General features: G+C 45.3%; 8 protein-coding genes, 1 long non-coding RNA gene and 1 pseudogene across 16 annotated transcripts; 5 read left to right on the top strand and 5 right to left on the bottom strand.

Moving 5' to 3' along the window:
* The first annotated feature begins 19901 nt into the window (after positions 1-19901).
* On the top strand, positions 19902-20499 carry LOC116752170 (annotated as a pseudogene).
* A 160029-nt stretch (positions 20500-180528) lies between these two features.
* SLIT3 (slit guidance ligand 3) lies at positions 180529-793180 on the top strand. Its single transcript, XM_032625797.1, has 36 exons — positions 180529-181107; positions 224782-224853; positions 231725-231796; positions 283751-283822; positions 579425-579496; positions 619283-619354; positions 643859-643930; positions 649894-650057; positions 659509-659650; positions 670064-670135; positions 675042-675113; positions 679023-679094; positions 692674-692817; positions 694291-694454; positions 704396-704546; positions 705747-705821; positions 712698-712841; positions 713144-713287; positions 715989-716152; positions 717227-717359; positions 726324-726392; positions 728327-728398; positions 729009-729080; positions 737289-737360; positions 739021-739184; positions 741374-741498; positions 744925-745022; positions 748842-748981; positions 750660-750753; positions 755000-755137; positions 762042-762282; positions 764291-764421; positions 787910-788064; positions 788727-789012; positions 790135-790343; positions 792685-793180. The coding sequence occupies exons 1-36, from the start codon at positions 180911-180913 to the stop codon at positions 792918-792920; spliced, it is 4572 nt and encodes a 1523-aa protein (XP_032481688.1). The 5' UTR covers positions 180529-180910; the 3' UTR covers positions 792921-793180.
* An 80220-nt stretch (positions 793181-873400) lies between these two features.
* On the bottom strand, positions 873401-882788 carry LOC116750468. 2 transcript variants are annotated; one of them, XR_004349031.1, is made up of 5 exons: positions 882752-882788; positions 881610-881819; positions 877831-877980; positions 875106-875202; positions 873401-873455 (listed from the first exon to the last, which is right to left on the bottom strand). It is a non-coding gene; the product is annotated as an uncharacterized LOC116750468 (long non-coding RNA). The 2 variants fall into 2 exon arrangements; XR_004349030.1 differs by lacking the exon at positions 882752-882788 and having other exon boundaries at positions 881610-882436.
* A 2248-nt stretch (positions 882789-885036) lies between these two features.
* PANK3 (pantothenate kinase 3) lies at positions 885037-906743 on the top strand. Its single transcript, XM_032626422.1, has 7 exons — positions 885037-885207; positions 890612-890964; positions 893599-893852; positions 895344-895520; positions 896790-896913; positions 899050-899175; positions 900655-906743. Exons 1-7 carry the CDS (start codon positions 885180-885182, stop codon positions 900703-900705), a joined length of 1113 nt encoding a protein of 370 aa, XP_032482313.1. The 5' UTR covers positions 885037-885179; the 3' UTR covers positions 900706-906743.
* Positions 906744-918226: 11483 nt separating this feature from the next.
* FBLL1 (fibrillarin like 1) lies at positions 918227-941666 on the bottom strand. Of its 3 annotated transcripts, XM_032627271.1 has the most exons (6): positions 940494-941666; positions 936178-936329; positions 931074-931173; positions 926010-926123; positions 925271-925347; positions 918227-919923 (listed from the first exon to the last, which is right to left on the bottom strand). In XM_032627271.1, exon 6 carries the CDS (start codon positions 919343-919345, stop codon positions 918335-918337), a length of 1011 nt encoding a protein of 336 aa, XP_032483162.1. In that variant the 5' UTR covers positions 919346-919923; positions 925271-925347; positions 926010-926123; positions 931074-931173; positions 936178-936329; positions 940494-941666; the 3' UTR covers positions 918227-918334. The 3 variants fall into 3 exon arrangements, with proteins under 3 accessions (XP_032483162.1, XP_032483163.1, XP_032483164.1); XM_032627272.1 differs by lacking the exons at positions 925271-925347; positions 926010-926123; XM_032627273.1 differs by lacking the exons at positions 931074-931173; positions 936178-936329; positions 940494-941666 and adding an exon at positions 927629-928424.
* Positions 941667-941904: 238 nt separating this feature from the next.
* On the bottom strand, positions 941905-965135 carry RARS1 (arginyl-tRNA synthetase 1). 2 transcript variants are annotated; one of them, XM_032627269.1, is made up of 15 exons: positions 965043-965135; positions 963599-963733; positions 960045-960233; positions 959010-959118; positions 958217-958317; positions 957652-957773; positions 956586-956706; positions 955006-955135; positions 953926-954030; positions 950746-950924; positions 950277-950386; positions 947417-947522; positions 943359-943531; positions 942970-943217; positions 941905-942133 (listed from the first exon to the last, which is right to left on the bottom strand). In XM_032627269.1, exons 1-15 carry the CDS (start codon positions 965085-965087, stop codon positions 942024-942026), a joined length of 1983 nt encoding a protein of 660 aa, XP_032483160.1. In that variant the 5' UTR covers positions 965088-965135; the 3' UTR covers positions 941905-942023. The 2 variants fall into 2 exon arrangements, with proteins under 2 accessions (XP_032483160.1, XP_032483161.1); XM_032627270.1 differs by lacking the exons at positions 963599-963733; positions 965043-965135 and having other exon boundaries at positions 941908-942133; positions 960134-960233.
* A 17100-nt stretch (positions 965136-982235) lies between these two features.
* On the bottom strand, positions 982236-1136404 carry WWC1 (WW and C2 domain containing 1). 3 transcript variants are annotated; one of them, XR_004349208.1, is made up of 24 exons: positions 1134940-1135079; positions 1057735-1057844; positions 1047546-1047749; positions 1037232-1037308; positions 1035637-1035716; positions 1029567-1029696; positions 1028050-1028196; positions 1026763-1026836; positions 1022949-1023191; positions 1017087-1017176; positions 1015741-1016276; positions 1011936-1012044; positions 1011456-1011536; positions 1010717-1010803; positions 1009316-1009508; positions 1003717-1003869; positions 1002986-1003077; positions 996245-996368; positions 994788-994952; positions 989360-989452; positions 986614-986847; positions 984332-984453; positions 982883-983035; positions 982236-982627 (listed from the first exon to the last, which is right to left on the bottom strand). XR_004349208.1 is itself a non-coding variant. In XM_032626785.1 (23 exons), the coding sequence occupies exons 3-23, from the start codon at positions 1047694-1047696 to the stop codon at positions 982969-982971; spliced, it is 3048 nt and encodes a 1015-aa protein (XP_032482676.1). In that variant the 5' UTR covers positions 1047697-1047749; positions 1057735-1057844; positions 1136198-1136404; the 3' UTR covers positions 982236-982968. The 3 variants fall into 3 exon arrangements, 2 of the variants coding, with proteins under 2 accessions (XP_032482676.1, XP_032482675.1); XM_032626785.1 differs by lacking the exon at positions 1134940-1135079 and adding an exon at positions 1136198-1136404 and having other exon boundaries at positions 982236-983035; XM_032626784.1 differs by having other exon boundaries at positions 982236-983035; positions 1134940-1135188.
* On the bottom strand, positions 1105535-1106059 carry LOC116751221 (mitochondrial import receptor subunit TOM7 homolog). Its single transcript, XM_032626787.1, has one exon. It carries the CDS (start codon positions 1105895-1105897, stop codon positions 1105730-1105732), a length of 168 nt encoding a protein of 55 aa, XP_032482678.1. The 5' UTR covers positions 1105898-1106059; the 3' UTR covers positions 1105535-1105729.
* Positions 1124596-1125400, top strand: LOC116750506 (ubiquitin-conjugating enzyme E2 variant 3-like). The gene is given in 2 exon segments (XM_032625241.1): positions 1124596-1124786; positions 1124788-1125400. Coding segments are annotated over 2 exon segments (804 nt in total).
* Positions 1135215-1138602, top strand: LOC116751220 (protein phosphatase 1 regulatory subunit 35-like). Of its 2 annotated transcripts, XM_032626786.1 has the most exons (3): positions 1135215-1135525; positions 1137139-1137243; positions 1138008-1138602. In XM_032626786.1, exons 1-3 carry the CDS (start codon positions 1135237-1135239, stop codon positions 1138013-1138015), a joined length of 402 nt encoding a protein of 133 aa, XP_032482677.1. In that variant the 5' UTR covers positions 1135215-1135236; the 3' UTR covers positions 1138016-1138602. The 2 variants fall into 2 exon arrangements, 1 of the variants encoding a protein (XP_032482677.1); XR_004349209.1 differs by having other exon boundaries at positions 1135455-1135545; positions 1137139-1138602.
* Positions 1138603-1153433: the final 14831 nt, after the last annotated feature.

The following is a 1153433-nucleotide window of genomic DNA, read 5'->3' on the forward strand; positions in this document are numbered from 1 at the left end:
ACAAAATTCAACACCAATTTATGATAAAAACCCTCCAGAAAGTAGGCATAGAGGGAACTTACTCAACATAATAAAGGCCATATATGACAAACCCACAGCCAACACTGTTCTCAGTGGTGAAAAACTGAAACCATTTCCTCTAAGATCAGGAAAAAGACAAGGTTGTCTACTCTCACCACTATTATTCAACATAATTTTGAAAGTTTAACCACAGCAATCACAGAAGAAAAAGAAATAAAAGGAATCCAAATCGGAAAAGAAGAAGTAAAGCTGTCACTGTTTGCAGATGGCACGATACTATACATAGAGAATCCTAAACATGCTACCAGAAAACTACTAGAGCTAATCAAGGAATTTGGTAAAGTTGCAGGATACAAAATTAATGCACAGAAATCTCTTGCATTCCTATACACTAATGATGAAAACTCTGAAAGAGAAATTAAGGAAACACTCCCATTTATAACTGCAACAAAAAGAATAGAATACCTAGGAATAAACCTACCTAAGGAGACAAAAGACCTGTACTCAGAAAACTATAAGACACTGATGAAAGAAATTAAAGATGCTACAAACAGTTGGAGAAATATACCATGTTCTTGGAAAGGAAGAATCAATATTGTGAAAATGACTGTACTACACAAAGCAATCTACAGATTCAGTGCAATCCCTATCAAACTACCAATGGCATTTTTTACAGAACTAGAACAAAGAATCTTAAAATTAGTATGGAGACACCAAAGACCCCAAATAGCCAAAGCAGTCTTGAGGGAAAAAAACACAGCTGGAGGAATCAGACTCCCTGACTTCAGACTGTATTATAGAGCTACAGTAATCAAGACAGTATGGTACTGGCACAAAAACAGAAATATAGATCAATGGAACAGGTTAGAAGGCCCAAAGATAAACCCACGTACATATGGTCACCTTATCTTTGATAAAGGAGACAAGAATATACAATGGAGAAAAGACAGCCTCTTTTTGCATTACGCGGGCCTCTCACTGTTGTGGCCTCTCCCATTGTGGAGCACAGGCTCCGGACGCGCAGGCTCAGTGGCCATGGCTCATGGGCCCAGCCACTCCGCGGCAAGTGGTGCTGGGAAAACTGGACAGCTACTTGGAAAAGAATGAAATTAGAACACTACCTAACACCATACACAAAAATAAACTCAAAATGGATTAAAGACCTAAATGTAAGGCCAGATACTGGCAAACTCTTAGAGGAAAACATAGGCAGAACACTCTATGACATAAATCACAGCAAGATCCTTTTTGACCCACCTCCTAGAGAAGTGGAAACAAAAACAAAAATAAACAAATGGGACCTAATGAAACTTAGAAGCTCTTGCACAGCAAAGGACACCATAAACAAGACAAAAAGACAACCCTCAGAATGGGAGAAAATATTTGCTAATGAAGCAACTGACGAAAGATTAATCTCCACAATTTACAAGCAGCTCATGCAGCTCAATATCAAAAAAAGAAGCAGCCCAATCCAAAAATGGGCAGAAGACCTAAGTAGACATTTCTCCAGAGAAGATATACAGACTGCCAACAAACAGATGAACGAATGTTCACCATCACTAATCATTAGAGAAATGCAAATCAAAACTACAATGCGGTATTACCTCACACCAGTCAGAATGGCCATCATCAAAAAATCTACAAACAATAAATGTTGGAGAGGGTGTGGGGAAAAGGGAACCCTCTTGCACTGTTGGTGGGAATGTAAATTGATACAGCCCCTATGGAGAACAGTGTGGAGGTTCCTTAAAACACTGAAAATAGAACTACCATATGACGCAGCAATCCCACTCCTGGGCATATACCCTGAGAAAACCATAATTCAAAAAGAGTCATGTACCACAATGTTCATTGCAGCACTATTTACAATAGCCAGGACATGGAAGCAACCTAAGTGTCCATTGACAGATGAGTGGATAAAGAAGATGTGGCACAGATATACAATGGAATATTACTGAGCCGTAAAAAGAAACGAAATTGAGTTATTTGTAGTGAGGTGGATGGACCTAGAGTCTGTCATACAGAGTGAAGTAAGTCAGAAAGAGAAAAACAAATACTGTCTGCTAACACATATATACAGAATCTTAAAAAAAAAAATGTTCTGAAGAACTTAGGGGCAGGACAGGAATAAAGATGCAGACGTAGAGAATGGACTTGAGGACATGGGGAGGGGGAAGGGTAAGCTGGGACGAAGTGAGAGAGTAGCATGGACATATATACACTACCAAATGTAAAATAGATAGCTAGTGGGAAGCAGTTGCATAGCTCAGGGAGATCAGCTCGGTGCTTTGTGACCACCTAGAGGGGTGGGATGCGGGGGTGGGAGGGAGATGCAAGAGGGGGGAGATATGGTGATACATGTATATGTATAGCTGATTCACTTTATTATAAAGCAGAAACTAACACACCATTGTAAACAATTATACTCCAGTAAAAATGTTTAAAAAAAAAAAAAAGGTTCACAGCTTTGCCATTAAGTAGTTGTGTGACTTCAGACAAATCACCTTCCTTCTCTGTTCGTTTATTCAGTTTTAAAATAAAGTTCTAGAGGGCTCTATCTAGCTCCAAGATTAGGTTTTTAACATGCCCTACCACCATACAGAGATTTCTTGATACTGCTTCCAACATGTGGAGGACTAATTTCATCAGTTATCTTTCTATAACATGGTTCAACATTTAGGTAGTTTAACTGCTTGCTATAGCCACCTCCTGGAGCATTGCAGTGTACATTAGCAAGGGCTCTGGGGTGTCCTGCAGAGAAAAAAATGAATTTAATTTTGTTTTTGCTCTGTTTTCCTATGTTTTGACCACAGAATGATATGTTTGACTGAACACCTGATAAATAGCTCATGATTTGGGGAGTGCTGATGTCACAGATTGTCTTCTGAAGAGCAAGAATTAATGGGGAGAGGATGCTCTTAGAGAAGTGCTGTACTAACCCTCTGAGACCCGGAAATGGAGAAGTTGAAAGGGAAGTGCATGAGAGTGACCAAGGATATGGAAAGGAGCAGCTGGAGGGTGATGAAAATGAGTAGTCTAGGGCTTCCCTGGTGGCGCAGTGGTTGAGAGTCCGCCTGCTGATGCAGGGGACACGGGTTCGTGCCCCGGTCCGGGAAGATCCCACATGCCGCGGAGTGGCTGGGCCCGTGAGCCATGGCCACTGAGCCTGCGCGTCCGGAGCCTGTGCTCCACAATGGGAGAGGCCACAACAGTGAGAGGCCCGCGTAACGCAAAAAAAAAAAAAATGAGTAGTCATTTTGGAGTGGGCTGAAGAGGAAGGAGGGGCAAGTGACTTCCTTTGGAATGTATATTCTAAGACCCTCAGAGTTGCCTGCATACTCTCCCTACCATCCCCAGCTCCTTGTGGAGCCACTGCAAAGTAGATTTCTGCACATCCATCAGTCTGCATATTCTGCTTGGCTTTGGATATCTCTAACTGGATTATTAGCAGTTGGGAGTCTTCCTATTGCCTTGGCTTAGTATCTCCTATTGTGTACAGAAGAAGGAGGTTTGATGGGGGAGTTTCTGTAGGTACAAAGTTCCTTCGAGGCTGGACCTCCCCGTTCAGGGCCCAGTTTTATGATATTTGAGGGAGTTCAGGTCATTTCGATCATTTTCACTAGCAAAGCTAGCTTTGTTGCTTTTTTCTGTACATAAATTTACAAATACTTAAAAAGATAAGACACTACATAAAAATTTGAAGAAAAAAATAAAGAGAACTGACTTTTACTGCCTGTGATAACAACTGTCAATTTGATAACCACCTACCGTTTGTCATTATATATATATATATATATATATATATATATATATATATACATACATATGCATCCACAATTGCATAAATGGGATCATAATTTTTTTGTAGGCAGTGCCCGCAAAGATATCCACATCCTAATCCCCAGAACCTGTGAAGATGTTACGTTACATGGCAAATGGAAATGAAAATAGCAGATAGAGCTAATGTTGTTGATCAGCTGACCTTAAAATAGGAAGATTATCTTGGATTATTTAAGTGGGCCCAACATAGTCACAAGGGTCCTTCAATGTGGACAGTGGGGGCAGAAGAGTCAGTGTCAAAGCGATGTGATGTGAGAAAGACTCCACCAAGTCATTGCTGGCTTTGGAGATGGAGAAAGGGGCCACCAGCCAAGGAATGTGGGTGGCCCCTAAAGACTGGAAAAGCATGTAAAACTAATACATGCTGTAAATACTGTTATTATGAAAGATACTTCCCCCAAGTTTCTCAATCCTCCTTTCCTTGTCTCTACATCCCCATCACACAAAACAGTTTTAATGACAGTATTGGGTTGGCCAAAATGTTCGTTGGTTTTTTTCTGTAAGATGGCTCTAGTAGCTCTTCGTTGTCTTTAACTTCATTTGAAACAATTTTGTTAGATTGTGTATGACAGCTGTCATGTCAGTGTGCTTTTTAAAAAAAGACATCAAAATTGGTGAATTTTTGTATAGCCATTTTAATATTGGAGATGGAAGAAAAAAAGGCAAGATTTTTGGCATATTATGCTTTATTATTTCACGAAAAGTTAAAATGCAACTGAAATGCAAAAAAAAAGATTTGTGCAGTATATGGAGAAGGTGCTGTGACTGATTGAACGTGTCAAAAGTGGTTAGCGAAGTTTCATGCTAGAGATTTCTCGCTGGACGATGCTCCATGGTTGCGTAGACCAGTGGAAGTTGATAGAGATCAAATTGAGACACTAATTGAGAATAATCAACATTATACCACGCGGGAGATAGCTGACATACTCAAAATATCCAGGTCAAGCGTTGAAAATCATTTGCGCCAGCTTGGTTGTGTTCATCGCTTTGATGTTTGGGTTCCACATAAGTTAAGTAAATAAAATCTTCTTGACCATATTTCCTCATGCAATTCTCTACATAAACGTAATGAAAACGTTCCATTTTTAAAACAAATTTTGACGGGCGATGAAAAGTGGATACTGTACAATAATATGGAATGGAAGAGTTCATGGGGCAAGTGAAATGAACCACCACCAATCACACCAAATAAACGTCTTCATCCAAAGAAGGTGATGTTGTGTATATGGTGGGATTGGAAGGGAGTCCTCTATTATGAGCTCCTCCAGAAAACCAAACGATTAATTCCAACAAATACTCCCAATTACACCAACTGAAAGCAGCACTCGACGAAAAGCGTCCAGAATTAGTCAACAGAAAATGCATAATCTTCCATCAGGATAATGCAAGACCGCATGTTTCTTTGATGACCAGGCAAAAACTGTTACAGCTTGTTTGGGAAGTTCTGATTCATTCACCGTATTCACCAGACATTGCACCTTCAGATTTCCATTTATTTAGGTCTTTACAAAATTCTCTTAATGGAAAAAATTTCAATTCCCTGGAAGACTTTAAAAGGCACCTGGAACAGTTCTTTGCTCAAAAAGGTAAAAAGTTTTGGGAAGATGGAATTATGAAGTTGCCTGAAAAAATAGCAGAAGGTAGTGCAACAAAAAGGTGAATACGTTGTTCAATAAAGTTCTTGGTGAAAATGAAAAATACATCTTTTATTTTTACTTAAAAACCGAAAGCACTTTTTGGCCCAGTACCTTTTCATGCACTTTCATGCTTATACAGTCACACACACACACACACACACTCACACAGATGATTTTGAAATTATTTTATAAAAATGGAAGCACAATTCCTATTTGCATCACACTTAAACTTTTCAGATTGTTTTTACAATTAAATATGGCTACAGGTGATAAAGTTGGGACCGGAGTCAGACTGCCTTACAAGGATTTTCTTGGTTGTCTGAATGGAGCCTACGGATAAAGCTGACATCGTGGAAAGTAGAAAGGAGAGATGCAGAGAGTCCAAGCTACTGGAGAGAGTGTTTGAGCTCTTGCATCAAGCATTGCTGTCTGTACTTGAGAGCCACTTCGGGACTTTTCAGCTTCATGGGTCAATACATTCCCTTTATATTTAAGCCATTTTGAAGAGAATTTTTTTTTTGGTAACATAGCAACACATTGTCGTAACTGAGATATAAACTCTAAAAAGTCTGTTCCTCTTTAGCTACTATTACAAGGTTTGGGAGGCTAGATGGCTTATCAGCTCCTTCCCCTACCCTACCACCTTTCAAACCCTGCCTACTATTTTAGTCAAAAGACAGAAACCCAGTGAAACAGCCTGGCACATACCAAAAACAAAACAAAACAAAACAAATAAAAAGGGTTTATAAGCTCATGAAACCAGGAAGTAGAGAACCAGGAAACACCACAGAAGCTGCCCTCTCAGCCCTCTCAGCTTAACTATCTTTCCATTTTCTCTGAACAGCTCTCTTCAGTGGACTGGAACTGTGACTGCAGGCAGTGCTCAGCTCATGTCCTCAAAGTATTGCAAGCAAATAAGAAAGAGCACTTCTCAGTTGCAACTTTGGTTTGGAAAATCTAGGGCAAGGATTCTGATTGGCTGGCTTGGGTCATGTGCTCACCCCTTGGACTAATCTCTGTGCACAGGTGATGAGAAGCTACGATTGGCCCAGCCTGGTCACTGATCCACCTCCATGGCCATAGCACAGACATTTCCACAGGATTATCATGAGTGCATTATAGACAAAGTTGACAGGTGTTAGAGGAGACTGAATCTAAGAAAAGTAAATCAGAGAACTCTTGGATTTTCAATCTTCCCCTGTTGGATTTCTGAGGTTTCTTACTAAAATACCAGTGAAATTTAGGACAAAGTGAGGTCTTTATGATGTACCATTAAGTGAGGAAAAATGAGATACAGACAAGTAATATGAGATGCATGATTTGTCTCAGACATTTAACTTTTAATATAGGTTGAAACCAGAGGCTAAGACTGAAGACTTTTCTTGCCCCATGGCATACTCCCTGATAGGCTGGTAATTTTTAGAGGTTGCAGGCCCACCTCTGGGCATAAATGCCTTGCAGATGCTCATGTTCCTAGAGTTCTCCTGGGATGATGGTTCTGGCTGTTGTCTTTTCTGTCCCTTCCTGCTGGACGAGTCCTAGTCCTCCGCCTGGCATAAGACTGGATGGCATTTTGAGTCAAGCTGTCTCTTGGAAGCTGAAGCTGTTATGAGAGGCTGGGTAGGGAGGGTGGGACAACTGGCATTCAGCTGCGTGGGAAGATGAGGAACAGCTTGCCAGCTGCTCCAGAGAGTGTTTGCAAAGTATGTGAAAGATAAAAGAAAAATCGTGAAAAGTGTGTGTGTATGTGTGTTTGTGTAACTGTGTGTGTCCGTATAACATTCAGTTTATTTATTTATTTATTTATTTTAATTTATTTATTTTTGGCTGCATTGGGCCTTCGTTGCCGCACACGGGCTCTCTCTAGTTGTGGCGAGCGGGGGCTACTCTTCGTTGTGGTGCGCAAGCTTCTCATTATGATGGCTTCTCTTGTTGCGGGGCACTGGCTCTAGGCACATGGGCTTCAGTAGTTGTGGCACGCGAACTCAGTAGTTGTGATTCGCGGGCTGTAGAGCGCAGGCTCAGTAGTTGTAACACATGGGCTTAGTTGCTCCGCGGCATGTGGGATCTTCCCGGACCAGGGCTTGAACCCATGTCCCCGGCATTGGCAGGTGGATTCTTAACTACTGCGCCACCAGGGAAGCCCCAGTTTATTTATTTAAAATGCTTTGTTCTTTAACAACTAGACTTTTCTGTCTTCTGAATGTTTCTAGAGCCCATGCTCTCTTCCTTGAGATCATCCTCCTATACAAGCCTAGAGAAGAGACTAAAGGCCTGGGAGCCCCAAACCTTCCACAGATGATGGGTGGCTTCTCTCTCTCTGAGGCCTCCATCATTTAAAATGTGTCAATGCTTACAGTACCTCTGTGTCCATGAAGTAGTCCTTGCCTCTTTCTCATTTATGCACCTTAGGTGGGTAATTTAAGCTGTTTTGTAGGTAGGTCCCAGTGACTTGCTCATTTCAGGTTTACTTCAGCTACCAGTCCTAGTGATGAAACAGACACCGCTTCTGAGCTCCTATTATGTGTGTAGACTGTGGAGTCAGACACCTTGACTTCAAATACTGGTCCTTCCAGCTGCTAACTTGGAGGTGTCTCTTAAATGCTTTGGGCTTCAGATTTCTCACCTGGAGAATGGAGCTAAAAAGTGGTACCCAATACCATAGAGATTTTCAGAGCAGTCGGTGTAGATAATAAATGGAAAGGGTGTAAAATGGCACCTCACATGCAGCAAACACTCAACAAATGTTAGCTATTGATACTAATCCTCATAACCTTCTTGAGAAAGGTATATTATCTGCATTTTAGAAATGAGGAAGTAGTTTCAGGGAACAAAATAATAACTGGCTCTGGATCACACAGATTCTGAGAAATGGAGCCAGAACTCATACTCTTCCCTTCAAATGGCAAAGCTACATCATGTTAAACGGACACCTCCTTGCGAAGTTCATGAGTATTTGGTAAGGCAAATTCCTGCCTGTAAGACAGCAAATTATGTAATGCCTCAGAAGCTGTTTCCTCATCTGTGTGAAGTGAATAATACTATTCTTGCATAACAGCTATTATGATGGTTAAATGAGATAATGTAGTGGAAGTAGTAAATATTCATTTCTTTTTAGCCTCCTTTCTTTTAACTGGAAGCAGAACACAATAGGATGGAAAAGGTAGCTTTCCTACCTAAGAACATGTTCTCAAATGATAAATTCTTTTTGGTTTATTTAATGTTGTAGATCGTCTGCATTCCCATCTCTTCATGATGTTGGAGAATCAGCAGCCGATGATTCAACTTTTTTTTTACCCAAACTGTCTCTTTCCTTGTTTGGAAGGACATGAGATGTGTGTGCAGCAGTAGATGGTATGGGTCAGTGACAAGCATTGGACAGGGATTCAGAACATTGGCACCCCAGCCCGGCTGTGCTGTCACCCACTGTATGTGACCTTGTCAATCGCTGAATGTTATTGGGATCCCATTTCCTCATTTTAAAATGTAGGCAATGATGTGTCATTTGATATCCTCACATGATTATTGTTAAGGACACATGAAAGATGAAGGAAAAAATAAAATCAAGATGAATAACATGCTTATAAAAACCCAGGGAGGGCTTCCCTGGTGGCACAGTGGTTGAGAGTCCGCCTGCCGATGCAGGGGACGCGGGTTCATGCCCCGGTCCGGGAGGATCCCACATGCCGCGGAGCAGCTGGGTCCGTGAGCCATGGCCGCTGAGCCTGCGTGTCTGGAGCCTGTGCTCCGCAACGGGAGGGGCCACAACAGTGAGAGGCCCGCGTATCGCAAAAAAAAAAACAAAAAAAACAGGGATTTTTACTGATGTCAGACCCAACTTGGTCGCTCTTCTTGGGTGCTTCCCTGCTTGTTACTAGCAAGGCACAATGGAGGGCTGAACTTGGCATCTACATGCCACAGTTCAAAACTTAGCTCTAGGACCTTGGCAAGTCATATCTCTTTTCTGGACTTACATTTCCTTCTCTGTGAAACTGGAACAATTACCCCTGCCCTCCCTACCAAAAAATTTGTCATGAAAATCAGGTGAAATCATGGATGTGAAAGAGTCTTACCAACTGTGTGATGTCATGTAAACTGTCCAGTACCCAGAACAAGGAGTCATCCTATGCATTTATATGAACTAGAAAACCTCTGGTTTTCCTTCTTACCCTGAGAACTTTACAGACCCTGCCCCATTCCCTGCTCTCTTAGTTTCTCCATCACTTCCATCCCCAGCTTCGAGATAGCACACCATTGCTCTAGCTTTGTTTGTCTTGAGTGGATGGCCAAAGGCAAGTTGACTGGTGACATTCAGACTGACCTGGTGACTGGTGGTCTCAGACTATTAGATGCTTAGCCGGGGACAGTCAGAGGTGAACAAAGCAAGGAAAGCTTGGGGTAACGGCAGCCTGATTCCAAGGCTGTGGGATAGGGATTTCTGTCCAGAAATGATAGTCAAAATATTTAACAACCTGTAGGCAGGAAAATCGAGCAATGCCACCTTGGTAATGGAGCAGGTCCCAAGAGTCCCCTGCAGTATCAGGTGATACCCTTTTGTTGCTGGGTGGTGTGGAGGTCTTGGTCACAGGAAGTGTGATGGTGGAGCACGCAGGAGACTGGGAGCAATGGATATTAACCAAGCAGTTTGCAAGTCTTTCAGTATTTTCAGTGTAATATAACTATTTCACTGCTGCCTTAGCTGAGACTATAAGCTTCTTCCCCAGGTATAACAAACATGAACCTTATATTTAGAATCTCTAAAGAGTTGGGTAATGTGTCTGGAGCTGCTTCCTCCTTTTCCTCCTCCTTCACTTTTCTCCCTCTCCCCTCCCCATTCATCTCCATCTCCTCCTCTACCTCTCTCCCTCCTCCCCTTCTTCATAGCTACTTTTAACACAATATGAAAGAAAAACCAAAACATATGGAAAAAAGATGAATGCATTCCTGCACATTTGGAATCCTGGTCAGATTTTGGCCCTCTCCCTTCTCAGTCATTATATTAAACCAATTTAATTCTCTCTTTAGCTTTAAAAAAAAAAAAAAAACCTGTTTATAATTCAGACACAGGGTTAAGTAAACAATTGATTCAAACAGGAACAAGACCCCTCCTTTTCTCCCCCAGCCTTCCTCTTAGGGCAGGACTTGAAGGTTTTCTTTCTAGAAAGGGATTTGTAGCTGCCACAAAGAATAATGGGGGACCCAAAGAGATGATTAATTAGGTCTGGTGTCCAGACCAGGATGCAATAAAGAACATTCCTGGAAAAAATTCAAACACTTTTACATGAAAAAATTTGAATTTAAACTATTTTTGTAAAACAAGCTGTTTGTTGTTGTTGTTTTTCCCAAGATGAGAGTATCTGATTTGAGATTTAAAAGGCCACCTAAAGAAATTCCAGGGAGTGTGGCACCTGGACCAGTCTATTTGAATCCCTGCTCTACCACTTACTAGCTGTGTGAACTTGGCAAATAACTTAATCCCTGCTCCTCAGTTTTCTCATGTGAAAAATGTGAAAGAGGAAATAGTTCCTATGTCCAGGCTGGTGTGAAGGTTAAATGAGATCATTCATTAGCGTGCTTAGAGCATTGGATTAACATGTAGTAATTGCTCAATAAATATTTGTATTAGTCAAGGTTCTCCAGGGAAATAAAACAAAAAGGATGTGTGTGTGTGTATGTGTGTGTGTGTGTGTGTGTGTGGTGAGAGAGAGAGAGATATTACGGAGGCTGAGAAGTCCCACGATCTGCCATCTACAAGCTGGAGACCCAGAAAACCAGTGGTGTAATTCCAGTCTGTGTCTGAAGCCCTAAGAACCAGGAGAGCTGACGGTATAAATCCCAGTCCAAGGACAGGAGAAGACTACCGTCCCAGCTATCACACAGTGTCACTTCCGCTGCATTGTATTCATCAAACTAGCCATAAAGTCTTGCCCAATTTCAAGGGGAGGGAAAATAGATTCCACTTCTTAATGGGGAGTGACAAAGTTCTGGAAGAGCATGTGGGACCTGAGATATTGCTGTAGCCATTTTTTTCAAGTCATGACCTTCTATGGTTTATAAGCTCTTAAATTCCCGGGATGGGAGAGACCATCACATACTTGCAACTTCTAGATTAACTGCTAATTGAAGTGGCTCTGGGGCCTCCTGAGTTGATACTCTCAGTGTGGCCCTGTCCTTTTAAGGTTTCTCCCAATTGTTTTTCTCTGGCAAGAAAGTTAAGACGTACAGCAGAGAATCCTTTCACATGTTCCCTGTCTTGCTTCAGGCTACAAACCTTCCACAATAAATTCTGCCCTTAAAAATTAAAAGATTCAACTAAACACATCTTCTGCCTTTTTGATTAAAGTGTATTGATCCCCCCCACTCCCAACTTTTGGATCCCAAGGTCCTGCCAAGTTGATGACATGGAGCAACGTGTTTCCTTAGGACTTCTTCCAGGAAAGCAGATCAGACTGGGGACCTGAATTAATATCCCAAGTAAGAAAAGCAGTTGACCTTCATGCAGGAGAGTCACTTGTAAGGAACATTCATCTCTACCCATTTATGTGCTCAGGTCTCTACCCAGAGACATTCCACATAAATATTTTAAGCTGGTGATGGTGATGACATGTTCTACTTTTCTCTGCCACATGAGTAAAAGATTCTGTCGTAGGGGCCAGTTGATGTATTTTACTGTCTTTGGTACTCAAACTACTAAAGATTGGGAACTAAAATTATTTTGTAGTAGATTTGAATGAGATATTTCACTCTTTGCTGTTCTTAAATCAGCTTCCTCTAGTTTCACTCCATCTGCAGAGAAGTCAGGAAATTTTAATGTAGTCATGACTGTGGTGGTGGTGGCAGGTCATGGGGGTGAGTTGGGATGAAGAGGATACTTTCCTCTTCTCAGGGTTGTACATCTTGTCTAGAGTATTGGGTTGTGGCTTCCTGTCTTCAGTCCATTGTTATTGCCATTGATATGCTCACTGTCCAGGCTGAAGGATCAACAATTACTCAAGGGAAGCTCTTCCCAAGACAAGAGCAGGAGTATAAGGTTGAGTGGAAACCCAAGAGGCCTCTTAAGGCCTTAGATCAGAGATTTGCACTCTCCCTTTCACGGAATTCTTTTATTCAAGCAATTCTCATTTCCAAGCCCAGATTCAAGGGCAGGGAGGTATACTTTTCCCGCAGGGAGGCATGACATGGGTGTGAATGTAGAAAGGGGTGAATAACAGAGGCCAACAATTCAGTCAATCACAGTTCCCCTTCCCTTTTTTTTTTTTCTCCGTATAATTTATTTGTTGAAGAAACCAAATAATTTGTCCTGTGGAATTTCCCACATTCTGGATTTTTCTGATTGCATGCCCTTAGTAGCATTTGACATATTTCTCTGTTCTTTGCATTTCCTTAAATTGGTAGTTAGATCTAGAGGCTTGATCTGATGTGACTTTTTACAAGGATCCTTTATAGGTAGTGATGTGTACTTTTATCAGGACGAACAAACATCCCTCTGTCTCTCTTTCTGTGTTGTTAGTGGCCACCATTGATCATTGCCTGGATTCATTATTTAGGTAGGGATTTGCCAAAGGATTTCTTTCTTTCTTTCTTCATTTATTACTGGGAATCCTTCTATAAAGAAAAACTTGCCTTCATCAACTGTTTGTCATCTGAGGTACAGGTCCTACAGGAAATCAGGCTGATTGCTTGATTCTTTCCTTTATTTACCAGTTTTCAGAGTATATTGTGTTTTCCCAGCAAGCTCCAAAGATGACATTGAGTATTGTCTTTAGTGTCTTACAAACTCATGGAATTTAATATATTTGAAGCATTTAATTCCTTGGTATAGTAGTATTCACATCAAGCCTCATATTGCCCCATTTTAGCCAATAGAAGCCTCTTTGAGCTGATTCTTGACCTTCTGATTTGCTCTGACAGCGTCCTTGCTTCCAGGTGTGGTAAGACTGTTGTTATTCTGTAGGTCCCCAAGTTACTCAGCTGCATTTGGGTGCTAAATTGAAGATAGGCATCAGACTGTTTGGAATAGTGCTTATGCTAATCTATTAAGAGGAAGGCAGAGGGATTGAATGAGGAAATGGGCATTTGATGGATAAGATGGTGTTTGTTGACTAGGCTCCAACAAAGAAAGTGGGAGGTCCATATTGAGAGTAGCTTTGGGATTTCAGGACTCTGACATTCCTGTTTACCCCTTTGTTGGTCTGATTCTCCACAGATCTATGACCCAGCATTCTCTAGGAACCTTTGGCAAGGCCATGAAATTCATGTAACAGTAACTAATGAGCATAATGGATTCATCTCAGGACAAGGCTTTCTCTGGACAACAAAACATAGCCTTTGGGACCTGGGGCACAGCTTCATTTTGTAGCTGTCTGCCTGCTTGTTCAGATAACCATTTACAGATCAGCCCCTCAGTCTTAGGTTTTGAACAGCTGGTAGCAATTTTCCCGCACTAAATGACTGCTAATTATCCTATACACCACACTTAATTCATGCCTTGTTGGCTGAGTTGTGAGTTCACCTACTCGTTGTAATTACTGCTTATCCTCATCCTTTTTTACCACCCCCTTCTCTCTTATCCCACTTTGCATTTCCAACACCACAATACAGAGAGGTAGATCCAGCTGAACAGAAGTTTCATAGTACTAGCAAGTTTCAGTTGATCAGGAAATGAACTCTGGTTCTCTGCAGCAGACAGAGAAAATGCTGAGAAATGAAAGCTCCAAGGAGGAATTGTCATCCCAGCATCATATTGAGCTCGAAAGCATCACAACCGGGAGGCTGACACCCTGAGGTCTACTGGTAGTGCTTTCACTGTCAGGCCATGTGCCTTTGAGTATATCATTTAATTTAATATCTCAGTCTCAGTTTTTTTCACCTTTAGAATGGGGATAGTAGTTCTTTCCCTGGCCACCTCACAGGCTAAAGTGGAATATATATATTAGTGGTATTGACCTATTAAGTATTAAAGCTGACAGTTTAGGTTTCGTGAAGTATTACTGCATCCTCACAGTAAATGGTAAGGGGAAGAAACTCTTCCACGCATGTGAATAATAATCAGTCATTTTAGAGACTTTTCCCACACATTATCCTACTGAGTCCTCATAACGAATGTTGAGATAGTGTAGACAACTGGAATTATCCCCGTTATGGGTTGAATTGTGTCCCTCCAAAAGATATGTTGAAGTCCTACCCCACAGCACCTCAGAGCGTGAACTTCTTTGGAAATAGCATTGTTGCAGATGTAATTAGTTAAGGTGAACTCATACTGTAGTGGATGGATACTTAATCCAACGTGACTGTTGTCCTTATAAGAAGAGGAAAAAGAAGCACACAGGGTGAATGCCTTGTGCCAACACAGTCAGAGACTGGAGTGATGCAGCTACAGGCCAAGGAATACCACGGACTGACAGCCACCACCAGAAGCTAGGAAGAGGCAAGGAAGAATTTTCCCCTACAGACTTCAGATGGAACATGGACCTGCTATCGTCCTGATATTGGACTTCTATCCTCCAGAGTTGAGAGAGAATACATTTCTGTCGTTTTGAGCCACCTAGTTTGTGATACTTTCTTATGGAAGCCTTAGGAAACTAATACAAGCCCTATATTTCTGACCAGTATGCTGAGATTCAAAAAAAATCTAAACAGCATATATTTGCCAAGCACCTACTAAGCACGAGGTAGTCTTTTAGATCCTGGTTGTATAGCTCTAAACAAAACAAAGTTAAAATTATGCTCTAGGGTGCATAGCTTGTTAAAGACAAATACTGTGATGAGACCCAGTTTTCCAGGTTTCCAGATCAGCATTTCTGTTTTGCTTTATTTCAATTACATCCTCCCAAGTAAAGAGTGACTCTAATACTGGCAGTGCTTGTACTGCCCGTGAATGTGCTTGGATTTTTTCCCTATTCTCTAGGGAGCTCAGGAGCTTACCTCTTTACTAGCAAACTTACATTATACTTCCTAAAGACACATTACATGTACTACTATAATCCCCTCTAGCCCTGAGGATGCATACTCTTCTTTTTTTCCTTGGCCCTGAATTTGGAATAAAATAATCTGATGCAAGAATAGCTGCTTACGATAGAGTACTTCTGAAAAGAGGAGGGAAAGGGGAATTCCAGATTGCCACAACATTTCTAGTTGAGGAAGTGGGTTTTTAAAATGCTGTGAAGGGTTGAGAGTCACTGGTTAAGGGACTTGTGCAGAAAAGTTGCTCGGGAGCACCCGAACTCATTCCTCCATGTATAGGGAAAAACAGAAGAGGGTAGAGTGGACCTGACTATAGCCCTGCCATGGAAAGAACAAATTCAGCTCCTCAGCTCCATGGTGATGGGGCTGAGGGACTTGGTGCTTTCACCACTTAAGGGAAAGAAAAGGTGAAATAAGTGTGTACAGGAACCTTACTCCATACATAAAACCAACCATGGCGATAGCCTTGAAAGACTTATTTCAAGACCTCGTTTCCCTCCCACCTTGACATTTTAATGGGGTCGGCAGCTTGAGCTTCATTGTAATGGAAACCAGAAGACAATCTCCAAAAGTGAAAGGCTACAATGGGCAGACTTTGTGTCTAAATGTATCAGCTCTGTCCTCAGCAAATGGCAATGTTGCCTGACAGGCAATTAACGCTGTTCCTAATTGCTTCCATCAAACCTGGCTGTTTGAAATACCTAGAGCCCCATACTAAGCCACGCCACGCCTCGGCCAACACCGTTTTCTTGGCTTTGGTTAATGCTTTATTTTTGGCACGCTGGTTTCTGTCTGGCAATCAAGTTCATTCTGACCTGTTAAACTTTCTGAAGACCCTCTCTGATCAAAGCCAGGAGACAACTAGGTTCTGTCTTAAGTGGAAGGCTGGCAAAGCAGCGTATCTCCTGTTCAACTTGTCAGTTCAAGGGGAGAAGATGAAAGCTCTACTTAGGACGCTGCCCACAGATATACAGTCCATGGTAGACCTGCCTGACAGTGGCATTTTCTTTTTTTTTTTTTTTTTTTCGGTACGCGGGCCTCTCACTGTTGTGGCCTCTCCCGTTGCGGAGCACAGGCTCCGGACGCGCAGGCTCAGCGGCCATGGCTCACGGGCTCAGCCGCTCCACGGCACGTGGGATCTTCCCGGACGGGGGCACGAACCCGCGTCCCCTGCATCGGCAGGCGGACTCTCAACCACTGCGCCACCAGGGAAGCCCTGGCATTTTCTTGAACATGTAGAAATGAATATCTGTGTGGGGAGCTCTGAGCACCCATGAGAAAGGAAGAATAGCTTTACATTTTAAAGTAAGTTCTGATAGCTTGCTATATAGGAAGCATAATTTTTTTCTTACCCTAAAATGTTTCCAACGTGATTAAATTAGAATTCTTGATATTTCCCTCCACCAGTATCCCCAGCTCAGGAAAGGTCACAACTACAAAGAGAACTAGGAGTCATTTTTTGGGTTTTCCATGTTCCTCATTCCCCTATTACTTTTATTCATCCCCTTTTCCTTTCTTCGTCACACTCCTGGACATCTAGCTGGAGAAAACTGTAATTCAAAAAAAATATATATATATATATAATATATGTGTGTGTGTGTATATATATATATATATACATATATACATATATATATGAATCATTTTGCTGTACACCTGAAGCTAACACAACTTTGTACATCAACTATACTTCAATAAAAAATAAAGAGTAGATTTTATTGTGTGTGAATATGCCAAAATAAATCTGAATTTTTTTAAAATGTCCAAAAAAATGTAAAAAATGCTCCAATCTTAGTGATTGTCTGTATTTGGCTGATGCAGACCTCTGGTCTTTGTGAACAGCTGTATCGCTAGGGAATTTGTTAAAAACAGTCAATGGCAATTGTTTAACATACAGTTGCCTGTAGTGGTGATATCAGTTGAAGCTAACAAGGGACTGACAGCCAAAAATCTTTAAAGGAAAAATTGTGGAATGAGCTGTCCATAGGGGAATTTTAAAAGCTATGACAGGGACTTCCCTCGTGGCACAGTGGTTAAGAATCCGCCTGCCAATGCAGGGGACATGGGTTTGATCTCTGGTCCAGGAAGATCATACATGCCACGGAGCAACTAAGCCCGTGTGCCACCACAGCTACTGAGCCTGTGCTCTAGAGCCCGCGAGCCACAATACTGAGCCCGTGTGCCACACTGCTGAAGGCCGCATGCCAAGAGCCTGTGCTCCGCAACAAGAGAAGCCACCGCAATGAGAAGCCTGTGCACCATAACTAAGAGTAGCCCCTGCTCGCCACAACTAGAGAAAGCCTGCGCACAGCAATGAAATCCCAATGCAGCCAATACATAAATGAATAAATTTATAAAAAAAAAAAAAAAAGCTATGACATATTCCTGGGAATCTAGAAGGCCATGCCTATGTGAAGGGCAGTACACATGCCCAGTAAAGACATGAGAAGACCCCAATCACACATCTGTCTGACCCTGCTGATCTACACAATCAGTAAGTGAAGGCTAAGGCAGAGTTGTCAACTGCCTGTTGGAGTGTTGACAGAATGCCCCAACAAACACACAGAACCTCTGGGAAAGGCTGAGAGACATATTATTTCAAGGCATTTAAGGAAATCTCTGTCCAGTCATTAGTTGAACACTGAGCTAACCAAGTAGAGACTTCAGCGGTCCCACACAACAAAGAATACAGACTTTACAGAATTAATTCTGAAATGTCACTAAGGGAACAGCAACAATGAGAAACTCTGGGAGGATAGTAGTATCTGATTTCCAGAGTTGTTACATATCTTATTTTAAATGTTCAGTTTTCCACAAAATTATAATATATGCAAAGAAACAGGAAAGTACAGCTCATATACAAGAAAAAAAGAAGTTAATACAAACTGTCCCTGAGGGATCTCAGACACTGGGCTTACTGGATAAATACCTTAAAGCGGCTACTATAAAAAGTTCAAAGAAATAAAAGAAGCTGTGTAAAAAGTAAAGTATAAAAGTGATATTTCCAAAATAAAGAATATCCATATAGAGGTAGAAACTAATTTAAAAAATAAAAATTCTGGAGTTGAAAAATAAATGAATAATTCACTAGAGGAGCTCAAGAGCATATTTCAGCCAGCGAAAGAAAGAATTGGCAAACTTGAAGATACATCAGTTGAGATCAACTATTTTGAGGAACAGAAAGGAAAAAGAATGAAGAAAAATGAACAGAGCCTCAGAATCTTGTAGGAAACGTCAAACCTACCAAGATGGGAATCCTAGAAGGAGAGGAGAAAGAGAAAGGGGAAGAAAGAATATTTGAATAAACAATAGCCAAAATCTCAAATTTGGTGAAAACCATTAATCTACATATTCAAGATGCTCAACGAATCCAAGCAGGAAAACCTCAAAGAGATATACACCTAAATATATCGTAGTGAAACTGTTGAAAGACAAAGAGAAAATCTTGAAAGTAGCAAGAGAAAAACAACCAATCATGTTCTAGGGATCTTCAGTAATAAATAAAACTGATTTCTCTTCAGAATTTTGGAGGCCAGAAAGCAGTGAGATGACATATTCAAAGTGCCAAAACAAAGACCATCTACTAGGAATTCTATAACCAGAAAATTATCCTTCAGTAACAAAGGAGAAATTAAGTAATTCTCAGAAAAATAAAAACAGAGAATTTATTACTAGCAGACCTGCCCTACAAGAAATACTAAAGGAAGTCCTTCAGGCTAAAATAAAAGGACACTAGACAGTAAACTGAATTCACAAGATTTAGAGAGCACCAGTAATGGTAACTACATAGTTACCATTTACATAGATAAATATTATATAAAAGAAAGTATAAATGTATTTTTGTTTGTAACTCTTTTTTTCTATTATCTGATTTTAAAAACACTGCATAAAGCAATAATTATAAAACTATTGATGCGCTTATAATGTGTAAACATGTAACTTGTATGGCAATAATAGCATGAAGAAGGGGGAAGGAATTTTATTTATTTGAGCGTTTTTTCACATACTATTGAAAATAAGTTGGTATTAATCTGAACTAAATTGTTTTATGTTAAGATGCCAGAGCAGGGCTTCCCTGGTGGCGCAGTGGTTGAGAATCTGCCTGCCAATGCAGGGGACACGGGTTCGTGCCCTGGTCTGGGAAGATCCCACATGCCGCGGAGCAACTAGGCCCGTGAGCCACTACTGAGCCAGCACGTCTGGAGCCTGGGCTCCGCAACGGGAGAGGCCGCGACAGTGAGAAGCCCGCGCACCGCAACGAAGAGTGGCCCCTGCTCGCCGCAACTAGAGAAAGCCCTCGCACAGAAGTGAAGACCCAACACAGCCAAAAATAAATTAATCAATCAATCAATCAATCAATTAATTAATTTAAAAAAATGCCAGGGCAACCACTAAGACTAACTTTAAAAAAATAAGGATGAAATCGGCCGCCCGGTGAAGATGCCACTGGTCCTGTCAGAGGAGCACAAGGAGCACCTGGCCTTCCTGCGTCAAGTGGACAGCACGGTGGTCTCTGAGTTTGGGCGAATTGTGGTGGAGTTCCCGAGGTGAGGCTCGAACCCCAAGATCTACGAAGGTGCTGCGAGAAAGCTCAGCGTGAGTAGTGACACTGTCCAACCTGGTGTGGAAGTATTAATATACCTCCTCACTGAAAGTTCAAAGCTTATGATTTCTGAACTGGATTTCCAAGACTGTTTTTGTTCTGTGATTCTCTGAAGAATTGAACAAACTGTCGCTTCAGCTTTTTCTGGACAACAGAAAGGAGATCAAAACTATCCTGAGTGAATCAGCACCAGACCTCCCCAGCTACCACAGCCCTTGAATGGCGACTAGATGTACAGCTTGCAAGCAGAAGCCTCAGGCAACAGATTAAACCAACAGTGACTATAAAGCTACACCTTAATAGAATGGAGGTCATAACACCCAAGTTCTGCAGGCACACCCAGCCACCCTGCTCCATTTGGTTCAGCAATTGGAGCAAGCCTTGAAGGAGATGAAAACAGACCACCGTAGGAGAGCTGTGCGCAATATCAAGTAGTCCAAGTTTTAAGGTTTTCTTCCCTTTGAATCGCTTGTGAATTGATGATATATAGCAGTTACTTTTCAAAATTCTTTTGATAGTGATAAATACATAGAGATTTCATAAAATTTCTTTTCCTATGTTAAGAAATTGAGGTCATGATCAAAGGCTAAGTAAAGTTCCTTTCCTGGTGCTAAATGTCTTCAGCTTCTTGACAATTAAGATGTATTTTGGGGATACCCTGGTGACCCAGTGGTTAGGACTCAGCACTTTCACTGCTATGGCTGGGGTTCAGTCCCTGGTTGGGGAACTGAGATCCTGCAAGCCTCACAGCCTGGCCAAAAAAAAAAAAAAAAAAAGATGTATTTTCTATTTTAAATGTGTAAATAGGATTGAATCAACTGGAAGAGAATATGTACTGTTCAAATCCTCTGTATATATAAATGACTGTCCTTTTTTAGATACTTCTTTTGACTACTTAACTTTATTATTTTCCTTCTTATTGACCTAAATTTGAAAATAAAATTCACAATGTAATACCATGACTATTCTGAATATTTCTAGACAGCTTATTGTTTTTGACCTTTAAAGGCACCACATGAAGTTAATAGCCACAGAATAGTTGGAAGTGAATGTTAACTTTTTTAATGCTATATCGTTTAGGCAGTTCATGCATTTTTCTTTGCATGTGAATATAATAATAAGTACTTACTATGTTGCTTAAGTTTAAGTTGCCATGGCTAATAAACTTAAATAGTACACAAATTTGTGTGAAAATATTGCATTTTATCAAGGACTGCTTTTTTTCCTGTTAACCAAAGCATCTGAGAGATACACAGTAGAAATTCGCTGGCGGTCCAGTGGTTAGGACTTGGCAGTTTCACTGCCAGGGCCCAGGTTCAATCCCTGGTTGGGGAACTATGATCCCACAAGCTGCACGACACAGCTAAAAAAAAAAAAAAAAGGTGACACACTGTTATTTACATTTATAAACAATGGATGCAGACATAATGTAATCAATTCTTAATTATCTGGTTATAAATTATTATTTTAATAATTTTGTTTGAATAAAGTACAAAGAGAGACCATTCCAAATAAATATCCCTTCTTCCTTATAAAGTTGAAAAAATATATATATATATACAAATATATATTGTAGTTTCTCAAATGGCAGTTTGGGCTATTGATTTAAGATCTTTTTTTTTAAGATCTTTTTTAATATAAGGAGTTAACAGGTAAAATTTCTATCTGAGTACTGCTTTCACTTCATCCTGTAAATTTTGGGATGCTGTGTTTTCATTTTCATTAATCTCAAAGTCTTGTGTGTGTGTGTATGCGTGTGTGTGTGTGTGTGTGTGTGTGTGTGTGTGTATCTCAAGGGAATTAAAATGGTATACTAGCAAATATCTATTTTACACAAAAGAAGGAAATAACAGAGGACTAGAGGAACAAAAAAGATATAAAACATATAGAAAACAAATAGCAAAATGAACTAAACACTCTAATCAAGAGGCAGAGATTGGCAAATGGATTTTATAAAACATTGTCCAACTGTATTCTGTCTAAAAGAGACATATTTAGCTTCAAATACATAAATAGATTGAAAAAATGATATAAAAAGAGATATCATGCAAAGAATAACCAAAGATAACTGGGGATGGGGATGGGGGGACGACTATCCTAAAATAGACTTTAAGACAAGAAGTGTCATAGAAACAGAGGGGATTTTGTAATGACAAAGGTGTCAATCCATAAGTAAAAAGACACGAAAATTACAAACATATCACCTAACAACAGAGCTGAAAATACATGAAGCAAAAACTGACAGAAGTGCAAGGAGAAATAGACAATTGAACAATAATAATTGGAGACTTCAATACCCTACATTCAACAATAGCTAGAACAACCATATAGAAAATCAAAGGAAATAGAAGATTTGAATAACACTATAAGCCAACTAGACATTTAACATATTTATAGAACACTCAATAGCTGTAGAACAGACATTCTTCTCAAGCACACATGAAGCATCCTCTAGGATAAACCATACTTTAAGCCACAAAACAAGCCAAAAAAAATGTTAGAAGGATTTAAAACATACAAAGTATGTTCTCAAACCATGATAGATTGAAATTAAAAATTAATAACAAGGAAATTTGGAGAATTCACAAATATGTGGAAATTACACAACATGCTCTTAAAATAGACAATGGGTCAGAGAAGAAATCACAAGAGAAATAAGAAAAGACTTTGAGATTAATGAAAATGAAAACAGAGCATTCTAAAATTTATGGGATAAAGCAAAAGTAGTGCTTAGATAGAAATTTTACATGTAACTTCTTATATTAAAAAAGATCTTAGGGCTTCCCTGGTGGCGCAGTGGTTGAGAGTCCGCCTGCCGATGCAGGGAACACGGGTACGTGCCCTGGTCCGTGAAGATCCCACATGCCGCGGAGCGGCTGGGCCCGTGAGCCATGGCCTATGAGCCTGCGCATCCAGAGCCTGTGCTCCGCAACGGCAGAGGCCACAACAGTGAGAGGCCCGCGTACCGCAAAAAAAAAAAGATCTTAAATCAATAGCCTAAACTGCCACTTTGAGAAACTACAAAAATACAACAAACTAAACCCAAAGCTAGCAGAAGGAAGAAAATAATTCAGATGAGTGTGGAAGGTAGTGAAAAAAATATTAGAAAACAATAGAAAAAAACTCCATGAAACCAAAAGTTGATTCTTTGAAAAATCAATAAAATTGACAAACTTTTAGCCAGACTGAACAAGAAAAAAAAAAAGAAGAACTCAAATTACTCAACTCAGGAGAGAAAGAGACGACATCACTACTGAACTTACAGAAATAAAAAGTATTATAAGGGAATAGTATGAACTATTGTATGCTAACAAAATAGATAACACAGAAAAAATGGACAAATTCCTAGAAAGACACAAACTACCAAAACTGACTCAAGAAGAAATAGACAATCGGAACAGACCTATAATAAGTAAATAGAATGAATTAGTAATAAAAAAAAAAAAGCTCTCACAAAGAGAAACTCAGGCCCAGATGGCTTCACTATTGAAATCTACCAGATGTCTAAAAAAGAATACTAATCCTTTGCAAACTCTTAGAAAAAAATAGAACAAGAGGGAACACTGCCTAATATATTCTATGAAACCAGTATTACTCTGATACCAAAACCAGACAAAGGCATCACAAGAAAACCACAGACCAATATCCCTTATGAATATAAATGCAAAACTCCTTAACAAAATACTAGCAAGCTGAATCTAGCAACATATTTAAAGGATTATACAAGCATGACCAAGTGAGACTTGTCCCAAGAATGCAAATACAAAATTGAATCAACACAGTAAAGTCAATCAATGTAATGCATCATATTAAGGGAATAAATAACAAAAAACATATGGTAATACTATTGATTCCAAAAAGCCATTGACAAAATACTATATACCCTTTTATGATAAAAATACCTAACAAAGTAGCAATCAAAGGTAATTTCTTCAACTTGATAAAGGACATCTGTAAAATACACACTTCTAAATCATACCTAATAGTGAGAGACTTAAAACTTTACCCCTAAGGTAATGCACAAGAGAAATATGCCACTCTTTCCACTTCTATTCAACACTGTTATAGGAATTCTAGCCAAGGCAATTAGGCAAAAAAAAAAAAAAAAAAAAAAAAAGACACACACACTATAGAACTAGTAAATGAGTTCAGCAAGGTTGTAGGTATGAGATCAGTATATGAAAATCAATTGTATTTCTATACACTAATGAACAATCCAAAATGAAGTGTTCAAAATTCCATTTCCAATAGCATCAAAAGGAGTAAAATAGTTAAGAATAATCTTAACAAAAGACGTGCAAAACATGCATACTGAAAAGCACAAAACATTGTTGAAAGAAATGGAAGAAGACATAAATAAAAGGGCAATCATCCTATTTTCTTGGTTTGAAAGACTTAACGATGGCAGTACTCCCCATATTAATCTTCAGATTCAACACTATTTCTATCAAAATTTTGGTTGGCCTCCTTTCAGAAATTGAAAAGCTGAGCCTAAAATTCTTGTGGAAGTATAAGAGAACCAGGATAACCAAAATTATCTTGAAAAGAAGAACGAAACTGGGAGACACATACTTCTCAATTTCAAAACTTACTACAAATCTATAGTAATCTAAACCATGTGGTACTGGCATAGGATTGGCATATAGGTAATGGAACTGAATTGAGAATCCATAAATAAACTCTCACATTTATTGTCAACTGATTTTTGATAAGGGTGCCGAGACCATTCAATGGGAAAAGAATAATCTTTTCAACAAATGGTGTTGGGGCAACTAGATAACTTTATGCAGAAGATGAAGTGGGACCTTTTTCTCACACAACATACAAAAATTAATTCAAGTGGATCATAGGCCTAAATGTAAGAGCTAAAACAATAAAACTCTTACAAGAAAATACAGGAGTAAATCTTTGTGACCTTAGGTTAGACAAAGCCTTACTAGATATAACACCAAAAGCACAAGGGACAAAAGAAAAAATAGGACTTCATCAAAATTAAAATCTTTTGTACTTCAAAGGATACCATCAAGAAAGTGAAAAGACAACTTCCAGAATGAGGAGAAATATTTGCAAATTATATATCCAATAAAAGATTTGTATCTAGAAAATATAAAGAACTCTTCCAACTCAAAAATAAAAAGACAGATAACCCAATTAAAAATGGGCAAAAAGTTTGAATGGGCATTTTATTCAAAGGAGATGTAAAAATGTCCAAGAAGTGCTTGGAAAGATCCTCAAATCATTAGTCATTATGAAAATGCAAATCAAAATCACGAGATACTCCTCTGTTCCACTCAGATGGCTAAAAAAAGACAAACAATGACAGGTGTTGGCAAGGACGTGGAGGTGAACCATATATTGCTGGTGGGATTGTAAAATTGTTTATTCATTTTGGAAAAATGGTCCAGCAATTTCTTGAAAAGTTAAGCATAGAGTTACCACAGGACTCAATAATTCCATTCTTAGTCATATGCCCAAGAGAAATGACAATAATATCCACCCAAAAACTTTTATATGAAGTGTTTATAGTAGCACTTTTCATAATAGACAAAAAGTGAAAACAACCCAAGTGTCCATCAACAGATGAATGGATAAATAAAAGTAGTATATCCATAGAATGCAGTATTATTCAGCCATAAAAAGAAACAAAGTACTGATACATGCTACAGCATACATGAACACTGAAAACTTTATGCTAAGTGAAAGAAACCAGACACAAAAGGCCACATATTATATGTTTTCATTTATGTGAAATATATAGAATAGGCAAATCCACAGAGCAGGTAGATCAGTAGTTGCCAGTGTCTGGGGGTAAGAGAGAATGGGGAGTTAGGTTTCTTTCTGAGGTAATGAAAATACTCTAAAATTAGATAGTGGTGATGGCTGCACAACTCTGTGAACACACTGCAAACTACTAAACAGTACACTTTAAAAGGGACGAATTTTATAGTACGTGGATTATATCTCAATAAAGCTATTATTTTTTAAATGTAAATTGTATAATTCAAATCTATTTTCTTTTTTTTTTAAATAAATTTATTAATTTTATTTTTGGCTGCATTGGGTCTTTGCTGCTGTGTGCGGGCTTTCTCTAGTTGCAGCGAGCGGGGGCTACTCTTCATCTCTGTACGCGGGCTTCTCATTAAGGTGGCTTCTCTTGTTGCGGAGCATGGGCTGTAGGCGTGCGGGCTTCAGTAGTTCTGGCTCGTGGGCTCTGGAGCCCAGGCTCAGTAGTTGCGGCACACGGGCTTAGTTGCTCCACGGCATGTGGGATCTTCCCAGACCAGGGCTCGAACCCTGCACTGGCAGGCATATTCTTAACCACTGTGCTACCAGGGAAGTCCCCAAATCTATTACCTAAGCTATTCCACACCTTCTTCTCATTCTTAAAGTCCAAAACTTGCCCATGGTCTACACTGTCCTGCCCATGCTTCTGAGCTGTCTTGTTCCACATGTCCCTCTCAGTGTGCTCCAGTCACCCTGACCTGCAATCTGTTATTTGAACACATCTAGCTCTTTTCTGTTGCAGAGTTCTGTCATTTGCTCTTTCTTCTGCCTGGAATGCCCTTCCCTGTTTTGCTCATGGCTTTCTCCACCTCATTCTTTCTCTACCTAAAAGTAAGTGTTTCCCATTCTCTACTCTTTATCATATAATGTTGTTTATTTTCTTTATACACTTACAATCCCAAGTTGAGATTATCTTGTTTATCTATGTATTTATTTGTGTATTTGTTTATTGACACCTCAGGCACATCCCCCTAGCATTAGGATATAGCTTTTTCAGGGAGTACCTTTTCTGGCTTGTTCTTCACACATCTCTAATTTGGAGGGAAAAAAGGTTTGTCCAGTAGTTGGTGCTCAGTATGTTTCTTGAACGAATGAATAAATTCTCAACTATAATGACAGGTCTGACTCCAAACTTCTTCTCACAAACAATACATTCGACACAAGGGCCCTCTAATAGGCAGACTTCAGAAATGGTTCCTGAGCAATCAGATGGGCAGTCATGCTTTTCTTCTTAGTGGGATTAGGGAACTCAGAGGTGCTGGCCTCTTGCCTTGATTAGGCATTTCATCCATTGAGCCCTACATTCAGATACTCTTTCAGACAGTACGAATACAAAGGTGTGGAGGCTGCCCTTGAGGAGCTCACGTTCTAGGGAAGGGAACAGACCCAAACAATTGTAAAATAATGCAGTAAATGCTACTAGAATGTCACAGAGTGCTAGGGAAATACAGAGTTGAAGGGGTTGATTTTGGGTTGTAGGAAGATGGTGTCAGGGGAAGACTTCACTGAAAAGGTTGAATTTGTGTTTGGCTCCACTGAGGTAAGGGCTCTAGACCAGTGATTTTCAAATTGGGGATGGAGGTGGGATGGTAGGGAAGGTGATTTTGCCCCACGGGTCATATTTGGCAATATCTAGAGACTTTTTTATTGTCACAACTGGAGGCAGGGAGAGATACTATTGGCATCTAGCAGGCAGAGACTAGGGATGCTGCTATACATCCTACAGTGCACAGGGCAGCACCAACAAAGAATTATCTTGCCCAAAATGACAGTAGTGCTGAGGGCAAGAAACCCTCATCATGACGATAGTTATCAATTGCTGCTAAAACTGTTAGGTGAGAGGCTGATAGGTAATTTTAGAATGGATGGATCAGGCTGACTACACTGATCATTCTTACCACAAAAAGAGAGAGGTAACCAGTCTTTCTGTGTACCCCCTTGTAGTATATGAAATATTCTCACTGAAAGATCAAATCTGAACCTGACCAAGCCTCTAGAGCAGCACTGGCTATGTGAGCTATGTAAGCGACATATGTAATTAAAATTTTTCTAGTTGCCACATTAATAAATAAAAAGGAACAGGTAGAAATTAATTTAATAATATATTTTAGGGGACTTCCCTGGTGGTGCAGTGGTTGAGAGTCCGCCTGCCGATGCAGGGGACACGGCTTCGTGCCCCGGTCTGGGAAGATCCCACATGCCGCGGAGCGGCTGGGCCCGTGAGCCATGGGCGCTGAGCCTGCGCGTCCGGAGCCTGTGCTCCGCAACGGGAGAGGCCACAACAGCGAGAGGCCTGTGTAACGCAAAATAATAATAATAATAATAATAATAATATATTTTATTCAGCCCCAATATAAACAAGGTGCTGTTATTTCAACATATAATCAATATAAAGATTATTAATGAAATATTTTACTCTTTTGTACTGTTTTTGGAATCTGATGTGTATTTTACACTTACAGAACATCTCCATTCGGACTAACCACATTTCAGGTGCTTAACAGGCACGTGGTGAGTGGCTGCTATTTTGGACAGAGCAACTGTAGAGTTAAACACCAATTTGTAGGACAACTGGAGAACAGAGGACTATGTTATGCACAGTCCAAGGATGCAACCACAAAAGGTCCAGAATACGGGAAATTCTTTAGGACAATGATCTGGTTTCTTTCACTAAAAAAAGTTGCAAGAAAAAGGCAAGGGGAAGTTGGGTGGGGGGAAGCGTTATTGATTTAAAATGACTTATGAAAATACCAATCAGATGGATTATGTGGATCTTGTTTGGATCCTGATTTGAACAAAACAACTGTAAAAAAATATGTTTTGAACACTAGCCATTTTATGGTATTTAAAGAATTACTAATTTTGTTAAGTGTGATACTAGTATTGTGATTATAGTATTGTGGTTGTAGTCAAAATCAGACTATTGTGATTATGATCGAAACCAGACTTCTTTTAAAGGCACATACTGAAATATTTACAGATAAATAAAACAATGTCTGTGACTTACCTTACAATAATCCACTGGGGAGGAAGCAATGGGTGTGAGCATAGAGGAAACAAGGTTGGCCGTGAGTTGATAATTCTTGAAAGTGGGTGATGGGTGCATGAGTGGTCACTATACTATTCTCTTTACTTATCTAAATATTTTTTTTAAATAAAGGTTTAAGTAACGATTTTTAAGATGAGCTTGGTTTTGGCAAATATTGCCTGTGGATACGTTTTGCTCTGCTGGGTCCATGCATGTGCCTCTGCCACTTGATAGGGCTTTCCAGAGGGGATGCCTGTCTTCTCCCCTGTTCTTCTACAGCCACCACCTATGGGTGGCACTTTCCAAGAGAGTTGGTGGTTGTGTTACTTATTCTTATTTAGGAATCCTATGTTTTTGAGAAATAAGGCATTCTGGAGATTTTGTATATTCTATCATTGAAATAAGAGCAGCAATTGAAAGTTGGCATAAATGTTTATGTCGGGAACAAAAATAAAAGGTAGAAACAGAGAGAGAATGCTTATATCCCTAACCTTCTGAGACACCATGTCCCTGTTGGACACAGGAGTGGGTTTTTTCCCCTAAAAATTTTACCCATAGGGTATGATTTTAGGTGGTACAAACGTCAGAACTCTTAAACTTTAAAAATATAATTATTTTATATGTAATAAAATAAAAAATTAGCACATCAAACTGATAATTTTATGAATGTTATCGATTGGGGCAGGAGGAAAAAATATAAAACAGTAAGTCAGCTTAAACAAAAATATTAGGTAGAAGATAGTAAAGATGGGACACGGATATGGCATGAGCTCCAAAGATGACTCACAAATTGATGAATTTTGGGAAATGCTGGAAATAGAGATTTTCTTCTCCTAAAAAAAAAAGACATATGGAGAAACAAGCACATAAAACATCTCAGGCTGAGAGATCGTTTTAATCAAGTGATTTTCATTATGTGAGTGACATATTAATTAATATTAATCTCTCTGTCTTGTGCCAAGACATATTTTCCCATATCCTATGTCTCCTAGGGCACATATCTGGTGGGAAAATATAATGAGAGAAAGGATGGGGGCTTTTGTTTTAGGGACTACATGTATTAGGTAAAAAATTCTGAGTCGGGGGAGATAGACCTGTACTATATGACAGACACTCAGTCAGTCCCTTTACTCTTCTTGCCTCATCATCATTCCCAGGCCTGGCACGTGGAAGGAGCTTGGCAAATATTTCTTGAATGAATACATGAATTAGATAAGCTGAGTTTTGGACTAGATCATCTCTGAGGGTTTCCTTCCAGGTATGAAGTACTATGATTTTCAGGATCCATCACAAAAAGCATTTATCTTTCCAACGGAGAGCTTTTCTCCACAAATCGGCCAAGATAGGATTTCCCAGGGCTTAACTGAAATGGTGGGTAAGCAAGCCGAGTGAAACAGATGCCTTTCAGGTGCCGACATATCGTCCTCTGAGTTTAACAACAAAGCAAAGAGCAATCATCATGATCAGTAAGGAGGTGGATGAGACAGTAACTAGGTCTTTTGCCAAATTGCCTTTGTGGATGTCAGAGCCAGCTTCTCTGAAAACAGCCCTTTATTTAAAACATTACTCCAAGCAGAGCTTGTCCCCCACGCCACCCCCTTTTCTCTTACTTGGGCTCTCCTATTTGTCACATATGTGTTCAGTTGCTCTCTTAACATCAGTTTGGGTAACCCTGATGCCAGGGAGATAAGAGAGTCAGCCATTAGGTGTGTGAAGGTCTGATGAAAGTAACATTAACACATCACCATTTGCCTTCGCAGGAGCTCGGGCCAAGAGCAAAAGTCCTCTTGATGTGTCAAATTATAGATAAACACAAGTTTGAAAAACATTCGTGATATAACTGCAAATAAATGCTGGTAACTGGCAGGGTGCTCCGTTTACAAATAGTTCCTGTCAACCAAACAGTAAGAGGATAAACTTGAATGCAACTGACTTCCCAGACATTTGAAAGCACTTTACTAGCAAGGCTCTGAGGCTGCAAGTATAAAACAGAATAATAATTAAGGCTTAAAATGCCATCCAGCCAACAGCTAAGCTGCACAGGGCTATGCCTTGGGATCTGGGGTTTATCATGATGACTCAGTGTCTGATTCCTTGGGCCCCATCCATCTTTTGAAGACTCTGAGTTGTCCACACCCCTGCTTTTGGTTTGGGTTGGCTTGTCCTCTTCAGGTCCCCAGTCTGAGTAGCATGACCCTGGGGACTGACTGGAACAGTTGATACTTAAGAAGAAGGGGTGGTGCATTTCTTCCCTAGTAGGGAGCTTCAGGCCTTGATAAAGCAGCTGTGTCTTGCAGGGGCAAAGTCAACAGAGACACTTGCCTGTGTGTGAGGCTGTTTGGTGATGGTGGTAATGGTAGGAGGAGAAGTGGGGTATACCTCCTTCTGCTCGTTGGCCACTATGAGCTTTCATCCATCCATCCATCCATCCATCTATCCATGAGTTAAGTATGCATTGAGTTCTTCTGACGTGCCAAGAACTGTACCAGACACCGGAATACATTGGGAAGACAAACTTTGGTGCTGGTCTCTGATCTCTATGATACAGTAAAGCTCTGAAAAGGGAAGCCGGAGGTTTGAGTTCAGGTCTGCATTGACACTCTGTTGTGTGCTGTCTCCGGAGCTTCCAATCCACGGCTTGATCAGGCAGTAAATGGATGAATCAGGCAGAGCCAGGACGATGTCACTCTGGAAATTTCATGCCCCATGCACAATGGATGGTGAGCCCCAGCTCTGGTGAAGTGTTGTTCTGCTGGAAGACAGCACAGTTTTTCAGATTTTCAAGACAAGCAGGAAATCCTGACCTTTAAGATGCAAAATCCCCCCATTTTAAATACTAGTGACTTGGTGTTATAAAACACTGGTCAGGGCAAAATTAAACAAAATCCAGTTTGCAGCCTGTTAGGGAGTGTCCTTCTCAGTTTGTTCATCAGTAAGAGAGAAGTCCTAAATCTGTGGAATCTGATGGTCTGTGTGGTGACTTACAGGCTGCTGTTGGAGCAGGAGGGAGGCTGTCCTGGCAGGGCACTGGTCCCCACCCAATTCCAGCCAGTGGAGTGCTGTTTCTACTGGCATTCCCAGATGTCATTTGAGTTTTCCTTGTCCCCTTAGATCCAAGTTAAATTGCCTAAAATCCACCAATTCCAAGGTACAAACCCTGCCCAAGCTTCGGTGAGTTCCTGGAAGTGGGGGCCTCCTCTATCTCCCAGGCTGCTGCATCACCCCTTGAAATTGTACTGTGCCCAGTCATGGAACTTGACTCTTTCTTTGAATTCCATCAGAAGCTAACTCAATCACCCAAAATATTTATAGACTTTACAGAAGACATTTTTGGTAGGGGTGTGGGCAGGGTTCAGGAAACAGAGAAAGTTTTATTTTGCAAAAAGGCAAATTAACTTCATGTGGAAGGAGCAGACATTATTATTTTTAAGATGCCATTTCACCTATTCCCTGCCTGCTCATGTTTGCTAGTTGTAGAACCTGGTAAATTACCTAGCCTTTCTGTGTTCAGTTTCTCATATGTAAAATGAGGACTATAGTAATATCTACTCACAAGATTGGTTTGAGGATGAAATGAGTTAATATAACTACAATGATTACAACAGGGCCAGGTACGATTGATAGATAGATAGATACATAGATAGATACATAGACAGAGGGAGAGAAAAGGAAGAAAGGAAGGGAGGGAGGGAGGAAGGAAGGAAGGAAGGAGAAGGGAAGGGAAGGGAAGGAAGGAAGAAAGGGAAAGAAAATTAAGCTATTATTATTTTAATTTCTGGGTCCTCTCACTCCCTTCTCCATTCTTTTTGCTCCTCACTTAACCCTCCTCCTCCCATTCAGGAACAAAAACAAAAACTTGCATATGACCCTCCTCTATTCTCAACCAGAATAGTTTGTCTTCTTCCTCCTCTGAGGTCCTGGCTCCTGCTGATGTCATATCCCAAGTACGTTTACCAAGGTGTTTTCCAAACAATAATAATTTCTTCCCTAATAGGGATTAGGGTGTCAAATGTCAAGACAATATTTTTTCAACTTGTTATGTTTATATATACACACAAAGGGTTCCGTAGCTTAAAAATAAGTATTAAAAATACTGGCCAGGTCTTCAGGGTGTTTTCAGCCTCTTAAATTCTGTGATTCTGGGGAAATAAAGTTTCTTGGCAGTGTGAGATGCCTGAGTCCATGTCTTCTAGTGATAGATCAGGGGAGAGTACATGTTGGGACACCCAGCCTAGCGAGGTCTCCTCCAGGCACATTCCCAGGAGCTTGGAGATACTGTTGGCCCTTTTCTAAGGAATCAAGGGGGCTGAAGTGCCAGAAAACTAGAACCTAGCACAATATTCAGATAACATGCTTTTCCCCTCAGAGAAAATCATTTTATCCCATAGCTCTCAGAATATTTCTAGCCTCTTCACCCCACCCCATCTCAGGAAAATTCAGTCATACAGATCATATAGATGGAGGAGACCTTTCTCTCAATGAAGAGAAAGTATTATTGTAGAGTTTCTCAATCTTACTTTATGTATTAGTGTTGACTTATAGCTACACAAGAAATAAAAAATCCCCAAAGGTCATTATCTTCTCATCCTCCAATAAAGCCAGTAATCATATATGTGTGTGTGTGTGTGTGTGTGTGTGTGTGTGTGTGTATATGCTTTATAATTTTTTAAAATAAATTTATTTATTTATTTTTGGCTGCATTGGGTCTTTGTTGCTGCATGCAGACTTTCTCTAGTTGCAGCGAGCGGGGGCTACTCTTTGTTACGGTCACGGGCTTCTCATTGCGGTGGCTTCTCTTATTGCGGAGCATGGACTCTAGGCGCACAGGCTTCAGTAGTTGTGGCACTCGGGCCCTAAAGCCCAGGCTCAGTAGTTGTGGCACACGGGTTTAGTTGCTCCACGCCATGCGGGATCTTCCTGGACCAGGGCTCCAACCCGTGTCCCCTGCAGTGGCAGGCGGATTCTTAACCACTGCGCCACCAGGGAAGCCTCTGTATGCTTTATGATTTTTATGAACCATATTTCTATTAGAATATTCATAGAAAATAACACTAAAAATAAAAACCTCCAAATTTTATCTTGGTTTCAAATCTGCCCTATGAGTCCTTCTCTCCTTGCCACTCTTGCCTAGATAAGAGACTGGGAGTCTGATTTTTAAGCTATTGGTTGCTGTCCTTGGCATTTGTCAGAGTGAGAAGTTGATTTTGGAAGCATTATAATAGAAATGGTCTATTGTAGGTTCAGGAAATAGATACTGACAACATTAGAGGAACAGGAAAGGCGTGTTCTACAATCCATTTCACACAGGTGTGTCATGGAAAGAACATAGCCGACTTGGCTTTGAGTTTCAACTCTGACATTCACTAGCTTTGTGATCTTGGTCAAATAAAATTAACCTGTCTGAGCCTAGATTCTTCTTCTGTAATATGGAGTGATAGCATGGGGGCACTGAGCTACAGATGTGACTAGAAATGGCAACCTGGCCACATTTATACCCACAACCTAGCAAGAACATCTAGAATACCAGTTATGGATGTAGACTGCTTAACCTACAGTAAGTTTCGAATACATTTTAAATCCCTTCATCTCTTTCCCATTTATTTGGGTGCCAGAGCCCATATATCTTGTTTAGAACTAATCATTTTTGCTTTGATGATTGAATTTTATTGAAGAGTTCATAGAGTTTAATAGGTGAAAGAGACTTATTAAATGGTCAGGTGACCCAACTCTTCCAGTGGGATTAAAGAAGCTTGCAGATTCAATCAGTATAAAATAAACCATTTGAGGAAAAAAGAAAACTGACACATCTGACTCAAAAGGAGTTGATGTCTTCAGGCACCTGATCGGGGCTAATTATAACACTTGGGTAATACATTTTTGGCACGAGCTTCCTGGCAGTGAAGGCAAAGTGGAAACATGTTGGGTTACTTACTTTTGGTTTTGTGGCAATGGAAAGCATACACATTTTTTCTGTGCAAACTTTTTCCTGGCACCAAACTTAGGCATTTATCATGTGAATCATTGTATAAAGGACACTGTGGGACAGAATGGACAGTACATCCCTCCATGGGTTCTTACAGAATGTATAGTTTTTCATCTGAGTGTTCTAATCTTGAACATTTATGAAGTAAACATTGCATAGTAACTAGGAACCCCCTTTCCGGTACACTGAGAGAGTCTGAAATAAACCAAAAAAGGAATCACTTATGCTGCCCTCCTCCTCACCACTAATCTCTGGAGAAAAATTTTGGAGGCAATTATATTTAGATATTATCTAAAGGCAATCATCATCATTATCATTTAACTACATTTTGTCAAGCACAAGTACATTTCATAAGTATAAGCAAGTTAATTAAGACTTAGTAAGATTAAATAACTCTTCCAAGCTCACACATATCATCCTGGTTTCTAACTACATTTGATTGTGTTTCCTCGAAGCACTGGGTTGAGGAGGATTCTGAGGCCACATTGGATAGCAGTAGGAACAAGTGCCATGACCAGTTCATGATGTTTGTGTGTGATAGGACAGTGAAACTCACCAGCCATGCATTTGCCATCATCGTGGGATTACATTTACCTGCTAGCAAAGCAAATTTCATGGCAGTAATTAGCAGATAAATGTGTTGCCTGTAATTCCTCTACACTTGTTAGTGGAAACATCCCAGAATGACTATTTTTCATTACATACCACTTGGAACTTCAGGATTCCAGGCAGCTGATATATGCAGGTAAGAACAAAACCAACCAAGTGAAAATCCCAATCTCACCCACCCCGCTAAGGAAACCCAAGACTCTAATGCAAATTAGAGTTTTTAATATGAATTAAATGTCTACATAAGTCAATTTACAAATACATTAACTGTTTTAAAATCTTACTTGTAGCTAATGACTGGGTTTTGTTGTTGTTATATTTAACTAAGTAATATAATCGATTCAGAGTTACAAATTTTGAGGCTCTCTGTGTGGCACTTTGAATGATTCAGCAATTGCAGACTGTATGTAGTGAGTCTGTATCCTAAAGGGCTGTGGTCCCTCAAGATTAAACCTTTATTCCAAGGATGTATGAGACAATGGATCGCCTCAAGGTGCGCTGCTGCTGCTTTTGCCTGCCCAGCCTCTCTACATCTGGTAGTAGAAGGATCTCTTCCTCCATCTCAGAGCATGAGGTTCTGGTAGAGCTGACTCCACCTCCTGGGGTAGGCATGTATCCGTGCTGGCGCTACGTTCCCCCAACTAGTGACTGATGCAGACGCAGGCACATGTTACCAAGTCAGACCAATTAATCCCTACTTAGGACTTTGACAGGAGCAAGAAGGTAAAGACGCTCACTGTCGTTGAGTTTCTAGGCTCGTAGAATAAACACCAATAGCTGTAGGTGGACATACTCCCTGAGAATTAATCTAGCCCCCAAGAAAGTACTAGTGGTGAATGGAGAAAGAGGGATTCAGAGCTTGTTCAGAGTTTGTTCACAGGGTTGTGCATCCATCACCACAGTCAATTTTAGAACATTTTTATTACCTAAAAAAGACATCCCACTCTCCTTAGCCATCATCCGGAACCCCTTCAGGTCCTTCCCCCACAGGCCTAGGCAACCACTAGTATACTTTTTCTCTCTGTCCATATTTGCCTATTCTGGACATTTTGTATCAATGGAATCACACAGCATGTGGTCCTTAGTTCTCCTTTAATTAACTTTCATAACTCCCTTTACTTCTTGCAGCCCTTATTAGAATTAAAAAAATTAATGTGTGTAATCATTTGTTTAATGTCTGTCTCTCCATTAGACTGTACATTTCACCAAAGCATGTACTTCATGTATTTTATTCACCCTTGTACCCTCAGTATCTACCTCAATGCCTGTGTGCCACAGAATAGACACAATAATATTTACTCAATGAAAGAATGCATTGATGAATGGACGGTCGAGTGAATAAATTAGATACCTACCCTGCTGTCATCATCAAAATTCATTCAGAAATACTAGTCTACTTAACACAGTGAAAGAACTTGATCTGGTTAACTTCAATACCAGTTCCCCATGCTGGGAAGAAAGAGAAACAAATACCTATTTAGCAAGAGAGAGTGTGGTTACACATGCAGATGTGTAATATTTGTAAATGAGAAGTGGATTGTTTATGTATAGGAGTGGAGAAGGGAGAGACTTGGTAAGCTGGAGCTAAGTTAAAGTAAACTATTTATTGCGCTAACTAAGCTACAGCATGGCCACTGCCAACTGGTCACAACTGCTGTTCCTTTTTATTTTCTTAAAGGCCTCAGTCTCTGCAAGATACGCTCTGAGTAATAGGAATGAAAGTCCTAATGCTCAGAATTTGCTCATGGCATCCTTGACTGTTTAGGGCCTTATTCCATGAGTGTTTAGGTCTGGTTGTTTCCTGTCTGTGCCTGAACCACACAGGGAAAGAATGGGATGGGAGAGAAGTCAGACTCATGCCTTGTCACTTGGGCAAGCAGCTTGTGGAGTGGGAAACACACGTCCCTGCTTGGATGGCTTCTGTACTCTGGGACTTGGCAAAGCTGTTGCTGAAAACACTGAACAAAATAAACTACAGAAGATAGAAGGAATGCAGGAAAAGTCATGAAAAAACAAATTAGTGATTCATAGAGATTACAGTCTAATGGCTACAAGATTTTCCTGGCTTTGATTTGGACTTTTTCAAGAAACCAGTGGCAGTAGAGGCTCCCTTGGTGGTTGGACATGAGAGGGGATTTTCTAGAAATAATGAGTTTCTGTTTGCGGTGTTTGTTTTATTTTTAATAAAGCAAATATTGTTTTTATTCCCTTACTTCTCCACTGAAGAAATAAAATCTTTAAGTAATCCCAACTTCTGGATTCTGACGGCATAAAGAATACACACAAACAGATTATTTCAGAGATGGGGCCTTTTTTTTTGTCATTCATGAGCATTTCAAAAATTACGTAAGGGTTGGCTAATGCAAAATGTGGCATCAGCTAGTACAGAGAGATGTGTGTGTGTGTGTATTTATTTGCTTCCTCTCTCATGCCTAGCAAATGCTTGATTAGAAATGCAGTGAGATTAATATTGAATGAATGTCTCTATCTATGATGATCCACAAGATTATAATTGATTTTTTTAAAAAAGATCCAAGTTTCAAACAACGAACTAACAAGGGCTACTTTGGATAAATTCTCACCAGTAGGATATTTAATAATATATTGTTTGGAGTATGTACTCCAAGAATTACTATACAAAGGTCAATGTCTAGCCCAACTTTGCCCAGCAAAGGGACATACACACACCTATCTAGTGTGATAAATAGAAGGAGCCTTGCAGTGTTTCACTTCACCTGTCTGTCCCCCAACCAAATATCTCCCACTTGTTTAACTTTTGCTGTTAAATTCACCATTCATTCCTTATTTCTCTAGATAATTCAGTACCTTCTAAATTCTTCTGATGGTAAAAATCACCTGGGATGCTTGTTAAAATCACAGATTCTAGGTCCCACCAAAGGAAACAGACTCTTAAGACGAATCTCTCTTTTTAATAAATGCCCTAGGTGATTCTTTTTTTTTTGAATTTTATTTATTTTTTTATACAGCAGGATCTTATTAGTTATCCATTTTATACATATTAGTGTATATATGTCAATCCCAATCTCCCAATTCATCACCACCACCCCCCGCCACTTTCCCCCCTTGATGTCCACACGTTTGTTCTCTATATCGGTGTCTCAATTTCTGCCCTACAAACTGGTTCATCGATACCATTTTTCTAGGTTCCACCTATATGCATTACTGTACGATATTTGTTTTTCTCTTTCTGACTTACTTCACTCTGTATGACAGTCTCTAGATCCATCCACCTCTCTACAAATGACCCAATTTCATTCCTTTTATGGCTGAGTAATATTCCATTGTATATATGTGCCACATCTTCTTTATCCAGTCATCTGTCGATGGACATTTAGGTTGCTTCCATGACCTGGCTATTGTAAATAGGGCTGCAATGAACACTGGGGTACATGTGTCTTTTTGAATTATGGTTTTCTCTGGGTATATGCCCAGTAGTGGGATTGCTGGGTCATGTGGTAATTCTATTCTTACGTTCTAAGGAAGCCCCATACTGTTCTCCATAGTGGCTGTATCAATTTACATTCCCACCAACACTGCAAGAGGGTTCCCTTTTCTCCACACCCTCTCCAGCATTTGTTTTTTGTAGACTTTCTAATGATGCCCATTCTAACTGGTATGAGGTGATACCTCATTGTAGTTTTGATTTGCATTTCTCTAATAATTAGTGATGTTAAGCAGCTTTTCATGTGCTTCTTGGCCATCTGTATGTCTTCTTTGGAGAAATGTCTATTTAGGTCTTCTGCCCATTTTTGGATTGGGTTGTTTGTTTTTTTAATATTGAGCTTCATGAGCTGTTTATATATTTTGGAGATTAATCGTTTGTCCATTGATTTGTTTGCAAATATTTTCTCCCATTCTGAGGGTTGTCTTTTCGTCTTGTTTGTAGTTCCCTTTGCTTTGCAAAAGCTTTTAAGTTTCATTAGGTCCCATTTGTTTATTTTTGTTTTTATTTCCTTTAGGAGGTGGATCAAAAAAGATCTTGCTGTGATTTATGTCAAAGAGTGTTCTTCCTATGTTTTCCTCTAAGAGTTTTATAGTGTCCAGTCTTACATTTAGGTCTCTAATCCATTTTGAGTTTATTTTCGTGTATGGTGTTAGGGAGTGTTCTAATTTCATTCTTTTACACGTAACTGTCCAGTTTTCCCAGCACCACTTATTGAAGAGACTGTCTTTTCTCCATTTTATATCTTTGCCTCCTTTGTCATAGATTAGTTGACCATAGGTGCATGGGTTTGTCTTTGGGGTTTCTATCCTGTTCCATTGATCTATATTTCTGTTTTAGTGCCAGTACCATACTGTCTTGATTACTGTAGCTTTCTAGTATAGTCTGAAGTCAGGCAGTTTGATTCCTCCAGCTGCATTTTTTTCCCTCAAGACTGCTTTGGCTATTCAGGGTCCTTGGTGTCTGCCTACAAATTTTTAGAATTTTTGTTCTAGTTCTGTAAAAAATGCCATTGGTAATTTGATAGGGATTGCATTGAATCTGTAGATTGTTTTAGGTGGTATAATCATTTTCACAATATTGATTCTTCCTTTCCAAGAACATGGTATATCATTCCATTTGTTTGTATCATCTTTAATTTCTTTCATCAATGTCTTATAGTTTTCTGCATACAGGTCTTTTGTCTCCTTAGGTAGGTTTATTCCTAGGCATTTTATTCTTTTTGTTGCAATGGTAAATGGGAGTGCTTCCTTAATTTCTCTTTCAGATTTTTTATCATTAGTGTATAGGAATGCAAGAGATTTCTGTGCCTTTATTTTGTATCCTGCAAATTTACCAAATTCATTGATTAGCTCTAGTAGTTTTCTAGTGGCATCTTTAGGAATCTCTATGTATAGTATCATGTCATCTGCAAACAGCGATAGTTTTACTTCTTCTTTTTCAATTTGTGTTCCTTTTATTTCTTTTTCTTCTCTGATTGCCATGGCTAGGACTTCCAAAACTATGTTGAATAATAGTGGTGAGAGTGGACATCCTTGTCTTGTTCCTTATCTTAGAGGAAATGCTTTCAATTTTTCACCATTGAGAATGATGTTTGCTCTGGGTTTGTCATATATGGCCTTTATTATGTTGAGGTAGGTTCCCTCTATGCCCTCTTTCTGGAGAGTTTTTTGATAAATGGGCATTGAATTTCTCAAAATCTTTTTCTGCATCTATTGAGATGATCATATGGTTTTTCTTTCTTCAGTTGCTAATATAATGTATCATATTGAGTGATTTGTGTACGTTGAAGAATCCTTGCATCCCTGGCATAAATCTCACTTGATCATGGTGTAGTGCTCTCTTCGGCAGCACATATACTAAAATTGATCATGGTGTATGATCTTTTTAATGTGTTGTTGGATTCTGTTTGCTAGTATTTTGTTGAGGGTTTTTGCATCTATATTCATCAGTGATATAGGTCTGTAATTTTCTTTTTTTGTAGTATCTTTGTCTGGTTTTGGTATCAGGGTGATGGTGACCTCATAGAATGAGTTTGAGAGTGTTCCTTCCTCTGCAATTTATTGGAAGAGTTTGAGAAGGTTGGGTGTTAGCTCTTCTCTAAATGTTTGATAGAATTCACCTGTGAAGCCATCTGGTCCTGGGCTTTTTTTGGTGGAAGATTTTTAATCCCAGTTTCAATTTCATTACTTGTGATTTGTCTGTTAGTATTTTCTGTTTCTTCCTGGTTCAGTCTTGGAAGGTTATCCCTTTCTAAGAATTTGTCCATTTCTTCCAGGTTGTCCATTTTATTGGCATAGAGTTGCTTGTAGTAGTCTCTTAGGATGCTTTGTATTTCTGTGCTGTCTGTTGTAACTTCTCCTTTTTCATTTCTAATTTTATTGGTTTGAGTCCTCTCCTTCTTTTTCTTGATGAGTCTGGCTAATGGTTTCTTAATTTTGTTTATCTTCTCAAAGAACCAGCTTTTAGTTTTACTGATCTTTGCTGTTGTTTTCTTTGTTTCTATTTCATTTATTTCTGATCTGATCTTTATGATTTCTTTCCTTCTACTAACTTTCAGTTTGTTTGTTCTTCTTTCTGTAGTTCCTTTAGGTGTAAGGTTAGATTGTTTATTTGAGATTCTTCTTGTTTCTTGAGGTAGGCTTGTATAGCTATAAACTTCCCTCTTAGAACTGCCTTTGCTGCATCCCATAGGTTTTGGATCATTGTGTTTTTGTTGTCATTTGTCTCTAATTTTTTGATTTCCTCTTTGATTTCTTCAGTGATCTCTTGATTATTTAGTAACATATTTTTTAGCCTCCATGTCTTTGTGTTTTTTACATTTTTTTCCCTGTAATTGATTTCTAATCTCATGACGTTGTGGTCAGAAAAGATGCCTGATATGATTTCAATTTTCTTAAATTTACTGAGGCTTGATTTGTGACCCAAGATGTGATCTATCCTGGAGAATGTTCCATGCACACTTGAGAAGAAAGTGTAATCTGCTGGTTTTGGATGGAATGTCCTATAAATATCAATTAAATCTATCTGGTCTATTGTGTCACTTAAAGCTTGTGTTTTCTTATTAATTTTCTGTTTGGATGATCTATCCATTGGTGTAAGTGAGGTGTTACAAGTCCCCACTATTATTGTGTTACTGTCGATTTCCTCTTTTATAGCTGCTAGCAGTTGCCTTATGTATTGAGGTGCTCCTATGTTGGGTGCTTATATATTTATAACTGTTATATCTTCTTCGTGGATTGATCCCTTGATTATTATGTAGTGTCCTTCCTTGTCTCTTGTAACATTCTTTATTTTAAAGTCTATTTTATCTGATATGAGTATTGCTGCTCCAGCTTTCTTTTGATTTCCATTTGCATGGAATATCTTTTTCCATCCCCTCCCTTTCAATCTATATGTGTCCCTAGCTCTGAAGTGTGTCTTTTCTAGACATTGCCTATATGCGTCTTATTTTTGTATCCATTCAGCAAGTCTGTGTCTTTTGGTTGAAGCATTTAATCCATTCACATTTAAGGTAATTATCAATATGTATATTCCTATTACCATTTTCTTAATTGTTATGGGTTTGTTTTTGTAGGTCCTTTTCTTCTCTTGTGTCTCCCACTTAGAGAAGTTCCTTTAGCATTTGTTGCAGAGTGGTTTGGTGCTGCTGAATTCTCTTAGCTTTTGCTTGTCTGTAAAGCTTTTGATTTCTCCATCGAATCTGAATGATATCCTTGCTGGGTAGAGTAATCTTGGTTGTAGGTTCTTCCCTTTCATCACTTTAAATATGTCATGCCGTTCTCTTCTGGGTTGTAGAGTTTCTGCTGAGAAATTAGCTGTTAACCTTATGGGAGTTCCCTTGTATGTTATTTGTCGTTTTTCCCTTGTTGCTTTCAATAATTTTTCTTTGTCTTTCATTTTTGCCAATTTGATTACTATGTGTCTCAGCATGTTTCTTCTTGGGTATATCCTGCCTGGGACGCTCTGCGCTTCCTAGACTTGGGTGGCTATTTCCTTTCCCATGATAGGGAAGTTTTCGACTATAATCTCTTCAAATATTTTCTCGGGTCCTTTCTCTCTCTTGTCTTCTTCTAGGACCCCTACAATGCAAATGTTGTTGCATTTAATGTTGTCCCAGAGGTCTCTTAGGCTGTCTTCATTTCTTTTCGTTCTTTTTTCTTTATTCTGTTCCTCAGTAGTGAATTCCACCATTTTGTCTTCCAGGTCACTTATCCATTCTTCTGCCTCAGTTATTCTGCTATTTATTCCTTCTAGTGTATTTTTCATTTCAGTTATTGTATTGTTCATCTCTGTTTGTTTGTTCTTTAATTCTTCTAGGTGTTTGTTCTTTAATTCTTCTAGGTCTTTGTTAAACATTTCTTGCATCTTTTCAATTTTTGCCTCCATTCTTTTTCTGAGGTCCTGGATCATCTTCACTATCAGTATTCTGAATTCTTTTTCTGGAAGGTTGCCTATCTCCACTTCATTTAGTTGTTTTTCTGGGGTTTTATCTCATTCCTTCATCTAGTACATAGCCCTCTGCGTTTTCATCTTGTCTATCTTTCTGTGAATGTGGTTTTTGTTCCACAGGCTGCAAGATTGTAGTTCTTCTTGCTTCTGCTGTCTGCCCTCTCAGTATATTCTTAATATGTTATGCATGTAGGCAGTGTTGTTCCTCAGTACATGTACTGCTGTTAGGAGTCATTGCAGGAAACTTCTTTAATCAATAAGGGCCTGCTAGTGTTTGAGGGTCTCCTGCAGAGGCAGGGGGTGGTTGTGACTCACCACAGGGACAAGGACACCGACAGCAGAAGTTCTGGGAAGTACTCCTCGCCATGAGCCCTCCTGGAGTCCATCTTTAGCTCCATCAAAGAGCCGGGTAGGGTCCAGTTCTGCCCTAGGTGATTCCTGTGGTCAGAGAAATTTAGGAAAAATGGGGCTAATGATAATTTTTCAGTTTCACGTTATGATAATAAAGCACTTTCATGAAACCCTTTCATGAGATCCTCATCATGAGTGTGTGACAAAAATATTATTGTTCCCATTTTACATAAAAGGAAACTGAGCCTCTAAAAGGTAAAGTAGACTGACTAAGGTCATTTGGGGCAAGACCTTGACTTCAGACCATGTGGCTTTTAATCCAGGTCCTCCCCACCAAGACCAACTGCCTTCTGGGAGCTGGTAGTAATGATAATGGCATTGGTACCAAGACAGTCTTGTTTGAACAAAAAAAGGACAGAAGGGAATTATGTAGGGGCTCTGAGAGCACCCAAAGGGCCTTGAAGAAAGAGAAATCCTTTAATAGTTGAGGATGAGAGAAGAGAGTAGGTGAATAAAGTCATGGAAATATAAGTCTATTGTTGATTAATGAAAAGCTATTGAAAATACCTAGAGCCTAAGGGTTTTGTAAAGTCTCTTCCATGAGACATGGTTCTGTAAGATACTCCATGGAAAGTGAAACAGGAGGGAGGGGGGTAGGGCACAACCTTTAAAAGAATGACATAGCCATAGGACCTGACATGAACTAATTAGAACGCAATAGGTCCAAGATGGTGGACGAGTCAACTTCCACTAGACCTTGAGCCTCAGTATACGCTCATTGTAACACATCAGAAAGCTAAATGACATACCCACAGGTGCCAAGACAGTTCCAAGGCCAACCATAAAGGTCAAAAAGTGGACAGTGGCCCAATTTCTGGAAATCCCCTCCCCTTCCCCAAAATAGCTGGAATACTCCTCCCACTCAGCCTATGAAATTACCCACTCCTATAAAAACTGACAACCCTATACCCTGGTGCCACTGTTGCCTTCTGAGATGGCCCACGCTCTGTCTGTGGAATGTTTCTCTCTAAATAAATCCACTTCTTACCTATCATTTTGTCTCTCACTGAATTCTTTCTGTAATGAGACATTAAGAAGCTGAGCTTCATTAAGTCCTGAGACCAGGTGTGTGATCTCAGTTAAAAGACCATGGGTTCAAGTCCCAATCTGGGTTTTGGCTCGGTTTGAGTCCTGGTGCATGGGTTCAAGTCCCAATCCAAGTTACATGGTTTCAAAAGGGGGTTCTTTACTCAAATAAATTTAGGAAATGTGGTGAACTTTACTCTGGTGAATAGATTCCCAAAGCACATCTGTATGTTAAAGGTTCTGAGAAGTTCTGCTGCAAAGAAATTTAATTAAAACTTTAAACATGCAATAGCCAAACTTATTTGACCATGGACTTCTCCCCCCATTTTTCTATAAACATCTGTCTGAACACACTTTGGAAAACGCTGGCCTAGGACATAGATTTAGAGTTGAGACTATATCCATGGGGGTGTTTAATACTGCAGTTACACCCAAATAATAGATTCTGTTTTTTTCTTTTTATTTCCTTTGTTTGTTTGTTTGTTTTTTCTATTGTGTCTTTGTTTATTCGAGAGAGAGAAGAGAGAGAGAGAGAGAGAGAGAGAGTGAGAAATAGACAGATACTACCCGTAAAATAAGCAACTGAGTATTCCTTGCAGTGAAGTTTGTTGATTCTCTCTTATTACTAACACAAAGCAAGTGTGTGGCAAGAGAACCAAGTGGGAGCTGAGCAAGCCCTGGAATGTGGAAACCCGGTCTGCCTGGAGCCCCTGGCTCTTTCCAGGCATCTGGATTGGAGGCCCAGCTTGTCTTCTTTTCTGCCCTTACTAATCTGTCTTTCTGGGGATGAGACAGTCAAAAGATGTTGCCTCACTGACATGCCTCCTGCTCTTGTGTGTTTAACCAGGTTGATTCAGAGGGACTCTTCATTCCAGGGCCATCTTGGGCCCCATGACTGTCCAAAACAAGGTCCAGGTGGCCTTCAGTCAGAGAGAATAGCAGCAGAAGCATAACTAGGCAGGCTCACCAACCGTATCAGTCTTCCCAAGACGAACAGCACTCTGGCAAGAACGGGAGTGCTATCTGCTTATGGTTATGATTCTGTTTGTTGGGGCCTGATGGCACCCAGAGATGCCTCCTCGGCTTGAATGGGTAGTTGGGTGGAGATGGGTGTGGTATACAATAGTCCAGATAGTTGGATGAGACTCAAAAAGAGGGTGTGGGGTTAGGGAGGAGTGATCCTCCTTCTTTGTTCTTTTTTAACTTAGTCTTTGAGCAGGGAGATAACTTATTTCAGTTGCTTGTGTTTAGCTGCTTCAGAGGGGATTGATTTCTCAATAGTGTGAATTTTGCTGTTATTGTTCAAATGGGCCCTGACCGTGACCAGTCCTAGGTCTGACACAGCAAAGTGGCAATTGGAGGAGGGTGGGGTGAAGAAGTTTTGTTTGGAAGGACAGTGTTTAAAATGAATTTGTATGCATTCTCAAAGAAAGGTTTATCACCATCTCAATGTCTCCAGTGGTTTGCTGATGAACATTTAATGACCAGCTCTCCAAAAATTATTAAGGTGTGCATATGTATGTGTATATACACACAAAAATTTGTTATACATTTTACTGATATAAAGGATGTGTAACATAAAACTTATAAATGATAATGTTATACAATATTCTTTATTATCAACTTCATATACCAATTGATTCTTACAGGATTGTTTCATTGATTTTTATCAAACTGTCTTACCCATAGCCAGCCTATGGTTACAACTGACAAACAAGTTTAGCTCCAACATGAATATTTGTTGATATTTTTGTTTATTTTAACATGTAAGATGAAAGTGAAACAATGAAGATACATGTCTAGGGTTGCCAGATTTAACAAATAAAAATATGGACGGCTCAGTTAAATTTGAATTTTAGATAAACAAATACAATTTTAGTATAAGTATGTTTGAACAATATTTCAGATATACGTATGCTAAAAATATTATTGTTGATTTGAAATTCAAATTTAACTGGACATCCTGTATTTTGTCTAGCATTGAAAAACTTCACTTGTTCTTCAGTGACATGAGTGATTTCTTTGCTGAATCACATACTAGGTTTTGAATACTAGAAGACTGTTTCCTCAATTTTTTGTGCTGTTCGCTATGTAACAGTTGTAAACATATCACAATTTCGTTTTATCATCATGAATGACATTTCTGCCATCATTTTCTTCAGTCTAGAAAATCAACAAAACAATAAACCGAGCCCTGATTTGTAGCATTTGCTAATTTGTGTATTGTCTAAACTCCCACCATAGCCAATTTCAACCTGCCAACTTGACATCACTGAACGAAAAATTGGGAAGAGATATACAGGAACACACAGTGTAGCATTTCCATGATACAGAAATAATAGTCACAAACAACCTCAAAAGCATAAATAAGAGCACCATTTAGTAAAATAATTAGGAAGTGATGACTTTTGAGTGTGTATTACCTCTGTTTTTAATGTAATTTATATAGTGGTAAGTTGATAAAAGCTTTGTTTAACCTGGCTCATAAAAGTCCTGACAATATAACAACTGGCTCTTGCAAGCTGGTAACACCGTTTCCAGCACATTATTGAAACTGTCAATATCATCCTACACCCAGCTTATTTTATTTATTTACAAAATCTGCTTGACTCCTGGAAGTGTTTGAGTTTGTGACCTTTGTTAAGTTTTTGGGGAGATTTGAAAGGAAAAAAAATGATGCAGCCCTTCTCTAGGGAGCTGTAAGCTGCTCAAAAGGAGTATGAACATTTATTGAGCATCTTCTCTATTTGAGACACTGCTGTCTTCTACAGATTTAAAATTACAACTTTATAAGACCCTATGCTATATAAAAGCCAGAAAAGTAGAGGGGATGTGCACTCTAAACATAAAAATGTCACTAACATTGAAAGGCAGAAAGTTAAGAGATGAAATCAAAATTCCTACCATGGTTGCAATATTGTTGATGATCTATACCCATAATTAAGGATTGGAAGGGATTGTGTGTAAATAATTGCTCCTTTAGGGCAGTGGTCTTAAGGGGTGACGCATTTTCTTCTATATTGTCCTTTGATGTTTTTGTGAAGATTTTCTGGAAGATAAGCACTAAAGTCTACAATTCAGACAACAAATGCATTAAATTCATCAAAGGGGCTTTCCTCTGTGCTGGGACAGCTTTTATGGCACACGTGGAGCATAAGCTAGGCCTTGAAGAATGGGAGAGATTTAGATAAGTAGGGAAAGCATTCCAGGCAGGGCAAATGGCATAAGTAAAGGGTTAGAGATAGGTATTTTGAAGGAACAATAAATAAAATAGTCTGGCTGGAGAAGGTTCATTCGGATTTAAATGTATATGTGAAAACTGTATAAAACCGGGCCCTGCAAAGTCTACTCTTGGCATGGAATCAAATTCGAAGAACTAATAGTTGGAAAAATTGAAACTAATTTAAATCTTTACTACAGCTTCTTAAGAAAACACAAAAGCTGGAGGGCTTCTGCCCGTCATCACTAATTTTCCCCTCCTCTTAAGTTCTCATCTCTTCTGGTAAATTATTCTCTACCTTTTTCAGCATTTCTCTACTCCACTGATTACCTCAATCTTCTCATTGAGTCTCAGGACAGGGTTGAGTGGCAACCAAAATTTTCCTTAGCAGTAGGGGAGGGGAATAGGCTATGTACTAATGCAAAGGTATTAACAATAATATGGGTATAAACCTATACATAACAATTGCATCAGTAAGTAATTTCTCTACACTTCTTCTTTCCAACTCTGCAATATTAAATTGTGTTCATTTCTTGATTTCTGTGTGTGTTCTCTCTTATGTTAGGTCTTTATGCTTGATTGTCTATCTTCATATAATATTTATTCCCTCTATCTTTTACCTACCCAATTTTTGTTAATCCTGAAAGATTCAGTTGAGAAGTGACTTTATCCAGAAGCCTTCCTTGAGCACACAAACTGGGTTAGTCGCATCTCCCCCCATGAACCCATAGTACTGGGTACTTCCTCCTGTTTTAGCACTTACTACACTTACCTGTCTTGTCCCCACTGGACTGGGAAAAGTTTGAAGACAAGCTCTAGATCTTATTTGGTGTGTGGTACATACATTTATATATGTGTATTTGTATATATATGTTTACATGTTTATATATGTATATGTTTTATATATGATTTTATATATAATATTATATTGATAAATATATTTCTTATGTGTGTATATTCATACATATTTATTTAGTTATTGTTCTTTTATTTATTTTGGATAAATTAATCCATTTACTGACAACTTCTTTGTGACAGGTACTGTATTAAGCAAGTTGCAAACGTATCTCTTTTTCTGCTCTGACCAACCATATAAAGTAGGAGTTGCCTTTAATTCTCAAATGAGAAATCTAGGACTCAAGGAGGTGTAATGGTTGCCCAAGGACATACCACCAGGAAATGGTAGCAACAAAATTTGAACCCAAGGCTGTGTGTATGACATAGGCCCATGTGTATGCCAAGGCATAAAAAAATCCATTAGGGAGTCTGCTTTCAGTGGGGTGAATGGAGAGGACGTGTCGCCAGACGGGAAGGTGGAGACCAGTTGGGATTGTCAGCCAGGCCCTTGGTTGGCCATAGGGAGAGGAGTCTGTGCCAGCTAACTGCTGCTGATTGAAATAAATAGTGAGAAGAGGAGAGTGGAGAACGGATACAAGCACACGTTCGTCACCTGTAGTTAAGGGACTCTTGTTTATAGATTCCTTTGCTTCCTTATAAGGTGTTTGATTATAAACAGCATTTCTTTTCAGTAATGATCTCCTGACCTCCTTCAAAGGACCATGAATGAGCCTGTGTGGTGGTCCTCCTAGGTGACAAGCACATGTTCTCTTTTGAAACTTACAACACTCATATAAAGTTGTATGAGTTTCCTATAGCTGCTGTAACAAAGTACCACAAATGTAGTGGGTTAAAAAAACACAAATTTATCTTTACGTCTGTAGGTCAGAAGTCCAACAGGGTCTCACGGGACTGAAATCAAGAGGTCGACAGGGATGCACTCCTTTCTGGAGGCTCTAGGAGAGAATCTGCTGCATTGTCTTTTCTGCTTTCTAGTGACAGCCTACATTCCTTGGTTTATAAAGACCCTACTGCACCTTCAAAGCCAGCCATAGTGGTTCAAGTCCTCGTGCTGCTATCTCTGGCATGCTTCCATTGCCACACTGTCTCAGACAACAGCCAGGAAAATGTCTCTGCTTTTAGGGATTCATATGATTAGATTGACCCTCCCCCTCCAACACCCCCTCACTCCCACCGATAATGCAGGATAATCTCTTCCTCTCAAGGTCTTTAACTTAATCACATCTGCAAAGTCCCTTTTGTCACGTAAGGTAACATATTCACAGGTTCTGGGGACTGAAGCGTTGGACATATTTGGGGGTCATTAAAATGCTCACTACAGTATACACAAGTAACCCCATTCTACAGACGAGGAAACTAAGACTCAGAGAAGTGAAGTGACTTTCCCAAGTCCCACATCTAGTAAGTGACAGGTCTAGGATTTAGACTTGGGTCTGTTTGACTCAGAAGTGCTCATTCTTTCTGAGACAGCAAGCTGCCTTCTCAAACATTTTTGTGCTGGTCATAAAACTGGGCAGCAGCGTTGGATAGGTGGCAATTTGTAGAATGTAATGAATGGATGCCTTTCTAACTTGGAGCTGGGAAACATCCTTGAATTATGAGAAAATAGAGACCCCTTAATGATCAAAAGGGTACTGTTGCATTTTATCCCAGGTGTCTTTTTATATTTTCCCAGCACAAGTTACACTGGGTATAATCACTACCACACATTAGATGGTGGGTTAGGGCACATGTATTAGTCTACTTGGGCTGCCATAACAAGATGCCACAGACTGGGTGGCATAAACATCAGATTTACTTTCTCGTATTTCTGGAGGCTTGATGTCTAAGATCAAGGTGTTGCCAGGACTGGTTTCTGGCGAGGCCTCTCTTCATGGCTTGTAGATGACTTCCTTCTTGCTATGTCCTCAAGTGGCCTTTCCTCTGTGTGTGGAGAGGGAGAGCATGCTCTAGTGTCTCTTCCTCTTCTTATAAGGACACCAGTCCTGTCAGATTAGGGTTCCATCCTTATGACCTCATTTAACCTTATTACCTCATTAATAGCCCTATTTTCAAATACAGTCACACTGGGGTTAGGGCTTCAACATATAAATTTGGGGGGATGACACAATTCAGTCCATAATAGCACATAAGAGGTGCTCAGTAAATATTAGCTAAATGAATGATTGAATTAATTTATGAATGAATCCCTTTTGTTGAATAAATATTATATACCGGATTTTTACTAGAACTTCAGCACGTGTTGTTCTTTTTTTTTAAATTATTGCCCACGTTTATTATTTATGTATTTATTTTTATTTATTTATATATATATTTTTTGTGTGTTACGTGGGCCTCTCACTGTTGTGGCCTCTCCCGTTGCGGAGCACAGGCTCCGGACGCACAGGCTCAGCAGCCATGGCTCACGGGCCCAGCCGCTCCGCGGCATGTGGGATCCTCCCGGACTGGGGCACGAACCCGTGTCCCCTGCATCGGCAGGCGGACTCTCAACCACTGCGCCACCAGGGAAGCCCCTGTATTTATTTTTAACATCTTTATTGGAGTATAATTGCTTTACAATGGTGTGTTAGTTTCTGCTGTATAACAAAGTGAATCAGCTATACATATACATATATCCTCATATCTCCTCCCTCTTGCATCTCCCTCCCACCCTCCATATCCCCCCCCTCTAGATGGTCACAAAGCACTGAGCTGATCTCCCTGTGCTATGCAGCTGCTTCCCACTAGCTATCTATTTTACATTTGGTAGTGTGTACATGTCCATGCCACTCTCTCACTTCGTCCCAGCTTACCCTTCCCCCTCCCCATGTCCTCTAGTACATTCTCTGCATCTGCATCTTTATTCCTGTCCTTCCCCTAGGTTCTTCAGAACCTTTTTTTTTTAATTCCATATTTATGTGTTAGCAGATGGTATTTGTTTTTCTCTTTCTGACTTACTTCACTCTGTATGACAGTCTCTAAGTCCATCCACCTCACTACAAATTACTCAATTTCGTTTCTTTTTATCGCTGAGTAATATTCCATTGTATATCTGTGCCACATCTTCTTTATCCATTCATCTGTCATTGGACACGTAGGTTGCTTCCATGTCCTGGCTATTGTAAATAGAGCTGCAACGAACATCGTGATACATGACTCTTTTTGAATTATGGTTTCCTCAGGGTATATGCCCAGTAGTGGGATTGCTGGGTCGTATGGTAGTTCTGTTTTTAGTTTTTTAAGGACCCTGCATACTGTTATCCATAGTGGCTGTATCAATTTACATTCCCACCAACAGTGCAAAAGGGTTCCCTTTTCTCCACACCCTCTCTAGCATTTATTGTTTGTAGATTTTTTGATGATGGCCATTCGGACCAGTGTGAGGTGATACCTCACTGTAGTTGTGATTTGCATTTCTCTCATGACTAATGATCTTGAGCATCCTTTCATGTGTTTGTTGTCAATCTGTATATCTTCTTTGTGTGTTGTTCTTTTAATCCTTAGAACAATTCTGTGGTATAAGTATTATTATCTGTACTTCTCTATACCCTGGTATGTTGATCTGTAATCCAAGATAGTCTCTTAGTTTCCTTTCAACTTGAAGAGTCTGTGATCCTATTAATGGCCTGCTGTGGGCTGTTCAAGGCCCTTGTCTTCTGACATCTCAGACCAGAGGTCATTACTGTCAAGAGTCTTGGCTTCTATTAATCAAGACTTGTAGGTTATTTCCCTTAATCCCGTGTGTAGATAAGCCTTCTTTGAGAGGTATAATAATAGTCCCTGAGTCAGCATTTTCATTGGTTTAGAGGTCAGTAGAAGGGCTGGGAATATTCCTCTGGATCACATTACCTAAAGAGCTTGTGATGGAGCAGGCCTGTTTGAGCAGAGAAGTGCACCATATGTGCCCCTACAGAGCACCAGCCCCCTCAAGTGCTTGCTGTGCATTGACTCCATCTATTATGTACTAGATGCCAAGACTATAGAGATTACCTTTAAGGTGTTTCTATTCCAGCCAGGTAGACATACATGTAAATCAGCAAGTGCATCCAGTATGCCAAATGCTATATTAAAGCGAAGGGCAAGGGCTATAAGAGTAAAAAAAAAAAGGAGACATCTAAATGGTGGGAGAGTGGGAGGCTTCCTGGGGATGAATATGCAAAGATGAGAAATATTCAGTCAAGGAAAGAAAGTAGAGGAAGGAAGAAAGGGTGCTTGAATTATAGCTGTGCCATTCCTGTGCATGTACATTCATAACAAGAAAGAGGGCAATATGTATCAAGGTTCTTCAAAATGAATATAACTCTTGATCCAATAATTCCACTTCTAAGAATTTATCCTAAGGAAGTTACCAGACATGCACATAAAGATATATGTGCACAGATGTTCATTGCTGCATGATTTATAATAATAAAAGAATTAGAAATAACCTAAATGTTTATAGTGAATTGGATAAATGAATCCATATGATGATATAATGTAGCCATTAAAAGCCATATTTAATGAGGGGAATGCGCTCAAACTGTATTAAGTGGGGGAAAAGTAGTTTAAAATATGATCCCAATATTGTTAAAATTGGATATAGAATAGTACAAAATGCATATTAGGTGTATAAGTTCTGCATGAAGAAAAAGATTGGAATGAAATACATCAGAATGGTCACTGGATAGTAGAAATATTGATTAAAATTTTTTTCTCTTTGTTTGTATTCTTCCAAATTTCTATAGAAGCATTCATTATGTTTATAATTTTAGTGCCAATTTAACCCCTCACAATGGCAAAGTGTCATTTTTGCCACTCACACATCCTTTAGCACCCTGTCAGTGCTATATCCTCCTTGTACTGGGGCCTGCATTTCTGTGTCTGTCTCTACCAGAGTCAGTGCACCTGTCTACAGGAGAAGCAGGAGTGCAAGTTACGTGATGGCATTTCAGTTTCAATGCTTTAAGTTTTCTTCTTCTGTGTCCTTTCTCACCCTCTTCTCTGTCCCTTTTCTGCAGCAGGGTCCCATTCTGCCTAAGTGCCCCTCCTGATCAAAGCCTACTCCTAGGGAATAAAATACGTACATTTATTGAGCACTATGTGCCGGGCACTGTTTTGACCGTTTTACAGAGATTGACCTGATTAAACCCCACAACACTCTATGAGGTAGATATTACTGTAACTTCCATTTACTGATGGGAACACTGAGGCCCTTCAAGGGAGGTTCAAGAACAGGCCAAGTTCACATAATTAGTAAGTGCTGCAACCTGGATTTGAGTGCAAGCAGTCTCTGTACACACGACAGACTCCCAAAGAAAAGCTGATACATAACCAGGAGCAGAACCTTTCCCAGAAAGATGTGCATTTTAGCAGAAGACCACATACTCAGCTGGCTTAGGACAGTGCAATGGGACTGGAGTGGAGAAGTTAATGTTTAGGGGGTGTTGGGCCTCCCATTCCAGTGAGATTCTCAGGGTCTTCTATAGACCTGTTGACATGTGGGTCTTATGTTCCTGTTTCTTTGAAGTTTACTCTGGGCAAAAAGCCCTGGGAACAGTGAAGAATTAAGGGGGCTCCTGCCTGGAGAGGAGGGGGTGTGCCTGTAGAGAGGGCAAAGAGAGCTGTGTTCCATGATTCTGCAATTTCAGGAACCCCCTTTATTGTTTTAACTCATGTCAGGAGGGTAAAACAAAATCTGTAAATGGTTACATGCAGAAAAAAAGTTAGCTTGCAAAAGGGCTTGGCCAGAGCTTTTAGCAGGTTGAGAACCCTGGATGGACAGGTTCCTGTGTGAACAGTTCTGAAGGGGTCCCTCAGTGAGCCAAACCCTTTCAACTTGGGTCAGCGTGGGCCGCAGAGGCAGAGGCGTGGGCCTGATGGTGAAGTTAGCTGTCTGACATGCATAAACTGAGGTTTCAGGGAGCTCCAGCTCATTGGTATTCACCAGGTTGGCCCAGTCCAAGGTGACCTTTTGCATTTGTGCCGGTGTGTTCCATCCGGCCCAAAGTGCTTGGTGGTTTATGCAGCCTTCCAAGGGAATTCTTTGGCCTGCCTGAAAAGGAAATCAATTGTTAGAGGCCCAGGCTTCCGGCCAGGAGATTTCTTTTAAGCTTTTATATAGGTAGACTAAAGACGAGCTAATAGCTGCAGTAATATTAATAACACCCAGTTCACTTTCACATGTATTCACCCAGGGGCCAAAAAGAAGCATTTTAAAGCCTACATTGAGGTGCTTGGCCTTTTGTCTTTGTCACAGGGACACATTGCTTTATCAATCATCTTGGTTTCCTCTCCATGTTTGCTCTGCACCTTGAATCAGTAGGACAAGATGAGTATGACCCAGAAGCCTTGTCCTGTTCCTGACAGAAGGCATGAGCCATCCACTGTAGAACCCTCCACCCTGTTCCTGACAGAAGGCATGAGTCATCCACTGTAGTACCAAAAAACAGAGGCCACAAACCCATTCTAACAATTTTCAAAAGGGGAAGCAAAAGGACGATTCTAGTGAATACTTATGGATCTATCTTCCCACCTATGACTAGAAAAAAGGCAGTTAGGTTGGGGAAAAAGGAGGGAGACCCAACCGTGTGAGACTGATGAACACAGCAGACTCCATTCACCAGCAGATCCAAGTGACAGCTAAGAGTACCCACTTATCTTCGTCACTGACAACCAGTGGGGATGACCAACCATCAGCCAGATGGTCCCTAATAATCAAGTAATGATTGTGTGGGCTTAAGACTGTGCTCAGCCCCCAACCAACCACCCCAGGCAGACAGCCCTCATTTAAGTTCTCATGCATCCTTGAGTGGCCTCTGCATTCCCAGGGGCCATGGATTGGCATGAGAGGGAAGCTCCTGCATCTCACCAAGGTGGAACTAGATATAACCAAACCTAGAATTCTTTTTTTTCCAGTTTTATTGAGAAATAATGGATATACATCACTGTATAAGTTTAAGGTATACAGCGTGATGGTTTGGTTACATATATTATGAAATCATTACAACAATAGGTTTAGTTAACATCCATCATCTCATATAGATACAATAGAAAAAAAAATTTCTCCTTGTGATGAGAACTCTTAGGATCTACTTTCTTTCTACAGCTTTCCTATATATGTCACGTAGTAATGTTAACTATAGTCATCATGTTGTGCATTACATCCCTAGTACTTATTTATCTTATAACTGGAAGTTTCTCCCTTTTGACCACCTTCCTCCTCCCCCCAACCCCCATTCCACCACTTACAAGTCTGATCCCTTTTTCTATAACTTTGGTGGGTTTTTTTTATTCGACATATAAGTGAGATCATACAGTATTTGTCTTTCTCTGTCTGACTTATTTCACTTAGTATGATATCTTCAAGGTCCATCCATGTTGTCACAAATGGTAGGATTTCCTCACTTTTTATGGCTGAATAATATTCCATTGTATATGTATATACCACAACTTCTGTATCCATTCACCCATTGATGTATACCTAGGTTGTTTCCATGTCTTGGCTACTATAAATAATGCTGCTGTGAACATGGAGGTGCATATATCTTTCTAAGTTCGTGTTTTTGTTTCCTTTGGGTATATTCCCCGAAGTAGAATTGTTGGATATTATGGTAGCTCTATTTTTAATTTTTTGTGGAACTTCCATACTGTTTTCCACAGTAGCTGCACCAATTTACAGTCCCACCAACGTTGCAAAAATGTTCTTTCTCCACATCCATGCCAGCGTGTGTTATCTCTTATCTTTTTGATGATGGCCATTCTAACAGGCATGAGGTGATATCTAATTGTAGTTTTAATTTGCATTTCCCTAATGACTAGTGATGTTGAGCATCTTTTCATGTACCCATTGGCCATTTGTATATCTTCTTTGGAGAAATCTCTATTCCAAATTTGGAATTCTTATTGAGTTTGGGACAGAAAAGAAACTCACAGTCAGGGGTGTGTGTGTGTGTGTGTGTGTGTGTGTGTGTGTGTGTGTGTGTCCCTTCTGTTATCTTTACTGTCTCAGTTACAAGGAGTAGTTGGAAGAGTTCCAAGCAGGGTATAGAAACCTCAGATTGGGTGCTGACTTACAAGCAACCTTGGGGTAAGTTCTTCCAGCTCCCTGTCTGCGTATCAGCTGCTTCAAGTAAAAATATCAGGCCAAGTGATTTCTATCAGGTCTGAAGTTAAATCACCTGCTATCCCACTTCCTAGCATATGGCCTTGGGCAGACTGACCTTTGCCTCTTTGAAACTCAGTTCCTCATCTATACATTGGGGATTGAAATACTTCAGAGAATAAAATAACACATACATAAAGCAGTCATTTTCAACATTGGTTACGTATTGGTATCATCTGGGGAGCTTTAAGAAACACTGAATGCCTCGGTCCCACCTCCCAAACTATAAGTTAACTGGTCTGCCATGTTGCTTCCAGGTTATTCTAATGTGCAGCCAAAACTGAGAACACCTAATATAAAAGGGGTAGCACTTTTTCTGGCCCCCAAATATGCATTCTATACGTGGAAGTTCTTAGATAATGCCTTCCCAAGAAGGTTCCTCATGGTAGAAACTTCAGGCTAGGTGAAGAGATCTTTGGTTTTTTGTAGGAACTATTTTTTTTCAGGGCAAATATAGCCAAATTTGTCCATGGTAGAGGGGCTCAGATGTAATCTTATCTTTTCAAATCCTTTAAAAAATAAGCAACACTTTTTTTCAATGTGGAAAATTTGGAAACCACAGAAAATTATCAAGAATTCCATCATTGGGGCTTCCCTGGTGGCGCAGTGGTTGGGGGTCCGCCTGTCGATGCAGGGGACGTGGGTTCGTGCCCGGGTCCGGGAGGATCCCACGTGCCGCGGAGCGGCTGGGCCCGTGGGCCATGGCTGCTGGGCCTGCGCGTCCGGAGCCTGTGCTCTGCAACGGGAGGGGCCGCAGCGGTGAGAGGCCCGCGTACCAAAAAATAAAAAAAAAAAAGAATTCCATCATTAAAGGCCAACAGCCATTAATGATAATGTTCCTTCTAGGTTTTTTTTTTCTGCATCATGCTTAAATTCAACAGTTAACTTAATCAACAGGTATTTGTTACTGTTTATTACGTATCTGTGATGTACCAAGCATTGTTTTGGGTGCTACACTAGTTTATCACAGTGAACGAGACAAACTAGAATATAATTTTGCATTCTAATTTTCCCGTTTTACGTTTTATTTTGAGTGTATTTTCCCACCATTTAAAATATTCTTCGAAATCCGTGGTCTTTAGAGACAAGATCATAATTGATTTCATGTTCATACCATGATATGACTGCTGTTGGACATTTAGATTATTTCTTATAACTGTGCAGATCTTGAATACAAATTTTAAGATTTTTAAATGCAGAAATTTTAAAACATTATTCCTGCACCTCAGCTGGCTGTCTACTTCTATCTTCTGCTGAAGTAGGGGTAAAATTCAGCCACTTCTACAAAGCATGCTCTCCGCAGTATCCACATGGTTCCCTCCCTGTTGCCTTCAGATCTTCACTCAGGTTTCACCTTTGGAGTGAGGCCTCTCTCTGGCACTCCCTGTCCATATCTCTGCTTTATTTAACTCCATAGCACTTGTGTCATACTGGATATCTTATTTTTTGAATTTTGATTATTACTGTTGCTTGTCTACTTGAACATAAACTCCACACGAGCAGAGATCGTTTTTCAGTTCTGTTTCCCAGGATTGGAGATTTGCTGCATACGTAGCATTTGTCACAGACCATCCCCAGCAGAGATGGGGTGGAGGGAACATATGCTGCTGGAGGTACTGGGAGAAGACCTGTGTGGCAGAAGCCTACAGAGCCATAGTGTCCAAGCTCAGAAGAAGGTAAGAGCAAACTCTTCTACATCTCGCCACGCTTGTCCTAGGACATAGAATTAGAAGAAACCATTCTCCAGTGCCTTGCTCTGGGAAGCTGAGAGCTAAATTTTCTCTATCAGCATTGGAGCCTCTCTTCAGAATGTTTGACCCTGAGATTGTCCACAGTGATTGATCCAGCTCAATATCCATGGTTATAAGTAACTCCCAAGAATTAAATAGCCCTAGGCAGACACAAAGGCCTGGGCTCAAGATGTCAGCTCTTTGCAGGAAATGTTCACTATCGCCTAAATAAAGGCCTTTGTATTTTTAGCAGATGGGTCCCTGGGAAGGGTGCAAGATGCCTGTAGCCCAGGTGAAAGGATGACTTGTGTTCCCTGTGCCTGAGTCAAGCCTCCTCGGGGGACCCTCTGTTATTCATGCTCAGAATGGCAGACAGATCAATGAAATCCATTCTCAATCCCTAAGACTTGTTAAGCTATAGCTATGGCTCAACCTAGGACTGAGTCACTGAGTGAAATGGTCTAAGGACAGAAAAAGGGCAGGGAAGGTAACCAGTAGTTATGATGTGTCTGCCAGAGCCAGGATCTGATTTATTTGTTTATTATTTGTTTGTAAAATATAACTCAAGGTAAATAATATACTCACATGGTTTTAAAAAATCAAATAATATAAAGGACTTAGGGTTGAAAGTCTCCCTTCCATGGCTATAAATCAGCAGTCCAGTCTCCTAGCTTCCACCACCCAAAGGTAACCACTCTTACTAGTTTTTTGTGCATTCTTTTCAGAAATGTGTATGTGTGTGTGTGCATGTTTATACAAATGGCAGTGTACTATATCTGATTTTCTGCACCTTGCTTTTTTTCTTAATTTATATTAGCAAATGTTCCATGACAGATCAAATATCTTAATTTTTCAGTGTTTCATCATAATCTATTATTTGACTGAACTATAATTCCTTTAACCAACTCCCTATTGATGGAGTTTAGATGTTTTCAATTTCTACTATTACAGAAATTGCCATGGATTCTATATGTTAATAATCTTTTTTCCTGATTACTAAGAAATATTTGCTTATCTGTATAGAGAGCTAAAGAAATAGAGAAAAACAAAGAATACAATAACATTCACCTAGAGATAGCCATCATTAATACTTCACTGTGCTTCCTTTGTCTTTCTTCTTTGTACCTTAATTTTATATTAAGTTGTACAATACAATTTTTTATCCTTCACTTAACTTTTCCTTGATATGTGCCTGTTCGTTCCCATGTCATTAAACGCTCTTCAAAAAGCAACATTTTAAAGCATTAGAGAATTAGCCATCATATGATACTTTGATTCATTTAACCATTACCCTGATGTTGGATAATCTGGTTATTTGGTTTTTTGTTTATATATACAGTGAGTGCGTCAACATACATTTTTGTTCATAATCTTTGTCTAAGTTTCTACTTCCTAAGAGAAGGTTACATGAAGAAGAGAATGAACTTCCTTTTAGAGCCTTAACGCACATTTTCACAACTTGCTTTCTAGAGAATCTGTGCTGCTTTACACTGCTACCAGGATGCCTGCAAGTGTCCATCTCACCTAACTCTTGCCAGTGTTGTGTGGTAGTTACTAGGGCTGCTAACAAATAGGTCCATTCTCCTCCTTCCAGGCATAAAGTCAAATTGCACTTCCCTACTGCCTTAAAGTTAGAAGCGGCCGTGTGACTTGCTCTGGTCACTGACATGCAAGTAGAATTGACATGTGTCACTTCCAGATGGATGCTTACAAGGCAGTGAGTGTGAAATCACTGGTTTCTCCCCCTGCCACTGCAACATTCTGATGGTGGAGGTACAAATATCTGCCTGGGTCTCTGAGAGACGAGATGCGGAGCAAAGCTCCCAGGCAGTCCTCACTGGATATAGCACATGAGTGAGAAATAAACCTTTGTTTTTAAAGATGATTGTTTTTATAGGGTTCATCAGAAGAAATAAGCCTTAATGCCCTAAGACATCTGTTGTATGTAATGAATCATCTTGTCTCCTATACATCTAAACGGTACTAGTTAAGTACCATCCAAGAGAGAATTGAGAAAACTGTCACTCTGTCAGAGTAATCCCACCTACCCTTGTTGCTATAGAAATTGTTTCTGGCAACCTAGCTCTAAGCCAGTCATCGTGTGGTGTTATCTTGTACATAGGAATTGATTCAAGAATGGGCAAATGACTCAGTTTGGGCTCGTGAAATGTGCTAAGTTTGCTGGGTGCATCTGGAAAAGAGCATTCTTTTCTGACTGAGATACCAGAAGCTAACTCTTCTTTCTTCTAAATACTGTCATGTCTGGCTGTAAGTCCCAAGACTGCTGCAGCCTTCCCATGACAAGCCAGCGTGTGGAGGAAGGCGGGACCCAGAGCCACAGATCTTCCCAGGCCTCACTTGATCACTGCCATACCTTTGGACTTGTTTGGTTACACTAGTGACCTTTCAGTTACTTGCAGCTTAACATGTGATAAGTGGTATTTTTAAAAACATCACTTTAGGTGTGGCTTCTCCCAGTCACCCCTTTTCCTACTTACCCACCCTTTTCCATCCAAGGTGGCAATAAGATCAGGGCAGCCTGCTTCCTGCCTCTCCCCTGCCTTCCTCTTCTCACTTGCTCCATCCTCTTTTGGCAAACCTCCTATTCCAGTGACCTGTATAGAAGAGGAATCTTAAGTAATAGTTTAGACTAACTGTGAATTTAGCTGTGCACACAGCCCAGCCCTTCCCTGGGGAAGCCAGTGTAGATGCCCTAGCCTGTTCCAGAAAATTGCTCTTTGGGTACTTCTTGGTTTACTTGACAGGTTCAGAGTAGTGAGCATTTTCAAGTAGAATACAGAGAGCGCCACTGGAATATTTGCCACTAAAATGCAGAGATTGAGAGAGTGGGCTGATACATACTCAATGGGAAGAAGTAGAGGACAACCGTGTCTTCTTTCAGATATACTGACCCATGCTCTGCTCTTTTCTACCCTTGCTTGGGCCTGGGAGACTGACCTCTGTGCACCGCACCACACAGGCCCTCTTGCCTTCTGGCTTCCAGATTGGTTTGGCCAATGGGAGGCAAGGAGATTGAAGAGAGACTATGACGTATGGGTCTTCTTCTGTCCTTCCTCCCTTCCTCACTGAAGTTCTGGCAAGGCTGGTATTCCTTTAGGACCATAGCTCCTACCAAGCGTCCTTCTTCCACAGGCTTTCAGTGGGATCTGGTAACTCTTTTTATTTCTTTGCTCCTGCAGGCCAGGGGTGGTAATGGCTCCCCGATATTGATATTTCTACTCTGGGTGCTCTGTCAGACCTTATGCATTTTTCCCTAAACCATGTCTATGCCTCCATAAATAGAATAATTAAACTTCTTCAGTTAAAACGTTTGAATGTGCATCTGTTTCCTGTCATGACCCTGACAGTTATAATAATTGACATTTATTGTGCTCTTACTATGTACCAGACATGGGTGCTACACACCTATCATTTATTGCTTAGCGTACCCTTTCCATGGTTTTATTCCTGTTCTACGTATGGTGAAATTGAGACTAGAGGAGTTTAAGTAACCTGACTTTGAAAAGTAACCCTACAACACTGGTAGTAAATGGTGAAGCTGGTTTGAGACCGTGTCATTCTGACTCCAAGTTTTGTAGTTGATCTACTTCATTCCTCAATTCTCACTAATCCCATTGGATGTCAAGAGCAGAAGTCACACGCAGATGTCTTTCAGATAGAACCTGACAGATGACTTTAGTTGGATTTTTCCAGGTTTGAAAAACTGGAGAATTTCACAGAAATCTAGATTCCTGGCTTCTACTGACAAACCAGATCTGGAAGCAATGAAATTGCATTGTTGTGTGGAAATAATTGTCTGAAATCAAATATCAGCTTCTTCCTTTAGATAGTGTATGAGACCTCTAGTCTCCACAGTCCCCACCCACTACTGTCTTGCCACTAGATCACTCTGCTCATGTCTGTTACCCATCCAGCTTCTAGAGGAATTGGGTTTGTGCACCCTGATCTTAAATCTCAATGTGGTATTATGCTTTAGCCAGACAAAGAATGCCTCACTAGAATGTAAGCTCCTCAAAGGCAGGGACTGTTGTCTTTTTTCTTACATGTCTCTCTAGGATTTAGAACAGTGTCTAGCGATTTCTAGACTTGTAATAAATATTTGTGAATGAATGAATGATGTCTCTGTGTGGCTCAGGTGTGGCTTGCTGGTGGCTTGCTGAAAATGTTGGGTGGATCTGCAATCCAGTAGGGGGCTCTCAGTAGCAACAATAGCCAAGAAAATTCCTCTGATTGAGAAATATATGCAGAATCATCTCATACTGAATTTTCTTCCTTGTCTAGTTTCACACTACACAGGTTCCAGCTCTCCCCCTTGCTGAACTTGGGCTTAGGGATAGATGACCTAAATGTTGCAGACTCCACTTCTCTTACCTTCCATTTCCTACCCACTGGAACATTCTACCCCATTACCCTGAGACACCTGTTGAGTATAAATAAGCCCATAAGGTGCCTGGATTAGAGACAATTTTTGGTGTCTCTTAAGAGCTCTTTCTTCTCTCTTTCCTTAGTGATATTCTACCATCCAAGATACCTGCTTTACATTCAGCGCTCCGGATGTTTTGGGTGGGTTCTTGGCCAAGAAAGGGCATTTGGACGTAGATGAAAAGTGTTAGGAATAACTGGGCTTGGAAATCTTTGGGCTGCTGCATCAGTGGAGATAGGATTTGTTGGATCCAGAGAAAGGGACGGAGGAGATCTTGGAGACTTTCTCCTCCTCTGCTTGGATCCATGTGGAGCCTAGAAGAGGTGAATGTCATCCTCCTGGCTCTGCTGTGACTCCACCATGGGGAGGGGGAGTCAGACACATTGGAGCAGTGGGTCCGCTGAGTGGATCCTCAGTGGGACTTGCACAAGACATTTTCCTTGACCGGAAGTAGGGGTGCTCATTCCTCAGCAACTGCTGGTGGAAGTAAGTTTTGCTGTAATATAATGGAAACTTTCTGTCAATAATCCATAGCCTTGCTTGGGAGGAAGTGAGCCCCCAGTCACTGGAGGTTCTCAGAGCTGCATACTGATGAACGGAGTCAGAGTTTGCCAGGAGAATAACAGCTCTCCACAGGCACATGCTGCATATCTGTTTTCTCTTTTCATCCTGACCCTGTTTTATAGAGAAGCTGAGGCTCAGAGAGTTTCAATGACTTGCCTAAAGGCATAGAAACTCTAAGTGGGGGAGTCAGAATTTGAACCCAGAACTCCAAAATTCCCTGCTCTTGGTGACAGTATTTGCTATAGAGAAGGTGGAAAGGTCCTCTGGGAAGAGAAGCAGTGTGCTCAAGACAATGCTCAGGACAAAGGTGTGAAAGGATAGAACATTGAGGCAAGTGTGGAGATTCAGCTGGAGACCAGACTGCAAATGACACCAGGGATACCTGTCATGGGGAGAGGGGCCAGCTTTTTATTTTTAGACAACTTTTATTATATTTTTAGAAACGTGAGGAACAAATATATAAGCTGTTCTTGGGTATTGCAGTAAAGAAGCAGAAAGATTTTAAGATCTAGACAATGAATAAGGAGCTTGTGTTCACTTAGCATTTTTACCACTTAATCTTTCAATCTTCCCTCGCTCGCTCACACTCTGCAGTCAGGGCCAAAGAGGGCTTGGCTTCTCTTACCCAGAAACTGGAGCCACTTCTGTGGTGAGCCACGGCTCCCTGGAGCCTGGCCTCTGATGAGGGTTAGTGACGTCATCTTCGGCAGGCATTTCAGATGGAGAATTCCCCAAGGGCCTCACCATCAATGTGTCTCTTGCCCCAGTCTCCTTCCCAGCCAGGAAATATATCCATTCCCTGAGTTTTATGTGCTGCTCTAATAGTTCAGCTTGCCACCAAGCTTGACATCCCTTCTTACTCTCATCTACCCCCTACCTCTCACCCCATTTCATCAAACCCCAGCTCAAGTATGGTGAATTTCAGATCATTTCAGCAATAGAAATGCCCAAAGTTGGGACAGTCATTTTCCATTTGTCCTCTTTGGCTTCTTCAGTAATTGAGGAAGAGAGATGGAGGCTCCAGAGTAAACCCCCTCTACCCACCTCTTTTTAAGGATAGCAGATGCTCTTTTATATGTGTTAGATTTTGAGCTTCTGCGTGTTGAGTGTTTTCAAACTGGGACTGAAAGAGTTCAAAACCGACCTCCTTACAGAACATCTCCACAGAGGTGGTAGCAGTGCTTGGGAAACTGTCTGATTGTACCACATTTCTGCATCTTCATTTCCCGCCTGTTCTTCCTCTCCTGGGCAAAGCTGTATGAGACCCATCTGGCAGGGCGAACGGGAGCCGTAATGTGAGCTCACGGAAGGAGCATGAATAATGGTCACTTCTTGGCCCAACTTTCATTCCTGAAAAGGTGGATGGAGGCGAATTGTCATGCATATTATTATATCAGCATTTTATTTCCTCCCTGCTCCCAGCTACCCTTCCAGCTTTGATCTCTCTGCCTCGGGCACAAAACTGGACAGGTGACTTTTGTGATGCAAATCAAGACCACCTGGCTCTCTGTCCAGGCTTTGACCTCCTACCTAAGGAGGAGGCTGGTAGGGAATGCGGTCACCCTGGTCCCTGCTCACCTGCTGCTTCTCTGTAACCTTGGGCAAGGTGGAGTCTGTGGAAGGGCTTCTGTTTTCAGTGTGTAGAAAAGTAACTGACTCATAGTGATAATCATTAAACTATCTGAATTACAATAATTTACACTATACAGAGCATTAAAGGGGCTAGGGAGGAAAGGGCACCTTGCTGAGAAGATTTTATCTATTTACTTATTTTTACTCAAATATAGGGTTAGTAGCTGAGTTAAAGCAAGACCAAGGGCATTGAGAAATAATAGATTGTCCCACCTGTCTTATATTGGTGGCTTCTTTTATTGAATCTGATAAAAAGCTATGCACCCTCCCCCATTCCCTAAATGTTTTTATTTCTGATGGCGCCTCTCATACTATCTGCCGTTGATGCTTAGCCATGAGTCTGGGATAGGGAAGAAGGACATGACATAGAGGAGGTGGGAGGTCTGGAACCATCTTTCCCTAAGGGAAGGGCAGTTTGATCAAGAAGGGAAGGTAAAAGTAATTCCCAACCTTTTCAGTCCTGGGGCGTGTGGGGAGAAACAGAGACTGAAGGAGGAGAGCAAAGGCAAGACATGCATGTTGCCATCTCTTGATGATCAAGAATTTGATGATTAATGTTTGGGTGGTGGGGATTCAATTCTATCCTACTTCACATTTCAGATTCTGTGAGTAGATCTATTTGCCTTTATTAACTTGAATAAATTTAGGTTAACAAACAAAAATTGCTACATTGTCTTTATATTTCTCATTATATTGAAGAGTTGTGAAAACCTTGTTAGCACAAGTATTTATCCATGGGCTAGCTTCTGGAAGTCTCTGTACTAAACTCTCACTAGGTATCTATTTTAGTCTCTTTCCAGTTGGATTGTAGTTTGTTTGTTTGATTAGATTATAAGGAAAACAGATCTCAAGCTGCTTCAGATAAAAAAAAAAAAACAAATGTTATTTTGGAGGTAAATGTGGCTCTGCTGAGGACGAGAAATCTTCGACACCAAGGCAGCCCTGGGAGCCACTACCTCTATTGGAGACTGTACTTACATTCGTCCATCTGTCTTTTCCCTATGGACCTTCTGGTTATCTATTGCTGTACAGCAAACCACTCCAAAACTTAGTGGCTCAAAATGACAATTATCATTATATGTCATAGTTCTGTGAGTTGACCATACTCTCAATTCTCACCTGAGATATTTCATGTAGTTTCAGTCAAATGACAACTGGAGCTAGAATGACCTAAATGCTCAGCTGGGCTGGACTTCCAAAATGGCTCACTCACATGGGTGGTACTTGATGCTGGCTGCTGATACTAGCAGTTCAGTTGAGGCTGTGGACTAGAGTAACTAGATGTGGCCTCCCCATGTGCCTGGCATTTCTTTTTTCATGGCATCTGGGCTTTCTAATAACATCTCAAGAGCCGGCATTCCAAGAGACCCAGGTGGAAGCTTCAAGGCTTTAAATGGCCTATCCTTAGAAACCACACTCTGTCACGTCTACCATATTTGGTTGCAGGGTCAGGCTAGATTCAAGGGAAGAAGAGTACAAAAGAGCATGAATACCAAGGTGACTGGTTGCCTGAGAGGGCCATATTTGGAGACCAGGTACCATAGGATCATTCATTTGCTTACCCAGAGTTTATGCTTCCTCATAACTTTAGTTTGCTTATGATCCATCCTGACTGCTGCTTCTGGCCTCTCTAGAGTTTTTTCCAAGACAACTATTTTAGTTCCTGTCCCCACTCTTATTGGCTTAATCATCCAGTTCACAAATTTCGAATTCTTGATGGAGCACTCTGTCTGGCCTATAGTTTTACTGGACAGCCTACGGATTGCTTGTTCAGCTCCTGTACTATCAGTTAAGGCCAGATTTGGGTGGATGCCAGTGGCACTAAACATAGCAGCCCAGGCTTGCCTTCTCATTAGGGTTATGTGTGTGACAGTCACTCTAGAAGACATGACTTGTACAAATTGTTTTTGCCTTGCCTTTTCCCATGGAATTTAATAATTAAGTAGTACCACTATAAAGGGACCAATAACCTGGAGAGGTCAGTTCCAGATCCTTTGTCTTATGTCTGACATCCAGTTTGGAGCTCTTAAATTCTGCCACATACTTCTATTAGGACAGCCTATATGAATCCAAGGCATTTAACCTTGGCTTTTGTTGTCTGTGACTCAGAGAATACACCTGTGTCTTAGCACTTGAAAAGAACATGTGGCCCTCACTAATTCAATGGTTAGGTCATTAGATGAAAAAATCAATAAAGAAAGATTGGCCTTAAATGACACATGACTCCAATGGACTTAATAGATATATATAACATTCCATCCAAAAGCAGCAGAATACACATTCTTCTCAAGTGCACATAGAACATTCTCCAGGATAGATTATATGCTAAGTCACAAAACAAGTCTCAAAAAATTAAGAAGATTGAAATCATATCAAGCAACTTTTCCAACCACAATGATATGAAGCTAGAAAGAAAACTGGAAAAATAACAAATATGTGGAGATTAAACAACATGCTACTGGACAACCAATGGGTCAATGAAGAAATCAAGAGAAATTTTAAAATACCTTGAGACAAATGAAAATGGAAATACAACATACCAAAATTTATAAGATGCAGCAGAAGCAGTTTTAAGAGGGAAGTTTATAGACATACTGGCCTACTTCAAGAAACCAGAAAACCCAAATAAACAATCTAACTTTACACCTAAAGGAACTAGAAGAAGGAGAACACATGAGATCCAAAGGTAGTTGAAGGAAGGAGATTATAAAGATCACAGTGGAAATAAATGAACTAGGACTAAAAGACAATAGATCAATGAAACTAATAGCTGGTTCTTTGAAAAGAGAAACAAAATTGATAAACCTTTAGCTAGACTCACTAAGAGAAAAAGAGAGGGCTCAAATAAAAAATGAATGAGGAGAAATTACAACTGATACCAATTAATAAAAAGGATAATAAGAGATTACTATGAACAATTACATACCAACAAATTGGACAGCCTAGAAGAAATGGATAAATTTCTAGAAATGTACAATCTTATAAGACTAAATCAGTGAAGAAATAGAAACTGGATAAATTGATCACTAGTAAGGAGATTGAATCAGTAATTTAAAAAACTCCCAACAAAGAAAAGTCCAGGACCAGATGGCTTCACTGGTGAATTCTACTAAACATTCAAAGATTTAATACCTGTCCTTCTCAAACCCTTCCAAATAATTGAAGAGGAGGGAACATTCCCAAACTCATTTTTGTGAGCCCAGCATTACCCTCATACCAAAACCAGACAAGGACACCACACAAAAAGAAAAGTATAGGTCAATATCCCTAATGAACATAGATGCAAAAATCCTCAACAAAATATTAGCAAACTGAATTCAACAATGCATTAAATGGATCATACACTATGATCAAGAGGGATTTACTCCAGTGATGGAAGGATGGTTCAATATCTGCAAATCAATCAACATGATACACCATGTTAACAAAATGAAGGCTATAAATTATATGATCATTTTAATAGATGCAGAAAAATTATTTGACAAAATTTAACACCCATTTATGATAAAAATTCTTAATAAAGTGGGAATAGATGGAATGTACCTCAACATAATAAAGGCCATTATATGACAAGCCTACAGCTAATGTCACTCTCAATGGCGAAAAGCTTAAAGCATTTCCCTTAAGATCAGCAATAAAAAAAAGGATGCCCACTCTCACCACTTTTATTCAACATAGTACTGGAAGTCCTAGTCAGAACAATTAGGCAGGAAAAGGAAATAAAAGACATCCAAATTGGAAAAGGAGTAAAACTGTCACAATTTGCAGTTGACATGACTTTATATATAGAAAACCCTAAACACTCCACAAAAAAACTGACAGAACTGATAAAAAATAATTCAGTGAAGTTGCAGGGTAAAAATCAACATATAAAAACCTGTTGTATTTTTTAAACACTAACAATGAACTATCAGAAAGAGAAATTAAAAAGACAGTATCATTTACAATTTCATAAAAAAGAACAAAATGCCTGGGTATAAATTTAATGAAGGAGATGAAAAACCTATACACTGAAAATGAAAAGGCATTGATGAAAGAAATTGAAGACACAAATAAATGGAAAGACATGCAATGCTCATGGATTGGAAGAATTAGTATTGTAAAAGTGTCTGTACCCAAAGCAATCTACAGATTCAGTGCAATCTCTATCAGAATTCCAATGGCAATTTTCACAGAAATAGAACAAACAACTCTAAAGTTTGTATGGAACAACAAAAGATCCTGCATAGCAAAGTAGTCCTGGGAAAGAAGAACAAAGCTGGAGGCATCATGTGCCCAGATTTCAAACTATGTTACAAAGCTAGAATAATCAAAACAGTATTGTATTGGCATAAAAACAGACACATAGGTCAATGGAACAGACAGCCCAGAAATAAACCCACACATATATGGCCAACTGATTTTTAACAAAGGAGGTAAGAATATACAATGGGAAAAGGACAGTCTCTTCAATAAATGGTATTGGGAAAACTGGTCAGCTGTGTGCAAAAGAATGAAACTGTACCACTATGTTACACCATACACAAAAATTAACTCAGAATGAATTAAAGGCTTGAATGTAAGACCAGAAACTATAAAACTTCTAGAAGAAACCATAACCAGTAAGCTCCTTGGTGTCTCACTTGGCTGTATTTTTTGGATGTGACTCCAAAGGCAATGGCAACCAAAGATAAAGTAAATGGGACTACCTCAAACTAAAAAGTTTCAGAACAGCAAAGGAAACAATCAACAAAATTTGAAAGTATCCTACAGAATGAGAGAAGATACTTCCAAATCATATATCTGATAAGGGATTAATATACAAAAAATATAAAGAGCACACATAGCTCAATAACAAAAAACCAAATAACACATTTAAGAAACAGGCAGGGACCTGAATAAACATTTTTCCAGAGGAAATGTACAGATGGCCACCAGGCACATGAAAAGATGTTCAACTTCACTAATCATGGGGAAATGCAAATCAAAACCACAATGAGATGTCACCTTACACCTGTCAAAGTGGCTGTTATCAAAAGGACAAGAAATAATAAGTGTTGGCAAGGATGTGGAGAAAAGGGAACCCTCGTATACTGTTGGTGGGACTGTGAATTGGTGCAACCACTATGGAAAACAGTATGGAGATTCCTCAAAAAAAATTTTTTTAAAAGGAACTACCGTATGATTCAGCAATTCCACTTCTGAATCTATTTGAAGAAATTCTAAGTATTTATTGGAACTCTAATTGGAAAAGAAATATGAACCCCTATGTTCATTGCAGCATTATTTATAACAACCAAGACATGGAAACAACCTAAGTGTCCATCAATGGATGAATGGATAAAGAAGATGTGTATGTATATACAGTGGAATACTACTACTCAGCCATAAAAAAGAAATCTTGCCATTTGTGACAACATGGATGGATTTCCAGTGTATTATGCTAAGTGAGACAAGTCAGAGAAAGACAGACACCATATGATTTCACTTATATGTGGAATCTAAAAAACTAAAATGAATAAACAAAACAAAGCTCATAGATACAGAGAACAGATTGGTGGTTGCCAGAGGGGAGATGGTTTGGGAGGTGGGCAAAATGGGTGAAGGGAGTCAAGAGGTACAAACTTATGTTATAAAATTAATAACTCATTGGGAGGTAATGTGCAACATGGTGACTACAGTCAATAAATTGTAGTACAAATTTACAAGTTGCTCTCATCACAAGAAGAAAATTCTGTAACTTTGTATGGTGACAGATGGTAACTAGACTCACTGTGATGATCATTTTGCAACGTGTACAAATGTTGAATGATTATGTTGTACACCTGAAACCAATGGAATGTCATATGTCAATCATACTTCAACTTAAAAGAAAAAGAGCATGTGGTCATGAATTCAGAACCCCTCATTTTAGAGATGAGGAAATGGAGACTTCAAAGTGTTTGTTGATTAAAAACAAGTACATAAAGGCAGAGACAGACGAAACTCACTTCCCAAGACCCCAAATTCAGCACTCCCCACTGCGCCATGATGCTTCCCTGGGAGGAAAAGGCAACTCAGAGGCCAGCAAACGTGAACACACAGAACACAAAAGATAACAGGAGGGGCCATTTTGACACCACCAAGGTGTCAGTGCCATTCAGACAGAAAACACTGCTCACTTTCTCACACTTAGCAACTAGGTTTCTACTCCTTGGTTAGCTGCTGGCATTTTCAGGTTCAGCTGACTTTCACTCTAAACTGATATGCTGGTTCTGCTCAGCATGAATCTCTACCCATCCAAGTGACCAGCACTGGCTCAGAATCTCCCATTCCCACCCTTGCTTCTCAAAGGGAAAGGGTCAGCATCTTGGCACATCTCTTTAAAGCCATTTTCATATGGTTCTGTGGGGTCCCTGGGGAGCTTGATAATATTCTGGGCTCAGTGACTTCAACCCATATAAACTCATGGAGTATTTACTTATATGGGATTTTTCAACCCCACTCTCCAATCTGGGCTGACGAATTAGGCAAAATGCCTTGAATTTATCCTGAGAAAAATGAAATGGATTCTGCAGAGTGGTATTGGTTAAAAAACAGTTCTCTATATGGAAAGTAGAAAAGTGCTGGAGAACCACCATCCTTGAAAGTTTTTAAGATAAAAACAACAGTTCTTACAGTTTAGAGACAAATTGGGTGATGGGAGGAGCAAGATTTCTCAGGGTTCTTTCCAGGTGCAGCTCTTAGGAAGTAGTATTTTTTTTAACATAGTAAAGAAAAGGAAGATACTATATTTCCTAACTTGGGATTTTTTTATTTTTAGGTCCTTGAGGTAGAGCTGTGACATTAAAGTGAGTCTGCTTCTGGGTCTACTTAGACAAAGCTGTGAATTCAACTAATCTACTCCATCATTGCTTTAGGCACATTTTCACTGCCATTAAGGAAACTCTTTTCTCACCCTTCAAGTGGAATACCATCCCTTTACTCTGTTATCAAAACCTGCTAATGTATGTTGAGTGATGTTCATTGTCTAATATAGTAATTAACCTAAGAGAGGGACTTCTCTGGTATTTCCAAAAGTATTATTACAGGTAGAAGGTCTTCTCTTCCACTTTATTTATACATTGACCCTGGACCTCTTTGCTTAGAATAGTATTGTGGAGATAGCACAGTCTTTGGAACCAGACAGACCCTGGGTGACCTTGACAGTTATTGCTTCTTGAGCCTCGGTTTTCTCCTTCACAAAACAAGAGCTATTAAAGTGACCTCTGTGAAATTGTCATTTTAGTATCTCTACCTAATATCTCTCAGGATTGTCATGAGTTTTAAATGAGATAGTGTGTGCAAAGTGTGCAGCACATGGCTGGTCGCATGTCAGATGCTCCTCCAGTGTTAGTTCATTCCTCTTGCTTATTTTGTCTATTTCAGTGCCATGACAATGGTATTACATTTTGTTTCTAAAAATGAGAAACAGGCCCCACCCATTTTCCAGGGGAAATTCTTGTATCTTTCACTTGTTTGTGGTTCTCATGTTGACACATCACTCATCTAAGTAACAGAGAGCTACTGAGCTGATAGGGTTTCCTTCTATCTAGAACTTTCTTATGGAAACTTCTGCTACCCACCCCCTCCCACCTTTTTAAAATGTATTTTTCCTCCAGACTATGCTCTGCCCCAGAAACAGGCTATTTCCGCTACGTATGTTCCAGAAATCCCTTGTAATGAACCATACAAATCTATTTGTCCTGCTGCTACTATAATTGCCTATATCTTATTATAACTTAATATGTAACAGATTTTTTGGGTGAGGCCAGAAGCAACTGAGCATTCATGAAAATGCAGATGCTGAAGGTTGTTGAGGAGCCAGTGAACCCACTAACTGGATAAACGGAGGGTGGTGTGGGAATTTAATTAAACTGGCATTTGCTCTAGCTGCTGAAAATATTAATCAGAAAATGAATTACACACAAAAAAGTAAAAGACTGGGGGAGGGCGACATCATGAAAAATGCCATCGGTGCCATTCTTTCTGGCACTGATGAGAAAGTGATTCTTCTTTTTCCACAAGGTGTGGGTCATCTGTCCAGTGAGCTCTGCCTACAGCTTGTTCGGGCAGAGATCACAAAGAAAGGCGCTTAGAAAGCTGTGAGTTGGGAGGAGGAGTGTGAGATTCTTGATTTGGGGACCAGATGCATCTCTTGGCAGTTCTTGATACAAACATAAAGATAAAATATGTGTCTGAAAAAAAAGAAAGAAGAAAAAAGCCAATTTTCCCCCTTCTTCTAAAGAAACACTCCCCCCAACAAGAGATGAGCTGAACATCTGTATCCATTCAAGCAATAATGCTTAAACAATTGTCAAATTTGAGAGGGGTGAATGAGGGTTTTGAACCAGGCATTTAAATACATTCCATAACCCAGGAGCCATAGGGAAGGCATTGCCCTCCCTAGGCTTGCAAACAAGAGTGGAGGAGGGCAAACACAGACGGGGGCTCTTGCGTTCGGTTTAAGAACTGCTCTCATAGGTTTGTGTAACTGCTTTGAGTGGCCTGGACAGTTGTTCCCCTAGAGACCATTGCCCCATTGACAGTGGGGACAGCTGGGTCTTGCAGGAAACTCTGGGTTCATGGACTTAACTGAAGAACCTGGAAGGCAGAGGAATCTAATTCTTTACTCAGAAGGCGAAAGGCCTCGGAGTTTTCTCCTCAGTCTTAGCCATTTGGGTTTTGGCTTCCAGAGAGCCTTTCTGGTCAATGGGATGCTTCAGTTCAAGGGTAACCTTGCTTCAAGACAACCTATTACATGAAAATGAGAACCTACAAATGAGCAACATTCTTGCTATTTTGTCCTGGTTGCTTTTTAATTTTTTTTATCTGTTGTGAAAACTCTGATGACCAGTGCTCATCTGTGACATGTGTTCCACAAGCCACAGCTGAATGGGGCACACTTTCCGATAGCCTGTGATGTCCAGATCTTTGGCCCCCTCCCCTGATCTTTCCTTACCCATGTAGAAAGAAAGCAGAGCCAGGACCTAGGATGAGAGGAGCCGCTTTCCTTGGCTTCTCTCAGTTCACCCAGAATAGTCTCTGTTAGTTTCCTAGGGCTGCTGTAACAAAGTACCACAGAGTGGGTGGCTTAATAGAAAATTATTGTCTCACAGTTCTTGAGGCCAAAAGTCCAAAATTAAGCTGTTGACAGGATCATACTCCCTCTGAAGCCTTTGGGGAAAAACTCTTCCTTTCCTCTTCCTAGCTTCTGGTGGTTCCTGGCAATCCTTGGCATTCCTTGGCTTGCCTCCATCTTCACATGGCCATCTTCCCTCTGTGTTTTTCTCTGTGTCTCTGTGCTGCTCTCCTTTCTCTTATAAAGATACCAATCACTGGACTAGGGACCACCCTAATCCAGTAAGACCTCATCTTAACTTGATTACATCTGCAAAACTATTTCCAATTAAGGTTACATTCACAGGTACTGGGAGTTGAGACTTCAGCATATCTCTTTGGGGGACACAGTTCAACCTACCACAGTCTTTATTGAAAGAAATGGTATTATTAGGTATATTGTTTCCATTTGCGTTCATATACTCATATCAACCTGGATTTTAGACAACGTCCATGACAGAAGCAAAAATTGAATGTTTGAGCTCTAATTTGTGTCCCGCTGGTGAATGTATATTCCTAACTTGACCACACTTGTACCAAAATAAATTACATGCAGAATAACACCATAAATTAAAATGTATCATACAATTTTTCAACATTTAAAAGAGTTTAAAATATCTATTTAAAAATCAGTACACTACTGCCAACTGTTTCTTAATTCATTGTGAGATTATAGCTTTCTTACATTTTGGTGTTCAAATGTACCTCCTATTATGAAGTAATGATGATTCTAAATGGTGTTTATTGTAACATTTTAAATCATATCCTAACTTGGCACACTAAGATGTTGACAATCCTGGCAATACCTAAATATTCTAGGCCATTCCAAAAGTATGGGAATCACTGTAATAGGAGATGCCTGTTTCCATCCCTTGTGCCTAAAGGGTTTCCTTTATGAAAATAATCTCTTATATAGAGGCCATCACTAGTTCTATAAAATTTGGGGTTTTATTGTTATTGTTGTTGTCCATAAAATTTACTATTCATCTAGGGATGGGGTGGGAATTTGGAGATAAACCCAAGACTGACCACAGTGAATCAGAAATTGAAAATCTTTAAAATGTGGTTGACAATATATATGGAAAGTTAATTCTGGTTTACAAAAATTCTCACATTCCTGGCTTTTCAGAGGCCCGTCTCCTATGTCAAACACACTGTGTCATTTTCAAATTGTGGTGCTGGTGCCTGAAAGCATGGCAGTGATTCAGTATCTGTCTGCAAAACCCAAATGCTGCAAGGTCCAGCTAAGTGATTGGAGCATCTCTCCCTGTTGGTCATGAGTTTGGAAGGCCCAGCTTTGTCATAGTCTTAAGTGGTTCAACAAATTAGCAGGTCATACATAAGATAGCACAGTGAATCATTAGTTTAAAACATGGATTTCTAGATATTTTTATGTGAGAAACTAGTTCAGACATACACATTTCAGAAGCAGGAATAGCTTCTCATAATGTGAAGGAGGCAAGCATTAGACCTGATAATTAGGCAAGATTGACTCTGGATATCGTCACTTAACCTTATCAAAGCTCTTCAGAGCTCTCAAGAGAAGTTGATTAATTATTGATAGTCATGATATGAGGAAATCCCACTGGATTATGGTTACTTAGTGACAGAAATAAAAGCTGAGGAATGACTTAATAAAGTCTGTCCTAGGATCTGTAGAGAGGAAATGGATTCCCATTGCCTTGGGGGGACAACTGGAAGAACTTCCTGTCAGGAACTTGGAGGAGGAGTTTTCAAGTGCGATTGTGATGTCATTTCCCCAGAGATCTTTTGGGTACAGATGAAGTGACACATGTCTGAGATAGGTAGACAAGTTCTCCCCTGAAGGGGCAGGGGAGTATCTCCAAGCTGTATCCTATTGTAATGGCAGGCTCAGATTTCCTCTTTCTGTCTTCTTCCCTGGTCCCCATTATGTGTTTCTGTGAATACAAGGAATGAGGACTTGTCTCTCTCACCAGGATTCTCTCTCTCAAGCTGTGTTCACAGACAGAGTAGGAACACTTATGTGTAGATATATCCTTCCTCGCCTGTACACAACCCAGAGTCACTTTTAACTTTGGTGAATGATCCTTTCTAGAATAGCTTATTCTTAAATGGAGTAGGCTTGTTTGGGGCATCCAAAACTGAGGAAAGGCCCTTGAATGGAGAAGGGAATTTCACTCCTCTCCTTTCACAATTCTGCTTAAGTCCAGGGGGGAAGAAACTATCTCTCTCCCAGTCTCCACATACATACTATATCCTTCCCAAGGCAGTGCTGCTAACTCAATTGGTTGAACAAAGAACATTCACTGGGCCAGCTACTAGTGGGTGAGTTACTGTATCAGGTCCCAGGCATGGTCTTCCTTCTGTTTCTGCCTCCTTATGCTACTCTCAGAGGGTTTTGCTCTTTTTAGGCAGGCTGGTCATCCCTGGCTACACAGATTGTGGGATTGATACATTCAGGGTCTGCTCTGCTGACCTAGCCATATCTGTTAAAGGATGAAGTAGACTAAGCCACATTTTCTGGCATCATTTACCAGATTTGTCCCAAATCAAAGGAGAGAAAGGGAATGGAAAATGAGAAGGAGGTGGCTTGGGAGTACTTCCCTACACTCCACCCATAGCTTTGCAGTTAGCTCCTTTGTAAATAAATCCTCCTCAGTGAGTGTGCCCCTGGGGCCCTAACTGATGGAATAACCCTTGTATAAAAGTCAGTGTTAGAAGAAGACTGATTTTTGTACATTATATTACTGATTACTTTTCAAAGGAGATCTGCCTTGAAATTTGACTTTGCTTGCATTAGAAGCTCCAGAATTCCTCACATTTCTCCCAGTCATCTCCCTTGGATTACTGAATGATGGACACGTTAGTTCCTTGAGTGGGAATGTTGGTATTCTAGAAAAGCTGTTCTTCAGTCTCCCCACTTAACTTTGGAAATAGATACAGCGGGCATAGAGGGATCAAGATTTCAACTGTATTGCCTATTGAGAATGGGCTTCCCCCTTTCTACCTAAAGTTAGATTTATGTGTCCACCCACATGCAAGGAGGCCAAGCCTCGTTCAGGTGAGTTTACCTTCCCAGGACTTCAGGAGGAGCAGTGAATGCTCATGTTCTGTGGGCAGGTCCCAGAGAGTCAACCCAGCAGAGGCCTAGCCCTACAAGTTCTGTTCTGGTTTGAACAGAACGGTTCTGTTCTGTTCATCACACAAGTCAATCCATTACTTCCTCCTTGGCAACGTGTAGAGAGGGACCTAAAAGGAAGGGAAGCTGTTGTCTTTCAAATATTTTGGAAAAGGGAGAAGTTTCTATTTTATGGAAAAGGGGAAGGTTTACAAAGAGGATTTCTTCTACACAGAAACAGTCTTCTAGAATCAAAACCTTCATCCGGGTTGACTGTAGATTGGCAAGATTGGCAATTGTGTGACTTTCCTGGTGTTTTAAAACGAAAGCTTTCTCCCCAGTCCAGTCCCCGTATGGTGGGGGAGAGAAGGAGGACATATCCTGCCCTGGGTTGCTGTGACATTCCTATTCCTTGGACACTTCTTGAATAAATTTAGTAGTATTATCTCTCACTAAGAATGAGTGAATGAATGAAGTCCTCTTTAATTCAACAAACTTTATTGACGCACAGGGTTATTAAGCAACTTGTCCAAGGTAACACGGTAAATAGCAGAGCTGGGATTTGAACTCAAGCAGTTTGACTAATGGCCTGAGCTGCTGATTGATACAAACATACTATAATAGAGGTAAGCAAGGGTAACCCCGGTGTGCAGAGGAAGCGTTCCCAACCAAGGCCATGGAGGTTCATGAGATTCTTTCAGGGGAGCTCAGGGGTCATAACCTGTTTCTACGGTCTTTGGAGTCAGCAGGAGAAGGTTGCCATGGAGAGCAGAACTTTCCATTCATCTCAGTGCAAGGTCCTGGGAAGTGGGAGTCTTCTCTGAGACCCACTTGGCCTTGTCTTCACTCCCTTCCCTTCTGGAGATGGGCCCAGGGACAGAGCCAGAGGAGCCAAGCTCCTCTACCTTCAAAACATCCCCAGAGGCTAAGTCAATGTCCCTCTGTTAGGAATCCATAAAGGGATCCTCTTTTTTTGTCAGCCTTTGTCACAAAGAATGATTTCATAAGTGATTCTAGCTGCTTCCTGCCTAATGACAAACTTGTGGCCATCTCCCTGCTGCAGTCAAGTGTGGGCTTTGTCTGATTAGGTCAGCTCATACACTTGTAAGATCTCAGGCATGCAGAGCACTCTGAAGAGTCTCCCATTGTTCCAAGATGCTTTGGAAATGGGCTGGGAATCCTATGAGGAATTTCATTCAAATTACCCCATGGACGGCAGAGTAAATGCTCTCAGTGCTGACACCCACAAAGTGACAGATGTGGTTAGCATCTTTGTAGGATCTCTGTTGGCTCCCAGCTCAGCTTCCTGGAATCCCTGCAGGCCAAGTCTGTTGATTATCTCCAGGACACACTTCTGTTCCCACACTTTCCCTTAACACTGAGGTGAAAAGAGTAAGATTCAAAGTCTGGGAACGCAGGGCTTGAGCCATCTTGTCTCTACTTATACTGACTGTGGGACCTTGTAAAACAACCCATAGGATTGGTGGCAGCGTCAGTCAATGAGCTAAGGCAGGCTTTCCTCAGTTTCCCCATATTGTTGGCTCCCATTAAGCAATAGCTACTATTATCACTCTTCTTGTTATGGTTATTAACAAGAAAGTGTGTATAAATATCCTAAATTGAAGAGACAGCTTTATTTTATGGAATTCACTGAAGTCTGCCTTCCCCACTCTCATTCCTTCATGGCTGTAAGACAAGCATGTATGTTACCAGGCTACTGGGGGCCCAGGTAGAAATGGGTGTTTGTGGTGTCAACTCTATATCCCCCCAATATATATATATATATTTTATTCAGGAATTTAGTAAGTCATTTTGGGGGCTATTTCTAGTTATTTTCAAAGGCTAAAGAAGATTCCTGTCTGCTTTGTAAAGCAGTTCAGCTGCCACTGATCTGACCACTTGAGGTCTGGTTTTCTAGGATTTTTTGCATAATCCTTTCTCTGTTCACTCTATTCATGCCCAGCGTGACTTTACACACCTGTCTTTGGTTCATTTCTACAAGGAAGAATTGCTTCACAAGTACAGATCCCCATTTGAAGAGCCATTCACACATCTCTCTTCTAATATCTTTGGTGTCCTATGAGAAGCAGAAAGACTCTTCAAGTTGGGTTACCTCTATTTTCAGCTAGAATGCCGACATCCTGAAGGACAGTGTAACCTCTTGGCCAAATGTGTGCTTCACTATCCAGGTTTTCTCAAACACCAGCAGTATGAATTCTCCAACCACAGGCCCTTATCTGTAAATGGGAATGATAATAATAATTTCAACTTTGTAAGATTTTTATAGGATTTAAATGAAGCAATTACAGTAAAAGCTTGGTGCAGCACCTAACTCGTAGTAAATCTCAGTAAATGGAATATGAGTATTAGGCTTAACAGCTGGAATTGGGATTAGAATTAGGATAAATATTATTATTAGTACTCCATGTCTTTGCATATTCCATGCCTCTGTCTGATTGGCCCTTCCCCCGTCTTCTTTGTAGCTACTAAATCATTCTTCAAAATCCAGTTCAAATGCCATCTCTTCTAGGATACCTCCCCTGGTCTCCCAAGTAGAATTTATCCATCCTCCTAGCATCTTTTAATCTTTCTCCATTGTAATACAGATCCCTCTAAATGGCATTCATGTATTAATGTGGCTATCTCTCCTGCTAGACTGCTTCCTGAGAGTGGGCACTGATTCTGGGTCCCATCTGCACCAACTGTCAGGTCTGCGGAACCTGACAGAGCTGGCCCTTCATAAATGCTCTATAATGTGAAAAGAACTGCAGAGGCTGTTTTAAGAGACGAGCAGACCCAGACGTGCCCAGGGGTCTGATGACTAAAAGTAATTCAAGATGTAACCCTCCAACCCACCTGCATTGTGCAACTTCTAGACAGTGTTTCTTTTCGCAGGAGCTAGGCCAACTGTGCTCAGTTCGGGGCACATTGAGGAAGCTTCTGAAAATTACACCATGTCTTTGTCTGCCCAGAAAGACAGGAACTAGTGAGTGATTCTGGCTTGTCATGCTGTCAGATGCAGTGAAGACACTGCGGCACGTGACAGGCAGTGTGGAAAGGAGGCATGTCACTTTTAAGTTGTTGGCATTGCTTTATTTATTTACTTTATAGGAAGGAGAGTTGAGTGCTTCATGCCAGTCCTGCTTCTACCCTTTTATTCATGAAGGGCTCCTTTCTTCTTGGTATTTATTGCTATGAGTCACTTCTCTGTGCACCAGATGGAAGATGCAGAAGCTTCTGGCTCCTGTGAAGAAACGTGGTTTAGGGTGGGAGATCAGGCTGAGAGTGGGGAGGGGGAAGGAAGCTGGGCTGGGGACATGTAGATTTGTTTTCAGATTGCATTAAGCTCCCAGTCTCTTCCCTCTGGTCCCACAAGGTTTGATCAGTTCTCTAGAGATAGTTGCTCTCATGTGTTTTCCCTCTTGCTCTTTGAGCCCATCTGCACGTTTGTAGGAGAAACTTAATTCCTACGGGCTCATTCATTAAACTCATTAAGCTGTTTTTTAATGAGAACAATTTTATAACTGGGAATTCTTCAAAATTTACTCCTGACAGCTATGATTTCCTGTTTGTGAACTTGGGCACTCAGGTCTGAGATGGTGGTTCTTCAAGCCTCTTGTTCCAAAACTGACCTACCTTCATTCCAGAGAGGGCCAGAGAGGCTGTCTCCCGATTACCAGAGGCAGCACTGGCACCATATCTGTCCTTCTAGGTTAGGATGACCACATCCATCTAGGCCTGGAGGCTTTCAGAATCCCCAAAGCCATGGTCTTTTGGAGTTAGTACGGGTTATGTCACTTCCATGAAGCTTGTTCCAGTAGTTGGGCTGGACATTCTCTCTTCCTTGGTTTGATTCTCTTTCTACCTCCTTATGCCACTGTTTTTATTTTATTGTATTGTATTACAGATATAACTGATGTCCTTTACTATATGATGACTAACTTGTAGATAGTGCTTGATAGCCCAAGTTTTGGGGTCAAGGACACCAGGGATGTCTTGAGTTGATAGGCATCCCACCTTGGAAAGCTCAAAATCTCTGCACCTTGATTTCCTGTCTTCATTTAAAACCTCTTTTAACACTGAGTATTTGTGAAGCAGCCAGAGAAAATGTATAAACCATAAATATACAGTTTAATGAATTTTTATAAAGTGGATGCCCCCAGGTCATACCAATCAGGGCACAATATAGAACTTTATCAGGACCTTAGACGTCTTCTCTGTGCCCTGTTCTCATAACAGTTTATTCCTTTCACCTAATTATAGCTACAATTATATGGTGATGTCACGATTAATCATATGATGAATTATATGATGATAACTTCTTTGCATTTCTTTAGATTTACCATGTAAATATCCTGGTTTGAATGTTGTTGAAATGGAAATCTGTAGTATGTATTCTTTTCTGCCTGACCTCTTTTCTTCAATATTATGTTTGTGTGACTCAGTCACCTTGTTATACTTAGCTGTAATTCACTCATGTTTGTTGTTGTCTAATATTCCATGGTGTGAATATACTACAGCTTATATAGCCAGTCTACTTGTGATGGACATTTGGATTATACCCAGTTTGGGGCCATGACTGCATTGCTGCTGTGAATCTTCTTATCCATGTCTTGTGGAGCATATATGCATGCATCACAGAATTGCTGGATCACAGGCATGCATTATCTTCAAATTTAGTGGATAATACAAAGTGTTTCCAAAGTGTTCCAATTTATATTTTCCATCACTTTCCATCTTCACCAACACTTGATATTGTCCACCTTTTTAGTTTTAGCCATTTGGCTAGGTGTGTGATAATATTTTATCTTGGTTTTAATTTGCCTTTTCTTGCTTATTGATAGGTTGTATACCTTTCCGTATGTTTATGGACTATTTGGATTTTCTCTTTTGCAAAGGACCCGTTAGAGTCTCCTTTATTTTCCTTTTCTTTTTAACTTTTCTTTCCTTGCCTGTTTTTCTGCTGGGTTGCCTGTCTTATTTTTATCCATTTATGAGAATTTTTTGTATGTCCTGGATATGAGCCCCTTGTGAGTTATATGTTTTGCTAATATCTATTCACACTCTGTGTGGAAATACCTTTTCATTTGCTTAATGGTACATTTTGAGGAAATGAAGTTCTTAGTATTAATGTGGTCAAATTTATCAACCTAGTGCTTTTTATGTCACATTTAAGAATTTTTATCTCAAATCAGTTATAAAGATAATCTCCTCTATTATAATCTAAAATATTATTGTTTGCTTTTCATATTTAGGCCTATAATCCACATAGAGTTGATTTTTTTTGTTTATGGTGTTGAGTCAAATTCATTTTTCCCTATATGCATACCTAATTATCCCAGCAATATTTATTGAAAAGGCCATCCTTTCCCTACTTCTCTGCAATGACATTTTTAGCATGAATCAAATGTCCATTTATTGTGTAGATCTGCTTCTGAGCCATCAGCCTATTTGTCTAACTTGGTACTATTAAACATTGCCTTAATTACTGTAACTTTATAATAAATCTTAATATCCAGTTGAGCAAGTCTTTCCACCTGACTTTCCTTCTTTAATTTGTCTTTTCTATTCTTGTACATTTGCATTTCTATTTATATTTTTAAATCATACTGAAAAATTCCACAGAAGAGATTTTGGGAATTTTTTAAGGCAAAAATCAATCTGGAGAGAATTGAACACTTTTGTGATAATGAGTATTCTAATTCACGATCAATATATCTCCATCTATTTTGTACTTAAATTATTTTAAAAATTATATTTTGTAGTATTCTTTGTGGAGGTTTTGCAGATTTTATTGGATTCATTCCTAGGAATTTGATTTTTTGACCCTATTATAAAATAGATAAAATTTATTTTCCAACTGTCACTTGAATTTAGAAATGCAATTTATTTTTATATATCAACCTTGTTCATTTTACTTTGCTTAGTCATTTCATTTAGATTATTCCTATGTTTACCATTTTAATTGTTCCTTGTTTCTTCCTGTACCTCATTTTTTTTCTGTCTGAGGAGCATTCTTTAGCACTTTTTTTAGTGCAGATCCACTAGCAGCAAATTCTATCAGTTTTTCTTGGTCTGAAAATGACTGTATTTAATATTCATTTTTTTCCAGTTTGTTTGAATCAGGACCCTAATTAAGTCTATACATGGTAATTACCTAATAAGATTTTAAATTATTGTAACCTGTAGTTTTCTCTCCATCTCTTCTTTTTTCTTACAACTTATGTTTTGAAGCTACCATCATTTGTCCATAAACTTAGTTTTGCTGATAGCATCTCTGGAGTGTCACTTAACGTGTTCCTCTCTCCCTGTATTTTCACAAATTGGTAGTTAAGGGACTTATTAGTCATTAAATTGCAGGTTCAATTATTTGGCAAGATTATTCAGACATGGTATTGAGTCCTTTCATCAGGAGACACATAATATCTGTTTGCTTCTTTTTTTCTGATGACAAAAGTTATTGATCAACTCTAATCATATTAAGTCAATAACACATATTACCTCAGATAACTTATCTCGGTTGTCTGAAGCCTCTCATCTAGTACTTTCTTTGAAAAGTACTAATGAAAATAATATTCTTACATGTTCATGGTTTGTTTGTGTTTTTATCCTTGAAAGATAGTTTGACTGAATAAATAATCAACTCACAGTCCCCTCCATGGGAATTTTAAATATGTTACAGCATTGTCTTCTCCATAAAGTATAGCTATTGCTAAGTCAGATGATGATAATAATTTTTTTCTTTGTAAGTAACTTGGTAATTTTGTTTGGATATCCAAGGGAATTCTTCTATTTCTATAAAGTTCTATTGTTTTTCTAGAATATATTTGGTATTGGTTGTTCTGGTTTGATTTATTAAGCTAAGCAGTATGCCCTTTCAATATGTACTTTGATGTCTTATTTTTTTTCAGTTTCCACAAAGTTTTCTTGAATTATAGTTAAACATTTTCTTCCTATTGCTTTGATTTACTTTTTTTTAAAAGAAATTCTGACTATACATTCATGGAATTTTGCCTATTTTCTCTCAAATAATGTTAGTCTTTTCATTTCAGTTTTATTTTTTCTCCTTTTCATCTTCTAGTTTTCTTAAGGCATTATTTGTTTTGTTTACTTTTGTGTTCCTTTTAGTTTAATCTTCATTTCTGAAATTCATTTGCCTTCCTTTTCTTTCTCATTCTTTCCTAAATTCCGTCACTTCATTTCTGAGTTTTAAAATTTCTGTTGTATGCTGTTCTTTTATATCTTTGTTGATTTTCTTAAAATCTTCTAGCTTCATTTGATGTATTAGGTTACAATCTTTATCTGTGCACATGTCTTTCTGGTGTAATTTCAGCTCCTGGAGGGATGTTATTCTGCTCTTCATTTTCTTTTTTTCTCATCGTAACTTCAAATGGGTAATGATCAAGGTTCTTTTTGGGTTCTTTTATTTACATGTGAAATTAGTGTTTTTGAACTTTTAGGAAGGAAGGTGAATAGTTTTTCTAGCTTTGCTCCTCCTTCCTTGTTTTGGTAAAGTGTTAAAAAAAAAAAGGGCCTTGTATTTTATGAGACCTCCTGACTCTTTCCCCTTCTCCACATTTATCTGGCTTTTTTTTTTTCCCCTACTGATTTTGTCCTACTCAATTTAAATTCTGTTTCCAACCATTACACTCCATTTGTGGGTTTTCATGCAGGAAGGAAACTTGAGCTGGTTAGTTTTGTGAATTTGTAGGGTCCTGGCTGCTCTAGTCATTCAAATGTTACCACAGATCCTTTGCCCTCAATTATAAATTGTAATATGAAAAATTCCTCTCAATTTCAGCTCCCCAGTCTCACATTTTTTTAGAGAATAACCGTCGAGGATTTTGTGGTTCTCATTTTAGGACAATCAAATGCCCTGTCGTTTCCCTCTGCTCTTTCTCACATACTTGCTGACGTCACACTTGCCTAGTAGCTCTTCATCTGAATCATTTATTTTTGGGTAGGTGGGGATACTTTAATCTCTATTTTTGTTGCAGATATTGTTTTTGGTCTCTTAGTTTTTCAAACTTAGTTACTCTGTGTATTTTTTATGGGGTGAGTCAAGAGACTGTAAAACAACCATTTCCACCACAACAGCTATCTTCCCAGAATTCCTGTCTCAGTTATATTCTTGAAGAATATTTTTGTTGGATATAATTTCTATATGACAGTTGCTTTCTTAAAGCAAATAAAAGGCTGCCATTCCACTCTCTGCTGGCTTCCACTGTTGCTACTGAACGTCATCTGTCACTCTTATTATTACTCCTTTGACGGTTATTTGTGTTTTCCTTTGGCTACTTTATAGAATGCTTCCTTTTTAAATTTTTCAATATAATTTCAATATGATGTGTTTAGGTGTGGATTTATTTTTATATTATGCTTGGAATTTTTTAGGTTATCTCAAATCTGTGGGTCAGTATTTTCATCAATTTTGGACCATTCTCAGCCATTATCCCTTCTTTTCTATTTTTTCTTTTCTCCTTCCAATTCCTCTGGCTCTCCAGTTACAGGTATGTTAGACTTCCTTGTTATGTCCTCTGGGATCCTACTTACTCTACTCTGTTTTGTATACATTTTTCTCCCCATGATATTTTCTGAATAGTTTCTTTTGACCTCTCTTTCAGTTTACCTATCCTCTCTTCAACTCTGTTAATAAGCTATTGAATCCAAGCAGCTAGTACCTTTTTAAATTCTAGAATTTCTAATTATTTTCTTAATCTGCAAAGTTAGCTTTAATACTTTCCAGTTCTTTGCTGAAAATATTAAGTTCCACTTTTCTATTTATGAAAATAGTAAGCTAATTGTTTTCACAATCTATGCTTAGAATTTCCACTATTTGGAGCACTTGTGGTCTAAGTTGTTTATAATGATTTTCTTTTATGTTGTCTTGTCTTCTCTTGTCCTGGTTACTGTTGACTGTGTGCTGGCTACTGTATGTGAAAATAAATTTGCAAAAATAATATGATGACTATCATGCTATTATCTTTCTCCAGAGAAGATTCTCATTTCCTTTTTGCAGGTGTCTGGGGTTACTAGCAACATAGGATCATCTGAATCTAATTTTAGGGGTTGAAATTTTTCTGGGCCACCCAGATGAATTAAAACTATTCCATGTGAATGTGATTTTATCATTATTTCTGGGGTCTAGTCCTTCCAGGTTCCAGTCCTTAGTGTAGCATGTTTTCTTAGGACCCCTAAGTTTGGCAAGCCAAATTGAATTTCAATTTTTGTCTGCCTAAACCTGTATAATGCTGTAAAAAGTGCTGCTTAGCTTTTCATCCACTTCAGCTGCATTAGTAAATGTCCTCTGGGCTAAAGGGGAACCAAATGCAGTCTCACTTTTCTGAATATCTGTTTTCTCTCAGAGTTTTGCCTAGTAATTCCACTCTAACTTGATTGTTGTGTGATGCTTTTAGGGGAAGATGCTTTACATATTTCTTCTAGAATTTTAAAATTTGTCCTCATCAGGAAGATCAGTCTGAACTACCTAATCCACCATTACCCAAGACTTTATTGTTTCACCTATAGCATCCATAAACACTGATCGTATGGTATTGTTGTGAGACCCAAATGATATATGAATAAATTATTTAGCAAAATATATAAACTCTCAATTAAAATAGCTATTATTTTTATTATGTTATTGGTAAGGACTATGTCTTACTAATTGTTACACATGTATAGCAACTATTGAATCTCTCTGGCAGGAGGGGAAATAATCATATAATTCGCATGCCATTGAGAACTTCAGGGTATGTAAAGGAAATGAAAATATTTTTCCAGTCAAGGCTTACCTCTGTGGCTAAGATAATCAGAAGGGGGTGGGCAGAAATCATTAAAAGAATGATTAGAACCCATTCCTGCTTCTTAAATGGTTCAAGCAATTATCCATTGATTATGGAAAGGATATCGGTTAGTATTTTTTATCTTATTTGTGGTTTATCTTCCGTATCTTGCTGGAAAATGAGCCCCATTGGCTTTTCTAGTCTTTAAGATTATGTGGTCTGTAGGAGAGGCAACACAGTGCATTAATTTCTTAAAAGATGGAATGAACAAAAGTTCATGAAGTGGGCTTCCCTGGTGGCGCAGTGGTTGAGAGTCCGCCTGCCGATGCAGGGGACCCGGGTTCGTGCCCCGGTCCGGGAAGATCCCACATGCCGCGGAGCGGCTGGGCCTGTGAGCCATGGCCGCTGAGCCTGCACGTCTGGAGCCTGTGCTCAGCAACGGGAGAGACCACAACAGTGAGAGGCCCACGTACCACAAAAAAAAAAAAAAAAAGTCATGAAGCCTGTGGGGTAATTTAATTTCCTCCTCTGATATCTTTTTGCTGAGAGTTCATTATTGGCAGGAGTGACTGTAAAGTTTACTGACACTTGAAATGAACTGATATCAATTTGAAGATTCAGTTTCCTGTCCTCCCATATCCCATGGCTCTAATGGCTTTTGTTTTCCTGTTCAAGAGAAATAAAGGGCACCAAGCTCCCTTCACTGCTCATCTTGCCCCACTCTATGTGAGGCCAAGGCATTCTGAAAGTAGCAGACCTGTGTTCCACTTTCAGATCCACTAGTGAAAGCTGTGCAATGACTGTAATAAAATTGTTATTATAACCACTGGCATGAATTGCTAAGCACTTTGCATGTTTTAACTCACTGTGATCATCACAAGAACTCTAAGCATTAAATATTATTACTACACTCATGAAGAATGGATGCAAGGAGAGTTTCATTAATCATCCGTAGTCATATATTGAGTAAGTTCTCACTAACCTTTCTGACTTTGCAGTTTTCACGTGTAATTAGCCTTGGTGGTTTGATTGGGTAAGGCAATTAATGTAACATGCCTGGCATATGGTAGGCACTCAATATTGTTAGTTGCTTATATAGGCAGACACATTTCCTAGAACTGTAGCATCCACTGAATTGTTTTTTCCTTGGATGGGTTATCTTGATCATTATTGTATCTCAGTACCTAACACAGTGCCAGGTACAGTATTGGCACCCAATAAGTATTGTTAAAATGTAAGTATGCAAATCTTAGAGTTAAAAAAGGACTTCAGAAGTCACCTAATTCAACCTGACTCATTAAAGGAATCCTTTTTTAGGGAACCTCCAAAGAGGGAAGGCAACTAATTCACCATTTTAACCAGGCCATCCTCTCTATTGTTGAAAAAGTCTTATTCTTAGGAATTTTTTCCTTTATATTAAGGCAAGTGATCTATAAATTTAGGGTATTAACTCTGATTCTGCCCTCTGGAAGTGCACGGAATACCTTTGTTTTTGCTTTTGTCTTATTTTGCTTGAGTCCTCCTTCAGATATTGCACTACAGCTCAGAGATCCACTTGGTACCTTCCATTTCAAGCCAGATAGGCCTAGTAACTTCCATCATTCCTCATATAAACCAGATGTCAATTCAGGACAGTCTGTCCTTTGAGATTTAAATAAAATTGGCTAGAGCCTCCCATCCCACATCCTGTGGGAAATCTGAGGCCCAACCCAAGGTTTCTGTGAATTCCTGGGGATTTATGTTCTTAAGGTGACCTCTGGCTTTGAGTTCTTAATTCCACAGAACTCTGTCTCATTTATGTTTCTTTGCCTTGGATTTCCTCAATTCTGTACCCGACCATGATCTTGACATGAATTCATCCTCTTGAACCCCTAAACTACATACATGTAGCATTTGGGTGCATGACAGAGTTTATGGATGGTGATAATAGAGGCAATTTCCCCTGCCAAACATAATCAATTTGCAAATAAATATTTGACAATATATTTCTTCAAATCTCTTATCCATTATGCCACCAGGAATTTATTATTTGCCCCCCTTTTCCTTGAACTGTGTCTTCTAGTATATTGCCATTGCTCCCCTCTCTTCATTACTTTCCCCACTTCTGACTCTTTTTTTCTAACAATATTCAAATTCCTGCACATTACTTATACAGAGCTCTCTCCTTCCAAGTTATGCCCATAGGGTCTTATCTGCCACACCAAAGCTATTTATCAAAAAATGTTTCTAAACAAAATTATCTTCCCCAAAGGGTCCCTGCTACATACTTATGACAAAATTTCACCTCTTCTTCTGTCTCCTAGATATCCTCATTAAACAAGTTTTACTTGTTACTATCTCTCCTGGAATAGAGCTCCCCTATGGAACATGATGAGGTCTGAGAAAATAGCTTTAGTAATGTAAAAACTGTATCTGATAGAATTTCAGAATGGTGTCTAGTAGGGCCTGCATGTAATATAAATGCCAGACGTGAATAACATGTTGTCTGTTATTTCTTCTCCCTCAAGGTGTTTCAACCAGCTAAAGATTTAATTTACTTATGTTTGCACCAGTAGAATCCTTAGCCGTTACTCCAGCAAATATTCTGCACCAGGGATGGGATGCAGACGCCCTGGCACATGACTCCTATTCTGAATGATGAATGTGTTTTTTTAATCTGCATGTACCTGGGGATAGTTCTATTAATGTCGCATGCGTACTTTTTAATCTACATTTGATTGCTTATGGATGTCAGGATGTGATTTGGACTTTTTAAAGCATAAGAAAGCAATCAGAGTGGTCCAGAGTGATAATAACAACTTGGGAAAGCCCCGATTTTGGTCCACCAGTCATTATTTCTGTAGACAGTTTAGGAGTTCCCTAGAATGCTAAGTTGAAGTTGCATTCGTAATTGATGTCTTGAAGGGCAGAGGAACCTGGGATTCTTTCAGTTATAATAGTGTCTATTTCCTAAGTACTTACTTTGGGCCAGGTACTATGCTAAGTGCATTGTATCTATTATCTCATTTCCTCCTCCCTAAAACCCTAGACTATAGGTTACTTTATTCTCCCCATTTTATTGATGAGGAAACTAAGGTATAGAGAGACAAAGCAGTGTGCTCAAGGAGGCACAGCTAAGGAGCAGGAGAGTGAGTTGCCGACTCAGTTTGGCTGGAAAGCCAGTGTCTATAACCACTACACTATCCTCCCACCCCTCCTACACAGAGAAGCTGGAGAAAAGAGACCAGCTGGAATATTCCTCTTTTTAATTTTTTTTTTTTTTTTTGCAGGGTGCCTCAGTAGCCTCCTTTTTATTCTCTAACATACCATTATTGGCAAATCTAAACTAGGTGGATGGTCAATTTTTTAAAAGGGATCCTAGAGAAATTGCTTCCTTTTCCTTTGTGGGAGCCAGAGCTGCACAAGAAGTAATGGGGGAGTTCACTAAATTTTAAAGAGGAGTGAGGCAATGGCTCAGACGGGGCATAAAGAGGTTACCAGGGAGATGCAGGGGGTGACAGCTATCAGAGATGAACTGGCCCCATCATGGTCTCTGTAGAAATGTCAGTCCCTTTCAGAGAGGATTATTTTGCATCTGAATTAAAGTGTCTCAGGAGATGAACCTCATTAAATACAACCAATGGGTTGAAAGCATGTAATTAAACTAAACCATTTTTGTTCTTCTTAATGCCTTAAATACCTGTTTATGTGGAAGCCTGAACATCATATAGCTTCCTCAGGCAAAAGATAGTGGGAGCCATGGAGTTAGAGTAGTAAGAATTCTCTGGACGATTAAGTCTTCATATTTCCTCAAAGGCTGAGCTTGCCTTCCAGAAATTTCTACTCCTACTTCACAGAAAACAGACACACACAGAGTCTAGAATATCAGAATCAGAGACACTTCTTAGGTCACCTACTTCATTGATTCACTTGATTGATTGATGGATTCATCCAACATTTATTAAGTGCCTACTGTGTATCAGGCACTAGGAACATGGGAGTGAATAAGGCATATTCCTGGCCTCAAGGAATCTACACTCTAGTAGGAAACACAGCAAACTTCTTTTAGTGTTCTGCAGGGATCCATTCTGGGTCCCTTTTCTTTCCTTTTGTTTCCACTGTATAGTCTCACCTAGGTGAGCTTGGCCATTCTCGTATATTCACACCATTTCTATGAAGGTGATTCTCAAATGTACATCACCTGACCAGTTCTCTTTTTGGAGTTTCACACCCTTATACCTAACTATCTGTGCGTTTTCTCAACTTAAATGAAACATGAATCTCAAAATTCATATGACCATAACTTAACTTTCAACTATCCTCCAAAATCCTCCTCCAGCCTCTCCCGTCTTGGTAGTAAGTAGACCCATATTCCACCCAGAAGCCCATATCAGAAACCTGGGAGTCACAGAGAGCTCCCCATTCCTCTTACCTCCCATGTCCAATGAATCCATAAGCCAGCTCCCTGCTACTTTCAAAACTCATCTCAGACGATGTCTCTACACTCTTCTTCCACTTCCTTACTCTGAACATCCATCATCTTTCACAGAAACTACTACAGTAGCCTCCTAACTAATCCCCTTGCTTCCATTCTTATCTACCCCCAACCTATTCTTCACACAGCAGCCAGAGTGGTCTTGTTAAAGTATAAACGGGACTGTCTATATTCAGCATAAATTAGCATAATGGTCACAATAATTACAATGTTCTACCAGGCTTCTCAGTTGTAGTCACTGCCTTCCCCCAACCTCTTCCTAGAAATCTCATCTCCTACAGGTCTGGTTTGGCTTGATATTAGGTTGCAGTGGGGTAGAATATGCAAGCAATTCTGAACTCCTTATAATAATAGCTACCAAGTGCCCAGCCCTGTACTAAATGGTTTACTTAGAGAATTTATAATCCCAAACATGCTCTCCTGCAAGAGAGGCATTAATATACCCATTTTACGGATGAAGAGATCTAGGTGCAACCTGGGCTCCAAGAAGTTTTAAAAGGTACCTCAAGCGATTCTAACTTGCAGTCAGGATTGAGAAACTGTCACAGTTTGGTTGGAAGGAGGCTACCTTGTTCAAGCTGAGATGATTCTCTTGGACTGTTTCTCCCTTCATAAGTCCACTGGCCAGGCCAGGTAACCTCAGCACCTGGTTGACTGGAGTCTGATGGGGAGCCCATGTTGCTTCCTGGATGGTGTTCTTGGACAAGAGAGTACTTTGAGAGGCGAACATGATAAAGAGGGTTTCTAGAGGCTGTTTGGTTACACAGGATCACGTGAATGACAGTTTCAGATCCCCTCCAAAAATTCATTTCATGCTGAGCAGCCTCTAAGGAAAGGTAATCCACATCTCTCTTCCTGAAATCCTGAGGCAATTTCTTTTCAAGTAGGAGATGAATGGTTCCTGAAGGTTGAGTATCCATCCATCTCTAGGGGCTTCAGTGGCAGCACCTTTGCAAGCCTGCTTAAGTTCTTCAGGGCGTTTGGGGATAGGATGAGGTGTTAAAGATAGGGGTTGCCTGGGGGAAGGACATATTAATAAGTTCTCTGGCTTTCCTCTATAAGAAAAGGAAACCTTTCCTTTCCTCAACTGAGCTGCCCCTTGTGCAGATTTCAGATGATCCTTCAGAAGGTTAAACTGGCAGTTAAAACATACTACTTATAGTTGGGCTTCCCTGGTGGCGCAGTGGTTGAGAGTCCGCCTGCCGATGCAGGGGACACGGGTTCATGCCTCAATCTGGGAAGATCCCACATGCCATGGAGCAGCTGGGGCCCGTGAGCCATGGCCGCTGAGCCTGCGCGTCCGGAGCCTGTGCTCCGCAACGGGAGAGGCCACAACAGTGAGAGGCCCGCGTACCGCAAAAAAACAAAAACAAAAAACATACTACTTTTCATTAAAAAAAATAAGAATAGTAGTCATTGTTTACAGTCTGCTAGTCTTAGTCTGTAGTGTAAAGGTTACCTTGACAATGGGTACCTTCCTCCTTAGCATCATCACATCATCACTGAGTACTGTAACCAGCATCAAAATAATTGTACTCCCAGTTTACTCTCTTCATAATGGTAGATTTATATGATTAGGAGCCTGAACTCTGGAGCTTGATTGTCTGGCTCCTGAGAGTCTGCCCCTTATTGATGGAATACTTCAGGCAAATTACTTTGCCTCAATTTCTTTATTTATGAAATGGGCACCTTAATTCACCTCGCTCTAATATTTTTTAACATCTTTATTGGAGTATAATTGCTTTACAATGGTGTGTTAGTTGCTGCTGTATAACAAAGTGAGTCAGCTATACGTATACATATATCCCCATATCCCCTCCCTCTTGCATCTCCCTCCCACCCTCCCTATCCCAGCCCTCTAGGTGGGCACAAAGCACCGAGCTGATCTCCCCGTGGGATGCAGCTGCTTCCCACTAGCTCTCTATTTTACATTTGGTAGTGTATGTATGTCCATGCCACTCTCTCACTTCATCCCAGCTTCCCCTTCCCCTTCCCTGTGTCCTCAAGTCCATTCTCCACATCTGCGTCTTTATCCCTGTCCTGCCTCTAGGTTCATAAGAACCATTTTTTTTTTTTTTTTAGATTCCATATATACGTGTTAGCGCATGGTATTTGTTTTTCTCTCTCTGACTTACTTCACTCTGTATGACAGACTCTAGGTCCATCCACCTCACTACAAATAAGTCAATTTTGCTTCTTTTAATGGCTGAGTAATATTCCGTTGTATATATGTGCCACATCTTTATCCATTCATCTGTCAGTGGACACTTAGGTTGCTTCCATGTCCTGGCTATTGTAAATAGAGCTGCAGTGAACACTGTGGTACATGACTCTTTTTGAATGATGGTTTTCCCAGGGTATATGCATAATAGTGGGATTGCTGGGTCATATGGTAGTTCTATTTTTAGTTTTTTAAGGAACCTCCACACTGTTCTCCATAGTGGCTGTAAAAATTTACATTCCCACCAACAGTGCAAAAGGTTTCCCTTTTTTCCACACCTTCTTCAGCATTTATTGTTTGTAGATTTTTTGATGATGGCCATTCTGACTGGTGTGAGGTGATCCCTCATTGTAGTTTTGATTTGCATTTCTCTAATGATTAGTGATGTTGAGCCTCCTTTCATGTGTTTGTTGGCCATCTGTATATCTCCTTTGGAGAAATGTCTATTTAGGTCTTCTTCCCATTGTTGATTGGGTTGTTTGTTGTTGTTGTTTTTTTTTTTTTGATATTGCATCTCACTCTAATTTATTGGGATTTAAATAATAATATGTGTGAGGGGCTTCCCTGGTGGCGCAGTGGTTGAGAGTCCGCCTGCCGATGCAGGGGACGCGGGTTTGTGCCCCGGTCCGGGAAGATCCTACATGCCACGGAGCGGCTGGGCCCGTGAGCCATGGCCACTGAGCCTGCACGTCCGGAGCCTGCGCATCCAGAGCCTGTGCTCCGCAACGGGAGAGGCCACAACAGTGGGAGGCCCGCGTAGCGAAAAAAAAAAAAAAAAAAAAAAAAAGAATATGTGTGAATTACATTAGTTCCCAACACTTAATAAATATTGTATATCTGTTTTAAAATATAAAATACAGCCCAAAACCAAGGAGATTAACTGCCAGCTTGTCAAACTCCCATGAAGAGAACAGGAGAATGTTCAGTCTTTGAGTTTGGTGGTATTTCCCATCTTATACACATCCCATTATGAGGTAGAGAGTAGAGAAGACTTCTCTGTGGTATTCTTTCCATCTTTCAGGTCATCGGGGCCTGGGGTGCTAGCTATAGGGTCATGGGGCTCTCCATGTAGCAACCCCCAGTGTCAGCAGAGACACCTCACGTCCCTTCTTGGATGCTTCATCTCTTTGCTCTCACACTTTCTTAATCCTTTCAGATCCTTTGTTTTCACCATACTCCACTCCTTACCCCCCACCAAGGCACTACCTAATCATTTGCTCAGACCAGCACAATTTATCATTTATCCACCTCTCTTCCTTCCAACACTGCTTAAAGGTAGGAGGTTAGATCTTGAGAATGGTGGTAGGATGGCAAGAAGATGCCCTCATTGTGGTTCGGCCACAGATTGAGTCTCTTAATGATAATCAGACCTTTCGTTCTATCAATATTAAATCCTTAACTGCTGTACTTTATTATTTGGTATGGTGCTAAAAGTCCTTCTCTATCATTTATTTTCTTGGCTTATGATGCGCCAGCTTCCATGGCAGTATATTTGTCTCACTACAAAATTGTAAGTAATAACTGCTATTTGTGCAGCACTAACTATACCATGTGCCGTACACTATCTATATTGACACTGTGTATACTAAGACCCCTCAAAAGTAGACAGGTGTTACTATTACAGTTTAGAGTCAAAGACATTAAGGGTGGAGGGATTCCTTCCTCCATGTGATGCTGCTTTTCAAGACATTAAAAGGTGAGTCACTTCAAGAACCACAGGCACCAAAATGATTAAAGACTGCTTTAACCACATTTTTACCTTTATTCTTTGAAACACCACAGTGAAGCATTTATTATCTTTCCCATTTTGCAAATAGGGAAACCAAATTTCAGAGGATTTAAAGGGCATGCCCTAGGTAACACAGCTACTACAAAACTAGGACCAAAAGCCAAGGTTCCTGACTTGAATCCCACATCCTGCCCACAGTACCAGTCATTGTCATTACTTGGTGGCTTTCCTTAGTACAAAATTGGAGTCTGGCCTGCAGTAGGTGATCATCATATATTTGTTGAATGGATGAATGAAAAAGTGAAGGCTGTCTTTAGACCTTTCTGCATCTCTTTTCTGTGTACCCTCTAGATGGCTAATCTTGGTTGATACTAAGGAATTTCCTATCCTGAAGCCCCCAGGCAGTTTCCTGTTCCCCAAGTCCATAAAAACTTGGCCGTCTTTTATCCCATTATTTCTAGGTTATTAAGACCATAACTTATAAAACCAGTTAACATTTATTAAGTATGTACTATGCATTAGGTACTTAATTATCATATTAAATACTTACAGCAAAATTAAGGGTTTAGGATTATTATCTCCATTTACATATGAAAAAAACAAGACCTTAAAAATGACATAATTTACAGAACTAGAAAATGTGGGATCTGGTATTCTGTCCCAGATTTATCGGACTCCTAAAGTTGAAGGTCATACTTGCTGAACTCTCCTGCCTCCATGCAGTGCTGGCAATGACTGCCAAGAGTTTGCTTTTCTACCCATCCCTCCCAAGTGACACTGCATCTTAATAAGGTCTTTCAGTGCTTCAGCCCAACAGTTCTCAAAGTGAAGTCCATGGGCCTCTGGGGTCCCTAAGAGCCTCTCAGCAGGTCTGCAAAGTCAAACTATGTTCATAATAATACTAAGATGTTATCTGCCATTGTCACGGAGTTAATATTTGCATTGGTGGTGCAAAAGCAACTGTGGACGTAACTGCTGGCCCTTTAGAACAAATTGAGGCAGTGATGCCCAACTGTCATTGCCTTCTTCCACACCACACACTCACAGGAAAAACAAAAAGGCAGTTTTTTAAAGAATATTTATGATGGGGACTTCCCTGGTAGCATAGTGGTTAAGAATCTGCCTGACGATGAAGGGGACACAGGTTCGAGCCCTGGTCCAGGAAGATCCCACATGCCGCGGAGCAACTAAGCCCATGCACCACAACTACTGAGCCTGCACTCTAGAGCCTGCAAGCCACAACTACTGAGCCCACATGCCACAACTACTGAGCCTGCGCACCACAACTACTGAAGACTGTGCACCTAGAGCCCATGCTCTGCAACAAGAGAAGCCACTGCAATGAGAAGCCTGCCCACCGCAATGAAGAGTAGCCCCTGCTCGCTGCAACTAGACAAAGCCCCTGCACAGCAACGAAGACCCAATGCAGCCAAAAATAAATAAATAAATTTTATAAAAAAGAAAAAATAAAAAGAATATTTTGATGAAGCAGTATTATTACTTTTATTAAAATCTCAGCTGTTGAGTACACGTATTTTTAGTATTTTCTGTGATGAAATGGGAAGCACCCATAAAACACTTTTGCTGCGTACCAAATTCTCAAGTAAAAGCACTCCTGTGATTGTTTGAGCTGTGAACTGAACTAGCCACTTTTTCCATGGAACACCATTTTTTCTTGAAAAAATGACTGAGAGACAAACTGGTTATTCAGACTTGAGTATTTGGCAGACATTTTCTCAAAACTGAGCAAAGTGAGTCTGTCACTTCAAGGAAAACGACTGACACTGCCCGATGTCAATGATAAAATTTGAGCTTTCATGTGAAAATTAGAATTCTGAAAAATTTTGATTTGCCACCATGGGCTTGACAGGTTCCCAATACTTCAAGATTTTTCTGATAAGATCAGTGGAGATATTAATAGATGTGGGAATTCTTTTATATTGTCTAATGAAATGTATCAACATTTGGAAGATCTGTATAACTCAGTGAATCAATGTTTTCTAAATGATTAATGTATGATATTACAAAACCATGCATGGGTAAAAGATGTAGTCAAAGTTCAGGACAGATCAGTGGATTTTAATGTAATAGAGTATGAAAGGTTCATTGATATGGAGTCAGGTTCTACACTGCAACTAACCTGTTCTGGTGTGGTAAAAAAGGAATCACTACAGTTATCTAAAAGGGCTGTTGAAATACTCCTCTCTTTCCCAATTACATACTGTGTGAGGTGGGATTTTCTTCATAACCTTCAACCCAAACAACATATCACAACAGATTGAAAGCAGAAGCAGATCTTAGAATACAGCTGCCTTCTATTAAGCCAGACATTAAAGAGATTTTCAAAAATGTAAAGCAGTGACATTCTTCTCACAAAATATTTTTGTTTTGGAAAATATTTTTTAAAGAAAAAAATTGCGTTGACACATAATAGTTTATTGTGTTTTTTTAAAATGAATTAAGTCCATGAATTAATTAATTATTTTAAAATTTCTCAGTTAATTCCAATATGATACATTTTGAAAGGTATAGATCACATAAGCAAAAGTTCTTTGGGACCCTAAATTATTTTTAAGAGTGTAAATGGGACCTGAGACCAAAATGTTTGAGAACCTCTGCTTTAACCCAGGGGTGTTTCTGATAAACTAGTGGGGTAGAAATTGAGGAAGAGGACTTTTTATCTTCCCTCCAAAAACCGAGTGGATAATCTATGCATGTTCTTCTGAGAACATTTCGTCCCAGGGAACCCCCAGTCAAGACTTGGGTTACATACTCTCCCTACAATACCATTTCCCAGCACCAGTTAAAACTGCGCTCAGACATAAGCTCAGTGTGGCATGCATTCAATTCAGATTTTTTCGTGGATCATGACCTTTAAACTATAGGAGTTGGCAAGGGAAGGGAATTTCTACAAAGTACCACTGGGAGGGTATTTTTCACCCCCAAAGTGAATCTTAGTCCGAGAACACTTCTTGGCTGGATCTGAGAGTCTGTATTCAATTAATCACCTCTTCAGACACTCGAGTGGACAGCCCTTGAGGCAGGAAGGGAGAGGCCTGGGAGGCAGAGCAGAATAAACATCTTAATCCAAATCAAGACTAAGGCCAGCTGTCCAGGCTCTTCTTGTGGCCACAGCTCCCAGGGCTGCTGCCCACGGCTGCCCCTACTTTATTCCGCTGCCCCCTTGAAGGTGCCTCCTTCCCTCTCCTTCCCACGCAAGCAGCCAGTCCAGTGCATGAATTTGTGGGTTGGACTCTAATTGCTAGCTATGCTTGGAAGCCCTCCTCTCTCTAATTCAGCCTTGACACAAATAGCTAGAAAGTTCACTTGCAAAGCCACAACTCCCACAGCAATGCACTGAGGGGTCCCCTTCCTGAGAGCGGACTTCTATTCCATTCAAATCAACAGCTACTTACCAGCACCTATTTAGTGTTTAGCACACCCCGTGAAGAATTAATCTGAAAAGCAAATTTGGTAGAATCATAAAGGCTTGGATTATCCAGGCATCTCAGTCTACAGGTCTACCCTCACACAGGGACCACCAGCCTCTCCTTGGACCACTTCATTAATGAAGAGCTGACTGCCTCTTGAAGCATTTGTGGAGAGCTTTCGTTGGTAGAAAATTCTTTGGACTTCTCTGAGAGAGGCAGCATAGCACAGTGGTTAGGGTTAGGGTTAGGTTCTAATCCCATCTCTGTCACTTATGATCTTGAGCAAGTTACTTTAATCTATCTATGCCTCAGTTTCCTTATCTGTAACAAGGCAATAACAATAACCATTGCAAACCATTATTTTATGAAAATAAATTGTGCTTGTAAAATGTATTGCCCAGGTCCCAGCACAAAATAAGTGCTTATTAAGCCAGTTCCACCATGTAATCACCTTTGGTCTTTAGTAAATTCGGTATCTTCAGGTTCTCTTGTAACTGAAGTAATACCTACAACATAGAGTTGTGAGGCTGCATCTCTGCTTAAGAACTTACTAGTTTTAGGACCTTAGGCAAGTTATTTGCATTTTTCTAAACTTGAACTTCTTTTATCTGTAAAATAGAGGTAGTAGTGCTTGCTACTTAAAGGGCTTTTGTGAGAAATAAAGTATATAAGATACATATTAGCTCTGTGCTAGGTAAATGGTACACTTCATTATCATTCACTTCCATTCATTTGCCTTCAGAGATGTCTGCCTCTCAAGGTCTTTGGCTCACTTTTTGGATCTACACAAAGTCAAATCTTTCTTCCATTTATATTCTTCATTATAATGTCTCCCATAGGTTTTCTTTCCCCTAGTGTAAACAGATTTTCCCAGTATCTCCAAAGCATTTCTTGAATAAGGTTTTGAACACCTTTCACCATCCTTGGAATGTTTTCCAACTTGCCTTCCATTTGTCAAGGTTTTTTTCAAAATATGATGTTCATATTTAAATGTACAACTCCACGTGCAAGTTGACCATCCCAAAACACTTTGAGACCATCATCTTCATTGTGTGTGATAAGTCCCTTTGAATGCAGCAAAAGATTAAGTGGTAGACTGGCCATATTGTTGATTCATACCAACCTTGTAATCAACTTAAATCATGAAGTTGTTTTCACATTTGCTGCTGTTAAGCCATGTTTCTCCAATTCCATACTGATGAAGTTTAATTTTTTGATTATAAATATAGGATTTTTTTCTTGATCTCTGGTAAAATTGATCTTATTATTTTGACCCATTCCTTTTATCTATTTCCTTTTATCTATTTCAATAAATTTCGATTTATATATCCAGCATATTAACTGCTTGTTACAGTAATTACAGATTTAATCAGAATGCCCTTTATTTGTTTAAGTTAATTAAATTGTTGAAGAGAGTAGGTCAAACCAGAGCTCTGTGAGGTAAAAAACAGCCCACCCCCATCCAGGTAGATTTTGATCAACATTATGGAGGTCTGTCAATCAAGTGGCTGTAAACTCTCCACACTAATGCCATCTAGCTCATAGTTTTTTTTTTTTTGCCATTTCACATAGTCTGTGCCTGCAAAATGAGGAAATTAGAAGGTTATCTCACTCCCCATGCCATATAGGAGAAAGAGTATAGCAAAGAAGAGGAATCAAACCTTTGTCTTTAACACACTTGTTGGGTGTCTCGTAGAAAATTACTTAAACCTACTTTCGATTCTCTCATATGCAAGAAAGACAACACTAATGTGTTCCTCAGTGTTTACTGAGAGAATTAAGAATGGTGATAATTGGAATAAATTCTCCATAAAATGCAGATATTGTTGTATTTCACTAACTGGACTGGGACACAGATTGCCTTTTATTCTTGTACATATTTAAAGATACTATACAGATGAAGAAAAAAGGCTCAGAGGAGTAGCACCAAGATTTCTGCCTTGCTAGAAAATCCATCATCTTTCCACAATGCCATGGTACTTCATCGAGATAACATGTGAAAAGTGCTTTGTATTATAAAACCCTGGGTTGATATGCATTGTTATTATGATTTAGTTTACCAGTTAGAAATTCTACTGGAAAAAAAAAATAGGTTCATTTGGCATAATTTGTCCTCAGGGAACTCAAGTGGCTTCTAGGTGATTATAAATTCACCTTTTTATGTATACAGTACTCACAAATAACCCTTAAACTTTTCTTTTTGCTAGTTTCTTAAATTTTAGGGACAGTAGTTTCATAAATTCTAGAATCATCCCTTCTTTCTTAAAAAATGCAGAACATTTATCCTTCTCCAGGTTTCTGGCACTTCTCCCATTGAGAAACATGTCATGTTTTTTGTGAGGCTTTTTTGCCTACAGAATGCTACATGAAACTGAAAGAAACTAGACAGTAGGTAACATATTACACAAAATGTAGTCAGATATTAAAATGAATGACAGGCATAGAGAAATGTCCTAAGTGGTCAAGAAGTGATTAGTGTGGGCTGCAGTTAATCAGCAAAAGCCCCCTGGTAAGGATGTAACCCTAAACTCCAAAAGACTGGTCCTTGACTTTGGAATTTTCCATAATCAAGCAAGGGGACATTCACTGTGCTCCTTGGAGATCCCAAGAGTCTGTTCTCACTCTTCTTTGCCTGCCTGGTCTTCTTCTGTCTGCACTGGTACCCAGAAGCAGTGTTGACTCTCAGAGCTGTCTGGTTCATGCCTGTTGGGCTTTGGTTCATGATCTGAATTGCACTGAACTAAGAGAATCTATCCAAGGAGCTTGTGGGGACTCCTATGGCGACTGAGGTTCAGGGGCATAGTCATTGCCCAGAATGTCTGAAAAATGGAGCTGAAACAAGCCAAGGCACTTTTGCCTAAAGACTTAACTACAGATTTTCAATTTATTTATATTACAAATGTATACTGAACACTTACTCTGTGCTGGAGATGAAAAGTCAAGCTAAACATGTACCCTAGGATGTTTCTCACAGAAGGTGAAAAGTCAGCTTCTTAGTTGAGTTTTGAGGAGCCACTAGCTATTAGGTGGATGAAAAAGGTGAAAGGACACCAGATAGTGGAAACAGCTGAGGGAAGACGCATGACATAACTTGTCAAATTGGGAAACTGCAAATGCTGCTGGATGACTAGACAATACGTTGACTGTGAGGGAGTGATGGGGACAAAGCTGGAGAAGTGGCCAGGAGCCAGATGGTGACAGACTTTGTTGCTGAGATAGGGATTTTGAACTCTTTACCCCGAAAGCTACAGTGGCCTATTGAAGGAATTTAATCAGCAAAGGGAAATGATTATAACTGTGTTTTAGAAAGATGACTCTTACGAGAGGTGTGGAAGATAAATGGGGAAAAAAACATCTGAAACCCAGAGAGCCCAGTTAGGAGGCTAAGACAGTAATCAAGGTTAGAAGCAATGGATAGTGACTAAAGCAGTGCCCATTAGTGGGGACAAATGCAAATGATATTAAAGGAGGCTGAATTAGAGTCCTTGGTGACTAGACGAATGAGATGGAAAGAAAGGGATTTAGTACAGGGAAGAGTCTAGGGAAATTCACACATTTTTATATGGCTCACTGCGTTCATTATGGTTCCTTTCATGGAGGTAGGGCAAGTTTGGGGGGGAAGATGATGAATTCAGTCTTTGACATGTTAAGATCTGGGATTTCTAAGGGGATATTTTAGTTGGTAGATTTATATGAGTCTGAAGTTCATTTGATGGAAGGGAGGAGAGGGAGATTCATCAATGTATAAAAATGGTGGTTTGAAGTCATGGGTAGACATGAGAGGAGGAGATACCAATAGCCAATATTTTGGAATATACACCCATACACTTCTCTAAGAACCCTCCTTCACCTGACCCACAGGTGGACATGTTTGTACCGTGTGAATCTGCCATACTGTCCTAATGGTCATAGCTAATTGGCCCAAACTGGACTAATCAGAAGATATCAGCCAAGAAATCTGACGTTGAAACATCCTTGCACAGTAGCTCTGTAAATTGTTTGGCTGTAGAAATGTCAAGTCGAGGCCATCTGTGAAAAACCCACAGTTAATATGATACTTAGTTGTGAAAGGATCAATGCTTTCCCTATAAGACTAAGAACAAGAGCAGAATGTCTGCTTTTGTCACTTCTATTCAAATTGTACTAGAAGTTCTGGCTAGCACGATTAGGCAAGAAAATTAAATAAAAGACATTTAACCTGTAAAGGAAGAAATAAAACTATCACTATTTGTAGATGATATGATCTTCCGTATAGAATATCCTACAGGATTCACTAAAAACCTACTCGAATAATAAACAGGTTCAGTAAGGGTGTAGGACGCATGATTAATATATAAAAATCAATTGTATTTCTACACACTAGCAATGAACGATCTGAAAATGAAATCAAGAAAACAGTTCCATTTATATTAGCATCAAAAAGAATAAAATACTTAAGAATTTAACCAAAAATATAAAACTTACAGTCTGAAAGCTGTACAACATTGACGAAAGAAATTAAAGACTCAGATAAATGGAAAGAGATACCACGTTCATGAATCAAAAGGTTTAGTTAATAATTGTTGATAGCAATATGCCCCAAATTGAATGACAGATTCAATGCAATCACTATTAAAATCCCAGTTTTCATCTTTTCAGAAATTGACAAGCTGATTCTAAAATTCACGTGGAAGTGCAAGAGAATAAGAATAACCAGAACAATCTTGAAAAAGAACAATGTTAGTGGACTCACACTTTCCCATTTAAAAACTTAGTACAAAGCTACGTTAATCGGGCTTCCCTGGTGGTGCAGAGGTTGAGAGTCCGCCTGCCGATGCAGGGGACACGGGTTCGTGCCCTGGTCCGGGAAGATCCCACATGCCGCGGAGCGGCTGGGCCCGTGAGCCATGGCCGCTGAGCCTGCGCGTCCGGAGCCTGTGCTCCGCAACGGGAGAGGCCACAACAGTGAGAGGCCCGCATACCGACAAAAAAAAAAAAAAAAAAAAAGGTACGTTAGTCAAGATATTGAGGTACCAGAATAAGGACAGAGATATAACTCAGTGGAATAAAATTGAGAGTCACAAGATAAAGTCTCACATTTATGGTCAATTGATTTTCAGCAAGGGCTTTGGAATTTAGATGATCTTTACCTCCTGATTCCACTATACAAAACCGACTGAAAGAATGGAGCGGCTTCTGTTTTTGTTTTTGTTTCTTTGGACAGGGAGGGTGGTGGGGAATGTGTGGGTAAGATGAAGCTGAAGGGGGCCAGCTGGACCCAGTTAATTTTCACAGCTTTAATATAGTCCATTCTAGAAAAGACTTAAAGTCTTTCCCACATGTAAAACAGTCCATGAAAATTAGAACACACAGTAATAAGAGAAAGAGGAAAGAAGACACTGATTACAACTACAATGATGATGGCAATAGCCAACATTTATATAATATTTACTAAATGCCGGGCATATTTCTAAATGTTTTTAAATTTATTAATTCATTTAGTACTCAAAATACACAAAAGTCATAAGTATCATTATTATTCTCATTATACAGATGAGAAAACTGAAGTACCAAGAGTTTATATAAACCTAAAATCAGAGAGTTAGAAGTGTTAAGACAGAGGTTCTTAATGCTGATTGCACTTAAGAATCATCTCAAGGGCTTGTAAAATGTTCAGTGCTCAGCCCATACTTCAGACCAATTAAATCAGACTCTACAGTGGGTTTTTAAATTTCCCCGGGTGATTCCAATGTTCAGACAAGGCTAAGAACCATTGTATTAGGGTGAAGTTCTTACTCAATGACCGTGGTAGGAGGCCTGCTCACCTAATCATGCAGCATCTTCTGAGTTTAAAGACAGTGTTTTTCAGAAGGAAGTCTCCAGAAGCATCACATGAGAACTTAAAAATGAAAATTCTCAGGCCCGGGTCCAGACCTTGGATCAGACAGAAACTCTTGGATGGGACCCAGCCATCTGTGTTTTAACCACTCTACAAGATAATTCTGATACTTACATGAGTTTGAGAACACTAATACAAAGATTAGGACATGTTTCTCTTCTTCCCTTGTACCATGGCTTAGGAGTCTGGAGGTCTGGATTTAGTGCAAAGCTTTGTAAACGTTTATCCACTGGCAAGTATTTGTGCCCATGAAATCCTCAGAGTCTTCATTTGTTAAGTGAGGGGAAAGACAAGAAAATCTCTAAGGTGTCTTCTAGTGTTAAATCTCTGCATTTTCATAATCCTTTCCTAATTTTGAGAACTGATTCAAGTTCTGTGATGGAAGGAGATTTTCCTAAACCATAAACAAAGACATTCTAATTTCCACATATGAGAAGTCAATATAGCAAAGTGATTAAAAGCATGGACTCCTGGTTGTATCTACACTTGATTCCCATAAATTGATAGAGCCGCTCTGGAGAACAGTATGGATGATCCTTAAAAAATTAAAAACGGAACAACCATAAGACCCAGCAATCCCACTACTGGGCATATACCCTGAGAAAAGCATATATATTTTTTTAAACATCTCTATTGGAGAATAATTGCTTTAAAATTGTGTGTTAGTTTCTGCTTTATAACAAAGTGAATCAGCTATACATATATATATATATATATATATATATATCTCCACATCTCGTCCCTCTAGCATCTCCCTCCCACCCTTCTAGGTGGTCACAAAGCACTGAGCTGATTTCCCTGTGCTATGCAGCTGCTTCCTACTAGCTATCTATTTTACATTTGGTAGTATATGTATGTCCATGACACTCTCTCACTTCATCCCAGCTTACGCTTCCCCCTCCCCAAGACCTCAAGTCCATTCTCTACATCTGCGTCTTTATTCCTGTCCTGCCGCTAGGTTCTTCATAACTTTTTTTTTTCTGGATTCCATATATATGTGTTAGCATACGGTATTTGTTTTTCTCTTTCTGACTTACTTCATATGTATGACAGACTCTAGGTCCATCCACCTCACAACAAATAAGTCAATTTTGCTTCTTTTAATGGCTGAGTAATATTCCGTTGTATATATGTGCCACATCTTCTTTATCCATTCATCTGTCGATGGACACTTAGGTTGCTTCCATGTCCTGGCTATTGTAAATAGTGCTGCAAAGGACATTGTGGTACACGACTCTTTGAATTATGGTTTCCTCAGGGTGTATGACCAGTAGTGGGATTGCTGGATCGTATGGTAGTTCTGTTTTTAGTGTTTTATTTTTTATTTATGCATTTTACATCTTTACTGGAGTATAATTGCTTTACAATGGTGTGTTAGTTTCTGCTTTATAACAAAGTGAATCAGTTATACATATATATACGTTCCCATATCTCTTCCCTCTTATGTCTCCCTCCCTCCCAGCCTCCCTATCCCACTGCTCCAGGGGGTCACAAAGCACCGAGCTGATCGACCTGTGCTATGCGGCTGCTTCCCACTAGCTATCTACCTTACGTTTGGTAGTGTATATATGTCCATGCCTCTCTCTCGCTTTGTCACAGCTTACCCTTCACCCTCCCCATATCCACAAGTCCATTCTCTAGTAGGTCTGTGTCTTTATTCCTGTCTTACCCCTAGGTTCTTCATGACATTTTTTTTTTCTTAAATTCCATATATCTGTGTTAGCATATGGTATTTGCCTTTCTCTTTCTGACTTACTTCACTCTGTATGACAGACTCTAGGTCTATCCACCTCATTACAAATAGCTCAATTTCATTTCTTTTTATGGCTGAGTAATATTCCATTGTATGTATGTGCCACATCTACTTTATCCATTCATCCGATGATGGACACAGGTTGTTTCCCTCTCCGGACTATTGTAAATAGAGCTGCAATGAACATTTTGGTACATGACTCTTTTTGAATTTTGGTTTTCTCAGGGTATATGCCCAGTAGTGGGACTGCTGGGTCATATGGTAGTTCTATTTGTAGTTTTTTTAGGAACCTACATACTGTTCTCCATAGTGGCTGTACAAATTCACATTCCCACCAGCAGTGCAAGAGTGTTCCCTTTTCTCCACACCCTCTCCAGCATTTATTGTTTCTAAATGTTTTGATCATGGCCGTTCTGATTGGTGTGAGATGATATCTCATTGTAGTTTTGATTTGCATTTCTCTAATGATTAATGATGTTGAGCATTCTTTCATGTGTTTGTTGGCAGTCTGTATATCTTCTTTGGAGAATTGTCTATTTAGGTCTTCTGCCCATTTTTGGATTGGGTTGTTTGTTTTTTTGTTATTGAGCTGCATGAGCTGCTTATAAATTTTGGAGATTAATGCTTTGTCAGTTGCTTCATTTGCAGATATTTTCTCCCATTCTGAGGGTTGTCTTTTGGTCTTGTTTATGGTTTCCTTTGCTGTGCAAAAGCTTTGAAGTTTCATTAGGTCCCATTTGTTTATTTTTGTTTTTATTTCCATTTCTCTAGGAGTTGGGTCAAAAAGGATCTTGCTGTGATTTATGTCATAGAGTGTTCTGCCTATGTTTTCCTCTAAGAGTTTGCTAGTTTCTGGCCTTACATTTAGGTGTTTAATCCATTTTGAGCTTATTTTTGTGTATGGTGTTAGGGAGTGATCTAATCTCATACTTTTACATGTACCTGTCCAGTTTTCCCAGCACCACTTATTGAAGAGGCTGTCCTTTCTCCATTGTACATTCCTGCCTCCTTTATCAAAGATAAGGTGACCATATGTGCGTGGGTTTTTCTTTGGGCTTTCTACCCTGTTCCATTGATCTATCTTTCTGTTTTTGTGCCAGTACCACACTGTCTTGATTACTGTAACTTTGTAGTATAGTCTGAAGTCAGGGAGCCTGATTCCTCCAGCTCCGTTTTTCTTTGGCAAGATTGCTTTGGCTATTCAGGGTCTTTTGTGTTTCCATACAAATTGTGAAATTTTTTGTTCTAGTTCTGTGAAAAATGCCAGTGGTAGTTTGATAGGGATTGCATTGAATCTGTAGATTGCTTTGGGTAGTAGAGTCATTTTCACAATGTTGATTCTTCCAATCCAAGAACATGGTATATCTCTCCATCTATTTGTATCATCTTTAATTTCTTTCATCAGTGTCTTATAATTTTCTGCATACAGGTCTTTTGTCTCCTTAGGTAGGTTTATTCCTAGATATTTTATTCTTTTGGTTGCAGTGGTAAATGGGAGGGTTTTCTTGATTTCACTTTCAGATTTTTCATCATTAGTGTATAGGAATGCCAGAGATTTCTGTGCAGTAATTTTGTATCCTGCTACTTTAGCAAATTCATTGATTAGCTTTAGTAGTTTTCTGGTAGCATCTTTAGGATACTCTATGTATAGTATCACGTCATCTGCAAACAGTGACATCTTTACTTCTTCTTTTCCGATTTGGATTCTTTGTTTCCTTTTCTTTTCTGATTGCTGTGGCTAAAACTTCCAAAACTATGTTGAATAAGATTGGTGAGAGTGGGCAACCTTGTCTTGTGCCAGATCTCAGTGGAAATGCTTTCAGGTTTTCACCGTTGAGGACGATGTTGGCGGTGGGTTTGTCATATATGGCCTTTATTATGTTGAGGAAAGTTCCTTCTATGCCTACTTTCTGCAGGGTTTTTATCATAACTGGGTTTGGAATTTTGTTGAAAGCTTTCTCTGCATCTATTGAGATGACCATATGGTTTTTCTCCTTCAATTTGTTAATATGGTGTATCACATTGATAGATTTGCGTATATTGAAGAATCCTTTCATTCCTGGAATAAACCCCACTTGATCGTGGTGTATGATCATTTTAATGTGCTGTTGGATATTGTTTGCTAGTATTTTGTTGAGGATTTTTGCATGTATGTTCATCAGTGATATTGGCCTGTAGTTTTCTATCTTTGTGACATCCTTGTCTGGTTTTGGTATCAGGGTGATGGTGGCCTCGTAGAATGAGTTTGGGAGTGTTCCTCCCTCTGCTATATTTTGGAAGAGTTTGAGAAGGATAGGTGTTAGCTCTTCTCTTAATGTTTGATAGAATTCGCCTGTGAAGCCATCTGGTCCTGGGCTTTTGTTTGTTGGAAGATTTCTAATCACAGTTTCAATTTCAGTGCTTGTGATTGGTCTGTTCATATATTCTATTTCTTCCTGATTCAGTCTTGGCAGGTTGTGCATTTGTAAGGATTTGTCCATTTCTTCCAGCTTGTCCATTTTATTGGCAGAGAGTTGCTTGTAGTAATCTCTCATGATCTTTTGTATTTCTGCAGTGTCAGTTGCTACTTCTCCTTTTTCATTTCTAATTCTATTGATTTGAGTCTTCTCCCTTTTTTTCTTGATGAGTCTGGCTAATGGTTTATCAATTTTGTTTATCTTCTCAAAGAACTAGCTTTTGGTTTTATTGATCTTTGCTATCGTTTCCTTCATTACTTTTTCATTTATTTCTGATCTGATTTTTATGATCTCTTTCCTTCTGCTAAGTTTGGGGTTTTTTTGTTCTTCTTTCTCTAGTTGCTTTAGGTGCAAGGTTAGGTTGTTTATTCGAGATGTTTCCTGTTTCTTAAGGTAGGATTTTATTGCTATAAACTTCCCTCTTCGAACTGCTTTTGCTGCATCCCATAGGTTTTAGGTCGTCGTGTCTCCGTTGCCATTTGTTTCTAGGTATTTTTTTAATTTCCTCTTTGATTTCTTCAGTGATCACTTCGTTATTAAGTAGAGTATTGTTTAGCCTCCATGTGTTTGTATTTTTTACAGATCTTTTCCTGTAATTGATATCTAGTGTCATAGCATTGTGGTCGGAAAAGATACTTGATACAATTTCAATTTTCTTAAATTTACCAAGGGTTGATTTTTGATGCAAGACATGATCTATCCTGGAGAATGTTCCATGAGCACTTGAGAAAAATGTGTATTCTGTTGTTTTTGGATGGAATGTCCTATAAATATCAATTAGGTGCATCTTGTTTAATGTATCATTTAAAGCTTGTGTTTCCTTATTTATTTTCATTTTGGATGATGTGTCCATTGGTGAAAGTGGCACGTTAAAGTCCACTATTATGAATGTGTCACTGTCGATTTCCCCTTTTATGGCTGTTACTATTTGCCTTATGTATTCAGGTGCTCCCATGTTGGTTGCATAAATATTTACAATTGTTGTGTCTTCTTCTTGGATCGATCCCTTGATCATTATGTAGTGTCCTTCTTTGTGTCTTTTAATAGTCTTTATTTTAAAGTCTATTTTGTCTGATATGAGAATTGCTACTCCAGCTTTCTTTTGGTTTCCATTTGCATGGAATATCTTTCTCCATCCCCTTACTTTCAGTCTGTATGTGTCTCTAGGTCTGAAGTGGGTCTCTTGTAGACAGCAAATATATGGGTCTTGTTTTTGTATCCATTCAGCCAATCTGTGTCTTTTGGTGGGAGCATTTAGTCCATTTACATTTAAGGTAATTATCGATATGAATGTTCCTATTCCCATTTTCTTAAATGTTTTGGGTTCATTATTGTAGGTCTTTTCCTTTTCTTGTGTTTCTTGCCTAGGGAAGTTCCTTTAGCATTTGTTGTAAAGCTGGTTTGGTGGTGCTGAACTCTCTCAGCTTTTGCTTGTCTGAAAAGGTTTTAATTTCTCCATCGAATCTGAATGAGATCCTTGCTGAGTAGAGTAATCTTGGTTGTATGTTTTTCTCCTTCATCACTATAAATATGTCCTGCCAGTCCCTTCTGGCTTGTAGAGTTTCTGCTGAAAGATCAGCTGTTAACCATATGGGAATCACACAAGCTGATTCCCTTGTGTGTTATTTGTTGTTTTTCCCTTGCTGCTTTTCATATGTTTTCTTTGTACTTAAATATTGATAGTTTGATTACTGTGTGTCTTGGCATATTTCTCCTTGGACTTATCCTGTAATGGGACTCTCTGTGCTTCCTGGACTTGATTAACTATTTCCTTTCCCATATTAGGGAAGTTTTCAACTATAATCTCTTCAAATATTTTCTCAGTCCCTTTCTTTTTCTCTTCTTCTTCTGGAACCCCCATAATTCGAATGTTGTTGCATTTAATGTTGTCCCAGAGGTCTCTGAGACTGTCCTCGGTTCTTTTCATTCTTTTTTTTCTTTATTTTGCTCTGCAGTAGTTATTTGCACTATTTTATCTTCTGTCTTTTGCCTCAGTTATTCTGCTATTGATCCCATCTAGAGTATTTTTAATTTCATTTATTGTGTTGTTCATTGTTGTTTGATTCATCATTAGTTCTTCTAGGTCCTTGTTAAATGTTTTTTGCATTTTGTCTATTCTATTTCCAAGATTTTGGATCATCTTTACTATCATTATTCTGAATTCTTTTTCAGGTAGACTGCCTATTTCCTCTGCATTTTTTAGGTCTGGTGGGTTTTTATCTTTCTCCTTCATCTGCTGTGTGTTTTGCTGTCTTCTCATTTTGCTTATCTTACTGTTTTGGGCGTCTCCTTTTTGCAGGCTGCAGATTCGTAGTTACCATTGTTTTTGGTGTCTGTCCCCAGTGGCTAAGGTTGGTTCAGTGGGTTGTGTAGGCTTCCTGGTAGAGGGGACTAGTGCCTGTGTTCTGGTGGATGAGGCTGGATCTTGTCCTTCTGGTGGGCAGGTTCACGTCTGGTGGTGTGTTTTGGGGTGTCTGTTGACTTATTATGATTTTAGGCAGCCTCTCTGCTAATGGGTGGGGTTGTTTTCCTGTTTTGCTAGTTGTTTGGCATAGGGTGTCCAGCACTGTAGCTTGCTGGTCATTGAGTGAAGCTGGGTGCTGGTTTTGAGATGGAGATCTCTGGGAGATTTTTGCCATTTGATATTATGGGGAGCTGGGAGGTCTCTTGTGGACCAGTGTCCTGAAGTTGGCTCTCCCACCTCAGAGGCACAGCACTGACTCCTGGCTGCAGCACCAAGAGCCTTTCATCCACACGGCTCAGAATAAAAGGGAGAAAAAGTAGAAAGAAAGAATTAGTAGAAGTAGAAACAAAGAAAGAAAGAAAGAAAGAAAAAGAAAGAAAGGAGGGAGGGAGGGAGGGAGGGAGGAAGGAAGCAAGGAAGGAGGGAAGGAAGGAAATAAAGAAGGAAGATAAAGTAAAATAAAATAAAGTAAGATAAAATATAATAAAGTTATTAAAATAAAAAATAATTATTAAGAAAAAAAAACGGACGGATAGAACCCTAGGACACATGGTGGAAGCAAAGCTATACAGACAAAATCTCACAAAGAAGCATACACGTACAGACTCACAAAAAGAGGAAAAGGGGAAAAAATCATAAATCTTGCTCTCAAAGTCCACCTCCTCAATTTGGGATGATTCATTGTCTACAGGAGGGAAGGAAGGAAAGAGAGAAGATAAGTAAAATAAAATAAAGTTATTAAAATAAAAAGTAATTATTAAGAAAAGAAATTACAACAAACAAAAAAAATACGGACAGATAGAACCCTAGGACAAATGGTGGTAGCAAAGCTATAAAGAGAAAATCTCACACAGAAGCATACACGTACAGACTCACAAAAAGAGGAAAAGGGGAAAAAATCATAAATCTTGCTCTCAAAGTCCACCTCCTCAATTTGGGATGATTCGTTGTCTATTCATGTATTCCACAGCTGCAGGGTACATCAAGTTGATTGTGAGGCTTTAATCCGCTGCTTCTGAGGCTGCTGGGAGAGATTTCCCTTTCTCTTCTTTGTTCTCACAGCTCCCAGGGGCTCAGCTTTGGATTTGGCCCCGCCTCTGCGTGTAGGTCACCGAAGGGCGTCTGTTCTTCGCTCAGACAGGATGGGGTTAAAGGAGCAGCTGCTTCGGGGACTCTGGCTCACTCAGGCCAGGGGGAGGGAGGGGCACGGAGTGCGGGGCGAGCCTGCGGCAGCAGAGGCCAGCATGACATTGCAGCAGCCTGAGGCGCGCCGTGCGTTCTCTCGGGTAAGTTGTCCCTGGATCACGGGACCCTGGCAGTGGCGGGCTGCACAGGCTCCCCGGAAGTGAGGTGTGGATAGTGACCTGTGCTCGCACACAAGCTTCTTGGTGGCGGCAGCAGCATCCTTAGCGTCTCATGCCCATCTCTGGGGTCCGTGCTTTTAGCTGCGGCTCGCGCCCATCTCTGGAGCTCCTTTAAGCAGTGCTCTCAATCCCCTCTCCTCGCGCACCAGGAAACAAAGAGGGAAGAAAAAGTCTCTTGCCTCTTTGGCAGGTCCAAACTTTTCCCCGGACTCCCTCCCACCTAGCCGTGGTGCACTAACCCCCTGCAGGCTGTGTTCACGCTGCCAACCCTAGTCCTCTCCCTGCGCTCCGACCGAAGCCCGAACGTCAGCTCCCAGGCCGCCCGCCCCGGCGGGTGAGCAGACAAAGCTCTCAGGTTGGTGAGTGCCGGTGGGCGCCGATCCTCTGTGCGGGAATCTCTCTGCTTTGCCCTCCGCACCCCTGTTGCAGTGCTCTCCTCTGCGGCTCCGAAGCATTCCCCCTCCTCCACCCGCAGCCTCCACCCGCGAAGGGGCTTCCTAGTGTGTGGGAACCTTTCCTCCTTCACAGCTCCCTCCCATTGGTGCAGGTCTCGTCCCTATCCTTTTGTCTCTGTTTATTCTTTTTCTTTTGCCCTACCCAGGTACGTGGGGATTTTCTTGCCTTTTGGGAGGTCCGAGGTCTTCTGCCAGCGTTCAGTAGGTGTTCTGTAAGAGTTGTTCCACGCGTAGATGTATTTCTCGTGTATCTGTGGGGAGGAAGGTGATCTCCGCGTCTTACTCTTCTGCCATCATCCCCCACTGGGAATGTTTTTAATGTTTTTAGGAAACTCCATACTGTTCTCCATAATGACTGTATCAATCTACATTCCCACCAACAGTGCAAGAGGGTTCCCTTTTTTCCACACCTTCTTCAGCATTTATTGTTTGTAGATTTTTTGATGATGGCCATTGTGACTGGTGTAAGGTGATACCTCATTGTAGTTTTGATTTGCATTTCTCTAATGATTAGTGATGTTGAGCATCTTTTCAAGTGTTTGTTGGCACTCTGTATATCTCCTTTGGAGAAATGTCTATTTAGATCTTTGGCTCATTTTTGGATTGAGGTGTGTGTTTTCTTGATTTTGAGCTGCATGAACTGCTTGTATATTTTGGAGATTGATACTTTGTCAGTTCCTTCATTTTCAAATATTTTCTTCCATTCTGAGGGTTGTCTTTTCATCTTGTTTATGTTTTCCTTTGCTGTGCAAAAGCTTTTAAGTTTCATTAGTTCCCATTTGTTTATTTTTGTTTTAATTTCCATTTCTCTAGGAGTTGGGTCAAAAAGGATCTTGCTGTGATTTATGTCATAGAGTGTTCTGCCTATGTTTTCCTCTAAGAGATGTATAGTGTCTGTCCTTACATTTAGGTCTTTAATCCATTTTGAGTTTATTTTGCTGTATGGTGTTAGGGAGTGTTCTAATTTCATTCTTTTACATGTAGCTGTCCAGTTTTCCCAGCCTCTTATTGAAGAGGCTGTCTTTTCTCCATTGTATATTCTTGCCTCCTTTATCAAAAATAAGGTGACCATAGGTGCGTGGGTTTATCTCTGGGCTTTCTGTCCTGTACCACTGATATATATTTCTGTTTTTGTGCCAGTACCATACTGTCTTGATTACTGTAGCTCTGTAGTATAGTCCGAAGTCAGGGAGCCTGATTCCTCCAGCTCCGTTTTTCTTTCGCAAGATTGCTTTGGCTATTCAGGGTCTTTTGTGTTTCCATACAAATTGTGAAATTTTTGTTCTAGTTCTGTGAAAAATGCCATTGGTAGTTTGATAGGGGTTGCATTGAATCTGTCCATTACTTTGGGTAGTATAGTCATTTTCACAATGTTGATTCTTCCAATCCGAGAACATGGTATATCTCTCCATCTGTTAGTATCATCTTTAATTTCTTTCATCAGTGTCTTATAATTTTCTGCATACAGGTCTTTTGTCTCCTTAGGTAGGTTTATTCCTAGGTATTCTATTCTTTTTGTTGCAGTGGTAAATGGGAGTGTTTCCTTAATTTCTCTTTCAGAGTTTTCATCATTAGTGTATAGTATGCAAGAGATTTCTGTGCATTAATTTTGTATCCTGCTACTTTACCAAATTCATTGACTACCTCTAGTAGTTTTCTGTAGCATCTTTTGGATTCTCTATGTATAGTATCATGTCATCTGCAGTGACAGCTTTACTTCTTCTTTTCTGATTTGGATTCCTTTTATTTCTCTTTCATCTCTGACTGCTGTTGCAAAAACTTCAAAACTATGTTGAATAATAGTGGTGAGAGTGGACAACCTTGTCTTGTTCGTGATCTTAGAGGAAATGGTTTCAGTTTTTCACATTGAGAACGATGTTGGCTATGGGTTTGTCATATGTGGCCTTTATTATGTTGAGGTAAGTTCCCTCTATGCCTACTTTCTGGAGGGTTTTTATCATAAATGGGTGTTGAATTTTTTTGAAAGCTTTTTCTGCATCTATTGAGATGATCATATGGATTTTCTCCTTCAGTTTGTTAGTATGGGTATCACATTGATTGATTTGCATATATTGAAGAATCCTTGCATTCTTGGGATAAACCCCATTAGATCATGGTGTATGATCCTTTTAATGTGCTGTTGGATATTGTTTGCTAGTATTTTGTTTAGGATTTTTGCCTGTATTTCATCCTTGATATTGGCCTGTAGTATTCTTTCTTTATGACATGTTCGTCTGGTTTTGGTATCAGGGTGATGGTGTCCTGGTAGAATGAGTTTGGGAGTGTTCGTCCCTCTGCTATATTTTGCAAGAGTTTGAGAAGGATAGGTGTTAGCTCTTCTCTAAATGTTTGATAGAATTTGCCTGTGAAGACATCTGATCCTGGGCTTTTTTTGTTGGCAGATCTTTAATCACAGTCTCAATTTCAGTGCTTGTGATTGGTCTGTTTATATTTTCTATTTCTTCCTGGTTCAGTCTCGGAAAGTTGTGCTTATCTAAGAATTTGTCCATTTCTTCCAGCTTGTGAATTTTCTTGGCATATAGTGGCTTGTAGTGATCTCTAATGATCCTTTGTATTTCTGCAGTGTCAGTTGCTACTTCTCCTTTTTCATTTCTAATTCTATTGATTTGAGTCTTCTCCCTTCTTTTTATGATGTGTCGGGCTAATGGTTTATCAATTTTGTTTATCTTCTCAAAGAACCAGCTTTTAGTTTTATTGATCTTTGCTATCGTTTCCTTCATTACTTTTTCATTTATTTCTGATCTGATCTTTATGATTTCTTTCCTTCTGCTGACTTTGGGGTTTTTTTGTTTTTCTTTCTCTAATTGCTTTAGGTGTAAGGTTAGGTTGTTTATTTGAGATGTTTCTTGTTTCTTCAGGTCGGATTGTATTGCTGTAAACTTCCCTCTTCAAACTGCTTTTGCTGCATCCCATAGGTTTTGGGCCGTCGTGTTTTCATTGTCATTTGTCTAGGTACTTTTTGATTTCCTCTTTGATTTCTTAAGTGATCTCTTGGTTATTTAGTAGTGTATTGTTTAGCCTCCTTGTGTTTGTATTTTTTACAGATCTTTTCCTGTAATTGATATCTAGTCTTACAGCGTTGTGGTCGGAAAAGATACTTGATAGGATTTCAATTTTCTTAAATTTACCAAGGCTTGATTTGTGATGCAAGACATGATCTATCCTGGAAAATGTTCCATGAGCACTTGAGAAGAAAGTGTGTTCTGTTGTTTTTGGATGGAATATCCTCTAAATATCAATTAAGTCCATCTTGTTTAATGTATCGTTTAAAGCTTATGTTTCCTTATTTATTTTCATTTTGGATGATCTGTCCATTGGTGAAAGTGGGGTGTTAAAGTTCCCTATTAGGATTGTGTTACTGTCGATTTCCCCTTTTATGGCTGTTAGTATTTGCCTTATGTATTGAGGTGCTCCTATGTTGGATGCATAAATATTTACAATTGTTATATCTTCTTCTTGGATTGAGCCCTTGATCATTATGTAGTGGCCTTCTTTGTCTCTTGTAATAGTCTTTATTTTAAAGTGTATTTTATCTGATATGAGAATTGCTACTCCAGCTTTTTTTGATTTCCATTTGCATGGAATATCTTTTTCCGTCCCCTCAGTTTCAGTCTGTATGTGTCCCTAGGTCTGAAGTGGGTAGCTTGTAGACAGCATATATATAGGTCTTGTTTTTGTATCCATTCAGCCAGTCTGTGTCATTTTGTTGGAGCATATAATCCATTTACATTTAAGTTAGTCATCAACATGTATGTTCCTATTACCATTTTCTTAATTGTTTTGGGTTTGTTATTGTAGGTCTTTTCCTTCTCTTGTGTTTCCTGCCTATAGAAGTTCCTTAAGCATTTGTTGTAAAGCTGGTTTGGTGATGCTGAATTCTCTTAGCTTTTGCTTGTCTGTAAATGTTTTAATTTCTCCATCGAATCTGAATGAGATCCTTGCCGAGTAGAGGCATCTTGGTTGTATGTTTTTCCCTTTTATCACTTTAAATATGTCCTGCCACTCCCTTCTGGCTTGCAGAGTTTCCACTGAAAAATCAGCTGTTAACCTTACGTGAATTCCCTTGTATGTTGTTTTTCCCTTGCTGCTTTTTTTTTTTTTTTTGGCGGTACGTGGGCCTCTCACTGTTGTGGCCTCTCCCGTTGCGGAGCACGGGCTCTGGACGTGCAGGCTCAGCAGCCATGTCTCATGGGCCTATCCGCTCTGCAGCATGTGGGATCTTCCCAGACCGGGGTATGAACCCGTGTCCCCTGCATCGGCAGGTGGACTCTCAACCACTACACCACCAGGGAAGCCCTCCCTTGCTGCTTTTAATATTTTTTCTTTGTGCTTAATTTTTGGTAGTTTGATTAATATGTGTCTTGGCATGTTCCTCCTTGGATTTATGCTGTATGGGGCTCTATATGTTTCCTGGACTTGATTTACTATTTCCTTTCCCATATTAGGGAAGTTTTCAACTATAATCTCTTCAAATATTTTCTCAGTCCCTTTCTGTGTCTCTTCTTCTTCTGGGACCCCTATAATTTGAATGTTGGTGCATTTAATGTTGTCCCAGAAGTCTTTGAGACTGTCCTCAATTCTTTTCATTCTTTTTTCTTTATTCTGCTCTGCGGTAGTTATTTCCACTTTTTTTTCTTCCAGGTCACTTATCTGTTCTTCTGCCTCAGTTATTCTGCTATTGATCCCTTCTAGAGAATTTTTAATTTTATTTATTGTGTTGTTCATCACTGTTTGTTTGCTCTTTAGTTCTTCTACGTCCTTGTTAAACGTTTCTTGTATTTTCTCCATTGTATTTCTAAAATTTTGGATCATCTTTACTATCATTACTCTGAATTCTTTTTCAGGCAGACTGCCTATTTCCTCTTCATTTGTTAGGCCTGGTGGGTATTTATCTTGCTCCTTCATCTGCTGTGTATTTCTCTGTCTTCTCATATTGCTTAACTTACTGTGTTTGGGGTCTCCTTTTCCCAGCTGCAAGCTCATAGTTCCCATTGTTTTTGGTGTCTGTCCCCAGTGGCTAAGGTTGGTTCAGTGGGTTGTGTAGGCTCCTGGTGTCAGGGACTGGTGCCTGTATTTTGGTGAATGAGGCTGGATTTTGTCTTTCTGGTGGGCAGGACCACATCCGGTGGTGTGTTTTGGGGTGTCTGTGACCTTATTATGATTTTAGGAAGCCCCTCTGCTAATGTGCTAATGGGTTGGATTGTGTTCCTGCCTTGCTAGTTGTTTGGCACAGGGTGTCCAGCACTGTAGTTTGCTGGTCGTTGAGTGGAGCTGGGTCTTAGCATTGAGATGGAGATCTCTGGGATAGCTTTCGCCATTTGCTATTACATGGAGCCGGGAGGTCTCTGGTGGATCAGTGTCCTGAACTCAGCTCTCCCACCTCAGAGGCACAGGCCTGACACCCGGCCGGAGCACGAAGACCCTGTCAGCCACACGGCTCAGAAGGAAAGGGAGAAAAAATGAAAGAAAGACGGAGAAAAAATGAAAGAAAACAGAAAAAATGGAAAGAAAAGAAAAGAAAGTTATTAAAATAAAAAATTTTGGGGCTTCCCTGGTGGTGCAGTGGTTGAGAGTCCGCCTGCCGATGCAGGGGACGCAGGTTCGTGCCCCGGTCCGGGAGGATCCCACATGCTGCAGAGCGGCTGGGCCCGTGAGCCATGGCTGCTGAGCCTGCGCGTCCGGAGCCTGTGCTCAGCAACGGGAGAGGCCACAGCAGTGAGAGGCCCGCATACCACAAAAAATATAAATAAATAAAAATTTAAAAATTGTTAAGTTATTAAAAATTTTAAAGTAATAAAAAGAAAGAAAAAAAGAAAGAAGAGCACACCCAAACCAAAAAACAAATCCACCAATGATAACAAGCGCTAAAAACTATACTGAAAAACAAGACAAAACAAAATGGACAGACGGAACCCTAGGACAAATGGTAAAAGCAAAGCTCTACAGGCAAAATCACACAAAGAAGCATACACAAACACACTCACAAAAAGAGAAAAAGGAAAAAATATATATATATATATATATAAAACAAAAGGAGGAGAGCAACCAAATCAATAAACAAATCTACCAATGATAAAAAAGCCTCTAATTACTAAACTAAGATAAACATAAAACCAGAAACAAATTAGATGCAGGAAGCAAACCCCAAGTCTCCAGTTGCTCTCAAAGTCCACCGCCTCAATTTTGGGATGATTCGTTGTCTATTCAGGTATTCCAGAGATTCAGGGTACATCAAATTGATTGTGGAGATTTAATCTGCTGCTCCTGAGGCTGCTGGGAGAAATTTTCCTTTCTCTTCTTTGTTGGCACAGCTCCTGGGGTTCAGCTTTGGATTTGGCCCTGCTTCTGCGTGTAGGTCGCCTGAGGGCATCTGTTCTTCGCTCAGACAGGACAGGATTAAAATAGCAGCTGATTAGGGGGCTCTGGCTCACTCAGGCTGGGGGGAGGGAGCGATATGGTATGTGAGGCGAGCCTGCAGTGGCAGAGGCCGACGTGAAGTTGCAACAGCTGGAGGCGCGCTGTTTGTTCTCCCAGGGAAGTTGTCCCTGGATCACAGGACCCTGTCAGAGGTGGGCTGCACAGGGTACTGGGAGGGGAGGTGTGGATAGTGGCCTGTGCTTGTACACAGGCTTCTTGGTGGCTGAAGCAGCAGCTTTAGCGTTTCACGCCCGTCTCTGGTGTCCTCGCTGATAGCTGTGGCTCGCACCCATCTCGAGCTCATTTGGGCAGTCCTCTGAATCCCCTCTCCTTGCGCACCCCGAAACAATGGTTTTTTGCCTCTTAGGCAGGTCCAGACTTTTTCCCGGACTCCCTCCCAGCTAGCTGTGGCGCACTAGCCCCTTCAGGCTGTGTTCACACCGCCAACCCCAGTCCTCTCCCTGGGATCTAAGCTCTGAAGAAGCCCGAGCCTCAGCTCCCAGCCCCCACCTGCCCCAGCGGGTGAGCAGACAAGCCTCTCGGGCTGGTGAGTGCCAGTCGGCACCAGTCCGCTGTGCGGGAATCTCTCCACTTTGCCCTCTGCACCCCTGTTGCTGCGCTCTCCTCCATGGCCCTGAAGCTTCCCCCCTGCCACTCCCCGTCTCCACCAGTGAAGGGGCTTCCTAGTGTGTGGAAACTTTTCCTTCTTCACAGCTCCCTCCCACAGGTGCTGGTCCTGTCCCTATTCTTTTGTCTCTGTTTTGTCTTTTGCCCTTCCCAGTTACGTGGGGAGTTTCTTGCCTTTGGGGAAGTCTGAGGTCTTCTGCCAGTGTTCAGTAGGTGTTCTGTAGGAGTTGTTCCACATGTAGATGTATTTCTGATGTATCTATGGGGAGGAAGGTGATCTCCACATCTTACTCCTCCACTATCTTGAAGGTCTCTCGAGAAAACCATAATTTAAAAAGAGACATGTACCACAATGTTCATTGCAGCACTGTTTACAATAGCCAGGACATGGAAGCAACCTCAGTGTCCTTCGACAGATGAATGGATAAAAAAGATGTTGCACATATATACAATGGAATATTACTCAGCCACAAAAAGAAATGAAATTTAGTTATTTGTCGTGAGGTGGATGGACCTAGAGTCTGTCATACAGAGTGAAGTAAGTCAGAAAGAGAAAAACAGATACCATATGCTAACACATATATATGGAATCTAAAAAAAAAATGGTCTGATGAACCTAGGCACAGGACAGGAATAGAGATGCAGATGTAGAGAATGGACTTGAGGACACGGGGGAGGGGAGAAGGGTAAGCTGGGATGAAGTGAGAGAGTAGCACTGAGGTATATACACTACCAAATTTAAAATAGATAGCTAGTGGGAAGCAGCTGCATACCAAAGGGAGATCAGCTCAGTGCTTTGTGTCTACCTAGAGGGGTGGGATAGGGAGGGTGGGAGTGAGGTGCAAGAGGGAGGGTTTATGGGGATATATACGTATACATATAGATGATTCACTTTGTTATACAGCAGAAACTAACACAACATTGTGAAGCAATTATATTCCAATAAAGATGTTTAAAAAATTTTTTAAAAATAAGTTTGATTCCCACTTCTATCTCTTCCTATCTGATCTTAGAAAAGTATTTTTAATCTATGCGGGTCTCGGTCTTCATTATAAAATTGGACTTATATTCATACCTACTTGATTGGCTTATAGGGAGGTTTAAAACACATGCTTATAAAACAGAACATCAACTCAGGCATACAGTAAGCTCTCAAGAAATGAAAGCTCTAATAATAATTAGTAGTAGTATTCTACACTGGATATTGCGTGAAATTTGAATTTCAATATTGCCCCCATTTCCAGGCACACCTCAAGGGCAGGTATGAAAAGAGAAAGCTTGGGAAAGTAGGAGAGAAAATGGCTATAGAGAACAAGGGGCTGTGAGTGAAGATCGCATAACAAGCATGAAGTCCTAGCATCACTACATCTTAAAGCTGGTAGAGACAGGGACCTTAACTTCTAGGTCAACCCTCCATCCCTGTGGAGGTGGGGAAAGGGGCCAGGTTGGGGCAGCGTCTTGGCCTTGGGACAGCAATTTATTAAACATTAATGGATGGGGTCCTGTGAATGGTTGGGACTGGGGTTGGGCCCCCCGGAGGGCTTCAACTTTCAGACAGACTGTCCTCTGTTGATTCAGAGGGGAAAGAAATGCCAGTGTAGGAGGGCAGATTTTGGATGGAGGAAGTCTGACTTCTCAGCCATCACAACCAAATGTTATATGTCCTCTCAGCTCACCAGGATGGCTCCTGAAAGTAACGTGTCTTGCGCACTGTCAAGTGTTTCACCCACTGGAAATTTATATGTCAGGTACCGACAAAATTCTTCACCTCTGCTACAAAATTCCTCATCCCTTTCCTGTGCCAAATACTAATTTTTAAAACAGGCATGAGATGAAGGCAAAGTAGAGAGGAGGATGCAGAATGGAATTAAGGTTGAGAAAGTAATACTCGCAGGGCTGCAGGGAGCCTGGAGTGTTCTTGGCTACGAGAAGGCAGAATGGGGTACTGGTACCTGAGGCCAGAGGCACGAGAAGGAATTGTCAGTTGTGGAAAGCAGATGTGGGAGAGTGCTGAGAACAGATTTTACTCTCTTAATTTCATGTATTGCTACCCCCTGGTCTGTGATCATCTGCTACTCTCTCTTAGAAGCAGAGGAGGATGGGAAGTGAAAGACATTACATCACGGGAGTAATACAATTCTGTAGTAGTTTTCTGGGGCTGCAGAAACAAAATTTGGAAACCAGAAATCCAAAATCAAGGTGTTAGCAGGGTTGGTACCTTCCAAGGGCTGAGGGAGAATTGGTTCCGTGTCTTTCCTAGCTTCTGGCAGCCTCAGGCATTCCTTGGCTTGGAGAAGATGTTCCCCCTGTGTCTTTCCATCACTTCCCTCTGCACAGTCTGTCTCCATGTCCAAATATTCTGTTTTCATAAAGACTCAGCCATATTGGATTAGGGCCCACCGTAATGACCTCTTCTTAACTTGATCCTCTGAAGGAGCCTATTTCCAAATAAGGTCACATCCACAGATACTGGAGGTTAGGACTTTATCTTTGCAGGGGACCACATTCCAATCCAAAACACAGTCCATGCTTTGCTCCCATCTCTGGTTAACATGGGACCTACAGAAAATTTCCTTGGTCACTAGGCATCTCAAGCCTTCAGTTTTCTGTCTCTGATCAGGGCTGTGTGGCTTCTAGGCACTTTCCCTGCTGCCTTTCACCTGGGGAAGTGTAGGGGGTCCTATAGCTCACTGCCAGGCCCTCTTTCCAGCAGAGGAAAGCCTCAAAGTCCCTGGCAGAAAGAAGATGTGGATCTGGGAGGAACCTCAGGGATCACATAATCATTTTACAGAGGAGTGTACTGGGACCCAAGAAGTCATGGCAGAACCAGTTGCAGACTTAGTTTCTCATTTGAAGTCTGGCACTCTCCCCACACTACTTATGACCAACTCAGTATTGTATTAGGCATTATAAGAGAGTCAAAGGAAGTATAGTATTTCATAAAGTTAAAGATGTACATTATTTCACATTTTAAATCTTCAGAATAGAGATGCTGTTTTTAATTACTGGCATGTTTTCTCTTTTTTAGTGGAATGCAGTGGTGAACATACATCTTATTTGGGTGTCTTAAATTCAATAAGATATGGTTTAAGAAGTGGCCCCATCCTTCCAGGTGTCTCCACTCTAGCTGGGGAGATGATATTTTATTACTTGATGTTACAATAAGCAGTATGAGACAGAATATAATTGAGAAGTTCACACTGACAGCTTTGGCTATAGAAAAAAAAATTGACTGAAAATTCAAAACTCACCATGTCCCTACCACTCCTTTTCTAAACCCTTCCAATGGCTTTCTCTAGCTTTTAGGATAAAGGCAAAATTCCTTTCATGGGCCCCAAGGCTTAGCATATCCTAAGTTTCCATCCTCACCTTGCACCACACTGCTTCACTCTCTCCCCAGTGGTCCTTTTATTCCATCATATTGTCAAGCCCCTTCCCAGCACTGGAATTGTCCCCATGCTGTTTCCTCTTCCTGGAGTGCCTTCCTTCCAGTCTTCAACCAGGTAACTCTTACTCCCTCCTCTGATTTCCGTAAAGGGTCACTTCTTTGGAGAAACCTCCCCTAATTTCCTTATCAGGTCAAATTGGTTCCTTATATGCCCTCAAAGCAACAAGTATATTTCCCTGTAGCCCATGCCATAGACACAGAAATTTATACATTCGTTTCATCATTTGAGTAATACCAGTTTTCCCCATTAAACTTGAAGCTCCTCAAAGATGGATTCTTGTCTGTTTTTCTCATGATTGTATCCCAGGACCTAGCATAGATCCTGATACAAAGATGATGCTAATAAATATTTGTTGATGGATGAATGAATGAATGATGAATCTGTACATGTTTATAGAAGATGTATTTAATGGTGACTGTATGTCTTGACCTTCATCTTGAAAACTGGCGGGCAGTAAGCTTAGAGAATAGCACAGTCGTTGGGTCACAAATATAAAGTAAAATCCCAGTTCTACCTTCAACAGAATTATTGAGATCATTAAATTAAATAATATATAAAGCACTTGTTCAGTGTCTGGAATTGTAGATAACAATAAATTGTTGGTATTTATGCTTATCTCTAGTGGGCTGTTTGGGGTAAGGGTCATGCCTGATTCAGTATTTTTGTACATTCTCAATGCCTTCTACTTGCCATGTGTCCATAAATGTCCATTGACTGAATGCACTCATTAAAGTTAAATAAATGTTTCTGAGGGCAAGTACAGGTATGATTGAGTTTGCTTGGTACCCAGATCCACATCTAAATAATAACTGTAAAAGTTGCCTTCACGTTTTTCAAGAAATTGTCTATGAACGGTAGGGAATTATTCAGAATGTTAGGGAACGTTAATCTTCCTCTCAGTGCAAATGCAGCATCTGTGCAGCATCCCTTCCCTCATGCAACAAACCTTCCCTCATGCAGCATCTGTGATTCAGCAGCATTTTCAGGTTTGTCACCAGTCCATGGCTTTAAGGGGGAATGGAATCCCTAAAACAAGTCATGGAGAGAGGGGCTCATCAATGCCACTGGCTTGCGAGTTTCCTCTGTTGTCCCCAGAGCTGTTTACAAATTCTTGGTTCCTAGCTACTTCATCTGGCTTTCATTTTCGGTTACAATTATCATAATATAGAAAGTTTGACACATGTTTAAGAATCAATCTCTTTTCTTTCATTATGTCTAGATTTTGGTGAGTCTTTTAAATCTGTGAAAATCAGCATTTTTTTCAACATAAAACATTTTAATCTATTTTACCTTTGATCATTGCTTCTAGTTCCCTTCTATAACACTATTTGTCTGTTTATTGGGTATCTAGTCTGTTATCTCTAATTCTCCTATTATGTGTTTATAGCTTTGATCTTTTTTTTAATTAACTTTTTATTTTGAGCTCATTGTAGGTCCAGATATATTGTAGCCTCCTTGTAAGAAATAATACAGAGATATCCCATGTATTTTTATTTTTGGCGGTACGCGGGCCTCTCACTGTTGCGGCCTCTCCCATTGCGGAGCGCAGGCTCCGGACGTGCAGGCTCAGCGGCCATGGCTTGTGGGCCCAGCCGCTTCGCGGCATGTGGGATCTTCCCGGACCGGGGCACAAACACGTGTCCCCTGCATCGGTAGGCGGACTCTCAACCACTGCGCCACCAGGGAAGCCCCCCATGTATTTTTTATTCAGTTTTCTCCCACGGTAATATCTTGCAAAAATATAGTATAGTGTCATAAACAGGATATTGATGTTTATACATCACCAGTCTTATTCAGATTTCCCCAGATTTACTTGTACTCATTTGTGTGTGTGTGTGTGTGTGTGTGTGTGTGTGTGTGCACTTAATTTTATGGTGATTTATTACATGTGTTGGTTTATTTTCCACCATCACAGTCAAAACACAAAATAGGTCCATCACGAGAAAGATCCCTCATGTTGCCCTTCCTGCCCCACTTCTTTCTTTGTTCTTTTTCTCTGCATTAAGTTTACATTTGTCTACCACATTACTGATTTGATTTTCTGTAATATTAATCCTGTCCTGTACTGCCTCCAGTATAAATGGTAATTCAACAGTCATACTTTGTTTCCTCAAAATTCATTTTAAAAAATCTTATCAGGGCTTCCCTGGTGGCGCAGTGGTTGAGAGTCCGCCTGCCGATGCAGGGGACACGTGTTTGTGCCCCGGTCCGGGAAGATCCCACATGCCGTGAAGCGGCTGGGCCCACAAGCCATGGCCGCTGAGCCTGCACGTCCGGAGCCTGCGCTCCGCAATGGAAGAGGCCGCAACAGTGAGAGGCCCGCGTACCGAAAAAAAAAAAAAAATCTTATCCATATCTCTTGCTTTGTTATTCTCTTTTCTCCTTGTAGCTGTTTTCACATGCACATAAAATTGTATAGGAGCCTAGAGAATCATCTAATCCAGGGAGGCAAATTCTTGGCCAATATGTTGATACACCTTCTCTCCAATGGCAGACAATGCTGGTCAAATACTGCTAATGGCTTGCAGTACTCCAGGCAAAACCAATGAATCAATTGGATATGCCCTACAAAAACAAATCTGTTTGCCATTTTCCAATCCTTCATTTTACAGATAGAAAAACCAAGGACAAATAGAAGTCTGTATCAAATTGTACAGGTAGGTTAGTGGTAGAATTGGGAATAGATCCATGTCTAAAAACAATGAAAGGAAAACCAATGTCATTTGCATTCTCATAGTTCCAAGTCTTTTCTTGGTCTCAGGGGTGTTTTGTGTCTATGCTGGATGTTTGGTACTTTTAGAAGGAAAAGACATTTTGGAAGGATCTACTGATAAGCTATTTTTCAAAAGAGTTTTCTGCCTGAAGATTCTCCTGCCTAAAGTAGAGAGGAGAAGGAAGGACAGAGGGTCCCACCTCTCAAGCATTATTTATGTTACTTGAGACTCTTCCCTCCACATTTCTCTTCAGCTAGTCAAATCATGCTTTAAAAGCAAGTAGGATTCAGTCTGGCTGTATGTGACTAAAGATACAAAATAGCACTTTTAAGAATGGATAATGGAGGACAATTTGCAATCTCAAACACAAAGCACACTACTGTGTATTGTAGACCTCACTTCAGAAGAGAGGCAGTGTTACCGAGTAGTTAGGGCCATAGATGCTGGGTCTAGCTTCTGAAGCTTATATCCAGCACTTATTAGTTGGGTGACCTTGAGCAAGTTACTTAACCTATTTGTGCCTTAGCTTCTTCATCTGTAAAATGGGGTTTATAACATAAGTTCCTACTTTATAGCACTGTAGTAAAAATTAAATAAGTCAACATGTACAGAGTACTTGGAAGGGTTCCTGGCATATGGCAAGTGATATATAAGTGTGTGCAACGGTCATTTCCACCATGTCCAGACATAATGTACATACTGATCTACTCAGTACATACTGAGGTAGATATTATTTTTCCCATGAAGGAAGCAAAAACTCAGGAAGTTACATAACAAAAACAAATAAGTACTAATTTTGAATAGAGAAGGGAAGGCTAATATTTCCAGCCTGGGGACATCTCGGAATGCTTCTTGTAAGAGCAGGCAGATGAATACAGATGGAGGGAAGGAAAGCATTAAAACATAAATAGATGGAAGAAAGAGCCAAACATGCCGTATCCTGGGTATCAGATTTCCTGAAGGAAGATATCAGATGCACAAGACCTAGACCAGCAATGCTATTCCATTCCTTACCCATTTATTGGGCATCAGTTAAATACAAACCATGATGTAATTATGATGAGAAACAATAAGACAATAAAAATATATAACCGGAGCCTCAAATGTGAATACCATGAATCTGCCAGGAGAGAAGTGGGAGGTGGAGATTGGTCATCTTTGTGCCCTTTTATTGTATTATTTTCTAAAAATTTCCTGAGCCTTGAGCAGGTGAAATTTTCCAGAGATAATATTTTGAGGTCCATTCCTCTGTTGCTGAAAATGTCATCAGAGCTTGTCCTCTCAGTGAAAGCTTCATAATAGAGGTTGCAAACTCAAATGTCCAGAGGGGCCAAAAATGTATAGTAAACCAACGAAGCGTTCTGAGCGTGAGTGCAGAGGCACCAGAATGTAAATGTTAGGGTGAGGACCATGGAAACCTGAGGAGCACACAACCCATATAAAGGGCACCCACTCTCCACTTGTAGTGGGTTATTGCAGATCTTTCAAATCATTGAGAGAATCCAGAAATCCAGAATTTAATGTGAAATCTCCTTATTTTTTAATATTTCATCAAATATTGTAAACAAAACTAGGTATACCAAACAAAACACGTTTGAGTGTCATTTTTTGCTCTTGGCAAGCAGCTGGATCTCAAGCAATGACAAACAGTGGGTGCCGTTGTCTTTCCAGCTCTCTGAAAACACCCAAAGTTCCTGCTTCAAACCCCTGCCCCCCACATACCCCTGCTCTATCCCTTCACTTCCACTGGCTCCCAGACAACAAACTGGACAATTTGAACCAAGAGTCTCACTGCCAAGGTATTGCTGCTGAGGTTTTCAAGTTTCAAGTCCCTGGTTTGGAGTGAGTCATCTCAAATTCAATTAGTGGAGAGTTCCTCTGAGTTCTGCCACGATTGGCAGAGGGGGAAATGACTCAGACAGTGGAGCATGCAGTGCCTAATGGGTCCAGCATGTGAGGGCTTTTGAGATTGCTGGGTATGGCGCTCATGGTGCCCAAGGGGAGCACAGAGGAGGGCTAGAGGTTGCAACACGCGCTCAGCTAAATTCACTGCTGGCTCTTTTGGACTAAAATCAATTTGAGATGTTTGCATCTGACCTCAAACATGAAGTAGGCCTGGCACCTTAAAGAGATGTGTCATTACAGGCTCCGGACTCCTTCCCCAGCCTGTTTCCTTCTGCCTCCTCAAACTGTGCACTTTGCGCTCTGGCATCGCCAAACTCTCTGCAGTGCCTTCAACCCCCTTTCTTGCTTCTGTGCCTTTGTCTCCCTGGAATGCCTTTTACCTTTATGTGCCTCTGGCACACTCCTAGTTGTGCCTTAAAACCCAAATCAGACATCATTTATTTGGGGAAATTACCACTAATCCTCCCCCTCTGGAGTTAACCTCTTGCTTTTTCTTTGTGCGTCTATAACTTGAACTTACTGGGGCTGGGGCACTTTTCATACTGTACGAAAATTATTGGCTTATCTACCTGTCTGCCTGATTAAGGAGAGGCCCTTGAAGTCAGGAATGTATAATATTCCTTGTTATATTTCACAGTGCCTTGTACATGGACAGGCAGTCAGTAAGGGTTTACAGAACTGTATTGAATTGAAATATCACACATTTCTGAAGTGACCACAACGTGACCTACCTCAATCCTACAGACCAGACCTAAAGCATCATTAACCCAGGCTCTGCCACCTGAGCCCTTCTGAGTTAACTGTGGGCATGAGTGGGGTGGTTAGGGCAGGAAAAGCAGGAACACACAGATAATCGAAAAGTCAATGATTTCATGCTAGCACTGTCATTCCCTCAAATTCAGTAAACGTTCACTGAGTAAATACTCTGCCAGGCACTGTTCTAGGCACTTGGGATATAGCAATCAGTAAGAGGAACTTGTTCCCTGCTATTCTAAAGCTTATATTGTATGTGGTAGGGGAGGAGAAGTAAATTAGTAAATATAAACAAGAGAATACCAGGTAATGTGAAGTACAGTGAAGAAAATCACACAGGATGATGTAATAGAGATGGATGAGGTGGGTGGGATTTCAGATAGAGTGGCAGGATTGGTCCTTCTAGGAAAAGAGTATTCACGCTGAGATCTAAATGATGAGGAGTCAACAACAATAAGATATGAGGAAGGAAACAGCACTCCCATGGAGGAAACAATGACTGGAAACGCTCAGAGCCAGCAAAGAACTTGGTGTGTTCCAGAAAGAAAGAAGTCCCAGAGTGGCTGGAGCAGAAAGAGCAAGATATAAAATGTAAGATGTAGTCAGGTGCCAGACCATTAAGGGCCTTGTAAGACCACTATAAGGAATCTGATTTTTATTTTTAATGTGATGGGAAAACCATAGAGGAACTTATCCAACATTCATGCTGTGACTTTCCTCCAGCTGAGATGGATTGTCCCATAGAAAAGGGGGAGAAATTATAGAATGGAGTAACTGAGGCTGAGATTGAGCACTAGTTGGCCCTTGGTTTAAGGACCCAACTTCAGATGGAAAGACCTTTTATCAGTAGTATTGAGGTCAAGGCCTTGGTAGTACTATTAGGATCTCATAGACTCAATGAGGTGCAGTATTGTTGAAAATATTAAACAAACTCAATGAGAAATGTCCTTCCTGATGAATAAAGGAATTGTTGTGGGACTACATACCTCTTTTGCCTGTACAATCTAGTAGAACATTGCTTCTCAAATCTTAACATGCATGCAGAACACCTGTAGATCATGTTAAAATGCAGGTTCTGATTTGGTAGATTTGGGTTGCTGCATTTCCAATAATCTCCAAGGTAACATGGAAGCATCATGTAGTCAAGTCATGTAGCCTAAAGGCTACGTTTTGAGAAGCCAGAACTAAGGCCCCTTTGAGCAGGATGCAGCCAAGATCCCTCAGCTGCCTTCAGCTCACCTGTTCAGATTCAATCCCCCTTGATTCCAGAGCTGGAAGGACCTTGTATAAAGAGAAATAGAAGATAAAAGGGGACCAGGAACAATGTGACACCCTACCGAGGCTCATGGAACCCTGAATTAAGCAGGTGGACCATGTCAATCAAAATTCTATATATGTTAAGTGGTCACTCCAGACACCCCCCTGAGGCCACCAGAGCTGTTTGTTCCAGAATCTCTTGGAAGACAGAAGGCAATTTGATATCAAACCCGAGCCCTGAGCACCCAGGGCTGGCCAGTGGGGCAAGCTGACCCTGAGAGAATGGCAGTCCATTTCTGTCTCTTAGAAACACCAGGCTCCCCTAGCCTGCTTCTTTAAGGAAGGCACTCTCTTTGCATTGCTTCAAAGTCTTGCACAGGATATTAGCCACTTCCTTCTCTGTAATTCATCCTTCCACTTTGCCATCTGGAATATTTCTCTTTTACAAGTGCCTAAATTGTTACAGTTTGAGGCAGTTGAATCCTAAATTTGCCATTTGGAATAATTTATTGTTTTTAATGCTTTCTTCCCAAAATTCAGATTCTGTGGTTTGAAACAGACTGCAGCCAGGATTTCTGCTTCCTAGTTGGACATCTGGTGGTCTGCCCTTTCCAGGTCTTCTCTGGGTTTATTTTTCAGCCTTCTGCGAGTCACTGTCAGAGAGCTTCTTCAGATTTCTACGTGCACCACATTCCTTAGTTTTCCCCATCACATCACTGTCCTGAATGCCTTGGTAGGACCCCTTATGGTGGGAACTAAGACAGAGTTAGCGGGGACTACTAGGCTGTAATTTCATTTGCAACACAAAGGTCTTGCTGTCCCTAAAACATCTTCCTACTAATACCCCAAATTCTACCTTTAAAAATCCTTTGGGTTACTGGTCACATCAACAATAGTGGTGGAAATAAGCACAGGTAAACAATGAAATAGGGGGCAAGGGACCTCTCAATTGTTTAGCATGTACTATGTGTCAAATCCTAAACGGAGAGAGTAGGTTATAACCTCCCCACTCTACAGATGAAGAAACCAAGACACAGAATATCTTTCTCAAGGTATCCTGAGTTATAGAGTAGTGTGGTCAAGACCTGAACAAGATCTGACTCAAAGCCCATGTGCTTGTCATTATTTGATACTATCAGGTTAGTACTGGAATGGTAGATGAGGAATAGGACACCAGATGGAGGATGAAAACCAGGTTCTGGGGGTATTCAAGGGTGGGATAATTGAGCACAATGAAGCCAGGAGGCAGAATGGCCACAGAATTTCCAGAACAGGGCACCAGCTACTAGACAGAAGCTCTGTGTTAAATTCACCTTGGCATTAATGCAAGATTTTATGAGCTTATTTATGGCAAGAGCCCACTTCCCATTTGGCTACCTTGAAGCTTGCAAGTAAAAGTGAATGGCAATAAACTGCTTTATGGAAATTCTGAGTAGGAGTGAGGCAAGATTAGTTCATCCCTGGAACCTCATCCATGATCCTCTTTGAAGAGGTGCTTTTAGGTAACAATACCCTTGTGGTTCTCAACCCGTGGGAGCTGTGGAATACTTAGTCTACTTGGGCGCTATCCAAGACCAACTGAGTTGGGTTTCTAGCTGTGGGGCCCTGGCATCTATGCTCCCTGAAGCTATCCAGGTCTGATGAGCAGCCAGGGTTGAAACCACGGCCCCAGGATATATGAGCTTACTATTTTTCCTTGCCCTGAGAAGGAGGACAGAGCTATGGATAAAACCCTGCACAATTCTAGAGGGCAGAGGAAGTGGGAAAAGATTTCTGGTGCTGAAGTTTGGAAAACTGAATTTTTCTCATTTGGAAGGAGAAAGAGACAAGTTTTAGCTACTTCACAGTTTTGCCAAAGGACCCAGAGACTCCCTTTATCCCATGTTTTGGTGAATCTAACTTCCAGTGTCTAACCTTCATGGAGTCAAGGTCAGGATTGACGTTGGTAGTTTCTGACACCCACTTTATTACTGTTTTTGATTTTTTTTTATTAATTTTTTTAGTTGGAGTATAGTTGATTTATAATGTTGTGTTAGTTTCTACTGTACCGCCAAGTGAATCAGCCATACACATACATATATCCACTCTCTTCTAGACTCTATTCCCATATAGGTCATTACAGAGCACCAAATAGAGTTCCCTGTGCTATACAGTAGGTTCTTATTAGTTATCTTTTATATATAGTAGTGTGTGTATGTCAATCCCAATCTCTCAGTTTATCCCCCCATTCCCCTTTGTAACCATAAGTTTGTTTTCTACATCTGTGACTCAATTTCTGTTTTGTAAATAAGTTCGCTTGTACCATTTTTTTAGATTCACATATAAGTGATATCATATGATATTTGTCTTTGTCTGACTTACTTCACCCAGTATGACAACCTCTAAGTCCATCCATGTTACTGCAAATGGAATTATTTCTTTTTCATGGCTGAGTAATATTCCGGTGTATATATGTACCACAACTTCTTTATCCATTCCTCCATTGATGGACATTTAGGTTGCTTCCATGTCCTGGCTATTGTAAGTAGTGCTGCAATGACCACTGGGGTGCATGTATCCTTTCAAACATGATTTTCTCCAGATACATGCCCAGGAGTGGGATTGATGGATCATATGGTAGATCTATTTTTAGTTTTTTAAGGAATTTCCGTACGGTTCTCCATAGTGGCTCTACCAATTTACATTCCCACCAACAGTATAGGAGGGCTCCCTTTTCTCCACACCCTCTCCAGCATTTATTGTTTGCAGATTTTTTGATGATGGCCATTCTAACTGGTGTGAGGTGATACCTCATTGTAGTTTTGATTTGCATTTATCTAATAATTAGTGATGTTGAACATCTTTTCATGTGATTCTTGACCGTCTGTATGTCTTCTTTGAGAAATGTCTATTAAGATCTTCATCCCATTTTTTGATTGGGTTATTATTTTTTTTTTATATTGAGCTGCATGAGCTGTTTGTATATTTTGGAGATTAATCCGTTGTTGGTCATTTCGTTTGCAAATATTCTCTCCCATTCTATGGGTTTTCTTTTTGTTTTGTTGATGGTTTCCTTTGCTGTGCAAAAGCTTTTAAGTTTAATTAGGTCCCATTTGTTTACTTTTGTTTTTATTTTCATTACTCTCAGAGGTGGATCAAAAAAGATCTTGCTGCGCTTTATGTCAGAGATGTTCTGCCTATGTTTTCCTCCAGGCGTTTTATAGTATCTGGTCTTACATTTAGGTCTTTCATCCATTTTTAGTTTATTTTTGTGTATGGTGTTAGAGAATGTTCTGATTTCATTCTTTTACATGTAGCTGTCCAGTTTTCCCAGCACCACTTATTAAAGAGACTGTCTTTTCTCCATTGTATATTGTTGTCCCCTTTGTCATAGATTAGGTGGCCATAGGTGCATGGGTTTATCTCTGGGATTTCTATCCTGTTCAATTGATTTATATTTCTGTTTTTGTGCCTGTACCATACTGTTTTGATGACTGTAGCTTTGTAGTATAGTCTGAAGTCAGGGAGCCTGATTCCTCCAGGTCCGTTTTTCTTTCTCAAGATTGCCTTGGCTATTCGGGTTCTTTTGTGTTTCTATACAAATTGTAAAATTTTTTTTCTAATTCTGTGAAAAACGCTACTGGTAATTTGATAGGGATTGCATTGAATCTGTAGATTACTTTGGGTAGTATAGTCATTTTCACAATATTGATTCTTCCAATCCAAGAACATGGTATATCTCTCCACCTGTTTGCATCATTTATGATTTCTTTCATCAGTATCTTATAGTTTTCTGAGTACAGGTCTTTTGCCTCCTTAGGTAGGTTTATGCCTAGGTATTTTATTATTTTTGATGTGATGGAAATGGGGTTGTTTCCTTAATTTCCCTTTCTGATCTTTTGTTGTTAGTGTATAGGAATGCAAGAGATTTCTGCTGACACCCACCTTAAAAGCTCATTTTTAAAACTCACTGCGCCACAGGGTCTGCTATTTGTCTGAAGTACTGGCAACCAGGGAAAATGGTGCTTTGTTGATTTTAGACCCAGAGAATCTAAAAGATAGGGTGGTTATTTGTCCTTACCAAGGTGGCTTACTAAGTCATTGGGGAGCCAGAGCTAGGTTTCTGTCCTGCCAGAGCTGTCTTCTTTGACTGGAGCATCATTTAAGATTCTTCTGGAATGTTATGAGAAATATAGTCATCCCTATATAAAATTAACAACAGGAGACGTTGAAGGAGGACAGTCTGTGTGCCCACCTCAATGTAGCCTCATAATGGCTGCCAGCAGATCCATAGGGCATCATGGTTACCGTTCCAACTTTTTAAGCAAGTATCTCTCGTCCTGGAATTGCTGCATGACCCTAGGAAAATGAACTATGTTCTACTGAATCAGAAATAAACTGTAAAAGATGATGGAAACTTCAGAGAAAGATGATCCCAGCTAGCATTTACCCTTTCCTGACTTGTCATGGGTCTATTTCTTGGGATTTATTACAACTCAGAAGAGAAGAAATGGACTAGACCTGCTATATCTAAATAAGCTCTTTGCCTAGGAGGAGGTATGGCCATGAGACAAAACATAAAAGCCCCACAGAGTTGAGCTAGGCTTTTAGAAAGACATTGGGCAGGAAATGAAAATATCTTTCCCATCTCACATGAGTATATCTAATTGGTAGGATATAATCCAGAAGTAGAACCCTAGCTGCAAAGAAGTCTGAGAAGTATAGTTTTTGTTCCCAACCTTTCTAAATATAAGGATATTAAAAGGAGGTTTAGAGAACCAAAGTATTGACCACAATAAGAATTTCCCAATTTTTATACCATAGAATAGCAAGATGTAGCTAGATTTTGTTTTTTTTAAGAGATTTTGTTCTCAAATGAATTTGAATCATGTTGGCAAAACAAAGTTAAACACGATTCTTCCCTGCATTGTATCTCAGAGTTGTTAATATCCAAACATGCACCCCAGTTCTTCATATTTTGAGGACCATGAATTGGGTAAACACTTATCTAAGTGCATTTTGCAGATGAAGAAACTGGGGTCCAGAGAGATTAAATAAGATGCCTAGTGTTGAATAGCCAGTTATTAGCAAAGTCTGAACCCAGAATCCATGCCTCTTGAATAGTTGGGAGTGTTCTTTCTGCTAAGAGGGAATGAAAGGTGGGTAATGGAGGCAGGTAAGCAAGAAAGTAGAAAGATGAAACTGACAGGAAGGTGAGAAGGGCTAGAAATGCAGAGGAGGGCTATGCATCTATGTCTCCCCCAGTTATTGAGAGTAGAAAATACAAAAACACTCTGCATGTGTCTTGACCCAGAGACAGAATGAATTCATTAAAGAGCTTGAAACCCTGAACCCACATCTCAGTCCCTTTCCACATGTGCCTGGAATATGTTGGCTCTTTGGCCTCGAGGAAAAACTGGTTCTGTGGGACATGTCTTCTTTATAAATAGAACCAGAGTCCAATGGTTTCTAAACAGTCAGGAGACAGTCTGTCTTCTGGTGTCAGCTATTTATTTGTATTTCCATTTCATAAAATGCATCTTCTCTGGTTCTAGGCTTTGCCCCATTAGACGGCTGCCCCACACATGTTGCACAGATTCCTCGGCCTCTTGATTCAAACCCCTGGGAGTGGGGACAGTGGGCACTTTCCCCTCTGGTCCCTGCCAAGGTTGGCACTGTGGCGAGGATGTTTATGTTTGTTGAGGAGTTAGAAGGACTTTGGACTTTGATAATAATTCCTCCTTTCGATGGTGCATGTAGGGGCAAGAGGAAAAAGAAAAATACCTTTCTCAGCTGCTATGTCTCAGTGGCCGCATCACTTTCTCTCAACCAACCTGCATACTTGTTCATTCTTTTTAACAAAATTTTTGATGTGTCCGTTCTCTCTGGTTTAGGTCATTCTTGTCACTCATCCAAAATGCAGAAAGAAAATAGTAATTCTGAAGTGACACTTTAGGCTAAACATACCAAGCCTTTATGGAAAGCCTGCTGGGCAATCTGGTTGACATTATGGGTGTGGATTCTCTGTGTCCACTCCTGCCTTTCTTTCTTTCACACACATTCTCTGCTTCAGGTAACAGACACAAATTTCAATCAGAAATCAGCAAGGCTGAAAAGGGCTTAAGGGTCCCCAGTAATATAGCATTTCCTTTTCTGATAGACTTATCTTGATTTTTACATGAACCATGTTGGAAATGGGGAACTCAGTACTTTTTGGAGCAACTCATACTATAGATAGCTGTTTATCTCTATTAGTCAAGCCATGTTTGGTTGCAACTAATAGAAAAACCGACTCAAACTGGCTTAAACCTCACCTCATCACCGCCCAAAAAAGGTAATTTAATGATTACCCAAAGAACAGATAAGGAATAGACCCATTTATTATTATTGCTGGATCCAAGAGTTAAAAAAATATCATCAGGACCCAATTTCTCTCTCTCCACCTCTCAGTCCTTCTTCTACGCAGCTTCACCCTCTGGCAGATTTCTCTCAACCAAGATGCCCCCAGATTCCCCAGACTGACATCCTCACAGCTCCAGGTCAGCAGAGAGATTCTGTCTTCCCACTGCTCAACCAAGTCCTAAGATGAGTCTCACTGGCCCAAGTTCAACCATGTCCACACTCCTGAACCATTCACTGGCAAGAACCTGTTCATTAACTAATTCCCAAAGCCTGGTTCATGGGTACATTTCTGGAGCAAGGAGTAAGATGCTATTACCAGAATGAAGGGCAATAGATGCTGATCAGAACAAAATACTCTCAGTTACTTTCTGTTTATTCATTTATTCATTCATTCATTTTGCAGAGTCATATTGAGGACTTGTTGTGAGCTAGAAACTAGGGATAAAATCCTGGACAACTTCAAGTTGTCCTTTATGATGCAGCCCGGGAGTCATCAATCCTACGATGAACTCCTTCACTGCCACCCCCTCGGCAGAGTTAGGTATCCCTCCTGACGCTTCTGCTCTTCTCAGTAAATACCTTGACTATACCATACACAATTCAGGGCTATACTGATGTCTCCTCATCTTTCGCCCTAATTTTTTTTGAGCTCCTGTGGGACAGGTATTGTGTCTTACTTATCTTGGCCTCCCCAGATACCAATAGCAGGCACAGAAAAAGCACTCAAAAGCCTTTGCTGAATAAATACATGAGTGATAGGTTATTTATTTATTTAGTGAATTAACACACGTGTTCCTAGTCCTTGGGGATTTTGCAAACTATCAGGGGGAGATAAATCCATAAGTAACTAATTGGAATACAATGTGATTCATAGGACAACAGCCATATGAGCAAAGGACGGGGAAGCACAATGGAAGGTAATTTGTAACAGAATTATTGAAATTGAAATTATTGTTCCTCCTGTAGACATTTTCCCAACAGGTCTTTTGCATGTCTAATCCCATCTTGGCGTCTGCTGCTTTCAGGACCAGGAGTAACACACTTGTGACCCTGAGATTGCGCACAGGCCCCCTGCAGCAGGGAGTCTTCTCCAACCCCAACAATTGGTGAGCACTTTCTTGCTTCAGGTGCAGAAGAGGGTAGCTGACCAGTGAATCAAAGAAGTATCCATTGGAGCAGGAGGGCTTGGATCTGCCTAAGGGAGCTGAAAAAGATCTACACAATGAGCACCTCGTCTTTCTCAAAACCCCAAGGTCAAATAGAAGATGACCTGCTCCTCCCCATTTCCTGACTTACATTTCAGGCAGTTTCTTGTTTTGTTTTTGCTTTACTTTTACACTAAAGTAACTTCGAGGATTTATATTGATCTGATTTTACATGGAAATAAATGGGAGTAGAAAGAAAAGTTTTCGAGCGCAATTTCTCTGAGTTTCTGCCCCTTCACCTCCCATCAACACCCTGGTCAGACTGAGACATGGACATGGCAGGTGAGTAATTTGGGGCCTTTTAACTCTACTATTCTTTACATGTCTGTTCAACATTTAGTAGGAATGGAAAAATAATAAAAATTAAATGCCTTTTTAATGTTGAAAATAAAGATTTATATTCCATGTACATATTGCATGTGATTTTCTGAACTAGACAGTTTCTTGAGAGGCATATTAAACCCTTTAAATGAAGACATTCTAATAAATCATCTCCGGGAAAGAGCACATGCAACATCGTGAATTTTTCAGTTTCAGAATTTCAACAGGCTGGGTTTTTACAGGGAACTGTCAGGGGGCCAGTCTCAAAGTTAGTGGTGAGGCCTCATATATACCATGTACATTGCACTTACTCGCCACAAAAATATCAACAGAGATAGGCTGGCAGCAGTACCCAGTGTTTAATTGCAGCCAAACTAATTTACGTCTCACCAGCTTTGTCAGCAATTATGTGTGGAGACCTGAGTTAACTAGCTCCCTACTGTAGTTTTATTGCAGTGACATTTCAGTGTCCCCTATTGATTGGTGCTCTGGACAGCTGCCTAGTGGCTCACCCATTAATCTGGCCTGTGTCATCCTCAGCCTGGGGTATGGAATGGACTCAGCCTGCAGTACCGCCTTATGTCTATGAAATGCCCTCCAGAGAGCTTGAGGGCCGTCTGGCCAGGGGACGACCAGGGAGAGGGGAGTGTTGGGGAGATAGATGAGCGATGCTGTGCTGGTCACGCACAAGAGGGTGAAGGACAGCTGTGGCGGGAAGGCACTGTGTTTTCTCCCATCTGAGAGGAAAATCTTCAGAGCAGAGAAGGAAGGGAGGGGTGATGGTTTTCAACCAGGGGCAGCTTTGCCATTCCCCCAGCCCCACCCCCAGAACAGCTGGCAATGTCTAGAGACATTTTCGGTTGTCACAGCCTGGGAGGGGGTGTGGGTGAGTGCTACTGGCATCTGGTGGGTGGAGGCCGGAGATGCTGCTAAACATCCTATAATGCACAGAACAGACCCCACAGCGGAGAATTATCTAGTCCAAAATGTCAATAGTGCTGAAGTTGAGAAACCTCGTTAGAGCCAGACTTAAATCTAGTCTTGGGCTAGGATAACGTATGGGTTGTTTTTTTTTCCCTTCTAGGATGAAGGCTTTCCGGCAAGGTCCCCATTGTGCTCTCCTTCACCCTCGGTTTGCATCCTTCTCGTCTGAGTCCAGCAGCTCCCCGAGTCTGTTCCACACCCTCACTCCATGTTGGTGGAGGACCTGCATGGCCATAATCTGGGAGGGAATGGAAGGCAAAGAGCTGTGATCCCAGACACTCCCCATCTTCCCTGGCTGGGTGTCTCACTTGTACACTGAGGCATTCACAGGTAGGGAAACTCCTACAGACTAAGAGGGAGGCTGGGTTCAAGAACTGGTGGGACCAGATTTTGGCAGAGGAGGGAAAGCATCCAGGAAAGGGGCTCCTCATTAACAGCTGCATGGGAGAGGGAATTCTTGTGGTATGCCTATGTTCCATTTGTCTAAATAATGTCTCCATGAGGCCAGAGACCTTACCCTTTGTTCTGACTATCCATAAATGCATAACAAACCACCCCTAAATTAAGTGGCCTCAAGCAATTTATTAGTATCTCTCGTAGTTCTTCAGTTGCCTGGGCTCATCTGGGTGGTTCTCACTTGGACTTTTCACACGTGGTTAGAGTCAGATGGTGGCTGGGGCTACAGTCATCTGAAGCCTTGACTGGCCTTGATGTCCAAGACAGCTCACTCACCTGGGTTGATTTATTTCTGGCGCTCTGCTTATAGCTCAGCTGTGGCTGCACCTGGAGCGTGTACGCCTGGCCTCTCCACGTGGCTTGGACTTCTTAAAGCATGGCAGTGGGCTCCTAAGAGGGAGCATCTGAAGAGAAAGCTGCAAAGCCTATTGTGATACAGCTTCAGAAACTCCAGATTTCAGTTGGTTAAAGCAAATGCACTGAGGCCAGCCCAGATTCAAGGTGAGGGACATTGCGTGACTCCTCTTGATGTGAAGAGTAGTGTGTCTCTCTCTACACACAGAGAGAACAGGACTGAAGGTTGCTGTCTTTGACTGTTTACCACTCCCTACTCTTTGATGCCTTGAACTCTATCTCCCAACCCCAATACTCCACACAAGAGAGCCTGGCAGCATGCTATGCCAAGTAGGTGAGAGGCAGTAGGGGGTAGTGGTTAAGACCCTAGATGCTTAGGGGTGGGGAGACCTGTGTTTGAATCTGGGCTTTTCCATTTACCAGCTGTGGATCTTGGGCAAGCGGTTTAATCTGTGTGAGGCTCGGTTGGCTCATTTATAAAAAAATGATTTTATACACACACACACACACACACACACACACACACACACACACACACACTTCCATGTGTGGCTGTGGGACTTCAGTGTTGCCCAGCATAGATTAAGAATTCAATAATTGTTCACTCTTAGAAATAAAGGTGAAAAGAAGCCATGCTTTGCTTCTTCAGCACCCCTTGTTTATTCTGACCCAGCCATCGAGGTGGACTGAGCTCTACAGCTCTACAGTGCCGCTGATGTTCAGGTCTCCCCAGCAAGAAGGCCATGGAGTCGAGAAACTACAGTCAGGAAGGTAAAGTCAAGGTTCTGGGAGTGGGTATTGCCACAGTGACCCTTAGGGGCCTTAGAGAAGACAGGAATTTGTCCTGGAGAATAAAAGTGAAGGGTGGGGGTCCGATCCAGGCAGAGTGCATTGACAGAGGCAGTGCGGTGGAGGGGCTGGGGGAAAACTCTGCCTCTGGCTCAGGTTCCTTCTATTTTCTGAGCCTCAGTCATCTCACAGCAATGGATGGGTGTGATCTGAAGACCGCAGAGTTCCTTCTAGTCTTGGCCAAGCCCTTCCATGTTAGGAATCTCTAAATGTGTCCACTCCTCCCCATCAACTCGGTTACCACTCTGGCTTAGGCTACTGTTATTATTTATGGATGCCTCTTTACAGGTCCTCCCACTCTTAATTTTTGCCCACTGGTCCTCTACAGAGCAATCAGAATAATCTGTTTTGTAGCACAAATATGATCATGTCACTCACAGGCTAAAAGCCTGCAGGACTGGTTATTCTCCATTTTTCCCTGTCTTGCTTTTTTATACCTGGTTGTGAGGGGAGGCTGATTTCAATGGATTTCTTTGGCTTTCTGTCTTCTGTGGGCGTGCAGCCAGTGAAGGATCCAGCAGGAGACTGGAGGGCAAGAGGCAGGAGCATTTGAAGTATGTCTTCCCACTGGAGTGCTACGGTTCTCTTGTTGTCTGTGACTTTCCATGACCACAGCTCCTGCAGGGCGGCTCTCCTTCCCTGCTCCAGCTCTCACTGTTTCCTCCCCTTGCCTCTTCAGGCCTAGAAGTGATCATGGCTTCTCCATGTTGCTTTGCTTGGCTGCCTCAGCATCCTTCCATGGTTCCTTTAACTCCACCCAAACCCATTTAAATCATTCCTTCTGTAAGTTATCCCCAACATTTCACTTAAGTATGGCTCAAGAAAACCAGCAGTCTCCTCCTGAGGCCCCAATGGCTGTAGCTTCCAATGGCTTCCTATGAGTCTCAGGATAGAGCCCAAGCTCCTCTTCACACGGCCCTCAAAGCCCTGCTAGATTTGAACCCCGTTCGCCTCTCAGCCCCACTGTGCTGTTTGTCTCCCTCTCTGCATCCAGTGCCCAGGCTTTAACTCGGTTCTTACAATGCTCATCCCACCTGTAGCCTTGGAATGTGCCTTTATGTCTTCTTGGAAACCTCGTCCTCATTCCCCCTCTTCCCTTGCAGAGTTAACTCCACTCTACCTTCAGCTCAAATGCTGCTTTCTTAGGAAAATTGCCATGAATCATTAGATTAGGCATTTTGTTAGTTCTTTAAATTTCCTTCATACCTGGGATCACAATTTATGCAATAATTTGATCAGCCTGTCTCCCCTACTAGACTATAAGAGGCAGGGGATCGAACTCATAGACACAGAAAGTAGAAAAGTGGTTGCCAGGGCTTGGTGGAGGAAATAGAGTTGGTAAAAGGGTACAAACTTTTAGCTATAAGATAAATAAGACCTGCAGAGCTAATGTATAATGTGACAATAGTTGATAACACCATATTTTATCATTTGAAATTTGCTAAGAGAGTAGAACTGAATGTTCTCACCCCCCCTCCAAAAAGATGGGGGATAAATATGTGAGGTGATGGATGTGTTAATTTAATTAATTAATTAAATCCCCCCCATGGCGGGAATCCTTTCTCAAGGTATATGTATATCAAATCATCACATTGTAGATTTTAAATATCTTACAATTTTATTTGTTCATTATACCTCAGTAAAGCTAGGGGAGGGGGAAAGAGGCAGGGGAGCAGGCACCATGTCAATTTTGGTTCACCTGTATATACTCAGTATCTAGCGTGGTGCCCTAGTACATTGCAGATCCTCCATAAAGCATTTTTGAATCAATGCATATAATCCAAAATCCCAAATCTTATTGCTGGAGGTTAGGAAAAATGGGTTGGTATTTCCAAGGTCATTTTAAGAAATTAGAGGCTGTAATAAGGGTTTGAGTCACCAGATTTCATACAACTTAAACTGCCCCTCTGCACCTTCAATTCCTTTTGGGTATTTTTAGAAACCCTGTGCCCAAACAAGGAAAATTTATACCCACCCCCAACACCACCACATGTGTGGTATGCCACAGAGCAGGAAAACAATCAGAAATGCACTTGATGAAGGAGAGAGCAGCTGAACGTGAGTCCCTGGGTAACGCATCTTGGAGCGGCTAGCCCAACAGCTGTTTGCATTAAAAGTGATTGCTTTATATTTATGGCAGACAGGCAACAATAAGCAGTTTATCGCCTACAGTCTAACACAAATGACTCGGGAAAATATTCCTCATAGATAGTTCAGCTGAGTGTCCCGTGGTGTTAGGAGAGCCAGCAGGGAGCACTCAGAATTGGCCTTCATTGATCTGACAAATCTTCACTGGCTGCCTGCATGTTAAAGCATTTCTCCGCACAATGTTATATTCTTCCACTTAAGGAGATGCTGCAAAAGCCTCACCAGACTCCGAGTACAGACCCCACCAGATACACAGCCCCCAAAGTTCCCACTGGCTTCTTAGAAACAAAGCCCTCCTCCCTGGGCTGCCAGGGAGAATGAAGCGTGACCTTGTAAAATACCAGTTTCTGGCTTTTTTTTCCCTCTAATTGTGGGATGTTATCATGGCAGTAGAAAAATATCGTTTTCCACACTCTATTCTGGAAAACGATATCCATCTGTGGGAATGCTGAGCAGGCATGATTGCTGTGGCCAGGCATGGTATTAGACTGACAGGCTGGGCAAGAGTTTGGTTTCTGTTAGGGGTCAGCTGCAAGAAAGGAAGTCGGTACTAGGGGAATTCGTGTTCTCCGTGCCCTTTCCTCTGGCCCTGTTTCCAATGCCTGGGGCCTTCTTGCTGCTCAGTGATGCCCACTTGAGCCTGGAACACCATTTTAGGTTCCTTTGTTGTTCACATGTATCCCTAACTAGACTGCATGCTTCTCAAGATCAAGTCTGTGCCTCAGACCTCTTTTGTCTCTCCTGGACCTCATTAGGACAATTCTTTCTAGTAGAAAGCATCTACTTCCTGCTAGAAAGTAGTAGTTTCTTCAAATAGAAAGAACACCACCGCCCACCCGACCACAGGTAATGTCATGTGTTACTACTTTCACCACTCCCCAACCCGTGTTAAATTGTTCTGACGTTTGCCCCCATCTCTCTTTCCCCTTAATAGTTAAGAACTTAAGGTCCACCATCAGGGAATTAGGGGCCAGCGTTCTGGCTCTCTCACAGTGGTGTGATCTTTGGGGAGTTATTTAACCCCTCGGAGCCTCAGTTTTCCTATCTGCAGAACATGGGTATCGATGATACCTGCTTCGCAGGGATGTGGTAAAGACTGAGCATGATGTGTGTAAGTGCATTCGTGTTTGCACAGTGCCTGCGTATAGTCAGCACTCAATCAATGTTAGCTTCTTGTAACATTTGAATGTTTGTCTCCCCTCAAAATTTGTATGTTGAAATCCTAATGCCCAATGTGTGGTATTAGGAGGTGGGGCCTTTATGAGGACCTTATCATGGATGGGATTAATGCTACTGTAAAAGAGGTTTCACAGAGTTCCCTTGCCCTATTCACCATGTGAGGACACAGCGAGAAAGTGACAGCTATGAACCAGGAAGAGGGCCCTGACCAGGACGTAACCATGCTGGTGCCTTGAACTTGGATGTCCAAGCCTCTAGAACTGTGAGAGAAAACTTCTGTTTATATGCTACCCAGTCTGTGGTACTTTGTTACAGCAGCAGAATGGACTTAGACCTTTTCTTCCTTCTCCCCCCTTCCTCCTTTTTCTTCTTTTTATGAGGGTGACCTCACCTTGGTTTACAAATACTCATAGAATGTAAAAAATGTAGATGCGGGCTTCCCTGGTGGCGCAGTGGTTGGGAGTCTGCCTGCCGATGCAGGGGACACGGGTTCGTGCCCCGGTCTGGGAGGATCCCACATGCCGCGGAGCGGCTGGGCCCGTGAGCCATGGCCGCTGAGCCTGCGCGTCCGGAGCCTGTCCTCCGCAACGGGAGAGGCCACAACAGTGAGAGGCCCGCGTAACGCATAAAAAAAAAAAAAAAAAAAAAAAAAAATGTAGATGCTTTCTACTAGACAGGATAGTCCTGATGAGGTTTAAGAGAGACAGAGAGGTCTGAGACGTGGACCTAACCTTGAGGAACACGCAGTCCAGTTAATGATAAATGTGTCCAATTGAGGAACCAACAATAAAAGACAGTAAGCTCTAAGGTCAAGCTCCATGGGCTTGGGAAATCTTTTCTGAGAATCAGGGCCTTCAAACTCTCAGAAAAGTTAGCAGGAAGAGGATAAGTATGCTGAATTGGAAAATGACTTGACATCAGTAAAGATCTTCAGGTAAGAAATAGAATAGCAAGCGCAAAGGACAACAAACAGACTATATGACTGAAGCATCCTGTATGTGTTTGGAGAGTAATGGAACGTATGGCTAGAAGAAACCTTTGCTCCAGGAGCCATAGCCCCACGGGTGTTTTTACACGTGAACTAGGGTCTATTCAAAGTCACAGGATAAACATATCTCTTCCTAGAGCTTCAACATACTTGAAAACTAAATTTCAAATGCATCATTTGTTCATTAAAATAAATCCAGATAAAATGTGGAGTAGACTGAAAACTTCACACCAAAACTTGTGATAAGGAATGAGAATTTGTGTTTTAGTAGGCTGCTTAGAGCTGTGATGCAGACATTATGGAAAACCTTCCGTTAGAGCATTTGGTGGCCAAAGTTTGAGATTCACAATTAAACTAGAGAAGTGTTCCTGGTGATAGAAATTGCATGGGACCAAGAAGGTCAGAAGCAAAGAAAATGGTAAAATGTTAGATACCAAATCCCTTTTTCTAATTTCGTCTATAGAGAGAATGAGTTTTCAAGAGAAGGCGGCCCTTGCCTGGGGATGCACAGCTAAGGCTCTCCAGCGCTCCTTAAATAACAACCAAGAGACAGCTCATATGTGAGGTGGCTCTAATACAAACTGTTCCCCTGCTTGTGTGATGCTCTCTCAAGATTAAATGTTACACCTTGTGGTAGAAACCTTGTGCAATGGTTCTGATAGCTTATACATTTTTCATGTCAGATAAAAAGCTTCCTATCCAGTGATCCTGACTCTTAGCACCATTTCTAGCCTGTGGAAGGCTTGTAGGAAGTCTTTCCCTGGCTGCTAGTGAGTTGTTGCCCAAATTACGATTTTCGTTAGGTCTCCAGCCTTTTAAGCTCTCACTCTGGTGGCATCAGGTGAAATGGCTCCAGGAGTCTAGGGTGACCAGTGTACCCTGCGTCCTACTGGCAGCCAGGAGTCCCACAGACACAGTCGGTGAGAAAAATCAATTCAGCTTCAGGAGCAGTGTCTACATGGGTCCCAGGGAACATGGAAATGTCACCTACTCATATGGTGTCCACGACACACTGCAGGAAGGCGGAAAAGTATGAACAAGACATGTTAGCGTACAGACTCCAGAAATCTCAACCAAGTAAGGTTTTCTTAGGACTCTAAGGAAGGTTTCCAAGCCACAGACTGGAAGAAAACACTTACAATTCACAGAGCTGACAAAGGATTATATCCAGAAAATATAAAACTTCCTCATAAATCCATAGAGGAAAGACAAAATCACAGTAGAAAAATGCGTACTTCACAGAAGAAACCTGAAAAGCCAATAATTGTGAAAAAAAGGTCAACCTCATGATAATCTTGTAACTGCAAATTAAAACTGCAATGAGATAACATTTTACATCTATCATATGGAAAAAAATTAAAAGATCTAGCAGAACCAAGCTTTGACTTAGATATGGCAAAGCCAACATCATGTTTTCTATCAAAATGCTTATGACTATAAATTGGCATAACCATTTAGGAGAGTAATTTATCAATACTTAATAGAGTTAAAGATATCCAAATCCTATGGCCCAATAATTCCATAACAGATATATAGCCCAAATACACTTCCATGAAAATGTACAAAGAATATTCATGCAACAATAATTTATAAGTAGGGAAGAATTGGAAACAACCTGAATTTTTTTCATAATAGAAAAATGGAAAACTGTTTGAGTTTTTGAGGTTTTGTTTAAAGTGGAATACTGCACAACAATTAAAATGAATGAACTTGATCTTTACGTTTACTGAGAAAAAACAAGTTGCAGTGAATAACCATGATATGATGCCATTACTATACATTTTAAACCACAGGTCAATACTATAGACTATTTTTAGATACACAGTAAAAGGGAAGGATACAAGCCATCTTCAGAATACCAGTTACTTCTGGGGAAGAGAGTTGGGAAATGAGATTGGGAAGGGAACGAGAAAGGCTTTAACTGAATGTTCTGTGGCTCAGAGCAGTCAGAAATTTCCCATGAGAGGTAAAATCCCCAAGCCTTTGCTTGGGTGAGTGTGAGTCTAAATTTACACTACTTTCATGACGTAAAAATCTCCAGCTGAGAAACTGATGTTTAAAACAAGCAGTCTTGGACTGCTGAATCCCCTGCAGCACTTGGCAGAAATGCTGTCATGACTTGGGGCACACATGACTGACTACCACATTCATAAATCCCTACTGCTGATCAGCTCACAAACAACAATTACAAAATACACAAGAAAGTAGTCCATCATGAAGGAGAGTCAGCAGACACCACTAACTGGAGAATGAGGCTTCCAAAGACTGGATATTATAGAACATTCCTAAGGAAGCTAAATCATAAGAAGCTCCCGCTCCCATTGAAGTGGGCCCTCACAACATCTACACAGTGCCATTTCAGACCAATGACTGATGGCCATCTCCCTTTCCCCTCTTTCTGAATGGATGTGTTCACCGAAATTATCCTGCTGGTATTCTACCACTGTGTTGGAAAAGGGGAAGATATTTATCCTTTTGGTTCACAGGCCTCAAGACAAAGAGGAACCATGTCTGGATCTGATGGGGTTTGAACTGGATGAAATGACCGAGTGGGCCTTTGAGTTGCTTCCCTTGGGGAAGAGGAGGGCTTGAATATGTTCTACAACTGGGAATAAGGGAGAAAAGTAATATATGGTGATTAAAAAGTAGAGACATTTACTGCTTACCAAATATTCATATGCTCCCTTACAATTTCCAGGCCACTTGCAGTTAGGCAGGACCAATGGACTATGTCTAGGCAATGGACTCTAAGTGGAAGTGACACGGGTCACACCTGGCCTGAAGCATGCAAGAAAAGGCATGAGATCGCCTGCTCTTTCTTTTCATTCCTCGGTGACAGTGGCAGCCACATCTTGAGATAGTTTAGCCACTAGATGAAAACAGCTGGATTGCTAGATCACTGCTTGGAAGGCAGCTGCAGACTTTGCATGAGAGAAAAAAGCTTTATATGTTAAGCCAAAACTCATGTTGTGTGTGACTTTTATACACAAATAGACACACACAGCTCATTGAAAAGAAGATCTCATACAAAAATTAAAACTATACAGGGAAGCAATCCACTATGAGGGGAATGGCAGACATAACCCAGGAATTATTGGCCCAAAAGTTTGAAATAATGGAACTATATGATAGAGCCAATATTAAAAAGTACATTTTGAATATTTGAAGTGCCATTTACAGAAATATAGGGTACCATTTGGGAAACTTAAAAAATCTATTTAAAAAGAAATGAGCAGGTCTTTTAAAAATGAGAAGCATTACTTTTCAAATTGAAAAATCAATAAAAGACACACACACCTCACACATATTTACTCATTTAATGACAAAGGTGAAACTGAAATGCAGTGGGAAGTGAAGTGTTTTTTTCAACAAATTAACCTTTTATCAATTGGATGTCCATATGAGAAAACTGAATTTTGATTTATACCTCACATTATAGAAGAATTCCAGATGTATTATAAATATAAATATGAAAATATAGTTTCTAAATGAAAACATTGAAAAATATTTTTAGGCAAAGATTTCTTAAATGGAATAACCATAAAATACTAACAATAGAAAACAGTTGGACTATGTTAGAATTAAGAACTTATGTTTGTCAAAAGACACCACTATGAAAGTGAAAAAGGCAAGCCATAGAGTGGGAAAACGTATTTACAGTATATATATCTGACAAAGGATTGCTATCCATAATATCTGAAGAACTCTTACAGATTAGCAATAAAGACATGAACCCAATAGAAAGATAGGCAAAAGACACAAGTAAGCACTTCAGAAAAGAAGCTATCCAAAAGCCAGTTAGAACTGGAAAACGATGCTCAACATTATTAGCCATTAGGGAAATACAAATTGAAACTTAAGTGAAATACCAGTACAATACCACCAAAATGAATAAAATGAAAAAACAATGTGGTGGCAATGATATCAAGCAACTAGAACTTTCCTCCACTGCTGTGGGAGTGTAAATTAATAGCCACTTTGGAAAACTTATATAGTAAAATAAAACTGGACATATGCATACCCTAAGTGGTAGGCAAAATACGGCTCCCCAAAGACGTCCATGTCTTAATCTCAAGAACTTGTAAATATGTTATGTTACGGGGCAAAGAGGAGTTAAATTTGTAGATGGAATTAAGGTTACAAATCACCTGACCTTAAAATAGGGAGATTATCTGGGTGCACCCAATGTAATCACAAGGGTCCTTAAAATTGGAAGAGGAAATCATAAGAGAGAACCAGATGAAAGAGTGAGAAGGATTTGGATCAAAGTTACTGGAGGAAGGCACTTGAGCCAAAGGAAGCAGGTGGCCTCTAGAAGCTAGAAAAGGCAAGGAAATGGATTATCTCCCAGAACCTCCAGAAAGAAAGGCAGCCCTGCCAATCTGTCAGTGAGATTCATGTTGGATTTCTGATATACAGAACTGTAAGTTATTAAATTTCTATTGTCTTAAGCCACTAAGTTTGTGGCAGTCTGTCGCAACATCAAGAGAAAACTAATCTATCCTATGACTCAGCAATTCTACTCCTAGATATATACCCAACAGAAAGGCAGAGATATGTACAAGAATGTTCATACTAAAAAAAAAAAAAAAAAAGAATGTTCATACTGTCTTATTCATATTGTCTCAAGTAGGAAACTACCCACATGTACATAAATAGATCATGTGTAATGTCTTAATACAATGGGATACTAAACCACAGTTGTTGTGTTTTTTTTTTTGCCACACCACACGGCATGTGGGATCTTAGTTCTCTGACCAGGGATGGAAACCGTGTCCCCTGCAGTGACAGCACAGAGTCTTAACCACTGGACCACCAGGGAAGTCCTAAACCACAATGATAAATGAATGCTGCACACAACAATATGATGGGTCTCACAAACATAGTGTTGAGTAAAAGAAGCCAAAAGATTTCAGATTGAAAATTCCATCTATAGTAAGTTCAAGATGAGTAAAACTAATCTACTATGGTGTTAGAATCAGAATTGTGGTTGCCTTGGCAGGGGACCTGGTGACTGAGAAGCGATGCAAAGGGGGTCTACGGGGTGCTGGCAATACTTAATTTCTTGATCTGAGTGGTGTTTTCACAGTGTGTTTGGTTTGTGAAAATTATTTGAGTTGACATTTATGATTTATGCATATTTGTATGTGTATGCTATATTACAATAAATCATTTAACTTTAGAAGGCAGTGGATTGGTTAAAAACCAGATCAGACACAACTGAGGTGAGAATTGAAAATTGGGAAGAAAACCTGAAGAAATTCTCCAGAATGCCACTAGAAGATAATAAGATGAAAAACATAAAAAAGAATGTGAGAATGAGAAGGGTCAAATTTATCTATAATAGATGCTACATAAAGAGAGAGTATAGAGAATAGGAGATGAAACATTCAAAGAGATAATGCTGAAAAATTTCCAGACCTAATAAAAGATATGACTCCTCAGATTTAGAAAGCAGGATAAATAAAAATGAACATAAATATATCTCTTGATATAGTGTAGTTAAGCTAAGAAATACTATTATCATAACAACAATAAAGGATAAAAGGCAGTGGAATAATAATTTCAAAGTGCAGAAGAAGAAACAGCAGTCAGCCTAGAGTTTTCTTTTTTACTTAGGTGTATGAAGTATGGTTTACATCAGGCAAAATTCTCTTTTTACTCTATGGTTCTATGAGATTTGACAAATGTATACAGTCATGCAATCTCTACTATGGTCAAGATATAGAATGGTTCCATCACACAAAAAATTCCCTCATGCCCCATTGTGGTCAAGCCTGCTCCCACCCCAGTCCATGGCAACCACTGATCTGCTTTCTGTCCCTATAATTTTTATTTTCCAGAATATCATATAAATAGAATCATAGAGAATGTAGCCTTTTCAAACAGACTAACTTCGCTCAGTATAATGTATTTGAGATTCATCTAAGCTGTTGTATGTATCTATAGTTCATTTATTATTGCTGAGTAGTATTCCATTGAATAAATGCAATACAATTAATTTTCCTAACCACCAGTAGAAGGGCATTTGGGTTGTTTTCAGTGTTTGGCATTTATGAATAAAGTTGCTATAAACATCTGCATACAAAGTTTTGTGTGAACAGATCCTTTCATTTCTTTGAGGTAAATACCTAGGAATGAGACTGCTGGATCATATATGGCAAGTATATATTTAACTGTATGAAGAAATTAATGGTTTTCTAAAGTGGCTGTACCATTTTGCATCAATACTAGCAACGTGTGAGAGTTCTAGTTGCTCCACACCCTCACCAGCACTTTGTAATATCCCTTTTTTTCCCTTCTAATCTGTGTGTAATGATATTTTGTTGCCATTTTAATTTGTATCCTTTCATATGCTTATTTTCCATTGATGTAATTCTTTGGTTAAATGTGTAAATCTTTGTCCTTTTAGTTGGGTTTTTGGTTTTCTATTTTAATTGTTTTAACTGTATTTTGAAGAACAGAAATTTTTATTTAGGTGAAACTAATTTATGATTTTCTTCTTTTATACATAATGTGCTTGGTGTCATACCTAAGAAATATTTGCCTAATCTGAGATCAAAAACTTTTTTCTTATGTTTTCTTCTAGGAGTGCATATCCTAAAGGTTTGCATTTAGGTCCATATGCATTTTGAATTCATTGTTGTCTCTGGTACAAGTTATGGGCTCAGGGTTTTGGGTTTTGATTTTTTTTATAGGTTATCCAAAATTATTCCGCTGCAGGGCGTTGAAGAGACCATCTTTCTGTATTGCATTGCCTTCACACCTTTGTTGAAACCAATTGACTAAATGTGTGTGGATCTATTTCTGGACACTCTATTCTATACCATTGATCTGTGTGTCTATTTTTTCACCACATTGTCTTAAGTACTATAGCTTACTATTACTATAGTAATAATTATTATAGCTTATTACTAAGTTTTGAAATCAGGTAGTGTAAGTTCTCCAACTTTGTTGTTATTTTTTCAAAATTTTTTGACTATTTTAGTTTCTTTGCCTTTACATATAAATTTTAGATGCAGCTTGTCAATTTCTATGAGAATGTGGTTGAAATTATGTTAAGTCTATATGTCAGTTTGGGGAAGGATTGCTGTCTTTGAATATTGCGTCTATCAATGTATAACTCTAATGTATCCATTTATTTTAAGTCTTTTAAAATTGTTTTTGCAATATTTTGTTGTTCTAGCATACATATATTGCACAGATTTTGTTAGATGTATACTATTTACTTCATGCTTTTTGGTGATATTGTAAATTACACTGTTGTTTAAAATTCCATTTTTTCATTGCTAGTATATAGAAAGATAATAGATTTTTAGATCCTTTATCCTGCAACATATTACTGCTAGTAGATTTTTGGAGATTCTTTGAGATTTTGTATACAAAAATCATGTTATCTGTGAATATAGACAGTTTTATTTCTTCTTTTAATATGAAAGCTTTTTTTCTTGCTTTATTTCACTGGCTAGGACCTCTAATAGGATGTTAAATAGGAGTCATGAGAATGAATAGCCTCACTTTGTTCTTGAGAAAGTGTTCATTCTTTTAGTAATAATACATTTTAAAAACTACAACTAACATCATATTTTTTGGCAAAAGACAAATATTAGCAGTATAAACCAGCATCTCAGCATCTATTGGGTGTACTATGTAAATGGCACTGCACTAAGCCCTTTGCCTGTATCACAGAATTTAATTTTTTTAACAACAGCCTTATGTAACAGATACTACCAGTATCCTTTTTTTATGGATAAGGAAAATGAAACTCCCTTTCATTAAGTAACTTTCTCTAGGTCACACAGCTAGCAAATGGAAAGGCTGGGTCTCTAATCCAAGTCTGATTGATTCTGAGGCCACGCTATGAGGGACTACCCTGCTTGCTTCCCTGAGTTTAAGGCTCTTCTCACTAAGGTTAAGCACAGTCTCATGGGTTTAAAATGTTTTCAGTCTCTTATCCTAGTCACCATAAGATATTTTATTGCTTATACCCACTCCATGGACAACCTTCTCACATACCTATGTTCAGAGATTAATGGACAATATTGATGGAATAAGCTCTTTCCTGTGTACATGATATAGCTTCAAGGATCTACCTTCAAGAATCACAAAGCCTAAATCCAGAGTTAAACATGTGAAGATACTTCCCCAAGGCACATTTGGGAAGAGAGCAGAGGTTTCTAAGAGTCCTTTGAAATACAACATGTCTATTATTCTTTTTTTTTTTCTATTATTCTTTTTATAGATTTATTTCAATAAATGGTCTCCTTCAAGCATATGAGTAACTTATATTAGCACAGGCTTAGTGGAAAAGCTTGGGTTTTGGAATCAGACAGACCCACTTCTATAACCTACCTTGTGAACTTAGGCAATTTGCTTATCAGTTCACTCATTCAATGACACTGTTTTGAACACCTCCTACATGTCAGGCTCTGTTCTTAGCCCTGGGTTACATAACTAATCAAAATAAAGGGCCCTCTCTTCAGGAAGCTCACATTCCAGCACAGGAGACAGTCAATAAATTATAAACATGAAAAACAAATGACTTATATGGTACAAAAATACGTAAGTGCTCAGCAAAAAAGGAAAAATAGAGCAGGGTAAGGATGAGTCAGGAGAAGATGTTGGAGGCGGAGGTAGAGATTGCTGTATTAAGTAACATGGTCAGTGCAGGACTCATTGATCAGTCAGATATGAGCATCAGCGTGTGTATCTGCTTCTCTCTCAGACCCTCAATTATCTAACAACAAGCATCGTGTGGTACTTTTTTCTTTGTATGCTGCCTAGAAAAGTATGAACTCAATTTGATATCTTAATTGTTTTAATCATAAGAAATTAGAACAAAAAATTACAAATAGAGAAAGGAAATAAATCATTCATCATTCTACCAGTTCTCCTTGGTGTTTTACTTTTTCATGCTGACTTTTATTCCAGTCTCAGAATTAGATATCACATATACAGCCAATATTACATATTGTTTTTTTCATTTAACATTATGTATTAAGCATTTTCCATAATGTTAATCTTCAAAGCCATCATTTCAATGGGTGCATATTTTTTCATGTGTCCATTCATGTAAATGAATGTATTATATTTTACACAACAATTTTAATAGGATGTTTAAATTGCTTTAAATATGTTATTAAAATTTACTGTTATGAATGTCTTTGGGTGTATTTGAGCATAATTGATGCATTCATAATAAAGCTATCTACCGTTTAATGACTGATTACTGACTGCCAGTTATGGAGCTCTGTGCTAATGATTTTTCATACATCTCATTTGATCTTAACGGCAGAAAAAGTAATTTTTATATTTGTATACTTTAGCATATATAAAAGTTTTAAAATGATATAAAAGCAACACTCTTGAGCTGACTCATCATTCTTGCTAGATCTTAATATATAGCCATATTTGTTTCAGAATTTTCTAAAGAAATAAAATATCACAGATGAGTTGAAGCTCCTTATCCCATTGCCTTCCCTCCTTCCCCATAGGTGAGTAATATCCAGAAGTTAGTGTTTACATAGCTATTGATTTTCTAATTAATTTGTTCACATGAATTTGTCCATGAGAAACATAATGACATTTGAGTTGCAGTATTGACTTTGCTTGTTTCAAGTTTTATGTAAATGACATAATACTTCATGTATTTTTGAGCTTCATTTTCCACGTGTGTTTTAAAAGTATATTTATGTGGATATGTAATGATTTCATTGATTTAAATAGCTGCATATTTTCCACTGTATGTATAATCACAATTTATTATCCACTATTTTGGTAGACACTAAGGGTTTCCCAATAATTTGCACTTCCAAGCAATGCTCTAATTAGCATCTTTTCCCATGTATGCCCTTAGATTTAGAATTGCTGTGTTCTTTAGCATGTGTATCTAGATGTGAAATTAATTAGTCTAGAATGGTGTTTGGGAATCTGTGTAGTTTAAAGGCTCCCCAGGGCTTTTGGTGTGTAGCTGGGGCTGAGAACTGCTGCTCTAGATTTTATCCCTTTCACGTACAGTTAAATTATCACCCGCCTCTTCACTGTATAAATGCTGAACTAGATGCGTAAAATCCTGATTACTGAGGGTGCTGCCTCGGTGTTCTAGGGCTGAGAGATCTCAAGAGCGGCTGTGGATATCTATGGATATGGTCTCTCAGAAGAGAGATCTCAAGGCAGACTGGTCACTAGATGACACCTTTGCAGTTCATCTGCCACTTCTTTCTATGCTTTTACCTGTGGAAGGGAAGAATCAAAACACAAGACAAACAAGCTCAGCTAGGACTGGGAAGGCAAATGATCTTAACTTACCTGTCAGTGGTAATCAGTTGCTAAAAGCTGCCTCAGCAGAACAATGAGAATGATTGTAAAGCCACCCAAGGCCACTGCGGTGACGACTGCTCTGACTGATTAGTGACGTCTGCCATGGGTTGGCTATAAGTAAGTGGTCAAACAGGTGAGGTGCATAATTACCAACCTGGCACCAGGATTTGCCTATCAGCAGTCATCCAGGAAAAGCAGCTGTTTGGTGAGTAACCCTGTTGTAATTAAAGAGAAGATCTAAAGGTTGTCAGTGGCTTGATTCAGAGGAAAATTTTGCCAAGTATTTCTTTTTGAGGTCTCATTTCTTTCACTCTTTTCAAAAATTTGACCTAAATTAATTCCTGTGCCAATATGTCCTGGCTGATAGGCAAGGTGAGCTCTTGAGCCTTGTCAGCCAGGGAAAGAATGTGGGTTTTGGAGTCAGACCTGTGCTGGAGCCCACATGTGCCATTCATAGGCTATATGGCCAGCGCAGAGCCATTGAGCTGCTCTGTGCCTCAACTCCTCATTGTAAAATGGGGACCGTACCTGTGTCACTGAGAGATGTGAGGATTAGTTATAAGTATTTAGCACTGACCTGGGCCCAATTGCTAATTAATGGTAATGTTGCTACATTATTATTATTGTTGCTATGATTATTATTAAAAAGCAAAATAATGATAATGGTGGTGCAGTCTGCAGACAGGTCTGGTTTAGAAAATTCATCTCTAGGTAGGTTTAGAGAATATGTCCCCAATTGAAATAAAAGACTGGAAATTGGTTTCCATAGGGTTGACTACATCAGGACAGTGGAGGAGAAAGTTTGTGAAGGCAGTAGACAGTAAAGGTGAGCAACGAGAATTACTGTTAGAGTTGTAATAGGAGGTAAACACAGGCTGCATTCTGAGGCCAAGTGAAGGAGTAACCCTACTTCCACAAGAAACAAAAGGGAAGAAACCCAAAATGGATCCAGTTACTCTGAATGTAGTTATGTCAGCTATGAAAATACATTTACAAGTCCCACTGCTCTATGTCAGAACCCTGATACCCCCTAGGCTCTGAGAAATAGCTAGCACCATTTTTGAGAATTCTTCCCATTGCAAACTGAGAAAAGAGGACAGGGTGTGAATTCGAAAAGCAAATTGTTCTCATCAAGGTCTGGAGTCTGTAGTGTATGCTTGGAACCTGAAAAAATGGACTCTTTCTGCCTCTTTTATTAAATGTCATATACTTTAAGTATTGCACAAGTTATCAGTACACATGGAGCATGATAATAGATGCTCGTCATGAATGTATTTTGCCTTTGTTTACCAGTGATATAAAATGGCAAGTGATAATCAAAGGAATGACTTAGAAATCAGGGCCAGAATAATATTTCCATGAAAAAGGTTCATTTTTAAGGAAAAAAATAATAGTGGCCATAATTTTATAGATGAAGGAACTGAGGCTTAAGCGAAATTTGGGAGAGGGTGTCAGATTTGTTGAGATATTTATAGATGATAAAATTTTACCTTTCTAAGGGTGTAGTATGATGAGTTTTGACAAATGTATATAGTTTTGTAACCAAAACCATAATTAAGATGTAGAACATTTCCATCACTGCAAAAAGTTTCCTTGTGTCTTTTTGTAGTCAGTTATCTTCCCCCACAGCCAGTCCCTAGAAACCAATGATCGATCTGGTTTTGGATCTGCTTTCTGCCTTTTTATATAAAATGTCACATAAGTGTAATTATATGTAGAGTATGCAGGTTTGGTAACTTCTTTCACTAATATAATGCTTCTAAAATTCATCCATTTTGTTGCCTGTATCGATGCTTTATTTTATTACTAAGTTGTATTCCATTACATTAATATACCACAAATTGGTTATCCATTCAAGCAGTTGATAAACATCTGAGTTGCTTCTATTTTTTGATTATTATGAATAAAGCGTCCATAAACATCTGTTAACAGGTTTTTGTGGACATAGGTTTTTACTTTTCTTGGTTAAAATACCAAGAGTGGGGTTTATGGGTCACGTAGTAAGTGAATGTGTAGCATTACTAGAAACTGCCAAAGACCTGACCATTTAACATTCCCATCACTAATGTGTACGAGGCCTCCAGGTGCCCCACATTCTCAATGGCACTTTTTTTTTTTTTTTTTTTTTTTTGTGGTACGCGGGCCTCTCACTGTTGTGGCCGCTCCCGTTGCGGAGCACAGGCTCCGGACGTGCAGGCTTAGCGGCCACGGCCCACGGACCCAGTCGCTCCGCAGCACGTGGGATCCTCCTGGACCAGGGCACGAACCCGCGTCCCCTGCGTCGGCAGGCGGACTCTCAACCACTGCGCCACCAGGGAAGCCCCTCAATGGCACTTTTTAATTTTAGTCATTCTAATGAGCGTGTAGTGGTTTCTCACTATGATTTAATTTGCAGTTTCCCTGATGACTAATGATGTTTAGTTTCTTTTCACGTGTTTATTGCCATCTATATGTCTTCTTTGGTAAAGTGTCTATTCAAGCTTTTACCCGTTTTTATATTAGTTTCCTTGTCTTAGTGAATTTTGAGAGTTTTTTTAAAAATTCTGGACACAAAGCAATGATCAGATATATGTCACTTGTCTTTAATTTTCTTAACAATATCTTTCAAAGAACAGATGCTTTGAATTTTGATTTAGTTCAACTTATCAATTTTTTCTCTTATGGTCTGTGCTTTCTGTGACTTATCTGAGAAATCTTTGCCTAACTCAAGATCAAAAAGATTTTCTTCTACATCTTCTAGAAGTTTTTACACATGTAACACTGACATTTAGATACAGACCATTTCAAGTTAATTTTGTATATGGTGCAGAAAAAAGGTCAAGGTTATTTACTTATTTTAGCATATAAATGGCCAATTGTTCCAGCACCCATTGCTGAAAAGATTATCTTTTATCCATTGACTTACCCTGGCACTTTGGTTGAAAATCAATAACCGTATATATGTGGGTCTGTTTCTGAACTCTTGATTCTATTCCCTTGATCTATGTCTCTCTTTTGGTCAATACCACACAGTCTTGATTACTGTATCTTTATAGTAAGTCTTCAAACGGGTAATGTGAATCCTCCAACTTTGGTATTCTTATTCAAAATTACCTATTTTGGTGATTTTAGTTCCTTTGCTTTTCTATATAAATTTTAGAGTTTCCCTGTCAATTTCTACCCCAAAAAATCATGCTGGGATTTTGGTTGGGATTGTACTGAAGGTATAAATCAATTGGAGGTGAATTGACATCTTAGTAGTTAATTTTCCAACCTATGAGCACAGTTATATCTATCCATTTATAAGGCCCTCTTGGTTTCTTTCATCAACATTTTGTCATTGTGAGCATTTACATCTTTTGCCTCTAAGCATTTCATGTTTTTAATGATATTGTAAATGGTACCGTTTTCGTTATTTCGATTTCCAGTTATTCTTTTCCAGTATCTAAGAAAACAGTTGATTTTCATATATTGACCATATATCCTGCAACCATATTAAACATACTTATTGGTAGATTCTTTGGGATTGCCTATCTAGACAATCATGTTGTCTATGAATAGAGGTTTATTTTTTCCTTTCAAGTCTCCATGCCTTTTTTACTTTTTCTCATATAATTAATTGGCTAGGACCTCCAGTGTGGTGTTGGAATGAGCAGTGAGATCAAATATCATTGCCTAGTTCATAATTTTAAGAGAAAGCATTTATTCTTTTATCATTCTTTCTATATATAAATATATTAGCTGTAAAGATTTTTGTAGATGTCCTTTATCAGGTTGAGGATGTTTCCTTTTTCCCCTAGTTTTTTGAGAATTTTTATCATGAATAGACGTGAAATTTTGTCCAGTGCTTTTTCTGCATCTGTCAGATGATCATTTGCTTTTTCTTTTTTACTGTTACTTTAGTAAATGACATCGCTTAATCTTCAAGTGTTGAACTAACTTTCCATATCTGGGATAGACGCCTCTTGGTCATGATGTATTATCCTTTCTGTTTATTATGGAATTTCATTTTCTAATATTTTGTTAAAGCTTTTTGAGTTAATTTTTATGAGGGAAATTGGTATATAATTTTTATTTTTTTTGTAATGTCTTTGGCTTTGGTACCGGGGTAATTCTGATCTCATTAATGGTTGGAAAGTGTTCTCGCCTTTTCTATTTTCTGGAAGAGTTTGTGTAGAATTGGTCATACTTGCCAGTGAAATCATCTAAACTGGATTCTTTTTGTGGGAAAGTTTTTACACTATGAATTTAATTTTTTAATAGATGTAAGGTTAGTTAGGTTATTTATTTCTTCTTGAGTGATCTTTTGTAGTTTTTGTCTTCCAAGGAATTTGTCCATTCCATCTAAGTTATCAAAAGTTTGGCATAAAGTTTCCCATAATATTCTTTTATTATACTTTTCATGATAGTTGGCTTTATAGGGGTAAATTAAATACGGTGTTCCCTATTTAATTCCAAATATTGATCATTTATGTCTTCTCTCTTTCTTTCATTATTATTCTGGCTAGAATTTTTTAAAATTTATTTATCTTTTCAAAGAAGCAATATTGATTTCATTGCTTATCTCTACTGCATTCTTGTTTCAGTTTTAGTGATTTCTATTCTTCAGTATTTCCTTCCTTCTGTTTACTTTGGATTTGAAATGCTCTTTTTTATCTAATTTATTAAGGTGGAAGCTTAGGTTATTGTTTTCAACCTTCCTTCTCTTCTAATATGTGTGTTTAATGCCAAAATATCCCCTCTGAGCACTGCTTTAGCTTCATTCCATAAATGTTTATATGTTTTTTGTTTTTTGTTTTTTTTGCGGTACGCGGGCCTCTCACTGTTGTAGCCTCTCGTGTTGCAGAGCACAGGCTCCGGACGCGCAGGCTCAGCAGCCACATGGCTCACAGGCCCAGCCGCTCCGTGGCATGTGGGATCTTCCCGGACCGGGGCACAAACCCATGTCCCCTGCCTCGGCAGGCGGACTCTCAACCACTGCGCCACCAGGGAAGCCCTGTTTATATGTTTTGTTTTCATTTTCATTCAGTTAAAATATTTTCTAATTTCTCTTGTGATTTCTTCTTTGACATGATTTACTTAGAAGAGTGATGTTTAGTTCTCAAATTTTTTGATTTTTCACATATCCTTCTGTCTTTGATATTTAGTTTAATTCTATTGTGATCAAGAATATTTTTATATCATTTGAATCCTTTTAAAATTATTGAACCTTGCTTTATGGTCCAGACTGTGATTTATCTTGGTGAATGTTCCAAGTTGAAAATAATAGGTATTCTGCTATGGTTGTGTGGAGAATTCTCTAAACGTCAGTTAAGCTTATTTGGTTGCTAGTGTTTTTCAGACTCTAATACACATATCCTTAAGTAATTTCTTAGATAGGAGTCTGCTTGTTTTAGCACAACTGTGATAGGAGTGTTAATACTTACAACTGTAGTTATGGATTGGTCTATTTCTTCTTTTAGTTCAACTAGTTTCCATTTTTATGTATTTTGAAACTCTGTTGTTTAGGTGCATCCACATTTAGGATTGTTATGTCCTTCGATGAATTGACCCATTTTTCAAGATAAAATTTTGCCTCTTTATCCAGGGAAATAATGATTAGATTAAAATCTACTTTATCTAATATTAATATAGTCACTCTAACTTTCTTTGACCTGTATATTCATGCTGTATTCTTTTCAATTCTTTTAATTTTAACCTCTTTGTATTTAAAGTGGATTTCCTATAGACAGCGTCCAGTTGGGTCTTACATTTTTTAATCCAATCTGACAAATCTCTGGCTTTAATTGGATTGTTTAGACCATTTATATGTAATGTAATTACTGCTATATGGGATTAAATCTACCAACTTGGTATTTGTTCTCTATTTGTCCCATCTATTCTTTCTTTGCTTTTTTCCTATTTTCTTACCTTATTTTAGATGCAGTGGGAATTATTTTTTATGATTTCATTTTATTTCCCCTATTGGCTTTTAGCTCTATGTTTTTGTTTTACTTCTTGATGGTTTCCCTAGGGTTTAAAACATGTATTTTTAATTTATCTTAGTCTATCTTCAAATAATATGATACTACTTTACCTATAACCTTTGAACGGTATACTTTTATTATCTTCCTCCTGTCCTTTGTGCTATTATTTTCATATACTTTATTTCTACATATGTTATAAACCCCTTGATACATTGTTATTATTTTACTTTAAGCAATTTTCATTTTTAGCTGCTTTACTGAGGCATAATTTACATACAATAAAAATCACCCATTTTAAATCCAGTTTGAAGAGTTTCAATAAATTTACAGTCGTGTACCTATTACCACAATCCAGCCTTAGAACACTTCCATCACCTCAAAAATTCCCTGTTAGCCATCAATTCCCACTGCCTATCCCACCCCACCCCCAGCCTCAGGAAACCACTGGTCTGCTTTCTGTATCTATGGTCTTTGTTTTCCTGATATTTAATGTAAATGAAATCATACAATATGTAGTCTTGTCTTTGTGTCTTGCTGCCTACACTTAACATGTTTTTGAGTTTTGTATACATCATTGCATATATCAGGAGATTGTTTGAATTTATTTTAATTGATGAGTAGGATTCCATTGTATGGATATATTATTTTTAATTTTTTATCCAATCATCAGTTGATAGACATATAGATGGTTTCAATTTTTGGTGGTTATGAATAATACCGCTATACAGGTTTTTCTGTAGACACATGTTTTCCTTTTTCTTTGGTAGGCATTTAGGAGTAAAATTACTCGGTCATATGATAAGTATATGTTTAATGTTTAAGAAACTGCCAAACTGTTTTCCAAAGCAGTTGTAGCATTTTTACTCCTACTATCAATGAATTGGGATCCCAGTTCCTCCATATCCTCATCAATGCTTAGTAATTTCACTCCTTTTGATATTGGCCATTCTAGTGGCTGTATAGTGGTAGCTTGTGATTTTAATTTGCCTTTCTTTATGACTAATGATTTTTAGCATCTTTCGATGTGCCTACTTGTTATTTGTATCTCTTTCTACATTTTGATGAAATGTATCTTAAGGTCTTTTGCTTAGTTTTAATTTGGCTGTTTGTCTTTTAATTATAAAGTTGTAAGACTTAAAATGACCCTAGATGCAAGACCTTTTGCTGGATCTTACCTGCTGTTAATCCCTTCCAGTGCATTTTCATTTTAGATATTGTATTTTACAGCTCTACAAGTTCTATTTGATTCTTTCTATATCTTCTATTGTTCCCTACCTCCTAAATATACCAAGTATGTTTATAAGAGCTATTTTAACATCATTGTCTGTTAATTATATCATCTCTACCATTTCCGGGTCTGTTTCTATTGATTTTATTTTTTTCTCTTTTATAAATCATATTTTCAGGCTTCTTTGTGTTCCTGGTGACTTTTTATTTGATGGCGGTCTTTATGAAATTTACATTGTTGGGTGCTCCTGTTGTATATGTTTCTTTAAGAGTATGGAACTTTGTTCTATCTCACAATTAAGTTATATGAGATCAGTTGAATCCTTTTGAGATTTGTTTTTAAGCTTTTCTTAGTACACCCACTTTGTAGTGTCTTTGGCTCTACTACAAAGGCAGTACTCTTCTGAGGTTTCTTCCCAACGGCCTATGTACTATGAGGGACTTTCACTGTGGCTGGTGGAAACCCTTAATTTCCAGTCCTGTGTGAACTCTGGAAATTAGGGTCATTCTACTGCTCTCTGGTGGTTCTTTCCCCAGCCTCATGTAGTTTTCTTTCACAAAGACTCAGTCAGAGACTCAGAGGAACCTCTCTGTAGGTTTTAGAATCTGGAACTCTCTTTTGTTCAGCTCCCACTTCTCAGGTATGCAGTCTCACAACTCTAGACTCATTGGCCTCTCCAATCTCTGTCTCTTCAACTTAGAGAGAATGCTGTGCTTCAGCCTGGAAATTATCTTTAGGCTGTCTGGACTTGAAGGAAAAATAAACAGGATTTGCTGATTGTTTGGATGTTGAATATAAAAGGAAGACAGAAGTGAAGGATGAATTTTGGCTTAAGTAACCAGAAGAATGGGGAGGTGAGTTTCAGTAGAACATTGGGAAGAAATTCTGAAAAGGGTGGATTGAAGAAAGAATGGTAAAAGGGATTCAGACACAATGAAGATAGATAGCTCTCTCAAGGAGTTTAGACAATCACATGCCATCTCTCAAGGGACTCACAATCTAGTTGGGGAAGAATGGAGAAGTATAAAGAGATACTTACATTAGTGTAAGGTGTGCAATAATAGATTTCTACAGCCACAGGTCAAATGAAGAAATCTCTAATATAGTGAGGTGTTTAAAAAGGAAGTATGAAATGTTTCACAGAGGTGGTGATGCTTGAGCTGCACGGTGAAGGACTAGGAAAATTTCCCCAGAGGGAGGAGGTGGGCAAGGGCATTGCAGAGAGAGGGAAGAGCATGGGATACTGTGACAGATGGCAAACACCTCAACACATTCAGGAAACGTTAATTCTCCATGGCTCAGCCTAAGGTGGAAATGGGGATTTGTGAAGAAATGAAGCAAGAGTTTCATGAAGAAATGAAGCAAAACGTTAGCTGATAAAGACCCTTCTTTACCGTGTATACATTTTAGACTTTATTCTGTAAATAATGGAAATGCTTCTAAGCCCTGGAATGTGGCTGGAGGAGTTGAACAGGAAAGCCGATTAAAGGGCCTGGGTAAGAAGCTATCGAGGCTGAACAAAACCAAGGAGATGGAGCATTGGTGGGTAGGATCTCACAAAGTTTTAAGTTGAGAAATCAAGAGGTCTTGGCGAGCTGATGGATGGAGTGGGTTAAGAGGTAGAAAAGGGAGGATTGCTAAAGATGGCATTTAGCTTTTTGGCCTGGCCATCTGAGGAGATGGTGATGCCATTAGCGAAACTTGGGAAAATAGAAATTTGTACAATAAAATATTTTACATGCCCTCCCCGGGACTGAATATTCACTCTGTGAGGTGGTGGTACCAAGGGTAGGTTAGAAGGGCTCTAATCTCCTACCCTGATGGTCCTTATCAAGTCTCCTCCCACCTACCAGCTGCATCGAAAAACTTGAAAGCTGTAGGAGAATATGATGCTGCCTATACAAGATAGCTTTAATACAATTCCCTTAACTAGTTTGCCTTTTATCAGCCCCCTATATACAAATACCTCTGGAACTGCAATAGATTCTATGTCAAGTCAGATTCATCCAAAAGTTTCGGCTTCTCTTCATATCATTTACAAATGATAGGGGTAATACCACTCATTGCTGTACTTTGCACAGACGGGGGTCAATGCAATGGTGAGGGAGAAATAATTCTGACCTTCCCAGAACAGGTCTCCCTCATGCTCTAGGATCTAGCCATAGTGCCCTTCTTTACGTTCCTCTAACTGGTCAAGCCATATTGTAGGGCCTTTACACGTGCTGTTTTGTCTCTTGGAATATGAGCTACCCCACTCCATACTTTATTATATCATAGCTTGATTCTTCTTTTCTTTTGAGTCTCCTTCCCTAACCACTTTTTTTTTTTTTTTTTTTTTTTTTTTTTTTTAACATCTTTATTGGGGTATAATTGCTTTACAATGGTGTGTTAGTTTCTGCTTTATAACAAAGTGAATCAGCTATACATATACATATGTTCCCATATGTCTTCCCTCTTGCGTCTCCCTCCCTCCCACTCTCCCCATCCCACCCTTCCAGGCTGTCACAAAGCACCGAGCTAATATCCCTGTGCCTTGCGGCTGCTTCCCCCCAGCTATCTACCTTACTACGTTTGTTAGTGTGTATATGTCCATGACTCTCTCTCGCCCTGTCAAAACTCACCCCTCCCCCTCCCCATACCCTCAAGTCCGTTCTCCAGTAGGTCAGCGTCTTTATTCCTATCTTACCCCTAGGTTCTTCATGACATTTTTTTCCCTTAAATTCCATATATATGTGTTAGCATACGGTATTTGTCTTTTTCTTTCTGACTTACTTCACTCTGTATGACAGACTCTAGGTCTATCCATCTCATTACAAATAGCTCAATTTCATTTCTTTTTAAGGCTGAGTAATATTCCATTGTGTATATGTGCCACATCTTCTTTATCCATTCATCCGATGATGGGCGCTTAGGTTGTTTCCATGTCCTGGCTATTGTAAATAGAGCTGCAATGAACATTTTGGTACATGACTCTTTTTGAATTTTGGTTTTCTCAGGGTATATGCCAAGTAGTGGGATTGCTGGGTCATATGGTAATTCTATTTGTAGTTTTTTAAGGAACCTCCATACTGTTCTCCACAGTGGCTGAACCAATTCACATTCCCACCAGCAGTGCAAGAGTGTCCCCTTTTCTCCACACCCTCTCCAGCATTTATTGTTTCTAGATTTTTTGATGATGGCCATTCTGACTGGTGTGAGATGCTATCTCATTGTAGTTTTGATTTGCATTTCTCTAATGATTAATGATGTTGAGCATTCTTTCATGTGTTTGTTGGCATTCTGTATATCTTCTTTGGAGAAATGTCTATTTAGGTCTTCTGCCCATTTTTGGATGGGGTTGTTTGTTTTTTTGTTATTGAGCTGCATGAGCTGCTTGTAAATTTTGGAGATTAATCCTTTGTCAGTTGCTTCATTTGCAAATGTTTTCTCCCATTCTGAGGGTTGTCTTTTGGTCTTGGTTATGGTTTCCTTTGCTGTGCAAAAGCTTTGAAGTTTCATTAGGTCCCATTTGTTTATTTTTGTTTTTATTTCCATTACTCTAGGAGGTGGGTCAGAAAGGATCTTGCTGTGATTTATGTCATAGAGTGTTCTTCCTATGTTTTCTTCTAAGAGTTTGATAGTTTCTGGCCTTACATTTAGGTGTTTAATCCATTTTGAGCTTATTTTTGTGTATGGTGTTAGGGAGTGATCTAATCTCATACTTTTACATGTACCTGTCCAGTTTTCCCAGCACCATTTATTGAAGAGGCTGTCCTTTCTCCACTGTACATTCCTGCCTCCTTTATCAAAGATAAGGTGTCCATATGTGCGTGGGTTTATCTCTGGGCTTTCTATCCTGTTCCACTGATCTATCTTTCTGTTTTTGTGCCAATACCATACTGTCTTGATTACTGTTGCTTTGTAATATAGTCTGAAGTCAGGGAGCCTTATTCCTCCAGCTCCTTTTTTCGTTCTCAAGATTGCTTTGGCTATTCGGGGTCTTTTGTGTTTCCATACAAATTGTGAAATTTTTTGTTCTAGTTCTGTGAAAAATGCCAGTGGTAGTTTGATAGGGATTGCATTGAATCTGTAGATTGCTTTGGGTAGTAGAGTCATTTTCACAATGTTGATTCTTCCCATCCAAGAACATGGTATATCTCTCCATCTATTTGTATCATCTTTAATTTCTTTCATCAGTGTCTTATAATTTTCTGCATACAGGTCTTTCGTATCCTTAGGTAGGTTTATTCCTAGATATTTTATTCTTTTTGTTGCAATGGTAAATGGGAGTGTTTTCTTGATTTCACTTTCAGATTTTTCATCATTAGTATATAGGAATGCCAGAGATTTCTGTGCAGTAATTTTGTATCCTGCTACTTTACCAAATTCATTGATTAGCTCTAGTAGTTTTCTGGTAGCATCTTTAGGATTCTCTATGTATAGTATCATGTCATCTGCAAACAGTGACAGCTTTACTTCTTCTTTTCCGATTTGGATTCCTTTTATTTCCTTTTCTTCTCTGATTGCTGTGGCTAAAACTTCCAAAACTATGTTGAATAAGAGTGGTGAGAGTGGGCAACCTTGTCTTGTTCCTGATCTTAGTGGAAATGCTTTCAGTTTTTCACCATTGAGGATGATGTTTGCTGTGGGCTTGTCATATATGGCTTTTATTATGTTTAGGAAAGTTCCCTCTATGCCTACTTTCTGGAGGGTTTTTATCATAAATGGGTGTTGAATTTTGTCGAAAGCTTTCTCTGCATCTATTGAGATGATCATATGGTTTTTCTCCTTCAGTTTGTTAATATGGTTTATCACATTGATAGATTTGCGTATATTGAAGAATCCTTGCATTCCTGGAATAAACCCCACTTGATCATGGTGTATGATCCTTTTAATGTGCTGTTGGATTCTGTTTGCTAGTATTTTGTTGAGGATTTTTGCATCTATGTTCATCAGTGATATTGGCCTGTAGTTTTCTTTCTTTGTGACATCCTTGTCTGGTTTTGGTATCAAGGTGATGGTGGCTTCGTAGAAGGAATTTGGGAGTGTTCCTCCCTCTGCTATATTTTGGAAGAGTTTGAGAAGGATAGGTGTTAGCTCTTCTCTAAACGTTTGATAGAATTCACCTGTGAAGCCATCTGGTCCTGGGCTTTTGTTTGTTGGAAGGTTTTTAATCACAGTTTCAATTTCAGTGTTTGTGATTGGTCTGTTCATATTTTCTATTTCTTCCTGATTCAGTCTTGGCAGGTTGTGCATTTCTAAGAATTTGTCCATTTCTTCCAGATTGTCCATTTTATTGGCATGGAGTTGCTTGTAGTAATCTCTCATGATTTTTTTTATTTCTGCAGTGTCAGTTGTTACTTCTCCTTTTTCATTTCTAATTCTATTGATTTGAGTCTTCTCCCTTTTTTTCTTGATGAGTCTGGCTAGTGGTTTATCTCTTTTGTTTATCTTCTCAAAGAACCAGCTTTTAGTTTTATTGATCTTTGCTATCGTCTCCTTCATTTCTTTTTCATTTATTTCTGATCTGATTTTTATGATTTCTTTCCTTCTGCTAGCTTTGGGGTTTTTTTGTTCTTCTTTCTCTAATTGCTTGAGGTGCAAGGTTAGGTTGTTTATTCGAGATGTTTCCTGCTTCTTAAGGTGGGCTTGTATTGCTATAAACTTCCCCCTTAGAACTGCTTTTGCTGCATCCCATAGGTTTTGGGTCGTTGTGTCTCCATTGTCATTTGTTTCTAGGTATTTTTTTATTTCCTCTTTGATTTCTTCAGTGATCACTTCATTATTAAGTAGTGTATTGTTTAGCCTCCATGTGTTTGTATTTTTTAAAGATCTTTTCCTGTAATTGATATCTAGTCTCATGGCGTTGTGGTCGGAAAAGATACTTGATACAATTTCAGTTTTCTTAAATTTACCAAGGCTTGATTTGTGACCCAAGATATGATCTATCCTGGAGAATGTTCCATGAGCACTTGAGAAAAATGTGTATTCTGTTGTTTTTGGATGGAGTGTCCTATAAATATCAATTAAGTCCATCTTGTTTAATGTATCATTTAAAGCTTGTGTTTCCTTATTTATTTTCATTTTGGATGATCTGTCCATGGGTGAAAGTGGGGTGTTAAAGTCCCCTACTATGAATGTGTTACTGTTGATCTCCCCTTTTATGGTTGTTAGTATTTGCCTTATGTATTGAGGTGCTCCTATGTTGGGTGCATAAATATTTACAATTGTTATATCTTCTTCTTGGATCGATCCCTTGATCATTATGTAGTGTCCTTCTTTGTCCCTTTTAATAGTCCTTATTTTAAAGTCTATTTTGTCTGATATGAGAATTGCTACTCCAGCTTTCTTTTGGTTTCCATTTGCATGGAATATCTTTTTCCATCCCCTTACTTTCAGTCTGTATGTGTCTCTAGTTCTGAAGTGGGTCTCTTGTAGACAGCATATATAAGGGTCTTGTTTTTGTATCCATTCAGCCAATCTGTGTCTTTTGGTGGGAGCATTTAGTCCATTTACATTTAAGGTAATTATCGATATGTATGTTCCTATTTCCATTTTATATATTGTTTTGGGTTCGCTACTATAGGTCATTTCCTTCTCTTGTGTTTCGTGTCTAGAGAAGTTCCTTTAGCATTTGTTGTAAAGCTGGTTTGGTGGTGCTGAACTCTCTCAGCTTTTGCTTGTCTGTAAAGGTTTTAATTTCTCCATCAAATGTGAATGAGATCCTTGCTGGGTAGAGTAGTCTTGGTTGCAGGCTATTCTCCTTCATCACTTTCAGTATGTCCTGCCACTCCCTTCTGGTTTGTAGGGTTTCTGCTGAGAGATCAGCTGTTAACCTTATGGGGATTCCCTTGTGTGTTATTTGTTGTTTTTCCCTTGCTGCTTTTAATATGCTTTCTTTGTATTTAATTTTTGACAGTTTGATTAATATGTGTCTTGGCGTGTTTCTCCTTGTATTTATCCTGTATGGGACCCTCTGTGCTTCCTGGACTTGATTAACTATTTCCTTTCCCATATTAGGGAAGTTTTCAACTATAATCTCTTCAAATATTTTCTCAGTCCCTTTCTTTCTTTCTTCTTCTTCTGGAACCCCTATAATTCGAATGTTGGTGCGTTTCATGTTGTCCCAGAGGTCTCTGAGACTGTCCTCAGTTCTTTTCATTCTTTTTTCTTTATTCTGCTCTGCAGTAGTTATTTCCACTACTTTATCTTCCAGGTCACTTATCCGTTCTTCTGCCTCAGTTATTCTGCTATTGATCCTATCTAGAGTGATTTTAATTTCATTTATTGCATTGTTCATCGTTGCTTGTTTCATCTTTAGTTCTTGTAGGTCCTTGTTAACTGTTTCTTGCATTTTGTCCATTCTACTTCCAAGATTTCGGATCATCCTTACTATCATTATTCTGAATTCTTTTTCAGGTAGATTGCCTATTTCCTCTTCATTTGTTAGGTCTGGTGGGTTTTTATCTTGCTCCTTCATCTGCTGTGTGTTTTTCTGTCTTCTCATTTTGCTTATCTTACTGTGTTTGGGGTCTCCTTTTTGCAGGCTGCACTTTTGTAGTTCCCGTTGTTTTTGATGTCTGTCTCCAGTGGCTAAGGTTGTTTCAGTGGGTTGTGTAGGCTTCCTGGTGGAGGGGACTAGTGCCTGTGTTGTGCTGGATGAGGCTGGATCTTGTCTCTCTAGTGGGCAGGTTCACGTCTGGTGGTGTGTTTTGGGGTGTCTGTGGCCTTATTATGATCTTAGGCAGCCTCTCTGCTAATGGGTGGGGTTGTGTTCCTGTTTTGCTAGTTGTTTGGCATAGGTTGTCCAGCACTGTGGCTTGCTGGTCGTTGAGTGAAGCTGGGTGCTGGTGTTAAGATGGAGGTCTCTGGGATATTTCCACCGTTTAATATTATGTGGAGCTGGGAGGTCTCTTGTTGACCAGTGTCCTGAAGTTGGCTCTCCTACCTCAGAGGCAGAGCCCTGACTCCTGGCTGGAGCACCAAGAGCCTTTCATCCACACAGCTCAGAATAAAAGGGAGAAAAAGTAGGGAGAATTAGTAGAAGTATGAGTAAAGAAAGAAGGAAAGGAGGAAAGGAAGGAAGGAAGAAAGAAGCAAAGAAGGAAAGAAAGGAGGGAGGGAGGGAGGGAGGAAGGAAGGAGGGAAAGAAGGAAAAAAGACAGAAAGAAAGATGATACAGTAAAAATAAAATAAAGTATAATATAGTTATTGAATTAAAAAATATTTAGAAAAAAAAAAAAAAAGGGACGGATAGAACCTTAGGACAAATGTTGGAAGCAAAGCTATACAGAGAAAATCTTACACAGAAGCATACACATACACCTTCACAAAAAGAGGTAAAGGGGGAAAAATCATAAATCCTGCTCCCTGAGACCACCTCCTCAATTTGGGGTGATTCGTTGTCTAAAGGAGGGAAGGAAGGAAGGAAAGAAAGGAAGAACGAAGGTAAAGTATAATAAAGTTATCACAATTAAACTTAATTTTTAAGAAAAAGAATTTTTAAAAAAAAGTCATGGACGGATAGAGCCCTAGGACAAATGGTGGAAGCAAGAGTATACAGACAGGATCTCACACAGAAGCATACACGTACACATTCACAAAAAGAGGAAAAGGGAAAAAAATCATAGATCTCGCTCCTAAATTCCACCTCTTCAATTTGGGATCATTCCTTGTCTATTCAGGTATTCCACAGATGCAGGGTATATCAAGTTGATTGTGGAGCTTTAATCCGCTGCTTCTGTGGCTGCTGGGAGAGATTTCCCTTTCTCTTCTTTGTTCTCACAGCTCACAGGAGCTCAGCTTTGGATTTGGCCCTGCCTCTGCGTGTAGGTCGCTGGAGGGCGTCTGTTTTTTCGCTCAGACAGGACGGGGTTAAAGGAGCCGCTGATTCGGGGCCTCCGGCTCACTCAGGCCGGGGGTTGGGGGATGGGGGTAGGAGGGGCACTACGTGCGGGGCGGGCCTGCAGCTGCAGAGGCAGCGTGACGTTGCGGCAGAGGCCGGCGTGATGTTGCACCAGCCTGAGACCCGCCGTGCGTACTCCCGGGGAAGTTGTCCCTGGATCCCGGGAACCTGGCAGTGGCGGGCTGCACAGGCTCCGCGGAAGAGGGGTGTGGAGAGTGACCTGTGCTCGCACACAGGCCCCTTGGTGGCGGCAGCAGCAGCCTTAGCGTCTCCCGCCCGTCTCTGGGGTCCGCGGTTTTAGCCGCGGCTCGCGCCCGTCTCGGGGGCTCGCGCCCTCAGCCGCGGCTCGCGCCCGTCTCTGGGGTTCGCGCTTTTAGCCGCGGCTCGCGCCCGTCTCTGGAGTTCCTTTAAGCAGCGCTCTTAAACCCCTCTCCTCGCGCACCAGGAAACAAAGAGGGAAGAAAAAGTCTCTTGCCTCTTCGGCAGGTGCAGGCTTTTCCCCGAACTCCCTCCCGGCTAGTCGTGGTGCACTAACCCCTTCAGGCTATGTTCAAGCCGCCAACCCCAGTCCTCTCCCTGAGCTCCGTCCAAAACCAAAACCCGAGCCTCAGCTCGCAGCCCCGCCCGCCCCGGCGGGTGAGCAGACAAGCCACTCGGGCTGGTGAGTGCCGGTCAGCACCGATCGTCTGTGCAGGAATCTCCCCGCTTTGCCCTCCGCACCCGTCGCTGTGCACCACTCCGCGGTCCCGAAGCTCCCCCCTCCTCCTCCCGCAGTCTCCGCCCGCGGAGGGGCTTCCTAGTGTGTGGAAACTTTTCCTCCTTCACAGCTCCCTCCCACTGGTGCAGGTGCCGTCCTTATTCTTTTGTCTCTGTTTTTTCTTTTGCCCTACCCAGTTACGTGGGGAGTTTCTTGCCTTTTGGGAGGTCTGAGGTCTTCTGCCAGCCTTCAGTAGGAGTTCTGTAGGAGTTGTTCCACGTGTGGATGTATTTCTGGTGTATCCGTGGGGAGGAAGGCGATCTCCGCGTCTTACTCTTCCGCCATCTTCAAGGTCCCCCCCCAACCACTTTTTGGAAACTTTGTTAGCCTCAATTGGTCTTTATCATATCACCCTATTAATTCCCTTCCCAACACCTCGTGATTTGTAATTATCTATTTCCTTGTTTAATGGATTGTTTTGCATCTGTTGCCCATACAAGACTTTATGAGAGTGGCGATCATGTTTACTTTGTCTTCACTCTAACGTGTATAATATTACCTGTACCTAGAAAGAACTCTGTAAAGATATGTTAAGTGAATAAGAAATAAAGAGCAGATAATGAAGGTTATTATTAAAAAGCATTTCATCAATGAACCAATAGGAGAAAGTATTATTTTAGGATGGGAGGAATTCCCTGTTGTCTCTGAAATCATAACACACAGGTAGTAGCTTTCCCTAAGGTTGGTCCTGTGTGATTGCACAAACATAATTGCCAAGATTGCACTGATGTATCAGCCTGGGTAATTAATGCTAAGGGATATAATAAACAACCCCAAAATCTCAGGGTGGGGGTTAGGTTTTTCTCATGTCACAGACTAGACTGTTTGACCGCTGCCTTCTATGTGATAATTCAGGCATTCCAGTGTCTTTTCGTGGCTCTACTACTCTCTCAGTGACACTTCGGGATCCTTCACTGGATCCCCTCTATCCAGCCAACATTCAAAGAGGGAAGTCTTGCCTGGTTATGTAAGAGATTTCAAAGACCAAGTCTGGAAGTGGTATGCATCACTTCTGCACACACTCTGTTGGTCAGAATGAGGCACATGGCCCCCATGTAACTGCAAAGGAAGCTGGGAAATGAAGTTTCCTGTGTGCCCAGGAAAAGAAACTGGATCTGTGAGCATGGAGCCAGCCTCTACTACAACAGGGGACTTCAACTGGTTACCATGAGGATTATAGAGTTAATGTATGCAAAATACTCAGAATAGTACCCAGCACATCAGGGACACCCATAATTCCAGGGAAATTGCGAGAGGGGTTTCTCTGAGTTTGCGCTAATTACTGCTTGCTAAACAAGGCTGATATTCTAAAAGTTTCTGTCAAAACCAACAGCTGGCTGGAGAGTTTTGTGAGCCCCAGTGCCCAAGAAGGCCAGCCAAAGATGCAGATGCCACCACCAAGTCTGTGTGGCACATCCTTGTGCTTTGTTTAATTTGGTTCCCTGGGTGGGAGAAGTTTTATAAGCAGGTGTTCTGGTTAATTAGGTGATTAATACTCCTCAAATTAGAGAGCCATTTCCCCAGTGACAGTTCTTGTTTTGCTCAAATATGAGACAAATCTTCATTGTATAGTTTGGAGAGGCATGTGATTGCATTCACCTGTCTGCCAGGCTTCTCAGGTCATCACTCTGTCTGACCCCGCATCTGGCTAAGTCGCCATCTAGATGGACCAGTTGAGGGAAACAAAAGCGCCCCAGATCATCTGGCCTCCTCTCAGACCAGGGCAAAGTTGATCTGGTGGTACATTAATGGTTCCCTTCTGGGGATTTCAATCTGTATCATCTCTCAAGGTCACAGTCATTGTCTCTACACAGAGCCCTCCAACTTCCGTGGCAAGGTGACCAAGCCACCTCCAAGGGCAAATCAGGCATCAAAGCTCTTTCTCTCAAATTCGCTCTCAGATCAGTAGAAATCTGCCCCCAAACTCTCATATACCACATTCGCAAAGCCCTCTCCCTAAACCCATACACCATTCATTCTATTCCTGCCTCCTTGCCTTTGCTTCCCTCAATGCAAAGACCCTTTTCCCTCCCATTGATTTCATCAAATCTATGCATCCTTCAAAAGCCAAATGGTATTCCTCAGCCCTTCTAATTCAGCTTGAAGTGATTTCTTTCACTGTAGAATTTTCATAGCAATTACTATATGACCCACGTCAATTAGCATTTAATTATATGCCATGTCTTTTCTCTTCTTTCATGTATCCTAATTTTGTCTTCCTAATTGGATTGTTGGCAGCTGTGGGCTGTGTTTTCTCCTGGGCATATATGAAAGTCCCAATAAGTGGTTGTTTGATTGCTTCACTTAAGCTAGATGCCACTCTTACACTTCGGGAAAATGGTTCAAATCTATTCCATTGTAGCGGCTTGAGCCACACAGCTGAAAATATGACCACTCACTCATGTTCCTCACATGTTCCAGCTTTATAATCACAGAGGGACTGGATCTCTTTCTCCAGTTCCAGTTAGAAAAATCCTAGGGAAGACTCTGATTTGCTCATTTAAGTCATGTGCTGAACCCCTAAAAAAATCAGTCTTGAGGGAAATAAGATTATATGAGAACAAGAAAGTTCTGAACCACAATCACAATGGTTGGAGTAAAGAGTGACAATTGTCCACTATAGGTGTACCTGGATTTTGGAAGATTCTGTTTCTTTATCTTCTCCAAGATAGATTTTTTTTTTTTTTTTTTTGCGGTATGCGGGCCTCTCACTGTTCTGGCCTCTCCCGTTGTGGAGCACAGGCTCCGGATACGCAGGCTCAGCAGTCATGGCTCACGGGCCCAGCCGCTCCGCGGCATGTGGGAACTTCCCGGACCGGGGCATGAATCCGTGTCCCCTGCATCGGCAGGTGGACTCTCAACCACTGCGCCACCAGGGTAGCCCCCAAAATAGATTATTTTTAAATTAGATCTTCATTCATCAAATCTTTATCTAGTCAGAGTGGATCCTGCTTCTTGGGGAGGCTCAATAGATTAACTGTCAGTAAACCTTTATTGTTCTTTCTTTCTCAGAGGAGAGAGAAAGAAGACTTTGCATTGAAAAACATGGTCTGATTGATGGTACCTTTCCCTTAAACCTGTTCTCCAGAAAGGACCTACAATTCACATACATGCATTGTTCTCTCTCCCAGGAGCATTTAATAGGGATCACAGTCTTAATCTCAAATTGGAGTTTTCATTGTCTCTCCCTCCCCTCCCTTTTCAACTACTCCTCAGAGATCTGCTTTACTGGCTCAGTGAGTAGTGTGTTAGTTTCAGGGTCCCTGGTTGGAAATGGATGACACAACTCAAAGGAGTAACTGCAGAAAGTTTAATAAGGGGACTATTTAGAAAGATGAGGCAAAGGTTAAGGAATCAACAAGGGATGGGGACTGCCAGGTTTAGCATAACAGGAAGCTGTTCTTACTCCTACCCCCAAAGAGGCAAGGGGAATGGACTCGGAGGTCTAGAGGACATGAATTATGACCTTCAGTCAAGGAAGGCAGCCACTGCCAAACTGAAGCCCTTGTGGAGGAAGCCCTGGCCTCCCTCCTCCAGCTCTCAGATATCCTGCTAGTTCCCCACATGACCAGACCCAAGGAAGTACAGGTGATACAGTCCATTAAGGTCAGCCTCCTTGGGAATAGAACCGGGTGACAGTGGGCAGAGAGTGATCTGGGCAATCCATTAGAGAATGACCAGCATAGATGCTAAGTTTCAGTGGGGTAGGAGAAAACATATCATAAAGAGAGAGTGTATACAGTTAGCAAAAAACCCTCCCAGAAATTCTGAAAGAATGTAACCTCTTTCTCCCCCAAAGATCAAGCAATGTTGACCAAAGTAAGTAAAACTACAACAAAAGACTATCAAATACGCTAGCTGATTGGGAAGATCATTCATTCATGGATTTGTTCATTTATTCATTCATCAAATGTCAAAGATTTATTTGTACCTCTAGGCATCAAGCATGCAAAAATGGATTAGATGTCTCTGAATGTTTGAAAAATTTTATAATAAAATGTTGTAACAAATGGATTATATATGGTGACTGCCCTAGAGAATCTAATAGTCTGGCCCAGCAAGGTTTCCTAGAGAAATTGACAGCTAAACTGACTCTGGGGGAGCCAGATAGGAAAGAACAGGAAAGGATGTTACAGGAGGGATGTTGAGTGGGTGTGGGGAGAGTGGTGGGAGATGAGGTGGCAATGACAGAAATCTATTTCAAGGTTCAAGATTGCACTGTCAGATCTGCATTTTAGAAAGGTCCCTTGATCGTCAGAGCAAAAGATGGATTGGTAGAGCAAAACAAAGTTAGAGAATTAATGTGGGGACCAATGTGAACAACGGCCATGTATGAAAACGGGATCTGAACAGTGGCAGGAGGACCAAAGATGAAGAGGGGACATATTCAGAAGATAATCATGGGGAAGAATTAACAGGACTCAGGAACCGAATGGCTGTGGTGTGAGGCAGAGGGAAGACGCTTCGGTGCTGTTTTGCCTCCCCTTACTTTTCTTAGCTAATAGCTCCCCGATTTTCCTCTGAGAGCACCACTCCTGCCTGCCCTGCTGAGTGTAGTTTGCAAAGAACCGTCACCCGTGGGTTCTTGTCTTTTCTGGCCAAGGGGGTGATCACGAGATGTAAGCGGGCCAAGCAGTCTTTTCCTCCTAGGTACCTGGAAGTCTTAGGCTCGGCACCTACTTCCTGCCTGGGTTCTTGTCTTTCTTGAAACCTCCCTCTTCATTTTCTTCCTTAAATTTTTATGCCACCCAAAAGCCTGCTTAAAAAGTCATATATATATTTTTTACTTCAATTAGCTAGTTATTGCTGCAACCAGAAAACCTCAAGCGATTATAGCGGCCGTGTGAATGGTGGTGCCTTACACCGAGAGACAAAAAAACGGGTAAAGTCTGAGGTGGCTTTTCCTGGGGGAATGGGTGGGTAGTTTGCTTCTGAGACATCTGTGGAAAAGTAAAGGGAACATTTTTCTTTAATTTGGAAAAAAAATCCAAAAATCCCAGGAGACTTGTGTAGAACTCTGAAACTCATACCACAGAGTATAAAAGCCATCTCTGGAACTTAGACATAAGGAGTCCTACCCAATAGCCTGACCTCATAAGGACTTAGACTTCTCTAGGGAGAGTAATTCTTCCATGGGGAGGCTGACACATTCTGCAGATTCCTTGGAATCAGTGAAGGGCGGGCAGTGGATGGAGCTCCATTCTAGGCATGGGGAGCCCTGGGTTCTGGCTCTGGCTCTCTCATTGGTCAGCTGGGTGACTTTGCACCAGTGCCCTCCCCTCTCTGAGACTTAGTTTCCATGTTATTAAATACAAGGTTGAATTTTATTGGGGGTTCTCCAAAAATTCCAAAAGAGTATTAAGTTTACACGTAAAAGGGCCCGCGATACTGGGAAACTGAATTAAACAAACTTTAAGCCACTTTCTTTATTTTAGGACTCTTAAATACACTTATCTGTGATGCAGTCACCAGGAGAGGTGAACGCGAACAGCATTTCTTACTCTATTTTTGCCCAAGGAAGCTTTTCCCCCCATGAAGAAACATGTGGAACTAGTCATCATCAGAAGACACTTGTAGAGATGCCGGATTAGGTGATGTCTAAGGTTGTTCCAGCCCAAATACTCCATGATTCTGGGCTTCCAGTGTCCTGTGCACCTCCTGTTTCTTCCATGTGCTCCTTCCTTGGGTTAATTGACTCTGGGCTCTGTTCTAAGGTGGCTCTCTCAGGGAAAAGCAAACTTGAATGCCTGTGAAGTCACTTAAAGATCTAGTCAGGTTCATGAATCCCCCTCCCAGCAGCTTAAATGGAAAATAACCCACATCACCCCAACACACACACACATACACACACATATACTGTGCTTACAGCCCAGACCCAGGCCCAGCCTGAAGGGATTGCAAAACATGCTCTAGTGAGCATTGGGGAAAACAAAGAAAACCCTACGCTTTTCTGCCCCAGACAGTCTGAGACGCTTGTGTGCCCTTGGGCCTTTGCCCAGTTCTCTCATCTGCCTCAGTCCTGGTACTAAATTGGTTCAAGGTTTGGAGGAAAGCTTCAGAGGCAAGGATGTTTAGAGTTCTTAAATGCTGAAGTCACCCCTAGACCCTCTATGACCACCAGAGGGCGATGACAGCAGCATCTGTACTGAAAGCTGCTCCCAAGAACAACAGCAGTAAATTGCACCTAATGTGTTTATGAATAAGGAGGGGCTGAAGTGTGTGCGTGTGTGTGTGTGTGCGTGTACGCACAGTTGGGTGCCTGCAGCCGGAACTTTGAAAATCTGCTAAGTACAATAAAATAAAATCTGCACCTCTGCTATATATTCACAGAACGTGGTCCAAGCAGTTCGAAGTTCCTTTGAAGGAAAATGAAGTAGAAGGAATCAGAATAGCATTTATGTGAAAGAAAAGGGAAGAACTCTGAGGAGCGGGGTTGTTGTCGATGACGCGGGGTGTGTGAGTGTGTGTGTGAGCGTGCATGTGCACGTGTGTTATATGTGATCGAGTGTGAATGTGTCTGAGTGTGTAAGCATGTTTGTGTACAAGTGGGTATATGTGATGGGGTGTGTGTATGTGTACAGGGCTCATTCAGATTTTTCCAGCGTGAGCAGACCTCAAGGAAGTCTGGGCAATACTTCCTCCAGTTCCTGCCCTCTCCCTCCAAACAAACAAACAGAATCATTCCTACAAGTATTTATGGAGCCTCTAACACACGCCCCTCCCCACAGCATCTGGAAAAGCTCAGACCTGGCCAATTTTGAGCGGCCACTGGAAGAGGAAGGCATGGGGCGGGGGGGGGGGGGGGGGGGGGGGGGGGGGGGGGGGGGGGGGGGGGGGCCAGAAGGGATGCCTTGCATGCAAATGACTCTTTGAAAAAAACACTTTCTCTTCTTTGATGCTCCGAACAGCCCAGTGAGGTGGGCCCAGACGGGGCTGTGGCCTCCTTGTTTTGAGGAAATCAAAGCCGAGTGGTGACACGACTGACCCAGAGTCACCTGGTCAGGAGGCAGAAGCTCAAGGACTAGGAACACAGCATTGTCAATCCAGGGGTCCAAGGCCCTGCCATCCCTACTTTTACAGCACAGCAGGCATTGGGGTTGGGCAAAGAAGGACAGGCCTACGGGTAGGGTTTACCAGCAGCGACCTGAACCACTCAGATGACCACTTTCTGTGACATTTGTGAACGCGGAGTGCAGTAATGTCAGTAGAGTAGGTCCTTCGGGAAGAAGTGGATCTTGGCCAAGATGAGGTAGGATCTTTGTAGATGAGGTAGCTTGATGGGCTTTGATGGGCTGTGAAGTGAAACATGGGTGAATGAGAGGGCTGCGGTTTGGGGTCCCTCGTGGCTGTGACCAGGCAAGTCACTTCACTTCTCTGAACTTTGAGTTTTTGTCTATTAAGGTCGGGGTACTCAAATGCCCCCTTGCGGGACGGTGTTGGGACAGAAGGAAAGAATATTGAGTAGCATGCCCAGCTCAGGGACACCAGCCTGATCAGCCCTTGGCTCCTCAGAGTGAGTAAGCCTCAATTCTGGGGCCCTGCTGGCCGAGCTCCCTCCTCCGCTGCCTCCTCCCTTCGAGATCTCGGTTGCTCCAGCAAAGTTCCCAACTTAGTCGACATGACGCGCGGCGCAGCCAATGGGAGGCGGAGCTGGCGTTTTTGGGGGGCGGGAGGGGTGGGCCCCACGTCTCCGGTGTCTGCCCGGCTCAGTGAATGGAGAGAGCGAGCGCCGGCCAGCTCACCCGGTCGCCCGGTGCCTCAGCCGCCGCCACCGCCGCCGCGCTCCCGAGCCCAGCCCCAAGCCGAACCTCCCGGGGCGCCCGTGCCTCACTGAGCTCGCCCCAGGTCCCCAACCCGGCCCGCGCCCCGGGCCGCGGGCCAGCGGGGCCAGGGGGCGCTCGGCACCTGGGCACTCCGAGCGATGCGCAGCGGGGCAGCGCCGGCCCCGCCGATGGAGCTGCTGCTGCCGCCGCCGCCGCCCGGCGCGCCCCGCTCCGCCCGCGCCCCGTGCGCCTGAGCGCCGAGCTCGCTCCTCCTCCGCGCCAACTCAGCCGCCCGCTCCCCAGGCCGCCCGTGCTCCCAGCGCACCTCCGCGGGCTCCACGCGTCTTGCCCCGCCGAGGCAACCTCCTCCGGGCGCGGGCCCCTGCACACTATGGCCCCCGGGCGGACGGAGGAAGGCGCCGCGGTGCGCGCCCGCCTGGTGCTGGCCTTCGCGCTGGCGAGTGTTCTGAGCGGCCCCCGCGCTGCCGCCTGCCCCACCAAGTGTACCTGCTCCGCCGCCAGCGTGGACTGCCACGGGCTGGGCCTCCGGGCGGTTCCCCGGGGCATCCCCCGCAACGCCGAGCGCCTGTGAGTACCCCCGCCCCGCCCTGCCTCACCCAGGCCACCCACCTGGGTCCCACAGAGGGGGCCCCCCGGCGCCAGATCCTTCCTTCTCCTTGGCCGCGCTAGTTGCATTCTCTGCCTTCACCCTCTCCTGCATCGGACCCTTCACTCTCTGAGTTGGGGGTCTGTGGCTTTGGGCAGGTCTGGGGAGAGAGGTCTCGAGGACCCCAGTGATGAGCAAAGATCAGTGTCTCTCCAGGGGTGAGAGTGCCAGACGCAGGGCCAGCTGACAGCTTCCAAGGAGAATGCTGGCAGGAGGCGAGGAGAGATGACACTGCAGACAGGGAGGTCGTAGGGCGAGGGTAAGGGGTCCGCGCTCATTAAAGAGGGGGCGAAGGAGAAAGCTGAAGGGTGATGGGCCGTCAGGGCACGGAGACAGGAGAGAGGGCCTGAGAAACTGTGACCGGCTTGGAGATCAGAATGGGCCAGCCGCTCTCTGGCTGCCCTTGCGAGGAAAGTTGAGAGTGTGTCTGAAGGTCTAACTTCTGAGGAACCGAACCAATTCAGAGTGGGTGCTTGCAAAACCCGCCCTGCCTGGAGCGCGGCCTCGGAGATGCCAAGTTGCAGCCCCGGTGAATTTTTTATGGCTCGGTTATAAATGCCTCCCCAAACGGGCCGGAGAATGGAAATGCTGACAGCCCTTTAAATGAGACCCAGCGCTATAATCTTACAAACCGCACTCAGCCTCGGATCCTGGGCTTGGCAGCAAGAGGAGAGGCGCTTGGAGAGTGGGGTGGATTGACCCTCGTTTTAACCCCAATTGTGCAACCAAATATTTACTTTTCATATGTCAACGTTTTGGAAACATTTATCATTTTGATCCTCGGACCAATTTCAAAACTTGGACTCTGGGGTGGGCTCTTCCTAGCCTGCAGTTGGGGAGTGGGGAAGGAGGGAGAAATGGTAGAGGGGGTTGGAACTGGACTGGGAACACAGCCCAGAAGTGGGTGAGGGTTAGCTCTAGCTGGTAGATTTCTGCATGCCTTGCTCTCCCGCTGCCCCCTTCTGCACATGTCTTAGAGTAGGTGCATGGGTTTTCAAGATTCTGCCTTCTTGACTTTAGTCTGGAGGAGAGTGGGCCAGAGACTAAGATGTATTGTCCTAGAGTGTGTTATTCCTGTTAGTCACCTCCTGTCACTCCACTTCTCTTCCGCTTACTTTTTATGTGTCCCTGAGCGGAGACTCAGTAGAACTGCCTTTTTCCTGGAGCTTTCCTTTGGCTCAAGACATTTTTTTCAAGTGCCGTGATTATTCTGTGGGGTTGAACCAAACAGTCCTTGAGGGTTAGAGCTGAACCTTCATGAATATGTGTAGAAAACGAGGCTCGGAAATGTGAAATGACTTGCCTAAGGTCACACAGCAAGGGGATGGCAACAAAAGGGCAGAATCCAGGTTTCTACAGCTTAACTCAGACATTATATTCTACCATGCCAGTGAAAATCTTGTTTTAGTGGTATTTTTGGAAACCTGTAACTTATAAGCTAAACTCCTCTCCCTCCTCAACACCAGGGCCAGCCACATGAGTTAGTGAAATAATAACTGTAGCTAATGTTTAATGAATGCTTTCTGTGCCTCAGTTTGTTTACATGTGTTATCTTACTGAATCTCTACAATGATCATTAGTTACAAAGGTAATGCTTATTATTCCACTTTACAGTTAAGCCTTTTTGTCATTTGTTCAAGGTCATGTAGTAGCTAGTTAAGTGTCTGAACTCGAGCACGTCTGGCTCCTAAGTCCATACCCCCTACCACGCGGCTGGACATCCTTGGAACAAGGTTCAGCTTGGGCCAAGATCTATAAGTAGACGGTCCTGGGAGGGTTCTCTGTGGGCTGGGGTCTTAAAACAGGCACCAGTTGCTGCTGCTCCAGATACACCCTGCACACATTTGCCTTGCCTTGACATTAGCTCTCCTTTTGGGGTCTTGAGTCCACTTCTCTTTGATATTCAAAATCATGTTGCATGTTTGAGACACCGAGGAGAGTGGGCCCCTCTCCTTCTAGCACGTAGGAGGTCTTCAAAAGCTGCAGGCACAGCATTGCAGCCAGCATGCCACCGTGCTACCTCTCCCAGGAGACCCAGGCAGCTGGGGGCTGCCCATCTGCTCTATAATTGAAGAGACTGGGTAGAGTCCTGGGCGTTCCCATGGGCCCCCTGCTGCCATGGCCACCGGCAGGCATTGGCGAAGTAGGAGGTGCTTTGGAATATCTGAGTCTCCTCTGCCTTTGTTCTGGTCACTGACGTCTTTTTGGTTGGGGTGCGTTGGGGTGATGCGGCTGGTTTCTCATTCTAGTCTCTTCCCTCCCCAGGAGAGGGGGCAGCCTTTACAAGCAGGCTGGGTCAGAGTTACTGCAGGGATTAGGTGCAGCCTCCCAAGAGTCCCAATACTCCTTCGTCACCCCACACCCTGTCTCAGTCAACTCACCTGTAACATTACAATTTTGCAAACTCTTGTGGGGCGGTGGCATTTCTGAGCTATGCTAAGGATTTCTTTAGTGAGGAATTTTTCATTCATTCCTCCCTTCATTCATTCAACAAACATGACTTGAGCGTCCACTGCATTCCAGTAACTGTGTATAAAATCATGGCATATACAGAAGAAAACCAGCAATCCAACTTAAAGAATGTAAGCAAACGACGGAAGAAGGAACTTTCCTTTTGTGAGCCTTTAAACTTCTCAGGGCTCATTTTTTTCATGTGGCTAAGTTTTGTCAGCACTGCCGTCAGATGCTCGGGACCTTCCGAAGATCCATTTTCTGATCTCAAATGTTTATGTTGTGTTTTATAACAAAGAGGAAACATTTTCTCCCTTCTCTGTTCCTGCTGTTCTGTCTCCCAAAGAGGCTTTTATGAAGAGGTGTGTGTGTGTGGGGAGGGAGGGTTTGTTGCTCTGGTAGTGTTGACTTGTGAGGCCTTGTCCACCCATGGCACGCCATTAAAGCAAACGTCCATGAGGATAATGGGATAATGTGGTCACCATTTGGACTTTGCTTCAGGCCTGGAATGGGGCCTGTTAAATTGTTCATAATTAAGCTGGTATCAGAGCTAGGGGTCTGTGTTGTAGCATATTCTCCATAATGTCAGCACATCACACAGAGAAACTCTCTGTTGTTTATAAACTACCGACATTTTTTTTTCCTTCCGCTCAATGGGGAGGTGACACCCACAAGAAAGCTAAATAAACGCAGAGGAGAATTCAGTGTAATTTATTATCCGTGGAGCAAAGATAGAGGACAAGGGGAGAGGAAGTGAATGGTGGTGCCTGAAACAAAACATTTACCATGGAGCACAGAGTAAACAGATGTTGCGTTTACCCTTCTGAGTACAAAAGGAGCCCACAGATGTAATTCTTCTCCAACCACAATCTCGGCCTGGAAAAAGAGGAGACAGATGAAAATGAACTCTCACGCAGGGCCCCTTTGCCTCGTCCTGCCTAAAGGCAGGCAGAGGCCTACTTCTCACCCGCAGCGAGGTGGTGGCCTGAACAGTGGAGCGGGGCAAGAGTGGACATCTTTGGTTTTTCACTTGGCTCTGGAACATGCTGGAGACTGCTGTATTTAAATAAACATTTCCTGTTTGCGAAGGAATACGGGCTAAAGGCTGAAACGTGAGAATGTGGTAACTTAATTTTCTCCATCACTCCAGATGACGGCAAGCTTCGCCGGTGGTTGGGTCCAATAAAAACCAACACCGTGTCATAGGCTTTCCCTTACTTGACCACAGAGGTCCTGAGGTCAAGTGGGAGACTTTCCAAAATGCTCAACAGCCAAGCCCTGCATCCTGGTACTGCCAGCCCTCGGGGCTAGCTCAGCGGACCGGGGGCAAGCTGGTGGGTCATGGGGCCTCTCTTGACCAACCATGGGGACGTGGCCTTTCCGGGAAGCAGTGTTCTCCTGCCGAGCCTACTGGCCTGGACGTGAGCAACTGAACATATCCGCCTCCAGTGTGCTGTGCAACACTGAACAGATTGCTTTACCTCTCTGGGCCTCATTTTCCTAAAAGTAGAATTCTAGTATAGTCTGTGGTTTTTTGGTGTATAGTCTGTAGTTCACTGGTGAACTGTCAGGGAGGGGCCTCTTCCCCATAGCATAGAACAGCGCCTGGCACATAGTACGTTTTCAACGAGTATGTGTTGAATAAATTAATGATGAATCTCAAAAGTACGAGTCTTTAGTTCTTACAAGTGAAAGCTGGGCAGTTACAGATCTGCATTTTTTATGTATGGCTAAGGGCCACTTATTAGTAACCTATTATATGAGTTATTAAGGGTTTCTAAAATTTGTCTTTCGTGAACTAAAATGACTGCCTTACTAGAGTTACCAAGGACTCATAATGAGTGATCCACTCTGGAGTCTGGTTGCCAGACGTTGCTTAGCAACCTTGCAAAACTCCTACTATGCACAGGCCCATGAAAAGAGCTAGAAATCCTGAATGCCTAAGCCATAGGACTTCCTAATCAGGAGCTCATCAGTATTATCCTGCACTCCCTGTGGTCTTTGATTGCTGCTCTGCTTGTATTAATCGAAGTATTTGTAGGTTCACTGTTAAGTTTTGCTATTGCCATGAGCTGAGCCATGTTTATTTTGGCATTTTTGCCACTTTGATTGTTATTTTGTTTCTCCCCAGTTCTGTTTGTTGTCACTGAGTGCTTTCTCCCCTGGAAAGTGAGAACAGTGGGTCCGAGAGCGGTGGGATCTTTTGCACTGAGTGGGACGTGCAAGAAGGTTTCAGAGCCCCATGTCTTCTGGTTCAGGCCTGGGCTCTGGAGATAAGACAGCTCTGGTTTAAATTCTGGCTCTGTTACATCTTTGCTGTTGCACCTGGGGCGGGTCACTCTGCTCCTCTGGGCTGCTGTCTGTTTAATCCCTTTGTACCATATTTCCATGCCTGTAATAGGGGGATGGTAATCCCGCTGGCCCTGCGGAAATGCTGTGAATGTGGCCCGAGGCAATCCATGTGATGCACTCAGCACAACGCCCAGTCCGTTGCTTTTCCACCTACCATTCCTTACTTGTAAAGGGCGAAGAGTAAATGGTCCTCTGGGGGGCGATTACATGAAATAATGCACAGGAAGTGCTTAACACACACAGTACCTGGCACACAGGCCTCCACGAACGCTTAATGATAGTGACCACAGCTGTCACTTCCATTTCTTCGTCTTGGGCCCCATCCAGCTGGAAGTTTGGAGATGGCCACTTGAAGTGTGCCTGTCGAGGCAAGTTCCTCGCCTGCACGTAGGCTCTGCCCAGACTCCCTGTGCCTGGTTCCCTCCCTCTCCTCCCCAGCTAAGCCCAGGTTGGCCTCTGTTCCATAAAACGGGGATTACGGTTGAAGTGGTTTATATCTTTTCCATGGGCATGGTGCTTTGTGGTATATTTAAATAAGGAATGCATTTTATTGGTTTATTTTGGGGGGGTCAGATTTTCATGGGGAATTTTTGGCCCTCACTCTTTATTTTTCAATGCTCATTCCTTCCGTCTTTCCCTAAATACCTCCTTTTACTGACTTCCCGTGTCTGCCTCTGTTACTGCTTTTACTTGAAACAGCTGTATTTACTAGCATGCTCCACCCTCATTATGTAAGGTGGTCTTAACCCTTTTTAGAACTGCTGGAAAAACAAAACAACAAACACAAAAAAATAACAAGGTATGGTTTTTCCTGAGAGGTTTTCTGAACCACCACTCATTCTGGATACAGTAGATCAGAGGGTGCCCTGCTGTGGTTTCTGGTGTTGCGTTTTCAAGGCTCTCCATTGTTCGTGATTCTCCAGCCTTAAATTTAAATCCATCTTACTCAGGTGGGAAGAGCTCATAATAAGAATCCTCTGCTTGGAGACCTAGATTGGTATTTTGCTGGTGCTGGTCTGCCAAAGGCTATGCTCTCCTTCCCACTCTCTGTGGTCTCCGTTGGTCTGTTGCTAGCACCATGTTTGATACAGCCGTTCCCTGGGAAACAGTGTCCCGAGTGTGTGATTAAAAATCCTCAATTTACCATTTAACTAGCTGGGTGACCTCAGTTTCCTCATTTATAAAATGGGAATAATAATAATACCCCTTCATAGGATGCTGTGAGTATATAGACTACCTGAATCACAGTGCATCCTCCATAAATACGCCTATCATTTTGATTACCATAATTCTTGCTGACTGTAGTCTTCCTTCCATAGCACGCTCAAGATAAAACCTGATTTGGAAAAATATGGATTTTCAAGGTTGAAGGAGGTCCTCCTGTCCAAGTTCCAACCATGTACAGGTTGATATTCCACCAGCACGACTTTGGAGAAAGTGTTCATTCTCCTTGGTTTGATTACATTTGGTGGTGAGGCACTCAGTGCTTCCTAGGGCAATTTATTCTATTTTTAAAAGCAGTTCTAAGAAGAAATTTTTCTTTGTTTGGGGGTTGAACTTATCTCCCATTACTTGTTATTACATAGAGCAAGCAGAATCCTTTTCCCAAATGATAGGATTTCAAACGTCTTATTGCTCTTGCATTTCTCACCACCCACTTACCCAAGTCTTCCCTTTTCTCCATAAACTTTTATAATCACCTCAACTATTCTGTGCGTGTTAGACTTTGAGACAGGCACTCTCCCTATTCCTAGTTATGTTCCTCTAAATAGATTCCAATTCTCTTTGCCTTATATTAGTTGGGATGAGACCTTCCACTCTCTTGTTATCTTACCTTCTATCAGTGCATGCTAAAGGGACCTCTTCACTTTGCACAGCCACCGCCCCTGCGTTGGCTCATTTTGACCCAGCTGTTCACTGCATCCCCAATGTCTCCCCAACCCTCCCTGCCGTTGATCCTATTTCCGCCCCCCCCCCCCCCAAATCCCAGATTTGTGCACTTGACCTTTTGGCGTCTAAGTGCAACACTTTGCATTTATCCTAATTAAATTTTGGCAAATAGTTTCATTTCATCAGCTTTTCAGGAACAATTCTATTTTGATTTTCCCTTCTAGCATAATAACCACTCCTCTCCTCATTTCCTCTGCAGTTTTAGTGAGCTTGCCCTACAGATCTTTATCCAGGTTGTCAGTATAATCAACAAGAGTTCTCTCTGCTTTTTTCCAAGTCTTTCTGTGGTCTGGGGTGTGGATTACAAAAATACATTGTCCTGTTCTTTCCTGCTGGGGTAGATAAAAATGTTGAGGTCTTATTAGCCTGTAGCATCTTCTTTCCCTGGGGTTCTGTTCGTATTTTCTCTGGAATGATTTCCTATTAATGTTTAATTCCCCTGTTTGTTGCATTTTCTCGAAACTCTTGGTTTCTTGTAGCCTTTTCCTTCATGCCGTTTGCTTCATCCTTGTTCTGTCAGGCTGGTGCCAGAAGCCCCATCAGCATGGGATGTGGGGTGTGTGTGTGTGTGTGTGTGTGTGTGTGTGTGTGTGTGTTGATGGGTACATGTGTGTTATTCTCTCCTGTAAAATATTTGAGCCTGAGAAATTGGACCCTTCTTTCAGCAGCATGGCTCAGCTGAGAAGCCTGAGTTTCTCAAAGTGGTTTCCTTTACCATCCGGGGCACCCACTGGCACAGGGCTCATTTGCTTGAGTAGTGCTTGGAATGAATGTGATGGAGGATGAAGCAGAGAGGGCTGAGGCACTCCCAACATCTTTGTAAATAATAACAACGACAATCGCCACCACCATGACAGCTCCCATTTATGGAGCCCTTCTTTGCGCCTGGCGCTTTTCTCACCCTTTATATGCATGGCCTCAATCTTCGGATGATCATGTGAGACAGGAACTCATTGTGTCCCCATTTTACAGTTAAGGAAACAAAGTCAGAGAGGTGAAGTAACTTCCTCAGGTGGGAGAAGTGGAGCCAGGGTTTATCCAGGCAGGCTGGTCTCTGGTCTGCGCTCCAACCACTGGTCATGTCATTCCTCCCCCAGGTTAAGTCAGCCGCCCTTACCTGTCTTCTAAACCCAATTCTCAAAGAACAGCCAGAAGAAAAAGAAAACAACAATGATATCCAGTCAAATCAGGGAGAACCTGTTTGATGTAAGGCATCCTGAGAGGGGTGCCAAGGCTGTGTTCTGGACACCTGGCAAAGGAGCCATCCTGTCCAGCTTGGGGAAGTAGGTGACATTCGAATTGGAGCTTGAGGGTGAATAGGGTTCCCATGGGTAGAAGTGGGAACGTGGTTTAGATTCGCAGAAGTTCACGGTCGCGTGGAACCTAAGAGGGCCTGAGCCCCATTTAAAATGACAGGAGCTGAGCTTAAGGCAGTTTTATCTAACAGGGGAGTTTAGGGCTGAATCCAGTCTTAGGAAGAATATCACCATAGTTATGTGGCTAATTATTATGATTTTTTGTTTTGGATTTGAGGGGATAAACTCTCCAGGAACAGTTCTGATGAGCCTTCTTGACCAATATATTCCCCCACGAGTATCTGCCTAGCTTTTGCCAGGGATCGCCTTCCTTTTCCGTTAGTTGTACAACTTGCCTTCTTTCCGCCATGATCTCTGGACTCCTGCCACCCTGAGATCGGGTCCTGCTGGTGCAGGATGCGTATAAGATGCATCCTGGCTGGACTAAATGTGACCTCACTTTTCACGGTCTTATCACTACTTGTGTGGGCTCATACTTCTCTTCTCTTGTCCGAAATGCCAGTCTTGAGTTCCTGACCCCTGATTCATTCTGCACTTTGGCAGCAGTGTGCGTTGTCATTCCTGAAAGTCTGCCAGCATATTTCACCACCCACCTTGACTCCCTCTTGAGTTTTTCAGCCTCCCTAGTTACTGTCTGCTACCTAGCATACCCACCCTTTGCTCCCCTGCCCTCAATTAGTGTAGACCCTGGCTCGGGTCTGTCTGCATAGTATGTCCGTGGTCCTCTTCTAATCTGAGGCTTATGGGCTTGACCATGGACTTGTGCATCTTGTGTATCTCTCCTGGAGCCTGAGCGGCTCCTGGCCCCTGCCTTGACCCTTCCAGATTGGCTTCTTGCCCGATCCTGCCCTCTGTGTAGCTCTCCATTGCCTAGTACTGAATTTGGACTTTGACCATCTAAGCTTCAATTCCTGAGATTGGATTTTCGTAGGATCTTCATTGGAGACTGGAGACTCCCAATCCATGGCTGTGTCCGGAAAACAACTTCAGACTTCATCTTCATGGCCATCTGAAGCCTTTTATGATGCCCAGGGTGGTGTGTAGAGGTCCTCTGGGGCTGGACTCTGTGAATGATGAATTACATACAACATGCTCTTAAACTCCCTGCAGCCCAAGCAGAGAACAGAGCAGATTCTTTCTGTGATTGAAAAGCTCAGCAATGATGATTTCATTGGAGAGCTGTCCTGCTCAGAAATGTGTTACAAAAGTTTCTGGACCATCTAGCACTTTCCTGATATTCTTTTTCTCCTCTGCATCTCTGCCAAGCTCTAGAACATAGGTAGAAAGTGTTTTATACATTGGGTTTCGAAGGGGTCTGAATGGGAAACCAGTGGAGAGTATGGTGTGATATAACCTTTAATGAGGAAAAAGACCTAGGTGGAATCCTGGTTTCCATCCATTTTTTTTTAACTGCAGAAATTTATAGGAGTATCTTTCTGAGTCTTAATCATCTCATCTGTAACCTTTAGAATGGTGGGAATAACACTTCTCTCACAGATCTGATGCAAGGTTTCACTGAGATCAGATGTCTGCAAATGTCTCCTAAATCTAGTGCCGTGGGAATACCTTACTGATTCCACCCACAATATCTAAATCCTGCATCTGAAAGGTGATCAGGGTTCATCTTAGAATCTTATATTTACAGGTGAGGAAACTCAGCGGACTCAAAGGCCTTGCTCAGGGTCACCCATGTTTTTGAACTTTTATTGGGGTTTTCCTTTTCATTTATCAAGATGCATCTTTTACAAATGCACACATAGCCTCACACCAATGTCGGCAATCCAAGTGGGTGGAGTTGAGAGGACTTTTTGCCTTAGTAATTAATAAGTGGCAGTTTCCAAGAATGTAGAACCAGGGGCTTCCCTGGTGGTGCAGTGGTTAAGAATCTGCCTGCCAGTGCAGGGGACACGGGTTCGAGCCCTGGTCCAGGAAGATCCCACGTGCCGTGGAGCAACTAAGCCCGCGAGCCACAACTACTGAGCCTGTGCTCTAGAGCCCGCGTGCCACGCTACTGAAGCCCGCGCGCCTAGAGCCCATGCTCTGCAACAAGAGAAGCCACCGCAGTGAGAAGCCCACACACCACAACGAAGAGTAGCCCCCGCTAGCTGCAACTAGAGAAAGCCCGCACGCAGCAACGAAGACCCAACGCGGCCAAAAGTAAAATAAATTTATTAAAAAAAAAAAAAAAAAGAAAGTAGAACCAAATAAGGGGCTCTGTGAAGGATGCAGTCATTTAAAGGAGCTATTTGTTGAGTGCCTACAATGATGACTAAGGCAAGTGAAATGTCCTCATCACTGGAACAGCTCAAAATAATGTGGAAATCAATCTGGGCTATCCTTTCCCACCAAGTGACTGACAAGGCGAAGGCCACCACGCTAGGTTCAGAGAGGACATTTATGGGGTGTTGGGGGAAATGAAGGATGGGACACCAAGCCCTCAGGAACCACTGATGAAAGCAAGCCCTACTCATCCCTTTTAGTGGGTATAAATATGTAGAAAACCTCACACATCATAAAAAAAAAAAAAAAGTACAAGTAGAATAAAAAAAAAAACTCATGGGGAAAATATTAATCTGAGAACAATTGTATCCGAGAAAGAATTCCAGTATGCCTCCGCAGCTGGCTGGCAAACAGCACAAGTTCTGCATTTTATTAGAGTCCTAACTCTGCGTAGAACACTGACCTTATTTGAGAAGCATTTCATAAACACTGACGCACAGCGCAGCAGTATTTGAGGCCATGAAGAGATACAGGGCCTCCTTTGGGAGGCCAGCTGCCCCTCCTGGGCTAGTCCAGCTGTAACCAGACCACTGGCCATTGTTTCCCTGTGGTGCACACTCACTCATTCTTCTCTCTTAGGTTTAACAAAGCAGGTAGGAGATTTCCCAGGGGAAAATGAGGGACGGCGGGGGCTTTGGATGGAAATTGGCTGTTTGGGCAGGTTTGCCTAGGAGTGGGGAAGGTGATAGGGAAGACCTATCACTTTGAGGAGAGGGGTCTGAGAACTTTCATTTGGCCCAGTTTCTTTTTGGAGATCTCGTCTTGTGCCTGGAGATGTGTGCTGTGCATGGGTGTAGGAGGGTGGCTCCTGGGTGGCCTTCCCCGATCCTCCGGAAGGGAGGACCTGGGGCTTGCAGTAGCCCTAAGAAATGCATGCACTACATCTCCTCCTGCTAGAAGTTGGCACTTTTCTTTCCATCTGCTGCCAGCTTACAAGTCCTGAATTTCTGCCATGGAACTCAGTTCTGTCCCTCCCTCTCTCATTTCCTCCCCTAGCCGAGAGGGTTTCAGGCTTTTGAAGTATCTCTGGAGATCATCTGGTCTACCCACTCCCCACTGCTCTCAACCCACCTGGACGGAGACATGTCTTGGAGCTGTGATCGGTGGGGACCTCAGCTTTGTGGCGTGAGCTGCCCTCATGAGAAGTTTGTCCTGCCTTCATTTCATCCTTCATCACAGCATTTGGGCCTCGATAACAATCACTCAGAGCCATAGGAGGCCTCTGCCAATCGGGGAAACTAGGGAGATGGACGAGGGACCAAATCTAGTACAAACAATATGGAATAATGTAGAACCAAAGGAGAGGCACCAAATGGGTGACTTGGGATTTCAGAGCCTATCCTGAGGGTTCCAGGCACCAAGGTAGCTTGATTACGGTCTAGAAAGGGAAAATCCCTGATCAAAAAGACAGCTGGGAAACAGGACTAGAGCAGAAATCCAAAATGGGAAGGCCAGTCGCTTCATGGGAGTTTTTAACGACTCTAGTGCCGCCACCCCCTTCTAATTACTTCGTACCACAAGATGGTAACCAATCTGCTCTGTTTACTCTGTTTAGGTGTACCTTTTAATACTTTCCGAAACATTTCCCATAAGCTTCTTCCTGCCATGTGCCCTCTTCGTGTGTTCTAGAAATTTTGCAAAGACCTAAATCTCCTCTGGGTTCTTTCCCGACTGGAGCTGCATGCTGATTCGAGCCATATTCAGCCAGGAAGCTCTCTTTCCGTCTTTAAAACAAGAAACATCTCCTTCTGAGAAGACTGCACTACAGTTTTCTTTGTGTTGCTAACGAACAAAGAGGCCCCATTGCAAAACAGCATTTCATGAGCAGAGTGGGGCTGAGGGCACCTCTTGCCAAATGTGACTGTGTGTAGTTGTGTGGGCGTGTGGCGGGGAAAACGGCTTTGTCAAGAGGAGGGCAGAAGGGAGGCAGCTCTGGGGAATTTTTAGCAGCATGGTGTAGTAGAAAGAATGTTTGCCTGGGAATTTGGAGACCTGGCTGTACCTCTGACATACCGTGTGACCTTGGACAAGTCACTTGATCTCTCTGGGCCTCAGTTTCCTCGTCTTATAAGGGGATGAAAGGAGTAGACTGGACGATCTCCAAGGATCATGTTAGCCCTATGCATCTTTACTTCTAGGGGCTGGGATTTGGGGTTTAGACTGGAGCCAATATCCAACCAACCCAAGGGACTTTCTGGAGGCAGTAGAGAGGCCAGGACAGCTGCTTCAGGGAGTGGCTGGTCCTTGATTAAGGCTCAAATAATTAGCTCAGTTCCACAGTAAGCCCTCTGAAATTAAGAAAGAAAAAGATGTTTAGTTTCAAAAATAGCATGTTTCTTAAGACTGATTGGATTTGGGCTTTGTAGACTTTCTGCAAAGACAGAATTTCCCTTCCTCTATAGCAGAGCAGTTTACAGTATTGATGCTGGAATCAGTGTGATCTGGGCTTGAATGCCATCACTAGCTAAAGCAATCCTGGGCATGTTCTTTAACAATCACCTGCTTCCTTGGGCTGCTGGAGGATCAAATGAGGTGATACATGTCAAGCTTAGAGGACAGTGCCTGGCATTAAATATCCACTCAAAAAGCCATTATTCTGATTACCTATTACTGATTAACAAACCACCCCAGAACTTAGTGTTGTAAAGCAATGGCCATTTTATTATGCTCCATGATGCTTTGGGTCAGGGTTTAAGACATGGTTCAGTAGGGTGGCTTGTGTCTGCTCCCTGATGTATGAGGCATCATCTAGAGAATGGGAATGACTGGGGGAGACTTGAATGGGTGGCGCCTAGAATCATCTGCAGGCTGTTCACTCATATGTCTGGCACCCAGGTGGTTTGACTCGAAGGCTGGGCTCCATTGGGGGTGTTGACCAGAGTGCCCACACGTGACCTCTCTATGTGGCTTGAGCTTCCTTGAAGCATGGAAGCCTTAGAGTGACCTAACATCTTACATGGAGGCCCAGAGCTCTAAGAATGGTTGTGTCAGTACACAACCCAGAAGTCACCTGGCTTTTTATGAACTGGTCTTAGAAGTAACATAGTATTCCTTCTGCTGTATTCTGTTGCTCTAAGCAACACAAGCTAGCCCAGGTTAACGTGTAGGAACCACTTCTCCAAGGAAGAAGTCCCAAAGAATTTGTGGCCATGTCTAAAAAACTCTACAGCCATGTAATTATCATCGTTATTTTCTATACTGTGTAACTAATCTCCTAACTAGATTAAAAGCTTCTTGAGGGCAAGAGCTATGTTTCTCTGTGGGCTTTGTACAATGCTTGTGAAAATAAAACTAAGTCAACACATTAAAAAAAATCAAATTGAATTAGATAGGCAGGAGGTTTGCTGGAAAGTCCCTGAGCTTTAAAGCCAGGGCTTTAAAGCTTTTAAGCCCTGCATACTAGGGTCTGTAGATACCTAGATCTGGGAAGAAAGCCTCACAGGATACAGAACTGGCCCTTTGGCAAGGAGCCAGCTTGGGAGAGTGCTCTGTTTGAACACATCTGCAATTGAATTGTAATGGCCCCTGTTCGCTTTTGACCCCAGAGCGCCCTCGGCTTCCTTGATTTCTTTTTTCCTTTGGGACTATCCTCTTCCTTACTGCTGTGTAACTACAGGCAAACATGCTAACTCTTACCTGTGTCTGTTTTTGTTTTTGCTTTTTTTTTGAAAAGTGTTGTTTTCCTGGCTCAAAGTTGGCAAAGCTCTACCAGCCTTGTCCGTGTGGTGCCAGGCCAGGACACCGGGTCTCATTTTTCCAGGTAGTTTCTGGGACCCGAGCTCTGTTAGGAGCTTCTCCTTTTCTTCCCTAAGATCTCCTAAAATCCTTTAAAAAAAAAAGTCTAGATAATCTGATAAAATAAATTGACCGTGTTCTTAGAAAAATGCACAAACTCACAATATTTTGCAAATGATTTTGAGGCCATTCGTGGCCACTTTTCCGATGGCAACTTTCTTCTGAATGACCCTATCTGTTTCATTGATTTTGATTACAGAGGCTTCCGGGTTTTTGCTGAGTTCTCCTTGAAGTTCATAGTGTACCTGTGAGACTGTCTTTTGTCTTCTTGCTTACTTGCATACGTCCCTCCATTCCCTCCATCATAGTAGACGTGTTGTGTTGTGGCTGCCCAGGATTCAGTCTTGCTTCCTAGAGGAATATTGTCTTTTGCACTCACAGGATACAGTCTGGTGGATTTGTAATCAGGGACCTTGCCTTCTCCTAGTCAAGGGATGAGCTCATGACCCAAGTCAGGTCTGTCTGGTGCTTCCTCCCTGGAACTGGAATCTGAACCAGAGGGACAAAGAGACTGGACATGATGGCTTGCCAGATCATCTAAGCACTTGTGCAGGGACGAGACGTGCCTGCTTTCCTTTTTCCCAGACCTGTTTTTAAGATACCCATTGAATCCAGAAGACCCTGATCGCCTGCTAGTGAATTCCCGTTTGCTCAAGTTCACAAACTTACAACCAAATAACTCTAACTGAGAAAGCCACAGATAGCAAACTTCTGGGAGAAAGTGGCATAATGAGAAAGATTATGCCTGGCATTTGGAGATGGGCAGACCCCGGTCTGAATCACAGTTTTACCATTCACCAGCTGGGTGCCCTTAGGCAGGTTCACTTTGCTCTTAGGATGTCAGCATCATTGTAAAATAATGATAATGAGTCCTGAAATCCTGATTCTCAAACTTGGTTGCACGTTGGAATCACCTGGGGAGATTTAAAAGTTACTGATGCCTGGGTCCCATCCCCAGTGATTCTGATTTAATGACTTTGAGGTGCTTCCCAGATGTTGTGATTCTGTAAAGCTCCCAGATATTTCTGATGTGCAGCAGTGTGTGAGAAAACTGATCTAAAGAAAAGTTCCCAATTATAGAGGATATTAAATAAGTTATATAAAACACTTAGCATTATGTAGGAATTGATAAAAGTCACTCTCCTTTCCCTTCCCCTCTTAAGGTGAACTAGAATTGCTTCTAGCACAGTTTCCTTTGTTTGGAGCAGTCATAGCAATGCATGACAAGCACGGTGTAATATAACCCAGATTATTTTTACCATTTGAGGTGAAGGCCGATTGTAAATGTAGCTGGAATTATAGAATATACAAAAATGTGATTACTTTTACATCCATAAAATAGCTAGGGCGAGTTCAACAATGCTTTGTGAGAACATTCTATGGAATAACTGCTTTAATGGGTAGACAGAATTGATTTATAATTACTATGACAACAGCAAAATGGAGTGATGTCTTCCCGAGGGACCTGGACCAGGACCCAAAAGGACTCTCTCCCAGGTCTGCCCTGCAACCTGCTGAGTGACCTTGCCTCAAGCAGCTTCTCTCTCAAGTTCTCAGTTTCCCCAGATTTCCACTTTCCAATTGGTGCAGCTTCAGCAGTATCTTTTAAGGAAATATGTTGACGTGACAGTTCTTAAGACAATGATGAAAAAGTTCTGTAGGAAGCAGAGTGAAAGCAGGGCTTTGAGACTGTTAGAGGAGATAATTATCTGTATATCTGCTTGTCCTCCCAACTGCCGTCCCTCTTTCCCTGTACCCCGTAGCCTTTCCTGTATCTTGCCATGTAGGAACCTATCCACACCTCTGTCTTAATAAAGTCTTTTCTACAAAGGAGATGCAAAGGGAAACTTCCGTCTACACAGGGTTTTTCTACCTCAGTACTATTGACATTTTCAGCGGGCTGTTTTGTTGTCGTTGTGGGCTGTCCTACTCATTTTACAATATTTAGCAGCATCCCTGACCCCTACCCACTAGATTCCAGTAGCACCCTTCCCTAGTCTGACAACCAAAAAGACGTCTCCAGACATCGCCAGATGTCCCCCGGGGAACAGAATCACCTCTGGTTGAGAACCACTGTCCTACCTAATCTCAACGAAGTGCGTTTCAATTAATAAAGCAGCATCAATATGTATGCACAATGGTTAACCTCTGTAGTGCCCTCAGGGATTTTCTCAGACGTCCATGAGCCTTATGTCCATTGTCACAGATGGGGGTTCTGAGTTACAGAGAAGTTAACTGCAGTAATAATAATAACAACCACAGCTACCATCTATCGAGTGTTTATTATGTGTTATGTGCATAGCTAAGTGCCTGATATATTATTACATTGTCTCAATTAATACTTACATGGAGATAATTTGCAAACCAGTGGCCAGTGGGCCAAAACTACCCTCCAAAGTGTTGTGCTTGGCTCACATGGTATTGACTCACATATTGGTGTTTTTCTGTTTTTTGCTTTTTTTAGTGTCAGTTTCTTGCCAACATTTTAAGATTCGTGAATTCATATAAAAATCCGTTTCTGGCTTCTTTTTTAAAAAATTGGAAATTTTGGCAACTGGGGTTCAGCTTGGCTCTGTGGCAGTGGTTGACTAGTGTTTAGATGAGGCATGTCTCCATTTCACCGCAGTCCCCACCACTCCCTGTTGTGACTCCAACCCTGAGACTGTGTGTCAGCTGCCATTTGGCATCATGTTATTTTTCTTTGGCTCAGCCCAACTTCCCTCATTGATATCAGCTTCCAGGCTCCTCTAGGCTGTCGCATTTGTGGCTCTTTCCTTACACTACACCACACTGTGTGGCATATATTACCGTTCTCATTTTAAAGGTGGGAAAACTGAGGCTCAACCAAAGGAAAGCTCTTGTCCAAATTCATACAACAAATAAGCAGAAAAGCTGAGAGCGGAATCTAAGCCTTCCTATCTCGCCAGCATTGCCCTGCCTGGAATCACAAAGTAGCCACCAGTAGTCTCTCTGCATCCTGGGATGCTGCAGCCGGATCTTCTGCATCTTGGGGTTTCCTTGGAGAACCAAATCTCAGTGTCCTTTGGATCACCAGGAAACCCACATGTCACTGGGACGGGAAGAGTGTCCTCTGAGTGTAGCTCTCAAGCTGCGTTTTTTCCTGCGTCTGTGCCACTCTTTGGTCTGTGTCCAAAAGCTGCTCACACACTCCCACGTAGCTGTGGGACCAGCTGGTGTGTGTGCTTCTGCCTGAGACGAGGCTGCTTGCCTGTGGGGAGGATGTGATTGCTTTAGGAAATTAAGTGGGAGTGATTAATTAGGAAATGTACTGAGGACTCTGGAAAGAAATAGCAGAAAAGGGAAAAAAATTGGAACCCTAAATACAGAAAGCTTCTAGCCACGTGGCTAAGGAGACTGCATTCAGTGGAACTGAAAACATTTGATCGTGGTTGGTTTGTTTGTTTGTCTTTGCTGCTGTTGCTTTGATATACAAGGATGCTGGGAAGAACCATAACATCAGCTGACCCAACCTCTCCTTTCACCAAATGGCAAATGAAGGCTCAGAGAGACTACCAGGAGAAGCTGACAGCTTAGAAAGAACAGCAGGGCTTGGGACTCAGAAAGACCCGCGTTTGAGTTGCTCATGCGTTCTTGCAGGATGTGTAAACCCGCACAAGTCTCTGTGAAATCAAGGTAGCATTGACTATCGCCAAGGGCTGTGGCAAGGCACCGGTGAACAAAAGCAGGCACAATGACTGCTCATCAGTACTGTGTGCCAGGCACCGTTCTAGCGCGTGGCCTGTGTTCTCTTACTTTTTTACAAGAGTCCTGTGGAGCTGGTACTATTATTAGCTCATGGTGTAGATGAAGAACAAAGGCACTGAGAGGATACATTATTTATTTGATGTCCCAAAGTTAGTAAGTGGTAGAGCCAAGTTTCCGGTGTAGTCCGAGTCAGGAATCCACGTTCTCAACCATTAAGCACTCTGCCTCTTAGGCATATGATGTGATGTATAGATACCATTATATAACCAGTAAATAATATCGGACATTTATGTATGATATAACTCATATAATAAATTAATTAAATTATATGCTAAAGTAATTACTGTATAAATAATTTACATATGAAATGCATTCTATTAGGTTGAACCCTATGGAATTGTCATTTTTGTTGGTAGGAAAGGTTGAAAGTAGTTATCTCACAGAGTTCATCCTAATATGTGCCAGTCACAGAAATTTCTTCTTCTCTCACCTTCCTCAGCAGGTTCCTAACTCTGAACCTCAGTCTCCTCCTCCACAAAATGGGGCTAACCTCCCTCACAAGTGGTGCTGCTGTACCGTGTCAGTCAGACAATGTGTGTGGAAAGCATCTAGCATAGTGCTCAATAAGTAAGATCCATTGTTATTACCTGATTACAGCCGTGGCTCCCCACACACCTGTAGGGTCCTGCTCTTTAGTACTCCTTCCACCCCCAGTGGCTTGGCTTTTAGCTTGAGGGTCTTCATATGCAATAAAACTTTCAGGTTATAGGTGAAGTATTGGGCCCAGGAGCTGTATTTTTATTCCACAGGACTTTGATATTTTCAGCACGCTTCAGTCAAATACAAAGCTTCCTGTCAGGCCAGGCCGAACGCTGTTGCCTTCCACGCACATAAGAATTAAGGGGCTGCCAGCATGAAATACCACCCTGCCCGGTCTCATAGCTCATCCCTTCAGTGTTGGCTCTCAGGTCCTCATGGGACAGCCCCCCTTGCTGTTCTTCCTGAATTTTCGGCTTGTCAGTCAACCTTCTCTTTGGAAACTCTACGCAACTCCAGTCCAATACGATGAAAGTTCCTTCTGACCTCGTAAGGTTCTAGGTCTTTGCAGGAGAGCTGTGGTGATGGCCCTGCTCTCTCCCGAAACCCCTTGCCAAAATGAGCTTGGAGGGATTGGTGGCCCAAGCAGAGAAAAAACAAGGCTGAATTCCTCATCTTTAATCCTGGCAGTGCCTCTGGATGGGTATCAGCCGTCCTTCCAGTCAGTCTGGAAAATCATTAGGAGACTAAGTCTGCCCTCATCCTGCAGGGAGCCCCTTCTGTTTCCCCAGGGGTCTTGGGGATCAGAGGAAGTACCTGAGGGGGTGGGGTTGTATGGGTCTGTGCACTGATACTGGAGCTTCATAGTAATAATAAAAGCTGACTTTGATTGAGACCTCACGTTGCATCAGGCGCTGTGCAAAGTGTTTCTTATTGTTTCATTTAATCCTTTTTACAAGAATAGGATTAGGTCTGAATTGAGGTACAGAGGAGAGCTTGCCATGTTGACACATGTGCCAGTGGTAGAGCCATAATTCAGGCCAGTGTGACCCATAGCTTTGATTTCTTAACCACCCCGCTCTATAGCTTAGAGTCTTCTTACTTTTGAGTTTCCACCAAGTGGGCTCCCCTGATTGTAAAGCAGCAGGTTTTACTGATTCCTAGACGTGGAAAACAGTTGCAGAAAGATGGTGCTGATGGTCCCTGAATTAAAGCTCTGAGATACTTGTGGTCTCAGTTGCTGCCTGGGGTCTCCTTTGTGGAGCTGGCCTTCCTTGTGCCAGTTCCAAATTCCATCAAAGGAAGAGTTGTACAGGTTCAAGGGAGTAACACAGTACTATTACCAGGGGAGCCCATTCATTCATTCACTCATTCATTCAACAGAGCTGTGCTGAGTGCACCCATGTGCGCCTGTGCTGTTCCGGTGAACAAACCATTTCTTATCTCGCCAGTTTTCTCTTACAGAAAACAACCTACTATGATGGTTATAATCGAAACAATAAAACAAGAACTCAGAAATTAAGTATTGGCAAGGATGTGGAGAAATGAGAATGCAATGTAAAATGGTGCACCCTCTGTGTAAAGCAGTGTGGCGATTCCTCAAAAAGTTAAGCACAGGGCTGCCGTAGGATCTAGCAATTCCACTTACTTTGGAGGAAGTTTATACTCAAAAAGAAGTGAAAGCAGGGACTCAAACAGGTACTTGTATGTCAGTATTGCAGCATTATTCACAATAGCCAAAAGGTGGAAATAACCCAAGTGTCCATCAACAGATGAGATGTGTACGTACAATGGAATGTTATTCAGCCTTAAAAAGGAATGGAGTTCTGATACATGCTACGACCAGGATGAGCCTTGAAAACATTGTGTTAAGCAAAATAAGTCAGACACGAAAGGACAAATATCATGGGATTCCACTTATGTGAAATGTCCGGCATAGGCAAATTTATAGAGACAGGAAGTAGATTAGAGGTTAGTAGAGGCTGGTGGGAGTGGAGAATAGGGAGTTAGTGCCTAATGGGTACAGAGTGTCTGTCTGGGTGGACGACAAAAATTGGAAATAATGGTGATGATGGCTGTGCAACACTGTAAATGTACTTGATGCCACTGGGCTGTGTACTTAACAATGGTTAAAATGGTAAATTTTATATATATGTTACTGCAATTTAATGAAAATAATCTCATCCCAAGAGAAAGAAAAAGTCTGCTTTGTAAAGGAGTAACATCTTATAGAAATCCCTTTCTTATTCCCCTCAGCACCCGGGGCATTATGCCTCGCATAGGGCCTGGCATATAGTAGATGCATATTTCTTTTTTTTGCTGAACCAAACTGGGAACAGACTAATTCCATTTGTAGTCGGAAATGGCAGTGAGGCTGTTGAGTGTAAATTTTACTGCCATGGCAACTGTGGGACACCAAGATGATACATATGAAAATTCCGTGGTATTTTTGGCGGGTGGGGTCAGCTGAAGAAGGTAACATGGCCCATTGCAGGTAAACGTAAGGTTTGAGGGAGCGTGAATTGTTAGTAATCGTTATAAAAATTTCAGAATCCCAACCAGGCTGTGTCCTCTTTGTTCTGGTTGAGAGCATCCAGGCAGCTCTTTGGACCAAAGGGGATAAGAGGATGAAGCTGGTATTGGACTCCAGGAATCTTTGCTAGAAGCTCTCAAGGGACGACAGGAGGCCAACCATACTTCTCTCCATTTGTTCATGGCACAGTTTGAATCCTCAGGAAGAGGCTTTGTGGGTCTAAGGATCCCCTTGACTGTTAGCGGAGTCACAGCCGGTATCTGGGGGAAGAAGAAAGAAGGCCATAATTTGACATTTAAGGAAATAAACCTGGGAGGAGATAAAAGGGATTCGTCTTCCTGTGTTGTTTCATAGGCTGGAATGCTTCTTTTAGAAGGAAATGGTTTCTAAAAGCTGATGTGAATTGTGTGTTGCGGTCAGTTGTTCTCCCTTGCGTTCAGGCTTAGCTCACCATTTCTGGATTGGGAAGGAAAGTCTTTGCCTCCCCTCCCCTCTAACACCCCTCGCCCCCACCAACACACACAGATACACAGACATACAGTATACAAACAATCGTTATTAGCAAACAGGGAGCAGTCTTAGAATCCAAGAGCCTGATGTCCTGCAGGGTCCACCATATCCTGTCCTCAGCCCGCCTATGACTTCCCTCTTCCAGACTCAGAGTTCTGAACCCTGTCCCCTTCTGATGTGTTGTGTGACACAGTGGCACCATGAAAGAGCCTAGCCCTCTGGCACTGCCACTGGGCGAATCCCATTTGGCAAGGTCTTTAGGCAGCCTCAGGGGGAAACCTGGGGATGATTTCGTGGTAATACAAAGTCCATGGGGTTTGGAATTAGGGCTAAATTGAATCCAGGCTTTGATACTTGATGGTCGTATAACTTTGATAAGTCACTAAACTTCAGTTTCCTCATCTGCAAAATGGGCACAGTGATACCTATGACCCAGGGCTCATGTGTACAGCACCTGTACATGAGAAGCACCTGCACACCACCTGCAAGTAGGCAGCTGCCCACTCCTTGGCAGTTATTGCTCTTATGAGGAAACCTACAGCCATGTTGTGTCATTTGGATCTCGCACTAGAGCGTACAGCTGCAGCTCTGCTTGACAAATCCCAGGCAGCCATAATGTAGCAGAGGTCATGACAGCACCCAGCTGTGTGCCATAACACAAAGAGCTAAGGTTTAGAGGTCAATCGCTGTATTTAAAGCACCAAGCTGCTTTATACGCATTATCATGTTCCATTCTCACCCCAACTCTGTAATGTTGGTACTATTATTATACCCATTTTTAGAAGAGAAAACTGAGGTTTACTGAGGTGAAATGACTCACCCAAGACCACTCAGCCGGTAAGTATTTGAACCCAGACATCTGACTCCAGAGCCCAAGTGCGTAAGCGACACACAAGCTGCTGGGGCACAAAAGCCTTCCTTGGGGTCACTTTGGAGGGTGAGCCAGGGAGATGCTGGTCTCAAGGTCTGCCATGTGTTCTGACCACTCAGTCTCAGAAGCCCTTGTCCTATCTTGAACATCTCCCCATTTGCCCATTGAATGGAGTCCCCGTTCTTTGTTGCTTTTCCCAGCTTGCCAAACTCAGTCCCCATCAATCATGCATTAATTAGTTCATTCTTTCATTTATTCCGTCAGCATTCATTTTGCTGACCGGCTCCTTTGTATCATGACTGCTAGTGCTGGAGATCCTTTACTGAGTACTTACGAGGCCCCGGGCACCGTCCTGGTGACTTTCACACATTGTCCAATGTCATCTTCATACAACTCTATATGGTTGCTTAAGGTTCCCAGATTATGTCAGAGCCAGGATTCAAATCCTTCAAGGCCCTCATCAACTCTAGACCCAAAAAGATGTCTTTCCTTTTCCTACTCCTATAGCATTAATTAGTCTTCCCGTTGAACAGACATCAGGATCACCTGGAGGGCTTGTTAAAACACAGATTGACGGGCCTCGCCCCCAGAGCTTCTGATTCAGTAGGTTGGGATGAAGCCCAAGAATGTGCATTTCTAACAAGTCCCCAGGTAATGCCGATGCCCCTAGCTGGGGGACCCCACTTTGGGAACCACTGCTCTAGTCCAGATTCTTTCAGGACAGGGATCCTGTCTTTGTTTTTCCTCTAGCATTACACAGTGCCTGGCACAGAGTCGCTGCTTGGTATGTATTTGTTATTTTGAATGTTCAGTCACGCTTTCATTTTTCCTTTTATACCATGTTGTGTTTTTATTTCTAAATGTGCAAATTCTTAGGCTTTGCCATTTAGGATTTAAACGCGCCCAGGGATCAGGAATTTCACCTTATACTTTTTAGCACCTTTCGCAGAACCTTGCGCACACCGGGTGTTGGTTAAATAAATGTTGGCTGGTTGGTTGGTATTTCAGAGACCAACCTCATTAAGACCCAAATAGCAAGCCAGTTGGACTCTGGGAGTATACCCCTTGAAAGAATCTCTAGATCCCTAGAAGAGGGCCTAGTATATTGTTGGTGCTTAGTCATGTTTGTTGAATGAATATCACCAGTCTCTGTGGCTTTGTGGCCAATAGCCTGAGGGTCTGCCTGCTACCTTGAGCAAGTTCCAGCTTGGGAGCTCAGCCTCAAAGCATAGGTTGGTGGATGGAATTTTCCAGGGCTTTCAGTTCACCTACAGCAATGATTCTTAACCCTAGCTGCACACTGGAATTTGGGGTGCTTTAAAATAACATGTATGCCTGATACCTACCCCTAGAGATTCTGATTTCATTGCTCTGAAGCGTGGCCTGGGAAGCAAGACTCGTAACGCTCCCCCAGGTGATTCTGATATGCAGCCAACGTTGGGAACCCTGACCTAGAGCACTTGGCTGCATGGTTTTCTCTGGGTCATTACAGAGGGCTATGCATGTACCTGCTTGTGGGTGCACATGTAGAGAAGGGTGAGGCCGGACATTCCTTATTGAGTGGTGCACAGTGGGCATCTCTGACTCTAGGATGAGGGTGCAGGGATTGGAAATCAAACCTTGGGTAAAAGCTTGGCCAGGCCAGGAGGGTCCTTGAGGGCATCGAGCAGGCCTGCTTCCCTTTCCTGGGGCCGCCTTTGGCTGACTGCTGGTCGCCGTGTTCCTTGGCCAAGGGGGCTCTGTTTCAAGGCTGAGGGCAGGAGGTGGTGGGCCGAATGCAGGTGGTGTGGCTATTGGAAGGCCCTTTTGTTCCCTCGGTTCAGAAGGGGCCGTCCTCCCAGGGGCTGAGGTGGGGGGCTTAGCGTTTGGCATCGTGCGCATCGGCGCTGAGTTTATTCTTGGGTTTCTTGGTGGAAATGCACACGGCTACTTGAGCCCCGCTCGCTGGCTGAGAGCAATGGGAAAGGTCATGCCTGGGCCCCAACCCCAGCAGGTTGCTTGACTCTGCACAATCCTGGTGTAATTAGGCATGACAAGAGGGAAAAGGGGAAAGGGCTGGTGCTTATTGGCGTGTACTCAGCCTGGGTCCCCAGGGACCAGGGGATTCAGCAGGGCCAGCTGTTCTCAATTTTATCGGAGCCAGGGTTTGGCTCACCTACAGCCATCTCCATCAGTTTGTCCCTGAGCCACTGGGGTATGCTTCAGTAGCCCGGCAGGATCAAGTCTCCCGGAATGATGGTTGGGTGAGTAATTCTCATTCCCTCCCCTTCCTTTTTCTCTCCTCACGTGGTCTCAGAAGCTGTGTGTAGGAGACGCCATCACATCACTACATTCAAATCACCCGCTGTTGTTTGAGAGGTAGTCTTGAGTAATGCAATGCGCTGGGCGCCGGAGCTTTTATGCTAGGTGGGAAAGCATTTAGTCGTTACGGAGTCTGGAAGCAAATCCAATGACCTCCTTGGGCCAGGGAGATTATATAAATGGGTAAGTTGGGCTGCCTGTGAAGCCACAGGGAGTGATGGGGGCCAATAGGGGCCGTAAGTGAACTGGGGAACTCATGCCCAGCCAAAAGGCGTTTTAAATTTTTATTTTTTAACATCTTTATTGGAGTATAATTGCTTTACAGTGGTGTGTTAGTTTCTGCTTTATAACAAAGTGAATCAGCTATACATATATCCCCATATCTCTTCCCTCTTGTGTCTCCCTCCCTCCCACCCTCCCTATCCCACCCCTCTAGGTGGTCACAAAGCACCGAGCTGATCTCCCTGTGCTGTGCGGCTGCTTCCCACTAGCTATCTATTTTACATTTGGTAGTGTACGTATGTCCATGCCACTCTCTCACTTCATCCCAGCTTACCCTGCCCCCTCCCCATGTCCTCAAGTCCATTCTCCACGTCTGCATCAAAAGGGCGTTTTTTTTTTTTTTTTTTTTTTTTTTTGCGGTACGCGGGCCTCTCACTGTTGTGGCCTCTCCCCCTGTGGAGCACAGGCTCCGGATGTGCAGGCTCAGCGGCCATGGCTCACGGGCCCCGCCGCTCCACTCCGCGGCATGTGGGATCTTCCCGGACCGGGGCACGAACCCGTGTCCCCTGCATCGGCAGGCGGACTCTCAACCACTGTGCCACCAGGGAAGACCCAAAAGGGCGTTTTTAAAAAACTCTCACTGCCAAGCAAACAGAACAGGGTCTGTACAGTGGGACTTAGTGGTGGGCAGCCAGTGTCACACCTTCTTCTAGCCACTTAAGGTGTGAGCACTCAGCTAAAGGGCCACAGGCTCCCTCATGTCTGTGTGAGGGTCTGGAAACCCAAAGCCCAGGATGGACTAGGATTCTGGAGATGTTCTCTTCTGGAGCTGGCTTCATCTGCAGAGGCTGCTTAAGGAGCCCATGCTGACTGAGCATCTGGGGAAGCCTGCAGAATGCAACCGGCCAAGTCGGGAACTGACCTGGGCCAGTGCGTTAGTGTGGAGGCTTCTGAAGAGGCTGCAGATGGGACCAGGGAAGAAACTGCGGTGACTCTGTTCTCCAAGTATGACTGGAAGGCTCATCTGTCCCTTTAGGAACAGGAGGAGGCAGGCACAGAGTGGGGCCCTGATTGCTCTTGTCTGTGCGTCCTCCAGCTTAGACAGAGAATGTTGACCTGGGGAGCTTGGTGGGCTTCTGCCCTGCTCCCGCCCAGTTTCCTTCTGGTTTCCCTCTGTGCTCACCTGCCTGCTTTCACCAGCACTGTGCTCATTTGCCCACCGCCAGGCTCAGACCCAGATCCCCCAGGGGGTGGCCCTGGAAGCTTTGCCTGTGGTCTCAGCTTCCTGAGCTCTACCCCATGTGCCATAAAATCTATGGAAAGGTTGCTGTAGATCGAAAGGCCTGTATCAGGCTCAGAGATCTTTCTTACAAGAGACTGACGAAGAAACACAGACTTGAGCTCATGGAATTAGAGTGACAAATCCTTTTCTCCGGGGTCTGAAGCCTTCCATAGCTTCCAAGCCTTTCTCGCTTCTTATGTAGTGCTGTTTTTAGCTTCCTTATCCAGATGTATGGGACTCTCCCATTGTTTTCTTATTTGTCCATTCGTGTGCTTGTGTTTTCCACGGAGAGTGGGTTGCAGTCAGACGGTTCCTGCAAAGTCCCTTGCCTCCTTCTTAGAATAGTTTACCCCCTTGAAGCACCTCACGTACCGACACCATGGCCCCAAGCCACGTCACAGTGAACAGACCACAGACTGAAATTGCAGCCATTCAGGAGAGAGGAGTCTTTAATTTGGGCTTAAAATAGCCCATAGCCCGAGAGTTTGAGGGATCAGAAGCAAGGTGTCATAGCAGGAATGGGTGTTGGGGACCCGCCCCAGGATGACGGAGCAGGGGCTGTGGGCTGGGAGAAAGACAGGCATAGAGGTTGAGAGTCTGGGCTGGAGGCCCCTGCAGCTCATTTGACATTGTCGTCTTGGGTGTCTTTTGTAATGGAAGAGTGAACGATGTGGCAGTAAAAATACACGGGACCTGCCTCCTCCGTCTGGAATGGAGTATTTGCTCCCCCTCTTTCTCACAACTCTGCAGGCACCGTTATAATATTAGCTATAATCAGGGCAACCATGTTGCTGAACTCTTGGGTCACTGTGCACATTATATGTCCCAGGGGTGCCACTCTAACTGTATGGTCTTGAACAACTCCCCCTGGCGTTGTGTAAGACACGGAACTGGTAATAATAAGAGCAAAGAGATACTGAGCACCTCTGGGCTAGACATTGTTCTAGCCTCTTGACGTGAATAAACTTGCTTAATTCTCAACCCAACCCAAGGAGGAGGACACTGTGATTAGCTCCATTCTACAGACAAGGAAGTGGAGGCACAGACAGTTTAAGTTACTTCTCCAGGGTCGTGTCGCTAGGTCAGTGTGTACCAAGTGCAGAGTAAGTGTCAGTATGATCCCAGTGCCCACATTTAACCATTATACATCACCTTCCATGTTAATATTTTGTGGTTTTTATTCTTGTTATTGTGATTACTGTCTGTCTGAGTTCGGGCTGCTATAACAAAATACCACAGACTGGGTGGCTTAAACGGCATTGATTTCTCGTAGTTGTGGAGGCTAGAAATCCAAGACCAAAGTGCCAGTGCGGTGAGGGCTCTCTTCCTGGCTTGCAGATGGACACCTTCTCTCTATGTCCTCCCATAGTGGAGAGGGTGCTCTGGTGTCTCTTCCTTTTCTTCTTTTTTTTTTTTTTTTTGGCTGTGTAGGGTCTTCGTTGCTGTGCCCGGGCTTTCTCTAGTTGTGGCGAGGGGGGACTACTCTTCATAGCGGTGCACGGGTTTTCATTGCAGTGGCTTCTCTTGTTGCGGAGCACAGACTCTAGGTGCACGGGCTTCAGTAGTTGTGGCTCATGGGCTTAGTTGTTCCGTGGCACGTGGGATCTTCCCAGCCAAGGGATCGAACCCACATCCCCTGCATTGGCAGGCGGTTTCTTAACCACTGTGCCACCAGGTAAGTCCCTCTTCCTCTTCTTCTAAGAGCACTAATCCCATCATGGGGCTCCACCTGTGTGACCTCATCTAAACCTATTTACCTCCCAAATGCCCCACCTCCAAATACCATCACACTGGGGGCTAGGGCTTCAACGTATGAAATTTTTTTTGAGGGGCACGAACATTCAGTCATAACACTGCCATTTCCTTGTTTTCGACCCTACTGGACTATACAAGTTCCTAGATCAGAGGTCAGCAAACATTTTCTGTAAAGGACCACATAGTAAATATTTAGGCTCTGGGGACCATACGGTCCCAGCTGCAACTATACTCAACTGCCCGTATAGTGCGAGAACAGCCATAGACTATCTATAAACAGATGAGCGGGCTGTGTTCCAGGAAAACTATATTTATGGGTTCTGAAATTTGAATTTCATATAATTTTTATGTCATGAAATATTATTCTTCTTTTGATTTTTTTCAACTATTTAAAAATATAAAAGCCATTCTTAGCTCATGGGCCATAACAAAAACAGGTTGAAGGCTCCATTTGGCCTGTGGGACATCTGTCCTAGAGGGCAGGGACGTGGAGGGTTACGGATTGATTATAGTCTGTGCCTCCCCAGGATCTTGCTCAGTCCTGACTCTGTCTCCATCTGCAAATAATGACTGAATGAATTACTCCATGGTAAGCTCTCCCAGGTACGCGCGATGACTCAGGGATACCGCTGATTTTCAGAGCATGAGTAAAAAGTTTCTGAAAGCAAGGGGTGGAAATGCAGTCATTGTCACAATGGCCAAGAAGAGGGCAGGAGCCTCCCTTCATGGATGTTTGTAGGAGAGTGAAGAGAGAATTTTTTTTCTACATAAAGTGGAGGGATTTATTCTTCGCAAAGAGACCTAAAGAGCATGATTTGTAATAGGAAACAGATTTTCCCCGAAGATAAATGGAATGTCCCCACCTCCCAAACTGAGAAGAGGATTGTTTCCTCTTTACAAAGGAAACAATTTGGATTCTCAAAGGAATAATCAGAGAAGTTTTTTAAATTGTCATAATAATAAGCGAGATAATGGTTTCACGAATGATGAAAGGGAAGTTTGCCCTCCTTGGGCCTGGATGTGCAGGCCTGGTTGGAGGATCAGATCGGCCCTTCTCAATCCCTGCCTAATTCCTGCCCCTTGGCATTTTATCAGCACCAGATGGGGGTGAGTGGCTCCTGCCCGCATGGGCGTTGGTGGGCCCATCCGGGGCCCAGTGTCTCACTGTAAAGACATTCCCTTCCTTTCCAGCTCCTCTTCAGCATGCTGCTAAAGTAGGTCCTCTCCACAGTCAAGCTTCCAACGGCTGCAGTTTATTCTGGCTCCTGGGACAGGGCATGACGGATGGGAGACTTCCCTGAGCAAAGGCACAGTGCTTGGAACGAGCCTGGTGGGGGAGGGGGACCTCCCTGGATGGATTGGCTATTTGGGCTACACTTCCAGGCAGCCAGCTATAGGACGGAGGCCTCTCATCTTGGTGGAGGTGGAGAACCTTGATGGATTGAGGGACCATGTGCCACGTATCTGGATGAAAGTCAAATCAGCTTTGTGTTTGGCCAAATGCTGCTGGGAACGGATGCCGAGAGTTGGTATACATCTAAGATTGGCTGGGAGAGGGGCGAAACTGCATCCATTTGATCTGAAAGCCTTAACTCCTCAGTTCTTTGCTGGGTTCTGGAGTCGTGGACAGGACTCCCACCCAGCCCTTGCTCTCTAGTTGCTTGTAATAAAGTAGACAGATTCCGTTCCTCCAATTCCCTGAGAGATACAGGAACAGGGAGCACGGAGCCCCAACAATCCAACTCTGTCCTCCAATCTTGTTGCCCTGTAGATAATACTTAGAAGACGTTAACTGAGGGCAAGTTACTTAGCCTCTCAGGACCTGTTTCCTGTGAAATGGGGTTAATGATAGTATCTGCCTCATAGGATTGCTCTGAGGACTCAAAGGAGATGAGTCGTGCCTGATACATGGTGAGATCTCAGTGCATGGTAAAACTGTATTATTGCTGTTGTTATTTCCTAGCAAGAATAATTTCCTACATTTGTACAGCTCTTTTTTAATTTATAAAGTCCTCTCTCTTACAGTACCTCATTTAATTGTCTCAAAAGCCCTCTGAGGCTCAGCAAGTGCTATTAACCCATTTTGCAGATGAGAAGAGTGGCTTACCCAAACTACCCAATTTGGAACTACATTATGGAACCAGGTTGTGAGCCCCAATGCTGCAGCTTCTGGTCTGGTTGTCATCAATGACTATGTGTCATTCTGCCTTCTCGCAGGGGTCTGGGGCCGTGTCAGCCCTGTGGGTGGTGCCCAGGTATGCAACAAGTGTTCTCTCCTCTTAAGGAGCTGAGAGTCTAGTTGAAATTTTGAAGAGCCCCGTCTAGGAAGTAGAGAGTCCACATACAAGTGGAAGCCACTTTTGCTGTCTCCAGCAAGAGAGGTTAGGCCAGAAATCCACTAGCCAGGAGTCTTATACGGAGCCATCAGATGACACCCAGAATTTTCTTGTGCTGAACCTGCAAAGACCTGTCTCTGATTTCCTACGTGTCGCTCAGCAAATTCCCTCCATGTGTGAAATGAGCAACGGAGCCAGCTCTCTGCTGGATCACGTTAGGTCCAGGTTGCATCACAATCCCCCTCACCCCCGCCACCACTCCAGCTTCACAACAGAACTTAACATTATTCTATGATTACTTCGCGTCATCCTCCCCAAATGTGCATCAAATTAAAGAGTTATTAGGGCATGGCAGGACATGTTTATGGGGAAGAGTTTCCTTTAAAGTCACAGCTCAGCCTGAACTCACTTTATTAATGTTTATACAAAGTATGTAGTCTGTTCCAATGCAATCCGTGTTTATAGTCGTGGAGCAATCATTGCATTCCTTGGGCTGCTCCTTCCTGTTTTCTTAAAGCAATTACTGAACCTATGTTAAAAGTGAATCGTGTGTGTATTCTGTAGCTGGTCAGGCTTGGAGACGTGCATCGTTCAGAGAATGACGCTTAACCGCGACACGTCCTGCAAATAACGTAGACTTTGGTCGGTGGCCCAAGTGGACTAGAAGGGGGGGCTCCTTCAGAACAACAACATGGTGGGCAACCAGGCCCCCTTGTGAGCACTTCCGTTGTCTCCCGCCTCTGTCATGGGTATTTTGTGGCTCTAGCGAGTATGAACCTTATGTTGGTTTGCTCAGGATAGTCCCAGCTTTTTCCTGTTTTCTTGATATTATTGTTAATGGCATCCCCTTTGATTCACAAAAGCATTCAAGTTTGTATGATAAACGATATGGTCACTCTGGCTCTAACTGGTGTCCACATTCACAGCTATAAATGAAATATGGACATACACTTTGGATCTCAAGATGCTTTAGGGAAGGATGATGTGTCTGGGTAGACTAGGAAGATCAGGGGAAGACCAGGTGCCTCTTCTAGGTTAGTTAAGCACCAAGGTCCCACCCGCCCTTTCTACATCTTACTTGTGCTCACGTTTTTGCGTGAATAATAATCATCAAATTGGTGGTAATGGCTACTTATTGAGTACTGACTGTGTCACCAGCCCTGTGGTAGAATCACTTTATCATCTCCTTGAATCCCCACAACATCCTAGGAGCGGGGTACTCCTGCTATTATATCCATTTTACAGATGAGGCAACAGAAGCTTAGGGGTAGGTTAAGTAGCTTGCCTGAAATTGCACTACTCTCTGGTAAGATCTGAGCTGAGACTGTTTGATTCCAGGGCCTGCTTTCTTAAGCATTAGGCTCTGGAGCAGGGATCTCAAACTCACATGCCGGTAGGGAACAGGCAGGTGATGTAGGTGAGGGAAGCAGATGAGTGGGACTGATGAATACCAGAGCAAAATGGGCTGTTGCCTCTTAGCTCCAGTTTCCAGTGGCTGTGAAGGCCCAGGGTTGTCACATCACCTGATTTGGGGGAGATAAACCAGAATTGCAGATTTGTATGTGAAGTGCTCCCAAATTGGCAGTTGAGTTACAAATGTTAAAGTCATGCTAAGGACCAGACTAAACAACTCTGTGGGCCAGAATTGGCCCGTGGGCTATCCATTTGCAACTTCTACTCTACTGTCTCCAGCAAAGAGCTGGATATGCCCCAGGTGTGCCTCTTCCTGCTGGATGATGAAGCTGAACAGAGCAAGACAGGGGTCTCCTGCTTCAAGGAGAGGAAGACTGGAGCCTCCTTCCCACAGACCCTCACTTCCACCACATCCTCCACTGCATACGAGCATCCAGGCTGCCCCTCTGTCTGGCCCGTTCTCCTCCCTGCAGGTAGCTGTCTGCACGGCGCTGGCTGCAAACTTTTGCAGGTGTAAAATTATATATGCAAGAGTGTTGCCAAGCCAGATATTTAGCCCAGGGAGGCTTAGTTCCCAAACAACTGAGGTAGTGTGAAGCTAGTTTTTTAAATCGAATTCAGTCCTTTCTCTCCCGACTGCCTGTCTGTGTTTTTAAACTTGTATGTGGTTATGATGAGAATGAAGTATAAAAGTCGCAGAATAATTGAATGATACCTCCTGTTGTGCTAGTCGGGAGAGGTAAGGCAGGCGGTAAGAGCTCTGTGATGGCTGATCCGCGGGGACACACTGCTGTCTGTGACCTGGTGGGATGGTAATTTGACAGTTCTTGAACACATGCTGTTTTCTCTCTTCCATCGGGGAAGATGCATGGATGACATTAGGTCCCTTGGGGCTGGGAGAGGGAGCAAAGAAAGAAAGACGCCCATTAGGACAGGGTAGTCTGAGCATCTCCTAAGAACTGTCCTTGGACTCATCAAGGAATGTTTTCCTTTGGCCAGATTTCCAGAGTCTTGAATGGCTTTAGTTCTGCTGGTCACTTTAGCTATGGGGAGTGTCTTATTTCAACTGGACCACTTTTTTCAGTGTTTCTTTTTTTCCAGAGGGGAAAGGGGGTGTATTAGTAATACAGATTTACTGTGGAAAACGTTGACAATACTAATGAGCGAAATGTGAAAACTCTTCACCCCAGGATCCAAAGAAAACTCGTGTACATTTCTCTGAGCGTCTCCAAGGGGCCTCATTTCACTCGAGGTGTCTGGGGCGGAAGGGGGGCGGAGTAGGGTCTGTGGTCTCGGCTCCCACGGAGCTTTGTGTTCCTTTGGGAGAGGAGGCAAACACACAGGAAACAGGCAGCAACATACGAGGTGGAAGGAAATGTGACAAAAGACCAGAATGAGTTGTGCAGAGGCTAAATGATGCAGAAGTTCAGGGCAGGGACAGATCAGCGTAGGATGGAGAGGCTGGGAGCCCCGCAGAGAGCAGGGGTGGTAGGCTTCGCCAAGCCTGGAATGAGGTGTATCGGTTTCCTGGAGCTGCTGTAACAAAATGCCACAGGCTGGGTGGCTTCAGACGACAGAAATATATTCTGTCACAGTCGTGCAGGCGAAAGTCTGAAATTGAGGAATTGGTAGGGCTGTGCTTGCTCTGAAGTCTGTAGGCAGAGTCCTTCCTTGCCTTTTCCCAGCTTTGGGTGGTGGCTGGCAATCCTTGGTGGTCCTTGGCTTGTAGCTGCATCACTCCAGTCTCTGCCTCTGTCATCACATGTCTTCTCTGTGTGTCTCTGTCTCTTCATCTTCTAAGGACTCCAGTCATATTGGACTAGGGCCCACCCTAATGGCCTCTTATAACCTGATTACGTCAGCAAAGACCCTATTTCCAAATCATTCGCAAGTACCGGGAGTTAGGACTTCAACGTTATCTTTTGGGGGAACACAGTTCAACCCGTAACAGAACAGTAGGATTTGGATGAGGGGAGAATGTTGAGGGCTTTCGAGGCCAGCAAATAGCAGGGACATAGGTGTTGATGGAGTGCCCAGTACCGTTCCTGATCTGATGAGTGCTCAGTAAATGTCTATGGAGTGAAAGAAGTAAGAATTAACAAACTTATGGTTGCCAGGGGTGAAAGCGGGGCGGGGCGGGGGTGTGTGGGAGGGGGAGGGATTGAAATTGACATATACACACCACTATATATAAGATAGATAACTAATAAGGACCTACTGTATAGCACAGGGAACTCAATACTCTGTAATGGCCTATATGGCGAAAGAATCTAAAAAAGAGTGGATATATGTATATGTATAACTGATTCATTTTGCCGTACAGCAGAAACTAACACAACATTGTAAAAACTATACTCCAATAAAAGCTAAAAAACAAAAATAAAAACAAAGGAAAAGAATTAAACGAGGCAGGCCGAAAACAGCGATGAGACCCATCAGCTGCTGTGCTCTTGCACTGGGAGAGAAGCTGGCATTTTGGGGAGATTAATCTGGTTGTAGGGAGCAGGTTTGAGGTCAGGGAAAGAGGCGGAGGGTCGTTAAGTCATTTCGCTGCTTGACGCCCCCCCCCGCCACCCCGCGGTTCTGATTGCTGAAGACCCGAAGCCTGCCCCGTGACTGCTCCACAGTCTGGGTGCCACCTGCCTCTATGTCCCATTTGGGGCCATTCCAATCCAGTCACCTGGACCTCCTTTCTGTTGCTTAGGCCCTTCAAGTGCTTTCTCTATTCAGAAAGTCTTTGTGTTTCTGTTCCTCCACTTGGAAATTTCTGCCTTCAGCCCGTCCCCTCATCTGGCTCCTCCTTTTTGTTTGAGTCTTGGGCCAAATCTCTCCCCCTAACAGAGGCCCCTCCTGGCCACCTTTGCTAGCGCTCCTGCTTCTTCCCACCCCCATCTTTCTTCTCGTCACCTCACCCTGGCGTGATTTCCTGGTTATTTCCTTGTAGCCTGTAGTTCCGCCGTCTAAGTGTGGTTGCCTGTGTCCCACTGTATTAGTTTTCGCTGACTGCTCAACAGTCTTACCACAAACTTGGCAGCTTTAAACAACTCCCATTTATTACCCCACAGTTAGCTGCGGGCCTCTGCTTCAGGGTCTCACAAAGCTGCAATTCAGCTGTTGCTTGGGGCTGTCGTCTCATCTGAAGGCTCAGCTGGGGATGGACCCACTTCCCGACTCTTGAGGTTGTTGGCAGAAGTCAGCCCCTGGAAGCCCGTTGGAACTGTGGGCTTCAGGCTCTTGCGGGTTGTCGTTAGGTTCTCCTAGGCTGTTGTGGAGGCTGCCCTCAGTTCCTTGCCTGCCTGGCCTCCCTCACGTGCTGCTCACTTCATCACAGGTGTCAAGGGAAAGGGCCCCCTAGCAAGGCAGGCACTCCAGTCATACGTAATGTAACCACAGCAGTGACCTCCCGTCCCCTTTGCGGTATTACGTGGGCAGGAAGCAAGCCATCAGGCCCTGCCCGCGCTCAAGGAGAGGGGATTACACAAAGGTGCTGACACCAGGGAGCAGGGATCCGGAGGCTGCCCTAGAAGTTGTCTGCCACACTCTCCAAGAGAATAAAAGTGACAGCAGGGGCCATGGCGGGAATCACAGAGTTCCTGAAAGGAATCTTGCGGGGGTTGTGCAACACCCTAGCCACGAGCACAGTGCCAGGTTCAGAGTAGGTGTTTAATACAGGCATGCTGTAGGAAGAAAGGAAGGGTGCAAGGGAAGGAGAGAGAGAGGGGGAGGAAGGGAGTAACGAAGGAAGGAGGGAAAGAAGGAATGTCCCACTTTCCCCTGCAACATGCCAAAAGTAACAGCTAAACAAATCTGCTCGTGGTTATCCTGAGGCAACGCGTCTGGGTTTTTATACATGCTGTTTCTTTTATTGAAATCCTCTTTTCTCCCTCCCACATATTCCCATGCCAACCAACCTGGCTATGGCCAAGTCATTCTTGAGGTCTCAATTAAAATGTTACTTTTTCAGAGAAGCCTCTCCTGACCCTGAAAACCGGATAACTCAGTACTCCTTCCTCTATACTCTCCCATAAGCTTTTTCTTTGTTTAATCGGAGTATAATTGCCTTACAATGTTGTGTTAGTCTCTACTGTACAACGCAGTGAATCAGCTGTACGTATACACATATCCCCTCCCTCTTGGGCCTCCTTCCCATCATCCCCCCCAATCCCACCCATCTAGGTCATCACAGAGCACCCGAGCTGAGCTCCCTGTGCTATACCACAGGTTCCCACTAGCTATCTGTTTTACACACGGGTAGTGTATTTATGCCAAACCTAATCTCCCAGTTCATCCCACCCTCCCCTATCCGCCCTGTGTTTGTCTGCCACAGTCTAGAGCAGGAGTCTGCACACTGTAGCCTCCAGGCCAAATCCAACCTTCATCCCGTTTTGTAAGTAAAGTTTTATTGGAGCATGGCCACACCCATTAGATTGTGTATTGTCTGTGGCCGCTTTCACGCTAGGAAGCAAAGTCAAATGTTGCCATAGAAAATATGGCCAGCAGAATCTATCTTATTTATTATCTGGCCCTTTAAAGAAAATGTTTGTGAGCCCCTAGTGTAGTATGCTTACCACAGTCTGTGGTATTTGACCCTTTATTTATTTCTTCCCCACTAAACTCTTGAGTTCCTTAAGGACACAGACGATGCCAGTTTACCCTTGGTTCCCAGCATTTAGTCCAGGACCTGAAACTTAATGGTCAAGATATGTTTGTTGAGTGAATGAATGAGTGAATGGTAAATCTGTCAGAAATAGAGAACAGGTAGAAAAACTCAAATTAGGGTTATTTGAGGAGGGTCGATTTACAAGGGGCTATTTCAGAGGTGTGGGTGTGGCTCAGGGAACTAGGACTAGAGGCGATGGAGCTACCGTCGCCTAAACCAGAAGAGAGGAGAGGAGGCCAAGTGTTCTGGGGCAGGAAGCCGTCAGTCATGAGGAGGAGCTGTGACCTTGGGTGGCGACACTGGCTAACCTGGGTGACCTCTCAGGGTGGCAACCGGGAGAGTGGGTGCCTTTCCTCCCTCTCCTCCCTTCCTCCCAGCTCCTGCCCAGCTCAAAGAGAACAGGGCCCAGGAGCCAGCCTTGCAATGTGGTCCATTCAGGTCAGCCACCCAGCGTGGAGAGAGGTGAATAACTGCAACTGAGGCCACAGCCCCCTTGCCAACTTCTTCTGGTTTGGTTGGAACCTCTTCTTTGCTGGTGATAGACAAGGGGTTAGGCTAGGCAAGAGACATCTTAATTCGGGCCCCTCCTGCCCTTTCCCGAGCGGGATTCCCCAAATCGGGTGACGCGATCTTCATGTGAGTGCATCACACCCTCTGAAGGCTTGTTCAGGGGCTTGCCGCCCGCCCCCTCCTCAGACCCGCCACTTCTCTGTGACCCCTGCGCGGCCCCTGCTGTCACCCCTCCCCCTCACTTCCTTCCCATCCGCTCCGGGGGGGTCTTCTCCCTGAGTTCCTGCTGTGACGTCTCTCTCAGATCTCTGGCTGCCCACTCCCCACCGACTGTAGACCACATCTCTCAGCATTTGATTTTGCATGTTCTTACATCGTTCTCTAAGTATCTCATAAATCTCAGTCCGTCTCCTCGGCTAGACTGCAAGCTCTCTGACAGCAAGAACCAAGCCATAATTTTTAAGCCCACTTGGCCTGGGACCCCAGCTATGAGAACTGGAGATCTCAAAATGGTCAGGACTTTACGGGTCGTGAATCCAGCCTCCTGCCTGTCGCAAGGGCCCCCTAGGCATCACGCTCAACGTGAGTCAACGACTAATCTCCGCTTGTATACCCCTGCTTTAGGGACTACTGTGTTGTAGGGCAGCCCTTACAAGTTCACTGCATGTTGAGACCTTATCTTCTTTCCTGAAACCCAGAAGGCGGCGCTCTGTATACACTGGTCATACAGAGGGCAGGTGGTCTTAAAGTCTGATCTGAACTGATGGTGTATTCTCTAACTCTGTATGTTTCACCCTCACAGATAAACATCTTTTGTGAAGCCAGTGCTAATCTATCCTCTGCATCCTCTCCCTACCAGTTGTTGGCTGTGGGGTGAAAATTAACCACTCCCCATGCTGTTTAGAAAGCACTTCCTCACATACTTTACCTCTTCAGCCTCATAGCAATCCCGTGGATCTGGTATTTTGGGTCATACTTTATAAAAGTTTCATCAACAATACCAACAACTGGGGCTCTATAAAGTAAAGTGACTTTCTCAAAGTCCCATAGCTAAGAAGTGAGAAAGTGGAGACTCAAATCCACATCTTCTGAGTTTATAGTTGAAGCCCTTTTCTCCAAGCCCATGCTGCCTCACTGCGGGTTGTTTTTTGCTCCTTGCCCTTCCTGAATGTGCCGCGGCAAAAAAAATTTTTGCAAGGATGCCACATAATGAATCAAAAGAAGGATGAATATACACATACCAAGATAAGGACAGTGGTCCGCCCTAGAACATTTTTGTTTCATTTTTTCCAATGTTGTTCTGAATTGCACTTCCTCCCCGCCCCACCAGAGGTGTCAAACAGATGTGGAAATACCACAGAGCTCCAAGTCACAGCACTGGTGTATGATTCACTGATTGTGATGGGGAAAAATAATGCAGTTTACCATGGTGATGCCTGTTTATGAAAGCGAGGTGGTAGATGATGAGGAACATGGTAGAAACCAGACATGGGCAAAAACAGCAAGAAAGCACTTTCCCCTGGAGTTTGCAGAGGGGCTCAGCGCTTGTACGGGTCCAGATCTCACAGGGGAGATGGGATAAAAAATGCACCAACTTGGCTGGAGTGGGGAGCAGCAAAGCCACTAGGAGTATCCCTTTACTTTCTTTAAGACATAGGATGGTAAATTCTATTCTGTTCTCTTCTATTTATTCATTCATTCATTTTTCTGGCAGTCATTGGTTACCCTGATATAGTAGAATATGCTTAGACCCTAGCTGGAGATGGGCAGCATGATGTGATGGTTAAAAACATGGCCTCTGCATTCAAGGAGCTTGGGTTCAAATCCCAACCTTGCCACTTACTGCTTGTATGACCTTGTGGCAATTTGACTTACTGATAAAACCTTCTAAGCTAGGGTGCTTCCTCATGTGAAAAATGGGATAATTAAGGTACCTACTACATACGATTGCTGACTGGATTAGAGAGAATAAACATAAAGTTTTCGGTACAGTGCCTGGTGCATAGTTTGGGCCCAGCAAATATCTTTTTAAGGCTGATCTTCAGTATTTTTTATCTGTTGAAGGAAGGTAGTAATACTTACCTTTCAGAACTATTGCAAAGAGAAGGAAAAGAAAAAGGTTAGAAAGCTCCTGACTCAAAGATACTGCATTCATCACTGTAGAGTGCTATAACAAATAGTCCCCAAATTTCAGTGACTGAAGGGTTATTTCTGGAACATGTCTGAGTCTAATATGGGTAAATGGGGAGACAGGGGAGGAAGATCTCAGTTGCATGCAGTCATTCAAGGAGTCAGGCTCTTTCTATCTGCCATGTAGGATTGGGCAGGAAGTTTTATGGGACAGGCCTGAAGGTGGCATATGTTACTCGTGCTCATGTAATAATGATGAAACTCAGTCACATGGTTGCACCTCCCTGCAAGGGATGCTGGGAAATGTGGTCTATCTCTGTGCTCTGGACAGGAGGAAAATGGTGCGGTGGACAACTTGCCAGTCTCTGCCCCAGTGTTCAATGCATGGCAACCACATTTTGTGAACACTGATATAATACCATGGTGATTCCCATGGCATCCTAAGCCCCACTTAGAGGGATGGGCACCCCTAATTATGCAGTCTCTTCTTCTCAGAGCCTGAGAGAAGGGCCGGTTCTCATCTCATCCCTACAGTGACATGTGCCCTTCTGAGCCATCCTTGGCCCCTCTGAGCCATCGTTGGCCATAATGACAGGATTGAGGGTCTCCAGAGTGGCAGGCAAGCCTCAGAAAGGACATGCCATTGAGAGTCATATGAATGGAGTTCTATTGTTCGTGGTAAATTAACTCTTCAGACATTAAATATTTCTCTTCCATTCTCTTCCATCTCTCTATTGTTGCAAAACGAATCACTCCAAAACTTAATGGCTTAAAGATATGCACCCGCTCTAGTATTGCCTCTCATGGTTTCTGTGGGCTCCTGAGTGGTTCAGCTGGGCGATCTGGCTCAGAATTTCTCGTAAGTCACAGTCAGATGGTATAGCTGGGGCTGGAATTTCAAAGGCGTCTGCACTCATACGCCTGACCTCTAGGCTGTGAAGACTCAAACAGCCAGGGCTGGACCAGATGGGGCTCCTCAGGTGCCTCTCTCTCTCTCTCTGGTCCCCTCACATGATCTTACCATTGGGGATTTCAGGTCTTCTGACCTCACGTGGCAGCTCAGGGCTCCAATGCAAGTGCTCTGAGAAGCAGCCAGGCGGTCACTTATTGCCTCTTCTAATCTAGCCTCAGAAGTTCTGCAGCATCGCTTCTGCCAGAACCCTCTTTGTCCAAGCAGTCACAAAGGCCTGCTCAGGCTCAGCGGAAAGGGGCAGAGACTCCACCTCTTGAGGACAGGTGTGTCAAAGGAACTGTTTGTAGACATGTTTTATTGATGAAACGGCCCCACTTCCCCACCCTACCCCCGATCTAGATGCTGTAATGGCTAACATCACCCCAGATGGGATCATTCGTGCCTGCAGATGGTTCAGAGCTCATACTGAGCTAAAGTAGACTGATTTCTTCAAAGGACAGAACTGAAGGCTGAGAAATCTGGCTAAGGAGCCTGGCCTGGGATGACGGGGCTGGGGAAGGGACGGACACATGAGGTGGTGCAACCTCTTCTCAGTGTCAGTTTCCTTAGTTCCCATTTTCAGCCAAGCAGGTTGGCAATCCAGGCTCTGTCCTCACCAAACCAAGGTCTGCAAGCAGGAGAGGGTTATGTAAAGCATGGAAGCTCAGAGAACTTAAGTCAGTGACTCCGATTCACACAGCTAGGCGTGGGGAGCGGGACAGAGATTTGAACCCTGACCTGTATCACCCAAAACCCATATGCTCCCTGGCCTCCCTGGCAGTGTGCGCGTTGGGCAGGGGTGGCGGTGGGGTTTGGGGCAGACAGACAACAGAGCTCTCTCCCTACCCTCTCTCTGTAGCCAGATACCAGGGAAATAGGTGTCCTAGACACACTGCACGGGAGAGGCAGCAGAAGGGGACCACTCTTGGTGCTGTCACTCAACTAATTATAGTAACGGTAGCTGCCATGATTAACGAGTGCCTGATAAGCACTGTGTATGCGTCGTCGTCTCATTTAACCCTCGTAGAAACTCTTGAGGTCAGGATTGTCACCGTCAGTTAGAGGGTGTTGGAGAAACTGAGCCTTGGAGATGAAGCGAACTGTCCATCAGTCACTCAGTAAGCGGCAGGGCAGGCATTCAAACTCATGGCTGCTTCCCTCTGAAGCTCAGCCTCCCAAACACTGACTCTGTGCCTGAGACAACCCCACAGTCCCCACCTGAACCCATGCCTCCAAGTCCTCGGCATTTCAGCGGCACACTTTGTGCCCCTTCATAAATAAATATTAATTGAAAATATCAGTGCCGCAGCCGCTAACACAAGCTGCCGAGTTACCACGCTGTGCCCTGGTGACTAAACCCTTGGTGGCATTGTCATATTCTCAGTTGTCACGGTCCCCAAACATCCATCCCAGTTGAGATGGGGGGGAGAGAAGGAACTCGGGGCGATGATGAGCACACACAGATTCCTGTCTGTGTGCTGGTGTCCACTCCTTGCGTGAACAGCTTTCATTATTTCCCTGTGTGACTCTTGCTCTCCTTTACCGGCCCTCAGCTTAGTCTGAGAAGTCTAAATGCTGCCTCTCTCCAGCACAAGCTGGTTAAGAAACAACTTTGGTAAGGTAGATAGCTAGTGGGAAGCAGTCGCATAGCACAGGGAGATCAGCTCGGTGGTTTGTGACCACCTAGAGGGGTGAGATAGGGAGGGTGGGAGGGAGGGAGACGCAGGAGGGAAGACATATGGGAACATATTTATATGTATAGCTGATTCACTTTGTTATAAAGCAGAAACTAACACACCATTGTAAAGCAATTATACCCCAATAAAGATGTTAAAAAAAAAAAAGAAACAACTTTGATTGTTACTGTATTTTTAAAAATTTTTTGGGAGTTTGGGATTTACATATTCACACTACTGGATTTATTTATTTATTTTTAACATCTTTTTTGGAGTATAATTGCTTTACAATGGTGTGTTAGTTTCTGCTTTAAAACAAAGTGAATCAGCTATACATATACATATATCCCCTACTGTATTTAAAATAGATAACCAACAAGGACCTACTGTATAGCACAAGGAACTCTGCTCAATATTCTGTAATAACCTAAATGATTGTTACTTTAGATAGAAGAAAACTGGATGACGAAGGGAGGTGGTTCCCCAGGGAGGGGGCTCCAGGACTCACTTGCTTTTTATTTCAGCGTGACTTTTTGAAATCAGGAGAGTAATCCCTCCTCCAATTTGATTTTTCTTTATACAGAGTGCTAGAATCTGAAAATTGTTTCCCTTTTCATTTTATGCAACTTGAGAACTCTCACAGGTCTTTCTGAGGCATAATAACAGGATGGCAACTTGAGGACCTGAGTAGGAGAACCAGAGAAGTGGTGAATGTATGGATGGGGATCCGTCATTGGGAAAATGGCCTTTTAGTACCTAAATGTTCTGGCAGGAAGCAAAGCTGAACTCCAACTTGGCCAAAACCAATGACCTTTTAGTACCTAAATGTTCTGGCAGGAAGCAAAGCTAAACTCCAACTTGGCCAGAACCTTGAAAAGTTTCTGATCAAGGAGACATGGTAAATAGGAATTAATTGTTCAGCCTCCATTATTAAAAACTGCAACATATTATTCATGGTCCTTTTTTAAAAAGATTTTTTGTTTTGTATCCCATCTTCGTAGATAGCTTTAGTGAACACAGTATTTATACGATTGTTCACAAGTTCTTTCTTGACTTTGGTTTTCTCTAATCCTGGTTTTCTATCATCCAAGGTGCCTCCTTCTCTGGGACACCGACGCCACCATAATGCTTTGAGCTCTTCTGTGGCAAATTCTTCCCTTTAGGGCCATTTTCGGGAGCTTCAGCCTACAGATTGGGGCAGGAGTAATCCATGAAGCTGTCTTTACCTGTTGTATGAGATTACTCTTGTCAGGCACGTGTTCTACTATGTTGGGCTATGGAGTTAAATGAGATATGGTCTTTGCCCTCAGAGAGTTTGCAGATTAGCTAGAAAATAGACAAGTACCTAGGTGGGTACCAAAGTCGGTCAAGATTCCTTTGGTTTCAGGTGATAGAAAATGCAACTCAAACTGATTTCGGACAAAATATAAGGGAGATGGGATAGATTGGTTCACATAATCTCAAAATACAGAGGTTTCTGGCATCAGGCATGGGTGGATCCAGCTACTCATAGCATAGCACCAGAACCAGTCTCTTTTTCATCTCCTGACTCTGGAAATTCTCTCTTCATGGTAGCTAGATAGCTTCTGGCAACTCCAGTGGAGCGAAAGCTATTGGGAATTTGAGTCATGTATGTACTCCTGAAACAATTACTGTGGTCACAGGGAGTGAAGATGCTTATAAGCCTGGCCTAGATCAGGTGCCCATCTCCAGAGTTGGGGAGACGGGTCAGCCCCACTTGTATGATATGATCCAAGAGCTGGGGGAGGGGGGCTTCCAAAGAAAAATTTGTTATCTGAAGAAGGGGCAAGAGAAGCCAGGCGGCTAAACATACCAGGGCTCTACTGTGTACATAATGGCTAGCTTATTCCATACAATGTCCTTCGGGTTGGTTGGGTATGCTCTAGGGAATATCACTAATGATTGGAATTGCCTTCTCCATAACAAGCAACGTCCCTCCAGCTTAAGCCAGTCTGGGTTAAATAGACCATAAGTGTCACCTGCAAAAATCTGACCCAAATTTGTTCTCCATTGCAGTGACCTGGACAGAAATAACATCACCAGGATCACCAAGACCGACTTCGCTGGACTCAAGAACCTCCGAGTTTTGTAAGTAACGCGTGGCTCTCCAATGCATGTTCACTCTCAGCTCTTCAGCCTTGTGACGATGTCCCACTGCCCTGACATCACACCCCCAAGCACCGGACGACAAGAATTCGCCCTTCTGCGGCAGAAAGCCCTTCGTTAGTACATCCAGGTTTCCTTCCCCAGCTGTCTCATTCTGTGTCTCCATGCTGTAGGCTGGGCTAGACCAATGGAAGAAGTCAGTTCCAGTGACAGGGAACACAGAAGGTTATACACAAATAAATCAACATGCCCAGCTTCTAGGATGACAGCAGGGTCAGGTTGGCTAACCATGCTTCCCTTCCATAGAGATGATAATTTCTCCCTCAGCCTGTGAATTAAAAGAGCAATCAGGACAAAAGTTATTTATCTTGTTGCTTAATGGAGAGGAGGGGAGGAAGGAGGGAGAGAGTCAGACAGGGTCAGAGCCCTTGCTGAACACTTGCAGCTGTGCAGACAGGTAGCAAAATTTGAGAGGGGCATTGGTGCAGCAGGGGAGCAAGAAATATCGGGTTTCATTGCTAAATATTGAACACTTTCATCCATCCCTAAATCTGAGTGATAAGAAGCTGCCCAAGTGCTTGTGCACTGATGAGTCTCAGACATTCAGAGGTACAAGAGAGGAGGAATTGGACCCTCTTTCCTTCTTTACTCAGAAAGTAATTTTGACCCGTAAATGTGGCTCCAGACCTGGAGTGCAGCCTGGGCAATCGGGCCACTGCCTTGGTGGTTGTCGTGTCCTGGAATCTTGGCTGTCAGCTTTTTACTAGAAGTGGCAGCTAAAGTCTTGGTATCTAAAGCCACCTCCTTCTTTTTACTCATAGCCCATTATAATACAGTGAGTTGTATTTTGGGGATTGGAAATATTAGGTTCTGGTCCTGACTCAGAATTAACTGCCCATGTGACCTCGTACCCTATTGTACTCCTTTGGGCCTTACTTTTCTCATCTGTAAAATAGGGAATGAGTAGTATATTAGTTTTCTAGGGCTACTGTAACTTTGTACCACAGACTGGGGGGCTTATACAACAGAAATTTATCGTCTCGGTTTCCAAAGTCCAAAATCAAGGTGTTGGCAGGGTTGGTTCCTTTTGAGGACTCTGAAGGAAGGATGTGGTCCAGGCCTCTCTTCTAGCTTCTGGTGGCCTCAGGGATTTCTTGGCTTTACGATAGCTGTCTCTGGGTCTCTCTGCATTGTCTTCCTTCTACACATGTCTGTCTCTGTGTCCACATTTTCCCTTTTTATAAGGACACCAGTCCTATTGGATTAGGATCCATCCTAATGACCTCATTTAAACTTGATTACTTAGTAAAGACCCTGTCTCCAAATAAAGTCACTTTTTGTTATATTGGGAGTTAGGGCTTCAATATATGAATTTTGGGGGGCATGCAGTTTGACCCATAACAAGTATTTAGAAGTCCTTCTAACCCTAATAGTTACACATATAATGCTTTATGATTTTGACACTTTCATGAACAATGTGTGTATTCTCACTGAAACCTGTGGAACATTACTTGTGTCTCACTGTTTTCCTGATTGAGAAGTAGATGGTCATGATGATAACCGATGTATATGTGGTACCTTCCACAGACCAAGCTCTGTTACATAGTTATTAACCCTTATCTGCCCAGAGGAAACAGGCACAGATAGGTTAAGTGGTCCCAACTCCACAAGCAGGGAACTGAAGGAGGAGGCCTCAGAAGCCAGAATGTGTGCTTTCTAACCTCCATGCAGTGCCTCTGTTCATTTGTGTTATAGGAAGTTTAGAAAACCAGGAAGGTGATAGTCTAGGAATTTGGTAAGTGCAACGTCATGTGCGAGTGGCCGACCGGAGTTTCCCTGAGCAACAGGGTGTGGCACTGCTAGGATCTCAGTGCTGGGCCTCCAGCTAGCAGATGCTCTCCCCTCGATGTGGTCTCTGGTCTTTGGCCAGTGCACCACCCCGCTCCCACCATCCCTGGAGGGAAGACCCTACCCTCTGCCAAGTCGTTCTTTTGCCCCAAGCAGTCATGCGTCTGTCAAGTGACTGGCAGCTCCGACAAGTGTGTGTGGATCAGAATGGAGATTGGGATAAAGGTGGGGGGTTTTCATGGCTCAGTTTTAGGGTGATTTTTATTAAAGAGATATAGGCAGTAAGCTCCTGATTCCAGGTCACTTACCAGCTTAAAGAACAAACACTAACTTCTCTATTTTTTTCCCCCAGAATCTGTGAGAAATGTCCTTTCATACAAGTCAGAAATTTCACCTAAGGCTTCATTTTTCTAACAAAGTCAAAAACAACACTTTGATTTTCTTACCATTACATCAGAAAGACTAATAAAAATTCCAATTTCCATATCTGCTGTCTGCAAATAGAAAGTTTAAAATAATCACAAAAGATCATATTAATATCCTCTGGATGGTCTACAACATTCCTTTGACTACAGTTTATCTTTTCAGTTAATTGGTACATTCTTCTTATTTTGATAAGCAGTGCTGAAACCCTCCCCCTCCCCTCACTTCATAGACTCTATTAATATACTGTGTTTCATTATCTTCCTTAGCAACTCAAAGACAATCCCATTCGAGTGGCCCTTTATTAGTGTGAAAGAATCTGCTACGTGGGGTAGCTGAAATGCTTTCTAACTGACACCAATAAAGTATCCAGACGTTTAAACCATATTTTCCCTCAGTCTATTCTTTTTAGCTGAGTAACCTAGACAACTATCTTTTTGAAAAGCTTTCATCACACCTCGGCGTATTCCCTGTATCTGTTTCTTATTTACAATTTATAGTGAAACCAGAAAAGACTCAGTCGTCTTGAATAATTGGAGCCTGCCCCCCATTTCCATGCAGAACTGTTAATACGGTGCAGGTGGATGGGCAAAAGCAAATAAAATGGAGATTGGGGAACTTTGGCTTCATCCAGAGGTTTTCCCCAAATAAAGTACATTCAGGGGGAAGATATAAGAATTGCTTATAACAATTCTTTCTTCCAAAGGGCAGGAATAGGAAAAGGTCTCGTCTGGTGGTATCAGTTATATTCCCTTTCTTAGTAGTCTGTTGCAAGAACTCTTGCAAGTATGCCCACAATGTGGGAACCAGCTTTATCCCAAATGGGGTTAATTAAAGAGTTAAACTCCACCCCAGCCATCATCACATGGGGGTGATTTCCGATTCTGATCCAGTGTTAAAAGTAAAAAAATAACAATGCTGAAAGAACTGAAAATGAGCACGGTCTGTACCCCTCTAACTCAGAACAGATTCAAGCCATAGTCAGCCCTTCTGGGTGTCCAGCGCCTCCTGGATCCCCGGGTCTCCTGCATCTGCTCAGTAAAAGAGTGATAGCGATGGTTTTAGCACAAACTCCTGAATTGCATCACAGCCTAGAAGTCTGGATGAGGAGTTCACAGCTCATTCATTCAGTGATCCATTTATTCATCAAGTGTTGGTTATTTCTTGAGCCTTTAAAGACCGGGTACTAGGCTGGATTCTGATCGGTCTAGGAAGTAGATCAAGAAGAGACCCTAGCTACCTTACCAGTCAGGATCCCAGCAGGACAAATGAGGAGAGCTAAATAAAGATTTATTTGCAAAGGTGTGGGTGAGATTAAGAGAAACCAGGAAGAGTTAGTTGGCGCAGTTCCCTGAGGCTAGCAACAACGGTCGGTCATTAGTCCCCTCTGAGCCTCAAGGACCAGCGGGAGGGAGTGGTTACCTGAGTCCAGCAAAGGAAGGACTGCCTGTTTGCACCTGGGGTCTTAGGTAGAGGAATGCAGTCCACCTGCAGTGACTTGGTAGGGAAGGAGGGAGCTGGGAAGAAATGCCCCACCTCACTCCCTCTTCTCCCACCCTCTCATCTCCTGCTGGTTGGTTGAACCCAATAGGAAACCAGAGTCAAGGAAGCTTCCTGATGAAGCCGGTAAAAGTTAGCCTCCCAGAACAGTATGGAGGTTCCTTAAAAAACTACAAATAGAATTACCATATGACCCAGCAATCCCACTACTGGGCATATACCCTGAGAAAACCAAAATTCAAAAAGAGTCATGTACCAAAATGTTCATTGCAGCTCTATTTACAATAGCCCGGAGATGGAAACAACCTAAGCGCCCATCATCGGATGAATGGATATAGGAGATGTGGCACATATACACAATGGAATATTACTCAGCCTTAAAAAGAAATGAAATTGAGCTATTTGTAATGAGATGGATAGACCTAGAGTCTGTCATACAGAGTGAAGTAAGTCAGAAAGAAAGAGACAAATACCGTATGCTAACACATGTATATGGAATTTAAGGGAAAAAAATGTCATGAGGGGCCTGGGGGTAGGACAGGAATGAAGACGCAGACCTACTGGAGAGCGGACTTGGGGATATGGGGAGGGGGAAGGGTGAGTTTTGACAGGGCGAGAGAGAGTCATGGCCATATACACACTAACAAACGTAGTAAGGTAGATAGCTGGGGGGAGGCGGCCGCAGGGCACAGGGATGTTAGCTCGGTGCTTTGTGGCAGCCTGGAGGAGTGGGATGGGGAGAGTGGGAGGGAGGGAGACGCAAGAGGGAAGACATGTGGGAACATGTGTGTATGTGTGGCTGATTCACTTTGTTGTAAAGCAGAAACTAACACACCATTGTGAAGCAATTATACCCCAATAAAAAAAAAAAAAAAAAAAAAAAGTTAGCCTCCCAGGGCTTGAGCAAAGAGGAGGAGGGGCAGGTATCAACCATCCCTTCTACTTCCCTTTCTGAAAGAAGCTGGTAGTGTTAGATTAATTAGGACAGAACTAAGAGATTCCTCATGGGAGGTTGGAGTTAGACTCCTTCAGAAACCCTGAGGGAATGTGACACTAAGCCAGCCTAGAGTGTTGCCCCTTGTAACAATTGGGAAGTAACGACAGCAAGCTCTATGATGGATTGATTGATAGTAAAAACCCAGCTGAACAAACCCCCAGTCACAAATACTGAACTGGTTCCCTGTTTAGCAAGATGTGCTAGTGTGAGTCTACTAGCATTCCAAGGCCCTCCTTGCCATATAGCGGGATGGAAAAGGAAGAAAAGGGAAGGAAAAGAACATTTATTAAGCCTCTGATTGTACTCCAGATCCTGGGCTAGATAATTTATATACTTTATTCCACTTTTATTCTTACAAGGACTTATGAAATGTTTTATTTGTGCTGTTTTACAGATGAGGAAACTGAGTCTCTGAGAGGTTGGCTAGATAGTTCAAAAGCACGCCATCAGCTAGTAAGAAATCAGAAAAGGATTCCCAACCAAATTTGATAAGCACACCAGATTGGGAGTTAGGTCCACCCTCACTAGCTGTGTGACTTCATACAAATAATTTCTCCTTGGGCAAGTCTCTTAACCTCTGTTCCTGGGAGCCCATGTATGCTAAGTGAGGAGCCTATATGAGACCAGCCTACAGGGAGGGGGCAGAAGGAACATAAATGTGTGAATCAGAGTGGATGAGGACTCTGGCCTCATCCAAAGTCGTTGATATTTGGAAATATGAGAGCTGATTTTGGAGTTTCTTCTGTGGGGTGTGTATGTGTGTGTAATATCCCGATTTTTTTAAATGTTTGCAACAAATTCACAAAATTATAAAATATATCGTTGAGCCCATACAAAATATCCCCATCGCTCTGATAGTCGGAAACTTCATGTGTCCTGGACTAGCCTTTTCCTTGATGTAAAATCAGTATGTGCTGTGGCCCAACGTCCTCTTTAGTGTTTTATTCATCCACTAAGTCTATGAAGTGGCTGCTGTGCTGGGCACCCGTGTTAGGGCTGGGACTGTGATGATGAACAGAAGACCTTACCCTCTTGGTCCTTAGGCACAGCGAGGAAGATGAACTTGAAAATAAACACAAGGGCCTGAGTGTTAAGCCTAAGAAGTACAGTGGGTTATGAAATATCTCAGAGGTGGAGGGCTGGCGTGCAAGGAGTTATTCTGAAGTGAAGGCCAAGCTTCCTCAAGGCTACTCTTCCTTCCTTCTGCTTTTCCGTCAGGTGCCTCAGGGCGCCTGTCCTCCTGCCTGATCCAGAGGAACCCACACAGCCCTTCTAAACTCCACCTACCAAAGAAACATCCTTCAATCACAACTGCATCCCGGCTAAGTCCCATTCAGCCACCAGGGTCAGCCCTGGATGGAAACTATGCAGCCTCACTTCTCTTTCCTACTGTTCAGCTAATCCATTTTAAGCTGCCATTTTTTTTTTCAACCTTGGGGAAACAAATGTTTCATTGTCTGCTCAATTCTTAGGATATGCCACATGCATGAATCAAACTTTTAATCATCTGCTTGGAGGACTTTGGAGGTCAGCAGAGCCTGTGGCTGGGAGGACTGAGCTTTTGTGACCATCACCTTCATGTTGGGAGCAGCCAGGCTCTGGGCTTGTGACGTTTCCGGCACAGGCAGGCACCCAACAATAGCTTCACCTTTCTACGAGGTGACCCAGAGACAGAGTGAGCAGAGAAGGCCCTTTTCAATGAAGTATTTTTGAATCCTTGGAGGAGGGAGCTCCGAGGGAAGAGATGCTGAATATATGTGTGGTTTTTATAAGAAGCAGCTTTTACCTCTTCTTTTTCTGTGCAACATCCTGCAGTGCTTGGGAGGGTATTTGCTGAGAACATTCTTAAAATAGAGGCTTGGAAACCAATCTGTCAGGTAGAAGTATGCAGGCGGTGAAACCCTGGTTACCGTGACACCAAGCTGGGATGTGAATTATCTTGTCCCCCCAGACTGATCCTGGCTGAGGGGGCCCATCCGAGGGTCGAGGGAGGGGCTGAGTGACCATGCCTGCATGGCCTGCAGCCTAGTACGAGGATCCTTGAGGCCCGCTTGTCCTTGACCATTGCTGCCTTTGTGGTTCCAGGCATCTGGAAGACAACCAGGTCAGCGTCATCGAGAGAGGCGCCTTCCAGGATCTGAAGCAGCTGGAGCGATTGTAAGTACAGCACAACCTCCTTTCTTGAAAAGCCTTATTTGTTTGTAAATTGGCTTCGCTGTGGCCTTGCTAAGAAAAAAAAGGGCTCCAATGTTTAATAAAATGTTTGCTATTATATTTAAAGCACATTAGATGCCTGCTAAAGAGACACTGAAACCCATTTAAACTTTTTTTCTTTAAAAGATGCTAGAATTGGCATCTGGGGCTTGTTTTTCTGCTTCCCAGCCTTGAGCTCTGTCTTGGTAGCTGTATGTGGGGCTTGTTCCTGCCCAAGCCTCAGCCTTCCCTTCTGTGGGGGAAGAAGGACCTCAGTTAGCTATCCCTGTCATGGAAACTAGCATCAGAAACTCCCTACTCCTATACATGGGTAGCAGGCTCCCTCCTCAGGCCTTCTTCTCCGGGCCCCCTCTGCCCCGTTCTCATGGGAGAAGGAGGACAGGCGGGTAGGCGAGGCCTTCGGTGTGCCTGTATCTTCTCTGAGTGAGCATCAGCCTGCGTCAGGAAGCCCACATATTTTCATGAGAGAATGCATTGCCAGTGGTTTAAAAATAGGCCACTGTTCTGACTCTGACAGAGGGAGAGAGCAAAAGGGGTGGGGATGGGAGATGGATTGAGCCTCCATTCGTTTTGTTGATTAATGCTTTTGCAGAAAACTCTCGGGTCACAGTGATGAGGGAGGCTGCTCAGATAGTTAAGTGGGCAGCTTCCCCTTTCCTCGGTTAATCACATCTGGCAGCTCATAACATCTGGATATTTGCTTTCTGCCCTTTGAGAGGGGATTGTCCCCAAGAGCACTTAGTCATGCTGGTGGGCGGCTCTTTCCATGCTTCTTTCCGTATCCTGGTTGACCTGATATTTCAGCCTCCTTCTCCTGCATTCGGGGGGACGGGCCTGCAACAGCTCTCTGCTCCTCCAGCTTAAGGATCTTCCCATCTTTACCTGTCCTGTTTCCAAATCTCATCTACAGAGATAGGCTTGGGTAAAGTATAGGACTTTCCACCAACTTGTGAGCTTTGTAATGTGCCATCTTTTCCCTTGGAGTCATTCCATCTGGGGCAACCTGAGGGACTATTACCCAGCAAAAGCCTTTACTCCCCGCTCCGTGTTGTGAACTGTCTCATTCATTGCTCTCCTTCTGGGTCAAAGGTCAGCATATGTTCTCTTGTTGGTTTGAAAATATGACTTTAATTTCTTACAAGGGAAAATAGAGATAAAAATAATGAATGTTGCCTCTATCTATACTTTTAAGTTTCTTAAAATGTTAACTCTTCTCCTTATTTAGACCCAGGGGAAAAAAATAAAAGTACTTGTTGAACCTGCTTCCTTTGTATGAAATACTCAACATTTACGTGGAAGAATAAATACAAAATCCTTTGTGAGAAGGCCACTTCTTGCTGAGTCTTCTGATTAGAAGTATAAATAAATTTCCAATTCATTAATTTCATGGTTGTTGGGAAAGAGCTAATTGAGTACCTTGGACATGCTGGGAACTATGCCAGTATATTATATGCTATCTGTTATTTTATCCCCGCAAAATTCCTGTGAGGTGTGATTACCCTCATTTTGCAGATGAAGAAACAGAGGCTGAGGGAGATGAAGCCAAAGAATTGTCAGTGGGGGGAGCCAAGATTCAAAGCCACATCTGTCTGACATCAAAGCCCACGTCCTTTCATATTTCTCTGCAAGCATTCGATGAAGTGTGATCTTTAGCAATGGCCCTGCAAATAGCCTCTCACATACCCATTGAACTCCAGGGAATATCCGTGGAATAGTCTAGCAAAAGGCGCTTTTCTTTGGCTTGGTCAACATGGCTGAAATACCTTGCGCGTCTGAGGGACTGAGAGGATTATAGTCGTAGGGTAAACCTGGCTGTTTCTCTGCTTTGGTGTATTAAGGGGGTAATGCTAGCTGCTGTACTAGATAAACCCTCAAATCTCATAGCTTAACAGAGTGGAAGTTTACTTCTTATTCATATAAAACCCAATAAGGGCATTCCTGGTTGCTGGGCCTCTCTGCTCCAAGGGGAGACTTCGGGACATGGGCTCCTTCCGTTCCCTGGCCCCGCCATCTTTAAATCGTGACTTCCAAGGTACCAGTGTTTGTCGGCATCAAGCTAGTGGAAGGGAAAACAGCAGGAAGGATTGTACATGGGAGGTTTTCATGGGAAAGACCTGGAAGGACTACATGTTACTTCTACTGTTACATACCTTGGGCTGGAACTCAGTCATGTGGCTACAGTAAACTGCAGGGGAGGCTAGGAAACTAGTCGAGCTATATGCCCTGGAAGTAGAGGAAACAGGCTTAGTGAACAGCTAGCCAGTTTCTGACTTGTATTGCGAGTGAGCTGAGAAGTACTTGGTCAGGAAGAAGAATGGAAGCATAGGTAGCTGGACTAGTATGTACAGCTGGACAGGCTCTCTCATTTAAGGCCTTTCAGTGTCGGTGTGTGTGATGTGATCCTGACTAGTGTTTATCTGGTTTTGGTTATCCAGTCTGCCCTCAGACCAAGGACTATAGAGTGGGAAATTACAATGTATTTGCTATTAACGACGGAAGAGGTAGAGGGCTGATTGTGCCATCATCCCTGGCTCTCACTACTGGCTTACTTTACCTGTGTCTCTATATTTGATAGTAAATTAATCTTTATTGATCATACTCTGAAAGAGGCTGGAAATTGTATCATTTCTGTAATGTTTATTTTCATTTGGAATGGTCATTACGGGTGTAATCTCTTGAGGCTTACAGGGAAAAGGCAGAGAATCCTGTCCTTCAGGTCTCTACTCAGGAATTCTCTATTCCTCCGTGAAAGGACCTCTGCTCCAGGCTGAGTTAGGTGCCCCTTTCCTCATGACAACACATTATGGTCCATATCTTAGCACTTATGCCATATTTTAATTCCCTATTTGCCTCATTGTCTCTCCGCAGAACTATGAGTATTTGGAGATGAGGAATTATGTTCCATTTAACTGTTAATCTCTAAGCCTTGCACAAAGCGTGATAGTAAGCACTTGTAGAATATTTATCAAATACTTAGGTTTTTGTTGTATACCAGTGGTTCTGAACTGGGACCAGTTTTCCCCGCCAGAGGACCCTTGGCAATGTCTGGAGACATTTCCGGTTGTCAAAACTGTAGGATGTTAATAGCATGTATTGAGTAGAAGTCAGGAATGTGGCTAAACATCCTACAATGTACAGAATAGCTCCCACAACAAAGAATTACCCAGTCCAAAATGTCAGTAGTGTTGAGGTTGAGAAACTCTGCTCTTTCCCTGTTATGTGTCAGATGCCATCTTAGTCATGACATAAGCCATCTCATTTAATCCATATAACATTATGAGGTTAGAATTATCATGTCCCTGATGTGACAAAATATAAATTTCAAAGCATTGGCTAAATATGCCTACTCTAAATCTAATTTAGCTCGAGCTTGCTTCTGATTTCCAGGAAGTGAACAGGATAGAGGAACAAAATAAGTAAAACCAGCAGGAAACAAGTGAATCCTGTAGATGAGACATTCTGCAAGATAACTGCCCTGGTCTCTTTAAAAAGTCAGTGTTACGAAGGAGGTGGGACTTGACTGTTGTATATTGAAAGAAGCTTAGGATAGAAACAGTAGCACAAAACTTGGAAAGGTCAATGGAGTTTGTGTTTGAAGATCTTTGAATTATGCAGAAAGCGATAATAGTGCTAATGTTTATTGCCTTATTAAATCAAAGATTCATTTTGTAATCTGTAAGATAGCTTTTGAAAAGAATAGTTAAAAAAAATATAACCTAATAGAGGGAGAAATGACATAGAATGATACCAAAAAATGTGATTAATTCAAATAAGGGAACATAGAATAAAATGAGACAAAGAAAACAGATAGTAAGATGATGTATTTAAATAAAAATATATCATGATTATTTTGTATGAAAATGATTAATACTTTAATTAAAAGACAGATTGCCAGTGTGGATTAAAAAATAAATAATAATTATATGATTCTTTCAAAAGATGGACATTAAGCATAAGGAGAGAGAAAAGCTGAAAGTAAAAGGATAGAAAATGATACCATGAAAACACTAACCAATACAAGGTTGGTGTGGCTGTATTAACACAGATAAAAGACTTCAAAACAAGAAACATTAATGGAGATAAAGAGGGATATTTCATAATGATAAAGGAGTAAATATACCAGGAAGGGACAGCAAATCTATGTTTGTATGTACTATTATGTATAGTATGTATTATGTATAGTGTGCGTGTGTGTGTTATGTATAGTATATATTAAAAACATATTCTGAAAATACAGAAAACAAATATTGAACAGAACTAAATGGATAAATAGACAAGTTCATAGTCGTTTAAGATATGCATCTTGTAGTTGATGAACAAGCAGACAAAATTGTTAGTAACAATATAGAATATTTTAATGACAATGTTTGCAAACCTGACCTAAGTGAAACAAAGAGAACAATGCAACCAACAAGTGTAGAATAAACATTCTTTTCAAGTGCATACAGAAATTTTATCAAATACTGATCTAGAAATCAGGTCTCAACAAATATCAAAGGATTAAAATCATAAGGAGTATTTTCTCTGACCACAGTAGAAATACAGAAATCAACAAAAAGCAGTAAGTGGAAATTTTCAAAATATTTGGAAATTGAATGATATTCTTCTAAATAACCTTTGAATCAAAGAACATTTCACTGTTGAAATTGGAAGATATATTTTTCAGAATGTTAATAAACACACAATATATCACAAAGTGTGGATTGCAGTCAAAGCCATGCCCACAGGAAAATGCATAGCCTTTAAGCATGTTATTTGATTTTTGTAGAGTATATATTTAAAATGAAGTAAGGCTAAAATCTTTATTAAAATGCCCATCATAAGAAGCTAGAGAAAGAATAACAACATAGAAGAGAGAAAATCAATAATACCAGAAGTATGTGAAGTAGAAAAACTCTAAAAAACCAAACTTTCATTCTTGAAAAAATTATAAAAACCAGCAGGATTTATTAGTAAACAAAAAAGAAAGAAGACTAAATTACTGGCATAAAGGATAAAATGAGGGACATAACTATGGATTTTACAAAGATTAAAATGATAGTAAGAGCAGATTTTGAAGAACTTTATTTCAATGATTTTAGAGATTAAGTGAAATTAAAAACTGAAACAAGAAGGAGTAGAAAGTATGTATAGTCCTAAATCTAATTAAACCTTTAATTAAAATATTTCACTAAGAACTTTCTAAGCTCAGATGACTTCGCCAGTAAATTGCACCAAGGTTTTAAGAAATAAATAGTATCAATTTACCATAAACTCATTCTATTAATAAAATGACTTTTGTCACTTGGATAGCATAACCTTTATAGCAAAACCCAAAAAGGCATTTCAAGAGAAAATATCAACCAACGTATTTCATGAATATTTATATGAATTTCCTAACAAAATATTAGTAAAGTGAATTTGGCAGTATCTGAAAAGGATATATTACAACCAAGTTTGGCTTATTCCAGGAAGGCAGGGTTGGTTAAACATTTGAAAATCCCCCCTCTCAAATAAAAACATGCTGAACAACTAGGATAGCAAAACCAAAGACACACAGCATCTACAATAAAGCTAGTTGACAGAGTATCCCAGTAAACGCCTGCCTCCCGAGTGTACGTGGATGGGGGTGAAGGGGGCAGAGCTGATGGTTATAAGACTGTTGCATTGTCTCACCTATGTGGAAGAAAGCAGAGGGAAGTCCTTGAGAACAGGAGACTGAAAAAATTACCAACACATACTCACTGGAAGACACAGTGGTCAAACTGAGAAAAGCCACCAAATCAGAAGGGAGTTTGATTAGATGCAGTTCATGGTGAGAACAAAGGAATCATGATGTGATAATGACTGATAGTACTTGGAGTATTCTGGGTCCTATAAATTCTTCAAACTACCAAAAACAAGGCTCTTTTCCAAAGAAAGGCCTAACGTCGATAAGAAAATTTGGGGACTAGTCAATCAGAACAGGTACAGTAGTAGAAATGAAAAGAAACCTTCTCGATGAAAGTGCTAGAAATCGCCAGAAGAGGCAGATCTTAGAAAATACAAGGCCATCTTTTTCATTAGTTTAACAACAACAACAACAAACAACCCCAAGAAAGAGCTCTCTAGACTCTTAAAGCTAAAAAAGCTATCACTTCCCACCCCTACCTCATAAGACTAAAGGAAATTTCTTTCATTTAAGAAATAAACAACTGGGACTTCCCTGGTGGCGCAGTGGTTAAGAAACTGCCTGCCAATGCAGGGGACACGGGTTCGAGCCCTGGTCCAGGAAGATCCCACATGCCGCGGAGCAGCAAAGCCCCTGCGCCACAACTACTGAAGACCGCGCACCTAGTGCCCGTGCTCCGCAACAGGAGAAGCCACTGCAACGAGAAACCCGCGCACCGCAAAGAAGAGTAGCCCCTGCTCGCTGCAACTAGAGAAAGCCCACGCGCAGCAACGAGGACCCAATACAGCCAAAAATAAATACAATAAATAAATTAAAAAAAAAAAGCAACCAAGAGGATGATGATTGAAGCTCATACAAAAAATTTTTATAAGAAAAATGAAGAATAAGAAACATAATAATCTCCATAGAAAAAATGAAAACATGTAAGAAAGAGGTACCCACAAAACAGATGAAAACTATAAGGATGGTTCAAAACTAGCTACACAAATTTAAGACTTTATAAACTCTAAAAGAACAACATAAATCTGAATTTTAAAAACTCAGAAATTAGATGATTAGAGAAGAGTAGGATTTAAAATGAAGGGCAGAGAATTCAAGAAACAATTTAGAAATAAAAGAATTCATTTCAAAGTAAGTACTGCCAATATTGAAGAAGAGCAAACTTGGAAGAATTACACTATCCAATTTCAAGACTTACTATAAAGCTACAGTAATCAAGATAGCATGGTACTTGTGAAATATTAGACATATAAATTTATGGAACAGAATACATAGCCTAGAAATCGACCCATTCGAAAATAGTCCGCTGATTTTTGACAAAGGAGCAAAGACAACTCAATGGAGAAAGAATAGTCTTTTCAACAAATGGTGCTGGGACAATTGGATGTTTATATACAGAACACTGAACCCACACAAACCTTACATCTTATGCAACATTTAATTCAAAATGGATCATAGACCTAAATGTAAAATGTAAAACTGTGAAACGTCTAGAAGAAGACATAAGAGAAAAAAATCTACATGACTTGGGTTTGAGGATGAGTTTTTTGATACAAAATGCATGATCCATGTTAAAAAAAAAAAAAGTTGATCAATTGAACTTTTTTTTTTTTTTTGAACTGTTTTAAAATTAAAAACTTCTGCTCTGCAAAGGGCACTGTTAGGAAAATGAAGAGACAAGTCACAGACCGGGAGAAAATTTTTGCAAAGCATATATCTGGTAAAGGGCTTGTATACAGAATATACAAAGAACTTCCAAAACACAGCATTCAGAAAACAAACATTCCTACCCACAGAAAAGAAAGAAATGAGCAAAAGATTTGAAGAGGCACAACACCAAAGACGATATACAGTTGGCAAATAAGCATATAAGGACATCCTGAACATCATTTTTCATTAGGGTAATGCAAATTAGACAACAATAAGGTACCACTGCATATCTGCTAGAATGGCTACAGTACTAAAAACTGACAATACTAATTGCTGCTCAGGAGGTAGAGTAACTGGAACTCTCATTTATTACTGATGGGAATGCAAAATGGTACAGCCACTTTGGAGGGCAGTTTAGCAGTTTCTTACAAAGCTAAACATAATTGTATCTTATGATCCAGATCAGTGGTTGCTAGGGGTTTCGCGAAGAGGAGGGGATGTAGGGTCAAATAGGTGAAGCATGGGAGAGGGGGTCGCTGAGAATGGTGAAACTATACTGGGTGATATTGAAATGGTGATGCACAACATATGCCTTGATCAAACCCAGAAAATTTGACAGTGCAATGAGTGAACCTTAATGCATGCAAATTAAAAATATCATTTAGGAAATTGGAGGATCCCACAGTGGAACGCACACTGTGATAAATGTGTGAATCAACCTCACTGAAGGTGATGGGGAAAAAGGTGCTGACCAAAGTAGACTTGAAATGACTGGAGTCTATGAGACTAAAGTCAAAAGGAATAGCACACAAGAACTGGACTCTGGTTGACAGAGTTGTTTCCCACAGAGGTATGGGTTAACAATTCTGAAATCACTACACATGTATATTGGAATTCAACAGTGGAAAGACAAGCAATGTCGTTACAGACTAGCAAAGGGGAAAGCTATAATGACCCATGTGGTAATGGATTAGAGTTAGAGACACCAGTATGAACAAATGTTTAACCTAATATAGATACTTTCACTTAATACAGGTGGACATATACGTAGAAGTATTTATTGATATGTGAATATACATAGGTTTTTATACAAGCAAATATTTCTTTGCTCTGTTAGCGAGAGGGCCTAGAAGCAACCCAGATTTTGGCTTCTAATCAGTTCTCCAATAAAAAGTAACTAAGGTGTCTTGGAAAGATGGGTAGATTCTAGGATGAGGGCATGAGATAAATTGTGCCAGAAAGGAAGTGCTCGAAATAACAACAACACGACAATTATGGGGAAATGTCAAAAGGACATGGGAGCCAACTGAAAGAGCTCCTAATGGCCAAAGCTGAAAGAATTTGAAAAACAAAATAAATGAGTATCAGATTACAACCAAAGTATAAAATAAATATCCATGAGTTCATACTAATATAAATAAATGATTGAATAAATAAATAAATGGGGAGAGGAGAAATCACCCATCTAGAAGAATTCTAGGGAATTTATGTAGATTTTCTGCCCTCAAGAAGGTAGAGCGTAACTCTTCACTCCTTATGTGTGGGCTTTGCATAGTGACTGCCTTCAAAAGAGTATGAGAAAGGGAGGGTGGGGAATAGTAACTTTATAGTGGAGAAATATGACACACACTCCCTCAGCCAGGTGATCAAGGTCTATATCAAAAGTGGTAAGTCATGTCAAAAGTATGTATCTTGGATATGATGTAATGAACATAGCAGTTCCCATCTGTGATCTTCATCTCAAAAACCCATCACCCCAGTCTAATGGGAAAAACATCAGACAAATCTCAATCAAGGGCTATTTCTAAAAAACATGTGACTAGTCCTCAGTACTATCAAGGTCATCAAAGGCAAGACAAGTCAGAAACGGTCACGGCCAAAAAGAGCATAAGGAGACGTGACGACTAAATGTAATGAGGCATCCTGGATGGTATCCTAAAACACAAAAAAGTCACAGGTAAAAATTAAGGGGCTCTTAATAAAGTATTAACTTTCATTAATAACAGTGTATCAATATTAGTTCATTATGGCAAGTGTACTATATTAATGTAAGATGTCAAGAATAGGGGAACTTGGGCATGAGGTATCTGAGATCACTCTGTACTGTCTTCCCAACTTTTATGTAAGTCTAAATTAATATAAAACGTTGGTTTTTAAAAAGTGGACTATGCCAAACTCTGCTTGAATTACAGATTCATGAGCAAGATAAATGCTATTGGTTTACACCAAAAACGCATTCATGCATACTCACCTAGATGGAACTCAAGGGCAGATAAATGTAATGGATAATGCTTTAAGAGAAATAGATTATAGAGATGTGGATGGTGCTAGAGACTGTCATACAGCGTGAACTAAGTCAGAAAGAGAAAAACAAATATCATATATTAATGCATATTTGTGGAATCTAGAAAAATGGTACAGATGAACTGGTTTGCAAGGCAGAAATAGAGACACAGATGTAGAGGACAAATGTATGGACACCAAGGGGGGTTGGGGGTGGGATGAACTGGGAGACTGGGATTGGCATATATACTATATACGCTAATATGTATAAGATAGATAACTAATGAGAACCGGTTGTATAGCACAGGGAACTCCACTTCGCTGTACAGTAGAAACTAACACAACGTTGTAAAACAACTGTACCCCAATTAAAGAAAAAGAGAGAAATGGAAAATGGAAAGGAGTATTTTTAGTATTTTTTAAAATCAGTAAGAAACTAACAGGGAGGTAAAAAGGATTTAAGAGAAAGTGGTAGATATGGAAGTCAGTCAAAGAAGTTCTAATACACTTACAATATGAATCTCTGGGGAAGAAAACTACAGCAGTGGAACAAAACTAATAGTAATGAAAATCTTTTGAAATAAAAGATGATTTGAAGGTACATACTGAAAGGAAAACTGAAAGTCTGGAAAAATAGACCAGGTTCAAAACTAAATATTCTAATAAAAGCATTTTGTATTTGAAAGAGAAAAAACATCCTTAAGCATTCAGTGGATTAGACACTTACAATGGAAAAGAAAATCAGATTGCTAGCATATTTTTGACACCAAAACCAGAATACAGTTGAATAATTTTTAAGGAAATAAACTGTGAAGCAGAGATTTTATAAAATGTGAACCAGAGCCCTACATATATTCAAAAGTAATGGCTACAGAAAACCTATTATGAGCATTCAGGAACTCAGACATCATGGTTTTCATGGATCCCTGCTTAAGGAATCTCCCAGAGAACACGTTTCATACAACTGGAGAGGTATTGGCATTAAGGACAGATATGATCTGCACTTCCCAAACACCTGGAAGTTAAGTGGAGTCTTGTGACTGAATCTTGGACTTCCATGGAATGAGACTGGGGGTGCTGTGTTCTCCATGGTCCTCCATCCTTGCTGTCTTCTCCTATGGTGGCTAAATGGACAGGACTCTAAGAACTTAAAGGATGTAGAGACACAAAGTGAAAGGATTCTAAGCCCCTGCTGACATGCATGTGGCTCTCACATGAACAAGAAATAAATTTCTATTATTTCAAAAATAACAATGTATTTCATCCCATTAACAGAATAGATGCGAAAAGTCATTTCATCTCCATAGATGTAGAAAAAAATATCTAATGAAATTCAACACTAATTCATGATTTTAAAGTATTTAAAATGCTAAGAATAAAATGGAACTTTTTGTTTTTTGTGGGACGCGGGCCTCTCACTGTTGTGGCCTCTCCCGTTGCGGAGCACAGGCTCCGGACACGCAGGCTTAGCGGCCATGGCTAAGGGGCGCAGCCGCTCCACGGCATGTGGGATCTTCCCGGACCGGGGCACGAACCCGTGTCCCCTGCATCAGCAGGCGGACTCTCAACCGCTGTGCCACCAGGGAAGCCCAAAATGGAACTTTTTTACAAAGAAACCTAAATCAAAAAGCATTGTTAATGGTGAAATATTTAAAACATTCCTCTTGAGAGACACCTGTCATCATGACTCCCATTCAACATTGTATTGGAAATCCTGGTCCTGGCCATGATTTAAAAAAAAAGAAGGGCTTCCCTGGTGGCGCAGTGGTTGGGAGTCCGCCTGCCAATGCAGGGGACACGGGTTCGTGCCCCGGTCCGGGAAGATCCCACATGCCGCGGAGCGGCTGGGCCCGTGAGCCATGGCCGCTGAGCCTGCGCGTCCGGAGCCTGTGCTCCGCAACGGGAGAGGCCGCAACAGTGGGAGGCCCTACCACAAAAAAAAAAAAAGAAGAAGAAGAAGAAGAAGGAAGGATGGAAGAAAAGAGAAAGAATAGGCATAAGGATTAGAATAGAAGAAATATCAATGTCATTATTTGCAGATGACATGATTAAATACATGGAAAATGCAAAATAATCTACAGATGAACTCTTAGGATTCCTAAGTGAATTCCTCAGGTCACTGGACACAATGTACCAAAAAAATCAGTGTAACTTCTGTATACTAACAACAAATGATTAGGAAATTTAAAAAAATAATGTGTGTTAACAGCATCGAAAAACATCAACTGCCCAGGAATAAATCTAATGAAAGATGTGCGAGGCCTTAACACAGAAAACAACAAACATTATTGGAAAAATGAAAGTTGACTCAAATATATAGAGCAATACATTATGTTCATGGATTGGAAAAGTCAATATCTCAGGGATGTCAGTTCTCTCCCAATTGATATGCGGATTCAGGGCAGTCCTAATGCTAACAGGTTGTTGTGGAAATTGTGAAAATGATTCTGAAGTTTGTATGGAAATGCAGTTGGCCAAGAAGAGCCAAGACAGATTGAAGACCCAGGTAACAGAAGGACACTTCATTTGTAATAAAGATGACACTGTGAAGCAGCTTGAAATGGGTGATCTGTCTAATAAATTGTGATCGAATAATTGGATATGGAAAATGAATTATCTTGCCCCCGGCTCATACCACTCACAAAATCAGTTACAGATGAATTGTAGATTTACACATGAAAGATGAAGTAATAACACTTCTAGAATATAACAGGATATCTTCATGGCTTTGCAGTCGTTGGTATTTCTTAATCAGGATACAGAAGGCATTAACTTTACAGGAAAAAAAATAGGTAACTTGGACTACATTAAAATAAATAACTTTTGTTCATCAAAATACATCACTGAGTGAAAAAGCATGCCAGAGTGGTCAGAGATATTGGCGGTGCATGTAACTGACAAAGAACTTCTATTGAGAATATGTGAAGAACTTCTGCAAATCAATAAGAGAAAGAAAAAGGACCCAGTAGAAAAATGGTTAAGGGTTTCCAACAGGTCTTTCAAAAAAAAGAGGATGTCCAAACGGCGAGTGGTCATATGAAAAGATGCTCAGTGTGTCATCAGTCTTCAGAGAAACGTAAAATAAAACCACAATGACATACACCGCACACTCATCAGAAAAGCATAAGAAAACTAACACGTGTTTGTGATGATGTGAAACAAACTACATTCATCATATACTGCCGTGGGACTCATTGATACAGTTACTCCAGAAAACTCTTCAGCCGTGTCAACTAGAGCAGAGCATACACATACCCCATGACCCAGCAATCCCACTCCTGGATTTACATCCCACAAAAGACTTAAACAATAATGACCATAGAAGCACTATTTGTAATAGCCCCAAACTGGAAAACGAACCAAATGCTCACCAACATGAGAAAAAAATCAGCTGTGGTATAGTCACACCGTGGAGAATGGAAACAACACATAAAAACTACTGCTACGTGTGACACCGTGAGAAATCTCAGAAACAGAATGAGCAACAAAAGCAGGACATAAAAGAGTAGAAATTACTTGATTCCATTTATATAATCTTCAAGACAGGCAAAAGCAATCTATGGTATTAAAAGTCAGAATAGTATTTATCTTTGGAGGATTGTAAACGGAAGGGGACTTAGGTTTCTGAGGTGTATCATCCTCTGTTTCTGGATCTGGGTAGAGGTTTTGTGGATCTGTTCGTTGGGTGAAAATGCTTCAAGCCATGCAGTTTTGATCTGTGCATTTTTTTGTATATGCGTTACACTAAAAAAATATTTATTTTAAAAAGAGATTTTAGAGACAGGTGTGTGAGAACCAACTTCACTACATGGCTCTTAATTGAAGCCTGGTTTGAAGAAATGAATGTATAAAATAAATTCTGGGGAGAAATGGAGAAATCTGAAAGTGGACTGGGCATCAGATGTTGTTAGGGAATTATTAATTTTGCTAAGTATGATAATGGTACTCTAGTTAAAGAAGAGAATCTCCTTAATTTTGGGGAGGGATGCATGCTGAAGTATTTAGGGATCCAGTGTCCTGTTGTTGATAATTTACTTTAAAATAGTTCAGTAAAGAAAACAAACAAACAAAACCAAATAGAGCGAAATGAAAACAATTGTTGAACTTAAATGGTGCTCATATGAACGTTCAAAATACATTTTTCCTTTTCTGTATTTTTGAACTTTTTATTGATAAAGAAAATTTTTAATGCATTATAACAAATGATCATATCCTTTTCACAGAGGAACAAAAACTGAAGCTCAGAAAGTTAAAGTAACTTGCCGTGCTGAGATTTGAATCCAGGACTATTCTGAATTTAGGAGTTAGGAAAAGAAACTATGACCGTCACAAACTGGAAGGAGATTGAGATATTGTATTATTCAATTTCCTCATTTTGCAGACAAGAAAACAGGCTAGAGAACAATTTGACTTCCATGAAATGTTAATGCAGCATGCAGTGTTTGACGTGTTGAGCTGCCTTGTCATTAGCTTGGTTTTTCCAAAGAGCAGAACACAATGGTGTCCTTAGCTCTAACCTAGAGTTCACATTTACTATTTAATTAGATATGAAGTAAATAATTAGATTATATGGATATATTTAAATGCATATGTATAGCAAATATGTGTGTGTGTGTGTGTGTGTGTGTGTGTGTGTGTGTGTGTGTGTATTTAAATTACTGCAAGAGTTATTTTGTTCCTGGTAGATAGAGCCTTGCTTGTCCCACCATCACTAACATGTGTTATGTCCCTTAAGCTTATCATTTACAGGCCATATACCCTCCAACAGCCCATGAATGTGGCTTTTTCTTCATTCGGCCTCATTTATGTCAACATCAAAGCCTGAGCATTGTTATTAACTCAGAATTATGGACAGGGTTTTCTTTGTGAGATTTATCGCCTATGGTGTCAACACTTAATTTACTCTAAGTCCTTGAAAAAAAAACAACCCCAGTGTCTGTAAGGGTATAAGCTGCCAACACCAGAAAGACCACTGTTGACAGATTTTTGATTGGTTTACGTTATTATTCCTTATTCAAAACAAAACAAAACAAAAAAATCTTCTGTCTTGGCATATTTTCTCCATTGGTTCCTTAAGAATTACAAGGAAGACTGAAGGGAAGCTATAAAAATAAGGAAGTTTTATAGGGGACTTCCCTGGTGGCGCAGCGGTTAAGAATCCACCTGCCAATGCAGGGGACACGGGTTCGAGCCCTGGTCCGGGAAGATCCCACATGCCACGGAGCAACTAAGCCGGTGCACCACAGCTACTAAGCCTGCGCCCTAGAGCCCATGCTCTGCAACAAGAGAAGCCACTGCAATGAGAAGCCCACATAACAACGAAGAGTAGCCCCAGCTTGCAGCAACTAGAGAAAGCCCACACGCAGCCAAAACTAAAATTAATTAATTGATTAATTTTTTAAAATTACTTTTAAAAAATCCTAAATTAAGGAAGTATTCGGGGGAAAAAAGGCTGGAGAAGATTTTCACGGCCATCAGAAGGCCCAGGCAGGACTGTCAACCTGCAGTTGTCAGCCAGTTCTGCTTGATTCCCTCCACCAAGCCCACTTTTCTCTGGTTGCATTAGAAGGTCTAAGGCAGAAGAGGTTGTTGGAAGACTTAGGCCTAAACACGTCAAACTGCCATATAGTGGAAGATGGGGCTAGGTCCGTGGAGAACAGAACTCAGGAATATAGGGTTGGTGGTGGCGGAAATTTAAGTAGCTACATAGGAAGAAAGTATAGCAGAGCAGTAAGGAAGCTGAACTCTGGCCTGCTGGCTCACATTTATACACTGTTTGACACTGGACAAATTAATGAACCTCTTTGAGCCTCAGATGCCTCATTTATAAGACATCTGTGTATTTGCCTCATAGGGCTGTTGAAGAAAAGTAAGTAGCACGCACGCAAAGAATTTAGGATAGTATCGGGTTTGTCCTAAGTGCTCATAAGCATTTCACTTCAGTCTCTTAAGCAGGACTGGAAAAAAACGACCGTTTATGTGGTCCTGGGGAATCTCTAAGACAGAGATTTTCGTACTTCCTTTCAGCAACTTCTTCCCCCACCCACCCCACTGCAGCCCACCCCCGCTCCAGAGGGGGCCTGCCCTCAAGGAGCTTACAGTCCACTAGCAAGGCAAGTATGTAAACTTGTATCTTTTCAACATGGCGAATATTGAAGTTTCAAGGGTACAGAGGAAGTGACTGCCTCTCCTGGGGAGCTCAGGGAAAGCTTTACCAAGGAGGCATCATTTGAACCGAGTCTTGAAGATCGAATAAGAGTATAAATCATGACCACCAGTTTAGCAAAGAATGATGCATCTGGGGTCATTCAGGATGGGTTATCTGCTCTCAGCATTTTCCACAGGCCTTTTGATCTGCTAATTTAGTTAAGAGTGAATCTGTGGTGGACACTTAACCTAATGATTACAAGATGAAGAGCATGGACCCTAGAGTTAGGATAGACCTGGATTTGAATCTGTAACCATCTTCTCATTTCACTTACCACCTATGAGGCCTTGGGAAAGTTTCTTAATAGCTCCGAGTACCATCTGTTAAATAGAGAGAATCATTGTTGAGTAGAGTTGCCTTTCAAACAAAGGCTTGTTTCTGAAGTTGGCGTGAAAGATAAAAATGGAAAATACTCAAAATTATTGACAGTTATCTCGCTCATAAACAAGATAGGTAGGGACCATTTTGTACCGAGAAGTACCATTGACCTCTGGAATCCCCACCAACGAAAATGCTGGACGTGAGTAGCCCATGAGGACTGAGAAGTTGTGGGGAGAGCAGGTTCGCATCTCTCATCCAAGGTCATCTGGAGGCACACGTTCATTGAGAAGAATGGCTGGTAGGACCCTCTGCCTCGTATATTTTTCACCTTATTCCTCTTTAATTTTTGCTGAGTGCCTGCACTTTGGTTCACTCACAGGTTAAATGCATACGTGGCGTGACTCAATTAACCCGCTTCACCAGAGTGTCATCAGATTATCTATGTGAAGTGTTTCACACAGTGATTGGCACAGTTATCACAGTATCTTCAGACATCTCCTGGACCGTCCTTCTCCTCCTTCTCTTCGTCACCATCATAAGCCAAGAGTGACCAATTAGGGAAGAGAGCAATTTCTTTGACCAAGTGAACGAAATGACTGCATTTTCACTCATTGGCTCTTTTCCATCCTGAGGTCATACGCCCCAAGCCAAAAGCACACCAAATCTCCTTCCTGTCCTTGTTCTGTCATCAAAAGTTGTTGAAGCATGTTTTTTTCATCTGAAAAACGAGCTTAATAGTATTTTCTGTCTGATAGGAGTGAGAGCTTATCAGAAAGTACGTATCTGCTAAAGCACTCTAAAAAGGCAAACAGTCAAAACAATGCAAATTATCATCTTTTTTTCTATGATACTGTCCTTGTGGGGGTACAGCCACATCACCAGTCTAGAATTGTGCCCAGTTCTTCCCCTGAATTCCTTGAAAATCAAAAGAACCAATACTTCAGTTTCGTTTGTTGTATTCTCTTTCTTTACATCCATATTACTTGGCTAGAATTTTTTTAAAAATCTGAAGGATCAATTTTCTCATTTCAAAGTCTAACGAGGAGAATTGCTCTAAGCCTGGGAATATGTTAGCCAAGTTTTGAATCTCAACATGCTAATGTCTCCCTCTGTCTTCCTCTCTTTGTGTGTGTGTGTGTGTGTGTGTGTGTGTGTGTGTGTGTGTGTGTGCGTGCGTGGCTTTTCCAAGATGTGGAGGTTTTGAATACAAATGGTAATTGACCTTTAACGAGAGAGCTGAGAGAATGGCTTCTGTATATTATATGGCTGTGAGCTGGATTTTAAATGTTTGATTAAGTTATTAGAATGTTTTTGCTTTGGCATAGGGTACTATAAATTTACAATTGCTGGCCAAGCAGTTAGTCAGTGGAGAAGAATAAATTGTTTTGAGAGGTACTTCAAAACCTGGATTTTATTCTCTTGGAAAGACAGGGTTTTAAATAAATCATGTAACACAAGTGAGAACTTCCATAATTAAGGTTCTAACCAGGAGGATCCTAAGAGCTTTTGAGTGGTAACATGAAGAATGACATTGCAGGATGCTTTCCTTTTGTTTTCTTTTTAAATTTATGTTTTGAGTGCGCTAGTTTACTTTTAGTGGCCCAAAGGCCAAACAGCACAAAACAGGCACACATTAAATATAGGTGGTTAAAGAATTTATCTATGAGATGTGAGTGCTGTAAGGAGATTGATACCCTAAACAAATACATTAAAAAAAAAATTGTCCCAGAACACCTTTGCTTTACAGTGCTCCGAATGGTTAGAGGTCTCTGTCGGCTGCACCCATGTCATTACTTAGAGAGTTTCTGTTTGGCAGTCCTTACTCCCTGTCACCCAGTAGTTTCACTCCCTGACAGCTTTTTTGTTTTCAGAGCATGTTCTCCCGGTCCTGTCATTTAGGAAATCTCTCTGAAGTGGCCACTCCCCTCTCTTGGGGGCTCTCCCTGCCTCTCGGCCTCAGACCCTCTCCCCGAGATGCTTCCAGCTGTTTCCTCAAAGCCCCACCGCCTCCTCTCAGCACGGCTAGGCTCTTCTCCCAGGAGCACCTAAATAAATAAAATGTGATTAAATGTATGGGATTGGTTCTTGTACTGCTGTATTTATTTGATCTATGTACACACCAGAGAACCTTCTACTGTACAGTGTACAAATATACCATTTATACTTGATTAAGTAGGGCACTTGTGGTCATATCTGGGAAAGTATACCATCAGATTCTTCATTGGGAACCTGAGCATGTACTATGACATTGTTTCTATGGGATCAAATGAGACAACTGTCGGGAATGCAGCCCTTTGTAGAAGATTGTAGAGTGCTACCCAAGTTGTATTGCTAAAATGACAATTTTCGATTTTTGTTGGAGATTAGTGATTAGGAGCACAGGCTGTGTCCTCAGGCTACCTCGCTGGGAATCGCGGGGTTCTCCACTGGCCAGCTGTGCAGCCTTATGCAAGTGCCTGAATCTCTCACCTGTAAAAGAGGGTAATAGAGTTACCTACCTGCGTTATTGAGAGGATTAAACGAAATAATGCATGTCTTGTGTCTAGCAAAGCATCTGACACAAAACAAAGTAAGTGCTTAATACATATGAACCGTTAATGACATCATCATCATTGTGATCAGATTGAAGTGACATAATTTAGTTATAGAATCCTTTTAAGAATGGAAGCAAGTGTAAACACGAGGATGGATGGTTTCAGCTCTTCCCTCATTCACAAGTGCTCACGTATATACATGCGTCCCGTGTGTGCTGTTGCCCATCCAGAGACAACCACCCCCATCACCTGTGCCTGACACTCCAACTCCCCGGTGGTCTCCATGCCTCCCATTTACCTGTGATCTTGTGGACCTGCTATTGCCCGGGTCCCACCCTTTCCTAAGCCGGTCCTCACTTCCTACAGGGTGGAGGCTGTAGTGACAGGACTAAGGATGCAGAGCCCAGGGATGTGAGGAGTTCAGATAAAGTCCCTGCCGCTCCTCCAGTCTTAGTATCCAGCTCATGTTAAAATGCCCCTTCCAACCTCCACTTTGTATGATACCAGAGAGAATTTGGGCTTGGATCTTAGCAAAAAATGAAGATGAATCTTGCTCGAAGCTTTGAGTATCCCGAGACCCACCATTACCACCTCTTCTATAGGTTGTGACAAAGCGAGAAAAGGGACTGAGGAGAATGACGGGCCTTAACCTCGCCTGTAGAATAATGAATAGTACTGATGTTTATTAAACACCTACTCAGGCAGACACAGCGCTTGGGGCTTTACAGATACTGTCTGCATCTTCTGAGCTAGCCTGCAGGGCAGGGGTTATTATCAGCATTTTACAGATGAGGACACAGAATCTCAAAGAAGGTGAATCACTTGCCTTCCGTCCCACAGAGCAGGGACTGGTGCATATCTAGGTGGCTGATCGTCCCCCGCACAGCCCACCATTCAGCTTCTCTCTCTAGTCCTCCCCCCCATCCCCCAAGAGCTCTGGGGTTTGCCCAGCTCTGTACCTCTGGAGCTCCCGTTGCCCAGCTAAAAGTGGTTAGCAGGTGCGGGTGGGGCTTCCACATGCACATCGCTGTACCGGGGGTGGCAGGGACTGGAAGGGGGGGATGCAGAGCAATGAGGGACATGGGCGGGGGCTGCCTCTAACTGTGGTTTCTCTCTTCTCCCCTTGTCTCCATCCCCACTGCCACTGAACTCACCCATGCCATCAGCATCTCTTGCTTGAAAGACCACAGACCTCTGGTCTTACCTGTCTATCTCCACTCAGGCCCCAAGGAAAGTGTTCACAGTGGATCAAGCTCGAGTGAGCTTCTCAAATACAGACCGTGCTTAAAATCCTTCCTTGGCTTCCTTTGACTCTTAAAATCAACTTCGGTGTCCCATCGCGACCCTCAGGGCTGTGGGGTCTGGCCCCCCTCCCCCCCTCCCCTCCTCACCTAGTAACCACCCGTTCACCTTTCAGCTCCCAGCAACAAGGTCACTTACTCAGGGAAACCTTCTGTGCCCCTCCAGGTTGTTAAATTCCTCTCCTACCCATTCTTACAGGGTTCTGACCCTTTGCTCATGTCTGTCCGTATTTATGATTCTGTTAGTGATGCTGGGTTGGTGTTGTCTCCCTCATTAGACTATTCATCCCCGAGATGGAAAGCGCGTGTTCGCACTCAGCTCAGCATCGCTGGCACCTGACATCGTGCCTGGGCAGAGCCTGTGCTGGGTAACATTGGTCGTGTGAGTGAGTGGTGTGACTTCTGTGCTTTGGAAACCCGGGTAGGATGTTGATAGAGGTGTGGCCAGACTGAGGCTCCTGTGGTTACCCCAGCCGTTTCCCTTCCACCTCCAGCTGGAGAAGCTCTGCTGGGCTCTCCTCCAACGCCCCCCCCCCCCCCCCCCCACTGGGAATGACAAACATCTAGAACTTCCTTTATTTGCCTGTTACAGTCTTTCCCATGTGAGTCCATACACTTATCCCAGTGAGGAGCCCGCTTGTGAAGCACCTCTTCTAGAGCTGCCGTCACCTCTGCCCTGGCAGTGATGGAAAACCCAGCACGTAGTAGGTATTCTGGGAACATTTGCTGATTCTTCTTAGCAGCAATTTTTAAAATTGAGATTCGATTTATGTGAAGTAAAATATATGCATTCTGAGTGTGATATTACTTGTTAGAGTTAATTGTGCATTTCATTTAAAAAAAATAGAGCCATGTGAAATAATTATAGTACGTCGGTAAGCTGGACAATTTCCTATCATAGTAATTTTTCATATACTATCTAATTTCTGTAGTGATATCCCATTACGCGTCTTGCATTCATACATTTCCTTAATTATAATTATTATTATTTTTTTGGCCGTGCCGTGCAGCACGCAGGATCTTAGTTCCCCGACCAGGGATTGAACCCGTGCCCCCTACAGTGGAAGCGCAGAGTCCTAACCACTGGACAGCCAGGGAATCCCCATACATTTCCCTATTTAATGTTTACTGTAACCCTACGGAGTAATTATTATTATCCTCCCATTTTACCAGGGAGGAAACTGGGGTCCTGAGAGATTAAGTGATTTAACCAAAGTCTCAGTGCTATGAGAAGTAGGGGCAAGATTAGAAAGCAGCTCTCATTGGCTCCAAAGTAGATACCTTGCCACTGTCTGCTCCTGTGTATCTTCTTAAATCCTTAGTAACAGCAAGATGCCCACTTGTTCTGTGTACCTGGTAAACAGGCTCTGGAGGTAGCCTGTGGAGGTGGAGGACCCATCTCTTAGCCTTCCCTGTTCTCCGCAGCCTCCCCCTTCCCTCCTAAATATCCCTGCAGATGGCCTGGGAGACACATACGCAGGCATTGCTACAGAAACGAGTCTCTGAGTCAGCCCTGGAAAAAAAGAAATCTCTTTGTTGGTTTTATTTTTCTTGGTTGATTTATTTGACAAGGACCCGTTCTGTACATCATTTTGGAATTTCAAAATCTTTTTTTATCTCCAAAGGTCTCTCTCAAAAATCTGAAGAAGAAATAAAAGAGAGGCTATGTATGCTACTCCCCGTGCAATGCTTTCTAAACCCTGAACTCTGCCTTTTTACTTTAGTTTCTGACCCTGAGATCACACAAGTTGCAGAATAGGGGTTGAGCAGAGCTAAATCCCATCAGGTAGGAGTACGATTTGCACTAATCCCTAAAGACACGTCTTCAGCAGGTTGTTTGACTTGGCAGGACACCTACGTTGCTAAACCCCGCAGAGGAAGAGCACAGGAATTATTCACTCTCCAATGGGGCTTCTCTGCTGAGATTAGGTGTTACAACCAGCCAGTGAAAGGAAATGTTCCCAGCTCTGGCTGGCTGCACATTCAATTACTGTTGGGTTCTTTACCTGGAGGTCCAAGAGGTCCCACTCCGAGGCCTTCAGCAGAGATTCCAGGCCAGGATTCCTGGGGTCACCGTGTCGGCAGCAAGTCCATTTACCGGAAGCATCCCTCATCCTGGCACATGGCATGTTAGATGCAGTCAAAACAGGCCCCAGGCTTCCCTGGGAACGTTCTCCACTTTAACATGTGTTTCAGCTATGGGAAAAGCACAGGCGGAAAAAAAAAAAAAAACCTCAGGCTGAATTTACAGTTGCCTTTAATAACCCATGCAACTAAATTTATTAGGTCATCATGCCCCTTTGAACTGTGGTATGGAATTTTCCATGCGAAGTCCTGTTTCTCCGGTGAGAAGGAGACCTTCCCATGCAGGTTTGTTGGTGTCTTTGTTGAGTGAACACCCACGCCTTGGCCGTTTTGGTTAAGAACCAGCTTTGATTAAGAGTAGGCTGGGGGATTTCACCATGGCCCTTGATGCTTATAGATGGCTGAAGCACTGACATCCACCCATGTGGATTGCCATGCATATACCAGCTCTACATGAGGGGCCTGAATCTGCAGACATTCTTCCTCCTAAAGACACTCAAAGCAAAGCTCTGCATCATTGTTTGCAAGCTCCACTTTCCTGAGTGCTTTCTCGTTTTGCTAAGAATAACTTATGGCATAACTTTGTCAGTTTCCTTAGCCCCTTCTCATTGAACCAAGAAGTTCAGGGCTAAGATGTTTTCTTCGGTAGCTTCCAGGTCTCAGGGCCTAGGACTCAGGGAAATAATTTGATTCTGGAACATTTTCTTTTTCAACACAATCCTGATAAGTTTGGTTAAATGGCACCTGAGAGCAATTCAGGTCAGCGGATTGGTATTAAACGCTTATTGTGTGCAGGAGTCCTTGCTAGGAATGGTGGGAAATAAGAGTTTCAAGACACAGTGGAGTCTCTTGATTTCTGAGTGATTATTTTCCTTCCAAGAGTGCCAAGGTGTGACAGTCATAGCATTTTAATTTTCATGGATTTTTTGTGATGTATATTAGATAAATAGCTCTTCGAATGCATGGCCTTATGGGTATTTTTGCTTAGAATGAGAACGAAGCAGGCAGTTAAGTAAAATTAAAAAGGTGAGTTAACTTACAGAAATATATTAATTAAATTATGATAGAGATTATTACCTAGAAATTACCTAGAAATTATAACAAGGTGGTATATGGATGATTAGAATCTCAAAAGCCAGTATCCTAGATGGACTTAAACACACATCCCTAAGGAAGCAAGTCAGTTTATTATTCAGGGAGGTAAGCCAAGGGCCTTTGAGTGTTTGACAATACCTGGTCATTAGCTTGCGCGGCTCACTGCACAGCTGAGCCATGATGGACTTTTTTTTTTTTTTTTTTTTTTTTTGCGGTACGCGGGCCTCTCCCTGTTGTGGCCTCTCCCGCTGCGGGGCACTGGCTCCGGACGCGCAGGCTCAGCGGCCATGGCTCACGGGCCCAGCCGCTCCGCGGCATGTGGGATCTTCCCGGACCGGGGCACGAACCCGTGCCCCCTGCATCGGCAGGCGGACTCTCATCCACCGAGCCACCAGGGAAGCCCCATGATGGACTTTTAATGAAACACTTCTCACACACGTCCTTGTGCACTTCCCACTGTCCATACAACGGTAACATTGAGATGGAGACCACTCCCTGCAACCTTGACAAATCTGGATGTGGAGGAGTTTGGGTGGGAAAAAATAAGCTCCCTGTTAGACTTTGCACATCCCACTCTGCATTGGCGTTGAGACGGGGATGGATGCTGGGGGCCTGGCAAAAGGCAGACACAGCACCGAGAGCTGATGGCTAGTTGTCAGAGGAGGGAGGGACAGAGGGAAAAGGATGTCTTGAGGAATGGGGGCTGCTGTTCTGATGGGCTACTGACAGCCCATCCCCTGCCATAGAAGCAGCAAAGAAACCCAACCCACGTGCCCTCTGAGGAGCTCTAAAAAAAGACCGTTCAGATGTGTAAGACTGTTGAATAGACAGGGAATAGACTAACATCGTCTTGGCATCTCTGCGGTGACTAATGTGTGGGCTCCCTGATTTTTTTTTTTTTTTTTTTTTTTTTTTTTTTTTTTTTTGCGGTACGCAGGCCTCTCACTGCTGTGGCCTCTCCCGTTGAGGAGCACAGTCTCCGGACGCGCAGGCTCAGCGGCCATGGCTCACTGGCCCAGCCGCTCCGTGGCATGTGGATCCTCCCGGAACGGGGCACGAACCAGCGTCCCCTGCATCGGCAGGCGGACTCTCAACCACTGCGCCACCAGGGAAGCCCGGCTCCCTGATTTTGTTCTGAACTAAGTGGTCTTTATGTTGCAGTTCTGGCAGCACCGAACAGTGATACACTGTGTCCACGATTCCTCCACTTTAATGACAGCCTATTGAATGGGAAGAAGTAGTGCGTAAACAAAGCAGCCGAGCCAGAGGGGAAGCACTTGTGTTCTGAGCCACGTGTGCTCAGAGTCAGTCATGCTATTTTCTTCAGTCGTTGAGAGCCGGGATCATGAACCCTGATAGTACGTAGGTTCACTTTACACTTGCAGTTCCAAAGAGCTCCCGTTTGATTTCACGAGGAAGTCACAGAAGCATCTTTGCCTGATAGAGAAAGTGGGTTCTTGTGTCCTGATCCCTTGCAGTGACTGGGGTGGAGCTGCCTGGGTTTGGGATATCAGGAGTTGGCACAAGACATCACACTCTAAGGAAAAGCCTGAGGGCATTTCTTGGGCAAAGTCCTTTGTCCCAGGAAACCAGATCTGTTGATTAATAGAAAGACTGGGAGCAGGAAGTAGAGGCCTGGTGCAGGGTCAGATGCCGGAGGGGCTGGTGTAGAAGGAAGCAGTTGTGGGTGACGGGATTGAGTTGGATGTACAGGGTGAGCGCTCTTCCTCATTGTTGACACTGCTTTGTGCTTTGGGGTAAAGGTTGGTCTGAAGAACCAGTTTGGATAGTGAGCGTGTGCCATGACCATATTTCTCTCACCAAACCCATGTTTTATTGTTACAGTTGACTATTGTTGAAATTGAAAGTGGCAGGGACTACATGGTCATGATACAAAATTATCAAGGATTAAAAGTCAGTAAAACGTGTGTCACTGCTTTACCTGATTCCTGGTTCCCCTTCCCAAATGTAGCCATTGTCTTGTTTCTTTTATACGCTTCCAGACATTATCCTTATACAAATTTATAAAAGTGTGTGTGTGTGTGTGAAAGAGAGAGATCTCATGCACCAGTCAGGGCTTTATCCATAGATGGAGAAGATAATTCTTTATTTGGTGTGGTTGAAGGAAGCCAGAAGGTCCCATAGCCAAAAAATCATCCCCAAGCCTGCCATAGATCCAAGATCATTTTTTAAGCATTTGAAAGTTATTCTTTAGATTAAAAAAAAAATTATTAAGATTATTTTTAGCGCAGTTCTAGGTTCAAAGCAAAATTGAGGGGAAAGTATAGAGATTTTCCCATATGCTCTCTGCCCCCGTGTATGTGTAGCCTCCCCCATTATCAACATCCCCAGAGAGCCGTGTGGGCTCCCAAGGACAGGGCCAGGGCTGAATGAGAAAGCCAGGAGGCAACAGGAACCAAGGGCTAGAGTGATGCCAAGTCTGAGGAGGGGAGCCGGAAGACTACGGGAGCCCTAGGGTCCAGGACAGGAGCCCGGGCTCATTCTGATTGGCTGCCTGGTGTGCGAGCGAGCAGACGGTGGTCCAAGAGGCAGGCACGGAGCAGAGATCACAGCCTCCGTGTTTGCCTCTGCGTCTGTCTCAGTGCTCACAGAGATAGCGGGTCTCTGCAGCTAGAGACTTCTCGACAACTTGAGGCCTCAAAAGGCTAGAGAGCAACAGAGGAAGAGCCACTCAGTGAATGCTCACCTATAATTGCGTACCTTTGTGACAAATGCCTGTCTTTGTGCTGCTTCTGTGATAAGCTGCTTCTGTGATTCCACATTTGAATCTCCTTGTTGCAGTAGAAGTGTCCCAGAAAGTATCACCACTTGCTTGTAGCTGAGGCTGAGTGAGGTGAAAAGCCCTCCCCGAGGCGGGGTCTGGAATCCATCCCTCCCAGGGTGGGGCAGCCCCTTGGTGCATACCTCAGGCAGCCTACCCTTGCCTCCTCCGGGCAGTACAGATAGCTCCCGGCCGTGCAGGATGGACAGACAGCAGGAGAACAAAGGCTGCTCAGTTAAGGCACAGATGAGGTGAGAGGCCCATCCTGCACCCCAACTGGAATCCTAGTTCTGCCACTTACTAATGGTGTGTTAAGTTATATAACAAGTAACTGAAGTTCTCCAAGCCTCAGATTTTTGGTTTTGGGTTTTTAAAATTTTTTTTGAAGTATAGTTGATTTACAATGTTGTGTCAATCTCTGCTGTACAGCAAAGTGACTCATTTATACGCATATATACATTATTTTTTTAATATTTTATTCCATTATGGTTTATCCCAGGAGATAGGATATAGTTCCCTGTGTTATACAGAAGGATCTTGTTGTTTATCCATTCCACATGTAATGGTTTGCATCTATCAACCTGAGCCTCAGTTTTATCACCTGTAAAATGAGATTAATAATGGTCCGTACCTTATAGGGTTATCCAGGTTTTAATTAGTGAAACCTATAAAGCTTTTAGCACACTGCTGGTAAACACTCCAGAAAGGTTAGGTAGTGTTGCTCTGTTCTTCTGGAACCTTATATTCTGTCTCTGTTGTCAGCTTGCGGTCTGGGCCGGACTGGGTCAGTCCAACCTATGGTCTTTCTGTTCCTTCTGGCCATAAACCCCTGTTGGGCAGGGCCTGAGGTTGACCTGATTCCTATCTGCCTGTGTCCTGGGGTGGTGGGGTGGGGGTGGGGGGGGGGGTGTGGGGGGTGGGGAATGTGTCCTACAGTGGCCCTAGTGTGTTTGCTGATCTAATCAGGAGAGGAATTCAGGGCCCATTCCTATGTTTATGTTGGCTCTGGGCCTAGTCTTGTCTATCTTGAAGTTCAAGTACTCTGCAGGGTGGAGCCTCCCCAGCACTTGAAGGGATAAATAAATGCATCTGGGGAGGGTGGCTGGGTTGCTGGTAGGTTCATGTTAGCTTTACCAATTCAGTTCTTGGAGAACATCTTGTTATCTAAAGAGTGGCCAACTGCACCATCATTCTGCCCCCTGTCTAGGGCACTGAGGGTTTTTTTTTTCATATTTATTTATTTATGGTTGCGTCGGGTCTTAGTTGTGGCAGGCAGGCTCCCTATTTGCAGCTCTCTGACTTAATAGTTGCCGCACACGGGCTCCTTAGTTGTGGCAGGTGAGCTCCTTAGTTGTGCCTTGCTGTCTCCTTAGTTGTGGCACATGGGCTCCTTAATTGTGGCAGGCGGGCTCCTTAGCCGTGACTCACTGGCTCCTTAGTTGCGGCATGCGAACTCTTAGTAGCGGCATGCATGTGGGATCTAGTTCCTGGATCAGGGATTGAACACAGGCCCCCGGCATTGGGAGCGTGGAGTCTTAACCACTGTGCCACCAGGGAAATCCCTAGGGCACTGAGTTTTTAATGACTGCTGCTGTCATTAATTGGGCACTTACCAGTTACAAGCTCTGTGCTAACCACTTCCATATGCATATTCTTGGGTCAGCCTCAGAACCACTCGATGAGTCAGCTTGATTGTTTTCCCTTTGCCTAGATGAGGACATGGAGGCTTGGGGATGTTAAATCACTTGCCTTAAGGTCACAGATCTAGAAAGTGCAGAACCAGAACTAAGGCCGTCTGCCTGCAGAGCTCTAAGTGTGCAGACATTAATGTTCTCACGAGTCACTGGAGATGTGGCTGACAGGCAGAGGCGGGTTCCACAGATCTGGGGCCTGGCCTGAGATGCTGCATTTCTCACAAGCTCCCAGGTGATGCTGATGCTGCTTTGAGTGACATGGCATCAAACGAGGAATCCACACAGCTTGATGTGTTGTCTTGTTTGTTTTGCTGGGCCTAAGGGTTGACCTCATGCACCGTTGCCTGGCAGCCGTTGGCTCACCACTCATGGCAAAGGCGGTGTCATGTGGGGCTCTCAGCCAGTGAGGGCTAAGCCCTGTGAGGCTTTGCGGGATGTACTTGATGAGGCGGTTGTCCCGCTCTTAGAAGTTAAGCAGGATAGCTCCTCTCCCTTCTGTCTTAAATCCATCCTAGTTGACTGAGAGAGAGGGCCCCTCTGCACCCCTGGATGTATCTGTTTTCCTAGTCTCTGCTGGGTTCCTGGGTTTGGGGTCCAAGGGAAGTCACCTGACCTTTATTTTGAACCCAAACCTCTTTCTCTTCCTGTGCTCCCCATCTCTGATCATGGTCTCATTTAGCCTTTCATTCTCCCCAGGATAAATCCTTTCAGGAGTCTTTGATTCCTTCCTTAGCCCCAGCTTTCCTCTGGTTGTCATGTCCCAAATTGATTCAACCTGCGTAATACTGCTGACATCTGTGCCCTCCGAAACTGAGGGAAAGGGTCAAGGCCCTGGTCACCTCTTCATAACATAAGCCATTATTTATTTGATAGCTTATATGTGGAAGTAAATTATTTTTTGGACCACGCCCTGTGGCTTGTGTGATCTTAGTTCCCTGACCAGGGATCGATCCCACGCCCTTGGCAGTGAAAGCGCCGAGTCCTAACCACCGGACCGCCAGGGAATCCCCGATAGCCGATATGTGAATTATCTGCTTCATTAAGCTCTTAACACTATCCAGTGAAGGTGCTATTATTATTGCTCTTAGTGTGATGATGTGTACAAGCATTAAAAGACTCACTGCAGGTCACCCAGAAAGTAAGTTTGGCCCTAGGACTGAACTCAGAGTGTCTAACTTAACACTCTCACTCCTAACTGTGCAATACTGCAGTACTGCGACGCTCTCCTTTTTCTCCATCTCTGCTACAGCAAGAGGCATCACTGTCAAACACGTTTGATCATTTGTTCATTCGACAGCTACCTATTAGGCCTCTAGTGTGTTCCAGCACTATGCGAAGTGCTGGTAATACAGTGGAGAGTGAGATAGCCATATTCCCTACTTGTATGGAGGGTCATGTCAGTAATCACACGATTGCTCCTTGTTAGCTGTGTGACTTTTATCAGGCTATTTAACCCATATGGCTCATTTGAACCTCAGTTTTCACAGCTATAAATAGGGATCATTATTGTACCTACCCCATAGGGATGCTGCAAATATCAGATGGGGTCATGTATGCAGCACTTAGCCCTGGCAGATAGTAGATGGAAAATAATCTTACCTGAAATTGCATGTGAATTAAATCCAGGTTCCTCAGCATGCCATTCCAAGACCTTCATTCCAAACACCCATGAATCATTGCTCTTCCCCAGGCATGACACGCTTTTGCTGATTCCATGACCCTATTCGAATGCTATTTTCTTTTGCTGTTTATAACACCCTACCTCTTCTCCACTGTCAAACTCCTACCCACTCTTCAAAGCCCAACATAAAAGTTGCCCCTTCCACTAAGCCTTCACCAGTCTCACCTGTAAGAACAGCTTTCTGTTCCACAGTACCCTTGTCCTCTGCACTCCCACGTAGCACTGAATCATGCTGCCTTGTGTTCTAGTTTAGAAGCCCGTCTCCTTTACTCAGTCATAAGGTTCCTCACTCGTTCAGCAAACACTTCATGAGTGCTCACTCTCTGATAGGCACTGTGCTCCCCATGCGATGTGCGAGGGAGGTAATAGCTGTCATGGGGCCTGCTTTCACAGAGCGTTCCGTCTAGCACAGCACTGTCCAACAGAACGTTCTGCGGTCACGGAGATGTTCCGTCTCTGCGGTGTCCGGCATGGTAGCCATTAGCCACTGTTACCGTATGTTAATGCTACGGAGCCCTTAAAATGTCACTAATGTAGCTGAGCGACTGAATTTTTTTTTTTAATTGAAGTATAGTTGGTTTACAGTGTTGTGTTAGTTTCAGGTGTGCAGCACAGTGATTCAGTTTTATATATATGTGTGTGTGCATATATATATGACTATATATGTAAATATTCTTTTTCGGAATATTTGTATACTTTTTCAGATTCTTTTCCCTTGTGGGTTATTATACAATACTGAGTATAGTCCCTATGCTGTACAGTAGGTCCTTGTTGGTCATCTATTTTATATATAGTGGTGTGTATCTGTTAATCTCAAACTCCTAAGGTAACCTAATTTATCCCTCCCCTCCTTTACCCTTTGGTAACCATAAGTTTGTTTTCTGTGTCTGTGGGTCTGTTTCTGTTTTATAAATAAGTTCACTTGTATCTTTTTTAAAAATTCCTGAATTTTAAATTTTGCTTACTTTTAATTAATTCTAATGTAAATAGCCACCTGTGGCTAGTGGACACTGCATTAGACAGTGCATGCAGTAGAAGAGAGCTGTTAATCAAAATCACCAAAACATCAATGGAAAACTGCAGTTGTAATAAGTACTGGCATGTAGAAGTACACAGTTGCACAAAGGCGTAGTGGGGGGATCTGACCTAACCTGGTGGTGCTGGTGGTCAGCGAAGGCTTTCCTGACATAGAAATGATTGAGCAAACTCTGAAGCTACTCAAAAGAGTGTAGGCAGCGTTAAGGGCACACACGCAGATGAGCAAGCTGCATGTGCAAATGGTCTGTGGTAGAAAAGAGCATGGCCTACGGGAAGATCTCGGAGAGTCCAAGAGCAAACACCATTCTTCCCTCTTCCTTGAAATCTCCAAAGCACTTAGCACGACGTTCTGCACTGAATTAAACTTCGGGTTTGGATGTGTGATGCCAAGGCCTCAGTTCCTATGCAAGCTCACCCATTCTTCCTCAGAAATGCCCCAGCTGGGACTTCCCTGGTGGCACAGTGGTTAAGAGTCCGCCTGCCAATGCAGGGGGCACGGGTTCGATCCCTGGTCCGGGAAGACCCCATATGCCATGGAGCAGCTGGGCCCTTGTGCTATAACCACTGAGCCTGCACTCCAGAGCCCGCATGCCACAACTACTGAAGGCCGTGCGCCTAGAACCCATGCTCCGCAACAAAGAGAAGCCACCGCAATGAGAAGCCCGCGCACCACAATGAAGAGTAGCCCCCGAGTAGCCCCTGCTCGCCACAACTAGAGAAAGCCCGTGCGCAGCAACAAAGGCCCAGTGCAGCCATAAATGAATGAATGAATGAATAAATAAATAAATAAATAAAAATTTTAAAATGCAAATTAAAAAAAAAGAAAAGAAATGCTCCAGCTGGAGAGCCAGGAAACAGGGCTCCCATTCCATCTCTGCTCTGGAGGTTCCAGTCAGTAAGGGCCCTTGTCTTTTTGTCCCAAGGATCCTTCTTTACCATATATATGGCTGGTAACCTCCCATTTCTCAGTATTGTAGGAAATACTCTTGTTGTAATTTGGAAGAGATGTGGCTGTAGGTATAGGGACTGGAATCCCAGTAGAATCTGTGTATCGTGTCATCTGTTCTTTCATTCAACAAACACTTGTGAGTGCCTACTAAAAGCAGATACTCTGCTAGGTGTCGAGGATGCAGTAAAGAGCAAGAGATAATGGCCCTGACCTCACAGAGCTTATATTGTGGTGGGGACCCCCAGGTACCCCAGGCTGTAGCAGCCAGGGCCACCAGCTCTTCATGGAACCTGCAGTGTTTGAGGCAATGTGTCATGTTCTCCTGGGTCACTGCACAACTCAAACACAATCCCCAAACCCAGTCATCCTACACTGCGGTCCCAAATGCCTCGGCCATGGGATTGAGCCCTAAGATTGCCGAGCACTTTGGCTGTGGACTACTGGGAATTTCATGTAATTTGTTATATATTCTCCCCAGGCACTCTGCCCTGCATCCAAGTGGGGAGTGTGTGAAATCCTCGGTCATCATCTTTTAAGAAGAAGAAACAAATAACTCCTTGTTTACACCCCAGCTTTCGGTCCTTATTCACACTCTTGGCTCATGAAAGAGCTTAAACAAAGTTTAGTTCCCCAAGGCTGGGGGAAGGGTGGAAAGTCTAATTTTTTTTTTTTAACCTACTTGAGGTCTTGTCCAAACGAGTTGTCACCAAAAAAATGAAAGCCAGATGTTTTTTTAGTGAGAAATAAATATGTGGCCAAGCTGCAGATTGAACCTGAGGTCTCCCTGGATGGTTTCCACGTGTGTTGGTAGCTGGACTCCCAGGTATCAGCAGCTCACATTCTTTCTCATGTCTCAGCCAAGGTGCAGCACGCACAGATGGCTAATGAGCAATTAACATCCGAGCTGCGCATCCCGCCACGGAGATACCCATCGCCTCATAAGTCAGATTCAAACCAGAGCTGTGAGCTGCCGGGGGGCTACTGAGTTCAGGGTGAAAGGCAGAGACCCATGTCTGGAAAAGGGAAGAAAAGACAAATTCAGACTCAAAGTGCTCCTTCCTCCAGCCTCTCCACGAGGGATCTGCTTTTGTTGGGAGCCCTTAAATCCTCACGGGGAACATACTTCAGATAACCATCGAGGAATTACAGATGAAACCAGGGCCAGCCACGGAGCAAAGAGCGGCCCTTTGGGGTTTAACTTTACATCGTGTTCTTCCCCAAGTCTGATTCAATGGTGAGCTTTTCAGCCGAAGAAAGTGTTTGCGGTAATTGGCTGAATCTCCGTAGGAAGACCACTGAGCTTGCTACCGCTTCTATCAGAGCATTGCTCATCACTTGGATTTTTCTCACACTTTTCAAGTTCTAGATACAATCAGTTGTGCATTGGCCTTTGAAACATGTCATGCTGGTATTAGAACTTCCTTGGAGGGCAGAAAAAAGGTGAGAAAGGGAAAAAGTGATAGAATGGAGCTCAAAGGGTCAGTGGGGCCCAGAGCAGAGATAAACCCTTAGGAAATAGGGAAGCAGCATCAGACTGTAGATTGTGGGCAAGGGAATTAGAGGGTCAGGCAGGCAGGTGATCAGAATTAGGGATGTCCAATCCCAGGCTGGGTGCATGGCACATGGGCAGAGCCAGCCAAAGAGATACATGGATTCAGATGAACCACAAACTCTCAGGCCAACCAAGGGGCTAGATTACAGGCACAGAGCGAGGGTCTCTAGGGAGAGAGGGGTCTGCCAAAGGCAAGACAGGGCCCCATCTTTGAGGAACCTCTCTGAGGTTTCCTCCTATGTAAATTGAAGGTAATAGTTCATAGCTTATAGGGTTATTTTGAAGATAAAATAGATTAATCTTTATAAAGTGTTTAAATGACTGGCACTCAATACATTTGGTTATTATTTCCAGGCAAGGGTTTAGACATGAGGGAACCAGAAAAGACAGTCCTAAAACATGAGTATAAACATGAGTATATTACAGGAAAGAAGTTTTTCAAGCTAGGTTAGCTTGTCCTTTGAAATGTACTATCTATTCATTCACTTTCTTTTTTTTCTTAGTTATTTACTAAAAAATTTTTAACATCTGTATAGGAGTCTAATTGCTTTCCAATGGTGTGTTAGTTTCTGCTTTATAACAAAGTGAATCAGTTATACGTATACACATGTCACCATGTCTCTTCCCTCTTGCGTCTCCCTCCCTCCCACCCTCCCTATCCCACCCCTCTAGGTGGTCACAAACCACCGAGCTCACTTTCATTCAATCGTTCCTTCTTCAGTCAAGAAATATTTGAGTCCCTCTGATGTGTAAGGCACTGTTCTAGGCCCAGGGATACAGTGACAACGTAGAGTAGGGGTTGGCAAACTGTGGCCCCATGGGCCAAATCTGGCTTAATGCCTGTTTTTGTAAATAAAGTTTTATTGGAACACAGCCATGCCCATTCATTCGTGTATTGTTTATGGCTGCTTTCATGCTATAGCGGTAGAATTGAGTAGCTGTGACAGGCAGCATAGAGTCTGCAAAGCCCAAAGTAATTATCATCTGGCTCTTTATAGAAAACATTTGCTGAGCCTGATCTAGAGAGACCTTTCAGCGGGTCCTCAACTCTCTTGAAAGAAGCAAGTCAATTTCAATATAATAAAATAATTTTAGGCGATCATGTGTGTAGAAAAGAGGATCAGACAGGCTTCTTAGAAGACATGCCCTCTCAGCTGAGACCTGAAGGCTGAATAGGAGTTAATGAAGTAGAGGAGAAGGGAAAATTGTTCCAGATAGAGGCAACGACATTAGCAAAGGCTCAGAGGTAAGAGAGAGCAGGGTATGTCCAGGAGCCGAACGAAATTCATCGTGACTGGAGGGACAAAGCACAGGTGACATAGAGCTTCACAGGTAGGAGGAAGTTTTGATGATTTTCTGAGGGCAGTAGAGAGCTATTAAAGAATTTTCTTCAGGGAAAGAACATAATTAGCCTTGTATTATAGGGAGATCAGTCCACCTGGAATATGGAGGCTGGATTAAAGAGCTGAGTGGAGGGTGAGGATCAAGACTGGGGTCAAGAAAGGCCAGTGGGGGGCTTCCCTGGTGGCGCAGTGGTTGAGAGTCTGCCTGCTGATGCAGGGGACACGGGTTCGTGCCCCGGTCTGGGAAGATCCCTACATGCCGCGGAGCGGCTGGGCCCGTGAGCCATGGCCGCTGAGCCTGCGCGTCCGGAGCCTGTGCTCCGCAACGGGAGAGGCCACAACAGTGAGAGGCCCGCATACCGTAAAAAAAAAAAAAAAAAAAAAGGCCAGTGGGGAGCCCATTTCAGTAATGCAGGGGCGAGCATGGTAGCCTGAACTATGGGGTAGCAGTGGAGTTAGGAGAAGACAACAGTTTGCAGACGTATTGAAGAGGCAGTGCTAGCAGCACAATAGCCATTGATTGCACATGGCGAGCGTCAAGTGAAAAGGAGGAAAGCATGGAGGAGAGTCACTCCCTGAGAAGGGGACCACATGGGCAAGAGCAAGTTTGGGGTGGAGGGAGATGACAGTGTCCATGTTGGACATGCCTGTGGGATGCCCATGGGGGGATAAGTTTCACAATTCAGTTTCTACTCTTCCCTTTTTCGGCCCAAGATTGATTTTCTAGCAGACCCTATTCATCCCCATCTGTACGCACCTGATGGTCAGCGCACCCCAGGGGTGTCCAGCCACACCCCTGTGCCTCCCTCTCCTTCCCCAGGTGACACGCTTCTACTGCCCCGGTGCCAGGAAATTAACACTCGCCAGCAGCAACCCTCAACTACTAACCGAATCGGTCTGTGAACACCCAACTCCCCCGCTTTCCTCCCGGGATGATTCTGCAGGTGTGTTTTGCACTGTCCCCCACAGCTGCCCCGCAGGACTGAGCTCCAGATGCCCCCGAATGTAGCCTCCTAAATAAACCTCTCATAGTGGAACCCTTATTTCAAAGTCTGCTTCTGGGGGAAGCCAACTAAGACAACTAGGAGACGTTTATTTAACCAAACGTTATTGGATGCCTGTTGTATACCAGGCATTGAGATGAGCCAGAGGCCCTCAGGCCCTGGGTCTCGCCCTCTCTCTTCCGCCTCCTTCTCACCATGGAAACCTTCAACCGTTTCACCTCCATTCTAGCCTACACATCAATTCCAGAGTCACCGTCAGGACACAGTTCTCATCACAGCCCTTTCCAGCTTAAAAACCCACAGTGGCTTTTCTCATGACCAAAAAGCAAGCTTCAAGCTCCCTAAATGGCCCTTGCGGAGCCCTTGACCAAGCCAGAGCAGCGCTCCCAGCAGACTTGGCTGTGATTCCTCCTCTTCCCTGTGTGTACTGGGACCCAGCCTTCCCAGAGCACTGGGATGGGCATACGCCGGGGTGAAGAGCATGGGCTTTGGAGCCAGAAGCCTGGCTCTGCTAGCCAGTGTCAATAGCAGTGTGACCTTGGGCGGGTTATTTCACCACCCTGTGCCTTAGTTACCGCGTCTGTGAATGGCATAGCAGTGCCTACTCTACAGAGCAGAGGATTAGATGACATAATGCATATAAAGCACATAGAACAGTGGCTGAGCACGCCGTCAGGGCTAGAATTATCGGCAGTCTTGGAGAGCACACAGCAGCTGCCTGTGCCGTGCCCTGCTTGGATGATACCCCCGTTTGGTCCATTTAAGAAACCCCTTCCAGACCCCACTCAAGTATTAACTTCTCAGTGCAGTTTTCCCTTACCAGCAACTCACACCCAACCTAAGAAGTAATTGCCCTCCATTTTTCAGTTCCATGGTATTTTGCATCTATTTTTTGTACTAACACTGTATTATGGTTAACTGAGCGTGTGTGTGTGTGTGTGTGTGTGTGTGTGTGTGTGTGTGTGTGTGTTTTCAGTCTTTTCAGAGCAGCCCATGCCATTCATTCCACTGCTTTAAGGCAAGAGCCGAAGATGTTAGCCACTTGGATATCTGAAGGAAGTGTTTTCTAAGAAGAGGAAAGCAAGAAAAGGCTCAAGGGAGGGTGTACCCTGATGTGGCCCGGGCGTAGCCGGGAGGCCATGTGGCTGGAGCAGAGTGAGCACGTGGGAGAGTGGAAGGAGGTCGAGACTGAGGGGGCAAGGGGAGGAGGTGGACAGAGCATGTGTGGATGGTGGCCCATCACAAGGACATTCACTTTTGCTCTGAGTGATATGGGAGCCATTGGCGGGTTTGAGCAAAGGAATGCCTTGATTAATGAGGGTTTTGGAAGGATTGCTCTAGCTGCTAGTGGAGAATAGGGTGTCGGGGAGCTGGGGTAGAACCAGGAGACCGGTTGGGAGACTACTGCAAATCTGAATGCACTTCCTCCTCCTCTGTATTTGTCAGTTTTCCCTTCTGTCCTAACAACCCTAGCATCTCAGTGGCTTGCCAAAATTAAACATTTATTTTCCTCACGGATGGGTCATGGTTTGGCTGGCTTTGGCTGATTGCAGCTGAGCTGAGCTGAGCTCAGCAGGGCTTGGATTCGGGCTGTAGATGGGGTTCAGGGTCTTTCCTGTGATTTCTCCTTCTCCTTGGCTTAGTGGCTCCCAGAGGCATATTTTTCTCATGGCAGATGGAAGAAGAGATGAGGTCCAGCCAGGTCACAGAAGCACATTTAAAGCCTCTGCTCACATCACACCCACCAATCTTCTGTTGGCCAAATCAGTGTACACAGCCAAGCCCGACATTAGGGGGGCAAGGAAGTATACACTGCCCACTTGAATGGGAGATCCTGCGAAGACACATGGCCAAAGCCTGGGATGGATGATTCTATAGTGCAGCAGGAGAGAAGAAATTAGAAACAATAAACCAATTTACCACATCCTCTCTATTGCAATTACCCTCATCCAGTGTCGCCAAGTGTTGCCTGTCATCTTTCTGTTTCTTTCATCCATTCCTAACTCTGGTCCCCTTCGACTCACAGACTGCGTCACACAATGGAATCTTCACACTTCATAGAATCTCCCCCCATGAACGCGTTTCTCCCCAACAACGCATCCTGCATGCCTCCACCTGAGTTTTCCTCCTACGGTGTTTCTTTCTTCACACTGATCCTGCTTGAGAAACTTCAGTGACCAGCCGTTTAGCAAACAGGGTTCCTCAAGTGCCAGTAATTCCTGTACCCTCTTCATGGTGTTGGTCAATCTGTAGAACACCTGTATTTTTTTTTTTAAGATTTCTTTTTTTTTTTAATGTGGACCATTTTAAAAGTCTTTATTGAATTTGTTACAATATTGCTTCTGTTTTATGTTTTTTGGCGGGAAGGCATGTGGGATGTTAGCTCCCCAACCAGGGATCAAACCTGCACCCCCTGCGTTGGAAGGTGAAGTCTTAACCACCGGACCGCCAGGGACGTCTCCACCTGTATTATTATTATTTAATATTTTCTTTCATTTAACTTTAAGTCAACTTACTTTTTTTTCTTAGCCTCGTCTTAAATCATAGTGACCACGAGAAAACCACATCTTTCTAAAAACATAAAAATACATTGTGATTAAAATAAACCTGCTTGTGCATTTACCCTCTGAAGTCACTAGAGGTATGATGATTGCTTTCAGGGACCCACTTGCCTCCTACACAGCTTCATCCCACCTGTCTAACCTTCACTCTCATCTTTGCATATTTCTGTTGCTGAGGTCATCATGGTCTCTTCCTTGTCTGTGCACCTGTCACAGAAGAGTGTTAACCCTTAGCCTTGGTCAGACTGCCCTCGGAGCCTGGAAGACCCTACCTCTTTCTCTCTGCCTGTCTATCCTTCAAGATTCGTGCCTCTTCTATGAACCCCCTTCCCCCCTAGTTAGCTGGCTCTCGCTTCCTGCTTTGCTTACAGTCTAGGCCCATCACCCAGAGTCCGAGCTCAGGCTTTTCTCATCGTTTCACGTGTACCGATCTCACCAGCTTGGCTCACAAGTGCCCCAAGCCTCGCATGGCTTGTGCCTGCCCAGTCTCTTTCCATCCAGCCCTCAGGGATTCTTCATCCTTCACTCTGCATATTGAAACAGGTGCTGTTTCCGTGGTGCCCCATCGCAGTCTTTGACTGTTTCCTCTCGGCCCTTTCTCTGTCTTTTATCCCCTGGTTCATTCCTCCTTCTCTTTTGAGATGCTAATCAAATATTGCCTCCCCTGTGAAGCCACAAAGTCTCCTCCCACAACTTGCTGTTTGTCCTTCTCTCTCAGCGTATGTCACATGTGCCCGTGGTCACCAGTGTACTTATCTCCCTTCCCCACTGGACTGACTGTAAGCTCCTTAAGGAGTGGATCTGTGTTCCAGAGCATAACATAGAATAGGCACTTAGTAAACGTTGAATTTCGCAATCAATTTAAATTTGAATTAAAGTGACTTGAACTTTGCTGTTTCGATCGGACTAGGCATTCTTTGAAGGCAGAGATCTTGCCTTCTCTCTTTTTCCTCCCCCATGTTTCTTGCCCCAGGTAGGCAAAACAGTAGGTGCTTATTAAGTCTGCAGAAAGATGAGTTTTGTAGGAAACACAGGAGGTGGCTATGGTTGACAATGAAAATTGGTGCCAATTAAGATAGCTTGCCAATTCTAAGCTCTTTTAGGCCTAAGCTGATTTTGAACACCAAATGCGTCATGATTTTGATAACTGAAGGCAAACGGGGCCGTGTTGGAGCCCTTTGCCTTTGCTCACGATTGAAAGGAAAGATGCAATTCATGTTAGGTACCTAGTCCTGTCTATTCTATATCAGCTCTGCATCTGGAGATGGTGTTAAATTCTTTTCAGGATGGAACTGGTATTGTGTGTGTGTGCGCGTGTGTGCGTGTAAAACAGAGAAAAAGATAGCAGTCCAGATGCCAACACACCTGGAATCTATTTGTGAGGATCACTGGTTCAGTCCACAGCTTGGGCCATTCATTTATTTCTCACTAAGTGAACATCTGGGATTCAGTTTGAGACACCATCAAGTTTGGATGGAATCTCAAAGCCGTGGTTGGGATGAGGGACTGCTCGCCCGAGGTGGGAGTGAGAGAGGTGAGCAGGGGCTCTTAAACTATTCTGCAGACTTCAGTTCAAATGCAATAGCCAGAGGGTTGAGAAACCCTTCCCAGGCTGGAAAAGCATTAAAAAAAAAAGCAGGGATGGGGTGGGGGGGGAGGATAACCAAAGGAGATTCAGTCAGATCAAAGCAATAATGCGATCTGAAAAGTGTCCCCTTTCTCCTTTTACCCTGTTCCCTCTCCACCCCATAGTGCTAAAAATGTCCAGGTATCTTCCTTTTCTAGGAAAAAAAAAAAAAGAAGAAAAAAAAAAAATTGGACCTTGACCAGAAAGGAAATGCTATGAGAAAGTAAAATTCTAATTAGTTATAGATGAGAATTGGTCACAGATAATTACTCAACATTCCTTGGCTCATGCCTGGGAGGGCTTAAAAGATCTTTTTTTTGTTGCTAGATATGTAGACATATATCTAGATAACTAGATAAACACAGAGAGGAGCTCACCGTCATTAACAGATCTCGCAGAGCGCAAGTGTTTAGAACAGAAATGAAAGGGAAATTTGTCATTCACAAGCCAGGAATGTTTGAATCGTTCGCTGTCAGGCCTCTTTTTTCCTGTTTTTCTTTCCTTTTTTTTTTTTTTTTTTTTTTACTTCAGACTTTCTCGAAACAAAAGTTCAGTGGGTTCAAACAGGATCCTTTTAAACAGTACCCTTCCAGAAAATGTGTGCTGAGTTGCACCTGCCCTTGGTGACGTCTACCGACCAGAGTATTTCTCCTTCAACTTGCATCTGTCATTTTCCTACCAGTGGGTTGAAGAGGTTGGAGACCCAGATGAAGGGCCTAGGATAACCCAGAGAGAACATGGAGAATCTGTGGTGAGTTGTGCTCATGCCATCCTAGTTAGAACCAGCTTTGCTGCATTGGTTTGAGGATTTTTAGGGGAAATCCCATAGCTACCTAAAGTATTTTTCTCTTAATTCCTAGTAGAAATGACTCAACATTAACTCAAGGCTGCTCAAGGCATGCTTAATGTCTTGGAGGAGCATGTTTTTAGAGAACAACACTAACTTCTAAGGAATTCTCAATCCCCCTTCCCTACCCAACACAGCTCTCCCGTATTTATTCCCAGGCAGCACAGAGAGGAGAGAGTTAGCCTTTGGGGGCCTTCTGCCTTTTGTTTCAGCACCTTTGTTTCACTAATATAGAAACCTCACTCTGATGCCCCACCTGGCGTAGGGACCCTTACCCTTACTCTGGCTTCACTTGGTTCTGAAACTGCCCCTGCTTGCCCCTCACCCCACTGTACAGTTCAGCTGGCGTAGGCCTCCGGCTCCGTATTCTCAGGACCCTCTTTCAAGCACTGTGGCAAAAGTGTTTTTATGCTATTGTGATTGCAACCCTCCTGTTACCTGGTTGCAACACTCTGGAAGGTCTCTAACAGGCTACTCAGGTTTTAATAACCAGAAGTTAAGTAGCCAGTACAGGGGTTTGCGGCAGTTGCGTAGCAAATTTATAGTCCTTTAAGTTTTCCACCAGTTTGACCATCTTCGTCTCCTTTGCTCCTCTAATTCCGTGAAGTAGGTATCACTCACTCATTCATTCATCCGTTCAACCAACCAACTAAACAACTAGCAAGTATTTATTGAGCACCTCTTAGTTGCTAGAAACTATTCTAAGCTCTGAGTTGCAGTGAAAAAAAGAGACAAAGACCCTCTTCTCAGGATACTTCATCTTAGAATGGATATTCTAATCGAGGTCATTATCCCATTTTCACATGAAGAAACCAAGAAAAAGAGAGAGGTTAAACCCTAAAGGACACACGGCTTATTTAGAGCTGGATTTACAATCTAAGTATCCTAACCAGCTTCCAGAATAAGACTAGAATAAGGATCTTAGGACTCATCTCATCCAAGGAACTGATTCTGTTGATACAGAAAACCAAGCCACAGAGAGGGGCTGTGGTTCACACAGTCACACAGCTTTGGGGGGGCGGGGGCAGAGCTAGGACCATAGCCCAGCTTCCCAAGTCCCAGCCCCGGCGCCCTGTCCATGAGTGCATGGACCCTGCAGTGGCCTAAGATTCACTGGATCTGCCATCTTGTCACTGTCACTCTATCTTAGTCCATTCAGGCTGCTATAACAAAGCACCACAGACCGGGTAGCTTATTAGCAAGAGAGATTCGTTTCTTACAGTTCTGGAGGCTGGAAGTCTGAGATCGTGGTCATGCTATGGTTCTTCCGGGTTGCAGATGGCCAGCATCTTGCTGTGTCCTCACATGGTAGAAGGGGCAAGGGATCTCTCTGGAGCCTCTTTTATAAATGCGCTAATCCCATTCATGAAGCCTCTGCCCTCATATCCTAATCAGCTCTCCAAGGCCCCACCTCCTGATGCCATCATCTTGGGGGTTAGGATCTCAGCGTATGAATTGGGGTGAGAGGAGGACACCAACATTGAGACCATAGTGACCTCCCTTACTTCCTTAATCAACAGATCTCCTGACTATAAGCACATTCCCTCAACTGCCTTACCCAGTCTTGCCTTCCGCAGACTCTTAGTACCGGACCTGCCATACACTGTCCCCTAACCTCCGCCTTCCCTGTTCTTGCCACAGATGACCTGTCTTTGGCCCTGTCAAAGGCCACTGCCATCACTTGCGCACGGGAATCTCCTCCGTCACCTATTCGGGAGCCTCACTCTAAGGATTTTCCCCTCATCCCCTGCATCACTGATTTACCAGATCAGTCTCACCAGCGTAGGAGCATGTTGCAATTTGCCCCATCCTAAAAAATAAAAACAAAACCTTTCTTCACCCCATTCCCCCTGCTAACTATCAACCCATTTTCTGTCCCCCTTTATAGCGAAATCCCTCCCAATTATTATTTTCCCTTGACTTTTGTCCACCCACTCTTTCTTGAACCACTCCAGTTCATAGTTGATGCCTAACTCTCTACCAAGCTGTTCTTTCTAAGTCACCGTGTTGCTCAGCTCAGTGTTGTCCTCCTCTTTCTCCACCTCGTGGCTGCATTTGACCAACCAGTCCCTCCCTCCCCTTCTCCCTCCTTGGAACCCCATTTTCACTTGGCTTCCACAATTCCACCTTCTCTTGCTTCTCCTCCTACCACACTCTACCATTTCCTCTTCCCTCTGGTCTCTAATGGATGGTGCAGCCCAGGACTCAGTCCTAAATCCTCTTCCCTTCTTTGCTTCGTTTCTCATGGTGGCTGTGGTTCCTGTATTTAAATACCATCTACATCTCCATTTTGGTCTTATCCCTGAAGCCCAGATTTGCATGTCCAGTCGTCTATTGGGTGTCTCCACATGGATATTTATGGGCATGTCAAATTTAACATGACCAATCTGGCCCCTCGCCAAACGTGCTGTGCCCACAGTGGTCTTCCTCCAGCTCAGGTAACAACAGATCCACACTTTCAGATGCACACGTCAAATCCTCAGCATCATCCTTCATTCTCCTCTCTCAAGCTTTACCTCCAATCCATCAGCAAATCTTGTCTACTCCACCTTTAAAATATTTTCATCTTCACACCTCTGCAGCTACCACCTTGGTAGCAGGGTAAAGAGAGTTCCCAGAGAAGGAAGGAGCATGTGCAGAAACCCTGAGGCAGGGGAAGATGCAGGACTGGAGTATCTCTGAAGGGATAAAGGCATGATTCTTGAGTCTGGGGAGTCGCCTGCCCTATTGGCCCCGTTATGAAATAGGGTTGAAGGGATCGCTATGGGGATCTGAGTTTTGGCCACTGCCAAGCAGTCTGGCTGTCTGGAATGGATCTGGCCAGCTCTAAGGGATGTACGTGATTCTGTTAATTGCATCTACGTTACGTCTGCAATGTATGTTGTGTGTGTGTTCATATACGTGCGTTAAGTATGCATTTTTTCCCACTCCAGACATCTTTTCCTGGACTCTGAGCCATCGGTGTACTAATGTAGTTCCATGTCCAATCTGCTGGGGGATCCCCAGAAACGCCTGCTCATGACTTTAGGCCTAGATGAAGCAGTCTTTTTGTTCACAGACCTTTGGGGTTCCTTGTGTTGTTCTAGGCAAACATGACTTAGATTTTATGGGTTGGTCACCATGGAACAAGATGACCCTCCGAGCCCTTGGCTCCTTCTCTGCAGAGCCAGGACTCCTGCCCTTCTCCCCCCCACCCTCTTTTCTCCTCCTGAAATCAGGGTCTTCTGGAGACAGGGGTATTTGGGCACATGGCAGCAGCTGGGACAGGGGTCAAAGGCAAGGCAGGCTCAGGCCACCGACGTGCTCTGCTTTATCCCTAACAACCGTGTAATTGGAGGAAAATTGGCCCAATGTGGGGTGCTAGAAAGTTCAAAAAGGGTTGTTTCAGGGTCTTTGTGCCTGTTTTCTTTTCATGCTGGAGTGTTGAGTTGGAGCCCAGCAAGATGCTGGGCAAGCCCCAGAGCTCTCTAGAACTGGACAGTTATCTCGGGACAGAGTCACCTACCGGGGCAGGCAGGGGCTGAGGATGCCCTTGGGGAACATCTGAATAAACAGACCTTTTAGGTCTGAGAGGAGAAGAAGGATAAATGCTCTTAAGAGATGGCTCAGGATTGGCTGGGGGCAGTGATTTCCTGCGACCCTCAGAGCCTTCTTCAGAAACCAGAGGGGCAGGATCATTAAACAGGCTTTGAACAGTAAGGCCAAGGAAGCACAGGGTCAGTTTCCTAGTCTGCTTTGACTCAGTTTCTCCAGCTATAAAATGAATAAATACTCTTATTACTGGCCTCCCTCCTAGGATTGCTGGGAGGCCTCCTGGTCAACCAAGCACCAAAGAGTTAAGGAAGCAGAATGGTGAAGCGGTTCAAAGTTCAGGTTTCAGTGTCAAAGAGACTTCTGTCCAAACCTTATTTATCAGCTGTGTGACTTTAGACAGGTTTCATAACCTCTCTGAGCCTCAGTTTCCTTGTGTAACATAATGACATTAGCAATGTTGCTTTAAGGATGAGATGAGATAATGGATATAAAGCACCTCCCACAGCAGTTAGCCCGCTGTAAGTGCCTTGCTTTGATAGAAAAAAAGGAAGGAAGGAAGAGCAACAAGATCAAAGAGATCATTATTATTGCTTTGATTCTAAAGCGAGTTGGTTATTATGATAGTTCTTGCCAAATATTCAAGTGTCCCTGTAGATTTCCCAGTTTCCTTTGCAGTTAGGTTTGGCCATGTGACTAGTTCTGGCCAGTAGACAGAGTAGATATGATATGAGTCATTGTGAGGTCAAGGAAATTAAGAGCCGGTGTGGCTCCTCCCTCCCTCTCATCCCCAACACACTGACCTTGGGGGCCACATGTTCTCTATGGCAGCGCTCCCCAACCTTGTTGGCACCAGGGACCGGTTTCGTGGAAGACAGTTTTTCCACGGACGTTGGGGAGGGGGAGGATGGTTCGGGCGCTAATGTGAACGATGGGGAGCAAAAGGGAGCAGCAGGTGAAGCTTCGCTGGCTCACCTGCTGCTCACCTCCTGCTGTGCGGCCCGGTTCCTAACAGGCTGAGGACCGGTACTGGTCCACGGCCCAGGGGTTGGGGACCCCTTCTCTATGGCATCTTAGAGATAGAGCCAAGCCTTTATGTGAGCGTGGAGTCTGTGTCCACTGTGTTAACCCAGTGAGATTTCGGAGTTCCTTTGTTACTGCTAATAGCCTTCCTGACCGATACAGTCATCTATGAAGGAGAAATACATCTCCCCTGTTCCTGACCTCCTGGGGCATCTAGGGATGATGATAATGATAATAACAGTGGCTGTAACAGCTAACATTTATCGAGCCTTTGAGAAATACTGTAAAGCCCATCACAGATGTTAAACTATTCAGGTATCTCACGAGGTTCATGTTTTGCTATTACATAATAATTGTGTTCCTAAAGTAAACTTTATTGTTTTAAAGGGTTCTCTTAAAAACTTCAGTGAGGAAAAAAACTGCTTAGGGCAAGAGTTTTAGACTATGACAACAAAGTTATTTCTCTTACAGAAGTGTCAAAAGTAAAGGGTTTTAATTGCTATTAGGACATTCTGAAGTTACAAACTACAAATAACAGATTTTCAAAACTGACATAAGCCAACCTAGAGGTCATTGAGCAAATGCTGAATTCCATGGAAGACAAGATTCAGGTCAGCTTGCTTCCAGACCATCAAAATAAATTGTGGCTTTGTCCAGAAGTGCTAGTAAAAAGGAAGCCCCATTAGATCTCAGTAAAGCTGCTACCCTCCCCCGCCCCTGCAAAAAAAAAAAAAAAAAAAACCCTAAAAATACATTATAAAAAAAAAAAAGGAAATCCCAATGGCAAAGAACAGACAGTCACCCACTAAAGTGGCCCATGGGTGTTGAAGCTGGAGGCCAATAGGCTTTCCTCTGATCCACGCAGGGATCCTTTCTGATCACGACAGTGGTGTAAACCAACAAGGAGCACGAATTGAGTTCCTTGCTGAACTGATCAGGTTACATCCAATTTGCATTACGAAAATTTGCATAGCAGGAAAAAGCCTGAATCTGATTTGTCCGGCAGATGAGGAAACCAAGAAAATATGAGGCCATCAGTGGCTACAGTGAGCAACTACGGAAACAACCCCTATTCAAGGTTCTCTGCTTTTTTGACTCTGCTCAGCTCAGAGTTCCCCTGATGTATAGTGACATCTGCATATCCTCATGAATGAGGGCGCCACCTCTGAGCTGGGATTCGAGGCCTCTGAGTTTGGTTCTGTCCTTCTCTTGGGGTCTGCCAGGACGTCTTGGGCCTGTCCATCCCTCCACTTGGGGAAGGCCTGGAGCTTCCGCTCTGAATAGCAAAGCCGCTTTGGTCCTTGTTGGTGTTTCTGAAAATACCAGTAGACCTGGAAGGTGTCCAGGCTGCCTAGGAAAGTGCCTGGAGAAGGGGATTCACTTGATTTCATTACTAAAGCAAACAGTCCTGGTGACCTTTGGGAATTAGCACATTTTGACTTCCTCCCTCCCTCAGGCCTTCGCTGGGCAGCTGAACATTCCACACCTCCCTGAGAAAGGGGAAGCACTTTGAGTGGGTGCTGGGGCCTGTTGCTGACTAAGCATGCCTCCTTCCGGCCTGGAGGCCTCTCACCGGTCCTGCACCGACTGAGGGGACGAACTGGCCCCGTCCTTTCTTGCCTTGCTTCCCAGTAGGTCAGTAGTGAGGCAGGTGAGTCTGGAAGCCAAGTCTTCAAGAAGATTCTGGAGGATGTAGACAGATTCAAGCAACTGGGCCCTCTGGGAGTTCTGTTCATCTGCAAACAGGATGGCTCCCCTCACCCAGGGGAGGAAGGCTATTGCTTTTTCAGGCTCCCCTCATTGGCCATTCCCGCTTTATGATTTGCTCATGAAATTCAACAGGCCCTTACTGAAGGCCCTCTTGCATGCCTGGGGCTGTGTCAGCTCACAATGGGTCACTGAGTAGATATATTAGACCTATTTCCCACTCTCAAGGACCTTCAGAACTTAACAGAAAGACGAGACCCACTTGTGAGGTAATAAATCACAACAGTCTGTAATGAGGGCTAAATTAAATACCATCATTATCCGTGGTAGTTAAGAGCCCAGGTTTGGCATTAGGTGTCTGGGTTCAAATCCCACCACCATCATTTTGGTTGAGTTTGAATTCGGGCAAGTGCCTTAACCTTCTTAGGCCTCTGTTTCCTTATTATAGGTTGACCAAGCGTACTAGCCTCAAGCACTTCTGTGGGGAATTAAATGAGCTGGCACATGTGAAGCGCCTTGTACAGTGCCTGACTCATGGTCTTAGGGTTATTACCAGCTGCTGCTACTAGTTGTCAAAATATATTTGAGGGACCCCAGTAGTTTAGAAATCCTGAATCTAAACACACCCCCTTCTGCATAATGGTCCTCTCGTCTTTATTTCTTTCAGCACTGATTGGTCATTTTGACGGATCAGTTACCCAAGCTGGAGCCCCTGGGGGCTTCATATGCATTTAACCACAAAACCCTGTTGATTAGACCTCACGTCTATGTCCTCCACTCTAATATGACTCTTAACCCTTCACTGGGTCCTCACACAGCCACACTGATTACTCAGGAGCCCTCATAACTGCTCACCTTGCTTTTGATTTCACCTTCTTCCAAACAAGCCTTACTACTACTCAAGAGAACATGTTAAAATCCAAAACAGATGATCATTTCCTTGCTCAGACTCTTTCTGTGGCTCCCTCTGACTCTCAATAAACAGCCAAGTCCAGATCCTTGATCATGGCCTGCAAGGGCCCTCATTGATATGACCCCTGCCTACCTCTAGAGCTTCATCGCTTGTGATTCTCAAGTCACCTCCAAGTCCCAGCAATGCAGCCCTGTACCCCAAATTCTCCTCCGTCTCCTGGTCCTCCGTGACCATGCACATACACCTCTCGAAGTCTAGAACCCTTTGTCCCTATCTCCTGAAGAGTCAAGATTATGCTTAAAAATACAAAAACAAAACCCCTCCAAACCACTTTCTTTGGGAAGCCTTCCTTTCCCAGGTCCGGGTTAGCTGCCCCTCCTCTGTGCTCCCACAGTAGCTTTGCTTTTACAGGATCATGCTCCAGAATTTTGTTTTCGTGTCTGTCTCCTTCACTAGCATCTGACCTTCTTCATCTGCATCTTATTCATGCAGGTGCAGGAAGGGACTGTATCTTATTCATCTTTGTATGCTCATATTGAAAAATGACTAGGAAGATGGATGGATGGATGGATAAGTGGACAAATGGGTAGATGGATGGATAGGTGAATGGTTGGATAGAATAGTGGATGGATGGATGGACGGACGGATGGATGGACAGACAGTTGGGTAGAGGGTGGATTTATGAATGGATAATGGATAGATAAATCAAGGAATTCAATAAAGTGGCAAAAACCTTTAATTAGGTTTCGCGGCCATCAGTGGTACTGCAGAGACAAGGCTCTCTTTCTTGGAGCTTCACAGTTCAGGCCGAAAAGCGGAATGACCTTGCAACTAGCAGCCAGTGGGGTTTTTTTGACCTGGATTCTCCCCATTGTTCCAGCGGGAAGGCTGAGAAGGAGTGTTGATCCTAGAGGGAGAGAGGACACCCAGGTGGGCTTTATCCCATCACTGAGCCAGCCTATAGCCTTTCTGCTGACCTCCTCAGGTCTGCCCTCATACGGGTCCCATTCAGTCCTTTTCTTCATCCAGGCATCATGGATTTATTCCCAGCTTGAACTACGGCAGATCTCCGCCTCTGATTCCAGGGTGACAGAGCAGCAGATGGCATGAGTACGGAGGATGCCTTGACCAATAGCCGCTGTGTGCGGCCCAGCACTTACCCGTTCCTCTCAGGAGAACAGCACGTTTCACTCTGTTCGTTTTCCTGTTCAGGAGCTGCTCTTGGAGCAGCCACACGTGAGAAGTTCACCTTACGCAGCTCGGAGCCTTTCTTAGCTCTTCGAGGAAGACCTTTCAGGCCGACTTGGTTCACTAAATAAACACAAATAAATCCTGGAATGGAATGAACTAGAAATGAAATGTCGTGTCGAGCTCCTCTTGATACAGAGAACCAGCGTGCGGCCCGCCCAAGCTGAAGTGGAAAGACCCTGAGGCTTTTGGGAGAAGAGCCCGGCTCAGCCACCCTGGAATCCTCATTCAGGGTTTATGAAGCAGCAGGCAGCACACAACTGACTAAATATGGTTGTGTTTTTATTTTTGTCCAGCCACAGATACCGGCAAAGAACTGAAAACGATTCCTTCCCTTCCTGGAGCCTCGGAGCCAAGCTGGTTTTATTTTTAGCTTCAACTCTGGTTTTGAGCTTTTAGGACACTCAATACCCTCCCCACTGCGGGCAGCAGTGGGCCGATTTCAGGACTTTTGCCTAAACCGGAGCGTTGGTTGTCTGAGTGTAACTCTCACCAGGCTTTGTGCAGCTGTGGCAATAGAGGGTGGTTCCAGACAGACCCACCTAGAGACCCACTTCTACTCTTGGGGACTCCAAGAGCATCCTTTTCAGGGAGGGAAATGTACTCAGGGTGGATGGTTGCCTGGGCTGGGGCAGCGGAGGTGGCAACCCTGGATGAAAGGAAGCAGAGGCAAAAAGAAGACTAGGGAGGGGAGAAAAGAAGGGGAAGGCAGCTGTCACAGACTGAAAGCCTTCGAGGAACACAGTGGTTCAGAACCAGGCTCTGGAGGCAGACCCCCTGGGTCTACATCCTGCCTCCGCCACATCCTGTCACAGTGGCCTTGCAGAACGGGCTCAACCACTCCAGGCTTCGCTGTCTTTATCTGTGAGGTGCGGGTAATTATGACACCAGCCTCTGAGCTGCGCTGCCTGAGATCCTACCCCTCTAGCGCGTGGCGTAGTGCCTGACACGCATTTGTGCCGCAACTCGTTTCAGTTATTATTGCCATGCTCTCATTGCAGCGCTAGACACTTAAAAATACAGTGTGTCATTAAAACTTACTGCAACTCACTGAGTAGGGTTATTAGGCAGATGGAAAACGGAGGCTCAAGGAGCTGGGTAACTTCCCTGAGGTCCCGTGGCGAGAGCATGATAGAGCCAGACCTGAACCCAGCGTGACCAGCCCCAAAGTCATAGCACCACGTCTTCTCTGGGACCAGTGCTTCCCCGTGTTAGAAAGGGGCTTATCACTGGCTCTATGAGAACTGCTCTAGACAAGGAGCTAGACTCCCCCTCCTCTCCTCTGGGCTCCCCCCCTTCTTCCCACTTTGGTGACAGGAACACACAAAGAGCAGATACTGGGAGTGATCAAAAGAGCACTGGTCAAATCCATAGAGACAGAAAATAGAATGGTGGCCGCCAGGGACGAGGGCAGGGGCCCTGGGGTGGTGTTGTTTAATGGGTACAGCGTTTCAGATTTGCAGGATGAAAAAGCTCTGGACATGTGCTGCACAGCAGTGAGAATATACTTAACACTACAGAACTGGACGCTTAAAAATGGTGAAGATGGTCAATTTTATGTTAGGGCTTTCGTTTTAACCACAATTAAACAAACGAAAACAAAACAAAACAAAAAAGAGCACAGGGAGTCAGGTCGCCGTTTCGGTGGGGCAGGGCATTTGAGCTTATCTTGTCCAACTTGCCAGGCTTTTCTCAGGCTTCCTTCCAGTCAGGAGTGTCACCAACAGCTCCGCTGGTCCACCCCTGCCCCGCACCACGTGGACCCCTTCAGGGCTGAGCTGCACACTTCTGACTTGAGGTGGTGAATGCTCCTCTCACATGCTCTGCCCTTTCAAACTTCCTTCTAGTCCCCTGTCCCTCTGAAGTTTTTGTCCTTCAACCTGGAACGAAAAGGGGAAAATAGCAATCCCCCCGACCCCCAGCGGATCATGTCTGCATGATGTGGTGGACGAAGTGTGGGCTTTGGGGACAGAAGCTGGGAAGAAGCTCACCTTTTCTTCTCTTCAGTTCGCTTAGCTCTAAGATGGGATAATACATTTTTCCCACCTAGCCAAATGTGCACAATTTAAGTGGAGAAGTTCAGCCGGGCTGTAAACTGCTCTTTTGCGCGAGGAGATTCTGAAGAGTGAGATTCTGAGGATTCTGGGGACAGGAGATTTGGGGACACTGGTTTGGGCTTCCCTGATTAGGCTGCGTAAAGATGCTTGGACAGAGAGGCCTGGGAATGAGCACAGGGCAGGTTTTCCCTCTTGGCCTCACACTCCCGGGAGAGCAGGCTTCATGGAGACCACAGTGACTTACGGTCCCTCGGAAACTCAGAGGGCCTTCTTTTCTGTGGGCATCAGCATGGACCGTTCTCAGGAGAGAGTCTGGCTCTGCTGCCACCACCCAACGTGGGACACCCCTCCTGGGCTGAGTTTTGCCTCCGGGTCTACACACCTAGACCGTGATCCCTGACCCAGGGCCGACTTTGCCATCTAAGCCCAGCGGGGACAGTACCCAGGGCTGACAGTACTTTTTAGGGACCCATGAAAATGGTTTAATTTCTTTTAAAATTAGAGGAAGGGAATGAGTGTTCAGGTCAAAGTAAATGTTATATAATATTAATATATTTGTTTTTATACCAACAGTTATAAAATACAAGATTTAATTTTTTTAAATAGGGGAAGGGGCCCGCAAAGGCAAAAATGCCCAGGGTCCATGGCAGTCATAACGCAGCCCAGCTCTGGTCTGGAAAGCCAGGCTGGCAGGGACTACATTTGGCCCTTTAACCCCTGGTGATCTGCCCCACCCTCTTCTCCGTTCCTGTAACGACTGCTATCTGTCCCACCTGTCCTCACCACTTAGGATCTGGAATATTCTCTCTGGTATTTTGTTTATTTTTAGAGACCCATTTCACATGCCCATTCCATCACTTGGCAATAGCTAGCTACCACAGGCACATGTTGAGAAAAGTTCAAAAGCCTGTCTGAGGTTCGTGGGAAAGAATGTCATGATCAGTTAGTGATGCCTCTCCGAGGCTCGTGAAGGGGGGTGTGGCAGCAAGCATGTTGTGTTCCTGCTTCCGACTGACCTTTGCCTTTTTATCGCCAACTTGACTCCCAGCTCCGCAAGTTAAGAGTGTGCCTTACACGTGCTGAGCATCCCACGTTGAAAGATCTAGAAGCCTCTTAATACCTGTTGATCGATTGGCCGAAGGGGTGTCTGTAAATACTCTTGATCCCGTTTCATGTCCCCTTGACATCTTTTCATTCTTTTTTCCCCCTTCAGGCGCCTGAACAAGAATAAACTCCAGGTCCTCCCGGAACTGCTTTTCCAGAGCAACCCGAAGCTCACCAGACTGTGAGTAGAATGGAGTTGAGTTCCCTACCTGGTGTCTTGCCCAGCTTTGCTGACGCCGAGGATGTGGTTGCCTTAGCGTGGGGAGCCCTGAGCCGTGTGGACCTTGGCAGTGAGTCCGCGCACGTGGGCGCTTGGAGCCAGGCTTCAGCGTGCTGGGTCCTCACACTCCCCTCCAGCCCGCCTTTCTTGCGTCCGTCCTTCCCAGATCATCCGCTTAAGTGTCCGGTGAGGGCTGTGGACCTGTGGTAGCGCGTCTCTCCTTTGCAAGGAGAAACTCTTCCTTTTAACTTGGGTCTGAATTAACCTCAGGGAAATGCCCTGAGGGTAGGCTTGGAGGTGAATTGATTCACACAAGACTGCCGGTGGTCCCGGAGGAGGGCAGTGGTTTGCATTAAGCATTTCAACCTCACCTGCTTGCTGGCTAGAAGGATTCCTGCCCTTTGCCTGCTTCCAACCGCTGCCAGTCCAGGAACCCTGGGTCTGGAGATCTGTGATTTTGTGGGAAAAGAAAGAAACACTTTGAATTTTGCTTTATCTTCAGAATGGTCCAGGATATAATGGGGGGGGGGTGGGGGGAGACTTGCAGATTCTCTGTGTATTTATTCAGCGTGAGAGTTTGGATACTGAAGAGCGGGAGATGCACGTCGCGATGGAGATTGTGATTCGTAGATTGGGGTTATTAGGCAAGTGCTAGTTACTGACAGTGAACACCTCCGTGACTTTGAACCTGAAAGTCCTACCGGCAGTAACTAGTGTACGTTATGGGGTGAATTGGTTGCCCAAGGCTTGACTTTCTGGCTGGAGCAACAAGTGTCCGACTGCTTAGCAGTCAGGCGGTGAGATTTACGGCCTGGCTGGGAGGACTCTAACCTTACTGGGGAGGCTGCAAAGTGGTAGCCAGCCTTCTCATTTCCAATGGCCGTGTTTAATACCTCCGTATGCAGTCCGCCGATGCATGGAGGTAAATTGGGAAATACGAAACGCATGTTTGCAAGTGCACTTAAGAATGAGTTCTGAATTAGGAATCTGTATCTCTCTCTGTACACACACACAGAGACTATATACATAAATGTACTTTCAAGGGCACTTGGCTGCCACAAGAACGGGCTGGGGTTGGCTGGGGTTTCAAGGGTACCGCGGCCTTGCTTGCCTTCTCTGGGGGACACCTGTACTTCGTCACGGTCTCCTCTTGCTGGCACTCCCTTTCTCTTGCTCAGTCCACCCGGCTGACTGTGCTAAATGAGGGAAAGAGCGTGCCTCCCTTTCCACTCTTCGGCTCTGAATCCACCCTGATGGACGTGAGGGTGCATGAGGTGCTGTTGCTGGCCCGAATGAGCAACAGCAACTGGGCAGACGGGGAAACCACTCTGGTTTTTAACTTCCTCTTCCCTTTACAGTTCTTTCCTTAAATGCTCACCTAATAGCCATCTCTCCACCCAGCACTGCCTCGTGCTTTTCAACCTGCTTTTAACTAAGTAACGCAGACTGTGTGCTGTTCATCTGGAATCTCAGCGTCACTTTCGAGGCAAGTAAAAGGTGCTTATGGGACTGGGGCTGCTGGGCAGCTTTGAGCGGGTAGGTCTGAGAGTTCCAGTTGCTGCAGGAGGTCAGGGGGGCTGATTCTTGCTCCCCACGGCCATCAGGTGAGGCTCATTTCCGGCGGGGCTGGTCTTGATCCAGGCAGAGGAGGAGTTTCAGGCCGTGATAACGGGCCTCTGCCATGCTGGGGGCCAGGCCCAGGCAGGTAGCACAGGGGCATGGGAAAGTCCAGTGTCCTAAAGGCCACTTTCTAACTGAAAGAGGTCAGGAGAGCCGCTTTCCCTTCTGTGCCTACATGTCTTCATCAGTAAATGATGAATGATCAGTACACCTCACCAAGGAGCTGTACGTGTATCCGATGAGATTATGGTGGGCATGCATTTTCTAGGGTTTAAAGCGCTGTGTGAGTGCAGTTACCAAGATAGCTATTGTTACTCCTACAATTCCCATCTTCACAACTTGTTTCTAATCTCCTTTCACTGGGAGACATGAAGAAACCAGGAGCTGCCGTGGGCCCTGAGATCTGTTACACGGAGCTTTTGTCCTCAGGCCAGAGAGCTGCAGCTGGGAAGGCAGGGAGGACGTTTGGCTCATTTTGGTTTCTGTCCCTCTCCAGGTCCCCAGCCAGGCCCAATGTGACCCATAGGCACTCAGGAATGGGTGGATGAATAAATGAATGATACAGGCCTCAGGGTATGAACCGTGTTCTGAGGGAACTTTGAATCTTTTATCCACCATTCCTTCATTCACTCATTCGTTTGTTTGTTCATTCGTTCATTCAATAAGCTTTTCCCAGGTGCTTGTTGCAGCCTGGCCTCTGTGCTGGGTGTTAAACTGCAGATGTGAAGTTTGCCCAGTTCTCTGTGTGCCCCGTCATGACACATCCTGAATGGCTGCCAAAGAGCTGAGAGCTAAATACATATTTTTGTTCATTGAAGCAGCTCTATTAACCCAGGTTTGGGCTATAATCAGCAATCCCTTTTTCTCCCTGGGCTTGATCTTTGATTTTTCTTAATGACCCTATTGTGTCTTTGTCTCATTTTGTCAGCCACTCCAGGGCCTTTTTGGAAGTAAACAGGGTGCAAATTAGAAATCAATAAATGTGCAATCATGAGTGTGTATACATATGCCACTGGCTCTGTTTTAAAAGAGCACTGCATCTCAATAGACGCAGTGAGCCGTTTTCCAGGGAATGCTAAATGGGGCTGCTGGGTGGCCGTCTCCTCCACAGTCGGCCATGTGGTTTAAACAGCAGTTCGGACGCACCTTTTCTTATTAGATCTATAGACAAAGACTGCTTAATATTCAAGGATTATCTGAAAAATACCTTTTGGAAAGGCTATGGTCGTATAATAAGACGTGTAGTGATGGGAAAGGGAAACAGTATTTATTGAGAACCTATTATATATATATGATTATAATATTATCACTAACTAGTAAGTGGCAGAAATGTGACAAAATAGTTTAACTCAGAGGGGAAATATGTTAGTTAACGTGCATGGGAAGGCCAGTGGTAGTTATGGTTGGCTTTAGGAACAGCTGGATCCAGGAGCACGGCGGTGTCATCGGGACTTCATCTCACTCCCCCCAGCCCTAGGAAGAGAGCACAGGATGGCAGGCGAAAGCAGAAGACTCTGAGGGCAGTAACCTAGCAACCAGGGTGGAGAGGGTGTGTCCTCGACAACAGTCCCACGGGAGAGAACTGAGGGTCAGTTGCTTACCTTGGTCGCACGTCTGATTGACCAGGTTTGGGCCATGCATCCATCACAGTTGTTTGCAGATGAGGGTGTGCAGGGCCTGGGAATGGGTTTCCCAAAGGGAAGAGTAATTCTGTTATCAGAGGACAGGGGAAGACATACTAGACTTGAACACAGCAGACATCTACAAGTTTATTGAGCATCTAGTCTGTTCAGTTCCCTGTGCTTTCATTGAGCGGTGTGGATCCTCACAATAACACTTCAAGATAATAACAATAGCAAACACACTGAGTGTTGGGTGCTCTTCTGAGCACTTTACGTAGAACTTGTTGGATACTCCTAATGATGCTATGCGGTAGGAACTATGAGTACTATTCTGTGGATGTGAAACTGAGGCTCAACGAGGTCAAAGAACTTGCCCAGCATCATACAGTTACTCAGTGACGGAACCAGGAATCGAATGTGGGTAATCTGACTCCGAAGCCTGTGCTTTTTTTCTACTACAATTAACTCCCTGCCTCAATACTCCCATTTTACAGATGAGGAAACTAAGGCCCAGAGTTTAAATTACTTGTCCGTACCCGTATTTCTAAGCAGCAGCACGGGGCACTCTGCCTCAATACTCAGATTTAGCCTTCACGCCAATCCTGCAAAGAGAATCATTATTAAATCTACTTCTACCTCCGCTCGCCGCAACTAGAGAAAGCCCTTGCGCAGCAGCGAAGACCCAACACAGCCAAAAATAAATACATAAAATAAGTAAATTTATTTTTTTTTTAAAAAATCTACTTCTAAAGCTTAGAAGTGTTATCTGACTTACCCATAGTTGTGTAACCAGGATACAACGGAATGGGGAAAGAAATGCATGTGTGTTGCTGCAAAGTACCTCTGTTTTCTACCATGCCACACTGCTGTGCTAACTGTTGTGGAGAGCTGAAGTCATGCTAAAAAGGATTGGTGATGGACCTGTCATACATCCAAGTGCTCTGTCAGGCCTTGGCTGGTTACCCCGCCCCACCCCCCTTAGATGCAGCACCATCTGATTCATTGGTGCCTGTGTGTAGTAGTGATGTATCTACCCTCTCACTCTGTCCTTTAGCGCATAGAGCACGAGCCATAGCATCCTAGAGCTCGGAAGTGCCCTGAGGCTTAGGTAATACCACTGTGGTCTGTAAAACACCCAGCAAGGTCTCTATCCTGCTTTGGGCACTCAATACATATTAGCTCACTCCTGTCCTGATGTATATTATAAGATTTTCAAGGATCAGGACTGTACTTCTGCTCTTTCTAGGTTTCCTATCACTCTTGACTGAGCACAGGAGATGGCAGTAAAGTGAAAAGGTTAAGGGGCTGCCAGTTACTTGCTGTGAGACCATGGGCAAATTACTTAACCTCTCTGGGTCTCAGGTTCTGCATCAGTAAAGTAGACAATAATAGAACCTACTTCTCCAGGTTGTTGTGAGGTAAATGGAAATAGCCCAGGGACAACCTTTAGCATTGACTATAGCCCATAGTAAAGTGCTCAGTGAAAGATGACTATGGTTAACTTTTGCTGGCTGACTGATAGGAATGGTGCATATGCTGGGGCTCTGGCATCTCTGGTGTAAACATTTCAGCACCTCTCGAAGAGTTCAGTCTCCAAAATAAATGAGGGTTGAGGGAGGACTGCACCGGGAGTGGGAAGACCCTGATCCTCATACTGGCTCTGCCACCCACAAGCTGTGTGACCTTAGGCATGTTACTTCATCTCTCTGGGCCTCATCTAGAGAGGCTGGGATGAAGCGTGGTCTGTTACGTGGTCTGTAAGTTATTAATTTCTCCTCTTTGGCCTCTCCTTCAAGCTTTCTCTTTTACGTACACGTGGGGGAAGGAGGGAAGGATTTCTGGTGGTTTGGAAGTTAAGTGGTTAATGTTGCCAGAAATTCCTTAGAAGAAGCAAAAGACAAGATGAAAACAGTAATTAAAAGCTGTCTACCTTGCACCAGATTAGGGAGCTTTGAAGGGGTTGAGAGGCACACAGTGGTTCACAACTGTTGTTTTTAAAAATTTGACTTTGCCGTGTGAGGATGAGCAGACCACTGGGGTCCTTCTGGTCCACATCTCCTGGATTCATGTCCAAAGAGTCCGTTACCTATTTGGTAGTGGTTTAAAGCCTGTTGCTGAAGAAGCAGTTGTGCTAGCAGCAGGACGGAGGCCCCCAGTTATTCTTCACACAGTCCTTCGAGGTATTTGGCAGATTTAAAACATGCCACTGGGGTTAAACCGCTGTTGCTCACTTGGGTCAGTGGAGTTGCAAGAGACTTGGGAAGTTAATCCCCAGGCAGCTGAAAACAACATGAAATGTGACCAGCCAACTTAGCCCCAAGTCACTGGGGCTGCTATCCTGGTGGGGCTGCTTCCCTCCCAAAGAGTTGTGAGACCTCAGTTTCCAAGGAACTTACTTGCAATGAGTGGGCCATCCCCAGAACTCTCATTTCTGCTACCTTGTACCTCTCCTTCGTATTTACCATTTTCTGCCCTTATCACCAGCCATGTGCATCCATGCCCTGTATCCCCAAACAGGCCAGAAGCTGCATTCAGCAAGGTGATCTAACGTTTCTTTGAAGTAACCCAATATTAGAGCAAAGAGCAGGGGCTTTGGAACTGTCCAGACCTGGGTTTGGATCCTACCCTCTGGTGACTGACGCTGGGCAAGTGACCTCAACTTTCTCAGTCTCTGGTTGGTTAGCAGTGCAATAGGGATAATCATCATAGTTCCTGTCGTAGTTTGCTAGTGCTGTGATAAAGAAGTACCTCAGAGGCCACAACAGTGAGAGGCCCGCGTACTGCAAAAAGAAAAAAAAAAAAAAAAAAAAAGAAGTACCTCAGACCGGATGGCTTAAACAACGGAAATTTGTTTCCTCACAGTCTGCGGCCCGGAAGTTTCAGATCAAGGTTCTGGCAGGTTTGATTTCCTGAGTGCTGTCTCCTTGTCTTGCAGATTGATGGTCTTCTTGCTGCCCCTTAACACGGTTGTCCCTCCGTTCACGCTCACCTCTGGTGTCCTGTCCTCTTCTCATAAGGACACCAGTCATGTTGGCTTAGGCCCCACCCTAATGGCCACATTGAACTTAGTCACCTCTTTAAAGACCCAATCTCCAAATACAGTTCCATTCTGAAGGATGGGGGCAAGGGTTTCGTAATGTGTACGAATGAACACATTAGCGTATAATAGTTCCCAAGTGTGCCTTGCATATTTACTGTGGGTCAAGTGCTCTGCGAACTGCTTTTAGATAGATTCTCTTCCTCAATCTCAGGCTTGGGAGGTTAGATACTACATTAGCCCCATTTTACAGATAAACACACCGAGTCCTAGAGATTTAGACAGCTTGCCCAAGGTCACAGAGCCAGTCACTGACAGAGCTAAACTTTAAACCCAGGCTTGCCTGACTACAGAGCCCACATCCTTACCACAATTTCCATACTTAGGAGAAGCCAGTAACTAAAGGGCCAGCACTCCCTCGTAGAAGCTCAGTTAGTGCTCTAGTTCCTTTATCTCTTTGAAGCCCTAAATGAGACCAGATCTGTTGAATGACTAGAACCCTGTACCTCTAGGTCGTACCTTCTGCTACTCGGAGCTCCTTTTGTAGCCACCTTAGTCTTCCGATTCTGCACTAACCTTTAAAACATAACTACATGCAATATGTGTCTCCATAAAACTCTGTATTGATGTGAAACGATGCTCTAAAAGTGAAAAATCAGTGGAGAAAACAAAAACCATACTATTCAGTTTTCCAGCAGAGTTATCCAATGTGGTGAAATGATCATAGGACGATGGGAAAACCAATCCGTCAGGACGATAGGGGCTTCAGAGACCGCCTGCCTGCTTGCCTACCTGGAGTTGGATCTCAGAGACCTGTCCCCGCCTCTGGTGTGGGCTGGCGCAGCCTTCAGAGGCCAGGGGACGGATGGTGAGACCAGCCTCACTATCGCAGGCGTGGGGTCGCTTTTTCCAGGGGCACGGCTGCCTAAAGCTCATGGAAAAAGTCCCTGCAAACTGGAGCTCCATTTCCTTCTCCAACATTTCCCCGATCACCGAGCACTGCGGTGAGGCCAGCCTTCCGTTTGCTTTATGGCGGGCTTCGTCACCTGCATGCTTCATCATGTGCTTGAAGACGGGTTTAGCTGTAATCTGTGTGTGGACAGATAACGGGTTACAGTGGGTGCCCTGTCACTCTTGGGATTTCTGTTTTGTGTGAGTTGCACTCTCTGTAGTACCCCTGAAGCTGGAGCGAGGAAAGAAGGCAGGCAGGGAAGGTTTCTGTTCTTCTCTCCTCCACTGAGCCTTTATCCAGCTGAGCACAGAAGCCTGTTGCCTTATTCACAGAGTTGATTATAAGGCTAATACTTTGGATTGCCTTATGGACTCGTACTATAGAACTTCAGAGCTAGGAATGAAAGTTATCTGGGCCAGTGTTTTTCAACCTTTACTGTGCATCTGAACACCTGGGAATCTGGTTGAAATGTGGACTCTGGTTCTGCAGGTCTGGGGTGGGACCTAAGAGTCTGCATTTCTACAGGACCACACTTTGCAGAGCGAGGATCCGGACTACAGTGGTTCTCAGACCTAGCACATAGAAAAACGGATCCCTTGAGGTTCTAATTAAAATGCTGATTCCCAGACTATGTCCCGAAGGACTCTAGTTTCATTAGATCTGGAATGGACGTAGGGATTTGACTCTGTAAGTAGGCACCCTAGGTGATTTTGGTGTATGTCACCCATGGGGCATATTTTGGGAAACACTGATCTAGTACAACCCCTGTTATTTTAAAGATTTGGGATTCAGAGGAGGAACCAAACATTTCATGAGCACCTATTGTGTGCTGCACACCTTATGCATTTGCCGTCTTCTTTGGTCCTCCTTCAAGGTAGGTGTGTTTATGCCCACTACACAGAAGATGAAACTGAGGGTTGAGGAGTTTTAACTAACTCGCCAGGAATAAACCCAGGTCTTTCTGAGCCCCAGTTCTGTATATTTTTCTGCTTTATAATGTGCTGCTTGTGCTGAAATACATCTTGAAAAAGAAGGCTGGGCAGACGGGAGAATAAGAGAAAAATCCTGGACCTCTATAGCTTTCAAGGTTCAGTGTTTGTACTTTTATGCTCATATGAGTGTATATGAACATATGCTCATATCTGAGATCTAGGATATTAAGACTTGAAACATTAAAAGAGAAAAATTTATGGACTTAAATGCATGTTTGCAAGTAGACTTTTCTAAGTTCCCCACAACTTAGCAAAGGTAGAGTGAGGTTTTACGTCTTCGAATTCTTTAGCCCTTCGGGCCAGCAGCAGAATTTTCTAAAGTGACCAGGCAATACTTGTACTTGAGAACATTCTGCCAGCTTGGAAAGTTTTTCTTTTTTATTTTTTTAAGAAAGAAAGAAAACCAAGCTGTGACTTTACAATGCTTTGGAATTACAGAATATGCTTGTAATTTTTACAATTCTGCACAGACTTCTTTGCCACATCTGGTTGATATTACTGGCAGGGATATATGGGGGAATAAACCATGGGCTGGAATGTGAAACATCCCACAAAATGAGTTTCTTATAGGTTGCTGTATAAAACATTTTGAGTCTCCCTCTCTTTGGACGGGTGGCTTAAGTGATTTCATGGATTTAGTATTTCCTTTGGTTTGAAGGTAAGGGTTTTTGCTGGTCTACTTGGTGGGGATTCCAGGATGGTTTTCCGAGGATGTATGGAAAGGGTTAACGTTTGAGAGTCAGGCCATGGATCAGGGTGGAAAAAGCCACGCTTGCAGGAAGTCAGACCAACGTTTGGTGAAAAACACTGGACACTAGTGATGATGGTGAAGCCCGGGTGCCAACTGAATTGCTACAGAAAAAGGAAAAACGTAGGGAGAAAGGGTTATCTGTGTAAGGGCTTCAGGAGACCTCCTGAATCTGAGCTCAGCTGGTTCATGAAACAGCTGATGGCAAGAAGAACTCAAGTTCTTGCAAAGCCAAAAGCCTTGGTACATCTGTGCATTCTCTGTCCTGGATACGAAAACCGTGAGTTGGGAAAATGGAAAAATAAAACAAACACCCAGGCTGTTACCTGGCATGTGGTCAGTTCCCTACTGGGGACATTCTTGCCCAATTCCCAGGTGGAGGACTGTGTGACCAGGGGCAATTCAAGCATCCGTTGAACACCTACTGCGTGAGTGTGTCACCGCCATATGCTGGTTATTGGGATGCTGAGTCCAGAACACAGACGTGTCTAATCTCAGCCCAGAGGGTGTGGGTGTGGGCTTCTCGCCACCTGGCTCCTTCTCACACTTCCTTGTCCGGGACCCACCTGCAGAGTTGGAACCTTTCTGCAGAAGAGCATGTGCTGCTCTCAGCACCCTGTGGCACGCGGTGGAGTTGGCCAGCCTCGGCCGGGCTGTGCGGACATCACCAAGGGTGCTCGAAGAGAGACCGTGCTGTCCGTTGGCAACAAAGCCCTTTGCTGAAGGTGAGAACCAGAGGCCAGCCTTCACCCACACCCTGGGGATCCTCATTCTCCTTATCTGGAGTCAGAAACTGTCAGGGGAATTGAAAATGTCAGGGAAATGCCACATTGCATATAGAAAACTATCAGCCTTTTGAGGTGGGCAGACCCCAAACACACATTCTTCAGTTGCCTGAATGATGCTGCTGTACCCGCATCTCATGCTCTTGAAATATTTGTTCTTGAGTCACATTCAGCGTCAACAGAAACCTTTCTAAAGGGCCTAATCATCTCTCATTTTCAGCTAACATTTGGGAATCTCTCCAGGGGACAGAGCATTTTAATTTGATGTCCTAAATTCTAGCATAATTTCAAATCACACACGTACACAAAAGTCCGTAACTTTGGCTCTCTCCTGGCTGTCCTGTGGGCTCAGTATCCTGGATTTTGAGCATTAATTTCCATTTGTAACGTTTGCAGTCCATTTACAAAGTCCTGGAGACTGCAGCTTGTAATGAACGTGTTGACACAGTATTAACAACAGCAAAACTATGATAACACAGTACTGTCCAAACCAAATAGAAATGGAGAAGTTTAAGTAAATTTCACGCTCCTTGCCTGAATGTGGTGTGCTGGGCCTGAGCTTTTTGATTCATGGTTTAGAAGAATATTTTAATGTTTTATTCATGATGTTCCTGTCTTCCCATCATTCCTCCTCTCATTCTCCTCACCCTGCTTATGGTGATGTAGCCTGCTTGGAAGTCTGGACTTGTCTTGATTGGCGCTGCCCGTTGTGTAGCCAAAAATCCTCCCCGTGGTTGGCTAAGTGGAGTGTTCAGCTATGGAACTGATAGTTTGGCCTCTCATTGGCGTGTCTAGGGCTCTGGACTCAAATTTCTCATCAGTGAGTCAGCTTTTGATTGAAATATACGCAGAGTCATGCCAACTTTTCTCCCAGTGAAAAGCATCTTGACTTTGGGAGGTCAGGATGCTCTGTCTAGGGGAGAAAACTGCATTTCTAAGAGGGCGAAAGGGTGGCCGAGGACTGATCCCCTCCATGTCAATTTCATTGAATTTGGGATTTAGGAAACTCTAAGCCATAGATCAAGATGCTCAGAGAGACCTAACTTTAATGATTTTTAAAAAATGAAAATCAGTGGTAGCAATAGAGAAAGAAAGCCTGAATCATCAATGTTATTAATATCACGGCCCCAATCATCTCCTTCCTGTGTCTCCACGTCTCCTCCTCTATTCCCCCTTTTATTTCAAAAGCACACGCACATACACATAACATACCGCACGCAAACACATAAAGCCTTCTCTCTATATGAGAATCCCAGACAGATAAATGAAGATCCCTTCCAGGCTGTGGAATGAAAGCACAGATATAATTTCACTTTAGTGCAAGATACTGACTTTCAAATTAGCTCAAATTATTGAGCAACACTGTGAGGAGATATCAGAGGTCAGAAAAGTGGCAGCGGTGGTGGAACAGGAGACACTTTGTCTCCTTGGCTCATATAATGGGTGTTTTTGGTGCATAGAGATGGTAGTGGCAGTTCTGTGTCAGTGACAGTAAATTATTAGCGTAAATGTTTTCTGGTCTCAAGAGAGAGCTCCTCTTTTCCCTGGAAGAGATGTGCATGGGTCAGGCTTCTACCCAAGACCTGAAGAGACTTTCATTCCATTTTACAACACAAAGCAGAGCTTGGTCGACTACCAGCTCCCAAGGGCTCAGCCACTGAACAAAATTATCTTAGGAAATAATTGTTATGGTTTCCACTGCTAATGGCGCTCTCTGCAGATCCTCTTGCCCTGTGCATGGCACTTCCTTTACTTAAGTGAGAGTGAAGGATGGGAGATCATTAGGCCTAATGAGGCCGGAAAAGCAGTAGCAGGGAAAGACCAGTTGCCCAGGGAGTACCCTACTGCCAGTGTTTCCCCACGTGGAGAGTCACTGATGGGAGTGGTGAGGTGACTGTGCAGAGTTTGTCACTGTGCGTTATCAGTTGTCTACCACCTGCTGCCATCGCCCTGGTACATGCCACCATCCTCTCTCCATGAGATGACTTCAAGGACCTCCCCACTAAATCTTCCTCCTCCTCCTCATGTTCGTTCATTACCCATCATCCATCCAGCAGCCGCCATGATTGTTTTAAGACAAATCAGATCTCCTCATTCTCCCAGTTAAACCTCCCAGTGACTTCCCACGGTCCTAAGAATAACCCCAAGCGCCCACATTATACAGCCTGGCCCCACCATTCTTCCCAGTGCCATCCTAGGCCACGCTTCCCACATTCACCACGCTGCAGCCTCCTGGGCCTTCTTCCTGATGCTCCAACACTCCCGTCCCTTTCTCGACTCATGGCTTTGGCCTTGCTGTTCCTTCTGCCTGGTACACGCTGACCGCAGATGTTGGCATGGCCAGGTCCTTCCTGAAATTCAGGTCCTGGCTCAAACATCACTCCCTTAGAGAGCCTTTCCTGATCACCCTACCTACAGTAACATCCCTTCCTTTCTCAGTCACTGTCTATCACGTGACCCAGCTTTATTTTCTTCATAGCACTTATCACTACCCGAAATTCTTTTGCTCATTTATTTGTTTACTCTCTGGAGATTTTAAGCTTCCTGAGAGCGGGGATTTTGTCTGTCTTGTTGACGCTATAATTGTCTACCGCTGTATCTAGCACACAGTGGGTACTTGGTAAGTATTCTATAAAAGAGTAAATGAGAGAAGGAACTTGGTCTCTCCACAATCCGCTTTTTACTCTCAGTATATGGTCGAAGGCAGCTTCTGCTTTAAACCAGCACTCTCTCCTCATTGCCCTGAAAAAGCCCCAAATGATATTTAATAGGATGTGTGCACATATATGCACACGCAGTCATACACGCATGCACGCACACTCCACAAGCGCACACACAAGAGTGAAGATAAAACTAACACATTGGACTTCTTCCCGCAGTTTCTACCCTCTAGTTATTTCACTCTTTGCAAGACAAATGACTTGGGTTTAAAAAGTAGAAGGACCCTGCCCTGGGGTCCTGAGAGGGCCTTCAAGGGATGAGCCCATCCACACACAGGTGGGCCACGCAGCATGGAGGTGAGCTGGCTTCAAGGGCTACCGGAGTGGGAGTTCAGACTTCCACCAAAGAGAGAGAAACAGCCCATGCTGGGGTCCTCCACTAGCAGATGTGAGCCAGTGTCCGAGACTGAGTTAGGGAGGGAATGTTATTTTTTGACACTTTTTTCAAAGACCCGGGAATAATATTCTGTGATACAATGAAATGAAAAGATAAACTGTGTTTGCTTCATCTCCAGGCCTCATTGATTGTTTTAATTCTAATGGGCATTGAAAGGAGTTGTCTAGCTATTGGAAGGCTCAGCTCAGTGAAGGCTTTCCAAAAAAGAGACCTGTGGGGACTCAAATCTTAGTCTGGAAAAAAAAAAAAGAATACACTAATTTACTGGGCATTGACCTAAACCTCCAAATTATTTTTTTTTTCTTGGTCTGAGATCTAAACCAGAGGTTGTTTGAAAGACATCTGGTGAATTAGTCCAAACCTGAAGTCAACCATGTCTTCTAGAATAATTGAACCAGAGCCACACTGGAACATCAAAATATTAATGTTTCCAAACGGACTGTCTCTGGGTCTCTGGCTGGCGTAGCTATAGCACCAACCTACCGTTTGTTCCTCTTCTCCCCCTCCCAGCCCTCTGCCCCTACCTGTCACTTCTCCTCTCTGCAAACCTGGCATCAATCAGCAATGTGTGATCGCTGCTGCCGCCCTGGGAATGCAGACCTTCGAGACTCGCTTTACTGCTGCTGTGATCGGGAGATATGCTACTGTTCAGAGTGACTTGATCCACTCACCACCTTTAATTCCATGTCATGAGGAAAAGAGGAGGGGTCTTTTCATTAGATGAGTGGGAGAAAGGGAAGATAGGATGGAGAGAAAGGAAGAAACCCTAGAATAAGGAAGAGAGGGAGGGAGAAAAAAGAACAACAATCACCGAAACGTAACCATGGAACAGAGATGGTAAAGATACAGTGAAGGAGCAAGGAAAGAAAGAAAATAAGAATCTTTGGGGGAAAATGTATCTCAGGTTTATTTTCATCTTTTTCTGGTTCCTCCTAAGGCAGCTGGAAGAATTTCTGATCACACATGTGCCTCTCCATTCTGTACCAAGCTGTGTGTCAACTCTTGTCTCTACAGCAACCCCTCAGGAGGCAAGAACATCGTCTTCATAGAATCCCAGAGCTGGACGGCACTTTTAGAATTTCTAGAACTATGCCTTTCTTTCACAGTTGGAGAAATAGAGGCACAGAGCTGCAGGGAACTCACAAACCCCAGCCCTAGGATTCCTCGTCTGGTGCTCTGGGCCCAGCCCAAAGATACGTTCTTACCTTTGCCATGATTTCTCAGGAAGTGGCAAAGAAGAAAAACCATGGAAGAAGGATCACTGGCTTACAAGGCATTAAGGATTGGTGTTTCCAGGGGTCAGGCTGCCTGGAGTAGCAGTTTCTCTTTTAAGAAAAAGGATATTCTGGGCTTCCCTGGTGGCGCAGTGTTGAGAGTCCGCCTGCCGATGCAGGGGACACGGGTTCGTGCCCCGGTCCGGGAGGATCCCACATGCCACGGAGCGGCTGGGCCCGTGAGCCATGGCCGCTGAACCTGCGCGTCCAGAGCCTGTGCTCCGCAACGGGAGAGGCCACAACAGTGAGAGGCCTGCGTACCGCAAAAAAAAAAAAGAGAAAAAGAAAAAGGATATTCTTTTGAAAGAGGTGATATTGGTGATGGATTTGCTCATCCAAGTAAGGATGAGCAGTTCTTACCTGTGAAAGTGTTGTTGCGAGTTCCATGTGGTTATTGTCACGACATACTTGAGGAAGGGGATTGAAGGGACCAACCTCACCTGAGAGCCATTCCTCGAAAAGAATCAACAAAATAGGCAACCGAAAGGAAGGCGTAGAGGCCGACCCCTAAGGTTTCCATCCTGCTGTTGGAGGAATGGCGGTACCATCAAAGGGAAGCGAAGAGGAAGTCTTCTTGGAGTGTGGTGATGGGGACTGCTTCCCAGAGCTGGCAGCCCTCCCAGGGACAGCCAGCCTGGTGCATCTGAATTTCCACCTACTAGGAATTTCAGAAGTTAAAAGGCCAGAGTCAACTTGGTATCAACTTCAGCAACATTTTTTTTTTTCCCGTTCCAGGTAGTTAGTTACCTCTCTGAGGACACATCTTTATAAGGAGCCTGTTCATTTGAGAAAAAAGACCCCAGCCTGTTCCTTATAACCCAGCAGCCACTGAGGAACTGACCAGGTTTTCCTAGTGGGCAGGGGCACCGCACCCTGCTTACCTGTCGTATATAACCATTTACCTGCAGCTAATTAGCCAGACTTCAGCACAGAGTCCCCAGTTGCAATGCTAATGATGGCAGCCCTCCCCTCCCAAGAAGTGCTGATTTCCCAGCTCAGCATGAGGGGCTTCAATAATCTCTCTTTCCAGTGATATAATTTGATTCCTTGGTAGGAGGCTGCTCTGGTCCTAGCTCACTTAGCACTTAATCTCTCGCTAGATACTCTCATTACTTAATCTTTTCAGGCCCCAGACCAGGCCGGGCCTCTTATTTATCTATCTGGGGTCCTGTTTACTTCCCTGTTGTAAATTACTTCTGGTTCCTGGCAGTCTGATCTCTGCAGTGATAGACTAATAGCTCGGAGCTACCGCATTTGCCTTGTGTGATGAAGCAAATAATATGCTTAACTTAGGGGAGAGAAGTCCCCCCCCTGTTTATTTCAAGGGGGGAAATATCACTCAGGGGAAAGGGCCAAATCATTTACCTAATGGCTGCTGGTGTAATTACGGACAGGATTATGTGAGACAAATTGCCATGCCCATAAATCTAAACCTCCAGTGTCTCAAAGGCAGAGAGGGAATTTGGGCAGCTGGCATGGGCTCTGACTCTCTGACAGGTGGGTTTCTGAGAGGGTGCTGGCAGAAGGAGAATGTCGGCCTGCTGGTTTGCTTGGCGAGGAAGATGCTGTTCTCCAGCCCCAAACTCTAAACAGCTAAGGCCAGGGTGGGCAGACCACAGCCTGCAGGCCCATCCAGCCCACTGCCACCTGCTATTGTAAATAAAGTTTTATTGGAACATAGCCACAGCCACTCATTTTCATACTGTCTGTGGCCCTATGTGTGTGCTACAGTGGCGGAGGGGCCTAGTTCTTGGCAGAGACTATTTGGCCCCCCAAAGCCAAAAATATTTATAGCGTGGCCTTTACAGAAAATGTTTGCCAATCCTTGCTTTGCCAGAACCTTCAGACAAATATTTTATATGGAGATGGAGAGATTAATTTGGATCACTCCCCTTAGCTTTCTTTTTTCAGACAATTCAATCCCATTTCAAGGAAATCGGATGGCAAGTAGGATAGCCATCACTCGCTCTGCAGTGCTTCTGCCTCTGCTCGTGTGGCTTCTCTCAACAATTGTGTGGCTTAGTAGGGATTATGAACCCATTTGACAGGAGAGAAAACTGAGACTCTGAAAAGTGAAGTGTTTTGCCCAAGGTCATTCAGTAAGGAATTTGCAGAACTGGGATTCAGACCTTGCCTGTCTAGCTCCAAATTCTGTCTCCTTTCAGCTAAGCCTCACTGCCTCTCAACAAAAAAGAAGGATGAAGGTACTGGCAGTGGGGGAGGATTTATCTCGGCCTTGCCTCTCTCTGCAGAAGGGCTGTTGAAAGGGAACATGTGAGCAGCCAAGTCACAAGACACACCAAAGCTCAAGGAGAAGTGAGGGGGTCTTGTTTTCTTCCATCCACACTCACTGTGGGGTGGCTGGTGGAGCAGAACCAAGAGTGCTTTTTATCATGTCGGGAAACATAACAATTGTTTGTCAGGCAGCAAGAGAAAACCAAAGAGAAGAAGACCTGGGTGATAAAAAGCTTATTTCATGGCCTGCGTTGCCTGTGCAATGCTGACTGCCAGAGAGAGAGCACGGTCCATATGTCCTCCTCGTGGGGGAGGTGGACGCCACCAGCTCTGCTGCAGCCAGGGTAGAAGGAGAGCCTTGGCTCTTGTACCCTCTGGGAGAAGTTCTTTCGGCTTTGGGGCAGCCTGGAGCCAGACCCAGATGCCCTGAGCTTCTGCAGTGGGTGTGGGAAAAGTGGTTATGTCCGCAGGCCTGCAGACATCACCAGTGTGCCTGGTGCAGCTGTAGAAATCTCAGGTTGAAAACAGGAGCAAAAGTACCTCTTGCAAAGTAGTGTTTGGCCTCTGAACCTAAAACGGCAAGAGGGTATAGTGGAAATAATAGTAAATAACACAGCCATGTCACAGCAGCTACCATTTATTAAGTGTTTACAAAGCATCAGGCATTGTTCTAAACCCTGTCATCTTCATGATCTCATTTAATCTTCATAATCATCTGGTGAGGTGGGTCTAACTAGTCCCTTTTATTGAAGAGGAAGCGGAGCTCAGCGATGATAAATAATTTGCTCAAGCTAATGTGTCAGTGGTGGAGCTGAGAACCCAATCTGCCCGACCATGTACTAGGAGGGGTGGGAGGTAGGGGAGCCACAGGCGTGGTCAAACGATCATAGACCAGCTCTGCCAGGTGGGCACGTAATTTTTCTTTTCTGAGCCTCAGTGTCCAAAGTGTGAATGGATGTGACAGCCAGGGTTGTGAAGACAGTCACGGGTGATGGTGTATTTTTAGCCTAAAGCTATCGTCTGACTCATCGTAAGAGCTCAGTGGGCCCCTCCCCATTTTCTCCTCTCTTTCCATGGCAATAAGACACAAACCCAAGCTTTTCTATCACTACCGTCATTGTCTATGATGTCCTGCTGAGCTCTGCAGGGAGTGGGATACACAGACCCAACCTCTCCCTTTGAGGCATTTTCTGTCTAAGATGGGTATATATTACATTTATCCATGTATCAGTGGATGTACAGTAATGGACCATGCGGCCAGGGAGAGAGGACATCCCCCCAAATGGGAATGGAGCAAAAGACGTTTGCATCACATGCATGCCAAGGGAAGTTGCATTTTAGAGGAAAACTTTTTTGCAATTCATTCATCTTTGCTGAGCTTCTGCTCTGGAGACTAGAAAGCAGAGAGAGATTTGGAAATATGCAGGTGGAACAGGCGAGGGCCAGCTGTCACTTCTCTTTTGATCAAGCTGTAAAAGTTCTTGGTTTCAGTCTCCTCCTCTCCTGGAGTTGGCATGGATTGTGATGTACTGATGAGTTGGCCTTCTGTAGAAGAATTTGAAACACAGAAAATTAATGTTGTTTGGTGTTGTACTATGTTCTGGGCAAGTGCTTTCTCCAGCATCTTTATTTTTTTCCTCCCAACCCTGTGAGGTGGGTATTAGTCATCTCCATTTGCACTGAGGGAAAGGGTTTAAAGAACTTATGGTCTCAGAGTTAAGAGGAGATGGAATCAAGATCAGAACCCACTTCTTTCCAATTCTGGAGCTCATTATACACTACACATCAAATGATCTGTCGTCATACTGTGAGGAGGAGATACTCTCTTCCCTTCTTCCTAATGACATCCCAACTGTCTCCAAAGACTTCTAGAAATGATTCCAGGGACGGTGTGTGGCTTCTTGGGGTCTGACCACTTCCACCCTAGAGGAACCTGGCTTTTTAGGACTCTCAAGATTACCACTGACAGAAATCTGAAGCAAAGTAGAATAAGGAAAAACAAACAAGTGTCAATGATGAGAACACAAAGGCACGATGTAGGACTGGTGTTAAAGGTCACCAGGACCCTGACCCGAAGCCCACTTGGTGTCTGCCACTCTCCAAATGTCATCTCACATCTCTCTGCCTGGTAGCTTCGTCCCTCATGTCCCCTTGTGATGCCCTGGCAGACTGGCACCATATCCTTACAGGTTTGTGACCAGAGAGCAAAGAGTCTTCCCTGGTGTTCATCCCAGAAGATTCTCAGGGCAGGACTCCCATTAGGCCTAGCTACAGACGTGTGCCCTTCCCTGGACCAATCATCGTGGCCAGAGGCTAGGGCCTATGATTTGCTCAGTCTGGGCCACATACTGGAAAAGAGCGGGGTGGGTTCTAGGCATCCAGAGACTAGAGCCAAGATGCCTCAGCCAGGAGGAGCTCTGATTATGAGGCAGGCCGAAGATCGCAGCCAGCCTTCTGTCCAGAATGGTAGGCTGCTTCAAGACAACAGTCATGCCTAGAATGCCCTGCAGTTTCATTCCCGGGTCCTCCCTAACATAGGGAAAACTCCTCTGCAGCTATTCCCGGAAAGATCCAAGGGAACTAAAAAAAAAAAAGATTGAGGAGACATCAAGGCTACTGTAGGATGAGTGAGCATGTGAATTCATAGGCTGAGAAAATAATGTGGAAAAGGGATGCAAAGTCAGGACAGCCATGCCTTTGTTTCCAGATCTAAGAGGCAGCATCCTTGAAGCTAGGCAGGACTTTAGGAGAACAAAGGAGACTTTATGGAATTCTGGATTTCACCTCTGCCTCCCTCTCTGGCTCTTACTCCTGCCATGTCTTTGTTCACTCCTTTCAATCCTGCTGTAGCTAGCCTTCAGCGGTACAGAAATTCACCATGATTTGTTTTCTCTGCATCTTTATGCCTTCTTATTCATACCTGGAAGGCATTTCTCACATCCTGTTGTCTAAGTAAATTTCACTTTTTAAAACTCAGCTCTCAGCTCTCCTCCTCCAGGAAGCCCTCCCTGATGATGCTAGTCTTATTTATTAGAAAGACTGCCTCTGGGTCCTGCCATCTGAGCATCAACCATGCCAACTCTGAGGCTGATATTTTGTCTGCCTTTCCCACCAGACTACGAGCTACTCGTGAGTGGGGAATTACATTTCTGTTTTTTTATTAGCAGGGTTTAATACAGTGCTAAACTATCTTGTTAATGGAAAAACTGAATAAATGGTGTCTTAACTCAGGCTGCTATAACAAAATCCAATAGATCAGTGGCTTAAATGATAGACATTTATTCCTCACAGTTCTGGAAGCTAGGAAGCATGAGATCGAGGTGTCAGCATGGTTGGGTTCTGGTGAGAACTCTTCCTGGCTTGCAGAAGGCCATCTTCATGAGGTGTCCTTACACGGGAAGAGAGATCGAGAGACAAATCGAGGGAGAACAGGAGAGAGGGAGAGATGGAGAGAGAGTGCTTTCTGTTCTCTTCTTACGAGGGCACTAATCGCACTAATCCCAACTCGGGGACCACCTGCCATGACCTCATCTAAACCTAATTACCTCCCAAAGGCCCCACCTCCAACCAGATGCCATTACATTGGAGATTTGGACTTCAACATGTGAATCTTGAGGGGGACACAGACATTAAGTCCACAACAAATGGGAAGTAGGGCCAGAGAGCAGCTATTGATTTTATGGAACTCATACCTCAGAGGTATTTGAGGTAGAGGATCTGAACATCAGCTTCAAATCTAGACGTACATTTCCCAAATGTGTGCCATCTTAATATATGTTCAGAAAAAAGTATCCTCATCATATATGTCTGGGAAACATTGTGCTAAAGGAAATATGGAAAGATTTTGGATTGTAGGACCGCTCAGAACCTTTACAATGTTAATATGCATTGGAAATTTCCAAGAGGTGAAAATTAGTACACAGGTAGCTCCCAAAATGTTCTTTGACTGTGGAATCTGTGTTCATGGCACATTTGGTGGGACTTGGGTTTTATAGGACTGGTGTTGAGAAAATGTGAGGTTAGAACTTTGTAAAAATTAGGTTAATTCATAGGTGAAAGGGCCATAAAAGGACTCTGAAAGAACTACCTGAGAGTAATTCAGTATTTCCCCTGGGGACCTTTTAATCAAAATGGATCAAAGATTGGTCAGTCCAGGTTCATGATTCTGAAGCCCCATTTAATTGTAATCTCAACTTGGCCCTTGAGAGCCTTCTTATTGTTGCTCCTGATACAGTGGCAGGGTGCCTCTCTGGGCACTTCCTCCCGCTGAGGTCAAGAAGCATTTCAGAGGCTTTCTGAACATCCCACCTCCTTCTCAAAGTTTTCCCTGATCTGCTAAAGGAAAGGTGGCATTTTCCCTCCATGCCTACCCTGTCTGCACTTGCTGGTCCTCTCCCTCTCTCTCCTCGCCCACCAGCCTCAACACTTCCCCTTTGACTCTATCTGGGGGTGATTCCTTTGGCCCCAAGGGCAGAGAATAGCTGTAGGCCACTTAGGCATTCTGGGTGGGTTGTTGGGATCCAGATCCCTGCCTGAACCCAACATCCCCACCCAACCCCGCCCCTTTCCCTCCAGGGGTGGGTGGATTCTTCCCAGCTGAGTCTGATGAGATGGATGCCTACAGACATTCAGCAGCTTCTCCAGAGCAATGAATATTCATGCCTTCACTTGGTGGGCTGCATTCCAGCCTGGGGACAGGGACCTTTCTCCATTCTGCCTCTCTGTTCCTCAGGACTGTGGTCCGACCCTTGTACCTCCTGTGAGGACCCCACCACAGGAGGGGGTACAGGATCAGGACCCCATCATCATCTGAGGACCCTCTTAGAAAATCTCTTTTCTGAGGCTTCAGATCAAGGGAGTGCTACACCAGCCTCAGGGCTGCTGCCACCCCTGGCATCTTGGTGTTGGACACCCGCAGAAGCACACAGGCACCAAGAAAACCTGCCACGCACACTCATGCTTTCCCCTGCCCTTACACCCGCACGCTCGTCTGACCCCTTCCTACCTCCCTGCTTTTGCTCACGCCCATTTCCCCTGCCTGGGATGCCCTGCCTTCTCTTCCAAGGCTTTTCCAAATCTAGAGACAGTGGCTTAAGAGTGAGTTCTAAGTTAGAAGATTATTGCGAACGTTAAAAGAAGCAATCTTTTATAAAGCATTTAGCACACGGCCTGACGTCCAGTAAACGTCAGTTGCTTTTATCTAGTCCTCAAGCCTCAAATCCTCCCCATTCAGTGAAGACTTTGTGGCAGCCTCACCCCACAGCAGTCCCCCCAGTTCCTCAGCACGAGCATCAGAACCACATGGAGGAGACGTTGAGTGATATTTTTGGCATTGTTCTGTGGACTGCTCTTCATCTCTGGTGTTATTAAACAGGACACTTTCTCTGTTTCTGCCTCTTTCTCTCAACCGCTTGGTTGGTGATCATGTTGTCTGCTGGGGTATGTGGCACAGAGTAGCTGGTTGATTTACTCGTTTGTTTAATCGAGCCACCTGATTGGCTAAAAAAAAAAAACTCAAGGATTTGGAAAAGTCACCCTCATTCTTCCCTTGCAACAACTCTTTCATGTAAAGGGACTGCAAGATGGCGCTCCCACAGGTAGAATCCTGCCCACAGATGTATTGTGTTTGGCCTGCATAATTTGAAAAAAAAAAAAAATGAGTTGCCTATATTTAAAAATTGGGAGATTTCGTATTAAGTATCCAGATGACTTATTCCTGCCCCCAGAGTGGGAGCTCTGGCAGCTGCACTGGGCCCCGATTCCCATATAGTAAGTCTTCAGAGCCGAGTTTGGGTGCCCTTTTCAAGGAGCACACTTCCCATCACTCTCACTGCCCCATGTTGGCCTTGCTCGTTTATTTTCATAACCTTTGCAGTCTTATATTTGGGGACCAGACCTTCTTCATTGCCCAGCAGCAGTCACGGAAGAGGTGACTGAGGCCCACAAGGCCAGGGCCACCGATTGGTCAGTGATGGTGGAGACCATCGAGGGGCGCTGGCCATCAGGCTGCTTCTTCACGGCCCTGGATGGAGAGTGGGCCCCCAGCAGGGCTCCTTTTTCCTTTGTTGGGTTTGGAAATTGTTGAAGACTCTTCTGGACCTTTCTTTGATGGTTTCCACATCCCTTTCGCCCCTGAGAAGTGGGCAGATGATCTCCTTCCATAGAATAGGATGCCCAGCGAAGTGGAGGTCCTCAGATGCTCTTCTTGGGGCTGGGGAGAGATCATGAGCCTTTCAAACACAGGTGTCCTTGTAGTCTGTGGACTTTCACGGCACGTCTGCCACCTCCGGTCCACAAGGCCAAATCCTGTCATGTGGGTGCAGTCAGGGAGCACAGAGAGAATTCCAGCTCGGCACCCCTCCAGGAAGCCCTTGGCCTGCGTGTACGTTCCCTCTCTGAGGAAGGGCACGCCTGAGCTGCCTGTCCCACATCACAGGCTTCCTTCCGCCCAGGAGGAGGGCTGGACTCACTCTCCGTGAGGCCTCCAGCGTCACACGGTCAGGATAGGCCTTGAAGCTCCTCTGCCTGGTGGGGCTTTGCAAATAGGGGGTTTAGAGAAACGGGTAGGTCTGTTTTTAATCGAAACAGTTACTTCACTTCATCCCAGCATCCCTTGGTCAGGGCCCTGTTTTTGTGGTGACACGGCTTCTCTCTCAAGTTTTAGGCGCCTCTGTCTCCGCATCTTAGTGCTGCTGTTGCTAGCAAGTATTTGGGGAGCGCTAATGACCGCCTGAACCGGCCAGCAGTTCTCTGACAGGGAGCAATTTGTGGTATAGGGAGACTTCCATTGCCAGGGATGCCCTCTCTAATTCTCTGCATCGTGAAACCTTCTTCCATCCTCTCTCATTTGACATCTCTAGGTTCCCCGCGCTCAGGACCTTCTCATGGAAAGGTTTGGGAGAAGCCAGCTAATTTATTTTCCCAAGTTACGTCATTGAAAACTGACTCCGTTATTTCTTCCAGAAAAATGCGTGTTTTCATATGCTTCATGTGTAGACATACCATAAAATGATATATTAATCTGGAAGGGCCCTTTGAGATCTCCTAGTTTAGCCATGGCAAATTGATTACATCTTGAATGCCAACCGTGATTAGATAAATGGTGCCCAGGGTAATATGCTGAAAAGGATTCTGAGGCCCATCCAAGCTCAGGAAGGCGCCCTGGGATATATTATGCTCCGTTGGCATGGACCCAGGACAGCGACCGGCAGGACGTTTCCTAAATACAGCCACCCCTGATGAAGTTCATGCTCCCCACTTTACAGACGAGGAAACTGTGCCCAGAAACCAGAGGCAACTAGGGTTCTGCTAGCCCTTACAACAGTCATGAGTTGGAAAAGGAGCCCCCCCTCTGAGCTGACAATGCTCCAGAGTCACGGGATTTGGGATGAATCTTAAGTGAATGACTTGTAAGAGGGTCCCCCAATGCCATGGTGGAGCAGGGGCGGCATAGAGCTGCGCGGCCCCCTGACCCTCTGTCCCAGCAAGGTCTCTGGCCAGTGGCCGCATCCCAGGGTCCAGGGAGCTTCTATGCAATTTGCCTCCCGTTTCTATTTCCCATTATTCCTCCTGAGGATGAAGACAGGTCAGACACTGGCCATCGGCTGTTAGGAGCATCCGTATAGGTGCTTCCATCCTTATAGGCTGGAAGGGGAGTCTGTATAACTGAGTGGTTTGAGACTCAAAGCCAGACAGACCTGGGTTTGAATCCTGACTTTGCCGCTTTGGGCTCCCTGCCCAAGTTCCTTTCTTTGCCAGAGATTTCACTTTTGTTTTCTTTCGTTTGGAAGTAATGATACTAACACCTACTTCGTAGAGCTGTGGTAAAAATTAAATGAGATGATGCCTGTAAAGCTTCCAGCACAGTGCACAGCATTTAATTAACACTGTCTCAGCAAATGTTTGCTATTTTTACCATCTGCCTCCGTGGAGCACATTTTCCCCTGTCAAAAGTCTCCAAGGCAGAGAATTTACCAGATTATCGAGCAGTCCCGGGGCTCTGAGACTCTGCAGTCTTAGAACAATAGAAAACAAGATGGTCGCATATTTATACTTTTCTAAAAAGTTATTTTTCACCTAATTAAAAATGATTTGGGTGAACAAGTTGGGAAACAAGCACTAAGTCGCAGTTTCGTAAGACACATAGCCTCCTCTCTGGATACTGTTTTCATTACCGTGAGGTTGTAGAAGGGGGCTGACCCGTGCTCAGAATGAGTGGCCCAGGAGGATGTGAGGGATTTGGGTTCTGTTGACCTACGGGATAGAAGTGCTTGAAAAGATGACGAGGGGCTCCCACGGGATATTCCCTCATTACTGCCCGTCTTCGTTGCCAGAAACCTCAACAGAACATTAAAGTTCAGATCCTCACTGTGGAGAGGTTAGGAAGTTCTCAGGTAGTGTTCCGAGAGGGCTGTGTGCTCTCCCCCCCAACCCAGGCCAGAGCCCTTTCCAGAGTCCAGCCAACCTCTGCCCCTCCCCCCATCACTCATCTCTCCTTAGTGCTGCCCAAGGGTTGGTGAGGTCCCAGATGCTAGGCCGCAGGTGGGATGAGCAGAAGGACCAGTGCCAGAAGCTGGCCCGCCTGGATTTGAATCCTCTGCTACTGACCTCAGGCAGATTATTTAACCTCTTAGGGTCTCAACTTTGTCACCTGTGAAATGGGCGTGCTGACAGTACCTAGTTCACGGGATTGCTGTGGGCATGAAATGAGTTAATGCACGTAAGTGTGTAGAACAGAACCTGGAACCAAGTAAGCATTCCCTTCGTGTTGGCCTGTATCATTGTTCTTAACACCAGGGGGGTCGGGGGAGAGGGAGGTAGGAAAGTCACTTTGGAGAATACTGCAGAATCTCTAAGTGGTTTGGAGACATACACAGACTCTTCTGGATAGGAAGTGTCATTTTGCTCATTTCTACCATTCCTGAGTTTCTCTCACCTGAACTCTCAGTGCTGGTTGTGAAATAAAGCAGAAACCGGAAAAGATGAGACCTGTAGCATTAGAGAAGGCGATATTGGGCTGGGGGTCAGAGGGTGGCATGGAAATAACATTTATGGAGCACCTACCATGTTTCCAGCCCTTGGTTAAGTGTTTACCGCCAGGAGGGGTGAACTGACTTGACCAAGATCCCACAGCTACGTTGTAATAAGGTCTCACTAGGGTTCAGACTGAGCTGTGTGTGGCTCTAGGACCCAGGCTAGTTCTGCCACCTTATATCCCTGCCCTGTTGCTCAAGAAGATCTCCATGGTCCTGCCAGCAATAATACTGCTATCGTGTACCTTGATGTGTCCATTGCTAAATGAAGCATCTGAGCATGGATACGCCGAGTGAATCATTTACCAGGCAGCAGTTTTCTCATTAAGAACATGTGTCAGCAAATGAGTCTGTATCTCAGCATGAACAAGTCTTTTGGGGGAGTCATTGGTCTCCATGGAAAAGCAAGCTAGACACAAAAGCAGTGACCCCAGAAGAGGAGGGGAAGGAGGAGGAAGAGGATAAAAAATGGTAGTGTTAGTGCAGACGCAAAGCTTAGATCAAAAGGTGAAAGAATACAGAGCGTGGTTTCTGGAGTCCAAACCTGGCTTTGATCTTTACTGTGTGACCTTGGGCAAATTACTTAACCTCCCTGTGCCTCAGTTTCTTTATCTGTGAGACAGACATGATGATGCTAATACTATCTACCTCAAGAAAACAAACTTACGGCTACCAAAGGGGAGAGGGGAAGAGATAAATTAGGGGTACGGGATTAACAAATACTTACTACTATATATAAAATAGATAAACAACAAGGTCCTACTGTATAGCACTGTATTCGATACCTTGTAATAATCTATAATAGGAAAGAATCTGAAAAAGAATATATATATATTTATATATATTATATATAAATATATATATATTTCATTAGGTTGACAAATGTCTATTGAACACCCACTCTGAGCTAGACACTCAGACTCTATTCTGTTCCAGGTAGCTGGGAATGAAACAGAGCAAAATGTGAGCCCTCAGGGGGCTCGTATTCTAGTGAGGGATGCACAAGATAAACAAGTTTAACAAATAAAGCAACTGGTCCATTGGATAATGATACGTGCTAAGGAGAACAATTACACAGCAAAGATGCTTGCGGGTGGCAAGGTGAATGTTAGATAAGGTGGCCAGAGGAGCCCTTGCTGGGAAGGTGACATTTGAGTAGTGACTGGAGGAAGGTGAGAGAGAGCCATGTGGATGTCTGGGGGAAGAGCGCCGGTGATAGAGTGAATGAATGAGTGAATGGATGGCATTGTGTGGATGAAATGTAATCTTAACATGCGTAAAGCGCTTCGAGTAGTGCCTCACGCATAGTATGTGCTCAATAAATGTTAGCTATTTTTATATTTAGCAGATGAAGCAATGAAGCTGCTGCCACACCCCCTATTTGTGGCTTTCAGAAACGTCATTTTCAAGATGTGCACAAAGGAAGGCCACAGAACTTCCTCTGATCTGTTGGCAGACACTGCAATAGGACCTCTCTGCACTCAAACTAAGACTCATCACACATACGTGAATCATAATAATGTTCCCTTATACGTGTAGCCCTTTGGAGGTTTTTCATGCTTTTACATATTTTGCATTACTTATTCCTTCCAACAGCCCTGTGGGGTAGGTAAGGCAGGTGCTCCCAGCTGCCCGTCTAGCTTAGAAAGGGCAAAGGGATCTAGCGTTTCTTGAGCAGGTACTATGTGCCAGGTGTTCTGCGGTTGCTTTGCATTTGCATGTCACCTCCCTCAATCGTCCCTCAGGCCCAGGAGGACATTAGTTGTCACTACTGTTAGATGTGGGAAAACCACGGTGCAGCTGGGTCTGTGACTGGCCCTGAGAGGCACAACAGCGAGTGCCCTGTGGGGCCGACCCCTAGGTGTCCTGTGGTGCAACATCGTTGCGGCTTGCCTGACCCCCACCTTGGTCCGCGTGTGAGGGCTTGGGGGTGCCAGTTCTGGGTGGCCAACCGTGCATGAGAAACCAGGGGACAGGGTCTGTGGTCGGCTTGCAGTTAAGCGAAGTAGAAAGCAACCCAGTGAGACAGGCACAGATCTGCTAATCCTGATGGTAGGAATGCCAGGGATAAAAGCGGCCCTGGGCTCAGAGAACAATAGCTCCACATACCAGCAGGAAAGGGCACGGTCACTGCCCCCAACCCAAACAACTGTTCTTGATCCAGCAGAGCCAGGGCCTGGAGGGTCTGGCTGGGTACAGCCCAGGAAAAGGCTGACTCACAAGAGATGAGAGCACAGCCCAGAGAAAAAGGGAAAATGCAGGAGCCAAGTTTGCCCCCAGTGGCATATACTTTGGGGTGAGTAATGTAGCAGACAATCAGTCCCTTCACCATCCCACACAGAGTGGAAGCACACCCTGAAGCCACAGAGGTCGTTTGTACTAAAACAGTCAAGCAGAAGGGAACCACAGACTCGGCTGCTTCTTCGGGAAAAGATTCTGCGGTGCTGAGACCCCACCCCCAGCTTCTAGAGCGGGACCTTTGGAAGCAAAGCTTTCTCCAAGGGAAGTCAATGAGCAGGAAATATTTCAGATCCATTTTCCCTCCCATTGACTTGTGTTTACTGGTCTTGGTGGGGAGTCTGAGGGTGGTACTTAGAGGGCCTTCAAGGGAAATTCTAAAACAATACACTAGACTTTCAAAAATGTGGTCGTGTTGAGATGTCTTGGGTTGCCTTACCCTGGCTTTGAAAAGGAGCAGCTAAAACATCTTGATTTGCTAAAATCCTCCCGGAACATAAATCACTGGGCTGAGGGTTGGAGGGCGTTGGGTGCTGTCCGAGCTCATCCTGAGATGGGCCCAGTGCCCATCTCCCATGGCCTTCCGGTTACGCTCTGCTCTCCGCCCCCGAACTGCTCTCACTGGGCCCACAAGCCCAGGCCCCAAAGGAACTAACTGGGCACAAGTCTGAGGAGTTTGCCTCGGTGAGTTTGATAGGGAAACCAGCCTGCAAGTCACAAGATTGGGAGGGGATGGGAGTGAACGTGCCACCCACCCTTCTGTGGTCCAGGAGATTGTTCCTGGACATCTTTAGTATTTCCATGTATGCCCCAGGCAGAGGTAAAATGAAGCTTCCAGACTTTTTGCCATTGCTTTGAGCTAATAGCCCACGCTGCCTGTCTAATCACTTTTATGAAGGTTTAGGCCTCCAGAAGAGCGAGGAAATGGAGAAGAATCGGAATTTCAATTTGTTTCAGTGACTTTTCTCAGCATGTAAGGTATGTTTTAGATGTTCCTCTGGAGAATGTTCAGATTAAAAGGAGCAGCCATAGGGATATCTGCAGACCTCTTCCTAAACCCCTGGTGATTAAACAAGGCCTGGCTCGGAAAGCCTGTGTCTGGGGCCGTGATACTCTGGGATCTCGAGTACAATTTGGGTTTCCTGTGTTTGAGTCTACACACTCAAGGTGAAAGTCATGCAAGTAAGAGTGATTTGGCCTGCGGACTCTTGGCCTGGTATGCCTTTTAATTTCCCTTTTTAATAATCAATGACACCATTTCTTTCTTTTCCCTTGTGTTCATCTGTGAGATTTTCACCCTGCTTGAAATCAAGCGCAGCTCCCCATTCTCTGTAAGTCTTCCTCCCTCAGTGCTACCCCCCTCCCCCAACCTTACCTTTCTGTCAGGATTTGGCAATGAAACCCATATCATCTGGTGACAGATCTTAACGACTCCAGCCATTTAGTAACTGAGCCCTGTACTATGTGCCAGGCACCATACAAGACGGTTGCCTTAATTTCATTTCATCCTTAGAACAGCCCCACGAGGCGGGGAGGGAAGCCGGACACGGCAGAGTCACGTGACTTCATTGAAGTCCCAGCTCGTGAGAATGGAGGCCAGGATTTGCACCCAGCTCTGTCTGACTGCCTGCAACCTCTGCGTGCTGATGCTTTTGACTCCTAGTGTGGTCCATGCTGTTGGCTAACTTCACGCACGTGTTTATCTGAGCTTGATAATTAGGGAAGTACCTACAGGCAAGAGGCTCACATTTCGTTGTGTCCTCACGGCATCTAGCACAACACTTTGCACAGAGAAGACCTATGTTTTCGTGTGTTGTTTAAGAGGTGTGTACAGCTTGTGTTCGCTTTGTACCAATTACCAGGTGACGGAAAACAAGGGAGACCCTGCTCCTGCTGTGAGGGGAACGTGGTGATAGTGCATCTTAACCTTCTGGTATCGTGCCCTCCCGGAGGACTGGTTGGAATATATTTGGACCCGCCCTTAGAGATCCTGAGTCAGGAGGAGATCTGGGTGGGACCCGATAATTTGCTTTTCTACCAAACTCCTAGGTGGTCTGGGACCTTGCTTCTAAGGACCACTGTCACAACAAGAAGTACAAGCCAAGTTCAAGTCTCAGCTCTGCCACTTACTGTCTGACCACAGGCAAGTTTCTACAACTCTGTGACATCCAGTGGGGTTTTCTCTAAAGAGAGGATAATAACCTCATCAAGCTGTTATGAAAATGAATATCACATATACGCGTAGTATTTCTTTACTAAAAGCAGATATGGCTCTTCCTATCCTTTACAAATGTGAATTCATTTGATACCCATGACAAGCCTAGGAGGTGGCCCTCATTTTCTTCATTGTCCAGAGAGGTGACTGAGGCCCAGAGACTTGCCCAAGGTCCCCTAGCTACTAAGTCTGAGGAGCTGAGCTACAGCCCCGCCAGCCTGGCTGCAGAATCCGTGCACTCAGTGCTACGCAGTGTACGGTACCCGCCCTGTGGTTGGCAGACATTCCTTCCCGTTCCCAGGTAGGCTAAGGCTGAGCCCTCCAAAAGGGCAGAGAGACTGGTTTTCTAGTTTGTAGGCATATTAACCAGAAATGACAAAGAAAAGACAACTGTTTCATGACCACAGCTTGAAAATCACACACTTGACCTCCCTTCTTGATATCGGTTTGGTCACTCGGGAGTGGCTGTTTCTCTTTAAACTTCCCTGGCACCGAGGTTTATCATTGCTCAAGGGCGGGGGGCGGGGGGTGCTTGAAAGAAGGCTTGTGGGCTGAAGGAGTGTAGGAGGTGGGTTTCGGGTCAGTAATAAAAGTGGAGAGAGGTTTGCAGCTCCCCCAGCTGAGGGCCTCGGGAGTCTGGCCAGTGGGCGGGTGCAGAGGCGCGGCCTAAGGAAGGGGCAGTGATGGACAGGGTGGGAGGGGAGCAAATAGTTTCAGCCTGGCTGGGTAACTGAAGCCGAGAGGGCAAGGAGTGGGAGAATTCCAGCTATGTCATGGGAAATGGCTATGGCCAGGGCTCTGATTAGCAGCCGACCACAAATCCCCTGGGACCCAGCCAGGGGTCAAGAGACTGGGGCACTGCTGGGATGCCAAATGGTTGCTGTATTTTATTGTCAAAGAAGAAGGAGGCGATTTTGACTGTTATCCCTGGATGTCAGTGCTGGCACTACCAGGAGCCGAGAGCTGGGTGGGGACGTGGGAGTGAGAGGGAAGCTAGAAAAATCCACTTTTCATTCCAGGGAACATAGAGGAAAGACCAAGCCATGCTGCTGGGGCTTGGCATGATCTCAAAGCTTTTTTGGCCACCATCTCTGAAGCATTTCTGCCCTTTCTTCTCCTCTCTGCAAGGTGAGACATCAAAGTCTCCATTGCCATGTTAGAGACATAAAAGGGAAAAACTGAGCAGAATCCTCAAAGTGTAGATGGGATGGAACGGTGGGGCTTCTGGGAGAACTGACCACCAGTGAACCCCTGTAGTCTGCTTGTTTGACATCTTAGGCTTGGAGCTGAGCAATGAGATGTGGAAAAATCAACCTTCAGAGTAAATGAACTCAGTGCCATATTGGGGACCCCTGGAGGAATAGGTTTGTGTCACTTGATTCATTCCCCTGACTTATCTCAAGGCCTGGCACCATTAAGCCCTTAAAAATGTTTGTTGAATGAATGAGGGCTGATTGATTAATAGATTGATTATGTCCAGGAGGATAATGGATTCAAGAAGAATCTCAGTCAACATTTCAGAAATGCCTGATGAATACAAACTTTCTCTGAGCTCATCATGGTTTTGTGTGATTATGGAAGGAAGCCTTTCAGCCAAGCCTCTTTTGGGGGGAGGAGGTTTCACAGTACACTCTTGAGGTTAACAGCCCAAGCCCTAGAGTTAGACTAAACAAGTTTGCACTGGGCAGACGAGATGTGTGACCTTGGGCAAGTCGCTTAACTTCTCTAAGCAGTAGTTTCCTCAGCATTATAAAATAAGGAAAAGAGTAAGTAGTACCTTCCTCCTCAGTTCATTAGAATAATCTTTGTGAAGGGCTTGGCACAGTGGTAGACCCATAGTAGCTCTCAGTAAGTATAACTCTTCGGTATTGGTGAGGATTATGTTCAACTGCAAGGAATAGAAAACCATGCAGTAACAGGGTTTAAACAGAGTAGAGATTTCTTTTTCTCTGAACTAAGAATCCATGGAGGGGAAGTCCAGAGTTGGAGCAGCAGCTCTGCTCTAACAGGTATTCAGAGAGCCAGTTGCTGTAGCTTTTTCTTCCATTATCCCTATGTTGTGGCCTTTCCCTAATAGTCTTAAGTTGGTGTGGCAGCCATAGCATACATTTTCCAAGAAGCAGAATGGAGGAAAACCCAAGAAGGCAAAGGGACATGTGCCAGCCACCTTTTAAGGAAAGTAGCCACATAACAATTTTTCACACATCACGTTAGCATATAGTTGGATCATGCTTCTTAAAAAAAAAAATCCATAAATCTCTGTCTTGTAATTGGTATATTTAGACCATTTACATTTAGTGTAATTATTGGTATGTTAAGTCTGCCATTTTATGTTCTGTTTTCTGTTTGTTCTGGTTTTTGTTTCTGTTTTCTTTTTCCCTGAGTCTTCCTGTGGGTTACACAATCATTTTTAAAGAATTCCATTTTGATTCATTTATAACTGTTTTTCAAATGTCTCTCCAATGGCATTTTTGGTAGTTACTCTAGGTATTATGTTATATGTACTTCCCACATTCTTGTCACTGGTTTTGACAATTTACCGGTTCGAATGAAGTATAGAAACCTTACCTCCATTTATGTCCCTTTACTCTCCACAATTTAAAATATAATTGCCTTAAATATTTCCTCTCTGTACATTAAGAATCACACCAGGCAGTATTATAATTTTTGCTTCAACCACAAACATAATTTAGAAAACTTAAGAGGAGAAGGAAATAAATTTACTCATATTTTTACCTTCCCTATTATTCTTTCTCTTTTCTGATGTTGATTTCTATTTAGAGAATTTCTTTTAGCTGTTTTTTTAGGCTACTGGTGACAAATTCTCTTTGTTGTCTCTCATCTGAGAATGTTTTGATTTTCCCTTCATTCTGAAGGATGCTTTTGCTGTATAGAATTTGGGGTCAATAGTGCTTTTTCTTTCAGCCCTTGAAAAAATTTATTCCATTTCCTTTTGAACTTCATGGTTTCTCATGAGAAATCTGCTGTCATTTGAATTGTTTTTCCCTATAGGTAAGGTGGTATTTCTTGCTCACTGCTTTCAAGGTTTTTTTTGTTTGTTTGTTCGTTTTGTTTTGTTTTTAGTTTTCAGAAGTTTGTGATGCGCAGGTTTCTTTGGGTTTATCCTGTTTGAGTCTGCTCACCTTCTTGAACCTGTGGGTTTATGTCTTTTTCCAAATTTGGGATGTTTTCAGCTGTTATTTCCTCAAGTACAGCCTGTTGTCTTTTCTTCTTTGGGGTCTCCCAATGACATAAGTGTTAGATCTCTGAGGCACTGTCCATTTCTTTTCAGTGTATTTTCTCTCTGTTGTTCAGATTAAGTAATTTCTACTGGCTTATCCTGAAGCTTACTTAGTCTTTCCTCTATTCATTCCATTCTGCTGTGGAGCCCACCCGTTGAGTTTTTAAATTTTGATTATTGTGTTTTTCAGTTCTGAAATTTCCACTGGGTTCCTCTTTCATCTTCAGTCTCTTTGCTGAGACTTTCTAGGTTTGCATTTGTACCAAGCATATTCTTTATTGCTCATGGAAGCATTTTTATGATGGCTGCTTGAAAAAATCAGTGAAACATCAGTGTTGGCACCTTTTGATTGTCATTTCAAATTTAAGTTGTGGCTTTCCTTGTTCATGGTACAATGGGTAGTTTTTCTATTGAAACTGAACATCTGGGGTATTATGTAATGGAACCCTGGATCTTATTTAAGTCTTCTGTTTTATCTGGCTCCTGACCCTGCTGTGACAGTGGAAGGGGGTAACATTGCCTTGTTACTGCCAGAGGGGGTGGAAGTCCTGATTCGTTATTGATACCTGGGGGAGAGGGCTCCTTGTTATGGCTGGATGAAAGTGGGAATTCCACTCCCCCAGCCCTCTGTTGATACCACCTGGTTGGGAGAGCAAGAGTAACTTGTTACTGCTCCCCACGTGGCTTCCCCAACACCATAACGGGGGTAAAGTTGGCCTCATTATCTCTGGGCAGTGGTGAAAGTACAGACCTTCCCTAGGACTTCCCTGACACCACCCCAGTGGTTAGCATTAGGAAGAGCCATCTTGTTACCTGTCATCAGGTGAGTCCTAGAAGACCAGTCCTCCCACGTGATCTCCACTGACATCGTGGGAGGGATTTCATTACCATTCAGCAGAGGTAACTTGGTCTTCTCTGACACTACCTCCAGCAAGGGGCTGGGGTGCCTTGTCAGGCTGACGTGGGCAGAAGTCTAGGTTCCGCACTCAGCCAGTGCCGGTGGAGATGAAGCCACAGAAGTGGCTAGAGTAGAGCACTTATTGTCTAGAAGTTTTCTGCTTGCTAGGCTGCCTCTTTTCTACTCCTTTGACTAGGGTAGCAGGCTTTTTTGGTCCTGTGCCCATTGATATCTTGGGGTTTGCTGGCTTTACCAGTACCAGGGTCTGGGATAGGGGAGGCAAAAAAGAAAACCCAAGGAACTCACCATCATGTCATTCCTTGGGTTCCAGATTCCTAGCCAGACTGCCTGGCTTCTGATATTTGTTTCTGATAGGGTCTTCTGAGATTTGTTTCGTATTATGTTGAGGGCTTTAAATTGAACTCAGTGGGAGAAATAAGGAAAACTATCTACTCCACCTTCCCAGAAGTGGAAGTCCACTAAGATGGCTTTTTAATCATCTCATCAGGGACCTCAATGGTTCTGACAACACAGAGCTGAGCCAGTTGACCTGAGCCATGGTTTGTTCATTTATAAATCCACCCCTGAATCTCCTAGTGATCATTCTTAAAGATTTTGCCTGGTGCCCATTAGAAAAGTGATGGAAGATGCTTTCCACTGGACTCATAATGGAAAGCTGCCCTCAAGGAGAGGAAACAGCCCAGGGCGGAACAGAGAAGGGGTACAGTTGGGCCTTGCCACCTCCACAGCCTGGGGATGCCCCCTCTTCCTGCTGATCCAGGACCAGGCTGCTGGGGCAGGAAGACTGTTGACAGGCTGAGCAGGACACTTGTCAGAGAAGCCTTTGCGGGTGGGAATCAATCAGGGTGTCCTCAGTTCAGGTCTTAAGGGCCGTTAAATGAGATGTCGCCTGGTCTGTGTGTGTGTGCATAATTACATGTGTGCTTTATGGCTGTCTGCAGGACAGCTGTCTTAGAGGAAACCATGTTTTCAAAGTGTTTCCCTTTACCGTCATGTTGATTACTCACTCTCCTGCGAGGAGAGAATGAGCTGGGATGAGAGTCATTGTTTCTCCTCTTTAGCAGTCAGAAGAATGAACTGGGCAGCTTATAATAATAAGCCCTGCCATTTCCCAGAGTGGTTCCTGAAGTTTCTGTAGGCTAGTAAGTTAAAAAGTGCTGTGGCCGAAAACATTTGAGAAATTCTAGGTTAAAATAAGTGAAATACATTTCTTTCTTGTGGGGACTTCTAAGAACGTTTAACGTGCTGACGTGCATTGTAAAATCTGCAGTGTTTCCCACATTTACCCGGTCATGAATCCATTTTATGATGGAGCATTGCTGGAGACTAGTGTCCTGGAGAGACATCTTATAGGAAGTGCTGCTATAGACAAGGTTCAGCATTTCACAACTTTGAAGAGAAATGGTCCTTCTAACCAAGGTGCACAAGCAAACTCTCTCCCTATCTGTGCCCACCTCTTGTGCCTTCAAAAAAGGCAGCCCCAACTTGCATCTGTCACTTGGGAATTGAGGAGTGATATCTTAGTCAGATCCATGTCCCCTGTAAAACCTTATTTAAAGGAAAGGAAAAGTCCCAAGAACTCCGCTTAGGTTTCTTCCAAAGAGTCCAAGTCCCCCAGGTTACACAGCAGTGCAGGCTCATTCCTCTGCTGTGCAGACCAAGGTTTATATCCTCTTCTTACCTTCCCTCAGTTGTAGCCTTGTATCCACATTAGAATTCAGATCTCTGCTCATTTAGGGACCATTTGCTCCTGTGATTTGATTTTACCTAGGACAAAAGGTTTATACTTTTAGCAGCTTGTGGGGAATTGGGGTTTTCAATAAATTATTTTCAGATCCAAGTTGTTCGTGATGTGGCATCATGTAAACGTGACTTGAGCCAGGAGTACGGCTCCGATGCTATCAGTTGCAGACGCCGAGGTGTTGACAGTGCTTGGAACAGTCTCGCTTTGTCTGAGTAGGAATGCAACCTCCGAAAGCTGACCGCGTTGATAGGGAAGACTCGAGCACATTGTCCTTTTGTCGAGGCAAATATGTGGATGTGCTTTGTAAACTGGTTCTTATCTGACTCACAGACGCAGGGCTGATCAGCTCAAACACCAGCCGCTGACACTGGGCTACTAAAAGGTGCAGCTGCTTGTTTTAGTTACTTTAACCAGGTCTTGGTGAAGCTGGTAGGTCAAATGCTTTTAGTTTCTCAACCTGTTTGATTCTTAGAGCTGATCCTCTGTTAAGGTTCCTAAGTAAAGCATTCTTTTTGCCATGAGATATGGCCCAAAGATGGCTTGGCGTGGGATTGCTTTGAAGGTTAATTTGGAAAAGCCTTGATGAGCTTACATGTTCAAAAGGAACGTTCCCACAAATCATGCTCATTTTCTCTAATCCTCATTCTCAGTTTGCTCCAGATTTCAAGGTAAATTTTAGAATTCCTGAATGTCAACACCACATAATTAACACAATAGCTACAATTTTTTATAAATAAATTTATTTAATTATATTTTTGGCTTCTGTGGGTCTTCGTTGCTTGCACGCGGGCTTGTCTCTAGTTGCGGCGAGCAGGGGCTACTCTTCGTTGCAGTGTGCGGGCTTCTCATTTTGGTGGCTTGTCTTGTTGTGGAGCACAAGCTCTGGGCGTGCGGGCTCAGTAGTTGCTGGCTCGTGGGCTCTAGAGCACGGGCCTAGTAGTTGTGGCTCACGGGCTTAGTTGCTCCGCAGCATGTGGGATCTTCCCAGACCGGGGGCTCGAACCTGTGTCTCCTGCATTGGCAGGTGGATTCTTAACCACTGTGCCACCAGGGAAGCCTGCTACTGTTTATTTTGCACTTAAAAGTTACCAAGCACCATGCTTATCCTTTATAATCACTATCAGATTTAACTCCCTCGACCAACTCTATAAGGCTATCTTGACTTACAATGAGGAAAGTAAGGCACAGGGTGACTGAGGAACATGTTCAAGGTTGCCCAGCCAGCGATGCTCTGGGGCTGGGATCTGAAGCCAGCAGTCTAACCCTGGAGCCTGTGCATTCTCTCTCACCTGGACATGACCTCATTCCCAGCAGTGAGATGAGACAGGCAGGCAGCGGCTGGACCTAGCACCCTAGGACTCTGCAGAAGGGGCAGAGTTGGGCTCAGCTGAGCTGGAGGTGATGGCAGGAGGCAGACCCTAGGAAGTGGAGAGTATGGCCGTGTATGTAACGTAGGTAATTGCCAAAGAGCGGTCCAGCATGGGGAGGTAATTAGGAGTGATGGGAGCAGAACTCAGTGATGGAGAATCAGGAGTCAGTGTTTCCCAGAGATCTGGAAAGGCTGGCAGCCATCAGGGGTCCTTGTCAAGGTTTCAGCTGGGTGGGGTAGAGTTTAGAGGTAACACCAGCAAGTGAAGAGACTCTGGTGCCACGTAGTTCACCTTGATACGCTCAGGCCAAAGGAAAACGTACTGGAACCAATAACCAGAAGCAGAGTCCAAGGTGGAGACCAAAGGCAAAAGTTGAGCTGAAAGGCCAGGTTTAGAGCCAGAGTCGATGCTGTGTTGATGATGGGGCGTCCCCAAACTGTGAGGCAGAGATCCCAAGATCCTCTCTGCCCACGTGATAATTAACTCCTAGTATTGATTCAGGACCAGCCCCCAGGCAGAGTGCAAGCAGGCTGTGCCCGACACACAGACTGTCCCTGGAGCCAAAGAGAAAACCCAGGCTTGGGCGTTTCCAAAAAAATTTTAAAAAACGCCAAGTATCTGAATGTTGTCTGGACGGTCTGTTAGTGGAGATAGGAAAACAGCAGGGGTGTTGCAATACCACCGAGCCACTCACTCAAATAAAACACTGTGTCTGCCACAGTTTACAGGATACAGTATCTGTTGAGAGAATGGGCCTTCTACAAAGGGACCTGTAAATTGCCCAATATAATTTCCATTGCTTTGTGAAGTCTGGAAGCTGGATGTAAGGCTTTTGGACTTCAGGGGTGGTTCAGGGAGAGAAAAATCCTTGTTTGTCCATTTGCCAAAGACTGGAAACTTGCTGTGAGTCACAGTGGGGTCAGGGAGTCCTTCTGCCTCTCTTCTGGGCCCAAGTGGAGCAAGGGGTGAGCCATGCACTTGAATTGAAGCAACTTGTCATTCTTCAGCTGTGAGTTCAGGAACCCGGCCCACATGAGGAGAAATGATGTCTTATCCACACACACGCCATAGGAGATGTGAACTGGATTAAAATCAGAGCAGGGAAGGCTGTGGGACCTCAGAGCCTTCTGAAGGTATTTTTAGAATGCTTTTAACCTGAAAAAGGGAAAGTGCCACCTTTATGGAGACCATGAGCTGCGAGTGGCTCATAGCTAAAGCAGGCTAGTACCTCATTGGGGGAAGCACCCTAGCTGCTCCCTGGGGTTGGAGGGAGGAGTCCCTGTTGTTAGCTCTGGGAATATGACATGCAGGGATGGCTCTAAACACAGCAACCCCCCGCCCATTTAGCCTGGGACTGGGACACCGACAGTGTCAGGGTAGGAGATCATTATTCCCTGTGTTTGCGAATGTGGTTTACAAAACACGTGGACAGAGTTGATGTCATTGGCAGCACTGGATCCACTGGTCCAAGCCTATTGCCTCCCTAGTCTTCTGATGAGGATCTTGAGGTTCGTGTCCTATGTCCTCACAGCTCGGCAGGAGACCCCTCAGCCCCTACACTCAGCACATGAGGCCAAAAATGATGTCTAGTCAAAATGACCCCGAAAAAGAAACACAAATCACCCCCAACCCCAAGAGCTGTGTCCACCAGTTTACCCTCCGAGGTTGGAAGAGATCAGTTTCTTGAGTGGAGAGTGCCAGCTGAAGTGGTTGACTGGCGTTTTGAGGACATGTTTTATGAAAAGGAGAGTTTCTTAGTTCTCAGCCTGCTGAGATGCCCACACAGGAGCGCGGAGGAGCTGAGACACCTGAGGGAGCGGCAGGTTCGAGTCTCCCCCTTCCACGCTCCGCCCCCAGGGGCATTGCCTTCCGAGCGGTGGGACAGGCAGCTGTTTTCAGCTGTTGACTTCCCCTCTCATCTTCTTCGTAACAAACGCACGTACTTGAATTTGCCCAATTGACATGAACGTGCACTGGAAATGTGCTGTAAGTTACAGGGCAGGCGTTCCAGCCAAGGCCCCCGACTTCAAACCTGGCCTCTTTATACCTCCATCCCGGGGCCTCCCGCAGTCCGATGTTACTGTCGTGTGCTGACCTTTCAGTAATGATGATGGTGATGATGACAATGGCAATGACAAGTATTGAGATCTCACCTTGCGCCAAGTGTTGTATATGTTTTTATCTTCTTTGCTCTTCCAGCAGCACCCTGAGTAGAGGCTCTGATGATCCCCATTTTATAGAAAGGAGAACTGAGGCACAGAAAGATTGAACAGGGTCGCAAGCTTGAAAGCACCAGGGTGGGTTTTGAACCCAGACCCTGGGCAGCTCCCAAGTCCATACCCTTAACCACCTCGCTCTTCGGCCTCTTTCTCATCTTTTCCCTGACCACAGAGCCACGTGCCCCACAAGCCCTTCAGAGGTAGAAGGATCAGATGTGAGGACCTTACCCTGGGCTCTCTGCTTTGCTCTTAATTGGGACCTGCAAGAAGTTAGTAGCAAATGACCTTGTCATCTGACTAAATAAAGTTCCCAAGAAGTATGACACTGATGCCAAATGAAATGCTGGCCGGCCCCCCTTCTGCCCGTGCTGACAACATTCCTCAGATACAGCACGCTCTATACTCTGTAGAGGAAGCTCGTTTTGCGTCCTGACAGGAGGGTTGTCCAGCGTTCATTTTCCTCCCACCAAAGCTGTTATTCCAGACTGACTTTTAAAGCGAGGTAGCTCTTCGGAGTGAGTGCTGCACCTTCAGTGGAATTGGGCCCGTTAGATCCGGGGCCCCATGGTGCAGTGGAGGGAGCTCAGGGAAGTCTCAGAAATGAGGGCAGGAGGTTTGATCCCAATAAAGGCCGAAGCAGAGCCATGCACAGCGGAGGGAACACACTCCCAGGCAGGGAAGGCTGCAAATTGGGCATTTAATGAAATGGCCACCTACTGTGCTGAGAGAGATGGCCATGGGCAGGCCAGGAGCCTCTGGCTCAATGGGAAGCAGCAGGGGGCGCGGATTGCTGATTCCGTTGAAAGCATTGATCCCAGTGTCTCTTACACTTAGCTTTTCTCCCTCATGCCCTGCCTTATTCCCGGCCTGCCACCTGCCTCCCACGTCCCAAGTTCTGTTGCTGGGGTTTCTTCTACTGCTGGACCCCTCACATCCCGAAGTCCAGCTGCAAAATGCTTACGGGTCCTCTCTCTTGGGGGAAATAAAGGTTTGAGTTTTGCTTTCTCCAAACTGCTGGGGACTCAATTTCAGTAGGTGTTTCCAGCATCTCTGGCATGAGTTCAAATTGCTGATTCCCAAAGCCACGTGCAAAGGGAGTCCTTCAAGAATGACAGGTAATTTACAGAGTGATATCTGGAAGCTGCTCTACATCCCTGTGTCCTTTGGAGATGGGTAGATAGGACCACTCTTATTCAGATGGGAGCTCTTGTTCAAGGTCTTGTTCAGGGTCACATTTCTTTAGTAATGCCCAAGAACAGAAGCCGGGTTATCTGATTCCCAGGCCAGACCTCTTACCTTCTATATCCTGGTACCTCCTTAAGACAAAGAGGTGACTGTGTACTCCACCCAAAATCCTTACATCCCTATGTGATGTGACATAGGTGTGTGTAGGTGAGAAAAAGTAAGTGTGTGTATGAGAGAGAATGAGGGTGTGTGTGTGTGTGTGTGTGTGTGTTTGTGTACATGTATGTGTGTTCATCGAGTGGATGGGAAATTGTTCCTTGATCCCAGCCTGGAACAGAGACCATTTTCCTTTCCTTATTTAGACCACTGTTTAGACCCAAGTGTCATCTGCTAGTCCCTGAGACCCTGCACAGCCTCACAGCTTTATCTTACTTTATATTTAACCTCATTAGCCATTTGCAGGCTTGCCCGGGCCAGATCATAAGGGCAGGCACACAAGGCAAGGGGCCTTGATGTTTATCTCAGCTGTGGAGTGTCTGGTGTAGTGAGTAACTTCGAGAGCTTGAATATAACAGGATATGAGGGGAAAAATCAGAAGAGCCCATACTAATTTGCAGAAGACTTTAAAAAACAGAAACCAATTATTTGTTTATTTGTTGCTTGTATAAGGAATATTTGCAATGTCTAATTGCAAGTCAAAATGTAATGGAGAAGAGCCTGGTTTTGGTGTCTAAGTGCTAGGGTTGGAATTCCACTCCCTGGCTGCGTGATTCTGGGTAAGTTTCTTTCTCTCTCAGAGCCTCAGTTTTGTCATCTGTAAAACAGGAATGTAAAACAAGGATGAAATGAGATAACTCAGTTAAAGTACTTGGCGCTGTCCCTGGCATACAGAGAAGTCAACTAAAGTAGGCAGTCCTGTCCAGCATGCCGTGGCCGTCCAGTGCCTGGTGGTAATCTGTGCCTACAGCTCAGATTCCTATTGAAGTGGGGTCATCTGACCTTGATCATTCCTGACTCAGGAGGAAAGAATCTGTTGGAATTTAATTGTTAAAGGAGTACCCCAAGACCTTCCTAGTTTGGTACACCATTGCATAACCAGATTTTTAAGATCATCTTACATTATTTGTGCCCCTGGTCTTTCAAGTTGTGCAGTATCAGACAGTTTGCCCCACTTCACTTTTATGGGCACAAGCAAAAATAGTTAAATTGTAGCCCCTTTCAGGTCCCAGTTTCTTGGATTCCCTGGGCTTGTGCTGATAGCCACTAGAGGGTGCACCAGAGGTCTCTGGAGTCTGGGTCTTCTACTGATCAACTGAAAAGCCAAAAGTCAATCGTTGTAGAACCCTCATTAGGGAAAAGCCAGACTGCAGTGCAGATGACGGGAACAGAATTTTGGAGCTGGAATTAATAAAGGAGTCTTACCACATGATGAAAAAAAATCCCGTGTTGTGTTCCTTTGTGAGGTTAGGCTATCTTTTTCTAACGAGAACGTTTACAATGATTTTACCCCCAAACAATCATTGAGTACAGAATGCCCTTCTCTAGGCAATCAAATAAAATCTGTTAGTATCATTTCCTCTTAATTTGCCATGCAATTAGCGTGTGATTGGAATTTCCCAGGCTATGTTTCTTCTGTTTTAGGAGGCTAGGTGGCTGGTAGTTGTGAACCTCAGAGTCAGAGAGATCTGGCTTCAAATCCCAGCTTCCTCCACCTACCAGCTGTTTTAGCTTTTGGCAGATCATGTAACCTCTCTGACCCTCAGTTTTCTCCTCTGTAAAATGGGAATGCTGATATTCCTTTAAAGGACTCCTGTGAATAGCAGATATGCAGTGAGTACAGTGTCTGGGATTATAGTAGCTTTTCAATAAATGGCAGATATTATGATTATTTTGACTTTTTTCAATGCCACTGTTAGTCACAAACATCATTGATCTGCCTTGGAGAGCAACTGAGGACTTCCAGGATGTAATTGAACGTGTCAGTTCCACTCCATCACGGTTTAAACTTGATCCATCCTGTTTCCTCCTTAAGCGTTTATTAGACTATTTAAGAAATAAGTATTTTATATAGGATGCCTGTGCCAAGTCACAATTAGTGACAATTTGTATACAGTGCATAACAGAGGTCGGGAACTGTTTATGCAAGATGACAGCAGCCACCCAACAACGTGCAAAGAAAATATTATGCCTTCTCGGCCACTCCTAACAATTCAAGTCAAGGTGTTGCATTTAATTACTCTCTAGAAGGTTTAAACTCAGACTTATTAAGAGCATTATTTTGTGAAGGCAAACAAACAGCTCTGCCAGCGGCAGGCAGCAAACATGTTTATTCCAAATAGTTAATTAAATTGTGTCAGTTCCTGCCCTGGAGCTTTCAAGCTATTCACTTTTTCTACCCATGTGGACATTTTGTCATCGTTCATTTTTATTTCCTCTCCGGCCTTTTAAAAAGAGAAGCTGAGCAACAGCCCAAGCATGTGTGTAGTTGGAACATTTTGCAGAGTTAAATTGGTTAAATACGGGCCGCCGCTGGCTGCTGGGGCCGCCTCCAGTTTTCAAAACCCACTGGGGTTTTCCAGCAACGTCAAAACGTACCTGAATGACCCTGACCCTGAACGTGAGCAGCAGTAGTGGACCAGAGCTTGGAAGGTTCTAGAAGTCCCTGGACCTTGGAGCTGCGTGGAAGGAGCAATGGAGACCAGACAGTGGGTGCAGGGAGGTCTGATGGTTGGCTTCCAAAGCTGCGGACCCACATCTCTTCTTGTTTCACTGTGACCTGCAGAAATAGACAGGGATGTATCAGCTTAGGATCTTTCTCCAGAAGTACAGGGGCTTCCTTTTGGCTTCAGGAATGCAGGGTGCCAGCCCTGTGGGGGGCAGGGAGGACATGGAGGGAGGCAGAGGGAAAGGCGCACAGCTCTGCTTGCCCGGGCTGCAGTGGGTGGTGAGTCAGTGTCAGGAAGACTTCAGTGCATAGACGCCCAAGGCCCAGGGACACTACACGTGGCGCAGGCTGGACTAGACACCATCCGTGAAGAAGCAGGCTCCACGTCTCTCCATACTCCCGCCCTGGCACCCCCAAAGGCACCAGGTTAGAGAGTGCAAAGGTTAGAAAGAAAGTTGCAGAGGGCAGGTTCTCTCAAACTTGTCTGTCCACACATAGGTACATGCTTGCAAGTCATACTTGTACACGAGCGTCAGACACGGTTCCATCCCTAGGGAGCTATAATCCAGTGTGACAGATAATGCCAGTGGCCACGGACTGAGCCCTGACTCTGAGCCAGGCACTAGGTTCAGTGGTTCCCCTGTGTTAACTGCAAACAACTCTCTGAGGTAGGCACAGTCATTATCCCCATTTTCCAGACAAGGAAACTAAGGCACAAAGAAGCTAAGCAGCTTGCCCAAGTTCCCACAGCTGGTAAGTGGCAGCTCAGGGGTTCTGCTGCACAAAAAGATAATGTTCTAGTATCATGCATTTAAAAACTAAGTAAATAAAATACATATATATATTTATGTGGATCAATACATATATTTATATCTCCATTCCAGCTTGGCAAATATATGTGAAATTTGAAAAAACTCAGGACTGTAGCTGTTTCGAGGAGGAAGAAGTTTCCATGAGCTGGGTCTTTGGCACATGTGTCGTAAGACAGGGGGTGCACTACTTGGATTTGGAAGAACTTACACATGTGGAGACGAGCGGAAAGCGCATCCCTCTCGGAGGAAGTTGTGCAGGTGTCTGGGGAGACAGGAGGAGCTGGGGTGATCTGAGATGGGTAGCAGAGGAGGGTATGTGAAGGGCAGGAGTGTGGCTGGGGCCAGCTGGCTCGTGGAGGGCCTTGAACGTCAAGCCACTGTCACCAAACCAGAAGGAGGGGAAATGAAGTGATTAAAGCCCTGCGGTTGGTGGAATCCTGATGGGCGCCAGGCTCCCTCAGGGCCATAGATCCCCTTGTCCTAAAGATGGAAGCTGCCATTAGTTAGCAGGCTTATGGGCCAACCACTGTGTCATTGTTATTTTCCAGTGCCACCAGCCTGTGCTTGAGAGGGAACACGTTTTGCGGTTGGGAGCCAATGCCTGGGTTTGTGTTCTGGTTGTGGCATTTAGCTGTGTGCCTTTGGAAGAGTGACTCGGTCTCTCTGTGCCTAAGTCTTTTCTGTGCTGTAGAATGGAGGCACGGTACATTCTGGTGCAGCTGTTGTAAGAATCAAAGTGCCTGGCATGCAGTAGGTCCTCAGTTCAGTGTTAGCTGTTACTGTTTCTGTTTTTATCATTCTCACCTTCAGCTTTGAGACCCGAACATTATTCCACAGCCCAGAGGACGCCAGGGGCAGACCATCTAAGATAAGAGTATGCAGGTTTATCCCTGTCTCTTTGCTTCTCCGCTGTCTAATCAAGGGCATTAATTCTGCTAAAGGGTGACGGGAAGCCCAACCAATGTGACCTGGCCGCTTGGCTATGAAGCACTTTGGCTAATAAAGTGCTAATAACGCATATGTGCTTCCTTTTACATGGAGAGACGCCCCGAGTGGAGGTCCTCAGGCTCTGCCTGCAGCTGTGGGCTTCTCCAGCAACTGCAAATTCCTACCTTAGGAGCAGTATGGCAGGGGAGAGGCTGGCATGCAGTGCCGTGGCTTTCCTGGGAAGGCCACTTATCCTCAGCGGACCTTAGTGGGCATTGAGCAATGATAAAATTTATTTCCTCTCCATCGCAGGAGACAGGAAGCTCCAAATTGGACTCTAATTAACTCTGAAGGAACAATGGGTTTCTCCAGAGCCTGGCAGTTCCAGTCGGGTCTAGGGAGGTGTCACACAGCCTTGGAAAATAATTATGACCGTAATGATGTTGCCTCCAAAGTCAGACTCCTGACCATACACCTCTAACAAAATGTGTGTTTCTCCTTCTTCATAAGGTTCGCTGCCCTTAATTGCTACCCTGCTTCATTAAGGGGCAATTAATTTGGTGACTGGGTTTTAAAAGGCCGTAATTATAAGTCGAGGACAAAAGCCGTGGTTAAACATAATCAGCTGGATGTAAAAGGTGCTCCCTGGCAGATTCAGGAGGAGAGAGGGAAGGAGCTTGTGTTCCAGGCAGGCGACATTTTCTTTCTTGGTTTTCTCTTTTCCCAGTTCACAACTGCCTCTGCTCTTACAGGGTCGGGTGTGTGATGAGCCTGTCTTTTTCTGCCCAGGTTACAAGACTTGGCATCTCATGGGTCTTTGCTTTTGAGGTCTTGGCCAGTGGACCTTCTGCCATTGAAGTCAGCCAGAAGGCCCGGGCCGAGCTCAGTAGGCAGGGGCCCTTGGGTGATGGGCGTGGCTTCCCAAAGAGACCAGACCCCACCCCTTAGGATTTTACATGTTAGGGCACTTTTAATTCCAGTGTCATCCTGGACGCACATTCATTCATTCACTCATCTTCCATCAAACGTTTGTGAGAGCATTCTAGACACTGCGCTAGACTCTTGGGATGCAATGGTGAGCACAGGCACGTCCCATGCCTTTGGGAGTTTATAGTCAGATGGGCCAGCTGGATGTTAGTGAAACAAAAACCCCAATACATCTTGAGAAGCACTGAAACATGCCATGCAAGAAAAGGGTGCTATGGGACCATAAACTGGGGGCATGAAAGTGGTCAGGGAAGAGGACCCCAAGAAAGGACTTTGACCTGAGATGAGAAGGAGAGGAACCCAGGTTAGCAGCCCATGTGGGAGGGAGGGAGTATCTTGGTCCCAGGAGGAGCAGGTACAAGGGCTCTGAGCCAAGGGCAAAGGAGACACCTTAAAAGAACAGAAAATAGAGAATTCCCTGGCTGTCCAGCGGTTAGGACTCTGTGCTTTCACTGCCGAGGGCCCGGGTTCAATCCCTGGTTGGGGAACTAAGATCCTAACAGCCGTGCAATGCAGCCCCCCCCCCAAAAAAAAAAAAAGAAAATATAGTCAGTGGACTAGAACACAGAGGTGCATGTCACACGTAACAGACAGAGGCTGCCGAGGATGGACCTCAGTTTTCCCATACAAAAAATCCCCAAAACACAACAAAAGCCCTTAGCAAGCTGTAAACTCTCAGTAAATAGTAACAATAACAACGTTATTAGTACTGAATGGCTCAGTACAATGTCTGACAGCTAGTACGTGCTCTGTAAATGATGTCGTTACTAAGAGTAATATTGATAAGGATGCTTTAGGGTAAAGAGGCACAGACACAACTTACACAAAAATGAGGATTTTACTGGCTTTTAGGACGCATCCCCTTTTCCTCTCTGTATCTTTCTGCATCTCAGCTTCATTCTCTCTGTGACAAATGGGCTTTCTTCTTATCTTTTTCCCAAGACTTTATTATTTTAGAGCAGTTTTAGGTTTACAGCAAAATTGAAAGGAAGCCGCAAAGATTTCCCATACACCCCTTCCCCTACACACGCATAGCTCCCCCCAGGATCAACATTCCCCACCGGAGTCGGGCATTTGTTAAAAGCGATGAAACTACATTGACACATCACGATCACACAAAGCCCCTAGTTTAGATTACACCACTCTCGGTGGTGCATATTCTATGGGTTTGGACAAACATACAATAACATGCGTCTATCATTGTAGTATCATACAGGGTATTTTCACTGTAGGTGGGCTTTCTTCATATAGCAGAAAGATGGTCTCTAGAAGCTCCAAAGACCTGGAAAGGGATGATCAATGTGGAAAGGGATGTCCTCTCCCAGCTCCAATTTGCACGGCTCCCAAAGTGGACTCTCATTGGCTCTGCTTGCACACATGCCCATCATATGGACTAACGACAGCAGCCCAGAATCTGACCTGGGGTGATTGGCAGCCCCCCACTGTATGGTTGAGGGCTGGGAGTCGGGATGTCGGAGCAGATTCTCCCAGAGAGGGTGGGGTAGTTTAGCAGAGACACCCCCTTATTAGGGCCCATGCCCAGAGTGTAGCACAGGCTCAAGTCCGGGGTGCTCTTCATCAGACTTATCAGTGGCTTCGAGGATTAGCGCTCTGTCATTTGACTCAGGACCTAGACATTTCATGAGGCCCGGTTTACACGCAGTCTTGGAGCTAATGAACTGCTTTGCCATTTCTCTCTGTCTCTGGGCTGAATCCAGTGGGCAGTGACCCAACGCCCAAGTGATTTGTGCGCCTGAAGGAGGAGAGGAGAGACTGATTATGGATCAGCAATTACTCTGCCCATGCCTGGCAGGGCCTCATCTTTATTTATAGCCGGCTGAGCCTCCCAGAGCCTAGTTTTTGCCCTTGAGTGACTAGTACACTGCAGTTTTAGTTCATAAAACACTGTTTGTTTATAATCCTTAACAGATTCTGTTTTATTAAAAGAGAAGTCTCCATCCAGAGTATAAATAAAGTTAACTGGTTAAGTTTTAGGTTACATTCACAGTGAATATGCAATGGATGGGCACACACCACAGAATTATGCACACTCATGACCTGACTTTATTAAAAACATGGTTAAAGGTCTCTGTGGTCTGGACAGAACCTTTTCCAAGGGAAAGAGGGTTGGGGTGGAGGAGTTTAAGATTTTTAAATCAGCTTTGTGGTGGTGGATTGTTTCTTTCTTTAGTTTTTTTTGTTTTTATTTGTTCATTTGACATTATAGCAGGCATAATGTCTTTGGGTACAGTTCTATGATTGAGGGGATGGAATTGGGGTAGACCTAAGTCTATTTCTGTTTGAGAGAATGTGTGTGTGTGTGTGTGTGTGAGTGAGAGAGAGACAGAGAGAGACAGAGAGACAGAGAGAGAGGGAGAGACAGAGAGAGACAGAAAGAGACAGAAACAGACAGACAATGTGCAACTCAAGGGAATAGTGAAGGCTTCTTGGAGGAGGTGGCACTGAGCTGAGTCTTTAAGGATGGGTCAGATTCTGAGCAATTCAAGAGCAAACAGGAAGGAAAAAACATGAGTCAAATTCATAGCGAAGGGGAAAAAATGGGGTTGCAAGAGGATCAGTTTGCAGAAGGCATGAAAATGACACAAGGGAGATTTGATAGATTCAAGGACTGGATGCCTCTGGAGGGTGGTGGCCTGGTGCAAAGGGTTTTATACTTGACTTAGAAGGCAGTGGGGAACCACTGAGTTTTTGACTCAGGGAGGAGCATGGTTCACCTTACCTTTCATATGATTCTTCCAGCTAGTCCCACCCCTCAGAAATGATCTCTCCTCTTTTAACCAGCATCTTCCCTGAACCCTGGAAGAACAGCCCCCATCTCTCTCCTGATTTCCCTGACCCTCACCCTTCTTCCCTTTCTTCTGGTCTTTGTGGTTGCTGCAGTTCCAGGTGGAGGTGGTCTCTGTGTGAAGGCTTGCTCTTGGAAGGAAGGAAGGGGGAACTTCAGGGTTTCTGTGGAATGAATGGGCTCTGAATTTCTAACCAAAGACCTTCTAGTGCTTCAGGCGTTTCTAAGTAAACTTTGATGCCTAGTGGATGGAACAGTTCCTCCGGGTCTTCCTATAGCAGCCTTGCGAAGGGGAAGAGAAGTCCAGGAGTGAAAGCGGAGTTTTTCAAGGCAGTAAAACTCCAGGAGATGCCAGGGATATCCTGCCTGCAGCCTTCTTCCCTCCCTCCCTCCGTCCCTCCCTCCCTCCCTTTCTTTCAATGAATGTATTTATTAAGCTCCTATTATGTACTTGGCATTTTGCATGGAGTGGCCCATTTTCTTCTTGGAGAGATCCAGAAGGGTTTCTTGGGAAAAAAAGAAGATCACAGCCTGAAGCATCGTCACTATCCTTATACATATAGAAAGGTATGGCAAATGACAGGCATGTTTTTTGAGACTCCCCCTCTGCCCATGGCCAATGACACAAACAGGTCACAAAACACTATCTCATAGAGCCTGGAAGATGCTTCAGAATCATTCTTGACACAGTGCTCCAGGCAGCAACTTCCAGTGAGTAAGAGTGGGCTCCTAGGTCAGCTCGGTGCTCTGTGACCACCTAGAGGGGTGGGATAGGGAGGGTGGGAGGGAGGCTCAAGAGGGAGGAGATATGGGGATATATGTATCCATACAGCTGATTCACTTTGTTATACAGCAGGAACTAACACACCATTGCAAAGCAATTATACTCCAATAAAGATGTTAAAGAAAGAGAGTGGGCTCCTAGGATTGTTCCTGCGTGTCTGACGTCCTTAGTAAATACCAGCTGGGCATGCCCAACTTGCTTCACATGTGATTGTCTGGCATGCCCAGAGGCGCCTGCACACTCCACCCCATCTGCTTCCCCCTCCCCTCATCTCTCCACCCGCCCAGCCCTTCCTATGCTCACTCAAAGGTGAGAAGACACACTGGCCACCACTGGAAACTGACAGTGGTGTCTGGCGGTGATGGGGCAGCAGGGGTTACATGAGTTACATGCTGCAGGAGTTGGAAGCCTGGGTCCTATTCCAGGCTTGTCATTTGCTGGCTGGGACCTCGGGCAGACCTACCTGCCTGGGTCTTGGTCCCCTCATCATTGAAACAAGAGTTTGGGGGAAGTCGTATCCCTTCTGGCTCTGGCATTTTTGGATCCAACTCGTGAAATATTTCCCTTTTAAATCTAAGAAACGAAGTTCCAGTCTGACCTTTAATGGTGGAGGAAATAACAAGGGATGGAGGTAAAACAGGTTTCTGGATTTTGTTACTGTATGTATATCAATATAAATAAGAGCTCTGTGATCCGTAACCTGGCAGAACTCCATGCGGGGTCTCCATGTAGACCTTCGGCATCATTATCACATCTCTCAAGCTCCTTGTTTCCTGATCCCTGCTCCTGGCCTAATCTGCACATCCCTGAAGCCTGCAGGAGGAGGTGATGGCAGTTCCCCAGAGGGAGCCCTTTCTGAACAGACTGTGGCTCCATCTCCAGCCTGCCTGTGCCACCTTCCCATCAACGGTGGGAGACTGCTCTCAGCATCTCCTGGTCTCTTACCCCCAGCCAACCCTGGCTCAAGGGCCCTGCGGGGAGGTGGCAGTGGGCCAGCTGCCTCCTCCCTGCTGAGGCATGCTCGCTGCACTCACAGCGTTTGAGCTGTGGTTAATAGATCAATATTTGCTCGGGAGGGTATTTGGCACAGAGCAGGTCCCCTGGCACAGAGCAGGACTCCGGCAGATAGACGGCCTCTCTCGCAGCATTCTTCCTTGTTTGGGCAGAGGTGGTGGGCGGGCGGGCCTGGCCGCTGACAAGAGGCAGAGAGAAGGAGCCCCGCTTTTCCCATGAGCGCTTCAGTCTCACAACTCGGCCCCGTATGATGTTGTCAGTGCCTCACATTGTTCCCGTCACTCCCTGTTTCCCGACATATCTCACTCACCTCCCCCTCTGCTAGAATTCTGGTCCTTATACCCACATTTCTTTCCACCACCGGACTGGAAGCCCCTGGGGCTCAGGCTGCACCCGGAGGAGTAGAGCTTAGAAGCTGAGAGTGTAGGCCCGGAATCAGGCCGCCTGGGCTGAATCCTGCACTTGCTGGTGAGACGCACACCTGGGTGAGCTCCGCACCTCTCACGGTCTCAGATATCCCTCTGGGAAGTGAAGAGAAGGAGGATGGACGAGCTGTAAGGGTTAGCAAAGCAGTTAGCAAAACACCTTGTGCATAGTGAGTGTTCAAAAAAGTGGGACCTTGTTAATCATTGTTTTTCAGTCAATATCTGGTGATTCCTGGATCCTTCTGCCTGCCCTCAGCTTCTTGAGGACAGGGATTGAACCTTCTGTTTCTTCTGTGGTTCTTCTGTCTCTCTTCTAACAGTGCCATGCTGGGTACACAGGAAAGGTCCTACAACTTTGGGGTTGTAATCGAAGTGCCCTACGTCAAAGGCAGAAGCATCCAGGGAGTAACCACAAACACCAGGCAGAAAACTTGTGCCTGGACGGGGCTATCCAGTGAAAGACGAGAGGGGAACCCTTCTGTCTGTGATCTCTCTGGGAGGCGGATTTAAAGAAGACTCGGGCCTGATGTCTGGGGCACGTATGCCCTCCAGGAAGGGCTAGGACAGTGGGGGCGAGATGTAGGCAGCAGTTCTCAACTGTATCGAAGGAACGACGAGAAGTTTGCCGCTTATCATGCGACTGTCGCTTCCAAACGGTTACTTTGAAAATTAGAACAGGGGCTTCCCTGGTGGCGCAGTGGTTAAGAATCCGCCTGCCAATGCAGGGGACACAGGTTTGATCCGTGGTCCGGGAAGATCCCACATGCCACGGAGCAACTAAGCCCGTGCGCCACAACTACGGAGCCTGCGCTCTAGAGCCCGCGAGCCACAACTACTGAGCCTGCGTGCCACAGCAACTGAAGCCCACGTGCCTAGAGCCTGCACACCACAACGAAGAGTAGCCCCTGCTCACTGCAACTAGAGAAAGCCCGCACGCAGCAGTGAAGACCTAACGCGGTCAAAAATAAATAAATATATTTTTTTAAAAATTAGAACAATTTCCCCCGTAACTATGTTACTTTAGGTCATTTCCATTCTGAAGCACTTTAGGGACTGTGTAATAGCTGGGATACCCGGCATTTGGCATACCCCTGGGTGTGTCCGTGCGAGTGTGTCATGCACAAGGGCATTAGATAGGAAATGTGGTGCCACAGAGAGGGGAAGAGGCCAGTCCTGCAGTTCCACGGGACAAGACTAAGTCACGGGGTCAGGGGTCAGGACAGCACAGCCACAATATGGGAACTTATTATGTGCCAGGCTCTGACCTAAGCATTTTATGTGCGTGATCTCATTTAATCTTTGCAGCAGTTTGGTAAGGCAGGTGTCTTGGGTCACGCTCCAGAGGAGCAAATCCTGAGCTAGGGATTCTTCTGCAAGTGATTTGATGAGGATGTGCTCAAAGAGAGAACTTTAAGTGAGGGAAGCAGGATGGGACGGGGAGCAAGCCAAGCAAAGCTGTGGCTGCAGGAAGCATCCAGCCTCAGCCTGATCCCACGGGCAGTGCTGGCATGTGAATGGCACCTGGGGCCTCCTCTCACTTGGGGCAAGGGGGCTTTCTTCTCATGTCAGTCATGAGCTGTGGCTCACTCCTCCCAGAGAGGGTGGGACATAACTTCTCCTGCATTTCTGGGAGAGCCACTCCCATATTCCAAGGACAGCTTTGAGCTGATAGCAGCCAAGCCTTACAGCCGCTGGGGGACTGGAAAGGGAAACTGGGTGGGGCCCCAACAGCATTTGCTACTGTAGGTATAAATTAATAGGCCCATTTTCCAGATGAGGAAACTGAGGCCTAGAGTATTTATGTAATTGGCTGTGTGGAGGCAGGAGTTAAACCCAGGCATCTATCTCCAGAGTCTGTGGTCTTGCATGACTTAAACTCTCTACCCTGATAACTCATGTGTCCCAATCAAGGGCCAGGTAGGAACCAGTAAACCAGACAGAGGTGAGACACGGGCTCAGGAGGCCTGGAAAGAAGGTTAGAGGTCATGAGAGGAGCCCAAGGGGCAACACCAGACTTTAGGCCCCTGTAGTGTGACCAACTCATCCTGCTTTGCCTGAGACTCTCTCAGTTTGGGCACTGAAAGTCCCACATCCTGGGAAACCCCTCAGTCCCAGGCAAATCGGGACAGCTGGTCAGCGTAGCCTCCTGGATGGGAACAAGGTAAGGATGTGAGGGACTTTATTTATGGTGCCGTGGGGTGCCAGTGAGGCAGTTTAAAGGCGGTCAGAGCTGTCATTCCCCAGGCCTCCTGAAGTCACAGCTTCAGCTAGGGGCTAATTAGGGCACGGGGGTGAGGGGGTGAGGGGGAGCAAGCCAGGAAAAGGAGGGTATCCCAGCCAGGAGCTGAGCAGAGAGGGTGGTCTGAGATCCAGGGTGGCCTAATGAGAGGAGAGACTTGGCTGGATTGGAGAAGGGGAGGGGAGTAAGTTACCAGTCCCCTGAGGCCTCCTCGGGGAGCTTGCCAGAAATAGATACCCCTCTCCTGTCTCCTGCTTTGAAGCAGGCTGTTTTGTGATGTATGTGTGTGTGTGTGTGTGTGTGTGTGTGTGTGTGTGTGAGTGTGTGTGTGTGAGAGAGAGAGGGCAAGCGAGTGCAAGGGAGAAAGAGGAAAGGAGGATGCACATTTGAATTAATCCAATGAGTAAGTGTCGTCCTGTTAAGTTCCTATCCATCCGTAGGGCTGGGTGAGGTGAAATAGGCTCTTATACTTTTGAAAAGCCCAGTCGTCTGAGTCTGAGTTATCTGCAGACTTGACACGAGAAGCTCTCGGGAAGCCAGGAGCCACGAGACTCATGAATAATCATGGCCTTTGATGAAGCTTTCTGGGTAACAGGCAAATGGGTGGTTGGGATCTGAGGTGCCATAGCCTAAAAGCAAAAGCGAGTCCTGGGTCCCCAGGATTGAGTGTTAGGCTGTAATGTCTCAACTCTCATATATGTGTATGTAATCCCTATTATATAGGTATATAAACACATATGTAGGTACGTATATAGGTACACATATGCATGTGTATATAAACATACATATACACGCATGCATGGGCATACATACATGCTCACACCCACACACCTCCTTCTAACCAGAAAAATACCCTGGCCCATTCTCCAGATGGGAAACGGCGGCCAAAGCCCAGACTCGGGGGTAAGGCTTATTTTTAGGAGTTGAAATGAGAGGCCAAGGGTCGCCAAGTTTAACCTCCAAAATGGTCAAATTAGCAATCCGCCCCCACCCACAGCATTGTCGACACATGGTCCAGTCGTACCCATGGTTGGACTGCCGCTTTCTGCCACCTCAGGAGTAAAGGTGGTCATGTGATCATCCAGGGGCCGTAGGACAGTTAGAGCAAAGTTCTAGCCTCCACTCCTCCAGTCTGGCCAGAGCAGAGGAGCAGAGGGTAGACGGGGCTCGGTGGTATGGGTTCTGGAGGGGATGCTGGGAAAAGCAGCAAGCCCCTGCAAGAGGTGACGCCCACTGACCCCTTTTGTTCAGAAGTGTTTCAGTTCACCACTGCTCTTTCCATCTCCTATTTCATGCTGTTTTCTCTGACGTTTCCTATCAGGGTAGACTCCTGAGCAGTCTGCCACGTTGGGGAAAGGATTCCCCTCCCCAGGACTGGGTTCTGACTGTGATGTCCGGCTCAGCTCCTCCCCAAGTGGTAGGAAAATGGAGAATCAACTTTATTTCTAGTTCTCCTTGTCTGGCCTTCTGGACAATTTCCTTCTGTTCAGGAGACTTTCCTGAGAGGAGCAGGGGTGAGAAAGGAGTTTGTTTTTTCCTGCTGGGGACACGGAAGACTGCACTGGTGAGGTGGTCAAAGGCAGGACTGACCGGGCCATGCTTTCCCACGGACCAAGGCCGTTGCCTCAAGTCTCTTCACAGTCACTGGCAGCAAAGAGAGCTTCTGTCCCATTTAGAAAGACCCTCCCAGCCCACCTGAGGTGGTGAAGGGGGAGTGGGAAGAAGGATCTGAGGAGGCCAAGTGTAGGGATCCAGTGTAGGGATCTCAGAGCTTCTTTAGTCCAACCCTTTCCCAGCCTCCAGTGTTTTGAAGACTCTGATATTTCTTGTCTGTGCCCCACAGGAAGAGCTATGTATACTCTGTACCATGACCCAGTAAACAAATGCACGTAAACACATAAATATGGAAAGAAGTGTGCCGTGAAACAAAACTTACCCTTCTGGAATCACTGGTGGTGAGGGCACGTATTGTTTCTATGTTGCTCGTGGTTTCTACGCTATTTCTTGTTTTGCAAGTATCAGTGTTAACAGTAGTTGACAGTTGGTCTCATGCTGCCAGGAATAGATAACCACGCACAGGTTGAAAGAACACTGATGTAGCCCACGCCCTCATTTTGCAGAGGAGAAGACAGGCACAGTGGAAGGGACATGACTTACCCAGGATCACACATCATCTGGATAGATTTATTTAACAGCTGCTACCTGCGATGAACTGCCCGAGGCACTCGTGGTATTGTGGAGAGCAAAACTGATGTGATCTCTGCCCTCCAGATTCTTAGAGCCTCATGGGGGAGGTAGACATGAAGCGAAAACACAGGCTAGTGTATAAAATTATAGTACAAAATGGGATCAGTGCTAGGGGGGAAGCAAGCCAAGAGCTCTAGGGGAGACCAGCTGGAGGGGCGGGGAGGGCCAGGGTCTACTTTTTACAGGGTGGACAGAAGAGGTCTCCCTGAAGATGCAAAATTTAAGAGAATTAGGCAATTCTGGAGGGATGGGAGAGGGGGAGGGCAGGAGACGGCAGAGTGGAGGAGGTGTGTTTTGAGCAAAGGGAGAGGCAAGTATGAGACCTTGGGTCAAAGAAGAATTGAACTTGAACTGAAAGAAAGCCAGTGTAGCTGGAACACAGTGCCGGGGAGAGAGAGGCCCGAGATGTTCACAAAGAGACACAGGAGCTCACTCCTAAAGGCGGACTTTATTCTAAATGGGAGCCATTGAAAGACCTTAAAGCAGGTATGTGACATGATCAGATGTATGGCTTTCACATATCCTCTGGGCTACTATGTGGAGAAGAGATTGGAGGGGGCAAGTGTGGAAGAGAAAGATGAGTGGGTTTTTGTCTACAGAGTCTCCACGGGGGAGCCAAAGGCTCTGCTTTTGCAGTAGCCCAGAGCTTTGCACACTTAGAAAGACTGCATCATTAATGAAACATTTGCATCTTAGGAAATGATAAAACAGGCTGCTACATGTAAAAATTAAGTAACTCAATTTGTTTTAACAGCTTGTGCTCTAGTACAGCAATGTGTTTGGCATATACACGGGACTCCATCTGAACGGTAATTATGCCACGGTAATTATTTTACTGCATTGTGTACATCTGACATTTAATTATGGGCAAGTGTGTGAGGGTAGATTTTCTTCCTCCCTCTGCCTGCCTGACAGGTAGTTTTGTTTCCCGTACCACTTTTCCACCTACATTGTCTTTATGCCAACTTGTCATCTGCGACGAAATCGTGTTTCCATGACAGCTTAGCTCAGCCATGTTGCCAGCAACTTGCAGACAATCACCAAAATAAACAGTTGACACAGATGTCATTCTCACACACCCGTTCTGCCTCTCCCTCCCCCTCGATCTAGGTCCTACTACAGAGATTGTATGGGTTTTTTTTTCCTCTCACTTTGAGAAAGGAAAGTGATCCCTGTCAACCTTGAGCATCCTTTGATATGTTGGCACGTCTCTTGGTGGCTTCTCTGGTGACCTCTGCCCTTCTCCTTGGAGACGGCTGGCAAGCTGACTCCCTTGGTCCCGTGTATAGATGACGCAGCTCAGCAGCTGTGGGTGGTAGACAAACAGGCTCCAACTTTACCTTCATGGGAAGGTGGCAAAAGTGGGCTCACCACTCAAGATTGTAAGGCTGTGGACCCAGGCTGCGGTGTGTTCTTTGGAGGGTGCCATTGACGAAGTCATCAGAGCCGGGTCAGGCCGAGTGTCTGGCCAAGCCTGCAGAGATGGGCCTGAGGGCTGGGGGCTGGGGAAGGGCAGAAATGCAAAATCTCTGCTGGGATAAGGGGAGGAAAAGGAAGACGAGAGGCACATGAGCACCTCCTGCTGGTCTGTCATCTTGGCTGGTGTGTCTGTAATGGCCTCTCCATGAACAGGAGAGGGCTGTCTGTGTCGCTCTGCCGGAGGGACGTAGTTGAAAAGAGAAAAGAAGTTGTGAGGGCAGAACAAGAAAGAAAGGAATGGCTTGAAAATGAAAGCAACCAGAACACCAAAAGGGATTTTTAAAAAATGTGCCTTTTGACAAGACTCTGTATCTCAGCATATAGCAAAGGCACATGGAAACACACACAACAACCCTGCTACCTGCTACGGGTATAAAGTTAATGCCCCGGGGAATAAGAGATCACGGGGGCCCTCCCAAGGCTAGAGCAGGAACCATTCCTCCCTCGATGTGCACTATATTTTCTTGTATACCTGGGATCAGTCAAGAAATTTGGTGCACCTTAGGGAAATAAAGGTTAGACCTAAAGACCCTTGGCTTGGTACAGAATGTACTCTCTCAGGAGAACTGGTTGCTGCTCAGTGCAAGCGGTCTTTGGTTTGGATCCTTCCAGGTTTACCTTTTGCTATTTCGGACCCAGAGCTGCAAACCCTCTGGCCAGGAATTTGCATACGTCAGCGCTCCCTGGGAGTGCCAGGCGAGCTTCTGTTAGCTCACAAGGTGATTATTGGCGGCACATGGACCAATATATATTTTTTTACTTTAATAGCTATGTATTCATTTTAGTGTGCATTGGAATATGTATAAGCAGCACATCAAATCAATGTTTTAATGGATATAATAAAGTTTCTTGTATAAATACAGGTTTGGCATGCCTTCTTTTTCTCTTTCCCAGGCTTTTTTACTCACTTTACATATGTGCTTAAAACTTTCTCCTTTTAGGCACCCCATCCTCAGGGACCCCATCCTGTCTTTAACCCTCTTTGTCCTACTTCTTTATTTCTGGTCCTCCCCTGTTTCCTCTTCCTTCTCCGTTATCTCCCACAGGCATTCCTGGGCACGTGGGGAACATCAATCAGGAACGTGTTCAGCTGTGGTGACAGAAAAGTCCTGCAGTGGCTTAAAGAAATGGGGGCTTTTGAGTTCTGAAGGAGGCAGAATAGAGCTGATGCAGCTGTTCTGGATGATGCCAAAGTCCCAGGCTCCTTCTCTCGTCCTGGGCCTCTATCCTTCCATCTACACAGAAGTGATGCCCTCCTTCCCTCTAGACTGTGTTCTGTATTTAGGAAGTGAAACCCTTTGACTCTCATCCCGTTGGCCAGAACTGTTTCCCGTGGGTGTACCTGGCTGCGAGGGGAGTGGAGAGAGAGCACGTTTTACCTTTGTAGCCTCAACGGCAGAGGAAGGCAAGGGAGGACTGGAATATGGATGGTTGGGGGGTAGCTAAGCCAGAACCAGCCAAGGGGGAGGACAGTAAGAAGTGTAGACAGTGATCTCTGTCATCGTGTTCTCCGAGGTGAGAAAGTAGGTATTAAAAGGGAACCTTATCATTTTATGTAAGTTGATGTATTACTATAAACTTGTAGAATTGGAAAAGAATTTAGAGACCATTTGGGCCTGGTCCATATTTTAACAGATGAAGAAACTAAGTCTGAGATGAAGGGGATTCTTCAAGGCTCAGCCAGAAAAAAACCCTTCTCAGCAGACCCTACTAGTCCAGTGGTTCACCTTTGGAGTAAGGATCAGAATCACCAGCAGGGCTTGTTAGAATGCCAGTTGCTGGGCCCCATCCCCAGAGGTCAGGATTCAGTAGGTCTGAGGGGGGGTCTGAGAATTGGCATTTTTACCACGTTCCCAGGTGATGTGGATGCTGCTGGTCCAGGAACCCCACTTTGAGAAGCACTCTGCCAACCAACTGCAAGCATGCAATTTACAACCAGTAGTCCCATGACAGACTTTCCTAAATTATGCTATTTTAATCTGTGCTTCCTTGTGCGTTCTTTAGCAACCAAATAGCGTAGTCGCAGACAATGAATGTGACTAACGGGCCAGCTAACCTCAATCTTGGAATTGTCAGGGGTCACATTTTTGGGGAGGCAGTCTCTTTGCTCCTATGACTTGGCCGTGCCTCAAAAAGGATGAACAGTGGCTCGTCCTCAGTCATTCTGCCCTTTCCCTGAGATGACCACTACCACACACTTAGTGAACCTTTCTGGTCTGTGTTTCTCGATTTTTTTCACCATGTAAATCAGTAGTATCTATGAACTGAACAGGGCAACCTTTTGTATATTTTCAAACGTTTTACATAAGTAGTATCGTACTGTATATATTGTTCTGTAACTTACATTTTTTTTGTTCAACCATATGTTGAACTCTAGTCCTGGTGATACATCTCAATCTAGTTTATTTATTTTAACTGCTTCATGGTGTTCTGTTTTCCTATAACATAATGCATTTGTCTTTCCCCTGTGTTTCAAGTTATTTTCCATAGGATGAATAGGCTTTGATCTTGCTATGAATACCAATAGTATATTGAAGTGGGATGCCATTTTGAATGCTTTTCATACATTCACTCATGTAACACATATTTGTCAGGTAGCTACTTTGTGCTAGGCACTGTTTTAGGCACCAGGGATTTAGCAGGGAATGAACTCCCTCCCTCCCCCATGATGCTTACTTCCAGTGACACTGGATCCAAGTCTCTCAAACAGGTGCTGTTATTCACATTTTACAGATGAGGAAACTAAAATTCTCTGAATTTGAGTGACTCATCCTGGTTCCCATTGAAAAGAGCAGGGAGTTTTGAATCAAATCGTCTCATTCCAGTTCCAAAACACTAATTTCGCTGGAATTTCTGGTGAGTCTAATATCAGTGAGACTAATAACAGTTACCATTCCTCATCTTAATCTTCTCTGGAGGCCTTGATTCTTTTAAAAATAAAGTTTTTAATTTCTGAATAATTTTAGATTTACAGAAAAGTTTCAAAGCTAGTACAGAGAATATCTATACACCCCTAATCCAGTTTCCCTCATTATTAACGTATTACTATGGTATGCTTGTCAAAACTAAGAAACTGACATTTGTCTGTTACTGTTAATCAAACTCCAGACTTTATTTGGACGTCACCAGTTTTCCCATTAATGTCCTTCCTGTTCCAAGATCCTATCCAGGGCACCACATTGCATTGTCATCATCTCAGTTTCCTCTGATACAACAGCTTCTCAATCTTTCCTTGTTTTTCATGACCTTGACCATCAGTGTACTGAGGCCTTGATTTAGTGTAGTTTATCACAAATGTCCAAATGACGCAGTATCAAGAATTTAGAGAGCCGTAACCAACTCACCTGAGAGGGTTTGGGGCATCCTGGCCGTGGAGGAAAGTTGCCATTTCAGCATATCAGAAAGGGACATCTTTTTGACACTACTGCCTGGGTGCTGTCCTGGTGCAGGGACACCGGGAAACAGTGGAGTGACACACCGTCTTGAGGCTGGAAGGGCCAGATGCTTGCTGAGTATGGCAGCTGATAGATTTTGGTGACCAAGCAGCTTACTGAGGAATTATAACCTCCTACCCACCAATGTCCAATTCCAGTTCCAGTTCCAAGTGTCTTGTGACCACAATGTGATGCTGTTCCATTTCCCTCAGTGCTGCCTTTTCCTGCGAATATCTGTGTCTCTCAATTGTCAGTCCCTTACTTCTGATGACTCCAAATGAAAGCCCTTCTTCAGTGACAAAGGGATGAGAGTGAGCTTCCTGTGCCTGGGTTCTGGGATGCAGTCACAAGAGAGAATTTAATAATTACATTTGCCACACCTACTGTCCGTGTTGGCTAGCAACATGGAGGTATCAGGGAACTCTTTGAAGCAACATCCAAATTATTGGTTTAAAGTTATTAGGCTGCAGGATGGAAGAGCCCAGACAGGGTCAATTCTTAGAGCCAGATGCTTTCTTAGAAGGTCAATGTTCGGGATACTTTGTGTTTTAAAATTAAATCTTGTTTTATATATTTATTTAAAATTTATTTTAAAATATATTTAAAGTATATATACATAAAATTATGTTTACTTTCATCCCCCATTATAAAATAAATGATAAATGTTCACTGTAAAAATTGTAAAAAATTTTCAGAAAATAGCACCTAAAAATAATTTATTCATCCTCCACTTCCCAAAGACAATTATTGTTGATATTTTAACTGTCTCCTACATATTTATGCTTTCTGCCTCGGAACGTGTTATATACTTTTTAATTTTTTTTTTTTTTTTTTTGCGGTACGCGGGCCTCTCACTGTTGTGGCCTCTCCCGTTGCGGAGCACAGGCTCCGGACGCGCAGGCTCAGCGGCCATGGCTCACGGGCCCAGCCGCTCCGCAGCATGTGGGATCCTCCCGGACCGGGGCACGAACCCGTGTCCCCTGCATCGGCAGGAGGACTCTCAACCACTGCGCCACCAGGGAAGCCCACTTTTTAATATTTTTATACAATGCCATCGTAAGCATTCTACCTGTTTCTTTTAAGTAGCAAATACATACCTAATAATTTCTTATCTAAGTAATCTTTATTTCATGTAACCATTCTATGATACATTTGGTTAATTTTCACGCTGAGAGAAGTATTTTTTAAAGTAGGGCTTTCCTCCCATTATATATTAGATTATTTCTATAAAATAGAATCCTGAAAGTGGAGTTATTGAGTTATTATAAACGTTTTTTTTTTTTTTTTTTTTTTTTTTTTTTTTGCGGTACGCGGGCCTCTCACTCCTGTGGCCTCTCCCATTGCGGAGCACAGGCTACGGACGCGCAGGCTCAGCGGCCATGGCTCACGGGCCCAGCCGCTCCACGGCATGTGGGATCCTCCCGGACCGTGGCACGAACCCATGTCCTCCGCATCGGCAGGCGGACTCTCAACCACTGCGCCACCAGGGAAGCCCTATAAACGTTTTTTAAGTTTTTGATACACTTTGGGGTAGGAGGGACCCCGTCTTATTAGAGCTCTATAGAAACCAAGTAATAATGCTGTATGTCCTAACTTTGTCCTGTGTCACTGCTTGCTCTCTGGACTTAAACTTTGACTTAGCCAGGACAACTCAAGTCCTGGTGCATTCATTCATTCATTCATCATTCATTTATTCATTCGCTCACTGATATGAGTCTAGATGTCAGGCATTCTACCAGGTGCTGAGGATAAGATGCTTAACAAGACTAGAGCTCCTGTTCTCATGTCCAGAACAGCATCTGGCTCAGGAAGACCCTGATTTGGCTGAGAAAAAAGTTAGATAGACCCTTTTTGAAAGCATCTCTTTCAGTAGAGGCTTGCCGGTTTAATGCTGATTCTTTACTTCCGGTTTTGTTCTTCTAACTAAGCTCTTCTGATTCTAGAGAAAGATGGCCTCTCCACATCCGATTTGAGAGACATTTGATTTGAGCCCAGGAGACCAAACTACAGCATTTTCTCTGTGCATGGGCAAACCATCTTGGTTAGAAGGCTGATGTTCATAGGCCTTGCTGCTACTGCCTTCTCTTTAATAACTGAAATGCACTTTTAAGACTTGTGACAACAATGGAAAGTGCAGTCTGGAGGGTTTCTCCAATGATTTTAGGGACGGTGCCTGTTTTACTGTTCTCTGCTTTGGAAGGTAAAGCCCCTGATTTTATGACTCTACCCTTCTGATCCTCTTCATTGGTCATCTTAACCTCATACACAGGGTTTTCGTTTGGCTTTTTCCTTTTTTTTTTGATGATGACTGGGTGTAAGAGGTACGAACTTAAAATGGCCTCCCAGTAGGATTGGAGGAACAAATGTCCGTCTCTTAGCAGCCTGTGACTGAGGCCAACAGGAGTAACTCACAGCTAGCTCGGATGATGAAGCCACAGTCAGTTGTCCGGGGAACGTTTTGTCTAAATCACTTGAATCGTTGAAGCCAGTACAGACTTTTCATTGTAATTATGTGGATCATGAAGTCCTGTGCCTCTCAGTGGATCTCAGTAAAGTGACTGATGGATCACGGGGTCGTGTGGTTAAGTTGAGGAGAAAAATCTGGGCAAGGAAGGGCAAGGCTTGAGGCAGTCGCCATCTGTGGCCGACCTCCAGCAAATGCTGTGTCCTTCTGTCACCTGAAGACTGTCATCAGGGCCTGCCTCCCCAGCCTCGTTAGAGGAAAGCTGCAGACACACTGGCAGGTTCATGCATCTCCAGCTTTGCCCCTTGCTCCCTGGTGCCGTGAGTGGTTGATATCGCTGTGTCAAGAGAGCAGAGCCTGTGTCTGTGAGCAGAGCTGCCATGGAGAGCTTGTGCTCCACATAAACCATGATGTCATTTGTGAGGGTCAGCCTGGCTCAGGCTCTGTTCCTCATGATATCACCGTTCAAATCCCTTGGCTCTGAGTCTCAGTTGTTTCTCTTATGTTAACTTTTTGTTGCTGTTAATTGGTAGTAAGAGAGGAAAGAGGCCCTGAAGATTATTGAATACTTTACCTTTAGCAATATCATGGTGTTCCCTGGATGAGGTCTTGCATCTCCCTCCCTCCCTCCCTCCCTCTCCACCTTCCTCTTCCTGTCTCCTTCCCCCGCTCTCCTGACTCTCTCTCTTTTATCTATATACATTTGCTTTTTAATTTTTCAGAGTACCTGTCACTTCAGAACCTGAATAGGATGTCCAAGGTGAATGATTTTTAAAATAAAAATGTATCACAGGATCTTCCATGAGAAGATATTCCTATAAGGTGTTTTGAGGTCAAACGGTGTGCGTTGGAGTGCTGGAATCTAGCATGGCCTCTGGTACCAGTCTCCCCCTGGTAAATGTAGTGTCTCCCGGTGTAATTTCTCTCTGTGGGTCCCCATGCAAACATGTGGTCATGAGATGAGTTCAAAGGCAAGCTCACCGAAATGAAGTCCCTGAGGAGTCTGGGCACTCTGGGCCCCCAGCTGATGTGCTCTTCCAACAGCCAGGCTAGAAGCCTATTTCATCTCTTAGCAAACTGGTTTCATCTCTACCTGAGGAAAGATAAAGAACTTTGCTCAGGAAATGTGAGCCTCTGTTCCCAGGCCTTGTTCCTCTCAAGCTGATGGACAGGTATGGAAGGAATGCATTTGTTGGTAGCAATTTGATGGTGCCCGGGGAACAAATGGAAGTCACGTTCTTACCCGTCCTCTCTCTGCTTTGGGGGAAAAAACCATGGTGGAGGGGGCCACTCTGCAGGGAGAGGGGTGCAGAACAAGCTATCTCAGTTTCTACAAGCTGCTGCTTGTCAATGGATTCCAACAATGGCATCTGACTCGGTGAGCACGGAAGCCAGGAAAATGGTGGAGGCGAAGTGACCAGTGGGAGGCAAGGGAAACTTTCACTACAAGTCAGCAACAAGCTTGCCCTGGATATATTCTCCCAAAGAAGGGCATTTCCCAGCCCACACTGTTAGTCAGACACAGCTCCATCCTAACTGTGATGCTTGGTGTTCCCTTTGCTTCTGTTTCTAGCCAGAAGGCTTTTCATGGCAAGCAGGTGGCTAAGACAGGAATTAAGAGAACTAGTTAATCTGAAGTTCTGACCACAGGACCGGCCAAATGCATTACAGTTCAAGAGAATGCCGCATTGCTGTTGTAAGTGATACCGGGGATATATCCTATCTCACTTGCAAAGATGGGCAGAATATAACAGGCAAAAACCAAAAGGCCATAAACAGTATGCAGAGTACATTTCCATGTTGGTATTCTTTAGATATATGCATTTGAAAAAGGAGAGTGGAAAGGAATACACCAAAGATTTAAATAGTCGTCATTTCTCAGGGTATTGCTACTGGTAATTATTTTTCTTTTGAGGTTTTCCAAACGTTTTTCTTTCCTCTGATGATTCACAATCACTCTAGTTCTAGCAATTTCTACCTATGTTCATATTCCATATCTACAACTATACTTTTCTCTAGGGTTGCTCTGTACAATGGGATAGATTGTGCATTACACCAGCACTGGTTTAGAAGGGGTGAGTGGTGTCTGAGATCCATCTCTTGAACTACTTGCAAAACCATCCCTGGGCTGTGCTTTCCCAAAGGAAAGGGAGCCTTTTTCTATAATTTTTCTGCCCGGAAGAGGTGTCCTTTTTGAGTTTGTACAGTGATGGATTTTCTTGTAGCAGCTCTGCTTCTGTGTGTGTGTGTGTGTGTGTGTGTGTGTGTGTGTGTGTGTGTGCTTGTGTGTGCATTGTTAATCATTTTAGCCATTTCATATGACTACCATATTGTATGATAAAAGGGAATTCTTTCCCAGTCTAATTGTAGCAGGATTCTTCATACTCAGGTTCAGATTTTAAAAATGGCTTTCTATAAGAGTAGGTGTTCAAGGGTTATTCAGAAGGACCAGTTTCTTTGGGCCTTGCTACTATCCTCCTATGTGCTTAAATTCATATTTCCTGGGATGAGAATGGGTTGGGAGAGGAGCAAGAATATTTGACTTCGAAATGTCAGTAATAGACACTGACCACTGAAAGACCCAAGTAACCCTCGGATGCCAGTAGGTTGCAGGTAGCCCTCGTTGTTCTAGGAGGTGGTGATGGTGTCACCAGTGACCTAAGATAAAGGGACACCATGACCATGTGGCTATGCTCTAGGGTGGAAGATGGTCAAATTCTTTCATCCTCCTTTCAGTCTACATCTCTTTGTATGGTATGGTCTCACCTTTGTTACATACAGTAGCGTGATATATCCAATAGGCATGAAATATTGGAACCAAATAGCTCCCAGAGTTCTTTCCTCGAGTCAGAGGAAAGCTGGAATGAGCCAGGAGGACGCTGGGTACCAGAGCCCAAGGCTTTGATAATGCACATGCAAAAAGGCAGGCATGTTCCAAAAATAGCTTCCCTGGCCCCAGAGACTGGGGCAGCCTTGTTTTAATTTCAGGGTTGGAATAATGACAGTTTTATGAACCACCAAACAGTCCTTCCAAGTTCCCCTCCTGAGAGCGTGGTCTGAGACCTTGCCTTGTGTAGTCTAAGTGTGTAATGACGTCTGCTTGCGCTCCCACGGATGCTGTGACCGCCTTTACTTTGGGTTCTAGTTCAGAACACCCTCCTATCTGGAAACACCTAAACATAGGCCCTGGTGAGGTGGAACTGAGAAGCAGCATTTTCTGCAGGGCAGTCTGGGGCCAACTGGTCAGCTCCCCACTCTCAGCTCGGTGAAAAGCAGCAAGAAGTCGCCTCAGCATGTTGGGGGATGGTAAAAGGAGTTAACACTTGGGAAGCAAAGGGAGTGTCCCAGGGCGGCTTATGAGCAGCCCTCGAATTCTCTGAGAAGTCAGTAGAATTGGAGTATCAGGTGGTGACTTAGGGGAGAGGGAAAAGCACTGAACTAGGAATCTGAGCAGCTCCTCCATAACTGCAGGTACATCATTGGCCTTGATATTGCCAGCGCGTCACTAGGGGCCCTTCCTGCTGTAAAACCCCAGGGTTTGTGAACAGAACCAGCAGCTAAGGATGCCTGAGAGAAAAACCGCTCACAAGGAAAAGCCTTCCGACCAGAAAGAAGTGTTGATTGTTCTTCCCTCTCTGTCTCTCTTTGCAGAATAAATGTCTCTAATATGTACAGACAGTGGGTTTTTTTTTAAATGTTAATGATGAGGTTGTGTTCACCTCACAGAATAACCTCCAAAGGTAAATACAGAGCAGCAAGGAACATTGAGATGAGTGATCCCATGGACACTGGCGAGCTATGAACGCCAAGCTCTTTCAGTTCTGAAGGTTGGACACGGACAGGATAGGACAGCCTTAGTGTCAGTCAGCAGTTGGGGTAGCCAGGCCATCGGGGGTCGTGGGAGAGTCAGGTTCGAGGCACAGACACAACAGACACATGTCTGCAAGGGTGGGGGGTTGGGGGGTATTTTTTTGCATTACTGCTGTCGATGAGTCTAAAGTTATATAGAGTATGTCACTCCAGAACTTGGACTTAATCTGGCTCTCTCGAATGAAATCAAGTAGAGATTAAGTCAGTTTCAGCTGTCATCAGAAAGGTGTAGGTTTTGGAATGCCAGAAGTTAATTCCGAGCCATTGTGGTTAAGAGATGTGGCTCTGGTGAAGAGTCTTTGAGAACACGCCTTTAGAGTCTGACAGATCTGGATTACAGTCCTGGCTCTACCATTTAGTAGCTGTAAATTTGGGTAAGTTAATACCTCTCTAACTTCAGCTTCCTTATTGCAATATGGGGGGGAGATAACAGTATGTTGCATATAGCGAAGAGTTATGAGAGGTAAGAGATCTCATGGTAAATTCCCAAGAAATGGAACATAGAATTATGAGAGAAGATCCTGTATCAATCCTGAGACCAAAACACTAGGATCAAACCCAGCAGCACTAAAGCAGGGAGAAGGGGACTAGCTTGATGCTGGGTTGTGAGTGGTAGGTCAGAGGCAGGTAAACCAAGACCATGGCAGAAAAACACCAGTGGGAAGCTAAGCACAGATAGATGCAGCTATGAGGTTGGACACAGAGCAGGTATGTGTGCAAGGTAGGAAAAGTCTTGGATCACGTGTATGAGCTTCTTACTGCTGCTGTAACAAATAATTATAACTGTAGTGGCATAAAGCAACACAGATTTATCCTCTGATGGTTCTGGAGGACAGTAGTCTGAAATGGATTTCACTGGGCCAAAATGAAGACATTGTAGGGCCATACTCCTTCTGGAGGCTCTAGGGGAGAACCCATTTCCTTGCCTGTTCCATGTTCTAGAGGCTGCCTGCAACCCTAGGCTCATGGCCCCTTCCTCCATCTTCAAAGCAGCAGCATAGTATTTAAATCTCACTCTCTGTTTCTGTCGTCACATTGCCTCCTCTCTCCTCCTGGGTCAGGGGTGGAACCCTGGTGAGTGGCACTAGATAGAAATCACTTCCCTCCCACAGGATTTCTCCAAAGCACGTGTTCCCAGAGCAACTATATGAAGAAGATGGACAAGGCTAGAAAATTAGGTCCCTGTTGCTTCTCCATCTTATGTCTTAACGCCATTATCCCCAAGCTGAGCACTCTTGACTTTGTGATCAGTTATGTTTCTTGAAAGATCAAATTAAGTCTAATTTTAAATGGGAAGAAGGGTAAGACTCTCTTTACCTTCCTACTTAAGAAGATATCCTTCTTGGTTCTGTTCTGTTCCTGCACATAGAGTAGGGTTTTAAAGAGCCACATCCAAGGCTGGATTTGGAAGCAGAGAAGTGGTGCAAATATGAAGAGTTTTATGATGAAAATGGATTTTATTGGCCTCCCATCAGTTAGTTGATTTTTTTTCTTTCTTTAAATAGTATGACAAACAAATGTTCTGATAAGGTTGTCTTTGGTGTGGTTTCATGAATTTACATAATTAAGAGCCATTTTTACTTGGCAATGCTGCAAGAAAACCATCCATCAGATGAACAAGAAAATTACTTAATTAGCAACTCAGGTGAGTGCCCACTCTTGAGAAAGTGGATGTTAAGATTGGAAGGAAGACAGGAGACCCGCACAGGCAGCACACCCCGGGTGTCAGCCAAAGACAAATCCCCCCATCCCTTTCCTGCTGCCCCTGCATGAGTATTGCCGACTGTACACCTGAAGTGGGATGTGAATGGGCTCTGACTGCTGCTGCTGCCCACCTGTTGGAGGGAACATCAATGTCAAGGAAAAATGATCGTGTCTTTGGGTCCCTCCAGTTCTCACGAAATAAACATCACCTGGCAACTCCTTCCAGATTGATTAGTCACTATTTCATTCCCATGGGTCCTCCCAGCTGGGTTAATAATTATTCTAAACAATGGCAGCATTAATCAGCATGATAACAGTTTCTAGTCATTAACAACATAACCAGATTTGATGGCAATTGCAGGTCCCTTTATCAAACCATCATGAAGACTGGAAAAACGTTCTATGGTGGATGCTATTTCCTAAGAGAGCCACATGTGCTCATAGGGAAAATGTTCCTGTGTGAGATTCAGTCTGGATAGTTTCCAAGGGTCATCTGCAAGGCAAGGCAAGGGTGGACAAGGCTGAGGTGGTGGAATTCAAGACCTTTGCTCTGAGTCCGCCAGTGTCTTTGACATCCATATATATTGGCTGTGACGCTTTTAATAACTACACAGGCATTCCAGGTACCATGGTTTTGGATCTGGACAGACTTGGGTTCATATATGAGCTTCAGTACTAACTGGTCATGGGAGCTTGGGAAATGTTAACAGAGGAGTAAATACAATAATCTATGTAGAATAGTTTAACATGGTGCCTGGTACATAGTAAACGCTCATAAATGATAGTTTAGAACCCGAGACCACTGAAATTGCTTTTAAAAATTCATAAATCCCTAGTCTGTTTTCTGGGACTTTAGCACCGTGGAGTATATTCTGAGAGGCAGAAACAAACCAAAAAATGTCATAAATGCTGTCAGGTGAAAAGGTGGCTAGTGTTCCCTACTCTCAGAGTGAGTCACTATCAGAGTAGCAGGTTTGCACATAAACAGGTTTCTTCAGGTGCCAAATGACACACCTACCCCTTTTAGCAAACGTTAAGTTTCATATCCTAGTGATGGCCAAGGTCCTAAGGCCCCCAGACCTATATATCATCCAGATTCCTGGGTCATCTCTTCTCTAGAGATCCAGAGCAGACCACGTGGGAGACCACATCTTATACCTTTAACTTAAAGCATAGATGGAACCCTGCTCCTTGACCCTTTTCTGCTGGGCTGACAGCCTGATTTGGCCTGGTTAGGATTTCAAGAAGTGCAGGACAAAACCGCTAATTGCAAATTTTCTTTCTGCTTCTTGATCTCACCCGGTCTCTCAAAGGCTATTTCAAAGGTTCAAGGAACCCTCAAAGACTGAAGGGGGGGAGCATTCAAGCCAGAGGCCACTCAAGGCACTATCACGGGAGAGGCAAACTCAAAAACCCATGCATGGTCTGAGTGCCATCTGTCAAACGCTCATCCCCCAGCCCACAAATGTCTTCCTTTAAGACTTTACTGAATGTATCACACAAACTAATACAAATTATTTGGGAAATGAACTCTCTGTTATACATATACATTGGAAAGGTACACATTTCAAAAATATTAAAGTGGAAAGCACACACTGTAGAATCAAAGACCTACAACATCATTCTGGGCCCATATCAGAGCATCTTTTCCCTGTTATGCCAGCTCATACTTAAGAAAACACGCTGGAATGTTTTCAAGGGCCAAGAAAGAGAGGCCAGAGTTTTCAAATCTGTTTTAGATCTATTTCTGAATTTGCTGGCAATATTCAGGGCTCACCTTGCATAGGAGAACGAGAGAATTCTCTTGAGAATAGAGATCTTTGGGTGCCATGGAATACCATTCATCAGACATCTCCAGGGAATGGGAACCCTTACCTTGGCTGTGAGTTGGGTAAAAGTTTTTAAACAAACAGAATTCTGGCTCACACCACCCATCAGTGCCTAGAAGGCCTCCACTCCTCCTTCCCACATCAAATTCGAGGTGAAGTTCGGGTTGGCAGCAGCTTGGCTCTGCCATCATGTCTAAATTTTACTACTTCTGGCCCGAATTTGCTTTTCCTGGCAGACTTGAGCCAAGTCCCAGGGAAACATATCCATGGCTTTCAAAATGATGGGCAAAATAGGGCTGGCAAGACATGTGGGGGTAGAGGAGGGAGGGGTGTGGGGGAGAAAAGCGAGAGTAATTGCTGTGAATAGCCCAGTGATGGGGATCTATATCCAGGAAGTAATTTCACGAGATCTCTGCTCACCCACTTCCGGTTTGGCTCTCCCAGCACTGGGCACCGAGCCTCATTTTTATAGACTGTAAGTCCATTGTGAAGTTCTGTATCCAGGCAGTTTGTAGTGTTTATCTTTATTGGTGACCCAGGACCATGCAGGCACACACATGTTTGGTGGTGCCTTCCCCTTCCGCGCTGTCCCTGCTTCATCCAGCATGACGGTCCCTCCCAGCCTTTCACGGGAGCCATGCCCCTCCGGGACCCAGGGCAGCTTCTGATTGGCTGAGTGTCTCTGGCTGAGGGTCCCTCAACCCATCCCGGATGTTGTGGGCATGAAGGAAGCCTTGAGGGTGCATCCCTCCCTGAAGGGTTATGTACATCTAAAAGGCTGCGAGGACTTTGAGGCCAGCCCAGGGAAACCTCAACCAATCAGTGACCCCTTGCTTTTTTATTAGATTCCCTGTAAACAGCTAGGCCATGATTGCCATGGGAATGGGAGAACAGGAGGCCGTTTCATGCTTGAGGACTTTTCTCCAGCGCTGGTGCCAAGCAGTTGGAGCCTCTTCTCATAATCTAGGCTTGATTAGCCTGGCTCTCCCTCCAACTTCAACCTTTTGTTGAGGGGAAGAAATATTTGTGGCCAAAAGAAATGTAATTAACACAGAGAGTGTGTACATAAACTGTCCTCTCATCAGTGATGATGATAGGCCCAGTTACCTGTATTTTTCCAGTCAGCCATCGTGTTCTGTCAGCATGGCCTTTACAATTTCCCCTCCATTCCGTTATCACGTCTCAGACTTCTAACCTTTCCCTCCTCACATCCATCCTGAATGACACAACGGCGTTGTTCATCCTGAAGCGATATCTTGGCACCTGGCCCCTACACGTGCAATAGCTCCCTATTTCCCCAGAGTAAAGTCCTAACTTTGTATCTGACATCCAGATCCCTACACAGCCTCAACCCATCTTATGGCTGCATGTCCCACGCTAATTCTGTGGAAACCAGACTGGAGAGCTCTTGGCCCCTGAGGCATATCCCTGCTCAGAATGACCTCCCTTGACTGTACTGCCCTGCAGTGATGCTCCATTCAAATCCTCATCCGTCACAGAGCATCCCTGATAGCCCCAACCCCAGGTTTGTCTGTCTGTCTGTCTGTCTGTCTCTCTACTCCTGTAGCACTTGCAGGCTGGGAGCTTATTTCTCACCACTTTATAGGACACCTGCCCTAAGTGTGGAGACTGCTCTCTGCAGAGCCCACTGTGCCTGCTGTGCTGGGTGGACCTTGTCCAAAGTGGAGGTGGACACTGGACCGAGTCAGGAGGGTTGAGGCTTGAGTCCCACCATAGTGTGCAACCCTGGGCAAGTTCCTTTTTCTCTCTGGTCCAGTTTCCTCACTTGCAAAGTGGGAAGTGACAACTTATTTGACAGAAATAGCTGTAATGATTAACTTCGATATTCTGGGTTAGGCACTTGGCACGGTGCTGCATACACTATTCTTCTTCTTCTCATAATCATGAAATCAGCATGTATTGATGAACAGAGTTCTGGTGGTGAAATCCAGGGCCTTTCCGTGGGAGTGAACGTTTGGTTCAGTCTGTGTGTGGAACCCCTGGTCTGCTTCTGTAAATCTGAGTAAGTCTCAGTCTCCTCCTGTGTAAATAGGGGAGATCAGGAGTATTCACCTCCCAGGGTTGTAAGAATTAAGTATGATGGTGGGTGTAAAATGCCTGCCCTTCAGAAAGGCTCAGTAAATGAGAAACCCCTGGGATTCAGAGGATCACGGTGGGAAAAAGGTCAGGAATTCTGGCCCTTGTCATGCCTCAGGCTTGCCTTGTTGGGCCTCAGTTTCCCCGGTCCCCACCTTGAGTCTAGCTGGGATGGGAGAGAGAAGCTTCCTTTGGGCTCTGACTTTACGTAAGTCTGTTCTTCTGCCCCACCCCTACCCTTTGTCCATTCAGTCCAGACCAGAGCTGGGACAGCTTTGGGATTTGGAGACAGTTTTGTGTTCCTAACTTAGGAAAGTGGGGCCCGTCAAGTGGCTGAGGTGGATGCATCGCCTGTTTGGCCCCAGGCAGCTCCTCAGACCCAGCAAATGCCTCCCCACGAACACCCCTAGAAATACACACCCTGGGCTGTGCGATCCAACACACATAGATTAGCACCCCTCCTCCCCGGCCCTGCCCCCTCCATTTCATCAGCTTGATCCTAGGGTGGATAATGTTTCTCTAACTGCCTAATTGGGAGAATTTAGCTGGAAAATTCCCATCACGTTCTCTTTTAAAGGGTGCCAGCAGCTGGAGGCTGCTAGCTGTAATGTCAGTGGGTAATCCCAGCTTTGCCGCCGTGGATCCAGGGAGCACCCTTCTCTCTTCAGCCTACTTACCGGCTGGTTAGAGCAGACCACTGGCTTTCAGAGAAAAGAACATCAGAGAGCAGGACAGAGGTGGCCAAGGACACTGCTGCAAGCACTGATGTGTTTCCCTTCTTTCCCGCATGCCCCATTGGGAATGACCTGCAATGAATTAGAACATCCACCTGGGCACCGTGGCCTTGCGGCGCAGTGGTTAGCTCCGTGGATTTCCACCATGACAAGCATGAGTTTAGACTGGGTCTGGGGGTTGTCTGGGAAAAGGAAAATGTCATTGCCAAGCCTTATTCCTAAGTTTGAAAGAGAGACAGTGCAGAGCAGTGTTTTGGAGCGTGGACCCTGGGGCCAGACTCCTTGCTTAGCTTCAAATCTAGGCTCTGCCACTTGCTGGGCATGTTACCAAATCTCCGGATTTTTCGTCTGTAAAACATGGATGATAATACTAGCACCTGCCTCTGCTCCACCCATGGAGGGACCCAGGCTGGTGGTGGCTCTGCCATCTTTCACACGTGGCATCCAGGATCTTGCTGCAAGGCGGATGTCTGCCCCACAGAGAGGGAGATGCATGAAGGGTTGGGTGGGGGAGGTTTCGATGGGCCAGGCTTAGAAGGGGGATGTCATATTCCATGCTCTAGAATGCAGTCCTGTGGTCCCTGAGCAGGCTGGGGTAGGTAGTTAGCTGGTGCTTAAGAGTTTAAGATGAGGCACTGCCACCCAGCCTCTGCCACACAGAGAAACCTTCTTAGTAACAGCAGGTATTTATTGAGTACTTGCCAGGTGTCAGGTGCTGATCTAAGTGCTTCGCATGTATTACCTTAATGACTCAAAATGACATGATGATACTAAGCGTATATTATGTATCAGTGAGAGTCTTGGGAGGAACCCAATGGAACCCTCAAAGGGACAATTAAAGAGAGTTGAAGGATATCTGCATACTCAGATTCATTGCAGCATTTTCCACAATAGCCAAAAGGTAGAAAGCCACCCAAATGTCTATCAACAGATGCATGGATACCAAAATGTGGTATATACGTACAATAGAGTATTACTCATCCTTTAAAAGGAAGGAAATTGTGACACATGCTACAACATAGATTAACCTTAAGGATAAACCTTAAGGATAATTACGCTAAATAAACCAGTCACAAAAAGACAAATACTGTATGATTCCACTTACATGAGGTACCTTGAGTAGAAAATTCAGAGACAGAAAGTAGAGGGGTGGTTGCCGGGGACTGGAGGACAGGGGGAATACTTGTTTAATGGGTGTAGAGTTTCAGTTTTACAAGATGAAAGAGTTCTGGAGATGGGTGGTGGTGACAGTTGCACAACAGTGCGACCATATTTAAGGCCACTAATCTGTACACTTAAAAATGGTTAAAACGGGGGGCTTCCCTGGTGGCGCGATGGTTGAGAGTCCGTCTGCCGACGCAGGGGACACGGGTTCGTGCCCCGGTCCGGGAAGATCCCACATGCTGCGGAGCGGCTGGGCCCGTGAGCCACGGCCACTGGGCCTGCGCGTCCGGAGCCTGTGCCCCGCAACGGGAGAGGCCGCAGCAGTGAGAGGCCCGCGTACCGCAAAAACAAACAAACAAACAAAAAAAACGGTTAAAACGGTAAATTTTATGTTATGTGTATTTGACCACAATTAAAAATAATTTTAAAAGAGGGTTTAAGGAAAGGGATATTTACAAAGAGTTGGATGGGTTATAAATGCCAGTGAGCGATGAGGTTCAGCACAGAAGACGTAGCAACCACAGGAAGCTAATCCACCCACAGGCCTGAGGGGTGAGTGGAAGCAGCGGTGACCAGAACAAGGTGAGAGCAGTAGCCATGGGGAAAGGGCCACCCAACAGGAGCTGTGGCTTTAGGTATGGGAACTCAGCACTGCCAAACCACAGCCCAGCAGATGGGAGCCAGGGGATAAGTACCCTGACCTCTGTCCTGCTGCCCATGATTCCCTCGGCCACACCAGCTGGAATCGGAGGGCAAGGGAAGCTGATGATGTCCTCCATTGAGTTAGCCTCCCCAGGGCTCAGAGGAAGGCAGAGGGGTGGGTGGGGCGACCAGAAAAGATTCGGCACAGCTACCATTGTTCCCACCCTACAGATGAGAACACTGAGGTAAAGTTGCTCACACAAGTAGTGAGTGCAAAGCAGGCTTTGAACCCCAGAGTCTCCTGAGGGAGAGGACAGAAACTAAAATGTGATGAAGGTCAACAATGTGCCCGGCCCTGTGCTTTCTCTTCCTCAAATGAGTGAGGAAACAGAGACTCAGAGAACTTAATTCAGTAACTAGCCCAAGGTCAGGCAGCTAATAAGGAGCAAATCCAGGATTTCAGACTCCAAAGCCGAGCTCTTTCCACCAACGGCAGGGACCTTCAGCTAGGCAGTCACTCACTGTCACCACCATTATCGCCGGCATCAGGACGCGGTCACTGAGCAAGGGCTGCATTGTGCCTTGTGTCTGCACAAAGGGAGCTACTGTGCACAGACCCCGTGCCTCTCCCACCCGCACTGAGCCTTCAGGCCAAGGCACCAACTTTATAACAAACCACACTAAGCACGGACACAAAACGCCCCCCGCCCCCCGGCAGCAGACCCCGGGGTGCTAGAGCTGAAAGGGACGTTCGAAACCAGCTGTCGACCCCCGCATTCTGCCTGGGCCAGAATGACCCACTAGTCCAGTGTGAATTCAGCTCGACAGTTCAGCATTCGCGGAGCACCTCGCTGGTGTCCAGTCTGAACTAGACATGGGAGAGACCCAAGACGCAGACTTGGTATGTCACACGCCATCCCCTTCTTTTCGTCTGCACCACCATCACCTAGACCCAGAGTCCAAAACATGACCGGGCCTGCTGCCTGTTTTAGGAAATCAGGTGTTACACAGTCAGGCCCATTTGCTTACCTGCTGCCTGCGGGCTGCTTTCACATTATAACAGCTAGGTTGAGTAGTTTCTATAGGGACAGTCGGACCCTAAAGACCAAAATGTTTACTACCTGGCCCTTTGCAGAAAAAAGCATGCCGACTCCTGACCTAAAGCAAGGGTCTTAGTTTGCTGGGGCTTCCCTAAACAAAGTCCCACAAATTGGGTGGCTTAAAATAACAGAAATTTATTGTTTCACAGCTGGAGGCCAGAAATCCAAGATGACAGGGTCACAGCGCTGGTTCCTTCTGAGGGTTGGGAGGGAGAGCTCTTCCCGGCCTCGCCCCCAGCTTCTGGTAGCCTCACGCATTCCTTGGCTTGTAGACGGTGTTCTCCCTGTGTCTTCACGTCGTCTTCCCTCTGCGTGTGTCTTTATGTTCACACTTTCTCTTTTGGGCAGTCATACTGGATTTGGGCCCATCCTCATACCTCATCTTAACTTGATGGTCTGCATGCAAAGATCCCGTTTCCAAGTAAGGTCACATCCGCAGGTACTGGGGGTTAGGGTTTGGATGGTGGGGCACACAGTTCAGCCCATAACACCAAGCAACATGATTTCTCACCTGGACTATACAATAGCTTCCTCCGTGGTTTCCTCACAGCCATTTTTGCACGGTACCCCACCCCATCCTCAAACCCCTATCCTACACCGACTGCCCACATCTCAGATGAATCATTTCAGTTTACATCAGATTATGTCACTGTTGTGTTTGAAACCCTCCGATGCACACCCAGTGGGTCAAGCCTGAACTCTAACATAGTGTGCAGTGTGCTGCGGGGTCTGCCCCGGGGACCTTCCTGCTTCCTCGTACCCCGTGTGCCTTCGCCCTGTCTCTGCTGCAGCCTCACTTGTCTTCCTTCAGTTGTTCAAACTTGCTGAGCATCCTCCCTCTACAGGACCTTTATATAAACTGTCCCTCTGCCTAAGCCATTCTTCATCTCACCTCTGCCTGTTTGACTCTTATTTGTCCTTCATAGAGCCTCCTAAGCGTACCTTTCTCAGGAATCCTTCCCTGACCTCATCCACTAGGTCACATCACCCATTATTGGCTTTACAGCACCATCCTGGTGCTTATCCAAAACCTTACTGCTCTGGGAGAGTGTGTGATTCTGGGATTGATGTCTCTCTGTCATTAGATCAGATACTCCATGAGATAAGAACATGATCCCTTTGCTGCTGCTGTTGTTTGCCTCTGTATCCTGGCAGCTAGCTCACTGCCTGGCCCCCTGTGAGCTCTGCCAGAGGTAAGGAGAAGCAAGGAGAGAAAATGGAAAGACAGACAGGGCCTCTCCCCTTGAGGAGCTCAGTGAGTGAAATGAATGTGCAAATATAAAAAACAATATAGTGCCAAGCGTGTTATTATGGAGCAAACATCCGTGCTTTGTAGCAGCACAGATGAGAGACTCCTAAGGTGAGAGCAGAGTGAGAAGCGGGAAGGCTTCCTGGAGGAAGTGGTGCAGAAACTTACTCAGATGAGAGTCCCTTAGTCCCACCTTTCCAGATAGAGAAGCAGCGTAATTAAGTCCTGATAGCTGTATTACTTTTCTATTCTTGTTTAGCAAATTACTACACACTTACTGATTCAAAACAGCCCTTGCTGTCTCACAGTTTATGGGGTCAGCAGTCTGGGCAGAGCTCGGCTGGGGCCTCTGCTCAGCATCTCACAGAGCTGCAGTCAAGCTGTTGGTTGGACTGCATTTTCATCTGGAGGCCTGACTGGGCAAGAGTCCACTTCCAAGCTCTTGCCGATTGCTGGCAAAATTCATTTTTTTTGTGACTGTATGACTGAAGGTCCTGCTTTTTGCTGGCTGTTGGCTAGAGGCCACCCCCGTGTCCTAGAGGTCTCTGGCGGTTCCTACCGTGGGGGCCTCCTCAACGTGCGTGGCTTCGTCACACCAGCCAGGAGAACCTCTCTCCAGCCCACTGAGATGGAGTCTTGTGTAACTGAATGCCTGAATGTCAAGGTGGGGTCTTGGATCCGGGTCGCCCGACCTGGAGGCCACCCTTCTCTTCCAGAGCACTTTCCTGTCCGGACGAAAAGCCCCTGTCCTTGCCTTCCATCTGGAGAACTTTTGACCTTTCACTTATTCCACAAGTGTTCATTGAGTGCCTGCTCGGTGCCGGACCCTGTACGGGGTGCCCTGGGATGAAAACACCCTTGAGCTTCCAGTCTAGTGGGGGAGACAGGTGTGGACTGAACACACATAAGCGGAGATGGCATGCGATTCCGTCTGTAATAAATGTTAAAAGTGAGCAGAAAGCGGTGATGGGAGAGCCCATGGGGGCAGCATCTGAGCTGGTGGGCGAGGTCAGGGAAGGCACCCCTGCTTCGCGGTTTCTTGAGCTGAAATTAGGAGGACGAAGAAGTTAGTGAAGCCAAGGCATGAGAAGCAACAGTTAGAACAGCAATCCAGGCAGAGGGTGTAACGGTGGGCAAAGGCCCTGAAGCGGGAGAAAGTTTGGAGGAACTCACGAGGCGAGTTGGGTTGGAGAGCAGAGAGCCAGGCGGTTGTTTGTGCTCAGTCTGAAGTCAGACAGCCGGACCCAAACAGAGAGCGTGCAAAGGCCCCGAGCCCTCCTCATTCCCAGGCTCTCTGTGATCCCCACACGCCAGGCCTCGCATTCATCATTCCGAAGAGCCCCGCCATGCCTGTTCCCTGGGGCTCTCACCCCTTGGGAGAGGTTATCGCCATGCAGAGACCCAGCCAATCCTCTTACCACATTCGAGGCACACAGCTTAGAAAAATAACATTTTTTCCAAGCCTTCAGAAGTGTCAAACCCCCACCTACTTGGAATGAGAGACCAGCGTCTCAGCTCTGAGCACCCTGGAAGTATGCAGGCCACAGCTCTTAGGAAATTAAAGTCAACAAGTGTATGTGGGTTTGTAAAGGGGGAGAGGGAAGCTTGATTTCCTAACCTGTGTGCCCCCCGCTCCCGCCCCAACGTCTTTGGGTTTGGAAGTAAAACCTTGGGCTGGGGGTGGTGGGCTGTGACTGCAGGGTTGATCTCTGAAAGAAGAGAACGGGAGACAGTCTCCCTCACCTTCTCCACTAGCCGCGAGGAGCATTTGGGCCGTCGTCAGGAGGCAAGGGCTGTGTGCCCTGCTTAGCACTCCTTAGGAGCAAACTAAGGCCCGGCTGAAGTGGCTGCAAGGACGCCCAGCGGGGACTACTTCCTGCACAGGATGGGCGGCCCTGGATGAGGAGGCCCTCAGGTGCTGCCTTCTCTGATACTCTTGGCACACCCACTCCCACAGCTCACCTCGAGATGCCCGTGACCTTGGAAGGCCCAGAGAAGCTGGGTTTGGCTAAAGGTTCTGGAGACTGCTTTGTGCAGGGCACTACTGTCTCCCCAGCTCTCTCTTTGGAGGGTTTTATCTGTAAAAGCTGAAGGACTTCTGCTTCTTTTGAAGTTCTGCACAGGGGTGGGTATATTTTGACCTATAGGTGTTCTGACACCGGGTCATTTTGACATGACCTAGAAATCAGGCCATCAGATTGTCAGCACATGTCATGATGCCTTAGCTGCTGCAGAAAGGTAGGGAGGGGGTGACAGGACGTGTGCAGGAGCATCGGGGTTGGGGGAAGCTCAGGACCGAGAGGAAGAATGAGGAGGTCAGAGACAGTAAAGAATCAGGGATAAGATGCTGGTGGCACTCAATCCTGGCAATGTGTAAAACAAGTGTTTTGCATGTTAATACAACAATTGTGACATCGCAGTGACTGCCAAGATGGTCATGTCAGAAAGACCCACTTTGCATTGGTGATGCTGAGGAAGGGTCCATTTGACAGAAGTCTTCATGGAGTTCCCCCATCCCTCCTCCCCTTTCACACCCTTGGCCTAGACCCTCAGCATCCCATCATTCGTGATATCGCAGCAGTCCCAGCCCTGGTCATTCTGTGGTCTGCCCTCCATGTTGTAGCCAGAGGGATTTTTTCCTGAAGCACATCTGTGTAAAAGAGGATCCTTGGGGAAGGGGAAGGTGGGACGAAGTGAGAGAGTGGCATGGACATACATACACTACCAAATGTAAAACAGATAGCTGGTGGGAAGCAGCCGCATAGCACAGGGAGATCAGCTCGGTGCTTCGTGACCACCTAGAGGGGTTGGGATAGGGAGGGTGTGAGGGAGGGAGACGCAAGAGGGAGGGGATATATGTATAGCTGATTCACTTTGTTATAAAGCAGAAACTAACACACCATCATGTGTGGAGCAATTATACTCCAATAAAGACGTTTAAAATGCATAGATAAATAAAAGAGGATCCTTGGCTTCTGCATCCTGTTACAAACCCAAGGCCGCTGACCCTCATTTTGGAATCCTGTTCTTTCTACTTCCCTCTGCTCTGGAGCTTGCTGGTAGATCCAAGAACAGCCTTTGAGGGCATTTTCTGGTGGATGAGTTTTATCTTCACAGCTTGAGCCCCCGGAGGCTGCCTTCTACCTCTAGGAGGTGTCCCCAAACCTCAGTAACAACGTGCCTTTGTGGGAGGTCAGGAGAACACAGTTGAGTACGGTCCTCTTGCATTACTTTGCCTGAAAATCGCTTTTCCATGAGGACCAAGATGGGGCAAGAAGTTGTTCCTTGGGTATTTCCTTGGTTTAAAAGGAAAAAGAAGAGCCTTCTCAATCTGTGTGATCATGTACATATACGTGCATTAGAATCGTTAATGTTTCTTTGGAGAGAGGTTAAATTTATGTGCAGTTTAACCAAACGACGTGTCTCCAGAGGGGAGAAAACCACCCCCCACCCCCATTAAATAGTATTTGTAATGCATGGAAAAAGAAAAGGAAAGAAAAGAAACCTTGAACTCCACGAGCGTGAGAAAACAAAGGGGAAATCGAAATTGTGGATCTGCCAGAAACCTGCCACTCAAAGAGCCCACAGATCACAGGGAAACAAAGAGAAATGGAAAGATTCAGTATTAAAAATCCATTCTTCCCTGAAACTGTGCCAGCATCTATAAAACAATTACATGTGATCGTACTTGAGGCTTTTCCGAGACACTAATTCTTCTCTTGACATTAAAGTCTTTTGCTTTCAAAATGTTGCACCCGGTCAAGAAGGGCACACATCGGAAGTGCAGACGCAGAGTACTGGGCTGACCTCTGTGATTTTCTTCCCTTTCTCCCCTGGGAGTTTTCCTTGGTGCTGCTGATTTTTGACCACCGCACTGAGGTGGGCTGTCCTTGTCGGGCTCCCAGATGGCTCCTGGTTGCCAGGAGACCAGGCAAAGGGGGAAGTGGATGGTTCCCTGAAGTGCCCCTGCCAAAATATGAGAAAAACTCACCGGGGCTCCTGACCAGGAGAAGGTGATACGTACCCGAGCCGTGGCCCCGGGGTGGAATGAATGCGAGCATTCAGTGACTGCTGCAAAAGCGGCCCACGGGTCCATGCATCCGTGTGAAGTTGCGTTCAGTGGGCCTTCGATTTAAGGTTAAATAGGGCCCTTGTGAAATTGGGTGGTTAGTTTTAAAGCCTTTTCATTTTGACAGGTGAAAACCTCATCAGAATTACCCTAGGCGAGATGTCAGGAAAAATATACAAGAGGAAATTGGACCATGTGATGGAGCCGAGCATGTGCTGCCTCTTCCCGGGCGTTTCTGCACAGGCTTATTTATTCCTCGTGCATCTGCTCTTGGGGCATTTCCCCCTCATTGAGGCTTAACTGCAAAATGCACAAAAGGCAGGTGATTTCACGGCTCTTGGCTCCTTGCTGGCACCGCTTCATGGGTACGCTTCTCGTCAAGGGGACCCACTTTGGGATCAAATGTGGGGTTATTTCCAAATGGAGCTTCGAGGGGTGGAGCCCAGGGAAGGAGAGGCAAGAAGAAAAATAGGTGAATTAAGTGGAAAGCATGTCGTGGGCCAATTTAATCAGGGCTAATATATCAGGCCCCGTATTGTTTTTGGAACTGGATTCGGGAATAATAGGATCCACGACGAGTTGTAGCCAGCCCTGCTAACGAGTGACTGTGGCAGTTCACAGACCAATCTTGAGGAAGCCCAACACAGAGCACCAAGTGGCAGGTCCACTCTGGTGGGAGGGGCGGGACGCACGGCCGGCTTACTGTGTCCTATGTCCCGCTGCCCTTCCTGCCGTGAGAGACAGAGGCTGGGAGCAGAGGCTTCTGGGTGGTGTGGCCCGCCCCATGCCTGTGCAGGTCTGCCCCTGCCAGGAGGGGCGGACATGGGTGGGGGTGGGCTGCTAGGTCATGCTTGCAGAAAGCTCCCGTAGTGTGGGCTGGAAGTGATTCCATCCAAGCCTAGAAAAGGGGCCGACCCTCTCATCTCCCAGTCACAGCACGGGGGCTCCGGGGAAGGGGCTTTGAGGTGTGTAATTTAATCCCTGCATTTTTTCAAATGGAAGAGGAATGGCCCAGAATGGGAGAGGGGGTCTCACTCTCCACATATGCTCCTGGCCCTGGCCCAGGGGACAACTCAGGATACTGGCAGCCACTTGCTTTCAGAACTTGCCAAGCAGAGTTGACCTTCCCTTGTGCTGGGGTTCACAGGGTTGCATGTCCTCAGGTTGGTTTTCCTCATAGTCTCTGCAGATCACCTGAGCCAGGGCTACAATTCCAGGGCCATTGCTGGGAGGAAGGGGCCACACCTCCACCTCCAATAGAACAGGTTTAGTTTGTTTTCCATGACGTGCTGGGAAAAAATTCTACTCCTTGAGTTCAAATGCAGCCTTCTCTGTTTAGGAGCTGTGTGACTTTAAATATATTATCCAACCTTCTATTTGCCCCCCCAGTTTCCACCTCCGTGAAAGGGCAAGAAGAATAATAGTATTTATTTCTAATAAATTAGATTTACAGGATTGCTATGGAGATTCAATGAGTTAATGTATACAAAAGCACTATGAATAGGACCTGCACATAATAATCACACAGAAATGTTACCGCTACTATTTATTTACCATGGTCATTATCATGTTAGAGTGGTGGAGGAGATTCAGTTTGAAGAAAAAGGGGCGTTTTCTGAGGGATAAAGTATGTTTGAAAGTCACTGATTTGGAACAGAAGTGGCCTGTTACGGTTAATTTTATTTATCAACTTGACTGGGCTATGAGGTGCTCAGATGTTTGGTCAGACGTTATTCTGGGTGTTTCTGTGAGGGTGTAATTTAGGATGAGGATAACATTTAAATCAGTGGACTGAGTGACTCATGTGATGAGCCTCATCCAATCAATTGAAGGCTCGAATAGGACAAAAAGGCTGACCTACCCCGAGTAAGAGAGAATTTTCTTTCCTGATGCCCTTCTAACAGGGACATTGGCTCTTCCTGAGTCTGTAGTGGTCTGCCGGCCTTTAAGTGGGACATCAGCTCTGCAAATTTTAGACTTGCCAGCCTCCATATAATAAATCTCTCTTTATATATATGTATGTATGTTCTATATGTTTAATTCACACACACACACACACACACACACACACACACAATTGGTTCTATTTCTCTGGAGAACCCAATGTATGACCTATGGGCCAAATTTGGCTCTCAGCAGTGTGTGTTCACCTGTGAAGGCATGTGTGTACGTATGTATGTTTGTCTACGTGTTTCCATGTTAAAAATAACCCAAGTATCCAGGTTCTTTGAAAAATAAGCAGTAGTTTAAAATCGGCTGGAGGTGATTTAAACTGTCCCCGTCAGACAGACAGGGCACGTGATCCCTCCTCCTCACCTCCCACCCCGACACACATAATCCCTTTTATATCCAGCTCCACATAGTCCATGGAGAAAATTTTTGAGGGATACTGGGAGAGTTGGCTGCCCTTCAGAATACAGGATTCATCGGGAGTAGCATGTGCAAAGGCCCTGAGGTAAGGGAAGCAGAATGGATTTAGAGAACCCTTTGCCATAGCTGGAGCATATGATGACACTCAGGTGGAGGCCAGAGAGGTAAGGAGAGGCAGGATCATCAGGATCAATTTTCTTGAAAATGACTCAAGACCCTCGAGGGGTTTTTAGCAAAGAAACGACAGAAGTATTTCCCTTTTAGGAGGATCACTCAGCCGTATTGTGGAGAACGAAAGGTGTAGGCAAGGTGACCAGGGAGTCTCTGTGGCAGAGGTCTGGAAGCCTAAGATTTCCGTTCGAGTAGTTAAAGCTTGGATTCCTACCATACTGTCTATGGGATAAGAATTCAATCTCTTATCACACTTCCGTGTGAATGAGTTCAGGGACCTTCCCCAAGAGCAAGTTTCTGTGACACTAGGACATTGAAAACAAGGTCCAGCTGCCTCACGATTTTGCCCAGGTCCTATCCTGTGAAGAGGGACCATTGAAGAGCTCAGTAACATTTCCTGATCTCGGGTGGGACATTTATTGGCTCTTTTTCTGGACAGCGAACCCAGGGTCTCATTGCCCCCTGATGCCCACGTTCATAGCTTTCTTCTTGGAAGGTGAAATCTAGTTTTCCTTTGCTCCCTAAGACTGTTAAAGTGAAAACAGTAATTTCAGACATCCATGGGACTTGGGATGAGACTGAACGCTGGATACTAACTTTTCCTTTGCCAAAACAAACAGAAATCAGAACCAGGTAGCCAGGATGAGACGCTAAGAGAAGGGCTTTCATTGTCAACTTTCACTCTGGCTCCCATGCTGGGCTATTTGTTTTGAAAACAGGAGGACATTTGGAGAGGCAGCAACTAGCATTTTCTTGCCCGCCGGCTCTGTTGATAAATGGAATTTCCTCGCATCAGCTTGTCATCTGTCAGTGACCATGGAGAACGCTGATGGGTCAGCCTAATTCTCAACCTGGAGGCATCCCTGGCCCATTGGTGAGGACGGAGGCGCCTGGACTTAGCTGCAGGAGCAGTGTCCGCTCCAGCCTTTCCCTCCACCACAGGCTCAGGAATGGAAGCGCTGAATCAGATGGTCACGATGCAGGTTATAGATCACGATTTTGGTGTCTTTGTTTCCCTCTTCTCCCCACCCTCAGTGTCTGAAGGAATGACCCAGCATCTAAAGGGACCTCACACATCATTTGTTGAGCTACCATTATTCTCCTCTGCCCACGAGAGATCATGGCCTCACCTTCCTGACTCCCTTACACTGTGGAGCACCTGACCTGCTCTCCTGTACAGAGCACTTTCTTCCCACTCTTGGTGCCCACAGCAACCCTGTGAAGTGGGATCATATCAAGCCGAGGCAGCAGATTTGTGACACCTTCTCCGGGCTGTGGGGAGCAGGCCCCGAGCTTTCGTGCTGCTAGGAGGAGCAGACATCCGAGATCTGACCTCAGAGCCCTGTGCTCTGGCCTTCTCCTGCCTGCCCAGGTGGGAGACCCTCCCACCCCCTGGAATGTGGCTGTGCTGGAGATGTAATCAGCAGAATTCCTCTGACTTCTCAAGAAATGCCCCTCTGGGAGGGAGAAATACAAACAGGTTAGGAAAATGTGACTCCTGCTTCTTGGGCCTGAACAATTGCCCCACTGTAGTGACCCCGTGCGGCAAAGTAAAAGTCTAGGATTTCCAATGACATCTTTGTCAGAAGCCATCCACACGTAACTCTCATATCGTGTGGTGCATTTGTAGGTGGGTATGTCAACTTCATCCACTTTCGCTGCTGTGCTCGTTTTCTGAGCTGATACGTGCCTACCAAGTTGTATGCCATGTCTCCCCTTCTGCAGTGATCAGAGCTGTAAATATCTAGAACTAGAGCCATGTGATGTGTGGGAAAATAGATGGTGAATCCACTGAGAGACGGAATCCTCCCTGCCTACCAGCATTTATTCAGATCTGGTTTACTGTCATAAAAATAGTCTCCGCTGAGTCTCTGGGTTTAGGGGAAAGAAAACTCCGGCATCTGCTACGAATGGATTCACACTCAGGCCAAAAATGTGCCGAAGACTGTGCTTGCTTATTGATTGCATTGTAGGGTGTGTGTGCGTGCCCATGGGCACATGGACATGGCTTGGGCAGGGGGTGCCCCTGTGAAAGAAGATGAAGTTCTTTTTGTAGAAGGAAAGATACTTGGTCACTTGGCTCCTTGGGAAGGGAAGTTCTTCTGGAGTAAATTGTGACCCAATAATGAACCCCAAGTCGTGAAGCACCAAGGGTGAGAAGAAAACAGCTCTCCAAAAGAAATAAAACCAAGCTGGGCCCAGCGATAACCATCGCGAAGGTATGGGCAGCCGGCCCAGACTGAGTTTTCCTTTGCTCTGGGCATCCCTCTGACAGGTTTTCCCCAAACTGAGAGTAAGCATTTGTCAAGTATATTAAATTTTTTTTTAAAAGGAAGAAAACATTTTGCATGGCTCCCGGTTCAGGCCCCTTGGGAGTTTCCCACTTATGTTTTTAACAGCTCAGTCCTTGGCAGGGCTTGGCTTTCCAGTTGGCATGAAACAGAGTGGAAAATGCACTTGATCCTCCGAGTTGTGCCTGGGGATCTGGGTTTAGAGCTAACAAAGGGCAGATGAAATAAGGAGGAGCAGCATTGGGGGACCTTTGGGGGCTCCAGAGCAAGCTGTAAAACCCTAGGGTCAGCTGGCAGCATGCCTGTTAATGCCACCTCCCCTGACCACTTCCCCTGAGAACCCCTGATGGCCAGCCTGCCCAGGACTGCTAAGATCAGATCCTCCCAAAACCAGTCTTCTTGTAGAATCAACATCTCCCTGGTCGTCTGTCCCTGATAGTCTTAGTAGGTCCCCAAACTGTCCCTAAGCGATGAAAGCATATTGGGTAAATAGTGTTAAAAGGGCACATGCATTTAACAAGGCAATTCTATTTTCCCTTCTCTCACCCTTCCTTCCTTCCTTCCTTCCTTCCTTCCTTCCTTCCTTCTTTTCTGCCTCCTTCCTTCCCTCCCTTCCTTTTTCTCCCTTCTCCCCTCCCCTCGCTCCCTCCCTTCCATCCTCCTACCCACCCATCTATTTATCCATCCATCCTCCTTTCATCTTAGTGGGTGAAGCACAAGCCAGCTTTATTGCCACTCCTCAAACTTACTGGACCAAGTAGGGAAGGTAAGTGAGGATCTCCATTCAAAGAAAAAAGTTAAGAGTTACAGAGTACCAGCCCTGTAGGCAGGGTGTGATGCACACCGCTGGGAAGGCGTTGGATAGATGCCCAGCCACACTGGGTCCTAACATAAGGAATCTTAACCTGAGGCTCATGGATGGGCACTCAGGAGCTCTCTGAAATGACCTGAAGTTGGAGGCCAGTAGAATGTACACATTCCTAGGAAAATGGTCCACCAAAACCATCAGATTCTTAGTTGTCAGAACCACCTGGGACTTAAATTACCAATTAGCTGTTTTGACTTGTCCTCCCTCTACATCTTCTCCCTTTAAGAGTAGGAAGATATCGTGGTTTAGTAGTAAAAACATGGGCTCTGGAGTCATGCCACTTGAATAGGAAGGCCAGCTCTAACCATTACCAGTTTTGTGACCTTAAAGAGTTAGTAGTTAATATTACTGAGCTTGGATTAAATGAGATAATCCAGGCAAAGCATGCAGCAATGGGCATAGCACATCTAAGAGGCCCAATTAATGTTAGTAACTGTTGGCGCGTTGGTGTGATAGCCTAGAAATAACCCTAAAATGCCACCAATGTTATGTGCTCTAAACCAAAGGACTGTTTTTGGGTGTTTTTGTAAATAAAGTTTTATTAGGACATGGCCACAGCTATTCATTTATGTATTGTCTGTGACCTCTTTCAAACCACAAGTGCAGAGTTGAGTATTGTGACGAGGACCGTATGGCTTGCAAAGCATAAAATATTTACTTCCTGGCCCTTTACAAAAAACCAGTTGCCACCCACTGCTCTAAACAATTAGAAAACAATAAATAATATATAATCTACCCTGGAGAAACACACAAGTGCTCAAGGAGGCATAGACAAAGATGTTTATAACATCATAATTTCACTCTCAAATAGCTGGAAGCAATCTAAATGTCAATCAGAAGAGGAATGCTGTACTCACACTATGGCAGATAAAAAGAATGCATTCTGTCTCTATTGAGTAACGTGAAAAAATCTCCAGTCGGGATTGTTGAGTGAAAAAAAGCAAAGATGTTACCATTTGTGTAAAACATGCAAAACGTATTGTATGTTTTCTACCAGTTCATATATAAATATACAAACGCGTGGAAACGACTCTGGAAAAATATGCAACACACAGATAATAGTACTTGCTTTTGAGGAGGAATAGAGCTTGCAGGTTTTTGTCGATAGAGACTTCAGGCCTATCTGTAATGCTTCTACATTATGGCCAGGAGAATTTATTCATGTGTTTCTTGTTTAATTAAGATTGATTGAAAAAGCATTGTATATAAACTGTAAGACACATGGGCAGAACATTGAGGGGTGGGTGTGATTCCAGTAGGTGGAATGATGGGGGAAGAACGTGATGCCAGGCAGAGGGGACCACAAGAGCAAAACAGTGGGGGCTGGAAAGGCACTGCTGTCACTGGGCAGTGGCAACAGTGACTGATGTGGCCCCATGAAAGTCAGGAGAAGGTGAGGGTGGTGGAAGGGAAACAGACAATTAGCACAGGGTGGGGGGGATGCCGTTTATCACAGTAGAGGTCGTAAAGGGGAATTACAGTGTTACACCTGATGCCGCAGTGGGCCCCTCCCGAGAGAGGGAGCAGGTGGGAAGGTCATGCCTACTTATAAGGAGGCTGGACAGAGCCCTGGGATCCATCTGGCCTGTCAGACTAGGAGGTGGCATTTGCTCTTCTCAGTTCCTCCCCCCTTTTAATGTTTTAATTTCTTCAGACTATGTTCTAGCAGGAGGGGGCCCAGAGAATGTGTTCTATTTCCCAGGGCTTCATAAAACTGACTGGGCAATTGGATTTGGTTGTTAACATTAGGATTTAAAAAAAAAAATGCCTGTTCTGAAACAGTTGCAAAAAATGTGCACGTGCCAGTCAGATGTGGTTTGGGGCCAGATGACTCTGCGTTCGTAGTGTTAACATTAGGAAATCCACCCAGCTGGAGAAGAATTTAAATGAGCTTCCTAGGATGAGCGGTAGTTACACAATAGACAAGAAGAAACTGAGTAGGTGGCCAGATTTGTGGCTCTTGTTTAAGACAAGGGTGTGCCCTGGCTAGGAGTGCTGGGCGGAAACAGGAAGTAGGGCAGGGAAATAAAGTTTCAAAGCCACAGAGATGATTCTTAGACTTCATCTCTGGGATTAGGGAAGCAGTCATTCCTTGCTGGCTGCCTCCACCCTGTGGTGGTCCCTGTGGTGTTAGATGGAACCAGTGGGTGTTCCCCAGGCAAGGGTCAGTGAGCAAGCTGCTTTTGTAAAGAATCAGATAGTCAGTATCTTAGGATTTGTGGTCTTTGTCACAGTTCTGACGTTGTGACCACAGAGCAGTCACAGATGGTACACAGATGAATGAGGATGGTTGTATTCTAATAAAGCTTTATTTATAAAGACAGCATCAAGCTAGATTTGGCCCATGAGCCACAGTTTGCCAACCTCTGTTCTAAAGCAAAGATTCTACACCTTGGGGTGTCGACACTGTTCTTTCCCCAGATTTGCAGTATGCTGGGAGCTGGTTGCGGACAGCAGCTTTGAATTCTGGCCCAAAGCCTTTATCAGCTCTGTGACTGGAAAAATGGTGTTAACCTCTTGAGGCTTAGTGTCCTCATCTGTAAAAATAGGAATAATGCCCACCTCATTGGGCTCTTTTGAATATTGTTAGATTACTGAATGGAGGAAGGTTAGCATAGTAGTTAAGAATATAGAATGCAGATTTACTGGACTCCAGTCCTGGCTCCAGCATTTATTAGCTGTGTAATCTTGGGCCAGGTTCTTTATATTTATTTCTATTCTTCAGTTTCATCATCTGTAAAATGGGATTCATAAGGATACCTACTTCATAGTATGTTAGGACTGTGATGTGAGTTGACAGATAGGAGGAGCCTAGAGTAGTTCTGGGAAAATAGTACTACTGGTAGTAAGTGCTAGTTATTGCTTCTATTATAAGCACTTAGTTTTAAATAGTAATAGATTTTCACCTACCTTAAAAATTAATAAATGGGGCTTCCCTGGCGGCGCAGTGGTTGAGAGTCCGCCTGCCGATGCAGGGGACACGGGTTCGTGCCCCGGTCCGGGAAGATCCCACATGCCGCGGAGAGGCTGGGCCCCTGAGCCATGGCCGCTGAGCCTGCGCGTCCGGAGCCTGTGCTCCGCAACGGGAAAGGCCACAACGGTGAGAGGCCCGCGTACCGCAAAAAAAATAAATAAATAGAAGTAAAAAAATTAATAAATGAAAGCTAATTTAAGGCTATCCTCAGGATAAGGTCCCCCTTATTCACTTGCGCTGCAGTTTTCTTTTTTATTTTTTTTTTTTTTTTTTTTGAGAGGATGAGAAACAAATGAAGCATCAGCTTTTAATCAGCTGCCTGTCTTATATCTGGCACAGCCCATGGGGAAGCAACTAAATTCTACTAATAATATGTTAATTGTAAAAGAATAAAAAATTTTAAAAACATGAGTTACTCTATTGTAAGGCTTTAATTCTCATAAACTGGGGAAGTAGGGAGGGTGGGAGGCGAGTGTCTCCAGTGAAATCTGAGAATATTTAACTGAATGAGCCACTGGACCCACACAGCACAATCTAGCCCTGGGCCAGTCAGCCTCTGCCCCTCACCCCATCCAGCCTGAGCCATAGGTTCAAGTGGACAGGTGACTCGAGTTTACCCAGGATTTTGCTGGACCTTCTGGGAAAATAAGTCTTTTTTTTTTTTTTTCTTTTCTACTGGCCTTGCAAAGCTGGTAGGATACAAGCCTGGAAGAGCCAGAGACCATTACATGAGCAGAACCTGCCCAAGAATGAGGCCAGGAAAGAGGAAAGCAAGAGAGACATTCTTGACATTACTTACCTCACCAGATCCAGCTGTACCTGCGTCCTCTTCACCCCCATACTTCACAGTTATAAATAAATCCCCATTGTTCTTAAACCAGTTTCTGTTACTTGTACCTCAAAGAGGCCTGACAAATATATCCAACCTATTATGCCGTGACAGAAAAAAAAAATTTGAAAATCATTTTCCAGGACTCTGTTCTGCATAAAACAGGGCACACTTTTCTCACTTCCTCCAACCACTTAGAAATAAACCACTAGGACTTCCCTGGTGGCTCAGTGGTTAAGGATCCGCCTGCCAATGCAGGGGACAGAGGTTCGAGCCCTGGTTCAGGAAGATCCCACATACCGCAGAGCAACTAAAGCCCGTGTGCCACAACTACTGAGCCTGTGCTCTAGAGCCCACGAGCCACAACTGCTGAGCCCACATGCCACAACTACTGAGCCCGTGTGCCACAACTACTGAGCCTGTGCGCCTAGATCCCCTGCTCCACAGCAAGGAGGAGCCACCACAGTGAGAAGCCCACATACCACAACAAAGAGTAGCCCCCGCTCACCACAACTAGAGAAAGCCCGCACGCAGCAACGAAGACCCAACGCAGCCAAAAGTAAAATAAATTTATTTAATTAATTAAAAAAAAAAAAAAAAGCCAGTAGGCACTCTGAATCAGGCCAGTTTAATAGTACTAAGGAACAGAAGTCCACACTGGCTAAAGTAAACAGCAGATTGATTTAGAGAAAATAAATCAGGTGAATCTCAGCATTGCAAGAGGTCTGAAGAACTGGGGCTCAGGACGGGGCTGGGAGCAAGAGAAGCTGGTACACCAGCACCACAAAAGGCCGGCTGGAGAAAAAGCTACTGCCACTGCAACGCTGGATGCTGTCCTGGATGCAGACAGCCTCGTCCTGGCATTGCTGCCCCCAAAATGGAGTGTGCTACCTCCCCTGCAAGAATTCTATGTGCTGACTGACACTGCTTCTTCATTAAAAGTTCGGAGTCAGGGCTTCCCTGGTGGCACAGTGGTTGGGAGTCCGCCTGCCGATGCAGGGGACACGGGTTCGTGCCCCGGTCTGGGAAGATCCCACATGCTGCAGAGCGGCTAGGCCCGTGAGCCATGGCCACTGAGCCTGCGCGTCCGGAGGCTGTGCTCCGCAACGGGAGAGGCCACAGCAGTGAGGGGCCCGCATACCGCAAAAAAAAAAAAAAAAGTTCGGAGTCAAAAATCCCAGGCAGGTGCATCTGATTGCTCAGCCTACGTCACATGCCTGTATCCAGCTGCAAAGGAGGCTGGGAAAGTGATCTGGCCATTTTGACTTCTTGGGTGGAAGGCGGAGTATACCTCCCCCTGAGACTTTGGGCAGGCAGAAAACAATGGAATGGAATGGAGTAGAGCGAAATGTAGTAGAGTAGAAGTAAATGAAACGAAATGGCACATGTCCATTATGGTCCATCTTCCCTTTCCTAGAGATGCAGCCACCCTGCATGGGCACCTGCTCATCATCCTTGGCCCTTAGCAACTGCCACAGCTTACCTCCTGTCCTTTGTGGGTCAACCAGAACCCATGACCTAAGCAACTCTGCCTACCTCTGAGGCACTTCCCTGGCCCACTCGGTGATTTCCCTGGGACACATCACCTCCCTGGGCAGAAAGTCCTTCATCTGTCTCAGGCTACCTGTGAGCACACCCTAAAGCCACCCACAGCACTGAGTGACGACTAATTACCAGGCCAGTCCAGCCTCACCGCAAGGCTTTGCACATGTCTGCTCTGCACTGTGGGCAGAAGGCGAGTTGGGCAGGGAGCAGTGCCAATGAAGCCACAGGGGTAAGCAGGGGATGCCGTTTTGGGAACACAATCGAGGGGCACTGTGTTCGTTTCCTGTAGCTGCTATAACAAATAAAATGTAGCTTAAAACAGTAGAACTGTATTCTCTCATAGTCCTGGAGGCCTGAAGTCTGAAATCAAGGTGTTGGTAGGACTGCACTCCCTCTGGAGGCTCCAGGAGAGAATTTGTCCCATGTCTCTCCAGCTTCTGGTGGCTACCTGCATTCCTTGGCTTGCGGCTGATTCATTTCCATCTCTGCCCCCATCTTGTCTTCACATCACCTTGTCTTCTGTGTGTCTGTCTTCTTCTACTGCTCTTATAAGGATACTTATGATGGCTTTTAGGGTCCATCTAGAACATCCAGGATAAGCTCCTCCTCTTAGATCCTTAACTTAATCACATCTTTTGAAACATAAGGTAAGGTTGTCATATAAGGTAATTTTCAGAGGTTCTGGGGATTAGGAAATGAATATATTTGGGGTGGCGTTTTTTCAGCTGACCAAGCCCCCTAAGCCAGCCTAGGATGGGGGCAAAAAAGAGTTCCTAGAGGAATTAAGGACCACTGGTCTTAGGCCTGTTTGCTTTTGAACCCGTTTCCCTCCCTGCTCTGCTCTGTGTCTCGGGGGCCAAGCCCTGAAGGCTGTGGTTCCCATACTCCTGTGTCAACTGGCCTCCATCTGAATCCTACCAAGGAGAGTCATTCGTGGGAGATGTGCGAGGAGCAGACTGGGAGGGAGAATCAGGGTAATTTCTTCTTCTTTGCCTTCTTTTTTGTATAACAGCCTCTCTGGTAGTGTCTGTGTATCCTTGGTGGTTGCATCTCCTACCAGTTGGGTCCCTGAGCTCTGGTAACATCACCTGCTCCCTTTGTACCTCCAGCCTAGACTTGAGAACAGCTTCCACTGTTGCTATGGGATAGCTCAGCATCCACTATTGGGCTCTCAGCTCCTCTATCACCTGCACAACCAAGTGCCCTGCATTAAATTCCCTCTGTAGGAAGTACTTAAAGTGTTCTCAGTTTTCTTGGTAGGCCCCTGACCGATGCGAAGTCCAAGCTGAGATTTGAAGGATGACTACTCTAGGATGAGGACCTTTGTGCCAAGAGCTACAGTGGTGAGCCAGCTGGCCAGGTACTGCCTCTTTGAAACCCTCAGTTGAATGGAAAAGATAGACACTAATCAACTCACCATCCAAATAATGATTACGAACAACAGTCAATGTATGAAGTGGAAGTAAGAGAGCTTTAGAAAAATACAGTGATGGGACATGCAGTCCAGGATGGAGGGTTATGAGGGCTCCCTGCGGAGTGACATTTGAGCTGAGATCTGAGAGTGGAGTTAGGAGGTGACCCAGCTGAGACATTCCAGAGAGCGGGAGAGGCATATGCACAAGTCCTGATGCAGGAGGGAGCTCTCAGGGGTCTGAAAGAAGATCAGTGTGACTAGAGCACCAACAGCCCAAGTAAAAGGCTTCACCAGGAGGGCAGAAAGGAAAGACAGAAGGTGGATCGTGCAGGGCCTTGTGGAATTTGGGTTCAGGGAAAGGAGTTAATGGTCTTGTGTCCTTGGGGCAGAAGGGAATATAGTCTGGGCTGGCAGCTACCTAAGGTAGGTCTTAGCTGAGCCACAGGAGGTCAGGGACACATGCCACCCCACTCCCCGAATCCAGCTGTGGGTTTTGAGCAGCCATAGTTCTTCCCAAGTAACGAGGTAGCACATACTGGACACACAGGCCATGGGAAACAACCTCAGGATTCGGACGCCGGGAAGAAGTCTTTAGAACTTTCCAGCTCCAGAGGGGCCTGTCACCTCCCCAGAAGCCCCTGAACTCAATGATGGACAGCCAGAGTGAAGGATGGAGAAGATTCTGGCTGTGCCTAGGAAGGGATCCTAAGGTTCCTCAGCACTTGCACACAGGCCAGGAGTCCGGGGCTGGCCGCCTGAGAATCCTAGGCACGTTTCCTTAAAACACAGTTTCCTTGGCCCTACCTCTGGGGATTTAGTTTCAGTATTTCTGAGGAAGGGCCCGGCATCTACAGTATTCAAAGCTCCCTGGAGATTTTTATGCACAGCCAGGTTTAGCAGCCAGTGCTCACACTCTGATCCTTACAGGGACCCCTTGTTTGTGGTGCGATTCTCTCTCCCTCCACACTCCTCACTCCTGGGCTGCTTGCAGATTCCTGCTTCAGAAATGCTGGGTTGACGCTGTGATTCTCTTGGGGTTGGCTGTTCCAGTGCCCATTGCTCTTGGTGTTGTTATTGTTGCTGTGGTGACAGCAAAGGACAGCTATTTTAAGGAAAAACATTGACAGGGAAATAGGGGACAACGTTGATCTCAACATTTTGCAAACTCCCTGCTGGACCCTTTGTAACACACGTTGTGTCTTTGGAAACTTCTGAAGCGCTTTGTAGCTCCTGGCTAAGATGAAAACAACTTAGGAGGAAGGACAGGCTTCTCTCACTCATCAGTACCAGAAAGCTGCCCCCTACGCGCGCGCGCACACACACACACACACACACACACACACACACACACACACACACACTATAGGAGATTTGGTTGCTTAGTTCCCACCTTATCTAAAGCTATTGTCCTTTGTTAGAGAATCTGGGGAGTATCTGCCTTGAAAACAGCAGTGGGCACCATCTACAGATGTAGAGAGGCATGGATGTTGGCATCTAGGGACACTCCTGCCCTCTTGCTTTTGTTGTCCCACCTTCTTGGAAGCCAGGGATGCCCCGCACCCCTGCTTGTAAGTGGCCTGGAAAGCCAGGATGGATGGTAGGAGAATGAAAAGAACGCGGGAGGAACTGGGGAGATGCAAACACACTTTTAGAACTTGAATAGTGATTCTGGATTCTTGAATTCTGATCCTAGCCCTTTGCCCTCCTGCGACATTTCTGCTTTGTTTATGTGTAAAATGGGGTAGCTGACCTGTGTAACCTCTAAGCTCTTTAAAAATAAAAAGTGTTTGTGCTCCTTGGCCTTGGTCATTCTCTCAGGAGAATAAAAATCAATTATATAGGATTCTTGTGCTTCTGAAGGACATCTCCTGGCTAAGAGTGGAAATATGGTGGGCTTTAGAGGAGGGTTGGAGTTTTTGCTGAGGTAACTGACTATACCTCAAATCAAGGCCTCTGAGAAGTGATTTCGGGGGCACCCATGGAATTCAGGTTGGCGCTGCTGACTCCGCGGGCTTCGGGCTGGTGCTCTGTGGCTGGGTCAGCTGGAGATCAAAGATGCCAACACTGGACCAGCTTTGAAAGAAGAGGGGCAAGATGGTGCTGCTTGGCAGTACCCATGTCATTTCTGCCTGTGGCTTAAACGTGCTCTCTATCCAGCCGAGAAAATCACAGAAGAAATGTTTATGAACTCACAGACCTTTCATTATTCCAGAAACCAGGGAGAGGATGGATCATCATTAGGGCTGGGGTAAGCATTGCATCCCACTGGCTGGTCTCTTTAACACTGTGATCAGTCTTGCTGAGCTGGGCAGGCAGTGTTTGGTTTGGGTGTTGACACCAGACAGTGGTGATTCACAGCAGTAACCTCCTCCTTGTTTCCGTTTCATTAATTTTCATTAAGGCTTAAACAGCCATGCATGTGGCCTGGATTTGGGGAATTTAGGTGTATCTGGAAAATTAAAAGTCCTTTAAGTTTTGCAGGTTATCTCTGAGAAAGACAGGAGAGAAAAACTCTTTCCCCCTCCGACCCCCACTCTTTTACTGCTGTGTTAGTTGAAGCGATTTCAGTGGGATTAATTGACTGTCGGAATGATTTGCATTTTATTGCCCAGATCTGCTCATTGGGTCAGAAGATGTCATAAAAGCAGAAGCCCAAGGTTGTTGACAACCTCAGAGACAGCAGGCTGCTCCACAAGGAAATTGGACCGGCCATTCTCATTCTTTATAACTCGGTGGTGTAATAAGCCACATATGTTTCCAGCTGACCTGCTCTGGCTCTAAGAGTCAGGTTTTGTGTTTTTCCAGGACCCAGGGAAGCAAGTAAGCCTGAGAAGAAGGAGGGGTGCTGAATTTAAGAAAGCAAGCAACCTGGGGTCTAGATAAGTTTGGACTTGGATGGCAACCCAGTAAGAATTTTCTCTGAAGCCTGGGTAGAAATCTAATCTATGTATCAGTGCTGTTGAACTTGTAAGAAGTTTATAGCTGTAAGTCCTTGTTGTCTATAGAGGGGATTAGATGCTCCTGCTGGGAAAAGCAGGTAACAGGAATGGGTGAATTTGGTCAGGTGGCCAGTGGAGGGAACTGGACCACTCTGGCCCATAGGGAGCCTTTGCGTGAATTAGGAAAAGGGGCCCCTTCCTCCCCACGGAAGCCAACTGGGCCGGCTTTGATTCCAGACACGCAGCCCACCCATCCAAATGCAGTGACCCGCCCACCTGAAAGGGGCTCGCTCAAGGCAACGTTTGTCATGCAAGAGTGTGGACCCAGCTTGCTAACACCTTCTGATTTTTGTTTTTAAAGGAAACTGGAAATCGAATTTTTGTGTGTGAAATATCCTGATTTAAAAATGTAAACCAGGGACTTCCCTGGAGGTCTAGTGATTAAGACTTTGCCCTCCGATGCAGGGGATGTGGGTTTGATGCAGGGGATGTGGGTTTGATCCCTGGTCGGGGAGCTAAGATCCCACATGCCTCCTGGCCAAAACACCAAAACATAAAGCAGAAGCAACACTGTAACAGATTCAATAAAGACTTTAAAAATGGTCCATATCAAAAAAAATAATCTTAAAAAAATAAAAATGTAAAAGCCACATTTTTTGCTTCTCCCACATAGTGTTAGAGTGAAGCAACAAGGCATAGGTGAGGGATGGATTGGGCTCCAAGCTTGCGGACTCTGATATTATATTGTAGATGAGTTACTCATATACCACCTCTGCTCCTACACACACACACACACACACACACACACACACACACGAAACAAAACACTTGAGGCTCTCGAATTCTTTTCTTTTGATTCTTATACCAAAATGGGCACACTTTTGAAAAGAACAAATGCCAGGCCTGAGCACGTTGAGACTGGTAATGGAGAGACTGTTCTCCAAGAGGAGAGAGTAAAATCCCAAGGAGATGCAGGGCCCGGAAGAGATGGGGTTTATTCATTGAGTCAAGCAGAGTTAACAAGAGGGACAGTTCTGCTCCAGGTGGGTATTTTCTGTAGCCTATAATGAGTTTCCCCTCTTTAATTGCCAGGCAGACTAGAAGGATTCCAGGTCTCCCCCCTGGGCCCTTAAAAATTGGGAAGGGGAAGGAGGAATTCCTGGCGGGTGGCTGGCACACCAGCTCCCCGGTGGACAGAGCTCTGAGCAATACTGTGTGCTTCCCAGAGGCCTGCGAGGGCAGACTCCAGCCCTGACAGTGTTTGGTCCTCCCCGCTGAGCCCAGATTGAGTACATAGAGATGGCTAATTAAACTCTGAACTGACAAACAGGCTGGAGAGGCTCCCCTTTGAAGAGCAGATCACAGGGACAATTTCCTGTTTGCCAGTTTGCAACCCCAGATCTCATCAGTTTGGGATTGTGTTGCGTTTAACTAAGGCATGTCGATGGCATTTAACACTTTCGCTGAAAGTTCTAATCATGGATTGGTGGTGATCTCTTTTCGCCCCTGCATTTCATCTCCAGGTGTGTGTGCTTTGGAGGGGGTGGTGGTGTTAGATCCGTCAAGCTTTCGGGGCCCAGTAAACCCAGAGACTCTTTTCATATGAATCTCTTCTCTTAAAGGAACAGATATGTGTCCTTCTGCCCATAAATGGATATTCACACGTGTGTCCAGATTACCATATGCATTTGATAGGTAAATATAAGTACACATAATATAGATGGAGGCAGAATCTACAACGAAGTTAGTTTGGTTTGGGGCATTTGTGTGTTCCGTTCCCCCTCTGAGGTGACTAATTGGTTCCCAAATAGCATCGAAAGACAGTGCATGCAAGGGAATCAAATTCCAGTTTTGGATAAGTTATGTCACCTATGGTAGTCATTCAGTAAAGATCAGATTATCTGATTATGCAATCACTTCATGTTCTTTGGAGCTGTAAGAGAAATGGATGAGTTCAAATTGTGGATTTGCCCTGCATTGAACTGCTGGGAGCACATTTATCAACGACCTGTGAATGGTGTTACTGAAGCAAGGAAGGAGCAAGGATAAACTTAGCCAAAAGGAGTCGGAACCTGCATACAGTTGCTGATGAAGTTACCAGACTGAGGCGAATGAGAACCAGTGGGTCTTACAGAAAAAAAGTGTTAAGTAACATCATTTCTATCATTTCTTCACTTTTTTCCAGGGTTCCAGGATATTCTGAATCGATGAAATGGCAAATTGTAGTGCAGACTCTTAGCCCTGGTGCAGTCATTTCTCCATTCTTCACATGATTTTGTCACACACACACACACACACACACACACTTTTCTAAACCCTGGGCACTGGGGTCAGAAAAGCAGGATACAGACCATCAACAGACATATCCAACCTTGAGTACACAGTGTGATGGAGGAGGCTTGCATGTTGTTTTTTTTTTAATAAGTTGTCTTGTTCTCTTTTGGAAATAGGTGAGGCACACAGTGTTTTTGAAATGTCATCATTATCCTAACACGATCTTTAGCCAAAAATTCAAACTACAAGTTCTGGAGCATAATATACAAGTCCTGTATCTTCAGTGTCTGTACGCTTCCTTGAGAGGATAGGGGAAAATAGAAAAAAAGCTAGAAAAGATTGAGAGTTTTCAACTAAACCATAGAAAGCAGTGGTTGGTTTAGTGTAGATTTCAACTCACGGACCGGTTCGCTGGAAAGACCACAGGCTGTAGAGTTCCGGCAAAGGACACTTACTGTGTTACTTTGTGCAAATCCTGATGCCTCTCTGAGCGATACCTTCCTCATCTGCAAAATGTGTTAAGAATAAGGACCTTACAGAGGGTTGTTTACATTAAAAGAGAAATCGAATATACGTTACCTTGTATAATACTCACTAAATGTGTTACGGTGTGGGGAGCTGTGGAGTCAGATTGACCTGGGCTCTAATGTTGGCTCTACAACTCTCCAGCTGTGTGGCCTTGGGCAAATCACTTGGCCCCTCTGAGCTTCTGTTTTCTCAGCTGAAAATCTGTGCTGAGTACATGTGTTATTGTGAGGAGTGAGACAGTGTCCATAAAAGAGCCCAGTGCAGGGTCCGGCCTAGAATGAATTTTTGGTAAATTTGGAGTGTTCTTAGCTGCTTTGAATATAATTCCTTCCCATGTCCACCACTGCTGCCCCTCCACTAGCTGTGTACTGAGTGGAGGAGCTTCTAGTGGTTTCTGGGACCTTCCCAGAGCAGACCTCTCAGTTCTGCATCCCCCTCTCCTCAGAGGCCCTGATAGGAGAGAGTTCTGAAGCCTCCAGTCGTTCCAAAACATGCCATAAAAGCCCCAGGAGGAAAGAGCCCATTAGCACCTGCACGTTTGGGGACCCATGTCAGCAAAATGGCCGGGAGCTTCCTGCCGAAACCCGAGGGCATGGCAGGTTTACTGAGGCCCTTCATTAAGATGAATTATGAATCCGTGGGTCTCTCTGGCTCAATTTGGCCCAGGCTGGGAGGCGGAGGCCCAGCAGGCCCCCTACCTGCACAGCATAAAACCCTTTTCCTCTCCTCCCCTCCCAGACTCCTTCCCACCCTGCCCGTGCACCCCCTGTCCTTGTTTAATGAAAGAGAAAGGCATCGACCCCTCCAGGGAGTCCCCAGAGCTAGAGGTAGAGTTCAACCTGAGAAAATTATTTTCTTATAAGTGGCAGGCACCTGGCTGACCAGGCCTGGCCCGGGCCCTCGGTGACTTGTACGGACCCCTCTCCCGTCCTCCACCACTTCTCCAGGCCATTTCCAAGTCCACACAGCCAGGAGGGAGGGGAGCAGGGTGGGGCAGGGCAGCACAGCCACAGAGCTAGCTGTGCATTCGTTCCTATCCTAAGCCACAGGTCAGAGGTTATCCTGTCAGCTCCTCCAGGGTGCCTGGCTTTTTATGTTTTTGTTTTCTTTTTTTCTTTAAAGCCACAAAATATGATAAATCGTTGTTCGGAGAAGACAAGCGCAAATGGTCTCTAGAGCAGTGGTTCTTAAACGTTCGTGGGCTTGCGCATCACCCAGCAACCTGGGCGTAGCAGGGAAAGCTGAAAGCACCACGGTGACATTTGGGGACAGCCAGCTGGGGACTCTGAGGACTCATCTGCAGCATGATGGATGGTGGTTAGACACTACAGAGGTCTCCTTGCCTAACTGCGGAGTTGGCTGTATGGTAGAATGGTAGAGTGGCCCATGGGTTGGGGAAGGGGGAGGTTTATGAAAAACAGCCTCCCCAGAGGTGTTTTACCAAAATAAAGAGGAAACTAACATTTACTGAGTGCCTACCATGGGCTTTAGAGCTTTCGCCGGGGAGTGATAACAGATGTGCCTGTACAGGTCCGGGAACCAGACAGCCTGGGGTCAAATCCTAGCTCCATCACCTACCGATGGGATCTTGGGCAAGTTGTGTCCTGTCTCCCAGCGCCGGGCTCCTTGCCTTTACCATGGGCATGATGATAGTACCTACCTCACAGAATTATTTCATTGTGGGTTAAATGAGATACTATATGCAAAAGCACTTAGCACAGTGTCTGGCATATAAATGCTCAACAAATATTCGGTTCTCTCATCACCCTCATCCTCAATATCATCAACATTTTCTCACGGGGCCCGGAAGCTGGGCATCCCGTCTCTGACCCTGTTGTCTCCACCCGGTCAGTGGGAGTCTTCCTTTCTGTTGAAAGAATTGAAATTCTCTCTGCCAGAGACCCGGGATGAGAAGTAAAGCTTCTTTGTTTAGCAAGAGGCTGTGAAATCTGAAAACAAAACAGCTGAAAGGAGGCAGGTGCATAATGACACGCCTCACCCTTTCATTCTCTCATTTACACAACCACCTGGGCAAACCCTGGCCTGAAAGCCTTGGGCCCCTTGAAGTATGTTCGCTCCCAGATGGAAAAAGAAGGAATTCATCAGTGAGTCATTGCCTTGGGATACAGTGGGATGAGGGCCAAGCATCTGCTTTCCTGTCTCTCTCCCCACCTCTGTCTCTCTTGCTCTCTCACTCTGTCTTTTTTTTTTTCTTTCCTATTTAAGGAGTTAAAGGTGAAGGCTGATTCTGGGAAGCTATGATTTTTCTCATATCCCCCAGAATTCTGTGCCATTAGAAAACTTGAAATCTGGGGCCAAAAAGAAGGACTCTGGGTTTGAACTGTGACACTGAGGAAGCTGATTAATTTTTTCCAATCCTCAGTTTCTTTATCTTTTGAAAACAATGATAATGGGAGTATCTACTAGACCATAAGTGACTTGAGGTCAGGGACTGTGTCCTTTTTTAAACTTATTTCACTCTGAGTGTCTAGTGTGATATTTGCCACCCTGTTAGTGTTCAGTAAGTATTTGAATGAATGCAAGCCACTCGCCTACTGAGTTGTTGTAATTGTTTATTGAGATACGGGTGTGTGAAAGCCATTAGCTCAGTTATGTCCATTGTATGTTTATTTTTTCTTTTCTCATTTTAGACGTGCTCCTTAGAGAAAGAGGAAGGATAAAGAAAGGAAAGTGATGGGAAGGGGATGCTGGAGAATAACTGTAGAAGGAAAGGGAGAGATGGTGGATAGGAAGAGCTCTGGATTTGCAGGAGGCCGGCCTTGTCTTACACCCTAGGTCTGAGATTTCCACTTGGCCGTATGCTCTGAGTCTAGGTTCCTTGTCTGTAAGATGGGAATGAAAACATTCATTTACTGGTGGTATGTCTCCAAGGAGACATACATTCACGAAGGCAGGCAGCTCCCAGAGTTCCTGGCGTGCCTTGGGTACAAAATGGCATGAAATCTGAAGGTGGAGAGGAAAAGAGGAGTAAAGAAACTAGAAAGAAGCAGAACATGAAGCAGGGGAAGCAAAAGGAGAGAAAAGGAGGAGTTTGGAGTTTCTGTCTTAAAATCCAGTCCTTTCCTGCTGTGTCTGGCCAGTAAGGGTTGGACTTGGGCCTGAGAAGTCATTGCACTTGGACATCACCTTAATGCTAAACCTTCTCTTTCGTAACCTGATATGACTCAAGTGAAGCAGTGGGTGGTTGGGATCCAGAGAGAGTGATGTATGCATGGGATACATTCCCTGGGGGCGAAGCACAGTGAACGTGGGACCCCAGACCATGTCCCTACAAAGTAAAATGATGTTTCCCAGATACTGCAACTTACAGGCAGCTGTCTTGATCCTGTGTGGGTTGGAGGCTGCCGTTGTCGGTTGGCCTAGCCATCCAGGCAGCACACTGGCCGTGTGTCCAAAGAGACACAGTGTGAAAAAAGCATTCCTGGGAAGTATTGCTATTTTAAAAAATAATATTTAATATTTTTAGAATGCCATTTTCATTTCTAGTAATTAAGGAAGCTGTGGGCATTCATTCTGAAAATTTGGGAAAACGTAGAAGAGAATACGGTTAAGCCCATCAGGAGATAATCCACCCTTGACTTTCTGATGTATATACCTGCACATGCCTTTCTTTTTGGTGAGGGTGGTGTAAAATTGGAGTATTTTTTTTTTATTATTTTCTAAGTACTTAGATAGCTTTGTCCCAAGACCCGTCAGTTCAATTTATCTCATTGACTGTATATCAGATCCTGTACTCAGTGAAGTGAACTAGTTTCTATTTCTGATTAGCTTTTCTCAAGTCCCTGAAATTAAAAAGAATATTCTTGGGAAGTGTTAATGCTATATTCTACAATCTATTCTTGAATATCCAAAGACTGGCATTTCCAAGGGTTGAGTTCTACTATGTCCCTTCTCCTAGGCTCACAAGACAAATTTCTTCTGCCCTCTCTCCCCTCTTAGAGTAGTATGAAAGCAGGAAAAACCTGATTTTTGACTGTTTCTTTCCGGGATGTGTTCTATGAAAAGAGGTTTTAGCAAGCTGGAGAGAGAGGTGGGGAGAGAGGGTAAATGAGGAAGAAAAGGAGGTAGGAAAGAGAGAGAGATGGTAAAGACAGTGGAAGCAGGAGGGCAGAGAAGTGAGGGGGGCTCATGGCAGTGCTTTTCTGCTGTGTGGGACCTGCAGTATTGTTCGTTTGCTAATATTCATTGAATGCCCACCAAAGGCCAGCCCTGGGTAATAATCACAGCCCCCTGAGCAAACCCTGGCCATAATATATGGTCTCTTTGATCTCTCTTAAGTCTGAAAAGGACCCTCAATCCTCTTGGCCTTTGAATAGCACTCTTCATATACTAATGGAGGAACTCAATTTATCTTCTGTCCTGTAATCCCCTTGCAACTCCCTACAGCCAGGGTCAGACCAACCTAGCACCAAGGCCAGCACGGGGCCTGTCCTTTCCTGAATGAGACCTCCCCTGAGGGTCCTGCCCTTGTTGGTGGGCCTCTTGCAGGGAACTCTCTCCCAGGGCAAACTGGGACTCAGCTTTTTTAAGGAGCCTTCCTGGGGTACCTCTTACCACACGGCAGGTGCACAAAGAGGGGGTGGAGCTATCACCCCACCCCAAGATCCTGATACCTTTCCCCTTACTCCTCTGGTGGGATTTGTTGAATTAAAGCCCCCAGAGACAGATTAGATAGATAGATCAATTGATCTATCTATAGAGAGGAAGGGAGGGAAGGATGCATCTTGTAGTAGCAGACTGATTGACTCATCCATTCATTCAAGAAATGTTTATTGAAAAAACAAGATAAATCTGTGAGTGATGGAAGCATTAATTAACTAGATGGGGGAAATCTTTTTACAATGTATATGTGCATCAAATCACGACAACTACACCTTAAATATCTGACAGCTTTGTCTATACCTCGATAAAGTTGACAAAATAAAGTAATTCATTTAGAAAAAATATAGTTATGGAATACCTACTCCAGTTATGCGTGTTGGCCCTGAGAACACTCAGGTAAACCAAACAGACAATTCCTTGGTCCCACGGAGGCTTCGGAGACTACAACCATACAGACAGACTGAAAGTAAAACGGAAACGTCAAGTTCTAATAAGTACTATGCAGAGAATAAACTTGGAGGAGGTGGTTAAGGTGAAAGGAAGGTGGTGACATTCAAACTAAGTTCTAATTTGGTGCTTCTCACATTTTCACCCGGACAGGATCCCCTGGGGAATCTTCTTAAAAATGCAGATTCCAATTCAGGAGGGCTGAGTGGGGCTGAGACTCTGCATTTCTGACAGCCCCCCAGGGGATGCTGACATCATGCTTTCATGTGAGCTGGACCACACTTTGAGTAGCCTGGTTCTAAATGCCAATGAGGGAAGAACCTGCCCCACCTAGGAGGGTGCTTTAGACCTTCTTGTAGAATGAGAGCACTCCAGGCAGGGAAATAGCCAGTGGAAAAGCGGGCAAGCACCTAGCCTGGCCTGTTAGGAGCATCAAAAGCAGACGGGCATGGCTGGAGAAAGTACTAGAAAGTACTAGATGAGGTCCAAGAGAGAGGCAGGAAAGAGCAGATCATGTAGGGCTTTGCATGAAAGGCAGTGGGAACTGAAAAGAATACTGTCATTAATAGTTTTTCCCTTGATTGTTCTGTCTGTACACAGGAAACCGAGTCTTTCCTGTGCTTCTGTCTAGAATGTTTCTGGGCATGAACCAAGCTCAGTCAACCTATCACAAATTGTTGGGGGAGTCTGTGAAGAAAGCTTTCATAGAGCCCCCCCAGCATAGCTAGAATTTAGGCAAACACTTTCCTCACTCTGGAGTTGTAGAAGGGAGAAATTCTTAACAAAATGCCTTCAACCCCCAAAATTTGAGGACTCGTCTTTTATGATTTCCCAGGATTTAGACACAATATACCAGCAGCACCAAAAGCAGAGCAACAGAGAAAGTGCCAGACCCTCCCTCACCCTCGATGCAGAAGACTTTACTTCCCAAGTATGCACTTATTGTAGTTGGTTCAAGAAAAATAAATGTAAAAATCTGGCATCAACAGATTTCCTCCTTCCTCCCTTTCCTACTGGACTCGCAATTACTTTAGACTTTTTCTTGGGAGGAGAAAAGACGAGTAAAATGTCAGACCCAACCATCATCCCAAAGTTGAATGGCCCACAATTAGAACAGAGAGGAGACCATCAATCACTCCCAGGTGACGAATCATGACCCGGCCATAAGCGGAGCCTCTCTGTGATGTATTGTGTTTATATCTGACTCTCCGGCTCGACAGGTGGCCTTCGGCGGTGAGTTTCCTGCGTTATAAACCTACTCCACGTGTGAGAACAGCTCAATCTGCAGAGCTCACAGCCTAACTAATCCAATCACGGGATGGTGATTAAGAGGTCAACAGTGACAAGTCCAGAGAGCACCCTCTGTCCTCCAGGAACGAGCTCGTCCCAGGGCTCCAAACCCCACAGGTGGCTCTGGATTCAAGCAGCTCTGGGGGCCTGACCTACTTTGGAGCCTTGCCCCATTGTTTATAGCAAGGCTGACCAAGGCAAACGGCCACAGTTTGGTCCCTGTAGTAGAAGTTTCAGCCTCACTGCAGAGAACACTTCATGGTATAGATTCTCCCCCTTTAAGAAGGCTCACCCCAGGTCCAAACACAAAGGAGCCAGAGTTAGGAGCCCCAAGCATGAGGACTTGAATTCTGGATTCCATACTTAAGCCTGCTCCTTGGGAGGTGGTCAAAGGAAAGGGTGATTCTTGAGACCTTTGTTACTTACCTCTCTGACCTTCTGCTTCTTCCACTGTAAAATTGGACTGCTGATCGTATACTTACTTCACAGGCTGTGTTTTAGAAGTAAATGAGCTATTATATGAAAAACTTCGGGACAGTGTCCGGAATGTGGAAATACAAATATTATGGAAATATTATTACTATTTGTATCATTCTTGGTTTCAAGCTACAAAATCAGACTTAGCTGATTTGAGCAGGAGAGGAGTGCATTAAAAATGATATTGGGGGGCTTCCCTGGTGGCGCAGTGGTTGAGAGTCCGCCTGCCGATGCAGGGGACACGAGTTCGTGCCCCGGTCCGGGAAGATCCCACATGCCGCGGAGCGGCTAGGCCCGTGAGCCATGGCCGCTGAGCCTGCGCATCCGGAGCCTGTGCTCCGCAACGGGAGAGGCCACAACAGTGAGAGGCCCGCGTACCGCAAAAAAATAATAATAAATAATAATAATAATAATAATAATAATAATAATAATATTGGGTGCTCTACAGACTTGCTCAGAGAGATGGAAAATGAGACTTGGAGACCACCTACCCAGGAATAACACCCCAAATCACCCTGGAGACTTGCCCTTGAGGGCGACACTGCTACCCCCACCGAGCTCCGGAGATGGCATGGTGCACACCACCGCCCGCTCCAGCCACCACTGCCCCACAACCCCATCTTGCTCAGCCTCTGCAAAGGATTCCTCCAAATCCCCACTTCTTTGAGGAACCCACTCCTCATTCACCTGTGGATCTGCTCTGATTGGTAGAGTCTCAGTGGCCTGTAGCTGTCATTCCTGCAAGGGCATCTAGGAAGCAAGCATCTGGCATTGTCTGGTTTTACTGTAGAAACAGGCTTTGCCTCCCAGCAAGCCTCAAAATTCAGAGAATTCCCCAAATATTGGAAGAAGGATGGAGTATGTGTAGGGTTGGGCTTGTGCATGGTGGTGACTGTCAGGTATACAATCCCCACCCCCCTTTTAGTGTGCTGGTGCTTCTGGAAGTACAGGAGTATCAGGGGATTGAGTTCTTCCCACCCCCAAGGAGAAACAAAGTGACGGACGGGAGGGAACAGTGCAAGGAAAGGAGTATTAAAATAAAAGCCTAACAATGGGATATGAAATGTCAGGTCTGAAGGGTAACTTTCCAGTGCTTTCCATGCTCCCTACACTGCATGAGCATTTACCAGTAAATATTAAATGAATGCACTGCGACTACCAGATGAGTCCTCTGGCCACCTGAAGTCACAGGCGTGTTCGAGGTAGGCTGGGGTCTGCTGTGGAAGCTGGCAACGTTTTAGCAAGTGATGGGTGCCCTTTACTGGAACTAACGTTAAGGCTGCAGCGAGCGCAGGGCTGCTCAGCAAGGGGAAGGGTGTTGGAGGCTGAGCATGGCCAGAGGCGGCAGAAAGAATGTCCAGATGTTCAGACCAGGGCTGGGCATAAGGTTGCCCAGGGGACTACTCTGGCCGGTGACCCAGCTGTGTAGATGATCTGGTGTGAGTTCTCTCTTCCCTGGGTAGGCCCCCGCTGCTCTGGACTGACCTCTGCCCAGCTGGAATCTAGAAACATCCTTAACTCTCTCCGTGGGTGGCTGTGTCAGGATGATAAAGCCTCTCCAGACAGGCTAGACCCAGCCTAGTGGCTCCGTTTGATCCGTCGGAGACTCCTTAGCCTTGAATAATAAGTCACATCTTCATTTGTACTCACCTTTCATCACAGTCCGTTTGGAGCTGGAGAGACCTGATATGAATAATGGAAGAGATGATATTATACAGAGACATACTTGCCTTAAGTCATTTGCTCTTCTCAAGGGCCAGCAGATATTTACCAACCTCGTTTGATAGATGAGGGAGACATGTGGGGTTCAGGAAGCTTCTGTGACTTCTTCAAGGTCACACAGCAGCAAGAAGAGGGCTGATCTCAGGTCTCCTGTCTCCCGGTGCAGGACCAGCGCAATAGTCTCTCTCCTTGTCTGGAGACACGTCAGTGCAGGAGGAGGGAGGGTGCAGTGCTTGACAACCCTGGGGCTGGACTTAGCCTGCCTAGGTTGCTGTAAGGATTAAGGGGGATGATGCACGTAAAACACGTAGCACAGGGTCAGTCAAATGACAGCTCTCAGTCACGTTCTTATTTTTCATGTTTATCGTTATTCTCTGGCGCATATCTGGACCCATCACCACACGTCCAGCACTGCCAAAAGTCCCCTCTGTCTTGATACAGTACTTTCACGTGGGGGCCATCTTCCTCTCCCCCTCACTGGTTTCTGGAATCTGGGGGTAGCAATTCTCATACCTGTTAATAAAGAACTCTTTGGGGATCAAAACTGAGCTATTGTTCTAGTCCCAACTCAAGCCAACTCAGGCCCAAGAAACATCAAAGGGAGCTTCTGTTACCTTCTAGTGTTTCCCCATGACATTCCGAGAGCCTTGCACCTGTCACCGACCCCCCTTCCGCCCCTAACCATCACGACCCCTTCCCTCTCCTCCGCCCGCCCTGTCCCACCCTCCCGACCGCTCACACAAGGAATTGAGAAGGCAAGCCTGGCCGTTTCCTGAACAAGAGGCCAAGTCAGTCATGGTGGTAACTCAAGAACACAAGGCCTTCGTGTTGGCAAGAGACAGGGTGGGCAGAGTTTCAATTCCAGTCGCAACCCTGGATCCTACCCCCAGCAATGACTCCCCATCAAAGGGCTACCACAGAAGCTCCCCCAGTGTGCAGGCTTGTATTGTTGGGGGAAAGTGGAGAACACAGAATGTTCTAAAGGGTTGCAGCTTCATGAGGGGCCCTTCGAGCTAGAGAAAACTTCCAGAGTGGGAAAAGTCCTCTTCAAATGCCCTTTCCTGGTATGGTCCTTGTCACTCTGTGTGTCCCCCACTGCAGCAGTCCGTGTTTTATGGACTCCCTTTCCCCTGAAGCCTCTTTCTCCCCCCTTATTTGACACAAAATAACAGTTGAATTAAACTCTGGGTTTCTCCTGCTGCTACTTAGATTGTGCAGAAGTGATTTCATCTGTTGCTTCTGCTTATAAAGAAGAAGGAAGACAAGCACATTCCCTGGTTTTGTGTCAGCTACGTGGGTCCCCATCAGGGACTAAAACTAACCCAGCACCTTCTGTGTGATTCAGTGTAACAGAGACTTTCGGATCGTGGTGGCAACACATCAAGAACTCCGCATGAGCCACCACCGGTGATGAGCACACTCTCAAGGCCGTTTTTGTATTAGCCTCATAATTACCTTCCCTGTAAGGTGATTTCCCTTCCAAGTTGCATTTTACAGATGGGGAAACTGAGCCTTAAGGAGATGAAGGGGCTTGCCCAAGGAATCCTGAAGACAGGATCTAAACCCAGCAGGCTGGCTCCCGAGCCCAAGTACCCAACTGCTACACATGCTTCTTTTTACGGAAGAGAGTCGATGATGATGGAGGTGGCTCAGCAGTGTGGGATTCTAGAAGGTTTGTAAGGTCAGTGAGAAAGTTAGGGCATCAGGCTTTTGTTGGAGGAAAAGGTAGAGAGAAAGTCTGGGCACATGCTGGTAGACGTAGCACGATGGCATTCAGGTGATGGGTTTGGGAACTCAAGTGATGAATCTGGCCTTTGCATCTTTAAATACCTTAGAAGGTCAGATTAGCACAGAAACCCTGAGGCTGAACCGAACACTTGGTCCTCCCAGTTGGCAAACATTAGCTGGTTGAAATACTTCCTGATGGAAGTACTGATAACACACCGACAAAAGTTCAGGCTTGTTTCTAAAGGTCATCTCAATCGGTGGAGCAATTAGTTCAGGCTTGCCTTTTGCTTTTCCCTGGTGAGAGTTTTAGCCGAAACCTCAAATTTTCATCCTCTTTGCAACATATGGTCAGTGACAGGAGGCAACCTGAGATTAGGCTTGGTACAGAATGTGCGGCGATCAAAAATTTCTCTTCATCTGGGCCAGCAGCGGGGTTAGACATTCATACGGGGGCTGAGGGGGCATAGCCACAGGCAGCAGGCTCTTCAAGGGCAATCTCTTCGACCCATTACATGGATCACTCCCCTGCGATGCTCCCTGAGCCCCAGGAACATCCACGTACCTCCCAGACACACCATCTGAACATACCACAAGCCCCCAAATATTACCCTGTTGAAGCTCCCTAAAGCCCCCTCTCTCGTCTGGATCGCCTTCAGCCAGAACCCTGGGAACCTGAACCAACCTTTCCTCTCACTCAGCATCTGATAGCATTGTCTGCCTCTGTAAGATCTCTTTTCTTTTCCCTTCCTTTTCCGTTCCCACTGCCGCTGCCCTCATGCACATCCCATAACCTTTGGCCTGGCCTGTCTGCATCCCACTTTCCTATGCCTCCTCCGTACCTGGGTGGAATGACCTTTCTAGAACGCCCACGTGACCTTGACTTAATCTTGCTTAAAATCTTTCAGAATTCCCATGCTCTCAGAATACAGCCCCTGCTCTTCCGTGGACTGGACTAGTCCCTGCCAGTTTCTCTATCCTCTTGTGTCACACATCCTCCATGGTCCTTTTTTTTTTTTCATTTCACTCTGTCTCTCTGTCTGTATGGCTCCCCACACCTCCCCTGCCCCCTCTTTTTCCTCTGACCAAACCCCAAATGGGCCATGTTCTCGTACACATTTGCATGTTATATTGCCTCTACCTGTAATAATCTCACTACACGTAGAGTATGCTAAGCCCGCAGGGGAAGTTAGACGTCTTTCTCCCAGGCTTTTAAGCCTTCTGGAACCATTCCTACAAGTCTGCGTTCCTCAGGGACCACGAGCACGAGCCCTGTTTCTCTGTTGAATTGCAGAGGACTTGGTACGTGGTAAAAGCTGAAAGCCGTCAGTGGAACACATGGAGACTGAATGGGCCTTCGATGCCACTGCTCAATCCTTCTGACCCTGGTCCTAAAGCGACTCATTGCAAATCTCCTGCCTGTGCCCACTGGGGCCTTCCATGGCAGTTCCTCTTCACACCCCTCCCCTGCCAGCCACGTGTCCCTCCTCTGCCCCTCCTTACATGGGGGCATCTGGAAGATAGTCCCTGGCCGTGATGGCCAGTCTCTGACTCAGGATTTCCATGCCTCTTTTTTTTTTTTTAATTTTTATTTTATATTGGAGTATAGTTGATTTACAGTGTTGTGTCAGTTTCAGGTGTACGGCAGAGTGATTCAGTTATACATATCCATATCTCCACTCTTTTTCAGATGCTTTTCTCATAGAGATTATTACAGGGTATTGAGTAGTTCCCTGTGCTATATGCAGTAGGTCCTTGTTGTCCATGCCTCTCGATATGTGCCTCTTCTGTCCGTCGGGGATGGTAGTTGTGGTGAGGATTATGGAGACCATTTGCATAAAGCATGTAGCCCATATGTCACCAGTCAGCAAAGGGTAGCTGCCACTCCTGTTATTTCCCATCGTGCCTTCTACTCCATGGCAGCAGAGTTTCTGCCTATCCACTTATTTCTCCTGCATGTCGTAGAGCCTAAAAACAAACCCAGCAAACTTATTAATCGAAATTGAACCGCCCCTGAGCTGCTGCTATTTCAGAAGGTAGTCTTTTCCTACGAGATCATACGAAAAGGATTCTGCACTCTTCTTTTGAGGCTTTTCTAATTTAGATGTTTAATAGGAGTTTCCCCGTAATAATAAGTAGAGTAAAAGCACTATGGCGAAGCTTCTCCAGCTGGGTGGGCCGTGTATGCATTCTGCACACGTGCACACGCCCAGGTGTGCTCTGCCATCAAAAGTCTCCTCACTTGCCTGTCTCATCCAACATGTAAGTATTTGGACCTCGTTGCTTTAGACCTTTGAAGAATGGCTGCCGCTGAACAAGGGGCGTCATAAGATGCATTAGACACCCAGGAGCGTCATGTGGGGAAGACCTGTGAAACTTGCCAGGATACTGCCTCTCTAAGGTTATTGTTGGGGACATTGTGTTTTGGACATTCACCGAAGAAATTCCTTTCAGCCTTTGGTTGCCAGGAAGGACTCTATTTCTGTAGAATGTTTGCTATATCTTAAACTTTAGTTTCCCTCTTTGCTTTGGCCACTAGGAAGCTCAGAGTATAACTTCCATGTAGCTCACCTTAAACAAGTCCCTCTGGCGATCAATATCATCTTCTGACTTTACCCCAGGTTTCATCTTAGTGGCCTACCTTATTTTTCTTTTACTTTAGTCTCTTTACCTCGGCACCAACTCAATGCCTGACCCATAGTAAAGAATTTTTAACCCCAGTCTTGTTCCTAAACTCTATTACCAACAGACTTTATTTATTTTCTCCTTTATTTTCTCCTTTATTTTCTCTCCTTTATTTTCTCTCTTCTTAAAACATAGCGAGAGTTCCTTTAAAGCAGAATTTATTGTACTTTTATAGCTGAACAGGGAATAGTCCTTACCAGCTCTGCTGGTGGAACATTTCCAAGCTGCACAGTTCACTAGTTTATATTACCTAACAGAGAGATAAATAAGCCATGATTCTTCTTAAGGACTGGCTTTTAATTAGATTTTTAATGGATCCTCTTTTACTTTCCCAGGCATAAGTACTGCTGTATTAGTTCATTATTGTGATTAAAAGCAGCTAATAATAATCATAACTAAATAATTTTCCTCAAGTGTTCCAGCCCAGTTCGATGCCCTGCGTGTTAGCGGTACTGTAGCCGGCCTCAGCCTCTCTCTTTTTCCCTGCAGTGCGCAACAGAACTGCTGTTTTGTGTTGGAGGCCGGGAAGCCTGCAGACATAGGAAAGCGCTGAGGACAGAGGGCGCTGTCTCTCAGAGCTCATGACTTTGGGTTGTATGGAGAGCCGCTCGCAGCGCCCTCCACGGCATTCCCCTGATAAGAGAGGCTTCTGGCAACTAACCCAATTAACCCAATTGGAATGTTTCCCTGGGTGTGTTTCAATCTCTAGCTGGGATGCAAGTTGGGAAGCCCAACTAGCTGGAGGTGTGTGAGCTTGCAAATGGCGGACCCAAAGACTCATCCATATTGGCCACTGGGCGGGGGATTAAAATGTGCGGCATCCTCCCTCTCTGCGCCAGCTCTCTCTCCTTAGAGGTGCAGAAGAGAATGAATTGTCCCTGTAGAGGATGTAGGGAGCCCCATTGCCTATGTGGAGTAATTAGTCTTCACTCTTCACCCTTTTAAAAAAATATGTATTTTATAAACAAAGATGTGGTAACTGTGGAAATTTTTGAAAATGCCTCCGAGGAACAGAATAACAGCCATCATTTGTTTTACTATGAATACTGCATGTTTGTTCTTCCTGTCTTTTTCTAGACGTATATTTATCTCTACTTTCTTTTTTTCAGAAATGGCATCATGTCGCTGCCTTAGCAGTATATCATGAACATTTTCCCATGTCATAAAACCATCTTCTACCAAATCATTCTTTAAGGTCCACAAAGTATGTCATTACATAGATGGGCCGTAATTTATGAATCTATGCCAATTGTTGGACGTTTGAATTATTTTCAAGGCTTATATTATTAAAAGCAACACTGCAATTAATATCCCACTTTTAGAAATATATTTGATTACTTCCTTGGGCAAAAGTTTTAGATGCTGGTCAAAGGGAGTGGAGAATTTTAATGCTTTTGTTAATGTTCTCCAACACTGGGAATTATCATTTTTAAAAAGTATTTTCTAAAAATCTTTATTATTAATTAATTTATTTATTTACTTGGCTGCGTCGGGTCTTAGTTGTGGTACGTGAGCTCTTCGTTGAGGCGTGTAGGCTTCTTTCCAGTTGTGGCGTGCGGATGTTCTCATCTCTGGTTGTGGTGTGCGGGCTCCAGAGCGTGTGAGCTCCGTAGTTTGCAGCATGAGGGCTTAGTTGCCCCACGGCATGGGGAATCCGAGTTCCTCGACCAGGGATCGAACCCACATCCCCTGCATTGGAAGGTGGATTCTTTACCACTGGACCACCCCCTGGTGGGAATTATCAGTCCCGGGAATTATCATTTTTAGGATTAGTATTCTTTTCTAGGTTTCAGGGCACAGGGAAAGGTAGTTGATTTCATTTGAGCTTTTTTTTCCTGTACAAGTCAGGTTGAATGTTTTTTCACGCATATGTTGGTCATCTGAGTTTATTTTGTGAACTACCTCTTCTTGTCCTTTGTGCATTTTGTGTTGTGATGTTAATATTGTTGTGATTATCTTTTGAGGGGCTCAGAGTGTCCTACATTACCAAAAAAAGTCACTGACTGGCTGTCTTGCTGCATGCTAAAGGGGAAGATAGCATCAGCTCTGGGTTTGGAATTAGGGAAGGTATAATGGTACCCCTGCATCCAAGTCTAGCAAAGTATGCGTAACAAATTCCAGACTACCCAAAGATACTTAAAAATGTATTGCCGGTTCTGGTGTTATCTGCGTCATTCTGGTTAGACCGTGTTTTAGTCCTGGCTTTGCCATTTACTAGCTTTGTGAACTTAGGCGAGGTTGCCTCACCTCTCTGAACCTTAGTCTCCTCATCTGTCAAATGGGATAATGACCCCCATCTCACAGGGCTTCCTCTAGGAGAAAATGCGATAAAGGTTATAAAACACAGTGCTTGGCACAAAGATGGCGCCAATGAGAGATGCCATTATTATCACTTAAGAGACTGTGCAGTGTCCAATTTTCTGCTGCAACATGTCACTTTTGAGTAGCCCTGATGTAACCCTTGGGACCTCCCTCAACCTCTCTCCGTCACTCTTTGCTGAGGGGATGAGCGACGAGGGGTGCATGCTATGTTAGAAAGTCTTCCAGCTCCCATGGGCTGAGCACTCTTGGGGATTTGCAGATGTCCCACATCCATCCTGGCCCACAGTGCCGTGGGAATAGAAGTGCTCCCAGGACCCAGGGACACCTTGGGGAGGATGACTTGGCCTCCACGTGCCCCAGCAATGAGTGGGATGCCTGATGTGGTCAGGTCAAAGGTCAAGACGAAGGTCAAGTCGAAAAGAGGATCGCTTTGGTGGTCAGGCTTCTCTGATTCATTCCCAAGGGACACAGGCTTAGAACTTCTGGGGGCACCAGTCATCAGCTCAACTCTACAGGCACTTCAGAGGGGCCACCCAAGTGGAGGGAAAAACCGAAGACCCCAGCATGAACCTTGGATCCCGCTCTGTTTGATGGCTTTTGCATTATCCATCTGGGACAGAGTAGGGAGAATTTCTTCTGTCGTTTTTGATTCCAGTATCCTGTATGACACACCAAAAAGAGTCACTGCTATAAAGGTGGGTGCTGAATGTTGTCTGGTAATCGGAGAGATGATGTGACTGCCTTTGAAGCTAGTTTGAGAGAGACATTAATCTTACTTCTTATGAACACATGAGACTCTCTTAAGGATCCTCTTGGAGCACTTTGGGTAGGATCTACGGGTCCAGCTTTGAACATTTCCATCAGTATTACATACGACTCTCTAACCATGTGAATTTGACTCCTCTGGGCTTCCATTTCTTCAAGAACAATAGTAATAATTTTCACGCCTTCCTCAAAGGGAAACTTTCGAGGATAAAATTAAATAGTAGAAGTGAAAGCTCAAAGCTCATACGGTCAAGGTGAGCAATTTAGGCTGGGTTTTAGTTTCAAAACTACCAGAGAAAAGCCCTCTGGAGGCTTTATTCTCCGTCTTTAAAATGAAGAGGTTGAACTGGGTCTCCTACAGCTGTAACATTCTGGGAGTCTATATCAGATGTCCAAAAGGATTCATCACCAGCACATCCCTAGAATATAGACAGTGTATTTAGGACTGAGTCACTGTTGAAGGAAATCCAGCTCCACAGGACAGAAGGTGTGCAGAGAGGGGAGAGATCGCCCTTTCTCGTAGCTGCAGTCGGGCACAGGCAGCAATTAACACGCAGCGTACAGGCGGCAGTGCATAAAAGTACATTAAATTTGGCAGCAAAAGACCCGGGTTCAAATCTTGTTTTGTCATTTTCTAGCTCTGTAATTGAAAATGGCCTCTTTCACCTCTCTAGCCTCAGGTTCCGTCTGTTTTTTTTGTTTTGTTTTGTTTTGTTTTTTGTGGTATGCGGCTTCTCACGGTTGTGGCCTCTCCCGTTGCGGAGCACAGGCTCCGGACGCGCAGGCTCAGCGGCCATGGCTCACGGGCCCAGCCGCTCCGCGGCATGTGGGATCTTCCCGGACCGGGGCACGAACCCGTGTCCCCTGCATCGGCAGGCGGACTCTCAACCACTGCGCCACCAGGGAAGCCCCCATCTGTTTAAAAAAAAAAAAAAAAAAAAAAGGATAATACATCCTCTGGCTCTTGTGAGTGACAAATAAGATCACGTGCCTAAAAATACTTGCATGTTACAGGGCCTCACACACAGCAGGCATTCACTAATGTGACCACCATAGCTATTATTGGACTAAGACGGAGAAGGCAAATTCCTGTTTCAGCCACCCAAAGCATCGAGGCCCAGTTAGCCAAGAAACATTGGAGCAGGCAAAGATTGTTTGTTCTATCCCCTGTCTCCCCTTCCCACCTCAGTTAGGGTCCTTCCAGGAAGTCACAGGTGAATCGTAAGAGTTAAGTTTGCCTTTTCATAATCCAAGATTGTGCATCTAGGTATCTGTTTAAAGAAGAACAACGGAATCCATTTTTCCGGCACCAGGCAGAATGGAAGGGTGTTCATGGGTAATGGGCTGGTTTCGTGCCTTAAACCTTTCCCTTATGAAAATAATTTACCCTGCTAATTACACCACAGTAACCAACTGCTCCCAGTACAGATTAAAGGACGATTTTTTCAAATCATTTCATAAATTAAAAGCAGTCCACCCCGATACATGATTTCATGGATAAATACTGCATTTGTGTCGTCAGAATGTATGCTGAGAAGAAATGGAGGAAATGTATCCTTAAAGAAATATTTTGCAGCAGTTGTTAACACCTTTCTCTCCTTCTGCTTGCTGCTTCTAGTACCATAATATAAATGTGCAAGCTGTTAGCGTGAGATGAACATTCCGAGCTTCAGGGGCCACCTGCCTGCGTGGCTGACTTGTTATTTAAATTCCCTTTGCATTTCACAGATTTAAATACCGCCAGGGCCCTGATTTATGGTGTCCGCATCACACACATAAAACTTGCACTCGGATTGCGCTCTTTTTCACGCAGGGGAGGAAGTCAATTGTGTTTGCAGGTGGAGTAGATTGGGGAACTAGTCATCACCAGCAGGGTGTAAAGACCAAGAGAGAGCATCCAGAAACCAATGGGAATGTGGCAGTGTTTGGGAGCCTCGGTTCTGACAAGTCTGTCCCTACTCCTTTCGTCAGCCACAAGAGAATTAAGAGAACGTGGGAGGATTGAAGGAGCAGAGACATTTAGGAGAAGAAAAGCTGAGGGGTATCATCTGTTCCTGGTAGAAGGGAAATCTGCGACCCCCTCTTTCCGGAGATGGAGCTAATGGGATGCAGAGGAACAATCCCCTAAGAGGAGATTGAATAAAGCGACCTTGGAGAATACAGAACTGACCGTCGAGGTCCCACATCTGGCTCCATGGCAAGTCGTGGCCCTTCGTGTACAGCTGGAGCTGGGGCTTGGTTGGCTTTTAGGATTCCAAACGTACCCCCTCCGGGTCTGTGCAGCTGCCAATGTGCTAATTTGCCCAAGTGTCATATTTAAGCTTGGCAGACAGTCCAACAGGTGCATTTTAAAACAGTTCAGACAAGTAAAGTTTCCATTTCAAAATGTAAGCAACATCTTAGCAAAGGCTTGATTTTGAAGAGGTTCCCTCCCTCCCTCCCTCCCTCCCTCACTCCCTCCCTCCCTCCCTCCCTCCCTCCCTCCCTCCCTCCCTCCCTCCCTCCCTCCCTCTCTCTCTCTCTCTCTCTCTCTCTCTCTCTCTCTCTCTCTCTCTCATTCATAGTTAAAAATCTTTCTCCTCCCTGGCTATGTTGAGAACTTCTCCACATGGGTAAGGCAGGGAGGGAACATTAATGGGAAGATGAGGATAACAAGAACCTTATTATGCTTAACCATGTGCCAGGGGATTCACAGGTGACAAAACCTCACTGACAGGGTCTCTGCTCTCATGGGATTTACTTTGTCTTGGGGAAAGACAGACCATAAGAGCCAAATACAAGAGTAAGTGAAATAATTTCAAAACATGTAAAATAATATTTAAAAAACACAACAGGATGATACACTAGTGACTGGTAACAGGGGCAAGAGGAAGGGGCTTGGCAAGTTCAAGGGACAGGCGAGTGTGGCCAGAGCACAGTGAGTGGAAGAGCGGGGTGGAAGCAGATAAAACCAGAGACAGAGGCAGAGGCCAGATAGTTTATGGCCAAGATGGGGACTCGAAGATGGTAAATTTTGTCTGTACCGTGAAGGAAGGGAAAGGATTAAACAGATACCAAAGTCTATTCCTAGACTTCGGTATAGACTCAGTGGGCAATAATAGGGCTCCAAAAGTATTACTGAGCACTGAGTAAATGGGTTGGTTTCTCTTTCAGCAATAAAAATTCTACCTAGAAGGATGACTGGTGAACATCTATCAAATGAACTGTCTGGAGCTTTTCCTGGGGTGACCTAGATTCGAGCTTCCCCATAGTACAGGGATAGACTCGGTCTCTCCAGACACCTTTCTGACCCCAGAGAGTGGAGGATGTGGGTGGGGAATGATTCTGTCATCATGACACTGGTCTTCAGCTGGAGGGGAGGGGGATTGTTTCTCAGAACAGAAGTCATGACCTTAGATGAATGATGTTCCAGCATTTTCCCAGGAAGAGCTGGTAGCATCTCGTTGATGCTTGCTTTAAAGTCTTTCTAATCCAAGCGCTCATGGCTCCTTGCGCTACATCGTTAAATATGACAGACACACAGCCAGCCTTGTCCTTCTCAGCTCGGGGCTGGGGCTCAGGTGAGCTCTGTAATATGGTGAAATGGAAACAGGACGGGGCATCGAATGCTGTGTAGGAGCATCTTGTCCAGCAGACCTCACCTTGCGTGGTTAACAGGATGCTGTCTGCAGTCAGGACGACGGGTGGGCAGTAGGGAGCCAAGTGGAGGGAGGTGGGCTTCTAAGAGGAATGGCGTTTATAGTTTTCAGTGAGGGAGGGGAGAATTATGCAGAAGAAATATACAACTGAGGGTCAAGCAGGCTCAGGTTCAGTCCAGTGCGTGTTATCCATCAACCTCCAGTCGCGTGCACAGCATATGGGAACCATCACTTCAGCGCTTTTCTCTCCCAACCCCCAAATTGCTAAGACTGCTAAGAGGACTCCCCCAAATGCCACCGAGGGCACACACACCTCTGCACCCTTGTAAAGGGGCATTCTCCTCCCTGGGCTGAGTTGAAAATCCCTCTAAGTCGTCCAGGAAGGAAACGCGAATGGGAAAATGGCAAGAGTGCCTTCTATTTATTGAATGTTTATCCAAAACGCCACGCCAGTGAATGACTTCACGGGATACTCACAGCCTCCCAATGAGGTGGCTTCTGTTACCATCCCCATTTGCAAGTGAGGAGACTGGGGTGTAGAGAGGTGGTGAGGTTGCACAGGACACAGTGGCGGAGGGGACTTGGGACCACAATCCCCAACCCCGCAGTCCTTGGGGCACCACTGCGGTTCCCGCTTAGGGCTAATGGGCGGTTCCTCATAAGCAGTCACGGGGAGGGTCTGTGATTTTCCCAGCGGCACTCGGACAGCCCTGGATTTTCTAATCCAGGCCCCAGGTTGTGGTCGGTGCCTCACAAAACCTGATGAGCACTGTCTCATCCTGTTGTCCAAGGTTCTTCTCTGCCTGCAGCTGTGCATCTGGCCGACCTCAGGCTGGAATCTTGCAGGTGAGCTGGAGAGGAAGCTGCAGTAGAGAGCAGGAAACCGAGTATAGGACTGCAGAGTCCTGATCCAGACTCCTAGCTTGTGATGCTCACGCTACAGTTGCACCCAAGGTGGTGGTGACATAAGGCAACACACAGAACTAGAGAAGCCACGTCCCTGTGGGGCTGGGCACGTCCTCCGAGGGACAGAAGCCAGCCAAATGCGAGTCTGTCTTCCGTCAACGGGGCAGCTGTTCCTCAGCTTCTACTTGTTGGGCCCTGTGGTAACGTGGGGCTCATATACTCAGGTCTTTTCATTTTTTTAAGTCAAGGCAGAAATTTAGATTTTTAAAGGTAGAATCTCCCGTCTTTAAAATGTTGGCACCTAATTTTTAAGAAGTGTTTTTAATGTTGTGCTGGGCGTACTAAGTACGTCTGTGAGCTGAAGGAAGCCCAGGGGCCACTAGTTTGAGACTTCCACAGTACAGTAATGGATCAGAGCAAGGGCTTTGGGACAGCCAGCACTGGGTTCAAATCCCTGCTCTTCTGCTTCCTGACAGTGCAGTTTACTAAATGACTTGACATCCTGATAAAATGGAGATCCTGATGCCACCTTGCAGATTTGCTACAGTGGTAAATAAGTAATGCTTTTGAAATGCCTGGTAAGGGGCCTGGCAGGCAATAAATGCTTTTAAAATGTTGCAATTATTATCTCTGTAGTCTAGAGCTGAAGAAATTGCAACCTTCTGTCTGCCAGGAGAATTCTGACAGTGACTTCCTTACCAAGAAGGTCAAAGGATGCCATGAGCTTGAGATCTATTCCTTCAGCACCCGCTCCAGGACAAAAGCAAGTGTTCTTGGAGCCCGTGCTTTAAAATAAACCCTCTTGTTCGGGTTTATCCTCAGTTCGCTTGGCAAACTCTTCAGCACCTGTGTTCCTCACTTTGCAACATCCTCACTATGTTTGGTCCTGTGCGGTGGTGGCTTCCTGGTGTGGAATATTCTGGAAGCTCTTCTTGTCCACCCTCTGGAGCGGCAGAGAATCCTTTCCCTGGGGAGATGCACTTTCCAAACCTGAGGCCGTCTTAGCTTCGCTCTGGTGTCAGCCTACTGTCTGAATCTCAGAACAGGAGTGAGAGAGAGTGGACGGCACCCTCGTCGAGGGGAGGTATAGCCAGAGTAGGAAGTGGAACAGAATTAGAAATGAATGCAATCCAGAGAAAACCGAATTGCCCCACAGTCTATCGCAGCACAGTGAAGGGTTCAGACAGAAGCACACACCAGCACCCAAAAGGAAGGCCCCATGATCTTAAAACAATTTCTCAAAAATGACAGCCCAGGATTCCACTCATAACACACAACAGAAGTTCCCTGAACTCTCTCCAAACCTCGGGTGTCAGGCAGCTGCTCCCCGAACCCCACCTTGCCCCAATTATTCTTCCAAATGTAGCTTGAGCTGCTCCTGCCTCTTTGACCTGCTCTCTTACCTCTCAGCTTTAGTTTTCTTCCTAACTCTGTCTTTCCCATGCAAATCAGGGCTCACCTTCCCGGCTGCCCCTGGTCTGTGCCTCTCCCCAGAACTCCAGGCAGCAAAAGCAAGCAGGCAACAAAGACTCTACGTTGGAATGCCAGTGGAGAGAAAGGCTGTGAATACATAGGCATCTGTATTTTGCCCCATCACTTTAATCTAGAGGGTGTCACAGGCTCTGGAGCCCTTTTGACAGGCAGATTATTTGAGAAGCAGGCTGAGGAGTAGACCTGGCATGTGAGAACAGGGCAGTCCTGACATCTGCTGTAGCGCTCATCTCATTTGACCCTGAAGGAAATTCCATTCTTTGTACCTTACGGAATAGGGCTGATCTTTTCATTCACTACACAGTAGGGCAACAACCAGGGTAACATTATTTTCTGTAGTCAGTCTCGTCTTGATCTCAAGCCCCCATTCTGCTGAAAGAGGAGGGGAAAGTTCCTCAACCTTTCCAATGAAAAGGAAAACCACCTCTTTTTGCTAAAGTAGTCTCTTTTGGGCACAGAGAGAAACTTACATACCTCTCATGGCAGGGGTGGAGGGAGGATCCTTAAATCCGTGTGCTGGCGCCATCCCTCCTGTCCATCTGACAGCCACCACTGATGTCTATGGCTGATGAAACATGTGGTGTCTTCTGTCAGCACAGTGGGGCGTCACGATGACCACACCCCACCCTCTGAACCTGGGCTTCACCTACCTTCTGCAGTTTCTTTGTGCCTCCAACATGTTTTCCTTCCAGCCCCTGGTTTACTCCTCCCTCTGCTTCTGCTAAGGGATTCTATCACCTCCACATGATAACCACCCACCAGATTCCTACTCTTCACCACCTTCCACATCCCCCACCAGGGGCTCATGGGCACTTTTCACACTCTGGTTTTCCACCCTCAGGGTTCTATTTCTCAGTTCTCTCTGCCTAAGCCCACCATACCACCACTTTCAGGCTTCCCGAGCTGCCCCATCCTCATGCCAGAGCACTTGGCAAGGCGATCTCCTCCCAGGAAAGGGAAGAGAGAGAAAAGGGCCCCCTGTACTCACCCTCTTCACAGTCTATCTGGGGTTACACTCCTTGACCTATCCTTCCAGACCTCAGCTCAGGGTTATGGGGTAATGACATCTTTTCCCACCACATCCCCAAGTCTTATCCCCTCTGAGTTTCTCCCATATTGTCCAAGAGAGCATTCTTTTCCTTTCCTGATTGAAGGGAACTCACCACTATGCCATATCTTCCTTCTTACCTTCCCCAGGTCACAAGTGGTAGCTTCCCTTTTTATTCCTGGAATACCAAACCTCAATATGGCCTTAATGGTATATAGGATGTAGTGAGAGGATCTTACCAAAAAGAGGGAAATGTATCAGGAGATATTTTTAAATATCAACATTATTAATAATATTAATACCATTTCACTTACAACATTCTTGCTTTTATTATGGGGACAGGTAAGGTAGATAGCATTTTTCTGTTTTACAGCTGAGAAAACTGAGGCTCAGAGAGGTGGAGAGACCCATCAAGGTCACACAGCTTGTGCGTGTTTTGACTCTGGGTTGAGCGCTCCTTCTGCGGCAGCGTCCTGCCTCACCTGCTAGGGTACCCTTCCCTTCGTCGGGCCCGTGAAGTCAGCCACAGGGTACCCTCAGCTCTGCCAATCTGCTCCCCTGTCCCTTAGAGTGATTATAAAGTGGAAACCGTGAAATCAACAGCTGCAAGAACGGCAGGAATTCTGCCTCAAATAGACACAAATTCTGGAAGCTGGCCGTTAATGCTGAAGTCACTGTGAGCTTCATTTAATCTTTTTTTTTTTTTTTTTTAAGATTGCCTGCTATGAATATCCGGGAGGTGGCCAACGATCCGTGGTAGGCACTAAATAATTTGTGAGTCAGCCCTCTCTATTGATGGCAATGTGGTGTCGAACTCACTCAACAGCCCACATTGAAAAGACAAATCAGTCACCCCGGGCCTCTCCAAAAGTGTTTCGGGAAGGCAGCACATGGATATGTAACTGTGTATAAACATATGTATTTAATGGAGTGCAGAAGAAACAAAAACTGGCTTAATAATCGAGGAATCTTTTGGCCTCTACCCTTCTCCTTGCTGGGAAACCTGCCCAGCCCAGAATCCACGGGCCCCTGAATCCAGGAGGCTCCCCCTCCTCAAACACCGAGCTTAGGAGAAAGCAAGGCCCCTCTTTCATAGCAAAGGCTCCGGGACCTACTCAGGCCCCTTTCTGTGCAATACTCTTACCCTAGGAGAAAAGATGGGACACTACCACTCCATTGCCTCCTGCAGGCCCCCTTCAGCTCCCACCTGGACTTCTGTGAAAGCTGCCTAACCAGCCTCCTGGACTCCACACTGCCCTCTACATCCATATCCAAGGAGAAGCCAAAGCGGTCTTCTGAGAACCGAGGTCAGATCACGTCCTGCCTCTGCTCAAGCCCACCTTCACTCGTGGCCCATTGTATCTCCAGTAAAATCCCCATCTCGTACCATTGTCCATAAAGCCCTACGGTTTTGACCACTACCTACTTCTCTGACTTTTCCTTCCCACACTTTGGCCCAGTGTTGTTTCTAAGCTGCAGCCTCTTCTGGCCTTCTTGCTCTTACTAGAACAGGTCATGCTCTCCCTGCCTCTGGGCCTTTGCTCAACCTCTGCCTGAATGTCCAGCTTTTGACTTAGCACATCATTCAAGTCTAATCTCAAATGTCACCTCGTCCGAAACAGATGGTATTACCCTGTTTTATTTCTTTTAGCATATATCTCTATCTGAAGTGTACTTATTTATTCAATTATTATCCATCTCCCTACAGTGAAAGGTTCCAGAAAGCAAGGACTTCATCTCTCTTGTGCATCCCTAGTACTTAGTTGTCCTATGGTTGGTCTCCCATGAAACTTGACTGACGGGACCGATTACCTCCTCCCTCCACCAACCTGATGGTTTCCTTTACCAATTGAGAAACGACCATATTGAAATTTACCAGAGATGCATTCATTTTTAAAATTCATTTGTTCAACAGACATGCAGTAACTCCCAACTGTTTGCCAGCCTATATGCCAGGCATTGGGGCCACAAGGCGGGCTCTGACCTCAAAGAACTCAGGAGCTAGAACACCCCATGATACTTGTTCACCATGAAAAGAAATATAACAAAGGTGTGTGTCACGTACTCAGAAAATGGACCCCTAGGTTAGGGGCTTCCAAGAAGGGATTTCAAAAGGAGATAAACCTTGAGCTGTAACTTGAAGGATGTATAGGAGTTAGGCAAACAAGGGGTGGCAGTATTCTAAACAGAGAAAAAGCAAATATCAAGAGGCCCAGGGGAGCCTCACAGACATCCCTCCATATGGAATAAAGGATTCCCACAAAGGAGAAGAAGGAACTAGAGTGACGATAAGGGCTAGATTATGAAGGACCTTTATAATATTAAGGAGTTCGGACTTTAAGCAACTGTAAACTTTTAAGAAGATCACATTGGCCCCAGTGAAGAGGATGTGTCAGAGGAAGAAAATACTGGTCTTAAAAGACCCTATGGACCTGGACTAGGGGAGTAACATCGTTTCCTAAGGCTGCTGTAACAAATTACCACAGACTGGGTGGCTTAAAACAGAAATTGACCCTCTTACAGGTCTGGAGGACAGAAATCCAAAATCAAGGTGTGGGAAGGTCGAGGAGCCTTCCTTGCGTCTTCCCAGTTCTGGTAGCCCCGGTGTTCCCGGCTTGTGGCAGCACCACTTCAATCTCTGCCTCTGTCTTTACATTGGCATCTTCTCCTTGTGTGTTCCTGTCCTCTTATGCTGTTTTCCTTCTCTTCTGAGAACATCAGTCATGTTGGACTAAGGCCCACGCTAATACTTCATCTTGATTATACCTGCAAAGACCCCACTTTGATATATGGACGCATTTACAGGCCCTGCGTTATCTTAGTGCTTTCAGGCTGCTATAGCAAAATACCATAAACTGGGTGGCTTATAAACAACAGAAATTTATTTCTCACAGTTCTGGAGGCTGGGAAGTCCACGATGAAAGTGCTGGCAGATTCAGTATCTGGTGAGAACCCTCTTCCGGTTTGCAGACTGCTGACTTCTCCTTGTATCCTCACATGGCAGAAAGAGGGCTGCAGAGCTCTGCGGGGTCCCTTTATAAGAGCACTAATCCATTCATGAGGGCTCTACCCTCTTGGCCTATGTACCTCCCAAAGGCCTCAACTCCTAATACCATCACATTTGGCATTAGGTTCCAACATATGAATTTTAGGGGGACACAGATATTCAATCCATAGCACAGGGGTTTTGATTTCAATATATCTTTGGGGAGCACGTAATTCAACCCATAATAGAGAGTGAATAGAAACAAGGGGAAAAATTCCAGAGTTAAAATGAAAGTGGATTCAGTAAGACTTAGAAGTTAACCCGATGTGCAAGTTGGAAGGAGAGGGAGTAATCTAGAGAGAGTCCCATGTTTTGGGTTTATGCAATCAGTGGAGGGTAGAGCCATTCATTAAAATATAGAATATATTATACACACTTCCTTTTCTTCATCTTCAAATATGTAGCCTATCATCCAAAGCCATCTCAGTAGCCTAAGGAGCTCCCCTAGAGAGAAAGAAATGACCAGGAAGGCAACTGTGTGAGTAAAGCAAGAGGGAATATTACCTTGCTCAAAATTCAGACCAGAAGCCAAAATGGAAATCAAGTTACTAAATTCAGTTGACTTCTTAAAAACTAGAGCCACAGACACAACCTGAGTTTTCCTTGTGGAGGAAGAGGAAGGAAACCTGTTTTCCCAGCCAAATCTATTGACCCTTCATTCATTCGGGAGCCAGGTTGAAATCAATAGTGTCTTGTTTGGTTGGAAAAAACTTAGAAAAGGGAGGCCGACTCTAGCCACAGAGCTTATTTCAGAAGATCATTGACATGCACAGGAAACAGCAGACTCTACAGGTAGAGCACCCTCTGCGTTGGCCCCAAGAATCCAGGACCTTGTTCTGACATGGTCCATCCGGCGCCTGTGGCCAAGCCTCTTTGATGTGCAGACCAAACACGACCCACTTTCCCATGGGCATCGGTGCCTTTCAGCATGTTTACCTGGAGGCCATGGCTCTCTGCAACATCCGCTTATGCTTTGAAACAGAGTGGGGCGGAGGTGGGTGGAGGATCCCCGTGAAAAGGCCGATTGAATTTGTAAGCACCAGACAGAGGTGATGATACACTATTTCAGCAGTGGTCTGGGAGGAAGCTTGGGTTATGCAGAATGAAATCTACCTTCCTTCTTCTCAGAACCCACTTCAACCTTGGAAGACCTCAACCGTGTGATAGCTTATTGGGGCTGAGACATTGCCAGGTCAAGGCCAAAGAGAATGTAACCTACCACATTTTGCAGATCGTTGACAGATGGGCTTACATGGCCCTCACCCTCCGTGTTCTTTTGGATGTGTTCCCTCCCTTAGTTCTTCTGACAGTTGGGAAGTCTTGTATGGCTTTGCTGGCCTTGACAGACTTTCGCCTAAGGCTGGGAAACCACCTCTACTCCTAATCTGACCCGGCTAATTGACCCTGAGGAAGTAAATTATGTAGAGAGAAGAGCCATCTATGACTCTTGCCACATATATCTCTGAAGTATAGGAGACACAGAGAGTGACCACAGTCTTCATATAAATCCGTTATGGCCTCTTGACCTCTGAGCAATAATAAATAGTGTGTTCGCAGGCTGTCCTGAAGAAATGAACACGTTTTGTGAGAACATCTGGCATTCATTGACTCAGGAAAAGGAAGAAAAAAAACTCACAAGCCCTAGGACAGAATTTCATTTTCTTTTCATGTTGCCATGTGGGTGAAGGAGCCCCTCTCTGTCTTTAAGCAAGTGTGTGTGCATGCGTGCGTGCGTGTGTGTGTGTGTGTGTGTGTGTGTGTGTGTGTGTGTGTGTTTAGGGGGAGCGAGCGGGTGCTAGTGGTGGTATGTGAACTCCCTTTCAAGTTTTAAAGGAGGCATAAAAATGCACATGCATTTCTGTGAAGAAGTTCTCTGGTCGGGGGGCATCTTTTTGAAGGGGGCTGGGGATGTCCGGTTACTGTAACGTGCTGTCAGTATGTCTTCTTTCCTTCTGCTTCTGTGAAGTTTTCTCTGTGCTGCCCTCTGGGAAGACCTGGCTCACAGATTATGGATTCTGTAGGTTGCTTAGGGGACACCAGGGCGTGTGCAAGCTTGACAAGGACAAGAGCCCAGAGGACTACGGTGTATGCTCACTCCCTCTCTCCTTCTCTCCCCTTCTCCCTCCCCATACCTCCACCCCACTTCTCTAGAACAGCCTGGCTCATAAGCTCAAAACCAAGAGACCGCTCCTTGGAGTGCTGTGCAAGTTCACTGCCGAACGGTGGGTGGATTTTCCTCTTTCCCACAGGATGAGCCTATGCCTTTCCTCCCACTACACAAAAGTGGGCCTCTCTTTGTTCAGTGAGTTTAAAGCAGAATAGGTCTTAGGTAGCCAGAGTAGCTTAAAATGTTAGCAAAAAAGTGGGATCCCTTTTCACTTTTAAAGGGGACTCCAATTCTACCCTTTATGACTTTGCTTAATTATCCTGGGCTCCTGAACAGCTGTCTCTTGATTCCAGTTAACCTGACTGACATCTCCTCTGGAAGGTAGGAGCTAATCAGCTACAGGATCCCACACTGAGAATTCATTTCCTTCTTGGAGTCACTCCTGGGCAGGAGGAAACTTAAATAGAGAACTGAGATTCAGCACCCACGGCTCTGATTTACACTTTTATATGCAGCCCCACGGTGTCTTGTAGAGGGGGAAAAAGGCTAGAAAGAAACATTTTAATGGCAATTTATTTTTAAATCAAACTAAAGTTAATTCTGTTGGCTTGCATTTTTCTTCCTTTCTATTTTTCATGAATCTAAATTGATCCCTTGAATGTTTGATTTCCTTTTCCTTTCCTGTTCTAAAGGACCCACAAAGTCTCTTCTTGATTAGTTCTGACAAGTTCAAAAGTTGACATGAACTTTCTGGTACAGCCAACTTTGAATTTTCCATATTTTTTCCCCAATGATTTGGATGCAGATTTTGATGGCTTTCTTGTGGTATTTTCAGATTTTTTTTTAAAAAGTCAGTAAGGGAGATGTTATGTCAGATAGAAAACCAGGCTCCATAAAGATAGCAGAGGGCTGGAATGACGCTGACCCTAAAAATGAAACATAAAAGAAATAAAACCAACAAATTCATTCAACACATATTTCTGTCTGTTATGTGTCAGATACATGGAAACTGCTAGAAGGGGTGGATGTGATCTGTCTGTGATACCTGTGGCACCCCCTTCTCTCCATGCGTATTCCTCCCGCTGAGAAAGGAAATCTAAGCATTACAGTTGACAGCAAGCTCAATGTGAACACCGTCATGTAGTTGAAAAAAAAGTGCTATTATAGGCTGCTCGGTATCCTGTTCAAAGGGGGCAGTGGTTAGGCAAATCCTAACATTAATTGGCATTTTATTTGACTATAAATTTCATTAGGGCAGAGACAGTGTTGGTCTGGCTGATCACATTCTGATAGCCTAGCACAGACCTTGGCATGTCACAGACATTGAATGGATATCTGTTGAATGAATGAATGATCTGGGCACAGACCCAATGATTTCAAAGAAACGTGGGCCAGCTTTGTGCTTGGAAAGCTGGTCACAGACAGTAATTATTGGAAAGATGGGTGGATGGATGGATGGACAGATGGGATGGATGGATGCACTGGATAAAGGGAGATAAGAGGAAATGAGATGAGATTTTGTTTTGGACAAACATAGAATAACTGATAATGAGCAAATAAGGCACAATGTTCACCTTCAGAAAAGAGCTTTGGGTATTTGTATGTAAGGAGATATGACTAAGTGTTGAAAAATTCTCCTTTAGTTAGGTTTGGACAATAAGTGAGAAGAATGGTGAAGGAGCCCTTGACGTCAAGCAGTATGGTCTAGCAAATGCACGGTCTGCTGATGTGTTTATTCCACTAAAGGCAGCAAGGGACTGCCTGGAGAAAATACTCTTCCACTCACACACCTCTTCTTTTATCTCTTCTGGAGCCATGTCATTTACAGAAAGGAGGAATGGGGAGAAAAGGAGACAGCCAAGAAGGAATAAAAGGCTCAGCTATGCCAAGAAACTAGTGTCCACTCCTGACGTTGCAAGGCTGCCACCTCCCTGGTAAAGATCAAACGCTCATGGCAGCATTTCTTGACCAAAATGGAGCCAAAGACAGCAAATAAAAACAGTACCACAAACCTACCCTGGGACCTACTGAAACACTTTTACTTTGTTTCTCTTTCACCCACTTCTGAATGTAGGTTTTCGTCTAACAGATTGAAGTGTGTTGCCTATCATTTGTCAACCCCAAATGGCAGTTCCTATTTCTTAATGTCACTTCTTCTTACCACTACAATAAATCTCTGGACAATGAAGGACTTCCCAGCTTCCCTGCAGGGAGTCTGGAGCCCTAGACTGGACTTCCTGGGGGGAAATGAGTACTTCTGATACTTCCTTTCATGACCATTGGAAAGATTACAATCTCTCTACACTTTGGATTATCCTCTTTGCTCCTCCACTTCTGTTGCCAGTTGGTTTTTCTTGCTTACATAGCTTTTTTGAGGGGTAGAGGAGGCGTTAATAGCATAGGAGACCAAAAGTCGAACAAAGCAATACCTTTGTAAATACAGTAATGCAATAAATTATGTATATTGATCCCCGCTGACCTGCTCTGGTCGTCTTAGGGCCTGAGAATCCCTAAGAGCTCTTATTTTTGGAGGAGTCCTACACTCCCACCACAGCAAACATAGTAAATTATACATATATCACACATTAAATAGCATAAATTTGCAGAACAATTGAAGTACTTTTTATAATTTTGCTTCTTATCATTTTGGTTTTATACTTTTTTGTATATGGGGGCAAGTATATTTTCCAGCTCCAAACATTTTTGTATACTCTGAGAAAGCAGGGTGTTCATATACCCTGAATATATATAGGTTTTGACTAACATAGGAAATGGCTCCTCTTGCCGTAGCAATTCCAGTGGCCCCCTTGCTGGCTGTTGGCTTTCACAGGAACATTGCCTGACTATCCTCTCTGTTCGGTCAAGCTGGATTTTCATTATCCATTCATCTGTTGATGGACACTTAGGTCTATATATTCAATGGAATACTATTCAGCCATGAAAAAGAATGAAATTTTGCCATCTGCGGCAGCATGGATGGACTTGGAGGGCATCACGCCAAGTGAAATAAGTCAGACAGAGGAAGACAAATGCTGTATGATATCACTTATATGTGGAATCTAAAAAATACAACAGACTAGTGAATACAACAAAAAAGAAGCAGACTCACAGATATAGAGAACAACTGAGTGGTTAGCAGCGGGGAGAGGGAAGGGGGTGCTGGGTAGTATAGGGGTAGGGGAGTAAGAGGTATGAACTATTGGGTATAAAATAAGCTACAAGGATACCACTGTACAACACAGGCAATAGAGCCAATATTTTATAATGATTATAAATGGAGTGTAACCTTTAAACATTTTGAATCGCTGTATTGTACACCTGTGACTTAGATAATATTGTACAGCAACTGGACTTCAATTTTAAAACAGCCGGATTTTCAGTCAGCCACTAAAGGTCAGGCACTCTGCTTGTCACGGTGTCACTCGGTTTCCGAGGGCCCCAGGCTCTGGCCTCTTCTTTGCTCAGTCGAATCTGACACTCCACATTTCAAGAACAGTATCTTAACTAAGCGGGGCATTTTTCTAAGCAGCTGAGCCACTGGGACAAGGGACCTGGGTTCCCTTTTCCAGACTGTGATTCCTTGCAGAAGAATCTCATGCCACCTGCAGAGATGAGATAGAAGTGATAACTATAACCACTTAATTATTATTGTCTGAAGCAAAAATATTGTGGGGGGAGCTTCCCTGGTGGCACAGTGGTTAAGAATCCACCTGCCAATGCAGGGGACACGGGTTCGAGCCCTGGTCCAAGAGGATCCCACATGCTGTGGAGCAACTAAGCCGTGCGCCACAACTACTGAGCCTTCATTCTAGAGCCTGCGAGCCACAACTACTGAAGCCCATGCGCCTAGAGCCCGTGCTTCTCAACAAGAGAAGCCACTGCAATGAGAAGCCCGCGCACCGCAACAGAGTGGACCCCGCAGCTGCAACTAGAGAAAGCCCGCGCGCAGCAACGAAGACCCAACGCAGCCAAAAATAAATAAAATAAAAATAAACTTTAAAAAATACTGTGGAATTTAATGTGTATTACTGTACTGGACCTCGGATCTTACCTTGCTTTTTATACTCAAAGCTGAAAAGTACAAACAATGTTGAATCCTTGGCAGCAACACTGGAAGAAGCCTGTAGGCAAACTAAATAACTCTTGCTGTGAATGACCATATCTGAGGCGATGCTTCAATTCTGATAAGTATGGTTTAAGAAAATCTGTCTCCTTTTTTAATTGCCACACCTCGTCTCTCACCCCAACCAGACCACCAGCTTCACCAGGGCAGAGATTGTCTTATAGTTTGAGGAGCTGTATTCAGTAAAAATCACTAAGGACCAAAAGAAATAATCATTAAAAATCAATCATTCAATGCTTACCAAAGCCCTGGTTCTGTTATCAGAATGTTTTATACCTTATCCTACTGGTCAAACATTTAGGCAAGTCTTTGTCGAAGAGCTGATGATTCCCTGCTTAAGAAGGAGGAAACGGGGAGATTGGGATGGACATATATACACTAATATGTATAAAATAGATAACTAATGAGAACCTGCTGTATAGCACAGGGAACTTCACTGTACAGTGAACACAGCACATTGTAAAACAACTATACCCCATTAAAAAATTTTTTTTTAAAAAAAGGAGGAAACTGAGGCTTTGAGAGGTTAAGTCCGAGACCACCATGGACAGAATGTGAATATTCACACATTTGTCTGCTGCAAAGTCTGTGTGTTGAGGGGCGTTCAAAGAAGCTGAATGAGTTTGGGGGACAGTATGTGGACCTTGAAAGAAGCGATGGAGCAGAATTTGACCTTTTCTGCCCTTTCGTTTCCTTCTTTCCTTTCTTCCTGCCTCGTCCTTTCTTCTTCCACAAACATTTACTAGACACTGTGCTAAGTTGACTGTAACCTGATCCCGCTCTCAAGTCACTCATCACCTGGAAGAGGGTATGAGAACACAGTGCATCCTTGTGGCACAATGGGCTGAGGACCGTTGTAGAGCTATGTCCTGGTTTGCCATAGCACAGGGACAAGAGCAGCCAGGGAAGTGAGTGCAGCACGTATCCTAACGCAAAAAGAGACAGCCTTTTGTGTGAGGGCCCAGAAACCTGAAAGCATATGGCATATTCAGAGGGTGACAAAGTAATCAGGGGAGTTTGGTCAGACCGAATGGATTGAAGGAATCATCGTGGAAAATGGTGGTCATGAGGCTAAATGGAAAGGTGATGAGATCCATGCCCAGAAGACCTTTGGGGCTGTCGAGGGCAAAGACTCCCATAAAGATGGGCGGAAGGGCCTATGTTAGGATAGGAGTTAGCAGAGATGGGGGACGGGTTGGATTTAAAAGACATTTCAGATGTAAAATCCACAGGGCTTGGGGACAGATTTGAAAAGGGGGAGAGTGGGAATGGGGGTGTTTTTTACCAGGATGAGGATAAAGAGGTGGCTGGAGGAGGTAGTTGGGAGTCAGTTTGGGACGTGTTGAGTTTTGAGATGCCTACAGGACACATCCAAGTGGAGAGAGAGATTTTTTTCGGCTATGCGTTGTTGTGGTTCCCCACCCCCTGCTCCCAGTGTACAGATATAACTTGAATCCTCCTTAAAGAAGTGAAGTTGCCAGTAAAAATAATGTCGGAATTAGTGTGTCTTGACTGTGGCCGGAGTAAACCCCCTGTGGCAAAACCCAGAATATAGAAAGCAAATGGTGTTTTTGGCAGGCTGGGACAGGCACCCAGCTGCTAAGTAGGGGGTTTAGCCTGGAGATGGGGCCGGGAGCAGAGGAGTGCTGGGGGAGGATGGAGAAAAGGGGGGCAGGAGAATTATCTCTGAGAAGAAATCACTTTTGTTTTTAATTTTACACACATGGGGCTCATAATACTTGCAAGAACAGGGCTTAGCAATGGAGAAAGATGGAGAGATAAGCATGAACCTCCCTTCATGAGAGGCTGGGGGGCACTGTCGCTTTCTGCTGAACAGATTCCGGTGCTCAAAAGAATGTACTTTGGGTGAAGGGCAAGGAGAAAGTGATTCCCAAACCTTCCATGGCTTTCTTCATGCTTTCCTAAACGTGCAGTCCACCTTTAAACTCTGATCTGCCTGAGAATACCCACGAGATTGTAGATCTGGAGGAGTGTCAAATATGCAGAATATTGTTGCTCTCTCTTGTGCCTTATTTTTTACTTACTTACCTACTTACTTTGAAAGCAATGTCAAAGCGGACCCATACCCTCTGCAGCATATCTGATTCTGGGAGCCTCACCTCCCTTCTTGTATTAATTTAGGAATGTTTCATTTCTGCAAAAGTGGTGCTGTGATCTTTGCTTTTCTATGCATGCCTTTCATCTGGCGCTCACAATGTGCTGTACAGATGTTCCCCTGCCAGACCCTGGTACCCCCTAATTTGCTTTGAGATCCCCGGCAAGTTACAGTTCCTCTCGGCAATACCACCCCTTTACCTGCAGCTAAGCAACACAAGCAAGATACGAGGCAGGGTCTCCTTCCACACACTGCCTTCTACTTCTTTGCCCATCAAACCCTTCTCATACTCTGCCTTCTCTGTTCAGTCTGTATAACTCTCACTCATCAATTCATTTCCATTGGTTGATTCAGTATGTCTATATTGACTGAATACACTGAAGACTGTACTTGTATCACCAGGGATACAGCAGTGAGCAAAGTACAGTCACTAGGCATACAGATGGCCAAGAGGCACATGAAAAGCTGCTCAACATCACTAATTATTAGAGGAATGCAAATCAAAACTACAATGAGGTATCACCTCACACCAGTTAGAATGGGCATCATCAGAAAATCTACAAACAGTAAATGCTGGAGAGGGTGTGGAGAAAAGGGAGCCCTCTTGCACTGTTGGTGGGAATGTAAATTGATACAGCCACTGTGGAGAACAGTATGGAGGTTCCTTAAAAAACTAAAAATAGAGTTACCATATGACCCAGCAATCCCACTACTGGGCATATACCCTGAGAAAACCATAATTCAAAAAGACACACGCACCCCAATCCCAATGTTCATTGCAGCACTGTTTACAATAGCCAGGTCACGGAAGCAACCTAAATGACCATCGACAGACGAATGGATAAAGAAGATGTGGTACATATATATAATGGAATATTACTCAGCCATAAAAAGGAACGAAATTGGGTCATTTGTAGAGACGTGGATGGATCTAGAGACTGTCATACAGAGTGAAGTAAGTCAGAAAGAGAAAAACAAATATCGTATATTAACGCATATATGTGGAACCTAGAAAAATGGTACAGATGAACCAGTTTGCAAGGCAGAAATAGAGACACAGATGTAGAGAACAAACATAGGGACAAGGGGGGAAAGTGGCGGGTGGCAGGTGGTGGTGGTGGTGTGTTGAGTTGGGAGATTGGCATTGACATATACACACTAATATGTATAAAATAGATAACTAATAAGAACCTGCTGTATAAAAAATAAATAAAATTCAAAAATAATGCAGTCAGTCCCTGCCTCTAGGACCTCACGATATAATCGGGGAGATGGCAGAAAAGTGAGCATGAACTTGCAGTCTGCTATGGTAGATGCCGAGATGGGGGTAAGCGCTAGGTGCCATGGTAACACAAAATATGGGCCCCTAACTCACTCTGGTGAGGCAGTGTGCTTCTTATAGGAAGTAAGAGTGAGCTTGCTATGGTTTAGATCCTGAATCAACTATTTAAAAACTGTATTACCTTGGGCAAGTCACTTAACACCTCTGTGACTTTAAAACGTGATACTGAATTAAGAATCTAGTAAAGTAGCTAGCACGGAATAAATGCTCAAAGAGCACATATTCATTCATTGACTCCTTCATTCAGTAAACACCTATCAAGTACCACCGTGTGACAGGCAGTGTTCTCGGAGGTGTGTAGAGGTATGCTCGGGTCTTAGAACCTCAGTAATTCTAGGAAGTAAATGACTTCATCTCAGCCCTTTTTCTTCTGCACGGACTATATTTGGGGAGAGTCTTAGAAGTCGCATTAATAGTTCTCTTTTGCTGCCTGTTGGAACAGCAACCAAGCGGATTTCCTACTGGCGAGGGAAAGCCCGTGCAGTGAGGAAGTAGCGCTGTAGCTGCGCCCCACTTGGACTTTGCAGGTGATCATCTCACCAGCCGCTCCAGGCTGCCTCCCATTGGCCCAGCTCGACAGGAGTCACCCTCTCCCACCACCAATTCCCTCCCCACCCCCATCTCAAATTTAGGTCCGCTCAGCACGGATGAGGCACATAGTAACGCACTGTTATCCTCTGTTGCTGTCAGAAATAGTCTAAAAACCAAATTGGGTGCCTTAAATTTTTACAGGCGTCCACTGCTGCTGAATACTTGAAATTCTTAGAAATAAAATGCACTGCTCCCAGGAGCTTTTCCTCAGGGAGAACCTGGCCATCTCATTCACTTGTCCAGCCGCAGCTGTTTCACACGGAGTGAAGAGGATACTGTAAACCGCTGACCCAGCTAAACGTTAGCATGACCCAGCGTCTCTGGGGCCACCTTGCCTCAAAGCAACTCTGCCTTGTGGTGGAGTCCTCCCCATGCCGTGATGGACAGGGGCTGCTTCTCCGGAGAAGATAAGCTTGCACTGTAGGGAGCTAAGGAAGTTACGCTTGCTGTTGTGGTTGATGCTCCCGAAATGCAGCAATAAGTAGCCTCCTTCCAGAACACAGAGCTAGACTCTTCAGCCCCACTGAAATGAAAAACTGTACAGCATCACTGTTTTGAGCCATTCTCTTTCCAACAGATGCCTTTCCCTTTCTTTCTTTCCTTCTTTCCTCCTTTCTTTCTCTCCCTCTCTTTCTTTCTTTCTTTCCCTTTCTTTCCTTCTTTCTTTTTCTTTCTTTCTTTCTTTGTCTCTCTCTCTTTCTTTCTTTCTCTCTTTCTTTCTTCCTTCCTTTCTTTCTTTCTTTTCTTTCTTTTTCTTTCTTTCTCTTTCTTTCTCTCTCTCTCTGTTTCTTTCTTCCTTTCTTTCTCTCTCTTTCTTTCAATTCAAATAATGTAATATTCATCATCTTAAAGTATACAATTCAGTTGTAGGTATATCCTGTGTTGTGCAGCCATCACAAGGATATAATTCCAGGGCATATCCATCATCCCCAAAAGAAATCCATCACCCATTAGCAGTCTCTTCCGCTATTCCCCTCCCCACAGCCCTGGTAACCACTAATTTATTTTTTGTCGCTATGGATTTGCCTTTTCTGGGCATTTTATATAAATGAATCATGCAGTAGTTGACCTTTTCCATCTGACTTCTGTCACCTAACATGTTTCAAGGTTCATTCATGCTGTAGCATTTAACAGTACCGCATTCCTTTTCTATGGCTGAATAATATTCCACTGTATAGATCTACCACATTTTGTTTATCCATTCATCAGCTGATGGGCATTTGGTTGTTTCTACCTTTTGGCTACTGTGAATAAGGCTGCTATGAACATTCGTGTGTAAGATATTGTGTGGATGTATGTTTTCAGTTGTCATGGGTATATACCTAGGAGTGGGATTACTAGGTCATATGATAATTCTGTGTTTCACTTTCTGAGGAACTGCCAAAGTGTTTTCCACAGTAGCTGTGCCATTTATACCCATACCAGTAAGGTATGAGGGTTCCAGTTTCTCCACATCCTTGCCAACACTTGTTATGGAGATATATATTTATATGGAGATATATATATCTCCATTCTAGTGTCTACTGGGTGTGAAATGGTGCCATTTCTTATGTGTATTAATTTGATCACGCTAGGCTTTTTCCACTTCTCTCTGCCCATTGCTCCTATCAGCATAGTTTCCTCCTAGGTAGGATTGAGAATTCCTCCTAAAACTCTGAAAGAAAGATGATGGGCAGTTTTTAGTATCTTGTGTGTCTCACAGCTATAGCATTCTTACTGTTAACCTGGCCTGAATCTGCCCTATCCCAATCTTGAGCTCCCAACTCATGTGCCTTCCAAGGATCAAGATCCCTCTTACTCCCGTTCTTTGCTAGTTATAAGGCCTGAATTTCACTGAGACAGAGATAGCTACTCCCTCTTAAACCAGCCGCGCTTCCAGCCCAGGCAGCTGGAGGGAAGAGGGAAGGAGCTCCTGGCTTTCATGTGCAGTCTCTTGCTTCTCTTTATTTCTAAACCAAGGGGCTAATGAAATATACAATGAACTTTGGTTTGGAAGAAATTAAAAGCAAGGCATAGTCACTTCCAGGCTTACTATTCAAGAATTTGTGGTCACTTGAAAATAGCTGGCGTAAAGTATCTTCGAAAGAGACTCGACGTGCATGTTATCAAACTCTATTAAACCAACTTAAGGGAACAAAGTATTTTCATCTATTTTAGTGGTGCATTGGAATTACGACCTATAAATAGTTCTTCATTTTATTTGTTTATTTTTTTGCGGCATGCGGGCCTCTCACTGTTGTGGCCTCTGCCATTGTGGAGCACAGGCTCCGGACGCGCAGGCTCAGCGGCCATGGCTCACGGGCCCATCTGCTCCGCGGCATCTTCCCGGACCAGGGCATGAACCTGTGTCCCCTGCATCGGCAGGCAGACTCTCTACCACTGCGCCACCAGGGAAGCCCAATAGTTCTTCTTGTTAAAGTAGGTCCTGAAGGATCTCCAGCAAAGATTGAAATTACCAACTCGTGGGGTGTACTTGTGGGTAATCTGTGCATATTTTGTAGTTCAGACTTTCCCAGCAAATTTAAACTGTCACGTGTCTCAACCAGCCCAAATTAATGAGGCTTTAGAGTCTGACCATTGAGTCTGGCTCTGAAGAAGACTGGAACAGTGGAGTGCAAAGCAAAACAGACTTTGGTTTGAACTCCACCTCTGCTCTGGCTATAGGACCTCTGGCAAGTCATTTTTCTCTAGTATAAAACGAGGTTCTGATATGTAGGTTACAGGGCTGTTTTGAGAAGTAAATGAGATTACTTATGTAAAATGTCAGCACAGGGACAGTCACAGAAATAGCAGGCATTCAGTAAAGGGAAGCCATTAGTAGTAGTAGTAGTACAATAGACATATCTTTCTTTACATAATAGGCATGTCCAGAAATGGTGCAAGTAAACACCATTTTTTTGTTGTTTTGTGGACAGTGAAAAATACTAACTAGAATAGGGAACCGATTCTTAAGGAACCCCGTGGTGAGTCCTCTTTTGTAAATGGATGAATCACTTCTAGTTTTATCTGGTTTATATACATTTTGTTTTTGGATAGTAGGATTTCTGCAAATGGGACGCAATCCACAATCCACCTGTCCACAATCTTAAGCCCCCATCTCCTGCCTCTGCTTGAAAAATGTTACAGTTTCTCAGGTTGGCAAATGCTGGTGTGGCAAACAAACAACACCTTCCCTTGATGTGACTGGACTGTGTGTGCAAGCCTGGGGTCCCTGGACTGAAGGAGGTACTGGTTCCTGGGAGAAAAAGATTAGTGAAAAAAAGATTTCACTAATCTTGTTTTCCATCAGTGCTTTCAAGGGAAATCTCACAGAAACCTTTACTTTAAAATGAAAACAAAAGTGCTCCAACCATAACAAGGATCTCAATTATAACCCTGGGAGAGCAGATGGGCACTGGATTTGATAGAGGGAACCTTTTTAGCACATCTGTCTTTGATAACTTCTAATGCAGAGAGTGGGGCCTTTGAAATTAATCGGTCACTCCAGTGTTTTTAATAATGCAACCGAGAACTTTTTGTTATGTAGAAAAGTCCTTACTGGTGCTGACTTTGAGGACTGAATTAATTTTTCATGAGTTCATAGTGCTTCAGGCTACCATTCCAGCCTCTCCTAGTTTCTGAGGGTTTTTTAATGCGTAGGGTGATTTGTTTTAAGCGTCTCCATATGAAGCTATTTGAGGAGCTGTATTTTCTCCTCGGTCATTGTCTGGAAGAGTGATTCCGGAGAGTTTGGAAAGTATTCAGCAGGCCCTTTGAGCTGGCCTGTCCCACTTTGCTACTGAGCATTCTTTCTTTAGCTTCCATTTTCCTTGCTGTGCCCTGTGTACCAACAATATACACATAGTCACTGAACCAAGAAGGCAAGTGGGAGAAGCAAGCTTCCCTCTTGGAGAGAAGTGCTTTCTTTAGCTCTGCAAGCTTTGAATGAGGAATGAGATCCATAGCTTATTTTTTTCCTCTTCATTTCGGGCAGGGGTCTTGGGGCTCTCGACTGCCCTACTTGCATTCCTAAGGGGATCTACCTTCATAAGTCTGCTTGCTGGAAGTGAGGATCTTGTCTGATAGAAGTAGAAAGTCCTGACTTCACTGTTAGCCTGTCTTAGAAAGCAAACTCAGCCTCCTCGTTTTCTGAAGCATCTCCCAAATACTCTAATCCACAGATTGCCCTCATCCTCTGAACTCCTATGGCAGCTCTACAGTCTGCGACATTGGGTATAGCGTTTAATCATCCATAGCCATTCGTCGAGTAACATATATTCACGGCAAGAAAAAAACAGAAGGGACCTCTTAGCGTGCCTTTTCGTTTGTTTTGTTTGTTGTTTTAGGCCGCACCAGGCGGCACGTGGGATCTTAGTTTCCTCGACCAGGGATTGAACATGTGCCCCCTGCAGTGGAAGCACAGAGTCTTAACCACTGGACCGCCAGGGAAGTCGTAACCTGCCTTTCCTTCCCAACATTTTTTGAATATGTTATATTTCACCAGATTGTAAGTGCAAGAGTTGAAGAGTGTCTGGCATTTACTCTTATAGGGAGGGAGGGAGGGAGGGAGGGAAGGAGGAAGGGCCGGTATTGTTGTTCTGTAGTTTAGAAGACTTTGTCTAAGTGCTGAGGCCACTGCAGATGGAATGGATAAGAAGAAAAGCTCTGAAAAGTCTTCTCTACTTGTCCTCCTTAGTCTGATAGATGCCACGCCTGTGTGTTCCCACGGAATCTGGTACTTGGCTCCGTCCAGCACTGTGTCCACTTGTGTGCATGTCTATCACCCCCACTCTACGGTGTTCCCTGAGAACAAGGAACTTGTTCTGTGTCTGTATCTTGTTTACAGATCTATGCCCAGTGCTTTGCACACAACCTATACACAGCTCAGCGAATGTCGAATGAATGATTGAGTGAAAGAGCTATGTAAATGAGTTGGGGCTTCTTCTCAAAAGAAATGATACTGAAAAATAATATGTGCATATCCAAGATGTTCAGAATTGATTCAGAGAATGATGCTGTACTTGTGTAATGCAGTTTGGGCATAATGCAACCAGGAATCATGGGAAGAGTGACAAACATGAAATATTGGTCCAGTAAAGAAATTCTGGGCAGCTGAATGTCTTGCAGCCTTCTTTGCGTTGTATCGACAGTATACCTATTAATCACCACCTCCATCAGTTTATCAGCCTCACATTAAGGCATCGATCATCTTTTGTACTTTGAGGGTAGCTAGTCAACAAGGGTCTGATGCCTGTTGGTGGGGATTCTTCAGGTCACAATGTACGCACAAGACTTCTTTTTCCTCTTTATTAAGGGATAATTGATTGAGGTCAGAAGTTTCAAAGAGTCCTGGGAGATTTTTAACCCAGTGCCATCATGCAAAGCTTACTACATCAATAAGACAGTTCCATGGGAGATGAAGGAGTAATTGAGATGCCTCACCAGCTGGAACCCAGATGAAGATACATTTGGAAGCTTAATCACAATCATGTTCTACACTAAATATTCATCCGTCTGTCTCCCAAAGAGGACAGGAAATTAAGTTGTCAAGGGCAGCGGGGATGAGGTTTAGCTGAAAGAAGAAACCCACACCTCAGCCTTAATCTCTAAATATGCAAGGCTGTCTTAGGTGGGTGAAGCAAAAACATCTGCTTTCCAGTTTTATTTCCTGAGAAAGATCTGAGCTGTTTACACACAATTTATCAGCTCTACAGTTACCAAAGTGGACAGTTAAGATAGCTCAGTCTCCTCACTGTGGGATAAATACAGATGAGCAATGCCATCTCAATAGAAAAATGCTTTATTGAGCCAATATAGAAAAGTATGAAAGTTGTGTAAACATGCAGGAAGGAGCAGGGGAATTCCTAAACACAGATGATGGCCTGTGATTGTATATGCCTTGATGTGCTGTGTCCTGAAAATTGAACTACACCCTGGATACAGTCAGTAAGCATTACGTTACATGTTGTGGGTTTTCTTTCGTTTTTCTTTTTAAATTTCCAGGTTAAACTTTTTATGGTGCCTTCAAGGCGTCTAAATTTCATTTCAAAGGGTGCTTTGAAAAATGTATGTTGCTGCCATAAATTAGATGATAGTTTCCTTTCAATTGCTGGCCCAACAGTGTGAACCAAACATTGGCTTTTTTAAAAAGGGACAGTGTGGGGCTTCCCTGGTGGCACAGTGGTTGAGAGTCCGCCTGCCGATGCAGGGGACACGGGTTCGCGTCCCAGTCTGGGAAGATCCCACATGCCGCGAAGCGGCTGGGCCCGTGAGCCATGGCCGCTGAGCCTGCGCGTCTGGAGCCTGTGCTCCGCAACGGGAGGGGCCACAACAGAGGCCCGTGTACCGCAAAAAAAAAAAAAAAAAAAAAAAGGGACAGTGTGAAGTGTCTCTTATCATGTGAGGAGGCTGCATTAGACAGGGTGTCTCTGCCTGCAAGTAACAGAACAATCCCCAATTGTAAAAGAACAATTCCTTTTATAAGGAAATGTGGTGGCTCACGTGGTAAGTCTTTAGGTGGGGATACCCCGGATGCAGGACGTTGGGGCTCCTACCCTGCTTCTCTGTAGTTCTCCTGGTGCTCTGCCTTCCCCAGAGGGTTGACACCACCCTCTAATTGGGTCATAGGTGGCTGTTGGATGTCTCAGCCTTCATATCTTGATGCTTCAGTCTCCAGCAGAAGAAGAAGGGGTCTAAGGCCTTTCTCTTGGGAAGAAGTAAATTTCCTAGAAGCTCAACAGTAGACTTGCTCTCACTTGAAACCTGCCTACACCAGCCCATAGATGGTAATTTTAAAGTCCTCTTTGCTTGAAGGTGGTGGTAGGAACACATCCATCCTCTTGGTACCCTGTGTGATATGACCAGGACATAGATACCCATGACATCACTGCATTCGCATGGTGCAGTAGAAAGAACACAGACTGTGGAGTCAGACAGTCCTGCATTTGAATCCCATCTTCGTCCCCAAAGAGCTGTGTGACCTTGGTGGGTCACTTACCCTCGGTGAGCTTTACTGCCCCTCGGGTGAAATATAAGTACGCAGCATCCACAGAGAACTTAGGAGAATAAAAGCATGGAGCACAGACACAGGGTAGGCATTGCTCAGTCATAATTCTCTTTCCATGCGTGCCTTTTCGTCGAGGGGGTCTTCCACTTATGCTTTCCTTTTCCTAGGTATAGGTCTCCATTTTGTAATTCTATCTTCTAGTACATGTATGGTGTAAAGGATAATTTCATTGAATGTATTTGCATATGGCTATATTTGGCATGATCGTACCATATATATGTATGTAGATAATATATGTATATATGTTATATATACATATACTACATATACATCTATATTTAATCAACAGTTACATATTGAGGAGATATATCCTAGATTCCACCTTGTTCCAGGCATTCCAGTGTTCTGGTTTAGTGCTACTCAAAGTTTGGTCCACAGATGGGTACCAACTGGCAAACTGGGTTGCTGGTCTGGGACAGGATGAGTACAGAAATGAAGCATAAGCATCGACACATTTACAGTAATTTGACACTGCTGAGAACTCCATGCCCGTGCTTATTTTTCTAATACTTTGCTTTTATTGTATTCTGAGAAAGTTTTGGTGTGTGATAGATTGCAAAAACAAAAAACAGGGGCTTCCCTGGTGGCGCAGTGGTTGAGAGTCCGCCTGCCGATGCAGGGGACACGGGTTCGTGCCCCGGTCCGGAAAGCTCCCACATGCCGCGGAGGGGCTGGGCCCGTGAGCCGTGGCCGCTGAGCCTGCGTGTCCGGAGCCTGTGCTCCACAACGGGAGAGGCCACAACAGTGAGAGGCCCACGTACCACAAAACAAAACAAAACAAAACAAAAACAAATAAACAAAAAACTAGCCCTTCACAGAATCATTGAAGGAGCTTGCTAGAACAGACACATACTGAGCTACTTTTTGCCTTCCGGGTGCTAAGGTTTATTTGAAGTAAGAAGAGACGATTACACAAAGTTGTTAAACAAGAGTGCAAACACAGTAGTGAAAAATAATGTCTTAAGGCAGTCATAAATGACCCAGTGCCATATTAGTGGCTGGGATAACTCGTGCCACCGAAGTCCGCAAGAGGACGAGGTCACGGTATGGCAGCGGTGGGAAAACTCTTCCCTGAGCAGGTGGATTTGTTGTGACTTCCTCTGCATCCCGGGCCTCCTGTCAGGGTCTGCTCTGTCCCTTCTCACACGGCGGCCTGACGGGTTAACCTCCCAGTGAGCGAGGGCCTGCCAACGAAGCCGGACGGAGTTATGTGTCAGGCTGCAGCGCGCACGCACTAAATATCCTGCTCCATTATCCTTGACGGGGCTTTGATGTGAGCGTAAAACACGTCAGATTACACGGGACGTCATGTCACGTGTCAAATCAGTGTTAGGGCTCCGTCCTGACACTTTAATTAGTACGGGCAGAGGGAAAGGGTGTATTATTTTTCTGTTTCAAGGCAAAGACCCTAACACCCACTGAGAACTGTTTGGTTATGCCCAAGCCTGCATGCGGCCTTCTCTCCTTTCACAAACACAGCCGGTACCCCCAGGATGACAGCCGTAATGTCAGCTCATGAAAAGAGCCGTAGCTGGGAGGTATAAACCTCACTAGATTCTTGTTCACCGGGAACAACGTGTGTGAGGGAGCTGCACCCCCCAGGTGGCCTCATCTTCAGCGACATAAATGCTCATCAGTTATTGACTTTGTTTTGTTTTCTTAGTCTTAAAACGTGACTACTGATGCTTTTATGCGTCTCGTAGGAATATTAGTTGTTGAAATGAGATCACGCCTGTGGCACTGCTTAGATGCCCCGAATGATGCTGAAGGGGTAGGCGGGCTAGAGGAGAGGGGGAGGAGATGCTATTAGAGACCTTGGCTATTAGGAACCCTTGGCCAATTAGCAGCAGCTTACCGCACAGCTGGAAACACCTCAAACCACCTTGCTTTGCTTGTGCCACCACAAGCAGGTGTAACTGTCAGGGTGCAGGGATATATTCCAACCAGAAAAGCACCTAGACACGACCTAGCCCTTCACCATTTGTGAACATGGCCCTGACTAATGAGAAACCCGCACTTTGCTCTCTGCTCCCAGAAGAAGGTCGCCCGACTTACCACTGCGTGAAATCCCTGCACGTCAATAAGCCGCATTCATTTTGACATCTAGACTCCTGTGTAATTAAGACCTCAGGTCTGGCGCTTGGTTTATCAGTGTGTGTCAATTCTCATTTACATAAGACTTCGGTTTTTCCCACATCTCTGCACAGACGCCGCCAAAAAAAAAAATAATACTATTAACAATGAAAGTGCTGTGAGGATAGAGTTACACAGCCCATCGTGTCTCTAATCCCCGCTTAACATTTCCCTTAAAATGAACATTGCCCTATTCGGGAGTTAAACGCTGTGCCTTTAGATGTTCATTATAGAGGGAAAGGGGAAGTAGCTTTTCCACTGCTTTATTTTGAGCCTGAGAAACATCCGATTTCGTGCCCCTTATTCAACGGTGAAGCAGACTCTGCCACATAATGGAAGGGAGCTTTCTTCATCTCTCTTTTGGAAAACAACAGGTCCTTCTCACCTCCCTGTGGTTGTATGCTAAAAACCAAGGCTGGACTCAAAGATCCTGTAGGTGTGCTAATCTAGTCTCGTTTATTCAGACTGAAGGCTGTTGGGTGTAACCGGATCCTACAAAAGAGCAAAGTGACTTCTGGGGCTGCTGGAAGCCATCCTCCCCTCCCTCCGGAGCTTTCTCCCGGGCAAGGAGGGGTGGGGACCCAATACTTTGGATGTCTCTTTTTCTTCCAACATTAACGGCTACAAGGCAGAAGCATTTATTTTTGCAACTCAGACGAGAAAAGCCATGTCCAAGAGAAGTTAGGGGACTTTCACAAGACCACACATGTAGTTGGTTATATGACCCGAGAAATAATGCAGTCTCTACAGATCTTCATTTTCACATCGAAAAAATGTGCTCATCTGTAAAGTGAGGGTTGGGGAAAGAAGTCTAATAAAAAGGCACGGAGAAAAGAGATCCTGGAGTTTATATTAGCACTGAAGTATGTGCTTTAAGTAGGAAGCCAAGAAAGGATGGAAACTTGGGGTTGCTTTCAAGGAGCCTCCCATTCCAGCTCTACCACTTACGACGTGTGACCTTGGGCAAGTTACTACACCTCTCTGGACCTCGGATGCCTCATCTCAGAAATAGATCATTACAGCGCTCCCTTTACAGTGTTGCTATGAAGGTTAAAAGAAATAATTCTTATAAAGCACTTAGAAGAGTACCTGACATAAAGTTAGCCCTCAATTAATGTTGCCTATGTATTATTAGTAATAACACCACTGCTATTATTATTTATCCAGATGGCTATCCCCTTCTGAATAAGACTGACTCCACTACTGCCAAGTTCTCCCCGTATGGTCTCTCCTCAATGTCTATCCAATCCTAGGAGGCCTAGGCAGTCCTGGAAAGCATCCAAGAATCTAGGTCAATGTTTCTCAACCTGGGTTCATGTAACAGTCATCCTGGGGAACTCTGAGGCTTGAATCCCATGCCTGGAGATGTTGATTTAATTAATCTGTAGTCCGGCTGGGCATCAAAAATTTTTTAAGTTCTCCATGTGATTTTAATGTTAACAACCACTAGGCTAGTGGAAGACCTCGTTAATTTTGATATTGAAAAAGCTTTCTGAAGTATGAATGGTATAAACTGTTGTTTCCTAAGTATAGCATTTACTGGAGGTATTACATGAGATCCTGTTAAACAGCTTAGGTTAGTTGTATGTTAACAGCCCTACAACTCTTTTAGTGCATATTAGGAAAAGGTATAACTAGCATTATCAGCCCTGTGATTTCACGGGTAATATTCTTTAGGTTAAAATTTCTTTTAAACACAAAGTAGAGAGGAATGTATATCAATTCAAATTAAATATCAAGTTAATATTTACACACTGATGGTAAAAAATGTGACTTTGCTATGTAAATGACTAAAGTATGGGAAATGTATGAAACAAATGTGATGATAATTCTGAGTCAATGTGATACTTCGAAAGAATAACATTATTTTACTCAGTAATTGTACAATTTTCGGCATTCGAAAAAATAGATTTATGAAATACGGTGAAACTTCTAACTAATCTAAGAACAGAACATTCTTAATTTCTAGTAATTTACTTTCAGGACACAGTCCAAGATAAAAATGTTATTCCATATTTACTAAGAATTATAATGACTTAGTATATATGGACGTGGTTAATGATAACGACATCCTGCGTTTTAACACTTTGCCGTTTCCAAAGCACTTGCACTTACATTACTTAATTGGGTTTCTTAATAACTTGCCGAGGTTGGATTATTAGCCCCTTGTCACAGATGGGGAAAATGAGGCCCCGAGGGAGTGGTTAAATGGCCTGTGCCACGTTCCACAGCTAAGTCGTGGTGTTGCAGGATTGGAATCTCATCATCTCCACCCAGGGGAGAACTTTTACTTTTTAAACTACTATTACTCTTCTAAGTCTAGTCAGTCCATGCTGCCTGCTCTCTCTTCCACATTAAATGATAAAATCCCTCAAGGGTACCTCTGACTGTGTGACAGTGGATTTCCTTTCTGATAACTTGCTCTGCACTCAAGGGCATTCCGTGTTACTTCCAGGACCAGAAATCAGGCCAGTTTGGTCACATATAAAGGAAAAGCACTTTATAATAATCTCCTCCCAGGTCTCTTCACTTCTACTCTTGACCGACCCCAATTTTTTTTCTTCTCCGGGCAGTAGCCAAAATCATCCGTGAAAACATGTTGACCCATCATGACACTCCGTACTTAAATCCCTGCAATGGCTGATACTTCGTTTTGCATCAATTCCAAACCCGACTCCCCCGGCCCCCGTCTCCCATCTCCTTCCGCTCTGGTCCTGCTCACGGGGTGCCAGCCAGCCTCGTCTCCTCGTGATTCCTCAAACAGGCCACATGCTGTCCCTTCATGTCTAGACGACCGTGTTCCACGCCACAGCAACGTCCTCCCTCTCCCTCTCTACTCTGCCGAAAACCTAGCTTCAGCGTTATCTCAAGGAGTGGAATTTCTTATCTCCTAATGGGATGAGACCCCCTCGTCCCTCTCTCCTGCAGCAGACAGATCTTTCCTTCACAGCTCTTATTATGACTTGGAATCATTTATTGGTGTGAAGCTACATGAGGGCAGAGGTGGAATCATCCCATATTCTTCTACTATTCTAGTCTCAGCATAGAAGTTATTGCATAGTAGCTGCTCGATAAATATTGTTGAATTAACAAGCAGAATATGAAAAGACACAGGGGTAGCTTACCCTCCCTGAGGACCGGGTGAGTTTTTACTGCCTACACTGAGAGCAAGCCAGGAGTATGAAGTGCTTGCAAGAACTTCAAGGCTGATCAGGACCACCTGCCACTGTATGCTCCTGAAGCTACTGTCTACGCCTGACAACTACTATACTGGATACTCTAGGCAGGAAATGAGAAACTGCCAGTGGCTTCCAAGCTACTATTTGCGGGAACAAACATTGTAAGTTAAACTGCGAGTACAATACCCAAAGCCCTGCTGGTCCCACCTCTCCATAGTTCCCCCAGAAGTTCCTGAGGCAGCGTATGGGAATGCTAGGGCTCTCAGGAACACAATTTTAAAACTACAAATCTAGTAGATAAATACAGCACCAGAAATTGGGAGTCAGTATTCTATTCCCAAGGATGCCACTTTCTACTTCTGAGCCAGTAAGTTGCTTTTACTGGCCAAACTTCATTTTCCTTTCCATTAAAATAGGTGTAATATTCCTTATCCTACTTAATTCATTGGACAGTTTTGTAGACAGAATAAGATAAAATGGCAACATTTTGAATAGGTAGAAGCACTTTATGTTATTATTTGAGCCCACGTTACACAGATAGGATATCTTCTCCTTAAGGGCTTTTAAATGAAGGAAGATGCCCTGATTTTCATAGATAGAAAGACATTCCAAAGACAAACAGAGTGAAAGAACAAATGCATTATTCATCAGCTTTATGGATTTAGGTGGGTGGTCAGAAAGAGACAGTGTTCTATAGCAGGAAGATCTTCGTCTACAGATCAGGAGACCTGCGTTTGAACCTACCTTGTCATCCAGTTACTAGCTGTGGGAGTTCGATAGGTCACGTAACCCTTGGAAACCTCAGGGCCCCCCCCCCCCCATCTGTAAATGCAGGGAGTGGGCGTGGGTGGGGAAGTGGAGAATGATAGTGACATTATGGTAGTTTGGAGAATCCAATGAAACAGCCACTAAGAAAGGCCTTTGGAAACTGCCAAGTGCCTTAGGAAAGGCATTAATATTATCCAGGCACTTGCCTAATTTAGCCAAGGGGCAGTCAAGGAGTTGTCAGGGAGGGCTGCCCAAAATAGCAAGGAACTATCAAGGCTGACTTGAGTAATGGAGGGGACAGGGCAGGTCTAGGAGAGGGCTTACTTCCAAGGGGCTGGCAGGACCCATCCACGACAGTGGGTTGTTCCCCCCTTTCCAGGAGCTGAAGTGGCTTCAAAAAGCTCTGGATTAGAAGGCTTAGGACACTGTCCAGGTGGGCAGAACGTGTTAAAAGGATCCCAAGTACACTCAAGGATGTTTGTTTTTGATTAGAAGATAAGGATTAACTGGATTAATGGGAGGCTCGTGGCTGGAGAATGTGCAGACGCTAATTGCCCCTAAATTACAGTGGATTCCATTGGAATTGTGTATTTTCCTCCAAAAGCCTAACAACTGCCCCTCCTTCCCTGCCTCCCTCCCTCCCTCCCATACAATGTTAAATGAACGTGTCATTGTAACTGAGATGAAAGGCCTTGAAATTGATTTTCCACTCTCCTCCAAAATCTCTTGTTTGCAAAACACAAGAGAAACTAGGTTACTAAGCTAGTTCCAATTTATCTCATACCAAGAAAAAAAATAAAGTATTCCAGGGACTCAGATTTCTGGAAGGCTTTTGCAAGCCCATTCTCCTTGCTCGGTTTCTCTAACGACTGAAACTAGTGGTTCTCAAAGTTGAATGTGCTTCAGAATCGCTGGAGACCCTGTGCAAACACATCCCTGGGTCCCACCCTGCATCTCTGATTCACTAGGTCTAAGGAGAGTCCCCCAAGCTTGCATTTCTGACAAGCTTCCCAGTAACACAGATGGTGGTGGGGCTTCTGAGACACACTTTGAGAACCACAGAACTAGGGATATATTAAAGTATTTTCAAGAATCTGGTCAAAGAAAAGAGAACAATGCAAACCTCAAAGTGCTAGGGCTGAGTCTCCTTGGAAGAGGAGGTGCAATCACTCAGAAGTGAAAAATTATTTATTTCCTACACCAAATATGCATATATTCTCATGGATTTTATAAAGCTTATGGCTGGATGATGGATGAACGTGCTTCGCACAGGAAATGAAAAAGAGTTAGGCGCTGGGGCAGGCTCCTTCTGGTGGCCCTGACCCACTCCTTCTTCTGTCTGCTTTGCACACCTTCCTCTTCTGGTGATAACTAGTCAAGTCGTCTTTTGGCAACTCCACAGACATCACACCACCAGACCCCTGACCGCTCCCTCTGCCTTGAGGCCACCAGTATGTATCCCAATCCTATTCCACATTTATGTACAGATCACTCCTTTTGTGCAAGGCTGGATAAGACCTGGGCTACTTCTGCTAATGTTTCCAGAACTTTGCAAAGCACTGCACAGTGAGTCCTCAGATGTGGAATTTTAGCCCTGGCCTTGCATCTGGATTAGCACGTGACCATGGAGAAATCACTTTAAACACCCTAGGTAGGATTTTATTCATCAGTTAAAGGAGGGGGTTAGTCTAGTGAGATTAGTGGCTCTTCCTCTTTAGGGAAGAGCCCCTGGCATGTATGACCCCGAGTTAAGAATGGATCCTATTCTAGGTGATATTTCAAGTTCCTTGAGCTCTGAGGTCCCAGGATTCTACAATATTTTTTTCTAAGTCCCAAGAACCAAACGTTGGGGAAAAGGCCCATGGTGTCTTCTAGGCTTTTATGCATCAGAGGTGGTCCCCAAACTTAGAATTTAAAGGAGATGTGGTGTCCAGACTCAGGAGAGCAAGCCACTTCTGTCCTTTGTGTCTGTCGGAAAAATGAAGGCTTTCTTATCATCGTTTCTAGCAAGAGGCGGCCTACTTTCAAGGCAAGGGGAAGTAGCCCATCTCAGCTTGGGCAGGTCAGTAATGTGACGAGATAAAGGGCAGTTTCTTAATGAAAACCACTCTGCCTCCTGCCAGCAAAGGAGTTTTCTTAGTGCATTTCAAGTCTGCTAACACCTCTTCCCAGATCAATGGCTTTTCATAAATGCACCAGGAGATCTTTGAACCGCTAATACTTCAGGGGCTGTTTAGGTTTGGAGTCAAACTGTTTAATATAACTCTCCTCCAAGTCTGGCTCTATTGAAAGGTCTCAGGAAACAAGGCGGAGGGTTGTATAAAAAGCAGAACCGACATGGCCAACTGGCATCCCCCCCACCTCGGCCTCTTGTTTATACAAGCAAATTGGACCAGGCTGATTACTTTCGGAGGGGAAAGGAGGAATGAAATGACATATGGGTCAGGGGGGAGAGTTGAGTGAAAAGGAATCAGATTCAAGGTACCTTTTGATTGGAGTGGCACAAATCATTTGCTTAAGAGGGGAGGACGCCATTGATTGGTTTCATCAACAGATTAAGGCACCAACAGATTCAGCGCTATAAGAAAAACTGCACCGTGCCAGGAAGTGTGGGCCAGACTTGCCACGTTCCTGGGAAAATGAGCGCCGTTTAATCGAAACACTTGTTTAAACACTAAAAGCTAAAAGAAGGATGTTTTTCAGAAGGCAGATGACTGGGCCCATCCGAAAGATGTTACAGCAAAGGGCAGTGTTTCTGCTACCCAAAGCTGCTCCCACAGTAGCTTTCCCATGGAGCTCTTGGTAAAAATGATAATGAAGTCATAATGATAATCGGCCTTCCCTGAATGTCCCTCCTGCAGGTACGGTCTTATGTCTTTACTTCGTCTAAACCTCACAGCTGCCCTCTGAAGTGGAGCCTCTACTATTATTAACCCCACTTTCGGGTGGGATAATTGGACCTCAAGGCAGATCAGCAACTTGGCCCATGTCACATCCACTCGGGTGGGGACCTTCTAACCACCAAACTATGTCTGTCTCCCGAGTGAATATGATCCACCATCATCTAATGTCGAATTCACTCATCCACAGCGGATGGACTCTGGTGGCCCCTGATACTTGCTTGTCTCTACAGAGGTGCAGCAAACATTCCTGCACTTACAACTTGGTGCTTCTTTCAGTCCCCTTCTTGGCCCTGCTTCTTGAAAACTTCACACTTGCTTGGATTACAGTTCTAGAAATGGCAAAGCATATATGTTGTCTGTTTCAGGATGCCTCCGAGACTTACAGGACTCAGTTTTTAATATAAAAATTAGGCTGCGCATGGCTCTTAGAATAGAAGGAAGTCACAGGTGCCCGTTCCTAGATCTGTCCATCAGGATATTCTAGACTCCTCCCCTGTGGGCACTCTCTCCCTGAAATCACCACAACATGGTTCTTGGAGCCATTTCTGTAAATGTTCCATCTATGAAATTGCTGTGGACAGCCAATAAACCTGGGGTCAAAGGTTAATGAATGCCAACAAGAGCACGGGAAGAGGAGGCAGGCTGGGGATTTGGAAGTTGGAGGCATGAGCCACTCCCCTTTAAAGTTCATGGGCTCGAGTGCATCCTGGGGAATCACAGGTGGCTGTAGCTATGCTGGGACCAGGAGGGTGTAAAGGTGGAACTGGGGGAAAGTTAGGGGTGGTAGTGAATTAATACAAAGTGCAGGCCCCAGGAGCCCTATTTATTATTTTTCATCAGTCAAATGAAGGCAATTTTTAGATTTGGATTTTTTTTTTGATGAGCTGTCACCATGGTGATGGAATTGGAAATTCTTTTTCTGACAACATTGCTGTTAAACCATTTGTTGAATTATTTGCGTACCATGACTCTGCGAGGCCCCGAGAGCTGTGTGCTTCCCTCTCTATGAAGAAGAGAGTTGATCTCACCATCTCTTGGATTCTTTTACCGTAGAGAGGTAGGTCCAGGTTTCCTGTATGCCTGGTCTCTACCCAGTATGGAAGTAGCCTCCTGGATTCCCCACAATCCCTCCTGCAAAAGGAACTCATAAGAAAACAAGACCAAAAAAGAAGAAAGAAGAGTGAAGAATGTACCATCTGTTCCAAGGATATGGTTTTGAGTCTATCTGCTTCCTGTCTAGACCCACCTGGTTTGGTCTCTTGCCCATCACATCTACAGAATCCACCCCAGGGCAGAGATGTTGGAGGAGACATGCAGTAAGTGTGACCTTCTGGAATGAGCCGGGGACTCAGGAGTCCAAGTTGCTGCTTCCATAACTGGGCTGGAGCCAGACCGGGGCACGAATGCATGTCCCCTGCATCGGCAGGCGGACTCTCAACCACTGCGCCACCAGGGAAGCCCCTGGAGCCAATTCTTAATTCACCCCTTTCCTTCCTTGAGTGATCATTTAAGGTTCCAGATGGATTCAAGTTAATTTTTTAAAAATTCCCTCTGTTAACTCTCCACCTGATTCCAGAACCGTATTCAGAGAAGTCCCTTCTAAATCTCCTCCTCCGACTGTAGCTCAGCAGAAGAGACTGGATTGCATTCTGAAACTTCCAACGCTTTGCCCTGACTCACACTTCCCTTCACATCTGTTCTTTAAAAGAGTACCAGCCTCAGTAATGAAGAACAGAACAGTGTCCTGATGAGAAGTAATTAAATTTCACAAATTATCTTCTAATTTGGTGAGATTTGGCAGTGTTTGTAGATGTCAGGAATCCCCGTGTTATCCTCTAATCCTGTGGCCAGGTGAGGATGCCGTACACTTAGGTACGAGTTGCTTGAGGCTGAAACCTGTGCTTTGGGTTTAGGTCTTTTCTTTGTCTCTGTTTTGTCTCTTTCCCCCCATTACTCTGCCACTCTTTAAAGACAAGCAGGGCGTGGTTTATTCTGGGCTGTTACCAGTTTGCTTCCGGAGGATGTGGTGCATGTGACAGCTTGGGCAAGGCACGGAGCCCAGGCTGTTTGTGTCACACTCCGATCCCACCGACAGACACTGCTGCTCGCCTCCCCGTCCAAATCTGATGACACGTATGTTCGCCCAAGTGTGTGCTGTTGCTCTGGAAACTGAAGCAGCAACATGATCTAGAGTAGGATCATGGCCTACTCAGCCTGAAAAGTCTCACAGCCGTTCTGGCAACTTCCGGCAGGAAAAGTGCATCTGCTCCCCCTGCCCAGTGAGGGGTTTTGGACTGATAGCTTTCTCTCTTCAATGGAAAAGTTTGCCTCTTGAAATTAGAGCATGCGTGTCTGTCCACATCTCACACTGGGGGCAGTGTAGTTAATTGGAAGAGCGCTCAAATTCTGGAATCTCAGCCGAATCCCAGCCCTGATGCTTACTAGACAAGGCACCAAGACAGCACTCTATAAATGCAGGCTGTTATCATGTCCCCCTTGAATGCCCCTCCACTTCCTCGGGGTGGACTGGCCATCCCGGCGTCTCCCGGTTCTGCTTTCACACCCAGTGTCTTGCTCAGAGCTTACCAGCTGGGTGACTCTTCATGTTACCATCTTTCTGGTCCTCCTGTTGGGTATTCTTAAAAGGAGAGTTATTATGCCTACCTCAAAGCTGGGTTTTGAGGATAAATAAAATAGCATGCATGAGGTCCACAGCTCAAGACGTACCCAATGTGACCTGCTGGCAGAATCAAATCCCCCAACCTCAGGATATAAATGTTTCCACGGGGAGAGAAAACAGTTTTTTCCCTTTCCCTGGATTCAGTCCTTCACCCCTTTCTGAAGATGCACCTGCCCGTATGATACCTGCTCCCATCTTGTCTGAAGAGATGGGTAAAGCGCAGGTAGAAAACCCAACTTCTGGCCCCGTCTATTCACATACACACCCAGCCAAACATTATAAGCGCTGTGGGTGCCTTTCAGGCAAGGCCTTCAGTGCGATGGGGGGAGCCCAAGGGTTCAGGGTAAAGGAGGAGGGAAGGTGAGGATTACTGAAGGCAGTAGTGAGAGCTGGTAGGTGGAGGTGGGGAGAACAGAGGACAGGGTAGAAATAGGAGAGGAATGAGAAGGGTCAGAGGGCGGGGCCGGAGGGAGAGATAGAGAGAGAGAGAGAGAGAGAGAGAGAGAGAGAGAGAGATCTCCCAGTGAGCTTAGACTAGGCTCTAAGTTTTGGGGGAAAGTTTATTGTAGCCTCTTCTCAATGCCAATCCCCTGGAACTCAGAGGTCTAGAGCTGTCCCTAAAGCAGATGATAAGGGCCTTTGAAAATCTTTAGTCTTATAAACATTCTTCTTTAAATGAAAATTCCATGCCCCCCATTTTTAAAATAGGGTCCTAAAAGAACACAACCCATTTTTTTTTTAAACAAAGAACAAACCATCTTTCACAGTAACAGAGGAAACGAAACCCCAGGTGCATCCATGGGGAGGTGCTCACTGTCGGGACACCAGCACAAGGGCCTCACAGAAGCGCTCACACCCGGTCCTGGCTCTCAGGGCCTCCTTCAGCGTGTTTGCGTGATACACAGCTCTCTGCATCTGGACGTTTGTGCAAGTCCTCACCAAAAGAGGGGCATCCAGAGTGGTAAAAATGTGGCAATCAATAACTTGATTAAGAAATTATTCAGGAACATGGCAGAGGGAGAGCATGCATGGATAATGGAAGTTAGAGCTTCAGTTTCCTTAGGCGCCTTCGTACATGCAGAGAACGTCATTTTGGAGTGGGTGTCACTCGAAGTGCAGACAAAACAGCGCTTTTACCGAGAAGGTGACACGCTTTTGCTTACTACGTGTTCACCGTTTGCTCATTTCCTTGCGGAACATAGCAGGGCTTTAAGCTTGGATGGGGTGTGTCCTCTCTTGGTGTGTTTCTGTGTTTAAGCTTAGAGCACACACCCTGTTGTTTACTTGGTATCGTGGCTCTCGCTTCCTTCAGGAGGGGTGTCTGGACACACGCTGGAGAACTCTGTCATCTGTACACCCAGCATTTCATCTAAAACGGTGAGGGGCCTGAAGCCACTTCCTGCATCTGCCTGTTACTCCAAATCCCATTATATCCAATAGGATGCTTTCAGGTACAGGAAGCAGAGATCACTGACTCACTAATTTCTCAACCTTGCATTGTTTCCCGGGGCACAAAAGGCAAATGTAAATACATAGTAGGTATAAACTCAGTCTGCAAACATCAGTATATATACCAATTTCTCACTCATGTTCATGTCCCACTTTCCACAGAAACTAAATCTCAGGTACTCTGGGTCCCTCTGCCCCCTTGCCCAGGGCTGTGTCCAAGTTCCAGGGTGTTTAATTGGTACCCAGCACAAGAGAGGAGGTGATGGGCATCTAGTTCGTGGAACTGAAGTCCCTCCACCTTGCATCCAATGAGACAACCCCTTCCCACTCCACTTGCTTCTTCCCTGTAATTCTCTAGGACACAGGAATTTATTCTACTTCCCTGCTACTCAGAGGCTCTGGGAAACTCTTGAAGGATGTCTTTCAAGCAAGGCTGCTTATGCCACCATGAATCTATTACTCATCTAGGACTCCTGCGTAGGACAGACCCAAGGGAATTCTGAGAGGCCTTGCCACCTCCCATGGCTCCACCTGGTGGAGGGGTGGGTGTCTGCTCAGACCTCAGCTTCTGTCATCCCCTTCAACCCACCCATTTCCAGTCCTGGTACTTGGCATAGAGAGGACAAGAAAGGGGTCTCTCACCAGGTGCTTGTCTGTGTCTCGACTCCCTTCAGCATCCTTTTACTATTTTCCCCAGCTGGAGAAATGTTTGGAAAATGGAGGTTACTAATTCTGAGTAACCAAGTATACCCTGAGTACACATAGGGTTTAGATAGGCACTGTCCAAAAGAACCTTCTGTGATGGTACAAACGTTCATTTTGGAAGCCACAGCTACATGTGACTGATGTGACCGATGAAATGAATATTGAATTTAATTGACTTGAATTCAAGTAGCCGCCTATGGCTAGTGGTCACCGTGCTGGACAGCACAGGTCTAGATTTTTCAAACTTATGAAAGAATTCATGTCTTTGTTCTCTGTCTTGTGCCGGGATCTTTCATCCCTAAGGCAAGGGTGGAATAAGTCCTGTCTACTTCTGTACAAGAAGTTATTCACGTCTTGGAGGGTGCAGCATGGAATACATCAGTTATCACTTCAAAACACTATCCCACCATCAATAAATAAAAAGTTGTGTTATACTAATTGAATCAGTGGGCAGTCTAGAATCTGCCCATTGCCCATCCCTTAAACATTGCAGAAGACAGTAAGGGTCCTCTGAAGGATAACAGGGGTTCTTGCAACTTGCTTCGGAAACCACTGAGCTAGTTATATCGAAAATCCAGTCTGGTTCTGACGTTCTAAGATGTAGACATATAAATGAGGGAGTCATGGCTTGGAAGGGGTGGTGACTTGCCTGAAGCTACACAGCTCATTTTTACAGGAAAGGTCTGAGAGCCGGGTCTGCCACACCTTATTCAAAACTCTTTTTCCTACACTTCATATCTTTCTATAGGATGCTAACCTTGAGGCCAGACTGTTCTATCTCCCCTGGAAATATCTATTTCCTGGAGAGAGGGGCATGTCTCCTCTGGCACTGTCTATGGTAGGGCATCTACCAGTCATCAATGGGGAGGACCAGCTAGCTCATCATGCTGGTGTCCTAGGATGGGAGTAGACACCTTGGACAAAACTGGTTCCCATAGCCACTGCCCTCTCTGCCTGTCCTCCATCCTTCTCTTTCTCTCGTACACAAGAAGCAGTCCTACACTTCCCATCCATGCTTTTGGAGAAGCTGAGGGCATTCTGAATAAGGAAAGCACCTCACTCCTTAACTCTCTCCAACTTTTAGCCTAGGGAAGGAGGCTCTGAGTTTAAGTTAGACTGGACTGCTGCCACAGATGAATTTAATATAATGCATAATGACTCAAACTGATTGAGGTTTATTTCTCTGTCATATACAGCTCAAAATGGCTTTTTCTGTTGAGCGAGTGGCTTGCCTCCAGGTGATGACTAAGAGACCCAAACTCCCTCATGAGGCTCTGCCACATTTAGCAGGAGGCATGCTAGGTTCAAGTCTAGGTTTTTCTGCAGCATGGAGGATCAATTTCAGGAGATTTTAGAGGCCAGGCCTGGCTCAGAGTTTCCTCTCACATCTCCTTACCAGAACTCAGTCACATGACCATGCCTAGCTGCAAGGGAGGCTGGGAAATGTAGTCAAGATGTGTGTCCAGGAAGACAAGGAAATGTGTTGAACAGCTGCCACTTTTCTAAACCAGCATTTGGCAAGCTTTTTCTACAAAAGTAAAATAAATATTTTAGGCTTTACAGGCCATGCTGTCTCTGTTGGAAATGTTCACCTCTGCCATTGCAATATACAAGTAGCCGTAAACAATATATAAACAAAATGGCATGACTGTGTTCCAATAAAACTTTATTATAAAAACAGGCAGTGGGCCAGCCAACCTCTGTTCTAGACCAGGGAAAACACTTGTTCCCAAGTAAAACACAGAACAGGGACCTCTTAAACTATTTTCAAAGAACTGGAAAAAACCATGTGTGTTTTCTCTGAGTGCTGGAGACAGCAAAAGAAAATGGATTAAGGCGATATAAAAGGAATGGGATGGCTTATTTAATCTTTTTATAAAAGAGAAATGTTTTCAGCCGTGCTTTGAAGGAAGGGAGTGATAGCTGTGAAGAGGAAGTTTCTTAAAAATGTAGATTTCAGGATTCCACCCTCAGTATCTTTGGGGTGGGTCCAAGGAATCTGCATTGTCAACATGCTTCCCCAGCTGGTTTTAAGCAAGTGGTTGGTGACCACAATTTGCTAAATACCACTAAGCCATTTGTTTTTCTGACTCTCATGGACATAACCAGCTATGAGCCTTCAGAGTACGTAGAAAATAAGATGCAAGGTATACACGAATCCACTGATCTAGGTAAGCCCAAGTTTTCTTTTTCCTTCAAGGAAGTTATCAGAATGAAAGATAATGGGAGTGATCTGATAGGTCTTTCTACATTTTTTTAAGTGTGTTAACTTGGGACTCTTTTTAGTAATGAATTGTGTTGGGCACCATTGGATAAGGAGCAAGGAGCAGAGAATCAAGCCTTCCAACCAGACCATGACTGACTGGCAGGCCATATGGCTTCCTCTGGGCATCCCATCACTTGCTTCCCTCCTCTGAAAAATGGTAGCCCCCGGATCTGGGAAGGGATGGTGTTTGTGCTGGGGAGAGAGATTCGCAGTTGTGGGGAATGAAGTGACACAGCTGGACAATGCTGGTTCCTAATGCCCTGTCATTTCTCTTGCCCTCCCCACGATGTAGCTCAAAGTTCTGTGCATCCGTTATCCCTGGCCACCAGCTTCCCCTCCTGTCACCCAGCAGCCCAGAGTGTGCAGAGGCAAATTGGCTTGGGACAGTCAGGCATGGCTAGGTGTCAATGCCGGGTGCTGCTGGGCACCCCAAGAGGGAGAGGTAAAGATGCAAGGTGATGAGAGAGTCACCTTGCAAGTGCCCAGGGAAGGGAGTCCCATATGCCAGCCCACGTGTTCATGTTCCAAAGTAGAAGTAGAAGGAAAAAGAAACCTGTCTTCCAGCCCCCTGCTTTCCCCCAGAATTAGCCTATTGCCTACCATCCGAATGGGTGAGGATGTTTTCTATTCCCTTACTGAGAGGACTGCCAAGCATTGAAGAGTGAAGAGCAAATCAATACATGTGTTTCTGCAGTTCACCACCCAGCTCAGAGATAGGAGGGGGAAAAAGATAAATTACGCTAAGATTTCTTTCTCTAGGAAAGGATGGCAGTCCTGTACTCAGATCTGATATCTGGATGTCGGGATTTGCCCTGAAATTTCTCCTGACCTCTCCTAGATAAGGCCTGGCAGCCCCCTCTCAGCTGTCTGTCAGCAGACAAGAGTGGCCGAAGCCGAACCCTGCGCCTCAGCTCAGCAGCTTGGCAGTGCCCAGGGCTCAGGGTGGTGCTCTAGCAGAAGAGCAACCCACTTCCCTGGAGAAGGCAGCTTTATTTTTATTTTAGTACACCCCATTTTCCTTTTTCTTTGATCCTCAATGGGTCCAGATTACTTCTCTGACTTCTCGTCACAGAAGCAAGTAAACAGAAATAAAACTTTGGAGCTGCTTAAAGGCACTAAGCCGTTCCTTAGGTTTTTCTCTTCTTTTCTTTTCTTTTTCTTATAGACAAAATTCCTTTAGGACTTCCTCATAGGCTTGATTATCCATGCCAATATGCCACCCTTCCTAGAATTCCCACTGCAGCGCCCACCTTTGAGGTCAACCACTTCTACAGGAATTTGGCCCCATGGATGTACAGAGGCTCTTGGGAAGCACTCAGCTGACTGCAGAAGGTGTGCAATGTGGCCTGTCCTTTCCAGCCCTGCTGCAAACAAGGGCTACCGTGAGTGTTATGTATATTGCCCAAGCTGCCAAGGTGGTTGCTTTCCTTCCCTTAAAAGCTTCCTTTGGGGCTTCCCTGGTGGCGCAGTGGTTGAGAATCCGCCTGCCAATGCAGGGGACACGGGTTCGAGCCCTGGTCTGGGAAGATCCCACATGCCGCTGAGCCCGTGAGCCACAACTACTGAGCCTGCGCGTCTGGAGCTTGTGCTCTACAACAAGAGAGGTCTCAACAGTGAGAGGCCCGCGCACCGCGATGAAGAGTGGCCCCTGCTCGCCGCAACTAGAGAAAGCCCACGCACAGAAACGAAGACCCAAAACAGCCAAAAAAAAATAAATAATTTAAAAAAAAAAAAAAAAAAAAAAAAAAAAAAAGCTTCCTTTGGTGAGAGCCTCTAGCGTTCCCAGGTCTGTGCCTTTCCAGCCTTACTCCATGCCATTGATCTTGGCTCTTTCACCTTTTCTGTGTTGGGGACCCCCTGTGCCTGATGTGAGCTGAATCATTAGGAAAGAGCAGAAAGGAATGTACCAGAAGAGTTCAGAATGGGGGCTGGGCAAGGAGGAATCACAGACGATGCAGGAAGCGGCCTGATCCACCACAAAGTAAAGACTGTAGGCATCTCTAACTCTAATTAAGACCTGACTGTATACGCCACAAATATGCACAACCTTTCCAGGGCAGAATTATTTGAAGTGCAGATCCACGGTGATGTTTAAAGGTAGATTGCAGGACAAGCCACACAGAAGGTGCCATGTTTACTGGAACATATAAAGCAGTTGCCATCGAGCAAAATTGAGTTTAGCAGTGACAGTTTACATCACAAGGGACAACAAGAGTATGGTGACAGACGGAGCTGGTTCAACCTCGGACAGGTCACTTATGCTGTCAAGGCATATTTGGGAAAAGGATGCTAATATCAATAAATAACGTTTATGGAACATTTACTAAGTTCCTAACATAGCATTAAGTGCTTTATGTAACTTTTAATGGAAAAATCACACCAATTCTGTGAGGTGTATACTGTTATTTGTACCATTTCACAGATGAAAAACTTGAGGCACAGAGAAGGATAGAATCTGAGTGACTATTAACATGCTCTTAAGGCTGTGCTAACATCCATCTCCCGTTTTATGAGACTGAATAAGATGTGTTTGAGGAGCTTATTAGCACAATTCATAGCCGACAGTACTCAGTAAATGATAATCACATGCATTATATATGTTTAAATAAATGGATTCATCCCAAAGGAGGTAATTTCTCAATTTATAGAAATAGATGTGCTTAATGAAGAATAATATTAATTATGTTTGGCTAAACTCTCACATTACCGTACCCACTACTAGGAAAACTTTCTGGATCCATAACATTCACTCCTCCTATAATCAGTATGATACCTTAGTTGCTGGCATTTCACCCATTAGCTCCGTCTTGATTTCTGCAGCAGAAATGTTGCATCTCTGTGTGCACTTGTTTCTGTATTAGATCAAACTTCTTGGCGCAGTGGCTGTATTTATTGCGCTGCACCCCCAGGACTCAATCAGGAGGCCCTTGCTTGCTGACTAGCTGGTTTTTCTTATTCGTTACTCAACGGGAGACTTGGGGATTTGTTTTAGCGCCTCAGAACTCAATAGTTGAATCACAGTCTTGGGGTATCAGCTACTCCAAACCTTGTCAATACAATTGCCGATTTGCTGGCTTCCGTGGTTGGCTGTTTGGGGGCCACTGGCCCTTGTGAGGCAGATGAAAGGGACTTGGCCAAGACAGAAGAAAGAAGGAAAGCGGAAGATGAGATGGGCGAAGCAAAGAGAAAGAGAAAGAAAAAAGTGTAGAAAGAGTAACGTTTGTCATCGAAGTGTGGATTTTTTTTTAATTTTTATTTTATATTGGAACATAGTTGATTAACAATGTTATGTTAGTTTCAGGTGTACAGCGAAGTGATTCAGTTATACATATACATGTATCTATGCTTTTTCAAGTTCTTTTCCCATTTAGGTTATTATTGAATATTGAGCAGAGTTCCCTGTGCTATACAATAGGTCCTTGTTGGTTATCTAGAAGTATAGAATTTTTATTTTTTTAATGATTTTTTTTTTGGCCGTGCCACGCGGCATGCGGGATCTTAGTTCCCCACCCAGGGATCGAACCCATGCCTCCTGCGTTAGGGAGCGCGGAGTCTTAACCACTGGACCGCCAAGGAAGTCCCTAGAAGTGTAGAATTTTTAAACTGGAATGTTCTTAGAGAGTATCTATCCAGTATCTTAATTTCATCAATAACCTTGGAAAGTTCCAGAGACGTTTTTGTAACAGAGTTACACAGCAAGGGATTATGTATCATTTTTGGACAATCACAGCAATAACTTTGCTTCTGCCTGTCTATGAGTGGGGCAGTATGCATATTACCAAACTCTGGCTTTTGGAACCCCGTTGCTAACTGGCTCCTAGAACTCAGAAATCCAGAGTCCCTTCATAGAGGGCCATACAGCATTAAACACACACCTGTAGGAGCTCTCCTGCTGATTCAGGGTCACCAGAAACATGCCCTGAACCTGCCCTTGCAGGAGCATTCTGTCCTGAACATAAGCACAGCTACCTTGGAGCGGGTGGGCAGCAACAGTTACCATGACAAGGGTATGGGGCTGGGGGTGGGTAGAGCTGCTCGTGTTTTGCTTTTTCATAACAGAGAAGATCCACGCTGGGCCAAATATAGCAACTTGTCGAGGATGTTGCTTTGTTTTCATTCTCACTGGCTTGCAGTTTATTTTTGAACGGATGTGTAGCCCTCATCAACGGCCAGGATTTGCTTTTGGCCCTCCTGTAAGTTTTGTTCTGCCGTTGCAGCCTCTGAGGTTGCTTGTTAATCCTCCAGCAAACACAGCTACCCCTTTTCTGTCCAACTTATCTTCCTCCCCTGTAGCCCTGTGTATGGAGATCACTGTTTCCCAGCCCAGAGGAGCAAAGGCCAGCAGTTGTGTCCATGGGAGGGAAGCTAGCTGGACTTAAGTCTAGGCCTGTCCTTTTTTATCTGTCTTATGCTTCAGCTGGAGTACAGCCCTCACTTTTCCTTTTCTCTCTCCTCTCCCCCATCTCACTATCCTCTCTCCCCGTCTCAGGGGAGAGGTTTCTTGGCTTGCATCAGATTTATACTGACTTTCCACTCCATGTACTTAGGTTATCCGCACCACTGTCAATTTTGTTTCAGAAAACTCACTAGATATAGCGAGAGAGAGAAAATACGTATAACGTGATATACACCTGAAACTAACATAACATTGTTAATCAACTATGCTCCAATATAAAATAAAAATTAAAAGCGGGTGATACTTCAGATAAGATCTTGAATTGCTCAGTCCTTGTGTATGATGTCATAAAGAGTATGGTCAGTCCAAGAGTGTGTCATAAAACTTTGGGACATCAAGAGTAAAAGAACGTAACTGTCCTTCCTTCCTTCACAGAGCATTCTCTATACTCCAAGCCCCATTGGCAGGCAGGCATTTTTGTGTGGCATTTGATAAATCTTTTACTCTTTTCCTTCATCTACTCAATGCAAAAACCCAGCACACGCTGAGCTTATAGCATGAACAAGACAGGCCGGGTTTCTCTTCCGGTGGAGCTGACAGTCTAGGGGCAGCAAGCAGAAGCAAATAAGCAAATAGAGAAATGAGATGCTTTGAGGTAAGAGGCATGAGAAAATAGGAAAGGAAAATGTGCAGGAGAGATAAGAGGTGTGTGACTATATTTGGAGGTTTGGAAGGAGATTCAGGCAGAGACCTGAATAAGCAGGAGCCAGTCTTCTTCAAAAAAATATTCGTCCACCAAGGAGCTGCCTCTGGCCCCGGCTGCCCTGGGCTGCCTATTTAGCCTGGGCTTAATTCCAAGTGAGTCTTCACCTCAGAACGGGTGGAGGTGAGAGGTCAAGCAGCTGCTGAAAGTGGAGTAACCCAATCTTGGGGACGAGTCAACCCTTAATAAGCGTCCAGGTAGTCCTTTGAAAGATGAAACCTGTGGCCAGGTCTCCCAGAGCCAGGAGATCAAGTTTCAGTTTTAATCACGAAACCAAAGAGATGCCCCTGCCTGTATCCCATCTTGCTAAATTTCAGCCTCTCCAGGAAGAGGGTTTCCGGTCTCAGCTCCTGGGGGCCCCGGTGTGCTTACCTCTTGCAGATACCGGCTGCCCCGATGATGCTGAATGAGGAAGCTGAGTTGGATGGGCTTATGAAATGGCAGGATGGAAACAGAGGCCCTAGATGTTGTGTGCGAGCGGGTGATGACAATCGTGTGAGTGGTGAGGACCTGTTGCCAGGACTGTGAGAGTTCAGATTTGTGGGCTGCAGCTCAGATTATGACATCACAGAAGGATGAGACCACTTTTGAGTCCAGAAGCATGAATACCTTTTTCCCTCTGCTTAGTTCTCATGCACCTGGCAAAACTGTTAAACACAAGTCGAAGCAATGTGACGGGAAGATAGACGGTGCCCACGAAATACTCCTGTTCAGAGCTCCCATTTTTGGCACTTGCCGTGTGCTAGACACTGGGTTGTGCAGTTGACATGTATCATTTGGTCTAACCCTCTTAACATGTTACACAGTAAGTCATAGTCCTATTCCCATTTTATGGATGCAGAGAGTGAGACTCAGAGAGGTTAAGGACCATGCCCAAGGTCATCCAGAGAGTAGACAATGGCCAGGATGTATCCCAGGTCTGACTTGAGTCCGTACTCTTCACAATGTAGCTTCACGGCCTCTTTGTACAGGCGCCAGACTTGCCAGAGTAGGAAAATGGGAAGAGGTGACCTGTGTTCCTAAAGGCATTTTCTGAAGTGATTTCTAAAGATGTTTGATATGGGCAACTTTCCAGAATTAGCTCAGTTGCTAGCCGTTTAATGGATGAATAAGTGGGATCGGGGGTGGAGGTGGGAAGCGGGGAGAGGGAGAGACATGGGTGGAGAATGATTTCCAAGACTGAGTCTTTTCTTTATTTGACTCTAGTAAATTTTAACAAGGCCCCTAATGAAATCTCAGTGCTTAGCAGAGCCTCCACGTTTACAAGTCACTGGCCCGAAGTGGAGGAAGGGAACTTGAGACCCTGGCGCTGAGTTCAGTCCTGAGCCAGGCTGGTGAGAAGGAGCTCTGTGTAGGACACACCTGCCCAGATATAGCAACAGAGTCCTGACATGGACACATCACTGGCCCCAGCTCCTTAGATGACATAACCCCGGGTCAGGGGCTGCCAGTCAATGAGAGCCTTGAAAGAAATACTCAGATGCAGTTATCACAGGTCTGCTGAGCTTTGCATCATTTGCTTTGGAAACATTACAAAACAGACGTTTGTAAGGAGTGTTTTGGTGATCATCAAAATCCTTTCCTCATTTCCCAGTCTAGAAGATGCCCTTTCTCACACAGCAAAAATGGCTTCCACACACAATGAAGAGTTACTGTTGTTTGCATTAACTATTTAGTGGGGATGATAAATAATATTTATAACATATCAAAGTACAAAGAATAAAAAACGACAATAAAACTGGTTCCTATCTTCCAACACTTTAAAAAAATAAAAAGAAAGAAAGAAAAACTTTCCCCTGTCCTTGAAGTCCCCTCTGTAGAGTGAAAAATGAAATGTTTATCAAAGTGGGTGGTGAAGGCTTCCCCAGAATCCTATTCTTTATTTCCTACAACATACTAACTTAAAAAAAAAGCACCAGCTTGTGAAACGGCAAAAACAGCTGCAGTCCATTTGCTGATAACAGCGCCAGGTAACTTTTCAAGTCTGGCTGTATTTTTTCCCTTCCCTTTGGCCTGCTGTCCATAAGTAAAGATTTTAGGATGTGTAAAAACCTGAGCTCTGACGGAGGGGTCCCTCCCCCCGGCGGTGGCTGTCTCGAGTGTGCGGGACAGTGCATACCTCAACCTCATCTCCTCTGGGGTCTCCAAGGCATCCCCCAAAGTCTGGTCCCGTTCTTTGCGTAGCTCTCTTCTCCACTAAATCACCATCCTCGCTGAGCGGCAGTGGAGTCAGGCTATCTTTTTGGTAGGTGGGTGTCCCCTGGTCTGGGAGATAAGAACCAAAGGGTTAACAGATGGACCTATCATGAGTCTCATCATCCTGGAACCCACAGACAGTGGAGACTTGACCGTGGTCACCTTACCTAGTAAAGTCACTTCCTAGTTCTGGTTCTTTTGCCAGCCAGAGAGGGGTCATCTGGAATCAGGCACCCCTGAAACTCCAGGCTTCCCGAAAGCTTGTGAGAGGCATCTGGGAACTGAATTCAGTGGTGTCGTCTCTGCAGTGCCAGAGCTGGGGCCAGGCTGGGACTCTGTGCTGGCTCTGGAGCAGAGAAGCCTGGGAGCTGGGGCAGGATTTGCTTACGGCTTTAGTCCACATGGACTTAGCGTCTGCAGCAGGCTCAGTTTCCCTAAGCCCCGTGTCTGTTTCTGAAAATAATAAGACCCGCATTTCTCATCTCACCAGGTTATTGGGAGAATCAAACGATACAGTAAATGTGAAGGAGATTCGTAAACTGTAAAGCACTCCAAAAGTAAAAGGTATTGTGTTCAAACAGGTGTGATTCTCAGTCCACAAAGTCAGTTCTGCAAACCCTGGTATGAATTTTCATCCACATCGTTTTTGTCACCTTAATTGCAACGTCAAACCCAAGCTAGGGTTGCCAGGATTAGCAAATAAAAATATAGGACCCCGCAGTACAGGGCCTCCCGTATGGTGACTGGCAAGCTTACCACTATCCCTCCAGGCCACCAGGAAACCATGGTAGGAATTGTTTGGGATCCACCCTCTCTTCTAGGGACTTGTGCAGCATCAAAGTAAGGCAGAAACCAAGCAAGTTACCTTTGGGATGCGTCTTACTCCCTCCTTAGGGCTAGCAGCTCTCTGTGGTCACATGGGCAACGTGAGAATTTTTTTTTTTTTTTTTTTTTTGTACAGGATCACCTTTGGTCCTGTGTTAACCTAGACATACCACACAGCCGTTGCTTGTTGGGGTCTTCTTAGGCAGGAATCCTGAGTCGAAGTCCTCTTTGCCTGGGCACCCAACAATCCTAACCTCAGTGTCAGTGTCTCTCTCCTCTTTCTCTCCTCTCTCTCACTCTCACTCTCATACTCACCCTACCTTGCCCCCAGCCCGGGGATATTTCTTTCTATTCTGGGTGAAAGCCCCTCTCGACCTTGGCTTTCTCCAGTTCGCATTGCTTCTTCCTCCAAATCCTCTTTTGCCTTCTCCTCTATAAACCCTACTGGATCAACCCTGAGCCTCAGCTTTTGGAATATCGAAGTCAGGGAGTCTTGCAGTCAACCTCTCCTTTCTCTCTCGAATGTACCGTTTCTAAGGGAATGAAGAGAAGGCTGATTGGCTACTTGCTTGAGGGGAGAAGAGAGGAAAGGAGATAACTGATGAAAAATTAAATACAAATTAATCATTCAAAATATGTTGCAGCCATAATTAAAATGGTGTGCATTTAACACGTATTTAATTACACCCTATAGCGTGGCATTTCTTTGCTGGTCTTTTCCTGCCCTACATTTAGCGTTTGGGGAAGGGTAAGCACCATGCTTTTTCATGTCCGCTATCTGACCTGAAGTAAGTGCTCAGTGAATGTTTGTTGAACTTGTTTTGGTGGCTTATAGCTGCTTAGTGTGATCTGGGGTGTGGCATCAGCTGCAGGGCTATCCCCATCTGGATCCTAGGCACCTTTCTGGAAAGTTGGCTGCCCTGTGGGTTACTGTTGGCTTGTTCTTCATTGGCATGGGCTGAGTGGGCTGGAGGAGCCAGGCACAGAAAAGTGACATGGAAAGGAGCTGATGGATACCCAGAATGCACCTCTTTGGCAAGGAGAGAGGTGTTTGCAAACAGACTCCCTGTGTGACATTTGGCATCATTTCCAACTAATGACATCTTTCCGAGAGCTTGCAGAGTTTGTCAGCTGACTTAACCAAGTTATGATCACCCAGAGACACAGCTACATGGGGTCTGGAAAGTGAATTAGCAGGCTGAGGGGCTCCGGAGTTAATGGGGAGTACATGCCATGGAATGCAAGTTTCAAGGGGAGGAAGACAGTGTTCTGTTTTGACACCTTTGGAGGATCTTTCGCACTTGCTTTGTGTTCCAATGCAATCCCTCTCTCTCCTCATTTACCTTTCCTGGTTTCTTCTAAAAAGAGCAGTAAAGTTTGTATTGAAATGTTACCTGGGGTGCAGAAAGGTCGAGATGCCCTTGCTCAAATCCTGGCTCAACCACTTAACCAGTATTGTGAACGCAAACAGGTTAGCTCATCTCGGAACTTCAGCTTCCTCATTAGTGAAATGCAAATGATAACAGCACATATGTAAGTTCACTGCGATGTGGTGCAAGGGTCACGGGATAAAACGCGTGGACGTGCTAGCTGCGGCATCTGGTGTACGGTAAGGGTGTGGTGAAGGTTTGCTGTTATTGTGTTTGGAGTCATCCATCTGTGAGGCAAAGGAAGGGCAGGAAGATTTCCCAATTTAAAAGGGGATGATGAGACCTAAAGAGACCAATGGCTGGTCCAGACTTACAAGGGAAGTCAGTAGCTGAGCTGGGAGCCCTTCCTCAGTGAAGGGGTGGACGTGGCCGGGACCACTAGCTCAGTGGATTTCTCTGGCTCCTTCCAAATGCCAGCTCTGGCTGTTATGACAGCCTCTTCCCAAGCCTCCGTGTTCCTCTGGCCAGAGAAACCAGGCCCCGTTCCCTATGTGCTCTTCCTTCTCTGGGTTCCTTCCAGTCTCACAGCGCCACAGCACAGATTATGTGCTGGCCCTACGATGAGTCACCCCATTTGCCTTGTTTTATAGGAGTCTAGAGATCCCATTCTCCACAGGACCCAGAGTTTTTTCTAACTCACATCCTGCCAGGGGTGATTTCTTTCCATCACAAGGAATTGATGTTGTTTTCGCTTTTTAATCTCTATCTTTCCTTATATCGGCTTTACCCAGGAGAAGGATAAAGTTATCATCACTTCACCAAGAGCCATCTAGAGCTGGGAGTGTACGCCCAACATCATAGTGGGATGACTGCTCTCTACCCTCTAAACCCGAGGGAAAGTGGTCAGTTCTCCTGGAACGGGGCCCCATAAAGCCCAGCACGAGAACCTCAGGCTAGCTGTACTGCAAGGAAGTCACCCTGTTTGGATCCCATTAAGGCAACACGGAAAAAAGGAAGGTGAGGAGGGAAGATTAATGTCCAAACTGACACCCAAGGATGACTTCCTTGGCTCTGAGTGTTCCAGCAAGAGAATCCATGGGGAACCCAAGAGCTCTAAAAGCAAAATGTGTGTGTGTGTGGACACGTGTGCACACATACACACACGCTTGTGTACAACTTAACTGCATTGGGAAGAGGCCATCTTCAGCTCCGATAAATCTCGGAAAGAAAAACTATTGAAAGGAGCTTTCTGCTTTGAGAAGGTCAGGATGAAATTGTAGCAGAGCAAGTCGGTACATATTCAGTGAGGCAGACAGGCTGCAGTGTATGTAGGCAGCCACACAGACTGTGTACCCCAAAATACACACTTTCAAGTGCGCACACACATGCACAGGTAAAATGTAAATAGATATATTTACCCGCCTGTCCAGAAACTCCGAGATGCTCTCTACCTAATCTCATTTTTAAAGTCTATTGTTTTGGGATCAAAGAACATGTAGAATGAGGTTGGGGCCACAGGGGTAACTTAATGCCCTTCCCCTTCATCCTTATGATCGTGGTGGGGGGGTCCCCTGAAATTGCCAGTGAGTTTGCCTCCTCATGCTCTGCCAGGGAGTGACAGCTGAGAAGGCCAAGGACGTGGGCTTTATCTTCTACTCAAAGGGTGCTTGGGTGGGAGGCACTCGGAGTCCCTGGTAGAGCAATCTCTCATTCGGGGAAGTTTGGTCAGGAAAAATACAAGTGGAGGTGAAGAGCTAGGATTGCTCTCATTGGGTTTTCAAATCCTATTTCTAATAGTAAACCCCAAGCTATCATCAGCTCTTTGTGCTCAGAGAGGTGGAAGTGCATGCGTGCATGTGTGCGTGCGTGCGTGCGTGTGCGTGTGTGTGAGAAACAGGGAGGGAGAGAGAGGTTGGCGGAGGACAGGGAGTCTTTAAATTTTAACTGGTCTGCAATGAAAGATTTAACTGTTTAAAAAACAAAACCCTCTTAGTTCCAGACCACGACTTATGTGCTAGCGTGGGAGGCTGGGGGCTAGTGAAGAGAGGGTCGTGAGGCAGATTCCTAATGGATCCTGTGGCGAAGCGTGCTGTAAGGGGTAGGGGAACCAGCCGCATGGACGGTCGAATACAATGCGGATCTACTAAACTCTGTTGCTGTTGGCCCACCTCTTAGGTGGGGAAGGTAATCTTTGCTCTCCTTATTTTTTAATCAGATTTCTACAGATTGTTCATTTTTATACAACTTTTAAACGTTACTTTCCATTTACAGTTACTACAAAATATTGGCTGTGTTCCCCGTGTTGTACAGTACATCCTTGAGCCTGTCTTCCACCCAGTAGTTTGTACCTCCCACTCCCCCACCCCTATGTTGCCCCCTGCCACACACACTGGTAACCACTAGTTTCTTCTCTATATCTGTGAGTCTTTTGCTTTCCTTATTTTTATGATTATCCTGTAAATGGAATAGATGATTGGAGCATGCAGAGTTGGTTTAAAGTTAAGCATATACCCTGCTTCAGAAGATGACCTGGCTGGTGGACGGTTATGCTGTAAGGCCCTGACATACAGTGACACGGCAGATGCCTGGGGAATCAGACATTGTCATTGGGAAGGACGATTGTTTTCTCGCCTGTCTTCTCCCTCCACTTAGAGGATGGCCCTAATCTCATGATCTGGGCCTGCTTTGTTCACCATGACATTCCTGGGGCCTGGCACAGTACCTGGTATTGAGTAAATGTCAGCAAATACCTGCTGAATTCCCTAGGGGCATTTTGGGGAAAGTTGCTATGGCCCTAGACGCTTCTGTGTCCTGACATTTGGTCGCAAAACTAACCTTTAGTGATAACTCAGGCTGCCTTTGAGGCATTCTGCACTGTGTTTGCCGAGGCTGTGTTACAGCCAAGTGGATGGGGCAGGGGGGGGACTATACTTTCCAGGACAAGGACTGTGTCTATCCTACTATCCTGCATCTACCACGCTAGGAGAATATCTGGAACATGGTAGGTACAATATTTGTTGAATGAGTAAACGAATGAAAGAATGTTACAGCTGTGTGTTTTCCCATATCCTGATTGTCCAGCTGAAGAACGAAACTGGGAATGTACTTACCGGTACTATCACGAGTGCCATTTGCAAAGCCATTCTAAATGACATTGGGTTGAGTTGAACTTAATGTCTTTGTTCTCTTTCAGCCCTGGCCCCAGTCATCAGGGAAGATATTGGTGATGTTGGTGATGATGATGTTGACCATAAGTTGAGAGCTACTGTGTACTGGAAACTCTCCTGTCCATTTTACACGCATCATCTCATTGAAGCCTCATAGCCATTATATAATGAGGTTACTCGATTTCTCTGGCTTTCGCAGAAACTGAAGCCCAGAGGGGTTAACCCACATATCCAAAGCCACACAGTTAGGAAGGCATGGAGTCATATTTTAATTCAGGCCCGTTGTCAGACTCCAAAGCCCCTTCTCTTGCCTTCACGTCATGCTGAGCAGTATCAGACCCAGCGTTGGAGGGAGGCCCGGAGGGGTCAGTAAAAGCAGCCAGAGAAAAACAAATTGTAGGGAGTCTATTATGGTTGATCTTAAAAGCCTTGTGTGACCTTGTATGTTCTCCAGAGGACATTCCGAAAGCCAGTGATTTACCATGGCTCCCTGGCTAGGGAAGATCTCCAGGCAGCCAGTTCCCCAGACCTACGCCTCAGGGCTCCAAACCGAACCCAGTAGGGACCCCAAAGCCACAGCCCCATCGACTTTTACTCCTCCTAGATGAACAGAAGATCAGCCCCTCCGATTCTGTGTTTTTGTTCCAGGCGGGTCATGGGCTTCTAGCCAAAAATCCTTTCAATTAATGGACTAGGGAGAAGCACCCATGAAGCAAATTAGAACCAGATAAGAAGAGAAGGGCCCTCGTGCTCAGAGCAGAGGAAGGGAATGATTCTTAGATTATGCTGTTGATTTACCAACGTTTTCCTAACGTGAGAATCAGTCAGCAGGGGCCTGGGTTTTTTATGAGGGAGGAACCTCTTCCAGACAGCTCTCTCCCCAGCAGTCCCGATAAATCCCGGCAGCCCCACTTCCAGGGCGAGCGTTACCCTCTCCAGAGTCACGGTGTCAAAGCCTGTTTAGCTGTTCCTTACTTATCGGCCGCAACCTCAACATTAGTTCATGCTTGGAATATGAAGCCATTTCATATTTAGTCTTGTTTCATCTGGCAAGGAGCCTTCCAGAAAAACAGGAGTCCCCTGCTGGTGCTGTAGGGCTCTTATATCTTTATAGTCTCTCGAATTGATTTGACAGAGCAATCACAGGCCATGGGTGAGACCAAACGCTTCTCTCAGCAACAGGCTGGGGGACCCAGCGGGACTGCACATCCCACCGCCCTGGAGCTGGTCCGGCCGTGTCCGTGTTAACCCGAGGGGGTGTGTGCAGGCCCTCACCCACTCTGACCCATGCAGACGGGCGCCCCAGAAAGAGTTTCCTTGTGGCAGTTGTCTGCTGGGAGCCTCAGACGAGAGCAAGGGGGTCTGGCGAGCCGTTAGCAGTGGCTTTCGCCACAAAACGTTCTAGAAGCTGAGAGGTCAGACACCCCCAGAAGGTGTTGCAGGCTCTTGGAAGGACTTCTCCAAAGCCACAGTGAGCTTTGGGAAGATTTGCCAGGTAACCCGGCCTGCTGGGAAGCTAAGGTTCACATTCTACCAGCCCCAGATAAGTTGAGAGGGTCTTAACCCAAGGGGACAGTGACAGCTTGAAATGATATACAGAATCGTGTGTGTGCAAACGTATACACTCAGTTTTCTGGGAAGCGGGTCTGTAGGTTTTCGTAGCTAAGCAAAGGGGCCTATGACCTCAGTAAGCTTAAGAACCCATGCCCCACTGGTGGTTTGAGGTGATTTTAAGTACAGCTCACACAAACTTCTTATTTTACTAACCATGTACTGGTTTTCATGTGGGTTAAAAAATACATATATATATATATGTATAACTAATATATCAAGTTTATGATTCACAGATATTACAGATCAAGATGAGGCTAAAACAGATTATGTAAGTAAACATAAGGGTCAAGTGGATAAGGATAAAAGAAGTAAATAAATAGTAGTACAAGTTCTCTGCTTCTGTGGCAGAATTCACTGATGTGAATAGGGAACTATCTGTATCAAGGAAGAAAAACATGGGAGAATCCAGCCCTCGTTACCTCCTGTCCCAACAATTGAGATGTTTCTAAATTAGACCCCCTGATTCTAGTCTCTTCCACCAGTCACCTGCACACCATTGTCGTTCTAATACCCACTCACATCATGAGACGCTCCTTCTCTAGAACGCACGATGGCTCCCTATGGCCACCACATTTTCTCCAAACTCCTCTAACTGGGTTTTCAAAGCCCAGCCATCTAGCTGATGTTACCCTCACTATTTCCTACTTTGGAAACTCTTCTCCTGCCAGACCATTCTTTTCACCGTGCCAGCCCAGCTCCCACATTCCATGTTCATTTCTGCCTCGTTGCTTTTGCTGGTATAATTACTTCCACATCCTGTGCTGCTTATTCCTCTCTGGAGGCCCTGGTCCTACAAATCTGTTGTTGGCAGTTCCCACCGGTGTCTCCCTTTCTCTGGACTATTGCTGCCTTGCAAGTCTGCCTGTCGGAAAAAAAAGGGGACTTCGGGTTAATTACCACTTCATTTGGCACCAGTAAGCCTGGACACAGAGAGGAGCTGGAACCGGGGGTGTAAACCTTCCCTCTGGCTTGTTGAAGTTGTTGACGAAAGAGGATAAGTTTGGGTTTAATCATTGAAAAACAAGTGAGATAAACTCGTGGTTTCCAGAGATAGTAACTCCTTGGTCCTCCTCCCAGCTTAGGTTATCAAAACCAAGAATTGTTCATTTTTCACAGTTTATGAGGTTTATCTTTGGCCTGTCAGGAGATGCTGACAGAGAAATGAAATTGGTCTGCTTCTAGTCTATTTCACTTTCTCATTCCCACTCTCATAGCAAGTTGAAATGCTCCACTGTAAACACTTGAGGAGAAAGAAAAAAAAATGGAGATATAAGCAGCAAATTGCACTGCCTCTTGTAGTTATTTCGCGTTTTTATCTTAACATTTTATTGTTAAGGCCAAATTTGAAAGAGGTGGTGGGGGACACGCTCCCTTTATTTCAAGCAGAAGGTGAATTTTTAGTGACTTAGTAAGGGAGGGTGACTGAAAATTAATAAAGAGGGCTAGGGCTTCCCTGGTGGCGCAGTGGTTGGGAGTCGGCCTGCCGATGCAGGGGACGCGGGTTCGTGCCCCGGTCCGGGAGGATCCCACGTGCTGCGGGGCGGCTGGGCCCGTTCGGAGCCTGTGCTCCACAAAGGGAGGGGCCAAAATGGTGAGAGGCCTGCATACCGCAAAAAAAAAAAAAAAAAAAAGAGGGCTAGTTTGAGAGCTTCTTATTTTCTCAGGATTAGGCAGAGAAGATGCAGGGTTGAAAAATTAATGACGGAGAGGCACTAGATGTGAGGAACTGTGAAGTTTTGACTGAGATGTTTTCATTTCATTCCCATGATTCATTCATTAAAACATAGCAAAGCACTTAAAGTGAAATGAGTTGGAGAAAGACAAATACTACATGATAGCACTTATATCTAGAATCTAAAAAATTATACAAATGAATCTATATACAAACAGACTCACAGACAGAAAAGAAACTTGTGGTTACCAAGGGGAGGGGGGCTGCAAATTAAAAGTATGAGATTAACAGATACAAACTACTGTACATAAAATAGATAAGCAACAGGATTTACTGTGTACCATGAGGAATTAGATTCATTATCTTGTAATAACCTATAATGGAATATAATCTGCAAAAAAACACACCTGAGTCACTATGCTGTACACCTGAAAATAACACAATATGTAAATCAACTACACTTCAATAAAAAAAAATAGCAAAGCATTTAGAAAAAGGTGAGTAGTTTGAGATGTGAAAAGTATGACGTACTTGCAGAAAAGCATTTTTTTCAGCAGAATGGGGTTATTTCTATGCCTCTGACATGTCACAACTTTGCTAATAAGTAAGATGACAAAGGAACAGATTTCTTAGAGGGACCTTGCTCAGTCAGTACGGAATTCACTAAAAAAGCTTCCTGAAACAAATGACAGATTAGCGGGAAAAGTTATTTAAGAAAAGCTGTAGTACTAAAACTTAAAAGTGGTTGCTCAGGATTGCTGTTATTGAACAGTCAGTCAATGAATATTTATCAGAGGCTTACAGTATGCAGGAGGTTATTATAACCGGCAGGCATGTATCTTTCTTTCTGTGGCTGTCTTTGTATTAAGATAATTTTTGGCCATTCTTTACTGCGGTTCGACTCTATATTATATGAATCATCTCATGCTGCGACTTCTCATACCATCACATTTCTGTTATTAGTTCTTACCTAAAGGTTTTTTGTTATGGTTCTTGTTTTTAAGTTGTTGAATATTGTCTGTGATCCCTTTATTGTTTTTCTCTTGGTATAATTCTGAATTGTAGACTTAAGCATTAATGCAATTGAAAGAACTTTCCGGTTCTGGAAAAGGTCATGTTAGTAACTTACAATTTTTTGTGTTCTTAAATAATTTTTTTCAAGCAAGTCACAAGCATGTTTCAGAATTTCCAGCCTTGCCCCCACCGGCCCATGGAGTGGTGGTGTAGCACCGTGACAAGAGGCCAAGGGCCCTGCAGGCAGAGCACCTGGACTTGACTTTGGGGTCCTCCACTTACTGGCTATGTCACCTTTGGCTTCTGCCTGAGCATCTCGTGCCTCAGTTTCCTCATACGTAGAACTGATGTGAATCATATTACATGTACACTATAGCGGTGCTGTAGGAGTTGATGGGTTAATACATTGATTAATGCAATAATTGATTGTATTAATAACAATCAGTGGGTTAATACATGCCTGGCCCATTCTTCGCTCTCTCCCTGTATGCTGACGGTTGCTATTCCTACCTGCTAGGAAGCATTCAGCGTTACCATTATTTTCCCATGTAGCAATCTGGAAATATCGTATCACTTCTTAATAATGATCACAGCATTTATTGAGCACCAATTTTTGCAAATGATGGGGAATGCTTTAGCACCCCCCCCCCCTCACTCTTCCTATTTCCATAGAGGGGCGGGAGCATACAGGCCCCGAGAAGAAACATCATGAAGGGCTTCGGGCTGTCTGCACACCCCTTCACTCATTTCTCCCTACTCCGGTCCGGGCCTTAGGCTACAAGGTCTCTGAGCTCAAGAGCAGCAGTGAGCCCTGCAGGTCCCCTTTTATATAAATCTCCCAGCTCACAAGTGGGCATCAGCTCCGTGCCTGCCCCTGGGGTTTGTGGGGACTGTCCCTTGTGTACCCTCTGTTCACACCCCTGGGTTTGACAGCATGAGGCAGTGATTCAGATTAAACATGCCTCCTCCATGTACCCCACCCTCCTGCCACCCCCTGCCGGAGGCATCCTCCAAAGTTCTGGGAGACGACACTTAGGAAGTCCAAGGGTTGGGGGCAGCCACACCCCTGAGTCACGTCCTTTATTAAAGGAGCTTTATCAGCCATAAAGCCAACATTCTGATCTCCATCCGCTTGATTACATTGGTCTGGAACGTGGAAGGGATGGGGTTGTGATTAGTCTCCAGGAAGCACCCCTAAAATACCCACACCAGGCTCTGCATAGCTGTGTTGTTTCCCTTGATCTGACAACCCTATGAGATAGGGATTATTATTCCTGTATATCAGGTCAGAGAGCCAGGCTAAGAGAGATGAAACCAGCAACATGAGATGAACAGCCTGCTGAACGAAGACCTGGGATTCAAACCCAGGTTTGTCGGACTCCAGAGCTTGGGGTCTTGAGCCCCTCACCAGAGGTTCTCAGACTTGGAAGTTCACCCAGCATCCCCCAGGCGACTCACTGAAACACACCCCCTCCCAGAGTTTCTGATTCAGTGGATCTCAGGTGGCGTCCAAAAATTTGCGTTTCTAACAAGTTCCCAGGTGATGCCAATGCTGCTGGTCCAGGGAACTTCGCTGTGCTCTGTGCTCAGTCTCTTAACCGTCCACTGGCATTTCTTAGTTCCAAGCTTCAGAGTTCACTAGTACATGAAGTGGTATAAAATTTTGGTGCAAAACATTAGAACTAGGAAGGTAAGCTGATTTGAATTATTAACTAAGGTATCTGTGATCTTGCATAGAAGACATCATTTTGAAGGCATTTTGGAGGTTGTTGTACTTTCTAAAGCTAAAATGAATCAAGGAAAGGATGAAGGGATGTGTCACTTTAAAGCATGACAGAGCGTTTTATTCTTAAAATACATTTTCTGGTGACATTTTATTCTAGAGACAATTTGGATGACTTTGCTTCTTGGAACTCTGTGAAACTGGAACCATCCCTTGTCCCAAGTGATTCGTAGAATTTATTACTGACAGCTTCCACCTGGTTTTGAATATGAACGAGACAGAGAGAGAGGGAGAGAGGACAGAGAATGAATGGACATGAAGAAATTGGTTCCAAACTCAGGAAAGGGTGATTAGATGAAGGATAGCGCCCCTGGTCTTTTATAGGCACCAAAAATAAGGCCAGACAGGGGCTATAGGTGGGTGTGAATGCCGTGGACAAATTCAGGTGTGCCGAAATGCCATTCCCATGAACCTGATTTTGACCCTTAATTCCCCATCTTAACATGCTGGTTGGAAACTCCACGTCACTCACTCCCTGGATCTTCTTCCTTTCCCTCAGCATCCCTCCCAGCAGAGTTAGGAGTTTGAAAGGGGCCCAAAAACACATGGTGGCAGCACTGCCCCCCCACTCCCACCCCGTTGCCCTGGCCCACTGAGGTCCCTTGGAATGCAGCAGCTCAGCTTTTCCTGAGCTTTGCTGGGAAGGGGAATTTTTGGCAAGGCTTCTAGACAGGCCGCACAGCTGTGACTCCTGGGGTCTTTCCCCTCCCTGAGGCACAGTAGGGAGCAAGGCCCCTCCCAAATCTTTGGACCCCAGGCATAGCTTCCCCTCTTGAACGGTGTTCCCTTCCCCAACCCTCCGAGCCCTCCAGAGACGCCGAGCACAGCTTTTCCCAGATCACGATGTGAACTCTCAGGGGACCAGCTCCCAGGCCCTGTGTCCTAGAGCGTGCAGGTGTCACTCTTAGGCAAGGGGCTGGCAGGTGTCAAATCCCTAGTGTATGGGGCAGAAAGCTGAGTTCCACTGGGATAGAAAGAGGGAATGCCAGGAGACTGAGGGATCTTCGGTCAGTGAGACAGTTAATCCCTCCCTCCCACTGGGATTTCTTGAGGGGGCTCTAACCTTGCCCCACAGCTGTGAAGATGACCTGCTCATCCAGCAGAACTGTATGTAGCAGTCACCTGCTGGTCCTGGAATGGCTAAAAGGATGCTAACCTTGACCAGACCATGGGCCAGATCCTGCTGTACATTGGCTCGTCCCCAGCTCAGCCCGCCCACCTCATGAGGCAGGTCCAAGTCTCCCTGCCTTCTGCATCCCGGTGGATGCCATAAAAACACGAGTGACTGGGGCCCCTCTCTATCAGGAGCGCTACTTCCTGTCACCTTTGCCTGAGGATTGGATGGACTGGCTGGATGCCAAATCACTGCCCAGCCCAGAGTGACATGACCACGTTTGAAGGGCCATTGAAAAATCGGCTACTCTAACCTGCGTCAGGTTAACCTCCTCCTACAAGCCAAGAGTTGAGGGTCAAAGTGGACAGGGTTCCTCATGAGTTTCTGCATTCACCATTTTTAAGAAGTCAAACAGTGGCACCGTGAAGGGGTTTGACCTTGTTACCGAAGCCCCCAAATACCAGTATGTCTAAGCAAGCCCAGGGCCATTGGAAGGCACTGATGATTTCTCTTGCATAAGTTTTAAGTACCTAGGGAAGAAGATTTCATTGGTGTTCATTAAAAATGAAAACTCCAATCCAACCTCTTCCCATCCCCCATCCACTTAAAATGGAACCATTTGATGTCACCCCGGTCTGAAATGGGAAGGGATATTTGTAGCTCAGATGACCCGTGTTGACTTCAGCCCAGGGTAAATCGTGTGTGTCTGGGGAGGAGGGGTGTGGGAGGGGCATTCTGCTTGCAGACCCAATGTCTCTGTGTTTATTTCTCCACCGGAAAATCAAAGGCCTCCCTGGAATGGAAGAGCTGCCCCAGAACAGAAGTCTGTTCCCTCCTTCTCCTTTCCCAGCTGCCCAGCCACACTGAGCTTCTGCGAGCTCTGTGTGGTCCTGCTCTGTGCCTGGTGCTGTACTGAGTGCCTTTATGTACATTAATGATCTTGGCAGTCACCAGTCGAATGTATGGGGCAGGCAGGGTAGTGAGGACGCTTTTGGTTGGACAAGAGGAGCCAGAAAGGATATCCTTGCTGGAGGAATTGGATGCAATAGAATTCTTTCTCTGAGAAATGAACTGTAGTTCTCCAGCTCCGCATGAGAACAGAGGCCCAGATAGCCAATGTGTTTTGGTCTTGCCATCTGGAAGCTGGTCTGTGTGCAGAGTTGGCAGGTGCCAGCTTGATGCTGGTTTGCCAGGTAAGCAATTATGCCACAAAGAGGGGACAGGAGGTGGTGAGGAACAAGAGAAGCCACCACTGAAGACCACAGGTTCCCAGTCCATTGGAACTGTTTCCATCCGACTAATGAGAATCATTTATTTTGCAAATGTGTCAAGTGTGTCCTCTTGGGGGAAGAGCCTCCTTGACACTGATAATTCTCAATTTTCTGACAGTAGATTAACCAGGGTTTTTTTTTTCCTTCCTTATCCCCTAGTACTATTCAAATAATTGCCTTTCATCACTTAATCATTGTGTACCCAGGGAAGGCAGACTGAGTTTAGTGTTAGTTTGTACAAACCATGACTAAGGTATCACAATTAGGAATGGGAGATGTAATTAATTGATAGGAGAATAAGTGACTTTTGGAGTCTCTGTTCTGTTGGGTTATCCAAGTGGCTAATTTTCCCTGTCCTGTCCGCACCGCCCCCCTCTTTAGCCCAGCCCGAAAGAGCTCCTTTGGGAACACCTTTCTGCTGTGTGTGCTGGAAAGCTCTGTGTGCTCTTACCATGTCAGTTTGCTTGGTTGCACTGGGAATATCCCAAGGTGTAGCGTGCGTGCTGCAGTTGAGGGGCGTGCATAAAAGATGGGGCTCTAGGGCTTCCCTGGTGGCGCAGTGGTTGAGAGTCCGCCTGCCGATGCAGGGGACACGGGTTCGTGCCCCGGTCCGGGAAGATCCCACATGCCGCGGAGCGGCTGGGCCCGTGAGCCATGGTCGCTGAGCCTGCGCGTCCGGAGCCTGTGCTCCGCAACGGGAGAGGCCGCAGCAGTGAGAGGCCCGCGTACCGCCAAAAAAAAAAAAAAGATGGGGCTCTTAGGTAACATTCATTTGAATCGTGCCTCTCTCCCCTACCAACTATATGATCTTGGGCAGGACACCAGTTCCTCTGTGCCTCAGTTCCCTTGTGTAAAAATGGGGCGAATAATAGCTCCTAGGTTCCTAGGTTTGTTATAAGCATTAAATAAGACATGTGCAAAGTAGGAAGCCTGACACATGAAGGAGCTTAATGGCATTAAATATTATTCTTGTGTTTGTCACCATTTTGACCAGGGGATGGAGGGGCTATTAATTTTGGAGGCGAGGTGGGATTTGTACGGATGTATACATAAATAATCTGGTTGGGAATGGGAGGAGACCGAGACAGACAGATAAGTGAATACTGGGATGGTGCCTTTCCACCTTATAGGGTACCAGCAAGTTCCACAGGGGAAAGTGTGGAAAGTAAAGGTGGGAGACGATGTAGAAGTTAGGGCTCTTTTTCTTTATTTTTATTTTAAAAAGCATTTTACGGTAACATTTTTTTTGTTCGTTTCTGCTTTATAACAAGGTGAATCAGTTATACATATACACATGTTCCCATATCTCTTCCCTCTTGCGTCTCCCTCCCTCCCACCCTCCCATTCCCACCCCTCTAGGTGGTCACAAAGCGCTGAGCTGATCTCCCTGTACTATGCGGCTGCTTCCCACTAGCTATCTATTTTACGTTTGGTAGTGTATATATGTCCATGCCTCTCTCTCGCTTTGTCACAGCTTACCCTTCCCCCCCCCCCCATATCCTCAAGTCCATTCTCTAGTAGGTCTGTGTCTTTATTCCTGTCTTACCCCTAGGTTCTTCATGACATTCTTTTTTTCTTAAATTCCATATATATGTGTTAGCATACGGTATTTGTCTTTCTCTTTCTGACTTACTTCACTCTGTATGACAGGGCTCTTTTACTGTAGGGATCCGGAAGATGCCTTTTGATTTGTTATATGCCCCAGAAAGTCCTGAAGAGGGTTTTAACCAGCATCACATCTCTCCCAGCACCCAGGATTCCATGTGCCCCGTTTGTTCCTCAGCGTCATGAATCTTACAGGTCGTGGGGTTCTGGAGCCTTCCCACTGCAGCGCCTCTGGGACAAGGGTGTCTACAGTCAGTCTGGTAAAGTGCTTTTCTGCTCCTTCACCTCTTCCCAAAGCCACAGAGTAGCTCGTGAGGGGCAGAGTCAGAAGGAGAACCCCAGCCTCTGATTTCTCCTCCACGTCCGCCGGGTGCCCTTCAATCCTAGCTGATTCTAAAAACCCTCCATCAGCTGCTGCTAGAAACTTGCATTCTATAAATTTCATTTTGCTTTCTTTTTTTATATATATATTATAACACGACGTCAAGAGGAATCCGAGGGCTTTGCCAGAATGGGAAGAGGGAGGACAATTTGATCGTGTTCTTACGTGGCTTTGGAGTTGGTGCAGCATGGAAGACAGGCACTGCCCAGGAGCGAGGTGGTGGCTTTCCGTGCCAGGCATCACTTTTTCTTGTTTTTATTTTTTGACTATCATCATTTAGTCAGGATTTTTTTTTTTCCTGGTTACTTAGAAAGTATGTGAGAAAACAAAAACCTTTTGTCATCAGTCATAGTGAGGAGGTGGAAAAGTACGTAGTCACCAAAAATGGAAAGTACTTCTGTGATGAAAGCACATACAGAGCAGGTTATGAGGGCATCTCAAGAGGATGGAGAGGAGATCGCCCACCTGGGGGATTTTGTTCCCTGACCTCTCACCTCGTGCTGCGTCGTTCTCCGCATCTCTATGGTGGGTTCCTGTCGGCACTGCCTGCTTCAGAAGGGTTGCGGGAGGAGTCTCTGATTTTTCGGCTTTTGCAAGGGTAGGATCCTCACCTGTGGGCGCCATGCGTAAATGCAGACTAACGCATCCAGCTCTTCCCCCACCCCAGGAGCCTGGACCAGAGCAGGGAGCCCCGAGTCCTGCTCGGTCCCATCTGCCTGTCGGCAGCTCCCTGAGGACCTGGCTGTTCTGCACTTGGCAGACGTCTCGGGTTTCCTCACTCCCGTAGGAGATGGAGAGGAAATGTGTATTTTCACTCAGAGAAGGAAGATGAATCTCTAAATGTCAGACCTGAGGCTTAGAGTCAGCACAGAAGGACTGTTTTCATCAGGGGCCCAACAGACCCGCGTGGGTTTCCCGGCCCCCAAACAACCATCTACTGAAGCCCCAGCGGCTGACCCTCCATGAGAGGCTCAGGGGGAGATCCTGCACCTTGTCACCCTTTCCAGTCAAGAGAACTCTTTGAAGCTCACGCCGAGCTCTGGTGGTCATTGTTCTGCCTGTCGAGAGCCTTAGCTAATACCCACTGGCATTTTCTAGTACAAGGAGGGCACTGTATCAAACCCCAAGAAATGGAAATGCTAATGACACTGGGCTCTGAAACGGCAGTTCTTCTATGTTCAGTAATTCCGGGAGGCAGGCAGCCACTAGAAAATAGGCTCCAAGGAGTATTCAGTCATAGAGGGCAGTGTTTCTCAAACTGCAACCCTCGGAACCCTGAGGTTCCATGGACCACGTCAGGGACTGAGGCAGGGGTCAGGGGTCCGGAGGAAAAGGGCAGGGGAACGGGAAGCCCAGTGGCCAAGGCTCCAGGCCTTCTGCCTCCATTCCGGAACTTCTGTTTTCATCTGTTCTTTATGCTGTGGTTCTGTGTACTGCTTCATTGACAGAAGGTTCCACTGCTTTTTAAAAAAGAGCTTGAAGACCACTGACTGCTTTAGAGGTTCTATCCACAGGATTCAAGCTATAATTATATCCACAGGAAAAAATAAATAAAAACCCATTTACAAATCCAGCTTAATTAGCCCTTGCAAAAAGTGAAAGCAAACCTTCAGCAGAATTCTACAGGATTCTGAGCCATCAGAATTCTTTTTTCCCTTTTGGATGTAGTTGAGGGTCCTCGCATCTGTCGTCGAGCCCCCCTGCTCCTAACTCATAAGGTCACCTCGCACTGTGTGGGACTAACTCCCATGGAGTCTGGCTGGAAAGGGAGCAAACTCAAAAAATCTTTGCTAGACCCTCCTAAAGCCCCTGAAGAAAACGCAGGGGGTCATTCACTTTTCTGCAAGGGGCAATTTCTCAACCACTGAACGGTGGCCCAGCAGAGGGAGGCAGGAAGGGGGCAAGTCCAGAGACAAAAGCCATGGCTTTGGGCCAAAAGGTAAAATGCATGTTTCCAGGAAAATTAGAGAAATTTGCCCGAGGCAGGTCCTACTTGCACACTGAATTCTTCTATGGGCCCTTTTATATTGCTGTTTGCTTTGCTTTTAAATAAAAAAAGGAGTGTCTGCCAGCCAGGGGCCTCTCAGGCCCTGAAAGGGACGCACAACAGCGTGGTCCCCACCCCTGCTCCCAGGCTCCTGGGTCAAAAGTAGCTGGGAATTGCAAAGGCGGAGTCAAGAGGGAAGGATGGGGGTAGAGGCAGCAGGAGTCTGGGCTGGGTTTGTACGGGGAGGGACAGGCAGGGCCGGCCTCTCTGAGAAAGGGGCTTTCTCCTCTCAGATTTCCAGGACAGGCTCTTGTAAACATCTGCCTGCTTCAGAGACTAAAGAGGATCTTCGTAGAGTCCCAGGCAAAATCAGGAGAGGAGGGCAAGCCTTTTCCTGGTTTTCTGGACAGACCACCATGGCACAGTGTATCCCGCGACCTGGCTGCAGGTTTGCTGCTGGACCAAAAAGCCAAGGTGGACGGCCATGGTTTACGGCAGCCATGACCCAGCCTCGGCGCCTGGGGCTGCCGTGTCCGTCCTGAGTCTGGGGCTGCAGGCCCTCTGTTCCCTTCACTGCCAGGCAGGTAGGGGGGTCCAGGCCATGCATGTGCTGCTGAGAGCAGGATTCCAGGATTCTTCAGATCCTAGCCCTACCGCTTTTTCCTTTTGTACCCTCTGAGCCTCAGTTTCTTCAGCTCTAAAATGGGGATCCGAATAGCACCTGCTTTATAAGTCTTTCGGAAGGATGAGAGGAGACTCAGCTCAGTCCTTGGCACATAGTAGCCACTCACATAAATATCCACCATCATTAGTTCACTCGGGAAGCGAGCACGTTAATCTAGTGTTTAGTAAAGGCACATGGTTTGCAGTAAAAGAGATACGGGTTCCAGTCTCAGCTGTGCCAGTTGCTGGCTGTGTGATTTTTGATAGATTCCTTGACCTCTCTGAGCTTCACTGTCCCCATTTGCAGAATAAAGATGATAATGCCCATCTCACAAGGCAACGGTGGCAAATGAAAGATGATAATGCACATAAGTGCTTAGCACAGGGCTTGGCATTTATTAGCAAATAGTCAATAAATGAGACACTTATTAGTGCCAACTCTCACATCTAGCATTCTCCAAGGAGAACTTAAGGGTTTGTTTTCCTGAAGCCTCTTCGGAGTGTGTTCTCCAGACTGAACCAGTGGTCAGCTGACAGACAAAAGCAGTGATCCACCCGAGAGGGACCCTGTCCCCGGGTCCCCTAGACTCCCCTTTCGGAGCCATGCTTTTCAGACTTTTGGCTGGGACAGGGACATCATTGTTTTCAACTTGTTGAGTCTCATCAAATGTAATAAAGATAACGTTCTTAAGGCTGCCAGGTGATGGTGGAAGGTACGGGGAGATAGAAGACTAGATAGAAAAGGGAAAGGGAAGAGACAGGATTTCACAGGATCTGTATCATTTAAGACAAAACGAAACAAAAATGTCTAACGTGAAAACAAAGGTGTTCCTTGACCGTTTTGGAGCTGGGACTGGAGTTTCTCTCCCTGTCCCACCCTCCCTGGTCCCCTCTTTCTCTCTCCTTTGTTGACTGGTGGTGGGGCGGGCAAGAGAGGAGATTGTGGAAGAAGATGTGCTCATGACCGAGATGCCCACAAGGCCACAGCTGCCAGGGCAGAAGACAGACATCCTGCCGGCCCATCTCTGCTCGCTTGGACTGCGGTCAGTTCCCTGGTCCAGCCCATCTCCTCCACATCTTTAGGGGAAGGTGCTTAGGGATCCATGGCTAGGTCTGCTTAGAGGAGCTCAGGACGGTGTTCTGAAGCCGCATACAGAGGGGGAGAAGCGGCCTTGGGATTTTGAGGGAACGGGTCTGGACCTTCTTGTCTCCTCAGTTTTACCTCTTGACTGTTGTGTGCCAGCTACATATGTATTCACAGAACTGTCAGAGATAAAAGGGACCTCAGAGGGCCTTGACCCTGACCCCATCGCTTCCGGGAAAAGGAAATCGTATCCCAGGCAGGCGAATAACTTGTTCAGGGTCCCTCTGCTGGTGTCTGGCGTCCCTGGGATGAAGCTCCGATCACCCAGCTGGTGATCTGTTCCTTCACCTGTTCTCTCCAGTCCTCCTGTTTTAGTGGAGCACTGGAGGCAGTGAGGACCCCTTCCTTTTCCAGGTCTTTTACCCGATGGCTTTGCATTAGGTTGTATCTGCCTCTTCCATTCCTGCAGGGGTTGGTTACAGCTCAGACTTCCCTAGCTCTTTTAGGGTTCAGCCAGCTCACCGTAGAGCTTTCGGAATTATATTATATTCGATGCAGAGAGGTTATCTGTGACTTGTCCTCCCAGCCTTCCCCTGGTTGGGCTCTCCTTTTTATTGACCCTGGGGAGGGAGACAAGTGTGGCAAATCCCACAGGAGATTTGCCAGAAGACTCTCTACTGTGTTCTTAGCAGATTCCTTTCAAGTGGCTAAATCTGAGTTTGCAGTTCATCTTCTATTTTGTAGGAGAATTGCTTGGGTTTGTTCCTCCCTCACGTAGATGCTTTCATTTCCTGCAAACTTTGTTTTGGAAAACCAATTTCTGAAAGGTTTTGTTACTAATAAGAATTTTGTTTTGTGAGAATCATTTCTTGAAGATGTAAGTGTACTTACCGTATTCAATCACGAATGGCTTTGCCTGCTCTTGGCTTTGTAAAAGAGGCATTCTTTCTATCCTGTTTTGCAAAGCTTTCCTGCGTTCAGCTTAGCTTTCTAATAAAAAAACGAGTTCGGTGGTGTTTCTCTGAGGCAAGTCAATTTAGTGCTGGGGCTGAGGCGGTAGAGATGTAAACGTGTGATAACGTGGAGAGTGGGAGTTTGCCTCAGCAGGATTTGTTAATGAAAATCCAGAAAATTTGGCTTTCTGAAGTGAACAAGGAGGGCAAACGGCTGGCACGGCTGAGATGGGCCGTGCCAAATAGACTCCAGGAGAAAGCTGGTGAGTTCTTTTCTCTGGAGGCGACATCCAGAAAGGCATTTGCGACTCAGTTCTTGCCCTGCTGGCCCCCGCGTGGGAATCTCCTAGTTAATCCTCCTCCAGCCTACCAAAGCGAGATCTGTGAGGGCTGCCATCCAGGTTAAGTTTAAAACCCTCCCCTTCCCATCATATAGAACATATGTGTGTTGAGGAACACGTTAATTACACCCTTAAGCATCTGGGGTGAAGTTTGCTTTGAGTTAGAGCTTCTAGTCTCCCTGGGTGCGTCCTGCCCTAGGTTACTATTTTCCAGAAGTTATTCTGAGTGGCCAGGAAGCCAGGCACCCCCTCCTTCTGTATCCTGTGGCTCCGAGTAGACGGGAAGCCCATGGAAAGAGCTGTGGATGAGACCCAAGGTTCTGGATCGATCCTTCCGTGCCAGTCAAATCATGGGACCTGGGCAAGCCCATTCCATCTCTCCATCCTCCCCCCTTCCTTAGGAAACCGAATGTTGTCTGTGATCCCTTCCAAATACACAATTACAGAATTCTAGGGCTTTGGCAAATTGTATACCCATGTCATTAAGAGAAAAAGGAAAGCCGGGTCGTGGAGTTAGAGGAGCTATGTGGCAGAGAGATGCCCTGGAGTGACCAACCATCCCACTTTGCCTGGGACTGAAACACTCCCAGGACACGGGATTTTCTGTTTTAAAACCAGGAAAGTTGTGGACAAAAACAGTGACCGTAGGTGCACTTACGGTGCCCTACATCAGCCTCCCTGACACCGTAAAATAGACGTGGGATAGGGGAAGCCCAGCCTAGAGGGTATTTCTAAGCCCAGCGGGCTTTCTGATGGCGTCTGCGGAGGGAACGAGGGGGTAGGTGCCAACCTCGTTCCCTAAAAGGTAACACCCTCAAGTCTGGTTGATATGTTTGTTTGCTGTGCCACTTCGGACTGCTGTGCACCGATATTAAACTCACAGGAAATTTGAGCAGGAGCTTGTGAGGATTTTCAGTCCACTCTTGACCCCTCCATCACGAAAAAGGAAAAAGAAAAGTCGTCTCTCTTCCGTAAGAGAATCATTTCGTCCTCTCCCAGTATTCTGAGAATAGAAGCTTCCTCTATAATGGATAGGCTGCCACCTTGTGGCCAAAAGAGGGAATGTGGGAGACTGCAGGTAACCACAGAGAAGGAAATGCCTCTTGGGTTCAGATCAGTTCAGCTCCTACCCGTTAAGAGGTAGCAAACTAAACGCTGTGCAGCTAAGACTATAATTAGATTAACACGGGGAGAACTTGCTGATTCCACGTGATAGACGAAGATGCTTAGCACTTTGCAGGCAGTATCTCCTAAACTGTTCCCAGCAACCCTGAGAGGTCGGTATTGTTACCATTTACAGATGAGGACACCGAGACTGAGAGGTTGTCACTTTTTTAAGGTGACAAAACAGAAAGCTAGAGTTTGAAACCAGGATAGCTTGGCCCTAAAGCTCATGGCCTTGACCACTTGTATGTACTGGAGGTAAGATGAACATAAAATGGGACATCCTGAATATATGGGAGAAACTCACTTGATGGACATAAAGAACGAATACAAGTCACAGAATGGCTCTGATGTCAAATACAGTGGAATCCAGGGTAGAGGGGAAGAGAGAACTAGAGTTTTCAGGAATAAAGATTGAGGAGGAAGACATGATATGAAGCACTCTGTGGAAAAGTAGCAATCAAGGACTTCCCTGGTGGCGCAGTGGGAAAGACTGCGCTCCCAATTCAGGGGGTCCGGGTTCGATCCCTGGTCAGGGAACTAGATCGCACAAGCATGCCACAGCTAAGAGTTCACATGCCACAACTAAGGAGCCTGCCTGCTGCAGCTAAGATCCAGCACAACCAAATAAATAAATAAATTTAAGAAAAATAAAGGTTTCAGATAAACAGAACAAGCTACAGCTTAGTGACCGTGAAATGATGTGCTGACAGAGTCCATGCTCAATAAACATTACTCAGTAGCTTCTGTTAACAATGTTTACTGTTGTTAGTTAGACCTAAGCTAAGGGTCTTATATATCTCACTAATTTGCAGGAGCCCCATGAGATCTGTATTATTATGACCCTCACTTTATAGGTGAGGAAACTGAGCCTTAGAGAGGTTGTTACTTAGCCAGAGTCGTATGGCTAATAAGTGAGAGTCAGGTTCTTCTGACTCAAAGCCTGTGCTAAATCGCGACATGTTTGCTGGTGGAAGCAAACAGAACTGGCGCGGACGTGGAGGGCAACGCTCACGCGTGTCTGCAAGAGTCAAGGTCACACAAGCGATAAAGGAGGGTTTGTGCAGGGGAGAGATGGGTGAGGGTGCTGGGACCTGAGACAGAGGGCTGAATGCCAAAGCTCTAGATGGTGAATATGTTGAAAGCCCTCTCCCTCCAGCTACCAATGTGGGCCGAGAGCTGCCTTTGTACTACAGGGGGAGAGGAAGACCATGTAGCCGGAGAGGAAAGGACCCCACCATCCAAGTATTGATGACCCCTTATCCACACCCCCAGGATATGCAGCAAGATGACTCCTTCATGGATCTATTGACCTTGGGCAAGTTCATTCACCTCTCCTGATCTCAGCCGCCTCCTCTATTGTGTGAGCATCACCACTGCTGCTGTACCTCATGGGATTTACCTAAATAGCATCTCGCACTGTAGGAGGGGAAGTGGTGAGAATAAAATGTAAGAAGAGATGTCAACGACCTGAGCTCTATGATGTATTCTGATTTCCTAAACTGAACGTAGATGCTTCATGGGGAAAACCCGGTGTCAGCCTCTTGTACGAAAAGCATGAAAGGAGTGATTTCTTCCTGAGGTTGGACAGCTCATTTTTTAAAACTCTACTGAATTAGTTAGGTGTCTTTCAGTTACAGAGTTTTAGGAAAAACCAGTCCAAGTTTATATAAAAAAAAAAAAAAAAAAAAAAAAGATGATTGCCTCATGGATCTGAAAAGCCCAGGAGTAGGACACCCTACAAGATGGTTTGATTGGGGGTTCAGATGCAGCCACCACACTGTTTCTCTCTCTCTCTCTCTCTTCTTCTGTCTTTCTCTCGCTCACTTTCCCTTTGCCCTAATTTTCTCTGCATTGTACACAAGCACTCCCGTCGCTGTGGCAAGATGGCCACCACAGCTCAGGACCTCACATCCCTCAGGTTCAACTTGAGCAGAGAATAATACCTGCCTTTTACCTTTGTTCCAGCATTCCTGTCAACACACCCCCTCCCATTGGTTCCAGCTGGGTCAGGGGATGGAGAAATGAGCAGCTCTGATTGGCTCAGCCCAGGTCCATGCTCTGCCCACCCAAGCACAGGAACTAAAATGTGAGGAAGACTGGCTCTGCCAACAAAAAGGAGGACCGTTGAAATAAAAAAAACAGGAAAAGAAATGCCGGGGAGATAAACCATCCATCAACAGATACCCCGCCACCACTGTCTTGCCCTTCAGTTTGGGATACAGACTCCCCCTACAGAGCCCAAACTGCTACTTTGTTCTTCTAAGGACAGCGAAGCGGAGATTGCTTAAGCCTAATCTCTTTCTACTTCCTAAGACCTTGCAGAATCCAGGGGGAAAAATGGGCAGTATAACCTTGGAGCCCAGAATGGCCTACTCCTGGCCCAGCTCGGATGGCAACTCTCTGGAGCTGTGACTCCGGAGCTGGTTGTTGAGAGAGTACAAGTGAATTCAGGCTGCAGTTGAGCTCCTGGCCCAGGAATTGAACTCCTCCTGCAGGGTCCGGGGCCCCGGGGGCTGCAGGTGCAATATTGAAAATCCCTGGTCTTAAGGACATCTCATCTAGTAAGGAAGACACTTGAGGGTCAAGTCACTGTCATTCTGTGAAACCTAAACCTGAAAGTTTTAGATGAGTCCTTTATGGTTTCTTGCTGCTTTCATCTTAGCATATCTCTTCTGTGTGCGATGTTTCTGGATCATTATTTCTTTTTTTTATTATTTGTTTATTTTTGGCTGCGTTGGGTCTTCGTTGCCGCACGCGGGCTTTCTCTAGTTGCGGCAAGTGGGGGCTCATCTTCGTTGCTGTGCGCTGGCTTCTCATTGCGGTGGCTTCTCTTGTTGCGGAGCACAGGCTCTAGGCACGTGGGCTTCAGTAGTTGTGGCACGTGGGCTCAGTAGTTGTGGCTCGTGGGCTCTAGAGCTCAGGCTCAGGAGTTGTGGCACACGGGCTTAGTTGTTCCACGGCATGTGGGATCTTCCCAGACCAGGACTTGAACCCATGTCCCCTGCATTGGCAGGCGGATTCTTAACCAGTGTGCCACCAGGGAAGTCCCTGGTTCATTATTTCTTACAGTTTATTATTAAAATCATCTAGGTGCTTGAAAGTGCAGAACTGGTCCTATTGGAGACCTCGTGGTTCAGAATGGGGGCCCCTCCTCTTGGAAAAGCAGGGCAAGCAAGAGGTTTGCAGAGTTACCCTGACATTTTCCCAGCAAGAGGTCATGTGGCCCCGTGCAGTCACACCTGGCTGTCTCCCAGGGAATGCAGAGTGTTCTCCCGTCGCTGGCCTTTTACAAACAGCGGGGCCGCCCTAACTTCATGATGATCAGAGGCCATTGTGGTTAAAAGAAAAAGCCCCCTGAGAGAGGGAATTGACAGCAAGCACACCAGGTGACTTGATTGGATTTGGGCAATTCAGATGGGGTAGCTGGCTCTCCTTTAGGAAATTCAGATTGAATAACCAGTTCCGTTGTTAAAGACGGCGATGAAATTTGAAGAGCTCTGCATCAGACCCTGACAACCCAGCCAGTCCCAGCGCTGGGTTCTTGCCCCACTTGTGTTCACCAGCATTTTAGAGTCACTTGGTATTTGTCTGTTTCCCTCCTACCTTGGGATTGCTATTATTATTTTTAATTTTTTGGTACTCAGGTTCAAAGTCAAGTGAAATACTGATTTATCCCAAGTGCATTTTCTAATGTTTTGCCCTCCTTTTATCCATTATTTTTCCTATCAATTTCTCTTTTTTTCTTTTCCTTTTCCTTCCTTCCTCGGTCTCCTTTTAATATGACAGGAAGCTCCTAAAGTAGTTTTGATCCAAGACTCAAATTTGGGTGTTTTGGTTCTTTTGAGAAAGGAAAAATTTTCTTTCTCTGTCCACATGATGCACCTCAAAACACCTTTTGGAAATAGCTTAGACCCTCTTAAACAATTAAATGGTTATCGCAGCTAATATTTACCGTGTGCCAAGCACTGTTCTAAGTACTTTGTAATTTAACTTTTTACAGTAACTCTAGGAGTCATGTCCCCCATTTCACAGATGAGGAAACTGAGGCATAGAGAAGTCACGGGATTTCCCTCAGGGCCCACAGCTGAGAGGTGGTGGAGCAGGGAATAGCCTTCAGGCCTCTGCCTTTCCGCACCTCCTCAAAAGAAAGTTAGCCTCAGAGAAATACGGCAACATCAAAGCCCCGCTCAGGATCTGCAATATTTCTGACGAAGAAGATATTTGCTCCCATCCTAGGGGAAGGGATTGCAGGGCTTAGGCAGAGAAAACCTTAGCACTAGCCTACTGTTGATTTATGTGAAAAGATAAATTGGCACCGGACAGGGAAATCCCTGGCTTTAGGTAATCTTGAGGCGTTTACCTGGGGGATAAGGCTTGTAAGATCCCTACAAAGCAAGGGGCATTTTATAGCCCAGGGAGTGATGTTTCGATCGCTGAGTTTTCTGGGGCCGGTAGATATCAGGAAGTCTGACTTAGCCTTTTGACGTTGAAATCCATCTATCTCGAATGTGGATGGAAATGTCGCATGAGACGGGGTCATCAATTCACCCAGGTCTCCAGGACGGCAGGACGACCAGTTCTCGCCTTGCAGTTCGGATTATCCTGTGGCTTTGAGAGCGTGGCTAAAAATGCATGACGATTCTTTCTCAGAGGAAGCTGAGCAAGGAAGTCGAAGCTACAGGCAATATCTTATCCTCCCCTCCCCCATTTCTATATAAATTTTCTTGTAGCAGAGGTTGTTTCAAATAAAAATTTAATATTGCTGAGCACAATTATGCAAACCAGAAAGTTTGAGTGAAATTGCAGAAAGGCAGGGTGCAGCGGGGGTAACGACTGTGTTTGAGAAAAGGATATTAGTAACCCTGAGTCCCTCAGCACAAAATAAGGAGATCACGCTCCAGAATTCTTTCAGCCCATCGACCTTCCCATCGGCTTCGTCCAAAGAGATTCTTAGAAGGTCCTGATGATCCTTCGAAGTGCCACCCAGCTGGAGTTCTACTCGAAGACGAAGCTCTACCCCAAATGCCGGCTCTATTCAACTCTTGATTATATCTATTAATAAAAAGAGCTAAGAGGACTGAGCCCATGCTTCCCTGGTGCTTCTCAAACTATCTGTGGAGCTGGACTGTTTTCATTTAAAAAGACAATCTCCAATCTATAGACTAATGTATTTGTAAAATATAATAAAAATGACTTACTAGAAAAATGAAATGAAAAAGGCATAGAAAATAGAGGCCCAAACATGTAATTATGCAACAGGCGTAGAATGACATTTGAAAAGAGTATAATCAGAATACACATAATAAGAAAAAGGAAAAATAATTACAACACTGTGCATGTTGGTTACGGAAAGGGTGTGTATAGGTGATTAGCATCACGTACTAGAAGGTGGCAATGCCAAATTGTTCTAAGAGTTTCTAGGTAACTTACTCTTAGCTTCTGTGTTTATGTCTTCAGAGACCAGTAATCAAAAGTTCATGGACTGGCAGTGATCCCCTGAAAGTTTATGGGACTCCAGTCTTGGCTCCAACCTTCAGTGCCCTTAAATATCCAGGGTCCTAGAAGCTTCTTGAGAAACCAGATGCCTTTGATACAGCAATCCAGGGCTCTAGGAATAATGTGGCCGACAGTGATTCAAACCATTTATCAGAGGAAAGCGAGAGCAGATGATGATGTATCTTTAGAATTCAGGCATGGAGTTATTGATCAAAGAAGAAATTAAGACTTATGGTCATTATAGTAAAGGGCGGGAGGGGGAGGGGCAGCAGTGCCTGGGGTGCCGGGTAACCCGTTCATCTCGATCTGTAATAATTAAAGTCAGGGAGCGTTGGCTGGGAACTGGACCAGATGATTAGGCCTGCTCTCGGCTGCTGGCCCTGCCACCTGAGGCTTTACTTTCGTTTCGTTTCGTTTTTTGTTTGGTTTGATGGGCATGAGGGAGCATATGGAACAGCCACTATATGCACTGGCACTGCTGTTCTTGAGGAGGGAGTAATCCTCCCACCTCCTTTCCTGATGCCTCCAAGCCTCATCACAGTTCTTCGTCTTTTCCACCCTGTCTCTATTCAGATCTGAACCCCACCTCCCTCGGATCTCCCCACTTACCAAGATCTGACCTGTTGCATAGTCAAATCTCCCACAATGTGCCCAGTACACATTGAGGAATCGACCAATGTGATTCAAGCTACATACATATTGATAAACAAAAGCAACCTGGCTCGTGTATAATATCATCATCACACACTGAACAAACTCATATACTGAGACAGCTTCTAAAAATAGTGCCCTGCACACGATTGTTGAAAATGGTTTTTAATGCTTTTTTTCTTATTTAAAAAACAATATGTTTGGGAGTAAAGTGCAAATTAGCAAAAAGAAGAAATCCTTCTAAGTCAGTGCTTGTCTGCAACTCAATCATTCTTTTCCATAGCGTCGAGATATCGCATTGTGTGGCTATACGAAAATGGATCTATCCGTTACTTTATTGGTGGACGTGGGCTCATACATTCATTTTTTTCACCTGACATTATAAACATTACCATGTCATTAAATAGTCATCTAGCCTAGTGATTCAATGACGACGTCATGTTCTCTTGTATGGATATAATACTTTATTTAACCAATACCGTGGTTTTCTCCCCAATTTCTGCTGTTATCAATAGTGTTACTGAACATCCTTGTAAATATATCTTGTCTGCCTTCATGATTATTTTCTTAGGTGAAGTCCATAGCCTGGTAAGCTCTGGATCAAAGGGCATGGAAGATTCTGGGGCCTTCCTGAAGCCTTGTCATATTGGCCAAGTCAATATGAAGAGACAAGACCTTGGACTGTGGAGAAAGATAGGCCTCGGTCCTAACTTGCACTCTGCTGGGTGACCTTTGTTAAGGACTGACACTCTCTGAGCTTCAGTCGCCTCCATACGGCAGAGGGAGGAAAGTAAAAGCGTTGACTTCACAGGACTGTCTTGAAGCTCAGCTAAAATCACGGGTTTCGAGCCCTGAGCACAGTTCCTAGGAAGCAGCCGTCCCCTTGGGCAGATGACGTCTGAGCGAGCACACATTTTTAACTCTGTCTGCCACCTCCATCAGCTGTCACACAAGTCTCAAACCCGGGCATGGCTCCATAGTACAATTTATGCCGGGGAGACAACGTGTCGGGGCCGGAATTTCAAAGGCACACAGAGCTGGTCTTAGCTCTTCTGCAATGCGAATAGAATCCCCTGTGAACAAATGGTTACTAGATAGAAAGAGCTTGGGTTCTTCTGAGCGTTGCGTCCCATTCTCTAGAAGTTCGGGGACTCAAGAGTTGTGTGTTTTTGCTTCCTTGATGAACAAGATGACAATGTCAAGCTCTGACACCCAGGAGCTGAGGGAAGTCCCTTTCTGCCCAGTTCCCTCTCTTCCAGGGTTCTGTGTGAAACATGCTCCCAGCAAAAGGACATGCGCCTCCCCAACAGGTTTCAATCTGTTCGGTTGAAACCTACAAAGGTTAAAATTGGCCAGGCTCCCCCGGGGAGGTGAGTCGTATGCGGTTGGCTTCCTTTGGGAACCTAAGTCCCCCCATCTGCCCTTGCTTTGCAGCAGGCACATTTGTATGTTTGGATTTTCCAGAAGGGGTAAATCACACAAACAGAGCACCTCGGGAATCCTTCAGGGAGTCCAGCTCTGCCCCTGCCCCACTCGTGTTAAACACATGCCCCATTCTCCGGGCTGTGGAGAGCACTGTACACACCAGCCTTGTCTAAAGAGCTTTCTCTGGAAAACTCATTCTTGCAGAGAACTTTCTTTGTGCAATAGTTCAGCCTTTTAGACTAAACAGACGATGAGAAAATAGTGAAGCCTAGAAAAAAAAAAAATGAGTTCCTTTTGGTAAATAGAGGCGGGAAGACGTTGCTTTGGGTTTGAGATCCTACACCTCTCTGATTCATATTCTCCGGGTCAACAGTGGCACCCAAGCCAAGAAAGATAGTGAGAAACAGACCCTCGTTTTCACTGTGTCCTGTTTTCTCTTTGTTTTCTCATCGCTTGGATGGTGCTGTGAGCCTGTCTGGCCTCCAAGTGCACATCCTGCGCTCTCCGGGTCCCAAAACAGGCCTGCGGTATTTGGCCTGCAAAGCAGCATTCATTTAAAATCAAAGCTTTGAAGGTTGGTCTGGTTTGAGAACAATCCGGGAGCGTGGGATTCCTTGGCATGTGGGCCCCTCGGGGCTGCGTGGAGAGAGGTGAGCCTAGTTTCCCCGGGATGAGCCCAAAGCAATGTTGAAGAATAGTCTCCTGGTTGATGGGCCTGGCTCGGAAACCAAAGCCAGGACAATTTCCCCCATCCTCCATCCCTGTCCTTCCTCCAGTTGGGCTGGTCTGTGGTGCACACATCCTGTTTTTATTAGGAGGTGCATTTTGCTACCAGCCCCTTCCGCCCAGCGCCACCCCCACCCCACCCCACCCCACCCCCCGGAGATGAGTCCCAGTTCCATTAACTTGCTGATGGAGCTCGGGGCAGATGACAGCACTCGCCCAAGGTTGAGCTTCCAACCGAGGAGGGAGGGAGTCTTGGACCAGCAATTTCGGGAGACAGTTAAAAGATTAGATAATAAATTTACTTAACAGAGACTAATCACCTGGGACTGGGTTTCATATCCTGTTTTGAAATAATGTATTTTCTTTTGTGCTCTGGTCTGAATCTGTCATCCCTCCTCTAATAATGAGAGGCAGTGGATTTTTAATCTTTGACCCTCTTCCATATAATCTAATCATGGTGGTTTTCTGATCCTCTTCTCCTTATTTGGTGAAGTTCGGGAAAGAGAAAGAACTCATTTCTCTAGCATGGCTGGCCATGCTCTGGTTCTTGCGAGGGGCTGGGCTGACCGGCAAAATCAGACCCTGCCCGCTGCAGGTCCTGTGCTCTTCAAATGGGGGAGGGAGGGAGGAAGAAGAAAAGAAAAGGAGAGGAAGGCCAAAGGCTCTCGTGTCTGAATCAGATGAATGAAGGTTGGCAATTGGGACAGTTGGGAACTACAATAAAACAGTCATGACATCTGTTTCATACCAAGGCCACCTCGAGAGCTGTGAGCCACAAACTGGGAGCAGCCTTAGGTGAGGCCTCCTTCCACTGTCTTCTGGGTGTAATCGAGTTAGGAAAGAGACCCAGATAATCCTCCGATTGTCTGCCAATGGAAACTTCTCTGCATTCAGCATCCTCCCTTTCCCTTTCAAGCTGGGAGGTCTTGGGGTGTCTCTCCTTCCTCTCTGGGTTTGACTCATAGGCGGTGCTTGACCCCAGGCAACCCGCACTGAGGTCTTCCCTTCAGGTGGGGTTGCCAGGTGGGGTGGGAGTGTCTCTCCAGCCCCCCTAACTTTGGGAGTCGCCCTGACAGGAATCCTGAAGGCTGGAAAGTTGGGTTCAGTTTGAACGAGAAAGTGAACAGAGGAATGCTTTCATCTCCCACCTGCCCATCCTTCCCCATCTGTGAGATTGTTGCTTAATTGTGCGAGAGGCATAGACAAGATCTGCAGCGTCTTCCTGTTCCCATCTCTCAGCCAGATAAAGCCAAGTCCTTTGGCCGCTTAGCCAGAGTTCTCTGGTTGAAAGCAACAACATATAAGCTACTCTAGCTAATTCAAAGGGGATTTTGGAAAGCACATGGGGTGGGACGTCTCGAGTCAGAGAAGGTTGAAAAACAGGGCTTACAAAGACAGGCACTGGTCCTCTTCAGAGGGTCCCGAGAGCGGCGATCGCTCAGCAGTTGTACCCAGGCACCATTGCTAATGAAAGGAGGTCAACTACATTCAGTTTTTTGGTCCCTTTGCCTACATATAATTCAAATGCCATGGAAGGAGAATCTCACTGGCTCAGCTTGGGACGTTCATTTGGCCGTGAAACAGTAGGGCGTCTCGATTAACTCTCCTACCAGATTGTATGCAGGGAAAGGCGATTCCTCAGCAGGTAATAGGTCGGTGTGCTTTTATCCAAAGAGGAAGGTGATGGTAGGCAGCCCAAAGCCAACAGATTTCAGCCAAACAGTCACAGTTCTCTGCCTCTCTAGGACCTGACCTTGCTAGGTGGCTCTTGCTATGACAGCGCACAGGCTTTTGCAACAGACTGGTGATGCTTTCTTCTCTTGCCTCCTTCCCTTCACGGTACCGCCATCACCACACCCACACCCATCCTCCTGTCAGTATCAGAACAGACAGACTCCTAAAACTCGACCTTTGGAGTTGAAGTTACTTTACTTCCTTGGCATTTCCAAGGTTCCACTCTTGTCTTCATTAACTTCCCTCCTGGGCCTCTTTGTGCCCCATTCAGATCCCTGCCACCACTCAAGATCCCTGTCCCACACCCTCCCCCAAATTCACAGCTGAGATAAATAATTCATAGGCAAAATAAACACTCAGCCCCATCCCCAGATCGGCGTAATCACCTCCCTGGTGCGCGTTGGCTCCGTCCTCCTGGGAAATGCGAGAAGGGAAACAGGTCCTTTTAGCCTGTGAATAGTGCTTTATTATTTTGATGCATGAATGCGGAAGGAATAAGAGACAAAATAAAGTTAATAATACAATGTGGGGTAGATAATTCATCACTTAAATCAATAGGAACTGCAGGTCACTGAGCTGGAACTGGTGTTAACTGTGATCCAAACATGGAATTAATAATTGAAAGTACACTGATCTGTCTTCCTGGAATGGGAAGACAGACAACCCCGGGGATGATACATACAGCACAGGAGGAATGAGGCGATGGAGATAGACAGGTGATTCATTTAATTCCTCCAGCTGTCACATACAGTAAATATGAAAATCTGCTTTCTATCTGGAATCAGCCTCATTTGGGAGCGACGTTAGCTGAACTGTATCCTCAGCTGCGTGTTTATTTTTTCTATTTATTGCAGGCATTTTATTTTTTCTATTTATTGCAGGAATTTCAAGTGATTGGTTAGCATGGAACGCTGCATTTCCTGAGGTTGAAAAGGCTCTCTAGCAATGTCTAGGCAGTGATAGGCACAGCATATGGGGCCCCATTCATTACCTCCTCTGCACCCACCTGGGAATTCTGGGTCCTTAATTTCCCAGGAAGTTTGGTTCTGCAGCCACGTGGGGGACAATAGAATCAGTGACCTGCAGCTACAGAAGAGTCAAGAAGAAGTCTGAGCAAGTTACATATTCTCTCTGAGCCTCAGTTTCCCTCCCTATAAAAGGAGACAATGATAGCACCTGCCTCATGAGGCACTGAGGACCGAATGAGATGTGAATGAAGGGCGCTTAGAACCACACCTGACTCCTGGTACCCACAATGTTTGACATTGTTCTCGGTGGTGGTCATGGGGTTACGAAGCCAGGGTAAGGCTGAAGTTGGTGGTTCACAGAGAGAGATTTATTGCTATTAAAATAAAAATCAACCCTAGATGTTTTGGCTCTTGCAGAAGTAGGATCAATTGTAGAAGTTCATCTCTGTCCTGTTGCCTTCTTCTTGTGGGAATGAGAATGAATGCGTCCACCCATAGGTTTGGACACATTGCAAAAGTAGGACCTCCCCTTGGAGGTGGGGATCCAGCTGAGTTAAATCGTCCTGAATAATGAAATGGGAGCAAGCGGGGAAGAACAGGTTTCTAGAGGACTCTTTCCAGAGAGGGAAACAAAAGAGAGGATCCAGGGAAGAACGCACGAATGGAGACTTGCAGAAAGGTGGCTGAATTTTTTAGGAACAGAAATGCTTCAAATTCAGAACAACTATTTTTAAAGAGCCGCCTCTCCTCTTCTCTCCACTTGATTCCAGAGCCCAACAGTCTCTTTAAGTGGAACTATTTTGGAGAGAAATACAATACAGTACATTGAATGCAAGCATTTGGTTCTAAAGTCAGCAGTACAATCACATGTACCCGTAAAAATCCCTTAAATCACTCATAAATCTCCAGAACGTGGTCCCTTCAAAACTCAAAAGCCAAAAAGGGAACCTACTTTTTAAAAGTCTGTTTTCTTTTGGGATCCAGCCTTCCCTGGGGTAGTTGAGGCCGAGATCTAGTCTGAACTGGAAAGACGATGGGGTCAGCAAAGGATTTTTCTCTTTTCGTCAAGCCATATAGTTCTGTTTCATAAGGCAGATGTGCTTACTGATGTGACTTTAGTAAATAATATCAAGGATGGAGAAAGCAGTGAACTAAGAAGCAAAAGACCCCAGATTGGGTCTAGCTCCACTACAAACTAGTTGTATGACCTTGAACTTGACCTCTTGACCTCTTGACCACTTGACCTCTCTGGATAGTAATTTTCCAAACTTTAGAACAAACTCAGTGAAAATATTTAGATAGGTAAGTAGGTGAATAGATTCCATCTTTTACAAAAATGTGTATTTCAAGTGTTCCAAACTAGAGGAGAATGAGATACTTGTATAATTACGGTTTCACAATTATCTGTACTTTTCATGAAAGCCCTGTGAACTAGAAATCTAACCTTTCCTCTTTGATATTATTGAATTGGATTACGAACAGCCAGAATTTATATACAAAGTGTTGAATATATCCCGTTTTAGAATTGAAATCAGCTACTATTTGTGATGTCCTCCTTGTGAACCAAGAAAAATCCTTCTTGTTCTAGATGCCATGTATGTTGGAGATACAGAAGGTAAATCAGAGGCAAGTCTTGTTTGACTATTTGGTACCCTAGGGAGACAACTTTGGCGGCATGGTACCATCTTACAGAACTTGGAGGCCTTACTATTTAGGACTTTTAAAATTTACACTTTTAGGGAATTTACTTCTCAGAGGCTGAATTTACTCAAATAGACCATGAGGCTGTTGGACTAAATTTGTGGTCTTCACACATGTCGATGAGGTTCTCTCCACATGCCCCAGAGGCCCTTTCGGAGTGGGGGAGGGAGAAAGGAGGTGAGGAAATTCAAAGCTGTCAAGACTCCAGGTTCCCCTGGGCCCCTGCTTGCAAGAATACAGCTCTACTTTTATCTGATTTTTATATTAAGGGTTTCATGTCAGATTTCATTTAAATAAAGGGTCCATGGTAAGAAAAAAAAGAAAGAAAAGAGACAGATGATCTTTAAAGTCTGAGGTCTGCCATGTCTAAGTTTTTGTGATGTTTATAGAGAAACAGACAAAAATCTGAGTTCATGAGTCCTGGGCAGATGAGTCCTAAGCAGAACACCCAGCCCTCTGCTAGTTTCCAAGAAGGAGTGTAGGTTCCTTTCCATCATCCAACTCACCTAAGGGCCAAGAAACCAATATATAGTTGATTCTCATTCCTCACGATAGTTATATACTACAAAGTCACCTCGAACACTGATTTAGTGAATACTGAATCGTTTGCCCCTAGGGGAAGTATGTACACACACACACGCACACACACACACACACACCCCCCTCACACAAATCATCTTAATTCCTAGAAACAATTCATCCTGGTAGATTCTGTTTTCTCTATTTTATGAAAGGAAAAACAAGGTTCAGAAGTATTAAGTGGATTGCCTGAGGCCACCCCACTAAACAGATACCAAGGTTGGGATTAAACCCCATACTAGCCTGAGAGCAGATCTTCTTGCACTGCACAGCTCTGCCCCCAGACTCTCCACCTCCGGCCACATTGTGAGACCTGAGACAAGAAGGCAGAGAATGGCCTTGTTTGACCCTACCTGGGCATGTGTACATTGGGTAACTCAGAATTTTTGCCTGCCTGCACATGTCCATAAATGACCTTGAAAGCATGGCGAGGATTGATTTTGTGGTTACAAAGAAATTTTCGCAAGTAGGAGAATTTGCAAAGATGGAATCTGCAAATAATGAAGATCAGCTATCCATGTAATGTCAGCCATTTGCATTCTAGTCAAAACTAGGTAAATTATTCATTTTAGTATTCTGTTATTCATGTGCACAGGACATTTTATGTATCCATCTGCCTTTCATGGTAATCTATTAGTCATGTGATCTGGGTGGGACCTCTTGAACAAGTCAGAATTTTCCCATTTTTACTAATGAAAAACTAAAGTGGAAAATGAATGTGTTGTAAGAAGAAAATGTAATGATACATAACAGTTCCCTCCTCCTCTGCCTGCTTACATTTCTCTGCTCCACCATTCCCTGCTGCCTCCCCTGAATCCTACTCTCCAAAGGAAAGTCCTGTTTTTACCAACCTAGTTCCTATTTTTCTTGTGATGTGAAATCTGGAGAATGAGTAGAGAGACAGGACCTGAGAGGCAGTAGCATGGCAGGACTGACTGAGGGATGGGGTGTGTTGCAAGTAAGAGTATGCAAAGCATCCCCGAGGGATGTACATAACACATGGAGATCAGGAGAAAGGGTGTCTGAAAGGTCTTCCTCCAGATAAGTATAATTTTAGAGATTCAAATAAATGTTAGAATTCCCATTTAACCATCTGTGGTTGCCCAACTACTTCTTTACATATAACTCTATGTAGAAACTGGACCACTAGGACCATAGTTTTATCAGGGTTATGGGACAAACCTAGAGTCTGTATCTATTGATGCATACATTTATTTTTGTAGTCTTTGTAGCAATATTTTTCTATAATGTCATTAGAGAACAGGTAGGTGGCTTTGGATGCAAAGTACAAAGGCAAATATAATTTCTTTTCTGGAAGAATGAATATAAAATTGTGGGCAGGGGAGTGGTGTCTTAGCGTCACAGGGCATGTAACCCTTTGGAAGAAAAATGTTTCAGGATCCGTCTATGTCTTTCATGTTTGGTTCTCCTAAGAAGAGAAACAAACCTGGTTGATATCTAGGAGTTTCTCTCTCCTCTTATGTTATTTAGATTCTATAAGCCTCAAGTTCCTCATCTATAAAGTAGGGATAAAAACATGCCTATCTCAAGCCAGGTCCTGTGAGGATTCAATGGGATGAACTTAGCGTAGTTCCTAACACCGACTAACAACACAATATATATTCTTTGTTATGATAATGGTTATTAACATCCTAACAGTGAGAAAAGTTAATCAAAGAGAAGTTTTCAAAAGATATTTCTAAAGAGAAATGAAAACACATGTCCACACAAAGCCTTGTACACAAATATTTATAGCAGCATTATCCATAATAGCCCAAAATGCTCGTAAAGGACAAATGGATAAACAAAATATGGTATATCCATATAATGAAATATTATTCATCCATAAGATGTAATGAAGTACTGATACACGCTACCACATGGATGAATCTTGAAAACATTACGCTAAGTGAGGGAAGCCAGTCATTAAATATTATGTGTTACAAAATTCAATTCATATGAAAATCCAGAATGGGGAAATCTATAAGAAAAAAAAAGTAGACTAGTGGCTGTTTAGGGTTGGGGGGAGGACAGAGATGGGGGCATGGGGTGATAGATAGCTAAAGCATATGGGGTTTATTTTTGAGGGGATAAAAACTGTATAAATTGACTATACTGACGGTTGCACGTATTCATAAATATATTAAAAACTGTTGAATTGTATATTTTAAATGGATGAATTGTAAGGTATTTGAATTATGTATCAATAATGCCATTTAACAGTGTTAGAAAACTGTAGTTATATTCATGACAGGCACGGAAAACAGGACAGAAGGAACCTGTCTGTGTCCCTTCATTCCTTCGGGCTCTGCAGGGACAATATCCAGAATCTATGTTCTGCTGAAGCTTAGCATCCTTAAGTTGGAAAGAATTTCAAAGGTCATGTAAGGAAAATATGCCCCAGTCACTGCCAGCATTTCGGCTCAGCCAGACACTTCTTAATCTCTGCTTTTACCAGGAAATTACACCTAGAGAGGAGAAGAGAACTTAAAAATCCACGTGGGGAATATTTGTGGTACGGCTTGGGGGGAAGGAAGGACTTGAGAAAGAATGCATTTGACCCCGTGGATGGGAGGAGAGAGCAGAGTGACAACAGCTGCCCCGAAGTGTGGGTGAGATGTTGCATGCCGCTCACACCCAGCGCACAAGCAAACCCCAAGCAAAAGTAGGCAGACACAGGTACGAGTCTAGACCAGACAGCGAAGGGAAGAGAGAGAAAGGGAACCAGCAGTCAGGAAACCTTCATCGTGAGTACATACCACACTGGGTGCTTCACTAAGGTCCTCTCGCTTAGTCTCTATGACATTTCTAAAGGTAGGTGTTATTATACCGCTTTTACAAATAAGGAAACTGCAGCTCAGAGAGGTGATGTTCCTTTCCAGAAGGCACTTAATTAACAAGTAGGGAAACTGAGATCCAAGAGTAAGACCTTCACCAACATTGCCCTAAAGCAGACCTGGGAAAAGGGCCCGCCATAATCCACCCAGTTGCTCCAGTCAAAAACCTAGGAGTCATTCTTCATGCTCTGATTTCTCCCCCCACTTTCCCCTCAACCGGTCCATCCAGCAAGGCAGGTTGGGTCAAGGTCCTCACCTGGTCCCTCAAGGTCATGCATGCCCTGGCTCCTCCTTCCCTGCCCAATTCATCCTAGACCATTCTCTGCCCCTTGCTCACCCTTCTCCCAATCCACCGGGAGAACAACTGTGCTTTCCTCTGCCAGGAATGCCCTTTTAGGTCTTCTCACCTTCTCGTACTTCGGGATCCTTCTCGTACTTCAGGTCTCAGCTCAGGAGTCACCACCTCTTCAGAGAGACTTCCTGGCAGCCCGTCTAATATGGCCTTTTCCAAATACTTTCTTCCCCGTCACCATGATTATTTCCTATGTAACACTTGTCTTAATCTGCAGTTTATTTATATGTAGTCATATTTGTTTGCTCTGTCCCTAACTGTAAGTCCAGGAGGGCAGGGATTCAATTCTCTCATTCCCCGAGATAGTCCTGGAACCCAGGACAGTGTCTTGCCCTTGGAAGATGTTCAGGAGAGGGACCATGGAAGGGAAGGTGGAAGGGGGCTGTCTGGGGCTACCCCACAGGGCAAAGAATAGCTTCAGAACAGACATTTCTAGGGAGCAGAGGGCTCTGGGATGCCCTGGTTTTCTGCTCACTTGCTGTGAGCATCTGAACACCTTTCCCATGCCTTCATTTCTACAGATATTTACTGAACACTTTTCATTAAAAATAAAATCCACTTCTCAGTGGTTGCAAACAGATAACCTGGGTAGCGGGAAATGTGGATGCTGAAGTTGAAATTTGACCGTGAGATGCAATTTTAAAGGCTACGGTCCTAGGTTAGGGGTGGGAAGGGGCAGGATTGTCAAGGAAGAGAAAACACTCCAATCTGTTTTAGTTTCCATTAGCTACAGCCACGTAGGCAGGGGCATGGAGGAAACGACTGTCTGATCCCTGCAATGCGTTGCAACCACCTGGCCAGCTTGTCCTCACAGGCTAGACTCGCCCAATCTTACTGGCGTCTAAGGCAGACGTAGAGCGTGAGGACCCTGTGTCCAAGGCAACTGCTCTGTGATTGCAGGCGATTCACACATGGCCGTAATGAAGATGCCGACCATCAGAGCAAGGGTCACCATATAGTGAGTAGGCCAGGTCTGACTGAGCACCTTTCCTTGCTTTATCTCAGTCAGTCCCCACAGGATTTCCATACAAACATAATCTGCACGAGAACAGGAAACTTGCCTTTCTAATCATTGACTCACTCAGCATTTAGAGTAGTGTCTGGCCTGTGGAAGATGTTTAGTAACTCTTGGGTGAATGAATAAAAGAGGTGGGTCCTGTAATGACCCACCAGCATACAAGCCCTTTTAATGTAAGGGGCTTGTTTGGCGTGATTCACCAGCACAGATGTGATGCCCAGAAAATGCCTGGCACAAAATAAGGGCTCAAGAGATATTTGCTGAATAAACGGCTCCCCATTTTGCAGATGAGGAAACTGAGACCTGGAGAGGTGATGTGACCTTCCCAAGGTCACATAGCCAGGAAGGGATGACAATCGGCTTTTAATTATTATTCAAAAGAAAAAAGGATACTGCTGGTTTAGGGGTGGGAGTAAAAAACTGCATAGAAAATAACAGGTGAGGGTGCGAGAGTTTGAGATCACCCACAAAAAATGCTTTAAGTTGCTATGACTTACTTGCTGTAAGCAGTGTAATTTGTAGATGGAAGTCAGCTTAGCCCTGTACTCTGCAAAGATTCGGCCTCTGGGTTTTCTTACACAGTTCCGTTCAGAAGAGTTCGGTTTTGTTTGGGGTATTTTTTTTTTTTTTTTTTTTTTGGTCTTATTTTTCAGCGGAAGGATGGTGAGGAAGAAATAGGGTGTTAACTAATCTTCCGTCGCGGTGAGAAATGTTGTTTCGAGGACCCCAAAGAGAACCTGAGCTAAGCACTCCCTTCCTCATCCCCAGGAGCTGGGGCTGCTACGGGGAAGGAAAGCAAGCTCGTGGAAACTGCACCTGTCACAGACACATTCAGGGAGACTCCTTCCCGTTTATCAAGCTGTCAACTGCTAACGTGTCAGAAAACCTTCTAGATGTGTTTGAGTCTATCAGCCAGATGGAGCAGGGCAGCCCCATCGGCTGCTTTTCTTGAGGATAGCTGGATGGCTGTACTCGGGATGACCTGAGAGAAGGAGGGCCTTCTCTCCCGGCTGCTGTTTCCCTGCACGGGAGGAAAACAAAACAAACCGACAAAGCCCTCTGCTGGGGGTGATGGAGAAGCCAACCCACCAGCCTACGGCCGGCCACGGATTGCACGGGTTAGCTGTGTCTATTTTTGTCCAGTCAAATGCTGGCGCCTGGGCAGTCAGTAGCTCAAGGTATAACACATCAGCCGAGGAGAAATTTAAAGCCAAAACTCTCTGTATAATTTATTCATCACAACCTAAAGCTGACTTCCTGCTTGTCTGTATTCAGGCTGAGCTCATTTAACTGCTTCCACTGTGTCTGTTTAAAGAGAAAACAGAAGAATCAGCTCAGGGGAGTAAGATAAACGAAAACAGAAAACTGCAACAACAGTTCTTTCACTTTATTCTGCAAATGTCTTTGTTTTCTCAACTGGTTGAGAAGAAAACGGCTCCGCATCCCAATGATTAATGATGATGGTGATGAATGTGATGATGATGATGATTTCAGGTTTAATGTCTCTTGAAAAGAGAATGTGCTCTGGATATTTTTTTCCGAATCAAAGTTCTCTAGACCAGGAAAGCAAAGCCCCAATTACAGATTCCAGCTAGGTTATCTTTGGCTTCTAAAAACATCAGAGCACAGTAGACATTGTTGTCATCATTTTATAGATGAAGATCAGAGAGGTAGAGTGACTCGTCCAAGGTCACACAGCTAGAAAGTCAGAGCTAAGACAAATCTAAGGCCAGCTGAGTCATAGCCTCTAAATTTCCTGAGTTTCACGTAGGAGATCATGGTCAGTAGGGCAAAGACCTACAGAGGTATGTAGCCAAGACACTATGAAGTAGGAGATCGACGTGGTAAACACAGAAGTTACTCTAACTTCAGGAGAGTAGTTTGGGTTGACAGGTGAGGTGGGAGCTGCATGGCTATAGATGTCGAGGTTTATGTCCTATGTCCCCAGTGAGATTTTATGCTCCTTGAAGACAAGTTCTTCAAAAGAGTATACAGTTAGGTCTGCAGAAAATTTTCCTTTGTAGTGCACCCAGCAGAGCCAAGCACAAAGATATCTTCCAAAGTTTCCAAGGATGCTGTTGACAGTGCTGGCAGTGAAGGCTGGTGTCTGCCAGGGTGATGACAGGGATGGGAGCCTGCTGCTGTCCAAGCGTGGAGACTGGAGCTCCCAGCCCAGCCATATTTGGAAAGAGACAAGTTTGAAATTCCAGGATAACAGGGAGAGGCAAAGAAGAAGATTTACAGGTTGTTTAGGGAGACACAAGAAGAGTAACGGCAGAGCAAGGGCATAGGGGTGAAACAGAGTGGGAAAGCTTGCTGATAACGATGGTGACGAGGCTTCGCCTCAGCTCTGCTGACCTGGGCAAGCAGAGGAGGAGATAGGCTGTGAGAGAAGGAATGCCATATTTAACAGGCGGGGAGAGATAAATAATTCTTTATCTTTACGTTCAGAGAGGAGAGTGGCGAGGAATCTTCAAAACCCACTCTCTTTCCAAGGCTCAGGGAGTGCAGTGAGGAAGGAATTTGAACACCTGCCAGAGCAGGTGAGCAAGGCTTGGGAAGAGAATCCAGCGCCAGCACGGAGATGCTAGCAGGAGGTGCGAGAGTGAGAGCGCAGCCCTCGTATTTTCCACCAGCTTGGCCATGGGAGGGAGCAAAGCGGGAAACCAGTGCCTTAGCCTTCCTGCCGAGGAAGACTGACCACATCAAATATCACAGCAGTGGAGCTATGAGAAAGACGGGTGCAAGTAAGGTCGTGAAAAACCCCTCAAAGATTTGAGATTGGGAATGCCAGAGGAATGCGAGGATTTTTTGTAGTTATTACACAAGTGTTATATACTCACCGTAGAAAAATTGCAGAGAGCCAAAAAATAAAAATAATTTGCACATAATCACTATGAACATTTGGGTGCAATTTTCCCCCAGACCTTCTTCTCCCTCACACACACATACACACACACATTTATATTTATAGCATTAAATTACACTCTGCATACTCTTTGGAAACCCCCCTTTTCACTTAAAAATGTGTGCAAAGCATTTGCCTACATTTATGAATAACACCCTCCTTTTAAGTGGCCGTTGGTCTTCCATTGTAGTGATGGGCCCTGACATGCAGCTCCTACAGTTGGGAAGTTTAGGTGGTTTCCAGCTTTTTCCATCATCAGAAGTGCTCCAGTGAACAGCCCTGTACGTGTAATTTTTTGTACCTTTGTCAGATGATTTCCTTACAAGCAGACTTGCTAAATAAAAGGTTATGCATACATTAAGAGCTGTGGAGATATATTGCCAAATTGCCCGAGTGAAAGGCATTACCCGTTTATATTCCTTCCAGAAGTGAATGTGAGCATCTGTCTCTCCCCATCCTCATGTTCACAGAGTATCATCATTAAGAAAAGAAGATGACGCTGTTAGAATTTGAGTCTTGAGAGAACACCATGACCTAACTCCTCCTGGAACCCCCCATGGCACTTTTCAGGTAGAACAGGTTTAGTCACTGGGGACATTTGGAGCCCCCGGAGGTGGATTTGGGGAAATCAAAGGACATGTAAACAAATGCATTGAATGTCTGGGCAGTGGCAGTGACTGGGAGGTTCTCTCCTTGTCAGTCTTAATATGTAGAATCAAGAGCTAGCTTCTGTGGTCGGAACTGACACTTTAAAGAAGAGTGCACACGGGTAAGAGGCTCATGGTGATACAGGCAGAGGAAGCATCACGCCGACTTCTCTCTGCCCTCTTCCTGCCTCCTACTTCCTAATGATGCCAAGCAAGGTCCCCGAGTGTTGCCTTTCTCTTCTTTTAAAATCACCCTGGGTTTAAAATAAAGAAATCCACCGAACACCTCAGTCTCTTCCAGGCAAAAAAATGAACTTCACCTGGGTCCCATTTGAGAAGAGCAGGCATATAAAAGTCTGACAGCAATGGTGCAGAGAAGATGGAGAGCTCACCTGGGGAGACTTACAAGTGTTTCACATTCAAAGCACGTGTCTCTAATGCTAATCAGATAACCGTAGCGTTTAGTTCTTACATCTGGCACAAAACTCTTGCTTTTATGTTTCCTATTTGTTCCCAGAAGGAATAATAAAATTCACAGTTGTATCTCATAATCAATATAACATCTCTTCAGGCATTTCTGCACATTACCAGCACCTAGGCTCAGGGCTGCTTCTGATAAGGGAATCACACGCTCTCACTTATTTGTCCGTATTGAGATGCTAGGTTCTGAGACCTCGCCACTGGGTGACTTAGAAGGCAGATCTTGTTTCCCCAGCTAAACTGGGTAAGGGCAGACAGAGTGAGAGAGCCGGGGTGAGCTCACCGTTGGGAAGGTAGACACATTACAGGACCTTCCGGTTGGGATGATTTGAGCTATTTACCTAGAAATGAGAAGTGCCAACTCGGAATCAAGTGGAAGATTTGTCCTCAGGAAGACAGTGAACTGTTAGGTGGCATGGCTGACAAGTGACAGAGGAGAATCCCGCCTGTGCTCAGAGTAGCCGTGTCATATCCATTTGCAACACTGGTGTGTCAAAGTGTTCTTGCACGAAGCTCATTTGGGGTCACCAACAAGGGATCCATAGGGACCACGCTTGAATAGGCAGAACGCATCGTATTTTCCTGAACTAACTTAGCATCGGTCAAAATGCTATGCAAGTCACAATTATGTATTTTGGGACTGTCTAGAATGGACAAAGTAATTTAGTGTTTTATAGCTATCTCAAGTTCCTGTGCAGGAGTCAAAAGAGAAACGCCCTATCTGTCTTTGCTTCTTAGCTATTACGGTCTCAGACTTCATCTTCCTGCCTCAGCTTCACTTAAAGTGGTGTCATATCTTCCTTGTTAAAGTGAGCATATTTTCACACCTAATTAATGTGTTACTTATCTCCTAAATGTTAGGAGAATGAGCTTATGTCTTAATTTTGTTCTTACCGTTTTATCTCTAATAGATAGCTAGCATCTTAAGATTTTTCCCTTTCACGAAACTCTAAATGAAGGAAATCACCATTTCTCTTCTTTGAGAGTGATCCATTCGGGATCAGTTGTTCTGAAAACAAAAGGTGAGGCACCTGGACTGGGGTGGGATAAGCACGGTGCCCGGGGCACGCCATTTAAGGAGGCGACCGTTCTGGGGGACGTGTACGTGTAGGTTCGGCCCCTGGGAGTGAGCAGTCTGGTTCTGGTCCCTTCACCAGCCTCACCCTAGTCCTGGCTGTGGGCCCAGTTATGATCTTCAGGCCTTTTTTGGACCCATCAATGATACCTAGCTTTTAGAGGCTTCTCCACTAGGAACTTATTAAGGGACGTGTACTTTGTGGTGTGTGGGTGATGAAGAGCAGACGTGTCTTACGGTACAGAGGTCCCTCTTTGCTGATCCCCAGGTGGCTCAGCTCCTAACAACACAGATTGACTGCTATCTCTTCAGTGTCCATCCTAGTTCATGTTACATCTTTGCCTCCATTATATTTGGGCCAAAAGATATGAAACGAATACTACTAGGTGACCAGAACTCTCAAAGTTTGACTGTGTTGAACTGAATGATTTTACATTTTTTCAGCTTTTGCTTTATTTATAAACAGTGGAGTTCACTCAATTCACCTGGCTTTTTACTTTTTGTTCGGCTTGAAAAATGAAATGAGTTCATTTTGGGCACGATGCATTCAGCAGTCCCCTAACATCCCATCATAGCTACACGAAACTGTGCTCCAGGCTTTCGGGAAGTGCATGTAAATGTCTGCCTCTCTTTTATCTTTCATGGTAGTAATTTATCAAGGAAACTTATTTCCAGCAGTCTAGGTATTAAACTCTCCCTTACATAAACCCGCATTGGATATCTCTGATCAAATTACAGTACTCAAAGTATTCCATCCCTGAGCCCAGTGAAATTGTTCCTCATATTTTCCCATGACTGGATGACTTTAAAACTCTTGGTTGTGCTTACAAAAGTGTTTTCCCAAATGTTTTATTAAGTTAAGATTTACACAAATGCTCACTTTTTATCAGCAGAAAGTCTTAGCGCACTTGGAGAAAAACCAAGCTAATGAATTTTTTTCCCCTTTTCTCCAGCCCCTTGCATTTCTCTCCATTCGGGTTGCCCACCTCCAGCTTGCTACTGTAACGAGGGACAACACTCAGTGGCCTCATAAATCAGAATTGTTAATATTTATGGCTTTGTTGGTCTTTAAAAATCCAGTTTGAGGGGTTTTTTTCCTCTCTCTCTCTCTCTTAAAACTTTACCTTTTCTTTTTTAAGGACACTATGTTATGGAACAAAAGTTATCTTCTCCTGGTTTTCAACTCCAAACTAAGTACGAGGCAAGCCTTAAACAAAGCAGAAACAAGATTCTGAGGTTTAAAGATGCAGGTCATCTCTTGTCACTGACTCAGCAAATCTCAGCCTAACGTTTGCAAGGGTCTTTCAACAAATACTTATCCAGTGCCAAATACGGGCCAAACTCTGGGCTAGCAACGGGGGATGCACTGTTTAAAAAGACAAGGTTTTTTTAGTCTCTGCCCTCATGGAGTTTGCCGTCTAATACAGAGGTCACTAAACTTTTCCTGTAATGGGCCAGAGAGTAAACATTTTAGGCTTGGAAAGCCGTATGGTCTTTTTCTTCTTTTCTTTTGGAGTCGAGTTGATTTACAATGTTGTGCTAGTTTCAGGTGTACAGCCCAGTGATTCAGTTATACATATATCTATTCTTTTTCAGATTCTTTTCCCATATAGATTATTACAGATTATTGACTAGAGTTCCCTGTGCTATCAATAGGTCCTTGTTGATTATCTATTTTATATATAGCAGTGTGTATCTGTTAACCCCAGCCTCCTAATTTATCCCTCCCCCCCCTTCCCCTTTGGTGACCGTAAGTTTGTTTCCTAAGCTGGTGAGTCTGTTTCTGTTTTGTAAATAAGTCCATTTGCTGTGTCACATGGTCTTTGGCACAGCAACTCAACTCTGCCCTCTGCCATGTGTGGCAAAAGCTGCCTTGGGCAGTCTATGAAGTGAGCGTGAGTGACCGTATCCCAATATAATTTTTAAAAAATATTTATTTATTTGTTTGTTTATTTATTTATTTGGTTGCTCTGGGTCTAGTTGTGGCAGGCGGGCTCCTGAGCTGCGGCTCCAGGGCTCCTTAGTTGCGGCATGCGAGCTCTTAAGTTGCGGCACGTGGGATCTAGTTTCCTGACCAGGCATCAAACCCGGGCCCCGTGCATTGGGAGCACGGAATCTTATCCACTGCGCCACCAGGGAAGTCCCCCAGTATAATTTTCTTTACAAAAACAGGCAGTGGATCGGACTGGGCCCACAGGCCATAGTTTGCCTACCCCTAGCCGGATGAAAGAAAGAAGTGAAAACAAGTAAGAACTAAATACAATAATTACCCTATGTGATCATTGCCATAGAAGAAGCAGGGCGCTGAGATAGAAGTGATGGGGACTTCCTTTGGACGGGGCAGTCTGGGGGGGAAGGTGGCTTGGTAGAGGTGTCATTTAAGCTGGGTCCTGAGAGAGGTGAGAGATCAGCAATGTGAGGTAGAGGATTTGAGAACTGCAGTTCAGAGGACGGAAAGTGCTTGGTGGGTCTGAAGAGTGAAAGACCATTGGGGCACCTTTCATCCCTCCCAGCTGTCTTCGTGCCTGAAGTAGGGTATCCTGTGAAACGTGGGGCATCTGTTGGTGCACCCCAGAATCTGGCCACGAAAGCAGCGGCTCAGGCTGCCCTGGGGGCCTCCCTGGGTCTCCCAGTGTGTGGATAACGGCCCCTCCTCTAGGCACCCAGGGAAGATGGGGGCAGAGGGGCTCACATTTTCTTTTTCTTTCTTTCCCTTCTACTTCTTAAGGGGGGACCTTTCACCAGTACATGGAAAACAGAAAGCTTGCTTGGAATGTGTCAGGCTAAGCAAAAACACATGGTCTGGATATATTCTCCTAAAACAGAGCAAGAGGAAGGCGGGAAATAGAGCAGCCTCCCATAAATCATCGTTTGTCCAGGGAAAAGGTTTCTGACGGATATGCAGGGGACTGGTGTGTGTGTGTGTGTGTGTGTGTGTGTGTGTGTGTGTGTGTGTGTGTGTGTGTGTGAATTTCATCATCTGGTCCTATCTGAAGAGCAGAATGCATGTGCTTTCTACATCTGGAAGCCATGTCTCCAGCATGGCCAGCCACTAGAGAGATGCCCCCTAACCCCGAAGGGTATTGAAATTCCCCACAGGTACTGAAACTGGCCAGAGATCCCTGGTCGGGGCAGAAGTTGAGCAGGTGGACAACTAGGGATTCTAGAGCATCGGAATCCATAGCTCTGCCCAGGAAGAGTCCAGCATCTCAGTCCAGCATCTTTCGAGTACAGTCACCGCAGTCCTGGGCACTGGAGGTCGCAGCAAAATCACAGGCTGTTGTGGCCTCATCATACCTTCCTGACCCCATCCACTCACCCCATCCCTGCTCCATGCAATACCCAGAGCCATCTTTTCTCTCCATCTCTCTCTCTGTCCATCGTTCTCTCTCTCATATGCGCGTGCGTGCACACACACACACACACACACACACACACACACTCATACATACATACCCACATACGTATACCTTAAATGGTACCCTATGTCTCTTAAGATAAAGGTAAACTTTTCCAACACAGTACAAAATATCCCTATAGTTAGGCCTTTGACTTTTCTCCAAGAATCATCCTGCATTTTTCTCCAGCATCACTGAACTAGTTATCAATTCTACCATCCCATCCTGCTTCCTTCTGCTACAGAACCTTTGTCCATGCTGTTCCCTCTGCATGGAGAGCTCTATTTCCGGATACCTCTTCACTTTGTTTTCAGCTCAAACACCCGGCTTCCTATTTCCCATTTTCCCTTCTCTAAATCCCTACAACACCCTTTGTTTCTCTTTCAAAGCACTTATTACTCCTATAGTTTTATATTGCCTTGTATTATTTGATTACTGTTGATTAATCTTTGATTAATCTTAGTCCTCACTCCACCCCTGCTGCCTCACCTGTCCTGGGGCAGGAAACAGGGCCGGGTCTGTGTATAGCTTTTGTACTGATTCTATTTTTGTTCTGTTTGTTCATCTTTGTACTGACACAGTGTCTAGTACATGGTTGAAACTAAATACAGTACTTTTTTAAGTGAATGAGTGACTCTGGGGGCTATTTCCTCTTGCAGTGGACACCTGAGTAATCTTTCCCCTCTGCCAGGGCTTTTATGCAATCAAAGATGCATTGGTCCCTGACGGGGTATTTTAACAGTGAAAGGGGAAGGGGGTGGGGTGGGGGAAGGTGATGACAATTCTTTCCGGGGTGAAGATTTTCTGAGGAAAAGCTGTAATAGATTAGCCATTGACTCCCCCTTATGCAGGTGAGAAACTAAAGGTTTTCAAGGTCAAAGGCTCATTAGATTACCATCCATCTTTACAGCCCAAATTGTGAGTTCTTAGGACAGAGTCTTACCATAAGCCATACTGCCTGCCCTCCGTCTCAGTCCAGCATCTTTCCTGAGTACGGTGCCCTTTTTTTTCTTAAAGCAAGGTTAACTTCCGGAAACTAATAAGGCTCCAGCACCTTTTCCCCTTCCCGCTTGGATTCCTCCTCTCCAGTCTCATTGTTCACCCCCAACCAGGTCCAGTGCCCTTTCCACTCCGGGAGTACCCAGCATCTTCTAGAGGATTTTCCTTTGCCCACCTTTCCTGACCTAATATCATTGTAGAAACTTACCTGTCCTATATTCACGATACATTGATTGGTAATTTCGCTGACTCCACTGTCAAACCATCGAGTTGTGTTCATGCCTTTTTCTGCAGTTCAGCTCAGTAAACACCCATATTCAAACCCGGAGCTCCCGGAACTGCTCAGCGGTGGGAACCTGGGATGCTGTCACAAACCACTGTGGGAGCTTTTTACCAACTTGTGTTAGTTCGGCCCTGTCCTCAGCAGGAAAACAACCCCACTAGATTTCACCTTTAACACAGGGATTTCTCCCAGCCGTGCATATGTGAAAGACTGCCTCTGCTCATCGAAACTGAATTAACTTGATTTCTCCGTCACTTTCCATCTATACATGGACTGAAAGTTAACTCTTGAGCGGGGAATTGAGCCTGTCCAAGTGGACAGTAAGTCATTCAGCTTCATTGCACTACAGACTTGCCACCTTGTGGACAGCGTGAAATTCCCTGGGCTCTCTCCCTGGCTCTGCCGTGCCATTTGGAGCTAACTCTTCCTACCTGACCTGTGACCGTGGAATATGTCCCAGCTTCCTGGGCCTTGACTTCCCACTTTGTAAAATGATTCTGACTCAACGCTTTTGCCTTTTGTGTGCTTCTGAGCACCTGCATGTTCTTTCATTTAATTGAGGAGAGGAGGGCATTAATTCATGCCCTCTAATTCAACTCACTGTCCAGGACCTGGGAAGCACGGCTAAAATGAGCCAGGTGTCAGACAGTCGGGGGTGTTAGGGAGCATGGTGAATTGGAGAGCAGGTACCCAACAAGGGGGACAGCAGGATCTAGTGAGCAATGAGACTGTCTCTCTGACATCGATCCTGCTCTCCCCCCACTGGGTAGCAGCCATGTGCTTAGGATGGGACCCACCCCAAGACACATGCTATGCCCCTGACTGGTATAAACTAATCAGAAGGATCCTGTACACCTTGCTATCATAATTGTTTCAGGTCATCCAGGTTTAAGCCAACCCACGGAATGGTATTCCCAAAGCCCAGGTGACCCAATCAGCCCAAAGCTCAGGGGTCTTTGCTGGAAAATGTGAGACACACAAAGCCTGCTTCCCTCTCTTTCTGTTCTACGGAATGCAGTTGTAAAGTCTAGAACCGTAACTACCATTTTGCCCCCGTGAGGGAAGCCAGCCTTATGAGGAAGCTAATATCTTAGAAGGAAGAAAGGAGAAGCAGAAAGAAACAGGGTCCTTGATGACCTTATTAGGCTCTAAATGTGTTGTTGTTGTTGTTTTGCGGTACGCGGGCCTCTCACTGCTGTGGCCTCTCCCGTTGCGGAGCAACAGGCTCCGGACGTGCAGGCTCAGTGGCCACGGCTCACGGGCCCAGCCGCTCCGCGGCATGTGAGATCTTCCCGGACCGGGCCACGAACCCGTGTCCCCTGCATCGCCAGGCGGACCCCCCAACTACTGTGCCACCAGGGAAGCCCTAGGCTCTAAATTTAACCAACCTTACCCTCTAATCACCCTCTGGCTTTTCAGGTACTTGGCTTGGGTTTTCCTTTTCTTCTATTATAACAAGATTCTTACCCAGTTCAGCTCTATCCAGTATTTACCATGTGGGAATGCAGGCCCACACTTTTCAGATTTTCCTTCTTATCCCTAAGAAAATCTGGACATTTGGGGTTTTAGCTTACATTTTATTATTAAAGTACCATTTGGACCAAACAAAACATCTCTTTGAGCTCCCAGTTCCTGTCTCCCAGTGCTCTAGAGGTCAGACTTTATTAGTATTCTCTGGTTCCATGACTACAAATCCTTGCTAAACGCTCAGGTATTTTCCTTCCAGTAGTCATAACCTGGCTTTGTATCGTTGGCTCTCTCTTAAAATCTTAGCATTATCTGGGACGCTGAAGAAACAGCCACCACTTCCTGACATTGAGCTAGTGAGTGTCTGAATGACTCAAGGGCTTTGAAGCCTCACAAGGTTCACGCAGGATGGGAAATAAGAAAAAAAAAAATCTAAGGGTTCCATACCTACCTTCTCATTGCTGTCCTCTTTATCACCACCTCCAATGGGCCGTGGAGAGATCACCTACTCCCAGATCCCCAAGACCACTGCTGCATCTCCTGGCTCTCTTCTGGGCTCTGTTTCTTCCATTAAGTCATAGCTCATTAAAATTGAGAGGTACTTTGCTGATCCTTTGCTCAAGCCTCCTCATTTTACAGATGGTCCAAGACAGGGGAGAAACTTACTAATTTAGTAAACGTGCCAAGCTTAAAATCCACAACTTCTGATACTCAGTTTTATGTTATTTACATTGTACTGTGTGGTGATTATTTTCTCCCAAACCAAACCATCCAAGCCTAAGAAGCTATCTCTGACCAGGACTGGTTTAAGTTTGGACTCACGTGACACACAGTCACAGATTGTTCTGTAGTCAGATAGTCCTGAATTTGAGTCCCAGCTCTGCCATTTAAATCTGCATGATCTGGGGCAACTTACTTAGGCTCCCTGAGCCTCAGTTTTCCCCGAGGAGGGATGAAGTTGTACCTCCCTTGTTGTTATGACAGTTAAAGAAGCCAATCATGTAAAACATTTCGCACAATATCTGGCAAATAAGTGGGCATTTAACAAATGTGTTTAACCTTTTTCTTTTCAGAATTCTAGGGAGGAGGTGTTGCTCTTTAACTCTCACCTGCTGGATTGTATTCACACATCTATTTGTGTCTGCATTATAAAGCAGAGGTTCGCTGAGCATTACTACATGCCACGTACTTGCTGGGCACCACATGTGCAGTGGTGAATAAGTAAGACACGGCTCCTGCTCTCCTAGAGTTTCTAATCCAGCAGGGAAGACACTCATTTTTTTTTTATTGAAGTATAGTTGATTTACAATGCCTTGTTAGTTTCAAGTGTACAGCACAGTGATTCAGTTAAACATATCTATGAAAATACATATGTATGTATTCTTTTTCAGATTCTTTTCCCTTATAGGTTATTACAAAATATTGAAGAGTTCCCTGTGCTATGCAGTAGGTCCTTGTTTACCTATTTTATATATAGTGGTGTGTATCTGCTAATCCCAAACTCCTAATTTATCCCTCACGCCCCCCCTTCCCCCTTCGGTAAAGTTTGTTTTCTATGTCTGTAGGTCTGTTGCTGTTTTGTAAAGAAGTTCATTTCATCTTTTTCTCAGATTCCACATATAAGCAATATCATACGATGATATTTGTCTTGCTCTAGGAAGGTACACATTTAAACAAGAGCACAGAAAATATGCAACAGAGTTCCTGACTCTGTCTAGAGCCACCGGCCATGTTAGGGGAACGGTATAATACGTGGCTAAAATGAAGAGCTTGGGAATCTGATTGCCTGGGATTGAGTCCCGGCTCTGCCTTCCACCCATGTGTCACTGTAGGCAAGTTATTTAAGCTCTCTGTGCCTTAGTTCCCTCATCTCTAAAATGAGGAGAAGAATAGTTGCTGTCTCATAGGACTGTTGCAAGGGTTCAAGCGTATATCACAGCGCAAGGCACAGGCAGAGCGCCCAGTAAACGTTCTTTGTTGTTATCATCTGGAGTGACATGGTTCCCACTAAGGCCAGATGTCTTCATTTTGCTGGGAACCACAGCCGGGGTCCTTCATGTCTGAGCTGAACGCAGGAGAAGCAGCTCCAGGCTGACCCCCAGGCACAGGGCAGACAGAGCTGAGACCTGGGAGCTGCAGAAGAACTAAGCAGCCATGTCCTCAAGGCTCTGAATCCCTCTGCCCACATCACTAGGACGGGTTCCTGGTCCCTACACCTCAGGATTCGTTCCGGGGAGATCACCTGCTCCGGACGGCCAGGACGGGGCCTCTCCCGGGGCATCGGTCATAATTGAAACAAACGTAATTGTTTGTTTTTTCTTCCACTTACAGACACTTTATCCCACAGAGTCACAGATGATGTAGAATAGTGGCCTCTCCAGGGTGGTTTTCACGTGTGGGGGCACTTGCTTACATGGGTTTGGCCTGCAGTCATACTAACACAGAGCCTCTTTCCCCTGAGGAGCTCCACCTGGCTTTGAATGCCTGTCAGAAGCTGGGATGTTATTCTTAAGAGAGACTTTAGCTTCTCCAGGATGTAGGCCAATGCCTTCATTTACTGATGGTTAAACTGAGGTCCAGGGTCAGATATAACCTGCGTGAGGTCACAAGCAAGCTAGTGCGAGAGCCAGGATTAGAACTTAGGCCCCCAGATTCTCAGACAGGTACTATTTCTACTTTGCCATCGGGCCAGGAAGGCTTCAGAAGCCCGTGCACATGGTGCGGCCGCCTGCAGAGTGTGTGTTACCCTAGAGCAGCAGATCGCTGCCCCTGGTATTTCGCTGGCATAGAAATAACCCACATGTTCGTTGGCTGGTCCCTCTTGCTTCTTGAGCAACTTAAGATCAGACTCAGCAGGAGTCGCATACCTAAGCCTGAAATCTTAGCCACGAACGGAGACATTCCCACAGGATTTATTGGAAGGGGTAAAGGGGCAGGAAAGAAGCTTTCATCACATGTTACAAAACAAAATTTAAACAGGCTCATCATTAACGAGTTCTTCCTTGCTGGCGCTCTGTTTGGTCTCATCTCCGTCCCTCACCTCAACACACAGCCTCTATAATCCCCACTCTTACGCTGAATCCTTCAGCAGTGGCCCAACACAGTTTGGGAACTTGGTCCAATGGTGATGTTTCCCAAGCTTGTCCCTTGCACGCTCACCTGGCCACGTGGACGGTACTGGAGTGTGTCTGCCAGGGTACAGTCGGGGCCGCGGGTTTTGAGCTCATGTTCAAATGCATCTCCTATCTCTCTGGGCCTACAAGAGCCTGACCCCCCAGAAGGGGCTGAATAAACTGCTTCAACCTGAACTAGTAAACAGGCTTGAGGCTGTGGGCAGGGAGGGGAGGGGAAAGGCAGGAGAGCAGGAAGCAGTTTAGTCCTAACCATTAGTATTCACGACTTAGAGAAAGCAGCCACCCGGAGTCCCTCCTGCGGGAGCCTCCAGGGAGCAGTGCTGTCTAACCTGCAAAAATAGAAAAATAATTTTCTTTTCAAAAACACCACACTACCCAATTGATTTGCTAATGGGTTCTGGCAGCCTTTGTATTAGTCTGAGAAGCCATTCAGGCCACCACTGACAATGTCAAACTTATAAGTTGCTCTTGTTAAAACCCGCACATCAAAATTAAATAGGAAACACCTGGTGAGCTGGGCCCCCACCCCCACCACCGTGGGGAAGGACAGGAGTGTCACTAGGTGGCCGGAGAAGCGTGGCCCCGGGAACAGGCCTTCCCCCAGAACACCCAGAGATATTCTGAAGTCTTTGGAGGCAGAGAGGGAGGGTGGGAGCAGAAACCGGGAGGACTTCAGGTCAGATCTGACACATAGGTGCATGTGCTTTTTTTTTTTCAATGTTTTAAGCATAATCTTTAATATTCATTTTTCATCTATTTGCATGTGCTTTTTTTTTTAAGTTGTTGCCATTAGAAATCCAGAGTCTTTGTTTTGCTTGAAAATCAGAAGATCTGGCCACCCTGGCCCATATTCTTTCCTGGCAACGATCAGCTAGAAGAGCTGCCCCCTGTAAGCAAGCCCTAACTCTCCATCTTACCAAGCAACGGGTTTACACGTGGCCACGTCACTCTTCTTCTTGACCTGCCTGGCCCCCGCTGGTACGTGGGTTTGAATTCCCTGAGTTCTTAGACTTTGGAGACATAGAACCTTGGCTTCAAATGACCTTGGAAAGGTCGTATCCTGCCTGCAAACCTTGCTTTTGTCATCTGTAAGTTGAAGGTGACATACCCTGATAGTAGTATGTCAATTAACTGATAGAATCATTATCTCTGGGAACCTACTTTGCAGAGTGTTAATAACCAACTTAAACTGTGAGACAGGCATCTTGAAGGCATTAGAACGGAATATCCTTCCTTTCGTCTCAAGGAGCTTCCTACCATTTTTGCTCCCCAAACCCCAAACAAAGCTAAGCCACTGTTTCTTTTTTCTTTTTTATATAAATCTATTTATTTATTTATTTTTGGCTGCGTTGGGTCTTCGTTGCTGCGCGCGGGCTTTCTCTAGTGGCAGCGAGCAAGGGCTACTCTTTGTTGCAGTGCGCGGGCTTCTCATTGCGGTGGCTTCTCTTGTTGCGGAGCACGGGCTCTAGGCACGCGGCGGGTGAGCAGTTAGGGCCCAGAGGGTTGAATACCCTGCCCGAGGTTAACTCCTTTGGAGAAGCAATTGGCAAAGCTTTCTACCACCCCCCTGCCTCCTTCCTTCCTTGCTATGCTCGATCATCTAGAATAAGACCATTTTCGGCAAATTGTTGGGCTCTGGAGTGACACCTGTTTCCCTGGAGCAGAAATGACACCTTTGAAGTAAAATTTTCTCAGCTCCCAGCTCCACAGGCAGAGCCTATTTGGGGGCCCATTATGGCTGCATTTTAGAAGCCGTCAACTCGGATGCTTAAATATAGCATTTCTTTGGTTCTCAGGCGGCAGCAGAGAAAACATTTTGAAGGGCAAATAAATATTTATGTGGGAGGGCTCTTTGTGCCCCGTGAATGTTTGATTCTGTTGCCCCAATTCCCCGGGCTGAGAGTCAATTAGGGGACCCAGAAGAGAATGTGGGAGTGAGTGTGCATACAGCACCTACGTCCCTTCCGTGGGGTTATATAAAGCATCTACTATGTGCAGGCACTGGGCCCTGCATCGCTGATAACAGGCTGTGCTTGCGTGTACATGGAGACCTGCTTAGTGCTTTGCACTAATCTCATTTAACTACCGCAACTCTTCACGTTGCAGATGAGAACAGGCCGAGTTTGTTTCTGACCGGGCGTGTGTAGACATGGGCCGAGAAAACAGATAATATTCTCACTTCGTTTTCCCCCTTTTCCCCACTAAACTGTAGGGTCCTCGAGGAGTAGCTGGGGTGATAATAATTGCTGAGATGCTGTTGGGCCCTTCCTAGGGCAGCCCCTCTGCTGAGCACTTGCTATTTCTTTGAATCTTCACAATGACCCTCATGACCTGAGTATAAATAATTCCTCAGAAATGCAAGCTTTATGAATGAATGAATGAAAGCTGTACCAGTCTGCTCACAGCCATGGCAGTGGGAAGAGAAACATCCATTTGGGTTAGACCTAAATCTCTATGCAAAAGATGTCAGAGCAAAGAAATCCTCCAAATGGATCGGCTTCTTAGGAAGGAAATCGTGTTTTCTGTGGGATTTGCCTCCCCATTCACTTTGCTGGCTCTCACTTTTTTCCTTCTTATTATTATCCTTTTTCTTGTCTTTTCTTCCTTCCCTGTAATATTTCCTTCATCCCTTTGGTATCATTTTTTTCTACCCTTTTAGCCGTTTTTTTCTTCCTCCCTCTCTCCCTCCTCTTTCTCCCCTTCCTTCTCCTTCTCATCTTCCTCTTGCTGCCCACAGAGTGGGCCCTCAGGCCTTCAAGATTGTTTGCGGGAACTTCTCCTTCTCAGGGGTGACGGAGCCGGAGCTGGAGCGGGGCCGAGGGGGTGGGGGGAGGAATGCAGCAACGCGGGGGAAGTAATACCAAATGTGACGTTGGTGCCAACAATCAGCCTGGAATGTAAACGCGTGCTGAACTCCAGTAATAAAGCTCTTACAACTGGAGGGCTGGGAATGCCAGGAGGAGGGGGACTGAGGCCTTGCCTCTTAACCAGACTTGGGTCAAAATCTGGTCTTTGCATCTATTTATGCCCCCAACATCCTTTCTTGCTTTTTCAAATAAAAATATTACAAAATACTTTATTTATTTATATTTTATATTCTTTTATTTATATTTATTTTATAAATAAAATATTACAGGAAGCCCCGGGATTCGTGGCCTCATTTATAACCCACAGAACTTGGGAATTTGGGGGGAATATTTCTCATTAAATCTATTTCCCAAGTCTTTGGAGCTGCCTCCTACTTCCCCAGGAAACAACAGGAAATTCAAGATAGGTTTGAGCAGTGGGGCGAGGTGGAGCTCACGGTGTTGAGTCTGGAAGACAGGGTCGAGGGGGAGCAGTGAAGAGAGACCTTCCAGCCAGGTTTGTCGGGCTGTGCCGTGTATTTCCCACGTCTGGAACAGCCTGTGCATCTATGAACTTAAGTCGTGGGTCTCTTTACTCTTGGCTCTGCGTCTCGCTTTGGTGGAGGTCTCACTTCATGAGATGGTTTTGTAGGGGTAGACAGAGTGACAGATCAGGCCAAACCAGGGGTCAGCCCACTGGTCAGCAGGACCCCCTTATCATAAAGAGGGCTCGCTTCTCTAAGGAGTAAGCCAAGAGCTCATTTCTTGGACTTTCCCATCGAATGGTGCAGCTCCTTCCCGTTGCCTGAAATGATATTTTTCTTAATAAGCATTGTTCACATCTAGGAATCACTGCTTCCTTTAACCAGTGTTGACAGTAAGTCACTCTGCCTTAAATACTATGCCAAGTATGTGTAAGTCTTTCACAAGAACTTTTGCACTGACCATTGCAAACAAACAGAGTGGTGCTATTCTCTTGCCGAATGTTGGCAGTAAGAAAACCCTCACTCCCCTTTCCCACACCAACAGCTGCCCTACCCTGGGGCTAATTTTTCTCCTGGTGTCTGCCATCTTCCTAGATGAAGGGATAGAACCTGACTTTTGTCATATTTCCCCTTGCTGCCACCCATGATTTAGACGTGCCCTAGTCTAAACCTCTGGGATGTGGTGTAACTAATTGAAATTAGAAAAAAATGAAATAAACAGGCTTGGTGTTTTTATATTTATATATTGAGTCATGAAGGGTAAGAGTCAACGTCCGAATTCAGCTCTGTGGGCTGAGCGGTGAGAGTCAAATACATCATTTAATATTGGGTGATTTCACCTGCCATTCTGGTCAATGCATGACCCGGTGAACCTGAGACAGAAAGCACGAATCAGCTCCTCTCTCCCACTCCACATCCATATACGGTAGTGGTTATTTTTTTTTGCGGGTACGCGGGCCTCTCACTGTTGTGGCCTCTCCTGTTGCGGAGCACAGGCTCCGGACGCGCAGGCTCAGCGGCCACGGCTCACGGACCTAGCCGCTCCGCAGCATGTGGGATCTTCCCGGACCGGGGCACGAACCCGTGTCCCCCGCATCGGCAGGCGGACTCCCAACCACTGCACCACCAGGGAAGCCCTATACGGTAGTTTTGAGACAGATATTTTTTGTAAAATAGGTCCTTCCCTCTATTATATTGTATAATGGAGGGTGACAAACTCTGGCCTGGGGAATTGGCCCAAGGACCAAGTTTGTCCCACTGCCTGTTGTTGTTAATAAAGTTTTATTAAGACACAGCCATGCTCATTTATTTGTATGGCTGTGGCTGCTTTCTTGCTACAACAGCAGAATCAGGTAGTTGTGACAGAGTTTGTATGACCCACTAAACCTAAAATATTGACCATCTGGGCCTTTAAGAAAAAGTTTTCCTGTCCTGCTTTATATATTAACATGTATATATTACTATACAGAACTGTACACTCAAAGCCATCCAATGCAGTGTTTTATGGGTGATTTAAGGAATTTTCAAGGGCAATTTTAACTAGCTGTAAATTTGCCTTACACACTGACTTCTGTACCTAAGTCTAGCAAAGATTCCCCTCCACTTTGGCACTTTGCTTTTGCTTTTTTTTTTTTTTTTTACCCAGTCTGGTCAGCTGTTTTTGGCCTCATGTGTATGTAGTCATAGCACATGCTTTTGGAGGATTCTCAAAGGAAGCCTTCTCCGGAGGATGTGCTGGCTATACAAGAACATCCCTGTGATGTGTTCCAGGGACTGGAGTTTCACGGAGCCACATGTGGGTGACATACTACAGATATGAGCCTTCATCGGTGACCCCGTTGCTTTATATTTCCCATGGTGTGGTTCCTCTTGGAATGTCTGTCAGGATGCTGAATGGTCCCCATGACTGCCTGGACTTTCTGCGGCCTCTGCTCTGTGGATACATTATTGGGAGGGAAGCATAGCTTACCCAAACCCAGTCAGGTTTGTTCCAGGTTAAAAGCAGAGCTGCAGAGCCTTGGAAGTCCTGCAGGTGAGGAGAATCTCACAGGTCAGCTCGTCCAGGGGCTCCCAATACTGATCACTACACGCTTATGAAAAGTACAGATACTCAGGTGCTGCCCCAGGAAGTTCTGATTCTGGAGATGTGGGGTGGGGTGTAGGCGTCTGAAGAACAACCAGATGTGGGAACTGCTGATCTACTCCACACCCCTCCCTTGAGAGCTCAGGAAGATGAATTTGAAACTGACCCAGTGGATGACCAGCTAGGAATTCTGTGGCCCTTGATGACCTGTCCTCACCAACAGTTTCCAAACCTATGTTAGCAGAGCCCTGGGATTTTCACACAATGCCTTTGAGGAGAGAATGACAACCAGGGGGTGGTCCAAATAGCTGAGCTCTGGCCTTGTCCCTGTTCAATCACACTTGTCCCTTTTGTTTGTTGTTTGTGTTAGGCTCAGGCTAGATTTTGTTTCTAGACCAAGAGCAGGCAAGAAAAAATACCTGCTAATGGAAAAAGGAAGCTCTTATCCCTGGACCTTGCAGCAAATCAAGCCACTGAAACTTTCCTGCCAGATTCTCCTTTTCTTAAAAATCTCCAGAGACGGGGACTCCGCCACCTAAACCTGCGAAGTGTCACCCAGTCTTCACGATCATTTCTCTCAGGAGCTGAGAGAAAGCTGTTACCTGCAGCCGTGTGTCCTTCTGCAGCTCCCACGGGCTCTGGCTCTGAACTCTATCTGCACCTAAATCCTGCCTGCTCCAAACTGAGCTCCTTCCCTCTCTTGATTCTCCCCGCTGCACCCAGAAAATGACAGCTCACCTCAGCTGCTCCAACGCCTTATGTAGTCATGACTACAAGTCAAATAGTGCTTGAGCACCTGTGCCCAGCACTGTGTAAGGCCCTAGACAAGGCAGGCGTGATGCTCAGGTGGACCGTCCAGTCGGGCGAGAGGAAGCAGGCAGCTGGGCCCTTGTGCTTTCCCTCCTGCCTTTCTCCCAAGATGATGCAAGCTACCTTTCAGGCTCCTTCCCCACTGCCCAGGCCTGGGGGCTTCACCCTGCCCCTGGCCCTGAATGTGGGGCACATACTTGGAGCATGATTTCACCAAACCCGACAAAGTATACAGAGGAACTGGCCCCAGTGGTAACACCAGTAGCACTGAAGCTTCACTCAGCCTGGACAGGTGGTGGCAGGGATGTAGGGCACAAAGGACCAGGGCTCATCATCCCAGTCTGGGTTCCCTTTTCTGCTGCCTCTTTGGGCCTCAGTCTTGCACAGCATCTCTGCCCTGCCACCTCCTGGCCAAAGCAGGTAGCAAGCAGGTGACTGTGAGTAAAGACCCAGCACCCAGGCTGCAGGTGGCAGCTCTTCCTGCAGCTCCTGAGGAATCCAGGGTGCATCTTGAGTGCACTCTGCAGAGACAACACCCACAGACCGTGGACCATTATGGGCAGACACCAGCCCAAACACTCCCCAAGAAAGTGGCCCTGGCAGAGGCAAGGATCTCTTTTCTCTGTTGTTGCATTTCTCTTTTAACCTTTCCATTTGTATTGCCCCTGCTGTCTGTTTAGATGTATAAATGCTTGCATATTTCTCTCTCTCTCTCTCTCTCTCTGTGTGTGTGTGTGTGTGTGTGTGTGTGTGTGTGTGTGTGTGTGTGTGTGTGTGTGTTGGGTCTCATTCTCTATGTGTAGTGACTGTTCCTTGCTTCCATAGACAACCTTTACTCTTCTTAGTGCAGATCAAGCCAAAGGGAACAGCACAATGAATATGAATGATAAAATGATAGAGGCATAATAGTAATAATAAGACATCCAGCACATTTGCCATTTGCTTGTGAAAACTTTTCTTTGACGGAAGGACTGAGCTCATTTTTAGTTCTAGACACTTCTCTGTCCTCAGGTGATGCTGATAAAAAGACTTCCTGAATGGAGATGTGTTTGAGGGGTGGGGGAGCTGATAATGTATCCGACTAGGTCAAGTTAAAGACGCCTTCTCTAAACGCTGCAGTCATTGAGCAAAGGCTGGGGATGAGGTGGGAATGAGAGGGTGAGAGCCAGGCTGAGGGGAGGGCATGTAGTCATTGTAGAAGGACCCCAGGCAATCTGCAGGGGGGGGTTGCTGACCCACAGGCCCCAAGATGCCCAGCCCCTGATGAGTCAGGGTCTGTGTGCTTGTAAGTCAGCCCAAAACCTGTGGAAGAAGCTGGGGCCAGGTAGTCCCTGCCATCACCCAGCGTCTCCCCTGGATGTCACTGTTGTGCTGTGTGAACAATGCTGGGGAGCATTTAGGGGACCATGAAAAACCCTCCCTGGAAGTGGCTGCCTCTTGGGGGAGGCCTGGTAGGAAAAGGCAGGACCAGACCTATGTGCAGGTATTGGGGGGATGCTTAGTGTCCCCAAGCCAGCAGTGCTGCCCCACGATAGCGGCTGTGGTGACACCAAGGCCCTCCTGTCCCGCCAGCCCTGGGGCAGGACTGATTCTCTAGTGCAAAGAGGCTGGGGTAGCTAAGAGAACTGGGTTCAGCCGAGCCCCCCCTTCCTCCTGGCTCTCAGGCCCTCAGGCAGAGCTTGCAAGCCAGAAGTGGTGGGACAGGGTTCCAGGCCAGCCAGCGTGTGTGGTGGTGAAACCCAAACTCCAGCCTCCCTCTAAACAGCCGGGTGAATTTGGGGAAGTTGTCTCACATCTCAGAGCGTCTGTCTCATCACCTACCTTACATGGGACTCCTTACAGCTCTGTAATAATTAAATGAACAGAGTGTACATAAAACTTAATATATATAGTGCAGCTATTATCACAACAAGAAATTTTAGAAAGAGTGTGCAAAGGACCTTCCAAGGCCGTAGCCCGGGAGGAAAAGCATGTCTCTAATCCGATCATGAAAATAAATACTAGTGCAGAGATTAGAACAAATCAAGAGTGATTTGGCCCAGACCTAACAGAACCAATGCCGTCTTTTTCCTTCACTTGGTTTGAGCTTCCTAAGTCGCTGGCTGCCGCTTTACTGAGCCACATATGCGTGTGTTTCGATCCCCGTGTTGAGAGGAAGCACCTGAGTTTAGCCCTAAAGCAATCAGGGGATTTTATTTTATTTTTTTCCTATCTCAGTGTTGATAGATTTGGAATAACTGAAAGCAGACCTAGAACGTGTTAAAAGGAAAGCGTGTGGACTGGGCTCCAAGCAGGGAGAGGAGAGACACAGACCCTCGGAGGGAGGCCAGAATTTGTCAGCCTCTCCCTTGCCCTAATAGTGAATACCGATCAGGAAGCCTTTGATCTCCTTTTGGTCTCCTTCCCTGGAATGAGATTTCACAATTGTAGATTATTAAGACGACTCCCTGATATGAGTCAGTGTGGTGTGGCTCCTGAGCCGTGTGAGCTAGTTTCACCGCAGTCTCGTTCCCTTTACGTGAGTGCCGGTTTTACCAGGTTTCCGTTCACTTTGCACAAGTTAAGCATCAGTGTTGCAGATCTGCTGAGCTGGAGAGAGGTACCACCTTGGGGGCCTCTTCTTCCCTCCTTCCTCCTCCTTTCCTCTCGCATCACAGGTCCTTCCCAGTTAGGGGTGTGACGCTCATCTCTATTTCATCAGCGTCCTTTAGATGATGGGAGGTACAGACCCTTCTAAGTATTGAAATAGGCTTATTGAAGTGGGACCGACACTCTCAGCTCAGGGGAACTTTGGGATACACAGGAGAGGCCCATTTGATATTAAAGAGTCATCAAGTCCCCATACTAAATAGCTTGGGGAGGCCAAGCCTAGACTTGCTAATGACTTTGACCCACAGACGTTCAAGGAAGAAACTGGAAAGGCGCCCTTTCAGTGTGATTGTGCATTTGAATTTTCTGTTTTCAGGGAACACTTTGGCATCTTAATTCCATAATCGCCGACTCAACCCGCACTTCCTCTTTCAGAGTGTTTTGGGACGAGTGCCCCCAAAGAGGCTCTGTGTCTTTATGTCTAAGGGCACTGGGGAGAACAGAGGCGAGCCTGGTGTGCATCGATGGGGGGAAAAGGTAAAGAGGAAAATGAGGCGGGACGCAGTGCCTGAGCAGCTGCAGAATTGTTCAAAACCATTTTCTCAACTGGGTTAATTGTTCTTCCCCGTGGTGAAAAGACACCTACGCCTTTCAAAGTCTGCGTTTCTTTATTGCAAGGAGTAGCCTATTAAGGGAGACAGATTGTCTACCCAGAGCAGCTGACTCTCCACCACTCTTCCCTTTCCCTCCATCCCAGTTTCCTCCTGCGAACCCCCAGGACAGAGCTCATCTGACGCTCTCCCCCTCAGCATTAGCTTTTATCACGGGGAAAATGGTTGTCAGTGCTAGGAGGAGGGGCTGGGCACACTCAAACCAGCTCTGCTTGAAGAGTAGGAGTAATTACAAAATCTCAGGCCGTTATCCAATTACGCTGACACGTGGCCATTCTAGGGAGTTCTAACTGGATTAAGTTCATTATAAAAAGATTAGTCCGAGGATGGGGCCTGTGCATAACAAAGTGAACCTTCAGAATGTGCACTGCTGGGCCACCAAGGACTTTGGGGGTAAAACTGAGTGAATGGCTTTGTTTATTGAATTACTGCTTAGGGATTCGCCAAGGAGTTTTGTTCAGATAGAGTTTGTGGCTTAAAGCCGCTGTCAGCGGTTTCCTGTTTGTTTTCCTTTTTTCAGCACTGTTCTTTAGTGCCATTGTAGTCATTGTCAAAACACTAATCCAAGATGTTTGTCGCTAATGTTCTGTGTGAGCATGGAGGTGAGACTATTGATCAGAGTGGAGCTGAGACTCACAGAGCTCATATGTTATTCATAAACTCTGTGTATATGTACACATATAGAGAGAGTGTGTGCCCATATAATACCTTGCATTTGCATAATGTTTCATAGCTCTACAGAGCACTTCCACATTTGTCATTTGGCCCACACAGCAGCACTCTGGGATAAATTGGCATTATTATAATGACTTTACAGATAATGAAACTGAGACTCAAAGAGGTTAATCTGTGGTCACCCAGCTAGATGGTCCCAGAACTGAGGTTACCACTCACCGTTGCTATTCCTAGCCTAGCATTCTACAAACACTTGTGAACTCAGTTTATATATGTATTTTAAGCACAAAGTATGTGTTCAGCTCATGGCAGTTGAATATTTGGATTGACCGAGTTGGTTGAGAGCAGTTTTCTTCCTCTATTTGCCATGAGAATTAGATGTCAGTTTTGAACAGCTAATTTAGTTACTGAGTACTTTCTTCTTCTTCCTGAGCTCAGGAAAATTTTGCACACAGAACACATCATGGAACTGTTCTTTGGGGGTTACCCCAAACCCTTCTTCTGGTGTATTCACTAGAGTCTCGCCTCTTTTAGGACAGACTAGAATAAGCGCCCGAGTCCCTTCTGAAGTTCCTGGAATTAGAGACGTGGATATTAACATCAGTGGAAAGATGTAAAGTACCGATCGATCTCTTATAATTTGACGTAATGACGGTTTTTTGGGCCTCAAACTCCTCTGGGTGAACTGGTAAGAATGAAAACTCTTAAGTAGGTAAATCTGAGTTCCTGATGTCTGTTAGGGTCAGCAGTGCTTCCATTTTCTCCTCCTAAGCCCATTGCAGACATTGCTGATGGACCATCACACACTTCTCTACTTAGCCTGGGCTTGGACTTCCAACACATCTCAAAACTGACCTCCAAGCAGCCACCACCGAGAGTCAAGCATTGGCTAGCGAGATGGCATCTCTTTATCCTTCTGATCCTAGACTCTGGTGACCCCGCAAAACTCCAGAGGCTTTGAGAGGCACAACCAGACCAACCAGTCGGTCCCTTTATGTCTGATAACATCTTATGGCCTCATTTGGTGATCAGCAATTCAAGACACCCACAGAAGGTCAAGGAGAATGTGGAATGATCAAAGAAGCTTTAGATTTAGGAAGTGACTGTATTCATAGCATAGTTACAGTAAAGATTAGGGAAGAATCCAACTTTCCAAAAAAGACAGGTTTGTGCATAAGCAGAGATCTAGATTGCTGCAGACCAATGATTCTGTATACCCCCACTTCCCCCCGAAAAAGAAATACACACAGACACAACATGCTATACAAATGTTTATTCCCTAAAGCACATCTAGCTTACAGACCGAGGTTAAAAACAAGCAAATAAACAAAACCAATATAAACTGTTGAAGTACAGTCAGGATTCTCATTTGCAAGTAGTAGAACCCAAATTAAAAATGACATTAAAAAAAGAAAGAAAGAAAAGGAAACTTTCTGGCACAAAAAACTAAAAATTCAAGGGCTTCAGGCAAGGCTGGACCTAGCAGTTCAATAATGTCATTGGGACTTTTTCTACATGGTGGCTCCCAGTATTTCTATACTTATCACTTCAGCATGGAGTTTGGCAGAAAAAAATAAAAGAGCTTCTTTTTCCCCCCAGTAGATGCTGTAAAAGTTCTGAAACTTACTCTGGCATGGTCATGTGCCCATCCTTGAACCAATCACTGCTTCTGGGGGACGCACTATTCACATTGGCCACCCTGAGTCATGTGGTCTCCCTGGAGACTAGCCCTGCCCCACTCCCCCTTCCACACGTCAACTACTTACATTGAAAATGATGCAGATATGGTGGATTGGAGGGAAAGTTGATCACCTCTCAAACAACTGCTTGCTATATACCAGACCCAGTGCTAGATACTGAAAGAAGACATTACAAATAGGTTTAAAACTTAACAATTTGCAGATTCTTTCTATATAAATAAACCTGTTAGACCCTGACAAACATCACAAGGTAAATATTTTTAGTCTTGCCATTGTACAGATGAGGACAGTTATGTTCAGAGGAGCTCTGTAACATATTTGAGTAGACCTGGCCCTTGACCTTCAATTTACCCAACTGCAAATTCTGTGCCCTATGATCCCTGAGTCTGGATAGGTGAAAATATTACCATGAAAAATTGGAATTCTTCACTCATTTACCTGAAAGAGGCAAGTCAGAAACTGGATTTCCATTTCTCCACTTTGGGACAAACCTTGAACCCCAAAGTTATGATAAGGAGAGCTGTATCTCCAACTGGGCATCAGTACTCAGGTGCAATGTTAGAAACAATACCTGCTGTAGTTTATTGAGCCCTTACTACGTGCCAGGCACCATGTAAGCACTTTACAAAGAATATCCCATTTAATACTAGAAACAGCCATGTGGAATAGCACTTCTCATTCCTGTTAGGCAGCTGAGAAAAGCAAGTCTCAGAAGGATGAAATGACCTAACATAGGTAGTACGTGGAGCGGGAGTTTGAACCCAGCTCTCATGCGACTCTGCTCTTCTTCCTACCTAGAGATGAATGGGCCTGATGTCTTCAGTTTCAGTCACTGACTGAAATCATTAGAAAGCAGGGTAGAGATGGGAGATGAGAAAAGCATCTATCCCCAACTTTGTGAGAGGCCAGCAAAAGTGGAAGGAAATTAGACTGTAGACAAATTCCTGGTGATTCAAAAGGCCTCAAACCAAAATAATGAGAAACAAATAAGCAGGCAAACTACAGGCTAAAACAAGAATATCATCTTTCAAAGATCTGCAAAAGTTAAGATGGACTAGGTTTTAACTGTCCAAGCCCTGTGGGCTAGTTTGCTGTCATAGGAGAGTCTTGGGTTTCACTTGTTCCCGTAACTCACTCAGGAATGACAACAGTCCTTGGGGGATCCTGAGTGGTTCCGTCTGGAGACGGGGCAGACCAGCCAGAGCTTCACTGAAACACAGGGCCCACGTTCCTTTTCCCAGCCCCATCTTTTGCCACGTCTGCTTGCTGCAAACCCACATTTTCACATCGTTTATACTTTTCAAGGAACACGTCTCACAGCAACACTTGGCAGCTGATTATTAGGCTGATTAGCAAATAAAACTGTCCTGAAAAGCCCAGATTTGATAGCTGGAAGATTCATTTCAGGACTGATTTAATGCAACCTGACTAGTAGTTTATTTCCCGTCTCCAGGTTGGGACTAAATCACCCTCGTACTGTTGATACCCTTAGTAGGATGGTTGGTGTTTACAAAATAGGCCAGGCTGTAAAAGAATCTGAAGACTAGTTGCTTCCTTTTTTTTTTTTAAACAGAGATGATAAAAAGTACTTTATAACTTTATGTGTCTAGGAGAGTCTGGGTTCTTTTTCTTTTTTTTTTCCTCCTTCTTTGCTATCAGTGATGTCGTTTGAATATAAATAGCGGTAAATACATTCAAGGATGCGGTTCTTCTTAACGGTTGATTTGCAGCGTTGGGAAATCACCTATGTTCTCTGGAATCACCACTCTGCACGAAGGACTGGTGACATCTGACATTCAAGATGACAAACCTATGGAAGCACCATCCAGAAGCATTCTATCATTTAAGTCTTCTTGTTCTTAAGCCCTGGGCAGCCGTCATACTTTTTCAAGACGAAGACTTGAACAGAACAAGCCTGTTATTACCAAACCAGCCAGTGGCACTCACCAAGGGCTATTAGCCTCTGTTAGCGTGTATCGCCCGCATCTCATTTGACAGTTGTGCTTTATTGCCTGACAGTCTAACTCAGCTTTTATCCTATCCTTCCCCCACTGCATTACCATCTGCTGAGAATACGGCCCCAGAGTTAGTCCAATCCAGTTTAAATCCCCTCTCTGCCACCGACCCCTTGGGTAACCACGGCTATTTAACTTAACCCCAAATCTTGAGCGTGCTCATTTGCAAAACAGGGATAAACATAGGATGATACAGTTAAGTAATGCATGAAAACACCGCTAACAGAGTGCCAGGTACAAGGAAAGTGCTTAATAAATGGCAAGTGTTATTGTTATGATTAATATAGGGACAGTAATAATGCTAACAGCATAAAACGTGGTCTTAAATGTTACTTTTGGTTTTGTATAACAGAGTGCCTTGCATAAGTGTAGATACTGGCATATCCCATTGTATTGCACTTTGAAGATACTGCATTTTTTTTACAAATTGAAGATCTGTGGTAACCCTGCATTGAGCAAGTCTATGGGTGCCATTTTTCCAACAATGTTTGCTCACTCTGTGTCTCTGCGTCACATTTTGGTAATTCTCGAGATGTGTCAAACCCTCCACCGGCAAAAAGATTATGATGCCCTGAGGGCCCAGGTTGTGGTTAACATTTTTCAGTAATAAGGTTTTTTTTTTTTTTTTTTTTTTTTGGCGGTATGCGGGCCTCTCACTGCTGTGGCCTCTCCCGTCGCGGAGCGCAGGCTCAGCGGCCATGGCTCAGGGACCCAGCCAGTCCGCGACATGTGGGATCTTCCCGGACCGGGGCACGAACCCATGTCCCCTGCATCGGCAGGCGGACTCCCAACCACTGTGACACCAGGGAAGCCCAGTAATAAGGTATTTTTGATTAAGGTATGAACATTGTTTTTTTAGACATAATGCTATTACATCCTTAGTAGACTGCAGTATAGTGTAACATAACTTTTATATGCACGGGGAAACCAAAAAGTGTGTGTGACTTGCTTTATTGCAATATTCACTTTATTGCAACGGTCTGGAACTGAACCCACAATTTCTCTGAGGTATGCCTGTAACGTGCATCCGTGAAAACTCTTGATTATAGAACATTTATTTTAAAAGATCAATTTCACTGCATTTTAAAACTATAAATATCCTAAAGCGAAATAATGACCAACAGAGATGCTTAGGACAGCTTGCTTTACAGAGGAAGACTGCTTGAAGCTGTCTGATGTGCTTTTAGAATGCTTGGTTTTTCTGCGACTAAGTCTCCATTGTGTCCTCAGTGGTATATTGTTTCACCAAGCCTTTCTGCATAGAATATACTTAGATCATCTTAAGCCCTTCTGAATTAGCAAAAATTCCAAACTTCTGAAGTGTGAGAATCCACACGTTTTACTGTATTCCTGGGATGCTCACTAGACAGCAGTTCTAGCTGAAATTCCTAAGCCAGGCATACATTCGTGTTCTTCCCTGTTATCTATTTTGTTTTTGTTTTTGTTTTTTTTGCGGTACGCGGGCCTCTCACTGTTGTGGCCTCTCACTGTTGTGGCCTCTCCCGTTGCGGAGCACAGGCTCCGGACGCGCAGGCTCAGCGGCCACGGCTCACGGGCCCAGCCGCTCTGCGGCATGTGGGATCTTCCCGGACCGGGGCACGAACCCGTGTCCCCTGCATCGGCAGGCGGACTCTCAACCACTGCGCCACCAGGGAAGCCCCCCTGTTATCTATTTTAATATGGCAATTTGGGGGACAGATGATGCTGACTTCCCATGGTGAAATGTGCCCAAGCACAGTGTGTCACCTGAAGCCTGCAGCCGGCTTGTGGCCCAGGTGCCTCTACCTGCCCTGCTGCTGATTTGTCTGCCTTGGGTTCTCCTTTATTTCCTGTCCCTTGCCTCCCTTCCCCCAGGTGCCCGATATCCCCAGGGATAAAGCAGAATAAAGAGAGGAGATTAAACATCAAATCTTAGTGTCTAAATGCCCTGAAAAGGGGTTCTTATAAATTACAATACTCATATATCGAGGTTTATTCCAGAACACAACAATATCAGTATTAGCAGCAGTACAATCACGCCGCCATGCATTTGTCACTTACGAGGTACCAGCCGACCTGCTGAGCACTTTATATGCATTTCTCACCATTTCCTGTTAAATGCCCCTTTCTCTCATACACTAATGTATTAGAATCCAACATTCTCTATAAAAGTTAGGTGCTAAAATCCATTCTTGCTGACGGTTAAATGCCGACAGAAAAATGTAGATGCTTTTTTGCCCAGTATTAGGCAGAGTACACCTCATGTACTCTCATCATGGATGGAGCCACAGCAAATTGTATGAATTTAGAAGTTCACCCTTTCTGCAAGTAGTTTGCTCCAACACGCCAGAACAAGGACTTTATTGCCATACTCTGAGGAGGAAAATGTGGTAAATATACAGACCTGCAGTGTCTCTGACGTGGCTGGAACCCCCTAGGATTATGTCCTTGTGGTATACTTGCGTTCTGGAAGACAGAATTACCATCTAAGGTGTTTCTGATCTGGAGACTTAGTGTGAATCTGATGGTTTGCTTCAGGGAAAAACACTGATGATTATAACTACTATCATTTATTAGAGTCTTATATACCTGCCACTGGGTTGGACATCAAAGTTTATTCTTTTCTTAAAATGTATTTTACTGAAGTAGAGTTGATTTACAATGTTGTGTTAATTTCTGCTGTACAGCAGTGGCTCAGTTGTACATATATATATTCTTTTTCATATTCTTTTCCATTATGGTTTATTACAGGATACTGAATATAGTTCCCTGTGCTATACAGTAGGAACTTGTTGTATATCCATTCCATATGTAATAGTTTCCATCTGCTAATCCCAAACTCCCAATCCTTCCCTCTCCCACTCTCCCTCCCCCTTGGCAACCACAGGTCTGTTCTCTATGTCTGTGAGTCTGTTTTTGTTTCGTAGATAACTTCATTTCTATCATATTTTAGATTCCACATATAAGTGATATCACATGGTATTTGTCTTTTTCTGACTGACTTATTTCACGTAGTATGGTAATCTTTCTGACTGACTTATTTCACTTAGTATGGTAATCTCTAGATCCATCTATGTTGCTGCAAATGGCATTATTTCATTCTTTTTTATGGCTGAGTAGTACTCCATTATATATATATATAATATATATATATATATATATATGGCTATGAACGTAGGGGTGCATGTATCTTTTTGAATTATAGTTTTGCCAAGAAAGATTCCCAGTGGACACCAAAGTTTATTCTAATACTTTAATTAAAAAAAAAGTAGCTGTTAATATTCCTGTTATTTGAAAAAGAAAACATGAGGTATCCACTCACCCAGGGTCATACAGCTAATGAGTCATCCTAGAGCAGTAGCCTGGGATCCTCACCCATGTCTGTATCTTCCTCCCCAATCCCAGTTGCCTCCAGTGTCCCGGGCTCAGAGAAAGCCAGAACCTCCCATCCAGCCACACAAGGTTGATGGCATCTTGGATACCACATCCCCCTTACCCCGACCCCATATCTCATTAGTCTAGTTGAGTCTAGTATAATCGATCCACTTCATCTTTTCATACTGCCACCATCCAAGGCCAGGCTGCCACCTCCTTTTGCCTGGACTGCTACCTCCTAAATATCTCCTCCTGCACTCTTGTCCCCGTCTAACTCATCCTCCACGGAATTGGTGTCTTTATTCCGAAATGCACCTCTGATCCCCTCGCTCTCCTGCTTAAAGCACTGTAATGGTTTCCCCGTTCTCTTAGGGCAGAAGTGAAAGTCCTTCCATGTGGCCTGCTTGATTTCACCCCAGCGTCATCAACACACTCATCCCCATAGCCCCTGTGCTCCAGGCTCACTAGCCTTCTCCCTGTCCCACCAATACGTGGACTCCTTCCTACCCCATAGCCCCATGGGAGTTTCTCCCCTGACTCCACCTGGTTGAGTCCTACTCATTCTTTAGACCCCAACTCGGATGTCCCTTCCTCCAGGAAGCCTTCTCTGACTGTGCCCTTGCTCCCATATACACCTCTGTGTGCAATAAGCTCACTTCCACAGCACTAAATCCAGTTATAATTACAGAGCTACTTGTGTAGTTTTTTCACCTCCAGGTACCTCCACCAAACTGGAAGCTCCAGGAGAGCAGGATCACATTGAAATCTTCACCACTGTAGCCCCAGTTCCTAGCATGTAGGTGCTCAATAAATATGTGTTGATTGACTAAATGGCAGAATGATGCCAAAGCCCACTCCCTTTACTGAACACCACCCTGCACCCATTGAGGATCCTAGCCTTGGAGCAGGGCATTATAGGTAGCCCTGGGACAAGGAAAGCTGTGTGTTTGTTATTCCAGTATGATCTAAGCTGCTCATAGGGTTAACTTCTTCCCTTCTGGTGGACATTCATTCTTCCTGGGTGGACGCTATGGCTTGGGAGTTCTTTGCAAAGACCACTTGCTTTGAGTGGGAAGGCTGTGGTCCAGGAGGGGCGTGTGAATGAGCTGGCCCCATCTTTGGTCTTGGTCTGATGGTTGTTGATTTCCCATCTACAAGTAACGGGATCCAAGTACCTTAGTGCCAGCGGGCAGCTTTCTTTAGAATCTCCTTTTTCCAGCTGACTAATTTCCCATCCATGTAGTCCTCCCTAGGCTAAGCATGCCTAATTGTGTAGGGGAAACTAATTGTAACTATGGAATTCCAGAGCCTTTATTTGCTAGGCCAGGTTCGTTTCATTGTTTGAAATTTGCTTTCAGTCTGATGTGTTTTATTAGTTGCCAGACAAATACAAACAGATTTGCTTCTTTAATGTTTGCCATCTTGGAAAGAATATTCTTTAAACAAAAATCAGACATAAATACAAAGGATGCTTCTCAAAGAAACCACACCACAGGGTCTGTGAGCACTGTGATGGGATTTCTCTGAATCTCTCCAGGGCCCCAGGAGCTCAGAACAAAATGTCATGATTTGTACTGAAGCTCTCTTTCCCTACTCCTCAGCATAATCCTACATCCCTGTGTGTTTATGAAAACACCATGAAAGCCGAAACACACTCAGGCTTCCCTTTCAACCGGAGTTAGCTTCATGGGTAGACCCGCCAGGCTTTGTCATTTAGAAAGATCATTTCATCAGTACGGCACTGGGACAAAAAGAATGGCCGATCAACAAATACTTCTTCAGCTGCTGTGGGAGAATTAAAACAAAGGAGTGAACAGGCACACCAAAACAACAGAGTAGAGGCTGCACCCCCCCTCACTTTGAGGAAGAGGCTGTCTTGTGGTGGAGACAAGAGGGAATCCAGAGCTAACCAGGATAAGAGCAGATCACCCCTGCAGGCTTCCTGGAGCGGGGTTGGCCAGAGAGGCCCTGCAGGCCCTGCAGCCACAGCGTGGTTCTTCCATTTCTGGACCCGGCAGGAGATGGCCTGCATCTGAATGCCGACTTCACCGTATTTTAACAGGTCACCTCGGACAAGTTAGCTATCCTGAGTCTCAACTTCTCATCTGCAAAAGGGGGGCGAGATTGATCTTCACAAAGTCATTTTTCTCTTCTGTTGTTTGGCAGTTAAAGATATATGAGATAATGTATATAATGTATGTGGCATAGCTCATGGCCCACAATAAGGACTTAAGGATAATTAGCCATTATTTATTGCTGTTGTTTTCGTTCCCAAAATAGGCTCTCTTGCCTCCAGGTCTTTGCACAGGCTCTCTGCCCTCCTAAACCACACTGGCCTCGTCTCAGAGGCTGACTTTGCTCTTCTCTCAGGACTGAACTTGAACGTCAGTGCTAGCGGGAAGCCTCCCCCTTGTCCTGGATGCTCCCGCAGCCTCCTGCGTCCCCATGACTGTGACGTGGGATCAGCCCGTCTCTCCCACCAGCCTGACATCTCCTGAAGGCGCACGTTGTCACACTCACCTCTGTTTCCCCCGACAATAGGTTCAATAATTATTAGTTGAATGAATGAGTGCATGAATGAGCTATGTCTCCCCTGTAGTTTTACTCCGTGCGGAGAAAATGTGAATCGGGAGTAGATCATTTAAAGGCGGGCTGTTTAAGCAGAATCCCGACCAGCAGGAAGGGGAAGCAGGCTTGGGTGGCTCAGAATCGTCAGTCTGCTCTCTCTCCCGTCTCTCCCTTCAAGCAGGAGCTTCCAATAGGTTAATTATTTCTCCGGGGAGCTCTCGCAGGTGATGAGCACTGTGCCATTTGCCAGGTGGCCTTGCCCACGTTGGCAAGTGGATCTCTTTAGAGGATAACAGAGCTGAAGTCCCAGTGAGCTTCTGGGAGGCACATCGAGCCCCACCCAGGAGTCCTGCGGTTCCCAGCTTTGTCAGAACTCTAGAGCCACTGCTGCCTGAGAGAGCAGAATGCAAACTCCCCGTCAGAAAGGGAGGGGATGAGGCAAGCAAGCGACACAGCGCGGCACTGTGCTCAGTAAACATTGGTTGAATAATAAATGAAGGACGAATTCCTCCTTGCCCCTCTCCCCCCTGCACATGCCATTCAGCCCATCCTGGCCCAGTGCATCCTCTAGAAACATCTCTATCACGTCACTCTTCTGTTGAAAGCTGTTGCTTCCCTCCCATTGCTTACTCAGTATAATCCCAGCGCTCCCGTTGGTCCTTTTCTGACCTCCAGTGCCTGGCCGCAGATTATCCTTGTCATTTTCTCTCTGGCACTTTACCCACATGGATGCTTTGGAGCCAGAGGCCCTGGACCCAAGTCCTAGCTCCAGAACTCACTAACGATGCCCTCTAGGGGCAGGGGCACAGCTCTTCAAAGCCTCAATTTTCCTCATCCCTAAAAAGGCAATCACGCTTCTTGCCTCCTCGGGTAATTGCACGAATTAGCAGAGATGCTGCTCAGAAACACTTAGCAGACTGGAAAGTCCTCTGTAATGTGCTAGTGATGATCAAATACCTTCCACTTCAGCCCAGTTGCTCTATGTGACACACCTGCCCATCTTTGCCTTGAGTCTTCGCTGAAGCTGCTGTCTCTCCTATCCGTGAGGTTCTCTTTATCCACTGACAGTAAATGTTGTCACCTCTATAAGCTGGCAGTTCTCCCACTTTGCCTGGTATGCTTGGTGGCGTTATTCATGCGGAAGGCTCTGTTGTAGTGTCAGCTTCCGAAGACAAGGATAACAACTTATAATAACAGCTGCTAGTGATTGAGCTCTTGCTGTGGACCAGACTCCCACATAAGGCTATGCATGTTGCACAGTGTTCAACCCTAGGGGGCGCTACCCAGATCGTAGTCTATGCTGCTGAATGAAGTCTTTACACAGGTAGGGCTGGTTTAGCCGAGCGTGACCTCGCTGAATTCTCACAGTAGCCCTAGGAGGCAGGCTGCCCCATTTTATAGATATAGAAACAGACCCAGAGGGTATGAATTGGCCCAAGTCACACAGCTAGATATGGAGGAGCTGGGATCTGACCGCAGTGCTCTTTCCCGCCAAGTTTGTTGGTGACTCAGCATGCTGCCTCATGGGGCGTCCCTGGGCGGGTCCTTGCCCACGTCATGCATGTTGGTGGATTAACAGATGAGTATACACTAGGGCTTTGCTATCTGCAAGGAATTTTGCCAACCAAAACAAGAAAAAAAAAAAAAAGCAGCAGGAACTACTGCTGTTTCTGTCTCCTTATAGGTCGGGGCCCAGGAAGAGAGACACCTACGGAGAAGAAACTCGTGCATATGTGTCTTTTTCTCCTCGTCCCCTTTCTCTCCTTCTTATCTGGTTCAGAAGAATGACTTGCAAATTTATGATGTCTTCTACCAAAAAGAAAAGTATCAGGAATGGGGTAGGGAGTTGGGATTGGAGGTTCGATTGGGAGAAATTGTCCCAAAGGGTCCTGGCCACCTGCCGGGGAACTCCTGGCATATGGCAGCCAGGCTCCTCTGCAGCAGGCAGCCTCCCCTCTCTTCACCAGCCTGTGATCCTCAGCGATAACATGTGGTCTTGATTCCATCATGTTTGAAATCACCACCATCCCACCAGGATCATCGCACTGGCTACAGGCCTGGCAGATGGGCAGGGTTCACTCCCCTGCAGGTCGGTGGCTCAGAGTAGAAGTGTCAAGGAACATGTTAAAGTCTGGCCCCAGTGCTTGGGTACATGGTGAAAACATCTCCAGGAAGCTATTAAAGCAGGTGATGGGAGGGGACCCTCCAGGAGTCATCTCAGACCAGCGTGTCCTGGGCAGTTCTCCCTGTGCAGAAGTGTGTGCTAACAGACACCTGTGACACAAACTTGCCGACCACGAATCTTCTTTCTGCTTTATTCGCCCGTACTCACTCAGCACAATGTCAGGACAGAACTACTGAAGCCAGGAGGCTGGGCCTGTGGCTGTGAGATCCCTGACCATGCAGTGCCACCCACCATACCCAGCCTAGGACACACCCCTTATTATATGCTCTCAGACACACCGTGCCTTTCCTTCCCAGAGAGAACTTTTATCAGAACTCTGAACTTGTGACTTGACATTTCTGTGGAGGGGCAGATGGGGGAAAGGACTCTCTTCCATTTCAATCTTAGGCTCAGGGATGCCAGGGACCCTGTCTTTATTTTCCTCACCTCTGCATCCTCAGATCCTAACACAGTGTCTGGCACATAATAGATGTACCATAATATTTGCAGGATGGATGCATGGATGCATGCATGGATAAATGAGTCAGTCAGTCAATCAATTAATCATGTGTTATTTCAAATCTGATTTTTTTTTTCTCTGAAAAAGAAAGTATCGGGTAAGAGGCAGTCTAAACTCCATACATAACATAAGAAAAGGCAAAATAAAATTAAGTGTGGTCTTTCTCTTTTTGGGGAAGCTTTTCAACTGCTGCTGTGACTTGCCCTGGGGAGTTTGATCTATGTTTGTGTTTCTTTCCTGCCAAATCATGGGCACCGCCAATGAGACAATTAGTGAGGGCCTCCCAGGCTTTCCCTGCCAAGGGCGTGGAGGTCTTTGGGCCCAGGCTGGCTGTCAGCCGTCAGGGCAGGAGACGGTATTTGCAGGGGCGGGCAGCAGCATTGTTGGCCCATGAGATTCCAGGAGGCTTTGCAGGCTCCTTGTGAATTTGCAGCATTTATCCTCTGAAATAAGATGTTATATCTTCCATGGGCCCAAAAGCCCACAAGTTATTGCCCAGGAGGCACATTGCTCATGGTGTGTGGCACCGTGAAACAGGACAAGGGACAGCGCTAGGCGGATCAGGCCTCCCGGGGACTCCTGGTTTGAGAGTTTCCCGAACTGGAACTCAGCTTCTCATGCGAACTGAGCTGCAGGTGTCAGCTGATGATGCTCCCCAGGGATCTGCTGCTAGACCTGAGGGGGAAGAGGGCGGTGCCCCCAAACTTCCTTGTTAATCACAGCAACAGCAGTTACAGGGCTCAGGGTTGTACTTATTGAGAAGTGACAGAGCGCCTATTGGAAACCAGCTTGCCTGGCCCCGGATTCCCAAACAATAACGCGTTCAGCCTCCACGGGTGTCTGCCCATTTTATTGTTTGGTGAAATGTACACCTATTTCCCTGGCAGGGCTGTGTAGGGAAAATTAAAAAGGGTTTCGTCTCTTCCACACTGATGGCTCTTCATGCAGTGGATGGCACTCGCCACGTCTCAGCCACCTCTTCTTTAGGCAAAGATGCAGCCATGGGTTCTCAAAGCTGAGAGGGGGCTCTTAAACTCCCAGTCCCTGCCCCTGCAGCTGCTGGTTCATCTGGGGGATGCCCAGGAATCTGTACATCACTTCTCCCCAGCGATGCAGGTGGGCCACTTGCCTCACCTGTGTGACACTGACTAGGACCTCATTTCTGTCTTGTGAGACTGACTGGTGCTGCAGGTCCCTGGCCTTACCATGTCTCCTCCACACCTGCCTTCCTAAGTGTAGACACTGAGCAAAGGAAGGTGTGGTCCCCAGGGAGGAATAAACCCACGGCATAAAGCCTGGCTGTGAGGAGGCAGCCTTCTCCCCTGCCATGGAGGCCAGCCTCGGCCACTTCCCAGTGGTCCATATTCTACAGCAGCTTCTTTCCATGACCACCCAAGAGACAGAGTGAACTATTGGACAGTCTCCGCAGCTATTTCCCCTCCCCATAGGAGCCAGGCTTTGTCTCTTCACGCACAAATAGACTTCTCAGATAGACTTCAGATAAATAACCTGCCACTCAATAGAGATAGCTATCCCTCCAGGGTAGCTGGGGAAAGTTTTCATCCCGGGAAGCCTCACTTCCAGTAGTACAGAATCTCCCCTCTCTCAGCTCTTCTCTGACCCTCATTCTTCCTGGTTCCAGAGCGTGCCTGGCTTTGACCCTGCTTCTGTCACGGTTTAGTTGCCAGCACAGCTTTGGCTAGGTTGGTTAACCCCTCTAGGCCTCACTTTCCTCACCTGTACAATGAAGGTCATGATAGCACCTACTCATAGGACTGTCGTGGTGATTAAATGATTTCAGTCACATAACATGCTTAACACAGCATTTGGCACAAGGTAAGCCCTCCATAAATGTTAGCTCTTCCCCTGATAACAACCACGACAATAGTAACCGTGCTTAATATTATTATTACAGGACATTGGGTGGGGTGGGGAAGCACATGCTGGTATAACCTTGAGTGAGTGACCTAATCTCTATTAGCCTTGGGTTCCACATCTATGAAATGGGCACAATAAGAGTACCTAACTCACAGGATCTTTGTTAGCTTTGAATAAGTTCTTAGAACAGTGCCTGGAAATAGTAAACACTCACCAGGTATTAGCTATTATATTATCATTATTACTATCCAGTACTTTTAATGAATAATTTATTATTATTTATTATTGGGTCCAGGCCAATGACATATAACCTACTGGAAAAAGTCTTATCCTAAGAGTCACAGATGTGTGCCATTGACCAGCCCAGAGACTTTGGGCAGAGGTACTCAGATGAACTCAGCCTGGGTTCCTCTCTCCGCCCGTAAAATATTACCCATTTCCCAGCTTCCATCGAGAGATATTATGAAGAGAAAATGGGAAAATAGGTGTGAAAGTGCTTTGGCTCTAAAAGTTCTATTTTAAGTGAAGTAGCACCTAAAATATTACTTAGATTCACTCCCGACTGTTTAAATGTTAAAAAAAAATAAATAAGAAGAAGAAATCCTCCAAAGGAGAATGTAGAATGTCAAACAGAAGAGATCTTTAAATTATGTTTGGAATTTCCTCCTCTAGAAAGACTTGAGCATGTACAAGGGGCAATAAATGTCCCCGTGGGCCAGGTTTCTATGCAGGGGAAAGAAAGGTGGACAGAGGTGATAGACACAGCAGCCTCTGGTGCCTGCTTGCCTGGGCTTGGCCCAAATCTAGTCTTTTCCAGAGATCCTGGAGGGACAGCAGAGTGGCATGGAATCAAGGTGCTCATTCTTTAAACCAGTGTTTTCCAAAGAATGATAGGCAGCATTATTGAGGGGTACATGAGTAAAAAGGTCTTAATTTATTATTACGCATTTAATTTAATGTGTAATAGAGAAAATGCGTAGCACAGTAAACTCTTGATTTTACTGGTTTTTCCTCTTTAAATATTTTTTTAAATGTGAGCCAACTTAAAGGGAAGTGTAAGTAAATATGACAGAAATCTTCAAGGTGAAAAAAATGACAAAAGTTTGGAAAATGCCACATTAAACAAACCTTTACTGAGCACCTGCTATTTGCCAAGCATTCTGCTGGGTGCTGGGAATGTCGTGATTAATAATGTATGATTCCCTGGCTTGAAGCTCTCCATCAGGTATGAGAAATAGCCCATCCACGCTAATGGTAACACGATGTGATAGGTGATGAGTTAGCAGTTGAAGAAAGTTCAGAGCAAACCAGATAAAGGAGGGATCCATTCTGCTGGGATGACTAGGACAGGCATCGGAGAGGAATGACGCTTGACCAGGGACTGATGGTGATGCCTCCAGCACCCAGTTAGTAGTAGGCACTCAACACTGCAGTGAACAATGTCCCTAATGTCACGGAGCTGACATTATTGTAGGCAAGAGAGGCAGACTCCTAATGGTCAAGGAGGTATGTGATGCCATTGCAAGTTCTGACAAGCACCCTGAAGGAAAGAAGCTACAGAATGAGGATGGGGGCCCTTCTGTGTGGAGCAATCAGAGAAGGTCTCTCTGAAGAGTGAAGCTGAAACATACTGGTAAGAAGCCACCAGCCATGGGAATGGTGGCACAAGAGCATTCCAAGCAGAGGGAAGGGTGTGCACTAAGGCTCTGAGGCAGGAAAGAACTGGGTGTTCTAGGAACTGAAAGAAGGCCTATGTGACTGTAGAACAGGGCGCAAGCGGGCAAGGGGTCCACGGGCAAAATAGCAAAGGGCCTTGATTCTAAACTCAGAATTAAGAGTTGACTTTGACTGTAAACTCAGGGAGAAAGCAAGAGAGTAAGTAAGGGGTTGTCTGGCAAACATTTGGACACTCCAGGTCCAGGGAACAGTTTGAGCAAAGGCCCAGAGATATGGAAGGGTGTGATGAGCTTCTGGAATGGCCAGTATAGTTCATCGCAGCAAGATGCAGGGGGCGAAGCTAGAACAGCAGGTTGGAACCCATTGGTCTGAGGCATTGAATGCCGTACCAGGTGCCTTGGACTTCGTATCTTTTTTTGTTAATTGTGGTACAAGACACATAAGATAAAATTGACCGTCTTAACCATTTTTAAGTGTACAGTTCAATAGTGTTTACTATATCTTCAGAACTCTTCATCTTACAAACTGAAACTCTATGTCCGTTAGATAATAGCTCTCCCTATGCCTCCACCACGCCCAAACCCTAGCAACCACCACTCTGCTTTCTGTCTCTGTGAGTTTGACTACCCTAATGCCTCACGTCAGTGGAATCGTACAGTGTTTGTCCTTTTGTATCTGGCTTATTTCACTTAGTATTGGGCTGGCCAAGAAGTTCGTTCGGGCTTTTGGTAAGGTGTTATGGGAAAACCCGAACGAACTTTTTGGCCAACCCAATCTAATGTCCTCAAGGTTCATCCATATTGTAGCATGTGTCAGAACGTCCTTCCTTTTTTTTTTAATACATTTATTTATTTTATTTATCTCATTTTGGGCTGCGTTTGGTCTTTGTTGCTGTGCGCGGGCTTTTCTCTAGCTTTGGTTCGCGGGGGTTACTTTTTTTTTTTTTTTTTAAAGAAACTGCTTTTTATTTATTTACTTATTTAGTTAGTTAGTTAGTTATTTTTGGCTGTGTTGGGTCTTTGTTTCTGCGTGAGGGCTTTCTCTAGTTGCGGCAAGCGGGGGCCACTCTTCATCGCGGTGTGCGAGCCTTTCACTGTCGCAGCCTCTCTTGTTGCGGGGCACAGGCTCCGGACGCGCAGGCTCAGTAGTTGTGGCTCACGGGCCTAGTTGCTCCGCGGCATGTGAGATCTTCCCAGACCAGGGCTCGAACCCGTGTCCCCTGCATTGGCAGGCAGATTCTCAACCACTGCACCACCAGGGAAGCCCCTGGGGCTACTCTTCATTGTGGTGTACGGGCTTCTCACCACGGTGGCTTCTCTTGTTATGGAGCAAGGGCTCCAGGTACACAGGCTTCAGTAGTTGCAGCGTGCGGGCTCAGTAGTTGTGGCTCACGGGCTCTAGAGTGCAGGCCTGGTAGTTGTGGCACATGGGCTTAGTTGCTCCGCGGCATGTGGGATCTTCCTGGACCAGGGATCGAACCCATGTCCCCTGCATTGGCAGATTGGCAGATTCTTAACCACTGCACCACCTGGGAAGCCCGTCCTTCCTTCTTAAAGATGAATAATAGTCCATTGTATGTACCTATCACATTTTGTTTATCCATCTATCTGCTGACAGGCTCGGGTTCCCTTTACCCCTGGGCTATCGGGAATAATACTGCTATGAACATGGGTGTACCAATACCTCTTCACGATCCTGATTTCAATTCTTTTGGGGATATACCCAATTCAATTCTTTTCGCTCTTATGGTAATTCTCCCCCCCTTTTTGCTTTGGAGTATAATTGCTTTACAATGGTATATTAGTTTCTGCTTTATAACAAAGTGGATCAGCTATACATATACATATATCCCCATATCTCCTCCCTCTTGCGTCTCCCTCCCACCCTCCCTATCCCACCCCTCTAGGTGGTCACAAAGCACCGAGCTGATCTCCCTGTGCTATGCGGCTGCTTCCCACTAGCTATCTGTTTTACATTTGGTAGTGTATATATGTCCATGCCACTCTCTCACTTCGTCCCAGCTTACCCTTCCCCCTCCCTGTGTCCTCAAGTCCATTCTCTACGTCTGCATCTTTATTCCTGTCTTGCCTCTAGGTTCTTCATAACCTTTTTTTTTTTAATTCCATATATGTGTGTTAGCATACGGTATTTGTTTTTCTCTTTCTGACTTACTTCACTCTGTACGATAGACTCTAGGTCCATCCACCTCACTACAAATAACTCAATTTCGTTTCTTTTTATGGCTGAGTAATATTCCATTGTATATATGTGCCACATCTTCTTTATCCATTCATCTGTCGATGGACACTTAGGTTGCTTCCGTGTCCTGGCTATTGTAAATAGAGCTGCAGTGAACATTGTGGTACATGACTCTTTTTGAATTAAGGTTTTCTCAGGGTATATGCCCAGTAGTGGGATTGCTGGGTCGTATGGTAGGTAATTCCCTTTTTAACTTTTGGAGGCTCCACCATCTTGTTTTCCACAGCAGCTACACCATTTTATATTCCCACCAACAGTGCACAAGGGTTTCAATTTCTCCATATCCTCACCAACACTTATTATTAGGAAATAATAAATTTTTTAGTAGTAGCCATCCTAAAGTGTATAATGGGATGTCTCATTGTGGTTTTGGGTTTCATTTCCCTAATGATTAGTGATGTTGAGCATCTTTTCATGTGCCTATTAGCCATCTATATATCTTTTCTGGAGTAAAGTCTATTCATGTCCATTGCTCAGTTTTTTGGGTTTTTTTTTTGCTGCGTTTGGTCTTTGTTGCTGCGCATGGGCTTTCTCTAGTTGTGGTGAGCAGGGGCTATTCTTTGTTGCGGTGCACGGACTTCTCATTGCGGTGGCTTCTTTTGTTGCAGAGCACGGGCTCTAGGTGTGCGGGCTTCAGTAGTTGCAGCACACAGGCTCAGTAGTAGCGGTGCATGGGCTCTGGGGCGTACGGGCGCCAGTAGTTGCGGCGCGTGGGCTTAGTAGCTGTGGCACACAGGCTTAGTTGTTCCGCGGCATGTGGGATCTTCCCGGACCAGAGGTCGAGCCCGTGTCCCCTACATTGGTAGGCAGATTCTTAACCACTTCGCCACCAGGGAAGTCCCCAGTGCTCATTTTTTAATTGGGTTGTTTTGTTGTTGCTGCTGAATGGACTTTATCTTTTTTTTTTTTTTTTTGCAGTACACGGGCCTCTGACTGTTGTGGCCTCTCCCGTTGCGGAGCACAGGCTCCGGATGCGCAGGCTCAGCTGCCGTGGCTCACGGGCCCAGCCGCTCCGCGGCATGTGGGATCTTCCCAGACCGGGGCACGAACCCGCGTCCCCTGCATCGACAGGCGGACTCTCAACCACTGCGCCACCAGGGAAGCCCTGGACTTTATCTTTTAAGCAATGACGAGCTAAAAGGTTATTCAGCAGGGTATTACGTGAGTTAGATCTAGATAATAGAAATACAGGTCTGGTAGCAAGAAAGACAAATCAAAGGGTAGAAACTTGAAGCTGGGTTCCCAGGGAGCTGGCTCTGTGATGATCCAGTTGAGATATGGCACGAGCTGAAACCAAGGCAGTGGTGATGACTAACTGCGTAGCTAATTACATCTACTCGCTCCTAGAAAACTGCAGTCCCCCAAACCAGAGACCTATGTTCCCTCCTAGAGAAAGGAGCTTCTTCTGAGGACCTCATATCCACCCTTCTCTTCCACTTGGGCAGATGGAGTTAGACTTCTGGCTCTTTGGGAACTATAGCTTGTAGTTTTATGATGATCCTGGATTCTGAGTCACTGCTCCTGGAGAAAAACACTGTTGCCCTTGAGCACATTAGGGGATGAAACATATCCTGTGCAAATCACTTTCTGAATGGTGAGTTGCTGGAAAAGCTGGTAGAGATTCCAGATTCTACCCATTCCGGTTCACGGGCTAACCCTTGTCTGCTGACTTTGAATCCGTTTCCCAGCAGCTAGCTGAGCTCTAAAATGTGTCATTTGGGCAGTAAGGGGACCAAGACTTCACTTGGTTACTGCCTTTGAATATGACAAATGACATTTTCTTTCCCTCTATTAGAAAAAGTAATGGAGCTTAGAGTTGGCAAACCTGGACTTGACTTTGGGACTGAACACATCACCCTTGGACCCTTGGTTTCTGCTTCTATAGAATCAGGGAAGCAGCCCCCCCCCCCCTTTTTTTCTCTGACTGTAGACAGAGACTACAGTCTGCCTTACTCAACATCCACCCCAGCACCTTCCCTGTGTACGTCCCTATCCTGCAGAGATGGGAAAGCTAAAAATGACCATTCCCAGACTCTCCCGCAGCTGGGGCTCTAGGGGTGATGTAATATCTTCCATCTGATGTGTTTGTACATGACTGGAATCCAGAATGGAGTTAGGTGGGAAGAGAGGAGGCCTGCCAGGGATCCGCCTTGCTGGTGTGGCTCTGGCAGGTAGGGCATGGCTATGGAGCCAGCACCTCTGGATGTAGTTTCCAAATCCCCACATGGCAGCTAAGAGGGTCTGATTCTGGAAGCAGCAATAGGGGCAGTTGTGTCCTGGTTCCACAGCTTGTGCATAGAAGTAGCTCCCTTGGCTGGTCAGTTCTGCAGTATTATTGCTGCAATCTACTCCCAAGGCACACCCTGGATACTTCTCCTCCAGCACACCCAACAAGTTTGTAAGCATCTAATCCCATTTGCCACAAAATTGATAGTTGCTTACAAAACTGTTGGTCTTCCTGCTTAAACTCTCTAGCAGTGCCTCCTATCACCTGCAACGAGTCCCAGACTAGTTTACAGGTTTAGGAGGACAGCACAAAATAACAAGCAAATGTTCCTAGCACCATTCCTGGCTCCTAGAAGATGCTCAGTAAAAACTGGTTGACCCTGAATCTGAAATTCAGGCTGATCTTCACCTTGGTGGAGGAGGCCACTGCTTTCCTCTATGATAGAATCTCAGGGATGCAAGGAAGGGATTTTCTACCTTTTTCCCTCTACTCTGCTGGGTCCTCCCACCTGCTCATTGATCTCTGGAAGGTTTTGAAAAAGGGAGAAGACTTTCTCACTTAGAAGTTAGGCTCAAAATTAAATGTTCCTGCATTCATCATACTGGCTTGAGTTGAAATGAGGTGCAGTGGTTGATTTGGGCTCCTCTCCTAAAAGGAGGGTTTAAAGAGGAAGGATTGATAGAGGTGGAGGGTACTGGACTCCAGTCCACAGGAGGGAGAGAAGCAGGACACAGGATAAGGAAGCCAGACGGAGACCGGAGCTGGAAGTGCCCTCGGTGTAAAAGGCCTGTCTCCCAGAAACACGTGGAATCCGGATGCTCCACGGGCCATGCCAGTACGTTACCACGGAGCTCCATCTCTGTGGCCCCGTGAGCAGCTGGAAGTTGGCCAGAATGACTGAAGTACCAAGAGCAAAGGGATCAGTGGTACAAAGAGAGACTGGAGAAGTAGGTGGGGGTTAGATTGTGCAGGGCCTCATGGACCATGTTAAGGACTCTAGTCTAATCCAGTGGTTGGCTGACTTTTTCTGTAAAGGGCCAGAGTGTCTCTGTTGTAGCTACTCCACTCTGATACGGTGGCATAAAAGCAGCTAAGGACAATGCATAAATGAACGAGCATGGCTGTACGCCAGTAAACTTTATTTAGGCGGCAGAATGGGTTCGGCCCACGGGCCATAGTTTGCTGATGCTGGGCCTAGTCTGAGTATGCTGAGAAGCCTTAAAAGATATTTAGGAAGGGGGTTACCTAATTATATTCATGTTTATAAAAGAACCTTTTGACTTCCAGGTGGAGAGTTGATTGGAGAGAGCAGAGGGATCTGAGCAGCCCAGGAAGAGGGGATGGTGGCTTAGGCCAGTGGAGACAGAGAAGTGGATTGCGCAGATGTTGGGAAGTAAAAATAATAGAACTTGGGGCTTCCCTGGTGGCGCAGTGGTTGAGAGTCTGCCTGCCGATGCGGGGGACACGGGTTCACGCCCCGGTCTGGGAAGATCCCACGTGCCGCGGAGCGGCTGGGCCCGTGAGCCGTGGCCGCTGAGCCTGCGCGTACAGAGCCTGTGCTCCGCAACGGGAGAGGCCACAAGAGTGAGAGGCCCGCGTACCGCAAAAAAAAAAAAAAAAAAAAAAAAATAGAACTTAGTGATTAGATGGATATACAAATGAACTTACTTACAAAACATAAACAGACATAGAAAACAGACTTATGGTTACCAAAGGACACAGTGGAGAAGGGGAGGGATAAACTAGGAGTTTGGGACTATCAGATACACACTACTGTATATAAAATGTATAAACCACAAGGACCTACTGTACAGCACAGGGAACTATATTCAATGTCCTGTAATAACCTATAATAGGAAAGAATCTGAAAAAGAATAGATATAATATATATGTATAACTGAATCACTTTGCTGTATACCTGAAACTAACACAGCATTGTAATCAACTACACTTCAATTTAAAAAAAATAATTAAGGAGAGGGAAACATCAAGACTGAAACCCAGCTACCATATGACCCAGCAATCCCATTCCTGGGCATATACCCAAAGAAAACCATAATTCAAAGAGACACGTGCACCCCAGTGTTCATTGCAGCACTATTTACAATAGCCAGGTCATGGAAGCAACCTAAATGTCCATCGACAGATGAATGGATAAAGAAGATCTAGTACATATATACAATGGAATATTACTCAGTCATAAAAAGGAAAAAATTGGGTCATTTGTAGAGACGTGGATGGACCTAGAGACTGTCATACAGAGTGAAGTAAGTCAGAAAGAGAAAAACAAATATCGTATATTAATGCATCTATGTGGAATCTAGAAAAATGGTACAGCTGAACCAGTTTGCAAGGCAGATATAGAGACACAGATGTAGAGAACAAATGTATAGACACCCAAGGGGGAAGAGCGGGGGTTCGGGGGTGGGATGAACTGGGAGATTGGGATCGACATATATACACTAATATGTATAAAATGGATGACTAATAAGAACCTGCTGTGTAGCACGGGGAACTCCACTGTACAGTAGAAACTAACACAACATTGTAAGACAACTATACCCCAATTAAAAAAAAAAAGAATAATAAAAAAAAGACTGATACCCAGGTCTCTGGCTTACAGAATGTTCTGGGGGTCATTTTGCTCACCCTTCTTTTTCTCTTCCATCTAATGATATGTTAAAGCAAACCATTTCTTCAAAACATTCTCAGTATAGGCATCTCTCTTCCGTTCATGGATTCACTCTCACTGTCCCAGTCGTGAAGACTCCAGGCTGGAATCATCCTTGATTTTTTTTTTTTCCTGTGAGTCCTGCTCTCATCTCATTAAGTACCTGATCTGTCAACTCAGCTACTCAATGCCTTTTAAATACAAATATCCTCGCTTTCCACATCTGCTTCATTCCTAGTTCAAATAGAGAGACTTTTGATACATGTTCAAGTAGTAAGGGTATCTTAAAATGTTTATCTGAATCAATTCAGTTCCTGAGTTAGGATAGCAATAGTTCCCTTATCAAGCAGCATCCTCAGTTTCTTATTCATTCTCAGTGGCCCCTCCAGTCCAGCCCAGTCTCAGGCCCAGACTCCTTACCAGCATCCCCTGTAATCAGTTTATGTATCACTGCCTGATCAACCTTCATGAAGCACTTCTTTAGTGAGGCTGCCTAAAAACCTCTGATGGGTGCCCACTGCCTCCACACTAAAGCTCATGGCCTTAACCTGGCCTTCCAACATCTGCAGTTACAGCCCAGCCCCTCTCTGTGACCATGGTCTCTCTGTCTTCCCCTTCAGGACCCCTTGGTCTTGGTTAATCCCTTCGTCCTCCTCAAATGCACCATGTACACTCCCACCTCTGCACACTTTTTTTCCAGTTTTATTGACGTACAGTTGATTTACAATGTTGTGTTAGTTTCTGCAGTACAGCAAAGTGATTCAGTTATACATATGTATTGTTTTTAATATTCTTTTCCATTATGGTTTATCACAGAATATTGAATATAGTTCCCCACGCTATACAGTAGGACCTCGTTGTTTATCCATCCTGTATAGAATAGTTTGCATCAGCTAACCCCAAACTCCCAGTCCTTCCCTCCCTCGCCCCTCCTCCCCCTTGGCAACCACAAGTCTGTTCTCTATGTCTTTGAGTCTTTTCTGTTTATGTTGTATTTTAGATTCCACATATAAGTGATTTCATATGATATTTGTCTTTCTCTGTCTGACTGACTTCACTTCGTATGTTAATCTCTAGGCCCATTCATGTTGCTGCAAATGGCATTATTTCGTTCCTTTTTATAGCTGAGTAATATTCCATTGTATATATTTACCACATCTTTATCCATTCATCTGTCGATGGACATTTAGGTTGTTTCCATGTCTTGGCTATTGTAAATAGTGCTGCTATGAACATAGAAGTGCATGTATCTTTTCAACTTGTAGTTTTGTCTGGGTATATGCCCAGGAGTGGGATCCCTGGATCAAATGGCAACTCTATTTTAAGCTTTTTGAGGAACCTCCATACTGTTCTTGATAGTGGCCACACCAGTTTACATTCCCACCAACAGTGTAGGAGGGCTCCCTTTTCTCCACCCCTCTCCAGCATTTGTTATTTGTAGACTTTTAATCATGGCCATTCTGACCGGTGTGAGGTGATACCTCATTGTAGTTTTGATTTGCATTTCTCTAATAATTAGCAGTGATGAGCATCTTTTCATGTACCTATTGGCCATCTGTCTGTCTTCTTTGGAGAAATGTGTATTTAGGTCTTCTCTGCAGATTTTTATTCATGTCGGTTCCCACCCTCCTCCTACTGTGTTCTATATTGGATTGATCTTGTTTGCAAATAGGAAGACCTCAGTTTGAAACCTTGCACTTGACTTAGTAACACTGCAGAGTGGGGCCAGTTACTTAACTTCTCAAAGTCTCAGTTTGCTCATCTGTGAAATGGGCTTCATTTCATTAACCTTGCAGGGTTAGTGTGAGTATTAAAAGAGAAATCTCACATCATGCATTTAGAAAGTGGCACGTGTTCAGTTAATATTGCCTCCCATCCCCCACACTCCCTAAGAGTGGTTTAAATAATTTAGCAAGCATTTATGAATAAAGCTTCAAATAGTGTCTGGCACATAGTAGGTGCTCGGTAAAAGTTGACTATTTTTTTCTTATTTAATTTGAGGAAGTATTAGGCAGAAATTATAAACAAACAGTTCTCCTTCTGCTTGTCATTTCATTATTACGATAATCAGATTTGGGAACTGAAGATCAAGAATGCCACGTGGGTGGGGCAGGTAGGCAGCTTGAAGCTGCGACAGGACCGGAGGAGATGCAGCCAGTGGCAGGAGGAAATCACTAATGTGTGCATCTCCCAAAATCAACTTCACCTAATTTTTAATTTTGCTAATGGTTAGTCTTTATGTGAGATGTCATGCTGAAATAACTCTTTTAATAAAGGGGAACTAATGCACTCATTCTCTTCCCTCCCTTCCTCTACATCAGCAAGGACTTGGTGCAGTGGTGTGTATCACCCTTTTATTTTAATTAGGCATATAGCTGTGAGAGGCTTGTAAAAATGTTGCCAACAGAGAAATGCTTTAACAGATGTGAACTTGAGGTTGGCTTGTCCCATATGTCTTTACTACATCAAATGGCCCTCTTCGTCTTGCACGTGAGGTGAATGGATGAGCCCCAGTGTATGTGACTCTGAGTGAAGGCATTAAGGGCAGTTTGGAACATGAAGAGTTGGGATTGTGAGAGTTTTCCAGAAGATTACAGAGAAGAAAAAGAAAAGCTGTTTTTCTGTGCAAGATCAAGTGCAGAGAAAAATACCCTCTTAGACAGAGGTTCCCTATCGTTTTTCCGTTCACAAGTCAGGTGACAGATGATGTCCAAATACACAGATTATGAGAAATAAAAATTTAGGATTTTAAATCAGAGACCTGGGTTTCAAACTCAAGCAATCTGACTCTAGAGCTTCATTCAGCCATTATGCTAAGTAACCCCCGCCACTGAAGGAGCGTAACAATGCGTCATGATGGTGAGATTGCAGTTATTCCAAAGTCTATAAATGAATGAATGAGAGATGTGTGTGGGTATTTATGCAACGGCTTATATCTAATGTATCAGTGAGCACAACATGAAAAACTTAGTGGGTGGTGTTGGTGATTCCTGTTTTGTTGTTGTTGTTGTTTCAGTGATAGGGAGAGACTCAGTTTAAATAAGCCGAAAAAGGAGAGAGATAGGGACAGAAACAGACAGAGAAACTGACTTAGACAAAAAAGGATTTAAAGAGAAGGGACTTCACCGACCCTCAGAGAAGTAAGCTTGAACTAGAAGATGGAGCGGGAAGGCAGCAGTTTTGGAATCATTGCGGAAGCTCCCTGAATGCCGATACGTACACTCGATTCACAAGGGTTGGAAAGAGGCATTAAAACTGAATAAGGAAGTTGGTGAGATGTAGCCCCACGGCGGGCATCTGTATTCTCTCCGTGCAGCCCTGGTGGTCTCACTGGTGGATAATTCATTCTGAGATTATCCTCCCTGCCTCTAGTTAAGTTGTTGCTCTTGTTCTACGAAGATTTGGCCCCATGCATGAAGCTGTTGTGAACCTGTAAGAAAGACTGAGGCATCCTGAAGAGGGGAAGTTAGCACCCCGGTGAAGTTCATCGATTCAGGGTCTCGACAGACCCTGGGGGAAGGCGGGATGGAGGGCTGGCATGAAGGGGCCAGGGGCTCCAACTGGCTGAAATCTTTGACTTCCAAATGTAAACCAAATTAATCAAATAAGTGTGCGTATTTTCTCCCGAAGGCAGGGCTGACCTCCTTATTTTGTAGGTTTTTATTGTCCTCTTCTAGAATTCTGCCCAAAAGGAACCAGATCGCCAAAAGTCCTTTATCGTCCAGAAGCAAGGTCAGTGTTACAGAGAGTTTGCTGTTTGGGACACTCGAGGTACTAGAGATCCCTGCTGGAAAAAAATGACAGTCACTTCCATGTAGTAGAAGCCAAAACCCCATTTGATTTTAACCCCTCAGAATTACTTACTCTGTGCTGATCATTGACATTGACTGTCCTCAAAGCAAGTCTTTCAATAGAAGAAAGCATATTGAGTCGTATCAAATTGAGTGTAAGTCACCAAAATGCGGCATGGAAGAAGGTTTTTGCTTGTATGTTCCCATTTTTTATCAGTGAGGAAGTAACCTTAAATAATAAATATGCAGAATACAAAATATAATCTATTGTTAATTATTACTATTATTAGGGTTGACAAATTAAAGCACCTGGTGGTATTTAATCTGGAAAAGTCTAAAGTGTGACTCAATTTATCTTTATTAGATAAGGGGCTTTTTTGTTTTTAATTATTAAAATAACAATGTTCTTTGTTTTTTAAAAAAAAAAATCACAGTTTTTTTAAAGCAGAGGGTCTTTTTTTTTAATTGTTGTTTTATTTTATTTTTATTTATTTATTTTTTTGCCACACCTCACGGCATGTGGGATGTTAGTTCCCTGACCAGGGATGGAACCCGTGCCCCGTGCAGTGGAAGTGCAGATTCCCAACCACTGGACCGCCAGGAAAGTCAGAATCACATATTACCTAATCTTACAATATAAAAGTCCCTATCCTCTCCTGACTTCCTCTTTACAGAGGTAACCATTATTAAAAGCTTGGGTGTCTTTCCAGAATGTTTCTATGCATGATCAAATGGAATCAGTCTGCAAATGGCTTTGAAGTTTGCTATCTCATCTAACAATATGTCATGGCTATGTTTCCATGTCAGGACATGACTCTTTTTTGACAAACTGCATGGTGTTCTATCGTCTGGATGCACTATAATTTAGTTTAACACTAGCGAGGTAAGCACTGATAGAGATTTAAATTGTTTCTGGTATTGATAAGGTAATGCTGCAGTAAACATCCTTGTGCATATGTCTTTGCACATTACTCTAAGTTATCTATAGGATAAACCTCTAGGAGTAGAATGGCTGGGCAAAGGGTATAAGCATTTTCTATTTGGGTAGGTATGGCTAAGTGGTCCTAGGGAGGGTGTTTTGATTTCTGTTTTGAGAAGGGTGTTGATATGTCTGCAGAACATTTTTAAGAAAAATGAATTGGCACACATTAAAGCCAGATGTCTTTGAGCTGGACAAAAAGTCGAGCTTCGTCATCTGTGTGTAACCTTGAATGCAGCACTGAGGTTGTGACGTCTCCTTTTCTAAAGAGTTTTAGGAAGAACCATCCCTGGTCCAGGCCCAGATGTGCACTCCACGTTGATGCTTAGGGAGGCTGTAGCTACATGTTCATCCCCGGCTCCAAACCGCTGAGAGCTGAATTCTTCCACCCGATCATAATTAATGGCAAGTGCAAGGAAGTGGTTGGAAACATAAATCGGGTTCACAGACCTTTTATAAAATATCTTCTAAAAACTCTCACCTTAGTGCAGCCGTTGACAACATGGCTGAGGCCTTCAGTGACAACTGATATACGAACTTCCTTCACCAAAGTATTACTAACCCTAGGGAGCCCTTAAATTTCATTTTCTTTTTCTTTTGCCCAAGTCAGGACATCAGAGGCAGAAATGCATATATGTGTAAGATGAATGTAGCGCACAGGTGAGATTTCCCCTGCTATGAGTCTTTCCACACCTTGAATTTTGGACTCTCAATCCGTTCTTAAATGCGGCTTCGTTCTTCTTCCCTGTCATTACCTGATTTCATCGAAAATCTCACCATGTGGTTCTCTTTTCCCTTAATTCATTAGATTTGGCATTGCTGTTTATTATATCAATGTGACATCTGTCTAATGTGACATCTTTGAAGCACCAGGATATTTAAAAAAAGAGAGAGAGGATTTAACTCTTCAGGACTAACTGGAGACTGTTTAAAATAATAGAGGTGACTTTAGCCCTTCGTAGATCGTCCTCCAGATAGAAATATATTTGTAACCAAAATGATAATCCATATCCCCTCATTCCTCAGCACAGATGAATGGAAAGAGACTTGGGGGAAGCCTCAGCTATTTATTCACAGATTGTTTAAAGTCAGGGTTAGTCTGTCTTGGGAGAGATTGTGTTAGCTTGATAAAGCTAACTCTTTCAGCCTGGGGAATAAAAGAATTACACAATAGTCCTGCAAAGGCTTCCTTGGCTTCTCCAAAGAGGAATTAGATTTGAATACACCAAAACCTTCCATAGTGGAGGGTATGCTTCCAGAGATAAGATGGACATAAAAGCAATGCCGAACTTTTCTTTTTTCCTGGGAAACAGGAGACATTACAACAGACTTCAGGATTTACAGAGAAGGCTGGCAGGGAGCCACAAGGGCATGGTAGAAGGGCTATGGCCATCTTTCTTCAATACAGACAGAATCTTATAAAAAATTGTCATTCCTGTCTGCAGCAAGATGGGCCTTGTTTAGAGTTCTGGCTGGGATTCTTCAGCATGAAGTATCAATACAAAACAAATATAGGGCTTTGACTGTGATTTAAGTCAGGAGACCAGTTCTTTCCTCTCCTGTAGTGCCACATGCGGATTCAGAAGTAGGCAAGGAAACAAGCTGATGTATACAGCCAAGGCACAACATCCCACAGAGCTGAGCAGGAGGGATTGGGAGCTGCTAAAACCTGGCTCGTAAGCCTCGTGGTGTGATAACACTAGGACTTAGCTAGGGATCACTGTTGACTCTGGCCCTGGAACCTAAGCTCACTATACTGTTGACCTTAGATAAGGTGTTGATGTCAGATTCTTCTAGAGTCTCTCAGGCCCTCTACTTAATGATTATTATGCAGTGATGTACGTGGTTGTCTGTTCCTAGTTACTCATCATCCCACCGGAGAGATAGAAAAACTCCTGTTTAGCGATCCCTTCGTTTATTTCCATCTCCTTTGTACCTCTGAAGCCGAACATATTAGTCATGTTGTATGACGAGGATTGCAAGAGTATTCCCAGCTGTTCAGAAGAAGGGGAGAAATGACAGGCAGAGAAGCCGCTATCAATAATATAAAGCACCACGGGTGAGATGGGCGGCATTTTGGCGTTGTCAGCAATCTAGTGAGTCTCCTGTATGAGGCTTCCCCAGTGGAGCTGAGAGAAAAGTTGCCTGGAGAAAAAGAGGGGCGGGGTGGGGGGGGGGGGGTGGGGGAGGAGATGGAAAGGAAAAAAACTCCATAAGACTGAGAAATACATTATTTCTAAAACTGGCAATCCTTCGTGATGAGTTAAGTGGAAGCGAGGTATGATCTAAATCAATAGAATTGATAATGTTTTCATCTTGAGAGGTTAACTGTATTTTTCACACTCACCTATCTCCCAAGCAGCTTGGCTTTTAAGAAAAAAGAAAAAAATCCTCTGGGCAAGGAGCCTCAGATACACTTAATTTAGGGCTGGTATTTATGACTGGTCATTGACCTTGAAATTCCATTAGCGCTAATGAAGGACGGGGCTAGAGGCGTCCTGCCTGGAGTCCAGTAAGTGACACGCTGGGTGCCTGGAGGGCCCCTCTCCTCTGGCTCCAGCTCCGCTGGGCCCTGATTTCCCTGGGTCCTGCTGCCTGAGCCACAGCTCTGTGGAGCAGGGCTCGGCAGACAGCCTCCCCTGGCTGTAGGTTCTCCTAGGTTTTCCCTGCAGAGGAGAGGAGAAAAGCCCTGTTCGAGTGAGAGTTCCTTGCTTGCTGTATATGCTGCTTCTTTCCCAGAACAGTGGAATTCAAAAGCAGAGATGCAACTGGCCTCCTAAAATTTCTCATCTGGAAGAGACCGTAAAGGTCACTTAAATTGAGATTCGCCTGTATACCCACCACCTAGCTTTAACAGTTATGGATATTTTGCTATCTGTGAGTGGCCATTATGGTCTTGCCCATGTATTTTAAAGTAAATTGTAGACATCATGACACTTTACACCGAAATATTTCAGTATACCTCGCTAAAAAGTAAAAATATGTTCTTATAAAATGACAGCACCATTATCACACCTAAGAAAGTGAATAATTCCTTAGTATCATTCGATATCTAGTTCAGATTACATCTCCCAATTACCCCCAAAATATTTTTCAACAATTGGTTTGTTCAAACTACAGACCAAACACAGTTCATGCATCACATTTAGTTGTTATGCCTCTTTCAGTCTAGATAGAGCTGTGCTGTTCTCTGCCGTAGCCTCTGGCCACATGTGGCCAATGAGCATTTGAAATGTGGCTGGTCCAAATGCAGATGTACTGTAAGTGTGAAATACACACCGGATTTCGAAGACAGTACCAGAAAAAGAATGTAAAATATCTCATTAACAATTTTATGTTGATTATATCTGGAAATTGTAGTATTTTGGATATGATTGGGCATAATAAAATTTATAATTAAATATGTTTAATGTTTCTTTTTACTTTTTAATGCAGCTACTAGAAAATTTAAAATTACATTTGTGGCTCGCATTTGTGGCTCATATATTTCCACTGGATGGTGCTGGTCTAAAACATTACTCTCTGCTTTTAATCTGGAAGCTTCCTCTTTTTTTTTTCCTTATGCCAGTGACTTGTGGAAGAAACCAGATCCTGAAGCATGCCCCACTTTCTGGATTTTTCTGATGACTCCTGCAGGCTGTAGTTTAACATATTCCTCTATCCCCCATATTTCTAGCCACTGGTTAATTGGGCTTGCTTAGATTCAGGCTTAAATTTTTTGACAAGAATATGAGTGACATTGTATCTCAGGATGCACTTAACATCGTTTAACTGTTCTCAGGCTGAGATTGATCCATGGGTTTAGATGGTTAAGTCCGATCCGTCTTTTTTTTTGCTGTATGCGGGCCTCTCACTGTTGTGGCCGCTCCCGTTGCAGAGCACAGGCTCTGGACACGCAGGCTCGGCGGCCACGGCTCACGGGCCCAGCCGCTCCGCGGCATGTGGGATCTTCCCGGACCGGGTCACGAACCCGCATCCCTTGCATCGGCAGGTGGACTCTCAACCACTGTGCCACCAGGGAAGCCCACGATCCATCTTTTGTAAAGTTGTTTTTCTACCCTTATCACCAGCAATCATCTGTGACTAATTGGCACCCTGAGTCAACTTAAAACTTAATGATTTTAGCATTCATTGATGACTGTTGCCTGGATCAGTTACTTAATTGGAGGTTGCAAAATGACTTTTATCTACCATTCTATTTATATCTATTAGTTAGAATTCATATGTAAAGAAAAGCTCAGAAACCTGGACCATTTGGTTACCCTGAGATACAGTTCCTACCCTGAGATTCATCTCCTACAGAGATACTTGTACCTACAGACAAGTTCCTACAGTCCCTACAGACAACCTGGACCATTTGGTTACCCTGAGGTACAGTTCCTACAGACAAGTTCCTACAGTTCCTAGAGACAAATGTTTTTCTTTCTCAACTACCAGTTTTCAGAATAGAGTTGTATAGTGGTGACAAGTGAATTGTCCTTTTTTTTTTAACTTTCTTTTTTTGAGTATGTTTGTGAACTCATGGATTTTTAATATTAAATATCAAATATAATTTTTAAGTTTTTAAATCAGTTTCTAGCATTTAAAAATCTAGAAAAAGAAATCTAGAAATGTTGCATAAAATCTGTTATTTTGGGATTCCCATGGGACACTGGGGGATATAGCGACAGTGGGTCACACGTTCATCCCCCGAGTCCTCTGGCGTAGAGTTTGGCTCAGTCCTTAGATGGGCATGTGCTCCCTGGCTGGTGACCATCTACACCAGCCACCGAGTTAAGTTCTCTGCCTCATCCCCGTTTTTTGAGGTTGTGACCCCAAGCCTACCTTATATCATAAGTAAGGACATTAAAGTACAGAGAGGAGGAGGGGCCGGCTGAGGGTGAAAAAGCAAAGTGAGGGGGAGAGTTGGGGCCTGAAGCCACGTTTCCTGCCTCCCAGGAGGACCGTCATGCCCATCCTCAGCTGCCAAGAGGCTCTTCCCAGAAAGACTAAGTAACGGGACAGCAGCTAGTGGAAGGTACACATTCAGTACGTGCTCTGCATTTTCTACGTGCAGATGACAGCTTAATACTGCTGCCGTTGGATCTCTGACCGTGATTAAATTTTTCCCAAACCCTGGGCGGATTATGATGCTGCCCATGGCAATAGCTCTAGTTCAGGGCTCTCCTTGGGGACTATGACCTACAGAGTCAATGTGAACTACTCAAAATAAATAGGATTAGTGCAGCCTCTTTGGAGGCCCCCTTGGGCAATATTTATCAAAATTTTAAGTGTGTCGATCCTTTTAGACCCAGCAATTGCACTGCAAGGAATTTTTCTAACAGATATATTCACAAAATATTTCAAAATATATATGTCTTGAAGTTCACCCTCCCCACAGAACACTGGAACCAATAGTCAACAAGGGACCAGTTAATAGTTCATAGCACATCCATCTATAAAGGAATTAGTATATGGTCATTTAAAAGTTAGCTAAGGCTGCGTGTGCAAATATGGGAAAGGTACACTTAAGTTTAAAAGGTACCGTTAAGTTAAAAAAAGAAAAACGTAGAACAGTGTGTATGTTATTTTCTCAATTGTACCTGTTTTAAATAATATAAATATAAATGCCAGTATGTATATAAAATTTTTCAAGGAGGGTACACAAGAAAATATTTTTTAGAGGAAGAGACTAGAGGTCAGAGCAAGGGGGGAAAGATACTGGTTTTACTTATTTTATCTTTATTTTTTTAAATCATGGACATGCATTAATTTGTTAAATACTAAGTTTATAAGCAAATTTGAGTGTTCAAATAAAGCAGTTGGGTTAGGGGAAAGCTAATGTTGCAGGTTTAAAAATCTGGTCTTTTGGTCACTGAACAAATGGGCAGTAGTGCTTCTCAGATCAACGGCAACCAACTGCATCCCTGTGCGTATGTCCCGAGCTCTGGAGGTTCCTGCTGGGCATTGAGCAGGGTACAGTGGGGTGGGGACACGCAAGTGGTAAGGAACTTGCTCCCTTTAGGGAGAAAAGGCCAATAGACCTCACAGGACTCCAATAGTAGCAGCCAGTCTGGAATTAAATGCTGATCTTGGCTTCCAGGCTCTGGGTGCTTCAGAATACAGAAGAGAATCTCCTATCCGAAGACAGGCAGGGGTGGAATCTCTAAGTCAAATCAAGTGTAATAGATGCATAGATGCACATTTGTGAAATGTGTAAAATCTATTGTAGAGACGTTGTGAGGATTAAAGGGTATAATTTACATTCAGTGGTGAGTCTGTTCATAATACACACCCAGACTTTCCTGGCTCTGGGGTATGTATGGGAAGAGAGAGATAAATCACAAGAGAGGAAGGGTAGAGGCAGAACATGGTAAAGAGAGCTGACTTCAAAGTCAGATGGTCTGGCTCCAATACTTCACTCTCCTGCTTCCTAGCTGTGTGACACAAGATTTCCCTGACCTCTTGGATCCTTGGTTATCTTGTCTGTTAAATAGGGAGAAGGTGAAAAAACTGGTGCACACTAAGGGCTTGATAAATGGTAATGATTGTTGTGTGAATGAAAGTCAACTCAAAGAGCTGGTCCAGCCCAGCCAGCATCGTGCAGTCTGGCAGTTTTACAACGTTGTTATATTGAATCCTCTCAAAGACTCTCTAAGTGAGACGAGAATTAAGACACAGTAAGAAACAGGTTTTTCTAAAAAGTGATGCATCTCAAACTTGAACCTGAATTTGCTATATACTCTAAACGGCCGACCTTCCCACTATAATCCTGACATCAAATACACCACCTAATGTAAACCTCCTTTATTCTGAAATCAGGGGCTGGAATTAGTTAGAAAGGTAGCCTGACAATGGTTAAATGATGGCCACTTCTTATTGCTGTTGATAGAATGCATGTATATGTTTTCATTATGCTAACAAGAGTTACGTGTGGTGAGACTGTTTTACAAAACAATTCCTAAGCCATGCATTTAATGTAGATTCTGCAAAACCCCGTTTTTAATCAGAGACTCTTCATTAAAAGCATACTCATTGGGAGCTAATGATAAGTGAGAGAAAATAAGTTTAAGCCCACAATGCGGGTGTTCTCCCCCGTGCACTGGTTATACCAGCATTTGGAGATTGTAAAGAAAAGGGTGAAACTAATAGGATATAGCTACAGCTCAGATACTCCATAAATTATTCAAAAGTATGCACTGCAGTCTAACATACATATATCTGTTGCAGACATAATACTTCTTCTTCACAAGTGTTTTTAATAATCATTTGGTATTTAATTAACGTGTATTATTTGTCTTGGGAAGTCAGGCTGATTTGAGAGACAGGGCCGGAGAGAAGAGGCAGGCTTTCGTCAAACCAGTGGAGAAGTTGCTTGGTTTTAAACACAGCTTTTTCTGCCTTTGCTCTTTTACCCGGTGCAGAATATCAGGCTGCACTCTCCATTTCCCACAGTCTAGGAGTTTCATTGGTGTTTTCTTTACAAAATAGGGGTGAGGTCTGTGACTTCTCCTGGTCTCATAGGTAGGGCCCCAGGTGCCCTTCTGAAGGATACAAAGCATAAACTGTTTTGAAAGAGGTTCTATTCTCAGAGGTCATTTTGATCAAGTATAAAGACGCACTTGTCATCACTTTGCAAGCGTCGTGTGATGGTTTAATCCATCCATTATGCATGGCCAGACATGCATGTATGTGTGTAAATGTGTCACCATATGAATGTTCATAGGTGATTATATAAACTTGTGTGTATGTGTATCTATGGGTAGAATATTTCTTTAAACAACTGGAGTAAGCTAATGTAATGGAACTTCTGCTCATTTCGCTCTTTTAGTCTAGAGGCTGATTTTTCTATGATGGCAGAGGGTAAGTTACAGTGAACCTTTAGTATCATTACCGTGTAAGTAAATAGACTTCCTCTGCATAAGGGGAGAAAAAATTATTTTAAGAAGCTTGTTTTCAGCCCAGATGGTTTGGTTCTGCACAAAATCATTTGATTATGTGCTTCTCTCAGCTTTGAAATCATGTACCTTTCTGTCCATGTTTAGCAAGAAAGGGAATGCTGCACATTTGTGACAGATTAAGTTAATGGGTTTAAAGCAGATCGTGCAAAGGGGGAGGCAGGGCTTCTTTGGGGAAAGGCTGGAAAGTACAACCGAGTCTAGGTGGACAGATCCAGAGTCTCGACCCAGGGGACCACGAGCATCAGTCCCTTAGAATGTGCTCAAACCCAGACCAGAAACCCGGTTTTAATGCCAGGAGGAGCTGAGTTAGGGCAATCGCCACAGTGGAGGAAAAAGCAGACGGCATGGTTTTGTTCTTTGTGTCTCTTAACTGCTTATAGCGCCTAAATAAATCTTCAGGCCATATTCTCAAAACTCTAGGCCAGGGATTACAGCACAAATGCCTTCACGTAAAGTAATTGAGTGAAATGGGCAGGTGTAATAAAATTAGTTCTCTACAATCAGAAAAACAACAATGCAAGCCCGATGACAAATGGCAGTGGACACAGGGACCTCAAGGTTAGGAGGCAACGGGGACTTCCGTGGACGATTGCTGAACTCGAAATAAAAATTGCCTGCCCCTTCCACAGAGGGCAGCTGCCGCTGGGCTTTGTGCAGTGGGAGAGAGGGCCTAAATGGGTGGCTATTCGGAGTTTTCAAGAGTAGCCCCAAATCCAGATGTTTATATTAATCTGCCAATTTTAAAATGGTGGCTGAGACTTTTTTTTTTAGAGGACATGCAAGCCAAATTAAACACTAGTTTGCAACAGCTGCTGTAGGCAGAGGGAGAGTCCACAAGAAGTAAAACTGTGCCCTAAATATTGGTCCTCTGTGGGAGGACAGCCTCCAGGAGTGACCCTTGCTATCTTAGGTGCTCTCTATTCACATAAGCACACGGGCATGATGGATGTGTGACCAGAGGACAGAAGTCTGTGTGTATGACACGAGTTTGCATAGAAAAGCCCTTGAGTGTATTGGGAGAAAAGGCAAGAAGACAGGGTGGGTACCCTGATGTGGTTTCCATGTCACCTTCGTATCTATAAGGGAGGTTGAAAGTCAAGGTAGGGGTTAGGTAGGTGTTACTAGCATTGCTGGGGAGCCTCTTACACAGAAATGACTGCCATTCCTCCATAGGTCTTACATGGGAAGCCTTTTTATTTTGAAATAGAGGTTGAAAACATTTATCATTCTTAATACATGCTCTAGGGTAATCATGGTTAGAAAAACTGCAGTGAACTTTATTATCTGGTTTGCTTTTTTATACTATTTCAGGATAAGGATCTGTAATGAGCCATGTTTGCTGGTCTTCAGAATTTCATGTTTTTAGTGCATGTCCTTGCTGTGTTTCCTTGCACAGTTTGTTACCCTGATTACAGGTGTCCTAAAATCCCTTGTCATACGAGGAAGACGTCCCTGGAGCCGCCTTAGGAACGATCCATCCACAGTGCTCTGCCCCCTCTCACTTCAGCAGTGCGGTCGTGGGAGGTCTGGGAACTGGTGGCACTGTTCATTCAGGCTCTTGGGCATCTCTTGTCCTCCTGCACCACTTATGCTTCTTGACATCAGGCTTCGTTCCCACAGAGTGACATCAGCTCTGCTGGAAACCTGCCCTCCGTCTCTGCAGACCAAGCCGTGGACCGCATGTTCTTCGGGCAGATTTGAGGAGAGATCGGGCAAGGGTGTGAGAAGGTCAGGAGGACCGAGGGGACTGGTCCACCACTGATGGGATGATTGACATGGTCGCTGCCCCTTCCAGAACATTTGCAAGGAGTATAATGTGGCCACTTGAAAAGATGAGTATACAAAAGGCAGCAGCACAGGAAAATGCTAAATATCATGCAGAATTACATTTTAATCTATTTGAAGATAGGCAGTATATTTAAATGGCTCAAAATTCAAATGATACAGATGATGACAAGTCTCCCTCTGTCTCCCACCCGGCGCGTGCATAGCCCCCCAGGTTGTGATGTGATGTTAAGTGAAAAAAGGAAGCGTATAAAGCTAAGCCTCTCCTCCATCTCTCTCTCGATATGTATATTTATTTGTATATTCATTTACATATATATGTATATAAACACACACACAGACACACACACACAGATGGATCCATAGAAGACACACTGAAAGAAATAAGCAGAATGTTTACAGTGGTTATTTCAAGTACAAGGATTATAGGTAATTGCTTCTACCTTCCTATATTTTCTAAAAAGTCTTTATTCTATGTATATTGCTCTTAGAAAATAATACATAAATTTCCTTATTTTTTTAAGGTGTAATACCATCATTAAAGTCACTGGAGCAAAAGTGGCCATGACCCATCATCAAAGAGAAGAAAAGTCACTCATTTTCTCACAGCCCCCAACTCAGGGTTGATGATACTTCATCTGCTGGCATGCTACCTTCCTGGCCTTTGCATTTACATGATCATTCTTTAATACAGTTGAATAACTTGCCTTTTGATTAACAAAGTATTCAAGATGTCTTTTCTATTCCCTATATAATAAAAAAAGGAAAGGAAAAGTTTGAAAAGTAACTTTCAAAAGAGGAATGTTGCATCTGTGTGCATACAGGTGTTGAAGAAAATAAGAAAGAAAGGTCTTCCAACTGGGAGGCTGTAGATAAATTTACATGCTGATAAACCAGCCACACAGATGAGGAGAAAGGACAGCAGGCAGTTATGCTCCCATGATCTGCCTTTTAGTGTGAGGTACTAGGGCCAAGGCCACCCTGCCTAGCTGACCTGCAGCTGTGCTTCTGCATGGACACAGAAGCTTGGTGGAGCAAAGGGCCTGGCATCAGCCACTTGGAGGACAGAGACTAAACTACCTGGTGAGGAAGGGCAGTAAAAAGGAACTCTTGAAAGTGTAATCACTCCCTTCAATTTTAACTTTCAAGTAGACACATATAACCTATGAATACTTTGTTATAAAAATCATTTAAAATACAGAAATATCAAGAGTTATAAAGTATATATGTTGGGCCATATATTCTTCTATTCCTCTATTTTTTTTTATTTTTTGCGGTACGCGGGCCTCTCGCTGCTGTGGCCTCTCCCATTGCGGAACACAGGCTCCGGAAGCGCAGGCTCAGCGGCCATGGCTCACGGGCCCAGCCGCTCCATGGCATGTGGGGATCTTCCCGGACCGGGGCACGAACCCATGTCCCCTGCATCGGCAGGCGGACTCTCAACCACTGCGCCACCAGGGATGCCCCTCCTCTATTTTTATTGAAAAAAAAAAAAATGTGGACAATTCCTCCTTTACCCTCTTCCCAATCCCACTCCTCATTGTAGAGATAACCCCTGTTAATGATTTGGGATCTAGACAAAACTTTCCTGATGCACTTTTATCCAGATTCATAACCACGTACAAACACATAATGAATGCGTGCTTTTTAAAATTTCAATCAAACTTAAACCATCAGGTTTTTTTAATCCCCTGGGCTCTAAATCTCACTTATTCTAAGCTCTTTACCAGAGCAATAATGTTCCCCACATATGAATCACCAAATGCTAAATGTGCTCTTCTCAGCAAATGCAATTCATTTGAGAATAACTCCCAATAAATTGCCTGTGATGTTTCTTTATTGCTGGAGACAATGGGCAACACCAAGGCAACGAAGGGTTGTACCAACCGGTCATTAGTTTTAATGTGGTCTGGCCATTTTAATCCTTTCTGTATTTTTAAGTATAACGGAATGGTATGGTGTGTTAAGTTTTTTTTCCCATTCTTTCCTTTATTGAACTTTAAAATATAGGGGTGGGGCTTCCCTGGTGGCACAGTGGTTGAGAGTCCACCTGCCAATGCAGGGGACACGGGTTCGAGCCCTGGTCTGGGAAGATCCCACGTGCCACGGAGCAGTTAAGCCCATTGCGCCACAACTACTGAGCCTGTGCTCTAGAGACTGCGAACCACAACTACTGAGCCCGTGTGCCTAGAGCCCGTGCTCTGCAACAAGAGAAGCCACCGCAATGAGAAACCCGTACACCACAATGAAGAGTAGCCCCTGCTCGCCACAACTAGAGGGAGCCTGTGTGCAGCAACGAAGACCCAACGCAGCCAAAAATAAATAAACTTATTTTTAAAATAAATTAAATATAGGGGTAAGGTGGGGAGAGGAATGTGATCTTTTCCTTATGAGAAAACACACTATTTCTGCTTTCTGAGGGATGTGGAGCAGAAATTAGGACTTGCTGATAATTTGAGTTCTGTGTTTGCTGTTTCTAGCCCTCTAGCTAAGTCCTTACAGGACCCTTGTATTTCTTTTTCTTTTTTTTTTTTTTGGCCCAGCTGCTCGGCTTGCAGGATCTTAGTTCCCCAACCAGGGATTGAACCTGGACCACGGCAGTGAAAGCGCTGAGTCCTAACCAGTGGACCGCCAGGGAATCCCCCAGGACACTTGTATTTCTTTAGCTCTCTCCCCCTCTTAATGCTTTGCTCAGTGCCTCAACCAAGGACTTACCCAGAAACCAATCTCCAGGCCCACATTTATGCTACATGACGTGGGACATCAGGCAGAATCTTGTAGAAAGAGACTACCTCTTCAACTTCTTTTGTACCCCCAGCACCTCATTAATGCCAAAGCTTTAGCATTACCCCAATCAATGAAATATAGTGAAATAAAATACTATTTCAATAATTGACAGAATAATACAATACAGAATGATTGACAGTATTAAACCAGGAAGCTATATCTTCTTTCCAAGGTCAAAAAGTCTAGACATGATCTCTGTGCGCATGGGTACCTACCTGAGTGTGTCCTTCTTTCTAACTGGGTGATATCGGAGAGGGGTGGGGGGAAGATGGGCAGGATGGGTGTGATGAACCAGGCTCCTCCGAGGAAATCTTGTGGTTTGGCAAGGGCAGGAGAAGGTTCTGGAGTCAGGACAGACACGTGCAATCCCAGTTCCTCTTTGCTGTGTGCCTTTGGGCAAGTTGCCTAGTGTTTGAACTGTGATGATCTTATATGTAAAATCAGAACAACCGTACCTACCTCATCATCGTTTTCAAAGTTGGAGTGAGCACATAGTAGGTGTTCATCAAATGTTTATTTCTCTAAGTATGAGTGCAAACTTAAGCCCTGACTCCTAGTATTACATGGTGCCCAATAGATGCATTCCTGTCAATGAGCAGGGTCTAGAAGTCCCTATTTTTTTAAAGGAGGTTGTCAGATTATAACCCTAAGGAACCCCAGAATTATCTAGAACTTCTGTGCCTGCCCAGGGCACCCTTGTGCTGCCAAAACTATGACACAGAGGAACTGCCCTTCCCCAGAGACCAGTGGCACGATCCCTTTTGTTATGGGTTCCTCTAATTATGCACACGTGTCTGTCAGAATGTATTATCTCCATTGTAATTCACCCTCCTGCCATTATGCCTGCCCCCAAAACTGGAATTAGCATTTTGCAGTGATGTCTGGGAGTTATTTTCTGTGTTCTGATAGGAAAGAGAAATTGAAACCTTTACAAAAATGCTTAGAAGAATACTAGCACCGTGTCAAGTGCTAGTTAAGTACGTGCAAGGTATTATTATCATTGTTATTATAATTATTATTTCTAAAGTGAAGTTTTCTGGTTTAGCCCCCGCAGAGGAGGTAGAAGTCAGAACTTAAAATTCTGTAACTTTCTCTCTGAGGGGAGCTCTGAGTCACAGCTGTAAATACACAGAGACATGATCAGGAATGGAGAATTCAGCTCTTTGGGGGTTTTTTCTCACTGGTCACCTTGTCACTAGTCTTCTACCCCATGCAAACTGAGCAGGAAAGGCCATGAGGGAAATGAAGTGTGGTTTTTCTTCTGTAGAATGTGTGGTCCCCAAGTTACTTACTAGGAGGCACGTTTGGAAGAAGTAAAACGGAGTCTTCACTGAGGATAGTTTCCCCTGATCTGAACATTTCTAAGCTTCTGGAAATGGAGTGAGAGGCAGTAGAACATTAAAGGTAGGTGTTTCGGGGTCCTCTCTGCTGAGTGCCTCAGAGAAGGCATTGACCCTTGGGACACTGCTTCCTCCTGAGTAAATTGAGGAGGTTGGTAGTATTCAAAATGTGTCAAAGTGCCCTGGGTTATTGAGGGTACAACCACACTGGGCTCCCATGTCAACCCACCACTTCAGTCAGAGAAGCTCCAGTGAGATCTATTCTGTACATCGGGGTACTGTCGACTGAAAAAAAATGCACAATGTGAGAGTTGTGAGTTAAGTTTTATTTGGGGCAAAATGAGCACTGTAGCCTGGGAGACAGCATTTCACATAGCTCTGAGAAACTGCCCTGAAGAGGTGGGGGAGAAGGTCAGTATACATGTGATTTTGGTGAAGGGGGAGTACGTGCAACCAAGTACATTTTTTTAAATGTTTGTTTATTTGGCTACACCGAGTCTCCGTTGCGGCACACGGGATCTTTAGTTGGGCCGTGCAGGCTCTTAGTTGTGGCGTGTGGGATCTAGTTTCCTGACCAGGGATCGAACCCGGGCCCCCTGCATTGGGAACACAGAGTCTTAACCGCTGGACCACCAGGGAAGTCCCAAGAGCATATTTTTTGCAGAAGGTTTCTGCTAGTCTCGTGAAGGTTACTGCTAGTCACAAGGAGCAGACGTCACCATGAAGGATCTTAGTGCTTTTCTAGATATGAGGAGATACAAGAATTGGGCTCATAAAGTCGGCTCCTGAAAATATCTAACTATCTGAAGACCTGTTCTGCCAGTTTTTCCCAGAGTGCCTGATCTCTGCTTTCTGCCCTGAACTCCTTTCAGGGGGTGTTGAAAGTCAGCAGCTGCAGCAGCTCATGATTTAATCCTTGTAGAGGTAGATGGCAAGTGCCAATTTGTAGGTACTATGGAGACACCCCTTCAACAAAACAATTCTGCATTTAAATAATAATTTAAAACCCTCTGAACTAGATGCTGGGAGGAAGCACCATGACTAATGTGTATGGAGAATAGGAAGGGATAGCTAGTGTAGAGTTGGGGTCAGGGGTGAGGACAGAGAGGTGAGGAGAGGTGGGTGGGGACCTTGAGAAGGGCCAGTAGGAGGGCAGTGTGCTCCAACCATGCATGCACAGCAGTGAGGCCAGGCCTGAATGCGCTTTAACTCTCGAGGCATTCATTCCATGCCCCCAAGTGCACTCTTTTTGCTTGGGCAGCTAGAACAAAGAGCGAGGGATTCAGGGGTTCTGCCCTGGCTTTCTGTGACATTGGGATTATGGTCCTCTGACCTGGAGAATGGGACCTAGCTCCCTCTGGTAATGAAACACTGAGGTGTGGAGGGGTTTATAACTCATCCCCAAAATACCAAAACAAGTAAAGCTCTGACCGGGAAAACATACTGAAGCAAGAGCTCGGGGTTTCCAGGGGTGCCCGTTTCACACCCGCAGGGAGCCCGGCTGCTTCTGAGTTCTTTGTACATTCTTCTCCTGCCCCACTTCATGTGCATGGAAACTCAGGGCTTATTCCTCACTGTGGAGAATGGAATGGGGAAGAAGCGTATGGTGAGAGAGTGACAGCCTGTGGCTTTTCAAATGAAAATTTATCAGCGTAAGGAAGGCCTATTCCTGTTGGTCTGCTTGTTTAGTTGTGAGGTTCTCATCAACATTCAATGAACTGTCCTCTCCCCTGATTAAAAGCCTTCAGTGGCTCTCCTTGTCCTTGGATCATGTCCAAACCGGATCCCATCTGCCCTCCCCTCCTGTTTCCCAACCAGCCCCACCTCAGCCACTACCCTCTCCCTGCCCCATTGGAGCCACGCTCACCTTGGTCTGTTACTCAAATCACGCACGCCCTGTGCTTACCATCCCAGCATCCTCCCCACACGTTCTCTTTCCCAGCATGCTCTATGCCAGTGGGTCTCAAACTCCCATGGGTATTAGCATCATCTGGGGGGCTGGGGTTTTGTTTTTCTTTTTTTTTTTTTTTTTTTAATTTGGCTGCATCAGGTCTTAGTTGTGGCACACGGGATCTTCCTTGCGGCATGCGGGATCTTTTATTAATAGTTGTGGCATACGGGCTCTTAGTTGCAGTATGCGGGATCTAGTTCCCTGGCTAGGGATTGAACCCGGACCCCCTGCATTGAGAGCATGGAGTCTTAACCACTGGACCACCGGGGAAGTCCCAGAAGGGCTTTAAAACACAGGTAGCTGAAATGCAATGCCTTGGATTTGTTTAAATCTTGACTACAAACAATAAGGACTGTTAATTTTGTTAGGTGTAATAATTGCTAGACGGTTAAATTAAAAGTTCTTATTGGTTAGAATTGCAAAAACAAAAAAACAAAAAAAAACTGGAAAAAGGGCTTCCCTGGTGGCACAGTGATTGAGAGTCCGCCTGCCGATGCAGGGGACACGGGTTCGTGCCCCGGTCTGGAAAGATCCCACATGCCGCGGAGCGGCTGGGCCCGTAAGCCATGGCCGCTGAGCCTGTGCGTGTGCTCCGCAAAGGGAGAGGCCACAACAGTGAGAGGCCTGCGTACCACAAAACAAAACAAAACAAAAAAAAAAAAGAATTGCATACTGAAATATATTTATATGTATATAAATAAAATGACATGATGTCTGAGATTTGCTTTTAAAATACTCCAGAAAAAAAAAAAAAAAAACAAAAACGTGTGGGGGAAGGAGAGGGGCAGGGATAGATGAAACAAAATTAGCAAGATATTGATCATTGTTGAAGTTGGTGCTTATTATACTATTCTCTCTACTTTCATATATGTTTTTAAACTTCCACTAAAATTAAAAAGACAAAACAGTTATTTCCCTGGGGAGAAAACTCCACGGTGGCTGTTCCCCACCCACTGAGGTTCTAACTTCGAACGTCTGGGATTGCATCCAAGAATCTGCATTTCTAACAGGTTCCCAGATGATACTGGCCCAGAGACTGTACTTTGGGAACCATTACACCGAACTCCAACCACAAACGCTCTTCCCCTGCATTATTCCTCCTCATCCTTCGTGTCTCCATTTGAGCTTCATTCCTCTGCTGTCTCGTATGGGTTGAGCTCTCTTATTATACATGTTCCTATCATACAAACATCTTGTATTTCTTCATAGTGTCTAAATTATAAATGCTCATCTGAACAATTATTTGCTTATATTTGTCTTCCCTATAAGTCTATAAGCTGCATGAACAGAGAGCTAGTTCACCCCCCTCTTCCCCTGTGCCTAGCACCGTGTCCAGCATATAGTAAGTGCTCAATAAATGTTTGTTGGATGGGCGGATGGATCCGGAAAGACTACCCATTTTAAATGCAAGCAGAGCATCAGGAAAGCAGTTCATGTGTCGCAGAGAGAGCAGAGGAGGAGGGCACCTGCGCAGGTAGCTGGATCAGCCAGGGTGCTCCCTGGTAACCAGGCAAATGACAGCTACTGCACCCAGACCTCCCTCCTGTCCTGCCCTATTGATATTAAACAGAAACAACCCACAAGGAGGACAGGGGCCTTGTCCACAGAGTCAGGGTCCTGTGTTCTTGCCCCAAACTGTGTGACTTTGGGCAAATCCTTTCTCGTTGGGGGCCCCAGTTTTGCCGTCTGTAAACCAAGAAGATTGGATCTTTGGGCTCCAAAATTTGTTAAGAATCATAGGTTCTGAGCAAAGATGCTTTATTCTGAATAGAATCCAATAATGGTCACGGTATTTGGTTCTTTCCCCTAATCTCAGCCAGATCATGTCAGCGAAGCGAATCAGAATGGGAGGACCGACCTGGTTCTTGCTTCCCTCTGGAGCCTCTGTTTGGTGTCATTCTTCCCCAGAAATTGGGAGGGGCTTGGCTGAGAGGCCACAGACACAGTCCTCAAAGGCCAGAGCCTCAGCGGGATCATCGAGCACAAAGCCCAAGGGGAGCCCACCTCCTGCCTCTGGTCACCCTGCTTTAGGGCAGCGTTCAACCCATGGCCTGGCTGAGATCTCAGGACCGGAGTATTTCACCAAGACTTGAAGTGCACTTGTGCATTTCAGACGAGTGCCCCCAAATCATGTACATTCTTTTTCTTTCATTTTCTTTTTTGCATTCGCAGTGTTAGATAATAACCTTGAACCGACATGGCAATCCTTGCAGCTTCGCTCATTCTGTCTGTTATTGGGAGGAATCCGTGACAGGAGTGCAAACTTCCCCAACCATTTCTTCTTCCTTCTTTGTGTTTGTTTGTACGTATCTAGAAGGTCTTCTCTCGGTTTTCTGTCCTTAGGGAAATAGGTCATGGTTAGAAATAAATGAAGAAATGACTTAGAAAAGCTCAGAGAGAAAAAGAGTATAAGGAGAAAGGAGGGAGAATCTTTACTTTCTTTGCCACATAAGTTAAAGAGAATAGGCTTTTACATAAGAGATTAAGAATACTTTTACCTGAGTGCTTTGATGTTATAGTAATAGCCTTCTCACATCATAAGGCCTTTTAACCTTATTCCCTGTTTGGGGTTTTGTTCGTCAGGGCAGAGAGTGTGTTTTCTGTTCTGTGGGTGCTGCCAGGGAGCTTCGGTTATAGATTATTAAAAAGCAAGCTCCAAAGGCCCAGAAGAAAGTGAGGGGCATTCGCAGGTTCAGTGATCTGAGGCTTAGAAAAGTTGATTAAATGGATTAGAATTGAAGGATGAAAAAGACTTCCAAAAACCCAATCCATTCTAAGGTCCATTACTTTATATATATTCTCCAAAATTACATGAATAAAGAGGAAAGAAAGGAAGGAAGAAAAAAACTGGCTTCGGTGCAGAATGTCAATTATGTCTTCTTTAAATCCCCTTTTTACAATGTATTTGACATTTTGAACAGTAGCCAAAAAAGCTATTATAACTATAAAACATACTCACTGGTATAAATCTCGTTCAGCGATTTAATTAAGGTATTGACATGCCTAATTGATACATGTAAGCCAAGACCATTTTCATATCTCATTTCCATATGCTTTCTGCTTTAAGAGAAGTGAGGAGCTGGATCTTAAAAAAAATGAAAAGACTCCCTCCATAAAAATGCTGTAGATTCATCCGCGCCTGACATCCCAGGGGACCACTTCCTGCCACTTTCCTTGATTCAGAGCCAGCTCCTCCTCTAAGTGGCGTTGCTCGGCGGGAAGGTGATGTATACCCAGCTCGAATGCCTGTCAGGCCCTCTTATGATCAATAGGAGAATATTTATATTAATAAAGCACCAAGTTAATTAAATAAAATGGTCCTCTGGGTAAACTTAAGATACTAGAGGATGGGCAGGGATCGATATATTCTGCCATTTGAACATTAAGTATGTGCCTTGAAATTTTATGGAGCTTTTAAAAACTCGCTTTGTAATGTAAAAAGTTTGAAACCTCTACAAGTTTTCTCTGCCAAAGCCCTGTGTCTGGCTTCCAGAGCTGAGGGAGACAGGAAGCACTGGACCCGCTAGAGATGGGAGCTTAGGAGAAGCCCTGGCAGCCCCTCCCCTGGTCTGGGTAGCTCCCCTCCTTGGGGGAGGAGGGTTTGTCCCGGAGGACAGGGCTGGGATGGGAGATGGAGCCGTGAACTCAGGGAAGGGTCCAGACAGGGAGGATGACACCTCCTTGCCCTAGAGCAGCTTTCCACATTGGATGCGAGAGAGACCTCGGACCCCCTCCCGTTCTTGGTCTCCTGGTTGTGGGAAAGCCCAAACCCTGGGGTCTTTCAGAGAGGAGCCTGTCTTCCGGCCTCACAAACCCCTGCTGGCCTCCGCCGGATCCTTTTCCTCTTGCTTTTCTCATCTCTTGTTCTCGCAGCCCGTCTCCTTTATGTGTGTGCGAACCTGCCTCCATCCTGTTTCTCTTTATCTCATACCCATGCAGCTCCCTTTCTCTGTGTGTCTCTGCCTTTCACGGTCTCTTCTGTGCAGTGACTATCTCTGTGCATGTGGGTTTCTCTCTGGCTTTCTTTTTTCTTTTGTTTTCTCTAGTTTTATTCTATCTCACGGTGTCAGTCTCTTTCTCCCTGCCTCCCTCTTGGTTTTTGTCTCTCTGCCTGCCAGTCTTTCTCTCTCTCTCCATGTCTCTCTCTTGTATCTTATCTATCCATCCATCCATCCATCTATCCATCTCTATCCCTCTCTGCTTGCGTTCTCCTGCCCACCAACCATTGACTTCAAAGGAGATCTCTCATTCATGGAGGTAGAACCCATGATAGCCCCCACACCAGCATAACAGAGGCTGACTCTCTGGTTTCACCCCCTTGATCCTTGAGCAACTGCCTTCACTCTGGGATAGGAAAACGGTCTTGCCTCGAGCAGCCAGCTCCATCTGCACAGGTGACCTTCATTTCCTAAGAGGTGACGTCATACTTGCTGTCTCAAGTCGTCCTCTCCCAGGGACTGTGTCTTCTCACTTACTTAGCTTTGACCTGCAGCACCTAACTCCCTGGGTACGTCGTGATCACCGTATTAACGGTGACCCTTCATTGAAATGTAAGCCCCAGGACAGTTCTCACAGGGTGGCGAAGAGTCTCTTCTCAGGAGGCTAACCGCAGCCGGGAACCTGCTTTAGTAGCAAAGTCAACTGGCCTTCCCACCTTGACTGATCTCAGCCTTTCCTCTGAAGGCTGTTTCCTGCATGGCTCTGGACCCCTTGGACGCTCACGCAAGTCCCCAGCTTCCTTTGGAAGGTGGAGGACTACTCTGGCTTGTTCTGAGTCTGTGCAGAGGCAGCTGGATCAACAGTCTGCTCTCAGCCCAGAACTGTGTTGTGTTGAGGCCATTTCCTAGTCTGAACCGTGCCTGGGCTGTGATCTTAGCCTCTCCTCCCTGCTGTACCACCAGCTACCTGCTGGCTCTCCTTCTTCTTCTTCCTCGTGATGGAAATCTCCTGCCCAATTCTCCTCTGCACAGCAGTGACCGCACAGCCAACCATGTCCAGCCAGCTTCCTAGGGGGGTTACAGAGAGCTGTGCGGCTTTCACCTATGTTCCTCTCTCTGCCGCCCCACCCTCTCCATCCTCGGGAGAGCCTGGGAGATTCCAAGAGATTGAGTCTCCCTGCAGGACCTTTGAAACACAGCTTTGAGTGGAACACAATTATTGCTTCCTTTGATATTAAGCTTGACCTTGAGTTGCCGTTTTACAGTTCCTGTGTAATATTTTATGGGACAAAGGAGGCAGGGATTTTCTTGTCTTCAACTCAGAGTGTTTGCAGACTCGAACAGATGCAAGCACTACTCATAATAATTAGTATTTATTAAGTGCTTACAATGAGCCATGGCAACAAGCAAAGAGCTCTGGACTCATTAGGCATTTTATAACAATCCCCTGACACTTCACTGTCCCCAGTTTACAGATGAGGAGACTGAGGCTCAGACAGGGTAATTACTCATGCAAAGTCACACAGCTAGCAAGAGGCAAAGCTGGAGTTTACACCAAGGTCTTCCAGGCTCCTGAGCCGTGTTTTTGATACTCTGCCTCACTGCCTCCTGGGACCTTGACCCCATGCAGGACTTCTGGGCTCAGGTATGAAAGGAAAGGAGTTGAGTTGCCAGGAAGAGTGTGGCTCAGGCTGCAATCAATGCACAGTCTCAGAGAGGCCAGGGAGGTGTTTCCCCTTTTTTCCCTCTCCCTCCCCCACCTCTTACCTTGGAGGTCCTGTCCTCTTTGCCTGGGACAGGGGAGTTTATTGTATCTGGCATGAGACTAGTGGCGGCAGTCTCACGTTCGTCACTAATTAATGTCATCTTTGCGGTTTGCTGAGTTCTCCCAGCGCTCACATCCCTTGTCTGGTGCCTTTCAAGCTAAATGGCCAGAAGCAGGTCTGGGATTAAATGTTAGTGTTAACTTCAAACTTGGTGTAAATCTATTGAACTGCATCTATTTTTACATAAATAAGCCAGAGAACAGCATCTGTTCTCCTTTCGGCAATACCAGGACAGCCACAGGTGTGAGTTATTAGCAATAACTGTAATTGCTTTGAGTGGAATAGTAAATAGTGCAAGGGTCATGATGAGAAATGTCCTTCTATAGTATTAACATAGACTAATGCCTTAAGCTGCTATATACTTCATCCAACACTGGGATTCCAGAAGCTGGCTTTGCAACTCACAGCGCTGAGCTCTTGCTGAATTGCTTTCCTGCTTTGGTAGAAGATAATCTTGAGCCTTTCTGAAACCACATTGATTTTATAGGCAGATGGCCCCTGGGATAGCATCTCACCTTCACCGTAGAGATTTCACTTGTTTGATGGGGTTCTGAAAAGTTACAAGAAAGAACAGGCATATACAAGCCACATTTCCTTGAGCTGCTGCCCTGCATTCCAAATTCCGGCCTCTGGACGGCTGCAGCCCAAGGCAGAGCCTGCTCCTCTGCCCCTGCCGCCTCCCAGGTCTTCAGGAAAACAGGATGGATCGCAGAAGAGTAACCCCAGTGCTGTATCCTCCTAAGCGTGGGAGGGAGGAGTTGTTCAGTCCACAAAACATTAGTCTTAGTGTCAGGCACGCACACGGCATCCAGAGGAATGTGCAAAGAACCCTTTCCTCATCATCAAGTTGAACATTTAAGGTTACAAGGGGTGGACATTGGAAAGTGGCTTCAACTGCTCCCTAACTACAGTCACGTCTTGTTCTGGGCTGCTTCTCTCCTTCCCACCTCCGCTTCCTCCTCTCCCATCCCCGACTTGACTTCTGCTAATCCTCGGAGGTGAGGAGACTGATCACAGAGCAGATTATCGCAAAGATCATCAAAACTTCCTCACCACCAGTCACCCCCCTTTTTTTACATCTTTATTGGAGTATAATTGCTTTACAATGGTGTGTTAGTTTCTGCTTTATAACAAAGTGAATCAGTTATACATATACATATGTTCCCATACCTCTTCCCTCTTACGTCTCCCTCCCTCCCTCCCACCCTCCCTATCCCACCCCTCCAGGCAGTCACAAAGCACCGAACTGATCTCCCTGTGCTATGCAGCTGCTTCCCACTAGCTATCTACCTTACGTTTGGTAGTGTATATATATCCATGCCACTCTCTCGCTTTGTCACAGCTTACCCTTCCCCCTCCCCACATCCTCAAGTCCATTCTCTAGTAGGTCTGTGTCTTTATTCCTGTCTTACCCCTAGGTTCTTCATGACATTTTTTCCCCTTAAATTCCATATATATGCGTTAGTATACGGTATTTGTCTTTCTCTTTCTGACTTACTTCACTCTGTATGACAGACTCTAGGTCTATCCACCTCATTACAAATAGCTCAATTTCGTTTCTCTTTATGGCTGAGTAATATTCCATTGTATATATGTGCCACATCTTCTTTATCCATTCATCCGACGATGGACACTTAGGTTGTTTCCATCTCCGGACTATTGTAAATAGAACTGCAGTGGACGTTTTGGTACATGACTCTTTTTGAATTATGGTTTTCTCAGGGTATATGCCCAGTAGTGGGATTGCTGGGTCATATAGTAGTTCTATTTGTAGTTTTTTAAGGAGCCTCCATACTGTTCTCCATAGTGGCTGTACCAATTAACATTCCCACCAGCAGTGCAAGAGTGTTCCCTTTTCTCCACACCCTCTCCAGCATTTATTGTTTGTAGATTTTTTGATGATGGCCATTCTGACTGGTGTGAGATGATATCTCATTGTAGTTTTGATTTGCATTTCTCTAATGATTGATGATGTTGAGCATTCTTTCATGTGTTTGTTGGCAGTCTGTATATCTTCTTTGGAGAAATGTCTGTTTAGGTCTTCTGCCCATTTTTGGATTGGGTTGTTTGTTTTTTTGTTATTGAGCTGCATGAGCTGCTTATAATCCTTTGTCAGTTGCTTCATTTGCAAATATTTTCTCCCATTCTGAGGGTTGTCTTTTGGTCTTGTTTATGGTTTCCTTTGCTGTGCAAAAGCTTTGAAGTTTCATTAGGTCCCATGTGTTTATTTTTCTTTTTATTTCCATTTCTCTAGGAGGTGGGTCAAAAAGGATCTTGCTGTGATTTATGTCATAGAGTGTCCTGCCTATGTTTTCCTCTAAGAGTTTGCTAGTTTCTGGCCTTACATTTAGGTCTTTAATCCATTTTGAGCTTATTTTTGTGTATGGTGTTAGGGAGTGATCTCATCTCATACTTTTACATGTACCTGTCCAGTTTTCACAGCACCACTTATTGAAGAGGCTGTCCTTTCTCCACTGTACATTCCTGCCTCCTTTATCAAAGATAAGGTGACCATATGTGCGTGGGTTTATCTCTGGGCTTTCTATCCTGTTCCATTGATCTGTATTTCTGTTTTGTGCCAGTACCATACTGTCTTGATTACTGTAGCTTTGTAGCATAGTCTGAAATCAGGGAGCCTGATTCCCCCAGCTCCGTTTTTCGTTCTCAAGGTTGCTTTGGCTATTCGGGGTCTTTTGTGTTTCCATACAAATTGTGAACTTTTTTGTTCTAGTTCTGTGAAAAATGCCGGTGGTAGTTTGATAGGGATTGCATTGAATCTGTAGATTGCTTTGGGTAGTAGAGTCATTTTCACAATGTTGATTCTTCCCATCCAAGAACATGGTATATCTCTCCATCCCCTTTTGACATCTCCTGCAGCTTGAGGCTCAAAGTGTCTCCTTCGGCAGCCAGAGTTTCATTATCTTATATTATCCTAGTCTCCATGAGTGCCAGAAATCAGAAGCGGGCAGATGAAACATTGTCAGGCACACAGCCCCTTTCTGGGTCGAATCCACTTTCCAAATCTGTTGCAACCTCTCAGGCCAGGTTTAATCTCTGTCCCCCAAAACCTAATTATTCATCGGCTTAGCCTACCTTCCCAGTATAATTGCTCATTCCCATGCTTTAGCTCAGCTCACTAAATACTTCTCAGTTGGAGAATTTATCTGTGGCTCCTTAGAATGCAAGCCTATTCTAGTGGCGTTACTTCACACGCACGATACTCCATCAGGCAGGTGGAGGTGGAAAGGTACGACAAGAGGCCAGAGCCCTTTCTAATCTAAATGGACAAACTGGACTTGGAAAAAAAAATCCTCATAGCTTGAGATTTATTCTCTGTCATCCTTGAACCAGGCAACGGCATGAAATCATTTCAACTATTTCTTTTATCCATTCAGCAAGTATTTTTTAAGCTATGCGTCAGGCCTTGTGCTTAGCAAAAGTCCCTGACCACATGAAGCTGATAATTTAGTGGGGGAGGGAGGGGACAGTGGGGAAGACCATGTGACCTGACCAGCTCCACCTCTGGTCAGCGTGTAGGTCAGCAACAACAAGCAGTCTTTCCAGATCCAAACTCACTTTACCTGTGTGCAGGCCCATCATTTGCCTTGGTAAAGGCAAGTTAAACAGTGCCCTGGGACGGAGTTAAAAAGACCACCCTGGAGGATGATGTGCCATCTCGCTGGAGCTTTCTTTTTCTGGCAAAGTTTAGAAGACGTGGAAAGGGGATTGCATCCATTACAGATGCACTCCCTGCTTTCTGATGCCAACGGAAATGGGCCCAAGCGGTAACTGAAAATATACATTTGGAATCCACAAGAGAAACACGTGTAGAAAGCACGCTAGCTACCCTCTTCATTTTTGCTGATTATTGCACAAGCAGTTCTTCACCTATGGGATGCTGTGCCTCAGAACTTTCGCTGTCAGGACACCGTCTGGGAGGCAAATGAGGGTACTCAGGTCAGCAATTAATCACAAAGCAGGCCAAGTGCACACGCTTCATTTCAGAACAATTCCATAAACGCTCCCCCCACCCCCTCACTCGCAAGGTTTCATCTCCTAATTGCAAAAGGCTTTGGGGCATGGGAATGTCTTTGTGAATAAGAGCGGACTCAATTTGGGCCATCTCTCTAAAGAAGACAAGAACGCTTCTCCAATTAATCAGCAAATGCTTGGCTCCAGCGTTCGGCCAAAGGATCGATTTACATAAAGCTACTTCTCAAGATGAATTTGCCTCTCCCTCGACTCCTTCTGCATGCCCCTTGTCCGGCCAGCATTAGACATGCTACTGGATTTCAGATTGACAGTGTCAGCTACGACAATCAAATTAGGGCTGAAAGCCTCAGAGGGTTGCCAAGAGAGAGGGACGGAGGGGAAGGAGGGGGTGGGAACAGTATGTCAGCCAGGGAGGAGGATGGATTGCACAGAAATGGGCTCCCTTTCCCAAACCCCATTGGCCAGACACACAGCTTCAAACAAAGGAAAATAAAACACCAATCTCCATCTTTTTGAACCGAGTGGACCACTCCTCCCACCCCAAGCAATATTGACAAATCAAAACAAAACATCTCATTGTGTGTGGCGGGGCGGGGGGGGGGGAGTTGGCAGGGGTCTGTCTCAGGTACTTGATTAGATCCTTAAGATCAGATGATTTTCGGCACCAGATTTCTGCACATGACGTAAGGATACCTGAATCACAGTTTTACTCCCTGAAGGGTGCGTTGGTGATGAACGCACAGACTCAAGTCAGATGCCAGTAGTTGGAATCCTGGTGATGTTTTCTGGACCATTTAGTGGCACAGGGAAGTCAGGACCAGAATAGAAGGCACAATTGGGCTGAGAATTAGAACTCCCCAGTCCCGTCTAATGTAACTCATTTGTCACTAAATTGTGATAATCCCAGAGATTAGTATACTGTTGAGAGGCTAAGCCTCTGTACCACTGGCTGGAGAGGATCAGTCAATTATATGTAATGCTATTTCATGAACACAAAGAGCCTTAGTTGGGGCTGCATATGATAATCAAATGCAAAAAGCTTCTATTTGGACTGGAAGTATTGGTTATATCCTGTCAGCCCTAGAAGGGTGATGGTTTGGAAAGGCCCAGATTAATTCCTATGGCTAGAAGGAGATTCTTTGCTCCCAGGAGGGATGGCTGAATGACTGGAATATTTCAATTCATGACTTGCTTCCCCGAATCCAGAAGTTTCTATCTTGACTGGATCCCTTCCACATTTCCTATTGGTAACCCAAACCCGCCTGCTGTGCCCCCACCACCAAGCAGTACTCCACTGGGCTCCTTTAGATTGGCTCCAACATCTAAAACTCTTTCTCTCTCTCGGCAATGAGTGGACACATAGCTACAGCCTCCAGCTCCTAGCCTTACCCTAGAACTGCACTGTCTAATACAATAGGCATCAGCCGCATGTGGTCATGGAGCACTTAGAGGATGGCTGGCTCGAATTGAGAAGTACATAAAACACACACCAGATTCCGAAGACTTGGTATGAAAAAAGAATTGTGAAGTATCTCACTAATATATTTTCATATTGATTTCATATTGAAATGATTATATCTTGGGTATGTCAGGTTAAGTTAAATACTTTATTATAATATTCATCTCAACTGTTTCTTTCTTTTGTTTTTTTTGTTTCTTTGTTTTTTTGTTTTTTGCCGTACGCGGGCCTCTCACTGTTGTGGCCTCTCCCGTTGCGGAGCACAGGCTCCGGACGCACAGGCTCAGCGGCCATGGCTCACAGGCCCAGCCGCTCCGCGGGATGTGGGATCTTCCCGGACTGGGGCACGAACCCGCGTCCCCTGCATCGGCAGGCGGACTCCCAACCACTGCGCCACCAGGGAAGCCCTTTATTGTTTTTAATGCTGCTGAGAGAAACATTTTAATTGCATCAGTAGCTCATATGATACTTCCATGGGACAGCACTGTTCTAGAATTAGTGGGTCTTCCCTGGAGGGGTGCTGGCCTCCACACCCTTCAGCCCTTGAAGTGTTTTGTTGGCCAGCACATAGGGTTATTTGGTTTTGACTTAGGGGAAATTAATTTAAATGGGCCCTGCATTCCCCTAGCTCACCCCCTCACTATTATTATTGTCCACATTCAGCCTACTTTACTCATTTGCTTTAACCTGCGAAACCCTAATACATTTGAGTCTGTGGTCTCTGGAACGACTGCCCAGAAAGGGTGCCCACACTAGTAACTACTCAGAGAGTAAACCAATAACCCTCACTCCATTTTCAGCCTTTTGTAGCAGCTCGTAGCCCTCAGCCCCTCAGAGGATCCTTAAGTTCCACTGTGCTTGAACACCAGGTCTTCATCTGCAGTCACGGCTCTAGATCTGCCACTCAGCCTGGCTGCGTCGTTCGGCTCACTACCTGCCCTCCAGTGATTTCTCCCCTAGATCGCAGCGCTCCTAGAAAACTGTAGGAAATCACTTGTCTGTGAGGCCCCACCAGGAATGTCCTCATCTCAGTCAAGCATAGTCTCACCTGCCTGTTTGGGAGGGACACAGTGCTTGGTTTGCCTCTGCCATATCTCTGAGATCCCAGGGAGGGGTGTAACCACCCATGAACTCTTAGTTCTTCCTCGGTCAGCCTCCAAACTGGGCCCCTGAGTGGCTTTCTAAAATATAGATTAGATGTTGTCACTCTGCCCGTCTCGGCCTCCCCCTGTAAGGAGACCCTATCCATCTATCATCTATCTATCTATCTATCTATCTATCTATCTATCTATCTATCTATCTACCTACCTACCTACCTACCTACCTACCTATCCATCCATCCATCCATCCATCCATCCATCCATCCATCCATCCATCCACCTACCTACCTATCCAACCATCTATTTATCTATCTATCTCTCTATCTATCTACCTACCTACGTACCTATCTATCCCATGGGCATTTCGCCCGACACCAACAGGGTCACACCTGAGACACAGGAGGCCTTTGCATCTTGGACCCAAGCAGACTAGATACATAAAGAAGTAAGATGCTATGTTTTTTAACCTCATGCTAATGAAATGAAGATAGTGATGTGCATTTATATCCTGCGTTCAAATATGGAAAGCACTTGCTTGTCCATTATCTATAATGCTTATCCTAATATCACAGAAGTACAAGTTGAGGCTTAGAGAATTGTATTAATGCTCATAAAGACACGCGGCTACAACATGAACTTAACACCTAATCACATACACTAATCATTCTACCCATATTCTCACACTTGCCCAAAGTGTCCAGAACTCATTCCCAAGGTTTCTGATTCAGTAAGTCTGGGATGGGTCCTAGGAATTGGCATTAAACTTTTTTTATTATGGAATGGGCTTCCCTGGTGGCACAGTGGTTGAGAGTCCGCCTGCCGATGCAGGGGATGCGGGTTCGTGCCCCGGTCCGGGAGGATCCCACATGCCGCAGAGTGGCTAGGCCCGTGAGCCATGGCCGCTGAGCCTGCGCGTCCGGAGCCTGTGCTCCGCAACGGGAGAGGCCACAACAGTGAGAGGCCCGCATGCCACACACACACACACACACACACACACAAAATTTTATTATGGAAAATTTCACTCTTGTGTAAAAGTCAAGCACAGATTTTAAATGTACCCCCTTTATACCCATCACTCAGCTTTAATAAGTATCAACTCATGGCCAATCTTGTTTCATCTATACTTCTACCCGGTTCTCCCTCTTCTGTATTATTTTGAAGCAAAACCCAGACATCATCATTTCATCCTTAATTATTTCAGTAAGTATCTCTCATAGATAAAGACATAAATGAAAAGAACAATAATAACGTAGCAAATATATCCAAACACAATACCATGATCATATCTAAATTATTTTAAAAACCAGGGACCTGTATTTTTTTCAAAGCATCATCAGTAAATTCTTATCAGGTAGATGGTGAGCCCCACTGTGAGAACAGCTGCCCCGTGCCATGCCAACTCTTAATAACATTTTCAAACTGTCCTGATTTTTATCAAACTGTCCACTTTAAAAGACAAATCCATGGACTTCCCTGGTGGCACAGTGGGTAAGAATCCGCCTGCCAATGCAGGGGACACGGGTTCGAGCCCTGGCCCAGGAAGATCCCACATGCCGCGGAGCAACTAAGCCCGTGTGCCACAACTACTGAGCCTGTGCTCTAGAGCCTGCACGCCACAACTACTGAAGCCTGTGCGCCATAACTACTGAAGGCTGCACGCCTAGAGTCCGTGCTCCGCAACAAGAGAAGCCACCGCAGTGAGAAGCCCGCGCACCGCAACAAAGAGTGAGTCCCGCTCACTACAACTAGAGAAAACCCACACACAGCAACGAAGACCCAATGCAGCCATAGATAGATAGATAATAGATAGATAGATAGGTAGATAGATAGATAAAATCCAAAATACTTGATGAAACGAATCTGCATCTCTGCAAGTCCCAGTGATTCAGATTGGCATCTTTCCCTTTCCCTGCTCCTAAAATCCAAAAAAGATTTTGGACCTCGAGTAAAACAAAACTGTGAATTATTTTCCTTGGTGGTTAGGAACAGTCTTGCAGTGTGAATTAAATACAGGCTTCCTTCTTGTTGAAAAGGAAAAAAGAGTGAAACTGCAGCTCTTATTTTTTGAGGTGTCTAGATGTTTATGTTCATATAAAGGAGTCTGTTTATTTGTATCTGGGGTCAATGAGATGCAAGTTCCAGGAGTACAGAAACTTGGTTCTGTTCATTTTTGTGTCTCAGTAGTGTAGCATGTAGTAGGTGCTCAATTCATTTTTTTGTTGAGTGAAGTAAGAATCTGAACTGGCATTTAATCCACCAATATTAAACACCTGAACGCTCTGACTAGGACTTTTCTAATGAGCTTATCAAAGAAGGCGCAGTGGAAGGAGCTCTTATTGAAATGTTTCATTCAGTAACTTTTTCACATCAAGGGAGCAGGCAGTGTCAACTCTTAATGCCGTGAAATATTAGAAACCCAGCCAGAGCAGTGGGAAATCATTGTTTTTGTCCCCCATTGATACTTTGAGTCTCTGGGTCTCTGAGATAGGTGGCATTTCTTGCAGGAAATGATTCAGGTACTCCACTGTAATCTCCCTCAGACAGAGGATGCTATTAACTGGACACTCAGCTGGAGGTACCAGGGCTTCCTAGCTGGGACATACGTTTGGGGCTCATTTGGTTTTGACGGTGACCCAACTGCAAACATATAATCTTGCTTATTAAGATAAATCACCTGCACAAGAGATTTACCTTTTAAGATAAATCCTCCCCGAAGCCCACATTGTAAAACCCCCAGGGAATAATTTTTCCTGCATATCTGTCCCTCCTGCTGTATCAAATAAGGTAAGCAAAACAATATCTTTCTCTTTGGATCCTAGAGCAGAGTGATGTGTCATGGTTACCATATTTGAGGAGTTGGGGGTAGGGGATCAAGGTTCAGCTTTGTATAGGATGGTAGCATTGAGAGTCCAAGAAATTTTAGATTCATAGATTATCCATCAGAAATGAAATGAGTTTGGATTGATACCTACTGCACCAATGGACGGTTTCTTCCTACTAGGCAGTGAGTGACTAGGAAAGTAATTTTAATACGTACTCAGGGCAAAGAGAATCAGAATCGCAATTCACTGCCCTGATCCCAAATCCAATAAAGGATTCTAAATATAAGTGCTTTTAGGTCATCCCCTCTTTTAGTTTGGCTACTCAAGAGTTGATGGATTTTTTCTTTTTAATGTTACTAAAAAGGCATTTGATTGGTCTTAGTGCAAAGGGTTCGGGGAGGTAGATAAAGAAGGTACCAGATTAGGTTGCTCCAGTTTTCTTTGCTCAGTTGCTTCCCACCCCCTACCATGCATGGCCTCTTTTTTTTTTTTTTTTTTTTTTTTTTTTTTTTTTTTTTTTTAAACATCTTTATTGGGGTATAATTGCTTTACAATGGTGTGTTAGTTTCTGCTTTACAACAAAGTGAATCAGCTATACATATACATATGTTCCCATATGTCTTCCCTCTTGCGTCTCCCTCCCTCCCACTCTCCCCATCCCACCCTTCCAGGCTGTCACAAAGCACCGAGCTAATATCCCTGTGCCTTGCGGCTGCTTCCCCCCAGCTATCTACCTTACTACGTTTGTTAGTGTGTATATGTCCATGACTCTCTCTCGCCCTGTCAAAACTCACCCTTCCCCCTCCCCATATGCTTAAGTCCGTTCTCCAGTAGGTCTGCCTCTTTATTCCTATCTTACCCCTAGGTTCTTCATGACATTTTTTTCCCTTAAATTCCATATATATGTGTTAGCATACGGTATTTGTCTTTTTCTTTCTGACTTACTTCACTCTGTATGACAGATTCTAGGTCTATCCATCTCATTACAAATAGCTCAATTTCATTTCTTTTTAAGGCTGAGTAATATTCCATTGTGTATATGTGCCACATCTTCTTTATCCATTCATCCGATGATGGGCGCTTAGGTTGTTTCCATGTCCTGGCTATTGTAAATAGAGCTGCAATGAACATTTTGGTACATGACTCTCTTTGAATTTTGGTTTTCTCAGGGTATATGCCAAGTAGTGGGATTGCTGGGTCATATGGTAATTCTATTTGTAGTTTTTTAAGGAACCTCCATACTGTTCTCCACAGTGGCTGAACCAATTCACATTCCCACCAGCAGCATGCATGGCCTCTTGATCGTTGATCCTGGATATGTCATCTTTCAGGGGTGATTTTTTTTAATCTTCTGAGATTAAAGATTTTTTTTAAAAAATCTTTCCTGATTTAGGAAAACTGACCTTGAAGCCTTCTTGTGAAATGCTTTGGTTTGGATCCCTTGGGTTCCCTTTGCTGACATTGGCCCCCATCTCCTGATTCTTTGGACTTTGCTGCTGAAAGTCGTGGCTGGGAACTTCTTCGGCAACCTGTCCTTGAGTTGCTAGTGTCACTTCATCCAGCCTTATGGAGAACAGGCAGAGCCAGGGAATTTGCATTTCTCCTGGGTGGTCTAACCAAGGACTGTCTGATGCTGGGCTACAAAGACCCAGATCCCTTGGTTAGAGACAGGAGCTCCCAGGGTTTGGGGCTAAGACCACCACTTTACCTAATTGTCCTTTATTTCCTTCTCCGTCCTATTTCCTCCATCCCTTACTTGCCTCTCCCAGGAGTACTTTGTGAATCCGTCACTTGGTCAAGCATCTGCGTCTGAGCGAGCCCAACCTAAGACAGAACTTTACTCCTGAATCAACCTCTCCTGTTTTATCCAAAAGAATCTAGAGTCAAATATGGATACTCGTATCTAGATGATAGATGAGGGGAAGTTTAACCTCCCTCAGACTTTATGGAAAGAATATTAGCAATGTTTATATGTTCTATTCTTTGCAGAGTTGTAGGCATATGTCCTGAGGATAGTGAAAAGGGACATTTTCAGCAATGCAAATCCAGGGCTAAATGGAGGGAAAGTCCAAGAAATACATGCAGCCTTTCACTGAATGCCTCCAGGGTTCCAGGTTCTGTGCAAAGCATACACATCCCAATTCATTTCATCCTCAGTATTAATCTGCAAGAGATCAGTAAAATTAATAGCCTCATTGTAAAGATGGGGAACCTGAGTCACAGAGCATTTCAGTAGTTTGTGTGATCATACAGCTAATAAGTGGCTCTATCCACTTCCCACACAAGAATTCCCTAATTCTTGAGGAGCTTCCAAGTCCCATTCTGTACCTTTGGAATAATTCGACATGGACCTCTAGGAGCCATAAATTTCCATTTAACACAGACAGGACTTTCTGGTAGCATGAAGGTGACCGAGACAAACGCATTGTCCCCACCAGAGCAAAAAGGAGAGCATTTACCTGTTTCTTGCCTTGCCTGGTAAACATGGGGAGGTAGGGGTGGGGTGAAGGTGGGGACTGTCATTCACTGTTGCTCTGAGAACAAAGCATGTCTGACATTGCAGGGAGAGCCCCGGGAAGCATTTCAAAAGCTCCACTGGAACTAGACAACCTTTCAATCCATTTATCAAAGCGTCTGCAGTCGCTGTTTCAAGGTAGATGAAGCAATAGTAAATTTGCAAAGAAAGTTAATCTGTGTCCAAAGCATTTTAGTAAATTAAAAAGGGGGGGGATGTTGGCTGGAAGGGGGATATATTGGCTCTTGCCAACTCCTATTTGACTTACTGTCTCCTTAATAAGTCCTCTCTGGTCTGGTGTTTTTGGATGGAATGATCAGCCAGTTAATCATTTTCCAGAAGCAGGAAAATGCACTTTAGCTAATGCAGTTCGCCCTTCTTTCAGAATCCTAATTATTTAAAAAGGCATCCCAGTCGGGAACCCCACTTCCCGACCAAGAAAGCCTTTCCCGCCAGCCATCTTCCTTTATTTCCCCAGAAAATCCCAGCTCACCATTCTTTCTCTCACCCTACTCCAACCTCATCCCGTTCATCTAAGGTTAAAAAAAAAAAAAAAAAAAAAAAAGCAAGTTCCCTTTCAAACCTGGTCACTTTTGAGCCTTTTCCCTCAGGAAGAGGGAGGCACTAAACCCCCAACAAGCAATTGGCCGGAACTAAGCTCGTGGGCACTATGGATAGATTTTGTTATTTTTATTTAAGTGTCAGCCGAAAATGGTGGCTCTCGTCTCTCTCAAGGATAGCACTTAACAATAGCTCCATGCTCTGGCATCACGCTGAGATAAACACACTATTAGGAACCCCCACAAAGGCCCCGAGATAATTGTGAAGGGACAGTTACCGAAAATGAAGCGCCCAGCCCTGAACCCTCCTCCACACCCCATCAGTAACACCATTAAAGCTGTCAGTTTGTCAGCCCACTGGAGGTATTTATGAAATCAATATACAGTCCTGCAGATGGATGGCCGCGGTATTGTTAGCCAGAGAAGAGAGGCTCAATGGAAAATAAAATTAATAAAATTTACAAGCAGATTGTCATGGGTAGCAGATAAATTCCCTACAATCTACTGTTTCGCTCAATTGCGGCAGGAGGAAAGCCATGGCAGGGAGACGGAAAGAGCTGTACTTTCAACGAGGCTCCTGAAAGTAGGAGCAACCCTGGGTATAGTTACAGCGAGAAAATAGTGAACGGAAACCCAAGTGGCCGTCCCATCCGAGTGCAGGATTTTGTCTGTGTGACCGCTTTCATGGGAGATTGCCCAGCCACTCCATCAGATTTTTCCGCTTAAATACGGCTGTCCTTTCTTCATCCCGCTGTACTGCAAACCAGCACCCTCATACGATTGCTATTCTTTCAGTATACCGGGGTGCCTTAAACTCAAAGGGTTAATGCGTAATTGGGATATGTACCCCTTCATCTGGCTTCCAAGCGTTTTTAGAGCTGATCGTTCGAAACTTCTCTCCTTTATCCTCCACCTGCCCCTGATATTGATCATTAGCCGTTTGCCAAAAGTGTGGCCTGAGCTGTTTCCCAGAGCGGCCAAAACTAGCATCTGAGCCTGGGAGGCTAGCGGGCAGGGGCTTGCTGTCCCGGAGACCAGCCTTCACTTGGCAGAAAAGACTAGGCCCATTGTGGCTGCCGGAGCCTGGGGTATAGCCCAGATGCCTGGTGGAAATTGCATTAGTCAGATGACAGGACCTGGGCCCCTTTCTCTTAGAGGCTGATGGAGAGCAGAGGAGTGGCCTTGGTGACACTGCCTGACCTCTACTGTCATCGTGGGCTTTGTTCAGCGCCCCGACTCCAGGCTGGAGCCCTGCTCATTGAATCAGGCCCAGCCAGGGGAGCCTGCAGTGGGGCTCCCTGTGCATTTGAATTTACTTATATCAGTCACAGGCAGAGGAAACTGGATTTGAGATGGGGAGCACCCTGTTATTCAGCCCCAGGATTTCTCTCTGTATTCATCTCTGCACCCTACCCCAACTCTGAGCCTTGCCTTGGTATCTAACAGCGGCCCCAGACAATCCCCACGTGTCTTGAGTTTGAGCCCGCCACTCAGAGTTGCCCGCTCAGCTCAGCCGATGAGAGCAGGAAAATGGGCTCCTCTCTTCTGCTTCCTATGTTTCCTCCTGCTTCCTGGCAAAATGATGATTTAGAGGGCCCAGGTTTTAGTGGAGGATGCTCGTCTGACCTCTCTTTCCAAATATATTTGGAGTCATCTATAGCTTTTGATTAGGTGCCCCTGGAAAATCAGTGTGGGAGTGTCCATCCGTCTCTAGGACAACACGGCAATTTAAGACGCGTTTACCCTGTGACCCAGCACATTCTCCTTATAGGACTTTATACCAAGAAAGTAGCTGTACAAGTGTCCTCAAAATGTGTGGGCAGGAAAATTCATCCTGGTGTTTCCTTAAATGGCAAGTAAATAAATACCTAGCGCTGTGGGATCATATAGCCATCTATAGAATTGGATGATACACAGCCATTAAAAATGTTGGCATAGGGGCTTCCCTGGTGGCGCAGTGGTTGAGAGTCTGCCTGCCGACTCAGGGGACACGGGTTCGTGCCCCGGTCTGGGAGGATCCCACATGCCGCGGAGCGCCTCCGGAGCCTGTGCTCCACAACGGGAGAGGCCACAACAATGAGAGGCCCGTGTACCGAAAAGAAAAAAAAAAAAAAAAAAAGGTTGGCATACATGTACTGTTAATGACAGGAACAGATGTTCTCAATATAGTATGCGAAAAAAGAGGTTAAAACAGACTACATACTATGAGATCAGATTGATAAAATTTATATATATATTACTCCTAATTGGTAGCAGTGGTTGTGTCTGGGTAGGTAATTTTTTGCCTTAATGTCTGAAGGTTTTTGTGTTCTTTTCAAAATAATAGAGATATATATATATAGATATATATATATATAGATATATATATATATATATATGATTGATACACATATATATGCTTGATTACTTACTAAGACCCCAAGCAAGCTTGGGGTATGAATGAAAACAAGTGCATGTGTTTGGTCCAGCAAAAAATAAAACTGGAAAACAAAATGAAAAAAAAAAAATGCATGGGTCTTAGGAAAGGATATTGAGGCTTTGGGGATTCTTAAAGGGGACCTTGGTACAAGACTTGGATTTGAGCCAGCTTCAGGACCTGACACTTTGTCCCTTCCCCTCCCTGCTCAGAGCAACATGTTAGCATTGCTAAATGCTACATGAGGTGCAGTGGGACCCCCCATTTTGGGTGGATTTGTGGAAATGCAATTTGAATTCATCATGCCTGTCACTAGCACGATCCAGGTGGCCCCCAGGGGTCTCTCTGGGGCTCTCGAAAAGCAGAGAGGGTCATCCCCCATCGGAAAGTCAGGATGGCCAGGCTCCATTCCAATCTCAGATGAGAAAGGCAGAGAGAGTCCCTGAGAAGATGGGAGACTGAGTGGTGTTGACCCTGCGGTGGGGGAGGGATGCTGTGCCGAGGCGGAGGAAGGGGTCATCTCTGGGAGGTGGCAGAACAAGAGAATTGGGTGTAGTGTGTGTGCAACAAATAACCCAGCACTTGGCTCGTGGCCTGGAGGTGTGAGACCACCCACAGAGCCCGCCCTGGAGGCGAGCCGCTGGCCTGGTAACCATTTCAGCAAGGCCATCGCTAGAAGAACAATGTGAAGGCTCGTAAGCAGCCTGGGGCCTGAGACTAAACAGTCCCCCAAACACTCCTGACCGCAGAGGCAGCCTCCAGAGGGGTTTTGTTATCATAATGAGATGCAGATAAAGCCGGGCCTGGGTCCTTAATGCCTGTGCCTCTTCTCTTCCTGTTTAGAGATCTGAGCGAAAACCAGATCCTGGGGATCCCGAGGAAGGCGTTCCGAGGCATCGCAGACGTGAAGAACCTGTAAGTGATGTTTTTGTTGCTTCGTTGCAGATGTGGTTCTCCGGCCAGAGCAGGGGTGAGGGACACGGGACAGGGAAGGGGTATCCCCGTGACTTGTGCCCTCAGTCCAGGCGCCTTTGAGACAGATTGAGGGGTGTGCTTAAGTGGTTTCCAGGGAACACACGTCGAACACCACGGCAGCTCCAGGGAGTCTTATTCTTCTCTGGAGATTTGTCCCCAGGTATGAACATAGAGTCCCAGACCTGAGTCACAGCCTGGCCGCACTCTGTGGGCCTGGGGCTCGACTCAGCTTCTCCCAAGGTCATCACCTTCTATAAAATAGGGATGATAGCCTGGTGGGGTATTGATGCAAACGAGAAAATGTTTTTTACGCTTAGTGCCTCGTACATAGTAAGTGTTCTGTAAATGGGAGACAAAGATGGTGAAGACCTCACTGTTAGGATCTTATGAGGGAGAGTCAGGACTTGTGTCCCAGGATCATGGGGAGACATAGCCAGATCTACTGCACTAGATGCTTGGGGCTTTTCTTAATTTTTATTTGGAAATAATTATTGATTCACGGGAAGTTTCAAAAATAGTAGACTAGTCTGTGTTCGCTTTTACCCAGTTTTCTCCCAGTGGTAACACCCTGTATAACTCTCATATAATATTAAGCCAGAAAATTGACATGAGTGCAATCCACAGACCGTATTCTTCAGATGCCCCAGTTTTACACACGCTCATTTGTGTCTGTGTGCGCACATGTACGCATGTGCAATGCTGTGTCATTTTATCACGTACAGATTCCGTTGCCCATTACTGCAACTGATGCAGAACTGTTCCATCACCACGCTTCTGAACTTGCCAAATAACCTTTGCTGTTTCCTACCTGGCCCCCTGCTATCTGCTTATCAGGACTCCCGGGCCCTTCCCTTCACGAGGAGTGTGCCTCCAGAATTTTCTGTCTACACCACTGTGCCCGTGTGTTTGGAGAGGGGTAGAGAGGAGGCATTTCTGCCCACTGACCTCCTCCACAGGCTTGCATCCCACTTGAGAAGTCTTGAAGGAGATTTTTTTTAAAACTGCTTTAGCTCTTAGTTCTCCCTGTAAGTACTGCAGGGACTTTGGCGTGCCGGGAAGCTGATGTGGGCTTCCTGATACAAGCTATGTGCCTCCCCTTTGCTGAGAACCGAGCAGAAAGCTTTAGGCGTTTGACATGCAAAGCACACCAGAGGGCAGAGGCATCTGGGGTGCAGGGAGCAGGGAACAGAGAGCACTTTGCAAGGGGCTCCAGACAGCAGGCTTACCCATTGCTTCATCTGGGAGCATTTGCCCACAAGCAGGAGCGGGCCGGGAGGAGCAGACAAAGCTGCAGAAAGTGTGACTTGAGATGGTGCACATAAAGCAAAACTAAGAGGTTGTGTTGATTAGCATCCCAGAAAAGCAAGACGAGAGGGGAACTTACAGATCCAATAAAACCCCACAGATCAGCAGTGGGAAAATTGAGGACCAGAGAAGGGCAGTGACGAATTTAAAGTCAACCAGCTTCTTGATGGTTGAGCCCTAAATTAACATCTTACATACATAAAGTGGTATATCTAGCCTATCTCATGGCTCTAATTTTAAATGGGCCAGTTAATAAGAAAACATTGTGGTGGTAGATAAGCAGGGCTGTGTAATTACCAACTACATTTTTGATTCTCAAGAAGGTGATTCAGTCTCACAGTGGTCCTCAATAGTTGCTGGGGTTTGGGGGGGTCATTGTTGTTGTTTTCCTGTACTGTCTCTAACTTCACAAAGGCCTCAGGAGCTAAAAGTGTTAAGAGTCCGCAAACTCAAGAACTACGGACAGGCCCTCCTTCTCCACCTGGATGTGTGTCCTAAACAGCAAGGATCTAGTGGGACAGGGGAGGAGAGTAAACTCACTGCTTAAAGGATGAATTAACCAACAAAACGAAAGGGGTTGGTTACTTCATACTTCTAATCAGTTCAGTCACCATACTCTGGGGGGCCAGAACTTCTAAGACCCAGATGTGTAATTCTCAGGTGACTTACGGTATAATTGGGGACAAGAAACGTGCATATGAGAGGAAGTTTAACAATTTAACAGTCCACAGCAAAATGGTCCAGTGAGTGGCCAGGCATTATGAAGGACTGTCAGAGCTCAGAGAAGAACAGTAGCTTTAGGCAGTGTCGCCCAAAGGGTGGCCATCTGATTAATCTGTGTCTGGTTCCCAGCTGTTCTCCGTACTGAGTCTGTGACCCCGGGTACAGTACTTGACACTTCTGAGCCTAGATTTCTTCCAGAGGGAGAGGAGGGTAAGAATTGTACCTAACCTCTTAGCGGTCTTGTGAAGGTGAATGAAATGATGTGTATGAATAACTCAGTACTACGCTTGGCATGTGGAAGGTGCTTAGAAAGTTCTAGCTACTATTACTGCTGTCTTCCTTTGTTGTTGTTATAATTGTAAAGACTTTCACGGAGCCCGGAATGATGATTGGAATCTGCCGAATGAACAGGCAAATAGCGTGTGCAGAGTGGGGAGGCAAACCTGTACAAGGTGTGTTTTAAGGGACCTACGCCGAGCCGTCTCATGGGAGTGGAGGGATTGTGACGCGGAGTAATAGGTGATCAGGTCAGAAAGAGAAGTGGGGACCAGGTGGTGGCGAGCCTCGCCTGCAAGGAGTATGGACTTTAGATGTAGGTACTGAGAAGGTGACTAGCTTCCGATCTGGGAAAGGTCATGATGAAACCATTGATTCTGGAAGAGGAACCTAGGACAGGAGAAGGTGGAAGAAGGAGGGGGCCGGTGGGAGATGAGGCTGTGGTCCAACGTGAGGGATCAGGGCTCGCAGTCAGGAATGAAAGGAGGAGCCCCCAGTAAGATGCCAGTGGAGACCGAGGCAAGAGAAGTGGCAATCCACGAGTTAGGAGAGGCCAGGGAAAGGACGGGGAACATGATAAGCTCCATATTTGGATGACACCGAGAATGATGGTACATTCTCATAGTCATTTATCCATGCAGCCCTCAAAATGCTTTTCGAGCTCCTACTACATGCCAGTTCTGGGGGGTAAATGCAGGAAGTAAGATACGTATCTGTGAGCTCTGCCTTCTTGGAGCTCCCACTCCACAGAGGTTGAAAGATCAGGGGAAGAACCAGGCTGGAAGATGATGAGTTGAGTGTAAAGTAGCGTCCCGTCTTCCACAGGCAGTGTGGACGGAGCGTCTTCTATGTGTTGGTGAATTTGACATCCTGTCCTGTTTCTACTGGTTATGGGACTTTGGTCTGTGACCACAGCTACATCTCTGGTTTGACTAAGAGGGAGTGAAATTAAATAATCCTGTGGCCTTAAGAGAAAATGAAGTGTGGGTAATTGGACGTATAGGACCCAAGCTGAGGAGCAAGTTCGAGAAGGGAGGCATCTGGGTAAAGGTTGATGACTGAAGTTGTGCGTTTAAATATGCGTCAGTACCTGTAAAATACGAGACGCTTTGCGGAAATTAAATTTGTATAAAACCTGTTAAGGAAACACCCTCCTCCGACCAGACCTCAATTACCCACTTGTAGAGATTGTCTCTTTTGTGAGTGATGAGTAGTGAATTTTAAACCTCAGGAATGTACATCCCTGTCATCGATCTGTTTATAAACGACCTGCCAGCCCTCGAACATTCTCCATCACCTTGTGTGAGCTCAGGGAATATAACACTCTTCTACTTGTTATTTAAGTAAAATAAAATAGGGGAAGATGATAAATTATTGGAATGTCAGGCTTGAAATACCAGCTGGGCCTATGCGTGATACCATATGCTTCACTAAGAGGAGAAAAGCAAGGATTGGCTATTTCTTGTTTATAATTTTGTAGTTTTGATATGGATTTTCTTTGCTTGTCCCGACAGTCCCCCTCAAGAAGGAAGAGACTGTGTTACCCCATTTTCCAGATGACAAAATTGGGTTTGGTTTTTTACTTTTTTTTTTTTTTTTTTTTTTTTTTTTTTTGTGGTACGCCGGCCTCTCACTGCTGTGGCCTCTCCCGTTGCGGAGCACAGGCTCCGGACGCACAGGCTCAGCGGCCATGGCTCACGGGCCCAGCCGCTCCGCGGCATGTGGGATCCTCCCGGACCGGGGCACGGACCCGTGTCCCCTGCATCGGCAGGCAGACTCTTAACCACTGCGCCACCAGGGAAGCCCCAAAATTGAGTTTTGATCAGTGTGTATAAGTTAGTAAAAGTCAGCAGACACCACTGGGCCTAGGCCTCCGCACTTAGCCTGCCCTTTGTAACCCACCCAACCGTCTTCTGGACTCAATCCATAGACATTGCTGTCTACCCAGAGTACTTCCTACTCAGCCATGCAACAGGATAAAGGAAAGAGTAACCAAGGAGGCTGCTGGCAGTTGGAGGCCTGATTCACAGAGGCAAGTAGGCAAGCATACAGCTGTTGTCAGAGGCAAGAGAAAGGACCCAGGGGGGTGTTTAAACCTTGTAATACTGGTGCTGGAGGGATTTGGCGCCCTGCCCCTACCCAGGCAGCGGAAGGAAGCCCCTAATTGCTTCCTGCTTCTCCAGAGAAAAGAGAAAGTAATTAGCTGGGGATACCACTCTCTGCAATTACTAAAAGCTGGTTTTATGGGCTGATCACACTCTGCTGCCTGTCTAGGAGGGGGAAAGGTGCTATATTTAAAGGGAGATGAGATGGATAGATTGATCGGGAGAAAGAGGCACTCAGGTAGACTGACCAGTAGACCAACACTTGACATGCCAGTATTCCCTGCCTACCATATGCAAATGCCGTGCTAGGGATTGGGGAAGACACAGTGAGAAAAAGAAGGGGAGAGAGAGAAAAGAGAGAGAGAGAGAGAGATAATTGTAAGACATAGAGATAGGGGGAAATGAATTGGACAAAAAGAGAGATGACAAGCCACAATCCCACAAAGCGTAATAAGAAAAAGACAAAACCAGTATAGATTGTTTTTTTAAAAAATGCCCCCTTGCTCTATCTTTCTCAGCAGTTATGTTTTCCTCTGTTTTTCAGTTTCTATTTGCGAGGACTCTGTAGGACATGCATTCCAGAAGGGAAAATCAATAACCCCTGTCTCTGCCAGCTAGCAAAATTTGGAACTGACGGTTTCAAAACAAAGCTGGGCAGGCAGCCTTTGTGTTTCCTAGTTAGTCTGAGTTGCTGCACTGCCCTCCCGCCGGCCCCCAGGAGCAGGCGGTAACCTTGTGTGTGTTTGGGCGGGGAGGGGGGAGGGACAGGAAGTGCCCACTGGTTGGTGGCATCTCTGTCTGCTAATCTCAGCAGCCGTTCACTCCATCACTGCACCTGCAACAGAGTTCACGCTCCTGGTCGTGCCCTGCAAGACTCTACACAATCTGGGTCTCCTCTCACTCACCTTGTGCTTCCCATGCTCCAGCCCATCCCTGAACACCCCAAGCTCCTTCCTGCCTCCGGGCCTTTGCACTTGCTCCTCCCTTTGCGTGGGATGCTAAGCCCTCGGACCTCCACACAGTTGGCTCCTTCAAATTGTTCAGGTCTCATCTCAAACATCACCTCCTCAGAGTGGCCTTCCTTGACCCATCTAAAGCAGCTCCTCAGCCCCCACTGCCCTTCCTCCCTATCCCACTACCCAGTTATATTTATTCAGAGCACTTATCGCCCTGTGAAATGATCTCGTTCATCTATTTGTCACCCTGTCTCTGGATGTCACACGGAATGAACATGTGTACACAGGGACCCTGTCTTTCTCAATCACTGTGGAATCCCCAGTGCCCAAATGGCTCATGGCAGAGAATAAGGTAGACTAAGAGCAACTCCAATGAATGTATTTGTTCTTTCATTCCTCAAGTATTTGTGCTTGGCCTATTACATATGAGAAAATCATGCATTATTGTTAAAATGCTTAATATGAAAATAATATTATAAAAAGAATACGACGCCGTCCTTGCACTTGGAGAACTCACATGTGGTGAGGGGGCAGACTAGTAAATCAGTGGTTGCAGGACAGGGACCAGGATTCCGTTGGAGGTAAGGACAAAGATGTGGGAAAGCCCAGAGAGACAGGCCTGATTCTGGCTTCACTCAGGAAGTGACATGAGTTGGGTCTTGAAGGATGAGTAGGAGTTCACCCAGGGGAAGGGCATTCCAGGCAGAAGGAACAGCATATGAAAAATCACCAACCTATGCAAAGGGACAGTGGTATGTGAAAGAGTTGAGACTTGTCAGAGATTCATGGCTGGAGCACAGCGCGCAAGAGGAACAGTGAAGAGAGTTGAGGTTAGTGAGACGGGAGGTGGAAGATGTGGGAATGACGGTCAGGGAGGACCTTGAATACCTGATCCATATGGCAATGGCAAGGGGGATCCAACGAAAAGGTTTTAGTAGGGGAGCAGTGTGATCAGATTTTCATCGCAGAAAGACAGCTCCAGCATCAGTGGGGAGGGTGAATCGCTGAGAAGCAGAGACTGGAGTCAGGGTGGCCAGCAAGGAGACTTGTGCAGTTGGTGAAAGCTTATAGCCCTGAATCAAACAGGCAAAGTGGACCTAAAGAGGCAGCGGCAAACTACAGGAACCCACGGGAGAAAGCCAGCAGGTCCTGGCAGCGGACCGGATGGGTGAACTGAGTGCTTATTCACCAGGGCTTAGCGGGGCGGAGCCAGAGGACCGGAGTTGTGCCTGCCTCTCCTGATGGAAGCGATGTTGCGTCTTGGAAGGGGGATGTGGGAAAATCTGCTCGCAGGAGGCCAGCGGATGCCAGACGCGTCACCTTCCCAAGGTGCAGAAGGTTTTCTACCCTCTCCTTCTTTGCATTCCTGACTGCGTGTGTCGGGTTCAGAGGTGCTACTGGAGGAAGTTGGACGGCACCCCAGTTTGCTAAGTGCTACCCAAATAAGCTGTGTAAAGAAAGGGATCACAGCAGCCTGCCTGACTGCCTGCCCCTTCCTCCCTCCCTTCTTCCCCACTTCCTCCCTCCTCCCTCCCTTCCCCACCCCTCCCTTCCTCCCCTCCTTCCTTCTTTCTTTCCACTCTCCCATTTTTCCATTCTTCCTTCCACAAACCATCATTGAGCCCTTACCCTCGCCAGGCCCAGAGCAAGTCCTGCAAATAAACAAGATGAATAAGCACAGTCCCTGCTTCTCGTCACAGAGGGAAGCCAACAGATACACAAAGAGTGTATATAATATAAATACTCCCCTAGAGCACTCTTCTCTCTCTGGCCCCCTGGCCACCAATGTAAGTGCTCGATAAATACCAGTTGATTTATTAAAGTAAATCCTCTGAAATGAGAACAATAATAAAAGAAACGGGTAAATTAGACTCCATCAGTCTGGAAAAAGATATGATACAGTGTTGTCCAAAGGCAGGATGATGGTGGTGGTAATCGCCCTTTCCCAGAAGTCGTGTCTAGAATTGGAAGCTCTATAGGCAACACGTAGAATTCCTTCCAGGCCAGGATTACACTGTTTTATAGATTGTGTTAGAGGTCCTCTGTTGGGCTTTGTATATTTCTCATAACACCCCACCCTAAGTTCTAACTGCCTTCTTTCTGAGTCATCTTTCCCCTCTAACAGCCTGTGAGCTATGCAGAGGGAGAAGGTGAGTCTGTCTTCCTCACTGTTTTGTTCGGAAGAGTTAGTTTTATGCCTGGTTCATAGTAGGTGCTCAATAAGCAATGAGTAAGTGGGTGACTTTCAGAACAAAGAGGCTCCAGCATTTAGAAGACAGCTAAAACCCTGAGTTAAAGAGCATGATGACATCTCAGAGCAAAGAAGAATAAAAGCAAAGCTGCAAAAACCAGCCCAGAGAAGCCTTCCTGTTTTTTCAGGATAATGGAGACCATTATTCTGGCTCCAGCACTAAAATTTGTTATCTGGGACATTTTTATTTGTCGGCAAAATTCTTTTTTTAACTCATCACAGATATTTAACCCCTCTGAGCACTAAATGCACAGCAAACAAGGGGTTTACAACAAGCATGTAAACTAGAATCACATCTTTCCTGTGTCCTGGCAAGAAGGCACAGTGATTCTGGGCCCCTCTGAGTTAGGTTTAGCTGTCCTATGAGACATACACTGTTTTTGTTTTATAAATTTATTTATTTATTTTTGGCCGTGTTGGGTCTTCATTGCTGCACACAGGCTCTCTCTAGTTGTGGCGAGCAGGGGCTACTCTTCATTGCAGTGCACAGGCTTCTCATTGCGGTGGCTTCTCTTGTTGCGGAGCACAGGCTCTAGACGTGCAGGCTTCAGTAGTTGCAGCACGCAGGCTCAGTAGTTGTGGCTCACGGGCTCTAGAGAGCAGGCTCGGTAGTTGTGGTGCATGGGCTTAGTTGCTCCATGGCATGTGGGATCTTCCCGGACCAGGGCTCGAACCCATGTCCCCTGCATTGGCAGGCGGATTCTTAACCACTGCGCCACCAGGGAAGTCCCGAGGCATACACTGTTGACCTGAGCTTTTGCCTGGAGATTTGTAGATCCAAAGAGAAATGAAAGGGTCTTAAGAAGAGGGGAGATGATTGTTACAGTAGAGATCATACTTTGAGACTCTAGTAGCTATTGCTGTTCTGATTCTTTGTGTCATCGGAGTCAATGTAATAGAGTGATTAAAAGTATGAGTTTTGGAGTCAGACTTGATATTTGCTTTTAATTCCAGATTTGCTGCTATGACTTATGTGACTTTCAGAAGTGACTTACCTGTCTGAGCCTCAGTCTCCCAATCTATATAATGGAAAAAGTACTAGTGAGAAGTAAAATAGGGAAACTGTGTGTCTTACATACGTGCATAGTACTACTTTACGGTTTGCCCAAAGCCTTCATTGGTATTATCTTGTTTAACTCATGCAACAGCCCTGCCAGATCATTAGGGAAAAGTTTATTAGCCTCTAGGTATAGATGGGGAAGTTGAGGCTCAAAGAAATTCAGGACCTCTCTCAAGGCAACAAGAGCTAGTCAGTGGCAAGGCTAGGACAAGTCTGGAGTCTCGGTTAGTGCTTTTCTGAGTGGTTAGCTAGGAAAAGCTCTGAGGTTTGACAAGCACAGAGTGCTGGCTTGTAGGAAACAGCAGGTACAGATCAGTGGAGAGCACTGGAAGAGGGTTTATGGTTTCCAGCACCAGCCAAGATCCCAGGCAGAAGCACGCTGCGATGGTCATCATTGGGACAGTATTTCTGAGAAGACCATCGAAATTGTCTGAAAGTGTGAGTTCTTTTTTTCTTTTTTTAATTAATAGACTTTAATTTTTAAGAGCAGTTTTATTAGGTTTATGCAAGAATTGAGTGGAAAGTGCAGAGTTGCCGGGTACCTCCTGTCCACACGCCCCCACACACAGTTTCTCCTATCATTGACACCTTGCATTAGTACGGTACATTAGTTGCAATTGCTGAACCAATATTGATGCATTTTAACTAAGATCCGTAGTTTACCTGAGAGCTCACTCTGTGGGTGTGGACAAATGTATAATGACTGGTATCCTCCATGGTAGTAACATACAGAAGAGTTCACTGCCCTAAAAACTCCTGTGTTCCACCCATTCATCCCTCCCTCTCTTCTGTTAAGCCCTGAAGTATGAGCTTTTAAATGTACAGGTAAACCGCTTCATCTTTCACAGCCCTTCACAATAGCTTACTCAACAGTGTGAGTCTTCCTTTTTTCTTCTTTGAGAGAGGGTAAGGGACACCCTGCAAGTTTAAGTGCCATAGAGCAAATCAGCAAGAAAGCCAGGACCAGGAAAGTCTCATAGCCTGAGGAAAAAGTATAGCAATTTCTTCTCCTTCAGAGAAGAGCTATGATTCAAAGAACCTACCCAAGGCCTGGGGTTATGTATAAACTGAATTAACTCTGAGGATGTTTAGATGATGGTTAAGTATTCAGGTTCCTCTGTCAGGCTTCCTGTAGTCAACAAACCCTGACTTTTACCACCTATGTGATCTTAAGCAATTACATAACTCTTTCTTAGCCTCAGTTTCCCCATACGTTAAGTGGAAATAATATTACTCCCATCATGGTGTTGTTATGAAGATTACAGATAACTTATTATCGCTGCCTTTATTCCATCTCTGAGAGTTAATTTGCCTCAGATTATCATATCTAATGGACTAAATCTTCCCTTCCTAGACAAATACCTACCCCAAAACACAACTTATATTTATGATGTTCTGCTCCAAAGTAACCCCAACTCTGAAAATTGTAACTTCATCACACCTTCTCTTCTTTCATCCAGTGGGGCTGCCCTGTTCTGGTTTATGGCTTGTAATAGGCCAGGGGCAAAACAGTTCGGATAAAAGGAAGGTGTACCTTCCTCACCCTGTTCCCTCCCCCAGTCCGCATCGAGACTCAGAAAGTACCGAAGAGCCCAGGAATTCTGCGTTTGGTCACAGCTCTACTATTAACTGCTGACTATTTGAGATAGGCTGATTGACCCCCCAAAGACGTGCACATCCTATTCTCCGGAATATGTGACCATGCGTACTACATGGCAAAAAGGACTTTGCAGATGTGATTAAATTAAGGATCTTGAGATGGATAGATTATCCTGGATTATTCCAGTTCACCCAATGTAATCAGAAGGGTCTTTACAAGAAAGAAGACGTGCGCTGGCAGCAGAGGGAGAAAAGACCAGGTGATGCAGGGAATGAGGACCCACCTATCCTGGAGGATGCAAGGAAACAGATTCTCCCCCAGAGCCCCCGGAAGCAACGCAGCCCTGCTTATGCCTCAACATTAGCCCCGTGAAACTGATCTAGAACTTCTGACCTCCAGAATGCTAAGAAAATACATTCGTGTTGTTTGTTGTAGACCACTAAATTGGGGGTAATTTGTTCTGGCAGCAATAGGAAACCCATACGAACACTGCCCTCAGGCTGTCACTTAACCTCTTGGTCTCAGTTTCCGAGTCTGTTAAAATAAGTCACTGACACATTTTGATCAGTGGGTTTCATACCGAGAAACTCTAGTCCTTCAAGAGCCCACAAATAAAAAGTAGCCTTTCAATAATGATAATCTTTTAAATTGTCTCTTTTAGACATTAAGGTTCAACATGAGATTTTGCGTAATAAAGAGTATTATGTTCAAAGAAAAAAAGGCTTAAAAAAATCACCGGAACTAGATAGACAGTCTTTCAGGTTGATTCATATTCTTTAATGTGATGATTCTTTGAGACCCCCTTACATCAGAGAGGAGCGAAACTTTGTCACTGAGACAAAACTCAGCAGCGGAATCAAGAAGCCAGGGCCTGGTGAGGGACCGCAGAAAAGAGGGATCAGAATGACACCAGATCTTGGTGCCTGGAATTTGGATATCAGGTTGAGGTCTGGGCTAGGCTCACCTTCAGAGAAAGGAAAAGAGGGAGTTGGATGTTGACTGAGAGAGATTTTCTGGAATGAGGCTGAGGGCCTCTGGAATCTTTCCGACATCCTTGGGACTGGTTAGGGATCTCTGCAGCAGGCCTGAGTTCAACCAGCTTTCCTGTACCATCTTGGCTTTCTGCTTCCTGCACCAGATACACTGCTTTGCATCTCAAGGAAATGGCTGGTTTGGGAAAGGGAGTTCTTACAGACTCAGGGGGGTGGACTTGGTCAGCCACAGTGCTCAAAAATTATTTGCTGGGCAATAAGTGGTGCTGGGAAAACTGGACAGCTACATGTAAAAGAATGAAATTAGAACACTTCCTAACGCCATACACAAAAATAAACTCAAAATGGATTAAAGACCTAAATGTAAGGCCAGACGCTATAAAACTCTCAGAGGAAAACATAGGAAGAACACACCCTTTGACGTAAATCACAGCAAGATCCTTTTTGACCCACCTCCTAGAGAAATGGAAATAAAAACAAAAATAAAGAAATAGACCTAATGAAACTTAAAACTTTTTGCACAGCAAATGAAACCATAAACAAGACGAAAAGACAACCCTCAGAATGGGAGGAAATATTTGCAAATGAAGAAACTGACAAAGGATTAATCTCCAAAATATACAAGCAACTCGTGCAGCTTAATATCAAAAAAACAAACAACCCAATCCAAAAATGGGCAGAAGATCTAAATAGACATTTCTCCAAAGAAGATATACAGATTACCAACAAACACGTGAAAGGTTGCTCAACATCACTAATCATTAGAGAAATGCAAATCAAAACTACAATGAGGTGTCACCTCACAGCGGTCAGAATGGCCATCATCAAAAAATCTACAAACAATAAATTCTGGAGAGGGTGTGGAGAAAAGGGAACCCTCCTATACTGTCGGTGGGAATGTAAACTGGTACACCACTAGGGAGAACAGTATGGAGGTTCCTTAAAAAACTAAAAATAGGGCTTCCCTGGTGGCGCAGTGGTTAAGAATCCACCTGCCAATGCAGGAGACACGGGTTCGAGCCCTGGTCTGGGAAGATCCCACATGCCACGGAGCAACTAAGCCCGTGCGCCTGCACTCTAGAGCCCGCAAGCCACAACTACTGAGCCCGTGTGCCACAACTACTGAAGCCCACGCGCCTAGAGCCCACGCTCCGCAACAAGAGATGCCACCACAATGAGAAGCCTGCGCACCTCAACGAAGAGTAGCCCCCGCTCACCGCAACTGGAGAAAGCCCGTGCGCAGTAATGGTGACCCAACACAGCCAAAAAAAAAAAAAAAAAAAAACTAAACTAAAAATAGAACTACCATACGACCCGGCAATCCCAGAGCATATAACCAGAGAAAACCATAATTCACAAAGAGTCATGTACCACAATGTTCATCGCAGCACTATTTACAATAGCCAGGACGTGGAAGCAACTTAAGTGTCCATCGACGGTTGAATGGATAACAAAGATGTGGCATATATATGCAATGGAATATTACTCAGCCATAAAAAGAAATGAAACTGAGTTATTTGTAGTGAGGTGAACGGACCTAGAGTCTGTCATACAGAGTGAAGTAAGTCATAAAGAGAAAAACAAATACCGTATGCTAACACATATATATGGAATCTAAAATGAAAAAACCTAGGGGCAGGACAGGAATAAAGACGCAGACATAGAGAATGGACTTGAGGACACAGGAAGGGGGAAGGGTAAGCTGGGACGGAGTGAGAAAGTAGCATTGACATACATACACTACCAAATGTAAAATAGATAGCTAGTGGGAAGCAGCTGCATCGCACAGGGAGATCAGCTCAGTGCTTTGTGACCTCCTAGAGGGGTGGAATAGGGAGGGTGGGAAGGAGATGCAAGAGGGAGGGGATATGGAGATATATGTATACGTATAGCTGATTCACTTCGTTATACAGCAGAAACTAACACACCATTGTAAAGCAATTATACTCCAATAAAGATGTTTAAAAAAAAGTATTTGCTGGGTAAATAGAGAAGCCGTTTGTGCAGGGTGCAGGATGGGGGTGTTCAGAGCCTGAAATAGCCTGGACACTGCTGGTGGTGGGTGCGGTCCTTTGTAGGAGCTGGTGTTTCAGAGCACCCTGTTGTCCTGAAACTGACAAATCCATATGCACGGCACCTGCCATGCCTGAGTAAAGCACTTGGTCGTCTGCCACAAGCGTTCAGCTCTGTAAATGCACAGTGTGTTACAATGTGTCCATTTAAAACGACAGCTATTATTTGCCATTGTTAACACCCTCCTTTAAAGCTCTTTCTATAACCAGTCCCCAGGCACAATGTACAAACCTAAATTACTTCTAAATGCCGATGATCAGTTCTCAGGTACTGGGTCTGCCAGGAAAACTACCTAGCCAAACAAATAAGTACCCAGTGTATAAGGCTTGGTTTACATGGTGCATAGTCCAGGAGCTGTTCTGAAATTTTATAGGGAATTAGCATTCGATTATGGAAGTTTACACTTCTTTTTTTGCTCTTAGAGGCAATACCATTTCTTGGGCACAGGGGTGGAGTATTTGTTCTGAGATCCCTCTAAAGCCAATATTACCCGAAACACTATCTACCCCCCAACCTCCACCCCCAGAATAAACTGAGATTCTCTAGAGAAAGGAGTAGTAGCCTCACACACTCATTCTTCTTGGCCGGTAATAAGTTCTTATAGAGCCCTGACCAGGTATCAGTCACTGTCATTCATTTCTACCTATTATGTCATTTCATCCTCATCACAACCTTATGATTACCGTCACCAGTTTACAGATGATAAACCTGAGGTACAGAGATGTGCTTTACCCACAGTCACATGCTAATAATAAGTGGCCGAGCTGGGATTTGAACCCAGAGAGTTTAAATCTAGAACCTGTAACCACTATACAATACTGCCTACGCTTAGAAAAGCATTTCATGAAGATCAAAAACCGTGGACCAAATCCCACTTCCAGATAGGTTTTATTTCCTCTTTGTACGTTTTGCTTGAAAAATCTGGATTTCCAGCTTCTCTGGAAAAATCATACAATGCTCAGTCCTGCCTGGCAACGACAGACTGGAGCTGAATTGCAGCTTCCCTCTTAGATATGGCGTGTGCTCTCCTGTCCCCAGCAGGCCTGCTTCACTAGTCGTACGAGCTTCCAGAGGATCCCATTGCTGTGCAGAGCCATCTTAAAGAAAAAAATAGCAACCCACCACTTCCCCTGGAAAGATCGCCAGTCTCCAGTACAAGAGCTGGGGTTTCTTCTCTCTGCTTTGCTGGTTGGGTACTGCTGCGGCTCCCTGGGCCCCCATCTCCTTCTCAATCAAGTGAAGATGATTAACCCTTAACCAAGCCATACATTTTCATGTAAAAGTTAAATGAGCTGGTAAGTGGAAGAGACCTAGAGCTCGGCACAAAGCAGATGCTCAATAAATATTAATAGTCTGTACCCTAACCCCACACATCTTTCCACCTTCACGGACGCAAAAAGAGATTATCTCACAGTTGTGCTATTGGCCTGCAGGGTTGGAAGAGAAGGGAGGGTTTGGGGGGTTGATTTGGTGGTCTTGGAGATTTTCTCTGATCCAGTATGTTGAAGATAAACCCTTCAATAAGGGATTATAAACTTGTATCCCATGAGTTGACAAATGACAGTTGGACTCAGCCCGAGTGCTGCGTAAAGGGTAGCAGGAGGTGGTGGGAACTCACTGACTGGAGACCGTGGGCTCCATCTAAGCATCGCTGCTGGTTGGCTCCAGCGGATACATACGGGCCCAGGTTTAACAATTGTTTTTCATTTTTCTGAAAGAAGCAAGAAATTTAGATTTCTGTGTGAAATCATCTGGTTTTGAAACGTCGGAATCTAACGCAAAATCTTTTTACACGCTGGGCGTCCCCACTGTTCAGGGCAGTTCACACCATCTGTGGGTCAGATTCAACCACAAGCTGAAGGTGCCTCCCCCTCCCTGGGTGAGCCCGCCACAGGATAGGAAGTGAGCAAAAGGTTCCGGTAGTTTGTCCCGAAGCCCCATGTTTCAATAACCTGATCCTTGCTCATGGGTCGGCAGGTCGTAGTGCCGTAATTTCTTAAACCAGTTAAAATCCATCTGTCTCCAGGAGCCCTGAAAGAGTGACTCTAGTGGTGACAATTAAGATGGCTGGAGAGGGACAAATTGGGGGGCATAAGGTCCTAAAAGCGTATCATGTGGATCGTGGCTAACTGCGCTAAGCAGACTGCTGACTCTAACTTGAACTTCCCCTTCAACCACATCCCATAGTGTTTTGAGGCCAAATACTCTGCCGGGACGTGGGTTTGCTGCATCAGGGTATGGCCCTGACCCATTCCTGAAGTGGATGCCTTTGCTCTGCTTCTTTCAGAGTCGCATCCCAGCGGTCATCTTCACTGAAGCATCCCAAAGCCTCCACATCCCCTCGGACTGGCACATTCTTTAGCTTGAGTCGCGGTTATTTATTTAGATAGACTGTTTACCCGACTCATGCACATCTATCTCTGTGCCCCCAACGTCGCCCACACTATCTCAACCCTGTCATTGATCGCCAGTTCTTGGAGACATGACCAGAGCTCACAAATCCTATAGTCCCCTTCCTTCCTTTATCCCTGACCCACCATAGAATGTCTCTCCTTTTGTTTTTTTTAAGTAATAATAGTAAAATAATAATTACACGGTTTCATTATAGCCATGTTCCATGTTTCCAGATGTGGCTTGAAAACCACCTGCTTCTAAATCTCCTGGACCTTATTAAGAATGCAGATTCCCGAGCCCTGTTAATGACTGAACGAATCATCATTTTGGGTCAAGACCGAGGAATCTAAATCTTTAATCCACTCTTCAGCTGATTCTATAATGTTTGAGGGCCACTGACATGCTGAATAAGGATTTAGCACCAAAGTGAGAGAAATCTGGGTTTGAGTCCCAGCCCTCCCTGCTGGTCTTGAGTAAGTGGCCGACTGCTCAAGCTTGTGTTTTGTTTTGTTTTGTTTTCCATGGAGACTAAAGGTAGTACCTCAATCAGACAATGTTTATAAAGCAGTTAGCACTGACACAGAGCAAGCACTTTAAATGTTGATTATTATTATTTCATTTAATTGTTATAACAACCCAATGGGGTTGGTGAGATTATCCCTCTCTTCAAGATGAAGAAATGTGCACTCAGCAAGGTTAGGTAGTTTGCCGAGATCACACAGCAGAGCTGAAATCTGAACCTATGTTAATCTGACTCAAACTGTTAACTGTTCTTAAAACAATAGTGGGAAATCCATCCAGAATTAAAATGAGGGTTAAAAGCCTGGAGGATTAAAGGTTGGGTGGGGGGGGGACCTACCCACACACGATGCTAGGCAGGTGTCTGTTGTGATGTTGGACTTTCCCTTTGTGCCTTTGGGGATGAGAGAGGCGGCGGTTGTGACTAGCATTGACTCCCTTTATGCCTAACGCCCCAGCCTTTGTCGCTCTTAATTTGTCAACCCCTTGGAAGGCTGTCAGTGGAGGAGGTCCCCTGTCCTAAGGGTGCATTGGAGGGTGAGTTGCAGAACGTGGGAGGGCCTCCTCTGGAGCAAATCCAGAGAACAAAGCCTCCCTTTCAGTTCCTTTGAGGCTTTTGTTTCCCCAAATAGTGGAGGGCGGAGGATCTCTGGTTTTCTTTGGAGCATTTTTGGGTTTCTCCCTGTGAGTGCCCTACCAGCTGTGGATGAGTCTGGCCCAGCTTTCCGTTTCTGCTGACTACACTGTACTGTAAAACACGACCGCGGCAGGGCAGTGAGAGGGTTGCCATCTGCCTGAGGCCAGTTTAGTCCACGCACAGTGTAGGCAGAAAGAGAAAGGCATCTAAAACAAGAGACGTTGAAATTCATAGTGCTTCCTCAAACTTGGTTACTCTACCAGGATGATTTTCTACCTAAGGCTGCGGTGGGCGGGATGGTGAAGCTGACCACTGTTTCTGTCTGAGGTGAGAAATGAAAGAATCTAGCCAATATGTCATCAAGACTTTTTAAAATCAAATTACCGAGCCATATATGTCCCCATTTAATGAAAAAAATAAAATGGGACGTACATTTAAAAGTGTGATTATAGTTTTATATACGTATATATTTGCACGGGAAATAAAGTCCGAAGCACATAAACCAAGATGCTATTTTATCAAGGTATAACCTACCTACCATAAAATGCACCCGTTTTAGGCTACCATCAAAAAGAACACAAATAGCAAATGTTGGTGAGGATATGGAGAAAAGGGAACCCTTGTACGTTGTTGGTGGAAATTGTAAATTGGTGCAGCCATTGTGGAAAACAGTATGGAGGTTTCCCAAAAAGCTAAAAATAGAACTACCATATGACCCAGCAATGCCACTCCTGGGTATATATCCAAAAAAAAAAAAAAAAAAAAACACTAATTGGAAAAGATATATGCACCCCAGTGTTCATAGCAGCATTATTTACAATTGCCAAGATATGAACAACCTAAGTTTCCATCAACAGATGAATGGATAAAGAAGATGTGGTATATATATATATATATATATATATATATATATATATATATATATATATACACACAACGGAATACTGCTTAGCCGTAAAAAATGAAAATGTGCCGTTTGCAGCAACATGGATGGACTTGGAGGGCATTATGCTAAGTGAAATAACTCAAAGAAAGACAAATACTGTATGATATCACTTATATGTGAAATCTAAAAAATACAACAAACTAGTAAATATAACAAAAAAGAAGCAGACTCACAGATAGGGAACAAACTAGTGGTTACCAGTGGGGAGATCAGGGGGAGGGGCAATACAGAGGTGGAAGAGTGGAAAGTACAAACTGTTGGATGTAAAATAGGCTCAAGGATGTATTATGCAACACGAGGAATATAGCCAATCTTTTGTAATAACTGTAAATGGGAAGTAACCTTTAAAATGTGTATAAAAAATTTTAATATGTCGATCAACTATGCTTCAATTTAAAAAAGTACTAACAAAAAATGCACCCATTTTGACTCTACAGTTCAGTGCAGTTTTACAAGTATATCATAATGTCATCACCACTCAGAATGTGCTTTATATCTCTGTAGAGTCAATCCCCTCTCCCCGACCTCAACCCTCAGCAGCCACCAATCGGCTTTCTGTCACTCTGTATAGTTTTCTCTCTACAACTAGTTCGTATAAATGGACTCATACAGTATGTTGTGTATCCAGCTTCTTTCACTCGGCATAATATTTTGAAATTCACCTTATGTATTGTCTATCAGTTTTGATTGCTACGTAATACTCCACTGTATGGATATATGATAGTACGTTTATCCATTCTGCTGTTGATGGGCACTTGAATTGTTTCCAAGTTTTGGTTATTGTGAATAAAGCTGCATGAACCTTCATTTATGTTTTCATTTCTCTTGAGTAAATACCTGAGTGGTTTTATTTTCTTAACTTTGCCTGTTTTTTAATATTTCTACAATGAACATACATTACTTAAAAACATCAACAACAAATACCAGGGTAGGAAAAACCTGCCCTATGTCCCATTGTTTTAGAAAGCTCACGTAAGGTAGGAAAGAAAGCCTTAATCAGTATATTTAAGCCACAGCCGTCTTGATGCCAGGACCGTGCATCCAACTTCTTCCCATGAAATTTAGGTGTGATTAGAGAGATTTCTTTTCTTGAGTGCTTGCTAGGAGTTCATGAGACACTGAATTGGCAAAGGTGTGGGGCAGTATTTTACACTAACGGTGAGAATGTCACTTGGTATAACCCTCTTAACTAGCAGTCTGCCAGCAGCTATTAAAGTAAAAAACACACATACTCCTCAATCCATCCGTTTAACTTTTATGGATTTATTTTAAAAGGTAAACTTATACAAGTCTCCAAAAGATGTATATGTCAGCATCATTTGTAGAAAAAATGTCTTGGGAGCCACCTAAAAGCCCATCAGTAGGACACTAATTAAGTGAATCATGGTATGTCATTCACTGGACTATTACGGTTAAGAGCAATGAGACTGATTTTTTAAAAATTTACTTAATTATTCCTTTATTAATTGGCCAAAACTTTTAGTGCTTACTGAAGGGCCAGGCAAAATGTTGGGAGCTGTCACATGAGAGAATCACAGTTTGTATTTGTTGCACAAAATATCTTAATTTTTAATATTTAAACAGCTTAATTGTCTAATCAGCTAGGATACTTCCAGCTGAAGGGAATTGAAAGCCGAGTTCAAACTGGCTTAAACAACAACGGCATTTATTGGTTCACACATCTGGAAGTCCAGAGGTAGGGCAAGCTTCAGGGTTGATTTAATCTAATGTTTCCAGTGTTCTTTCTTTGTGATTCTCTAGACTAACGCTCTTCAGTGGAGCTTTCTGCAATAATAGAAATGTTCTGTATTAGCACAAAATAATGGGAGCCACTAGCCACATATAGCCATATTGAGCACTTAAAAAGTGCTACTGTAATTTAGGAAATGAGTTTTTAATCTTTTTATCGAAGTATAGTTTATTTACAATGTTTCAGGTATACAGCAAAGTGATTCAGTTTTATGTGTGTATGCGTGTGTATATACACACACACAAAATACACACACACACACATATATATTCTTTTTCAGATTCTTTTCCATTATTGGTTATTACAAGATACGGAACTGCAAAATCCTAACAGAGACTGCACACTTAGACATTAGTTCACGCTAGTTCATCTGTGTTACTAATAAAGTCCAGTATAGTACCAGAAAAAAAAAAGATATTGAATATAGTTCCCTATGCTATAAGTAGGTCCTGGTTGTTTATCTATTTTATATATAGTAGTGTGTATCTGTTAATCTCAAATTCCTAATTTATCCCTCCCCTTTGGTGACCACAGGTTTGTTTTTCTATGTCTGTGAGTCTATTTCTGTTTTGTAAATAAGTTCATTTATGTCATTTTTTTAGATTCTACATATAAGTGATATCATATGGTATTTGTCTGACTTACTTCACTTAGTATGATAATCTCTAGGTCCACCTGTGTTGCTGCAAATGGCATTCTTTCATTCTTTTTTATGGCTGAGTAATATTCCACTGTGTATAGATAGATAGATAGATAGATATAGCTATAGATATATACATATACCACATCTTTATCCATTCATCTCTTGGAGACTGATCTTTATAGATGATACAGAACAGCATCCAAAGCTGATAAATGAGAACCCAAAAGGCGGGAAGGTCAGTGCAGTTTTTTACCATTTGTGCTTTTAAGACAGTATGCTTGTATTTGTTCTCATAGGCTTTTAGATATGTGAAATATCTGTGGACAAATTTATAGAAAATTCTAAAACCGGTTGCTGCTGGAGAAGCAAAGTGCAGAACTAGAGGGACGGGGCAGGAGAGGGTGTTGTTTTTCACTTTGGACTCTGAGGCTCTCTGAACTTTCCTTTACCATGTGCATATATTACATATTTTAACTTTCTCTGTGAGTTAAAGAAATCCACCTGATCTCAGCCCAAAGAATGGGAACACTCCCGTTTCACTTGATTCTCTGGGACGAGATACCAGAGAGTGCTTTTCCAAGCAAGAACTCACAAGACTCTAGAGCCGGCCAAGCCCCAGGCTGCCTGTCTCTGTCACCCCTGACCCTCCTCAACTGGAAACTGTGATGATTACCATTTGCATAAGTGCAACCACATTGACCTGTGGTCCTGGCTGCCAGATTTGAATAAGGGGAATTATTTGTATTCCACGGGCATCTCTGATTGTGGCCTTGACCAACTGTGAGATATCTTTCAACAACGAATCACCAGCAGCCAACCCCATGACCTTTGGAAAATGAATTTGCCTGCCGTTGGGCTGGCCTCAGCTCTCTTGCCCGAGTAAAATGTCAATTAGATCACCGGCTGAATATCGCTTTTGTCTACTTAAGCACATTCAACTCACAAACCTGCAAATGTTTGCTTGAGTCTTTCTAAAATAAGACTCCACACCCAAATTCACAGTGTGCTCTGTGTGGTCACTGAAAGCAACCAATGCATCGATTCATTGGGAAGATACAAATATTGAGTCATTTTTCAGTTGTCAAGCGAATCAGACTTTGTGGTGCTGTGAACAGACTGCATCTAATTTGGGCTTTTGAACACTTTGGGTCTCATACCATGGGTGTTCCATGCGTGGCATTCTTTTCCTTCATTCCCAGCGCACGTTGTTACCCAAGCCAGACAATGAAGAAGATAAAACCCAGCTTTCTCTTCAGTGAACTTTAGGAGTTATAGACAAGGCAGAAATGAATGCAGAGGAGGGTGTGGCTGGGTGCTGGTGATTCAGCCCAGAATAATAGAGTAAGAGGACCCCACCAGGCAGTAAAACCCCAATTAACTGTAACCAGTTTCTGGACTTTTCTGCACTCAGAACTGAAGACATTTCACAGGGGTTCAAACAAAAGGGGTTTTCCAAAGATTCCCTTAAGCAGAATCTCCTTGCCCCCATTCCCTTTAACCTGGCTTTACTGCCCATGCCTTATTTTAAATATCCCAAGGGATTCCTTTCGTCCCGTGTCAGCCTTACTCAGCTACAGGGAAAACATGTAGACCACAAAGCCAAGATTCTAAACTTGAACTCTGCTTTAGCAATGGTCCTGTGTTGTTTTCCCTCAAAAGAGAAGGTCCATCTCTCCTAGTTACATCTCCTGTAGCCCGTTAAGTGATGCTCTCTCTGCAGCTCCAGCTGCTACTGTTTAAAAAAAAAAAAATAAAAGGCCCATCTTTGCCCTGTACACAACAACCCCAAGGCTCCCAAGCTAAGGCTTCCTGCTTTGAATTTTGAGGGGCTTTCTTATTGTGTGTCCCAGAGGTTGAATGGTTTGAATCAAACCTTCCCGGAGGCTCTTTACATGTCTTGGGCCATTTTAAAGTGAGGTCTGGCATTCAGCTTTCTTTGGGGTCCATTATGAAACTGCTTCCCAGATCCGCACCTTTCTGGCAATTAAGATGGTCCTTGTGCAGTTTGGGGAACCTGCTGTCAACCAGTATAATCGAGTCATGGATGTGCACATCTTCTCTGCTGGATTGTTCATCGCAGGAGACGAGGCATCTCAGTAGACTATCAATCCAAGACCGTTTTCTGGAATCAGCTCCTTAATGCAATTAGATTTCCTGAAATGAATTCCTTTCTTTGCCCATTTTACTACTGAGACAAGTGAGAGCTGTGCTTTTGTACTAAGTGGTTTGGCCAGCATTGCCGCTCCTGTACTGCAGCCTGCCTCGCTGCCAGTTGAGCAGAGGACTTAGAATTCAGGTCACTCTACTTAAAGTCATAGACTTATCAAGCTAGAGAGGACTTGAAGAAAATACAGTCCACACTTCTGTTTTTAAAAACGTGGTGATTGAACTTGTCCAGGATCGTTCAGACAGTGGGCAGGAGTTGTGACCTAAACCTGGGTCCCTTTGTCCTACGTCCAGGGCTTAATTTATAAAGGTGACTGAGCGATAACACAGGGAGGTGAATGCCATTAAAAGAAAAGTTCATCATTCCTCAGAGTTCTCCTAGAAATGTGAGGCACACCATGCCATGCGGGGCCACCAAGGGAAGCACCAGGGTCAGGAGACAGAAGCAAGAGGGAAGGAAGGCGTAGACCGCGGCCTGTATTGCGGTTTCCTTGGGAAAGACAAGGCAGGGCTCAGGAAACAGCTTGGGACTGGCCAGTCTGAATAATTCCAGTGGGCCTTGGGGGACAGAGGCTGTTTGTAGTGGTCTGGTACCTGGCCCTGGGGTGATGTAGGGAGGGAAAATATTTGCTCCGTGTGTGAGAGTTAGGTAAAGGGGGTGCTTGGGGGTAGGGACTCAGGATTGGTTTGTTTGTATAAGAAAGATGGGCTCACTGATAAATTGCTTACTATCTCAAGGAATTAACTAGCTCTAGGAGTGGCAGTCTCTCCCTAGTCAGCAAGATCCCCTAAGATGTCAAGCCATCAAGAAATGAGGAAAAGAAAAAAACGTGAATATACCCCTAAATCGCTGGGATTCCTCAATTCCTACTTACTACCTTCCCCAACCATCTCCTCACCATACCTGAAGCCCCAAACGGATTGAAAGAATCAAGCATCTCTGAATTCTAGTGGCATTTCAGAGTTGGCAATACAATATAATCATCACTTACTGTCTTATTTTTTTCACTGGCATATCGTACGTCACTGTTCCTGCTGCAAATACTGTGACCTGAGGTGTTCTTGATCAAGTCCTGGGTATACTGCCAAATGCTATCTTAAGATTTTAAGTAACTCTTCCTCTCTCTAATCCTCACTTTCCTCTTCTGTTAAAAATGATGGACTTGGACCTGTTGATATCTGAGATTGCTCCCAATACTGAGATTCTATGACTCTACAGTTATAATCACCCAGACGGCTGGCATCTCCTTCAGCAGCACTGAAGGCCATAATAGGGGATATTGCTCACGATCTGAAAGTAAACAGTGATGCTCTAAAGTTAGGTGGATGGATAGGTAGGTAGGGACATAATGTTTCCCAAGATACCTCAGTGTTACCGTTTACAATCAGGGCTCAGAAAGAAAGTCCAAGGATGATAGCTCATTAGGACTGGAAGACTGGACATCCCACCCGCTTTCTTCCCCACCTCATCCCATCCCCACTCCTGAATGAAACAAAAAGGTCATCTTCTCCTACACACACACACACACACACACACACACACACACACACACACACACACACACCGCTAGATTCTTTTCTAAAATACGTGGGATGCATAAAGTGGCAAATGCCGTCAGATCTCAAGTTGTGCAAACACAGAGACAGCATTTTCAGTCTCATTGAAGAGTAGTTGTCAGAAATATGCCATTCATTCAGAGTCTCTGAGTGCTCTGCCAAGCTTTAACTTGATTAAAATTGAAAACCACATCACTTGAAAACCAAACACGAAATCAAAATCTCCTTACTCAGTGCTCTTACATTCTGAAGCCTGGGCTTATGGATTATCCTCCGTTAATTTATGCCATCTTTGTGCTATACATTAATTTTGAATATATTTGTTGAAAATTTCCCGTAGCTTGCATGTATGGTTGTCAGAGGGGCTTTTATCTTGAAAAAAATGGTACTGGTTTTAATTACAATTCTAAATAGCTTCATAACCATCGTGAACCCTGGATTTACATCATCTTTATGACAGCCACACAATTCTCGCTTTATTGATTTTGTCATTTGCTTCATTACAGTTAATGCAAACCTTTTGTACAGACACAGTTCTAGTACTGCACTCTTCTTGGAGGAGTTTGTATAGAACATCGTGACCGAAACAGACACTGTCCCTCCACCCCCCGTTTCCCCTGCGGTGCTGACCGAAGGAAAAATCAGTATAGGAAATAGTTCCAAAGTGGCTATCCATCACAGACAAAGGAAATGTTAGCTCTGACTATCCATCCCTTTCCTCTGATCGGATGGGTTCAACTTTTCCGTTTTCAAATCCTGAGAGATGGCTTCCCTCATTGTGGCAGGATCACTGGGTTTATCCCACCCCAAGCTTCATTTGCCGTCTGTTTACAGAAGGCTGGTTCATGACAGCGGTCACCCCATTCCACAATTCCCACGTGAATCCTGAACCCCCTGCGTCCAGTCTGGCTGGGAGCAAAGGAACCAAAGTGTACTGGGATGTAAATGTGCTGTGTCCTCTGCTGAGGATGTGGGTGTCCAGGAAAGGATGTGAAGAACCTAGGATGGGAAATTGAAACCTTGGGTGGTGAATTCAAAAAGGAATTTCCTAAGGAAAAAAACGAATTAGAGAACTTGAGGGAACATAAGAAGACACAAGCTCATGCATTTGTACCCGTCGGGCTCAGGCCTCCGAAGACCAGCAACAGCTGAGGAGGCTGAGAGAGCTCTGGGCGCCCAACGAGTGAGGGAGGCTGCTTTGGGGACTTTGTGCACAGAGGCCAGCACACTCCATAGCTGAAGTTTGAATGGCTGAGAAAAATAGGACTCTGACGTGGAAATATGCATTTCCCCCCTCAGGTCCAACTTCCAAGGGTTGTGAGGGAACTGACATTTAGCTGGGATGTAAAAATAGGGTGAACTTGCCAGAAAAAGCAGTGCCAGTCCCAAGATCATTTCTGGGGGTGAGGCTTCCCATTTTTTACATACTTTAGTGGCAAATCTTGGGAAAATCCTGGAAGACTGATTCTCTGCCCTGGCACCTCCCAGCAGCTTCTTGGTAAATCACTCAACTTGAGGGTATCACCCGGGATGGCTTTCTCCCCTTCTGCCTTCAGAGGCTGTGTTCCCCATTTTTTCAGACCCCCATTTGATGTGGGATCTCCATTTTTTACAGTGGTATTGCTTTCGGATACCACTGTAAAAATTATTCAGTGCTTCTCAAAAGTCATCTCTGATATGTAGAGCTGATTCACTTTGTCGTAAAGCAGAAACTAACACACCATCGTAAAGCAATTGTACTCCAATAAAGATGTTAACAAAAAAAAATGTCAACTCTGTGACTAACGGGAGGAAAGACTGTTTCTGAGACATGCTGTTTCTGACCAGGAGAAGAGGACATTTCAAGGAGATGAGGTAGAAGGAGCTGCAACAGCCTACCCCCTTATTTCTAACCCCAGAAGCATCCAGAAACTTGAGAGAGCTGGACTTGTCCTATCTACCACATGCTCCATGAATCTCCACTCCATAGGCACTGGTGAGGACACCTGAGCTTGGTGGGTTCCCGTGGAGCAGTTTACCACATTTCATTCATACTTGTATTTTTTTCCAACCTACTGTTCAGACCTCCGATGCTTGGATGTTTCCTGTCTTAACTGTTCCAGACAAGAGGAAACTCATATTTGCATTCTCAACGTACTGCACTAAAATAAAATCTCACTCCTTGGATAGTACCTTGTAACCACAAAATGAGGAGATCTTCATATGAGGATTCAGGGGCTGGATTAATATTTTGAAGCCCTGAATGTCTGCTCGGGAGAGATGCGTAGAAATCTATTTCACCCCTTTGTCTGACTGATAGGGAAATTTTAGCCCATGGAAGTTAGACCATGACCCGGCAAGGTCAAAGATCCTTGTCATCTGCTTCCTGAGCAAATTGTTTTTATTTTCCCCACGAAACCACAGAATCTTAGAGAAAACCCTACTACTGGCAAATGAGAAAAAGAGAATCTCTGTTTTTCTTTTTCCCCTAGTGTAGTGTTTCTTATCCTCAGTTCTTATTTCTTTTTCTGGAATCAGGAGAGAAATTAGAAACCTCCTTCAGGCTGGATATGGCCATCTTTAATAGCAGTAGCCACAACAGAAAGCCAGAAACAATAGCTCCAGACGTGGAAGCTTATTGGTTAAACTGGCCCTCACCTAAGTACCCAGGTGGGAACCATCTCAGAGGGGCCTCTCTGGCTTCCAGCCCTTTCTCTCCTTTCTTTTTCTGGCCTCTTCTTTCTGATCCAACTTTTTTGGATTTATTCAGCTCAGTGAGACCATTGTGGTTGCCCCAGAGTCCTGTGGGAATTCGGAGCCAAGCAGTCAGGGAAATGACTCACCATTTTCACCTGGCCTCCATCCTCATCTCCTCCCCTGAAACCTTGCTCCCATAGCCCACCCATACCAGAAGCCCGGGCAGGGAAAGATTTCTGGTCAGAGATGCTTCTCTTGCTGCCATGAGGGTAAGCCAAGGCCTCCTTTCCAGCCTTCTCAGAGAGGGAAGCCAAAGAAGCAATCTGAGGACAGGCAAAAAGAAAATGAGGAACTCAGCTGCTGAAATGCAAACACAATCTACTGAGTTATCTGTGCTGGGTACCAATGAAGAGGAGAGAGCAGTGGTGTAGAAAATACAAAATAGTGGCTAATCCCCCAACGTTTTATATTTGCCTTAGGAATCGAGCAGGTGATTTTACCCCCTTCCATCAAGTTTACCATCCTCATTCCTTTGCTTCAACCAATTTTATTTTTTCTGAAGTGTAAAGTGACTGGTAGTGTCCCCAAAGCCAGCTAGGAGAAAGAGTTTTAAAATTTGCTGTAAATAATTCCCCCATCCCTCTTGTTTCTCTCCATCATTCTCATTGCTCTTCAAATGCCGAGACATTTTTTTGCACACCAGACCAGACTGGGTTTATTGTCTGATTGTGCCTAGTATAAGATCTGCCCTAGGTTTCCCTGCCTTTCTCTGTGACGTTGTCACAGGAAAATTGCTCTCACGATGTGATGCTCTCATAAAGCTCCTCTTTTTAAATTTTTTTAAGGTAAAATTCACATAACGTAGAACTCGCCGTTTTTAAGTATGCAGTTCAGTGGCATTTAGTACGTTCACAGTGTTGTTCAACCATCATTCTGATCTAAAACATTTTCATCCCCCCAAAAGGAAACCCTATACCCATTAAGAAGCCACTCCCCATTCTCCCCCTCACCCCAGTCCCCAACAACTGTTAATGTGTTTTCTGTTTCTCTACGTTACCTGTTCTGGATTATGTCACATAAATGGAATCATACAATATGTGCCCTTTCTTGTCTGGCCCTTTTACTTAGCATGATGTTTTCAAGGTTCATCCATGTTGTAGCATGTATCAGGATTTTGTTCCTTTTTTATGACTGAATGATACTCCGTTGTATGGATATACCACATTTTGTTTATCCGTTCATTCATTGGCTGACATTTGGGTTGTTTCTGCCTTTGGCTATTGTGAATAGTGCTGTGAACATTTGTGTACAAGTTTTTGTTTGAACGCCTGTTTTCAGTTCTTTTAAGTATATCCTTAGGGAGTGGAATTGCTGGGTCATCGGGTAATTCTGTGTTTAACTTTTTGAGAAACCATCAAACTGTCATTCAGAGTGGCTGCACCATTTTACATTCCCTCCAGCCATGTAGGAGGGTCCCAATTTCTCCACGTCCTTGCCAGCACTTGCTCTCCATCTTTTTGAGCATAGCCATCCTAGTGGGTGTAAAGCAGTACCTCACTGTGACCCCCTAGGGTTTTGCACCAAGCCCTTCCTATGTGCCAGGTACTGTGAGGCAGGAGCAGTCGTGAGCAAGACAGATCCTGCCCCTGCTCTCCTGTTGCCAATGAGTGCAGACACCCATTATTCATTACAAGTCATAGCAAAGGAAAAGAAGCTGGCCTTTTCCTAGAGTATTTCAGTTCTGTGCATTAGCTGAATTGAATATAGTTATCAGCACTGCCCATGTTGCTGAGTTTTGATGCCCCTTTTTTCAGCAGTTAATTACAGGAAGACCTTGATATCCCCTTACACTGAGCTTACAAGACACATTTTAATTGGCTTCTGCTGCCACAAAGATACCTTTGAGTGACACCTCGCTAATGGCCACTGACCCCGTACATCTGAGTACATGACCTGGTGAGGGCTACCCAGTTGTTCAGGACCCACGGCTTGTACACCTTTAGAAGACAAGCCTGTGTGACACTAGGGAAGGCCAGGCCCAGGAAAGACTGATTAAAATCTGTGCAATTTGCCATTTGCCTGGAGCAGGGAGAGCCATTTCCCTGGATGTGCCTCACCCCTGCTCAAGAAGCACTAAGCTGTCCCAACCTGGTCAGGAGACAGCCCATCAGTCCCAATAGGTGACCTGGAATTGTAGCATCTCTTTAGGGTGTAGATCCCTTCCCATTATCCCCAGAAACTGGAGCTAAAATCAGCCTGGTTTCTCCAATGATCCTAAAAGTCAAGTGGCCTAGGGCTCCCAGGGAATCTAATTCAGAGACACACAGGGGAGGTGAAGGGACCCTATTGACTGCAGTGCCCTCACGTCCCATCTTCTCCGTCAGAATGCTTGCAGGCCAATGACAGCAACTGGGTCCCCGTGACATATGCCAAGACCGAACCTTGACTTTTCTCACCAGCCTCTTTCTATCCAAATATGAATGAGTTAAGTCCACACAGTCACTTTATAGGCTCCCCATCCTTGCACTTTGAAAGTCGGGGAGAAGTGGGATAGCGTGGAGGGTGAGACCTAAGTTTCCCGGATCAGGATGACAGGTGTGAACCTGACTCTCCGATCTATTAGCTGAGTTGCCTTGAAAATGCTACATAACCTCTCTGAACCGTGGTTTCCTCCTGTGTTTACAGCTAGTCCTACTGCTGTGAAATAAGTGCTTTAATGGAAGGATGACCAAAGGGTCAGGAGGTTTTGGAGAGAGTGGTTCATTTTGCCTGAGTTTGCAGAGGAAGGTTTCATAGAGGATGTGGCCTCTGAGGAGGGCCTTGATGGAGGGGAAGGGATTCCCCAAACGGAGGAGGGGGAAAGGACCAGCAAAAGTGAGTACGTGATACTCTCCCCTGGTGCACAGCGAGGGTGAACAATGCCATACTAAGGAGTCTGGGCCATTTACAGAGAAACAGCATCACCTGCAGTCATTATGGGTGTAGACAGATCTGGGTCCAAAGCCGAGCTTAGAGATGAAACTCTTGAATGCCTCACTTGCCTTTTCTGTAAAATAGGGGTGGTGTTATTGTGAGACCCAACTGAGAGAAGATATTGAAGATGTTCAGCTCAATACTTAATGCCTACTAAACGTGAGTAGGTACTGCGTGCAGGGGTTACCGTGGTTGCGTTGTTGTGACAGTTACAGCGTAAGGCCGCAGGGAGTTGTTCAAGGTTTATGTACAGATTAAGCCATGTTAAGATGAAGAAATCATATACTATAGATGATGGTGTGCCATTTGATCAGTTTAGGTGCTCAATACATTACTTGATTGGTTATTAATTGCAAATGGCCACGAAGAAATGGGGTTAAATTTTGTAATTACCCTTCTTAGTGGTTCGCTCCTACGGGAGTTATAAATATGGGCCTGTACGGATATCATTGTCCTGGTAAGAGAAAAATTTGTATTGTCTTCCGTACAGGGTTTTGATGGCTTCTTGTCTTTCAATCTCATATCAGCTGGAGAAGTGCAAAAAGCACGTGAGTCTGAACTGCTGCCCTCAGTCCAGAAAGAATATATTGAATATCTCAATAATAGATTCTTTGGTCTGGGATGCAGGAAGAAGGGATAAAAGGATAAGCTCAAATCACAGCAGGATGTGAGTAAGATGAGCAAGAACTTTCTCTTAAAAATCTCATCAGAAATTGACCTCAGGCCCCATAACTGGAGAGCTGAAAGAGCCCTTTGAGATTAGGTAAGACGAATTCTTATATTTAATATTATTTATTTCAAAGCAAAGAAAATTAAGCAAGGCCACAAATACATTTTCAGAGTGCATACATTTCATAACTTTCATACCCAAAACTTCTTTTCAGGCTAAATGTTATTATCTCCATTTTACAGACAAAGAAACTGAGACTTGGGGGCATGGATGGTGCATAGTCTGTTCAGGCTGCAGTAGCAAAATACCATAAACTGGGTGGCTTACAAACAGCAGAAGTGTGTTTCTCACAGTTCTGGAGGCTAGGACATCCAAGATCAAGGTGCCGGCAGATTCTGTGTGTGCTGAGGGCCTGCTTCCTAAACAGCTGTCTTTTTGCTATGATGGAAGGGGCAAGGAAGCCCTTTTTTTTTTTTGCAGTACGTGGGCCTCTCACCGTTGTGGCCTCTCCCGTTGCGGAGCACAGGCTCCGGACGCGCAGGCTCAGCGGCCATGACTCACAGGCCTAGCCGCTCCGCGGCATGTGGGATCTTCCCGGACCGGGGCACGAACCCGTGTCCCCTGCATCGGCAGGCGGACTCTCAACCACTGCACCATCAGGGAAGCCCGGGAACCCGTTTTTTAGGGCCTCTTTTATAAGGACATTAATTCCATTCATGAGGGCTCTGCCTTCATGACCTACTCACTTTGGGGGATAGGCTTCAACATCTGAATTTGGGGAAGATACAGACATTCAGTCTATAGTATTCTGCCCCTGATCCCCTCCAAATTCATGTCCTTCTCACGTGCTAAATACATTTATTCCATACCAATAGACCCACACTTGGTCCAGCCTCAACTTAAAAGTCTCAAGTCCAAAGTCTCATCTAAATATCCCCTAAATCAGACACGGGTGGGACTCAAGGTATGATTCATTCTGAGACAAAAGCTGTGAACCTATGAAATCAAATATATATGTGCTTCCAAAACACAATGTTGGGACAGGTATAGGCCAGATAGATGGTCCCATTCCAAAAGAAAGAAATAGGACAGAAGAAAGAAGTGGCAAGTCCCAAGCAAGCCCAGAACCTTAAGACTCCAGAATAATCTTCTTTGACCCCATGTTCTGCCCTCCAGGCCCACTGGGGCAGATGTGAATCGTATCAATCACATGGCCAGAAATTTACAGGAGCCCTCGTCTTCCATTTTATAAAAAATGGGTAGCAGGGCTTCCCTGGTGGCGCAGTGGTTGAGAGTCCGCCTGCCGATGCAGGGGACACGGGTTCGTGCCACGGTCCGGGAAGATCCCACGTGCCGTGGAGCGGCTGGGCCCATGAGCCATGGCCGCTGAGCCTGCGCGTCCGGAGCCTGTGTTCCGCAACGGGAGAGGCCACAGCAGCGAGAGGCCCGCGTACCGCAAAAAAAAAAAAATGGGTAGCACATGTTGAGAATTGGAAATGTGACTAAATTCAAGGAAGTCTTAAATTTCTACATGAGAGATCCATGGGATTTTTTTTAAAGGGAAACAAAGATCTTTCAAGGTCTTAGGAGGCCGTCCCTGCCCTCCTGTGATGCAGGCTCACTGTTTGGGGGACACCCTGGACTTCAGACCAGAGTAGTACTGCTTACCATCCCATATTTGAATGAAAACCAGTGTCCCACCTGGGCTCCGATGCCTGCAGCCACTTCAGTATCGGAAGAAATACTCTTCTGCTGTGCTTATGGGTCATATTCTCACAGCTGGAATAATTTACCCCTAGAGTCCAAAGGAAAAATTTCCAAAATGCCCATGGGGGTGAAAAAATGTTAAAACTCACTACAGTTTGTGCTGGTTGATTTAAAAAGAAGTAAAACACAGAGATATGGGAGATAACTTTCAGGCTTATTAACAAAAGCACATTTCGTCCTTCCAGCTTCTCACTCCCTCTCCCCTCTGCCAGGGAGGAACCCCAGATGGTTATCACTGAGTACTGTAACTAGGGAAACCACAAACCGACCCCCCATCGCTATGGAGACAGCCTTTTATTTGTTTAGCCTCTGAGTATTCATGACATCAGCAAGGATGCCTCTTACAAAGAAATTTTAATTGCCAATGAGGAAGGTTAAGAATCACATTGGAACATTTCAGCCACTTTGAAGGCCCCCACCAGTCCAGTTGCAGGTGTGTTTGTAAAGCGACAGCCCATTTTACAGTAGCTGCGGTGAGGAGCTTTTTGGAGATGATATAACTGAAAGCCAAGTTTGTGAATCAACAGACATTTTAAGGCGTAGGGACATAGGTGAAGGGATGATGTGCTGAGAATACATGTTTCCAACAGAGTTATACACTAAGGTGCAAAACCATCAGGTTTACCTGGGACGGAAGAGTTTCCCAGGATTGGTCTCAGAAGTTTCAGTGCTAAAATGGGGAAGTTCTGGGCCAACCTTGGCAAGTTGGCCATCCTAGCTATAAAGTCCTTTGGTCCTCACATCAGGTTGACACAAGAAAGGCTGGATCTGAGGCATGTCTCAAAACATGAGAGCACGTTTTGCAAACAATAACCAAACTTCCTCGGTCCCTTGGTCTAAAAGTTGCTGAGAAAAGAAATTCTCTCCTTGTGAATATGGGATATCTTCGTTTGATTTGCTTTTTGTTTGCTTGGTTTTTATTGTTGTTGTTTTATCTAGAAAAGCCAGAAATATGTTTCTGAAACTTGTCCAGAATAAATGAGAGCTCAGCTTCTTCCCAACAACTGTCCTTCCTGCTGAATTAATTTGCAGGGACTTCTAACACCCCACACACACACATACACACACATTTTTCTGCACAAATTCATTTGCCAAATCCCTGACAAACCGGAAACTATGTAAACACAGAAGTGGAGTTATTGATATTTCCCAGTGATGTGTAAAACACGCCTTTATTCTCCAAGGTCTGGCGTGCCGCTTTGGTGCTAATCCATCATCTGTGTTTGCATTATTGCAGAGCTGGCTTTCAGGAGCATCTACTGGAGTGGATGCAGTTATTCTCCTGCTGAGAAGTTGCATATGTCAAACAGCAGTATGATATATACTAAATAAAAGGTATTATGCTGGCCATGTGGCAAAGTATGCATAACGATGCTTGGTAAAACAGATCCATGCTTCAATTTTTAACTAAGTTCTAGGCAGGACGTTCTGATCAGAGACCTTAGTTAACCTAGGACTCTGTCCTCTGCAAAGTAGATTTGGTTGGTTGAAGTTTGGGAATGCTAACAATCACTTAGTTATCTAAATATCTCTGTAAGTATAACTGATGGAGGCATGTTAAATTTCAGAGGTCAATATCACTTTCTTTACCTATCTTATAATATGTGTTTTCATTTACATGCATACAATAGGGAGATAGTACATGTAATTATCATGTAGAAAAAATAGGCATAAAGTTCTCCGTTCTATAGACAAGAATCTTTGTGGATACATAAATAATTCATGGATCCGTAAACATATCTATATGCAGTTATTCTTAGGTCTGGTGGGCAAGTGTACAAAATGTGCAAAATAATAGATTCAGCTCTTTTTGCTCATTTGAGATGTTGTTTTAATGTGGAATTACAGTAGCTCCTTAATGATGAGAGATAGTGACAATTCATTAGCAGACTGTGGCTTGGATCAAGTGTTTGATTTGCGTACAAAGTGTGACCAGTACTCAATTATATGAAGTGTATGCATTTCTTTTGAACACGATTTTTTTTCCTTTTGCCAGTTAAAATAACCTTGAGCTTTATTTTGTCTCTTCTGAAGAGCCCAGCCAGCAGAAGACAACTGCTTCTATAATTTGTTCTTCAATAATGATTTTTTTAGAATGTTAAACTGTCATATAAAGCAACCTTCAGAAACACTACTGGATTTCTTGTTTTCTCCTTAAAGGACAGTTGGCTAACAGGAAGAAACGGAACAGCAGGTCAAGGCTACTTCATGTTTTGTCTTCTGGCTTGTTTTAAGAAAGCAGGTTCTTTTTTTCCCAGGTTGGTTTTGTTTTGTTTTGTTTTTTTCATAGTTGCAACATTCTATTTCTCCTCGGTGTAGAAAAAGAAATACACTTTGAATATGTTTATGTTGGAACATATCTATTTCATTAAAAACAAATTCAAATTAGTTTCGTTTTTAGAATTCTTTTATACCTTTTAAGATAACTGAGATATAAAACCACAGGTGGTAACCTTCCAGATATTTTCAAAGGATTTCTCACACTTCATTCTATACCCCGGTACCTAATCAGTGTGAACATCTAATAATACTCAGTTGCTCTTATAGGTTCATTAATTGTTGTATTCCGAGACCATAGATAGACTTGCTTTGAATTTCTAGTAAGGCTTCCCTTGTGAATTTCATGCAGAAGCCCTTCCACTTGTTTTGCGCATTTCGTGTAGATCCTTTTGCTCAGAAATTAGCAAACTGCTTAACTCCAAAGGGTGCTGAACTTTAGCTACTTCTCCCATTTAGCGTTAGGAGGACTGCAGCTAGAGTCGCTGCAGTCCTATAGCAAAACACTGCGGCTGAATTTTGGGCCCAGGGTGACAGTGCCCTGAGGCTAAGTTTACCGATTCATGGGCTGAGATGCTTGGGACCCACAGAACATCAGGATGAGAAGTGAACATCTGGGTAGGTGTACCCTGGTATGTAGACCTTGCATCTAGATAGCTAGTTGGAAATTCTTCTTTTCTTCTAGCTCTCCAAAGCCTATTTCTGGAGCTTTCTATTTTCGAGGTATTCCTCACGGAGTCTCAAATGCATCACTGAAATCATGAAATTTTCCTTCTTGTTGTTGTGCAGTGGTGGTTGGGAGATAGATAGATGCCTCTTGATACTGTAATCAGGCTTTTTTTAAACCCCTTTTTAAGGATTTAGATGTGCTTCTTTTCATCTTTGAACTGCAGAAATATTTCTATCCTGCTTCAATGATGAAATTTGAAATTGTGATGGAAAGAGATGAATTGTGATAATATTATGCTTACAAATGGGAATTCTTACAAAAGCACTATCTCCCTGTCTGCTGTTTGTGGAGATTATTTTAAGTCCTCACTCACGCTGACTTTGCTTTCTGACTTGTTTATATTCTCAGAGTATAAAAATACAGTAGTCAGAAAGCTCCTCTCGGGGAGTCTGCATTTAGTTCTTGTTGGAGGATTCCTTGCTAAATGGACTCTGGTATCCTTTTAGCACTCACATTGTTTGCCGAAATCCGAGCTGCCCAGGGAAATTAGAGCAGTTAATTTAATATGAACGTTTGGGGGCTTCTCGCCTTATTCACAGGCAGAAGAGTGTAAATCACATTGAGTATTCTGTATAAAGTAAGAGGACAATGAAAGTCACCTCCAAAACATAAACAGACAACCTTTCCTCCATCCACTGCCTTCCTGCTCTCCACCTTTACTCTGCGCCCTTTCTTCCAAGCGACCTTCCCAAATGCTGGCTAGCGGAGATCTGTGTGGCAGAAAGGCGGCCCCCCACGTGCTCGTGAAGGGAATGCTCCATCATTATTGTTAGTGCTGGGGCCATAGGGCCACAGCCAGAACACTGTTGCTCGTGGCTTAGAGCTTTCTTCCATATATTTTGAGCCCAGCCCTGTCACACTTGCACTAGAAGGGCTCATTCTGCAGCCATACGTGACCAGCTGTGGAGTCCCTGGCACTAGGCAAGGCATGGGGGTAGGTTATTTCATGTGGCAAGAAGAAAAGATTAAAGCAAAAAAAAAAAAAAAAAAAAAAAAAAAAGAAGAAGAAGAAGAAAAGATTCAGTAGCAGTACAAAACACACTTCTGATTGCCAAGGAAAAATAGAAAGAGAGCTACCAGGCACTTTCAGATGGCTGAGTTCTTAGTGCTCCCGTTTCCGAAGTTCCTTTTGCACCTGCCTCCTGAGTAACGGTGTGTGGAGTGGGCAATGGGCTTTTTTGATTTGTTTTTAAAAGGTTCTTTGCATGAGTCTTTTCAAAGGCACAATATCGACCTTTGACGTGAGAGCTTAGAGCATAGTCGGTAGTCTCCATCCACCCCCAGAAGCAAACTGCTAAGTCAGATGCTTTGGCCTTAGCTCTGGAAGGTTCTCTATGTGCCTATTTCACTTCTCTCCCAACACCCACAAAAAGATGCTGGGTTTGCTTTTATTTCGCCTCCCCTCTCCCGTGCTTCAGGACTAACTTGTGTGTGTCTGAGATGTAGTTCTGAAAGAAAACGAAAACTTGTCGGATCCAAGTGTGTATTTACTTTGTTTTAGGGACCTAGATTATTTGCAGGAAATATCAGAATTGATTGCAGACAATTAATGAGCATTTCATGAACGCTCTGGTGCTCAGTGCCATGGAGATGTAATAGCTGGGAAGTGAAGTAACTCGGGTTTTCGTTTCCTGACAGGACCCTCGCAGGACTTTACCCCGTAGATTTCTGTAATGAATGATGCATCTTGGGAAGGACTCTGACCACCAAGGCAGGGATACTGTTTATCTGTGGCTCGAATGAAAGGAGACAATCTTGGTTATAATAAATGTCTTCTAGAAAAGCACACTTCAGCATAAATATTTTAAAATTTGATACATTTCATGTGTTCCAAAATACTCTATAAAATACACCCACAGAGATGCTTATATTAAAGCTTGGTTTTCCCCATTATTCATGAAGAACTAGGTGTCGACTTGTGCCACCCCGCGAAACTATTTAAACATCACATAATTGATAACGTACTGGAGATCTCTGCTTTTAGCCTTAGAATGAGCAGCGTCCTCTCAGAGACTCTGTCTCCACTGCTCTGTATCCTGAGTGGCAGGACCCTGATGGGAGACTGATTAGTGGATTTTTTTTTTTTTTTTTTTTTTTTTGCGGTACGCGGGCCTCTCACTGCTGTGGCCTCCCCCATTGCGGAGCACAGGCTCCGGATGCGCAGGCCCAGCGGCCATGGCTCACGGGCCCAGCCGCTCCGCGGCATGTGGGATTCCCCCGGACCGGGGCACGAACCCGTGTCCCCTGCATCGGCAGGCGGACTCTCAACCACAGTGCCACCAGGGAAGCCCAGACTAGTGGATTTTTAAAAATCTTTTGCACATCTCCTTCCCCCCCACCCTTCTTAATTTCTTTCTACCACTTCATTTTTTCTCTTCTTTCTATGAGTTTCTTCTCCCCTGCAAGTTACGTACTTTTCATGTAAAAGTGTACATTTAGAGTATCCTGTTTGGTTTCTGGTGCACTCATAAAGAAAAGGAATAGAAAACGCTTCACAAGTCCGGCAAATAAATAATATTCTAATAGCCAGGACCTCTCTAAAATGTCTGCACAAAAGCAGGTGCACCACAAACTGCCCCAGACTTCCCAATTGGATGATTTAGGTACCTTTCTACTTAGGCGGATGGTACCATTTTTGCCGAATTCAGCATGTTCGATGAACAATTTCTTGGACCCAAAAGCCAGCTCCACTGCATTTCTGCTTGGTAAGGTTTGGCGGCCTTGGCGTGGAGCAAGGGTTGTTGATTCATTGGCACTTAAACGCTGATAAATCTAGAAGTTGGGCAGTGGTAGCAGGCTGCCTTAACAGAAACTTTGCGGGGAATCAGTGGCCCCAACGCTTACGGGAGCTCTACAGAAAGGCCACTCAGTAAACTCTCGTTAAGGGAAGAATTCAGGGTAGCAGGAACTACTCTGAGATCCCGTGTGATTTGGCGTCAGCGAGGACTTTGAACGCTAGGTGTAGAATTTGTCAACCTACGGAGTGCTTCTGCTTCTTGAGATACCCATTTCCTGCTAATTCTATAATCCTAAACACCTAGTGTGTTGTATCGGGAACGTCTTTTGAGATGGTTCCATTCCGCATGAGACCACGGCAGAGCCCGTCTGCCGTGACGCTCTCCATCGCTCTGATTCTACGTGTTTCATTCCTGCGTATTTATGCAATCCTGCATCTATATATTTTTTCAGTGATAATAGGATTTTAATTGTAATTCCACCTTCCTTCGGCAGAATATAAAATGCTCCAAGAGGGCTACCGGAGGCAGCTTTGATACGTCTTCTGCAGAGAGTTGTCTTGGAATAGATTAGCACAAGTTTCAAGTGAAAATTCCAGCATCAGGAGAACCCTCCACTTGAGAGGGGCTGATTTTATCTGAGACAAAAGAAAGAAAAAGGAGCCTAGGAGGGAGTTTTTCAACACAGTCACACTTCTTTCTTTTTTGTTTTTTTTTTCTTTTTTTTAATCGGAGTATAATCGCTTTACAATATATTTTTCCAGTCACACTTTTCTCCTGGCCCCCAGCATAAATTATATTTTGTGTGTGTTCCGCACACAAAATATAAGACAGCCTGGTGATAATAACCATTTTCTATATAACATCTTTTTTTTAAATTAAATTTATATATATATATATATATATATATAATAGATGATATTTAAGTTGGGGTGTGGTCATGATAAATCTTCTGACTTACACGTCAGGCATTTGAGATAGTGGAATCTATTTGTTATCCTTCAACTAGAATAACCTCAGTCCCCAGCTGGAATATATATTAGTCAAGGCATCTTCTTAAAAGACATGATTTCCATGCTCAGAAGATGGAAAGGGACATAAGAAAAAAAAGTCCTGAAATAGGTGCATTTAATTCTCCCCAATTTAAATTTAAGTGGTATATCTTTAAGGCAATAATGATAGTCCTTTTTTCCCGCATCCGGAACGCTTCCATCAATGAATTTCTTTAATGTTGATGATGCTTGGTGCGGTTTGAGGGAATCTGTATTTAGTCAGAAAATACTTCAATAGAATGACCTACCAGATGGGCCCCATAACAAAGCACAGAGGCATCAAACCACCACAGACATTTGGTGCTTAGAATAATAAAAAGACTATAAAATTAGATTAGTTGGGTCTAATTTGGAATTGGTATATTCCCCATGCACCCTCGCTGCTCTTGGGCAGATAAAGCCTTGAGATTTAGCACTGTGTCAGAGCAGAAGACCGCAACTTCCAGTAAAAGGGAGACAGGGAGAGGGAGAGAGGGAAAAAAAAGCATTCTGGGAGGTCACGGAGGGCAGAGCAGTGACCTCCAATGATTTACAGGCCTTTAGCTTAATGAAATTGTTTCAGTGACATGACGGTAAGAGCTCGTAATGGATTGGATGCCCTAATGTAATGAAATTACTCCCTTCTGCCTAAAAAAAAAAATGCGCAATTAATATTTACTGAGACCTGACAGCCTTTGGTGCGCTCGTCTGTGTAGTTCCCTCAGACAGTCAGAGAGGAGAGACAGCAGCGTGGCAGACAGGCTGGCTCTGCACGAGCTCCTGGCGGGGACGAGCAGAGCCGGCGAGGGTGGAGGGACAGGCGCTCGGGGGACCAGGGACACCCGGCCCAGACTGCCCAGCTCCTCAGCACGGCCCCCACTCCGCCTTCATGCTCTTCCCTTGCTTTTCCACAGGCAACTAGACAACAACCGCATCAGCTGCATTGAAGATGGAGCCTTCCGAGCGCTGCGTGATTTAGAGATCCTGTGAGTTGATTTTGCGATCGCTGCCTTGTGTGCGTGTGCGTGCGTGTGTGTGTGTCCGAGTGAGGAGGAGAGAGGGGGAGTGTGTGTGCCTGGGGGGTCCGTGTGGATGCATTTCTGTGTCTTCTGCTGCAGTGCTATTAAAATTGCGAACCGGGAGATCCCTCCGGCTCACCTTGGCCAAAGTGTTTGCAGGCAGCAAAGTGGGATTTCTCTCCTCCCACAAACTGGGGTTACTGCTAATTAAGTCTCAGTTGAGTCCTTTCTCCCCCGATGCTCCCGCGGTATGTGTTGCTGGGTGAAACAGATGGGCTGGCGTAGACCCCCCAGCGCCTGCCAGAGCAATCAGGGAGCGTCTGAGTGTGGGCTTACTTATGGAGAGGCAGGTTACAGGTCTGGGAAATGAGAAAGGGGTAGCACCAGGGGGTCGGCTGGAATTACCCAGAATCAGAAAGGGACTTTAACACGGGACCAGGGGGAATGCCAAACAGCCTGGTAAAGTCCAGTCATTGCTGCTGCACTTGAGATCACATCTCAGGATTAAATCCAAACTTTAAGCAGTAACCTTAAAGTGACAAGGGCTGGGGGAGGGAGATGAGAGGAGGTGCACCCCTCCCCAGAAGACCACCCTGCATACCTTGTCTAGGAAAAATGTGTAGCCGCCCTTCTGTGTTCTGGATTTTCAGATGGGTCCAGCTAAGGACACCTGATTTCCAAGGGGGAAAGTCGGCTAGGAGGCATCCTGGGGTCAAACTCAAATTGAATTGTGTGAGAAAACATTTTGATTGTCCTCCCGCATGCCCCAACTACACTTCCAGCTGTCCCTGATTTGGGGAAACCTGGAGAGGAAGGCAATACAGCCTAGCAGAACTTGCTTCGGGAGACGTGCGGTTCGGTCCTGACTCAGCCCCTCGGTTAGCTGTGTGACCTTGGGCAAGTCCCTTCTGTGCTTGGACCCTCAGCTTCTCATTTGAAAAATGAAGGGGACGGTTGCTTTATCTTGGGGGTGACTTCCCCTTTCCAAGTTCTGTAACTGCTTGCTTCTAAAAATAACTCTGATGCTACAGTTCTAGCCAGAATGATAAGCATAGGATGTGTTGAGCATCCCCCTGAAAATTAAATAAATAAATAAAAACGTAGTCACCAGGTTACATATCACTGACTTCCAGAAGAATGAATAAATGTCAAACAAATGAAAGAACAAGTACGTTAACATGTCCCTTTGTCCATAAGGGAAGGAAGGTCCTCCTTCCACCATCCTTTTCACCTGGCCCCGCAGACAGTAGCAGTGGGTTGGAGACATCCTCTTCACGTTGTGTGAGGGGAAGGGAATTCCAAGAGGAATCACGGGAAATCAAAGAGGATGCTGATGCTGCAAGCTGCTGGAGATTGGATGAAAACCGAGAATTCCCGGTACAGAAAAGGCAGGACCCACAGCCAGAGAGGTCGGGTTGTCATTCCTAAGATTGATGGTCTCTCCTCACCCAAACTCTGACCCCGGAACCGGCACCAAATGTGTGTCTGCTAGGGAGAGGATGCCAGCCCAAATTTAGTAACCCAGGACTCCTCTTAGCAAAAGGCTGGAGCTGAGAAGGGTAGGCTCGATTTTCCCTGCCTGCAAAAAAAGCCTCTGTAGAGAGGGCTGCTAGGAGCATATCACCTTCTTCTTGAGAAGGATGAGAAAATTCCCTGGGAAGAGACCAGGAAATGGAAGTCACCAGCTGCCACAAAACAGCTGTGACCACCTGACAGCCCACATGTTAGTTCTCTCAACTCAGAGCGGTGTCATCTTGCCTCACCAGGAAGGCTGTCTTCGGGGAGAGAGAAGGGCTGTACAGTCAGACACCCGAATGTGGTGGCACTTTGGCCAAGCTACTCCACCTCTCTGAGTCTGTTTCTTTAACTTTAAGAGGAGATGCCCCATATACTACATAGGAGGGGATCTCTAAATGATGTCCTCTCCACCTCCCTAACTTTCTCCCCACCATGCCCTCATCTCCATCAGACTCCTGTCCAGGACAGAATTGGATTGCCCCTCTCTACTCTGATATTTGCTATCAAAATATATATTTATATTTTATGCAGATACACCAGGTCTCTCAAACTTGAAGCTTAAAAACCCAGGATGGAAAAAAAAAAAAAGTTCTCTTTCCCCATCGTTATAAAGACCCCCCCCAGGATCTGATTAGTTTATCTTCTCAATTCCAAACAAAGCTAGATCAATAGCTTTTTTTTTTTTTTTTTTAAGCGGTACGCGGGCCTCTCACTGCTGTGGCCTGTCCCGTTGCGGAGCACAGGCTCCGGACGCGCAGGCTCAGCGGCCATGGCTCACGGGCCCGGCCACTCCACAGCACGTGGGATCTTCCCGGACCGGGGCACGAACCCACGTCCCCTGCATCAGCAGTCGGACTCTCAACCACTGCGCCACCAGGGAAGCCCAATAGCTTTGTTTTAAAGACACTCTCATTTGGCTTCACATGGCTAAGCACTTAAAATTAATCATAATCAAGTATTCCATGGGTTTTTAATTTCCAGCAGAGGCACACAGCTTTGGAACCATCCGTCTTCATGGTGAGCCATTCTGAAATTGGCTGGAGCTGACATCTCCATTTAAAGAACCTCCCCGCCCTAACCCCAGACCTTCCAAATCTCATCTACGCATTGACATTGTATAATACTTCTCTGTAATCACAACTTAGGCACCATAAAGAAACTTGACAATGAAATAATAAATAGGAACTAAGTGAGGGCATCATACATTAACTTAATAAATTCTTCAGAGAGACAGACAGAGACAGGGGGCAGGAGGGAATTCAAAACACTCTGTCCGCACAAAGGTCATCTCTAAGTATCTCAAGCGTTTAAAGTCTGCAAGTCAAGAAGACAAAATATAGTATTTCGGGTGTGTTTTCTCTCTGACACTAGGCAGCATGAAGTGCAAAATAAAGAAAGACTCCCGATTACCTCATGGAAAGCTCTCTCAAAATTAACTTAAGTTTAGGGACAAAAACTACTCGTGAAAATATTTCACACGGGATCACCCTGTTATTCCATCCTTTCTGTGGATGGAAATGCTATAAAACCTCTTTCTATCCAGTCTGAGGTTGGTTGTACAGAACCTAGGGGGTGAGTCTGGGCGGGAACCCCTAGCAGTAGGAACTGTGCAACATTGGGAAAGACTGTGAAATCTGCCCACCTCAACCTCATTTTTGACTCATGCCCAATGGCAGATGTCCAGCACAGAGTATGGTAGACAAAGGAAGAGAGCCACCACCCTCCCCTTTTCAGGTAGCCAGAAAAGGGAGTGAGAAGGAAAGCATAGTACGGGCGAAGCAAGTGATAATAGTGGCGTTTGTTGTGCAGTTACTAGTACCCAACGCCAAAAGCACTACTTTTACATCGTTATCTCTTTGCATGCTGACAACCCCTCCGTGAAACTGTTAGTGTCACCCTCCTTTTACAGAGAGATACCCATTTCAGAGAAGCCAAGTAACTGCTTAATTAGCCAGCCGCAGAACCTGTGTAATTAACCCTTCTACCAAGCTGCCTTTCTGATCTGTGTTGCTAAGGCTCTCGTGGTGTTGGCTGCCCTGAAGCATGGCCAACGTGTGCCGCAGGGTGGTGTGAACTGGCCCCAAGAGCTGGTCTAGGCAAGCTATCAGTGACTCGTGGTCCTGCCGAGGAGAATGCCAGAGCCTCCCGCAGCTTGTAAAATTGTCATTCCCTTTACCCAGGGATGGCTCCCCACAAAGTTGAAGGTAAATCAGACTCACAGGGGAAAGAAAATCGTCCTGCTTTTTCACTGACTTACATTCTAGTCCCAACGATGACTTATTCTCACTTCTGGACGTCACCAATTGATTTTTGGTACTCCACGGTGCTCCGTTCTCTAGACCTCCCTAAAATAAAGCCCCAACTTTCTGTATGGAGCTTAAGGTTCTTAACTGAGGGACCTTGCTTTCTGTGAGTCAGACGCCCTTCTGTTACACAAATCATGGACCGTTCATTTCTGCTTGATCTGTACACTTGGCGGTTCGCGTACTAGGTTTTCTCTGAGTAAGGCGTGTTTAAACCACGGTCGAATATGCCAAGACTGCGTTTCCCTGGCTGGTCAGGAATCATTTGTGGAGGGACTCTGAGCCCTGGGTTTCTAGCCCCCGTCAGCTAGGTAGAGGACAGCCAGGCGTGTCACCAGTTTTACCAGGCTCCTCTCTCCCCGACATGCCATCTTGGGTCGGAAAAATGTTCAATGGGAAAAAAATTAAGAGTATGGACAAATGAAACAAAAATGAGACAACCTAGTTAATAAATTATTTAATCTTGTTTCAACAGTATTGCAGGAGAAGGGAAGAGATTCTCAGACATTGTCTCCTGACTACTTGTAGCAAATCAGAAGTTCAGTAGATACGCTACCAAAAATGCCAGGCTAAAGATGTCAGGAACACATCCTGAAAGCGCTTTCCGTGAGTGGTCTGCCCTTGATAAATCAGTAGTACTGGCCAAATTTCACATAGATGTGACAGGTCTGCAGATAACCCGCGAATGCTGTTTTGAAAGCCTCACTCCCATTTATGTCACTTACCAATTTTGGAAGTTCAGTGACATCGTCATAGGCTGGTTCTGGAAGGACCTTAGCTGTCTCCAGGATGACCTCTTATTGTTGAGATAAGGCACAGAGAGGTTGAGAGCAGGGTCAGGACTAGAGTGGGGCCCGCCTCCTAACATTTTGTACCCAGGGCACCCCACTTCCCTCACCCAAGTCCTAGCCCTGACTAGAAGACTAGACAAGGGCGACAGCAAGTTAGCGGTAGCAAAGGACTAGAACCTGGATCTCCAGACACCTGATCCCATGTTCTTTGCCCACAGTGGGCACCTGCAGGCAGTTAGGCTGTTTAGAAGAAATCCCCTGGTAAGACTGGGGATCCTAAGCACAGTTGTCCTTTCAAACCTCATCATTAAATGTTTTATATTATTTAGCAGGTTGGGGGAGGGCAAACTTTAGTCCATGACAGAATCAAAGAAAGATTCTGCTTTCAGCTCCCTCGAAACCAGAGGTTGCAAACTAGATCACAGACTACATTGTGGCCACAGATGAGGGTTTTTTTAATCCCGCGGAGTGATTTTTACCTTTTTTTTTTTTTTTTTTTTTTTTTGCGGTACGCGGGCCTCTCATTGTGTGGCCTCTCCCGTTGTGGAGCACAGGCTCCGGACGCGCAGGCTCAGCGGCCATGGCTCACGGGCCCAGCCGCTCCACGGCATGTGGGATCTTCCCGGACCTGGGCACGAACCCGTGTCCCCTGCATCGGCAGGCGGACTCTCAACCGCTGCGCCACCAGGGAAGCCCTACCATTTTAAATTAGCATTTCATATTGCAAATTGATGCTATTTTTTGTAAAAGTCCAGAATTCCAGCTTTGGATTTTGGTGAACCAGAAACATTGGCAACCCTGAGCTGCATTTCTGCATTGCAACGGTCAGCTGTGACTGAAAAGCACATAGCCTCCGTGGATGGGGTATGTAGACTCCACTTTCCCACTGACCTTCCCCCATTTCAGTTACCTGCCAACCCACGCAGCCCCTGCTTTAATCCAGCCAAGAAGCAAGGATGCACTGTGTGCCACCATAGTGCCAGATACCAGGGACAGTAAAGCTTTAAATGAGCAGGTCCTCTGGCAGATCAAACTCTAAAGGCAAGAGCTTACCAGAATTGTTGAATAGACAAGCACAGACAGAGCTAAGTCATGGGGAGTCGAAGACTCCCAGACTGGACAGGGGTACCTCAGAAGCCATCAGGTGCCCATGAGACATGATGTCTCATGTCTCATCTTCTGGGAAGTTCTTCTCAGGAGTTGAGCTTGCCTCCAAATTCCCTTTGATCCTAAAACAATTGTAATTGGGTTTATTCACATGATGAGAAGCAAGAGACAAATACCTCCCACCCTGTTTCTTGCTCCCTAGACCCCAGCATCAGCCTGGGTAATGAGCTCCCTTTCAGTCCACGTTTAGAGAAAAGAGAGTTGAGTTAAAACGGTGATGTGAATTAACCAGACTTGTAGCATAGTTCTACTTGAACCACCTCTAGGCGAGTATGACATGGCCTGACCCTGAGCCCTACTTGTAGATACAGAAAATGAATGTGAAAGAAAGTCCTTTTTTGATATAAGAAGGCAGTGAAAAGAAATTGACACCAGTCCTGATACCCAGCTCAGGGTGTGCTCACTCTCCTAGCACAGGGTGGTTGTCCCAGCTGCAGGGTGCTGGATGCTGGGTGTTGGGACATTTATAGTCATGGTTGGTCCAGTTCAGAAAACCCAGCGCTTAATGCAAGTAGTGGCGTGTCCTCCACTTCCAATGACCTTCCTCTGGGTATGGAACCAGATGCTCTGATTAACAAATGATAATAATGTGTTGATATGTAATGCAATGATATCATACCAATTATTAGTATAGTTATTATAAATATTATAATTATTGTTATAGCCTCCATGTTTTAGCATCTTCTGTCTTCCAGGCCCTGTGATAAGATATCAGGATGCAGCATTTTACATAACCCCGTTCTACACCCTTACGAGGTAGATTCTGGTAATTTCCTCATTTTACCAGTGAGGAAACTGAGGCTTAGAGAAGTTGAATAACTTGCCCAGGGTTACACGGATAAGGACAAGAAGGGGATGGCTCTTCAGTATCAAATCCCCTGCATTTAACTGCTCTGATACCAAAAAAAATTAAAATTAAAAAGTACATCCTAGGGGCTTCCCTGGTGGCGCAGTGGTTGAGAGTCCGCCTGCCGATGCAGGGAACACGGGTTCGTGCCCCGGTCCGGGAAGATCCCACATGCCGCGGAGCGCCTGGGCCCATGAGCCATGGCCTCTGAGCCTGCGCGTCCGGAGCTTGTGCTCCGCAACGGGAGAGGCCACAACAGTGAGAGGCCCGCGAACCGCAAGAAAAAAAAAAAAAAAAAAAAAAAAGTACATCCTAGAGAAACAATTATATGCATTAGTGAGATTATTCACTGTAGTAAATGCCCAGAATAATTCAGGAACCACAGACTTTCTTTTTGAAAAGTTGCCCCCTAGGGTGCTCAGATCTAAACCTATGACGTCAGCTTAGTCAGCATCACATCCCGTTCCATGAGACTGCCCCAGACATGGCAGGAGGCAAAGGCTGAGCTGTTGGAGTTACAGTCCTCCCTTAGCACTGGTTGCCAAACCAGCTCCACCAAACTGAACGGTTTGGGGTTCATTTCCTTGAAAAAGAGAAACATTCTTACCAATTCTTAGGCTAGTTTTGGGGATTAAAGGAGATACCTCAGTCGTATGTCTAACAGATGCCGCGTCAGGACGCTCATAAAAATCAAAGTCGGAGAATACTCCTATACTGTTCACTGCCTTGCAGAAACCTGGCACATAGTAGGTGGTCAGTTAAAGTTCATGGAACCAAATTGACTTGAAATTACCAGTCGGCTCTCTGCATCCTCTGGTGCCGTATCCAGCGGATCCCAGATCCCCGCGGATCAGTCCGCTGTTGGTTAAATCCGGGATGCGGCACCCGTGGATGCAGAGGGTCGGTTGTAATTAATTGAATTTGAAGCTTACCCCACCCCAGTCTCTAGATTCTCTGTTTTGACGTGACCCTGAACAGAATTAAGGTTGTGGTTGTCCCAGAATTATTTTAGATGTTGAACAATGTAGTATTTTACTGAAACATTTTCTCACATGACCTTTGGTTTTTTATCCCTTTAGCTAAGTGGTGATTTTTTTTCTTTTTCTTTTTAATAATGAACAAAATTATAGCCACAGTGAAATTTGGTGTTTTGTAACAGAGACAAGATTCATTTTCATTTATTTACAAAATGTTTCACCTGGGTTTCTCTGGGAGATGCAAACATTTTATTTGTTTCAACAGCCTTTCGAATCAGGGTGTTTAATCCTGTCATAGCTTTGAATATAGAACTGTCATTGCTTAATGAAAGTCTTAAAATATCTCCAGAATATAATTTTTTGGGTACTGTGCTGCAAATTGTGATTTGTTGAGGCAATTAGGATTAAATTTGTACTTTGTGGAAAACATAGTTAACTTCCATTCAACCCTCAAAGTACTAGGAAGGGAACTGGGTTTCCCATAAATGCACACCCCTCCTTCATAGTCACCCAGACTGGGAGCTGGATCATAGTCAAGCTCTTAAAATGACAAACTTGGTTTTGAGAACATCAGCTTAAGGAAAAAGTGAACATTTCTTTGAAATGTAAAATAATCTTTTCCATTTAAATAAGCAGCCCTTGGGCTTCCCTGGTGGCGCAGTGGTTGAGAGTCCGCCTGCCGATGCAGGGGACACGGGTTCGTGCCCCGGTCCGGGAAGATCCCACGTGCCGCGGAGTGGCTGGGCCCGTGAGCCATGGCCGCTGAGCGTCCGGAGCCTGTGCTCCGCAATGGGAGAGGCCACAACAGTGAGAGGCCCGCGTACCGCAAAAAAAATAGTAGCCCTTTAATAGTCCAAGAAACTACAATCTGGGGGGGTTCTAGTGGTTTCTATTTTATTTCATTTTCCTGTTCACTAAAGGCTAGTTTAGCTTCTGAATTGAAAATGTATTGCTCTTCATTCCTGAATTGAGAGGATATGGTGAAGGTCATTGAATCGTTCCTCACCAACGGAGGGTCCTGAATCAGTAAGACTCCCGCTGTCAGCATCTCCTATGAGCAGTACTTAGGTGGAATCAGGTAACAGTCTTGCTGTCCCCAAGGGCTGTAGACTACAGCCCCTAGGTCTCTGGGCTGAAATTCTGGCCTGACAAACTAGGTTTGGGGGCAGCCTTTTGGTTTGCTTTGTCCCACCTAAAGCAAAATGGAAAAATACCTTTGCATCTTTGAAAAAAATATCCTAGAGGGTTTTCTCTCAGGATCATGTGGCTGGTGAGGAAATGCCTCAGAGCTGCCAAACGCATTCAGGGGTCAGTTCACTCCCAAAACAGAGCTTCTATGCTGATTTGAAAAGGCGCTCCTGTGCGGATGGTCAGACACTACCCTTTCTCCATGCCCCGGCTGCCAACAGTGGCTTCGGTGACCAGTGTTTGAGCACCTTTTGTATCTCGCCCCTTATCAGCTCTTGAATGCCCTTCAAACCTGCCTATGACTGATGCTGCCACTTCCACCCAGGGTGTGGAATATTGGATGGCGTGGCTTACCTATGGCCAAGAGTCCATTACTCTGCAGAACTGGGTCCTGAAAGCCAAGACCCTAGGAAATTGATCCCTCCTGTCACTTGGCTTTATGGAGGGGAGGAGAGCATGGAGAAGACCTAGAGACACAGAGCTGGGGAGAATCAGAGCATCGTTTTTACCTTTCCCTGAGCTCTCACTTCCTATCTTTGAAGGCGCACACGAGTAAGGGATGTTGAGGAGGAGAGATGAAGGGAATAATGGTTCTGTTTCTCCAAGGCCATCTTTGGACTCACTGTAGAAAAGCTGTAGAGAGCCCATTCTCTTTTGAGGACCCCGGCTATCAGCTCTGTTTTATCGATTGATTTCTTTCTGTTTTTGTTAATTTTTTGGTCTTTCCAATGTTTAAAAATATTAGAATTCATTCCCAACCCTTAACTCCTGGGTAATTTTATAGAAAAGTATATGATTTCAACTTCCCTTGAATATTTAGAAGCTGTGACAGCCCTGGGTTGACATGTGGCTGTGACACTCCGGAGCAGCATTGTGCATTAAAGCAGCGGTCCCCAACCTATTTGGCACCAGGGACCGGTTTCGTGGAAGACAACTTTTCCACGCAAGGGAGTAGGGGGTGGGCAGGGGATGGTTCAGGCCGTAATGCGAGCGATGGGGAGCAATGGGGAGCAGCAGATGAGGCTCGTCTGTCACCACTCACCTCCTGCTGTGCGGCCCGGTTTCTAACAGGCTGAGGCCGGGTACCGTTCCGCGGCCTGGGGGTCGGGAACCCCTGCACTAAAGGACTCTCTGTGATGAAGGAAACGTTTCATATCTGAGCCGTCCAGTATGATAGCCACTAGCCACATGTGACTCTAGAGCACGTGAAAGGTGGCTAGTGCAACTAAGAAACTAAATGTTTAGCTTTGTTTAATTTTACTCGATATGAATTTAAATTGCCACACGTAGCTTGTGGCTGCCTGATCGGACAGTGCAGGTTTAGAGCTGAGGGGCAAGGACCGCATTTGGACGGGGCATGCCCTCTGCAAATCTCCGTAGCTGCCACCAGGCCAGCTCTCCTGCCTGCCCCGCTCCAAACCCCTGGAGCCATTTCACATCCACTAATAAGCACAGTGTTTAAACGGTATATTTTCTGAAGCTAGGTACTTTGAAATACCTGCCACTCCCCTCACCTCCCCCCCCCCCCACTCTGCCCTTTCTCTCTCTTAATTTAAACATCTGGATCTTATACCCCCAAAAGACCTATTTTCACTGAAGCCCAGGAGTAGGCTTATTAAAACCGTCTCCCATCAAAGCAAAACCCTCTCTGAGTGAATTAGTTTCTGGATCCCAATTATTCACTTCTCTCAGCTCTGCAAATGACTTCCACAAAGTCAACTAGGGAGGAAAATCACTCCCATTGTCTAGACCCATTGCTTCTCCATACATAAGGGGAAGATGCGGCAGGCAGTTAGGGAAACGAGCCCATTAACCCCGCAGAAGCTGAGCCTGGTGTCTGCATAAAGAGAGAAAGAAAAAGCCGACCCCGTGCAACTATTTTCAGATGCTTCACAGCGGGGGCTGGTTGCAGCTCTCAGAGTTTGGTCAGATGTCCTGTCTTTATGCAGACCTGGATAGATCTGGGCATCCACAATCCCTTCCACCACCTTCTGGAAAACTACTCCCATTTCCAGAAATGCCATTTTAGAGCCAACATCAGCCCAAGTGAAATTGGAGAGTGGAACTGCAGGCTCCGGGAGAAGACCCTGGAGGTCAACTGGTCCCACCACTTCATTTGAAGAGAAAGAAACTCCCCAGAAAGGTTAAGTGACTTGCCCACAGCTATAGGAAAATTTCACGGAAGAACCAGGCCAGAAAATGGGTCTGTTGACTGTTACCTAATGCTGTATATTGCCATCTAAGCTTTCCCTGTATTAGCAGGCAGGAAACAAAAATTAGTGGAGCCAGCCTCTATGTCCTAGCCATCTCACCATCCCTTAATCTCCAGCGTTTTACCAGAGGGAACATTTTACCTTCAACACGGAGAACTCACCCTCCCTTTCTAGAGCCTTCCAGTCCTGCAGCCACTGCTTGGGGAATACCGGTACCCCAGTCAGAGGGCAGTCTGGGAAGAGATCAAATTCTGCATCATTGATCCCAGCTAGCAGGGGTGACCCAAGGCCCTATGAGTAAGCACCAAGGACCCCATCTTTGAGCCTTAAATAGCCCGAAGTGTAAACTATACCCAGTTCCCTGAGAGAGTCCTTCCCTTACAAACATCAGCAGGTAAAAACAAGTTCCCTCTGACATCTCAGCCCAAGAGCAGAGCCTCCTTCCAGCACGCTGTACAGTTTTTTCTGCTAACAGCTCTGAAGTGGCTAAGTTCCAAACCGTCCATGAGAAACAACTTATGTGTTTAGCCACAGAGCTGATGAGTAGCAAACAGAAACCAGACAAGAGTGCACAGACCTGGTGGAACACAGTTTTACCCTATAAACAGACACTTCTTCAGGGCTCTCTGTCCCCGAGTAATGATGGTTGGGGGGGGAAGCATCAAATATCAATTTTCAACCGTTTAAAGGTAGTCGGTTTGAATAGTAGGTTCCTGGGGCGTGCCTTAGCCAGAGCCTGCCCTTCAGGAGATGCAGTATGGGAAGAAGGCTTTAACCACACAGCACCACAATGCCATTAAAATACTTTGATGATTTATTTATTTATGTAGCCCATGTGTGCTATATAGATGTTAAATATCTGTATTTGATTCAGATTGTTAAAGTAATCCGTTTGGTTCAGAGACTGAAAACTGGCTTCTGCAAGCCAAATCCAGCCCCTGGGTATGTTTCCTTTGTGACTTTAGCTCCTTCAGGCGATTTAATCACCAATATGGAGGAACAAGGAGATTTCACATAAAAATTCTAGATGTCTGGCTTTCTCTTTAACAAAAGGAGAAAACTGGCGGCACTGCACCCATATTCCAGCGTAGCAGCAGACCTTTGAAACGAGAAGCGATGGTCCCGAGTAGTAGAGTTGTGTTTACACACAGTTCCGTTCCTCAGCTATCAAGCCTCGCTCCTGTAGGCAATTGACTTTGTACTCCCAGATCAGCCTAGAAGGCTGTTTAGAGTGGAAATCTATTTTTTATCGAAAGATGCCAAAAGCATGACCCTTCGCATTTGGAAACTCACCCATTCCTTCAGTAAATATTTATTGAGTCATCCTTTGTGCCAAACACAGAGCTAGGTCCTGCCTACACAGCGGGGGATAAAACAGACGTGCTGTCTTCCGCCTCTTAGTGTACACGTTCGTGGGTATTTAAGAACTTTCCCCTTCTTCCTCTCTTCCTGGCTCAAAGGCAGCTGAGGTGGAATTGTCTGTTTCTCTCCCTCTCAATTACAAACTCATCTATCCAGTCACGTAAGTTGGAGGTCATTCTTTCACCCCCAGCAGACATCTTGCACACTGGAAAGTGCCTGGTTTCTAAATAATATAGTAGACAAGATTGATTGTCCAGGCTCCCAGTTTACAGATGATGAAATAGAATTAGGAGACTGAGGCCATCTCATTCATGTTGTCGTTTAAGGTACAGTTTACAATTCAGTTGGTCATTGGGAGGCAGTTGAATCATACTGCATCACCACTAGGCAGTGTCCGTGATGATCTCAGTAAACGAGTAAGGCGTTCTTCAGGATCCAGGAACCAAAAACACTGGGGCATCACGAATACTTACACCGCAAGCATCTGACTGAGCAATGGTGGAATTTGAAGACTCATCTTTCTCTTTTGCCCTTCCACTTTTTACATTTATTTTGCAGGCATCTTTTTTTTTTTTTTTTTAACACTGAGGCTCCGCTGGGTGGATGGAGATGAGTTTCTGCCTGTCGTAATATGAATGTATAATGAAGGCAGAACCAAAGACAAGCCCTTTTGTTAAGGAATCCATATCATCAGAGGCCCCAATTGGCAGCTGATTGTTTTTATTTATTTCTGTAGGTTTTACATGACACCTGGAGACCATTTAAAATGTGACTTGGCGGTGAGAGCTCTGTGTTTAAAAATAACGCTCACCCAGTGCCAAATCACTTTAGAGTCGGGTACAAATATTGAGACAAAAACCCCAGCTGTTATTGCTTTGGCTGCTAATTTGAGGTGTCAAATGAGAGCCCGACTGCTATACGTCAGTGAATAAGGCCCCTTGTGAGGTCATTATGTTTTCTAACAGTTGAGAGTAATGGACTGATCAGTGCAGCATCAGTTGTTTTCATTATATGCCCACACAATGGTTATGAGCTCTAATTTAAACGGTCCTCAGGGAGATGAGGGAAATCGGTATTAGGCAGCACCCGTGATAGTCCAGGAGAGGAGGTACCGTAAGGGAGATGGCTTCCCACCCTCCTCTCTCTTCTCTCTCCCTCCATCTTTCATTCCTCCTGCCACATCTGCCCTCAGAGACTCATTGTCTGCTCCAAACAGGCAAAAGATGAGCTTTTCTCAAGGAGCAGATCTGAACTCTTGGTTCTTCACGGTGTTCTGAAAAATCCCAATCGGCCAATCCAACAGTCAGGGCGGCTTTTGGCAACACTTAGACTCATCGGCCAAGCCTGGACCTTGGAAGGCGTTGAGCCACGATTGCCCTCTCTTCTCTGTAGCCTCTACTACCGTCCTCCTGTCCGTGCTGAGCTTTCTCTGTTCCTGGGACCAGAGGAGGGTCGGGCGATGCTGTTGCTTTGAGCAGCCTTGACAGCGAGGCAAACACCTGTGTCCCTGGCACATCGAAGCCAGGCAGGTCTGAGTCTACCACTAACACGTATGATTCACCTCCACCTCTGGACAGCAGGGAAGTTGGACGGCCGATGTCTGCCGAAGGCAGTCCTGTAAGAGGCAGCTTTGTGTAATGATAAAAAATATAGGATCTGGTGTGACACTTTCCTGGATTTGAATATTGGCTCCACAACTCTACTATTATGTGATCGGGGCAGAGTTCATTGATCTTTCCAGGGTCCAAAGTGGAAATGACCAGAGTGTCTCAGGATTGTTGGAAGAATTAAATGAGATAATGCATGCAATTAGCAAAAACATGATCAATAGCATCAGTATTGTTGTTGCTATTATCATGGGCATCTTTATTGGAAGTTCTTGGCAAGCTCACCTCAAAGTAGTATCCTTTACTAGTCCACCTCATTGGAGGAAAGCAGAGAGCTCATGGGAGAACCTATAACATCAGTTCAGGTTTCTCGAAGGACACGTTATCGTACATTATCCTTCCTGATTTCTGGAATTTCCCAGAGCTTCCAGCCAAATCAGAACAGTGCATAGCTGGGTGAGAAAGTCAAGTTCAGCTTTGATAGGAGGAAACAGTCAGGGAACTTCATCCAAAAATGACTGAGTCAGTGCAGTTGGGGAGAGACCCTGGGCTGGGAGAGAGGCTTGGGGATGCCTCTCTCGACCTCGGTAGGCCCAGTGGCATTCAGTGTGTGCTCTCCCAGGGCCAAGTCCACAGAGAAGCCACCTACACACAGCCTAATGGGCCGAGCTAGCCAACAGCTTTCACATTCCCAGGATCCAGGAGCATGTGGAAGGGCCTGGTCATCAGCAGTAGGTACCGTGGTTGATTCCTGGTACCATGATGGCTGTCAGTCAGCACCCACCAAGCAAGACCAGGACAAGCCAGTCCTGCTTTGACACAGCAAGAGGGAGAGGCAGAAGTGAGCCCTGCCAGACCCTCCCTTTGAGGTCTACATGCTACCAGAACCCCTCTGTACTTTCATGCCCCCATGGCAGCCAGTTAGGTGTTTCCCACAGGGTCCAGCCACAGTGTTTGCACTCATCTGCTCTTTAGGAAATGATTCTGCCTACTTTGGTTGTGCCTGGCCCTGTGAATGCAATGTAGGCCTTGTGGGAGGTAGTTATATCTCCTGAGTTTAGAGTGCTGGCCACTGGGCTCCCACATTTGTAAGTACAAGTCAGGGAATCAATCTCTAGACTCACTTTAAAAAGACATCCTGTTGCCATGGCCATGGCTGCTGATGACCCACCAAGAGTCTCCTTCCTGGTGACCCTTAAAGAGGGAACCACCTTATTTATCTAGACTTAAGAAGAAGTCAACCTGCCTTGAGACAGGAGATGAATGGGCCAAGCTACCAAGACGGTCAATCTGACCCAAGGAGTCTGGATCCCCACCTGTGCGGAGGGGAAGAAGAGGGGTTCCAAGAGCACCCCCGGGAAGCTTGGCACTCTGGGAGACTGCAGTGGCACTTACTGTGGATGCCTGGTTTTGCAGTTATGTGATGCCTGCTCACAGATAATATTGCTGCATTAGAGCCAATTACATAGTGTTATGGACACACAACACGCAGATTACACCCAGAGCCAGGAAAGCACAGCTTGACAAAGCAATGGCCTAATCGGAGGAGACGGAGGGAAATGTCAGCCTTATTAAGGTTGCCAGTGTGGCGTGGCTGCAGCTGGACTTAGCTCCTCCAGATCAAAGATGGTTATCTTGAGTGATGCAAGGGAGAGCCACGCTTTAGCCCTCATCAGAGACCATTGGGGAGCCAGGGGCAGAAATCAAGTCGGACCTCTCGAAGAGTGATCACAGCCACCTCCATTGAGGACTGCGTACTACTTAAGAACTTGGGCCTCTCCCTAAACAGGAAGAGACCCAACTCCCTTGTGCTCTCCACACAAGAGGCCTTCGGTCTCAGGGGCAGCCATGTGCTGCCCTCCACATTCAGGTCAAGGCTCTGTCCTTAGCCTTTTCCCTAGTTCACTGGTTCTCCAACTTGAGCTTGCATAAGAATCCTCTCATTCATTGAAACACACAAAGCTGGGCCTACACCAGAGTTGCTGATTCAGTAGGTTGGCCTGATGCATATACTGAAAATATGCATCTTTAACAAGTCCACAGGTGATGTTGCAGATCTGGGGACCACACCTGGAGAACCACTGTCCAAGTTCATTCCCTGCCCATCCCAAGGTGGGTTCTCCTGCCCCGTCTCTTGAACAGGGCCTTCTGCTAGGCTTTCATTCCATCACAGCATTACAGATTCCAGGAGCAGTGGGACCCAGCTTCCCAGGTGGGAGCATGGGATGGGAATAAGAAGTGTGGATTCTAGGGTGAGATTGCCTGGTTTTAAATCACAGCCCTACCACTTGCCATTGGGGCTTTCCTGCCGATGTTTTACAGTCTTTAAGTTTTGAAAGTCGTTGACCTAATCCCCTCTCCTTACCAAGAAGTTATGTGACTCGCCCAGCATATCACAGCTAATCGTTGGCAAAGACAGGACCGGAACTGCCCAGTTCTAGAGCAGCCAGTGGGCAGCAAACATGGTTTATAAAAAGCCAGTTAGTAAATATTTTAGGCTTTCAGGCCATATGGTCTCTGTTGCAACTACTCAGCTGCTGTAATGTGAAAGCAGCCATAGACAGTACATAAACAAATGGGTAAAACTGTATTTACAAAAACAGGCTGCATTGGATGGGCTTTAGCCTTTAGGCAGTAGTTTGCCAACCCCTGGAACAGACCGGTATGTGTACCACTGCTTCATGCATACATTGCGACTAGGAGCCCTTGTCTTGCCTGGATGCCCCAGTATTTAGCTAAGGAACACAGGGAAACACAAACTTTGTCCGGGTACCAGTGTTCAATTACATGCACTATAGGAGCAATAGTAAGTCCACTAATCCCCTAGTGCCCTGGAAAAAATGTTTAATGCCCCCTTTCTAGTGCTCACAAGCAAGAGAGAGTGGGATCCACTGGTAGAAGTAGCATGGTCCACACAGATGATTTGAATATGGAAAACAGTCCCTTTTCATTAGACATTAATGCTCCAATTATGACAAAACAGAAAAGAGACTAGACAGAATACAGGTTAGTCTCAATAGAAATGTAGTATATATAATGGGGTAAGTAAGGGCTTTATAAGAGAGAAATGGGAGGTAGATGGACTGTCTTTTAAATGCCACGGGGTATCCTTCTCAAACTCTTGTAAAAAATTGCATAGGGGCTTCCCTAGTAGCGCAGTGGTTGAGAGTCCGCCTGCCGATGCAGGGGACGCGGGTTTGTTCCCCAGTCCGGGATGATCCCACATGCCACGGAGCAGCTGGGCCCGTGAGCCATGGCCGCTGAGACTGCGCGTCCGGAGCCTGTGCTCCGCAATGGGAGAGGCCACAACAGTGAGAGGCCCGCGTACCGCAAAAAAAAAAAAAAAAAAAAAAAAAATTGCAGAGGAAGGAACACTCCCAAACTCATTCTACAAGACCACCATCATCACCCTGATACCAAAAGCAGATAAAGATACTACAAAAAAAGAAAATTACAGACCAGTATCACTAATGAATACAGATGCAAAAATCCTCAACAAAATACAAGTAAACAGAATCCAACAACACATTAAAAGGATCATACACCATGATTAAGTGGGATTTGTCACAGGGATGCAAGGATTCTTCAATATATGCAAATCAATCAATGTGATATACCACATTAACAAATTGAAGAAGAAAAAAACATATGATCATCTCAATAGATGTAGGAAAAGCTTTTGACAAAATTCAACACCCATTTATGACAAAAACTCTCCAGGAGGTGGGCATTCAGGGAACCTACCTCAACATAATAAAGGCCATATACGACAAACCCACAGCAAACATCATTCTCAATGGTGAAAAATTGAAAGCATTTCCTCTAAGATCAGGAATAAGACAAGGATGTCCACTCTCGCCACTATTATTCAACATAGTTTTGGAAGTCCTAGCCACAGCAATCAGAGAAGAAAAAGAAATAAAAGGAATCTAGATTGGAAAAGAAGAAGTAAAACTGTCACTGTTTGTAGATGACATGATACTATACATAGAGAATCCTAAAGATGCCACCAGAAAACTACTAGAGCTAATCAATGAATTTGGTAAAGCTGCAGGATATAAAACTAATGCACAGAAATCTCTTGCATTCCTATACACTAACAACAATTAAGGGAACAATCCCATTCACTGTTGCACCAAAAAGAATAAAATACCTAGGAATAAACCTACCTAAGGAGGCAAAAGACCTGTATGCAGAAAACTATAAGACACTGATGAAAGAAATCAAAGACGATACAAACAGATGGAGAGATATACCGTGTTCTTGGATTGGGATAATCAGTATTGTGAAAATGACTGTACTACCCAAAACAATCTACAGATTCAGGGCAACCACTATCAAATTACCAATGGCATTTTTTATAGAACTAGAACAAAAAATCTTAATATTTGTATGGAGACACAAAAGACCCCGAATAGCCAAAGCAATCTTGAGAAAGAAAAAAGGAGCTGGAGAAATCAGACTCCCTGACTTCAGACTACACTACAGAGCTACAGTAATCAAGACAATATGGTACTGGCACAAAAACAGGAATACAGATCAATGGAACAGGATAGAAAGCCCAGAGATAAACCCACACACCTATGGTCAACTAATCTATGACAAAGGAGGCAAGGATATATAATGGAGGAAAGACAGTCTCTTCAATAAGTGATGCTGGGAAAACTTGACAGCTACATGTAAAAGAATGAAATTAGAACACTTCCTACCACCATACAAAAATAAACTCAAAATGGATTAAAGACCTAAATGTAAGACTGGACACTATAAAACTCTTAGAGGAAAACATAGGAAGAACCCTCTTTGACATAAATCACAGCAAGATCTTTTTTGACTGACCTCCTAGCGTAGTGAAAATAAAAATAAACGGATGGAACCTAATGAAACTTCAAAGCTTTTGCACAGCAAAGGAAACTGTAAACAAGGGGAAAAGACACCCCTCAGAATGGGAGAAAATATTTGCAAACAAATCAATGGACAAAGGACTAATCTCCAAAGTATATAAACAGCTCATGCAGCTCAATATTAAAAAAACAAACAACCCAATCCAAAAATGGGCAGAAAGACCTAAATAGACACCTCTCCAAAGAAGACATACAGATGGCCAAGACGCACATGAAAAGCTGCTCAACGTCACTAATTAGAGAAATGCAAATCAAAACTACAATGAGGTATCACCTCACACCGGTTAGAATGGCCATCATCAAAAAATCTACAAACAATAAATGCTGGAGAGGGTGTGGAGAAAAGGGAACCCTCTTGCACTGTTGGTGGGAATGTACGTTGATACAGCCACTATGGAGAACAGTATGGAGGTTCCTTAAAAAACTAAAAATAGAACTGCCATATGACCCAGCAATCCCACTGTTGGGCATATACCCAGAGAAAACCATAATTCAAAAAGAGTCATATACCACAATGTTCACTGCAGCACTATTTACAATAGCCAGGACATGGAAGCAACCTAAATGTCCATCGACAGACAAAGGGATAAAGAAAATGTGATACATATACACAATGGAATACTACTCAGCCATAGAAAGGAGTGAAATTGGGTCATTTGCAGAGACGGGGTCGGACCTAGAGCCTGTCATACAGAGTGAAGTAAGTCAGAAAGGGAAAAACAAATATCACATATTAACGCATATATGTGGAATCTAGAAAAATGGTACAGATGAACCAGTTTGCAAGGCAGAAATAGAGACACAGATGTAGAGAACGAGTATATGGACACCAAGGGGGGAAAGCGGGGGGTTGGGGGTGGGATGAATTGGGAGATTAGGGTTGACGTATATTCACTAATATGTATAAAATAGGTAACTAATAAGAACCTGCTGTACAGCACAGGGAATTCCACTTTGCTGTACAGTAGAAACTAACACAACATGGTAAAAGAACTATACCCCAATTAAAAAAATAACTAAATAAATAAATCCGATGGGGGGAAATTGCATTATTTCTAGTTCATACTGAAATGCCCATTCAGTAGCTTGTCATGGTACAAAAAGGGGAGGCCAGGACAGTCTTGAAGTTTCATAGAATTAATGTGACCCTGAACTTGAGCTTGAAACCTGACGGAAAATGCTGAATTAAGAGCACTTACTTGGAGAAAAGCTTCCAACTGGGGCGACTTGGGGTAAAGCATATCTTCTCAATAGAACAGGGCAGTGAGATTAAAGCTAGATTCTAGAACTAGAAAAACTCTTCCGGGAAATGGAATTAATAAATAAGGTGAGGTTGATGAGGTCACCATAGGTTAGGCTTGGGCAGTCATCTAATGGGGGTGGAGGTGGGTCATTGTTAGACCAAACCATTTATTTTTTTCTGTTGATTAACTTTCAAGAAAGTTTCTAGAGCAAGAGGCAATGGGAGGCTTGCTCCGTTATTTCTGGCTTTGGGTCCCTGAGTGGAAATGACAGAGAATATCTTTGCTGGAGTAACAAACTTGCCCTGAAAACAGGAGGCAGTGACAAAGTTGGGAGAAACTGTGAAAAGAAAGAGTAGAGAGTCCTGAATCCTCTAGGAGCTCGTTGCTACCCTGGGTAGGTCTCTTATGTCTTACAGCCTCAAATTGCTGATCTGCAAGATGGGGACAATAATTTCAACCTCAGAGTGCTTCAAGTACCACATAAGATGAATGTGAAAGTATACCGTAAACCACAAAGGACCAAACAAACAGAAGCTACAATAATAATAGCTAACAATTACCGATCACTGCCTACGAGCCAGGCAGCGTGCTAACAAGTGTGCTTTCCGTGCCCTGTTTCAAGGGCGTGATGGTCAGCTGGATGATGTCGCCCCAAAGATGTTCACATCCTCATCCCAGGAACTTATGAATCGTACCTTATGTGGCAAAAGGAACTTGGCATATATGACTAAGAATCCTGAGATGGGGAGGTTATCCTGGATTATCCAGTCAGGCTCTAAGTGTCATCACACAGGTCCTCTTAAGAGGGAGGCAGGACATCAGAGTGAACAGTAGGAGATGTGACAACAGAAGCAAGAGGTCAGAGTGATACAAGGAAGAGGCCATGAGCCAGGGAATATGGTGGCCTCTACAAGCCGCAAAAGACAAGGAAATGAATTCTTCTCTTGAGGCCTCCAGAAGAAACACAGTCCCGTGAACCCATTTTAGACTTCTGACCTCCAGACTGTATGAGGATAAGTTTACGTTGCTTTAAACCACAGAAGGTGTGGTAATCTGTTACAGCAGCCTTAGACAGCTAAGGCAGGTGTCATTTCTGGAGTCAGGCTTGTGTGGATTTAAGTCCTGGGACCACCACTCGCTTCATCCAAGACATGGAGGTGATAGAAAGGTGCCTGCCTCATCGGGTGGTTATAGAAATGAGATGACAAGTAGGACCCTCAGCCCAGTGCCTGCCTGGCATAAAATAAGCTCGCGGTTAATGTTGGCAATTATTAGTACCATCTCGTTTAATCACCAGGAAAGCTCTGTGAGATCAATGCTGCTCTCTGCCCCGTGTTACAGAGGAGGAAGCTTAATAAGATTATGAAAACTTACTCGTGGTTGCACGGGCCGTAAGTGGCAGAGGCAGAATCTAAACCAGGTCGTTGCCTTTGAGGCCATGCTCACCCACTCTGCTCTTCTGCATCAGGGTTATGACAGTGACATCTCCATCAAATGCCCGCTGCTTAGGCTGGGACACAAGAACCAGAGAGAGCAGAGTGCTCCCTGCATGGGCAAAAGCCACCAAGACTGGAAATCGAATAAATCTGTGTTTATTAGGGAAAAAGAAACTGTAGCTGCCATGGAGATCAGCATCTAAGAGGTTAGCAACCCTCTGACGTCCCTGGGCCGGGCAGCCCCACACAGCAAATCATGAAGGTCTGAATACTGTGTTTAGTCACTTTGGTTCGGGAATAATTGCTATTATCGTAAATGTTTTATAGCCCTCATTACGGCTCACATTTAAATATCCGTGTAGTCATACATTAATAAGTCATCGCTGCCGGACGACTGCCGGATGCAGTTACAATCCAAGCCCGGCATATAACTGCACTGTGTATTCAGCTAAACTAGGGCTGGCTGTGAACTCAGCCTGATGTTGAGTTGCTGGGTAGGTTTGGAAGGAAGCCTCTTTTCTGCAAAGGCTTCTTGCTCTTTGCTTTTTGAGAGATAAGGGGGACACTCAGATTTTTGTTCGGTATTGAGTCAACGACCCTAACTAGGTATCCCCCAGGTGTGGAGCCTAGAACTCTAGGATGGATAGAAGCAGAAATGAAGGCATTGTTTCTGCCCTGGAGGCATTCTTAATCCTCTGGAGAGGGCGTGGGATGGCGAGCATAGCCCTCGCTCCTCGGAAACTCCCTACCAAGGCAGGAGAGCCCGGATGGATGGGAAGGACAGATTCTTCCGCCCTGTCTGATGACGTGCTCTGAACACTTCCTGGGTGGATGGAGATAGGATGGATTCACACACACACACACACACACACACACACACACACACACGCACACGCACACACACACATACACACTTATAGAAAAGATAAGCCACGTGAAACAAAATAGCTATGTAGGTTCAACTTCATAAAATGTCAAGTGTCTGAATTGGTGCATTAGTAAAGTTCCAGAGTGGGCAGAAGCAGGCAGTGTAAATCTGGTTCATTCCTCTTTATCATACTCTATGCCTAAAATAATGCCAGACACAAGGTAGGTGCAGAAGAAATATGGGGGGGAGGGAGGAAAAAGTATTAGGTTCTGTGCCTCTGTGTAAATAGATTTCCTCCTGGCCTTTTTGGCCAAAGGCCTTGAGGCATAACCTGGGGTGAGGGGTATGTGGTCCCTGGAATCCTCCTGCGACTAGTGTCCCCAGAGGAGAAAGCATCTGTGCAGGGCCCCTTGGGTGGGGTGGGGTGTGTATGGGGGCCACTGTGTGCCAGACAAACCTCTGTTTATATTCCCTTGGGGGTTGGCGTTGTGTGAGGGGAACAGGAATGACCAGGACAGGACTAGATTCTCTCCACCAACGTCAGTTAAACGGTAGCCTCAATGAGCACGTACTGTCTGCTAAGCCTTTTACCAGCCTGTGAGGTAGGTACCATTGCCTGCCTCCTTCTGCCGATGAAGAAGCTGTGGTTAAGAGATGTTGATCATTGGCCCGAGACCACACAACTAGGGTATATAAGACTCAATCTGAACCATGTATGGACCAGGCCTTGGGACTGTAGTAATGCATAAGGTAGAAAATGTTAGAGGGCGTTTTAAGAGGAAGATAATGTGTTTACCGAGAGCCAGGGGCAAAAGAAGTCTGTTTTAACCAGTGAAGGCTTCCAAAGAAAGGCTCCTTCCTGGGCCAGTGGGACCCCGTGGGAGGGTAAGAGGAGGGGGTGGGTGAAAAGAGGGTATCTGATGTGGCCTTGGGGGAGCACAGGAGCAAGTGGCCATCACGAAGGAGCGTACCACGGGCTGCATCCAACTCCTGCTCTTTGGGATGCAGAGTGAGGCAGGTGTGGGTCAGAGAGCTGAGAACTAGGTCCAGTCTTGCCACGAACGGTTGCCTCTGTCTGCATAGTCACTGAAATAACCGACCTAGACAGGCCCTTCGGCTACGTAACATTTCCACCTCTGCACATGGTTTCCTTGGCCGCCATGCTTTCCCTGGGCTCCCGCGATAGGTCCTTCTGGAAGGGTAAGCCCAGGGCCATACTTACCTACAGCCTGATTTCATTCTGGTCCATTTATGGGGCTCACATCCGTCTCTTCCCTTTTCCCTGTACAAAGATACCAGTCAGTGTCAATGCTGCACTGGAGGAGTCCCCATCCATGGTCATCGGGAGGCACAAGCAAGTAGAGACTGAATCCCTGTGCTCACAGAGCTCACAGACTCACTTCAGACAAGATGTGCTTAAAGAGCCAGAAGATGGCTGGAAAATACTCATAAAATAACCTATCCACATAGCATCCTGCATGAGGCAGTATGTATAATGGGCAGAGCAAGGAGTTTGGAGCAAGCGAGTACTGGGTTCAAATCCCATGTCCACAGCTTAATAGCTGTGAGTCCTTGGAAAAGTAGGTTTACTTCTCTGAAGCTCAGCTTCCTCATCTGTAACACAAGGATAAAGCCTCCCCTGTAGGGTTGTGTGCAACTAAGCAAGATGTTTCGTATCTGTTTCCTTCTCTCTAAAATGAGGCCAAGAATATGTAACTGGCATTGTAGTTGTGGGAATCAGCGACGTTGTAACGAAGCACTCAGAACGCAGTAGGATTTCAGGAGGCAAGCTTATTGCTCCAGGTAGGTAAGTGAGTACTGAGAGGGCAGCAGAGGAAAGGAGGGATCCACTTGTAACAGGAATCAGGGATTCTCTTCTCATCTGGAGACCCGTCCACTTGTCTCCGGCTGCTGCACCAACTGACCCATGGCTGTTGATGGATGGTCCCTCTTGCAGTCACATCCATCCCTTCCCCACCTTCCATAAGCATCCTGGTACCTGCCACACTGCTGCCCTGTTGACCTGTTTCTCCTCTCTCTCCGCAGCACTCTCAATAACAACAACATTAGCCGCATCCTGGTCACCAGCTTCAACCACATGCCGAAGATTCGAACCTTGTGAGTAAAGGTCCCCTGCTTCCTCCCCCACCTGCTCCCCACCTTATGCAGCTTCAGAGCATCACTCTCAGCTGCTTGCAGAGCCTCACCCTTGGTTCCTACATCCACACACCTCATCCCTCTGCTACTGACTAAGGGGTGTTGGTGAGTGAGGGCAGACTTGGGAGAGGGTCACGGAGCCATCCGTGGTTCTGAACCACCATCCTGCCTCAGGCCAACTCAATTCTCTTCACCCCGGGAATCTTCCTGGACTGGGGAAATCTTCTTTGTGTTTTCCACCTGGATGGAAAAGTTTATTAGTGTTACATCACCACAGAACTTTTAGAACAGGGATGTGATGATTCATCATTTGTTTAGTTCGTGTCCTGTACCACTGGCAGTTCTATCCTACTGCCAAAGGCTACAGTTGTTGCCCGCTCTGGGAACGGTAGAGGAGGGGGAGTCTTAGCTACCCCTTCACCCCAGCCTCCTACCCTCCACACACCACACTTTCCTGCTCCCTGGATTATATTCTGGTGTCAGAATGCAGTAACTCCGTTCTTTATCTTTAATGTGTTGGGTGGGCTCAAGCCTTCCAGAATGTGTACTCAGGAAGCAAATCTCCCCATGGCGCCCCATACCGAGAGCAGGTCTAGTGCCTTTGTTACCTGGGAAGTTCTCATCTCTCAGCCAGAAATCCTTTTTCAGTTCCTCTGCAAATGTATTCTGCTGGCCTTTCCAAAGAGGTTCATACTTGATGTTTTTCTTGTGTTGGTGGAGCCCCAGTGGAGTTTATATCACAGCAGTAGGGGAGAGTCAGTCCCCAAGAGTAAAGTGCCTGGCACATAGTAGACAATAAATGGTATTTATAGTTATATTATTATTATCATCATCATACTATTTATCCAGAAATCTGGATTAAAAATACCAAGCAACCAGCTTCTCTATGGCCCCTGAGCAACATTGCATCCAAGCAGATGTGAAAATCCTTAGAGCAGTGGTTCCCAAAGTGGGGGGTCCCTAGACCAGTAGTGTCAGCATCACCTGGAACTTGTTGAAAAGCAAAATTGCAGGTCCCACCTCAGACCCATGGAATCAGAATCTCGGGGGTGGACCCAGCCATCTGTTTCTAACAAGCCCTCCAGGAGATCTCAATACTTATAAGGTTTGAGACCCCTGCATTAGTGAGAAGGTGACCTTATCTCAGGTAAGAATGAAGCAAAGATCAATGAAGCAATTGATGAGGAGATGATACAGAGAACCCTCAGAAGGACACAGAGTTGGGAGTCAGACAGACCTGAGGTTAAATACGAGCTCCGCCACTCACTCTGGGCAAGTTGCTTCATCTCTCTGTTCTTCATAGATAGTGAATTCATAAGTGCTTGCCTCAAAGTTATGGTGGAAATGACATGTACTAACATGTAAAGTGCCTGGTCATGGTGTCCACACAACAAATACTAGTTATTATATAGAAGGAGGACCCAAGCTCAGCTTCCATCATTGTGCCCATTTCTTCCTCTGATCCCTCGTGGGGTAGCAGAATTCAGCCAAGAAAATCTATCTTCTTCCTTTCCTTTTAAAAGAGGGTGGTGGGACTTCCCAGGCAGTCCAGTGGTTAAAACTCCACACTCCCAATGCAGGGGGCACGGGTTCGATCCCAGGTCGGGGAACTAAGATCCCACATCCTACATGCTGCATGGTGCGGCCTGCAGGAGAAATCACTGGGTCCTCAGGGTGCTGGGCCCGCATCTCCCCAGGCGAGTGCGTTGAATAGAAGAAGTACGGCTCTCACCTGTGCAACCAGCAGTTCAGCTCCTGTGGGCGGCTGCTTTGTGATTTCTACCTCCCCTCCTGTTATTTTCAGTTGAAAAGCATCAATAAGAGAGCAGGGAGGGGTCCACGGGAGGCAGGGAAGATGGTGAGGCCTGGATCTTTGTTGGGTGGTTGTAAGGGTGGGGGAAGAGGGTAGGAGAGTTTTTTCTCCTTGTTTCTGCTGTCACACTTCCCTGCGGTCCCGAGCCCTCATCTGATGAGTTCAGATCAATCCATCAGTCTCGTCTGTTCTCTTTGCTCCCCGCCTGCTGCCATTTTCTCTTTAGTTTAATTTCAGAGATGGCTCTGTAGAGAACTCCCCAGAGACTTGAGCTGACTAATCCCCCTTCACTGTAATTAAAGTGCGGTGGTGAGGGGGGAGCGCTGGTGGTGGAGAAAGGGGGGAAGAGGAGAGAGGAAGGAAGTCGTAAATGGGATTTCTAAAGGAAAGCTTTTATATTGAATTCAGAAAGCCACATTTTATAGAAAATGAATGCTGACCCTCTCTAAAAGGATTTGCTGGAAATTTAATTTAGCATCTGTGGCTAAAAGGCACCTTTTACAAATTGGCATTTGTACTCATTCACCTTACCTTCTGTAAAAGCGGTTTCGCCAACGTGAAATATGGTGTTTCTGTCCGCAAAAGACCACAGAACGACTGACAGGAACCACCCAGCCGCCTTGATGCTTTGGTGGCTAAGAAATGACAGCCTTGTACAGGCAGGGCCTTGGGTTGGGGAGAGCCTGAAGTCTGGAGCTAGTCTCCTCACAGTAAAAATAATAAGGGCAAACATTTCTTCGGTAGTTCACGGTGTCCCAGGCCTTGTGCTTGGCATTTTCCATGAATCATTTCAATCCTCACAATGGCCCAAGCAAGGAGGCACCATTAATATCCCCATTTTATAGATGATAACACTGAGGCCCAGGATTAGATTGCTGCCCAAGGTCAAAGTCGAAAAGCACAGAGCCTATGTCAGATTCTGGCACTATGACATCAGAACCTGAGCTTGTCCCGTTCAGTAGGAACAAAAGCAGAAGAGCATCAGGTGAGCTGAGGAAGGGGAGACCGGAGCTTCCACGTGGCTGAAAGGCCACTGGAGGCCACCCTCCCTGTGTCATTGCCATCACAGAAGTTATTGAAAGTAATTAAGATAATGTCTCTTCTCACTCAAGAAAACTAGAAATACCCCTGGCAGTGTCTGGGCTCAAGTTTCAAGATCATCAAGATGCTTTTTCTTTTAACATTCGTATTTGGGGTAACATTGCTCAATTTGATCTACGGAACATGATGTAAAAGGCAGCTTGAAAGACTCTGCCCAGCTCGACTCTCCAGCCCTTCTGCTGCGTAAAATTCCAAGAGGGGGAGATCTGAGCCTGTCCACTGTCCTGGGCTTTTGACAAGAGCCTTCACATGGATTCAAAAGCAGTTTGGGTCACCTCTTTTCGATGGTCGTACTTACGAGAGGAGAAATTCCTACAGAAATGGACAAAGGGATAAGGGCCATCTGTAGCAAGGTTTAAAAAGGAGGTAGCTTGGGCTTCCCTGGTGGCGCAGTGGTTGCGAGTCCGCCTGCCGATGCAGGAGACACGGGTTCGTGCCCCGGTCCGGGAGGATCCCACATGCCGCGGAGCGGCTGGGCCCGTGAGCTCATGGCCGCTGAGCCTGCGTGTCCGGGGCCTGTGCTTCGCAAAGGAAAAAAAAAAAAAAGGAGGTAGCTTGGGGCTGGCCAGTGGGGATTAAGGAACAACCAACCTAATATAAACTTCCAAAAGGGAAACCGCTGACATTTTGATTATCCCAGAAATTAATCAGCTCAGTAAGGATCTGACTTACCTAAACCTCAGTTTTGTTGTTCCATTGGTCTCTTACCTCCGATTGGAACTGATGGGAATTTGTTTGCATTGATCCGCCTTGTTTCCTTAGCTTCCATACCTCAGTGCCAAAGAGGGTAACTGCCTTTCCTAATAAAAGCCAAACTCATTAAAAGGCACACAGAAAATTCTGGCACCTCAAACTGGGCATGCCACTGCAGCCTACCTCTGCTTTGCCTTGTCACTAAGAACTGACCCACTGTCACTTTTTTCCTAGACAGCCTTTATATCTGGTGGTGTATTCCTGGCCGCGCAATCATCTCTCTCTCCCTCTCTCTCTCTCTCTGTCTCTCCGCAGCTCACTGATGGGTCAGGAGACAGATCATTTTCCCTCATGCTGCAATTTCCCAAAAAGTCCCAATGCAGAAAAGGAATTCCCTCCTCCCCTTCATATTCTCTGGGAAAGAGTAACCAGCTCCAAGTCCAACACCAGGCCCCCCTCCATGCTTGGCACAAAGTGGTCATCTTTGTTGAATACACAGAGGTCTTGCCTTCCTTCTTAGAACTGAGGTCCTTCCCTCCAGGTTAGGATTTTGCCTTCCCTCCCGCTTCCCACCTGTCGTACCTCTTCCTGGAGTGCCAGACTAAGAGGGAGCCAGGCTTGTTTCCACAGCATCGGGGCCTGAGCTTTGATGTTCAGAGGCGAGCATTGCTTGGGGCCCATTACAGGCGCTGTATCTTGGTCCCGGGGGTATATGCAGTTGTCTTTGACTTTTAAGTATTGGCTCTGAAATACAAAAAGAAAATTATAACATCCAAATTAATCATGTTTCAACAAAATCGTAAAAAATCTTTTCAAATATTTTTCAGCGGAAAAAAATGACATTCTAGGTGGGATATGGGTTCGTTTAGTCAGTCTGATGTTATGGGATCTGGGACCCCCACCCTGAGTCTGCCAAGGTCCCTGGTGGCCCTGGCCTGCCCGAGGTTTGCACCCGTGCAGGGCCAGGGAGACTCTGCTGGCAGGCAGTGCAGATGAGCTACACTTGGCCAATGTTTAGCAATGTTGACCTAACACTAAGTGGAGTGTGGTCAAGAGCCCTTCAGCTGTCTCCATTTCAGACATGGATGTAGCCTGAGCCACTGCTTCGGTCTGCCACTCAGTATTAACTGGCATGACACAGAGTACTTGAAAGTCCCAAGATATTGCTGACTGATGAGCAGGTACAGAATGGGGCAGTTGAAATTTGCATCAGAAAGCCAAGTATATGATAAGCTGTCGTGACTAAAACTCACCTACCGCCACTGCTAATGATCTAAGTTTGTAGGGACTGTGGAAGTTGGAAACCCCTGATGCGGAAACCCTGGGGAAGAACCTTTAGGGTCCCCTGGGTATCCTTAGGTTGCCCTCCAGACAGTGGAAAGGAAATTCAACTTAACCAGATGAGGCTCCCCTCAGACGCGGAACCTGAAGATCCCTCTCAGGAATCTTACTCACTCCAGGGTGAGAAGCTGATCTGGAACCACAGCTACTAGAGGGAGAAAGCACAAGAGTCCTGAAGATGGATAAAAAGCCTTTTCAGAGGCACCGAACCAGTCAGAATAGCAAATACACCAGGTGGACTTGAACTTGGGAAGGCTATGAAGGGCACTCTGGAGAAAGTGCTGTGGATTACAAGAGTCTGTAAACACCTTATTTAAATAGGAGGGTGAAGAGAAGGTGCATCCTTCAGAAAGTACCCTTCTCTCTGTTCCCTGCTTACCCTAGCTAGTACACACAGCGGTATTGGTTTTAGGCTTACCAGCATGACACACAGGGGGTCCATTAAAGGGACACTTAGAGAGAAAACGAAGGAAGGAGAGAAAAGACAACAGCAGATCTCTGCCACAGTTCACCACAGACTGGAGCGTGGAGATTAAGAAGCTGTTGTAAAGCATCTGTAACCAGGGCTAGCTAAAGTACGGAAAGCTACACCTGAGTCACGCTTTTGGAAGTTTGACCTGAATCAGGGTCATCGCTGTAATAATGTCACCCTCCCTCTTCTGTGTGTTGAGGCTTTCCTGAGTGGGAAAGAAAAGGGTGGAATTACTATTAAAAGATGGGGGTTGCTCAGAAGCCTGGAGGCCTCCATTGGATGTGGGTGGCACGAGAAGATGACTGTCATTGGTGGCTTGGCAATAACAGGGCTGAGGCTCCTGTGGTGATTCCGCGGTGCAGAGGACAGTGTGCTCCCCCCGGGCTCCCAAGGACTGTCACACTGGGCAAAGGGCACGGAGGTTCAGCCCACTCCATGCAGACAATGGCACCCTCCCCACTTCCTGCTGTGACGGCATCTTCCCTCTGTCCCTCCCTCTCCCAGGCGCCTCCACTCCAACCACCTGTACTGCGACTGTCACCTGGCCTGGCTCTCGGATTGGCTGCGACAGCGGCGGACCATTGGCCAGTTCACTCTCTGCATGGCACCTGTGCACCTGAGGGGCTTCAACGTGGCAGACGTGCAGAAGAAGGAGTACGTGTGCCCAGGTGAGGTGACCCCACCACTCCCCTCCCCTCCTGTCCTGTGACTCGCCCACCTGTGAGCTCTCCTTAACATCACCTTGGCCTTGAACACACACCCCAGAGCTCGGTGTGGAGCCTCGCAGGTTGCCCCAGCATTCGCCAGTCACTTAAAGAACTCTAAGGTGCCTCCATGTGTTCCAGAAAAGAAGCTCTTGCCATCTGGTAAAGGAAAATGCTCAAGGAACTCATGAATCACTTCCTGTTAAGCCTCAGGGCCCATTAGGTACTTTAGCATTGGCCAAACCCGTTCCTATCGCCCATTTGCTCCTAGAAATTGAGAGTCAGGCTAATAGAGGCTATGAGGTCAGCCTGCTTGGCTGGAAATCTTAGCTCTGTCCCTTAATGGTGTGTGACTTTGGTAAGTTACTGCATGTCTGCAAAATAGAAAAAATCGTAGTCCATAACTCCAGGGATGGGTGGGAGGATTAAGTGAAATAATGCATATAAAGCACTTAGCATAATACACAGCACTTGGTAAGAGCTAATGAGTGGAGCTGAATTATTATAGTTTAGTGGGCCCACAAAATGCTGAGCAAACACGAGAGTTTGATCTGTGGGTAATCGAATTGTAATAGAAGCACAGATGCCCATGCAGTACTGAAAACAGAGCTGTGCTTGCACATGACTGAAGGCAGCTCATCTCTCCAGGATGGGAGGTGGCTGAGTTACCTGAGAAAAGTTTCCCAGAGGATGTCGCCTTTGCCTTGGGTCCTGAATGTTGTTTGCTTGTTTGTTTTTACTTTTCATTTCATGACATTGCCCAATCCCATCCATTCTTCCCTTTTCTGGTGGCAAGGAAGTAAGCTAATCTCTTGATTTCCTCAAAAAAAAAAAAAAACAATATTCAGTTGAGGAGTTCCCCAAAGATGCATTCCTGAGATCCAGGAACTCAGTCCTGGAATTGGGAACCGGTGGCTTCTAAAGGCTGCTCTGATGCTTTCTCCTGTCATGTTACAACTTTATCAAGTCATTTAATACCCAAAAACATTTTAACATGTTTCAGAGCAGTACCTCAACAATTTGCTATAGACGCCCACATAGAAATCACTTTCCATCAAACACATAATAAAACCGTTTAGCACACAGACACCCAACTCACATATAGTGACTGTAATTACAGTAATTATTAGGAAAAGGGTACAATATCGGCATAAGTGCCAGTGAAAGAAATAATTATAGAGTGCAGGAGTCATCCAAAAGCTATGGAGAAAAACTAATTAGGGAGGAGGTTAAAACACATTATTACGGGTGGGTACAAAGTTTAAAGCTGCGCACCAACACGAATGCCAACACGAAGATGCTTCGTCACGAAAGCACCTTCCCATCAAGGGAGTGCCGAGACATTGCTTACCCAGCAGCAGTCAGGACTCAAAACCCAGGGCCGGGAGGCTGATCCTCCTGGGTCCTGGAAATGTTACTGCCCCAGGTCTCCCTCCTCTGAAAAAGCTGGATCTCACAGGTGGGTTAATAGTTACATAGGTGACTAGGACCTTTATCATATCCCCTGTTTATAGCAATCAAAGCCCATTGCTAGTGATGGGCCGTAACTTCTTCATACGAGGCCAGGTGTCTTTTAAGGACACGAGAATTTAATCCACAGACTGCAGACATGAATATGCTGTTAATCTCCACCCTCTCACTAGTAGTATGAATTTAGGGGAGGGACATATTAGGGCCCCTATGCGTGGGGGAATTTTTTAGATGCTTTTCCCAGGCATCAAAATAGGATGCTGTGCAGGGCAACGTTCTGAAAAGTAAGTCAGGTACAATGGCGGGGAGAACTGGTGAATTGAACATCTGTAACGAATGAACAACCGCCCTCATTAGCGGGGTTCAGGAGGAGCACCCTCTCCCCAAAGTACTACGTCTTTCATGATTTGTTCAAGGTAGGTGGTGAGGCTGTGATAAAAGGATGCCAGGGGAAGCAGCGTGGAGCAAGACAGCCTGTGCACGCACAGGAGGTCAAAGAAATGGGCTATTTTCATGTACCGACCAACCTCCCTACCATGAGATGCAGCCCACTTCTGAGGGTGCAGGCCCTGCCTCACGGCAGAGCCCAGCGAGGCATCCGAATGAGGCGGTTTGGGACAGGCCTGATGGCCCTTGTTTAAAGCTGCAAAACCACCAGGGTCCCTCCTCATCCAAGCTATTCCTCCCATAACCCGCAGGAGGAGGACTTCAGTCAAGAAAGGAGGAGCATGGACATCTCTTTAAAAATAGAAGTCGTCTGCTCAGGAGAAAGAAAGACACGGGGCAGCAATTAAACCATCCCTATGCGTATTCATCACCAGTGGCCCCTGTTGAGGCAGCCTTAGAAAAACCTCCCTGCGCCCCTACACGGTATTGAAAAATTCACCCAACGCATGACTCCAGAGACAGGAAAGAGCTTTATCTCTCTCAGCCTGTGAGGGCCCTGCCTGCCCAAGTCCCTGATATCTGCCTTTGAATTAAATCTGGCTGTCTGGAGCCCAGCCTCTTCTCCCCAGAAGTCCGGCCTACTGGTTCCTTATCACCGCAGCTAACCCAGAAATTGCTAGTGGCGCACTCTGGCAAAATTCATCCCCTCTGTCAACGGTCCCCTTCAATCGAGGGCATTTATTTTCCTCTCCGCGGGAGACAGCTGGGCATTTTTCACAAGGGTGGGAGACTCTTATTTTATTTATTATTAACAGTTTTCTATGATATGCAACAGGACTGCTTGGTTTCCTTTAGCTCTTGCTGAAAGGATTTCTCTGTTAATTTTCCTTGTTTTAAGAGGAAGTTAGGGCCCTAGGACTAGAAGGGTCCCTCAGTGGACTTTATGAGTTCATACAGCAGATTGGAGAAAAGGTTCTGCTTTGGCCATGATTAGGCTCACGTGAGTTGCAAGTTGAATTTTTTTTTTCCATCCTTAGCTAAAGGGCTTATTTTGGAGTTTAAACTCTAGGATTTGTCTTCCGTGTGTCAATTTTCTGATCCCTTAATCTGAGAAAGTTTCTACCAGTTACAATTTGTAACTCAAGGGTAGTAGCTAAATATTTGACCTCTTGAGTCAGTTATCTCTTTCCTCTGAATATCTTTGAACCCATTGGTTTGTCCACCCATTTCACATGTATCTGTCCTTTGCCTTTGAATGTGAGATATATTTTCATGAAGATTAATCTTGTCTTCTAGTAATAAGGGGCCATGTCTTACATTTTTTTCCGGTGCCCCAATACCTAGAATAGTGCTGGATCCTAAGAGCCTCTCAACAAACTCTTCCTCAGTTATTATTAAAAATGAAATAGGTGTATCTCCTTGGAAACAAGAAACTTTCTACTTCTTTTTTTTTTTTTTAATTTGAGACTAGTTACTAGGTATAAAGTTAATTAAGGTGAGCCATGACTAGCCACCCATTTCCTTAGGAGGTTTTAATTAAAACACCATAATTGGACATTGAAGGAATGAGATTATTAGGTTTATTTAGCCATTCTCCAAATTATCATGCCTCTGGTATTTAAATCACGTTCATTTATATTCTCATCATAATTGCTCAAGTCCCATTGTCGTTGCAGTCTGTTGTTGGCTTTTGAAAGACCAGAGGCCAACAGGGATGCTTAATTTGAATACTGGAATTAATTTATTTCCACGGGCTCACGAGGCCAGTTGATTTTCCAACTCTCCACACTCTACTGGGTGAAGTCCTCTTTAAAGACAGAAAGAAACAACGGCTCTAATGCAAGAGTGTCCAGCCATCTCCAGGGTAGCTGACACAATACATGTCTCACCCCTGAGCCTCCTTTCCTGCTTCCTGAGATTCCAAGGCTTTGATGGTTTTCCACTTCATGGCAATAGAGAGGCATGGTGGGTGTCTTTCTGGCAGAGGAGATGGTAGAAGAGCCCTTCTATTATGGGAATAATAATAATGGATCTACGACAGGGGTTTTTTGAGGATCAAGTGAGGTGATATATACAAAGCACGCAATGCAGTGCATAAGAAACATCCTATAAACGTTAGCTACTATTATGAGAATGATGGTCATTATTAGATTGGCCACGACTGTGTCCACGGGCAGGTACACTCCTCTCTCAGGGCTTCTGTTTCCCCCACCATCTCCATGGCCCTCTCTGGGTCTGGAGCTCGGTGACCTCTGCCCCACTCATCTGGGCAGACAAGTTAGAGCCTTTGGCTTTCAGGGTGATGATCATTTCCATTTGCCAATGAGCAGAAGAACAAAGATGGGGTCAGAGCTGGGCAGTCATCATATCCCCGGTCACCTCTCCATCTTTCTTCTTTCTCAGACCCAGAGGGAGAATTGTGCAGTCAGCAGAGGGAGGATAATTGGTACAATGTCCATGCTGGTGACCACAGGCACTTGCCCTGTGAGAGGTCTAGCTGGGAACACGTTCCTGCCCTCTTGCTCGTTGACGGCCCCCTGGGCTGGGAAGCAGCTCCCTTGATGACCAGTAAGAGCGGGAAGGGCCAGCACCTCCGTTCCCCCCAAGCTCTGCTCTGCCCTCCCTCCAGACATCAGGCCACAGTCCAGGGAGTCTTAGGAGACATCTGAAGGGAGGCTGGGCATCTCAGCTACCTCCTTATTAGGCACAGAGGTGGCTTTGGCTCCAGATTGAAATTCCAGAGCTGCAGTGATTAAGGAAAGGTGAGATGGGCCCCCAGAAGAGAGACAGGTACTCGGCCCACATCCCCATCTCCCTACTCTGATCAGGACATCCTTCCACCCCAGGGCAGTAGCATTTTAGCACTGGGAATGGAAGAGTTCTGAGAGCAGAGAACCTGGGTGCTTATTTTATTTTATTTAATTTTTTTTGCGGTACGTGGGCCTCTCACTGTTGTGGCCTCTCCCGTTGCGGAGCACAGGCTCTGGACGCGCAGGCTCAGCGGCCATGGCTCACGGGCCCAGCCGCTCCATGGCATGTGGGATCTTCCCGGACCAGGGCACGAACCCGTGTCCCCTGCATCGGCAGGCGAACTCTCAACCACTGCACCACCAGGGAAGCCCCTGGGCACTTATTTTAAAATGAAGAAAGGAAGAACAAGCCCACATGCACTCCTAAGTTTATAAGAGAACGTCTTAGAAAGTACATGACAGGGGGTCTGCTTGCTGGTTCATCAGTGCGCTCTGATTTAAGGCCCTTGCTGTGCCAGGGAGAAGAGGCAGTGGTACCAGCCGGCAGGCTCCCTCGAGAACCATGAGGATATCTAGCCCCCCGAGAACGCATTATACAACAGGGACACACACGTCCATGCAGGTAGGCACACACCTAGAGAGACCCTTTCCATCAAGGAGACGCAGAGACTCCTTCTACCCCAATATAAAAACTCTGCTCGCGTTCCTCTCTTCTTCCTAGCTTGTAGTCATAGTATTTTCTGGGTAGAAAGGTAGGTGTTTCCTCGCTTTGTCCCCCTCGGAAATCTACTGTCTCCTGCGTCACTCTCTTTAGCCTCAATGTGTGTGGACAGGAAAGGCTGGGAGGGATGGATTTGCTGACAGAGGTCGACAGAGGACCTAGGACACCTGACCTGTGCAGGTGAGCTAGGCTCAGAGGGGGCCTCAGGGGACTGGACAGATGGCCTTTGCTGTGATAGAAAGACCTGAGCTTCAGTCATGAGAGTCCTGTCTACCCATTTCCACTCCGTTTCCCCACTCTGAGGCTGATGCTATGGACCAGTGCCCAGGGCACTCAGAACTCAGGGCACCTCCCCTCACGGTCCTTCCAGAAGAATCGTTCACCTCCGTAGCTTGGTGGCATTCAGTCCCCATGTCTCTAAGGCTTCTGGGGCAATTTCATTCATGTATTCATCCTCTCACTCACCCAAGGTGTGTTTATTGAGTGTTTTGTGCCAGGCCCTCTTTTAGGCACTGAGAATATAATAGTGAATAAGACAGAAAAGGTCACTGACCTTGTAGAATTTATATGCTAGTCTCACTCTGTCCAGAGACAGAAAGCAAAGGGGAAGGAGGACTCCCACCACACAGGACTCAGAGACCCAGAGGGAAATAGGCTTGGTTCCTCCAGCATTGATTAAGGGGGAATGTAGCCAGGGAAAACAAACTCATCTTTCAACCCCGGCTTAAACCTGAAGTGTTTTGTTTCAACCAGAGAGTAGCATCCTTGCCATGTGTGAATACCTAGCTGGGGAGCTGCCAGCCCGGGATGCTGACAGAGACTATAATTACTGTTGTTTCTCTCTGCGTAATAAAAGGTGTCGTTAGTGACCTGGTTAAGGAAGCTTTTCAAATCCTCTTTGGCCTTGACAACATCCTTTGCAATGTAGCACACCCTTTCTTCCAAATCAGAGCCACCCTGTGAAAGACACAGCTCGTTCCCAGAGGGACTCAAGGCTGCAGCCTGGGTCTGGTTGAAACAGAATTCATTTCAGCACAGAAGTCAGAAGGGGTACCTTTGAAGAAACTCCATTTCAGAACTTTCTGTTGCCCATGTGAGCCCTAAAACATAATGCCTTTCTTCCGCTCTTTTCTGACACACCCCATTAAGTAATATTTTGACAGATCAAAAGAGGGATGGCCTTCTGATACCCTGTGCCTCGGTGGATGGAAAGACAAGCGCTCAGGCTCAGGGCTCCATGGAGCCCCTGATGCTTCCCCTCCAGTAAGGTGCGGGATGTGGCACCGGAGCCCCTTGATGTTCAGGGCCAGGCGTGGCAGTTTTCTTTGGGGAGCACCATCTACACTTCAAAAGCCCTGACGCCTGCAGTCCTGGCGCTCCCAGCCTCCTTGAGAGGATGCAAGTGAGGGGACGCGAGCCCTGCCCACTGTAGATCCTCTTTGCCACCTGCAAAGAGATGCAGCAGAGGAGGGAAAGCTTGTAGGTGCCTTCTGATCCTTCTGCTTCCATTTTTCTGAAGAACAGCAGTCGATCTCTAGACCCAGAAAGGACTTCAGAAGTCACACAGTCCAAACTTCACCAAGATGGCAGCAGTAAAACTCGGGGGCAGGGGTACTGTGACTTGCCTGAGGTCTTGTAGACAATTCGTGGCAGAGCCATACCCATTATTAATAATAACAACAACAGGACTTCCCTGGTGGTCCAGTGGTTAAGGCTCCATGCTTCCACCACAGGGGGCGAGGAGGGTTCAATCCCTGGTCTGGGAAGTTCTGTGTTCCACATGGTGCAGCCAAAAAATAATGATAATAATAATAGCAACAAAAACAATAACAAATAACACAACTAAGCGCTAACTCTTTGCCAATGCCCCTTCTAAATATTGATATTTTACATGCATTAATTTCCTTTGCCTTAGCAATAAAGCCATGCTATGAAGTAAGTATTGTCGTTTTCCCCATTTTACAGGTAGGGAAAACTGAGGCACAGGGACATAAGGATGATAGGATAGAACCAGGGTTCAAATTGAGCCAGTGGGACTCCAGAGCCCACACTCTTGGCCACAACAGTCTCATTCCTGATCTGAGGTTCTTACAGGCTGGCTCTCTGGGGTTGTCATTTTCTCAGAAATGTAAAAACTTGCCCAGTTTGGAACAAAGCCAGCATCACCTCTCTCTCAGAGAATGTTCCACTTGGGAATTTTAATGTAAGTTGTCATCTCTCTGGCATTTTCCATGGTCTCTGTTAGATCCACTAGTGTGACACTGGAGAGTTTGAAGTCCTTGTACCCTAGACAAGAATATTTGCTCGAATGTTCCACTTAAGAGGATGTTTTTAAATTGTGTGTGTGTGTGTGTGTGTGTGTGTGTGTGTGTGTGTGTGTGTGTGTGAAAGTGAGGCCAAGGGAAGTAAGAATCTTTGGTCACTGGGTTGCACTTTCTGGCAAAGTAAATGTTCCAAATTAAGCCATAGGCATCGATTTGAGTCTTGCAGAAGGACCACCCCCAAGTATAGGGACTGTTGAACGTGGAGAGGGGAGCCTCTGCTTTAAGGCTCACTCACTGTCCAAACAAGGACTTGCCCCAGGCCCAGTCAGTCCTCTGATTCTACCACTGTAGCTAGACTCGCTCTGGCTTCCCAGCCTCAGCCTCTCCAGGGGCCAAACCAAAATCATCTTTGCCTACAGATATTTTCCATGCTTCACATTTAATCTCTCTCCAAGAGTCCCCAGCCAGACGGTCCATGTCTGAGCAGTGAGGATGTTTGCAGAGTTAGTCTGAGTTTGGTCTCAGCCCATGGCCCTTTGCTCAGGGAGGTGGATCTGGAAAGACATTGAAATCATCCCTGCTAGCTGGATCCCCAGGAATGGGATAAGGTCCTGAGAAGGCCATTGGGTTGAGTTTACCTTTTGGACCACAGTGTCCACAGTTGAAAGACTAACCACAGGTTTGCGATTCTTACCTTACTTTGAAGAAACAGTCATAGCTGTTATACAGTGTCTTTAAAATGTTTGAATTTACTTCTGTTAGCAATTTGGTGTGACCACCAGAGAAAGGGATTAAGATTCTTATGACTCTTTGAATCTTGAGTTAGTTTGCTATGTTTATCTTCATTCGGCTTTCTAAATAAGCTCCTTCCTTGCCATTTTCTTGGGTTTTTTACCACTTTGTGATAAATTCATATGGGTTCTCACCTCAAACAAAACTAAGACTCCGGGCTTCCCTGGTGGCACAGTGGTTGAGAGTCCGCCTGCCGATGCAGGGGACACGGGTTCGTGCCCCGGTCCGGGAAGATCCCACATGCCATGGAGCGGCTGGGCCCGTGAGCCATGGCCGCTGAGCCTGCGCGTCTGGAGCCTGGGCTCCGCAACGGGAGAGGCCACAGCAGTGAGAGGCCCACGTACTGCAAAAAAAACAAAAACAAGCAAACAAACAAAAAAAAACTAAGATTCCAAAATATGTAATAACTTATTCACTTTTTTTCTAATGAGATAAGTTTTATTTGCATGTTCTTTGGACATAAAAGCTGTTAGAAAAGGCCTTGGATGTCACTGTTGATGGCTCTGTTGACACTTGGGCAACATCAGTGCCCCAAGTGAGGAAATTCTGTCACCTTTTCTCTTCCCACTTGGTTTTGATAGTGATTTCCAGCCACTTGAGAAAGAAATGAAGGTGTGTCTACATGTAGTACCCAAGCCCCAGATAAAAGCCCAAAACCCTGGAATGTCATTCAGACATTGGACTCCCTGAAAAAGTAGTCCCAGTGTATGCTCTTTGCATACCAGTGGCATATTTTCATGTGTGATTGATTCTGAGAGCAACTCTGTCTCTGAAAGACTAAGGATGAGGGGATGACAGAGCAAGTGGAACAATCTAGAAATGGTCAGGTCAAGGGTAGACTCTCTCCTCTTGGCTGAATGTTTAGCCAGCGGCAGCTGTGTCTCCCAGCTGAGGGCCGATATTAGCTGGTGATGATTTTTCAGGTAGCTGGTCAGGTAATGCTGCCTCCTTGGGAAGCTGGTTAAGAGACACAGAAGCCCAGGCGGCTGCTGACACTGACATGAATTGACCATTGTGTTGTGATCCCACAGGCCCGCACTCAGAGCCTCCATCCTGCAATGCCAACTCCATCTCCTGCCCTTCAGCCTGCACTTGCAGTAATAACATCGTGGACTGTCGAGGGAAGGGCTTGATGGAGATCCCCGCCAACTTGCCAGAGGGCATCGTTGAAATGTAAGTGCCTGTCTGCCGCCCTCTGTCCCTGGCGAGTTCGCCTCTTGGTCTCAGCCAGTCCCCCACAGGCTGGCGGCATGCTGGGCTGTTAGAGCTGACTGTTGAAAGCACTCAGCAATCTCTTTGCTCTCTTTCCAGGCTTTCCCAGGTATGATAGCTCAGGGGTCAAGAGCATAGATTCTAGAGCACAGTCAGCAAATAACAGCCCATGGGCCAAGTATGTCCACCACCTATTTTTGTAAATAAAGTTTTATTGGAACACAGCCACACCCATTCATTTATGTATTGCCTATGGCTGTTCTTGTAGGGTATTACTGAATAGTTGTGACAAAGGAACTTACAGCCCACCAAGCCTAATATATCTTCTGTCTGGCCCTTTGCAGTAAAGGTTGGCCAGTCCCTGCCCTAGAGTCACCCCGGGATTATATCCTGGCTCTACCATGTACTAGCTGTTTGTGATTATGGGCAAAACAATTGCTCTCCCTCGTCTCTAGTATTCTCATTTATAGTAATGTGATAATTATAGTATTACTGAACGGGTCATTGTGAAAACTAAATGAAATACCACATGTAAAGCACTTAGTATAGCCCTTGACAGAAGGGCAAGCCTTCTATAAAATGGTGGTGGAGGAAGAAAGTATACAAATAATGAACTGATTTCACAGCTACTACTACTGAGCAAGAGACGGAGCTCTTAATCACTTCAAATCAGATTTTTGTCGTCTAGATGAGGCCTTTAGGTAATGAGACAAGATTGTGTGTGTCTATGTGTGTGCACAGGTATCCAAAACTCCAGTAAAATTTGTGTGTCCCCGTAGCTTAATCTTGTCCACTCTTCTCTCATATGTTAGAAAATGGCCAGTGTCTCATTCTGGATTGAGTAGAGGGTCAGTGAACATTGACCCGAAGGTCACTCTTTACATGACAATAACTGTTTTCATTTCTACCTTCATCTCTAGATGGCTTTATTAAACACGTGATTAGATGGAACCCCCCCAACCAGAAACATCGTTAGATAAAATCCCTCCAAATAAAAGATATTGTATACATTTCCCTCACCTCTCTGCTGCATCATCTCCTCTCCCTACTCTCCCTCCCCCTCCCCCTCCTCTCCTTCCTCCTCCTCCCTTTTCCCCTCCCCCCTTCCTCTTTCTCCTCTTATGCATGCCCTTCTGTTCCCAATGCATTCCAATAGATGACCCATTTGACCCTTTCATTCATTCATGCATTCAGTCAACAAACATCTATTGTGAGCCCACTGTGGTCCAATCATTGTTCTGTGCTTAGGGAGCAGCAGTGAACAAAACAGACCAAATTTCTGCCTTTATGGTGCTTGCATTCTAGTTGAGAGAACAGTGCAACAAACAATAAACAGAACAAAGTGAATTAAATTATTATGTTAGAAGATGGTAGGTTCGGTGGAGAAAAATAAAGAAGTGAGTGAGAGAAAAAGCAAGTGGATATCTGGAGGAGAGTATTGCAAATAGAGGGGACAGCATGCACAAAGGCCCTGAGGTAGGACTGTGCCTGGTATACCAGAAGGCCAGTGTGGCTGGAGTGGAGGAAACACAAAGAAGAGTGTCAGGGAATGAGGTCAGAGGAAGCACAAGGAAGAGTGTCAGGGAATGAGGTCAGAGGGGTAATGAGGGGCCGGATCATTTTAATGACTTTGGTTTCACCCTGATTGAGATGAGAAGAAACATATAACTTACAACAGGGGAGCCTTTGTTTCTTCTTTCTTCAGTTGCTTTGTCAGCTTTTCTCTGATTCCCTTTCAAACGTTCTTCCCCAGCCCCAGTGGACACAACCCATGCCTCCACACCCTTCCCACAGGCAGCAGCTAGTCAGCCACTTGTGTTCTTTTGGCCCTGAAATCCACACCTTCTGTACCTTCCTCCACCTTCACTCAGCCGTCAGTCTTCTTTTAGCAAAAACCAACAGTGAATTCCATTTGCGCTTTACTGTGACTCGCCTTCACTCCTTGTGGTCCCTTGCTCTAGCCTTGGAGAGCCCTTCCTTCCTGGGACTTCACTTAGACCTCACACCTGTCCCACCCGTCCCCACCCCCTGCCCTTCGTCCCCCATTTCACCCTACACCTGTCCCTCCTCTCTGCCTTTTCTGTACCGTTCCCCCATCTCTTTTTCTCCCTCCCTTGATCCACGCCCCCCTTCTTTCCCTCTCTGCACCCACAGTCTTCCCACCTTCCTCCCCAGCCCAGTCTCTTTCTCTACCCATTTAACCCTGTGCTCCTCATTACAAGAGCCATCCCCTCTATCCATGCCAGGGTAGGACTCTGGGCCTCCCAACAAGGGTGTCAAGACAGAATTCCTGCCAACATTCATCTCATTTCAGATTCCCATAGCACCTTCCTTTCTTTCTCTGCCCCGCCTTGTTCCTTTCCCCTTCCATCTGCCAGTTTTTATCTTTTCTCTTTGGCAACCACAGACCTTCCGCTGACCAGGTCTCAGACCACAGCCGTCCCCACGCCTGCCCTGATTCGGGAGCTCGGGCCTGCCCACCCGCCTCTCCCACTCTACATCCCTATACCTCCAGCCTGGGCCTCACGGGCACACAGCTCAGGTGTCTGGGGGAGAGAAATTACAGACGTCCCCACTGGAGATGCGACCCATGGAGGCCAGACCATACCTGGGCCATTGGGCTCACACCTGGACATTGAATTTTAAAAGGAACGTTGACAAGCTAGACTAGTTATTTCTGAAAGGCTGTCTGATTATTACTGAGTTTTTCCTTAAATGAGGTCAAGTAAGAAAAACAAGAACAGGGCTTCCCTGGTTGCGCAGGGGTTGAGAGTTCGCCTGCCGATGCAGGGGACACGGGTTCGTGCCCTGGTCCGGGAGGATCCCACATGCTGCGGAGCGGCTGGGACCGTGGGCCATGGCCACTGAGCCTGCGCGTCCGGAGCCTGTGCTCCGCAACGGGAGAGGCCACAGCAGTGAGAGGCCCGTGTACCTAAAAAAAAAAAAAAAAAAAAAAAAAGAATAACAAGAACAATGTGATATTTTTGCATTGAGCAAAAATATTCCATTTCAAGAAGTATCCTTTAAATTTCTAGACTTCCTTACTCTGTTATCATTGTTGTTAAAAATACTCTTCGTTTTATAAAATGATGGCCACTGAAGGATGAGTATGTGTGTGTAATATAAATATGTGTTTAATCATATGTGTAATTATTATTATATAATTATAAATATAAGTCTATATATAAATGTTATGTATAATAGACATACAGAGATTGCCTTAATTGACAAAATAAGAGGTCTGTAACCACCTAGCCTATGAAATCTAGAAGTCTGGGAACGGCCAACCTAGCTAGAGTACTTCTAAAAATAAGCAGCCACAAACAACAAGCACGGTCTTAAGAGTGTAGACCGTGAATTCAGGCAGACCCACATTTTAGCTCTGCCCTGCCTTTCAGCCATTGGCAAATAACGTTTCTGAGTCTTGGTTTACTCAACTGAGAAATTCAGAGGCTAGTGGTACCGTCTCAATGGTTTGTGTGAAAGTGAAATGAATATGTGCTATCAGCTGCTTAGTATTGGGTCTGGCACATAGGATATACTACGTTAGCAGCGACTGGTATTATTTTACTACAACTGCGGCTACTACTACCACCACTTTTATATAAGGCATGGTGAGAAAGGTTGGAAACCACATCACGGGAGCTGAAGCTACCTGCGTAAGATCCCTCCATAAAGCTCCGTCAGTTCTTTGAAGATTATGGTTGAGAGAACAGGTTCAAGAATTAGGCTAGACACTTGCATTGTGAATTGAGCCTGGCAATAGCTCATGTTCATGCAAATGTATGCAGACATGGAAATAAGGCTGCCCCTGCTGACCGGGCACACACGACCCGCCAGACAGATTGCCTAGAACTTCTCTTGCTGTGTTTGCCTCATTCTCCTCTGTGATAAAATAAAGCTGAGGCATTAAAGCAGATGAGGCAAGATTCTCTGGTTATATACTGGGAGAGGTGACGTGTAAGAGAGACCTTTGCAGAGGAAACCTGTTTGTTCCTTAAGGCAATGAAGCTCGTGCCTGGGGATCTGTGTGTTGGCCTAAAAGTCTTTTTTTTTTTTTCAGTACGCGGGCATCTCACTATTGTGGCCTCTCCCGTTGCGGAGCACAGGCTCCGGACGCGCAGGCTCAGTGGCCATGGCTCACGGGCCTAGCCGCTCCGCAGCATGTGGGATCTTCCCGGACAGGGGCACGAACCCGTGTCCCCTGCATCGGCAGGCGAACTCTCAACCACTGCGCCACCAGGGAAGCCCCTCCTAAAAGTCTTTTGAGCAGTTAAAGTTCATCCTCTTATCAATGAGAGAAGACCAGCAGGTGGGGGAGGTTGAAAGATGAGAAAGAGGGAGCAGAGAGTAGAAACTGTAGTATGCACCCCAAGATGCACAGGAAGTGTCTGATTTATCATCCTAAAGACATCTGAACATGACTTCTCTTTTTACCATCAAGAATTCCACCTCATGTCCATAGCCACCTATATAACCCAGATTTCTCCTTCTCTTTAGCGTCGGTTTGCACCACATCTGGTTCTCTGTTCCCTATATGTGCAATCCTTAGCTGGCAGTGATGCTCTTGAACCTTGGGAGGGGTTCTACACTCCCCAACATTCAGGGGAAGGAAGGTCTATCTCTCATGCAAAGCAATCTGGCAGACTCTTTTAGATTTTTTTCAAAGCCAAAGCAGCTCCGAGAAGTGTGCACTGGTCTCCCTGAATAGCAGAGCCAATTCCTCTAAAAACAGCTTTCTTCCAGAGAACCCACAGTGAGACAGTTCACTGCAGATTTTCCTCAAAACTGAGCTCCCACCAACAGCACTGTTCTTGCTGCTCCGTGTCGTTTCTCTGAACCCGCTCCAGCCTCTAGCAGGGATAGATTCTGGGAAGAGCCAGAGGCCCACACGTTCTTCTGTTCTGTGGTCTTCATTCCACCCTCCTGGCCTCAGGACTCGAGAGGGGCCATCTGTACCTAGAACCTCATCTTCATCTCTGTCCCATCTTCTTCCATTTTTGCTCTATACCTCCACATAGTGTCATCCCGAGTCTCATGCCCTTGGCTAGAACAGGTAAATTTAGTTGCCAGAGAAAGGTTGTGGATGGACTTAAACGTCAAATCATAAATCAGAAGCATCTAGGGGAAAAGGTAGCCCCATTTTCCACCTAGCCTCACTTCAACCCCATTGTTTATCTGGGGTGAGGAGATAAACAATGGTTTATCTGCTAAACAAAGCAAATATGCCCCCGTCATACTGGTCACCAGGGACATTTTTAAAAAGAGAGAAAAGTTTAAAAAAAAAGCAGCCAGCAGAGCAAAAGGGCTGGAGGGCTCTGGAAATCATCAACATCCGGGATTCTTTTCCTTTTTTTAAAAAATTGAAGTATAGTTGACTTACAATATTGTGTTAATTTCTGCTGTACAGCAAAGTGACTCAGTTTTACACACATATACATTCTTTTTTTTATATTCTTTTCCATTATGGTTTATCCCAGGATATTGAATATCGTTCCCTGTGCTATACAGTAGGACCTTGTTTTTTATCCATTCTAAATGTAATAGTTTGCATTTACCGACCCCAAATTCCCAGTCCATCCCTCTCCCTCCCCCACCTCTCCCTTGGCAGCCACAAGTCCGTTCTGTATGTCTGTGAGTCTGTTTCTGACCTGTGGATAGGTTCACGTGTGCCATATTTTAGATTTCTCATGTAAGTGATATCATATGGTATTTGTCCTTCTCTTCCTGACTTATTTCACTTAGTGTGATAATCTCTAGCTGCAGCCACATTGCTGCAAATAGCATTATTTTGTTCTTTTTTTATGGCTGAGTAATATTCCATTGTATATACATACCACATCTTCTTCTGAGGACGTGAGGTTTCTGGGGGGCTGCCATGTGGAAGGAGGGGGGATGGGGTGGGTTGGGGGCAGGTGGGATAAAGGTGAAGCTGATCAGGTAGCAGAATAATTAAGAACAGAGCCTTGTGGTAGATAGTCCTGGGTTTGGATCCCGGTTCTGCCTCTTTGGGTACCTTTCTTAACATCTCATGTTTCACTTAGTTCCCATCTTTGCAAAATGGGGCTCATCGTCCCTACTAGAGATTCTCCATGAAGATTAAATAATATAACCTAATTGCATAGAAAGTTAGCACAACGTTTGAAAGCTCCTAAGTGGAATCTGAAAGGAAAAAGCTTGTGCACATGTCACATATGTGACATGATAGAATGCTTTAGTCTCAAGTTCTCATTTTTTTCTAAGTTGATGACAAAGATTTCTCTGCTGGAGGCATCTGAGAATATGCATATAATAAGAAGAGCAAATCTGGCTCTGTGTCTGCACCTCTGTTTTCTGTAGGCAATGCCAGGTGCTCTGCAAAGCTGGTTAGGCATGACTCATGTCACATATGCCCACATGCCTCAGCTCTGTTGTTATTGTATTAGTGATACTACTTGCTTTGTAGTATTGTTGAAGGAATAAAATGAGCCAGTGTGTGAAGAGCACGGTGTCTGATATATAGAAAGCCCTCAATAAATGGTAGATGTCCACCATTATTGCAACCAATATTCGAATCCAGCTCCAGAAACTCTTTATCAGGTGACTTGCTGCCATGGCCCTGCACTAGCTATGCCCCTGCCAGTCCCTCTGGCATCACGTTGACTTATGTATTGCTAGAAATATATTGTGTTCAGTCGCGTGTTTGCGAATGACAGATCATTAAGGAAGCACTGAAGAACTAGGGCAAATCAATACAGAACGCAAATGGCTGAAACCCCCATCAGATGTTCGCATTGTTTCTGCCAGTGCCGGAAGACGTTTGAATTGTATGTTTGTTTTTATGCTAGTTCTATTAAATCAGTTTGCAGCCTGAAGAATGTTTGCCAAAGAAAGACACATGTGCCAGTTAAGAGAGACCAAAGACAGCCGCTGGCTTCAGACACATCCCTAAATGTGACAGTTTTTGCTGATGCTAAAGCTGCTTTTTGTCCTTCACACTGAATTCTTGTCACTGGGAGTATGGATCTTTGCATGCTTGTTCCAAGCCATGTAAAACCCACCAGAGGCTGCTGCTGTGTAGAGCCTGTGTGTATGCCCACACACGTGCGTGTGCACACACACCCCAGACTTCCTTCCTTGACCGAGGGGCAGTTTTCTTGAGGATAAGTGGGCAATGACTAAAGGAATAGAGGTGCCTCCACAGCAAACGGTATTCAGCGAAGCTCAGTGACTGAGACTGCAGGCTTTCCAATTGGATGAACTTGAGTTTGAGTCCCGGCTATAGCTCTTCCTGGCTTTGTGAATATGGACAAGTGACTTACTTAACATCTCTGAGCCTCGGTGTTCTCATGTTTAAAGTGGGAGTAGTGATAACAAACAGGGTCTGCCTCAGAGAGGTGTCAATACTAAGTTAGATGTACGGTGCAAAGCTCTTAGTCTGATGCCTGACTTACAAGTACAAGCTGATACATAGTAGCTCTTACTGTTATTATCCTCACCCTTGCCTTAACTTTACATCTGAAGTACACTGACAAGCTCTAATGCCCCCTGGGGCAAGGCTAACCCACATCATGTCCTGGCCTTGGCACCCTGTAAGGGTGTTGCATGTCCAGCGGGTACCCACAGCAGCATAAGAGGCAGAGAGACTGCAGAAATAAAGACCATCCCCAGAGTGTGCAAGGGTAGAGCGTACAGGATACACAGCAACGTCCCTGCCAGGGTTAACAGGCTAAGATGGGAATTCTTTGTTCTTTGTTCAAAGCCACACCTTTGCACTCTATTTGCATATTTTATACATATATTGTTATATATGTGTGTGTGTGTGTGTGTGTGTGTGTGTGTGTGTGTGTGTGTGTATACACACACATGCATCTATATTCCATCTTCCCTCAACTCCTACAGCCTTTTTACAACATACCTACTTCTGCAGAGACTGCATGATGTCTCAGAATGAGTACCGGGGTCTTCACCCCTTAAACTTTTCTGGGACTTTGGGAAAGCTATTTTAGTATATGGACTTCACTTTCTCTGTTTTCAAAAAATAGAGAAGGCAGTGCATCCAATGGACAAAGAGAAAGATGCCAGTTCCGCCACTTATTAGCTCTGGCACTTCAGATAGGCTCTTTGATCCATGTAGGTTTTATTTTCCTCGTCCACAAAGTAGGGCCAACACAGCTTGCCTCAGAAGTGTAAGGATTCACAGAGATAATAGACCTAAACCAACTCGATTCCATAAAGGACAACTCTTCTTGTTATGTTAGCAACAAAATCTGGCTCTGTGATGGACCGTCTTGGGCTGGTCTCTATCACCAGATTATTAAACTCCTTGGGGATAGGTATCACATCCTACTCACTGTTTCATCCTTCCCGTAGCTCTTGCACCCATTGCTAAAGTGGACGTTATGCATTATGAACTGCACGGTCAGCCAGCTGACCTGACTAGCTTGGGCTCTTGGCCTGCAGCTGGGAGCAGTGCAGAAACTGAGGGGATTGCCATCGTTACAGACAGTGGCTCTCTCCAGAGGCATCCTCCAGCCGCAATCCCCCTGCCAAAATGGCAGGTGAACCCCAGGATTCCTGGAGAGCATTTGCCACCCGACTGGCAGCCCCAGAGGTTCACAGAGCTGCTGCCTTGGCTGAGAAATCCCTGAACTCTGCTCAGCTGGAAAATGAGAATGTCCTTGGAACTTCTCAGTCAAGGCAGCCTTCCCCGGGTCTGCTGCCTCTGTGGGTGGCTATATCCAGGAGCCCGCAGCCTCTGCGACCTTGTGGCGTGCTTTTTTGGCTCACCACAGGCCAAGCAGGCCGCTGTCCAGCCAGCCTATGCCCACGTGCTCGACAGAGCACACTCCCCGGCCCCTCCGGCCCCAAAGAGGCTCTCTTAATAGGCAGCCTCATTTGTAGACTCGATTCATCTGGCAGCCAAGAATGATCTGTCCTGATGCTCCCTCTCTCCTCTCACCCACCCTTCCTCTTTCTCCACCCCCCTCACCCCCTTCCTTCGGCCTGGAGAGTGATTTGTCTGTGTTATGGGTAGGCCTGACAAACCATTCCACATTAGCAGCTGAGATGTTGTTTGAAATGGGAAAATTGCTGGCAAACTGCTCCATTAGTGGTTCCAGTAACAAATACTCTCTTTCCCCCAATGAAGATGAGATTGCAGAGGCACAAATTAATACAACTGTCTCCCCTCTTCTGCAGCAGGGATTACTCTTCAAGATGAATGGGTTCATCCCAGCCAGAAGTGTGCATCCTCTAGATGGAGCCTCCAAGGGAGCCAGTTCCTCCCATGTCTGCCTTGTGCTCCCCTCAGCCCTCCCCTTGCACACACACACACACCATACACACACACTTTTTTGTGTCTTCCCAGCAGAGGGTTTGGGGATCATCCATGCCAAATGAGGAGGTGATGAAAAGATCCACACCTCGGAGAGACGGGAGATGTGGACCAGGCCACCATTCATCACCTCTAATGGAGGACCCCGCCTTCCGCTCATGCCTGTTTCCCACCACACCTGTTCTTGGCGACGGGAAGTCATTTGATAGATGAAAGAATGAAGAATGAAAAGGCTTCCTCACTCCCCATGCTGCTTCTCTTCCAAGGAAGCCCTGGGCCCTGGGCCTGCAGCATCTCTTGTTCTTTCCAGAGTAATAGGAGAGAGAGCAATTCAGCAAAGTCCGTAAGGCCATAAAGCTACAGATTGTAGCAGCAACCCCGGGGAGTGATCCATTCGGGGCCCCTGGGGCCCTCAGGATATCAGGGAGCCAGTTTGATGAATGTCAGGCTGGGACCCTAGAGACTTGAAGGCTATTTCTTCATCATATTAGAACAGCCGATTGAAAAACCCAGAAACAAATACTGAATCGTTAGGTTGTACACCTGAAACTAAAGGTATATGTCAATTATACCTCCATTAAAAAAAAGGAAAAGCCCAGAAATGCAGTCTCTGCCTGTACTGCACCCCAGCAGCAGGATGGTGGAGGTTTTCACTGAATGGTGACATGCTTCCAGAACAGGTGGGCATTGCTATCTGTCCATCTGTCTTTACTCTTCCTTCTCTTTATCCCTTTGACTTTTTCAGCATTCTGGTTACTTCCTACGGCATTTTCTGAAGATGACAGCTACCTCCCAAAGACAACTTAACGTAAACGAGAACCAAACATGCTCAAGGAGAAGACATCTTTTCTAGCTTTCTCCCAGGGGTATCAGACCCTGAGCTGGCTGCCCCACACACCAGAACCCCAGTCTCTGGCTTTCGGACGGTGTTTACCAAGTCTCCCTCCTCTAAGAATGTATGCCACGTGATGGGAGAGACCGTCCTGTCCTCAAGGCCCCCGGCAACCATGTGTTGATGGGTGGATGGTTAATCGACTCTTTTCTGCTCTGTTTCTCAGACGTCTGGAACAGAACTCCATCAAATCCATCCCTGCCGGAGCCTTCACCCAATACAAGAAACTGAAGCGAATGTGAGTCTCCCCTGGAGAGAAATGGGCCCAAATGCTTTCAGTTCGGGGGGTACTATGTGTAGTGGGCAGCCTGCCCAGATGAAAGGCTACGTCACAATCCTCAGGAGAGTGCAGTGTCAGACCTGGAATGGCTCCCAAGACGGGGAGGTGAGCCCAGGGTGCTGCATTCAGATGGGGCGGTGTATGGGTTTAGGCACCTCAGATCTAAGGGCGACTCCAACTAGAGTGAAGTAAAATTATCTGGGTGGGAGGTGGGGCTGTGTCAGCCTAAAACAATCCCATCTCACCATTTGATTGTCCCCTGGTTTGGGGGATGCGGACCTCAAGTAGGAGCTTCAGTAGAGATGTGGCCGTTTCCCTATATCATCCTACAGCACCGTCACCAGCATCCCTACCACCATGCACGCATTCATCTAACAAATTCTTAGCCAATGTCCACCAGGAGCAAAGAACTGTGCTGGGATCTGTGGGTAGAGGGTGAACTAAAACGAAGTCTCCTCTGATGGAGCTTGCGTATTTGAGTGGGAGGGCACAGAAATAAAACCAAGTAAATGTCAGAAACTGACCAGTACTAGAAAGTAAAACAAAAGAAGGGAAGGGGCTAGAGGTTGATGGAGGGGTGGTCTCTAGATGGGTTGACCCATGAAGGCCTCCGTGTGCAAGCGACCTGAGTGAAGGACGGGAGTGAGTCTAGAGGAGTTCTCAGGAGCATATGCATGGATGGTTTGCAGAATAGAGAGGAGGAACAGAGTGAATGAAGAGAAAGTGGTGGGGATTGTGCTGGAGACGTAGATAAGGGCCGGCTCCCGTGGGCTCTTTAGACCATGGTAAGGACTTTCTAATCTTTCTAAGTGAGATAAGAAGCCTTGGAACCTCCCTTGCCCATATGATGATCCCCAGCATGGCCATTACCGCCATATCCAATACCACGCCATCACTGCAGCCTATCAGTACCTGCTGACACCAACACTGCAGTGTACCTTCCCTACTCCACTGACAGCATCTGAGCCTCACGGCCCTCATCCCTGCCATCGTGGTAACGTCATCAGCACCACCCCTCCCCATCACGTGACCACCCTGAGCACTGATCTGTGAGTCACTCAGAGCGGGGTGCTCTGAAGGGAGGCCAGTAGGATTCAGAAACAACCCAGCCATTGCCATCACAGATATTAAGAGCCTAGGAGGGAGGCTCCTGTCCCTTTTCCAGGCTAAGAAATCATTTATTATAGCCCAGTAATCACGATGCTGCTTTCATTGCGCTTGCCTACTCCCTCTGGCCCCCCACACAGAGAAAAGAGAGAGGGCAGATAGAAATATGCACGGACTTGGGTTTTGTTCCCTTCCACCGCGGGCTGATTCATCGGTTTCCCTTGAGTAGGAGGGCCTGCATTAAAGAGGTTAAGTGTCTGCTTGCTCCTTTTATGTTAAAAATAAACATCCCTGCGAAACAGTGGCATTGGTACGCTTTACCCTCAGATCTTAGGAAGCCAACTTCCCATCTCCCTGGATGGAAATCCACACCAAACAAGATTTTCTCCTGGTACAGTTCCAGAAGTAGAAACCAACGTGATGCGCCAGCCCTAAGCACATACTCCTTCCCTCCCTTTGGCAGCATTCCTGCTGGAGGAGCTGTATAAATATAGGCCTTAATATTTAAACCTTGGGCCATTAATCTCCTGGCCTCCCTGCTTCTCCAGCTCACTCTCCATATGCACCCCCCCAATTCATTTTTAAAGCCCAGCTTGATTATGCAGCCAGATAGTAATTTCAGTGAAAAATGACAAGTTCAGTCACTGCCCCAACCTATATCTCTTACATGATTTAAGTGACTGCTCTAATTTTTTGTGAAGTCCAGGTAATTTAGAGTGTGACTATGTTTTACTGTCCTTTCTCCATCCCACTGGAGTTGCCATGATCTGTGCATTCAAAATTCATAAGATCTTCTCCGTCACGACCTGGGAAGTAAATTTCATTTTTGATCACTTCTGATGCTATTGATATTTACTATGATGCCCTTCCCCGCCCCCCCCCAACCAAGGGGATGGCGGTAGGGAAGAGAGACCACTTAAAGTTTTTTCTGACTAACAGAACTTCAGAAACCCAGACTGAAGTGCAAGGGCTTTGGAGAAGTAGGGTTCCTGGTGAAAACAGAATTTAAAACCCTAAGGGTGAACTCCTCCTAGGTATATGTGACCAGTTTATCTCTAATATCTCACAGAAAAAAGTTTTCCCTCAGCTATGAGTGAACCTCATCCTCTTCTTATCTCCAATGACAAAAAGAAAAAAAAATTTTCCTTGATTGAATGTTGAATGGCTTTGTCCCTGAAGAGGATGAATTTCTAGCGGTCAGCTTAGTGTAAAAAAAGTACTTCCAGGTGAAAACTAGTACCAAGATAGAGGCGCCATCTGCAGGGAGAGTAGCAGACGTTAGAGAGGATGCCCCAGTCTTACAGGGTTGGTTAACCGAGAGCGCTGACACTTGAAGGCCAAACCTTCAAAGGTGTTGAGTTCTTTCCCTCCCACGTTCTAAGGTAGAGCAATATTCCACAAGTTCCACCAGTTCCTAGTGTCTCACGCTTATAATCCCCGCTTGACCCTCTTCGGCACTGGAATTTACCACCTCTCTTCTGAACTGTATGCAAAGGCCACTTCTTCTCCGCCATCCAGTTTATCAAGCCCCAGGGGACTGGGGTAGGTTTGAGACAGACCAGATTCTGAAATACTGGTCTAAAGTATGACTCAGAAACCACCTGCCTGGGAATCATCTGGAGATTTGTTACGTATGCAGATTTCTAACCCCAGTTCTCCAGAGGGCCAAATCAGACCCTCTGTGGGTGCATTTTAATAAACACCCTAGTGAGTTTTGAGAACCACTGGTCATCGAGGGCGACCCAAACACCAGGAGTCAGCTCTGGGACCACCTGAGCGTGGAGATGGGTGGGCACTGAAGCCTTCCCCAGTCTACCTTCCTGTCCAGGGCCACCACCTTCTGCACCCATCACGGTGAAATGGAAGGGAGACTGGAGATGCCAGCTCTGTACCCAAATCTCTGTGTCCAGTCACTTGTGGCTACAGGTCCTTTACCTGTGGCTGCTGTTCCCTTCCTGCAGAATGAAGAACTAAGATGAAGTGACCACCAGGGTCAGTTCCCAGCTAAGCTATCACTTCTCCAGTTTCCACTCCCCAGCATCTCCAAATCACGAGACTTCTCACCTTGTCCTTAGAGACGGGTGCATCCAGGAGTCTAGCTCTGAACTAAAAACCAATTTGCCCTGACAAGGCTAAAGCAGAGGGCTTCCCCACTGGTCACAGAAACTCCTCTGACACGGTAGAGGGCCAAGGACCTTGAAGGGACATCACATTAAAAATGTCAGAAAAAAAAAAAAAAAAAAAGAAATTAACAAATGAGGCTTTCTCACGAGTCTGATCCGAGCACCGACCCTGCATGCTTGCCTGAAATGCCTTGCTAGGCAGCCAGGCTGAGGGCTAGCGAGATTAGGATAATCCGGAGCATTTGCTTGTTAAGACCCTTATACAAAAGCAGAGCTCTGAAGAAAAGGCCAGTGTAAGCTGACTAGTTTGCGAGCACAATCTGTGGATTTGTTAGAGGCGATCTCGCCTGCTAAAGGGATAAGCTCAGCAGCCGTGCCTAAGAAACCTTAACCTGTGGAGTATCTTTCAACTCGCAGGTCTTGGAAACAAGGAGGGAAGGGAACAGAGGACTAGGCAAAGATTGTTGGGCGGCCCTTTTGAAGGATAGTAGAAGGAGGAGAGAAACAGGCAGAAGGACTGAGCTTAAGAGGCTGTGGGGCTGGGGCGTCTGGCCTCGCTGGAGGCAATTGCTAAGGAATCTGCTTAGATGTTCTTGCTTCTCAATATTCCCTTCCCTCCTCCTTGTTGATCCTCCAAGACCCCAGCTCTCCCTCTTCTCCACAAAAGCAAAGACCCATTGATTTATTTTGGTAAAGAAAAGGAACCGGAGAGGTTCATTGTAGCTGGAAATTGGAGCATCTCCCCTTCCAGGGACAGGAGCCCCGAGGCTGTCCCGGAGCTAATAACTCCTAAAGAGAAGTCTCCCTCCTCAGGAAAGTGTTGTTAGCGAGACGGGTGCTCAGAAGACCCTGGGGTGCTGCAGAGTGAGCAGCGTCTGGGTCAGGGAGATTCCTCTGTGCCAACGAGGCCAGGTTAGCTGCCTTCTAACACACAGCATCCTTCTCGCTCACATTATCCCAAAGCCCTGGTCATCATCGCCCTGGGCTTGTTCCCGTCTCACGAGGACCGCCAGCGACAAGCCCACATCTCAAAGCCATCCCATGAGAATCTCATGATGTCTTTACATCACCCGGCCTGGAAGATGCACTTGAACCAGACAGAGACTTAAGTCACTGCTCAAAACCTCCATTCAGGTCAGGAAGGAAAAGTCACCGGGGAGGCGAAATGACCTAGGATTTCTGGGGACAAAAATAAGCATTTGCCAAGGCGTGAGGCAAGAAAGTGAGGCTTACAGGAACCTTGGACTGTGTTTGGGCGAGGCCAGCTTTTGCTTTGTTTATGCTATAATTGCTTGATTGTGAGACCTACGATGAGACCCTAATCTAACTGGCTTCCATTTCCCACCTGCAAAGTGAAGGCTCACGTGTGCATGGCCCTATGTCAAAGTCAAGGTGCCACGAGTGAGCATTCTTTGAAAGCCAAGAAGAGTGGTATAAATACAGTGCATTTTATCATGCGGCAGTTGAACTGAATGATCCTTAAGCCCCTGCTCGCGCGCTATGAATAAATAAATTGATTAAGTGAGGAATTCATCCTCACCATTTTGCATGCCTGAAATGCTTGGTCCACACTTTAGGAACGGCCATAGCACACCTTGAGCTATGTTCTCAGAGTCTCTGGTTTAATTTTTCAGAGATATCAGCAAGAATCAGATCTCGGACATCGCTCCAGACGCCTTCCAGGGTCTGAAATTGCTCACATCTCTGTAAGTGGGGAGCAAAGCGCGTAGGGTGTGGGTGGGAGCATGGGCGAGGGGGGCGTCCATATTTTTCAGGGGGTGTTTATCAAGGTTTTATGTTCCCTTACACACTTGTGTCAACCTGGTAAAAGAAACAAATATTTCTTCAGGGGAAATTGATCTTGGGGAATATTTCTACAAGCCCAAATGCATTCTTTTTATTGATTAAGTGCCCAGCAGCCTTCCTGGTTATTGGCTTCTGATTCAAATGCATCTTCTCGTCTCACCGCCCTCCCATCCCACATGCCTAGGCAGTGCTGTCCGGGGAGGTGGAGGGAGAGAGTCGTAACGTATGATTATTACCACGTGCGCATTTTACCCGTGCGTGTGACCTTGTCAAGGAAGGAGCTCATTTTCTTCCTCTGATTTGAAGCCTTTTTCTCCAGACCAACCTCATGGCTATTGTCCTGAGAAAGCATTAACCCCATCCTATAAGCCTTTCTTTTCTTTGATTTTTAAACCCTAAAGCAGCCTAGTGGATGGAACCAAAGCTGTGCCCACCAGGGGCTCAGAGACCCTCAGGGGCAGGGAAGTACAGAGCTTAGTCCTGATTTCTGCCAGTGACTCGCCCTGTGGCACAGGGACTGTCACTTGAGTCTTCTGTGCGCATTCCCTCACAGGCAAAATGGGGACGATGACACCTTTCCTGCCTGACACACACTCATGATTACAGTCCCAACAATCATTGGCAGTACTTATTGAGCACCTACTGTGTACCTGGTACTATTCTAGGAGGCTTGCAAGTTTCACCCTCACCATGACCTAAAATATAGGGTCTATCCTCTCCTGTCTTTAATGGTTGGAGAAATTGGGTGATCTAAGCTCCACGCAGACAGAGGTTTTTATTTCTTTTGATCCTGGCTGAATCTCTGGCACCTCAAACAGTACCTGGCACGTAGTTATTGTGCCAAAAAGAATGTGTTGAATAAATAAACGCAACTTATCCAAAGTCCGCGGTAACAAGCGAGAGAGGCAGGATTTAGACCCAAGCAGTCTGACTCCAGAACCGTCCTCTTGGTCCCCATGCCGTGCTGCCCTCCTGAGATAATATAAAAAGTATAAGATACAGCAAAGGTATCATCAGTTGATACTTTTTGTATTATTTGGTGACCTGCCCACCCGGGCAAGAGTGAGGATGCTCAGAGGCAAGCTGTCCATGCTTTGTGTCTCTGTGCAACCGGTTTGTTTAATGGATAAGTGGGCAGGTAACAAGACACACATTCCTCCCCCACCTGGCCCTATCCCACTGGGAAGGGGCTGAAGACAGGGAAGTCTCTTGATTCAGTTGTTGCCCGCTGCTGGAGGAGTAAAGTAGTTTCATTTATCGGGTAGAACATCTGGCTGCGATATCAGAGACAGGATTGTGTGTGAGGTCAGTGTCTGCTTATTGCGCTGAAGATCACAGAGGAGAAGGGAGAGTGGCCACCTGCCACCGCGGTCCTATCCCTGTCCCCACCCTCCCGTTCCCCTTGTCTGCTGTCCCTCTGCTGGGATCTGGGAACAGTCTGAGGACAGTGAGACTGTCTTGCAGGAAAAGAAATTCAAAATCTGGTTGCCAGATAGGACATTGGCATGCCACTAGCCAATTCTGAAATATATCAGGGCATTGTTTAAGTGAAGTGCCTCTCACCCCCAATGCATGCATGTAGCCATTCAGTAGATGCCTACTGTGTACTGAGTAGCCTTATAGGCACTGAGAATGTGGCAGTGAACTGGACAGACAAGACCCTTGACCTCATGGAGCTCTGAATACCAACACACCCAATCCAAAGTCAGGAATGGCCAACGTAAAGGGCAGGAAAGCCTTTACCCCAGACCTGTTCATTCTTTCTTTTTTAATTTATTTATTTTTGGCTGCGCTGGGTCTTCGCTGCTGCGTGCGGGCTTTCTCTAGTTGCGGTGAGCGGGGGCTACTCTTTGTTGCGGTGCGGTGGCTTCTCTTGTTGCGGAGCACGGGCTCTAGGCACACGGGCTTCAGTAGTTGTGTCACGTAGGCTCAGTAGTTGTGGCTCGCGGGCTCTAGAGCACAGGCTCAGTAGTTGTGGCACATGGGCTTAGTTGCTCCACGGCATGTGGGATCTTCCCGGACCAGGGCTCGAACCCGTGTCCCCCGCAGTGGCAGGCGGATTCTTAACCACTGCGCCACCAGGAAAGCCCAGAGCTGTTCATTCTTTCAACAGATATTTATTGTGTTAGATCCTATTCCGATTTCGACTCTAGGGACCCAGCCATGAGCAAGCGACATGATGTCACCACACACAGAACCTCTACTCAAGGGGGCCGGTGCGGGAGGCACAGAAAATGTTTAAAATAAATTAATGTATAAGTAATATAACATGACGTAATGAAAAGGGATGAAGAAATAAAAATAGAGTGACAGGTGGTAGAAAATGTTGACTAAGATATTCAAGAGAAGCTTCCCAAGGACGAGGTGTTTGAGCCCAGATCTGAAAGGTGGGAAGGAAAGTCAAGGAGAGATCTGGGGATAAAGCCAGACAGGTCCACACCCAGGTGCCCCGAGGTGGACCCACAGCCCACGTCAGCCTGCCGGAGACTGGTTTGGACCCACTGAGGCTTAGAGACGCCCCATACGGACACATGATTTGAGGAACCCCTCCCCCCCGCCCGCCCCGTTGTCCCTCCGGCTTCTGCTACACTGCAGGTTCTAACATCAGCGAACAGACAGTGACACGACTGCATTTGGCACAGTGAGCAGTGGGACATTAATAATATGAATCACAAATGCAAGCCTGAGCCATTGTGCTGACTTTTATTTAGCCGTTAGTTTGCTGAAACGTTCATGAAACACACCCGCAGGCTGAGCGGGAGGCTCACTCTTCACTCCTGGTGGCGTCTGGAAAATGGGGAGTTGGGTTTATCGCTCCCATTGACCGTTTCCTCATCCTAATATTTGGCCTCCTCGATGACACATCACAGTCTGAATTTGCAATCTGAGTGGGGATCGAATCCTGCGTTCATTCAAGGCACTCCAGAGCTCGAGAGGGAATTTTTTTTTTTAATTCTTCTTAGCTAAGTTCCCTCCATCTCGGAGGAGGCTGGACCCAAGAGACAGCAAAGTCTGTGCCATGGATGAGAGCAGAGAGAGGCCAGCAGTGTCTTCGGGGGAGGCAGACCCAGTACACTTCTTCCCCAAGCCTCACAGGTCACCGGAGACCAGCCCTTGAATAGGACACCCAGTGTGAGGGACTCTGTAGGCTGGAAGAGAGAAGGGTAAAAGAATTCTGAGTTCCTTAGCTCTTGGAGCTCAGAGGCTAGGAAAAAAGGCTGTAATGTAGAAGCTGCTGGTACCGCGATAACAATTCCTTGCTCCCTAGTTTTTCCTAAGAGCCAGTCCTTGACTCAGTGGTCCCTGAGCCATCTGGATAGGACGCCAGATACCCAAAGCCCTGTCTAGATGGATGATTAAAGGACTCAGCTCAGGAATTCCTAGGACGCAACAGGATATTAAAAGGAAACGTTCTATATAGGCTGTCAATACCCATTGAAGACAAGAACACACAGGGCCGGCCAGCTTCCCACACATCTTATTTATTGCTGGGGTGTGAGTCATGTTAGCAGCTCTGGGAGACACCACAAAGGGATTGCGTCTTCCTATTGTGGATGATTTATTGAGCTGGGCTGCCCAGGGGTAGAACAGGATGGAGCCCATTTCTCCTCGCCTCCCGGACAGCCTGCCCCTGCAACCCCCAGTGACACTGGCCCACTGTCTCACTGGGGAGGAGAAGGTGAGGCAGGCTGGGGAAGCCAGTGCTCTGAGATGCCCCCCAGAGTGGGCCAAGCTGGTGGCCTCCTACTTGAAGGAGTTCCAGTGGCCTCTCATCCGCAGTGACCACTGTCCTCTCTGCTCTTTTCCAGGGTGCTCTATGGGAACAAGATCACCGAGATTGCCAAGGGATTGTTTGACGGGCTGGTGTCCCTACAGCTGCTGTGAGTAGGAACTTTGTCACTAATCGTGTCTCTGGAACTATTTGCAGGCTCTTTCCTGCAAACTTTGAGCCGTGCTCCGTGGAGTTCTTCTTTTGACTTTATGCCCATTAAAAGGAAAAAAAAAAACATTTTTTTTTGAGCCGTCCACCCCGTACCTCCATCACCTCTTCTTGGCGGAAGGAGAGCCAGGGAGTTGGCAGAGGAAGCCTAAGGTCAATGTAAACGAGCTATAGATGATACAGCTCGGGAGCCTGGCCCAGGTATGAATCACTAACCTCAGGCTTGGGGGGCTAGAAATTAAGCCAGAGGTGAATCCTACAAAGGGAAGCATGGGGCAGGGGTGTGCTCGGAACTTAGGGAACTAAAATATTCGTACACCGTATTCCAATACGAAAGCTGAAACCGAGCTGCCGGTAGACGTGAGACCTTGAAGAAGGGTAGGGGTGGGGCAGTGAAGTAATTAGAGAAGGAACATGATCAGTCACCGCTGTGGCTCTATCTGGGTAAGATATGGCTGAGATGGGAAGCGTTTATTTAATTTCAAGGAAGATTTGTTGCCTCAAATTTTAAGCTCTGGGATTATTTATTTGCATTTGTTTCATTGTGGTCATTTGAGCTTAAATGTTTGAAGAAGATAAATGAACTCTGACGTGGAGAGGCCAGGAAAGGAAATCAGCTCATCCTGTATTTTAAGATTTTATGACTGGGGGAGAATTATCTCTGATTTGTGATCAGGTAGCCATAGTATCTATGGGTGTGGGGAGTGTGTGTGTGTGTGTGTGTGTGTGTGTGTGTGTGTGTGTGTGTGTGTACACGTGTGCGTGCATGCATGTCCATGTCTGCTCAGGGACCATGCTGATTCCTATTGGTATTAGGAATTGATCTTGAGTATCCTGTGAGCAATGGAAGATACCAAGTTTCAGAGAGGGAAATGACTTGTCCTCAGTCACACAACAAAATAGGTGTGGAAGCTGGAGTAGAGCTTATGTGGTCCTGTGGCTCAGAGGCCTCCCAGACCTCTGAATAGCACAAGATGTATGTTCCCAGAGGCGTGCGTCTGAGTACAGATGAATGTGTGTGCGTGTACATGCACATTTGTATGTGTGCCATTGTAAAATCACCTCTAAGTCACAGGCAGGAAGGAAGGGGCCTGGGGCCTCCCTGCTCCCGTGGGCAGTTAAGTGAAGCTCCATTATGAGCTTGCGTACCATGTAGTCAAGTTGTGGCTCCGGATGGGTGGGCGGCCAGGAGCAATGGTGAATAGAGGAAGGTTGGCAACACATCTCACATGGTGACATCCAAAGAAAAAGGAAGTGAGACTTTTCCTTTAGCCTTTTCTCCTCACATTTACTCCCTACCCTTCCCATGTCCTGTTAAGACTCAGCCCTGGACAGAGTCTCCTAAGACAATATAAGAATGTGAATCATGTCCAGATGAGACGCCCCGCTAGTTTCCAGGCAGCACATCCATCACAGCAATAGTCAGGTTTGTTTCAATGAAGCCGAAAGCAAGAGAAAGAAAATTCTGTTCTTTTTCTCTGCATCCCACCCATCCAGCCCTTCACACCTCTGTCTCCGTGTCTATCTCACTCTCTGTGTCTCTGTGTACCTACCTACTAGTGTTCAAAGGTTGCAGCCCTTGGTGGGCCTTTGTGGCTCTTTGTTAGAATGACATGCCAGGGCTCTGCAGGGAGCTGGGGGGTTCACAGATAGTATTCTTTGCTTGTAGCAAAGAAACTGTAAGTTATAACTGCCACTATAAGGCCAGTTAACTGTAGCTATTAATCCCTTCCAAGAAGAGTAACAATAACATGGCCTAGAGTTAGATTTGGAGGTGGTGCGTTTCACTGGGCTGGAGTGAATATCCTTTTACAGTCCGTGTTTTGACCGCAGAAAGCTCTATGCCCTTGCATGCATTAAGGAGAAATGTAGCATGCGTCAAAGTGCCTAGCACAGTGCAGGGCATGTAGCAAAGATTCCATAAATGCATGTTTTGAGAGTCCGCCTGCCGATGCAGGGGACGTGGGTTCGTGCCCCGGTCCGGGAAGATCCCACATGCCGCGGAGCGGCTGGGCCCGTGAGCCATGGCCGCTGAGCCTGCGCGTCCGGAGCCTGTGCTCCGCAACGGGAGAGGCCACAACAGTGAGAGGCCCACGTACCGCAAAAAATACATAAATAAATAAAATAAAAATAAAAAAGGAAATGTATCCCAGCTCCAGGCTGACAGCAGTCGTGAGATGACTGGAGTTAACAGGACTTTGCATGGACGGGGAAGGCAACTCTGGTTGAGTATCACCATTTTGAGCAGAGGGCGTTGAGTAGCTGGGAGTAAAGACAAAGCATCCCCCCTTCTCTCGAGACCGAGAGTTGACACAACTCAGGCCACCTCACTTTCCAGAAAGAACCAGCAACTGTAGCCGTCATTGGGCTTTGACCTGCTGTTGAGCAGTTAGAAAGCAGGTCCTGATTAGATCTAATTTAGCGTTCAGCCCGCGGTAGATTGGATTTCTCCTTGTTAGACTGGAGACACTCCGATAAGAAGGCTCTGATTAGAATACCCTGCTAGTCTGGGAAATTTCCTGGCCTTTGACTCGAAGACTTTTTGCAAGAGGTTTGTGTTTTTTTCTTCTCTGTCCATCTCTCAAGTTATGGGTGCATCACAAAGCCAAGCTGTCTCTGCCACCCAAAATGATCTTGGATGTTTCCTTTCTGGCACTTGTCATGATGCTACCAGCAGTAAAGCAGGTGCATTGTAGTTGGTTGTCCTGGCTGCCCATCTCCCCTTTCCCTGTTTCTCTAAACTTTTCAGCTATTCCAACACACTTGCCCAGCCTGTTCTGTACCCAGCCCTCCTGGGTCATTCTCTTGCCCTGTTTATTCGGGCAGATGGCCAATGATGATAGGAGAATGTCTCAGTCTTCAGAGTTTCTCAGAGGCTGCAGCAAATGGGTCTCCATGGACAAGCTTCAGCAGTCCTGGGAAGGACCCCCAAACCCCTATCCTCTTGGTGTCAGCCTCAAAAGAGTCCCCTCCTTTAGTTGGACTTGCAAAATCTTCAGGGCTTCCAGGACAGCCTCTCACCCAGCTGGTATGGAAACCTGTCCCATGCACCCTGGGACAAATCCTACTGCTCTTTTGCTGATAAGTTTCTGTGATAAGTTTTCTCAGTGTAGTTAGAAGGTTAGGAAGCTCTTTCTTATACTAAACCTCAGTAATGGCTTCTGGGAAACTCAGAAAAGGCTATTCTCATATTCTTCAAGTGTTTGAAAATAGCTGGTATGTCTCCCTGTAATTAATCCTAAACTGGTTCAGTTCCTGCAGACTTTCATTGTATAAACACACATTTGTTATTAGTAACAACCCTTAGGATCTTCAGGGGAGCCTGTCAGTTTCCTTCCTTAAAACAGGCTACTGGGACACGAGTCAGGTGCCCAGTAGGGCAAGAAGTGTGTTTAGAGACTCCCTCCTAAACTGCAGAGAGCTGAAATTTCCCACATAGAGACATCTCAGAATCCAAGGTTAGGACCAGACATGCCACTGGGCACGCGCGCCCAGCTCTGATCACCCGAGAAGTGACCTGTCCTCTTCTCCCAGGCTCCATCCATGCCCTTCCTCACCAGAAACAGAGTGAAACTCGCCGTTCCCCTGCCCACCCTGGCTCCTGGGTTTCTAGGATGTGAGTGGAGATGATGATCCTGAGTGTGCAGCCAGCCAGAGTGCCCCCAGGTATGTCACCTTGCCGCTCAGGGGTCAGCCCTCCCCAAGGCAAGGGAAGCAAGCAGTCACCGTGTCTCCGGAGCCATCACTTTCCCCTCTGATGGGCAGCAGTAAGCTGCGCCGTTACAGCTCCCCCGGGGGATCGGCACATGCAGTTAGTACTCATTGATTGCATGGCATATGCACGGAAGAGGGATTCAAGTGAGGCAGGCAGTCATTTGAGGTGGAAGCTTTCGTGTAAATGCTGGCTCCGGTCGATGTTAAACCTGCTCCGGGAGGTCTTAACCAAACCAGACTGTCTTAGGGCTGGAATAAGTTAAGACAGCCCAGCACCTGTTGTTTGATTTTCTTGGAAGGCAGACAAGACCACTGGAGCATCTTGGAGTTTTCCAAGCAACATGCCAGTTACAGGGCAGTGAGCAAAACTCCGCTCCCTATAGCTCACTTTCCCTTATCGGCTGTTTTGCAAGTACAACTACTGCTGCTGCTGACAACAGCTACCATTTATTGAATACTTAATATGTTCCAGAACCTGTGCTAAGCAATTTCATATACATCATCTCATCTAACCTTTACAACCATGCTAAGAGAAAGGTATTGTTCAGAGGCCCATTTTATAGATGTAGAAACTGAGCAACTGACGGGTTAAGTAACTTGGCCATTGTCTCTCAGCATGTAAGTGATGGAGCGTTGGAACCCAAGCAGTCTGAATCTGGAGTCCACACCAGAGATATCTGCTTCTGACCCAGTCATGGGCCAATCTGCAGAGCTAGTTTTGTGATACACGAAACAAGAGTTCCTCACTGGCTCAAGCCAAGGAGGGAGTACTGTGGAACTGATGCTTTAACAGCTCCTCTTGTTAAGCCTCAGTCTAAATCACAGACCCCTGTCTCCCATGGAACTTCCTCTGGTTGACTGTCCTCACCCCACTAAAGTTCGAGCTGAGCCCTGTAAGAGGGCAATCAAGAAGCCGCTTGTTCTTGGGCTTCCCTGGTGGCGCAGTGGTTGAGAGTCCGCCTGCCGATGCAGGGGACATGGGTTCGTGCCCCGGTCCGGGAAGATGCCACGTGCCGCGGAGCGGCTGGGCCCGTGAGCCATGGCCGCTGAGCCTGCGCGTCCAGAGCCTGTGCTCCGCACCGGGAGAGGCCATAACAGTGAGAGGCCCGCGTACCGCAAAAAAAAAAAAAAAAAGAAGAAGCTGCTTGTTCTTAAAGACTGGGTTGAGGTGAGATGATGAGAATTCTCCCCCGCAGTAGAAGCAGACTTCCTTTGTGATGCATTTTTGAGGGAGGAATTCTTCCCTCTCTTGTGTACCTGGAACTTCCTAAGGAAAGCTCTTGAGGGGACTTAAATTCTGGAATCATTCCATGCTTTGGTCATTGAGTGAATGGTTTATCCCTCTTAAAGGACTGATTAGTAACCAGGTAGCAGTCAGATAGGCAAGTTCTACCCTAGTAGCTGTTGGGGAGGGAAGGGGCAAGCCAGGTCACACTAGGTGAGGCCCTTGATCTCCTGAGAGCAGGTGATGGCCCCTTCATCCGGTCTCTCAGAAGCTCAGCTTCCCTCTGATTACCTTAGGAGGTCCCCGTTGCTTGCACCCTCTTCCTCGTGCCCTCCTATATCTGTGGATTCAAAGGAGGTCCTATTTTTCAGACAGGCCACCCTGTTGCTGCACTTCAGTTTGAGTCACCATGACAACCCACAGCCCATGACCAGCAGCGCAGTCATTATCAGGAGAGAAGAAAGCGTCATCATTGCCCCCAGGGACTTGGAGGGCTCCTCTTGTTTCTTTGTGTGAGTGTTTAGCATGGCGTGGCCCACAGCACCCATTCACAGGCTCAGAGAAGATTCTGGGCGGGGTCAGAAGTCCTTGACCTCGTGGCACCAGATATCACCAGGTTCTTCCCCATGTCCAGCCTCAGGAGGTTGCCAAAGGTCAAAATAAATCCCCCATATTTCATATGGGAAAGATAATAGCATGTTTGTTCTAAGGCAAGAGAGTGGTCCTTATTACAATTAGTAGATAAAGAATTTCAGGGGGGCAGAGGGTTAATTCTAAAGAAATTTTTTTAAAAGAGAAAGACACAATAATGAGAGGGGTTAACTCTAAATCCTGCAGCTTAATCAGAGGTCCAGAATGGCTCCCCTAATTGGCAGCCTCACTAATAGTTAATGCCAGTGCTTAATAGTGGGAAATACTTGCAGGGATACACAGAGAACTTTTTTTGATAACAGAGAGCCTTTGTAACCCATTCCTGAAAAATGATTCCCCTACAGGAGGAGCCAGAGAAAGGGTTATGCCATGGGGTTGTTGGTACATCTTTCCCTTCCTATGGATGCATCTGAGTGTTTACGAAACAGAAATTGACCCGCCCCCCCCACCCCACCGCCACCCCCACCCACCCCCCCCGCCAGTGTCACTTTAAGAAAAGGAGGCTCCATGAAGTCCCCGCCTGGCGGGGAGCCTGTGCCCATCTTCCTATCCCGTGGTCTTTCCCGGAAGGGCTTCACGTATTCTGCAGGAAGGGGCTGCTGTGCTCTTTCTTGACACGTTTTCTGAGAAGACCTTGTACTCCAGGTTTGGAATATGCTTTTGGCGTTTGCAGACAAACACCGTATAAGTAGGAGGAGGAGCCTCAAACCGCTGTCTTCCGCAGACACGTGGGCAGATGTGGAGAATATAAATATCACCCAAATGAGAGCTTGGGGCCACTGAATCAATATGTGAACCACTGGCGTTACCTAGGTGATTTTGATGCAATTTATCATTAAGCCTGATTCCAGATGTTTGTGTTTTCCAAACCTTGCGGCAAAGGCTGTGAGCTCAGGGGAATCTTCTTGGAGGAGGCGACGTGGCCAAGGGCAGTAGCTACAAATGGGGCCTCAGTGGTCCTCTGCCTCTGTAGCCAGAGACGGGAGCCAATAAAGAGTAAGAACAGCTGCTACAAATTGAACCCCAACCATGTGGCCTCTTTAGGGAGACTGGGTGTGGGGGTCCTTTTCACAGGCCAGGGTGGACCTCACTTCCCTCCTGTGGCCCATCTCCCCCTATTACCTGGACCCTGAGTAAATGAGGCTGCAAGCTGCTACGAGCGATGAGAGCACCTGGGACTTTTCTGGCCGGGCCAGGCCCGGTCCCCCAGCAGGACTGGAATCAGAAGAGCCCTCCTTAGCCCAGACTGAGGACGTGTGCTATTCATTCCCCCTCCCCCCGCCTCCAGCTCCAGCTCTGAGGCTCCCAATGGCTTCTGTTTCCTGCCTTGCTTTTTCTGAAGGCCACAGCTCCTGGAAAGGATTATCTCTCCGCCGCGTCGTTAGGTTGGTTCCTCAATGGGCTGAGCGCTAATACCTCTTGACGTGGAACATATGTGGAAGCTGAAAGGGCTCGGTGAAGGGGAGGGCGGAAAGAGTGCCTCGTAGAGCTAACGCTTAGACGTAAGTTTAGAAGGCTATGTGTGTGTACTCGCACTTTCCGTAATTTCCTCTGGCGGGACCGTGGCTCTTTGCTTTCGTCTTATTGTAGAATCATCACTAAGTTAATGGGAGTGGCTACAAAAACATACTTCTGCCTCCTTCCACAAGCTTCGGGCGCTTCCCACAGTCCCTTCACAGGCCAGAGTGGGAGAGTGGGAGCAAACGCTTTTTTTTTTTTTTTTTTTTTTTTGCGGTACGCGGGCCTCTCACTGTTGTGGCCTCTCCCGTTGCGGAGCACAGGCTCCGGACGCGCAGGCTCAGCGGCCATGGCTCACGGGCCCAGCCGCTCCGTAGCATGTGGGATCTTCCCGGACCGGGTCACGAACCCATGTCCCCTGCATCGGCAGGCGGACTCTCAACCACTGCGCCACCAGGGAAGCCTGGAGCAAAGGCTTTTAAAATGAGATAGCATGGATCCAAATCTCAACCTACCACTTACTAGTTGTGCAACTTCGGTCAAAAGTACTCAAGCTTTTTGAGTCCCAGGGGTCTCATCATCTGTCAGATGGAGATTCCATAAGTTAATATTTGTAAGTTGCTGTGCGAGTGCCTGGCCACACCGTGCTTATTACCTGTTAGGTCATGTGGTCCCAGCTGTTCACCCTGGCATGATCATCTCAGCCCCACCCCCGCCCAACTACCATCTCTCTTTTGTTTATATGACCTCCACGTTTCCTTTGGGAGGTGAGTCTGGGAGCGGGTGGCCCCGCAAGATGGTTGGATCTGCTTCTGGGGAAATACTGATGAACACGGTACATCCCCAACCCCTCCCCCCTCGCTGGATCCAATAACGGATCAAGCCGAGATCTAGTTGGGGGCATCAAAATTCGGAGTTTGAGCGCCAGGCAGCCTCTTGAATGGCGAGCTGGAGCATCCCATCTTGCATAAGGGATGCTGTTGTCTCTGCTTCGTCGCTATCCCCTGGTCTGCCTTGAGTGAGAATTCAGGGTGAGGGGAGCACAGAGCCAAACATACCAGCTCCTAAATCAGCGGTTAGTCAACGATGCGTGAAGGTTGAGCTCCTGCTTTGCACAGGTGCAGGCCACTCAGCGAGGAGCCTGCCATGGTGCCAACGGCAGCTTAGTGAGCATTTCAAAGAGCAATCCCGTCGCAGCACCTTGGTGCCGGGTTCTCCCTAAGAGTCAGCAGGACTCCTGATGCCTCTACACAACCAAGAGGCAAGCAGTCTTCCGGACCCAACCTGAAGTGTGCCCAGGTGCATTCCGAAGCTAGCAAAAACAGCCACTCCCCGGAAACAGGCAACACCTTCCACCAGGCACAGGAACGAGAAGATGGATTTTACATGGTGGATGAGAGAGGAGCTTTGGAGTCGGACAGGCTGGAAGTTCACTGGGCAACCTTGGTTAAATCCATCACCACTCTGACCCTCAGGTTCCTCATCAGCGAAATGAGGACAATCATAGTGGTGCTGTGAGGGTGAAAGAAAACACTACATGGAAAGTGCTTTGGAAAACCTTTGGCACAGGGCTGCACACAGAGCTGTGGTCTCTGGAGATGATGCTGCATTAGTATTAATTCACACAGCAGTTACACCACTGCTTCTCAAAGGGGAATAGACTGGGACAGATCAAGCAGCCTTGATGGAGAAAGAGGCAGAATCAATCCCTCCAGTGAAAGAGGGAGAAGGCCTATGTTCAGAACTCCTCACAGAATTGCTGAACCCCATTTCAGAGAGTTGTTTACTCTCTGTTTGCTCCATCATAGGGTGGTTTTTCTTTATTTTTATTTTTTAGGGTGTTTTTTAAATTAATTTTTATTGGACTATGGTTGCTTTACAGTGTTGTGTTAGCCCCCACTGCACAACAAAATGAATCAGCCATACACATACAGATATCCCCTCCCTTTTGGACTTCCCTCCCGTTTAGGTTACCACGGTGCATTAGGTAGAGTTCCCTGTGCTATACAGTATGTTCCCATCGGTTGTCTATTTTATACATAGTAACAATAATGTATATGTGTCAGTCCCAGTCTCCCAATTCCTCCCACTCCACCCCTTTCCCCCTTGGTATCCATACATTTGTTCTCTACCTCTGTGTCTCTATTTCTGCTTTGCAAATAAGATCATCTATACCATTTTTCTAGATTCCACATATATGCGTTATTATACAATATTTGCTTCTCTCTTTCTGACTTACTTCACTCTGTATGACACTCTCTAGGTCCATCTACGTCTCTACAAATGATTAGGATGTTGTTTGTTTGTTTAATTCCCCTGCAACTCTTGTCCATGTACCAGAGAGCTCAGAGATCCTTTCATGGAAGCCAGACCCAGCTGAGTAGCTGCCAACCTTCCTCCCAAAGGATAGAGGACAGAAAGACAGGCTGTTAGATGTCGCCTGTGCTGGAGATCAGTGAGGCTGTCCTCGGCATCTAAATCTGGATAAGCAGCTTAATTTTATCTCTCCCTGCACCGATGCATCTTGCCTTAGGGAGCCAAGCATCCTGGGAGAGAATAAGTGATGGGGAGACTCTGCCCTTTTGTGTTTCCTTTTGTTCCTGCATATGCGCTATCTTTGCCTCAAAGTTGTGGCAGCCTGGGTTGTTTTGATGCCTTACATCTTTGCGATAACATCTCATGCTGAGAGATCTAGGAGCAATAGGGAACAAGAAAGTGGGCAGAAAAAGAAGCCTCGATAGTTCTGATGGGTGAGGAGGGTTGCCAGAGTGGCCTGCAGTTTAGATACCCTTTCAAGGCAGATCAGAGTTGCACTCCTCTCTCCCCATAGCCGTCAGCCTTATCCAGTGTCTGGCATTCCCCAGAACCACGTACAGCAACTGGGCTCATGAATCTACACTAGAGTCTCAAATCTAAATGCCTCCTCAGGCAAGGTCAGTAGAATAAACTTGTGAAGGGCATACAATAGGGAATAGTGAGGACTGTGGCAAACAGAGCATATGTCTTATCTAAAGGGGGCAGCCACCCCGTGGCTGCCTCCAGTGGGCCCAGTGTTACTAGAGCTTCTGATTTTTTTTCAAGAGAAAATAGAAATATGATGTGTGTGAGTGAGAGAAATGTCCCAATTATTTTTATTGAAGTGTAGTTGATTTACAATGTTGTTAGCTTCTGATGTACAGCACAGTGATTCAGTTATACACATATACGTATATATATTCTTTTTCAATTCTTTTCCATTATTTATAGTAGTTTGTATCTGCTAATCCCAAACTCCTAATTTATCTCTCCCCACCCCACTTTCCCCTTTTGTAACCATAGTTTGTTTTCTATGTCTGTGAGTCTGTTTCTGCCTTGTAAATAAGTTCATTTGTATCATATTTTAGGCTCCACATGTAAGTGGTACCATATATTTATCTTTGTCTGTCTGACTTACTTCACTTGGTATGATAATCTCTAGGTCCATCCATATTGCTGCAAGTGGCATTATTTCATTCTTTTTATAGCTGAGTAATATTATATTTTATATATATATATTTATAGCTGAGTAATATTACGTTTTATATATATACATTTTATATATATTTTTAATATAAATACTTTATATATATATTACATTTTTTATATATATACATTTTATAATATATTACTCAGCTTTTTATAGCTGAGTAATATTACGTTTTATATATATACATTTTATATATATTTTTAATATAAATACTTTATATATATATTACATTTTTTATATATATACATTTTATAATATATTACTCAGCTTTTTATAGCTGAGTAATATTACATTTTATATATATGTGTGTGTGTGTATGTGTGTATGTATGTATATATATATATATATATATATATATATATATATATAAACATACCACATCTTCTTTATCCATTCATCTGTCGATGGATACTTATGTTGCTTCCGTGTCTTAGCTGTTGTAAATAGTGCTGCTATGAATATTGGGGTGCATGTATCTTTTCGGATTAGCGTTTTCTCCAGATATATGCCCAGGAGTGGATCATATGGTGACTCTTTTTTTAGGTTTTTAAGGAACTTCCACACTGTTCTCCATAGTGGCTGCACCAATTTTACATTCCCACCAACAGTGTAGGAGGGCTCCCTTTTCTCCACACCCTCTCCAGCATTTGTTATTTGTAGACTTTTTAATGATGGCCATTCTGACTGATGTGAGGTGATACCTCATTGTAGTTTTTTCCCAGTTTTTAACACACTGCGAAGGCTGAATGAACAGAGTTGCATGTGGGATGTCGCAAGATGCTACAGGGAGGACTCTATCCTCAGGTCATGAGATTGGCATTTCTGACCTGGTCTCTTTACTGATAATTCGGTATTTCCTAGCAAGATGATGCCCTCAAAAGGCCCTGAGCATCAAGCTTTGGAACAAACCATCTACCGCATACTTTATCTTTCTTTTTAAACAAGAGAACCAAAAAAATGTGTGTGTGTGAAGGGTTCATTCCTGACCTGTGGCGACTTAGCCCTGTTGGATCCTCTCGCTGTTCTCCCTGTTTCTCTGTTCCATAGCATCCTCCTTGAAATACCCCCCAAAGAGAGTGATTTTGACTAAAATTTAATATACAAAGCACAGTAAATTCTTGGGGGAAATTGCTACAAAGGGGATAGACAGATGGGTGGGGTAGATGAGGCATTCATAAAGAAGAAACTAAACCCTCCAGAGACCTAGAGTACCAACCATAACTGCATCCAGCATGCACCTTGGAAACGTGTAACCTTGAACAAGCCCACCAATCTCTCAGCCTCAGTTTCCTCAACTGTAACGTGCAAGGCTGGCTCTGCCCATCTGCCCAGGTTACTGTGAGAATAAAAGGATGTCAGGAAAGCACGCTGGAAAGCAGGAAAAGTATTCTAGCAACGTGAGCTTTTTTTGCCACTGGGAGGCAGGAGGACATCTGTGTGAACCCTTGGGACCCTGACCGTTATTAGCCAGATTAAACGTCGGTTCTTCTTCCTCTTGTCACTGCCACAGCTGCCTGCCTCACAGGACGGGCCTGCAGCAAGGGAGTGGGGGCATGGGTCATTGAGCTCCCATGGCAGCCCCTCCGTTACCAGCTCCAGTCCCCTGGACCCTGGCATCAAGAGCCTCCGGAGGCAAGCCAGCCATGATGCATCCCATGGGTCCCTCCCCATGAGGGAAGCTCTGAGCCAGCATTGATAAGAGAAATTTTTTAAATTCCAGCTTTTTGCTGGTCAGTTTAGTAACCCCCTCACTTTCATTCAAGAGTGGGTGAGCAGTGATTTTACACGAGGTTCAAGGGCACAGCTAGTCAGTCTAGGATCATAAAGGACATTTGTAGGACCCAAAGTGCTTGCCTTGCCAGCCCCATTCTGGAAAACACTTCCATCACCTAGGATGGACCAGCATTTCACCAGAAACACAGCTTCCTTTTATGCTTTTTTTTTTCCTTTTTTTGGTTTTGGTTGGCCGGGGTGGGTCTGAAGAACTAAAACCATAGCAGAACGGGGTCCCTCGTGGATAGGAAGGCTGACCCTGCGGGATAGGTGTCACCTTAGAGGAGAGTGACCCCCTGGATTTGCATATGGAGTTGAGTGTATTTCTTAATAAATGCTTGTGCTAAGCACTAGGAATAAAGGGAGGAATAAAATAATGTCATTTGTGCCATCATAGAACTTACCGTCTTGGGTGGGAGGCAAACGATAAACAAGAAAACAAACAAATATCCTCTAACCATAAATTGAGAAATGCTACGAAGGAAATAAATAGGGGGCTATGAGAGACAATAGTAGGGGGTTGTACTGGAGATGAGGGGGTCAGGGCAGGCCTCTCTGAGGAGCTGACATTTGGGCTCAGATACAGAGGAGGAGAAGGAATCACATTACGAAAGGGGTAAAGAGCGTGTTCAGAACATGCGTGGTGTATTTGCGGAATCACGCGGGACTCCATCCATGTGTGTGTTTGTGTTTCTGTGTGTGAGAGAGAGAAAGGATGTGTCTGTGTGTGCACACATGCCTACCCACGGCTGTATTTTTTCTGGGACGATGACCTACAACTTTCATCAGTTTTCCAACGGGATCAGTGATCCAAAAGAACTCTAAGGAATTTTCTGAATCAAAATTACCCTTAGTCAATCAGCTAAAGCATCCAAATAATTGTGCCAAATGATTTTTTTTTTTTTTTGAGTCCTGGAAGCTCTGCATGCTAAAGCAGAAAGTGGAGCACACAGGGTGCCATTTCAGGTCTCCCTCCTAGAGCACGGGTGCAGGGCAAGTCTCCAAGGGATCGGTGTGTGACACAGCATCCGTGGTGACCGGGTGCATGAGTGCCCGGACGTGTTCGGAGGTTCGGTGGCCACAGGCATGCGAGTCCCTCTCTTTCTCTGCTGAGGGCCGGAGCCCCTGCTGTGAGGAGAGCACTGCAGGTCAGCACGAGGATTAGTGAGTCACCAGCCTCTCTCCTGCCTGCAGGCTCCTCAATGCCAACAAGATCAACTGCCTACGGGTGAACACGTTTCAGGACCTGCAGAACCTCAACCTGCTCTCCCTATACGACAACAAGCTTCAAACCATCAGCAAGGGGCTCTTTGCCCCTCTGAAGGCCATCCAGACGCTGTGAGTATGCCACCTCGAGTGCCAGCGCGTGCCCAGGCAGCCAGCAACCCCAAACACGTAGTCGCAGAGAACATTCAAAATGAAGGCAGAGTGAGCACATCCAGGAGGAATCCTGGAGCCTGCGGCGAGAACGGGATGTTAATAATAGCACTAGCTTGGGACCTCCCTGGCGGTCCAGTGGTTAAGAATCTGCGCTTTCAATGCAGGGGGCGTGGGTTTGATCCCTGGTCAGGGAACTACCATTTCCACATGCTGCATGGCTTGCCCAAGAAAAAACAATTTTTTTAAAAATCATAATAGGGCTAGCTCACCTGTACTAATCACTCACACCATGCTCCGTGCCCCACGGGGTGATTTCCCTGTATCCAAACAGTTAAGCCTCACAACAGCCCTAGGAGGTAGGTGCTTTTGTGATCCCCCATTTCTATGTGAGGAAACCAGAGGCACGGAGAAGTTAAGTAACTTATTCAAGGTTGCACAACTAGTAAGAAGCAGGATTTGAACCCAGGCCGAGGGGCTGCTCACCTGCTCTTTTAACCACTGTGGCCACTGTATTCTGAGCAGGCTCCATCTCTGCTGATAACCCATTCCTGCCCACCAACACCCGCAAAACCAAGCCTCTGGTACAGGCACACTGTACCAGAATACGGGAGTATTTCAACACCCTCGTTAGGGAAGAGTTCCTCACTCCCAAGCACTGCAGACGTTCATAAATAGTTCCGTTAGATAGATGACACCTGAGTACAGATCGCAGCCCGTGTTTTGGATGGCTCCACCCCTAAGCTTAGACCCTAGCTCCAGCCCCCAGCCTGACCATGAGCCTGGGGGCTTCTGGAGCCCTTCTGAGTCATCTGGAACTTACTGCCCCTGTAGCCAGAGATGGGAGCCAATAAAGGGTAAGAGCAGCTGCTACACATTGAACCCCGACCACGTGCTAAGCGCTGAGTGTGGTGCTTTGGACAGTTTTCTCACTGAGCCGGGGGAAGCCAGGCCCATGGTGTTGTTGCCCTTGTGATGCTGAGGATGGTAAGAACAAAACCCGCTACTATAAATGGAACACCCACCCTGTGCCCGACACCATGCCAGCTGCTTTATGTACCGGGTGTTCCTGAGCTTGGAGAAATAAAATTCAGTCTGCTCTCAGCATAAACCCTAAGCCTGCAACTTTCATTGCCCTTCAAAATTGGCGTGGGTGAGATTGGAGACGATCAGGGGTGGGTCCTGACCCAGGTGGGGAGAGTAAGGAAGGCTGATTCCCCAGGCGGGATGCCGGCTGCACCTGTGACTGTCTTTTGCAGACAGCAGAGCTCAGGCCCCCTCTCCGGGTCTTGTCTGAGAGCAGTTTCCACATCCCCCGAGGCCTCCTGGGGCGATGAAGGAGGGAGCCTGGCACCAGAGCCTAGCACCAGGCAGGTGGGGTGGCGGAACGTGGCACCAGGGGTCCCATCTGATTAACTCCCGTCCGTCTCGCAGCCACTTAGCCCAAAACCCATTTGTGTGCGACTGCCACTTGAAGTGGCTGGCCGACTACCTTCAGGACAACCCCATCGAGACCAGCGGGGCCCGCTGCAGCAGCCCGCGCCGGCTGGCCAACAAGCGCATCGGCCAGATCAAGAGCAAGAAGTTCCGCTGCTCAGGTAATCAGCTTATGGGGCAGGGCCCCACCTTCTGACTCAGAGTACAGCAGCCCCGGAGAGGCCAGTAATCCAATCTGGAGGACAGCGCGCGCTGTAATGGCTCCTGGGGATCATCTTTGCAAATTAAATTGGGAAAATTCAGTTAGCCCTGCAGAAAACCAATTAGCTTATGGATTTAAAATAAAACACACACACACAATAAAAGCATTGTGGGGAGGAAGGCGGGTGATTTGGGGAGAGACAGAACCCAGGCAGCAGCCCATCTCCCGAGCTAGGTGGAAATGAGGGGATGAGGCAGCCTGGACACATGCGATCTTGAGAGGCCATGATTTATTTTATTTTGTATTGTTAGTTTCCAAGTCACGCTCCCCAAGTGGCAGATAGAGAAATAAATATACCCCAGGCCAGGCTGCAGGAAGCATGGAGCCTTGGGGGCCTCCTCTCCCGCTCTATGGCCACCTTCGGTACAGCCCTTGGACCACAGTGTATTCTAGGTTTCACAGACGTTTTTGCTCTCTCCTCCACCCCAGATGGGTGCCTTCTGATCATGGAGAGAACAGCAAAGAGTGTTGCTCAGAAAGAAAGCAAAGCCTTGCTCTCTAGTTCCCAAGCTCTCTCCAGAAACCTTCCTCCCTACCGCACCCAGAAATGAAATGGGGAGGGGGGTTGGTGAACGGCAGGGGAACTCTCAGCTCATCTTGGAAAGAGAACTTGCTCTCCCTGATGCAAGAGCTGGATGAACAGGCAGTTAAAAATGACTATCATTTGTGTTGTTTGCTCCTGGAAAAAAATCACCAAGCTGCTTTGTGCTCCCAATGGTGAGACGTTGATAGTATGATGTAGTGAGATGGGGTGAAGCCAACCCTCACAATCTGTGTGTCAGCAGGAACTGTTCTTCTCTCCCTGCCCGGAGCATCTTGTGTAGGTGGGTTTTCCTGGGGAGAAGGCTAGTGTCGGCCCTAGTCGCCGGGAAAAAAACCGGCAGGCAGACCTCCACTTCTTTCACGTTGTTCTTGACCTCAAAGTCGGATTCTTCAGTCCACGCCTCCAGAATGATCAGCCTGAGCTGTTTTAGTTTTTTCACCAGAAGCAAATACCTTGAGAGGGCTTGGAGGGACCCCAGGGACTTTGCGGCAGTCTGAGACATTGATCTCAATTTGCCTTCCCCGGAATAACAATGTCAGTTACGAGAGCAGCTCCTTGCCGCTGATGACCACTGTGCTCAGGGCTTCTAGTTTGACTCGGTTTTTCCAATAGTCCCGTGAGATGAGCAGGAGAGGTCCCCTTGCTGCAGCAGAGGGAGCTGAGGGCTCAGAGGTGAGGGGGCACCCCATGGTCACAGCAAGCAAACGGTAAAGGCAGGCTCGGACCCCAGGTCTGGCTCACTCCTCAACACCACGGGGCATGTAGGAGAGAAGGGCCATTGGGGAAGGAGGTCCAGCTGCTTGGATGACTTCCTTCCGAGCCTCATGGCCCCGCCCCCAACCTCAGGCCCTGAACTCTTTCCTTAAGTTCCCTCTTGGGGCCGCAGCATCTCAGGGAGGAAAATGCTCTCCCAGCCCAGAGCTGTGCCCTGAGGCACAACCGTCCTGTCCCCGGGGCCCTTTCCTCATGACTTACACCTCTTGTTCCTTCTGCCTCCTCTCTTCCTACCCATGTCTGGCTGGGGCTGAGTTAATTACCTCTAACAGCAGTTGTGCCCAAGAAGAGGGGTGATAAGAGGCCGAGGAGGGCAGGGTGCCATCTGCCATCCCTGATCCCTCAGTCTGGAGGCTGGTGGTGGGGTGGTCCCATCATGATCTCTAGATCCCGATTGATGCCAAGACCCTGGGGCATAGGGTGGGGATGAAATCAGCCCAGGGATCAGCCATTGCCTCGGAATGACTGTAGGCTGGGTTTGGGGATGAGGTACAGACAGAAGTAAGTAGGAGAAAGAGGAAAACAGCCAGTAGACCTAGAAACAGTAGAGCTTAGCTCTAGCTCTAGGTCTGCCACTACCTACCTATCTTTGCACTGGAGGAACCCTGGCTTCTTTTCCTATGTGGGGTAGGAATGATTAGACATTTTAAAAAGACACAAATAAGGAAAAGGGACAGGGTTTCTTGATTGACCGTGTCTAAAAAAATTTTTATACATCAATAGTAAACAGAAAGATTATTCCTATAAAGGTAGAGAAAGTTAGAGCTGTGATGATCCTAACATATAACATTCTATACGCTCTTATTTTATGTAGCTACAGACAAGAGAGGTCAAGAGAGCTAGCTACTGGTGCACTCCAAAGGCCTTGGCTTTGAGAGGCACTGGGGCCCAGACCTGCTTAGCATTGAGGGATGCAGAAGCCACATCTCTAAAGCTCTGTGTTTCCAGGAAGCTCAAGAAGAAAGAAGGAGGGGCAGGTGACACGTACTGGATTTGACAGATAATAAGTCTGCTTTTTACTTTCCCCTAAAAGCACTCCCATTGCAAAGACAGCTGATGTAATTAGGAGCCAATTTGAGGGCTGCTCTTGCAACGCGTAAAGCTCCTCCTTAGGCTGGGCATCTGGCTTCCCAGCTGTACTGTGTCTGCCTCTATCAGCTGTATCCGCCGCCCTGGGCAGCAAGATCGGGTTAGAGGTGAATGCTGCCGGCTGGGGTAATCTGACCATCAGATTAAGGCCTCCTCAAAAGGCACCATCTGGCTGCCTGAGACCCCAAGCCCGTCCTCGGGGGAGCGCTTGGCGGTTGCAAAATGCTGTCTGCCTTCCGTCATGCCTCCCCCACTTTGTGTGTGGAGATCCAGTTGGCAAGAAGAAACTGGTGGTGAAGAGTACAGAGTGGTGTAACCCCTGTCCTCATCTGTACAAAGATGGCAAAGAGTAAGACACCTCTCAGGGAATCACAAAACTTTAGAGCCCCCAGAGATTACCCAGTCCATGCTAGAGAGGAAGAAAATGAGGTTCACACAGCAGTAAGTCTTATCTAAGATTATAGAGTGGTATTTTCAGGACAAGATTTGTAACCCAGGACTTCTGATATACTGAGAAGATTCTTGATAACTTTCTCCGGGGCCCCTCCATTTCTTTCTGTTGAAGGAAACCAAACAGAAGGAGGGGAATTTTAAAGCTTGGGGACAGGGGCATGAAAGGGCTGGATTTTCCCTGCACTGGTGCTGAGGACCTGATCAAACTTGAATACGAAATCCCCAAACCAGAGTGTTCGCAGAGCCCTGCCTGTCTGGAGGCGCTCAAAGCAGAGCTGAGTCTAAATTATGGAGGCGCTCAAAGCAGAGTTGAGTCTAAATTATAGTGGCCAGCTCTAGCCGGTCGGATGGGAGGGCTTAGCAAGAGGTGGAGCCAGATCCGGAGCTGTGGACTGACTTGGACTAACCAGTCAGTCATCACAGATAACCTATACACGTCAATATGCTGCCACCACCTTGTCCTAAAAACACACTGTGGAGGAACGGTGACCCCGTCGCTCCTGTCAGAGGGCAGGGCAGTGAGGGTCCCAGTCTGGTCTCTTCAAGATGCCCTGACTCTGGTCTCTTCAAGATGCACACATCTCTTCACGGCTTGGGTGGAAATTCATAAAAACGGCCGCTGACCTTTTGCAGATAAGGGTGTAAAGGCTGGGCACCCTCCCTGGGCCCATGGCATCGAGAACAGCTGGTTGTTGGTCTCCCCAGCCCACTCCATGATTTACAGTCATGGCGGAAGTCAGGAAGGACCCTAGAAGCTGGTATCTTCCACTTTCTTTCCTTTTCTTAGTTTGAAAGAGCCTCCTTGTCATGATCATTGTGACTGTGGGTTTCTCAGTCCCAAACCCAGGGCCCTGGGGCTTCCCCAACTTTCTCCCTGCTAGGAACATGTATTTTCTCTCAATGTCACACCCCTTCTCTACTATACCTTGATTGATCTGTGATGAACATCCGTCAGCCAGGGGTTTCTGGGGGCCTTGAAGGATACTGAGGAGACATCAGAGGGACTTTTTCTAAAGAAGAGCATTGCAGCTTTGCTAGACCACTAGGAACCATGACCTGTCTCTTTACGGAAGGCGCCGGGGGAACAGCCTGTCACGGAACCACTCTGCTATGGGATGGGCCCTAGGCAGCAGACAATGCGGAAGATGCCTCTGCTAGGTTCGACGTCTTGGCACATCTAACGGTGTGATTGAATGGGGTTCAGAGGCTCAGTTCAGGCCTGCGAAACGATCCCAGACATTTGTGGTCATAATTCCCCTTGGGAAGGATCTGTTCTACCCTGATACTCCTGAGTAGGGATGTCCAGTGGCCTCCCACCCATTCTTCTCCCTTCCTCCTGTGTCTCCCCCGGGGCGGGGTGTGAAGGGCGGTAGGGCTCCTGTCTCCGGACGTGTTCCTGTGGAACCCCGCTCTCGGTACTAATCACGCTCAGTGGGGGCCTGCTCCGGCTTCCGCTTCTCCACGCTGCTTCCTCTGAGCGCTCCTGTCCTCTCTCTGACGCTGCTTCCTGACCTTGACTCTGACCAGTCGCCGCGGGGCTTTCCTTTGTGCTTGATCTAACCATGTGGTGGAACGATGGAAACGGAACATGGTTCTGTCAAGCACCGCGGAAAGCACCGCGCTCTCCTGCAGCATGGCCCGCCACCGCTGGACACCTCTTCTCTGCTCTGGAGCACCGCAGCCCACCACCCGCCAGACCCGCCTCTCTCGGTCCAGCCTCACGAAGGGTGGGGGCGGGTGGGAGTCTCGAAGGATTCACAGAGCACCTCCAACTCCAGGTAGCAGATCTGGGCTGAAATAGGGATGGGGAAGCGTACGGGGGACAAGCTGAGATCTGCATCCACGTCTCTCTATCCCAAATGGAGTTGCCATCCCCCAAATCTAGTCTGGATGCCAGCCAAGTGGTAAAGTAGCTAGGTCTGAGCTCAGACACCACTGTTTTTCTTCTTGAAGAGAACACGTATACCCAAGGCGTACGCCCTTTGTTTCATGGAAGAGTCCCAGCCCGAGGTCATTTTCCCACGTGGCAGTTAACGCACAGCTCACACTGCTGGTACCCACCCTCCACCTACCATCTTTATTAGAAGCATTAGGACTTAATGTGAGCATGAGAATGATGAGACTGCCATGAGTCTGAGACACTGGTCGTAACCTGAGGCTCCTTCTGGAACTGACCCCCTCTCCTCACAAGTACTTTGGTCCCCGTGCAGCCTAAAGTCCAAGCTGTCTCCTTGACCTTCCAAGCACAGTTAACATGAGGCGAAAGTGCTGGGCTCCTCAGCGGTGCTAGCTCAGTGCCATGTGGGGTCTGTGCGGAAGCCCACTGCCTCTGATAATAAAGAGAGGGGCGTCTCGGCACCTCCCGTGCTGCTTATTTCTTGATAAATCCTAGACCCAGTGTAACCGGAAGATTGTGTTGTTGGTTCCTGCCGTGGAATGTGTGTGCTGTCCCATGTGAGAGAGGGCCCTGGGCTTCCATGGCGATGTGTGACTCTCACTGTCTCCTCTCTCTCGGGTTACCCCTCAGAGCCAGGGCCCCAGCCGTTGCTGAGGAATGGAGAGTCCTGTTTACCTCTCTGAATTCTTTTCTCACGTGCTTACCATAGACCGGGTGCTGAGCTAGTTTACATCATTACCTTGTTTAATTTTCACAACAACCCTATAAGTCCCATTCTGCAGATGAGAACATTGAGGCTCAGAGAGGCCAACTGACTTGCCCAGGGTCATTGGACTCCAGCGTGGCTGCTCTTTACAACTGTAATCCTCAGTTTTCCCAGCTGCGGACAGGCCCATGGCCTTGAGTTATAAAATCAAAAAGACCTTGACTTGACTCGATAGGGAGTTGAAAAAAATAACACTCCCTTTCAAACTTCCTTCTGTTAATAGAAAATGACTTGAGCGAGAAAGAGAGCAAGCATCCCTGTTTACATGGCTCCTCCCCTCCAGCATGAATATACCAAGACCCATTTGGTACAGAACAAGTCCTCGGGCCTAGAGAAATTTTCTTTCCCTCTGAACAGAGAGGGCGTTCTGAGTTCCTCGGCACTGCCGCCCCGTGCCAGGGCCAGGCCTTCGGGAGTGGGTCCACAGGGTGCCCTTCCACGGGTGCCTCCCTGGTCCTCCGGCAGCTGGCTGTGACCAGGCAGTGACCAGCTGCAGGCCATGGCCATTTCCCTCTGCTTCCAGGCAGTTAGCTGCATTCATGTTAGACTCTGACAGGGAGAACTTACTAGGACAGCTGTCTGCCCAGCCAATCTCCAAACTCCTGGTAAACAATTGGTGTTCTCCAGCCACCTGGTGTCTGGTCCCCTGGCCTTTGCCGACAAGTGGATAATTGTGAACCTAGCAATGTTCTCTTGATTCCATTCATGACCTATAACCTTTGCTTGTCCTTTCAAGCTGAAGAGCCCCGGCAGGCCTCCTACTCCCCCCCAGTTCCTCTTTCTGCTCCTTTCCTCCTTCTTTCATCCCACCCACCTTAGGGGCATTGGAGGTAGAAGAGGAGAACTCTGGACACGTGCGTTGGCAGGTCCTTGGTGCTCTGATAACCGTGCATCTGTGACTTCCATTAAACAAACTGGTTGCCCAGAGGATGATGCAAAATGCAGACTGCTAGTGACAGCAGCCATCCTGGGCCCAGTGCTGGCCTCTGCAGCCAAGTCCATCCAAAGGATGGGAGCTTTGACTCCCCACCTGCCCCAAGCCCCTGACCACCCAAACATTACATACGTCCTCTCCTGGGAAGTGGCGGCAGGGCAGGGATTCAAAATAAAACCGCATTGCTCTGGATTTCCACTCCCCTGGTCTATTGAAGTTTCTCTGTGCTCACGTCCCAAGTGTCGTCGTTCTGAGCTGCCCACCAAGGAGGAGAAGGGCTACGGGGGCAGGAGCAGGGGAGATGCCAGGTGACATCAGCTCTCCCAAGACCCATTTCAGCCGGCGTCTAGTTTTATGGCCCTTGTTCAAATCCTCCGAGATCTCTCCTGTCTGAACTCCCCTAAAGAGAAGAAGCGACGGCCTATTTCAGTTACTTCTCTCCTACCAAGTATTTCTGGCAGTGGCAAATATGCATGGAGATTGAAATTGACTTTTAAAGCTCTGGAAAAGTTAAAAATACTTTTGGGTAGTCGTCAGCATTAGGCATAACAAATGGCTCCGAGAAACCCTGAGTAGTTCAGGGAATGAAATACGACGTGATGGAGGTGGCATTTCAGGCTGGCTCCGACCGGGGAACGCACTCTTTCAGTTTCGTACGTACGCCGTTATTAACGTTTCTGGCTCCCACTCGTATAAAATACCAAACTCCGACCCCCTCGTTATGACAAACCAGGGCAATAACAAAAACAGCAGGGGGAAAAATGTTGGAAAGCACACGTTAGTCCATCGAATCTAATTGCAAGATCATTTCATTAAAATGGGTCAGCGGCTCCGTGGCACAGGTCGGCCAGTTATAATCTAAGTATACTACAGAGAGCGATTCCCGCTAACTACAGACGCTCTCACCTTGATTGAAACGAAAACGCATTTAATCGGCGGCTGTCCCCAGCCGCAGCCCCAGCCGGTGCACATCTTCAGGCTCATCGTGTTAGCGAGCAAACCGTGCTCCCTCCTGTCTTTCTGGCTTTGATCACTCAGGGTTTCTCCGCTTTGCAAGGATCCCATCCTAGACACCTTCCCGAAGGAAAAATACGTGCATATGTACGAAAAGCCCCTTCACGCCGTCACCGTGGGGAACCGCCGTGGGGAATGAGAGAGGGTTGTCATCTAGCAGGGTTTGCGCGATGAAATTCATCCAGGACTCAGCACGCTGACGCGTCGGTGGGTGGGGGGCCGGAAACAGCCCAGGTGAGAGTTATTCAGTGGGACGGTTGCCGACAAGCCAAGGGCAAGAAATTTGCATAATGTACTGGACCAGGGAGCCGCCCAAAAAACCTGGGATACCTGCTTGGATTTTGCTCACACAAGCCTGTGGGTGGAAAGTGAGATGAAGGAGGGGAATGGGGAAGGAGCAAAGAGGGAAAGAGACAGGTCCAGGCCTTGACCTTCTGTTTTAGGTGGATGATGTCACTTCAGAGTCAGAGACCCACCAAGTCCGTCCCCAGTCAGGCATTACCAGGGGGAGAAAACGTGAGGAGTGAGAAACCAAGAGGGCAGTGGAGACATCTGCTTCCTGTCTCCCAGCCCACTGAGGGAAAATGCCATTCAGTTCACCTCCACCAACTTGACTTTATGATCATTCCTAGGTCTGGGATTAAGGTTTTGTCCAAAAGCACATCTGCAGTAAAGCGAAGTATTTGTCACATGGGCCCTGGCAGCAGCCTGCCTGGCTTCGTTTCTCTACCACGTCCTGAGTGACCTGCAGGCCTCAGTTTCCTCATCGATAACATGGAGTCATAATAGCCTCAGAGTGTTGTGAAGGTTTAATGGGCTCACACATTTGAAGTTCAAAGAATAGTGCCCTGCTTGTGATCCACGCTCAGCACACATCAGCTATCATCACTCACTACGCCGATGTTTTAACGGCTTCTGACGTGCCAAATGTTCCACTAGGTCCCCCCAAAAATCGAATCACAAACATCTGTACAACTCTTGACCCTTTTCCAGAGGCTCTCCACCACCTTGATCTTCCTCAAATCTTCACAGCCCCTGTGAGATAGGGGCAATTTATGTGGTTCCCGTTTTACATGTGGAGAGATTGAGGCTAGTAAGTGGCAAAGCCTGGGCAAATCCACGCCTTCTGTTGCTAAAACCTCTGTACTGCAGATGTCCCGTTCTGCTCCTAATACACATAAGATGGCCAAGGTCCACCTCAACTAGCCAGGCAAACAAATGACCTTCACGTTCTCTGCAACACTGCAGAAATACGCACGTATGGAACGATTTATGTGCTAAGGACACCCCATTTATGCACTGGACAGATGTAAGCCAAGCTCTCGTGCCCGGCATTGTGCCAATGAACCGAGGAGGGTGAAAATAAAAGAGACCCGACCCCCATCAACTAGCTCGTGTCTGATAGGAGAACCAGAGCCTCCCTTTTATTTCGGGCAAGGTTTGTGGTCTCACAGAGGTTCGCCCATGTGCCAGGGGATCATTTCTGATCATTAAAGCAGCTCCTCGGGGCATCTCTCAAGATGGCGCATCACTGGCCCTGTTACCATTACTGTGTATGTAACCTCCAGAAGAATTCGATTTCAAACATTAATCTTAGCTCCAACTACCTTTAGCTCATTGGAACTGGCTTTTCACTGTAGTTAAACAGAGCTTCCTCTCAAAGGCAGCAGGTACATCTAACCCTCGCAAGAGTTGTACTTGTCTTTACAGTGTTTTACATTTGAATTCATCACTAATATTTTTTTAAAAGAATTATCAGGCAACCCTGAGCCAAAATCCCAAACGTTAAGGCAGTGGGCTTCAATTCCCCAGGACCCCGACCCTCATGATTGCTTCCCAATAATGAAACCAGGTGTCAAGGCTATTGATTGCCATGTGCTGGGCCCCCTTTATCGTTTCATTACCTGCTTTGTCCCTGAAGACAGCTGAGTTTATGACCATCTTCCCTGACCTCATTCCCACCCCTGGCATAGCTCCCATCAAAACCCCATCAAAATCTCTTCATTTGGATTTTCATGAATATTTAGAGGGCCCATGGATCATGGGCATCATGGACTAAGTACCCCCCGTAAATCGTAGACCAAATTCTGTACAGGGACCTCAAAAAGGTCCATGACCCACAGAAACTTAAGAGCCCACGGAGCTGTGGCATTAGATGGAAAGTGATGAATGACAAAGACCAAAGGGAAAGCAAGCAGCCTGGAGGCTGGGGTGCGGGGAAGGCAGAGCAAGGTGGCCAAAAAATGAGGGCAATGCTGCCTCTGTCACTGGGCCATCCCCCCGCCCCGTGTCTCCCCGTCTCCAGTGCCCACAACCTCGCCCCATGCCGGACCGGCTGCCACTGACGCCCCCTCTTTGGCGCCCCCCAGGCTCGGAGGATTACCGCAGCAGGTTCAGCAGCGAGTGCTTCATGGACCTCGTGTGCCCGGACAGGTGCCGCTGCGAGGGCACCATCGTGGACTGCTCCAACCAGAAGCTGGCCCGTGTCCCAAGCCACCTCCCCGAATACGTCACCGACCTGTGAGTGCTGCCCAGGCGGGAGCCCCTGCACGTCCCCACGCCCAGTCTCCCTGAGCCAGCCAGGGTGGGTGTGGGCTCCTAGAGGTGGCCCCCTCCCAGCTCAGTCACCTGGGTGTTCCTTGGTGTCCCCTGCGTCCCAGGACCAGGGCAGACTCCCCTAAGCATCCGCGGGGGACAGCTTGCTCAGAAATAAAGACAGCTCATTCATTCTATTGATACAAAGATTTTCCGAACACCTGCTGCGAGCCAGGCAGTGTGCCAGGCCCACCCTTTTCCGTGGTGAGCTAAGCAGACCACCCCTCGTACCCCTTAGGAAGCTTACAACATAACCGGAAAGATGGATAGCGCATAAATGATTGTCCTAAAGTGAAAAAACAGCTAGAACGATCAGGTATATCTGAGCCTCTGGTTATCCATGCTAATAAAGAGGCATGTTGGTTTATCCAGAAGTGGCAGAGCTCAAAGTTACAGCATGGGGTGGGGGGCAGGGGTGACGGATCTGGGCCTGACTCCTGTCGTCTCCAGTTTTCCTGAGGTTGGGCAAGTTGCTTCTCAGATCTGAGCATCAGATTCTGAGCTATAGAATAGAGGTGTTAATACCTACCTCCTACGGGGGTTACAAAGATTAGGTAAGAGGATGCGAGCACAGACTTTATCTTGAATCCTGGCATGGACTAAGCCCTGCATAAATGACGGTGGTCTTTATTTATTATTATTATTATTATTATTATTATTATTATCTTTGACTCTCTCCTGCTCTCCCTGAGCTTACATGAATGTTGGGCGTGGAGTCCCTGAGCTGCCCTTAGCAGAGGGATGTGGTCAGGAAAGACCTGAGTGGCTTGGAGAGTTGGAAGAACCTGGGGAAACCTCCCTGGGGGTTTAGGTGGTCATTGGTACCCCTACAAAATGAAGGCAAATCATTGGCACTTGACCGTTAAGTGCTGAGCGTTCAAAAAGTTGAATACGCCTTCGGCAGAGGGTCTTCCTCTCCTTTCTGGCCCCTTCTCACACCCCTCCTCTCGCTGCTGGGCCCCCCATGCTGATGGGGTACACGGAGGGTTTCTATGGTGCTGTTGACCTGGACTGAGTGAGGTCCAGGTGGCAATTCAGCTGAAGCCACGGGGGGATGGGGGACCAATGGAGGAGGTGCCCCATCCACAGCTCACCCACCGCCTCATCTGCTTGCTTCCCATGTAGCCGACTGAACGACAATGAGATATCTGTTCTAGAGGCCACTGGTATCTTCAAGAAGTTGCCCAACCTGCGGAAAATGTAAGTCAGACTCAGGAATTTGGCAGACCGGAGCAGAACACCAGGGCACGGGCGGCTCCCTCTCCCTCCACTGCAGCCCCTCCCAGTCTCCTCCTGACCCCGCTATGGGCACGTCCTGGGAAGCAAGACACTAAGGCAGGACCATGCAGAGGCAGGGCACGCATTTTGCACCATCCCTGACCCTCACCCCATCCTTGCTCACCCCCATCCTCCACCCCACACCCAATGTCTACCCCGGTGGGTGGTCGGAGGGACTCAGTTGAGGACCAGCAGTGGGACCTGGGAATCTAGGGTGCACATCACTTAGTAATTTTTATGCGGTAACAGTCAGAAGGTCTGTTTTTAGATGGACCCTAAAGGCCTCCACATGGTTGAGACACACTGGAGCGGAGACACCACAGCTGCCTCACCTCCTTCATCTGTAAGCATGGTGGTGCACAGCTGGCCTTGCTTCCCCCTCCCCTTCCCTTCCCAGGTGTGCCAGCAGAGGTACCAGCATGGACAGGGGGCTCTCTGCCATCTAATTCCCTTCTCCTTGACCCTGCTCCCCACTCCCACCCCATCCTCCACATGTCCCAGCCCCAGAGTTTGAGTCTGCCTCTGGAACAAAGGAAAACGGTCAAGCCTCATTATTCATAGACCCTGTATTTGCTGATTCGCTTACTCACTAACATTTATGTGTAATCTCAGAATCAATACGCACAGTGCTTTCATGATCATTCATATACATAGACAGGACAGCAAAAAATTTGAGTCCTCCTACATGCACATCCCCAGCTGAAATCGAACAAGGCCACGTTCTGATTTCTTGTTTCAGCTCCCAGACTGTAGACAAGTGTCCAATCCACAATATATTTAGTGCCACATTTCTTTTTTTGCATGTTTGTGCTTTTGTGGGTGATTTCACTGTTTAAAATGGCCCCGTAGCATAGCACTGGAGGGCTGTCTAGTGACCCTAAGCATAGGAAGGCTGTGATGTATGTGCCTCACGGAGAAGATACGTGTTACATAAGCTTTGTTCAGGCACGAGTTATAGTGCTGTTGGCTGTGAATGCAATGTAAATAAATCAACAATATATATTCAATAAGATGTCTTTAAACAGAAACATGCATCAGACAAGGTTAGGTATTGATCGGTTAATGAAAATGGTGACCAGAGGCTCCCCTAGGAGCAGTGGTTCAGCATTCACTAATTCATCTTGCCCAGTGACTTGGTAGAGCTTAACCACGATGAATAATGAGAATTAATTGTAACCCTTATTTTATTTTGCTCTCCACTCTTCTACCCATCAGTCCCTTGCAGGCAAGAAGGAGAGAGACCTTCCCCTGCCCTGGGCAGCATCTGGATCGCATCAGTGCTATTCCCTCCCTGCCGGCAGTTGCCACCTTGGCCACGGCCTCAGGGACAACTCTGTAACTGAGAGCAGTGGAGAGCACTGTAACTGAGGGGGCAGCAGAGGGAGGACACATGTGGGTCCTGGTGAGGTTCACGGCTGTCCGAGTGGTCAAGCCCACCTCTAGCTTCAGGAACCCAGCACAGACATCACGCATCACCTGCCAGGAGATGTCCTTTGAAATTCAATCCCCGAAAATGCATACTTTTTTTAACCTCAAAACAAATTTACGTGCACGTGGAGATAAGGCATGTATTAAAACAAGTAAAGCTGGCCAAGTGCATATTTGCACAGTAAACAGGATCAAGTAGTCTTTGCTTCCGTGAAGAAATGTGCGCTCTCCCATTTTAGGTGAAACTCAAGCGCTCTGAGTCTTTCATCTTCCTAGTTTTGACAGGGACCTGAGTATGAAGAACTGTTTCTGTAGACCAACAAAAACAACAGCACAGAGGCAATGATAAGTCGCAGCCAACTCCCAGCCTCAGCATCCAAGCCACAAAAGGGAGTGGTGCGGACTGTGGCAAAATGTAGGCCGAGTCCTCACGAAAAGGGGCAGATGTCACTAAGTTCCTCCCAGCATCTGCCATACTGGAAGGAAGGTCAGAGCTGCCAAATATTCCCTTCACGGGAGCAGCTGGAAATCCAGGTATGGCGGAAGAACAGGCAGGCCGGCATTTGTTCTGAGTTCAGCTCTGCCCCACGCCTGCTGTGTGACCCTAGGGATGCCCTTAGCCTTTCTGGGCCTTTCATAACAGAAACAAGTCCACCTTCCTTGTTAGGTGTGATGAGGACCAGAAGTAAGTATAAGAGATAAGGGGAAAGACATGGCCTCTGTCCATGGGACCGCGGTGAGAAGGTGCTGGAAGACAGAAAGAGGACATCTGGGTCAAGTGACCCAGAGCAGACGGCTAGACATTTAAAACAGGAGTTACAAACTCAAACGCCTTCAGGACCCCCTGTGGAAAGGGAATGGGTGCAAGGCAGCAATAATAATAATGGCGACAAACAGTTACTAAACACTTTACTCTGTGTGTCAGACTCCGCCGATACTCAGGCAATTACCCCTCACCAAGAAAAACAAAACAGCTTTGAGATTGCTTCATTTTACAAATGAGGAAGCTGAAACACAGGAAGTAACCTGTCCAAGTTTAAAAGTCAAGCCAGGAGCGGTGACAGTGCAGAGTAGCTGGGGAGCGCACGCACCACCTGAAGGCAGTAAGCGCACGTGTGTGCACGTGTGTGTACCTAAATCCAGGTACATATAGTGCCAGCCAACCAAGCACGTGTCCCGGTAGGGCACATCTGGTCCCAAAGACCACCAGCTGCAACCACTTACTTAAAATAACTTGATGGCGACTCTTTTTAAGTGAACAGCCCTTATTTGCTGGGACCCGTCACCACCCCTACACTCCCATGAGGTGATGGGTCAGCTGGAATTCTGCCCATCAGGGTGGTTAAAGCCAGCAGTGCCTGTGACCGAGGCTGCTCAGCTTCCTCAGGGACTGTGGAGCCAGGGCCCTAAGGTTACAGTCTGGATGGCAGCACCCCGACAGGGCACGGAGGCAGAGGGGAGTGGACACACGGCCAGGAGTTTGGACACTGCGGTGCCTTTCCAGACTGTTCTGAACCTCTGTGCCCCTTCCTGTCATGTGGGAATAATGAGATTTCATAAGTATCACTAAGGGATGCAAAAAGAGGTGTGAGCTGTTCCCCACAAAGGTTATTAGGACTGTGGTAACTCAAGGTCGCTTTTCAAGTGACCTCCCATTCAGAGTGGGGTCACGGCCTCTCTCGGGCCAACTTTCAGGTCACTTCTTACGCTGAAGGAGCATCTCAAGCAGAAGCTGAAACCTAGCACCCCTCTAGCCAAAATCAAATCCCATGGGTGGATTTGGTGGTCGTGGTTGTGTTTTTTTGCTTTGGTTTTTTTTTTACCATCTCTATTGGAGTATAATTGCTTTACAATGGTGTGTTAATTTCTGCTGTATAACAAAGTGAATCAGCTATACCTATACATATATCCCCATATCTCCTCCCTCTTGCGTCTCCCTCCCACCGTCCCTGTCCCACCCCTCTAGGTGACTAGGTGGTCACAAAGCACTGAGCTGATCTATTTTACGTTTGGTAGTGTATATAAGTCCATGCCACTCTCTCACTTCATCCCAGCTTATCCTTCCCGCTCCCTGTGTCCTCAAGTCCACTCTCTATGTCTGCATCTTTATTCCTGTCCTGCCCCTAGGTTTTTCAGAACCATTTTTTTTTTTTAGATTCTGTATATATGTGTTAGCAGACCATATTTGTTTTTCTCTTTCTGACTTACTTTACTCTGTATGACAGATTCTAGGTCCATGATGGTTGTGTTTTTAATAAGTAGTTGCCCTCTTTTAAAAATCAGGAGTTTCCACAGAAAAATAACTGTGGACTTCTAGCCCTTTGGGAAAATCAGAGGATCTGGCAAAACTGAGCCCATGTTTCCAAACGGCTCCAGTCGAGTTGACCTGAGGAACGGCTGCCACCTAGGTGGGCCACGTGCTTTCCTGATCACTGCCGTCCCCACTGGGCTTGCTTCCAATTTTAGGTCACCTGCCTGGACCCTGTGGACGTTTGAGCTTGTAACCCCAGCTCAAAGTAGAATTTCCACCTCAGGGGGCCGGAGAGGTCCATAAGGGAGGTGGACAGGACCTCCCCGACCTGACAGGGTGCCAGTGTGCTGCTCAATCATGACCCGGTATCCTCGGCTTCCAGAAAACTCCACTTAGCTCTCTCCCAACTGTATTTCCATTGAGGACTGGACTTTTAAACAGGATTACAGATGCTTCTCTGTTGCCAGAGTTTATGGGCTGTCCTACAAACCTGAAGAGACAGAGACCTAGAAGAAATCCAGGCTCGCCTCTTCAGACTCAGGCTTTCCAGAGATGAATCCCCCAGCCTCCAGGGGCCTTGGTGTTTCTTGGGAACAATGAGAACAGGTTCTGAAAGGTACACCCAGCAGTTGGCCAAGGCAGCGTGGCCGAGCACTGGGTTTGTCCTGCCGTGGACCGCTCTGAGCCAGCCCTGGCCTAGGGTGGGTGTTTCTGAGGCTGGGTCCTTTCAGATGTGAGATTCCCATCCTCACTGGAGTCAAAGCCATGATGAAGCAGTAATCCTTCAGGTGGGTCTGCAGAGACAAAAATGGAGAGAGGCTCAGTGCCCTTAGTTTTGCGTTTGGAGGTTTCCTGGGATCTGGGGGCATCTTCAGGAAGATACTGCTCTGAGAATAAGATGGAGCTCTTACAAAACCCTGAGGCACTGGTTTTGTGTCTGGAGCGCTTGCCCCAAGCTGCTGTCTCTCTGTCCTCCGGCCCAAGCTGCCTGCAGTTTTGTGTGGTGCTTTGATGGATGGAGAGAGATCAGCAGCCTGGTCTTCTGGAAAATTCTATCCCCTTTTTTCACTCTCCTTATGTTTTCCATTCTCCCAGCCCAAGGAAATCCAGTTCGCAAACCTTACAGTAATGTGATGTTAATTCTGCTCGTTTAAAGAAAAAGATGTCAGGAAATGGGAACCTCCCACTTCTTATAGCTGCTGTAACTCATCTTCATTGCCCACCCCATGTACTTCAGTTCCCCAAGAAGCCTAACTCTTTTGAGCTGGAGGAGAAGCTCCAGCATTTGGATAAGTTATAGCTGCTGGGAAAGTCTTTCTCTCTCCTCCCATGTCGAACTTGGGGGTAATTTGCAGTCTCCCCTGTGTATTGCCTTCATTTCCGAGTTATCGTGGACCAGGGCTACCAGGATTTATAAGACGACCGGCTAAGTTGCAAGAGAGTCAGGCAGGGAGCAGAAATCCAGTTTGAGAATCTCCCAGCTCTGTCAGATCTCAGGGGAGGGATTCTGAGGGGTATTTGCACCTGTTTTCTCAGCAGGATGGAGGAGGGAGGCGAGGAAGGCCGTGACCAGGAGCACAGAGGGAGCAGACAATGCGAGGCTGGGAACTGTTTCCTCCACACCTGCCCACAGGTGTGGGCATTGCCACCCCCGCACACCCAGTCCCTATTTGGGAAGAGGGCAGGCAGGCAACCTGTATCGAGCCCTTGGGTGCCCAGTTGAACTTTACTTGCTCTGAACCATCCCTATAGGAGGCTTCACCCCCAGGGGTGCGTGAGTCAGGCCAGAGCTGCACAAGGAGGGCACTTGAGAGAAGCAGTAGTACCAGGGACTCATGGAGCGCTATGTCCCTTTCAGTGCTCTGTGACCAGGAGCAGTGGCCTCCCCTCCGTGGGCCTCAGCATGTCCAGCAGTACAATGGGCCAGCTGGTCCATCTCTCCTGAGCCCTCAGTTCTAACAAGCTCAGGGTGCTCAGCCAGTTAGCAGCTGTGTCTCCACCTATGGGTCTCCTGTTCGCAGAAAAAGGCCCCCCAGGATGTTTGCTGGGGAAGCTGGATTCTTCCCTCAGCTTTTGTAACTCCATCACTTTCTGCTCCAGCCAGCCAGCTGGGGCTACCTTTCAGGCCTGAACATTTGGGTGGTCTGTGGAGACCCCCGGCCGCTAGCAGCACCTATAGTTCTGCGGGACGTGCTTGCTGCTCAGTTATCCCGTCCAGCCTGCCGCGTGGTGGCTGGGGGTCGGAGGGAAGAGCCCGCTCTCAGAGCTCGAGGGCAGTATTGGAAATGGCAGCACCGAGACTTGAAAGGACCGAGCCCACTTAGGAAAACACAACGTTCCAAATCCTGAATTCTGCAGGGCAGTAATAGAAGGGATGGGCATCCACATCGTCAAAGGAACATTCACTTGGGAAAAGTGGTTCACTGGAGGCTTTTCTATGTGCCCAAAAGCATGGTCTCCGATCCCAGTGCTATCAGCTGTGTGACTGTGGGTAGGTTATGGAGTCTCTCTGAACCTCAGTCATCTCATCCATAAAACAGGACAATGATAAAAATAATGCCCATCTGATGGGCGTTGTTTTGAGGATTTGATGTGATTCTGTTGGTCAAACCCCTCACGTGGTGCCTAGTACATAGTAAGTGCACAAACTGTAGTAACTAGAAAGGGTCCATTTATATCAGGGATCTCAGATGGTGAAAGAGTCGAAGGTTCTACAAATGCCTCACCCCGTAGGGAGCAGGCATGTTTTATATTTTCCTCCAGCTCTCCTCTTGAGAATCACTACTTAGTGAGAATATCCGTGGAAGAGAGAAAATAAGTTTGAGAACCATTCGAAACCTGCCAGTCCCCAGGGCATTGAAAAGACAATCGTACTGAAAGACTTCAAATGCTACACAGTCTGTTTCACACAGGTAGTCCACCCAGCCACACCCCATGGGGGCGCTGGGCTCCCTGCTTCCTGAGGCACAGGTGCTGAAGACCAAACATAGGGAAGGAAGCCCAAGGTGGAGCCTCCACCAGCCAGTCCTCGGGCCAGGGGGCACTTTAGAGTCCCCAGCTGGCTGCAGGGCCAGCCATTCCCTCCCTGCGTCCTGACCTGTTCTGTCCCCTCCTTCCAGAAACTTGAGTAACAATAGGATCAAGGAGGTGAGAGAGGGTGCCTTTGATGGAGCTGCCAGCCTGCAGGAGCTGATGCTGACGGGGAACCAGCTGGAAACAGTGCATGGGCGCATGTTCCGTGGCCTCAGCGGCCTCAAGACCTTGTGAGTTCCCAGGGCCTGGGCCAAGGCCAGAGTGGGGGAGATGGGAGAGCAGGGGCATCAGAGGGGCTGTGAGGGTTGGCGGGCAGCGGACTAGGCCCGGGCGCTGTCCTGGCCTGCTGAATCCTGGAGCCGGAGAGACATTAGACATTTCCAAGCCCTGGATGGGAAAGAACTTGGCATGCTAAGCTCCCCCCAACACACACACACACACACACACACACACACACACACACGAGTGTGGCACAGTCATAGGAGGGAAAGGATGACACCCGTGTTTGCTCACCCCACCCCTCTCCCTGCAGGATGCTGAGGAGTAACCTGATCAGCTGTGTGAGCAATGACACCTTTGCTGGCCTGAGTTCAGTGAGGCTGCTGTCCCTCTACGACAATCGGATCACCACCATCACCCCCGGAGCCTTCACCACGCTTGTCTCCCTGTCCACCATGTAAGTCCCCCTGGACCAATGGCGCACTCATTCAGGGCTCCTCTCCTGCAGACCTCTCCTCTCACAACACCCTACTATATTTGGCCCAAGGTCACCTATCCATCTGTCAACGTAAACACTTGGCAGCCTCCCTCCATGTGCCAGGCACCATTTGCTACTGAGGATTCACAGACGTGGACCCTCCTTCCTGGAGCTCACAGCATAGCGAGTTGCCACAGGAGGGAGGTCCACAGTGATATGAGAGCCTAACGTAGGCTTTGTCGAGGAACACTGGAGCTATGCTCTGGAAGGTGAGTGGGAGTTGGCTTGTTTGCGAAAGCAGGAAGTGTATTTCTTTCGGCGGGAAGAGCATGTGCAAAGGCCCTGTGCTAGGTTGAAGCAGAGCAGATATGCAGGACTGAGCAAAGTCCAATGTGGTCGTAGTACAGAGTGGGCAAGGCTGGAGTGGAGACCAGGGCCAGGCTACAGGACTGCCGTGGGCCATTTTGGTCTTTATCCAAAACACATCAGGAAGCCACAGAAGGTTTTAAGCAGGCCAGTGACGTGACGTGACGGGGGTTTTAAATTGATGTCACTGACTGCTTAAACGTGTATCAGAACCAGTTAGAATCTAGCTTTCTGGACGAATATCTCTGCCCACAATCTTCACTGTATTGGTAAGGGAGGCTGTTTAGAATAATGGTGAAAGCTTTGGGCTCTAGAGCCAGATTTTCTGGGTCCATATCCTGGCTTTACCTCCTGTTAGCTGTGTGCCTTGGAAGAGTTACTTCATCTCTCTGTGCTTTAATTGTCCCTTCCCATAATCCACCTCGTAGGATTATTATGACTGAATTTGTTAATATTGGTAAAACGCACAGCAGGGGCCTGAGATATAAAAAGTACTCGGCACATGTTGGCTTTTACGGTTTCTCATAGGATTTCTATGGGGTTCTGTCACCCTTAGCCGGTGGTTCATTTTTCCTTCCCTTCCCTTCTCCAAAGACCCTTGGGAAGACGGAAAAGAAAGGCCATTGCTGCATCTCCTGTGGCTGCCCGTGGTCCTGCTCCCATACAGCCACCCCACTGGCGATGAAAGCCAAAGTTACAGAACGTCCTAAAGGCCCTATGCCGTCTAGCCCCTCAGAACCTCCTTGCATTCCAGCCCCACTGGCCTCACTGTTCTGCGCACGCCCCAGGCCCACTTCCACCTTAGAACTTTGCACTGGCTGTTCCCACTACCTGGAAAGCCCTCCCCCTGGCTCCCTGCCCTCCTGTTATTTGCTCAAACATCAGTTGCCTCAGCCCCATTCCACCCCTCTGCTATCACCCCCAGTTCTTCCAGCCTTGCTCTTCTAATTTTTTCCATAGCACCGACCATTTCCTAACATACTATACTTTTTGTTGTTAATTACATGTTGTCTGTAATTAACTCTGTAATTAAGCTCCAGCTCCCATCAGCTGGAGCATATGTTCCAGAAGGATGAAGTATGGGGATATATGACTGTTTTGTTCACGCCTCTATCCTCAGTGCCTACACCTGAGCCTGGCACTAAGCCCATTATATAATGGTTGAATAAGTGGGTGAGTTGAATGAATGAGTGACATGAAGATAGAGGACAGAGGGTTAGAACTAGCATGGGTGGGTTGGTTGATCTCAGCCCACTTCTCACCCCTCCTGGATGCCTCTGCACTGGGAATCCAAAGACAGGAAAGATGCCAAGAGGGCTAGCGTCACAAAGCATGAAGGGAACCAGCTCCGACAGGGGAAGGAACTTGCCCACCTTCTCACAGCTACTGAGTGTCAGAGCCAGAATCAACCCCAGGAAGGACTGACTCCCGAGACCTTAATTGCCATGTCAAACCGCAGCCCCTCAAGGGCTCTCCAGCCCTCTTCTGTAACCTCCCTAAGTTTTACATTCCTCATTTGTGAGATGAGAATACTGTCCCCTCCTTCCTAGGGTTGCTGTGACAAGTCTGAATGAGAAAATGGATTTATAAAGCGCTCAGCCCAGTTCCTGTCCTCTAGAAAACCCTCAGAAAGTGATAGCTGCCCTCATCCCTCCATCTGTCCCATCAGTGCATCTGACAGATTCGTATAAAGTGCCTATGCCGATGTCCTGCTAGCTCCTGGAGACACAGAGCAGGACAGACAGACCTGGTCCCTCCCCTCCGGGAATTGAGAGTCCAAGGAGGGAGGGGTTCCCAGCTCGGATGGATACTGTGGAGGAAATGACGGGGGAGAACGGGACAGGGCAGAACTTTTCATTTCCCTTGAGATGAGGGGCTTCTTTGAGGAGGGGTCATTTAAGCTGAGGGCTGAAGGAAGAGGAGGGGCCGCCCAGGCACAACGTAGAGAAATTCATCCCCGGCGGGAGGAGCAGCACACGTGAAGGCTCTAAGTGTAAGAAAGTCTCTGCGGAGGAATTGAGGCAGTTCACACAGCTGGAGCTCATCGAACAAAGGAGAGCACGGATGGCTACTGTATCCATCCGCGGAGGTCTGGAATGAGACCCTTGCAAAGACTGCCTCCGGGTTTTAGAAGAGAGTCTGCCTTCCTCTTCCCAGACCTTCTACCTCCTTCGTCCTTTCTCCTTCCCCTGAACCGGAAGCAGACCTGCCTGGAGAGCCAGGCCCTAGGCTTGCAGACCTGGATCCCAGGACCAGCTCCCACGGGACAAGGGTAGAGGCTAACCATTCAGAGAGGGCCCTTCTCTCCTCCCAGAAACCTCCTGTCCAACCCCTTCAACTGCAACTGCCACCTGGCCTGGCTCGGCAAGTGGTTGAGGAAGAGGCGAATCGTAAGTGGGAACCCCCGGTGCCAGAAGCCCTTCTTCCTCAAGGAGATTCCCATCCAGGACGTGGCCATCCAGGACTTCACCTGTGAAGGTAAGAAGGCTGGGGGCGGGGCAGGGGAGCAACACCTGGGAAGACGAGGACGCTACAAGAGAAAAGAGGTGCAGGCAGGCGGTAACTGCAGGTCAGGACCCCCCGAGATCTGATTCTCCTCTGCCCTCAGCATGCAGCCCGAGCTCTGGAGGGCTCTGCAGGCCTGCTTCTAGCCCACATGGCTCTGTTGTGCAAATTAAGAACAGGTGCCTCTTTCTACAGACATTTGACCTCCATCAGTCAGAAATCTGTCATAATATACTGCTTTTGTTAAAACGAGGTACTTCACAGCCATCTGTGAAGACACTGTTGTACCAAATATCTTAATCTGCCGTATCCACAGTGAGGTTGGCGCCCATTAAATGGTGGGGCACCCTTGTGCAGTACGCTACCTACACAACTGTACATGGGAGCCCTGGGCCGAAGTTCTCCTGCCTGCATCATCATGAGGCTGAGAGTATGTGCTCATGAGAAACAGACTTCAAGATGAGCTTCTGGGAAATTCCTGGCTAGGCAGTACGAATACCTGAAGATTCAAGGCTTTGAGTGTCAGGATTCCAGAGGGCATATTTGTTTGCATAAATTCAAGCCAGCACAATCTTTACTTGGTCAACTTTAGGTTATCTAGAGACGGATGAACTGGTTTGTAGATTAACTGAGGTTAAGGTATAATGGGGGCTGGGAACACATTGACCATGCCAGAGGGATTGTATAGTGGAAGGTGTGGAGAGAGGGAGGAGAAGGAGGGAAGTAGATAGGGCCCTGCCCCTACCCTGACCTCTCCTTCAGTCTATTTGGCTTATCCAGATCTGGTTAACAGTAACCTCTTCCATATCTAACACCTGGTTAATGAAGTTTTTAGCGTCTTTGTTTTATGTTAAATGTGGTAGAAGATGGGCAGCCCTATTCCCCAGCCCAGGTGCATCTTCTTTCCCTTCCAATCACGGATAAGACCAGCAAGCTCCTCATTCCCAGTTGTGGCTCGGAGCGGAGGGCTTCCCTTTCCTGCAGGCCGCTGGGTCAGGGAATGGGCCTCGCAGCCCTGCGCCATGCTCACTCCCCGGCTCTCCACAGGCAATGATGAGAGCAGCTGCCGGCTGGGGCCGCGCTGCCCCGAGCAGTGCACCTGCATGGAGACGGTGGTGCGATGCAGCAACAAGGGGCTCCGCACCCTCCCCAAAGGCATCCCCAAGGACGTGACGGAGCTGTAAGTACCGACACCCCGTACTCCCGCCACTACGGGCATCCGTCACACTTCACCCCTGCAAGCAAGACCGCCTGGGGATGCCCTACCTGAATGGGTCCCAGCAAGGTGGTGTCAGAGCCTCAGCAGGGGGCAGGCAGCAGCTTGCACACGGGGGCAGGAAGCTCCCCTCCCCAAGCCTCTGCCTGGCAGGTGACGAGTATCTAGAATACAAGTGGGAGGGCTGTTGTCTCGTTTTCTCTATCACCCCCAGTCCCCTGCTCTGCGCCGTGCCTTCTAGATTCCCACATAGTCCCTCAGTCTGACACCAGAAACAGCACAGGATAATCGTCAAAACATGGGCCCCCAGGCACTATGGCTTAGCAAGCGCCTCTACAAATAGGATCCTGTTCTACCTTAAAAAACACCCATTTTACAGATGAGATCTTAGTTCTGGGTTCTGCTCACTCTTCACCCAGGAGCCTTCTTATTCCATAGCCCAGGCTCCTGACACTAACTCCTCAGGGGTTCCTCCTGCCCCAGAAGCTCCCAGTTCAATGAAAGAGAGGCCCTTCTCTTCACGAAGGGCTCTCACTATTGTGGATAAAACGTTATTTCTGCCCCCGGGGAAGCTCAAAGAGTCCCACAGACAGGGAGGCCTCTCGAGCATGTCCCAGGAGCTGCGCGGCTGCGGCCGGGTAAGCACCACGCACTGGCACAGGCATGCAAGCCACGTTCAGTCTCCCATTCATTCACTCAACACATATTTGTTGGGTGCCGCTTGCGTCGGGCACGCTGCTAACACTGGAGAGACAGCGGTACGCAAAACAGGCATGACCCCTCCACGCGTGGGCTCACGGTTTAGTGGGGGAGGTTGACATTCACTCGGTCATCTCAGAGGCACATGTGACATGACAGCCGTGAAAGGCGCTACAAAGAAGAGGAATCAAGGTTGCTATGACATCCGAAAGTAGGGAGATTTGACTTCGATGTGAAGATTAGAGAAAGCTGCTCTGGGGAGGGCGGCGGGGGTGGAGCTGGAATCTAAAGGGCAAGGAGCGGATGATGGGAAGGGAGGGAGGCTGACCAAGCGGAGGCCCTGTGCTGGGAGCGGGCAGAGCCAGGAGAGGGGCTGGCGGAAACCCAGAGGGCCCGGCCGGGGCACGCCACCACCCACCTCTCACTCCGGCCCTCTCTGCCCGGACCCCAGGCACACCCCCTCCTCTGGGCCAGCTTAGCACACGCCCTCTGGCTCTGCCAGTGCCTCATGGGGTGGAAGCTGACCACGCTCTGGTCTAGAATGGCTGAGAGGTTCCTGGGTGTGTGTTACAGCTCCCGGCGTCTCCTGACACTCAGTGAGGCTGTAACAAGGCCTGCCAGCCCAAGTGAAAGAAGGAAAAGTCGGGATAGTCACTAAAATGTCTGTGTCAGCCCTGGGTTTGGGCTGGGGCCGTGCCCTCAGAGATGTGCACAGTGGTGTGGTGAGCTCCACGCCCTTTCCCGGCTGGGCTGGGCTGGGCTTGGGGTGGGGACTGCAGGAAATGACCCAGGTACATGCCTCCTTCCTGGGCTAATTGAGTGCCAAGTGTCACGTGTCACAGAGAAGAAAATGCCATGAAAACAGGCCCTCGGACGCTTTTCCCCAAAGCTCACGAAACACAGATTGAAATGACAAAGATAATTGGCCGTAATTATAAGGTAAACTTCAGGGCTTTGGGAGGAGACCTGATTTCCTGCTTTGGAAATGATGGTGCTTCCCTGTGCCAGACGTGGGTTCCAGAGCTCGCCAAGGAGGGCAGCCCTCACTGCCCTTGGGAGATGTTCCCAAACCATCTCCTGGAGGGGAGAGGGAGTATCTGGGGAGGGCAGAGGGGGGGCAAGAAAAGAGACGCCAGAGAAAGTGAAAGCTGGCAGGCCCAGAAAACTGGGGCTTGGAGGTCGTTTGTCCAGGGACACTGGCTGAGTCCAGATTCGGTGTTTCCAACACTGGCTTTCCAGCTTCCTTGGCTTCATTAGTTATCTCGGGCAGAGCTGCCAACTTACAAAACAAAATTAAGTTTAATTCGCTGAGAAGGGGTGGGGAGATGTATGTGTGCATGTGTGTGTATGTATATGTATGAATGTATCTGTGCATGTAAACAGATGAAATGCAAGCTCAGAGAGGTTAAGTATATACATATGTATATATATATTCAAACTGTATGGAATAATTCAAAGGTATTAGAGCCAGGCACCGCTCCAAGGCTTTCCACAGAAAGTCCCATCTAATCTTCATAATCACTTCAAGGTGGTGATTATTATCAACCTCATTTTACAGATGAGGAAACAGAAGCTCAGAGAGGGTACTTAATTTGCCCAAGGTCACACAGCTATTAGCTAGTGGAGCCTGAATATGAGGCTCAGCTGCCTGACTCCAGAGTTGCCCGTGCATCACCCCAGGCCCCCAGTCGGACTCCTGGCTTGGAGTTGGGGCTCCTGGAAGGTGGCTGCCCTCCGCCTCCTTCACCATTCAGTAGGTCAAAGAATTCTTTGTGCGGCCCTCGTCAGCACCACAAAGCTCGAAACAGAAATGGGGAACAATCCATTCAACGCTCCGTGTGGATTTTCATGCGAGGCAGCCGTGTCCTCGTGTGCTTGCGCTGGGGCTGAAACAGGGCATTTAAATGCAGATCAACGCAAAGGTTGACCTGCTGGAAATGCTCTAGTAGTTCTAAGGCTGGCAGGGCAAGAGTGCAGTCTTCTGAAAGGGTCCCTCCGGGGCCTGGGCTGCAGGCTAGAGGCAACGTTGGAGTTCAGAGTGTTCGTGAAGGGCTTCCTACAAAGAGCGCTTTCTCACACAGCCGCGTCTGCATTTCTGAAGTGAAACCTTTTGATTCCGCATCTTCTGAGCCTCGATGCCAGGTCGCCAGGGACATTCTGCACTTAAAACAGCTCCCTCGCAGCTCCCACTTGGCTCCGCAGTGCCAAATGCAACCGCACCTGGGGAGTTCTGGGGTCTTCATCACACAGACGATGTTTCCTGAGCATCTACTGTTGCCCGCTAGTGTACAAGGATGCTCTAGTGAGCAAAACAGATACGGTTCTGCCCCATCATCACAAATTCACGTAAAGGATGGCCCCAGGGGGTGCGGGGGATGGTATCAGGGAAGCGATGCTCAAGCAGAGGCCTGAGCATCTATGTGAGGTAACTAGACAGGGAGGGAGAAGAGGAACCAGAGGGTGCAGAGACCTGCCCCCGTACCAAGCGGAACGTGGGGCGTTCGAGGAGGGGTAAGGTCACTGGAGGTGGAACCAGAGGTCAAGCCAGAGTTTGCTGTAAGGTGAACCAGAGAGGCAGGCAGGGACTGCAAGGGTTAATTTCGTGTGTCGACTCAGCCACGCTGTGGTGCCCAGTGGTTTGGGCAAATGTGAGCTAGACGTTGCTGTGAAGTTACTTTGTCGATGCATCAACATCTACAGTCAGTTGGCTTTTGAAATAAAGGAGATCACCCTTTCTAATGTGGAGGTGGGCCTCATAAAATCCGTTGAAGACCTTAAGAACAAAAAACTGAGGTTTCCTGGAAAAGAGGGAATTCTGCCTCCTGACTGTAACATAGAAGTCCTGCTTGAATTTCAAGTCTGCCTGCCTGACCTTCCTTAGAATAAATTCTCTCTCCCCCTCCCCTCCCCTCCCCTCCCCTCCCCTCCCCTCCCCTCCCCTCCCCTCCCCTCCCCTCCCCTCCCCTCCCCTCCCCTCCCCTCCCCTCCCCTCCCCTCCCCTCCCCTCCCCTCCCCTCCCCTCCCCTCTCCCCTCTCCTCCTCTCCCCTCTCCCCTCTCCCCTCCCCTCCCCTCTCCCCTCCCCCTCCCCCTCCCCCTGTGTATGTATTAATGTATGTGTATATGTGATGTATTCGTATTTCCTGTCGGTCTGTTTCTCTGGAGAATCCTGACTGGTACAGGACAGACCACAGAAGGCTTTGCAGGATTTGAGCATGAGTTGGGTAGCCCTTCTCCAACAAGCAGTGGAAGACAGGGAAGGATTTTAAGCAGGGAGAGAGGCCGATATAATCAGCATAGTCCTAACCAGAGCCAGGCTAGAGCCCAGGGCGCCTGGCATGGTAGGCTCCAGAATCATCTGTGTCATGTTGCCCATCCTCCAGGGTCCTGAACCTCCCTGTGTCAGATGAATATGCTGTCAGCATCCCTGAATCCCAGTGGTCATTTGTGCATTTATTCAACTGTTTTGCAAGTGCATGCGTTTGTGGAGCACGGCCTGCCCTGCAGATGGAGCTAGGCCAGGCCAAGGGCACTCCTTGACACCACTGCAGGTTTTTGTCTTTTTAATCCAAGGTCCTGTGAACAGCCTTTCACCACATTCATTCATTCATTCAACAAATACTTGAGGCCCTACCATGAGCTGAGCATACTATGCTCTGGGATACAGCAGGAAACAAAACTGACAAAACACCCAGCTTCGGGCAGCTTACATTCTAGTGAGGGCTGACTTCTCGGGCTCTGGAGTCCAACAGATGTGCGTTTAGATCCCAGCTCCTGAGCTCACTGTTTAAACCTCTCTGTGCCTCTTGCCAACAAAATGGACAAATATACCCAGCAAAATACACCCCCCAACGCCAGAGGATTAAAGGAAATAACAGACCAGAGTCTTTCTCCCAAAGCACTGGCATGTACACCTCAGCTAATGCCGGTGAATTTTGTCTTGGCTTTGTTATTGTCCTTGTCATTGTGCTGTCTGTGAGGTTGAGTAACATACCTCAAGCCACACAGCAAGCCCAAGCCATAGACCCACCCTCCGATGTACTTGCCACAGGGTCTTCTAAAAAGACCCCAGCAAGGAGACTTGGGGTTTTGGTGTTTTGTTCTGGGTTTCAGCTTAGATGCCTCAAGTTTGCTAAGTAATTGTAGCAAAAAAAACGAGAGAGAGTCAGAGAATGAGAAGCGGAAGAGGATGAGAGAGCGCTGCCAGGCTGAGGCCAGACTCCTACAGGCTGCTCCCTCCTCTGGGGTTGATTAGTCTCCCTCTAGCAGAGATGCTCTCTGGACCAGCGCCTCCCCAGCAGCCCTGCTCATTCATCCAGCTTCTGCCTCCCAGCTTCCCTCCATGCCACGCATCCACAAAGCACTTCCTGCAGGTGACCAGGTGGCAGCCCAGCATGGCTTGTCTCCCCTCCTTCAGCCTGCATAGACCTCAGAATCCCACCATGCCTGCAGCCTCCCTGCCCAGCGGAGAGAGCCAGAAGCCTCCCCTCAGATGCCTGCCCCTCCACCCGCCATCACCTGATGAGGGGCAGGGCCAGTGTCCACACAAAATGTAAATGTCCTGCAGGTGATGCTGGGCAAGAGGCATTCAGGAAGCTCTCCAAAACGCCAGCCCATGCACCTGTCTGCAGTCATGGCCTCTCCTTGCCCTTTGTTTTTTAGGGAGTCTGGGGGGGTTTAAAATTGAGTTATAATTAACATATAATATTGTATTTGTTTCAGGTACATAGTGATTGAATGTTTTTATACAAGACGAAATGATCACCCCAGTAAGACCAGTTACCATCCATCATCATATGCAGTGCTATTGACTATATTCCTCATGCTGTACATTTCCTCCCCGTGACTTATTTATTTTATAGCTGGAAATGGGTATCTCCTAATCCCCTTCACCTATTTCATCTGTCCCCTGGCCCCCTCCTCTCTGGCAACCACCAGTTCTCTGTATCTGGGAGTCTGTTTCTGCTTTACTTTGGTTTTTTTTTTTTTTTTTTTTTTTTTTCCCCCGGTACGCGGGCCTCTCACTGTTGTGGCCTCTCCCGTTGCGGAGCACAGGCTCCGGACGCGCAGGCTCAGCGGCCATGACTCACGGGCCCAGCCACTCCGCGGCATGCGGGATCCTCCCGGACCGGGGCACGAACCCGCGTCCCCCGCATCGGCAGGCGGACTCTCAACCACTGCGCCACCAGGGAAGCCCTACTTTGGTTTTTCGATTCCACATTTAAGTGAAATCATACAGTATTTGGCTTTCTCTGTCTGACTTATTTTACTTACGTAATACCTTCTAGGTCCATCCACGTTGCTGCAAATGGCAGAATTTCATTCTTTTTATGGTTGAGTAGTATTCCATTGTATATATACCACATCTTCCTTATCCATTCATCTACTGATGGACACTTAGGTTGCTTCTATGGCTTGGCTGTTGTAAAGAAGACTTCTATGAACATTGGGGTACATGTATCTTTTTTTAATAAATTTATGTATTTTATTTATTTTGGGCTGTGTTGGGTCTTCGTTGCTGTGCGCAGGCTTTCTCTAGTTGCAGCGAGTGGGGGCTACTCTTTGCGGTGTGCGCGCTTCTCATTGTGGCTCCTCTTGTTGCAGAGCACGGGCTCTAGGTGCATGGGCTTCAGTAGTTGTGGCACGTGGGCTCAGTAGCTGTGGCTCGCGGGCTCTAGAGCACAGGCTCAGTAGTTGTGGCACACGGGTTTAGTTGCTCCGCGGCACGTGGGATCTTCCTGGACCAGAGCTCGAACCTGTGTCCCCTGCATTAGCAGGCGGGTTCTTAACTACTGTGCTACCAGGGAAGCCCGGGGTGGACGTGTATCTTTTCAAATTAGTGTGTTCGTTTTCTTTAGATAAATTCCCAGAAGTGGAATTACTGGATGTATGGTAGTTCAATTTTTCGTTTTTTGAGGCAACTTCATACTGTTTTCCATAGTGACTGCACCATTTTACCTTCCAGCAGTGCACGAGGGCTACCTTTTCTCCACATCCTTGCTGACACTTGTCGTTTCTTGCCTTTCTGACAATAGCCATTCGGACAGGTGAATGAACTGACCACAGTGTGATCTGCCCCACCTCCCGCTGTCCTCCCTTCACCCACCAGACTTCGGCCTCCCCAGCCTTTCCTTCAAGTTCAGGGCCCTCCCCAGGCTGCAGTCTCCTATGTTGCATCTCCTCCTTGGCTGCATCTTTCTACAGGAAGCTTTGGGCATTGTCTATCACTACACCTTGTTCCTTTCCTTCAAAACACACATTGCAATTTGTAATTTATATTACTTTATGTGTGTGTCCCTTCTCTCTCCCTCTCCCTCTCCCTCTCTCAGTCTCTCCTTCGCTTCTCCCTCCTTCCTTCTCACACATTAGATTTTTAAATGCCAGAAAGTAGGCACCACTCCTATCTTATTCACCAGTATATACGGTACCTGGCACATCGCAGTTGCCCAATAAATATTTCTGCCTGAATAAATGACTACATCAGTGACTACATTCCTCTTAGCTCCTCTGCCTGAGGGCATAATCTAAACGCGTGTGCGTGGCTGAATTTTAAGTCAGATGATCAAGCTCCCTGAAGGCAGAAATGGAGTCTGGTTCATCTTTGTATCTCCCCCAGTGACTAGCATAGTTCTTAGAGCAACAGATATACAACAAAGATTGAGGACCAAAGGGACATTAATCCAACATGCCATGGCAAGCAGAGGCCGTGTGGGGTCCGGCCCAATGTTCTGTGCCACGAGGATCCCTCAGGGCCAGCCAAGGGAATAAAGTCACTTGGCCTTAATTTAAGGTAATGCCCAATGCCTTACCTTTAAGGTAAGGTAAGGACAAGTTGTCCCTAAAGCTAAGCCCGGTTTGGTCGTTGTGACACACTTACCCATATCATATTTTAACCCATTTCATCCCATTCAGTCATTTTGTGCTGGGTCTACTGGATGCCAGGCAGTGTGCTAGCACCTCATTACTCAAAATGTGGCCTGTAGACCATGAATGAGCTCCACCATCTCCCAAGAGCCTATCAAGAATGCAGACTCTCCAACCTGATGGCAGACCTACTGGATCAGAATCTGCTTTTTAGCAAGATCCCAGGTGATTCATATGTACATTACAGTTTAAGAAGCCCTGAGCTAGAAAAAGGTAGACCTAGGGTCTGCCTTCGTGGAGGCTGAGGCAGGCACGGCACCAACGAGCAGCAATAGCTGGATGTTGACTGTTATGGGAGAGGAAGCTATGCGAGCTTTATATCAAAGGAGATTCACCCAGGAGATGAGAGCAGACCTTATACGCCACCTTAAAGATTTTGCTGTTTTGTCCTGAGAGCAACAGGAAGCCTAGGGAAAGGGGTCTACAGCAAGGGTGGGGATAAATGAATCAGCCCATGTCTCCTCTTTAAGGTAGTCATAACGTTTGTAATTCATCATCAAAACACGACTTCCTTCTCTGTCTTCAGCCACGCTCGGGTGTCTGATGAGCAGGTTGGCACAGAAGCCCGCAGTCCAGGCAGGTCTAGGCTCAGCCTTTGCCCATTCAGGAGGGGTCTCCTTCTGTTGGTGCGGCCTCATTCTGAACCCCGTCCCGTTCTGCACGTGGTCCTCCTGCTGGGGACTGTAGCACAGGGCTCCAGAAACATGCTCTGTCTCCTCAGTTTCCGGATGCATATCAGAGATACTCAACACGCAATTAGGGTTCTTAATGGCTCAGCTCTCCACACACTCCGGTAGCTAAATAGAGGCCATTTGGAACTGTGATAAAACTGCAGTCAGAGAGACCTGGGTTCAAGTCCTAACTGAACCACTCGCTGTGTGACCTTGGGCAAGCGTTTTAACATCTCTGAACTTCTGTTTTCTCAACTGTGAATCCCTGCCGTGTAAGGGTATTGTGCAGGCCAGATACAAAGTGGGTGCTTTATTCAACAAATAATTTATTGAACACCTACTGTGTGCCACTCTGTACACAGTCTTAGGGGGCTCCAACCCTGGGCGATTTTAGGCAAGAGCCCTGCCATCATGGAGCTTAGCAGCCCAGTGGGGAAAAGTGTCATTAATTGAACAATCACACAAATAAATATTAGATGACAAATGTAGTATATGCTTTGAAGTGGGGGAAAAAAGAGCCATGAGAGAGCAAAACAGGGACCCGGTCCAGCCTGGGAAGTCGGGAGAGGCATCTTGAGGTAATGGCAGTGTGCGCATTGTCTCTTTGCCCAACGTGACTCTGCACCTCTCTTTCAGGTACCTGGAAGGAAACCACTTAACAGCCGTGCCCAAGGAGCTGCCCACCCTCCGACACCTGACACTCATGTAAGGAGCCCAGCGTTGGTGGGATATTTCATTTTCTGTCCTTAGGGAGCGCAGGAAACTGATGCAGAGGGTGGGAAGGGCGGCACTGCAGGCTTTGGGGCATTCCTGCACTTTTCCCCCTGGGTGGAGCGGCAAGAGGCAGCTGGGAAGGATGGGCTGGCCGGATGTGCCAGGTCTTACCCAGTGAGGACTTCATGCAGAAGTACCCAGATCCTGGCCTCATTGGCCACCTGTGGCACCTTCCTCCTTGGCTTGGAGCCTCTGACCTTCTGGTCTCCCAATTAAATTCCCGAGATCCCTCAGTTTCTTGCAAGCTGTGGCTGCACTTAGGTTTGCCAAAAGCATAAATGTGGCATTTCTTCTTCCTCCTTCTTTAGTTACTCAGAAAATGTTCTAAGCAGCTGGTTCAAATTGAGGTTCTTTCAGGTGGGAGCCACTCCTGGCTCCAAGTCGGCCAAAACCCAGGAAAACCTCTGAATGAGAAGCAGGGCTGCTGGGCATGGGCGGGGCCCAGGAAGCTGGGGAGTCCTTGAGCTTTGTCCCTCACCGCCTTGCCAAGAGGGCACCCAGGATCCTTGGGCAAGTGCTGTTGAAAGGTGCCCCATCTGCTTAGGGGGCAGGGAGCCCCGGAGCAATGGCCCTCAACCTCAGCTGATTATATATCACAGTAGTTTGGGATTTCTTTTAAATACTGATGCTCAAGCCTGCCTTACACCAATTAAATCGGAATATCTGGGCATGAAACCTAGGCCTCAGAGAACTAAAGCTCTCCCAGATGATGCTAATGTACGGCTGATGCTGAAAACCACTGCCCTGGATATTTATCCTCGGGGAGAAGCTGGAGCTTGCAGTTGGCAAAGGACCACACTCCCACCAACCTCATTCCCCCAGGAGAGAATCTGATAAGATGGAATAAATGAATGCTGGAAGAGAGGGACGGTGGAGGGGCTATGAGGAGAATTGATCAGGGGGGAAAAGCACTACGACAAGGAGAAATTGTTACCTTATGTGTTATGTTTTGCTGGTAGAATCAAATCGATGGATAGACACCACTGAATGTTTGAATAGCTGAATAAATAGATGAATGAATGAACGACAATTGGTGGAATGACTGATTGAGTAAATCTTCAGTAAAAAAAATGAACATTTGGACTAATGGGTGGATAGGTGAATAGATGGATGGGTGGATAGAGAGATGGATGGACAGCTGGGCCAACAGATGGACAGATGGGTGGCAGATGGACGGATGGATGGATGGATGATAGATGGGTGGATGGACAGATAGATGGATGGGCTGATGGACATACGGGGAGGATGAGTGGATGGGTGGATGGATGGGCAGACAGATGGATGGGTGGGTGGACAGATGGATGTATATATAGATGAATGGGCAGATGGGTGAATAGACAGATGGGCGGATGGGTGGATGAATGGGCAGGGGGATGGATGGGAAGGTGGGTGGAGGGGGTGGATGGATGGATGGATGGGAAGGTGGGGGGCGGTGGATGAATGGATGGATGGGCAGATAGGCAGATAGGTATATGGACAGACAGACCAGTGGATGGATGGATGAGTGGGTAGATGAATGAATGGGCAGATGGGTGGATGGACAGATGCATGGACGGACAGATGGGTGGATGGATGGATGGATGGATGGGAAGATAAGTGGATGGACAAATGGATGGGTAGATGGACAGATGGGCAGATGAATGGGCAGACGGACAGATGGATAGATGAGCGGGCAGATGGGTGGACGGACATATGGACAGGTGGATGGGTGGATGGATGAATGGATGCATGGATGGGTGGGCAGACGGGCAGACGGATGGGTGGATGGATGGATAGCAGGCATGCATGCATGTGTGAAAGTTGGGAATGACCCCCTCTGGATGCAACTAACAGTACAATGTGACCCTCCTGCTTACTTTTCCTAGTGACCTGAGCAACAACAGCATTGGCATGCTGACCAACTACACCTTCAGTAACATGTCTCACCTCTCCACCCTGTGAGTATAGTGAGCTGCTGTGATTAACATGGGCCTGAGACTAAGGGCATCCTTCCTCTGTCCCCTCAGGCTCACATGCTCCGCTCTAACGATCCTCGGGGCTGTGGCTGACCCAGCACAGGGCAGACCTTAATCATCAGAAGGAAAACATAGTAGGTCAGAACTCCACTGTCTGGGCAGTTAGAGAGGAGTTGACACCTAATTACTTCTGAAAAAGTTCCTCTTTGGAATACCTTCTGTGATTTGTGAATTTTCTCCCCCAGTGAGGGTTTCCCTACACAATTATATTTTGCTCAGACCCCTTTATTTCCCATTAGCTCTGTATACTGTGGGCACTCACCATGTGACAATAGATGGAGGTGATGGCAAAGCTGGTTAGGGAGCCAGCCTGCTAAGGAACATATGAGGAAACTGGGAAATGAAGCCAGTGAGCTTCCTGGAATGATGGGGAATGTTTCTCTTTTCCTTATCCCTAGGATGCTTTTTGTCAGTCTATTAAAATTGGGAGGGTAAAGAAACCGTTTGCTTTGACTGGTCCAGTGTGGACAATGCATGTATCAGCAGCTAAGAATAGGAAGAACCAACAGAGCCTGTGTGTCCTCTTCCACAGGATCCTGAGCTACAACCGGCTGCGATGCATCCCCATCCACTCCTTCAATGGGCTGCGGTCCCTCCGAGTGCTGTGAGTACCCCAGTGCGCTGATTTCTACTTATGCTTCGCTGGGTAACAGCAGGCAGGACTGAGCACTCCTGTTGCCTGCTCTTCCTTGCTCAAAGCCCACTCTGCCCGCCATGCATCCCTCCCCTAACCCAACACTCTTAATTTGCTCAATGGGGCGGAGAGAGCTCATACTTAAGAGTCAGTCACTCCCTGCTCCCGCTCACTTCCTCTGTGGAACCTGGCACACATCACTAACTCCTCTGAGTTCCCACTTCTTTATGTGCAAAATGGGATCCATAGCATATCCCTTGCAAGGATTAGGATCTGCGATTCTGTGCAGTTATATTCTGCACCCCCCACTGTGCAGCACTTGGCCGCTCTTCTGATGATCGTTACATCACAGGTGGTCCCTCTGGCTTCAGAAGGGCGATGTTAACTGTGAACCTCCGCAAGGAAACCAGGCTCACGCAGCGGAGAGCCCAAGCTGGGAGCCAGCGGCCAGGGCCGGCGCACACACGTAGCCATCCGTTCGCAACCGAGTCGACTCATAAAGCATCCTTAAAGTTTTAATAAGTTGCCAACATTTAAATATCAGGAGGTTTCTCATGTAAATCCTGACTTCTACACTCTCTTGGAAAATGGAGAGACCTGGCCTCCCAGGGCTCCCCTCTGCATTCCTGCAGGGCTGAGCCGTCCCGCCCCTTTGAACAGAGTTCTGCAGTCTGCAGCCTCCACATCACCCACCCATCTCTTGTCACCTTATGATACCTGCCTGTCCCTGGCCTACACAAGGGTAGTGGACAGCCAACTGAGGCAAATGAGCTCTGAGCAAAGGCAAGATAGCCATGGAGTCCCCTGCTTTCCAGGCATGGCTCTGGCCCTCCCTAGCTGTGTGTCTTCTCATCATGAAATCAGATAACGATGGTAATTGCCTCACAGGGTCTTATGAGGATTAAATGAGATACTGTACGTAAAGCACTTAGCACAGCTCTGGCCCATGGTAGACACTTTATATTCATGTGGTGTGACAGTTCTCACGTGAGCACTTGCAAGAGCAGGAATGGCACCTCACTGCCACCCCAACCCTGGGCCCATTGTCACCTGATATTTCTGCCTGCCCATCTTGCACCTATTTTGTTGGCAAGGGAGGATCCTTTGATATTCCCATGAGAACAGAGATGCCAGACACTCTGCCCCCAAACCTATCAACTTCTTTCCCTTCTGGCCCATTATGACTATAGTAGTGAAAACCATAATTTTATGGGGCTTTTCACGGTCATTGCCTCATAATGCTGTGTGGTTGAGAGGGTTATGTCCATTTTAAAGATGGGAAAACTGAGACCCAGATTGGTGAAGTCGCTGGCCCAAGATTCAGCAGTCAGGAGGTTGCAGAATCCAGCCTCCTGACTCAGAGCCCCGGGATCCTTCCCATAACCCAGTTACGGTCAGCAAACAGCACCCAATGAGCAGGTCCATTTCGGAGCCTCCAGGCTGATGTGATTTATTGAGGCCCACAAAACACCAGTGTCGGCGACAGCTCCCGCCACATGTCATCTGTGCTGTTATTAAAAATCAATTCTGTGGGGGGCAAAGAAGTACCCGTGCTGACAGTGTACAATCTGTTACTGTCACTTATTTTATTATCTATCTTCTCTGGGGAGCTCGAGAACGGAAACATCAGCAGAACCCATTTCCCTGTTTCGAGTTGAACACCACGGGAGATGGGCTCATCTCATTGGCTGGGGCTGGACCTGCTGCCCCCACCACCACCCCCGCCGCCATCCCCCCTCAATCCCAATCTATTGTCCCCCATCCCAGTCTTCCAGTTCTGGGCATAGCTTGGCTGCCAGGGGGTGTGACCTGCCATTTCAATGGGATCCGTGTGCCTATGTTCATAATTAGAGTAGTTCTGGTTGGGACAGCTCAACATGTGGAAGGGAGAAAGAGAACGTTTGCCTGTCCATCTGTCTGTCTACCAGGGTGGTGGGGTGCACATCACCCCCCTGTCCAGGATTTCCTCCTTCCTCAGCACCTCGTTGGTGTCACTCCAGAACCAGTGCTGTCATTAGTTCACCAGGAGTCCACATAAAACATGCAACACACTTGTGCTTGCTTCTTGAATTCAGAGTGAGTAGGCTTTTCGCACCATCATTCTAGAATCATGGGCTCTTGTAGATAAAAGAGGATCTTAGAGGCCCTCATTCCAACTGTCTACCTCAGTGGGGAGCAACCATTTTCTGCATAAGGGCCAAGGCAGGAAAAATTAAAATGTTTATGGGCTGCGTTTCTTTTATGGTATTTGTATCCTTTCTCCCAGTAATTGCACATCTAGGAATTTTTACGAAAGGGTATCCAAAACGAGAGAAAGGTTCTCTGCATTAAGAGCTTGGTTGCACTGTTATTTTTAACCTAAATTTTAAATATTACCCAGAAGGCCACAGTGGGGAAATATTTAAGTAAAGCGTGATGCAACCAGTCGATGAAGTGCAATTACTAAAAGAGGAAAACTAATAGCAGAGTAGGAACCTGTTTACCCCATTGCATTATGTGGAAAAATAAGCCTAATTTGTATATTGTTACAATTATAACTGTATATATGTACAATTGTAACATATATACAAATTAGGTTTCTTTTTCCACATAACACTAAGTGGTAGACAGGTTTCCACACTGCTATCTAGTAACTGTAACCATATCAGTTATAACATTGATAATCATAAAGAAGGACTGTAAGGGAACATGGGCACATACATGAAAAAAACCATTGATAGCTAACGGGTAATATCAAATCATTTCTGTAATAAATGAAGACAGAGTTAAAGATGACTGAAGGCAGTAACATATTTATAATTTGGGGGGTTGGGTAGCAAAACAGGATTTTGGAAATCAGAGATGGCAGTACCTGTAACTGCATGTGGTCATTCGTATATTCTTTTCTCATTTCTAACGGGTTTCATTAATTTGATTAGAAGTTCAGAAATAACCAGAGACCCAGGGATGCTGGCAGTCGGGGGTGAGGAAGGAGGATAAGCAGCAAGGTTCAGCCACAGACGAAGGCCAAAAAGTGTTCTGGAAAGCAGCAAGAAAGACCTGACATTTAGGAAGGAGAGAGAGGAGGGGGAGTGTGTGTGTGTGTGTGTGTGTGTGTGTGTGTGTGTGTGTGTGTGTGTGTGTGTGTGTGTTTGTGGGTGGATATGAATACATTTCAGAGACAGGATATTGGTCAAGGAGCTTTGAGAACAAAACTCTGTGTGAAAATGTGCTTCTCCTACCTCACTCCTAATCTAAAAATAGCCAGAAGAGAACATCCTCCTGGATGTTCTAGTCCCTTTTCAGGGATCTGTGTGTTCCCTGATCTTTGCCCCACGCCAAGCCACGTGCCTGGTGTGCGTGTGGTCCCAGCTGTCACCCCCCGGCCCCAGCTGCAGGAGGGCCACCTGGAATCAGTTAGCGCCAGGACTGTGTCCGTGTGTGCGTGTGAGGGAGCGAGCGGGATTGTCATCATCCGTATTGTTTTAGCTCCTGTTCCCTGAAATAAGACTGTGCTTGCTGTTTATGCACATGTAGCTATTCACCACTGCTCAGCAGGTGGCATGGACCCTCCCTACAGCATCTCTGCAAAGGGCTCCATTCGCCCTTTTGCTGGATTACCTTCAGAGACTAAGAGCTCGCTCACTTCCCAGACAACCCCATTCCATTTTTGACCAGCTGTTGAACATCAGGTGACTCCTTGTGGTCCTGGTTAGGCCCTTTTGTGCCACCAAAAAAAAAAAAAAAAGTTTAATTATGAATTTTAGAAGTGGGGAGTGAGTCTCAGAAACCCTGTCCAAACCACTCATTTATAAGACAAGGAGGCAGACTCAGAAAGGTTTATTGACTTGCTCAACATCATTCACCTCTTCCTCCTTTCCTGAATGCCCACCGTGAGCTAAATGCTATGCTAAATACCGCAGCAGGTGGGGCGCAAATAGTGAATGTAGCACAGTTCTCGCTTTCAGAGAGCACACGGTCTAGAACGGGAAATAGACAGACAACTACAGTACAGGGTGATGCCTGTGAAAGAGCCATAGGAATACGAGTGAGAGGCATGGAAGCCAGTACTGGCCATCAGAAAGACTTTGAGAGATAGTTATCACTGCTGACATTTGTTAAACCTTGACTATGCACTGCACACTGGGCTAAATGCTTTATTACATCGTCATATTCACTCTTCCCATCAATTCTATGAAGAATATACCACCATTATCCCCATTTCCCAGATGAGGAAACAGAGGCTTGGCAAAATTGAGTAGCTTTCCCAAAGTGACACAACGAGGAGAGAGTAAAGTTGGGATTTGAACCCAAGACTGTTTACTCTCAGAATCACTGCTCTTAACTTCTGCTCCCAAGGGTGAGTCTGGGATGCCAGAGGGAGTTACCCAAATAGGGATAGGAGTGAAGAACATTCTAGGCAGGGAAAATATAAATGCACTGGACAGAAGCCTGGAAGTCAGGAAGGGCATGTGCATGGGGGTGGAGGGGTGGGATGTACAGGAAGCTCCAGGTGTGGCTGGAATGTGGCTTCTGGGTGTGAGAACAGGAGGAGATGCGGCCGACTAGTCATAAGGTGGGAGCAGAACCAAGGCTGGAACCCACGTCTCCTGGCTTCTAGCCCAGTGTTCTACCACCTTCCATCCTGCTCCGTTGTAGGTTATCATCTATTTTTATTGCCTCTCGTTTCAGACTTTTCTTGAAGACTGGGGCGGCGGGGGGGGGGACACGGCCTTTTTAGAAATGGAGTGTTTTTTTCCTTGCCCAGAGAGGCCTGGGATGAGAATTAATGAGTGGGGTGGCATGAAAGACATGGGCCGAAAGGTGATGGACACAGGGCAGCTCTGGTAAAATTCAGTGTGTCTCCTGGAATCCTCCACGGGGCTCCTTTGGGATGATAGGCTGCATACCTTCACGCTTCTACTCTAAGCGGGTAACGCCTTGAGAGGAATGGCCCCAAATATGTCCAAGAACACAGAGGGGAAGGAGTCGTGATGATGCTTGCAATAATCGTGGCTGACCCGAGTGAGGGCTTACCGTGTGCTGGCCCTGCAGTGTGTCCTGCACCAGCTGAACCACTTGCATTGTATCTTTAAATCCTAGCTTAGGAAGCAGTATATTAGATCCCTTCCTGACTAAAGGAAAAGAACATCAGTTCAAACCACCTTAGGCAGAAAAAGAGAATTTATCGATGCAGGTAACTGAAAAATGCAGTAGTAGGGATTAGATTCTATGGCTGGATGCAGGTACTCCAGTGGTACTGTCAGAAATGCATCTCTTTCTGCCTCTCAAAATGAAACTGTCTCTGTCCTAGTAGTTCCAAGGAAAGCCCCAGAAATATCTCTCAGTGGCCTACTTAGGTCACATACTCAACCTCAAACCAATCACTGTGACTCCGATTGGACAGACCTGGTCCATAGCTCTGCCCATGAGGCCAGACCACTTGGACTCAAAAGTGGGGAGGGGTGATTCCCTAATGGAAGGGGGAGGAACTGTTACAGGAAAGAGGAGAATGATGTTGATCAACCCATACCCCCCAAAAGGTATCTACTATAAGTAGATACTAAGAATTCCTCTATTTTAGAGATGAGAAAACTGAGGCACAGAAATAATGTCAGTTGTTTCAGGTCACACAGACAGTGATTATTAGAATAGGGATTCGAACCCAGGCTGTCTGACTCCAGACCTTAAACCCCAGGTCACCTGGGAGTGGCCTGTGTTGCTCAGAAGAGAATTCACCCACCCCATCCCACATTTAGGATGAGGATAGTTTCCGTCATCTGTCATACAAACTGTGAGCACCTAGAGATTCGGAGACCCAGATTCAGGCAACCCAGAACTGACAGGGAATGGTTATGCCCTCCAGTTGCTCTCATGATGTCATCATCTGCATCCTGAAATTCCCTAGTCTTCCTTAACACCTCCTAAGAGTCGGGAGGGAAAAAAGAGTCCCGGATGCTTGAAGGTGAGTCATTCCCAGTTCAGAGTTGCTTGCCTGCACCAGCTCCCTGTGAGGTGTAAGGGAGAACGAGAGGGAAAGGGGGAGTGCTTAGTGCTTCCTGGGAGGGCACATTTGTGCCACTCCCCTGGCATCCTTTAGGAGGGTGGTTGGACGTGCAAGAGTCCTTCTTTGGGGGCCAAACCAGGAGCCAGAACGTGCAGTGTAGGCAGATTTCTTTAGCGTTGTCCCAGTAAATCACAGCCCCATTACTCTGCAGTTTATAGAGACCTCAGCGGATCAGCTCGTAATAAATGGGAATGCAACTTGCAGGGGTCACAGTACCAAAGCTGCCTTTGGGTCATTTGGTGTTTTTAAATTAGGGCTTTGTGCCTCTCCCAGAGCCCGAGCCGCCTTCAGAAATGATTAACAGCGGGGCTGGGTGCGTCCGCCAAACAGCAAGCAGCCGTGAAGTCATCCAAGTTAATAGCAGACGGGAGCCGGTGTGATTCATAAATAACCACATGGATTAGAGACTAGATGGTACTGATAAAAGTGTGAGGAAGCGCTTCTAGCCCCTTCTTACTCAGGGAGGTGAGAAGCTTCCACGAACACTCTTTAGGGGACTGGGTACCCTCATCCTGCTGTCCTGGCTGTCTAAGCTTCAGTGAAAGCTTTCACACTGCCATTCAGGGAGACCAGGGATGGGGGGGGGGGGTGGTGCTGGCACGTGGGTGTTAGAAATGCATAACCTCAGGCCCCACCCCAGACCCACTGAATCAGACTCTCTGGGAATGGGCCTCAGAAATCTGCATGTGTATTAGCCCTGATGCTCAGTTAGCTTGAGAGGCCCTGCTCATTATTAAGTGTAATTAAGCTCACATCTATATTTCAGCCAAAGACCCAGGGCAAGTTAACATCAGTGAAAAGGAAAACAGAAGAGCAGATTCATAAGTTACTATCCTGCTTACGCTTTCACAGTCAACGTTAATCACCCCCTTTGTTTAACTAGGGCTCCCTTCACAGCCCAGGGGACGGTGCCCAGCAGCCACTAAGGAAACCTTTGAGTTTCTACGAATGTCACTCCTTGCATTTCACGGGCCAGCCCCAAAGTGAGTCAGCAGTTTGGGGATTTTTTTTGTATGCAGTGGATGACTAATCCTTCCATGGAGGGTATAACCCACGAATTGTGGATTTGCTCATGTTGTTACTTGAGCAGCAGGGCCGTGTTCCTTCCATTTTTTTCAAAAACCTGTTCTCCAGGCACTTATTGAAAGCTCAGTGTGTGCCACCACCCTGCAAGTGAGCATAGCTCCCAGCTATTACACCGCAGGGTGGAGAGAGCCATGATTAAAGCCAAGCAGGTTGCCTGGCCCCTCGGACACACTGTCGGATAATGCACTCAGGTGCACACAAGAACAACACCCACATATGTGTGTGGGTAATGCCACACCCTTTCCCATAAAGATGAGTGTCCGGCTCCGGGGAGTCTCCCCAGGAGCTGAGTGCCCCCTTCCCTTTGTCTTCTGAGCTGGGATTGACAACATTTCTCAATCTCCCTAAAATCTCTTTAGGTGAATATGAAGGGAACCAGTTTCTTGATCTGTACCAGGCATTGTTCAAGACCTTTTACAAATATTAATAAGGTTAACCATTTAGTGCTTAGAAAATGCCAGGCTCTACGTGGACTAATGCACCCACAACCGAAGGTACCTTCTGTGGCAAATCTTTTTACTTTCTTTCATTCCCATTTTATGATAGGAAACCAAGGCACAGAGAGGGTAAGTAACTTTCCCCATAGTCACACAGCTGGTAAGTGACAGAGTCAGGGTTTGAATGCAAGCAGCCCAGCTCCAGAACTTCTGGTCTCAACCATAGTTCTTCACATTATCTCTGAAACCCCAGTGCCTTCACTAGATTGCTCTCTGTCTCCATGTTTCAGGTGCAAAAATGGAGGCCAGGAAAAGGAAAGTAACTCACCCAACGTCCCACAGCTGAAAGGGGCTGATTTCTGATTCCATCCCAAGTCCGTCTGATTCATCTTTGTCTTTCCCTAACCCTCTACTCCCAACATCCCTGCTGCTGATCTGGGCACGGAAACATCAGTGTACGTGACATGAAGGAGAGGTCCCCTCCTGCTGCTGGCAGTGGGGCTCCGCGTGCTCAGAGGCATGGCTGGGCCAGCCTGGGACGCCAAGAGAGTGTACTGAGTTCAGAGCTGTTACTGGGGGTTAACTTTCTAACCTGTGCTTCTGCTTCAGAACCCTCCATGGCAACGACATCTCCAGCGTTCCCGAAGGCTCCTTCAATGACCTGACCTCTCTTTCCCATCTGTAAGTAGCCCTGTTTCTCCCCCACGTGCATCTCCTCAAAACAGAAAAGATTATAATGCCAGAGATAATACTATCAGTGCTACCACCTCAGTATGGTTTTTTCCATATGAATAGAGTGTGTTTTATTTACAAAAATGTACCCACATTGTGCACATTGTGTGTTCTCTGCTTCGGATGCCTTCAGAGACATAATCAATTATGTAAACAATGTAAATATTTAATAAGAACGAACATAAAACTCTTACTATGTGCTCAACACTTTAGATGAATTATCTCATATATTTCTTACAGCAGTAAGGCATTTTTATCTCCTTATTAGGCATGATGAAACCGAAGTTAAGAAAGGCTGAAGAACTGGTCCAAGGGTTGCACAGCTAGTAGGTGGCAGAGGCCTGGTTCAAATCCACGTTTGCCTTGACGCCAAAGCACATATTCTTTCTACACTTGGCATCAGGTAGTCCCCTCCCATTTTACACAGGGGAGACTGAGGCCCATAAATACTAGGTATTACATACCTCTGCCGGTGAAAATGCTTGAGTTTGTATACCTGCTGTCTGTATATTTAATTATTTTTGTATTGTGCACATATCATATATAACACTGATATATTATGTATGCATATCATAAAACATTCAAAAAATAGAAATGTTAAAGGCTATGGTTAAAAATCAGCAGAAGTTTTCGTCTTTTCTGCCTCAAACAGCACTTTGGAGGTGTCTTCACTGGATGATACCATTTCCCTCCCCTGCACTTGTAAGCTGAGTGGTGCCTGGGAGGAGAACCTTCCTTCTAGTGTCTTAGGCTTTGTGGCCGGCCCGACATAAGACAGCTTAACAGGAGAAAAGCATACACATGTATTAATATTTTTATGTGTATGTGGGAGTCTTCAAAAGGAGAATGAAAACCCAAAGAAGCCATGGGGCCCCATTTTTACACAAAGAATGATGAAGCGTGGGGCTCTGACACGACAGAGGAGCTTGGACTGGGGGCGGTAAATCATGGGACCGGGACTAGGAAATCACGCAGAAACTGATGGAAGATCAGCGTTATTTTAGTAGGTTGGTTTGTACAGATCCATTTTGGTATCAACGCCCTTCTCTTCCTGGCCCGGGGAGGGTACCTTTCTCATAGGAAATATGACCTGCTTTTAGCTAGAAGCAGCATCCGCTGTTTCTCAAGTGCCTTCACCTCAAAATAGTCAATAGACGAGGCAGCATATTTGGGGGTGGCATGTTCTGAGCTCCTGCAGTGGTCTGAAGCTGCTTCCTAGGTTGCTGGGTATCAAAACCTTCTCTGCAGAGTACATCCTCCAGTGCAACCTTTAGTGGGGCAAGAGAGCCAGAACATCAATGGCCAGAGGTCCAGGGAGCCTCCTGGAGGGGCTGAGATTGGGGGTGAGTTGAGGATGGAATCTTACCAGGGTAGGTGAGAGCAAAGCCTGAGGGATGGGAGGGGCTTGGGTGGGGTTGAAACATCTGCAGGGATTGGAGGTACAGTCTGGAGTTACTGACTTCACCCCAGTGAAGTCTCTGCTGGTCCTCCTGTCAGACACCCCCAATCTAGCCAAAGTCTGAAAATCCTGCTTTTCCAGAGGACCAAGACCACGGGGCCTATGGGCCAAGCTGGGCGGGGGAGCCTGACTTCCTGCTCTGCCTCGTAGGGCACTGGGAACCAACCCACTCCACTGCGACTGCAGCCTGCGTTGGCTCTCGGAGTGGGTGAAGGCCGGGTACAAGGAGCCTGGCATCGCCCGCTGCAGTAGCCCCGAGCCCATGGCTGACCGACTCCTACTCACCACCCCCACCCACCGCTTCCAGTGCAAAGGTAGGTGCTGACTCACCCCTCCGCCCCTCCCTGCCCCCTGCAGGGTCTGCTGTGTCTCCAGCAGCCTGTCAGAGCTAGGCATCTCAACAGGTGTGACTTCTAAAATCGATGCTGAAACTGATGTGGACCTGCATCTAAGGGTCCACTTGTCATTCGCTCCCCTAAGTCCCTGTGCTGCCATTTCTACATATTCCTCGTTGACCTCTTACTCTACATATTTTTGCGTAGTTGAGAAAATCTTGAACCTGCATTTTTTTTTTTTTTTTTTTGCGGTACACGGGCCTCTCCCTGTTGTGGTCTCTCCCGCTGCGGAGCACAGGCTCCGGACGCGCAGGCTCAGCGGCCATGGCTCACGGGCCCAGCCGCTCCGCGGCATGTGGGATCCTCCCGGACCGGGGCACGAACCCGCGTCCCCTGCATCGGCAGGCGGACCCTCAACCACTGCGCCACCAGGGAAGCCCTAACCTGCATTTTTTACCCAACCATCTTAGAGCATAAGCGTTTTACTACAGCACATTTTGGGCACATGAGATTTTGATTTGACTGCATGAATATCATGATAAACTACTACTGGGTTCTTATTATGTGGCAGGCATTATGTTAGGCACTTTTTCATGTATTGTTTCATTTAATTCTCACTTTCCATGGAGTCGTTTATTTAATTCCCCAGCACCTCTGTGGAGACTACTTTATTAGTATTCTTACTTTTAAAAATGAGGAAACCGAGGCTTACTGAGGTTAGATGACTTCTCGAGATCACACAGTTAAGAGAATTCCAGGTCTTTCTGATTCCAGAGTGCATGGTCTCAACCACCAAGCTGTAACACTCCATCATAACTTCTTTAACCAGTTCCTGGTTTTGAACTTTCAGAGTATTTCCAATTTTTTTCTGACCACGGCTGCGTAAATGTCTTTCTCTACTTAAAATTATGTCCTTAAATAAGATTCAGAGAACAGAAATTACTGAGCCAAAGTATATGGTCATTGCCAAGGTTTTCACACTTAACGCCAAATTGATTTCCAGAAAGGGTTGTAACCAATTTTCACTCCCAGGAGCATCGTTTGAGTGCATTTTTCATCAGACCCTTGCATTCTTTTATCTCATTTTGCAATCATTGCTAATTCAATAGGTAAAATATTATATCCCCTCATATTTTGTTTTTGATTATTGGGGGAACTATTTTTTTTCCCCAAAATTTACTTTCCGTTTGTACTACACACTTGCCTGTTAATGTCCTTTGCTCATCACCTAAGGCCTCAATGTTTATTCTGATTTACAGGTACACTTTACCTTTAAAACTTCATTGTGTCCCTGGAACACATAGCCTCCCTGGAACAGACGATGTCTCTGTTCTTCGGTGAAGCCAGAGTTGAGCCAGCTGGCATTGGTTCTCAATCAGCCCATTCTATTCACCCCACCCACAAATGGTCAGACTCACCCTGCGGTCAATCTCAACCCAATCTCCAAACTGATGACTGTTATCCTGGGATCATTTAAAGTCCTGACATGAAATAGGGCCTGATTATCCAGGGCTTTGTCAACACTGGCTGCAGCGGTAGCACAGCCCGTTACAAAGCTCTGTGTAGGGACGTGGCCTCCCTCCCTCCAGCCCTGATGGCCGAGGAGAGCAGGACACAGTTGAAACGGTAATCCCTCATCAGCATCGTTGCTGTGTCTTCCGGGCCCATTTCTTACTTCTTCCTGCCGACTCAAGGGTTCTACAAGGGGAACTTCCTATGTGATGTGTGCCTTTGGCCCAGGCACTGTGCCCTCCTTAGCCCTGCACAGACTATGAGGTGGGGTGTTTGGGGAAGGAAAAATGAGAGGTCCAAATGGAGCCTGGGCCCAGAGCTCCCCGAACATAAAGATACACAAGGGGTTTCTAATTATGGTGCATTGTTTACAGATTAGCACCAGAATCAGATCAGGCTAATTACAGTAATTGATTTGACTGAGAAGTGCTTCTGAATGATGTCCCGCTGTGATTTTTTTCCTCTCTGGATGATGGCTGAATTAATGGGACTCTAGCTGGACTGGATGTGCTGGCTGCGGAGGGCCAGCTGCCCTCTGGACAGAGATGGGAGGGGCTGGTAGCTGACTGAGGGAGGGGCCAGAGCAGAGGAGGAGGGAGGTGTGACAGTGAGCCTACTTGGGGACCTGCCACCAACACTCTGGTTTTGCTGTCCAGGGCCAGTGGACATCAACATTGTGGCCAAGTGCAATGCCTGCCTTTCCAGCCCGTGCAAGAACAACGGGACATGTAGCCAGGATCCCGTGGAGCAGTACCGCTGCGCCTGCCCCTATGGCTACAAGGTATGACAGGAGGCCCCGCCCCCTACCATCCACGGCCCAGGGAGGGGCACTGTTCACTGCCGACCCTCCCTACTCCAAGGACAGTGGATAAGTCCACTTTATGGGTCACTCCAAAACAGCATTTGCCAGCAACTCTCCCGTTCTCCCCAGCACTGCTGGGGGCTGCCCAGTTGTATCACATTCACACCCATCATAGAGGACCCCATATAGTCTCGACAGTGATGCAGTGAGATAAGGAGGAAATGTAATATTTGTATTTTCTTTCTTGAACATGGGGAAATTAAGTCTCTGAGAGTTAAAGTACCTCCAAGTAGAGGCATCCCTTGAACCCACCATACTGACCTCCCTCCAGGGTGATTCCCAGGTCCTCCCCCCACCTCCCTTCCCTGTCCTCAAGACAGCCAGCCCTGGAAGCACTGGTGCCAGCTTGAGGAGGATACAGGGATGGAGGATTAAAAGGCCAGCCTTCACGGTTGACAGGCTCAGATCAGCCAACAAGGGCTGGGATAGAGATCCCAGTTCTCCTGTCCTCCCCAGAAATCCAGGCTAATTCCAGAATAACCCTTCCCTCCTTTCTTCTCACCCAGCAGCATCTAGAACACATTATCCTGCCTCCATATTAACATCTGTAAAGTATGGATGATGTGTCAAGCACTCTGCTTGGCATTTTAGTCATCTTTTCCCCTGTGAGGAAGGACTTACCGATTCCCATTTTACAGATGTGGAAACTGAGCCTCAGACTGTTGAAAGGGCTTGACTTACTGGCCCAAGCTTGTAAGCAGTAGGGTTGGGTTAAGACCCAGGGCTACATGATTCCAAAGCCCCCCCCCCCACCGACTTTCGCCTGGAGGTTTCCTGAGTAGCTGAACCCCTCACTGCACCTCACTGGGGTCAGCAAAGCCGTGACTGGGTCCTCTTCCCCAGGACCCTCCTGGCTTCCCAGATTCCAGCCATCCCAGGGCACCCATCTGAAGGCACTAGGCACGTCGAGAATTTCAAGACAGTCCCCAGCCTGTCTGATGCACCCACCTGGTAAAGCTGAGCAGAAGGGAGCTGGCATCCCCGGGTGTCCTGTCCCCAGGGGGATTTATGTGTATAGTGACAAGCTTGAGGGGCAGACTGCCGCTGGGGAACAGGGCTCCCTGGTGGCTTTCTCAGCTGTAGCTGTGCTCCCAATAGACAGTGTCAGAGTGCCACCTATGGGCCTGAGCCTGAGACAAGAGAGCCAAAGGCTTCCTATGAGGCCGGTCAGACAGCCTCCCTGCCCCGGGCAGCCAACCCCAGGCCTCACACCCACAGGAGTCCCAGACCCACGCCCCTGCACACACACACACACACACACACACACACACACACACACATACACACACACACGTACACACGTACACACGCACACATGTGCACACACGTGAACTACTTAGCAAGAACCAAAGACCTGAAAAAGTCTTTTAATTACCCACATTCAGCTATGTCTCAGAGCCCCATGATCAGCATGGTCATTCTCTGAATAGCTCTTAATTATGGAGCTACCATTACCTGCCAGGTGCCTTATATGAGTGTGATTTCTAATCATTCCTTAACTCCGTGGGGGTAGGCATCATTATTCCCATTTTACAGATGATGAAAAGTCTCAGAGAGAACTAGTAATTTCCTCAAGGCACGTAGCAGTAGCCGGACTAACACGTGCATTCAGACCGGCCTAACTGCAGAGGCCGTGTTTTGAGAGAGGCAGAATAAGTGCCCAGCATAGCATCGCGGTTCCCGGCGCTGGCTTTGGACTGGATGTCGGGTTCAGCTGTGCCTGTTCCACTTACTGCTGTGCGATCGTGGGTGCAGCACCTCACTTTCCAAGTCTGCCTTCCCTCTGTTAGAATGCAGGTAATAACAACCATACCAATCTTGCAGGGGTGTTACGAACATTATACGCAATATAAAACTTAGCGTGAGGCCTGGAACAGAAAATGTGCTCCGTAAATGCCTGGAACAGAAAATGCGCTCCGTAAATGACAGTGAGAATGAGACTCGCAGTTTCCATCGACGCATGGACTTTCTGAAAGGGATCCCACGTGGCTCTGGTTTAGGATACAACCAGACCCCAACCCGAACTGCATTCTCCGTGTCCCCTCCGAGAAACCTCTGACGGGCCCTTTGCTGGTGACGGGGCTCGAAGAGGAAGCAGACAGACGCGGGCCTGCCTTCAGATTGCTGGAGACAGGGCCTGAGGCTCGGCGTGGAGAAAGTGAGAAGGCGGCACTACTCGGCAGAGCCCTCCGCTCCTCACGGGCACTGGCGGCGGCAGCAGAGCGGGGAAGAGGATTTTCTCAGGCAGATGGCGAGCAGGTGGTGTGGCTGGACTCCCGCGATCACCCCCGCCCGGCACGGCGCCCACGCCGAGCCCACAGCCCAGAAACAAACGCAGCAGATGCCTCCCTGCCGCCACCAGACCCCCCGGGTCCTCCCGAGGACCGCCGGCCAAGGCTCGGGTGCAGCACTGATCCACAGGTCCCAGGGGAGAAGCTGGACGCAGAGGACCAGTGCTCCCTGGGACGCTGGGTCTTGACGTCCACAGTCTCTGTCTCAGCCTCCCTGCACAGTGCCTTTGCCCTCGCCGTTCCTTCTGCCCACACGCTCTTCCCCACCTACACACGCTCAGACGTCCCCTTCAGCGGGGCCTGCTCCAAAGGAATCCCACTCCACCCAAAACTCTGTCTCACAGGAGATCTCAATCTGGCCTAACATCAGGATCACCTGCAGAACTTGAGAGTAAATGCCAACACCTGGGCCCACGTCCAGACCAATCAAAGCTGACTCTCTGGGGGGGGCTGTCACTTTACAGGGCCAAGGTCTGTGGGCCACACTTCAGCCGTAGTCCACCCTACAAGTTGTGGATTACCGTTAAGCCTCAGTGAGGCTAGTAATAATATCATCTACTGGTATTTATAGAATGCCTACTATGTGCTAAATGTGTTATGTAATATTAAGCACTTCCTTATTGAAAGATCTAGTTTAATTCTGGTAAGAGCTCTATGAGGTAGGCTTGTAGAAGTTAAAAGGCTTATTATACAAGATCAAGGTCAAGCAACCAGGAAGAGGTGAAGCTGGAATAGGAAACCAGGTCTTCCTGGCTCCAAAGCCCCTGCTCTCGGCCTACAGGGTAGGATGGCGAAAAGCAGGTGAAGTCTGGGAAGTAGTGAAGCTGGGGCCCAGACTCCTGAGTTCAGCATTCCTCCCCTCCTCACTGTGGAGTGACCAAAGGCAAGGGCTCCCTCGGGCTTTCTCTGGGTCACACAGCAGGCTTGTCCCAGGGAGGGCCTCCATCTCCCTGACCTCATCCCAAAGGATGCTGGGAACCCACAGGGGTCTCTTCGTCATGGCAGCCACAGAAAGCCTCCCTAACCACACGCTTCTCTCTCTCCTGCTCCTCAGGGAAAAGACTGCACTGTGCCCATCAACACCTGCCTCCAGAACCCCTGTCTGCACGGAGGCACCTGCCACCTGAGCGAGAGCCACAGCGATGGGTTCAGGTAACAGCTCACCCTTGGGCCCTCCCTCCTCAGTCTTCACGGTCAGGCTCTTGGGGCAGGCTGAGGAAGCACAGCTATGTGCCTCCCGTGTGTGCCCACACTCTGCCCAGCCCTTTATGTGAATGACTCCAAGGCTCCTCACTCCCTATAAGGCAGCTACTACTATCCCTCTTGTATAGATAAGGGAGTCGAGGCATCAAAGGGATAAATCGTTTGTCCGCAGTTACACAGTGAGCGTTGGTACAGGAATCTGAATTCAGGTAGTCCGTCTCAGAGCCAGGAGGAGGGAAGCCACAGTTGCTGGCTAAAGTCAGGGTAGGATGGGATAATGGCTCAAAGACCTGCCAGCCTGGTAATTCCACCACTCTTTTCTGTGTTAAAAAAAAAACAATAGGTGACATTGATTAAATGCTCATTATGTGCCAGGCAGGGACTCTAAGCCTCATTTAAATCCTCACGAGGACCCTATCTGGTACAAGTAGGTAGTATCCCCATTTAACAGATGAGGAAACTGAGGCACAGAATTGATTGGCTCTAGGTCCCATATCCTGACACTCATTCCTGAGTCTCCAAGCCTCACCTCTTTCCTCCCTGGCATTAAGAGCTCAGGAAGAAAAGGGGTAGAAGGCACTTAAGGTTCTTCTCACCCCTGTCCTTGGAGCCGGCCTTCTGCCGCTCTGCCAAACCTCAGGCCCCTCCCTGCTTCCCACCCTCCCAGCTGTGTGCACATGTCCAGTTTCCCGGGCCCTACCCTGGCAAAGCAGACCAGTGGCAATTGGCCCGTTTGGCACCCCCAGTGAGCCAGCGGGTCAGGCGGTAAAGGGGGGGCATCTGGTGGCAAGCTGTGTGCGGAGGTCTTAGCGCTCAGGTTGCAAACAATTAATTATCAAAAGCCCTCTGACCAGGGTTGCTGCGTGTTCTGCGAAGGACATCAGGTTTTGGGCTCTGGGTTCTCCCCAGGGAACCCAGCCGCCCACGTGTCCATCTGTCAAGCCAGCCCCATCAGAATCAACTCTTAAAATGTGAAATGCAAGGCAGAGTTCATTTTCCTGCCTGGAGCAGGCCAAACAACACACTCTCACCCATTGAGAGCCCCGGGGGGTTGGGGGAGAAACTACCCAGAAATCTCACGGTGGTGGCCACCTGGCCTCAGCCAGGAATCACGCCTCCAGGACTGAAAGCCTGGCTCTGCCCCCGCCCCCTGTGCCCCCTCACCGCCACCCTCGAACCCAGGGACCCGCCTCGGCAAGGGACAGGAGCGCCCCCTGCAGGTGACTGTGTTGCTCCCCTCTCTGCAGGTGAGCAGAAGGACCCGTCTCCACCCTCCATTGTTGAGGATTTCAAAGGAACTGGGAGTATTTTTAGGACTTAATTTTCGAGGAAAATGGCCCAGACCCACAGGATTAGGAAAATGGGGTGGAGGGTGCAGGCAATGTGGCCCACACCCCTGGGATGGTATAGCTCGTGTGGGATCCTCAAGCAGCAGGAAAGCACTGCCCCTCAGGGCAGCACCTGGCAGGCTGGCAAAGGGAGAGCCACCTGTTCGGACGGAGGCTTTGCTCCCTTGTCCCTCCTCTGTCTGTTTCCTAGAGCTGCCATAACAAAGTACTGCAGGCTGGGGGGCTTGGAACCAAAGAATGGATTCTCTCACAGCTCTGGAAGTCAGAAGCCCAGACTGAAGGTGTCAGCAGGGCCGTGCTCCCTCTGAAACCGGCAAGGGAGGATTCTTCCTCCCCCCTTCCTGGCTTCTGGTGGCTGCTGGTAGTTTCTGGCATTGCTAGGCCTGCAGCTGCATCACTCCAGTGTCTGCCTTCAGCTGCACGTGGCCTTCTCCCTGTGTCTGTCTCCACACGGCCGTCTTCTTATAAGGACACCAGTCATATAGGATTAGGGGCCCACCCCACTCCGGTGAATGTGGTCTTCAGTTAACTAATGACAGCTGCAGTGACTCTGTTTCCCAATTAGGTCACATTCTCAAGTACTGGGTGGTGGGGGGAGGTTAAGATTTCAACATATCTTTTCGAGGGGACACAATTCAATCCATGACACCTCTTACTGGTCAGAATTCTGGAAGCATCACCTACCTCTTCATACAGATGCTTCTCCAGTCTTGACACATTGTCCCTCTGCTCAAAAGAGAGCTGTCCCTACAGCTCACACATTGCTCTTGAGTTATCCTTGATAGCTCCACCTCCCCCACCGCCCCTACCTCCGGTAAGGTTTCCAGCGAGGACAGGAAAAAACTTTAGCCTCTTTCCCGCCCTCTGTCCAGTCCATGAGCAACCCCTGCTCTCCTGACCAGTCACTCTCACCCCACGTTTATGCAGTCCTAAGGCTCCGGGGAGAGTCAGAGTAACTCATTTGAGGAAAATAGGCAACACTGTGGGTTAAGATCTTTGGAAAACTACCCACTGTCTGGCTCTGAAGAAATGACCTTTTTCGTGAATGGCCAGGGTCCCTAAGAGAAACAAAAAGGACTTAGAGTCATTTTGCTCCAGCTCCAGAGCTCAGGCCCGAGGACCCTTCCCGGCGCCTTTTGTAGAGAATGTGACCCAGTTTTCAGGTCACAGAGGGAAGGAGGTTATTTAGGATTCTAGGACCACAAAAATCCACTTCCTATTAGTTTAGTGTCGTTGTTTAGCTAAACGCCCAAGTCAGAGCAGTGTCTGAAATGGAGAGAGGCCTGGAATTCCAGGTCTGAGGCTGGAACACACGTTCGTGGATGGGGGTTTATGTCCCTGGTCCCTGAAGAGGGGGGATGGGCCACAGAAAGAGTGAGATTCCCTGCAGCGCTTCTTTAATCAAACGCTCGGCTCCCACCTGCATCCTCCCAGCGCCCCCTCGCCCCTTGTCAGCTGCCCAGAACCGACTTCATCAGTGCTGACTGACTTTGCATGTCTAATCCTGGGGAAGTGGCCAAGGTCGGGCAGAGGACGGGGGTTGAGGTTTTTATCCAAGAGGTTTAACACTCCAGAGACAGGTTAAGGAAATGCATCATACTGATCAATGGTGTGTTAAGCCAGGCTCACCAGGAAATGTTGGCAGGAGAGGGGCCCTCCCACCCTTCCCTCAGCCCCCAGAAGCTGGAGGGGGCTCAGAAGTAGCAGGAATACCTGACAGGGAGAAATGGCATCCCTGAGAATAAGGTTAAGGAGGTGGGTAGTTTCGCCTAGAACTAAATCTAGCTAACATGTTCTGAACATTTTCGCTGTGCTGTGTACCCTTCTAAGCGTTTTACTTGTATAATCTCATTTAATGCCTGCAGCCACCCTGCAGGGGGTAGATAATAGCACCAGTCAACAGATAAGGAAACTGAGATGCAGAATTTAACTCCTAAGAAACCTGGTTGCAGAGCCTGATCTACGTCCTGCTCCAGATACAAAGGCTGCCCTTGAGTAGAAAATCACTAAAAGGGCAGGGTTCATTTTGCTCTTTCTCTCCTTGTCTGCAAAAGAGCCTATCCAGAGGCTGCTTAGGAGACAGCTGGAGGAATTTAAGCTCTACCCAGGAAACTACATCCAGCAGGGGGAGTGGTGAAAGAGGCAGGGCCGACGGGAATTGCCCCCTGGCGAGGTAGCCATCCAGGGCCAGGGGAGACGGAATACTGCCCAGAGACGGGGCTAGATGAAATGCCCTCTTGGGCTCCTAAGGGTCTTCCTGCTCAGGACCGCAAGACCTCCGGGGTCCACCGTGCTGTCCGGGACCTCCATCCAGAGGAGAAACCTGACTGATTCTATTTTCCGCCTTCCCCTCTGCCGCTCCAACCCACCCCTCTCCCTGATCCACGGCTCCCCTCTTCGCACCCACACATCCCCAAAGCTGCTCCTGCCCCCTGGGCTTCGAGGGGCAGCGGTGTGAGATCAACCCAGATGACTGCGAGGACAGCGACTGTGAGAACAACGCCACCTGTGTGGACGGGATCAACACCTATGTGTGTGTGTGCCCACCAGACTACACAGGTGAGCCCCCTGACGTCCGAGCGCAGGTTGCTGTGTGCAGGCTGTGGCTTGTCGTGCGTTCGAAGAGTACCACTTTCTTAGCTTCTTCCAAAGACTCCACCTCCTGTCCCCCTCTGGACAAAGTCTTGAACCCCCACAACCTGGTACTGTGTTATGAGGGGCTTCCCAGAGGCCCTCTCTCTTCTAGCTTGTCTACCCTCTGCCACCCCTCACCCCACCCCCTGCAAATCACTAGCTCCTCCCCACTTTGAACAGTTCCCCAGGGCCCTTTCAGCTGTCTTCATTTGGGTTCATGTTCATCCCCTCCTTCGGGAACCCTGGAGCCCTGGTGGTGTCTGAAACCAGCACAGAGGCACTTGCATTGTGGTCATGCTCCGTTCGGGTCTGAACTGACGGTGGGCAGATGGGCACGGGTGGAGGGAGCTGAGGAAACACGCATTAAGGCGGTTTCCTGCCTGCGTCTGCCGTGGACCGGGGTGCAGTTCTGGCTTGTTGTACTTTGTTCCTGAGAATGGGACGTAGTGGTTTTGTCTGTGCCAGAAAACGTCAAAAAGTGTCCCCCACAGACACCTCTCTGGGTGTCTCCAGCAGATGAGGGGAGGCTTAGAAGGCACACAAGTGCTCTCTGTGGTCTTGAGAGACCAGGGCAAAATGAGGACGGGGTGGGAGTCAGCTTATCCTCACCACAACAGAGAACAGACGCCGGGGCTATGCCTGTCATGCTTTTACTCCCCGGCCGTCCTCAGGACCGTCCTCTGCCCTGTCCCCTGGGAGCCGCGGCCCAGGCTGCCTTCTCCTGCCCACGCCTGTCCTCTGAATGAACCTCCCTGGCTGGAAGTTTGTTTCTTCTAGATCCCTCTCCACCTGGCTTGCCGGGGGTGGAATGTGAGGAAGCGCAAAGCTCAGAGATGCATCTGCCAGGGACCTCTCCCCTGCCGTCCTATCTTACCTCCCACATTCCCAAAACACACTTTCAGGTGGTGTGAGTATTTCAGGGCTTGTATCCTTGGGTATTTATGGCCTGTTAGGCATTTTCTGACACTGTGAATTTCAAAGGGGATGTATCCAGAGGCCAGAACTTCACATTCTTTCCATATTTTCTTCTCGGAGAAAATCCAAGGGGGTTATTACTTATCTGTAACAGGTGGACTGAGCTAAGCGCTGTCCCCTCCCCCAGGAAGCCTCTGGGTTTCCACTGAGTTTTCCGGTCATCGCGCTGACAGCTCTGTGTTGTAATTAATTCCCTGCTTATTTGTAGATACACCCCCCGCACTAGCCATGGCGGGGAGAGGGGGGACAGGGCCAGGTCACGGCTGTGTCCCCAGCACAGCGCTGCCACACGGGAGGTGCTCCACACATGGGTGTGGAAGGAAAAATAAATAAGCATAGCCCAAGGTCAGGGGTGATTTCAGCTGCCGCCGCCCCCCCTAAATAATCAAGTGAGATAGTCAAATGGTGGTGCAGTGACCGTGCCCGGGTGAGGTCCTGCAGTCTTCCCATGGTCACTGCCAGGGAAATCGAGGCTGAGGCACAGGAGAAAGGAGAGGCCAAAAGAGCAAATGCAGGGCCCCTGACACCCGTGCCCTCCTGGCCAGGGGCTGGATGAACCTGACTTCTAGCCAGGGCATCCCCCCGGTACCCTCCCTGATGCCTGGGTTCTCTCTACCCGCCCCACCAGGTGAGCTGTGCGACGAGGTGATCGACCACTGCGTGCCCGGGATGAACCTCTGTCAGCACGAGGCAAAGTGCGTCTCCCTGGACAGAGGATTCAGGTGAGGCTCATTCGTGCCCAGCACCGGGTCCCAAGGACTCGGCTCCAGCAGTCTGGGTTTGAGGCAGAGACTCTGGGGCTCCCTCCAAATTTTTTTTCCCTCTCTCTCTCTTTCTGCCTGTTACTTGTTTGTTACCGTGTGCTTTTCTGTATCTCTGACCAGTCATGGTCTAATCCTCTTAGTCTCTCTCTGTCTCTCTGAGCCTCTGTGTCTGTCCTCTCTGTTCCCTCTCCCTCTCCCTCAGGCCCCAGATCCTCACTGTACTGAAGGCAGTGGGTAGCGCAGGAGGTTTTCAATTCCCTCCCTCCAAGGCCCTTGCCGTGGGCCTGGGGGAGGAAAAGTTGACACAAAACAAAGGTTAAGAAAAGAAGCAATTCCTAGGGCCCTAGATTCTGGCTCTGAGTGCTGCTGGGGTTCTGAGGAGGGGGGTGGGGAGAACTTTCTGGAGCAGAGAGGGAAGCCCCCCCACCCTAGGAGGTGGGATGTGAAGTGACCACCAAAGAATGGGTGGAGTTGGGATGCACTGCGAGAAGGAGGGAGCCCCACGGGTGGGAGAAGAGTTTAGAGTAGGTGAGGGTGAGGGGGGCCATAAGCACCTCTTCCTGTGTTTTCCCTTTCTATCTGGATATCCCAAGCCTAGAGCTTACCACCAGGGAAAACGCAAGAGGCGTGTAGGGCCTCTGGCTTCAGAGGGAGCAAAGGAAGCTGTGGGCCTTTGGTGCGTGCACCCTCCTTCAAGTCTGCCTTACCTGCTCCTGTCCCCTCGGAGATGTGCTGGGTGGGTTTTCACATAATCGAGTTCCCTGAGCTTGAGTAAGAGCGAGGGATGCCTCCCCCCGACCCTGCTTTTCCCACTCCAGGATCTGACTTCAGATCAGGGCTGCTCTTCAACTGAAGGAAGAGCAAAGGGGTAGGAAGAGATGCTTAAAACACAAACTTGAACCCAAAGCTGAGCCGGCTGGACTGACAGGAAAAGTGCTTTGCGTGTACCTAAGAAGGGGCAGTGATGGCGACTGGGCATCTGAGCTGTGAAGAGTGGGTAGAATATCTGTAGGTGGAAAGGAGATCAGTGGCGTTCCAGGCTGAGTGGACGGCAAGCTCAGAGGAAGCTGGCTTGGACGAGCATAGCGAGCTTGGAGACTGGTCAGAAGTGGTCCAGGGTGCAGGTCTGGGAATGGGGTGCTACAGACTTAGGACCAGAGATCACGATTCTCTGCTGCTTGTCCCTGGAAACTCTCTCTGCTGTAACCAAGACCCCTTGAGTTCAAGGACAATATAGAATATAGAAACCAGTCTCGCTTTCAAAATCTTGAGATAATATTGACATATTTATGCACAGAGTCTCTTAGAATCTTGAAGAGGTCTACAGGCCCACTCAATAATGTTGATTTTTTTTTTTCTTTTTGAGATGCATTTAAATGAAAAGTCCCTTCTCCCAGTGCAGCATTTTATAATGTTATCGCCCTCCCCTGCCATCACCGTAACAACTCACATCCCAAGGCAGGGAACCAGGGGCATTAACAAAAGAGATGTGCAGTCAGTGCGACCTTTGCCCAAGTTTGAAGGTGTTTATCCTTGGGGATTTCCTTGTATGCTGTTCTAATGAGGCCTCAACTCAACAGAACAGATAGATAGTACTCTATCAGTATCTGTGACACGAACACTGAAGTAATGATATACTGAAGCCCTGAAAATAATAACCAACACTGCCCATACACACTGAAAATAATAACAGAAACAAAGATGGCAGTGGCTAGCACGCACTGAACACTCCCTCTGTGTCAGGCACTGTGCCTTATTATCTCACTTAACACTCAGCAATCTTAGGATGTAGAAACTGTTACCCACCTCCTGCGTGGGGCTGAGGCTCGGTGAGGTGGAGCAAGCAGCCGACACGCGTGCACAGAAAGGGATGCGAGTCAATCCAGGCCTGACTGATTCCTCGGCTAAATCCAGAGGCTACCTAAGTCACCTGGTAACTCCTCGACCAGAATCAGTAGGTCGAACGCGTATCGGAATTGCATAACCCTTACGCTTTAGAAAAAAAGGTAAAGGCAACACGTTTGAGGACAACAGGGAATGCAGGCTATACCACCAGATGCTTGCCTTTGGCCGATGAAGAAGTGTTGTAGAGATCCTTGCTATTGGAGGTAAGGTCCATGAACCAGCAGTATCAGCATCCCGTGGGAGCTTGTTGGGAATGCTAATCCCCAGGCCCCACCCAGACTCCCTGAATCCAAAGCTGCACTTTAACAAGACCCTGGGTGTTTCGTTCAGGAAGCACAGGTGTGGAGAGGGCTGTAGCACTGGGAGAAAAGAAGGATGTAAACACATCTTCCTCCAGACTTCCACTGCTTCATCTGCGAGGGAGCATGGCTTCCCTAATTCCTCATAAAGACCTGCTCAGTAGCCTCGAATTCCATGCTTATCAGGCTGGGTTTTGCCCTGTGAGTAGTGAGCAGCTGTTATTGGCTTGGTGAAGCTCATACAGCTTGAGTTGCTCTGCAGGTACTTCTTAGAATTCAGGAGACACAAACACAGATGCCTGCTGGGGCCAGGTTTAACCCTAGCAGAGGCCTGGCTTGTGATATATTGAGCGTGTGCCCCCAAAGGGCATCCCCGAGCTGTTCCTTTAAAAGACTAGGAAGGAACAGGGGCTAAGACGTGAAAGTTTGCACCTTCTGGTGCAGCAATAGGTCACATATATCAAATTCACCCATCAAATAAGTAAAGGTAAATAGGTCAGATCTTAGCAGATTTCACAGCTTTTGGACGCAGGTCCAGTAAATCCTCAGATTCTAGAACTCGCCGCCCTCCAGGGACACCCCACGCCCTGAGTATCTTACCTTGCCATGCTGAATCCACAGCATGCACCATGTTCTGGCAGCCCCAGCACTGCCAGGACCTACTTGCGATTCCAGCCCACTTCCAGCCATCCTAAAGGGGGTGGAGTGAGGAGAAGGTGGAGGGACGACTATTCATTTGTCCTGGTGCTTCCCGTCCCGTGTCACATAAGTATTCCAAGGTCTCACTTCCCTCCCCGCCTGGCCACCCGTACCACACTTTCACCTGCCCGTACCACCTTCCTCCTCTGACTTGGATAAGTGGTTATTATTTACACTCCGCCCAGCAGAATTCAGCCAGTGAGCCCAGAGAGGTGTGCAGGCTCCAGGCCCTGCCGGAGGTAGAGGAGCCAGGAAGCGTTTGTGTTCACACGTGCCTGTGTGCTGAAGCCACTGTGAGTAAGGTGGTACCTTTGGTCTCTTCCTTGCTGGGACTTCGGCACATTGTCACCCCAGACAGAGGAGCCCAGAGATGTGTGTCTCAGGCCTATGTTTAGGGAGACCCGCCGCCAGCAGCCGTCTCTGGCCGGGCTGAAACCTGGGTCAGCAAGGACCGTGATGGAGCTGCTGACACCATGCTCCTCAGGGAGGGGCGGGTCAGCCTGCAGGGCCTGGGTTGGGTCAGTAGCTCCCATCCTCTCCCCTGGAGACCAGGAGGCATTTATCAAGGGCAAAGGGATTCACCTTCTTATATCAGCCCGAAACCCTGGGAAAAAAATGAACAAACGATAGAATAGAATCAAAGGGAGTGTCCTTATCAGCGCGTTCTACATATCACACTGACAGTTTACTCAGTGTGGATCTAGTGCCCTGCACAGAGTGTATCACTTAATTTTTAAAACCACCGTAAGAGGTGAAGTTATTGATCATCAGTCACGTTGAAAAGTGAAGAAACTGAAACACAGAGAGGCAGTGAGTGGCAGATACACCGAGAACAGGGTCTGACGCACGTAAGTGTTACACGGCGGGGGGCCTCAGGGAAGTCAGGTCAGCTCTCCTGGAGCCCTGGTTTCCTCCTGGTATCGGAGGGGGACCGACCCTCCTTCACAGGGTGCTGGGAGGCCTTAGCAAGGCACCCTGTGAAAGGTGCTTAGCCCGGTGCCTGGCCCAAAGGCAGGCTAAGCTGAATATTAGTTCTATGTAGACAGTGGTGGATCCAAGCCAAAACCTGTGTGACCGCAGCCCTGCACTCCTCAGCCGGCTCCTGACAAGATGCCCCACGTGAAGCAAGCAGACATCGCATTGCAGTGACCAGAGGCTGTGGACAGCCCATGAGACCCACTGCAGGCCAGGCTTTGGGGAGCCCGCAAGAGCTGCGGGGACTTGGCTACGTGGGTAGATAGAGGAGAGGCTGCCTAGAAGCCGGCCAGGCCGTAGAACAGCCTCGCTCCGCTGTGTTCCAGGTGCGAATGTCTCCCTGGCTACAGCGGGAAGCTCTGCGAGGTGAACAGTGATGACTGCGCAGCCCACAGGTGCCGCCATGGGGCCCAGTGCGTGGATGCGGTCAACGGCTACACGTGCATCTGCCCCCAGGGCTTCAGGTATGGTCAAGGGGCTGGATGGCAGGGGGCAGCGGGCTGGGGGCTGGTGGGCCCAGGCAGCCAGGGTGGAGACCCAGACAGCCCTAGCCCTAGGTCTCTGTGGTGCCTTTATTCCCCCAAACCTTCTTCAGCCCTTCCAAGTGCCAGAGCAGACCTTGTTCACCCCATGCTGTAGATGGAAAAAAAGAGGTACCCTAGGCAACCATGTGGAAGTCGGACTTAGGGTCCGGCTCATGTTATGTCAAACTTAGGCGTGATTCCATCTAACGAAAGATGCTACCGTTCTGGAGCCCAGCTTGCAGGGTGTGGCTAGCCACATGGCCACGCTGGCAGGAGTCTTCTTTCTAGGCTGGAGAACAAAAGCAGTATGGTGCCCTAATGGCAGGAAAGTGGAGGTGAATGGGAGGGTTTGGGGGTCAGTCATTGGAATCAGTGAAGCCAGGAGAGAAAGGGGAGACTGGAGGCCCTGGCCAGGGGGTCAGATGTCTGTGTGGTACGTGGAAGGGGTATGAGGGTGCCAGCTCTCGCTCCCACACTGACTGGAAGGGAAGGGCCCAGGGGAGCCTGGAGAGGAGGCAGGGACCACGTAAGGGGGGGTCAGACTGGGGGACAGTCCTGTATACATGTCAGTACTCATGGAGGTACAGATCTGACTGTGCAGCCGAGCCCTGGTCACAGACTCTGAGAACATGAGCCTGGAAGGAACCATGAGTTCTCAAGGCAGTTGGTTCCAAAGCCTGATTGAGACCATCTGCATGCGAGGCTTGTGAAAATATAAGTTCCAGAGCCCCACCCCAGAGTTCCGAAATTAGAATCTGGGGTGGGGAGAAGGAGTTGGAAACCCACACTTTCAAACAAAAAAAATTTTAATTGTGGTAAAATGCACATAACACAAAATTTACCGTCTTAAGCATTTTTAAATGTACCGTAAGTACATTCTTATCGCCGTGCAAACATCACCACCATCCATCTCCAGAACTCTTTGTTTTTGGCTGTGTTGGGTCTTTGTTGTTGCACGCGGGCTTTCTCTAGTTGCTGCGAGTGGGGGCTGCTCTTTTTTTTTTTTAACATCCTTATTGGAGTATAATTGCTTTACAATGGTGTGCTAGTTTCTGCTGTATAACAAAGTGAATCAGCTCTACGTATACATATATCCCCATATCTCCTCCCTCTTGCGTCTCCCTCCGTCCCACCCTCCCTATCCCACCCCTCTAGGTGGTCACAAAGCACCAAGCTGATCTCCCTGTGCTATGCAGCTGCTTCCCACTAGCTATCTGTTTTACATTTGGTAGTGTATATATGTCCATGCCACTCTCTCACTTTGTCCCAGCTTACCCTTCCCCACCCACGTCCTCAAGTCCATTCTCTATGTCTGCATCTTTATTCCTGTCCTGCCTCTAGGTTCATCAGTACCTTTTTTTTTAGATTCCATATATATGTGTTAGCATATGGTATTGGTTTTTCTCTTTCTGACTTTACTTCACTCTGTATGACAGACTCTAGGTCCATCCACCTCACTACAAATAACTCAATTTCATTTCTTTTTATGGCTGAGTAATATTCCATTGTATATATGTGCCACATCTTCATCCATTCATCTGTCGATGGACACTTAGACTGCTTCCATATCCTGGCTATTGTAAGTAGTGCTGCAATGAACATTACGGTACATGACTTGTTTTGAACTACGGTTTTCTCAGGGTATATGCCCAGTAGTGGGATTGCTGTGTCATATGGTAGTTCTATTTTTAGTTTTTTTAAGGAACCTCCTCCAAAATGTTCTCCATAGTGACTGTATCAATTTACATTCCCAACAACAATGGAAGAGGGTTCCCTTTTCTCCACACCCTCTCCAGCATTTATCGTTTGTAGATTTTTTGATGATGGCCATTCTGACGGGTGTGAGGTGATACCTCATTGTAGTTTTGATTTGCATTTCTCTAATGATTAGTGATGTTGAGCATCCTTTCATGTGGCTGTTGCCAATCTGTATATCTTCTTTGGAGAAATGTCTATTTAGGTCTTTTGCCCATTTTTGGATTGGGCTGTTTTTTTGATATTGAGCTGCATGAGCTGCTTGTAAATTTTGGAGATTAATCCTTTGTCAGTTTCTTCATTTGCAAATATTTTCTCCCATTCTGAGAGTTGTCTTTTCATCTTGTTTATGTCTTCCTTTGCTGTGCAAAAGTTTTAAGTTTCATTAGGTCCCATTTGCTTATTTTTGTTTCTATTTCCATTTCTCTAGGACATCGGTCAAAAAGGATCTTGCTATGACTCATGTCATAGAGTGTTCTGCCTATGTTTTCCTCTGAGAGTTTATATTACAGTGTCTGCCCTTACATTTAGGTCTTTAATCCATTTTGAGTTAATTTTTTATTTGGTGTTAGGGAGTGTTCTAATTTCATTCTTTTAGATGTAGCTGTCCAGTTTTCCCAGCACTACTTATTGAAGAGGCTGTCTTTTCTCCATTGTATATTCTTGCCTCCTTTATCAAAGACAAGGTGACCATATGTGCATGGGTTTACCTCTGGGCTTTCTATCCTGTTCCATTGATCTGTATTCCTTTTTTTGTGCCAGTACCATATTATCTTGATTACCGTAGCTTTGTAGTATAGTCTGAAGTCCGGGAACCTCAGTACTCCAGCTCCGTTTTTCTTTCTCAAGATTGCTTTGGCTATTCAGGGTCTTTTGTGTTTCCATACAAATTGTGAAATTTTTTTTTCTAGTTCTATGAAAAATGCCAGTGGCAGTTTGATAGGGATTGCATTGAATCTGTAGATTGCTTTGGGTAGTAGAATCATTTTCACAATGTTGATTCTTCCAATCCAAGAACATGGTATATCTCTCCATCTGTTTGTGTCATCTTTAATTTCTTTCATCAGTGTCTTATAGTTTTTTGCATACAGGTCTTTTGTCTCCTTAGGTAGGTTTATTCCTAGGTATTTTATTCTTTTTGTTGCAATGGTAAATGGGAGTGTTTCCTTAATTTCTCTTTCAGATTTTTCATCATTAGTGTATAGAAATGCAAGAGATTTCTGTGCATTAATTTTGTATCCTGTTACTTTACCAAATCCATTGATTAGCTTTAGTAGTTTTCTGGTAGCATCTTTAGGATTCTCTATGTAGAGTATCATGTCATCTGCAAACAGTGACAGTTTTACTTCTTTTCTGATTTGGATTCCTTTTATTTCTTTATCTTCTCTGATTGCTGTGGCTAAAACTCCCAAAACTATGTTAAATAATAGTGGTGAGAGTGGGCAACCTTGTCTTCTTCCTGATCTTAGTGGAAATGGTTTCAGTTTTTCACCATTGAGGACAATGTTGGCTGTGGGTTTGTCATATATGACCTTTATTATGTTGAGGAAAGTTCCCTCTATGCCTACTTTCTGGAGGGTTTTTATCATAAATGGGTGTTGAATTTTGTCGAAAGCTTTCTCTGCATCTATTGAGATGATCATATGGTTTTTCTCCTTCAGTTTGTTAATATGATGTATCACGTTGATTGATTTGTGTATATTGAAGAATCCTTGCATTCCTGGGATAAACCCCACTTGATCATGGTGTATGATCCTTTTAATGTGTTGTTGGATTCTGTTTGCTAGTATTTTGTTGAGGATTTTTGCATCTATGTTCATCAGTGATACTGGCCTGTAGTTTTCTTTCTTTGTGACATCCTTGTCTGGTTTTGGTATCAAGGTGATGGTGGCCTCGTAGAATGAGTTTGGGAGTGTTCCTCCCTCTGCTATAGTTTGGAAGAGTTTGAGAAGGATAGGTGTTAGCTCTTCTCTAAATGTTTGATAGAATTCACCTGTGAAGCCATCTGGTCCTGGGCTTTTGTTTGCTGGCAGATTTTTAATCACAGTTTCAATTTCAGTGCTTGTGATTGGTCTGTTTATATTTTCTATATCTTCCTGGTTCAGTCTTGGAAGGTTATGCTTTTCTAAGAATTTGTCCATTTCTTCCAGGTTGTCCACTTTATTGGCACATAGTTGCTGGTAGTAATCTCTCTTGTATTTCTGCGGTGTCAGTTGTTACTTCCTTTTCATTTCTAATACTGTTAATTTGAGTCTTCTCCCTTTTTTTCTAGATGAGTCTGGCTAATGGTTTATTGATTTTGTTTATCTTCTCAAAGAACCAGCTTTTAGTTTTATTGATCTTTACTATTGTTTCCTTCATTTCTTTTTCATTTATTTCTTTTTTTAAATAGATTTATTTATTTTATTTATTTTTGGCTGCATTGGGTCATTGTGGTGCTCAGGCTTCTCACTGCGGTGGCTTCTCTTGTTGCAGAGCACGGGCTTTAGGCATGCAGACTTCAGTAGTTGCGGCACACAGGCTCAGTAGTTGTGGCTTACGGGCTCTAGAGCACAGGCTCAGTAGCTGTGGCGCACAGGCTTAGTTGCTCTGTGGCATGTGGGATCTTCCTGGACCAGGGATCAAACCCATGTCCCCTGCATTGGCAGGCGAATTCTCAACCTCTGCACCACCAGGGAAGCCCTTTTTCATTTATTTCTGATCTGATCTTTATGATTTCTTTCCTTCTGCTAACTCTGGGGGGGTTTTGTTCTTCTTTCTCTAATTGCTTTAGGTTTAAGTTTAGGTTGTTTACTTGAGACTTTTCTTGTTTCTTGAGGTAGGCTTGTATTGCTATAAACTTCCCTCTTAGAACTGCTTTTGCTGCATCCCATAGGTTTTGGGTCGTCGTGTTTTCGTTGTCATTTGTTTCTAGGTATTTTTTGATTTCCTCTTTGATTTCTTCAGTGATCTCTTGGTTATTTAGTAGCATATTGTTTAGCCTCTATGTGTTTGTATTTTTTTACAGTTTTTTTCCTGTAATTGATATCTAGTCTCATAGCGTAGCAGTCGGAAAAGATACCTGATACAATTTCAATTTTCTTAAATTTACCAAGGCTTGATTTGTGACCCAAGATATGATCTATCCTGGAGAATGTTCCACCAGCACTTGAGAAGAAAGTGTGTTCTGTTTTTTTGGATGGAATGTCCTATAAATATCAATTAAGTCCATCTTGTCTAATGTGTCATTTAAAGCTTGTGTTTCCTTATTTATTTTCATTATGGATGATCTGTTCACTGGTGAAAGTGGCATGTTAAAGTCCCCTACTATTATTGTGTTACTGTCGATTTCCCCTTTTATGGCTGTTAGCATTTGCCTTACGTATTGAAGTGCTCCTATGTTGGGTGCATATTTACAGTTGTTATATCTTCTTCTTGGATTGATCCCTTGATCATTATGTAGTGTCCTTCTTTGTCTCTTGTAATAGTCTTTGTTTTAAAGTCTGTTTTGTCTGATATGATAATTGCTACTCCAGCTTTCTTTTGACTTCCATTTGCATGGAATATCTTTTTCCATCCCCTCACTTTGAGTCTGTATGTGTCCCTAGATCTGAAGCGGGTCTCTTGTAGACAGCATATATACAGGTCTTATTCTTCTATCCATTCAGCCAGTGTATGTCTTTTGGTTGGATTATTTAATCTATTCACATTTAAGGTAATTATTGATATGTATATTCCTATTACCATTTTCTTAATTGTCTTGTGTTTGTTTTTGTAGGTCTTTTCCTTCTCTTGTGTTTCCTGCCTAGAGAAGTTCCTTTAGCATTTGTTGTAAAGCTGGTTTGGTGGTGCTGAATTCTCTTAATGGGGGCTACTCTTCATTGCGGTGCATGGGCTTCTCATTGTGGTGGCTTCTCTTGTTGCAGAGCATGGGCTCCAGGCATGCAGACTCCAGTAGTTGCAGCACATGGGCTGAGTAGTTGCAGCATGTGGGCTCTCGGGCACATGGGCTCAGTAGTTGTGGCTCGCGGGCTCTAGAGCGCAGGCTCAGTAGTTGTGGTGCACGGGCTTAGTTGCTACGCGGTGTGTGGGATCTTCCTGGACCAGGTATCAAACCCATGTCCCCTGCATTGGCAGGCAGATTCTTATCCACTGCGCTACCAGGGAAGTCCTCCAGAACTCTTTTTATCTAGCAAACTGAAACTCTGTACCCAATTAAACAACATTTTCCTGTTCCCCCTCCCCTGGCCTCAGCAGCCACCATTCTTTTTTAATTTATTGGCCGCACCATGTGGCATGTGGGATCTTAGTTCCCTGGTTAGGGATTGAACCCACGCCCCCTGCGTTGGAAGCATGGAATCTTAACCCCTGGACCACCAGCGAAGTCCCCCAGCAGCCACCATTCTACTTTCTGTTTCCATGAGTTTAACCACTCTGGGTACTTCATATGAGTGGAATCAGACAGCATTTGTCTTTTTCTATCTGCTTCTTTGACTTAGTATAATCTCCTCAAGGTGCATCCATACTGTAGCATGTGTCAGAATGCCCTTTTCAAGGCTGAGTGTTATTCCCTTGTGTGTATGTACCTCGTTTTGCTTATCCACTGATCCATGGCTGGATGAGAATATGCACTTTCAACAAATTCATTGCAGGCAATTCTGACGACGCTGAAATTAAGGACCTGTGCTCTAGGTCCTCAATTATTTTTAAAATGGGAGGGCTTCCCTGGTGGCGCAGTGGTTGGGGGTCCGCCTGCCGATGCAGGGGACACGGGTTCATGCCCCGGTCCGGGAGCATCCCACTTGCCGCGGATCAGCTGGGCCCGTGGACCATGGCCGCTGGGCCTGTGCGTCCGGAGCCTGTGCTCCGTGACAGGAGGGGCCACGACAGTGAGAGGCCCGCGTACTGGGGAAAAAAAAAAAAAAAGGGGGGGAAATCTGGGGCTTAGAGAAGGATCAGGCCTTGCCCCAGTCACTAGCAGGGCTGGAACTAGTCTCAGTTCCCTCTCATGCCACGGTCTCTGCTAGGGGCTCTTTGGCCTAAATAACTTGATGTCTCCTCTCACCGTTCCCCATCTTCCCTGCCCCCATCCTCCTCTCCTCCCTCCCAGCGGGCTCTACTGCGAGCACCCCCCGCCCATGGTCCTGCTACAGACAAGCCCCTGCGACCAGTACGAGTGCCAGAACGGGGCCCAGTGCATCGTGGTGCAGCAGGAGCCCACCTGCCGCTGCCCCCCGGGCTTCGCTGGCCCAAGGTGCGAGAAGCTCATCACCGTCAACTTCGTGGGCAAGGACTCCTACGTGGAACTGGCCTCCGCCAAGGTCCGGCCCCAGGCCAACATCTCCCTGCAGGTGCGCCCCACCCACCCAGCCCTTGGAAGGACCCTAACATGCCCCCAAGCCCTGATTGTTCCGAGAACAGATGGGACACCCCAGATCACAGCAGTCCTGCCCCCTTCCCTACACATCATAAGGGACAACTCACAGCTTGGGGGGACCGGGACCAGCTCTGTCCAGAGGGTTCTATAGACAGCTCCTGACCAGCTCTCACTGCAAAGAGCAGCCCCCACTCCAGCCTCATTCATTCTTTTCTCTAGGAAATATTCATTCAACTATTACATGCCAGACACTGTGCACTGGGGATTCAGTGGTGGACAAGACAGGCAAAGCCCCTCGCCCAGGGCAGGATGACAACCCTGGGTGTTGTGGGAGCACATGGGCGGGGCAGTGATACCAGCCTGCTGGGAAGAATCAGGGAAGGCTCCCCAGGGGCAATGAGAACTAAGCTGAGATCTGAAGGATGAGTAAGAGTTTGCCTGGAGAAGGGCAGAAGGGTGAGGGGCTGATGGTGCAGGATGAAGGGGGGTGGTGCACTCGAGCCTCAGATCAGCATGTGCAAAGGCCCAGAGGCACAAGGGAGCAGGGCATTTTTCAGGGAACAGGAAACCGTTCAGTATGAACCAAATTCTTTTCCAACTAACTTCTGTCGAGTTCCTTACCTATGGACCTGACTAGTTCTTCCAGACTACATTTCTGGGTGACCTCAGTGCTGTTGGGGGGCAGAGGGAGAAGGGAAGGGGTATGATAAAGAGCAGGCCCCTGCCTGTAGGCTCGGTGGGCAGGGGGGACCCCAGAGACACAGCTAGAGGGTGCAGGCCAGTTAGTGGCTCCGCCACATAGCATTAGGTAAGGCTAATGCTTTCTTCCTCCTGGTTATGGCCACACTAGCCCAGGTTTAAGCTTATGGAGAAAACATTCATTCAACAAAGATCCACTGGGCATCCACGTACCATTCAAGGCACTGGGGCTGCAGAGATGTATGAACATTCAGACGGCCTCACCTCGTGGGACCTACAGTCCAGCGGGCAAGCCTCTGAGATGGGGGTTGACCCCAGGCACACACAAGAAAGAAGCTCTGATTGCCATCACTGCCCTCGCCCCTGGTCCCCTTGTCACCGTCCTGCCTTCGTCCCTCAGTCCCAGACACCCAGGGACGCAAGTGTTACATCCCAGTAACCAGAGCAGCACCCAGTGCCCCGGACAGCCCAGTGTCCTATCAGAGCCCCTGCTCCCCGTCAGCTTCATGGGCAAGGGCTCCTACGTGGACCTGGGCTCCGCCAAGGTCTGGCCCCAGGCCAACATCAGCTGCTCCTGGGCTAGGCAGTGGGGGCCAAGAGGCTGGTCAGAGAGCCCCACCCTGGTGCCCTGTGCCTGGCAAACAGACGCCCTCTGGGCAGCAGCTTTGAGACCAGTGCTTCTCAGCCTGGCAACACTTTAGAACCTCCTGGGGCACTTCGTATCTTTGCCTGCGTCTGACCTCTGGAGATCTGTATGCAAGTGGTTTGAGGTAAAGCCCAGATGCTGTGTTTTAAAAAATTCCCTAGGTGACACTTAACACACTGCCTGGTTCATAGTAAACACAGAATTAAGTAGTAACGGGTAGTATTTTGTTTATAATTGTTATTATACTTTATACAGAGAGACCAAGGCCCCAAGAGGCTAGATCAGAGCTCAGGGCTCCAGGCATTTTTATATATGTGTGTGTGTGTGTATATATATATATATATACACACACACACACACACACACACACACACACACACACACACACACGTACATAAAAACATAGCAGCACATAAAGGGGGCTCCATAAATATTTGTTGGATTGCCCAATCAGCATTTGCTGGAGCATTAAGTATAGGCCTTCCTTATGGAAATGAACAGACTAGATGGAGGAAATACGGACATGAATTCAGATCCAGGGCTCGTTCAGAAGAGGCCGCCTGGAAGAGGGCTCTGTGAGGCGGGGACGGGAGAGGTGGGAACTCAGGGCAGCCCTGACCCTCATGACTCCCTCCAGGTGGCCACAGACAAGGACAACGGCATCCTTCTCTACAAGGGAGACAATGACCCCCTGGCACTGGAGCTGTACCAGGGCCACGTGAGGCTCGTCTACGACAGCCTGAGCTCCCCGCCGACCACGGTGTACAGGTGAGGACCAAAGTCCCGCCCCCATTGCACAAGCCCCCCTCGCATCTTCGTGCCTGCTTCCAGCACTAGGAGAAGATGCCAGGATGGCTTTGGTGCCGCCTCTCTCTGGCCCCCCCCCCCCACTTTCCGTTGGCACAGAGTGGCGGGTGGGAGTGAGAGAGGTGGTCTCGGAGGAAGAGGCAGGAGTGGAAGGGCGGAAGGCAGACCCCGTGGGGAGATGACACCTCATTACCATAAGGTAGATGGCCAGCTGGCTACTGGGCCGGAGCCTGTGCTCCAATGGGGACGAGGCTGCTTAACGCGATGCCCTTTTCAAAACGTCATCCTAATCTTGTATTAGTTTAAGAAAGAAAACGGGGAGATGAGCATGGAACTCAAGGGGAAGATATTCCAGAGCACGGAGGGAGTAGGACTCCTCAAGTGACTTTCAAACTGTTCTAAAGGACAGTTTTTCCTAAACTGCAGTCTTTCCAACCATCACCCTGATTTTTACATTATCAGTATGTCAGCTGGGCTGTTACCTAACACGCTACCTTACGTCGGCTTTAAATCTGTTCACTTTTTAAATTTAGCTTCAGCTTGAGTAACAGCATCTGTGAAATCACAGCTCTGCTAGTTCAACATGTTAGAATTTTCTCCTACTTCTCAGTAAAATGAATTCTCAACTATTAACATTTAAAAATTATTTTAGTTATAAATATTTTTATAATACTTGTAAAAGTAGCTCCTCGAGTGAGAAGTGTTTGTCTGTGTTACACTTAAAATCACATAGAACCTCCCGTGGAAGGAGAGCCTTTACTTGGGGAAAACATAGGGTGTGAGAGAGATCCACATCCAGAGGCCAGCCCTTCCCCTCTGGAAGCGAGAGCACATTTGATCAGGGTGAGTGAAGGGCAGCATTTTTTCCCAGTAACTAAATCCCTTCTTCAATCAAAACTTTACATGGAACTCCATCATATTAAACGCACAGAAGCAAAGCTGCCCTGCAGGGCTGTGGGGGGAGCAAAGTTTCCTCCTTCACACAAACTCTCACGAAGGCCCCCAATACACCTCCAACAAACCCAGTTGAAAACCATTGGTGCAAACCAGTGGTTCTCGAGGTGAAGCCCCAGAGCAGCAGCGGCAACAGCAGCCAGGAACTTGTTAGAAAAATGCACATCTTCAGATGTGCTCTGAAGCTCTGGGGTCAGGCCCAGCCACTGGTTTTAGGGGGCCTCTAGGTGAGTCTGAGAAGTGCTAGCTAACCCACGAAGGCTTCCTGGAGATGGAGCCATTTGCAAGGGGTCTTGAAGAATTTGTGTGATCAGGGAGAGCAGTGGGCTGGCAGGCTGGGAGAACAGCAGCGACAAGCCTGAGGGACAATGAAAAGGCAGCGACCAGAGAAGGTTTCACGACAGAGGGTGGCTGGAGGGAAGACCAGCCAGGTTAGGACAGCAGGTACCATGGATGTCCCGGGAGCCTCTGAGTTCCCTGGAGCCAGGGCCTCCTAACATCTCTGTTCCTGGGGCTGCTGGTCATGGGTGAAGTGCAGAGGAGAGAGAGCCGGGGGCAGGGCCAGGGCAGCCCTACATAAAGCCCGGGGCATCAGACACATCTGGGCTTGGCCAAGTTACTCCACCTCTTGCCTCCGTGTTCTCCCCGGTGTGCTGTGCATGACAGCACCACGTCCCTCCAGGGGTGTTCCTGGGGGCTGAGGGTTGAGAAAGCACTTGGCAAGTTGAGCCTGTACGTGGGCAGGTGAAGGACAGAAGGTGACAGCCAGACTCTGGAGCAGCTGGGCTCTGTCCAGAGCTTGGGGACCTTCCCTGCCCTTCCCACACCGATGTTAGCTGTTGGTTTGGTAGAGAGGTGTGTTGTTGGTAGGGATGTTGGAACGCTCTGCTGTTGTCTTAATCAGGATGGGGAGAATGAATCAGGAACCCAGAGAATTGCCATCTCCAGCCCTTGTCAGGGAGTCAAGTGAGAGTTAGCAGGTGGCCCTGGGGAGACCCCCAGCCCCTTCTCTTACCCATGGGAGGAACCAAGTAAAGGATGTTCCTGCCAGGATCCTCATGCCAAGCCTGGTGACAGATATTTAGTGCCCTTCAGCCCCAAATCCTAAAGGGCCCAAGTCTCTAAGAGTCTCATATTAAAAATGGTTTTGCGGGAACTTCCCTGGTGGGCCAGTGGTTAAGATTCCGAGCTTCTGATGCAGGGGGCGGGTTTGATCCCTGATGGGGGAACTAAGATACCACGTGCCATGCAGCGCAGCCAAAAAAAAAAAAAGGTTTTGCATCCAAATACTTTTCTCTGGGCAGCCCTGCTTTTGCCCCAACACTGCACGCTTTCACTCACCTCAGAAACGTCTCTCAGGCATTGTTACTGAATCAGGGCCAGGTGCTTACCGCTCAAAAATCAATACTCGAGAGAGGGGCAAATGTTGGTAGAAAGGAAAGTTGCTTTTAATCAGAATGCTGGCAATCTGGGGAGATGGTGGACTCAGTGTCCCCCCAAAACCACATCTGAAGATTCCTCTTGGCCGTGAAAGTTTTCAAAGGGAAAAACGGAAGCAATCTCAGTTAATCATTGAGACCGGGGGGAGGGGGGGCGGTGTCACAGTCATCACCATCTCTGACTATGTGCAGACTTGTCGACTTCTTTTGATTTTTCTTTAGATGCTATCTGGCTTACACAGTTTGTTTGTGAGATGACTGAAGGGGGAAGCTAGGGAAGAGATCTGGGCATCTGTTAATTACTTATTCATTTCTACTTCTGTGATCTATGGAAAGAACCAACAGATTGGGCAGAGTATCATGCGATCAAAAGATCTGAAAGGTGTGCTAGGGCTGGAGATGAGTAGAGTATGGGGGTGCAACTTTAAGATTAGTGACAAGACAAAGGGGGCCTCCTGCGAGAGTTCTTTCCTGCCAGGAGCTGCTTACAGCACCTCGTGTGGGTCCTGGGCTGGGTGTAGGAGCCGCAGCGTTCAGGAAAACACAATCCAGGGAGAAAGGCAGACATGTAAATAAGCACCTGTTGCCTGAGCAGGATAAAATAGGTCTCACAGGAGACGCCAGTGCATGCTGTGGGCACAGTGAAGAAGCAGCAGATGGCTGGTTCTGCTTAGAGGACCAGGAAAGGCTCCCTGGAGGAAGAGGTGATGTTTGAGCTGAGATGTGAGCTATGGCTCATGAGCATTTCTGCAGGCTCTGGGGAAGGGGAGACTCCATCGGTATACAAGGAAGCCATGCTGGGGTTAACAGAGGGCACAGGCCCAGCTGACAAGGAGCTGATGGGACCAGGAGGCCATCCCAGCCTCAAAATGAGATCTCCTCCTCAGTCAGTAGCGAACTCTGGCCTCCAAAGCCTCAGAGCCAGGGAGGCAAACCAAGGCTGGTCTGCTGTCTGCCCACCGCGGCCCCCAGCAGGAAGTACAGGCCTGGAGCAGCTGGGTTCCATGCCCTCCTTCCTGGGGGTGCCCAGCGGGAGTCACAGGTGGTGAGGTTCTCTTCCAGGCCCGAGGGAAATACACAAAAACCCACCCAAGCCCTACCTGCCCCAGAATGGGGACAGACTGCACTGTTCCTAACTTCCAAGATTTGTCTGAGGAGCAAACTCCCCTGCCTTCAAGGCCCAAGGGGCTGAGTGAGCTGACAGACTTGGGGGAAATGAGGCCCAATAGAGAGTGGTGGGGACTGTGGTAGCTTGGAGGGTATGGCTCTAGCAGATGCAGCTGTGTGGGATGCAGCTTCTTCTCAAAAGAAGCTAGAAATTCAGGGTTTCTGTGTAAAATGCTTCAGGGTTTAAATGTTGGCCATTTTAAAACACCCCAGTAGACCTCTCTTTGGCAAGCAGTGCATGCTCCCTTTGTCTTAATTACCACAAACCCATCCGTTGCCAGGTCTTTTTCTCATCCGCAAGCCCCGGACATGCGTCATCACTCCTGTTTTAGAGATGAGAAACTTGATGCTCAGATGCATCCTTGGCACAAGAGGCCAGGAAGTGGCAGAGCTGCGATTTAGATCCAGGCCAGGCTCCCAGCAGAACCCGCTCTCCCACATGCTGGGGCATAAAAGGCGGGGCCTAGAGAGGGAGTATGGCCCTGCTCCGATGGTCCAGGAGTCCGGGGTTGCTGCGGTGCCGCCGGCTGACGTCTCAGGCTGCTGCCTGACCGGAATCCTGGGAACTCTTTGTGAGGCTCTGTCGCCACCTAGTGGTCACACCTCAGCATCCAGGTGAGCACGTCTAGTGCACTGAGGAATGACCATTCGTCCCAGGGTGGTGTGGGGTCCTATGCCTTGGGAGCTTGGATTTGAGTCCTGCTTCTACCAGCGCCACTTTAAGACTTCAGACTAGACACAGTCTCTGAGGCTTAGGTCTCATTTCTAAAATGGAGAAAAAATGGTACATCCCACCTGGGGGTTTGTTAGGGTTAAATGAGAGAATGCAGGTACCCAGCCTAGTTCAGCTTTCAACACATGTCTCCTCCCCCGGCCCCAACAGTTGTCATTAAAAGCAGAAGAGAACTCTATGGGCCACCCTTGGCCAACATATGTTCTCATGCCAGTCCCAGACAGGGGCCGCCCAGCCTGGCCCTGGCACCGCCAAAGCTTCCCACCTCCCACTGGATGCTGGTTCATCGAGCTTAGAGGATAACAACAAAGACTGTCAGAGCCCCTCTCTCCCCTGAAGTCCCTGAGTATCCTTCCAGGAGACTAATTCCTGGGCCTTGGAACCACAGTAGGATCATCTCTTTTAGAGTTCAGAGCAGGTTGGTTTTGAGTTTGTTTTCCTTTTCCCAATTTTTTTCTCTTTCGTAGCAGCAAAGCCATTTTTCCCATCCATACTTCAAAGGCCAAAATTTTAAATAAATAAATAAGTAGAAATGGAACCATTGTGATTTACAATGGTTCCAAACCAAACCTCCAGGGACCCCATTTGAAAACCACCAGCTTTAGGCATTACTTCCAGGAGACCCTGGTTAGGATACACCAGGAAGAAGGTGACCTATTAACCCACAAGCACCTACTGGCACAGACAAGGTTATGGTAAGTTTCCATTTGGAATCAATCCTTGATTTTTTTAATTGAGATATAGTTGCTGCGTAACGTATTGGTTTCAGGTGTACAACAATTCGATATTTGTGTATATGGTGAAATGATCACCACAGTAAGTCAACATCCATCAGCATATATAGTTATAATTTTTTTTCTTGTGATGAGAACTTGTAAGATCTACCGTCTTAGCAACTTTCAAATATAGAGTATTATTAACTGTAGTCACCATGCTGTATATAACACCCCCAGGACTTATTTGTCTTATAGCTGGAAGTTTGTACCTTTTGACCCACTTCACCCATTTCGCCTCCCCCCCACCCCTGGCAACAACCAGTCTCTCCTCTGAATCTACAAGCTCAGGTTTTTTCATTTTGTTTTGTTTTACAATAGATTCCACATACAAGTTAGGTCATATAGTATTTGCTTTTCTCTCTCTGACTTATTTACTTAGCATAATGCCCTCAAGGTCCATTCATGTTGTCACAAATGGTTAAGATTTGCTTCTTTTTTATGGCTGAGTAGTATTCCATTGTACATACATATATACCACATTTTCTTTATCCATTCTTCCACTGCTGGACACTTAGATTGCTTCCATGTCTTGGCTATTGTAAGTAATGTTACAATGGACGTGGAGGTGCAGATATTTAGTGAGTGTTTTTGTTTCCTTCAGATAAATACCCAGAAGCGGAACTGCTGGATCATATGGTAGTTTTAAGTTTCTGAGGAACCTTTATACTGTTTTCCATAGTGGCTGCACCAACTTACATTCCCTCGAATAGTGCACAAGAGTTCCCTTTTCTCCACATCTTCATGAACACTTGTTATCTCTTCTCCTTTTGATAGTAGCCATTCTAACAGGTGTGAGGTGACGTCTCATTGTGGTTGTGATGTACACTTCCCTGACACTTAGTGAGCACCTTTTCGTGTACCTGTTGGACATCTCTATGAATTCTTTGGGAAAATGTTTATTCAAATCTTCTGCCCATTTTTTAATCAGTTTGTTTGGGTTTTTGCTGTTGAGATGTATGAGTTCTTTATATATTTTGGATATTAATCCCTTATCAGATATATGATTTGCAGATACTTTCTCCCATTTACTAGGTTGCCTTTTCATTTTGTTGGTGATTTCCTTTGCTGCCCAGAAGGTTTTTTCAGCGTGGTATAGTCCCACTTATTTTGTTTCTTGTGCTTTTTGGTGTCAAATCCAAAAAATCATCACCAAGACAATGTCAAGGAGCGTACCACCTATGTTTTCTTCTAGGAGTTTTATGGTTTCAGGTCTTATGTTCAAGTCCTTAATCCATTTTCAGTTAATTTTTGTAGATGGTGTAAGATAGTGGTACCGTTTCGTACTTTTGTATGTGGCTGCCCACTTTTCTCCACACCATTTGTTGAAGAGACTGTCCTTTCCGCTTTTTATATTCTTGGGTACTTTGTTGTAAATTAATTGACCACATATGCATGAGTTTATTTCTGGACTCCCTATTCAGTTCCATTGATCTATGTGTCGGTTTTTATGCCAGTATCACACTATTTTGATTACTATAGTTTTGTAATATATATAGTTTAAAATCAGGGAGAGTGATTCCTCCAGCTTTTTCTTTCTCAAGATTGCTTTGGCTATTCAGAGTCTTTTATGGTTTCATACAAATTTTAGGATTGTTCTATTCCTGTGAAAAATGCCACTGCACTTTTGATAGGGATTGCACTTAATTGGTAGACTGCTTTGGGTAGTATGAACATTTTAACACTACTGATTCTTCCAATCCATGAGCACTGAACATCTTTCCATTTATTTTTGTCTCCTTCACTTTCTTTCATCAATGTCTTAACAGTTTTAATTGTACAGGTTTTATACCTCCTCAGTTAATTTTTTAACAGGTATTTTATTCTTTTTGATGTGATTGTAAATGGGATTGTTCTCTTAATTTCTCTTTCTGATAGTTCACTATTAGTGTATAGAAATGCAACTGATTTTTTTCTGCTTTTTTAAATTGAAGTATTGTTGATTTACAGTGTTGTGTTAGTTTCCGGTGTACAGCAAAGTGATTCAGTCATGTGTGTGTCTGTGTGTGTGTATATATATATATATATATATATTCTTTTTCAGATTCTTTTCCCAGATAGGTTATTATAAAATATTAAGTATCGTTCCGTGTGCTATACAGTAGATCCTTGTTGTTTATCTATTTTATATATAGTAGTGTGTATATATTACTCCCAAATTCCTAATTTATCCCTCCCCTGCACCTTTCCCCTTTGGTAACCATAAGTTTGTTTTCTATGCCTGTGAGTCTGTTTCTGTTTTGTAAATAAGTTCATTTATGTCATTTTTTTTAGATTCCACATATAAATGATAGCATATGATATTTTTCTTTCCCGGTCTGACGTACTTCACTTACAGTGATAATCTCTAGGTCCATCCATGTTGCTGCAATTGGGATTATTTCATTCTTTTTTATGGCTGAGTAGTATTCCATTGTATATATATACCACATCTTTATCCATTCATCTACTGATGGACATTTAGCTTGCTTCCATGTCTTGGCTATTGTGAATAGCACTGCAATGAACACTAGGGCTGCAGTGAACATGTATCTTTTTGAGTTATGGTTTTCTCTGGATATATACCCAGGAGTGGGCTTGCAGGATCATATGGCAGTCCTATTTTTAGTTTTTGAAGGAACCTCCAAACTGTTCTCCATAGTGGCTGTACCAAGTTACATACCCACCAACAGTATAGAAGGGTTCCCTTTTCTCCACACCCTCTCCGGCATTTACTATTTGTGAACTTTTCGATGATGGCCATTCTGACTGGTGTGAGGTGATACTTCATCATAGTTTTGATTTGCACTTCTCTAATAATTAGCAACGTTGAGAATCTTTTCATGTGCCTTTTGGCCATCTGTATGTCTTCTTTGGAGAAATGTCTATTTAGATCTTCTGCCCATTTTTTGGTTGGGTTATTTGTATTTTTGATATTGAACTGTATGAGCTGTTTGTGTACTTTTGAGATTAATCCCTTGTCAGTTCCATCATATACAAATATTTTCTCCCATTCTGTGGGTTTTCTTTCTATTTTGTTTATGGTTTCCCTTGCTGAGCAAAAGCTTTTAAGTTGAATTAGGTCTCACTTGTTTATTTTTGGGTTTATTTTCATTACCCTAGGAGACTGCTCCAAAAAGATATTGCTGCTATTTATGTCAGAGTGTTCTGCCTATGTTTTCGTCTAGGAGTTTTATAGTATCCAGTCTTAAACTTCAGTCTTCAATCCATTTTGAGTTTATTTTTCGGTATAGTGCTAGAGAATGTTCTAATTTCATTTTTTTTACAAGTGGCTCCAGTTTTCCCAGCACCACTTACTTAAGAGACTGTCTTTTCTCCACTGTATATTCTTGTCTCCTTTCTTGTAGATGAATTGACCATAGGTACGTGGGTTTATCTCTGAGCTTTCTATCATGTTCCACTGATCTATAAGTCTGTCTTTGTGCTGGTAGAATACTGTTTTGATGACTATAGCTTTGTAGTATAGTCTGAACTGGAGTCTGATGGCTCCAGTTCCATTTTTCTTTCTTAAGGTTGTTTTGCTATTCAGAAGCTTTTGTGTTTCCATACAAATTTTTAAATTTTTTGTTCTACTTCTGTGAAAAATGCCATTTGTAATTTGATAGGGAATGCACTGAATCTGCAGATTGCTTTGGTTAGTATATTCATTTTCACAAATTTGATTCTTCCAATCCAAGAACATGGTATATCTCTCCATCTGTTTGTCTCATCTTTGATTTCTTCAGTCAGCATCTTATAGTTTTTGGAGTACAGGTCTTCTGTCTCCTTAGGTAGGTTTATTCCTAGGTTTTTGTTTTTGTTTTTTTTTTTTGATCCAGCTGGTGTAATTTATTTATTTATTTATTTACATCTTTATTGGAGTATAATTGCTTTACAATGGTGTGTTAGTTTCTGCTTTATAACAAAGTGAATCAGTTACACATATACATATGTTCCTATATCTCTTCCCTCTTGCATCACGCTCCCTCCCACCCTCCCTATCCCACCCCTCCAGGAGGTCACACAGCACTGAGCTGATCTCCCTGTGCTATGCGGCTGCTTCCCACTAGCTATCTACCTTACGTATAGTAGTGTATATATGTCCATGCCTCTCTCTCGCTTTGTCACAGCTTACCCGTCCCCCTCCCCATATCCTCAAGTCCATTCTCTAGTAGGTCTGTGTCTTTATTCCTGTCTTACCCCTAGGTTCTTCATGACATTTTTTTTTTCTTAAATTCCATATACATGTGTTAGCATACGGTATTTGTCTTTCTCTTTCTGACTGACTTCACTCTGTATGACAGACTCTAGGTCTATCCACCTCATTACAAATAGCTCAATTTCGTTTCTTTTTATGGCTGAGTAATATTCCATTTTATATATGTGCCACATCTTCTTTATCCATTCATCCGATGATGGACACTTAGGTTGTTTCCATCTCTGGGCTATTGTAAATAGAGCTGCAGTGAACGTTTTGGTACATGACTCTTTTTGAATTATGGTTTTCTCAGGGTATATGCCCAGTAGTGGGATTGCTGGGTCATATGGTAGTTCTATTTGTAGTTTTTTAAGGAACCTCCATACTGTTCTCCACAGTGGCTGGATCAATTTACATTCCCACCAACACTGCAAGAGAGTTCCCTTTTCTCCACACCCTCTCCAGCATTTATTGTTTCTAGATTTTTTGATAATGGCCATTCTGACTGGTGTGAGATGATACCTCATTGTAGTTTTGATTTGTATTTCTCTAATGATTAATGAAGTTGAGCATTCTTTCATGTGTTTGTTGGCAGTCTGTATATCTTCTTTGGAGAAATGTCTGTTTAGGTCTTCTGCCCATTTTTGGATTGGGTTGTTTGTTTTTTTGTTACTGAGCTGCATGAGCTGCTTGTAAATTTTGGAGATTAATCCTTTGTCAGTTGCTTCATTTGCAAATATTTTCTCCCATTCTAAGGGTTGTCCTTTGGTCTTGTTTATGGTTTCCTTTGCTGTGCAAAAGCTTTGAAATTTCATTAGGTCCCATTTGTTTATTTTTGTTTTTATTTCCATTTCTCTAGGAGGTGGGTCAAAAAGGATCTTGCTGTGATTTATGTCATAGAGTGTTCTGCCTATGTTTTCCTCTAAGAGTTTTTTTTGTTGTTTTTTTTTTTTTTTTTTTGCGGGCCCAGCCGCTCCGTGGCATGTGGGATCCTCCCGGACTGGGGCACAAACCCATGTCCCCTGCATCGGCAGGCGGACTCCCAACCACTGCCCCACCAGGGAAGCCCCCTCTAAGAGTTTGATAGTTTCTGGCCTTACATTTAGGTCTTTAATGCATTTTGAGCTTATTTTTGTGTATGGTGTTAAGGAGTGATCTAATCTCATACTTTTACATGTACCTGTCCAGTTTTCACAGCACCACTTATTGAAGAGGCTGTCCTTTCTCCACTGTACATTCCTGCCTCCTTTATCAAAGATAAGGTGACCAGATGTGCGTGGGTTTATCTCTGGGCTTTCTATCCTGTTCCATTGATCTATCTTTCTGTTTGTGTGCCAGTACCATACTGTCTTGATTACTGTACCTTTGTAGTATAGTCTGAAGTCAGGGAGCCTGATTCCCCCAGCTCCGTTTTTCGTTCTCAAGGTTGCTTTGGCTATTCGGGGTCTTTTGTGTTTCCATACAAATTGTGAAATTTTTTGTTCTAGTTCTGTGAAAAATGCCAGTGGTAGTTTGATAGGGATTGCATTAAAGCTGTAGATTGCTTTGGGTAGTAGAGTCATTTTCACAATGTTGATTCTTCCACTCCAAGGACATGGTATATCTCTCTATCTATCATCTTTAATTTCTTTCATCAGTGTCTTATAATTTTCTGCATATAGGTCTTTTGTCTCCTGAGGTAGGTTTATTCCTAGATATTTTATTCTTTTTGTTGCAGTGGTAAATGGGAGTGTTTTCTTGATTTCACTTTCAGATTTTTCATCATTAGTGTATAGGAATGCCAGAGATTTCTGTGCATTAATTTTGTATACTGCTACTTTACCAAATTCATTGATTACCTCTAGTAGTTTTCTGGTAGCATCTTTAGGATTCTTTTTTTTTTTTTTTTTTCAGTATGCGGGCCTCTCACTGTTGTGGCCTCTCCCGGTGCGGAGCACAGGCTCCGGACGCACAGGCTCAGCGGCCATGGCTCATGGGCCTAGCCGCTCCACGGCACATGGGATCTTCCCAGACCGGGGCACGAACCCATGTCCCCTGCATCAGCAGGTGGACTCTCAACCACTGCGCCACCAGGGAAGCCCTAGGATTCTTAATGTATAGTATCATGTCATCTGCAAACAGTGACAGCTTTACTTCTTCTTTTCTCATTTGGGTTCCTTTTATTTCCTTTTCTTCTCTGATTGCTGTGGCTAAAACTTCCAAAACTATGTTGAATATAGTGGTGAGAGTGGGTATACCTTGTCTTCTTCCTGATCTTAGTGGAAATGCTTTCAGTTTTTCACCATTGAGGACGATGTTGGCTGTGGGTTTGTCATATATGGCCTTTATTATGTTGAGGAAAGTTCTCTCTATGCCTACTTTCTGCAGGGTTTTTATCATAACTGGGTGTTGAATTTTGTCAAAAACTTTCTCTGCATCTACTGAGATGACCATATGGTTTTTCTCCTCAATTTGTTAATATGGTTTATCACATTGATTGTTTTGCGTATATTGAAGAATCCTTGCATTCCTGGAATAAACCCCACTTGATCATGGTGTATGGTCCTTTTAATGTGTTGTTGGATTCTGTTTGCTAGTATTTTGTTGAGGATTTTTGCATCTATGTTCATCAGTGATATTGGCCTGTAGTTTTCTTTCTTTGTGACATCCTTTTCTGGTTTTGGTATCAAGGTGATGGTGGCCTCGTAGAATGAGTTTGGGAGTGTTCCTCCCTCTGCTGTATTTTGGAAGAGTTTGAGAAGGATAGGTGTTAGCTCTTCTCTAAATGTTTGATAGAATTCACCTGTGAAGCCATCTGGTCCTGGGCTTTTGTTTGCTGGCAGATTTTTAATCACAGTTTCAATTTCAGTGCTTGTGATTGGTCTGTTCATATTTTCTATTTCTTCCTGGTTCAGTCTTGGCAGGTTGTGCATTTCTAAGAATTTGTCCATTTCTTCCAGGTTGTCCATTTTATTGGCATAGAGTTGCTTGTAGTAATCTCTCATGGTCTTTTGTATTTCTGCAGTGTCAGTTGTTACTTCTCCTTTTTCATTTCTAATTCTATTGATTTGAGTCTTCTCCCTTTTTTTCTTGATGAGTCTGGCTAATGGTTTATCAATTTTGTTTATCTTCTCAAAGAAGCAGCTTTTAGTTTTATTGATCTTTGCTATCGTTTCCTTCATTTCTTTTTCATTTTTTTCTGATGCGATATTTATGATTTCTTTCCTTCTGCTAACTTTGGGGGTTTTATTGTTCTTCTTTCTCTAATTGCTTTAGGTGCAAAGTTAGGTTGTTTATTCGAGATGTTTCCTGTTTCTTAAGGTAGGATTGTATTGCTATAAACTTCCCTCTTAGAACTGCTTTTGCTGCATCCCATAGGTTTTGGGCCGTCGTGTCTCCACTGTCATTTGTTTCTAGGTATTTTTTGATTTCCTCTTTGATTTCTTCAGTGATCACTTCGTTATTAAGTAGTGTATTGTTTAGCCTCCATGTGTTTGTATTTTTTACAGATCTTTTCCTGTAACTGATATCTAGTCTTATAGCGTTGTGGTCGGAAAAGATACTTGAAACAATTTCAATGTTCTTATATTTACCATGACTTGATTTGTGACCCAAGATATGATCTATCCTGGAGAATGTTCCATGAGCACTTGAGAAAAATGTGTATTCTGTTGTTTTTGGATAGAATGTCCTATAAATATCAGTTAAGTCCATCTTGTTTAATGTATCATTTAAAGCTTGTGTTTCCTTATTTATTTTCATTTTGGATGATCTGTCCATTGGTGAAAGTGGGGTGTTCAAGTCCCCTACTATGCATGTGTTACTGTCCATTTCCCCTTTTATGGCTGTTAGTATTTGCCTTATGTATTGAGGTGCTCCTATGTTAGGTGCATAAATATTTACACTTGTTATATCTTCTTCTTGGATTGATCCCTTGATCATTATGTAGTGTCCTTCTTTGTCTCTTCTAATAGTCTTTATTTTAAAGTCTATTTTGTCTCATATGAGAATTGTTACTCCAGCTTTCCTTTGGTTTCCATTTGCATGAAATATCTATTTCCATCCCCTTACTTTCAATCTGTATGTGTCCCTAGGTCTGAAGTGGGTCTCTTGTAGACAGCAAATATATGGGTCTTGTTTTTGTATCCATTCAGCCAATCGGTGTCTTTTGGTGGGAGCATTTAGTCCATTCAAATTTAAGGTAAGTATTGATATGTATGTTCCTATTCCCATTTTCTTAACTGTTTTGGGTTCGTTATTGTAGGTCTTTTCTTTCTCTTGTGTTTCTTGCCTAGAGAAGTTCCTTTAGCATTTGTTGTAAGGCTGGTTTGGTGGTGCTGAACTCTCTCATTTTTTGCTTGTCTGTAAAGGTTTTAATTTCTCCATCAAATCTGCATGAGATCCTTGCTGGGTAGAGTAATCTTGGTTGCAGGTTTTTCTCCTTCATCACTTTAAATATGTCCTGCCAGTCCCTTCTGGCTTGCAGTTTCTGTGAAAGATCAGCAGTTAACCTTATGGGGACCCTTGTATGTTATTTGTTGTTTTTCCCTTGCTGCTTTTAATATGTTTTCTTTGTATTTAATTTTTGAGAGTTTGATTAATATGTGTCTTGGCGCATTTCTCCTTGGATTTATCCTGTATGGGACTCTCTGTGCTTCCTGGACTTGATTAACTATTTCCTTTCCCATATTGGGGAAGTTTTCAGCTATAATCTCTTCAAATATTTTCTCAGTCCCTTTCTTTTTCTCTTCTTCTTCTGGAACCCCTATAATTCGAATGTTAGTGCGTTTAATGTTGTCCCAGAGGTCTCTGAGACTGTCCTCAGTTCTTTTCATTCTTTTTTCTTTATTCTGCTCTGCAGTAGTTATTTCCCCTATTTTATCTTCCAAGTCACTTATCCGTTCTTCTGCCTCAGTTATTCTGCTACTGATCCCATCTAGAGTATTTTTAATTTCATTTATTGTGTTCATCGTTGTTTCATCTTTAGTTCTAGGTCCTTGTTAAATGTTCCTTGCATTTTGTCTATTCTATTTCCAAGATTTTAGATCATCTTTACTATCATTATTCTGAAGTCTTTTTCAGATGGACTGCCCATTTCCTCTTCATTTGTTAGATCTGGTGGGTTTTTATCTTGCTCCTTCATCTGCTGTGTGTTTTTCTGTCTTCTCATTTTGCTTATCTTACTGTGTTTGGGGTCTCCTTTTAGCAGGCTGCAGGTTCGTAGTTCCCGTTGTTTTTGGTGTCTGTCCCCAGTGGCTAAGGTTGGTTCAGTGCGTTGTGTAGGCTTCCTGGTGGAGGGGACTAGTGCCTGTGTTCTGGTGGATGAGGCTGGATCTTGTTTTTCTGGTTGACAGAAATTGTGGTATGTAGGCCTCTCACTGTTGTGGCCTCTCCTGTTGCGGAGCACAGGCTCCGGATGCGCAGGCTCAGCAGCCATGGCTCACAGGCCCAGCTGCTCCGCGGCATGTGGGATCTTCCCGGACCGGGGCACAAACCCGTGTCCCCTGCATCGGCAGGTGGACTCTCAACGACTGCACCACCAGGGAAGCCCTATTCCTAGGTATTTTATTCTTTTTAATGTGATGGTAAATGGGATTATTCCCTTAATTTCTCTCTATGATCTTTTGCTGTTAGTGTATAGAAATGCCACAGACTTCTGTGTATTAATTTTGTATCATGCAACTTTACTGAATTCACTGATGAGCTCTAGTAGATTTCTGGTAGTGTCTTTAGGGTTTTCTATGTATAGTATCATGTCATCTGCAAACAGTGACAGTTTTACTTCTTTTCCAATTTGGGTCCCTTTTCTTTTTCTTCTCTGATTGCTGTGGCTATCTATGTTGAATCAAATTGGTGAAAGGGACTTCCCTGGAGGTCCAGTGGTTAGTATGCCACACTTCCACTGCAGGGGACGTGGGTTCAATCCCTGGTCAGGAACTAAGATCCTGCATGTCATGCTATGTGGCCAAAAAAAAAAAAAAAAAAAAAAAAGAAATAGAAGAAAAAAAGTGGTGAGAGTGGACACTCTTGTCCCTGATCTTAGAAGAAATGCTTTCAGCCTTTCACCATTGAGTCTGATGTTAGCTGTGGGTTTGTCCCATATGGTGTTTATTATGTTGAGGCCCCTATAGGTTTCCTCTATGCCCACTTTCTAGAGAGCTTTTATCATAAGTAGGTTTTAAATTTTTTCAGAAGCTTTCTCTGTATCTTCTGAGATGATCATATGGTTTTTATTCTTCAGTTTGTTAATGTGGTGTATCACACTGATCGATTTGCAGATACTGAAAACTCCTTGCACCCCTGGGATAAATGCCAATTGATCATGGTGGGATTTATCCCACCATGTATCATGGTGTATGATACTTTCAGTGTATTGTTGGATTCAGTTTGCTAGTATTTTGTTGAGGATTTTTGCATCTGTGTTCATCAGTGATATTGGTTTGTGATTTTCTTTTTTTGTGGTATATTTGTCTGGTTTTGGTATCAGGGTGATGGTGGCCTCATAGAATGAGGTTGGAAGTGTTCTTTCCTCTGCAATATTTTGGAATAGTTTCAGAAAGATAGGTGTTAACTCTTCTCTAAATGTTTTGTAGGATTTGCCTGTGAAACCGTCTCGACTTGGGCTTTTGTTTTTTTGGGTTTTTTTAATCACAGATTCAATTTCAGTACTTGTAATTGGTCTGTTCAAATTTTCTATATCTTCCAGGTTCAATCTTGGGAGATTGTACCTTTCTGAGAATTTCTACATTTGTTCCAGGTTGTCCATTTTATTGGCATATAGTTGCCTGCAGTAGTCTCTTACGGTGCTTTGTATTTTTGTCATGTCAGTTGTAACTTCTTTTTCATTTTTGATTTTTTTAAATATAAATTTATTTATTTTTGGCTGCATTGGGTCTTCGTTGCTGCGCATGAGCTTTCTCTAGTTGTGGTGAGCAGGAGCTACTCTTCGTTGCAGCATGTGGGCTTCTCACAATAGTGTCTTCTATTGATGCAGAGCACGGGCTCTAGGCGCACAGGCTTCAATAGTTGTGGCAGGCAGGCTCAGTAGTTGTGGCACATGGGCTTAGTTGCTCCGTGGCATGTGGGATCTTCCTGGACCAGGGCTCGAACCCATATCCCCTTCATTGGCAGGTGTATTCTTTTTTTTTTTAAACTTATTTATTTTTGGCTGCATTGGGTCTTTGTTGTTGTGTATGGGCTTTCTCTAATTGTGGCAAGCGGGGGGCTACTCTTCGTTGCGGTGCACGGGCTTCTCACTGCAGTAGCTTCTCTTGTTGCGGAGCACGGGCTCTAGGTACGTGGGTTTCAGTAGTTGTGGCACGTGGGCTCAGTAGTTGTGGCTTGCGGGCTCTAGAGCTCAGGCTCAGTAGTTGTGGCGCACAGGCTTAGTTGCTCCACAGCATGTGGGATCTTCCTGGGTCAGGACTCGAACCCAGGTCCCTTGTATTGGCAGGTGGATTCTTAACCACTGCGCCACCAGGGAAGCCTGGCATGTGGATTCTTAACCACTGCGCCACCTGGGAAGCCCCCATTTCTGAGTTTGATTTGGGCCCTCTCCCTTTTTTTACTTGATGAGTCTTGCTGAAGGTTTATCAATTTTGTTTTTCTTTTCAAAGAACCAGCTTTTAGTTTCATTGATCTTTTCTATTCTTATTGTCTGTTTCATTTATTTCTCCTCTGATCTTTATGATTTCTTTCCTTCTACTAACTTTGGTTTCGTTTGTTCTTTCTCTAGTTGCTTTAGGTGTAAGGTTAGGTTGTTTGCGATATTTCTTGTTTTCTGAGGTAAACCTGTATCGCTATAAACTTCCCTCTTAGAACTGCATTCCATAGGTTTGTTGCATTTCATAGGTTTGGGATCATAGTGCTTTTCTTTTCTGTTGTCTCTAGGTATTTTTTGATTTCTTCAGTGATCCATTTTTTTTAATAGGTCTTTATTGGAGTATAATTGCTTCACAATACTGTTAGTTTCTGTTGTACACCAAAGTGAAACAGCCATATGCACACATATGTACCCGTATCCCCTCCCTCTTGAGTCTCCCTCTCACCACTCTAGGTCATCGCAAAGCACTGAGCTGATCTCCCTGTGCTATGCTGCTGCTTCCCACTAACGATTTTACATTCGGTAGTATATATATGTCAATGCTACTCTCACTTCCTCCTCCCACCCGTTTCCTCAAGTCCATTCTCTATGTCTACATCTTTATTCCTGCCCTGCAACTAGGTTCATCAGTACTTTTTTTTTTTTTAGATTCCATATATATGCATTAGCAGACATTATTTTTTTTTTTAGATTCCATATATATGCATTAGCATACAGTATTTTTCTCTTTCTGACTTACTTCACTCCGTATGACAGACTCTAGGTCCATCCATCTCACTACAAATAACTCAATTTCATAACTTTTTAAGGCTCAGTAATATTCCATCATATATATGTGCCACATCTTCTTTATCCATTCATCTGTCAATGGACATTTAGGTTGGCTCCATGTCCTGACAATTGTAAACAGTGCTGCAATGAACATTGTGGTACATGACTTTTTGAATTATGGTTTTCTCAGGGTATGTGCCCAGCAGTGGGACTGCTGGGTCATTTAGTAGTTCTATTTTTAGTTTTTTAAGGAACCTCTGTATTGTATTCCATAGTGGTCGTATCAATTTATATTCCCACCAACAGTGCAGGAGTGTGCCGTTTTCACCACACCCTTTCCAGAATTTATTTGTAGATTTTTTGAAAATGGCCATTCTGACCAGCGTGAGGTGATACTTCACTGTAGTTTTGATTTGCATTTCTCTAATAACTAGTGATGTTGAACATCTATTCATGTGCCTCTTGGCCATCTGTATGTCTTCCTTGGTGAAATGTCTCTTTAGGTCTTCTGCCCATGTTTGAACTGGATTGTTTGTTTTTTGAAATTGAGCTCCATGAGTTTTTTGTATATTTTGGAGATTATTCCTTTTTCTGTTGTTTCATTTGCAAATATTTTCTCCCATTCTGAGGGTTGTCTTTTTGTCTTGCTTATGGTTTCCTTTGCTGTGCAAAAGCTTTTAAGTTTAATTAAGTCACTTTTTTTGTTTTTGTTTTTATTTCCGTTACTCTAGAAGGTGGGTCAAAAAAAGCTTGCCGTGGTTTATGTCAAAGTGTATTCTTCCTATGTTTTCCTCTAAGAGTTTTATAGTGTTTGGTCTTACATTTAGGTCTTTAATCCATTTTGAGTTTATTTTTGCGTATGATGTTAGGGAGTGTTCTAGTTTCATTCTTTTACATGTAGCTGTCCAGTTTTCCCAGCACTACTTACAGAAGAGGCTGTCTTTTCTCCATTGTATGTTCTTGCCTCCTTTGTCATAAATTTGGTGACCATATGTATGTGGGTTTATCTCTGGGCATTCTATCCTGTACCATTGATCTATATTTCTGATTTTGTGCCAGTACCACACTGTCTTGATTACTGTAGCTTTGTGGTATAGTTTGAAGTCGGGGAGCCTGATTCCTCCAACTCTGTTTTTCTTTCTCAAGATTGCTTTGGCTATTCGGGGTCTACTGTGTTTCCATACGAATTGTAAAATTTTTTGTTCTAACACTGTGAAGAGTGCCATTGGTAGTTTGATAGGGATTGCATTGAATCTGTAGATTGCTTTGGTAGTATAGTCATTTTCACAGTACTGCTTCTTCCAATCCAAGAACATGGTATATTTCTCCATCTGTTCATGTCATCTTTGATTTCTTTCATCAGTATTTTATAATTTTCTGAGTACAAGTCTTTCACCTCCTTAGGCAGGTTTATTCTTAGGTATTTTATTCTTTTTGTTGCAATGGTAAATCGGAGTGTTTCCTTAATTTCTCTTTTCTGATTTTTCGTTGTTGGTGTATAGGAATGCCAGAGATTTCTTGCGCGTTAATTTTGTATCCTGCAACCTTACCAAATTCATTGATTAGTTCTAGTAGTTTTCTGGTGGCATCTTTAGGATTCTCTATGTATAGTATCATGTCATCTGCAAACAGTGAGACTTTTACTTCTTCTTTTCCAATTATATTCCTTTTATTTCTTTTTCTTCTCTGATTGCCATGGCTAGGACTTCCAAAACTATGTTGAATAAGAGTGGTGAGACTGGACATCCTTGTCTGGTTCCTGATCTTAGAGGAAAATGCTTTCAGTTTTTCACCATTGAGTATGATGCTTGCTGTGGCTTTGTCATATATGACCTTTATTATGTTGAGTAGGTTCTATGCCCACTTTCTGGAGGGTTTTTTTAATCATAAATGGGTGTTGAATCTTGTCAAAAGCTTTTTCTGCATCTATTGAGATGATCATATGGTTTTTCTTCTTCAATTTGTTAATATTGTGTATCACATTGATTGATTTGCATATATTGAAGAATCCTTGCATCCCTGGGATAAATCCCACTTGATCGTGGTGTATGATCCTTTTAATGTGTTGTTGGATCCTGTTTGCTAGTATTTTGTTAAGGATTTTTGCATCTCTGTTCATTAGTGATATTGGTCTATAATTTTCTTTTTTGGTGATATCTTTTTCTGGCTTTGGTATCACGGTGATGGTGGCTTCATAGAATGAATTTGGGAGTGTTTCACCTTCTGCAATTTTTTGGAAGAGTTTGAGAAGGATCGGTGTTAGCTCTTCTCTAAATGTTTGATAGAATTTGCCTGTGAAGCCATCTGGCCCAAGACATTTGTTTGTTGGAAGATTTTTAATTATGGTTTCAATTTCATTACTTGTGATAGGTCTGTTTCTATTTTCTAATTCTTCCTGGTTCAGTCTTGGAAAATTGTACCTTTCCAAGAATTTGTCCATTTCTTCGTGGTTGTCCATTATATTGGCATATAGTTGTTTGTAGTAGTCTCTTATAACCCTTTGTATTTCTGCAGTGTCAGTTGTGATTTCTCCTTTTTCATATCTAGTTTTATTGATTTGCATCCTCTCCCTTTTTTTCTTGATGAGTCTGGCTAAGGGTTTATCAATTTTCTTTATCTTCTCGAAGAAACAGCTTTTAGTTTTATTGATCTTTCCTATTGTTTTCTTTGTTTCTATTTCATTTATTTCTGCTGTGATCCTTATGATTTCTTTCCTTCTACTCACTCTGGGTTTTCTTTGTTCTTCTTTCTCTAGCTGTTTTAAGTGTAGGCTTAGATTGTTTGAGATGTTTCTTGAGGTGAGATTGAATTGCTATAAACTTCCCTGTTAGAACTGCTTTTGCTGAGTGCCATACGTTTTGGGTAGTCATGTTTTCATTGTCATTTGTTTCTATGTATTTTTTTATTCCTTCTTTGATTTCTTCAGTGATCTCTTGGTTATTTAGTAGTGCACTGTTTAGCCTCCATGTATTTGTGTTTTCCACAGTTTTTTTCCTGTAATTGATTTCCAATCTCATAGCATTGTGGTCAGAAAAGATGCTTGAAACAATTTCAATTTTCTTAAATTTTTCGAGGCTTGATTTGTGACCCAAGATGTGATCTATCCTGGAGAATGTTCTGTGTGCACTTGAGAAGAAAGTGTATTCTGCCACTTTTGGGTGGAATGTTCTATAAATATCAATTAAATCTATGTGGTCTGTTGTGTCACTTAAAGCTTGTGTTTCCTTATTAATTTTCTGTCTGGATGATCTGTCCATTGGTGTGAGGCATTAACGTCCCCCGCTATAATTGTGTTTCTGTTGATTTCCCCTTTTATAGCTCTTAGCATTTGCCTTATATATTGAGGTGCTCCTATGTTGGGTGCATAAACATTTATTATTGTTATTTCTTCTTGGATTGATCCTTTGATCATTGTGTAGCATCCCTCATTATCTCTTATAAGAGTCTTTATTTTAAAGTCTATTTTATCTGATACAAGTATTGCTACTCCAGGTTTCTTTTGATTTCCTTTTGCATGGAATATCTTTTTCCATCCCTTCACTTTCAATCTGTATGTGTCCCTAGGTCTGAAGTGGGTCTCTTGTAGACAGCATATACATGGGTCTTGTTTTTGTATCTATTCAGCCAGTCTTTGTCTTTAGGTTAGGGCATTTAATCCATTCACATTCAAGGTTATTATTGACATATATGTTCCTATTACCATTTTCTTAATTGTTTGGGGTTTGTTTTTGTGGGTCTTTTTCTTCTCTTGTGTTTCCTGCCTAGAGGAGTTTCTTTAGCATTTGTTGTAAAGCTGGTTTGGTGGTGAATTCTTTTAGCTTTTGCTTGTCTGAAAAGCTTTTGATTTTTTCATCAAATCTGAATGCGATCCTGGCTGGGTAGCGTAATCTTGGTTCTAGGTTTTTCTCTTTCATCACTTTAAGTATATCCTGCCACTGCCTTCTGGCCTTCAGAGTTTCTGCTGAAAAATCAGCTGATAACCTTATGGGGATTCCTTTGTATGTTATTTTTTGTTTTTCCCTTGCTGCTTTTAATATTTTTTCTTTAAATTTAATTTTTGTTAGTTTGATTAATGTGTGTCTTGATGTGTTTTTCCTAGGGTTTATCCTGTATGGGACTCTCTGTGCTTCTTGGACTTAGGTGACTATTTCCTTTCCCATGTTAGGGAAGTTTTCAACTATAATCTCTTCAAATATTTTCTCAGACCCTTTCTTTTTCTCTCTGTCTTCTGGGACCCCTATATTCGAATGTTGGTGCATTTAGTGTTGTCCCAGAGGTCTCTGAGACTGTCTTCAATTCTTTTCATTCTTTTTTCTTTATTCTGCTCCTTGGCAGTTATTTCCCTCATTCTGTCCTCCAGCTCACTTATTAATTCTTCTGCCTGTGTTTCCTTATTGATTTTCTGGCTGGATCATCTGTCCATTGGTGTAAGAGGGGTAATGCAACTGATTTTTATATATTAATTTTGTGTCTAGCAACTTTACTGAATTTGTTAGTTCCAACAGTTTTTTAGTGGAAAGTTTAGGTTTTTCTATATATAACATCATGTCATCTGCAAATAGTGACAGTTCTACTTCTTACTTTCCAATGTGTATGCCTTTTTTTTTTTCTTTCCTAATTGCTCAGGCTGGGACTTCCAATACTTTGTTGAATATAAATGGCAAGAGTGGGCATCCTTGTCCTGTTTCTGATTTTGAAAGAAAAGCTTTCAGTTTTCACCACTGAATATAATGTTAGCTGTGGGCTTGTTATATATGGACTTTATTTGGTTGAGTTTGTTCTATACCTATATTGTTAAGAGTTTTCATCATAAATGGATGTTGAATTTTGTCAAATGCTTTTTCTGCATTTATTGAGATGATCCCATGATTTTGCTCCTTCATTTTGTTAATTTGGTGTATCACACTGATTGAATGTGTGATTTTGAGCCACTCTTGCATCCCTGGAATACACCCCACTTAATCATGGTATATAACCTTTTTAATGTATTATTGAATTAGGTTTGCTAATATTTTATTAAGAATTTTTGCATCTACGTTCATCAGAGATATTGGTCTGTAACTTTCTTGTGGCATTCTTGTCTGGTTTTAGTATCAAGATGATGCTGACCTTGTAAAATGAGTTTGGAAGTGTTCCTTCCTATTTTTTGTAAGAGTTTGAGAAGGATTGTTGTTAAGCCTTCTTTAAATGTTTCATAGAATTCACCAGTGAACCCATCCAGTCCTAGACTTCTGTTTGTTGGGAGGTTTTTGACAGCAGATTCCATACCCTTAGAGGCATACTTCGTTTTACTGCACTTTGCTATATTGTGCTTCACAGATACTGTATTATTTACAAACTGAAGGTTTGTGGCAGCTCTGTGTCAAGTCTGTTGGTGCCATTTTTCCAACAGCATTTGCTCACTTCATGTCTGTGTGTCATGTTTTGATAATTCTCATAATATTTCAACCTTTTACAGTATTTATTATGGTGATCTGTGATCTTTGATGTTATTATTGCAGAAAGAGTATGCCTCCCTGAAGGCTCAGGTGACAGTCAGCATTTTTTAGCAATAATGTATTTTTAATTTAAGGTATGTAAATTGTTTTTTAGACAAAATGCTATTGCACCCTTAATAAGAGTACACTGTAGTATAAACATAACTTTTATGTGCACTGGGAAACCAGAAAATTCATGTGACTTGCTTCATCAGGTGGTCTGGAACTGAACCCACAGTATCTTATGTTGTTTGAAATTATTTCCAAATAAAAAACAAAACAAAATGCAAGGAATACGAGTCAAGTTCACAGCCCAGTGCAGGCTGTGGAAGGCACTCAGCAAATCCTCTGTCTCTCCCATTTCTCTCCTGCCCAGCGTGGAGACCGTGAATGACGGGCAGTTTCACAGTGTGGAGCTGGTGATGCTAAACCAGACCCTGAACCTGGTGGTGGACAAAGGAGCCCCTAAAAGCCTGGGGAAGCTCCAGAAGCAGCCAACAGTGGGCATCAACAGCCCCCTCTACCTTGGAGGTAAAGCCCCATCCCCTCCCACTCCAAACACCTCCACCTCCCACCTGCCCCCTGTGCTCGGGCACCCACCCCCAGGCCAACTGGTGAGGCTCGCTGCTCTCAGCACCCACTGCCAAAGCTAATCAATGAAGGCTTCCTGGAGGAAGTGACAACCAAGCTGCTCCCTAAAATGTGAATAGTTAGCCAGATCATGAGGAAAGAGAAGAGGAAAGGAAAGAGAGCAGGGTTCCTTCTGAGAAACTACACGTTTTTTAGGGAGGATGGTGGAAGGTAAAGATGGAATGGGGAGGAAGGAGATGGACACAGGGGGCCCCTTCACATACAGGGGCTTCCCTCTGCTCTGCCACCCCCTCAGATGCTGTGAGTCTCAGCTGATGTATGTAGAGGAGTATGTTTGCCATTAAGGTCATTCAAAGGCCAAAGAGAGAAGGAGGCACCAGTCTGGCAGAGCATGGGCCTGAAACCCAGCCTTGGGCCAGTAGTTCTCAAAGGGTTATGTGCCAAAAAAAAAAAAAAAAAAAAAAAAGGCATCAGAGCAGCTTATTCAACATGGAGGTTCCCAAGACTTCTCCCAAGGAGTCCACCTCTGAGGGCTGGAATTCGGGCAAGCAGGGTGGGCAGGGGAGTAACTTCAGGTCGCTGTCCTGGTGTCCCTCCCGCAGGCATCCCCACCTCCACAGGCCTCTCGGCCTTGCGCCAGGGCGTGGACCGGCCGCTGGGCGGCTTCCACGGCTGCATCCACGAGGTGCGCATCAACAACGAGCTGCAGGACTTCAAGGCCCTCCCGCCGCAGGCCCTGGGCGTCTCGCCGGGCTGCAAGTCCTGCAGCGTGTGCAGGCACGGCCTGTGCCGTGCCGTGGAGAAGGACAGCGTGGTGTGCGAGTGCCACCCAGGCTGGACAGGCCTGCTGTGCGACCAGGAGGCCCGCGACCCCTGCCTCGGCCACAGGTCGGTGTCCCTCCCCCTCTGCCCCGCCCGGGAAGTGGGCACTGATGGAAGCTGGAGGGACTGCAGTCAGACTGTAGACAGGGGCTGCTTAGAAGGTCAGGGGCTTAACACGTCCAAACAGCAGGTCTTGTTCAGAGGAGACATCAGTGTGCCAGAGCCTAGCTGAAAAACACTTGTCAAGTGGCCTTCAGAAGTCGAAAGGGGCACCCGTGTGCATGCACCTTGGCAAGTGGGTGCATTTCGGCCCGACTCGACTCCCCACTCAGTGGTACCCTATGAGGGCACCAGGGGTGTATAACCACGCACAGCTGAATCATTTCATGGCTCTGGCATTCATTATGCATCAAAATATTTACTGAGGGCCTACTATGTGTCAGGCCTTGTGCTAAAAATAGGAGACCCAGCATCCTCAGTGTTCAGAAATCTGAATCAGCCAGAGATAACACCAGAGCCATGTCTAGTAATTTGCTTGGCTGAACAAGCTGGGACGTGATATTGTGGATCAGGAGTGAAGGATGCTATAAAGGGGTTGAGTTTCCTGGGTAGCTCTGGAGTGTGTGTGTGACTGTGAGTGTGTGTGTGTGTATGTGTTTGACTCTGTAACGGATATGTCTACAATGAACCCTGCCTCTGAATGTCATCCCAGTACAGAGAATGCTGCAGCACAATTAAGAATCCAGGTTTTGGCATCAGTTTCTCCAGCTATGAGATGTGGATAAGACTATCTACGGCACAGGACAGCAGAGGAGAGGGGATTGTAGAAAATAAGACTGATGCTAGGTGTAAAGCACTTACCCCACCGCCTGGCACAGAGCAAGTGGTAGCTGGTGGTAGAGACAGTAGTAATCATGTTATCAATTAAGATGGCAGAAGACTGCGTGGGTTCTGACGTCTGTGGGTACAACAGCCAGCCTCATCAGGCTCACAGCTGTCATTGGGCGATGCTCACAGCCTCCAGCTGACTGATGCTCAGCCACTGGGCTGGTGGAGGGTGGACTGTGGGGTGGAGAAGGCCTAAGGTCCCACAGCTCCGTGTCCCTTGGTCCGGGCTGGGGTGGACAAAGGCAGCCTCCAGCTGCACTGACTGCCTGGTTCCCCTCTCATCCTTGCCTCTGCCCCCAGCTGCAGCCAGGGGAGATGCGTGGCAACTGGGACCTCATATGTGTGCAAGTGCGCCGAGGGCTACAGAGGGGCCTTGTGTGACCACAAGAATGACTCTGCCAACGCCTGCTCAGCCTTCAAGTGTCACCACGGGCAATGCCACGTCTCAGATCAAGGGGAGCCCTACTGCCTGTGCCAGCCCGGCTTTAGTGGGGAACACTGCGAACAAGGTGGGTCCACCGTGCGCATCGGTGTGGCGGGTGCGGGGGGAGAAACGACGGTGCCCGGGAAGGATGCGGGGGTCAGACTTGGACTCCACATTCAGATGACCTAAGTTCCAGTTCTGGCTGAGCCACTTAGAGGCTGCATGACCTTCATTAAGTTACTTTCTGAGCCTCAAATTCCGTCATGTTGAATATGGGGGGGCAACACCATAACTCCCTGTATCAGTTATCCATTGCTGTATAACAAATTAGCACCAACACATAGCAGTTCAAAACCACACTAAACATGCTCCATCCCACACGGTTCCCGTGGTTCAAGCATTCAGAAACGGCTTAGCTGGATAGTTCCAGCTGGGGTCTCTGGAGGTTGCAAACCGCCAGGACTGTGTGAGCAGTCGTCTGGGTTGTTCTTTCTCTCCTCTCCCCTCCCCTCCTTTTCTAATTGCCGGCCCTGGAGCCGCCAGAGTGGCCCTCTGACCAGCACCACTGACTCACCTGGGAGCTTATTAGAAATATAGATGCTCAGTCCCAGCCCAGACCTTCTGAATCAGAACCTGCTTTAACAAGAGCCCTCGCTGGTTCTTAATCACATTAACATTTCCGACGTGGCTCTGCAGTCTCCTCCCAAACCTCATGCCATTATTGGGTCAACAAAAGACAGTTCCTTGGTCTGATCCCATTTCAAAAACATCAAATCACCTACCTCTCTTAGTGACCCCTTTAGTGTATTAATTTGGAGGTAAGTGCAAAAAAGGAAAATTGAAATTAAATTATATTCCAGCTGAAATGGTTCTGTCTCACCTTGGAGGTTTTTCTCCTGCATGGAAACTGAGAAGTCTTCGTCTTCCTTCCTGCCACCAGAGTCCTGGGCAGGCCACCTCCTGTCACTAGAGGACTCTTTCACATTTTATACCTTGTTGAAATACCATTCTTAACCAATTTGGTAAATAATGTATTCTGAAATAATCTCAGATCTAACAGAAAAATTGCCAGAATATAAACAGCGTTCCCATCCCCTTCAACTGGACAGCCCAACTGTTAACATGCTGCCGAGTGTGCGTTCTCCCTGCCCCGCACATCACACACACCTATTGTCATTAGGCTTCTTTTGATCCCGTTAACAATCACATAATTTTAAAAACCTATATCAAGCTTAACAAAATGCACATCACATCACATTAACCACCTAAAACTTTAAACTGCATAAAGCCCTTTTGCATTCACAATCCCTGTGATGCTCATAACAGCCCCTGAAAAAGCAGGAAGAACCAGGACATGTGTCACCATGTTCCGGACAAGGAAACTGAGGCTCAGGGATGACAAGGCTCAGGGATCCAAGGCTGTGTGGCCGAGGATCCTAGCCCTGAATCCATCACTCTCTCTCTCAGTGCCTTGCTCCAGATGCTTTCCCAATGTACTGAGGACAGTAGTGGGGTCAAGGTGAAGAGTTGGGTCAGGGACCAGAGGATTAAGCAGATCCAGGGGTCCCCTCCCCTCCCCTCATTTCTACAACTTGTGGAAAAGCTCGCACGCGTGCGCGCACACACACACACACCCTGCCCCCAGACTCTTTGGCTGACTACTGTTACTCTTTCAGATCTCAACTCCGGCATCACTTCCCAGAGACAATCTCTGGCCCCTGGGCTAGTCAGGCTCCTTTGCCATGTATTTTGTATAAACACATCCCGTTTCTTCGTAGCATGCACCTCAGTTTATCATTACAAATGTATTTATTTAAATGACACTGTAATTAGTGTCTAGACTCTACACCAGCGGAGACAGGCTACTGAGAGTGGTGGGGACTGGGGCAAACTGGAGATCTCCTGCCCCGTCTAAAGCCCACGGCTTCAGCCCATCATTGCCTTGCAGGGATGCAGACTCAGCTTTGCCAGAGCCCCTGGTTTTCAAAGAAACCAGATATCCCAATGTTCAGATGCAATCTCCTGGCATTGTGGTTTTTTCTTTTTTTAATGTTGGCATTTAATTTGGTTTCTAAGCGTCTGTGGCACAAGCAACATAGGTCTGGGATGGGATTTAGCCCTCAGTCCCCCAATCTGCCACATCTAGTTTGATCTTTAAGTTCCTTGAAGGAAAGGACCAAGCCTGCTCTTGTCACCCTGCTATCCTCAGGGCTTAGTTTTAAACCTAGTATAGAGGCTGGCACAGAAAGGCACTTAGTATTTGTGGAAGAGTGAGATGGGTTATGGCAGGGTGGGCGGGGAGACGGATGGATGAGTGAATGAGTAAGTACGCACGGGCTTCGGCCCACGAGTGTCTCAGAGCAGCCTACCCTGGACAGCCCTCTCCAGCCCCAATGCCCTGCCCTTACCTCTTCCGCCCTCTGCAGAGACTCCATGCCTGGGGGGGGTAGTCCGAGAGGTGATCCGCCGCCAGAAAGGTTATGCCTCGTGTGCCACGGCCTCCAAGGTGCCCTTAATGGAATGTCACGGGGGCTGCGGTCCCCAGTGCTGCCAGCCCACCCGTAGCAAGCGGCGGAAATACGTGTTCCAGTGCACAGACGGCTCCTCGTTCGTGGAAGAGGTGGAGAGACATTTAGAGTGCGGCTGCCGCCCGTGTTCCTAAGGCCCCCGCAGCCCTTCCGCCTCCCGGACTCCAGCCGGGTGGGTGGGGACGGCCACGTGGGACCCCCCCCCCCCACGAGATTCGCAGTGAAGCAGTAGAAGCTGGAAAGGAAGCAAAAGAAGAGAATATTAAGTATATTGTAAAATAAACAAAAAATAGAACTTATTTTTATTATGGAAAGTGACTATTTTCATCTCTTATTATATAAATATATCACACCATCTGAGTATATGTACCATATAGTGAGTTATTTTTACCGACCTTTTTGTTCTGTGTTGTGTATTTGTCGTGTTTTTATAAACAGCTGTTAAAAGTTTTAAGAAAAAAGGCTAATAAAAATGTTTTAAAACGAAAGGATGAGCATAAAGAAGTGATAGCCTGAGAAGGAAGGAGGAGGTTTATACGTCTAGGAAACAAACACTGTCGTCATTAGGTCGGCAGAAACCAGAACCTGCTTACTGAGCTCAGGAAACAGAACGAGAAGAGGAAAAGAGCAAAGGAAAAGGTTTTTCTTTGTTTCTTCCGATTTTTAATGACTTTTCCTTCCCTACAAGCACCCAGCTTTTCAGTCCTGGTTGCCGAAGCCCAGGATGCCCAGTTCTTCCAGGAAACGCCGCTGAGCACTGGCCTCTGACTGACTCTCCCTGGGACCCAAAGCATCGGCCGCCGCCCATGTGCTCCAGGCCCCTGCAGGGTCTGAGCCCACTGCAAACCCCCTCCCCATCCTGGCTGCCGCTGATTCCATTACAGGACTGTCTGAACGCCTCCACAGGCTTCATCTGAGCCTGTTTTGCCAAATCTGAAAACAGCTGCCCTTCTCCTGCCCCTCCCCAGGAAGGCAGTCCCCCTGCTGCTCCTCCAGGAACGCAGGGGTCACCCATCTCCTCAAGCCCCAGCACTGGCCCTTCCACTGGAAGTTCTGAACCACTCTCCTCCCTCAGCCAACCTCGTACTGGGAGGCGACACTAGGAGAGCAGGCAGCCCGGCTCCCTGGCAAGTTCTGGGAGGCTCCTGCCATGGGGTAGCTAGGCCTCTGACACCTAAACCTCCAGGCCTCCGTCATGATGACGAAGACCCCTTGCCCGTCTGTACCGCTTTTCCGAGCATATCCACACTGCACCTTATTCTCTCCGTGCGACCCCTGCCCCCGGCGAAAGGAAGCGATATAACCCCATTTCGTAGATAAGGAAATTGAGGCCTCGCTCCAGCCCTGTAACTCTCCCTACGCCACATCTCTGATAAGTGAACGAGCCAAGCCTAGAGCCTAGACTCAAAACTCTAGATTCCTTCTCCAAAGCAGCATAAACACAGGAGATGCGGGCAGCTCAAGTTCATCAGAGAACCCCTACCAGAAAAGGAAACGGTTTTTTCTGCTATTTTTCCTGCTCTCGTTCTGCCTTGTTCGTTCCTTGTTCTACCTCCTTGGTATCCAGAAAGATTCTAGACTGGGGGACTTACGTATCAGGGGGTGTGAGCCAGGGCAGCCTGTCTAGCCCAGACTCCACTCCAGGAACTGCCAGCCCTCCTGAAGGGGACTTGCCCCTGCCTCTTCCCCACCCTCGTCTGCCCCTTTCCACCGCAGTCAGGCTAGGGCAGATGGTCCAGGGGCTCAGCAGCTCACACCGACCCCCGTCTTGCACCCATTGCTCCCATTGCAGGAGCCTCCCCTGCAGAAGAGTCAGGGAGGAGAGTGTAGGGCCCAGTGGACCATCCAGCTCTGAGCATCCCCAGAGGAGCCCAGTGGTTCTCTGAGGACTGATGGCGAGCCAAAGGCTCAAAGAATCAAGAAGGGAGAAAGAAAAGACGACGGAGGAACAAAAGGCAAGTGGCAGATAGGAAGGCAAGGAGGGAGGGAGGGAAGGAAGGAAGGAGGGAGAAGAGAGAGAGAAGGGAGGGAGGGAGGAAGGAAGGAAGGAAGGAGGGAGGGAGGGAGGGAGGGATGGAGGGAGAAGAGAGAAGGAAGGGAGGGAGGAAGGAAGGAAGGAGGGAAAACGGAAGGAAGGGGGAAGGAGAGAGGAACAACAAAAAGAGAGGCATGAAGAGAGAGAGAGAGGGATAAGAGGAATTTACTGTAAAATATATAAATTATATGTACTATACATATACATCACATTCCAGGTACTTACTGTACCTTATGATGACTGTTTCAAATATTAATGGCTGACTGACTTAGTACTTACTACATTATACATTAGGTACCATTCTAATTTATATATATTAATATATAATATATGTTCACTTAATTCTCAAAACCACCCTGTAGTAAAGACGTTGCTAACCCATTTTACAGTTCAGTAAACTGAGGCATGGAGAAGATAACGTGCACAAGAGCAGATGCCTAATAAATTACAGAGCCGGGACCTGGGCCCACCCTGTCTAACTCCAGGACTTGCTCCTCAGGGGAAGGAAAGAGGTCCCACCTCTAAGGATCCTACAGTCTGAGGCAGAAACAGTCATGGAAATAGACAATTGTTTTATTATATGGAAGTAGCTGTCCAGAGTAAGGAATTCCCTATCTTGGGTCTTCAAAGATGAATAGGACTTTGCCTGGGCACAGGAAAGGGAGTTGAACTTTCCATGAATGCCCTATTAAAAAGCAAGGGAATATGAAAAGACCTGGCATGTTTGGGGAGCAGTCAGAGGTCTGGGGTGGCAGGAGTGTGGATGCACACTGGGGAGCAGGGATAAATGAGGTAGACATGAAGCAGGGGTTCGACCACAGAGAGCCGTGTGTGGCAGGCTGGACCACAGGGCCCCAGCAGGGGTTTTTGAGTGGGGGAATAGCAGAACAAGCTCTGAAGAGAACGGGTGGCAAAGTAGAGAAAGGCCTGGAAGAACAGATAGGGCTTTGCCACCCAAAATAGCCTTGGGGCTTCCCTGGTTGCTGACTTCAGTTTGTTGAGGCTAGACAATGCTGATTTCCGGATGGGTCACAAAGTATTTGTGGTAGCTCAGAAGCTCACCCCTGGAAGGGGTGTCATGGGATCTGCCCAATACCCCTCCCATCCCCCAGGCCCTACCAGCCCTCCTCACGTAAGCAGGTGGTCCTGAGCCGCCTTCTACCACCAGCACTCCTAGCTAGCTCTCCCCACCCAGCACAAAGCCCACTCAGCCTGCCATCTTGAGAGCCCCACCCAGGGTCCCTGACTTTCTGGGAGGACTCACCAAGCTGACAGCTTTCCCTCTGCCTCCCCAAAGAATCTGAGGCTTTTCTCTGCTAGTCACCCCTGGGCCCAACCCCGAATCCAGCCACAGTCGGCCAAGACAGCCAAAGGGCAGGGTTCTTTCAGTGTGGCTTGGGGGTGATTTTCAGCCTTCCCCTCAATTTTGGTAGCCCTGAATTTATGAAATGCCAAACTCAGAACCATTAAGAAAATCCTCCCCAAAATGAAGTTTCTCTAACAACTGGAGATGAAAACTCTCCTGAGCAGCCAAATTCTAGAAACAGGAAGTCCCATGGGACAGAAAGTTCAGCTGGTTAACTTGCACACATGATGGTTCAACGCCTGTGCGTGAGGATGTGCACGTGTGCAGAAGAAGGGGCTCGGGCTGTGTTCCCCTCCTGAGCAGGGTTCAGGGAAAGGGGAAGGGAGTGTCCCTCTTGACTCAACCAAGGGACCCCAAAATGGTTAGTGAGATAATGTATTTAAAAGCTCTTTGTAAAGTGTAAACTAAAAACCTTAAATGTAAGATGTTATTGTTAATTACTATTGTTGTTGTTATTATTGACATGCCAAAAGGCCCTCTGTACAAGATGGCTTTGCCTTTTCAACTTCACAGAAAAGAACCTGAGTCTGACACTTCAGAAAGGTGACAGAGAGGAGGACAACGAGGAAGGAGGCAAGGAAAGGGAGGGAGGTCTCCTAGGGCCAGGGAAAGAGGAGAAAATCCCCCAGGATGACCCTCAGGAACCCAGGAGTGGCCAGGATGGGGAATGAGCTAACCTTGCCCTTCACCGGATACAAAGCTATCAGCAGGCTGAGCCCTCAGGCCGAGAAGCCACGCAGTGCCATTGCTGGGAGCAGAAGCCCCTAGTGTAAAAGGACCTGCCCCCAAAGGCCCACAGGCTCCCAGATATCAGAGTGGGAGGAACCCAAGGGGGTCCCTGGTGGCTGGGAACACCGAGAATCAGAGAAATGGCGTGTCTAGACCAGAGACCAAGGTCATCCAGGAAATGAACACCAGGGGCAGGAAGAGACCCAGGTGCCTATGCAGGCCAAAGTTCTTCCTGCGACTCCACAGGGGGCATCCAGGCAGAATGAAGCCTGAGACAGGCCCTCCAATACCTTCTTGGTGGCCAGGAAAGTATCCTTCACCTTCCCCCACCGCCGTCTCCCGGTGCACCCAGATGGCCGGGAAGCTGGGGCACTATCTGGTTTGGTGACACTTATCCACGTTTCCCAGTCTGGGTTAGACAGTGCCAAAGGGAACACTTGGGGAAAGTTGATGAGAGATGCCAGCTAGCAAGGCCAGCAAAGCCAGAATGGGGCATTTGGCAAAGCTTCTTTCTCTAACTCAACAAATTTCGAAGAGGGAAAATTTTAAGATGTTTTTTAAAACAATGTAATAGCGCCACTTCCCCAGTATGGGATAAATAATGTGTTTCGGTTTTTTTTTCCCAACAGACTGTCATATGCTGATATCATTAAAATAAATGGATGAGTCACAGGAGAGCTATCAGATGCTCTCGTGAATACCATAACCTCAGCGCTGCTCTGTGGTGTGTGCTTTATTTTTACTCCTGACCTTCACACTCCCTGGAGCAAAGGTTACTGCATTCCTGGGGTTTGGGCAAGTCTGGTGTGGAGCAAGTGGAAAAAAATTGGTTTCTTGCACCATGAAGTGGGAAAAATGGATCCAGAGTTCCCCAGAGACATGGGAGAGAAGCTCCAACACATGGCTTAAGGTCTGCAGGGCACGTGTTATGTATGGTCACAGACAGGGGGCCAAGGGTCACAGAGCGGGGAGCCGCTCCAACACAGAGCACACTTATTAAGATGTGAAGGAAGACTCCTCCTGGGAACTCCAATGCCTAATTAAAGCCCCTCCTTTTGTCACTTCTTTCACAAGCATTTACTGAAGACCTACTACGTGCCAGGTTTTGGTCTAGGCACCAAGGGCTACGAAGATGACCCAGACAAAGTCCTTGTTCTCCTGGAGCTTAATTTTTAACTGAGTGTCAATCAGCAAACAATCAAAGAAAACATCAGATAATATAAAAAAGTAGAGATGACCTGACACATTAGCTGGTGGCTACTTTACACAGTGAAGTCGAGGAAGGCCTCTGAAGAATTTAGACACGGGGTGGGGTGAAGAAGAAACAGAAGAAGCAGGAAGCCCGACCCTGTGGCACTCAGTAGCTATCTGCTCTCACCCAGGTGGCATCCGAGGGAGGTGGGTAGCCCAAGCTTCTTAGGAGGCCAGAGGTGATGCCAAGAACAAGACAGCACTACGAGAGGACTAGTGAGTGAGGGGAGGCGGGCAGAGCTCACCCCTCAGCTTCCCAGCCCTGGGGCATCCTTGGGAGCCCATGGCCATTCTGAATGAGCAATGCCGAGGGTTCAAAGGCCACTACCGGCTAGCTGAAGGTCACCTTCACTTCCCTGGCAGATGACAGTTTATCTTCCCTGTGAAGAATCCCACTGGAAGCAAGACACTGGTAGGCAGCAGATGCATTAAGTGTTGGAAAAGGACCCAGGCCTGTACTTCTTCCCCTGGTATTTCCTGAGCAAGACAGGGCCACACAGGCTGGGTGCCCTGAGCCCCCATCAAGATGCCCTTGACATTGGCTTCCTACGTTTCAGTGTAAAAAAAAAAAACCTGAAATGGGCGGTAGGGGGCTGGGGAGTGGTTAGGTTTTGGGCAGCACGTGCTATGTCACACAGCCTGGGTGTCCCTGGCCAGGAACCCACAGCCTCCATCTTCCATGCTTAGACCAAGGAGCCCCTCCTCCCGGGTTTGGGACCTCTGGGTCTATCAATCTCTCTCAAGTCCCCTTTTGTGTCAGTCCACTGCAGAGCTTCTCAACTGGGAGAGACTCTGCCCCCACCCCTACCCCAGGAGACGTTTGGCGACGCCTGGAGACATTTTTGTATGACCAGGGCAAAGGGTGCTACTGGCATCTAGTGGATTGAGGCCGGGGATACTGCTCAACGTCCTGCAGTGTACAAAACAGCCTCCACCGCAGAGAATTATCCTGCCCAGCGTACAGTCATCCTAAGACTGGGAAACCCTGGCTTGGATTAATCGGATCCTTCATTGAACGGTCGGCTGGAATCATGTTCAAAGGAAGACGGAGGTAGGGGTACTAAATGGGCAGAAACAGTAGCCCGCCCCAGGGAGGATGGTCCCTTTGTGGGAACACATGGCAGACTGATGGTCTCTACCAGTATTTAGAACACCATTACTGATGGCAAACTGGGACTGAGACACTTCCAGCAATGGGGTGCCACTGTCACTGTCCTTACTATATAGTCATTGCAAAAGGATTCAGAGCCATGCATTATGAACTTAATATGCTTAGGTCACACACACACACAAAACAGTGGGGCAGGGGACATTCATCTTTGGATCTCTATTGGCAGAGAAATAAAAGAACGGATTAGTAAAAAGGTTACGCTTCTATTTCCGGGAACTCTCCCCTTCAGCTAGGCCCCGGCAAAAGGAGCATGGAAGGTTATCAAATCGAGACATGAGCACTGAGGATGTGTCTGTGGTCTGTCAAAGGTGAGTGAAGACGGTATGAGTCGAAGTCACAAGCAGCCCAGCTTCACGACATGATGAGGGTGCTGGAACAACTCTCAGTAACGACGCCATGATAACCTGGTCGGCAGCATAACCCTGTAAAGCCCTGCAGGGACAGGAGCGCTCCAGACCAGGACTCTGTAAATAGATTCTGTAAACGTCCCTGTTTGCCAGCTCCTGCAGGAGGTAGGGGGTGAGGCAAGCCTTGAGGCTTGAGAGCAGGGAGGATCGAAGTGGGCAGGCCTCCCTCTCCAGCTCCACCTGCCCTGGAGATCACCACATCCTCTCCTCCAGCATGGCTGCTTGACTTTGGCAACCTCACCAGGAACTTCAATTTCCCCATCTAGAAAACAGGATGACAATACCTGACACAGTCAAGGCTCTGGAGATTACAAGTGGCAAAAAGCAATTCAAACTAAAGCCACAAAGTATATTGTCTCAAGTCATTGGAAAAGCTGAGATAGTTCTTACTGCATGAGGCAGGGGTGTTTGCTCCCTAGAGATCATACAGTGTGAGAAGGGCTTGGGGTCTCCTGTGCACACTTGTCTTTCTTCTGCATCGCCTGCATTCTCAGGAAGAGAGAGATGAGGAGATGGCAAAGTGACTCCCAGCCACAGCAGACTGAAAGCAGTACATACTACTAATTTCAAGCCCAGGAGAAAAAAAGAGCTTCTCTTTTCCAATAATTCCAAGAGACATCCCAGAAGAGTCACTGGCTCTTACTGGCCTGACTTGAGGCAAATGCCCGTCACTGAACAAAACATTATAGTCAAGAGAGTAAGATGGGTTGATTGGCCAAGCCAGTACCACATGACCACCTCTGGAGCCAGAAACAGGTAGGAGAGACTGCGAACAGGAAGTTTCTCCAAGGAAAAAGGGGAATAGGTGCTGGGTGGGCAAAATGACAGATGATAAATACAACAGACAGTTATTTAGAAAAGTTGATAAGTTCCAATTCAAGATGGCAACATACGAGGATCCTGAACTCACCCTCCTCCCATAGACACACCAAATCTACAGCTACATACAGAATGATTTCCTCTGAAAGAAACCTAAAAAGTAACTAAGAGAAAAAAACACACTGAAGGGACTTCCCTGGTGGCACAGTGGTTAAGAATCCGCCTGCCAATGCAGGGGACACAGGTTCAAGCCCTGGTCCTGGAAGATCCTACATGTCGCAGAGCAACTAAGCCCATGCGCCACAACTACTGAGCCTGTGGTGAGCCTGCAAGCCACAACTACTGAGCACAGATGCCACAACTACTGAAGCCTGCATGCCTAGAGCCCGTGCTCTGCAACAAAAGAAGCCACCACAATGAGAAGCCCACAAACCACAACGAAGAGTAGCCCCCGCTCGCCACAACTAGAGAAAGCCCGAGTGCAGCAACGAAGAGCCAATGCAGCCAAAAATAAATAAATACATACATACATAAATAAACAAATAATTTTTTTAAAAACACACTGAAATGAGTCAGAGAGGTTAAAAGACAATCTCGCCATAAATCCCACCCCCCCATGTGGTGACCCACGATCAGGAGGGAGCTTACAACCCTGAGCTTCTCCGTGAAGAGCAAAGGGTTTGAACCCCACATCTGGCATCCCAACTTTTAAGACCTGCACCTGACATACAAGCCCCCAAAATATCTTTGTGTCCACAAGACCAACAAGGCTATGGTAAACTGAGAAAGTTCACAGTACAGAGGCAGCAGAGTGAAAAGTGCCCAGTCTTTCTGTGAAAGAGGCCTATTTGCTTATTTTAAAAAAAACAGCTTCAGCCTGAGGGGCAGGCATCTACATTAACATACCTCTAGGGGCCTACTGGAATACTCTCCAAAAAAAGAGCCATATTTGCACTCTCCCTCTGCCTCACTCGAGGTTGCTGGCGTCTCCTGGAAAGGAACTTGTGCGCTCAGCTGGCACCCTGATTTTTGCCACTGCCATCCAGGGAACACCCCTTTATCACCTGGCTCTGGAGGCCAGCAGGGCTTGCGTTTGTGGGTCTCACAGGACTGAAATGAACAGAGAAAGAGTTCTTAACCAGCTATATACCCTAGGCCAAAGCACAAGGCAACAGACTGAGGTACCCATGTCGTTCTGGGAAAAGTTCCTATGAGTTTATCTTCATAGATGCAGATGGAGGGGCAGGCTTCCGATTGAACACACGTTTAAGGACCAACTGTAGTCCTCTCCAGAAGTCTTGGAGGACAGGTGCTACCTTTGTGCTCTCCCTCTGCTGTCCTCCCAGCAACTCCCAGAAAGGAGCTTGTACACACATCTGGTGCACCAGTTTACATCTGGTGCCCTGGTTGTGGGGGCTGCCGCCCAGGGGAAATCCCTTAATTTCTTTTTTTTTTTTTTTTTGATTTAACATCTTTATTGGAGTATAATTGCTTTACAGTGTTGTGTTAGTTTCTGCTGTACAACAAAGTGAATCAGCTCTACATACACATATATCGCCATATCCCCTCCCTCTTGTGTCTCCCTCCCACCCTCCCTATCCCACCCCTCTAGGTGGTCACAAAGCACCGAGCCATCTCCCTGTGCTATGCGGCTGCTTCCCACTAGCTATCTGTTTTACATTTGGAAGTGTATGTATGTCAGTGCTACTCTCTCACTTCATACCAGCTTACCCTTCCCCCTCCCCGTGTCCTCAAGTCCATTCTCTACATCTGCATCTTTATTCCTGTCCTGCCCCTAGGTTCATCAGGACCTTTTTTTTTTTTTTTTTCTAAGATTCCACATATATGTGTTAGCATACGGTATTTGTTTTTCTCTTTCTGACCTGGTTCTGGTGGCCAGCGGGGCTTACATTCATGGGTCCTATAGGAATATCACAAAAAGAGAAAGTTCTTTTCTGATTACCCTGACCCCAGGATACAGCACAGAGACAGCAGACTGAAACACACCTCCAGCCTTTCTGAGAAAGAGGCCTATTAGCTTATCTTCATAGCCATAAACTGAGAGGCAGTCTTCTACTTCAACAAGCATCAAGGGGCTGACTACAACCCTCTCCAAAGACCCAGGAGACCTGGCAGGTACCATCTTCACACTCTCCCTATGCTCCACCTCATCATTGATGTCTCCAATAAAGGAGTTAGCATACTCCTGGTACCCCAGCTTTTGTGGCTACCACCAAGAGAAAACATCCCTTGATAGCCCAGCTCAACTGGCAAGCCGGGCTTGTGTGCATGGGTTCAACATTATGGTAGCAAACTAAGATGCAGTTCTTAACTGGCTGTCACCCCAGGGCTCAGTGCACAGGGAGCAGACAGAAATGTCAATCTTCCTCTCTTTCCCTGAAAGAGGTATATTAGCATACTTTAAAAGCTGCAGCCTGAGGGTCTGGCTTCCAATCAGCCTGAATCCAGGTGCTAACTACAATCCTCCCCTTTGTGACACTGACACTGAACAACTGGAAGCCACAAAAAAAATACATAGTTCTCTCTTGCAGGGTTGTTGTAGGGATTAGATGAGATTATGCAAGCAAAGCACCTGTCACAAACTGGGCATTAAATGATTGTAGTCTACTGTATGTTAGGTGTATAGCTAATACCACCTTTAGTTTTATTTATGCTTTAATTGATCCTCAGTGTGAAAAAGAATTGCCGTGTAGATTATCAGCAGCTAATACACCGTGAATCAACAGGGTCAACTAGATCTTCACGGCAATGAGCCTTAGAACTAGAAAATCAGGAATCCACAGACTGAGACTGGTCTATAGACATGCTTTGTTTGACTTGAGACAACATTTAAAATTTGGAGAAACCACAATAAAAAAAAAAAAAAAAAAAAGCGGTCAGAGATTGGCCAAGATGGCAGAATACAAAGACCCTGAGCTCACCTCCTCTCACAAGCACACCAAAATCACAACGATTTGCAGAACCTAACAGAAAAGAACTTCTACAACTAAAGACATAAAGAAGGAACCACAATGAGACAGGTAGGAGGGGCAGACTCACAGTATAATCAAGTCCCATACCCACTGGTGGGTGACCCATAAACTGGAGAATAATTATATCGCACAGCCTCTCCTACAGGAGTGAGTTTTAAGACCCATGCTGGGCTCCCCAGCCTGGGGGTCCTGCGCTAGGAAGACAAACTAAGAGAGCATTTGGCTTTGAAAGACAGCAGGGCTCCGGGAGTCCCAAAAGGACTGGGGGGAACAGAGACTTCACTCTTAAAAGGCGCACACAAAATCTCACACGCATGCGACCCAGGGCAAGAGCAATAATTTGATAGGAGCCTGGACCAGACCTACCTGCCGCTCTTGGAGAATCTCCCAGAGAGGCAGGGAGTGGCTGTGGCTCAGTCTGGGGACATAGACACTGGTGGCAGCCATATTTGGGAGCTCCTTCTACCTCATGGACACTGGTGTGTGTGGGCAACATTATAGATTCCTCCCCTTAGCTCATGAACACCAAACCTGGCCCCACCCAACAGTCTGTAGGTGCCAGTGCTGGGACAACTCAAGCCAAACAACTAACTGTATCCCCACCCATCAGCAACAGGCTACCTAAAGGCTTCCTGAATCCATAGTCACCTCTAGACATGGCCCTACCCACTAGAGGACCAAGACCCAGCTCTACCCACCAGTGGCCAGGCCCCAGACCTGCCCTACAAGAAGTCTGCACTAGCCTCTAGACCAGCCTCACCCACCAGGGGCAGACACCAGACACAAGAAAACCACAACCCCACAGCCTGCAGATCCAGCCTGCCCATTATCAGGCCAGACCCTGCCCTGGGACCAGCTGGTCCTCAGCCCTGCCCACTGGCAGGTCAACACAAGCTTTGGGACACCCCAGACCCCATGCCCAACTGTGTCAGGACACCCCCCACCCAACAGTGATCTGATACAAGTTCTGGGATCCCTGAGCCCTGAAGTCAAACTCCAGGACACAGCTCTGCCTGCCAATAGTTTAGCACTAACCCCAGGATGGGGCTTCACCCACCAGTGAGTGGGAAACAGCCCTGGAGTCTTCCGGACCTTGACTCTACCCACCAGGTAGCCAGCACTAGCCCCTGGGCCCCTGGGGTTAGGCAGTCAGCCACCTTGTGATCAGACACTGCTAACCAGTGGCCAGCAGCCTCTACACAAGGCAGGACCTGGTATCCAACCAGGCTGGGGCCAACCAAGCCTAAGAGACCACACACATAGTCAGCCCACCACAACAGAAGGACCCACAAAGACCTCATAGGGGGAACCCTTACAGCACATAACTTTGGTGATGAGAGGGGAATGCACTGCTGGGATGCATAGGATATCTCCTACAAAAGACCACTTCTACAAAGGTCAGAAAACATAACTAAGCTACAAGATACATAAAAATACAGATAGCAACTTAGACAAAATGAGGTGGCAGAGTAACATGTTCCAGATGATAGAACAGTATAAAACCCCAGAAGAAGAATAAAGTGAAATAGAGATAGGTAATCTACCCCAGAAAGAGTTCAGGGTAATGATCATAAAGATGATAAAAGAGATCAGGAGAAGAATGGATGCACATAGCAAGAAGTCAGAAGTTTTTAACAAAGATTTAGAAAATATAAAGAACAACCAAACAGAGATGAAGACTATAATAACTGAAATAAAAGATATGCTAGAAGGAAGCAACAGTAGACTAAATGATACAAAGGAACGATCAGTGAGCTGGAAGACAGAGTACTGGAAATCATTACCAGTGAACAGAAAAAAACAAAAACAAATGAGGACAGTTTAAAAGACCTCTGGGACAACATCAAGTAAACTAGTATGTGCATTATAGGGGTCCCAGAAGAAGAAGAGAGAGAAAGGGGAAGAAAAAATATTTGAAGACATAATAGCTGAAAATTTTCCTAACCTGGGAAAGGAAAGAGTCACCCAAGTCCAGGAAGCACAGAGAGTCCCATACAGGATTAATACAAAGATACACTGTAATTAGAACGACAAAAATTAAAGGTAAAGAGAAAATATTTAAAAGCATCAAGGGAATGGAGAAATAACACACAAGAGAACTCCCATAAAGGTATCAGCTGATTTTTTCCCCTGCAGACCAAAAGGGAATGGCACGATATGTTTAAAGTGATGAAAGGGAAACACAACCAAGAATACTCTACCCAGGAAGGCTCTCATTCAGATTTGATGGAGAGCTCAAAAGCTTTACACACAAGCAAAAGCTAAAAGAGTTCAGCACCATCAAACCAGCTTTACAACAAATGTTAAAGAAACTTCTCTACATGAAAAATAAGAGGCTGTAACTAGAAACAAGAAAATTATGAAATAAAAAAGCTCACCAGTAAAGGTAAACATATAGTAAAGGTTGGAAAACATCCACACACAAAGCTAGTAGAAAGGTTAAAAGACAAAAGTAGTAAAATCATCTATATCCATAATGAGCAATTAAGGGATACACAAAATAATTAGATGCAAAATATAATATAAAAACAGTAATCATGAAGGGAGGAGAGTACAAATACAGAATTTTTAAAATGCATTTGAAATTAACAGATCAGTAACTTAAAACAATTACACACACATATATATACATTGCTATATAAAAACCTCACGGTAACCACAGACCAAAAATCTATAATAGATACACACACACACACAAACACACACACCCACATACACAGAAATCCAAACATAACACTAAAGATAGTTATCAAACCACAAAAGAGAACAAAAGGAAGAAAGGGAAAAAAATACTACAAAAACAACCACCAAACAATTCACAAAATGGCAATAAGAACATACATATCAATAATTACCTTAAATATAAATAGACTAAATGCTCCAATCAAAAGACAGAGTGGCTGAATAGATACAAAATAAGACCCAAATATATCCTGCCTATAAGAGACTCACTTAAGATCTAAAGACACACACAGACTAAAAGTGAGGGAGACAGAAAAAGGTATTCCATGCAAATGGAGATCAAAAGAAATCCAGAGTAGCAATACTGATATCAGACAATACAATAAAGACTGTTAAAAGATGGGACCACAAAAAAAAAAAAAAAAAAAAAAAAAAAAGATGGGACCTCCCTGGTGGTCCAGTGGTTAAGACTCAATGCTTCCAATGCAGTGGGCATGGGTTCGATCCCTGGTTAGAGAACTAAGATCCCACATGCCACATGGTGTGACCAAAATAAAATCAAAATCAAAAAAAAAAAAAGAAAGAAAGTTGGAGTAGCAATACTTATATCAGATAAAATAGGCTTCACAATAAAGACTGTTACAAGAGACAAAAAAGGACACTACATAATGATCAAGGGATCAATCCAAGAAAATATAACAATTGTAAACATATATGCACCAACAAAGGAGCACCTAAATACATAAGGCAAATGTTAACAGACATAAAAGGAGAAATTGACAATAATACAATAATAGTAGGGAACTTTAACACCGCATTTACATCAATGGACACATCATCCAGACAGAAAACCAATAAGGAAACAATTAACTTGAAAGACACATTAGACTCAGATGAAATTAATATATACAGAGCATTTCATCGAAAAGCAGCAGAATACAGTCTTTTCAAGTGCACATGGAACATTCTTCAGGGTAGACAACGTGCAAGGCCACAAAAGAAGCCTCAGTAAATTTAAGAAAACTGAAATCATATTAAGCATCTTTTCCAACCACAATACTATGAGACTAGAAATCAACAATAAGAAAAACAACTGCAAGAAACACAGACATGTGGAGGTTAAACACTATGGTACCAAACAATCAATAAACCACTGAAGAAATCAATGAGGAAATTTAAAAATACCTAGAAAAAATGAAAATAAAAACAGAATGATCCAACATCATCCTGGGGGATGCAACAAAAGCACTTCAAAGAGGGAAGTTTATAGCAATACAAGTTTACCTCAGGAAACAAGGAAAATCTCAAATAAAAAATCTAATCTTACACCTAAAGCAACTAGAAAAAGAAGAACAAACACAGCCCAAAGCTAGTAGAAAAAAAGAAATCATAAAGATCAGACCAGAAGTAAATTAAGTAGAGGCTAAAAAACATTAGAAAATATCAATGAAGCTAAAAGCTGGTTTTTTGAAAAAATAAACAAAGTTTTTAAATCTTTAGCCAGACTCATCAAGAAAAAAAGGGAGAGGGCCCAAATCAATAAAATCAGAAATGAAGAAGGAGAAGTTACAACCAACACCACAGAAATATAAAGCATCATAAGTGACTACTACAAACAACTATATGACAATAAAATGGACAACCTAGAAGAAATACAGCAATTCTTAAAAAAGTACAATCTCCCAAGACTGAACCAGGAAGAAACAGAAAATATGAACAGACCAATTACCAACAATAAAATTGAATCAGTAATTTCAAAGTTCAAAACAAATAGAAGTCCAGGACCAGATGGCTTCACAGGAGGATTCTACCAAACACTTAAAAAAGATTAACACCTAACCTTTTCAAACTATTCCAAAATATTGCAGAGGCAGGAATCCTTCCAAACTCATTCTATGAGGCCAGCATCATTCTAATACCAAAACCAGACAAAGATATCACCAAAAAAGAAAATTACAAGCCAATTTCACTGATGAACATAGATGCAAAAATCCTCAACAAAATACTAACAAACAGAATCCAACAATACATTAAAAGGATCATACAGCTTGATCAAGTGGGATTCATCTCAGGGTTGCAAGGATTTTTCAGTATCTACAAATCAATCAGTGTGATATACCACATTAACAAATTGAAGAATAAAAACCATATGATCAGCCCAATAGATGCAGAAAAAGCTTTTGACAAAATTCAACATTGATTTATGATTAAAAAAACTCTCCAGAAGGTGAGTATAGAGGTAACATAATAAAGGCCATATGCAAAAAACCCACATAATAATAAAGGCCATATGCAAAAAACCCACAGCTAACATAATACTCTATGGTGAAAAGCTGAAAGCATTTCCTCTAAGATCAGGAACAAAGCAAGGATGTCCACTATCGCCACTTTTATTCAACATAGTATTGGAAGTCTAGCCACAGCAATCAGACAAGAAAAAGAAATAAAAGGAATCCGAATTGGAAAGGAGGAAGTAAAACTGTCACTGTTTGTAGATAATATGATGCTATACATAGAAAATCCTAAAGACACTACCAGAAAAATACTAGAGCTCACCAATGAATTTGGTAAAGTGAGAGGACACAAAATTAATATACAGAAATCACTTGCATTTCTATACACTAACAACGAACTAGCAGAAAGAGAAATTAAGGATACAATCCCATTTACTATCATGACAAAAAGAAAAAATTACCTAGGAATAAACCTACCTAAGGACGTAAACAACCTCTACTCAGAAAACTGTAAGACAATGATGAAAGAAACTGCAGACAACACAGATAGAAAGATATACTGTGTTCTTGGATTGGAAGAATAAATATTGTTAAAATTACCATACTACCCAAGGCAATCTACAGATTCAATGCAATCCCTATCAAAATACCTGTGGCATTTTTTACAGAACTAGAACAAATAATTTTAAAATTTGTATGGAAACACAAAGGACCCCAAATGGCCAAAACAATCTTGAGAAAAAAGAACAGAGCTGGGGAAATCACACTCCCTAACTTCAGATTATACTCCAAAGCTACAGTCATCAAAACAGTATGGTACTGGCACAAAAACAGACATATAGATCAATGCAACAGAATACAGAACCCAGAAATAAACCCATGCACTTATGGTCAATTAATCTATGACAAAGGAGGCAAGAATACATAACAGAAAAAAGACAGTATCTTCAGTAAGTAGTGCTGGGAAAACTGGACAGCTACACGTAAAAGAATGAAAGTAGAACATACAGTAACACCATATACAAAAAAAAAAAAACTCAAAATGGATTAAAGACCTAAATGTAAGACTGAATACTATGTAACTCCTAACGGAAAACAAAGGCAGAACACTGCTTAACATAACTCATAGTAATATTTTTTTGGATCTGTTTCCTAAAGCAAAGGAAATAAAGGCAGAAACAAACAAATGGGACCTAATTAAAACTTTAAAGCTTTTGCATGGAATAGGAGACTATCAACAAAATGAAAAAACAACTTGCTGAATGGGAGAAAATATTTGCAAATAATATGACTAATAAGGGGTTAATATACAACATGTATAAAGAGCACATAGAACTCAAAATTTTAAAAATAAACACTGAAAAAACAACTGATTAAAAAATAGGCAGAAGAGGGCTTCCCTGGTGGTGCAGTGGTTAAGAATCCGCCTGCCAATGCAGGGGACACGGGTTCGAGCCCTGGTCCGGGAAGATCCCACATGCTGCGGAGCAACTAAGCTCGTGTGCCACAACTACTGAGCCAGCGCTCTAGAGCCCGCAAGCCACAACTACTGAGCCCGCAAGCCACAACTACTGAAGCCTGCGTGCCTAGAGCCCGTGCTCCACAACGAGAGAAGCCACCGCAATAAGAAGCCTGTGCACTGCAACGAAGAGTAGCCCCTGCTCGTCACAACTAGAGAAAGCCACACGCAGCAACGAGGACCCAATGCAGCCAAAAATAATAAATAAATAAATACATACATTTAAAAAAAAAAAAAATAGGCAGAAGAAATGAATAGACATTTTTCCAAAGAGGAAACAAAGGTGGCCAACAGGCACAAGAAAAGATGTACAACATCACTTATCATCAGGGAAATGATAATCAAAACCACAATGGGGGGCTTCCCTGGTGGTACAGTGGTTAAGAATCCGCCTGCAATGCAGGGGACACCGGTTCGAGCCCTGGTCCGGGAAGATACCACATGCGTGGAGCAACTAAGCCCGTGTGCCACAACTACTGAGCCTGTGCTCTACAGCCCACGAGCCACAACTACTGAAGCCTGTGCACCTAGAGCCCATGCTCCTCAAAAAGAGAAGCCACCACAATGAGAAGCCCATGCACCGCAATGAAGAGTAGCCCCCGCCCACTACAACTAGAGAAAGCCTGTGCACAGCAACAAAGACCCAACGCAGCCAAAAATAAAATAAATTTATTTAAAAAAAAAACACAATGGGATATCACCTCAAACCTGTTAGAATGGCTATAATCAAAAAGAACACAAATAACAAATATTGGTGAGGATGCGGAGAAAAGAGAACCCTCCTACACTGTTGGTGGCAATGTAAATTGGTGCAGCCACTACGGAAAACAGTATGGAAGTTTCTCAATAAATCTAAAAATAAAACAACCACATGATCCAGCAATTCCATTCCTGGTATATATCCAAACAAACAAACAAAAAAAAACCCACTAATTCAAAAAGATACACGTACCCCAATGTTCAGAGCAGCATTGCTAACAATTGCCAAGATATGGAAGCAACTAACTGTCCAGCAACAGATGAATGGATAAAGATGATGTGGTACACACACACACACACACACACACACACACACACACACACACACACAAAATGGAATACTACATACTACTCAGCCACAAAAAAAGAAGGAAATGTTGCTATTTGCAATAACACAGATGGACTTGGAAGGTATTACACTAAATGAAATAAGCCAGACAGAGAAAGACAAATATGGTATGATATCACTTTGCAGAATCTAAATATACAACAAACTATTTAATATAACAAAAAATAGCGGACTCACAGTTATAGAGAACAAACTAGTGGTTACCAGTGGGGAGGGGAAAGGGAGGAGGGGCAACACAGGGGTAGGGGATTAAGAGGTACAAACTATTATGTATAAAATATTCTGCAAGAATGAATTTGGTAAAGTAGCAGGACACAAAATTAATGCACAGAAATCTCTGGCATTCCGACAAACTAATGATGAAAAATCTGAAAGTGAAATCAAGAAAACACTCCCATTTACCACTGCAACAAAAAGAATAAAATATCTAGGAATAAACCTACCTCAGGAGACAAAAGACCTATATGCAGAAAATTATAAGACACTGATGAAAGAAATTAAAGATGATACAAATAGATGGAGAGATATACCATGTTCTTGGATTGGAAGAATCAACATTGTGAAAATGACTCTACTACCCAAAGCAATCTATAGATTCAATGCAATCCCTATCAAACTACCACTGGCATATTTCACAGAACTAGAACAAAAAATTTCACAATTTGTATGGAAACACAAAAGACCCCGAATAGCCAGAGCAATCTTGAGAACGAAAAATGGAGCTGGAGGAATCAGGCTCCCTGACTTCAGACTATACTACAAAGGTAGAGTAATCAAGACAGTATGGTACTGGCACACAAACAGAAAGATAGATCAATGGAACAGGATAGAAAGCCCAGAGATAAACCCACGCACATATGGTCACCTTATCTTTGAAAAAGGTGGCAGGAATGTACAGTGGAGAAAGGACAGCCTCTTCAATAAGTGGTGCTGGGAAAACTGGACAGGTACATGTAAAAGTATGAGATGAGATCACTCCCTAACACCATACACAAAAATAAGCTCAAAATGGATTAAAGACCTAAATGTAAGGCCAGAAACTATCAAACTCTTAGAGGAAAACATAGGCAGAACACTCTATGACATCAATCACAGCAAGATCCTTTCTGACCCACCTTCTAGAGAAATGGAAATAAAAATAAACAAATGGGACCTAATGAAACTTCAAAGCTTTTGCACAGCAAAGGAAACCATAAAGAAGACCAAAAGACAACCCTCAGAATGGGAGAAAATATTTGCAAATGAAGCAACTGACAAAGGATTAATCTCCAAAATTTACAAGCAGCTCATGCAGCTCAATAACAAAGAAACAAACAACCCAATCCAAAAATGGGCAGAAGACCTAAACAGACATTTCTCCAAAGATATACAGACTGCCAACAAACACATGAAAGAATGCTCAACATCATTAATCATTAGAGAAATGCAAATCAAAACTACAATGAGATATCATCTCACACCAGTCAGAATGGCCATCATCAAAAAATCTACAAACAATAAATGCTGGAGAGGGTGTGGAGAAAAGGGAACACTCTTGCACTGCTGGTGGGAATGTGAATTGGTTCAGCCACTATGGAGAACAGTATGGAGGCTCCTTAAAAAACTACAAATAGAACTACCATATGACCCAGCAATCCCACTACTGGGCATACACCCTGAGAAAACCAAAATTCAAAAAGAGTCATGTACCAAAATGTTCATTGCAGTTCTATTCACAATAGCCCAGAGATGGAAACAACCTAAGTGTCCATCAACGGATGAATGGATAAAGAAGATGTGGCACATATATACAATGGAATATTACTCAGCCATAAAAAGAAACGAAATTGAGCTATTTGTAATGAGGTGGATAGACCTAGAGTCTGTCATACAGAGTGAAGTAAGTCAGAAAGAGACAAATACCGTATGCTAACACATATATATGGAATTTAAGGAAAAAAATGTCATGAAGAACCTAGGGGTAAGACAGGAATAAAGACACAGACCTACTGGAGAACAGACCTGAGGATATGGGGAGGGGGAAGGGTGAGCTGTGACAGGGTGAGAGAGAGTCATGGACATATATACACTAACAAACGTAAGGTAGATAGCTAGTGGGAAGCAGCCACATGGCACAGGGATATCGGCTGGGTGCTTTGTGACCGCCTGGAGGGGGGGGATAGGGAGGGTGGGAGGGAGGGAGACGCAAGAGGGAAGAGATATGGGAACATATGTATATGTATAACTGATTCACTTTGTTATAAAGCAGAAACTAACACACCATTGTAAAGCAATTATACCCCAATAAAGATGTTAAAATATACATATATATATTCTGCAAGGATATACTGTACAACATGGGGAACATAGCCCATATTTATAATAGCTATAAATGGAGTATAACCTTTAAAATTGTGAATCACTATATTATATACCTGTAAATTATATAATATTGTATATCAACTATACTTCAAATTTTTTTAAAAGTGGTAAGGCTGCTTGGACAATCACAAATGTTTGAGGGACAACCAAGAGCTAGGCCAAGATTGAACAATAAGGTTCATCTCCTAAATGAGGTCACTACTTCAAGACAGGGAGAGGTGACTTTTTTATCTAATACTAGAAACAAACGTAGAAGTCAAGGAAAATGAAGAAACAGAGGAATATGTTCCAAATGAAAGAACAAGCTAATATCTCAGAAAAGACCTTAATGAAATGTAGATAAGTGATTTATCTGATGAAAGAGTTCAAAATAATGGTTATAAAGATGTTCACTCAGGGACTTCCCTGGTGGTCCAGTGGTTAAGACTCCGCGCTTCCACTGTAGGGCCGGTGGGCGGGGGGGGGGGGGGGGAGGGAAGGGTTTGACCCCTGGTTGGGGAATTAATATTCGGCATGCTGTGCAGTGAAGAATAAAAAAATAACACGTTCATTCAGCTCAAAATAAAAATGTATGAACAAAGTGAACATTTCAACAAAGATAGAAAATATAAGAAAGTACCAAAGAGAAATCACAGAGTTGAAGAATACAACAACTGCACTGAAAAATACAACAGAGGGATTCAAAAGCACACTAGAGGAAGTGGAAGAAAGGATCAGTGAACTCAAACACAGGGCAGTGAAACTCACACAATCAGAGTAGCAAAAAGAAACCAGAAAAAAAAAAGACTGAAGACAGTAAAAGGAATTATGGGACGACATCAACTAAACCAACATTCACTTTATAGGGGTTCTAGAAAGAGAAGAGAAAGGAGCAGAAAACTTACTTGAAGAAATAATGGCTGAAAACTTCCTTAACCTGGGGATGGAAACAGAAATCCAGATCCGAGAAGCCCACAGAGTTCCAAAAAGAGGAACACAAAAACATCCACACCAAGACAATTGTAAGTAAAGTGCCGAAGCTAAAGACAAAGAGAGGGACTGCCCTGGTAGCAGAGTGGTTAAGAATCCACCTGCCAATGCAGGGGACACAGGTTCGATCCCTGGTCCAGGAAGGTCCCACAGGCCATGGAGCAACTAAGCCCCTGCACCACAACTACTGAGCCTGTGCACCACAACTACTGAGCCCACGCGCCACAAGCCCACATGCTCTAGGGCCTGTGTGTCACAACTACTGAGCCCTCATGCTGCAACTACTGAAGACCACGTGCCTAGAGCCCGTGCTCCACAACAAGAGAAGCCACTGCAGTGAGAAGCCCACTCACCACAACAAAGAGTAGCCCCCACTCATCCCAACTAGAGAAAGCCCGTGCACAGCAATGAAGACCCAACGCAGCCAAAAAAACAAACAACAAAAAAAAGACAAGGAGAAAATCTTAAAAGAAGAGAAAAACAACTTGTTACATACAAGGGCACACATTGTATGTAACAACTTTTACAAGTTGTTAACAGTTTTTTTGCATCAGAAATGTTGCATGCCAGAAGGGAGTGGCACAATATATTCGAAGTGCTGAAAGAAAGAAACTGCCAACAAAGAATATCCACCTAGCAAATCTGTCCTTCAGAGTTGAAGAAGAGATAAAGTTTTCCAGACAAGCAAAAGCTAAAGGAGTTCATCACCAGTAGACCAGCTTTACAAGAAATGTTAAAGGGACTTAAGTGGAAACTCACAGGTGCTAATTAGCAACAGCAAAACATATGAAAGCATAAATCTCATTGGTAAATATACAGTAAAAGTCAGAATAACCTAATGTTGTAAAGGTGGCGAGTTAATCACTTCTAAAGCTAACATGAAGGTTAAAAGACAAAATAATAAAAATAGCCATAACTATAATAATTTGTTAATGGATATACAAGATAAAAAGATACAGATGGTGACATTAAAAGCAAAATCTGAGGGGACAGTTAAAATGTACAGCTTTAGAATATATTTGAGCTTAAGTTGTTATCAACTTTAAATGGATTGTTATAGATATAAGTTGTTTTATGTAAGCCTTATGGTAATCACAAAGCAAAAACCTATGGTAGACACACAAAAGATAAAGAACTACAGAAAATCATCAGTTAACAAAGGAAGACAGCAAGAGAAGAATGGACCAGATGAACTACAAAAGAGCCAGAAAACAATTAACAAAATAGTAATAAGAACATATATATCAATAATTATTTTAAATGTAAATGGACTCGATTCTCTGATCAAATACAGTGGCTGAATGGATTTTTTTTTTTAAAGACAAATCTATATCCTGCCTACAGGAGACTCACTTCAGATGTGAGGACACACAAAAACTAAAAATGCAGGGGTGAAAAAACATATTCCAAGCAAATGAAAATCAAAAGAAACCTGGGATAGCTCCACTTATATCACACGAATTAGACTTTAAGACAACGACTGTAATAAGGTACAAAGAAGGTCATTATATAATGATAAAGGGGTATACCCAACAAAAAGATAACATTTGTAAATATTTCTGCACCCAACATAGGAGCAACTAAATATATAAAGTCAATATTCACAGACCTAAAGGGAGAAATAGACAGCAATACAATAATAGTAGGAGACTTTAATACCTGCCTTCTTCAATAGATAGATCATCCAAAGAGAAAATCAAAAAGAAAACACTGACCTTAAATGACATGTTAACCAGATGAACTTAACAGACATATACAGAACATTCCAACCAAAAGCAACAAAATCACATTCTACTCAAGTGTACATGAAACATTCTCCAGGATAGATCATAGATTAGGCCACAAAACAAGTTTTAATATATTTAAGAAGGCTAAAATCATATCAAGCATTTTGTCCAACCACAATGGTATGAAACTAGAAATCAATTACAAGAAGAAAACTGGAAAATTCACAAATATATGGATATTAAACAATATGCTACTGAACAACCAAGGAGTGAAAGAAGAAATCAAAAGAAAAATCAAAAAATACCTTGAAACAAATAAAATTGGAAATACAACATACCGAAACTTATGGGATGCAGCAAAAGCGGTTCTAAGAGGGAAGTCCAGAGCAATAAATGCCTACATTAAGAAACAAGAAATATCTCAAATAAACAACCTAACTTAACTCAAGGAACAAGAAAAATAAGAATAAATTAAGCCCAAAGTTATTGGAAGGAAGGAAATAAAGATTAGAGTGGAAATAAATGAAATAGAGACTAAAAAGACAATATAAAGGATGAAACTAACAGCTGGTTTTTTGAAAAAAATAAACAAGATAGACAAACCTTTAGTTAGAGTCACCAAGAAAAAAAGAGGACTCAAATAAAACCAGAAATGAACAAGGATATATTACAACTGATAACACAGAAATGCAAAGGATAATAAGAAGCGTCTATCAACAATTATATGCCAAATGGGACAACTCAGAAGAAATGAATAAATTCCTAGACAAATACAACCTCTCAAGACTGAATCATGAAGAAACAGAAAATGTGAACAGACCAAGTAATAGTAAGGAGATTGAATCAGTAATCAAAAACCTCCCAACAAACAAAAGTCCAGGACCAGATGGTCTCACTAGTGAATTCTACCAAACAGTTAAAGAATTAATACCAATCCTTCTCTAATTCTTTCAAAAAATAGAAGAGAATGGAACACTTACAAACTCATTTTACCAGGCCAGCATTACCCTGACGCTGTAGTGTAGTCAGTGTAGTCAAGAACACTACAAGAAAATAAAAAGTCAATATCTCTGATGAACATGGATGCACAGATCCTCAACAAAATATTAGCAAAACAAACTCATCAGTACATTAGAAGGATCATACAGGAGAATGTCATCACCAAGATGGTGACCTAAGTTGTTCTTGACTTTGCTCCCCACCACATGAAGAGCAACTAACAGCTCTTCATGGACAAGACTCCACTGCGAAAATCCTAGAACGTGGCAGGTGAGGCTGAAGAATCCCCCTGCACCACAGACACCAAGACAGACTGCTTTAGAAGAGTAAGAGAAGCAATTACACACTGACCACGTTTGCCCTTCCCCCAGGCCACCACTGAACCACACTGAGAGATCTCCCCTGAGCCTACAGTTCCTCCAGTGGGAAAAGGGAACTCAGGGTGGAAATCCAGCTGTCCCAGCATTGTGGGCCACTTCTTGGGAACCCCACTTTGGTCTCACACCACAGGAATTGCAGGGGAATTTGCAGGGCTTGACCACTGGGAATCTGTTTATGATGGAGAAGGGGAAAAGAGTTTCAACAACCAACATTCAGATCTTCCCAGACCCAGTTCCTGCCTACAAAGCCCCAACAGTAGTCCTAACCAGCACCTGTGCTATCTGTAGAACCAGGATCGGGGTGCAGTCTGACTGGGGAATTGATCAGGGCACACAGTTCTGCCTGACTTGGGACCTTAAATGAAGAACCTCCTTGCCTGCACTGACACTTTGTCTGCCGACACCTCAGCCCCCATAGGCAGGGGAGCTGAGTCACAGCCCCAACCACTGCAGAGTATAGCTCCCAGCCTGCCCAACCAAAAAGCTTTGCCAGAACACCTGGAATCTGTGCAGTCCAGCAATGCTCAAGGCAGAGCTGATGGCTCTACTGGCAGAGCAAAGCCAGTAGCTTTGTAGAGAACTTGGGGTGCGTAGCAGAATGAATCAAGAAAAAAAAGTCTTGCTGGGCTTGGAGCCAGCTGCCCTGTCTGGGCCAGGTAGGAAGGTAATTCATAGACCCACTCAGTGCTGAGTATAGCTCCCAGCCCCTCCCAGCCACAAAGCCTAATCATAAGCCCATAAGCTACATAGCCTGTAAACATGGGAGCATAGAGTACAGCAATCAGAGCTGACCTTCTGCAGAGCCAGGGCCAAGGTGGAGGGTTCCCCGCTCCACTCAGGCAGGAGAGCTAATTCATAGCCCCACCCACTGCTCAGTGTACTTCCTGATCTCTCGGGACCACAAAGCCTGATCTGGAAATCCTGGGAGGCTACTTGGAGATGGCTCTCCAGTCCTGCCCATGAAGGGGAGCCAACTCACAGCAGTGTTCACAGCTGAGTGAAGTTTCCAGCCCCACCTGACCAGAAAGCCTGGTCAGAACACCTGGAAAGCTGTGCAGTCCTGCAACACTCAGAGAGTCCAAGAGGCAGAGCTAACAGTCTTCAAAGCAAAGGCAATGGCCCTGTTAGTCCAGAGAACTTGGGGCACTGATCAAAATGAGCCAAGACCACAAAAAGCCTTTTCAGCCTTCGAGCTGATTCTCCCACAGCACCTGGGCAGGGAAACTAATTTTAGCCCCACCTCTTGCTTACTATAGGCGTCAGCCCACCCAAACAGGGAACCTAACCAGAGCAGACAGGAAGCTACAGAGCCTATCCAATAGCCCTGCTTAAGTGGCTTGAACAGAGAGCCTGTGCCTTTCCCCATCTATAGAGAAAAAGTAGTAGCACTGCCTGACCAGAGAATCCAGTACACATTCTTGCCTGGTTCGGGTCCCCAGGTGACAAGCTATGCAGCGCCTGGGGCCCATCCTACTTCCCCGCAAAAGCAGAGAAGCTAATTCATAGCCCCATCTACTTCCGAGTATATTACCCAGTCCTGACCATCTGGTAAGCCTGACCAGAGAACCCAGGCAACCACAGAGTCCATCCTAAACCCTTGCTTAGGCAGGGGATCAAGCCAGCAGACTCATCCAACTCCTCCCAGCCAGCAGTACCCTGCACCCCAGGCTCAGAACTTGGACAGTGGCCTTGCCTCAAAACAAACACTGATAGAAAGTCCCACCTACCCAAGGATGTTAGCAGTAGACATGTCCAGAAACCCAAAGTGAGGTGACTGTCTCTGCCAAATGAACCTGTAAAGTCTGGAAGAGGAAACTGTTTACTCAAATATGCAGATACCAGTGTAATCATGAAACACATGGTAAACATGACACCACCAAAGAAAATTTAAAAAGCTCCAATAACTGACCATAAAGAAATGGGTGATGTATGAGTCGTCAGACAAAGAATTCAGAATACTCCTCTTAAAGAAGTTTAGACATGAAGTAAACTACAAGAATAGACAACTAGGGACTTCCTGGGTGGCGCAGTGGTTAAGAATCCGCCTGCCAATGCAGGGAACACGGGTTCGAGCCCTGATCTGGGAAGATCCCACATGCCACGGAGCAGCTAAGCCTTGTGCCACAACTACTGAGCCTGCGCTCTAGAGCCCACAAGCCACAACTACTGAGCCTGTGTGCCACAACTACTGAAGCCCGTGCACCTAGAGCCTGTGCTCCTCAACAAGAGAAGCCACTCAAATGAGAAGCCTGCGCACCACAACAAAGAGTAGCCCCCACTCACCGCAACTAGAGAAAGCCCGAGCGCAGCAATGAAGACTCAACGCAGCCAACAATAAAGAAATAAAAACAAATAAATTAATTAATTAATTTAAAAAAAAAGAAGATTGGAATCACACCAAGTATCTTCTCTGACCACAACAGTATGAAACTAGAAATCAGTAAGAGAAAGCAAACTGGAAATTCCACAAATACATGAAAATTAAATAATGCTTTCCTGAACAACCAATGTATCAAAGAAGAAATTAAAGGGGAAACTAAAAAGTTATCTTGAGATAAATAAAAATAAAAACACAATATACCAAAACTTATGACATACAGCAAAAGCAGTTCTAAAGAGAGAATTTCATAGTAGTAAATGCCTACCTTAGAAACAAGAAAGATCTCAAATAACTTAATGCTATGCACTGAGAAACTAGAAAAAGAAATGAACATGAAGTTAGCAGAAGGAAATCATAAATAATAAATAAAGAAATAATAAGATTAGAGCAGAAATAAATCAAATAGACAACAGGAAAATAATAAAAAAGATTAACAAAACTAAGAGGTGGTTCTTTGAAATGATAAAACTGAGAATCCTTTAACTAGACTAACCAAGAAGAAAAAGGATCCACATCATTAAAATTAAAAATAGAGACATTATAACTGATAACACAGAAATACAAAGGATCATAAGAGGCTCCTCTGAACAACTAAATGCCAATAAATTGAACTACCTAGAAAAAAATAGAAAAGTTCTTAAAGCACACAATCTACCAGGACTGAATCATAAAGAAATAGAAAATCTGGGGATTCCCTGATGGTCCAGTGGTTAGGACTTCATGCTTTCACTGCTGAGAGCTCAGGTTCAATCCCTGGTTGGGGAACTAAGATCCCACAGGCCACAAAAAAAAAAAAAAAAAAACAGCAAAACATGAAATAGAAAAATCTGAACAGACCAACTACTAGTAAGGATACTTAATTAGTAATCAAAAATTTCCAGGGCCAGGAAGAAAAATTCACTGGTGAATTTTACTAAACATTTCAAGAAGAATGAAGGCCGATTATGTTCAAAGTCTTTAAAAAATAAAATCGAAGAGAATGGCACACTCACAAACTTATTTTATGAGGCAAATATTACCCTGATACCAAGGCCAGAAAATGACACTACCAGAATACAAAACAACAGACCAATATTCCTGATGAATATACATATTAAAATTCTCCACAGGGAATAATAGCAATTATCTTGTAATAACTTTTAATGGAATGTAATCTATAAAAATACTGAATCACTATGCTGTACACCTGAAACTAATATTGTAATTCAACTATATGTCAATATCAATTAATTAATTAATTATTCTCAATAAAATACTAGCAAACCAAATTCAGCAGCACATTGAAAGAATTACTTGGGAATTCCCTGACAGTTTAGTGGTTAAGACTCCATGCTTTCACTACCAAGGGCCCAGGTTCAATCCCTGGTTGGGGAACTAAGGTCCCAAAAGCTGTGTGGCATGGCCAAAAATAAATAAATAAATTAAAGAATTATTCACAATGATCAGGTGGAATTTATCCCTCGGCAACAATAAATGGTTTAACATATACAAATCAATCATTCTGATACATCACAATAAAATGAAAGATAAGAATCATACGATGATCTCACTAACACAGAAACAGCATTTGACAAAATTCAGTATCTGTTTATAACAAACTAAGAATTGAAGGAATGTACCACAACATAATAAAGGCCACACAGGACAAGCCCACAGCTAATATCATGGTGGAAAATTAAAACCTTTTCCTCTAAGATCAGGAACAAAAGAAGGGGGCCCACACTGACCACTTCTTTTCAGCATAGTACAGGAAATTCTAGCCAAAGCAATTAAGTAAGAAATAAATGAAATGTAACAGAATTGGAAAGGCAGAAGTAAAATTGTCTCTATTTGCAGATAACATTATTTTATATACAGAAAATCCTAAAGACTCAAACAAAAAACTGTTGAATCGAATCGATAAATTCAAAGTTGAAAATTAACACACAAAATCAGTAGGATTTCTATAAACTAAAAAAAATTATCTGAATAAGAACTAAAAAAATGATCACATTTACAATAGCAACAGTAATAAAATATGGTACAAACTTAACAAAGGAGGTAAAAGATCTGTATTCTGAAAACTATAAGACACGATGAAAGAAACTGAAGACAACACAAGTAAGTGGAAAAATATCCTGTGTTCAAGGATTGGAAGAATTAATTTTGTTAAAATGTTCATACTACTAACAGCCATCCAAAGACTCAATGCAATCTCTATCAAGATTCCAACGGCAATTTTTTTTTTTTATAGAAATAGAAAAACAAAAATCCTAAAATTACAAAAGACCCCAAATAGCCAAAGAAAACCTGAGAAAGAAGAACAAAGCATGAGGCATCACATTTCCCAATTTTAAACTACACTATAAAGCTATAGTAATCAAAACAGTACAGTACCGGCTTAAAAACAGACACATAGACCAATGGAACAGAATTGAGAGCCCAGAAATAAACCCATGCATATACAGTTAACTAATATTTGAGAAGGAAACCATAAATTCTCAATGGAGAAAAGATAGTCTCTTCAAAAAATGGTGCTAGGAAAACTGGATATTCACATATGAAAAATATTCACATATAAAAAAATGAAACTAGACACCTATCCTACAACACTTATAAAAATTACCTCTAAACGGATTAGATCTTAAACGTAAGATCTGAAACCACAAAACCCCTAGAAGAAAACATAGGAAAAAAATTCCTTGATGTGGATCTTGGCGATAATTGTTTGGATATGACAACTAAAGCACAAGCAACAAAAACAAACAAGTGAGATTACATCAAATTTTAAAGTCTCTGCACAGCAAAAGGAATGATTCACAAACTGAAAAACAACATATGCAATGTGAAAAAATACATGCAAACTGTATATATTGATAAGGGGTTAAAATACAAAAATATAAATAATTCACACAACTCAATAGCTCCAACTCAAATAATCCAATTTTTTTAAATGGGCAAAACTGAAGACATTTTTCCAAATAAGATATATGAATGGTTAACAGATATATAAGGATATGTTCAACATCACTAATCACTATGAAAATAAAAATCAAAACTGGAATGAGGGCTTCCCTGGAGGCGCAGTGGTTGAGACTCCGCCTGCCGATGCAGGGGACACGGGTTCATGCCCCAGTCCAGGAAGATCTCACATGCCGCGGAGCGGCTGGGCCCGAGAGCCATGGCGGCTGAGCCTGTGCATCCAGAGCCTGTGCTCCACACTGGGAGAGGCCACAACAATGAGAGGGCCGCAGACCGCAAAAAAAAAAAAAAAAACAAAACTGGAATGAGATATCACATCACACCTATTAGGATGGCTAATATCTATAAGACAAGAGATAGCAAATGCTCTCATGGATGTGGAGAAAAGGGATTCATTATGCACTATTGGTACAGAGCCACTATTGAAAACACTATGGAGCTTTCTCAAAAATAAAACAACAATATGATACAGCAATTCCACCTCTGGAAATGTATCTAAAGGGAAAAAAAACACTATGTCAAAGACACATCTGCACACCCATGTTCACTGCAGCATTATTAATAATACTCAAAACAGCGAAACAACCAAAGTGTTCACAGACGGAAGAATGGATGAAGACACTATGGCATACATACATGTGTATACAATGGCATATTACTCAGCCCTAAAAAGGAGGAAACCCTGGGGCTTCACTGGTGGTGCAGTGGTTAAGAATCCGCCTGCAAATGCAAGACACATGGGTTCAAGCTCTCATCTGGGAAGATCCCACATACCGCGAAGCAACTAAGCCAGTGCGACACAACTACTGAGCCTGCGCTCTAGAGTCCGTGAGCCTCAACTACTGAGGCCCGCATGCCTAGAGCCCGAGCTCCACAACAAAGAGAAACCACTGCAACGAGAAGCCTGTACACCACAACGAAGAGTAGCCCCCACTCGCCGCAACTAGAGAAAGCCAGCGCACAGTAACAAACACCCAACCGAGCCAAAAAGTTAATTAATTAATTAATAAAAGGGGGAGATCCTGGCATTTGCAACAACATGGATGAAATTTGAGAGCATTATGCTAAGTGAAGTAATTCAGACAAAGACAAATACAGTATGAGCTCACCATACATGGAATCTTAATACAAAAACAAACTAAAAGCCCAACACAAATCTCATAGAAAAGATATTAGATTCGTAGTTACTAGAGGCAGGGGTTTGGAAGCAGGGAGAAATGGAGAAATGCGGTCAAAAGGTACAAGCGTCCCGTTACAGGATAAATAAGTACTGGAAATGCAATGTACAACTTGATGCCTATAGTAAACACTGTTGTATGGTACTTGGGAAAGTTGTAAACAGAGTAAATCCTAAGGGTTCTCATCACAAGGAAAAACGTTTTTCAATTTTTGTTTTTTTGTTTCTATGAGATGATAGATGTTAACTAAACTTACTGTAATAATCCGTACACGATATATGTAAGTCAAATCATTATGCTGTACACCTTAACCTATACAATGCTACATGTCAATTACATCTCAAAAAAAGGGATCATACATAATGATGAAGTTATAATTATTTCAGGGATGCAAGGATGGTTCAACATCCAAACATCAGTCAATGTGATACTTCATATAAACAAAATGAATGATAAAAACCATATGATCGGGGCTTGCCTGGTGGCGCAGTGGTTGAGAGTCTGCCTGCCAATGCAGGGGACACGGGTTCGAGCCTTGGTCTGGGAAGATCAAACATGCCGTGGAGCACTAGGCCCGTGAGCCACAATTACTGACCCTGCGCATCTGGAGCCTGTGCTCCACAACAAGAGAGGCCGCGACAGTGAGAGGCCCGTGCACCATGATGAAGAATGGCTCCCGCTTGCCACAACTAGAGAAAGCACTCACACAGAAACGAGGACACAACGAGCCATAAATAAATAAATAAATAAATAAATCATATGATCATCTCAATAGATGCACAAAGGGCATGTGACAAAACCTAACTTTTTTTTTTTGCCACGCCATGTGGCTTGTGGCATCTTAGTTCCCTGACGGGGGACTGAAGCCCGGCCCACGGCAGTGAAACTGCCAATTCCTAACCACTGGACTGCCAGGGAATTCCTGACAAAACTTAACTTTCATTTATATTATAACTCTCAATAAAGTGGGTACAGAGGGAACATAAAAACATAATAAACGCCATATACAACAAACCCACAGTTAACATCACACTCAGTTTTGAAAAGATAAAAGCTTTTCCTCCAAAATCAGGAATAAGACAAAGACGCCCTGTCTCGGCATTTTTACCCAACACAGTATTGGAAGTCTTAGCCAGAGCAACAGACAAGAAATTGAAGTAAAAGCCATCCAAACTGGGAAGGAAAAATTAAAAACTGAACTGTCACTATTTCAGATGGCATTTTATATATAGAAAACCCTAAAGACTCTACCACACACAAAAAGCTGTTAGGACTAATCAATGAATTGGTAAAATCACAGGATACAAAGTTAACATACAAAAATCAGAAACCCAACAGAAAGTTGTTTCTATACAATAATGAACTATCAGCAAGAGAAACTAAGGAAATGATCTCTTTTATAATTTCATCAAAAAAAATAAAATACCTAGGAATAAATTTAACCAAGGAAGTGAAAGACATATACACTGAAAACTATGAGACACTGATGAAAGCAATTGAAGATATACATAAATGGAAAGATATGCAGTCCTCATGGATTGTAAGAGTTAATACTGTTAAAATATCCATAATACCCAAGGCAATGTACTGATTCAATGCAATCCCTATCACAATTCTAATGGCATTTTTCAAGGAAACAGAAGAAGAAACAATCCTAAAATCTGCAGGGAATCACAAAAGTACCAAATAGCTAAAGCAATCCTAAGAAAGGAGAACAAAGCTGGATGTATCATATTTTATTTCAAACTGTATTACAAACCTATAGTAATCAAAACTATGGTATTGGTATAACAACAGACGCATAGATCAGTGAAACAGAATTGAGAGCCCAGAGATGAACCCACACATATATGGTCAAGTAATTGACAACAAAGGAGTCAAGGATACACAATGGGGAAAGGACAATCTCTTCAATAAGTGAGTTGAGGGATTCCCTGGTGGCGCACTGGCTGAGAATCTGCCTGCTTATGCAGGGGACACGGGTTCGAGCCCTGGTCTGGGAACACCCCACATGCCGCGGAGCGACTAGGCCCGTGAGCCACAACTACTGAGCCTGGGCTTCTGGAGCCTGTGCTCCACAACAAGAGGGGCCGTAATAGTGAGAGGCCCACGCACTGCGATGAAGAGTGGTCCCCGCTTGCCACAAATAGAGAAAGCCCTCACACAGAAACGAAGACCCAACACAGCAAAAATTAATTAATTAATTAATAAACGCCTACCCCCAACATCTTCTTAAAAAAAAAAAAAAACAGTAATAGTCTCCCCAGCTGCAAACCAGGGACAATAGCGCCTACCTCATAAAGTCACTGCACTCAATAAAAAATATCAGTCTTCTACTGGCATTTGAAAAAAACACACCCTCATTTAAAAAAAAAAAATAAGTGAGCTGAAAAAAACTAGACAAACTACACGCAAAAGAATGAAACTGGATCATTATCTTACACCATACAGAAAAATTAACTCAAACTGAATTAAAGACTTGAACATTAAGACCTGAAACCATAAAACTCCTAGGAAAAAACATAGCGGGTAAGCTCCTTGACATCAATCTTGGTGATGATTTCTTTTTTTTTTTTGGATATGGCACGAAAAGTAAAGGCAACAAAAGGAAAAATGAACATTTGGGACTATATCAAATTAAAAAGCCTCATCACAGGAACTTCCCTGGTGGTGCAGTGGTTAAGAGGCTTCCTGCCAATGCAGGGGACACAGTTTCAAGCCCTGTCCAGGAAGATCCCACATGCCACGAAGCAACTAAGCCCACGCGCCACAACTACTGAGCCTATGCTCTAGAGCCCGTGAGCCACAGCTACTGAAGCCCACGTGCCACAACTACTGAGCTCACGCGCCCTAGAGCCCATACTCCGCAACAAGACGAGCCACTGCAATGGGAAGTCCATGCACTTCAATGAGGAGTAGCCTCCGCTCGCCGCAACTTCAGGAAGCCCACACGCAGCCACACAGACCCAAGGCAGCGAAAAATAAATAAAATTTTATAAATAAATAAATAAAAAGCCTCATCACAGCAAAGGAAACCATCAACAAAATGAAAAGGCAACCTACTGAATGTGAAAAAAATATGTGCAAATCATTTATCTCGTAAGGGATTAATAACTAAAATATATAAATAACTCGTATAATTCAATGGCAAAAACACAAACACTGATTTAAAAATGGGCAGAACACTATGAAGAACGGTATAGAGATTCCTTACAAAACTAAAAATAGAGTTACCATATGATCCAGCAATCCCAATCCTGGGCATATATCGAGAAAAGACAAAAACTCTAATTCTAAAAGATGCGTGCACCCCAATGTTCATAGCAGCACTATATACAACAGCCAAGACGTAGAAGCAACCTAAATGCCCATCAACAGACAAATGAATAAAGATGTGCTATATGGGCTTCCCTGGTGGCGCAGCGGTTGGGGGTCCGCCTGCCAATGCGGGGGATGTGGGTTCATGTCCCGGTCCAGGAGGATCCCACATGCCGCGGAGCGGCTGGGCCCGTGAGCCATGGCCGCTGAGCCTGCGTGTCCGGACCCTGTGCTCTGCGGCGGGAGAGGCCAGAGCAGTGAGAGGCCCACGAACCGCAAAACAAAAGAAAAAAAACGGTGTGGTATATATATATATATATATATATATATATACAATGGAATAATACTCAGTCATAAAAAGAATGAAATAATGCCATCTGCAGCAACATGGATGGACCTAGAGATTATCATATTAAGTGAAGTAAGTCAGAGAAAGACAAATACCCTATGATATCACTTATATGTGGTGATATATATAAGTGAAAAACAAATGATACAAATGAACTTACAGGGCTTCCCTGGTGACACAGTGGTTATGAATCCGCCCGCCAATGCAGGGGACACGTGGGGTGGAGCTCTCATCCGGGAAGATCTCACATGCCGCAGAGCAACTAAGCCCGTGCGCCACAACTACTGAGCCTGCGCTCTAGAGTCCGTGAGCCTCAACTACTGAGGCCCGCACGCCTAGAGCCCGTGCTCCACAACAAAGAGAAGCCACTGCAATGAGAAGCCTGCGCACCGCAACGAAGAGTAGCCCCCACTCGCCGCAACTAGAGAAAGCCAGCGCGCAGCAACAAACACCCAACTCAGCCAAAAATTAATTAATTAATTAATTAAAGGAGGAAATCCTGGCATTTGCAACAACATGGATGAAATTTGAGGGCATTATGCTAAGTGAAGTAATTCAGACAAATACAGTATGAGCTCACCATACATGGAATCTTAATACAAAAACAAACTAAAAACCCAACTCAAATCTCATAGAAAAGATATTAGATTCGTAGTTACTAGAGGCAGGGGTTTGGAAGCAGGGAGAAATGGAGAAATGCGGTCAAAAGGTACAAGCGTCCCGTTACAGGATAAATAAGTACTGGAAATGCAATGTACAACTTGATGCCTATAGTAAACACTGTTGTATGGTACTTGGGAAAGTTGTAAACAGAGTAAATCCTAAGGGTTCTCATCACAAGGAAAAACGTTTTTCAATTTTTGTTTTTTTGTTTCTATGAGATGATAGATGTTAACTAAACTTACTGTAATAATCCGTACACGATATATGTAAGTCAAATCATTATGCTGTACACCTTAACCTATACAATGCTACATGTCAATTACATCTCAAAAAAAGGGATCATACATAATGATGAAGTTATAATTATTTCAGGGATGCAAGGATGGTTCAACATCCAAACATCAGTCAATGTGATACTTCACATAAACAAAATGAATGATAAAAACCATATGATCGGGGCTTCCCTGGTGGCGCAGTGGTTGAGAGTCTGCCTGCCAATGCAGGGGACACGGGTTCGAGCCTTGGTCTGGGAAGATCAAACATGCCGCGGAGCAACTTGGCCCGTGAGCCACAATTACTGAGCCTGCGCATCTGGAGCCTGTGCTCCACAACAAGAGAGGCCGCGACAGTGAGAGGCCCGTGCACCACGATGAAGAATGGCTCCCGCTTGCCACAACTAGAGAAAGCCCTCCCACAGAAACGAGGACACAACAAGCCATAAATAAATAAATAAATAAATAAATCATATGATCATCTCAATAGATGCACAAAGGGCATGTGACAAAACCTAACTTTTTTTTTTGCCACGCCATGTGGCTTGCGGCATCTTAGTTCCCTGACGGGGGACTGAAGCCCGGCCAACGGCAGTGAAACTGCCAATTCCTAACCACTGGACTGCCAGGGAATTCCTGACAAAATTTAACTTTCACTCATATTATAACTCTCAATAAAGTGGGTACAGAGGGAACATAAAAACATAATAAACGCCATATACAACAAACCCACAGTTAACATCACACTCAGTTTTGAAAAGATAAAAGCTTTTCCTCCAAAATCAGGAATAAGACAAAGATGCCCTGTCTCGGCATTTTTACCCAACACAGTATTGGAAGTCTTAGCCAGAGCAACAGACAAGAAATTGAAGTAAAAGCCATCCAAACTGGGAAGGAAAAATTAAAAACTGAACTGTCACTATTTCAGATGGCATTTTATATATAGAAAACCCTAAAGACTCTACCACACACAAAAAGCTGTTAGGACTAATCAATGAATTGGTAAAATCACAGGATACAAAGTTAACATACAAAAATCAGAAACCCAACAGAAAGTTGTTTCTATACAATAATGAACTATCAGCAAGAGAAACTAAGGAAATGATCTCTTTTATAATTTCATCAAAAAAAATAAAATACCTAGGAATAAATTTAACCAAGGAAGTGAAAGACATATACACTGAAAACTATGAGACACTGATGAAAGCAATTGAAGATATACATAAATGGAAAGATATGCAGTCCTCATGGATTGTAAGAGTTAATACTGTTAAAATATCCATAATACCCAAGGCAATGTACTGATTCAATGCAATCCCTATCACAATTCTAATGGCATTTTTCAAGGAAACAGAAGAAGAAACAATCCTAAAATCTGTAGGGAATCACAAAAGACCCCAAATAGCTAAAGCAATCCTAAGAAAGGAGAACAAAGCTGGATGTATCATATTTTATTTCAAACTGTATTACAAACCTATAGTAATCAAAACTATGGTATTGGCATAAAAACAGACACATAGATCAGTGAAACAGAACTGAGAGCCCAGAGATAAACCCACACATACATGGTCAGGTAATTGACAACAAAGGAGTCAGGGATACACAATGGGGAAAGGACAATCTCTTCGATAAGTGAGTTGAAAAAACTAGACAAACAACATGCAGAAGAATGAAACTGGATCGTTATCTTACACCATACACAAAAATTAACTCAAAGTGAACTAAAGACTTGAACATTAAGACCTGAAACCATAAAACCCCTAGAAGAAAACATAGCAGGTAAGCTCCTTGACATCAATCTTGGTGATGATTTCTTTTTTTTTTTTGGATATGGCACGAAAAGTAAAGGCAACAAAAGGAAAAATGAACATTTGGGACTATATCAAATTAAAAAGCCTCATCACAGGAACTTCCCTGGTGGTGCAGTGGTTAAGAGGCTTCCTGCCAATGCAGGGGACACAGTTTCAAGCCCTGTCCAGGAAGATCCCACATGCCACGAAGCAACTAAGCCCACGCGCCACAACTACTGAGCCTATGCTCTAGAGCCCGTGAGCCACAGCTACTGAAGCCCACGTGCCACAACTACTGAGCTCACGCGCCCTAGAGCCCATATTCCGCAACAAGACGAGCCACTGCAATGGGAAGTCCATGCACTTCAATGAGGAGTAGCCTCCGCTCGCCGCAACTTCAGGAAGCCCACACGCAGCCACACAGACCCAAGGCAGCGAAAAATAAATAAAATTTTATAAATAAATAAATAAAAAGCCTCATCACAGCAAAGGAAACCATCAACAAAATGAAAAGGCAACCTACTGAATGTGAAAAAAATATGTGCAAATCATTTATCTCGTAAGGGATTAATAACTAAAATATATAAATAACTCGTATAATTCAATGGCAAAAACACAAACACTGATTTAAAAATGGGCAGAACACTATGAAGAACGGTATAGAGATTCCTTACAAAACTAAAAATAGAGTTACCATATGATCCAGCAATCCCAATCCTGGGCATATATCGAAAAAAGACAAAAACTCTAATTCTAAAAGATGTGTGCACCCCAATGTTCATAGCAGCACTATATACAACAGCCAAGACGTAGAAGCAACCTAAATGCCCATCAACAGACAAATGAATAAAGATGTGGTATATGGGCTTCCCTGGTGGCGCAGTGGTTGGGGGTCTGCCTGCCGATGCGGGGGACGCAGGGTCGCGTCCCGGTCCGGGAGGATCCCACGTCCCGCGGAGTGGCTGGGCCCGTGAGCCATGGTCGCTGAGCCTGCACGTCCCAGAGCCTGTGCTCCACGGCAGGAGAGGCCACAGCAGTGAGAGGTCCACGTACCGCAAAAAAAAAAAATGTTGTGGTATATATATACAATGGAATAATACTCAGTCGTAAAAAAGAATGAAATAATGCCATTTGCAGCATCATGGATGGACCTAGAGATTATCATATTAAGTGAAGTAAGTCAGAGAAAGACAAATACCCTATGATATCACTTCTATGTGGTGATATATATAAGTGAAAAACAAATGATACAAATGAACTTACAGGGCTTCCCTGGTGACACAGTGGTTATGAATCCGCCCGCCAATGCAGGGGACACGTGGGTTGGAGCTCTCATCCGGGAAGATCCCACATGATGCAGAGCAACTAAGCCCATGTGCCACAACTACTATGCCTGCACTCTAGAGCCCGCAAGCCACAACTACTGAGCCCGCGAGCCACAACATCTGAGCCCGCATGCCACGACTACTGAAGCCCGCGCACCTAGAGCCTATGCTCCCCAGTAAGAGAAGCCACCACAATGAAAAGCCCACGCAACACAACAAAGAGTAGTTGCTCGCCACAACTAGAGAAAGCCCACATGAAGCAGCAAAGACCCAATGAAGCCAAAAATAAAATAAATTTATTTTTAAAAAATGAACTTACATACAAAACAGAAATACATCCACAGACACAGAAAACAAGCTTATGGTTACCAAAGGGCAAATGGTGGGAGGGATAAATTAGGAGTTTGGGATAAACTCCTAATTTAGATAAACGATGAGGACCTAGTGTATACCACAGGGAACTATACTCATTAGTTTGTAATAACCTATAAGGGGAAAGAATCTGAAAAATATATATATACATATAATAACTGAATCACTTTGTTCTACACCAGAAACTAACACATTATAAACCAACTATACTTCAAAATAAAAAAATTGAGGAAGATTTGGAGTTACATAACCAAACCTGGCTCCTTATTGCACACCATGAAGCTTTACTGCTTTTGTGCACTTGTCTTTCACTTGAACTGTTTCCCTTTTCCTCTTACCAAGTCTAAATTTAATCACATCCTTATTTGAAGGCCCAATTCATAAGCCAGTTCCTCTTTGAACTCTCCCTTAGTTGCCTCAGTAAAAAGTGAGGTTTCAAAACGAAAAGACAACCTACAGACTAGGAGAAAATATTTGCAAATGATGCAATCAACAAGTGCTTAATTTCCAAAATACACAAACAGCTCATAAAAATCAATATCAAAAAAACAAACAACCCAATCAAAAAATGGATACAAGACCTAAACAGACATTGCTCCAAAGAAGATACACAGGGCTTCCCTGGTGGCGCAGTGGTTGAGAGTCTGCCTGCCGATGCAGGGGACGTGGGTTCATGCCCCGGTCCGGGAGGATCCCACGTGCCGCGGAGCGGCTGGGCCCATGAGCCATGGCCGCTGAGCCTGCGCGTCCGGAGCCTGTGTTCCGCAGCGGGAGAGGCCGCGGCGGTGAGAGGCCCACGTACCGAAAAAAAAAAAAAAAAAAAAGAAGATACACAGATGGCCAACAGGCACATGAAAAGATGCTCAACATCGCTAATTATTAGAGAAATGCAAAACCACAATGAGCTATCACCCCACATGGTCAAAATGTGTGGCCATCATCAAATAGTCTACAAATAATAAACGCTGAAGAGGTGTGGAGAAAAGGGAACCCTCCTACACTTTGGTAGGAATGTAAATTGGTGCAGCCACTATGGAGAACAGTATGGAGGTTCCTTAAAAAACTAAAAATAGAGCTACCATATGATCCAGCAATCCCACTCCTGGGCATATCTGGAAGAGATGAAAACTCTAATTCGAAAAGATACACACACTCCAATGTTCATTGCAGTACTATTTACAATAGCCAAGACATAGAAGCAACCTAAGTGTCCGTGTACAGATGTGGTATATAAACACAATGGAATAATCAGCCATAAAAAAGAATGAAATAATGCCATTACAGCAACATGGATGGACCTAGAGATTATCATACTAAGTGAAGTAAGTCAGACAGCAAAATACAAATATATATCACTTACATGTGGAAACTAAAATAACTATACCGCTTCCCTGGTGGCACAGTGGTTAAGAATCCGCCTGCCAATGCAGGGGACACGGGTTCGAGCCCTGGTCCAGGAAGATCCCACATGCCACAGAGCAACTAAGCCTGTGCACCACAGCTACTGAGCCTGCGCTCTAGAGCCCACAAGCTACAGCTACTGAGCCTGCGAGCCACAACTACTGAGCCCACGTGCTGCAACTACTGAAGCCTGCACACCTAGAGCCCGTGCTCCACAACAAGAGAAGCCACCGCAATGAGAAGCCCGTGCACCACAACCAAGAGTAGCCCCTGCTTGCCGCAACTAGAGAAAGCCTGCACAGCAACGAAGACCCAACACAGCCAAAGATAAATAAATAAAATAAATTTAAAAATTAAAATAAATAAAATAACGATACAAATGAACTTATTTAAAAAACAGAAACAGACTCACAGACATAGAAAACAATCTTACGGTCACCAAAGTGAAAAGGGGCAGAGGGATAAATTAGGAGTTTGGGATTAACATCAACACACTACTATATATAAAATAGATCAACAAGGACCTACTGCATGGCACAGGGAACTGTATTCAATATCTTATAACAACCTAGAGTTGGAAAAGAATCTGAAAAAGAATAAATATATATGTATAACGGAATCACTTTGCTATGCATCTGAAATATAATTCAACCACACTTCAATAAACAATTTTTTAATTAAAATTAAAACTACACAGGGATGAAACATATAGCATGGGGAATATAGTCAATTATATTATAATAGCTTTGTATAGTAACTAGACACATCATGATGGTCATCTTAGGGTTTTGTGGGTTTTTTTGATTTTTTAGAGGTTTGGAGACTTTTTTAAAAAATTAATTAATTATTTTCTGGCCACGTTGGGTCTTCGTTGCTACGCGTGGGCTTTCTCTAGTTGTGGTGAGCGGGGGGGCCCCTCTTCATTGCAGTGCACAGGCTTCTCATTGCAGTGGCTTCTCTTGTTGTGGAGCATGGGCTTCAGTAGTTGTGGCAGCTGGGCTCAGTAGTTGTGGCTCAAGGGCTCGAGTGTAGGCCCAGTAGTTGTGGCACACAGGTTTAGTTGCTCTGCAGTATGTGGGATCTTCCCAGACCAGGGCTCGAACCCGTGTTCCCTGCATTGGCAGTCAGATTCTTAACCACCGCACCACCAGGGAAGTCCCACGATGGTCATTTTGTAATGTACAGGAATACTGAATCACTGTGTTATACACCGGGAACTAACATAGTGTCGTAGGTCAGTTATACAATACTTCAGTTTTTTTTTAATGGAAATGCTGGGAAGAAATGCATCAAAATGCTAACGGTGGTTATCTCTGAGGGATTGTAACTGTTATTTTTCTCTTTTGCATTTATGTATTTCTAGTTGTCTTCAGTGAACATGTAGTACTTTTAAAATTAAAAAGAAAACAGGGCTTCCCTGGTGGCGCAGTGGTTGAGGGTCCGCCTGCCGATGCAGGGGACACGGGTTCGTGCCCCATGCCGGGAAGATTCCACATGCCGCGGAGCGGCTGGGCCCGTGAGCCATGGCCGCTGAGCCTGCGCTCCGCAATGGGAGAGGCCACAACAGTGAGAGGCCCGCGCACAGCAAAAAAAAAAAAAAAAAAAGAAAACAAACAAACAAAAAAACAACTATATGATCCAACAATTCTACTTCTGGGTACTGGAAGGAAACAAAAATACTACATCCAAAAGATATATGCACCCCCACGTTCACTGCAGCATTATGTATAATTAATAGCCAAGACATGGATGCAACCTAAGTAGCTTTTTTTTTTTTTTTTTTTTTTCCAGCCGTTCAGCGAGGCTTGAGGGATCTTAGTTCAGGGACTGAACCAGGCCCTGGCAATGAAAGCATGGAGTCCTAACCACTGGACCACCAAGGAATTCTCCCTAAGTATCCACTGATGGAATAAAGGATAAAGAAAATGTGGTGTATACATACAATGAAATATTACTTAGATATAAAAAAGAAATCTTATCATTTTCAGTGACAAAGATAGAACTTGAGGGCATTATGCTAAGTCAGTCAGAAAGAGAGAGACAAAAACAGTATGATCTCTTATATGTGGAAACTTTAAGAAAAAACAAAACACTAAATTAATAGAACCAGAGAGCAAATTGGTGGTTGCCAGAAGCAGAGTGGTGTGGCCAAAATGAGTGAAGGGAGTCAAAAGGCACAAACTCCCAGTTATGAAATAATTAAGTCCCAGGGATACAATGTACAGAATGGTGACTATAGGACTGTATTATATATCTGAAATTGAAATTAATAATACTGTCTTCTGTATTTGAAAGCTAGTAAGAGAGCAAATCTTAAATGTAGTCCTAGGGGCTTCCCTGGTGGCACAGTGGTTGAGAGTCCACCTGCCAATGCAGGGGACACGGGTTCATGCCCTGGTCCAGGAAGATACCACATGCTGCGGAGCGGCTGGACCCGTGAGCCATGGCCGCTGAGCCTGCATGTCCAGAGCCTGTGCTCCACAATGGGAGAGGCTGCAGCCCGCGTACCACAAAAAAAAAAAAAAAATGTAGTCCTCACAAGAAAAATGTGTAACTATGTGTGGTGACAGGATGTTAACTTGACTTATTGTGGTGATCACTTCACAATATCTACAAATATTAAACCATAACCTTGTATGCCTGAAACTTGTTATATGTCAATTATATCTCAATTTTAAAATATGACACAATATGGATATGATAAGGCCAAGAATCCACTTTGTGGAGTCCAGCACACCAAGTAAATATAGGTGATAAATGCAGATGCCAATATTTGGCAGCTAAAAAAAATAACACCAAGTTTTTGGGGTTTTTTGTTTTGTTTTTAAAGTGAATGGTGTTTTTTTTTAATTAATTTATTTCATTTATTTTATTTTTGGCTGCACTGGGTCTTCAGCCAGTGCAGCCAAATGCAAATCAAAACTACAATGAGGTGTCACCTCACACCAGTTAGAATGGGCATCATCAGAAAATGTACAAACAACAAATGCTGGAGAGGGTGTGGAGAAAAGGGAACCCTCTTGCACTGTTGGTGGGAATGTAAATTGATACAGCCACTATGGAGAACAGTATGAAGGGTCCTTAAAAAACTAAAACTAGAACTACCATATGACCCAGCAATCCTACTACTTGGCAAATACCCTGAGAAAACCATCATTCAAAAAGATACATGCACCCCAGTGTTCACTGCAGCACTATTTACAATAGCCAGGTCATGGAAGCAACCTAAATGCCCATCGACAGACGAATGGATAAAGAAGATGTGGCACATATATACAATGGAATATTACTCAGCCATAAAAAGGAACGAAATTGAGTCATTTGTAGAGACGTGGATGCATCTAGAGACTGTCATACAGAGTGAAGTAAGTCAGAAAGGAAAAAACAAATATCGTATATTAACACATATATGTGGAACCTAGAAAATGGTACAGATGAACTGGTTTTGCAAGGCAGAAATTGAGACACAGAAGTAGAGAAAAAACGTATGGACACCAAGGGGGGAAAGCGGCGGGGGGCAGTGATGAATTGAGAGATCAGGATTGACATGTATACACTGGTGTGTATAAAATAGATGACTAATAAGAACCTGCTGTATACAAAATAAATAAAATAAAACTCAAAACTTAAGAAAACACAGTGCTTGGAGAAGTGGAAGATTTCCTAGTCACAGGTGAGAAGGTGAATTCACAAAACGAGGTGAAAAAACTGAACTTCATTGGGCACGTACTCTTTAACACACATCTATACACAACCAAAGCAATGCTGCCAGAAGCTTCTCTTCTCCCCATTTAACCAATGAGTGAGAAAGACTTGAATCCCACAGGTAGGAAATGGCAGAGGGGTAATCTGAACCAGGTAAACTAAGAACAACAGGCCCATGTCCTTTCCACGATCACACCATGATTTGCACAAGCCCTTGGCAAGTCTCTTGTTGGACGCCTTCCCACATACAGGGTTGTCTTGTGCAAGACACCAGGGCTCCTGGGATTAAGGAAAGCTGATGAGCTAATTCATTGGAAGACTGAAACCAGACCTTTTGTAAGCACTAGAATAAAGCTGATGCAACTATTAAGGGAAATAATGGGAACAGTTTTTTTTTTACAGAGTGGCTGCTGTGTGCCAGAGGTTTTGCACATTTATCCCCAACCGTCTCCAAAATTCTGCAAGTAGGGATTATTATCTCCATATTATAGATGAAGCACCTTAATCTTAGAGAAGTGATGCCATTACTTGGGGTTCCACAGCTAGTAAACTGCAGAGCTAGGATTCAAACCCAGGTCTGCTAAATCTAAAATTATACATTTTTCCACCCCACTATACTAACCTACCTTTGGCCTCAAAAACAATCTCTATTTTCCAAGGGTAGAAGGAGGGACTGCAACAGGTGTTGTAAAGATAGGAGAAGGTGGTGAGTCCATGGAAGCTGACGCCTAAGTCTCAAGGGCAGACCTCGGGCAGGATCACGAAGGTGTAGCTGGTAAGGCTGGTCGTTCCCCAAGGGGCCTTTAGCCCATGCCCGTGATGATCATCTTCCATCATATACATCCTCCATGGACTCAGAACTTTTCAGTTGACGGGGGCCACTGAAATATTATCACCAATATCCTCTACCTGCTCCCGCGCCAGAGAGAAAAGCACATGAACTGGGGCCCTAGGGTTGTCACTGACTTGCTAGGTCACTTGGGTAAATGTCATCTCTCTGAGCATCTGCACCAAAAAACAAAAAGAAATGGGCTGATAAAATCCACTTGCAACAGAGAAAAGTTACCTTAAAAGGTTAAAAGGGGGCTTCCCTCGTGGCGCAGTGGTTGGGAGTCCGCCTGCCGATGCAGGGGACGTGGGTTCATGCCCCGGTCTGGGAGGATCCCACATGCCGCGGAGAGGCTGGCCCTGTGAGCCATGGCCGCTGAGCCTGCGCGTCCGGAGCCTGTGCTCCGCAACGGGAGGGGCCGCAGCGGTGAGAGGCCTGTGTATTGCAAAAAAAAAAAAAAGGTTAAAAGGTCCTGCATTAATCCAATTTCCAATGGGGGCAGTGGGGGAGAGGGCAGGTACTTTCCCCACATGCCACCAAACAGTTCTCAGACACCAGCTGGGTATCCTACAATTTCACTCAGTCCTGACACTATCTACCCAGAGATAGCATCAGATTCCACAGGATAAAGGCTCAGTCCTTCAGGACTGCTCCCCAGTCAATTCCAGAAGCCAACTGCAGGTTCAGGTTGTTACACGTACTTCTGATTTGGAGGTTATAACCCCGCCTTGGGTTCAAGTAATTTGCTAGAGTGGCTCACAGAACTCAGGATACATTTTACTTGTTAGAGTATCAGTTTATTAGGAAAAGATAAAACTCAGGAACAGCCAGAAGGAACAGATGCCTAGGGCAAGCTATGGGGAAAGGGGGCGGAGCTTCCATGCTCTCCGAGCTCAACAACCAGGAATCTCTCTGAACCTAGTCTTCTTGGGTTTCGTTACAGAAGTTTGACTGATTAAGTCATTGGCCATTGGCAACTGAACTCAATCTCCAGCCCACCTTCCCTCCCCAGGTCAGGGGTGGGACTGAAAGCTCCAACCCTCTATCACGTGTTTGGCTCCACAGGCAACCAGCTCCCATCCTTAGGTGCTTTCCAGAAGTCACGTCATTACACAACAAAATACATCTTTATGGCACTTATGACAGGAAATTCCAAGGTTTTTAGGAGCACTGTGCCAGAAAAAGGGAGGAAAACCAAATATATATATAGTTGTGTTTTTTTTAAACTAATTTCTTTTTATTTTTGGATGTGTTGGGTCTTCGTTGCTGCCCGCAGGCTTTCTCTAGTTGCAGCAAGCGGGAGCGGGGCCTACTCTTCGTTGTGGTGCACGGGCTCTAGAGCACAGGCTCAGTAGCTGTGGCGCACGGGCTTAGTTGCTCCGTGGCATGTGGGATCTTCCTGGACCAGGGATCGAACCTGTGTCCCCTGCATTGGCAGGCAGATTCTTAACCACCGCACCACCAGGGAAATACCCAAATATATATTTATTACAAATCACAACATCGCACTTGGCAAGAACTTACCATGAAAAATACACTATATGAGTACACTTTGTTAAAACTATAAACTTCATGAAGATATGGATTAATCCCAGAGACAGTATCTAATATGTAGTAGGTTCCTGGGGTCGTTATAACAAAGTACCATAAACTGGTTTAAAACAACAGAAATCTATTCTCACACCATTCAGGAGGCCAGAAGCACAAAATCAACGCGTCAGGAAAATTGATTCCTACTGGAGGCCCGAGAAAGAAACTCCCTGCCTCTCTCCCAGCTTCTGGTGTTTGCTGGCAATCCTTGGTCCTCTGTAGCTTGTAGATGTGTCACTCCAATCTCTGCCTACCTCATCTTCATATGACCTTCTTCCCTGTGTGTCTATGTGTCCTTTTCTAAGGGCACTCTCCTTGGATTTAGGGTCCACCTTTATCCAGTAGGATTTCATCTCAATTGTAAAACAAAAAATGTTGCCCCCTCCATTCTAGTTCTACAAGGATTAAGTTGCAACCCAGCGCAGTTGCCCACCAACAGTGAGCTGTGAGGGGAATTCAGGATGGAGGAAAACAGGAAGCATTCCGTGCTTTGGATATGCAGGCCCTAGACAGTTAAGATGCATATGTAAGGAAAAAATTTCAATGACCCCAGATTCTTGCATCTTCCAGAAGAGCACTAAAATCATTAATTTGAGATGTCTGTTCTTTGTGATGAGCACTAATCTTTTTACTACAAGTTTTTCCCAATAAATAATTCATATATATCTTGGTTCTTCCCTTACCTCTTTGGAGCAGTTCCTCAGAGCTATCTGAGAGGCTAATCTCCTGGGCTATAGTCCTCAGTAAGGTCCGAATAAAACTGAAACGCTCTTACATTGTGCATTTTTCTTGGTAATGCACAATCTTTACCTTAATTACACCTGCAAAGACCCCAATTCCAAATAAGGTCACGTTCTGAGGTTCTGGGTGGATCTGAACTTTGCGGAGGCACTGTTCACCCCACTACGTAATCTAATGTCTTCAAGTACAGCTGAGGAAGCTGAGGCTTTACAAAGGGAAATGCCTTACCCAAGGTCATACAGTTTTGCGTATAAACGATATTAGAAGGAGGACAGGCACGGGCACTGTGTGACTTTCAGAGACCATACAGTGGTGGACAGACCTTCACGGATCAAGACAAATAAGCCCATCCTGCATGAAGAAAACCCAGAGAGAGTCTGCCCAAAGCATGTTCTGCAATTCCAACCCATATTTCTCCTTCCCAGGGAACATAAGAAGGCGGGCATTTTGCGCCACAAAAAAAATCACTGAAGCCCGAGAGAGAAACCAGAGAGCCAGCAGTGCGTCACTTGCCAGTTCTTTAACCAAACACAAAGAGAGTTAGAAGCCACCACCTCTGATGTCCTCCCCCTACAATTTCCTTCACTTACAGTTTCAAAATCCTGGCGGTGTAATCAGAGAAGTACCAGACCCGATCCACAAGTTTATGACGTACGTTTCTACTGCGTCTGCCTGGCGTCCCTGGGTCTCCTGGCCAGGTGTAGCCACTTGGAATTAGGGGTAACTTGATCCTGGAGCTGTTTCCCCATGCTTTTCTGCTTGATTATAAATATGACTTTGTGAAAATCCAACCACACCACTGTCTCCATTGGGCTGCATTCTTTTCAAAACTCAACCCTCCTTCATGGGCACAGAGCATCTGTTTCAAGTCAGAAGGCAGGGCAAGGCTGTCTCCCACATGACATGGCTCAGAAGCCCCAGCCGTGGTACTTGAAACCTAGTGGCCTGAGATAATTGGCCTCCAAACCAAATTCAGCTGCTGAGACCTGATCAGAAACTGCTGGGTTTCTTTTTCCCTAAACTGATCTAATTCCCACCCACAAGCCCTCTGACCTTCCTTCCTTTCTAGAAAATGCCTGGAGGACTGCTTGGGTGGGCCCCAAAGCCTCCGGGAGAAGAGATAGGACTGAAAGGTGCAAAGGGGATGAGGAAAAAAGCCAGACACAAAAGGTCACATATTGTATAAGTCCATTTATATAAAGTGTGCAGAACTGGTGCATCTATAGAGACAGAAAACAGATTGGTGGTTCCCAAGGTCTTGGGGGAAGAGGGTTGAGGGGCGGCTACTTAATAGTTAACTGAGGCTGATGAAAATGTTTTGGAACCAGATAGAAGTGATGGGTGTACAGCAGTGTGAATGCACTAAAGGATGCTGAAGTGTATACTTCAAAGTAGTTAATTTTATGTTGTGTGAATTTCACCTCAATTTCTAAAAAATTCTAAAAGGGAAAGAAAAAAGAGGGGGGAGGGGGATGAGGAAGGAAGCCCTGCCGCTGAAGTGGGCTTTCACAAAAGCCAGCCTCAAGGACAGCAGGGACCCAGTCTAACTTAACCCCTCCCTTTCCAGAGGGAAGCCTCAGGCTGCACGCCTGTGGCATTTTCGCAAGGGGCTTCAGCTGAGAAATTGCACCTCCGCACCACCTGGCTGTCCCCTAAAGCTGGAAAGTTCTCCCCTCTAATGGTCAGCTCAATCATGGGTTCTCTTCTCTGATAATGTTTTTAAAGAGAGAGGGCCTACCTATTTCAGGGGCTTAAAACGAAATAAAGTGGAATTAAGCGCAATGAGGAAAAAAAAGTTTTAATTTAGGATTCTCAGCTTACTTATTCAGAAGTGCTAAAAATGTGCATTGCCTTTTCTAAGTTGAACTGAATCTCTGTTTTGAGCCCCCATCCTGCTGCAAAGCAAAAACTTAATCTCATTCAGTTCAGCCTCTGCCACTTTCTCCAGGATCACACCTAAATTCTATATGAATGTGAATTCTATGCGAAGGTGTCTGCCCCTTGCTGTCCTCGTGTATTCCCGTGAGCTGCTGAGATGTCCCGATATTCATCTGGACCTCTGGACGTGTCTTGTCTACTTTTGCCTCATCTATCCAGTAGGTCTTCTCCAGGTCTGCAGGTTCTCTATGCCACCTCTCTGCTCCCCACGGATGTCTGGGAACCCTTGGTAGCCCCGATGCCATGCTGGGACCATCAGAAATGAGGGGGAGCTAAGGCTGTTCACCCACTTGCTTGCTACCCTTAGACACGTGGAAAAGTCATTCTCATGCGCTCCCACCGTTTCTACTCTAATCCTTTCATGCCATGTTATGGCACAGGCTATCTCTGGGAACGTGCCCAGGTTCTGCCGACAAAGTAGACACAGGTCTCCTCTACTCTGGGATTCACCAAACCTATATGCAGTCTCTAAAGTGGGATTCAAATCTACACCTGATTTGAAAACACAAGTACTTCTTCCTAAACAACACTACCTCGTTGCACTTAAATGGGCACCTTAGAAAGACATCAGTGTTTTGACTACAGTTCGGGTGAGGAGACTTTCAGGTAGAAAAACTGAGATATTCCTACAGAAGAGCCTCAAGAGCATTGTTAATGGGGTGCAGAAACAGAAACCTACGAACAGAAGGGTGTCGGTGTGCCCCACGCACTCTGCACTCCCACCCCTCACTTCTCCAGGGTTCCCTACAGGAAACCTCTGAGAAGAAATTAACTTGGAAAATTCAAAAAAAACCCCACAGGAGTCCATACATAAATGAATATCTGAAAATTCCAGGCAATGGACAAACCTTGAAAACATATACTAAGCGAAGACAAACCAAACACAAAAAGCCACATATTGTATGACTCCATTTATATGAAATGTCCAGAATAGGCAAATCCAGAAAGTAGACTGATGGTTGGCAGGGGCTGGGAGGAAGGGGAAATGGGGAGTGACTAAATATTTAATGGGTATGGGGTTTTCTTTGGGGGTGATGAAAATGTTCTGGAATTAGACAGTGATGATGGTTGTACAACATCATGAATGTACTAGAAGTTACTGAATTATACAATTTAAAATGGGAATTTTCTATTATATGAATTTTACCTCAATATAAAAAAAATATTCCAGGGACTTCCCAGGTGGTGCAATGGTTAAGAATCTGCCTGCCAATGCAGGGGACACGGGTTTGAGCCCTGGTCCGGGAAGATCCCACATGCTGTGAAGCAACTAAGCCCGTGCAGCACAACTACTGAGCCTGCACTCTACAGCCCGCGAGCCACAACTACTGAGCCCGCATGCTGCAACTACTGAAGCTCACGCGCCTAGAGCCCGTGCTCCGCAACAAGAGAAGCCACCGCAATGAGAAGCCCGCGCAACACAACAAAGAGTAGCCCCCACTCACAGCAACTAGAGAAAGCCCACGTGCAGCAATGAAGACCCAATGCAGCCAAAAATGAATAAATAAATGAATAAATAAATAAAATTAAAAATTACTTGAAAAAAAATTAAGCCAGGGGACTTCCCTGGTGGTCCAGTGGTTAAGACTCTGTGCTTCCACTGCAGGGGGCACGGGTTGATCCCTGGTCAGGGAACTAAGATCCCACGTGCCACATGGTGCAGCCAAAAAACAAAAAATTAAGCCAAACATAAACCCCCAAACTGAAAAATACAATATTTGAAATTAAAAATTCACTAGATAGGATAACAGCATACTGGATATTCTGAAAGTATAAGTGAAAGTGAGGGCAGGTCAACAGAAATTATCCAAACTGAACCACAGCAGAAAAAAAATTTTTTTAACATGAACAGAGCATTGATGGGAAAAATTAAGTAGTCTGACATTGGTGTTATTGGAGTCTCAGAAGAAGAGGGGAGAGAAAATTGGTCAGAAAGCAAATATCTGAAGAAATAATGGCTGAAATTTTTGCAAATTCGATAGGAAAAAATGTCAATCTACAATTCAAGAAACTCAGAAAACCCCAAACATGATAAATATCAATACAAAGAAAACCATGCCTGGGCACATCATAATCAAATTACTGATGAGTAAAGATAAGGAGAAAATCTTTAAAATATCCAGAAAACAAAAGACACAACTCATACAGAGGAACAAATATAATCACAGCTTACTACTCATTGGAAACAATGGAGGCCAGAAAACAACATCATGACATCTTTAAAATGCTTCAAGAAAAGTGAAGGGGCCACTCCTGCAACATCTGTGAAAAACCTACCCATACATGAATATTATTTTCTTCAAGCATCTGCTCTCAACAGAGGAAAAGTTCAATGTTTTACCATTGATACAAAGGTAGCCCTGAGCTTTTAGTCTAAGTCCCAGTTCTACAAATATACATTAGCTGAGTGCTATTTATCTCTTTGAACCCAAGTTCTCATCTGTAACTGGGGATGATAATAGTACCTTCACCTCGAAGGGCTGCTGGGGAAACTAAATGAGGTTGTAAATGTAAAGCACTTAGCACAGTACCTAGTAAGTAATGGACTAGCGACCACAGGGTGAGCGGGAGATGGAGAAGACTCAGACAATGTGGTCCATGTCCCCCAAAGCTCTTTCCAACCAGCTAGGCAACCAAGGTCTATGGCAAGGATACAGGACGTGCTGAGGGATCAAAGGCGCGATTCCAAGCACATCTTTGAGGCCAGGTGAATGGAACCACATCTGAGTTACCTGAACTGAGAGTGTAGGAAAGGTAGCTCCCTGGATTAAAACTAGAGGCTGTTACTAAAGAAGTGGGGGTAGTGGAGGAGAGAAGGCAAAGAACAAATGTTCACCATGCACTCTAAAGGTGGAGCACAGTTTTTTCCTCAAGGAGCTCATGTATAAGGAAATAGTTTGGTAGGAGACAGAATACAAGGCACTAAGCATTATGATAGAGGGATGGGCAGGTTATAAAGGGGCAAAAAGTGACAGGAGAAAGGGGTGATCAGAGGAGATTTCCTAGAAAAAATAAAATTTGAAATGAATATTCAAGAACAAGTAGGAGTCCCCAAACAAAAAAGAAGGAAAAGATCTTTCAGCCAAGTGAAGAGAAGAGACTGGAAGAATGGGTGGGAGAAGAGGCAGGAGAGACAGAAAGAAGCAGATCATACGCTGCTTTGTAAGTCATGCTAAGGAATATGACTTTTTCCTCTAATGAGTAGCTTTCAATGTGTTTTCCTTACTAAGAGCCACGATAATAAAATCATTTCACATGGCAACCCGGACCATACGTATATACATATAGACGTCATATGTATAGATGTAGCCATATGTACATATGAATCTCAAATGTAACTACCTTGGAAAAACGTTTGGCAGTTTAAACAGGCATCATACATCCGCCCTGTGACCCAGAAATTTTACTCCTGGTAGTATGGCCAAAAGGAATGAGTGGATATGCCCACAAAAAGACATGCCCGGGAATATTCACAGGAGCTCTGCTCCTAATAGCCAAACACTGGAAACAGCCTAAATGTCCATCAACAGGAGAATTGTATAATTAAACTGCAGTATATTCAAACAATGGAATACGATGATGAAAATGGACACACTACAGCTACATGTGACTTCATGAATGTGTCTCAGACATAATATTGAGCTAAAGCAGCCAAACCCCAAAACGGTATATATTCTTTGATGTCATTTAGTTCAAGAATAGGCAGAACTAATTGAAGCAGGGGAAGCAGAGGTGGGTGTGGGGTGTCATAACTACTCCAGTTATGACAGGGAAGGGGCAGGAAGGAGCTTTCTCTGGTGCTAGACATGTTTTATATCTAGATCTGGGTTAGTGGCTAAATGAGAATATGAATATATAAAAATTCATCAAGCTGCACACTTAAGACCCTGGACTTACCTTGAATAAATGATATACCTCAATGCAAAGTTGTCAAAAATTATGCCACACTATCCTAGATACATGTCAAACATGTGGAGCTCAAATTCCCATTGAGAATATGCACTTGCGTTGATAACAATCTGAAATAAACCATACTGAAATAAACAACTGTCTCACAAAATAATCCATGTGATTGAGGCTGACATTTAGTCTATTCAATTTTTTTTTTTAATGTTGGCTGACTATAACTCACTACACTGATTTCATGGCCCACTAAAGGTCGTAATCCATTATTTGAAAGTCTCAGTGCTAGACAATAGGGATCCACTGAGGGTTTTAAGAGGACTGACCTGAACAGGCTAGGGTTTCAGAAAGCTCCCTCTGAGGCAACATGGAAGATGGATTCAGTGAAACTGGATCTGGGAGATCAGGTGAGGAGGCCATTAGGTTTGGGGAGGGTCTTGAGCCAGGTCTCTTTCTTTCAGATTGTGGGTTTTTATCTATGCTCTGCATTGATCTGACCCTGCATCACACCTGGCCCCTGGTGCCTGACACGGAGTCCATCGCACCCATCCTACAGGTGGATGGCATTCCCTATTGGGAGTGGCTGGCTGAGAGGAAGCATGCCCATCCTTTCCACCATCGTTGCAGTGTTACAAGGACACGGGACAGAAACCTTCCCTCCCTCTCTTCCCAACAAGCAGTGGTTGCTCCATCAATATGATTAGAGACAGGGGTCTAGGTCAAAGCTGACAAGGAAAGAAAGCAGTTTGTGTGTCCCTGTCCTTTCCCAGACACCAAACAAGCCACTTCATGTGTGTTACCTCAGTTCATTCCTACAACAACCCTTTAGAACAGGTATGATCATCTCCAAGGATGAAGAAAAGTGAGGCTCGGCGTGGGGAAGTGACACTCCACATCCACGGCCCTGAAGCTGTTAAGTGATAAAGCCAGGCTGAGAATCCAAATCTGCTGATAGAAGGTCCAAACTATTAGGCTAACGTGAATGCGTCCCATCTTGATTTGAAATGCTGGCCTGATTCATGACATGTGCTAATGTCCATGGGCTCTGTGAAATCTTCCAGGGAGGGTGGAGAAACCTTGACGAAGCAGTCTGCCCTCTGGGTGCACTGGGCTTTCATGCTCTTTGTTTGAACTACGGTAACTTATAACTTTTCTCACTTTTTTTTTTTTTTTTCAGTTAACTTATTAATTAATTTATTTTTGGCTGCGTTGGGTCTGCGTTGCCGAGTCTTCATTGCTGTGTGTGGGCTTTCTCTAGTTGCGGCATTTGGGTGCTACTTTTTATTGTGGTGCATGGGCTTCTCATTGCAGTGGTTTCTCTTGTTTCGGAGCTCAGGATCTAGGCACACAGGCTTCAGTAATTGTGGCACATGGGCTCAGGAGTTGTGGCTCGCAGGCTCTAGAGCTGAGGCTCGGTAGTTGTGGTGCACGGGATTAGTTGCTCCACAGCATGTGGGATCTTCCCGGACCAGGGATCGAACCCATGTCCCCTGCATTGGCAGGCAGATTCTTAACCAGGGCGCCGCCAGGGAAGTCCCTTTTTCTCACTTCTTTAATCTTTGTTTCAGCTCTGCCAGGGGTTCTGACTGTCGCAGACCTCACAGCTCCAGGACCCAGCACTGGGCAACTTTGGCAATTGGTCCATGACCTCATCTCTCTAGCCAGGGATAACAGGCTAGGGAACTGGTGATGGAGGGCAGGTATTCTGGAGGCTCCAGGAGAGTGGAGGTCAGGAAGGGCCATGTCCCTGGATACCAGGCCCAGCCTGGCCTAACAACCATCCCTATATTTCTACACAAGTATCACAAGAAGATGAGAAGAAGCTGCTGAAACGCCTTGTCTCTGAGGCACCATGTTTCCTTTTAGTCACTGCCAGAGACTTCTGGGGGCAGAAGAGGATTCTAGGTGGAAGTCTGGAGGCCATGCCCAGCTAGAGCTCTCAGAAGGAGAAACTGAGGCTGATGAGTATCTCCCAGCAGCTCTCATCGTGGTGCCCACTGAGGAGGAACTTCCAGATCACACACAAGCGCGTGTGCCCGCGTGAACACACACACTCACACATGTCAGCCGACCCAATCCCTGCTGTCTCCGTCCTGTGCCCTGAGAGGCCTATCCTGTGGGCTTCCTTGCCAGCTGGCTTGGCGTGCGCCCATGGTAGTCTTGCCTCCTCAGCCGGGCTCTAGCCAACCGCTTGCCTCTAGTTTTAGGAAGGAAGAGGCATCTGTTCCAGATTGACCCCTGAACTCTGGGAGACACTTGTCACATTCTCAGTGGTTCTCAGGGAGCGCCCTCACTTCATTCAAGGTGTGTGTAGGCAGGGGGAGAAGATACACAGCACCTCTCAAAGAAATTCCTACTCTTGGTCGCTCTCCCTCCACAATCTACCTGCCTCTTTTATACTCTCAAAGTAGCAAAGGGACCAGGTTTTTTGATCCCCATTTAGCATGTCCTGCACAGCTGGTCTATCACCTCCCTTAGATATTAAGGGCACTGTTGGGCTGCACCCCACAGGCCTGCAAGGCCTGCACTTGCCCAGCTTCAAGACTGAAGAAAGCCCTGGAGTCAGCAACAGAATCATCGATGGTTTAATGGATGCGGGAGCTTACACGTCTGAAGCAAGGTCCTGGAGCAACACCCCAACACGTGTAGTGGACGGTGAGCAGGACGTGGTGGTAATCTTCTCTGGGGGAGGTGGGGGGAGGAGGGATTACCAGATAGAGGGGGATTGACATCTGGTAGGCTCCTCAGTTACCAGGGAAACCAGCAGAGGGGCACGCCCCTCCTTGCCCCTTTGATAAGAACAATCACCAGCTGGGGCCTGGGGCAAGTACATAGGAAGGTCAGTCATGTGCGTAGGGTGTAGGTGAAGCAGGCACTGGTCAGGCACGGCATGTACAGAGAGCAAGAGAGGAGCCATCCTGAGTGGCCCGACCATACAGGCTCTTAACACATTTTGTGCTCAGCTCTTTGAGCACTTCCGAGCAAGAGAACCTGAGTGTTAGAAAATCAACGATGCCTGGGAGTGTGCGGTGCGGGGCAAGATAGAGGCAAGAGATTAAGAGATACTAACTACTGTGTAGAAAAGAAATAAACTACAAGGATATATTGTACAGCACAAGGAATACAGCCAATATTGTATAACAACTTTAAATAGAGTATAATCTATAAAAATTTTGAGTCACTACGCTGTACACCTGAAATCAATATACTATTGTAAATCAACTACACACGATGCTGAAAGCTCAGCTTCTCTGTATCCGGTGCTGAAACCGAGTGGGGCCTGGGCACAGAGGCCTCCTTTTGTCCCCCATTTCTTGTAGGCAAGACTCCAGCCTCTGTGACCTTCCCTGAGTTCCAAAGAATACAAAGAGACCGAGCTTCCAGTAACAGTGCCGAATCAAATCTCGGAGGCAGAGTTCTGGGTGAAATAGAAAAGGACAGCTTTATTGCTTTGCCCGGCAAAAGGGGACACAGTGGGCTCCTGCCCTCGAAGAAAACTATGTGTCCCAACCCGGGAGGATTTGATGAGGAATTGATGGTTCAAAGGTGGGGTCTCTGACAAGATTAGGGTGTGTGCAGGGCCTGGGTGGTCACAGCTCCTAATCTTGATGAGCTTCTCAGATGGTCCCTTTAATCTCGCCTCAGTGGCTTTCTGGCTGCTCCTCCCTTGATTAGCAACTGTTTGAATCTGCCCTTTGGAACTCAGGGAAGGTCATGGAGGCTGGAGTCTTGCCTACAAGAAATGGGGGACAAAAGGGCCTCCGTGCCCAGGAGCGCTACAGGGCCCCGCTCAGTTTCATACCTCAATAAAAAGAAAAACTACATAGAAAAACAAATTAATTTTTTAAAATGCCATACACCCTCCTCCTTCCCTCCTTCTTCCTTCCTCTCTCTTTTGCGCATCTGCATATAGTAGATAAATTCCAATCCTATATGTACAGGTGTGCGCGCGCGCGCGCGCACACACACACACACCCTTCCCATACACACACAAATACAACAAGTAGCTGAAAACAGAGTCTAAGAGACCTAGGTGGTGGAGGTGTTATCTCCACAAGTATCATCTGGGCCCCAAATACCACACGTCAATGACCCCCGTGCCTGGGTCTCCCCAAAGGTCATCACTAGGTCTGAGCTTGTGTCATTGAGTCCTGGCATCATCTGAGCCAATAATCAGGCCAAAATAGATGTTTTTGACGAATGCCTTTCCTGTCGGCAATGCACTGCTCACAGTTCACAAAGCCCCTCTACACCCCTCACTCTATCCCACTCTTGCACAGAGCTCTGTGAGAAGAGAATATTATCTATCTCTGGTAAAGATGAAGATGCTCATTTCAAGCCTATTGAAGTTCTGAAACAGGAGGGAAGGGGGCAGAGCACAACCTTTAAAAGAATGACATACAAGTTGAGAATACAACATAACTGGTTAGAACCAACTTGGTCCAAGATGGCGGAAGACTCGACTTCCAGTAGACCTTGAGCCTCATTATACGCTCATTGTAATACATTAGCATAAGCTAAATGACACACCCACAGGCATCATGACAGTTCCCAGGCCAACCATATAAGGCAAAAAAGTGGGCAGTGGCTCTGTTCCTGGAAATCCCCACCCCTTCCCTAAAATAGTTGAAATAATCCTCCCACTCTTTAGCCTGTGAAATGACCCAGCCCATAAAAACTAACCATTCCATATTTCAGGGCCTCTGGCCTTCTGAGATGACCCACACTCTGTCTGTGGAGTGTGTTTCTGGACTGCATTCTGTCTATGGAATGTGTATCTCTCTAAATAAATCCACTCTTTACCTATCACTTTGCCTCTCACTGAATTCCTTCTGCACTGAGATATAAAGAACCTGAGCTTCATTAAGTCCTGACAGCAGGTGTGCAATTTCAATGAACAGACAGTGGGTTTGGGGGCTTCCCTCGTGGCGCAGTGGTTAAGAATCTGCCTGCCAATGCAAGGGACACAGGTTCGATCCCTAGCCCGGGAAGGTTCCCACATGCATGGAGCAGCTAAGCCCAAGCGCCACAACTACTGAGCCTGAGCTCTAGGGCCCGTGAGCCACAACTACTGAGCCTGCGCGCCACAACTACTGAAGCCTGCGTGCCTAGAGCCTGTGCTCCACAAGACAAGCCACCCAACGAGAATCCCACACACCCCAACAAAGAGTAGCCCCCTCTCCCCGAAACTAGAGAAAGCCTGCGCAGAGCAACAAAGACAGCCAAAAATAGAAAAAAATTAAAAAAAGACAGTGGGTTCAAGTGCCAATTTGGGCTTTGGCTGGGTTCAAGTCCCGGCCCATGGGTTCAAGTCCCAATCTAAGTTGTGCAGTTTCTGTTCTTTTTTTTTTTTTTTTTTTTTTTATTTATTATTTACTTTTGGCTACGTTGGGTTTTCATTGCTGTGCATGGGCTTCCTCTAGTTGCGGTGAGCAGGGGCTACTCTTCGTTGTGGTGCACGGGCTTCTCATTGCGGTGGCTTCTCTTGTTGCGGAGCTCGGGTTCTAGGTGCGCGGGCTTCAGTAGTTGTGGCACGCAGACTTCAGTAGTTGTGGCTCGTGGGCTCTAGAGCACAGGCTCAGTAGTTGTGGCACATGGGCTTAGCTGCTCCGCGGCATGTGGGATCTTCCTGGACCAGGGCTCGAACCCATGTCCCCTGCATTGGCAGGCGGATTCTTAACCACTGCGCCACCAGGGAAGCCCGTAGTTTCAGTTCTTAATGAACCAAACTAAATACAGTGGAAGAAACCCTGTTTACTTTCCTTCCCCCTCCCCGTTTTCCCCCACTGCAAACTTAACTACACCGATACCTCTCCTCCCCTCCTGCAACACTGGGAAAACATCTAAGGCCCGCCTGGGCTCTGGACCCCATCCTTCTGCTTCTCAAGAGAAGTCCCATTTACCGTTTATTCCCTCCCTTCTCAAGTAGCTTCAATCTCTCTCTCTCTCTCTCTTTCTCTCTTCTGGACCTTCCTAGTCACCTAAGATTCATTTCTAGCATGGTAGAAAGTTAGGCTCATAGACGAAAATTAGAAAGAGGAAATGGATGAAGGAGAAGAGAAAAGGAAGGAAGGGGAGAAAAAGATGGGAGAGGTGGAACTGCCTATTTGCCCGCGAGCAACAAACGCACTTGCAAGTCTTCTGACTTGACACTTCCACCCACTATTGCCTTATTGCTTTCCTCTTCTTCACAGCCAGACATTTTGGGGGAAAGGTCTGTATATGACTCTACTTCTTCACCTCCTGTTTATTTCTCAACCAGCTGCAATGTGGCTTCTGTCCCTTCCTCTCCACTAAAACTGATTTAAGTTTACCAGGGAGCATCAAGGTGCAAAATCCAAGACTGGAAAAAAAAAAAGGTTTCTCCCGAGCACGTGGTCTGAGGATGACACTTCCTCCCACGTTCCTTGAGACTCTCCTTTCCCCTGTCCTCTGTGTCCCTACCTTTTCCTGACGTGTACCCTCCCTCTCCATCTCCTTTGCTTTTTTTCCCCATTAACCCTTAAATACCAGGGCTACTTCCTAAGCTTCCTTCATTCCTTGCACTCTTCACTCCCACGGGGAGATGACATTCAAATCCACCATTCCAACCACCAGTATCAGCCCCCCACTGATGACTACCCAAAGCATGTCATAACAACAACAGTAATAAATATTTATTAACAGATAACAAGCAGCAGGTACCATCATCAGTCGTAGCTCATGGATAAGCAAACTTAAGTAACGAGGCTGAGGTCACACGGTTATTAAGAGGCAGCTTTTCAAGGCCACTCATGCCCAAGTCTGGTTTCCAGCAAGATGAGAAACTAACAAGGGCTGCTGGCTCCCTCTCTCCAAATCAACCCTGAAGAACACATGAAGGTGAAAGAGGGGTTGATGAATCTGACAGTAACCTAGGAAATAAGATGACAGTCAAGTGCCAACCAGGTGACAGATTCCGAAGGGGATCCCAGAGCCACTCTTTTCATGGGTTTCCAAGGGGCTGGGGGTGGAATTGCCTGCCAGTCGGTGCTTTGGGGCAGAACAGCAGCAGTAGGGCACTGGCTGGGCTGGGGAACAGAGAACAGTAGGTGCACACAGATGGCCTGGCTCTGGGCACTCCTCCTTGCCCCATAGCCTGAGGCCCCTAGGCCTCCAGGGCCTAAGGATTAATCATTTAACCCCCAGTGACACCACCCCGTTACCCCAGCAGCAACCAATCAGAGATCTGTGCACGAGCTGATCACGTACCCCGCGACCCCCTTCCCCCACCTGGGTTTTAAAAATGGTACCCTTCGGGGAGCTCAGGGTTTTTCTGGGCGTGAGCCACCGTCTCCTCGACTGGGCCTACAATAAAACTTTCCCTGCTCCAAACTCCAACGTTTCTGTACTGTTTGGCCTCACTGTGCGTCAGGCGCGCAAACTTGCATTTGATGACAGTTCGTTCCAGGTTGTCATTCCAGAGCACTCACCCTGAAGTGGACACCTCCACACACACTCACACTCTCAGCCCCTGGCAGAACACAAGCCATGGCCAGGCCCTCCAGCCCTCCCCCTGGACGAGGCGATGAGCCCCCCAGGAGAAGGTTAGTGCATGTGAGCTCACACGGTAAAATAACCGATGGGAAGCACCATGAAAGAAAGTCAAGGGGGCATTCAGTGAATATCAGATAAAGCACAGTAAACAATATCAAATACGCACAACAAATATGTTCAAACACATAGAAGAGGATCAGAGTTCATAAAACAATTCAAGGACAAACACGTCTATTGAAAAGCCATAGGAACAACAAGCAACACTGGGTTGAAAGATAGTTTCAAACAATATAATGGTGAAAAAAATGAACTTCGATAGATCGATTGAAGAGGAATGAATAAAGCTGAAGAATGAATGAGCAAACTGGAAATTCTAGTCTAGACAATCACCCACAGACTAACTGGGAAGAGACTAAAGAAGTATAAAATTCTTTTTAATTTTTTTAATAAAAAAGAAGTTAAGAGATATGCAGGAAAGAAGTAGGATTGTCAGCAAATCCCAGAAGAGGAAAAAAATAAACATAGGTGAGGAAATATCTGAAGAAGCAATAACCAGTTTTTTTCCCTAAGATTAGAAAGAAATGAAAGACTGTAAAAGATCTTACAGAGTGACAGATAGGTGTGAATAAACCCACTTATAGCGACATTACAATGGTGGTTCTCTTTACAAAAGCACAGAGAACATGTAAATGCTTCCAAAGAGGAAGAACAGATCACCTCTTAAAATCAGACAATGGAACTTGGAAAAACATTTATTCAAGAATATATATATTAATAAAATGATACATAAAATTATAATTAAAATTATATATATGTATATTGTAGAGCACACCAATTAAAACGCACAGTTTGATTTTCACAATGTGAACATATCTGTGTAACTAACCCCCATATCAAAAAAGATGTTACCCACCACCCAACAAGTCTTCTTGGCCCTTACCAGTCACCAGTTGCCCCCTAAAGACAACCCTATCCTTACAGCTAACTATCCTTAGTTTTTGCTTTTTTTGAGTTTTACATAAATAGACGCACACTGTATATACTCATTTGTAACTGGCTTCTTTTGTTCGACATTATGTTTGTAGGATTCACCATGTGGTTGTACCCATGTAGCAATTGTTCATTTATTCTCACTGACGCAAAGCAGAGTTTCTCAATCTCAGCACTATTGACCTGTGTGGGCCAGGTAATTCTTTGATATGGGGAGACTGTCTTATGCACTGCAGGATGTTTAGCAACATCCCCAGTCTCTACCCGCTAGATACCAGTAGCAATCCTCTCTTCCTGCCCCAACAAGTTGTGATAACCAAAAAATACTTCCAGACATTGACAAATATCTCCAGGGAGGTAACATCGTCTTCTCTTAGCACTGCTGTATAGTGCTGTATAGCACTACTCTGTATGAGCATATCAAAGTTTATTTATCTCTTCTGTTGAAGGACATTTAGGTTGTTTCCAATTTGGGGCCTCAAAGAATAATAATACTACGAAGGGAAACAACATTTTCAACAGTTTTAAAGGAAAAGAACATCAAACCCAGAATTTTCATCTATATAAAAAGTCTCCGTTTTATCACTCAAAGATCGCCTTTGAAAATATTTTATAGGTAATATTCCAGCAAGACGAGAAACAAATCCATAGGGAAGCTGTACACCATATGTGAAATAAAGGTGAGTAAACAGCACAGCAAAGATACTGTCATCTAAAACAGGACAAACAACTTCCACTTCTGGGTAGGATGTAGGTTGAAACAGGCCAACACTGTCACTAACAGCAACTATTAAGACCAGACAAATTATAAAAACTCACATTCTAAAGGTGTCAAAGGGCTGTGGCACTAATGAGGAAAGGATGGGCTAAAAATCTCAGGGAGGGCAGACTAGTTTAGAAGAGACCTGTCAGATAGGCAGCTGGTATATTCCCCTGGGAGCATTTGCCAAATCTGGCCATGGGTTGAGGACTAAGGACTTGGCCCAGGCAAATAGCCACTATGAGGGGAAAGGGCAACCATCAAAGCTTTCTGCTATTGCTTAGGGCTGGAATGACAAAATCAGAACAAGGAGCCTCAGACACATCTGATTTTCCTGAGTACGCATTTGCTGACTCCAAAGGCTAGGGGTGCAGGAGGATAAATGAGCTAGGCTAAAAGCTTTTGAAAGTCAAATAAAATCTGAGGCATATGCTAGGTCATAAAACAAGTCTGAATAAAGGTAACAGGATTGAAATCATACAAAGTGTGCTTTCCAACCACAATGGAATTAAATTAGAAATCAGTAACAAAGAAATCTGAAAACTCCTCAAAAATAAAAGAAATTCCCTGGCAGTCCAGTGGTTAGGACTGCCGGGGGCCCAGTTTCGATCCCTGGTCAGGGAACAAAGATCCCTCAAGCCGTGCAGTGCAGTCAAAAAAAAAGAAAGAAAATTCCTCAAATATCTCGAAATTAAACAACATATCTCCAAATAACCCATGGGTCAAAGAAGAAATCACAAGAGAATTAGAAAATATCTTGAACTGACATAACAGATCAAAATTCCTGAGATGTAGCTAAAATAATGCTTAGTCAGAAATGCACACCTTTAGGGCTTCCCTGGTGGCACAGTGGTTGAGAGTCCGCCTGCCGATGCAGGGGACACGGGTTCGTGTCCCGGTCCGGGAAGATCCCACATGCCGCGGAGTGGCTAGGCCCGTGAGCCATGGCCGCTGAGCCTGCGCGTCTGGAGCCTGTGCTCTGCTACGGGAGAGGCCACAACAGTGAGAGGCCGGCGTACCGCAAAAAAAAAAAAAAAAGAAATGCACACCTTTAAATACCTATATCAGAAAAGAAGAAAGACCTCAACTTTCTACTTAACTTTCCATCTTAATAAACTAGAAAGAGATGAAAAACACAATAGAAAAATGTATCAAAGATCTCTTTGCCAAAGAGGAAAGCCAAATGTCTGAGAAAGATATGAAAGGCCCTCAGCTTTGCTAGTCATTAGAAAATGCAAATGAAATCCACAATGTGATACAAACCCATCAGAACCAGAATGGCTAAAATAAAAAAGATGGAAAAATAACATGTATGGGTGATAAAGTGGAGCAGTTAGAACTCTCTTACATTGGTGATGGGGTGTAAACTAGCATGCCTACTCTGGAGATCTGTTTAGCCTTATTGACTAAAGCTGATATACTAAACAGGAATGCCTACCTATGCTCACCAAAAGCCATGCACTAGAATGGTTATGACAGCTCTCTTCAAAATCGCAAACAAAACAAGAAACTTACCCAAATGCTCATCAAAACTAAAATCAATAAATAAAATGCAGTATGCCATATCATGAAATACTATACAAGATACTACATGACAATGAACAAAACTACAATGACATACAACCACACAAATGAATCTTCAAAAAGGTTGAGCATAAGAACATAGATACAGCAGAAACAAAAACACATACTGCATGACTTTGCATATAAAGTACAAAAATTGTCAAGATGTATACATTCTTTTTTTTTTGCAGTACGCGGGCCTCTCACTGTTGTGGCCTCTCCTGTTGCGGAGCACAGGCTGCAGACGCACGGGCTCAGCGGCCATGGCTCACGGGCCCAGCCGCTCTGTGGCACGTGGGACCCTCCCGGACCGGGGCACAAACCCGTGTCCCCTGCATCGGCAGGCGGACTCTCAACCACTGCGCCACCAGGGAAGCCCCATATACATTCTTTTAGCAGTCAGAATTGTGGTTTCCCTTAGTGAGGGTATAGGTAGTGACTGGAAATAGGAATAAGGGAAGTTTCTTGAGTGTTAGTAATGTTCTCGTTTTTACTGTGCTAGTTACACTAGTGTATCTATTTTCTTAAAATCCATTAAGCTATACCCTTATTATATGTTTGTGTTTCTATATGCATATAATACTTCAATTAAAGTTTTCAAAAAATCATGTAGCAAGTGACTGAGACAGGATTCACACACAGCTAAGTCAAACTTAAGAGACTGAATCCTAAATCTTAAATTTAGAATCCAGGTTACATCATTCTCTGCAATAGCTGAGGGGGAAAAAATTAAGTATAACCCTGTACTAGTCAGGATTCTCCAGAGAAACAGAACAATAAGAGAACAATAAGATGTGTGTATATATATATATATATATAGAGAGAGAGAGAGAGAGAGAGAGAGAGAGAGAGAGAGAGAGAGAGAGGGAGAGAGGGAGAGAGAGAGAGAGGGAGGGAGAGAGAGGGAGGGAGAGAGAGGGAGGGAGAGAGAGGGAGGGAGAGAGAGGGAGGGAGGGAGAGAGAGAGAGAGAGAGAGAGAGAGAGAGAGGGTTTTTTTTGCTTTTTTAGAAATTGACTCATGCAATTCTGGGGGCTGGCAAGTTGGAACTCTGCAGGGCAGGCCCGCAGGCTGCAGACTCAGAAAGGAGCTGAGTTGCAGCTGAAGTCTGAAGGCCCTCTTGAGGCAGAATTCCCTCTTCTTCAAGGAACCACTGTCTTTTTTCTCTGAAGGCCTTCAACCGACTGGATGAGGTCCACCCACATTATGTGGTGTAATTTGCTTTACTCAAAGCCGACTGATTTAAATGTTAGTCTCATGTTTTTAAAAAAGCCTTCACAGGGGCTTCCTTGGTGGAGCAGTGGTTGAGAATCCGCCTGCCAATGCAGGGGACACAGGTTCAAACCCTGGTCTGGGAAGATCCCACATGCCGTGGAGCAGCTAAGCCCATGTGCCACAACTACTGAGCCCGCACGCCTAGAGCCCGGGTGCCAAAAGAAGCCACCGCAATGAGAAGCCCATACACCACAATGAAGAGTAGCCCCTGCTCGCTGCAACTAGAGAAAGCCCACAAGCAGCAATGAAGACCCAACACAGCCAAAAAAGAAAAATGTTAAAAAAAAGAAAATACCAGGCTTCCCTGGTGGTGCAGTGGTTGAGAGTCCACCTGCCAATGCAGGGGACACGGGTTCATGCCCCGGTCTGGGAAGATCCCACATGCCGCGGAGCGGCTGGGCCCGTGAGCCATGGCCGCTGAGCCTGCGCGTCCAGAGCCTGTGCTCCGCAACAGGAGAGGCCACAACAGTGAGAGGCCTGCGTACCGCAAAAAAAAAGGAAGAAAATACCAAGTGTTGACAAGGCTATGAGAAAACACCAACCAACCTTCTTGCACTGCTGATGGGAGAGAAAGCCAGAACGGCTAAAATGGAGAGCAATCTGGCAGAACTTCCATCCTTCATCAGTTCTAAGATACACATTTTGTGTGTGCCATGAACTGAGGGCACAGATAAGCCTATGTCCATGCATCCAATTCTCCAATTTGTGTTTGTGCAGATAAGCCTATGTCCATGCATCCAATTCTCACTGGAGCTTAAATTCATCACGATCTTACTGAAGTCATCGTCTTGCCCTACCCCCTACTCTGTTTCTTCTAGTGAACTCCCTACCAGGTTTATGGTATCACCATCTATTCAGTCACCTAAGAAGGTAACTTGAACGTCAACTTGTACTCTTCCCACACTCCTTCCCTGTCATGCCTCAGTGGGTTACCAGAGACAACACTACTACCATTTTTTTCTAAGTGACTTTAACTTTTTTTTCTCAACCTTGAGATCTTACTATTATAGATATAATTTTGTGTCTAGGCTATTAACCAGAGGAAACAAGCATTTCTCCAATCATTAAAAATAAATCTTATAAGCAATATGAAAGATTGTTTCAAAATTCCTCCCTTTAGAGGAGAATTTAATTTTAGCTGCTAGGTAAACACCTTTTTATACAAGTGTAAGGGATTCAGGGGACAAGAGAATGATATAGATGAGATGAGATTGGCCACGTGTTGATAATTCTTGAAGCTAAAGGATGGATTCATGGGAATTTATTAACACTACTCCTTCTACCTTTGTATTTGTTTGAAATTTTCCATAATAAAAAAGTTAAAGAAAAAAAGTGTAAGGGATTCAATATTTCTCAGAGAAGGCGTCTCAGGGCATTTCCTCGGAGTGCTGACCCTTGGGAAGGTCATGTGATGTAAGGGGTTCTGCTTACCATCTGGGGCCCTGTACTCAGACTTCGATTCTACCAGTGTGCCTCTTACCAGTCACGACTTAGGAAGTTTCCTTACTGAAATTCAACTTTCTTTACCTCCCTCATAGGGTTATTAAGAGGGTTAAAACGAGCCAGACCCCTACAAAAAAAGAAGCAATCCCATTTATACAAAACACTAGAAAATGCAAACTACTCTGAAGTGACAGCCATCAGTGGTTGCCTGGAGAGGGTAGAGGCAGGGAGGGGTAAGATAACGGGATTACCAAGGGGCATAAAGAAACTTTTGGGGGCTGACAGACATGCTGTCTATCTTATGGTGATGGTTTTGGGTGCAAATACTTACATTAAAATTTTTCTAATTGTACACTAAAAAAAAAATGATTAAAAGAAATATGTGTCAAGCACTTAGCACCACACCTAGGAAAGAGTAAGCACTCCATGAATACTAGCTTCCATCATCACCCTCCCTTTCATCATCATATCATGGTAATTAGGCATTAAGAGAAGCAGACACTCCTAAAGACTGGTTATATCTCCTGACATTAAAATGGCATCTCAGAGCTTGTGGTCTTGGCTTATTTGATCCTGCATATTTCTGTTCCAATTAATCCTTAACTGCTTCTTGAAATGCAGGAGTATTTTCCCTTCTAAAGTGAGCATTTAATTAATGCTCTCACACATTCTGCGTCCTACCTTCTTATCCTTGAGAAACTTAAGAAATCTAGGACTTTCCTGGTGGTGCAGTGGTTAAGAATCCGCCTGCCAATGCAGGGGACACGGGTTCGATCCCGGGTCCGGGAAGATCCCACATGCCACAGAGCAACTAAGCCCGAGCGCCACAACTACTGAGCCTGCACTCTAGAGCCCGCAAGCCACAACTACTGAGCCCGCATGCCACAACTACTGAAGCCCGCACGCCTAGAGCCCGTGCTCTGCAACAAGAGAAGCCACCCAATGGGAAGCCCACGCACCGCAGCGAAGAGTAGCCCCCACTCACCACAACTAGAGAAAGCCCATGCGCAGCAGCGAAGACCCAACACAGCCAAAATTAAATAAATAAATAAATAAAAATATAAATAAAAATCTAATCGCCAACTTTGGCCTCAAGTCACATGTGAGAAAATAACAGTGTGGGCTAAATACTATGTTGTAAAATGAGAAGAAGAAAGAGAACTGTGTTAGTTGAGTACCAACTGTGAGCCATAATCTGGGCTAGATGCTTTTTTCACTGAAATTCTGCATTGTGGGCACATTTCTCCTTCCTGGCAGATGAGGAAACCTTGGCTCAGGGAGGGGAAGTGAGTTGACCACAGTCACACAGCCAGGAAGTGACAGAGTCAGAAATGGAAGTGAATTCTCTCAGAGTTCAAAGCCCTGGCTTCTTCTACTCTATCATGCTGCCCCCAGAACACCCACTGCCCAGAAAAATTCAGATAATGCTCCACTGTCAATAATAGTATTTACTAAGCCATCACTAGATGCCCCGTGCTAAATCTGTTCCCTGTATTATCTCATTTAATCCTCATATCAACCCTATGAAGTGGATACAGGTGCCATCCCCATTTAACAGAAGAGGAAACTGAGGCTCAGAGAAGTCAAGCCCCAAGCTCAAGGTCACGCTGCTGTGAAGTGTCATGGTTGTGAAACAGGAGGTAAGGGGGCAGGGCACAACTTTAAAAAGAATGACACATCCACAGGACATGACAAAAACTGGTGAAAAGTAACTAGATCCAAGATGGAGGAAGATTTGACTTCCAGTGGACCTTGAGCCTCATTATATGCTTATTGTAACATATTAGCATAAGCTAAGTGACACAACCACCAGTGCCATGACAGTTTTGAGGCCGACCATCAGAGATCAAAAAGTGGGCGGTGGCCCAATTCCTGGAAATCTCTGTCCTTTCCCAAAAATAACTGGAATAACCCTCCCCCTCATTAGCCTATGAAATTACCCAGCTCATAAAAGCCAACCATGCCATATTTTGGTGACTCTCACCTTCTGAGATGGCCCACACTCCATCTGTGGAGTGTGTTTCTCTCTAAATAAATCCACTTCTTACCTATCACTTTGTCTCTCACTGAAGTCTTTCTGTGATGAGACATTAAGAACCTGAGCTTCATTAAGTCCTGAGACCAGGTGTGTGATCTCAGCTAAAAGACCATGGGTTCAAGTCCCACTCTGGGTTTTGGCTCAGTTTGAGTCCCAGTGTGTGGGTTCAAGTCCCAATCTGAGTTACATGGTTTCAGTTGGGATCCTAACCCAGGTCTGCCCTATTCCAAAGAGCAGGCACTAAACCTCACCCTCCTCCTTCCTGTCATCCCTGCCTCTCGCATCCACTGGAAACATCTGGTTGAAAAAAAGAAAATCTGGGGCTTCCCTGGTGGCGCAGTGGTTGAGAGTCCGCCTGTCGATGCAGGGGACACGAGTTCGTGCCCCGGTCCGGGAAGATCCCACATGCCACGGAGCGGCTGGGCCCGTGAGCCATGGCCGCTGAGCCTGGGCATCTGGAGCCCCTGCTCCGCAACGGGAGAGGCCACAACAGTGAGAGGCCCGTGTACCACAAAAAAAGAAAAGAAAAGAAAAGAAAATCTGTTTCTATATCCCAAGTTCTTCAGGTTTCATATCGATTCTTTCACTCAGTCCATAATTAGTGAACCTGTAGTGAACATTCCAGTAATCAAGGGGAGACAAAGACGAAGGCCTGTGCAACACAATCCCTGTGGTGTCCATCATTATCCAACTACAGGATCCCAGAAGGCAAACCTGGCTGCACAGCCGCATTTTCTAGGCCTCCTCATTGTCCCCATGCCAATGACACACATTACAATGAATTAAAATGTCTTCAAGCCTGAAATCATTTTCCAGAGAAACTGGGCCAAAGGCCAGACCTCTTCTTTGAGCTTCTCTCCCCTAAGCTTAGGATCTGCTTTCCCTCTGAGACACGTTTCTGAGAAGGAGGATGGAATAACACAGTCTGTGCTCCCTGCTAGGAGAGGAGGGCAATGACTGACTGGTACGGGGACTTAACAGGCATGTTGCCTTGCCTCAAGGTGGGGAGAGCTCTGTGATCCCATGTGTGCTGCAGAGCACCCCAGGGAGATCCGGCTGAAGTAGATGCCCACTGAGACTACATTCTTGCTGGGCTTTTCACCAGCCTTGTCTGGCTTCCTCATTCCCTTTCATTTTTGCTCCCTCAAAAAACTGCTTGAATGGACTTCCCTGGTGGTGCAGTGGTTAAGAATCTGCCTGCCAATGCAGGGGACACGGGTTCCAGCCCTGGTCCGGGATGAGCCCACATGCCGAGGAGCAACTAAGCCCGTGTGCCACAACTACTGAGCCTGCATGCCACAACTACTGAAGCCCGCGTGCCTAGAGCCTGTGCTCCACAACTAAGGAAGCCACCACAATGAGAAGCCCACAGACCGCAACAAACAGTAGCCCCTGCTCGCCCCAACTAGAGAAAGCCTGTGCGCAGCAACGAAGACCCAACGCAGCCAAAAACAAACAAACAAACAAATAAATTTATTAAAAGAAAAAAAATTGCTTGAACAATGAACATGCCATCTCAGCTTCTGCTTCTAGTGAAACCAATCCAAAACAGTAGGTACCAGAAGTGGTCCTAGGAAACAAACTGCGTGCCGCTTTCATGCGATTGCTGATTTTCACCTTCGGTGAACAGGATGAAGTAAAAGCTGGAGGGGGTGAGATGATCCAGTGTCTCTAGCATCTGAGGTCTGGGGGAAGTGGTCACCAAACAGACCTCTGAATCACGTGGCTCTTGCTCAGCACTGTTGATTTGTTAAAGACTGATCAACAATTTCAGAGGGCCTGCGTGGCAGCATTTAAAGAGACTCGCATCTCCTGCAGCTGGAGGGCACACAGAGCAGGTGCAGGAATGAATTGTACGAGTGGCAGAACTTCAAAGAAGGCCAGTTCTCGGCTAGGTGCATCCCTTTACACCAAAGACAAAGTCCCAGAAGGGAGAAAGAGGATCCTGATTCTTGGGAGGGGCTATCTGAAGGGATAAACCCAGATACTCCTGAACCCTCTGGGCCTGCAGACGAGTCCTGTTCCCTTGCTGGAAGACAGAGCCCCACTGCCACCCTACCTTGCTGGAAAATGAAGCAGGTGCTTTACAAAGCAACACGTGCCCTCCTAGGGATTTGCCCCACCCCCTTTCCTGGCCACCAGACTGATAACCAGGGAATAACCTTAGCATGGACCAACTCAGGAAATGCCTGCTGAGGAAAGAAAGGGATTACATATCAGACCTGGCCAACATACACAAGCCAAACTGGCCTGTGGAAGATTCCGAGGGTGATGGATGAAGGTGGTGGCGGGGGTGAGATATAAACTGGGTAAGTAGAGTTTGTTGATATGGAGGGATCCTCTCCAGTGATATAGGATTTAACACCCTGGCAAGGGCCCCAGAGGATGGTTCCAATATGCTGATGGGACAGTACTTGAAAGATTCAAAAAAGCAATGATCCAAACTGAACAATGTAGAGATGCCAGAACTGCCACTGCAAACTGGAGGGAAGGACAGAAAGGCTCAGAGGAGTGGGCATACTAGAACGTGCCTACTGTATACGACAGGAAAGCCCACAAGCTGCCCGTGTTCTTTGGGAAGGCCTGGAGAACTCCCCATTTAGCATGGAGATAAGAAGAGTGTTGGTGGGGGAGCAATGGTATCACAGCAATGGCTGTTACAGAACTGGGCTCCATACAAGAACTTGGAGAATAAAATTCCAGAGTAGCAAAGACCGATGGAAGCACTCAAGCCTAAGAAACAAGATGGTGCAATTACCATAAAGGGCAACAAGGTCAGAATAGCAGCCAGGGGGCTTGACCTGCAGGGGCCCAGGCAGATGGCTCATCAAATATAGAAATCATGGGGACAAATTAGGACAGCCAGCTAGGTTTTGCTTAATATACCCAATCAAAAGACATCAAGAATGGATGAGCAAAAGAATGAGGTCAGAGATATTCATGGGCATAGGACCGAGGCGGTGACACTGGGTCCAGTGCTCAGAAGGGCCCTGTGCTTGGGGTTTAATGCTCTGTGCTTGCCATCTTGAAATTCTTTTTCTTTTCTTTTTTTTTTTGGCCACACCGCGCAGCTTGCAGTATCTTAGTTCCCCAACAAGAGATAAAGCCCATACCCTCGGCAGTGAAAGCGCGGAGTCCTAACCACTGGACGACCAGGGAATTCCCACCATCTTGAAATTCTTAATTGCACTTGCCAACTTGAAATTCTTAATTTTTCTTTGAATCTGCTTTGTAAAGGAAGTCCTATGTAAGTTAAGACAAGAGAGATACACAGGCACTTGGAGGCTTGGCTCAGAGGCAGTGCCATCTCCCACTGCCTCCTCACCTCCTTTACCTCCTGAAACCCCACATTCTGCGCAGCCTCTCCCTCCCTGACCCCTCCAGTGACTGCTGCGGCCCTCCACTCCTGGCAGCGGCCTGAGAGCAGGCACAGGGAAAGGTAGGGACAGGCACACAGGCTCCCCGGGGCAGGGCTTGGTGGCAGCTGTCCCTGCCCTTGGCACACTCAGCTGGCACTGGGCAAGAACAAGCCTCTCACCTACTCCCAATGCAGGTACCTAGACATCCCAGCACGGAGGTTGGTGAACCCTTAGGATTTCCTTCCACTGAGCGTTGGAGAAGGTGGCCTGTGAGAAGGGAAGATTCCCGGCACAACTTCCCCAGCCAGGACACGGCACATCAGGTGCTCAGCGCATCCTTATGCCTCATGCACCCTCCTTCCAGCCTTCTTGAGTCTGGCTTGTGTTCGTCTCTTCTGACTAACTGGAGGCACCTTCTGGGGATGAGCCATAAAAAAACAAATTGTGTCATTCTGGTGATTCCACATCCAAGTTAAACACTCTGATATTTGCATTTAAATTGGCATTGCACAAGATAAAGAGGAATGGTAAAATTTATTAAATTTAAATTTTACATTTTCCTTTACTTAGAACTACATTAAATACCAGATTAAAAAAAAAAACACGGCAGGTTAAGAGAGAGATTGTGGAAGAAAGGAAAAGGTTTTTGTTTTTTTGTTTGTTTGTTAAAGAACCAATTTTATTTATTATATTTAGTTTTTGGTTGCGTTGGGTCTTCGTTGCTGCACACGGGCTTTCTGTAGTTGTGGTGAGCGGGGGCTACTCTTCATTGTGGTGTGCGGGCTTCTCACTGCGGTGGCTTCTCTTGCTGCGGAGCACAGGCCCTAGGCACACGGGCTTCAGTAGTTGTGGCACCCAGGCTCAGTAGTTGTGGCACACGGGCTTAGTTGCTCCGCGGCATGTGGGATCTTCCCGGACCAGGGATTGAACCCGTGTCCCCTGCACTGGCAGACAGATTCTCAACCACTGTGCCACCAGGGAAGTCCCAGGAAAAGGTTTTATAAGTTAGTATCTTCAGCAGCACTTTTCCCTTTTTGTTTTGAACGAAGGGCCCCCCCATTTTCATTTTGCTCTGGATCCCACAAATTACATAGCTGGCCCTGCTCACTCTCCTTTTCCTGAGAGCACTGACTCCAATAAATCACTTGAACAATGCCCCTATTCCTGTCCCAGACTTGGCTTCTAGCACCCTGACATAAGACACATGCAACTTATCCAGGAAAGAAAAAACTAGAATTCTCCACCCCCCCCAAAAAAAAACACAGAAGCAGCAAGAGACAAGGCATTCATTGTGTCCTGTGGCCAGAGCAGAATCCAGTCTCTGCAACTGTCACACCTTCTCCTCCTCACATCTCACCCTGAGCTCCTCTCTGAAATGGCGTCAGCAGGGTGATTGCTGAGGTTCTCTGATAATAACAGCTACCGTTTACTGAGCACAATCCACGTGTCAGACAGGTGCTTCCCACACCTTATGGTCAATCCACAGGTCAACCCTAAGCAGCAGGTAACAGGATCCCCATGTTATAGACAGGACATAGCCTCGTGGGGTGAAGCCCAAGGTCACTCATCCAGCAAGTAACAGGCCCAGGGTTAGGCTCCAGGGCCTTTGCTTTTCATCACCAGGCTACCCAGCTTCTGCTGCCCCGGTTCTAGCACTGGAGCCAGAGGGGTGCAAAAGACATGGTCCTTACAAGGGCACACCTTTTTTTCTCCTTAAAATTTTCTTTTAGGGCTTCCCTGGTGGCGCAGTGGTTGAGAGTCCGCCTGACGATGCAGGGGACACGGGTTCGTGCCCTGATCTGGGAAGATCCCACATGCCGCAAAGCGGCTGGTCCCGTGAGCCATGGCTGCTGAGCCTGCGCGTCCGGAGCCTGTGCTCCGCAAGGGGAGAGGCCACAACAGTGAGAGGCCCACGTACAGCAAAAGAAAAAAAAAAAAAAATTTTCTTTTATTTTCTTCTGCTTACAAAACATAGGATTATTATAAAAATAAAGATAGAATACAAACACTGCAAGTTCCTATTTACACGTATTCCAGGCTGAACAATATTTCCAAACATTCTGCATTCAATCAGAAACTCCCAAAATAGAGATGGAACTCAAATTCAGTCCAAATCTGTTCCCCACCCCCCCAAACCCGCTTAACATTACTGGCAGGGTCAGTCCAGCCTCCTAGAATCACACAGCTCTAGTGACAAGGCTCTCACTTCTTTTTTTTTTTTTTTTTTTTTTTTTTTTTTTTTTTGCGGTACGCGGGCCTCTCACTGTTGTGGCCTCTCCTGTTGTGGAGCACAGGCTCCGGACGCGCAGGCTCAGCGGCCACGGCTCACGGGCCCAGTCACTCCGCGGCACGTGAGATCTTCCCGACCGGGGCACGAACCCGTGTCCCCTGCATCGGCAGGCGGACTCTCAACCACTGCACCACCAGGGAAGCCCTGTTGGAAGATTTTTAAACACAGTTTCAATTTCATTAATTGTGATTGGTCTGTTCATATTTTCTATTTCTTCCTGGTTCAGTCTTGGAAGCTTATACCTTTCTAAGAATTTGTCTATTTCTTCCAGGTTGTCCATTTTATTGGCATAGAGTTGCTTGTAGTAGTCTCTTAGGATGCTTTGTATTTCTGCAGTGTCTCTTGTAACTTCTTTTTCATTCCAAATTTTATTGATTTCAGTTCTCTCCCATTTTTTCTTGAGTCTGGCTAAAAGGTTTATTAATTTTGTTGATCTTCTCAAAGAACTAGCTTTTAGTTTTATTGATCTTTGCTACTGTTTTCTTTGTTTCTATTTCATTTATTTCTGCTCTGATCTTTATGATTTCTTTCCTTCTACTAACTTTGGGTTTTGTTTGTTCTTCTTTCTCTAGTTCCTTTAGGTGTAAGGTTAGATTGTTTGAGATTTTTGTTTCTTGACGTAGGCTTGTATTGCTATAAACTTCCCTCTTAGAACTCTTTTTGCTGCATCCCATAGGTTTTGGATCATCATGTTTTCACTGTCATTTGTCTCTAGGTATTTTTTTATTTCGTCTTTGATTTCTTCAGTGATCTCTTGGTTATTTAATAACGTATTGTTTAGCTTCCATTTGTTTGTGTTTTTTACATTTTTTTCCCTGTAGTTGATTTCTAATCTCATAGCGTTGTGGTCAGAAAAGATGCCTGATATGATTTGAATTTTCTTAAATTTACTGAGGCTTGATTTGTGACCCAAGATGTGATCAATCCTGGAGAATGTTCCATGTGCACTTGAGAAGAAAGTGTAATCTGCTGTTTTTGGATGGAATGTCCTATAAATATCAATTAAATCTATCTGTTCTATTCTGTCATTTAAAGCTTGTGTTTCCTTACTAATTTTCTCTTTGGATGGTCTGTCCATTGGTGTAAGTGAGGTGTTAAAGTCCCCCACTGTTATTGTGTTACTGTCGATTTCCTCTCTTATAGCTGTTAGCAGTTGCCTTATGTATTGAGGTGCTCCTATGTTGGGTGCATATATATTTATAATTGTTATATCTTCTTCTTGGATTGATCCCTTGATCATTATGTAGTGTCCTTCCTTCTCTCTTGTAACAGTCTTTATTTTAAAGTCTATTTTATCTGATATGAGTATTGCTACTCCAGCTTTCTTTTGATTTCCATTTGCATGGAATATCTTTTTCCATCCCCTCACTTTCAGTCTGTATGTGTCCCTAGGTCTGAAATGGGTCTCTGTAGACAGCATATATATAGGTCTTGTTTTTGTATCCATTTAGCGAGCCTGTGTCTTTTGGTTGGAGCATTTAATCCATTCACATTTAAGGTAATTATTGATATGTATGTTTCTATTACCATTTTCTTAATTGTTATGGGTTTGTTTTTGTTGGTCTTTTTCTTCTCTTGTGTTTCCCACTTAGAGAAGTTCCTTTAGCATTTGTTGTAGAGCTGGTTTGGTGGTGCTGAATCCTCTTAGCTTTTGCTTGTCTGTAAAGCTTTTGATTTCTCCATCGAATCTGAATGAGATCCTTGCCAGGTAGAGTAATCTTGGTTGTAGGTTCTTCCCTTTCATCACTTTAAATATATCATGCCACTCCCTTCTGGCTTGTAGAGTTTCTGCTGAGAAATCAGCTGTTAACCTTATGGGAGTTCCCTTGTATGTTATTTGTCGTTTTTCCCTTGCTGCTTTCAATAATTTTTCTTTGTCTTTAATTTTTGTCAATTTGATTATTATGTGTCTAGGCATGTTTCTCCTTGGGTTTATCCTGCCTGGGACTCTCTGCGCTTCCTGGACTTGGGTGGCTCTTGCCTTTCCCATGTTAGGGAAGTTTTCGACTATAATCTCTTCAAATATTTTCTCTGGTCCTTTCTCTCTCTCTTCTCCTTTTGGGACCCCTATAATGCGAATGTTGTGGTGTTTAATGTTGTCCCAGAGGTCTCTTAAGCTGTCTTCATTTCTTTTCACTCTTTTTTCTTTATTCTGTTCTGTGGCAGTGAATTCCACCATTCTGTCTTCCAGGTCACTTAGCCATTTTTCTGCCTCAGTTATTCTGCTATTGATTCCTTTTAGTGTATTTTTCATTTCAGTTATTGTATTGTTCATCTCTGTTTGTTCTTTAACTCTTCTAGGTCTTTGTTAAACATTTCTTGCATCTTCTCGATCTTTGCCTCCATTCTTTTTCAGAGGTCCTGGATCATCTTCACTATCATTATTCTGAATTCTTCTTCTGGAAGGTTGCCTATCTCCACTTCATTTAGTTGTTTTTTCTGGGGTTTTATCTTGTTCCTTCATCTGGTACAAAGTCCTCTGCCTTTTCATGTTGTATATCTTTCTATGAATGTGGTTTTCCCTCCACAGGCTGCAGAATTGTAGTTCTTCTTGCTTCTGCTGTCTGCTCTCTGGTGGATGAGGTTATCTAAAAGGCTTGTGCAAGCTTCCTGATGGGAGGGACTAGTGGTGGGTAGAGCTGGGTGTTGCTCTGGTGGGCAGAGCTCAGTAAAACTTTAATCTGCTTGTCTGCTGATGGGTGGGCTGGGTTCCCTCCCTGTTGGTTGTTTGGCCTGAGGTGACCCAGCACTGGAGCCTACCCCTCTTTGGTGGGGCTAATGGCAGACTCTGGGAGGGCTCACGCCAAGGAGCACTTCCCAGAACTTCTGCTGCCAGTGTCCTTGTCCCCACGATGAGCCACAGCCACACCCCACCTCTGCAGGAGACCCTCCAACACTAGCAGGTAGGTCTGGTTCAGTCTCCTACGGGGTCACTGCTCCTTACCCAGCGTCCCTATGCACACACTACTTTGTGTGTGCCCTCCAACAGTGGAGTCTCCGTTTCCCCCAGTCCTGTCGAAGTCCTGCAATCAAATCCCTCTCTTCTTCAAAGTCTGATTCTCTAGGAATTCCTCCTCCCGTTGCCGGACCCCCAGGTTGGGAAGCCTGACATGAGTCTCAGAACCTTTACTCCAGTGGGTGGACTTCTGTGGTATAAAGGTTCTCCAGTTTGTGAGTCATCCACCCAGCAGTTATGGGATTTGATTTGAATGTGATTGCGCCCTCCTACCGTCTCACTGTGGCTTCTCCTTTGTCTTTGGATGTGGGGTATCTATTTTGGTGAGTTCCAGTGTCTTCCTGTCAATGACTGTTCAGCAGTTCGTTGTTTCCAGTGCTCTCGCAAGGAGTGAGCACACGTCCTACTCCGCCATCTTGCACCAATCTCTCACTTTGCTGTATACCTGAAACTAATACAGCGTTGTAAATCAACTATATTCTGTATTTCAATTAAAAACAAAAAAAAGGCCTTGTAGGAGCTTGGTAGTCAAAGAACAGCAGAAGGCAGGTAAAGGAGCAAGAGAGAAAGTAGTAAGACAGGACTTCCCTGGTAGCACAGTGGTTAAGAATCTGCCTGCCAATGCAGGGGACACAGGTTCGATCCCTGGTCTGGGAAGATCCCACATGCCGCAGGGCAACTAAGCCCACGCACCACAGCTACTGAGCCTGTGCACTACAGCCTGAGAGCCACAACTACTGGGCCCACGCACCGCAACTACTGAAGCTTGCGCGCTCTAGGGCCTGCATGCTGCAATTACTGAGCCCACGTGCTGCAACTACTGAAGTCCGCATGCCTAGAGCCCATGCTCTGCGACAGGAGAAGCCACCGCAATGAGAATCTCACACACCGCAACGAAGAGTAGCCCCTGCTCACCACAAGTAGAGTAAGCTCGCGTGCAGCAATGCAGACCCAATGCGGCCAAAAACAAAAAAGTAGTAAGACAGAGGATCAGAGAGCCAGGCCCGTCCTGCCCCACAGGCTCTGATAGCAGAGGGCCAGGAGAAAGCCACTACCCCAGATGAAATCATTATCATCATCACCATAATATTTAACAAGGACAACTGATTCTTTCTCAAAATTATATAAAGTATAAACAAAGGACTTTTTGGAAAACTAAGATACTTTTATAGTTCTACGGATAAATCATGTTCTTGCCATGCAAATTCAGTTTCTACACTAATCAGACTGCTATGCCCATGACCCACTGTGATACTGTACAGCAACCGGTGGAAACAGAATCCCTTCCTCACCCTCAGACAATGCCAATGCCAATGCCAAATGTGTTCCAACTATGACGCACCAAAGCCATGACCCTCAACCCAAGCTGGGACCCACATGAAAGGTACTAGGGAAAGGTTCCGATTTCTCTGCACTATCAGATCTGGTCAAGACTGTTGTTCTTCACACCAGGGTGGATCAGCAGACCTAGTTAATGCCGAAATCACTGGAGGTAATTAAACAGGCAGGATTGGGCTTGGCCTCAGAGAGGAAGGGAGGAGGGGGCTATGCAGATTTTCCTTTCTTCAGTGTCAACATTATAAAATTGGCATTGGTACCTACTTCCTCCTGATGCCATTTAGTTTTGGAGGCAAAAACCCAGGGGAAAGGAGTCAGATGGATTGGGAAGTCAGATGCAGAGGTCAACGTTGGGGTCTGTAGTTTTATGCAAAAATGTCTGCTTTTTATCTAAAGTGGGGATTTGCAACTGGGATTTTGCCCACCTCTACCCGCCTGGGGCCCTTTTGGAAACATGTGGAAACATTGTCCTCGGGCTATGTCATTCTTTCAAAGGTTGTGGACTGCCTCCTTCCCTCCTGTTTCAGAATCAAGTCAAAATGGAAGTTTATGGTGAGACTGCAAAGGTATTATGGAAACAATATGGGCTTAGAAAGCCACCAGGAATCAGAGTGCCCAGTGCTGTCATCTCTACCTCTGTTTTCTCTCCCAAAAGATGACTTTCTTCTTAACTGTCTTGCATATAGTCTAGTAATATACTACGCTCAGCCCCACTTTGACTCTAAAAGTCCCCATGTCTCTCGGCTTGGCTGCCCTTAGTTAACTGGCATCCTCTGTCAATACCCCAGTGATAATTCCCAGAGGAGGGATTAGATGGGTGTAGCCTGGGCCATTCTTCAAGATGACTCTGGCCGCAGCCAGACGACTGCAACTTCACGAGAGACTCTGACAGAGAACTGGCTAAATGAGCCTTGTCAAGCCTAAGGACCATGAGCAAAACGGGACCCTTGTGGGTGGGGGAAATGAAACAGGTGGGAGGGAGGCAGGGCACAAGCTTTGAAAGAATGACATAGCCCGAGGATATGATATAAACTGATTAGAACAAAATGGGTGCAAGATGGTGGACAAGTCGACTTCCACTAGACCTTGAGCTTCAGTATACGCTCACATCAGCAAGCTAAATGACACACCCACAGGCGCCATGACAGTTCCAAGATCAACCATAAGGATCAAAAAGTGGGCGGTGGCCCAATCCCCGGCAATCCCCGCCCCTTCCCGAAATAGCTGGAATGCTCCGCCCACTCATTAGTCTATGAAATTACCCACCACTATAAAAACTGACAACCCCCATACCCTGCTGCCTTTCTCACCTTCTGAGGTGGCCCACACTCTGTCTGTGGCGTGTGTTTCTCCCAAGGCCACTCTCGCCTTCTGAGATGGCCCATAATCTGTCTGTGGAGTATGTTTCTCTCTAAATAAATCCATTTCTTACCTATCACTTTGTCTCTCACTGAATTCTTTCTACAATGAGACATCAAGAATCTCAGCTTCGGGCTTCCCTGGTGGCGCAGCGGTTGAGAGCCCGCCTGCCGATGCAGAGGACACGGGTTCGTGCCCCGGTCCGGGAAGATCCCACGTGCCGCGGATCGGCTGAGCCCATGAGCCATGGCCGCTGAGCTTGTGCATCCAGAGCCTGTGCTCCACACTGGGAGAGGCCACAACAGTGAGAGGCCTTCGTACTGCAAAAAAAAAAAAAAAAAAAGAACCTGAGCTTCATTAAGCCCTGAAACTGATCTCAGTTAGAAGGCTGTGGGTTTTGGCCAGGTTCAAGTCTCGGCTGTGTGGGTTCAGGTCCCAATCTGAGGTGCACGGTTTCAGAAAGTTTGACACTGTTGTCTGCTGTAATGCCAAAAAGTAGGAAACATACCTCATAAACATGATGATCTGACCAACCTGCCTCTAGTAAAATACAAAGAAGAGAGAGAAGCTAAAAAAAGGAACTTTTTTGGTTTTCAAGCAGAACGCAGAGGTTATGTAAAAGCCAGTGGTTTCTGGGTTTGAAAATAAAACTACTTCTCACTCCCAGCTTCTCCAGAGGGCAAACTATTCTCAAATTAAAATGGTTTTCCAGCAAAGGATGAGCATTGCATCTTTTGTTAAGAGCTCAGAGAGGTTTAAGAAGGTACCTCATTAACCATTCCAAACAGACAAAATCCTTCTAAAGAGCTTAAGGGTGTGCCTTCCTATCTCCATAAACAACAGGATTTCTGAGATTCTTAAGGGCACTGTCCCACAGTGGTTTTGAAAAGGCATCCAAGGTAGAAAAGGACTTACAGGAGCCAAAAAGATTTGTGTCATGGTTTTTTTCCCCATGCAAGGAACTCCAGTAAAAATCATAAAAATCCTCAAAGTTTTTTTAGAATCAGTTTGAACGAAAAGAGAAGGAGATACATAACAATCTGATACATAGCTGTGAGTGCTGTAGGAACTAAGGCCCCCCACCCAGATGGAGGATGGTAACTACATGCTAAGACCCCAGGCTGGTCAGAACCTAAGGAATGATAATATTGACCTTTCCTGACCCTCCTGACTTCAATCAACTCAAGCTCTGTCAACCTTTGCCCCAATTCTAGGCTGAATTCTCTGCTCAAGCCCCTTCATGAATATGTATATACCCTTAGCTTAAAACTTCCCCAGTTTTGCCTTGGGGAAGATCCCAGATGTTCTCCTTGCTTACTGCAAGTAATAAATCCTTCCTTCTCCCACTCTTTGACTTGGTTGTGTCATTTGGCTTCCACATCCACCAAGAGGTAAACCCAGTTTGCGGGTAACAGGCAGAGCTGCAGAGAAACATTGACTAGAACTGGACCCTAATCAAGGAACCCACAATACATTTACTGCAGCATTCAGATGCCTAGCCCACAGATGGATGTTAGGTATGGAAGACAGATAAGTTATCTTTTTACTTCACAGATACTCAGATCAATACTCATTCCTGGGCTTCCCCGTGGTACAGTGGTTAAGAATATGCCTGCCAATGGAGGGGACACGGGTTTGAGCCCTGGTCTGGGAAGATCCCACGTGCCACAGAGCAACTAAGCCCATGAGCCACAACTACTGAGCCTGCATGCCACAACTACTGCAGCCTGTGCGCCTAGAGCCCGTGCTCCGCAACAAGAGGAGCCACTGCAATGAGAAGCCCATGCACCGCAACGAAGAGTAGCCCCTGCTCGCCACAACTGGAGAAAGCCCGTGCGCAGCAGCGAAGACCCAATGCAGCCAAAAATAAATAAATAAATAAATTATTTTTTTTAATTCATTAAAAAAAAAAGACTCATTCTTGAAGAGCTGTAACTAAGAAACCACACTCAAGGCACCTCCAGTCATACCTGGAAATGATACCAAAGACGAGATCCTGGACTTCAAGCCTGAACCTGATGGCATGAGAAGTTTGGGAGCATCTCGTGATGGAACAAGTTCATTTTGCTGAAAGAGGAAAAGAAATAATTTGTGGTCAGAAGCAGACTGGCAGTTTTTAAATATGGCCTCCAAATTCTTTGACGTTCATGGAATGTCTCCTTCCCCTCAATCTTGGCTTGATCCATAGAAAATAGCAGAAGTGGCCCTGTGCCCGTTTCTGGCCCAGGCCTTTAGAGATGAGCAGCTTCTACTTCCTTCCGTTTCCTTTTGGATCCCACCTATCACACTTTGAGGGAGCCCAGGCCACAGGGAGAGGCCAAGTGTATGTGTTCCAGCAGATAGTCCCAGGGAGATCCCAGTCAGCCTCAGGGGCCAGGCCTGAGGGTAAGAAACGCTTTAAGATGACTCCAGCCCTAGCTGATATCTGACCACAACCAGATGACAGACAGTGGGGGAGACACAACTAGCTGAGCCCGGTCAAGTCCCAGAACCACGTGAGGTAACAATTAAATGAATGTTTTGAAGCCACTAAGCTTTGGAGTGATTTGTTACACAGCAATCGATAACCAGAACAAATACTTTCAGTAGTTTATATAATCTCAAATTGTTGGAATGTGTGACAATGAGCATAAATAACTTTAAAAATTATAAGGAGTCACTAAAATAAAAAAATAAATTAAAATTTACTATTAAAATGACACAAGGCTTTGGAATCAGCAAGAACTACGTTCAAATCCTGGTCGGCATCCGATGAGTTGTATGACATTAGATAAGCTACCTAGCCTCTCTGATTCCCAGTTCCTTTCTCATTAAAATAGAGTTCGTTAAGAACACCTATCATATAAGGTTGTTGTGAGGTTTAAAATCAGAGAATAAACGTAAATCCCTTAGCCCAGTGCCTGGTAGTTGCTCAATAAACAGCTCTCATCATTGTTGCCAACATGATGGCTAGCAAGGTCTCTGGTGATGAACAGCCCACCTCTCATGTAAGAGCTCTTTTAAGCAGGCTGACCAAGTGCCAGTTTGCCTTGTGCAACACTGGCTGGATGACTGTGGAAATACGCATTCCAAATAGGGCTTAGGCATTTGTTTGGTTCCAGATGGAAATCCCTCTAGTACAGTTGCTGTTGGAAATAGGCTCACCTAGACTTGAGCATCAGTGGGTATGAAGTGAGAGGTGAGAGGAGGACAAGGTAAAGGAGATAGACTTCTATACCATGGACAAGACCAGCGCTGTACACAAGCAGTCAGTTTCTGAAGAGGGGATGGAGGATCTAGTTTGATTTCATGTTAGCTAGTCAATTCAGCTAGTTGAATGTTAATTAAAAACTGGCTTTCACAAAGACCTAAAGTTCATGCCACAGAACATCCAAAGCAAGAGGCGGTGAGGCTCATGACATAAGGAAGCTTGCGATCCAGTTAAGGATGTTAATTCGGTCATTCTTACACTTCTTCACTCATTCCACTACCAGAATGTCTTCCCCGAGCTGGTCTCTTTTTTTTTTTTTTTTTTTTTTTTTGCTGTACGCGGGCCTCTCACTGTTGTGGCCTCTCCCGTTGCGGAGCACAGGCTCCGGACGCGCAGGCCCAGCGGCCATGGCTCACGGGCCTAGCCACTCCGCGGCATTTGGGATCTTCCCAGACCGGGGCATGAACCCGTGTCCCCTGCATCGGCAGGCGGACTCTCAACCACTGCGCCAATGGGGAAGCCCTGGTCTCTTTGCCTCTAGTCCCACCTAACTGCTATCTTTACCACAGCCCAAGTAAACTTTATAAAATGTGCTTCTAATCCTGACACTCTCAGGCTTTTAAATCTTTGGTGGGTCCCTGTTGTCCTTTGAACAAAGTCCAAACTCTTTAACATGGTTCAGAAAAAAAACTTTGTTTTAAAACCCTCCAATGGTATCACATTGCTTCTAGAATGGAATCCAAACTCTTCCCTGTGCCCTACTAAGCCTTGCATGAACTGGATCCTCTCTGACCTCACCTCTCCCCATGCTCTACCTCCCCTCCCTCATTCCACTCCAGGCACGCTGGCCATCTTCTTGTTTCCCCCAGCATGCCTCAGAGCCTTTGCACTTGCTCTCGCCTCTGCTTAGAGCACTCTTTCTTGAGTTCTTCGCACAGCTGATTCCTTCTTAAACCTCCCTAACCGTCCAATCTGTTACACACACATCAAAGAGTCAGTTGACTTTCTTAACAGCCCTTATCATAAGCTGTAATTGTCTCACTTCTTTATCTGTAGGCCCCATGAAAGCAGGAATCCTATCAGCCAGGGTCACTGCAATATCCTCAACTCACAGAACAGTGCCTAGTATACAGTGTGTGCTCAAACTTTGTTTTGAATGAATGACTCTCCATTTTGCAGACTTGGAATCCAAAGCTCAGACAGCTCAGGAGACTCGCTTAAGCAGCAGAGCTGAGTCTGACTGATTTTGAAGTCCATGCTCTAGCCCAGCGCTGCTCAGAGCAGCTGGTCAGAGAACTGTCTGTTAGCGGTCCAAGCCTAAGGCAGTGACGGATTGCACCAAAACAGGGAAGAATACAACGCTACTTTCACTGAGCATATCTTGCTATGAAAAAAAGAGCGGCTGAACTGCAGTGTGCCTAGTGATGTCGTGGACGTATTACGTTCTGTGGCAAGCTCCCTATCGAATGGGGAGCTAACCACAAACGGGTGGTGTCGGCACTCACCTGTGCCCCACGCTTAGATTAGCATTCGTCTGGCGACCACACCGTACTCCTTACTCTTCTTCATGCCTTAGCCGATGACTTCCTGTGAAGCACCTGCTTTATTCCTGGCTCCCTCTTCCTCTCTTCTGTGGGCTGGTGCACAGGAAGTGTCTGATAATTTGTATTGCAGATGAAGAGAATACTGAGAAGGTTTTTTGCTTTTTTTTTTTAATGCAGTTTTTCAAAGCCAGCAAACAAACCTATTTTTTTTTTTATTATTCCCTGGTTTTGGAATTTTCATGAGGCTCCAAGCTCCAGAAAGCTATTCTTGCTGGCTAGTTGGCTAAGCTCTCAGTCAGAGTCCTGATTTCCAAAGCAGAACTGTGCAAACTATTTTTATTATACACACTGGCCTCACAGCCTAAGGCAGTGACAGCCTGAAAAATCCTGTGATGCTGGGGCCTGTCCTTATGTGCTCTTAATCTCTAATTATACTGGTGCAGAGCTCCCTAACCGGAATCTGCCCCCATTCTCCATCACCATGGGCTTTCTATCAGTGCTTTCACTTCTAACCTCACCAAATAGCCCCCCTAACACATACACGCACACGCACACACACACACACACAAATACCCCATGCCAAGATAGCATGCTAGTAAGAAAGACTTGCTCAGTCATTCAAATATTCAATGAGAGCTTTCTCTGTGTCAGGAACTGTGCTAAGAGTTAAGGATTAAAAAACACAGTCCTTGTCCTCTGGGATCTTTCTGAGCTGAGTCAGGAAGTCAGACGAAATATGACGCAAACAGTGTCACAATGAATGCTATGAACAAAAGTCCTAAAGTTTTCTAAGATGTCAAACAGGCACCTTGCATACCATACGGTAGTGAGCGCAGAAGAGACATTTAAATGGCAGCTTGAATATCAGCGTGAATGCTTTGTCTCTGCAGGAGTCACCACCCGAGCTGTCATGGCCAGCGACTGTATCAAGCACTTTAGATGCAGGAAGTCATTTCGTCTTCACAAAGGCTGAAGGCATGGGAGCCATCTTTATCCTCATTTTACAGATGAGGAAACCAAGACCCAGAGAGGAAAAAGTACCACTCCAAAGCTTCACACAATCAATCAGAGATCAGGACCTAGTTCTGCTGGATTGTGATGTCTAGCTTTTAACCATTGCACTCTGCTCTAATTTGGTCAAAACCTTTAAAAATAAATACACTTGCGTAGGTGTCCCAGGGCCAGGAAGAGGTCCATCTATAATTAGAGCTGTCCCCGATTAAACACGGTGTTAGGAAATACACGATGATTCCCGGGTGCTACGCTCTTCAGTGTTACGCCCATAAAGTACAATGATTCTCTCCTACTAAATTGCCTTTGTTGTCAGTAATTATTGGTTTTGGAAGTTTCTAGAAGGATGAGTTTCCAGGTTGCCTCTGAAGGACTTGAACCCAAACTCATCCAATTTAATCATTTGTGAGCCAACTTCCTGGATCAGACCCCATGCTAGACTTGCGGATACCAAACAGAATAAGTCACAACCCTAGCCCTCAAAGAGTTCATCTGGTATTGAAAGAGACAGGTGAGTAAATGGACCGCTATGTTATGATGCAATGAGTGGTAAACATAGAAGCATGTACAGGGACCAGAAGTAGCATAGAAAGGAAGTCTTTCCAGAGGAGGGGATTTCTGGGTTGGGTTTTAAAGTATAAATAGGCTTTCAATGGGAACTCAAGAAGAGAGGCTTACACATGCATAAGAGGTAACAGCAATGGGCAGTAGCATGTACTCAGTTTACTATAAGCAGTTTTGTCTTATCAGAGCATATAATGAAGGGTGCAGAGAGGCAAGAGATACGGCTAAAGAGGTTCCCAGCATCCAATCACGATGGGTCTTATGTCCCAGGATGGGATTTTATCCTGAAGACAATACTGCGGGAGAGGCATGGTTCTAAGCCCTGGAAATGATACAGTCTGGTTTGCTTTTGAGAAAACTCACTCTGGCATCGGTAAGGAGGCCAGATGGGATAAAGTCAGCCAAGAGGCAGGAAGGACCTTTAAGAGTATAAATGTCAAATGCAGAGGCTGGTGCTCAGGCGAGAGCAGTGAGGTTAGACAGGAAGGAGTAGATGCGAGGGTAACAACAAGAGGACCGGGTGACTGGCTGGATGTGGACTGTGAGGGGTCGAGAGGAGGCCAGGATGACTCCCAACTTTCTGTGTTGGGCGAGTGGGTGGGTGCTGGTACCATGAGCTGAGGCAGGGCCTTTAGGAAAGTGAGTGGGCAAGAGAAGAAGGGGTGGGAGGACGACGAGCTCCTATCTGGACTAGCTGAGGTTACTGAGCCAGGAGGTGGGGATCAGCGGGCAGGGCAGAGCGCCAGAGAGAGGCTCTTCTCTGTTCCCACAGGGGAATACCTGACAGGACTCATTCCTGGGCAGGGCAGGAGTATGTGACACCCAAGCTGTGGGTGCCTCTAAAATGCAAACCGTCAACTACTGAAACAAGCTGACTGCTATAACAAAGCATGCGTTGTGTCTCGCATCTGAGGAGAGGATGGCCCTAGAGCAGGGGTCCCCAACCCCTGGGCCAAGGACCAGTACAGGTCCAAGGCCTGTTAGGAACCGGAGGTGAGCGGCGGCTGAGTGAGCAAAGCTTCATCTGCCGCCTGGACCATCCCCCTCCCCGCCCCAAACCGTGGAAAAACTGTCTTCCACGAAACCGGTCCCTGGTGCCAACAAGATTGGGGAGCGCTGCCCTAGAGGATCAGTAAGACCAAGGCAGAACCCTTGATGTCCCGCTTATTTATTCCCCATGCTCCCCTTCTTTGTAAGTGACACTACCGTACACCCTAGAGCTCAAGCCCCAACCCTACAACTTACCCTTCAAGCCTCCCTTTCCCTCCCCCCATCCACTTCATCTAATTCATCTTCAGCCACCACTCTATCTCTCAAACACCCCATCACTCGTGATCCCTCATCCTGCGTTGTTATCTTCATAAGCATTTATGCTATCTACATATACTATCTAATTTATACTACTGAATATAATACTCTACGTCGGTCTACTTGCTTGCTGACTATGTCCCCATTGCAATATAAGCTCCAAGAGGACGGGGGCTTTGTCCTGTTCTTCATCATACCCCTCATCCCTACAACAGTGCCTGGCGCACTGTAGGAGCTCCATAAGTGTTCCTTAAAGGACGTTCTGCATCTGAGCACTTCTCTCTCTCTCTCTGCTGCCACCACACGGATTCAAGCATTCGCACAGTTCCCGGAGTGCTCCCAGCACACACTTGGCAACTGACGGCATGTGGGCCAGGACGGAGGGGAAGGAGCCTGAGGTGACTAGTCTTTACAAGTCCTGGTACCTCTCCAATCCACCCATTTCTCACGAAGCAGCCGGAGTAGCCCTCTAAGATCAGAGATCATCTCACTCCCCTGCTTAAAATCTTCCAGTGGTCCTCAAGGCCCAGCATGCCCACCTCTGCAACTCCACCTCCGATCACTTTACCCCTTGCTCTCTACTCCCCGTGCTCTGCTTCTGTCCCTCCACCCAACTGACCTTCAGTACCAGCCACACCTCTGTCCTCCCCAGCAATCTGCAGGGATCTCCGCTCATACACCGCCTCCTCAGAGAAGCCTTCTCTGACCATCCAAGCTGAAGTGCAGCCCTCCTCCTCTCCTGCAATCCCAGGCACCCTCCAGCACGTCAACCTGGTTACTTCCTTCACATCACTTATCACAGCCTGTTCTCGTTTACTGAATTGTTGACTACTGATTATTGTTTCTCTCTTTCTTACCTCTCTCTCCCCCGGCATGTATTCCAGTGTCCAGAACAGAGTCAAGGCTCAATTATTATTTGTTGGACAGAACTGTGTTTCCACTAGCGTGATGGTGATGGTGATGATGATGACGATGCCGAGGACGCTCATACTAATGACGCTCCCCACGATGAGACGCTGGTTTGATTCTGTGGATTCAAGGACTGACTGGAGCATGTTCTCGACCATCTAATTAGAGACAGAACCCATTGTTACCAGCTTGGTCTGGGCTTTGAAGCTAGAATGTGTGTGTGTTTGTGTGTGTGTGTTTTCTTCATACCAGGAGACCTCACCGTCATCAGTAGGTGCAATCTACCACCTGTCTCCAGGGAGACCCACTCAGTAAAAGCAAAATGAGCAGGTGTCAGGTCTCCTCTGTCACTCTGCAAGATGGGGCGGATTAACTGTGTTTGGTAGACAATAAATATTGAGACAGGAAGTGCTCAGATCAAGAACTTCCCTTGGACCCTTTAGATGTTCTTTGCAGCTCCTGCACTCACTCTGCCGGAAGGATTCTGAGGACATGCTAGGGAAGAGAGAAAATGCAGTTCACCAGACAGTGCTGGAGGGAGGGATTAGGGCTGATAGCCAACAGGGGCTGCAGAAGAAAGATTCTGGCCAGAAACTGAAGCATGATGACCTGTCAGTTTCAGTAACACTGGGGAAAACTTGAACTTATCTCCTACTGCTCCTAAAAAAGAGGCATACGTTAATGAACCTCAATTCAGAGATGGAAGAAATCTCAAACAATTGTTTCATTTTACAGATGTGTAACTTGAACTCAGAGCGGAGAAAGGACTTTCCCAGGGTCATACAGAAATTCCATGACTGATCTAAGGCTAGGATTCTCACTATTTGAAGGTCAGTGTTTTTCTCACACATGACAACACAGATGCAAGCCTAACACTGAAGCTAAATTAAACTAAGTTATCCATGTATGGCCACAGAAACTAGCAAAAGCCTGTGTCCAAAACTTACCCAAGGGAATTCCCTGGTGTGGCGGTGCGGTGGTTAGGACTCCACGCTTTCACTGCTATGGGCCCAGGTTCAATCCCTGGTCAGGGAACTAAGATCCCACAAGCCGTGCCCCGCGGCCAAAAAAACGAAAACAAAAAACTTACCCAAATTCCTATGGCTCAGGCTTCCCTGGTGGCGCAGTGGTTGAGAGTCCACCTGCCGATGCAGGGGACACGGGTTCGTGCCCCGGTCCGGGAAGATCCCACATGCCACGGAGCAGCTGGGCCCGTGAGCCATGGCCGCTGAGCCTGCGCATCCGGAGCCTGTGCTCTGCAACGGGAGAGGCCACAACAGTGAGAGGCCCGTGTACCGCAAAAAAAAAAAAAAAAAAAAAAATTCCTATGGCTCTCATTTCCAGCTCACTTCCCTCTTGGTTCATGGCCAGCCTATTACAAGGCACAGGTATCCCTTCCCCTTTGACTTCCAAGCAGATGCTACCAAATGAGGCAGGAATATCTGTTGGTAGACAACAGGGTTGCACACGAGACTTAAGCAGCGGGTGAATCATATGAGATAGTGAACACTCTTTGAAGCCAAGTCAATCAGAAGTCATGGCTCTCACTCCAAAAAAACGTGGGAAAACAGGACCATTCAAGAATATCGAGTGTTCTGTGTGGGATGGAATGACTTGGGGAAAATAAGAGGAAAAGAAAGTTAAGTCTACCACTCAGGGTTCTAAGTTATCAGGTCACATATCTGGGAGCTCAGAAGAATGTTTCTATAAAAAATATAAATAAAAATGTATTTCTAAATAACAAATGTGGAAACTGAGATCAAAATAACAAAAGGTAAGGAACCATAAAGCACCAATCAGACCTCAGGTCCAATCCTAAATAATTACCTTGGACAGTCTAGATACTTAATCTCTCTCCCTTATCTTTACAGTAAGGATAACAATGGCAATAAAAACATAGCCATCACTTACTGATCACTATCTCTACGACAGGCAACGAGGTAAGCACTTTATATGCCTTCTTTCAACTCAATCTTCATCTCAATCCCATGAGATGTAGGCATCATCGTTCCCAATGAGAATCAGAGAGATGAAGTAATTTGCCCAAATTTATAACCAAATCGCAGAACCAAGATGTGAATTCAAGTTTAAGCTCTTAATCATTATATTATTTCAAGCTAGCTCTTTGTTCATGCTCCCTAAATGATCGTTTGTGTCCCTTCCGGTTCTTATTCACAATCCTTGTCATATCCTCCACAAAGAAGGTGCAATAAGGCTCAATCCTCCATTGCCAACTCTCAAACCATCTATTGCCAAAGTCACTAAATTCCTGGTCAGCTAATTGGGGGAGGGGAGGCCAGGAGAAGAGCTCCCAGTGCTGTCCCTTCCCATTCCAGCTAGAGAACTCAGAATCTAGCAGGCACAGGGAAAGGAGGGAGAACTGTAGCACCTAATTTTCTTTTCTGGGGATCAACTTCCCCTTTGGAAGGAGGGAGCTGGGCTACAGGGCCCCTGAGGGGACCAAGGAACTGCGGCAAAGGGCATGTGTTCCCAAGTGACTTCTCAGTTCCTGTCCCATCTTCAAAAGGAGTGATAGATAATAATTGCACGCACTTCACAAAGTTACTTAATTAAATCAAATAATTCCCCAAAAGAGCTCAGCAGAGTGCCTGGGACCTGGTAAGCATTCAATAAATGTTACCTATTATTGCTATTGCCATTACTATCATCATCATTCCAACTCCAGCACTCGCGGTGTCTCTATTAAGCAAGGGGATTCCTTCGTGAATGACTTTAATTTACAAATGTATTCACTGGTCTGTCTAAAGAGCGGCTCTACAGCCCTGTATTTACCGCTTTCCCTGGCACACTGACCAGGTTTTCTGCCTCCAAAGTCTGCGACTTGCAGAACGGCCATGATAGTACCAGCAAAGACTTGCCTTCCCCTTCTCCCTCGGCGGCGGTGCGAGGCTTCAGCTCAAGCGTTCGGGAGCCCGCCCACATCAGCCACCATTGGTAGCCCCGTCGCTGGCGTGATTAAGGCCCCGCCCCCTTCTCTCTGGGACCACTCTGAGGCCACCTCCGAAAGCGGAGGGGCCTCGGAGGAGGGCCCGCGATGCGTCCTGGGTTTTGTAGTCCATCTGTAAGGCTGCAGCCTGAGAGCTGGGCCTTGCGACCCGGGGAACTACAATCCCCAGCAGCCGGGCGGAGAGCGAAGAGAGGGGGCCCTCGCGTCACGTGGGCGCTGGACCTGGGCGGGCTGCTTCTCAGTGCGGCGGCGGCGGCTCGGGGGACCGGGGCCTTTTGTTTGGAGCGGCGGTGGGGGGCCCCGGAGCGGCGAGGCCGGCGGCCTTCCCCTGCTCGCTCGGTCCCGGCCGCCCCTCGCGGGGGTGGGGGGGGCCGCCCCCTGGGCCGGGGCCTAATCTCAGGCGCCCCCGCCCCGCCCTTGGCCCGCCCCGCCCGGCCCGAGGGGAGGAACCGGCCGGGCCTCCCCGCGCGGCCCAGCTACCTCCGGAGTCTCCGCCGCAACCCTCTGCGCGCCGTACGCGAGGCTGCCTCTCGCCCCTCAGGCCGACGCCATGAAGATCAAGGATGCCAAGAAACCTTGTAAGATGGGGGCTTGGGCTCGTCGGGTGGGAGAGCAAGTTGGGCCACATCGGGAAGCCCCTTGTTGTGGTGGCCTGCTTCGAAGCCGGTCGCTCCCAGCCGTCGCCCAGCACGGGATGGGGGCGGAGGAACCTTTGCAGCACCCGGTTCGAGGCTCCCTCCCATCCCCCTACGCTCGGTTGACGAACGCTTGCCGCCCCCTAGCCTTTCCTCCTTGAAAGCTGGGAGGTGCAAGGGGGAATTTTTGTTCTGGGGTTTGGCAGGCAAGAGACCAGAGTTATCAGCTTCCTCTGAAGTCAAGTTGAAAATGGGTTGTCACAGATGTCAAGTTGCGCGGGGACATTTACCACTTTTTTTTTTTTTTAATTTTTTTAAACTGATTTCTGAGCTTTCTGCTTGTGTCCTTGAAATCCCGGTGGGTTCCTGGGAGTTGTCTCTGTTGTTATAATTAGAACTTTTAAACACGGCATGTAACCTACCGGTGGGTAAGTGCCGTGACTTGTTTAGAATAACAACTAGTTCGTGTTTGTTTTTTAAAAAACAGATAAAAAGATCAAAGTCATCCGTATTCCCGCCACTGAGAGCTAAGCACTATTAATCTTTTGGTGACTACCCGTAGAGATTTTTCTACGACTATATATAACCTATACTTATAAAAAAAAAAACTTTCCATACTGAAAGAGAGTAGATCAACTTTTATTTGCTTCCTTTTATTTTTAGCCTTTTAAAAACCTTTTATTCCTGTGAATGGCTTATTTAATCACTCAGCCGTTGTGATTGTGATACTTGAAGTTCATTCTTCCAGAGCGACTAGGAATGCGGGATGCATGCTTCTGTCTTAGAATTGTATTGGTGTTTTGCCATTTTGCAGTGTTGTGTGATCCTCCCAACAGTTCTAGGAAATCTCTGGCTATAGAACGGGAGCACTGATACATTCTTTTCCCGCCCGCCCGTCCGGTCGTGAAAACCTCCACGGGGAGGCAACATACCAAAGCACTCCAGAAACTGTTGTTATTTAAATGTGAGATAATTTGGTTCTCATTTTACTGCTGAGGAAAACTGAACTTACTGAGCCCCAGAGTAACTTTTACAAGGCTGCATCTTGTACAACTTGTACACCTTTTACAACTCTGCTAACTGAGGTTCAGGGCCCTAAGTCACCTGACTCATAGTCCTGTGTTCTTTCTTTTGCACCTGTAGGGCGTAGTCTAAATACTTAGAGAAGCACAAACCTTTCTGATCTGGTAGTTTTATCTGCCAGTTAAAACATTGTTTTAAACAATGATTTAAAAAAAAAAAAAGATAGCTAAAGAGTTCTCGTTCAGGAGTCTATGAAATACTGATGTGAAGTCTTAAAATGAGAGAGTAATATAGAAATACTACTATTTTACTGTACATTTGGTGAATTAAATGAATCTTGAACAGATGCAGTAATGTAGAACAGTTGGACATCTTCCCTCAACACATAGGTTTTCTCTGCTTGTGTTGGAATTTCCATTTAGTAGAATGAGTTTAACTATGACAAGCTCATATTCTGACCCTTATGGTATTATTTTATTTTTGCCTTGACAGCGATTTGATTACTTGGATTTGGGCAAACTTATAATCAGGTGTGAATACCATCTCTGGCAAAGGTGTTTCATATCTAGTAAAGATGATAATTAAGAGTTTATAAAATAAACTTTAGGTTGAGAAATAAAAGAACATCTATTTTTTAGAAGTAATTTGTTTATTAATATATTGGGGTACACTGTGAGACCATTAATGTTAAAAGAGTTATGCTGAAAAACCAGTCAGTTAATATGACTTAGAAGTCTGAAATAACATTTCCAGTTTCCTATATGTAAAAGATGACTTTACTGTCTACTCAGCTCTTTACAGTAAAAATAAAGAACATCTTGTTCTTTTGCATGTGGGAAAGAAAGTATTTCAACTATGAACTGTCATGGAAATATATATAACTGGAAAGTATTATTTCTGATGTTTCAAACCACTCAGTTTAGCTAAAGACACACTTGTTTTTGAGTTCTTGCGTAGGGTTTCTTTTTTTTATAATCATAAATTTAGTGAGCACTTTGTATGTAAGCACTATCTTTACATGCATTGCATCATTTAATCCTTAGAGCAGCACTAGTAACTAAAAACTGTATCTCATACTAGTTACACAAGTGACTTTGGCTTCACACATTTTCTTACAGTTACTCACCCAAGTGTTAGAAAACATTGCTTTTTGATACATCACTAGTATATACCAGCCTATAAACCAAATGCCTGTATTTAACCAGAAAATAAGAAAAGGAATTGGTTTCACCCTCTAAATTGTATAACTAAAAGATGAGCATTTGAAATTATGTGTTAATTCAACTCCAGGAGAAGAATGAAGTCAAACAATCTAATGAAAATTTTTTTTCTAGAACCCAAACAGTGGCAATGTTTGCATTACCTTTACTTGTGTTTTTCACGCTACTTAAATACTAGTAAAAATCTAAGCAGTGGTGTTCCTCTGTACCTCAACTGACATGATTTTTTAAGGTAAGGGTCAGCCTCTGTTTTGCTTACCTGTAGAGCATGTAACATGATTAATAGAGTGATAATAAAGGATTTTTAAAATATATGTATATATATTTATTCATTTGGTGCAGTGTAGGTTTGGGTGTCTGCTTTGCTAACCCAAGCAGTAAGGTATGTGAAGTTTTTGTCAAGACCAGAGAGAGGTATGTAGCATATGTGTGCCGTTTGCTTCTATGTAACTGTTTGTAAATTGAGTCATTACTTAAGAATGATCACTTCCAGTGGGTAGTAAGGTGCAGTTGGAGGTGATAGTTTCTAATATTCTCTTAGATGTAACTAATTTACCAAAGGGGGGGGAAATCTGAAGTTCTTCTGAGGAATTATAATACTGAAGGTGTGAGTATGGTTTATTTTCTTAGTCTGTTTTAAAACAGCATTTTTATTCGGAATGATTATTGGGAAAAGTGAACTGTCTTTTATTCGGAAACTTGAACAGTATCTGGAATTGACCATTGCACATGCTCATTTTAGAATTCTGTTCCTTAAAATAATCCACCAATGTTTCTGAACATTTTCAGCATTTGGTTTCTCTTTCTGCTCAAGAACAATTAAATTCTAGTTTGGCATAGGATCCCTTTGGGCTAAAATCTGCATGGGGCCAGTAGCAATTAAATAGCTCCTTAAAGCTTCTCCGCTACCTCTTACCAACACTTAACAAGACACCAAACTTTTATAATGCAGTTTGTTAGAAATTAACAGTCTGCCCTTGTGGCTAAAGAGGTGATCAGGCATGTGGGTTTCTCCTTTTGCACACCTAATCTACCTGGTAGGAAAGATAATTTCTTGGTAGCACTCTGCTTATGCTGGTTCTGGATATTTTTGTTACTTATGGGGAACTAATGGCAGTTCTCTTAGGCTCTGGTGAGAAATAGAATAGGAGCTACTATTTTTTTGGAAGGCCACGTAAACATCATGAGAGATTCTAGGAAATGCTCAAAGTCTGTAGAAGGTAATGTTTATTTGCCATCATCAAAGTACTTATTTATATTTATGGAAGGTATGTGTTGTTCTTTAAATGTATTTTTGGTTCATTTTTCTCACCTTGACAGTGGAGAGTTTTATTCTCGAGAGAATGAGAAATGTTTAGGCTGTATGCAAGAAGTAGGATGCTTACGCACTGGTGACCTACTTTTAACCTGTCCCTTGGCCAGAAGCAGCAAAGCTATATAGATTTAGATATTTGCCTGCTTTCTTTGGAAAGTGGTATTTTTCTTACCTCATGGATGTATTAGTGGGCCTCTGGTTGTCCTTAATAACTTTGTACTTCCATCATAAATCAATAAAGTTTGAGTGTTGTGCCCCCTCCCCTTCTCATTTTAGTGACAAAATAACAAGCATAAGTATTTGCTTTAATGCACTGGAAATTAGATCACTTGCTAAATCAAAGGAGTGGATCGTAATTAAGAATACGTGTCTTCTGTGTTCTTGTTGCCTCCCCCATACTTTTTGAATGGTGATTATTTCTCTGGCATAAGGAAATGAATTCCAGAACTCAGCCGAGTTGAAAGGATCTCTATGCAAAAGAAGGGACCTATAATGTTCTAGTTTGGATATTAAGGTAACCAAGACGTTCATGGTCTGCAATATAGCATCTCCAGTTACTCTTCCTTTAAGAGCAGATACCCCTAAGAGAACAGACATAGACGTATCTAACAGGCTAGATGTGAGGTGAGTCTTGAATGGCCTCTCCTTTATTTTAAAAGTGTGTTACTGGGAATTCCCTTGCAGCCCCCACTTTCACTCCCAGGGCGCAGGGCGCTAGTTCAGGGAACTAAGATCCCACAAGCCTCGGGGCGTGGCCAAAAAACATATATATCAATAAAAGTGTTTTACTTATTTAAGATGGCCTCCATTGCTAGCTGCCCAACAAAACTGAGAAAATTTAGTTTCTTCAGCATCTTAGTTGTTTATACAAATCTATAGGTGACAAAAGCATTGTGCCTGCATAGAGAAATGTACCGAATCTTTTCTCGTTGAATCGTATGTTTCCGGTTTCTAATGGTACACACATATCAAATAAGTAAACTATCAATATATGAGAAACAAAGGGAACTAAATTTCCTTGACAACTTATACATAATAAACTGTTAAATACATGTTGTTAGGCATTTTGTAATCTATGTATCTTAAGTATTAAATTATTTTTGAGTCTCTATCATAATGATTAAGATCCCAGAGAATAGAAACAGACCTTAAGGAAACTAAGATTTGAGAGGTTAATGGCTTTTCCTATGTCATATAGCCCAGTTAGTGAGAGAGCACCAAGTCCCAAACCCAGATGATGCTACCTCCCCAAATGTGCCTGTTTCCAAGTAGATTTACTTTCAGCGTTATCAACAGCTAATTTTATTAACCAGATGCACTAAAGAAGCCTAGTAAGTTTAATGAGCAAAGAAAAAATGTTCTTTTTAAGGAGGTACTTTTCCCTTGGGTTACTTGAAGTGATTATAGGCCAATTTTATTACATTAAAATCTTAGAAACATTTTCAAGCCGTAGGTGATGACCTATTATTAAAACCAAATTGGTCCAAATTTTTCCTAATCTCCTGGGGCACATGATAAATATGTAATAAATGAAAAGGAATGCCTACCAGACCAGGAATTAAAAGGCCCTGGTCCAGCCACAGGCATGCTGAGTTACGGGTTTTGAGAAAATACACAGAATAACACTTTGAAGGGAAAAGGGTGAGTTTCACATAGATTTGTCTTACCTCAAAAGTATTATTGACTGAATGCATGATTCAGGGTAAATGAAGCTTGTGGCTAATTAACTAGGTCCTAATTTGCATTTCTAAAATCAGGATATATATTTTTATTTATTTTTTATCCATAGCTTTCCCATGGTTTGGCATGGACATCGGGGGAACTCTGGTAAAGCTCTCATATTTTGAACCTATCGATATCACAGCAGAGGAAGAACAAGAAGAAGTTGAGAGCTTAAAAAGTATCCGGAAATATCTGACTTCTAATGTAGCCTATGGATCCACTGGTATTCGGGATGTACACCTTGAACTGAAAGATTTAACACTTTTTGGCCGGAGAGGGAACTTGCACTTTATCAGATTTCCAACCCAGGACCTGCCTACTTTTATCCAAATGGGAAGAGATAAAAACTTCTCAACATTACACACGGTGCTATGTGCTACAGGAGGTGGTGCTTACAAGTTTGAAAAAGATTTTCGCACAGTAGGTATTTCGCTCACAGGCAAAAATCGGTACCCATTCTCTTCAGTTTTTAAAGTATGAGGCTCGTTTTCTGTCTGATAATGTTTCTTAGACTAGTTCCCCCTGCTGATACAGGGGAAGTATGTATTCATGACTTACTTTTGATTGGAGCATTTAAACACCTTTATACAATGAGTAAAAACTGCCCAGAGTTGGGCCTGTCGTACATAATATGGAGTAAAACCTGCAAAGTTTAGGAACTGCTACAAAGCTACAGTAAAAGCAGACTTCAGTGAATTTGGCAGTGTGCAAAGCCAGATATAAATGGGGCTTGAAATATTTGCACTATTGTTATCCTGTGTTTGCTTGTTTTTTTGAGTATTATCCAGCCATCTCTCCTAAGGCCACCATCTTCCCAAACCCTAACTGAAACCTGTATCTTTTGATTAATAGACACCTGAATGAAAGTCCCTATTAGCCCTTTTTCCTTGGATTTTTATAACATTGACCCTACCATGTTTGTCTTGAAGGGGGTCATTTGGATGTGGCAGGCGGATTATGTAAGCGTCGATCTCTGTGCTAGTAGGGGTTTGCCAAGTGTCCAGTCCTTCCCATTAGAATAAAGATTAAAAAGTTTAGGGCTTCCCTGGTGGCGCAGTGGTTGAGAGTCCGCCTGCTGATGCAGGGGACATGGGTTCGTGCCCCGGTCCGGGAGGATCCCACATGCCACGGAACGGCTAGGCCCGTGAGCCATGGCCGCTGAGCCTGCGCGTCCAGAGCCTGTGCTCCGCAACGGGGGAGGCCACAACAGTGAGAGGCCCATGAACCGCAAAAGAAAAAAAAAAGTTTATACTTGGATTTGCTGCAATTTGTTTTTCTTGAAAATATGCATGTGGACCATTTAGTTTCTCAGATTCACATAAGAAAATCTAGAACATAAGCGATCACTTATATGGCTCACTGAAGTGAATACCTTGTAATTTGGGGTAGTTTTTATTAAAAAATTTTATGATGAGTAATACTGATTTGTATTCAGTTTATTGAGTAATCTGACCATAAATTCGAAACCAGTTTTTTTGGATGCGTGATATTTAGTGTTTGCCAAAAGCAGTGTCCTTGAAGCCAGCTCTGACCTGGCCATTGTTTGGAGACACTGGTATTCAAATTACGGAGTTCTAAGTTTTTTTTAAGAAGTATTGATATTTTCTAGTGACGAAGTTTTATAGTATTTGTTTTTGTTGGTGCTCAATCATTTATTAAGCTAATATTTGAACATTTAGTTTGTGTTAGGTATTGTGCTAGGCACTGAGAAGTCAGCTAGGAATAAGACACAGACTTAGCTCTCAAAGAGTGCAGTATCCTAGACCACACATTTAAGTGAACTATAAGTTCAGTGCATTATAATTAAGAAGTACGATGCATTATAATTAATACTATTGCTATGAAAAGAGATGCCATGGGAACACAAGGGGGAGTGATACCTAATAAGTCCTTAGAGAATTGAAAAGCTTATCTAAGCTGAGATCCTTTATAGTAAATATTTTATAATATACTCTTTACTAACCTGAAATGAATTTAATGATTTCACATTAGTACCCAAACTATAATATAAAGACAGGAAATTAAGGTATTTATATATCAGTAGGTAGATTCTCTGGTATGATCACACAAGAGGGCATAGTGAAGTAGTCAGATTTAGATGCTTGTATGTGCATAGATTGAACTTAATTTCTAAAGCCACAAATGCTAAGATTGATAAGGTATGTTTTATTGGAGAATCAAATACCATAAGTGGTATTGCTGTTGTGACATAACTTTCGAAGATGCTAAACAACACAAGGTAAAGTTCCAAACAGTAAAAAGTACAACACTTCCTCACTTTATGTGGTGGTTGCGTTTCTAGCAAATTTAGTATGTATTACAACCACGTAAAGAATACCTTGTGTCGGGCTTCCCTGGTGGCGCAGTGGTTGAGAGTCCGCCTGCCGATGCAGGGGACACGGGTTCGTGCCCCGGTCCGGGAAGATCCCACATGTCGCGGAGCAGCTGGGCCCGTGAGCCGTGGCCACTGAGCCTGCGTGTCCCAAGCCTGTGCTCTGCAAGGGGAGAGGCCACAACAGTGAGAGGCCTGCGTACCGCAAAAAAAAAAAAAAAAAAAAAAAAAAAAAAGAATACCTTGTGTCTATACACATATAGATAAAATACTTCCTGTTTTCATAGGCTCAGATAATTATAAATGAATTTTCCTACTGCTGCCTACAAAAATGTCTGTCGTAATGTTCAAAGGTAATACAGGGAAGGGTTAACTTTTTTTTGCATAACTGCCACACCCATTGCGGATGTCTGGCACCCCAAGTCCCTGCCTAGTAAATGTTAGTTTGATTCTCTCCTCCTCCCCATCTTTGTGAAAACTAAAAAGTCCCCACAGATTTCCAAAACGCCTCTAGAAGTAATACCACCACCACTGAGAACCACAGGACTAAATGAAGTCCCTAAGAGATTTTGACACAAAAGAAAACAAGTGAAAACGTATGGGTTGCAAATGATTTTGAAGTTTTGTAAAGTACATGGAAATTATATGGCATAGTCGAGTCAAGTATTTTGAATGCGTTCCTTTGTTCACTTTATAAAACTCGCTTTGGTGTGTTTTTACAGATTGGAAACCTCCACCTGCACAAACTGGATGAACTTGACTGCCTTGTAAAGGGCTTGCTGTATATAGATTCTGTCAGTTTCAATGGACAAGCAGAGTGCTATTATTTTGCTAATGCCTCAGAACCTGAGAGATGCCAAAAGATGCCTTTCAACCTGGATGATCCCTATCCACTTCTGGTAGTAAACATTGGTTCGGGAGTCAGTATTTTAGCAGTCCATTCCAAAGACAACTATAAACGAGTAACTGGGACAAGGTAGTAACCTTTTTGTTCTTAAGGCAACATTCATATTGTTTTCTACACAGAAATTGTGAAATCTAATGTGTATTGTGCAACAGCTAAAAATGTAGATGTGTAAGTATAAGTTAAAGTGTTGCAGATAATACTTTTTTATAAGGCATGTGTGTAGACTCAAGCTAAAATCATTAAATGTTTATATTTGGTTAGCATCATTTGGCATCAAAATTTCCATAATGAAAAGAGTGAATTTTTAGCTGGAGTGATTCCAATAACATTTTAATTTTCCAAAGCATTTTTCTCATTTTTATATAGATATATTTAAGCCTAAAGCTTGAAACATTCTTATGTGATTCACACTTAAGTGGAGTATTTGGCAACATTGTAATAAATTCATATAGGATGAATTTAACATGAACTCTTTTCTTTAATACCTGGAATATGAATGTGAAATGAGATTTAAAATTTTTCCTTATGATTCCAATATGTACTTTATCACCTTTTAAGGAAGCTGGAGGCTCCTATTTACTTAATTGGGGAAGAAAGATTTTAGGATGCTTTAAATTAGATTGATTTGTGAGAAAAACTCTGGCCACGCTCTGCAGCATATGGGATCTTAGTTCCCAAACCAGGGATCAAACCTGTGCTCCCTGTGTTGGGAGCACAGACTCTTAACCATTGGACTGCCAGGGAAGTCCTGAAAAAAACTCATTTTAATTTTAATGTAGTACTCCTATTTGAATAATACTTAAATTTAATTAGTATTTTATTTCTGTGGTGGCTGAAAAGTCTACCTCCGTTGAAACTCTATGCCAAAGAATTACAGAGAAGTACTACCTACTTCAGTCAATTCAAAAAGACAGAAATTCAGTCTAAATTCCAACAGTGATTCAGGAATAGAACCTGTTAGAAATTTAGGTGAGACTAGGGAGCAAAGGTTTTGATTTTAGGGGCTAGAGTGGCATAATTTCATTTTGAGCATATCCAAAAGAATAATAGAACCAAGTTAATTTCTGTCTTTAACATGATGACCAACCTGACATAAATGTCCTCTCTGTATCCACACTGGAGTCATGTAAATGTTAATGTATCACATTGAGTTGATTTCAGCCTTACCAGGCTAAGTAAATAGGCCTTTCACAAAATTGTTTCCTGGAAACCATTTAGAATTACAATTTTTCTCCTTTTAATTTGTACAGTATTAACTTTTAGCACTCCTTTTTCATGCCCACAAAAACATTTATTTTTAGCAATTACAAAGTGTTAAGGTATCAGGTGAAGATACTAGAAGATACAAAAGGTCTTCTGTGTCATGTTGTTTACACGATGACATTTTTTTTCCTTTGGTTTATTCTTTGATTTGACAAATTTGGTTTTGCTATGTGCTTTTCTTAGGTTTAGCAATATCTATCCATGTGTTTATTGAATAAATGAGTGCTCCATCCTTTTACTTTGGAGAAAGAATACAGTGTGTAAATGCAACTTACCAAGTTTCTTTATTTTCTTTAGCCTTGGAGGGGGTACCTTTCTTGGTTTATGTAGTTTATTGACTGGCTGTGAAAGTTTTGAAGAGGCTCTTGAAATGGCATCCAAAGGTGACAGCACCCAAGCTGACAAGCTGGTCCGTGATATTTACGGAGGAGATTATGAAAGATTTGGTCTGCCTGGTTGGGCTGTAGCATCTAGGTAAGTTTAACATTTACATTGTAATTAAAGTTGCTTATTTAGGTTTTTTGGTTTTTTTTTTTTTTTTTTTTTTTTTTTTCTTGCGGTACGCAGGCCTCTCACTGTTGTGGCCTCTCCCGTCGCGGAGCACAGGCTCCGGACGCACAGGCTCAGCGGCCATGGCTCACGGGCCCAGCCGCTCCGCGGCATGTGGGATCTTACTGGACCGGGGCACGAACCCGTGTCCCCTGCATCGGTAGGCGGACTCTCAACCACTGCGCCACCAGGGAAGCCTGATTAGTTTTTAGAAAGCAGTGTATCAGGAAGTTGTAAGGGACTTCCTCTTACCCAGTTTAGTTCTAAGTTTTGAACATTGATGTCGTTTTAAAATTAAACATACATCAAGAAGTCTCCCCTGAATGCACTATAGGAAACTGTTTTTATTAGTTCTTGAGTATCCTTCCAGTGTTTCTCTATACAAATACAAATAAATATCCTTATCCTCCCCTTACAGAAGGTAACTTTTAGAAGGTAACATTTATATACCATTATATAGTATACCGTATAGTCGGGTCTCCTTATCCATGGTTCCGCATCTACAGAGTCAACCATCCTTGGATTGAAAATATTTGGAAAAATAATAATTCCAGAAAGTTGCAAAAAGCAAAACTTGAATTTGCTGCACACAGGCAACTATTTACATAGTATTTACATTGTATTAAGTGTTATTAAGTAATCTGGAGATGATTTAAAGTATATACCTAGGTTATATGCAAATACTACATCATTTTACACAAGGGACCTGAGCATCTAGAGATTTTGGTGTCCAGGGAAGGTCCTGGAACCAATCCCCCATGGATAAGAGGGAGGACTGTATAGTCTACAACAGCAGTATATCCTAGTCTGTTTGCCTGCCCGCCCCCTCTCTTTTTCCCCTCTTCCTTCCCTCATCCTTTCCCTCCCTACCCTCTGTCTTCCTCTTTTTCCTTCCTTTCCTCCCTCCCTCCTTCCTTCCTTTCCTCCCTCCCTCCCTCCTTCCTTTCTCCCCCCCCCCCTTTTTTTTTTATTAACAGCTTCATGGTATTTCACTGTATGAATGTATTATAGTTTGATAGATGTTTGGGTGTTCCCAGTATTTTCCTACGTGCAGTTCATTGGGTCAGGAAGTAACCTTGTACATGTATACCTTATTTTATACATGTGTAGATTTATCTGTAGGCTGTATTCTCAAAATGTATGAAATGTTGTTTGTTATCAGCAGATTTGATTTTGTTTTTCATTTCTCTGCAGTTTTGGGAATATGATTTATAAGGAGAAGCGAGAATCTGTTAGTAAAGAAGATCTAGCAAGAGCTACATTAGTTACTATCACCAATAACATTGGTTCTGTGGCACGAATGTGTGCTGTTAATGAGGTAAAAAAAATTAATTATATGAAAAATGTGAGTTGGAGTTTTATGTACATGTAGCAGGCTTCTTCGTATTCCTTAAGGAGGCCTCATAGGATCGAGATCTCTTAATCCATTAAATCCCAAGATTCATTAATATATGTTACCTATCCAATTGTGATACTACCTTTAAAGAAAGTAGCAGATAATTCAAACCGGAAATAGGACAAAGAGATAATTTACATTTCATATTTATCCAGAAACCTTTTCAGAAATATACAACCTAAATATCTTTAAGTTGTCAAACAAAAATTCTATGTAAACAACAAGATGTTTTGAGGTAACTTACTACTGAAAGTGGGTGGGTATTTTTTTCCTGCTAGTGTTACCTTTGATTAGTTAAGTACTTGGAAGTTTTCTTACTGCCCTCGGCTTCTTTACAGTGCTGCCTTGTTGCATATGGATCAAGCAGCATTGTACAGGGCTATGAAGGCACTGAGACCGTTCTTCACATGAAATTTGAATGATGTATACTTATAAAAAGCATGTCCTGCTAGATTTACCTCATAATTGGGTTTATTTTATTTGAAGAAGACTGTATATACAGTTTTGCCTTTGTGTAATAGAGGTATTTGCCCATTTAATTTTTATAAATATCAAATACTTTATAAATGTGTTGGGAATTTTACTTTTTAAAGGAATTCTTCATTTGTTCACTCATTCATTTATTCATTGAGTAAATATTTACAGAGTACCATGTGCCAGGTTTTGTTCTGAGCACTTGAGATAAATTAGTGAAGACAACAAAGATCCCTGACTTTGTGGAGCTTACAGCCATTCTAGTGTTGTAGTAAACAAGTAAATTATTCCGTATTAGGTGATAAATGCTGTTTTTAAAAAGGAGAAAATTAAACAAGATAAAGAGAATGGAGAGTAGACCAGAGAGTGGCAGAGGACAAATTACTGAGTAACTGGGTGTAGTTAAAGGAAGGCTTTGTTGAAAATGTGACTCTTAGGCAAAGATTTGATGGAGGTGAGAGAATCATGGGTGCAGATATTTGGGGAAAGGGAGGCTCCAGCAGAGAGAACTGTGCAAAGACTCGAATTAATCCTCTGAATTACTCTAAATTCAAAATTAGAATACTATCTTTGAAGTTTCTTAATAACAGTGTAGTAAGTTAGTTGAGGGAGCCACTAGCAGGCATTTTAACCTAGTTTTGGGAAATATTTCACTTTGAGGGGGCAGACAGTAATCTGGGATCTTTTTTGTTACCCCTGTAGGTCCAGATTTTCACTGGCCAATTGACTTAACAGTAATTAAGGCCATAGTTTACGCTATTCAAACGCAGTGTGCAAAAATGTATACTCAGAAGTACTTACATTATTGTGAGAGTAGAAATAGGTTTTTTGGAGATTCAAAACAGATGTTAGTTGCTCCATCTGGAAGCCCTAGGGGTTGGGTGGGCATGCCAGTATCCCAGTCAGTTTTGCTCTCCAGTGCTATAGATAAAGTCCACGGTTTCTGTGTCATTACTGAGCATAAACTGCAAAATGCTGACCAAGTTTACAGCTTGTTTTTAATCCTAAACACGTTTAAAATACTTTTCCTTGGTTTGTCTCCTTTTATCTCATCAGTGATATTTCTCCAAATTACTTTCTTTGCTAAATGTATTACTTATTGGCCATTTTCAAAAACAAGTCTATCTATAATCATTTAACTAGGGTCTTTCCAGAACTTTTCTTTTTAAATTAGACGTTATTTTTTAGGGCAGTTGTAGGTTCACAGCAAAATTGAGTGGAAGGTACAGAGTTCACTGACCCCCTAGATGCACAGCCGCCCCTACTGTCAATATCCAGCACCAGTTTGGTACATTTGTTAAAATCGATGAGCCTACATTGACACATCATCACTCAGAGTCCATAGTTTACATTTGGGGTCACTCTTAGTGTATATTCTATGGGTTTTGACAAGTGTAGTGACATGTCCTAAACTAATTTTTAAATATTCAGGATTATGAAGGCATATACCAGGAATGTAGTAGGCACTAAAAAAAGGTAGTAGTTGTTTATATTTGTAAGTAGAGATCTTATAAACTGTATTGTATTGTAAAATCTACTTGATAATTCTTTTTTCAAGTCATTTTCTTTGTTCTTTTCTGTTAGAAAATAAACAGAGTTGTCTTTGTTGGAAACTTTTTACGTGTCAATACTCTCTCGATGAAACTTTTGGCATATGCACTGGATTATTGGTCAAAAGGTCAACTGAAAGCATTGTTTCTAGAGCATGAGGTATGATACGAAAATAAAGTTTTGTGAATTTTAATAGCATGCTTTTAAATGCAGTTTCATATATTGTTCCTTGCCAGGTACTTTATAAGTGAAGTATAAAACTGCGATTTACGTAAATAGTATATTGATTCCCTCACTTCAGTTTGAGTTAGGGGGTGGGCATTTTTGTAACCTGGCAGACATCCCATTAAGATGAGAAGCTCACAGTTCTTCGGAAAAAGAGAGAGCAGTATCAGGTCTGTGAGCTCATTAAATAATGGGGCTGCTTGTGTACTTAGTGGGTTTGTTTTGTTAAATTGTTTTCTTTTGTTTGTTTGTTTTGTTTTTTATTGTTGTTTTTTGGCCGTGCCTCACGTGGGATATTAGTAGTAGCTCCCCAACCAGGGGTTGAACCCGGGCCCTTGTCAGTGAGAGCACAGAGTCCTAACCACTGGACCGCCAGGGAATTCCCTCTTTCTTTTTTTGTCCTCCCCTGAGAGAACAAATGTTAAATATGAACAATAAAAATATATATGATTTAGCAATGAAAATCTCCTTAATCCTCCCACCACAGCCTCACCCCCACCTCCAGTGGTAACCACTGTTAACATTTCGGAGTTTATTCTTTGAGATTTTTTTTTTCCTATTCAATCACAATATCCAGTTAAATTCTGATTGGAGCAAGTATCAGTTCACAAAATGTTTTGGATTAAGTAAACTTAGCTTGAATTATTTGTGGTCAAGTGAATATTTTATTAAGCATTTTAATAATACAGATTCTGAGTATTTGTTCTGCTCTTACGAGCTTCCATGATGTGTCATTGTCACTGCTCTCGCTGTAGAGGTCAGAATGTGTACTCTTGTGCAGCTCCACCTGGCGTGTCCTGTGCTGTGGGAATGGCAGGCAGAGCCAAAGGAATTTTCTTCAGGAAAGGGGAGGGGAGCCAGAATTGCAATAGTCCTAGAAGCTTTAGTGTCTAACAGCCACTCTTTTTTTTTTTTTTTTTTTTTTTCTAACAGCCACTCTTTATAAAAAAAAATATGTATTTCAAAGGTATATATAATTAACTAGAAAATGCTTAGCTTCAATTATAATACAAAAACATATACATATATATGTATTGGGTTGGCCAGAAAGTTTGTTCAGGTTTTTCTGCAACATCTTAAGGAAAAACCTGAACAAACTTATTGGTCAACCCCAAATTTGTAATATATGAAGAATATACACTACCAGAAAACTTAGATTGTTTAAAGTAGACTGTTGATTGAAATATTGAGCAATTAAACATGGAATTCAGTTACAAAAAAAAAGTTGTATATATTGAGAATACAGTTTAAAAAAAAATTTTTTTTTTACCATAACTGATGACACAAATTGGTAGCTTTCTGAATCAATGTTCTTAAGTAGATTATACACAAGTATGTGTTCTTAATAGTGGTTAATATTACATGTTCATTTAGAAGCTGCACTGCATTAATAATTGCTTTTAAATTATGCAGGGATATTTTGGAGCAGTTGGTGCACTTCTTGGGCTGCCAAATTTCAGCTAAAGCATCGAGTTTCTCTCTGTTAATAAATGTCATTCAAGAGGAACTGAAAACCAGAGGTGTTATTACTGCATTATTTGTCACTGGGAACCAAAGGATGAAAGAGTAGCACTATTCCTGTTGATTTTTAAGTATCAGAATGGTAAGCTGCTATATGTTGCCATATTAAAAAGAGAGCTCCAGTAATGTGAAGTATTTCTAAGTGAAATGCTTTCCCTCCTGTATATAGCCAGTGTTAAATCCTTAAATGCAATACAGCCTCTGATTAATGAGCTTCCTCTGAAAAAGATTTTCTATTTATTTTATTTTATGTAGCCAACATTGCAGTACTGTATGTTCAAACATGAATCTTAAAGTCTCAGAAATGTCTATCTCATGAAAAGAATTGATTCTGAATATTTGTTACAAGTCTGTTCTATGTGTGTTTTGGTTACTAGTAAGTGGACAGTAACATACCCTGTATCGAAACTTACTGAAATGGCAATCAAAGATGATCATTTTTATATGATTTTAGAAATGTTAAAGCAATATTAATTATTCGTTACTGTTGTTTTCCAAACATATCTCCTCCCAAAAATCATGTTTATGTGCTCCTTCCCCAGAAGTGTAACCTTTTTCAAATGCCATAATTTAATTGAAATACTGTTGTTAAACATTAGCCTGAATTTTAAAATGAATCCTAGAAAATGCACATAATTGGTGATACTGCATTTTTTGTATTTTGAGTTTATCAGATAGTACATTTTAAAATGTTTTTTAATTGGAGGCTTAATTACTTATTTGAAAGTCCGTTCAGTGAGGTCCCAGGACTATTTGAATGGAGTATGGTTTATGTGTATTGGTAGGGTTCTGTGCTCTTCTCTCTATACCACATTTATCTTAGGCCCAAAGTTAGCCATTTCTGTTTAATTAGGTCTGAACCATCAAAGCTAAAGACTGTCTTCTACTGTGAACAGCAGCAAAATCATTTGTTCTAATGATTATGTTATGGAAATTTAAAAGATGAGTTGTTTTGAAACTGGGAATCTGAGGCAGTATTGCAGAATTATAAAAGGATCAGTGTTTCGTACATTCTGGTAATAAAAGCATTATAGTTCCAAAATTTGTAAATCCTTTTGCCTTGGAATTTATTCTATATTTTGAAGTCATTTTTTATAATGTTATAAATTTTTTCAGACTTTCATTTTGGAGGTCCAATAGTTCAGCAAAGTTTTTTGAGAGTGTTACAGTTTAGGAAGTTGAAAGACGGGGAAAATTGGGAAAAACTGTTCACCTCCTTAAATTACAGTAAATCTGGATGTACTTTGAAGAGCTTAAAACTTTTATATTACAGGAAGAGGTATTATGCTATCTTTTCACACGACAGTTTTGCTCCGTAGAGAACAATTTTCAATTGAATCTCAAGAGGGTGGTGCTTGATAAAGATATTTCTCCCTGTAGTTATGTTCAGAGGGAAAAGCATGTGAAGGTAATTTTTAGAATGTAGAATATTTAGAACTTTGAATTCATGTCAGTCAGTGGTCATTTTGAAAACCTACAGTGTTTAAACATTTTCTTACTAAATGTTTCCATTTTCGTGACTAGATATTTCAGCCAAAAGCTATATTTTTAATTTATTTTAGAATTGCATGATTGGGCATCTGTACAAGAAGGTTTTGCTTTTAAATGATAACTTCAAATTTTATACCTGTGGCAAACTGTACGTCAGCAGTTATAGGTTTGGGGCTGTCGTCAAGAAGGAAATGGAATGGTAAAAGTATATACAAGTTAATTTGATCAATACTTTGGTTAATTTGGGACTATGATTCATACTTTTTGTCTTTTGAAACTGAAGTTACCTGCTAAAATGCATATAAAGTGAGCAGCTATCTCACCACTGTGAGAAAAGCTCTTGGTTTTTCTCTTGTACAATCTAGAATTACTGGAGTAATTCTAATAAGTATTTCTAATAAGAACACAGAATTGGGATGAAGGCTGCCAAGATTCTAGTTTTTTATTATGATCCCAGGAAAATGCTTGAATAAGCATAGAGTGGTAAATAGGTTTGGTTCTAATCCCAATCAGCTTCAGAGCTCTTATGTTCTTGAACAGTGCTGTCTAATAGAAATAAACGTAAGCAACATGTAATTTTGCGTTTTCTAGCAGACATATTTAAAAAGTAAACAGGTGAAATTCATTTAAATTATATATTTCTATTTAACCCAGTATAGCTGTGTTATCATTTCAACATGTAATCATTATAAAAAGTTATTTAGGGTTTTTTTTGGGTTGGGGGATTGTTGCTACCTAGTCTTCAAAATCAGTATCTATTTTACACTTTCAGCACAACTCAATTTAACCACATTTCAGGTTCTCAGTAGCCACGTTTGGGTAGTGGTTACTGTATTAGTGTAGTTTCTAGAACTAGCTCTTAAAAATGAACACTATCATATATTCATTAAAACTTAAATTTGAATCTGGACTTTTTAAAGAATGTTAGAGAGGGAACACGTGAGAACCTTATTTTTTAAATACGTAAAGAGGGATAAGAAATACCTCATTTGGCCTAGTTTATTTTATTCAGACAAACTGTATTTCTGACCATTCCAAAAAACATCTTACATTGCATCCTGCCATCTCATTGTAGCAGGTATCGTTTTTCTAATGATACTAATAAAGTTGCCCAAGACATCCTGAGCATCCACGTCAATTTTCAGAATGTATATTTCCTTTGCTGCAGTAAATTTGATGATTCCAAAGACTTAACCCCACACACACACCTTATCTAATTGAACTTTGAGAAGCCAATTCTCAAGGACTAAAAAGAAACCTTTTTAATTCTTCATTGAGTTCTGTACACACAAGGAGAATCTTGTTTATAACTTGGTGGATTTAATTTTCATTTTAAAAAATAACATTTTCAAACGCAAGGATCACTATCAGTTTGCTTGGGCCAGTTGGTAAAGAACACAAGGTCTAGAACTTTCCACCACCACTACCACCATCCGTACCCCCAGAAGACTGCCTTTTAACCAGAGAGACTTTGAGAACTAATGGCCTTCAATTCTACACCCCAACTTCTCCAAAGACAAAAGTACTAGTAGACTTCCTTGCCTATTGACAAGGGCGTTCCTTGCTCAGCTACTCTGGTTTAAATAGGTGGACTCTTCGTTTAGGTAAAGTTAGCGCTATTGCCAGTAATATATGTGGCGTCTTGACAGTCCTTCTAGAGGTTCAGATTGTTTGCCAAATATTAGACTGTGAAGATTCCTGAGTTTTTTACCTTTGCGTGCAGATGTGATTGTTGTATTCTCAGTACCAGTTCCTGAAAGTCCACTTCTGTAAGAAAAATGAGGCAGCTCAAAGGGAAAAGGTTTTCCTCTATGTCCAGCGGTACTCCTGCCTTCTAAGAGCAGTCCATCTTGCCTTGAATCAAGGCATCTTGCCTTGATTTCTAAGGTCGCGTGTTTGGGTGGAAAGCTTAGCAAGGCAGTAGTTTCCAAATGTCCTTTATAACCACTCTGCTTGTTATATGCAAAATGTTTCATATTTTAATATTTTGTTTTTTCTCTATTGAGCACTTTATGCTTTTTAGTCTGTTGCATTTGAGAATGTAGTTTAGAAACTTTTTCTCTTCTAAAGCCATGTAAAAACTGGATGATCACCGGAAAAATGAGTACGTGTTATTTTGCATTTAACTTACTGTTTTGTGGTATGTATAAACAAAATATTAGAAACATACTGCACTTTTGTAACAATACCCTTTGACCTTATTTAACATGATTTGCCATGAAATGTCAATGATCTATTTTCCCAATAAGCTTGTTTATTTTAGGGTGTTTTATTCTAATAGAGAAGGAATTCAGCCAACTTTGTTTCTGTCATCAGATAATCTCAGAAAGTAATGTTCTTTATCTATATTACTGCCTGTTTTCAATATTTGAGAACGTAGCTTTATATTTCTACTGAGCCTAGTAACTGATGAGCAAAGACCCCAAAAAGTGAGTAATTATTTTTCTTCCTTTGAGGTATTTTAATAGCCTATTGAAAACAGGGGTTCCATGAAAAGCAGACTGTCCCAAAATACAGTTAGTTGCTCCATTCATGGCAGCATTTGAAGTGACAGAAACAATTTGTTCAGATATGTGGCATCATGTTTTAGAGTTCATTTTATTTGTGTTGATATATGTTGAGAGGTACTAGCTTTTGGATTCTCACCATAGAATGGTATTAGTTATTCTCTCATAATGTTTTGTTATTGCCTGTAATGGCCAAGTAGTAGATATACCTTAAAGTAATATGAAGGGTGTGTGTGTGTGTGTGTGTGTGTGTGTGTGTGTGTGTGTGTGTGTGTGCGCGCGCTTTAATCTGTAAAGCTATCTGGAATTTTTATTGTGCTATAACTTCAAAATTATATGGGCATTATAACTTTTCCATTGTACAAAAAGAAACATACCACTAAATTTATGGATGTTTGAATGTTAGATATATTTGGGATTTTTTTAATAGCCCTTTTCTTTAAGCTGTTTCTTATTTCTGATCATTGTGAGTTGGGATAGATGTGGGATAAACCCCTCCTAGAATTATTGCCTTTGTCTAACACAATTCATAGTGGGATTTATAAAACACAACTTTAATTCTCTCTAAGTGAGTTGAAATATCATGAATTGTAGTCATCTACATCAAGTATGGTAAAGACCTAAAATACCTTTATCCTTAGGATTGCCTGAGAATAATCCGATTGTACACGCGTCTGATACTTCCAGCTTAATAAATGTAGCAGTGAGTTGATGTTGGGACTTCAGGTACTACAGTTGGTACTGAATGATGTGTTTGAGAGGAAATCAGTTTTCTTTTTCCTTAAGAAAAAAAACAGAATCTTTACATTCTGGCTCTTTGTGTAGTCAAAAGACTAGTTTCTCTTTTTAGATTTTCAGTCTTTTTGCTGTAGCAGCCAGTAATTTTGTGTTTAAAAGAACTAATGAGGAATGTATTTTTCAAAGGAGTGAATAAAGTTAAAATCCAAGGTTTTGAATTGTATAAATGTGCAACTAAATTTCAAGTCTAAGATAGTGCTGATTTTTTTTCTATTTCTCAACATCTTTCATACATTGCAGTACCTACAGTTCCAGTAGCTTTCAAAGAAAGCATTTCAGTTTTGTATAATTGGTAAAATATACATAAATAATGCAGCTAGTTTGAGATCATTTTAGCTTTATGTTGTGTCTCTGAATCATACGGATCTCATACTTGGCACAGTTGATAGCTGTCACAAGTATTAAGCCATTTTGAAATCTGCCACTTTTTTTCTGAGGTGCCCTTTTTAGTTTACATTTAGAAACAAAAGATAACTTTATAGACCTAACATTAATATTCTGGTCTCCTTGTCTTAAATACGATTAATGGAACATGGATGTAAGTCAGGTTAAGATGGTTTTATCATTTTTTTAATACATTGTATGCTTTGACTTTTTATTTGAACTACAGTGAAGCTTTGACTTTTTAACTGAAATTGAGTGGCATTTGTCTTAATTCTGCCCAGTTACAGATCAAATCATACCTAGAAAATGTTTGTGTTAATTTTACTTATACAAGCCATCTCCGTTTAAGTTGCCTTATTCTATCTATTGCATTGTTCTTGCCAAGTCTGAGCTCTGTCATGTTGGAATTATTCTAACACTGAATCTGTGATGTAAAAATGTATGATGTGCTACAAATTTTATTCATAATAAACTAAGTTATAGCCTATTATAACCTATAAAACATTTCTTGTAAATTGTCTAATTTATTTTTCATTTATGTACAGTTTCTTATGTAAATTTTTTAAATACTTGTGGTCTGTTCTATAAACATTCCTGTTCTCTTTTCCTTAAGGCTTATTTGCATGAAAGAAACTTGGTTTTTGCTTGTTTGTATTATATGGCCACTGAGCCAACTTCAGTACTCTCTACCTTTTCTGTAGTTTTAACTTTTTCTAGTTTTGTTCATATTCTAAATAAATGTTAAAATCATGATTTTTATTTCCTACTTTGCAAATAAATTCTGTTAAGTTGTTTAGTGTGTTATCTTTTTATTGTTTATATATTGTATTCCCACATTTCCACTTCAAATAAATACGTTTTAAGGAAATCGACTATAGTAGAACGTGTAAACTGAGAGAAAGGACATCGTAAAGTCTTGCTCACCTCTGTATTCCCAGTACTTGGCACAGAGAAGGCATTCAGTAAAAAATACTTATTGAGTGGATTAACTCTAGAGGAAGTGTCTTTATCTATCTAGTCTCCCTTTATAAGATGTAATTGAAGTTTTTCCCCACTTTCCTCTCCCCAGCCTTAGAAAGCACAAATGTAAGTTTAGCAGAGGTGCAGTGCAAACCTTCCTGAAATTTAAGCCTTACGTTTATTAACATGTGAAAAGCTTTGCTTTTCCTTGAACCGAGGCCATGGTGTCCTATGCCAGAAATGGATGTTGACAGCAGAGTGGCCCTTAGATGCGCTCCCAGCAGAGATGCCAGAACATGTGCGGTACTTTCTTACCACAGTTTGTTAAGGGTTATGTCACACACGCTTTTCTCTAAACCAAAACTTCGTTTCTTTGCTTTTAATAGACAACGTCTGTTAGCGTTGTTCTAAAAGCTTCGATGGTGTTCCGTAATATGTGAGGAATTAAGTTGGAAAATTGACTTCTGAGTTTTCAAACTGATTGTCTAGACTCCGGGCATATAGGAATGGTTGAAAACATGAAGATGACCAGGTAACTTGTGAAGGTACATACCCTTTGTTTTAAAAAAAAATTTTCAGTAGGATGAAAAAAGTGTGAGACAGTGACTAAGGGAAAAATTACGAGTTTGGTGTGGAAATATTAGATTTGAGCTATACTTTAGCTCTCCAAGTGCATTACAAGCGATTGGAAATAAGCTACTGAAGAGCAAAAGTACAGTTGACCCTTGAGCTACACGGGTTGAACTGTGCGGGTCCACATACATGCAGATTTTTTTCTGTAGTAAATACTGCAGTACTACATGATCCGAGATTGGTTGAATCCGCAGGTGCAGAGGAACCGAACCGGATACAGAGGGCCAACTCTTAAGTTATATGTGGATTTTCAACTGTGCGAAGGATCAGGCCCCCCAAACTCCCCAGGATGTTCAAGGGTCAACCGTAATTGAAGGCTACATGCGTAGTTTAAGTGCTTCATTCAAAAGAAATTTATAGTTAGCTAGTGGGAAGCAGCCGCTTAGCACAGGGAGATCAGCTCGGGGCTTTGTGAACACCTAGAGGGGTGGGATAGGGAGGTGGGAGGGAGACGTAACAGGGAGGGGATATGGGGATATGTGTATACGTATGGCTGAGTCACTTTGTTGTATAACAGAAACTAACAGTGTTGTGAAGCAATTATACTCCAACAAAGATCTATTTTAAAAAATAATAATAAAAATAAACTTATTCCAGGAGGGAAAGAAAAGGGCTTATATTGACTTCTATACACAGAGCTGGTGTATACATTTTGAAAGGAAGACGTCTCTTTTCTATTGACATGTTCTTCAGTGGAGTGTATTGTGTATTGAACAAGCATTGTTAATGTTTCTGCACCTGATGTCTTATCTCCTCCTATGCAAAAAGCTTTATAAACTATTTTAAGATATTCCTATGCTTCTGATTTTGAGAGTTTTTAAGTTTTGTTTTTGTTTCTGTTTTCTAAAATAAACTTGGAAAACCTGACTCATCTCTGGGATTGCATCTCCTTCTTTACATAAAAAATTGGTTTTTTTTTGTTTTTTGTTTTTTTTTTTTGTGGTACGCGGGCCTCTCACTGTTGTGGCCTCTCCCGTTGCGGAGCACAGGCTCTGGACGCGCAGGCTCAGCGGCCATGGCTCACGGGCCCAGCCGCTCCACGGCATGTGGGATCTTCCCGGACCGGGGCACGAACCCGTGTCCCCTGCATCGGCAGGCAGACTCTCAACCACTGCGCCACCGGGGAAGCCCAAAAAATTGGTATTTAATGTTGCTTTTCCCAGAGGTGAGCAATACACCAGTACACTTACTTACTTTTAGGTAAGTAAGTGCACATCTCCAGCCAGGGCTATAAAAGTGACCTTTACAGTTTCTAGAAACAGTAACAAAAATTATCAAAACCATGAAGGCATGTTCTTTTGGACTGAAGAGCCCACTTTGCTCATTTTTCTCTAGCTAGAGTTTGGAGTCTGCTACCCCCAATTTCTTTGGTGGGGGAAAATCCAACTTTTATCATATATTAAACATGCCATTCAGGAAATTCAAGGCCCTGAACTTGAAAAAGTTAAGGAATATGTGTTATGTAGGTTTTTGTTTTTGTTTTTGTTTTCTTTTGGTTTCAGGTATCATATTTTAACAATTTGAATAAAGAATCCTGATACCTTGTGTTTTCAGATTTCCTAGAACACCTCCGTCTGGTTTTCAGGACATCTGTTTAATTCCTCAAAAAAAAAAAAAAGATTTCAGTGAATTTGTAACTGCTACTACTGATTTTTGTTTACTTTTGGTTTTGGACCTCTTTATTTTTTGTAATCAACTTTATTGAGGTATGGTTTTAAGAACAATAATATTTCATGGTATATTTAAGTAAATATGTTTATACACCCAGGTAACCACCCTTCCAAGATATTTCCATCATTCCAAAAAGTTCCCTTGGCCTCCACCCTAGGCTGTCCCTTCCCAGCCCCATCCCATGTCAACCAATGCTTCCTGTCACTAGATCCAATTTATTTTTTCTACAGTTGTCATTGTAAGTGGGCTCATACAGTAGATACCCTTCTTTTCATTTCCCAGTCCTCCATCCCTCCCAGCTTTAAGGCTTTCTAGAGCTACTACAGGCATACCTCAGAGATATTTCGGGCTTGTTCCAGGCCACTGCAATAAAGTGAGTTACATGAGTTTTTTTGTTTTCCCAGTGCATGTAAGGGTTAGGTTTATACCATACTGTAGTCTATTAAGTGTGCAATATCATTATGTCAAAAAATGTACATACCTTCATTTTAAAATTTTGCTGAAAAATGCTAACCATCATGATCTGGGCTTTCAGGGAGTCGTAATCTCTCGCTGGTGGAAGGTCTTGCCTCCATGTTGATGGCTGCTGACTGATCAGGGTGGTGGTTCCTGAAGGCTGGGGTGGCTGTGGAAATTTCTTAAAATTAGACGACAATGAAGTTTACTGCATTAGTTGAGTCATCCTTTCACAGTGATTTCTCTGTAGCGTCAGTGCTGTTCGGTAGCACTTTACCCACAGTGGAACTTCTTTTGAAATTGGAGTCAGTCCTCTCAAACCATGCCAGTGTTTTATCAACTGAGTTTAAGTAATATTTTAAATGCTTTGTTGTTTGAATAATCTTCACCAGGTGTAGATTCCATCTCAAGAAACCACTCTCTCCTCATCCATAAGAAGCAACTCCCCATCCATTAACATTTTATCATGAGATTGCAGCAATTCAGTCACATCTTCAGGCTCCACTTCTAATGCAGTTACTTCCTTCACTGGAGTCCTGAGCCCCTCAAAGTCATCCCTAAAGATGGGAATCAACTTCTTCCAAACTCCTGTTGATGTCGATATTTCGACCTCTTCCCAGGAATCACAAATGTTCCTAATGGCATCTAGAATGGTGGACACAATAGCCACTCACACTTCTGTCAACATATCCTATTCGCTCTCCTGACTCTGATTATGAAATTTATAGTTCAAGCAATTCTAGACACTTAAGAAAACTAAATTACTAACATTCTGTTTTTTTCCTGGGTTCCTTTCCATAATACTGCTTTTGTCTGACATTTTCCCAGTGCTGTGAATAAAGGAAGGCTATCTTGAATCTTAAACATATCATAATAAAGCTGGGGAAAAAAATTTAATTAAAAAAAAAAGAAACCTCTTAGTCTAAGAGCAAACTTCAGATTAGAGATGTCCTAGGATCTTTCACACACCAAGAGCCAAGTTTGGGCATCGAGAATTCAAGAAAGGAGACTTAAGTTTGCCAATTAAAGGAGATTGTCTGGTTTAAAAGGAAAACAACACCTGTATGCTTTTTGTAATAGATGTTAAAGTAAAAGGACCTGGACAGTTTGAAATCAGAAGGATTAAAAAAGGTCAGGCAAACACTAACCAAAAGAAAACTTATGTAGCTATATTAAGACAAGCAAAATAAACTTGAAAACAAAAGTCATCATTAGGAATGGGGTCATTATGTAATCATAAAGCGAACCAAGAAGACATCACAGTTTAAAATATATATGCAAGTAATGAAATAGCTAAATAAATAGAAAATAAATCTACAAGTGATGAAACTTTAAGGCATGAAATTGTCATCACAGTGAGAGATTTCAACACCTCACTCAAGTATTGATAGTTCAAGCAAACAGAAAATCAGCAGAATAGGTTTGAACACCATGGTTAAGCTTGACCTAATGGACATACATTGAATTCTGCATCCAGCAATGAGAGGGTGCACGTTATTCTCAAGCACACATGGAGTATGTACAAAAGTTGATCATGTACAGATCATAGAATAAGTCAATAAATTTCAAAAAATAAGGCCACATTCTCAAAGCATAACAATTAAGTTACATGACAATGACGCAAAAATCTATTTGCTGGGCTTCCCTGGTGGTCCGCTGGTTAAGACTCAGCACTGCCAATGCAGGGGGCGCGGGTTCGACCCCTGATCAGGGAGCTAAGGTCCCACAAGCCACGTGGCGTGGCCAAAAAAATTCTTTGCTAATGGCTTGGGAGGCAGTGTAGAGTAGTGATTAAAAGCAAGTATTCTGGAGCATGGTTTCAAATTCTGCCCTTAGTCACTAGGCATATGATCTCAGGCAAATTTGTTTCCTTCCTTCCTTCCTCCCTCCCTTCCCTCCCCGCTTGGCAGGTAGGATCTTAGTTCCCCAACCAGGGATCAAATCTGTGCCCCCTGCAGTGTAAGTACAGATCCCTAATCACTGGACTGCAAGGGAAGTCCCTGAGGAAAATTTCTCACCCCACAAGTGATGATGATCTTGTGTTCATCATTCATGTTGTTCAGCAGAGATCTTTATTCCACCTTTCCAACACAGTAGGATTGTACTTCCAGGCCGCTGAGCCTGCGTGTCCAGAGCCTGTGCTCCGCAACGGGAGAAAAGGCTCCCTCGTGGTTGAAAAGGTTCATATGACTGGTTCTGGCCAACTGGTGAGTGAGTTGTGGTTGGAACTACCATGTCATGGCTAGAACATTTCATCACCTGAGACTTTCCGGAGCCATCTTTTCCCTCTTGACAGCCAGCAGCATTCAAGATGGTGGCTACTCTGTTAGCCTGGATCCCTAAATGACTAAAATTAACAGAGGCCCCTCTCCCTCAACCACCCACAAAATAATGAAGGTAGTATAGTGTGAGGAAGAGAACAAACTTCATTTAGGCACAGACTTTGGGAGTTTGTTACCACCGCCTAACCCGTCTGATATACCCATCCCAACTGATACAGACGTTGGTACCAGCAATGGATGCAGCAATGGATGCCGCTGAAGAATAGAAACCTAAATAATGAGGCCCTGGATTAGGGACTGGCAGCAGGTGCTATCAGAGGATGGAAGGATTCATGTTATGGAGAAGTGCAACTTCAGTCACCTGACAACTTGGAAGGTAGGTCACGTGCCAATGGATGTGTGGCCTTAGGAGAAGTAGCAAAGTGGTGTTAGTAGCATGTACTGGAGGCTGTTTCCGTTTGACAATTTATATACAAAACACATGGGGGGCTTCCCTGGTGGCGCAGGGAACGTCCGCCTGCCAATGCAGGGGACACAGGCTCCAGCCCTGGCCCGGGAAGATCCCACGTGCCGCGGAGCAACTAAGCCCGTGGACCACAACTACTGAGCCTGTGCTCTAGAGCCCACGAGCCACAAATACTGAAGCCCGGGTGCCTAGAGCCCGTGCTCTGCAGCAAAGAGTAGCCCCTGCTCGCCGCCAACTAGAGAAAGCCCGCATGCAGCAACAAAGACCCAACGCAGCCAATAAATAAATTTTAAAAAAGAGAAAAAAAGCTCTCTAAAAAAAAAATCATGTGTGACTGATTTCTCAGGCCTGACCACAGGCGATTAGGAAGGCTTCAAGAGGCACAGCTGGTGGGACTAGGAGAAGCTGCCCTCCACACCAGACCTGGGGCACAGCCGGCGTTCGGTTTCTGAAGGGGCTTGCGGTCAAGGACTCAGGGCCCTCGGCAGGTAAATTTACATTCCTACCCGTCACCTTCATTCCACAGGTTTGTTTTGTGTGTGTGTGTTTGTGTGTTTGGCTGTGTGCGGCATGCAGGATCTTAGTTCCCCAACCAGGGAAACCCATGTCCCCGGCAGGGGAAGCACGGAGTCTTACCACTGGACCACCAGGGAAGTCCTCCATAGGTTTTGATCTGAGGACCTCTGCCTCCTTGTGGGGGAGGGGAGAACCTTGAAGACTTTTCCACCCCCAGCCTTCCCCGTTCGTCCCCTCACCAGCAGCCTCAGGGTCCGTAAAATGTTGGAGCCTTTTTTTCAAGGGTGCCTTCAGCAGTAAGACATCCCCAAGGAGCTCTGATCCGGCGACCCTCGCTGGGGCGCCTTTCCATGTGAGAATATGGAACAGGGGAGTTGGCGCTTTCTCCAGCTTTAGCCTTTTGCTTATTCCATCACAGTAAATGATTAAAGGCTGAACTCTCATTTTCGGCTCCTTCAATCTTGAGCTCCTCCCACACCTGGCAGCTCAGCTCTCTCTCCCAGCTCAGCTGAGCTCCTTACAAACAAGATCCGTGGGCAGCGCTCAATCAGGGACCAAAGAGGCAGGAATACCAGTAACTTTGTCTTCAGTCACAGACTTCAACCCTCCTTCTCTTAGGAATCTCAGGGGGCATCCTGGGCTGTCCCAGAGACCCTGCAGAAAAAGCTCAGCTGTCATCTTCCAGTTATTCAAAGTACTGTCCTAAATCTGCCTTTCCCAATCAACAGCAAGAGTGGTGTGGGGTTTTAAATAGTGGTGTCAACCCTGGATGCACATTAGAATCACCTGGGGGACTTAAACAAAAACACCAATGCCAGGCCTTCCCCCTAGAGCGTCTGGTTTTAATTTCACCGATTTAGAGAATGAATACGTACAGTTCTGCTCCAGGACACCCCAGATCTTCCATTCTCCAGCTCCATCACACCTTGGGTGATTCCTGTCACTTTCCTGAGCCTCAATTTCCTCATCTGTGATATCAGGGAGGATAACACTTGCCTCCCAGGGGGTGTTATGGGAATTAAGTGAAACAAGGTGTCTGGAGGCACCTGAACATACTACGTGCACGGTAAATGTTGTCTCCCTCAGAACGTGAATCAAGAGGAATTTCCTGTGAGCCCAAGAGCCAGGAAGACTACTTGGAAGAGTTAGACTGGCCTCCTTAAGGAGGAACACTGAGATTTGGTTGAGTGGACGGGCCAAGGGGCCACTCTCAGACCTGGTCAGCCAGGGCCCCTGCCCTGGGCCCCGCACCTACAGGGCTGCGCTCTGGCCTTCCTCTGCCTGCACCTTGCCCCATGGGGCAAGGAGTCCATACGGGCCGAGGGCCGTGCCCCCACGAGCCCACGCCACCACCTTCTAGATCCTGCACTGGGCACCGGGCGCCCAGCCTGAACAGCCCAAGTCCGCTTCCATCAATCTTCCCCAGGCCAGTCCTCCCAAGAAGGGACCACACTCCCAGTTTACAACTCCAGTCCCAAGGGGCTTAAAGGAGGCTGTTTGAAGAGCAGGGGGTCGGATCTTGGATTTTAGGGCTGGGAGTCTACAGACATGCGTGTGAGCCCCTTCAGGAGGTGGGAAGAGAAAGGGGCAGGGCACTGGCCAGGGGTATAACGTGCTCTCTCGCTCCAGGCCACACAGGCATTTCCGGCAGCTCTGACGCCGGTGTGCATTTTACAGCAAATGTTAACCTGAACATTTACGTTTCAGTATCTTCTGCTATGTTTGTTCCCGTTATTAATTTAAGAACAACACTTTTTGCAATCAAATAAATGCTTATCTCTATGCCTGGGACATCGTAAGTGCTTGACAAATACGAGTGTTGCAGAGTCCAAACATACTCACTGCGGCTCCGATGTGGTTAAAGCATCTTGCTTGGTAGCAGGACTGCAGCCGGGAGGGAAACTGCCAGTTGAAAAGAAGTTGGTTTCTTCCAGTTTAAAACAGTCCCTTTTGTTTTCTTTTCCCTCCCCGTTCTTCCTCCCCTTATCCCAAGGGGCATCGGGGTGGAGGAGGCTGAGGGACATCACGGGCGAGGGTGAGGGCAGGCAGTAGGTGGGGTCTGTGTGTTCTTCCCACTGGTTTCTGCTGACTCTCTTTGAGTCAGGGTCCATCTCACCCTGTCTTTGAGCATCAGCCTCCAGCCTCACTGCACCTGCTGGGCTGGGCTCAACCGTGGCTCTTGTCAGGCTGCAGATTCTCTGAAACTCAGCAGCAAATTCCACCCAGCTGAACCAATTCCCAGGTTGAACCAATCCTCTCAGAAGCTCAACTAAGTTCCCTCCCCATCACTCCTCACCCCACCCACCACCCGCTCCAACCACGGCCTCTATGTTAACTGTTAATTCTCCGGTATTTTACACTGACAATAAGAGGAAAGTTGGGAGAAAGGGATAACACTCAGAGCTTTGCGCAGGAACTTCAGTTGCACATTGCTTTCCCCAGTCACTTTCCAAAAGCCAGCAAGATGGGCATTTTAGCTGAAAGCTCCCATCCAGCCCTAGTGTTTTGGGCTGAATTGTATTCCCCCAAATCAAAATGTTGAAGCTCTAACTCTCAAATACGACTGTATTTGGAGGTAGGGCCTTTAAGGAGGTAATTAAGGTTCCGGGAGGTCATAAGGGTGGGGCTGTAAATTGAGAGGGCTGGAGTGCTTCTAAGAAGAGGAAGAGACCAGCGATCTCTCTCTCCTCCCCTCTCTCTCTCAGTCTCTCTCTCCTTGTGCACGCAGAGAAAAGGCCATGTGTGGACCCAGGGAGAAGGCAGCCATGGACAAGCCAAGGAGAGAGGCTTCACCAGAAACCAACCCTGCTGGTACCTTGACCCTGGACTTCCAGGCTCCAGGACTGTGAGAAGGTAAATGTCTATTGCCTAAGGCATGCAGACTGGTATTTTGTTAGGGTAGCCGCAGCAGTCTAAGATGCCTAGGGACCCCAATTTGATGCCTCTGGGAACCCAAGCAGGTCAGGTGCCCGGTGTCACTGCTACGTATGTCCTGAACCTCACTGCCCACTGGAATTACAGTCCCATACTTCCCCCGCCCCCATCCTCCAAAACCAGGTTTCAGCTTCCTTCCTATATTCCCTTAGTCCTTATACCTATGTTTCTCCTGGGACTTACCATGTTGTTCCATTGGCCCAGGAACCCGTCTGCAGCTCAGAGACATTCTTCAAGAGGTTTTTTTCATGCCATGTCTCCATTGACGTTCCCACTTCAAGCAGCTTCAAACGTGGACTATAAATTTTCTCTGTGTGTATGTGGGAATGCTCACAGCAAGGAAAGAGGCCAAGTTTCCCCTGCCATGTCCCAGATCTGGAGGGACAGACACCTTGTAAGGAGGCTCCAAGAGCTCCTTATTGAGACTGAGCTGCCTCTGAGGAAGGACTGGACCCTTTAAGATTCCAGAAGGAAACATCCTGTTTCCTGGGAGTCCATTCCCAGCCTCAGGGTTTCATCCCAGCAATGAATCAATTAGCCTAGGACTGGAGAGAGGGCTTTTCAAAGTAAGGGAGCCAGCACAGACCTCAGTGGAAAGGCCATAGATTTTGGAGTCAGACTCCTGTGGGTTTGGTTTCTGGCTGTGAGACTTACTGGGGGATCTTAAGCAAGTCATGTCATCTCTCCGAACTGCAGTTTCCTCCTCTGTTATATAGGAATAATGATCCTCGCTTTGCAGGGTTTTAATGAAGATCTCACATTGTTTGTGGAAATGCCTGGTTCGGGATTTTGCAGACATCTACTCCGTTCACTCTCTTCTTCCTGAGTCAGTCTGGCCAGCAAATCTGAACTGTAGCTCTCCCCCTGCATTGTATGGAATAGCTTTTGTGTGTGCATTATGGGGAGGGGAGGGGAGGAGTAGAAGGGGTGGCTGCCCTTTAGAAATCTGATTTATCTTCTTATTGTATGAAGGAAGTATGCCCTCAGAAAACGCAAACTAACCATAACCTCTATCCAAGCACATCTTCAGAAAGGTAGACCCACTCTCCAAATGACGGATTAGGGAGCAGTCATTCCTGGATGCAATGTCGATGACGTTGGCAATTGGCATTGGGGATTTCCTGAGTGGATAAGTGAATGAATGAATGAAAGGCCTTTTTGAGTCTTGGTTTTGGAACATTGCCAGCTCTCCTGGGATTGTTCTCTCTCCTGCTCCCTTTGGACTGCTTTTGAGAGCCAGAATTGAATGGACTGGGATTCAGAGCCTGCAGGAAGTGCCCTTCAGAGACAGATACTTTCTGGGAGTCATTTTCCTGGTTATTTCTGAGACACTTGGTGATGCCACTTTGGGTGTGTTATGCCTTGTGGTGGGAATACTTTTTTTTTTTTTTTGGCGGTACGCGGGCCTCTCACTGTTGTGGCCTCTCCCGTTGCGGAGCACAGGCTCCGGACATGCAGGCTCAGCAGCCATGGCTCACGGGCCTAGCCGCTCCGCGGCATGTGGGATCTTCCCGGACCGGGGCACGAACCCGTGTCCCCTGCATCAGCAGGCGGACTCTCAACCACTGCGCCACCAGGGAAGCCCTGGGAATACTTTTTGAGGTGGACTCACATCCTCCCTGCCTTGTTTTGTTATTTTGAAATCTAAGAAAAGGGTGGCACAGGGAGGCAGAGAAAGGACACAGAGAAGCCAGAGGGCCCTGCTCTGTGTGTGTGTCCTTGTGTTAGGACTTGTCGTCTGTTTAGCGTGGGCCATGTCGGGGAGAGGTAAGATCCCATTAGTGTACAGGAAATGGCAGTGAATCTAGAGGCGCAAAGACTGGCAGTTAAGTTCTACCTCCCTACTGGCTGTGCAACCAGTTTACCTTCAGAAGCTCTGTGGCTTCCCCTGTAAAAGGGTAATGGTAACAAAGCCATCTTGGGGCTGGTGTGTTGATTACACATACTAGGGAATGCAAAAGGGCTTCCTTGAAAAGTAAAGTACTAAATATATATTATGGTTAGGACTCTGGCTTGGAGTCAGACAGATTGGGTGTGTTAGACTATACTACTGTCCATCAATATCCAATGCTACTCCCTGGAGTCAGGCTTGGTCCCGTGACATGGTCAATGTGCAAGAAGTGTCCCCTCAGTTCCAAAGGGGATTTTATAAGCTCATTATTTTCCCAGCTCTCTTCCCCTGCCCCCGTGACGAGTGAAGAGGGGCCCCGAAGAGTCAGGACCCTGAGTGATTAGAGTAAGCACAGTCTCCAGGCTGATCCTTTATGGACCCCTATCACCTTTTATCTTGGCTTTTTAGAGTTTGGGGGATTTGGAGATTTGGGGATAACTGAGTCTGGCCTCACTGATACACCTGGGTACTGTTTCTTTATGCCATTTAATAGAAAAGCGGTGCACAGAGAAAACACACATATAGTAACACTGAACACAGCACAGTCTTAGGCATTATCTCAGGGACAGCCCGAGCTGGGTTGCTACTTGTTGGCACTCTTGGGAAGGGGCCGATAGACCCCGACGACCACAGCGTGGTCCCTCTCGTAGGGCTCCAGGGTCAGCTGCTCTTGAGGCTTCAAATTCTCCTGCTGCAACTTCCTCACCTCAGAAGCAAACACCGCCTCGGCAGAGGCGGTGGAGTCGATGCAATTGGCCTTGATGGAAATGAGGAAGTGGCCCCCGTTGCGCAGGAAGGTGTGGGCATTCAGAGCCACGATGCGGGACTGGTCTGGCTGGGCCACATCGGCAAAGATCACGTCCACCATCCCGATGAGCATGCGGTACTTGAGGGGGTGCCGGGCGTCTTCGAGGACTGGGATGATGTTGGTTCTCTTCTTGGCCACGTTGACCAGATCGCGGCCGGCGCGGTGGGAGAACTCGACCGCGTAGACTAGGCCATCAGGGCCGATGATGTCGGAGACGTGGGAGACGGTGGTCCCCGAGGCGGCACCCAGGTAGAGCACTTTGGACTTGGGCTTGATGTGAATCTGGTCGACCCCGCCCAGTATGGCCGCGGCCAGCTTGGAGCGGAAGGGGTTCCACGTGCGGTACTCCTGTTTCACGCCGCCCTCGGTCACCGTGACCCGCCGCTCGCCGTACACCGACTGGCCGGGCACCATGTTCAGTGTGACCAGAGCGTCCTCCGCCCCGCGGTAGATAAATACCCCCTCGTGCCGGTGCGGTTCCACGGATACCGTGGTGACGCCCTTCCTGCGGCGGTTCTTGATCTTGGCCACGCCACGCCGCTGCCCGCCGCCTCCGCGGTCCCTGCCGTCTCCGCCACCGCGCCCCCGGCCCCTGCCGCCTCCGAAGCCACGCGTCCGCGCTCCGAAGCCGCCCTTGCCCCCCTGGCCGCCGCCATCGCCTCCCGGTCCTTTGCCCCCGCCTCCTCCTTTGCCCCCGCCTCCTCCTCCGCCTCCTCGCCCCCCGCCCCAGCAGCCACCTCCGCGGCCGCCAGACACCCCACCGCGCGCGCTCACCGCCGACTTCATGGCGCGCGCCGGGGCGGGGGTGGCTGACGGCGGTTGTCAGGGGTTACTGGTGGCTCGGAGTGGTTGTCAGGGACCGCCGGTACCTGGGGGCGGTTGTCAGGGTCGCCGGTGGCTGAGAGATGTTGTCGGGGTCGCTGGTGGCTCCGGGGCGGTGGTCCTGACTCTGGACGAAGGTTAGCGGCAGCGGTTGCCTGCCGGGTTAGCCGCGGCAGGCAGCAGGGGCGAGGTGGGCGGCGGTGGGGACCAGCTCTACTGCAGTCCCCGCATCCCGGGAGCCGCCCTTTGACGCAGCGACGGGCGTGATTGCATCACACCCGCTATGGCGACCCTGCAGCTCCGGAAGCCCCCGCTTCCCAGCACGCGCGCAGACGCAGCCTTCTCCCTTCCCTCTTCCCCATCTTCTGCTTTCTCAGGGACCCCTGGCAGTTCTTCTTGGCAGGAGAGGGGGAGACAAACATCGCTTTCAGTACTTGCTGCGCCACTCGCTTGCTGTGTGGTCTCAGAAAGCTTACCTGACCTTCTCCGAGGGTCTTGTCTGAACTTGGGCAAGTTTCTTGACCTGTGTCTCAGTATTCCATCTGAAAACAGAACGTACCACAAAGGTTTGTTTTAAAGCACCACATACACTTGCCCAGCCATGGTGCATGCTAAGTGCTCTGTAAGCATTCGCTTTTTTCTTTATGTTTTTTACTTACTTAATTGATTGATGGATTGATTAATTTTGGCTTGCAGGATCTCAGTTTCCCCGCCAGGGATTGAACCCAGGTCACGCCAGTGAAAGTGCTGAATTCTAACCGCTAGACCACCAGGGAACTCCCTGTTTAGTTTTTTAATGTATTTCTTTTGGTCAATCTTTAGTTGAAATGTATCGCTGATAGCTCTTTTGCCACCTGAAAGTGTCTCTGGTCCTCTTTTACAAGGTTGGTGGAAATGCACCTTGGTACAGATATTCTATCAAACCCTTAAACAACGTACCTATACTTCCACTTAGTTATTCCACTTTGAAATTTTTATCCTAAAGGGATGATCCCAGCCAGAAATAATGGTAATTAGAAGAGTGAAGGTAGTGATGGTAGTAGTGGTGATGATCATCATTGTCGGAAGTGTTGTCAGAGGTGAGGTGAAGTAGCCTAATCTAAGAGCTACTTAGAAGATAGAATCCACAAGACTTTATGCAAGGTTGGACACAGGAAGTCAAAAAGAGGAAAATTCCAAGCCAGGGGTTTCCAAAGGATAGTGACTCCCCTGATGTGGTTAATAGCCTGCAACCTTCAGCCCTGGTTGCTCTCTATTTAGCTCTGCTCTTTTCCATCAACTGTGCTAAATCCTAGAACCTGTTCTGGGAATATGGGGCAGCAAGAAAATATTGATTCTTCAGTTTGAATGGGGACACATACACCAGAGCACTAAATCCTATAACACACATCAGCAAGAGCCCAAATCTCATGTTTGTCATTGAATTCTAGTCTACGTTTCAAAAACCTGCTCTTTCAATATGCAGCATCTTCCTGAGCATAAAAAAAGAATCACTGGACTTCCCTGGTGGCGCAGTGGTTAAGAATCCGCCTGCCACTGCAGCGGACATGGGTTCGAGCCCTGGTCTGGGAAGATCCCACATTGCCCTGAAACAACAAAGCCTGTGCGCCACAACTACTGAGTCTGCTCTGTAGAGCCCGTGAGCCACAACTACTGAGCCTGGGTGCCACAACTACTGAAGCCCACACACCTAGAGCCCATGCTCTGCAGCCAGAGAAGCCACTGCAATGAGAAGCAGGCGCACCACAGTGCAGAGTAGCCCCCACTCACCGCAACTAGAGAAAGCCCGTTCACAGCAATGAAGACCCAACGCAGCCAAAAATAAATAAAATAAATTTTTTTAAAAAAAAATTATTAGGCAGCACCATGGACAGCAAAACAGGTGTCAACGCAGAGGCTTGCTCCTTCTGTCAGAACCACGGACAGCAACACCAATGGGGGCCGGTTAAGCTGCTGGCGCTTGCTTTGGGCTCAACCAGGAGCAACGCAAGATGGTGTAGGTAGGTGGTGCAAGCAATCGGTGGACCTCCCTATTAGTGGGACTAAGTGCCTAGTCCAGAGAGGGACCAAATGTAACTGAATATTAGGGCAAATGTCTGGCAGAGTCCACACAGCAAAACTTTCATTCCATCCTGGACCAGGAGTCTTTCTGTCTCAAATTCATGGACAGCAACACCAGGTCTGGTTTTCCCTTCTGGCCAAAATGCCTCCTTAATGTGGGCCAGAGCCTATGTGTTGGAACGTGGACAAGGGGTCAGAGAGTGCGCGTATGGTTCCTGAGGTGTATGGTCCACATAAAACGCTCTCCTTAGAGGTTTCTACTCTCGTTACAAGGGGCGCTTCTCCAAATTGATGAGCTATGCTTGGTGCCTTGGTTTGGATTGCCCCCAAATCGGACCCTGTGATGGTTAATTTTGTGTGTCAACTAGACTGGACCACGGGATGCCCAGATATTTGGTTAAATGTTATCCTATTTTGTGAGGGTATTTTGGGATAAAATTAACATATAAACTAGTAGACTGAATAAAGCAGATTGCCCTCTATAATGTGGGTGGGCCTCATCCATTCAGCTGAAGTCCTGAATATAACAAAACGCTGACTTTCCCCTGAGTAATAGAGAATTCTCCTGCCCGACAGCCATTGCACTGCCGTATTGACTCTTCCTGGGCCGGTAGCAGCCTGCCTGCTCTTGTCCTTGAACTGCAACATTTGCTCTGCAGATTTTAGACTTGCTAGCCTCCATAATCACGTGAGCCACTTCCTTATAATCTTTCTATATAGATACATAGATATAGATGTGGATGCAGATATAGGTATATAGCTATAGACGTGGAGTTATACATATGGATATAGAGAAATAGATTGATCTATCTATCCTACTGGTTCTATTTCTCAGGAGAAACCTGACTAATACAGACACTCATACAGGGACTTGGGTCCAGGTGATCCCAGGAAGCACACGTGGGTGTGGGGAAAATGAGACAGGGCAGGTAGAAAGGCTAAGAAACAGTGCATTAATGAGCAGATTAGCACGGTGCATGATTAGGGCTCAATTGTTCTTTTTATAATTTATTTGGTTGCACAGGGTGTTACTTGCAGCAGGCGGGCTCCTTAGTTGCGGCACATGGGCTCCTTAGTTGTGGCGTGCAGGCTCCTTAGTTGTGGCATGCAAACTCTTAGTTGCGGCATGCATGTGGGATCTTGTTCCCTGACCAGGGATCGAACCTGGGGCCCCCTGCACTGGGAGTACGGAGTCTTATCCACTGTGCCACCAGGGAAGTCCCAGGGCTTAACTGTTCTGATTACTCTCTGAGAAACTGTGTAGAGGGCATCTCAGAATTGTACCACTGCAGGCTGGGAGGCTGGGGCAGTAATCCAGCATTCTCCCTTCCCAACCATCAGGAATTGTTTCTGGAACTTTTTTTTCCTTCAAATGTTTATGTATTTATTTTTGGCTGTGTTGGGTCTTTGTTGCTGCATGTGAGCTTTCTCTAGTTGCAGCGAGTGGGAGCTACTCTTCGTTGCAGTGCACGGGCTTCTCACTGCGTTGGCTTCTCTTGCTGCGGAGCATGGCCTCTAGGTGCGCGGGCTTCAGTAGCCGTGGCACGTGGGCTCAGTAGTTGTGGCTCATGGGCTTAGTTCCTCTTCCTGGACCAGGGATTGAACCCGTGTCCCCTGCATTGGCAGGTGGATTCTTAACCACTGCGCCACCAGGGAAACCCTGTTTCTGGAACATTAACTGTCTTATCCTTTGAGTTGCTCCTGTGTGTGGCTCAGCAAATTCCCCTGATGCTTCAGACAGCTCTCAGGCAGAGAAGCAGGCACTTGGAATGGGGAGCTGCAAGCTCTTTACCACAGCTGCAGGTGAACTCAGAGGTGAGTCTAGGGGATATTAGATAGGGCATCAATGGTGCCTGCTTTAGTTGGCCACTACATCTCAAATACAGCCCGAACTTTGTTGTGCAAACAGAACTTGGAAAAAGTACGTGACTCATAAGGCTTATTACATCAGGTAATAAAGTCATACTACAAATGTACTAATACTACCTGTATTACAGGTAGTATTTAACTGTATTTAACTTCGCAGTACAAAACTCTCATCAATAAGCATTCATATTTTTCCCTCTGGTGCACGGTATCATGGAGGTCTGAAGTTACATTTGAATACCTTATTCCTTTTTTGATTTTATCCAGGGTACTAAAGCCCAATCCTCCACAATGAACCCTCTCCACTATGCCACCAGGCTACTGAAGGAGATCAGAATCCAACAGCAAGAGATCCACCAAACTTTACCTTAAATAGTTTAGATAATTCTGTTTGCCACTCTACGTATAAGTCTTAGAGGGCACACCTACTGACACATTTTGACCTTTTTCTTATCACTTTCTGTTATGTTGTCATTAATTCTCCTTCACCACGATACCAGTATCTCTGAGGCCCTTGTTCACAGCCTCTGTTTTAAGTGGACAACTGTGGCCTTTCCAGTGCACTTGCTGCTCATTTCAGAACTGATACTCTCAAGCAATTCATGCCTTCCCCTGTGATTCCACTAAATGGAATCCATTGGGAGGGATGGCTAGTGATTACAAATTCTAAACATAATGAGCAGTACCTTCATGAATTTAGAATTGTTCTGCAGGAGTAATTACTGTAAACTAGCAGTAGGAGTGTGCCACCTTGCTGGGGGTGCCTACTTCCCCAGGTTTTGGTGGCCCGCCCTACGCACTAGATTCCATACCAGGGCTTGAAGCAGCCTCCACCACGCTCTAGCAGTGACAGTTTCTCCAGATATCTTCCCACCCCTGCCCCTAGTGGCCCATCAGTTTCTTCACATTACTGATGTCCTCTGCAATAATCTGCTAAGGCTTCCAACATCCCTCTCCGTCCAGGTCTGCAAGCCAAAGGCGCATTTCTCAGGCTTTTTCCCACTGCCTCATTGCTGTTGACAGCTTTGGAATCAGTACAAACCAACTTTGCACATCTTGTTTCTGATCAGAGGCAACCTTTCCCAGCATGACGTTTGATGACTCCCACAGAGGCCTTTTCTGTCTCCCGCCTTTGATTCCTACCTTGCATAGCCATTTGCTACAGGCTCTCTGTTGGGATGCTCTAGCCTGGGAGCACCCATCACCAACTAGACTTTCAGTCCAGTGGAACATGTACCCCCTCTCCTGTGCATGACCCCAGAATGCAACCAAGGCAGGGACTCATGCCAAGTATTGGCATCATAAAGAGATTGAGGTGTCAAAAAAAACCTCTGCCACTCAAATTTTCATCTGGGGTCACTTACAACATTAAAATCGGTCTCATTTTCAAAGATTCTTTAGCAGTGTGACTCATCTGCTCAAGAAGTTTCTTAAAGGGATAAGTTGGCATTGTGATCCAGACACTTCTGTCTGACAGCCAATAAGAACAACTATGGTCACTTCAACTTTTGCTTACAATTGACTTATTATTCCATAATGTATGCCCTCACATGATGTTCATAATTATATCTGTGACTGGGCTTCAGTAGTAACATGGAGTACATCAGTCCTACCCATAGACTTCACAAGATATATGAAACTTTTCTCTGTTACTCTCATATACCATTCCAGAAAATTGCCTAAGGAGTGACTAGTCATGATTTAGGTAAAACCAGCTGGAAGGCTGTGCAACCTCATCCCCAGTCTAATTAGCATTTAAACATTCACTCCTGAAGAGGCTTCCCCAACCTGTTTTCTATAAGCCGTGGTCTACTTCCAAAGGTGACTCCAGGGATTTGCCTCTCTACCCCTAGTGACAGCCACAGTTGTATTTGGTCAAGATGGACTGGGCTATGATGCAGTAACATATTACAACCCTCAAATCTCAATGGATTAATACAACTACGTTTCCCACTTGCTTACATTTAATGTCCATTGAAGATCTGTGGGAGGTTCGCTCCACATAGACACTGCACGGCTCACACACCAACATCTTGTGGCTGTAACATGAGAAACAAGAGGGCTCCCATTGTTGCCATGCGGGAAGAAAGGGCATGGAGAACTCACTTTCCTTTTTCTCTGTTGTGGCCTAGGGTTTGACACAGTCATTTCTACTCACAACCCATTGGCCGGGACTAGTCACATGCCCTGTCTAACTGAAAGGCAGCTGGGAAATGTGGGTGGGATCATTGGTGAACAGTAAATGTTTTTGTCACAGGTATCTACTGCATAATGTCAGTCTGGCACACCTGGATCAGTATACCTACATAAACATCACAGATAAAATTTACTGTTCAGTGTGCATATATTTCAATTTATTCCTCAAGACAAAACAGAATACCTTTTTACTAACACATGACTAAAGCCCAGAGTAATAATCAGTTCTCAATCACATGTCTAATATGGCATGTTAAGTAAAAAAGAGAACTGTCTCTCCTTTTCTAATATCTGGGCCTTGGAGTATAGTTCAAGTCCCTTAATTGGGATTCCATTGACATTTGCCCACTACCTCATTGGGTGTGGCACTTCTTCTCGGGGGTGGCTCAGACTCTCACTCCATTTTACCCTGTAGAATTAGTGACTGACACTTAGTAAATCCTCAAAAAGCTTAGATGGCTGCATACGTCAGGGTCTTCCAGAGAAACAGAAATTTATTTCTCACAGTTCTGGAGGATGGAAGTTCAAGATCAGGTTGCTAGCATGGTTGATGGTCGGTTTCTGGTGATAGCTGTCCCTTTCTGGCTTGTACATGGCCACCTTCTCACTGTGACCTCACCTGGTAGGGAGAGAAAGTAACGTCTCTGGCATCTCTCTCTCTCTTTTTTAAAATTTATTTTATTAAAGTATAGTTAATTTACAATGTTGTGTTAATTTCTGCTATACAGCAAAGTGATTCAGTTATACACATATATACATATATTCCTTTCCACTATGGTTTATCAGAGGATATTGAATATAGTTCCCTGTGCTATATAGTAGAACCTTGTTGTTTATCCATTCTATATGTAATAGTTTGCATCTGCTAACCCCAAACTCCCAATCTTTCTCTTTCCCCTCCCCGCTCCCCCTTGGCAACCACAAGTCTGTTCTCTATGTCTGTGAATCTGTTTCTTAGTTAGGTTCATTTGTGTCATATTTTAGATTCCACATATAAGTGATATCATATGGTATTTGTCATCCTTTTTCTGACTTCCTTCACTTAGTATGATAATCTCTAGGTCCATCCATGTTGCTGTAAATGGCAGTATTTCATTCTCCTTTATGGCTGAATAGTATTCCATTGTATATATGTACCACATCTTCTTTATCCATTCATCTGCTGGTGGACATTTAGGTTGTTTCCATGTCTTGGTTATTGTAAATAGTGTTTCAATGAACATTGGGATACATGTATCTTTTCGAATTATAATTTTGTCCAGATAGATGCCTAGGAGTGGGATTGCTGGATCACATGGCAACCAGGAGTTCCTTTTTTTTTTTGCAGTATGCGGGCCTCTCACTGTTGTGGCCTCTCCCATTGTGGAGCACAGGCTCTGGACGTGCAGGCTCAGCGGCCATGGCTCATGGGCCCAGCCGCTCCGGGGCATGTGGGATCTTCCTGGACCAGGGTACAAACCCGCGTCCCCTGCATCGGCAGGTGGACTCTCAACCACTGCGCCACCAGGGAAGCCCAGGAGTTCCTTTTTAATGGCTGAATAATATTCCATTCTGTGTGTGTGTGTGTGCATGCGTGTGCGTGTGCACTTGTGTGTATAACTTCTTTATCCATTCATCCATTGATGAACACTTAGTTCCCATGTCTTTGCTAATGTAAATAATGCTCTAATGAATGTGGATGTGCAGATATCTCTTCAAGACATTACCAAACCAAACTTGGGTCTATTTGCCTGCAGCAAAGCCAATCTACTGACACGGGGTTTTGGTGAAGAAAAGTTCAACATTTATCGCAGGGTAACAAGCAAGGAGAACAAGCAGCTAATGCTCAGAAAACCTGAACTCCCTGATGGCTTTTAGGAAATGGCTTTTTCTTTTTCTTTCTTCCTTCCTTCCTTTCCTTCCTTTCTTCCTTTCTCTTTCTTTCCCTTTCTTTCTCTCTCTCTCTTCCTTTCTTTCCCACATCACACAGCATGTGGGATCTTAGATCCCTGACCAGGGATCAAACTCGTACCCCCTGCAATGGAAGCACGGAGTCTTAACCATTGAACTGCCAGGGAAGTCCCTAGGGAAGGGTTTTAAAAGACAAAGTGAGGGAAAGGGTTGTAGAGTATGTGATCAGCTCACACACAATTTTCTTATTGGTGGGTGGTGAGGCAACAAGATGAGGTCACAGAGGTCAGCATTATCAATCTTCACGCTCCAGCTCATCTGGGGGCTACATGCTAGTGGTCAGCATGCAGTCAACTTCTTCCATCTTGTGGGGGTTTTAATATCTGAAAAACAACTCAAAGATTTGGATCAGGATATTATCTATAGCCTCTGAGGAGGAATTAAAGGTCATTGACTTTGTTTTATGGTTAAACTATTATTATTTTGTCTTGCTTGATTGCTTTCCTTTGTTTCTGTATTTCTGATTATATTTGCTCTTTGGAAGGCCTAGGAGGCTAAAGTTTTTTTTAAAATAAGAGATGGAGGACACAGGTTGGGTGTCTTTCCCCAGGAAGACCCTGTAGGGTCCTGCTCAGTTTCAAAGATAGTGATTTCATTTTCTTCAGGTATATATCCAAAAGTAGAACTGTTGGATCATATAGTTGTTCTATTTTTAATTTTTTGAGGAATTGCCATACTGTTTTCCATAGTGGCTTCACCAATTTACATTCCCATCAACAAGTGAGCAAGAGTCCCCTATTTTCCACATATTCACCAGCACTTAGCTCTTGTCTTTTTGGTAATAGCTATTCTAACAAGTGTGAGGTGATATCTCATTTTAGTTTTGAAATGCATTTTCCTGATGATTAGTCATGCTGTGCACCTTTTCAGGTACCTGTTGGCCATGTGAATATCTTTTGGAAAAATGTCTATTCATCTATTCCGACCCTTTGCCCATTTAAAAAAAATTTATTTATTTGGTTGCACTGGGTCTTAGTTGTGGCAGGCATGCTCCTTAGTTGCAGCTCCCAGGCCCCTTAGTTGTGGCTCTCCGGCTCCTTGGTTGTGGCACATGAGCTCCTTAGTTGTGGCATGCGAACTCTTAGTTGCAGCATGCATGTGGGATCTAGTTCCATGACCAGGGATTGAACCCAGGCCCCCTGCATTGGGAGTGCAGAGTCTTAACCACTGCACCACCAGGGAAGTCCCTGCCCTTTTTTTGTTTTTTTCCTGCCCATTTTTTAATTGGATTATTTGGGTGGGAATATTTTTTTTTTTTTTTTGGCTGTTGAGTTGTATGAGTTCCCTATATATTTTGGATATCAACCCCCTATCAGATATGTAGTTTACAAATATTTTCTGCCATTACATAGGTTGCCTTTTCATATCGTTGATTGCTTCTTGACTATACACAAATTTTTCAGTTTGATATAGTCTCACTTGTTTATTTTCACTTTTGTTGCTCGTGCTTTTGGTGTCATATCTAAAAAAATAATTATTGCCAAGCCCAGTGTCAAGGAGATTTTCCCCTATGTTTTCTTCTAGGAGTTTTATGGTTTCTGATCTTACATTTAGGTCTTTAATCCACTTTGAGTTAATTTTTGTAATTCACGTAAGATAGGGGTCCAATTTCATTCTTTTGCATGTGAATATCCAGCTTTCCCAGAACTGTTTATTGAGAGACTATCTTTTCCCTGTTGAGTATACTTGTCTCCTTTAGGTCAAAGATAAAAAATAATCTTAACTGTTAAAACATTGGTCTGTATGCAGTGCTCCTGTCTCTTCATAGTACCTTAATTGAACTCACTCAGTTCCCTTGGTCACAATATGAAATTGCTTTAGCCAAAAATATTCAAGTTCGCTAATTATACTATTTAAAAACACAGTGCCTTTAATATTTCCTTTATACTTCCTAGCAAGGCTGAGCCCTCTTCACTGAAGTACCTCTTTTTCTTCAATGACTCAGAGACTCAGAAATATGTAAGGGGTCTCAGCTTCCAGGTTCCTGCACATCTTGGTGTGCTACTCAGAGCTCTGTGCCCTACAAAGAAAGAGCAGCTGGCATCCCTCTCAGTCCGCCAGGTGCAGGGCCATGGGAACAGGAGATCTTAAAGCCATGGGGATCGGTGATGCACCTGGTATGGGTACAAAGGCTGGCCTGAAATCCGGGTGGGCTAGAAGGAAAAGGCAGGAATCTGAAAAGTACTAGAGGAGAAAGAGGAGAGGAAGAGAGAGAAAGTACACAAGGAAAAACATGTACTTCAAGGCAAACAGACATGAGTCCCAGTCCTGGCTCTGAATTGTTATCTCTTCTGAATAGCTATGTCTTCATTGGAATAATCAGGTTGTTGGAAGGATTATAGAGTCTTACAGTAGGTGCTCAGTAATGAGTAGTTCTTATCAAAGTTATTATGCCAGAGCAGGTGCAGAGGGGCTTATGATGTTGGCAGAGTGCCTTTGCTGCTAGATATTGGCACATCTTTATTAAACTATACTTGCAACCCCTTAAAAAGCCATTAGGTATTAACTAAGCAAGAACATAGGGAGAAAGAGTTTCCTTCTTCTCCACCTAATCCCTACTCTTATTTCGGTCTCCTAGATTGGCACCTCAGCCTTCCTATGATTTTTTGCCGTCAGCCAGGCAAACCCAGTGACAGGCACCTGAACATCAGGCCAAAAGAGTTGATGTTTGGAAAGAATAATTTTTCCAGAAAGGAGGATAAAGGGTAAAGATGTAGTTTCACCAGCTCTTGCTGATTCAGCCCCTGATCTTAGAGTTCTTCACAAAAGAAACTGAGTTGTTTATTATCAGGCATTATGCATTATTTTTCTGAAGTCGGTTTCTAAAATATTCCTAAAGGAAGAAAACTTCCTTCTATATTTCTGGTACTGAGCTGATGGTTTCATTTCCTATAATCCTCACAGTAATCCTAGGAAATGGGTATTTTTAGTTCCGTTGAACAGATGGGGAAGCTAATGATTGGAGAGAGGGTGTAACTTTTCTAAGCCAAGTTAAACAGCTTGTAAGTGGTAATTAACATTTGTTAAGTGTCTACCCAGAGCCATCTCAATGATTATTATAATCAGTAGTAGTAATAGCACTGGCAGTGACAACCGCTTTTGAACCCTGTATTTATTAACTGTATATATATTAATTAGTTTATATATATATATTTGTGTCTAGTTGGGGAGGCTAAATAAGAACACATATATATATATTCTCATTTATATATTACTTATAATACAAATGTAAATGAGAATATGATAAATTCAGTCCAGATACTCATCCTCACGGCTGGCAGGCAAGGTTAAGGCAAAGAGGGTCAATAACTCTTCCAGAGCCAAACAGCAGGGAAGTAAGTGGTTCAGCCAGGAAAAACCTGGCCCATATTCTGTGAATTCCTTCAGAACCAGGACATATACTTCTCTGTGTTTTAACACAGAGTTAGGGTGCAGTGATTTCAGGCTGATTAATTTTCTCAGTACTAAGCTAGTGTTGCCAAACCTGTCAAACTCAATATCCAATATTGACAAGGATTTAGGACATGGAGTTTTCATGCATTGCTGCTGGGACTGTGACGTGCTTCCCTCCCTGTCAAGCCATTTGTTAATTGTGCTGAAGTCTTTACCAGGCGTGTACCTTCTGACTCCACAATTCCACCTCTTGGTGTTTACTAGAAGGAGAATGATCATGGATCTGTGCCAAGATTTATACCCAAGAGTCTTCACTGCAGTATCACCTGAAAAAGCATAAGTTAAGAAATAAGCTCTGTGTTCAACAATACAAGATTGATTTAAATTGTAGTATATCCATAAAATGGAATATAATTTGCTACTAAAACTGATGTTTTTTTTAACTGTTTCTAATATTCTCCAATTATCTTTTATTTTTTAAAATTTTATTTATTTTACTATTTATTTGTTTGCTATGGGTCTTAGTTGCAGCAGGTGCGCTCCTTAGTCGCAGCTCGTGGGCTCCTTAGTTGCGGCTCGCCGGCTCCTTAGTTGTGGCATGAGAACTCTTAGTTGCGGCATGCATGTGGGATCTAGTTCCCTGACCAGGGATCGAACCCGGGCCCCCTGCATTGGGAGCACAGAGTCTTAACCACTGTGCCATCAGGGGAGTCCTAAAACTGATGTTTTGAAAGAATATGCAAAGCCATGGACCAATGTCCATATTAACTGAAAAAAAAATCTAGTTAAAATATGACCCTTTCCCATTATATATGTACACACATGCGTGTGTTTGTACACAAAAGGAACAAAACACTACAGTATTTATAAATGGGCATTTGGATTATTTGTAACTTTTGTTTTATTTTTCTTCTTAATTCAGTTTCTGAAGTTAGTTCTGTGGTGGGAGTTCCCTGGCAGTCCAGTGGTTAAGACTCTATGCTTTCACTGCAGGAGGCACAGGTTCGGTCCCTGGTTGGGGAACTAGGATCCTGCAAGCCATGTCACGTGGCCAAATAAGTACATAAATAAATAAAAGTAAAGTCAGTTCTGTGGCAAGGGAGAAAAACATTATTTTTAAAAAGAATAACTGTAATATTGGCTCTGAATCTAATTTTGATTAAAACCATTTGGATATCCATAGGAATGAAGGGAATGTGAGGAGGGTAATAACAGAAAATTAATTTACATTCTAGCTTCATAAAAATAGGTTCCATTTTTTTTCTCTGATACACTGTCTAGGGGAGAGGCCTAGTCAGGAAACACCAAACAGGGTTCAAATAGGATGCAATACTGAGCCTCTGTTTTTCCAATTAAAAGCCAACTAACTATTTATTTGGAAAAAAAAAAAAGACACTCTCAAAAGTTGGAAATTTCTTGAATGGTTGACTCCAACTCTCTACTGGGTTTGCCCTGAATATTTGGCAAATACTCTATTCAAAACAAACGAAGGAGATTATTGCTGGTCTAGGGATTCAAGGAGGTCAAGGTGAGCAAAGAGCTCTCATACAGTTCCTCAAAAAAAAGACTATTTTTTAGAGCAGTTTTAGGTTCACAACAAATTTGAGCAGGAAGTACAGAGTTCCCATATACTCTGAGCCCCCCACCCCACAGGCTCCCCCAGTATAGATGTCCCACACCAGTGCTACATTGTTCCCATGATGAACTTTCGTTGACACGTCATCATCACCCAAAGTCCATAGTTTCTATCTGGTCTCACTCTTGGTGTTATACCCTCTATGGGTTTTGACAAACACAATTTATTTCTATTACGGGACTAAATTTATAAAAGTTAATTTCATAATTACAGCTAGAGCTCACTGGGAAAGGTAGAAACAATGCTGAAAGGGCCAGTCGGGAAGGAAAGGACTAATGGATCAGTGCCTCCCTTCAAAGGGTAGCAATCCTCACCAAACAAGGGTCTCCTAGAGGGTGGTCTAGGACAAGCCCCTCTGTAGCCAGTCTGCAAAGGGCACTCACACAGAATTTCTGGACTCCTGTCTCAGTCAGACCAACACAGGAGACTTGGCCTGACACTCCTTGTAGCATGGTAGCCTCTCAGTCCACTGAGGTCCCTGTTGGCCATCTAACCTCTATGCTCAGTGAAGAATTCCCTGGGGTGGAGTCTGCCCTTCCCCTTCCCTTGCAGAATACAGGTAGAAATGCTGGATGGCCTTTTTAATACCCCAAACCTCCCTCCCTTGACAAACTAGAAGCAACTCAAATTTTCTGATATTTATAAAAATGTTTGTCTATGGTAACCTTTGGCTCCCTACTAGGTTAGCTGTATGAAATTTGTCCCATATATCCCCCTTCAAGCCTCTAGTTTCCATGGATGCATCTGTCCCATTTCATACCACCACACTGGAGGCTCTTTGCTCCTTTCTTTTTTAGTTTTTATTTTATTTTATTTTATTACTTATTTATTTAGCTGCATTGGGTCTTTGTTGCTGCGCGTGGGCTTTCTCTATTTGCAGCGAGCGGGGGCTACACTTTGTTGCAGTGCATAGGCTCTCATTGCGGTGGCTTCTCTTGTTGCGGAGCACAGGCTCTAGGCACATAGGCTTCAGTAGTTGTGGCATGCAGGCTCAGTAGTTGTGGCTCACGGGCTCTAGAGCACAGGCTCAGTAGTTGTGGTGCATGGGCTTAGTTGCTCTGCGGCATGTGGGATCTTCCAGGACCAGGGATCGAACCTGTGTCCCCTGCATTGGCAGGTGGATTCTTAACCACTGCGCCACCAGGGAAGTCCTGCTCCTTTCTAAAGTGAAAAATTCTTGTTCTGACCTATTTTGAAGAAAAGTAGGTTGGGGAGTACTTCAACTGCACCCTAGACTTCATGATTAGAGCCTGAGACCTTTTTTGTGTGTGTGGTACGCGGGCCTCTCACTATTGCGGCCCCTCCCGCTGCGGAGCACAGGCTCCGGACGCGCAGGCCCAGCGGCCATGGCCCACGGGCCCAGCCGCTCTGCGGCACGTGGGATCCTCCCGGACCGGGGCACGAACCCGCGCGCCTTGCATCGGCAGGCGGACCCCCAACCACTGCACCACCAGGGAAGCCCCCTGAGACCTTTTAAAGTAACGCAACTCACTAACTTTATTCATATCTAATCTGTTTCTTAAAAACATTCCTATAATGAGTGAGCCTGAATACTGTGAGATATAATTGAGGCTTCTCACCCTGGGGCTTCCTGGTACCTTTACCCATGCCATGCCCCCTTTTTACCCCCATTTTAGCTGGGGGCTCCTTGATGTCTGAGGCACTGTGTTATCCTGGGCCTAGAAGGAAGCCTGGTAGGGAGTAGGTGATCTGTTGATGTTTGTTGGCTATGCTTGAGTGGACTCAGCCAAAGCAGAGAAATGAGGCAAAATCACTTCCCTTAAACTGTCTTTCACTAAGGAGGGGGCTACAATTTGCAAGTTCATTTGCAGCAGCTCTGAGCTGTCCTGGTGTAGAAGAGCATTCAGAAATAAGGAACCCAAGGCTTTGTAAGCATGGGCCCTTTGTCCAAGGTACACAGCAGAGCTGGAAACAGACCAGATTCTTGGCTCCTGGTAACTTCTCTGGCCTCTTTAGAGGTGTGTCACTCTACCCAGGCTCAGCTGGATTGTGAACCCTCAGGTGCAAGCCCGGAAGTCTCACAGGACTCTGAGTAAGAGCTTGCTGCCCACAAAGCACATGGACAAACAAGACTAGGTGTGGTAGGTGAAAAATGTTCCTTAAAAATATCAGATCCTAATTCCTCAAACCTGTAAATGTTACCTTATATGGGAAAAGAGTCTCTGCATATGCACTTAAGGATCTTGATATGAGGAGATTATCCTGAATTATCTGGGTGGACCCTGAAGGCAATCATATGTAACTTTATAGGCAGAAGGGGATTTCACAGAAGAGAAAGTGATGTGACCACAGGGGCAGAAATTGGAATGATGTGGCCAAGTCAAGTAATGTTGTCAGCCATTGGAAGCTGGAAGAGGCAATAATACCTTGATTTTGTCCCAGTGATATGATTTTGGACTTCTGCCTCCAGAATTGTGAAAGAATAAATTTCTATTATTTCAAGCCACCAAGTTAGTGGAAATTTGTTATAACAGCAGTAGCAAACTAACACTAAACAACATAAAAGGAATGATTGCCCCATAGAGCAGAAACTATGAGCTGGTCACCCAGCAGTATTCCCATTCCCCCACCCCCTTTTTTATTTTTGGCCACACTGTGCAGCTTGTGGGATCTTTGTTCAAGCCGAGTCCTAGCCACTGGACCATCCCCCCACCCCAATTCCCTTTTTTAAAGTCGTGTAGGAACTTCCCTGGTGGTGCAATAGTTAAGAATCTGCCTGCCACTGCAGGGGACACAGGTTCGATCCCTGGTCCAGGAAGATCCCACATGCCGTGGAGCAACTAAGCCCGTGCGCCACACTACTGAGCCTGTGCTCTAGAGCCCGTGAGCCATAACTACTGAAGCCCGCGTGCCTAGAGCCCATGTTCCGCAACAAAGAGAAGCCACCACAATGAGAAGCCCGCGCACCACAACGAAGAGTAGTTCCCACTCGCTGCAACTAGAGAAAGCCCGCACACAGTGACAAAGACCCAATGCAGCCAAAAACAAAAATAAATAAAAATAAAATAAATAAAATACAGTAGTGTGTGTGTTTGGGAAATTTAGGGCTGCATGGGCTCATTGGAGATAATACAGTATTTAAAGACATTACAGAGGCTTCCCTGGTGGCACAGTGGTTGAGAATCCGCCTGCCAACACACGGGACATGTGTTCGAGCCCTGGTCCGGGAAGATCCCACATGCCGCGGACAAATTAAGCCCATGTGACACAACTATTGAGCCTGCACTCTAGAGCCCGTGAGTCACAACTACTGAGCCTGCACGCCACAACTGCTGAAGCCTGCGTGCCTAGAGCCCGTGCTCCACAACAAGAGAAGCCACCACAATGAGAAGCCCGCACACCACAATGAAGAATAGCCCCCGCTTGCCGCAGCTACAGAAAGCCCGTGCAGCAATGAAGACCCAATACACCCAAAAATAAAATAAAATAAATAAATTTATAAAAATAAATAAATAAAAGCTCTAAAAAAAAAATACATTACAGGATGAGAGAAAATCAAGTCACCGGCAAGATAACAGTTTGTTCTCCCTATTCATGGATTCCATATTTGTGAGTTTAACAGCTTGCTAACATTTATTTGTAACCCCCAAATTGATACTCGTAGAGTGTTTGCAATCATTCATGGCTATGCACAGAGCAGTGAAAAATTTGAGTCACCCAATGAACACATTACCAGCTTAGGTTGAACAAGGTGCTGTTCTGCCATCTTGTTTCAGTTCACATACTGTAAAAAAATGGTCCTTTTCGTGGCCTATTTAGTGACACTTTTGTGCTTTTTGTTGGTGATCTTGCTGTTTAAAATTGTCCAAGAAGGCTATGATGTGCCTTTGAAAGAAAATAAGTGTGTTACATAAGCTTTGTTCAGGCATGAGTTATAGTGCTGTCGTCTGTGAGTTTTCACATTAATCCATCAACAATACATATTAAATTTTTTAATTTGATTTAAAAATTTATTGAAATATAGTTGATTTACAATTGTTAGTTTCTGGTGTAAAGTGATTCAGTTATACATATATAAAAATATATTCTTTTTTTTTACACTCTCTTCCATTATAGATTGTTACAAGATATTGAGTAGAGTTCTCTGTGCTATACTGTAGGTTCCTGTTGGTTATCTATTTTATATATAGTAGTGTGTATATTTTAATTCCAAACTCCTAAGTTATCCTTCCCCCCTCCTTCCCTTTGGTAACCATAAGTTTGTTTTCTGTACCTGTGAGTCTATTTCTGTTTTGTAAATAAGCTCATTTGTAACCTTTTTTTAGATTCCACATATAAGTAATATCATATGATATTTGTCTTTGTCTGGCTTACTTCACTTAGTATGATAATCTCTAGGTCCATTCATGTTGCTCCAAATGGCATTATTTCATTCTCTTTTTTATGGCTGAGTAATACTGCATTGTATATATATCTGCCATATCTTTATCTATTCATCTGTTGATGGACACTTAGGTTGTTTCCATGTCTTGACTCTTGTAAATAGTGCTGCTATTTAATTAATTGATTAATATGATGTATTACTTTGATTTATTTTCAAGTGTTGAACCATCCTTACATTCCTGGGTAAGTCTCATTTGCTCATGATGAACTTTCTATTTTTTCTTGGTTCCTCCTTATAGTTTCTAGTTCCTTTTTACAGTAATCTGCATTTCTGCCAATAGCCTTTCTTAATTCCTTCAGTATTTTCATTATCTCCTTTTTGTCTATTGGACTGAAGAGGTCTGTTTCATTGTTTGTTGTTTCAGGGGAATTCTCTTGATCTTTTTATTGGCAATGGTTCCTCTGCTTCTTCATTTTACTTATATTTCTCTTGCTCTGAGTTTAGGAAAAAGAGTTATCTACTGTGGTCCTGGAGGGCTATACTAATGTGGGAGCGTCCCTTTGTAGCCTACGTGGGTTTAACACTTTTGGCGCAGGGGCTGTTTTTAGTATGGATGGCTGCCACCTCTTTCCTCAGTGTATGCTGGCCATTATCCCCTTGATAGAAGGTGTGAGTGGTGTTGTGGTGGCCAGAGCCTGCACTGGATGTTGAGTGGGGTCTCCTCTTTGCTCTGTGGTTGTCACTGCCCTGTCAGGGGCAGGGTCTGCTACCTACCTAGATGTTGGAGTAGACATCCCCAGATCTGTTTCTGAGCTGCATTACTGAGCTGTGGTGTGAGGTAGGTGGGACTGGAGCACTCCCACTGGGAGGGGAGCCACTGAGTATTCCTCTGCTGGAGCTGTTCACTGGTGAGTGTGCTCTGATGTGTCACCTTTCACCCATTGTCCAGGCTCACAAAGTACACTGGTTGGCACTGCCCTTGGCCCTGCCTCAACCATGGGTATGCCGGCCATTCACGCACGTGTCTCAAGGACACCAGCACAGAGCCACTGAAGTCAGGTCCCAGGACAGCACAAGTCCCACACCTGGACCTGCTGTGGGAGCTATATAGAGGTAGCTTAGACCCTGGCATGGCCCAGTCCCTGCGTGCATGCACCCACAAAGCCCACAGCTATTAAGGCCAGACCCGTCCCAGCTGCGGGAGCACCCGCTATCTGTTCGGATGTCCCACAGGCACTGAATTTTCAGCCCTGCTTCCTAAGTCGTGTGGCCCCTGGGGCTCAGCTGTGCTTTTGGCCCTACCTCTGAATGTGGGCAAACTGCTGGTGTCTGCTCCCGAGGCTGCAGTTGGCCTTGGAGCCTGCCTAGGTGGCATCTGGGGCCTGCAAGACTGCCCAGGTGGGAGCTGGCCGAGGCGGGGTGGCTGGGACATGCTCTCCCGGAGCCTGCGTGAGCAGGGGCTAGCACATGGAGAAAGAGGCTATAACGGCAGCCCCCCCTCGCCGCTTCGTGCACCACTTAACAACGGTGCTTCGTTTCTACAGTGGGCCTGGCTTCTTGCCCTGGTTGTGGCCGTACCACACTCCAGCCCCTTCAGTCTCTCTCTGAGCAGCCAACACCAGTCCTCTCCCCAGGTTTGTACTCTAAACCCCTTGTTTCAGCACCCGGCCCCCACCTGTACCAGCGGATGCGCGTTAGGCTGGGGGTACAGGGCGGTGGCTCGGACCATCTGTGTAGGTCTCTGTGTTCTGCCTGCCACAAACCAGTTGCCATGCCCTCCTCTGAGCCTCTGAAGCTCCTTTTCTGTCCCAGCTGATCTCCCCGCAGGTGAGGGGGCTTCCCAGGGTGCGGGAATCTTTCCTTTCTTCAGCTCCCTCCCAGCGGTGCAGGTCCTGTCCCTTATTTTTCTTCCCTTTCATCCTACCCAGTTATGTGGAGATATTTCTCATCCTTTCAGGTGTTTTAGGATTTCTGCTGGTGTTCAGTAGGTGTTCTATAAGAACTGTTCCATTTGTAGATGTATTTTTGGGAGGAGGGGAGTTCCACATCCTACTGCTCTGCCATCTTGATTGGAGCCTCTCATTTGCTCATGATGTATTAATTGTTTTAATATTGTTAAATTTGATTTGCTAGTACTTTTGATGTTTTCATCTATATACATACGGAATGTCGATCTATGCTTTTCTTATCTTGTGATGTCTTTGTTTTTGGTATCAGGGTAATAATGGCCTCACAGAATGAGTTAGGCAGTGATTCCTTTCTTTTTTAGAAGACTTTGAGAAGAATTGATATTAATTCTCCTTTACAGGTTTGGTAGAATTCACCAGAGAAGCCATCTGGTCCTGGAGTTTTCCTTATTGGAATTTTTTTGGTATAACTGATTCAATCTCTTTACTTGTTTGAGGCCTATTCAGATTTTCTATTTCTTCTTCAATCAGCTTTGGTAGTTTGTGTGTTTCTAAGAATTTTTAAAATTTCATCTAAGTTGTCTAAATTTTTTGGCATGCAACTGTACAGTCGTCTCTTACATTTTATTCCGTAAGGTTAGTAGTAATATCCCCACTTTCATTCCTGATTTTAGTAATTTGAGCTCTCGTCAGTCTAGCTATAGACGTTTCGTTTGTCAAATTTATTGATTTCAAAGAGCCAAATTTTGGTTTGATTTTCTCCATTGTTTTCCTATTCTCTATTTCATACATCTCCACTCTAGTCTTTATTATTTTCTTCCTTCTGCCTTCAAAATGTTAACTAATTAGGGAAATGCAAAGCACAACCGAGACACCACCTCACACCCAACAGGATGGCTACTATCAAAAAGAGTGTTGACGAGGATGGAGAAATTGTAACCCTTGTGCACTGCTGCTGGGAATGTAAAATGATACAGTTTCTGTGGGAAACGCGGCAGTTCCTCGAAAAATTAAAAATAATTACCATTTGATCCAGCTATTCTGCCCCTGAGCATATACGCAAAAGAACTGAAAGCAGGGTCCTGAAGAAAACTTGAACTCATGATCATTAGCAGCATTATTCATAATAGCTAAAACGTGGACGCAACCCGAGTGCCCATCAACAGACAAACGGACCAGGAAAATATGGTATATACATACCATAGATATTATTCAACTTAAAAAGGAATAGGTATTTCTAAACATTTCCCTTGTAATTTCTTTTACTTTATATTTTTTAGTTATTTTCTTAGTGATTGCCCTGGGGATAATAAGTAACATCTAAATTTAGTTTGTAACAACCTAGTTTAGACAACTTTAGTTTGTAACAACTTCATATCAACAGTGTACAAAATCTTTGTTCCTATATAGCTCCATCCCCCACTTCCTATGTTTTCTGTAGTTGTCAATCCTACTAAGAGGCGTCCCCAACCCCTGGGCTGTGGACCAAGGAGAAGACTGGCACTTAATTATTGCATTTTCTTTTGCTTTTGAGTGTGTTTGTGTGTGGGGGGATTTATATTACTCAGTGACTTCTGCTCCCTAACTTTTCTCAGAGATATCTTTAAAGTGCTTCTTTGGGGGAATTTTCTCATTTATAGGAAGTTTTAGTCCTAGTTTCTGATTGCTTCAGTTGAAACTGTCTACAAACACAATGGGAAATTGGGGCTTCATACCGTCCACCTCTACCCCAAATGTTGAGAATTAAAAAGAACAAACCTGGTAAAATCCTGGAGACCAAAAGCATGCTAGACAGGGTGGGTGTCAGTGGGGAGCAGCAGCCCCAGGACGCCTCCCTCCTCCCTTGGTGGTTGAATCAGAGGGATGTAGACAGGCTGAGTGTGGTCCGAAGTAAAGGGTTTAAACTCTTTCATTCCTTAGCGGTTCTCACTCAGTGACACAGACAACTGATGAAGGCGAAATAACTGAACGTTAGGAACCGGGCCACACGGCAGGAGGTGAGCAGCTGGCAAGCGAGCAAAGCTTCACCTATTGCTCCCCATCGCTCGCATTACCGCCTGAACCATTACCCTCCACCCCCCGTCTGTGGAAAAATTGTTGCTGAAATTGGGGACCGCTGCTATTGAGGATCCCTTGCATGTGATTTGAGTAGCTTCTCTCTTGTTGCTTTCAAGATTTCCAATTTGTCTGTCTTTCAACAGTTTACATACTTCAAAAAGGATCTCTGAGTTTATCCCATTTGGAGTTTATTAAGCTTCTTCTATATGTAGATTAACGTTTTTCATCAAATTTGAGAAATTTTTAGCTATTATTTCTTCAAATATTTTATGCTTCTTTCTCTCCTCTCATCTGGGACTCCCATTATACTTGATGGTGTCCTGTAGGTCATCTCTTAGGCTCTGTTCATTTTTTAAAAATTTCATTCTAAGCATTAACATAATTCTTTCTCAGACTGTATAATTTCAATTTGGCCTACCTTTTAAGTTCTTTCATCTATCTGCTCAAATCTGCTGTTGGGCCCCTCTAGCAAATCTTTCATTTCAGTTATACTTTTCAACTCCAGAACTTCTACTTGGCTTCTTTTTAATAATTTGTCTTCTCACTGCTATTAGCTTTAGTTAGATATTTATTCTCAATTTATCCTTTATTCTGTGGACATGGGCTCTGTGCATACCAGTCGTAAATGGTAGTTATTGTCATAACTCATTAAGATCATATCTAAGGCTCCTTTGAGCTTGGAGACCCTTGGAAACAGCATGGTGCAATACCATTCATGTTTATTAAGCATTTGTTTTTTTCAGAATAAATGGTAATGAAGGTTGTGTTCTCAGGGACTATAGTAGGGCTCAATAAATGGGATTCCTTATTTAATTAAAATTAGAGAAAGTATTTTTCTTTTCAGAAGCCTAGTTGTGAGAGATAAAGAACCACATGTTCGGGCTTCCCTGGTGGCGCAGTGGTTGAGAGTCCGCCTACCGATGCAGGGGACACGGGTTCGTGCCCCGGTGTGGGAGGATCCCACATGCCGCGGAGCGGCTGGGCCCGTGAGCCATGGCCACTGAGCCTGCGCGTCCGGAGCCTGTTGCTCCGCAACGGGAGAGGCCACAACAGTGAGAGGCCCGCGTACCGCAAAAAAAAAAAAAAAAAAAAAAAGAACCACATGTTCTGTAGATAGCTGACAAATTTCTTTTACTTGTTTTTGTATCCACATGATTGATGATTGTGAAAAAGCAAACAATGCTAATGGCCACTTTGGTAAAAACACACAGTGTTCAAACCTAAGGAGGATTACATTCTTTGGACAGGCTTTATTCCCAGGATATCAAACCCCTTGGCCATGACAGCAGCTACTGCTTCACATAGCAGCATACGCCACATGTTCACCTTCAATACTTCTCCTGAGAACATAGAAAAAGACAGTAAATTTTCTTTTTACAAATCACTATTAAAGAATCTATGTTACTTCTGGATTTTACTGAGAAGTGAATAGCCCAACCCATAGATGTTTTGGGGCTTTAATTAGAATCACCTTTACCTTAAACTATAAGGGGAAACAATCTAAGAAATAGAAGTGTTCTGTTCAAGAAATCTGTTTTCAACTGATGATAAAAGAGATACAAGGCCTGCATTGATTAGATTGTATTTTATCTTTCTTTTTAGAGTTCTTTCCTAGGCCTCATGGTCTGAATTAACTATAAACTTTAACACCATAATGGTGAGATATTTTTCCTAATGAAGTTTTAGTTCTCAGGCATGACTCTCAGAAATGCCTACTTGCCATGTAACACATTAATTCAGTCTACTTCATTAACTCTGTAACAGGGTAGAGCAAAAAGCCTACAAAAGGTATCATTTTTTTCCCCCAAGGGTAGTTTTCGTTATCAAGAACCACAAAGATTCATCCTGGGACCCTTAGTCACACTGCTTTTGTTGGAAATATCCTATTCCTAGTGGCCTCCTAATTATTTTTCTTTAGAGTCTTATGGTTCCATCCCATGAGCCTGAGGGTGGGGAAACTAGTCAGTTTGGGAATGGGAAGAATTCCGTTTATGCTTTTATTAGAGCTAGCTCATTTTGTCTTGTGTATATGATATGGATTAATGTGTAACTGGGGGAAAAATGGGGGGGAGGTGGTTTCCATAAATAAAATAAATTGAAAACCACCTACATCCAACTCAAATAAATGCCCTGTTGGTGCCCAATCCCCAAAATGACTATTGGATGAACCACTCACCAGTTTGTCGATCTTTCTCCACACAATAGCAGCTATCATAGAATTCTGTGAAAGTAGTTGCCAGCTCATAGATATAATCACAGAGAGTGTGGAGAAATAAGTCATCTAAAATCTTCTGCAGAACCTCAGGGAACCGCAAAATGCACCGGCCTAGTTTCCATTCCTTCTCATGGTCCAAAATGATCTTGGTCTCTCGAGCAGCTTTCTGGAGCATTTCTTCATCAATACTGGCCAGACGCGCAATTGACCTGAAAAATCAGGTAACAGCCATCATTCCCCTTTGTTAAGTACATTCTTTTCCATTGAAACATGTAATAAGGAGTGACTGATATAAACAAGAAATGATCATCATTTGATTCAAAATAAAACAAGGTTGTACCCACAATTACCTGATTCTAGTGAAGGCATACAACAAGTAAGCCGCTGTATTTCCTCTATCATCCAGCATTTTGTCAAAGGAGAAGATATAGTCATTCAACCGGTTATGGGAAAGATCAGCATATTTGATACAGCCATAAGCAACAGATGTCTGAGCAGCCTTCAATTCCTCTGTGGTTAAGACCTTTTGGAAAAAGAAAAAAATACTTCATAATCCTGTCTCATAGACAAAAGATGGGCGTAAGGAGCATCTAATGGTGCTTTTTAATCAGTAAACTTTAATAAATATCAACACTGAGGTAGGAAAACATGGACCAATCTACAAAGAAGTGAACAATGAAAATACAATTCATCAGCTCTGCATAACGAAGAATGTTTCCATGAGAAACTTGATTTGTAAATTATGAAGTGTCCGCTTGAATACGTTACTCAGTAAGTGAGAAACGGAAAGCACCAATTATTAGTTTATATCCGCTTCATTCCATCAAAGATTCTGAGGTAGCTTACAGGAAACAAGTACAGTAAAATAAAAACAAAAATTAGGGTCAGGTAATTAACTGGAATTAAAATAGGGTGTCAAGAACTGGAGATCTAATATTGTTTTGCTAAATTTGGTCATACATTCTGAAGCATTATTAGGTCACAAGTAAGTAAGTAAGGATTTCTGTTCTGGACATGATGCAGTAGCTTGAAGTAGACTAACCCTTCCAGCAAAATCAACTACTTAAAAGCTGAATAAATTATATGAAACAACCGTTTGAAGTCAGCAGAGAGCATCAACACAAGGACACCATTAAGACAACCAGCCGGCATGCTATCTGTTGGCCAGAAAACCTAACTAGGATGATGATATTATCTAGAACCGTTATAATTTTTCATCCACAATGTCAGATGAAATGACTAAAAACCAAGAGGTGAGGTAGGGGGAGGGAGAAACAAGACAACAGAAACAACAAAAACAAGTCAACAGCAACTTTAAAGTCTGGAATTGTTTAAAGAATACTTATTAGCTACAAAGAAGAAAAATAGTAACTTTACAGTGGAGAAACTGATAATATCACCTTAACAAAGTGATCAAAATTATTAACAATCATGAGAAATATCAACATCATGTGCCTCCTGAAATAAAAAAGTGAGAAGAACTATCTTCCCAAGACTGCATAACTGGAATTTAATCATGAGGAAATACCAGATAAATCCAGCTGAGGGACATTCCACAAAAAACCTGACCCTTCGTAAGTGTCAAGATCATGAAAGTCAAAGAAAGAGCAAGGAACTGCCCAGATTAAAAAAGAATAAGGAGACATGAAAACTAAATGCAACATGTGATCTTGGACTAGAAAAAGGACGTCTGTAAGACAAATGGCAAAACTTGACTAAGGTCCGCAGATTAGTGTATTGTATTGCAGCGATGTTAATTTCCTGATTTTGATAATCATACTACAGCTGTAAGATGTTAATGTTTGGGGAAGCTAATGTGCGAATTCTTTGTACCATTTTACAATTTTTGGTATGTCTGAAATTATTTCAAAATGAAAAGCTAGAAGAAAAATTTCAAAATGAAAAGCTAAAAAGAAAACTATGATTAAGGTATTCAAATAATTAGAGAGACAAAATTGTATGAAAAGCAAAATTTCAATAGACACTTGGAATACAGAACAGCAAAATATCTGAAGTACATAAATATTCAAAATAAAGCACGGAGAGAAGAAAAGTGGAAAAAAAAGTGAAAGACACTTTGGGAGACCATCAAAGTTCTAACATAATATATGTACTTAGAATTCCAGAATAGAATGGGGCAAAGATGCAATATTTGAAGAAATATGGCTGAGAATTTTCCTAAACTGATGAGGAACCCAACCCACAGGAAGCTCTGCAACTCCCAAGCAAGGTAAGTACAAAGGAAAGAAGGAAACTCCCTAACTCCCTCTCCAAACCAAACCTGGGCAATAAAAAAAACTGCAGGGAGGAATAAAGTTCACAGGAAAGGGTAAATATGTGGATAAATATAAATGAATAGATGGTCTAAAACAAACACTGTACAAAAGACTTGAACAGACCCTTCACAAAAGACACCCAGATGGCCAATAAGCAATAGTCAACATAAATTACCCATCAGAGAAATGCAAATTTTAACCATAGTGAGATGCTAATACACATTCACCAGAAAAGCTAAAATAAAAGACTCACAAAAAGTTATAGTGGAAGATATGGGGCAACTGGAACAATCACATATTAGTGGTGAGAGTGTACAATGGTTACAACTCTGTCCTTGGCACAATTTTTAATAAAGTTAAGCATAAGCCCACCCTACAACCCATCAATGCCATTCCTAGATATACATCCAAGAGAAAAAGTGCATGTACCCATAGAGTGGCTTGAACAGCAATGCTGAAATTAACTTCTTATTTGTAATAGTCAACAAACAGAAACAACCCTAATGTCCATCAACAGAAGAAACATAATACTATTAGCTAGGGACTTCCCTGGTGGCACAGTGGTTAAGAATTCACCCACAAATGCAGGGGACATGGGTTCGAGCCCTGGTCTGGGAAGATACCACATGCCGCGGAGCAACTAAACCCGTGCACCACAACCACTGAGCCTGTGCTCTAGGGCCTGTGAGCCACAACTACTGAGCCCGTGTGCCACAACTACTGAAGCCTGTGCGCTCCACAACAAGAGAAGCCACTGCACACCGCAACAAAGAGTAGCTCCCGCTCGCCACAACTAGAGAAAGCCTGAGAGCAGCAATGAAGACCCAATGCAGTCATAAATACATACATACTATTAACTAGCAATAAAAAGAAATGAACTACTGATACACCTGGAAAACAGAACACACGTTATGATTTCATTAAAGTCCTCAAACAAAAGTGATCTATGGTGACAAGAAACTTTCTGGGGTGATGGAAATATAACTTGATTGGTTGGTGTTATCATGTCTATACATATGTGTGTGTAAAAATTCATCAAGCTTTACGTTTTACTGTATGCAAATCAAAAGATACTAGCTGAAATGGCCAAATAAATAGAAGAGTCAAAGCAGTTTTTGTTATCATGCAGACTAAACAAACTGATTAGGTGACTAAATTTTCCATTTTTCATCTGATTGTGCCACTTGTGCCTAGGCCAGAACTAAAAAGCAAAACCATTCTGGAGATACCAACTGGGTATACCTCACAACCACCTACCGGAAATAGAGAAAAAAAGTATTTTACATTTCATTTTGCTAACGGTGGAAAGGGAACAGATGGGAAGAATGTAGCCTTACAGCCTGCCTTCATGCTCTCTGGATTATCAGTGATCTACCCAAACCAAACAAGACAGTGGGTCCTCAAAGAACCTTTTTTTTGTTTGGCTCTTTGATGTCTACATTTCTTCCTATTCTGTGTCTCTTTCTGTCATTTTACTCTTCTGTTTATAGTAATTATGTTCGTTCCAAAATACCACTTGACTTGCAGGAGAGTAAAAGACCTAAGACTCTTTGAATCTCAATCCTTGACCTCTGTTATTCCCATCTTAAATTTTTTTTGATGCTTTTTTCCCCACTTTGATGCAGTTCCTCCAAATTCCACACAGATCCAACCACAGTCCTTTCTAAGGGTGCTATGAAAGCCCATCATGTTTCCTACTCTGATGGCTCGTCAGTGGCCGAGAGTGGTAGGTGTTTACTGCTATGATCATTCTACAAATGCTCCCAGACAAAGGAGCTCAGCAGATGTACACTCTAATGTAGGCTCTTCACTCAGACCGTCTCAATCTTCAATATTCTCCCATCACTGGTTCAAAGCAGTGACAGGTGAACTGCCAATAAGAAGCAGATATTCTGTGCCACATTAACAAAGGCGAAAAAGGCCATGGCCTTTTGTAATAGCCAAGAACTGTATTTTCACAATAAATACTCAACAATTCAAGAAACAAACTGTGCACTAAAATCTGAGTAATATAAGCCTATCAAAAGTGGACCGACTCCTTATAATCCTTTCCAGTTCTCTCAATAAAGACAAAAATAAAAAACCACAACACCATGCATGCTACACAATACACAAATAAGTCTTTGGATTACCTTGTCTCTTTCTTTTTCCTTCAATTTGTCCATGGAGCGTTTTAGTCCTTCTTCCAGAAGGTCTATGAGGCGCACCGTTTCACCTGATCGTGTTTTAAACTTCTTCCTAATAAAATTTAAATGTCCCAGTTAAACAGATTTTGAAGCAGACCTTCCAACTTAGAAATCTTTGAAAATTAAGGTTTGACACTGCCTTATTCAGCTGACAACCAGGGAAGATGCCTAGATACAGTCAAGTGTCTTTCATCTATTAACCCTCAACTCCAAGCATTCTATGCTTTAGACCCCTAACAGCATTCTCTACACGTTCACCTTTAATACATTCGTTAAAACGGAAAAAAAGAAGACATCCGTTAATTTGTTCATTTTTCTGAACACGAAGTTTGGCTCAGTTGTTTTACCTTCTTAGAAAATTATTAATTAACTATTTTGCTTCTAGAACTGCTTGGGAAATAAGCAAATTCTTTTTTTTTTTTTTTTTTTTTTTTTTGCGGTACGCGGGCCTCGCACTGCTGTGGCCTCTCCCGTTGCAGAGCACAGGCTCCGGACGTGCAGGCTCAGCGGCCATGGCTCACAGGCCCAGCCGCTCCGCGGCGCGTGGGATCTTCCCGGACCGGGGCACGAACCCGCGTCCCCTGCATCGGCAGGCGGCCTCTCAACCTCTGCGCCACCAGGGAAGCCCAATAAGCAAATTCTTAACTGGAATCTTACTTGCATTTCTCTGAATAGTAATTCCATCTGTCCAGTGGTAACCAACCCTAGAAGCATATTGGAATCAGCCTGAGAACTTTACCACTGGATGCCAGGGCCCCATTCATACTCACTGAAATCAGAATCTCTGTGGATGGGGCAAAAGTACTGATAAGCACTGCCCTGGGTAACTGCACTATTAAAAAGCATTTCATGAGGGGCTTCCCTGGTGGTGCAGTGGTTGAGAGTCCACCTGCCAATGCAGGGGACACAGGTTTGTGCCCCGGTCCGGGAAGATCCCACATACCGCAGAGCGGCTGGGCCTGTGAGCCATGGCCGCTGAGCCTGCGCGTCTGGAGCCTGTGCTCCGCAACAGGAGAGGCCACAACAGTGAGGCCCACGTACCGCAAAAAAAAAAAAAAAAAAAGCATTTCATGAAAATTGGATTTTACCTATTAAAAAGAAGTTGCAAGACATTCAAGTATATGATGTCTGTCTTTTTCTGTTTTTTTTTAAGTTAAAAAAATCCTTCAATCCCAATAATGGTACAAAGGAAGCATGTTTTTCTATCTAACACAAAGTCTGCCAAAGTAATTGTGATACTTCCTGTTGAAGTTATATGTTCAGAGCTACCTTAAAAAGGATCATCTTGCCCTTCATTATAGAATTAAAACTCCTTTATTATTCCAAAAATATATTAAATACTTCCATAGCTTTCCTTATACCATCCCCTGCCCTCCTTGAGTGTTCCAACAACTTCCAGACATTTTGTGTGATGAAATGATATCCATCATAAAGCCTAACCAAAATGCTAAGAAAGCCTTCCTTAATGTCTCCACTTTGCAATAACTGGTCTTTCCCATTATTCCCTACCTGCGCCTGCCTTGAATTTTTGTTTTTTTGTGTTGGTCTACTCCTCTGACCAGTGGTTCTAATAAGAGGGATGCATACCTGAATACCAAAAGAGCTTTCAAAAACAGATGCCTAATACCCACTGTAGACCTAATAAGTCAGTAACTCTCCTGGTAGGGCCTGGCATGTATATTTTAACAGGCTCCACAGGGAACTGCTCTGCTTTAGATGACAGGCTTCTTCTTCAGGAAGGAGGCCATGTTTTATGTTATCATCATGTATACACTGTGGAGCACCCAGCCAATGAGGTGCTCAATAAACAGGAAGATGATCAAGTAAAGTAAGTTATTTATTGTAAAAAAGCCTTAAAACAGAAAAATTCACTAAAAAATAGATGGCAGAATCTGAGCATTTTAATGTCAATATTTAAAATACGGTAGGCTGCTACTGGCTAACTATCACTGATATTATTTTTCTTTTTTATGGTGTAGGACACCATAATTACATGATACCGAATGCAGAAATATAAAACAACCAAAAAAAGAAGTAAAAAATTCCTTAGCCATTACATGATAAATTAAATGCCAATAGATAAATATTGGTGATAAATATTAGACATAAAAGGTAAATGTGTTAATTTTCTCCTAACTGTAGGAATAATCATCTAAATGTTAGTCAAAAAAACCAATAGGGGCTTCCCTCGTGGCGCAGTGGTTGAGAGTCCGCCTGCCAACGCAGGGGATGCGGGTTTGTGCCCCGGTCCAGGAAGATCCCACATGCCACGGAGCGGCCATGGCTCACGGTAAGGACCCAGTGTCTTCTAATTAACAAAAAAGCACAGCTATACAGAAGAGTCATATGTTACAATTAAATGTCTGATCTAAGGTATGTGGTCTCCATAAAATCTTGTATCTAAAATAAATACCCTGACACCCCTAGCCTGCCTTTTACATGCTTAATTAGGGCTTTTGTACACTGGCTTGTTAAGCATCTTGAGCTAGCTTATGCAGTTTTTAGAAACATCACCCACTTTTACGTGATGGTAGTAGTTAGGCCATGTCACCAAATCTAAAATGATATGGTGATTAAAGAGCTAAGTGATCCTAAGACAATATTAAATGTAAGATGTTAACAATTTCTCTGAATTCTCCCTAAAAGGCTACATTCTCTGGCAGTGACGAGACATAGGTACAAAACATCTCAGCTGCGTACACCACTCCAGCATACGTAGACTATGGTATCAAATGAAATACAGCCTCTTTCAAAGAAATCTGGGGGTTAGGTGTGTCACTTCCACCTTCAGATTTTCCAGACTTACTTGTCTTCCCCCAGTACCACACCAAATCCAGCATGAGACACTCGAGTTACTGCAGGGTCATACCAACCAATCATCTGAGCACCACCAAATATTGTCTGGAAGTGTAAAGACTACAAAGAAATAGAAAGAGAAAGTTACTTGCTAAACTTTCTAATTAAAAAATGACTGAAAGCTCTTCTGCTCAGGAATAAAAATTTGTAAAATTTAAATCACACATCTTGTAAGGCAAGTAAAGTTGTAAAAGCTCTTCTTTATTCCTTATACATGAGAAAAGGAACACCCTTTCAGTTTACAGAGACAAGCGGGAAAGCTGAGAAGTGTACAAGTTTGGCCAAATCCAAACCCTGTACTTTTCCTTATATTACACTACTTTTCTGAATTTTTGTAGGGAAATTTATAGGGTCTTATAGGGCCAAATGCCTCACCAACTGGACAATCTAAACATATACAAATCTTCAAACTCACTTACTTGTCCACTGTCTACCACATAGATGATCATATCTGCTTTTTCCTCAAACAGTCTTTGTTTAATAGCAGCCAGGTCAGATGTATCATAGGTATAACCTCCATCTGATTTTACTATGGTTAATGGTATGGAACATCCTGGAACAAACACAATCTTTCTGCCATCATCCACTTGCACAAATCCTAGAAGAAAAAAACTTTATTAATAATGTTAAAAGAATCTTAAAGGACTATAAATGCTTAGCCATCATAGGATATTTATGAGAGAGCTCAAAAAAAAAAAAATCACAGGATTTTTTCCCTCAATGTGACCTAGTATGAGCCTTGGAAAATGGCTATTGTCAAGGTTGTCTGGGCACCCAGGGTGTGTTCAGGGCACAGGTGAGATATCCTGGCAGTTTTCTGGACTAACACTACACTCTTCATAGAGCATCCCACTGGAGCCCAAACTCTTCATAGAGCATCCCACTGGAGCCCACCTGCTCAGCAGACACAGAGCACGGAAATCTGTGCTGTTTTCAAGCTGGAGTCATAGCCTTCCTTTGGGAGGAGGATGCAATTTTTATCATTACCTCTTAAAATGTATTCATTCATTTACAGTTTTAAAGTTAAAACTGCAACAGAGTTCAGGAAACAAACATGGCAGGATTTAGCATTTAGAATGGTTAGTGAAAAGTAAAAATAAAATCATGTTCATACACTCATAATGAAAAAGACAAAATTCTTGGATGCAAGAAAGGACAGGAGAGTACATGATGGTAAAAACAGCTATCTTTGAGTGCATGCTACTATGTGCTAAATACTATATTAAGCCTTAAATTCAACCTTCACCATAACTCTCTGCAGTAAATATTGTTATTACTGTTTTTTTTTACACTTTAGAAAACTGATGCTCGGTAAGGTGAAGGCACTATAAAATGCTGGTTAAAAACAAACTGGGGCTTCCCTGGTGGCGCAGTGGTTGAGAGTCCGCCTGCCGATGCAGGGGACACGGGTTTGTGCCCCGGTCCGGGAGGATCCCACATGCCGCGGAGCGGCTGGGCCCGTGAGCCATGGCCGCTGAGCCTGCGCATCCAGAGCCTGTGCTCCGCAACGGGAGAGGCCACAACAGTGAGACGCCCGTGTACCAGAAAAAACAAAACAAAACAAAACAAAAAACAAACTCTGAAGCCAGACTGCCCAGGTTTGAATCTCAGACTTATTACTTATTAGCTATGTAACTCTGGGAAGTTACTAACTTCTCTGTGCTTTTCTCATTATTAAAATTTCATTATCTTAAGTGTACAAATAAAATATGCTAGAGAGGGTAGAGAAAAGGGAACCTTCTTACACTGCTGGTGGGAATGTAAATTGGTGCAGCCACTATGGAAAACAGTATGGAGGTTCCCCAATAACCCAAAACTAGAGTTGCCATATGATCCAGCAATCTCACTCCTGGGCATGTATCTGGACAAGACTATAATTCGAAAAGATGCACGCACCCCTATCTTCACAGCAGCACTATTTGTAATAGCCAAGACATGGAAACAACCTAAATGTCCATCAACAGATGAATGGATGAAGAAGATGTGGTACATATACACAATGGAATATTACCCATAAGAAAGAATGAAATAATGCCATTTGCAGCAACATGGATGGACCTAGAGATTATCATACTAAGTGAAGTAAGTCAGACAGAGAAAGACAAATACCATATGATATCACTTATATGTGGAATCTAAAATATGACACAAATGAACCTATCTACAGGACAGAAACAGACTCACAGAGAACAGACTTGAGGTTGCCAAGGTGGGGGGAGGGAGGGAGTGGGAGTGTGGGGTTAGCAGATACAAACTATTACATATAGAATGGGTAAACAAGGTCCTACTGCACAGCACAGGGAACTATAGTCAACATCCTGTGATAAACCATAATGGAAAAGAATACAAAAAATATGTATTGACACATACATACATACACATATATACATATATATATATAACTGAATCACTTTGCTGTACAGCAGAAATTAACACAACATTGTAAATCAACTATATCTCAATTAAAAAACTTTTTAAAAATTCATTATCTTAAAAGTATGGTCCCTAGGCTCCAGAATGTGACTAACAAATACCATTTGTCATTCAAGGAACCAAGTTTCCTTGCAGATATCAGATTGGTTGAATCCAGATCTAAGGGAAATGGTCGAAAAACATAAAAGATATTAAACCTAATTTACAATAATGCTAAAAGCAATCCAGTTGTCACATCTGGAAGATATTAAGAAATTAATTTATTATTCTGAAAATTGATAAAGAAAGAAAAATAAAGGACCAAGAATTTATACTGTTTGTCTTCTATGAATTGTACCTTAGGATAATCAAAATGATTATGTGACAAAGTTCTGCACATGAGAATTCCAGGTAACAAAGGAATGACAGAATGTCACCGTTTTCCAATCTCTAATGAAATACTGGAACAAAGTCATGACAATCAACAGCTGCTAAAACCTCTAGGGGAAAGTCTAATGGGGAAATTAAAGGATAGATCAGGCTGACAACACCTAAACCCACTAATTCATCTTAACATCATAGTAAGAGAGCCAACCAAAAATTGGCATTCTTGCAAATTAAACAAGACAAAACAAAAAAGGGAAGAAAATAAAAACACAAACCAGAATTTAATCAAACCTCTCTAGAAAATACAGATAGAGGAATTGTTACATAACATTATATGGGAATCTCTGTAAGACAAACAGCCTAGTTTCTTCAAATAAATGAGAAAAAAGGATGGGGCTAATGGAGAGAAACCCATGACCTACAGAATTTATAGTAAACAAATGTGCAGACACTGAAAAAAAATACTCATGATTAAAAAAGATTATGAATCAACTTGGGAAATTTGAACTCTTGACTCACTATTTAATATTAAGGAATTATTAACTGTCATGGAATAGTAATGGTATTGTGGTTTTGGGGTGGGATGAAGGGCCTGTTGTTTCAGAGACAAACCAAAGCAGTTATACATGAAATTATATGATATAAGCAGTGTATATAGGAAAGGATAGACATAGATCGGCCTGCATTCATAATTAAGTTGGGTAACAAGTGCATGGAGTTGGGGATTACTAGAATATTCCCTCCGCTTTTGCCTATGTTTGAAAATTTGTATAATAAAGTTAAAAAAAAAAACAACTCACCTCTATCTTCAAACTCCTTCACAATATCATTCATCATATCTTGATAGAAGGATTCTCCCCTCTCTACTAAAGAGATGTCCAACGCCTCATAGATTTTATTAAACTCTAGGGAAAAAGTTACCAAATAAAGAAAATGTATAATTTAAACAAATAGGAAACATGCATCTTACCTTAAAAGAAATTATGTAATTGAAGCATTTGGAAGGAAATTAATTACATGAAAATGTATGAAACAGAGCATTACATACATACTGCCACTTTGAAAATTTGGAAAGAATATAGCAAGATACATATCAAAATTATTAATAGTGGGTAGGAATACAGATAATGTATTTCCTTTTTTCCTGTCTACATTTATTTTGTTCCTGCAAGGAACAAATACCTACTGTAATTTTTAAAAAATTTACTCTTAGAAAATGTAAATGAGAAGAAAAAAAGAAAAGCCTTTCCTATTTGGAGTTCAACTGTTTACTGAATTTTCTTATATAGTTTTTTTCTAATTTGTACCATTTATCTGTTTCTCTAGCCATGCATTAGTGACACAAGATAACCTACAGTAGCACAACACATTTTACTGCCTAGTGTGGCAAAACAGCCATCAGCCTTTTCCAAAGATCTACTGGCTCTTCTTGTTCATTTATTCCTCAAAGTGACCTTTCAGATTATGTTAAAATTGTCTTAAAACCACAAATGAATGTGGAGAACTAGGGGATTCTGCATGACACTCTGTCCAAACATTCCATTCCATCCTTTTGCGTATTTCCCTTCATTTTAGCCCTACGCATTCTTGGATAGACTTATTCCTAACTATTTTTATAGCTTTGGTGGCTACTGTGAATAGCATCTTTTTCTCTTCTACTTTCTTTCCTAATTTTTCCTGACTTCTGAGGAAGTTAAATTTTGCACCTGCCTGTCTTTATAAACTTTCTTTGCAGTTTCAACTTCAGAAAATACTTAAGAAAAATAATCTATTTGCTAGTCCTTGAAAATTTAACATGTCATTCAAGGTCAATTTTGAATACTCAAGAAACTGTATGCAATAGTATCTGTTAGATGAATGAACAAAGCCCAGAAACTCACCTTGGCGGGAGACATCACAGATAAGCTTCCAAGCTTTTATGATGTCTGGATTTTTACTCTGGAGCAAAACAACACACTGGTATGCTCTCTTCTTAAATTCCTCCTCGGTATCAAATCTCTTCTTGGATTCCTGTGTTTAAAAAAAAAAAAAAAAAAGGTAAGGTTTGTAAAGAGTGACCCCCATATTTCTAGATAAAAAATTTGTACATTTCTCAAAAAGACCCAGACAAACCCCACAAATAGACCAGAGTGAGGAAGTAAAAATTTAGAACACCAGAGCAAGTGCTCTATCTCAACAAAGAGTACTGTTACAGATGAATGCGCCAATAAAACCCTATTATTTCCTCTGAAATAATTTTTCTTAAAAATATAAAATTCTCACCACAGTGCTACCTCTACTTTTCCAATTCACACCAATGCTATGTTCCAGGAGAGTAATAATGAATAGCTAACAGATGAGGGGGAATTTTCTGGGCTCTATTTTCCATTCTGGATGAACAATTTTTTTTGTAATTAAAAATAAAATTGCTTTCATTGTTTTTATATCTATTTTGAAAGCAACACATGCTTACTAAAAAAAATATATACATATATTGTTAATCCCATCCCAAACTCACCAGCAATAACATTTTGATGGAAATTCTAGACATTTCTTTATAATTACAGATCTATGTGTTTTAAAAAAACTGGAAATATATGGCTTTTCTTTTACCTTGGTTTTAAAATTTAGCAATGTATTAAAAACATTTTATTGCATTAATAGATTTGCCTCATTATATTCAGTGCACAGAATCCCAAGAGACTATAAGTTATTTCACCCACCTGATACCAGTAAACAATTTATTTTCAATTTTTTCATTAGAAAATACATACCAAAAGACAAAAATAACTTCAAAAAACCCAATAACAACCAACCAAAAAACCCACAAATGTTTACTTTTTAATGCAGTAATCCTATTCTTGGGATCCTGTCTATCATAAGGAAACAATTTTAAAAAGGAAAAAGACCTACAGTATGAAGTTTGAGCTCCCCCCAAATGGGGGAAGAAAATCCAACAATAGGGAGTGAAATAAACTTTGGTCCACAAATCCAAAATAATGTGCTGTTATAAAGTAACATGAAAGAGTTTGATAAAATGTTTAACAGGCAGAATACAAAAATGATATTATAACCACAAATGATATAGTACATGTTTGAATGTTTGTATACAGATAAGTAAAGGAGTCACACTAACTGATTTAAAATTATGGTTTATGGTAAATTGTCTTTAAAAAACTGTTTATATATACTTAACAATGCTTTCAAAATATATAAAATGAAGACGAAAACTACAGCATCAGAAAATTTTAAATATTAAAATGTATTTTGACTAACAAACTCCTAAATTCACTTAAGAATGGGTAATGTAGAATTAAATTTTTAACATACACCAATAAAAAAAGCAAACATGATGTGTTAAGTAACAGAGTTTAGCAACTGTTATAGTAGCTTCAAATACCATTTTAAACTCCCTAAGGAAAACAAATAATTGTGATAAATGATAAACACACAAATAATAGAACAATAAATAAAATCAAACCTTATAAAAAGCCTGAAGATCCCCAATGGGAGGTGAAACTGTTAGGTAATCCGGAAATCTGTCTTGCAGGTGAGCAATGAGCATGCCAAACTGGGTTCCCCAATCTCCTACATGGTTTAATCTAATACCAAAAACAGAACATAAAATCGCTTTAAAATGATAAACATGGTTAAATTAGAGGAATTATATTCCATTAGGAGCCACTAACATTAAGTGCCAGTACATCACATTTAGTAATATCTTTCTATGGAGGTGTTTCCTCAACTGGTCTGAGAGGCAAAGACCAGGTCTGTTATATTTAGCATCGCATACCCAGGAATGGAGGCTGCAAACAGCAGGCCTCTAGGATTTGCTGAATGAAGTTCCTATCAATGGACTGTGATCTGTTTATTGTGTAGTTAACTGGGACAATGGCAGCTGGGCCAATGTTGGTCATTACCACAATTTCATGAAAATTTAACTTTTCAACTAATTATCTTAGTGTCATTAGTGGTTCCCAAATGTCAATGGACAAAATTCTTCAAAATATGTCAATCCAACCACTTCTCATTCCTCACGGCTTTCATCTAATCTCAAACCACCAGATCACCTCTTAACTGGATTATTAAAACAGCCTTCTGATTCATTACTATAGTTCTCCCTCAGTTGCCTAGCTTCTTCACAGAAACCAGAGTAATCTCTAATTAGACTACATGCCCTACTAAGACTTTCCAATAACTTCTCACCACACTTAATAAAATCCCAATTTCCTACCATGGCCTACGAGGCCCAGCACCATCTGTTTCTTGCTTACCTCTCCCACTAGACTATATACCCCGAGTATACACGAGGCAATCAAGAAATATCTGTGGAACAAATGGGGGAGCTTTTTCCTTGGTTCCGCCCCCTACCCCAAGTCTTAAAAGCTGTTAGTCCAGAGGAGGGGCCAAGGACATAATTTAAAAGCCTAATGGGTGATTATGAAGCAGAACCACACTGATGAATCACTGATTTAGTCAAAGATTCTTTCTCAAGTGACATTCTCCCTTGTCTATAGAAATCTCCAAAGAAAGCCAAGAGTACATACCGCAGCACATTATATCCTGCAAACTCAAAGAGGCGGCACATGCTCTCTCCTATGATTGTCGACCTGAGATGGCCTACATGCATCTCTTTAGCTATGTTGGGAGAGGAAAAGTCAACTACAACCTAGGATAAACAATAAAGATTTTTTTTTAAAGGGGTATAAACATTTTATTCTGCTAACACATTCATTAATAACATTTAATAATAAACTTAAGACTTAAACAGTAGCTTGCATTGTAATTCAATTGTGTTAGGTTTTCTGATGAAACCTGTCCATTATTAACTGAAAAATAATCAAATTTGCTTAAACAAATTCTATTCTCTAATCTATTCTCTATTTCAGAGATAACTCATAAATATCGGTTGGCTACCTCAAATGCTTTATGGAATGAAAGGAAAAAAAATCACATAGCAATCAAGACCCAGGGGAAAAGTTACTTCACAGCTATGTTCATAATCTCAAAGTATTAATGATTATATCTCAGTATAAGAAGTAAAAGCCATTCCTAGTTACAACTAACACAATTCTAATGTACTATTATATCAATCAAAAATTGTACATATACCTTTTTGTTTTCTCCAATGGCAGGTAGTTTAACACCATTCACCAAGAGGTTGGTCAACTGTTGTGATACAAAGCCCTTTCTTAAGTGGACATTAATAAAACCTAAAGAACAATAGAGAAGAGAAAAAAAATCAGACAGCCTCCAAACTTGAGGATTGCTCACCCCCAAAGCCTTTCTCAATTTCACTTACGCTGGCTCCGGAGCCTTAGTCTGATTCTGGCAAAACTTTTCATGCTTCCAACACCACTTGGGGCCTTGGCTTGAGCACTCCTGTAAGTTCCCTGTTTCAGCATCTATTTCAAACTTTCACCACTCTCCTGAAAGCTTCTTACTTAATTCAGGGCCCCTTCACTCTCAGCAAATGATTTATTTACCTCTTAACAGAAAAGAGGTGATTCTTTTGTACAGAATACCTGCCATGATCTATCTCCTTTTTGCTTATGAAGAACTAAGCCAGAGGGAGAAAAAGTTAACTCATCCAAGACTAGGGTGGCTAAGTCTAGTTAAAACTACAGTTTCCTAACTCTCAATCTAAGGTGCTTTCATCATCTTGTTCAGTATACAAGTTATAACCCTATGTTTATATTTAAAATGGTTTTCTTGGGAATTCCCTGGCGGACCAGTGGCTGAGACTCGGCACTTTCAATTCTGTGGGCCCGGGTTCAATCCCTCGGTCGGCAAACTACTGGTAAAAATCCTACAAGCCGCGTGGCACGGCTAAAAAAAGTTTTCTTATTTCTAAAGGACTCAGCAATCAATACAACTACTTAAGAAAGATAACATTATGACATACCAGGACCAGCAATTTCAACTTTTTCAATATATTCATTGTCTGGGAGGTGTTTGATAATGTTTCCAGCAATTTCCCTTGGATTAACTTTCTGTTCCTTGGTTTTGAGCATCTATAAAACATAAATGATTCATTACACAACAGGCTTCAGCAAGGCAGTAGGAAATGCACAACTGACAAAGCATCAGATGCATTTGACATAAGACCCATCAAAAGGCAGAAAAGCAGAAACCAATAACCTTGTAAAGGGACTGATTAAAGCATCAGACATCGAAGTGCCAGAAGGAATAAAAAAGCGCCAAAACCACAGGACCTCCATTTGAAAATGAGTTGCCAAAACTAACTAGAACTTTTTAATGAAGACTTCTAAAGTCTTTAGTTATAATGCCCGTTTCCAGGATATTCACAATCCTAATTTGCAAATATTCAGAGTTGAGTAATAAATAGCACCCTTATAAACTTAACCCCAGCATAGACACACAAAAATTATCTAGAAAAAAATCTGGTCTCTTTAGATGAAGCCTTTCTATTCAGCAATGAGAAGGAAGCAAAAAGTCCCAAACCAGGGGCAATAAACTACTAACACATTAGACAATGTAGCTATTAGAAATAGGGAACTCCTCTGCCTGAATATGAAATACACAAGCCCACCTCAGAGACACATCTCCACCAAATATTTGATGGGAATGCTGGTTCTAGACAGCTAACTTTTAATCCTTCAACAATAACACAAAGCCATCCTGGACACAAAAGGAGGGAAGTGCCAAAATAATACCAACTATTACCCTTAAACATTGAGAATACATATGTATAGAAAAAAAAAAAAAAATATATATATATATATATATAATTTAAATATTCAAATTGGTGCTTTTTAAAAATTAAAAACACACATATTCCCTTTCTTCAAGTTTTTCAGAACTGTGGAAAATGTTTTCACTGAGGATACAATTTGCTATTATTTATGCAAATGGTAATGATAATTATAATGCTTAAGAAAATCAAATCATCAAGAATGCTTTGTAATAATATAATCACCTGACAGATACCCATAGCACTATTACACTGATAGTCCCCAAACTTGGGCTGTTGACTTGGTGTCACTATCAGTGGAGGATTTTCCAAACCTGGATAGGCAGCCTTAATGGCACAACCAAAGACCTCTTGTAGGCAACTATTGATGTTAAGCATATTTTTAGTTGGTTTGCTCCTTTCTGCTTGAAGACTCTGTAAGAAAAGAATAAAAATGTCAATAAATTCTAAATTATCATACAAAATTTTCCCAAATATTTTGCAAAACCTTGAAATGTCTTCAGAAGAACTGAAAGGTAATATACACTGATAGTGTAATGCTCTCATACCTAGGATATGCTGAGAAACATTAATAGAACAAGTCTATCCCATAGCATCTAAGACATACATGTAAAAATGTCCCGAGTACTTTCTTTCTACAGTTATTTATTTATTTATTTTGCAGTACGCGGGCCTCTCACTGTTGTGGCCTCTCCCGTTGCGGAGCACAGGCTCTGGATGCGCAGGCTCAGCGGCCATGGCTCACGGGCCCAGCCAATCCGCAACATGTGGGATCTTCCTGGACCAGGGCACAAACCCGCGCCCCCTGCATCGGCAGGCGGACTCTCAACCACTTCGCCACCAGGGAAGCCCTCTACAGTTATTTTATCAGAACAGAAATTAGCAATAGAGAGTAAGGGGCTGATGGGATTTTCTCAGCTTCCCTAAAGCACTGAGAAAATAATACAAAATAAATCCTAAATAACTTCTTATCAAATGCTGGAACTGAAAGCTCTATGGACAAAAGAAATTAAAAAATATATTCTCTCCATTAAAATGTTGACCCCTTCAAGGCATGAAATGAAACAGATAAAAAATACTGCTGGGTAATATTAATATATCAGAATAACAGGTTGTTTTGTCTTACTGCTATTCCCATGTTGGACTACTACTACCTCCTATTTCTCACTTTCTCTGAAGTGGAATATATTCATTTAAGATAGTGTAGAATTAATTAATTACCTCTATTATTGCACTTTTCATACCTTCTCCAAATTATCTGTCTGTATCACCAGACTTCTGATTGCAAAGGAAGTGTCCTATTTATGGCTCTATCCCTGGCACCTAGCATTGTACCTGCCATGTAGCAGGTCAAGATGACTGGTGACTGAACACATATGCTCATAACGGAATACAAATGAAAATGCTGCTACAAAGTAATCACAACTTTACATCAGTCAAAATGCCAATGATGTGCAATATGAATGGCAACAATAATGAAAACTATTATTCGAGTAGTACTGAACTGAGTACTACTCAGTAACTTGAGTCTCAAGAACTGAGTCAAGTGCTTTATTTATTTATGTGCATTATTTTACTTCATCTACATAACAAAAATTCGGTTTGTGACTACTATCATCATTTCCTTGTGGGCTAGAGATTAAGTAACCGGCCAAAGATAACAAAGGCAAGTGGCAAAGTCAGGATTCATGGTCAGTACTGCTGGAATGGAGCATTTCAGGTTCTATGCTTCCTCGTCACCCTCTCTACCATTATGGAAGAAATTATATTCTTTAAACTCACTAAAATACTGATTTAAATTTTTAGTCAGTCAGTAATTGACTCCCCTGTGATGACACACTCAAAAAAGGGGAAGATATGCTTTTCACAATGTAAAGGTTTCCAATAACAAATATTGGGTTGGCTAAAAAGTTCATTCGGGTTTCTCTCTAACATCTTAATGGAAAAACCCGAACAAACTTTTTGGCCGACACAATACTAAAGTTATTAGATATGATCCTAAGACCCAAAACCAATTGTAGATAAATCTCCATCTATTTTTAAAGGCTGGAAATATCAGTATATATGTATGGATGTGTGTATGTCTCTGTGTGTATATATGTAAACACACGTATATGAATCCATTGTACTTGATTTCTGCACCATGCAATTAAGTATTTGACTATAATTAAATACTTTTCCCCAACCTGTTTCGTATGTGCAAGTCTTTTCTCCCCTCAAATGGTAAGTTCCATAAGGTTAAGAAATATTACATACGGTACAAACACCTTTGCTATAACTCAATATAGGCATTCTGAAACACCTCACATTATGCAAAAAAACAAACAAAACAAAAAAACACCTCTTAAAACCACAGAGCTTAAGAGAAATTAGCATCAGAAGCAGATTACTCAAAATCTCTGATTTTGTAATAAGAGCACCATCACATAGCAATCTTAACATTGTCACTGGTGAAAAACGTACCCATAATTCTAATAAGTACTAAGTAAATATAAGACTTAATCTTGGGGGGCGGGAAGACAGCTCAGTAGGAGGGGGTATACAGAAGAGTTGAGGCTGTTGAGTTAATGAAAACAAGGGCAAAAATGCCTCTGAGACAACCATCCAACACGTGTTTCTAACTCAGAGCATGTGGCCAAAGTGAGCCAGAGGAAGAGGGTAGGTAGGGAGCATGGGCATCCCGCACTATTTATTCTTCTGTGGCTTGCTGTTCTCTGTTGTGTACCTTGTATTCAGTGCTGTTACTCAGTAGGGCAAAGTATCTATGAAAGAACCAATATGCCTTCCACATTACACTGACAGAATTCTCCTATTTACAATTAGAGCTAGTTCCCATTATGAAAATGTGTATTAGAATACATTGTACTTCCTTTTGTATCTTTTCCCTCCTAGACTCTAGCACATATTAGGCATTTAACAATACCTCTGAATTGAAATAAATATAATAGGGAAATGGGTAAAAATAAGTGCAGAATGAATGAGGTAATCAGAAAGGTGAGATATTTTGGGGGCAATTCCATGGAAAAGGAATTTTGTGATTTTAGAAGACTCAAAGCTATTTTAAGCAGAAGAGATCACAGTAGGTAATAAAAAAGACTTCACGGGAGTGGGGCAGGCAGAGTCTAAGATGAATAAATGGGGTAAGCTTTGGAAAAAAGGTATAACGCCAGTGCAGCCTGGCTGAAAGTAGTACACACACAGGAGAACAATTATGGGAGTGAGGTCATCCTCTAGGATGTGTCATCAGCAGACCTGAAAGGCAGGCCAAGAAACTAAAACCCCAACTGAAGCAAGCTCACTATGTTGACAAAACTTATAAACACTGTTAGATCATGAAGTCATTAAATAAACAGTACAACACAAGCTTCCTGGAAAAAAATGTTCTGAAATTCTAAGTGGAAAAAAAAAAAAATATATATATATGATGTTGTAAAATACAAAAGTAAAACTGTACAATAACCAACTTAAAGCAGAGAAGGGCTGTGGGTGTATTTAAAAATATTTCCATTTGAGAGACGCAATTATGTAAAATTAAGCTGGCCAAACACTTAGTGTGATGAAACATTTCAAAGGGCCCTAGAAGGACAAGAGCAATTGCTCCATTATCTGCACCAAAAACTGAGTCCTAACTTGTCTCACACAGGGAGAAAGGACATGGTTTCTTCACTCCTTTTTCCAAATTCCTCAGGGCATGCTTTCAGAATCTTCGATAACAAGGATTTTAAAAAAAGACACAATAATTTAAACTGTAGAATGAAACTAGAACCTAGAGTACTCACCTTCTGAAGGATATTCAGCCGATACTTTAATTTTAAATTTTCTTCCCGCAACTGTTCCAAATTTGAAGAAGCTTCTGAACAGCTGCAGTTTTTCAACCGATCAATTTCAGCAGTCAGAAACGTAATCTCTTTCTCCTAGGAAAGAAAAGCCACTTTGTTCGGTCCATCATACGATGTGATAAATTGAACCACAGGCTTACTTCCTCCTTTCCCCTCCTCTCCACCTGGGTGTGGCAGAGGTGATGGGAATGAAGGAGTTTCCTTTGGATAAGCTGTGATTTTTCTTCCTTGAGGTTTTTGATGACATTAGGATATTATCCTTGATAAGAAAAAATGAAGCATGTGTGTTGGCGGGGAGAAACAGGAGTGTTAAGCATGCAAGGGGATAAGCTTCAGATCGCTTGTTTCTTTTTTGGCTCAAGTGCCACCCCTTCCGCCTTTTCTGAGACACAAGGATTTTCCCATTTTTTCCTCTCTTTGTTTCCAGGGTCGTAGGTCCTAGCATAGATGTTCTCCTCCAACTAAAGACATGTCCAGTCAAAAGAAAAGCAAGCTTCTAACCTAACTGCATTACTAAGGGAGACACGCCCTCACTTTAACTGTCAGATTGTCTACCTGGACATAACTACAGCCGAAAACATTGCCATAAATGAGCATACATTATGTTCCAGGCACTGAGCTAACACTTTTCAGAAATTATCTCTATTATTCTTATCACAACCCAGCGAGAGGGTACTTACAGCCCCACACGGACAAAGACCATGCGAGGAGAGCGGTAAAGAACGTGCCAATCTACCTGACCAACTTGTACTGTTGTGAGGGATTTAGCATAAAGCAGTTCCCGTGATGAGATGACACCGCGTAACCTACATTCCCATCACCCCTCCCACCTCTCCCTACCTGGGCCTAGAGGGTAAGGGAACTGTCACTTTTTGACAAAGTATGACAGTTCTTCCCCCCACGAATACTGAGGGCAAGAGAGCAAACTCCTGCTTGATAATGAACGACTGCACGGGCTTTTCAGGGTTCCTCTTGCTCAGCAGCACGACGAGAACGGTGGCTGAGCTGCAAACAGGACCCAGGGCCCCTCTGCCTGGTCCCGCATTTCCACCGAGGGCGCGCGCGTGCTCGGGAAAAGACGAGCACTGCTCGAGGCTGTACTCAACACGCCAGGCTCCAGCACCCCACCCTCCGGACACGCTGGCTTGGGGAAGTCAGAGAGAGGGGGACCCTCCACCTCGCTGAACGTCACCGTCACCCGGGCCTGGAAACCACGGGTTCTTCCTCTCCCACCTCTGGGAGAGCGTTTCTGGGAGGGCATTATGCTTCCGAGGCAGCGCAGGCCGGTCCCCGCCTCGCTGCCGTCGCGTTATCGCTGCCCGGGCGGCAGCCGGGCCCCGGCGCCTCCCTTCCAAACCTTCCCACCGGACCCACGCGGTCCCACCTGCTGCAGCAGCCGCGCGGAGCAATGAGCAACCCGGCCGTCCATCCTCTCCTCAGCGCCTTACCCACCAAGCCGCCGGAAGCGGAAGCGGCAAGCCCCGCCGGAAGCGGAACCCCTCTCCCTCTGCCCTTCCCGGCCCCGCCCAGCCGTCTCGTGGGTGTCGCCTCTGCTGCCCCCTGGTGAAATCCAGGAGACACTGCGGGGAGAACCCGCGGGAATTTTCTGCCAGGATGGGGGTGGGGGTGGGGCTGCAGCCTTTAGATTCTGATGTTGGGACGAGGGCAAAGGATTTGAGGGGAATCGGACCATGTGCTCGACTGACTTGGACAGAGGCACTTACCTAAAGCCTTTGTCTCTCAAGGGCTTCATTTAACCACTCCGTGAAATGGGTACAGAACTAACAAAATCCATTAATTTATTCAACAGCATTTATTATGCACATTAATATGCAGGCACTATGCCAGGCGCTGGAACACAGCTGGAAACAAGTCCGACAAGGTCCTCACTTTCATGGAAGTTACATTTTAGAGGGAATAGAGATACCAGACAAGAAAGTAAATAACAGTTAAGAATCCGCCTACCGGGCTTCCCTGGTGGCGCAGATGGTTGAGAGTCCGCCTGCCGATGCATGGGACATGGGTTCGTGCCCCGGTCCGGGAAGATCCCACATGCCACGGAGCGACTGGGCCCGTGAGCCATGGCCGCTGAGCCTGCGCGTCCAGAGCCTGTGCTCCGCAACGGGAAAGGCCACAATAGTGAGAGGCCCGCGTACCGGGAAAAAAAAAAAAAAAAAAAAAGAATTCGCCTACCAATGGGCTGGGAAGATCCCACATGCGGCGGAGCAACTTAAGCTCGTGCGCGACAACTACTGAGCCTGCACTCTAGAGCCCAAGAGCCACAACTACTGAGCCCGCGCACCTAGTGCCTGTGCTCTGCAACAAGAGAAGTCACTGCAGTGAGAAGCCTGGGCATTGCAACGGAGAGTGGCCCCTGCTCACTGCAACTAGAGAAAGCCCGCGTGCAGCAACGAAGACCCAACTCAGCCATAAATAAAGAAATTTAAAAAAAAGAAAGTAAATAACAATCTTGAGGTTTTTTTTTTTTTTTAATTTTTGGCTGTGTTGGGTCTTCATTGCAGTGTTCGGGTTTCTCATTGTCCTGGCTTCTCTTGTTGTGGAGCACGGGCTCTAGGCACATGGGCTCAGTAGTTGTGGCTTGTGGGCTCTAGAGCGCAGGCTCAGTAGTTGTGGCTCACGGACTTAGTTGCTCCCCGGGCATGTGGGATCTTCCCGGCCCAGGGCTCGAACCCGTGTCCTCTGCATTGGCAGGTGGATTCTTAACCACTGCGCCACCAGGGAAACCCCTCAATGAGTTTTAATTGCCAGGAAGGTAATGTGGTAGAGTCACTTGGGTCAGGGAAGGTCTCTCTGAGCAGGTAACATTTGAACTAAAATTTTAAACAGCTAATCTGGGATGTAAGTTCTGAGAAGACAGGGATGTCAACTGTCTTGTTCACTCTTCCCTGGATCCCCAGTGCTTCAAACAGTGGTCTCTAAATTTTTTTGCTCTGTGGCCCATGAATGAATTTTTAAAATTCTTACCATAGTCTACAGGCTTTTTAAAGTTGACATCTGAAAGCTCTTGCAACAAATTGAAATAGTGGTAATGAACTATTTTCTGGCATCTTGTTTCTTTTGTAAGTGCTGTTAATGTATTTTCATCAAAACCATGGAGCGGCGAATTTAGCTCATCCAATTTATGGAAAATGTTTACCATATTTATTAATTGGCTAAGCCAGTTCTCTTTGTCAAGTCAAATACTTCATATCATTTTTACCTATTTTTTTATTTTTGAAGTTTGCTTTTATTTTTAAGCCAAACACAAGTGTTAATATATGTCCCTGTGACACGTTTTTACTTCTCTAAGAGAGAAAGATGGATGGAGGGAAGGATGAGTTGGTGAATGGACAAATCAATGGACAGATAGATGTCCACCTTTGGGCCTTTGAAACAAAGCGGGATAAAGGGTCATCTTTTTAGTAAGTTTCCTTTGCTTGGTGCTTAAGGGGTTACCCTCAGGGGAAATTCTTGAAGTTGCAGAGAAGCAAAATCTGCCACCTCAAAATGTGTCTCTTTGGTGTGAGGATTATTTTAGGCTGATTATTTTTATGAAACAGAAGACTCAGGAAGTCTTTCTTTTTACCTTGCCCTTAGTGACCTAAAGAATTTAGATAAAGGGCCTGTTCCTGGAATAGAGCTATCACCAGCGATATCTGCAAAGAATGTGGGCTAGGTGTACTGGGGGAAACTTGGCAGGGCCTAGAGATCAGAGTCTTCTCCGTTTATTTACCCAACACTCGCTTTTCCATCTCTAAGTGAACAACTGCCTTCCTCCCCTTGGAAGTCCCAAACCCCTACCCCCAATGCCCTCTTTTGTCTTTAGATGAAGATGGTATTTAAGGTGGCGGCTTGGGCCATTTTGGGAGTTCCTCATTTCTCCTGAGTTTTTCCCATGTATACATATGACTAAAAGTTCCTGTGATTTCTCATGCTAACCTGTCTCATGTCAATTTAATTCTTAGACCAGGCAGCCTGAAAAACCTAGAGGGTAGGGGAAAATCTCTTCCTCCCTGAAAGTATGCCTTGTTCAGTTTCTGTTAGTTTACACCCAGGGCAGTGGGAGGGGTGTTATGCCTTTCTCTGTGGAAAGCGAGATATAAAAAAGAGAACTGGATAACTGAATTTGTGGGTAAAGAAATTTTAGGAAAGAGTATACAAAAATTCACAATCTGTAAATGGATTCTTCTCATGTATCCAGGCCCTAAGCCCCCTTAGAATGTCTTCCTACACCCTGAGGTGCATATCACCCAGTTTGTTACAGGACATTGGTAAAAAGCTGTTTCTTAATGTAACGAATAGGAGGGTTGTGAGTGAAAAATGTTGCCTGCTGTATCAGCAAACAAAGGATGTTGCAGCCATCAAGCCATCACATTACAGCCCCCCAGCCGGTGAACCCCAGTATAACTTAGGATGGAGACAAACGGGCTGCCCACTGCCAAGCCCTAAGCCACTGCAGCAACCCCCAGCTGTGCACCCTGAGGGGATTCAGGATGGAAAAAAAGCAGGATACTTGTCCTAGATAGTTAAGGTGCATATCAAAGGAATGATTTCAATGAGCCCAGACTCTTGCATCTTCCCATATATAGAAAAGTACTAACTTCATTAACTTGAGATATCTAGTTTTCTGTAACAGTGATCTTTCGATGCTCTGACTACCTGGTCTTTGTTACAAAAACTCCTATATACCCTGGCTCACCCCTTACCTCTTGGGAGCAGTCCCTCAGATCTAACTGAGAGGCTGTATCCCAGGTTTAAGTCCTCAGGGGTTTTTTTTGTTTTCCTTTTTAATTTTTTCCTCCTGTTTCAGTTTCAAATAATTCAAAGAATTATAGGACTAGAGGCTTTAAATAAGCTACAATTAGCACAGCATTTAAATTTTTTATTAAATTTTTTATAAGCAGGTTCTTATTAGTTATATCTATTTTATACATATTAGTGTATACATGTCAATCCCAATCTCCCAATTCATCACCCCGCCCCACCCCCGCTTTCCCCCCTTGGTGTCCATACGTTTGTTCTCTACGTCTGTGTCTCTATTTCTGCCTTGCAAACCAGTTAATCTGTACCATTTTTCTAGATTCCACATATATGCGTTAATGTACAAAATGTGTTCTTCTCCTTCTGAAAGTCCTCAGTTTTGTCTGCCAAAACCCCCCATAATTCTCAGTTTTTAGTTTTAGGTTGTGCTTTTTTTTTTCTTCAGTCAACAGGGTTCTAGGCAGAGAGGATAGCAAATGCAAGTGGTCTGAGCCAGGAGCTAAGTTTACTCGAAAGCAGAAAGGAGGGGAATTGGGTGTGAGCTGAGATGGCAAGATTGGGAAAAGCAAAGCATATAAGAATTTGTAAGTGAAGGCAGGGGGGTTTAATTTTATTCTAAGCACAATACGAACCATTGGATGGCGTAGCAGAGAAGTTTAATTTTTGTTTTTCAAAAGGAAGGTGTTACGGGCCAAATTGTATTCTCCCTCAATTCATATGTCAAAGTTCTAACCCCTAGTACCTCAGAATGTGGCTGTATTTGGTGGTAGGGTCTTTAAAGATGGAATTAATTTAAAATGATGTCATGAGAGTGAGGCCTAATCCAATATGTTTGGTGTCCTTAAGAGATAGGACACACACACACACACACACACACACACACACACACAAGACCATGTGAAGACATAGTGAGAAAACTGCCGTCTACAAACCAAGGTGAAAGGCCGCAGTAATAACCAACGTTGCCCGCCAACACTTTGATTTCAGATCAGACTTCTAGCCTCTAGGACTCTGAGAAAATAAATTTCTGTTGGCTAAGCCTCACCCACAACCCGGCCCCAGTTTGGCAGATTGTTACAGCATCACTAGCAAACTAATACGGGAGGCTTTGGAAGTGGTCCAGGTGAGGGATAATGAACCAAAGTGGTAACAGGAAAAAAAAAAATGGACAGATTCATGATGTATTTTGGAGGTAGAACTGACAGAACTTGCTCTTGGACTAGGAACCCAAAAATGAAGATGCAGGGTATGAGAAATAATGAGCTAAGTCTGGCCCGAAAGAAATGAAGAAGGTTATGGGGAAGGAAAAGATGATTGGATCTTTGAATTTTGCTTCCAGTAACAAAAGTTTAATGACCCAGGACCAAACATGCTTCCTATTTCCATAGGGAATAATGTTTACTTCAACCATCCTATTGTAAATGCTGTTAATAGTTCTTAATTTTTCAAATCAACTCATAACAGGAAGCTTGATGATCATTACAGAGGAGAATGTAAATGTGATACTGTTTCAAACTACATAAAAAATAATGATGTAACTAACAAAAATTAGGAGGTGTTGCTGAGGAGAAAGGGAAAGTATGTGGCACAATCTCCTCATCTTTATGGCAGGGAGGGGACAGATCTTGCCTGCAGACAATGAACAAGGAATAAAGGTCAGTTATTTAACTGAGAACCACCAGATTAACAATTATTAACTGTAGATTCCAGAGCATGGGGGTGTCTTATTTTATATCTTAGGTCTTTCTGTAGCATTTGAGGTGTTTTTTTTAACCACGTGTATTAATTACATAGTAACTGAAAACAAATTCTAAAGTGAAAAAAACTGCGCACCAAGCTCCCATACTGAGGCTCTAGGTGAGGGCAGGCCCCCTTTCTTTTGCGCAGGCTCAGCGGCCATGGCTCACAGGCGCAGCCACTCCGCGGCATGTGGGATCTTCCTAGACCAGGGCACGAACCCGCGTCCCCCACATCGGCAGGCGGACTCTCAACCACTGCACCACCAGGGAAGCCCAGGCCCCCTTTCTTATCCTCCTGCTCACAATGAGAACTGCCTCAAGCACAGAGTGACTTCTGGGCAGAGGGGGATGGGACCAAGACAAAGTCCTGACCTAATAGGAGACCTCCCCATGCTGAAAACCTCTCCTTGTCCCCTCCCTGCTGTCAGAGAGATGGTGGGGAGGCCACCCAGGGTCCTAGGGTCCCTGGCCCTCATCATTGCCACTTGCCCAGCACCTGGTTTCCAGTGTCACACCAGCCTTAGTCTTTATATGAAGGCATTTTACTGTTTGTAAACGCAAGAGATTGGTAACAACATAAATATCCATCAATTAATTCATGGTACCTTCATTTAGTGGAATCTATATGGTTATTAAAAAGAATGAAATAGAAGAGCTCAAGATGGTGCAGTAGGAAGACGTGTGCTCAGCCCTTCTTACGAGAACACTGGGATCACAACTAACTGCTGAACAACCATTGACAGAAAAACGCTGGAACCTACCAAAAAAGATACCCTACATCCAAAGACAAAGGAGAAGCCACAACAAGATGGTAGGAGGGGCACAACTGCAATAAAATCAAATCCCATACCCGCCGCCCAAACTGGAAAACAATTATACCACAGAAACTCTCCCACGGGAGAAAAAGTTCTGAGCCCCATGTCAGGCTTCCCAGCCTGGGGGTCTGGCAATGGCAGGAGGAGTCCTCAGAGAAGCTGGCTTTGAAAAGCAGTGGGATTTGATTGCAGGAATTCCACAGGACCTGGGGAAATAGAAACTCCACTCTTGGAGGGCACACACAAAGTCTTGTGTCCACCAGGACCCAGGGGAAAAAAGCAGTGACCCCATAAGAGACTGGGCCAGACATACCTGCTAGTATTGGAGGGTCTCCTGCAGAGGCAGGGGGTGGCTGTGGCTCACTGTGGGGACAAAGACACTGGCAGCAGCAGCAGTTCTTGGAAGTACTTATTGGCCTGAGCCCTCCCAGAGGCTATCAGCCCCACCAAACAACCTCTAGGCTCCAGTGCTGGGTTGCCTCAGACCAAACAACCAAGAGTGAAGGAACACAGCCCCACCCATCAGTAGACAAGTGGATTAAAGTTTTACTGAGCACAGCCCTGCCCATCAGAGGGAAAAGACTACCCACCACCAATCCCCCCCATCAGGAAGCTTGCAAAGTCTCTTAGATAGCCTCATCCACTAGAGGGCAGACAGCAGAAGCAAGAAGAACTACAGTCCTACAGCCTGCGGATCGAAAACCACAATCACAGAAAGTTCGATGAAATTAAAGAGTAGAGGATTATGTTGCATCCTCCAGATGAAGGAACAGGATAAAATCCCAGAAAAACAACTAAGTGAAGTGGAACTAGGCAATCTTTCAGAAAAAGAATTCAGAATCATGATAGTAAAGATGATCCAGGATTTCAGAAAAAGAATGGAGGCAAGGATCTAGAAGATGCAAGAAATGTTTAACCAAGACCTAGAAGAACTAAAGAACAAATAAACAGAGATGAACAATACAATAACTGAAATGAAAAATGCACTAGAAGGAATCAGTATCAGAATAAATGAGGCAGAAGAATGGATAAGTGAGCTAGAAGATGAAATGGTGCAAATCACTTCTGTAGAACAGAATAAAGAAAAAAGAATGAAAAGAAATGAAGACAGTCTAAGACACCTCTGGGACAGCATTAAATGCACCAACGTTCACATTATAGGGATCCCAAAAGGAGAAGAGAGAGAGAAAAGCTGAAAAGGTCCCTAACATGGGAAAGGAAACAGTCATCACAAGTCCAGGAAATGTAGAGAGTCCCAGGCAGGATAAACCCAAGGAGGAACATGCCGAGATACATAGTAATCAAATTGACAAAAATGAAAGACAAAGAAAAAATATTAAAAGCAACATGGGAAAAATGACAAATAACATACAAGGGAACTCCCATAAGGTTATCAGCTGATTTCTCAGCAGAAACTCTGCAGACCAGAAGGGAGTGGCATGATACACTTAAAGTGATGAAAGGGAAGAGCATAACCAAGAATCTCTACCCAGCAAGGCTCTCATTCAGATTTGATGAAGAAATCAAAAGCTTTACAGATAAGCAAAAGCTAAGAGAATTCTGCACCACCAGACCAGCTTTGCAACAAATGCTAAAGGAACTCCTCTAGGCAGGAAAGAGACCAGCGACTTAAAATGACCTGGTACATATATAGTCTGCTATATCAAGGCCTCACGGGAACAGCAAACACAAAAACTACAATAGATACACAAACAAAAAAGAAAAAGTAACCCAAACACAGTACTAGAGTGATCAAAAAACAAAAGAAGAGAACAAAAGAGGAAGGGAAGAAAGAAGACTTACAAAGTCAACCCAAAACAATTAAGAAAATGGCAATAGGAACATACTTATCAATAATTACCTTAAATGTAAATGGATTAAATGCTCCAACCAAAAGACTAGACTGGCTGAATGGATACAAAAACAAGACCCATATATATGCTGTCTACAAGAGACCCCCTTAGGATCTAGGGACACATACAGACTGAAATTGAGGGGATGGAAGAAGGTATTCCATGCAAATGGAAATCAAAAGAAAGCTGGAGTAGCAAGACTCATATCAGACAAAACAGACTTTAAAATAAAGACTGTTATAAGAGACAAAGAAGGACACTACATAATGATCAAGATATAACAATTGCAAATATATATCTACCCAACAGAGGAGCATCTCAATATATAAGGCAAATACTAACAGCCATAAAGGGAGAAATTGACAGTAACACAATAATAGTGGGGGATTTTAACACCCCACTTTCATCAATGGACGGATCATCCAGACAGAAAATCAATAAGGAAACACAGGTCTTAGATGACATATTAGACCAGATGGACTTAATTGATATTTATAAAGCATTCCATCCAAAAGCAGCAGAATACACATTCTTCTCAAGTGCACATGGAATATTCTCCAGGACTGACCACATGCTGGGCCACAAAGCAAGCCTTGATAAATTTAAGAAAACTGAAATCATGTCAAGCATCTTTTCCAACCACAACACTATGAGATTAGAAATCAACTACAAGAAAAAAACTGCAAAAAACACAAACACGTGGAGACTAAACACTACGCTACTAAACAACCAATGGATCACTGAAGAAATCAAAGAGGAAATTAAAAAATACCAAGGGACAAATGAAAATGAAAGCACAATGATCCAAAACCTATGGGATGCAGCAAAAGCAGTTCTAAGAGGGAAGTTTATAGAAATTCAAGCTTACCTCAGGAAATACGAAAAATCTCAAACAACCTAACCTTACACCTAAGGCAACTAGAGAAAGAAGAACAAACATAACCTGAAGTTAGTAGAAGGAAAGAAATCATAAAGATCAGAGCAGAAATAAATGAAATAGAGACTAAGAAAATGATAGCAAAGATCAATGAAAATAAAACTGGTGCTTTGAAAAGACAAATGAAACTGATAAACCTTTAGCCAGACTCATCAAGAAAAAAAGGGAGAGCACTCAAATCAATAAAATTAGAAATGAAAAAGAAGAGGTTACAACTGATACCGCAGAAATACAAAGACATATACAAATCATAAGACACTACTACAAGCGACTGTATGCCAGTAAAATGGACAACTTGGAAGAAACGGACAAATTCTTAGAAAGGTACAATCTCCCAAGACTGAACCAGGAAGAAATAGAAAACATGAACAGACCAGTCACAAGCACTGAAACTGAAACTGTGATTTAAAAACTCCCAACAAACGGAAATCTAAAACCAGATGGCTTCACAGGCGAATTCTATCAAACATTTAGAGAGGAGCTAACACCTATACTTCTGAAACTGTTCCAAAAAATTGCAGAGGAAGGAAAGCTCCCAAACTCATCCCGTGAGGCCACTATCACTCTGACACCAAAATCAGACAAAGATACCACAAAAAAAGAAAATTACAGGCCAATATCACTGATGAACACAGACGCAAAAACCCTCAGCAAAATGCGAGCTATCTGAATCCAACAATACATTAAAAGGATCATACACCATGATCAAGTGGGATTTATCCCAGGGATGCAAGGATTTTTCAATATCCGCAAATCAATCAGTGTGATACACCACATCAACAAATTGAAGACTAAAAATCATATTATCATCTCAATAGATGCAGAAAAAGCCTTTGACAAAATTCAGCACCCATTTATGTTAAAAACTCTCCAGAAAGAGGGAATAGAGGGAACATACCTCAACATAATAAAGGCCATATACAACAAACCTACAGCTAACATCATACTCAATGGTGAAAAGCTGAAAGCATTTCTTCTAAGATCAGGAATAAGACAAGGATGTCCACCCTTGCCACTTTCATTCAACATAGTTTTGGAAGTCCTAGCTATGGCAATCAGAGGAGAAAAAGAAATAAAAGGAACCCAGGGCTTCCCTGGTGGCACAGTGGTTAAGAGTCCGCCTGCCGATGCAGGGGACATGGGTTTGTGCCCCGGTCTGGGAGGATCCCACATGCCGTGGAGTGGCTAGGCCTGTGAGCCATGGCTGCTGAGCCTGTGCGTCCAGAGCCTATGCTCCACAACGGGAGAGGCCACAACAGTGAGAGGCCCGCTTACTTCAAAAAAAAAAAAAAAAAAAAGGAACCCAAAATGGAAAAGAGGAAGTTAAATTGTCACTGTTTGCAGATGACATGATACTATATATAGAAAATCCTAAAGATGCTACCAGAAAACTACTAGAGCTCATCAATGAATTCGGTAAAGTTGCAGGTTACAAAATTAATACACAGAAATCTGTTGCATTTCTATACACTAACAATGAAAGATCAGAAAGAGAAATTCAAGAAACAATCCCATTTACCACTGCATCCAAAAAAATAAAATACCTAGGAATAAACCTACATAAGGAGACAAAAGACCTGTACTCTGAAAACTATAAGATGCTGATGAAAGAAATCTAAGACAACAAAACAGATGGAAAGATATACCATGTCCTTGGATTAGAAGAATTAATATTGTCAAAATGACTATACTACCCAAGGCAATCTACAGATTCAATGCAGTCCCTATCAAATTACCAATGGCATTTTTCACAGAACTGGAACAAAAAAATCTTAGACTTTGTATGGAGACATGAAAGACCCCAAAGAGTCAAAGCAATCTTGAGAAAGAAAAAGAGCTGGAGGAATCAGGCTCCCTGACTTTAGAATATACTACAAAGCTATAGTCATCAGAACAGTATGGTACTGGTCAAAAATAGAAATATACATCAATGGAACAGGATAGAAAGCCCAGAAATAAACCCATGCACCCATGGTCAATTAATCTACAACAGGGACTTCCCTGGTGGTGCAGTCATTAAGAATCCGCCTGCCAATGCAGGGGACACGGGTTCAAGCCCTGGTACAGGAGGATCCCACATGCTGCGGAGAAACTAAGCCTGTGTGCCACAACTACTGAGCCTGCACTCTAGAGTCTGCAAGCCACAGCTACGGAGCCCGAGTGCCACAAGTACTGAAGCCTGCGTGACTAAAGCCTGTGCGCCACAATAAAGAGAAGCCACCACAGTGAGAAGCCTGTGCACTGCAACGAAGAGTGGTCCCTGCTCGCCACAACTAGAGAAAGCCTGCCCGCAGCAACAAAGACCCAATGCAGCCAAAAAATAAAAATAAATAAATAAATAAAATAAAATTGAAATTAAAAAAAAATTAATTTACAACAAAGGAGGCAAGACTATACAATGGGGGAAAGACAGTCCCTTCAATAAATGGTGCTGGGAAAACTGGATGGCTACATGTAAAAACATGAAATTAGCACATTCTTTAACACCATACACAAAAATAAGCTCAAAATGGATTAAAGACCTAAATCTGAGACTGGACACTGTAAAACTCTTAGAGGAAAACATAGGCAAAATACTCTCTGACATATATCACAGCAATATCTTTTTCAATCCATCTCCCAGAGTAATGGAAATAAAAACAAAAATAAACAAATGGGACCTAATTAAACTCAAAAGCTTTTGCACAGCAAAGGAAACCATAGCAAAATGAAAGACAACCCACAGACTGGGAGAAAATATTTGCAAATGATGTGACTTACAAGGGATTAGTCTCCAAAATTTACAAACAACACATGTGGCTTAATATCATGAAAACAAACAACCCAATGAAAAAAATGGGTAGAAGACCTAAATAGACATTTCTCTAAAGAAGACATACAAATGGCCAAGAGCACATGAAAAGATGTTAAACATCGCTAAATATTAGAGAAACGCAAATCAAAACTACAATGAGATATCACCTCACACCAATCAAAATGGCTATCATCAAAAAAATCCACAAACAATAAATGCTGGAGAGGCTGTGGAGAGAAGGGAACCCTCCTACACTTTTGGTGGTAATGTAAATTGGTATACCACTATGGAGAGCAGTATGGAGGTTCCTTTAAAAACTAAAAATAGAACTACTATATGACTCAGCAATCCCACTACTGGGCATATACCCTGAGAAAACCATAATTCGAAAGGACACATGTACCCCAATGTTCACTGCAGCACTGTTTACAATAGCCAAGACATGGAAGCAATCTAAGTGTCCATCGACACAGGAATGGATAAAGAAGATGTAGTATATATATATATATATATATATATATATATATATATATACACACAATGGAATATTACTCAGCCATTAAAAAGAATAAAATAATGCCATTTACAGAGACATGGATGGACCTAGAGATTGTCATACTGAGTGAAGTAAGTCAGACAGAGAAAGAGAAATATCGTATGATATCACTTATATGTGGAATCTAAAGAGAAATGATATGGGACTTCCCTGGTGGCACAGTGGTTAAGAATCCGCCTGTCACTGCAGGGGACACGGGTTCCAGCCCTGGCCTGGGAAGATCTCACATGCTGCGGAGCAACTAAGCCTGTGCACCACAACTACTTACCCTGCGTTCTAGAGCCCACGAGCCAAAACTACTGAGCCCACGTGCCACAACTGCTCAAGCCCGGGCGCCTAGAGCCCGTGCTCCACAGCAAGAGAAGCCACCGCAGTGAGAATCCCACGCACCGCAACGAAGAGTAGCCCCCGCTTGCCCCAACTAGAGAAAAGCCCGCGCGCAGCAACGAAGACCCAACACAGCCAAAAAAAATAATAATAAATAAATTTTAAAAGAAATGATACAAATGAACTTATTTACAAAACAGAACCAGACTCACAGACTTAGAGAATGAAATTATGGTTACCGGGGGGACGTGTCAGGGGAAGGGATAGTTAGGGAGTTTGTGATTGACATGTACACACTGCTATATTTAAAATGGATAATTAACAAGGACCTACTGTATAGCACTATTATGTAACAACCTGAATGGGAAAAGAGTTTGAAAAAGAATAGATACATGTAAATGTATAATTGAATCACTTTGCTGTACACCTGAAACTATCACAACATTGTTAATCAACTATACTCCAGTATAAAATAAAGTTTAAAAAAAACTGAAAAAAAAGAATAAAATAGCTTACAGATACCTAGAACCATTCTAGATATATTAACTCAATCATTTCTAAATGTGCTTCTATCATCACTACTTTCGCCATTTCTTTGTGCCACTATGTTGATTATGTGATTATGTGATTTCCCCCCCCCCCCCACCCCACGGGGCTTGTAGGATCTTAGTTCCCCAACCAGGGATTGAACCCGGGCCCTCGGCAGTGAAAGCACAGAGTCCTAACCACTGGCCAGCCAGGGAATTCCCGATCTTTTTCTTTAAATCGATTCACTTTTTTAACTTAAGTATTTGCTAATCCTCACCCTAAGGAGTAGTAGCTGTGAATTCATGGGTTTAATAGCCAAGTTAAAATAAACATATGATTATAATTATACAAAGTTCACCTAGGTACCCTCTAGCACCTTCTCCTACACTTCACTCTGGGAAACACCGCATGAAATCATTGGTTATCACGACAGCCTGGCAAAAGGGTGGAAAACCACTGGAAACCACCCCCCCCAAAAAAAACCCCAAACAAAAAAGGAAAACCACTGGAAATTACCTGGGTTTGTGTTGTTACTTAGCAGGACTGGAATTAGAACTTTGGTCTTAGACTAATTCATTCACTGAACTACTGTTTGAGGGTCTGCTATCTCTCAGGGACTGCTTTGGCCCTGGGGCCAAAATGGTGCACAAGACATGCATGATACTGCTTCTATGTGTCCAATATCCTCATGATCAGAGATCCAAAACCAAAATATCAAATACGTAAATGCAAGTGGTAAAACCTTCTACAAAATTAAGCTTAGGTCATTTTGTTACTTCTGATTAGCTTCATGTATATTTATGGTTGGCTGTAAATATATGACTTACCATGTTCTCCTAAATAAATGTACTCAGTCCCAAGTGCCCTGGGAGAAGCCTTATTAGTGGTGCAGGACAAACTTCTACGTTTAGTAATTCCCAGGAGCATCTAGAATATAACAAGAATATACTTTCTACTAGAATATAACAACTTCCTTACCTTTCATTAACAACTTAATTCTTTTCAGCGCCTGTAATGTATATCTCCCGGAGTCTTCACGCCACTTAAAGAAGCCAGCAAACATGCTGAGAAGAAATGACTGAGAGGCACTTTTACAGCTTCACGGGGAGCTTTGAAAATGCATTTTTTAAATGTAGGCAGTAATTTATCTACAGATACTCTCATATACATGTGAAAGGATGGATGGAAAAGAGAGCAATTAGACGCTGTAAAAGCAAGAAACTGGCAACAATACAAATGTCCCTCCATTAAGTTGTGGTATATCCATGCAGTGGAATACTACACGGTTGTTAAAAATTTTGAGAATGAAATAGCTTACAGATATCTTATAAGTGAGAAAAGGGAAGGTGCAGGACAGTCTGTCTAGCATGCACGTTCAGGTGGGAAAAAAAAGGATACACATATAAGATTGTTTATGCATTGCCTATCTCTGGAAAGACATGGGAGAAACTGGTAATATAGGATGTCTTTAGCGAGGGAAGTAGCTGGTAGGGACAGAAGTGTGAAGAAGACTTGTCACTGTAGTGAGATGTCTTAAGAGCACACTCTGGGTTTAATCCCACTCTTCCCTGGGTCACTTTCCTCAACTGTAAAATAGGAATGATCATGATACTATCTACCTCATGGGGCTGTTGCGAGGATAAATGAGTTAACAATAAGTAAAGCTTTAGAACAGTGCCGAGGCCTATAGTAGTGGAAGGATTTGCTACCATGGCTCTTGAGTGCCCTTTGGACTTTGTGCAGTAGGTAAGTATTAGCCATTAAAATAATAAAACCAACTGCTAGAAGAGAGGACTGATTTCAGGGTAAAAAATCTAACTGTTCCTCCAAAGGACGTAAACACTGTGCGTGTGTTTATATCTCTGTGTGCATGCACATACGCACTAGGAATTCCCATCACTTCTGCTTCTTTATGTTGTAGGGTGACGTGTGGGTGTGTTTGGGGGTGTGCGCTGAGCCTGACTGGAGAGACCCCTGCATCCTGACACCCCCCATAGCAGTCTTCAATACTCCTGTCCCACCCAGAACCTACCTTACTTCCTGATTTGGAATGACAAAGGAGACGAGATTAAACACACCTCTGGGGCAGACTTTTCATCTCATTCATTCATTCCGCAGGTATTTATTAAGGACCCACTCTGCATCAGATCCAACAGAAAGCAAGGCAAGCAAGGTCCCTGCTTTTAAGATCTTATGTCCTAGAGGGAAGAGACAGGCAGGGGGGATGTAACAAGATCAGTGCAGAGAGGAATAGTGCTCTGAAGCAAACAAAGCAGGTCACTGTGTCACAGAATGACGTGTGGGAGGGTAAGTGGATGGGGTGGTCCAGGGTCAGGGTGGAGAGGCTCTCCAAGGGGGTGAGGATTGAACTGAGATCTGAATAGGGATGAAGAGAGGGCCGTATACTGGGGGGATGAAGACACGGTGGAAGAGTGTGCCAGGCAGAAGGAACCAGAGGTGCAAAGGCCCTGTGGTGGGGATGGAGAGAAGAAAGGTCAGCGTGGCTGGAATCTGATCAGCAGAGGGACAGTTCACTGGACGGATCTTGCTGGTTAGCTTTCTTGGGAGGCAGGAGGCACAAAGGCTGCCAGTGAGCATACTGCAAAATATTTATAGTCAAAAGGCCAACTACCGGCTTTATGAACAGGACAGTCAGACCCACTGAGGTTTACTGAGTGTCTTTTCCCAGACTAGTCCCCTAATCACCCCTCCGTTCTCCATACCCCCATACAGAGAAACCACAGGATTTCATGACTTCATTCTTCAAAACCAAATGTGCCAAGTCCCTTCAAGTAGGACCTCATGTGACGTGGTAACCCCAGGAAACAGAGAGTGGAGCTGAAAGACAATAGAAAATTTGAAGTCCAAAGATAGGTTCTGCATCCTAGCTCCGGCCATTTATTATCCGAGTGATGTTGAGCGAGTCATCTCACATTTCTGAGCTTTTGTTTCCTGAAGATTCTGGAGAAGACACAAGCACAGTTACAAATGGAAGATCCCTTACGTATTCCTCGATTTCTTGCCAGGCAAAAGCAACAGGATGTATTGGTGTTTGGCCAGTGAACTGCTTTTATAGAGAATTCAATGCCACGGCTGACAGAGGGCCTTCTGCCTTCCCCAGAGGTGGTCTGCTTCTTCTCCCAAATGCTCCATCGGCTGAAGCAACACCGGGACACACTTCTCCGGCTGCAGCCTTTCCCACACTCAAGGAGGGCGTTTAGAGCTCTGCTTCTTAGCACTTGCTGCTCTGGGGGTGGGAGGGGCTGACCCTTGTCGGGAAAGCTGAACATGGATGAAGGTGTGGCTGAGTGAAAAAAGTCCCATTGCAGGACCTTCAAGTTTTTACTGAGTACTCTTCACTTGGTTCACCAACAGACTACGAATAGAGCGAGGATGCAGCTGACCTCTGGTCCTGGTGGATTCAGACCCCAAAACACACCTTCTTTCTCCACTTCTTTTATCTGCTCTTCTCCTTAGGGTTGGGCCCCAGAAGCTGAAACCATGGTCACGATAGCTTTGGGAAGAGAAAATCTAGTCTCCAACCTTCAGGTGGAAAATGCAGGGGAAAAGTTCTGATTGGCCCAGCTGGGGCCCCAGGCCTAGCCTTAGTCTAATCGTGGTGGCCAGTGGGATAGGTCATCTGCCCCATCGCTGCGGCCAGAGCCCTGAACTGAAGGGCAGGGTCAGCAGCTGTCTCAATGCTCTAAGCTGTGCAGGCATTAAGGGCCACAGGAACAGCACGAGACGCAACCCTTGCGCTCTTGGCCCCATTACAATTGAGTCAGGGACAATGTTGATACTCATTTAAAGGAACGTCCAAGCCAACCCTCAGCACGTGCGATGGATTTCCACAGAAGGTGAGAGAGTGCATCCGACACTCGTGTGTTCAGAGAGGTGAAGCCCCAACAAATTATAGACGGTTGGCCCAAAAGTTCGTTCAGGTTTTTCTGTAACATCTTACGGAGAAACCCGAACGAACTTTTGGGCCAACCCAACACTCGGAGGACAACTGCACGGGCTAACTTCAGAGGAAGGAAGAAGGAAGAGAATCTGCTACTTGTTTGTTAACGGCTGACTTCGGATGTCTGCAACAGCCCCAGCTGAGCAGTGATTTTCACTTAATGAGCAAATGAGCAGAGGAAAGAAAAAAATCATCCCCTGCGCTGGGGATGGGTAGGGAGGGAACGACTGGGAAGCAGAGAGTCAAAATCAGGGAAACACAGATGAAGTGAGGGGGTGGAGGAGAAAAAGAGAGCGAGGACGTTCGTTCAGAAAGGCCACTTTATTGATGGAGATAAAACTGAAAGGAGTTCTCCACAGCCCTCCCTCACTCGTTTCAGTGGCTTCACTGGGCATCTGAGGCCAGCGTGGGCAGGCCCGTCACTGGCACAGGATGGGCAGCTCAGCCGGCCCCACGCTGCCTGCTCCACGTCAGGCGGCCACATAAAAACACATCACAGCTCGTGAAGATTCGTGGGTGCACCTCAGAATCCCCCAAACAGTTCCCGTGCACTTTTTTTTTTTTTTTTTTTTTACTATTGTACAAAATATGTTAAGTAGGAAAGGTCAGCTGTGCTGTGACATCTGCAGGACGTCCTTTGAGGATTACCGTCCCCCAAACATTACTTCTTATTGCAGTGAAACCTCTAGAAGGTAGAGCTGTACAAAAAGAAAAAAAAAAACTAAACAATTTTATTTTAAGAAGAGCAGCAACTTAATACTGCTTTAGTTCATTTAAATTTTCTTTCTCAAAAATACATTCCTAAATATACAAACTATACAATCTTGTCATTGTAATGCTGGTTTTTTTGTGGTTTTTTTTTGTTTTTGTTTTTTTTAATAATAGAACCCAAACTAAAAAAATCTGTTTGTCTTCAAACCGACAAGAGTGCTAGAGGACTCGTGACTCAGTACCTTCATATAACACCACATAAATAAATTTAGCCACAGTCTAGGTTCACAGCCTGGTCAGTGGAACAAAGGAAATACTTTTCTGGCGATTAGACGTCATCCGCAGAGAGGGTCGGGATATTCAACCGAGGCCGGGTGAAAAATGCCATCTTCTCCCTGTAAAAGAGGCCATCCCTTTAAAGCAGGGTTTTTCAACCTCACTTTATAGGTATAATGGGCAGAATAATTTTTTTGTGGTGAGGCTGTCCTGTGCATGTAAGATGTTTAGCAGTATCCCTGGCCTCCACCCACTAGATGCCAGCTGCAAGCTCTCCCACCCCTCCCTCCAGTTCTGACAATCAAAAATGTCCCTAGGGACTTCCCTGGTGGCGCAGTGGTTAAGAATCTGCCTGCCAATGCAGGGGATATTGGTTCGATCCCTGGTCCGGGAAGATCCCACATGCCGCGGAGCAACTAAGCCCGTGTGCCACAACTACTGAGCTCACATGCCACAACTACTGAAGCCTGCACGCTCTAGGGCCCGTGCTCCAAGAGAAGCCACCGCAATGAGAAGCCCACACACCGCAACCAAGAGCAGCCCCCGCTCGCCACAACTAGAGAAAAGCCTGCGCACAGCAACAAACACCCAACACAGCCAAAAAAAAAAAAAGTCTCTAGACACTGCCAAACGTCCCTCAGGGGCCCAAATCATCCCTGATTGAGGACCACTGCTACAGGGGACATTAGCAGGCCCAGCCACCTTCAGTTCCAATCAGAGGCCTCCAGAGTCTAAAAGGGCCCTCGGGCCACTTCCACTGTTGGTTTGTTTTAGATTTCCAATTGGTTAGAAATTAAGGGATGTCCAAATGTGGTTAGACAAATGACAGTATATTTTACATGTTTATGTTCCACAAAGGAATGTGTTTTAGCACATACACAAACATGGGTAGCTTTTCTGAGAGGACAACACGAGTCTAAATGCAAAGCCCTCTGTGAATGGGAGGCCCAGGCCGAATGGTGGGTGGTGCTCTCCCGTGACACGCCTGGGTCCAGGGCGGCAAGAAGGCATCTCCCCGGGGATCCCGGCAGGCAGCAGGCATAGCTAGGGAGGCCTGGCAAGCATCCATCACTCCCAGGCTTATTTATCATTCAGCCAATCCTCTGCAATTACTGGGGATGGAAACGCTAAGAGGAAAGGGTGGAGCAGGTGGCTCATTCATTAAACAAGAGGATCTAACACATTAGCTTGAGTTGTGTGGGGACTGATCAAGACAGCTGAGGGAAAGCACCGCAGGGCTCACTGACTGCCGGGGACAGCTCGGCAGAGGGTGAACATCTGCTACAGAGAGAGCTGGGGCTCCGCTCTGGAAGGGAGCGTGGGATGGGGAGCAGCGAGGCAGAGCAAAGAAGACCGAGGCTGGGCGGGCAGGGTGGGAAAGGGAAAGGCGGCTGGCCGGGCGCCCACTTGCTGACCTGAAAGACTGCACTTCTGGGGGCTCCTTACAGCTCTGGCCTCGAAGCCTGTGCACGTCCTTGGCGGCCGACCTCATCATCTTGTCTGTCTGAAGCTCGCCCTTGTGCTCTGCTCGGTCCATCTGGAGGGCAAAGTGAGGTAGTAGAGAGTCCTTAGGGTCTCTAGAAATGGGTCAGCCACGGGGAACTTTCTAGCACAAAGGAGTCTGCTGCAGTTAAAAGGTTTGAGGGTCACAGAATAGGCACCCTGACGCTTCCTGTTCCACCACAGGAACCTCTTTATCCCGAACAACGAGGGGAAGTGACCCCATCATCTGTCAGACAGGACAGGTTTTTGGGGCCAGGAACTGAATACCTGTGGGGACCTGTCAGAAGTAAGGAGACAGGGGCTACCAGGTAAAATGTGTGCTGCCTCTCTAATTCTCAGGGCCACCTAAGAAGGTAAATTTTTTAATTACCTCTGTATTACAGATGAGGAAACTAAGGCTCAGGCATGTGAAGAAATTTCTTTAACGTCAAGCCAGTGAGAAACGGTGGAAACCCAATTCCAAGTCATGCAGTTGTGCTCAAGGGCTTTAGGAACGTTACACTCTTCCCTCCTGATACAAACCTACGGAAGCACTTTTGAGAACAAACCAGAGAGCCCTAAAATATCTATGCTCCATATACTTGAAAACATTGCATAAAGACAGAATTTTGGTCAATGAAGCTACCATTTAAATGTTTTTTTAGTAGAAGCTCATCATCAGACAGTCACAGATGTACTTTTTTTTTTTTTTTTTTCTATTTAAAAGGTCAGGTTTTCTTAGTTGGTGCTTTCTTAAGGTACGGCACATATGCACTTGTTTTTTTACCTCTTTTTGCCTTGGCTACTAGGAAGCTCCAAGATAAATGTAATAGACAACTACCATTAGATTAGGGATATGTTTATTGCCTTCTCTTCCTTAAAACTTGCTCTAATTTTCTATTTTCTCTTAATGCTATTATTATAACTCTATTATAAGTACATTAGGGTGTAAGTAATAAATAAGAAAGTAATAAACATTTCTGGAACTTCTGAATTACCAGAGTCAATTTGAAGCTCCCACATTAGTCCAGACCTAAGAAGCCCAGTACCACCTTCCTGCTCTAAGTTATTGTCACCTGCATTGAGAGCTGGAATTTTAGCTAATGGCCCTCCCAACAATCCAGGCAGGCACCCTCTGTACGGTGCTCTTGCACTGCTTGGCTGTGTACAGAGAAAACTAGCAAAAGTCTATCATTTCTGCCATGGACCGCAATCCTGGCAGGTATTATAGAAATTGAGTCGAAGGTGGCCTCTGTGTGTTGGTCCTATGGTATTTATTTCTTCACCATAGTTCCAGGATCTCAAGAGCCCGCTGGTGCCAAAGTCAAATTTTTACCCATTCAACTGTTTAAAATGAAGCTCAAATAAGATTTTTTAGCTGTTTAGAACCTGCCTGTTTTGCATACCCCCTAAAGCTGTACCCAACATCTGCTAGTCATAGGTAAGATAAACCCCAGGGCTATAAGAGACCCCAAACTGCTGCTGCTTTGGTGTTCTCCAACCCAGAGACTCCTCATGGTGCTCTGAATGACATCATCTAGATGCCTAGGTCCCCTTTCCAACCCCCTTTCCCCTGCCCTCCTCCTCTCTAGGTAGTGGTCCCAGAACCACTTTGGAGGGGGTGGGGTGGGCACTGTCATGCAGTGAGGGACTTCCCCCAGATGCAAAGTTGTGAAAGCAGCAACCACTCAAATTAAACTCATTGTGTGCTCTGGCCATTTTGTGGTCATATCTTCTTCCTTGAGCAACTGCTGAAATCCCTCAAACGCACTACACTAGGGCAGGGACGCGAGCAGGCTTGTATTCCCAGGCATCTCCCTCAGGACAAAGTCCTGCCAGGAGCCGCTCCTTTCCCATTTGGAAACACCCGCTCTGCGGGACCGCATGGGCAGCCACTGGGGCAGGTCAGCGTTCTGCATTTACCCTGTTCAAGCGTGTGCCCCAGTGTAGATTAGGTACCCAACGTGTTTGATGAAGGACCACCTGGAGGAATAAACGTGTAATGCAACAAAAGGAATGCAACAAAAGGACCTGGCAGCCAGGTAAAGAGCTAATAAAGTTTGCCGGGCAGAGGGATTCCTGGATCTCTTTGCTGATGGGCGTGAGGGGACCTGGGAACACTCCAAGTGCGTCACAGGGCTGCAGGACCCGTTGGAAGGTCCGGCCGGCCTCCCTTGCAGCAGCGCGCCCTCTGCACGGGCGGAGCGCCACTCACCTGCTTCTCCAACATCCTCAGCAGCAGGCGGAAGCGCTCGTCCTCCCGCAACCACGGTGGAAGCTCTTTCTCCCCGTGGCTCCTGGCCTGTTCCAGCTGCTCCTTGAGCTCCTTCAGCACCGAGATCTCCTGAGTCAGCTGGCTGTGCCAGGTCCTGGTCGCCTGCAGGTCCAACTCGAGGTCCAGCGAGGTGCGTGGTAGGCGCTCGGCACGCAGGGATTTGACAGACGAAGGCTACGGAGGTGGGGATGGTTTTTGAGCCGTTATTACAGGGCCGGGTCCAGTGAGCCCACACGACCCCCTGGTCTGAACCTCAGACACCCTCCCTCCTTGGTTCATCCGCGGGCTTCCGGTCCTTAAAAAATGGGGCTCACCCTCCCCCTGGAACCCGTCTTGATGTTTTCTATGTCTACTGCTCATATTATTGAGCATTTTTATGTCCCAGGCACGGTGCTAGGCACTTTACTTCTGTTACCTCAGTTCACTCTCACAACGCTGTGAGGTCCTGACCGTTACCATCTGCACAGATGAGGAGTCTCCCAGAGGTTAAATCACACAGATTATAAGCAGTAAAGCCAAGATTCCACCCCAGGAGCTGGCTCCAGAACCTACCCACTCACTCCCTACACGGTGCTGCTTTCCCTACTCACAGTGTCCTCAACATTTACCCGCTCCTTTACTGGATTCTTGTCACTCTCCTGCTCTAAAGCTGTTTCCTCAATGCAGGTCTGTTCCCCATGCATTGACTTTGTGGTCCTGTAATGGACATCTATTGTTTCTGCCTGTCCAGCTTCCACTTCTCTAGTCTTATAGTAATAGCATCCTCATCTTCCCTTGGGGATCCACAACTGCCATAGTCAATCCATCTGTTTCACATGGGAGGGCTTCGGGGATAGGAATGTGACCTGAACCTGGCCAATCAGAATCTCTGTGATTGCCTCAGGGGTGAGCATGTTATCCAAGCCCAGGCAGTACCACTCAATTCTGGCACTTTTGCTGAGCTACTGGGAAAGAAGGCAATGTCTTTACACAGAGGCCACTGAGCCAGCAAGATATAAACCTAGAAATGATCATGGTCATCTTCACCAGCATATGGGGTAGCCCTGTTTAAGAATTAAGCCATCTGGAGAGAGCAGTGCCATGAGAGGGGGACTGAAGCTTGATGACATTGGTTCAGCTCCTGGATCAATCCATGCCTGAAGTCAGTCCAACATCCTAGAGTTTTCCATTAAATGAGCCAATACATTCCCTTTTTCACTTTCAAGCTATATTTGGGTTGAGTCCTTCAGTTATCTGTATGTAAAAGATCTTGATTAACTATAGTCGTTAACTCTCCTCCTATCAGAAAACACTAATCATTAAAAAAGAATAAATGACTGTGGGAGATGGAGTTCTAAGATGGCTCCCGAGATTCCTACCTCCTAACATACAAGCCCTGTGTAATCCCCTCCTCTTCAGTGTGGGTGGGACCTGTGAATATGATGGGCTATCACTCCTATGATTAGGTAACTGCAGGGGGAGCAGGCGGGAGCTTCTGCAGCTGCAGCATCATTTCTCCTGGAGGGGATCCCGGAACACCTGCTCCAGAATCCTCCGAGGAGCTTATTAAAATGCGGTTTCCAGGGCCCCACCCCAGCTGCCTGGATGAGACAGTCTGGGAGTGTGGCCTCAGAATCTGCATCATCAACAAGCTCCCAAGGAGACTTGGTGTTCCAGGGACTGCAGCACCAGCCAGCCACAGCAGACGGGGTGGGGCTGGGGTGGGACATGCCTGTCACTTAAGGCCATGTCCACGTTCTCCAGCAGCCAGCACTCTCTCCTTTCCGGGTGCGCCTCTTCTGCACTGCTTTCTTTCTCCTGCTCTCTCTAGTTCTTTCTGGAGACCTGGGTGGGGGGGCAGGGGGCTGTCAGCAGCAGGCCCACAGGATATGCGGAGCAGCCACCCCTGCGTGGCGCTGTCAGCACGCTCTCCTTTCTCTGCACTTTCTCTTTCGCTTTGCTCTCTCTGCTTCTCTTTCTGACATTCTGGCTCCTGGGTTTCTTCTAGTTCTGCAAGCTCGCCAGAACTGCTGTCGAGCCTGCGTTGAAAGGCCGAAGTGGGGAGAGCCACACTGCACCTCCTGCAGCCCTGACTGGTTGGTGAAAGTCCCTGTTGGGAGTTGGGCCATTGTCTAAGACGGCCCCATCCTGACCCCTCAGCCAAGTCTCCGTTAAGGAAAGGCCAGATTGCTCTGCGGGCATAGCTTGTGGCCTCTTCCCCGCACGTTTCCAGCTGGACTGAGAGAAGCCCACGGGGGGCGGGGGGTGGGGTGGCGCCCGGCTTCTCCGCCAGCAGGGAGGCCGTCAGGACCTGCCACTGCCCAGTCAGCTAGACGACACACACCGAACAGAGTCCTGCCTGAGGCAGGCTCCCATGGGTGGCTGTGACGTCTTGGGTTGATTAGTTCTCAGTGACTCTGATTTCTACCCAAGAAAACAAAGCCAAGTACGCACACTCCTGATCTAACCCTATTGGTCATAGTAACGATGCTACAGGGACCCTCTGGCACTTTCCCCAGTGCCTACCCAGGCCTGACAGTTCATCAACTTCCATGTGCAAGTATCCCCATGCTTGCGAAAGTGACTTTCTTCTAACCAGGGGCTGAGGAGAAACGGTCAGACGTCAGGGGATGTGTGTGCCGGACACACGGCTCGGGGAAACGAGGGAGGAGCAGGTGGACACACAGCTCCGAGGTGATCATCTTACCCGCTTCATCCTGACGCTGCGCCGCTCCAAGGAATTTCGAACAAAAGGTGGCTTCTTGGACAGGGTGGAGCTGTCGCTGTCACTTCGGTTCAGCTGCCAGAGAAAAGGGAGGGGAAGCTCATGAAGGTCGAAGTGCATGCGGAGAGCACACTGAGTGTGTACTCAGTGATGCACACCCCTACGTGTCAGCCATGCGAGATCTCATGTAACCCTTCCAACAACCCATGGGGGAGGAGACGGAGGGTGAGGGGTTACCGAATTTGCTCAAGGTTGGAGAGCTGGTAGCAGCAGCATGGCGGGGTTGACACCCGACAGTGTGACTCCAGGATCTACTGACCACTTGACCTCCTACGCTAAGGCCTATTTGAATCAACTCTTCCCTGTTGCCCCGAGAGCCGCTTTCATGGCTGAAATGGAGCCCCTGTCAAGACTGACATACACATTAAAAAAGCAGCCCACAGGCAAAGCCTCGGGGACCACATCCCTGGAGAAGATGGGCCAGACACGCTCTGTGAGGGCTGTGCTGATCACAGCTCTCCCCTCCTCAGAATCCTTCAGTCACTTAGTGATATGGACTCTCCCCAGAGGGCTAATGTTCCTCATCCATAGCCAGAGATCAGGGCTATGGTCGAGGCAGATGCTTTTCCACTGACAGTGTGTGTCCCCAGTGGGAGGACCGGAGAGGGAGGTGAGGATGGCAGCACATCCCAGGATGTGTGAGGCGGGGGCTTCTCTCCGGAGTCGTATTTTCAAGTCACTGGGATTGCCACAGGCTGATGCTACAGTCTGTTAATTCAGACAGCTGGCAGCTCACTGCTGCAGGTCTCTTCTGAGAAGCCGTCCACATCGGCATTTTTGCGGTTATTAATAATTATTAGTGATAATGATATTAATAGTCCTGCTACGTTGATGAAATAGCTACTACACTAGGCAGAGGCTCAAACAGAATGAGAAATAGGCAACAGTAACCATAACAGCCCCGTGGACGGAGCCCCTACTATGTGCCATGGGCTTTACTGACGGTTTCATTTAATCTTCAAACAATCCTAACTGAGGGAACTGAGGCCCGGAGACATTAACACACTTTTATTAAGTCATGCAGTGAGCATTTCATTCATGTTCAGTGAAATGTTCTGGTAAGCATCCGAACAAGCGTTCAAGGTCCCGTCTGTCTGACTCCAAGGCCATGTCCTCTTCCGGCCCCCAGGACGCATGTAGGGCTCGGAGATGAAACGAATATACAGACAGAGGGGTGGGCCATGTCACTGGGGTGGATTCATACAAATAGACGGGCTGGATATCATATAAGATGGGGGATTTATCCTACATTGTTTCAATCTATAGGTGACACTCACAGAATATGTGTCATACCCACTAGAATATGTGTCAGGACAACTGATGCTTAAGTCGTGGCTGTTTTGTTTTTTGTTTTAATATTTATTTATTTATTTGGTTGCACCAGGTCTTAGCTGCAGCAGGCAGGCTCCTTAGTTGCAGCACGTGGGCTCCTCAGTTGCGACAGGCGGGCTCCTTAGTTGCGGCTCGCCTGCTCCTTCGTGGCGGCACGCAGGCTCCTTACTTGCGGCACGCGTGTGGAATCTAGTTCCCCGATGAGGGATTGAACCCAGGTCCCCTGCACTGGGAGCGTGGAGTCTCAACCACTGTGCCACCAGGGAAATCCCGAATCGTAGTTGTTTATGTACTAAAGACCATGTTATAAAAAAAAGCGATGAAAGCTACATCAAGTCCTTGAATTTCACTTTTTCTTCAAGATGTACTGTGCTTGATCTCAGACATGGTAGAGAATATCGTTGCCTTTTTGTTATTATTTCCATCTGATGGCTAGGGAAATTGAGGAGCAGAGAGGTGAAATAACTGGCAGTCAGAGGGAGCTACAGGGAAATGAGAATTTTGGAAGGACTGTATCCTTCAGGTCAAAGTGAGCCGACCAACACATATGCCAGCACTGCTGATAAATACGTAGGTGTTAAAGACACAGGGGTAGGGGAGAGCTGTGGGGAGCATAATATACCATCTCTACCCCTCACGGATTTAAAGTCCAGTGGGGTCCCAAGTCCAGGAAACTCAGCAGGCCATGCTGAGGACCAAAGAAGGGAGACACCCAGCAGAGGGTACTTGATGTGGAGACGTGTGGCATCAGGTCAGAAGGGATTGCCGGGGGAGGGGTTGCTAATCTAATTACCATCCTCTTACGACTCTTGGTGGGAGACGAAGCCCACTTTTCACGAATGAAGCAGAAAGTACCAGAGCCTTGCTTTCATGGCCTCCCTTGTAGCTAGAAGCAGGCACGGGACTAGACTCTGACAATTAAGTGCAACTGCTCTGGTCTTGCTAGCTGGACCAGTTCTCTGTCACTGTGCCTCTTGGATTTAACCGGGCCATTCTATTCTGCTCCATGAGCATCCGTGTTTCTTGGTTTCTCAGGGAGAAGCCCTTAGCGGTGGAGGAGTGGCAGCAGCAGCAGTGGCCGGAGCTTCCCTGGCCTCCTGCAGTGGTAGGAGTCTGGCGGAGGAATCAGTGCTGAACCCCAGAGGCAGTGGCACAGCCAGCTGGGACCACACTCTACAGCGGCACTTGGGGTGTCCTCCCTTGACTGTCTTTGTGGTATGATTCTGGCCGTGGTCTGGCCCGCCTTGTTCCTGCCTGATTGCTGAGGTTGGTTCTACAGCCTTCTGATGAATATGTCAACTACTCAATTTCCTTTCCAAACATTTCTTCCCCGCATCCACTGCCCACAGTCTGTTTCTATTGCTTGCTATTAAGAACCCTGACCAGTACAGGACCTGGTACTGGGGAGTGGGGTGCTATAAACCACAGACCGGAAGACAGGGAGCTGGCTGTGTACTGGAGGTAGGATGGGGCACAGCACAGACACCAATATTCCCTGTTGGGAATCTGAGAATGCTCATTCTGTGGGTGAAAACCAGAGGGATACACTTGTTACCTGTTGTATCTCGAGAGACAGACTGCACGCCTATAGGGTTTTAAGGGAAATGATAGCGAAAAAATTCAGGATGTTGTACCATTGGCTACTTCTTGTAGCCTTAAGTAAGAATCTACAAGAAACCGATAAGCTTGGGCTCAAGTGTAGTCAGAAAACAAAGAAGGAAAAATATACGGCTTTGCTAAGAAAGACCCTTTCTTTTCTTTGTTTTTTTTTTCTCGTTTTTTTGGTCACATCCCAAGGCATGTGGAATCTTAGTCCCCTGACCAGGGATTGAACCCACGCCTCCTGCATTGGAAGGCAGGGTCTTAACCACTGGACTGCCGGGGAAGTCCCAGAAAGGTTGTTTCTGCCTGTGGCAGGTGATCCATGCAGACTAGGAATTTTTTAATCTGCAGCCCTGCAGGGTTGGAAACTGGTCCAGATAATAAAATACGGGAAGGGCCCAGCACAGTGCTAGGCATGCTAAAGATGCGTAATAAATGGGACCGGAGCTCTTTGTTATTCAAGGATGCCAATCCTGAAAAAGGCCACCTAAGGCGAATCCATTTACACGGGAGACCAGAGTTTTATTGTAAATACTGGGGGGAAAATGTTTGAGTTTTTAGTTGGAAAACAGAAACACTTTTCAGAAGTTATATTTCATATCTTCCATTTGACAAAATTACAACTGCATTCTAAATCCTGATGACAAAGGATGAATCAAACACTCATTTCTTTTGGTGTGATGTTTCCAACAAGTGACATTCTTCACTTTGTGTTTGATTTCCACTGCACGTTCATAAAGTCAGTAATTTTGCCAGAAGCAGATTATCCATTATCCTAAGGGCTTTTCTAAGTCCTTCAAATTATGCACCTTTGAAACATGGATTGGATTTTCCTCTTCTTCAGCTGTGTGCTGGCTTAATTGCAGGATTCTTCACTTGTGATTCACGAATTCCCTCAAGTTATAATCACATTCAGGGCTTCCCTTGTGGCGCAGTGGTTGAGAGTCCGCCTGCCGATGCAGGGGACACGGGTTCGTGCCCCGGTCCAGGAAGATCCCACATGCCGCGGAGCGGCTGGGCCTGTGAGCCATGGCCGCTGAGCCTGCGCGTCCGGAGCCTGTGCTCCGCAACGGGAGAGGCCACAGTAGTCACATTCAGTGACTGCAGGAAACCCTGTACCTTTTGCAAGATATGCAGCTAAACTGCAGGTGCTCACATTGTCTTTTCAGATGCTTACAAGCTCAAATATTAGCTAGACACTTGACCTAGATGGAAGAGGTTTACGTTATTTCTGGGAGGTATTACAGGGAATGTTTTGGGGGGACTAATTGGAAAAGTAGCCAGTAAATTAGTGAAGTTGTCATGTTATGAAAAAATTACCTTCCCTACTCAAGCTTATAACTGGAGGCCTTGGATACCGAATATCAGATATTGAACCCTCCATATCCCCTCCTCCTCCCCAATAACAATAGGCAGGTGGGTGGCAGGTTGACGAGGTGGGGCAGGTTCCATGGGCCTTTCCTGTGACAACTTATTGGCACACTAGGCAGGAAGGTTCTGTTTATGCTTCTGGTTATTGCTCGTTGGTTCTTCATGGTAGGAGGTAAGGAAGGTAGGAGGTAAGGAAGGATGTCGACATGTCATTGGGGCGTCAGGAACAGGGTCTTGGTTCTGTAGTCCCAGCAAGCAGCATGACCCCTCAGACGGGGTAGACTAATTAGATAGCAAGGCAAAGGGATCAGGGGGCCAAGCCTACTGCACGGCTTCTAAATCCAGCAGGGCCTGAAAGAGCAGGTCAGCAAGCGAAATAGGTTAAACAGGGCCAGGTGGAGGCCACAGTGAACTTGAAAGTCCTGCCCCTCCACCCCTCCAAGGGCAGAGGCCCTCACTGCTCAGCTCCAGCCAGTTGTGTCTGTGACAGAATGTGTAGCCCATGGGGCCAGACAGTCCCTTTTTTTCCCAAGAGAAACTGGAATTTTATTCGAAACCTCTTCATTTTTTAAAATTTTTAATTGAATTTCCTAAGTTTTCATTGTTAGCAAAAAGTTCAATTAAAAAGCCCCCTAAACCCATGACTAAGTAATAACAGGCCTGTTGCTATTTTGTAACCTCAGGCTGCAATTGCCCTGGAAGGGGAGGAACTGCCCGCCCATCAGGGATGGTGAGGGTCAGTCTGATCTCAGCAAGGGGTGTGGCAGGGCAGAGCGTAAACGAGGAGGAGCGGGGAGTTGGCTGGAATTATAAAATCACTGGCCCTGTACTGGTTATGGAGGCTTTCCCAGGCTTTAGCTAATTCAAATCCTTAAAGCAACCCCATAGGGTCGGTCTGTTCACATTATGAGGAAACAGGCTCCGACGAGGACGCAAGGTGAGCGTGATGGGAACTTGCACCCAGAGCTGTGTGAGAACCGGGGCTCTCGGCTACTGGGAGAGAAGCAGGCGCTCTGGGGGAGGAAAGCGCCACATGGTTGCTTACCCGGCACACGTACTGGCTCTGGGGGCCCGGGGAGAAGGTCTTGGAGCGGATGATGGTGCTCCCTCGAAGAAATGGCCCTGGAGATGGCGCACCCACCCGGCGGTCCTTGGGCCGCACCACCGTGGGAGATGGGGCCGGGGTCTCCGTGTTGGTCTCTTTGTCCACCTGAGGGAGAGGTCACAACTGTGAGGCCACCGGTATCCGCAGAGTCTCGGGCACCCTCCGCAGCTGCTCCCCACCCCTGTCACCTTGCCTCTGGTCCTCAGTCACAGCCAGAGGCTTCCGCGGCCCCAGCCCAGCCAGGACAGCGCCCAAGGCCCCGAGTACTGGCCCCCAGTCCTCCCTGACACCTGTGGGCTGGGGCCAGTGGGAGATGTTCAGTCCCCTAACAAGCTCACGTAAGCAGTAGAGGTACCTCACCCACCGAAGTCCCGGACTTCACACCCTCAAGACCAACCGTATTTTATCAAAGCCGTAGCCAAGGCCTCCACGGCCCTGGCCAAGAACCGAAGATGTTTTCATGGAGTTATGGAGGCAACCAGCAGATCTCGTTATTTAAACTAGGAGATCAGGTTTTCTATTGTCCTTTCACAGTAGTTACCAGCAGAGGTAAAGAAAAACACCCAAATGAAGGGCCTTGATTCACCAAAACAGGGCCTTCATGTGATTTTGGAAGAGGCACCCCCTTTGGCTGGAGAAACTACGGAAAGACTTCCCCTCGGTGCGCGGCAGTCAGAAAGGCAGGCCCAGGTTCTCCTCTCACACCCCCACTGCACCCCGCCCCCAGGAGTCAGGCACCTTTGTGCAGTGCACAACCTGCCCCTCCAGCCCCACGTGCCCGGCTCAGACACAATGGGGCGCTCTACTTCCAGGAGTCTTGAAGGTCAAAGAACATGGAGATCTCTCTGGAGCGTGAAGCCTGTTATATCATGTAACCCTAGTGCAGCAGGGAAGCAGGAGGCGAAGGGAACTTGACTAGAACCTCTTTCCTACTGCACTTTGGGCAGACCCAAATGGAGAAATTCTTTCACTCAAAATCTTAGAACCCACCTGCCAGGTTGGTATTACTGTGTCCATTTTAGAGATGAGGAAACCAAGGCTGGAGAGGGATGAAGTCATCTGCCTAAGGCTACACAGCTAGGAAGGGGCAGAGCTGGCCTTTGAACCCAGACCCACCTGCCTGCAAAGACTGAGGTCTGCCTAGAAAACCGGGAACTGCAGAGGGCAGGAGAGACGAGGGGATGAGTCAACTTCTCCTGGCTTACTGTCACCGAAATGACCCCAATTCCAGGCAGGGACACTCCTACACAACCTTCTGCAGGTCATCCCACTCTGAAGGCCTGTCCCCTGATGCTGGAGCATGAGATTTAGCCCCGAGCCTCTTCTGATTGCCCAGGTTCAAGGATTGAGGGCTATTTCCCCAAGACAGCCCTTCCCATGTCCCCAGCCCTCCCTACCTTTAGCGCTGGGCACTCATCCATATCATGTGAGGCTTTCTCAGCGAAAACGTCCTCTTCCCCTTCCCCCTCTTCCTCCTCCTCAGCTGCTGCCTCGTTCTCGCTGGCCCCCTCCTCGCACCTCCTGTGATGACAAGGCACTTTGGTTACCCACAGCACCCACTTTCATCTGTTCACCTGCCATTTAAGTGCATCCAGGGCAGGGCTTCCAAGCATTTTCAGGATTGAGGACACTTTTTAAAAAAATCAATTTTAGTGAGGTATATTTTACATATAACAAAATGCATTTTGTGTATAGTTTGATGAGTTTTGACTAATGTATTCCCCTGTGTAACCACTACCACACTCAAGATAAAGAATGTTCCATTACCTTGAAAGGTTCCCTTGTACCCTTTCCCAGTTAAACTCTCCCCAGCCCCAGCCCACCTCTGATCAGCTTTCTGTCACTAAAGATTCAATCTGATTTTTCTTGTGTTTCATAGAGATGGAATCAGACAGTATATGCTCTTTTGTCTCTGGCTTCATTCTCTCAGCATCACGTCTCTGAGATTCATCCATGTTGGTGCACAGTATCAATAGTTCACTCCTTCTTATTGTTGAGTAATCTCCCATTGGATGGATAGACTATACTTTGTTCACCAGGTGATAAACATTTGGATTGTCTCCATTTCTTAGAAATTATGAATAAAGCTTCTATAGACATTCACCTACAAGTCTGTGTAGAAATAGGATTTCACTCCTCTTGGACGTTGTATTAGTTTGCTAGGGCTGCCATAACACAATACCACAGACTGGGTGGCTTTAACAACAGAAATTTATTTCCCACAGTTCTGGAGGCTTAAAGTCCAAGATCAAGGTGTGGGCAGGTTTAGTTTCCTCTGAGGGCTCCTTCTGTGACTTGTAGACGGCCACCTTCATGCTGTGTCCTCATGTGGTCTTCCCTCTGTATGTGTGTCCCTGGTATCTCTCTGTGTGTCCAAATTTCCTCTTCTTATAAGAACAGCCACAATGGATTAGGGCCCACCCTAACTTTAATAGCCTTGCGTTAACTGAATCAGCTCTTTAAAGACCCTGTCCTCAAAAATAGTCGTTCTCTGGTACTGGGGTCAGAGCTTGAATATCTGAATTTTGGGGAGACACAATTCAGACTATTACAGATAGATATATATATATATATATATATATATATATATATATATATATATATATATATACACACACACACACACACCTAGGAGTAGAATTGCTGGATCAGACAGTAAGTATAAGTGATTAAATGTTTTTCCCATGTGGTTATACCATTTTATGTTCCCACAGTAATATGAGAATTCTGGTTCCTCACCTATACTTGGTATTATTAATCTTTAAATTTAGTCATTCAACTGAGTGAGTACTCATATCTCGTTCTGGTTTAACTTTTCACTTTCCTGTTAAGAATATTTTCCTGCATTTATTGACCATACATATTTTCTTTTGCGAGGTGTCTGTTAGAATTTTTAGCCCATTTAAAAATTGGGCTGTCTTTTTATTACAGAGTTGTAAGAGTTCATTATATATTCTAGATAGGAATCCTTTGCAAATATTTTCTCCAAGTCTCTGGCTTGCCTTTTCCTCTTCTAAATGGTGTCTTCCAAAGAACAGAAGCTTTTGATTGTGATAAAGTCCAGTTTATCAGTTTTTCTCTTTAATGGTTTGTGCTTTTTATGCTGTACCTAAGAAGTCTTTGCAAAGAGTTTCTCTGGTAGTTTCTTTTAAAAGTTTTATAGTTTCAGCTTTTATGTTTAGCTCTATGATCCACTTCAGATTAATTTTTGTCCATGGTACTCAAAATTTATTTTTTTCTATATGGATAGCCAATGGGGTGGCTGTACCATTTGCTGAAGAGACTTTATTTTTGGTGATACTCTTCATAATTATCCTTTCTCCTTGGGCTCCAGGGTTGGAAGGGGTTGGTGTGACAAATGGACGGAATTTGTTAATTAGTAATTTATCTCCACTCCCATCTTTACTTTGCAAAGACATACATAACCGCCAGGCTTCTGATCAGCATGAGACAGTATTACCATACTGAGCTGGAGGAATTCCAGCCAAAAGCAGAGAATCTGACACCTAGTTAGCTGGCTCAGTGAGACTGTGGATAAACATAAAATCTCCCTTAGGATTTTCCCAACAGGGAGAACAGATCTTGGCTCTCCATCCCCAGCCCTGCGATGAAAACCTCCCTTGCACTTAGATGGGGACTATCGCTATGGAGGGGCTTCTCCCCGCTGGCCTTTTTTTTTTTTTAATTTGGTTGCACCAGCTGTTAGTTGTGGCAGGTGGGCTCCTTAGTTGCAGCTCAAGGCTCCTTTGTTGCAGCACGTGGGCTCCTTAACTGCGGCTCCAGGGCTCCTGAGTTGTGGCTCGCCGGGTCCTTCGTTGCAGCACGCAGGCTCCTTAGTTGTGGCACGCAAGTGGGATCTAGTTCCCTGAACAGGGATCGAACCCGGGCCCCATGCATTGGGAGCGCGGAGTCTCATCCACTGCGCCACCAGGGAAGTCCCCCCCAGCCACCTTGATCTACTCATAAAAGAGCCATTAAACATGAGTGCTCACAGGGAGCACCTTGGTGAGGATTGTGTAGGTGCCACATCATTAACCAGCATTGACTGTGGGCTTAATGAACTGCAGGTGCTTTGCGGAGGTCTCACAACCACACTGAAAGACACTCTTGTCTCTGTTGTACAGATTCAAAAGCGGAGGATCAGAGAGTGGGTAGGCCTTGTCCGGTGTCACAGGCCACTCAGGGGTGCAGCCAGGTTTCCAATCCAAGTTTGTTCAGTTCCACGAAGCGCTCAACCACTAGGGAAGTCTCTTCTTTGTGACTAAGAAGCTGATTTAAGTATTTTCCAGGAAGGGGAAAAAAAAAAAAAAACCCTCAATTGTAAAGAGAAAAATAATTAGTCACATCTTTGCACCCTTTGGAAAAGTGGCCAAAAATAAATAAAAATTTAAAAATATATATCTGATAATATGAAGTGAGGGTTTGGGAAAAAGGCATATCCCTGTGGGGAGTGTTCATTAGAGCAGCCAATTTATACTCTGAAGTCAATTTAGCAGCATCTGCTAAAACAAAACATGTACATATTCTTGATTAAATACTCGTCAATTATATTGTATCGGAGAGGATGTAGCTTTAGGGGTACTCTCAGTCACCGCTGGCGGAGCATTTACTAGGACAATCTTACTTGAGAATGATTCTGCAGTGCCTGGTAAAATATAAAACACACATGCCCTGGGACTCAGCTAGGCTACTTCTCAACCTCTGTCCTAGACACACACACACAAGTCCCCGAGGAGGTAAATACAAAGGTTTTCACTCTAGCGTTGTTTGTGATTATATTCTTCTATATTTTCTAATCCTCTAAGAGTTTTGTTTTGCTTGTGGATCTTAGAAAAAGATCGAGTCTTCTGATTATATGCACTGAAGAAACCTAAACAAATAAAAGGAGGGAGTAACAATGGCACCCCTCCTTTGGGCCTTGGGTGCCGAGGGGGAAGGAGAGGAGATGACAACTGAGGGCCAGTCTCTAGAGCCCTCCACTCCAGAGCTGAGCCGGCACAGCAGAGCTAGTTAACATTCCAGGACCAAAAGAAGCCTCCAGTCTGGGGGGAGGGGGCTGCAGATGGATTTAGCCCAGTGTAGCAGCTCTGGGATTCCCAGCCCTCTTTGTAAGTCAGTGTCTGGGGAAGTTTGAATGGCAAGGGGTGGGGAGGGAGGGGGCCACAAAGGGAGAGAGAACAGAAGAAGGTGGTTGCTAGGAGATGGCGTGAAAAGTCTCAACATAAGCTTGGAATTTGGCGGAAACCACTGATCTCGTGCCAGGGTTTTGGAAGACAGGTCCTAGGCCTATTTCCGGCATCAGACCTTTGCAGTGTGCCAGAGAGAAGGAGAGAGAGGGAAGAGGGAGGGAAAAAGACAGGAGAAAGAGAAAGCGGGGGGGGGGGGGGGGGGGGGGGGGGAAGAGAGGAGAGAGAGAAGGAGGTGGGGGGGGAGGGAAAGGAAAGGAAGCGGGGAGACACAGATGGAGTGGGACAAAGAAGGAGAGAGAAACTGAGACCATTTAGAGAGAATCCTAAAACGTACGAACATACAAAAATTCAGGAACCTTGTCCTATTCTTTATCACATGCAGGAAGACAAGCGCCAGCCTGTGGGCCAAATCCAGCCCACTGCCTGTTTTTGGACAGTGCAAGGTCCAAGCTATGAATGGTTTTTATATTTTTAAATAGCTGAAAAAAAAAATCGAAAAGAGAGTGAAATTTCATGGTGTGTGCAAATGATGTGAAATTCAAATTTCAGTGTCTGTAAATGAAGCTTCAATGACAGAATCACGGTGGCTGGTGTAGGTACCGTCTATGGCTGCTTTCACACTACAATGGCAGAGTTGAATGGATATAACAGAGTCCGTATGGCCCACAAAGCAGACATTTTCTATCTGGCCCTTTCCAAAAAACACCTGCTCACCCCCGGAGTAAAAGATACTAAGGAAAGACTTCGTGTGAGACCAAACATATAATCAAGGGCTGTAACAGAAGAGTCACTGAGTGCTTCCTGTGAGTAAGGGTCTGTGTTAAGTGCTCAGCATGTGTAATTTTTTGAGTCTACAAAATTCCCCACGTGTAGTGGCTATTTCTTAAATCTATATTTCACAGATAGGGAAACCAGGGTCAGAGCCTGGTTCTTCGCCCAGGCTTCACCTTAGAATTACCTAGGAAGTTTTTAAACTTACTGATGCTCAGGCCTCACCCAGCCCTAGAATCTACCACAGGGAGTTCGATGAGTGAGACTCCAAATTCACATCTGTCTGGATTCAGAGCACATGCACTTAAGTACAACTACACACACTTCCTCCAGATGGCAAGGTTCCTAGGCTGTGCTCATTTCCAGCTGGTAGTTATCCGTGTTGCTCCTCGAGTTACTGCTAAGAATCTCTGCTGTTTCTTGCGTGCCTGCTACGAGCTTTGCGCTTTCACTTCATCAGTGGCTTTTCCTTTGGTCCCTTCTGATAACCCCACACAGTCGGTGTGATGTCCCCACTTTTCAGGTGAGGATCAGACAAGGTCAGAAAGACTTGCCTGAGTGGGTGCTCTTGAGGGGGAGGGCAGGGACTGGGAGGAAGCATGTGTGGGCTCCCGGAGAGCCGGTGACGCTCTGCTTCTCGATTTGGGCACTGGATTCACGGGTAGTTTTGTTTCCGAAAATTCACTGAGCTGTACACTTAAGTCAACCTTTCTGTATGTACATTATGCTGCAATACACAGATTAAAAACGCTTTGCCGGGGCTTCCCTGGTGGCGCAGTGGTTGAGAGTCCGCCTGCCGATGCAGGGGACACGGGTTCGTGCCCCGGTCCGGGAAGATCCCACATGCCGCGGAGCGGCTAGGCCCATGAGCCATGGCCGCTGAGCCTGCGCGTCTGGAGCCTGTGCTCCGCAACGGGACAGGCCACAGCAGTGAGAGGCCCTCGTACCACAAAACAAACAAACAAACAAAAACAATGCTTTGCCTAAGGTTACACAAAAAATGATGAAGCTAGGATTTGAACCCTAGTCTACATCGCTGTTTCCTAAAGTGTGTCATAAGACCCTTCTGTGGGTAAACAAGGGACTAAAGAACACTGATCACACAGTGAGAAAGCTGTGTCCTGTTCACTTCTCCTTCAGACCTGTTTACATCAAGGAGGAAGTCTCTCTTGGGCAGTAGCATGTCTCTTACATTGCTGAAACACTGACTGACCTTCCTTTTTAACAACGGGAGAGGAGACCTTAGTCTTAGAACCTTGGCAAGCAATATACCCAGTTAGACATGAATACTCTTGTTGTATTTTCATTACGCTTAATCTTCCACAGTTACCTTCTGAGGCAGACTTGGCTCATGGCCTACTCAATATCCGTTCCTACTTTCTTCCTTAGTAACAGAATCCTGAATTTTGTGCCAACTAAGAGACCTCATTTCCCAGTCTCCCTTGCAGTTAGGTAGGCCAAGTAGCTAAGCTTGGCCAATGAGAAGCAAGTAGAAATTGCTGGGTGGGACTTTCAGGAATGCTCCTTGGTTACAAGGCACGCAGGAAGACTCTGTTGTCTTTCCTCTTTCCTGATGCCTGCCTGATGGCTGGTGACTCCGCAGCCATTCTGTGCTTAGCAGCCTTGATGATGGAGGTCACACAGAAGGCCAGCAAAGCAAAATGAGAGAAAGAGCCTGGGTTCCCAGTAACATCATGGGGCTGACAGATGCACCCTGGAATGCCTTTTCCCAGCCTTCTTTTTAAGTAACAAAGAAGTAAACTTCTATCTTGTTTAAGCCCATTATTTCTGCTCTCAGTTTCTAGCAGTCAACTGCAATTCCTTACTGAGGAATCTTCAATTTATGACAAATTATACTTATTTCCACTTCTAGTAATATAAAGCTTCCTAAGAATTTTTTTTTTAACCAAAATAAATGTAAGTTCATCAAGACAAACTCTAATATTAGATGTGAACTAGCATGAGTAATTCCTGGAACACAAAATGACAAACTGGGAAGGGATTTGGGGAACTACTGTATCAGACTATATACTGCCTTTTTGCCTATAGAGAACCCACGGGGAGAGAGGTTCTCCGTTTCCACAGAGGAACACTTCTTTTGGTTGCCCTGGTATTTGGGGATCTCATCCTTGGGCCCAGGTCCAAGCCAGGTCAGTTCCCAGGGACACCCTCACTTACCAGCTGTCTTCCAGGGTCTGTGCGCTGCTCCTTCCCTCCTGCCTCTTCTCCAGCTCCACGGCTGTCTGTTCCAGCAAAGCAGACACGGCATCCTGCAGAGACAAAGGCTGATGGGTCCATCTGTACACCATGGGCATAGCCCCACCCGGCAGGAATCAGAGTGTGTCACCCTCCCAGTGAACGGAGGGTAAAACTGAAGACCAGAGTGGGTAAGCGTCTTGCTGTAGAGTCACACAAATTGGAAATACAGTCCTCAGTTCTTCTAACTGGCAGCTCTCTGGAGAATAACCTCTGCATGTACAGACAGAGTTTGGAAGACAGCCAAGTTTAGTGTTTGCATGAGACGGAATTATAGGTCTCCGGCTGTAAGGAGAGCATGGTGTAGTCAGGGAGACCATCCCATAAACCATCAATAACAAACCAATCTGGGAAGGACTATGAGAGAGATAAGTACTGGATGTTTGAGAACAGAGGCATGGTGGCAAAGCTAGCTTGGGGGCTGTATTCAGGGAAGGCTTCCTAGAGGAAGAGTCTTCATACTGAATGGTGTCTATGGTGAGGAAGCCTGTGTGACTTGAGGAAATTATTTAATGTCTCTGAGACTCAGTTTCTTCTAATAATTACTCCACCTCTGATGTCCAGCCATCTCCAATTCAGGGAGAGGCTTTTCCTTCCATCCAGCCAGGTGCCGCATGTGCAGGAGAAGGGTGCAAAGCTGTGGCCCAGCTCACCGTGCTTTCAGGTCCTGGCATGGGGGCCATGGCTCCCACTGGTTTGGGCTCCCTGCTCTGTTTCTTCAAGTATTTGTAGCTTAGGAGGTTGTACCAGCGAGTCGACCTCTCCCCGGACCGGCAGACCTCAGCCAGGCTGATCTGGGCGCCTCCCTGTGGAGAATGGGAAAAAAAAGCACAACCAGGGGGTGACAAGGTACTCTGGGGGCAGTATGCAAAACACCACTCCAGGTGAGACAGAAGCTTCCTGGGAGGAAGAAATGGCTAGGTGCTGATCGTTTCCCAATAACTCACTTGTTCACTAACTTATTCTTTCATTGAGTTGTATGGGTTCTTTAAATATTTATTAGATACATGATTTGCAAATATTTTCTCCCATTCAGTAGGTTGCCTTTTCATTTTGTTGATGATTTCCTTTGCTGTGCAGAAGCTTTTGTTTGAGGTAGTTCCACTTGTTGATTTTTGCTTTTGGTGTCAGAGTCAGAAAACATCATGACCAGGACTGATGTCAAGGAAAACAACTCAAAGCTCCAGAAACAGGGGACTGGAGGCATAAACTGTAATATATCTATAGGGTGGAATATTACATCGCTATGTACAAAAAATAAGGAAGATCCCTAGGTAGTGATGTAGAGAGTTCTCCAGGCTACATTAATTCCAACAAGATAACAGTCAATTTTAGGCCGGCTCATAGGCGTGAATGGTCTACCTCAGTAAACTGGATGCACTCTGATGGCATTTATGCATTTGTTCATTCGTTTATTCAACACACACCCATTTTCCAAGTAGCCTCTGTGTGCCGGGCACTGTTCTGGGTGTTGTGGATATGGAAGGATTTAAGGCAGAGAAAAATCCCTGCTCTCATGAGCTTCTATTCCAGTCTGGGGGAATCAGATAATCAATAAGTAACTTCTATACTGTGTCTCATAGAGTCTAAGATGCCATCGATTATAAAGTGTATTATTATTTCATGTACCACTAAGAAAGAAAAATAGTTGCCAATTAGACTATGACTTGCCATCTAGTACACACTGCATCTTGATTTCACAGATGATAAAATGCGAAAATAACATGTACCCTAATACCTATGATATAGAGGAATATGAGGTGATGTAAAGTGCTGCAGAGAAAGTAATACAGGGAGAGTGGAGAGGAGGGGGTAAGAGAGTGGAGGGGGCAATGTGATTTTAAATAGGGTGGAAGGAAGTCATCACATAGAAGGTGACATTCGGGTTAAGATCAGAATGAGGTGAGGGAGTGAGATTTGCCCATCAATACCCGGGAGAAGGGAATTCCGGTTAGAGAGGACAGCAGTGCCAAGCGCTGGGGAAGGGGGCGTGCGGGTGTATTCAAGGGGTAAAAGGAGGCTGGAAGAAGAGTCTTGGGGATAAAATCCAAGAGATGACAAGGAGCAGACCCTGGAGGGCCTGGGGGGCCAGGCCAAGGCCCAGGTGTTGACTCTGGGTGGAGACAGACGCCATCCTAAAGCTTCAAGTAGAGGAATGGCATGCGGTCACCTGCAATTTAACAGGATGCCCCTGGCTACCATGTTGAAAGGAGACGAAGGGCAGCAAGAACAGAAACAGGGGGATCCAGTGGAGGATTCTGCAACCATTGGGCGAGAGGTGGTAGTAGGTCAGGAGCACGGAGAGAAGTGGTTGGAATCTGGGGATCTCCTGAAGGCAGACCTTCCAGGAGGTCCTGAAGGATTGGAGGTGGGATATGAGAGAATGGGGTCGAGGATGACCCCGATGTCTCTGGCTTGGGCAGTGGAAGAATGGGGTTGCCTTCAGCTGAGATGGTGAAGACATGGGAGGAAAGATCAGGGGCGTGCTTGCGGACACATCACTGGTGATGGCTACTGGACGTGCAAGAGGAGATGTGGATTCCGGCAGCGGACATACAACGCCGAGAAGAGTGGAAAGGCCCAGGAGGGTGCCATCACATGGGATGGTGTTTGAAGCCAGGGGATAGGACGAGATCACTGAAGCAGTGCATGCCAAGTAGAAAAGGGGAGAGGAGCAAGGCCTGAGCTCTGCGGCCTTCAAACAGAGAGAGGTCAGGGAAATGAGTAAGAGTCTGCAAAGGAGACAGACAGAGAAGGCCAGTGATGGGGGAAGAAGGCCAGGAGAGCGAGCGGTCTGGGAAGCCAAGTCAGGGCAAATGATGCTGAGGAAGATGGAGTGAGCAATTGTGCCAGACGCTGTAGGCAGGCCAAGAGGGACAAGGATGGAGAGCCGGCCACCGGATGTAGCAACAAGGAGGTCCCTGATGAGCACATTTCTGGTGGAACGATGAGGGCAAAAGCCCACGTGGACTGAGATACAGAGAGAACACACACAGCTCTTTCACGCGTTGCTAGAGAGCAAAGGAAAAAAATAATGTAGTAACGGGAGGAAGAAATGGGGTTAAAAAATTTTTTTTTAAAGCAGAGGAGAAATAACAGTATGTTGGCATACTCACAGGCCAGATCCAGTGAGGAGGGAAAACTGGAGACACAGGAGAGAGCAAAAGAATAACGGTTGGCGTGACGCCCTTGAGAGAGGATGGCCCTAGATGGGAGTGGGGAGGGCGCATCCTTAGCTCCGGGAAGAACAGCAGAGCCCACGAGGACAGGTAGACGCGGTGTGGCAGCTGTGGGGTTCCTTCTACTCTTCCAGAACTGGGTGTGAAGGGAGGGCCTCAGCGGAGGGAGAGTAAGGGCAAGGAGAGAGGAGAGGATAAGAATTTGTCACTGAGACAAGCAGGACAGTAAGTGGTCCAGGGAGACACAGTATAAACGCTGGGCAGCAAGAGGGCTCACGGGAGATTTGTGACCACGATTTTAAAATGACACTGCAGGGCGGCGGTGTGTGCGTTTTGCTCCAATTGCACGGGTGGAGAGGAGGGGAGGGTTCACTTTGATGGGGCTGGGTTTTTGCCAAGTGGGGATGGCAAAGTGAGAAAGGGGCAAGGGGGCGGTTGTGATGAGACATGGGATATGAGTGGGGCCTGGGCAGGGGGCTGCCTTTACAGAACGTGCCCAGTCAGGGCTTGAGTAACCAGGATCCGGCTGCAAAGCCTGTGACTCCTGCGATGCCACCCTAAAGCATTTGGTGGAACCGTTGCCCACGATATTGGGGAAGGCAGTATTCATCCAAACCCATAATCCAGTAGGACAGTGTGATGATGACACGTCAAGATGCTGGAATCCTTGTTCAAATCCAGACTTCTCTACCTACTCGCTGGATGATCTGAGCCAGTTAATTAGCCTTTCTGGGCCTTGATCCCTTATTTGTCAGATGGAGATAATCCTAATATTGCTTCCCAGGGCTGTCATGAGGATTAAATGAGATACTGCACACAAAGTTCTTAGCCCAGTACTAGACGCGCAGACACTACTCAGGATGGGTACTATTGTCCTTGCCCGGCTGGTTAAATGGCTCAAAACAGACCAGGGATTCCACAGACCCAGCAGTGCGGGGAGACTGTGCTTGGGAGCCTATGGCCCTTCCTCCTCTTGTCTCACTTCCTTTCCTCCTCCAGCCACCAATACACAACAGCCTAACACTCACGTCCCCACGGGACACGGGAACAGAGGCTTCCCGTTGGCCGTGGACAGAGACAAGCCACGGCGGGATGAGCGCTTTGGCTGCTGCCATGGCAACCAGCAATGGCCAGACATCAATTAGGAAGGAGGAATAAAAGGCATCCAATTAGGAGAAGAAAAAGGATTGAGTCTCTTCTCATTTAGGAATGCTCGGGGCTAAGGAAACGCTTCACTGGAGGAGCCTGGATTGTTTATTCATTTTTATTTTAAAAATTCTATCCTTGGGGCTTCCTTAGTGGCACAGTAGTTAAGAATCTGCCTGCCAGTGCAGGGGGCATGGGTTTGAGCCCTGGTCCGGGAAGATCCCACATGCTGTGAAGCAACTAAGCCCGTGCAGCACCACTACTGAGCCTGCGTTCTAGAGCCCACGAGCCACAACTACTGAGCCTGCGCGCCACAACTACTGAAGCCCGCGCGCCCAGAGCCCGTGCGCTGCAACAAGAGAAGCCATCGCAATGAGAAGCCCGTGCAACACAACGAAGCGTAGCCCCCGCTCACTGCAACTGGAGAAAGCCCGCGCGCAGCAACAAAGACCCAACTGAGCCAAAAATAAATAAGTAAAATAAATAAATAAATAAAAATTCTATCCTTTTTTTTTTTCTTTTTCTTTTTTTGCGGTACGCAGGCCTCTCACTGTTGTGGCCTCTCCCGTCGCGGAGCACAGGCTCCGGACGCTCAGGCTCAGCGGCCATGGCTCACGGGCCCAGCCGCTCCGTGGCATGTGGGATCTTCCCGGCCCGGGCCACGAACCCGTGTCCCTTGCATCCGCAGGTGGACTCTCAACCACTGTGCCACCAGGGAAGCCCTATCCTTTTATATATATATACACACGTGTGTGTGTGTGTCTGTATCTATCTACCTAGCTAGGTAGATATATATATATGTGCTTTTTTTTTTTTTTTTGGCCGCACTGTGCAGCTTGTGGGTCTTCTCAGTTCCTCAACCAGGGATTGAACCCAGGCTACGGCAGTGAAAGCCCGGAATCCTAACCACTGGCCACCAGGGAACTCCCTGGATCCTGGATCTGGAAAAGCTTTCCGCTCCATCCTTCAGCAGCACCCACCCTGCCTGCCAAACCCTGCCGTCACCATCCCACCTGGGGGCTCCAGGGAGCACTGTGCTGGCACACAGAGAACATCCAGGGTCTGACATCGGTGGACCTGCCTGGGTTCTAACTCTGTTCCTGCCACTCCCTGACTGTGCGACCTTGGGCAAATACTTTGTGCCTCGGTTTCCTCACTGGTGTAACAGTTACCTATTTTATAGGATTGTAGTGAAGATCAACAGAGATAATACACGTAAGGAGCTTAGCTCAGAGCCCAGCATATAAACCGCATCCAGTTGACACAAGCTATTGCATCACTGTGAGCAGTGACAACAACATAAACGGCAATGACGCTGTTATAAACCCTAGCCAAGCAGGAAAGGGATGGGAACTGATGTCCCGTGAGACCTAGCGTGTGCAGACACTTTGCTTTACATCCTTGCTACGGGGACCAGCAGTACTGGCATCACCGGGCAGCTTGACAGAAATGCAGAATCTTGCTGCCTGCCCACCCAGACTTGCTAAATCAGAATCTGCATTTTAACCAGAGCCGCAGGTAACCTGCGCGCACATGAAAGTTCGAGAGGCACTGCTTTAGCGCTTCATTCAACCCTCAGAGAACCACCTGTGAGGTAGCCAGCGTTAGCTGGTTTTACAGATAAGGAAACAGGCAGAATTAAAGAGTCTTAGGCCACACAGCGGGGAAGGCTGGTGACTCAGCCTCAGGCACGAGGGATGTGGCGCTGCAATTCCACGGTAGAAAAAGGAGCTCCCCGCTCCCCCTTCCCCTGCTCTCAAGAAGTCTGGGAACAACGCTGTTCATCTGTGGAAGAGCCCCTGCCTAGAACCCAAGAAAGGCTGGGCTGATAGCACAAGCTGTGTTTCTCCAAGCCTTCTTCCTGAAGTGCAAGGTGGACCAGTTCCCAGGACAGAAGGCTGCACAGATAGACAGACACAGTCCTCACCAGGCACGCCTCCAGATGGCTCCTGTCGGTGGCGCAGACATCGACTCTTAAGGTCTTCTGGTGAAGGGCTGGGTAGGACATGGACACCCAGAACACCTCGTTGAACACCAGGGTGTCCGAGGCGTCCAGAGGCCGGGTCCGGAACAGGCAGGTGGTACTCTCGGAGCAGGGAAGGATAGCCACGCGAATGTTCCTAGAGGGACAGAACACAGGAGAGCCTGGGTCAGGTCAGCCCGGGTCTGGGGCTCAGGTGTTAGGCTAAACGGCTGCTGCAAATCCCCACGGAAACAACAGCGGACAAGAGTCTGTAATTTCTCCAGCAGTTATGCAGTTATTCATGAGGGATGCATAAGGGCCCCAAGGACAATGTGCTGCTTTTCCTTCTACTGAATCCCCCAATCACGAGGTCCTCAAAGCGTGTGGAGCCTGAGGTCAACGGTGTGCAAACTGTTGTGAACAGAAGGATCTGAGAGGCTGCTTGTTAACACCGAGGAATACTCATACGACCGCTGGTAGGAGGGCAAAATGCCACAACTCGGGCGGCGGGGAAGGTGACAATCCTAACAAAGGTACATGTGCATTCACCCTTTGACCCAGACAGCTGGCTTCTAGGCACAGATACTGCTGCACAAGTACCAGTGAGTTACACAGAAGGTTATTCATCCCGGCCCTGTTTGTAACAGCGAAGACTGCACACAAGTCCAGTGTCCAATCAATCTTGTCTTCCTTCTGTTTTGCGTTTTCCGGCCTGCTTTCCTCCTTCCCACGTGTCACACCCCAGACGCTGGCTGGGTGCAGGCCACAGAAATATAGGCTCCTGCTGCTGCCCTCAAGGCCTATGGTCTAGCAAAGGAGGAACATGTAGGCAGACGAGCTCAATGAATCATAAACCCGGTCTGCACAGGACTGAGCTGGGAGGCAGACAGCGCAGGTCTTTGCTGTATCATCAAGCGTAAGGTAACACCCATCACAACCTGCCAAGAGAAGCACAGTGCTGGGAGCCGGCTCTTCAGAAAGGCAGGTCCGGCTCTTCCTGCGTGGAATGGTCGAGCTTAGAGCAGATGAGAGAGGCCATGACTTTCCTCTTCATCAGGCTTCAAGTTTACAAGGGCAAAGGTTTGCTCGCCGCCCCTTCCCTAGTGCTGGCACCTGGTAGGGGCTCAGGACGCGTGTGCGGAAGGTCTGACGCTGTCTGGGGCGCTCCTGTTTAGAGTGAGCGTGTTTGCGGCCCCGCCTGCATCCACGTTCACGGCACAGACACCGTGCATCACGGTCACGGGCACTAAATACCCACAGAGGTTACGGGGCCTGTTGTTGGAGCAGAAGAGAGCAGGAGGGTGTCCCCTGGGATGGGCGCAGAGCGGGAGAGGATAACATACAGCCCAACAGCTACACACTCACACTTTCCGGTCTTGCTGTAGCAACAGAGCAGAAAGGTTGCTCAGCTGGATGACTAATATTGCAAACTGCTTGTTCTTCTCGTCGTACCTGAAACGAAAAGGGGGCATATGGAGCCCCTGTTAGCAACGCATTTCTCTCTCCCTCCCTTAATAATCACAGATGCGGCTGCTGGCTGCTCTGGGGACTGCGGCGAGCTGGGAAGCACAGGCCCAGTGTTTGCTGCCGTGCAGGGATGCAGGTCCAGAGCTGTCGGTCTGAATTGTTAAAGAGAAGCCAGAGGTTGTAGAAAACTTCCTGACATTTAAACACCGGCAGTTAATTCCTAGTTTAAAAAAATATTGGGGCCAACCTGCATCAAGAGAAAACAATAAAGCTGGGCTGCAGCCCCCAGGGGTTGACTTCGGTCCAGGTGAGATGATAAGACCAAAGCCGTGGCAACAACGACCAAACAGACCAAAAGGCAGGAGGTCTTGGTCCCTGCCTGGCTCTGCCACCGGCCAGCTCAGTGAATCCGGGCAAGTTACAAGGTCTTCAAACCTTGTTTTTTCTCTTGTGTGAAATGGGGAACTGGGAGGCATGGAAAGAGACCCCCCCCCCACTCCACCCCCTTTAGTTAGGAGCCCACAGCTGTCAGCAGGCCCCGCTGGGCAGCTGTGAGGGTAAATGCTGCAGACGCTGTGGGCCAGGAGGAGACCCTGCACAGACCACGCCCCTCTGTCCCGCCCTCCCTGCCACTTACTTCAGGGCAATCTGAACCCGGGTTGCACCCACTACTTCTGACTCCTCACTGTCAAAAGGAGTGGCTTCTGAGGCACCCAGTCTGGAAAGCAACACAGGAAAGAAAGAGAGTCAGGCTTCCCTGTAGTGACCAGGGGCCAAAGTCATTTTCCAGAGACAGGGTTCTCTCTGGGAGGGAGAAGCTGGGTCCTCAAGGAGGAAGGTTTGGGTCTGCTCAGCCTCCCTGTGGACCCTGCCTGCCCACAACTACTCCGGATCCCTCTCTTGAAGCAGCAGCTGCGCTCTCTCTAATACTTGCTCCTCTAGCCATACACCCTTCATGGCAATTGCGGAACTAGCAGTCACCCAAGTGTGAAGCCTCTCCAGCCCCGGGAGGAGAAGCAGTCTGCTTCTTCAGCACCGCCCTCCTGGGGGTCCCTCCCACACACCTGAGGAGGCCCGGGCCTTGCATACTCAGAGTTCCCAAGACTCAGGGACCCACCTCTGCACGGAAGCCTCATACACACCACTGTCCCCGGCCACGGATTCATCTGACACCGCGGCTGAGACACAGGCCACTTTCAGGTCGCACCCCTGAGCCTTATTCGCAGCTGCGAGAAGAGAGGAAAAAAGGAAGGATGGCAAGGCGGGGTTTAGACATCAGGATACTGTCGTCACAATACATCTTTTGATGCCCTCACTGTCCTAACATGGTTCCACCAAAATCCAGCCACCTCGGAACCTGACAGCAAGGTTCTGCCTTTTTTTGCGGTGAAGGAAAGGGTAGCATGTGATTCTGTGTTTAACGTGTCAGACTCCAGAGCCAAACCACCTGGGTTCAAATCACAGTTCTGCCACATACTGCTTTAGGACAGTGGGACACTGATTTACTCCCTCTCAGCCCTGCATTCCTCATCTGTAAAATGGGGATAATAATACCTCCCTTTCAGGGCTGTTGGGAAGACTGGATGTGGTGATAAAGGGAAGTCCTTAGTACAGAGACTGGTGCAGGGGAAGTGCTCTAGAAAGGTCAGTACCATCATCCTTAGCTACTACGACTATCACTCCCATCACTACAGCGATGTCTTCTAGATCGATCCCTACACACCTGGGGCAAAATAACAGCCCCCCGGACCCCCTTGGGAGGGGCAAGAGGAGGAGGAGGAAGGGAAGGACGTAAGTACTAGCTGTCCTACTCGCCTATCCCATTCCATTCCTAACTCAGCCCATCTCCCCTGCCCTTGACAGAGGCCCTCAGAAGTCTCTACCCGGGGCTCAGGTCCAAGCATTCAGCACACACTGCACATTCCTTCCTTCCCCAAGTAATGGGCGCTGACGGTGTGCCAGGTCCACTGCTAAGTTCAGAGCTACTAAGGTGAATAGGACAGCTCCTGACCTCCACGCAGCAGGGGAAGGACAGATTCAGGGCTTTCAGACTCACGGCCAGCACTTCCCTGTGTGCCAGGCACATGGGCGGGGGGTGGGCAGACTGGAGAAGGGGCTGGGGATGGGGATGGTGACAGTGAGCCTGGGAGAAGCCAAGGGGCCATGTGGGCGTGGCTTTCCCAGCCTGTGTCCCACGTCTGCTGCTGCAGCCCTGGAGACCTCCTGCCTTAGGACCCACCCCTCTCCACCCTCCACTAAACCACTTAAGGAGATTAATTTGTCTGCTGACTGAACAGTGGCACTAGTCGCATAACCTGCTTAGTGTCTGGGCTCAGCCCGGCATCAGCTGGCAGCGGGGAACGCTTCTGGAGGTGGCATGAAGAAACGCCGACCTGAAACGCGAGCGGGCTCTGGTCCCCAAGCTGCACGAACGTCGTGGCGGGAGGCAGGGGGATGGGGGTCGCTCCCTGCACTCGGATGGGGTCCCAGCATCCCCGAGCCAGCTTATCGCAGCCCTTAGACAGGGAGCGCCGGGAACGCTTCTTGACCCTTGTTAGGGGTACCACCTGCACACCCCTCCTCTCCAGGGAACAATTTTCTGAAGCAGTAGGAAGCCTGTTTTTATTTTTGTTTGAGGGCACTCGGCAAGACTCCCTTCCCGGTGAGGGAGCCCCAGGGATCTCTCAGCTCCTCTTCTAAGGAAGCGACTGGCACGCACCCAGCAGAGCCTTTAATTAACTGGGAAATCTCATGGTTTCCCCCTTGCTCCCACCGGCCCTTGCACACGAAGGAACTGATAGCTCTGGGTGCAGCGGCAGCCCTCCCACCCATTCCTGGAGCTGACGGCTGAAGTGGCTTGAGCTTCTAGCTGGCCTCACGGGAGCCAGGACCAGGAACCCTTTGCCGACAGAGCTGGCACATGGCTCACTGTGGGTTCTGGGCAGGTGGTCCTAGAGCCAGTCCTGACTCTACCGCTTCACAGCAGTGACAATGACCTTGGACAAGTCACTTAACCTTGCTGAGTCTCATTCCTTTCAGTCTGTAAGAGGAGGATAATAATAGCCCCCACCTCATAGTGGTGTTGTGAGGCTTATGTGAGTAAGTATGCCTAACGGTGCCTGTTATCTCGCACACCTGAACTTGATAAATCACCCTGCTCAGTCCTGACCTTCATACCATAGGCATGATGGCATCAGCAAGCACCAGGAGTGTCTTAGGAATGAATACACAGAGCTGCCTCATGTCCTAAGGGGAGCATGATGATAAAGAGGTTGGGCTCTGGGGTCAGAAACATCCAGATTCCAAACCCTGCTTCCCCACCTGCTGGGGAAGCACCTCTCTGAACCTCTGTTTCCTCATCTGTGAAATGGGTATAATGGAATTAACCTATTTCATCATATAAAGCACATTGCTCACCACATAATGCACCCCAATGAATTTTAACTATTATAATTTATTATGTGGTTGCTGCTAAAGATAAAGATTTTTCTTGTAATAAATCTTAGCTGTCATCATCAGCTTCCGACCTGAATCTCAGTCCACACCATAATGCTCTTTTCTGACCCCATGCAGAATGGGAGTCCTATCATTCCCTGGCTTCAAACAGTCACACGGATCCTTGCTGCAATGAGGGTAAAACGTAAACTCCTTACCTTACACAACCCGTACTCTGCCCAATTCTCTGCCTTGTTGGTGATCTCCTCCCTCTGGTCCCTCCTGCAGCCCCTTGCTCCAGCCTCAGAGACTTTGCTCTTGCTTCTCCCAAGGCTGGCTCCCTCTCACTGCTCAAGGCTCCGCTCACGTGTCGCCTTCCTTCACCACCCAATCTGAACTGGCAGCCCTAACCCAACCTGAAAGGCGCCATCACATGCCCTGTTTTATTTATTTATTTTTTTTGTGGTACGCGGGCCTCTCACTGTTGTGGCCTCTCCCGTTGCGGAGCACAGGCTCCGGACGCGCAGGCTCAGCAGCCATGGCTCACGGGCCCAGCTGGTCCGCGACATGTGGGATCTTCCCAGACCGGGGCACAAACCCGCGTCCCCTGCATCGGCAGGCGGACTCTCAACCACTGCGCCACCAGGGAAGCCCTGCCCTGTTTTATTTTCTTCCTAGCACTTTTATTGGTCTGCTTGTACAGTTATTGTCTGTGCCTTCATTTGCATGTAGGCTTCACGGGAACCAGGACCTTGTCAGTCCTCCACGCTGTATCCTTGTGACTAACCCACATGGCATATCAGTTGAATGAAAGAATGAATGAATCCATGTACACCCATTAGCACAGGACCTGGCATTTAGTTTCAGGAGGTACTTAATATCTGTTGCCTGAATGAACCCACCATGGAAAACACTTCGCTCAAGACCTAGACCATAGTAAACACATAATAAATACCTACTGAATGAATAAATAAATCAATATACCATGTAACGATCTGGCACATAGAAAGCAGTCAGTAAATGTTGCCCATAGGGGCTTCCCTGGTGGTGCAGTGGTTAAGAATCCGCCTGCCAATGCAGTGGACACGGGTTTGAGCCCTGGTCGGGGAATATCCCACATGCTGCGGAGCAACTAAGCCCGTGTGCCACAACTACTGGGCCTGCTCTCTAGAGCCTGCGAGCCACAACTACTGAGGCCACATGCCACAAGTACTGAAGCCCACTCACCTAGAGCCCGTGCTCTGCCACAAGAGAAGCCACTGCAATGAGAAGCCCGGGCACCACAACAAAGAGTAGCCCCCGCTCACCGCAATTAGAGAAAGCCCGCGCAGCAACGTAGACTCAATGCAGCCAAAAATAAAATAATTAAAAAAAACCAAAACCACATTGCCCATAATTATCACTGGGGTCTGGAACTCAGACCCGAGCACAATTCCCACCCTCCTCTCTCCTGGAGGCTCCCGCCCTCCGGATGTGGTGCCCTGTACCTTGGCCCAGCAGCTTGCCCTCTGTTCCGGGTTCCTCCAGCCGGTACCTCTCCCGGGTGCTGTTGCCAAGGCTTAGTTCGCAAAGAGTGGCACTCAGCTCAGGGTCTTCAAACTCCAGGTTGCTCAGGAAGGCGTCTCCAGCCAAAAGGGGGTCAGCAATGAGAGGGGAGCAGGGCGGGGATGGGGAGGAGAGCGAGGAACGGGGGGACAGGGAGCTCATGGACTTTGGAGTGCCGGACAAGGAGCGCAGGGCCTGCAGGCGGCCGCCTCCCTCTGCCTTCTGGGTCTTGGCCACCTCGTCCTCGTGGATGGTGGTGATGCAGCCCGAGGGCCGGAAGCCCGTGGCCCCCTCCAGGAGCAGGAATTCCACCTTGCTCTGTAGTTCCGAGTCCAGCTGTTCGAAGGGGTCATAGTAGAGGTCGGTGAAGCTGGCCGAGGTGGAGGAGTCCAGGCTAGAGGCGGCCAGGGAGCCCCGGCTGGACGTGAGGGATCCGGGGCTGCTGCCCGAGGACAGGCTCTGCATGCTGCCAGAGAGGCTGGGGCAGGGGAGGGAAGGCGAGGACACAGAATGGGTGGGCCGCCCCGAACTTCCCCCGAAAAGCACCACGTGCACTGAGAATGCAACATCTCATCAGACCCTCTTGACAGTCTCCAGGGCGGACCACGCATCCCCATCTCACTAAAGAGGATATCCCGAGAAGGCCACATAATCACGAGCTGGCAGAGCTGGGATTCGAACCCAAGCCAGCTGCCTTAAAAGTCCACTTTCTCCTCAATATCTCTGTTTCTCAAACCTCCACCAGCGGCATTCCATTTTCGTATTTCTCCATATCTGAATCCAACCCCAAATAATGCTGCTTAATATTTTCCTTCAACTCAACTCACTTTTTACACGTTAATATAGTTTTCTGGAAAAGGAAACGTTACATCCTAAGTGTAATTTGAAAAGCACTGTCAACTGTTAAAAATATTTGATGAAAACAGAATGTTGGGATAAAATTCCAGCCACGTTGCCCACCGAGGCCCCAGCCTGAGGCCTACCCTCTCTGCGTTGTGCAAGTGGGCTGGAGGGACGTGAACGAGACACACTAGCACCCAACTGGGGCCTTCTGTTGTGTTGTCAGAGGACCAAGGAGGCTGTGGTCTGGGGAGGTGAAGGGCCCTGCCCCCAGCCACACCAGGCCCAGTGCGAGTCCCCCAGATCATCCGTCTGCCTGCTGTGCTTCTAAACGGGCACGCTCAGGCCACGGAGGACACGTGAAGGGCAGAAGCTGGGCTGGGCTGCCTCGGGACGCCTGCATATGGCCGTGCCCAGGGGAGCACTCACCCCACTGCCTACTACTCACCTTTTCAGCTGGCAGTGCAGAGCTGCTACCTGCCGGGTGGCTTCCTCAAGCTCTCTCACCAGCTGGTTCCTCTTACTGTTTAACTTCAACCTGAAGGGAGAGAAGGCATGAGTGGGGAGCTCAGAGGGAACCCGCCTCCATCTGCCCATAAGAGGAATCACAGGCATGGGCTCATGGAGATGAACGCACAGACCCACAGACGCACACACAAGAACTTCCTGGAGGCATTATATTATGATGTTTGGAGAGGTATGGCGTCTACGTATAATCCTATACTAACTGCTATATGCATCACCTGCTATATACCAGGGGCTGACTAGGAAACTTATAACATTGCCTTAAATCATTTGCACAATAACCCTGCATAGTAAGATTTTTTTTTTTTTTTGCGGTACGCAGGCCTCTCACTGTCATGGCCTCTCCCGCTGCGGAGCACAGGCTCCGGGCGCGCAGGCCCAGCAGTCACGGCTCACGGGCCCAGCCGCTCCGTGGCATGTGGGACCTTCCCGGACCGGGGCACGAACCTGTGTCCCCTGCATCGGCAGGTGGACTCTCAACCACTGCGCCACCAGGGAAGCCCAAGAATTTTTTTTTTTTTTAACCACTTTATATACGAGAAAACTGAGGCTCTTAGAGCTAAATCGTTTACTTAAAGCTAGAGAGTTACTGGCAGAATTAGGAATCCACCCAACCATCCCTCCCTACGCTGTGTACAGACATGCAGAGAGAGAAGACCAAGTGAACACATGGTAAGATGACCATGTGTAGATGGCCATCCACAGGCCAAGGAGAGAGATCTCAGGAGAAACAACCCTGCCAACACCTTGTCCTTGGACTTGTGGCTTCCAGGACTGTGAGGAAATAAATTACCATTGTTTAAGTCATCCAGTTTGTGGAACTTTGATTTAGCAGCCCTAACAAATGAATGCACCATCTTAAGGTAAAATATAGAAAGAAAAAAAAAGCAGGGTCCAGGACTGAGCTCTGAGTCTGTCATCCCAAGGCTGAATGGATGGGCAATAGTCAGCCAAGGAGCTGAAGGCAGTGGTTCCAGAGAGCCTGGGGAGGATCCAGGTGAGCGTGACAGAGTCAGAACCCGAGAGCTAAGGCCTGCACCCAGGCATGCCCACACCAGAGCCCAATTCAGCAGCTCCCTTCCTGAAGGCAAAACCCTTGAGTTTAGAAGGGATGGCTGGATATAGACTCTGCTCAGCCCCCAGTTTCTCCTGAAATTCCCCACGGGGGCAGCTTGGGTGGGCTCCAGAGAGGGTGCTGCTCCTTGGATCTGACGGGAAGGAGCTCCAAGCCCCACTCATGACTTGGGCTGCTCTCCTGCATCCACTAGATTAGTGGCTCTCTGTCTGTGGCCCACAGAGCTCCCCCACCAGGAGGGGAGGTGTGCTTATTAAATGCACATCCCTGAATTCTACTTAGATCTACTGAATCAGAAAGTCTAGGGGCAGGGCTCAGGAATCTGCATCTTTTTTTTTTTTTGGCCACGCTGTGCAGCTTCCAGGATCTGAGTTCTCCAACCAGAGATTGAACCCGGGCCCCGGCAGTGCAAGTGCCAGGTCCTAACCACTGGACCGCCAGGGAATTCCCTGGAATCTGCATCTTTATTCCCTATTCCAGGTGACTTTTAGGCACAGTAAGGTTTCTGAGCTGCTGCACTGGCTGGGGACTGTAAGGCAGGAACTGCGCCTCACTCTCTCAGCCCCTAGCATGGCGCCCACCACACGGATGTGCTTGGAAAGTTACTGCTGAATGGAAGACTTTTCCCCAGTTGATGGGAGGGAAAGCTCATTTGCTCTGCTGAGAGACCTGGATGTTAAATCTCCCCTGGACAGATATGTCCCACCGTTGGCATCTTATCCCCTTATGCCATCCCGCTGCAGGAGGAATGACTGACTCATTGCTCCCAGAGCACAGCCAACCCAGCCTGGGGCCTGGGAGGAAGAGTTCATTTCCATGGAAAAACCTAACCACGCCATGCCTCCACTGACACGCCCAAGGCCTCCCACACAGGTCCTGCCGTGAAGACCAGAGCTTGCTTGAGACACAACTGCAAAGTGATAAGGGAGGGGCAGGACCAGTCACTGGGGAACTGGCCTTGTGAAATTTCAGAAAAGACCACAGGAGCCGCGGCCTCGGCATGGTTCTTGGCCAGCTCAGTCCCCAGCCCTGTTTTTCCAGAGTCCTGCCCAGGACTAGGGGGGCTGGCAGATGGAGCCCATAATGAACAAAATCCCGGTTTTCAGCGCAATGGACATGACTATGGAACAAAATCCCAGTTTTCAGCGCAATGGACACGACTATGGAATCTGACCCTTCATGAGAGCAAGACCTTGAAAGGGTGTGAGGTCTGGGGTCAAGGCGCAGCCTGGGCCACCATTTCCACCTTTGTTTTCCTCTCCCCTGGGAGGAGACCACGGAGATGTGCTCTGGCAGTAAGTGCTGGTCCCCAGTAGAGCCCCAACAGGAGGCTGAGGGGACCGGGAGCCAGATGGCCTTGACCTCCTGAGCACAGGGGTGTAGCTACCAGCAGCCACACACAGATGCCGAGGCGGCCTCCTACAGGTATTGGGCTTCACTGGCCATACGGTGTTTGCATGTGATGCCTGGCACATGCCGGGAGGCCAAGAACACATCAAGCGCGGAAGCAGGCAGAGGACCCAGGAGGGGGGGCTGGAACCCCCACAAGCTGCGACTCAGTCCCTGGGGTACTGGTTAAAAATGCAAGAGCCTGGGCTCCATCTCAGGCCTGGGGAATTGGTCCCTGGGGTGGGGGCAGGGAGTCCGCACTCTAACAGGCACTGCAGCTCTCAGGAGTGCTGGGGAGGGCCCCTGGGGAGGGAGGAGGAAGCAGCATGCAGGACGGGGAGTCCTGGGGGGATGTCTGTGCTTCTGATTGATTCGACACTGGGGTTTGGTAGGCCCCGTGGTGTGCTCTTCCTGGATGTATCTCTTCCTGGCCTTCTCAAAGGCACCTTGAACAGAGAGGCTGTTGTGTGAGGTGACGAGTCTAATACTCCCATGCTGAGAGACAGAGAGAGAGAAGAGAGAGAGGAGCTCGAGAAGCAAAAAGAGAAAGAAACCTAGAGAGAGAGAACAAGAGAGTCAGAGGGATGAACACAGACAAACAGGGGGCCAGAGGCAGATAGCTGAACACGGACGAAGACGGCTGGGTGGGCTTTCTCCTCTCTTTCGTGCAGGAGGCTCACAGCCGTCAGCCCTGTCCCTGTCCTTCCCAAGGCTCTCGCCTCTTCCTGCCCACGTGCCCCCTGGCTTCTCTCTGCATGACCCCCAGGGGACCTTGCCCTCTGGGACCTTGAGACACCTGCTCAGCAGCTGCCATGGCGTGGAGGTTCTGGCTTCCCTGGACTGGCCGTGTGAACTCACTGTTCCAGGGGAGCAATCAGACCTTTGAAAGACGGGGCTGAAGGCAATAATAAAAGACCTTCTAAGTGGGCAGGAGACTAAGGCAAGCATGAGCTCCAGAGCCAGCAAGCCTGGGTTGTGATCCCAGCTCTGCCATTTGGTGATGTTGGGTGAGCCGCAGTTTCCACAACTATGAAATGGAGATTAACCTCAGGGTTGCTGGGAGGTTTAAATGAGATGATACAGCTTACAGAGTCTGGTACTTAATGGTACATTTTGCATGTAGTATAGGGGTCTCTAAGAGAATATCCAATCCTAGTTTCGAGAAACCAAAATTATGATAGCAGAGAAGAGCCTCAATTCACAATCTGGTCCAACCACCTGCCTTCAGAATATATAAGTATTCAATGTAATTATCCTGTTTTTTTTTCCTATTAGGCCATTGAAGTCCATATTGGTCAATGACTTGCACAAGGTAGGTGGTGGGAAGGGTATCTCTACTGACCCAACAAGGAGTAAGGTTGCCAGGGATCTGTTCTCTTCAGCTGCCGGCTGTGAGCATAATGAAAAGCTAAGGGCTTTCCAGTGATGGCTGCAGGGTCAGGGGCCCAGAGGACTGGTAGACAGATCAGGAGATGCATACAGAGGCCTGTAAGGGTCTGCCCGGGCTGGCGAACCATTTATGCATTCAACTAACACTAAAGGTACAAAGGTGTCTAGACACAGGCCTTGTCCCCAAGGTGCACAGACAGCCTTGGGGAAAGCAGGACAAAGTGTTGGCGCTAAGAGAGAATTCTAGAAGGTGCTTCCTAGGGTTACAAAGCACCAAATACTGAAGCCCTCTCCTCCTCCCTCTCCCACCTGCCTGGTGGGAGGTCAGTGCTGATCAGCCACCCCTCCCAGGGGAAGACAAAGGAGAGGAAAGTGACACATCCCTGGTAGTAGTTCTGACAAGGGCTTGGTGGGGAGAGATTCCCCACCATTGACCAGTCAATGGACTGTGTGGTGTGGTTACAAGAGGCCAGTAAGAGGCTGGTCAACGTGACCCGTCTGGCAGCCCACCATGTGCAAATAGAGCTTACTCAGTTACTAGGGTGGGATTGCAAGCAGCGCTCCTTAGCACTCGGGAGGCTCCCTGAAGGCATCTTAGGACCCATCATGGGGTGATGCAAGGAGCACAGCCAGGCACCTAGGATGCCTGGCCTGCTGCCACTGGGCCCAGACAAGTTTATCTGCTTTATAAACTGGGCTCCTGCTTCTGATTTCACTGGAAAGAAGAACTCCCTTGCTCATCCCTCTCCCCCAACAAAGTTTGAAAATCACCATCTTCAACTCCAGCTCCTTAAGGGCAGGGGCCTTGTTCAATAAAGTCTGCTGCCAAAAAAACAAGTGAAAATAACTGAATAGATGTTAAGGGTATCAGGGCAGGGATCGTGACTTGTTCATTTCTGAATCCTCCAAATTGCCTTGCACACAAAATATGTGCAACAAGACGTTTCTTACACGAATGAATGAATAAACAACGGGCTGATGGACAGAATGAATGAATGCATGAGAAACTGGGGATTGTAGGACCCACTGTGAACACGGAGTTGTGCTCTGTGCAATGTGGGTGTGGAGGCTGGTAAGACACTGAAGGAAGTAAAGTCTGTTTATAAGGCTTCAACCGGAGAATGGAAACCAGTGGCTTTCAGGTTAAATCAAGCCCACAGATGAAGCTGATTTAGCCCTCATGGTATTTAAAAAATTTTTTGGATTAGTTGCCAATATTAAAAAAAAAAAAATCCAAACAACTCTTTTCTTGAAATCTGGGGGCCTCTGGCAGCCTGGGGCCTGCACCTCCACTGGCTGCACACGGCGCCTGCTTTAGACAAGTGGGGTCTGTACCTTCCAGTCTAACATGGCCCACGGCCAGGTGGGCCTCTGGCATTTATATCACCTGCTTGACTCCTATAAACATCTCAGTTCGTGACCCCCATCTCAACCAGTGTATTTCAAACTGCAAATTGCAATTTGTTAGCACGTGGTGAAATCAATTTAGTGGGTCATGACCAGCATGAAAAGAAATGCAACATAAAAGAAAATATCACAGGGCTGTCACACAGAGAAAGACTATGCACTGCTTTGTGAAACTGTTGTCTATGAGATAATAATACAACGTGAATCACTGTCACAAAGTTGGAGAACGACTGCTCTAAATTACATAGAGTTTATCTTAGAAGATAATTTTTGAAAACCTGCAGGTAAGCAGATTGTTTTGGTAATGCGATTCCCTGTGTAAAGTTCTGGGGTAGCTGGATGCTGAGTCGCTTCCCCAGATTCGCTACTTCGGAAAGCGGTGAGCTCTTTAAACTGAGTGTCCTCGGGCTGGAGCCCAGGAGCCCCAGGTTGTCCCCGTCACCTCTCCCCACCCCGCTGGGGGCCGGAGGACGGACCGGCAGCGAGGGTAGGGCCCCGGCCTCCCGGCCCCCAGCCCAGCCCCACCTCTCGGTCAGCGCCTTGCTCTGGGTGTCCCGGGCCGCCTGTAGGTCCTTCTCCAGCCGCTTCCGGGCCATCTCCAGCTGCTCCACCTCCCCCTGGGTCCACTTCCGGGGGCTGATGAAGCGCATCTCCTTCAGCAGCTCCTCCTTCTCGTTGATGAGGATCAGCCGGTCCCTCTCGGAGTCGAGCACTCCCGGCCAGGCCTCGCTGTCGAGCTTGGCCAGCTGGATCTTCAGGTTGGCGATCCTGCGGGCCAAGAGGGTGAGCGTGACTGGTGCGCCCAGGGCAATGCAGGAGCAGCGTGACAGACTGTGTTTCCAAGGTTACATGGTCCAAGGAGGCCATGCTGTTCTCAGAGCATCCTCTTTGACAGTGACTGACTTCCTTTGAATCAGTGTGTGGTCTCACGGAACAGATTTTTATCTAACAAACGTATGCGGTGCCTACCATGTGCCAACCGTGAGTAGGCTCTGCAGGGACAGGGTAGAGGCAGTGTCCTTGCCCGCAGGGACATGAAGCCTGATCGAGTAGAGGTGGATTCGTCACCAGGCAATAGCCTCCTACCACTAGCTAGGTGACCTTGGGCAAGTCTCTTCGTCTCTCTGAAGGGAATAACAAAACTTCCTTCCTTGTAGGGTAACGGCTGAAGGTTTTATGACATAATTCGTAAAATGTCTGAGCACAACATTTCATGCTAAACAAGCACACAGTGGATGTTTCTGCTGCCACTGTGCTTATTCCCTGGTTTCACTGCTTCTTAGGTGTGTAATGTTGGGCACACTCCCTGAGCCTTGTATATAAGAAAACAGTTACTCCTCCTTCAGAATTGCTGTGAAAATGAGCACTTATGTGTTCAGTGCGTCTGGGCCCACTACGACCACGGCAAATACTGCCATGGCTAACCTTGTGTTCTCAATCTAGAAAGTGGCGGCAATACCCTGCGAACAGCTGAGGATTTGAGGTCAGAGGTCAGAGGCTTTGGGTTGGAGTCTTGGCTCTGACCTTCTTAAGAAATCATTTAGGTAACACAAGCTTCTAGCACAGTGCCTGGTACACTGCAGGCCCTTAGTAAGTGTTACAGGAAGGAGTTGGGAGCCCTTCACTGCTTTGAGACATAGTATCCTCATCTGTAAGATGGGAATAACGATGGCACCTGCAAGGTGGGTTATGAGGACCAAGTGAAAACATATCATTAAGAGCTCTTTATATAATGCCAAGTGCTACATAGACATTAGGTATGATTATTGTTGAATCAAATTAAGATTCATAGTATTGCTAAGAGTATCGCTTCAAATATTTAAAAGCAATCATGTGATCCTTTAGGATTTAGTCTTTGCAAAGTGCTTTTAGCTATCACTGTCCTAGCCTCACCCCATCCCTAAAGGGTGGATAGGACCTGGTGGTAACCCTGTTGGACAGATGGCCAGAGAGGATATGGCTCACCTAAGACTGCAGGTCATAAACGTGGTCAGTATCTGCTGAGGTCCCTGACCTCTGGACCCTCAGTTAAATCTTTTTTAAAATTAAATAAATAATTAAATAAATAAATAATTTGCTGCGTTGGGTCTTTGTTGCTGTGCGCAGGCTCTCTCTAGTTGCGGGCAGTGGGGGCTACTCTTCGGTGCGGTGCGCAGGCTTCTCATTGCGGTGGATTCTCTTGTTGCGGAGCACAGGCTCTAGGCACGCGGGCTCTAGAGCACAGGCTCAGTAATTGTGACGCACGGGCTTAGCTGTGCTGCGGCATGTGGGATCCTCCTGGACCAGGGATCGAACCCGCGTCCCCTGCATTGGCAGGCGGACTCCCAACCACTGCACCACCAGGGACGTCACAGTTCAATCTTATCTGCAAACAATGTGACCAAACTCAAAACACTGTTCGGGACAAGATCTCCATGCTGTGTAGTGAAAATTCCATACAGAGAAACACATCTACATGTGCTCATTCCCCAGCCAAGTGTCTCAGCAGGGATTCTCAGAGTTAATTAATTTAAATTCCATATTCACATATACGGCAATCCATCAAAACTGGCTTTGGGATAACTCTGTAGCTGCTGTTATCCATCCAGCTGCTTCAAGGATAGAGTGGTATGGCCAGGTCTGGCAGGGGCTCCACTACACACGGGACATTGAAGGGGTAATAGATGCTTTCTTGGATGTACTTTCTGGCGGCGATTTCCTTATGCCAGTGATCCCTAAACTTTTAGCCATACATCCTTAGGAGAATCTGATGAAATCGGCTAGACTCACTGCCAAGAAACACACATGTGACAAAACTTGGCATACAATGATCAGACCTTGCGTTATATAGCCACTTGCCCTCCCTGCTTCAAGACCTGCAGCCTCTGCTTTCCCATTCAGCAGGCTGCTCTATTCTGTATACTTGACACATTTTTGACCGGAGATGTATTACGGCCACAGGCATTAGTTTCTGCAAAAATCCCACAGTCAATAATGTGCTCAACTACCTTTGGGTGAAGGGGGAGGCACAAAGCTGGATAAAGGACGAGCCAGGAAGCTCTGTGATGAGAAGTTTAATGGCTCAACCCCAAAGGGAAGATTTCAGTCCTTTCATTTCTCCATAACAGATCATCTAAGATAGGCATTCCAGCAAACTGGAACAGATCCAGGGTTCAGAGTGGTCGCCTTCAGAGGGGACAAGAAGTGGTTGTCCAAACGTAGAAATCGTGCTGTTTTGCTGGACCTCTAGGGGGAGCTGAAATAGTGCACAGGATGTGTTTCTTCCCACCTGAACTGTATCCAATTTCTCCTTCTTTTGTTAACAATATTCCAAATTTTCTTTGGGAAATCAGTCCTCCCGTACTTTCAAGCCACTTGGTTCCCACAAAGCTGACCTCAGTCCCCTTCCCAGAGTCGTGCATGTGACCCATGCTTGGACCTTCACAGAATTCTTATTCCTCCCACCCTGCAATAATGATTGGTTCTCCCAGAAAACCCAGTGAGTTTCAAACCCAAAGTGTGTTAAAACAGTTGTGAAAGGTAGGTCCCCTGGGGTTTCTAACCTGGTAGTATGTAAGCCTAGAATTGCTGGGGCTCATCTTTCTGCTTTGACAGGAAAGTCTGTCAACACAAAGGCAAGCAGGGCTAAGAAAAGGAGAGTGTTTGAGTCTATGTAACATCATTTGAATCCCTGGATCCAGTTGTGCCTGAAGCTAGTTACTGCAGCACTTTGGAGTTCAATAACCAAAAAATTTCCTTTTTTGCATCTTCTATTGAATAGTTTCTATCAGATTCCTGTCCACATTGCGTGGACCGTTACAGATGCTCTAAAAATGTCAGCTTTGATTACTATTTTAATTTTATTTGTGGCAGTGGAACCCAGCTGCTTAGGATTCTGTGAAGCCACAGAACATCTGAAGTCCCTGGTGTCTACACAGTTTAAAAACACAGCTTGTTCCCAGTTGGGCAGGAGACACTGAAGTGGGTAGTATCCGTAGTCTTTTTAGCCTGTTGCTGAAACCCCAGCTGTGCTCCTTCACACCAAACTACTTGTACGATTGTTGGTAAACCTTGATTTTAGAGGTTGATTTTCAGGCGGGCAAGTGGAAAGATTACGAGGCTTTGAGGTTTAAAGTATGGTTCAAAGCATAGTTCCATTCTTCATCCAGCTAAGTGTCCCTGGTTGAGTCATTTCCTGAGTTTCAGAGAGGATTAAAGTATGAAGATGATAATACCTTCACAATCTTTGTGAGGATTAAACATGATGAGATGTGTAAAAAGCGGGCACAGAGCAGACACTCTACAATGGTAGTTATCATTGTTGGGGCCATCCTACCCCCAGACCCCAGCCTCTAGTTACCTTCTCTTAGCCTCTTCATATCGAAGGCGCAATCTCACCTTCTCCGCCAACTGATTGTTGCTGCTGGTGCCCAACTGGAGGAAAGAACGAGTCGGGAATTACATGGCTATTGTGGCCAGTGCTGAGCTGGGTTTCAGGAGCTCATGAGAGACTTGACAGCTTGTGTGGGAAGTAGCTAAAATTAGTCCCCAATTACTGAGCTGGCTGTGTGAATTGCAGGGAAGCTAGTTAGGGGAAAAACACTTTCTTTCCTTAAGGCACAGGAAGAGCCCCAAACTCAGACATTTAACACTTCTAGAAGAGAAGCCGAGGGCCCAGAATATCGTCTTGCAGCCCCAAATGGCTTGGAGCCCATTCAAGCACCAGAAGCATGGCGGACAGCTGGTCAGGAGGAAACATGGACAGCAAATACACAAGATGGCCATTCTGGGCGTGCTGCGGAGGGGGCCCACCAGACACTCAGGGAGCCTGCAGTCAGGAGTGCAACACTGAGTGAGTGAGAGGAAGGTCCCAGAACTTGGAAGAAGGCACACAGTTCCTTCACAAATACTTCGGCCCACAGGTGGCTTGTAGCTGGACACATGGGTGGTGTGGGGAAGGAGAGCGCAGCCCCGTTTGCCATGCCACGCTCTGTCGGGAGTGGCAAGAAGCTACAAGGCTCACCCCATCAGACGTGAACACAGCTTCTCCTCACAAGTGGGACCGCGACTATAGAGACCAGACAGAATAGCATTTAGCCATGGAGGCTGGTTCATTCAGTGTCACCTGCTCTAGGAAAACAAAAGCTCTTCAAAGTTATGGATTGCCGTGGGTCAGTCCTGCTCTAAGTGTATCAGGAGCGACGTCTGGGACAGCACTTGCACTATTCATTACTCGGACTGGGCTGAGCTTTTGAACTGGGAGGCAAGCAGCTGTCTGAAAGCTGTATGCATTGTTTTGGGGTGAACAGGAGGGAAATATCCTGCTTCCCAGCTGGTGAAAGAACAACAGAATGGCGCTGCAAATTAGCACGAAGGAAACCAGAGAAAGACGCCTGGTCCTTCAGACATACTTTCTGTGCAGCATCTAGAGATGCATTCACGTGGCCAGGGAGTCAGTGCTGGCTTTTTTCTCCACATCATCATCTCATGTCATCCGGGGGCCAGGAGGTCTGCAAGAGAACAGAGCTCCAGAGGGCTGAGTTAGCAGCCAGGCCCATAGACATTCACCAGCCAGCTCCTCAGGTGAGTAACAAGAAGGGTACTCTGTCCCTTGGGGGCCCACAGCAGCACACGCCCGTCTACTCACACTTCCTGAGATGTCCGTCTGGGAGCTCACATCCAGGTACTGTTTCGGCAGCGGGAAACCGGAACTCTCCAGAGAGCTGCTGCTGGACCACAGGTCAGAGTGAGACCCTCTGTCGGTGTGGAAGCCGTCCTTCAGCATGGCGAGGCTCTGGAACGGAGGGCAGGGTTGGCGACGCACCCTCCTGGGAGGGAGCTCTGGGCCTGTCACTCTCTATGAATCTACTAGGAACCCACGCTCCCCCTAGACATCCCACGTAGCCTGTAAAGAGCTACTAGTGAGTAGGTACCAAGCACTGGGCCAGGCCCTTTACATGGGGTCAACCAGTGTGGACACTGGCCCTGGAGACACACGGACTGAGCTGGAACCCCGCCCTGCTCTGCTACTTCCTAGCTGGGTGGTCTGAGCTTGTTGATGAAGCTCTCTGTGCCTCAGTTTCCTCTCCTGCAAAATGGGAATAATCACGGGTCCTATCTCACAGGGCTATCATATTGATTAAACGAGATGACCAGTGTAAAGCACTAGTTCAGTCAATACTCAGTAACTGTCAGCTCTACCATGATCTGATTTAATCCTAACCACGGTCCTGCGAGGAGTAACCTATGATTATGCCCCATTTTATCCACGAGGGAGTTGTTACAGGGAGAAGCTGGCAACTGACAGAACCAGGATTTGGTTTTGGTCTATCCGGCCTGGTACTCTTGACTGCTAAACACGATCGGAGCATGCCTCCCTGTCTGCTAATGTCTTGTCACTGGGCTGCAGTCCTGGGCAGGAGCTATGAAATTATTCTGTTTCTCACAGAGTGCAAAGCTTCCTTCACCAACTCATTTACAGTGTCTCTGAGCTTGACTGCTCATCTGCCGATGGGAATGAAAACAGAATATCTCAGAGGTCAAGGAGGCAGTTCCTTTGAGGGTAGGTGGGATGTACAGGGGTTAAGAGAATGGGCTTCTGAGTCAGTCGTCCATGGGTTTGAATCTTGGCTCTACCACTTACTCTCTGATCTGTGCAGTCTTTTGCTGTATGGTGGAGATAACCTAGCACTGATGTAAGGGATAAGTGAGGCACAGTGCTTGGCACTACTGCCTGAGAGATATTAAATCCTATCTGTCATCCTTTGTCACTTCCCAGCACAGAGATGGAACATGAAATGAAATGCTTATAAAGATGCTACATTTTGATGTCGAGGTAATGTTGAAACCACCTCCCTCCATTTGGTTCTGTGCAAAATAAGCCAGATGGCTAAAGCTAGTGGCAAGGAGGTGGCCTTTAGACTAGACCAGAGGGCTCCTGTTCCAGCTCTGCCATTGACACTAGCTGTGTGACCTTAGGCAAGTCACTTCATGCTTCTGAACCTCCATTTCCTCCTCTATAAAAATGAGACTAACAGCCCAAGAGAACTAGTGAGGAGAACTCACAGATCTTGCAGCATGTGGCAACAGCCCACATGAGTCCTGGCATAGGAAGGTGCTCAGGAGACACTGGGGTGGGGCCCACATCACTGGGAACTCTCGTACCTTAATGAGATCTTGCTTTTCCTTTTCTCCACAGGTGATGGCCTTTTTGATGGCTTTCGTTTCTCTCAGGACAGCCTGCGCTTCGTCCAGCTTGTAGCTGCCCTGAGCGTCAGACATTTTCTTATCGATTCTAGGAGACAGTCAACAGGAAAGGTCAGACAGACAGAGGTAGGGCGAGGGATGGGGTTTCCCCAGAAGAAAAGCATAGACCATAGTGCTTCAGTCCTGGAAGAAGTCTCCTCTCTTCCCTGCATACCCTTCTTCCCCAGGTCCTGCCTATTGGATAAGGCACAGAAGGTTCCTGTCAAACTGCAAATGTGCCATAGTGTGGGGCTGCAGAAGCAACACCATTCTTGAAGTCAACTCTTACAGGAAGCCTTCCCTGATTACATCTTTGAGTCCTCCAAGGCTGGGCTAGGTGTTCTCATAACACGCTGTGCATAGCTGTGACACTGCACTCAGTATGTTGTGCTATAATTAATAATTTATGTGGTAATGTCCTAGACTTGATCCGACAGGCTTGATATGTTTGTGTAGTTTTAGTATCTGGCATGGAACAGTCCTTTTCTTCCCCCCCTTAACGTTATTTTGTTTTATTTTACTTTATTTATTGAATGAAAGATTCTTTAAATTCTGTAGTACCTGATAATTTTCAAAAGTTTCACCCACATGATTTCATATAATCCCATAATAACCCTTTTATCTCCCTACCTCTATACTGCCCCTTCCCCCTCCCCTCTCCCCACTGGTAACCACTAGTTTGTTCTCTATACCTGTGAGTCAGCTTCTTTTTGTTTTATTCACTAGTTTGTTGTATTTTTTAGATTCCACATGTAAGTGATATCACACAGTATTTGTCTTTCTCTGTCTGACTTATTTCACTTAGGATAATGCCGTCCAAGTCCATCCATGTTGCTGCAAATGGCAAGATTCCATTCTTTTTCATGGCTGAGTAGTATTCCATTGTATACAGTATATATACCACATGTTCTTTATCCATTCATCTGTTGACAGACACTTAGGTTGCTTCCACACCTCAACAATTGTAAGTAATGCTGCTATGAACGTTGGGGTACATGTATCTTTTTGAATTAGTGTTTTTTGGATATATACCCAGGGGTGGAATTGCTGAGTCATATGGTAGTTCTGTTTTTAGTTTTCTGAGAAATCTCCGTACTGTTTTCTACAGTGGCTGCACCAATTTACATTCCTACCGACAGTGTAGGAGGGGTTCCCTTTTCTCCACATCCTCACCAACATTTGTTATTTGTGTTCTTTTTGATGGTAGCCATTCTGACAGGTGTGAAGTAATAGCTCATTGTGGTCTTTGATTTGCATTTCCCGATGTTTTGCAACGTTGAACATCTCTTCATGTCCTTTAATCTGGCTCTCTTAACCTCAGGATTCTTGGGGCTAGACTCTTCTTTGTTGTCGGGCTGTCCTGTGCGTTGTAGGCTGTTCGGTAGCACCCCTGGTGTCTGCCCACTAGATGCTGGCAGCATCCTGACCTTGAGTTCTGACAACCGAAAATGTCTCCATCCTTTACCTCATGTCTCTTGCGGGAGAGGAGCAAAGTCATCCCTGGTGAGAACCACAGGGATGACTTTGCTCCTCTCGTTAATGGCCACAGGGAAGGAAAGGTTAGAAGGATGCAGAACTCCCAGCCCTACCACTTAGTAGTGTGACCTTGGGCATGGCCCTCACGCACATGGAGCCTCAGTTTCCTCCTCTGAGAAAACCTGGATAATGTCATCTTGCCCGGCCCGTGTTCACAGAGCTGTGAGGAAATGACAAATGGGATAAGGATGGAACATCAGGTGGGGAACTAGGGAGTACCAGGCAAATGTGAGGAGTTAGAATACTTCCATCCTTGGGAGCTTCCCAGCTGATCCAGGCCCTACACACAGGTTCCTTCTGATGGGGGACGATAGGAGTAAAAAAGCGAAGGGTAACGGTGTCGTTTTCTGAAGGTCAGACAAATCAGAGGTGGTGGGGAGCCCAGCCCTCTGGGGAAGGAGGGCTGTGCTGTGGAAAAGGTTCTGAAGGGCAGAGAGAAAATTTAACTGCTTCACACTTTCATCAAAGCCTAGGGCCGCGGTTTCAGTTCCCGGGGAAGAAAAGGAAGTTTTACAGTCTACGGGAACACCACAAACCCATTATTTCAGGATGAGAAACCACTCATAGGCATTCCTTTCTGGTTTCCTGCTAGAGGCCAAAGTGTCCTGGGCTAAAAATAACCTGACTGGGGAATCACAGGTTGCCATCCTGGCCTCATTGTCGGGGGCCTGTGAGCAGGGGAGTGGGTTGGTAGGGGGTGGGGGGAAGATGCGGTCTCAGCTCGGCCCTCCCCCTTCCGTTATTTCAGCCTCCTCCGTGCTGGGAAGACAAAGCCCCAGTTATGTCTTCCCACTAAAAATAGCCTGTCTGTCCCTTTCGGGGACTTGGGCCTGGGCAAGCCTGCCCGGTCGGCGAAGACTGGTCTCAGATTTAGTTTGAAAAATTAGTCTACAGGGAGCTTTTTCCCAGCAGAGCCGAGTGTCTGGGACCGGAGGTGGCCCTGCCCCAAATGGGAAAGTGGTGCAGGGGAGACGCGGTTTGCTTGAACAGGGCTGGGGGCTCTGGGGAAGGGTTTGTGCCCGGCTGTCCTCTGCCAACTGGGGGAGGGTGGCTTTGAATCCTCAGGAAGGGACAGATGTGGTCTGTCTGCCGGGCCTCAGGCTCCTCAGGCACCTTCTACCTGATGGCTCTCGGCGGCCTTAGCAACCCAGCCTCTGGAATTTGGCTCCAGAGAGTAGCTGGGAGAAGGAACACTCTTAGGACTGGGGAGCGGGGGAGGAGAACAAAGGGTTACCATTATGCACCCAGTGAATGAATCTTTTTTTTTTTTTTTTTTTTTTTAAGGGAAAGAAAAGTTGCGTGGTTGGTGGTAAGGAGAGGGTGTGTTTTAGGATTTCCAAATTACACAGCTGTCCTTTCTCGCAGCACTTGGGAGATTCACACACCCGGCAGCCACAGGGCAGCCACAGAGACGCAAGGCGAAGGCTCTGACGGCGGCCGACTCCTCTGGGACTTGTCCAGACAACCCTCACCTGGGCAGGGTGGCCCTGGGGACATGCAGAAAGATGCTGTCCTGCCCTCCTCCTCCCACAGGGCTGGTGGGCCTAGACTTCCCTGTTGATGAGGGCTCAGGGCAGCTGACAGGGCCAAATCCCAAGCTTGGGGCTTGACTTTTCTTTTCAGGCTCCTCTACAAGGTATGCTTCAATCCTCAGCCACCTTTTTGCTTTTTAGAACTGGGTTTGCTGACCATGAAGTGAACAAAGGGATGAGTTTCAGCTTCCCCCAGGTTCTGAAAAGAGAGGAGGCCACGAAGTGACTGGGTCATCCCCCACTAGACACTGAAAAGGGTCCCAAGCGAGAGGGTAAGGGGCCTGATGTCTTCTGGGTCTGGGGAGGGGGTTATCTGGGACGATACCAGGAAGGGAGGTATTAACCCACGAGCTTCAAAATCCAAGAGTCCCGGGTTCCAAACCAAGCTCTGACGCTCCCAAGCTAGGGGGTCTCACGGGTCTATTTTCAGCCCCATCAGTGAGGCGGAATAAAAACTGCTCTTAAAGGGAGCAGAGACGAGGAGACTGGTACACAAGCACATACCCAGCGTGGCCTCGAGCCCAGGGAGGACGCAGAGTTCATCTGAGTTCCTTCCTAAGCGCAGGCAGGCAAGTAGCTAGAGGTCACCAACCCTCTTCCGCTCACTGGGCTCTCCCTATGTGCCAGGCAGAGTCACGCGCTCCATGTGGATTTTCCAATTCAATGTTTACAATAACTTATTTTTCAGATAAAGAAACAGGAGCTCAAGGGGGTTAAGCCACTTTTCCACGTTCCCAGGGAACTGAGATTTGAACCTAGGCCATCTGTCCCTTGCGGCGACATCCCTAACCCTCTCTGCCAAGGTGCCCATTAAAGCAGAATGGTTTCACTTCTTCCACAGTGAACACGGGGGCCGGCTTCCGGCCAGGAGTGTGGGTAGCCAGAGCAGCGATGCAGTCTTATCTGGGCCCCATATCAAACGGGCGGGCGAGGGAAGGGGAAAGAAAGGAGGCTTGTCTTCGGGGTTTCAGCGTCAGCTTACCAAGCAATAAGAATTTTCAATGCTGCTGCAGGGTGACAAAGTGGTAAAACAGGTTTGTGGAGGATAATGGGAAGTGTTTTAATCAAAGCTCCAGAGGATCCCAGAGTGGGGAGTGGGGAGGCGGGAGAGGAAAGGGAAGGGCACCTGCGCTGAGAGGGAGTAGCCCTTAAACTATGTGCTCAGAAGCTGCTCCACTAAGGAATTTTCTGAAGTCACAGGACTGCCCTCAACTGTCCTTGGCACCACTGATGATTACGAAGAAGCATAAAGCACGGCCCCTTGTCCTAATGAGACTAGGACCCGGTTTGGGAGACGGGATTGGTATATGTATATATACCTACCGAAATAACATATATCTACATAAACACAAATATATAAACACAAAGCCATAATATAGAACACAAAAAGGTACTCTACACAATCTATAATCCAAAGCCATACTTCCTTCTACCCTGTGTTCTGGGATAGTTGTGATAACTCACCCGGGTGGGGGAGGGGTGGGGTGGGGTTTGGGGAGTGGGGAGATGTGAATAAGAACAAACCGGCCCCTCGACTGGTGGTCACAGTTTGCTCGATTAATTGGACTTGGAGACAGACACCCAAAGGCTCGGGGCTGTGGCCACAGAGGGGTGAAGAGTGGACTTAGGTCCAGGGAATGAGGTAAAGGTACAGTCAGGGCTTCCCTGGTGGCGCAGTGGTTGAGAGTCCGCCTGCCGATGCAGGGGACACGGGTTCGTGCCCCAGTGCGGGAGGATCCCAGATGCCGCGGAGCGGCTGGGCCCGTGAGCCATGGCCGCTGAGCCTGCGCGTCCGGAGCCTGTGCTCTGCAACGGGAGAGGCCACAACAGTGAGAGGCCCGCGTACAGCAAAAAAAAAAAAAAAAAAAAAAAAAAAAAAAAAAGGTACAGTCAGGGAGAGTGAAACAGCAAGTGTCTACAGAAGCTGCTGTCTGTACAGAGGTGGCCTCTCTGGGAATCCAAGTGGATGTCCCTTAGAACAGAGAAACCTACTGGCTGTACTCCTTGGAGCTTCCACGAGGGCTACCAGGCACCTCTGTAATGACCATCCCATAAGCCCATCAGATGTACTGAACATGACTCAATGCACAAGTCTCGATGATCCCCCTGGTTAACAATGACAATAAGCTAACTCTTAGGGGCACTGACTATGTGCCCCATTATCCCCATCTATACAATGGGGTCAGCTAAAAGAGCACTGCTTATAGAGTTGTGATGAGGTCACCTGTGCAGAAACACTGAAAGTCCTCCCTGGCACAGAGTATCTGCTCAACAAATCTTAGCTAGTATGATCATGAGAGTGACAATGAAGACATCTTCTCTAAGGCAACAACAGAGCTGTATCTTGCTTGGCTGCAAGTCAGCTTCTAAAAGTGAAAATTACATTTGGTCAAAGTTCTGGAAACCCCTGCAGTCACCCATAAAGCACAGCATGCACGGCATGGTGCCCACTCTCCTAATAATTCGTTTGTTGTGGAAGAGATCCTTGTTCCTTCTGGGGAGCTCACTAGCTGAAGTCGTTGCTCACTTTTAGGGGCCATGGAAAGAGGCGGTTTTGTTCGTGTGCGTATCAGATTCTCCCGGAGCTACTGGAGGGGATGAGACTGCTGCACAGAAATGCCCAACGATGCTTGTTTCTCTGACCGGCTGGCAAAACTCAACTGAACGGAACAGACTTTAACGGCTTCGGGAATTCAGAGGACGATGAGAACCAGGTGGTCTGAAATGATTCCCCTTTTCTCTTTTCAAACCTCAATGCTGGGTGACAGTAAATGCCAGTGGAATAGAACTGGAATCGAATGATTAGAGAGCCCCATTTCGAGGAGGACGGAGAGAGACTGCAGGGGAGGGGGACAGAGAGGACAGGAGGGGAGCACGGCTTGGGGGCAATCCCCATGCCCCACACTGCAGGGTGGACTTACTTCTTCAGTGTCTGAAAGCCACGCTCTTTGAACTGTAGCTCCTGTTGGAGGTGAGCCATCTCTCTCTTCAGCTTGTTAACCTGGATGGCAGAAGACCACACACGGGGCTGGGTCAGAGGTTGGTATCAATCCAGAGTCCCCCACTGCCCCTGCATAATGACTCAGGTCAACATCCCTCGGGCCCCCCTCGCTGATGTTGCCTGGGTGTCAGCAGCTGCGCATTCGGTTGGCATCCCAGTCCAGCTGTCCTGCAGGTCATTCCTAGCCGCCCTTGCGCCAGAGAAACAGGAAGCGGACAGGAGCTGGCTAACCTCTCTCGTGCCACCTCACCTCTGTGAGCCGCCCCTTCCTATTCTGACAGATGAGGAGAACAGCAATTTCCTGGGTCGTGCATTACTTAAGGCAGGCACTGGATATGCTACTGCATGGAGGTAAGAGGCAACGTGGTAACTTTACAGGCAAGACACGGCCAGGGAGCCAGCTTCAGCCTGCAGGATTGCTTTGTTTGGCTTGCAGTGCTATTGAATTTTTAAAAATTAGTTGCTAATGATTAAATATTGAGATGTTTCATATACTTGGCCTAGATATACAGTTCTTTTCTAAAAATGCTGGAAGATCTGCCAATGTAGAGCCTACGTTCCAGCATGGCCATAAGAGCGTAGGGCTGAAATTCCACTATTCCTTTAGACAGGGCCCACCCCCTAGGCTACACAGTCCCCACTACTCCCTACTGCCTCACTGCCAGCCCCCGCCCCCCTTTCATGTGTTCTTGCAGGCATCTGAATTTGTAGGACCTATGTGAAGGTGCACTAAACCAGTGTTCACAACACTGACTTCACCTTGAGCAAGTCGTTTAACTGCTGATCCTCTGTTTCCACATCAGTAAAGGGGGAATAAAAATACCTCTCCCCCTAAGGTAATCAGGAAGTAAGCAAATACAGTACTGCAGAATAAGCAGTGGTTAGCAAGACAGCATCTTTTTTTTTTTTTTTTTTAAGATCTTTTTGATGTGGACCACTTTTAAAGTCTTCGTTGAATTTGTTACAACATTGCTTCTGTTTTATGTTTTCGGTTTCTCGGCCGCTAGGCATGTGGGATCTTAGCTCCCCACCTAGGGATCAAACCCCGGCCACCTGCATTGGAAGGCGAAGTCGTAACCACTGGGCTGCCAGGGAAGTCCCAGCAAAATAGCTCCTTACACTAAAAACTTTAAAGTAAGCCTTGAGTCCCTGTGACCTTGGGCAAGTTACTTAGTCCCTCCCCGCCCCCACAAGCCACTGTCGGCTCATCTTCAAAATGCAGATATTGGCAGTGGCTACTTCGTGGGGCTGTCTCAAGAGCACGAGGTAGAACTCATGCAGCATTTAGGGCTACTCCTGGTATAGAGTGAGTGCTTGAGAAAGGGTGGCTGCTATTACCATTACTATTACAGAAACGATGGCTACTACTGCTACTACTGTCATTATTTAGAAGCTTGTTAGTCAGCACTGGCTGCCACCGCCTGGTTGAAGCATCTCCTCTGGTCTTGCGGGTGGGCTAGTAGCCTAAGGCTGCCTCAGTGACCCCCATCAATAGTATAAGCCAAGAGGACCTACCCGGGATTTTGCTGTGGCAATTTCAGCCTTCAGGATCTCAGGGTCATACTTAGAGCTGGATGACGAACCGGAGACCACTGCAAGGAAAAAGAAAAAAAAAAAAATCTATAGAAGAAACACATTTTGGTCAAGTTGGCTTATTTGGCCATCTAGGTAAACCCAGAAAGGAATGACTATTAGCGAGCAACCTGAATGTCCAACAAAGGGGAATTTGTCAAATAAATACGGTACACATATAAAACGGGGACTATACAACTTAAGTGATTTAAAACGATGGTGCTGAAGGATACTGAACATTTGGGAAATGTCCAAAACTTACTGTTATATAAAAATAATTTACAAAAAACCACAAAGAAGGAATAAGTTAAATTTGTAAAATATACACAGTTAACAAACACACACACACACACACACACACACACACACACACACACACACACACACACATCTGGAAAAAGACCAGAGAGAAATATAGCAAAAAGATAATACTGCTATCTAGAGAGATTTGAATGATGAATAACATTCATTTTCATCTTTGTATTTTTCTGTCTTTGCTACATTTTCTAACACAAACATACAATTTTTAATCAGAAGGAATTACTAAAAATATTTATTGCACTTTACAATATTAATGTACATTTGAAAAGGAAAATAAATTACCTGTAACGCTATCACCCTAATACAATTACCTTCTCTCCAAGTTACCATCCAACGTTTATCTACAGTTCTATCATGTACAGTCATACCTCAGAGATACTATGGGTTGGATTCCAGACCACCGTAATAAAGCGATTATCGCAATAAAGTGATTATTGCAATGAAGCGAGTCACACGAATTTTTTTGTTTTCCAGTGCCTAAAAGATCTATGTTTACACTATACTGCAGTCTATTAAGTGTGCAATAGCATTATGCCTTAAAAAAGTGCATATCTTAATTAAAAAATACTTTATTGCTAAAGAATGCTAACCATCATCTGACAACGCCGGGTTGCCACAAACCTTCAGTTTGTAAAAACCACAATCTGTGAAGTGTCGATGAGGTATGCCTTTAGCCGTAATCTTACTGCGTTTTAAAAGTAGTATTTCTTTGTGTCTTGATAAAGGATTTTAAGGCTTACAAAAATGGACACAACAGAGTGATCCATTTAAAGTAAGGAAAATGAGACAAGGGACAATGAAAGTGAGGAAGCCAGTGGCATGAGATTAGGGCTCACTGCATACCATGAGGTCCCACTTTCTGACCGGCGGCCACAGACCTGGCTCTGAGCTTTCTACCTGCTGATGTGAAGAGGAAAATCGGCTCCATGGAAGAGTCACTGTGTCTTTAAGGTAAACACAGCCCCACTGTGCAGGAAAGGGACAGTCATTCTTGGGAGACAGGCCAGAGAAGCGTTCCTCCCAAGTCCTTAATCCCATAGTCTGAGCAATTTCATCACCTCCCCTTTCCACTTAACATCACCTGCTGGGACCTGGATTTTTCTGAGGCTACAGAGGCTTATTTGGAGATTGCTAGCAATTTTCAGTGTCTGGAGGTAGAAGGGACAGTCATGAAGGGGATGCTGCTCTGCTCTTTGGATTTGATTAAAATACCTGAGTGGACCTTTTGATTATGCATAAGGAAAGTTAAAGTTAAAATGGAACACTGGGAAGTTTGGGAAACAAAACTGCCCTGCATAGTAACTGACAAGTCATTCTGCACCATGGGTAGCATCACGTCTCTGCTGAGTTTGCAATGATGGTGGTAATGAAGAGAATGAGGATGAGGATGGAAGCCAGGCTTTACCAGAAGAGATGAGTGGCCGGAACACCTGAACAGGGAGGACCTCGCGGACCTCGTCGTGAGCATGGAACAGGGACTCCAGACACATGTTTTGTTTCCAATTTGAAGCTTTCATTTTCTGCACTCTGGTCTTTGCTGGACTTGGGGATCTCAGGGGAGGGACCTAGCTGGATCCATAGCTGGAGGCACTGACTTAAGCAAATTCCCCAGATAGGCACTTTTGGAAAAATTTTAAGGTAATTAACAATCGTTATCCACCGATTGGCAGTGCAAACATGGTAAAAAGACAAGAAGAGTCATCAGTGAGGAAATAAGATGGGGATACAGCTAAAAAGGGGGGTGCCCGTTCCGTGAGCACCCCGTCCTGCTAACCACCCTGCTCATCGGTGCTGCTGGATGGGTGGTCTACACTAGGGGGAAGTGCTGAGGGGAGTTGCTAGCAGACTGGGAGAGCCTGTGAAGCATGGCAAGTCCTGACCCTAAGAAGGAGAGGCTCGCCGTGGGGATCAGCGCTGCCAGGGCTGATTGTGGAAAGTGAGTGTGTTCCATGGGCACATTTAGAAACCTTCCAGGGAAGGGAACCCAAAAAAGAACAGACTCTGCCAACTGGGCCACCAGGGGCTGGAATTATTACCCTTTGGAGAATCACTGTGAAATGCACTGTTTATACCCAAAGCTGCTCAAGTGGGATGTGGCCTGTTATTTTATTTTTTTTGCGGTACACGGGCCTCTCACTGTTGTGGCCTCTCCCGTTGCGGAGCACAGGCTCCGGACGCGCAGGCTCAGTGGCTATGGCTCACGGGCCCAGCCGCTCCGCGGCATGTGGGATCCTCCCGGACCGGGGCACGAACCCGTGTCCCCTGCATTGGCAGGCGGACTCTCAACCACTGCGCCACCAGGGAAGCCCATGGCCTGTTATTTTTTAAATAAACTTCTTGTTGAAGTGAAAAATACGTGCGAGAACGGAAAAGTACACAAATCATGTGTGCAGCTTGATAAATTTTCACAAAAGAAACACACTCAAGTGACCAGCACCCCAATCAAGAAACAGGTCATCAGCTTCCTTTCTGTGTCCATGTCCCCTCACTAACCCACAACAAAATAATTTTAAATTCAAACAGGTGTGCCTTCAAGGTGACACCTTTTTATAGGTTTAATTTTTAGTTTTTATTCAAGTTTTATGTGAACAGTTTAACAGTATATATAAAATACTATATATTTTATACACCCAAGATTTGCTATAAAAAAAAGAGCATTCCCCAATCCGCTTATCTCACTCTTGAAAAAGGAACTGTTTCAACAGGTTCAGCCAGTTTCTTGGGTGCCCACCTGTGTGAGTCTGATAATACGCATGTTTCGCTGTTTCTTGATTTTTTTCAGTCTTAGGCATGATTTATTCACTTCTCTCTCCGGAGGATAGAGTGTTAGCTTCACCCCCTTTCTCGGCCCCTACCCCACACAGGACACCCCTCCCAGCTTCTCATCAGATAACTCTGGCGAGAGCAACCTTCAGTGTTTGCATTACTTTTACACTGCAAACACTATTCAGGGCCGAGGCATATAGCCAACTTTGCCTACTTCTTCTTTCCAGCACATTTTTTTGGGTTGTTTTTCCTAGAGTTAATAATTATCATTTTTATGCGTGCCTACTTTACACAAATTTAACACTGATTCAACTTCACACTTGGCCAGTTATCTAAATCTCCTCTCACAGAGCTCCTCTCTTGGGCTCTGTCTCGCAAGGCATGTGCCAGCTTCAGTGCACTCTCTCTGCACAGCTGGCATCCTGAGATCCCCCTCCTTGCCTCCTTCTCTCCTCCTCCCTAAATAGCATGTTTCCCCCTCTGTGACTAGCCCCTCATTTTGGCAGAATATCACTTCCAGGAGCTTCCTGAGAAAGGACCCATGAAGGAAATAAACTTTTGGAAAACTTGCATGTCTAAAAAGATCGTTATTCTAGCCGGCCCTCGATTAAAGGTAGTCTTGCTGGATATAGACTTCTCGGTCGGAAATGAATTTCCTTAAAAGTGTGAATGCATCACTCCATTGTCTTTTAGGTTTCTAGTGTTACTGTTGAGAAGCCTGGAGCTATTCTGAGTCCTGATCATTTTTGTGTGACCTGGTTTTCCTCTCTGAAAGCTTTTAGGATCTTGAATCGTTCCCAGTGTTTGAAGTTGCACAATGATATGTCTTTGGTGTGAGTTAACTTTTATCCATTGTGTTGGGTGCTCACTGAGCCCTTTCAATCTAAAAACTCTCCTCTATCAGTTCTGGGAAATTTTTCTGCATTATGTCACTGATGCTTCTTCCCCTCTGTTTCTTCTGCTCTATCTGGAGCTTTTATTACTCAGAGTTCTTGGCCTGAGGGTCTTTTTTTCCATCTCATTTTATTTTTGTTCTGCTTTTTAGAAAACTTTGTTTTACCTTCCAGGCTTCCTGTGGATTTTTCATTTCTACTCTCATAGTTTAATTTCCTAAGGCTCTTCTGTGTTCTCTGAAGACTCCTTTTATTTTTCTTAATAAAATGTAGCATCCTGTTTTAGTTTCATGGTTGTGTAGCTTCTCTCGATGTTTTCTTCTCCACACATATTCCGTGTTTCCTACAAGGGCTCCCTATCACCATGTGTTTGTTTTAATCTCTATTGTTCATGTTAGAGGCTTTCCATGGATGTCTGGAATCTCAGCTGTCTGCTCACACTTAAGACTGGGGGCCCAAAAAGCTGGCTGGAGTGGAGCTTGTTGATGATGGGTTACATGATTGACTGTGGGTTATTTGGGATGTGATTTGGCTGGACTGTTTCATCTAGGAATCCTCACTGTCAGTGTCTTTACATCTTTTCCCTTCACATCTCTTTTCTCTGAAGAGAAGAGACTCCGATTCCCCACACTCTTCTACTGTCTAGCCTGCAGGGTAATAGCCTGGCACCCTTCTGGGAGTCAAGTGGTACAGGCGGGCTGGGGTCTCAATCCTCAAGTCCATGTTCACTTAATCACCATGTTTTCAGTATGATGCACCTCAAAAAAAGAAACCTCCAATTTTTCCCCACATTGGGGATGAGCAGTGGCCTGGTGGCACTGATCTGGGAAGGAGATCTGGTGGTCTGTGTCTCAGGAACAACTCTCCTCCAATCTTCTTTCAGGCCCTCCTCACTTCACTTCCACGCTGAGACAGCCACTCCCTCCAATTCCCGAGGCTTTTGCACGTGCTCCAGGTAGACTGGAGGCCTGTTTTTTTCCCTCACTATCAGCCCATTTTCTCTTTTCTCCACTCTATCAGACAGGCTGCCACCTGACCTTCTGCTTTCCAGCCTCCATATTTTACTGCTGTTCTTTTCTCTCCAAGTCTCCCTGTCCTTGTACATGTATGCCATAAAAATCTCTTATCTGATATTTTCTTAGTTTCAGGAATGAGTGAAAGCACGTAGGTGGTTCAACTGGCATTTTTAGCTGCAAGGCTCCCAGTGATTGATTTTTCAAATGGGAAACCAAGGCCCGGAGGAGGAAGGAGCATGGTGAGGTCCCAAAGAACCCAGCTCTCCCAAGTTCTCATCTTTCAGAGGATGGAGGGACCCCAGTATAGCCTCCAAACCTTAGAATTTGACTGGCTGACTTGGATTAAATGAAGAGAACTGGTTTTGAGGTCAGATACTCCTGGGTATAAAAGCTATTCCTGCCACTTTTTACCAGTGTGACCTTGGGGAAGATACTTTCCCTCTCTGGGCCTCAGTTTTATTTGTAAAATGGGAACAACAATACCTTGCAAGATTGTGTGTGCGTGTGTGTGTGTGTGTGTGTGTGTGTGTGTGTGTATAGCAAGGTTACTTTAAACATAAGTAGAGTGCCGGCATATTGCCCTCCAGAAATTTAATAGGTGTACATTAAATGTGAGTTCTCTTCTCCTTCCCCACGGAGCTAGAGATTGCGCCAGAGATGACAACAAAGCCTCCATCCCCAGGGCAGGGCCCCACCTGCAGCCAAAGCCCTACAGCAGCCAAGGCAAGGTGGCAAAACTCTCACAAGCCCCAGCAGATCATTTGAGTTAGAGGGAGGCATGTTACCTCACCGGTCTATCAACATGCTGGAGAGCTTGATTTGGAAGGCAAACCTGGCTTATAAAATCCAAAGAAAGACATGAGGAGCCTTGGGTCATGCCTATTTCACTGGGATGCTTGGACTGGGCCATCCCTCACTGGTTTGCATCTTAGAACTAGTGATCCGAGATGACTCCTTCTTTAACATTCAAAATGATGGGGTCTTGGGACTTCCCTGGCGGTCCAGTGGTTAAGACTCCGAGCTTCCAATGTAGGAGGCACAGGTTCGATCCCTGGTCGGGGAACTAAGATCCCACATGGCGCGTGGCGAGGCCAAAAAAAAAAAAAAAAAAAAAAAAAGAAAAAGAAAAACCAAAATGATGGTGTTTTTGAACCTGATGGAGCATTTAGTAGCGTCCGAAGTCATATGATAAGACTGTATCAATTCCTACCACGAATCATGTATTTATTCTTATTGGTTCCAGGGATCAGTTAAAAATCTTTGTCGTTTCAAATGCCAATGAATTAATAATATCAAATAAATATTGTTATTATTTATTGCGAGCTTAAGAATGTGACAACTACTATTCCAAATACTTTGTATTTAACTAAATTAAGCCCCATAACACCTCAATGTGATACTATTATTATGTCAATTTTATAGATGAAGAATTTGAGGCAGAGAGAAGCTGCATCACTTGTGCAAAGTTACACGGCTAGCTAGGAAGTTACATATCCTGGATTTGAACCACAGTAGTCCAGCTCCAGAGTCGACCTTCTCAAAATGTATTTCCTGTCAAGAGAGTATTTATTGAGCCATTAATATGTTCTAAGGAAATTGCGCTAAGTGGTTTATCTAGACCAGTGGTTTTCGGCCGGGGGGCAATTTTGCCCCCCTAGGGCAGTGTCTGGAGATGTTTTTGGTGATCACAACTCTGGGTGGAGAATGTTACAGGCATCTAGTGGGTAGAGAGACCAGGGATGCTGTTAAACATCCCACAACACCCAGGACAGCCCCCACTAGGAATGCTTCATTCCTGTCACTTGACCCTTTTTTCCCCAACTTACCTTTATACTTTGCAAACTTTCTATCTACAGGAAATTTCAAAGCATAATGTAATGAATACTGATGGATCCTTCACCTAGATCCACCAACGTTGAACATTTCCCCACATATGTTCTGTCTATCCCTCCCCCACTCCAGTTCTTTCTCTCAGTAGGATGCCTGGTTCATAGCAAGTCCTCAAAGAATGATTACTGGAAAATGGTGGCAAAAGACGAAAACCTATCCCATATTCAAAACCATCAATGTATCATCGATCTGCTCATTTAAGACTGACACCATAATTTTTTCATTTTTCCCCCCTGGACTGTTTTGGAATTAAGCTGCAGACATGATGCCACACATGTGTCTTAAAAACAGGACACTCCTGGGACTTTTCTGATGGTCCAGTGGTAAAGGATCTGCCTTCTAATGCAGGGGACGCGGGTTTGATCCCTGGTCAGGGAACTAAGATCCCACATGCCGCAGGGCAACTAAGCCTGCATGCCACAACTACTGGGCTCACGGGCCTCAACTAGAGAGCCTGTGTGCCACAAACTACAGAGCCCACACACCCTGAAGCCCACGCACCACAACTAGAGAGAGAAAAAACCCGTGTGCCACAACTAGAGAGAAGCCCACGCACCGCAATGAAGACCCGACGTGGCCAAGAAAAAAATACAGAAAATAAATAAATTAAATAAATAAATAAATAACAGAACGTTCTCCTACATAGCTACAACATCGTTATGATAACTAAGAAAATTCTCCAATTGCCTGAGAATATCTTTTATGGCAGCTTTCCCCTCCACCCAGGGTCTAGTCAAGGTACAAACACTTCACTGGGTTTATGCCGCCTTAGGCGTTTTTTTTTTTTTTTAAAGTCTAGAACCGTTTCCCCTCTTTTTTTTTTTTTTTTTTTTGCGGTACGCGGGCCTCTCACTGTTGTGGCCTCTCCCGTTGCGGAGCACAGGCTCCGGACGCGCAGGCTCAGCGGCCATGGCTCACGGGCCTAGCCGCTCTGCGGCATGTGGGATCCTCCCGGACCGGGACACGAACCCGTGTCCCCTGCATCGGCAGGCGGACTCTCAACCACTGCGCCACCAGGGAAGCCCTCCTCTACCTCTTTGAATCTGAGTTTCACGAGCAATATTAATATCTCCCTCCAGGGCTCTGGTAAGAATAATGCTATACACTGAATTGTGTTCCCCCCAAATTCATATGTCAAAGCCCTAATGCCTAATGTGATGGTATTTGGAGAAGGGGCGTTTGGGAGGTAATCAGAGTTCGATGAGGTCATGAGGGTAGGGCCCTCACGATGGGATTAGTGACCTTATAAGAAGAGACACCAGCAGCTTGCTGTTTCTCTTTCTCTCTCTGTGCCCCATGAAGACACAGTGAGAAGTCAGGAAGAGGGGTCTCACCAGAACCCATCCATACTGACATCCTGACCTCCAGAACTGTGGGAAAATAAATGTGTGTGTTGAAGCCACCCACTCTGTGGTATTTTGTTATGGCAGCCCCCAGCTGACTAAGATAGATTAAGTGCTAAAACCCTCATGATGATCTCTAGGACATTATTTGACCTAGAAATAGCTAATGAGTGTAATCCAGTTCTTTTCTATAATCTGAGGTAGTTTTTTTTTTCCTTGAATTGCCAAGGAAAAGAGCGGGGCTGGGACAGTGAATAAACCACTCACAGTCCTCCTCCCAGACCAAACTTCTCAAAGACAGGGGTAGTGTTCGAGGACCCAGCCAAGCCACGGACACCCTGACACTGTGGCCTAATGCTGGCCCTCTGGCCCACAATGCAGGTGTTTTGGGACAGACGGAACTTATATGTCTGCAACTTATCGCCTCTTGCCAGCTGTAAGACCCTGGGCATGTTATTGGTCTTCTCTAAGCTGCAGATTCTGTTACAGGAGGATATTAACTGTGCTTGCCCATAGAACTGTTATGAGAATTAACTGAAATAACATATTCAGACTGCAGGCTAGCATGTAGTAAGCGCTCATTAAACATAGGAAAGTATCAGTTATTAAAAAGAGTGGTAGGGACTTCCCTGGTGGTCCAGTGGTAAAGAACCCGCCTTCCAATGCAAGGGACGTGGATTCAATCCCTGGTCAGGGAACAAAGATCCCACATGCCGCAGGGCAACTAAGCCCGTGCGCCACAACTACTGAGCTCACACGCCTCAACTAGAGAGCCCGCGTGCTGCAAACTACAGAGCCCTTGCGTTCTGGAGCCCGTGCGCCACAACTAGAGAGAGAAAACCCGCACACCACTGCTAGAGAGAAGCCCGTGCACCATGATGAAAGATTCCGCATGCCTCAACAAAGATCCCACATGCTGACGCAGCCAAAAAAATAAAAAATAAGATAAAATAAATATTATTTTAAAAATCTTAAATTTCTAAAAAGTTAAAAAAAAAAAAAGTGGTAAATTACCAAAAAAAAAAAACCCTCAACACATCAGAAAAGGTCAATGGGCTCCTTGAAAGCTACTGATCTGGCATCTCCCTATGTTGGGAATGAGGACTGGGGACCCTGGCATGCCTCTTCTCCTCCTGCAGAAACCAGGGAGACAGGAAATCTCCTCCACTCGGAAATACCGACAGCAGCGTATAAGCAGATGTACTGTGTGATATGTGTTATGAACAAAATAAACAGAGAGCCATTACAGAAGCTAATGCTGGGGAAGGGAGTCTGTGGATGGGGATGTCAGAAGCAAACCTCTCAGAGGACATGACCTGAAGGAAGAGACTGGAAGGGTGAGAAGGAGCCAGCTGTGCAAACAGACCAATAGAAAAGCTTCCTAGGCAGGGGAGCAGCAATTACAAAAGCCCCAAGGTGGAAAGGTGCGGGGCAGGCGAGGGGAGCATGATGTACGTACTCAGCACATCTGGAGCCTAGTGAATGAGAGCCTGCGATGAAGTGGGAGTGGCCAGCAGGGGCCTGATCATGTGTGACTGTATGGGCTATGGAAAGAGCAATGGGACAAAATACACATAACATAAAACTTACCACTTTAACCATTTAAAAATATACAGCTCGGGGGCATTAAAGACATTCGTACTGTTGTGCAGCCATCACCACCATCCATCTCCAGAACTTTTTCATCTTCCCAAACTGAAACTATCCATTAACCAAGAACTCCCCACTGCCCCCAGCCACTGAAGGGCTTTCAATAAGAAGAAAGGTAGTAAGTCTGGCATCTTGAGATGACAAATGAATGAACGGAAATGGAATGAAAATGGTAGATGAATCACTGCAATGCACAAGTAGGAGCCGGAAAACAGTAGGGAGGGTGGTGGTTTGGACAAGGAGTGGAGATGAAAGAAAATAGGTAGATCTGAGAAACACCAAGAGGCAACAGAGGCAAGACTCAGAGAGGCAAGACTGGCCATTCCCTCCTCCCTGTAGTTGTGTCTGTGGGTGTCCTGGGGCGGGGGAGGTACTCACAGCTGACCTGGGAGCCCAGCTTGTGCTCCCAGACGGCGTGCAGCTGTTGATACTCCTGCTGCGCGAGCTCCAAGCGCTGCTGCTTCACCTGGTAGATCTCCTTTTGTGCACTCAGGGCCTCCTGGGCCACCACCAGGTAATCCTTCAGCATGTGCTCCTGTTCCCGCCGCCATTGTACCCGGGGATCCTCAATCTGAGTGGTTTCTGGAACAGACCCCAGAGTCCCTAGGTTAGCACCTCACAAATGTCTGTTGAGTTGGTGGCCTGTAGAATCTACTACCAGAAAACAAAAAGCATAATAAGTAGAAAATCACAATAAATGTGAATGGGTTAAACTTACCTATTAAACAACAGAGACTCTTCCTTTGGATTAAGCAAACAAACACACACACACACACACAAACCAGGATCAGTTTACAAACCTGAAGTCAGTCTGTCTGGGAACAGCCAGAGGAAGGGCCAGATATGAATTCTAATCTAGACAGAGAGGCTCAACAACATTATAGATGCTTAATTAAGGTCATTCGTTTTGGCAAAGAGTAAAGGAAAGTAAAATAACTGATATTTCAGAGGATATGAAGAAATACTGTGTTGGAAATGTAAATGTAAATTAGAACAGCCTTACTAGAAGGTTATCCGACCATGAAAATCAAGAGCCTTAAAACGTTAATACCCTTTGTCCAATAATTTCTCCTGTAGTAATTTATTATAAAAAGCAATAAATTCAGGCAAAAATGCATTTGTACAAGACCATAATAATCATCAAGCACTTATTTAATGTTTACTCTATGCCAAGCACTATTCTAATTACTTTATATCTATTTACTCCTCCAATCCTTACATTAACCCTATAGGGAAGATTCTTTTATTACCCCCATTAAACAAAAGAGAAAACTGAGACATAAACAGGTTAAGTGACTTCCTCAAGGTCACACAGGAAATAACTGTGCAAATAAGTATGCTATATTTACATAATACACTAAGACAGCCATTAAAAATAATGTCTTCGAAAAAAATTTTTAAAAAACCAGAAAGGTGCTTATGATATAAAAGTGAGTAGAAGTACTGCGTGCAAAACTGCATAAATAATTTTGTATTTACCAAAATACATATATACATTCTCAAAAAGATTAGGAGGAAACTTAACAAATTATCAACAGCAGATATGTCTTGATGGTAGGATGCCTTTTCTTCATTCTTTTTTTATTTTTTAAAATTATGTGTACAATAAATATGTATAGTGATAACTTGGGGAAAAAGTCAGAAGACAAAAAAATTTTTTAAAAAGGGTAGCTGGCGGCTGAGCAGATGTCAAAGAGGTCAAAACCAAGTCCAAGAATCAATGCCTGCTGACCGTCAACTCCTCAGTCATTTCCCAGTTGGTGGGTGGGGTAAGGGGCGACTAACACACTGGAAATTGTATAATCACAGCCATGTGGTGAATCCAGCCTGTAGATAGGTTTTGCTTAGCCCAAAGAACTTTATTAATTTTGAACTGATTACTGGTATGTAAAAACAAGGAGATTTATACATTAAAATCTCCCGATGTCTGGTTTTTCTTGATCATTCAGAAGATCTGGCCACTGTGGGTCCACAGTTTATCTGCTTCATTCATTTACGTCACGTGTGTGGCTCCCGAGGGCTTTGAGTCTGTACCTCCTTTTGCAGTCCCTTTAGCTCTCAATCCTCCTGAATAGGCCCCAATGAGTATTTCCAAAGAAAGAAAGAAGAGACGGGAAGAATAATCCAAGAGATAGCAGGGCCACATTCTCTGCCTGCCAATAATCACTGTGTTACAATGGGCAGGCTGCTTGACCTCTGAGTCTACTTTTCTAATTATAAAAGAGGATACCGGGCCCTGCCTCACTGCTTCCCAGGAAGCTGTAGTGTACTTACACCCAGGTAAAGTAAACAAATGATGGTGAGAGTAAAGCCAAAACTATTCAATTCTTCAAGCTCTGCTCCTCCCTTTTTCAGGGAAAGAAAACAAGGTGTGAAGATGGCCGGCAGGGGCCCAAAAATTGCTTCCCACAAAGAAAGCTTTGCAACTCTTCAACCAAGTAAGATGGAGGAACACTTGCAAGAGAAGAAAAAAAAGCGGGAGGAGAGAATTTACAAAGCTGGGCTGAAAGACTGTGGAGTCCCATTTCCCATCAGCAGATGTGGCTTCCCTCAGGGTTAGGAACTCCTGGGTTCCCCTCAGGGGTCCCGCACTTCTGGCCGACACGGGCCACAGAAAAGAAAAGAAACATGGCCAGGGTGAAGATGTTTTTTAAAGTTTGTCATATTTTTAAAAATTTACATTTTGGGGGAAAATATTGAAAAATACAAAAAAAGAAAAATCTCACAATTCCACCATTGCAAATTCGTAAAGTAAGAAATGAGAGTTTAAATCTCTCCAATCCTACATCCTAGAGGTAACTGCCGTTAGGAGTCTCACACACTAACAGATATTGCCCTATGATTATATACAAACCTGTTTACACATACATATCTACACACACAAATTTATTTTTAATGTAAGGTGGCCCATGTCATGTACATTGGTCTGCAATTTGCTTTCATCTCCAAATGACATATCATGTTCATTTTCCCTTGTAGGTACATAAAGATTTACCTCAATTTTTAATTTATCCTTTTTTTTTCATTTGTACCACTGTTTTTACTTATTCATTTTTATTTTTTACTTACCTCAATCATTTAAATGGTTGCATAGTATTCCACAGTATGGTGCTAAGATTTATTTATGATAGGGCTTTAGTGGTCTTCCAGACCACTACCAGGAAACAGCCGGATTGTTTTCAGTTCTTTTACTACCACAACCAATGCTGTAGTGAGGATTCTTAAAAACATACTTCTATGAACGTGTGCTATTATTAATTCTGTAGTGTAAAAAGAGGAATTCCTTAAAAGAGGAACTACTGGGTCAGTGGGTATACACATCTTAAATTTTAACAGACACTACCAACTTATCGTCCCAAAGGTTGTACCAATTTTTATCCTCACAGACAGCCTTATGAGACTGCCTTTCCCCCCAGACTCTCAGTAAAATTGCTTAAAAAAAAAAAAAAAAAGGTTGGTACTTCATCCAGTACACTGGGTCCACTCAGCATATTATAATTAGCTATGGAGCTTCAAAAAACAAAAATAAAAACAAAAGCCTGAATTCTGCCCCCAGAACACTTAACATCAGAGTTTCCAAGAGTAGGGCCCAGGCATTGGCAGTTTTAAGCTTCGCCAGGTAACTGCTGTGCAGCCCATGTCCAAGAACCCCTGTTTGCATAGTAGAATCACTGGGGGAAATTTTTTAAATCCCGATGCTCAGACCCCACCCCTGGACCAATTAAATCAGGATCTCTGGGGGTGGGAAGGAGGCAGTGGTGACCCGCAAAGCTCCCCCAAATAATTTCAACGTATCACCGAAGGTTAGACCTGCTAAGAGGTGACAACACGGGTGGGCTGAGCAGTCACTGAAGGTGGCAGGCAAGGCTGGCAGGTGCGATGCTGGGCTCCAGATAGAATCACCTGCCAGAGGGCTAGGTGAAATGCTGGGTCCCTGACAACTGCCCTGGGGCACCCCTGGATGGATCCTCCCCATGGTGCTCTGGGTTTAATCTGAGAGTGGCGCCCTCCCTTTGGAGGTCGCGCTCCTTGGAGTATAAAAGCACGTGAGAGGCTTAATTGAAGGCTGGCTTGGCTACCATTTTTGGTGACCCAGGCTTTCTTCTGTAGCACAAACCAACACAGATAGATGGATGCACAGGCAGACAAACACAACCCACAACCCCACACCAGAACACTGGTTTCCACCTGGTTGCATGTTGGAAATTACCCCAGAGATTTCCATTTAATTGGTCTGCAGTATTAAGTGGGCATCAATACACTGTTTAAATCACCTTTATTAAGGCGTAATTTAAATACAATGAAGCGCAATCATCTAAAGTGTAGACTTAGATATGTTTTGACAAACGCATACACCATAAACTACCACCTGTTATCGACGTGTAAATGGTTCCTTTACCCTGCAGTCCTGTGTCAGTCACTTCCACCCACTTCCTCCCTCCGGTTCTGTCTTAGAACTTCATGACAATGGAATCAAGCAGTATGTGCTCTTTGGATCTCACCTCCTTCACTTGGCATAAGGCTTTTGAGACTCATTTAGGTTGTATCAGTCGTCCATTTTTTGTTATTGTGGAATAATAGTCTACTGCATGAATACAGCATAATTCACTTTTTGATAAACTTTTGGGTTGCTGTTTGAGATTATTATGAATAAGGCTGTAATGAACATGCATGCACAAGTCTTTGCAATGTCTGCATTTTGCTTAGGTACAACTATCTAGGGGTGGAACTGTTGGCTTGTATGTTAATTATATGTTGAATTTTATAAGAAACTAAAAAACTGTTTTCCAAAATGGTTGTTCTGATTTACATCCTCACTAGTAGTGAATTAGAGTTCCAGTTCCTCCACCTCCTCACCAACCACTGGTACTGTCAATCCTTTTCATTTTAGTCATTACAGTGGGTGTATAGTCGTACCTCATTGTAGATTTAATTCCTATTTCCCTAACGACTGATTATGTAAAGCATATTTTTATGTGTTTATTGGCCACTTGTATGTCTTCTTTAGTGAAGTGTCTATTTAAATCTTTTGCTCATACTTTTTATTGCGTTGTTGGGCTTCTTACTATTAAGGTGTAAGGGTTCTTTTTATATTCTTGATACGGATCTGCTGTCAGATATATGTATTGCAAATATTTTCTCCTTATATGTAGCTTGCTTTTTCATTTTCTTAATGGTCTTTTGAAGAGCAGAAGTTTTAATTCAATGAAGCCCAATTATTACTTTTTTCTTGTATGCTTAGTGCTTTCTGTGCCTTGTCCAAAAACCCTTTGCCTACCCGAAAATCTTGCAGATTTTCTCCTTAGTCTCCTTCTCGAAGTGTTCTAGTCTAGTCTTAGCTTTTTTTTTTTTTTTTTTTTTGCGGTACGCGGGCCTCTCACTGTTGTGGCCTCTCCCGTTGCGGAGCACAGGCTCCGGACATGCAGGCTCAGCGGCCATGGCTCACGGGCCCAGCCGCTCTGCTGCATGTGGGATCTTCCCAGGCCGGGGCACGAACCCGTGTCCCCTGCATCAGCAGGCAGACTCTCAACCACTACGCCACCAGGGAAGCCCATAGCCTTAGCTTTTATGTTGAGGTCTGTGCTCCGTTCTGAATTTATTTTTACATATGGTGTGAGGCGGGGGTAGAAGTGGAGATGTATTTTTTTCCACATGGATACCAGTTGTACTAACAACTCTTGAAAAGACTGTCCTTTGGGGACAGCTCCCTAGGTGGCTGTAAGGAGCTGTGTTAACTGCTGTTCATCCTGAACTGGTCACACTCTGAGGGATCCTCCCAAGCCCAGCCGCTTCTGCTGACACTCCACTTCCTTAAGTCCACCTCACCAGAATAGATAACTTTACACCTGGGCAGGTTCTTAGAGATGTCCTTGGCCAACTATTTTTGAGTTCTTGTTTTTATTAAAGTTAAATACGAACATAGTTTAATCATTCAACATGTCACGAACTCAGCTACATACAACATCGTCCCTCTATCCCCTTCCCCCTCATGCCCCCTCTCCCCAAAATGCAGCTACTTCCAGTAAACATTTAGCCGATTGGGCGCAGCCATCATTGAGACCCAATTCTTCAGCATCCCCCAGGCTCCAAACCTCTACCTACAAACACACTCCACACTCACTCTCCATACAGCTCACACGTTCACCGCACTTCACACATCCCTCACCCCACCGCCTCTACCCATCACACGCCTGCTTTCTACGCGCACCACACGCGCACCCACATGACTAACACTATTGAATTCTCTAACGGCTTGAACAACAATTGTCTTAAAAACAGCTGAACATCTGGAGAACGTCCATCCTTGTTAGTATGGAAATGAATGCAAACGAAAAACAATGAAGTAACAGTTTAAACCTGTGACTAATTTATCGAAAAGTAACTAGCCCCATACTGACTGATGAAGGTATGAGAAAAATAGTACCCTTATTGCTGTGGCAATACAGATGGATACGATCTTTTAGAAATACTTATCAAACTAGGAAGAGGTACCACAAGTCTCACAAGTGTTCGTAATCTTTCGCTTAGCGATCCTACATTAGGAAATACAACTCCAGGAAAGTATCATAGAAGAAAAAAGCAATATGCATAAAGATTCTTCCCTAGTGTTATTTATTTATAACAAACAAATGGAAAGAACCCACAAGGTCAGCAATGGGGGGGTATTATGGTACACTCATTTTATGTGTTAAAATGATCCTACATTTGGAAATACAACTCCAGGGAAGTATCATAGAAGAAAAAAGCAATATGCATCAAGATTCTTCCCTAGTGTTATTTATTTATAACAAACAAATGGAAAGAACCCACAAGGTCAGCAATGGGGGGGTATTATGGTACACTCATTTTATGTGTTAAAATGTATCAATGCATCTATTTGATACATTAAAAATGACAAATATGAAGACTAGGCAGCATCTCTCAAATATTCATGACACAGTATGAAGAGAAAACAGCAGAACACACAACTTGATCACTGATTAAAACCATCTAATCATGCTGATGTACACGGCAGTGGGAAAACTGAATACGGATAAATGAAATAATGAAAGAAGGTTATATCTTGGAAAGAGTTGTCCATATTTGCTGTTTCCAATGCCTCCCCTCCGTTGTTTTTTAGACTCACTCTAGTCAGGCTTCTGCCCCCAGTCCTTGTCCAAAGCTGCCCTCCAAGTCAGGGTCACCAGCGTCACAGGGGTTTGCTAAATCTATCGGTCAATTCTCAGTCCTCTTCGTACTTGATCTGTCAGAAGCATTTGACGGGGTTGACACCTCTCTCCTCGGTATGCCTCCTTCACACGGCTGCCGAGACGCTCTCGCTTTCCTTCTCACCTTTCCGATCGCTCCCCAGAATCATGACTGGTTTTCCTCTTCTCTGTACCTTCTCCTGTCTGAGGACCCCATGGCTCATTCTTTGATTGTCTTCTCTCTGTCTTGACTTATTCCTTTGGTGATCCCATCCAGCTTCATGTCTTTAATACTCTCTATATGCCAACAACTCCCATATACACATCTTCAGCCCAGATCTCTTCCAAACCCCATATTCCTACATCAAACTGACCAGCGACATCTTCTCTCAGGTGTGTAACAGGCATGGAAGATGCGACACATCCCAATGAACCCTTGGTCCTCCTTCCTAAACCCACTCCTCCTGCAGTTTTCTCCATCCAATAAATGGCAACTCCATCCTGCCAGCTGCTTAGGCCCAGAGAGGCTCATTTATCCCATTCTTTCACACCCCATGTGCAATCTATCAGGAAGGCTTGTTGGCTCTATCTTGAAAATACCTCCAGCTTCAGGCCACTTTTCACCACCTCTACCACTACGGCCTTGGTCTGGGGCACGGTCCTTTGTCACCTGGACTATTGCAATCATCTCTTACAAGTCTCCCTGCTTCTGCCCCTGTTCCACTAAGGTCTATTCTCAGCAAAGCAGCCAGAGTGACCCTTTTAAGACATAAAACAGGTCACGCCACTCACCTGCTTAAAATTTTCCAATGGCTCCCACCGTGTTGAATAAAAGCCTGAACCCTTCAGGTGGACCACTGCCCACACCCTGCTGGCCTGATACCCTTCTCCCCGCTTCCTCACAAATTCTGCTATATGCACACCTGCGTCCTTGCCATCCCTCAAGCAAGCTAAATGTGATCACGCGGTGGAGTTTTTGTTCGATCAGCTCTCTCTACTTGAAACGCTCTCCCCACCTCCTTCAAGTCTTAGCTCAAATCTCATTTTCCCGACAAGGTCTTCTTCCTGAAGACCTTTACCACTATCCCTGCCCGCCACCCACAAAGGCACCCCAGCACACCTCAGCCCCATGCTCTGCTTCCCCTTTTCCCGTAACACTGATCATTGTCTAATATACTACATAATCTGCTTACTAATTCTGTTTAGTTTCTGTTTCTCCTGCCAAAATGAAAGCTCTGTAAGGATAAGGATCATTGCCATTTTGAACTCTCACGTACCCCACGCTCCCAGAACAGTGCCTAGAACACTAGGCACTAGGAGGTCAATAAATATTTGCTGAATGAATGAACGCTGGATGGCGGATTTAATTTGTTGCTCAATTCTATTGTGTCTAGAACTCTTAAGAGAGTAATCTCAGTCAGTGGACACACAGAGGATTGGTCTGAGCCCACAGCTCTGAGTGCTTGGGCCTCGATGGTCACACACATACCGCATCTGTATCACTGGCTCCCCTCTGTCCAATGAGAGCACCTTCCAGCCAAAAGAAAACCAGTAGCCCGATAGCTGGTAAAACTAGCAGAGAGAATTCTTCCTACTGTGTTTCTCATCTACTCGCCTCCCAACACGTACCCCCATTTCTGCCATCATCCCCTCCAGAATAAACTCTACCACTGCATGATATACTCCGTCCTTCTATCTGTCCAGCAACTCCCTGAAGCACCTGAAAATCTCACTCCCACCATCAGATTTTAATGAGGGGGATACACTCAGCAATTACAAACAGGAAAGGACTGATTAGGGGTCCTGTACATCAGTGTTTAACCCAGCATACCGTGCAGCCCTCCAAGCATTAACCTCACTCCCCATACATACTCGATTAGGCATATTTACTTCTCATTATCCCGTATGCCACCGTGAATGCTAATAAAAACCTCGGCTACCACCAACAATGCAATTAATGCCATTAGCTGTCTCTCAGAAACTCTCCTATGCTTTGGTGCCAACAACCGTCTGCTCATTCACCCACTTGGTCGTGCGTCCATGCACGTATGCCCTTTTCTATGTAGCAAAGGTCAAGTGCACACCTACTATGTGCCTTACCAGGCAAAGGCCTGGGACTGGACAGATGAATTAGACATTGTCCTGTTCTAGAAGAGCTAGTCTCAGTAGATGAATGGTTATACTACAGAGCGATGAGGGGCACAGCAGAGGTATGACCAGGTGCTACTGAAACCCAGAGGAGGAGGTGGATGGAGAAGCCCGACTCCACTCCCAGCACCAGTTCAAATCCCAGCTCTGCCATGTTTTGACTCTGAGCGTGGAGCAGTCGATTTCTACCTCTGAGTCCCATTTAGAAGGTGGGGATAATCACCCTAGCATGCCACAGGGAAGCTGGGATGATTGAATGAGTGATGTCTCTCCAGTTCCTCTCCCAGCACAGAGTACGCACTCAGGAAACAGGGACCCCTGGGATTTGGTGCCCTAATCTCAACCTTCAGAAACATGCCTTTGCATCCCATTTTCCTCTTGCCTGAAAGGACAAAAAGGAACCCCACAGTTCAGAAGGTGGAGAGCGAGACAGAAACATCCTCTTTCCTCTGTACACATGAACAAATGGGGCAGCGAATTTCCGAGGACAGGAATAGTCTTGGCCGAGAAGGTGCGTGATGGATGAGGCCCAAATACACATCAACTCTCCCCAGCTGGGGTACCTCGACCTGGGTTCTCCCACCTGTCAGACAACATGCTTCTGCCCGTATCAACCTATGCCTCCATCATAGTCAGAGAGACAAAGACACTAAGAATCTTCACTCTGGGTCAGGATACCTGGAGCGCAGATACGACGTGAGGGTGGGCTGAACGGTATGATGGGCTAGAGGCACATACACTCAGACCACTCCATGACAGACACATATGTGTGCATGCTGGCTGCTGGGGACCTGCTTTGGGGGCAGTGACTGCTCCAAAATGGTCTGGCAATGGCAAGGACACATCTACCTTATATGAAAAAAATCTGTATGCATGGAAATCAATATATGTAAAAAAAAAAAAAAAGAATCTATGTACATATGCACATAAACACACAGGACTGGGAAATTTCTGGAGTGATACACAAGAAATTGATAGCAGTGGTTGCCTCTGTAAAATCGGGGAGATGGGTTGTGAGAGGTGGAGTTTTAGATTCTATTTAAAATCCTTCTGAACTGTTATTTATATATGAGCATACATTATCTATCTATATCTACATTGACATCTCTGTCTAACTCTACGTGAAACAAAACACAATCTGGCTTCATGAGTCCCTGCTGGTAGCTCTTCCAGACTTGGGGGGCTGGGCAGGAGGCAGAGGGGATGGGAAGGGAGGACGGCCAGGAACTTACTGGTGTTGTGGTCTATGAAGTAATCTCCAACCTGTGGGTCGTACGCCTCTTCCCATCCCAGCGGCAACTCATCACTAATGCAGTCAGCAAAGGTGAGCGGTTTGGTGTACCTGGCAAGGGAGAGGAGAAACAGACTCCGTCAGCCTATGGTCCCCAAGACCCCGCAACACGTAGGTGCTCTCAACCTCCCTGCTCCTCTGCGCTGGCCCACCAGATCTAGAAGCTTTGCACTGTGCCACCAGTTCTGCTGTCCCCGGGGAAGATGAATGCATAACTGGAGCAGCGGGATGGGAGCACCTGGGAGGGAGGTGGGGAATGTGCTCGGCTCCCAACTTTGCCACAAACTGGGCAGTGATTTGAGCAAGTCACCTGCTTTCTCTGGGCCTCTGTTCCTGCACCTCTCAGTGAGGGGGGTCACAGGAAAGGGCTCGAGGGTCAAGTCTTACTTCCGGACTCGAACTCCAGCCCTCTCTGGCTGCTCCTCCTGCAGTTCACTTGTCCACCACAGCCCCACCCCCCCCACCCCCCCACCCCCCACCCCCCGGCTCTAGCCCATGCCTGTCCTACCTACTTCCCCTCTGGAAAGCTAGCTTACTGCAGCATCTAGAATAGCAGATGTTCCCTCCTTGTGAGTTTGGCCGTATTTCTTTGCTTCCTGGGCCGATTCCCAAATGCCTGTACCCACTGCTGTCCTTCCCTGCAAAATCCAGGCCAAACTGATCTTTTAGCGATAACCACCCTCTAAGTCACCATATTGTGGGGAGTGAGGTGGTGGTAATCACCCAGTCTTGGTGGCTAAGTCAGATGGACAGACAGACAAATCATCCAGCTAAACACACACAGGTTTTTCAAGGCTGGAAAACACCATAAACCCTTGGTCAAGCACTTTAGCCAGCGTGCAGGGAGCCGGGAACCTAGGTACACAAAAGTCCGCCTGAGTGGCGCCCCCAGACGGCCCCTTTGGGTTTTCCCCATAGCTGTATCTGCCTAAAATACATATTCTAATACTCTCCCTCTCCTGTCTGCTCCCAATCCCCTCCCAGTTCTGGAAGCCCGGAAGGCTCTGCTTCAACACTCTTTAGACAGATTGGCAAACTGACGTACAATGGGACAGGAGGAAAGATGAGTGAGACGGGGTCTAGGATTCCTGATCAAGAACTTCCCTCCAAGCCGTACGAAATGACTCTCCCATCTTGTGCAATCCCCTTCCCTCTTAAACCCATTCCAAATCAAGCTTAAAGCAAAGTATGTGGGGGAAAAAGAAACACTGAAAGAGCCCCTGGTGGATTGACCTGGTGTATTCATGTACCACTATATATCCAGGGTCTGGTAGGCTAAGAAAAGTATCTATTGACTAAAGGAATGGATAGCCCCAAAGCTTCTGTTAGTCAGTAATTTACTGCTGTACTGTGGGAGACAAAGGATGAGGGCAGAGGCGTATATGATATGCAACAGACTAAGCCCTATCCAGTAAGGATTCAATAAGCATTACTTACCAGCTGTGTGAGTATGGCAACTTACTGTCGCTCTCTGAGCCTCAGTATTTTTATCTGAAATGTGGGGATAATAATAACTCTCCAGGTTTTCAAGTCAAATAAAGTCATGTTTGTAAAAACATTTAGTGCAGAGGCTGGTGCAAATGAACGCTCAAAGAACATTCTTCTCTGCTTCCCAGAAGGGGAAACTGAGACTAAGAAAGATTAAATAACATTCTCGATGTCCATAACAATGACAAAGCTGGGATTTCAAGCAAGGCACTCTGTCCTCAGAGCCCCCGCCGTGAGCCTAAAGGTTCTCTTGAAAGTTGACATCTTCAGTGCATCTCCTGAGCCCCTCGCAAAATTACAAGGCACCGTCTTGGAGTAAAAGAAGGAAGAGGTGGGGAAGACACAGGTGATTTCCTCGGGTCAGAAGGCACTTCATTCAGGAGCACCTCTGCCAACCTGGATAAAGTTTCTGCAAAGCTGTCTTCAGTCCACTCCACCACTCCACCCCAAGCCCCGCCTAGACTTCAGAAACAAAAGACCATGTCCCTCAGTACCTCCTCCTCTTCCTCAAACTACTGTAAATGATTTGTTCCCACTTCCTTATGGAGAATGAAGACCAGTGACCAATGGCCAAATCTCATCCAACATCATTTCGTCTAACACAGCTTTGAAAATGCCTCTGAAGGAAAACTCCATACAGAGGCATACTCCTCCACGGCAAGTGACTCTATTACTGAGGACAGATTAATCTGGGAGGGAACAGGAACGCCTGAGCCAACCACAGTCAGACCTTTGTTTCTGACTCATTCCTCTCCCTGGGCTCAGCCCTGAGAAGCCCCACCTGCCAGCCTGGCTGGGGAGATGGGAATATTGTTAGTTACACTTTGCAACCTAGAAAATCAAGAAGATAAAGATTCATCTCCTCTCCACAGCTCCCTGAATCCCTGTGTGGATCATTACCTTTCAAAATTCTTCCCTGGGGATGAATTAAATGATTTCATCAATGGTGCATCTAAGCAACAGAATCCCCATGATCGGTGCTCAATAAATATTTGTAGAATGGGTGAATACAATAATGAATACCTAAGAACAAAAAATAATGGTGTGTTCTATATTTTGCCAACATGGAAGGATGCTCTTAACATACTATGAGGAAAAGCAACATTGTTGAACAAGATATATACAATGGAATATCACTCAGCTGTAAAAAGAAACGAAATTGAGCTATTTGTAGTGAGGTGGATGGACCTAGAGTCTGTCATACAGAGTGAAGTTAAGTCAGAAAAAGAAAAACAAATACCATATGCTAACGCATATATATGGAATCTAAAAAAAAAAAAAGGTACTGATGAACCTAGTTGCAGGGCAGGAATAATGAGGTAGACATAGAGAAGGGACTTGAGGACATGGGGTGGGAGGGCAAAGCCAGGGCTAAGTGAGAGTAGCATCGACATACATACACTACCGAATGTAAAATAGATAGCTGGTGGGAAGCAGCCGCATAGCACAGGGAGATCAGCTTGGTGCTCTGTGACCACCTAGAGGGGTGGGATAGGGAGGATGGGAGGGAGGCTCAAGAGGGAGGGGACATGGGGACATGTGCATGCATATGGCCGATTCTCTTTGTTGTGCGACAGAAACTAACACGGTATTGTGAAGCAATTATACTCCAATAAAGATCTATTAAGAAAAAAAAGCTACAGGATACTGTTACAGTATATGACATTTTGCCTAAAATGTGTATATGTTTATAGAAGAGGAACTGGAAAGATATACATTAAAATGCTATCTTGGTTATAGGGATTTTAACATAATTTAACTTTTCCCTTTCTAATCATTTTTTTAACTAGTTTCTCTGTAATATTCCTGTATCAGCTGGAATTAAAATATTTAATAATGGCTAAATCTAGGCCTAGAAAACAAGTTACGTACATATCACGTTCCTTCTCTGGGCCACAGGCACTCTTCCTCTATTTTACCAGTGAGGAAACACACCCAACGCCACAGAGTTGGCAAACACCAGAGGTATAACCTGAAGCTCCATTGCCTGGCTACAGAACCTGAGCTTTGCTAATAAAAACTGACAAGACCAAGGGAGTCTCAGAACAATCTGGAACACAAAGGAAGCTATGCCCGAGATACAGATGATGAAGCTGGGCAGGGGGCAAATATGAAGCAGGCAGAAGGTACCCAAGCTGCGTCCTATTTGCAACTTCAGTATTCTTTCTATATCTTGGTGCAAAGCTACTCAATACACCGGGATAATGCACAACCGCTTCATGAAAAGACAGCTGTTTCACAGTTACCACGACAAGGGATTCACTGAGCTCTGTGTGTGAGGATGGGGACTGAGGGAGGAGCGGCAGGTCTAAAACATCCGAAATGCATCACTTTTCCAGAAAACCATAAACTCCACTGATTGTTCCAGCCTTGGACATCAAGAAGCCAGACCTGAAGTAAATGTTAGATACAAGTATCAGTAATGTACCCGACGTTGGATATCCTACCGGGGCTGAGATGCTGATTCCTGCCTGCGGTGAACACAGACATCGTGCCCCACAGGGATAAAGAAGAGGGAATCCAGAGGACCCAATGTGAGACGGAGGGGGCCAAGAGGAGAAAGGAAGGCTTCGGGTTTCATATTCAGGCTTCCCTTCAAAGCGATCATGGAAAAAAAAACCCAGAGGGCTGATATCCAGACTCCCAGAGCTCTTCCATGGGAAAGAGAAACGCTTCTATTGGAAGACTGTGCAACCTACAAGAAATCTGGACAGCGAGATTCTCTCTGGAACAAATGCCAAGAGGGAGATGAATTATTCAGTGTGCAGAGACGTGTCATTCAGAGAATAAGGATGAAGAGAAGCGTTTTTAGCTGCACAAGGATTTAAACACACACACACACACACACACACACACACACACACACACACACACATATACATGTGCACACACTCCTCTTCCCTGAGAGAGGAACTGTCCGTTTAAACCAGTCTCCCCTGGGAAACTGTGGGTGCTTCTCTGGCCTGCAGTGCTTCCCCTTGGCCAAGTGCCAAGAATGTGAGCTGGGAAGAGATGTCTGCTTTCAGATGTGGCCAGGACTTGGGGGCCTGCCTGCAACTCCCAGCCCCCAGCCCCTGTTGAAGCGATTCGCCCCAATCCAGCCTGGTACAGTCCCTTCCTCCAGCCTCCAAGTCCTGGGCTGCTGAAAACCCAGATCGTGAAATCAAATGACCCAAATGCCGGAGGGGTGAGAGGGAAGGAGGGAAGAGTGCCAAAAGAGAACTAGCTCTGCCTCTTCTTAATTACAAATCTCTGAAGGAACACAAACATTCCTGAATGTTTCACAACAGGCTCTCTTGGAAAAAAAAGGGGCCCGGATGTGTTGCCTTGGAGACAGGTAGGGTTCCGTGGGTTCACCTGTCCAGGAACGCAGGCCCTTCGTCCTCTTTCCAGCTCCACATCGCCACGGCTGGCATTCAGTATTCAGACAGCGCGTCTTTTCTAAGGAGACAGCTCAGAGAAGGAGCAGAAAGCCTTTTGCCAAGTCTAACACTGGGTGGTGATTCTCTTGGGACTGAAGAACGCATAACGTATCTTTCATTTTCCTAGTGCTTCCCGAGCAATCTGAACGCTTCCCACAGTAACCTCTTTATCGCCGTCCAGCGGGATGCTGGCCCCCCCAGACCGTGCTCTCTCCGAGGGCCAACTGGGCGGGATGGCTTTCTAAAGGGCCCTGCAGACTGCATGCCAAGAACTGTCCAAACTTTCAGCCGAACCTCTCCTCCCAGCCCAGGCACAATGGCCAGGCCGGTTCTTCCCGCCCCGGGGTGTTTCACACGCATAGTTCCCATAGCTCAGGATTACACAACTCCTGAGGACACGCCACCACCGGACCTCGGCAGAGCCCCAGTGCTAAGCAGCCCACACCTGCAAGGCTGGGATGGCCGGAAGAAAGTGCAGTCTTTGCAATTCTCCTTCCTCCCTTTAATTCGGTTTGGTGCAAACACCTTCATTCATTCCTTAAACGAATCTGGGGATGAAAAAAAATCACCATCTCATAGTTGGTGAGGACGGCTGAGCACACGAACCACAGCTGAATCGGAGCAAACACCCAGCTACAGAAGTGGACAAGACAGACAGGATCTTGCTCTACACTCCTGTCAGGGAGACACCCCAACCAGAAAATGAATCCACAGGATCGTTTCAGAGACTAATGGTATTCAGAAAAGTACAACAGGGTAGTGGGATTACGTGTAAGGGTGGGGTGGGGTGGGGCAGGGCAGTCAAGGGAAGCAAGGGAAGCTTCTCGGAGGAGGTGATCTTGGAGGGGAGACCAGATGGTGGGAAGCAACAGGAACAGCCAGTACAAAGGCTTTGGGTAGGGATGATGGTGTGAGGAACAGAAAAGAAAGCCGCATATCTTCACGTTATGAGTGATGGACTGGAGGTAGAGTGGGCAGAGGCTGGGATTTTGGGGCTCTGGGGTCCCCGTTAAGACTTTGAGCACCACCCTAGTGCCGAGCTGCAGAAGGTGACCCAGAGAGGCTCTCTGACTCACCCTCTCCTCAACTCCTTTCTCCCTCCTTTCAATCAGTCCTCCAAGCAACAGAATTTATTGCGTGGGCTTCCCTGGTGGCGCGATGGTTAAGAATCTGCCTGCCAATGCAGGGGACATGGGTTCGAGCCCTGGTCTGGGAAGATCCCACTTGCCGCAGAGCAACTAAGCCCGTGCGTCACAACTACTGAAGCCCGTGCGCCTAGAGCCCGTGCTCTGTGTAACAAGAGAAGCCACGACAGTGAGAAGCCCGCGCACCGCAATGAAGACCCAACGCAGCCAAAAATAAATAAATAAATTTATAAATAAAAATTAAAAAATAAACTCAATCAGGCTTTAAAAAAAAGGGAAGAATTTACTGCATGGACACAACAGACTGGTCCCACGCCAGACACGACGAGGGCTAAGACACTTGAATAATAAGCCTTGTTTCTGCCTTCGAGAGCAGAAGGTCTGGCCAGGCAGACGAGGCTTACACTGACGGCAGGGAGTGGCCCATCCCTGTGACAGTATGTATGGCGGTTCTGCTACCTTAGACTGTGAACCCCAGGCAATGAGAGGATGCAGGGATAGTTAATAAGATGCTAGGTCAGCTGTACGGATGTGAAAGACCAAGGGGGTGGGAGAAGGGAGAGACTGAGACGACGGGGTGTAGGCCGGGGAGGCTGGAGAAGGAAGTAATCCAGGGAAGACGGTGGTGGGCTTCACGGCTAATGGGGAGGCAGGGTAGTTGCTACCCACAGAGGCTGCGGAATTGATGCTGGGCTGAAACCCACTTTCTGCTTCGTCTACAACCACAGGTGTGTTACTTAACCTTGTTAGGAGTTTCCTTCTCTGTGAAACTTAGAAATTCCAATCTCATAGGGTGTTGCAGGGATTAAATGAGATAATCCATGCAAAGTGCTTAGCACAGGGCCTGCCATGTAATAAACCCTCAGTAAATGTGGGCTGTTAACAGCTGAGAGACTTCTGTGCTCTGTGCGCCGTGAGAATTGTGTCATCTCTCATCTTAAGCTGGTCGGATATGTTAGCTATTATCATATCATCATCATCGTCGTCACTGTCCCCATTTTTCAACTCGAGAGATACGAGTGGTGGTAAAAGAAAAATCATAAGCTCTAGAGGGGTTGCAATGCAGGCGCCATCACTTACTCACTCTGTCCACTTGGGCGTGAACCCTAACTTGCCTGAACCTGCTTCTCCATCAGTAAAGTGGGGACGCTCAGAGTGACTACCTGTTAAAATGAGCTATGCTTGAGCCCACGGCACACAGGGCTCAACCAACATTACCTGTTCTTATCAGTTAGGGTTTATAGCCCTTTCCATGATGAGGCAAAATACTTGTTCATGCTAATAGCCAATACGCCTTGTACTGTATTCCACCGCCTCCTTTCCTGGATGACTTGGGACTGCTTAAGCTCTCTGTTTTTTTTTGCGAAATTAAACCAGAGAAAGTTAAGAGGTGACAGCGGGATTGGCTTTGGCTCTCAAAATTTGTTCTCTGAAGGAGGCATTTACAACCAGGAATTTCCAAGTTTTCTTTCCCTCACACACTTCCGTCCCTCTCCTCTCAAAACACCTGTCTAGACATTCTGATTACTCGACCCCCAGACTTCCTTGCTTCCCTACTTTGGTAGGACTGGTTTATCCAGAAGCTTTCTTGGCCTAGTCACTGCCTCTCATTCCTGGCATTCTCCTATGGGGAGGGAAAGTTCCAGACTGTTCCCCCTACCCCCTTCTAGCCTTTAACCCAGGCTTCCACAAACCAGTGGCTAACCTCCTCCTGCTAAATCTTGCCTTCACTCTGCCCCCCGCCCGAACAGAGTTCTTGGGATCACACACCTGAGCCTTGGGCCTGTTCTCTTCCTTCGCCTCCATCCCCACGTCTTTATGCCTACTCATCCCTGGATGCCCTCCAGCTCACTGACACAGTGGTGTTTCTGCTATTTCTCTGCATCTCACTTGCTGGGATTTAAGATTAAGATTCTGAGAACCAGATCGTGGATTAGCCTAGGCATGGCCAACTGACTACGGGGTGGCCAAATTCAGCTTATAGATAAGTTTGTCTGTCTACTACAGTGCTGTATTTTAAGAATGGAGCTAGCGTGCCTTTTGAAGGCAGGCACTCTCTAGCTGCACATAGTCCCCACTGCTCTCTAACATCTTTCCCCTGCATCTTGTCTTGTGAAGAGGCAGCACAGAGCAGAAATTAGGAGCACAGGGCTTTGGAGACAGACTCCTTGAGTTTAAATCTCGGCTCTGCCAAGTTTCTAGCTCTGTGACCTTGGGCAAGATACTTAAACTCTATTAGGCTCAGTTTTCATACTTGCAGAACAGGAGAAATAATAATACATTGACTGAGCATGGATTCTGTGCCAGGAACTGTTCCAAGCACTTTACATATGTTAACTCACTTGGACCTCATAACAACGCTTTCAGGTAAGTACCATTCAAACCCACCTTACAGTGTTCTTCGAGGATTAGATGAGATAATGGACGAAATATCACTTTGGTATATAGTGCGTGCTCAATAAATGTGAGCGACTCATTATTATTTTCATTGCTGTCCAAATGAGGCACCTGATGCAGGGGTATTAAGGAATGTTAAAACTGAGTGTGACATCTGGGATCTGACTAATCAACTCCTCGTTTTATTGGTGAGAAAACTGAAGCACAGAGAGACTTGCCCAGAGCCACCCAAGGACCCAGTGGCAAGGCTGAGACTAAAACCCGGGGACCAACCCCAGGCCTGCATCACACTCATGACACCAAGAGATCAAGTCAGCCTGGTGCTGAGTTCAGCTCCATCTGAGATGCAGCAATCATCTGAACAGCCTTCAAGAAATAGTTATTGATAGTATTGTTCTGGGCTAACTAACCATGTTATACTGGAAGAAGAGTTATCACTGTGCCAGAACCCGTATGAAACTATGAAGTTCCCATTCATGGATAGACAAGGTTGGGAGATGGGCCCTTCGTTTTGCTTGTTCCCTTGTTGGAGGGTAATTCTCTTAAAGCCCAGTACCACAGCAGAACACAGCACTGGGTATACATGTTTGCCCTTCACCCAGCTCCATTCTCATTCCCGAATTGGGAGTTAGGCTAAGGAGGTTCTGTGCCCTATAGAAAGGGCCAACAGAACCAAATGGGACTCCCAGTTCCCTCTCTCTTAGCTGTGTAATCTTAGGCATCCCTTCCCCAGCTCTAAGCCTCAGTTTCACCATAGGTATAAAGCAGTCATGAAAACGTGCCTCATAGGGCTCTGGTAGCATTGAACGAATTAGTACATGGGAACAGCTCAACAGAGCCCTTGGCGTGTGGTGCTGGGCAGACACGCAGAACTCCTCCTTTTTGTATTTATGACCCTGAGGGCACTCAACCCCCAGCTTTGCTCCTTTCTGGTCCCAAGACCTGGGTTTCCAAGGGGTCCTCCCAGGTGCTGGGCTGTCCAGGAGCTTCCAGCTTGACGGACAGAGGCCAAAGCCACCCCTCCCTGGAATCTGGCCATTCCTGTTCCTTGAGCTCTGACCCTCACCCCAGGCATGCAGCCTGAGGAGCTGATCCTTCTGGAAATGGAACTGGCCATGAAGGCTTCTCTGGGATCCTGACCTGTGGCTCCTTCCATGACAACACAGTTTAGGCAGAGCATTGGGAGGGGAGTGACGAGATCTGGGTTTGAATCCTGATGTTGCCACCAGATGAACCAGGCCCCTGGGGAAGGCACCCACCCTCTCTGGGCTTCCCATCTGTAAAATGAGGGAGCTGAGATGTCACATTTCTAAGGCCCCCTTTGCAGCTTCAGCATTCACAAGTCTTCTATCTTGCCGGTCCCCAAAGTCAAGGGCATTGTGAGGCTGCAATGAAACAATACATCTTTTGCTGAAGGTCAATTAAGTACTAGGCACTGGACCATATGCTCTATGTGAAATACATGATGTCCTTTACCTTCACAACATTTCTGCGAGGCAGATACAGCCACCCTCATTTGACCAACAGGAAATTGATGCTTCACAGGAATGCAATAATAATAATAAAAGCTGAATTTCACTGAGTATTTACAGAGTACACATAGACTCTGTTTCAATGATTCTGAGCTGCACATTTTAAAAATACATTTTAGCATCTCCGAAACTGGGATGTGTGTTAGCACTGCTGACATCTTACGACACTGTCAGCCAGGCTGCGGTCCTGATGGAGCTGTCACCACCCGTGTGTGCACAGACATCAAAGGTGTCATGGGCTTGGGATAAAATCTCAGAGACAATAGTGGAGCACTTTTAACCCCTAGGAACCAAATGATTGTGGGGAAGGGTGGAGAAGGCAATGAACAGACACGTTTAGCAACATTCCCAAAGCAGGAGTGCAAGGGAGGCTACCACTGCATAATTGCCATGCTGGCTGCAGAGCCCAGCACCAGGGCCTTTGAGCTTCTCTGTGGGTCCTATAACAAGGCTGCATCACCAACACTCTTGAGGGCACAGAGGACGATGATATTAAAAGCACAGACATCAGTAATTCTGAGCTAAAAATTGACTCCAAAGAAGTGGACCCGGAATGAGAAGATATATTAGGAACACTGGAGCTTTATTTTTGTTCAGGTATTCCTTTTTTTTTTTTTTGGATGTAAAAAAGCGATATGTGTGTAACAAAAAAACCCCTAAGTTCGAAAGATGTATTTTGATGAGTATGAAATAAACACTCTAGTTAATTTAAAAACGTTGGGTCATAATTTAATCGGTAGCACTTTTCCTTTCTTAGTGGCACATAAAATAATGGTGCTTCTTAAAATTAATGCTATGTTGATTTGTAATAACCTTAAGCTAGAAACAATCCAAATGTCCATCAATAGGGGAATGGACAGACAAATGTACATCCACGCTGGAATACTACTCAGTAACAAAAAGGAACGAACTATTAACACACACAACGATACAGATGAATCTCAGAAGCATACTGGGGTAAAAGAAACCAGGGAAGAAAGAGACTGTACTGTACGATTCCATGTATGTAAAATTCTAGAAAATACAAACCAACCTTAAGGACAGAAAGCAGATGAGTAGTTGCCTGGGGATGAGTGGAGGGAGAGGGGGATTATAAAAGGGCACAAAGAAAGTTTCGGGGGTGATGGGAATGTTTGTTATATTGATTATGAAGACAGGTTCATAGATGTATATGTGTATGTCAAAATTCATCAAATTGCACTCTGTAAATACATACATGCTTCAGTAATTCCTCAATACAGTTGTAAGGAAAAAAATAAAGGAAAACCCCATATTCAATACTATATGATATTAACTTATTTAAAATAATCTAAGTACTACTATTAGTTCCATTTTACGGATGTGGAAACTGAGACATGGAGAGGCAAGGTGATACATCCCGGGACACTTAGTTTGTCAGGAGGCAAATCCAACTGGCTTCAATTTTCAGCTCTGCCACTGAGTAACTATAGCCAAGTCCCTTCCTCGCCCTGGACCACTGCTTCCCCGTTCCCACCATAAGAAGATGACACAGTGATCGCTAAAGGACCTTTCAGTACTGAGTTTCTAAGACTGTGTCCTAAGGAATTGTCCAAGATCACACAGCCACAGAGGAATGGATCCTCCTGGCACTCAGGTTTCCTAACACTCCCTAGTCTCCCTGGCCCATATGCACTCGTTCTCTGAACACCCCTTCTGACTTCCCCTTATTGTATACAGCAGTGGTCCTCAGTCCTGAGCTGCATCAGAATCCCCTGGAGGGCTTGTTAGCTCACAGAGAGCTGTGACCCACTCCCAGAGTTTCTGATTCTGGGCTGCACTGAGAATTTACATTTCCCACAAACTCCCAGGTGATGCCAATGCTGCTGGTCCCAGCACCATACTCAGGACGACTGGTGTATAACATCCCCTATTTAATAACTGCAGGAACTTTAAAAGCGGTATCGAACCTTGTGTTCGAGAAATCCCTCTCCTTCTCCTTCTTTATCAAAGCTTCCTGCCTCCCATCCCACTCTCAGGGCCTGGTCATGGCCGCCCAGCCTCTCTCTGAGCACAGTCCTGCAAGCAGCTGTATCAGCCCTTTCCTAGTGTTTGCTGAGTTCCTGTCCCACACAATGTCTTGCCTGAGTTTACACAGCCAGTGAGCACACAGAAGCACATGGACCTGATTCCGGAACACAGGTTCTTAACCCCTCTGCTCCTCTGCACTTAGTAGATCCTCTGAGCATCACTTTCTGTCCTCCTACATTAAACCAGCCCTCTTACCCTCTGCATCCATTTGCAGACAGAAGGCCAAGCAGAGCTGAGGGGCGGGGGGTGAGGGGGAGTAATTGATTGCACCCTGGCCTACTGGCTCTACAGGTGCCCCTGTTCCACAGGTGTGGGACTAGACCACAAAGCCCACTGGCCCCATCTCTGCAACCACCAAGGGTGTCCTGGGTGCCCTTTGTGTCTTCATATTCACACCCGTCACCTCCTGCTGTAACCCACACGGCTTCTATCGGCCCAGGCCCTCCACACTCTACCTGCAACCTCTGGCTGCCCTTATATTTATATATAAGGGGCTCCAAATGCCTGGCTTCCAACCAGCCCCCTTCTCCAGGTCATTCCACCAGGACCACCAGCAGAAGCCCTTTCAAAGCTGAGCCACACATTTCACACTACAGGCATCCTGCCAGAGCTCCGGGGGGACATGGCATTGGACCCCCTACTATTCTACGGGCTACATTGGCAGGGCAGCCCCCAGGCTGCCTGCCCAGGCAGGTAGGGCCTTCCTGATAACCTTTCCTAGATGCTCTGGCTGGCATGTGTAGGAAAGCACAAGGCAGCACGGCCTGGCCATGTCTGAGAATCTCAAAATCTGTAGATGCCCAAGTGTTTGCCGACGGCATCACGGTGGGCCGACTGATCTAGCCCAGAAGCTCGCCTTGCCTGTCCACGTGACCGCTATTTCTTTATTCTCCAAGACCACAGAGGCCTACAGTGACTGATTACAAAGGAGCTCTGCACAGGAGGTGAAAAGAAAAATGGTTTTTACCTCTGCAAAGTACAACTTTAAGGGTTTATTCTCCCTCCCATTATTTCTCTTTAAAGACGAAAACAGACCGTTGTTCCCCAAAGGGAAGCCCTACCTGCGAGTCAACGTTAAACACCAAAGTGTTCTGAGCTGAAGGCGGCTGAATTAAAGTCAGCAGCGAAACAAATAAGCAATTAAAACAGCTATTTGGGGAAGCCCTGGAAAGCAGCAGATACAATGTGAATTATCCATTCACGCTGCCAGCATGACTTCTGGGCATTGTCCTCTGTGCCTCTGTTCTCTTGCTCCTGTTCATTCAGCCGTTCAAGCACAGACAGGGGACACAATACGCTGGCCCTGGGACATGGGTGCCTGAGCGAGTGGGCACAAACACACGAACACACACACACACACACACACACACACACACTCCACAAGGAGGCCAGGTGGCCACTCCAGATGGTGAGCCACATGGAAAAGAAACCCACAGGTTGGCAGACCCCTTCAGCTCCCGTGCCAGGGGAGAATATATGAATTTCCAATGGGCCCAAGAGGTATGTGTGTGTGTGTGTGTGTATGTGTGGTGTGTGTGGTCACACAAGCGCGGACGGTATGGGGGGGGTGGGTCACAGGAAATCACCTGTGCAGTGCAAGAGAGAATATATATAGTGTTTCTAATACTCCACAAGCTTCCTAGCTGCTCTGGGATTGATCCGGGGGGCTTAACAGGCAATGGGTGGGATCTGGACAATTAGCTGAATCCCACACTGAGCCCACCCAAGGCCTAGACATAAAGGATGAGCCACTCCCCCGCCCCTTCCCCGGGCTTGATGGGAGGGCTCTATCTGTGCTCTGAAGCCATGAGCCCCTCCTGCTGCCTAATCATAGGAGCAGCATTGTGATGTCATACCCATCCAGGTGACCCTGGACAAGTCCCTTCCCCTCTGTGGGCCTCAGTTTCCCCATCAACGAAACCAGGGGGATGGACTCCATCTCAACGCCATCCTTCCAGGTCTGGCATTACACGGTACATGAAAATCTAGCATCTTGGAGGTGACATGCATGCTCCCGTTTTGACCCAGGGTCAAACCTTTAGCGAATAACAACACTAACACACAGCGCTTTAAGTGAGCTAACTGTCATTAACTTCTCATAGCAATCCAGTTAAGTGGTTCCCATCACGATCCCATGGTACCCAAGAGTAAACGGAGCCTTAGAGAGAGATGCTAAGTTGACCAAGGTCGCTCGGCTATTCAGAGGTAGACTGAGGATCGGAATTCAGGTCTTGACTATTCCTTGGAAAGTGAACAGAGGTGGTGAATCTACATAATTGGGAGGCCGGAAGAGGTTAAGTTTTTAAATACCTTGGAATTGAAAACCATCCCCTGTGGTTTTAAACTATAAAGTCTGGTAAGGAGGGAAAGTTAGGGGGCTATTTTTGCTCTGGCTACAAATATTAGGGACGAACATTAGGAATGTTTATTAGGAACGCTGTGGGTGAGGCTGTGAGAGCTGGGGAAGATAAAGAGAAGAAGAAGGTGTGTTTTAGACAAATTGGAAGAGATGTTCGCTCTCTCGGAGCCCAACCCACGAGCAGAAGTCACAGCTGACAAAGGACAGGAGCAGTCAGAGAAGCATCTGGTTCCTGTAAGAGAAGGGGCCTCAAGAACTTAATCCACTTCCTTGAAGACAAACGCGTCCACGACTTGCTGCTGTTCTGACCCTACGCAGGTAGGAAGATTTATACACAAAGATGTTCAAGGCAACATTATTTACCATGGGAAGAAAAAAATGGGTACAGCCTCAGTATCTGTAGGGAATGAATTCGTTGGTAAATTATGGTTATAATCACTTGATGCAACTGTTTGAAATGGATGCTCAGGAAGCATTTTGAATGACAGAAGGGAGAAGGTTTATATTACAGAATTGAAAAGAAATCTAAAAAGCAGGTTACAAAACTGTGCATGTAGCATAATCTTACCTGCCTGCAAGTAGAAGGGAAAATGACTATGAGGGAAAATGCCAAAATGTTGACAGTGTTTGCTGTTTCACTGCCGGGGATGAGGTTTAGGTTTGTTTGTTTGTTGTTGCTGCTCTCATAACCAGAAATAAGACAAAAACCCCTAAAAATACCAAGTACATTTTTCAGTCCTTCTATCCAGAACCTCTTACTCCACCTTCATAAAAAAGCCATTCGAAAATGAAACCTCATTTTCCTCTTATAGAAAAATTCAGAGTCTAGAAAAGCATTAAAATATTGAAAGAAAACAAGCATAAACAGTAGTTACATGATTCCTGCATAGAACTGGGGCCACAAAGCAGTGTGGAGGCCAATGAGACCCCCAGCATGGCCCTGGTCCAGCTGCCGGGAGAGGAACAGAGGCAGCCCTCCTGGGTCTCTTCCCTAAAGTCTGAGACCCCAGAAGAGACAAGCTTGGGAGTTTGTCTAGAGATTGATGTGAAAGGCCCTGAGGAGACGTGAAAATCGTTACAGTAAGTGCCCTACATACGAACCTTCAAGTTGTGAACTTTCAAAGATGCAAATGTGTGTTCACATGTCCAATCACGTAAGTTAGGTCACGTGTCTGGCGTACATTGTCACGTGCGTGCAGCCTCTACAAGTGTTTGTACTTTTGTGTACTTTACAATACTGTAGAGAGTACAGTAGTAAAGTATCTTTATAGATAAAATTGAATCCAGCCAGGAACCAGAACCTGTGCCATCAACGTCAGGCGTGAGTGAAATTGCAGCTTGCCCTCCGTCTCCTGTTGCGGACGATCCTTCAGCTCTACCATCTCCCACCTCCTCTCGCTCCTCCAGTCAGTAACTCTTCTTGCCTGTTCACTCGATGCCAGCCCCTGGCATGCCAGCTGTTATACTGCACTACTGTACGTTTCAAGGTGCTGTAAGATGAAAACTGTTCAATTTTTTTGTTTTTTTGTTTTTTATGTATTATTTGTGTGAAAAGTATTATAAACCTATTACAGTACAGTATTATACAGCCGATTGTGTTAGTTGGGTACCTAGCCTAACTATGTTGGACTTACAAACAAACTGGACTTACAGGGGCTTCCCTGGTGGTGCAGTGGTTAAGAATCCGCCTGCCAATGCAGGGGACACAGGTTCGAACCCTGGTCTGGGAAGATCCCACATGCCACAGAGCAACTAAGGCCGTGCGCCACAACTACTGAGCCTGCGCTCTAGAGCCCGTGAGCAACAACTACTGAGCCCGCGTGCCACAACTACTGAGCCCGTGTGCCACAACTACTGAAGCCCGAGCGCCTAGAGCCCGTGCTCCGCAATGAGAAGCCCGTGCACCACAACGAAGAGTAGCCCCCGCTCGCCGCAACTAGAGAAAACCCGCGCGCAGCCAACAAAGACCCAACGCAGCCAATCAATCAATCAATCAATAAACTGGACTTACGAACACGCTCTTGGAATGGAAGTCGTTCTCACGTAAGGGACTTACTGTTCTAGATAATCTCCCTACCGACATCAGGGTATGAAGAACATAGGAAAAAAAACCAAACGATTACCAACCACCCCAAATTAGGTTTTGCTGGAGGAGTGCTAGTGGAGGGTACAAAATAAGGGGCAGCTTGAAATATTTTGTGTGTCAAATAGAAAGCTGATAGAGATCAGAACACAAACCGTTATAAGACCATGGTTAGGATACTCAGCAGCAGGCGCTGTTAAAACAACTCTCACCCCAGTCTCTCTGCCCTGAGAAGGTTCCGGCTGAGGAAAAATGGCAGCAGCTTCCTGCTGTTCCCGGTAAGGACACACCACCAAGATCACCCAATGCACACTGCAGGCTCTTTCCCATGCCCCTACCTTTGCCTTCACTGTTCCTTCTGCCCAGAACATTCCTCCCTTCCTTCCCTTTTTTAAAAACAATATATGTACTTTTTTTATGTGTTTATATGTCTGTCACTTCCATCAGTTTCACAAGGACTTGAGCAGCATCTTATTCATCGCTGTAACCTCAGCATCTTATATGAACAGACACCTACTGAATGTTCATTGAATGAATAAATGTACTCACGAAAGAGCAAACGAAGAAAGAAATGGTTCGCGGGAATTCCCAGCAGGGTTCAGAGCTAGGTCCTCTACGTTCCAAGTTTTGCTTGACCCAACAAAGAAACTTGTGATCGGGTCTTCAGAGTGCCTTTGCATTCCTGACCATATTTGATTCTCAAATACCCATCACAACAGCGGTATCGTTATTATCTTGACTAGTAATCAAGATCTTGGGAATCCCCCATTTTACAAATGAGCAAACCAATACTCAGAGACTCTCCTAAACCCACAGGGCTCCCGGGTCCCTGTTTGTGCCAGGACTGGACATGGGCCACGGGAGCCCTGGCCCACTGCTCGGTCCCCTCCTGAACTGTCTCAATGGCTCTCCCCTGTCATTCCCAGCTGGTAACTGGAGAAGAGTGTGGAAATGGCCAATTCTCCTTCCCCGGGGAATGGATTACCCCCTGGGGAGCCAAGGGAGGTCTCTGTCTCCTATTCCTGTGTCACTTTCATTAGTATAATCATCATCACGCAGAAGCGAAATTTTCCCTGGCACGTGCATTCCACAGGCCTTGGAGAGCTCTGCTCAGAAGTCCTGGGAGAAGGAGGTGACACCCGAGGGTGGACACGGCCCTTGTGGATTGTCTATAGGCGTCAGTTACTCGGGAGCCCCTGCTGGCTCCATCACCACACGCTCTCCCCAGATCAGAGCAGGGGCTGGGCCGGGAACACTCCCAGCCAGCTGACTTAGAAGCCGGCTTGGCACTCACGTACTTCGGCTACTTTTCCACAGACACCAACACAGAGGGGCCCAGAGCCTTAACCAGGTCAGGGGAGCGGGCAAGGGTTTGGGGACCACGGAGACCTGGGTCCCCAGCTGTGACAGCTCGCGCCAGACTCTTCACCTCTGTGGGCCATGTGCAGCCGGCTCCCCCAGCACGGAACGGGGCTCACGAAGTGTGGGTTCCTTCGCTTCCCTCGACTTCCTCTCCTGAGTGAAGCCTTCCAAGAAATACGCTTTTTTAGCTCCTTAACAAGTCTGATCAGTAGAAATCATGTAGCCAGATTTCATGGTGGAAAAGGAACATATCTGGGTCAAGTGCCAGTGGACGAACCAGGATCCTTCCCTTCTGGCTCGCTCCCCATGTCCTACATGGATGGGGAAACTGAGCCTTGAGCCTCGCGCTTTCACAGTCCATGGCCTGGACCTTCACCAGCTAGATTTCCAAAAGCCCCCAGATCTCTCCCATTTGCTCTCATCAGGGTCCCCAAGGGAACCACTGCCATCTTGCTCTCTCTCTCTCTTTCCTCTGGCTCTCAGCCACCCCCTCCCCGCCTCTCCCCCTCCCCACTTTGCAGCCCCCTTTCCTCACTCCTCCAGCTGTTGGCTTTCTTGGTTCTGCTACCCACTCCCTTCCTGCTCACCCACCCCACCCCATAAAAAACTCCAAATAAATCCAACCTGGTCACTCCCCTGCTTCAATCCCTTCAAAGCCTTGCCACCCAAACCAGGAGGAAATCCGAACTTTTTGCTGTGGCCCGGTCCCCTGCCTACCTCTCCAGCCGTATTCAGTTCTCAGAACTCAACGACCTCATGCCCACCTCGCAACCTTGGCTCACACAGCGCCCTCTGCCCGGGATGCCGCTACCTGTCCCCACCCACATGTCTGTGCACAGTTTTTGCATGGCTGATCCCTTCTGTCGGCTCTCAGCCGCAAGGCCATCTCTAAGAGGCCTTCCCAGGCAGCCCTGCCTGAGTGGGCCCTCCCATCACTTTCTATCACTGTATCGGTTGACATGTCTGTCTGTCTGTTGGTCCCACTCAAACGGAGCCAAGCTGCCGACCTCACCACTGTCTCCCTACGGCAGACCACAGCCTTAGCTGGTGCCTCTATTCTGCTGAATGAATGAAACAGAGGACTTGTGAGTACCCCTTCCTCTCCAAGGGGGAATTTTTGTTTTGTTTTGTTTTTTAAGATTGTTTTGATATGGACCATTTCAAAGCCTTTATTGAATTTGTTACAATATTGCTTCTGTTTTATGTGTTTTTGGTTTTTTTGGCCGCTAGGCATACGGGATCTTAGTTCCCCGACCAGGGATCGAACCCCTCACCGCCCCCCAGCACTGGAAGGTGAAATCCTAACCACTGGACTGCCAGGGAAGTCCCTGGGGAAAGGTTTTTGAGTTTCTTTTTTTGTCTTCCTTTCCCTCCCTCCTGAGGCACAGTCCCTGAGCCTAACACTTACAAAGCCAGCACCAGACTCCTACAGAGTTCCAGGGGCACGAAGCATTCCAGGGTCTGTTACAGGCTCACGCTTGAACCTCAATGCCCTCCACACGGTCCACAGCAGACTGGAAACTACCAAAGAACAGGCCCTGAGAACCCTCCTTGGGAAGGCTTTGAACTGATGGGGCCAGAACAGGTCCATGAAGAAGAAACTCGCTGATGGAGGGGATGACATGGGCCTCCAGAAACGTCTCTCTGTGGACTGGCAGAAGCCAGACCCTGGAACTCGGTCCACAGTGAACACCCAAGGGTCCTGTTAACTTCAGGAATAAGAAGTTATTTTTGTACCTAGGACAGGGCTTGTGCTGGCCACATCCCAGGCTCCCATAGGATGGAGGAAAGAATGATTTTTTTTAAAGTAAGCTAAAATACGTTCCAGAAATTTATCCAAAAAAAAAAAAAAGAATACAAAAAAAAAAGAAAAAAAACCCCAGCATTTTAAAACAATTAAAAAAAAAGAAATTTATCCAAATAGTTGAAATGCTGCTTTTCCTTAGAGAACAAGCAAACCAGTGCAAAAAGATTCAATAATGAACCCTGGTTTATGTCTGCTCGACGGCATCAATATTGAAAAACAAAAGATGAAAAAACATTAATTTTTGAAGGAGCCTAAGCTAATGAACAAATATCTTTTACAGAGTTATTAGGTGCCCAGCACTGAATACCTTTCATGAGCTTACACCCAGCTGGAAATAAACACACAAACATATTCATTCACCCACGATAACATATATGAAGGCATGAAAACAATGAGGACATTGTTTAAAATGAAACTTGCGTGAAACGGGCCACAGGATTCAAAGAAAGGAGAGCCCCGCAGGCTGGCTGCTCCCAGGAGGCTCCCGAAAGGAAGCAGGAAGTAGCCTGGGTCTTGAAGGGCAGCAGCTGCAGTCAGCACAAGTAAATAACATGGTATGTCCTTCAACCTCCACAACCAGGCGTGTGCAGCAGAGGAAACGAAGGTCTCGAGAGGGGCTGTGATGGCACACAGCTGAGGAAGAACAGCCCTCAAGACCACAGTCCAGGCCAAGGGGGCTGGGATCCCTGGGGGCTTAGAAAGGGGAGGAACAGCGACCCTAATTCTTTGGGGCGGAAAGACTCAGCAAGGTCAGAGCAGGCCAATGCCAGGAACAAGGCTGTCGCATGTTTGCACATCAACAGCATCTTGTCTCTTTACTTAAGAACTTCTCATGCAAAGGGCAAGAGCTACCTCGGGGTCTGGAAGAAAATTCTGGAAGGAAGAGGCAGGCTGGTCTTGGGGCTGCTCCAGGGAAGCCCGGGAAGGAGCGGGGAAGGTCAGTGGTGGCCTCTTCTTAGGGAAGGCAGGAGAGGGAAGTGAGCAGATCTGCAGAGGTAAGCCTGGGGTGCCCCAGGGATGAGAGGCAGCTGGGAGGGGCTGTCCCGGGCACCCTAGAAGGACCCAAAATACACAGAAAGGTTTCCATGTGGGAGCAAGGCTGCTGGTGGAGTGGAAGGGACATGGGTGTTAGAGCACACAGGTCTGGGTTCAAGTTTGGGTTCACGCACTGATCACCTGGTAAGTAACTTCACCTCATTAATACTAATAACAACAAGAGCTCTTAATATAGAGCATTACTATTTGGCAGGCACTGACCTAAGAGTTACAAGTATGAACTCAGTTTAATTCTCCTAGCAATCCCCTGAGAAGATACTATTTTGTAGCATTTTAGATGGAAACTGAGGCATGAAGAGGTTGAGCCAGTTGCCCAAGCCCCTACAGCAGGAAAGCCAAGCTGCAGGGCTGGGAATTTAACCCGGGCCAGCAGGTCCTGTGCTCTTAACCACCAATGAATAAATAAGGGAATAAAAATAAGAATACCCTGCAGAGTTATTTTGACAATCAGAAGGAAAAAAAAAAAAAAAAAAAGTCTGGGAGGCTCTCGAACCAAGCTGGAGCTCAATGAATGATACCTGAATAATTACCAGATGAACCCAAAGCCCAGCTGAAGCTGCCCAGGCAAAAGAAAGATCTGCCAACGGTATACTGTGTCTTTCTTCGTAAATGTTATTTCAGCGCCCAAGGCTCAGGGAGGTTAACTTTCTTAGGGTCCCAGAGTCGGGAAGCAATGGGGATGGGAGACCAACTGTGTCTCTGTTTGTAAAACACACCGTAAGGGCGTCCGGAATAATATTTTTCAAACCGTGTCCGTTAATGTTTATTGAGCTCTTGCCTGTGCCAGGTTATGTGCTCGGCGCTCTGTGTGCCTTGTCCCACTTTACACTCCCATCTACCCTCTGAGGAAGGTACTTGGATGACCGGCAATACCCAGGAGAGAGGAGCCTACCGCTGGAAAGGAGCAGCTCTGGGCTCTGAATCCACATGGGCTCCTTCGACTACACCAGCGGCCCCTCCAGGATGACTGGGTAGAGAACGTGGAGCAAACCAGGGTGTCCTGGGTGGAGAGCGTGTGGGGAATAAGACATCCCGGCCTCAGCTCTGAGTGGAGAGTTGACTGAACACCACCATTAGGATCTGAGTGCAAACAGGGCACCTGAGTGGGCAGGTGGCACCCAGCACAGGAACAGCATACCCATGGGCGGGCCTCTGTGCTGCTCTCCAAACCCCCAGCCTCCCTGCCTTTCCCAAACCTCCCCTCTGCCTGAGATGCCCTACCCCCTTCTCTGGAGGTCAGAATCCCCCCTAGGGGAGCACCCTCTTCTCATCTCCCACAGCACTTCCTCTGGACCCCTCCTTCCGTCATGTCCTGCCTCGTAGCACTATCATTTGTGTCCCGCTCTCTCTCCTACTAGAGTGGAACTTGCTTCAAGGCAAAGTCTACGCTGGATTCCTTTCTGGATCCCTCCAGTATTTTACTTTTCCCATGTGTATACGATGCTTTTTGGTGGCACACAGGACAGCGTTATGTGGCATACATACAAGGCAGGACTAGGCATTGGCTCTTTCAGTGAGAAAGTGATTCCCTTTTCAATCCCCCTTCAGCTTTTCAGCTTCGATCAAGAACAGAGTCGCAGGCTGGTGATACAGTGTCTTCAACCTGCAGCGTCTGCCAAGCTCCCCCCCCCTTTTTTTTTTTTTTTGCGGTACGCAGGCCTCTCAACTGCTGTGGCCTCTCCCATTGCAGAGCACAGGCTCTGGACGCACAGGCTCAGCGGCCATGGCTCACGGGCCCAGCCGCTCCGCGGCATGTGGGATCTTCCCAGACCGGGACACGAGCCCGTGTCCCCTGCATCGGCAGGCGGACTCTTAACCACTGCGCCACCAGGGAAGCCCCAAGCTCCCCTTTTAATAAAAAGAGATCAGACTCCAGGTTCAGACCTATTCTATTGGCTCTTACCAAAAACTGGGAAGTGGGAAATTGGGAAGAGGGTACACCAATGACTGAGGTTTGAGAAACTCTGACGTAACCTGTTGCCTGCAATGTTAGACATTAATAAACATGTGTTGAGCCTATAGCTGAGTAATCCAATGAGCAGAGGAGTGAATGAATGGATGAGTGAATGACCATGATAATGACAGACTCTCTTCCACTCCCTTGCTCCCCTGTCCTGCCCTTGGCCAGATACCCTTCATCTTTGAGTGGACAGAATAGAGCATTTGCTGGAAAGTAGGGACCCAAGGAGACGTGGGAAAAGTCAGTCCAGAGGAGGAGCTCTCAACCTCTGTTCGGGTGCCCGTCTGGCCCACGTGGGCAGCCCCCGCATGGACTGGGCCCTGGGGACCGGCAGCGGACGGTACGGAGGACAGTAGCTTGGGTTTTGCCACCAGGCACCCATCTCTGCCCTTCGTGGTGAGCGTATTGCAAATTTCCTGGGGAAATCACCTCTCTAGGATTCTCAGTCCGTGTGCTTTGGTGGGAAGTTGAATTCAGCCCAGCTCTAGAGATGGGCATTTGTTGTGGGCCTGACCGAACCCCATCCTCAACCCCTGAACCCTGCTTCTGGTTCAGAGGCAGGCAAGTGACCCAGTATGGACCAGTGAGAGTCGACCACAGGACTTCTGTCTGATCCATGAAGGAAAGAGACCCCTTTTTGCACTTGTCTTGAATCCTAGAAGCCACTCGTGTGGAAAATGAGAATGAATTCGATAGGGCAGCAGGGGGAGTCAGGAGATGGAGAGAACCCAAGTCCTGAGGCCATCATGAGAGCTCTGCAGCTGACAGTCACTTCTCTTGTATCTTCCCAGTATGTGCCCAGTCTATCCCTATAGAATTTAATGCCCAATGTGGCTGAGGGCAATGACCTCCTGGAGATGGACAGTGAAGCAGGTGTTTCGAGCAGCACAGGTGGAGAGCTGATGTTGGGGGGGGGGGCCCTGGAAGACGGGACCCACGTGGATTACCACCCTTTCTGCTGGTGAAATGTTGAGTACTGCTTTGAGGAAACAAAGGCACTAAGGAGGCTGCTTTCGGTCATTGACTTGGGGCTGGTGCAGCTACTGGTCCAGACCAACTCTTCCAAAAGTAGGAGGGTTTGGGAGACCCTGGCCCAGTGGGTCAGAGGTTGTCAACCCCGCTCCCAGCCCTGCTCTGACTTCCGTCCGCAAACAGAAGCAAAGGAAGGAAGAGCCAGTGTAACGAGGTGAAAGAAAGCTGCAATCCTTGAGCACCTATCCCGTGCCTAACAGCAGACCAGGAGGTACATCCCAGGTTGGAGCAGCCACTCACGGACTATGGGACCTCGGGCAAGTCCTGTGCCAGGCGCTCAGTAACTCTTAGAGGGCTGGTAACGCCTGCCTGCAGGGCTGTGCCAAAGGCAAGGCTGAATGGCCACGACCAGGCCCTGCAGAGCGGGACAGGAAGCAGAAAGCTTTCACAGGGAATAAAGGGGGTCCTTGAGCTTCACGCTGGAAAACATTTAACATGAAAGAAAACGTAACAAAAATAAAAGCCTCCCTAAGTTTGTATGGTAGGAGATGCGGTAGACAGAAGGAGATCTCAGGAGGCTGGCTCAGAAAAAGGTGTGCATGGGGAGAACTGGGCAGGGGTGTCAGAAACCTAGATGCCCAAGAGGACCTGCCCCTCTGTGACTGAATGACCTTGCAGGTCCCTGTGACACAATTATGGGGCCCTGGTAGCGAAAGGACTTGTAGAAATCATCATGTCCAGTCATCTCACTGTGGAGGTGGGGAAAGTGAGGCTGAGGGAGTGAGAGTGACGTGGCCTTGGTCACTCAATGGTAGAACCGGGAAGAGAACACAGCTCACTCCTCCATTTACCAGTTCTAGAACCTTGGGCATGTCCATTAACCTCGCCATGACTCAGTTTTCTTCTCTGTAAAATGGGGATAACAGTAGTCCCCAAGGACAATGTGTGTACACTACTGGGCATTGTGTTTGGCATATGGAAAGCCGTTGAGGCACGTTAACTGTTAGAATTTTCGGACTACTCAAGAACCTGTCCACCAGAAGAGAAACGAGAAACTCTTTTCTTCCCACGTCCCTAAGCGAAGAACCCAAAGTGTAGTTTAGGGTCTGGTCACCCCTAGCCCCACCCTGACCAAATTCCTTATAGGCCACCTTCAGGAAGGGCCCTTGTAAGGTTCTTTCCCAGGTGGATCATTTCTATCTTCCTTTGTGTTTCCCAAGTGGACCCTAACCAGACTACTCCTCCATCCTCCCCGTCCCCAGCTCTCCAGAGGGAGCCTTTGCATTTCCTCCTTGGAGAAGCCCTTGTTTGTGATGGCCATCACCTCCAGCTGGCAAGTCAACAAGGCTCTTCTCTGGCCATCCGACGTCGAGGTGGGATAAAGGCAGGCCTGTGCTCCCGGCCAAGCTCCCACCCCACCCAGGAACTTGCTGAGAGGTGTGCTCCAGGAGAGGGACAAAGCTGTGTGGCCCTTCCCTCCGCCAGCAATGCCAGCAGCTCTTCCCATCCGGCTGTGGATTAAAGGAGCCTGGGTAAGTGCCCAGGCGGAATAAAGCCTGCAAACATCCTGGGGACGTGCCTCTCCTTGGCAGGAAGACGAGAGAGGGTGAGGGTGACGGCTCCAGTCTCCCTGAGCTGCACCCTCCCCCACCCAACCCCCTGCCCTAAAAGAGCTGTCGCGTCCCTTCTGCTCAGGACCAGCCCTGCCACTGGGCAGCTGTGTGCCCTGAACACGTCACTTCATTGCTGCACCGCCCACCTGTCAAATGTGGCTGACAGGAAGACCTAGCTCATGGCAGTAAAGGAGCTCAGGCTTGCCATGTATCTGCACGGTGCTTGGACACATCAGGTGTTCAATACTCTTTCTCATGATTGGTATGCTGAATGCTTAAGTCACCATCACCCGAACACCACTCCTCTGACCCTCCAGACCAGGTTAGATGCCAGCCTTGCTTCAAATGACTTACAATCTTCCCCTGGAGACACTGACCTTCCCAAGGTCAGGCACCAGGCCTGTTCACATCACTGCAGTATCCCCAGTGGACAGTGCACAGAATGATGCTGGCGTGTATGATGACTCTGAATATGTAGGGATTTGGTTTTTTTGGACTGACTTTGTGTGGCAACTTTACTTAAAAATCGCCATCAGATTTCACCCAGGCTAATAAATAAAATGGATCCCCATGTGGATCCCCCTGCCCTTCCTTCAGCTCCCTTGCCCTGACGCTTGAGTGGAGGGCATACGTGAGAAAATAAAGCCTGCGTTCAGATCAGGCCACAGGCTGACAGAACAGCTAAAAGGGGGTTTTAGTTCCACTTCAGCAGGGGACCCACGGACAGGTCCCAACAGAGTGAGCAAGGACTTCACAGGGCCTTTTATTCAGCGGCAGCATCACAGCAAAAGGTGTAAGGAGACCCTGGAGCAGCTGCTGGGACCTGGGGCCCCCAGTTCCAAGCACCGTCTCCAGGCAAGGCAAGGATGGGCACTGGGGGAGGCAAATGGGCAGCTGGGAAGGGACCCCCAACATGGTGGGCTGAATAAGCAGTCCCCGTGGAACTGCTTCTCCCCTGGGGTCTGCCCTGGAGGGCGTGTGGCCCAAACCCGCTAAATCAAGAATTCCCCACATCCCAGGTCCCAGGAAACAGCGCCCACCCCAGTGCTCCAAACTTGTTGCCTGACCTGGGGAGACCATGGCCTTGGCCCCTGGGGAGGACCCTTGTTGCTTGGAGGCTGGTCCAGTGGATTGGGGGTTATTGCCAATGCCTGGGGGTGATTTCTGAGGACTCCATCAGGAATGGAAGGAGGACCCTGAGTACGAGCCCAGTGTCACAGATTCAGAAATCTACACTAGGAAAACAACGCCCGTTCCTGCGCTGCAGAGCTCCTCCCATATGCCCCCCCTCAACCACCCTGAGATTCCCAAGAGACCCTCAGAATGTGTGTCCAGTGTCCCCACATCAGAGGGAAAGCATCTGGGGACAGGGGGAGACAGAGTGCCTGACTTAACCACATGGCTCTTACGAAAATCCTTTTACAGGGACCCACACATCCACCGTCACACTTGGCGATCATTTCTAAACCACTGCCCATTTATGGAACAATCACTCAAAAAGCATAGCAAACTTAGGCCCTGGGAGGTCCCCCAGCTTTTACTTTTTAACTAATTCTAACTAGTCACACAGGTTTCTCAACAATGGCTCAGCTGAATTCCTTTGACGAAAACAGGAGGAACTCTAGTGTATTCTGCGTGCATTTATTCTTTCAACAAGGATTTCAGGCATATGCCTACTACGTGCAAGGTGTGTGCTGTCTCTCTTTACAGTGTTTCTGTACCTCTGAAATACAGATTCCTAGCCTAACTCCAGCCCTGCTGGTATCGGTCTGCAAGAACTTGCCTTTCCCATGCCTTTTCCTCTCTGCTTCTTACATAGGACACAAGGCACCTGATTAATATCAGGGAGCAGCGAGCTCCAGGCAGCTGAAGAGCTGGGGCAGTGGCATCCGGGTCCAATGCTCTGGAAGGTGCGTGCCTCCCTTGACCATCAGGTTCTATTAAGAGACGGGTCGGGGCTTCCCTGGTGGCTCGGTGGTTGAGAGTCTGCCTGCCGACGCAGGGGACACGGGTTCATGCCCCGGTCCGGGAAGATCCCACATGCTGCGGAGCGGCTGGGCCCGTGAGCCATGGCCGCTGAGCCTGTGCGTCCGGAGCCTGTGCTCCGCAATGGGAGAGGCCACAGCAGTGAGAGGCCCGAGTACCGCCAAAAAAAAAAAAAAAGAGACGGGTCAGTCATTTCTCCCTGCCAAGGTGGTGTTGGGTAGAGCCTCTCACACCACACAGAGTCCCGAATGCTGGCAGTACTCCTGTTCCCAACCTTGAGGCGGTTCTCCTTCCTGCTGAAGCCTTGTTTATGCTAGACCCTAGACTGGATGTAGCGTGTCACTCATGTTGTGAACTGCAGCTCCACGGAAAATCTGGGCCACAGATGAGTGAAAACTTCTGGTGAAAATCATGAACAACAACATTTGGTAATAATAACAACACCTACAGTAAGTTTCAGGAAATGAACCAAGCTCTTTACCTTAACTATCTCATTTCATCTTCATTGACAACCCTATGAGTTAGGGGTTGTAACACTGTCCCTTTTACACAGGCAGGAAAAATTGAGACTCTGATAATTTAATTATCTTGTCAAGGGTCACAAAGATTGTACAAGTAGGTACTGAGATTTAAACCCAAGTGCTGCGGACTTCCCTGGCGGTCCAGGGGTTAAGACTCTGTGCTTCCACTGCAGGGGACACGGGTTCGATCCCTGGTTGGGGTACTAAGATCCCACATGCCTTGTGGTGTGGCCAAGAAAAAACACAAAAAACAAACAAGACCCAAGTACTCTGACTCTATAGCCTGCACTCTTAATCACGGGAAACTCAGTAACTGGATATTTATTACCTTCATCCCTGTACATAGAAGACCACTTTGGGAAGCAAGAGTCATCACGATCTGAAAATTTAACCCATGAACTGAGCACTTATAAAATCAGTGCCTACTCAAATACCGCTCTCCATTTAACATCCGGTCCAGCCCATAACATTTCAAGTCGACAACCGCCTGGGTTGGTTGGATGTCTTCGCAGTCGGCAAAGCGATGCAAGTACAACACACGTCATCTCAAGGGGAAATAGCTAATATTCTAAACGCTGCAGGATTTCAGGAAGTCGGTGAAAGGGATGCTGAGGATTACTACTCAAGTCACACCCGAGGAGTGGTGGAGTCCCCCGGCTAACAAGTAAGGAGAAGATCCAGCAGGCTGAAGAAGAGACAACAGGTTCTTCACAACAGGAGAACTTCAGTGACAACAGGGATCAGATGAGGCCCTTGGGAACCTGGCAAAGCTCTCTCCAATATCTGGCAAAAATGACCTTCCTTGTGCATCTGCTGGGAAAGTCAAGTGAGAAGAGAAAGCTGTCCCGATTGCTAATGTGAATTGTGTTAAAATAATTACACAAAAAATAGATCAACGCTTTATTTGTACTGAGAATTGGGGCACAGCTGCAACTACAACTTAAATTTTGTTAAACACAACATAAAGTCTGCTTATCATCCAAACTTTCTGTTCTGTTTCTCAAAAGAAAATCTTTTTTCCCCAATATCTACTACAACATTGATCTCCATTTTAATTAGTTTCTCTTCTAAGTGCAATCTCTCCTTGGAATAGGAACCCCTGCGACGCTTTTCGTCAAGCCCTCCCTGCTTCCTGCTGGAGGAGACCCATTGCGAAGGGCTGAGCGATAATGCCTTTGCCTCAGAGATGCAGAGAGCTGCTCACTCTTCAAAGAACTCTCCCGTCTACTGTTTCACCAGATGCCTTCAAGAACTCCAGGAATGAAGGAAACTGTATACTGTTACTCCACACGTGTATATCCACTTTGTAGTTTATGAAACTCTGATCACTTCTATGATCTCACCTTGACTGACAGGAAAATTCTGCCAGGCAAAAGTAACACTCCCATATTACAGATGAGGAACTGCGGTTCAGATCTAAAGAACATGCCAGAGGCCCCGTAACTCACCGGTGGCAGCCTTAGGACTGGAACCCAGCTTTAAACCGCTTATTCTTTCCCATGGGATACCTGCCTCTCTCAAGCTTAGAAGAACAAATGAAAATTCTGCTGGCTAGTGAACAGGTTTTCAGGCCAATGAAGTCTTTTGAGAAACTATCTGACTTAAAACACCCAGACATATCTCCTTGCCTTTCACATAAATAGCCCACAGTCTTTAAGCAGAACGGTGATAACGAATATACTTCCACTGCTTTATCATGACTGTTCTAACTGGAAGATGAGTACCAGAGGAACTCTTAATTCAAAAGCTTAGGATGCAGGGGTCTTGCAAACCACTGCTGTGACCCACTGCACGATAGCTTCTTGTCCGTTACAGGCAGAGGTAGCAGTGTTCTCGAATTCCTAACTGAGCCAGGGGAGAAGCACATGAATTATTAAGAAATGCCATCAGTGGAAGACTGGGTCTCCTACTGGGGTGCTGGGAGGACCTCTGAGGTCTGAACCTCTGAGGACAAGGAGGAAACACACCGGGTGACCCACATCTTTGCAACCAGCTGTGTGCTGCTGCCGACCAGCAGCATGGCTCCGTGACCTTGGGCAAGTTGCCTCCCCCTTTGAGGCTCAGTTTTCCTCATCTCTAAAATGGGGATCAACACTCACACCTGTTGTGAAAAGCACGTGAGATAATGTGAGATACACAGTTAGCACAGTGCCTGCTTCTTAGTAAACACTCAAAACAGAGACTGTCATGCCCAGAGTCAAGTGCCGGGCACGTGATAGCACTCAATAAATGTTAGGTCCCTCCATCAGGAAGGTACTTCTGTGTCCCCTAGCAATACCTTCAATACCATGAAGGGTTTGTCCAAACAGAAGAGGGGACTAAAGTTGGTCAAGTATGGGCTGGAAGCCTCATCTGTACAGTGGGAAGTTCATGTAGAGCCCCGGGGCAGGGTGGGAAGCTTAGGGCTGGGGAAGTGGTTATAGGACAAGAATGCCAAGCTTCCGGGAGGCGGTCAGTCCTTGGAGGGCGTAAACAGAAGGAATCACTTAGCAGTGGAATTGAAAACTCCCTTTGCTCCCTGCCTGGGCCCTGACACAGGTACTTGGCAGTGGGCCCTTGAATAAGCTCCATTGCCTGGGGGATGACAGTGCTCAGGAGCTCCACAATAGCGCCCTCAATCCACATGCAACACAGTCTGCTCTCGGTCACGTTTGCATCCTCTCGTTCTCTGCTCAGGAATTTCCGAGGGCTTCCCACCCACCACTTACAGGTTTCCTCAGCTGAGTCTCCAAGGCTCTTCTTCATTTACCCTATTTTTTTTTTTTAAAAGATGTTGGGGGTAGGAGTTTATTAATTTATTTATTTTGGCTGTGTTGGGTTTTCGTTTCTGTGCGAGGGCTTTCTCTAGTTGTGGCAAGCGGGGGCCACTCTTCATCGCGGTGCGCCGGCCTCTCACTATCACGGCCTCTCTTGTTGCGGAGCACAGGCTCCAGACGCACAGGCTCAGTAGTTGTGGCTCACGGGCCTAGTTGCTCCGCGGCATGTGGGATCCTCCCAGACCAGGGCTCGAACCTGTGTTCCCTGCATTAGCAGGCAGACTCTCAACCACTGTGCCACCAGGGAAGCCCCATTTACCCTTTGAGTTCTCTCCCCTTCCACAAGTCCCCTTCTCCATGCAACAAAAACTAGTCACTGTGTCCCTTCCTGCCTCAGTACCTTCACCTTTGAAAGCCTTCCACGACCTCTCGGGACACCGGCGACCGCATCAGTTTCGGCCTTTCTAAAACCTACAAAACCTTCAGTGCCTCCACCAAGTCCACAGGAATCTCCCTCTGCTTGAACCAACTGAACCCCAAGTCTAATTTCACCTTGTGCATCACTGGCTGGCCTGTAAGTGCCTGGGAAGCAAGGGGATGTGCCACCTGCCTCTGTGATTCACCCACAGCACCTAACATTGTGACTCGGACCCAGCCAAGTGCCTGGCCAAGTGCCTGCCTAGCTGCGGATGCCCTGATTCTTGCTTAGTAACTCTTCCTTCCATAGTCCCTGTCCTAGGTGAGCTCCATCAGCTCCAGACCTATTACCCTGATCTGCACGTTTTCCCTCTCCCTCCTTCTGTTCCATACAATTCAGAAGAAAACCAGGCCAGCTGGACTGGAGCTGTGTCTGATCTCCCCCACGTCTGAAAGTCACTCAGCGCGACTCATGTGGAGGGGGCCATTCCACGGTCTCATGAAGCACTTGGACCCAGGGCCCTGGGGACAGGGAGCTGCTTCCCGTATAACGGGACATTACATAGGTTGGTGTCTGGCCCCAGCAGGGAGCAGCATGGCCGTGAACTATGAGGTGGTCACATTAACTAAGAACACCTACTCCGCGCCCACCTGGAAAAAAGGGGTGGGCTCAGTTGCTGCCAGCAAGAGATGACGAGGGCTTTCTTCTGCTGCCTGTGGGGTGAATCGCCAGGTCCTCTTCATGGCTCCCTTAAGAAGGGGTCAGGGGAGGAGCTGGCTGGCCAAGCCCCTGGCAGGGGTGTATCTGACGATGACACCTTCCTTTTTCCCCAACCCAGTTTTCATCAGCACAAGACACCTGCACCCCTTTGAAGAGGAATGGATCTTCTCTGCCACTGAAAGGTCAGCCACCTGGAGGGAAGGAGATGAAAACCACCACCCCAGGTTTAGATCTGAAGCATCCCAGCCTTTGATGGTTAAGATGAGAGGTGGGGATTGAAATCTGGGTCTCCCTGACTGAGACATCAGTAATAGCCGACAGCAGGATGTGTTCACGCCTGGTGCTGAGCTGGAGGGATTTCTCTGTCAGCACTGTCCTAGGATCCATCATCCGTGGAGCCCTGTGCCGACTAAGAGGGCTCAATAAAAGCTAAGTAAATGCCGGGCCTCTGAAGGATGCATGCTCTACTGGCCCTACCCCGGAGGGCTCGCACCCATGCAAGGCTGCCACTTCCCTTCCCTCCGTCTCTGCCTGGTCAGCACCTCTGCATCCTGCAGCTCTTAGCCCAGGCACCCCTGATGAGGACACATCCCAGGGCCCGCCAGCCCACCCACCAGAACCTGAAACTCTCTACTGTTACAGCTGCTACATTAGTTGTTTTGTGCGTCTTTGATGATTGCACTGTGGTCTCCCAGTGAGCTTCGTAAGGGCAGGGATGTGTCTGCTTTTCTCGCCTGGTCTCTCTGGCTCCTTCCGTCATAGCAGTTATGGAGGAAGCTCTCAAGAGAGCACAGACTCTGGGGCTAGACTGCCTGAGGTCTGATTACAGCTCTGTCACACACTAGCTGTGGGACCTAGGCAAGTAACTTAACCTTTCCATGCCTGAGTTTCCTTACTTATAAAATGAGGGTAAGAGTAGTACCTACTAGGTACCCAAGAGAAATTTAAACTTATATATACGCAAAAGCTTGTAAATGAATGTCCACAGCAGCATTATTCATAATAGACAAAAAGTAGGGGCTTCCCTGGTGGCGCAGTGGTTGAGAGTATGCCTGCCAATGCAGGGCACATGGGTTCGAGCCCTGGTCTGGGAGGATCCCACATGCCGCGGAGCAACTGGGCCCGTGAGCCACAACTACTGAGCCTGCGCGTCTGGAGCCTGTGCTCTGCAACGAGAGGCCGCGACAGCGAGAGGCCTGCGCACCGCGATGAAGAGTGGCCCCGCTTGCCGCAACTGGAGAAAGCCCTCGCACAGAAACGTAGACCCAACACAGCCAAAAGTAAATAAATAAATTAAAATTTTTAAAAAAAAGTAGAAATAAGCCAACTATCCATCAACTGATGAATGAATAAACAAAATGTGGTAAATCCATACAGTGGAATATTATTTGGCAATAAAAAGGAATTAAGTGCTGACATAGTACTTAACAACATGGATGAACCTTGAAAACGTTAAGTGAAAGAAGCCAGACACAAAAAGCCACATATGGTTCCATTTATATGAAATGTCCAAAACAGATAAAGCCATAGAGACAGAAAGTAAATTAGTGGCTTCCTAGGGCTGGGAATAAGGGTGGGAAGAAATTGAGGGGGTGACGGCTAAGGGGAGCTGGGTTCCTTTTGGGGGTGATAAAAATGTTCTAAAAGTGACTGTGGTGATGATGGTGGCAAAACTCTGTGGATACACTGAAAGTCATGTAATTGCATATTTTAAACAGGTGAGTTGTACGGCATTTGATTACATCTCAATAAAGCTGTTTAAAAAATCATAGCACCTATCTCATAGTACTGCTATAAGGACTAAATTAAATGTATTGTTTGTGAAAGTGTTATCTAAACTGACTACGTAATAACTAGTAGTACTCATTGAACCCTGATTGCACACTAAGCACTTTACAAACAGTACACTATTTCAAGCTCACAGCCCACGGAGGGAAGTACTCACCCACTTTACAGATGAGGAAACTGAGGCTCACAGAGATTAAGTAACTTACCTAAGGTGACATGGCTGGTAAGTGGCAGAAGCAGGCAAAACCCGTGTGCTGAACCATCACGTACAGACAGAACAACGTTCCCCAAACCCTGGGGTTCCCTGGATTTGAAGTGGGAACCACTTGGCAAAAACAAACATTCTCCCTCGCATCAAATGAGAGCACCCCCCTATTCGTTTGCATCCTCTCCCCCTAGGCAGCTAGTTGTGGGGTAGCTCCCTCCTTCCCCAGGTCCCAGGACACTCCACCCCAGCCCCAACCCTCTGTTCTGGGGGGAATCTGGTTTTTACCAGGAGACCAGCTGACATGCTCTGCTTCTCCCCTCTCAAAGTGTCTTCGTTCATGTAACTCCAAGTGTCCTCACACCTGCAGAGGGTCAAGGCTTCCCTGGATCCCTTCGTCCCTACGACGGCCAGGACTGGTTTCTTAGCACCTCTCAACATTTTTAATACAGGAAAAATCTCTTCCAATTCATACTTTTTAAATCTTAAAAAAAAAAAAAATTAAACAAGATCCTGCCACGTCCCTGTCACAGGCTTTTCAGTGGCTTTTTAGAACAAAAGTCATACTCTTGCCCAGGCCTGAAGACCCCTCACGTCTGGCCGCCCTACCTCCTCTAGCTCCTAGCACTTTTTTCAAGGCTCCCCTACTCCAGCCATCCTGCACATTCTGACTCATGCCAGGAATCGCTCCTCCTCTAACCGCATGGCTGGCTTCCCGGGTTTCCAGATCCCAGTTTCACTGTCCCCTTCCCAGAGAGGCCTTATCTGACCGAGCCATCTTAATTAGATGTTTATTCTCCACCAGGGCACCACTTTTATTTCCTTCAGGGTACTTAGGACAATGGGCAATTATGTGTTTGTTTCTTTGTTTAGTCATTTAATTTCTGTCCCCCTAACCCCCCATGATGCACACTAGACTACAAGATCCATGTGAGCGAGGACCAGACCTGCACCATAGGTGCTTAACATAGATTTCACGGTTTTTTGACCTTGGCCTTCACCATGAGCCGTTGCTGACATTTGGGGCCAGATAATTCTTCATTGTAGGGGAAGATCGTACTATGCATTGTAGGATGTTTACCAGCATCCTTGGTTTCTAACCATCGATGCACCCTGCCAGTTGTGACAACCAAAAGAGTCTCCAGACGTTGCCAAATGTGCCCTGGGGCGGGTGGGAAAGGAGTTGTCAAAATGTTCCCCAGTTACGAACCACTGATGTATCTGCTGAAACGTCAACAGATGTTTACTTTTTCAAAAGTAAAGAAAAAATAATTCATCTCAAGCGCCATATGGTTTGAAAGTGGGGTGTATGGGTACTCAGCAGGGCTGTTCACCACCACGTGTAAGAGTGGAGGGGGAGAGGAAAGTTACAAGGTTGGGGCTTTGCAGGACCCCAACGATCTCACCACCATCCACTGGTGTAGGTGGTTGGGATGCTGATAAGGGGACTGTAGGGTGATGCTCCCTTTTCTTAGGATGCCACCCCAAACCCTGCATAACTCAAGGTTACCTATCTGGGTGACAAGTTCTAACTGTGGTCATGGTGCATGAGAAATAGCAATGTGCTGTCAAACATGATGAGGAATAATGGCGAATATTTGTTGAGCACGTACACCATGTTGTTTAACACTAGGACCGACCTGTGGTGGGCATCATCGCCTTCTCAACACACAGGAGAAACGAAAGCGCAGATCGATTTGGTATCTTGCCCTCCAGGCTCAAGGTGTGAAGTGAAGGTGCAGGGATTTGAACCCACTTGGTTTACTTCCAGCTGTCTTGCAATAACTACTAATCTATATGAATTTCCCAGCAAGTCAGAACACTAACTGCACAATCACAACGATGAGTTTCATCTTCATTCCCTACAGCTGAGTCAGTGTCTAAACACGCAGGAAGGGTGTTCTGGGGCAGAGGCTCAGCACCTTTTGAACTGGGGTCCTGAGCAGGTGGGAGAACACGAAGTGTTGTTTTTAAGGATAAGAATGTGCCCTGGCTCTTCTACTGGACCCCAGATTCCAGAAGCAGAGATGGCTGACCACAGTGGAAAGGCCTTTGGAAGTCGCCTACTGCTGAGGTCTCAAACTGGGATCTGTTTGAGAATATATGGGGTATAAGGGATGCACGTATCCAGGCAGGCTGGCTACAGCAGGAGGGGGCAGCAAAGGCACGGGTGCATACACCAAGGTTCAATGCAAGACTCCACTTGAAGAAATGGCTCCATGGCTAAAACACGTTTGAAAACCCCTGATAAGAGTCCAGTGTCCTTGGTTTATAGATAAGGAAACCGAGGACCAGAGAGGAAAAGTGATTCGCTATAAGCAACACAGACTTCCCTGGTCTCCTAGGGGGGAGGAAATCAAGGACTCTGCAGGTGGACAAAACTGTGTTCGAATCCTGGTTCTGTCACTTAATTAAGTTCTCTAAGCCTCAGTTTAGTAATTGGAGAAATGAGAGTAATCATACCTTCCTCATCAAATTTGTAAACAATTAAATGAACAGATGTGAAGTGCTAGGGAGACTGTAAGTGGTCAGGAGCTGGCAGTCAGGGCAAGTTGTAGAGGGCAGAGTGGTTAGAACAGAGGTGTGGGAGCTCCTAGATGGATCTGTGTTCACATCCTGGCACTTCCACCCCCAGCTGTATGGACGGATATAGGCAGATCTTTCAATTCTTTGAGTCCTAATTCCTCATCTGTCTAACTGGCATAGTAATTCCTCACTTACAGGTGTGTTGGGAGGACCAGATCATATAAAGCAAGCGAAGTGCTTAGCACATTTCCTGGGGCCATAACAGATGCTCAGCAAACACCTGCTATTATCGTCAGCCCACCTTTTGCCTTCTGTGGCACCTCATTTGGGAAACCACTGCTGAGATGTTCTGCGAGTGCCCAGGGAGCACGCCCCCTGCAACCTCACCTCCTCCAGGCCATGCGACGCCAAGGAGTCTTGGAAGGCGCACCTGTACCAGTGAAAGCAGGTCTGGGTGATGAGTGGAGCATGACTCAGAAGCTCCTACCTAGCAGCTCCCTCAGAAAGAATGTGTTGCGGGATTGCCCCTTTTATCTCGCTTTTTGGGGAGAAAAATATAAAGGCAAGAACTTCAAGGTCAGGTTCACTTCCCTGCAGACTCCTCCGGAGCTGAAGTGAAATTTCAAGAATGCAGCCTCTGGGCCCAGTTTACATTCCCACCCTCTCTGGTATCCAGGATACCAGAGGGACCTGTTGCGTTGCATCCCACCAATCAGCCTCCTTGGTCACATCCTGCTGGGGGCGGGGCCCACCACTGCCTCTTGGGAGAAGCATCACGGCTTAGCAGGATGCTCAGCCATTCATTTGTCCAACATAAAAGTTCAGCGCTTACTGCAGCCAGGCCCTGGGGATAGAGTCTTATGGAAAAACAGCCCGAGCCCCTGCTCTCGGGGAGCTCGAGGCGGAGAAGAGAGTGAGTCACACGACTAACGTGAGCAGGTCTACGAAGCAGCTGCACTCACTGGCATGAGACTGTCTGTGGGGGGCCTGAACCACTCAGCAATATTAGAGGAGGCTCCCTTGAGTAAGTGAGGATTAAGCACAGGGCTGAAGGGCAAGTAGGCATTAAAAGGTGAAGCAAGGAGGGAAGAAGATTCCAGGTAGAGGGACTAGCGTTTGCAAAGACTCTGTCATGCACAGAGTTGCCAGGCCTTTGCAGACCTGTGGTCAGAGTACAGTGGGGGACGGAGGGGAGGGGGGCAGGATGGGGCAGGAGAGGCAAAGTCAGGGTCAGTCCTTATGTCCTATGTGCCATGTTAGAGCATCAAAGTGGTTTTTTTTTTTTTTTTCCTTTTTGGTACACGGGCCTCTCACTGTTGTGGCCTCTCCCGTTGCGGAGCACAGCCTCCGACGCGCAGGCTCAGTGGCCATGGCCCACGGACCCAGCCGCTCCGCGGCGGCATGTGGGATCTTCCCGGACAGGGGCACGAACCCGTGTCCCCTACATCGGCAGGTGGACTCTCAACCACTGCGCCACCAGGGAAGCCCCAAAGTGTTTTTAACGCAAGGGATGGCATGATCAGATTGAATTTCTGTAAGAACCTTGTATTCAGATGATCTTGAAGAGTCGAGTGAGAAGGGAAGAGAAAAAGCAGGTTTATCAGTTAGGGAACCTTAGTAGCCATGTCAAAGTCCCCAAAATGATGGATCTGGGCTGATGGGGAGATGGGGGGAGCTGTCCTCTTCCCACATGTCCCTCTCCTTCTGGAAAGCCCTGGCGGCCACACCAGCACTGAGCTCGGCCTTTGTAGACTGACATCACTTCAGAGCAGCCTCTCTGGGTTGCAAAGGTCACAGAGGTGCTGCCCATCGTTAGGAATCTGATAAACCTACACCTGGCTTTGCATCAAGATCACTCCAGGGAGGAGAAGCCTTTTTCCCCGGGGGGTGGGTTCATAGCATTGAGGGTACATTCTCAGACTTAAAGGCTCTAAAGAGATGATCAAGGATTGTAATGACATACACATTTCTCAGGTCCCTCTAGTGCAAAATGGACACCCCCTACAACTCCAGAAGGGAGAAGAGGGTCTGCAGAAGTTTGATGCCATATACACAGGAGAGGTGCTCAGAAAACATCTGAGGAAGGAATGGGGAGAGAAAAGAGGGGAAGGCAACAAGACAGTTAATTAGTTAGTTACTTAGTAATATCTTTGAAGCCCTGATGAGCCTCAGGGAATTCTTGGTCTCACAGATGCGGAGATGCTGGATGGCTTTCAGCCTGGCTAGATAGATAACCAAACGTGGCTGCCTGGCCCCTGGGGTCCCACCCCCAGAGATTAGGAGGTCAGGAGGTCTGAGATGTGGCTTGAGACTCCAAAGGTACTGCCAATAATTTTTTTTAACAAAAGTAAAAAAAAAAAAAAAATCAGAGAAAATATAATGAAAAGTATTTTTTAAAAAATCCAAAACGAACAAAAAAACTATCAGCAAATACAGGCAACAAGAACCTTTCCCCTCTTCACCCATGGATGCAAGCCCCTAAAATAACAGGAAAGTTAAGATTTCCTTCTCAGTTATATGTGAAATCTACAAAGAAAAAAAAAAAAAAGCTTATAGATGTAAAGAACAGATTGGTAGCTGCCTGGGATGGGGTCGAGGGGTTGGTGGATCTGGTAAAGGAAGCCAAAAGGTACAAGCTTCCAGTTATAAAATAAGGCAGTCAAAGGGGTATAATGTTCAGCATGGTGACTACAGTTAACCATACTATATTTGCATATTTAAAAGTTGCTAAGGGCTTCCCTGGTGGCGCAGTGGTTGAGAATCTGCCAGCTAATGCAGGGGACATGGGTTTGAGCCCTGGTCTGGGAAGATCTCACATGCCACGGAGCAACTGGGCCCGTGAGCCACAACTACTGAGCCCGCGCGTCTGGAGCTTGTGCTCCGCAACAAGAGAGGCCGCAACAGTGGAGAGGCCCGTGCACCGCGATGAAGAGTGGCGCCCGCTCGCCGCAACTAGAGAAAGCCCATGAAGACCCAACACAGCCAAAAATAAATAAATTAATTAATTAAAAAGAAAAAAAAACGTTGCTAAGAAAGCAGATCTTAATTTTCGTATTGAAGTATAGTCAATTTACAATGTGTTAGCCGCTGGTGTACAGCAAGTGATTCAGCTGTACACATATAAACACATAGTTTTTCATATTCTTTTCCATTATAGGTTATTACAAGACATTAAATACAGTTCCCTGTATTTACTTACTATACAGTAAGTTCTTGTTTTTATCTATTTTATATATAGTAGTTTGTGAGAGTAGAACTTAAAAGCCCTCATCACAAGCAAAAAAAACCAACCTGTAACTACGTATGGGGACAGATGTTAACTAGACTTATTGCGGTGATCATTTCATGATACATACAAATACTGAGCCACTATGTTATACACCTAAAACCAATATAATGTTATATGTCAATTACCCTCAATTAAAAATAAAAAAGATTTCCCGTGTGTCCTTCCAGAAATATTTTCATGGACATACCAGCATGTGACGTGCCCAGCACACACACACATCCACTAGACTTCATCAAACCTAAGAGAACGAGCGTCACTTACAAAAGTTTTATTATATGTACAACAGAGAAAGAACAACACGGCCAATAAACTATGTCCCACGCTTTCTTTATCTCAGGATATTTATATGTATTGAAAAAGCTTATTTAGGCTTATTCAGAAATGGACTTAACTACGTGGCTCTCTTTTCCATATATGCAAAAAGGAAAAACAGAAGCAAATGACATTAGCTCAGGTATCGATAAGATCGCACCCTCCTCAGCTCTGAGTCACCTGCACCTGCGGGTTCCTCACAGTGCCATTCTTTGTGCCACGGAGTGCTGGGGTGGCGTTTCTTGAAAGAGACCTCTGATAATGCCTCTGATTTTCTTCCAAGCTGCTGAAAATCACTTGGAGTTTGGATTCTGATGCTTTTGTGATTTTACCAGAAGATGTCGAAGATGGGTTTTTTGATAAGAACAAAGGTCCGCCATCCACAGTAGTTCTTAAATTGTTTGGGACTGAAACACAGAGGAGCCGTGGTACCAGCTACACTAGCAGAAGCAGCAGAGCGTGTGCGTGTGTCGGCAATTACCATGCCAGCGGCATTTCTGAGACTCATCCCTAGTATGAAGGTGGCAGCAGGTTAACATTTGAAGGTGTTAACATTTTGTTTTTGTAAAACAAACCAAAAAAGTCCATCTCAAAACTGATGAGGGACTTCCCTGGTGGTGCAGTGGTTAAGAATCCTCCTGCCAATGCAGGGGACACGGGTTTGAGCCCTGGTCCGGGAAGATCCCACATGCCGCGGAGCAACTAAGCCCGTGTGCCACAACTACTGAGCCTGTGCTCTAGAGCCCATGAGCCACAACTACTGAGACTACGTGCCACAACTACTGAGCCTGCGTGCCCTAGAGCCTGCGCACCGCAACTACTGGGCCCGTGTGCCACAACTACTGAAGCCTGTGAACCTAGAGCCCATGCTCCACAACCAGAGAAGCCACCGCAATGAGAAGCCCGCGCACTGCAACGAAGAGTAGCCCGTGCTCACCACAACTAGAGAAAGCCCGCATGCAGCAATGAAGACCCAACAGAGCCAAAAGTAAATAAAATTAAAAAACAAAACAAAACTGATGAATTACACTACGGTGGGACTTCCCTGGTGGTGCAGTGGTTAAGAATCCACCTGCCAATGCAGGGGACATGGGTTCGATCCCTGGTCCAGGAAGATCCTACATGCCACGGAGCAACTAAGCCCATGTGCCACAACTACTGAGCCTGCGTTCTAGAGCCCGCGAGCCACAACTACTGAGCCCATGTGCCACAACTACTGAAGCCCGTGCGCCTAGAGCCTGTGCTCCGCAACAAGAGAAGCCACAGCAATGAGAAGCCCACGCACCGCAAGGAAGAGCAGCCCCTGCTCGCCACAACTAAAGCCCACGCGAGCAACGAAGACCCAATGCAGCCAAAAACAAATAAGTAAGATAAATAAATTTATATTTTAAAAAATTACACTATGGTACATACACAGTCTCCCCCCACTCACTCTCGTTGACTGGGAGTTGCAAGTTCAAATCACAACATGAGTCAGGCAGGTAATTCAGTGAAGTGAGAAAGGCGAGGTTGTAGAAACACAATGCAGTTCCAAAGTCGTGAGGCTCAAAGGGTGATGCTGGACCAGCAGCTATTTTTATCCTTTGTGGGCCCAGTGTTTCTGTGGAATACCTGATGCTTTGGAGCCCCTCTATAAGCCTCTATTATGTATGGATGTGTATTTTTAAACCCATTTTAAAAACACAAAACATACTATTCTGAATCTTGCTGTCTGCTTAATCACACTTCTTGGAATTCTTTCCATATCAGCACGTGTAGCTCTACCTCATTCCGTTAATTGCATGGCACTCCATGGTGTGGATGCCCCCCAACTTAATGTGTGCAGCTCCCAGCATGAGATGTTTAGGCTGCTTCCTGGTTTTGTTGCTCTCACACTCAAGGCTAAGTGAGGAAGTGGCAGAGCTGCCGTTTGAAGCATGACCCGCCAGTATGGGTAGGGGGTTCTGATGGCCCCAAACTGGGGAATGGCTGTGAGTCACCCAGCTCACTTCTTGGCAGTTCTGCCCTGAGGTCAGTTTGAGGCTCTGAGGAGGCGGGGCGGGGGGGATTGGAGGTACAGGATTCTAGAGGCAACCGCTGCTTCTTATAGTAAAAAGATTCAGTAGCTTTAGGGCAGAGGACGGGACGAGGGCCCAACCCTTTCTCCATCTCCCTCTTACTGAACTGCAGAGCGCTGTGGTCCCCAAACCCAGCCGCTGCCTGCCAAACCCTCACTGCATCCTTCTCCCCGAGCTCTGTCCCCCTTTCCCTCCACTACCAGCCCCAACTCCTTCTAGAGGAACAGAGGAAAGAGAAAGGCAAAAGGGGCCTCAGGGGGGCTTCCCTGGTGGCGCAGTGGTTGGGAGTCCGCCTGCCGATGCAGGGGACGCGGGTTCGTGCCCCGGTCTGGGAGGATCCCACGTGCCGCGGAGCGGCTGGGCCCGTGAGCCATGGCCGCTGGGCCTGCGCGTCCGGAGCCTGTCCTCCGCAACGGGAGAGGCCACAACGGTGAGAGGCCCGCGTAACGCATAAAAAAAAAAAAAAAAAAAAAAAAGGGGCCTCAGGGAGCGAGTACATGTAGAGGTGGAGGGAGGTCTCAGCTTCACTACCCCCAGGATCCCCTCCCACCAAGCCATCCCCCTCCAGAACATTCCATACACGCAGCAGGGGCTCTGCAGGGGTGGGGCTAACGATAATGATTACTGAATGCAGGGGCAAGCATCCACAATCACAAGAGATCCTCACCATTCTGGAAGCGCCGACTGTTCTCCATTTCACTGACAGGAAAACTGAGCCTAGGAGAAGGTGAACGCCTTTGCCCAAGTTACACAAGGCACACGTGGCCTCCCTCCACGCCATGTCCCAGTTTTTCAAGGGTCTCTTCCGAGGGGATGTACCTTAAGCAGCAAATTGAAGTCTTTTTCCTGGAGAGTGTGGGTCCCAGGCCAATTCCCCAGACCCTCCGATTCAGTGCATTATGCCCCTGGGTGTGGTGAGGGGGACCCAGCCGGGGAAGCAGGGAAATGGACGCTTCTTTTAATAACTGTTTGAAGAATTTACATTTTAAACAAACCCACAGTTATTAATGAATACTGCTTTGTATCGTTTCATTTTCCCCTTTATCTTTCTACCCTTTTAATTACTGTTTTGCCCTGTTCCTCCCATGTTCATTCACTGACTTCCCCAACAGGGGTTTCTGCCCGCAAGTCGGAATTTTCCTAAACTCCCTTTCTTTCCAGGGGGCCGCCGGCACGAGGTCCAGGAATTTGCACAACCTGGCAAAAAAGCTCTGTCTCCAAATTCCAGTTCATTAGCATGGCTCGTTAATTATAAATGCTCCCCTCCCAGCTACCCGTCTCCCCCAAACACCCCAAACAGCAGATTAAGTTTTAACTTTTGCTGGCAGGACACCTGCTTCTGAAATTCCTCCCTCCCTCCCCTCCCCCTCCCCCCCCAGCCCAACCTCCTAAGATTTACAACACAAAAGCAAACATTTACACTGGTTAAGATTTACCAAAAGGAAGTGTGGCCTGGAATGCTTCGTTTGAAGTTCTGTCTCAAAAGAAGAAGGAGCCCTTTTTTGAAACATATAAAATAAGAGACCTCAAAGCCTCCCCGGTGGTGTCCGACAGGCACTTGGCATAACCAGGCCTTCTCAGTTTTTCACTTGGGCCTTGATGTCAGAACACGATAAGTCCTAAGCAGAACTCACAACTATGGCTCTGTCCACTCCAGGGTAAATGGAGTTATCAATCAGTAATGCAATCAAGTGGCTTCCTGGAAACTCTAGGGTAGAACTTTCTTCCTGAGATATTACCAAGGGGGAAGGAAGAAAAGGGCACCCCACAAAGGGGGAGCCAAAAGGCAAGGCCAACTTCACAGGCGGGAAAGAGCCTGAGGTCCACCTGCTCTCTCCAGACAAAGCTGATGTTCCCAGTGAGGCACGTCTAGTTTACTGGAGGTGGGAGAGGGGTGAGGGCACAGCCAGCCCAGGGTGGATGCTGGCTGAGCAGGTGGGATAAGTACCAAACGCCACGGCAAACAGAGTCACCAGAAACTGAGGTCACGCAGATACTCTGGGGGAAAAGGAAGTGAGGAAATTCCCCGTTACCTACCCCACGATGGCTGGTGTAGGCCAATGGAAATGATCTGACAAGAAAAGTAAGGAGGCTGTACTTGTTTGACCTTTGCATTCAATCAGAACCTTCTATTCCTTTGGTGAGAGCACCTAAGGTGCCGTCAACCAAGAATCTTGACCACGTGGGGCAAGTCCCAGGCGATGGTCGTACACACCACCGAGCAAAGGAAGAGCTGATAAAGCAAGAACTCACCAGGAAACGGCCGCATTAGTAACCCGACTCTGTCCTAGGCACCTGCTGGCAGCTTTGCCTGACTGCTCACTTAGTCCTTAACACTGCCCAGTGAGGAAAGGGTTCTTATCCACGCCTTGCAGAGAGATGAAAGCGCTGAGGCCGGCCAACCTGGCCAAGGCTGCAAATGATGCTCAAAAGCCCATGCTCTTTGCACTGTGCTACAGGGCTCCAACTGGAAGACGTGTATTAAAAGCAGCCTGCATGATACGCCAGAACCACTGGACCTGGACTCTTAAATTGTGGGGGAGGCCCAGCTCAGCTTTTTTTAGCTGGGTGACCTTGGGCAAGTCCCTCACCACCCCATGGGCATTTCTGATTTCTCCTCTGTCCTCGGCTGCAGCACTTCAGCAAGCTGCACATTGGAGGAAGGAGTCTGCAGCCACCCACTTGCTCCAACTTCCTCATCCATCCAGCTGAGCATTCAGAATTGTACCAGCATGAATGCAACCGATTTTGGTAAGGCTTTTTCCTCGTTCCTGGGTCCCCTATAAAGGGAGAAGCGTGTTCCTTCCATCATGAGCTTATATTCCCTTTATATGTCCTTCTAGAGTTGGAAAAGCAGCCAACTTAATGCTCCCCTCTGCTACTTTACACTCAGGCTTTCACTAAGTGGACATCTACCAGCACTGGCCTTTCATGGTTCTTCAGTCAAACTCAGTCCCCACAGGGCTTCCCTGGTGGCGCAGTGGTTGACAGTCCGCCTGCCGATGCGACGTGGGTTCGAGCCCCGGTCCGGGAAGATCCCACATGCCGCGGAGCGGCTGGGCCCGTGAGCCATGGCCGCTGAGCCTGCGCGTCAGGAGCCTGTGCTCCGCAACGGGAGAGGCCACAACAGTGAGAGGCCCGCGTATGGCAAAAAAACAAACAAACAAACTCAGTCCCCACAAAACCTCATCTTTCCTTGGCGAGAGAGCACATCCAGAGACCCTGAGCATTTATTCTTGCTGCCTCCAGCTTTCCAGGATCTCATAAAGCCACAGTCTTGTTCAGAGGAACAGCCTGGCTCTGAATCTTGGTTCTGAATTTGATCCGAGGGCCAAAATTACAAACTCATTTCTTAGCAGTTCCAAAGCTCAATTTCTCAGCTTGTCAACTGGGGATGAAACGATTGACCTCACGAGGTTATCACTGAAGAGCTAATGAGACCCCAGGTAAAAGTCTTTTCATCATAAACATTACAGCACTTCCTATGTGCTGGGCCCTTTAACACACTATTTCAAAGAGTCAGTATCAGACATGCATGTCGGAAACAAATACAAAAATACAGGCCCCAGGGTGAACAAATGGGCCGATCAATAAATGAGGGAAATGGAGGGAAGGAAAGGGAAGGGGCCTAGAAGGCCAGTGGGGCCCTGAGTCATGCTAAGAAGTTTCGGGGTTTTCTATGGGCCTTGGAGAACCATGAGAAGTTTCTGAGAAGGGGAGCAATTTGCTCTGGAAGGCCCTGTGGAAGAAAATTCCAGAAGTAGTTGCAACATGAGTTGCTGGAAAATTATCTTGGAGTCTGGCCACCCTGACTCCAGGGTGCTGAAGGAAGAAATGACATCTTAACTGTGACGACGGGGGCCACGAAGGGCAAAGGACTGGCGGAAGGGTGGGATGGACGTTAAAGCCCCCAACTACCGAAAGGTTTCGACAGCTCTGTCCCATCAAATACGCAGATCTGCAGGGATAAACTCTCCCAGGTGCTTATTTTCTAGGTCTCCTGTGTGAAATAAGGTTGCCCGTGTCCTGAACCACTAACTTCTATCCCCGCCTTTACCTCATTACCTTAACACAAAGCAAAATTAAACAACAAAAAAATCACTGCTGTCCGCTCGTGTTCAGAGCAGCATTATTCACAAGAGACAAAAGGTGGAAGCAACCCCAGCGTCCATCAACAGATGAATGGATAAGAAACATGTGGTGGGCTTCCCTGGTGGCGCAGTGGTTTAGAATCCGCCTGCCAACGCAGGGGACACGGGTTGGAGCCCTGGTCCGGGAAGATCCCACGTACATGCTGCGGAGCAACTAAGCCCGTGCACCACAACTACTGAGCCTGTGCTCTAGAGCCCATGAGCCACAACTACTGAGCCTGTGTGCCACAACTACTGAAGCCCACGCGCCTAGAGCCCGTGCCCTGCAACAAGAGAAGCCACAACAATGAGAAGCCCGCGCACCGCAACGTAGAGTAGCCCCCACTTGCCGCAACTAGAGAAAGTCCACGCGCAGCAACGAAGACTGAACACAGACCCCCCCCCCAAAAAAAACATGGGGTGTGTGCATACAGTGGAATATTACTCAGCCTTAAAAAAGGAAATTCTGACACATGCTATAGCGTGGATGGACCTGGAGGACATTATGCTGAGTGAAACGGCCAGTCCCCAGAACACAAATACCACATGATTCCACTTACATGGAATACACAGCGTAGTCAAATTCATACAGACAGAAAGTCAAATGGTGGTTGCCAGGGGCTAGAATAAGGAGCTAGTTCTTCAATGAGTAGAGTCAGTTTTGCAAGATGGAGAGAATTCTGGAGATGGACGGTAAGGTGATGATGGTTGCATGACAACGTGAAGGTATTTAATGCCACTGAACTGTACACCGAAAAATGCTTAAGATTGTAAATTTTATGTTATGTGTATTTTGCCACAATTTTTTTTAACAGTTTGAAAGGGAGAAAGAAAGGAAAAGAAAGGAGAGGGAAAGAAGACGGAAGGGAAGGGAAGGGAAGGGAAGGGAAGGGAAGGGAAGGGAAGGGAAGGGAAGGGAAGGGAAGGGAAGGGGAAAGAAATCATTGCTGGACTGTCAGCAAATGGGACTGAAAATAATGCAATTCTTTGTCATCCAGGCACACCCTTATCTGGAAACCACCTCGTTTTCCCCTTCCAGGCAACATTTCATTACTGCGTAAAAACTCCCCTAACCCTTTCCCCTGCCCCACCTGGGGCTGACTCAGCCCCTTTCAGTATCTGAACGGCAGGAGCCAGCCTGAAGGCAGTAGACGCTGCCACCTTATCCTGTGTCCTGGGACACCTGGAGTTCCCCAGGATCGACCCTGACCCCATCCATCACTCTAGGACCCCAGTCCTCTCCAACCTCAGGTGCACGGGCCCTAGTCCTGGCTGGCATCCCACATGAGGTTGGCAGGTTCCAGAAAACCCTTTAGGGCAAGAGGAGGTGGAGCAGCCTGTGGGAACTCTCTGCAAGGGCCCCTGTGGGAGAGCCCAGGGCCTGCCTTCTCAGAGGCACAGGAAGGACACAAATGCGGAGCACAGAACGAGGCAGCTGAGTCAGCTTGCTTCTCCCCCTACTGCTGTCCTCCTCACTGACTCAGGGGAGACGGGCCAGGAATGAGGAAATGTCTCCATCAGCCCTTCCCCTTGCGAAGAGAGGATCCAGTCACTTACTTATTCATGTATTTTGAACTCAACTATTACGTGTGTACACATTTAGGGTTATTATGGTTTTTTTGATGAATTGGCCAATTATTATAAACGCTCTCTGTATCTGCTAATTCTCCTGTTTTTGGTATACTCTATGTGTGGTCATTACAGCCATTCCAGTTTTCTTTTGATTAGTATCTGTATGCTATACCTTTCCCATCCTTTGACTTTTTTTTTTTAATATTGTTACAAACATTTATTTTAGTACGGTCTACCGTAAATAAGTCAGTAGAGGTTCCACTCTGCCACAGACACAACTGAGAAGAGCCTGTGTCATCCAACTAGTGAACATCTAAACGATGTCCCATCTCTTATCCCAGCCAGAGTGCACACCTTCCATGTTGTTCCTCTGCATTGACTGCTTCCAAAACCAGATGAGCAAATAGTCCTTTATCCCCAAAGTAAGCTCAAAACAGTTGGTTCAGTCATTCCAGGATCTGCAACCCTCTTCAATCCCAGGTAAGTCACGAGAGGAATAAAGCCCCAGCGGATGGCAAACTGGCCTCCCTTGAAAAGCTGCTGCAGCCTCCGCTTGGCCTCTTTGCTCAGCTTTACCATGGTGATGGCCCAGATGACACACTTAAGACCCCCCTCCTTTTACCTTTAACCTACCTGTGTATTTACATCAAAGTGAATCTACTGTAGGCAACCTGTACACTGGAGTTTTGTTTTTTCCCCCCAACCTGACAATATCTGCCTTTTAATTGGCGTGTTTAGTCTGTTTTTGTTTTTTTGTTTTTGTGGTACGCGGGACTCTCACTGTTGTGGCCTCTCCCGTTGCGGAGCACAGGCTCCGGACGCGCAGGCTCAGCGGCCATGGCTCACGGGCCCAGCCGCTCCGTGGCATGTGGGATCCTCCCGGATTGGGGCACAAACCCGTGTCCCCTGCATTGGCAGGCGGGCTCTCAACCACTGCGCCACCAGGGAAGCCCTAGTCTGTTTACTTTTAATGAATTATTAATGTAGCTAGATTGAAGTCTACTAATTTACTAGTTGTTTTCTGTTTGTCTCATCTGTTTCTTGATTCTCTTTTCCTCCTTTCAAAAAATTTCAATAAAAATAACACTATCATCATGTTTGCTTTAAACAGTCAATTATCTTTTAAAGAAATTAAGAAAAAAATTTTAAGTCTTTTATATTTCTGGTGCTCTTAATTTCTCATGTAGATCCACATTTCCATCTGATAGCATTTTCTTTCCCCCCAAAGAATTTCTTTTGACATATCTTGTTGTGTAAGTCTGCTGGTGAGCATGTCTCTCGGCCTTTATAACTGAAAATAAAGCTTTTGATTTTACCCTCATTTTTTTAAGGATATTTTTGTTGATATAGAATTGCAGACTGTTTTTTCTGCCTTTCAGCACCTTAGAGATACTATTCAATTATTTTTTGGCTTGCATCGTTTCTGCTAAGTTAGCAATGGTTCTTATTGTTCTACATGCAGCATGTCTTTATCCTCTGGGAGATTTTAAGATTTTCCTCTTTCTGTTTGGTTTTTAGCAAGGTGACTATGATGTATTTACGTGTGACTTTCCACATGATTATCGTGCTTAGGGTTTGTTGAGCTTCTTGGATCTGTGGGTCAATATGTTTCACCAACTTTGGAACTTTTCAGCCATTACCTCTTCAAATATATTTTCTTTCTCATTCTCTCTCTCTCTCCTTTCCTTTTGGGAATCCAAAAATACCTTTGTTAGATTGATTAACAACATCCCACAGATCACTGAGCTTCTGACCATTTTTTTTCCAACTTTTTTTTCTTTCTGTGCTTCAGTCCGGATAGTCTCTACTGCTCTGACTTCACGTTCAATGATCTTTCTTCCTGCAGCACCTGAACTACTGGTAGATCCATGTAGGCAAGTTTTCGTTTCAGATACTGTAGTTTTCATCTAGAATTTTTATTTGGTTCCATTTCCCTACTGATTTCTTTTCCTTAAAAATCCTTAAACATATCTATAATGAACATTAGTTCATTTTCTGCTAATTCCAACATCTCTGCCATCCTTGGGTCTGCTTCTACTGTATTTCTTCCTAAGTCTAGTACCTTTTCTATCGTATGCTGGATACTCTGAACCTTAAGCTGTCAAGAATCTGGATTTTTATGTTCCTTCTTTAAAGAATGTTAAGTTTTGTTCTGATGGGCAGTTCATTATTGGCAGATCAGCTTAATTCTCCCGAGGCTCTTTAAGGTTGGTTGAGCCATGACGTGAGTTTAATGATGGAAGTCACATGCTAAGAATGGTGGACCAGAAAAGCACAAGGAACCTGGGTCCCTTGAGCCATCACCCTGGCCCTAACTGGCCTGACTCTTGATTTTTTTTTTTTTTAATGTGCTAAAGAAGTTTTACCTTGAAGTTAAGCCATTGTTATTTTTGACTTGGACAACCAGCTGCTAAACACTATTTCTGTTATAATTCCTGAGTATCTACTAAGTAGCAGGCCCTGTGCTAGGTGTTGGGGATAAAGCAATTTATCGGTTAGATGTGGTTCCTGGCATTTTACAGCTTAGAACCTCGAGCAGGAGATGGCAAATTATGGTCCATAGGCCGAACTCTCTCACTGCTTGTTTCACTGGGACAAAGCCATGCCTATTTGTATACATATTATCTATGGCTGCTTTCGTGCTATAGAGTTAAATAGTTAAGACAGAGAGGGTATGGTCCACTAGTCCTTTACAGAAAAAAGTTCCTGGTCCCCGTTTAAGGCAGCAATCCTCACTCAAATTTTTGGTCTTGGGACACCTTCACACTCTTAAAACCTGAGGACCCCAAGAGTTGTTGTTCATGTGGGTGGTTATTTTTTTTTTTTTTTGGTTGCACTGAGTCTTCATTGATGCACGTGGGCTTTCTCTAGTTGTGGCACGTGGGCCCTAGAGTGCGCATGCTTCCGTAATTGTGGCGCACGGGCTTTGTTGCTCCACGGCATGCGGGATTTTCCCAGACCAGGGATCGAACCCGTGTCCCCTGCATTGGCAGGCGGATTCTTAACCACTGCGCCACCAGGGAAGTCCACATGTGGGTTTTGTTGATCAACATTTATCATATTAGAAATGAAAACAGAAAATTTAAAAATATTAATTCCTTTGAAAATAAAAATAATAAACCAATCACATGTTAACATAAATCACATCCTTATAATTAATTATATTTTCCAAGCCCTCCCCCACAAATTAGTGAGAAGAGTGGCATTATTTTACATTTTTGCAACTCTCTTTAATGAATGGCTTAAAAGAAGACCGCTGAGTCCTAAGAGCTGCTTTTGCATCAGTCTGTTGCAAAACTGCATGTCACGTAGCCTCTGGGAAACTCTACAGTCCTCTCATGATAGGTAGAAAGTTAAAAAGGCAGATAATTTCTTAGTATTATTATGAAGTTTGAGCTTGCAGACCTGAGAGAATCTCAGGGGCCTCCAGGGAACACACTTTGAGAATGGCTAGTCTAGAAGAGTCCTTGGCTGACATTAAACAGAAGAAAACATGAGGTCTTAACTAATAACCATTGAACAACTGATTTGAAGAGAAAGAATATTGCTCTGTGAGGGAATATAAACACTGCACCTGGCCCCATTCCAGGAGCAGGGCAATGATCCCTCGAGGAACTGATGTTAAAAGCTGGGCCCTCGGGGCTTCCCTGGTGACGCAGTGGTTGGGAGTCCGCCTGCCGATGCAGGGGACGCGGGTTCGTGCCCCGGTCCGGGAAGATCCCACATGCCGCGGAGCAGCGGGGCCCGTGAGCCATGGCCGCTGAGGCTGCACGTCTGGAGCCTGTGCTCCGCAACGGGAGAGGCCACAACAGTGAGAGGCTCGCGTACAGCAAAAAAAAAAAAAAGCTGGGCCCTGAGAAGGAGTTAACCAGGTAAAGGCAGGCGAGGGGGAAGCCTCCTTCCCCGTTCCGCCACTGCTTCCTTCAGTATGTTTGCTAAGGAAACCGGGTTAGTCTTTAGAGAAGGGTCAGAGATTAGGATTAACCTTCCCATGACTCCTTCCCTTGGGCAGAGTGACCAAGTCAGAGATTTGCCCTGGGAAGGACCCAGGGTCCTTCTGACACTCCTGGAATTTCCCCTGGAATTAGGGACAGGGGAACCCTAATCTCTCTCACAGGAGGCTAATAACCTACAGAGATGGGGCACAATAGGGAGGCCCAAATGCTGAGATGCAGAGGATATAGGCCCGAGGACAGTTCTCCAGGCTGTCAGGATGCAGGGTCCCATGGTGACACATGCAGCGACACAAACCCTTAGCTAGCTGCCTTACTCCAAGGCAATTAGTAGCCATTTCTCATCCAGATGGTTATTTGCTCTAATAGTTATTGGTTGAAGGAACCAGAGAAACGACCTTTGCACTAGATTCCCCGTCCCATTTCCTGGCTGCCAGCTCTACACAAACTCACTCTCGAAACGAGATGCTGCCGAGTTTCAGGATGGATTTCGGAGGCTGTCACTGCTCATTTTTTCTTTCTTTTTTAATACATTTATTTATTTATTTATTTGTGGCTGTGCTGGGTCTTCATTGCTGCGTGCGGGCTTTCTCTAGTTGCGGCGAGCGGGGGATACTCTTCGTTGCGGCGCGCGGGCTTCTCATTGCGGTGGCTTCTCTTGTTGCGGAGCACGGGCTCTAGGCGCGCGGGCTTCAGTAGTTGTGCCACTGCTCTTTTTCCTCCTGACATGCCCAACCTGGGGGTGTGAAAACCTACTGGGTTCAAGCCACCATCTCACCTCAAATTCCCCAGGCTGTTACCCCACTTGAAAAAGACTAGGCAGAGAGGAAAACCATCCCTGGAGGATGGAAGGCAGCAGATTCTACTCTGAGAGTAATGAAGCCCAGCACTCATCAAACACATATAGCAAGTCTCACACTTTCCATGAGATTTATCTGTATTAGATCATTGAATCCTCCCAGTAGCCCTATGAGGCAGTTTACTTGTTACCCCATTTTACAGGTGAGAAGTCGAAGCACAGAGAGATCTTGCAACTGACCCACAGCTACAGTCAGCAAGGAGTGGAGCCAGCACTGAACCCAGGCAGCACGGCTTCTCAGATTCAGCACCTTGAACCTTACATTTTACTGCCTTTAGCTTTGAAATGACAGGAGAAGTTCGTTTTTTTAAAAGTATCTGTGTAGATGCTCAACATCACTAATCATCAGGGAAGTGAAAATAAAAAACCACGAGATACCATGTCACACCCATTAGGATGGCTACTATGAAAAAAAAACAAAAACAGACAATATTAAGTGTGTTGGTGAAGGTGCGGAGACACTGGAACCCTTGTGCGCTGCTGGTGGGAATGGCAAAGGGTGCAGCCACTGTGGAAAACGGCGTACCAGTCCCTCAAAAAATTAAAAATAGAACTACCATATGATCCAGCAATTCCACTTCTGGGAGCGTACACAAAGGATGTAAAGGCAGGGGCACGAACAGATAGTTTTACACCCATGTTTACAGTGGCATTATTCACGATAACCAAAAGGTGAAAGTGTGTCCGTGAATAAATGAATGGATAAACGAAACATGGTGTAAACATACAATAGAATAGTACTCAGCCTGAAAAAGGAAGGAAATCCTGACACATGCTGCAGAGTAGATGGACCTGGAGGACATTATGCTGAGTGAAACAAGCCGGTCACAAAAGGACAAATCCTGTATGACTCCACTCACATGAGGTACCTAGAACAGTGAAACTCGTACAGGAAGAAAGTAGAGAGGGGTGGTTGCCGGGAGCTGGGGGAGGGGAAATGGGCAGTGAGTGTTTAACCCGGATAGAGTCTACGTTTTGCAAGATGAAAAGAGTTCTGGAGACGGATGGTGGGGATGGCTGCACAGCAATGGGAATGCACTTAATGCCTCTGAACTGTACACTTAAAAATGGTTAAAATGAGGGCTTCCCTGGTGGCGCAGTGGTTGAGGGTCCGCCTGCTGATGCAGGGGACACGGGTTCGTGCCCCAGTCCGGGAGGATCCCACATGCTGCGGAGCGGCTGGGCCCGTGAGCCATGGCCGCTGAGCCTGCGCGTCCGGAGCCTGTGCTCCGCAACGGGAGAGGCCACAGCAGTGAGAGGCCCGCGTCCCGCAAAAAAAAAAAAAAAAAAAAATTGGGGCTGACTACATTTCTGAACTTCTGGATCTGAGAGAACACATTAAGTGCTGTGGCCTTTCCTTGGTCCACATGCCAAGCTAAAGAGGTGATTAGCAGGCTTAAACTACTGATTGCTAATCAGAAAGTTAAAAAAAAAAAAATCATTCTTTGTCAAAGAGAACAGGAACAAGGGGCCAATAAGCCCAGGGGTTATACAGTAAAAGCTGGATTAGGCAGCGTAACCAGGCCCTTCCACCTTTTCATCGCTGCATTCTTGCCTGTGAACGTGTTCTCCCAAAGCCTGGATTTTCATGACGTCATCGGGCTATTGCATTGCACTGATAACACATCATTCAACTTGGTGTGGCCCCTCACAAAGGCGGGCAGCATCCCTGAATGCAAACGAGGACATTCTGGATCATGAACAATTAGATCTAAACTGTTCCCGTACACTTGCCTCTCCCTCCCCACACAATCCTGCTTCTCTCTCTCCAGTGAGCGAGGGTACCAGGAAGACGGGAGAATAGGACTCTTTCTGAAAAGGCCTCTGTGCTCACCTTTCCAAATAGCTGTGGATCCTAGGAGGGCAGGAGGCAAAGAGGGAAATAGGAGAGGAGGTCCCAGGCGGGGAGGGGGGGTGCCTGGGTTCAGTGCCTGGGAACTGACAGGGAACACGTGCCCCGTGTGTCATCACAACCTGTCTGCCGGCCCCCCAACCACGGGGCCACATCTCTCGTCCTCACCGCCCGACAGAGAAGGGTCTGTGGGATCTGGCTGCCTGCAGACTCTAGGAAGGAGGCAGGATTCCAGCCACGGCTCCCTGGAGAGCTCGAGAGCTTAACTAATTCTCTAATCAGGACACGTGGACAAAACGCTCTGAGAAATGGTTAGCGATGTTATATCAACAAGCACCAATGACCTCTAGGAGACAACGACGCGGCACTGACAGGCACCCGGGGCCGTGGAGTCACAGAGCCCGCGGTAAAATCCAAGCCGCTTGCCAACTTGCTGTGTGACCTTGATAAATTCTCTAGCCTCTCTGGGCCTCAGCTGTCTCCTCTCGAAGGCACAAGCGAAATGGTAAATGCATGTAAAATTCCTCAGTAAGTGACAGCTGTCACAACCTTCAGCTTGGGGGAGGGGGTGCTGTAGCACTGAACAAGATTTTTGAACGTTACCATTTTCTGAATGTGAAATTTTGACCAAATGATAACACCGTCCTGTCTTCCTCCTGGAAGGGAAGGAGGAAGCGTAATTTGGGGAGATGGGAAGAGAAAGAGAGTGGATTCAGAAATGACATCCTTATGAAAAAAATCACGAAAGAAACTCAGTAATGACCTTAAAACCTTATAATCCCTGACGCCCTCATGGAATTTCAGCAAATGTCTGAAGGATTCTGACAGATCCCACATTTAACACTGGCTGCTCCCTTCTCACCAGCTCAATGCGAGAAGCATTTATTTGCTGAGGGCCTACTGTGCACGGAGCCCTCAGCTGCTCTGCCCTGCCACCTATAATTCGGCCAATCCTCTTTCTCTTCCAAGAACCCAGGAAGGTTCCGACCCTACTTCGGACTGAGAGCAGGTGCCCTCACTCTGACTTCATGCGTTAAGAGGTCAGCCTGTCTCCGGGGCTAAGGTCCCCTGGGGTCACAGCAGTCTGGGCTGACCCTAGAGTCTCAAGCAGGCCAGGCCTTCCCAAAGTCACCTTGTCCCACGACCCCACGTATACACAGATCAGCAAGCAAGATCAGAGGAGGCACCCTGGACTGGCAAAGCAGGTTTCGGGGTGCTCAAGCTGTTAAGATTAAGGAAATACATTTTGTTTTTCAGAGCGAGGCGATGGGCAGCGTTCTTCAGCTCACAGGCACCTGGCTCTCCCTTCACCAACACGATTGAGGCAGCCTGTCCGGGGCTTCTCCTATTTTTGCCTGATTTCTGCTGGGTCAACGTTTACCAGTTTGGCAAATGGCAACTCGGAGCCTCACACAGAAAACAGTGGCAGCAGTCTCTGAGAAACGCTGGGGGAAAGGACTCTTGGGAGTTTCATGGTCCGATAGCTCTATTCTTTGACTCCTCCTGCCTTGACAAGGGGAGGGGGGTGTTGAACATTCTAGAGGCCCTGAGTTTGGCGTCAGGCTTGGGGCTGGCAAACCATCCTTGAGCCTTTTTTTCTGCTGGAGTTTTTCCAAAATGTAGATAGAGAGCTAGGCTTCCACTGGGGACGCCTCAGCCCCAAACAGGTGGGCTGTGCCCCAGGCAGCCAGAGCCCTGGGCTCTCCTTGGGTCCGATACTTGCCCTCTGGCTCCAAAACTTGACCTAGGAGTTCAGAATGACCGAGAGAAGATTTGGAAGGTGGCAGCTTCCTACCGGGAAGCATCTACTTTTCACCCTCTACTCTGCGGCTTCACCGTTACCTCTCAGCTGCCTTCGTTCATATTCATTTATTAGTTCAAATTAGGCACAAAACTTTATGCTGGGCCTGGGGAGGCTTGGCAGGATGCGTTACCATTCAGTGGAGAACACAGACAGGAAAAAGAAATGACGACGATGTGGCAGAGCCGTGTTAGAAGGGTGCACAGAGGGCCCCCTACATGAGCTGGGACGAAGACAGCTAGGCAGGCTCCTGGGAAGAGGTGGCCCTTTAAGTGGGTGTAGCAGCACAGGGAGGGCAAGGATCCGGTTTGTGCAAAGGAAAGAAAGTGCCTTGTGGGTAGCGGGAGGAGAGGTTTTTCAGTTTTATTAAGGGGTATTAGAATCGGCTGGGTGGCAGGTTAAAAATGCAGATTCTGGGAAGCCCCACTGAGATTCTGATTCAGTAGTTTTCAGGTAGGGCCCCAGGAATCTGTGTTTTACAAGCTCCATGGGGGAGTAAGGCAGGAGGTTGGCAGATCACACTCTGAGAAACCCTGCCTTGAAGGAGTGGGGGAAAGAAAAAAGCCATTTGTGGCTTTGATGGGATATTGATTTTCCTGGAATGTTCCCAAAGGGACTTTGGACGGCTCACTAATGACTCGTTCTTCTGTCATTTTACATAGACACACATACAACATCCAGCAAACTGGAAATGAACGCAGGGAGGGTGTCGGGAGCCTTGCTCACACAGTCGGGCTGTCACCCTGTTCCCGGGATGACGCTGGGTGTTATCTCGGGAATGTGTCGGGGCAAGGTCCACGCTTATGCGGTTACGGTTACGGTTACGGTGAACTGGGGCCAGGGAGCAGTGATGGGAAAGCCCTCTGGCATCCAGCCACACCTCCCCACCGCCCTCATGCCAGGAAGGCAAGGCGGTCCACAGGGCCTCATACAGACTTTCCCTCCGGCCTGCAGCTGGCTGCCTGCCCCTCCCGCCCCCGGTCCCCCACCAGGAGCCTGCCCTCTCCTGGCCCAGTGCCACCCCACTCAGGCTGCCCCTGGCTGGGTCCAGGGTGGCGCATGGGGGTCCTGGCTCAGCCGGTCCCAGCCTTGGCCACGGGCACTGTTTCTGCTAGCCCCCTCATGGCAGTACTTCTGCCCTGTTCTAAGCTAGTTCCAGGGAGCCTGCCATTTATTTTGCTGGCTCAAGCCTCTGCCTGGGAAGCTTACTAGGGACCCCAGACCTCCTTGCCTTGCTCTTGCCACTGTTCTCTAAGGGCTGGAATTCCGCCTCTGTGATCTCTGCCAGGTGCCCGCGGGCCACCTCCTCATTCTGTGTTGCAGTTGAGAGACACTGCCCCTGCCACCAAGGGTTCCCATCTTCTGACTGCCCCGTGCACCCCGGAGACCACGTCCTGCCACCATGGTGGACTTCTACACAGCCTGCCTCCACTCTGACCTCTGGCATCTGACCCCACTGGTGGGCATGCTGCAGGCTCAGGACCCTGTCTTTTCCCAGCAGGTGTGACCCCCTCCCTTTCAACTGAGCCCTCCCCCACTCCCATCCCCGATCTGGCTTCAATCCCTTATTCCATGTGGGGCTGTGGGAACAGGCTGAGAAGCTCCTTCCCCTCGGCAGTGTTTATACCTGGTTGTAAGAATCCACTGCTTCCTGATATTATCTGATATCTGTATTGGAGCTAGTTAGAGGCACAGTCAGCTACAGAACAAAAAAACAAAACAGTGCTATGCAGACATAAGTGGTGTTGACTGGCCAGGGCTACTCAAACATTAACCTGCAAGGACCACTGGGGATCTTGTTAAAATGCAATTTCTGACTCAGTGGGTCTGAGGTAGAGCCTGAGATTCTGCATTTCTAACCAGTTCCCAGGCGATGCTGATGTGCTGGTCCACAGGCCCCACTTCCAGCAGTGAGAGTCAGGGTCACGGAAATGAATGGGAGCTTGCCACAGGGGATGAGGCCAAAAGCAGGGCTCAGAATCGAGCATGTGCTCAGCGAGAGTAAGCACCAGGTCCCTTAACTGCCAGACATTCAGAACAGTTGACTCTGGAAGTTCAGAGAAAGAACGACCTAGGGATGCCCACTGCCCATGGCCTCTCATGAGAGGAGAGCTACCGTGGTTCGTACATGACCCCTGAGTCCTGTTGTGATTTCTTGTACCAGGAGAATCCAGTTTAAGGCCAGCTGTGTCATCTTTCCAAATCAGCATCTCTCACAAGAATTTGAACCGGGGACACCAGGTTAGCTGTGGCTGCTGAGGCGAAGAGTTACGAGGTCAGCTGGGGTTGTGAAGGTCATATGGGTCACCTGCAAACTAATGCTGTGATGATGTCATGACTGTTGGCATTCTTAAGTACTTATTCTGAGTATTGCTCTCGGCTATGTGTCCTAAATAAGAGAATCCACGCTATAATTCTCACAGTAACCCCTCAAAGTGAATGGCGGTCTAACAGCGTGAGCTCTGGAGCCAGAGAGCCTGAGTATGAATCTTGGCTTTGCCACTTTCTGGCTGTGTGACCTTGGGCAAATTACTTAGCCTCTCTGTGCCTCCACTTCCTCATCTATAAATGAGGATAGTAACAGTACCTCCCTCAGAAAGTTAGTGTGACAGTTAATTGAGCTAATATAAAACACTTAGAGCAGGGCTTGGCACCCAATAAAATCTTGGCTATTATTATTCTTCGTCTTATTTGTACAGAGTGAGGAAACTGAGGCTCATAGAGATTAAGTAGCTTGCCCAGGGTCACACAGCAAGTTCAAGGCAGAACTAATTCATAACATGGTTTACGAACGTATGAACAAATTTCAGATTTGTTGTAGTCTGTCTGTAGGTTTCAGAGGTAGCAGAAACCATGACATGAGCGGGCCGACAGGAGAGAACAGAGGGACGTACGTGGAGACCGCTGTTCTTCACGGCCTCCAGCTGCAGCTCCTGCCATCCCGGTAGTGGGGGCCGCTATGCCCATCCTTAGATTCCTATGAAATCTCTGACCTCACAGCAGCCTCTCTTTTCTAGAGCCATGTCATGTGGGCCTCTGTTGCTTTTGACCAGAACAGGCCTGGCTTAAAGTAGATACCCTCCAGCCAGAGTGGCGTGGGAGATGACAGATGAGGGCAGGCCTCGTGGAGCAAGTGGTACCCAACGTGGCCAGTGAGAGAGGCGGGGCTTCAACGTACACAGATGGGCAAAGATGTTGGTTTGAGACCCGGACTGGATTCAGTTTTAGATCTGTGGTAGTTTGCAGTGCTCGCCTGGACAGAGAAGTGATGTCCAGCCGGAAACTGGAAATAAGCACCTGAGGTTTCAGTGCAGAGCAGGTGGTCGAAGGCCTGGCGACACAGGCCGCCACTAGGGAGGAGACTGCACAACGCCTTACTCTCCTGGATAAGAATGACTGCCAGGAAAGGAGGAGAGCTGGCAATACCATTAGACACTACAGGGAGGTCAAGGAAGATGCCGCCACAGGTCTCCTGGTGACACTCCTGGAACTTTGCTCAGAGAATGGGGGTGGGAGGAGGAGAATGGAGGGTATGGCGGGAATGGGGGGGTGTGGGGCGGTGGGTATGGAACCCCTCTGTGTCCCTCGGAGAAAGGAGCATGGGGTAGGACTGAAGGCTTACTCTTGGGGAGAGAGCACCTGAGCACACTCTAGAAACCCATGGATGCCTGAAGAAAGGAAGAGATGTTTCTGAGGTGAGGACCAATAAATAAGTAGGCCAGGTTGTGGAAGAGGCTGAAGGGATTCTAGTCCTGGTCGAGTCTCTAGAATGATTTGCACTTTGAAACAAGTCTATTCCTTGATCAGTACTTCTCAAACCTAGGACGGTATCAAAATCACTCAGTTGTTCTTTTTACAAAGGAGCCTGGGTTTCACATAATCCAGAAATTCTGATTATGTTGACCAGAGCCAGGCCTTGGAATCTGCATTTGAGTAACTCTCTTAGGAAATTCAGATGCATGTGGTTGACCAATCATGCTGCCCTGGGGGAAGAACAGAGCTCCTTGGCCAAAGTTAAGAAAACAACACTGCTGGGACTTCCCTGTTGGCACAGTGGTTAAGAATCCGCCTACCAATGCAGGAAACACGGGTTCCCGCCCTGGTCCAGGAAGATCCCACATGCCGCGGAGCAACCAAGCTCGTGCGCCACAACTACTGAGCCTGTGCGCCTACAGCCTGTGCTCTGCAACAAGAGAAGCCACCGCAATGAGAAGCCCGCGCACCACAACGAAGAGTAGTCCCCGCTCGCCACAACTAGAGAAAGCCCGCACGCAGCAACGAAGACCCAGCGCAGCCAAAAATAAATAAATAAATTTATTTTTTAAAAAAAGAAAGAAAAAGCACTGCTTCCCAGTGTTCATAGCAGCGCTATTACAATTGCCAAGGTATGGCAACCTAAGTATCCATCAACAGAGGATGGATAAAGAAAATATGGTCTACATGTACAACGGAATACTACTTGGCGATAAAAAAAGAACGACATTTTGCCATTTGCAGCAACATGGATGGACTTGGAGGGCATTATGCTAAGTGAAGTATGTCAGACAGAGAAAGACAAATGCTGTATGATATCACTTATATGTGGAATCAAAAAAATACATCAAACCAGGGAATAAAACAGAAAGAAACAGACTCAACAGACATAGAGAACAAACTACAGGTTACCAGTGGGGAGAGGGAAGGGGAAAGGCACAATATAGGGGTAGGGGATAAAAAAAAAAGGAGGGGGTTATCATGAGATTGTATGAAATCACGTGTGTGAAACTTTTGAAAATTGTGAAGCACTACAGAAGTTAAAGAATCTTTCATTCAAAAAAAAAAAAGCGAAAAAAAAGAAAATACACTTGTTGCCACTACAGTGAGTGCCAGGATCTCCTGACTTGAATTAAGAAAACCTGGTTGAAGAGGTAGAGCAGTGATCACTATAGGTGGATCCCAGTTAAAGGTAAAAGCAAACAGTGTTTCTGACTACAGAACTTTTAAATTCCATAGCTGGATCTTTGGTGTCATTTACAAGACCTATTATTTTCTAATACAGCATCCTGTTTATTTTCCTAATCCGTAAGTCTTTTGTTCATGTTCTTATCATGTGTCCGTAAGCTCTATGAGGAATGATGTCTGTCTTTGGTCACTGCTGAACCCTCTTCTTAGCACAGTTCCCACCGGGAACCAAACACACAAAGGTAATGGCATTCTTTGTTTTCAATTCTACCCAACACGCAACAGAAGTGGAAGGTAATTTGTGCACGGCTAGAGCCACTTCAGATCTGAGATGACCCAATTGACTTCTAGTGAACCCAAACAAACGTCCTGAAGGATGTGCCACTGGGCAAGCAAGAATGCTGCCGTCCAAGCCCACATGCCATTCAGACACCAAAGCGTCCGAAGGGAATTTGATTCCTGCTAAGTCTTTCATGCCAAAGTAACAAGAGATGGGGCTACCTTGAGCACAAGAGTCTATAAGGAGGGTGAAACAAAGATGCTCATCACCACCAGGACAGGGGAATGTGGTCTAGGAAAGTGATCCTTGGAGGAATTTTGAAAAACTGACTGTACTCAGAAAAAGAGCTCACTCACCGTGCTCACTGAGAGAGGGACATCTCCGAAAATAGGAGCAGAGCAAACAGAAAGGTCTAGCTATCCAGACAGACCCTGAGCAACTGAGCGAAGTTGCTACTCAAGGAATCACAGTAGTGAAAGGAGCTATGGTCTGAATTACCAGAACAAATTCAGTACTGCTCTCCTTGACAGCCTAGCCTGGCCTGGCCTTCAGGGTGCATTGTGGCGGCAGAGAAAGTGGCATCCCAGTTCTGCCACTTATTAGCTGTGCCATCACTGGCAAGTTCTCAACTGCCTGAGCCTCAGATTCCCCAGCAGCAGAATGGAGATGGTAACGGTTCTCACCTCGCACGGCTGCTAGGAGAATTAAATTGGAAAATGCACTCAAAGCACTCAGCTCAGATCTTTGCACTGTCTAGAGTCTCAGCAAGTGTTGGCTATGATGAGTTCTTATCCACCGGCCACGATCTACATGGTGACAACACCTGCATTCCCCACTCCCTTGGAGTCTCGAGGACTCAGACGTGTGCATGAAATCCAGACCAAGATCTGCTGGGGACAGACAGCAGCTGCCCACCCCCCAGGCCTACAACTCCAAAGTAGCTTAGACCAATTTATTTAAAAGCATTTACTCCTGCAATGCGAGTTGAAAGATTTTCACATGAAGGCAAAGATGAGCCCAAATCAATTTGATACTTAACACATCAGGAAAGAAATAGCAAGACAGATCTAGAAGAGGGGAAATCACCAAACTGCAAGGTGCCTGACATCCCTGAAATATCTCCTTCTCCCGCCCCATAGCTATGTTCTAATACTTCCTGAGTCATCTTCAGTCTTCCATGTGGAACTGTGTAACTCTTAAATGCTAAAGCGCTTTACAAGGTACTTTAGCATAATCTCATTCAAACTCTCCAAGCATTTTGAGGAAGGGATGTATTTACCTACACTCGTGGTTCTCCAATGTGGCTGTATTCCAGAGTCAACTGGGGGAGATTCTAGAAATCCCATGCCCAGGCCATACCCCAGACCAATGAAACCAGATTCTCTGGGAGTGGGGCGGGCATGGGTATTTTTAGCACTCCCCCTCTGCTGAGTCCGATGTGCAACTGAACTTGAGAATCACTGACTGATCCTATTGTCCCGGAGATCCAGACACAGACTCCTATACTCCATTGTGGAAAGGAGACCAAGGGTCATTATTGCCCCGTCATAGAGCAATGAAGACTAGGGCTCAGGAAGGCCAAGGGACTTGCTGCTATGAGGAAGGGCCACAAACAGAATCCAAAACTCCCAACTGGGGAGCAGCCATTTCCTGGCTTGGTGCAGTCCTACTGTGTGCCAGCCACTGAGCTGCCTATTAACAAGAATGGAGAGGATGCGGGTAGTCACGCTGTCCTACTACAGCATAAGGTGTCATGGAGCCCAGACGAGGGAGATGGGGAAGGCCTTTTTATTTGTGAGCTGAATCTTTTGTGAGCTGAATCTTGATGCAAAGACGTTAAGCGATGGTGAGGCCTGGTGAAGGAAGTGCAGAGGTCCCGCTTGGATAATAAGGGTTTGGGGATTGATCATAAAATGTTCTCAAGCCAGTGAAGACCATTTCAACGGGCTGCATTGATCTGTGCTTGGAAGGCTCTTCAAACCTGGCCAGTTTTTGCCTGCGACCACTCACAGAATACCTTACGTCATTCTAGCTGCAAACATTTGGCCAGTAGTTCCCAGACTTGAAGGGGCAGCAGAGTCACCTGGGATGCTCCTTAAAAGACATCTCTCAAGGCTCCAGCCCCCAGAGTGTCTGATTAGTAGGTCTGAGGTGGGACAGGAGAGTCAGCAGGTCTAACAACTTCCCAGGTGAAGCTGATGTCCTGGTTTGGGACCACATTTTGAGAACCACTCAGGCCTGGTGACCAGTTAGGAGGCTGAAGAAACACCCAGGGTCCTCCACCTGCAGCCAGCAAATATTTGTTTTATATCAGCAGTGGAAATAAACCACTCAGGCTGGTTTGAAATTTTTTGAGCTATTAAGATACCGCTTAGTAGTCCCGTCTAGCAAAAGTCTTTGTTGTCTGGGAAGATGTGTATCTGCTTAAGTATGATCCATTTTTCCAGAGAAATGAGAAGAAAGAGGTTTATGTCCAAAAAAATTCTGGTGCTCAAAATATATGAACTGAGCAGAAACTACAGAACTATAGATGAAGCTATCAAGGAGGCCTTAATCTCTGTCGTTAGAACTGTCCAGACAGTGGAACTTAAATATAATGAGAGACCTCGTATTTCATTGTGGCTTACAAGGTAGCTTCTAATTTATTCCCATTTTGCCAGCGAAGAAACTGAGGCTCAGAAGGCTTTAAGTAGCTTAAACAAGGTCAGAGAACCAGCCAGTGACAAGGCTGAGGATGTACAATCCAAGTCATGGTCAAGGGGAACAAGGCCTCCCTAGAGGGCTGTTGTGAGGATTCTGAGAGGAGAGCCTTGCCTCTTCGCCACACCTCATCTGCACTTCCTAGACTCGAAGACTGGGTTAGGGGTGAAGGAGCCCAGCACCCCTTCCTCTGAAGAGCGGACTCGGCACAGGTCTCCTGGCTCAGCATCAGGGAGAAACAGGGAAGACCCGTGCCCTCTGTTCCTCTCGGTGACCATGGATACATAACTCCACACATTCTAATGTAAAGAGAAGTTCCTTCTGGCTTCTGGGATCTGCTCAGACCTCCTGCTTCCCCATCCTTTATTTTACAATGCGGAAGCGAACCCGACTGGATTCTGCCACCAGTCAGGCTCTGGGTCGGCAAAAGAGCTAGAACAAAATTGCTCATAGCGATCATGGCGAGGCAGTTAAACAGTGCTTGCTCCTAAAGTCACTTCCTGTAGCTTGCTTAGCATAAGAGGGAGGGCCAAGTTGCCTCACCTGCCTTCTTCAGTTCCCTGTCTGTAAAACAGCGAAGAGAGGGCTCCCCCCAACTCCCCTACCCCACCCTAACCCTCAATCCTCCCAGGTTATTGCGAGGATTCAATAAATCAACTGTTAGCGGTCTGCAAAGCAACAGGGCACAAAGCAGCAGCAGCAGGCATGCGCTGGAAACGCCAACTTCCAAGCCCCACGGCAGCCCTACTGACACAGACTGGGTGTGTGGGTGGGAGTGAGGGAGTGGGACCCGGCTTAACAAATCCTCCAGGTGATTCGGATGCTTCCCCAAGCTTGAGAATCACTGCTCTAGAATGTAAGCTCCATGAGGACAGGATTTTTGATGGCTTAATCACTGCCAAATCCCCAGTGCTGGAACAATGTCTGGCATATTACAGACACTCTATTCGTTTATGGGCAGTCAATAAATATTTCTAAGTTGAGTCCAGATGAAACAGGAGAGGAAACAAATCAAGGTTCAGAGAGCCTGGCATTTCTATTTGCACAGTTTGATGACTGTCTCTCACTAATTTGTAGTAAATGTTATGAGTTGGAGACTGTCTTATGTCGCCCTTGCATTCCCAGCACTTAGCCCGGTGCCCAGCTCATCCTCACAGGCTCTGGGTAACACCCAAGGGAAGGCGCAAAGGTCTCTCAGATCCAAAGCCCAAGTTCACACAGCAACTACCAACAGGTGTCCTAGACAGGGCCATCCCTCCAGCTTCCTAAGATGGGTCAAAGAATTCTAGCAAATACCAAGTCCCCAGTCAGAATGTAATTTATCTGTTTAACTGTTTGCCCATCTCCCTGGCCCGAGGGTACACCCCATTATAGCAGGGACTTTGCTCTCATCCTTGGTTAGGGCAACGGAGCCTGAAGCCCAGTAGGCACTCAATAAATACCTGCTGAATGAACGGCCAACCCCTGGCTGGGTGGGACACGATAAACACCAATGCCCTTCTGCACCACCTCCATGCTAAAATCAGCAGGTTCTCAAACAGCTCTCCAACAGGGCACAGGGAAGCACGAGTGAAGGGCCAGGATATCAGAGCAGTCACCAATGTATTCCAGAGACCTCCAGTTCCCACAGCAGCCGTTTTCACTCAGCCATGACCACTGCAACTCATTATCCTTGCTTCACACACTGCCCTGGTGCCAGCTCCCTGGCAAGAGTCACTTTACTGCAGAAATTCCAAACGAGGGCTTGCCTCTGATAAGACTAGGGGGAAAAAAATTTATTGGTTTATTTACACAATGAGTGCCCCAAGGTGGTTTGCAAACTCTGATGTCAAGGCGGCTCAGGTGAGCCCTGCTTCAGCAGGAAAAAACTTGAGTTGGCAAGGAAGGGACAATGGTTCTCGTTTCTCTACCAAGGCAAAGAAGGGTAAACTAGCATAACTAGTCACAGCTCCCATCTGAAAGCCTGGTGTGTACCAGGCATTGGGTAAGACCCACCATGTCTGAGGTCCTTTCATCTCCCCACAACCCTCTGGGGTAGGTAGGTCCTACGCTTACCTGTGTTTTACACAGTAGAGAAGGAACTCGTTCAAGGTGACTTACTATATGTAAATGACAGAGACGGGACTTGGTGTCCTCTGGAGATCGTTAGGAAGACCTTACCTGTTGCAGGGAACAGTGTGGTATGTCAAACCAAAGTTCGGCTAGAACCACACAAACATTTTCCTCCACAGTGAGCAAGGTATATATGCTGATAGATGTGTTGTTTATTTCTCTGTAGTTACAAAGGTCCCTTTTCCTTTGCTCCCTTCCCCTCTTCCCTTCCTCTCTCCAAATTCACTGAAAAAGACTGCAGTGGTGCAAAGAGTAAGGCTTTGAAATCAGACGGACCTAGATTCCGATTCCAACTCGGCCCCTTTCTACCCCTATGAACTTGAGTTTGTCACTTGGCGGTTCTTTTTTTTTTTTTTTTTTTGCGGTACGCAGGCCTCTCACTGTTGTGGCCTCTCCCGTTGCGGAGCACAGGCTCCGGACGCGCAGGCTCAGCGGCCATGGCTCACGGGCCCAGCCGCCGCTCCGCGACATGTGGGATCTTCCCGCACCGGGGCACGAACCTGTGTCCCTGCATCGGCAGGCGGACTCTCAACCACTGCGCCACCAGGGAAGCCCCACTTGGCGGTTCTTAACCTCAGTTTTCTCATCTGCAAAATGCCACAAAAATACCATGAGCCCCAAACTGTGTTTGGCCCACGCGAGCTACTGGCTAAAGATGACTAAATATAACTATTAGCATCGTGATCACCAGAGGCCAGTTATGGTTGTCACTGTTAGTGATACAAATGCACGTGTAAGAAATTCCTGGACTAGAACCCGACTCGTGGTCCTGGCTGGAGATGGAGCTCAACGGTGAGGGTGTGAGGCGACTGCTTGGCAAGTACAAGTTCAGGGATCTAACTATGGAAGAACTGAAGACTGTAAATATGTTTTTCCCACATTTCAGATATTCCGTGGATACCTATGTTTTCAAAGATAGTTCCCAGAAAAACCTGCTGAATTTCACTGGCACTATTCCTGTGATGTACCAGGCCTAAATCTGTCATTGTTGGATGAATTAAAGAAATGATTACCAAGTTTCAAGAAGAACTTCCCCTGTATTCTCTGCCATCATCTGATGCGGCACAGCAGGCAGACTTGCTAGCCTATGTTGCAAAAATCACTGAAGGTGTCTCAGATATAAACTCAAAGAACTGGGCAAACCGTGAGAATAAAACAGTCAATAAAATTACCGCGGTTGGCGGTGGAGAACCAGGAATTGCCGGCACATTAGCAATTTCAGCAACGGTGGTGATCTGCACGGTCAACTCTCTGGGTAGTTCTCAGTCCTACCTCGACGTGGTACAGAGAGATGTGGATATGTTCAGAGCCTTTGTTGCAGCTCTGGGACATTATCGTCCAAATGGCATCCTGCTCGTTGCATCTCAACCAATGGAAATCATGACCTACGTGACGTGGAAACTGAGTGCGTTTCCTGCAAATCGAGTGATTGGAATTGGTTGCAATGTGGACTCACAGAGATTCCAATGTATTATTACAAATGTTTTGAAGGCACAGACTTCAGCGAGGGAAGTATGGGTTATTGGTGAGCAGGGAGAAGACGAAACCTCATCTTCTGCCGTTCTGACAAGCATTTTATGCTAGTGAGATGATCAACTTGCAGCTTCCCGAAGGGTTCATGCACTCTCATGCCGCCTTGCCTTTGCACCTGATGCTTCCTTTCCCAGAACATTCATTAATTTGGCTAAGTCCTGCTTACCCTTCAAGACTGGGCTTGAGGGCTTCCCTGGTGGCACAGTGGTTAAGAATCTGCCTGCCAGTGCAGGGGACACGGGTTCGAGCCCTGGTCCTGGAAGATCCCGCATGCCACGGAGCAGCTAAGTCCGTGCGCCACAACTACTGAGCCTGCGCTCTAGAGCCCGTGAGCCACAGCTACTGAGCCCGCGTGCCCCAACTACCGAAGCCCGCGGGCCTAGAGCCCGTGCTCCGCAACAAGAAAAGACACCGCAGTGAGAAGCCGGTGCACTGCAACAAAGAGTAGCCCCTGCTCGCCGCAACTAGAGGAAGCCCGCGCATAACAACGGAGACCCAGTGCAGCCAAAAATAAACAAATAAAAATAAATAAATAAATTTATCCAAAAAAAAAAAAAAAGACTGGGCTTGAGTGCCACCTCTCCCAGGAAGCCTTCCCTAATTCTCCAGGTTAAGTAAGTTCATGCCTCTATTATAACCACTATCACACTGTGTTATAATTGCATATTTACTTGTCTCTTCACCCCGACAGACTGTAAACTCCTTGAGCTTAGAACGGCCTCAGTAAATACGTTTTGAAATTAATGAATGATCCTGATACCACCTTGTTGTATCCAAAGGTCATTCATACAATGCCCCACCAAATTAGTCAGTAGAACATGTGCTTTGGAGCTGCTATTTTTAGCTGTGATATCGAAATCATATGTAAACTGCAGATAACTCCTTCAGAATGGTGTTTTAGAAACCCAAGGGCTGGACCTCAAAACAGAGTGTTAGGTCATCTGCTTTGGGCATCAATCTTACCTAAAGGATAGGTGTTATATGTAATGGAAAAGAGAGATCACATGGTCATTTTTTATTAAAATTTTTGGGGTCAGGGGATTACTGTTTTTGAGGAGTAGAACCAGAAAGATTAGGATTGATTAGATGCATTATTTGAAAGGGATTCTTAAACTAGGATAAATATACATTTAGGAAGTGTGAAGGGTTGGGCAGTAAATGAACAAAAAAAATGAAATAATTCAGTCCATCTAAACTTAACTGAAAATCCTAATGACTGTGTCAGAAGCAAATTTGAACACAGCGAAGCTTTCTCCCTCTCTCCAAACATTGTTTTCTCATGGCTCTTATAAGTCCAAACTCAGAGGAAAGATAAAACATGATTACGTGTGTAATATATAATGGCAGTAATACTCATAAATTCCAGACTTCGTTGTGTCTTTTGTCTTTTCTTATACCTACCTTGCCCTTTTTATTTATCTTTCCAAGGTCTGTAAATGCTGTGTTCCATTTAGCAGACGTTTCTCTGCAATTTTCTGTATATTGTGAATATACTCATAATGAGCCACAATTTTGTTTCAGAAAATGATTCATGTATAGCCCTTCCATTCAAGTGAAACATTTTTTAAAACCCCTTAATTCGTCCACATGTATTTATATTTTTCATGGAACAGTTTTTGGGTTTGCTTCTTTTTTCACTTAACCTAAAAACTTTTAAAACTTTAGAAATTCCTGGACTACACAACGCCATGCTCAGAGAGCCCTAACTATCCAAGAAAAGCCACGACAGATGCAGGATTGGAAGGCTGTCCCAGGGTCATCTCATCCTAGCAGACACCTGATGCCTGGATCTTGATACTTCATCCTTCCAAGTCAGGTATCAGTCAGTGGATCCTAAGGGCATCCCAGAGACAAATCAAACAAGTAACCGCCACTGGGCGGGGAGGAAGCCAGCGTGGGGACAGTCTGGCTGCCACCAAACCAGGCCCGGCAACAGCAGGCAGCCGGCTGGGGAAGGTCAGCAGCTGCCGTTGGCCTGGTGTCCTGGCTGCCAGAGAGTGATGAATGGAGCAGGGGAAGAAAAAAGCCAACAAAGGTGTCCCTAATCTTGATGCGGCTTCATTTTTTTTTTTCTTTTTTTTCTGGCCGACCATTGAATGAGAACTTAAGCCTCGGTCCTTTTTCTTTGGCAGACATTTGAAACTGAAAGATCCCATTTCTCTCCAATGGTGAGATGTCATGGGTAGAAGCATTGAAGAGGCAATGGGGGTGGAGGTAACCCACTGCACTTGTCCTTTTCTTCCCTCCTCCCTGCTCTCTCTACTCCACTCCCTCTCCCCTGTCTAGCATCTTTGCGGAATGTTCTGCGTTCCCCCCACACAACAACAGTGAACGGCCCCCTTTATTTTGGCAGGAGTTTGTCTGCTCAGGAGCTGGAGGCTTAATGGCCCGCTGGTGAAGGTTAAATAACAAAACGCCACTGTATCCAGTTTCTGAGTGTTCTCTTCTTTTATCTCACTCTGAAACAGGGATTCAGGGCAGCCGAGAAGCTTGTCAGTAGCAGTAACTAGAGCCTCTACCTGTTCCACCTAAAGGTGTGTGGCCCACTGGCCCGTCCGTGCTGGGAGAGGCACGGCACGCAGTTTTCACCCAGACTCAGCCCCGATCCAGCCCTCAGCCCTGTCCAAGTGGAAGTACTAGGAGATGCTACCCAGGCCATTTCTCCAAGAGGAGTGGGTTCCTCTTATCCAGGGCCCCTCGCTGAGCCAGGGGCAGATCCCCATAGCCTGGAGGCAGACGTGGCTGGAGACACTCGGCACAGACAGCTGACTGCAGTGAAGTTGGCACCCCCTGCAAATGCTGCCAAAACCCGACTGAGGCTTCCTGCATCCAGAGAGTTCTGCAGCAGCATGCCGGCCACGTTCCAACTCCCACTTATTCTAGCCTCGTCTCTCCTTATGTGCACCTGAGCTTGGCGGTCCAACCTTCCCAGTAACCAAGGCAACCTGATTCGCTTCTCTTCAAAAGGGCAGTGTTGCACAGCTCCCAGGGATCCCAGGGGAGTGGGGAATCAGGTCAGTTTGGCGAGGCCAAAAGCGGGAGGGGTGGTGACAGAGAGGCGCTGCCTTGGCTACTAAGTCCCTGGCCTTTGGGAGCATTTACCCGAGAGACTCGGGAACGACTTTGAACTCTCTCTCTCCACACACTGCATCCTTCAGAGTTTCTCTGCCTCCTTCTCTTCTCTCTCTCTTTCCCTCCCTCCCTCCCAGAGCTCTGGTTAGCTGGCTGCTCCCAGAAAGTAGACTTTGTGCCCGATAGTCTCCTAAGCTGCCATGTGGATCTCACTGGCTTCTCTGATTAAGCCTCCTTGGCAAAACATCTTTCCCGGAGATCCACAGCAGGCTCGCCTCAATTTAGGAGTAAATGGTAACTTTCCAGCCCAGCTTGTCAACAGGGCATCTGGAGCCCTGAAATGGCAATAGCTAATTCGAGTGTGGATTCAGGAGTTCAACCAGCTGGGCCCCAATCCTGGGTCCATCACCTACTGGTGGTGACCTTGAGCAAATATAAATTCTTAACCTTTCTAAATCGCTGTTTCCTTATCTGAGGATGGAGAAAATAACAGTACTTACCTTATATGGTTGGCAAAAGGATTAAATGAGATCATAATATAAAACACTTGGTGCACAGCACAGAATACATATTAGGAGACTTAGCATTTATTATTATTTTATTCATTTGTGGGTTCCAATGCCTCTTATTTCTTCCTGTTAGCTAGACTAGTGCTTTTTAACCTTATTTCTTTCTTAACGAATGACGTAAGATATTCCCGTGCACTGCAGACTCCCATGAAATGTGTAGATCATAAATTCAAGCCTTGGAAGGAGAAGAAAAGCCCTCTAGTAATTGTAAAGGCCCAAGCTAAAGGTATTGGTGGATCATTAAAAGCAGAAGCACAGGGCTTCCCTGGTGGCTCAGTGGTTGAGAGTCCACCTGCCGATGCAGGGGACACGGATTCATGCCCCAGTCTGGGAAGATCCCACATGCCGCGGAGCGGCTGGGCCCGTGAGCCATGGCCGCTGAGCCTGCGCGTCCGGAGCCTGTGCTCCGCAACGTGAGAGGCCACAACAGTGAGAGGCCCGTGTACCGCAAAAAAAAAAAAAAAAAAAAAAAAAAAAAATGCAGACGGGTGGAGAACACAGGCTTTGGGTAAATCCCCTGGCAGGCTGGTTATAATTCCCACTTAAGAAAGCTTGTCAGAATGTAAATGGTGGAAAGTGACATCAGTCCGACAATAACCTTAAATCTATTTAAATTGATTATAAAAACAGTAATGCACTTGCAATTGCTGGTACTTTAACTGGTCGACATATAACACATTCCTACGACACGAGTCAGAAATGATTGCAATGCTATGAAAGAAACTTGCTGGTCTGCATAGTCAAAAAGGATTACAAAGAATAAACCACAAGCATAAAATATTCCCAAATTATTACCATGGATGAGAAGAAACTGGGTCTGATTTTTAGCGAAGAGTTTACATAAAAGAAAGAAGAAAGGAGACCTCTACTAGAGACTCAAGGTTGACATTTGCTGTGCGACCTTGGGCAAGTCACCAGTCTCTGAGTCTGTTTCATCAGTGAAATGAAAGGGCTGGATTACATGACCAGAAAGGTCCATCCCAGCTGCAAACTGCTACAGAGCTGGATGGAGACTCAGTCTCCATTTGACTTAAGTATTTCCTAAGTACTTCCTGGTAAAAGCCAAAAGGTTTGGCATTCCCAAGTGTCTCCTGTATGTTAGGTTCTGTGCTAGCTGCCCTACGTGATTTAACTTATTTCATGCTCATAATGGCCCTTGACAGTTTATGCGCATCACCCCATCCTAGAGAAGACAAAATCAAGGCTCAGAGAGAATATGTAACTTGCCAAGGTCACTCAGGCAGCAAGCAGCCGATCCAAGATGCCAGGACTCAAAGACTCAACCTCTTTCCATTTTCTACACCACTCGCTGGATAGCCATGGCCTGGCGACACCAGAATGGCAGCAGGTAACTGAAATCATGCCTGTGCTGGCTCCATTCCCCAAGGCCAAATTCCTTAGGCGGTGAAGCAGAGGTCTTAATTCAGCAACGGAGTCCAGGCAGCTGAGTGGTTAGAAATTTGGGTTCTGGAGTCGGCATGCCTGGCATTCCCATCTCAGCTCCTCAGAAGCTGAGTGGCTTTCCCCGAACTTAGCCCCCCTGAGGCTCGGGTTTCTCAGGCAGATAACCTATTCCCAGGGTTGTTAGGGGGATTAAAAGAAGTTATCCGTGTAAAGCTCTCAGCAGACTACCTGAATATATAGTAAATGCTCAATCATTATGTCCTACCTAGCTAAACAGGAGGGCATACAGGTAGTGACGAGCAGTTTTTAAGTTAATCTCTGGCAGGGGTTACGAACCCGGGGTCTACAAACGCCCTGAAATTATGTGCCAAAAGCCGTGTTCATGCTTTTCTTCAGGAAACATCCTTAACCTTTGTCAGATTCTTATAAGGGTCTGTAACCAGAAGGAGATTAAGATCTTTTGCCTGCTGTAGACCCAACGTCTTACACTATGAATCATTCCTGAAATAACAGCGTTGGCAAAAATTCCTCCTCAAATCATGAGAGAAGTTGCTGGGTTCTCTCAACATGGCCTCCCAGACACGTGGGCCTCTAGCACTGATCACACAGCCCCAGAAACTGTGCCCACAGAGCTCCCAGGTGGTTCCTAGTAGAAGGTCAGAAAACAAACCCCCCAATGAGCAGGAATTAGGCTTCAGGAACCTTCCCCAGCAGGGCCAGTTCCAACAATCCATTCTTCCTCGGAGAACAATCAGTGTGTTTGTTGTTGCATACCTCTAAGTTAAATATACCCGGAATGCTGGCTCTTTGCTGGAAGCTCCCAGAAGCACCCAGGGTTACTCTGCTAAAGGCACGCTGCTCCACAGCCCGATATGCAGCACCTGATTCCCCACAGACCTGTCACCTTCTCAGACCAGCCTTGCCTTGGGAGGAGCCCGTGGTGCCATTGGAGCCTTTGGCCCAGTAGGCAGGGCCCGAGCTGCCCACTGGCCCCTCTCCGGTTGTTGGGACAACCATCCTCAGGAATTTCGGCCTCCCTGTCTTCCCCTGGGTGAGAAGGGGAGAGAGCTGGCAACCCCCCAGTGAAAGGGGAAGCTGAAAACTGGATTCCCTACCCCCAGCAGCCTCCAAGCCGGACAGCACACAAAACAGCTCAGGCCCAGAGAGAGGAACGTGCCAGGACATTCTTCAGGGTTGGTAACCCGAGACGCTATTCTGTTCTCTGCGGCTAAGAAATCACTCTTCTGACTGAAGGACCATTTGACTTACTTCTTTTAAATTCAGGGGAACGGACAGGTGTATCTCCTTGATTCAGATAAGGAATAAAACCAAGACAAATGGGCGCGCGTGAACGCGCACACACACACACTCAAGGAGCAGAATCTTTTTTAAAAAAATTTTTTATGTGATATTTTGTTTGATAGCATTAACCAGCTGCAGAGATGTAACTGCCTTGGCAGAATTTCTCTCCCCTAACCTCACCACCCCAAAGAAGCCTGGCGCTTTTCAGCCTTGTTAAATGTTCTCCTCCTCTCAGTCCCCTCACCCTCCTGCCTGCCGTCCCCCCTCCCAATTCTGCCATGGAGTCAGGAGGGAGAAGGCGAGATCAAGCCCGAATCAGCGAAATCCTATCTGAGAACTGGCAGGGGGCTCAGCGACATCTCATCAACTTTCTTCTCTCACCGAAGGAGCCCTTGCACCTCAGAGAGGTCAAGCGATTTGCCTGAGGTAGGATCCACACAGGTAGGATGAGAAGGCAAAACTCCCTTCTGGGGTGTGCAGGAGGGAATTCCAGGGAGTCAGAAGTGGATACCCTCTGCTCAGCTCTTTCCCCAAACTTTCAAAGTGGGCTCATCACAACAGTGAGCTCAGAACCCCTCAGCGCCCCAAGCTCAGGGGCCCTACCCCGGGCCGGTGCAGGTGGGATGACCAGCAGATACCAATACAAAGACGCAGCATTCAAACCAGTGGCCTACAAGGCGGAGAGAGTCAGCAGCTCCATGAAGTGCCAATATGTTTTTAACGCCTGCCAATCTGCCTAAAAACACAGGCTACACAGCCCTGTTGCTGGAGCTGTGGACAGGCCCCAGGAGTGAACTCAAATATAATGGCACTGTGGTTCCTCCCCTCCACTGTATTTTTAAAGGTTCCCTAGTACTGGGGGCAATAGATATTACTAGTTTCCCCTTTATGAAAGTGGCTAAAAAAAATTCAAATTGGGTTGATTTAAAGTCAAATATTAAGTAAGCAATAACACAGGTGGATATAGCAAAAAACATGGTCCACATAATACTAAAATTTGGGAAATTATGCTCTAGTCAAGTCAGTATCCCACAGAAGCTATACTGCTTGCCCTCTTCCAAGGGTAAAAAATGACCGTTGTTTAAGAAGCTTTCTACAGCTGTGTTATCCTCTCAGCACCCCAGAGAAGTTCCTAGATGCATGACCTGGGCCGAGTTAGCAGTGTCCTCGACATTCAACTGCTAACAGCACACTGGACTCGGTAGCTGCTGGGACCTAAAATACGGGAGGACACAGAAACTTGAACTTGTGCCTGTATTAGGAGAGGACAAGGGACTGTCCAGTTCACCAACACAGCAACAGAGTCCCTGGGGCAACTGACCCTGAGGCGGGCATGGGGAAGGAAAGTGAGTAGGACCACAAGTGTGGAGGTTAGAACTTCAGAGCCGGTAAAGAACTCGGCATAAGGCAGAGGGGTGGAAAGATCAAAACACAAGCAAATCGCACCTCCGGGCCTCAAAGTTTGTCTCACATTTGAAAGTGGGAGTTGGGCCTTGATCTTCTATGTCCCTTCCAACTTTGAAGAGTTCCACTGTTGGGCTTCTCTGGTGGCGCAGTGGTTAAGAGTCCGCCTACCAATACAGGGGACACGGGTTCCAGCCGTGGTCGGAGAAGATCCTACATGCCACGGAGCAACGAAGCCTGTGCGCCACAACTACTGAGCCTGCGCTCTAGAGCCCACGCACCACAACTACTGAAGCCCGCGTGCCTAGAGCCCGTGCTCCGCAACAAGAGAAGCCACTGCGATGAGAAGCCCGCGCACCACAACGAAGGGTAGCCCCCGCTCGCGCCAACTAGAGAAAGCCCGCACGCAGCAACAAATACCCAACGCAACCAAAAATAAAATAAATTAAATAAATTTTTTTAAAAAAGAGTTCCACTGTTACTCCTTCCCTTCCAAGCAAATCATTTGTCTGACAAATAGGGAAACTGAGGCTCAGAGGTAAAAGCAGCTTGCCCACGGGACGCTCTCCAGCGTTAAAAATTTCTCTTCCGGATTAAATTGATGAGACATTCAGCGTGGTACTGAACGCAGAGGATGTACCCAGTAAATGTTGAATGAATGAACCAAAGTGCTCACAGAAACCACGAGGAATCTCAGCTCACGTTTTCTTTCTGCTTTTTCTCAACCTTCACCTCGCTACACACCCCATCCTGGACTTCTGGAACCTCCATCCCAACCCCACAGGATGAAGGGTCCAAACAATTCACCTCCATTGCTTTACAGGTACCTGACACCCAAGGTCACAGCGACCAGGTGGAAATTCCGCATTCCTGAGGCACTTTGACCACAGGGGTGACTGCGGTCCCAGAGGGTGGTCCTCCCCTCCCCACAGGATATTCATGGGGAGGGGGGTGCGTGTGTGCAAAGAAATGCCAAGCGGTCCAAACCAGGAGAAAGTCTGGAAGCTAAGAGCCACACACTCCACCTGCCTCAGCAAAAACAAATCCGGTGCTCCAGCCGGCCTGGTGCCCACCAAGGTCAGGACGCGCTGGTGCAGGGCTGAGAAGCCGCGGTCCCCAGAGAAAGGGAGGGAGGAGAAAGAGGGATGGGCAGGGCTTTGCGGAGGCCTCTCACCTCCATCTACATCCTAACAGCTTCCAAGTTGCCGTGAGATTCCTGGAGAACCGGTCTCCCCGATCAGACCTCCCTCGCTCCTTCCTTTCCTTCCCTCTCTCGACCTCCAGGCCCCCAGACTGCTCCCGTGCTCCTCTCAGAGCCGCGGAGACACCTGTCAAAAACCACACTCCAGGCTGCCTTCCCCTGCACGCAGCAGTGTCCTTCCTCCAGCGGTTTCCCACTGAGTCCTGGGTGCCTGCCACCCGCTCCAAACCAGATGCTTCCCCATCCCCCCCTCCTCCCCCACCCCGTGCTGGGGAAAGCCTTCCTGGGAAGCCCCAGCATCGCTCGGCTAGGTTGCTCCCCCAAGCCCCCGCCCGACCCAACTAAGGGGAAGCGGGGGGCGGGGGGCGGGGCTAGAGCTTAAGGTCAAAACTCCGGGCAGGTGCCGCCTGGGGCCTGAGTCCTCATCAGAGGAAGGCGGTGGCGGCAGCCTGGGCCAACTCACTTGGCCGTCCCCTCCTTCCGGCAGCCCACCCGGGCGGGAGCGGCGGTCCAGAAGAGGATGAAGGTGGAGCGTGTGGGGTGCGGGAAACCGAAGACGCTCGCCGAGCTCCTCGGCATCCCCTGCACAATCCCGGCTGGTGGCCCGTGGGGCAGGAGGGGGCCTCTCGGGGTCCTACCTGTCCCGCGGGTCGATCCAGCTGGTAGTGCGGCTCGTGTGGTCTATGTAGTAGACCTTGCCGTCGAAGTCGTGCGCCTCCTCCCAGCCGTCCGGCAGGGGCAGCTCCGGCCGGGGCATCTTCCCGAGCGCGGCCCGCGCTCCCCCATGCAGCTCCCGGCCGCCGCGGGGGCCCCCGGCTCAACGGCTCCGGCCGGCTCTTTTCGGCTCGGGCGGCCGCCGAGGCACCATGATCTAGGGAGTGGCACCCGCGGACTGGGGGCCCTAGTGAGGGCCGGCCGGGGTGGCGGCGCTGTCCATGCGGCCCTGCGGCCCCGGCCCGGCGCCGCCCGCTCCTCCCGCCGCCGGCCCTCTCACGCTGCCATGTGCGTCCGCAGCGGCGCGGTGCGGGCCCGGGTGCGCGCCCCGCCGGCGTGGCAGAGCTAGTCGAGCGCAGCTGCCGCCTGCCCTCCTTCGCGGCGCGCGGCGCCCTTCAGCCTCCACGCCGCCGCCCGCCGCCGCCTCTTCCTCCCCCCAGCCGGGTGCTATCCCTCCTCTCAGCTCCGCCGTTCAGCGAACGCTCGGCTTGCGACTTCTGCCTCCGCCAGGTGCGGCTCGGGCGGTGCAGGTAACAGCGCTGCCCCGGAAACGGGAGGCGGAGCACCGGGCGCCAGGGTTCCCGCGTCCCTCCCCGCGCCCAGCGCAGCGAGGGCGGGTCCTAGGGCCCGAGACGCGCCCCCTCGTGGGACAGTCCCAACCGCCGGCTGCTCCTGTCGGAGGAATGGGAGCCCGCCCCTTACCTGGGTCCCTGACCCAGACTGGCGCCCCAGGAGGCTAGAGCAAGACCCGCTCTCCCTCTGCTTCCGAACGCTCCTGGCTCTCTCCACTCCGAGGGTCCAGGCTCTTGCACAGGTGGCACCAAATCTTACAACTCCCCGCTTCTCTCATGTAGAATCAGGAGTCAGGCAAGAAGTGGTTAAATGGAAACATTCTTGCAAATCGGGGAACATAAGTTTTCCAGGATCTCTGATCCCTTCCCCCAACACACACACCATCTGTCTCCCTCTTATTCTATTCTTCTCCCCACGTTGTTTCACCCATCCCCCCACCCCTCGTATTTGCAAATGTAGCTGGCTTTTCCCCGGGACTGTAAAATTAGGAGTGCTATCAATCTACCCCAGCCCCCTCGACCCCGGAGGACTTCCAGGCGGTGTCAGGGAAGCACTCTGTAAAAGTAATAGTAATGACATTGTTGTTGTTCATTAAATTGAATACTTAACCTGTCCCAGGCAGCTTCCCCTGCGTTCTCCTCTGCGATACTATTTGATATGTTATAGCTTTGGGAGAAGGGGGTTACGAAAAAGAAGAAAGCAAGCGAAGTAAAATTCCATGTTGAAAAGAAGTGAGAAGAAAATTTAAAAATCAATATTGCTTGAGAAATTAAAAATTTGTAATTACTTAATTAAAGTTAAGGATCAACTGGCTGTCTATGTCTTCTGACTGTGTCTTTAACCATTTTTTGCCCTGGATATATAGCGGGGAGGTGAACTGGAGGAATGAAGCCCAGTGTGGTGTATCCTTTTGTCTGAGCCCCACAGTCTCCCAGAGGAGCCAGCATTCTGTGTTGTATGGGCCAGGGTGTGCTGAGCAAAGGGGAGAATCCCATGTTTGTGGTCTCATCTTCTTTTGTTAGAGAAGCCCCACCATGGCAGCTCCTCACCTCCAAATGCCTTCTGCAAAGCCAGTTACTTCTTAAGGCCAGACTCATGGGCTCAGTATTTGGCCTTACCCTCCCTCCCTCATTCCATAGATGCCATGCACAAAAGTCCAGGAATGTGGGCCTCAGACTGGCCTCACAACACCTAGAAGTAGGAATTCCCACTCCTTTTATGGGGAGATTCCCATAGCCCTCTGCACTGCCTCTGCTTGGGCCTCAACTTCACTATGTATAAAATCCTCACATTAGTGATGAGGGCAATAGCTCAAAATTAAAGTCAACATGGTGCTAGGTGCCTCACACGCAGGATCTCATGTAAGTGTCACAACACCACTCTGGAATAAGGAATACTACTTATTATACCCATTTCACTGATGAGAAAACTGAGGCTCCAAGATGCTATATTGTTGACCAGGGATACAGAGCTAATAAGTGAACCTAGGTCTGACTTCAGTACTCGTGCTCTCCACCATTAACCTATTCTTTCTTTCTTTTTTTTTTTAGTTACTCTGCAACTCCTGGACCTACCCGTGGTCTGGATCTGGAATATCATGGATGCTTATTTCATAGTTATTTGGCTAAGAAGCAAAAGCTCTGGAACCAGTCTGTGTGGGTCTTAAACCCTCCCTATTTTCTAGCTGTGTGACCTTGAGTAACTTGCTTAACTGAAGTCCCAGTCTTAGGTCTGAAAGTCACCATAATAATATAGACTCTGTAGGGCTTGTCGTAAGGGCTACAGATGAGAAGTGTAGAGGGCTTGGCACTCCACAGTAAGCTGTCATCTCAGGGGCCTCCCTGTGGTACATTTGGAGCACCGTGTACACCCCTGTGAAACTGATGAAGTATTTTCTGTTCCAAACACAAGCCCATGTCCTTTTCCCGCCTGAAAATTGTGTGTGGTTGTTCGTGACAATCTTTGTAATTGCTGCTTTCATTCTTTTGTCTTGTTTTGCAACCATGCCTTCCCACCGGCTGATGTTGGTTGTGAAGGGAAAGCCCCTTTTAGACCACCAAATCCAACTTTCTTTTTAGCCCAGGTGCCCAAGCCCTGGCATTTCCACATGACTTGTTCCTGCACATCTTTAGACCTGGGCTGGGAAGCAGGAAATTGAGACCAGAGCAGGAATCAACTCCTTAAAGCCTTACTCTGTCCACCTTACCTCCACCCCCCACCTCCCCATGGCAGAAGAATCCTGGGTTATCTCCCAGAAGCTGCAAGCAGGGTGAGGTAATGAAACAGATGACTGCCTGCCCCATGTGATGGTGGGTGAATCATCCCTAGGCATTCCTTGAGGCTGAGGACCAACGTGAAAGGGATTAAAGGTAAAACTGGCTCAGCCATGTGATAGGGCAAATTGGACATTATTCTACAGGTGAATGAACTGCAGGAATCTGACAAGAAGCCCAGCCTCTCCCGGCCTTCCTCCTGGGGCTGCATCTGGCTGCTCTGGAGCTGAGTTGGGGCCGAGCAGAAGTGACCACAGGACAAGCCTTTCTTCGTTTGCTTTCACAACCGGGTCGCCCACCTGAACCTGAAAACAGGTTGTCTTGTTTTGTAAAAGACACCCACTGAAATCCTTTTCCCCACCGCAGCAGCAAAGGAGAACACACACGTGTCTCAGAGAATCAGAGAGGCAGGGTAACATATTTCATGAAGATGGTAAGGAGGAGAAATTAGCTCTAAAAAAAAAAAAAAAAGATATGCCAGCAGTACTTTCCTGTTAGCATCGACATTCTTCAAGGAAATGGAGGCTGTGGAAACCTCTGTGGAGATTTTTCTTCTGACTCCATGACTGTTCCTCCCTACATCATGCTTTGCCTCCCACGCATCCTGGAGGATGCACAGTTAACGTTTATGTGACTGAGCCGATAATGTCCCCTTACTTTAGTTGTGCATTATGTGTGGTTCATAATTCGGCCCGTGAACTATTTTCTTTCTTTTTTAATAAATTTATTTATTTTATTTTATTTATTTATTTTGGCTGCGTTGGGCCTTCGTTGCTGCGCACAGGCTTTCTCTAGCTGCGACGAGCGGGGGCTACTCTTCCTTGCAGTGCGCGGGCTTCTCATTGCGGTGGCTTCTATTGTTGAGGAGCACGGGCTCTAGGCACACGGGCTTCAGTAGTTGTGGCCCACGGACTTCAGTAGTTGTGGCATGCGGGCTCAGTAGCTGTGGCGCACGGGCTTAGTTGCTCTGCGGCATGTGGGATCTTCCCGGATCAGGGCTCGAATCCGTGTCCCCTGCATTGGCAGACGGATTCTTAACCCCTGCGCCACCAGGGAAGCCCCGTGAACTATTTTTTTTCAATGATGGGAAACCATGTCCTAAGCCAGGGAAAATTAGGGTGCAGAAAACCTTGGTGATATGAGAGCTGAGACAGAATAGGTGGTTTCTTATTTATCTCTGGGTCCTCAGTGTTTAATACAGAGCTTGAAAATACATCGAAATAAGTCTAGCACAGTCAACTCATTTTACAAATCGATGGAGTTTCTATGAATAATGACTCATTGCCCTGGTTCTCATTAGTCCCATTTTACAGATGTGTAAACTGAGACTCAAGAGGCGAAGTGACTTTTCTATAGTGACATGGTAAATAATAGAGCCAAGAGTCCAACACAGCTCCTCCCAACTGGCTTTTTGCTCCTGAATTCATGGCAGTGTAGGATCTAGAATGCCATTGAAGAAGGAACTTCAGGTTATAAACAGTCTGGCTGGAAGGGGGTGGAGGAGCAGCCAGGAGACTACTAGTCTTGAACTCCTCCTGCTTTCAGTCAGATTGCATATCTGTTGGAGTGGCTGCAGGTGGGAGAGGGCGTGCTGAGGCCATAGATGAGTTTACAATGAAAGGGCAGAGTTGAGGTGTGGGTTCTGAATTCCAAGCTGAAGATAGACCAACCTGGTTCTCAACCTCCACCAATGCTGTCAACAAGACCCACCTGGGGCTTAGATAGCAGAGGATTTAACAGGCTGAGCTGTCTCTGTGGAAGGAGGGGCACTTTTCTCCCTATGCCACCTTTTTCTTGCTGGTCCATTCATTCACTGAACTGGATTTCTTCGGGACACGAGGTTACCCTGGGACTGGCAGGAGAGGTTTCCACTCTCCCATCCAAGAGGCCTCTGTGTACTGGGGGCTGGGAGCTGTTGTGTCTTTCACCAACGACGAAATGAATTATGCACTGAAGGAGAAGGTAAAGATGAAATCTCAGTTTTGAGAGTCCGGGTGTGGAGGAGAAAGAAAGGGTGTGAACAGAGGGAGGGAGTTCCTGCAAAGCACTGCTTTCCTCCACATCTACCCCAACCGCAGAAGAGGAGCCCTGGTGGGAAGCAGGGGAGGGGGTGGAAGCACAGTAACCAGTGGGCTGGCTGAAAGAAGCCTCTCTTGGGTACTTATAGAGCTTGCATCTCCATGGTACCCAGGCACTTAAATTAAACTCCAGCCCAACTGCTTAGAGACTGGCGGAATGAAATGCTCTTTACCTGTCCTCTGCTCACCGTTTGATGCCTCATTGTCAGAATTTTAGATGAGCAAACTGAGTGAGTTTTATAAGATGCTAGCAAGAAGGGTGTAGGGTTTGGGGCTAAAACCCAGATAACTTGCCTTAACATGGGGGCTGGGTAGAGTAGTGGAAAATACACGGGCAGAAAAAAAAAATCCGTGTGTGAAATTGGGCTCTCCATCATGGTTGCTGTGTGACTTTGGGTATGAGACAGTACCTTTTTGAGCCTCAGTTTTCTCATCTGTGAAATGAGAGGACAATACCCACCTCACTGTCAACTTGTGACAACTAAACGAGATGATGTATGTAAAGTGCTAGCTCAGCCGCTGAAACACAGGGGTTCTTTTAAAGGTGGTCCCTTACCTTCTTAGCTCTTTACTCATTTATTCAACAAGACTTTTGTCTGTCAACTGTACCAGACAATGGGTCAAGCCCTCGGGACACGGTTGTTTCTGGTCTCAGGGCAAGGACAGTTTAGTCGGGGAGATATACAAGTCAACAAATAAATAAATATTTGCATGTTGGGATTGATAACAAGAAGAAAACAGCATGCTATGACAAAATATCTTAGGGTGGGGACTGGCCCAGAGGAGAAGACCCTTCTGAGAAACTGACATTTAAGCAGAAACCTGAAGTAGCCAGCAATGTAAACAGGCCAAAAATGGGCATTCCAGGCTAAGGGAGCAGCAGGTAGAAAGGACCCAAAGATTTGGTGTGTTCAACACATCCAAAGAACCCTGTTTCCATTCCACTGTAAACTGTAGGAGGTTGTTTTTATGGAGGGATCCAAGCTAAGCGGTGGTGTCCTAAAATCTTGCAAGGTTCTCTGACCCCAATCACATGGCTTCCTGCACGGTCATTGACATCCTGATCTGGGCTAAACAGAGTCCCTGATCCCCAGCCCCTGTTCCTCAGCTGCAGAAGCCTCTAGATGTCCAAGACAGCCTAGTGAAGTTTGGATACTTTACTTACTCTATCTTTAGTTTTCAGAAGGTGTTATGTGTCTCGATGTGGATTTGAGGGGGTTTATCTTCTTTGGCATTTACTTAGCTTCTTAAATCTGTTGCCTGATGATTCCTGTCAAAGTTGGGAAGTTTCCAGCCATTATTTCTGAGTCCTTTTTCAGTCTACCCTCTTTCTCCTCTCCTCCTGGGACTCTCATCTTTAGTTACAGTCCTTCAGGTCCCTGGGGCTCTTGTTAATTAAAAAAATTTTTTTCAGTCTATGTTCTCTCTGTTGTTCAGATTAGCTCATTTCCATTGTTCTATCTTCTAGCTCACAGTTCTTTCCTCTGTCCCTTCCATTCTGCTCTTGAACCCATCCACTGAGCTTTTCATTTCAGTTGTTACGTTTTGTTTTTAGTTCAGATGTTTCCATTTGGTTCTCCTTTATGTTTTGCTAAGATTTTCTGTTTCCATGCTGAGGCTTTCTGTTTCTCCATTTCTGTCAAGTGTGTTGATAAATGCTCATTGAAGCATTTTTATCATGGCTGTCCTAATATCTTTGTTAGATAATTCTAAGCCTCTTCTTTTGTTGCTGGGAGGGCATCTATTGACTATCTTTTTTCACTCGGTTTGAGATCTTCCTGGTTCTTGGTATGATGAATGATTTTTGACTGAAACCAGGACAGTTTTATATGTTCTGAATCTTAGGTAAACCAGTTTTAGCTGGTTTGCTCTGATACCATTCCAGCAGGGGAATGGGGCAGGGGGCATACCTCATTATTGCCAGGTGGAGGTGAAAGTCCAATTACCCTCTTGGCCTTGTTGACACCTGGTTGGGGTGGGGGAAGCAGTCCACACTGCTCACTGGCCTTCTCTGACACCATCCCAGGGGAGTGTTGGGGCACCTCATCACAGCCTCTTTTTTTTTTGGCCTCACCGTACAGCATGTAGGATCTTAGTTCTCCAACCAGGGATCGAACCTGTGCCCCCTGCAGTGGAAGCGTGGAGTCTTAACCACTGGACCACCAGGGAAGTCCCTCATCACAGTCTCTTGAGCGTGGACGTTTAGGGTCCCTACTTGGCCTTTGCCTGTGTAGGTGAAAGTGTGGCCACAGTTTTTTTTCCATGGTATTTAGCTAGAGTAGGGTGGTTATTGTCTAAAAGTTTTTATTTGCTAGTCTACCCCTTTGCTAGGTCTTGGCTAGAGAGAGCAGGCTTTTGTTGAACTTCTTTTTGTTGGGACCATTGGCGTTTGTGGGTTTCTCCAGCACTCAGTCTGGGATATGTGAGGCAAAAAGAAAACCCAGAGAACTCATCACCATGCCATTCATTACTTTGGCTTTGCAGGCCATATGGTCAGTCTTTGTCAAAACGACTCACCTCCTCGGTTGTAGCTAAAAGCAGCCCTGGACAATCTGTTAACAAATGGTGTGGCTGTGTGCCAATAAAACTTTATTTCCAAAACAGGCCACTGGCCCTCAGGTTTTAATTTGCCCATCCCTGTTTTAAAATATTTTAATTACTGAGACTTGGGTCTCATCCTAGATTCTCACTTTTCTTTACTCCCTGTGTACACTCTGTCTACAAAAGCCTTGGATCCTATCTCCAAAATATGTGTCCGTTATCACCTCACACCAGTCAGAATGGCCATGATTAAAAACTCTACAAATAATAAATGCTGGAGAAGGTGTAGAGAAAAGGGAACCCTCCTACACTGTTGGTGGATATGTAAATTGGTGCAGCAACTATGGAAAACAGTGTGGAGGTTCCTTAAAAAACTAAAAATAAAACTACCATATGCTCCAACAATCCTACTCCTGGGCATATATCTGGAGAAAACTCTAATTTGAAAAGATACATGCACCCCAATGTTTATAGCAGCACTATCTATAATAGCCAAGACATGGAAACAACCTAAGTGTCCATTGACAGAGGAATGGATAAAGAAGATGTGGGGGGCTTCCCTGGTGGCGCAGTGGTTGGGAGTCTGCCTGCCGGTGCAGGGGACGTGGGTTCGTGCCCCGGTCTAGGAAGATCCCACATGCCGCGGAGAGGCTGGGCCCGTGAGCCATGGCTGCTGAGGCTGCGCGTCCGGAGCCTGTGCTCCGCAACGGGAGAGGCCACAGCAGTGAGAGGCCCGCGTACCTCAAAAAAAAAAAAAAAAAAAGAAGATGTGGTACATATAGACAATGGACTATTACTTAGCCATAAAAAGAATGAAATAATGCTATTCACAGCAACATGGATGGACCTAGAGATGATCATATTTAAAAAAATTTATTGGAGTATAGTTAATTTACAATGTTGTGTTCGTTTCAGGTGTACAGCAAAGTGAATCAGTTATACGTACACATATATCCACTCTTTTTTTGATTCTTTCCCCATATTGGCCATTACAGAGTATTGAATAGAGTTCCCTATGCTGTATATACAGTAGGTGCTTATTAGTTATCTATTTTATATATAGTAATGTGTATATGTCAATCCCAAACTCCCAATTTATTCCCCCCCTTACTCCTTGGTAACCATAAATTTGTTTTCTACGTCTGTAATAGAGATTATCATATTTAGTGAAGTAAGTCAGACAAAGACAAATGTCACATCACTTATGTGTGGAATCTAAAAAAATTATACAAATGAACTTATTTACAGAACAGAAATAAACTCACAGACATAGAAAACGAACTTATGGTTACCAAAGGGGAAAGGAGGGGGGGAGGGATAAATTAGGAGTATGGGATTAACATATACAGACTTCTATATATAACATAGATAATCTCTGTGATAACCTATACGGGAAAAGAATCTACAAAAATGAATATATGTATATGTATGACTGAATCACTTTACACCTGAAACAAACACAATATTGTAAATCAACTATACTCCAGTAAAATTAAAAAAAAAAAAGACAACCAAGAAGGATTTAAAAAAAGACAATCAACAAGGACCTACTGTATACACAGGGAACTATATTCAATATTTTGTAATAACCTATAATGGAAAGGAATCTGAAAAAGAATATATGTATGTATAACTGAATCACTTTGCTGTACACTTGAAACCAACACACCATTGTAAATTAACTATACTTCCATTTAAAAAAAATAGTTTGAAAAAATACAAAATCTGTCTGTTCCCCTCTCTCCATCTCCACTTCCACTGTTTTAGCTGCGGCCACTCCTCACCTACATTATCAGCTTCCCAACTGCGTTTCCTCTGCCCCCTTGCCCCATCATTCTAGTGGGCCAGGACATCTGGGCGTGTTCCGGCCCTCAATAGCGCTTCACTGGTCTTAGGATAAAGTCCAGCACCTTACCATGTATTGTAAGGACCAGTTTACGGGGGCCCTTGTGTCCCCCATCCCCATCCCCAGAGCCTCAATTCCTTGCCTTCTCCCCTCACACCACACAATTGAGCTTGTGTATGCGACTTGCCCTGGGTCACCTCTTCTCACCTCTGGCCATTCACACAGCCTATTTCTCCTGTTAAGGATACCCCTCTTCTGTCTTCAGCTGGTGAATTCTCCTTCTTCAGCGTGTAGCTTAGATGGGACCTCTTCTCCACTGTCCAAGGTTGAGTTACATGTCCCTCCATCTATTATACCCTTTAGGAATCCAGCCTCATCATTTGATTTCCCTATTTCTCTCTCTTTCTCTCTCTCTCGTTGTTGTTTTTCCCTTCCCCAGCTAGCCCATAAACCCTGTGAGAGCAGGATGTTTTTTTTGTTTTTTAATATTTATTTGGCTGCGCTGGGTCTTAGTTGCAGCATACAGGATCTTTAGTTGTGCATGCGGGATCTAGTTCTCTGACCAGGGCATTGGGAGCACGGAGCCTTAACCACTGGACCACCAGGGAAGTCCCGAGCGCTGCTGGGTTGTTTTTCATCTTTCCCACATTTCCAGTACCCAGAACAGGCCCCGCCCAGACTGACCTGGATTTGCATTAGAGAACATGGGCTAAACACTGATCAGGGGCCTAAGATTCCCTGACACCACCTTGTAACCACTTTTCCTGCTCGTAGGGAGCAGATGGCATTAAACTGTTGGAATAATTAGGAGTCCATATGCCCCTCTAAGAAATAATTTGCCCATCTGTGGTGAGGAATGAGAATTATGCAGCATCCAAGTGTCCTTATGGAAGGATTTGTCTTTTTATTTTGAATCTGAAGTTTCTTTCTCAAAAGTCTTTGAGAGCTCTATCTCTTTCTTTACATCTATCAAAACATTAGGAAGAAGCCAAATGCAGTGCATGATCCATGAGTATATCTCCTGGATTGCTTTCAAAAGAGCAAACCACAAAGAACATTCCTGGGACACTGGGTAAAAGGGAATATGGAATGCATTTTAGACAATATTATCATGTTGGTGTTAACTATCTCAGGAGTGATGGTGGTGGTGTAGTTATTGCAGGAGAATAATCCTTGTTCTCAGGAGATAGAAGCTGAAACATTTAGCGGTGAAGTGTCACAATGTCTACAACTTACTTCAAATGGTTCAGGAACCATTTGAGCATTTCGGAGGAAGGGAGGGAGGGAGGGATGAAGAGAATGCAAATGTGGCAATATTGTTGAAAATCAGTCAATAATTTTTTTAGAAAAGGAACTGTATTTTATGTTTTATTCAGCTCTCATCTCTGAGATGAGATGGCGTGGAATACGCCTTGATAAATGTTAGCTAAACCGCACCAGCGACAACTACTAGGCTGTCTAACAATGTGCACTGAACTGCTTTAGATGATCTGTTAAATTCCTCTCTATGAACTTCTGATATTAGGATTTGAGCGGCTTTATAACTAAAAAGCCCAGCGAACATCTATCTCTCCCCTAGTGAGCCGAATGGCCTGGGCTCTAGATAGATGTCACATAGCTTCACATTTTTATTGTAAAAGACTTTATAAAGGAAAATAAGCTAAGGTAGGGGAGAAACTTGCCCACCATATTCCAAATAAGGGAAAAGAAATCTGGGTTTGGGTGTGACCATGGGTCGCCATGTCTGAGCTGATCCAGATTAAGAAGGATGGAGGGGCTTCCCTGGTGGCGCAGTGGTTGAGAGTCCGCCTGCCGATGCAGGGGACATGGGTTCGCACCCCGGTCCGGGAAGATCCCACATGCCGCGGAGCGGCTGGGCCCGTGAGCCATGGCTGCTGAGCCTGCGCGTCCGGAGCCTGTGCTCCGCAGCGGGAGAGGCCACAGCAGTGAGAGGCCCGCGTACCGCAAAAAAAAAAAAAAGAAGAAGAATGGAGACACTCTTTGGCTCATCTTCCAGGACAGCTCCCTGGATGTCCCTTTAAGAGCTCGGCTGCCAGTGGACTGCAGCCCCTCTGATGTCCACCCCCGACCCAACTCAATAACTGAAGCTGCCTGGGAGGCTGAAGACTTGGACCTGCATGAAATTAACAGGGATTGGGGGGCCTTTCCTGGCCTCAGTCTCCTGGTATCGTAGTTTTCACTTCCTGGTGATCAAACATAAGGTCCAGCCCGGGAAGCCCTCACATTTGGCAGCTCTTAAGGCAGTGGGACGGGCCTTCAGAGATTGGCCAGCCCTCTGACATGGGCCAGGGACCAGAGGATGGCATGAGAGCAGGCACAGGATGGGTTTGCCCTACACACAGCCTCCAAGGGGGCTCACCTCGTAAACAGTGGCTTCTCTGGGGGACAGCAGTGATAATAGTATCGATAGTGGCTGTGGATTGAGCACGTACCCTGTACCAGGCATCGAGCTGGCACGTCCCACGTCCAGCTTCAAAATGTAAGTAACTCTGGGAATTCAGACCCAGGCCTGCCAGACATTAAATTCCAGGCTGCAGAGTAGCTGGTGTAACATAACCACCCCTCACCCCTGGGAATACAGAAGATTCTACCAGCACCTGAGATCTCGCGTCTGAGTGCTTGGTAAAGTTCTAGATTAATCTAATTACTGTTACTGTAAGGGTGCAAGGACTCAGAAGCCCTCCCCTCCACAGGTGTTCACCCTTAGCTCAGCTCCAGCACCGCTGAAGAGGAATTCATTTCCAATCAGCAAGTTAACAAGTAACGTGGTTGGCCCTCAATAGGGGCAAGGTTCACCCATGGGCTACCAGTGAGTGCCGGGATTGGGAAGCAGAATTATGGGGGAAGGTGGGGGGCAACTTCTGCCTCTGCTTGGAACCATCAGTATGGACGAGGTCCACTGCCTGCAGTTTGTCCAACAGAGCCCTCTCGTCGGCAGGGAGTCCAGGAACTCCCTTCGTCCAGGTGCTGGAGAAGCTCTGCATCTGTGCGGCAACCTCTTGAGAAGAGTCAGCTGGGGCTCCCATCATGAAGGGGGCTTCTGAGCCAGCAAGACGGCAAAGAGTAAGTGCAGCGAGTCTTTGCGGGAATGAATGAATGGGCTTATGCAGAAGCGAGTGACACGTGCCAGAGGCTAGGATTTACCTGTGACCAGGAGCTGATCCCAGAGCCTGATTCTTCAGCTTCACCTCTTGCACTAAAGGTGAGCTGGGCTGAGTTCTTCCCATCTCCAGCCAAGAGCCAGGACCTGGAATGTGGGCTGTGTGTTTGGGGCAGTGTGCGTTTTGTGCCTGGTTGTAGAGAGGGCATGTGTTCCTGCACGCTTAGGTCTCTGTGTAGTCAGCAGGGCAGTGGCTATTGCCGCAGGGGTCCTGGGTGCTGCTAAACTCAACAAGCAGGTGGCTTTCTTTTGTCTCCCCTCCACTTGCCGTGCCCTTCAACAGGGATGCCAGCCTGGAAAACAAACAGCAGCTCACACATGTATATATATACACACACACACCCACACACAAACATACACATGCACACTCCATCATGCTTCTCCCCCTACTTCCCCCATCCCCCAGCAAAACACACGGTGAGGCACGTCTTCCGAGGAATCATCTGCGTTGGCTCTGCAGGTCCCAGGCATTTCCACAGCCACGCATGTGCCCCCACTGCAGAGGACCACATGGGACTGGACAGTAGTTCTCCTGGGCAGTGGTCTATTTACAGGGAGATGGGTAGGGGGTGTCTTAGGTTGAGTTCCCTGGGGAAAAGATTCTGGGCTGGAGATTTGTGTGCAGGATGTTTCTTAGTGTGTCAGGAACAGCACCCAGGAGGGAGTGAGGGATGCAGGATTGGGGAGAGGGGGAGCTTGGGCTGCAATGCTGTAGCAGCAATGGCCTCAGCCAATCCCCTTGGGAGCTCTGGAGCTGGGACAACTCTTCAGAGATATCGCTTACCCAGGTGAGCAGCCAGACCTTTGTAGCCCTTTATGGACCTGTCCCTGGATGTGGGCTTCCCACCTCACCACCATCCCCGGGGGTAGGCGGTGTGACCTTGCCCTGGGCAGCTCCGTTCAGAGGGGGGCTTTATGAAGCGTCCACAGGCAGCATTCCCAGGCACAGGGAGAACCAATGCCTGGGAGCTAAAGGCAGGGATCTGCACTTGCTACAGGGGGTGGTCCACATCATGGTCTAAACTGTGATATTGTGAACTGGTTAAACACACCCTGAAAATTTGGAAGAACACAGAAAATGTTCTCTTGCTGCTTCTACCACAGTTATTATTATTAGTTAATTGTTTATTTATTTTAGAATGGTGCCAGGCCTGAGTTCTTGACCTTGGGTGTCCAAGTGCCCGTATCTTTGAAGTCAACAGAGAAAGCTTTTCTCCCTTGGGTTTCTCCTCTCTCTCCTCCTCTTAATGGCTCTTTGACGTCTTTATTCTTTTTTGTATCCCACCACCAACCCCACCCCAGTCTCATGGAAATTTGTCAATGTCCATGGTGTAGACATCCCCTCTATGGCTCATGTCAAACTACCAGCGTGATGTCACTGAACACGGGGCTGGGAAGGACATGTATCCGTCTTGGGAGTGGGTTCTAGTACATCCCTGAGCGCAGTAGCAGCAGGGAGGGGCCAGGGGCTGAGGCCCTGAGGCCGTGGGCTGAGGCCTGCAGTTGGTAGGGAAGGGCTATCCTGCTTCCCTCTGTTCTGAGGACCTGAGCCGGCTTGGAGTGTCTGATCGCTTCGACTTGGTCTCCATCCTGTTTCCCCCATGCTTTCCCATCCACAGGATGTGCCTCAGAAGAGGAATCTCATTTCTTTATGTGCTGGCCGTCAGTTCTTTCCCTCTGCCAGGTCTCCTGCAGGTTAACGCAGGGGCTTCCAGCAGGGGTGGGGTTGCCGTGAGGGGGAAAGGGGCCTCCACGTCAATGCTTCTGCCCTCGGTACGATAGCAGAGCCTTTGGCAGGGCCCAGGTTCTCTGTCCCTTGGGCATTTTGTGATGGTGCTAAGTGCTGGCGTCCGTATCCTGTGGTTAACAAGAGCCAGCATGTAGGACTCTTCCATCTCTGTGTAAGTGCTTTACCCCTGGACCTCAGTGAATTCTCATGACCTCCACAGGAGGCATGGAGCATTATTTTTCCCCATTTCACATATGAGGAAGCTGGGTCTTAGGGAGGTTTAAGATGTGTCGAAGGCTTGTAGCAAGTACGTGGTAGAGCAGGGTTCCAAATCAAATCACTGATTCCAGAGTTTGTGCTAAAAACCATTTCACTGTATAGCCTCTCGGGCATAGAGACGGTCAATTGTCCCATCCTACAAGGTCAAAGGAGGAAGGATAAAGTGACCTTTCTACTGTACTTTTATATACATAGTATATATCCCGTGCTGCGTGTGACTCTGTGGGAACTTCCCGCCTCCCCTCGGCACAGGGAGAAGTGTGAGTGTGTAGTGCGGATGGATACAAACACCTCACCTCGGCGCTTGCTGCAGTATCAGTGCGGCTGCTCCTGGACACGCAGCCTTGCTCGGCATGTTCCGTTGTTCTCACATTTCCACAAGGCATACCCCATGCATTCCCCGCCCAGTGCAGGTCACCCCTCCACACGCACCTCCACGATATCTTCATTCATGCCCAGCATCTCTGCACCTGCGTGGTCCTTCCCATGCCCTTGCAGTGTGTCTTGCACACAACCAACACCACCATACTTGTCCTTCTTCCATGTAGCTTGCACTGGGAATCGTGCTTGAGTGTACAGACCAATACTCACCTGGGCATACACCGTGTGCTCCCCTGCACACGGGCAAACACACAGTGTGCATTGCAATTCGACATACACACACATGCAGGACATAGCACCTGGGGCAGAGCCTGTGTTTTACACCCCATTCCTCAAAAACACAGTCTGTGGTACGCGCCTGGGCGGACTAAGTAAGTTATGCCTTTCCCTGGCCCATCCTCTCTTTCCTCGCCCCAATGTCACTGGCATCAGGATGCCCGGCACACCCCCAGAGCTGCAAGAGTCAGGACACATCCAATCAGTGGAGGTTCCCACAATAATAAAAAGGAAGGAAAACAGCCTGACAGACTTGCGCTCCTGAGAACTCCCCTCCTCCAAGCTGCCCTTGAAGCCTTACAGGTAGGGCGCAGATGGACATCAACTCACATTCTCTCTAGAAATGCTACGGATGCCATGGCTGCATGCCCAGCCCTGCCCAGAGAACACTGGACATCATCAGTCACTATCAAGATGTTCCTTTTCTGGGCTTCCCTGGTGGTGCAGTGGTTAAGAATCCGCCTGCCAATGCAGGGGACACAGGTTCCATCCCTGGTCTGGGAAGATCCCACATGCCGCAGAGCAACAAAGCCCGTGTGCCACAACTACTGAGCCTGTGTTCTAGAGCCCGTGAGCCACAACTTTTGAGCCCACGTGCCACAACTACTGAAGCCTGCGCGCCTAGAGCCTGTGCTCTGCAACAAGAAAAGACACCGCAGTGAGAAGCCCGCGCACCGCAACGTAGAGTAGCCCCCGCTCGCCACAACTAGAGAAAGCCCGCACGCAGCAACGAAGACCCAGCGCAGCCAGAACTAAATAAATAAATAAAATCTACAAAAAAAAAAAAGTTCCTTTTCAAGGGGGCTGCATGACCTCCAGCACCCGGACAGTGTAGGAAGGAGGAAATCAAACATTACCCTGTCATCTCAGGCCCTAGCATCCTGCCCAGGTCCCGAAGGAAGGTCCTTGAGAGGTCCCGGGCTCCTCTCCACTTGTCACTTTCCCTTTTGGGTCACCTCGCTCAGACAGACCTGCAGTGCTCAGTGCTGCTGCCTCTCCCCCTCGCCCCTCCCCCCAGCAGGGGCAGCTCCTCAGGGGGTTCTGGGGGAGCAGAGGGAGGACCTGGGATGGGTGTGGGGAGCAATCAATTCTCTCCTCCACACCTGGCACATGAACTCGGCTACTGAGTAGTATCTCCTGCGTGGTGGAGCCTGGAAGGAGACTCAGGGCGGAGACCCAGTCTTTAGTTCTGGAACCCCTGGCCTGGAGAGGCGGGTTCATCCCTTGGATGAACATGGGTGAGTACTGATAAATGTCTCCTTAGGGGGAACTAGGCTGCCTAACCAGGGGACAGAGGCTTCCCCCTTCCAAAGACTGGAGTCTGGGGTGGAGGAGAGATGGGGGAGAAGGCACTAGAGCAACTGTTCTCAACTGAGGGCAGCTTTTCCCCCCAGGGGACAGTTGGCCATGTCTGGAGATATTTTGCGTTGTCACATGCAGGCAGGGGGCGCTGGTGCATAGAGGCCAGGGATGCTGCTAAACATCCTACCATGCACAGCACAGCCCACGACAGAGCCACCTGACCCCACATGTTCATGGTGCCCAGAAGGACAACCCCTGCAGTAGAGCAGAGGCTGGTCCAATGGGCAGAATGACCTCTGCCGACAGAACGTGGTTGACACTGAGGGGCGGTCCTGCTCCCCATGTGTGGAGGGAGGGAGTGAGGATCCAGAGTGAAGGAGCAGGGGACGTCCAGCCACCCGCTCCCAGCAGTTCTGCCCAGGAACAAGTTCTCCAGGCCCGTGTTGGGAAGAGGCTTCCTGCCTTCCCGGAGGAAGGGAAAGGCCCATGCTGGGGGGTGGGGCAGGGGAAGAACCTTGGTGGGAAGACTTGATGGGCTGGATGTCTTTTTGGCTATTAAGGTTCAATCTAGATCTTCCCAGGGCACTATTTGTGCATGTGTCTGTGTCCTCTCTTCCAAATCCCCATCAAAGCTGAATTAACTGCTCCTCCCACTGTGTTCCCGTCATGCCTTGCACGGTTCTCTCCCCAGCACTTCCGTGTTGCATTGCTATTGTTGATTTGCTGGTCGGTATTCCCCACCAGACTGCTCCTGGATGGCCGTGTTTATTCATCCTTGTATCCCTAGCACTTGGCTTAGTCAACCGAGACCTAAGATATGTAGGCACTCTTTGTTGACAGAATGGACAGATGCATGATTTCTGTGGATATATCAGTAGCTAACAAGTTTTTGTCTAGGCAGTTATCTTTCCTGGGGGAACGACCGTTTCCCTCTCTTTATGGCCCCCAAGTTCTTTTTTTTTTAATTGAAGTATAGTTGATTTACAGTGTTGTGTTAATTTCTGCTATACAGCAAAGTGAGTTAGTTATACATATGTACATTCTTTTTCATATTCTTTTCATTATGGTGTATCACAGGATATTGAATATAGTTCCCTGTGCTATATAGTAGAACCTTGTTGTTTATCCATCCTATATATAATAGTTTGCATCTGCTAATCCCAAACTCCCAGTCTATCCCTCTCTCACCCACCTTCTCCTTGGCAACCACCAGTCTATTCTCTATGTCTGTAATTCTGTTTCTGTTTCATAGATAGGTTCATTTGTGTCATATTTTAGATTCCACATATAAGTGATATCATATGGTCTTTGTCTTTCTCTTTCTGACTCACTTCACTTAGTATAATCATCTCTAGCTGCATCCATGTTGCTGAAAATGTATGGCCCCCAAGTTCTGATGGGATTTGGGCCAATTCAAGGTCTTCTGTGAGTTAGAGGGAGGGTCTCTCTGCTGTTTCCATGGGTGCTGCAAGGATGTAGGTTTAGGGCTGCTAGCAGTCATCATTCCCACACGTAGAGAAAACCTATCTGGAAATAAAGCCACTTCCCAAGGGAAGAGGAGCTGGAGGTAGAGCAAAGACATCCTTTGAGCCCCTGGATCCAAACATGTCTGAAGTCAGTCATGCCTTTGGACTTCCCGGTTTTTGCTTTGTGTCCGGATTCTGTCACTTACCATCACAAGCATCCTGATTAATACGGTGATGCTGCCTGGGGGCAAAGCTAGTCTGTGTCCTTCTTCTCATCTCCTCTCCCCTCCAGTCACCTACATGATAGGTGTGCATCTGGTTGACTTGCAGCCAGTGGGGCAGGATCTTTCTGGCCAATGGCTCCTGCCTTAGAATAAAATCCACATGTGTCGGCTGAGATAACACTAAGATAAGGGGTTGTAGGAGACGGAGGACAGGAGGGGAATTTCCAGCCACTAGGAAGGGTCTGTTGGGTTGTGTGTCTTCCTCTGGT

This window comes from Phocoena sinus, chromosome 3 (assembly GCF_008692025.1).
Source record: "Phocoena sinus isolate mPhoSin1 chromosome 3, mPhoSin1.pri, whole genome shotgun sequence".
NCBI lineage: Eukaryota > Metazoa > Chordata > Mammalia > Artiodactyla > Phocoenidae > Phocoena > Phocoena sinus.

Coding starts and splice junctions, on each gene's coding strand:
- SLIT3 (XM_032625797.1), top strand. CDS start 180,911: ATGGCCCCCGGGCGGACGGAGGAAGGCGCCGCGGTGCGCGCCCGCCTG. Junction 737,361..739,020: donor CTGACCTCTCTTTCCCATCT/GTAAGTAGCCCT, acceptor TCTGCCTCGTAG/GGCACTGGGAACCAACCCAC. Junction 790,344..792,684: donor TGGGGAACACTGCGAACAAG/GTGGGTCCACCG, acceptor CGCCCTCTGCAG/AGACTCCATGCCTGGGGGGG.
- PANK3 (XM_032626422.1), top strand. CDS start 885,180: ATGAAGATCAAGGATGCCAAGAAACCTT. Junction 893,853..895,343: donor AAACGAGTAACTGGGACAAG/GTAGTAACCTTT, acceptor TATTTTCTTTAG/CCTTGGAGGGGGTACCTTTC. Junction 899,176..900,654: donor CATTGTTTCTAGAGCATGAG/GTATGATACGAA, acceptor TAAATTATGCAG/GGATATTTTGGAGCAGTTGG.
- FBLL1 (XM_032627272.1), bottom strand. CDS start 919,345: ATGAAGTCGGCGGTGAGCGCGCGCGGTGGGGTGTCTGGCGGCCGCGGA.
- RARS1 (XM_032627269.1), bottom strand. CDS start 965,087: ATGGACGGCCGGGTTGCTCATTGCTCCGCGCGGCTGCTGCAGCAG. Junction 957,774..958,216: donor CCATTGGAGAAAACAAAAAG/GTATATGTACAA, acceptor TGTTTATCCTAG/GTTGTAGTTGACTTTTCCTC. Junction 943,532..947,416: donor AGGAAAAAGAAAGAGACAAG/GTAATCCAAAGA, acceptor TTTTTCCAAAAG/GTCTTAACCACAGAGGAATT.
- LOC116751221 (XM_032626787.1), bottom strand. CDS start 1,105,897: ATGGTAAAGCTGAGCAAAGAGGCCAAGCGGAGGCTGCAGCAGCTTTTC.
- WWC1 (XM_032626784.1), bottom strand. CDS start 1,135,058: ATGCCCCGGCCGGAGCTGCCCCTGCCGGACGGCTGGGAGGAGGCGCAC. Junction 1,016,277..1,017,086: donor CTGCACTGCCAGCTGAAAAG/GTGAGTAGTAGG, acceptor CCCCTGCCCCAG/CCTCTCTGGCAGCATGCAGA. Junction 996,369..1,002,985: donor CAGACCCTGGAAGACAGCTG/GTAAGTGAGGGT, acceptor TTGTCATCACAG/GAGGTGCGAGGAGGGGGCCA.
- LOC116751220 (XM_032626786.1), top strand. CDS start 1,135,237: ATGCGGCCCTGCGGCCCCGGCCCGGCGCCGCCCGCTCCTCCCGCCGCC. Junction 1,135,526..1,137,138: donor GCGACTTCTGCCTCCGCCAG/GTGCGGCTCGGG, acceptor TTTTTTTTTTAG/TTACTCTGCAACTCCTGGAC.